The following is a 971376-nucleotide window of genomic DNA, read 5'->3' on the forward strand; positions in this document are numbered from 1 at the left end:
TTTAAATCATACAATAATATTTGAATACATTCTTACATAAATTCAAATACTAAATCTAAAGCCAAGGGTCTTCACCACCCTTCCACCTTCCAGTTTCTCCTCAGAGGTAACTGCTATTCCATTTGGTGTATGTACATACATGCATAAGAGATATATCTAGGGTTATTTTGCACGTGTGTTTTAAAACAAATATTATCCTACTGAAAGAACAATTTGAAGGATAGAGCTTGGGTTTGGGCAATTCTGAGAACCAGCTGGCCCTCTGTTTACTTTGCCTGGTATTCACAGAGTATTTTGTGAACATTCCAGTTTTTAAGTGGGATTCCCACACAGGGATTGGTGCTGTGGGAACCGTATGGAAGACCCCAACCATGACAGCTGCAAACCCTCACAGCCATATCCACCAGGCCTGCCTGCACCATGGCCTGCCCTGGGTCAAAAGCTTGCTCCCTGCAGTTGTGCAATTACAGGACAGCTGGAATTCACAGAGAATTAAATGTTCCTTGTCCGGATTAGGGAATGGATAACGTGCCTGCCATGTGTTACAGGACAACTGAAGATCCAAACGTGACCATGGGATCCTTTTCTCAGGGAAAGAAAACATTCATTCCTTTGGGTTTGATCTTTTACATTATAATAAAAGTTCACATGCAACAAAAAACCTACATAATGAAATCAACAGTCAAATTAAAAATTACTACCAAACTAACAGAATAAGGACTTCTAATATATTTAGGCATATCCATAGCTTAAATCTCATTAGGGCTGTTTCTAAAGCGAGGTCCGGGGGTGTGGGAAATAAGGAATCCACTGTTAGGTATATGTGTGGATAGATTTATTTATTCTCTCATTAATTCATCGAATATACGTTTAGTACCTACTATGAGTCAAATCATATGCTAAGACACTGGTTGATTACTCTTCCTTTTGCCCTAAATTAAAGCTCATAGCCCACCTGGGGAGACATACATAATGAGTATCCATAATGGTCTTCACATACAACCAGTGATTTGACAATTATTCCATGCATTGAACTATTACAAAGTTTTGAGGAAAAAGCCTCAGGTTAAAAGTCTTCTGTAGAAACATGCCCTATACACGGACCTGGTGCTTATAATAAAAGATCACTTCCTATTACTGACTGAAAATTCTGAAAGAAGTGATGGGGTGGGGAGCCGGCGGCTAAACCGTGATTGTGCTCTTGGGGAATGCCTCTGGGATTTGTCGAAGTTCTAGACTGGGACCCAACGTTCATGAGCAGCAAGGCAGAGTTCATGACTAAGGATGCAATTTACTCAGATTCTCCCCTGACCTCAATCCCATAAACAGTTGCCGGGGTAAGGGCACAAACCAAAGGCTTTAAACAAGGTATAAGCATTCCCTAAAACAGATTTGGGAGAGGCACTTTCAACAGGACCTTGTTGCAAGATCACAAAAAGACTTCAAACAAGATTTACACGTTATCCAACCGTATTATACATTCTTTCAGCAAACTGCAAATGCCTGAGTAACCTCTGCCACATTCTGCTGAAGAATGTTTATAAATAAACTAATATTCTCTATTCCTTTAAGGGAAAGTGATGCAGGAGCTGGAGGCCTGGTGGGAGCTGTTCTCAGAAATCCCTCAGGATGTCTACCCAAGTCTGGAAAGTGTTGTGAGGGATGTTACAGGGGAGGACTACGGAGGAGGTCTTTGGTTATGCCAAGAGGAAAAAAAAATCTTGCCAAGCAAAGACAGTATACAAATTTCTGTTCACCAAAGACTGTAGCCCAAAGGGGTCCCCCAAAGCTTTACGTGGTGGAGAGAAAACGGTCCGCACCTGCTTCCTCCAGGAGGGCGCGAACTGAAGGCAGAGGCAGGTCCCAAGGATTCAGGCGCCCCTTCTGCCACTCGCACTATCTCTCCCTCGGTTCCCGATCTAATGGGTGACCTAGAGCTGACCCAGAGGCAACTCGGACCTCTTCCCCGCGCCCGCCGCCACCTCCAAGGCGGTCGCCGATTCCCAACTGGCAAGATGTCCTTAAAGCGCCGGGAGTCTCTCACCTTGGTCTCCATCTCGTCCTGTCGTCATGGTGACCGCCGGAGCCACGCAGCCCCGCCCCTTCCTCATAACGTGGCCCCGCCTCCTCCGAACCCGGAAGCGAGAGGCTCGCGCCCACTGCGCGGACCGTTCGGGAAGGGGGAGCGCGGCGGCCCAGGCTCGCCCCGCCGCGCGCCCCGCCCCTCGGAGGCCGGCCCTCCAGCTCGCCCCCACAGCCCGCTGCGCCTGCGGGTACTGAGCGCTCCGGCTGCCGGCGGTGACCCGGGCCCAGCCGCGTCCACGGCCCGCGTCCCTACTGGACGGAAGAGCCGCCTTGGGGAGGAGGGAAAGGGACGTGGGGGAGGCCACGGCAGGTGAGGGGTGGGCGAGGCCCTGGGAAGCGGGGTGTGGGTGTGTGATGTGTATAGGATTGCAAGTGGGTGTGTATGTAGTGTGCGCGGCTGCCTCCGTCGTTGTGACTTTGTTAGTGTGGCCCCTAGTGGGCTGGTCCATGTGACTATGCACGTGATCGCACGTCCCTCTGTGTATGTGTGTGTGTGTGTGTGTGTGTGTGTGTGTGTCTGTCTGAGGTCGAGTTCGAGTTCGCGGGATGGTCGGTGTACCTGTGACCCTGCCCTTTTAAGGCTTTCACGGTGGGACTGGGAGAGGGTGGGGTCTGTGTTTGGATCATCTGGGGTGGGAGTGGAGGGGGGCTCTTGACCAGAGCGTACTGCTGTAATCCGGCCCTGGGGATACACTGCTGCATCCCAGGAATATGTTTTTCAACTTTTAAGAGCTCCAGCAGAAAGAAGCTAGTTATTTTGGAGATTGCACCTCAGCCTGAAAGTGACAAATGTCTTTGTCATTGCCAGGTGTGAGCCTTGTGGATGAGGGATGAGGAAAGTAGCAGGACTAGAGTGTTTTGCTTTTCCTCTTCTGGCTTTCCTGGGGAGTTATAAATTCTGCATTTATGCTGCTGCTTTGTCTTCTCGTACAATGTTCCAGCTCTTGTTAGCAGAAAGACTCAAGAGACTAAGGAGAAACTTAATAGCTGTGTGCAAATTTCCAAGAGCTTTTATCCCAAGACAGCACAAGATAAGGTGTCACAGAAGAAATGTCAAGTAGGCAGCTTTGCCTCCCATGAGGTTTAGACAATAGTGGAATAAGTTCCAGAAGAAAAGAGGGATACATCTTCCCCTGAAGAGATCTGAAAAAAGGATAGCTATCTACTGGTGTGGTGAGTTATGGAGACTTGCAGTAAAAAAAACCAGTTGCATCACCTAGAGACTCTCAGGTTCTAATATTTACTTATTTCTGGTATTAATAATCACAGATTGTCCGTATGTGGATCAAATACAGATTGAGATAAAGGATCCAAAAACCTCTGACTAGTTAAGCTGGTTATGTGACTTACACATTTTTAAAGATGATTTTGTTGATTGTCAGGTTCTGTCGAAACCCTGAGGGATAAGTGCATGTAATTCTTGGTGCACACTCACAATTGGCAATTTTATTGTCCAGCACCTCAAGGGCCAGAGAGGACTGGGTGTCGAAAGCACTCCCCGAGAGAGGGCGTTTCTTTAGGCAAGATTAAGGCTGATCTCTGCAGCCGTTTTCCCACCAGCAAGAACAGGTGCTTTTGTTTTTGTGAAGAATTGAATTGTGAGAGATCAAGTCAGTGTTGAGCTCATGATCCTCATTTTTTTCTTATTTAATACTGACCAGTTTTGGTCACAATCTCAGTTAACCTTTTTTTTGCCACCATACAGAATGTTCCTCTTGTGACTTGGAAAAGTATACCCCTTTAGTGAATGAAAGAGCTAGGAGAACAAACTTCCTTTTCATACAACTCACAGCTGCTTTTCCCTTTGCAGCAGTAAGCTTTTTTTTTTCTTTTTTAAACTTAGACGTCAGTTGGTCATATGCAACATTTGGTGTCTTTCTTACCTTCCATGTGCTGCCAAGCTAGCACAAGTGTTAAAATCACTTGCCCTACAAAAATTCAGTCACAGTTGGGTGGAATCTCTCCATCCAGTGAGATTAGTTGTAATATGTTACAATACTGAGTTGGTTGCGAGTGATACCCAGGACTGTGGTAAGGAGCCTCTTTCTACTTACTGCTGCGGGAAGAGGTGGATGACCGTGAATGCTCGTGCCTGTGTATGATCTGCGTGTGATCTGTGCGATAGTTTGGTTTGTACCTTGTAGCCGATTCCCAAAATGAATAATTTATCCCAAGTTTGGCAAATTGAGACGCTAACTGTCTGGCTTTAAGGCGCATAGGTGTTTTATAAACCTACCGAGTAGGTTCAAATGGCTTAGTTTTTTTTAACATGTTAATATTTGTTAAGAGAAAATAGATATGCAAAGAATGATTTTCTTTATTCCAATATGAATTATACCTACATCTGTGCACACTGATTTCAGCATAAGACTGGCTAATGGTATTCTTGGTGCTCTTTAGAGCAACTTATGATTTTAACAGACTTCTCTAAAATTACCATCCTAGCCTTGAGAGAACAGACCATTATTACAATGTCAGGGTTGTAAATCAAGTTTACTAATGGATGTCTACATTTACCATCTCCTTGAGGTTTTGTGTAGTAATCCCCGCAAGGTTAGAGGTAACTGTTAAGACTGTTGAGTTCCCTGTACTCCTAAGACAGCAGAGTGGGGGGCCAAAAGGGGACGAGTTTCATTGGGTTTAGAGCCCCAGCTCCTGGCCAGTCCAGAGAAGCCCCCTGCCCCCTTAAAATGACAGTTCAGAGTCAGCCCAGGAGTTAAGTCTTATGGTCTTGAACACATCCTAGCCCTGTTAGGAAATCCAGGCTTACCCCTGGGGGTAGAGGACAGGATGAACAGTAAGTATTTGAATCCTTCCTAAACCAGTGGGTGGAAGTTCCTCATTTGGCAATGAGAATCTGCAACAGGGAACTATAATTTCAGGTTCCTATTATGACATAACACAGATGCCTGAGCAAAGAGGGGCAGCCTTTCAATTGAAGATGCCCAGCCAGTCCAAAGCTCTTAGAGGCCTGGGTCAGAAGGGACTCTGGGATTGCCTGATCCAGTCTTCCTAGGACATAGTCATCCCATTTCGTCAATGGATAATACCTGCTGTGTGCCAAGCACTGTTCTAGGTTTTGGAGATACAGTGGTGAAACAGTCATAGATGAGAAAATAAGCCCAGAGAGGGTCAGTGACTTTTCCAAGGTCACAGAGCTATGAAAGCTAGAAATCACTAATCTCACAACAAAAGACCACATATTTTTTCTAAAGGCACATATTTTGTTGCCAGATATAGTGCCTTCAAGCCTATTCTGGTATTTTATCATAGATCTTTTAGAGGAGGTTTTATCACTTTTAACCACACCAAGGTGACGCAGCAAATTTTCCTGTATTTTGCATTAAGACCTGCATGTGAAGTTCTGAAGTTATGTTCCACTAGAGCTAGATTTGGGGGCATTTTGTGAAGTGATCAGGAGACCCGCTCATGTTACCCGCCTTTCCCGAGTGTGGACTGTTCCCTGTGATTCTCCATCTTTGTTAAAGTGGATCCTAAGATATTGCCAACACATAGGTATTCCTAAGATACTGTCGACAGAGTTTGCAACCATTTAACTAGGACGGGCAGTCTGATGTCAGAAAAGACTCCCCTGCCTCTGGGTCTAGCTCTGTAATAGCCATAGGATCTCTGGTAAGTCATTTAAATTTCCTGGACTGGATTCTTCATCTGGTGGAACTAAGGGAGTTAGAGTCATTATCTCTCAGGGCCCCTTCCTGCTCTATGACTATAGGATTTCACCAAATTGTTTTCTGTGGCTTAAGTATCTCCTGAGAAGTAAAATAGTCCATTGCCTTGGTTTTACCATTTAACGTATTGTTGGTATAGCTAGACCAGACTCTGCATTTAGTTCTGATGTAAACATGAATTCTTGACATGAAACATCACATGCTTTTATTTCAGGCTTAACCTCCATTTCAGCTAATCATGGGAGAGATTAAAGTCTCTCCTGATTATAACTGGTTTAGAAGTACAGTTCCCCTTAAAAAGGTATGTATGGTTTTACTACACCTCTTATTTGCAAAATCTTGTATTGTTTTTGTTTATGACTGAGATGTTATGCCTTAGTATTTGAGATTAAAGGTTATTGCCAAGTGTCATGACTGTGGGTTGCAGAGCATAAAGTTCACCTCTTTGTCAAGTGCAATCAACTTTTGAGACTCACTCAAGAGTAAAAGTGGGTATAACTATACTCATTATTTTATAATTGCTTTTATGTATTTAAGCAAGCAGGAATATGTGTACTCTGGGTAGTGGAAAGCTTGCAGTAACAGCCACTTATAGTAAGTACAATCAGATTCTGTTACAAAGCCTTTTCCTGTTCCTCAGATTTAAGATTTACATTGGGTCACACAGATCCTCTGTTTACAGTCGTAGTCATCTTCAGGAAACCTTATGTGCCTGGGATGTCCAAAAACCCTAAGCAGTTATGTTGAAGTTTGCTGACTCTGAGTCCCTAATTAACCCCAAATGTTTGGGGATCACACTAGACAAAGGCTAGTTAAGCCACAGAGCAAAATCTTTGCTGATCCCTTTGCAGAAGTATGAGAGTACAATGATCTGAAAATCTTCTATGTCTCTGTTATAATCCTTTTGTCAGGGTAGACATCTGTAGAAGTACCATGCAGGTTTGAATTAATGACAGAACTGTTCTCCATATAGAATTTGGCATACAGTTCTCCTCCAAGTGTAGACAGAATATCTGCTGTATAACCGACAGTGTTGGAGGAAGTCCCCAGATACCTTATTGAAGTCTTCCGACAGTTTAAGGAAGTGGGTAGTGATGCCCATTTCACAGATGAGAAAACCGAGGTTCAGAGAGGTTAACATGTTAAAGGTCACATAGCCTGGTAGAGTCTGGATTATAATCAAATTAATCTGGCTTCAAAGCCAGATGCACTTGACTGCTTATGAAAAGGAGCCTCCCTTCCTTCTTGTTCCCTGGGAAACACTGCCCACGCTAAAATATAATTGGTTCCTGGGATTCCTCTACTTTGTCCCGTCCCCTCAAGTAACCCATGTGAGCTCCTCTGGATGGACTCACTTTCTCAGCAAGCTGATCACCAGACCCAAAACAACCCAAACTTATCGAAATATACTTAGAAGTAGTTATAGCAAGTAGTTTCATTGATGTAATTTTCTCCAGCTGTCAGGTCAGTCTGGTCCACGAGTCGTGATTAAGTTTGCTTGAAATTTCGTGGTGCTAGATTTTAAATTATCAAAGAGATACTGTGTCTTCTAAAATTATCAAATAAAATTCTGACAAATTTGCCATTCAGGGAACTCTGGGAACATTGAAGTGATAAACTTACTCCAAATGGATTGAAATAATTTCCTAGAAAATTTTAGAGATCTGAATATCTTATCTCATGTGAATGTTATTACTACAAGGTTGGGATTTATTGTGGGCACTATCAAAGACCATTAAGAGATTTTTACCACAATCATAGCAAAAAGAAACAAAAAAACAAAACCTCAAAAAACAATGAAAAGCAAAATTGTAAGTGGCAAAATACAAAGGGCAAAATCACGAATATGAAATATTGTCATCGTCTGAGATCTGGGGAAGTCCAAAAGGGAATTGTTAGGGTCCTCTGGACTTTACCTTGCCCCGTTTGTCCGCTCTCACTGATGCCTGTGATCCCAGTCAGCGTTGCCATCCGCAGTGACACCATGGGCCCACAGCGCTGCCAGTTAGGAGCTCTCAGAAAATAGAACCTGGAGGCCTTGAATTTTTTAATGTAAAAGTAGGATAGATATTGATTTGTATTGGCAAAAGTTCAGGCAGTTAATGCACTTTTCCAAATCCCACCAAAAAGTCAGCCAAAGAAAACAGAAACAGTCATGCAGTGAATAATACTAATATCTGACACTCTCTCAACATAAAATACCTGCCAAACTCAGCGCCGAGCGCTTGGCTCGTCTCAGCTCATTTAATGCTCGTCCTTTTTCCCTGTTGGGTTAAGAACCACTAATTCAAGAAGGTTTCTGAGGCCCTTCCTGCTCCCTACCCTCTTTTCCCAAGAAAGCCAGTTTTTTCCTGTGTCCGCTCCGTGCACCTGACTGGTTTGAAACATTCTTCCAGGACAGGGACACCTACAGCTGCGGCGTCCGTCCTCTCTAGCAAGAGTCTCCCCCTCAGAGGTGTGGTCTGGATCAGGTTCCAGAAGCATCTCCTGAGTGGTACTGTCTGCCCCTAGTTTGTCCTGTGCGCCTGGAGTCTTTTCTCCCCTCTGGACAGCACTGGAGGCTGACTCTGCAGATTGCCTCCTACACACACACAAAGCCAGAAGTTTGGGGGAAGAAATAAATGCCACGCACGGGGTTTACTGTTTAATGGTAAACAGAACAGGCTTCATGTAATCACGGATGGGAAAGAAAATTTAAAAACTGATTTAAAAAAAAAGCAGCTCTTTGGAAGAGTCTGAAGCCATTCTGTGTAATATGTCAGCACTGAAGAGGGAAAAAGAGACCAAAGCAGTTTATTAAACATGCTAGTCTGGTGTGATCCCCAGGGTACCTTGTAAGAACCAAGGCAGTGGCATTAAAATTGTCAGAGAAATTATAGTGTAAAGTAACGATATAAAACCAAATCCGTAAGGTTTTCCGTTTTTTTTCTTACACCTTTCCCTCCAGATTATCGTGGATGATGATGATAGTAAAATATGGTCGCTGTATGACGCAGGCCCCAGAAATATCAGGTGTCCTCTGATATTTCTTCCCCCTGTCAGTGGAACTGCAGATGTATTTTTCCGGCAGATTTTGGCTTTGACTGGATGGGGTTACCGGGTTATAGCTGTAAGTATTATTGGCTCAGTATTGCGGTTCGAGTCCACATATCGTGGGGTTTTTTGTAGGTGTGTGCTTCTGTTTCTGATTATAGTAATGGGCATGGGGGGGTTGCTTTTTTTTTTTTTTTAAATTGAAGGAAGATACTGTTTTCCCTTTTTTAAACGTGAAATGAAACCTTTTGAAGGAAGGCGGTACAGCACAGGGACATACAGAGAAGCAGAGGGGACAGACCTCTGTGGAGAGCTCGTGCCCAGCTTTTATGTTCATTCTCTAAAGTCTGAACGGTAGGAAGCATCGGCTTGTTTATAGGTGAGGAAATGGAGGTCCAGGCCATTTGGGTGATCATGGCAGGTCATGGCCACTAGGCAGTGGACGGAGAACCGGCTTGAGTTTTCTGACTCCATTTCCCCTCCTAGTTCATTGCACCGCTGCATCCGGGGGAGCTGCACGTGCACTATTACCCAGCAGAGGGGTCTGCTAAGTTCAGGTGACTGAACGCTTCCTTTAATTAAGTCTTCAACAGTTGAGATGAGATTTATTAATTAGACTGCGCATACCCTCAGCATTTGCTTAAGAAGTTTTTTGTTTCTAATTGTTATTTAATTACCGAGTTTGGACCAAATCTAGTTTCCCGTTGATGATTCTCGAATCTCCTCTGCGAGAACAGTGTAGGTGAGGAAGGCAGTGTTGTCTGTGACTAGTTTTGTGGCATGCCTCGACTGTGTAACAGTGGAGCCTGGTCTCCTAACTTCCCAGGAAGGAGAGACTCTTGGGCTTTGAGCTGGCAGTTGTTTCTGGGAGCTGGAATAGTAGCACCTAAACAGGTCTCCCTGTGGGAGTATTGCTGTTACTATTTTATTTACTCTCCGAAAGAGAGAAAACTCGGACCAGATCTCTTCTCTTGGAAGGTAACTGTTCTTTTACTGTCTGAAGGAGCAGTCTCTTCTCTTGGAAGGTAACTGAAAATTCTCTTGGGTTTACCACCAACTAGGGTCACACAAAACAAATCCCAGCTCTTTCTCCGGACAGCCCTTCTGGAGGAAACGAGTTATGATCAGCACCGCCTGCTGCCTTCCCCCAAGGTCTTTTCTTCTCTGGCAAAATTCTCCGCATTCTTTAATCATTCCTCATATGGTGTGTTTTGAGTCTCTGCAACATAATCCTCCCTTGTTCTGGGTTTTCATAAATTCCTCTTGGTGAACAGCATTTCAGGAGGGCAAGATGGCCACAACCCAGTCCTCTGCGGCCGAGACACCGTAGTACCTTTCCTGGCGGCCGCTGTCAAGCAGCCGGGGGCGGGGAGACTGAGTGGCCACGGCGCCTCCCACCTTAGAGCACTGTCTGAAGTTGGCTGTGTGTTTATTGCTCTAGACTGACAGGTCATGATCGCTTTGCCTTCTGGATAGATATTTCTTCTTGCCCTCAAGCTTCTTGATGTGGGATTTCCTTATTTCATTAGCTAGATAATGAATAAAGAAAAGGCCAGGCGCGCCTGGCTGGCTCAGTCGGTGGAGCGTGTGACTCTTGATCTCGGGGTTGTGGGTTGAGCCCCACGTTGGGTGTAGAGATTACTTAAAAATAAAATCTTTAAAAAAAATAAAATAGAAAAGGCCAGTGGTGTCTTCAAAGTTACTTTGTCTTTATGCGTCTAACTCCAGGGGATTTTAAAACTAATTAGGTACTTGTTAGTATCTCACAGTTAAAAGGCACGGGTCGTTTTCTCATTTAAGTTATTATTGAGATAACTGTAGATTCACATGTTGTCAGAAATAGTACAGAGATATCCCTTTTATACTTTGCCCAGTTTGTCCCAGTGGTAACATTCGATAAAACTACAGTAGGATATCATAGCCAGGGGATTAATACAATACACTGATCTTATTCAGATTTCCAGTTTTTCTTGTACTCAGTCGTGTTATGTGTATGTGTGTATCTGTGTGTTAAGTTGTGTACAACTTCATCACCTGTCTAGGGCATAGATATCTTTAAATTAAAGGCTTCATAAAAATATCTTCTTGGGGCGCTTGGGCGGCTCAGTCGGTTAAGCATCTGCCTTTGGCTCAGGTCATGGATTCCAGGGTCCAGGGATCGAGCCCCACGTCAGGCTCCTTGCTCGGCGGGGAGCCTGCTTCTCCCTCTGCCTGCTGCTTCCCCCTGCTTGTGCCCTCTGTCAAATAAATAAATTTTTAAAAATCTTAAATAAGAAAAATAAAAAATAAAATAAAAAAATATATCATCTTCTTTCTTTTCTGTCATCTGACTGAAATTCTCAAATTTTCTGCCAGGGAGAGGCTGTTCTCCATCCTGTCAGAGTAGTGGAATCTTATCCACAAATGAAATTTTTAAAAGTAACATAATTACATCAAATCTAAAATTATCCTATTATATACATGGCAGTATCTATTCCAGTGAGTTGTTAACGACAAAAATCAATCTAAGTGCTTAAAACAACTAGCCTGTCAGGCAGCTTTTCCTTATTAAAAAGAGGAGAATTCTTAGGGACAAGCTGGAATCCCCTCAGAAGGAGTTTGTGACTTGTGGTTCTTTTTCTCCTCAGCAGCAGCAATCATAGGCTACGTAGGGTCAAGCACCATGCTTTCTTGGTCACAAATAAAAGTACAAGAAATCAGATAGAATGACTAAGCCAGTTAAAAATGAGGAACAATTTTATTGAATACTCCCTTCAAGCCATGCTGCCAAAAAGATAGGGAATTCTCCCTAGACAGAATTTTCTTTTGCGTTCTCCTGAGCTATAATTTAGAATTAAGTTGGGTTTAAGGGCAAACAGTATTTCTTTACTTGAAAGGATTCTGCCCTATTCCTCCATGAACCTCAGAGTTTCTTAGCTATTTGGAGAAGAAATAGATGTGAATTGGAATTGTTATTCACATAATATCACTGGTGTGCTATTCTTTTTTTAAATTGGTCTGTTAGGTAAAATGTGAATTTTAAAGTTTAGAAGAAGGTGAGAGCTTATTTTCACATCGTTTGAATAAGGAGCAGAGCTTGAGAAATAAGAAATGCTATTATGGGAGTCCTAAATTTTTCATATATATTGTTATTCATTAATAATTGTTATTATTTCAGTTGCAGTATCCAGTTTATTGGGACCATCTTGAATTCTGTGATGGATTCAGAAAACTTTTAGACCATTTACAACTGGATAAAGTGAGTCCCCTAAAAGTAATTATTTACATGTGATTTTAATGCAACATTTACATTGTAAAGGCCGGTGCTTTCTTTTGTTTTTTTAAATGATAGTTCTTTTGAGATATAATTCACACACCATACAATTTACCCTTTTAAAGTGTGTGAGTGTGGTTTTTAATATAGTCACAGACAGGTGCAACCATGTCCACAGTCAATTTTAGGACATTGTTTTTTTTCACCCCAAAAAGAAACTCCGTACTCATTAACAGTCCCTCCTCACCCTTCCTCCCACTGGCCCTGGCAGCTTAATCTACTTTCTGCCTGTGTAAATGTCCTCCTTCTGGGTAGTTGATATAAATGGAATCATGCCATATTCGTCTTTTCCGACTTCTTCAACTTAGCATAACGTTTGCATGGGTCATCCAAGTAGCAGCTTGTGTCAGTACTTCACGTTCCTCCCTGTGGCCAGATAACACCCCGTCGCATAGCTGTACCACATTTTATTTATCCATTTGTCAGCTGATGCACGTTTGGGTTGTTGCCATTGTTTGGCTGTTAGAAATACCACTGCTCCGAACATCCGTGTACAAGTTTGTGTGTGGACGTATGTTTTCGGTTCTCTTGAGTATGTACCTAAGAGTAGAATTACCAAATCATAGTTTCCTTAAACATAAATTACTAAGTGGTTTCATTTTCTGGTGCGATCTGTGGATATGTTTTTTAACTCGTATTTGTATACACAGATTGTTTTCCTGACATGACGTATAAATTGTATTTAAATACAGTATTTCCTAAGTGTCGAACTGCTGTGGACAGTTCGCCTAATGACTAGTGGTGGCGTTATAGTCTGTGGTTGGTGATAACTAAAGCAACTGGGTTTTTTGGTCTTTATGTTCAGGATTGATTACTGTTTTAGTATCCTTCTTGTGTGTGTTTGCAATTAGGTTCATCTTTTTGGGGCTTCCTTGGGCGGCTTTTTGGCCCAGAAATTTGCTGAATATACACACAAATCTCCCAGAGTCCATTCCCTCATCCTGTGTAATTCCTTCAGTGACACCTCTATCTTCAACCAGACCTGGACTGCAAACAGGTGAGAACGTATAAACGTTTGGCCAAAATTCTTAGGATTTTTGTTCAGTGGAATTTTTAAAATGTTGACTTTTGGGGTTTTTTGTTGCACTACGGAGCGGGGGGGAAGAGGTTATACCTAGCTCTGTCACTGAAACTACCCCTGCTTTTAAACTTGCAACCAGAGGCGCCTGGGTGGTGCAGTCCGTTGAGCTTCCAGCTCTTGGTCTTGGCTCCGGTCGTGATCTCAGGGTTGTGAGCTGGAGCCCCGCGTCGGGCTCTGCGCTCAGCGAGGAGTCTGCTTGAGATTCCTTCTCCCTCCCGCTCTGCCCCTCCCACTCGTTCTCTCTCTCTCAAATAAATAAATCTTTAAAAAATTTTTTTAAATAAAATTAGAAACAATCAACTTTGCAGAAGAAAAGAATGGAATGAACTCCGAGTCCAGCTATTTCTGTTACTCTGAATTAGTTTAGCTTTGTTAAATGTACATTCGTGTGCTCTTAGAGTTTCTCTGCAGTGCCTGTGTAACTAATACAGAGTTCTGCTTGTTCCACGTAGTGTTTCGTGTAAACAGTGCTATAGACTGACTGACACAGTGTCTTCAGGCATTTGGCTTCCCCCAGTTTTTCATCATGTTCTACTGGAAATCTTTGTACAAATTACTTTTTTTCCTTCCCTTTCTGGGTTATTTCCTTGAGATGTGTTTCCAAAAATAGAGGGAATAGAACATTTAGTCTGTCAGCAGACGTTTTGCACATCATGACACGTTAAGAGTAGTCAGCTTCCAGAAGATGGAAATGGAACGCTTGTGGGGCGACCAGTGGGGTGCTTGTTTCCTTTGAATCCTTTCATTGAAGATACCATTCTAAGAAGTTTGAGCAGTATCTAATAGTACCTCAAAGCAGATTTAATGTTTCTTTCATTGCTAGCAAGGCTAGGCTCTACCCTAAAAAAGGGGGGGGGGCCCAGTGAGTAAACGTATCTGTATGATTAGGTTGATTTCCGCAGAATGCTATAGGTAAACATTGGTTTCTTGATTTTCACATCTCTTTAAAATTGTAGGGGCAGCTGGCTGGCTCGTTTGGTAGACTGTGTGACTCTTGATCTCTCGGTCATGAGTCTGAGCCCCACGTTGGGTATATAGCTTACTTAAAAAAAAATTGTTCTCTGTTCTTTTTAAAAGCTTTTCCTGATGTTATCTCAGTAGTTTGCTCAGCATTTGTGCAACAGTTTCTTACATACGTTAGCTGCAAACAGTTCATGTCCAGACAAGGCACTAAAGCTCATTGATTATTTTTGATGATTTTAATGTTTTTTTAACTGTCCGAAGCCAAGACTGCCCCTGCTGTTTGTGCTCCTGCGCGTGAGCTGCGTTTTCTCGGGTATCAGAGCGTCTGTGCGCCACACATCGAGGCGCTCACAGAGGGGGGCTAGGCAGCATCGCCTTGAGACCATAAGGAAGCTGTGGGGGCGGGGTGGAGGAGGTTACGAAAGATGGCCGGCTGTCCTTGTGAGGGAAGCTCAACTTCCAACAAGCCATTCCGTGGAGAACACGCATCAGAAGGCAGTCTGCTCCTTTCATAAGTCATTTTCAGCATAGGTGTAGGGAAAATAGTGTTTATCCTGTATAATGGCTCTCAACATTTGTAGTTAATGGAATAAATACCAACCAAAACTCATGTATAGAAATTCATAGCTTGAATTGCCTTGAATTAGCTCAGTTGAATCTACTAGTAGCAAACTTTGGGAGGTACAATAACTCTTTCATTTTGCTATTTTGAAATATCAATCAAAAGGTGATATAGGGGCGCCTGGGTGGCTCAGTCGTTAAGCGTCTGCCTTCGGCTCAGGGCGTGATCCCAGGGTCCTGGGATCGAGCCCCGCATCAGGCTCCATGCTCCACTGGGAGCCTGCTTCTTCCTCTCCTTGTGTTCCCTCTCTCGCTGGCTGTCTCTCTGTCAAATAAATAAATAAAATCTTTAAAAAAAAGCAAAAGGTGATATAAACCTGAAAGCTGAGATATTAAGTTTTCAGTTTTGAGTTTAAGATTTATTTACTTATATTAGCACGATGGAGGAGGGGCAGAGGGAGAATCTCCAGCAGACTCCCTGCTGAGCAGGGAGCCCAAGGCGGGGCTGGATCCCACAACCCTAAGATCGTGACCTGAGCCGAAATCATGAGTTAACCACTTAACTGACTGAGCCACACAGATGCCCCAGGTTTTCAGTTTTCTGAAGGAAACAGTTTAGCCATTGGAAATAAGGCCAATTAGTTAAAAAAAAAAAAAAAATCCTCAGAATTGTCAAAATGTCTACCTTGGTAAAGGTATTTGAAATACTGCTTATAGGGGCGCCTGGGTGGCTCAGTTGTTAAGCGTCTGCCTTCGGCTGAGGGCGTGATCCCGGGGTTCTGGGATCGAGCCCCACATCAAGCCCCGCATCGGGCTCCCTGCTCCACTGGGAGCCTGCTTCTTCCTCTCCCACTCCCTCTGCTTGTGTTCCCTGTCTCGCTGGCTGTCTCTCTCTCTCTGTCAAATAAATAAATAAAATCTTTAAAAAAAAAAAAGAAATACTGCTTATAATTATTCTACATCCTCAAAATTTTAGTCATATTAAACTATAACTCTTTGGGAGCTTGGGAAAATATTTATAAAAACAAGATGCTTCAAAACCAGCTCTTTGAAAGAAGAGACTAGGTCTTTTTTTTTCTTTGGATCCTAAGTACCTAGCTAATACAAAGCTTCAGTATCTAATGAATATTCTCTATTTTTGCGTCGTCTTGCAGATTTAAATTATCAGGTCTTTGTTTTACAGCTTTTGGCTGATGCCATCATTTATGCTCAAAAAAATCGTTCTTGGAAACTTTTCATCTGGCCCAGTGGACCCTATGATGGCTGATGCTATTGATTTCATGGTGGACAGGGTAAGGATCATGGCATTAGAATGGGGACACCTTGTGCTAAGAATTTTCATGTCTCCTCGGTTCCTGACGATGCACCGGTCTCATTGAGTATGTATTAGAGATGTCTGTTAAGCAGTCTTCCATGTTCCTGACGATGTGCCGGTCTCATTGAGTATGTATTAGAGACGTCTGTTAAGCAGTCCTCCATGTTCCTGACGACGTACCGGTCTCATTGAGTATGTATTAGAGACGTCTGTTAAGCAGTCCTCCATGTTCCTGACGACGTACCGGTCTCATTGAGTATGTATTAGAGACGTCTGTTAAGCAGTCCTCCATGTTCCTGACGACGTACCGGTCTCATTGAGTATGTATTAGAGACGTCTGTTAAGCAGTCCTCCATGTTCCTGACGACGTACCGGTCTCATTGAGTATGTATTAGAGACGTCTGTTAAGCAGTCCTCCATGTTCCTGACGACGTACCGGTCTCATTGAGTATGTATTAGAGACGTCTGTTAAGCAGTCCTCCATGTTCCTGACGACGTACCGGTCTCATTGAGTATGTATTAGAGACGTCTGTTAAGCAGTCCTCCATGTTCCTGACGACGTACCGGTCTCATTGAGTATGTATTAGAGACGTCTGTTAAGCAGTCCTCCATGTTCCTGACGACGTACCGGTCTCATTGAGTATGTATTAGAGACGTCTGTTAAGCAGTCCTCCATGTTCCTGACGACGTACCGGTCTCATTGAGTATGTATTAGAGACGTCTGTTAAGCAGTCCTCCATGTTCCTGACGACGTACCGGTCTCATTGAGTATGTATTAGAGACGTCTGTTAAGCAGTCCTCCATGTTCCTGACGACGTACCGGTCTCATTGAGTATGTATTAGAGACGTCTGTTAAGCAGTCCTCCATGTTCCTGACGACGTACCGGTCTCATTGAGTATGTATTAGAGACGTCTGTTAAGCAGTCCTCCATGTTCCTGACGACGTACCGGTCTCATTGAGTATGTATTAGAGACGTCTGTTAAGCAGTCCTCCATGTTCCTGACGACGTACCGGTCTCATTGAGTATGTATTAGAGACGTCTGTTAAGCAGTCCTCCATGTTCCTGACGACGTACCGGTCTCATTGAGTATGTATTAGAGACGTCTGTTAAGCAGTCCTCCATGTTCCTGACGACGTACCGGTCTCATTGAGTATGTATTAGAGACGTCTGTTAAGCAGTCCTCCATGTTCCTGACGACGTACCGGTCTCATTGAGTATGTATTAGAGACGTCTGTTAAGCAGTCCTCCATGTTCCTGACGACGTACCGGTCTCATTGAGTATGTATTAGAGACGTCTGTTAAGCAGTCCTCCATGTTCCTGACGACGTACCGGTCTCATTGAGTATGTATTAGAGACGTCTGTTAAGCAGTCCTCCATGTTCCTGACGACGTACCGGTCTCATTGAGTATGTATTAGAGACGTCTGTTAAGCAGTCCTCCATGTTCCTGACGACGTACCGGTCTCATTGAGTATGTATTAGAGACGTCTGTTAAGCAGTCCTCCATGTTCCTGACGACGTACCGGTCTCATTGAGTATGTATTAGAGACGTCTGTTAAGCAGTCCTCCATGTTCCTGACGACGTACCGGTCTCATTGAGTATGTATTAGAGACGTCTGTTAAGCAGTCCTCCATGTTCCTGACGACGTACCGGTCTCATTGAGTATGTATTAGAGACGTCTGTTAAGCAGTCCTCCATGTTCCTGACGACGTACCGGTCTCATTGAGTATGTATTAGAGACGTCTGTTAAGCAGTCCTCCATGTTCCTGACGACGTACCGGTCTCATTGAGTATGTATTAGAGACGTCTGTTAAGCAGTCCTCCATGTTCCTGACGACGTACCGGTCTCATTGAGTATGTATTAGAGACGTCTGTTAAGCAGTCCTCCATGTTCCTGACGACGTACCGGTCTCATTGAGTATGTATTAGAGACGTCTGTTAAGCAGTCCTCCATGTTCCTGACGACGCACCGGTCTCATTGAGTATGTATTAGAGACGTCTGTTAAGCAGTCCTCCATGTTCCTGACGATGTACCGGTCTCATTGAGTATGTATTAGAGACGTCTGTTAAGCAGTCCTCCATATTTACTTTAATACACGCAACAGATGTCACTGCTGGTAAGTAATTCATCACAATCACTTGCGGGGAGCTTTTAAAAATAGAGATCCCAGGGGCACTGGCTGGTTCAGCTGGTATGACGTGCGACTCTTGATCTTGGGGTCATGAGTTTGAGCCCCACGTTGGGCACGGAGCCTGTTGAAAACAAAAAAGAAATACAGATTCCAAGGCCTCGCCAGCCCATTGAACTGGAATCACTGGGCACTGGGCCTGGGTATTTGTATTTTTACTCTAGTCCCCCTCCTTCTCCTCCCCGAGGAGAGTCTGAAGTAGCAGGTCTGCAGACTTGCATTTAGGGGCTGTGGGGCTAGATGGTTTTTTCTGAGGTCTCTTCAGAGTGTTCACCTGGCGCTCGGGGGCTTTGGGAAGTGGCTTGCTGCCCACAGGCACTTGGTTGAAGAGGCAGTTCAGGTGGAAGGCTCCTGAACGCCCCAGCGTAGAACAGCGCCACCAGCTGGGAGGCCCCGTGCATGGTCTCTCGGATAGACTGTTTCCTCTCCAGTGACCTGGCTCACCACATATATTGCCGCCTTTATAAGCGCAGATATTATCTGTGGATTTAATGTAAATGTGAGGAACAAAATTAAATCAAGAACTTTGCGTGTGTTTCTTCCTGCAGCTGGAAAGCTTGGGTCAGAGTGAACTGGCTTCAAGGCTTACCCTGAATTGTCAAAATTCTTACGTGGAACCTCATAAGATTCGGGACATCCCTGTCACCATTATGGATGTAAGCTTCCTTTTAAGTAAAATAGATGCTTTACCTTTTTAAATGTATATTTCAAGAGCTTCCTCATAATTATTTTATAATTTTTCAGTGCGCCTCTTCAAATGCTGCCTTGTTTTTTGTTTTTTGTTTTTTTAACAACCCCTCTGCCCCCCACCAGCTTTTTCAAGTCTAAAACAATCAGTTTATTGCTTATCCCATATTTTCCCTGGTAGGAATAACACCACTAAAATCAGAATAAACGTAAACAAACATGGTAGTCCTTACCCATTTTGATGTGTTTTTGCTATTGTCTTCACCAAATGTTCCACTTCAGCTATTACGCATCTGTGCAGCAAAGCACAGTTGCCTCACGGGGGCAAAGAATCAAGAATTCCATGAAGTCTAATTAGCACAAAAGCTTGCTGCTTATATTTTTGAGTTGTGGTAAAATATACATAACAAAATTTACCATTTGAACCATATTTAAGTGTACGGTCTAGTGGCATTAAGTACATTTACAGTGTTGTGAAACTGTCACCACCATCCATTTCCAGAACTTTGCATCATCCCAAAGTGAAACTCTGTACCCACTAAACACTAGCTCTCCAGTCCCTCCTCCTCCCAGACCCTGGTAACAACATTACACCTTCTGTCTCTGTGTACTTGACTATTCTACGTACCTCGCGTAAGTGGAATCACGTAGTGTTTGTACTTCTGTGTCTTCACAGTTGTTCATGTTGTAGTATGTGTTAGAGGCTGAATCATATTCTGGTGTAGGATATACCGCATTTTATTTATCCAGTCATCTGTTGATGGGCATTTGGGTTATGCCCCCTTTGACTATTACGAATCATGCTGCTCCGAGTATTGGTGTACAAATACCGAGTGCCTGCTTTCGCTTCTGGGTCTATACCTAGAAGTGAAATTGCTGAGCCATGTGGTGAGTCTGTGTTTAACTTCTTGAGGAACCGTGATACCATCTTCCACAGTGGCTGTACCATTTTACATTCCACCAGCAATTCCCAAGGGTTCTAGTTGTTCCGTATCCTCCCCAACGCTTGTTATTTCCTGTTTTTTGATAATGGCCATTCTAATGGATGCAAAGTGGTATTTCCTTGTGGTTTGGGCTTATTTTTTAAATCTTATAACTGTTTTGCCTCATAAATGGATGTATTGCTAAAATCGACATATTTTTAAGAATTGATTTTTGTCAGGAAATTATCCATTACAAGCATGTAAATAATAACTTCTCATTCTCCACTGTAATCTCTGCATTCCGACATTTACCATGACAAGAGCGTTTCAGTACTCTTGGTGAAATATTTGGTCCTCACGGTGCATTTGCGCTCCTTGGCCATCTTTCAAAGCTGAGCTCACCACTTGGGTACATGGTCACTGAAAACTTGTGTATACGTTTTAGCACACTGGAGATGCTTTTCGTGTGTGTGTGCGCTTCATTTAAAAAATTACTTTCTGAAAACTTGTTTGCGTGTGTGTGAACGTTAAGTTGATGTGGGCATTAAAAGATGCCTAAAAATCATATATTTCAAACTGCTAACAGTGGCTCCCCCAGGAAGGGATCTGGACTTTTTCTTATACTCTTAAAACTTTGGGGGGGGGGGTTCACTGAGCATATACTACTTATGTAGCTGTTTTTAAGTAATAATAACATTTAAAAGTTCTCTTGGGGTTTCAGTGATCTTTTTGAAATTAATTGGCATTCACCATTAATTTAGTTAGCTATGTTTGAGGAGAAAAAATTCATGATAGAATTTTCCCCCCGGTGAATGCAAGAGACATTTGACAATAAAATCTGTAGCTTATGTCGGAGTTACAAGTCACCAGGGATGAGCAGGAGAAGGCCCGGGCTGGCCAGGGTTCAGCGGTGTCTCTTCACAAGAAAGAAATGCTTTGGGAGGCACTTTCCACAATGTGCAAAGAACATATTAAAATACCGGTAGGCTTCAGCTTTATGGTGTGTTTTTTTTAAGGTATTTGACCAGAGTGCACTTTCAACCGAAGCTAAAGAAGAAATGTACAAACTGTATCCTAATGCCCGGAGGGCTCACCTTAAAACGGGAGGCAATTTCCCCTACCTGTGCAGAAGCGCCGAGGTGAATCTCTACGTACAGGTGAGTCCCGGCTTGGAGGCCAGAGCACCTTGAACCCAAAGTGTACGGTTTTTGAAACATAAAGCTGCTTTTGTTGTTGTTGTTGTGTTTGATGGTGGAATAAGAGAACTACAGAGTTCTCTGTAGGCATGAGGCATTCGCTTGAAAAAGGTAGTTGACGTTAATAATTTATAGCAGAATTCAAGCGGGTATATTAGAGACAGTCGGGTGACTCTCTGCCTCTCATCTCTTCTAAGAACAGCAGGCCCGCATCCACACATACGAAGTAGCCGTGTCCCATGGTGCGACCTTGCCTCCTGGAGACAGTGAATTCAGTCAGAGCAGGACACCTTCATGAAGACACTTGCTGATCCATTTTTAATGCGTTAAAAAAACACACGCTGGGGCGGGCGCCTGGCTGGCTTAGAAGAGCGTGCGACTCCCGACCTCAGCGTTGTGAGTTTGAGCCCCACATGGGGGGTAGAGATTAGTTAAATAAATGAAACTTAAAAAAAACAAAACCACACACACATAAAAACTAACAAAAACTGCCACTTCATCCTCTACCCAAATGGATATTAAAATAGCAATGAGAAATTATTGCTTTGGCAGTTTGGCAAGAAGTATCAAGAACTTTAGAAACCAGTCGCGTCCTTTGGCCCCATCATCCACTTGTGGCAGTGGATCCTAAGGAGAGGACCCTAAATTCGTAAAAGCTTGATGCCAGGAGACCCCCGCCATGGTCTTACTGAGAGCAGCAGAGGACGGGAAGGACCGGCGTCGCAGCAGCAAAGCGGGAGGGTGAACACCTACTCACAGAGCAGCGCGCCACCAGTTAAGATGTTGAGGAAGGGTCTGTAGGAACTTGGAGACACCGTCACACAGGACATAGGGAGCAAAGATCCCAGATTGCGGTTTTCCAGAATTTTGCACTTTGACTTTCCTGTGTTTTCCAATTTTTTCTCTCATTAGTGTGTGTTACTCCGTCATTTTAGAAGTGTAAACCGTTGCTGTGCTGTCATGGCGCTTAAAGTAACGATCCTGTGTTTCTGCAGATCCACTTGCTGCAGTTCCACGGAACCAAATACGCGGCCATTGACCCGTCGATGGTCAGCGCTGAGGAGCTGGAGGTGCAGAAGGGCGGCCTCAGCATCAGTCAGGAGGAGCAATAGCTGTGGCGTCGCCTGTTGATGACGAGAGGTCCAGAGAGTTCTTGTACAATCAGCGGCGTTCAGTCGTCGGGTTCACCGGCCATCACTGTGTTTGGAAGTAGGACTGATTGTCATCTTTGTGACAGGCGGCAGCTCTTCTAAGCCAGTGTAACCGTTCCCTGTTCGGTTTTTTTTTTAGCTTTCGAATTTGAGGAAGTACTTTTGAAGACTCCCATTTTAAGAATTGTGAAAATTTTGCTACCAAAAGTCTTCTCACACCACTGTGTTCTTAAGTGAATGCTGATTTCTGAGGTTTGGGATTTTGTGTTGGTTGTTTTTTTTTTTTCCTTTTCTTTCCTTTCTTTTTGTTATTTGCTGTAAATGCCGCACATCCGGCTTGTGTATCAGAAGGACGCTGGTTATTTTATGCTTTCGTGGTTAGAACCGTTACCAAGTGCCAAGGCTGTCCGTCACCCCACCGTTTGCCCTCCTGCAAAATCAACGACTTCTGATTTCCGGTTAAGCAGATCATTTTCCGTTCTGTTGTCTTTCTAGCCATTACAGTCATTTGGAATAAAAATTCAATTTCCGTGAGTGGCTTTGGTGATTACTGTAGCTGCCCAGCTGGGCTCATGGACGCAGGACCCCGTGAGAAGCCGGTGCTGTGACACTAGGTGAGTTACTTCATGTCACTAAAGTGCAGCTTGCTCTTTGTAAAGTAACAGTAGCTCGTACTGAGCTGTCAGTACGTGCCAGGTACTTTTCACACCTTCTTGTCTCCCCCTCAGTGGAAACGTCTCTTAAATCTTTTAAACTGTAAATTCCTCCTTATTTTTTTCTTGGCGTTAATTTGTTGAAGAAATAGGCTCATTTGCTCTGTGGACTTCCCCACAGTCTGGATTTGGCCGATTACAGCCTCACGGTGTCCTTTAACTCGTTTCTATGCCCCTGGTATTTCCCATAAACTGCTAGTTACATCCACAGGGTCAGGCAGGCTCACATGCAGTCCTTTGGGCGAGAACACTTCATAGGCGGAGCTGTGGGCTTCCCACTGTCACCTCGGGAGGCACGGAACATCTGGCTGTCCCTGGGTCATGGTGAAGGTGGCTGGGTGGGGTCGGGCTTGGCCAGATGCCATCACTGGGGAATCCCACGATGGTTTGGCTGCCACTGCTGATCGCTGCACAGATGTACTGTGGTGTTAGAGGACGCAGAGCAGTGACGAGAACTCTAATTTTTATCACTCCACTTATTAACTAGAGTTGTCTGATTTTTTTTTTTTTTGAATCTTCCCCTCATCAACTATTTGGTTTCTCTGAGGTACAGTTTAGACCAGAAAATCAGCATGAGTGCTCCTTTCCCTTTAAGTTCTCAGAACATCGAGTTAGCCATACTATTTCCGATTTCATCCCCACCACAACTCTGATTACGCTGGTTTTACAGGTGAGCTCGTGGAGACTGGGAGCAGCCAAGGCGGGGAGGGCAGAGCTGGGATGCCACCTTGGGTCCAACTATCCCTAAAAGCAGTGATCTTCCACATGGGCCAGCGGCTGCTCTGACTACCTTGTGACTCGAGAACAGTCGGGGGTTATAGAAACACCTGGTAAGCCAGGAAGGCGGGGCTTCATGTTTTAACTGTTAGCATCTGAGGCTACTTCCCAACCAATAGGGAGCCCCTGTGGACGGGGCCGGGCTGCACAGGGTCAGCAGCCCCTTCCTCATCTGGTCCAGCAATGGACCGTGGGACTGCACTCCGCTTTCGTTTCAAATTCTGCCTGATAGCTTTAACTACTCCCTGGCTCTCCACCCTGATGACTGCCATTTCCAGCCCCAGATGATTTGGAGCTGGCCTTGAATACCTAACAGGCCTATCAGGGCGGCCTTCTACGGGCACACCCACGTCCCCACTGCCCAAACCTGCCCCTTCTCTCCTAAACCATCATCTCTGTCCCCAGTATCACTGCTCCAGATTCCCCAGCTAGAAACTCAGCCATCTTGGGCTCCACCCCCATCCCCACGTCTCAGGCCGGAGCAGATACTGAGATGAAACTTCAAGAGCAAGGTGGTTATTTAGGCTCAAGGGACAGAGGTTGTGGAAGGAAGCAGATTGGGCACGGGAGAAGCTGAGCTGTGATGCAGGCCTGACAAGCACCAGTGGACCGTGTAGGGCTCTGGAGCTAGGCGTGCCCATTGGAATAGTCTCATCGGAGGCTGAAGCAACGGGGCCCTCCTGCCCCACCAGCTCATCTCTCCTCTTTCCATGCTTCCTGGGTTCCACCATTCCCCAAACAGATACATGTCCACACCACTGTGCCATCGCACAGACCGTGCTTTTTGCTTGGAATGTGCTTTCCCTACTTCTGTCTTCTGAGCTTCTCGGACCTTCCCCCCCTTCCTCTTTCCCTTCCGCAAGGAAGAACAAAATCCCATAGTTCTCCGTACACACCCATCGTAGCACCAACCACATGATAGTACCTTACTGGTGTCCCAGCTCCTCCGCCCCCCAACATCACAGGCTTCCAGAGGGCAGGAACTGCGGCTACTCGGCTCTGCACCCCGGCTCCCAGCAGACTGCCTGGCACAGAAGACAGTAAATATTGACTGGTGGTGGCGGTGAGTGGTGTGGTTACACAACCAATCCACGACAGCTTGTCTGACTTGAAATTTTGCCCTACGTCTCAACAAAAGAAACAAATACTGAATGTGAAAGATGAGTTTCAACGTTTCAATTTTATTTAAGAACTTGTTTTGTCTCAAAAAAAAAAGCAAAATTCACTTCGCAGAATTCATCCAAATAAATGGTCTAAGTCCCGTGTGGTACAAAATACATTTCCTAAATGGAATAAATGGAAGAGAAGCTTCTTCCCCTCAACAAAGCACATGCAGGGGCGCCTGGGTAGCTCAGTTGAGCGTCCGACTCTTGGTCTCAGCCCAGGTCTTGATCTCAGGGTCATGAGTTCAAGCCCCACAGTGAGCCTGGAGCCTACTTAAGAAAACAAAAAACAAAATAAAACCCCCAAACCACAGCATATGCAGAGGCAGGGCATGGAGGTCTGCGTGCTGCACTGGGGGGGTCTGAATCTGGCTGTGAACGCTGAGGCCTCAGGCCTTCAGGTTACTGCCTGTAAAACAGGTTGGTTTCAAAGCCTCCTTTTCTTTCTTTTCATAAGTTCTGGGTGGTTTCTAAACGTTATTAATAGGAACAGTTAAACAAAACAGCCCCGAGCAGACAGCACAGAGCTCCCACGCGCCCCTCTGCACGGCACAGCTCCCACTACATTTATCTGCACTGGTCTTAGTAGCCTGTCTGCAGGCTTATCTGGAGGATAAATTCCTCCGGGTGGGATTGCTGGGTCAGAGGGCAAAGGCATTTGTAACTTGGGCAGATAGAACAGCAGCAGCCTTTCAGAGGACTGTACCACTGTGAGCTCCCCCCGGCCCTGTGTGGCGGCTGAAGCCCCTTTCAGCGCTGTCTGTCTCCCTCCCAGGACACAGGCCCAGCGGGTAACTCCGTGGCGAGTATTTCTAAGATGTGGGCTCGCAAACTGGCCACAGCAAGCTGTGCCACATGCAGGAGAGCTCCGATTAGAGCTTGGAGGCAGAACTTCCAGGCTATTATCTTGCGCAGATATTCTCCACATCCGTGAAACCATGGCTTCCAGAGTCGCATCGTCCCGGAGCCACGCTCTCACCACTGCAGCTGAGCCTGGGCTGGCCTGGCGCCTGAAAGCTAAGCTCCAACATGCCGAGCCACCCAACATGCTTGCCACTTGCCACAGATGCCTATTTAAATTTCTAACAATTAAAAAACTACAAATTCGGTTCCTCGGTCCCACAAGCCACACTTCAAGTACCCAGCAGCCACGGGTGGCTAGGGGTAAACATACTGGATAGCACAGATCTGGAACATTCCCAACACCACAGAAAGTTCGGTCAGATAGTGATGCTCTGGAGAGGTGACCCTCTGTGTGGGGCTAGTAAAACTAAGAATGACAGTTAAATGTAAGGGGTGACCCTGGACTGGATCCTGGTCCAGAAAAAGACACGAAAGTGTCAACTGATGAAATCGGAATACGGTCTGAAGAGGAGTTAAGAGTACGGTATCAGTGTTGACTTCCTGGTTTTGAAAATCATGCTGTGATTATGTAAGATGTTCATATCTGGGGAAGCTGTATTGTCAAGTGTATTCAGAAATTCTTTGTACTGGTTCTGCAATGTTTTTTGTTAAGTCGGAAAGGATTTCAAAATAAGAATTTAAAATTTAAAAATCCTAAAACGAGAGAAAAAAAAGAGTATGTGCCTCCTGGAACTGTGTCACAGCATACAAATAAGTTTGGGGACAGAAACAGAGCTTGCCATAAGCGCAGCGTTCATCAAAAGCCAGTGAACGAGTGAAGGGCCGTCCGTTGCATAAGTGGCGGTTGGAGAGACAGGAATGCGGGGTTTGGCACCTGACCTCATCAGCTGCAGAGCTGCTTTATCCATCCTGGGCCTCAGTGTCTTCTCTGAAAAGATGCCCGTTGGATCTCAGGGGATGCTGTGACGCTCCGAGAGCTGTAAAGGACCCTACCTGTGGGAAGGCATTACCTGCGAAACCCGAACCGGCCCCCGGACCAGCGCGCGTGAAAGAGATGACAAGCCGTGCCTGCTGCTCCCGCGTGGCTGCCAGTTTCAGTACAAGCAGCTGGAGGTCTGTTAACGGTGATTTTTTTTAAAGCCCTTAAGTGGTGGTCCTCTTCTGTTCAGTGGCTGCCATTCTGAGGCCCCACGCCCTTGGAGGTCTGGCCCCTCTGGTTACATGGCCGTGCACCTGCTGGGGGCCCTCGGGTCAGCATTTGCTTTCTTCCTGATGCTTTCTGCAAGAGAGAAGAATGCTATTGCTTCCTGTTGCCTAAGCTCTGCCTCACGGGGCTGGTTTTATGTTTTAATTGCCTGCCGGTGTTTGTGCTAAAAGACGATAGATATTTAAGAACATTTTGGAAAAAGAAAAAAGTCATCCCTAATTCCTCCTCCCCGAAATGACTGTTTTCCCACCTTGCCTGCGGCAGCTGGGAATTCCCCACCACGCAGGGGCTCTCCTTTCTCCTCTCGAGGACATGCGGGCCATGTTTTCACCGTTGGGTCTTCGTGACTACTGCTGACCGCCTCATACCCCGTCCGGAGGTTGCCCCATAATGCACCACGCCAGTGACATTACGGTATTTAAGGCTCTTTCATCAGGAGCTCATTTTGTTTTTAATGAGGGATTAGTACTGAACCTTTTGTCTCACTTGCCTGATGGTTCCACAGGGTGCTCAGAATCTCAAACCAGGCTTTTGGAATGGATAGACTCAAAAGGTTGTGATAGCCTCAGAAATTTTATTTATTTGACCAGGCTGAACTGGTTCAACTCCTATTAAGCCAGTTCTGGCCCATAGGTCTTACTGTTTGTGGAAAAGAAGTCTGCAGGCTGTTCCAGCCTCATTCCAAAAAGAAAAAAAGCAAAGTACAGAGGGCCAGAGAGGAAGAGATGATAGCATCGGTGGCTTCACGGCCGTGAGGGTGGCAAGCATCATCCGAGCCAGCACCCTCACGGCACAGATGGGAAACGGCGGCCAGGAGGCACTGGTTTGCCCAGGGCTCTGCCTGAATTCCAGTACACAAGGCTCGGACCAGGAATCTGGAAGGTTCAGAGCGGGTACCACAGCACTGTGGTCTGAGCAAATCTTCGGGGGCTCTGTCACATTCCAGGGGGGCCCGGTGCTGCCCTGAGCAGGGGACACTTACCAGCCAGGTCCCTCCTGTCAATGGCCACGAGGCCCTCGAACAGCGCTTTGCTGGGGTTCTCACCGGCTGTGGCCACGCCATGCAGCCAAATGAGCAGCATCCGGTGGCCGTGCTCCTGGTAGCTCTTGGTGCCTGAGGACCATGAGGGGAGAAAGAGAAGGAGCCAACCGAGCCCACCGAGGCACAGCCGCTTTAAGCAGGTGTCTGTGCTGCCCTGGATCACCCCTGCACCTGTCCAGGTGGGAGAGCGCCAAGGGCCCCACCAGGCTCTTCCCCAAGCTCCAGTGGAGCTCAGCCCAGAGATGGGGAGAGGAGGAGAGGGACGGGCTCGGATGGGCTGGGGGCAGGTTTTGTGTTGGGGACTCTAGAACTTCCCCAGCCCCAGGCTTTCTCCTGAGCATCCACCATGCATCCTGCTGGTGTCGCTCACGGCACTCGTGATCCCACGCCGCACAGGACGGTTCCCTCCATCTGGGGCTGCTCAGTAATCTGTGCCTTGCCCACTAGAGGTCCTGTTTTACCGACGAGAATCCCGGCTTCGTGCACGACAGGGGTGGCCATGTTCTTTCCCCTGCGCCAGTGGTTCTCAGATGTAAGTGCTCACTGGAAACCCTGGGGTAGCCTTCCAAAAAAACACTGACGCCTGGGTCCCATTCCCCTCCCCAGAGATTCCGACCCACTCGGGTCTGGGTGCAGCCTGGGCCCTGAGCGGTGTTAAGGGTTCCCGGGTGATTCCAACATACAGCCGTGTTTGAAAACAACTGCCCACATTCCAGAGTGGGAGCAGCGGGTGAGCGGTTACTACAGCCTGTGGCGAGGTCGGTCTGCTCTCCCAGCCACTGGGGCCAGGTCAGGCCCTGTACTGCGTCCTCGGACTTTCTGGCCCAGAGCGGGCCCTTCCTCACGGTGCTGCCCTTGGCACAGCGGTGTCATTGGGCCCACTTATGCACTAGCCCTTGCCCCCAGCCCCATAATTTACCCGTGCTCCTTTTCCCTCTCTGAAAGTTCTTACCTGACAGAGGTTCCGTTTGGACTCCCTGCTCTATTCCACTAATTGGTGTGCATATTTTTCTGTCCGCTATCTCTCTATGCTAATGATTTGCGCTTACATAAAAGGTTGTCTGGTTGCGTTAGATCTTCCTCGCTTTCCCCTAGAATATTCATTTAAACATTCCCTCTTTGGGGCGCCTGGGTGGCTCAGTCGGTTAAGCGTCTGCCTTCAGCTCAGGTTATGGTCGGGGTCCTGGGATCTGGTCCTGCATCAGGCTCCCTGCTCAGCGGGGAGTCTGCTTCTCCCTTCCCCTCTGCGCCCCAACCCCAGCTCATGCTCTCTCTCTTGTGCTCTCTCACACGTGCTCTCTTTCTCAAGTAAATAAAATCTTTAAATAAACGTTCCCTCTTTATTCTTTCAAGTGAACTCTAGAATCTTTTAGTCAAGTTTCAAAAACCTATTTTGATTTGATTAAAACTGAATCAGGGGCACCTGGGTGGCTCAACCAGTTAAGCATCCAACTCTTGGTTTCGGCTCAGGTCGTGATCTCAGCGTCATGATCTTGGGGCCATGATCTTGGGATTGAGGGATCAAGCCCCATGTTGGGGCCACTGGTTCTGTCTCTACATAAATTTTTTTGAAAAAATCAAAATTTTAAACTAGTTTGGGAAAATTGATGTCTACCTGAGACTTTCTAACCAGGAATACAGAATGTCATTCCACCTACCCAAGTCTTTTTTTATAGTTGAACTAATTTTTATTGTTTTACTCATATGCCATTCATATTTGTTAGAAATTACTGCAAAAGGAATAGCTTTTCAAAACTACTTCTATATATTTTCCCCACTTATTGATGGTACATAGGAATATCAGGGTGTCTGTATATTTTATCATATTTAGCCATTTCACTGAATTATTTTGAGTTTTTCAGTTGATTCTTCTGGACTCCTGTGTATAAGATCATAGTATCTGAAGTTAATAAATCTCTCTCTTCCAATATTTACAGTCCTTATTTCTGTTTCTGTTTTCTGCCTTAGTACCAGGGGCAACATTTTTTTTAAAATTTTGTTTGAGAGGAAAGAGAGCAAGAGCAAGAGAGCATGGGGGGAGGGGCAGAGGGAGAGGGAAAAGCATATTCCCAGCTGAGCAGGGAGCCAACTCCGGGCTCAATCCCAGATCCCAGGACCCCGGGACCATGACCTGAGCTGAAGGCAGACGCTTAATCGACTGAGCCACCCAAGCGCCCCGAGCCAACATTTCAAGCAGATATTAAATAATGGTGGCAATAGCTGGTCCTCTTCTTTTTATAGGGAGTGCCTTTAGTTTGGTGTGTGAATGATGGGTATCAGCTTGGGCTAATTCACGAAGAATGTGAAGTTCACAGGTCAATGGGGAGGGAGAGGCAGAGGGCACGGCTTGAGCAAAGGCCTGGGAGGATGGAGAGGCACGTGGGATGTTGGCAATGGCATGTGGCTTGCTGTAGTCAGGCTGTGGGTTGCAAAGGCTTTCCCTCCAGAAACACAGAAAACCTAATACACAGTGTCCCCACCCCTCCGCCCACTGGTCGCTCTGGTGTGGGGAGAGGCAGGGGGGTACCTGTCCACTGCTGCTCAATGGCGTGGACGTGGGCCTCGGTGAAATCCCAGCAATATGCGAGCTTCTTCCACTCGTGAGGCCGCAGGTCCCTGGAAGCCAGTCGCCACAGCACAGAGTAGAACTGCTGCCTTTCCTGCTGACGGTCCTGCTTAAAGGTCACGTTCTTTCCAGAAGGATCCCTGGGGTCCCTGCGCAAGAGGTGATCCTGGGGAGCAGATTCCAAAAGTGCAGCTGCACCTGAGGGAAATCCCTGCCAGGCTTTCCCTTGGGAGTCCGGACGGGACTCTGGCAGGCGTCCCAGGCCTGGGGCTTCGTGTCTGCTACTCTGGTTTCTCACTCTGTGTCTTGCTTTGACTTCTGGAACCCCAGCAGCTCACACTGTTCCTCCATCCAGAATTCCTTCTCTCACCTGCCTGTCCCTCAACCCCAATGCCACAGTCAAACCCCAATGCCACTTCTTCCAGGAAGCCTTCCCAGTTCCTCTCTTTCCTCTGTGTTCTTAACGGCACAAGTACCCTCGGAAGGGCTCCGCACTCTGGCTGACACCAGTCAAGCCAAGGATCAGGCACTAACTAGATTTGCTGAATCCCAACAAGTAGTGAAGGCGGGGTTACAGAATTCTTTCTCTGTAAAGCAGGGGAGAAAATGAGAAGTTACAAAAGAATTAGGTGAGAGTATAAGTTAAACCCACAAAAGCCTAAGCAAACCCCTCTAAAGGATGTGGATACAGAGTTCTGGTTGTTAAAAAAAAGCTCCGGTGAGCTCCGGTTGTTAAAAAAGCGTGGGTGAGTTCCAGCGTCTGCGGCTACAAATCTTACATCCTGGTCAACAGCGTCTGGCCAATCACCTGGGACGTGATGACCAGGAGACCGGCTCCCACCTGGGGAGGGTCCTCAGAGCAGTGTTCTCAGCTGCATCTGTACACTGGGATCACCTGGGAGCTTTAAGAACCCCAGGGCTTGGCGCGCCTGGCTGGCTCGGTCGGCAGAGCACGAGACTCTTGACCTTGGGGGTGTGAGTTTGAGCCCCACGCTGGGTGTAGCGATTAATTTAAAAAATACGATCTTTAAAAAAACAAAACTACCGGTGCTTGGTCCCCACACCGGAGATTCTGAATTAATTGGCCTGGGGGTGGGAGGGAGGTTTGTGATTCTAACTGCCCCGCGGCCTTAGCGTTGAGAACTTTTCAAGTCTGAGGTGTTAGAATTAAGCACAGAGATGAATCAATTCATCAAACCCTTGGTATTAATATTTTAGGGGTACATTTAGGAGTAATCTGTCGTAGGCAAAGGGGCTGTAATGTTTCTGAGAACCCAGCATGTCTGTGAGAGTATCTTATGATTCCTATTGAAATTTGTTATTAAATTGATTTTGAAAAAGTGATTTTTTTGAGTGGCAGAAGAGAAGCTTACTAATTTTGCAAACAATATTGGAATGTTTAAGATTTGAGATTTACTTTATGGGTTTAATTTACTGGATTTACTAGGATAATTTAAGAATTTAGGGGCACCTGGGTGGCTCAGTTGGTTAAGTGTCTGACTCTTGACTTGGGCTCAGGTCATGATCTCAGGGTTGTGGGATTGAGCCCCGTGACCTGCTTGGGATTCTCTCTCTTCTTCTCCCTCTGCCCCCACCTTCCTCTCTAAAAAATTTGAGAAGCATTTGAAGTGCTTTAAAAAAAATCTATTAAATTTAATCATTCAGTTTAAAATGTTTAAGATAGTTTAAGTTTAAACACGGGTCCAAACATTAATCAGAAACCTTCCTTGAAGGTGGAAATTCCTAAGATTCCTAAAATAAAGGAGTTGTATAAGTGGAATAAGATTTATAAAATGAATTTAAAAGTTTAAAGAAAACTAGGTGGGTTTTTTTAAATTTTATTTGAGAGAGAGAGAGCATGAACAGGGGCAGAGGGAGAGGGAGAAGCAGACGCCCCCGCTGAGCAGGGAGTGCATGCACAGCTCCATCCCAGGACCCTGAGATCATGAGCTGAGCCGAAGGCAGACACTGAACCGACTGAGCCATCCACACGCTCCAAGGAAAACTAGGTTTAAAAATTTGTAATAAATTCTTAATTTTTAAAATAGATGCAAAAATTATTTTCTATGTATAAAAACAACCACAAAGACATAAAAAAAAACCTCCCACCTGAGCCCCATTTGCTGACGACTGCAACAGCACGGCCTTAAACCTGCTACTCTTCTTCCGCAATTCCTCAGCAAACATCTCTAATCAATCCCAGCACACTTTCCTTCTGGGCTCGGAAAGTTGCCTGAATACAACACCCCAAGCAGCAATTGCAATCACCTGGAGATGGCAGTGAGCTGAAACCAAGTTGCCATCTCTCTGTTCATGCACGCAGGCGTGCGCCCATGCACCCGTCACCCAGGAGCTCTAACAGCACCCAGCACTAACTCCACACGGGCGTGGACCCCGGTCTGCCTTGTTTCAGTGTGGTTTGGGTGCTCACTCATCTCCAGATGCTCACAGACAACCCTGGTGGTAGGTAGACAACCTCTTTGGAAACTGGGGGGCGGGGGGGGATGAATTGGTCAGGGCTGGGGTTCAAAGCCTGCCCCACCTCGAGCCAAGGCCGCTCCCTCTGCAACACGGACAGACCTTGTGCAGGGTGTCAGTACCTTCTCCCACGCGCGGAGGCGGTCAGCCTTTATGATCATGTCCACCAGGCTGATGTGGTTGCTGCGAGCGGCCACCGCCAGGGCAGTCTTCCCTTGCTGCAAGGAAGAAATAAGACGAAGGGAAGCCAGCGTTGCTACAGGAGGGGTGTGGGGTGGCCTCTAGCATCGGCTGCAAACGTTCCTGCCCCAAGAAAACGGTTTCCAGTAGTCTACCCTGCAGAGCAGAAAGGTTTTCTGGGCATGACGAGACGCGTGGAAGGCGCAGGTGGAATGAGGCACTAATTCCAGCAACCGCCTCTTGTTTAGAAAGTCTTAGAGCCTATGAAACTCAGCCTGCATAACTCAACATCACCTGTGAAATATGGGGCACCTGGCCCGCTTCTCAGATGAAATCAGATCCCAGGGCAGGGGACTGGGTTCATGAGGTCACGTCTGCCCGCCCCACCCAGGCCCTTTGCTCCAGGCCTCCCGCACCGGGCGGGCCTCCGTCCCGGGGCAGCAGCAGCGAGTTGGGAAGCTCCTCCTCACACCTGGCCAGCGGCCCTGAGGCCCAGCTCAAGGCAGGGAGCCCCTCCCTCAGGGCCTATTCCTGCCCCGACTCTTCCCCACACCTTCCCAAGGACTGGGCCACCCGTGCAAGCCCCTTCCCTTCCGGAGCCTGTGACCTCCTTGTCCTTATACCAAGTCCTCAGCTCATCTGGAACCTCCCGCCACCTGAGGGAGTAGCCAGCCCAGAGGCACAAGAGCCAGGAAGCTTCCCCGCCCCTGTCCCACACGTAGGGAGCTGTGGACCGGTGATGTGCCAGCCCTCTGCTCCTTCTCCCCCTCCCCACCTGGCGACTCAGGAGCTCTAAGTCTGAGGCACCATGACACAGAAGACAACCCCCTCACAGTTCTAGACCGGCAGAAGGGCAGGCCAAGTCCTGAAGGACCTCAGAGGAGGAAGGGGAAGGCGATGGAGGAGCAGGAAGGCTTCCTGGTGGAGGCTGCATGTGAGCTAGCATATGAAGGATGGGAAGCCTCGAACAGTCTGAGAGCAGGAGGCATTAGTAGCGTCTCTGGCAAAGAGCGAGCCATGAAAGCGTGAAAGGAGGCTGAGTGGGAGCACACGTACCTTGTCTCTCAGGCTTAAGTTAATCCCCGCGACGAGGACCATCTCCGCTATGTCCTGCCTGGCGTGCTCAGCAGCAAGGTGCAGGGGCGTCTGCTGCCTCTGGGAAGAAGCCAAGGGGATAGGGGAGTAGAAAAGCATGTACAAGTGGCCCAAGGCTCAAAGCCAGGACAGGTGCAAGGCAGGTACACTCCTAACTGGGCCTTAACAAGTTTCTCTAAGAAGTTACGGGAGAGAGTAAGCTGGGTTTAGTCATAAACCCAATACCAGAGAAAACTTCGCAAAAACAAAAAAGCAGAAAGAACAAAGGAAAAAATACCACTTGCTAGCTCAGGAAGACAACCTCTGCAACGATCCCAATATATTTCTTCTAGTCTTTAGAATGCTTTCGGTTTGTTGGTTTTACATGACATCATCCCATATATATATTTTGCATCCATGTTTCTACCCAACACGCCCAATATTTTTTTTTGAACATACCATGTTTGTGTGTTTAACCTACATAAATGGCATTGTGCTATGGACTTTTTTTTTAATTAATGATTTTTTATTATATTATGTTAGTCACCATACAGTACATCCCCGGTTTCCGATGTAAGGCTCGATGATTCATTAGTTGTGTATAACACCCAGTGCACCATGCAATACGTGCCCTCCTTACTACCCATCACCAGCCTATCCCATTCCCCCACACCCTCCCCTCTGAGGCCCTCAGTTTGTTTCTCATAGTCCATAGTCTCTCATGTTTCATTCCCCCTTCTGATTACCCCCCCTTCTTTATCCCTTTCTTCCTCTACCGATCTTCCTAGTTCTTATGTTCCATAGATGAGAGAAATCATATGATAATTGTCTTTCTCTGCTTGACTTATTTCACTTAGCATTATCTCCTCCAGTGCCGTCCGTGTTGCAGCAAATGTTGAGAACTCGTTCTTTCTGATAGCTGAGTAATATTCCATTGTATATATGGACCACAACTTCTTAATCCAGTCATCTGTTGAAGGGCATCTCGGCTCCTTCCACGATTTAGCTATTGTGGACATTGCTGCTATGAACATTGGGGTGCATATGGCCCTTCTCTTCACTACGTCTGTATCTTTGGGGTAAACACCCACTAGTGCAATGGGTGGGTCATAGGGTAGCTCAATTTTTAACTTTTTAAGGGACCTCCACACTGTTTTCCAGAGTGGCTGTACCAACTTGCATTCCCACCAACAATGTAGGAGGGATCCCCTTTCTCCACATCCTCTCCAGCAATTGTTGTTTCTTGCCTTGTCCATTTTTGCCATTCTAACTGGCGTGAGGTGGTATCTCAGTGTGGTTTTGATTTGAATTTCCCTGATGGCTAATGATTTTGAACAACACGCCCAATATTATAAACGCTGACAGACACCATTTTTAACAGCTCCATAGTAGTCTACGTCTAGCCCATAACCTACCTGATCACTTCTCTGTTATTCAGTATTCGGGCCATTTCCAAATTGAAGATTGATAAGCAGTAAATGTCTTTGTGCGTGAGCGTTTAACGTATTTCTTGAGGCTCAATTCACTGAAGCCCAGACACTGATCGTTTTGAAGGCGTTGCTGTATCGTGCCGAGTTGCTTTCCACCGCTCGTGGTTGTAGGTGCGGCACTGAGGACTACTTGGTCAGGGGGAGGACTGCGGGGATGGGGCATTAAAAGGACTCCTGACTGAGCACAACTTCAGGTCTCAGAGGCCTCTTGTGACACAAGACTGCCCGACTCACCCCGTCCCGGGAATTTTCCCAAAGGAAAAAAAAAATCAACGAAAGGACATGGTGGAATGTAGGAAGACGTTTCCTGCAATTTTATCCGGACCATGGCAACAACTTGGAAACCACCAAGATATTCAAAATATAGGAATGGTGGATAAAATGACGTTACCTTCAACAAACATTCACACAACTTTTTTACAAGTTAAAAAAGGAATTTCTCAACTCTGAGCCGTGCTAGGAGATCGCAGCCAAGCCCTGCCAGCCTGGGAGGGTGCCCAAAGGCTCCCTGGGGCCCAGATGGTTTCTGCAACCACTCACATTGTTGGTGGCATCCAGGTCACTGCCAGGGTCGATGAGGAGCTGGACCAAGGCGGGGAAGTTGTGTTTCACAGCCAGGTGCAGAGGGGAGGCGCCCTGCTGGGGGAGGAGACATATGGATGACTCACTGGGTCCCTCCCAGGACTGCCCAGCACAGGTTGGTCGGCTGGTGCTGGGGGAGGGACATAGGGAGGGATATATAGATATGCTGCTTCTAGGTTCGGCCCTTCTTGCTCCAGAGGACATGGTGGCTCGAGGAAGGCTGAAACCCTGGCGTTTCTGCATCCTCAAGGTGGGTGGGCGCCTGAAAGACCCAAGTTTGAGACCTTGCTATCCCAGGAACTCACTACGTGACTGTGGGCAAGTCATTTCCTTTCTCTGCTACTCTTCATCTAACAAGTGGTGTTTCCTAAGGTCCCCTCTAGCGACACTTAAAAATTCTCTAATATCTCATTGAATCCACACACGAACCTAGGAAACGTGTATAGGGATGGTGTTATTAGTATTTTCATCTTACAAACAGGAACACTGGGTTCAGAAGACGTAAGTGACTTGCCCCAGAACTAACAGGAATCTTGTGTTATTGGGACTTTCTCCCCTGAGCACCTAGGTAGGTGCCCGATTACTGTTCATGCATGAAAAGAATGAATGAGGGTCAGCCAGGACCTGAACAGTGACCTCACAAGACCAACACATACCCAAGGCCTTGTGCAAGCCTGGAAGACACCTTTGTCAATGGTCCCCTGTGCCCGCCCCCCTCCTGGCCACATAACAAAGTGGAGATAATGCCACATCATCTTCTCACTTGGTGATATAGTGACACACACATAGGGAATAGTACAAAGCCAATAAAATCGAAAAACACTCTCATATTGAGTATAAAGATTACAGAACACACACAATGACAAAAATGTCTACGACCAACGTCTATTGTAGTTTAGGCCAGAAAGTTTAAAAAATAAATAAATAAAAAGGTTTATTGATATTGGAAAAGAAGATTTAAACTTCTTGTAGATTTATTTGTAGACAATGTGATTATATATCTAGACAGGTTAAAAAAATTAGTACCCCCCCAAAAAAACCCAGTAAAATTAATTCAAAGTCATATAGAAGATAAAACCCACATCAATAGCATTCCTGTTTTGAATGCCTACAAGAAATGACATATTTTTAAAAAGATATCCTCTTCATGACAGCCAAAAATATAAAGTATGAAGAGTAGAATTGTTAATGGACATATCGAAGGCAAACTAAAAGCCATATAACATCACTGAGGGATGGAAAAGAAGACAAAGAAATGGCGAGAGTTCATGCTCCCAGTGAAACAGTATTATAAAGATGACCATTTTCTCTTATATTATTTACAAGTTTAATGTAATCCCAAACCCAAACTTCAATAAATGCCAAAAAGGATTCTAAAACACAACTAGAAAAAAAATTTTTTAAACCCAGGTAAAACTACCCTAAGAATTTCAACAGTGTCCTGGGATCATTGTCGGACGACGGTGAAGCCAGGATCCGGCCAGGGAAAGGTGTGCTGTGCCAGTGAACGGGCGGAGACGGAAACCGGCTCAAAAGCACGACTCAGGTGAGCCAGGAAACTTGTCAGAGCTCTGAGGACCGGCTTTCCAGGAAGCAGCAGGCTATGGAGGTAAAATAAGCGAATGCGTTGGATCTAGCCTCGGTCGTCCTGGAAACTCGTCTGGGGGCATGTGGTCAGAAAGGGGAGCGGAAAGAGAGCAAGTGTGGCTTTAGTTGTTTTACATTTTATTTATAAAAACCAAAAGAACCAAAAAGTACACAAGGTATCCAGTGAAAAGCCTTCTTCCACCATCACCCATCTGCTCATACCCCCACTTCTAAATCCCACTGGGGATCTTTTTTCTTTTTTTCTTAAGATTTTATTTGTTTATTTATCAGAGAGAGAATGAGCAGGGGGAGCCACAGGCAGAGGGAGAAGCAGGCCCCCTGCTAAGCAGGGGGGGCAGATGTGGGACTCCATCCCAGGACCCTGAGATCAGGACCTGAGCCAAAGGCAGACACTTAACCGACGGAGCCACCGAGGCGTCCCCCCACTGGTAATCTTGATCATTGCTATTATGTGTATCCTTCCAGAGATGTTTGACTTTTTTTTTAAAGAAGAACCTTAAAGTTTTGTTTTGAGATAATTATAGACTCACATGCAGTTAAAAAATAATGCAGAGAGCTCTGGTGTATCCTTTACCCACTTCCCTCCAGTGGTAACAACTTACAAAACCCTGGTACAGGGGCTCCTGGGTGCCTCAGTCGGTGAAGAGGCCAGCTCTTGGTTTCAGTTCAGGTCATGATTTCAGGGGCCTGGGATCGAGCCCCAAGTTGGGCTCCATGCTCAGGGTGGAGTCTGTTTCTCTCTCTCCCTTTCCCTCTGTCCCTCTCCCTCGCTCACTTGCCCTCTCTCTCTAATAAAATAAATAAGTAAATCTTAAACCAAAAAAACCCTGGTACAATATCCCAAGCAGGATAATGACTCTGATAACATCCACGATCTTATTCCGAGCCGCCCAGCTTCATGTGTCATCATTTGTACACGTGTGTGTTTAGTTCCATGCCATTTTATCACATGTGTGTGCTCGTGTATCAAGATACAGGACGGTTCCCTCAGGAGGGTCCCTTGTGCTGTTCTTTCGTAACTCCCTCCTCTGCCCCATGTCCCCATCCCTAACCCCCAGCAAACACTAATCTGTTTTCCGTCTCTATTGTGTCATTTTGAGAATGTTATATAAGCAGAACCATACAATATATAACTTTACAGACTGGCTTTTTTCACTCAACCTAACTCCCTTGAGATTCACCCAAGTGGTTGCACACACCAGTGGCGGCTTCTCATTGCTGAGTTGTGGGATTTGGACGTACCACAGTTTCTCTGACCGTTCACGTTTCGAAGGACATCTGGGTTGTTTCCGAGTTTGGCCTGTTATGAATAAAGGTGCTATGAAGGGGCACCTGGGTGGCTCAGTCGTTAAGCATCTGCCTTCAGCTCAGGGTGTGATCCCAGCGTTCTGGGATCGAGCCCCACACTGGGCTCCCTGCTCCGCTGGGAGTCTGCTTCTTCCTCTCCCACTCCCCCTGCTTGTGTTCCCTCTCTCGCTGGCTGTCTCTCTCTCTCTCTGTCAAATAAATAAATAAATAAAATCTTTAAAAAAAAAAAGGTGCTATGAAAATTCACGTACAGGTTTTTGTGTGAACGGATGTTTCCACTTTTCTGGGGAGAAAGGCCAAGCGTGCAATTGCTGGGTCACAGGGTAATTACATGCTTAGTTTTATGAATAACTCCGAAGCTGTTTTCCAGAGCGGTTGTACCATTTTACATTCTCACCAGCAACGTAAGAGTGATCCAGTTTCTCCACATCCTTGCCAACATTTGGTGTCGTCACTATTTTTTATTTTCATCATTCTGATAGGTGTGTAGTGATATCTCTTCGTGGTTTTCACTTGCGCTGCCCTAAGGGCTCGTGATGCTGAGCGTCTTTTCATACGCTTCTCTGCCGTCTGTATATTCTCTTCAGTGAAATGTCCATGCAGGTGGTTTGTCCATTTTCTAATTTTTTTTTTTACTGTAGAGCTTTGAGGTGGTTTTTTATCTATTCTGCAGTGAATTTTTTTGAATTCATAGGGCGCATTTCTTCACGAAAAAATTTTTAGAAAAAGTTGTACAGACATGCTTTGTGAGACAAACCAGTGAGATGCAGCCTGCCCAGAGCAGACGGGAGCAGACACCAGCCCACACCAGAGCCCACATAACGGTGCTTTTATTCAGTACAAACAAACAGCAACAGTGATAACAGCATGAGACCATAAATGCACGGGAACTTTCTGGGAGTCCCGGCTAGGCTCTGACCAATCCATCATTGTTTTCTTGCCTCCAGGTAAACAACTGAACGCTTCTACTAATGCCAAAATTTCAAAGCTCTTAATCCAGCTAGAAATGACTACAACTGAGGACCTTTTCTCTAGCTCGCTGCTTCCTCAGTTCCGAGCTGTCTAGCAGGTTAGTTTCAACATCCCAGAAAGTCTCCTCCGGCTGGCTGCTCCCCGTTCTGGGGACAAGGACAACTTTAACCTGTTCTGCGCTCAGGCTGCTGGGCCTCCTGACTGCTCGTGCCCCCCTGTGCACCTTGGTCCTGAGCGTTCTGAGACTCAGTCAGCTGCAGGTAAAAGGGGCCTACCAGCCGCTGAGAGGCGTGTAGTTAACAAGATAAGCCATCATATCATCTAAAGACTCCTTCATTTTCTGCAGCTGCCCCTTGCGGGAAGTGAGGAGGCCGTCAGACACTTCCTTGAAGGAGGCAGCATGGTGGAACCCTGAGTCGATGGCACCCAAGGGACTGGCCTGATCTTGGAGGTTCTGTGGTAACCCTGGGATACTGGACGGCAGGGTGTGGCACGTGGTCTGGAGTTGCTGAGTCAGGTTGTGGGCAATCGCAAGAGGACGGGACTCAAAGTGCCAGCACAGTGGGATTCTTCTGTACCATCATGGCCAACGCTTCTCTTCCACTCCACCTGGGAGAGAGAGAACTTATCCTGAGCACATTGACTTTTCCAGTTGGCACTATGCACATTCTTCCTGGCAAATTCGATCAGATTAACAGTGGGATGGAGCTGAGAAATGGTCTCTTGGCTTTTTTGCTTGGCTTCTTTCACCCCGCTGAGAGCTTGCTGGTAGACACGTGAGCGGAGCTTGGTAGACAGGGATCCCAGTCTAATGTAATAACTTGGCTTCTGAACCGTATCAAACCCTTCTACTTTTTTTGCTTCTTTTTCTAGTTCTTTCTCCGTGAGTGGGAGGTACTGACCCACCAGCAGCTCTGATTTGGTGAGCGCATTTTCTCCTCCGCTGATCACCAGCTGCATCATCTGACCTCCCAAGACTGTGTTAGTGCTGCCATTGACCACAGTCTTGGTCTTCTCCACACTGCCAGTCACCGCTCCTTTGGTCTTGTCCATTACTCCAGTGATGGCGCCGGCCATGGAATCCTTGGCCCCGGTCACAGTAGTTGTCACAGCATCTTTTGCCCTGGTCATATCACCTCTGCCATTGGTAACAACCTGGTTTGTTGGCTGGTTCGTTGGCTGATTCAGAAAAGGCAGTTTCTCCCCAATCCTCAATCCTCCTCAATCCTGTCTAGCCCCTTACAAGCATAGGTATTGGCAACCGCAACGTGTGGCTCTAGCTTCTGGGTGATGGGCAGAGCACTGGTCACAGCCACAGAAGAGATGGCGTGCACACTGTTCTCTGCCATCTTGCACACAGACTTCAAGAGTAGATTTAGTTTGTAAGAAACCGTGCAACTGTCTTCCGCAGTGGCTGTACCATTTTGCATTCCCAGCGTAATGAACACGAGTTCCTGCTGCTCCACAGCCTCATCAGTATTCGGTGCTGTCAGTGTTTCGGCTTTCGGCCATTCTAGTACTTGTGTACAGCACGGGGTTCTTACGGAGCACTTCTTTACTTTCTGCAACTGCAAGACACTCCGGATTCCTCCTATATATTTCCCACCCCAGTCCTAGAAGCAGTCATTTCTCCAAGAGCCCTGGTACCTTTTGGTGGAGAAAGTGCATCTTATTTTTTTCACGTAACTACAGTATTGAGATCTATTCATAGAAGTGTATTTGTTTAAAAACTTCCCCAATTTGGAACTCTCTTGCATTGTTGGTGGGAAGGCAAACTGGTGCAGCCACTGTGGAAAACTGTATGGAGGTTCCTTAAAAAGTTAAAACTAGAACTACCCTACAACCCAGCAATCGCGCTACTCGGTATTTACCCAAAGTATACAAAACACTAATTCAAAGGGATACATGCACCCTGATGTTTATAGCAGCATTTTCTACAATAGCCAAATTATGGAAGCAGCCCGTGTCCATCAATTGATGAATGGATAAAGATGTGATGATGTGCTATATATATATAGATAGATAGATAGATAGATGAATGAAATCTCGTCTCTGCAATGACGTGGATGGAGCTAGAGAACATTAAGCGAAATAAGCCCATCAGAGAAAGACAAATACCATATGATTCCTAGAAGTAGATTTGCTTGGTCAGAGGGCCCATGCATTTGCACTTTGTTATACACATTGTGAAAATTGCTCTGTTGTATGGATTGTACCAGTTTATACTGGCTCTGGTAACATATGATGATGCCTACTTCCCCACAGCTTTGCCAACACGTTTGACAAAACTTTGGGATTTGTACAAATCTGATGAGTGAAGAATCATATGTCCAGGTCGCATCAATTCACATTTCTTTTAAGAGTCATCTGTATTTCTTTTCTATCAAATGTCTGTTCGTACCCTTTGGCCATCTTTCTCTTGGGTTATTTTTTACGTTGTAATAATTTGCACAAACTCTTATATATGAGAAAGACTCAGTCCTTTATCTTTGGATCTAGTTTGTCATTTACCTTTTGACTTGGCTTATAGTCTCTTTTGCCAGGCAAAATGTTTTTATTTTTTATATAATCGAGTTTATCAGTCTTTTATGGTATGTGGATTTAGGACAATTCTCCCACCCCACTTTTCTCTTTCAGAGTGTTCTTAGCTATTTTGAACTTCAATTGTTTAAGGGGGAAAAAAAAAGATAAATAGGGACACCTGGCTGGCTCAGACAGTAGAGCATGCGAATCTTGATCTTAGAGTCGTGAGTTCGAGCCCCACATTGGGTGTAGAGCTCACTTTAAAAAAGATAAATAGATAAAAAAAAAACCTGTTTTTATTACACGTATGAGCCACATCTTGCAGCAATCTGAAAGGACAAAGGAGGGCAGGGCATCCCTAAAAGAGAGACAGGAACGTGCCCCATGCTGTAGGCATTGGCTCAGAGTATTGGCTCCACTGCTTCACATCAGTGGGAGGGGGCATCCATACCAGAGGCAGCCAAAGACACCCAGCCAGCAGAGCACTGGTACCTCCTCGACCAGCAGAGAGGGATAGCTGAAGTTGGTGAGGGTTTAGCTGGTATTCATTCATTCAGTGAGTATGTATTCAGTGTCCACTGTGTGCAAAGTACTGTTCTAGGCCCTGAGGATCCAGCAGTGGACTGTTAGAACAGACAGAGCCTCCATCATCAGCAACAGCATCAGCAAAGAGTTTGCATTCTATTGGGGAAAACTGACAATAAACACAAGAAACAACTTAACCTACCAGTTGTGCCAAATGCTAAGAAGAAAGCAAATCCCATCAGGGGTAGGAAGTTATCAGAGATGAGGGAACAGATGGGAGTGTCTCCTCGTTGAGAAGAGTGAACAGAGGACGCCCCTGATGAAGAGATATTAGGGATGGGGGCTGTGTGATTGAATCAGCCCGCAACTGGGGCAGGAAAAGCACGAAGCCCCTACAGGAACAGTCCATTAAATTTAATTTAAGTAAACACTTATATAAGATATGTCACAAAAGGGAGTCTTATTCAATAAGAGATGTTGAGATAACTAGTTAGTAATTTTGGAGGGAAAAATACACATTGATCCCTATTTGATACCACAGATATTTAAAATCTGATTTTTAAAAGTTGGCTTTTAAAAAATCAATTTATGGAGCGGTGCTTGTCTGGCTCAGGCAGAAGAGCGTGCAACTCTTGATCTTGGGGTTGTGAGTTCAAGCCCCATATGGGGTGTAGAGATGACTTAAAAATAAAGAAAGAAATGATAGATAAGTAAATAAGATAAATCTTTAAAAATCAGCTTATGAAAAAATTAGAAGAGAACAAATTATTTTGAAGCTATGAGCAAGGAGATTCATTTTCCAGGCATAGAAGCAATATAAGAAAAAGCAAAGGAAAAAAATCATCAGATTTGGCTTGTTAGGACCTTCACTCTTTAGGTCTGTGTCTTTTGACACAGTTACTACCAGCAGATTCCTTTTCATTATTTAGAAAGTGTAAATATAACAAGTAAACATAGTATAAATAAATCAACAGGGGCAAACCTAGCCCAGATGAAATGGAAAACAGCTTACAGCAAGAAATCTGTGCTGTCAACATTGGAGGCAGAAGGCTGATCCATATTACATACAGAGTCCATGCAAACTAATTTAAAAATCAAATTAGATCCCTATATGTAAATGGGCAAATTCACTACAAATGGAAAAATGTTCACTTTCAACAATAATTAAAAGGGTGTAAATGGAGACAATGAGGGATGTTTGAGTATTTATTTTTTAAAGTTTATTTTATTGCATAATCCCTACACCCAGCGTGGGGCTCAAACTCACGACCCTGAGATCGAGTTCCAGGCTCTTCCGACTGAGCCAGCCAGGTGCCCCCGGGGCCTTTATTAATTGGGAGACAATGTAAAACCTAATAAGCACTTCGGGTGAGAGGACCAGGAAACTCGCAGCCCGGACGCTGCTAGCGGTTCTACAGACGGGCACGAGACTTTTAGGAAGTGGTTCGGCTTACACAGCAAGAGCTAGAAAGAGGCTCACAGTATTTGACCTCAAATTCGCTATTTCTGAGAATCTTTCCAAAAAAAAGAAAAGCAGTCGTACGCATGCAGCCGTGCTACCTGTATTGGCAGGTCAACCTGACGCTCCAGCACAGCTGAGGAGGCTAATAAGTCATGGTGCCTCTGTTTATCAGACCACATGTCGCCGTCGGTAGCTGTGCGGCACCACGGAAATGCTCCCGTTATCTGGACGCAAAATTATATATGTAGAATAGTTCTATACCGAAGTAAGCAACTTTTTAAAAAAATACTGAGAGTAAAGAAAGAATATCTGTGCCAGGATAGGAGAAATACGGATGATCCTGTTTTCCAAACTTCCTTTTATGTTTTATTCCTTTAAAAATGTTTTAAGTTCAACTTTGTTGGTGGGTTTAAATTATTATTTGACTATACACAGAGATATATCATGTTGCTATAGAAGATCAAATATTAAAATCATTTTAATATCTCCAATTAGTTTATACTCCTACAGTGATTAATCTAAATCTTACACTGATTTTTTAATTTAATTTTATTTTTCGTCACGATAAGCGTACTCTTTAATCCCCATCACCTATTTCACCCAGCCCTCTACCCAGCTCCCCGCCGGTAACCATCAGTTGGTTCTCTAGAGCTAAGAGTCTGCTTCTGGCTTACCTCTCTCTCTCTTTTTTTTTCTTTGCTCATTTGTTTTGGCTCATAAATTCCACATATGACTGAGATCATATGGTATTTGTCTTTCTCTGACTGATTTCATTAGCATTATACATTCTAGCTCCATCCATGTTGTTGCAAATGGCAAGATATGGCTGAATAATATTCCATTAAATATATACACCACATCTTCTTTATCCATTTATCTGTCAGTGGACGCTTGGGCTGCTTTCACAGTTTGGCTATTATAAATAATGCTTCAATAAACATTAGTGTTTTTGTATTTTTCAGGTAAATACCCAGTAGTGCAATTACCAGATCATAGGGTACTTCTATTTTTAATTTTTTGAGGGCCCTCCATGCTGTTTCCAGAGTGGCTGCACCAGTTTGCATTCCCACCAACAGTGCACAGGGGTTCCTTTTTCTCCACATCCTCACCAACACTTGTTCCTTATGGTTTTGACGTTAGCCATTCTGACAGAATCATTTAATTATAAAAGTCATAGAAAATGTTAATACCTAATACTGATGAAAGGTCACTCATAAATTACTGGGGGCTATGGGATCTGACCTTTCTGGAAAGGATTTAACAACTTACAGGAAGAACCACAGAAATGTTTTTACCACCTGACCCAGAAATCCTGTTTGGAGAAGTCATATATAATGCAAAAGAAATACAAAGTTACAAGCCCTAATGATGTTCATAAGTCATTATTTATCCTGGCAAAGTCAGAAACAACTTCAATACTCAATAGTTGAGGAACTGTTAAGTGTGATGTACTCAACCGAACCACATCTGGCATCAAAAATGGTTGTTAGAAAAGCTAGCAACAGTTGATCCCTTTGCTGGATAGTCTCCACTGGACTCAAATCAAAATTCTGATGTCTAGGGGCGCCTGGGTGGCTCAGTCGGTTAAGCGTCTGCCTTCGGCTCAGGTCATGATCCCAGCGTCCTAGGATCGAGCCCCACATCAAGCTCCCTGCTCAGTGGGGAGCCTGCTTCTCCCTCTCCTGCCCCCCAGCTTGTGCTCTCTCTCTGTCAGATGAATGAATAAAACCTAAAAAAAAAAAAACAAAACCAAAAACAACAACAAAAAATTCTGATGTCTTGATGGTTAAAAACAAAAAAGCATCCCCCTTTCCAGAATGCTGCCTTAGCCCGGATTCTTTCTAGCTGGAGGTGCTGCTACACATATGAAGACAACTGGAAGGCCATAAAGAAAAGTCATTGCTTTACTAGGGTGCTGGGATTAGGGATGCCTTTTTTCTCTATATTCCGATGAACTGTGCTATATTGTTCTTACGATAATTTTAAAATACAGTGCTTATTTAAGAAACGACCTCTTAAACAAACAAACAAAAACAAATGACCTCTTTCCATGCTAAACAACAGAGAGCTCCTCATTTACATAACGGGAATAAAAACAGCACCTACAGATAAAGAAACAAAGGCCCAGGGAGGTCAAAGCAACTTGCCCAAGGTCACTCAGTTTGTGAACAGGAGTGCCAGGCCTCAAAGCCAGGTTGTCCAACAAAGTCCGTGTCTTAACCACAAGGATATACTGTCACCTGTGAATGTACCACACCATGTAACAAGAAACTGAGCAACCAAGAGGCTGGATCTGTAATACAAAAGACGTCACTAAGTCCCAATGGATACATGAGTGGAGAACACGAGCCAATAATTCCTTTGGGAGGAAATGCGGCTTGTTTGCTAAGCCTGTTCTAGCTAGAAGCTTATGTGACCCTCCCTCACGCTAGCTTCCAGGTCCCCCAGCCCTGGCCCTCATTCCAACCCCAGGGGCCCAAAGCACCCGTCTCTCCCTGCTGTGCTTCATCAGAGAGGTCGTGGAGACTGCAGTGGGGACCCCCTTCAACCCAGGCCCCCACACTTACATGATCAGCCACGTTGGTGTAGCCTCCTGCATGGATGAGGGGCCGGGCCACGTCCTCAGAACCACCGAGGACTGCGTAGTGGAGGCAGCTCTGTTTTTTCTAGAGGGAAACGGGCATGATTGGGATCCGTTATTCCATTACGCCCAGGACTATTACCCCCTCGAACCCTGAGGCTGGAGAAATCGATGCCTTGGCCAGGCCTGGTGTCTAGTAAAAGGAGTTCACTGTGGTCCTGGCTTTTCCTTGTCTCCTGTCGCAAACTCCAGAACATACATCAAAGCCTGCACAATTCCTAGGCTAGTAAAGACACGCAAAGTATACTCTGAGGTTTTCAAGGAGGGGAGGGGAGCAAATAAGACTTGCCAGCACAGAGCAAACCCCACCTGGCACACACTGCCCCGCCGCAGCTGGTCGCAGCACGTCTGGGCACGAGCCGGGCAGCGCCAGGGCAAGGCTGCATTCTGATGGGCCTTCTAAGTGCCCACCTTCCCTCTGAGCCCACCCCCGGCCAAACAACAATCTCACATGAGATACCCCCCCACTCTACCAGGCAGACCCCTCTAGGTGACCAGCTGTCCCAGACTGCCCAGACTGCTCCCCAGGACTTTCAGTTTTAACACCAGCACAGTATGGGGCAAACTGGGATGAATGAGCTGGTCACCCTCCCAAAGCCCTGTCTGAACTGCGTGCACAGGGTGAGTGGGAACCAGTCGGCCTCCCAACGGGAAATGTCATCACTTTGGGTTAGCCCCCAGTTCAGAGACCCTGCGAGGGCTGGGGGCGTCCAGATAGAATGTGCCCTCTGCCAGAAAGCTCAAGCCAAGACGAGAGCACAAGGCCCAGTGCAGTGGACAGCTCCAGCCCTGCCAAGGACCACCAGCTGGACACGACCTCCCCAGTCCCTAAACTCCTGTGCTGTTACTGCTGGGGAGGTGGCCTTGACATTTCACTTCTTGTGCCCTCTCCCAGTTCTGAGCACTGTGCTGGCGCAGGAAAAGGGCTGCTGCCCAAAGAGCAACCCCGGGCAGATGGAAGGACATAGTTGGGGGCCCTGAGGCAGCTACTTTCACCCTCTGGGCCTTGGTGTCATCCCGACACCCTGGGGCAGCAAGGTGTACCTGCTAGGGAAGTTCTGCAAATGCAGTGTTTTGTGACTTCTCAAGTATTATTCACATTTAAAGGGGGTTAACATTGATATTATTATTGAATTTACATTTGCCATTTTGCTACTTATTTTCTATATGTCTCCTGTCTTTTTTGTTCTTCTGTTTCTCCTTGATTGCCTTCTTTTGTGTTAAATAGTTTTAGCATACTATTTTAATTTCTGGGCTTTTCAACTATTTTTGCTATTATATTTTATTATTATCGCTTTATTGTTGAAATTAGGAACAGAGAATTCCAGACCCTGAAGCCATTCAATCAGCCAAGAAAGATTATTTGTCGTTGACCTAAAAGTAAAAAGCAAAACAAAACAAAAAACGCCAACTCGCTACCTAAGTCCACAACGCCCCTTTCCAGGACACAGAATTTCCAACGGCTGACCTAAGGAGTCAGTAGTGAGAGAGAGGAGGCCTGTCCCAGGCTCCAGCACAGGCAAGGTAAACCTTCCAGGCCAGGAGCTCTGCAGCCCGGGGATTAGGCTTTTCAGACTCAGCTTTGCTTTTTGCCAGCTTGTGACCCGCAAAAGTCACTGCATCTCTCTACGCTTCCGTTTCTTCATCGGTAAAAGAGGGGAAATTTTTCTGAAGTAATTGTTATGAAGGGGACTCGTGAGCTACCGAGTACCCCGCGATAAGAAGACACCAACAGGTGTTCCCAGTCGCTCCCAGGCACTGGGAGGGGTATTTACTCCTCACAGCAATGTTAAAACGTGACTACACAGCATCCCCGCTTTATACTTGGGAAGTGAGGCTCAGAGGATTTAAGCGACTTGCCGTCGGTCACAGAGCCCAGCAGTGGGGAAGGCAAGACCAGACCCCGGGTCTGCGGCCTCAGGGCCCCTATTCACACGCGTTCAGGAATCCCTGAACCGTTGACACGGCTAGGGTAAGGGTCAGTAGCCGGGCAGACATCCGTCCCCAGCGAGGGCTGACTACCTGGGTGAGGGCATTCACACAGCTCCCCGCCTCAAGGAGCAGCTGCACACAGTCGGGGTGCACGCCTTCAGCCGCCGCGTGCAGGGCAGTCAGACCTTCCTGAGGATGGCAGGGAGGCTGAGGCCAGGCCCTGAGATGCGAGGGACCCCTTGCGCTATGCTCCAGAGCTCTAGGCGCTCTCCACGGCCGTGCTGCTGAGGACAATAACCCGGGTCGTTATTTGTGGTTCCTGGAACCCCATAGCCGATTTTCTCACGTTGAGGAGCCGATTCGCTCCCGCCTCCACATCCCTGCTCATGTTCTCCCCCTCCAAGCTGCCTCACCCCCTGCTCTCTGTCTATTCCTTCTTACTCCAGAAAGCCTCTACCAGCGGAAAATCCGGCTGCACCTCGGGCCGTCCGTTCCTTGAAAGCAGGGAGCGAGCGAGCATCACGCATCTCGGCATCCTCTGGGCCGTGACTCACCACGTTCCGCTCCTCCAGGTCCCGCCTGATGTCCACGAGCCGCTGCAGCACAGCCAGGTGTCCCCGGGTGGCAGCCAGGTGAAGGGCTGTGTTCCCCTCCTGCAGGCAGAAGGGCTCCCGAGGGACCGGTAGAATCATAGACCCTTGAAAGCCCTGGGGACCTGCTGGAAACGCCCCTCATTGTACAGACATGGAAGCTAAGGTCCAGAGAGGGGAAGTGACACATCTAGGGTCACAGAGCGAGTCGATGAAAAACAGCCCCCGAACGCTGGGCCAGGGTCTCCCTGACCCTGAGGAGTGTGCCCCAAACTACAACCAGTCCTGGTCTTTCCTTACACTTGAAGGCAGACACAATACTCGGGGGAAAAAATCCCTACTTTCCATGTCCCCGTCTAAAGCCAGTCCCGCCTTGAGCCATCCTGGATCCACCCCCTCCCCCTGCTCAAGGCCACAGCTCCAAGGACTCTCCTCAGCACTCAGGTTGTGCCCAGGCAGCCAGTTCAAGATGGTAGCTTCTCATTGAATAGCGTGGCCATGCTGACCACACTACCTAAAACTGCAACTCCAGGGGTGCCTGGGTGCCTCAGTCGGTTAAGCGTCTGCCTTTGGCTCGGGTCATGATCTCGGGGTCCTGGGATCAAGCCCTGCTCAGCGGGGAGTCTGCTTCTCCCTCTCCCTCTGCCCCCTGCTTGTGCTCTCACTCACACGCATGCTCGCTCTCTCTCTCAATTAATAAAATCTTTTAAAAAAATAGAATAGAATAAAATAAAATAACATATAATAAAATGAAACTCCCACCCCCTGTTCTCCTGATCCACTGATCTTGCTGGACTTTTCTTTCCCTTTTCCCCCAGAGCACTGATAACCCAACACAGTATAATTTGCTTGTATACTATGCTTATTGTTTATAGTCTGACTCTTCCTGCGAGAACATAAACACCTCAGCGCAGGGATTTCTGTACTTTGTTCTCCAATGTTCCCCCAAGTGCCTAGAACAGGGCCTGGGGCACAAGGCAGACATTCAATAAAATATTTGTTCAATGATAAGTACTGTGACAGAGAGATTGTCACGTGTCTCCTAGACCTTGAGAGCCGCAGGGCTGGTAGTTGTCTCACACTTGAGAAGTCTAAAGGTGACACGACACAGCCAAGAGAGGTGGTTCCACGGGGTGTGGCAAAGGGCACACTGTTCTTTGTATCAGAAGTGGGTCTTGCCGGGGCGCCTGGGTGGCACAGCGGTTAAGTGTCTGCCTTCGGCTCAGGGCGTGATCCTGGCGTTCCGGGATCGAGCCCCACATCAGGCTCCTCCGCTGGGAGCCTGCTTCTTCCTCTCCCACTCCTCCTGCTTGTGTTCCCTCTCTCGCTGGCTGTCTCTATCTCTGTCGAATAAATAAATAAAATCTTTAAAAAAAAAAGATTTTATTTATTTATTTGACAGAGACAGAGAGAGAGGGAACACAAGCAAGGGGAGTGTGAGAGGGAGAAGCAGGCTTCCTGCCTAGCAGGGAGCCTGATGCGGGGCTCCATCCCAGGACCCTGGGATCATGACCTGAGCCGATGGCAGACGCTTAACGGCTGAGCCACCCAGGTGCCCCTAAGCATCTTGACTCTTCACTTCAAGCTCAGGTCAAGATCTCAGGGTCATGAGATGGAGCCCCGCGTCATGTTCCATGCTCGGCGGGGAGTCTGCTTCTCCCTCTCCCTCTGCCCCCCCCCAAGAATAAATAAATCTTTTTTAAAAAGGGAGGGAATCTTTCTGCATAGGACAAGTGGATGGTGAAGGGGCCCCAGCAAAGAGGAGGAGAGCGGGAAGGGACCAGCCAGAGAAGTACATCCCGCAGGAAGAACCACACGTGGAGAACCAGAGCAGGGGCCCCTGAGGGAACCCACAAAGGCATCAGAAGGGACAAGCCAGCCTCAGCCATTCATCATGCCCAGCAGGGCTCTGGGACAGGTCTAGCTACACCAGTCATGGGGCTCTAGCTCAAGGTCTGTTCCTCTGCCCTGGCCTGTTTCTGCACCTTCCTGAGCCAGGAATCAAGACATGCACATTAGACCAGAACTCTTAGGGCCCAGTGAGGGGGGGAACATACACCAGTGCCAAAGTGGTACCTAAAGCAGCTACAGACGCACCTCCCCTCATGGTAACTCCACACACACCTGCAACAGCTATATCCTATGCGGTCGAGGATGAAACATTTAAATTTCTTCTCTGATCATTACCATGTTGTATTAAAAGTTAAGTTGAAAAAAATTCCCTCAATGACCACAAAATATCCCCTCAACAGCTTTGTTCGCTTCCCCCCCACTCTCGGTACTTGTGCGCACAGCTGCCTAGCTCCTGCCGGCTTGGCCAGGGTGTGAAGTCTGTGTTCAAGGAGACACAAAGGAAGTGGTGAACCATGCGGGGCCAATACGTGCCCCCAGGTAGCAGGGCTGTGGAGACAGGGGCAGGGTTTTGTTTTCCTTCTGGGTTATAAATATCCACATCTTGCTCTTTTTTCTTTTTTTTTAAGATTTTATTTGACACAGAGAGGAGAGAGAGAGCGAGCGCAAAAGCGGGGGGAGCAGCAGAAAGAGGGAGAGGGAGAAGCAGGCTGTGGGGTCCTAGCAGGAGTCAGACCTTTAACGGCACAAAGCCTTGAAAGGCATATAACTATGCCTCCTGCCCAAATGAAATTCAAAATGAAAACACATTTCACCTGAAAATACAAAACTTAACAGGGCATGCAATATTTTTTAAAGATTTTATTTATTTATCTGGGGAAGAGAGAACGAGCGAGTAAGAGAGAGCACAAGCAGGGTGAAGGGCAGAGGGAGAAGTAGACTCCCCGCTGAACAGGGAGCCCGACATGGGACTCGATCCCAGGACTCTGGGATCATGACCTGAGCTGAAGGCAGACATTTAACCGACTGGGCCACACAGGTGCCCCAATTTTTTAAAAAAGATTTTTTATTTATTCATTTGGGAGAGGAAGCGAGAGCATAAGCAGGCAGGAGGTGGAGGGAGGTGGCGAAGCAGACTCCCCACTGAGCAGGGAGCCTGAGACGGAGCTAGATCTCTGCACCTCAGGATCACCACCCAGCTGAAGGCAGACGCTTAACCGACGGAGCCACCCAGGCGCCAACAGGGGCATGCAATTTTAAAAGCTTCTGTCTAGAATTTCTGATGGCAGATTCTGGGTAAGCTCATCAAAGCGGGGCTTTGCTTGTTTCCCAGTTTTGGTGCTCCTGCCCTCCTGGCACCCTGAATACAATCATGTTTTTACCTCCGAGGTAGAGGCATCCTGGTGGGGGCTGTCCTCCAGCCTACCTAGTCCAGAGCATGACCGGCTCAGCCCGTTTCCGGAATGAAGGAAAGCAGCCCGATCTGATCCTCAGGGCCAAAAGGATGAGTGTGGACAGCTGGATTCGGTGCAAACACCAAGGGCTTCGTGCCCAGGAAGGAGCTTGAAGAGAGGGAGCAGCCCAGGGCTGGACATCGGGTTGCTGGTTCCAAACCCAGTTCAACCTTTGTCTTGCTGTGTGACCTTGGCTAAAGCATCCCCCTCTCTGGACCTATAATCTACAAAATGAGAAGGTTGAACTGGTCCTCAATGAAGGACACTTCCAGTTCCAAGGCCCTGTGGTGCATTTGCCTGTCACTAGCTTATAAACAGAACTCCTCTATCCTGGCCAAGCACATTAATCAGAAGATTAATAATGGAGTTTGTCCCTTTATTGGAAGCATTGTTTAGAATTTGCTGAAACATACTTGCCTAATGATCCACAGTGATAGGAGTCCTTTTCAGGGTGGTCCCCTCAGGCCCAGCCCTCCCCTCCCCTCAGATTGGTGGTGAAATCCTGCTTGGAGCTGTCCACCCTGAACCAACTGCTCCCTCCTCCGGGCTCTCATCCTATTTTTGTCATGACCATAGTAGATGACTAAATGATGAAGAAAGTTAATAACCAGCAGGTGCATGGCTACCACACCCCTAGCTCTTCCCCTCCCCCCCAACAACAGACAGCCCCAAGGGCATCACAATCCTGCTCAAACCCACACCAGGCAGCACCACCAGCCAACAGATTGGCCATCCCGGCTCCCCACATCTGATCACAGCTTTCTACTGCGGTGGCAGCCCGGCTTTCTTGAGTGAAAAACTGTGTCTTGGATATCTTTGGGCTCCTCACGCACAGCGCGGGACGGGCCCATAGCGTGTGCTCGCCAAATGCCTGATGAACATCAGACCCTCTCTGGTCCTTGAGCCGCCTGCCCCTCCAGAGTGCTGGAGTCAGAAGCGGGCACAGGTCAGCTGCTAGCGCCCACCCTGGTCAGGAGCCCAGAGCTTGGACCTCCCCTGGGACCCCGTTACAGTACCTTGTCTTTCACACTGTGGTCACAGCCAGAGCCCACGAGGAAGTCCAGAGCTTCCAGCTGCCCGTGCTCAGCAGCCCGGTGGAAGGCCGTCCTTCCCAGCTGACCAGAGAGGGGAAGAGAGTGACCCTTCTGTACCATGTGGGAGGCACGCCCCCGCTGCCCATCTAGTCAATCTCTCAGGGCTTGCAGGGGCCTCTCCTGCCCCGGCAACTCTCTCCACCTCTCGCTCGACACACCTTACCTGGAAAGCCCAGACCCAAATTTCCCACAAGATCCACTGGGTGGGGTCCCTCCCCCACTGAAATCCTTCCGTGGCTCCCTGCTGCCTACTGAGTAAAGGACAGATTTCTGAGGCGTGAGGTCAGTGGAGATTTCCATGAGGAGCTCCCAACAAGCCCCTGGCTCTCACTCCCAGAATTCCAGTCCATCTGAACTCACATGCAAAGGGCCCTTTTCCACCTCTAAAGCTCTAACAATGCTCTCCTCTCTACTTACAAAACCTCCCTGCTTTCCAATCTTACCAACAAAATCCAGTTCACACACTAAATGTCACCTCCTCCGGGAAGCAGAAAGCAGTGGCTCCCGTCTCCAACCTATCTAGTTAGTCCTCATCAGAGCCTCTCTGAGGGAACTGACCGTTTTCCTCCTGTGTCCCGCTCATTTGTGCCCTAACTTCCCTTCCAGACCAGCAGTTCCCTGAGGTGGAGTCTAGTCTGCACTACCCATACCTCAAAGGATGTACTCAAGAAATGGGCAGGAGTGGCCCCAGGAGCCCCAAACTCAATGGGAAGGACAAGCAGCCTCAAGGCCATTCTCACCTTGTCAGCACGGTCCAAGAGCACATCTCCCAGGTCCTCCATTACGAACGCCAGCACCGGCACGTGACCTTTTTGGACTGCACAGTGCAGTAAGGTCAGGCCATCCTGGAAAAAGGTGGTAGACCACAGTGGTCCCTGCAGTCTACGAAGAGGGGCTCTTCTCACATCCTGGTTGTCTCCCAAAGGGTGAGTGTTTGCAACCCAGAACACAGCTTTCCCATGGAAACAGCACAGTATATAAATGGGGATGGACCCCTGGGTCACCCACAGGTGCCCACTCAGCCTCACAGGGCCTGGTGGGAGTCAGGATGCCAGAGTCCAAATCCCAGCTCCAGCATCGATCAGCAATGCAGTGTGGTCTTGACCAAGTTATCTGTACCTCGATGAGCCTCCATTTTCTCCTAGGTCAAATCAGGATAACCTCTGACTGCCTCAGTGGGTGGCTGAGGGGGTTGGACAGCGTCACCTAGAGGAAGTCTTTTTATACGCTGAAAAATAACTCGGGGTGTGAGGTGCGGTTGTGTAGCACTAACAGTCCCCAGAATACCCCCCACACGACAGTATTACAAGGTTACAACATCTGCTTGCTCTGATTCAGCCCCAAATGAGAAACGAGGACACTAAGTGCCCAGGATCTCTCTCTAGGAGATCACCTCCTAACATTCCGGGGAGGGCTGAGAGCTGATGGGGTCTGCAGGAGGTGCAAAAAAAAGGAGAAAATAGACCCCACAGTGGAGTCACTTGTGCTAAGGCCCACCCACGTCACCAGACCGAGACTTAATACCTAACCTAACTGCAGCTTCAGCCTCTCCCAGATAAGTAATCTTCACCAGTCAGGCTGGTATTTCCTGGTCCACACTAGGGAGGGAATCCACCTGACAGACCCCCTACCGGTCTCCAAAGGAAGGTGATCTTACCTAAAACAATCCACTCTTTGCTAGAGTAACTTCGTTGCCCCACTTCCTTTTGCCTATAGAAGTCTCATTTTGTACAGCTCCCCAGAGCTCCTTTCTATTTGCTAGATGGGATGCCGCCCAATTCATGAATCATTGAATAAAGCCAATTAGATTCTTAAATTTACTCACTTGAATTTTGTTCTTTAACAGAGGGGGGTGGCTAGGGTGGGAAGAGGCCTAGGCAGGGAGAAGGTCTCTTGGCCCCAGAAGCAATATTTAAGTGAGGCACGTTTGCAAATCCTACGGTTATAGCCCAGAGCTTCTACCAAGGCCTTGCAATATAGCTCCCGTGTTTGGAGCACTGTTTTTCAAATAGGTTGCAACCACCAATGGGTCATAAAAATCAATATATTGAATGATGTTGTACATCTTGACAGCAGTTCGGATTACACAGGAGTAAAATTTATGAAATCTCAGTGAATATAAACTTACGATTTGTGTATTTCATTTTAGGTAAAGAAATTGAATTCTAGTTAATGCTATGCATGCTGAAGTATTTAGAGGGAAGTATAGCGATGTCTGTAATTTATCTTGAAATGCTTCCAAAATTTATAAGGAACTTTAAAAGCTCATCAATGATATATTAAACAACCCAATTAAAAAATCATTTGGACAACAAAGAAGATATATGGACGGCAAATAAGCATGTAAAAAGATACCTAACATCATTAGTCATTATTGAAATGCAAATTAAAACCACAAAGAGTTTCTAACAGTAGAGTATGGAAAGGGGAAAAATGCTAACATTCCAGTGGAGAAACCTGGCCAACACCACTTTAACCATGTGATCCAGTGTGAAATTATGGTTTATAATAAGAAATCAAGTGTGAAATTATGGTTTATAATAAGAAATATGTATTTGGTCTCCGTCCTGTTTCCGGCACAAAGCTCCTAAACCCTTGGAATTTTCTAAGTGCATGGAGTGATTAAGGTGTCTATTGTTATGTTAATTTGGTGACGGGGGAAGCCCAAGGTAACCTGAAGATGGGGGCTGGTTGCCTGGGAAACCAACTTGATTGGAGGGTTAGAACTTTCAGTCCCACCCCCTGACCTCCACGGAGGGGAGAGAGGCTGGAGGTTGAGTCAATCACCAATGATCAAGGATTTAATCTATCCTGTCTACGAAATGAAGCCTCCATAAAAATACCAAAGGAACAGGGTTGGGAGAACTTGCAGGTGGGTGAACAAGAATGCATCCACGTGCCGGGTCCCACACTCCACAAGGACAGGAGTTCCTTTGTTTGGGACCTCACCTTATGTGTCTCTTCATCTGGCTATTGATTTGTGTCCTTTAATATCCTTTGGAATAAATTTGTGATCCAGTGAGTAAACTGGTTTCCTGAGTTCTGTGAGCCCCTCTAGCAAATGAACCAAACCTAAGGAGGAGGTCATGGGAACCTCTGATTTATAGCCAGTCTGTCAGCAGCCCAGGTAATAGCCTGGACATGGGGTTGGCTTCTGAAATGGGGGTGCTCTTGTGAGCCCGTAACCAGTGGAATCTGATGCTATCTTCAGGCAGATAGTGTTGGAATTGAGTTAAATTTGTGGGATACCCAGTCAGTGTCCATGGAGAATTGAACTAACTGCTTGTGGTACGGAAAAAACACACACATTGGAATTGGTGTCAGAATTGGATCAAGGTGACATCACCAGTGATAGGCCATATTGGGTATTGATAAAGTTAACTCTTATATCCAGACCTACAAAATAGAGGCTGCCCCAGTGACCTGGCCCAGGTCACAAATCTAAACTAATTCGGGGGTGCCTGGGTAGCTCAGTCAGTTAAGCATCTTCCTTCCGCTCAGGCCATGATCTCAGGCTCCTGGGCTCTAGTCCTGCTTCCAGCCCCTTGCTCAGCAGGGGGTCTGCTTCTCCCTCTCCCTCTGCCCCTCCCCCCTGCTCGTGTTCTCTCTTTCTCTCAAATACATATATATAAAAACACACATATATAAATAAACCTACCTCGGCCTGCACTTACAGGAAACCTAACATTCACCAATGACAACCTAGCATACACTCAGCTGTACTAACTCCTCTTACCCTAGAAAGCAGGACCCGCTGGCCTTACAAGGAAATCCCCCTAGCAGCCAGTCCTGCCGTTTCTGTGTTGCTGCTCTTGGGGCTCTACAAAATCCGCTCTTGCCCAAAATCCCTCCGGACGAGTGTTCAACTGCTTTGAAGGGCTGTAGTCCGTCGATCCGGGAAAGGTTTTCTTTCAAATAAAGGACATCAAACTCACTGCAACACTGTTTGCATTTTGGGGGCACCTGGCTGGCTCCTTGGCAGAACGCGTGACTCTTGATCTTGGGGCCATGAGTTCGAGCCCCACGTTGGGCACAGAGTTTACTTACTTACTTAATTAAATTGTTTTCGCTTTGTCATTGCACGGTGTCCTGTGCCCCCTGATAGGAGGCAGGGAAGGGCACCTAACCTCTGGTTTTCTTTCCCAAATTCCATAACCCCAATCTAACCATGAAAAAACATCAGACATACCCAAATTCAAGGACATTCTACAAAATACCTGAGCAGGACTCTTCAAATGTGTCAAGGTCATGAAAAACAAGGAAAGACTGAGAAACTGTCACAAGATTGGAGGAGACTAAGGAGACAAGATGACTAAATACTTCATAGGATATTAACGGGAAAATTGCTGAAATTTTCATACAGCCTACAGTTTAGTAAAACTCTAGATATCACCAGTGCCTGGCTAAGTAGAGCCAGGTAAACAGCAGGGAAAAGGAAAGCTCCAGGGCCAAATGGACTGAGGCCCAGCCATGGCCAGGCTCAAGGCTCCACTGCAAGTGGGCTGAATACCTCTAGGGAGGACCCTGAACAAGGGATAGAAAGGTAGTGGCAGGGACTGCTTGCAAAGATGGCCACAACTATTCCTCCCACCCCTGGAAACACCCAAAGCAACAGGATTGTGCTACTCTCCTCATCTAGGGAGGGGAATATTCTCCAACCCCTGAAGCCAGGCTGGCAAGGTAATGGGCTTCGAGCAATATAATACGGCACAAGTGGTATCATGTGACTTCCCAGCCGAGGCCTCAAGAGACCATGCCACTTCCACTCTTGCATTCTTTCATCCTTGGAAAAAATATGCTCAATTTTTAAGTAGAAGTTAAAGAAAACAGAAATGTCCTTTTATTCCCCCACCTTGAATTCTAAGGACAGAGATTGAGAACTCTGGCTGACAGCATCTGGTCCAGAAATGTTTGCATTTTCATAAGGGCCACTGACCCCCAAAAAGGTAAGACACCAGTGCAGAGATCCCTGGCACTCTGACTCGCTGGGGCCTCCTCCCTCATACCACAGAGCAGCCCAGTGAGCTGCGAGGGAGTGCCAGGCTCCCTAAGTGCCAGGCACGGAGCCAGATGCTTTATACACAGCACGGAGCTGCTCCCTCAGCTCAGAGGCGAGTACTAGCATCCCCATTTTCCAAGGTGAAAACTGAGGCTCAGGACGCTTAAGTAATTTGCCCAGGGTCCCAGGGTTTGGTAACCAGAACTTTGCTCCTTCCACCCCACCCCACCCCACCGCACCGCACCGCACCGCACCACACCGGAGGCAGGGCCAAGCAGGAGGTGGGAGAGGCCCAGTCTCTCTCTCATTACATCTTCTAACCACCGTCTGAGGATGTTACTTTGATGCCTCTCGTGTGAATAAGGAGGCTGCCCAGAGGGCTAGCCACTGTCCCAACATGACAGAGCGATAAAGGGTCAGGGGCCCTAGAAGAAAGAGGCTTTTAATGCTGACAGGAGAGGCACCCCAGCACTTCTTCCAGCCTCAGTGGAAACAGCAAGCATTCCAACTTCACAGGGCTGGGCTCAGCTGGGGCTTCTGGAGGGTTCTCAGAAGGCAGGGCAAGCTGGGATGGCAGAGCCACGTGGGAAGTAGGAGGGGGCAGAGATGGGGGTACATGGCAGAGGTGGGGGCAGACCAGTGCAGCAGGGGCAGGGGAACAGAGGGGGCAGGGACTCAGGGAGCAAAGGGGCTGCCAGCTGAGACCTTACCTTATTCTCACAGTGGATCTTGGCCCCAGAGCTGACCAGGATCTGGAGAATCCGTAAGTGGCCGAACCAGGCAGACAGGAGAAGCGCGTTCATTCCAAACTGGGGGAGAGGACACGGGGAGGAGGTGAGATGAATGTGAGCAGGCATGGCTGTGACACCTGGGCCCATGTCTGCACCAAAAATCATACACCCATAAGGGACCAGAAGTGCCACCCAGGCCAGGGAGCACAAAGCTTAAGGAATGTAAAAACCATGGCATTTAAAAAAAATTTTATTTTTTTAATTTTTTTAAAAGATTTTATTTATTTATTTGAGAGAGAGGGGAAGCAGACTCCCGTCTGAGCAGGGAGCTGGACACAGGGCTTGATTCCAGGACCCTGAGTTCATGACCTAAGCCAAAGGCAGACACTTAACCGACTGAGTCACCCAAGTGCCCACCCCTCCATGGCATTTTTTAAAAATAGAGGCTGAGACACCATTGTAAACTTTTGTTTTTGCTAAATAAAATTTTAAAATAGGGGCACCTGGGTAACTCAGCCGGCTGAGTGTCCAAGTCTTGATTTCTGCTCAGGTCATGATCTCATGGGTCTTGAGATTGGCCCCACATCAGGCTCTGTGCTGGGCCTGGAGCCTGCTTGGGCTTCTCTTCTTCTCCTTCTGCCCCCCCCTACTTGTGCTGTCTTTAGGTAAATAAATAAATAAATAAATAAGTAAATAAATAACAGCTACGATCTATCCTCCCCATCATTTAATAAAGAAGGAATGTTTTAATACAAAAAACTGCAGAGAAACTATTCTCAGAGTATGCTCTTTCCAAATACAGCCTCATGAAAAACACACTACATTGTTCTTATTTTCTGATTTGCTATGGCTGGTGAAGACCTCACCCTGGACTGGTGTCTGGGAACCACCTGTTTGACTCTCCTACAGGACGGGCTCCAGGCAGATGGCGTACGCCTGCAGACACTTCACCCCTCACAAAACATGCGCTGCACTGACAACCACGGCTCACTGCTGGACAGTCCCTCCTTCCGCTGCACCGAGATCTGCATCCCTGCGCCTTCCACCCCACCAGCCCTTTGCAGCAACTGAGAATACATCTGGGCCCTTTTCTAGTGGTGGCCCGGCACCCGCTTGTAGGGTGCTCTTCCTCAACATCTGTGAAGTGCTCCAAGATCACAAGAGACTTCACTGACCTCTGCCCCCATGGGGTCCGGCACTGGGTAGAATCTCAATGACCATGGGCTGGCTGAGGGAGAGAAGGAATACACACAGGGCAGAGACCTTGGGGAGAAGCCCACAGGAGCCTGGGAATGAAAAAGGTCAAGGCTCAGGGCTGGGGGAAGAGAGTCATAGGAGCCAGAGCCTTATGCCAGTGGGAACCCCAGGGATATTTCTGCATCCTAGTACCAAAAACTGTCCGGCACAGAGCCCTATGGCATATCCTTCGAGACCTTCCCCCCAACAGCAGGATCCCCCTCTCTTGTTAACTAAAGTAGGCCTGCCCATCAGCTCTCTTATTTTTCAAAATATATTTATTACTATTTGCAAAGGAAAGAGAAGATTTATAAAAGCACTGTGTCTTACTATCCTCCCTCATATCTTCTTTTCTCACTGATTCCCTCAAGGAAGAAATAAAGCACGGTGGCGACAGTGGGGGGTCTTTGTGGCAAAGGCCCATTGTATGAGGTTCCGGTAGGAGGTTCCTGTATTTTATCGGGAAACTCAGGCTGAGGATCCCAGTCTCCTTCCAGAGTCGCCTCTAAATGAGGCCTAAGCAATTGCAGAGAGACGGAGAGGGAGTGGGGAAGTAGGTGTTGCTGCCCAACCCCCACCCCCAGCTTGTAGTCAAGCTCCCCCTCATGCTGGGGCCTGGGAGCAGAGAGAAGCCAGGGCAAAGACAGTATTTCCGTGAAAGGTATATCTCTGCAGCGAAGTTTGCAACTCCTTAAATTTTTTTAAATTTAGACTCTTAAATGTATCCCTGTCAAATGTCGTTGTCAGACCCAGTCCTTTCCCCAAACCTATAGAGATGATTTTGTAGACCCTGTTATTCTCCAGTGCTCTCTCTCTCAGCAATAGGTTGCCTGCCAATTGGTTAAGTAAGGCTGCTAGTATTTTTTTTTTAAGATTTATTTATTTATTTGAGAGAGAGAGCATGCAGATGGAAAGGGCAGAGGGAGAAAGAGGCTTAAGCAGACTCGGTGCTGAGCACAGCCCGCCACAGGGCCCGACTTGGGGCAATCTCACCACCCTGAGATCAGACGTGAGTGGAAACCAAGAGTTGGTTGCTTAACCTACTGTGTCACCCAGGAGCCCCAGACTGTTGGTCTTCATTCAGGTCTCTGGTTAAAGCCTTAGCCAGGGCAGAGGCTCGTGGCATATCATGAGAGACCTACCTCCTGATGATTTTATTAAGAAGTCCTTTAGCAATCCATCCAATTATCTGTTCTACAGCCCATATCTCTCCCTGTTCACATGGTATCACGAGGGACTGAAAAAGCTCTCTGAGAACTAACAAACTCTCGAAAATGGAGAGACCTTTATGGCTGTACAAGGGAGAACTGGGACAGGAAGACAGACAGACAGGCACACAGGCACAGAGGCACAGAGGCACCTGTATGAGGGGTCCCATACCGCATCCTCATCGTCCACAGCAACCTCGTGCTCCAGGAGCAGCCGCACAGCGGGCTCGTGCCCGGCGCCCACAGCCCAGTGCAGGGCCACCCTGCCCACCTGCTGGGAGGGAGAGAAGGGCTCGAGGCACCAGCTGCCTGCCTGGCCCGCTCCCTCACCCCCTCCCTGTCTCTCCAGCTGCAGGACAGCTGGTCTGCAGGGTAGAAGGGCCTTTGCTGGCTCTGGCGACAAGCAGGCGGGACTCCAGCCCCACTCAGGCCCCCTCCTCCTCCTCCACATGGCAGCAGCTGAAAGGAATGTAGTCAAACACCATGACTAGATCCCTCTGTCCCCCACCTACACCTTCAGAGCTTCCCACTGCTCTTGGGGCAAACTCCTAACCTTGGGCCCTGCCCACCGCGACTCCGAAATGCCAGACTACTCCCCCTCGCCCTGTCTTTGTTCCTGCTGGACAGCCACCTGGCAGGGGATTACTGTCCTAGTCCTTGAGGGCCCCTGACTGCCTGGGTTCTGTCCCCTCCTTCCTTCAGAATGGGCTGAAGGGGACCGATCCCCGACGCCATTGTCAGACCGCCCCGGAAGTCCACCACGGTCTTTGGCCTCAGCACGTCTGAGCAGGACTGGGGGAATCCTGCCTCCTCTGACCCACGAACTGTAGTTTTTAGCTTATGAGGGGACAACAGAAGCAAACACTAATTTTCTGTGTGGTCTTTCTTCCTCAGAGTTTCTGTCCCTATGTCCCCTCCTGCCTGTCTTTGCCTGGCAAAAATGCCACTTCCTCGAGAAGCCTTCCCTGACTGCTGCGGGGAGGGTGGGCCCCCTCCGACCGCCACATGCTCTCAGCTTATCACAGTGGGAATGAACTGTTTGTGAGACACTCTGCTTAATGTGTCTTCTCCCCAACCAGACTATCAGCTCCAACGGCACAGGGACCACATCTGCTATGGGCTCTGCTCTGTCCCCAGCACCTAGCACCGTGACTGCCGGCACAAAGTATTTCCCTTTAGAAATACCGACTGACTGACTGAATGAATAAATGACTGAATCTGGCATTAGTATCCTATCATCCTACAAGACCATGCTTCCTTGCAAGTGTTTGTCCAGTGGAGACGGATGTTCTGGTTATGAATAAAATGCTGTGTGACCTAACGTGACTTGCTATCCCCATCTGTGCCTGTCTTGATCCATAAATAGGAACGATACTTCCTGCCTCCTTTACCTCTCCAGGGGTGAGTGAGGACCACCAGGAAACAGGTGGCAGAGTGCTCTGAAAACCAAACTGCACCAGACACACCTGAGAATTCCTGTTACTATTACTGAGCCCCAGACAGGCTCAGAAGACCCAGGTCACACACCTGTCATGTCACCCCAGGCAGGGCAGCCTCTGCAACAGTCAGGAATCCTACACACAACCCTTTCAGCCTCCACTGACCTCCCATCCAGGCTGGCATCTCCTCTAAGACAAGCCTGGCAGCCAGAAGCCCCCAGGCAGAGAGAAGCTACACTGCTTGGCACCCAGGCCTATCACCAGTGTTCCCCCATCAGAAGGAATGGCTTTTCTCTCTGTCTCCTCCTCCAGCAGGGCTATGGGCCACGCCATCTGTGGCCTGCCCTGAGGCCTGATCCATTTACCAGGTCTGCCTCCCTGCCTGGTCTTTGAGCCCCCAGGGACCTGCCTAGGCCCACAGCAGTTTTACACACTCAGTGGGCACTCAGAAACCGGAACGAAATTGCTTCCTCATGCATGCTCAGCCTCTTTTGGTCTGGACTCTCATGGTCTCGAACCCCTGGACTTCTGAGCACAGGCACCATTCCGTCTTTGTCCCTCCAGGCTTCTGCCCCTCTCTGTCCGTCTGTCAGCCTCTGACTCCTGGCCTTCAACCCCCTGCCCTCCTGACTCTAACCTTTGCTCCTTGGGTGTGCCTTTCAGATGGGTGACAGGGATTAAGAGGATGAGCTCTCAAATTGCCCAAGCCTAGCTGGGAAGCCCAACCCTGACCTCGGACAAGGCCGCAGAGACCTTGAGACAATGTGGACAATCTGAGCCTCCCCCAGGTTCACATGCAAGTGCTCCTGCCTTGGGGTCCAGGAACTGTTCCACGTGGAGGTGACACCGTGGCAGGCACCATCCCTATCCAAGCCTCCCGATTTGGAAGAGCCCCTTTACGAACGTGGTTTCTGGCCCTGAGGTTGACTCTCCTCTCGATCAGTTCCTTCATCCTCCCGATGTTGTTCCGCCGGGCGGCCTCATGGAGCTGCCTCTCCAGAGGAAGCACTACGGGCAGAAAAGGGGATGTGGGATGAGGGGAAGGGCCCTCACACTGTATGAGGAGAGGCGAACAGCTCCTCCCTGCCCTGAATATTTCCCAGGCAAGGGCTCTTCCAGCTCCTACTGGGGGTGGGGATGCCTCTCCTCCCTTTGGATGTTGGGGACTTCCCCAGACAAGCTGCTTTTCTTCACTAACTCACCACAAGTCCACACGACCGGGACTTAGCAAAGCACTAAAGATGGGACAGCGTGGGCAAGACCGTCCACGGGAGCCAGGTGTGTGCCGTCACGGCCCTCAGAGGTCCCCCATCACCCAGTTGTCATGACCCCAAGAGCAGCTCGTGAGGAAGGGGTGGAACTCCTTCCTACTGGAGCTGTTAACTACCGTTTCCAGGGCTTTGCCCAGTGAGGAAGGCAGCCAGGGTTTACTGACCATCTACCTCATCAGGCTCGGGCAAGGCCAGAGGCACGTTCACCTAGCTTCTCCGTCCTTGTCCCTCCATCTCTTCTCCCTTCATCCCCAATCCTAACCAGCTGTCACCTCCCAGCTGTGAGGCCCACCCTGATTTGCCTTCTCTCAGGGCTCCTCGTGCCTCAACACTGCATCATTAACTCAGACTAGAGAAAGCTCTGAGGCCTGCCATGGGCAGCGGTGGGCTCAGAGGGTGGTGGCCAAGCCAGGAGAACCCAGTCCCGGTGATATGCTCCAGGGTTCACCTCACCAGACCCCCACGCTGCTGTCATCCTGACTGTTCTTGGCTTATGAGGCTGTCTGGTGTCCTTGGCTGAACCGCAAGCTCCTTGGGGGCCCTGGCCACATCTGACCTCACAGAAGGCCCAAAGCTGGACCTAGGGAGGGATCCATAAAACTCTGCTTCCATGAATGACACATAAATCCTCAGACTAATAGACACCTGTGCCTCCCCCAGAAAGGTCTGGACACACTAGCTCAAGCACAGATATTTGCTGGCCCTTTGCATGGTCATTACAGGGCAGATAATCTGTGGTCTGATTGTTGCCAAACCCATATCCTGCGTATCTGGTCCAACGTGAACGTCCAGATCCAGCCCCTTTGTAGAACAGGGATAGGTGGCCAGTGTTTGGGTGGGGAAGGCTAGGATGAGCTCAGGTGACAGACATGCCTGCCATCCGTTTGCTTTCCAGATATGGGAGAGGGTCTTGGGCCTTCCAGGGCCTTATAGATACAACCTAAGGACCTCAGAGCTGCTGCCCCAGGGCAATCACATGGCCCTAGGTTCAACTCTGGTGAGTTACTTCCAGGCCTCCGGGCCACGTGACTTAATTACCCTGTGCCTCAGTTCCCTCATCTGCAAAATGGGGAACATGAGCTGCCCTGTAGGGTTATAGTAATGATTAGACATAAGATATGAAAAGCCCCTAGCACGGTATCTAGCAAATAGTGCCAGCATCATCGTCACTATTATTCCTGTAAGGCAAAGGGTCAGAGAATAAATTCCGGCGCCCTTCCAGGTGGGTCCTCCTTCACTCGGGGCCCTCTAAGCCCATGAAATCCCAACCAAGGAAGGCACCCTCCCTATCCACCTCCCTGCATTGTTTTTCTCCATTGCACCCCTCACCACGGACATATGCTATACTCACATATTTATTAGATTCACTGTCTGCTTCCCCCATTAGAAGCCCATGACAGCAGAGATTTTTGTCTGATTTGTTAACTGCTGTATCCCCAAATTCAGGCCCTAGCACACATCTGTTGTGTGCCACACATCCTCTTTCGGGCCACATCAAATACACGCTGCACCCTGGCCTTGGAGACCTTCCCGTGCTGCCTCCTCTGCCCAGAATTCCCTCCACACACCCGTCAGTGCTCCACTGCGGCACATTCTTTCGGGGCCAGCTCAAATGATCCTCTGACCCAGGCAGAACCCTGCACCCTTTGAAACAGCACCTTGATGGAGCCCCTCACCGCCCCTGCCCCATCCCAGTGAGGACACTAGCACAATCCTTCTCTCCCCTCTCCCAGGGAGTGCAGCCAAAGCCTCTCAGGCCGGCTGATGCCCACACGGGTGCTGCTGCCCGGCCTAGAGGCCCGGGCACTGAGCACACTCGGTGAGGACTGCTCCGCCGCGCGCGCGTCCCACCTGCGGCACACCACAGCTCCTCTCCTCTGGGTTTCAGTTTCCCCGTCAGGTATAGCCTTCATTCCCCGCCCAACCCAACACTGTGGGGGAGTGGAGGCCTTCAGCATTTCTACCACTTAAACGCTGTGTGACCATGGGTAACTTATTTAACCATCCTGGGCCTCAGCTTTCTTCTGCAAAATTATAGATCTTACCCGCAGGGCGTCTGTGAAGATCAAATAACATTCCTGTCCTGGCTTGGCCTGGCACACAAATTAAGTACTCAATACAGGATCCCATAACCATCTTATTCGCATAAACATCTGGCTAATGTCTCCACGGCGGCAGCTCCCTGCTCCCCGGACCTGTGTTGCCGCGAGTCCCGGACGCTTTAATGTCCCCCCAGCCTGGTGCGCGTCCCTCTGGACGCCACAAAGAAGCCCACGACCGAGGTGGCCGCGCAGACAGCGCCAATCGCAGGCTTGGTCGCCCCCACGGCAGTGCGGGAATCCTCTGGTCTCTGCCCGCGCCCTTCCCCCAGCCCCGCGGCGCGGCCGACTCACGGCCGTCGGTCTCCCAGGCCCGGGACTCCTCCATGCCGCCGCTCCGCAGCCCGGGCGCGCGCTTCTGCCCCGCCGCCCGCCGCGCGTCCGCCTGGGCGCAGCGCCGCAAGCCGAGGGGAGGGGGCGCTGAGCTGGGGCCGGGCGCGGGGGCTACCGGGAGCGCCGGGGTGCGCGCCGCAGCCGCTGCTCCACACCACTCGGTCCCGCCTGGGCTCTTGAGCACGATGTGTGTGCAGCTGCTGCAGCCTCCCCTACCCCCCCCCCCGCCCCCGCAATTCCGGACCAGGCTGCACGTGCCTCCTCGGGCTTCCTCGACTTGCCCATGACTCCACGCCTTTCACACCTGAGTCCGGCGGGTAGGGTCGGGGCCACTCCGGGCTCTGCAGGTCCCCGTGGGCGTGTCTCCCCCAGGAGCTGTCCCAGCCTCCTCGGCCCAGAACATTCGGGTAAGGTCTCCTGCGGGCCCCACCCCCGGGACTCCGGAGGCTGCTCAGAGGGCTTGGAGTCAGACTCCAACGGCTTGGGCAGGCATCTAAGGAACAGACACCCCAGCGAGCCTGTAAGCATATGAAGAGATGGTCAGATTTATTTATGATCAGAAAAATACAAGTTAAAATGACAATGAGATATCACACCAATTAGACTGGCAAAATTAGAAAGCTAGATAATGCCAAATCTTGGCGGTGAATGAGATGTCACAGGCAGGTGGAGAGCTGGTGGGAGTAGCTTGGGGCAGCCATTCTGGAAAATCGTCTGGTAGTAAAGAGGGAAACTAAACACAGTGAACTTTGACCTAGAATGCAGCTCTTTCCCTTCCAGTCTCAGAAAAGGACGTGTAGGGGCGCCTGGGTGGCACAGCGGTTAAGCGTCTGCCTTCGGCTCAGGGCGTGATCCCGGTGTTATGGGATCGAGCCCCACGTCGGGCTCCTCTGCTATGAGCCTGCTTCTTCCTCTCCCACTCCCCCTGCTTGTGTTCCCTCTCTCGCTGGCTGTCTCTATCTCTGTCAAATAAAAAAAAAAAAAAAAGAAAAAAGAAAAGGACGTGTAAAGGATGTTCCTTGCTGCCCTGTTGTTTCGTGGTTGCTGGGAGTTGGAGGTGACTTTATCTGCACTGGGGGAGTGGATGGGTAAAATGTGGGACTATGTAACTAGAGAAGCAAGGAACCACGATGCGGCTTGGGGACTGGGCCAGAGGCCCTGAAAGAATTCAGGCAAGGCAGAACAAAAGAGAGAGAAGTTTATTGGATATACCGCAAGGACAACAAAGGGGAGACTGCCACAAGGTGGTGGCAAGGGGCGATAGTTAAAGGGCAGAGTCAGGGAGTATGGGGACAAATGGAATTTTCCCTTTTTTGGTAACTGTGCCTGATTGTATGTAGCTCATTGGTGCTGGGACTATTTGGAGGTGGGTCACTTAATGAGCCTGTTTGCATTCAGCTTTGTGGGCCCTTTTGCCTTGCTCAAGTTTCCATTGCACAAGACCGTTACCTAAAAGCTGCCTATACAACCAGGTGTATTCACAACAATAGGGATTCAAACACCCAGGGCTGAGCTGAAAAAGTAGATCAAGCCAGTGATACCTATAACACAATACCAACAAATGCATGCACACGAGACAACAGAGATTGCAAAGACACAAACAAAAAGATACACATTAAACATATCAGAATGGGTTACTCTTCAGACCCCTGGGGGCTGTCCGTGTCTTCTCTTCTTTGCCTTTTTGGCTCTAAGGCATTTACAGCCCCTTTAGATTGAGGGATAGTGGAGTCCCAGGCATCTCTACCCCAAGACAAGGAGCCATTACTAGTTCTCTGGGATCAGAGAAGGAAGAATATTTTTCAGTCATTAGTGTAGTTCAAGAAGGCTTCCTGGAGGAGGAAGTATTTGGGATGGCCTTTGAAAAATAACATAATGATAATAGCTAACACTTAATGAACCTCAAGCTAAGCATCTCGTGTGGATTATCTCATTTTGCCCCCCAAACCACCCTACATGAAATGGGCATGACCATTTTATGGAAGACGAACTGAAGCATGAAAGGGTAAATAACTCTCCCGACCTCACATGGGTAAGTGGTGGAGCCAGGGTTCTAACCCAGGTGGTCTGATTCAAGAGCCAGAGCATGAGCATCTGGCAGGTGGAGGGGACTCTGATGGAGTCAAAGCCACAGACAGCAGGCAGTGTCTCTCTCTAAGCCCTGGCCTCCCGGGTGGATGCAGAGATGCCAGGGAGCAGTTGGCTGGCATAACTGCCCACCTGCCATCTGCGATATCCATAGCCCTGGACCAGCAGAATGAAGTGGCTGCTTGCTGCTTTTTGCCTCTCAACTTGGGTGCTCGTACCTTGGGATACACAGTGGAGAATGAAGGCCTCGGGAAACCACAGTCAGGACTTCAATTTTACATGATGACTGGGAGGGGACAGAAAAGTTGCATTTTATTAAAACAACCATGGTTCAGTGAACAAGGGAGTAAGATGCAAAGTCCAGTGGGCAACTTTGGACAAGGCCCCAGAGCTTTGGGTGTTCACACTGCTCTCTCTTTGGATATATTTAGAGGGAGATATTTGGGAGAACCAAACCCTGGCTCTGCCTTTTTCCTGTCCCTGATGGTATGCAGAGCCCATTTTCACCCTGCTTCTCCAGCCCTCAGCCTCACCCCTCCCCACCCCCTTACTCACTCACTCACTCACTCTGATGATCCCCAGGTCATTCTCAAAGAAGACAGGACCCAGTTCCACGCACACATCCTGCTTCCATCCCTTTAGCATTAGGGACTATGGAGTCAGGGGACCGAAGAGGTAAGTCAGAGACCATCACAGTTGACAGGGATGGAGAGAGAGCTGGAGAGCACAGCGCTGGGGCTTGGGGTAGGGCATGTGGGGTGGCTCCAGGACTGTATGAGTGTATGTGACAGAAGGACGTGTTTGACCTCAACACCTACTAGAAACAGGAAATACCAAAGTGATGGAAACTTGGTTTGACTGTGGAAAAATTATGTCAATTATACTCATTTATGAGCTCTACATGTCATTTTAGCCTATTAATTTTGTAGCTTAGTAATGATGCACATCATTTCAAATGTCTTTTTTTTTTTTTTTTCCAATCTTCATGTAGCTGGAGCCCAAAGGCTCAAAAGCACCTGGCTCCAGGGGTCCCAAGCAGACGGGGCTAGGCCCCTGGCTGCTCACAAAATCCAGAGGCAGAGAAATGAGCAGTGGTGAAACCAGAAAGGAATTTATTTCAGTGAGGCCAACACCCAGAAGACCACAGACTAGCATCTCAAAGACCATCTCCAAAGTGCTGAGAATACTTGCAGGTTTATGTAAGTAAAATGTGGGGCAAAGTTTGGTGGGTACGTGCAGGTGGGCAGTAAAGGTCAGATCGATCATTGTCTTGGGGTCAGTCACTGAGGCTTGCAGGCATCAGGGCCGTCCTTATTGCATGTGGGGGTGGTAGTTCGGCTCCCATCGCAGGATGCTTTGCCCGCAGGGTCTTTTGCCTGCGTTAAGAGATAAGAAGAACCTAATCAACAAATCAATCAGTCAAGAACAGGTTGAGTCAAATCGAGGTAGCTGAAGCCCTCTTTCCCTAGGGGAGGAGAAAATAATAAAATTAAACTTGCTAAATTTCTTTTGAGTAGAATGGAACTTCCCCTGGCCTGCCTCAGGGCCTTTGCACTTGCCATTTCCTTTTCTACAATTAGCTCTTTGTCATTTTCTGCCTGGCTTTAGTGTCCATTTCCCAATGTTAGTTTTGCCATCCCTACCCTCACTGTCCCTCTCACAGCAGCCTTTGCCTCCAGAGCACAGTCACAGTCTGTAATTCTGGGACACACAAATAGCACTGGGCCTACCCATTCCTATTTGGAGCTCATTGCTCTGTCAATTCCTACTCAAACGGAACACTAGACTAGTATATTATATTATTCGCTCTACGATTATGTATATTTGAAATTTTCTATAGTAATTTTTTTTACAAAATTCCTATCTCTTAGATAAGGCAACCGTGGTAAAATATTAATATGTAGTACTATTCTTTATAGGTTTGAAATTTTTCTAAGTAAAAATTAAGAGAAAAAAAAATCGGGGCGCGGGGTGACTCGGTCGGTTAAGCGTCTGCCTTCAGCTCAGGTCATGATCCCAGGATCCTGAGATCAAGTCCCGCATCGGGCTCCCTGCTCCACGGGGAGTCTGCTTCTCCCTCTACCCTTTCCCCACTGCTCGTTATCTCTCTTTCTCTCTCTCTCATTCTCTAATAGATAAATAAAATCTTTAAAAAGAAAGAGAGAGAGAGAGAAGTCATCTCTTTGTCTTGATCCTTTTCCCTCAGCAAGCTGCCTCACAGCTCAGACCTTGGGCGCCCAGGTCCATTCTGAGTAGCTCTTTGGGACTGAGAGAAGTGTTATGGTCCCAGACCACCAAATCGAACCGTCCCAAACCCAGCAAGGTCAGAGCTAGGAGTAAAACCCAAGAATGTCTGGACTCCTTGCGAGTGTTGTTTGGGGCCCTTGGAACTTCAAATCTACATGTTCAGGGCTTCCGTCAACTAAGGGAGTCATGTGCCTTGTGTGTCATTTTTACAGGAAGGAGGGTGGCACAGGGAAGTTACTAGCGAAAGAAAAGAAAGGATTGTTCCAGGCGAGGAGAGGGCGCATGTGACCGATTGCCTCATTGGTGCTGACCAGAAAATCCCTGACTGACTTAACTGAGACTATGTTTCTGGAGGAGGTAGAAACTGCATTTAGGTTAGGTATTCAGCTCCTGTTTGGTGACTTGGCCTAGCATAAGGGACACCATCTTGGGCCTGTGCTTCTCTTTTTTAACAATCTGAACTTTCCTAAATTCCCTGTCACCTTAAAAATAAAGACTTGTATTATTTTTCAAGGTGTTGGACCCAAGGTCTGAGCCGCGAGGCCTCTCGCTGAGGCAAAAGGATCAAGACAAAGAGCTGATTTTTTTTTTCTCTTAATGTTTTACTTAAAAAAATTTCAAACCTACAGAAAAGTTGAAAGAATAATACCATATATTAACATTTTGCCATATTTGCCTTATCTAAGAGATAGGAATTTTGTAAAAAAAATTTCTTTAGAAAATTTCAAATACACATAAATGTTGAGCAAATAATATAATGAACCCCATATACCTATCATCCAGGTTCAGCTGTTAACAATCCTAGCGAACTTCCTTCTCTCCCCCTGCATTATTTTGGAGTGAATTCATATTTGCCCATATTCAGTGTGTTTTATCCACTGAATTTATTTTCCTTATTGATGCTCAGATTATGTCCTCTTTGGCCAAACTGGAGCTTAAACCCTTTTGCCTCGACCACAGTAGTCTTTAACAGCTTCCCTGCTTCTGATGTGACAAGATACTCCAGGCTGATCCAGCAAATTCCCAGTACCAGACCTAGAATCAGCCATTTCTCCAGGGAGTCTTGGGTCATTTTAGCAGGAAAGATATTGAGAGATCAGTCTAGGCTCTAGGGATGATCATTGCTCCTGGGTTGGTCTTATTTCTAGGACCTTCCAGTGGATAGAGCTAGGAAATGCTTCATTTGTTTGTTTCCTGATGAAATGCATCATGAGTTCATACTCATGACTGAATGAATATAAGCTCAAATTTAAGACAACAGGGCTTTACCTAACATTATCAAAGTTATATCTGTATTTTCTTTCTCCCATGTTGGAAGTCCCACTTCTCAGTAACTCCAACATAATTCCTCATTCACTTTAACCATAATATACTCACGACAGTCTCAGAATAACAATTCCAACATAAAAACCAAGAACATGATTCCTGAACACTAAGTATTTTTAAAAGTTTGTTTGTTGGGGCACCTGGCTGGCTCAACCCGTAGAGTGTGTGACTTTTGATCTCAGGGTTGTGAGTTTGAGCCCCATGTTGAGTGAAGAGTTTGCATAAAAAGGAGGGGGGGCTGGGTGGCTCAGTAGGTCCAACTCTTGATCCCACCTCAGGTCTTAATCTTAGGGTCTTGAGTTCAAGCCTAGTGTTGGGCTCTGTGCTAGGCATGAAGCCTACTTTAAAAAAAAAAAAAGTTTTTCTTGTCATTTGGCTGTATCCCACTAAGGGCACATAATCACATTAGTGTTTCGAAGTCACTTGGAATAGTTCCTCCCTGTGTGGTTATGCCACCAACTCAACATGCACAGGCTTGGGGGAAAAAATCATAGGTTTGTTTCATTTTTGCTTTGTTAAATGTTAATTTTGTTTAATAATTATGTAAAATATTTGTAGTTTCAAGGTCAAGTCTCAGAACGTTGTCACGGTCAGTTGTCATAGTCCAGCTGCTTCCAGCTGGTTCTTGCTCTCCTTCATTCGTATCTAGCTTTTCTTCCCATCCGATGACCCTACTGACCAACAGCAGCCCCAGGCTCCCACAGATGCTCAGAGGCAAATCCGGGGGAGTCCTCTATGTAGAGGAAACACCCTCATAGACCTCCCTGCAGTTTCCGCTGTGGTTCCATTTGGGCAGCTGGACATACTTGGTTTCTCAGATTGACTGGCTAGTGACTCCTCTGATCCCCCAATTCCCCTTGCAGTCACTGTCTCCACCAGCTCCTTCCACAATCGTGCAAAGCAAATTACTATAATAAAGCCCCTATCCTGTCATCGGAGAGTGATTCTCTCCAACTGAATCCTGACGCAATCACCTTTATTGTTGTGGTTGCTCACCCTTATATTGTTTAATTCAATCATGTCTATGTAACATGACATAGTATGTATTTTCCCTTTCCTACAATAGCATATTATACGCAACTGTCTCACCTTGCCTTTTTTTGATAACAGCTTTATTGAGATATAAGACACCATATAATTCATGCATACAAGTGTACGATTCAATGGGTTTTAGTATGGTTCAGAGTTGTATTATCATCACCATTAAATTTTATTTTATTTTATTTTATTTTATTTTATTTTATTTTATTTTATTTTTTAAGAATTTATTTATTTATTTGACAGAGACAGCCAGCGAGAGAGGGAACACAAGCAGGGGGAGTGGGAAAGGAGGAAGCAGGCTCATAGCGGAGGAGCCTGATGTGGGGCTCGATCCCATAACGCCAGGATCACGCCCTGAGCCGAAGGCAGAAGCTTAACCACTGTGCCACCCAGGCACCCCCACCATTAAATTTTAGAACATTTTCATCACCCAAAAAAAGAAACCGCATACCTTTTAGCTCCCACTACCCCACCTGTGCTACCACCACAGCCCCCAGCAACCACTAGTCCACATTCTTTCTCTAGAGATTCGCCTACTGTGGACACTCACATTGCTTTACCCACAGAAGAACCCACCTGGGTGATCTCTCTGCAACGGTATGTCATGATCTTGTTCCCTTTGAGGCCTCGGAGTTCTCCATTGTGTGGCTTAGCCAACCAGTTCCTTCTGATGGACACGTGCCCTATTTTCAATCTTTGGCTATTACAATAGAGTTACAATGACTAGCCTCGTGCATGTATCATTTGGTGTGTGTTTTTTTTAACCAGTGCATCTATGGGATCTATTCTTAGAAGCGGGGTTGCTGTGCTAAAGGGTAAATGCACATGTGATTTGCTAGCGATTGCCAAATCCCCTGCACAGAATCTGTACTATTTTGCACTCCATCAGCAACGTATGAGAGGGCCTATTTCCTCACAGCTTTCCCAACAGAACATGCTGTAAAACTCGGATTTTTGCCAATCTGATAGGTGAAAAATGGTAACTCGGTGTAATCTTTTTTTTAAAAAGATTTTCTTTATTTATTTGAGAGAGAGAGGGAGCATGAGCATGAGTGGGGTGGGGGGCAGAGGAGAGGGAGAAGCAGAATCCCCACTAAACAGGGAGGCCCCCCACTTGTGGGGCTCTGTGTAATTTTAATTTGCATTTCTGTCATTACCAGCAAAGTTGGTTATCTTGTCTATGTTTAAAAACCGTTTTCATTTTTTTCTGAGAACAATCTGTTCTTATTTCTAGCTCATTTTCTTTATGATTTTTGGCCTTTTTAAAAGATTTTATTTATTTATTTGAGAGAGAGTGAGCAAGGGAGAGAGAGCACACAAGCGGGGTGGGGGGTTGGTGAGCAGGCAGAGGCAAAGGAAGACAGAGAAGCAGACTCCCCACTGAGCAAGGAGCCCGATGTGGGACTTGATCCCAGGACCCTGGGATCATGACCTGAGCTGAAGGCAGATGCTTAACTGACTGAGCCACCCAGGCGTCCCAGTTGGCCTTTTTCTTAAAAGAATTTTAAAACAACTTTTATTTCTTGTCTTATTCATGAAGTAACGTTTGTTCATTACCAAAGAAAATTTAAAATACAGACAATGAAAAATAAACCCGTGATTTAAATACCCAAAGATGACACTGGGAATCACTCAGTATATATTCTGTTAGTCCCTTTCTCTCTCTTTTCTTTTTCTTTCTTTCTTTCTTTCTTTCTTTCTTTCTTTCTTTCTTTCTTTCTTTCTTTCTTTCTTTCTCTTTCTTTCTTTCTTTCTTTCTTTCTTTCTTTCTTTCTTTCTTTCTTTCTCCTTTCCTTTCTTTCTCCTTCTTTCTTTCTCTCTCTTTCGAGTATAGTTGAGCATAGCTGACACACAATGTTACATTAGTTTCAGATGAACAGCATCATGATTGGACAAGTTTAGACAGTTTATAAAATTATGCTATGCTTACCACAAGTGTAGCTATCATAGCTATCCCCGTTTTTTTTTTTTTTTTTTTTTTAAGATTTTACTTATTTATTTGAGAGAGAGTGAGAGTGAGAGAGCACAAGCAGGGGGAATGGCAGAGGGGGAGGGAGAAGAGGGCGCCCTAACCCAATGTGGAGTTCCAACCCAGAACCCCAGGATCATGACCTGAGCAGAAGGCAGACCCTTAACCCACTGAACCACCCAGGCACCCCCCATTCTTTTTTTTTTTTTTTTAAGATTTTAAGTATTTATTTGAGAGAGAGAGAGAAAGCACATGAGCACAAGCAGTGGGGAGGGACAGAGGAAGAGGGAGAAGTGGGCTCCCTGCTCAGCAGGACCCCTGGAGATCATGACCTGTACCCAAGGCACATGCTTAACTGACTGAGCTACCCAGGTGCCCCAGCTAGCCCCATTCTAACAAAAGGAAAAAAGATACACATACACACACAAACACAATGGCAAAATATTTACTGGTCATGTGCCAGCACTTGGAAGCCAGAGGCTGCACAAGTCTCTCTGCTTAGAGCATCAGCCTTTTAGGTGAGAGAGGCCTGGAATGCCTGGAGAAGGGATGGGAGGGGAATGGCAGAAGGTTCTGACCAAGTAGGGTCAGGAGTGGCCAGTGGGCAGCCTCTGGAGAGGTGCCAGTACCACGTGGGTTGAGTGTTGCTTACCCAGAGGGGAAGGGTAGGGGGAAGCAGCCCCAGCACAGGGCTAGGGCTGAGCCCCAGCCCTGTTCTGCAGTGCCCAGCCATGTGACCCTGGAGATGTCTCTCCCCATCTCTTCACAAGGAAGTAGGCCTGGATGGTCTTTAAGTTCCCTGCCCACGCAAGCATTATACTAAGACAGGATGAATAATTCATTAGAGGAAGAAAGGATTGATTAACGGCCCAAAGGAAGACTGGGCTGTTTTATTTTTCAGCCTCTGGGCACCCCCCTAAACCTACAACCTTGGACCCCACCCATGCTTCCCAACACTTGTGTACTCACATCTTCCTGAGTCTAGTCCCAGTTCTGCCACTGTCTAGCTGTGTGACTCTGGGCAAATCACTAAATCTCAATTTCTTCGTCTATGGATGATACTTTTTTAGAGTGTCATTTCAAAATACCTAAAGCAGTCACCAGCACACAGCGAGTGATGGTCATTATTACCAGCCACCTTTCCCGCTGAATCATCTTGACAACCCTGTGAGGCAAGAACTAGTAAATCTAAGGTCCACTTTACAGAGGAGGCAAGTGAAGTGCAGAGAGGTTAATGACTCGCCCAGGGACACCCTGCAAACTGGAGGGTTGAGAGTGGAATCCCGGCATGCCTCTCTCCCAAGGCGAACTCGGTGGTCCACGTGGCGCTGCAGTCCCCAGGTGAGGCCGATATGTCTCTTCGGTCTGCGTCCCCTGGAGCACCCCCACTCTAGGTTGCGCTCGCTCGGAGGGAAGAAAAGCGTTTGGGGAGAAAACCTCAGAAAACAGCGCAGGCAGGCAGGCACTGGGGGCAGAGGAGCCAGAGGAGAGAGAGGGATGCAGCGGCGGCTCTCGCCGCTTCTCCACCTTGCGCAGCTTCTCCGTTCGGCCCCCTGCAGTTCCTGCGGTGGACACGCGGGGGAGCCAGAGCCGTCCACGAGCTGCCGGCGCTAAATACCATGATTCCCTCAGGTGTGTGCGCACGGAGCCCGCCCCCACCGCGGGCACGAGCGCGACGGAAGCGAGAGGAGCGTGAGGAGCGAGCTGCCGGGGATTGCCGGCGGTAGTCCGACCCGAGGTTGGCTGAGCCGCAGCTGGTTGTCCACTCCGGCTTCCTGCTGCTCTGTTTTCTGAGGTTTTCCTCAGAATCGCGGCGCAGGTCGTTGACCGCCAGGCAAGGACTTGGCCCCTGGGGGGCGGCGTGGAAGGCGGCAGAGTTGCAGGGATGTCAGGACCGGCGGTGAACTGCCCGTTTAATCCCCACTCCCCTGACTTCCCTGCTTCCCTAAGGACCTCCCGGAGAGCCCGAGGCCTTCGTCAGCCTGAGCGCCCAAGATACAGTAACGCTATTCACACAGAAAGTGTGGCCGTTGACGATGGGTTCCCTTCAGGGTACTGTGCGCTTGCAACACTGCGGCCCGGACGGAGCCAGCGCTTCACCCAGAAGAACTGCTCAAGGCCTCATTTCCCAGGGGGGTTTGCCTCGAGGAGGAGGGCGGGATGACCGCGAGTTGTGGGCCGGGAGTGAGGCAGCGCGGTGTGGACTGGGCCGCAGAGCGGGTCCCGGTGCCGCCTAGACCCGTGGGGTCTGCGTCCCAGCCTCTGTAGGAAGGCCACCCAGCCACGGGCAGTGTCCAGAAGCAGTGCCCACGGCCCAGGGCTCTGCATGCCCAGGCGGCATGACTGGGGGGCGTGGGCAGGAGGGACTGGGGCTGGGGGGAGGATAGGGGAAGCACAGCGGAGAAGGAGGAAGAGGGAAGTGAAGAGCTCAGAGGTTGGAGCTGGGCAAGACTTTCGTTCTCCAGGCCTCAGTTTCCTCGTCTGGAAGGTGGAGATAATAATACCACCAAATGCTAAGGGCTACCGTGAGCATTCAATGAGTCAGTGTTCTAGAAAATGCTCTGGAATCAATGCAAAGGCTAGGCAGGAAACCTCCTCTATGGAGGCCTCCCTGATTGTCTCAGACCTCAATGCTGCTCTCTCCTGGGGGTTCCCAGAGCCTATGGTCCAGCCTTCTGTGCCAGCCCTGTAGTCTCGATGGGGTGACTGTTTATTTTGCAGCTGCTACCCCCTCCCCAGGGTACCATTTTGCACCCCCCATCCCTGCCAGAATGAATTTTTCAAGGCAGACATGGTGGCTGATTCATCGCTGTATTAATTCAAAAACAAGGCCAGACAATACTTTGCAAAATGATACTTAAGTTCATCTCAAAAAATAATAATAAGTACAAAGAGACAGTTGTGAAAACAACTGCAGTGGGGATGGGGGATGGGACCAGATATTGAAACGATTTAACCAGAGTGATCAGAATTTTTTTCAGTGTATATATACTTTACCCTCAACTCATTTTGAAGAACCTACACCACAGAAATAAGAGCAGTGCCAGGGCAAAGATAAATAAATGCACAAGGACGTTTGCTGCAGTGTTGTTTGTAACTGTAGAAAAGAACTGGAAACAAGAGTCCACCCGTAGGGGCTGGCGATCAGTTTACAATACATGTAAGTCAAACTCAGATGGACTGTCTCCAGCGTTGTGCTATCCGTCACAAACATTGCTGCAATGAACTTCTTTGGTCACGTGTTTTAGTGCATTGTGCAAACGTTTTGGTAGGTTAGATTCATAGAAGTCAAGTTGCTGGGTCAAAGCGTAAATTTAAACTTGGATAGCTGTTCTAGATACCTATTGCTGTATGACAAACCACCCCAAACACAGTGCTTAAAACCATCATTTTATCTTATTCACAATTTTGCAGGTGAGGAATTCAGGAAGGGCTCAGCTGGATGGTTTATCTTTGCTTCTCTGCCAAGCTGGCTTCATCACTCACGTGACAAGGCCTCAGCACTTCTTGACCTCTCTCTGCAAGTGATGTCATATCCTCCAAGGCTCCCCCGCATGGTTTGGGCTTCTCACAGCGGGTCATTGCCAGTTCAGGTAAGAGGCAGAACGTTGAACCTGCTGGGCAAGTTAAGGGATATGCTTGGAACTAAGACAGTATCACTTTTGCTAGATTTTATTGGCCAGAGAACTTAAAGACCAGCCCAAATTCAAAGTGAGGGATCACCGACCTCCTCTCTCTATGGGAAGTGTGTTGAAGAATTTGTGACTACCTTAACTCCACCGCAGTAGCTATTTCCAAATTGCTCTCCAAAATGCTGGTCAATTTACATCCCCACAGTGTTTGGGGCTGTCTCCCCACACCCTCACCAACACTGTATGTTGTAAAACATTTCATTGGTGCCAATCTGGCAGTTGAAAATGGCGTTTCATTGTTATTTTGTTATATGTTTCTTTCATTATGAGTGAAGGTGAGCATCTTTTCATGTATTTATTGTTCATCTGGAATTTTTCTTTCCTTGGGAATTGCCCATTTTTAAATTTGGTTACCTCTTTTTGATATTGACTTCCAAAATGTCTATATAAAGAAAATTAGCTCTTTGTCTGACATTCTGTTACAAATAGTTTTCCCAGTGTGTGGCCTTTTGACTTTGTTTTTTGATCATTTTCTCCATTTGGGTATTTATTTATCTATTTATCTATCTATCTATTTATTTATTTTTTTTACATGTTCAAATAATCAGTCTTTTACTTTAACACTTCTGGGTTTTGTGTGGTGTGTTCCTTCCTTTTTCAGAATTTTCCTGCTAGTTTCAAATGTTTATTTTTCCAGAGGAAGATTAATATCATTAATACCAATCTTGTCGGTATTTGGATTGTTTTAGTTGATAAACTCCTTAGAGAAAATGCGCAACTTTACAATTAGAGGGCAGGGCTGGTCATCACCTTGTTTTGAGTCTTCTCTTCTGTAGGACATTGAGGCTTATTGAGGGGTGGCAGTGCCATCTCAGGGAGGCCCCAGTACCCCAGGCACCCGTGGGGGAGGGAGCCCAAGAGCCCAGCAAGGGCCACCCTGGGGTCAGGTAGGCCCTGCACAGGGCTGTCCCCGGGAACCCAAGGCTTGGCCAAGGGAGGCCTAGAACACAACCCAAAGCTACAACTCTGGACCTCCATGCAGGGTGAGTTCAGGCCTCTCTAAAGGAAACATTCCTTGGAGGCTCAGGAGAGGGGCCAGATGTTCCCTCAAAGAGCGGATTCATGAGGTAGGAGATTTCACAGAGCAGTGCCTTGTTCAAGAAACCAAGTAGTAGGCCTTTGCCAAGGACAATCCTGTTGGTCTCAACATCATAGCCTTGGGGAGAGGCAGGGATCTGCTCTGGGAACCACAGGTATGGGTCGCGGCTCTGAGCACAGGCCTTCAGGCTTGCCTTCCCAACCCTGCTGGGCTCCACTGACTTCTCTCCAATCCCGAAGCCTCAGACAGCAGCATCCAGCCCCTCCCTACCCAGGCAGGGGCCCAGAGGCTTGCCCAGAGGCACCCAGGGAGACTGAGTGGGCACTCATGTATTCTGGGATCATGTGTTGAGTGCCTGCTATGTGCCAGTCTGTGTCCTTAGGATGCAGTAGACCAAAATTCCTGCCCTTCTGGAGCTGATAGACATAAAATAGAAATAACTGTGGTGAAAATGTAAAATGTCAGCAGATAAGTGCCACAGAAGACAAGAGGGCGAGGTAAAAGGGCCTGGAGGCTGGGGGTGGGAGCAGCAGAGAAGGCAGTCAGTGTTTCTGGGAACATCCATTTGCCCTCCAGCCTGGCTAACCAGTGGGGACCCCGTGCAGGGAAGCCAGGAAGGAGAACAAGGTGCTCATTCCCCTGGCTCCTTCCCTGAAGGGTCACAGCTCCTGTCAGGGGGCCCTCTCCCACAATACTCTCCTTCCTGTTTTCAGCAGCCACTTTGTCCCCCTCCCCAAGCCTGGGACTAGTAAAGGTGCCCCGTGCCCCAGCACCTGGGCATTGCACTCTCCCTTGGGGTGTCCTTACATCCCATTCACACCTTTGTGAATCGTCCTCAAATAATCCTAATTGGAGTACTGTATTCTGCTGGAACACTGAGAAATACAGTGGCATTTGAGCAGCCTGGAAGACAGGAAGGTGGTTTGCCATGTAGATACCTAAAGGAAGAGTGTTCTGGGCAGAGGGGATTACCAGTGCAAAGGCCTGGAGAGGGGAAGATAAGTCTGAACTTTTTTTTTTTTTTTTAGATTTATTTATTTATTAGAGAGAGAATGAGCAGGGGGAAGGGCAGAGGGAGAATCTTCAAGCAGACTCCCTGCTCAGCAGGGAGTCCAACATGGGCCTTGATCTCGTGACCCTGAGATTGTGACCTGAGCCGAAATCAAAAGTCAGATGCTCAGCCACCTGGGCCACCCAGGTGCCCTGGTATGTCTGAACATTTTGAAGAAAAGCAAGAAGCCAGAGTGGCTGGAGCAGAGGGAAGGGCAGAGGAGTAGCGTATGGTATCAAAGGGGTGTGTATTGGGAGGCAGGGCCACTGGAGGCCCCGACTGAGGAGACACTGTTCTTTAACCCTATTGCTTTGGCTGCTGTGTGGAGAGCCAGCTATGGGGGGGGGGGGTCAGGGGTGGTAACAGGGAGGCCAACGAGGGAGCTATTGCAGCATCCCAGGTGGCTGAGATGGCAGTGGGGAAGAAATGAGCCCATGGGATTTGCTAACGGGTTAGATGTGGAATGAGAGAACAAGGAGGCAAGGATGCTTCAAGGTTTCTGGCCTGTTGGATTTAGCAGGGCTGCTAGGTTTCTTGTGGCTTCCCTGCATCCATCCAGCCCAGCCTTTACATGCTATCCCTCTGGGGGCTGCAGACCCATCTCTTCTCAGGTGTGCCAGCTGGTCTCCCAGCCTTGCAGGAGGGGTCCTTAAGCAAGTCTCAGCCCCCTCTACTTGGGACCATCTCTCTGCTGTTCTTTGGTCCGAGGTTAGGAGTGGATTCTGCTCCTGGGGCACTGGGAACAGAGGCAAAGCCAGATCCCAAGAGGCAGCCCCAGTGAGTTGACCATTGCCCTGCGAGTGACCTGTTTTCTGGGGTACTCCCAGATCCACACTCTTCAGCCTGGGCCCTGTGGGTCAGCCAGACCCGAATATGACCTCCTTCTTCTTCCATCACTCTCTCAGCTGGCTTCCTCTCAGGCTCCAGGCCTCTGTGGGGCCATCTGAGGCCTCAAGTGAAGAGCCTGCCCATGGGTGGCCCAACCCTTCCTCAGGGACTTTGTCAGCCTTGGCCCCTGCTGCTGGACATGGTCTTTCAGAATTCCGGTTTGGAGGGCCTCCTCCCACAGCATCCTGTGGGGTCACTTGGCAAGGCTCTCACTGCCCCAGCCACTGGATACCAGCTGAGTGCCTTCTGGACCAGCCAGGCCTGACCTCCATTGATAACAGCACCACCATATAGACTTCGCCTGAGCCAGCTCCATGCTGAGCTGTCCTCGGGCCTATCCACCCAAGTCCACTGGGGTCCATCTAGCGTACACGGCTGGTTACAAGAGTGGGTTCTGGGGTATACACTCTCCCACTCATCTGCATCTGATCTTGGGCAGTCACCTCACTCTCCAAAGCTCCATTGCCTCAGCTTACCTCCTGGTATCCCTCCCACTTTGGAGATCCTCATCAGTACTTTCTGAACAAGTCACTGAACGCAATACGCTTAACACGGTGCCTGACCCACAGTACTTACTCAGTAAAAGTCAGCTATTTAAATCATCCCCATCTCCAGATGAAGAAACTGAGGCTCAGAGAGGAATGGAACTTGTCCAGGGCCACAAGGCTGGGAAATGGTTGAGTCCGTTTCCCCTGTGTCCTGGCCCATCCACCTACCCCCACCCCTGCATTTGTCCCCTTCTTCCCTTCCACTGTGAGACCAGCATAGGGTAGGGGTCAGCCCATGAGGAAACAAATGGAGAAGCCAGGAGCTTATACTCTGAGAATCCATAGGGGAGGGGAGTCACCTGTCTTCATGGGAGATACAAAGATGAATTAAACAGTCTCAGCTCACAAGGGGCTGCCCAGGCTGGAGCTGGGAGCCACAGTGCTCTGGGAGCAGCATCCTTCCCTACATAGAAGATTCAGGAAACCTTCAGGGAGGGATAACACGTGAGTTTCAGGGACACAACTGGCTTGTTGAATCATACAGGTCACAAGAAATGGTGACCACACAATCTGAATTTTTAAAGACAGTCCAAGTTTTAACCATTCTGTCCCATTGTTGGATAAAGCATCAAGCGCCCCAAAGGCTCCAACATGGTGGCACCAAAATGACCTCTCACAACCAGGTCACAAAAATCCATGTTACTTCACATGTCCTAAGCTTAATTTGGGGAAATAGGGCCAGGTACACAATTGCCACCTGCCCCAGCTTCGTGGGTATGTGTATGTTACGAAGACACTAACACCAGCCAAAGCTAAGGGTCACCCACTCTCAGGTCATGAAGTGACTCGCTGGCTTGAGTAAGTACCCACTCCCTGCTCTGGCTATGATCCTAACCCCAGTGCTGGGCTCTGTAATGTCTGGAGGGGCTGTGTGAGTCCTCCGAGAAAACAAAACAGACTCTTGCCTTGTACACTTCTTGTCAGGGTGAGGGGCAAGGCCTGGTATAGGCAACGTAAGGTTTTGGCTAGAGTGTCTCTGACCAGGGCTGCTGCCCAGAGGGCTTTGCTCCCTCAGCACAGCTTTGCAACCTTAGCGTTTTGCTGCAGACCTGCCTTTCATGTTGACTCCTGCCAGGACTTTTGGTTTCAGTTTCTGAGAGCCAAGAAACAAGTCCTGCTCTTTCCCTCTGCTGCCCTTCACACTCGCCCTCCTCCTCCTCTGTCTCTGCCCTTCCTTCCCTTTCCCTCCCTGATGAGAAATGGCCCCCTGGTCCCCAGCTCTGTGAGAAAGGATAAGGAAAAGAGGGGAGGGGATAGAGAAGTGAAGAAAATTACCAGAGAACTCACTCTATTTTCAGAGCTGCTCACAGTTGTGCAAACTGTGCATGTACAACTCTAGGGGGTGCAGTCACCATGATGCCACCAAAGTTTGCATAATTAATGCACTTTTCAGGAAGATCACAGTAAAGTGTCCTGGGAAGAGGCATTTTTTTTTCTGAATCATCTGAAGTGCTTCAAGTGGGATGAAAGGGCTGAATGCATTTTGACTCGTATTCCTCCAGAAGCCCCAAGCTATTGCCCATCCCACAAGCCACCCCCCACCCTCGTCTTTGCACGCTAACCTACTTGTCCCTCACTGCTCAACTTCTCAGCTGGGCTAGAGCTCCAGTGAGAGACTGGTTCAAAATAAGTGGACCGGGGCACCTGGGTGGCACAGCGGTTAAGCGTCTGCCTTCAGCTCAGGGCGTGATCCCGGCGTTATGGGATCGAGCCCCACATCAGGCTCTTCTGCTATGAGCCTGCTTCTTCCTCTCCCACTCCCCCTGCTTGTGTTCCCTCTCTCGCTGGCTGTCTCTACCTCTATCGAATAAATAAATAAAAATCTTTAAAAAAAAAAAATAAGTGGACCAATCACCTCTAGAGCAATTCATGGGACCCCAAACAAATCTCTTCCTTTCTAGGCCTCAGTTTCCCCATCTGTAATATGTGTAGTGGACAAAATGATCACTAAGGGGCCCTCCAGATTTAACATCTTGAGTTTGTGCCTGGGAAGCAGATAAGTTACAGTTGAATTCAGCCTCAGGGTCCCCTTTACCCTGAAGGAAGGAAGTAATTGTTCCCCTGACTGCAAGCAGGGCACTGAAGGATTCTTTGTGGAATGATGGTCGGAGCCCCATGAAGTCACCCAGAGAGGCTGTGTTCCTGAACCTCTCTAAACCTCAGTTTCCTCCCCCAGTGAAATGGGGGTGATAATACTTACCTTGCAAGGGGCCGTGAGGAGTAAATGGAATATTGTGTAGCTGCGCTGGCATAGAGAAGGTGCTCAGAGTGTAGAGAAGAGGGCCCTGCAGGACTCAAGGAGCCGGGCGCTAGAGCCCTGACTGTGGCTGGGCCTGTGGAGGACAGCAGGACCACTAGGCCCCGCCACTGCCTGAGCTCATGCTCCAGGGCAGGAAACCTACCTGGTTTCCTTTGGGCCCCGATAGGCCACCCCCTATCCTTCCTCCGCTGTGGGCTACCCACCCCTCCCTTTGCATGACCGCACTTCCGGCTGTATGCTTAAGGACCGCACAGCTCTGCAGGAACCCCAAAAAGCCCAAACCCCTTAGCCTGGCCTGCAGGCCCCATCCTCTGCCCTACCACTCCTGCTGCTCACCAGCAACCTTGAGTTACCTGACACCCCCAAACAAGCCATGCATTGTCACATCTCAAGCCTTTGCCCATGCTCTGTCCCTTCCGTGTCACATGTGTGCCTTCTCCCCTCTCTGTGCCTCACAAGAGAGCTAAATCCCACTCATTGTTTACAGGCCAGCTCAAATGTCACCTTCTCTGGGAAGCCTTTCCCTGTCCTTCCAGTAAAGAAAATAATCACCCTTCCTGTTGGCTCCATCAGCTCAGGACTCCTTCGGGACTTCTGTGGGGCTGAGTCAGTTGCGTCCCTATGGAGCCTCAGTGCCCTCATCTATGAAATGGAGGCAAATCACTTATTCCCAACAGGGACGATGTTGGAGGACTTGGATAAAAGGGGACACATGAAGCCCCCAAGCATAGTGTGGGAATGCAGTCCATGCCCAGTAAACCCTAGCTGACCCTTCAATTCCAGCCAGCCAACCCTGCAGGGAGGAGGAAGGGTGGGTCAGGCATCCTTTCCATCCATTTATTCCAGCTCTTTTCAATGGGTCCTCAGGTTCCTGTCCAGGGATGCTGCCAGCCCACTGCTCATTGGAGACCAATAATGATTGATAGGTTTCAAACCCAATGGTTGACCTAGCCCTTCCTGGAGCAGGTGGCACGCCCCACTCCCTCTTTGGAGCCACTATCTGAGGAAGCAGAGGCCAGGAGTAATGGGGTGGGAGGGAGGCAGATAGGTCTGATTTCCATGGGTAGTCTTAGGTCGCCCTGTGCAGCCTGACCACCCCACTGATGACTCAAGTCTAGTCCCCACCCTTCCCCTTCAGGAAGAGGCCCTGTCATAATCGCAGTTGTGCTACCTAAAAATAGTTTCAGTTCACAGATACTGCATGAACACCAGGCCTTTTCACTCAGGGAAGAGGAAGGCCGGTTCCCCAGTGCATTCCCCCTCAGCCCCTCTTCAAAAACAGATCCTCTGGGGTGGAGTCCTAACACTTCATGGATGGTTTCAGCAGCTGCTTCCCCCCCCACCCCCCACCCCGGCTTTGGTGCTGAAGGCTTTTTGCTGCTTTGCAATCAGCTTCTCACATGCTCTCATTTGTCCTTTGCATCAGAGGTATGGGGCAGAGCAGCAGAGGTTATTGTACCCATTTTGCAGTTCCAGAAACCCAGAGCAAGGGAGGAGAGGTGACCTGCCCAAGATCACACAGTGAGCTGGTTGTGGAGCCGAGGTGTGGCCACCTGACTCCTCCTACAGTGTTCTTTCTGCTCCGGCATATGTCTCCTCCTTGGAAAATGCTGTGACCACAGGTCACAACCAAGGCAAAAAGAGAAAGGGGAGGAGAGAAAGGTTGGACAGAGTATAGATTCTCGCAACAAACATTTGTCAAGCTTGTACTATGTGCCAGGCACCACACTGGGCACTAGTGATACAGCAAGGAGCAAAAAGTCTATTTCCTGCCCCCATGGAGCTCTACAGTTTAATGGAATGAGAATTAACATTTATCGGGCATGTTCTTTATACCAGATGCTTTACAAAGCCCTTTTACATGGAATATATAATTTAATTCTCACTAGCATCCCCATAAGGTAGAGTATTGGACATTTGTCATTTGTGTTGGCCACCCAGCATCTGGAAGCCCTTCCTATGTGTGGGGTATTCTTTAGTCGTGAGGAAGAGCCCAGCTTCCTGCTACTGAGACTAAGTATGCCAGTTGCTCCCTTTCCCAGCCTCCCATCCAGCTTGAGGCTGGGCGTGTAACCAACCTTGGCCAATTAGCACAACCACTCCAGACTCTGTGTTGCGGCAGTAAATGTACAGATCCATCATGGCAGTCAGTTAAGGACAAGAGCTATTCATGGGTGCAGAGTCCCTCATTCACCGCTGGTGGAGCCAGTGTCTGTACCCAGCGGTAGCAGGTGGTGCTGTCCCTCCAGCTGTGCGGAGAGACTGAACATGGGAGCTAGTGGGGAAAGGAGAAAATCCTGCCTGCCTGCAGGTGGAAGTTCCTGCTGCTTCCCCCCAGAGCAAGTGGGTGGGGTGGGTAGAACCTAGAAATGGCAGGGAGTCTGGAGTGGGGGTGAGCCTTGCTATGAGGCCTTCCAGCCTGAGTCCAGTGGCCTGGGCTGGGGTAGAAGTGGGCACTGGGTGGTCTCAGAAGCCTCCACCTTGTGGCTGCATAATCATCTCTGCCTGAATCCCTGGAGAGCTCCTATCTGTTCTCAGGCTGTCTCTTTTCTCCCACCCACCCTCCTCACCATCCCACTGATCTAGGCCTGGTTCTAGACCCTTGACCTCTGCCTGGACATCTGTAACAGCTCCTCCTTGGTCTCCCTGCCTCAGCTTTGTGTCCCTGCGTCCACTTACTACCATCCTTCATCCTGGAGTCAGGGTGAGCCTCTGGAACACAGGACTCATGGAGTCACACCTTTCCTTAAGCACCTGCCAGGATATCCTCACCCACAAATGCCATGCCTGGCACTCTAGGCTCTTAACCCCCCCTGACTATGCACATCAATCCTCAAGACCCGTCCCAGAGCTCTGGCCCCACACCTCTCTGTTCAGTCATCCCTTCTCCATTGCCATTGTGCCCTGCCCTGCCCATTCTACTTTCTTGGACTGTTTTTTGCTTGTGCTGTTCCCTCTACTGGGAATGCCCTTCCCCATCCCCTCAACTCTTCTAATAAAATCTCATTCATTCTTAAAGCAGCTTCAAATGCCAGTTCATCCGTGAAGCTTCCCTCAACCCCACCTTGACTCCTAGTACTAGTATTGATTCCTTTATTGCGTCAAGGAGAAGTTCTGTGGTATTTTATAGGTACACAAGTTGCTACTGCCTTGGTCAGGTACTTTGATGTGAATGAAGAAAGCCGTGCCTGTGGGACCAAGAACCTGGGCTGGTCAGACAGACCCAGGTTCAAATCTAGGCTTTGCCATTTACATGCTGGGCCATTGTGAGCAAGTCAGTTCACCTCTCCAGTGCCCCATTTCTTCAGCTTCATTGGGCCCCCATGACAAATTAGTGGTTTCCACATCATTCTGCCCTATGAATTATGAGCAGCCCCTCCAGGCCCAGGATGGTCTGGGGCATGGGGGCCTTTGCTACCCATGGAAGCCCTCTCTGGTCTCTATGTCTCAGCTCCCCCACTTTCTTTTTTTTTTTTTTTTTAAGATTTTATTTATTTATTTGACAGACAGCCAGCGAGAGAGGGAACACAAGCAGGGGGAGTGGGAGAGGGAGAAGCAGGCTCTCAGCAGAGGAGCCTGATGTGGGGCTCAATCCCAGAATGCCGGGATCACGCCCTGAGCCAAAGGCAGACGCTCAACGACTGCCACCCAGGCGCCCCTCAGCTCCCCCACTTTCAAATCCACTTTCTGCTATGGAAGCATGAAACAGGTCAGAGGGGGACAAAGTGGGAGCCTATAATTGGGCATCTAGTGGCACCCAGGGAGAAGTGCATTGGTGTTGCCCCATCTGTGTGCTTTGATGCTGACAAGTACAAGCATGTGGGTCTGTATACACAGAGCTGTGTACAGATTTGGGTGTGAGTGTGTGTATGTGGGGACACATGTGCTTGTTGGTGTGTATGTGTATAGCTGCTGTGGTTGTCAGTTCAGAGCAAAAAAGCCCACACTTCCTGTTAAGAATCAATTAGAGCATTTATATAGAAGCCTCACATCTCCCCGGAAGTGTCATCAGAGTTAGGGGAAGAGAGACGGGAAGCAGGGCAGGAGGATGGGAGCAGAGGGCAGGACTCCTAGGTTCTTGTTTCATTCTGCTGCCAAGTCATTGCATGACCCTAAACAAGTCACCTCTCTGGGCCTCAGTTTCCCTTTCTGTAAAAGGGTGGGGGATTAGACTAGGTGGTCACTGAACCATCCTACTCCCTCATTTTTGGAGACCCAGATTAGCATCCAGAGTATACTTTTCAGAGGGAGACCCCACTCACAATCCAGATATCCCACCGAGCATATCCCTCACTCTGTTGATCTAACCCTTCCCAGGCCATCCTTGGAAACACCTAGACTCTTCCTTGTGGTTCTATCAGGGAGGGGACAGGAAGGAAGTTTCCAGTGGGAAGGGCTTAGTGGCAGCCAGTCTCTCACCCTCATCAGTAACTTCCTCTCCGCCCCCATTCCTACCCTACCCTGCTCCCTCCCAGTTCCCACATCCTCAACCAGAAGAGAAACAAATTAGTTCTTCAATAGGAAAAGGCAGGAGTCCCTGCCCTTTCTACCCACCCCATCTACACTGGGTGAGAATACATGGGGAAGAGTCTGGTTTCACAGTCAAAGCTGGCCCCCTTGTTTTACAGATAAGAAAACCCATACACGGAGAGGGTTAGTGACTTGCTCAAGGCATACAAGTGTGATGGTGGCAGTGCCAGGATTGACCCCAACTTCCCACAGGCCTTTCCATACCATCAGGCTGCCCCTCCATGAAGAAGGCTCCCTAACTAATTCTCATTTCCACTGAGGGTAGAGCACAAGAACAAGAGCTTACACTGCAGCATAGGGACTTGGAGTGGATACCAGGAAGCACTTCTCTACCTAGAACGGGTAGACCTGGACGGGTGCCAGAGTGACACCTCCTCCCAGACATGCCTTTAGAGTAGGCTACCCTGGAATGCAGTAGCGCCTCGTGGTTAGGGAGATGGCTGGAGACACCTGGTTTCCTGTGTAAGGTATCTTGGCGGGGAAAGGGGGCAAGATTGCAGAAGGAGGAAGAAAGTTACTTTGGCCAGGCCCCATGTCCAGTGCTCACACCTATGCCCGTGACAGCTGTAGGAGAGAGGATCTTCATTTTATAATCAGGAAACTGAAGCTCAGAGAAGTTTAAGTGACTTTCCCAAGGTCATACAGTTAGAAAGTACAGTTGATCCTTGAACAACGCAGGGGTTAGGGGTGCGGACCACCCTGGCACAGTTGAAAATCTAAGTGTAACTTTCGATTCCCCTAAAAAAATTTTTTTTAAAGATTTTATTTATTTATTTGACAGGGACAGCCAGCAGTGAGGGAACACAAACAGGGGGAGTGGGAGAGGAAGAAGCAGGCTCATAGCGGAGGAGCCTGATGTGGGGCTCCATCCCAGAACGCCAGGATCACGCCCTGAGCCAAAGGCAGACGCTTAAGGACTGCGCCACCCAGGCGCCCCTCCCCTAAAATTTAACTACTGATTGTGTACTGTTGACCTGTAGGAGAATCCCTACTGATACCATAAACAGTTGATTAACATGTATTTTTGTATGTTATATGTTTTATATACTGTATTCTTACAATAAAGTAAGCTAAAGAAAATTTTTTTAAGAAAATCATAGGGAAGAGAAAATGCATTTACAGTACTGTACTGTGTAAAAAAAAACCAACAACTGCATATAAGTGGACCCACACAGTTCAAACCTATGTTGTTCAAGGGTTCATAGGACCTATGTGGTATGGCCCCAAATCTTTGCTCTTTCCACTAAATGATTTCCCAAAACATGGACCACAAGATAAATTTAAAAATATGGTCCATTAGATGCATTTAGGTGATACGTATGTGAACTGTTTTTGTTTCTTTTAATAATATATTAATCCAAATATAAATCAGGAAAAATAAATCAGCTCGTCAAACTCAAGATTTCAGAGATATTATTGCTTGGAAATAGGCTGAAAATTTTGTTTACTTTTGATGCCCTCCCTGGTCCCCCCACCCCGCCCCCATCAGCTTCTGGTAACCACCAATCTCTTCTCTGTTTCTATGAGCTTGGGTTTTTTTTGTTTTTGTTTTTGTTTTTTAGATTTCACGTGTAAGACAGGTCATACAGTTTCGTCTTTCTCTGTCTGACTTACCTGACTTAGCATAATGCCCTTGAGGTCTGTCCATGTTGTTGCAAATGGCAAGATTTCATTCCTTTTTTTCCCCCCAGCTTGGCAAGCAATGGTTTATTAAGGAGACTTACAGAGAAGTGTGTCTTAGGTGGCAGCAAGATGAGTAGATCTTTGCTGATTTCATTCCTTTTCGTGGCTGAATAATATTCTATTGGATACAGACACTACAATTTCTTTGTCCATTCATCCATCAGTGGACTCTTAGGTTGTTTTCACCTTGGCTATTGTAAATAATGCTGCAATGAACATGGGAATGCAGATATGTTTTCAAATTAGTGCTTTCATTTTCTTTAGATAAATACCCAGAAGTGGAACTGCTGGGTCACATGGTAATTCTGTTTTCAATTTTTTGAGGAACTGCCCTACTGTTTTCCATAAGTGGCTGCACCAATTTACATTCCCACCAATAGTACACAAAGGTCCCCTTTTCTCCACATCCTCATCAACACTTATTTCTTGTCTTTTTGACACTAGCCATTCTGACAAGTGTAAGGTGGTATTTCCTTGTGGTTCTGATTTGCATTTCCCTGATGATTAGTGATGTTGAGCATCTTCCCCATGTACCCGTCAGCCATCTGAATGTCTTCTTTGGAAAAACATATATTCAGATTTTCTGCCCATTTTTCCATCAGATTGTTTGGGTTTTTTTGCCACTTTGTATGAGTTCTTCATGTATTTTATATTTTTATTTTTTATTTATTTGAGAGAGAGAGATAGCGTGAGAGAGCATGAGTGGGGTTCGGGGAGAGGGAGAAGCAGGCTCCCCACTGAACAGGGAGCCTGACTTAGGGCTCGATCCCAGGACCCTGGGATCATGACCCGAGCCAAAGGCAGACACTTAACCAACTGAACCACCCAGGCATCCCCCCATTTTTTTCTTTATATATTTTAGACATTAGATAAATGATTGGGGGGCAAATATTTTCTCCTATTTGGTACGTTGCCTTCTTAGTTTGTTGATGGTTTCCTTTGCTGTGCAGAAGCTTTTTAGTTTGATATAGTCCCACTTGTTTATTTTTCCTTTTGTTACTTTTGCTGTCAGATTCAAAAAACCACACCAAGACCTATGTCAAGGGGTTTGCGGCCTATATATTCTTATAAGAATTTTATGGTTCCAGGTCTTACATTCAAGTGTCTAATCTATTTTGAGTTAATTTTTGCATATACGTTAAGCTAGTGGTCCAGTTTCATTCTTTTGTATTCTGTTGTCCAGCTTTCCTGACACCATTTATTGAAGAGACCGCCCTTTCCCGTATATTCTTGCCTCCTTTGCCGTATATGTATAGGTTTGTTTCTGGGCTCTCTATTCTGTTCCATTGATCTATGTGTCTGTTTTTATGCCAATACCACACTGCTTTAATTATTATAGCTTTGTAATAGAGTTTAAAACCAGGGAGTGTGATGCCTGCAGCTTTGTTCTTCTTTCTCTACACTAAATTTTGAAAGGAATTAAAGATGTAAAGAAAAATATTAAATGGAAAATAGGTAGCAAAAATCTGGAAAATGTTACGTGAATGGCTGGAGCTTTAGAAACAGTGCTTGAAAGCACCTGGTCAGAGGCAGTGAATATGCATCTTTACCTGGCCACCCCTGAGTGTGGTGTCCCTGTCCAGTCCTTGGGGCCACGCAGCCCTGGGCTCAGGTGTGTGTGTGGAGGGGCCAGTTCATCCTGGGTAGCGCCAGTCCCAGGAAGATGTGAGGTGGGGAGGGGGTGGTTCGAGCTTCTGGGGAAGGAGGCAGGCTGGAAGAAGTACGAGATGCGGCCACCAGGCACCTGGAGTCAGCTCTGAGGAGAGGCCGAAGTTCTCCACGTGGCCTGCCCTGTGTGGGTGCCCCTTCCTCCCTCAGTTTTAGGTCCTCATTTCGGGTCCTGGTTCCTACTCCCCTCTGTCTGTATCAGTTTCAGCCTTGCTCATTGTCTGAGGAGCCATCCAGGCAAGAAGGAAACTCTGGGCCTCTCTCAAGAGGCAGCTTCATCTCTGGGCTCTCCCTCCTGGGCCTGGCCAAGCGAGCCAGTTCCGTAACAGCTGAACATCAGGCCTGGCAGCTGGCCGGCCTCCTGGACCCAGGGGACTGAGGGAGGATGTGAACCCAGAGAGGGCCTGCCTGGCTGACCCCACAGTCTGGGGTCAGTCCCACAGGGTCAGGTCATGAAGGAGGTCGAGTGTGCTCACTCCAAGGCTGACACAGGAGAACCCCCGGGGCAGCAGGACAGCATATTCCCGGTCAGGAGGAAGCCCTGTTGGGGGGGCTAGGGAAGAGCTCCATTTTCCTTCAGCCCCTTGCCATTCTCACTCTTGGGTCTGCCCAGCCTTTATCACTTATGGCCTATTCACTCACTTAGTACTGGAATACTGAATGATGCTCATCAGCAAACATTTCTAGGGTGTTACCCCTGCAAAGCTCTTAGCCGGATGTTCTTCACAGGGGATTTTACTGAATCTTCACAACAACGAGGGTAGATCCTGTTATTATCTCCAGATGATAAACTGAGTCCCCAAGAAGGGAACTGTCTTGCCTAAGGCCAGACATAGGGCAAGGAAGAGCCAGGATTCAATGTGATTTTGAACCTACGCTGTTTCCCCCATCCACGTGAAGGGGGAGCTCACCACTGGAAAAGAAGTCTGTCCTTCAATTTAGACTTGATCTCCAAGTTAAATCCAAAGCCCACCCACTGGGAAAAGCCACCCTTGAAACTTTATCACTGTCCTCTACCTTAGTGTGAGTTGATGACCATTGTGACCTTAGCACCATAAATGTTTTCTCACTCACCATCTCATTTAGTCCATGCCAACAAGGGCAGATATGATGGCCATTTTACAGCTGAGGAAACTGAGACCTAGGGAAGGGTGACAATGGGTCCTACAGTACCCTGGACCACACTACGACCCTCCCCTCTGTTGGGTCTGCCATTCCATCCACACCATGAGCCCCTTTCTCTCAGGACCTGTCTCCCAGAGCACGTTTTGATAGGAGGAAGAGGAGCCAGCAGGAGGAACCAGGGCCTGGAGAGGGAGGGAGGGTGATGAAGGGGTTAAGTGGGTTGTAAGGAGAGAACAGAGACTATCTGGGCATTTGGGCCATCCTGATTGCAAACCTCATGCCCTTGCTAGACTTCCCGAGCTGCCTGAAGGAATGTAAGGGCCACCCTTTGTGAAAGCCAGACCACCGTCCTGCGTCCTCTCCCTTACAGCTCTCCCACCGGCAGCCTATTCTGTAGCCAAAAGACCTCCAGTTCCTTAACCATTCCTCTCAGGACATTGTCTAATTATGGTGAGTGTACGTGGAGAGGAAGAAGAACGTGCAGAAGACTCAGGGCTGTTTCAGTTAAGTTAAACAGTATAAGCACCTGTTGGGGGGGGGGGAGATGTTTCTGCTAATGGACTATTACAAGTGTTCAACTGGAGAGCCATGGATTGCTCACTGTCCAGTGATGGTGGGGAGTTGAATTTCACTTGATTAAGTAAAATAACCAAATCAGCATTCAACTTTCCAGTGTAACTGGAAAATAGTCTTAAAAAAAATCAGGATCCACTTTTTTTCTAAATATTTTATTTATTTACTTATTTGAGAGAGAGTGAGAGAGCACAAGCAGGGGGGAGCTGCAGGCAGAGGGAGAAGCAGGCTCCCCGCTGAGCAAGGAGCCCGATGCGGGACTCGATCCCTGGATCCTGGGATCATGACCTGAGCCAAAGGCAGATGCTTAACCAACGGAGCTACCCAGGTGCCCCCAGGATCCACTTTTTAAATGGAGGTGTCTCCCAAATATTTCAGGGCAGGCCTAGGTCAGGGGCTCTTAACCTTTGTGTGTGGCATAGCCCGCTTTGTCATCTGGTGAAGCCTATAGACCCCATCTCAGAATAATGTTAAATGTGCACAATAAAATAACATAGGCTTATAAAGGAAACCAACTAAATTAAAACGTGTTTATCAAAAATAAAAAATTTTGGGGGCGCCTGGGTAGCGCAGTCATTAAGCATCTGCCTTCGGCTCAGGGCGTGATCCCGGCGTTCCGGGATCGAGTCCCACATCGGGCTCCTCCGCTGGGAGCCTGCTTCTTCCTCTCCCACTCCCCTGCTGTGTTCCCTCTCTTGCTGGCTGTCTCTCTGTCACATAAATAAATAAAATCTTAAAAAATAAAAAAATAAAAAATAAAAAAATTTTTTGATACAGTAATAGTGTTTCCTAACTGAGGCATGAAATATCAAGATCTAGCAATAGGTGTAACAACCTCTATAATTTTGAAATAGTGATGAGCGTAAACCATATTTTGAAATATCTGAAAAAGCTGTAATGGTGATTTGAAAATATCTGTAATTCTATCAGCGACACCATCACAGGTCCTGCCTACATGGCTGTGGTTTGTTGCCACATCACTGAAGAGAAAAATTCAGGTAGAGGTCAGTGACAATAAAGATGTCTTTCTTCCTCTTCCTAATATTCAGACTCCTTGAATTCCAGTCTTAGGTCTTTGGGGATTCCCACAGACCCCAGATTAAGAACCCCTGATCTAATTCTATCTTGAATTTTATTTTATCTTATTTTCTATCTTGTATTTTATAGCATATATATGTAATTGTATCTAACGTAGTTTTTAAAACCTGATTAAATTTACAAATAAAGTGCCTGGCAGGTAGTAGGTCTCAGTAAAGGAGTGTCTCCTGGGGCTCCTGCTGCGGTTACTCCGCTCAACATTCTTCTGGGGAAAGTGGAGCCTCTGTTTGCTCACCCAGAAGGTGAGGTCCCAGGGCTACATAGAGGCACTGTGCCCTAGAGGCCTGCAGATGGCTCAGCCCTGAGCCAGGTCTTCCTCCACCCGAATGACTTTTGTGCCCCTGCTCACGCTGATGCCACTCATCAGGAGAGGAACCAAGTTAGGTCTGGGGTTATTTTGACCGGACTTCAACCCTGGGGAAGCTTTCGCCTCCCAGGCACTCTGAGGCCCCTCAAGGCCTTCTGTACCCAGGGCCCATGCCTGCATCATGGGAATCCCCCGGAAGCCCTTAGGCGCCTGCTTCCCCTCTTGACTCATTCGCGTGCAGGAGAAGCATAGTCACGAGCCAGCATGACTAGGTCAGCGCTGACGGGCTCACAAGACACTTGGCTGGGAATCAGGCCACAGACATTGGTGGTGAGCTGGGAGGCCTGCCGAGCCCGGGGAGCAAACAGAAGCCTAGAGGAGAGGTCCACTGCAACCCCTCGGGCCTGAGGAAGCAGCGCAGCCAGAACTCAGGCTCTGACTCCCCAGAGCTCATCCCCCCACTCCCCCTGTACAGCCTCCTACCCACTGCCGGGCCGCCCTTCCTCCTGCCCAAATTGTCAATGCCCTGGGGGACTTGCGCCCACCCCTGTGGCCCAGGTCTGCCACCGGCTTTCCTCTGCTCCAGGACATTTCCCCCATGTCCTTTCCTTTCTGCTTTCTAATCAAAACCCACCTGTTCAAACGACAACAAATTTAAAAAACAGTTGTTTTGTGTCCCTTTAGCCTCTGCTCTCCGGGACAGCTCCCAGTTATGTGAGGTACATGGGATTTAGAATTAAAGATCTGTATTCAAGCATTGGTGCTCCCCTGCCTCTCTGAGCCTCATTCAGTGTCTGCATCTACTGCACGGACAAGTTTAAATTGTTGTCTGTGTTTAAACTGATAGCTGTTAGGAGAATCAAAAACATTTTCAGATGTGAAATCACTTAATAAACTATAAAGCACTTTCATAGTTATAATATAGGACTCATGGCTGATGAGTTCCATTAGCAGGGTCTTTCTGGAGAAACGACACAAAGGAATGGCTTTAGTGGTAGTGTTTGGTGGGGAGATTCATCTAGCCGGAGGGCCCTGCCACACGTTCCTACCCTGCCCTAAAATCATATCTCAGCACAGGCCCTTGTAGGCAGAGTGTGGTCTGGCATACGGGTAGGAGTTTGAAAACTCCCACGGAATGACCACTACCCCCAACCCGAGACAGGAAATGGACTGAGTAGTTGTTGGGGTTGATACAGACTTGCTTCTGCTTTAGATGTGATTTACCCAGTTCGTCTCAACCATTGTTGAGGGGAGAGGTGATGGAAGGATGAAACATCTGTTTCTGAGGAGGAAAGCCAGGGAAGTGCAGAGCCTATGTGGCTCACAGGAAGGCGTTTTCAAACCGTTTGTTGGCTTGGGGGCCTGGAGTGTGACCTGCTAGGGAATCTTGCAGGGGTTTAGCCCCAGAAGGCCTGGATCCCAGACCCTACTAAGCCACACCCAAACTATGTGCCTGTGGTCATCTCTGGGCCTACATTTCCTATCTGTGCAAGGCCTGTGATAATCCCCAAGTCAGCAGAATTATTTGAGCGTTCATTGGTTCACAAAACAGTCAGGTTGCAGGGAAAGGTGCCCACCCGCTCAGCCTCCCAGTGTTCACAGCCTCAATGCAGCCCCCCAGTTCAGCACTTGTTTGGGCCTCCTATGTGTCTATCTCCCCATCGGGCTGATTACTGTGAGAGAGAGAGCAGCACTTTTTCCTCTTATACTCACATTCACTGTGCACACAGGCCACGTGGAGACAGGGAGGCAGTGCACCTGTGATTACCATTCTAGAACTCACATTGCGGCAGGGCCAGACGCCCAGAAAGACCCCTTGCTCCCTGTGAGGCCAGGATCGCATGTCTACATTGGTGGTGTTTTCAGAGATTTCATTTAGTGTTCCCCTGTGGGGTCACAGAAAACCTCAGGCCCAGCCAGCAGTTGCCCCAGTGTCTGGGACCACTTCATCAGTGCCCTTTCTTCTTTGGGGCCAGTCTGATTCAAACCCCAGCTCACTTAATAACCATTCTGTGCCTGAGTTTCCTCTTCTGTAAAATGGGAATAATAACTCAATCTACTGCTGGGTAATGTATATTCAGCTTGATAAGAAATGTCAAATTTGTTTTCTAAGGGGGTCGTGCCAAATTATAACCCTAATAACTGCCAAAGAGATCTTATGGTCCATATCCCCTTCTGCCTCCGTATTGTCAAACTTGGAAGCTTTTGCCAGCCAAATGGATGTAAAATGGTATTCCTTATGGTGCTTCTTTGCATTTCTCTGAATGCTAATGGGGTTGGTTATGCCTTCATAAGTTTATTAGCCATATATATTTTCCCTTCAATCAAATGCCTGTTCATCATATCTTCTGTTCATTTTTCTCTTGAGATCATGACCTGAGCCAAAATCAAGAGCCAGAGGCCTAACTGACTGAGCCACCCAGGAACCCCTTCCTATGTATTCTTAATACTAATCCTTTGGTTATATAAAATAATTTCTCTTCTCCCAGTTTCTCTTTTCACTTTATTCAAGGTGTCTTTTGATGAGAAGCTCTTCATTGTAACAAAGTGAAATATCAGAAAGATACATATTTTTCTAAAGGTTTTCATGTTCGGCTTTGAAGTTCTTGATCCCTCCAATCTAGAGTATGTGGTATGAGGTAGGAGTTTTTCTTTTCCATATGGATAACTGAATCTTCTAGGTCGAACAGTCCTAGGGCCAGTCTTTTTCTTTTTCTTTTCCTGGAGCCAATCTTAACTGATTTTGAGGGGGCAGGGAGGGAGGGCCCTGCTGATGTCTGACTGACACAGAATTCCCTCTAAGCCTGACCAAGGACTTCCCGAGGGAGTCACATCCAAGGAGGCTAGAGACAAAAAAAAGCCAGACTACATCTTTGCCCAAGTAGCCCCTGCCTGCTTCTGAACTCAGCATGAATTATTTTATTAATAGGGGTAACATACACATACAGCAAATAGTAATATGAATGATAACAATTCAAACAGTACTGAAAAGTATCGAATGAAAAGTCAGATTCTCCCACCTCCAGAACCACTGCCCAGAGAGGTGCCAGGTGGTAGTAAGTGACTTTTACTTTTTGTGAACTCTCCCTGGCTGCAGATAGTATGTTTAATGCCTCTGTGTCTTGATGTATCCACCCTAGAATAACTTTATTCATTGTCTGCCGGAAAAAAAAAAGTTCATTTCCTTACATCTACCCCATCTCTCCTCCCTTCTCACCCCATTCTCAGTATTTTTGACTTTTTAAAACTCATTGCTAAAGGTGGTGCCAGCTCTTGCAGCTGCTGCCGCAGCTCTCTCTCAGGAAGCCCAGCCCTGTGAGGTTGCCGCCCCCCACCAGGAGGATGTCGGAAAGGACATCCCATCACCCCATTTCCTGATTGCAGCCATCAACACTGAACTGGACAGAAGGAAAACAGCCTTTTGGTGGCTGGGACTCTTGTCAAAAAGGGTACACATGGAAAGACGGGGCCCATTTCCTGAGCGGCGGGAGAGCCCTGGGAGAGCGGGAGAAGAATGTTGCTCATGGAGTCCACCTGGTTGACGCCCTGCCACAGGCTCCTATGTGCCTTGGGCAAGTCTCTTCCCTGGTCCCTCCATCTGTAAAATGCCGATTCCTGAGGTCGCTCCCACTGCAGACTCTGAATGCTAAGAATTAGAGTGGCAGCTCAGGGAAGGCCTTTCAGATGAGAAGCGCGGCTCTCCTAAGAGACGGTGTGCTGATACAATGATGAGAGGAGCAGCTGCTGTTTCCTCAGTGCCCCCCGTGGGCCAGGCACTATCCAGATGAATCCTCACAACTCTCAGCTGGGCATTATTCTCCTCATTGAACGGATGAGGAAACCGAGGAGCTGAGAGGTCAGACAACTTGTCAGAGGTCACAGGGTAGAAGGTCTTTGCCACCAATCAAATCCATCACAAGTCCTGTTGAAGAACTCAGATATTTGAAAATGCTGAAAACTTCCAGAGTGCCTCTGGGCCTCCAGAAACAGGCTGGAAGGTGGGAGCTTAGCCCTTCCTGAGCTCATGGAGAACCTGCCTCCCAGACCCACTTCGGGGACTGACCCTAGTCCAGGTTCAGTGGGCCATTCTCAGACCAATTCCTTTCAGGGAGCCTTTTGTAGCCAGACAAGAGTGGGGGCTGTTTGGCCTGGGGAGACCTTTGCTCACCTGCAGTAAGAACCCCAAACAGTTCAGAATGGCTTGGGGGCTATTCTTTCCCCTAGCCCTCCCCAGAGACAGAGCTGTTCACACACACACCCCTACCCCAATCCACCCCAAAGTCTCTGGGGACCCACAGGCCTCAGCCTCAGCATGGCCTGGCATTGGCCCCAGTTGGGGCAGGTCTGCTTCCCTTCAGACCCAAGGCCACAGGCTGGGAAGGAAATGAAGGTGGGAGGGGCCCAGAAACGCTGACTTGGTTGGAAGGCTGCCTGGAAGGGAAGAAGCACAGAAAGGCCCAGCCCAGCACTATGGGCAAAGCCAGAAAAGCCACCCTGACATCTCTGCGGACTCAGGGCCAGGGGCCTCTCCTTGACCACCCAGCCCTGGCTTGTGGCCAAGAGCCTGGGGGAAATGTCCTAATTGTGTAAATAAGGGACTGAACTAGAGCCTGGCCGTGGTGGCCCAGACTATGGAGCTTTTTTCCCCCACTAGGAGTCAAGTCCGTGGCTGGTGGGCAAAGAAATGCCCATGTGTTAAAGAAGCTGCTTCCCTCAGAGTCCAGCCTGGGACTCTGCACTTCTGAGCCCAATATAAAGAAATGAATGAAACAAAGAGGCACAAGCAAAACAAGACTTCTTTGCTTTTCTGTGAGGGCAGGAGCCCCTCCAACCTGGAACAAATATAACAAACCCCCAGAGCCTAGGTCTGAGCTGCTGAACTCCTCTGATACTGTGGCCTGCCAGGGACAGGTGTCTTGCATGGCCACAAGTGAATTGTCCCTCACTCTTCATGCTGTCCTGGTTACAGCAATGAGACTAGAAATTGTGTATGCAGGTCAGGGTTTCTCAAGCTCAGCACCACTGACATCTTGGGCCAAATGTTGTGGAGGTTGTCCTAGGCATTATGGGATGTTTAGCAACATCCCTGGCCTCCACCCTCCCAGTTGTGACAAAAATACCTCCAGATGTTGCCGAATGTCCCCTGGAGGGCAACATGGCCCCCCATTGAGAAATGCTGCCCTAGAGATCCGTTCTTTCCTTTTTCTTTGGTAATAAGACTTCTGATTTCCAGTTGGCACACGGTCACCAGGAAGAAAGACCAAGAAACTGAAAGATCATCCTTGCAGCTAGGGGTGGCCATTTGACCAAAATCTGGCCAATGAGAGGCTGGCAGAAGTGCAACTTCCAGGAAGTGTCTTTGGTTTTTTTTGGGGGTTTTTTTGTTTGTTTTTTTTAAAGATTTTATTTATTTATTTGACAGAGATAGAGACAGCCAGCGAGAGAGGGAACACAAGCAGGAGGAGTGGGAGAGGAAGAAGCAGGTTCATAGCGGAGGAGCCTGATGTGGGGCTAGATCCCAGAACACCGGGATCACTCCCTGAGCCGAAGGCAGACGCTTAACCGCTGTGCCACCCAGGCGCCCCTCCAGGAAGTGTCTTTGAAAGGAAGGTGGGTGTCCTTATGACCCTGTCTCCCTTCCCAGCAGTTAGAGTACAAGTGCTGTGACAGGAGCTGAGTTGCTTACAGGTCTTGAAGTGGGGGGCAAGTGATAAGATGGGAGAATAGGGAGGCGGAGGTCCTAAGTGACCTTGGAGCTGCTGTAATAGGGATGGACTCTGCAGCTGCACTTGACTCACCTGAGAGAAAATTACTGTCACTGTTATCTTGGCCCAAGTACCCCAGGGCCCAGATTTTGGTCTCTGATGAACTCTCCTGACACCACGGCCTCTTGTCAGTCACACTCAAATCTAATCCTACAACATCTAAGATACAACTCTACCATACTTGCGGCTTCAATCACCCACTGTCTAGATGCCCATGATCTTCCAACTTGTTCCAGCTCAGTTCTAGTAGTTCACTGGACCCCTCACATAGTTGCCATCCTCTCTGCAACCTGTCTCTTCCCCCAGTGCTCCCCATCTCAGGAAAGGGTGCCTCCATAGCCCAAGTACCCTATAAAGCGTCAATTTCCCTCCCTCCCACTCCAGCCCTCCCACATCCATGAGACCTCAAACCCTCCATTCTACCTCCTAGAAAGATTCTACTCCTCTACCTCCCGTGTCACTGTCCCAGCTCAAGCCCTCACCCCTCCATACCTTGTCTATTGCCACCTCCTAATTGGTTTCCCTGCTTCCAGTCTCCATCCCCACAGACTGTGTCTGTCCTTTTTAAAACCCACCCATGATTCCCCTTGGTCTCTAGGACAAAGTCCAAGCTTTCTGGCTGAACATCACAATCTTCTGCCTTCTGTCCCCTCATCTCCCAGGCCTTCACCCCTCCCTCAGCACTTCCTCCTACAGGATACTATACAAAGAATTTGCTTTAGCTCCAGTAGCCTGCTGTTCCCTCTGTCTCAAATGCTTTCCCCAATTCCTCTGTTTGATATTACTCTTCCTTCAAGGTGCAGACAAAAGTCACCTACTCCATGAGGCCTTGTCTGATTCCCTCAGCAAGAGAAGCCTCTTGAGCTCTGTTCTTTGCTGCTGCAGAACGTGCCCATCTAACAGAGCTTACCCCACTGTGCTCACCGAGGAGGGGTGTCAGTCTGTCCGTCTGCTTCCCCTGACTGGCAGTGAGAAGCAACCTTGGAATCCACAGCACCTAATATAAAGTACGTGCCCAACACACAATACTGTTACCTATTTACTAAGCCCCTACTATGTGCCAGGCCCTGAGCTTGATGCTTTATATAAATTGTCTCATTTTATCCTCAAAATCACCCTGCTGGGAGAGATGAGACTGAGATTCAGAGAGGCCAAGCAGCTGCTTCAGGTCACACGAATCGTGCAGTGTCGGAGACTGATTCGCCAGCTGCCGTACTTGGTTCTCCATTGGCCTAGGCCTTCACCCCACTGCCAACCCCAGACGTGGTCTCCAGGGAAGCACCAATCCCCACAGCTAACCAGACCTGGGTGTAGAACAAGTCCTTTGTCCTTTTATTCAGCTAACATGTTGGGGTTTCTTTAAAAAGAAACTTTTAATAGGAAACCAAGGGAAACACCTCCTCCCAATTTAAATATGTGATATACACACATATACATATATATGTACACACACACACACACATTTTAACACAACCCATGGGCAGGTTCAGGTCCTCCCACTGGGCTGTTACTTCCTCCTCTCTAAAACCAGTGGGAGGGACTAGATGGTCTCAAGATTTTGTCAGTCCTGATATCCTGTGACTTCATGGTTAGCTTCTCAGGTGGATAGTTGGCTGGTGACTTTTGTTGGGGAGGACAGTACCCTAAAGACACAGCTATTGGAGGAGGGGAATAGGGTTATGCTGTCCTGCAAGCAGACCAGCCCTCTCCCCTTTATGACTTGATCTGACGGGGCCAACGGGAAAGAGAGACTTGCCCAGGAGCCTCCTCCAGCCTCCTTTCCCAGGCTCTAAGATGGCCCTGACCAGTCTGAAGACTATATGCTTCCTGTTGGGCCTTCAAGGGTCCTGTCCCCTCCCTTGGCTTCCCTGAGCCACTGGCTGTGGCCTCCTAGGCCCTGGCTCCTCCCTCTCCCCACTCCCTCCCCCCCAGCCAGTGGGACCCTCTGGAAAGCCCCTCACAACGCAACACAGGAAGGGGAGAGGGGAGGCTGTGGGTGAGTTCCTGCGGAGGCCCCAGCTCAGCTGTAGCTGTTGGAGCCTGTCATTTCCCTTCCTCCGCCCACCCAGCTGGGAGGCAGAAAAGTTTCATCACAGCTGAGTTGTTGTCCTTATAAGGGAAGGGCCTCCTGAGCCTCTCCCTGGCCATGGCTGGCTGGTGGAGAGCCTGGCCAGCCTGGGGTATCCTGCAGGTGCCAGCAAAGGTGGGGATGCCCCAAGCCCCAAGTCAGCCAGAGGTTCCCTAGGCTCAGCATCCATCTGAAGTCAGCGTCTCCAGAGAAAAGCAGAAAGGCCATGGTGGCCGCAGGCCAGGACCCCAGGGGATCAAATCCCAGGTCCTGGCACTAACATGTGGTCTCCTGGGCAAGTTGCTTTAAACTTCATGTTACTAACCTGTAAGTGAAGTGAACATAAATTCGTCTTCCTCATGAGGCCACTGTGGTAACGATGGGAGGTCAATGTAGGCCTGCCAAATAGGATGTGCCCTGTGAGGCCAGGCCACTGGGGTTTATTAAACATTGTCTATGAGGCAGGCCATGGGCTAAGTGTTCTGTGGCAAACCTGTGAAGAAGGGAGAATTAGCCCATTTTATAGACAGGAAAAACTGAGGCAGTTTGCCTAACGTCACTCATTCATGGCTAGGGCTTGAATCTCGTGTCTGCCTCCAAATCTGAAGCCATGGTTTTTTCTAGTTGTACCCTGCTACTTCCTCCAGGACTTTTGTTCCTTTAATAAAATTATGACAATAGGGAGGAATGTTCACCATCATCTCTCTACCACCTTCCCTCATGCTTCCCCCCAGACTCTCTTCATAACAACACAGAAATCTCTGCTTGAGTGAGCGGTGTGTGGCCTTTTCTGATAGCCAAGTCTTCTATTTCTGACATGTCTTGTGTCAGGGACACAAGAGTAAAGGTTGGAAGGCAGGAAGACAGGATTTGGAGGTGGGACAAAATACAATGGCTCCAGAAAGACAGATTCCAGGGCCCTGGCTCAGGTGGGGGCAGAGGGAGGGGCAATCCAGATGCTGCCCATCCCCCCAACAATCCCTCCCCCTCTGTCCTGGGTCTTGTCAGAATGTGGCCGCCTTGTGGTTTGTAAAACCCAGAATTGTAACTACCCACAGCACTTCAGGCCACTGAGATACTGCGGCCAGTAGTCAAAAAAAAAAAGGCCGCCTCTTCTCCACACAGGCCCCCAGCCCCCAAGACCAGAGGGAAGGTTGTCATCATATCCTTCCTCAGCCCTGTGGCTGGCCACTAAGACCTTCCCCGCAGCCGCCCTCTCCAAGGTGGCCTTCCAGAGGGAACCTCATTTTGGGGCCAGGGTTGTGGGACACCCCTATCAATAAAGGGGTTTCTCTCCCTTACCTTGGTTCCTTCTCAGAGATAAGGGACCTGTGAAGGTGAAATGATTCACCTAAGGTCCCCCAGCTCTGCAGGCCACTAACTCAGTGTGGCTGTGACACAGAGGCCAGTGGCAGGGGAATTCAGGCAGGACTCAAGGGTCATTGCCAGTCAATAGACCCTGGATCAGGTGCTTCCTGTTATGTTGGCCACCGGGCCTGTCCAGCAGCCCTCACAGGAGGAAGGGAGTCAGCCATTGGGGAGCACAGCAGTGCTTTTTCACATCAGGAGTAGGGGCATTGTACATCTCCTTTTCATAGGTGAGTAGATTGAGGTCTTCGAGGCTAAGACTCACCAAAGTCTCTGAGTGGGACTTGAACTTTGGCAGTTTGAACTGAATCTCTGTACACTGGCCCAGGAGCTCCCAAAGAACACTCAGTGAAGCCCTGGGATCCTGCTAAGATGTATTAGGGGTGTGGTGGGCAGGGCCCAGACTTACCCCTAACCAGGACAGGCTCTGAGGTTAAAGTAACAGCTGGAATCATTTTGAACCATCATAGGAAACACCTGTTCAGGCACGAATCATCAATGAATACTAAGTTGACAGGGAAATTTTGATGAGGGGCAACATATTTATGCAGTCTTAAAATATCTCACAGATTGTTTATTAGTTGCAGGGGGAAAAATCATAACTATACAATAGAAAAATCAGACGCCTTGACCAGGAGATCAAAATTGACATCAGCAATGAGGGATAAATGAAGGTCGTATGTCTCGGATGTGACGCTCTGAGAAGGACCTGCTCTTACCTATGTAGTTTTCTGGCTGAGAATCCATAACTTCAATCTAATTATGAGGAAATTTCACAGTGACAAACCCCAAGTGAGGAATATTCTATTAAAAAGCGGTGGCGGGGGAGGGGGGCGCTCAGTCGGTCGAGTGCCCGACTCGTTGTTTTTGGCTCGGGTCATGATCTTGGGGTAGTGGGATCGAGCCCTATATTGGGCTCTGTGCTCAGTGGGGAGTCTGCTTGAGATTCTCTCTCCATCTTTCTCTAAAATAAATAAATAAATCTTTTAAAAAAGGGGGTGGGAAGGAAGGGCTGTATTCTTCAAATGTATCCACATCACGACAGATAAAGGCTGTGGAAACATTTCAGATTAAAGGAGACTAGAGAGACATGTATGTAATATTTCAGCCTACACTGAAGGAAAAATATAAATGAGATTATTGGGTCAAATGACAAAACTGGAATAAGAGCAATAATAAGTATACCGGTGGTAAATTTTCTGAAGTTGTTAACTGTATCATGGTTACATAAAAGAATATACTTACTCTTAGGAAATGCTCACTGAAGTACTTAGGGATAAGGGACCATGAAAATGAATTCCTCAATGATTAGGGAAAAAAATTATATATGTTAAAGACAGAAAGCACTCAAGAGATAAACCAATGGGTCCATCTGATAAAAAAAACACATGGCTGTTCCTTGTACTGTTCTTGTTCTTGCAACTTTCTGTTTGAAATCATTTCCAAATAGTCTCTAAAAATGGAAAAGCGTTGTTATGACACTTAGCTCCCAGCCTATAGAAACAATGTAGGCAGGGGTGGGTAGGGGGTAAAATTGGAGGAGGGCCTGGCTGAGTTTAGCAAAGATGGGGCCCAGCCTATGGGAGGGGAGCCCTAGAAAGAAGCTTGAAGGACCGGTGATGCCACTGACCAACCACAGCCTACCCTCTGCTTCCTTGAGGCCAGCCAGCCCTGGAGCTCGTCCCCACACCAACAAACAGGCTTGCAGCAGAGAAGTTCCATAAAAAGGGATTTATTGCCAAACTTCAAGAAAGGCGCTTCGTAACAGAAGACATGGAATGCCACCCTCCTCGAGGAGTCAGGCAAAACAGCCCCTGCATATTCCCCATCCTTCTACCCCTCCCGTTGAAGCTAGCTTTCCCCTTGGGGCCCGGGCCACCACAACATGGGGAACCCATAGGAACCAATGGGTCACTGAGTTGGCCCCAGAGCTACTTGCTCAATCTGGTCACTTATCAGAGGAGGAAACTGAGGCTCTAGTCCCTGGAAAGAGGTGACTCGGCTAAAGCCCCAGCCAGCCCAGGCTGCTGGTGGGGGAAAGCTGTTCCCTAAGAGAAGACTGCAGGGGGCCATGTGATGTGGGCACCCGATGACATACTGAAGGCAGATGGACAGGCAGACTGTGGCATGGAAACCTAGTTTTGTCCACGGAGTGTAGTCTGAGGAGGCCAGTGGGGGCTCATGAGTCGGGAGATTGCTGTTCACCTCCACCCTGCCCAGGACAGGCTGCAGAGTAGACATCTGCCTCTCTTGATCCCTAGCCACTACCCTCAAGAACAAAGTAGAAGTACAGTAAAGAAGGCATTGACCTGCATTGGCAGGTCTCAGTGGGCACGACTGGTGATGGGGCAGTGGACAGAAAGGCTAGGGCATGCAGCTGTGACCCTCCTTTCTCCTTGTTCAGTAAATAAAAGTGCACATGCAGAAACCCCCTGAGCAGACCTGTCAGAAGCTGCTCCCACTCCCACAGGCCCCAGGGAGAGTGGCTGTGGCTCTCAGGGGGCTCTGCACCTAGACGGAGACTGGATGTGTTCCCAGAGCCAGGGACAACTGTGGGGGGATTGGGGGAGGGGAGTGGGACGGAGAGGGAGAGGCCCAGGCTGCAGGCATGGACCAGGAAAGAAAATGCCCCTTCCACTAGGAAGTTCAGAAGGAGCAGCCCATCTGGGGCCTGAGCCAGAGGGTTGGGGGGAACAGGGAAAAGGGAAGTTATTTCAGGCCCCAACATACCCCCATCAGCATTCAAACAAATGATTGGGATATTGGACTTGTGTGGGTTGAGGAGGAACCAGAGACCCAGATATAAATCCCATCTGGGGAGGCTCAGAAGTTGAGGTGGCTTCTCTTCTGAAGGTTGATTTATGATGAAGTATACACAGGGTTTTCTGATGTTGACATCAGAGCCATTCTCGGGCTCACCTCTATAGGAAATGTGCAAGGCTGGACACAGGCTGGTCCAGGGGTATAGACTAGACTAGGAGACCCTTCAAGCTTCTCCTCTACCCTGGAGTCCTCCTAAAATGGAGTCCTGCTCAACAGAGGGGAAGGCCTGCAGAATAGGAAACAGGCCCAACGAGGAACCACACATCTGATGGCTTTCTCACACAGCTGCCTCCCACCTGCCTGCACAGGCCCTAGCTGGATTCCAGGTCTCACTCTGCTGAAGGAAGAACCTAGAACTTGGACCCAGGGCCTTGGCAGCTACTTGCAGTAGTGGGTGGGGACGGTTGGTTATGGCTCGGAGCTGCCTCTGCCATAAGGCTCTGTGCCCGGAAACATCTGGACGTGGGAGCTGTGGGGGGGGGGGCTCAGCTGTGCTCTATTCAGAAGTCAGGAATGTAAACTACTGGGGGTGGGAAGCAGAGATGATGTCACCCCCAGAAACCCCAAGTGCCGTGCTAAAGCCCTGGGGCAGTTCAGAACAACCATGCAAGCAACCAAGTGTGTGCTTCCAGCCCAAGCCCAGAGCCCAGAACCCAGAGGCTAGGCCAGATAGCCAGATAGTGGCCCTGGGTGGCCCCTGGCCCCACTAGCCAGGGCAGGGCGGGAAGGATACCAGGAATCTCTGCAGGTCCTGGCCATACCCCCAACATGCCTAATGGCCCTTCTGCAGCCTCAGCAGAAGCATGTTTCTTGGCAGGGTTGGGCTATGATGGACTGGGCGGGCTAGGAGGGACTGTGCCCTGGCCCGGCAGGCCCTAGGGTGCACTTCTCCTGTAGAGGGTCACCAGCTCCTTCCGCTTCTCCTGTAGCCCATGTGCTTCCTGGCTCAGCTCTTCCAGATCTCTGATTTCCTGTAGGACCTGGGTGGCCTGCCTCAGCTGCTCCACAGCCTGGCTGAGCAATGTCTCAGCACTTACGGGGGCAGGCTCACTGTCCAGCACTTTGTTCAACAGTTTCTCTGTCTGTTCTGAGGCCACCTTCACCTCCAGCTGGGCCCGATACAGCCGTTCTCCAGGCTGCCGTGGACGCCGGGGCCCTTCCCCAAGCAGGTCCCCCAGGGAGGAGCAGCGGGGATGGAAATGAGATGGCAGGTCCCAGCGGGGCAGTGCTGTGGGTGTTGTTGCATCCTCTGGGGGAGTTTCTGGGACGCCTGAGGCCTGGGGTGGCTTGATGGGCTCGGGACTGTCATCCGTGCCATTCACTGAGATCTCCGCTGGGTCTGGGGCAGAGGTCTCAGAGGCCTCAGGACTCTGGACTGGCCCAGAAGGCCCCATCCCACTCATGGAGGCTCTCAGTTTCTCTGATAAGATCTTGGGTGGGGGTGTAGGGGGCTTCCCACCCTCCTTGGGCACAGCCTCAGGAGTCTCGGAGCAGGACACCTGGAGTTCTGTACTCTCAAAGTCAGGGGGATCCTTGGGGTTGGCATTCTCCCAGCTCACTTTCAGTTTGTCAGGCAGGACCCTGTTGGGGGGCTGCTCAGAGCCACTGTCCTCCTGCACTGGTGTCTCTGAGTCCTCTTGGCTCCCAGGGTGGGACTCAGAGCTTGCTGAGATAGGGGATGGGGCTCCCTCCCCAGCAGGGGTCTCCACGCTATCACCAAGGCTGGTCGTCTCAGGCGCTGGGGAAGGCTTGGCAGGAGGCATAGGGGGCTTCAGTATCTCCCGGGGCTGGGCTGCACTGACATCATTGCTGGGGGCAAACACCGGTGGCCCGCTATCTGGAACTTCGAGGTCCAGGCGCGAAAGCCCATCAGAAGCTGCGTTGGCTACCTGGTAGGGGACAGTATATGGGCGTCATCTTGGATGAATGGCATTTGGGTCTGATGTGCCCACCCATAAGGGTATTCAAGCCTTCCCATCCAGGCTGCCCAGGCCCCCAGCCCCTCATTTTCTGCCCTGGCTTCCAAGGCCACGTGATTAGAAGCTGAAGTGATTCTCTGATGAATCCTCTCCTCTCCCTCACTCCCATAGAACTCCCTGTTTTGGAATCACAAGCCAGGAAGTCAGAGCCTAGTCCTCTTGGTGCCCCAGCCTGTGAAAGAGACTGCTTTTTAGTGGCAACTGTACTGGCCTGGGCAGCAGGGGACGTGGTTCCAGCCCTGCTTCTGCCCCCTTTCTGGCTGTTTGGTCTTGGGAGGATCCCATCTGTGCAACCACCCACTCAGGGGCGCAGTGGGACCAGGACTCACACATGGTCTCCCAAGTTGTCTGGAACCCACTAGCTTCTGCTTCCCCTCCCTGGAGACTGCTGTCTGATCGCCAGCCAGCCTCACACCCGGCCCTCCAGCCCAGTTCTCTGCAGCCTTTGACTGCCCAGCTGCTCAGTAGCTAGTGCCTACTCTCCTCATGCCGACAGATGTGGCCCCAGACCACAGCTGACCGCCAGAGGAGGACAGCTGCGCCAAGTAGGCAGCTGCCCCCCCCACATGGCCCTAGGAACCCACAGGGACACCCAGCAGCCCCATGGTGATGGAGACCCTCCCAGGGAGCCTCAGAGGCCCTGGAGCAGGGCTGGAGGCCTCTCCCAAGGTCCCTCATGGTGGGGGACTTGGCTGGGACCCTCACCCCCTTTTACCATGCACAGATGATCTGGCCAACACATACGCTCACTCAGTCACTGGGATATGAGTCCCTCCCTGAATTCTTCTCAGAGGGTCTCTCCCTCCCAGGCCAGCCCTCCCCTAACACCTAGCCCTCCCCCTCAGGCACTCCCTTTCTCTCTGGTTACATCAGTCTTTCCTTCTGCAGGCTTTATTCCCTCAGCTGACAGGCATGAACAGGCTGTCTCATTTTAAAAACAAACTCTCCATGACCTTGGCCCCTTCCCTTCTCCCCTTCCCTACCATGGTCCCCTTCCCTCTGGCACCCCCAGCTCTGTACCCTTTTACAAACCTAAGCCAACTCCTTTTCGAGAAAATTTATGCAGTAAACGTCACCACCTGCCCCTTTCCCCAGTCCTGCCTTTGTGACTTGTGGCTGCCAACCTGGCTGATAACCCCCATGTCCTGTGCCCTTCTCTCTCCGGATGTGCCATTCACCTCTCTGGCTTCCTCTTCCTTGGCTCTCTACTGCCCGGACCCCACTCCCCAAATGTAGTATTTGCTGAGGTTCTTTCCTGGCCTCCAAAATTTTTCCCAACATCCACCCCCATCAGCAACACTGGTCTGAAAAAGGGCTCTTCCCTTACCCCTCACCCTGCCCATAACTTCTCCCAAATTCCCTGTTCCCAGGGCTTCCATTCAGCCTGTCGGCAGGCTTGGGTCTACCTCTGGACCACCCTCCCCTCCGTCTGGTCTGCTTCCGCTAGCACTGTATTCAGTGGCAAGCCCAGATGGCTCTTGCTTCCCAGTGTCTCTCCCATTGTCCCCTCCCTTTTCATTCCCTCCTGGAGTCTGGAGGGCCCATCTTCTTCCTCTTCTTGGCTCCTTGCCTTTCCCTCCGTCAACCCAACCCACCATACCACGGGCCTCAACTGACCTCTGGAACACACCCTCCCATGCATTCTTTCCCCAGCTCCAGCATTCAAGGCCTCCACAATTTCCTCCCCTCAACACACCTTCCTAGACTCATCTTCCCATAAAAGGGACTCGGTACACCCCAAACTCTCCTGTCTCAGCTCAGGTCATTACCTTGGCCAGGGGGTTCCCTCACATCAAGTCTGCCAACTGAAACCCTTCCCATCCTTCAAGGGCCGGCTCCAGTGCCAATGGGCCCTCCATGGTCTCTCCTGCCTGGTCTCTCCGAGCCCTCCTCTGTACAGAAGTTAGACACAACTCTGCCTGGAGCAGTCTGCAGATAGGTCTTTTCTCCAGGTGGAAGCTGAGCTCTGAGAGGCAGGGACTAGCCTCAGGGTCTCTGTTTACCTAGGGTACCGACTCTGGATAAGGCCAGCGTGCAGACTCAAGAAGCAAAGCAGGCATATCTACCCCCCAAGCACATGTAACACACGAGCTTCCACACACAGACACCGTGCATACCACTCAGGAAGCCCCAACTCCAAGAGTCCTCAGGAAAAAGGTGGCCCCAAGCTTGGCTGCCACCCTAAGGACCTGGGATCCCAGGCTCAACTGTCCTACCTAAGCTGGGGGCAAAGTCTTACCTCCTTCAGGTGGACTCTTGTAGGTGGACGGCGCCGCTGGCCCCCACGTACCCGGTCCCGTGTCACATGCTCCAGGGCACAGCTCTTGTCCACTTTCACCTGGGAAGAAGGAACAAGGTCATTGCCCCCCAGGGAGAGGAAGAAATGCCCAGGCATTAACCCAACTCAGAGGCAGGGCCCCACCACTGGCCCTCTCTTTGAGGCATCTCCCTGTGTCTGGAGTTCTGCTTTTCTTCCTGTCCCTACATTGCCTTTGTCATCTCTCAGCACTCTGAGGCTCTCCCTCTCTGCCTCAGTCCTTCTGCCTGGATATGGGCTACCAGCCCTCACCCTTCAGTCTGTTGCAAATATATACAAGCAGCCCTGAGACTGCTGTTATGCTTAGCTGGGGGAGTGGGGAGAAGGCAGCCCAGGATCCCCTGGTGCTTGGCTTCCAGAAAATGCCCCCAGTCACTCTCCCAGTTCCCTTGGAAAAGAAAAAAGCCCAGGAAAGAGCAGGGCCTCTGCCCCTTTGGGCCAGGGTGTCTAGAGGACAGCATATCCTGTCTGATGGTAAGGAAAGATGGTCAGGAGTAGCTGGGAAGCAAAAGTAAATAAGATTGGCATGGGAAATCCAAACTCTGAATCCCGGCGCAGCCTGTCTTTGATGGGGAATGTGACTAAGACTCTTTAACCCTTAGTCCAGGCTCAAGGTCAGACCCACCCTGGGTGGGGGTGGGGCGAGGTTCCACAGTGTCTGTTCCTGACTGCTCCACCAAGACTGTGGGTTGACAGCCAGCCCACGTTCCTGTGGCCTCCAACACCCATGATATGCCCCATCACCCCTCACCCACGAAAGGGGGTATTTTTGCCAGCTAGTAAAGGGGTAAGCATAATGCAATCTCATAAAACATGACATAGGAGTCATGGCTGTGAGTCAGGAGACCTGGGTGTTAAGAGGGACTTGCTTGGGAAGATTCCTTCCCTCAGGTCTTAGTCTTCTGCAATCCAAGGGGTCAGTTTAGGTGACCCCCAGGACCATTTTAACCCAAATAGCTATGAATCCATGATGCCAAAGACAAATCCTCCCTAGGAGATCTGGGCCCATGGGATACTCTGCCTACTGAAAGCCTGATCACAGCCTCTGTTGCCACAGGTCATACTACAGTACAGGGGGCTGGCTGGTCATTGCCGACAGATGGGGAGGCCCAAGGCCAGAGCCAGCCTGGCCTGGACTTGACTGAAATCTCTCAGCTCAGTCCTCCAGATCTCTCCGGCCTAGGCCACCAGCTGTTTTCAGCCGAGGCTGGGTTTAAAAGGCTGCATGGCTGTCACGAGTTAAATTCTACTTTATCACTCACTTTTTAATTTAAAACAAATTAATTTACTGACACCTCAGTTTCTTCATCCTTAAAATGGGTACACTACCATCTATTCTGAGGAGTGTTGTGAGTATTAAGTGAGGTAACAAGAGATGTCCCAGTGTTTGTAGCAGTGACATAATCAAGGGGTTGTTTGAGGCAGGGTGGGGGATCCTCCCTGAGATCACACATGGTGGGAAAGGGGACACAGAGCCATCCACAGGACTGCATCGCACCTCATCAAAAGCTTTGTTCTTGCCTCGGTTGATCCCTTCATTGAGGGCTTTGATCCAGGATTCCTTCTCCTCCCCACTGGTTGCTTGAAATTTGATGTCACTGACCTGCAGGGCACATGGATAGGGTAGATGGCAGATGTTTAACAGAATTCATATTTGGGGTCTTAAGAAAGCTTCCCATCCCAGATCCCAAAATCTGCCCTGGCACAGCTGGCCAGGAGCAAACTGAAACGACCCCCACAAAATGTCTGACATGGGGCTTCAGCGGGAGGGGAGAGGACAGATCCAAAAGAGAAGGGGCTGGCTCTCAGCATGATGCTGCCAGAGATCTGGATTGGAATCCACCTTGCCCTGTGAAAAGAGCCAAGATCTGGTCATACTCCATGTGACTTCCCCAGATCAGGCTGCCTGTTTCCTCCATAAAGTAGGAGTCCCAGTGTATGTCCACACCAGGTTGAGTACAGTGACAGAGGTGACAGGTGGGAAGGGTGTCCATTGGTGAAGACCCCCTGGAACCAGGGCCACATGCAGCTCCCCAGGGGTGAAAGTGAAAAAGTCTCAGGGTCTTCTTTCTGGCCTTGAATCACAGACTAAGAGAAACTGCCCTGGACGTCAATTCCAACCCCCTCATTGTACAGATAAGGAAACAGGCTTACAGATGGGATGGGAGCTGGCCAAGGTGACCTAAAGTAATTCCAAGACTCCTGACACTACACCCTACCCCACCCCACCCCAGGGGTCCCTTCTCATCTCAGGCAGCAGCTCCCAGCTCATACATTAGAATCAGAGAGGCACCTGACTGACTCAGTCCATGGAGCATGAGACTCTTGATCTCAGGGTTGTGAGGTGTTGTTGTTGTTTTTAAGATTTTATTTATTTGTCAGAGAGAGAGCAAGTGAGCACACACAAGCAGAGGGAGTGACAGGCAGAGGGAGGCAGGCTCTCTGCTGAGCAAGGAGCCCAATGGGGGACTCGGTCCCAGGACCCTGGGATCATGACCTGAGCTGAAGGGAGACGTTCAACTGACTGAGCCACCCAGGCATCCCTCAGGGTTGTGAGTTTGAGCCCCACATTGGGTGTAGAAATTACTTAAAAATAAATATTTAAATCTTGAACAAAAAAAACAAAAAAAAGAAAGAATCAGAGGGCAGCTCAGAGAGCCCCCTCCCTGTCAGGCTCCAAGGTCAGACAGGAAATGGTAAAGCAGCAAGGCCACACAAACTGAGGGGCCACTTTGCACAGTGGACATCATAGCAGTAGGGCCGCTGAATCGGACAGAACACCTCTCACAGTTGGCTGACCTTGAGCCTTAGTTCCCTCATCTGTAAAAAGTCAAGACTGCCACAACCTGCCTCATGGAGCTGTGAAGATCAAATAAGTATCTAAAGTGTTGAATCTCAGGCGCCTGGGTGGCTCAGTCAGTTAAGCGACCGCCTTCGGCTCAGGCCATGATCCTGGAGTCCCGGGATCAAGTCCCACATCCGGCTCCATGCTCCTCGGGGAGTCTGCTTCTCCCTCTGACCCTCCCCCCTCTCATGTTCTCACTCTGTCATTCTCTCTCTCTCAAACGGATAAATAAAATCTTAAAAAAAAAAAGTTTAAAGTGTTAAATCTGGAGCTGGGCACAGAGTGAGTGCTCAGTAACAGGAATTACCACCATTGCCTTCCTTCTGACAAAACAGTCCCAGTTTCCTCATCTGGATAAAGGGATCATGCCTACCCAAAAGCAATGCTGAGGGAATTAAACACGACTAAAGCCAGGGCCCCGCACACAGTAGGTATTCAGTAAATACTTAATGAATGAGCCAATAAATAAATGAATTAGCCCACAGTTCCTTCCCTTGCCCCATTTTTGGGCCACTGCCCACTCTGACCTCAAGATGCCCTAGTTCTTGGTCGGGCGGGTCGCCAGCCTGCCCATCCCCCACCCTGGTGTTAGATAGCGCCTTCCCTCCTGCCACCCTCTATGTTATGTAACACCACAGTCTGCCTGGCCCCCGCAGCATCGTTGTTATATAACTTCCTCCTGGCTGCCGCCTCCTTCTCATACGGGGCCTTGGGTCCCACCCACCTCCCCATGCCAGGCACAGCCAAATGCTCATTTGCATGACCAGGGTAAATTCGATCCTGGCAGCAGATCTGCAGTTAAGTCAGAAACCCCAGGGCACCTTGGCAACTGCCGCTTAACCCAGACATCAGGGCTGTAGGGGGCTCAGGGAAGGACAGCGGCTACATCTCAGGCTCTGCAAGGGCCCACCCAACCCTGTGACAGGGGCTGCCAGAAAGCAGCCCAGGGCCAGCCCCTTGGAGCCCAGCTGCTGCTCCTTCCCGCAGGCCCCGAGATGGTGGGGCCCCTGCTTAGTGCAGGATTTAGCATGCCGGAGAGCTGCAGAGGCATATACTTGAACTCAGCCATAGATGGAGCAAGAGGAGGGCAGAGAAAGAGCACTGCCTGAGGAGTCAAACTAAGAGTTCTGGTCCCACCAACCCACAACGCACAGGCCTCTTCACTACTCAGGGCCTCGGCGGGACAAGATCAGCACCACTGTGCCCGACCCAAGCTGCAGTTCTTCCCCACTAGCCAGCCCCCCTGAGGCAGGCTCGGGGATTGGAAGGGGGTCAGCCTCTGTTCTGTTCTCTTCTGCTCTGTGAGGGAGAAGGCCTCAGGAAGACCTATATACCAGCCAAAGGAATCCCCTAGGAGAGGGAATACACGGTTAAATGGAACCGAGTCCCACTATAAGGAACCTTGTTATCTTGGCTGAAGGAGCCAGGCATCCCACCCACAAGGGGGACCAGAATGGGGACAAATGGAATACCAAGAAGTTGTTCCTCTTGCCCCACCCCTGGCCCTGTGTCCCAAAGAGCCACAGGCCGCCCAGGTCCCTCTCAAGTCCTTCCAAGAAGCCCCAGGGGCACAGCCGCTGCAAGAAGTTTCACAGCTAACAGGACTGGCCACAGAATAGGCCCACATGACCTGGGAAAGGCGGGGGGGGGGGGGGGCGGACAAAATGGCAGGGAGGAAAAAAGTGGGAGGGGGAGAGAGGCAGCAGGAAAGAGCAATGGGCCAAGCTGGCTGAGACCAGCAGGGCAGCAAGGCCCAGCTAGGCCACCCTGCTTCCTGGCAGTGGCTGCCTGTAACCTCATGGCAAGGGCGTGGAGATGGGAGGCAGGGGGAGAGGGATATGCAAGACACTGGAGTCTTTGTTTATTTGATTAGAGGGGGGAAAAAAAGGCGGCCTCAGGACCAGACAGCCAGGGTCATGTGACCTCCTGGCCGGCCCGCGGCCTCACTAAGGATGGGGAACACCCAGGGCGATAGGAAAGGAGGGTGAGAGGACGCGGGGGACATGGTGCTCTGGGCAGTCCACCATCTGACTTCTGGAGAGCCCCGCTCTCTGTATGAGTTCCTGAGGTGGTGAGAGTCAGGGGGAGTGAAACCGGATGTGCTGTCCTCCCACCATCCTGCAGCCCCCAGTACTTGCTCCATAGCCCCATCTCCCCGACTTATCATCCTGTTCCCAGAGTCACCCAGAGCCTGAACTCTTGGCAGGACTGGGTGGTGGAAGGGATGGTGTTGGCCAAAGCAGCTAAGAACGCAGCTGCACAAACAGGCCTCTCTGAAGGTGATGCCCGCCCTGAGCTGGGCCTGACCCGCCTAAGCCCACCATCAGCTGATTGTTAGAGCTGGGGAAAGGAGGCAGCCCACAGAACAGCACTGGCAGAGGACAGAGAAGCATGGCCCTATCCCCCCACATCCACATAAGCTCATTCAGAGACACACACAGACCCAGACAGACCCATGTCAAGTGAACACTCACCTGCATATAAAGAGGTACACACACACACGCCAGACCTTCACATATGACGTGCTCTGCATGTCACTCATTCACACACCAACGACAACGCCTGCTCAGAGAGGAAAGTAGGTCTCCAGAACAGGGAGGGGGCTAATGGGACTAAAAGACCAAAGTATGGCTCTCCTCTTCCTAAGAGCCCTAAGCAGCACATGTTGAGTGAAACCTGGGTCCATGAACCGTCACAGCACCAGAAACCTGGACTCTTCCCCCAATTCCCAGAGCTCCCCAGTTGCCTCCATGTCCCACCCACTGTGGAGCTGAACAAAGGGTTAGTGAGTAACATATCACAGCCTACTCCAGGGCCCAGAGCCCTGGGGATCAAAGGACTTAGGCTCCTGGCCCTTAAAGCTGGGGGAGAACAGAATGGCCTCTAGCAGGCCCAGACCAGATGCTCCCCAACCCCCAACCTCTGTGACTCAGCCTCGCTCTGCGAGGCTCCGCATGACGTGCAGGGGTTGGGGTGAGGCGTGGCCCAGCTGCAGATGGGCGCGAGCTGGAGAGGTGCTATACGCGCCAGCCTCAAATCTGAACTCCCTCCTGACATCTGTGAAACTATACCATGCTTCAACACCCACCCAGACTCCCTGCCAGAGAAATGTGGTGCAAACAGCAAACATCATCTGCACACACAGCGTGTCCCAGGGGAAGAACCTCCCAGGCAAGAGACCTTCTCCAGCTTCAGCCAAGAAAGGGAAAGTGCAAAGGGGGAAAGGTGGGGGGCTGCAGGTCTCTGAGCACTGAGTCCAGGATGGAGGCAGGAGGGGTGGCCCACCCACGAAGGCTGAGATGAAGCGGAGGTCACAGCCTCCCCTCCGCCCCAGACAACATCAGGGTACTGCAGGCCTGGCAAGCTGAAGGCCTCATTCCCCAGTTTTCCTGTCTCAGCCCTGCGCTTCATGTGTCCAGGGTGTGGGGCAGGCCAAGGGCCCCACCTCTAACTACAGCCTGGGAAGGAGGCCCCGGAGCCTGAAAGGGGAGAGGGAACCAGACCTCTCAGCAGAGCCCTAAATGAATCTCCTTATCAACCAGGGGCTCTAGAGACTCCAGGCCAAAATGAGTAAAAGGTCCACCTGTGGCAGCCCCTGGGTCTGGGCCTCAGCCACACTCCAGAGATCCTCCAGAGGCTATATCCAAGGGCCCGGCCTGCCTTAAGAGAGCCTTCCAGGGGTGATCTTCCCAAACCACCCTGGCCTGGAGGAAGGTCAGGCAGCAGTGGGCATAGCCCTACCTTGTTCCCCGGGGATCGCTGCAGGATAAAGCGGTGTTTCCGCTTGAGGAGGGCACGAAGGTCCTGGCACTTCTCATAGCTGCCCAGCTCCACTGTCTCCACACACTTCTGCTCATCCTGGGGAGGGAGACAGAGGGAACATGAATTGGTAAGAGCCAGATGCAGCCAGACCCTCAAACACCCAGGTCCCACCTCAGACCCTGATCTCAGTGAGTGAGGGCATCACTCGGTCAGAAGGCAAACTTGGGCTGCCAATCAATCACCAAGATGTGGTATTCCGACCCCAGCAAGTAGACAGTGTTCAGTCCGCGCTGACTGGAAGATGCCCTCAAGGCTCGGCATCCACATAAGAAATGGGTCACCCAGCCTGGAGGTGGGTAGCAGGGCTGACTCAAATGCCTAAGGCCAAAGGAGGAAACAGCGGAAGCTGGAGAGACTTAGGAGAGGGTACCTGGGGGTCCAGCAGGCCCAGAGGCTGCGCAGAGATCTGTGGAACAAGTAGCCTAGAAGAGGGAGGAGGATGTCAGAAAACGAGAAAAAAAAAAAAAAAAGGTTTTCCAGGCAGAGCTGCAGAGGGAAGCGTGAACTAGGCACATCTGGGCTGCATCCCCTGCCTTACCACAATGGTCCTGAACTGACTTCCCCACTTGGCATCTTCCTCCACTGACCCCTGGCTAGGTGGAGAGGCCACTTTCTATGGCCTACCCAATGGAGAGGGCAAGAGTTCCTTCAACAGCAATCCCTTCACTAACCTGCCACCCTGAGGCCTCGTCACTAAGAAGACCAGTGGCCAGCCTCTTCTAGGCCACCCCTGGACACTGGCTGGGCTGCCTTCCTGCCAACCAGCCCTGGCACTGGAGTATTTTCTCCATGTGGGCTCCGCCTATCAGGTGCCTTTCCAGCAAGCTACCTGGGACAAGCTCCCCACTCAGGGATGGTCAGTTCCTTCCTCTACCAGGGGAAACCAGCTGGAACAACTTCTCAGTGTGCTGTGTTTCTCACCCTTGAGCACCCAGGGAAGAAGCGGCAAGCCCTGGGGGTGGGGATTGGAAGGGAGAGCTGCCCTAGAGGCTGGCCAACAAGTTAAGGACATGCTTGCTCTTGGACCTCACTCAGAGAGCCAGCAAGAGCACCCAGCAGGACTGCCTAGGTGCTCTGAAGTCTTTGGTGGAATGTATCTGAGAGACAGTGACTCAGTTGTTTACAGAGGAAATGCCCTGATTTCCCTCCATGATAATCTGCATATGTGAAGAGCCCCTGACACTTTTGCTTCTTTGAATCTCCTGAGCCTCTCAATCACCCTGAAAGCCTAGAGCCCCAGTTTTTGCCTCACTGTATACAGGAAAGAATGAGGCCTGGAGGTGAACTGATTTGCCCAAGGGACACAGACACAAATGTAAGGGGCAGGGCCAAACACAAAGCTACTTCCTACCTCCCAGGCCAGAGCTCTTTCTAGCACACCACACTCCTTCCAGCCACAGTCAGAGGCTTGGTGATCAATGCCTTAGCAACAGGTTGCTCTGTCTCAGTGGTCCTCCAAGTGTAGTACCTGGGCCAGCAGCAGCAGCAGCGCCTGAGAACTTGTTAGAACTGCAAATTCTCAGGTCCCATCCCCACTAAATCATAACCTATGCATAGGAGAAGGGGCCTAACAGTCTGATGATTAACAAGCACTTCAGGTGATTATGATGTATGCAAAAGTTTGAGAACCTCTGCTCTACACCAGAGATTTTCAACCATGATAGCACCTGGGAGCTTAAAAAACCCCAGTTTAAAATGCCCAGGCAACGTCTCAGACCAATTTCATCAGGACCTCTGGAGGATGGAGTCTAGGTATCCATATTTTTCAAAGGAGATGACTGTATAGCCAAGGGCAATAACCACTGACCTGCTCTCTGTTTGGGCCCTCAGGGGAAGGGGAACACATAGATGGCCAGGGTGGCCAGATCTTTCCCATCCAGGGTCAGTTAAGTGTCTTTTCCCATTTTTGCTTCCAAGCATCTTTTTCCAACCCCTAGTCTCCAATCATTCCCAAGTTCCTCCACTCCACACAAGGGCTAGTAAGATCCACCTGCTCCAGGAAGCTCCCTGCCATACCCCCAAGCCTGAGCCTTGGTGCTCTCTCTCTCCTCTGAGGTCCCCCACCCACAGAGCACCTGCCAGGCATAGGCACCGTGTGAGGTGCTAGGGCCACCCTCCCATGGGGAAGAACAGTCCTAACTCCCTGCTGGGCATCTCTCTCTACCCTGTGCTGCATATGTGTCTGGTTCCCCCTACAGTGCCTTACAAAAGGCAGCCCTCAAGAGGCACACACATAGGACTAGTCTGCTGGACTGAATGCCTGACCCAGTATGAGACTCCAGGAGGTCCCCTCCTACCTGCATCTAGAGAAAGGAAGCTGCCTGGGGAAGGATGCCTGGTCCCAGAAAGAGCAGCTCACCTGCCCCATGTGCACAGGCCTCCCTCAACTGCACAACTACTGGCCCAAACACACCCTCCTCTGTCTGGGAACAAAAAGTCAGTCCATCTCCACCACCCAGCTCTCCCCAGGGTTGCCTGACCTGGGTCTCCTCCCCACCCAAAACGCTGAATCATCTGGCCCTTCTGCAGCTCAGAAAAAACGGATAAACCAGCAGGCACTGGGCGGGGGCAGCATTTTTGGAATGTCAGCTTCACTGACAGCAAAGAAACAGCCAAGAGCCATTTGCACTCGCCTAGTTCCTGACATCAGAAAGAGGAATTGAACTCATAAGCATTTCTCAATTCCTGCTCCTGGGCCAACCTTCCCTACCCCCAAGTGCGAAGTTCTTGAAACTGCACTGAGGTTTTTAATAGTGACTTATTAAAAGCCTGATTTAGATGTTTCGTGTTTATGGGATGTGAAATCCTTCCTGCTTCCTAGTTGTGGCCAGATGTGGAGAGAGTGCCCAGGACAAGTCTGGCAGTGCCTGACAGGCTGACAACTTGGGTGCTTGTCACTCAACTCCTATGGCAGCTGGGACTGCAGGAAGCTGTGACAACTGCCTTTAATTATAAAAATATCCCCCTGCTGCTGCTATAGCACATCCCAATTTGGTGACAGCAGCAGGATAGAACATCTGGGGGGCTGTCTGCACATTTCATTCCCTTGCCCTCCTCCAGCTGCTTCTCTGACACCCCAACTCCATGAGCCTGGGGACTCGGGCAGGAAAGGCAAGGTGCTTTGCAAAGGCAGTGCCTCCAAACAGTTAGATCTGGTTGCCCAACCTTTCTTGGCCTGAGACAGTTATGAATTTGCCAAGATAACCTGAGGGATGCTGAGAAAGGATGGTGGGGAACAGGCAGGATCCCTCTTCTTTGCCTCCAGGCCAGTTCTGCCCCACGTATTCCATCTGTCAAGGGCACACAGTGACAGCCCATTTTCCATGGACGGGCCTTCTGATGGCCTCAATCCCAGAACACAAACAGCACCTACAAGTAAAGCCACCTTTCCTCCTCAGATCTTCACCCAGAGCTTTATTGACTCTTACTTAATACACAATTTTAATATCCTTGGTTGTCCAAGTTCCAAGCCTGCTAAATGGGAGGGGGCACAAGCCTCAAGCGGGCAGCTGTGAGGACTAGGAGAGGCACACAGACAGAAGTGGCAACTGGCGCTTGACGTTGAAGCAAAAAGAAAAGCTGAAAAGTATAGTCTGGCAGGATGGAATAGTCTGGTAATAGGTGACTTGGAGCCACCATGGACAGACTCACTTTTAGTCCAACACCTTCTGTTGAAGAAGGTAGAGAATATTCAACGTATTTCAGAGGATTTCCACCAAAAATAAGCTTTTAGAGTTTACTTGCCAGAATCTATGGGTGGAAAGAGCACTGGATTTGGTCTGGGTCCCAATTCCTTCATTCACTGAGATGCTGACCAGTCACTGGCCCCCTAGGGCCTCAGTATATTCTTCTGGAACATGATGGCACTCTCATGAGACTACTATGCGCCTCATACAAGAGATATGGAAGAGCCCCAAACAAGCATGAGCACAGTTTTATTTCTATTATCACTGCTGAATGGAACAAGCTTTAGCTTTCTGGAACATTCACTTATGTGGCATCTAGCCCAATGACAAGGAGTTACAGTATAGATGTACCCTGAGGAGACACACACGTCCCTGTGTACATACACTTCAAAAAGCCCCTCATCCAGGAGCCCTGAACTTGCACCTGGAGGTATTGTCCCCACACCACTGAGACCCAGAGAAGATCAGACACTCGCCCACGGAGTCAGGTCTTGAACCAAATCCAGTTATACAGCACGTCAAAAGTGGAGCAGGTATTCCAGCGCCAGTTCTGGGAGCCTCCTGCTGGCCTGGGCTGCCATCCCTCTGGCCGCTCCCCTGGCACCCCCAACCGCAGGGCCAGGCCGCTCTTTACCTCATTCTCGTAGACCAGCAGCTGGGCCTGGCAGAGGAGCAGATACCGGTCTTTCCAAAGCCCCAGGAGGCCACCACTGCTCTTCTTGATCCAGCCGGCCTTGTCTGCCCTCCGCGCTCCCCGAGGCTTCTCGCCCCCTTCCTTCACACCCTGTAAGAGAGCACCAGAACATGCCGTGAGGGCTGCTGCCATGGGGCCACACTGTCCAATGGCCACACAAGGGGTGTGTCCCCCTGCTGGATACCTCCTCATATCATCCCACATGAGCTTCCCCACAACCCCCCAGGCAGATATCCTTAATCCAATGTCAGAAAGAACAGGAATAGGGACACCTGGGTGGCTCAGTCAGTTAACCGTCTGCCTTCGGCTCAGGTCATATCCCGGGGTCCTGGGATCGAGCTCCGACTCAGTCTCCCTCTCCCTCTGCCCTTCCCCATACTTGTGTGCTCTCTCCCTCTGTCAAATAAATAAAATCTTAAAAAAAAAAAAAAAAAAGAACAGGAATAACAGGAGCGACAATAATGACAGCAACAGGCACCTCAATACTGAGCCACCAGATTATGTTTTACATACATCATCCCACACTTAACCCATGTAACTACTCTCTGAGGTGGTAGCATCATTATCCACGGGGTACAGGCAAACTAAAGCTCAGAGAGGAGATGACTTGCCAGAGTCACACAGCAGGAGGGACAAACCCAGAATTCAAACCAGGTCTCTGACCCCATGTTCTTCCAGCTCCACCACTCTGCCTCTCACGGATTCATTCAACCGGTCAACAAACGCTACACCGAGCACCTACAACATCACGGGTGCTGGAGTAAGCAGAGAAGAACAAGAGTAATGCATCTCTGTCCTCACAGAGCTGGCAATGCAGGGAAGGAGGAGCCGAGCAAACGCCAGACACAAATACATTAACAAGCATGAAACAATATGAAGGGAACAGTGAAGGGGGTGTGAAGAAGGAGTGAGAGAGGACAGTGGGGGACCTGGCTGAGGTCTGGGTGGCCCAGGAAGGCGTCCCAAAGGAGAAGATATTCAGGCAAGAGCAGAAGGATGGGAGGAAGCAGGCAGGTGGTGGTCATCTGCCTCTCCATGCCCTTCAAAAGAACCCATTCTGCAGCCCCTGCTTCCTGCCCCAAAGCAGGAGGCCCTTTGCTCTTAGCACCACCACAGGCCAGGACTTGGAGGTGGCCATCCATCTGGTAAGGGCTCCAAGGATTCTGCCTTCAACCACAGGCTGGTACAGGAGGTAAACTTGAGTCTTCTTCTCGGACATGGGCAGCCACCCTGGAGCTTCTAGACCAGCCGCGAACATCTCGTGGCCCTCGATTATCTGCTGAGGTGGCTGGGTGTCAGGTACATGCCTATCAGACAGGGTCGTATTTACCTCTGGTCCCCAGCACCTAGCACTGTTCCTTTACACATAATGGTGCTCAAGAAATATCTGTGAAAGGAAAATAAAAATACACCAGTTTGCTAACCGCTTTTCTTCAGTGACTGGTGCCCACAGCAGTGAGTGTGAAGGGGAGGGTAGAAGGGGGGAGGTCAAGAGCCTGTCAAATCTAGAGGATGCTAAAAGGAAATTAGCACTGACTAATTTTGACTACTTTATAATTTACATAAAGTTCAAAAAAGGGGCCCCAGTTAAAAGGAGCACGCCTCTCCCCAGGGATACCCTGTGGCCACCGCTGCCTTTGGAAGGACAAGCCTGGGCAGAAGTGTGGTGAGCTGTCAGAGGCTGGGCAGGGCACTGCCTCCTTGCTCTCTATCACGGCAGGGGAGCCCCAGCCTGGTCCTCACTGTGGCCCCACCCCTCTGAACTGCACACTCTGGCTGAGAGTCAGCTTTGAAGCCCAGAGTCACACAGACCAGAGGCAAGCCACGTAACCTCTCTAAGCCTTAGTTTCTTCATCTGTGAAATGGAGATATACCAGAAGTTGCAAGGATTTTAACTCCATGAGGGCAAGGATTTTTGCTTTGTTTACTGCAATATCTCCAGTACCTAGACAGCATATGGCATACAGTGGGTGCTAATAAATGTTTGTTGAATAAAGATATGGCATATAAAGCAGTGCCTAGAACATCTAACTTAGGAAATGGTAGCTATCATTGTCATTGTTGTTGTCCCCTCTGGCTCTCAGGGACCCTTTCCCTGGGCGTGGTTCAGAATTTAGGAGAAGGCCTTTCTGGGCTTAGCTGCTGGGCTTCAGTATCCCAGGAGCTCCAGGAGTGTGGGGTGCCCCTCACCACCTCTCCCTAACTGGTAGAAGGCAGGAAGAATGGGGAAGTGAGATGGTGCCAAAGGGTCTTCCTGGATGGAGGAATGAGGAAGTGGGAGACTTGCCTACAGGCCAGATATGAGCCACCCTGACCAGGGAGAGAAGGGACTTCAGCACCCTTTCACATCTGATCATGCACTACCCCCAACACCAGAGATCCTGTGTTCAGCCCCCATTAGCCACATAACCAGCAGGGGCCTCATCCCCTTCAGTGAGCCCTGCAGGCTGGCCCGGGCCCAGGGCACGAAGGGAAGAAGTGAAAGATGGGAAACCCCACCCCACACTTCACACCCCTCCATCAGCAACTACAGCGCTGTTGGCCACCTCCTAGGCCTGCAGACTCTCAGTCTCTCAAACAAAGCGGTAGGGGCCGTAGAATGTGAAGCTGCTGCCTGGTCTCCCACTGCTGAGCTCCAAGCTTGCCTCTTGCTTTTCAGGGGCCCACCCAGCACCCCATGGGATCTCACACCCCTTTCTAAACTCTCCCCTTTGTGACTTCCCGTGCCTGCCTCACCCACTGTCTGACATGTGAAAACTTCCTGTCAGTTGGAAGTTCCCAAGGGGCAAGACTGGCAGCTTGTGCCTTAACCACTGTCCTCTCAGGGTGTAGTAGATAGAGCAGTGCCCAGTGAACACCATGACTGAGTTAGCTAAAGAAGCAAGTCCAGGCTCTTCAGGGATGGGTGGGAACAGGATGGGATTGAAGCAAGAAGTCACTTTGGCGATGGGTGGAGTGACAACTGAGGGGCTGGAGGTGGCATGAACCAAAGCCCAGGGAGGGGTCTTCTTGTCAGGGATCAGCCTCAGCGACAGCCTCCAAAAAGGGAGGCCTGGCTGGAGGTCAGAGTCCCACTTGCTGGCCACCCACCACCCTGCCCCCCTCCTTGCCCCTCAGACACTCCCACCAGGGGGCCTGACTATGTCCCAGTAAATTTTAATAAGCGGCCCCTCCCCTTGGCAGGGCTCACAGGGGAGGTTTTGTCTTGCTCAGCCCAGTTTCTCAGCCTCCTCTTCTCATTGACCAGCTGACCACTGTTCTTCCGGTTTCAGCCTCTCTCTTCCCACCCATCCTCATTCAGACCCTCCCCTGCCCATTGTGAGCATCTCCTGAAGCACCCCTGAGCATCAGCCTGGCTCCCCTTTGCCTGAGGTGGGGGGATCTCTGGGTCATTCCTTTAAGAAAAAGATGCCAGGTCACCCTAACCCTGTGCACAGAAGGGAACAGGTGGAAAGCCACAACACAGGCCATAACAGAGAGACAGAGACGAGTAGGAGAAACCTTGCTGGCACCTCACATCACAGGGAGCTTATGCCCTTGCCCTTTGCTTAAAACCCAATGATGTGCTGACCAGACTATGCTAAGAACCTACTGTGTCAGAGGCTGGGATGGGGTCCCAGGGAGGAAGCACAGGCTCTGCCCGGAGGGAACCGCTGATCTGATGAGGGCAACATAGACCCTGCACAGGCAAAGTCCTCAGTCTGGAGGTAGGGAGGGCATCCCCTGCTTTCAAGGGCCCCAGCCTTTTGGGAGAATACAGGACCTACCTGGAGGGTAACCTCAGCCCTAGCTTTCTGGTGGGTTAAGGGCTTGGATTAGTTTGGGAAGCCCTTGGAGAAGCTAAGGTTTTAGTAGGAGTGTGAGAAAGGAAAGAGACACATACCTTGATCCAGAGGAGAAGGAAGGACACAAAGGGTATCAAAGACCCTACACTCAACCCCTTCATTACCGAATGAGAAAGTATAGCCCAGAAGGGGCAAGAGATTAGCTCAAGGTCACAGAACCAGGGCTGGGACAGGACACTGGGCAAATGGGCAGCCTGGAGGCCACTAGAGGCTGAGCCAGAGAAAGGCACAACTATGAGAGGGAAGAGGTAGGGGGCAGCAGGACCCCAGGGCAGAGCCAGGAAAGAAAGCCTAGGTTTGGGGTTTTTAACCTTACTCCAGTGGCAGCAACAATATCGCACAATATTTGCAGTTTTCAAAGCTTTTACATGTATAGCAATCATATTTGTGGATTGCCCACCCCCTCATTTTATGGATGGGGAAACTTAGGCCCTGATAACTCAAGTGGACAAATGCCCAGTGCCCAGACTTGCACTTCTTCACTAAGCCTCAGATTGACAAGGACTACCAAGCTGTTGCACAGGAAGCCACTGAAGCCAAGGGGGCTTGGCACCAGGGTAGCTGGGGCACGGGGAGAAAGCTCAAAGCTAGGGGGAGGGCTAAAAACAGCCACATGAGGTGATGAGGCCAGCCTGAGGTCATGGGGCACAGCAGGTGCCTATGATCTAAGAGGTGTTTTAGAGAAACAAAGATGGGCACTGAGACCTACAGAAAAAAGAATTGATTAGAAGAAATGGGAGGAAAAGAATTACGGATGCCTAAGGGGAGGTAGGAGATAGGGAGCCCCTGACTGTGGGTGGAGGAGGTGGGCAAGACCTTAGATGGCTTAAGTATGTGGGGAGCTTTTGGCATCTGGGAGTCAGTAAGTGGCAATGCTAGAAACTCAGAACCAGAGGGAGTGCAAGGCTGGGCTGGGCTGGCCACAAGACAAACCATCGGCCCAGGAGGCCCCAGGAGAACTTCCCTTAATTGGGGGCCAGAGCAGATCAGGAGATGGAGTAATCCTGTCCCACATCCTCTGGGAGAAGGGGAGGGGCCATAACCAGACAGTCCAACCCTCACAGCAGGGGCCTGGAGTGGGGGAGGGCAGCCCCACCCCTGTCAGCAAGAAACCACAGCAAATCATAGTGGCCTGACTTTGTCCCCTACTTCCACCCACTCTGAGAGAAGGGGACACAATCACATAAGACCTGGGGAGGAGGCCAAGCCCTATATTTTATAGAAGAGGAAATGCAGGCTGAGAGGGGAAGTGACTTATCTACCATCCCACAGAAATGCAGGGCCAGGCCTGGAGGAAACCCTAACAGACAGTGGCCCCGGGAAGTAGGGAGCTGGACACTGATGTGCACACAAACAGCCGGGAACACCAAGGGCTCCCCAGCTCGCCAGGGTTGCCCCAAGAGTGAAGGAATCATCTTTCCTCTCCACCCATCCTGGCAGACACCTCCCCTTTCCTTGGGCTCGGAGGGGCAAAAGCTGAGACCCCCTCAGGGGACAAGAAGCAAAGTCCTTGAGACCCTAGAGCCCCAGCTCTAATTTATTCATTCCACAGGTACACATTAAGTGCTCACTGTGTGCTTCCATGAGGGGGGGTACTGGGAGAACTGAGTTTACAAGTCAAGGGAGGGGTCACTGAGTGCCTGACCCTAGTCCAGACCAAGAGGGTCCTGAGGGGGAAGAGGGAAGCTCAAGGGACACTGCTGATCCAGTCTCCCGGCTCCGCCAGGCAGTTGGCTCTCCCAAGGAGGTGGGGAAGGTAGGGACCAGGATCAGCCCCTATGTGGGCCTGACTCCGAGGAAAGGGAGAGGAGAGGGTAGGGGAAAGAGGATCACAGGGACTTATAGAGAGGGGAGAAAAACGCAACTTCTCCAGTTTTCAACACCAGACACGGTCACGGCCTCAAGATTCCTTGAGACAGGGACTCTGAAACCCACAGACACCTCCCCCACACACACTCGGTCTACCTCCTCAGGGTCAGACCTGGCAAGCACGGGGTGTCAACGGTAACCGGGTTCGAGCCCAGTAATCCAAGCCACTTTCAGCGAGTCGTTAACTGACCAGAGCCTCAGTCTCTCCGTCAAACGAATGGGAACAATAACCACCGCGATGCCCACAGTTGGTGAGAGAAGACAAGGAGATAACGAAGGAGGATGGGTCTGCGAAGTGCGGGACGCGGAACCCTAGCCCCTGCTCCAACTGCCTAGGCTCTGCCTGGGAGGATGGGGGTGGGGTAGGGGTTGGGTGTTCGGGAGTCCCGCGGGAGAGGGGTTGGTTGGAACAAGGGCCTGAGCCTGCGACCCCAACAAAAGTGAGGGGCTCGAAGATCCCAGCCCCAGCCCACCGCCTGGCCCGGCCCTCACCTCCTCCTCCATCGCGAGTCCGCTGAAGTCCCGCCGCTCCGCCGCTCACTCCCCGCGCCGCGCGGGCTCCGCCACCTCCATGCACACCCGCTCGGGCGGCGGCTCTCTGCGTTCTGTCCCGAGGGCCGCCGGGGGCCCAAGAAACTTCGGGGGGGCGGGGTTGGGGGCGGGGAGAGGCTTCCGGGGGCCAAGGGGCGGGGCCTGGGGAAGGGAATAGCGGGGCTGGGAGGCCCGGGGCCGGAGCGGGAAACGGGGGGGCGGGGCCGGGGCTGGGGGCGGGGCCTGGGCGGGGCCGGGCGTGGGTCTGGGGACTGGACGGAGGAGCCGGAACGGAGGAAGGGGGAGGGACAGGGCGGAGAGCGGCTTCCCCGACCCGCCGAGGGAGAGGGACTGGGAGGGGACAGAGGGTGTGGGGGACAGGGCGGAGGGAGGGGGAGGGGGCTTCCGGCCAGAGGCGGACGGGAGGGGACGCGGGCGGGGCCGGAGGGCGGGACCGGGGTGGGGCAGGACGAGCAAGCGCCCCAGGCTCTGGCGGCTTGCTCCTTTGAGGTTTCCTGACTCGAGAGGGCAGGGGTCGCGGGTCTGGCCCACGCGGTCCTGGGCTGCCCAGAGATGGGGGCACCAAGAGGCTCCTCCTCTTTCCTCCCCGACGCTGGGGCAGTGGCGAAGATCTGGTCCTCTTCTCCCAGGAACCTCCTCGCAGGGCCGGGCCCGGACGTCGCGTCCGGTCCGGGTGATCGGGTAACGGGAAGACTTGGGGCTGGGAATCTGGACCTCGGGGTCTCTTGGGGGGGGGGGTCTACCGCTGATTCTCAGGGGTCCCCAAATGCAGTGTTCTCCTGCCCTCGTTGGACGTTGCACAGAGCTGTTCTCCCTGGTTCCTATATCCGAGGGTCACCCTCCACCTCCCACCCCCATCCAGCGGTGATCTTGCAGCCTGGACAGCCTTGCTGGGAGTGGAGTGTTAACACCGTGCGCCCTCATTTTACATTTGGAGAAACAGAGGGCCAGAGAAAGAAAGTGACTGGCTACATCCCAGCCGCCAGCACCGTCCCTGCCCCTTCGCTCTTAGCTCTCCTAACCAGCCCTGCCCAAGCTTGCTTCAGCAGGAAGAATTAAGTATATGTGGGATCAGTGGTGACCTCCTTTGGCTCTGGCTGCTATAGCAGCAGCTGCACCAGTTGACCAAGTTCCCTTTCACTGCCTTCTGCTGGCCCTCAGGCCCCTAAGCCACTTACAGCCCTGCATGGAAAAGGGTAGCCTGAGGCCCAAGGGGGAGGAAGATGGGGGCATACTTTTTCTTTATGCCTCGGCCTGGGTTCCTTCATCTAAAAGGATCTGAGAAAGTCAATATATGTGGCAACCTCTTGCAGCTACCCCATGGTTTTATTCCCTCAATATGGTTTATATTGGTTTACTCCCTCTCCAGAGCTGGGCACCCCAGGACTCAGGACTCAGAAGATCCTGTATCTGGAAACTCAGATTCCACCTGCAGGAGACCAGAGACCCTGGGGAATTCATGTTGTTGCACAAAAGCAGCTCATGGTTGGGGTAAGATCAGTTTTCATATCCAGCAAGCTCTCTGTCACTTTTGGGAGTGAGCCACTGACAGGCACTTTGGCATCAGTTTCCCCAGCCCAGCCCATGCCGGCCCTCTAGTTGTTGCCTCCACACCACATGCATTCATTCAACACAAATATTTTATTTGCCTTAATTGTTTGTCAGTCCTTACACTAATGGCTGGAAGATAATGGCCCGGTCCTCGATCAGGAGAGAAAGGCATGTAAACAGATGAGAAAAACCATATGTTAAATGTGAGGGTAAATGTATGTAGGAAGAGCACCAAAACCAGGACAAAGGGGCAAGATGGGCATTCTAGGCAGAGGGGAGAGTAGAGGCATGGCAAAGAGGCATGAAACCGTGTGTGTGTGTGTGTGTGTGTGTGTGCGCGTGCCAGAGTGCGTGCCAGCCAGACTGGAGAAGCAGACAGCTCAGTGTAGCAAGGGCCTTGGCTGTGTTGAGAGGACTGTATTTTAACCTCAGGACAAGGGGAAGTCATTGAAAGTTTCTGGCTGTGGACGTGCTGGAGTCTGTTTTGCATGTACACCATTTTATCAACAAAATTTATTGAGGGCTTTTGAAGTGGGGTGCTTTCCAATACTTCATCCTGGCATTTGTTCACTCAAAATAATTTAGGGAGCCTCTGTCATCTGCTCACTGTACTAAACTCCTCACATGTACCTCATTTAATCTTCACAAAAGTGGATAATGACCCACGAGATAGGTACAATTGTTATCTTCATTGAACAGATCTTGAATCCAAGGCTTAGACCTGTTTCAGGTCCCTTGACTGGTGAGTGGTGGTGCAAGGATTCAAGCCTTGCCCGACTCCAGACTCTGTGCTCTCTACTAAATGTTTTGGCAGCATTGTATGACCAGGCCACACAGGATCTGGGCCCTGCCTTGGAGGGCTGCAGAGCCAGTAGGACGGCAGACAAGTCCTCAGAAAGGCTCTGATGAAAGAGTACACAGTGTGTGATGAGAGCTGCTTCCCAGACAAAGGGCTGGAGTGACTTCAGTGTAGCCTCCCTGCCCAGTGGGGTGTCTGCTTCTCCGTCTCCCCCTGCTTGTGCCCTCTCTCTCACTTGCTCACTCTCTCTTAAATAAAGTCTTAAAAAGAGAGAGAGTAAGGTAGGGGAGGTTAGGGGAAAGTGGTTAAAGGTACAAACTTCCAGTTATAGGGTAAATAAGTCCTAGGATATAACGTACAACATGATGCCTGTAGTTAGTACTGTTGTTACGGTATATAGAGAAGATACTAAGAGAGTAGATCCTAAGAGTTCTCACCATAAGGAGAAATATGTTTTCTTATGTTTTTATTGGGTCTGTATGAGATGGTGGATGTTAACTAAACCTACTGTGGTAATCATTTCACAATATATTTAAATATATGGATATTTCAGCTGAGACCTGAAAGATGAGACAGAGACAGCCCCAAAAAGAGTGAGGTGGAAGGTATTTCCTTTTCTTTTTTTCTTTCAAACAAATACTTTCATTATTATTTTTAAAAAGATTTTATTTATTTATTTGACAGAGAGAGAGAGCACAGGCAGGGGGAACAGCAGGCAGAGGGAGAGGAAGCAGGCTTCCTGTGGAGCTGGGAGCCCGACTCGGGGCTCCATCCCAGGACCCTGGGATCGTGACCTGAGCTGAAGGCAGACACTCAACTGACTGAGCCACCCAGGCACCCCTATTTTTTTAAGTAAACTCTACCCCCAACTTCAGGCTTGAACTCACCACTCCGAGATCAAGAGTTGCATTCTTTCCAGACTGGGCCAACCAGACACCCTGGAGGAAGGTATTTCATGCAGAGGAAAAAAACTAGCGCAAAGACCTGGGCATAGGGATGGGCTTTGGGTATACAAGGAGCACCAAGAAGGCCAGTGTGACAGAGACACAGTGAGTAAGGGAAGAAAGTGGTAGACTTGAGTTCACAGTGGAAGAAGGGGAGGGAGTTGGTCTCAGGCTGTGGTAAGGACTATGGATTTTATTCTAAGAGGAGTTGCCTAGAGAGGCATCGAGGGCTTGAAAGTAGCAAAATGTGTTTATATGTTTGAAAAGATCCCATCTGCTGCTATTTGGAGAAAGGATTGAATTGTAGGGGGTTGGAGTGGAAGCCAGGAAGCCAGTGACATTAGGAGACTTACTACTGTAATCCAGGGAGAGAAGACAGGCTGCTAGCTCTACGGTGTGGGGTGGGGATGGAGGGAATGATCCAAAATACCTCTTGGAGGCAGAAACAGGTTTTGATGGTGGATTAGATGTGGTAAGTAAAGAAGGAATCAAGAATATGATGTGGGTTTTTTGGGGCACCTGGGTGGCTCAGTCAGTTAAACGTCTGCCTTGGGCTTGGGTCGTGATCTCAGGGTCCTGGGATCAAGCCCCACATTAGGCTCTCTCTTCGGTGGGGAGCCTGCTTCTCCGTCTCCTGCTCCCCCTGCATGTACTCTCTCTCTCTGTGTCAAATAGATAAATCTTCAAAAAATATATATATATGATGTGGGTTTTTAACTTGAGCTAAATGGTGGGGCATATACTGAGATGAAGACAGGAGAAAAACAGGTTTATATGGTGTTGGAGAAGGAGATTAAACCTGTTCTGGAGAAAGTGAGTTTCACATGTCTGCTAGAAATCTGTGTGGTGAGTGATATCAGGAGGACAAACAGAGACAGAGTTGGGAGTTCAGGGGAGAAAGGCAGGCTAGAGATATAATATTGGGAATCAGCATGCAGCTGATAATCAAGCCATGGGATTGGAAAAGATAGAAAAAGAAAAAAGAAGTCCTCACACATTGACAGGTCTCCGTGGAGAAAAGGGGCTAGCAAAGGATACCTATATGGAACAGACAATAAGTTTGAAGAAACAAGGGAAGTGTGCTGTGGAAAGAGAAGAGAGGATTTCAAGGAGGGAGGGTCACCTGTACCAGAGGTTTAATAAAATGAGTGTCAGCTACCTGGTGATGAAGCAATGCCAGGTGAAGTAGTGCTCTGGAAGCTGGAAGACCCTTTCAGCATCTCTGCAAGACTCCCTGTAAGTTTAGGGCTGTAAAGACTTTTTTTTTTCTTAAAGACTATTTTTTAGAGAAAGAGCGCGCGCGCGCAAGACAGCAGGAGCAGGGGAAGGAGCAGAGGGAGGAGCAGAGAGAGAGGGAAAAACAGACTCCCCACTGAGCTAGAAGCCTGACCCCGGGCTCCATCCTGAGACTCCAGGATCATGACCTGAGCAGAAGGTAGACGCTTAACCGACTAAGCCACTCCGGCACCCCTGTAAAGGCTCTTTTAAATGTCAAATGAAGTTACGGTCCAAAACGCATTTTGTAAACCGCTCAGTCCTGTGCTATTAATGTCACTGTTGGTTTTTATTAATGAAGCGATTAAAATTGAGACCACTGGTGAAAGAGAGCGCATGAGTTATGGAAAGAGTTCTCGAGGAGGAAACTTCATAATGACGAAAACTCGTTCCTCCTGAGAGCTTGCGTTAAAAGCAGGCTTGGGGTTAGGTGAGAGATCCGGGAGCAGGGCTGAGCTTCTTTGCTAATTGACCCTGCCCCGGCAGCACTGAGCAGAACTCTGAGGATGCCAAAGACTGCCCAAAGCCGGGAAGGAGGAAGTCCGGCCCCAGAGTGAAAGCCCTCTGGCTCCGCCTCCCTCCTCCCCGGACCAATCAGGATCCAACTGACGGTACCGCGGCGCAGGGACCGGGGAAGAGGGCGGAGCCTGGGGACCGTTAATCAACTGCTAAGCCCGATCCAGTTATTCATTCCATTCCTTTCCCTACAAGGACTCATTGTTGCTACTCCTACAAACCACCACTTTGGAAAAATCTCTGGCAGTTTCATATAAACCTAAATGTACACCTATTCAATGACCCGGCAGTATTTTTTAAGATTTATTTATTTTAGAGAGAGAGTGCAGGGGTGAGGGGCAGAGGGAGAGGAAGAGAGAAACTTAAGCAGACTCGTGCTGAGCATGGAGCCAGACTTGGGGCTCCATCCCACTACCCTGAGATCACGACCTGGGCGGGAGCCAAGAGTCAGAGACTTAATGGACTGTGCTACCCCTGATGACCCAGTAATTTCTCACTGAGGTATTTATTTCTTAAAAAGTAAAGAATAAATCCATAGAAAGCCCAGATATCCATCCACAGGAAAATGGATAAACTAGTAAACTAGTATATTCATACAATGGAATACTACTAGTAATAAAAAGGAACCAACTACTGATAAAGCAACATACATGAATTTGATTTGGGGAAATCATGCTCAGTGAAGGAAACCTGTACACACAAGAATCCATATTGTATGATTCCGTTTATAAGAAATTTTAAAACAAACTAAATCTGTGGTGAAAACAAAATCAAAAGCAGAGCTGCCTAAGGATTGAGGATGGGGAATGACTAGGTAGGAAGTGACATTAGGGAACTTTCTAGGTGATGATAATGTTCTTAGAACTTTGTGCAATGAAGGAAATGTCCTAAATCTGTGTTGTCCAATACAGTAGCTTCTAGCCACATGTGGCTATTGAGCGTTTGAAGTGTGGCCTGGGTGGCTCAGTCATTAAGCTCAGTCATTAAGCATCTGTCTTCAGCTCAAGTTGTGCTCCCAGAGTCCTGGGATAGAGCCCTGCATCAGACTCTCTGCTCGCTGAGCCTGCTTCTCCCTCTCCCTCTGCCTGCTCCCTGTGCTTGTGTTCTCTCTCTGTCGAATAAATAAAAATAAAATCTTTAAAAAAATGAATTTTAAATTTCATTTAATTTTAATTAATTTGAATTTAAAATTAACCACATGTGACTAGTGGCTACCATATTGGACAGCACAGTTTATATCCTGATAAGGGCTTGGGCTGCAATGATATCTGCATTTGTCAAAACTCTTCTCATGATAAGCCTAAGAGTTGTACATTTCACCATATGTAAAGTTTACATTAAAAAGATAAGCAGGGGCGCCTGGGTGGCATAGCGGTTAAGCGTCTGTCTTCGGCTCAGGGCGTGATCCCGGCGTTATGGGATCGAGCCCCACATCAGGCTCCTCCGCTATGAGCCTACTTCTTCCTCTCCCACTCCCCCTCCTTGTGTTCCCTCTCTCACTGGCTGTCTCTATCTCTGTCGAATAAATAAATAAAATCTTTAAAAATAAATAAATTAAAATAAAATAAAATAAAAAGATAAGCAAAAAAGAAAAGATAAGCATAGGGGCGCCTGGGTGGCTTAGTCAGTTAGCATCGACTTTGGCTTGGGTCATGATCTCAGGGTCCTGAGATGGAAGCCCACATAGGGCTCCTCACTCACCAGGGAGTCTGCTTGTCCCTCTCCCTCTGCCGCTACCCCCACTTGTGCCCTCTCTCTCTCAAATAAATAAGTAAAATATTTTTAAGATAGATAGACAAACAGACAGAGAGATAAGCATAGGGGTACTTGCCTGGCTCAGACGGTAGAGCATGCAACTCTTGATCTCAGGGTTGCGAGTTCAGACCCCACATTGGGCATGGGGCCTACTTAAGGAAGAAAAAAAGCATAAACTAGTTAATGCTATGCATGTTGAAGTGTTCAGACGTGAAATGTTCTGTTGTCCGCAACTTTAAAATGCATAACATGGATTCATAAATGTTGAGATGGACAGCTAACTAGACATGTGATAAATACGACAAAATATTAATTGTAGAATCTTGGTGGTGGGTATATGGGTGTTCACTGTAAAATTCTTTCAACCTTTCTGTATATGTTGGAATATTTTCAAAATAAAATGTTGGGGTTACCAAGGGCTGAGAGGAGAAAGGAGTGGAGAGTTATTGTCTAATGGGTACAAACGTTCTGTTTAGGATGACGAAAATTTTCTGGAAATAATGGTGGTGGTTATGCAGCATTTGAAAGTACTTCATGGCAATGAGTTGTGCACTTAAAAACAGCTAAAATGGTAAATTTTATGTATATTGTACTTTATTTTTCAAGTTTGAAAGTCAAAAGAAAAGAAAATGTTGGGGAAAAAATCCATGTGGAAGTGTCTCTGCCTTCTCTACAGGCAGTCTGGGGCACTGCACAGAGGGAAAGGGGAAGGGAGTAGGTTGTTTGTGAGTGTGCCGGGCCAGTTATAAGCAAAGGGTAATGGGAGAAGACAACAGAGGCTTTGGAAACAGACCTGGGTTCATAATCCCGGCTCTTTCACTTTCCGACTGTACTTGTTTCTTAGCGCTGTTGCTGCTCTAACAGATTACCACAAATTTAGTGGCTTAAAACGACACAAATTTATTATCTTGAGTTCTGGAGGTCCGCAACGTGTCTCACTGGGCCAAAATCAAGAGCTGTGTTCCTTCTATAGACTCCAACGGGCAGGAACCCACTTCCTTGCCTTTTCCGACTTCCAGAAACCTCCTGTGTTCTATGGCTTGATTCATGGCCCTTTCCTTGATCATCAAAGCCAGCAGTAACATCTACACATTTTCCTCTGTTTCTCACACTCATCTGTGCTTCTTGACCACATCTCCTTCTCTGGCTCTCCTGCCTCCCTTTCCTTTATAAGAGCCCTTGCGATTCCATTGCGCCCATCCAAACAATCCAGGATAATCTTTCCCCCTCGAGATCCTTAATTTATCACATCTGCAAAATCACTTTTGCCATGCAAGGTAACATATTCATAAATTCTGGGGATTAGGATAGGGACACCTTAGGGGGACCATTATTCTGCCTGCCACAGTCATGTTGAAAATTTCCCTATGCCCCTGGGTACGCATATGTCAAGACAGCACCTAAGAGGAACAATATTCCTCCTGATTTTTTTCCTAACAGTTTTATTGAGATATAATTCACATATCATACAATTTACCCATTTAAAGCAAACAATTCAGTGGTTTTTAGTATAGTCACAGAGCTATACAATCATCACATGTTCGTCTCTCACCATTTTTATATATGAGGAAACAAAGGCTTGAGACATTAACGAAACTAGCTCAGAGGAACCTCTAACTGGCAGGGCTGGGGCACTGCACCAGCTGTCAGGAGCTGAGTGAGATTCCAGTCCAGGCCGGGATTCCCTTCAGGAAGCTAGACTAGCCACCTAGGAGCAGTGTGGTGCAGTAAACAGCAGATGCTCACACCAGGTTAGACTTGGGTTCAAGGCTTTGTTTTGCTTATCTGCAAGCTATGTGACTTTTGGTAAAATCTGTTGAAGCCTTGGTTTCCTCATTTGAAAAATGAGGGCAGTCCAATAAATGAGGAGGCTGACTCACCTGTAAGATCCCTTCCAGCTATGTAATTCCAAGCTTCAGTGAGGGGGGAGAAAAGATAATTAAAAATAAATTCTCTGAGCATCCAGTGCAACAAAAGGGATACAAATTCCCTGAAGACAGAGGCTCACATGCTTTCTTTGTACTCCCTGAGCACCTGGCACAGGTCTTGGAATGCCTCAGCCCTGTGGGAGACAATTGCCTAAAATGACCCTTACAGAGGCAGAGAAGGGTGGAAAGAGTAGCGGGGGTGGGGGTTGAGGTGATGGTTAGGCAACCGAAGCTGCAGGCCTTGGGGTAGTCGGCCCAGGAGTGGGCAACCGCCAAGTAAAGGTAAACACGAGTGGGAGGGATCAGAGGCAGTTCTTTCCAAAGGCCAAGTTCAGCCGCTGTGTGAGGGCTAGAGCCGGGAAAAAGTGCGTTGGAGGCAGCGTTCTAAAAGCAAATCTTCAAGCCGCACTGGGTGACACAACACCACGCGTGGCTCAGCTGCTGCCCTCCGCCCCTTCCCACCTCTCCCACTGGTGCATGAGTTTTGGTAATGCTCGCCCACCACAATAAGCCTCCTTTCACCGCGGTGCGATTGGTACAGCCCAAGCTCTGGGAGTTTGAACCCAACGCAAGACACGCCCGTTGTCACGCCCCTGCCTCTGATTGGCTGGAGAATTTAAAGATCCGGCCCGTAATAGGGTGATTTTCTACTTCTAGTATTTGAAAGTTCAGACTGTCCGAGGTTCCTTAGCCGGCCGGTTTTGTTCAGCGTGTTCGTCCGAGTGCCGGTGCAAGTGAGTGTCCACGCGATCGCAGAGGTGGGAGACAGAGAGTCTGGTTTTTCAGTGGGTCTTTGCGTGAGGGTGCAGACGAGTGGGTCAGACGAAGGAAACATGGATTCCCGAGCCCCTGGGTCCCCCGTGATTTCTCTAGCCAAATATTCACCACCCAGTGCCCACCTTGGAGATGGGAAGAGTCAGGGCTTGGGAATCACACTAACCCTGACTCCTACGAGTCGTTGTAACCTGTCCCAGTCTGTTTCCACTTCCGTACACGGGGAATAGTGAGATTGGCCTGGCTGCCTACAAACCACTGAAAGTATCTGGAAGACAGAAGGTCCCTGCTCATCTTTCCACCTGAGCTTCCGCTGCTTCCTTGGGAGAGGACTCAGGATTCCCTTGCCCTCCCTGGGCTTCTTGGAAGAAGGCTTCTTTTTTGTTCAGGAGCCTGCTTCCGCAGCTCTGGTCCGACAGCCGAGGCTCCCCATTCCTGGGTGCATTTGACGCTGCGCATCACCGCTCTGGAAATTACTGTGTAGGGGAGTCTACGTGAATTTCGGTTGACCCCAGGTCCCTTTTACAGTCTCCGCGACCTCTTTGTGTTACCGGTGACAACCTCCGTGACCCTATGTGGCCTTGATCGGGCCCCCTATTAGGTCCACTGAGTCCTCGTGACCCCTGAGCTCCCGGCTTTTTGCAGATCTGCGGAGGCGGTGGCGATGCTGTCGGGCACCCAGGCAGCGCCAGCGGAATTCGAGGACGCGGAGCTGCGGTGCCGCGTGGCTGTGGAAGAGTTGAGCCCGGGCGGGCAGCCGCGAAAGCGCCAGGCCTTACGCACCGCGGAGCTGAGCCTGGGACGGAACGAGCGCCGCGAGTTGCTGCTGCGGCTGCAGGCGCCTGGGCCCGCGGGGCGGCCGCGCTGCTTCCCTCTGCGGGCGGCGCGCCTCTTCACGCGCTTCGCGGCGGCCGGGCGCAGCACGCTGCGGCTCCCCACCCACGGCGTTCCCGGGGCGGGCGCTGTGCAGCTGCTGCTCTCCGACTGCCCCCCGGACCGCCTGCGACGCTTCCTGCGCACGCTGCGCCTCAAGCTGGCCGCAGCCCCGGGGCCCGGGCCGGCCTCCGCCCGCGCGCAGCTGCTTGGCCCGCGGCCCCGCGACTTCGTCACCATCAGCCCCGTGCAGCCCGAGGAGCTGCGGCGCGCGGTGGCCACCCGGGTCCCGCACGCCACGCCCGTGAAGCGACCCACGGAACCCCGGGCTCAAGCCGAGCCCAGCCCTGTGAGGACAGGAAGGGGGGACGCCTCAGGGAGTGGGTGTGCCCCTAAGGTGGAAGAGACCCAGGAGGCCCCAGTTTAGGGGGGAAGCTGGAGGCAATATGGGAGGGGGTTGCTGGTTATCTCAGAGGAGATGCCCATCGGACATCTGAGTATGACAGGGATGTGGGAATTGTGCGTGTGTTCCTGAGTGCAGTCCCGGAGTAAGCTAGACTAGGAAAAGAGGGCCTACGTCACGGTAAAAGAGAAAGTAGAGAAGGAGGCCTAGAAAGGTGACTTCAGAAGAAAAGGTAGGAGGCTGCTGGGCCTGGAGAAGGAGAGGAGCTTTTGGAGAGAAGTGGTCAGCAGTGTCAGGTGCCGCCAACAGGTCTGATCAGTTCGGGTGGACAAAGTCTGGAAGGTCTTGCAGTGCTTGTGAACTGGGGCAGATGGGTCACAGACCACAGGGATTTGAGACTAAGCTGGGGAGAAGAAGGAGCAAGAAAGGGCCCTGGCCAGGCAGGGTTTTGCGCTGAGGCAGGCAGGTTTGTGACAGGAAGAGAAGTGAGAAGGAAGGACCTTATGAGAGAACCAAGAGATTTAGGGAGACCAGGGGAGGGAACCAAGGGAGGATCTAGACCCACATAGGGCAGTCACCAGGGCACCAGGGATCAGTGGAGACCCAGCCATGATCCCTTCCTCGAGGAGAGACCTGGCCCCAAGTAGTTACTGGTAAGATCTCCAGGGGAACCAAGCTTCGCATGGGCTTCAAGGAGTGAAACCAGCAGAGACACAAAGGGCTACCAGCATGGCACCCAGGCTAAGAAGGGAGGGGCAATGCCTAATAGTAGTAGGAAGCCCTGAGACGGTCCTGTCCCCCCACAGGAAGCCCCAGGGTGGCCCTTGCCTGTGAAGAAGCTGAGCCTGCCCCCCACCAAACCACAGCTTTCTGAGGAACAGGCTGCTGTGCTGAGGGTTGTCCTGAAAGGCCAGAGCATCTTCTTCACTGGGAGTGCAGGTACTGGGGGGCAGTGTGTGGGGGGGCAGTGATGGGGTAAGATGGAGGAGCTGGTGACCTTGACTTTACCCTCTGCCCAGGGACAGGGAAGTCTTATCTGCTGAAGCGTATCCTGGGCTCACTGCCTCCCACAGGTACTGTGGCTACGGCCAGCACTGGGGTGGCAGCCTGCCATATCGGGGGTACCACCATCCATGCCTTTGCAGGTAAGCGGGGACCTCAGGGGCTTGAGCTGGAAGCCAGCCAGGCCTGTGAGAAGGGAGAGGGTGTCAAGGTTGGGACAGGGCTAGGGTGTCAGGCCGAATAGTATCACTTGCAGGCATCGGCTCAGGCCAGGCTCCCCTGGCCCAGTGTGTGGCCCTGGCCCAGCGTCCAGCTGTGAGGCAGGGCTGGCTGAACTGCCAGCGGCTAGTCATCGATGAGATCTCCATGGTGGAGGCAGACCTGTTTGACAAGCTGGAAGCGGTGGCCAGGTCAGTAAATGCAATAAGCGCTGGGTTCTGGTGGTTTTCTGTATGGAACCTTCCCGCCCCAGCTCCTAAAGTACCCGGTACTCCTCTCCAGAGCTGTCCGGCAGCAGGACAAGCCATTTGGAGGGATCCAGCTCATCATCTGTGGGGACTTCCTGCAGCTGCCACCTGTAACCAAGGGCTCCCAGCCCCCGAAGTTCTGCTTTCAGGTATCACTCACCCTCTGGCCCTGCCCCCCCCCCCCAGAGTGTCTGCTCTTCTCCTTGAAACCCCTGCCTTCCCCCCACCAGGCCAAGAGCTGGAGAAGGTGTGTCCCAGTCACCCTGGAGCTGACCAAGGTGCGGAGGCAGGCAGACCAGACCTTCATCTCTCTGCTGCAGTCTGTCAGGCTGGGAAGGTGGGCACTGGTGAACAGAGAAGGGACCATGGGATGAGGATTCAAGCATGGGTCATGGAGGAGCACAGGGGCCCAGAGAAGGAGGAAAAGTGCTTCATGGCCCCATAGAAGATGGTCACTCTCTGAGCACTGGGACCCTGCCTCCTCCAAGGTTGGGTCCCCATCACCCAGTATAGAGTAGGTGTCAGGGAATATGGGCACATAGATACACAAGAAGAAATCAGAGATGTTAACACTCCTATTTCATAGATGCAGAAACAGAGGGTTCAGAAGGGTGAAGTGACTTGCCCCAGTGACTAAGTTGGGATTTGAACCTGGCCTGGCTCTAAAACCCAAGTTCCTTCCACCCTTAGAGCCTGTGGGGTCACTTGGTGAGGGAGAGAGTTTGCAGGCACGATCCCACCCCAGCTAGGACAAAAAGCTGAAATGCCAGGACTACTCTAATGTGCCAGCATGCAGGAGGCCAGGAAGGCGGAAGACCAGGTAGTCCTTGAAAACCAGATTGGGACAGGATGGGGGGAGGAGGTGGTGGTAGTGAGGGACTTTCTATGCTTAGGGACCCCTGTCACAGACATATGAGGCAGCTAGGAAGGTACACAGCACACACCCGCGTATGTGGGGACAAGAGGAAGATTGAGTGGCAGAGCAAAGAGAGACGGAGGTCTTAAGTTATTCCCCCTTCTCCCATGTGATTTGCTTTTGCACCCAGGCTTTTCCACGTGGATGAAGGCTTGAGATAGAAACATAGTCTAGGGGCACCTGGCTGGCTCAGTCAGAGAAGCAAGTGGGTCTTGATCTTGGGGTTAGGAGTTTGAACCCCACATTGGGTGTAGAGATTACTTAAATAGATAAATAAATATCATCAAACATTATATCAAATACTAATGATGTACTATACATTGGCTAATTGAATTTAAATAAAAATAAACAAATAAATAACCAAACTTAAAAAAGAAAGGAAGAAATAAAGAAAAGAAACACAGGCTGGATTTTTGCCCCCAAGGCAGCAAGCAAGAGGCTAGAAGATTGTAGCCTGGAGGCCAGTCTGATTATAGTCTACCAGTATGACAGGGTATCAACATCAGTGCCTTGTCCAGGTCCTCTGAACCTCTGGCCTGTGCTCACTTGTCATATCCAACTTCCTCAGGAGCACTGTGGTGGGAGAGTGGCGAGCTCCTACCTGGGGCCATTCACAGGAAAGGGTGCCTGCCCATGATCATTCCCCATGTCTGGGGTCCAGGGGGGGAAAGGCAAGTTGGCCAGCCTGGGGGCCAGCACATTTTGGCCTGGTGCCCCTTTTTAATCCCCAAGTCTGACCCATGGCCTACTGCTTGGGCCATATCAGCCACGTGCCCCGCCTTTCCTGGTGTTCAGGTGGGCTCTGCCCTGATAGCCCAGCCCCTACAGGTGCTCAGATGAAGTGACCCGCCAGCTCCAGGCCACAGCCTCCCACAAGGTGGGGCGAGATGGGATTGTGGCCACAAGGCTCTGCACTCACCAGGATGATGTGGCCCTCACCAATGAGAGGCGACTGCGGGAACTGCCAGGTGAACAGGGACCCAGGGCTGGGCAAGACCAGCTGGGAGGGCCCATCAGGCAGGTATCGGTCCCCCACCCCCACCCAACAGCATGGGCCCTTGGGGCCATTTGGATATTTAGGCCCCCAACCTCTCTAGCCATAAAGGCCCTTACATTTGCAGATGTAACTGTGACTTTGAGAGGCGTGACCTTGAACAGGTCAAGGTCACTGAGCCAATAAATACTGGAAGTAACACTTGAACCCAGGCCCTTGATTCCAAAGCCCCAGCCTGATCTGTCCCCACTACCACCTTCTACACCCTGGTCTAATACATGGTTTTAGAAACTGAGCCACAAGTCAGTGACTTGTAATCCGTTTGCCCAACTCTTTTTTCCTAGGTGAGGTACACAGCTTTAAGGCCATGGACAGTGACCCTGAGCAAGCCCGGACCCTGGATGCCCAGTGTCCCGTTAGCCAGATCCTTCAACTAAAGCTGGGGGCCCAGGTGAGTGGGAAGCAGAGCCAAGACCTGGGGGGCCTGGGCTTCCCGGTCTTTCCCCTCGGCCCAGGCAGCTCCATAGCCAGAGGGCCCAGCCGCGACCTCAGTGTACTCCCTCCCTCCTGCTCCCACCCGCCTTCCTATCTTCAGCCTCCCACTGCCCTCTTCTTGCTAGGCCTGGGGCACCAGCAACAATGCTTTGGACAAGCCCCTTTCCCTTGCTGAAGCTCAGTTTCTGCATCTTTATGGTGTGAGAGAGCCCTGCTTCTTCCCATGATGTTGGGCTGGGCCAAATGGGAGACTCTCCTCAGGTTCTGAAGGGCGCTTAGGGGCTGGGAGAGGGGTGACAGGACCTGGGGCTCTCCCTCACGATGTCGGCCTATACACATACGCCATAACAGACACAGTCATTTTTAGAGCCTTGTGATGTCCATTACCTTATTGTTCCTTACCCCCTCCTGAGGCAAACAGCAAATGTCATTCCCCTTTGACACTAGGGGCACCTGAGACCGGGGAAAATAAAGCAGCTTGCCACAGGGGTCATAGTCAGCCGGTGACAGAGTTAAGGATTAGGACTCAGTGCCTCTCCGGGAGCGCCCCCAGCCGCCTGGAGTTCCCGCAGTGACTGCCGGGGCTGAGGCCAGGTGTGGGATGGGCGGCTCTCCGTGCCTCAAGTTCGCTTTCCCTTGCAGGTGATGTTAGTAAAGAACTTAGCAGTGTCCCGGGGCCTGGTGAATGGCGCCCGGGGGGTGGTCGTCGGGTTCGAGACCGAGGGGAGAGGTGAGCGATGGGAGACCAGTCCTACTGCTTGGGTTTGCAGCGACCCTGGGGTACATGCGAGGAGAAGCTAGGATGAAGGGGTAAGGCCTGCTCTCACCCCACGCCTCCCTCAGGGCTGCCCCGGGTGCGCTTCCTGTGCGGAGTCACCGAGGTCATCCATGCTGACCGCTGGACAGTGCAGGCTACTGGGGGCCAGCTCCTCAGCCGGCGGCAGCTGCCCCTCCAGCTGGCCTGGGCAATATCCATCCACAAGAGCCAGGTGAGCAGCCAGCGCGGGGGCAGGGACGGGGCAGGGCAGACGGGGGACAGGACAGGCCTGGAGCATGTTGAAGGGGGTTTTGGAAGGCTTTATGGAGGTTGAGCTTGCCCTGGACAGAAAGCTCCAGACCAGTGGAAGCATTAGCCTTTCTCTTGTGCATTTCCCATCCTGCTTCCTCTCCCTTTCCCAGACACATACTCTTCCCTCTGTCATCTCCTTTCCTGCCATTTCCTGAGCCACTACCAGATGTTAAATTTAATCCTGACAACTGTATGAGGTACCGATGTCATAATCAGTCCTGTTTTACAGAAGGGGAAACCAAAGCTCAGAGTGGTTAAGTAAGTTGTCCAAAGGTCACCCAGAGAGCGAGAGGAAGAGCCAGGATTTATTTCCATGCCTGTCTGACCCAGGCCTGAGCCCTTTCCTTTGCCCCCATCCCTCTACTGTAATTCTCGATCTGTGTCTCTTGGACTGTGTCTACTCAGACAGCCCATGGTTGTCAATCTGTCTCTGCCTTGAGAATCCGTGGACTGGCTAAAGAGAACCAGGGGCAGTTGCTGGACCAGTGTAGGGAGAGTCAAGCTCTTGTGGACAAGGGATTTCAGCTGAGGTGCTCTAGCTCCTTCCTCCATTTCCCCCAGGGCATGTCCCTGGACTGCGTGGAGATCTCTCTGGGCCGTGTGTTTGCCAGTGGCCAGGCCTACGTGGCCCTTTCCCGGGCCCGCAGCCTGCAGGGCCTGCGTGTGCTGGACTTTGATCCCACGGTGGTTCGCTGTGACCCCCGCGTGCTGAGCTTCTATGCCGCCCTGGGGAGGGGCAGGGGCCTCAGCCTGGTAAGAGGGAGTCTCCTGATGGTGGGTCATGTGGCGTGGGAAGCCTGGGAACTAGGACGTAGGGACAGCCAAGGGACTGTGGGGTAGGGGTGACAGAGCCTCCTCTGGCTCTGCTGGGAGCAGGGGCAAGAGGAAGGAGATGCTGGCCCCTAGGCTGTGGCCCTGGGGGACAGTATGAGTCCATGACTGGGTTTCTCTGTCTCTGATTCAGAAGTCTCCAAACGATGATGAGGCAGCCTCAGACCAGGAGAATGAGGACCCAAACCTTTGAGCCTCAAAGAGAAGACAAATGATGGTCTCCCCTTCTTCCTCCTCCCTGGTGGGCCAGGGCCCCTGGAGATATCTCGGGGAGGATAGCCAGTGTCTCTTTCTGCCTTCGTTAGGGCTCTCAGCCTCCTGGCAGGGTGCAAGGGAGAGCACTTCCTACCCATTTGCCAGCTGTGCGTCAGTTTCTCCCCGTGCCCTGGGTGAGCTGCTTCCAGGGACAGGAGTAACCCTTGCCGGGCCAGTTGGGAAAGGGCCTATGGTGGCAGCTGGTGTTCTAGAATGAAGCTGTCTGTGAGGGCTGGCCCAGGGCCCCACGGTTGTGAATGCTGCTCTCTTTGGGCTACAGAGGAGAGAGGCAGTGAAGACAGGTACTCCAGGAGCAGGAGCAGGCTACAGGAGCCCTGGACTGGGAGACTCAGGCCAAGTACAGGCCCCAAAAAGAGAAGGGAACCTGGGGTTACTGTGACAGCTAGGCCCAGGCTAGCAGAGGCCAGGACAAACCCCCTCCTGAGCCTAACCTGAGAACACACAATGCAAACCAAGTCCCTGTATCTTAAGCTCCTTTCTGGGAGGAGAAATAGTATTTAGGCGTGTTGAGATGGATGTTCTCAGATTACGTTTATTTAGGCCAAATAAACTTGTGAGTTGTGTAAGGACCGTGAGTTGAGTCTTCTGCTCTCTTTAAGAAGGCCTCCCTGCCTGGGGCACGGGCTATACCTGTGGCCAGGGCCCTCTCCCCATGGCTGCACACAGAGGTGTTTGCTTACATCACAACACCCTTATGTGAGCTTTTGTTAGGATCACTGGTTATTTGGAAAGCTGAGTTACCAGAGACTGGTGACTCACAGTGAAATGACGAGGTGAATCACTGTTGCGCAGGGGGCAGACAAGGACACAGGAGAGAATTCACATGGCAGGAAATGGGCCTGTCAGAACATCTGAATGCTGGGGTCTCGGTCGCAACTTTCTCACTTTGCACCTTGCTGGGTGGGGCTCCAGCTTGAACGTTGTGTTGGGGAAGGGATCACCAACAAACTAGCTTCAGATGGGGCGCCTGGGTGGCTTAGTTGGTTCAATGTCTGCCTTTGGCTCAGGTCATGATCCCAGGGTCTGGGAGTGAGCCCTGCATCAGGCTCCCGGCTCAGCGGGGAGTCTGCTTCTCCCTCTCCCACTCCCCCTGCTTGTGTTTCCTCTCTCTCTGTGTCAAATAAATAAATAAAATCTTAAAACAAATAAACAAAACTAGCTTCAGTTGATCAAAGAGTCTGATGGAAACTGTTTAGGGGTGCTTGCAGTTTGGCTAAAACTAGGTTCCCTGGTTATGAGTAAAATGTATTTTAAATGTAAAAGCAACGATGGTAAGAGGTGGGAAAACTTGCTAGTTGCAGGAAGACATGACATGACATGACATGACATGACATGACATGACATCTGGGCATCTGAGGGCATTTATCCTGGTCTTCCAAAGGCCAGCAGAGGCCCTGGCACCCAGAGCAGGTGCTCAAGGAGTGGGGACCGTGGATAGGGCAGCTCGGTGCTGTGGTGTTTCCGAGGGGCTACAGGGCCTCAGATGTTCCCTGTGGGCTTCCTGGAGGAGGCTGGGCTACAACCTGTGGAGAGTTTGACTGATGGTCAAGGGACAGACCTGGCTTTGCACCTCATCTTGCCACTCCCCAGCTGTGTGACTTTTGGCATGTTACACAACCTCTCTGGGGGTTTCCTCATCTCTAAAGTGCAGGTGGTAACTGTGACTTTCATGTGGGGTTGTCGGGAGAAAGGCCAGCCACGGGGCAGGAGCTGTCATTAACATTCACAATCACGAATGATGATCACCATGATGTCTGCAGAGCGCAGTGTTGTCTGGTTCCTTCACTCCTTTGGCAGACAAGGTGTGGAGGCTCGGAGGGGGCCAGCCTTGCCCCTGGACGACACCTGCCTGTCTCACTCTTGTCACCACTCTTCCTGATCTTGAGGAGTTGATTGTTTTTCTGTAGCTAGAACCCCTTTCTCTGCCCCAAATAGAAGACAGTCCCTAGGAGAAGCCAAGCCCATCAGGGTGACCCCCCACCCCCACCCAACAAGTGGGCAACCATGGAGGCCCTTAAATGCGGTGCCGTTTGGAAGTCAGTGTTTCCCATCTGCCCGGATGCCCTATCCCTCCTCGCGGGTCCAGCCGTGAGCAGGTGTCCCCAGGACCCTGCCCGACGAGGGGCTTACAGTCTAGTTGCACCTTGCTTTTTTCCCTCCTTCCAGTTATCACAGTTTGGCGACCGTCCAGTTCAGCACAGATAGCATGGTCTTGGGCTTCCTAGCAGCCCTGCACCCTCTGGGGTTCTTGGATGGAAACAGAAGAACCTGACTCAAGATAAAAGCAGGAGAGGAAGGTAATGGAAGGCTAGCTCGAGGAGCTGATATGAAGCCCAGAAACCCAGGCTTGGCTACACATGAGAACCAGGGAGGCTAGAACTAATGGCAGGAGTGCAGTTGGGCAGAGCTGGCTGAGAGGAGCTCTGTGGCCACCCCCAGACACAGGCACGGCCATCAGGGAGGGAGTCCTGTACTCTTCTGCCTCCTTGCTTTACTCAGTCCATACCTAAAGGCAGGTGTAAGGATGTGGCTGGTTGAGCTTGGTCTCCTGTGCGGGTCCTGCAGCTCCCTAGCAGGAGGCTGTATATGCCATCAAGGTGCAAGAGGGACCAGGGCTTTTGCCAAGAGAGGAACCTCCCATCGTCCCCCAGAGCCAGGCTGTTGAAGATGTTTGAAGGTCCTGGTGATACAGTTCTTTCTTCTGCATCCTCTCCCCATCCCCTCCTCTCTGACCCCGCCCTCTACACACACTGCTGAACCCCGCCCCACCACCCCCAGCTTCTTCCCCTCACCCAGGGACTGATTTCAGCTTTCCCGGGTCTCATGTGGACTTGCCTGTCTTCCTCATGGGACTCCCTGTATACCAGAAAGTCCTGACCTTAGCAATCCCTTCTTGTCGTGAAGATGCTCTCCAGAAGGCCCCAGAGAAAGGCACACGTGTCCCCTGTGAGGAGGAGCTGCCCTCAGGCCAGATCATGTGAGGGGCACGTGCAAGGAACCTCACAGTTCTTAATGTTCTTGACGTCTTATTTAACTTCATACCTGGATCCCTGAGGGTGTAGGGAAACCCCATCTCAGTCAGATTTGAGGGCTCCCCACCCACACCCCTAGGGTCGCACAGGCAGGGAATAGGGCTTGCAAGAGCAGGCTTCTCATGTACATGGCCTCATGGTGGCTGGTGGCTGCAGACACCCACAGTGACAGGCATCCATAGGCCTTAACTCTGCCCAGGCCCTAGGGAAAGGTAAGGGCTGGGGAAAGGTCATCGCCTCTCCAGGGGCCTCCCTCTCTGCCCTCGGGAGCCCTGCCACCTCTTTGTGGTGCTCCCAGGGGGCCTTGTGATCACTCGCCCCTCCCTAGTCTCGGGGACCCTCCTCTCTCTACGTCTCCTTCCCCCACCATAGTCACTTCAAGGAATTGGAAGCAAAAGCCAGAGGAGTGTCTTCTCAGGTAGCCTCTGGATTTGAGGCAAAGAAGCACAAAGGCCTCGTGACCCTGCTTAGAATAATGGGGGCAGGGGTGGATGGATAAGTATGGGCAGAACAATAGAGAAAATACCTCCAGTAATCACTGTCATTCTGGGATAAAAGAGACTTCCTGCCCATCCTGTGTGTTCATTCGTCGGTTTATTCCACAAATATTTATCGAGAGCCTCTAATATCCCAGGTGGTGGGCTAGATACTGGAGACCCCCCAGTAAACCAGAGTGACATGGCCCTGGGATACTTCCAGTGGGTAAAGAGAGGCAGATTATAAATAACAAGCTAAATGATGAAATAATAAGAGCGTGCCCATGGATGAGGAGAGCTCACTTAGAAAGTGGGGGGAGAAAGGGACTGTGAAGTAGGTGCCTTCTCCCTGCACACCTCCCTGACTTGGGCTGTAGGTTTCTCGCCTGAAATGCCCAGATTAACCCCGCAGGACTCACCTCAAACATCACCTCTGTTCCTGGGATCTAGCCCTGCCCCTTTCTAGAAGAATGGTTCCAGTCTCTGAGCACACGCATTGTGTGGTCCTTGCCTGTGGGTCTGCCTCCTGCACCAGAAAGTTCTTCAGAACAGGACTGAGGCCCCTGCACGTGGCCTGGGGCAGGCCGACAGCATGGAATGAATAACACAATGAAAGAAGGCAGGGAGCTTGCAGTTAGGAGACCACAGGGCTTTGCACCTGCCTGAGCATGCTGCCCTGGGAAAGGGGGGTGCCTGTGCCACTGCTCAGGAGACCCCTGGCCTTCTGTCTCCTCTCTGGTTGCCTAGTATTGGGGATTTCCCATTCTTCTCCCCTCCACTCTCCAGAGGAAGGCTGGAGAGCAGTTAGCAGGTGGACAAGTTGGAGAAAGGCATTTAGGAAAAGGGAACTGCGTAGTACAGAGGCACAGAGGGACGAAAGACGGAGCTTGAGGTTTGCTTTATTAGACTTGAAAGCAAGACAAAACGGCAGCTGGGGGAGTCAGGCATAAACCTGAGGGTGCTCAACACAGGGAGGGGGCGGGCGGAACCCCTCTGGGGGCGAGAGGGGCTCCTGTGAGTCCCACTTCCTGCTAGCGGCCACTTGTCTCCTGTGCCCGAGTGCTCTGCCCTCAGGCCAGCCGTGACCTGCCTCGGATGGTAATTAGCAATTTACAGTTCGGTCTGTCTCCTAGAATGAGCTGGAGCCCTTGGGACCAAGAGACCTGGCTTAGGTGTCTTTGTGCCCCCACAGCATAGCGCAGGATGACTTCAGAAAGGAGATACTTCATAAAGTGTTTGATAAATGAAAGAACGAGTCCCCGAGAGGCAGGGATGTTTACTCTGATTTCGCAGAGAAGGTAGCTGAGCCAGGCAGTGGCAGAGCTGGAACCAGGAACCCCCTCCCCACCCCACTGTCCTCCTGGAGCTGTCCAGAGCAAGTAAATGGTGGGGCTGAGTTGGCAGACCGATGGAGTGCTCACCAGCACCCTACCCTCAGGGCGGTGCCCGGGGGACTGTTAGCTAGGCATGAGTCATCTTTCCTGAGGTCCTGGCATATTGTGCCTGCCTCTTGGTCATGCTCAGAGCCCCCCAGTCCCAGCGTCACTAGGCCCTCCCGCTCGCAAGCACTGCACACCGAAGACCACTAGGTGGCACTAAGTGGTCAGCTAGTCCCTTCCCGGAGACCTGGCAGGTCCTTTGTCTCCTCGCTGTGCCTGGGCGGGGCTCGTATGCACCTCAGGACCTGGGTTGCCCAGTAGGTGTAAGGAGGGGGGATCCCTTTTCTGAGAAACTTGCACCGGGTATGTGTGGAGGACCTCATGGTTTGTGTTCATGAGCCGTCTTGTTAGTTTTTCATAGTAACTCTGAGAGGACAGTGGGAATTATCCCCACCTTACTGGAGACCCAGCGAATTTCTTGAGAAGTTAGATGACTTAGCCAAAGCCACCCTGCCAGCTGGGTCTAGAACCCAAGTCCCTGCTACAGGGTCCTGGGGTTTTTGCAAAGTCAGCAGAGAGGGCCCTGAGGCTCCAAGTGGCTCTGCCACTTGCCACGTGACCTTGAAGAAGTTGCCGAAATTCTCAGCACTAGTTTCATCATCAGTGAAGTGGGTCTAAGAGCGGTCAATGGAGTTAGGACAAGAGCTGGGGTGGAGGCAGGCAGGGGTGGGCTCTCACGGCTAGTTCCTATTGTCTTCATTACACTTACTTTAAGTGGCCACCCTGTACCACGCCCCCCCCCAGAGTGACCCAGAGAATAACAAAGAGAATTAACAGGATCCAGAGTAAATGAAAAGTCCTCTTTCAGTCTTCCCTTCTAGAGGACCCAGGCTGTGCCCACCTACTCCGAGGAATGGAAGAATGAAGGCCCCCCACCTTCCCCCAACAAACATGAGGTCCCGGCCCTAGTCGGTGAGTACATTTGTCAGAACTGGTCCTCTTCTTCCCTCTGTCCCTCTTTTTTTTTTTTTTCTTTTTTTAAGTAGGCTCCATGCCCAACATGAGGCTTGAAGTCACAACCCTAAGATCGAAAGTCCCATGCTCTACCAACTGAGCCAGCCAGGGACCCCCTCCATTCCTCCTCTTAACAGAGCTTTGACAACTCTTTGAGTGGGATCTTGAGACTGAGATTACCGAGGAGACAGGCTCACAGAAGGTGGGCAGCTCACAGTCACTCAGCTGTAAGTGTAGAGCTAGGATGGGCATAAGGCCTCACCCTGGTATTTAGAGCCTTTGAAAAAGAGCAAGCAGGGTGCCACCTCTCAGCCCCTAGCTTTGTCCCAGAAACCCCACACTCAACACTCCATTTCTTTTTCTTTCTTTCTTTCTTTTTTTTTTTAGAGAGAGAGCACACAAGCAGGGGGAGTGGTAGGCAGAGGGAAAGGGAGAAGCAGGCTCCCTGCTGAGGGGGGAGCCCGATGTAGGGCTCCATGAGGGCCTCGATCCCAGAACACGTTCTGGGATCATGACCTAAGCTGAAGGCAGACGCTTAACCAACTGAGCCACCCAGATGCCCCAAGACTCCATTTCTTTTATATATATATATATATATATATATATATATATATATATATATGAAGAGAGAGAGAGAGAGCATGCACGCAGTGCAGGGGGAGCAGCAGAGGGAGAAGCAGACTCGCCACTGAGCAGGGAGCCTGATTTGGGGCTCGATCCCAGGACCTGGAGATCATGACCTGAGTCGAAGGCAGACTAGGCAGACGCTTAACTACTTAACCACTTAATGGACTGAGCAACCCAGGGACCATTTCCTTAAGATTCCAAGAGCATCACCTGCTGAGACAGAAATGACTGGGAGGGGCCAAGATGGACGGGAAAGGGCTTAGAAGGAGACCCTGAATGGGGAAGGGAACCCTGGGCACCAGACAAGCCCTACAGCGAGGGGGCTGACTGCTAGCCCACCTCCCACTCCTCAGACTCTTACTCCCTTGACTCCTGCTCATTCCTTGCCGGGAATGGCCCCTCATTTCCTCCGCTGGCGGTGTTGGATTCAGTAAGCGGAGCCCTAGCTCACCTGGAAGGTGTGGAGTGAGGAGGGCGTCCAGTTACATGCTGGGGCTGGGAGGGCAGGCAGGGGCAACCTGGGGGCAGGAGCCGAAGGCCTGGGAACTGATGGTGGGAGCAGGTGTTGGGGGAGGCCCCAAGACACCCCCACCCTTTGGGAGCCCCCCTATCCCCGCCATAGGGGGCCCCATCTTCTGGACTCAGTGCCTTCCTGAACTCTTCCCAGGAAAGCCCACGGCATCCGGCACCTGGTAGCTAGTGCGCCTCAGTTCCCTGGGCTGGGTCTCAGTTTCCTTATCCTCAGAATGGGGGTAGGGTGGGCAGAAGCCTTGTTTGACCGATGCCCCGCAGCCTGAAATTGTGCTTCGTAAACTAGAAGGGCCCTGCACACCCCTGAGGAGGTCCTTCTCCTCTTTCTTTTTTTTTTCTCTCCACCCAGGGTGGCCTCCTCCCCCGCCCCTCACCCTGGGCCCTGGCACAGCACTCCATGCCTATTTAAGGCAAATCTCCTGATCTCCTTTTAAATAACATTCGCTTCTTGTTGTGGAGAAGACAAGCAAGGCTTGAGCTTAGGGAAAGGGGAGGGGAGCCCCAGACAGCCCATCAGAGAGTGGGGGGAAGGGGATATGGGGGTGAAGCAGGTTTGGGAAGGTCCTTGCCCCACCCCCCATTCCCAGCCTCCCTTTTTGTCCCCTTACTGAACAGGACTTCAGTTGGCTCAAACCCCTTTAGAGGGGCTGGGGGACTCCCAGAATGCTTCACGCAGCCCCTTACAGGCAGTGGGGGTGGGGAGATGGGAATAATGCCAGTCCCGGGGCCTGGGATGGGTGTATGCTTGGGTGAAGACGGAGCACAACCCGGATGACCCGTAAGGGACTGGGAGGGTCTGGGGTAGGATGGACATCTGATCTCCACAGCTTGCCCACTGTGAAGGATGAAACACAAATGGTTTTTAGTTCTAGAATCTGAGGCTCAGAGAGTCCAAGAGACCTTCCTGGGGCCACACAGCTACTGAGTGAAAGGGTCTGAAATAAAAGCCTGGCCCGGCTCAAATTTAATGCTTTCTCTCCCTTCACACCTGGGGCTGTATGTGACACCTGACAGTGACTCTTATCAGGAGCAAAGCATCATGGAAAGCCCCCTGCACACACCCCCTCTGCCTGCATAGCTCCCAGGTGGGGGGCCCTGATTCCTTCCCTCCTGCCTCCTTCATCTTTCCTCCAGGCCCACCACTCCTCTCCTTCCCCCTCTCCTGAGTTGCTGGCCCAGGCCCTCTGGCCTAGCCCAAAACAGCTCACCTTGACTTGGTTCATACACTGAGAAAATTATATGCGGAAGGTGGCATGGCCCACACCCCTCCAGAGGAGCCAGGCCAGGCACCCTTCCCACTGCAAGACCCCTACAGGGCCCTTTCCACAGCTCAGTTCTTCCCCCTAAGATCTGAGGCCGCCCTCTCCTGCTTCCTTCTCTTCCCTCTTCCTAGTCTATCCCCCAGGTAGCCCCCTCCCTGACCTCCCAGCTCAGGCAGGGCTAAGGTCCCTGTGGTCCTCACATGACTGAGATGCCCTCTCCAGGGTTCAAAAGCAGAGGGTCAGGGATCCTTTACAGATCATGTTGCCTCCTTGGGACCAGACACTCACTCCTTAGGCATGTGACCCCCCAGCAGAACCAGCCCCAACCCTTGTCAGTGTCAGGCTGGACTGGGGGCTGGGGGATCAGAACGAAGAAGAAGCCCTAGCCTTTCTCTGGGTACTTAGAGCAGAAAGGGGTCTTAGTAGTCAGCCGGTCCAATGGTCTCGATTCACAGATGAGCCAACGGTGGCCCAGGGAATGAGAGGCTCTGGGGTCCCACAGTGAGACAGAAGCTGAGTTGGATCATACTGGGAACTCTGATAACCCCAGGTAAGGGCTTGATCCCTGGGGGAGGGGAGTCTATTATAGGAGGAAACGTGGCTCTGTATTTAATGGGGGTGTCCTTGAGCTTCTCGAGTGTTTTGTTGTTGTTGTTTTGGTTATTTATTATTATTATTTTTTTAGCATGGCTCTACTATTTTAAAAACTTTTTAAAAGTAATCTCCATGCCCAACGTGGGGCTCAAACTTATGACCCCAAGATCAAGAGTTGCATGCTCTAGTGACTGAGCCAGCCAGGCACCCCAGTGTGGCTCTGTTATTAACTTCTTGTGTGCCCCCAGATAAGCCCCTCTCCCTCCTTGGGCCCCAGTTTCCTTGTGTAAAACAGGAGGGTTGGGTAGATGATCTCTGACAGCCCTTCCCACTCAGACCTCCAGCACCTCACATCAGCCCAGCCCCATCCCCCAGGCCTCTATTTCCCAGCTCTTGCCCGGGTCCAAACCACCCTCGTAGCCCACTGAGATCGATCCAACAGTCTCTGCATTGTCTCCAGCCTCCACTCTTTTCCCCTCCACCTCACACATTGCTCAGGTAACGTCCGGAGGCTTTAGGAACCTCCTGTGGTCCCCCATGGCCTCCCTTAGGGTGCCCCACCTCATCACCTGGCATTCAGCGCATCCTGCCTGCAGTCTCGGACCCTGTGCTGTTTCCTTATATGCCAAGTGGCACTAATAACCCCTGGTGGTAGGGCTGTGGTGTGCACACATTGGGACACATGTGGAGAGTCTGCGGAAGGCGGGATGGCCTGACCAACTTCTATGGTCCTTGGCTTCTCTGTGCTGGAAAGGCTGCCCATCCCACCGCCACTCTCCTTCATTCAAATTGGCAAGGTCTTTGAAGCTGGTTCCAGTCCCACCCCGTCTTAGAGAGGCCATCCCCCAGTGGCCCCATCAGAGGTGACCTTGCCCATGTGGAGCTCCTACAGGGCTGAACTCTACTGGTCTGCCTCCATCTGCAGCTCCCACCATGCCGGGGGGAAGGTGTAACTGGGGGCTCCTATATAGCCAGCTGGCAGGACACTTGCTGAGACAATGGCTGGCTCTGTGGGCTCCTGCCCACACCCCAGTCCTTCCCCCAGGACTGTGTTTTTAACAGGGGGATTATCTTTGACCCTCAGAGACATCCTTACTGCCAACTCCAAAAAGACTCCTAGCTAGGCTTCACAGCAGGCTTTTAGCTGGAGGTTTTAGACGCTGTCTTGCCCTCTTCTGGTGACTGACCAAGTGGATTCTCAGAAACCTTCCCAAAGGCCCGGGAAGGAGTAGCTGGCAAGAAAAAATAAGTTATTAGAAGAGACATCTAAGGAAAGAGAAGTCAGAACCTAGATGCTTAGAGACTTCCCATTCTGGGGTCTAAACACTCTCAGCCACTTACTAATTGTAGGGCCTTGGGGAGATTATCTAATGTCTCTGAGTCTCCGCTTCCTTATCAGTAAAATGGGGACAATAATAATATCTCATCCTATGACAAAAGAATTAAGTGATGCATGCAGAGTGCTTAGCTCACGGAGCGGAACCTCATAAACACTCAGAAAATGGTAACTGTAGTCCTTGTCGAAGACAGATGGGGGGCGTCTGGGCGGCCCAGTGGGTTAAGCATCTGCCTTCGGCTCAGGTCATGATCCCAGGGTCCCAGGATGGGGTCCCTGCTCAGTGGGTAGTCTGCTTCTCCCTCTGCTCCTCCCCTCATCTCATGCACTTGCACACGCACTCTCTCTCTCAAATTAAAAAAAAAAAATCTTAAAATAAAAAGCATATGGGGGCGCCTGGGTGGCTCAGTCAGTTGAGTGTCCGACTCCTCAGGGTCCTGAGATTGAGCCCCACGTTGGTCTCCCTGCTCAATGCAGAGTCTGCTTGTCCCTCTCCCTCCCACCGCTTGCTCTCACTCTCTCTCAAATAAATAAAATCTTAACAAAAAGCAAACAAACAACCCGTATGGATCAAGGCCCCAGCTGAGGCAGGAAGCTGTTGGGAAGCAGGGAGGCCCCGAGGCACAGGCTGCTGGGCCAGAGGTGGGCAGGTGGTTAGTAGCTAGAACCAAAACACAAGTCCCAAGCCTGGTGCTAAGCAGTCTGCATTAACGTTATTTCATTTAAACCTCACACTCGCCCTTTGTCAAAAGTAGGGGTCCAGGGGCGCCTGGGTGGCACAGCGGTTGGGCGTCTGCCTTCGGCTCAGGGTGTGATCCCGGCGTTGTGGGATCGAGCCCCACATCAGGCTCCTCCGCTAGGAGCCTGCTTCTTCCTCTCCCACTCCCCCTGCTTGTGTTCCCTCTCTCACTGGCTATCTCTATCTCTGTCGAATAAATAAATTTAAAAAAATCTTAAAAAAAAAAAAAAAAAAGTAGGGGTCCGGAACGGAAGTTTCCTAAGGCCTTGCCAGTTCAGTGAGCACTTGACTTCGGTTTACAGAGGCTTTCAGTGTACAAAGTACTTTTGACTTTAAAGAGCCAACTCTGTGAGTGTTCTGATGGTTGTCAGTGGTCACACAACCAGATCTGGGACTCGAACCGGGGAGGATGGCTCCACCTTTCCCCAGAACCTGGTGGCACACGGCTCTGAAGGGGTGGGTGAGACCCGAAACCCCACCAAGGGCCTAGGTAGGAGCATGGCCCTTGAAGGCAGCGACGTCATGGAAGCTCGGCTCTGGCTCCTGCCCAGCGTCCGGTCCTGTCGGGCTGTGCCGGGCCCGGAGGCCTGGGTCTGGAACTCATCAGCCCCACCTGTCAGCCCTCCCCTGGCCGGCACCCGGGGGCCTTCAGTTATCACTAAGGAGAGTGTGGCCTCAGTCCAGGGGCCCTGCATCCCTTCCAGGGAGCTATGCTACCATCAGCCAAGCACCCCCAGTTTGATCGAGCTCTGTTATATGACGGTACCATGAAATATACAAAGACCTCAGTCATTCAGTAAATATTTATTGAACACCTATAGTGTGCCTGGCCCTGAGCTGGCTCCAGGGAATCTGACAGAAATTCCTGCTTACACTCTAGTGAAAGAAATTGTAAAGGAAAGCAGAAGTGTGATGGGAAATACAAAAGAGAGCGATTCACTTTACACAGAGTAGTCAGAGAAGGCCTTTGAGCTGAGAGAGGGAAGGACAGCTAGAAAGAGCAGCCCAGACAGAGGAAAGGGCCTACACAAAGGCCCTGAGATAGGAAAATCTGAGTGTCCAGAGAGCCACAGACCACTGCGGGGGGGGACAGCAAGCTCCCCCAGTAAGTGCCCACTGGACAAATGAACAAACCATCACGAGGATTTCTGCTTCCAGCCAAGATGGAGTAACCAGGACTGGATTTACGTCCCCATCTAAGATGACTAAAATACCCGCAAAGTATACGAAACAATGGTTCTCAAGACACCGGACGCCAGACAATGAAAAGTAGTGATTCCTGAGAGTCAGGAAACAAATGAGGAGAGCCCTGCGAGTGCCCCACCCCACTGCCTGAAGAACATTTCTGACCAGACACAGGGAGAGGAGGCAGGTGGGGTCTGGCATTCCCCTACACTGACAAGATGAAGTCAGGGGTCTGGGGACCCATGCAGAGAACCAAAAAGGAATGAGTTGCACACAGAGAGAACTCTGGAACTCTACAGAGGGTACCTCTTTCAGTCATTCAGCTTGGCGCCGGCATGTGAAGAAACAACTAGAAAGCACGGTTAGAATCAACCAATACGATTAGAGAGAATAATGCTTGGAGCTCACGCGAGGCTGGGAATAATGCTGGCTCCTGCAAACCAGAGTGGAAACCTCACAATAAATGGCGTATTGAGTGCAGCACTCACCAGAGTTTTTGACTCAGAAGTGGGTGAAAACAAAACACTGCTCTGGCCCCATCTAACAAGAGCAAGATCTGAAAAAGAACCAAACTGTCTCCAAGTGCTTTTGCGCTCCAGAACAAAACTGGAGAGTATTGATAAGAATACAGTAATGTCCAGCATCTAACAAAATTAAATTTGCAGTACCTGGCAACTGATAAAAATTAGCATGTATACAAAGAAAGAGGAAAGTATGACCCATAATGAAAAGAAAAAAACCGAAAAGAAAAAAACCGATCAGTTGAAACCTACCCAGAAATTACACAGATAATAGAATTAGGAGACACAGACATTAAAACAGTTATTATAACTATGTTCCATATGTGCAAGAAAATAAAGGAAAGACTGACCATGTTAAGTAGAGAAATAGAAGACATTTTTAATAGACCCAAATTGAAATTCTAAAGCTAAAAACTACAATGTCTGAGATAAAAAATACCCTAGATGGATTAATGGAACATTAGATGTGGCAGAAGACTAGTGAACTTGAATACATAGTAACAGAAACTATCCCAAATAAAATACAGAGAAAAAAGGCTTCAAATAATAATAACATGGCATTGAGGAGCCATGTGACCTAATATATTTGTGTAACTAGAGTCTCCCAAAGAGGAAAGAGGACAAGAAAAAGAAATACTTGAAAGAAAAGGAAAAAAAATAACTGAAAAACTTCTAAATTTGATGAAGATTTGATAAATCCATAGATCTCAGATACTTAATGAACCCCAAGCACAATACACACAAAGAAACTATACCAAGCTCTCTGCTCCTCCCAGCTCAACAGACAGCTGCATCTTCTTGCGCAGTGCCAGCTGGGTCCCTGGGACACAATGGTAAAGACTGGGGTTAATGGATTTGGTCATATTAGATACCTGGTCACCAGGGCTACTTTTTTTTTTTAAGATTTTATTTTTAAATAATCCCTACACTCAATGTGGGGTTCAAATTTACAACCCTGAGATTAAGAGTTGCATGCTCTACCAACTGAGCCAGCTAGGTGCCCCAAGGGGGGTACTGTTGCCATCCATGACCCCTTCATTGATCTCAACTACATGGTCTACATGTTCCAGTAAGATTCCACACGTGGCAAGTTCAACGGCACAGTCAAAGCTAAGAATGGGCAGCTTGTCATCAATGGAAAGCCCATTTCCATCTTCCAGGAGTGAGATCCCACCAATATCAAATGGGGTGATGCTGGTGCTGAGTATGTAGAGTCCACTAGTGTCTTTACTACCTTGGAGAAGGCTAGGGCTCACCTGAAGGTAGAGTCAAAGGGTCACTATCTATGCCCCTTCTGTTGATGCCCCCATGTTTGTGATGGGCATGAACCACGGGAAGTATGACAACTCCGTTAAGACCCTCAAATGCTTCCTGTACCACCAACTGCTTGGCCCCCGCTGGCCAGTGTCATCCATGACAACCTTAGCATCATGGAGGGACTCATGACCACAATCCATGCCATCACTGCCACCCAGAAGATGGCCTCTCTGGTAAGCTGGGGCATGATGGCCATGGGCTGCCCAGAACGTCATCCCTGCTCGTACTGGCACTGCCAAAGCTGAGGGCAAGGCAGTTCCTGAGCTATATGGGAAGCTCACCAACACGGTCTTCCACGTCTTCACTCTCAATGTGTCAGCAGGATCTGACCTGCTGCCTGGAGAAAGCTGCCATATTTGATGACATCAAGAAGGTGGTGAAATAGGCATCAGAGGGCCCCCTCAAGGGCATCCTGGGCTGCACGGAGGACCAGGTTTGTCCTGCAACTTTAACAGGGATACCCACTCTTCCACCTTTAACGCTGGGGCTTGTGTGGCCCTCAGTGATCACTTTGTCAAGCTCATTTCCTGGTATGACAGTGAATTTGACCACAGCAATAGGGTGGTATACCTTATGGTCCACATGGCCTCCAAGGAGTAAGAGTCTCCTAAACCAAGAGCCCCAGCAAGAACACCAGAGAGAGGCCCTCAGCTGCTTGAGACTGTTTACCCCAACTCAATCTCCCAACACACTGAGATTTTACAGTTTCTATCCCAGAATCCCTGGAGAGTGGGAGGAGCTTAGGAAGCCTTTCTTGTCATGTACCACCAATAAAGCACATTGCACCCAGCCCCTTCCCCTCCAAAAAACCTATTCCAAGGTATATCATAAGTTAATTTAAAAATGTGATAAAGAGAAAGATTTAGAAGTAGCCAGAGTGGGGCACCTGAGTGGTTCAATTGTTAAGCATCTGACTCTTGATCTCAACTCAGGTCTTGATCTCAGGATTGTGAGTTCAAGCCCCGTGTTGGGCTCCATGCTGGGTGTGGAGCTTACTTAAAAATAAAAATAAAAATAAAAATAAAAATAAAAATAAAAATAAATAAAAACAGCCAGAGTAAAAAGACATATTACATACAAACAAAAATAATGCTAACAGATTTTTTTTTGTCAGAAATCATGCAACTAAGAAGACAGTGGAGCCACATCTTTAAAATACAGAAAGAGGGGTGCCTGGCTGGATCAGTCGTGAGTTCAAGCCCCATTTTGGGTGTAGAGATTACTTAAATAAATGAATAAATAAAAATTTTTTAAAAACAAAAATGAAATACAGAAAGAAAAAAAATACAACATCAACCTAATATGTTTACTTAGGTAAAAAAAAAAATCTTTCGAATATTAAAGTGAGACCACATGGGATGAAATTAGAAATTAATGACAAAAGGAAATTTGGAAAACTCACAGACATGTGGAAATTAAGCAACAACTCTGAAATAAGCCATGGCCCAAAAAAGAAATCACAAGGGAATTAGAAAATACTTTGGAATAAATTAAAATCCTGTACCAAAGCTTATGGGATGCAGCTAAAGCAGTGCTTAGATGGAAATATATGGCTGTCAATGCATATGTTATTAAAGAAAGATCTGAAATCAATATCATAACCTTCCACCTTAAGACACTATAATAAGAAGAGCAAACTAAATCTAAAGTGAGCAGAGGTAAGGAGATAATAAAAATTTGAGTGTGAATTAATGAAATAGAGAGTAGAAAAATAGAAGAGGGGTGCCTGGGTGGCTCAGTCAGTTAAGCGTCTGCCTTCGGCTCAGGTCATGATCTCAGGGTCCTGGGATCAAGGTCCATGTTGGGCTCCCTGCTCAGTGGGGAGCCTGCTTCTCCCTCTCCCTCTACGTGCCATTCCCCCTACTTGTGCTCTCTCTCTCTCTCTCTGTCAAATAAATAAATAAAATCTTTAAAAAAAATACTTAAAAAAAAGAAAAATAGAAGAAACCAATAAACCAAAAGCTGTTTTTTTTTTTTAAAGTCAACAAAATTGACAAACCTTTAATTAGAATGACCAAGGAAAAAGAGAAGACTCAAATCACTAGACTCAGAAAGGAAAGAAGGAACATTACTGCCAACCTTACAAAATAGACAGCATTATTTGTAAAAGCACAAGGAACACTATGAACAACTGTATGCCAATACATTTAATAACCTAGATGAAATGGACAAGTTCCTAGAAAGAAATAAACCACTCAAATAGAAGAAATAGGCAATCCGTATAGACCTAGAACAAGTAAAGGGATCGAAGTTTTGGGGGGGGGGTTGTTTTTTTTTTTAAGATTTTAAGTAATCTCTGTACCCAATGTGGGGCTCAAACTTACAACCCCAAGATCAAGAGTTGCACACTCTACCAACTGAGCCATCCAGGCACCCTGAGATTGAAGTATTAATTTAAGAAATTACCCACAGCCTCAGATAGTTTCAATGATGACTTCTAGAAAACATTTAAGGAATAATTAATACTGGGGCACCTGGTTGGCTCAGTCAGTCAAACGTCTGCCTTCAACTCAGGTCATGATCTCAGGGTCCTGGGATGGAGCCCTACAACTATGCACTCAGTGGGGAGCCTGCTTCTCCCTCTCCCTCTCCCTGCTGCTCCCCCTGCTTGTGCTCTTTCTCCCTCTGTCAAATAAATAAATACAATCTTAAAAAAAAAAAAAAAGAAGAAGAATTAATACCATGGGGTGCCTGGGTGGCCCAGTCAGTCAAGCGTCTGCCTTTGGCTCAGGTCATGATCCCAGGGTCCTAGGATAGAGTCCCAGGTCTGGCTCCCCACTCAGCAGGCAGCCTGCTTCTCCCCCCCCCCCCCCGCTTGTACGAGCTCTCTCTCACTCTCTCACTGTCTCTCTCTCAAATAAATAAATAAAATCTTAAAAACAAAACAAAACATTGTATTAGAGGTTCTAGTCAGGGCAATTAGGCAAGAAATAGAAATTTTAAAAATCAAGATTGGAGGGGCGCCTGGGTAGCGCAGTCGTTAAGCGTCTGCCTTCGGCTCAGGGCATGATCCCGGAGTTCCGGGATCGAGTCCCACATCAGGCTCCTCCGCTATGAGCCTGCTTCTTCCTCTCCCACTCCCCCTGCCTGTGTTCCCTCTCTCGCTGGCTGTCTCTCTGTCACATAAATAAATAAAAAAAATCTTTTAAAAAAAAATCAAGATTGGAAAAGAAGAAGTACAACTATATTTGTAGATGACACGATCTTGTGTATAGAAAGTCCTAAGGAATCCATGCTAAAATACTATTAGAATTAATAAACAAGTTCAGCAAGGTTGCAAGAGAAAAGATCAGTATATAAAAATCAATTGTGTGTGTTTTTTTTTAAAGAAAGCAGTCTTTATTTTTTTTTAAAAGATTTTATTTATTTGAGAGTGAGAGCAAGCGCACGAAAGAGAGCATGAGCAGGGGGGAGGGGAGAGGGGCAGAGGGTGAGGGAGAAGCAGTCTCACCACTGAGCAGAGAGCCTGATGCGGGGCTTGATCCCAGGACCCGGAGATCATGACCTGAGCCAAAGGCAGACACTTAACCAACTGAGCCACCCAGGTGCCCCCAAGTCGATTGTATTTCTGTATGTAAATCTAGAATATGAAAATAAAATTAAGAAAACAATTCTATTTGTAATAGCATCAAAAAGAACAAAATACTTAGGAATAGTATATATGCTGCCACAGCAAGCACCAAAATACTTCAGAATAGATTTAATAAAAGAAGTGAAAAGCTTATACTCAGAAAACATTGTTGAAAGAAATTAAAGAAGATCATGGGGCGCCTGGGTGGCACAGCGGTTAAGCGTCTGCCTTCAGCTCAGGGCGTGATCCTGGCGTTACAGGATCGAGTCCCACATCAGGCTCTTCTGCTGGGAGCCTGCTTCTTCCTCTCCCACTGCCCCTGCTTGTGTTCCCTCTCTCGCTGGCTGTCTCTCTCTGTCAAATAAATAAATAAAAAATCTTAGAAATTAAAGAAGATCAAAATAAATGGAAAAACATCCCATGTTCATAAATCAGGAGACTTAGTATTGTTAGGATAGCAATCCTCCCCATTTGATCTACAGATTCAACACAATCCCTGTCAGAATTTCAGCTGCAGCGTTGTAGAAATTGACAAGCTGATGCTAAAATTCATATTTGAATTGCAAGGGGCCCAGAATAGCCAAAACAAGCTTGAAAACAAAGAATAAAGTTGGGGGATCTGTACTTCCTCACTTTAAAACTTACTACCAAGCAGCCAACAATAATTTAAGACAGTGTGGTATTGGCATGACGATAGACATATAGGTCAGTGGAATAGAACTGAGAGTCCAGAAACAAAGCCATGTGTCTATGGTCAATTGATTTTCAACAAGGGTGCAAAGACCATTCAATTGTGAAGAATAGTCTTTGCAGCAAATAGTGCTGGGACAACTGGATATTCATGTGTGAAGAAGAAGAAGAAGAAGAAGAAGAAGAAGAAGAAGAAGAAGAAGAAGAAGAAGAAGAAGAAGAAGAAGAAGGAACCCTTACTTCATATCACATACAAAAAGTAACTCAAAACAGATCAAATACCTAAATGTAAGAGCTAAAACGATAAAACCCTTAGAAGAAAATGTAGGAGTAAATCCCAAATTAGGCAATGGATTCCTGAATATGATGCCAGAAGCACAAGTAGCAAAAGAAAAATGAGATAAAATGGACTTTATCAAAATGTAAAACTTCTCTGCTTCAAAGGGCACTCTTGAAGGGAAAAGGGCCACAGAATGGGAGAAAATGTTTGCAGATTATATATCTGATAAGGGACTTGATATATATATATATATATATATGGAACTCTTACAATGCAATAATAAAAAGACAAAGCAATTACAAGTTGAGCAAAGGATCTGAACAGACATTTCTCCAGAGAAGATACACAAATGGCCAATAAGCACATGAAAAGATAGATGCTTGACATCATTCATAAAAGCTTTATGCCAGTAAATTTGATAACTTCGATGAAATGGACAAATTCTTTAATAAAAGGCACAAAGCATGAAAGCTAACTCAACTACAAATAAATAATCAAAATAATCCTGTATCTGTTTTAAAAAGTCAGTTCATTGTAAAAAGGGATAATCTTTGCAACAAATGATGCTGGGACAATTGGATATTCATACCCACATGAAAAGAAAGAAATTTGACTGATAACCTCCTATATATGCTAAAATTTACTCAAAATAGATGACAGACCTAAGAGTAAAACTTAAAACTACAGGTAACTATTCGAATTTCTAAAATTAAAATGAAACTAAGGGTTTGGTGAGGGTCTGAAGCACCTAGAACTTTCATACACAGCTGGTGGGAATATGAAACAGTATAACCACCTTGGAAAACGGGCTGGCATATGACCAAGCCATCCCGCTCCTAGGTCTATTTATCCAAAAGAAATAAAAGCATCTGTCTGTATAACGACTTAGACATGAATGTTCGTAGCAGCCTGGTTTGTAATAGCCCAAACCTAGAAACAACCCCAATGTCCATCAACAGGTAAATAGTAAACAAAATTGTTACATGTTCATGTAATTGGTTACTACTCGGCCCCAGAACTGGATCTATTAAGATGTACAACATGGTCCAGCCTCTCAAAACAATGAAGCTGACCGAAAGCAGACAAAAAAGAGTGCATACCGTATGGCTCCATTTATAGATTCGAGCTAGTCGATAGTAACTCAAGTGGCAGCCTGGGCTGAGAGTCAGTGGGGAGCTGGCGGGTGAAGGAGAGGCAGGGGGAAACTCTTGTGCGGGATGGATATGTCCATTATCTTGAATGTGATGATGGCTTCACAAATGTATGTCTTTACATTTACATGTAAATGTAAATGTACATTTACATACACTTTACATACGTGCCGTTTATTGTATGTCAACGACACCTCAATTAATGTTTGACACAATTATATTTGTGATGTGGTGTCTCTGCTGCTAACTTGCTATGTGACCCCCCAGGCAAGGTGGGAAGTCTTTCTTAGTTTCCTTTTCTGTAAAGGACAGGAAGTCATAGAACCTACCAGTAAGTGCTAGTGTAAGCCAAAACGGGAATTTATTGGAAGGAAGCCTCAGAAAGTGCTGGAGCCCCGCAGAGTCCCGGGAAGACCTCTTACTGTCCCTTGTCTTTGCTTCTCTGATCACAGGTTTCCTGTTTCCCCATCTACGTGGTGGAAAAGGAAAGCTACCAGCTTCTGATTTTTTATATGTTACAGGTTTGATTACTCAAGAGATGTTGAATTGACTCTGTCAATCTCAGGTCCAAACGTAAATTCTCAGGGAAAGACCCTATTGGCCCACTTGGGTCAAGGACTCCACCATGCCTCAAGGTATGTGGTCAGGGGGGCAGAGCCACACAGGATGAACCTGACTGGTCTTACTTCCTGCAGAGGGAGAACAGGACAAGTGCTAGGGAAGTACTTGGTGGACAGACCACAAGAGGTGTGCCCAGAGAAACTACTAAGATACTAGCTGGAACTCAGGAGACCTGGCTTATTCTGTACTCAGAATTGTGCCTCTGGATGAGGCATCTCTATTTGTAATGTTCAGGTGAGCAGCAGTGGGAAATCAGTGGAGGAAGAATCTCTTCCAGCTGGGCAGTCTAGGAAGGCTTCATGGAAGAGGTGCCAATGATATCAGCTCTGTGAGAAAATGTATGCCCAGCATTTGTGTGGCCTTTAAAGTTTAATATGTGCTTTCATGGCCTCTCTTTACAATGGAGACCTACCTTCTCAACCTCTCCCCTGGCATTAGCATTATTATACATCCCATCACACAGATGGGGAAATGGCCAATGAGAGACATTGCTGACTTGCCCAAGTTCACACAGCATGAAAGAGCAAGATGTGACCTCTGGTGTTTTGATTCCAGAGCCCTGGCTTGCTCCCTCTCCAAGGGTGACTTCAAATGGAGTGTGGAGAGAGGGGCTTGGTCGGTGAGTGCTTATCAGGGACTGAAAAGGGGAAAAGCTCAGGTAGCATCTTGGAGCTCCTCTGCAGAAGATGCCAGGCCCCCTGGCCCTGGCGCCGGAGACCAGAGACCTCCTTTGAGCTGTGCTGCAGACTCAGACCAGTTTCCACCCCACTCTCCTGACCCCTCATCCTGCAGCTCCAACAGCCTGGGGGATCTTAGACTCAAAAGGTGAACTCATTAGAGTCCTGCAGAATGCCAGAGAAATCTCAGGGCCCACCCCGACCTCCTGGGATAATCAACACTAACAATCAAAAGCCGCGGCCATATACCCACGCGGTACTGATTTCATTTTCCTGTACTTTGTGGGGTGGGTACTGCCACTATCCATTTCACAGTGGTAGGAAACTGAGGCTTAAAGGACAGTGCATTTAGTGTCCCAGGTCACACAGCTGGTAAGTGGTGGATCCAAGTGGGTCTGATGACAAAGGAACTAAAATCATCCGCTGAATCGTTTCTTCTCCTGCTTGCCTGTTTCGGCCGGGGGCACCAGGCCTGAAACCCTGCCGTTCCGCCCGGTTTCAGGGTCTCGGCAGCCCAGGATGGGTGGCACATGGGCCATCTGTACTGACATGGTGGGACGCAACGTGGACATACCTGCTTTGTCTGCCAACCATGGATTTAATGTTGCTACTTTTTTTAAAAAAAGATTTTATTTTAAAATCTTTAAGTAATCTGTGGAGCTTGAACTCACAACCCCAAGATCAAGAGTCGTGTGCTCTACCAACTGAGCCAGCCAGGCACCGCTATTGCTACTACTTTTAATCCCAACTTCGTAAGAGTTAAATTTAATTGCCAGGTTGTATGTCCTGGAGTTTAAGAGCAAGGAGTCAGGGACGCCTGGGTGGCTCGGTCATTAAGCGTCTGCCTTCAGCTCAGGTCATGATCCCAGGGTCTTAGGATCGAGCCCCGCATCAGACTCCCTGCTCAACAGTGGGTCTGCTTCTCACTCTCCCTCTGCCCCTCCCTGCTTGTGTTCTCTCTCTCTCAAATCAATCAATCAATCAATCAATCAATCAGTCTTTAAAAAAGAAAAATGGAGTCAGAAGTTTCCAGTCCTGCCCTGGCTTCCCTACTTCCCTGCTGTGTGATCTCGGGGCAGCTTCTAAACCTCTCTGAGCCACAGCTGCCTCATCCGGAACAGGGATAACAACTCCAGCCTCGCGTTCAAATGTTGAGGGGAGATGGGCTCCACTGGAAATGGACAAGGCTCGGGTTGCTTTAAGCAGCACAACACCTACTCCATCCATCCCTCTAACTGAAGCTAGTTCAAAACATTTTAAAAACACACTTAACTTTGTCAGATGGTTAACTCTTGTTAAGTAATCTCTACACCCAACTTCGGGCTCCAGCTCACGATCCCGAGGTCAAGAGTCGAACGCTCCACGAGCTAAGCCAGCCAGGCACCCTGATGGTTGAATCTTTTTGATGCGTGCTTAGGTTTATTTATTTTGCCTGAAATGTTCTTCCAGTAAGTCCACATGTGAGCCTCAATGAGCCCCCAGACCTAAAGCAGTCGAACAGCTAAACCGATGTCTCACTGCCCCGTGGGCCTTTCACATGCTGACGTGCACCGTGGGCCTCCCAGAAGGGTTAAGGGTGGAAGGGAGCAACGGAACCCCCGAACTTGCTTTCTGCCCCACCTACCAACACCTCCTCTCTCAGAAGGCAGCTACTGCCTACCCTTCACACTGCGGAGGTTTTTCCTTACCTGTCCCCAGCTCCAGCCTCCTATTTCCAGCTGGAGGGACAAATGTGCTATCAAATTTGGCTTTCTTCTCTGTCCTGCCCCTGGTGCCCTCCACCCAGGCCTCCTGCTGCCCTCCTACAAAGCTCTGTGAGTGCTTGTCTTTCTCTCTACCCCTAAGGCCCTACAGTTGTCACCTGATGACCCTTGGTCTAGCTCCCATCAGGGCTCTAACCATTCGTGGACCCAATTCTTCTTCTTGCCTTCCTCCTGAGAGTTCTTCTCTGTTCACCTGACACTCCAGCCAAACCAGGCCCTCCACACTCTGAGTTCTCCCACATCCATGTCCTTTCCTCTGCCTGGAATGCCCCCAACGACCCATCTTCAGGGTTTGGCTCTAATGTCGTGGCCTCCCACGGGCCTTCCCACCCAGTCTGGCTGAAGGCCACGAGTGGTTTCTCATTCTGTTTGGGCATAGTTCTTTGTTCTTGAGGTTGTTTCATCACTGGTGAGGTCCACTGGAGTCTTTGGTATACAGTAGGTGCCCATAAACACCTGTAGCTGGAAGGAATGAGTCTAACCCAAGTCCTCGATTTTACAGTGGAGGCAGAGTTGAAGAGATGCTTGACCTACAACTGTTGCCAGGAGACAGGACTAAGGGGGGCTCCCGCCAGGCTCCTCACCAGGCCAGGATTTTTCTGCCATTCACTTTGGGAAGGAAGCCCTCCAGGGGCCATGTTTCCCTGGGAAGACAACCGTCTAGAGCTCACCTATAGACTCTTCTTAGCTAGGTACTCCCCCACTGTCCCGGACACACCATCCACTCTGGAAGTCTGGGTGCCACTCTGTCTCTCAGAGCCTTCCCACTGCCATTCCACAGTTCCCACCACTACCACCTGGATACTGTCTGAGGCAGAAAGGGCCTTCGGGATTATCCATCCAGGGGGCCCACAAAAGCCTCAGAGGGTCCTTGACCCCCGAGCTGTGTGCACAACTGCGTGTGTGTGTAGATTTCTGGAGTGCACATCAGAGACACCACCTGAATCTCAGTGGTGTCCAAGACCCACATGAGATGCAGAACAACTTATCTGTTGAGCTCCTCATTATACAGGTGTTAAGATACATAAGGGTCTTACAACTGTCCCTCATTTTAATTGCTAACGTATAGATTGGCCCACAGCCTGGTTTTGCAAATAAAGTTTTACTGGAACACAGTGACACCTTTGTTTTTATATTGTCCATGGCTGCTTTCTCACTACAGCTATGAAGGGTAGATTTGCAACACGGATGTTAGCTGTGTAGCCCACAAAGCCCAGGAAGAATTGGCTGCCAGTACGATGATTACACAGGTAAACAACAGTCGGCCCTGAGCCACACAGCTAGTAACCTGGGGCTTGAATCTATGTCTGTTCAAGGATTCTAGAACACACCTCTGTGCTTCTCCACTCACCTCTAACACACAGTGCTCATTCATTCAGTCAGCAAGGGTTCAAGGAACCCCTTCTGTGTCCTCCAGGCTGAGCTACTGGGGGCAAAGTCTGGGGCGGGGGGAGTCGAAGCCAACCTTATGGCTGTGGAGAATTACTTCACTCGGCCTCCAGGGCCCTTAAGTGACTAGCCCTGTACACCTTCTTTTTGTCTGTTGAATACACAAATATTCTTCCTACCTCAGGACCTTTGCATGTGCTGGCTTAGCTGGCACTTTCCTGCCATTCAGGTTCTAGCTCACGTATCACCACCCAATTAAAATTTCTGGGGTCAAGGCAGTCTTTATTCTTACATGGCGCTTACCACCAGGTGAAATATTTTGTTTACTAGTTTTTTGTTGGTCTCCCTGAACCTAATGTAAAGTTTGTCTCATTCATTGCTAAAGCCTAGTGCCTAGAACAGTACCTCACACAGTGGGCACTCATGGTACTCGATAACTGTTTATTAATGAAATGACTCCTGGACAGGGTGTCATGCAATGTGGCCTCTCTTCCTGGCTCTGTCAATAAACTCACTGAGCCACATTTCCCTTCTCTGGGCCTCAGTTGCCTCCTATGTAAGATGGAATGTGAGGTTTGGGTGAGAAGCCCCTAATCTTTTGGTTTGAACCTTTTATGACTTGAAAGCATTTGCCAGGGACCTGCCATTAGTAGGTTTGGTGGCAACAGGCTATATTTGACTGTGAGCTTAAGTCCCAGACCAGGCCCTGGGGACAGATGAGAAAATCTCTACGGGAGGGATGAGGGAAGGACAGGGTGGGGAGGGGGGTTGGAGGCAGTGGGGAGACCCAGAATCAGTCAGGCAGGGAAGGCCCTGAGACCTGCAGACCAGGGGCCAAGGAGGAAGTGCACAGAAAGGGGAGGCAGCTGAAGAAGAGGGGGGATAGGGGTTGTGGGGAGAGCTGCTTTCGCTTTCTAGCCTATGAGCTCTAGAGTTGTTTGAAATTTGTATAACAAGCATGCATTATTTTTGCAACTGGAAAAATTAAACTGTGCATGCCCTTTGACCCAGCAACTCCATTTCTAGGAAGTCCCCACAGATAGAGGCATGTGTGAAATGACCCATGTACAAAGCTATTCACGGCAGCCTTGTTTGAAATGGCAAAATACTGGAAACAATCTAAACGTCCATCAAAAGGGGACAGCCAGGCTAGATAAACCAGGGCACATCTAGAAAGGGGAACAGTAGAGACATGTTAAAGGTAAGAGCCTAGCAGGTCTGTGAGTGCTGATGTAGAATGATCTCCAAAATCTGTTAAGTAAAAGAAACAAGGTACAGAACGACATATACAAGATGCTGCCATTTATATTAAAAACTATACACACAAATGTTTATAAATGCTCAGAATATCTCTGCTCGTGTACCAGTTGCTAGGGGATAGGACTGGGGGGAGAGACTCGATGTTCAATATTCTTTTTATAAAGTTGAGATAAAATTCACATAACACAAAATGGACCATTTTAAAGTGTACAATTTCTGTGGCGCCTGGGTGGCACAGCGGTTAAGCATCTGCCTTTGGCTCAGGTCATGATCTCAGGATCCTGGGATCAAGTCCCACATCACGCTCCTTGCTCAGCTGGGAATCTGCTTCTCCCTCTCGCTCTGCACCTCTGCCCCCCACTTGTGCTTGCTCTCTCTCAAATAAATACATAAAATCTTAAAGAAAGGGGCACCTGGTGGGGCGCCTGGGTGGCACAGTGGTTGAGCGTCTGCCTTCGGCTCAGGGCGTGATCCCAGCGTTCTGGGATCGAGCCCCACATCAGGCTCTTCTGCTATGAGCCTGCTTCTTCCTCTCCCACTCCCCCTGCTTGTGTTCCCTCTCTCTCTGGCTGTCTCTATTTCCGTCGAATAAATAAATAAAATCTTTAAAAAAAAAAAAGGGGGGCACCTGGGCGGCTCAGCCAGTTAGGCAGCTGCCTTCAGCTCAGGTCATAATCTCAGGGTCCTGGGTTCGAGCCCTGCATCAGGCTCCCTGATTCTCCCTCTCCCTCTGCCTGCAGCTTCCCCTGCTTGTGCTCTGTCTCTCTCTGACGAATAAATAAATAAAATCTTAAAATGAAGTGTATAATTTCCGTACAGTTGAACCATCACCTTGATGTCATTCCGTATTTTCATCACCCTAAAAAGAACCTGCCATTTGCACTAGCAGTCCCTCCCCACCCCGAGCCCCTAGCCCCCGGCAACCACTAATCTGCTGTCTCTATGGATTCGCCCGTTCTGGATAGTTCATACAACTGGAGTCTTACAATATGTGACCTTCTGTGCCTCGCTTCTTTCACTTGGCATGTTTCGAGGTTCATCCATGCTGATCCCCGTCATGGATTTTATATTCCATTGTATGGACATACCACATTTCGTTTATCTGTTCATCAGTTGATGGACATTTGGCTCATCTCCACCTTTTGAATATTGGCAATAGTATTGCTATGAACACTCATGCACAGGTTTTGGTTTGAATACCTGTTTTCAATTCTTTTGGGTACACATCTAGGAATGTAATTGTTGGGTCATATGGTAATTCTATGTTTAACTTTTTTAAGAACTGAAAACTTTTTTTTTTAAGATTTTATTTATTTATTCGACAGAGATAGAGACAGCGAGCAAGAGAGGGAACACAAGCAGGGGGAGTGGGAGAGGAAGAAGCAGGCTCCTAGCGGAGGAGCCTGATGTGGGGCTCGATCCCAGAACGCCGGGATCACGCCCTGAGCCAAAGGCAGATGCTTAACGACTGAGCCACCCAGGCGCCCCTGAAAACTGTTTTCAATGTTCTTTTGTACCTTGCGAATTTTATGCCATGAGCATCATGAGCAAATATCTCAGCACTTCCCCGGCAAAAAATAGGGGAAAAAATGAAGGTGTACATTCATGGGGGGAAAAAAAGCATACTGTCAATGCAAGGGATTATCGTTGGGTAAGAAATGAGCAAATAGGGGCGCCTGGGTGGCACAGCGGTTAAGCATCTGCCTTCGGCTCAGGGCGTGATCCCGGCGTTGTGGGATCGAGCCCCACATCAGGCTCTTCCACTATGAGCCTGCTTCTTCCTCTCCCACTCCCCCTGCTGTGTTCCCTCTCTCGCTGGCTGTCTCTATCTCTGTCGAATAAATAAATAAAATCTTTAAAAAAAAAAAGGTCAGGAGCTTAATTGACTGAGCCACCCTGGTGCCCTGACTACCTTCTTAAAAAAAAAAAAAGAAAAAAGAAAGAAATGAGCAAATATTTATCTAGATGATTTCTAAAGAAAACTGCATTTTGGACTTAGACTTCAATTCAAATTCCACTTCTTTGTTCCATTCTAGTTCCAGGTGTGGGAAACAGGGTACAGGGAGAACTCGGATCAAATCCCAGGCCTGTCGGTTTCAGCTGTGCATCATTATGTAAGTTACTTAACCTCTCTGCGCCTCAAATATAAAATAAGGAAAAATCATCTACCTGGCCAGCTGTGAGAGTTGAGTAAGCTGAGGAAAGTGTCGGCACACAGCTGGCTGCCTAGGCGGGTGGCCTTACACTAGCAGATGCTTAACAGACTGAGCCACCCAGGCTCCCCTGGAGGAACAACTTTTGAATTGAAAGGACATGGTGGCAAGCATGGTGGCAAGCACTGTTATGTAATTCTACACAAAGTATCCCCATTTCACAGGTGAGGAAACTGAGTCTCAGAGTCCTTTGTCACTTTGCCCAAAGTGATAAAAATAAATAAAGAGTGCTGCACATTTGAGCCTAGGCCCGCCTCAGTCTAGAACTTGGAAGCTCAGCCTCCGTGCTAAGGGGTCAACGGCCAAGTACTTGACAGATGGTAATGATCACTAATCATTGTCTGATAACAACATCGGTGTAAGTAGAGCTGAAGGTACAGCAATGCAATGAGTAGTCTGGGGTCAGGGGTGTGAGTTATTTCTCCCCAAGTTCAGGCAGAGGCTGGATCAGCTTTTGGTATGATTTAAGTGTTTGATACAGTTGACTGGATTCGGGTCCTGGGTTCTAGTTTTGAGGGTATGAGGAGAGTCCCAAGATCTGTCCCCAGAGATTTAGCTGTAGTTGTTTTAGATGGGCCTAGGAGTCGGTCCTTTCCCAAAGGCGATTCTGGCCTGCAGCCAAGTGTGAGGTTCACTGGCTTGGACGACCTCTAGGGTCCCTTCTGACCCAGAGTCTACGATCTGCGATGCCTTAACACCCTTCCTCTGGGTGAGGCATCGTCCTCTCCCCCTGCCTTCTTATATCCCTACGGCCCTACAGAGAACGAGTGCAGCTGCTCTCTTCCCCTATGAACAGCGGCTTTGGGGAAGGCAAAAAAGACTGCAGAGATGGAAGGCCCAGGAGCCTCCCTGCGTCCTGCAGTGGTGAGGGTGATGCAGCTCTTCCTTCCTCGCCTCGCTCTACTCCACTCCCTGCAGAGCCCCAGCACTGTCACTTGCCCCACTGGACCCTGGTCAGGTACAACCATTCTTACTTTCAGCTCCTTGGTCTTTCTCAGACACTGCCCAGTGGGGTCAGCTTTCTGGGCATGCAGGCAATCCTGCAGAGTTCATCTGTCTCGAGGGTCCATCCTCTCCTAGCCTCTGGGAGGCCAGCAACAGGCAGGGAGGCAAGCCAGAGAGGCATTCTCAGTGACCTTTGGTTCCCTGGGAAGGACTCAAAACAGTAAAAGTTTAGCAAGTACCATTTAATCGTTGCCAGAACTCTTTTTTTTTTTTTTGAAGCAGACTTTCTGGGGAATACAATTTGAGGAGTCTATAAGAAAAGATCTGCCACCTGGTTTTGAGATTAAAAGTGGTAAGTATGGAATGAACTCAGTACCATGCTGTACGACCTCAAGTGAGTTGATTTCAGCTGCTGAACCTCAGTTTCCCCATCTGCAAAGGCCACTGGTCAGTGGTCGGATAGAAACTGCCAGTGGGGCAGGGGTTCTGGCTGCGGAGAGGGACGGTGTAGCTGGGAGCCCAGAGCACAGCTAGGAATCTTTGGCTTGCCAAGACACCCCTTTTGGGTTCCTGATCATTGTTTTTTTTTTATTATTATTATTTATATTTTTTAAGCTTTTATTTATTTATTTGACAGAGAGCACAAGCAGCAGAGGAAGAGGGAGAAGCAGGCTTCCCGCCAGGCTCCATCCCAGGATCCTGGGATCAAGACCTGAGCTGAAGGCAGACACAACCCCCTGAGCCACCGAGGCCCCCTGAGCATTGTTTTTCTAATCTTCTGCTTCCCTTGCAGGTTCCTGGCATCCCACTCTCTCTCCCATCTTAGGAGAGGAAATGCAGTCATTGACATGTTAGTATAAAAATACTTCTCTCAGGGAGTTTTTTCATGGTACCCAAGCCTTTCATTCATTCCATGTTCATTACTGAACCCCTTCTACAAGGACCCAGGCTGGGTAACAAGGATTCGAAGATTAAAAAAAAAAAGACATCATCCCTGTCCTCAGGGTCCTCCCCCAATTTTAGGGGGTAGAATAACTTTTTTTTTTTTTCTGGAAGTGGGGGAGATACTGCCTCCTTGGTTTGAAGTGAAGTTCTTAGTTTTTGGGGTTTTTTTTTTAAAGATTTTATTTATTCGACAGAGATAGAGACAGCCAGCGAGAGAGAACACAAGCAGGGGGAGTGGGAGAGAAAGAAGTAGGCTCCCAGCGGAGGGAGCCTGATGAGGGGCTTGAACTCAGAACGCTGGGATCACGCCCTGAGCCGAAGGCAGACGCTTAATGACTGCGCCACCCAGGCGCCCCTGAAGTTCTTAGTTTTATTCCATTGCTGATTTTATAATCACTCCTCCTGTTGCCCTATAGCTTTGAGGCCATTAGAGAACTTCCAGAGCCAGGATCTCACTTAGCACGCCCAAAAGCTTGGATAATACTCATGAAAGCCTGGAAGGCATCTCTAGTTTTACTATAAGAAAACAAAGCGTTGGGGCGCCTGAGTGGCTCAGTCCGTTAAGAGTCTGCCTTCGGCTCAGGTCATGATCCCAGGACCCTGGATTGGGCCCCACATTGGGCTCCCTGCTCAGTGGGAGCCTGCTTCTCCCTCACCTGCTGCTCCCCCTGCTTGTGCTCTTTTGCTCTTTCTCTCAAATAAAGACATAAAATCTTTATTTTTTTTGAAGATGTTATTTATTTATTTGTCAGGGAGAGAGAGAGGGAGAGGGAGAGAGCACAAGCATGGGGAGCGGCAGGAAGAGGGAGAGGGAGAAGCAAGCTTCCTGCTGAGCAGAGAGGCCGATGTGGGGCTCCAACCCAGGACCCTGAGATCATGACCTGAGCTGAAGGTAGATGTTTAACCGACTGAGCCACCCAGGTGACCCAAGACATTAAAAAAAAAAAAAAAAGCCTTAGAAAGTAAACTACATGCTCATGGTTACACAGGTTGCTATGGTCACCTGGACTCAAACCTAGATCCTCTGACATTGGTGTTTTGGAAATACTTTGTCTTAGATTTGACTCTGCGATTTAGGTTACTGTGTGGCTCAGAGTAAGCGAGGCACGAAGACAAAGCCAGAGCTCAGGAACTTTGGGCTGAAATGGCCCGGTCTCTGATCTTGACCTGCACCACGCTGACCTAGAACTTCAAGGCAGCAGCAGGACCGGGGACAATAAGCACAACGCCCAAGAGCTTCCCATGAGGTCACTTGTCCTACATAACACATCCCTTAAGTTGTGCGTTAGTAACCCCATTGTATTGATGAACCGATCGATAGTCAGCTAATAACTTGTCCAAGGTCACCGAATCTGAATCTCATCACAGGGCTGCTTTAAGCTTTTCCCGCCACCCATGCCGTCCACCAGTAGCTAGGTGAGTTTCCCTTAATACTTCTGAGCCCGAGTTTTCTAATCTATAACTAGGGATAGCAGGAACAATGCAAGGATTGGATGAGAAGACATATTCATTGCCCAGGGTGGGAAGAAGTAGGCACTTTATACATGCCAGGGTCCTGCCTCCTTCCCTTCCTGAGACCTCTTGCACCCAAGTGGAGCTTGAACCTATAAATCCCAAGAAAATACACCTCATACACATCCTAGCCTTGGGCCTCAAGGTCACCCTGTCTACCTGCCTTCTTATTACCCAGGCTTTCTGGATGGTAGGGGAGGTGGAGTTAGAATGGGAGGCCTGCCTGGAAGAAGCCTGGCCCACCCTTAGGACGCCAGGTTCCAGGCAGTGTTTCCCAAGAGTGAGCACATCTGACGCTTTTCCTTACCCTAGGAACGAACCATCACATAATAATGTACGTACAATAAATTAGAGAGAAAGGGACAGGCACCAGATAACCCAGAGGCCCCAGGAGTGGCCCAGTACCATTTCAATAAAGGTTTATGGATACCTACGACTACTCATCGAGCTATCTGCTAGAGGCAAGGGGGCTGCCGAGATCGACGGCGAGGCTCTGTTCACTTAGCAGGGTTTGTGTACACTGCTCAGAGTCAGAAGTTTTCCCATTTGGCCGGTAAGACTGCAAGACAAGGGGTTCCCAGGCTCAAGAGGACGCAAAGGAGGCACGCCAAGAACATTCCGAAAGATGGGGAAGCTGGGAAAGGGGGTGGCTCCAGGCAAAGGGAACAGAAATGCGAGAAGTTCAGAGGCAATGTGGAGCCCAGCACTGGGAGAGGTGAGGGCACTGAAAAGGCTCCTACGCGCTGGGCTACTAGGTCACAGTTGTGTAACACAAAGATGCAAGTTCCCAAACTCCAGGCAGTCAGTCTGCCAGAGCTGTATACCCCAGACTCTTCTCTCTCGGGCCCCATCTGCGCCAACCCCTAGTCTGCACTGAGGGTACTCACGCCAGGCTGGGTCAGAGCTTTGCATTTCTATGATCTCCAAGCCCCTTGGGGTCAGGGATTCTCCCATTCCCAGGACTAGCGAGGATATACACAGGAATAAGTTGTTACCCCTGAAGTGCTTAAGACCTGGTCACACATACATGAAGCTTTCCGGAGGCATTAAGAATCCGTATATAAGGGGTTTCTTATGGAGGCAAAAAAGAAAACACCTGGAAATCATGCAAATGTCTAACAACAAGAGATAAACAGATCCTGGCACATCTAACAGGGGTTAAGTAATCATTCAAAATTATGACTAAAGAGGGGTGCCTGGCTGGCTCAGTTGGTGTGTGGAGCCTACTTTAAAAAGAAAATATGACTAAAGAACTTAAAAAGAAATGTTTGTGGTAAATTTAAGAGAAAAAGGAGTATTTAAATTGTTCAGCAATTTTGTTTTTTAAAATACACAGACAATGGGGCGCCTGGGTGGCACAGCGGTTAAGCGTCTGCCTTCGGCTCAGGGCGTGATCCCAGCGTTATGGGATCGAGCCCCACATCAGGCTCCTCCGCTATGAGCCTGCTTCTTCCTCTCCCACTCCCCCTGCTTGTGTTCCCTCTCTCGCTGGCTGTCTCTATCTCTGTCAAATAAATAAATAAAATCTTTAAAAAAATAAAATAAAATAAAATAAAATACACAGACAAAAAGACTAGAGGGAAATATTAATAATCTTGCTCTCCAGATTTCAAATTGTTTTCTAAACTATTATGTAGCTTCAAACTATTCAACAATAAGATGTATTGCTCTTATCATCAGAAAAGTAATGAAGATTATTTTAAAAATCATCATGTCACAGAAAAATAGTGACGAGGATCAATAGTAGACCCTGTTCTGTTTTAAGTAATCTCTATACCCAACATGGGGCTCAAACTCAGGACCCTGAGATCCAGAGTCACACGTCCCATCAACTGAGCCAGGCACCCCCATTTGTCACCTCTTTGGGCCTCAGCTTCCTCATCTATAAAATCAAGACGTGAGGTCAAGATGAGAATCCCTTCCTCTTTGAAAAATTCAAACTCACTTCTATAGGATACCTGAATTTAGAAAACTGGCCCATTTCCTCTGCCTGGAAAAGTGGGGCTGAAAAAGGATTTTGAGGGGAGGATTTGGATCGAGGAAGAATATTGCTGGGCCAAAGTTGGAGGCATACCTGATAAGAACATCTATTCTAGGGAAGAGGGTTTAGGAGTGGGAATACAGCCAGAGTGAACTGAGGCCTCTGAAGGATGGTCAGGATATCTGTAGGTTCACCAGGCTGGCTCCATCTGGAGGTGCCAGAAACTGGAAGAACCTAGAAAACTCTGGGTTAAGTGAAGCACCTATCACTTCTAGGAGTACCTGATTCCTGTAGGAGGCAGTTCTCCTCATAACTGGGCCTGAGCCAAGTGTTGGCAGTGTGGGGGGGTGGGAAACCAGTGTGCTCCTCCTGGTCTTGACATCAGCACACAGTGGGTCCCCAGCCCACAATAGGTGTTCAGCAATTTACTGAAATAGGTCACTGGGAAAGATACCACCTATCTCTAGGCCTCTATTTACTTATCTGTGAAATGGCAGGTTAGGAAGGGGATCGTAATTTGTTGGGGAGACTAAGTCACAGGGACACTGTATACTTCCACACTCGACACTCCCATAAGGTAGTGCCAGCCCTATTTAGAGGTTGGCCTACTGAGGCTCAGAAGGGTTGAGTCACTTATCCAAGCTCGCACAGTCCCAACTGGTTCATGACTGCAAACTCAGCGTTTCCCACTCCACCGACACTGCGCCTTGCTTCCAATCTCAAAACCCAGGTGCCACGACCTGGTTTGGCGGGAAAAGTCAGAATCACACCCAGAAACCCCTGATCCGGGCCGGGGTCACACAGGATTTCCCTAACCTCTCGGCAGTGTCATCCCAAAACCACACAGAGCCTCTGGCCGGGATCCCCCAGGGTCGCGGCGGGAATTCCCAGGCTGGGGTAGGGGTGGCTACGGGGAGGGCCTAGTCCTCGACGGCCTCCGCCCGGCTCGGTTCCGGGCGGCTACATCTCAAGCGCGACCCGAGCGCCCCACGGGTTTTACAAGGTGGCAGCGGGGGCTGGGCTCTCAAGTCAGAGGCAAACGGGCCTGCGGACCACGCGCTCGAGACCCGCCGAGGGGGTCACCGCCGCCCCGCCCAAGACTCGAGGCCGCTCTCCCCTCCCCCGCCCTCAGGCTCTGAATAGCAGGAGGGGAAAAGGTGTGTGGAGGGGGGCGGTATTTAAGCCGAGGGAGGAGAGGATCCCCCAAGGCGGGAGAATGGGTTGGGGTGGAAGAAGGCGAATGGGATCTTGGTCATTCGAAGTACCCCCTCCCGGGACAAATAACCATTTGGGTCCCAGACTCGTCTCCCCGCCCAGAGTCCTATTCAGTGACTAGGAGCGGGAAGGGAGCTTGAGATCTAAGTCCCACCCTCCGGGCTGGAAGCCTAAAGCCAGAGAGGGGAAGTGATTTCCTCAAGGTCACGCAGCAAAACAGCGGCCAGTCAGGGCCAAAGCCCAGGTGTCGGGCCCCGACGGCCATCATCCTCAGAACCCGACCCCCAGCAGTCCTGCGCTCGGGGAAAGCAGGACTGTGGACCGGGACTGGCAGGCTGGATTTGGGGGTGAAATGCGTGCGCCGGACACTCTGTAACCCCAAATCAGGGTCCGAGGGAAGCTCCTTCGTGAAGCCGACGACCCAGGAGCCCGGTTTCGGGCGCAGCTCGCGTGGGCCGGCGGGCCACGGATGTCTAGGGACGAGGGAGCGCGGGAGCTGGGCACGCAGCTCCACCTCCCGCGGGCTGGGACAGCACGGAGCGCGCGGACCCTTTAAGAAAGTTCACGGGGCGAGTTCATCAAAGTTTAAAAACTTGTCGTGCAGTAGGGAAAGGGGAAAGAAAGAGAGGGAGAGATGACGAGGGAGAGTGGGGAAAAGCCCTGCCGGAGGCTGGCGCGCAGCGGCCCGGGTCGGGGCGAGCCCGCAGTGGGCGGCGGGGATTGGCTGCGCGTTCCCCCGGAGACCGCGAGGAGGGCGGGGGAGGGGGCTGGCCGGGCCCCAGCTGAGGCCGGTTCCGGCCCCCGCCCCCCGCCACCGCCCGGCGCCCGCCCCCTCCCCCGGCGCCCGCCCCCCGCCGCCGCCGCCGCCGCCGCGGGCGCACTCGCCGGTCGCAGTGAAAAGGCGGAGGCGGCGGCCGCTCGGGCTCGGCTCCGGTTCCGAGTTCCTCCCCCGCCGCACCCCCTCCCCACCTCCCGCACCCGCCAAACTTGATGTGACCCCAGCCCGACGCGGCGGCTGCCCCTCTCACCGCCCCGCGCGCCCCCCACCGCCACCCCGCCCCGCACTCCCGGAGCGCACCGCTCACCGCGCCCCTTCCCACCTCCTCGCCGGGGCCGGGCGCCGCGCTCGCCCTCCGCGTTCCCTTCCCCTCGCCACCCCCACCCCACCCCCCGCACCATGAGCAACCTGAAGCCGGACGGCGAGCACAGCACCAGCACCAGCACGGGCACCGGCACGGGCTCGGGCTCCGGCGGCACTCTGGAGGAGGAGGTGGGTCTGCGGCCCCGGGACTTGTCGGGGTGAAGTGCACGCGGAGGTGGGCGGGGGAGAGGGCGCGCTGGGCCTCCCGCGCCGCGCGGGGCCGGTCTGGCAGTCGCTCCGGGCGCCTTCCCGCCGCTGCCCTTCGGTCGGGGAGGAGCAGCCCGTGTCCGGCGGGCGGGGGCGCGCGGCCTGGACTGCCCCGCCGGGCGGGCATTGTCTCCCCGCCCTCCCGGACTCGGGGCGGGCCGCGCGCCGGCCGCCGTCCGTGCGTCCCGTGGTGGGCGAGCCGCGCGGCGTCTGCCCCACGCCTGCTGCCCGCGCGTCCCTCGTTCTCCAGTCTCGCCCGGCCCGCTGCCTTCTTCCGAGGCGCTTCTCCGGTATGGCCCGGACTCCCGCCTCTGCTGGAAGGAACTAAGCGGGATTAGCACCGCGGGCGGGCGGCACCCTCACTCCCTTGCACTTTCCACCCTGACCCTCCCCGTGACCTTGGAGGCCGGGGCCAGCCGCCCGGCACCTTGGTTCACTACAACTGAGCAGTAGTCACGGGGGTTGGACGGGCTTTCCTTGCAGCCCCAGAACCTGGGCTTTGGCACAGAGGTCAGCGGCCAGTAAACTAGAGTTGAGAAAGAGATGCCTGAAGATACTCCTTTCCCGGTTCTCCTCCCTCTGGTTTTGCCCCGCCAGGCAATCCAGGACCCCAGAGCTGGTCTGGGTGGGATTTTGCAAGGAGAGGCGACATTATCTTGACCGCTAGACATGTGCGAAAGAGGAGGGCGGGTGAGGCGGCTTCGTGGAATCAGCAGCAGCTGGGTGGTTACGGGGATGGCGAAATCCGGGAGGGTGTGTGTGGGGGGTGAGGTGGCGGATATAAGCCTTAGGGCTATGGGCGGCGAATGGAGACCAGGAGCTGGGCCGAGACAAAAACTGGTGTGGAAGGGGACAGGCTTTGCAGCTCTCTCCAAGGGCCTCTGGCCTGCTGTGTCACTCCAGGGCTAAGAGACCCTTCCTGCTGCGCCCTGGCAAGCCCTTGCCCAGGAAACCAAGGGCCAGTTATCCACCCTGAGCTCCCTTCCCCTTGGTCTGGGGGAGAAACCGCAGAGCCCGTGGTGGGGGCTGGTGTTGCTACCTCCCTCCAATGCAGTGGCCGTGGTGCCGGCTGGCCGTGCTATAGGTTTGGTGCAGAATGGCGGCGGTGGCCCACTGCTGGGCTGGGCTCCTCACTGTGGGAGGGATGGTGGGAGGGTCACACCACCAGCTCCCACTCTTAGTAATTCAGAGGCCTGCTGCTAGTCGGAGTCCACCAATGGCATGGCATCTTGAGAATCTAGGTCTAGATCTCACTTTTTTGGGGGGGAGGGGAAATATAGAACTCTTGGCACTGACGGATGGCAAGGGAAGGCCTGACGTTTGTCCGCCAGTGTTGTGTGGGCTCCAGTGCAGTGGGTGGGGGGTGGCTCCTGAAGAACTTGTCCTCCTTGGACCTTGACATGCCGACAGGCCCATGGCACTGATGGGAACCTTAACTCCGTCCTAACTCTACCTGGTTGTTGAGAATCTCCCCTGAGAGTTGGGGGAGGGTGACAAGGTTGCTGGTGTGTGTGGGATCTCTGCTTGGCTTCCTGGGAAGCTGGGCAAAGACCCAGAAGGCCACTATGCTAGATGGTTGACTTCTGCAGGGAGTTCGCCCAAGAGGCTGGGCTGACCCTCAGACCTACCCCTTTGAAGTGGGAAGGGTGAACCTTGTGGCCAAGCTAAATTCTTAGAGAAAGCATTTGAAGTATTGGTCACTTCTTTCTAAGTGCTTTTTCTGCAAGAGAAGGCAGAATCCTCAAGAAGTGAATCCCTGTGACTCCTTGAGGGTAGGGGTGGATTACAGCACCGTAGTGGTTCAGGGAGTCAGTGCACCTGGTGCTGATGGAGGGGCACAGGCTTGTGTTCAGAGGAAGTCTAAAATTAAAGTTCTGGAAATCTCCTGGATCCCGGTGTCTGCTCTCATCAGGTAAGTGCAAGGATGAGCCCCCTCCCCTCATTAGACTTCTGGGCCAAGAGCTCTTCTGCTGAGGTTCCTTCTTGAATTGGTGGTTTGAGCTGGAACTGAATTCCCTCCCTTTAGCTTAGATGCCCCCATGGCAGTCATTTCTGCATCCCCCAGGAGCCACCAACAGGGGAATCTGTGTTAGCAGGGGTAGTTTACTCTCATGGCTGAACCAGGCTGGCTCTCAGAGATTAGGGAAAGCAAGCCTAGAAAACCAAGGAATCCTACTTGCCCACCAGAAGACCTCAATTCCTAAAGGTGTTAGGGTGCTGGAGAAAGGGGTATGTTGTCATGGTTCCAGAAGAGGGTATCCGTGGGGCTGCTCCTTTGCATAGCCTTGACTTGCCCTGCTTGGCCACCCTATGCCTGGGGGCTTCATCCCTGTCACAGACTTTAGGTTCCTTTACTGGACCAGGGAGCAGGATTACAGGTGAAAGATGACAGCCTAGAAGGTGAGAAGGAGGAGGGTGGGATGTTAAATGCAACGGTAGGTAGAATAAGGGGGTAGCAGCAGGTGATGCAGTGGTGCCCCTGAGAAGGTAGAGATCAGCCCTCCCTGAGACGTGGCTGGGCAGGAGGCGGTCGTCAGGCCTGTGCCGGTCAGAAAACGTTCCAAGAAGAGGGAATAGCAGATGTCAGAGGGAGCGGTGGATTGTGGAACCACTTGACTACCAGGAGTTTGCTAGGCTGCAGCAGTCCTGGGGGCCACGTTATGAAGAGTCTGCGACCATGCAAAATTGAGGGGAAATTGGCATTTTTCTGCCATTTGGAAAGGAGATGTGGTAGAAGCTATGATACCGTTTGAAAGCTAAGGAGGACAGCGATGATTAAGGAGAAGGTCCGCAGGGCAAGAGCTAAGTGTCCCTTTCAGTTTAGAGGCTATGACTTCACCCAGGTGGGTCATGGCTGGTGCCGGGAGCTCTGGAAGGTAAGCTGTGGAACCCCAGACCCAGGTATGCCTTACTGATTCTTCAGGCCTGGCTAGAGAGTTACAGTGTTTCTGGGGAGGGGTACAGGTGGTTTGAAAACATATTCTATTTTGAAAAAGGAGACTTTATAATACAAGGTAAAACTAAGTTACAGTAATTATTCACTGGGGGCGGGTGGCAGAGCTGAAGAGGGTAGTATTTGGAATCTTGGGTGGATGGAGTTCAAGTTCCTAAGAGTTAAAGAAGTGTTTTTGCCAGTCTAATGGGAAACTATAGAAAGGCAGGCATTAATGGCAGCCAGAGAAGCTACAGCTTGACCTGAGGGTCTTGACCCCTTGCTGCCCTCCCACCGCCATCTTTGCTTGTCCATTGCATCTAATGTATCTGGGCCAGCGTGGCTGCTTGCAGGCCTGGCACCCTGGGCCCATCATGTGTCCTCTAATGGTCTCTGAGGAACCAGCCAAGTCCCTGGCAGGACGGGCCAGGGGTAGCACTCTAGATGAAGGCCCTTTTCTCTGCCATCAGAAACATCTGACTGGATCTGGGACATCTTGCTCTATAAGCCGTGTGTGTGTGAGGGAAAGGAGGCCCTTCTGGGCACTTACCTGCAGAGAGGACCCAGGGAGGTAGACCCAGGCCGATTCTGTAGGCTGGGCCCCTTTCCTTCCTCGGGGTTGTTGTGGATGTGACTTCTCTGCTCAAATAACGAATAGAGAGGCTGTCCTAATAATAGTAAGCCCATGCCCAGTATTCATGCCAGGCGTTATTCGAAGTACCTTACCATTCTACCTCCTTGAACTTTCACGACAGCACTGTGAACTGCTTGCGCTATTGTCATCGCCACGTTGAATGAGGAATCTGAGACAAGAGAGGTTAAATAACCTTCACGTAGGGGCGCCTGGGTGGCTCAGTCGGTGGGGCATCCAGCTCAGGTCATGACCTCAGGGTCGTGAGATCGAGCCCCATGGCAGCCTCCGTGCTTCGCATTCTTTCCTTCTCCCTCTGCCCACCCCCCACGTGTGTGTGTGTGCACACGTGCGTTCTCTCAAATGAATAAACAAATAAAATCTTCTAAATCTTTCATGTAGCTAGTAAGTAGAGAAGTGGGGATTTGAACCCAGAGTCTGCCTTTAACCACACACGGTACCTGCTGTTCTGTTTTACATTAGGGTTTTTGATGAGGGTTGGGGGCCTTGGGGAGAAAAGGTCCTGCAGCTGAAGTTTTCGAGGCCTGAGCTTTGGGCGATGCTGTTCCAGGCTAGTCTCCGCTGGGCTGGGGTATCCGAAGACTGGTGATGGGAGCCGGCGGCCCTCGGAGGAGGAGCGTCTCATCACAGATACAGGGGTGAGACCAGACCGAGTCAGTCTCTACAGGCAGTACCCCCCTTGTTGCCTGTCCTGGGCTTACTGCTTTCGTCCCCACCGGCCCGCCCTGGTACCCTGCCGCTTTGGGCATCTTAACTAAAGAAATGGTACCCGCTCTAAAGTGACCGCCTGTCATTTTGTGTGTTGGGGTGGGGGTCATTCTGTCGGGTCTCCTCATCTCCTCCTTCCCTGCACGTGGGCAGCCTGGCTAGCTGATCCCGGTAAGAACCAGCTTCTAAATCCCATCCAGCATTTGGACATTCTGATTGCTTCTCATCGCCTCTCCAGAGAGGGGCTGGTGAGTACTCGAAGTGGAGTCAAGACAAAAAGCGTGGGGTGCCTTGCTTTTTGCTCTCATGCTGTCTATCCCATTGCGCCTCCAGACGGTCCTGAGAGCAAGAGGAGTCCATCCTACCTGCCCTGAGGGCTGGGCTCCTGGTCGGTGGCCTCCAACCCCTGGCTACCCAGGGCTGAACTAGAGTGCTGGTTTCTGGCACCACCCCGGGGCCCCCAGACTCTGCGGAGCCACTGGTTTTGGATAGCGATGACATCTGGTAACTTGTTTGTTTCTCTGCCATCGCCTGACCATGGCTGCCTCAGAGGGGTTCTCACACCCCTGGCAAAGCCATGAGGCAGTGGAGCAGGGCCCATCACTATACTTCAGAAACCGTGTAGCTGTGAGGCGGGAGCTATAGATACCCCACAAAGCTCTGTATGCGGGAACCCCATCTACTCCCTGCCCAGGGATGGCATGGCCTCCTCCTTTCTGCTGCTTCCCCAGTTCTGTCCTTGGGTGGAAACGATATCGTTACCTCTGAGATGTGCCAAGGCTGACAGAAGAGCCAGCCCTTCTTGGAGAGTCTGCTGGTGGATCCCATCTGTGTTGAGGGCCTCCAGAGTCTAACAGGGGCTGTGTGTACTGGGAGGGTCTGTCTCGGCCTCTCTGCCGTGGCCTTTAGTCATTTATGGCCCACTGAGCAGAGGCTCTTGGCTGTCACAAGTCATCAAGGCTGCCTGTATGGTTCTGAACAGGCCTGGGACTCCCGGGGAGAAAGGGCAGGGCCTGACCTGGACGAGGCCATGGGACGAGTGTCGAGTACCTCGCTCTCTTCTGTGGTTAGCCACCCTCTCCCTCCCCAAGTGGGTCTTGGGTTTTTACTGGTGGAGGGGGTGTCAGGAGAGGTTACTGGAATAGGACGTGGACCCTTTTTTGAGAACATGTGTTGAAATGAAGACTTGGAAGAACTTCTGCCCAGACTGGCCCTCCTTCTTGATGTGTGGTTGTGGCCATATCCAGGCACAGCTTGGGGTGTTTGTGGTCGGGGACCTCCAAGCCAGAATGCAGACCCTTGAAGCAGCTTCCATTCCCAAACAGAGATCCCTTCCCGACAGGAGCGTTATGTTAGGAAACGTGTCTTACGGGGCTTCATCTGCTTCCTTCAGGTAGTGGGTAGGCGTGGCACGTGCAGTGCTCTGTGTTCACAGTAGAATGACACTGGGTGGTTTCAGGGTTGGAAGTGTTGGTTTCGGACCTGGGAGAGGAATATAAGGTTCCCCTAGGCTCACACTTCCATGCGTGGGTTGGTGCATGGCAGTGGTGACTGCTGCGACCCTTGCCAGGCACAGGACTGAGCAATAAATCTGTGTTGGCTGACCACACGGCACCAGGAGGGACAGGGGAGGTGGATGGCACCGGAGGGAAGGAAGCCTTGCCTGGAAGGCCTCCGTGCTGGGGGCCCTGTGAGCCTGCCCCTTGAGTCGCCTCTGACAGCCTTGGCCCCTGGCAGTGTCTGGAACCAAATGGAAAACAGTCCCCCAGCCACAGCACTGAGTCTGCACCATGCGGCTCATGCAGCTCCGTTGCTTCCCTATAAATGAGGTGTAGGCTGTGCTCACAACAGGCTTTTTGACCAGGTCTGTCCCCGAGATGTTGTGCCTTCTGTTCCTGGGGCTAGAAGTAGCTTGGAGCATGGGGTCGGAAGCCCCAGGTCTATTCATACCTACCCCGGTCCCACCCTTTAGAGAACTTACCACCCCAGCTTGGTTCCCCTGACCCCTCGACGTACACAGTCTGGACTCGAGGACACATTGCAGGCTGTAGGGGAAGTGCCTCAACTTCCCAGACAGCTTGGATTTTACTGCCAGCTCTGCCCCCAGCTGGCCCAACACCTGATCCCTGAGCTGGTTCTTCATCTGTAAAATGGGCCAGTACCGTTCTGCCTGTTACATCAAGGGACTGTCCGCCTCCCATGCCAGATGGTAAGTATGACAGACCTGGAAACCACAGAGTACTGCCCAGAGTGGGGCCTGAGAGCCAAACGCTGTGATTCGGGGCAGTAATTAGCAGGGCAGGCAGAAGGCTGTAGAACACATCCGAAGCCTGGTACTTCACACCAGGCCGGACTCACGGCATCGACGGCGTCCTAGGTGCGGGGAAGTTGGGCAGTGTCCTAGCCCGGGAGCTGAGCGGCCCAGAGCTCCTCAGAGGGAGCATGGGAAGCTCTGCATTTCTGGGAGCCTGTGTCTCACTTCCCATCCACTGTCTGGCTGTATCTGCTTGCTCTTTTTCCCCGTGTCCTCGTTCAGCCCTTATAAGTCCTGCGTCTGCAGGCCATGTCACCACATTCCATCCACCTCTCGTCAAGTGGCCCTACTCAGAGGGACTTCTTTCCCCTGGGAGGGGTAAGAGCGACCTGCTGGTGCCAGGCCTAGGCCTGGGACCCAGGGGGACCCCATCCCCCACCCCGCCCTCTACATCCATACACAAAAAACCCTGGCCACTGCAATCTCTGGGTGGGAGTGACAGTGACGTGTGGGGGACTGCCCTGAGGTTTCTTTTTGGCAACTCCACCATTGCCCCAGGAGAGACCCCTCCCAGACCCCCAGGGCCTGGCTGCTGACTTCCTGCTCTGTCTCCTTCTCAATTCTCTAGCCCCTTTTTACCACTTTCTTTGCCTTTATGCGGGCAGAAGGGGGTGCTTAAGCTCTGAGCTGATAGAGGACAGTGCCCAAGCCCTATCCTGAGACTCCGTCACCTTCTCCTGCTTCCTTGGTATCTTAACAAGGTGGAGCGTGAAGGGCCCTGTGGCTAGTGCATCCTTCCTCTTTATAGTTGAAGCCCCAGAGGAAGGCTGCAAAGCCACCTGCCTGGCTGGTGGCCGGCTGGGATTTCTACCCAGGCTCCCTGACGGTTGGTTTGAGGCTCTTTTTCTTTCGTTTCCATGTCAGATCAGCAGGTGCTTGGTGAGCCCGAATCTTCATTCTCAGTGGGATTTCGTCCCCTCGGAGCAGCCAGAGCGGAGCTGGGTGTGATGATGGCTGCCGCAAGCTTAGAAAGGACCTTTGGGGGCGCCTGGGTGGCTCAGTCCGTTAAGTGATGACCCTTGATTCCAGCTCAGGTCATGGTCTCAGGGTCCTGAGATCGAGCCCCTCAGCAGGCTCTGCACCCACTGCAGAGTCTGCTTGTCCCTCTCCGTCCCCCTGCTTGCTCTCGCTGTCTCTTTCTCTCTCTTTCAAATAAATAAATAAATACATAAATATCTTTAAAAGAAAAAGGACCTTTAGTATCTTTTTTTTGTTTTAAAGATTTTATTTATATTTGAGAGAGAGAGCATGCGCAGAGGGAGAGGGAGAAGCGGCTCCCCACTGAGCAGGAAGCCCGAGGCAGGACTTGATCCCGGGACCCTGAGATCATGACCTGCAACGAAGGCAGATGCTTAACCAACTGAGCCACCCAGGCGTCCCAGGACCTTTAGTATCTTTGTATCAGGAAAGCCATATATGGATGCCATGCAGGCTGTGGTTCATAAACTCCCAGGGTCTGGCTGGTGGGGGGGCGGTGGATGGGGTGGCCTGGGCTTCCATTTGGACTTGGGGCTTCTGGGGCCACGTGTGCCCAGCTGCCCTGTCTGAGGCATGTGTGTGGCCCTGTTCCGGCCCCAGCCTGTAAGTCAGCAGGGCACAAGGCTGTTCCCACTTAGCTGCTGGGACTCGGCAGTCTGTCTGTCAGTCTTCTTTTGACTTTCCTGGAAAGAATTCTGTTACGGACTAACCATGGGATCATCCAGTAGGACACTCCCCCACCCCACCCCGCCCCAAATCAACCTTCTGTGAGGGGCTGTTTCTGCCCTCTTAGCTCAGAGGCTAAAGGCCACTTGTTTTCAGGTTGCCCAAGGCTGACCTGACCGGGGTCTGAGTAAGGGTGTGTGAGATCGAGGTCTGCGAAGGAGCATTGACTCACGAGCACCTGGGGACACGGGGGCTGCTTCTTGACATGCTGGTCACCACGAGCAACTCACTGGACCCCAGGCCTTGGTTTCCTCATCTAAAAATAAGGTTTCTTCCAGCTCAAAGAGCCTGCATTTCAGTTGCTTCTGAGGGCTGGGAGTCCGGGAAGGATGTGGGAGGGGCTTATGAGAGGCTTGTTTTTCCCTTTTTGGACTTCCCTCCCCCCCCACTCCGTTCCCTGCGTCGTGTTTTCCATCCGGATGACACCGGAGCTCACGCTGAGCTGCGAGTAGGCGGGGCTCAGAGCGAGCCCATCACTTGAGTAGTTTGATGGAATGGACAGTCGAAATAGTTTTTCCTTTCCAGACTGAATTCCAGCTTCAGAGATGCCACAGGATTGCTGCAAAGAATCCATTTTCAAATGTCATTTTTATCTCTTTGGTAGGATGTATCTATTGCCCAGAGTCAAGTTTCCCTGGGTGTGTCCTTCCCTCGTCCAGCCCAGTGAGGCAGGATTTGCCTGGAAGGCAGGAGTCTGTCTCCTAGGGCAGAGTGTTGCTGGTGGACCCGAGGGGTTTATTTGGAGGTGGGGTGGTGAAGAGGTCAGGGGTGGCCCTGATGTTTTCCTCCCTCAGCATCCTTTGTGGAGAAAGGTCTGTCCTCTGGGCGGTTGGTCCCTGAAGTCCAGACAGGGTGCTGTCTTGGAAATTACAAGGCTGGAGTTCAGAAGAAGGCTGTGGCTGTCCTTCAGAGTTAAAGGGTAGAGGGCCCATGAGTATTCCACTGTTTTTGAGAGCGGTATTTACCCGTTCTGTCTCATGATAAAAGCTGGGACCTGTGGAGCCTGTCCTCTCAGCCGCAGTACCCTGCTGTGGCCCTTAACTGCGAAGCTGAACATTGAATGCTTGGAGTGAAGGGACTCTTGTGTCAGAAACGTTGGGGCGAGTTGGAGCTACAGGGCCCTTCGCGTCAGGCCTGTCCCTCTCATTGCAGAGGAGGGCACACACATGGCGAGCGCAGAGTGGCCAGGCCCCAGCCTGAGTGTGGGGTCCTCTTTATTGGAGGAGGGTCCCCACTGACTCCTGCCCCAGTCCTGTGCCACGTGGAAGCGTTGCTCGGCTGTTTTCCTCTGTAGAGAACACCCATCCCCTCCTTGTCCCCCGACAGCCCCCTTCCCTTAACTCCCACATGGCCTCCGTGCGGGCTGGGTCCTCTGTGTGCCCTGGGGAGGAGGGAGACCTCTGAGCAGCCACTGTCTAGAGAGCTGGCCTGGGTCAGGGGCACTGAATGACGGGTCTGCCTGGAGGGGGGGAGTGTCCAGGACCAAGAGAGATGTCCGCCTAGACTGAGACAAACGACGAGTCCTGCCGAGAGGGCTCTCCTACAGAGGTCTGGCCTTGTTCTGAGGCTAATGCCTTGTGCGCCACTGTCCCCTCGCTCCTGAAGCCTTTCGTTTGATTTCCTTTATTCTGAACATCTGTAAACAAATGTCCGTTTGTCTGAAGGAAGAACATCAGACACACAGATATGAATGAGGTGGTCAGAGTCGCTGCTTCCTACTTCTCTTTAGAAGGTCCTCTTCCTCCGTGCCGGAGAGGGCTACAGAGGGCCGCAGAGGGAGAGAGACCTCCAGTGTGAGGCCTGAAGGAGATAGCCAGGGACTCCAGGGAGCCTGTCACGTGGGGGTTAGAAAGTGGAATGAGAGGCTCCTTTTAGGGGATATTCCCTCCACAGGGGCCTCAAGAGTAATGCTGGGGGTGAGGGAGGCCCCTGAGAGATTGCCTTTCTCTGCCCCTCCCCTGGAGCACTGGGAGCGGAGGAGGTGAGGGCTCTTTCCCCCAGCACTGTAGGGTCCGTAGCGCGGAGCTAGACGACCTCAGGAAGTCTGACCTCCGGTGATAGCCTGTGGCCCAGACCTAGATGAGACTGGACTTCCTTGACCCTTGGCTCCCAGCAACTCGGGGGAAGGACAGGCCGCAGGACTTGCCTAAGGAAAGAGCAGCCTCAGGAGTCCCCAAAGCCGGATGGGGGACACAGTTGTGCCAAAGGCCATTCAGTTCCTCTAGGCAGGCGTGGGGCTGGCTGGGACCACCAGCAAGGCCAGGTCTGCTCCTCAGTATCAAGAAGGCCGCATAGCCATGTCTGCAGTGTCCCGTATGGGCACACCTCTTCGGCCAAGTTCCATGTCAACATGGTACTTCTAGCAGGTTCCGCCAGAAGAGCTGTTCCTCAACATGGTTCTTCTTTCACGGACTTCTAAAGATTCTCCATACTTTCTCCACTTCTCCCTTAATATTCTCCCTACCCTGTTCCAAACTTACTTTCCAACTGGACTGAGGGCGTGGGTGTGGTCCAGCACCATCCACCAGTACTTGCCATAAAGATGACCATCTTAGAAGGACCGTTGTTGCCTTCACGTTTTAGGATGCGTTGTCTGGATACTTCTGGAGAAACGGTGAGTGTAGGGAAGGAGAAGGGCCCAGGCAACAAGGTTGGTGCCTTCTAGCAGCCGGGATTGTGTGAACCACCCCTTCTGTTTTCTTCAAATACTTTAAGATGTTTTTGTGTTGAATTCCTGTTCTGAACGCATAGAGTAGGCAGGACATGGGTTCTTTGGTTAGTCTTTCTAGCTTGGCGTCAGCTCGTACTTAGTGCCTGAATCCTTGTCTGTACCCAACCTCTTTCTTGAATGTTGCACCCCATTACCATGAGGCTGGTGTCGGTGGTGGCACGGAAGGAGGGGTGTCCAGGGCCAGCCTGGGACACAGGACTAGTAGGTGAGGCCTTGGAGAAGGCACTGTGTATGTTTCTGTCGCTGCAGTCCCCTAAAGGATCTGACTGTGCCGTCAGCTTGCTCTGTCACCTTCTTATTCTGAGCCTCGGTTCCCTCATCTGCAGAGTGAAGGTGTTGAACTAGCTGGCCTCTGTGGTGCCTTCCACCTTGGCTGTCCCCTCCCTAGGGAAGAGGGACACTAAAGAACCCGGTGACTACCTAAGGTTGACGCACCTGCATTCCCAGCTCCAGACTGACTTGGACCCAATCCAGACTCGCAAGGCAGCTTTATAAAGAAATGGCTCATGGCAGCTGGTAGGGGAGGTTCTGTGCCGGTCAGTGCCGTGATTACAGGAACCCTCAGGGAACCAGCATGTCATGGAGCCTCTCCTACGTGCTGGGCAGAGAGGAAAGTGAGCTCTTCATCCTGGAGGTAGATGGTATCTGCCTCGTACAGACGAAGGACCTGAGATCTGGAGAGGTGAACCCGCTTCCCCCGAGCCAAGCGTGAAGCTGGGATGCAAATTCCAGTGTGACCGACGAGCGCCTGCTCTCTCCCCCACGTATGGTGTCACTGGGCCCTACTGGGCCAGTTCTGTCCCTGGCTGGAAGTTTCTCGTTTGGACGGACTGAGCTGCACAGAGACGGGGGTGGGGAGGGGGTGGTTCAGATGCGGAGGCCTGACTCCAGGCTCGGTCGGGGACAGGGAAGCTGTGAGACTTGGCTCCTGTCTCTGGGGTTTTGTAGAGTCCGGCTGAAGGGGGTAAGTTTAGACTGTGGGAACAACAGAAGGCAGGGCGGCCTGGCCCCGTAAGACTTCAGAGGAAGAAAAGGGGAGTGAGCAAACAGAGGGACCCAAAAGATGAGTGCCCGTCAGTTGGGAACCAGGAAGGGGTGCACTGAGGGGCGGCCCAAGCAGCTGCCTCGAGACAGGCCCATGGGGGCACTTGTTGGGGCCGGAGTAGTCGGGGTGGGGGCAGGACCGGATAGAGTTGGAAGCGGAGCAGGGGTGGGGGGGCCTCTGCAGCCTCTTGTCCTTTCCACGTGCAGCTGAGCAGCCGGCTAGGCTTACACTTCCTTCCACCTCTGGTTTGCTGGTTCCTTCCTGCTCTTCCCGCATCATCACTCCAGTGTCCTAAACAAGTACCTGGGGAAGGGACTGCCGACCGAACGGACACGTGGCAGCTCTTTACCTATCCGTGGGGCTAATGAGGCCACCTCAGTGCCACTCCTTCTGTCCCCACAGCAAGATGGATTGCTGGTGGCACAGACGGCTAAGTCAGCGTGCCCGGGTCTTACCCAGCGCGGCTCCCTTGTGAGCTAAGCTGCATGAGCCCTTTCTGGACCTCAGTTTCTCTATCTGCACAAGGCATCATCTGTCGGGGAGACTAGGATCGAGTGAGGACAAGAGAAGTATTCAGGCTGGGATTCCTGTGACCTGGCAGATGGGGACCCACCACCTGATCCATAACTGTCTGACCTCAGCTTGCTTCCTGCGAGCTGGCCAGAGACAGGATGGCCGCCAGATCATAGCATTTTGGACACTTCAGAACCTAAAAGATGGAAACAGAGGAAAAGGGTCTTCTGGCCCAGAGGGAAGGCTGGAAACAGGGATCCGAGCTGGGAATGAGGGAAAGCTCCCCCATACTCACCCTCAACCCCACCCCCAGCCCAAGCAGGAAATTTTGTGCTGAGAACTTGCTATTTAAGGGGGCCTCTGGGGAGGTCTGGCCAGAAAGGAGCCATTTGAGGAAGGGTTTAAAATTAGCCTGGGTGAAACGGGTGGCCCCTGGGGAGAATTGAGGCAGAGGTTTCCGTGGGGCGGCTCCGGCTCTGTGTCTTTGACCAAAACCACATCCCGGGGAGGAGGGAGGAGGACTGATCCAGGTCCGTCCAGCACGGCCCTGGCTGGGCTTGCACTCTTTCAGTCCATCTTTGGGGGGTGGGCTGGGTGCCCAAGTCCTGGCACCCAAAAGCAGCCTGGACGAGTGGCCAGGAGACCTGGGTTTTGAGTCCCAGGTCCGCTGCCTTTTAAGAACAAGCCGTGTGACCTGAGCACATCACCTCTGTTTGAGGGTTTACATGTAAATTAAAGGCCCTTTCATCAAAGGCAGAAAGGGTGTAGAGCACCCTTGTCCTCTGGAGTCTGGGAGCTGGGTTTACTCTATCTGGGCTTGGGCTGTCCAGTTCTTCCCAGGTTCCTCTGGAAGCAGGGCCGTGCCCGGGAACTACAGAACTGCATACACAGGGACGTGAAACGTGCAGAACCTTCACCCGGGGCCTGGAAGCAGAGGCGTGTGTGGGGAGGGAGAGGCAGGACCAGAGTGGGAAGATGCATCCGGAATGGTGAGGGCTTCTGCCTGGCCTGCTTCTTGTGCGAGAAACCTATGGGGAGAAGAAGCTCGTCCTCACCCACTCTTTATCAGCCACGGGCTGGGGGTCATTCTTGGTGTGGGCGGGGCTGGTGACACTGGTTACCAGCCGCTCTCTGGGCTGGTTTCCTTGGCCATTCCTTGCACTGCTGTTGAGATGTGTGTATTCGTGGGGTGTGTCTGCCTGTCTGTCTGCCTGCATTGGGTGTAACTTTGCCTGGCTGCTCAGGTTCCTGATTCAGGTCGTGGGAAGGGCTGTTGCCTGTGTTCAGGAGGCCAGCACTGGAGCGTGGAGGGTTCTTTGGTGCCTCTGGAGAAGGGGATGTGGCCACTGTAGGGCATCTAAATGCTATCAGGAATGGCCACATGGGGGTGGGGACAGCGGAGGCCCGTGAGCTTTCTCTTACAGCGGCAGGGATGACTTGAGAAGACCTATGCTTGGCTTGGTGATATGAGATGCAACTTGAAATCAGGAGTCAAGTGTATCGGGAAGCTCTGTGCATTTGGGTTTTTCATGCCTCAGCCACAGTTTTAATATGTCGTTTTAGCAGACTTACAAACGCTGGAAAATCCTCCCTCCCCATTCTAATTATTGGCCGACCTGGCCTTGCTGCTCGAGCGTCTGGTACCGGCAACATGTAACCGGCAGTGGTGACTTAGAGCGTCTGCCAAGCCTCTCAGGGGAACCCCCCCCACCCGCAGTTTAGGGGGTCAGGTTTGGTCGGAGTCAGAGGATGGACACCTGGGGTCTAGGTCTGGCTTTACCACCAACTTGTAACCATGTCGAGGGCCAGGCTCATAACCGAAAGCATGTCTGCCTCGCTTGAGGCTGATAAGATCCTACTCGTTCTTCAAAACCCAGCAGAACTGTTCCATATGACTCCTTGGCCAGGTCCCTTATTCAGTAAGCACTTAGTACGGCACCATGCTAAGAACGGGGCCTAGAGGCAAGAATACAACGTAGGCCCTGCCATTGAAGAGCCTCTGTCTAGTGTAGGAAGCACTAGAAGAGGGATGTGAACATGCCAGGCCCTCTGTTGAAATCACTCCAGGGTGTGGCGTGGCCTAAGACTTGGGATCCGTTTACATCCCTGCGTCTTCTCTAGACCGGGCAGAGCCTCTCAACCAGGGCTCCATTGGTACCTTCTAAAAACTGTATACATTTTGACTTGTCTAATTTTGGGGGTGAGACACTGGAGCTTTCTTGAAGTCTCAGGGATCCTTGATCTGTGTGCTTATCATGCAGGGCTCTGTCCTCTGGCCGCTGTTCAGTCCGTGTACAGAGACACTCAGCAGGTGCTTGTTGAATCACCTGTGGGATGAACGCAGAGAGAGCAAAGTGTACAGAAAGGACTTTGAAAAGTGAAATGCTATGAAACTCCCAAGTGTTCATTTGCCTCGGCCTCCAAAGGAAGCCCAGGACATACGGAATCCCTCCTTCACCTCTGGGAGGATTCCTGTTCCTTCCTGAAGGAAGAGCCGTTATCCCTGTCTATTGTGGTCTCTGTCCCCCAGGTCCGGACACTCTTCGTCAGTGGCCTCCCTGTGGACATTAAACCCAGAGAACTCTACCTGCTCTTCCGGCCGTTCAAGGTGAGTCTAGACCCAGCCACCTGGGGGCAGAGCCTTGGCCGGAGGAGAAGTATCAGGAATGACTCCAACCTGGATAGGGCAGCAGGAAGCCAGAGGACAGTGTTTCAGAAACTGTGATCGCGGGGTGCCAGGGTGGCTCAGCCGTTAAGCAGCTACCTTCGGCTCAGGTCATGATCCCAGGGTCCTGGGATCGAGCCCCACATCGGGCTCCCTGCTCAGTGGGAAGCCTGCTTCTCCCTCTCCCACTCCCCCTGCTTGTGTTCCCTCTCTCGCTGTGTCTCTCTGTCAAATAAATAAATAAAATCTTAAAAAAAAAAAGAAACTGATCGCAGCCCTGGCTCCCTGTCCTGGTGCTTCTCGTCCATGTGTTGCTCTCTTACGATTGCCTAGCCCTTTCTGAGCCTCTCTTTCCTCATCTGTAAAGTGGAAACGAGAGAGAAGCCCAGTAGACTTGGCCATATAAGGAATCTTTGCGATTCAGTGTAGACTTTTCAGTTTAAGTTTTGAGAAAACTTGACAAGGTAGGGTCTGTCCTTCCAGATTACAAGTGAGCGGAGCAAGCGGGAATTTACGCATGAAATGATGAATGCTGCCGCGTGATGCCCGCCCCGCGTGCTAGACCATGTGATAGGGAGCACAAGGGCAGAGGGCGCACATCAGTAGTGGAGGTCAGGGTGGTGGACATTGTGGGGGGGGGAGTGTGAGAACGGTGCAGCCGGGAGCTGAAGAAGGGGGGCTGGGATAGCACAACAAGGCTTCTGACCTTGCCCGTCATGACCACCTCTCTCTGCAGGGCTATGAAGGGTCCCTGATCAAGCTCACATCGAGACAGGTAATTTCTCTCCAGAGTTTGTTTTGTTTTCCTCCCAGCCCAGACCGACTGCTGAACTTGGACCTGTGCCTGCTGCCTTTTTCCTCATCTTAAGGCATCTGGCAGCTGGGACCTGCTCCCTCTCATCCTGTTTCTGTTCGGGGCTGGTGTAAGAGCGGCCTCCGCAGCTCCCCTGTCCTTACCAGTCGTCTCCCGGGCCTCCCCCTCTGGCTTTGAGAAGCCACAGCCTGGCCCCAAGGCTGAAGAGCACAGACATGGTGGCTGTGCTCTGGTTCCTGATGGCCTGGTGGGGGCCATTTGGGTTCTGGAGTGAACTTGCCAGAATGAAGTTGGAGAAGTTTTCAACCTATTGCCCCTTGACTGAACCTGGAGCTTTCTCATGTCCTTGATTCATTGGTGTCCCCTTTCTTGCTGGAGAAAACACTGGAACTTGCTCTTAATTACCTGTATGCATTTTAAAAAAAGATTTACCAAAAGCGTGATGTCTATGTAACATGGTGGAATAAAGCTTTGTGGGCACCCTGTCCCACAAGTGGAACCTGGATGGGAGACTCGCTGCCTGAGAAACTTCTGTTCCAGCTAAAATAGGGAGGATGTAGACAAGAAGTTGTTTTTTTGTTTTGTTTTGTTTTGTTTTTGAGGGGAGATGGAGTGTTGGGAGAGATGCAAGGGTGTTCTCTCTTTTTCCTACTAGCCTGTTGGTTTTGTGATCTTTGACAGCCGAGCAGGAGCAGAAGCAGCCAAGAATGCGTTGAACGTGAGTAGACAAACAGGGCTTTCTCTGACCCACAGACCTCTAGGCAACGAGGATTCCTGTTCTACCTCCTGCAAACCTTCCCCCACTCCCTGCCCCCCAAAAAAGGGCCTATGGGATTTCGCAGCCATTCCGGGGCCAAGTCCCTGGCTGCACTGTGTCAAATGCCACTACTCACAAGGTCCAAGCAATGTGTCCTCTGTCTTGTCCCCTGCATGGGTTCTTTTAGGCAAGAGCATTTCCTTTTTATTTATTTATTTATTTATTTATTTATTTATTTATTTATTTGAGAGAGAGCACAAGCAGTGGGGGAGAACCAGGGGGATACGGAGATAGGCAGATTCCCTGCAGAGCAGGGAGCCCAACTCAAGGCTTGGTCCCAGGACCCTGAGATCGCAACCTGAGCCGAAATCAAGAGTCAGACGTTCAACCAACTCATCACCCAGGGACCCCCTAGGCGAGCTCTTTTCTGGGGCCCTTCTGTACCCATTGCAGTGGACAGTCTGGTCCTACAAAGTCTTTTCCTTCCATTCCTTCCTTTCTCTTGTAGGGTATTCGCTTCGATCCTGAGAACCCACAGACCCTGAGGCTAGAGTTTGCCAAAGCCAACACCAAGATGGCCAAGAACAAGCTAATGGCTACACCCAATCCCACCAACGCTCACCCCGCCCTAGGAGCACACTTCATCGCACGGGACCCCTGTGAGTGGTGCTCAGAGCTGTCGTTTGTTGTCCTTTTACTTGGCCCAAGCTGGGGGCCCGAGTGAAGTTGCATACAGAGGGAAGACATCAAATTGTCACTGAGGGAGTTGGTCCTTCCCAGGAGACTTCTTCTGTCCACAGCCACTTGTCTCTAGGGTTCCTTCTTCCCCCGTAGCCTTTGCTGGACTGCAGACAGACTGAGCTCCTGAGCTGTCTGTATCACCTGACTCCGTTGACACCGTCTCTGGGTTCTCACGGTTGAGATGGGCAGAGGCCCATCTGAGGGATTCTTGAAGCAGATAGGATGCGCACCGTGCCAGGTCGAGTTAACAGGGCTTGTTTCCCTGGTCTTAGGGTCCTCGAGGGAAGTCTGGCCTCAGCGGGGAGCTTAGATAGGTCCCCTTCTCTGTTTGGAATGGGGTAGTGGAGGGAGAGACCCATGCTCTGACAGCGGGCTGTTGTCTCCCGTTGCAGATGACCTTATGGGGGCTGCTCTGATCCCTGCATCCCCAGAGGCCTGGGCCCCCTATCCTCTGTACACCACAGAGCTAACCCCAGCCATCTCACCTGCGGCACTCACGTACCCAGCTGCCACTGCCGCCGCCGCCGCTGCCCTCCATGCGCAGGTAAGCCCCTCCGGGGAGAGGTGCGTAGGGGACGAAGGAGGCTCTGAGCTGGGCCACGCATGCCTCCGAAGACAGCGGGACTGCTGTCTTCCATGACCTTGTCTTTAGGGTTTGGGATCAGACGGGAGGGAGAGGATTAGCCAAGAGGCCACATCAAGGACCCGCGGCAGACCGCGAGTGCTGAGAGAGACCCAGCGTGGTCCCACCACCCCCTGAACACCTGTGGGCAGGCACCGCACCGCATTCTGCCCATGGCGACAGAGCCCCGATCCCAGTCCCAACCTGCGTGTGGCCTCTGGAGCCAGGCCGCCTGCCTCTGCCTCTCTGGTCTTTATAAACTTCAGAAAGCTTTTGAAGGTTCTGTGTCTTGACTTTTTTACTGTATGGAAGAATGAGAACGATATTCTCTGCCTCAGGGTTGTTGTGAGAATGACACGTTAGCAGCACGTGAAGTGTTAGCACGGCAGCTGGAACGTCCTGAGGGCTCCGTGAGTGTGTGTGCTGGTTTTCACGAAGCCTGGACGCTCTGCGTGGTGCACCTGGACTGGGGCAGGAAGGAGGGAACAGTCCTTTCTTGCGGAGAGTTGGGGAGGGTGGTGCTGGGCCAGGAGGGCCCCAGGCACTGTGGGGCTTTGTGCTTGCCAAGTGCCATGGCAGATGCCCGAGAGGCCAGCGAACCGTGGTCCGTTCTGGTCTGTTGCCAGGAGGACACACTGCTGGGCGTATGGACCAGTTGCCACCAGCAGCACAGGGAGGCTGAGGAGCGACGGCAAGCCCACTCTGGCGTGTGATCAGTAGACTGAGCAAGAGCTGAGCCTTGGGAAGAGCAGCCGGGCCAGGAGTTCGGCTGTTGACAGAGGTGGCCGGGCCAGGACAGTAGGGCAGGAGGAGGAACTGGACATGAGAAGCCAGGAAGGGAGCGTTCACAGGAACCAGAAGCTGAGGTGGGAGAGGCTGGGGGCTCTGCCCAAGGGAGGACTGAGTGCACGTCTGTCTCCGGTCGTCTGAAGGGCTTAGTGACATCTGGGTCCTCCCGGTCCCGAGGTGGAAGGTGCAGACTCCCCGGCTGCTACCCTCGCGGGCTGTTTCCTTCAGTGGGGGAATTCTCCTCGGCCACGGCCACTTTAGATGATACTGAGGGCAGAAGCGTGGTTAAACTTGGCGCTGTTCCCGGCTGTGCACCACGAACAGCTGGAAAATCGATCAGGGGATAGGAGATAGGAAGGTGGTCAGGATCCTTCCCTAGAGGGAAACGTTTGGGTATTTACCACACACCAGGGTCTGTGGTGAGCCCGGAAGACAGTCCTTGTCCTCTGTGAGCTGGCAGCATGTGGAAGGCTGGCAGGAGTCCTCCCGGCCAAGCAGGGACTTTCACGGCAGCAGCCCTGCGAGGCCTTGCTGGCCTCCTTGCCTCCGGTCCCAGCTTGGCCACCGTTGGGTTACCTGATCTTCTGCAGGTGACTTCACCCCTGGGCCTCCGTGTGTCCTCGTCTGTAAAACGAGAGGGCAAGACCAGATCAGGTGCAGAAGGTCTACCCCATCTGCTCTGAGATGCTCGGCCATGACGATGGTGAGGCAGAGGTTGGGAGCCAGAGACGTGTGTCAGGGGGATAAGGAGAGGCGCCTCTGCCCTTTTTTGGGGTGGCCCCCCAGCCGGCTGGGAGTGTCACGCTACAACCTGTCCTTCAACTCCATACTGCAGGGCTGTGTGCCCTCTGGTTGTTGTCTTCCTTTCCAGCCTCCTCTCACCCTGCCCATTGCCCAGGGGCTCCAACTCCAGTCCGGCTGCCTCAGTCCAAATCCTGGCTCTTTGAACACTTGTGTGACCTTGGGCAAGTTACTTAACCTCTCTGTGTCGCCATTTCTTTGGAATGGTGATAATCATACCTACTTTATCAGTGTTTGTTTTGGGCCTGTCACTACAGAGGGAGAGCTCGAGAGGTGTCAGTTATCAGTTACACTTACTGCCCCCTCGTTTCTCTCTGAGGCTGGAGGTTGGGTCTCAGTTCCTGTGTCTGGCCTCCCTGGGAAGGGGATGAAGGCCACCACAAAGGATAATGGCATTTTTCAGGAGGCAGGCTAATGACAAGGGATTGGATCTGTAGTAACTAGTTCTGTCCCTGCCACTGACTGCTCTGGACACCCGTCCCCACAGCAGTAAGCCACCCTGTCTGGACCAGATGCACTCGTAAGCACGAGAGCATTTACCAAGTACTAGTATTTGTGTTTTTACCTTCCAAGAGCTCCCTCCTTGTCCCCTGACAGCGCTGCCCAGAAGTGGAGGCTGAAAGTCCTCAATAAAGAAAGTGGGCGCTGTTGATCCCAAAGGCGGTATTCTGAGCGCGGAACAACAGCATTGACTTTCTGTGCTTGTGGGCAAGGAGGTGACTTGGAGAGAAAGTAGTAGCAAAAGGGGGTGCAAAGCAGTCCTTCCTTTCTCTATCCCAGCACGCGCACCCCGACTGCATGCCCCCCGCCACCAGCCCAGCCTCTGCTGAGGCATCCGTGTGGGGCCACAGGGCCCAGACCTGCAGGAAGGGGCTTGGAGATGGCTCAGTCCCACTCTGGGCATGAGGCCATCTTGTTCGACCTTCTGGTTCTCTTCATAGAAGCTTCCCCTTTAAGAGGGTGAGGCATGCAAGAGGTATGGGTGGCGGGGGCACTCTGGGGTCCGGAACATGCCTAAAAGCAGGGGTTCTCTGTGTCCCTTGCATCCCAGGGTCCTCCCAGACTGGACTTCATTTTCCACTTTCACCTGAGGACGTGGGGGTCTTTGACCGTGGCTCGTTTCCCCTCTTCCACTGGCTCACCGCTTACTGGTGATCTTAATGTTACATGAACGCCCTTGCCTCTATTTTCTGATCTGTATAATGGACATGATAAGGTTCTCTCTTCCCTTTGCTTATTATCCTGTTCCCCTGAAAATGGCTACTTTGATCCTCAGGCTTGGTAGGGTGCGCGTGTATAAGATCCATAAATGTGGATCTTTTATTATAAAAGTTATACATTTGATCTTTTCAAAGCTTACGTATTAGCCCGTTTCCCGTCGGTAAATGTAGAGCTACGTTCTGGCTGTGTGGCAAACCCACCGTTGTGTAAGTGCGTCCAGCTCCCTGTCGGTGGTGCGTTAGGTTGTAGTGCAGTTGTCTGTGTGGATAGGCCGCGCTGCAGTGGACGCCCTTGTCCGCCCTGCGTGCCTGTCCTGCTGGTTTTCCTTATCACACATTCCTAGAACCATGACAAGGTCAAAGTGTAGGCATGCCAACCAGAGCGTTCCTTTAACTGACTTTCTGATGAGTGAGGCGCCCCTATTTCTTGGCTGTTCCTGTTTCTTCTCATGTGGAGTGATTGCTCTGTCCACCTCCTGGTTGTATGTTCTCAGTCCGTCCCAAGATCTGAGAGACGACAGAGCTCATGTGCCCCCATGCCCCTTGGTTTTGATGCTGCCCCTCTTGGAGCCGGGCATTCTAGATGCCCACGGGCCTGTCCGTGTGCGGTGGCTTCTCAGGACCCGCAGAACCCCTGTGAACACCTGGAGGCCTCTTGTTCTGAGCTGGGGCAGGAGGGGACGGGCCTTCTGTAGAGCCCGCGCCAGCCTCTCCCGGCTGAGGAAGTGCACGGGCAGCCCCTCCAGTATGTTCTGTCCGCTCGGAGGGCACATCCGTCCCAAGCTCAGAAACGGGGGCTTTCTTCTACTTCCTCCCCAGGGAGGTGGTGGCTCATCTCAGGCTGGGGGGAGAGCTGCTGCTTTGGAGGCTGAGTTGCAGCACCTAGTGGGGAGAGTGGGGGCCCCCACGAAGCAGGCTTGCCAGTGGAGCCCCTTAAGCAACCGCGGAAAGCCTCGGCTTCCCCCGTTACGAGAGTCCGAGGCCTCCGAGTCTTTCCCATGCTAACCGATGCTCGCGCCTTGTCCAGCCCTGCGAGGCACCCAGCTGGCCGGACTTCTTGCTGCAGGGCTGCAGCAGTCGGAGGCCGGGTGAGGGGCGGTGGTCGCAGCGGGGGGCGGGGGGGATGCAGGGTGTGGTTGCTGGCTGGATCGGGCTACAGGCTTGGCTGGTAGCCACCATGCTGGTTTCCTCAGTGTCCCTCTCTTGTGGGATGAGCTCTGTGTCCAGCCACCCTTCCAGGAGAGTTCATCCCACAGCTCAGCCAGGGGGAGGGGAGGCGTCCCCCTCGGCTGTCAGCCGGGAGGGGAGGGAACTGCTTCCAGATGTGGTGGAGGCAGGAAAGAAGATAGTGGCCTCTGGCGAGAAGAGGCGCTTGACCTTTTTCTGTGAGGTATGGCGCTTAAGGTGGTTCTAGCGGTCCGGGGTCTGCTGTGTCCTGTTGAGAGTGGTGCCACGTCCTCGGAGCCCAGGGAAGACTTTTGTATTGGTCAGGTGGCCTAGGACCTGCTCCTGCTGTCTGCCAAGTGTCCTGCGTTTTAGGGTCACAGCCTTTGACTTGCCGCTGAGCCTGTGGTGACCAGAGTCCTGGGGTGTACAAAACACCTATAATTTGAAGGAGACACGGGAGTTCTCAGGAAGCTTCCAGCAGCCCCTGGATGACCTGGCATTACTTGTTATCTTCTTGCTTAGAGGGGGGATTCCAGGCAGCCAAGTGGGAAACTGAGTCCACTGTTGTAGCGTCGAGAGCGTGGTCTGTGTGGCCAGCTGCTACTTTTTTCTACGCCGGCTCCTGTGTGCTGTCCCTTCCTTTTCTGAGGGGACCCCGGGCCCCCCTCTCTGGGCACTCCGCCCCTTGCCCCCGACTTGTCTTGTGATGCCATGTTTGCCCACCACTCCGAGGCAGCCAGGGGTCAGGCCAGGGCGGGCATGCTGTCTGAAACTGGGGCAGGTGGCCTCCCTGCAATCTTGGCGTGGCACCCCGTGCAGCTCACCGCCCAGGCGACGGGCCTGTGGAGAGGCTGTACCTAGAAGGGGAGGGGGCAGATCACTTCCTGACCGTCTCTGGGCATCCTGCTCTGGGGTCACTGCTCCGTAGGGCCTGGGCGATGAAGTGGCTGCCAGGGCCTCACTGGAGGGCTCAGCTGGCAGGTTACAAATCTCTAGACTTGGGAGGCTGATAATGGAGGGAACAGAGGGATGGAAAGGGATGGAAGTATCCGCTGGGTTGCAGCCCTGGCTTCCTTGGAGAATCCTACAAGGACAGGACCAACGTCTGGGAGTCATACCCCTTGGAGGCCAGGGCAGCTTTGGTTTCTCAGACGTCTGTAAGCTGTATCTCACCTAATCCTCACCGACGCCCACAAGGATCCTCTCTCTCATCTCTGTCCTGGGTCTGGATGAGGGCGCTGAGACAGAAGGAAGCCGAGCGAAACTATTAGGTTCATTCTCCCAGCGTCAGGCATCCTGCGTGCTCCCAGTTCAGGGGGAGGGCGGGTCGCTGGCGCCAGTGCCCCCGCTGCCGAGACTCCACCTGGGTCACCCCGGCGCGGTCACATCGGGCTTAGCGGAGCGTAAAACCCCTTCATAGTGGTTCTCTCGCTTGAACCTCAACCCTGTGGAGGAGGCCGGTCAGGTGGCGCTCTCCCGTTTTCAGGATGAAGAAACCGATGCCTAGAGGTGAGTAGCTGGCCCGGCGTCTGCCAGTCAGTGACAGAAGCAGGACTGCAGCAGGGACGCGGATGGCTCCCCAGGCACGAGAAGGGACTGCACAGCTAGCTGCTGACGTTGGCTTCTCTTGCAGGTGCGCTGGTACCCTTCCTCTGACACCACCCAGCAAGGATGGAAATATCGTCAGTTCTGTTAGTTCTTCAGTAAGTGCTGGCCCAGAGGCCCAGGAGGAAGAGTGTCCGAGAGCCTGGCTTCCCGCGGGGCCACGGTTCCTCCCTGTGCCCGAGCCTGGCAGCTCCCTGGAGCTAGGCGCCCACCTGAGCTGGTGCGCGAGGCACTCTGGCTGGTTTCTCCCCTTCTCTTCCCACCGTCACCCCCTGCCGTCCGTCTTGCAGCCTGTCATGAGGGCCAGGCCCGGGTTCTGCTCCAGTCCCACCCCTCTGCTCACGGCCACCTCTCTCCCCTCCCTCCAGGTCTTGCCACCGCAGCTTGAAGCCCCTGCCCCGCTGGGGAGGAAGCCGCTCTGAGCTTCCACTGCCCCCAGGCGGCCTGTGGAGAGCTGCTGCTTCCTTCCAAAGACTGTGAATTTTAAGCCTGACTCAGTGGACTGCTTCCTGTTTCCTTTCTTCCCTTCCTCAGCCCTGTCCTTCCCCAAAGCCTCTTGCCAAGGCCTCCCGGGAGGATTCGGGGGCCTTCTTGCGGGGATACCCAGCCCCGGCCCGGAGGTCTCGCTGGGACTGAGCAAGGCCTGACCTCCGGTCCAGACTTGCTGCTTCCATAGCTCCACCTCAGAGAAACGAGGCATTTAATTTTGCATGTTTTCTGGCATGAATTAAGACACTTAAACTGTGTATATGTGAGTGTACGGTTTGTTCTCACATTGTGTCACCATAGCAACAGGTCCTGGCCACCAGTGGTTCATCATTCCCCGTCCCTCTCTCCACACCCTCCCCTCCAGCCCCCTGCTTCAGCGAGGACCGAGCCCCGCAGCTCGCTCCACCCCGCGCCCAGGGCCCCCCACCACCCCCACACGCTTCCAGGCCCAACAGCAGCGACCACCTGACAGAGGTAGTGTTTTCTTTTTCATTTCAAATCCGGGTCCTCCGCTTCCTCCTCCTAGAGGGGCCAACAACTGCTAAGCAAATCCTCTCTCTGCCTGGTTTGCTTGCCTCTCCACAGTGCACCCACCCCTGCCTGTGCTCCTCATTCTTCCCGAACTTCAGAACCAACCAAAAAGTGAGAGTATTTTTGTACCCTGTGTAACAAAATATTTATGCATCATAAAGGATTGTTCGTGTGCGTGTGCAATTAATTATTAAAGAGATCTTGTTCGCCTTGTCAGATAAGTTTAATGTTTAGTTTGAGGCATGAAGAAGAAGAGGGTTTCCATTCTCCAGCAATGAGCCTTTGTGTCAGGCGTTAGTTTCAGAAAAATGAAGGAAAAAAAATTGTGCAATTTTTTTTTGTTGTTTCGTGAGCACATCAGGGCTTTGCCTTTGGCCACAGCTGTGGCTGTCTTGACGTTTTCAGACTTGGGAGACGAGGTGGCTGTTGTAATTGCTGATCCTGTGAGAATGTGAAGTTGGATAATATATGAAATGCAAAATAAAAAGTCATCCAAAGTAACTGCTCTCTGACCTTTGCTTCCATGGGACACAGATGGCCGCCGGGAGGGCACAACTAAAGGGTTGACGTTGCGAGCTGGGGGAAGGAGGTGAAGTGGGCCCGGGCCCTAGGGCTCAAGTAGCCTCTCCTTCCTTCCCTTGTTGTCTAACTTCAGTCCTGGAGGAAAGGGGACTTGCCGAGGACCCCACGGTGGGGGCATATTTGCTAGCCATTCATTCAACTCTGTCCTCATCCCAGTTCTGAGGATATGGATGGAGATTTCCCGCACCCAGAGGAAACACCCAAGTGGGACCTTTGTTTTCTCTGGGTGCTGTGCTCCAGGTGGCTGACCCTTCCTGGCCTTGGCCTTTTCAGGCCCTCTAGCAGAAAAGGACGGTGGTGTGAGAGGATGGGCTCCTCCAGGAAGTTGTCTTTGGTGTATGTCTTCTGAGGCTGTGCTGGAGGGATGGAGAACCCAGGAGTCTGGCCCAGAAAGGGCGATGCTTCTGCACCCGTGTAGGCTCCCCGTGAGCTCCCTGTGGAGGCTGATTCCTGAGGGGAGATTTTGCTGGAAGCCGGAGTACGCGGGTATGAAGGTCAGGGAAGCCGTGTGGAGCCCAGACCCTGGACTGGCCTGAACCCAGTCAGGACACCTGCAGCTGGCCCAGTTGTTTTTGTGCTTTGGGGCCTCAGTTTCTTCACCTGTGAAGTGGTGGTTTGCAATCCTTTCCAGCTCCTGGAGGGTTGGAGCACTGTCCTCCTGGCTTTGCTATTTGTCTTTTCCGTCTACACCCCACCCCCCACCTCATACCCTTCACAGCTTGGCTCGAAGCTGTGCCTAGAAAGGGAGGGCAGAAGAGGCCCCAGAGGCCCCCAGCTGCAGGGTTTTATTCCAGCCTTGCTCTGAGCAAAACGGGAGCAGCTGTGGCTGGCCCTGGTCTCCCTGTCTCCTCCTTGCCTCACCTTTTCTGAATCCCAGCCCTGCACTGGGGGATTTGGGTCTGAGGTGTTCTGATGAGTGTGTCAGCTGTTAAAGGTTATGGGGTGACACGCGCACCCCGAGCTGGTGTCTGCACGCGAAGGGAGAACACGCCCTAGGTGTTATGAGGGAGGAGGAGCCTGGCAGGGTGGCAGGGGGACGGTTACGGGGACCCCAGAGGGAGGTCTGGGTGGGAGGAGGGGAATTGGTGGCTGTGTTCACACCAGCACAGCAGCCTGAGGAGGGGGCTGATGCTTTCCTGTCTGTACCCCTCACCTCCCTGTGGTATCTGGACCAGCCAGGCATTGCTCCCCAGCCTGAAGCCTCTCGTACTACTGGTGGGGAGCTGCTCCAAGCCCCACCCGCCCACCCCCAGGGCCAAGCTGCTGCCTGACCGACTTCAGCTGTGTCAGGAACCACTGGGTCTTCCTGAGGTGGTGAATTATTTAGCTGGGGCGCTGGGCTTTTCCGAGAGGGGCTAGGAAAGCTGCTCCATAATTTAAAGGCCCCCGCTCCTCTGGCTTCCCTGGAGGGCCTCCTTCACGCCTTATTGAGCAGGGCCCAGGCCTGGGTCTGAGAGGAGGAGCCAGGAAGAAGAGGGGGCCCTGAGGCCATCCCAGAGGGGCTCTCCAGCTGGACCAGGGCCTCTCCTCAGGGTGAGAGGCCTTCGCAGAAAGATCTGTCTGGACTGAACTGCAAAGCTGTGAACGCAAATAGTTAAAAGGCTTCCTGGCAAGGACAGTAAGACAGGTCAGAAGGAGCCAGGTCCTGTCACCCATGCTGGGCTTCTTCCAAAAAGCACCTTACTCCTTCCCAGAGGGGTTTAATCCTGATCTGAATACAGGTGAAAGGCTTCGCTCCTTTCTGAAAGGATTTTAGGCATCTGGGAACAACCTTCTTTGGCTTGGTGTTGCGGGGGGTGTCCCTCCCAGCAGCACCAAGATCATCTCTGTGGCAAAGGAGGCCGTCTTCACAAGTGCACGCTTCCCCCCCCCCCACGCTCCCTTTCACACACGAGTGAGGCCGGAGTAAATGGAGTGAGGCCTGAGTAAATGGACGCTTGTCAAGGCACTGGGGAGCCCAGGCTACCCCCTCTGCCTGGCCACAGCTGGCTCTGGATTTCCTGGGGCAAAGATGGTACTCGGCCGTTCTTGGGCACTGCTGTCTGAACAAGGACGTGGCTTAGTTCGGAGCCTTTGCAGGAGGTTAGGTTCCCTCGCCCACCTTTGGAACTTGCAGGCTGTGTGGACTGACATTGAGCTTCCTTGAGAATCAGCACAGGGTAAAGGTTTAGGCTCCATGGGGTCCCAGAAGTCTCAGGAAGGAAGGGGACTCACCGGTCCCTTGCCCTTTCCTCCCTGCCTTGCCTGTCATGCATGTGCCCTGCCCAGCTCCATTTTCTGAGGTCTGGAATAGAGCTTTTTTGATCTTGAGGTGCTCTCTGTCAGAATGCAAATATCCCTGAGTAATAGGGCAAAGCCCCTCAGAGTAGGGTTAGAGAAAGGGGACCCTGAAAGGGAAAAGTAAACATGGAAGAAGAAAGACTCCTACAAAGTGTCGGGAGGAAGAAGCAAACACTTCTCCACCCAGCTATAGCCTGCCCCGCCTACCTCTCCCTCCATGCAAAGCCTTCCCCCAATCATGGGCCACCTCCAGGAGAGCGGGCCCTGTTGGCTGATGTTTTCCCTCAGCAACGGAGGAGGGGATGTAGGAGCTAAGGGCCCGCCTGTGTGAGAGGGGGAGAGACTGGACAGATCACTGTCCTGTCAGTATTCCAGAGCTGACAGGAAGGGGGCCTGAGCTCCTGAGGTGTTTCCCCTGGGTCTCCTTGACCATCACCCAGCCCACCTACACTCTCTGCTCAGTGCGGACAACATTCACAGGCTCCCTCCTTCTCTGGCTTCTGAATGGGTTGAGTGAGTGGGAGCCCCTGCTGGCATTGGGAGGGAGGTCAGTGAGTGAGGTCAGGTGCCCCTTGGCCATGGTCTTCATGACCTTAGAGCAAACCGCTTGGCCTGGTTTTCTGAGGGGCCCTTGACCATCAGAATCAGAATGTTAGCATGGAGAGTATTTAGTCCAGTCTCCGATTTTACAGATGAGGAAACTGAAACGCAGAGAGATGAAGTGGTTTGCTCTAAGGTTATAAAAACAACGGCTAAGGCATGCTTCACTCGTATCTCCTGACTCCCAGCCTAGCTCCTTCCACCACCCCACGTGGCCATTCTAGAAACACACACACACACACCCTTTAGCCCAGAGAGGCAGCAGCCCCGGGATGGCCGTGGGTTTGGAAGTCTATCCCGGCAGTTCCAGAAGCCAGGACTAGATCTCGGGTTTCCTGTCATGCCACACTCTGCTTCCTGCCCAGGTGTCTTGGTCTCGGTATAGCCTGATCTCTTTCTAGGATACTGGGTGCTGCTCCTGGATTAAGGGACAGAGAGACCTATCTACCGTCAGCCCAGCCCCGTGCTGTCTCTCTTTTGACTTAAGGGGTAAGATTGTTGGGCCTATAGGATCCATCTGGCTTTCTGCCTGTGCAAGAACCAAGATAGTGTATTTCCATTTATGCCTGTGGTAGAGAAAATGCAACATAATTTAGTAAGACGAGTCTCAGATAAGGAATGGCTGTATCATTCCATGAAAGCCTGTCTTCTCCCCTCTGAATGTGTATATATTCTTTATGCTTCTGGGCCCTTCTCTCAGTATTAGAAGGGCTAATGATAACAGGAATGTGCATAAAGCATAGTAGGCACTCTAGGCTCTCGGTGACCCTCGGCTCTGGTTGTCTTTACAAGAACGCTGGCTCATCTTTCTCTCATCCTTAACAAGTAATGGAATTGAAGTGACTCTAATTTGGTTATTTCCCCAGGGGATCAAGGGTCCTCAAAAGGTTTTTAACTCCTCCTGCCTGGAGGAATGTGAAGGAAGGAGAGGGCGGAGGCCCAGGAATCCCAGAGGCCATCTGCAGGCCTCCAGAGCTAGTGAAGGATCTGAGAGTTCCGACCACGGTAGTGGTCGTACTTAACAGTGGTGGAGTCACCTACGCCTTTACGGTTTACAGAACACGTTCGCAGACACCATGGGATATAAGCAAGAAAGGCATTATTACCTACTTTTTACGGCTATGGAAATTGAAGTTAGAAGGGTCCCACAGAGGGGCACCCGGATGGCTCAGTCGGTTAAGCGTCTGACTCTTGATTTCCGCTCAGGTCATGATCTCAGGGTCCTGGGATCAAGCCCCACATCGGGGCTCCATGCCTAGTGGGGAGTCTGCTTCTCTCCCTCTCCCTCTGCCCCTCCCCCTGCCTTCTCTCTTTCTCTCTCTCTCAAATGAATACATAAACCTAAAAAGAAAAAAAGAGGGGCAGTCCCACGGAAAGCAAAAGGCTCAAGACCCAATTTTCTGGCATCCCTGTCCAGAGTTAAGTGCTTCTCTGTAATTGTGGGCCACAGGGTCCCACAAAGGCCAGGGCTCTTGGGAATCTCTGGAAGAGCATCATGGAAGCTAGAAAAGCCCCACTTGGGCACCAAGAAGAGCCAGTGGTTACCCACACCTTTCTAGTTACCTGGTTAAGAAAGAGGCTAGCCAAAGGAGCAAGAAACAATGGCTCCAACCATTACAGTTGTACGAAGGAAAAACCCCTGCATAAGGGTGGTCAGAGCCCAGACATCTCTGAAGGCAGACTTGATTCCTAACTTGGCCAGAGCAGGGTTACATGCACGTGTAGCAGCTCCCTGTACCTGACTGGATGGTCTGGTTGGCGTTTGTAAGCGACTGCATCTTTGCGATGCCGCCTGAATGAGTAGTTTTTATCACTCAAGATGAATGACTTGAGTTTGTGGCTTTCCATAACTTAAAATCACGGGGCTAGGAGAGCAGGCGGGGGCTACGTCCACAGCCCGTGGTCACCAAGCGCTCTTGTCTGATTTCTGCAGTTGCTCTGGAATGCGGTCTGGGGAATAACCATCTCCATTGCATGGACAGGAAGTTCAGGTCTGGAGAGGTGCCAAAGTTGTCTTTGGCTCCCGTCAATGAGGGGAGGGACCCCACCCTCTTACCCATTCATTCTCTCTCCGCGCTCATCTTTGCCACAAACTCTCGTTGGATGTTCATTCCCTCCGTAGCCTGTGTTTGGTGCTCAGGTCACAGTTCCCGTTCTGGGGGTGCAACTGTAGATCTGGACTGTGGATCCACTTACGTCCATAGTAACCAGGAGGGGAAGATTTCGAAGTTGGCGGTTCCAGGGCGTCTGGGTGGCTCCGTTTATTAAACACCTAACTCTTGAATTTGGCTCAGGTCATGATCTCAGGGTTGTGAGATCAAGCCCGTATCAGGCTCCATGCAGGGCTGGAGCCTGCTTAAGTCCCTCTCTCCCTCTGCCCCCCCTGCGCCCCCAATGAAGAAAGTAGTCAAAGCTTCCCAGTGGGTCAGTTTCCCTTTTCCCCCTGGACGCCGCCCTCCTGTTCTCCTCCGCCTCCCCTCCCCTGAGTCCAGACCCTGCTGTGGAGCCCTGTTTCGTGGTTCTGTGCTCGGCTTCTCAGAACAGCCACGTGGATGGTTTAAGATGTGGGCGTGGAGGGAGAGGCCCCCATTTCCCACCCCAACGTAACTCCTCAGCTTCCAGAGCAGGACACCGTAGACTTCAGCCCCTGGTAAAGGCGGCCTCTCCTAATAGAGGCTTCTCGGCTGTGCCAGCTTCTCTCTCCAGGCCCAGGTTCTCATCCCTGGAACTGACGGACTGTGCCTCCTGGAAGGCGGCTTGGGTTTCAGGAAAGAGATGGAGAGAGAAGCACCATGAAGGGGATTTTCCCCAAAGATCAATTCCCCCAAATTTCTTTGCATATACTCTTCATGGATGTATATTTTTTTAAGGTTTTTGTTTATTTTTAAAGAAGATTTTATTTATTTGACAGAGAGAGCGAGAGAGCACAGGTGGGAGTGGGGGGGAGCAGAGGGAGAGGGAGAAGCAGGCTCCCCACTAACCAGGACCCTGGGATCATGACCTGAGCTGAAGGTAGACACTTTACCAAATGAGCCACCCAGGCGTCCCATTGTTTTTTTAAGTAATTTCTACACCCAACATAGGGCTTGAACTCATGACCCCGAGATGAGGAGTCACGTGCTCTTCTGATTAATCCAGCCAGGCGCCCCTATGGACGTATATATTTAAATCTCTCCTGTCCACAGCCACAGATGAATCATGCCCAAATACTACTTTCACAGTTTCAAAGGACTGTCTTTCATGGTTCTCTAGAGCCTATGAGCTGATTGTCAAACTCAGGCATTCAGGACCCACCTCAATCTGGCTTCTGGCCCTTTCTTTTCTGTGCATTCAAGTCAAGACATTTGCTGACCACTGTGCAGGCTCTGAGATACTCAAAGAGAGAGGTTTTTCCCTCTGAAATTGAGGTAACTTGGGGATTCAGTGCGACCTCACCCCAGGTCTCATTTCCTGATGTCTCTCTAGGTGTGTCCTGGGACGCCAGTGAGTCTCTTTCTCGATCTTTGGCTCTTTCCCTGTCCTCCCTCCTCCACATCTTCCGTTGTCCCATGTTCACTCCTGTTTACATCTCAGACGTCTTGTCTTGGCCCAGTGGCTCCCGAGGCCACGTTTCTGCTCACACAAGACAGCACTAGGCAGGTGGCCTCTGATGAGGCCTCCCTCTTCCCAGGAGCCAGGTGGGTGGAGTGAGGCTCTGGCGCCCTCTTGTGGTCAAAAATGCTCCCAAGCCTCACACAGATGTTTTTCCCTTTTGACCTCCCAGGAGGAACTCCGCCTGGGGCTACTTCCGGGTCCATTTGTTCTGGGTGCCACTGTTTGGCTAATGCCCTCAGGGGCAGAGTCGGCGGGCAATCACAAATATTTAGGGAGCATTATTAACATTGGAGCTCCTGGATGGTTCAGTCCGCAGAGCTTGGGACTCTTGATCTTGGGGTCGTGAGTTCAAGCCCCATGTTGGGAATAGAGTTTACTTTAAAAAAAAAAAATTGAATAAAAAAATACATTTATTTAGGGAGCACCTACTGTATTTGTACATAGTTTGTATTGTAGATAGCCAGTTGCTGTGCTGGCATTGGGGATATGAAAGTAAATATTAGATCCTGAGAAACTTGATCCAGCCCCGTGCTTGCGTTCACAGGTGGAGAAGCCTTGGCCCTAAGAGGCAAAGAGATGTGCCCAAATTCACTCAGTTATGCAAAATTGACATAAAACTCAGGTGTCCTGGCTCACTGTTTGACAAAAGATCAAGTCAGTTACCTGTATGCCCTTCTGGCTCACGGATTAAACCCCTAAGATGTCCCTAGGAATGTGCCAGGAATGGCACGGATCTTTATAACCACCACTGACATTTTCAAAGCGTATGTGTTTAATTTCTCATGTCTGGGAATGGCAGGGATAGAGCTCCTTGGAGGCTCAAATGTGGACGGCTCCTTTTCAGGGCGCTATTCCCAAATGTCACTCCATCAGTTAGCCCTGCCAGGTGTTGATATCATCTGTGTAAACCTGACTGGTCTCCACCCACACTGGAAGTTTCTTTAGGGCACGGGTCATGCCATCATCACTCACCAGCGTAGTCTAGGGCACCTGGTGGTGCCCAATACATGTCTGCTCAGTGGCTACGTCACTTTTGAGACAATATTGCAGGCAAGTCTCTTCTCTCTGGACATGTGTCCTCAAGAGAATGCCACCTCAACAGACCCCTCCCGCCCTATGAAAGCAGTTGGAGTTCTCTGAAGGTGCAATGGGCTGCCTTATTAGGCAATGATGTTCTTATCTCCCAGGGTCTTCAAGCATAAGCTGGACGATGCTTAGTGGGGATATTCTGAGGCAAGTCAAGCCCTGGATGACTGGTTGGCCCCATCCTGCTGTCTTTTGATCCTGCTCTCCATGAAATGTCCACCTTAGTCAGGAGCTGCAGACTCCCAGCCTACAGGGTGGGGGAGTGGCACTGAGGGGGGCAGCCTGCCGGCAGGAGGGCTCAGGCCTGCTGAAAGGGACCGTGCTTCTCAGCCCCAGAAGCTGCTTCTTTGCAGGATGGTGGCCTCGTATGGCTTGATGTTTTGATTTTTCAAGAGAAATCGGATATTCAGATTTTAATATGCAAATTCCTGATCTCTGATGTTGGCCACTAACCCAAAAATCTAAAAACTGTTGCATGGACTAAACCATGCCCAGGTGTTGTTGGTTTGCAACTCAAAGATTTCTTTGGGCAGTGAGTCCAGGGACAAAAACTCCCCGCAAGTGCTCAGTTGCACTCAACCCATGTGTTACGTCCCCCTCCTCTCCCTTCTATGTTTCTTTCTTTTTCTACAGAAGCAATTTTGGCCGTCTTCTCCTCACCCACGTCAATCCCAGATCTGCCCCGTTGAGAATTCGGCTTCCTTTTGACAGGAATCTGTATCGGCAATGCCTCGAGAGGCCACCAGGGGGCAGGGTCGGGGAGCAGAGAACGTTTGGTTTTGACTGGCGGAAGCGTGAGGTTTGTATTCACCCTTCGCCAGTGGTGCCGATTTCAACCCTGAATCCAGGTTTCAACCCTGAATCTGGAGTTCAGGAACGTGTCTGGGGTCGGTCCCTGAGGGTACAGTGTGGCTCGCCATTCCCTGCATCACCTCTGGAGTGCGACTTTCTACCTGGACTCCCTTGCCCCGCCCCACCGCCCGCCTCGCAGGTCCCGAAACCACCCAGCGTTCACTGATGTCAGGGCATGCGCCTAAACCCACTCCCCACAGACCTTTCGAGAGCCTTCAATGGCTCATCATTACCCACAGCTTTGCAGAAGTGCAGTGTCAAGACGCTGGTCGCTGTTAAGTGGAAAGGAGTGGGATGGGAGGAGCTGTGCAGTCATCTCAATTGTAATCCTCAGGGCAAGAAGGTTATTCCGACTACAGACATCAAGTAGGACTCCTAAATTCTAACTGTCCTTGCTAGATAGTGTGGGGCATATAAATACTTAAAATATGGTTTCCATCTTCAAAGAAACTTCAGTCCTTCAACAAGGACTAGTCTGTGCTTCCTAACGCCTCGTCTCACCTCCCTTCATTTCCACAATTTCTGGCCTCCGGCTTTACAAAAGAGAAGCGTGTTAACCATCAGTGCTGCTCACACATGTTCCCTGTTCTCCTTCTTTGCTTTTAGAAGTCAGGTGTTGGGGCTCCTGCATGGCGCAGTGGGTTGGGCCTCTGACTCTTGATTTCGGCTCAGATGATCTCAGGATTGTGGGATAGAGCAGGGGTTCTGTTTTGAGTTCTCGCTCCCTCTCCCTCTGCCCCTCTCACTCATGCACTCGCTCGCTCTCTCTCAAAAGAAATACATATATCTTCTAAAAAAAAAAAAGGTGAGATGTGGCCATGTGGCTTGCTTTGGCCAGTATGAGCAAAAATGTGTCTTCTGGGTGGAAGCATTTAAGAGCCAGTGTATGATTCTGCTTCTTACCTTCTCTCTGCCGTGGCGACTGATGACATTTCAGATGGTGGAGTCTGGATCCCCAAGTGACGACGGCATGAATCAGAACCCCCAGCTGACCTGCGATGGACACGTATCGTGAGTTGGGGGGGAAGAATCTTTGTTGGTTTAAAGCAATTGAGATTTTAAGGTTGCTTATTACTACAGCCTAACTTAACCTGTACCGTTATACAAAGGAGTTATCTTTTCCCCATCCTAACTCTTATTTTGGTGTATTGCCTTCGGTGTGTAAAAATCTCTGGGGCTCCAAAGAAACAATTTAAAGTACTGATTTCAATATTGAGAAAGTGAATGACTCAAGGTGTCTGGGTAATGAATCGTTTTGCAAATCAAAAATTTCCAATATTTTGCTTTCAACCATTGAAGGAGGTGAAACAAATTCAGTTGTTTACTGGTTGGATGACTCGGTGGTATTGAGTGACTCTGCCTGAACTTCTTCCATTCCCATGTACTTATTTATGTGAATGAGATTTCTCAGCATTATAATCTATAAAAACAGGATGTAGGGATAAAATTGATGTTGATCTCGGTCTCATTTCAGCATGTATACAACTATCTCAGTATGGGTTGTATTTCTTACAAATTTTGCTCCTTGGAGTGCCTGGCTGGCTCAGTTGGTAAAGCTCTTGATTTCTTGATCTTGGTTGTGAGTTCAAGCTTCACGCTGGGTGTAGAGCTTACTTTAAAAATATTTTTACTGGGACACCTCAGTGGCTCAGTTGGTTCAGCCGTCTGCCTTTGGCTCAGTTCATGATCCCAGGGTCCTGGGATCAAACCCCGAATCCGGCTCCCTGCTCAGCATGGAGCCTGCGTCTCTCTCTCCCTGCGCCCCTCCCCCTCCACTTGTGCTCTGACTCTCGCTTTCTTTCTCTCAAATAAATCTTCAAAATATATATTTTTTTACTCCTTATGTTTAATAATGCTCTATCAAGATTTGCAATATATTTATGTTGTTTTGACAAACAGTGAACAAATATTAATCGTAATAATAAGTCAATCCAGAAGAAAAATTTAAACTCTGGAGTCTTTTGGCCACAAAACGTAAGAATACAATTTTAATTTATATATATATATATATTTATATGTGTATATACATTTATGACAGAGAAGTATTGTTTGATGATCAATAAGAGATTTTCAACCATAAACTATATATTACATTAGGATAGCATTATGTGGGAGAAGTAGAAAATTCTTCAAGGAGAATTCATTCACATTCACATTCCAAGAGCAAAACAGTGATGTAAATTTTCCTCTATTAAAGAGCTTGCTTATGTATTTTGCAAATGGTTGATGATATTAGATCCCTGTGATTCCAGTTTTATTTTAAAATGTGAGTGTGTCCATTACACCAGAATTCCTATCCTTTGCAACTGCAGTTGACCCTTAAACACCATGGGTTTGAATTGTGAGGGTCCACTTATATGTGGATTTTTTTAAAGATTTTATTTTATTTTTAAAAAAATATTTATTTGAGAGAGAGTACAAGCAAGGGGAGGGGCAGAAGGAGAGGGAGAAGCAGACCCTGCTGAGCGTGGAGCCCGTGGGGCTCAATCCCGGGACCCTGAGATCATGACCTGAGCTGAAGGCAGATGCTTAACTAATTGAGCCACCCAGATGCTCCAAGATTTTTAAGTAATCTCTACACCCGACATGGGGCTCAAATTCACAACCCCGAGATCAAGAGTTGCCTGCTGTACTGACTGAGCAAGCCAGACGCTCCTGGATTTTTTTTTTTTTTTTTACAGTACTGTACTGTATTTGTAAATGTGTTTTTTTTTCTTACGGTTTTCTAGTAACATTTTCTTTAGCTTACTTTATTGTAAGAATACAGTATGTAATACATATAATATATGAAATATGTGTTAATGGACTATGTTATTGGTAAGGTGCCCAATCAACAGTAGGCTATTCGTAGTTGAGTTTTGGGGGAGTCAGAAGTTATACATGGGGTTTTGACCGTGCAGGAGTTGGCACCCCTAACACCCGCATTGTTCAATGGTCGACTGTATTTAAACCTAGTTGGAAAAAAAAATTTTTTAATTTCAAGAGAATACATGGTTTTTAAAAATCTGCTTTATTGAAGGGTACATAAATTAAAATTTTGTTTAGGGTGTTCATGGGCTAAATTTTTGAAAGACTGCTGCCTTGGGGGATGGTCTGGATTTGGCTTGGTAGCGGAGGCGAGAAAGGCATTCTGGGTAGGAAGAAGAGAAAAGGTATGGGCACAGAAACTGGGGGATGGGGAACTGTGAGTAGAGCCCTTCATGGAGATAAGCATGAAAGGTAAGTTGGGGCGAGACTAACAGTTACCAGGCTAAGGCCTCTCTGCTCTGAATTTTAATTCTGCAAGTTACGCATGATTATATTCTCCTTGTAAAATATTCAAGCTTTAGGGATAGGCTTGGGACCATCGCCTCCATTTCTGGTCCCCTCCCCACCTCCCCAGAGGTGACCTTGGTTTTCCGTTTGGTGTTAGCTCCTTCCCGAGTGCTTCCGTGCATTCACACGCACAGGTTGCTTCCTGAGAGAACACCTAGGTAAGGAGTTGCAGGTTTTTCACAAGGTCATTAGCAGCGAGGGGTTGGGGGATGGGCTGCGATTGCTCTAATACATGACTTTTTTTATGGCTTACGACTGGAATCTGCTCACTGAGAAAAGGAGAATTGTGATTTGGGGGTGAGGGAAAGAGAGGAGGTTAATTTTGGCACAAAGCCTGTGACAGTGTTGTCAGAGGCTGGCATTAAGCATCACTCACTGGAAAGCGGAGGGGATTATGCAGAAAAGGTGGTGGGAGGACACTAAATCCCATCTTTATTTGCTCACAGATATGCCTGGCTGGGTAGAAATATTCTCTCTAGAAACAGGTGGCCCTCATGGTTTCTTTTATGGCTCCACTTTTGATAGAGACAAGGGCCCAGAAAATGATGTCATGATCGTGCAAGTGTGTTGAGCTTCAGTGTTGAGGACAATGGGGGTGGTGGGGACTGTGGCAAAATGGACGACAGCCCAAGCCCTTTCCACAGGAACAGTCATTACTCAGCCTACTCAGTGCTGTCTGGGGGAAACATGGCATCAGTGTCAACCATATCTTCTTCAAGAGTCTATAGAAAGAAATTGGGATTTTTTTTGTGTGAAATCTTTCAGTATTGGTTCAAAAATTTCTTAAGTGCTGTGCTGGTCAAAAGAGGCAGGATGCATTTGACCTGTGGGCTGCTAGTTTGTGATCTTTGTTTTAAGGCTTCTTGCCTAAAGGCAGAGCACTGGACCATCAAGTAATCTCTTGGCATGCCACCTGGCTCCAAGATCTGTGGTTATGAAGAACTGTAGGCTTCTTAGGGAGATGCTGTGGGAATGGTTGACTTCACTGCCCATGTCTGGTTCCCACCTGCTGTCCACCATCCAGCTCGTAGTAGAGCTCTGCCAGGAAGTTGGGAGCTCTGCAGAAGATTCTAGAAGCATCCTCATAAACCCAGGGAAGTCAGCCAATGTAGATTCACTAGAAGTTAAGAGGAGTTGGTTCTGAGGCCTCCAGTGTCCTCCTCTCAGGAGTTGGGGCAGGGTTCTTATGCCTCTCCCAGGGCAGAGCCCATGGGAATATAGACTGGTGACTATTTCTCAAAGGGCTTTACCCTGTGACTAAATCCAAGCAAGGCAGTCAGACACAAATGAAAAAGCACGCGCCTGCGCATAAACACACACACACACACACACACACACACACACTCTCACTCTGTCCCCAGCACTTCCAAGACCTTTTCCCACGCAGTCCCAAGGCTGCCGGAAGGGCAGCTGGTCGTGGGAACGGACTTGAGGTCCCCTCCCCCAATGCAAGCTCCACCCTGCTCCATTTACTCCCAGCCATGCGATCCTGGTTCCCTCCACCCGCTTACTACGTCCAGGGAAGGAAATAGCTGAACAATGCAGCAGATCAGAGACTGGGCCCTGAGCCAAGGGCCCTGGGTTCCAACCTCTGGCTGCTCTACCCCCCCCCTGCACTCCCCTCCCTCTCCCTTGATGTCCGCTGAAGGTTGCCTTCCTCAGACCTTCCCTCTTACCTTCTCACCATCCCTAGGAAACTTCAGATGGCTAACAGGACCTTTCGGCCCTTTCCTGGGTGTGCCCTTTCCCCTCTATGTGGTAGCCAGTGATGTCCCTCCTTCCACGAGAGTATGATTCCTAGTATGAGGGGCAGAAGATAGGCTGTGAGGGAGATTTTGACCAGTGGGGCTGGGTGGGAAGGAAGGGTCATTTTTCTTTAAGTTTTTCTCCAGAGGTGAAAGCAAGTCCTGGCAATGGAGAGAGTGTTGGAACAAGAGCCCCCCACTCAGAGTCCTCATTCTGTCTTTGGGACAGAACCATCTCAATCGGGCAGGAGGGGATGCATGTGCTCACAGGCCTGGGGGGCCATTCCGAGAGGAACAGAAAGGAATCACTAGTCATTTCCAGTTTCTTGGGGCTGGGAAGTTGGTGGGAACCACTACTTTTGTTTTTCCTGTTGGTCTACAATAATATTCTGCTTGGGTCCGGAACCCCACGCCCCAGGCAGTACTTGCTCCTTGCTCATTCTCCGTTCTAGTGCTTTCTACTGCCTTGCCTTCCGCCAGGCATTTCCTGCCCTGGGAGCCAAGGGGCAGGGTTCCTCACGAATTTTTGCCACCTCTCAAAGCCCAGACAGTCTCCCCTCTCTTCCCCAGATCCGGATTCAGGGAGTAGGGAGTGGGTTGGAAACTGGAGTCTGTGAGGGCAACTCACTGGGTAGGTGACAGCGTGCCTATCCTCAGACCCTTTCTCCTGCCACACCCCGGGTGGTGCCAGGACATGGGTGAGAGGACTCTTCAATCCCAGTCTTTTTCCCCTTCAGTGATTTCTGTGTCTGTGTAGCTTGACCTTGGCAAAGGGGCCGCTTGGAAGCCTAGAGTCTTGAGAGCTGGAAAGAGTGTTCTTTCCAAACTCAGATTGTAGCTGAGAAACTCAGGCACAAAGAGCTCGGGTGTCTTGCTCAAGATCAACAACCAGGAAAAGGGGGAGAACCGGGACTCTCAGGTTTTCTGACTCGTAGGCCTGAAACCTTCTATAGTTTCCAAAGGCAGTGTTGGCATAACCCTGGGGGGAACAGAAGACAAAATGTCAGTCACTTGGAGTCCTAATCTTCTTGCTTGAGCCTTTTAAAACCTTTATGTTTGTCTTCTTTTTTAGTACCTCTGGCTCTATTTTCACCTTGAAAAGTGGTATTTGAATTGTCTTTTGTTCTTAGCAAAGAAGCTGATGCTAATTCTTCTAAACTCCTGCACTCAGAGGCCAAGCAACCCACTTTTGCACTAATTACGCCAGCTGCGTTTACTTCCAGTTGTTTCGTATATGTTAGGTCATGTCTCTCCAACTCTGCCATGAGTTTTCCTGCTTCACAAAGTATTCACTGAATTTTACCACAATAAAAAAATAATCACCGAGTGCCCACTGTAGCCCGGGCTCTTTGCTTCTCACCCTTCAAGAGCTTCCAGTCTGAAGGACGCAAGACATTGTGAGGAAACAAGGGACTGAGGATGGCAGATGTGACGGTTGCAGTGAAGGGAATGCCCGGGGCTCCCCGAGGAGGTGGCATTTCAGGTGAGAGCTCCAGGATGGGGAGCCAGCCTAATGAAGAGCTGGCGAAAGCGTGGTCTGGGCCAAGAGCAGAGTAAGTGCCCTGAGCTTGTCTTGTTTGAGACCCTGAAAAGAAGCCAGAGTTGCTCCAGGAAGGAGAAGGGCGTGGGAAGCAGCTGGAGGGGATTGAAGGCTCAGGTCCTCAGAGTCTTGTATGCAGGAGTGGTGAGGAATTTAGATTTTACTACAAGTGAGTTAGGAAGCCACTGGAGGGTTTAAAGTACAGAAACAACATGATCTATATTCTGATTTTTACCTATCTATCTTTCTTTCTTTTTGGGATGAATAGCTAGTATATTTTTCTCTGAGCAGGAATAAGCTCATTTCTGGCACATGGTACGTTGTGTTTGGGCTCAACATGATTGTTTTTATTATGTTCAGTTAGCCAACATGTAGTAAGTACATCATTAGTTTTCAATGTAGCATTCAACGACTCATCAGTTGCGTATATCACCCAGGGCTCATCACAACACGTGCCCTCGTAATACCCATCACCAGGTTACACCATCCCCCCCATCCCCGCCATCCCCGTCCCCTCTGAAACCCTTGGTTTGTCTCCGGGCGTCCAGAGTCTCTCGTGGTTTGTCTCCCTCTCTGATTTCTTCCCATTCAGTTTTCCCTCCCTTCCCCTGTGGACCTTTGCACTATTCCTTATGTTCCACATGAGTGAAACCATACGATAATTGTCTTGACTTATTTCACTTAGCATAATCCCCTCCAGTTCCATCCACGTCGATGCAAATGTTGGGTAATCATCCTTTCTGATGGCTGAATAATATTCTATTGTATATATGAACCACATCTTCTTTATCCATTCATCCGTCGACGGACACCTGGGCTCTTTCCATAGTTTAGCTATTGTGGGCATTGCAGGTGCCCCTTCGAATTGCTACATTTGTATCTTTGGTGTAAATACCTACTAGTGCAATTGCTGGGTGGTAAGGTAGCTCTATTTTTAACATCTCGAGGAACCTCCATGCTGTTTTCCAGAGTGGCTGCACCAGCCTGCATTCCCACCAACGGTGTAAAAGGGTTGTGATTTCCGTGTGTTTGGTTTTCTGGGTTTACGGCGTTGTAACCGACATACAGCACTGTGCTAGTTGAAGGTGTTCAGCGTATGACGTGGGTGCCGTACATTGTGAAGTGGTTGTCGAGGTAAATTGAGTTCACATCTGTCATCTCCTAGAGATATTTAAAAAAACACAAAAAACAATACAAATATCTATATCTATAGATCTAGATACATATAGATGTATTTTTTTTCTCCTTGTGATGAGAACTCTTGGGATCCGCTCTCCTTCCTGTACAGCTTCCCGTACAGCCCGCAGCGGTGTTGAGTAGAGCCATCGCGTCATACGCCACACCCCTAGCACGTATTTATCTTATAATTGAAAGTTGGTGCTTTTTTTTTTTTTTAAAGATTTTATTTATTTATTTGACAGAGACAGTGAGAGAGGGAACACAAGCAGGGGAGTGGGAGAGGAAGAAGCAGGCTTCCAGCAGAGGAGCCCGATGTGGGGCTCGATCCCAGAACGCCGGGATCACGCCCTGAGCCCAAGGCAGACGCTTAACGACTGTGCCACCCAGGCGCCCCCTGAAAGTTGGTGCTTTTTGACCACCCTCATCCAGTTCTCCCTCTGCCCGCCTACCTATATTTTAAAAAAATACTTGAAATATGAATCATCCTGGCTGTATTGAGGGGAATGGATTAGACTAGGGTGAGAAAGGAGACAGGAGGTCGTTTGGAGGCTGCAGTGATCGGAGCAAGTGACGGTGGTGGGTTGGATCAGGGCAGAAGAGATGGAGAAGAAATATGCCCCTTTTGAGACAGAAGTGGCAGGACTTGTTATGATGGGTTGGATAACAAGAGGGGAGGGGCGAAGGAAAGAGGAATTGTAATGACACGTAGGTAGCTCCCTGAGCATCCTCGATGGTGGGGGGGCCATTTGTGAAGATGGGTAACACGGACAACCCTGGGGGAGGACCAGGTTTAAGGGGGCAGGTGGAATCAAGGGTTTGGGCATGGGAGGTTAGAGCCATTTAATAGAGACGTCAGATCGTCATGCTTGTCATATATCCTGTCATAAGGTCTCTAGATTACCATCCCCAAAGGGCTACATGTTACATTTGGTGGACAACTCTTTTAAATTTATTTTAATCTACAGATTTTCCCTCCCCACTTCTCCATCACCCCCTTTTTGGTGAAGAAATAAGTTTTGTTTTAAAGATTTTATTTATTTATTTGAGAGAGGGAGAGCATAGAGGGAGAGTGAAAGGGAGAAGCATACTCCCTGCTGAGCCAGGAAGCCTGATGTGGGGCTGGATCCCAGGACCCTGGGATCACAATCTGAGCTTCAGGCAGATATTTAACCAACTGATCCACCCAGGCACCCCAGAGAGATTTTTGTTCTTTAGAAATGTCCTACATTCAGGCCGCCTGGGTCTGTCAAGCCTCCAACTCGTGATTTTGGCTCAGGTTGTGATCTCACGGGGTGATGGAGTTGAGCCCTGTGTGGGGCTCTGAGCTCAGTGGGGATTCTGCTTGAGATTCTCTCCCTCTCCTTCTCCTCCTCCCACTATTCATGCACTCTTTCATGCCCTCTCTCTCTCTGTAAAATAAATAAATACTTTTTTTTTTAATTTGCTACATTCAGGATTTTGCTGATTGCATTCCTATGGTAACATTTAACTGGTTCCTCTGTCTCCTTTCATTTTCTGTAAACTGTAGATGGATATGAAGGCTTGTTCTGATTCAGGTTCAAGTTTTTGTCAAGAATACTTCATAGGTAGCGCTGTATCCTTCCATCAGGAAGCCCCTAACCTTCAAGTGTCTTTCCTTTGTAACATTACAGATACTGGTGATCTTGATTTCAGTGAGGGTTTACAAAATGATGATGTGCTGTTATTACTTCTTCTGTTACCTAATTGGTTACTTTGAGGTGTGTTTTAATGAAAATCGGATTGAATGCTTGTTTCTTACTCTTAGCAGTTTTCAGAGTAATTATCTCACATCAGCAATTTTGTTAACCCAAAGTGCAGTTCATATAAGAAAGACAAGTTAAATGCTTGACTTGATTCTCTTCCTTTATTTACCACTTTTCAGAAAAATGAGTTGGTTCCTTTGAATTCTCCAAAGGTGATCAATGAAGGTTTTTTCCTTTTATTTCTTTTCTCTCTTTTTATTTTTTATTTTATTATTTGCAAGAGAGAGAGAGAGAGCGCGAGCGCGCATACGCGACTGCAAGCACGAGCAGGGGGGAGTGGCAGAGGGAGAGGGCGAGGGAGAAGCAGACTCCCCCTGAGCAGGGAGCCCTATGCAGGGCCCTATCCCAGGACCCTGAGATCACAACCTGAGCCAAAGGCAAATGCTTAACCAACCGAGCCACCCAGGTGCCCCTCTTTTTATTTATTTTTATTTTTTTAATTTTTGTTTTTTTCCCCCTTCCTTTCTTTTCATGCATCAGTAAGCACTCATGAATTTTATCATTATAAATTAGTTTTTATTAGATTCTTTCTGGAGAGCAGATTTTTATTCAGAGAGAATTGGGACTGAATTTACATTTCTGGCACATCTTCTAGATGCTGGGCTAGGTGCTTTCACATACATTATTTAATCCCCATGGTAGTCTTGGAGGGCGGGTGCTGTGGCCCCCCTGTTTTTCACAGAGGAGAGACAGGCCTTTAGTAGCCATATGACTGTTCTAAAGTCCTGCAGCCGGGCAGAGGCCAGGCTCAGATTTGTCTGAGCCACGTGGCACCATGTAGCTTTTTAAAATGAGATCCTACAGGGGCACCTGGGTGGCTCAGTCGTTAAGCGTCTGCCTTTGGCTCAGGGCGTGATCCCGGCGTTCTGGGATCGAGCCCCACATCAGGCTCCTCCGCTGGGAGCCTGCTTCTTCCTCTCCCCTCCCCCTGCCTGTGTTTCCTCTCTTGCTGTCTGTCTCTCTCTCTGTCAAATAAGTAAATAAAATCTTAAAAATAAATAAATAAAATAAAATGAGATCCTACAGACACTGGTTCCCTAAATAGGGTCCACTGATCACTCCTCTAGCCTCCTTCATACCTCTTGTCATATATTCTCCTCATACTTAAGTGTTTTTGTTCCCTTGAGTTTGTCACTGTCGTATTTGCAAAAGCAGTGCCTAGGGACTAGAATATTCTTCTACCCCGTAACCTAATGCATAGCTTTTGTTTTTTGGTTTTTTTTTTTTTTCAATTTCTTTTTTTAAAGTAAACTCTGTATCCAGCATGGGGCTTGAACCCACAACCCCAAAATCAAGAGTTGCCTGCTCTACTAACTGAGCCAGTGAGGCACCCCACTCATAGCTTTTTTGTTGTTATTGTTAAATACATTTTTATTATATTTACATATATAATTTTACCTCAGTGCCAACTTACCACATTATATATATATTTTCTCGAATTGAACATTTTATTGAGGTAATTATAGAATCACAGGCAGTTGTAAGAAATAATACAGAGAGATCCCTGATACACGTTGTCCAGTTTCTTTCCTTCTTTCTTTCCTTTTTTCTCTTTCTCTTTTCTTTCTTTTTTCTTTTCTTCCTTTCCTTCCTTCTTTCCTTCCTTTTTTCTTTCTCTCCCTTCCTTCCTTCTCTTCCTTCCTTCTTTTCTTTCCTTTTTTCTCTTTCTCTTTCTTTTCTTCTCCCCCTTCCCCTCCTTTCCCCTGCCCTTCATTTGTCAGCACAGGCAGAGGGAGAAGCAGGCCCCTGCTGAGTAGAGAGCTTGAGGCGGGACTTGATCCCAGGACCCTGAGATCATGAACCTAGCTGAAGGCAGATGCTTCCCGACTGAGCCACCCAGGTGCCCCGATGCTGAGCAGTTCTGTCACCACCAGCATCCCTCAGTGTTGCCCCTTTATAACCGTGCCCACCCTCCCACCTCCCCCCACCCCATCCCAAACCGCTGCCAGTCACTCATTTGTCCTCTATTTCTAAAATATTGTCATTTCCAAATGTTATATAAGTGGAATCATATAGCATAGAACCTTTTTGCAGTCAGCATAGTTCCCGAGAGATTCATCCAGGTTGTTACACATATCAGTCAACAGCTCAGCCTTTCTTAGGGCTGATGAGTAGCCCGTGGTGTGGATGTGGCACATTGTGTTTAATCACTCCCCTGCTGAAGGACATCTGGGCTGATTCCAATTCTTGGTAATAATGAATAAAGCTGCAATGAGCATACGTGCACAGGTTTTTATGTGAAGATGTTTTCATTTCTCTGGAACAAGTACCCAGGAGTGCAATTCCTGGGTCATCGGGTAGTTGTGCAGGCAGCTTTTTTTTTTTTTTAAGGTATTATTTATTTATTTTAGAGGGAGAGAGAGAGCAGGAACGGGTGAGGGGCAGAGGGAGAAGTAGAGAATCCCAAGCAGGCTCTGCACTGAGCATGGAGCCCGACGTGGGGCTTGATCTCACGACCCTGAGATCATGACCTGAGCTGAAATCAAGAGTCAGAAGCTCAACTGACTGAGCCACCCAGGTGCCCTTACCCAGTTTGTTTTCTAAGAAATTGCCAAATTGTTTTCCAGAATGGCTGTGATGTTAGTTTTCAAGGATTGGAGCGTGTGCTCGTGTGCTGATGGGAAAGATTAGATTGGAGGAGCCAGGTTCTTGAGAAGTGGAGAGAGGGCGGGCCCCATGGCTCCTGTGGTGGGCTTGTGAGGCAGGGGACATTGCTCAGAGTACAAGGCAGGGAGAGACACCGGAGGATGCCAAGGCAGATAGGTTTGCAGGTTATGTTAGGAATAAGAGGAAGCTCCCCTTTGCTTCTGTTTCCTCAGCAACAAAAGAGGCTAGGGCATTGCTATGCATCCAGTCATCATGTTGTACACCCAACCGAATAGAATGTTATATGCCAATTAGATCTCAATACAGCTGGAAAAAAACCCACTTAACCTATGTCGTCAGTGAAGATGAGAGGGGAAGACGTTTTACAGAGAGAGAATCAGTATACAAGTTGTCTCGGAGAGTGGAAAAGCAAACTTATTGGAGAAGAGTTGTAGGCATTCCCAGGCATTGTTGAAAATCTGTTTGAGGTTAGGATCGTGAGCATAAAATGAAGGTAATCTGCCTGGAGGTGTGGTTTTGCTCTAGCAGAAGCCCTGGGAAGGCAGATGGTGGATTCAGCCAGATAGGGGTTTTGCCGGGCCAGCATGACTGGAGGAAAGAGGGCAAGAGAGTGGTTGTAGTAATGGAGGATGGAAATGAAGGTAATAAAGAAGGAACATGAAAAATGGGTCTAATGAGAATTGAGACATTAGTGAGGATAGGGGATCAGAACTCATGATAAAGGTCAAAGAACTGTTGAGGGAGACTTAATTAAGGAAAAGGTTGTGGCTGGAGAGTCTCCACCTTGGAATGACTTCTAGTGGGGTCAAAGTTGAGGGTGTGACCACAGGAGTAAGCAGCTGCTGTGGACTGTGAAAAGTGTCACTGGAGATGAGGTGGTCAGGGAAGTGATGGAGAGGCCATCACATGGATGTGGAGCTCACCAAATATAACAAAATATAGGGTGGACCGACAGTCAGCGAGCCAAGAGCTAAGTGATGGGCTGTGAGCGACCAGGTTGATTGATAACATTAAACAAGATGGTATGTCCAGATGGTGAAGCTTCAAAGGAACAGGGCTTTCGTAGGAGGAGTGGGGGAAGCACTGGTTTAGAAATGGCGTTCGAGGGGCGCCTGGGTGGCTCAGTCGTTAAGCGTCTTCCTTCGGCTCGGGGCGTGATCCCGGCGTTCTGGGATCGAGCCCCACGTCAGGCTCTTCCGCTGGGAGCCTGCTTCTTCCTCTCCCACTCCCCCTGCTTGTGTTCCCTCTCTCGCTGGCTGTCTCTCTCTGTTAAATAAATAAATAAAATCTTAAAAAAAAAAAAAGAAATGGCGTTCGGGGCAGGAGAGGAATATATTTACCCACTTCCTGACTCTGAGATACAGGAGAATAAGAGGAAAATAGCATTCACTTAAGAGGGCTGCTAAAGACTAAGGGGATAGCAAAGTTTCAGGTAAGGCAAGGAGGTGAAGGCAGCATACTGAGAAAAGGCTGAGGACATGGAGGAATTTGCAGATCACAGGTTGCAGAGAAGGACGTGGCTGAGGGCAGGGAGCTAGGAGCATCTGGTCAGTGGGAGGACAAGGATGGAGGTGATACCAAGTGAGCAGGAACTCAAACCTGATGGCTGAGGTAAATAGGGATAGGGGAATGACAGGATACAGTGCTGTTCAGAACTTTCTGTGTTGATGGAACATCTGCACTGTAACCACCAGCCACATGTGATTATTAAGCACATGAAATGTGGTGAATGGGATTGAGAGGCTAAATTTTTAGCCTTATCATTTTAATTAACTCAAGTTTAAATAGCCACATGTGGCTAGTGGCTATCATATTAGACAGCTCAAGTTAGAGAAGGTGGCTTCCCGTTTTTGTGGTATTTTCACTTGCTGGCCAGGTGGCCATCAGGATGGTCACTCCTACAAACAGCAAGACCAAAGCACAGGATCAGGCAACTTGGGGTCCAAATTCTTTTTTTTTTTTCTTTAAGATTTTATTTATTTATTTGTCAGAAAGAGCATGAGCGAGAGAGCACAAGCAGGGGGTGGGAGGCAGAGGGAGAAGCAGGCTCTCCTCACTGAGCAAGGAGCCTGATGCGGGACTTGATCCCAGGGTCCTGGGATCATGACCTGAGCTGAAGGCAGATGCTTCACCGACTGAGCCACCCAGGCATCCCCGGGGTCCAAATTCTAACTCTACCCTAACTAATTTTGAATTAGAGCAAATAAATTAACTAGCTTGGTATGCATAGGCCTTCAGTAAATATTGGCAAAATCTCCCTGAGGTTTCCTTTCCTCTGTGAGATGGGAGGGGGGAGCTATTGTAAAAATTAGTGCGTCAACGTGATGTTCAATAAATAGCCCCTGTTATTGACATGGTGAGTTCTTAGTATTTGCTGATTGGTCAGAAACTGTCCTTCAGGCCAAAAGGTTGCTTGTCCAGGGATGGGCTGGCAGAAACGAACCATCCCAGTTCCCTTTGAGTTCCAGGTCTCTTGGATTACAAGATGGGGTAGGTCACGGCTGGGTTTCATTGTTCAGTTCTGCTTTGTACTGGGGTAAGAACATTCCTGACCTGAACTTGGAAGTGCAGGTAGGGATAGCCAAGGAGACAAGGTTGAAGATCTAAAGTGAGCCATGATATGGGAGCCTCTAGTCATAATCTGGGCAGTTCCCCCCACCCCTTTTTTAAGAGTTTATTTGAGAGAGAGAGCGCTAGAGCGTGAGTGCGTGCTGTTGGGGGGGGGGCAGGGGACAGTGCAGAGGGAGAGAGAGAAGCAGACTTTCCGCTGAGCAGGACTCCAGGATCATGACGTGAGCTGAAGGCAGATGCTTAACGGGCTGAACCACCCAGGCACCCTATAATTTGGGCAGTTCTGGTATCATTTACTAGTTTGATTTTTCCTGAAAATCCTTTGTTTCATAGCTCCAACCTTTCTTCTATCCCTGTCTCCCCATCACCTAAAAACCAAAAGCATCTTGTTTGTGAAGTAGAGTAATGGTGTCCTGAGAGTCTGATGGGAGACACTCGTGATTTGGGGCCATAATGAACTAGGAGTCATGGTAACCTCTGATTTGGAGTGATTGTCATCACCCTTTCTGTGAAGCCATCCATAATTCCCTAGTTATTATCTCTGTGGTCTCAGGTTGAACATTTACTTCCCTCAGCCTCTCAGTGTCTCTCTGACTAGATTGTGACATCTGAGGCAAGAATTTTGCCTAATCGAGTTTTCATCATTGAGTATTGAGCACATGTCTGGAGCACATAGTAAGTAGCTGCTCAATAATTATTTGTTTAAGTGAATGAATGGGATTTGAGGTGACAGCAGCCCAGTGTGAGCTAAGATGATGTGACCGCTCTTGTTTGCGGTCTGGCTTGACTATGAACAGATTGTGTTGAGGTGCCCATGTCTGTGGCTTGCAATGACTGTGATCTGAGAGGTCTGTGCACAGTGATTGTGACCTGTTGTCACTAACCTGTGAGAAGGACCAGCAGGGATAGTGAATGGAGGTGACTGTGAACCTTGCATGACTGATCTCAAGCGGCTGTGAACAAGTTAGCCACGGTGCCTTCCCCCACTGCTGTCAGGTGGCTGTGATTCTGACCCACAGAGATTTGGCTTCAGATGACCACCAGCTAGTGTCAGACCTTGACCATTGACCTGAGATGTCTGTCAGGTGCAGAGACTGTTGATCTCGGGGGGCAGCTGAGGTTACTGATCTGCGTTAAGAGCTGAGGTGACTGAGATCTGTGCACCCGGGCTCAGTCTGGGAATGGCGCTAATATGTATGTATGTACTACTCTTGGATTTGATTTTGTTTTGTATAATAAAATATCCTCCCAGGGCCTACAGATGACACACCTCTGCTTGGCCCCACGCAAACGAGGGGTAGGGACGATGACTAGGTTGGGTCAATGCTCAGAACACTCTACTTAAAATACAACCAAACTTCATGCCGCACAGCTAAGGCCACCGCCGGGACCACAGCTACCCGCGAAGGCCGCTTCTCATCCAGACCCCAGCAGCCCCTCCCCCCCAGCCCCTGGTGCGCCTGCGCGGAGGCGGGGCCGGGCTTTGCCCTTTGTTGTGGGCCCCAGTTTCCCAGGACACCGTGCGGTGCTGGGGTGGGGCTATGCAGATGAGGCACCGGGGGCGGGGCGGTTGCGTCGGCGGCGGCCGGGGAGGGTCAGTTGGAGGCAGGCGCTCGCTGAGGCAGGAGGAGGGCTCTGGGCCCGCGGCCTGACAGGGACTTAGCCCGCAGAGATCGGCCCCGCGCGCGCGCGACCCCACACCCACCCTCTCATCCACCTACCCACTCCCTGCGCCGCCTCCTCCCACCCTGAGCAGAGCCGCCGAGGATGATAAACACCCAGGACAGGTAACGGCCCGGCCCAGGCTCCCTGCCCCCATCCTCCCTGCCCCCATCCTCCCCTCATCTGCTCCAGAGGGCCTTCCCCAACCCCCGGCCGGTTCCAGCCCCCACAGCGGGACTTATCGGCCCCCGCTGGGTCCTTTCCCCACTTCAGCCACCCTAGTCCGAGTCCCCAGCCCCGCAGCAGGGCCTCCTTCCGCCCTTTAGCCCCCTCCCTCCAGTCCGGCCCATCCCCCTCATCCGGGCCTCCTGCTCCCGCAAAGCCCCCCTCAAACCAGGACCCAGTCTTCCAGTCAAGTCCCCATTTCCTTTAAGTCCTGTCAGAGGGTGCCCCTTTCCCCAAACTGGGCTTTTCCCTCATCCAGATTCCCCAGATTATTTCCCATTTTCCCCAGATCTTTCTGCCTCCCCCCTTTAAGTCACTTAACCCTTCCCTTTGAATCTCTTCCCAGGAAACTGCATCCTCCAACCAAACCCCTCTCTTATCACTGCCGCCCCTCCCCCAGTCAGGCTCCAACCTTCAGCTCTCAACTGGACTCATTACCCTTCCCCTCCCCCGTTTTCTCAGGCCTAATAGTTTTTATAGTGATTCCCAGCCGTCACTTTGGTCCCTTACTCCTGCTTCATCTTTTCCCATCTTTCCTCCCTCGACACCCCTTTCCCATTTAGGCCTCGTTTTCCCTGTCTCCCAACCTTCTTCCTTTTATTTCTCAAACACTTCGGACTTGACTCCTATTTGCCATCCTATTCCCCCCCAACACTCTTCTGAACACTGCTACCCTCTTAAACACTTTCTCTCAGCTGGAACTCCTCTTTACTCTTATTTTTCCCTTCTTAATTGAATCCCATCGTTAGATCATTAGATCTCAGAACTCAGCCCACCCTGCTTCTGTTGAAGGCCTCTTCTCTTTCCCTGTACTTCCCTCTCTTTCCCAGTGCCTAAAAATCAGGCCCCATACTCTGGATACTGGGCCTTTGCAAGTTTCCTTCCTCAAAACCTGACCCCAGTCTTCCCATTAATTGGAGAGAAAGGCTGCACATCTTTCTGAAACAGCACCAGTGGTTTTATAAACTTGCCTCCTGCATACTTCCCCTTGCCCAAACTAGGCAGAATTGATCACTCAGCTTTCCTCTTTCTACCTCTCTTCTTTTTCCCAAGGCAGCCCTTGTCATCCATCTCTTCTTCAAATATACCTGGTGTTTCTGCCCCAAACTCTGTGAAACTGTTCCATAATCCTGATTCCTCACAATTTTTAACACTAGTTGCTTTTTCTACATCAGAATAGTTTCCATTTACAACTTGGGTCGAATTTTCTTCCTCATTTTTCCCACTAGACTTGTTGCTGTCCCTTCCAAAATAAGCCTGAAGCTCCTTTAGTTCTCCACACCAGACCCTTTGTCCCCAGATTTGGCCTTATGGCCTCTGCTCCACACTCGGGCCTCATTGTTTTGCAAGCAGATCTGTTCCCTGCAGATCCTCCTTAAATTGTGCTGTGGTCTGTCCAGAGCTAGACTGTAGTTCCTTTTACAAACATATCCTTCCTTATTGCTTTTTTTTCCCCCCATGGGGCTCTACCTGCCATTCAAGGTTCCTCTTCTCCCTAAGATGGTCTCTAACTTGCCATTTCCCAGTCCTTCAGCAGCACCATCCTTAAATATTCCAGCTGGGTTTTTAGCTTTTCTTGTATCTCAGTGTTTCTCAGCCTTGGCTGCACATTTGAAAAATCAATCACCTGGACCCCACCTTGAAAGATCTGGTGTAATTGGCCTAGGGTGGGGCCTGGTTATTAGTATATATTTTTGAAGCTCTCTGGGTAATTCTTTGTAATGTGCAGTCAGGGCTAAGAACCATTTGCCTTCTTTCCCCTCCCCCCCCAACCCCCCCAAGACCTTTCCCGTCATATTTCTTTAGTGTCAGCTCTTTCTTTACTGAAAAGGGCCTTGTTTCCTTCAGGGATTTCTTAGTCTTTCTTCCTCAGGTGCTGTCCAGAAATACCCAAGATAGCCACAACTGCCTCTTAAATTCTCCTACCTTGAGTTACTCCGTTCTCAGCCATTAGCCATTTTCATTCTCAGACTCTTATCAAGCCCCCACACCTCTGTTTCCTCCCTATATGTAGAAAGAAAATTAACTCCTTGTTTTCTCATTTGTTATGGTTGTATTTGACCCATTACCCCCACCTCTCAAGGCTTCTTTACCTACAATCCCATTCTGTTTTCCTTTTCTGAGACTGGCAATATCCATGTCCCTTTGCAGTCCCTGCTTTTATTACATCTTCTCTACCTGGCCCCTCTGGAGCTGAGGAGGTGGAGGCGGATAAATAGTTGGATGGTGCTGGATGCCAAAGGTGTTGCTTGTGGTAAAGCTGTGTGTGATGAGGATAAGATAGCAGGTATGAGAGAGGGCAGGATGAAGTGCAGGGGTGGAGGGAAGCAAAGGAACCTATGGGAAAATCCACAAAAAGGGTATATGAGATGGATTTTCTTTTCTATTCTATGTTTTTGTCTCCACAGTGGGGTTTGGAAGGTGGTGTGGTCTCAGCAGGCATTCTCTGGAGCTCTGTGGACTGAGCTTGTTTGGCGCCAAGTCTTTTGCAGGCTGAGCCTTGAGAATTGGGCACTTGGAACCAACACATAAGGGTCTTCATTGACTATGAGGTTGTGAGACCTGAGTTCCAGTTCTGACTTAGTGCGCTTCATTGTAAAAAGAGGGGGTTGGGTTTGCTTAATTTAAGATTCGTTCCAGCTTCCTAAGTGGCAAAACAGGCTTGCTCATCTCGAGGGCCCTTGCTTAGTGTGTTGGTAATTTGAGGGGCTTGGCCGTATGAAGGGCAGGTGGAGGGAGGAGCCAGCTGGCCTGCCTGGGCCTGGGCAGGAGCAAGGCCTTGGATCAGGCTCCTCCACTTTGGCCTGGGGGTAGGGTGGGGTAGGGTGGGGTAGGGTGGGGTGGTGTGTGCAGGGTGTCTGGTTTCTTTGAGTTACGGCTATCCTGTTTCCATAACATGTTTTCCAGCCTCCTCTGGCCTGCCTTTAACTTTCTAAAAGGATCCTGGTAGAGCCCTAACTAGGGATTCCGATAAGAGCCGGATGTTCTTCCCAGTCTGTGTGCTTGGTGTTGTGTATCCACAGACGGGAGGGGGAGCTGGCTAGGAGTTTTGCTTTCATTGGGTGGGGGATGGGCTCTCTAGCTTCCCTGGCTCTAGTGAAATACTCTAGAGGTGGAGGCTTGGTTTCCTGGAAGAAATAGTTGCAGAGGAGCCGGTAGTATGTTTTGAAAACAAAGCTCCTCTCCACTTTGTTCTGATTAGTACCTCCAGATTGTCAAAATTCCTAATTGGGGGGAGGCCAGGGAAGAAGACGACACAGGAACAAGCACGTTTATTATGGTTTTTGAACATGAGGCTGAAGTCCAAGGAAATCAGACTTCATGGCTTTTCTGTCCCTGGATTTGTGGGGACAGGAAGACAGTCTCTGTCTAGCGCTGGCTTAGTACCTTGTGACAGTACATTATGTGGGGAAGACCTTGCCCTGGGTTTAGATCCATATAATAATCTTTGATGGGCTTTGAGAAGCATTCGGTTCTACAGGTGTTTCCTCTTGGGTGTGGACAGAGCACATGAGTACATCAGAGCTACCCTGAGTATCTTCACAGAACGGTTCCCTGGTAATGGAATTTCTTTCTTTCCCCCCAAAGATACGATTTTGGTTATTCCTTATTTATTGGCACTGTGGCTTGTCGAGTGTGGGATAGTAGGGAGAGCAAGTTTTCCTGCCATGTACCTTCAAGGTCATCCCACAGAGAGAGATAGAGACTCCTAGTATAGTTGGGAATCCCCGCAAATTGGAGGTATGCTTCAGAAAGCAGTGTGGACTAATAATAGTAATTCCTCACTCTGCCAAGAAATCCAAATTTAGCCTTAGAGCTGCTCAGAAGTATAAAAAGGGGGACTGAGGAGTGGGGTAGAGGATGTTATATATGTGCATTTCTGGAAAAAAAAAAGTAATTCATCCCTTTTTGAAACAGTATGCGGTGCTGATTCAAGTTGGTGCTGTGACTCGGAAGGCTGTGAAGCCTAATTGAGAGCTATAAACCAGAAATAGCCAAGTCGGTGAGCAAGACTTTTGTTGCTTGAAGTGAATAAAACAGGTAGTTTTCTGTTAGTACCAGAATACAGTGATTTGTATAAGATAAGCCTTAAGAAAATTTCCCAGGCTTTTGATACTGTATTAACAATGAAGTAATTCTGTCCTGGGAAGAGAGGCTGGAACTGGGTGATGAGTTTACTCTACAAACTAGATCAGGGTACTTAAAATGTAAAATTAAGGTCTAATTTTAAAGCATGAGTGCCTTGCTCTCCATCCACCTCTGTAGTGTATGCAGTTCTGCCTGCCTTTGGCAGAAGAGGTACCAGTATCAGTTGTGCGATAAGATAAACAGACCTCAGAGGTGGGTATTCTAGCTGCCACCACAAGTGTGTTTCTTGTGGAGAATCAACCAAAACCCAGTTTTGCTTTCAGTCTGTGATTCAGAGTGGTGACGTCATTTTCTTTATAATTGTGCTTAGCAAGTAGACTCCCTTTGGCACACAGAACAGCCCTAGCGAAATGACTTATGCCTGGCATCTGACCAGGGTCCCTTTCTCATATGGGAAGGGAATTAGCAGCTGGAAATCAGCCTCTACGGTCCCACTAGACTGGAGGTGGCCATCACCTCCTACCTTTCTTCCTATTTCTTCTTAGCTAAATGTGATGGCAGCCCTGGATTGGTCCCTCTTTGCGTAGGGATTAGTCATCAGAGACCTTTCTAGTCTCAGTAAAAGCAGCCTGTGTGAGGGAAGTCTGGGCCTAGAGAGTGTTCTATGAGGTAGAGCCTGAGACAGGAATGGATCAGAAGAGGCTGAAAGAGGGGGATAAATGTAGAATGCTTGGGAATGTGGTTTTTATGTCTTTTCACTTGATAGCACAAGGTAAGTAAGCAAGGCCATCTGACCCTCCCCTGACAGGTAACGGAAACCAGAGAGAAAGGATGCAAGGTCAGGCCACTGATTCAAGTGAAATGTGATCAAAAGTATATCAAGGAGAATATGAATTCACATCTTTGTTAGATGTAGCCGAATGGAAGTCAGCCACAGAATTATATTAAATCTCTATGTAGCAGGCCATCCCCTGCTTTGAGCACACTAAATATAAAAATCAAAACTGACATTAAGTCAACTGAAAGTGATTCTTTTTTTCTTCTAAAGATTTTTATTTATTTTTTATTTATTTGAGAGACAGAGAGTGAGCAAGAGAGAGCACAAGCTGGAGGAGGGGGAGAGGGAGAGAGCGGAGAGTCCAATGCAGGGGTTGATCCCAGGACCCTGGGATCATGACCCGAGCTGAAGGTAGTAGTTGCCTAACCAGCTGAGCCACCCAGGCGCCCCTGAAAGTGATTCTTTAACAGGAGATCCTTTACTCTATCAAGAGATTTAAAGGTACTTCCTTTAAATAGTAGCACCCTAGAGATTTAAAAATGGATTTGAATTATAAAAATGTGATTTACCAGCAACATTCCCCAGGAATACATCTGCTGCATACACTGCCTGTCTGTAGCCAGTGTATGAAATTATAACTTACTAAGGACATTTCAGGCAACAGTTTCACATAATGCTTTAAATTAGAGGCAGCAGGATGTGATATGTCGGTAGCACTCATGGATCCTGAGGAGTGTTTCCAGGGGCATGTCTGGTAACAACTGAGAAAGTAAAAGGCACTGACAGGCTCTAATCTCCCATCTCTCTTCTGAACTGACTTGGATATTTGACACCCTCATTTCTAGCATGGTATGTTTTTTTTCTTCTCCAAAAGCAAGACCAGCCCAGCTGGATGTTTGGGTTCAGTCTGATAGATTTGATGATTCTTAATGAGCCTGATCTTTTCAGGCTCTAGACTGAGCTTCTTAAATCATCTTTTTGGTGGTAAAGATTAAACCATGCCTGCCCCCCAGTGGAGTGAGCAGGATGTGAGGAAGGAATGGAAAAAGCTAGGCATTGGAGCCAGTAGAAACACAACTGAACTGAATATGAAACATAATCTGGTTTGGATCTTGTGACAGAAGAACCTGTGTTTAGAAGCTACTTTCACTGTGCAGAAGTTCCTGCAAGAGTCCCTGTTCTCTGCTGAGATTGGTGGCATATTTTGTCACAATACCATTTGGAAGACTGAAGTCAATAAAAGAAGGCTTTTTTTTTTTTTAATTTATTTTTAAGTAATCTCTGCACCCAGTGTGCGGCTCGAACTCATGACCCTGAGATCGAGAGTCACATGCTCTACCAACTGAGCCCACCAGATACTGCTGTTTTTTTTTTAATTTAAAAAATAACGACATACTGTGTTGTATTAGTTTTGGGCATACACCATAGTGATTCAGTATTTATATACATTACAAAATGGTACCACGTGTCACCATACAAAGTTGTTACAATATTATTGACTATATTCCCTGTGTTCTACATTACATGTCTTACTTATTTTGTAAATGGAGGATTGTACCTCTTACTCCTCTTCACCTATTTCATCCTCTGGCAACCATCAGTTTGTTCTCTATCTGTAAGTCTGTTTCTGTTTTGTTTGTTTTGTTCCTTTAGATTCCACACCTAAGTGAAATCATAAAGTACTGGTCTTTCTCTGACTTATTTCACTTAGCGTTAATGCCCTCTAGGTTTATCCATGTTTTCACAAATGGCAAGATTTCATTCTTTTTTATGGCCAAGTAGTATACCTTTGTGTATATATACCACAATCCTTATCCGTTCATATATGGATGGACAGTTAAGTTGCTTCTGTGTCTTGGCTGTCATAAATAATGCTGTGATGAACATAAGGGTGTGTATATCTTCTTGAATTAGTGTTTTCATTTTTTTCAGATAAATACCTACAAGTGGAATTGCTGGATTGTGTGGTACTTCTATTTTTAATTTTTTGAGGAACCTCCATACTGTTTCCCACAGTGGCTGCACCAGTTTGCATTCCCAACAACAGTGCACGAGGGTTCCTTTTTCTCCACATCCTCACCAACACTTATTTCTTTCCTTTTTTTTTTTTAAGAGAAGGGGAGGAGGGTGAGAGAGGCAGAGGGAGAGAGTCTTGGGGCCCAGCCTCACGACCCTGAGATCATGACGTGAGCCGAAACCAAAAAAGTTGGCCGCTCAACCGACTGAGTCACCACCAACCTTGTTATTTCTTGTCATTTTGATACTAGCCATTGTGACAGGTATGAGGTGATGTATCACTGTGGTTTTGATTTGCCTTTCCCTCATGATTAGTGACGTTGAGCATCTTTTCACATGCCTGTTGGCTATTTATATGTCTTCTTTGACATATGTTATATGACAAATGTCTTTTGAGATCCTCTGCCCCCCCCCCCTTTTTTAAAGATTTATTTTAGGGGCGCCTGGGTGGCTCAGTCGTTAAGCGTCTGCCTTCTGCTCGGGGCGTGATCCCAGCGTTCTGGGATCGAGCCCCACATCAGGCTCCTCCGCTGGGAGCCTGCTTCTTCCTCTCCCACTCCCCCTGCTTGTGTTTCCTCTCTCGCTGGCTGTCTCTATCTCTGTCAAATAAATAAAATCTTAAAAAAGATTTATTTTAGAGAGAGAGCATGAGTGGGGGTAGGAGCAGACGGAAAGGTAGAGAAATCCTCAAGCAGACTCCCCACCTAGCACAGAGCCCGATGCAGGCGGGTCTCTATCCCAGGACCCTGAGATCATGACCTGAGCTGAAATCAAAGAGTCAGATGCTCAAACAACTGAGCCACCCAGGGCCCCTCCTCTGTCTGTTTTTTAATCAGATTGTTTTTTGATATTGAGTTGTATGAGCTGTTGGGTTGTTTTTCTTTTAGATTTTATTTTTTTAAATCAATCTCTACACCCACCATGGGGCTCAGACTCAATGACCCTGAGATTAAGAGTTGCATGCTTCGCCGACTCAGCCAGCCAGGCACCCTTGTATGAGTTCTTTACATATTTTGGATGTTAATCCCTTATTGGATATATCATTTGCAAATATCTTCTTCCATTCATTTGGTTGCCTTTTTGTTCAGTTTCCTTTGCAAGCTTTTTAGTTCTGTGTAGTCCCATTTGTTTGTTTTCCTTGCCTAAGGAGAAAGACCCAAAAAAGATAGTGCTAAGACTGATGAAGTGCTTACTGCTATGTTTTCTAGGTGTTTTGTGGTTTCCGGTTTTACATATAAGTCTCTAATCCATCTTGAATTTAGTTTTGTGTATGGCATGAGAAAGTGGTCCAGTTTTGTTCTTTTCATATAGCTGTCCAGTTTTCCCAACACCATTTTTTGAAGAGACTGTCATTTCCTCCATTGTATATTCTTGCCTCCTTTGTTGTAGATTAATTGAACATACATGTATGGGTTTATTTCTGGGCTATCTATTATATTTCATTGATCTATGTGTCTCTTTTTGTGCCAGTACCATACTGTTTTGCTTACTATAATTTTGTAGAATACTTTAAAATCTGAGAGTGTGATATATGATATGGATATGATATATGATGGATGATGAAGATAATTTCTTGGTTGTGATCTCCAGTCTACTAAGTTTATCCTAAACCCTAGCTGTTTCTCTTAGGGAACTGGAAGTGGATCCCAGGGTGGGGACCGAAAACGCCCTTCCACCCTAACTCACACACTTGCTCTCGTGTAGACTTTGTTGGGGAGGAGGAGGAGTTTCCAGGACGCTTGCGTGTAAGAGTAGGGAAGTAAATTTGTTACCATGCAGTACACTTCTTGCATTTACTTCAAGAGGAGTGAGCACATAGATTAGTGCTGGACACAGGGCAGGCCCTAGGAATTATTTCTAGGAAGACGTAGGGGATTCTGGATCAAAAAAAAGGAAAATCCACCTTACTCTGATCTTTCCAATAGGTTCGCCCATTGCTTTTGCTCTTTGCAAGTAAAAATTAGCTCAGAATGAAGATAGTGGTTGGAATGCCCATCAGGTTGAATGTAGCTCTCTCATCCAAAGAGCAGGGAGGAATAATTTCCTTGGAAGTAGGAGTCTGAGGTTAGCACCGGAATTCTAGAACTGTAGGGGGACCTGGTTGTTTTGTGAACCCATGTAATTCTGGTATACAAGGCTATATCTCATCTGTCTACCCCAGAGAAGTCTGCCGAGTTCTTGGGTAGCTCCACTGACCAACACATTGCAAGCCAGCTTTCTTCAGTGGCCCAGCCTTCCTGATGTTTCTGCAAGAACCTCAAGAGAGGCCCAAGGTGGTCGCTAGGGAATGGGAACAGAACGATTTCATGTGCGTGGTGGGGGGGGGCTGTATATACCTTTGCTTAGGGAAGCCCCCCTTAATTTTTTCTGGCCTTGACACTATTATTCTGTCCCTTAAACACATTGGAACAGGAGGATGATAATAGTTTATTGTCCCTAGTAGAAAATAAGTCCCTCCTTGAAAACAACATAGTCCTCAGTTATGCCCCTTCTGCTGGTTTGTGTTGATGAGGCTAAGAGTGGGGGAGATGAGGATGGTCTGAGGCTTTCCAGAGGAGGCGGGAGGAGGTGGTGCATGTGTTTTTTACCCCCGGGTACTGATGCTGCGCGCCTGGCCCACCGACACTGCCCTGGGAACTCCCATCTCCCAGTGAAATTTTTCTTTCTTTAAGGATTTATTTATTTATTAGAGTATGTGTGCATGAGTCAGGGGAGGGGCAGAGGAAGAGATTCTCGGACAGACTCCCCACTGAGTGTCAAACCCGACACAGGGCTTGATCTCAGGACCCTGAGATCATGACCTAAGCTGAAATCCAGGAGTCGGATGCTTAACTGACTGAGCCACCCAGGCACCATGCAGTGAAATTTCTAAGTGTAATTTCAGGCCCCTGGTTGAAATCCTTGAGAGAAAGAGGAGTTGAGCTAGAGCAGGGATGGGTTTGGACTTCCTGTCTCTGCTAGAATGCTCACACAAGTCTCTTAGTACCGAGGATCTTAGTTGGATGCCCCTTTGGTTATTGTACCATTGCCATGTTAGGTGTGAGTTCAGTTTTATCACTCTGAGCCCAAGTGAAGAACTCAAATCTGGCATGCCAGGCCACATGAAGCCGGAAGTGTGAAGAATGGTGCCTTGCATCGTATTACAACTGGCTTTCGGGGAAGGAAAAAAAAAAGCCGTGATTTATGTCATTTGCTTATTTCTGTGGTGTAAATATTTCCCCTGTGGCCCATTTAAGCTACCAACGTGACATCATTAAACACATAGTTGGGAAGATATGGGCACAGTTGTGCGAGCGGGCTCTAGCACACCCCTGCAGTGTCCTCCCATATGTTCTCCACTGCATTCCAGCTGCCTGGAGGCTGGGGTGTTGGGGTCATGGGGTCATGGGACAGGCCTACTGCCAGCGCGTGGTGTACACGCACAGACCGTCTGCTGCTTTCTCTGCTCCTTTGTGAAGTGAGCTACAGCTCAGCCTAAGGAGGCACTCAGTCAGATTGAAAGAAAGCAGTGGACAGATCTGGAGCCCTGTTGGGTCCATCTGAAAATCATGGCATCAGTAAGGGCACACACCTGGTGGTGACCGCTCCTTTAGGAGCCTTTCACCCTCTGTAATCCATCGATTATTGGCTTCCTTACTCAGTTTCCAGCAAATATTCCTTCTCCCTGATACACATGTGCCTGTGTGTCCATTCTGATCATATCAGTATTACCTCAACTCCCATGCCCAGGTCAGATTCTAGCAAAGAAGGGCAAGGAATCCCAACATTTGGTGGCATACCAGGGACAAACTCAGACCATAATACTCTGTACTATAGTGCACTTCTCTGAGAGCCAAATCCCTGGATTTAATTCAGTTCTTGACCCTGGAGACATTTGGGTTATGATTTCTTGTCCAGGTCTTTTGTTTAGATTGGGGAGGAAGCCATTACTGGAAAAGTGGCCCGGGGAGTTCCTCAGGGACATGGTATTCAGCCCTTGTGATCTCTTGAGGCCCAGATGCCTCTCTAGCCAGAAGTGACTGTGTAGGTTTTGAGATTGCCACATAGGTTGTTGAAGTACTTAGAATAAGGAAGGGACTCGCGGACAGGGTGCCAAGGCCTTGAAGGCAGACCAGGATCTGGTTCCTCTCAGGGTTTGCCAGTGTCCCAGAGATTTGTTTGATGTCGAGCAGGTAATCCTCTGGTCAGATATGTCCAGCTGGACTCCCGCTGCTTTCTGGTTGGTACGTTTGAAGAGCACAGAAGTAGGTCTGGAAGCTGAAGTGAAAGGATGGGGGCGGGCAGTGGTGTAGTTTAGAGCACTTTTTTAGGGAGAGCCAGGGCAGGGGTTGGAGTGGGATGTCGTGTTAAATTTTTAAGTCTTGGTGTTTACTGTCTCACCTTCTCTGTCTTTTGCAGTAGTATTTTGCCTTTGAGTAACTGTCCCCAGCTCCAGTGCTGCAGGCACATTGTTCCGGGGCCTCTGTGGTGCTCCTGATGCCCCTCACCCACTGTCGAAGATCCCCGGTGGGCGAGGGGGCGGCAGGGATCCTTCTCTCTCAGCTCTAATATATAAGGTAAGGACGACTCGGGTGGAAGGCGTGTAGCAGAGCTGTCTGACAGTCCACTCAGCTGCTGCTTGAGGCAGTAATTGCCTTCTTTAGTCTTCTCTTGGGTCAGGCCAGTTAGGGGAGTCAGGAAGGACTGTCACCTGAGGCAGCTGCTCTGTGGCTTTGGGGAGTACTAGGAGGAGATCTGCATTAAGAAAACACTGCCATCTTCTTGGTGGTCAGCACTTCAGTGCCGGTTCAGGGTCCTGAGTGGGAAGGAGAATGAATGAATGGGAAGGGTGCAAGAACTCTTTTTGGTGTGACTCCTCAGTTTCTCTTGAGAAATATCAAGTAGTGAGTAGGAGGAGCAGTTTTCCGTGACTCTTAGGCATTCTGATTTCCATCCCTTACTGGCCTGATTGCGGACAGGCTGGGTAGTGTGGTGGGGGTGAGGGGCAGGAGAAGGGGCTTTGCATCTCCATCATCTGTCATTCTGGCAACATAGGGTACATCCCAGGAGCTTTAGAGAATGCTGGCCATCTGCCCTAAGAATGATCCGGGCTGGGGCAGCCAGTCTTTTGCTGCCCTTTAATCTCCTGTGATTGAGGCCCAGAAGTTGGCTAGCTTCTCCCCAAGATTAGCATTGAGGGGGTGGCAGGGTGGCTGAGTTCTGGTCTCTTGAGGTTGTACCTGGGGGAGACAACGTGGACCTGCAGTGTACCTGGAAGCAGGCTTTGGTTGCGCTGGGCCTCAGCCAGGCCCTCACACATATACATTATCCTCATTTGTTTCTAATGTTTCTCTTTCAGAGAGAGAAGGGAAAGAACTTTGTGTTGGGGGGACACACATGAGTTTAGAGTCAGGGCGAACTGGTTTAATGTCAGCTCTGCCATTTACTAGCTATGGAGCCTCGGGTCAGTTGCTTAATTGTTCTGGGCCCCTAGTGTCTCAGATTTAAAATGGGGGTATTAATAACTACCTCAGATGCTTCTGGTGGTGACTAAAAAATGGGAAAGCACTTTGCACAGTACTTGGCATCTAGTGGACACTTGGTAAATATTTCCCTTCCCATCATGCTGACTTGTAGCTATCATCAGCTTCTCTTTGTGCCTGATGAGTGATGGATGGCTCCATTTAGCCAGCATGCAGCTCTACATTTTCAGTGTGTCCTTCATCCCATACTATGCTGAGGTTGGCTCAAGAGGACTCCCAGGACCACCTAGGTTAGGGAGCCTGTGATGTGGCCAGAGCTGTAGTGACCTGGTCCTCTGACCTGATCTCCTCCCAGGACGAGAAGCTCACTGTGACCCAGGACCTCCCTGTGAACGATGGAAAACCTCACATTGTCCACTTCCAGTATGAGGTCACCGAGGTGAAAGTCTCTTCCTGGGATGCAGTCCTGTCCAGCCAGAGCCTGTTTGTAGAAATCCCAGATGGATTATTAGCTGATGGGAGCAAAGAAGGGTAAGGAGCAGGTGCTGGGGAAGGGGAAGGAGGGCCCGTTCCAGAGAAGGGCATATGGTTGTTGCGGCCAACAGATGAACAGAGAGTCTGCCTTCTTCCCTAGCTCTAGGTTTCCAAGCAGATACCAGTTTGTAACAGGTTATTTTTAGCCAGTAAAACAGGCCTGCTGTAGGTTAAAATTAAAAGAGATCATTATCACATTAACCAAATCCCTGTCATTTAATCGCCCCATGGTTCACTCTTCTCCACAGTCATTAAATCCCCCTTGAGCTGCCATACAATGATACAGTTCAAAAGGGCAGGAAGCTCTGAGCTACAGTGGGATTTCATTGGATCGGGCAAGGCCCTCCAAGGCAGCCCCATGTGTAAGAGACAGTCTTAAAGATGGAGTTCTCTTGAGTTGCCCCTTTCTCTTGAGGAAATCCTTTTAGGCAGTGTCAGGGCCCAAAGTCTGTGTCAGTGGCCGTGGTCATCAAATTTTGCAACTTTGGAAGACCCCTGAAAAACCAGGTTCTCTTCCTAGGCCCCATACTCTCCTGTGAACTGCATTAGTGAAGTTGGTTAGTGTTGATTTCAGAAGAACCCTTACTCCAGGACGAGATAATTCAGTAACATTTTTCTTTGGGATTGTGGCTTTTTTCTGAACTCAGGGTTCTTGAAATAGGAAGCTTCTCCCTGGAGGTTACCTATTTATATTGCTGGCTGTAAGCCTCGGAGAAAGTTTTCTTGAGGGTGGGTGGCTGGGTGGGAAGTCTAGAGAGGTGGTAGTGGGCCTGAGTTGTTTTCTTTGCTTCTGGCAGATTGTTAGCACTGCTAGAGTTTGCTGAAGAGAAGATGAAAGTGAACTACGTCTTCATCTGCTTCAGGAAGGGCCGGGAAGACAGAGGTGAGGAATCAAAGTAGCCTGAGACCTACTGCCCGGAGAGTGGGGAAGTAGTGCGGGGGGAAGAGGGGCTCCCTAGCCACGGAAGGAGGGCTCTTGAGTTTGCCATATAAACCCTGGGAAATCATAGGGGTGGGAGTGCCTGAAGAGTTTTTAGTAAAGGCCTAGTGCTTATTTATTCCATCTTTGTTTTTTTTTCCCCTTGATTTGAACCTACTCTCATGTTTCTTATCAGAATCCTTTTTACACTCTTCTGCAGCTCCACTCCTGAAGACCTTCAGCTTCTTGGGCTTTGAGATTGTGCGTCCAGGCCATCCCTGTGTCCCCTCTCGGCCAGATGTGATGTTCATGGTTTACCCCCTGGACCAGAACTTGTCCGATGAGGACTAACGGTCATAGAGGATGCTTTGCCCAAGAGCCACAGTGGGGGAAGAGGGGAAGTTAGGCAGCCCTGGGACAGAGGAGGGGGCTCCTTGCTGTCTAGGGAAGGACGCTGAGGGGCTCAGGGTGAGGGTTGCCTATTGTGTTCTCGGAGTTGACTCGTTGAAATTGTTTTCCATAAAGAACAGTATAAACATATTATTCACATGTAATCACCAATAGTAAATGAAATGTTTATGAACTGACATTAGAAGCTTTTTAAACTGCGCTGTGTGATGTGCTCTATCTAGCCTAGGGGAGGACATTGCCTAGAGGGGGAGGGACTTTCTGGGTCCAGGGGCAAGGCCTGGAGGGCTGGTGGGCAGCACTGTCAGGCTCAGGTTCCCCTGCTGTTGGGCTTTCTTTTTGGTTTTTAAGACTTGTGTATTTTCTTTCCTTGCTTTTAACCCAGGGACTCCTGAGTATAGGCTTTTTGGCCCCTGGGCTGTGTCCTTGTTTTTCGACACTCCACCTGGGCTCCTCTGTGTGCATTTGTGTCTGGCCTGGAGAAACCAGGTCTGACCCCCTCCTTCTTTACAGCTTAGTGTTATTCTGGCATTTGGTTAAGCTGGCTTAATCTGTTTAATGTTATCAGTGCATTTTAAATAGGGGCATTGAAGTTCACTCCCGCCACCAGGGCTTTCTTTGGGGTGCCTGGGCCTTAAAACACTAACCAAACTCCCAATTCTCAAATCACAGCCAGGAGTCCTTGCTCCTGGCTGCAGGCCCAGGCCCCAAGGTGTCTCTTTCCTAGGGTCACAGAGAGCTGAGAGGAAGAGGAATGAATAGCAACTCAGGGCCTGGGGGTCATGTGGGAATCTGTTCTTAGGGACTGGATGCCTCTGCCTGGCTGAGTATAGTGCTGACTGCCCCCCCCAAAAGGTTCTGAGTAGTGCCTGAGCCCCTGCCCCACAGGGCTTAGGGGTGGGACTGAGCGTGTAGAAGTGGCCTGCTCTTTTTTGTTTTCAATGAACAGCTTGTTCTAAGCGGGGAGGAAGGGGGAGAGATCTAGATTGGGTGAGAGGAGGGTGGGGGTGTCAGGGAGGCAAGTGTGTTGTGTTACTGTGTCAATAAACTGATTTAAAGTTGTGGTTGGTCTGTTTTTCATTCCTGTACCAGGGCCGGCTTTCTACCACTACTCTTTTGAGTCTAGAGCCTAACGCATAGCAGGGTGTGATACGTGCGTCTCAGGACAAAAGCTGTGGTGCATCAGGACAGATAAACCGGCTGAAGCCTTTGGGGCCGCATTACACTGCAAAACACGGTTGCTAGGAGTCTGGGACAAACTGCCAGTACCCCCTAGAGAGGTATGTACACATCAGCTTCATCCAAGATAGAGGCTCTACCCAGGATCCAAGTTCAGTGTTTCCTTCTGTATAGAAGGCTGGGTCCAGAAGCTGAGTTCTGACTTTTGCATGGAGGTGCCTGACATTCTCATTCCCGGAGGTGTTTGAAGGAAGCAGCACACACCTTACCCGGGACAGTGTGGCTGCCATTCCCCTTGCACTGCCAGCCTGATTGATAAGCTTTCAGTGGCGCTGTAGGAAAGCTTGTTTTTTTTTCTTTTTAAACTAGGCTTGAACTCAACATGGTGCTTGAACTCAAAACTCTGAGATCAGTTGTATGTTCTGCCTGGGCCAGTCAGGTGCCCCTTAAGTAAGTTCTCCTTTTTAATTTTTTAAGCGCTTACAATAGCATTTTTTCCCTTTTGCTTCTGTTTTCCCAAGTGCTAGGCAGGTTCTTCTTCCTACAGCTTTGGAACGATCTGTTGAGCTGTGGTTGTCCTTAGTTTTTCTGTCTTTGGCCCATTTCCACAGTATTCTGTGTGGAGCTTATTTGTGTTTTCACACCGGGCCATGTTATTAAAAGTGTAACACCTCCACCTTCCACATTATTCGAAGGTCTGGGCCTAGACATTCAGCGGGAACAGGAAGGACTCGAAGACCCCTAGAGGCAGCATAAAGGCAGGGACTGGAAAACGGCCACTACCGTGAGACAAGCTACAGTAGAGGTCCACGTGAATGTGGACAATAGCCAAGTTAATGTAGGCAGTTTAGGGTCAGGGTAAACGCAAGCCCAGGGAATCTACAAGACTGGGATAAATAACCAAGACAAAATGCATCCTTTACTAGCCCTTCAAACAAGCAGAGGGGACAGGAAACACGGCTGATGTTCTGCTGCCATCTGCTGGTGGATCCCCTTTAATACAGCTAGAAGTAGAAGGGCAGAATTGGAAACCTAGGTGCTCAGTTAAGAAAGATTTCCCTTTCAAAAAGAAAAATTTTGCCAGAGAAGACTGCTGGCAGGAAAGAAATCTGGCACCCCAAAGCTGCACTCCAATTAAAAAAGTAACTTAGAAGATGTAATATTTTGAGAGGTGATGGATAGGGAGGTTATGTGAAAGGCAAACTAAGTCTAAATTTAAGAACAGGGACATTAAAAACTTTATTCAATAAATACAACAAATAATTTAAAAATATACTTCAATTCCAAAGCCAATTAAGAAAAGGAAGTAGAGAAAGGGGAAAAAAGGGGGAGCAGGAGATCAGAGGAAAAAAGAGAAAGTTCAAGAGACAGAACAATGGTTTGGTTGGGCTCTGTGTCAGAATGTACCACCCTTTAAAGTTCTGATCAAATGCTCGACTCCTAAACCCTTAGCCCTTGTTCCGATGGGGTAGCCACAGGAGTCTACCAGCCAGGAATGATTCTCTGGAATCTGGATCAGAGCACTCTGGAGGCTGGAATCTAGGGGGAGTATTAGGGGACGGTCTCACTCATTCCTAAAAACCATCCATTCTAACTAACTCCCAGGCAGGTTTAAATAGTGCAAACTCTTAAGCAGAGAGCTCCCAGCTGCATAGTTTCACAAGTAAGTGTCCAAAGCTAGGGCCTCCGGGAGACAGGTCCCGGGTCCCAGGGTACCAAGGGGCCCAAAGCCACTTTGGTGAATGGGATCTAAGGGGGAAGACAGGAGAGGCCAGGGCACAGGATCAAGCCCCTGGCTAAGCCAGTGGCCAAGCTGGAAAACATTGCTGGGCAAGAAAGGGCTGCAGGGCAGGTAGTCTGGACACTGGATTGAACAGTTTGCCATCAGCCAGGGAAGGTGGAGCTGAGGATGCATATGGAGCAGGACCAGGAAGACAGGAAGGCTGAGGGAAAACAGAAAAGTGGGGAGGAAGGAGGAGGCAGCTCAGCAGCAAACTCCAGGAGAAATAACCAGCAGCCCTCACAGATTTGTGATTGTCTCTTAAAAAGATTTATTTTCTCTTCTTGCCTGAATGTACAAAGGCAAAAAGAGTACAGTTTGTATATATATATATTTATATATATATATATATAAAAAACAAGGAACTTGGTAATGTACACTTTACAGAAGGGAAGAATCAGGAAGACTGAAATTAAATCCAACAGAGCAACGCCAATGGAACAAAAGCTATGAACAGCAACACTGCCCCTCCAGCCCGGGCCTCCAGCTCGCCCCAACCTGCTCCCAATGGGGGGGGCTGAGCACCAAGGCAAGCGGGTGGGCTGGGGCAAGAGGGGCTGGGGGCGGGGCCTGGGAGGGGCTTGATCCCAGGAGGGGCCCATGGCAGAGGATCATCAGAAAGCTTCCTGGGATGCCCTAGTAGTAAAACAAATGACAAAGGCCCAGAATCATGGGGCCAACTAGCTGCCCAGTTGAATCACAGGGGCAGGAGAGGAGACACTGGGATGGTGACAGGGTACATAGTATAATAAGCGACATGGGTGACCTCAAAGCCTGTGTACAGTAACTCTAGCCCTTCTACAGTCTCACCCTCCCAACCCCCAAGCCACATCCTCTCACCCTCGCCTTGGAGCCTGGAGAGAAGATTCAAGAATCACCCTTTCATTTCATGGGGTGCCCTCTTAACCCTTCTGCATGTGGTCTTTTGACCTGGAGACGTGTGGAGGGGATGAGGTAAGAGAAGGGAGCTTCATACATGTATACATACATGTACAGGCAGGGAAGGGGGATGAAGGAGACCAGCACACCTTAAATGAGGAAAGCAGATGTGAGCCCTAAAGAGTAGCTCTCCAAGCTGAGGCTGTCCTAGCTGGGGGTGAGGCTCCTGCCCTCTAGCTTCTCGTGTGGAGTGAGGTCTTGGAAGAGGCCTGGGCAGGGGTGGCTCACAGTAAGCCTTGGTCTGGGGGTCGTGGCCTTACCAGCACACTTTGCCAGCCTTTCCTCAGGGGGTGGGATCCTTGCTGAGGGTCTCATTTCTCTGAGCAGGTCACAGGTGCCACAGGTACCCCTACCTGGGGGCTGCCTCCCTATACGGAGCGGCTGGAGGTGGACAGCAGGTCCTTCCCTCGGCACTGGTCAAGGATCTGTTTTCCTCCACTGCTGCTGCTGCTGCTTCCTGTTATTTCAGGGAGGGAAGGCTGGACCTGGTGGGGAGTGGGGACCGGGGAAAAGGCAGTGCTATTCTGCCGCTGTTGCTTTCACCTGCTCTTCTGGGCAGCTCAGCTCCTACTTTTCTACAGAGCCTTGGATATGAGGATCAGAGAGCCAAATGTTTTCTAAGGAAAAGAAAAAGCTGTCCCCTTCCGCAGAACCCAAGACTGCCCTGCTAATACAGAAGTTCCTCTTCTCTGTGTTACAGAACAAAGTGGAAAGGGCAGGAATGTGGGGCCAGGCCTGCCCAACGGGAAAGAAAATTACTGCAACGGTTTCTTTACAATATGTACAGAGCACGCTGTAAGACAGCGCCACAGATACAAAACACGCAACAATATTTAAAAACAAACAGGAACAGAGATGGGCCCTTGGCTCCACCCCACAGGAGCCCGGCAGGGCATCATCAGGCTGAAATTCAGAGTCATCCTCTTGGTGGGGGTGACTCAGGTCGGGTGAAGGCGTCCAAACCAACTACTTCCATGGATAAAAGGGAAGTCACTGCCCAGAGCACTGCTCTCCGGGTTAGGAGGAGGCAGAGGGAATGAAGAGGGCAAGGGAGGCTGCTTGGGGGCCTGCTAAGTGGTCTAAAACAGTGGGTTTTGGGAGAGGGCTCAGAACCCAATTTGAATAAAAACAATGACATGAAAACCCGAAGAAAGGTCTATAGGTCAGAGGAGCTCCTCTTCGGCAAATGACCTCAAGCCATTCAGAGTAGGGTGCCGGGGTTCTCGGAAAGCAGCCTCTGCTGGGCATTGTGCTTATTGTCCTCCACCCCATGCCCCAAACTGAGAGCCAAGTCCTTGCTCTTAAACGGTCACTTTGGCACTCTGGTCACAAATACCCCTCTCTAGCCTAGGCTGGTGTGTGTCAGTCTTTCTCAATCCAGAAGGTCAAGGAAAGACAGCCAAGAACAAAGGGATGATACCTCAAAAGCAAAAGAAGAGCTGAAGCTCCCCATACCTTGGGGAAGAAGTGACTCCGATAAAGCTACCCAATCATCGTCACTTTCCCAGGGCCAAGAGCATAGAGCTGGACTGGTAGACTGCACTTCTACGGAGAGCGGAGCAATGTCTGCTGCCGCACAGTGCAGCTCCACGGAGCACTCTGCATGTGCTACCCCAGGGTCTAAGGAACACCAAACTTCCCAGGGCCAGTGGCCCCTAAAACAAGAACGTGTGTTACAAAGAAAAACAGCTTATATTGGCACACACGGGGTTATAGACTGAGCTACATAAAATCATGTACTTGTATACAGAGCAACTGGGCTGTATAGATTTGTGGCCCTAAATGAGGAGGATACTCAGATGGCTGAATGGACAGGACATCTCTAAGAACTGCTGGGTGCTCCCAGGGCCTGCCCCCTGGGCCTTGCCCTAAGGTGACCTGGCAGACTCCAAAGTTCCCCATGCTGGGGGGAATACTATTTTACTTGCCTGAGTCGTAAGAGCCAAGCACTGGAAAAGAAAAGGAGCAATCAGCATGGGCATCCCCCTGGGAAAGGCACCAAGGGGTCAGGAGGAAAGAGAGACAAGGGCAAGGAGTTGGGGGCTAAGAAGCAGCAGGACTTAGTGGGGGTGCAGGTTCTATTTCACAGACTCCATTCATGCTCCAGCTCCAGCTCACTCCCAGTATCCCTGGGGAGCCCTGTGCTGGTGTTGGGACCCCGGCCCTCTGCCTGATGGGCAGCCCAAGGCCACGGTGGGGCAAATGCCTTGGTCTTCCTTTCCAGGCTAGGCTCTGAGCATTTATATGTGCTCACGTGAGAGGGGAGAAGTCTTCATGTTTGAAGACCTTGTTTTCACAAGTACAGAGAAAACAGCCCCCAATTTCTTTCCTGAGATTCTAATTCCTCCACATGCTGCCAGTTCCCAGGGCCCAAACTGCTGGGGAGATGCAGGAATCTGGTGATTGTGGTAATGACGGTGAGAGGGGTATGGCTGCTGTGCTGTCTTCAGACCTTACCCAGTGCTTGGGAGTCCCTCCCTGGGGATGAGGGTGAGGGGTGCTGGCACTGCTCCGGCAGCTGACCAGGGCCTTGGGGAACAGTGCAGTGACTTCTCTGGGCTGAGGCCATGCTCCCCTGGCTGCTCCCCGTGCCTTCATCTCCACATGGGCCACAACAGTCACGACTGTGGCCAAGAGAATAAATATTTTTGCTAAGTACCAGCTCTCCAGCTCCTGAGGAAGAGGGGGGGTCGGGGAGTCCGGGGATCTGGTGGAGGTGAGATAGCCAAGGGTCTGCCTTCAGTCATGGTAGGAACGGCAAACAGATGATCAACACCATTTAACTGATGTCTAAATGGCACCTCCAGCACCTCCTTGGGTGAGCCAGTCCGGGCCCGTGAAGCTGACTTTATCCGGGCACTTGGTGTTCTGCAAGGGAAACATGGACAGATAACCAGGCACTCAGCCTGCTGGTGTAACAACCACCAGGTGGCGCTCCGACAAAACTGCAGGGGAGGCCAGTCCTGGCCCCATGGGGACACTGGTGTTGGGCAGCTCTTGTCCGAGGTACTTGGCTTAACCGGAGACTGGGAGACTCGCACAAGAGGTTTGGCGAGGGTTCCACCATTTCCAGACCACTGACCCCACACAGCTTTCCCTCACTTAGTCCCCACAGGGGTTCTGTGATCCAGGTATCAACTATCCCTGCTCTATGTGTTGTCCCAAATTAAAAAGTGACTTACCATTCTCACCTCCGCGGGGGTGGGTAGAGTGAGGGAGTTGAGCCTTGCTGGCTGGCAACAATGGCTGTAGAAGAAAGCCCTGAGTGAGGAGGAGGACATGTTTAGTGTAACACTCCCAGAACCCTTTGATTAAATACTCTCTATCAGCTTGGGAGGAGTTTCTCCATAAATTCCTAGCTCTGCTGCGTTTTGGGGTGCTGACAGAAAAAAAAAATCTGATTCTTGGCCAGATATAGTGGCTGCAGACAGTATAGATAGCAAGGCTCTATTTTTCAGCTGCCTGTTTCTCTTTGGCTATGGAAACACCTGGTCCTTACTCTTTTGACTATCAAAGCCAATTTTCTACAGGAGTTTGAGAGTCCCTAAGCTCCAGGGGAGGAAATAAATGTCACATGCTTTAATGCCTGTCTGCAGGGGGCTAAATCCTAAGATCCTGGACAGATTAGAAGCTCAACAAGAAAAAAAAGGATTCTTGCTGGGGGTCCCATTGCTGTGCAATGCTACTATGCTACTGGGATGAGTCAAAAAGAGGTAGGGGAAGGAGGCTTACCTGCTGCGTAGGGTAAGTTGTACTGTGCTGGGAGCAACGAGTACCCCAAGTGGTGGTGGTGGTGGTGTGTGGACATCAGGCGCTGAGAAGGGGAGGTGCGGGGCCGGTCTACACTCCTTTCACCCCCGCCTGCTCCCCCAACGCTGCTACAGCTGCCACCACCCCCAACCACCCCACAACCTCCCCGATCTCTCTCCTGAGACGTTTTATCAGTTATCTAGAAAAAAAGCAGACACAAAAGCACTACTGTGAGACTGAGACACACACAGACACACATACACAGACTCACACGACAGCAAGATGCTCCGAGCCCACATTATGACTCCTTACAAACGCGGGGCACCCAAGAATTGTGGAGGTGCCCGGTGAAGCCAATGCCAAGTCGGCCAGGCTGCACTGTAGTTAAGACCCGAACTTGCCCGCCCGCCTTCCTCCAGACCCTGGATCTGGGTTTTGGTAGCAGCCAGTGCCACTTACCGTGGGCGACTTGCTCTTGTAGTGACTGGCATGCTGCTGCAAGATGTCCAGAGCTTTGGACTCTGAGCTGGATTTGCAACTGACACTGGGGCTGGCTCGCGCCTTGTCGGCATCTTCACCCCCCGAGACCTTGCTGCCGTATGGGGAGAAAGAGTAGCTGGAAGGTAGGTAGGAACCTGGGGAAGGAAAAATAAAGCAAAGAGATGAGAGAAGCAGGAGAAACTGTTTCAGTGAGCCTGGTTAGGCGGGCATCAGCTTTCCGAGGCACAGGCGGAGAGAGTTCCCACCATGGTGTCCTCAGGCTGAAACGATTAGTTTGCCCTTTCTTTACTGAGCTCTAGAGGCAAAACTAGCTAAGAGAGATTAGGAATACAGCCCTCAACTTCTGAGGAATCCACTTCCCTAGAGCCCCAGCCTCAGAGATTCACCTTGGAGAGGCATTGCGGTAAAGTGGAAAGATCGGAGGATTTGAGTCACGTGACCTTGGGTTCACCTCTCCCTCTCAAGACTTAACAGCTGGGTAGCCTTGAGCAAATTAACAACCCTTCTGAGCTTCAGTTTCTTTCCCATCAAAAGGAAGATGCCAATACTATTCCACAGGGAAGATTAAATAAGAGAATGTACATAAATCACCAAATACAGTGTGTGGCCCACAGCAGGCTCTCGTCAAGGCGAACTGTTACTTCTATGTGGATGGACGGGTGGCGGGCAGAAAGGAGCGCCACACGGGGAGGCAACTTCCTATTTCTGTTTGAAAAGCTTACTTGTGCTATTTAGAGTTTACCTTACGACGTTCGAGCAGGATATCAAGACTAGGCTGCTCTCCGATAGAGAGGTGGGAGCTCTGAGGAGTGAAGGAGTGCTCTTCTGCCCCAGAAGCAGCCCACGTGGCTCTTCGGACCACAGAAAGCGGCGAGTGCCGTTGAGCGGGAGCACGGTCTTATAACAAGTTAAAAACACTTACGTCCCTACTTTGTGGCCCTCCCCGAGAATTCACGGATGGCAGGGTCAGGAGCTTATCCTTCCCAGGCTGAACGTATTCTACTGGACTTTCCCCCATTCGGATTTCAAGCAGTTCTTCCCCTCTCCCGCTGTCTTCCAACCTTCCAGCTGAACATGATCTTGTAAATGAATACATGCATTGTCCTGGTCTGAATTATTTGTTCCATGTGTCTCTCCTGGTACAATTAAGTTGTAAGCCCCTTGAGAGGGAACTAGTCTTCTCGGTTTCTTTTGTATTCCCCAAAGTGCCTAACCCATGGCAAAATGTAGGGTTTGTGTTTGAAAAAACCCCAGCAGAGGGAAGATGGTGGTAGAGAGGGAGTTTTGCCTTCGGTTATCCAAGAAAACGGACTACAGAGGCAAGACTCTAGATGGAGCAAGGGAGGGAGAGGCGGTCCCACAGAGTGTAGTCAGGGGTCATTCAAGGAGCTCGGGGCTAGACTGACCGCTCACAGAATGTCACGTTCAAAACAGGACAGTCACCTGTCCGGGCCTCATTAAGCCTTAGGGCTGCGCAAAAAAACTCTGGCCCTGCAATCTGTGCTTCATTTCCCTTCCTGGTTAATGGAGCCCCAGGTGGGGGCCGTACCTGGGTAGTTCTGCATCATCACAGCAGGCATGCCCCGGTAGCTGGGGTGGTTGGGGTCATAGGATTGGCTGTAGGAGTAGCCGTGCATGTAAGGGATGTAGGACTGGTGCTGGGTGAGGGGGGAAGACACAGGCACATGGACACTTGGTCGAGGCTCCTTGCTCCCGAGGCGGGAGTCCTCAGATGTGGACAGCTTGCAGTCACTACTTGTGCTTTCCTTCCCATCCTCCTTGGAGACAGAGTCCTTACTCCGACTCCTTTCTTCCTTCAATTTACGGTCCCGCTCTTCTTTCCACCGCTCATCCTCTGACTTAATGTCCGAGTACTTGGCAGGATAGACATACGTCCACATCCGGGGCTCTGCTTCCTAAAAATCACAGAAGGAGCACTGAGTTTTGTACAGATAGGAGAGAGATTTCAAGCCCAAAAATGCTGGAAAGAACCCAAATGTCCCTCAATAGACTGATGATACATATTTTCATATATTCATAAAGTAGAATACTAAAAATTAGTGAAAATAATTACATTGCATAGGACAAGAAAAAAAAAAGGCATGACATACTGGTTCCATTTATTATTTTTTTAGAAGATTTTATCTTTAAGTAATCTCTACACCCAACGTGGGGCTCAAACTTACAACCCTGAGATCAAGAGTTGCACGCTCCACTGACCGAGCCAGCCACGGTCCGCACTATAAAATGTCTTAGAAAGTAACTCAGTCTGAGTAACTCCCTCTGGGAAATGGGAGAGATCACCATGAACTCACTCCACAGGAACCAAACAGTGGAAGAAACACTGGACTAGGGATTGAGATAACCTGGGTTCCAGTCCTGGCTCTGCTAGTGAAGTTGCTAGTTACCCTAAACAAATCAAGCTGACTTACCTGGGCCTCTCCTGTCAAATGGGAAAAACACCTTTTACTGATGTAAATGTGCTTCTTAAAAACACAAACACGATTTATAAAGATAAAGAATCCTTAAAATTAGAGACCTCTCCTGCCAATCTGTATTCTGCTGACCCCCTACCTAAGAAGAGCCCTGATTTGTGAGAAAGCGAGAAAGGCTATCAAATAGTATTTCTATTTCCTCCCAGAACAGTTACCTGTCGGTACCAGAGTATTGGATCCACCTCTGCCTGACGGCCACACTCAGCACCTGTCTTAGCCTCAGAGGCCTCCTTGCCTAGGTGGCTGGCCTCACCCAGCTTCACTTTAAGTCCTTCCGGGGCCTGGCTGGGGAGTTTGGAGGAGTCGTCTAACTTGGGAATAATGACTGACTTAGCAGGGTCAGCCCCTGGCTCCTTGGCCTTCCCGGGTCCCGACTTGACCAGGTCCGTCAGGCTGGGGGCCTTGGTGAGAGTTGGTGGAATCGACGGCTTTTGCTTCCATTCTTCCTTGAGTGCTGCCTCCCGCTCCTTCAGGCCCAACTCCGCCTTCTTGTCCAGTCCCCGCTGCTGCTCCAGGCTCTGCCGTTTCTGCTGTTCCTCGTACTGCTGCCGGTAAGCCGTGTTCGTGCTCAGGAGGTGGGTGTGGTAGGTCTGGTCACTGTAGCCGTACGGGGGCACGTAGGCATACTGGTTGTAGTACAGGGACTGCATGTACATGTTGGGACGCTGCTGGATGACGGAAGGCTGCTGACTGGAACCGCTCAGCTCTGGTTTCTTTTCCTCACAGACATCGTTCTTCACTTTCCCCTCTATGCTCTCAGGCTCCTCATCCTTTTTTGTCTTCAGAGCCTGGCTCTCCACTCCTGCCTGGCTGTTGGGGTTCAGAGCCCCTGGGCTGGACTGTGCATAACTCGGAGAGTAGTAACTCTCAAAGCCTTGGTAATATGGTGAGTCTTTGCTCTGCGGCTGAGGGGGGAAAAGCGTTTTCTTAGCCCCTTCCTTAACCAACTGTTCGGGGTCCTTTGATTTGACGCCGTCCACTTTGCCCTCCCCATCCTCCCCAGCATCTGATATGTCAGAGTATGCAGGGCTGTTGGTTTTGACTGAGTTGGCTTCAGCTCCATTCTGGGTCACCACATGTAAGGGAGTCAGGGGCTGGGTAGGGGTAGTGCTATCCATGCGGCTACTGCCGCCAATTGAGGGGCTGGGGGCATTGTCCGTGAAGCTGTAGATCTTGTCAGCTTCCGCCTTGATGCTAGCCAGTCGGCTTTGGTGGGGGTCTGATGAGCCATTCAGGAGCCCCTCCATCTTCATCCCATCTCCTGATGATTCCCTGAATGGGCTTTTGCCTTCTTCTGCTCGACACACCTTCCCAGGGGTCAGAGGGCTTTCAAGTTCCTTTGAAGACTCCTTCTTTTTTTTGTCTTTCTTTTTCTTGTCCTTGGCTGGAGTCAAGGCAGGGTTGACTGTGAAAGGTTCTCCCATCACAGTGGGCTTGGGCTGAATAGGCTTGAGCTGGGGGCTGTTGGGCATGGCTTGGACCACTGTGGTGGTCAAGCCTGAGGAGGATCCTGGGCTTGCTGCTGTGAAGGTGGCAGTCTGGAAGGTGTAGATTTGCTGCGGGGGGATGGCAGGGGCAATAGGCCGCGCTGACTTTAAGCTTTTGGAAGGAATCTTTTCAGGCTTCAAGCTAGAGGGCTTTTTACATTTTTCTTTTTCCATACACTTCCTTTCCAAAGAATCAAAGGCATCATTGCTTGTTTCATCCATTACTGAGGGTCCATCATCAGAGCCATCATTCGATAAGGCCCCGAGGTCTGTGTCTCCTTCCCCACTCAGCTTTTTCTTACAGAGGCCTTTTGTGCTGAATTTGCTTGAAGGAGAAGGGCTGTGGGGCTCTACGAGCCGAACTTTGGGGGTAGCTGAGCGGGCAGGGGACAAGGAACCTTTTTGGGAGACAGGTGCCCCATTGCAGCTCCCGAGGTCTGCGTGGAGGGTGGGCTCCTCTCCGTACTCACTGTCTCCATCTGCTTCTGGCTTGCTGTCATCATCTGTGTGGGCATGGGCTTGGTGGTACTTAAGTCCATTGATGTGCTTATACTTTTTGTTGCAGTTTGGGTGGGGGCAGTCAATCAGGACTGGGGAGGGACAATTTCTGTCTAGAACAGTGGGTTCCACCTTGGTCCCAGGGAGGGGACCGGTGGCTGAGCCCATAGAATTCGTACGGACACGCTTGCTCCCTTTGGAGTCCTCTGAGCTAGAATTTAGCTCCATGTCTGAAAGCGGTTTGTTTTTCCGCTTATTAGCTGAGGATGGGCTGGCCTTGACATCCTCAGAGGTGCTACTGGCAGGTGGGCGATGCTCTGAAGAGTTCTGGCTGCCCCGACGGCCTTTGCTATTGGCTCCTGCCCGGGTTTTGCTGCTGCTGCTGGTCCCTTTGCTGTCAGAGGCCGTGGCTGTCTCACTGACAGGTGTGTTGCTGTTGGGACGCATACGTTTGCCTCTACCCCGGCCATTGCGCATTTCCAAGTCACTGGTGGGGGAGTCGCAGAACCTTGGCAAAGGGCAAACACAACAGGATGTTATTAAGAAGAGAAAACAACTTCAAACCAGTTCAGCTGCCTCCAGAAGAGCTGTCCAGATGGTAACTATCAGTTTCAATGAACATGATTTGTTAAAGGAACTTCTGAAAGCGTGGGAACTGCATTAAGGGGTGAGCTCCTAGGATGCTATCTGCATGCTAGCCGTACATCATTCCCCAACATCTGGGTTCCCCAAACCCTGGCAAACTGGGTACAAACAAGCTGTAAAGTGCCATTCACTGAAATGTCAACTGGAAAAGGTCCTTGTGAAACCCACATTGTCTAGTGTTCATAAAACTGAAAATGTTCTTGAGTTTCAACTCCTCGGAGATGGCTACCATCAAAAAGCATCATCAATGATTGTTTGTTTACCCACAGGAGACTCGATGGACTTGATCTGAGGTGACTACTGGTAGAAGCCAGAATTCAGTAACTCCAGACAAAGGCCTAAATAGGATCTCGTTCCATCCCTATCCAACCCATCAACACGTAATTCACTTATTCCTCTTGAATGCCAGAGCAGTAGAGTGCCTTCCCTTATCCCAACACCATCATATTCTTTAAAAGCTGGGTATCTTAAAAGGTCTCCAACTCTAACAGGATGAAGGCATAAGGGATCACTTATTAGGGTGGCTCAGACTAACGTACACGGAAAGCTGTAAAATGCTTACCTGGGGGGTGCCCAATCATGCCGTGTGCAGTCAAGAAGTGTACCCACGTATGTCTTGTTCCTCCATGTCACATTCACCACCAACATCCCTGGAAGACAAGAAGAGTCAGATATAGACACGAGAAACCTTGCTGGCCACTGAGACGAGTTATTTTTCATTTGAAGAGGATTCTGGCTCCTGTAGGAGGGTTTAGGGGGTGCTCTGGGTCCCCATGAGACACATAGGATTGGGCCTAATATCACTATGGGAACTGCCTATTCAGCTCAATAGATTTTTAAGATTTAGTGCCATACTGACATCAGATTTCTCTTTTAAAGGATAAAACATCACAGTTAAAAAGCACTATTTACTATATTTTCAAACTTTCTATTGATGGGATCATGCTGGGGTGTAACTTACCTTTCTCATTAACATTACAAATTTGAGATGTGTCTATGTTGACATGAAAAGCTTAATCAACTTATTTTTTTTTTAAAGATTTTATTTATTTATTTGACAGAGAGAGAGAGATCACCAGTGAGAGAGGGAACACAAGCAGGGGGAGTGGGAGATGAAGAAGGCGGCTCCCAGCCAAGGAGCCTGATGTGGGGCTCGATCCCAGAACGCCGGGATCACGCCCTGAGCTGAAGGCAGATGCTTAATGACTGCACCACCCAGGCGCCCCTAATCAACTTATTTTAACTGTGCTCACCTATGTGTGATTTGACCACAATTTACAAATTCTCCTACCGATGGATAATTAGGATATTTTGGACATTTCACTCATAAACGATATCACAGTGAACATTCCTGTCTTGTTCATATTACTTAAAAATGCTTTTGGATGGATAATATAGTCATACTCCAAAATTTAAAAGCTAGCAAACAAATCCCAACATAAATGAAGTGTTCCCTCCCGTCACTGTTCTTTAGCCTTCTAGTTCTCTAGTCAGAGACGCCCATGGGTCCACATAATCCTCCAGAGAGATTTTATTCATTTATAATCAAATATACCTTCTTCCTCAAATGGTAGCAAAATATACTATACTATTCTGTACTTTTTTCATCCAAGCATATATTTTGGATCATTCTATATCAGTACACACAGAACATTTCATTTCAATGGCTGCATTTGAATGATTTCAAATTGTACCATAATTTATTTAATCAGTCCCCTGGTAATGGACATTTAGGTTGCTTCACTATTCTGCTATTCCAAATAATGCTAAATGAATAACCTTGTACAAATATTTTATCTTACTTGTACGAGTATGCCTGTAAGATAAATTCCTATAAGTAAAATTGTTAATCATAGAGCACTTGTATTTGGATTTTTGATGAATACTGCCAAACTGCCATCAAAGAAGATACACTAATTTATACACCCATCAGTAGTGCATGAGAACACCAGCTGTCCTTTTCCTTTGGCAATACAGTGTTCTCAAACTTGTTGATCTCTGCCAACCTGATAGGAGAAAAAGAATGTTTACGTAGTTTTAATTTAATGTTTTTTATCATGAGTTTGTACATCACATCATTTTAAGACATCATTATGAGATGTATTTCCTAAGTGAACTGTCTGTTCAAATCCTTTGCTCATTTTTCTACTGAATTATGTAGTCTATTTATTATTTGTATCTCATAATATAACTAGAGTAAGCCTTCTGTCTGTTGTACAAATCAGGTATTTCCCCCTGGTTTGTCATTTGCTGATGGTGGTTAATGCTCTGTAGACATTCTTTACCTTAAGAAAAAAAAAGATTTTATTTATTTATTTGAGAGAGACAGACATAGTGACAGAGAGCACAAGCAGGGAGGAGGGAGAAGCAGGCTCCCCACTGAACACAAAGCCCAACGTGGGGCTTGACCCCAGGATCATGACCTTTGAGCTGAAGGAAGACGCTTAACCAACTGAGCCACCCAGGCACCCCTATTTATTTACCTTTTTAAAGAAGGTTTATTTAAGTAATCTCTATACCCAATGTGGGGCTCAAACTCATGACTCTGAGATCAAGAGTTGCACGCCGTACTGACTGAGCCAGCCAGGTGCCCTGAAATGATTTCCTTTTATGTTGTTAAAATATTTATTAATCTTTTACGGCTTCAGAGTTTTCCGTCCTATTTCAAAAGGCTTTCCTTATTCCATCACTTCATTAATAGTTTTTTCTTATGGCTTCTTTTAGTACTTTTACAGTTTGATTTTTTATCTTTAAATCTTTGATCCATCTGGAATTCAATCTGGTATAAAACTTTTTTTTTTTTTAAAGTAATCTCCTCATCCAACATGGGGCTCGAACTCATGACCCGGAGATCAAGAGTCAGATGCTCTACCGACTGAGTCAGCCAGGCACCCCTAAAACAACTTTTTAAATTTTGTTTTTGTGGCTTATTTATCCTCTAAAGTATTTTTGGTTAGTTCACATTTTAGTGAAGTCAAATACATTGAGCTTTTCCTTTATGGCTTATGCTTTTTTTTTTTTTTTAAAGATTTTATTTATTTACTTAGGAGAATGAGACTGAGAGAGAGCACAAGCAGGGCAGAGGGAGAGGGACAAGCAAACTCCCTGCTGAGCAGGGAGCCGGATGGGGGACTTGATCCTAGGGTCCTGGGATCACGACCTGGGCTGAAGGTAGATGCAGAAACGGACTGAGCCACCCAGGCGCCCCTATGCTTTTTTATGTCTTATCACAAAGTCATAAACATTATACTGTGAGATACTTTAAAGTTATTAACAAGCTATAAATCATTTTTACATTTTTAATGGTAGAAAAAATGAAAAGGAGAACATTATGTTATGTGAAACTATATGGGATGTGATATGAATAGTTTTATTAGAATCATAGCCCACTTACTCACTTATGCATTGTCTGTGCCTGATTTCATGCCACAAGGCAGAGTTGAGTGTGCAATAGAGAGGCTGTATGGCCTGCAAAGCCTAAAATATTTATACCTGGCCCTTTATGAACAAGTTTGCTAGCCCATTTTAGATCTTTTTTCCTTTCAGATATAAGCATTTAAAGGTATGAATTTCCCTCATAGCCTATGTCAGCTGCATTCCACAAGCTCTGATACATTTTCATGATCATTCAGGTCAGAACATTTTCTAGTTTCCCTGGTGATTTCCTTTTTGATCCTGGGTTATTTAGAAAAGTGTTGTCAAATCTTCAACTATATGGGGATTTTCCCAATATCTTTTTGTTATTCATTTCTAATATAATTTGTGGCACAGAACATACTCTATATGATGTCAAACCTTTCAAATTTGGAGAATTTATAGTCTGAAATATGATCTATCTTGAAGAACATTCCATGTGCACCTGAAAAGAATATTTTAAAATGTGTACTCTGCAGTTTTAGGGTGTTCTATAAATGACTGATGTTACTCAAATCTACTATACGGCCACTAGTTTTCTGCCACCTTATCAATTACTTGCCCCCTGTTTTTGCTTACTGGAATTTCTATTTCTCTAGAAGCTGGATGTTCTAGATTAATCCTCTTTTTTATCTCTTACTCCTGTTTTCCATTCCTTTGTCTATATTCTAAGGGATTTCTTTCATCTTCTAAGTTAAATTCTGAAATTTCCATTTACTGTTGTATTTTTTAATTAAAAAATGGTATCCTGTTCTTGTTCCATATCTTATCCCTCTAAAGATATTTATTTATTTATTTATTTATTTATTTATTTATTTATTTTTAAAGATTTTATTTATTTATGTGACAGAGAGACAGCCAGTGAGAGAGGGAACACAACAGGGGAGAGGGAGAGGAAGAAGCAGCCTCACATCAGAAGAGCCTGATGTGGGACTCGATCCCGAAACGCCAGGATCACGCCCTGAGCCGAAGGCAGACGCTTAACAACTGCGCTACCCAGGTGCCCCCTCTCTAAAGATATTTAATTATAGCTGACTCTTGAACAACACAGGTTTGAAGTGCATCAGTCCCCTTATGCATGGATTTATTTATTTTTTTTAAGATTTATTCATTTGAGAGAGAGAGCGCGCATGCTCTCTCAAGCGTGGGAATGAGCAGAGAGAATCTCAAGCAGACTGACTGCTGAGCATGGAGCCCAACACAGGGCTTGATCTCACAACCCTGAGATCATGACCTGAACTGAAACCAAGGGGTGGACAAAACCAAGAGTCCTACGTTTAACTGACTAACCGACCGAGCCACCCAGGTGCCCGCAGATTTTTTTTTTGTTTAAATAAATGCAGTACAGGGGCGCCTGGGTGGCTCAGTTGTTAAGCGTCTGCCTTCGGCTCAGGGCATGATCCCAGAGTCCTGGGATCGAGCCCCGCATCAGGCTCCCTGCTCCGCTGGGAGCCTGCTTCTTCCTCTCCTGCTCCCCCTGCTGATGTGCCCTCTCTCGCTGGCTGTCTCTCTCTGTCAAATAAATAAATAAATAAAATCTTTAAAAAAACAAAACAAAGCAGTACAGTACTGTAAATGTGTTTTCTCTTATGATTTTTTTTAAAGATTTTATTTATTTATTCAACAGAGATAGAGACAGCCAGCGAGAGAGGGAACACAAGCAGGGGGAGTGGGAGAGGAAGAAGCAGGCTCATAGCGGAGGAGCCTGATGTGGGGCTCGATCCCATAACGCTGGGATCACGCCCCAAGCCGAAGGCAGATGCTTAACTGCTGTGCCACCCAGGCGTCCCAGATTTTTTTTTTTTTTAAATAAATTCCAAGGGGCCTGGGTGGCTCATTCAGTTAAGCATCGGACTCTTGGTTTCAGCTCAGGTCATGATCTTGGGTCATGGGATGGGGCCCTGTGTTGGTCTCCATGCTTGGCATGCACGCTGCTTGCCCCTCTCCCTCCCCCTGCTGGCTCCCGCGTGTGAGTTCTTCCTCAAATAAATAAACAAACAAACAAACAAACAAACAAATAAATAAATAAAAATAAATTCCAGTATAATTAACATATTGTGTTATATTAGTTTCAGGTGTGTAATATAGGGACTCAACAATTCTATTCATTACTCACTGCTCATCATGATAAGCGTACTCCTTATTTCTTGGCTCTCCTTCCTCCCAACCTCAGATAAAAAACAGACAACTAAAAAAACTTTGTTTTTTCAGGTCTCTTAAATCAGTACTCCTACGTCTGCTTTCTAATTTCCAAAGTTCTATTGATTATACTTGTTTGTAGTAGTATTGTCTGGTTTTTTTTTTAAGATTTATTTAGAGAGAGAGAGAGCCAGAGCACGTGAGCAGAGTGCACACAAGTGGGAGGGGGGTCAGAGGGAGAGGGAGAATCTCCAGCAGACTCCCCCTGCGGGCTTGATCCCACAACCCTGAGATCACGACCTGAGCTGAAGTCGGACACTTAACTGACTGGGCCACCCAGGCGCCCTAGTCTTACCTGTTTTTTAAAGCAACCCGTGAGTTTATACCTTAAAAACAAAATCCCTTTACTGACATTTGAATGAATTATAAAGGCAGAAACTGGGAGGTAAATATGTACTTTAAATCTACCATGTTTAACTGAAATAATGCATTTACTTTTATTTATCTGGTATATTTCAAATGTATAAATTACCTAGACAGGTTTCTAATTAGAATCTAATTCAAGAAAATTATCACCTATTATATATTCATTTACTGTCTCTCTGCCATTCTTTCAATCTCTTTTATCCCCTAGGACTCACAGATGATATGCATTAGAGCCTCTCAAGCCATTATCTCTATTTAAGTTGATCTCTCATGTATTTTTTCTTTGTGTTTGATTCTCCCAATTTATAATTTGTTCCTAGAATTTATCTAAGGTATTGAGTTAAAAAAAATTTCAATGATTATAATATAAATTTCAAGGATAATTATTTCCAAAATTTTAAACTGGTTAATTTTTCATATCTACATGACATTATTTAATTTCTGGCTCTTTGGTTCATAGTTTTATTTTTTTTGTTGAAGATTTTATTTATTTATTTGACAAAGAGAGAGAGAGAGAAAGAGAGAGAGAGAGCACAAGCAGGGGGAGCGGCAGGCAGAGGAAGAAGCAGGCTGCCCGCTGAGCAGGGAGCCCAATGTGGGGCTTGATCCCAGGACCTTGGGATCATGACCTGAGCTTAAGGCAGATGATTAACTGACTGAGCCACCTAGGCACCCTTCACAGTTTCATTTTAATAGACATTATTATTCTGTTTCTCTTTAAAAATTCTAACTGGACTTACTATAGTTTTTTTTTTTTTTTAGATTTTATTTATTTATTTATTTATTTATTTATTTATTTATTTATTTATTTGACAGAGAGAGAGAGAGAGCCAGCGAGAGAGGGAACACAGGCAGGGGGAATCGGAGAGGAAGAAGCAGGCTTCCAGCGGAGAAGCCTGATGTGGGGCTCGATCCCAGAACTCCGGGATCACGCCCTGAGCTGAAGGCAGACACTTAACGACTGCGCCACCCAGGCGCCCCTGGACTTACTATAGTCTCTTTTTAAAAAAGATTTATTTGAGAGAGAGCACAAGCACAGGGAGCAGCAGGCAGAGGGAGAAGCAGGCTCCTGCTGAGCAGGGAGCCTGATGCAGGACTTGATCCCAGGACTCTGGGATCATGACCTAAGCCAAAGGCAGATGCTTAACTGACTGAGCCACCCAGGTGCCCCAGACTTATTACAGTCTTTATTTAACTGTACCATACGATAATTTCATTAGGTGTTCATTCAATTCCTGGTGGTTAAATTTTTAAAATTACTTTTTACATTTTGAGATAATTATAGATTCACATGCAGTTGTAAGAAATAACAGAAACCCCACTGTACCCCTACTCAGTTTCCCCTAATGGCAACATTTGCAAAACTATAGTATTATATCCCAACTAGAAGTCTAATGTTGACACATGAAGATACAAAATACGTCCATCAACACCAGGATACCTCCTTTTGCCCTTTTACAGCTGCACTCACTTTCCTCTCGCATTCATCCCTCCTTAATTCCTGGCAACTACTAATCTGTTATCCATTTCTATAATTTTGTCATTTTAACAATGTTATATAAATGGAATCACACAGCATATAACCCTTTGGGACTGTCTCCTCTCCTCCCCCACACCTCCCTTTACTAGCATATAATTACCTGGAGATTCATCCAAGTTGCTGCCTGTATCAACAGTTCAATCTTTTTTCTTGGTGGGTGGTATTTCCTAGTATGGATGTACCAGTTTGTTTTACCATTTACCTGCTGAATCTGAAGGACATCTGGGTTGTTCCCAGTTTTTGGCTATTATGAATAAAGCTGCTATAAACATTTGTGTACAGGCTTTTAGTGAACCTGAGTTTTCATCTCTCTGAGATAAATACCCAGGAGTGCAATTACTGGATCATATTATAGTTGCATATTAAGTTTTTTGAGAAACTGCCAAACTGTTTTCCAGAGTAGCTTTACTTTTTTACATTCCCACCAGCAATGCATGAGAGATCCAGTTTCATTGAATCTTTGCCAGTATTTGGCATTAACTTTTAATTTTAGCCATTCTAAGTTGTGTAGTAATGTCTCATATTGTAGTTTTAATTTGCATTTCTGTAATGGCTAATGACGCTGAACATCTTTTTATGTGCTTATTTGCCATCTGCATATACTCTTTGGTGAAATATCTGTTCATGTCTTTAGCCCATTTTCTGATTGGTTTGTTTTCTATTGTTAAGTTTCAAGAGTTCTTTATATATTCTGGATACTAGTCCTTTGTTGGGCATTTTCTTCTATTCTCTAGCTTGACTTTTCACATCTTAACAAGGTCTTTCACAGACCAAACATTTTTAATTTTGATGAAATACAATTTATCCATTTCCCCTTTTATGACTGTGCTCTTGGTGCCAAGTCTAAGAACTCTTTGCCTAACCCTACTCTTTGCCTACTGAAGATTTTCTATTAGGTTTATGTTTTCTGTTTAAGTCCTTGATCCATTCCAGAGTTAGTTTTTTGTATGAGATTCTTTCCCCTTTGCTTTGGCCCACGATGTCTGCTTGTTCCAACACCAGTTGTTGAAAAGGCCATCTTTCATCCCAAGAACTGCTTCTGCACCTTTGCCAAAATCAGCTCTGTGTATTTGTGTGCCCTTTCTGGGTTCTCTGTTTTGCTCCACTGGTCTGTGTCTATCCGTCTGCCTATATCACAGCCTTGATTACTGTGGCTATAAAGTAAGTCTTGAAATCAGGTAGTCTGATTCCTCCCACTTTATTCTTCTTTTTCAAAACTGTTTCAGCTATTTTCGTTCCTTTGGCCTTCCCATGTAAATTTTAGAATAATCTTGTCTACGTCTACAAAATATCTTGCTAGAATTTTGACAGGAATTGACATTAAACCTGACTATCGATTTGGGAAAATTGGACATCGTTACTATGTACTCATCATTCATTTAGATCTTCTTTGGTTTCTTTTATCAGCATTGTATAGTTTCAGCATATAAATCTTGTAGGTATTTCGTTAGATTTACATCTAAGGATTTCACTTAAAAAAAAAAAAGCTTTTATTTATTTTAGAGCTAGGGAACGCACAAACGGGAAGGAGCAGAGGGAGAGGGACAAGCATACTCCACGCGGAGTGCAGAGCCTGACGTGGCACTTGATCCCAGGATCCTGAGATCATGACCTGAGCAAAAATCAAGAGTTGGACGCTTAACCAACTGAGCCACCCAGGTGCCCCACAGATTTCAGTTTTTTGTTTTTGTTTTTTAAGATTTTATTTATTTATTTGACAGAGAGAGAGAGAGAGCCAGCGAGAGAGGGAACACAAGCAGGAGGAGTGGGAGAGGAAGAAGCAGGCTTCCAGTGGAGGAGCCTGATGCGGGGCTCCATCCCAGAACGCCGGGTCACACCCTGAGCTGAAGGAAGACACTTAACGACTGAGCCACCCAGGCGCCCCAGATTTCAGTTTTTTGAGCTATTGTGAAGGGTATTGTATTTTTAATTTCAGTGTCCATATGTTCATAGATAGCATATAGACCTAGAACTGATTTTTATATATTTATCCTATATTCTACAGCCTAGCTGAACTCACTCATTAGTTCTAAGTTTTTTATATACTCACTGAGATTTTCTATTTTGACAATCAGGGGAACGTGCAAATAAGCACACCTGTATTTCTTCCTTTCTGATCTGCATGTCTTTTATTTCCTTTTCTTGCCTTGTTGCGCTAGCTAGAACTTCCAGCACTATGTTGAATAAGGGTAGTGAGAATAGACATCCTTGCCTTGATGCTGTTCTTACTGGGGTAAACATTCAGTCTTTCATTATGAAGTATAATGTTTGGCTCCATGTTGGGGATACGATGCAAAAAGAAAACCCAGAGAATTTCCCATCGTGTTGTTTCACAGGATTTGAGGTCCCTAGATGGTCTGCCTTGTTTTCCCCACCATCATCATCTTTTTTTTTTTTTTAAGATTTTTATTTGTCAGAGAGAGAGAGAGTGCACGTGTGAGCATAAGCAGGGAGAAGGGCAAAGGGAAAGGGAGAAGCAGGCTCCCCAATGAGCAAAGAGCCCGATATGGAAACGTGGGATCATGACCTGAGAGTTGAAGTCAGAGCTTAACTGACTGAACCACCCAGGCGCTCCCTCAACAGGTCTTTTAATGGCCTGTGCCATTAGAAGAAATTTAGGATATCACAGTTCTAATCATTGTACCAGAAGGCAGCTTGACATACTTCTTCACCACTCTTTAGGCTTCCCTTCTCCCCCATTCAATTAACTTTCGGAAGTCTCCTTTCATGAGGCTGGTTAGGGGGTGGCATCTCCCCTGGCTTCAAGTTCTATCTCTTTATGGGGCATTTTAGTATCTAGTTACTGCTCAAAATCTCATCTCTCAGGCACCATTCTCTATCTCCTGGAGGCCAGCAGGCCCACCGTTTCAGCTTCACCCAGTGACTTGCTCTCCTATATTTGGTCCATGAAGGTGGTTATTTTGTTTTGAGCCCAAATATGTTGATTTCCACTTTATATGTTTTATTTCTTGGTATGTGTCTGGAAAACAGGGGATGTGTCAAAAGTTTGAACACAGTAAATTATCTTGATTGGAAGTCCCAAAGTACATTTTCTATGTAATTTATCTATAGCATAAGTCTGGGGACTCTAGAATTAGCCTTTTCTTTGTCTTTGGTCATACACTAATAAAATACTATTTCACCCAGCACTCCCAGGGTATATCTATAGTAATTCACCTATATTCATTTTCTTCTTTGATGTGGAATGCTGTCTAAAGATCAAGGGACTTGGAATTAGAAAACATTAGTCCAAATCCTCACTCTGTTACAGTGTAACCTTCCTTGGTCAAGTCACTTAACCTCATGACCCTCAGATTTTTAATCAATACTCCAGGATTAAAATGGAAATAAATGATAAGATTGTCAAATTAGATAACTAGCCCACAGTAGGCTTTCAATAAGTGAAAGAGAATGCTTTAGACAAAACCACAGAACATCAGTACTGAACCCTCAACTCTTGAGCACGGCTTTGAGTAAGATCTTATTTTGTCCCTGTTTTCTTTCAAATCCAATTTTAGGATGCTTGATCATAAAACCAGATCAGCCAAGGGAGTTGGTAGAAGAAGAAAAAAAAAATGGGTTATCCTACCAGAAAGTCTCACTACTGAAATTAGGGCAGAAAAGAGCTTTGGTTTAGCTAATTCAAACATTTATTGCACATCTATTATGTGCTAGGTGTTTTCATACTAATCATCTTATCAAATATTCACAGCCTTGTTCACTTTTTTGAACAAGGCAGGCCATATAGAAAAAGCACAATCCTTCCAACAATCCTGGTCAGTGATTGTTATAGCTACCTTTTGCAAACAAGGAAATGAGAGCCAAGAAAGGTTAAGTGATTTTTCAAAGATCTCATTATTTATTAGTGGTCAAGGTATCTATCTGTACAGTTATCCATAATGGATTCTGATTCTTTTTACATAATTTCCTTAAAATGTCCCTTTATTTTCATCTTAGATAAAAGACATACAGGATTGCGGGGAGGAAAAGACAGAGAGGAAAAGGACAGAATTCCTACCCCTTTCCAGGGCCCTGACATCTTAAAGGGAAATGGCAAACCCCTTAAGAAAGCAATTAGGCTAAATTCTCTATGACCATTAGCAAAGTGAATTCAAATGGATGTCTCCTCCCAGTGATGGGCCCCTCTGATTACTGCATTACCAATTTGAATAGGAAAAGAGTCCATTTATTTCTAGACAATGTAAGACAGACTTAGAGATAGGCACCTCATTAATAAGGGCAGACGAGCACAGCTGTATATAGAAAGCAGCCATACAATTTGAAGATGAATGTTAATCCTGCTCTTGAAACAGCTGGGCAGGAACACATGTTTATAAATCTGTCTTCTTCCTTTGGTATAATCTGCAAACCTTAGCAATAATGAATGAGCTGAAAAGAAGACAGGTCAGACAGAGTGCTGGAAATGGGAGAGAGGAAGCGGAAAAATTCTAATATGGAAAAACAAAATGGAGGCTTGTTTAAATGTCAAAGCAAACACATTTTTCTGAAGTGTAACTGTCTTCCTACAAGGTTCCGAGTTGAGACAGCTGGAAGAATAAGAGGACAGGAAGGAAAAAGCAGAAAATAACACTTAACAGACTTAGTTTCTCTATTAGGGCAGCATGTAGCTGAAGAGAAAAAGAAAAATTGGTTTCCATTTTAGAAAGTTTTTTTTTTTTTTTTAAACCAGATCTGCACTTCATTGAGGTTTTGGTGTGTTTTTTGTTTTTTTTTAAAGGTAATCTCTACACCCAACATGGGGCTTAAACTAACGACCCCGAGATCAAGAGTCACATGCTCTACCGACTGAGCCAGCCAGGCACCTCTGAAAACTTCCTATTTTAAATCAGTGTTCACAAAATAAGGAAAGGCTTGGCATATTTAAAGATAGTAATGCTAAAAATAGTAGTAATAAATAGTGCTTTTGTTTGTTTCTCTAGGTGGTTAGTTTCCAAGGGTCTTACAGACGATCTCATTAAATATTATTGAATTTTAAAGTGCTGCATATTCTCTCTTCTTACAGGTGATGGATACTGGAGCAAAGTAATGGGGAAATGACTTAGGTATGAGGCAGCAGTCAGGTTTTGCCAGCTCTCAGGAGGAATGGTGTTGAGAAAAAACCCAATCCCAGAGCAGCACTGCTTTGTTTCAGGGGATAATTCAAAGCCTCAAAACAGTTGCACAGCCAAGACTGATCCAAGCACAACAGTGGGAAGAGTAAATTCTACCTCTGCGGCCCTCATTTTTACCACTTCTGCCAGCACCCTGTTTCTCTCAGGGATCTAGGACCTTCATGCTCAGATGACTCTCTCTGGGTTTTTTGGGTTTTTTTTCCCCACACATTTTAAAAACGATTTTATTTATTTGAGAGTGAGAGCGTGCAGGGGGAGGAGCAGAGGGGAAAGTCAGAGGGAGAGAATCTCAAGCAGATTCCCTACTGAGTGCAGAGCCCAACGCAGCTGATCGGAGGACTCCGAGATCATGTCCTGAGCCTGAGCCGAAGGCAGATGCTCAACTGACAGCCACCCAGGTGCCCCTGACATTACCTTTCAAAAAGCACACACTCTTTGACCCAACAAATCCTCTTATAGGTATTTACCCATAAATATTCTCAGTGTAAAATATGAATGAGGTATTTGCTGCAGCAGTGTTTAATAGCAAAAAATGGGAACCAAACTAAATGTCCTTCAATGAGGGAACAATTAAATCCATTTTTGTACATCCACACAATGGAATACTATGTAGCTGTTAAAAAGACCAAAGCAACTACAGATAAATTGCTATGAAACAAATTCTAAGATACACAGGTGAGTGAAAAAGAAGCAAGGTATAGAACAGTAACCGTAATACGTTACCATCTGTGTAAAAAAAAAAAAGTTTATAAATAGGTATTTATAAGTGCGTAGAAGGTCTCTGGAAGGATAAATAAACTAGCAATAGCAGTCCTGCGCAGGGAGGGAAACTGGGTGGCTGGGACTCAGGCAAGGGAAACTTGTTTTTCACTGCATACTCATTTTACCTTTGAATTTTGCACCATATGCATGTCTTATGTATTTTAAAAAAATAAAGTTATGAATTTTAGTAGGAGACCTTCAAAGATGTTCTAAAAATTCTCCTTTTAGGGGCACGTGGGTGGTTCAGTCGGTTCAGTGTCCAACTCTTGATTTTGGCGCAGGTCATGATCTCAGGGTTGTGAGATCCAGCCCCGCTCAATTCTCTCTCTCCCTCTGCACCAACCCCTTCTCTAAAAAACAAAAACCAACCAACCAGCCAAGCAAAAAACTCTTTGTAGGCAAAAGTGCAGGCAAAACTGGACTTGAAAAGGGCATACAAGTGGCAGGACAGACACTATTTCTGAAAAAACCTGTCTCGTTTCCTCTATATGGGTAACTTCTCTTCACTCAATTCAGAGTATCAGAGTGAATGTGGCAGTTTTAAAATATGTCCACAAATTCTTTGATATTTCTCCCTTCAAAAAGGTGAGGCCTAATTCTCCTCACCTTGAATGTGGGTTACCTAGCAACTTGCTTCTAATAAACAGAATGTGGTGGAAGTAGGTGATAAAAGGGATTGTGGTCTCCTCCTGGCTTTTTCTCTTGGATTACTTCTCTTGGGGAAGACAGCCGCTGTGATGTGAGGACACTCCAGCAGGCCACCCTATGGAGAGGTCCATGAGACTAGAAACTGAGGCCTCCTGCTAACAGCCATGTGAGTGAGCCAACTTGAAAGAGGATCCTCCAGGGTTAGATAGGCTTTCAGACGATGACAGCCCCGGGTACCATCTTGACTGCAACCTCACGAGAGACCCTGAGACAGAACCAGTCACCTAAGCCACCCCTGAACTCTTGAACCATGGAAACTATAGGAGATAATATTTATTTATGCTTTGGGGGTAATTTGTTACTTTATAATAGACAACCTGGAGCAGTGTCTTACCCTGAGTAGACAAAGAATTCATTTAATTTATTACTTCCTGGAGCAAATATTTACTGAGCCTCTATTATTTGCCAGGCATTATGCTAAGTATTGAAGTTACAAAAAACAGCTACAAAGATACTGAGGTCTATTCCTGGGCTGGGAGCAAATATTTATTAAAAGCCTACTCTGTGGGATTCACTGGACAAGGTACTGAAGAACAAAGGTTAGTAAGGCCAGCTGCCTGTCCTCAGCATAGGGACTGATAAAGGGAAAGGGAAGGGAGAAGAGCTCACAAGTTACTGAATGCTCCAACAGGCTTGAATTTTCAAATGGAAACATTAGCATTTGCCTATGCGCTTTTAAAAAATTTCGTTTTATTCGAGAGAGATATAGCAAGAGAGAGCATGAGGAGGGGAGAGAGGGAGAGGTAAGCAGGCTCCCGGCTGAGCAGGGAGCCCGACATGGGGCTTGATGCTAGGACCCCAGGATCATGACCTGAGCCAAAGGCAGACACTTAACCAACTGAGCCACCCAGGTGCCCGGCCTATATGCTATTTAAATCTTATTTCAATCCCAATTTTCAACCCTGATTGATGTTGACAACTATTCCCTGGATAAAAGGCAGGTTAGCATGCATGTCTCTCTTTCTTTTTCTCATTATTGGTTCATTCAACAAATGAACACCTACCTACTCTGGGCCAGTCACTGTTCTGAAGTGATGGGACACAGGAATGCACAAAACTGACAGTCCTTGCTCTTATATGCAACTTATATTCAAATGATGCGAGACAGACAATAAATAAATGAACAAGTAAATATATGTTAGATGGTGGTAAGCCCCCTGCAGAAAAATAAAACAGAAGCAGACGAAAAGAGAATGTGAGGGGCGGGGATGCTGCTCTTTTATAAAGGAGGTCACAAGAAAAGCCTTATTGAGAAGGTGACATTCAAGCTGAGATACTTGGCAGAGGCGAGAGCGTGAGCTGTGTGGAGATTAGAATGAAGAACATTTTAGGCAGAGGAAAATACAGGCCCTGTAATGGGAATGTGCCTGGCATGTTCTGAGGAACTGCAAAGTGGATATGCGGCTACAGGGGAGTCAGAGAAAGAGACGAAGTCAGGGACATGAAGGTAGGCCAGATCATGTAGGTCAGGGGTTGAGGGACACAAACAGGCAGCAGACTGGATTTGGCACCAGGGCCATAGCTTCCTGACCCCTAGCTCCATGCAAGACAAATAATGGAAGCCAGAGGGAGATAGTATATATGCCAAGACTTCGGCCTCAGCACGTATTCTCCCACCAAAACAAAGCTATACGTGAGAGCTGAGATATTTTACTGATATTAGGCACTCAGAAGTTGTTACACAGATAAAATGAAAAAGCAGTTTGGGACCCAAAGTAACAATTATTCAACTGTTTCTATAGAAAAATAGATTGAGTCCCCAAAAAATGTTTTGAAGATTAACTCTGGAATATAAGCCATTTATAAGCTGAGGACTCTCCATATACAGAGGATACTTTAATCTTTTTCTTGATGACCCAGGGAATTATACACTAGATATAATTATCTATGGTGTAGTAAAGAGATGTCCCTTTAAAGATTTGGTGCCTGCTGCCTCGGTGGGTGGAGCATGGTCTCAGGGTTGTGAGTTTGAGCCCCATGTTGGGGGTAGAGTTTCCTTAAAAAAACAAAACAAAACAAATCCATTTTAAAAAAAAAAGGTTACTGGAGTATTAAGAGTTAATGACCCTCTATTAATCATGACCAAATTGCTCTGTTGAGTTTTTGTGTTTGGCTTTTTGGTCTCCTCTCTGGTTGGTTGTCAGCAGTCACTTTTTCTTGTCATTAACATTTCTACCTTTCACAGTAGGAGTCATTCCCTTATCACCAACTTTCGTATCTCATCCAACTTCCTTCTTGGGATCTACTCTCAAGGAAATCAGGGAGTCGACACTGAGCTCAATCACCAGCCGTACAGGTCCTCTTATCTGACTTCATGCGCACATACATTCTACATCCATTAATGTCATGATTCTCTTAAGAGTCTGTTATATTTGAATTCAAAGTTCATGGGGAGGAGCACCTGGCTGGCTCAGTCGGTAAAGCATTCGACTCAGGGTTGTGAGTTTGAGCCCTAAGTTGGATGTAGAGATTGCTAAAAATAAAAAAATCTTTTTTTTTTAAGATTTTATTTATTTATGTGTCAGAGACAGAGAGAGAGAGACCGAGCACACAAGTAGGGGGAGCGATAGGCAAAGGCAGAGGGAGAAGCAAGCTCCCCACTGAGTAAGGAGCCTGACGCGGAACTTGATCCCAGGATGGGATTGTGACCTGAGCCTAAGGCAGACGCTTAACCTACTGAGCCACCCAGGTGTCCCTAGAAACTATATTTTTATAAACGTATGTTCACATATAATAGGTTTTTTGCTATTGTTTTTAAATGGGTTAAAAAATATATAGTTTAACAGTTTAATTTTAATTCCTATTATGGTAAATATCAAGAGCTATAATATCAATAGATACAAACAAAAGCTTTTAGAAGTCCTTAATATTTATCTATTTATTTATTTAGTAGTCTCTACTCCCAATGTGGGGTTCAAACTTACAACCTGGGATCAAGAGTCACATGCTCTTCCAACTGAGCCAGCCAGACACCCCCCCTAATAATTAAGAGTGAAAGGAGTCTTGAGTACAAAAAGTATTAGAACTGATGCCTTTTTCTTTTTTTTTTTGACACACACACACACATGACTCGATCTCACCACCCTGAGATCATGACCTGAGCCAAAATCAAGAGTGAGATGCTTAACTGGCTGAGCCACCCAGGCGTCACAACCTTTTTCTTTTTCTTAACTGAACTCTCTGCCTAACAGGGGCTTCAGATCATAGCCCTGAGAGCAAGAGCTGCATGCTCTACAGACTGAGCCAGCCAGGTGCCCCTACTTCTGCCTTTTTATAGAGATGTTAACAAAGCTGCTGCTACCTTCATGATCGGAGACAGAAACTTGGGGACCAGCCAGTTCTACCACTGCTCTCAGTTTTGCCTTCTGGAGATCTGCTTGCCCAGTTGGAATTTTCCTAAGTTATGAGAATTCTGGACCTGAAGAGAGGCAATTGATGAAGTGTAAAGGAAGCAGGGAACTTTGGCATAACGAGGAGGGATCACGGGCTGAAAAGGGAGGAAGCAGAGCTGGCTTTCTGTGGCATCTGGATAATAGCCAGTCACCATGGCCTGTCATTCTGCCTTGGAACTCCCTGAATTCAATGTCTTCCTCTCCATTCCCACCACAACCGCCAGAGTCCAACTCCTTACTAACTCAACTGTAGACTATTCCAACAGCCTCTGACTTGTGTCCCTAACTCCAGGCTTTTATTCTTCCCGTCAATCCAGCTGGTAAACCATTATCAGATTAATCTACTTCATACACTGCTTACATGCAATTAGCCAGCAAGTATATATTACTTATTATTCTCCATCATTGTGACAAGTGCTACTGGAAATTCAAAATTTTCACTGAATTGAAAGTTTTACTCTCTTGGGAGGGGGGAAGAAAAATGAATATACATTAAATCATTAATAAAAAAATGACATATGCTGCACACTGTGGTAGAGCCATGGAATGTATGTAGATCAGAGAAGGAAGAATAGGTAGGATTTTGTAAATCTTAAGAGGATCTGGGACGAGCATGGCACATAAGGAAGAGTGAAATCATGTGATGATGAGCTGCGGCTGTGTTAGAGAGTAGGAAAAAGACCTTAAAGAAGTCAGTCTAATACTTGATGCTAAATAAATACTTGTTAATTGTTTGGTTAGTGCACTAATCCATTAAGTTATAGATAGAAAATAAGATAAAAACTTTTCATTGGTGTGTGCTGGGTTGCTTAATTTACCCTCCCCCAATAACTGTTACTTATCTACTGTTTTCTAAATATGGTAAGAACAAAGGTTATGGTTTTCAGCCTCTTTTTGTTAATCACTTGACTCATGTTACACAATTCCCATGCCCCTTCTTCCCAATAGCCATTCTTTATGTTTAATGTACACATTTTTGTTTATATACATTCATATAAAATGTATGTTACTGTTTTGATCTCATGTATTTTAATTTACATATATAGGATTATGTTACAGACTTCATTCTGCTTTTTTTTCAGCTGGGCACTATGTTGTTAAGAATCATCTATATTGGGGGCACCTGGGTGGCTCAGTCGTTCAGCATTTGCCTTCAGGCTCAGGTAATGATCCCAGGGTTCTGGAATCGAGCCCCGCATCGGGCTCCCTGCTCGGCGGGAAGCCTGCTTCTCCCTTTCCCACTTCCCCCGCTTGTGTTCCCCTTCTCGCTGTCTCTCTCTGTCAAACAAATAAATAAAATCTTAAAAAAAAAAAAAAAAAGATCAGAGGGGAGGGGGGTGGGGAATTGGGATAGGCCGGTGATGGGTATTAAGGAGGGCACGTATTACTGGGTGTTATACACAACTCATGAATCATCGAGCCTTACATCGGAAACCGGGAATGTACTGTATGGTGACTAACATAATATAATAAAAAATCATTTAAAAAAAAAAAAAGGAGGGCATGTGTTGCATGGAGCACTGGGTATTATACGCAAACAATGAATCATGGAACACTACATCAAAAACTAAGGATATATTACTGTATGATGACTAACATAATTAAAAAATTAAAAAAAAAAGAACCATCTATATTGGGGCACCTGGTTGGCTCACTTGGTTGAGCGTTGGCCTTTGGCTCAGGTTCTGATCTCAGGGTCCTGGGATCAAGTCCCGCATTGGGCTCCCTACTCAGCAGGGAGTCTGCTTTTCCCTCCCCTCTGCCCCTCCCTCTGCTAGTGCTCTCTAACAAATAAATAAGATCTTTAAACAAAAGAATAATCTATATCTAACCCATGAGGTTATTTATAATGTCTATACCTATCATTTAATAATCAATATATAAAGAGTTCCTATTAGTTAGGGGCTATGGTAGAAGCCATGGTCCCTACCCTATCCTCATGTATCTTACAATCCAGTTGGAACAGATAAACACACAAAAAAATAACATGCTATCAGGTAGTGATGGATAAAGACATGGATAAAGTTCGGTTGAGTAGCTGAGTGAACTATACCTTGCCATAACATGATATATTTAGTAAAAGAGGAAAGACAGGAAGGATGTGGCATCTAGATTTAAATGAACTGATATGAAGTTGTAAAATAAAGTTTTAAACATTTCTAGACTTTCCTCTAGATGGTGCTAGAGCAACCATATTATCTTTTATAACTGAAGTTTCCTTCAACATTATATAAAGGGTAAGAGGTAATTTATGCTCATTAGCAACTTAATAGCTCCTCTACCAATTTTATTGCCCTGTCTTTCCCAGTCTTGGGCAGTGAGAAATCCTGGACATTGCTAAGAAATTAAAACCACAGACAACTCAAACCCCAGTGGTTTCTCATCCAATCTACAAAGAGCTATAAATTCAAAGCAATGTGCTATTTGTGTGTGTTGGGAAGCAGAGGAATGGGATTGAATAATTTTCAGTCTCTATTTCCAGGAAGTTTATAACCTACAATGAAGTAAAATGGGCAAAACTCTTAATGTAAAGCAGAAGACATCATTACCAGCAATGCTTACCACTACTAATCCAACAGGTAACAGGGATGCATAGAATAGGTAATGAATATTCTAACCTGCTTAAGGAAATAAGGGTGTGTTTGGGGACTAGCAGTAAGTTTTTAAAGATTACCTTAAAATAAAATTGTTGGATATCCATATAACAGCCACTCTAGATTCTGTTATATATTATTAGGTATCTGGACCAAATGGAATTCCTGTTTAGGAACAGCCATGCTGTTCATTCTGTACAGACTTTCAGTATCTTAGGTAATATGACATAACAATAGAGACATGTGAACGGAACTTTAAGATTTCATGTTATGAGGTGTTTGGTGTTTTTTTTTTTTTTTTAAGATTTATTTATTTATTTGAGAGAGAGAGTGTGTGTGTGCACGCAAGAGCAGGCAGAGGGGAAGAGGGAGAGGGAGAGAATCTCAAGTGACTCAGTACTGAGTGAGGAGCCGGACTGGGGCTTGATCCTATGACCCTGAGATCATGACCTGAGCTGAAATAAAGAGTTGAGCACTCAACCAATTGAGCCACCCAGGCACCCCATTTTGGTTTGTTTTTAAAAAATACTCTGGGGGCGCCTGGGTGGCTCAGTTGTTAAGCGTCTGCTGCCTTCGGCTCAGGTCATGATCCCAGGGTCCTGGGATCGAGCCCTGCATCGGGCTCCCTGATCAGCGGGAAGCCTGCTTCTCCCTCTCCCACTCCCCCTGCTTGTGTTCCCTTTCTCGCTGTCTCTGTCAAATAAATAAATAAATAAAATCTTTAATAAAAATAAAAATTAAAATAAATAAATAAAAAATAAATAAAAATAATCTGAATAACTGCCCTTCCAGTACATAGAGATGGTGATGACAGCAATGGTTAATGGGAGCAAGATATGAGAGAGTTAACACATGTGAATATAAACAAAACAGCTTCTACGTCTTCCTCAAGAGGAGAGCATCTCTAGAAAACAACAGTGTTGGTATCTGGAAAACACCTGTGAGCAACTTCTACCTGTGGCTCCTCCATCAGCTACTACTGCCAGGACAGCTTACAAGCCTTTAGGTCATCTCATACCCTTGCTATGTCAAGAATGCTTTCTCCCTGTATAGTCCTCTTGACAGCTCTGTCAGTCTTTGCCCTCCAATGCTAGTGATGAATGGGCTGGGAATGCCCCCACCGAACAGAGGCTGAGCAATAGCTCACTGCTCCTAATTAATAATAGCATAATATTAGGCATCAATTTCAGTTACCTGATTTCCTAGTAAAAACTAGCCTAGTAAAAACTAGGCTAATAAAGAGTTGGTGTGGACTGCTCAACTGCTTTATGCAGAGTCGCCCTTTTGGGAAAAGCTGAAAACTGAGCTCTATAATTTAGCCAAAAGTGATCTCTTTCAGTTCTCAATTATATGGCATCTGCCGAATGTATTATTAATAGGGCTCTTCACACACGCTATTTGGTGGGATAGTTATTTGCCTATATTTACTTGAAAATACTTCAGTTGTAAGATTTCCTGAAAATGAACTCCCATATACAAAGCAAATGTGAAAAAACAATGCTACAAATCTCAAAAAACAAAGCTGTTATTTGGCATTACGTGGCAAAAATGTGACAGGGTATACATTTCTTTTCATTCCAGCCCATTGGAAAGTAAACAGGACTAGCCTTAGGCAAAGTTGTTCAAGATGTTCTTTGACTTAGTAAAGGTTTACATTTTAATGTAACCAAATCGGTTGAACTTTTTTTTTGTGATTTCTTCCATTACTTTTATGGTTAGCCTTTTCATCTAGAAATCTGGAATTTGGGGCGCCTGGGTGGCACAGCGGTTAAGCGCCTGCCTTCGGCTCAGGGCGTGATCCCGGCGTTATGGGATCGAGCCCCACATCAGGCTCTTCCACTATGAGCCTGCTTCTTCCTCTCCCACTCCTCCTGCTTGTGTTCCCTCTCTTGCTGGCTGTCTCTATCTCTGTCGAATAAATAAATAAAATCTTTAAAAAAAAAAAAAAGAAATCTGGAATTTATGTATTATTTTAATTAAGTGGCTTTATAAAAATGAAACAAATGTGTACCTCTTTAATAAGTCTTAAATTTATATATGTATATGTACATATGTTTATATATACAAACATACATGCATATGTATAAACTTATCTTTTCTATTATGGAAATTATTATTTTTTAACTTTTTAAAAGTAAAGTATAATTGACAAAATTGTAAGCTATTTAAAGTGTACAATGTGATGATTTCAGATATGTATATATTTGTATAAACTTAGATTAACAAACGTGGGTCTCAAAATCAACTTTTTTCCTTCACAGAGAGTCTCCCCAATACTTATTACTAAAAGATCCTTCCCATTTCCACTGGTTTGCTTATAAATAAGGGTCTGTTTCTAGACACCCAAATTGGTTCTACTGGGCCATTACCAAACAATATTTTTAGTTTTTATTAGTTTTAAGTAAATGGCAAAAGACTTCCCTCTTACCAACCCCAATACATATATTGGACTAAATGAGTATTCTACCATGTTAGCTATTTTCAATATCAGGTGAAGATGTAAATCCTGTAAGGTTTTTCCTCAAAGTTCTACAGTCTCCTTTGTCAATGTTCTGTGTAATGGTCTCTCTCCTTTTACAGATGCCCAACTCCTCAGCCTCCTCCTTGCAGGAGGTTGAGATGCTAAAGACAAGGTACTGGAGTTTGCAGAGGATCTCTTTCCCTTTAACACATGGTTGTCCTACTCTAATACAGGTATCTTTTGCTTACAGATTTTTTTTTCCTGTGGATTTTCTATACCTCCTCTAAACTTAATCTAGCTTCAATCTTCTAAGCCCCAAGACTTCCAGATACAAATTTTATGCTGTCTATTGTGACTGAACTTACGTGATTTAAAAAAAAATTTTAATTTTTAAAAAATTTTATGTATTTATGTGACAGAGAGAGAGAGAGAAAGAGAGCACAAGCAGGGGGAATGGCAGGCAGAGGAAGAAGTAGGCTCCCCATGGGCCAGGGAGCCAGGTGTGGGGCTTGATCCCAGGATCCTGGGATCATGACCTGAGCTGCAGGCAGATGCTTAACCAACTAAGCCACCCGGGCGCCCCTGAACTTATTTGATTTAGAAATTAATGATTTACTTTTTTTTTTTAAGATTTTATTTATTTATTTGACAGAGAGAGAGAGACAGCCAGCGAGAGAGGGAACACAAGCAGGGGGAGTGGGAGAGGAAGAAGCAGGCTCCTAGTGGAGGAGCCTGACGTGGGGCTCGATCCCGTAATGCCGGGATCACGCCCTGAGCCGAAGGCAGACGCTTAACCGCTGTGCCACTCAGGCGCCCCTAATGATTTACTTTTTGTAATTTCTTATCTGGTATCTCAAAATGTATCCCTGTGCTTATTATATTATTTCTATTTCTAAATAAATGTTCTGATTTAAAATATGATATTAATAACTATACTTCGAAATTTTAACAGCTGTCTCAAAGTAGGTAAGCAGGGGAGGAAGACTTACTTTCTATTGTCTACCCTTTTTGTATCTTTTGAATGTTGTGCCGTTTCATGTATGCATGTAAACAATAAAAAGTGGCACTGGTCTTCTCCAACTGCCCCGTGCCCCCATAATATTGCTGTATTAGAAGAGATAATATCTATATTTTTCTCTTTTCCCTACATAAATATTTAGCAGGTATTCAGTAACTAATGAACAGAATGAATAATCCCAATACTGGCTTAACCCATCACACAGGGTCTAGATAGGAACCAAACTTCATCTCTGGCTGATGAGCTAGCTGACAGAAGAATAGGAATTCCTCAACTACTTACTCTTCCTTCTTTGAAGGAAGATTCTCAAAGAATCTTTGAAAGAATCAGTTGGTTTCTGATTCTCAACCCTGTGTGGTTCACCAAATTTCTAGCAGCATGGGTATGGCTGTGTGTGTGTGTGTGTGTGTGTGTGCTGGGGGTTCAGGGAAGTTCAGCAATAATGAGTTTATGTTATTAAAATGTAGTGTAAACATCTAGAATTTTTAAAGAAACCACAAATAAACTAAGCTGAATCCTGTATTTCTGATGCTTTGTTTAAAGTTACAACAATTCTACCTTTTCAAAACTCATCTAAGGGTTAACACTGACTGTAAAAACTAAACCCACTATACATATTTTACTTCACTGGGCTCACATTTAAAAGCAAATGTCTGAATTTGTCTGACAGTCAATTTGAACTGGAGTCAATTCAAATTCTTGCCTTTTATTTATGTCTTGCTGCCAGACAAAATTTGTTGCAGAATTTGCAATAAGCATCCATCTTCCTTTTCCACTTATAAGATGAACCATCAGGAACATCCTAGACCTTAACTGTTACCATACCCTGAGTCTGCCCACTCAGTTGAGACTTAGGCTCTAATATAATCCCACTAAAGTTGTGGAGGAAGTCTCCAAGTCCTAATGATATAAAAAGATGCTCAGTCCCAGACATAACAGGTTAAATCTTTTGTTGCTTTTTCTGACATTTTTTGTTGGGGGGGAGGTGGTGGGATGGGAATGTATTTATCCTTGATGGTTTTCAAGATAATAGTTACCACTTACTGGGATGAAAAGTACAGCATAGAGAATACAGTCAATAATATTATAATAATGTATGATGACAGATGGTAACTGCACTTATCATGGTGAGCATAACATAATGTACAGAATTGTCAAATCATTATATTGTACACCTGAAATATAACACTGCATGTCAACTATACTTCAATAGAAAAAAGCATTGCTTTTAATTAAAAAGTTCCATTTATTGTGTTGAAGAGTCTTCTATATATATTTTTTAAAGATTTTTTAATTTATTTTTTATTTTTTAAAGATTTTATTTATTTATTTGACAGAGAGAGAGACAGCCAGCGAGAGAGGAAACACAAGCAGGGGGAGCAGGAAAGGAAGAAGCAGGCTTCCAGCGGAAGAGCCTGATGCAGGGCTCATCCCAGAACGCCAGGATCACGCCCTGGGCCGAAGGCAGACGCTTAACGACTGAGCCACCCAGGCGCCCCTATTTTTTTAAAATATTTTTATTTATTTATTTGACAGAGAGAGAGCAAGTCACAAGCAAGGGGGGAGGCAGAGGGAGAAGCCTGGGGTCAAGACCCAAGTCGAAGGCAGACACTTGACCAACTGAGCCACCGAGGTGCCCCCCCTTTTTTAATTGAAAAATTTTTCTAGGGGCGCCTGGGTGGCACAGTGGTTAAGCGTCTGCCTTCGGCTCAGGGCGTGATCCCGGCGTTGTGGGATCGAGCCCCACATCAGGCTCCTCCGCTGGGAGCCTGCTTCTTCCTCTCCCACTCCCCCTGCTTGTGTTCCCTCTCTCGCTGGCTGTCTCTATGTCTGTCGAATAAATAAATAAAATCTTTAAAAAAAAAAAATTTTTTTTTCTAGAGTTTTCCATGGGTTAAAAATGGCGGGTTCTTTGTGTCCTCAGACCTCTCCTCGTCTTGTTGGCACTCACTCCCCAGGTAATCCCGCCCAGTCTGATGACATTAAGCACCATCTGTTCTCTGACAATTCTCCATTTTCCATCTCCAACCTAGACCTCTCCCAGCAATTCCAGACTCACTCATACCCAACTGCCTGCTTGACACACCCACCTGGTTGGCTGACAGATATTTCAAACTCAGCATGTCCAAAACCAGACAGACTTTTTTTTAAAAGATTTTTATTTATTTATTTATGACACACACACACGCGCGCGCGCACACACACACACACACACACATATACACACAGTGGGGGGAAGGGGCAAAGGGGAAAGCAGTCTCCCCACTGAGCAGGGAGCGCAATGCAGGACTTGATCCCAGGACCCTGAGATCATGACCTCAGCCAAAGGCAGATGCTTAACAGACTGAGCCACCCAGGTGCCCCAAATCTTCCATATATTATCTCATATGTAATCCTCTCAACAATCTCCAAAGTATTATCATTCCCACTTTACAGATGAAGAAATACAAGGTTAGAGCAATCTGTTCCTATGTTACACAGCTAAATAAGATACAAAGATAGGATCTGAATCTAAATTAGTCTGCCTCTAAAGCCTGTATTTTTAACTACGTTGTCTCACAAGATGAGGATACACCTTCTTGGTTCTCAGCAGCCCACACTTCCAGGTGTAAAACACTAAATGGTCTGTGTACTGCACTTGAGAATAAAATTGTGGACTAGAGTGGAAGACATCAAGGCTTGTAGGTTTATTTTTGGCTGAGAAGCAGGTTATTGATTTTATGTTTGACCTCTCTCTACCAGAAAAGAAATAGAATCAGCAATAAAGCTGCATACTGGTGGCAAAGGGGAAGACATACAGAGCAGAAGAGGCAAGAAGCAAAAAGAAAATGTCAAAGTAAAAAGCAGCAAGAGGAAAGAAACTGGAAAAAGAGCTAGGGGACAGAAACTCAACAGTGCAAAGCTGCAAGGTTATTATGAGACACATAATGTGTTTCCCTTTGTGAGTATTTTATTGATGATATGAAAAACAAAGTTCAGTTCTTAAAGAGCTGGAAAATTTCAGAAGTGTCTTTAAGTCACGAAAAAAGGGGGAATGTAACTTGATTAAATCAACCGGGGTACATCCTTAATATAGAATGTGGGGTTTTTAACAATGTTACAGGAGACAATTTAATGTTATAGGAGAATGTTCATTATATGTTCATCCATAAACAAAGAAGATTACAAATATACAGAGAAAGGTCCCAATTTGTTAAAACTAAAACAAAAAAAATGTATGTATAATATAATAAAATCATAACAGTAGCTATCTCTTCTTTGTGATTTATGATTTTTTTCTGTTTCCCAGATTGTCAATAAAAAGTTACCAATTTTTTTGAGAAGTATAATTACTATCTATTTTCAAAAGTTCTTCATCACCTCAAACAGAAACTCTGTAACCATTAAGCAATAACTCCCTGTTCTCTCTGCCTCCTAGCTCCTAGTAACTCTATTCTACTTTTTGTCTCTATAAATTTGCCTATTCTAGATACCTCATCTAAGTGGAATCATACAGTATTTGTTCTTTTGTGTCTGGCTTATTTCACTTAGCATAATGTCTTCATGGTTTATCCACATTGTAGCATGTGTCAAAATTTCATTCCTTTTCATTGCTGAATGATATTCCATTGAAAGTATATACTACATTTTGTTTATTCATCTGTTAATAAACATTGGGTTGTTTCCATCTTTTGGCTACTGTAAATAATTGTGCTACAAATATTACATTCATGCACAAGTTTTATTTGAACACCTGTTTTCAATTATTTGGGGGTATCTATCTAGGAATGGCATTGCTAGATCATATGTTAATTCTATGCTGAACTTTTTGAGGAATGACCACACTGTTTTCCGCAATGGCTATGGCATTTTATGCTCCCATCTATAATCCACAAGGGTTCCAATTTCTTCACATCCTCTCCAACACGTTATTGTCCTTTTCTTTTCCTTTTTGTGATAATAGCCATCCTAGTAGGTGTAAAGTATCTTACTGTGGTTTTAATTTGCATTTTCCTTGTGATTAATAATGCTGAGCATCTTTTCATGCACTTATTGGTCATTTGTATATCTTCTTTGGCAAAATGTCTATTCAAGTCCTCTGCTCTTTTTTTTTTTTAAACTCTTATTTATTTGAGAGAGTGAGTGAGAGAGAGAGAGCAAGAGCAAGGGGACGGGCAGAAGGAGAGAGAGAAGCAAGCTCCCTGCTAAGCAGGGAAGCAGACTCGGGGCTTGATCCCAGGACTCTAGGATCATGACCTGAGCCGCAGGCAGACACTTAACCGACTGAGACACCCAGGCGCCCCTCCTCTGCTGTTCTGAATTGGGTTGTTTGGTATTTTTGTTGTTGGGTTGTAGGAGTTCTTTATATATATTCTGGACATTAATCCCTTATCAGATATATGATTTGCAAATATTTTCTCTCATTCTGTTAGTTGTCTTTTTTACTTTCTTGATAGTATCTTTTGATGAATAAAAGTTTTTAATTTCAATGGAATCAAATTTAACTATTTATTTTATTGCCCATACTTTTGGTGTCATATCCAAGAAACCAGGCATTTTTAACTCAGTAAAAAACGTACTTTAAAAAAATCAGGTGAAAAAATAGTTGCTAGTAGTGGGGTAGAAAATGCAGAAGGAAATTATAGCTTACTGCCTCTCATCATGAATTCAAAACACAGTACAAAAAAGCTCAAAATGAAGACTTTTAAGCATCCACATTCCTCCTCTTACTAGAATGTGACCTAGTAGAGGATCTCTTAGTCTAAAGATACATATAAAAGCTTCTCTACTTCAAACTTTCAACTTAATAACTTTCATAACAAAAACAAATTCACCCACTGGATCAAGAACTCATCAACTTTGGGGGCACCTGCGTGGCTCAGTCGCTAAGCGTCTGCCTTCGGCCCAGGGCGTGATCCCAGGGTCCTGGGATCGAGCCCCACATAGGGCTCCCTGCTCTGCTGGGAGCCTGCTTCTTACTCTCCCACTTCCCCTACTTGTGGTCCCTCTCTCACTGGCTGTCTCTCGCTCTCTTAAATAAATAAAAATCTTTAAAAAAAAGAAAACAAAACTCATCAACTTTGCCCACCATTTACAGATGACATATCAGATCATTTGCACAGTTAAAAAACAAGTGGACTTAGCAAGAGCCTTTTGGTACCAAACCATTTCGTATGTTCCATGCAATTTACAACTGACCCCTAAGACTCACATCTCAAGTCAGAAGCCATGGTAAAGGGATTTATTCCTGGGTGTGTAAACATCAGCTCTATCATCTGTTATTTTTAAAAGACCCTTTTCTTTTTTTTAAATATTTTATTTATTTGATAGAGAAAGAGAGGGAGAGGAAAAGCACGAGCAGGGGGAGAGGGAAAAGCAGGCTCCACGTAGAGCAGGGAGCCAGACACAGAGCTCAATCCCAGGACCGCAGGATCATGACCTGAGCCAAAGGCAGACACTTAAAAGACTGAGCCACCCAGGTGACCCTAAAAGACCCTTTTTTCTTTTTTTCCCCTTCTTTTCTACTACCTAAGATTTTTTCCCTAAATCGGTTGTATTCTGAAAATTATTCTTTTTTTATGGGTTTACCAGTAGTAATATCAGGAACTTTGATAAAGAGTGCCATATTTTAGGTGAAACTCTACTCCGAAATTTGTCTACTGCCATGAAAATTATTAGAATGCTTCACTAGGCCATAAATTCTTGGGTCCTACCAAAACTCAAGCAGGCAGAGCCTCAAATCAGCTTAACAGCAATACCCCCAGGTTTTTTTGTTTTTTTTTCCAATCTCACTTATCCTGGCAATCCATTCATTTGCAAGTCGGGGATCTGACTGTAGGGAAGGATCAAATCATGTATGAGTCTTCCAAAACCAGAACCCAAAGGCAGAAGTGTGTTATTATTCCCTTAGAGATGATACTTCTAAAGAGAATCTATATTTCCCAGGAGCCCTTTATTAATACTCTAAGTATAAATCTCTGAGATTATCCCATAAAGCAACTTGGAATAAAGTCTTTAGCCGAAATGTTTGAAGTTTATGGAACAGCGGTTCCCCAACTTAGTGCACATGGGATGCACCCCCAGATGATTAAAAATACTGACATCTGGTTCCCACCTGCAGACACTGTGATTTAACTTAACTGGACAAGACCTGGGTATCAGGTCTTTAAATCCCTGCCCCTACATTCTAATGTGAGCAAAATTTGGGAACAACCGTGTCTTCAATTTCTTCTGCCTTCAGTTCTGGGATTGACAGGAAACAAAAATCCTAAGTTCTTATTTCTGGGATTTTTTGGGGCTGAATGAACCAAGAAAGCACAAGGTAACACCCACCATCCTGGAACCATTTTCACATGACCATGGTATTTTCTCTCCACAGAATTTTAGGCAAAAGTATAATAGAGTGCCAGCTGAAACCATTGTCAAGCAAGTACCAATTTGGGGAGTTGGTTAGGTGATCTGTTACTGCTAAAACTATAAGCAGGTGAAGAACTGGTATAGGGTGGAGATAAAAGGCCAAAGTGGGACATCTATCAAATGTAAGCCACTCCACCCACAGACCGTGGGGGAGGCTGGGGAGGAACAGTAAAGATCTAATACAATTCTTCCTCCCATCTGTAAGTTCCCACACCATGGAAACTTCGCATAAGTGCAACAAAGCCTGACTCACCACACCCTGAAATCTCACATCCTCCCTTTCTTCTTGCTGAGGTAACCACACACTGTACCCACAGTGCGAGGCAGCTCAGCAGAGGTCATCACGCCCTCAGCTGTCCCGCTGGAGTCACTCTCTGAAAGCTACTGGAAATAAGAATGGTATCATCTCAATGGGACAGCTCTGAAGAAATACTTGCCTGAGGCTGAGATGGAATCACACTTGTCCACGGTTTTGCTGCTTTATGGCCTAACAGGAAGAACCCGGATAAGAACATGGCTAGGGGCTAGTCTACACAACGCACTTTTCCTTTCAGCCTTCTTCAGCTAGAGGCTGATAGAAACGGTTAACTGCTGAAGCCTCTTTTTTTTTCTGGTAACCTCCACTTGGCATTTTCAAGGTTTGTTAACAGAGCAGAACCAAACCACATTGTAGTTCTCAGTGCCAAAAAGAGGGGAGATAGTAATGTAGAGAGTGGAGTGGTTGAGATCAGAGGGTGGACAATCTTCGGCCCAGTGACTCTGGGAAGCAGTGTCTCATTATTATAAACAGTTCTGGATTTCCTTCCTCTCTCTAACCTGTGACAGTAATTATTTTGAAATTTTCAATGGCTTTTGTTTTGGGTTGAATTGTGTCCCCCACCCCCCAGTTGGTTGAATTGAAGTCCTAACCCCTAATAGCTCAGAATGTGATCTGATTTGGAAACAGGGTCTTTACAAAGGCAATCAAGTTAAAATGAGGTCATTTAAGTGGGCTCTAATCCAATATGACTGGTGTCCTAATAAAAGGGAAATTTGGACACACTGACAGACACACAGAGGGAAGAAGAGATGTGAAGGCACACAGGGAGAAGATAGCCATGTGACTGGAGTGATGACATCTGTAAGCCAAGGGATGCCAAGGATTGCTGGCAAACACCAGAAGCTAGAGGCAAGGAAACATTCTTCCCTAAAACATCAGAGAGAGCACAGCCCTGCTAACACCTTGATTTCTGACTTCTAGCCTCCAGAACTGTGAGACAATAAATTTGTTTTAAACTACCCAGTTTTTGGCACTTTGCTATAGTAGCCTTAGGAAATACAGCCTCCAAAGCAGACCTGGTATTGATTAAATCAGTCAGATTTTACTTCGATTAGCCTTGGTGAATTACTGCTGCTAGCCAAGATTATAGTCTAGGTCAGTGGCTCTCAAATAGGGTGGGTGGAACACAGTCGTGATGGTAGCAAATCATAATTCCTTGGGAAGCTGTTTCATAATAAATACCTAAGCTCTATACTGAGCCCGCTGATTCAGAACATAAGGAGTAAGGGATAGTCAACCTATCTTTTAAACAAGCTCCCTAAGTGATATCATTGACTTGCTCTGATCTCATGCACCACTACGCCACCCTCAACTGAGTAACACAAGCTTAAATGAAAGAATAAAACTTTGGGTTTCCCCCAAATTTATCTGTAGATCTAATGTAATCCCAATCAAAATCTCAGCAGTTTTTCATAAAAACTCACAAACTGATCCTAATATTTATATGAAAATGCAAAAGGCCAAGAATACCCAAGGCAATCTTGAAGAAGTCCAAGAGAGCTGAAGAACTTATAGCACTAGATACCAAGTCTCTTAAAGCTATAGTTATTAAGACAGCGTAGTACTGGGATGCCTGGGTGGCTCAGTTGGTAAAGCGTCTACCTTTAGCTCAGGTCATGATCCCAGGGTCCTGGGATCAAGTCCTGAGTCGGGCTCCTTGCTCAGAGGGGAGCCTGCTTCTCCCTGGTGCTCTCTCTCTGACAAATGAATAAGTAAAATATTAAAAAAAAAAAAAAAAGACAGTGTAGTACTAACACAAGACTAGACAAATGGAAGAGTGGAACAGAAGACAGGGTCCAGAAATAAATGCATACCTATGTCACCTGACGTGACAAATGACACTGCAGTGCAGAAGGGTGGGGGTGAGAAGGATGGCCTTTTCAGTAAGGTGCTGGGTCAGTTAGGTAACCATATGAAAAAAGTAGAATCTTGACTCCCAACTCATACCCTAAACAAAAATCAATCTTAGAATAGACTGTAGATCTACATATGAAAATTAAAAAAAATAAAGTTCTCAGAAAAAATACATAGGAGAATATCTTCATTACCTTGGTAAAGGCAAAATTTCCATAAACAGGGCACAAAGCACTTACTATAAAGGAAAAAAAGATAAACTAGACTTTATAAAAATGAAGAACTTCCATTCACGAAGTTACCATTAAGAGAAAAGGCAAGATACAAAATAGGAGAAGACATTAACAATACATACATATCTGATGAAGGACTCCTAATCAGAATATACAAAAAAATTCCTGCAAATCTGTAAAAAACACATACAACCCAATCCAAAGTTAAAAGGATTCAACATGCACTTCATAAAACATTTCCAAATGGCCAATAAGCACATGAAAAGATATCTTGCTCAATTTCATGATCTTCATGGAAATGCAAATTAGTATCACACATACACCAAACACGATGGCTAAAATGAAAAAGACAAGTCAGTCAGGTGTTGATAAGGATGCAAAGCAACCAGGATTCTAATCGGAAGAACGAGTATAAGTTGCTTCAGACACTTGAAAACTGGCAATATCTACTGGAGCTGACCACAGGTGCACCTAAGGACTCAGGAATTCCACTCCTAAGTATATACAGAATAGGACTGTGTACATATATTCCTCAAAAGACACATGCAACAATTTTTTCAGCAGCAGTTTGCACTATAGCCCCAAACTGCAAACAATCCAAATGCTCATCAACAACTGAAAGTGTTACATTTACATAATGAAATACTATAAAATAATGAGAATAAACAAAGTACCACTACATGTAATAACATGGATAAATTTCACTGGCATAATATTGAACAGCTAGACATAAAAAAGTACACACTGTAATGACTTTATTTATATAATGTTCAAAATGGAGAACACTGTGATGTTGGCAATCAGAACTGATTTTTTTTGAAGGGGTTAACTATTGGAAGGGAAGAATGAAGGGGCTTCTGGGGTTGTGGTAATAATGCATTTCTTCACCTAGGTACTAATACCACGAAGTGAGCTCACTTTGAAAATTTGATGACCTGCATGCTTATGATTTGTGCCCATACTCATAGTTCTATTATTGTTCAGTAAGACCTATTAACATAAAAACAAAAACACCTGGGTTTGTGACTCCTGTGGATCAGTACCAGGATCAGCTGAGATGCAGGTTAGTTCTATACTTTGGGAGGTCTGCCCAAACTCCAGGGTAGTGGACCAGTCTACTATCTAATGCAACTGAGCTTGGGGGTGGGGGGGGAGGGTTTCCACTTTCTTCATCCATTCTTACTCCATACTGATACTTGATTCTGGGAGATTTTTTAATAGAATAATTCTAAGGAGCAGGCTAAAAGCTGAAAAGCAGAGGGGAGCTTGGTAAATGGGAATATGCACAGTATTTCAATGTACTGAATGATACAAGAAAATTTTCAAAAGATGGGCATAATCAGAATGAAGGAGAAGGCAGGTTGTTCACCGACATAGTTCAGGGTTAAAAAGTTTCATTTGATTTTGAGTTCAATGGGGGTAGAAAAGTATTTGATAGCAGTCTTTTAGGCTTTTAAAAGACATACTAAACAGAAAATAGAGTACAGCTTGTGGGAGGGGGAACTACTCAATTTTTCACCATAGCCTTTTTGTCACAGAGCTTGTTGCTATGGAGAAGGCCATGAAGGCAGCAACTAGGGGAAATAAAGGATCTGGCAGGAGTAAGCACAGTGACAGTGGATTAAACAAAAATTCCTTGAGCAATTAGCAAGTAGCAGGGCCTATAAATGACACACTTTCCATTTTTTTCCTAACCCCTACCCTTCTAAAAGTACAGGGGCTTGGTTTGCCACTATAATTTAACTCAAATACAGAGAAGGCTGAATGGGCCTAACAAAGCCTAAGCCTGGCAGACAAAACACAGGCCATTTAGCAATGCTGCCTCATGCCAGGGGGAATGAGCTACCTACCCACCCCTATCCTGGGGAAATGATCTCCAGCTGCCTAAATTATAAAGTTGATGCCCTATGATTTCTTTGTTCGGTAAAGCCTGAGGGAGATAGGATAATGAAGTATCAGAAGAGGTGCAGAACGGCCTCTCGTTTCATAAAGCAGTGACGGACGGAGTGAGAGGAGAGAAAGAGGGAGTTCTTACTGGTATCATTAAGAGGCAGCAGCAGCGACCTGGGAGCAAAGCTCTGCCTGAACTGGTCTGAAAACTACTGCTGTGGGAGAAAAGGCTGGTTGCCAAGTTTGTTAATAGCTTCTGCCCATCATTGTTACAGCAGCTTTATCAACCAGGGCAGGGCCAGGACCTGTTTTTAGCAGTGTAAGCACCAAGACCAGAGGGTTCAACAACATCTTCCAGCAGATCTCACCACAACCAATGATTAACAAAGACAGTTCTCTTGTCTGTCCCACACAAATGATCACAGAACTGTAAATATCACAGCTGGAAGGACCACAGAGATATGTAGTCCAACCTCCTCATTTTACAAATGAGGACACTATGGCCCAGACCAGTTAAACGACCTCATCTCTTTTACCTCTTGGAATCATATGCCAAAGCTAAATTAACGGGCTAGTGATCGATCAGTCCCAGTTTCTACCAGACTGTATTTATTGCCTAGGTATCACTTATTGGGTTTCATACATAAGTATCAGGAACTAAATGATTTGTTAAAGGATGACATTAATAACAAAATAGGTCTGTCTCTGAACCCATCTTAGAGTAACAACTGAAATATAGAAGAATCTCATCTGAAGCAACCTTGCTTACCTGCCAAGTCCACAGTCTGGCCAACTGTACCACCCACTGTGCTTTGCTGGGGTGAAGGAGGTGGTGGGTGTCAGTGCACAAAGGACATCTCTCTCCCTTGAAGATTAGTTTATTTTGCAGTTTGTGAAATGAAACTCAAAAAAGTCTGTAACTGAAATTTTTTTCTTAGGGCTTCAGGATTTAAGTATATGACAGTGGGCAGATAACATAATCCACAATGGTATATAGACGCATAACTGCCCTAAAGCATTCCCTGGGAGTAAACTGCTAGGTGGGAAAAATGCGTTGGCTGATGTTTTGGGTGGGGGAGGGGTGGGAGAAAGTAAGTATTGATTTCCCTAATGTTTCCTTTGTGTGGCTGCTGTTGCCATGTGGTGGTCTGTTGCTATGAAGATTTGTGGTGCCAGACAATGGCTGCTAGACTCTTTATGACTGTGGTATTGGCAGAGCTGTTTCTCCGGGGGTCAGGCTAGTAAGCAACTGGCTAAGCAGTGGAGAAAGCTTGGTCACTGTGCACCATCTCCTTCTCCAGGTAAGTCCTGCGTGAGGCAAGACTGAAAGTGAAGGGTTGTTAACTATAGCCAAGGAAATAGAAAAACCAGAAGCTGAGAACCAGTGTAACTTTCCAGTATAAATATCTAAAATTAGATACTTCACGGTTCACACACATACTTTCCTACATCAGAATCACACAGAATATACCAAGGGTAACTACCAAGGTTATCATTTCCATGAAAGAAGATTAACGGACAGCCCCTCCTTTTTAGGGAGAAGGATAAAGACTCGCAGCTGGGATCTGCAATCAGATGAGGATGAAGAACTGCTGAGGCAGGTTCTCAGTGGAGCTACCACAGGCAAACGAACTTCCTGCTAAGCAAAACCACTGCCTATTACTCTGATAATGAGAAAGCTGCAACCCATAGACCAAAGCAAAAGGCTCAACCACAGAGTTTGAAGCAGGGCCAAATGTTCTCCCAGGTAACGGGGGCCAGAGTCATAGAAGTCACCTTGGGTCTGTGCAAATGTCAGCTACTTACCCACCCTCTTCATCCTTCCACACATTTACTCTTCTTTCTATCTCACAGTATATTTTTACACTTTTAGAGTATATATAATGTAAAGCTCGTCTAGCCCCTATGCTGTCCAATACAGTAAACCACTAGTGACATGTGACCATTTAAACGTAATAATCCTCGGTATCATGTGCCACATTTTAGGGTACTCATATCACAGGTGACTAGACTACCATTTTGGACAGCATATTTCCACCAAAAAAGTTTTACTAAACAGTGCAGATCTAGTCCAAGCCCCCATAAATTAGAAATCTAAAGCCAGGATAAGTTAAGAGACTTACCCCAGATGACACAAACTAGCTAATGGTATAATCTGCTCTGGGATCCAACTCTCTTGACACTAGTTCAGATATCTGTTCTGCTATGCCTTTAAGACACTATTAGTTCTTGAAACAGTTATTTTCAAACAGTTCCTGACACTCTTAGTTGTTGAAAAAATGTGGAGATAGGGATGCACAGCCTTTCTATGTCTGCTTGTGCATATATATGACAAACCTTTAATGGACACAAAAATTGAAACTCCCTCCTCCCCACCAAATCTTTAAGCTGGAATTCAGCTTCGGAAGATGGACCAAACTTATCATATAGCTTTTCATGACAAACAAGGGAGTTGTACTCACGTTAGCTTCAAAAACATGGTCTTATAGCCCTGTAACTTCTGTCTTTCTGATTTTTTTTTTTTTTTTGGTCTTTCTGATATTCTGGTAAAAGACCAATTTCACAGATGTTAATAAGAGCAATTGGAGTGGGAAGGTGAACCCAGATAAATGATATCGAAGCTTTTTTTAGCAGAAGAATCCCCTTCAAAAATAGCTTTACAAAGGAGCTTAACATATAAACCACCCCAAAGTAGAACTATTCTGGGTTGCATCTGGTTGGGTAGCAGAGGTAGAGCCCAGGGCCTGCCCACTCAGCACCCCATACTCCTCTTATGACTGCTTCTGAGGTTCCTCCATCCTTTCAAGTTCCTCAGAATATAACGTCAAACCATTTCCTTTGAAAATACCTAAGGTTCTATCTCTGACTTTTATAATTTCAAAAGATTGGTGGTAGAAGACATAAGAAAGAAGGGAAGGGAGAAAGAGAAAGGAGGGAAGGGAGGAAGGCAGGAAGGAAGAAAGAATGAGGGAGGGAAGGATTACAAAATCCCTCATTATTTTTAGCCAATATATACCAAATGAACCCAAGAGAGGTTACCAAAAAATTACATTTTTACGTACATACCTGAAATGCATAGGCACAAGGCACAGGCAATTTCATTAATCAAATATTTACTGGTTATTTTACTTTTTGCATAAAGACTGAACTAGTTCTTGGGGGAAATAAAATGATATGTAAAATGCAATTCCTGGCTTCAGCTATCTTACAGTCTAATAAAGGAGAAAAGACACATAGGAATCCTAGGTAGAAACTAATAAGGACTGGCTTATATTTATGTTACTGTAGTCCTAAAAGGGCAGGAGAGAGATGGTGGAGCAGAAAAATGTTACAAGTAATGGCAGAAGACGCCCAAAATTTGACAAAAGACAAAATTACAGATTCAAGAAGCTAAGTAAATAAGGCCCCAAACAGGATAAACACAAAGAAATCCACATCAGACACATCATACATCATAAACTGCAGAAAATGACAGAAAAACTTTGAAAGCAAATAGAGGAAAGTGACACATTACTTATAGGGGAACAACGACTTAAGTGACTATGTATTTCTCAGAAACGATAGAGGTTGTAAGTGGAAACAGAGCATTTTTAAAGTATAAGAAGAAGAGAAATGTAAACCTAGATGTCTGTATCCAGAAAACATCTTTTAGAATTAAGGTGAAATAAAGACATTCTCAGAGAATTAATAGCCAGTGAACCTGCTTCAAAAGAATTACAAAGAGATTCTTCAGACAGAAGGAAAATAATAGGCGATTGGAACATCAGGAATGAAGAAAGAACAACAGAAATGTTAAGTATATGGGTAAATATAATAAATTATTTTCTTGAGTCTTTAAAATATATATCACATGACTGAAAGGAAAAAATTTTTAAAGATTGTCCGATGGGGTTTTCAATGTATTAGATGTAATACATAAGACCAGGAGTTTACAAACTTTTTAAATAAAAGACCAGATTGTAAATATTTTTGACTTTGCAGGCCATATGATCTCTTTTATAGATACTCTGCCACTCTAGCACAAAGTGGCTGAAAATACATGAAATGAGTGTGCCTAGGTTCCAATTAAACTTTATGTATGGACAATAAAATTTGGATTTCATATAATCTTCACATCTCATAATATTCTTGTTTTGATTTTACCAGTTCTTGGCAATGAGCATAAGACAATAACAACATAAAGAAGGGAGGGTAAAGGATCTTAAATAGTGGTAAGATTTCTACATTCTACTTGAGGTGGCAAAAAAATTCAAATTTTAAGTAGACTATGGAAAGTTGAATACATATATTATAATCCCCAGAGTAACCACTAAAAAACTATACAAAAAGATGAAGAATAGGTGGCTCAGTGGGTTAAATGTCCGACTCTTGATCTCAGCTCAGGTCTTGATCTCAGAATCCTGACTTCAAGGCCAATGTTGGCTTCCACACTGGGTGTGGAGCCTACTTAAAAAAAAAAAAAGATGAAGAAGTAAGAGTCAGAAATAACTCTAGGGAGGTTTAAGCCTAGAAAAAAGGTAGGATGGTAATACAGGTAATGAAAGTAGGTGTAATAAAAAGAAATAGTGAAGAGAGAAAGAGAAGCAAAATTTCAGAATAAAGATTATTCTTTTTTATACATTCTGAATTTAAGAAATCAGCTTCTGGTGATGTATAAAATGGGATTAGGCAAAAGGTCAAGTCTAGAGATAAAGATCTGGGGACTGTTCATACAAGGGAGACAGATGAAAAGCCATGAATATAAAAGACAGCACTTACTAAAAGAAGGCTGCTGAAGCAATGACTTCTGGGAGTTATGACGTATGAAGGTTATGCAAAGAAGAGCAGCAGAGCAGGCTGCTTCCCCTTCCTCCTTAATATGACTGTATTTTGTGTGGGTAAATAATGTATCCAGTTAAAACATGACGTTTCCTTGTCTCCCTTGCAGAAGGGGTAGCCAATGAGATGTAGGCAGAAGTCTTATATCTGGCTTCTGGGAAAGCTTGTTAAAGGTAAACAGATTAGGTGGCAAGCTCAAGCTACTTTATGCTTCTCCTTCATTTTCAAGACTGGAAAGTAAATGTGATGTCTAGAGCTACATTAGCAATTTTGCAATGAAGAGGTAACTTTAAGGAGCCTGGAACACTGATTACATTAGAAGTCATCATACCAGCCTTGGACTGCCTACCTTCAGAATGTTTTTATATTAAATTATTAATACTTCATCTTCTGTTCGTAGCAGCCAATTCCCATTTAACTCAATGTTTTCTCAACTTTCACCACTATGGCATAACAGTATGTGAAAAAAATATATTGTGGATAAGGCTATTTGTCTGGGGGAAAGGAGTGGGACACCAGTTGCCACAGTCCCTCCCTAAAGGCCAAAAGAACAGAACTGACAAATATTTCAGCATCCTAAAACCCTTCTGGAACTTCTGACTAAATAAAAACAAGGAGGAAGAGTGATTGACACAAAACAGAGAATAACCAGTCAAAAAGAGAAATGAGATTTTTGAGAGATATGATAATGACAAGAGAGGTGAGTTTCAAGAGTAGAGAAATAGTAGAGCTTCTAAAAGTCTAGGGCAGACTGAGAAAAGACCTTTGGAAAACAGATGATCATTGGTATGAGATCATTTCAGTCAAATGGTGGCAGAAGAAATCTGACGGCAAGACGGTACATGACACTGAGTAGGTAAAAAAAGATTGTAAACAGCAATAGCAAGTAGTGAAGAAAAGAAAAGAAGTCAATAGTTCAAAAGGGTAGCCAGGATGAGGAAAATACTCACTCTAAGTAACTGTTGCAGAGGGAGTTTAAACAGAAGGGGAAAGAATGAAGATGACGAAGAGCAGATAAAATTCATGGTATAAAGTCTTAAAGAATCTTCAGAATAAGGAGAGAAAAGGGAAATAATACGACATAAAAATACATTTTAAGAAAGAGGAGGGAAGCTGGGAGGGTTTATAGGCAGGTGTCTTTGATCCTATTTGCTTAAGAGCATGAAGAGAGAATGAATTGGGCTAATGAATCTTGAAAATGAGGTTAAGTAGTGGGAAATGTGAACGTAATAAGGGTGATGAAGGGATTGCTAAGCAGTACGGCGAGCTCAGCTTACGTCAGTCAGCATATACTTGCATCAAAAGCAACTGGGTTTTGTGAATTCTTCCACTTGTCAGAGTAGGATCAGAAGTTGAAAAGTGTGGGTGGAGATCTTCTGAATGGGAGACTGGCAAGGTGAGTAGTTTCATTTTTCTGAGAAAACAACTCTATATAACAAGTGTATAATGAAATTTCATCATTGATATTAATATTTTTTAGTTTTGCTATATGAACCTCTTCATTTTCAAGGTGCAATAGTCAACTAGTATACGGCTGTCCTGTTTTTCACTCCAGTGCTCTTTCCACTATACCACAGATTCTTCCAGAAAGCGCACTTGATAAAGTAGTGCTACACTTAGTGTGACTACTTAAAAAAGGAAAACCTATAGCATCTCCCGGAATTCTTAAAGACAGCCTTGCCTTTCTTAAAAACACCATAGAGGCCAGGAAGCAATTTTGCCTCAGCAAAAGAATATGGTCTGCCTTAAGGATTCTTATATATTGTTTCCAAGATCCTGGGTTAAAGTAAGCCCCGAGAACTAGGAATGGATTTGGGATCTGTTATTTCGATTTTTGTTTGTTTGTTTGTTTGTTTGTTTTAAAGTAGGTTCCATGCCCAGCATAGAGGCCAATGTGGGGTGTGAACTCACGACCCTGAGACCAAGACCTGAGCTGAGATGAGACCAAGAGTTGGACACTTAACCAACTGACCCACCCAGGTGCCCCTGTTATTTTTATTTGAACTGAGGTGGGACAAAATGAAATCAGGTGGAATCAGACCTCTGCATAAGTGCTAAGTCTCAAAAAAAAACCAAAGAAAACATTTCAAGTTACACTTGGGTCTTAAAAGTCCTAAGGTGGAGCCTAGTCAAGGAGGATCTTTGCAGTGCTGGCTGAATTATGAGCAGCCTAAAAAGAGATGGAATCTGCAGGAATTTAAAAATGTCTCCAAGGCAAGGTCTGCACTGAGATAGGGAAGAAAGAAGCACACTGCAGGATAGGCAGGCAAAGAAACCAGGAAGAATTGAGGCCCTGACCCCTACACCTGTTCTCAGCAAGGTGGCTCAGTTCTACAAGGACCTCATGATCTTCCATTTCCCTCAGAGGCCAAGCATTCACAGCTTCTCTCTAAGCTCTAAGGATTTTTCCATTTGAAGATAGTAGTTTGCCGGGCAAAGAGACAGACAGAAGTACAAAGAGTCGGGTGGCAGACAAAAAGCCTAGAAGGCTGAAGGATTTTTTTTTTCTAAAGTATCTGTATATAGTTCTTATTATTAACTTGAGGACTGACTCAGTATGCTAGATCTTAGAGATCTGCAGAGAATGATCTTTGCAGGAAATCTCTGTCACCTGAAGATGAAAAGGAATGTAAACCAACTCTGATCCCAATTCAGACCTTTGCCAACTGACGGTTCAGGTGAAGGCCCTCTGGGAGGGCGAGAAAGCAGAGTACAGTGTATAATTGCAGAACAGTTCTCTTTCCCTTGTGATGAATGAAAAAGAAAGAGGAGAGGTATTAAGCCCTGAAACACAATATAGTAAGTGGGAAAAATATGGTATTAAAAGGAGGAGACCTAAAAATCTTACAGATATAAATAGAGTGATCTCACTACCTGGTGACAATATTTATTATGAGTTTCAAACGAGAAGGTCTAGAATTTTGTAAAGTATTTGATATGGTTTCTAAGTTCAAACAATACTACAATATCCATTAGGTATATGTTAACATAGATCTAGAAATGACAAGGACTAGATATAAGCATTCATTCACTCAAACATTTTTGAGGGCCTACTATAGATGCCAAATGTTACCCATTAGATATATTCAATGTTGAGCAAAAGAGAGTCTCTGAGCTCAAAGAATTCTAAGACAGTGGAAGAGATAGATGGTATTAGAAAAATAGAATTATATAACATTATGAACTGTGATAACTATTGTGAAATAAAATGCAGGGTACATTCCGGGGCGCCTGGGTGGCACAGCAGTTAAGCGTCTGCCTTCGGCTCAGGGCGTGATCCTGGCGTTCTGGGATCGAGCCCCACATCAGGCTCCTCTGCTGGGAGCCTGCTTCTTCCTCTCCCACTCCCCCTGCTTGTGTTCTCACTCTCGCTGGCTGTCTCTCTGTCAAATAAATAAATAAAATCTTAAAAAAAAAAATGCAGGGTACATTCTAAATGTGCAACAGGGGAACTTGGTAATAAGCTGCCAGGTACAACCAGAGAGCTTTTCAGAGGAAATAATTAAAAAAATTTTTTTGTGTGTGCTAACATCCCCTTGACAGGAAGGGAGAACAGGGATGCTTAGATTAAAAAAGTATCCATTGTTCTCAGGAGAGTGAGAGGGTTAGCCTCACTTTCCTGCAAAGTTTTCATCAGGTTCACATATATGAAAAGCATCCTGCCCTTGGAGAAAAGTCACCATCATAAAGATGGATAGAAAAATAGGCAGGAAACTGATGTCTTCTATCTTCAATATATTGAGGTAATAGGCCCCAAAGGTTGCTTGGTGTCACAGAACTGTGGTCTGGACATGTTTGTCATTCCAACAGACTCTGTGGCTGTTTAGATGTTTGGCCATAGGCAGATGACATTTTTAAAATTAGAGATAGGGGCGCCTGGGTGGCACAGCGGTTAAGCGTCTGCCTTCAGCTCAGGGTGTGATCCCGGCGTTCTGGGATTGAGCCCCACATCAGGCTTCTCTGCTAGGAGCCTGCTTCTTCCTCTCCCACTCCCCCTGCTTGTGTTCCCTCTCTCGCTGGCTGTCTCTCTCTGTCAAATAAATAAATAAAATCTTTAAAAATAATAATAATAAAATAAAATAAAATAAAATAAAATAAAATAAAATAAAATAAAATAGAATAAAATTAGAGATAGTCACTTGTGATTTCCAGATTGTATACTGAATACATTACACACCCAGAATCAACCTCTAGGGTCAACTTCTTTCTCCATTGTCTCTGCATTGATTTCTAACACAATAGGATTTTTTAAAAATTATTTATTTATTTATTTTTTTGCATTATGGTCTCAGGCACACAATAAAGCCTCATCAGCAATGTTATTCTGAAAGCTGAAGCTTTACTATATTGCTGTTTAACAATGAGAAAGCTAAAAACACAGAATTCTTAACATGTATCACCTCAATGCCTACTGCATGGTAGACTTTAAATAAATACTGAATCACAACAAAACATTCAGAAGAATAGACTATGATTTGAATGACCACAATGAAACGCCTGAATTTCCATGGGCAAACTGACAAAATAGCTTATGATAATTAGAGATAATGAGCTGTGTTCCTCTGGGCCTCTAAACTCCAGAGTGGGGATGCTTTGAAAGTCTGGTTACTGATGCAGAGACCTGATGGGACCCTGAGGCCCAGCCTCTCTAAACCACACATACTTTAACAAGAACTTGGATTCTTCATAAAAAGAATGTATACGCTGCAATCGAATTGCCACAGATGGTACCAAGGGATCAGAAAGACCTGGTTAAGTCCCTTTACACCCCTATTTTTTCAGGTTTATGAACTTCCAAAATAGAAGAGATTCTGTTCTCAGGGGCAAATGCAACGTACAAGAAGCCTGGATGGTAGCCTCGGGCAGAAGCACCCTACAGTGAGCCAACTGCTTAGTGGATGCCTGAGAACAAGACCATGTAAACATTTCCCCTGTTGCCTAGGCCTATAAAATCTGTACTAAGTGACAGATGCATGAAGTGGCGTGGGTGGTTGGGCAATGAGGCAACCAGTGGGAAGGAGCTGGCTGCACCTCCAGGTGTTAAAAATGCAAGAGTTGCATATTCAATGAGCCAACACTAAGTCAATTTAAGAGTGACTGTTTTCCATTTCCTTGACTCCCACAGCTGTCCTTTCATTACTTTTTTCTCTTCAAGTCTGACCCAAAAGTTCATTTACATTCAAATTCTCCCATATAAAATGATAAAGAGGAATATGGAGAGTATAGACACAGTTTGAATTACCTGGCTAGCACTTACCAAACAACTGCTTAAATACCAGGGCCAACATTGTTGAATGATATGAAGGGGAGATAATTAATTTTAAAAAGTGGCAATCTTGAGAAGCTGGACGATTTTACTAAGAAGTTTGCTGCGATCCTCTGGATAGGTATCACAAGCAGACTATGGTCACTTGAGACTCCTAATAAATACTTGGTGTTATTTACAACGATAAGCCCATGTTGGCAGAAGCAGGTTAAGAAGGGATGGGACAGTCACGCATAGCACTTACCGTCTTCTGTTTCCTGCCACACAATGCCCTCGAGGTTGACGCTTGTCCCAGGTTCACAGGGGCCCAGGCACTCAGGCTCTGTAGCTAGAGCCACATCACATGTGTTGACCCCAACTGATCGGGTACGAACCATGATCTGCTCACAGGGGGATGAGATGTCATTACTGACCACTGGTACCAAAAGGTGCAGTGGCAGCACCGCTGGTGTAGAGACAGGGGACTCCATCTGTGAGGGAAGAAAAGGAATAGCTGAGTTGCAGAGAGAACATTTAGAGGAAATACCTTCTCTATATTTAATCTAGTCCTACATTCTTTCCTGCCAGTGTGGAAGGCTCTAAAATATAAGACTTTGGTCCTTCCTTTCAAGTTCCAGCTCGTGATACCACTACAAATCTAGTGGTTTATATGAGTGCACCCTGTGGTAGGAGAAGCTCTATTTCTTATTAATGATCTTCCTCATAAACTGTGCTTAGCTAAAAGTGTATTTAAAAATCCTGTCTCGAAGAAAGAGAAATTAAGGAGTCGATCCCATTTACAATTGCACCCAAAACCATAAGATACCTAGGAATAAATCTAACCAAGAGACAAAGGATCTGTACTCAGAAAACTATGAAAGAAATTGAAACTCATGAAAGAAATTGAGAAGACACAAAGAAATGGAAAAATGTTCCATGCTCATGGATTGGAAGAACAAATATTGCAAAAATGTCTATGCTACTTAGAGCAATCTACACATTCAATGCAATCCCTATCAAAATACTATCAACTTTATTTTCACAGAAATGGAACAAATAATCCTAAAATTTGTATGGAACCAGAAAAGACCCCGAATAGCCAGAGGAATGTTGAAAAAGAAAACCAAAACTGGTGGCATCACAATTCCAGACTTCAAGCTCTATTACAAAGCTGTAATCATCAAGAGAGTATGGTACTGGCACAAAAACAGACACATAGATCAATGGAACAGAACAGAGAACTCAGAAATGGACTCTCAACTCTATGGTCAACTAATCTTCGACAAAGCAGGAAAGAATATCCAATGGAAAAAAGGCAGTCTCTTCAACAAATGGTGTTGGAAAAATTGGACAGCCACATGCAGAAGAATGAAACTGGACCGTTTCCTTACACCATACACAAAAACAGACTCAAAATGGATGAAAGACCTGAATGTGAGACAGGAATCCATCAAAATCCTTGAGGAGAATACAGGCAGCAACCTCTTTGACCTCGGTCGCAGCAACTCCTTCCTGGATACATTGCCAAAGGCAAGGGAAAGCAAGGGCAAAAATGAACTATTGGGACTTCATAAAGATAAAAAGCTTTTGCACAGCAAAGGAAACAGTCAACAAAACCAAAAGAAAACTGACAGAATGGGAGAAGATATTTGCAAATGACATATCAGATAAAGGGCTAGTATCCAAAATCTATAAAGAACTTATCAAACTCAACACCCAAGGAACAAATAATCCAGTCAAGAAATGGGCAAAAGACAGGAACAGACATTTCTGCAAAGAAGACATAAAAATGGCCAACAGACACATGAAAAAGTGCTCAACATCACTCAGCATCAGGGAAGTACAAATCAAAACCACAATGAGATACCACCTCACACCAGTCAGAATGGCTAAAATTAACAAGTCAGGAAACAACAGATGTTGGCGAGAATACGGAGAAAGCGGAACCCTCCTACACTGTTGGTGGGAATGCAAGCTGGTGCAGCCACTCTGGAAAACAGCATGGAGGTTCCTTAAAAAGTTGAAAATAGAGCTACCCAATTGCACTACTGGGTATTTAACCCAAGGATACAAAAGTAGTGATCTGAAGGGACCCCTGCACCCCAATGTTTATAGCAGCAATGTCCACAATAGCCAAACTATGGAAAGAGCCGAGATGTCCATCGACAGAAGAATGGATAAAGAAGATGTGATGTACACACACACACACACACAGATGTACACACACACACACACACACACACACACACACACACACACACACACACAGAGGAATATTATGCAGCCATCAAAATGAAATCTTACCATTTGCAATGACATGGGTACTAGACATAATATTAGAGGGTATTATGCTAAGTGAAATAAGTTAATCAGAGAAAGACAATTATCATATGATCTCACTGATATGTGGAATTTGAGAAACAAGGAAGAGGATCATAGGGGAAGGGAGGAAAAAATGAAACAAGAAGAAACCAGAGAGGGAGACAAACACATAAGAGACTTTTAATCTGGAGTAGAGGGCGTTGGGAGGGATGGGGTGGCTGGGTGATGGACATTCGGGAGGGTATGTGTTGTGGTGAGTTCTGTGCATCGTGTAAGACTGATGAATCACAGACCTGTACCCCTGGAACAAATAATACATTATATGTTAATAATAAAAAGAAAAGTTAAAAAAAATCCTGTCTCATTTAAAAATCTCTAGTGATAGAGAACCAGGTCCAGATTTCAACAGTATTAAAGCAAACAGACTGATGAAAAAGAAAAGGCTTCTAAGGCATGTTCTACTGCCACCGCTGTGTTTCCCACTAATCTATCGTTTGACAAATAATACATGTATAAAATCCAAGAATATGGATAGCTATAAAGAAGGGGAGAAAATATCCAGATCCTAGAAATGTCACTTCAAGAAGACTAGAGCTTTATTCATCTTTAGCTAAAAGGACATCTACTTAAAAGTTACGGGAGGGCTAGGAGCAACCTGATAGGGGTTTCTAACCCTTAGAGATTACAACAGCTACCGGTTAATGAGAATGGCATTTTGGAGCATGAATCCAACATCAAATTAACTTTAAGAAACAGCAGGTGCTGTTACTATCTAGAAGCCAATTCATGGCAGTCTGCAGATGAAGTTGATTACACACACAGAGACAGAAATAGGTGAACACAAGAACCAGCAATCTACCTCTAAAACTAGAATCTCTCACAAGAATGCAATTACCTAGAAACCAAAAATTCAAAATACCCAGAATTAAAAATTGTAATAAAGAGGGTAGTAATACCTTAACTCTTTAAATCCTAGCATTTATCAGACTGATGAAAGTACTGAGTCTGTAGTGCCCAGATCCTAACTGAACAGTGTCCTGCATATGCAAAAGCACTCAATTTACACACTGACTAGTCTTCCCTGAAGATTAAGTATGATACCAATCAACAGACCCAGAAAATGAGAGTCAAGGACAGTGACTTTCTTCCCCTTGTGAAAGACTTTTTTCTTTTTTTTTATAAGATTTTATTTATTTATTCAACAGAGATAGAGACAGCCAGCGAGAGAGGGAACACAAGCAGGGGGAGTGGGAGAGGAAGAAGCAGGCTCACAGCAGGAGAGCCTGATGTGGGGCTCCATCCCAGATCGCCGGGATCACGCCCTGAGCTGAAGGCAGACGCTTAACCGCTGTGCCACCCAGGCGCCCCCGTGAAAGACTTTTTAAAAAGATTTATTTATTTTGAGAGTGAGCAAGCACAAGTGAGTGGGGGAGGGGCAGAGGGAAAAATTCTCAAGTAGACTCCCCCCCACCAAGCCCAGAGCCCTACCCCGAGATCATGACCTAAGCTGAAATCAAGAGTCAAACACTCAACTGACTGAGATACCCAGGTGCCCCACAAAGGATTTTTTTAGTCCAGTTTGAATGTATTCCTTCAATGGACCTATATCCAGAGAGCCACTATTGCATCCATAATCCAAGCTGCTGGACAGTTCTCCAACAGAACTCTGGTTTTACTGAATGACCACCGCTCAACCTATAATCCACCTCCCTTCTCTTAACACATACATTCCCCTCCTCTGCCACACACACTCCTGGTCTCAGTACTACTCTAGAAGCTGAGATCTGGGTATTGCCTCTACTCTCCTCAGTTAGCTCTCCCTTCTTGGCTTAGAAGTCACTGCTATTTGTGAATCATCACTGTCAGAGTCCACTGAATGCTAGAACATGGATTCTGATGAATTCTGGTCCCTGAGAGGCTGCCAAAACATTATCCTTACCTGCTTGTTGTCACGCACCCACCTCCCCCCGCCCCCCCAACCCTGTACTTCTCTAACTTCACCTCTTTCATAAAATGAAAGTCAAAGCCTGTATAATGAATTTTCTGCATCAGGGTCAATGCCAAAGGCATCTTTGCTTTCTTTTTGCACTTCTGAAAATCAGGCATTGATCATTTAATTTGGCAACCTTCTTGGGATGTGGTAATCCCTGAAACACCTGTAAAATTTCTATGCACAAATTTGAAAGTAAAAACACAGAAAAAGTAAGCTCAACTCTCTACTACCCCTGTGTATGGCCGGAATCTGGGTCTAACCATCAAGCCCTTTCAGGAATGCTTCAAGAAGGTAGCTCATAACTCTTTAGAAAGAAAATTTCCTGGAGATTTTACCCTCAAGAATTACTAAAAAGAATATTAGAGACAGAGTACACAGATCATCTTTACCCTAGGCCTCATGTCTGTTTTTCTTTTTTTTTTCTCCTGGGGAAGAACTGAGACAAAAACAATTTCACAGTCAGTATGTGCGTTTCCTTTGCTTGTAGTTTGTTGTCTTTTCTGTATCATCCTTCTCCTAGCAAGAGAAATTCCCGCAAGGTCCTCTTTCTTGGACACAGATTAGCCTGAATCTTTAGGTCACTCCTCTGAACTTTCTGACTGTCTTGCTTAAGCATGTCCTGTTGTTAATCTGTTCCATCACTGAGGCAGCAATCCTAAACACAGAAGGAGGTAAGTCCCCAGGGAGTGTCTCTCTCTCTCTCTCTCTCTCTCTCTCTCTCTCTCTCTCTCACACACACACACACACACACACACACACTCTTTCTCTCTCTTTTTTTCTCTCTCTCTCAGCCATCAAGGGCAGCTGTATTCTAGAAGTGGTTTCATTTCCTGCTAGGTTATTCAGTGCCTCTGGGAGGCCAAGAAGAAGGGAAGAAAGAAGGGAAGTGTTACCACTAACACTGTAAATAAAGCCAAGCCCCCAGTTCTGTACTGACAGACCCAGAAAACATCTAAGATGTAAGTAGGAGACACCCTTGTTGCATTCAGTTTGCCAGATTAAACCCTGCTACAGAATACATATAGAGAAGGGACTTAGCAGAAATGATTAGTTAGAAAAACAGAATATACAAAGAGCCGATTAACATGTATATGCACCAAACTACTCTTACTATTCAGAGGTACTAAGTACAATTCAGATCTCTGTTTGTGTGAAGATGAATTTATTTAGTCAGTTAATTAAAAGAGATTTTGGTGGGTAGGAAGAAGTAAAGAAATACACCTATGGTTTGGAACTATTCAGTTTCCTACTTTGCAACAGAAATCAGAGGAGAAATCACAGAGTAGCACAATAATGTTTAATTACAGCTCTAGCTCTGCTAATTACCGTTTGGTCACATCTATAATCTACATTAAGCCATAGCGCATAATAAGCAGCTCTGTGATATTCATCTAATAACCTAGGTGGCTTTATGGGATTTCATATTCTACTATTCACTGGAACAAACACAGCTTCATTTACCACTCTCCAGGAGAGGATAAAAATCAGAAAAGGACTTACTTTGCCACCTTTCCCATATACCTAGGATGCAAGAGCAGGAATTGTCAGGAGACTGGAGCCAGCAGGGAAAATTGAGTAACAGGCATATAAAAAGTTAAGGTCATTAAATACCTTAACAGCTACAACAACAATAAAAGCCGGGCCAATTCTCTGCCTCTGAAATGCTAAAGTGTTGGTTGGGGAGGGGGGGCGGCTCCTGGGACTCAGTGAATGGAGAGATAAACAACAAAACAAAAGAAAAACCTGAAAAGAGAGAATTTAAAGATGGAAATATCTTAAGTTTCCCAACAGTCATGCCCTTTATCTTTTAATGATACTTCTTTTCAATTCACCTTTAGATATCACTCTTAATAACACCTATTAGAGATCTAAGTGCTGATAGGCAGGTGATGCAGAAATGAGACCTGGAAAGAATAAAGAAAGGCCAGAGCCATTAATCTCCCCTCAAAAAGTAATTATACACTGACTTCAGCTGCCTCCCACACATGAGAGGAACTGATGGAAGAAAAATTTCAAGGCTGCAACATAATTTCGGGGATAGAAAGTACAGCGAAGAAATATTTGGGACAGATCTTTCCCCCTGCCCTTCACAAATATGAGTCTGATACCTTCACCTTCACAGTCAAAGGCAGAGAGAAAGATGGTTCCACTGATACCCGCGGTAACTCTAAGAAACTCCCTTTATCCAAGACTGAAAGATAATTGAAGATAATGGTTAGATAAATGTTCAGATTTATTCAGAATGATTGAATAAGATTATATAGAAAGTAGAATGTCATCAAATATACTGAATACTATATTAATAATATGTTCTCTTTCTTTGATAATTCCAAAGGTCCTTCAAGATTTTATAGTGACTCAGCATCAGCAATACTAACAATAATCTAGATTCCTGATTCATGGATAAACATATAAGTACTCCCCTAAAAAACTCGGTTTACAACATTTTTATTGTGGTTTTGTTTTGTTTTTGGGAGAGCACGCAAATGTGGGGGAGAGGGAGAGAATCCTGAACAGGTTCCACACCCAGCATGGAGCCCAACATGGGGCTCAATCTCAAGACCCTGAGATCATGACTGAGTGGAAATCAAGAATCCAATGCTTAACCAACTGAGCTACTCAGGTGCCCCTATGGTGGGTTATTAAAAAGAACTGGCATTTATTTAAAATTCCACTTATCAGTTTTATTTTTTTTAGACAGAGAGCATGGTGGGGAGGGGCAGAGGGAAAGAATCCCAAGCAGACTGCATGGTGAGCAGGGAGCCTGACAGGGCAATGGGGGCGGAGGGGCGCTTGATCCCATGACTGCAAGATCATGACCTGAGACGAAATCAAGAGTCAGATGCTCAACTGCTGAGCCACCCAGGCAACCCCTATTTATCAATTTATTATGTTATTTGTCTCTCAAATTAAAATACAGAGGAAAAAAAACCTCAGCTATTTGAATTGCCTCCTGTTGACTGACACTTTGAGATAAAATAAATTTACTGTATTTTTTTAATAATTAAAGATTATCTTTGCTTATCCTGGAAGATCAGTAACTGCTTATTTGCAAGAGCCTAGAAGGTAGAAATCACAAAGTAACTGAGGATGGAAAGAGAAATCTGAATTCCTCCTTTCCACAAAGCTCTTAACAGAATATAACAGAACATTCCAAGTAAATCACAAAACAACACAACATTTAAGTATTAGTGAAGGAGGAAATCATCCCCTTTTCAAACACTCTTTGACCCAGACTGTTGGAAGGAAGAAGGAAAAAGAAAGCATAGACTGCGGGTCTGCTGAGCTTCCAGATTTCACTTAAGCTTGCTTTGAAAAAGAATTTGATTGTAACTCTGGTTAATTTCCAAGACATCTTGTAGCAGAAGGCAAGGAGGAAAAAGTGAAGAAAAGTGAAGAAAGACAAGGTAGCTGGCACCACAACCAGTCATCAAATAGTTCTTTGAAGCTACATATTCTGCTATTCACAGACGACTTACTTTAGCACTCAATTTTAACCAATCAGCCTGGCTGAGGTCAGCAGTGAAGGCTGCTCCAGTTTGTACTAGAAAATGCAAGTGCAAGTGAACATATAATCTGAAGACTGCAAGACTAGCCATAGGGAGGTCTCCTGCAATGATCCCTATTGAATCTCAGGCTCAAATCCAAAAGGCCACTTCTGGTAAAGAAGACATAGCAGATCAAATGACCCTAAAATTCAAGCCTAACTTCCCAGTGTGTGGAAATGGATATATTATTCTGGAAATTTAACAAAGGAAGAAAATCTCATAAATGAAATCAATGCATAACACAAATCACATGGCAGTGTCCATTACAGTGGCAAAAGTTTTTTGTTGAGAGAAGCATCTATTCTGCTCTTCTAAGTCTTCTCACAGCATAATCTTATGCCTGCCTGCTTGAAATTCACCACATTTTTCCTTCAGCAAAGCTATTAACTTTGCAGCTGATGAGTGATGATAGGGACCTAAGTACTACCTCTATTTTTTTTTCTTCCACAGAAGGTTGATGATCCCTCCCATTCCTGTATTGTTCCAAGGGAAGCACTAGAATTAGCTTTTCAAGAATAAAGAATGAGAAAAATTCATTCTTTGGCTGCAACTACTTCCTCTCCTAAACACAATTCTTCCTTCCTTTCTCATTTCCTAAAAAGTCAGGGCTGGAGCTTGTCATCTATACTCCATTCTCTAACCCCATAGGATATAAAAACAAACAAGAAAATAAACAAAAAATAAGGGGCGCCTGGGTGGTTCAGATAGTTGAGTGTCTGCCTTCAGCTCAGGTCATGATGTCTGGGTCTTGGAATCAAGCCCCACGTCAGGGTCCCCGCTCAGCGGAGAGATTGCTTCTCCCTCTCCTGCTGCCTCTCCCCACTACTCGTGCTCTGTCTCAAATGAATACATAAAATCTTAAACAAAACAAAACTAAACAAACAAAAATAACCCACAGACAAAATAAGGTGAATACAACAGAAAGCTTAAGTCTTTTTTCTGAATCATTCAGAATCACAGATGTCAGTAGAAAAGTCTTAATTTAACCTATAGCATGGATGGACCAAATTGTACTAAAGAACCTAATCATCATTCATATTGATGGTCCTATGAGAAAACATGAGAATTCTAAATTAAGACATCACAAACCACATCTTGTTCTGTAGTAGCTTGGGAAGGAGAAATGGGAATGATTCTCCCTGCTTCAAGTCAGCTGTTTTTAAATATTTGGTCTTGGGAAACCTTTATAGTCTTAAAAAGAGAACCTTACAGAGCTTTTATTTATGTAGGCTTTATCAACTAGCATTTACTGTATTAGAAATTAGAAGTGAAAGATTCTAATATGTACTAATTAACTTGTTTAAAACAGCTAATGATTGAGGGTTGCCTGGGTGGCTCAGTGGGGAGTTGGCTTGAGATTCGTTTTCCCTCCGTCTCTGCTCCTCCCCCTGCTTGTGCACGCTCTCAAATAAATAAATAAATAAATAAAATCTAAAAAAAAAAAAAGGAATCACCAATGATTTTGAAATGACAAAATTAGAGACACACAGATGTGTTCTGGTGGGAGGTAGAGGGTTTGACTATGGTTAGAAAGGGCAACACAAGGGATCCTTATAGCAATGGAGATGTACTGTATTTTGACTGTGTGGTAAATAACCCAAGCCTACACATGTGATCAAATCGCACAGAATTAAACACACACACATACACACACACAGAGAGAAACATACACAAGTGAGCACAAGTAAAATGGGAGAAATCTTAACAAGATAGGTGGATGGCATTGATGTCAATATTCCCTTTGCAATACTGTACTGTATCTCTGCAAGGTGTTACCATTAGGGGAAACTAGGTAAAGGGTACATGAGATCTCTCTGAATTATTTATTACAACTGTTAATTATCTCAAAATAAAAAGATTAACAAAAAACTGAAGACCCCAACGAGCTCTGATGTGGAATATATGTACTGATATTCACTATACTAGCACTTAAAAAGAAAAAATTGGATATGCATTAACTTGCTTAAAATGAAACTTAAAAACTTATTATGTACAAATATATGTAATATTTTAAATAAAAATAGCTATGATTTTCCAAAAGAAAGGGAAAAAAGAGCAGTGGCATTGATTTACATTTTGTAAATCTCTTCAATGGCTGGTTTAATAGAAGACTGCTAGATTCTTTTTTTTTTTTTTTTAAGATTTTATTTATTTATTTGACAGAGAGAGACAGCCAGTGAGAGAGGGAACACAAGCAGGGGGAGTGGGAGAGGAAGAAGCAGGCTCCTAGCGGAGGAGCCTGATATGGGGCTCGATCCCAGAACGCTGGGATTACGCCCTGAGCTGAAGGCAGACGCTTAATGACTGTGCCACCCAGGCGCCCCAAGACTGCTAGATTCTTATGTCTGTTTCTGCATTCAATCTGTTGGTGAAATGTGTTGAACTATATAAAGAAAACTGGCCTCACACAGATTTTATATAGTATTCTTTTCAGATAATTGTGGCTATTCTCTGATATGACACCAAAACTGAACAAATGATAGTTCTTAAAGGTTAGTGGCAACGTGGAATCTGAAAGTATATCGATGAATTTTTTGTACTCTGTTACATTATAATCCATTGGTCTGTCTAGTACTTTGAATGCTTCTTCTACCCATGCATGATTTTTAACATATATTAGTCATTTGGAAAATACTGGTTCACTGAGTTGTACAGCTCTTTGAAATACTGACACATTCCATTAATACACAAAAGTCATATTTGCGGATATTGCCTCTGAGCTCATCAGAAAATCCTTTATGTATTGGCAGGCTGTCAAACTAATGGGGGGGGATACAAATTTTCTAAAATTACAATGTTTGCTTGAAAGGTCATATTTTATCATTAATAACAAATAGTGTCGATTGTTTTCCTTGGAGTAACAGGCTCATTTCATTTACTTTTAAGAAAATGTCTGCCAAATACCCAACTCTGAATACCTATACTTTTAGTGGTACTTTCAAGTAAAAATGACATTCCATATAAAAAAACTGGCTAGGTCAACTTGCAACTTAATTGCAAAAGTGCCTTACCTAGAGAAAAATACCATACTTTGGCATGCAGCAGAAGTCCTTTATGTGTACGTACCATTTTGTCACATAGAATATAAAATGACATGTACTCAAAAGGTGAGATTTTATATATATATAAAGATATTTTAAAGATAAACTGCCTTTTTAAAGACAGCTTTTTTCAACATTTTGACCTCCTTCACTCATTTCTCCTACCCCTACTCCCTGCTTCTGGCAACTGCTAATTTCTGTTTTGAGCTTCTTTTAAAAAAGATTCCACATATAAGAGAGATCATGTGGTGTTTGTCTTTCTTTGTCTGACTTATTTCACTTAGCACAATGCCCTTGAGGTCCATTCACGTGGTCACAGATGGCAGGATTTCCCCCACTTTTTTTTAAAGGCTGATTTTTTGTTTTTTATTTAAGTATAGTCGACATAGGAAAATGATAAGATTTAATTTTTTTGTGTGGCCAAATAATATTCCACTGTATATATACACCATGTCTTCTTTATCCATTCCCCCACTGATGGACTCTTAGGTTGTTTCCTTATCTTGGCCACTGTAAGTAATGCTGCAATAAACATGGGGGTACTTATAACTTTCATGATTTTATTTTCTTCAGATAAATACCTAGATTAAAATTGCTGGATCACATTGTAGTTCTATTTTTACTTTTTTGAGGAACTTCCGTATGTTTTTCATAGTAGCTGCACCAATCTACTTTCCCACCAACAGTGAACTTTTTTCCACTTCCTAACCAGTATTTGTTACTCCTTGTCATTTTGGTAATAGCCATTCTCACAGGTGTGAAGTGATAACTTCATTTTAGGTTTTGATTTGTACTTCCCTGATGATTAATGATGCTGAACATCTTTATACACACACACACACACACACACACACACCCGTTGCCCATCTGTATGTCTTCTTTGAAAAAATGTCTATTTAGATCTTCTGCCCAGTTTTTAAGAGGATCCATCCTTCCTTCCTTCCTTCCTTCCTTCCTTCCTTCCTTCCTTCCTTCCTTCCTTCCTTCCTTCCTTCCTTCCTTCCTTCCTTTTGCTGTTGAGTTGTATGAATTCTTCTTACATTTTGGATATTAGCCTCTTATCAGATATATATGCTTTGCAAATATTTTCTCCTATTCAAAGGTTGTCTTTCATTTTGTTGTTAGTTTCCTTTGCTGTCTAGTTTTTTATTTTAATGTCGTTCTACTTGTTTATTTTTCCTTATGTTGCTTTTGCTTTTGGTGTCAGATTTTTAAAAAATCATTGCCAAGACTTATGTCAAAGAGCTTACTGCCTATGTTGTCATCTAGGAGTTTTAAGGTTTCAGGTTTTACATTCAAGTCTTAAATCCATTTGGGGTTAATTTTTGTGAATGTTGTAAGATGGTGTTCAAGTTTCATTCTTTTACAAATGGCTATCCAATCTTCCCAACACCATTTACTGAAGAGACTGTTCTTTCCCCATTGTATGTGCTTGGCTCCTTTGTCATAAATTAATTGACTGTACATGCTTGGGTTTATATCTGGGCTCTCTATTCTGTTCCCTGTTCCAATGATCTATTGTTTCTACGCCAATACCATTCTGTTTTAATTACTGTAGCTTTTTAATGGCGCTTAAAATCAGGGAGCATGATGCCCCCAGCTTTGTTCTTCTTTTTCAAGATTGCTTTGGCTGTTGGGGTCTCTTGTGGTTCCACACAAATTTTAGGATCGTTTGTTCTAGTTCCATGAGAAATGCCATTGGAATTTTGATAGTGATTACACTGAATTTGTAGACTGCTTTAGGTAGTATGAACATTTTAATGATACTGAGTCTGCCAAGCCATGAACATGGAATATTTTTCCATTTATTTGTCTTGTCTTTAATTTTTTCATTAATGTCTTGTAGTTTTTAATATATAGGTCTCTCACCCCCTTGGTTAAATTTAGTCCTAGCAGGGCACCTGGGTGGCTCAGTCGTTAAGCGTCTGCCTTCGGCTCAGGGCATGATCCCTGAGTCCTGGGATCGAGCCCCACATCAGGCTCCTCTGCTGGGAGCCTGCTTCTTCCTCTCCCACTTCCCCTGCCTGTGTTCCCTCTCTCACTGGGTGTCTCTCTCTCTATCAAAGAAATAAATAAAATCTTAAAAAAAAAAATTAGTCCTAGCTATTTTATGCTTTCTGATGCAACTGGAAATGGGATTGTTTTCTTAAATTTCTCTTTCTGATATTTTGTCATTAGTGTATAGAAATGCAACAGGCTTTTGTATTGATTTTGTATCCTGCAAATTTACTGAATTCATTTATTAGTTCCAACAATTTTTTAATGGAGTCTTCAGGGTTTTCTATATATATTATGTCATTTGCAAATAATGACAGGTTTTTTTTTTTTTTTTTTACTTCTTCCTTTCCAATCTGGATGTCTTTTATTTCTTTTTCTTAAATAATTGCTCTGGCGAGGACTTCCAATGCTATGTTGAATAAAAGAGGCAAGAGTGGGCATCCCTGTCTTGTTCCTGATCTTGGGAAAAAGCTTTAAGCTTTTCACCATTGAGTATGATGTTAGCTAAGGACTTGGTATATATGGCCTTTATTATGTTGAAGTACGTTCCCTCTCTACCCACTTCACTGAGCATTTTTATCATAATCGGATATTGAATTTTGTCATATGCTTTTCCTGCATCTATTGAGATGATCATATAATCTTTACCCTTCTTTTTGTTTTGTTTTGTTTTTTAAAGATTTTATTTATTTATTTGACAGAGAGAGAGACAGCCAGCAAGAGAGGGAACACAAGCAGGGGGAGTGGGAGAGGAAGAAGCAGGCTCCCAGCAGAGGAGCCTGATGTGGGGCTCGATCCCATAACGCTGGGATCACGCCCTGAGCCGAAAACAGACGCTCAACGACTGAGCCACCCAGGCGCCCCTACCCTTCTTTTTGTTAATGTGTTGTATAACATTGACTGATTTGTGGATGTTGAAATATCTTTGCATCCCTGGAATAAATCCCACTTGATCATGGTGTATGATACTTTTGAATTGTTGAATTCAGTTTGCTAAAATTTTGTTGAGGATTTTTGTACTCGTGTTTATCAGGGATAATGGCACATAATTTTCTTTTCTTATGGTGTCCTTGTATGCTTTGGCATCAAGGTAATGCTGGCCTCATAAAATGAGTTTGAAAGAGTTCCCTCCTCTTCTAAAAACAGTAAAGGTAGTGGATTAATCATATATAAAGCTAGTATAAAGGCTAAAAGACAAAAGTAGGAAACATAACTGTGATTACAATAATTAGTTAAGGGATACCCAAGATAAAAAGATGTAAATGTGACATCAACAACAAAACCTGGGTAGGGGGAGAGTAAAAATATTAAGCTCTGGAATGGGATCAACTTAAAATACACTGTTATGGGGTGCCTGGGTGGCTCAGTCGATTGAGCATCTGCCTTCGGCTTGGTAAATGATCCCAGGGTGCTGGGATCAAGCCCTGCCTCAGGCTCCCTGATTAGCAGGGAGTCTGCTTCTCCCTCTCCTGCTCCCCCTGTTTGTGCTCTCTCTCTGCCAAATAAGTAAATAAAATCTTTTAAAAAAATAGATGTTATAGATATAGGTTGTTATGTATGTAGGCCTCATGGTAACTGCAAAACAAAACCTACAGTAAACACACAAAAGAGAAAGAGAAAGCAATATAAGTATACCACTAAAGAAATTTATCAAACCACAAAGAAAGAGAGTAAGAGAAAAGAAAGGAACAGAGACGAACTACAGTAACAGCCACAAAACAAATAACAAATGGCAATAAGTACCTATCAATAATTACTTTAGTCTAAATTATTTTTATTTACTTTTTTAAAATTGAAGAACAGCTGACACACAATGGTATTAAGTATCAATAATTACTATAAATGTAAGTAGACTAAATTTTCCAATCAAAAGACATACAGAAGCATTCAGGATGAAAAAATAAGACTCATCTATATGCTACCTACAAAAGACTCACTTTAAATGTAAGAACACACACAGACTGTAAGTGAAGGGTTGGAAAAGATATTCTATGCAAACAGAAACCAAATGAAAGCTGGAGTGGTTATAACTCATACCAGACAAAACAGTTTTTCTTTATTCTTAAATAAACTCTATACCCAACATGGGACTTGAACTTAAAATCCCGAGATCAAGAGTCACAGCACCCCCAGACAAAACAGTCTTTAAAACAAAGAGACAAAGATGGGCATTACATGACAACCAGGTCAATCCAGCAAGAGGATATAATATTTGTAAATATTTATGCCAACAGAGGAGCACCTAACTATATAAAGCAAATATTAACAGACCTAGAGGGAGAAATAGCACGACAGGAACAGTAGAGGAGTTTACTACCCCACTTACATCAGTGGATAGATCATTCCAACAGAAAATCAATAAGGAAATATCAACCTTAAGTAACACTTTAGACCAGATGGAGTTAACAGATATATACAGAACATTCCATCCAAAAGCAACAGAATACACATTTTTTCAAGTGCATATGGAACATTTTCCAGGAGAGATCATATGTTGGACCACAAAACAAGTCTTTTTTTTTTTTAAAAGATTTTATTTATTTATTTGACAGAGATAGAGACAGCCAGCGAGAGAGGGAACACAAGCAGGGGGAGTGGAGGAGGAAGAAGCAGGCTCACAGCGGAGGAGCCCGATGTGGGGCTCGATCCCACAATGCCGGGGTCACGCCCCGAGCCAAAGGCAGACACTCAACTGCTGTGCCACCCAGGCGCCCTCACAAAACAAGTCTTAATAAATTTAAGAGGACTAAAATTGTATCAAGCATCCTTCCAACCACAATGGTATGAAACCAGAAACCAACTATAATAAGAAAACTGGAAAATTCACAAATGTGTGGAGATTAAACAACATGAACCACCAATGGGTTAAAGAAAGAAAAAATGAAAAGAGAAATAAAAAATACCTTGAGACAAATGAAAATGTAAATATACCAAAATTTGTAGGATTCCACAAAAGCATTAAGAGGGAAGTTTGTAGTAATAAAAATATCTACCATAAGAAATAAAAGTCTAGGGGCGCCTGGGTGGCACAGCGGTTAAGCGTCTGCCTTAGGCTCAGGGCGTGATCCTCGCGTTCTGGGATCAAGCCCCGCATCAGGCTCCTCTGCTATGAGCCTGCTTCTTCCTCTCCCACTCCCCCTGCTTGTGTTCCCTCTCTCGCTGGCTGGCTCTCTCTCTGTCGAATAAATAAATAAAATCTTAAAAAAAAAAAAAATAAAAGTCTTAAATAAACCACTTACCTAGGAACTAAAAACTAGAAGGAATTAGAAAAAGAGCAAATGAAGTACAAAGTTAGTAGAGGAAGTAGATTAGAGGAGAAATAAAGACTAAAAAGACCCATGAAATGAAGAGGTAGTTCTTTGAAAAGATATACAAAATTGACAAGATTTTAGCTATTCACAAGAGAGAGACACACAGAGACAGAGAGACAGAAAGGGAGAGAATTCAAATAAAATCAGAAATTAAAGAGGACATATTACAACTGACATCACAGAAATAACAAAAGGTCATAAGAGACTTCTAAGGCTAATTATACGCCAACAAACTGAACAATCTAGAAGAAATGGATAAATTCTTAGAAACACATAACTTATCAAGACTGAGTCATGACAGAGTAAAAAGTGTGCACAGACCAATTACTAGTAAGGGAACTGAACCAATAATCAAAAACCTCCTAATGACCAAAAGTCCAGGACCATATACCTCCAATGGTGAATTCTACCAAACATTCAAAACTTAATACCAAACCTCAAACTCTTCCAAAATTTTTACTTTTACTCTGAGGGACAGCAGTTAAGAATGTGATGGCTAGTTGTACAATTTGGTGCCATTTATCTGATTTGTGCCAAGATACTAGCCATTTTACCCACCACTGCTTTTGCAGTTAGCAGTGCACGTCAGAGTTTGTCAACAGAGTGAAAAGGGCAAATAATGTCTTTTACTATCATTATGAAAATAATTCTGACCTAGAGAACCTCTGAAAAGCTCTCAGAGATATCTACAGGTCAGAGGATCATATTTTGAGAACAAATCAGGTTTCATGTTCTGGGACTGAAGAAGTGATCAGCTTTTCCAGAACCATATGCCCATCTGATTCCTGAAGAAAACTGGGATTCTGGTAGCCAGGAAGTTGAGGGGGATTGTGTTTAGTGGGCAAACAAGAGTGTCTGCCACAATGGGGCAGTTTGGAAGTAACGATGAAGGAAAAAGAGACGTGAAGGCAGGGAACATTATTAGCAAGAGGGGAGTAGGAAAGAATGCTCCTAGGATCCACAGACTAAGCATTTTGTAAGTAACGGATGTTTACAAGTTAGGTAATAATAAATTTCAGTGGTTGGGCAATGAGTATTTTAAACATTCAGGAGAATGAAGAGCTCAGCTAATGGTTTAGAAAATGGACAAATAAATAATGGTCATTAGAGAGAAAACTGACCTTACCATTATGGGAGGAGGGAAAATCGGTCTCTCTAGTGACTATTTGTTTTCAAATTACCAAGGATAAGACTTCTTTGAAAATACAGCTTAGTAGTTCAGAAGTTAAACACACCATTATCTAAAAGAAATTTTAAAATGGGTCTTCAATTAACCAGGAGCCATCATTTCCTATACAAGTCTTCCTTGTCTATGCTATTTAAACTAAAGGTATTAGAGATATAAAACTTCAAAGTGGTATGAAGGGTATTGTGCCGTATGGATTAACTCCTGATTATGGACACCTTAGCACTGTTGAACCAAGTGGGAAATGGCCATCTGCTTAGAAAGGCTTCATAGCCTAAGTGTCTCCCAGGTAATTTTATGTCCTAGAAGGTCACAGAATAGTGGGTGATTTTGTATAACAATGGGTAATTTCAATGAGACGTCATTCATTCTAAAGAAAGCACCTCAAACAAAGCTGATTTGGGTTCCTAGAGAGCATGTTTATACTATAGCATCTCATTTTCTATCACGTATATGTTCCTAAAAGAATATGCACAGAAAAATCATAGCATCATATTGTGGAAGAATCTTAAAGATCATCTAACTAACCACTCAAGGGTGAAATATTTTCCATAATGGGTAGTCATAAAAACCTTGTTCGAACTCCATCCCCACCCATGTGGGAGGAGAAAATAACCCTTACTCTACTGGGGTGGTTTAAAAGATTAAATTCTTTAATAGGGCAATTGCCTAGCAAAACGTATATAGTATTTTGGCAATCTCATTATTAGTTATTATTATAATATAATTATGTATATATTTATATTATATATAATTATAATAATAATATATATGATTATAATAATAATAAGTCATTATTATTCTAATAGTCAAGTCACCCTTGGAAGCTCATACTGAATTTCATAATTATTAAAACTCCCTAGATCTTTTCTACTCAAACTTTGAAAGACTTCTCTTTCATTCCTGACCCCTAGTTTCCTTTCCCAGAAGCAACTAATGTAATGCATATGCATTTGCTTGCTTATATGTAACTCCCTTTATTTTTTTAGACAAATGACAGTGTACTATATATACTGTTTTATACCTTGTAACAAAAATGTAGATAATGATTTTAAACGTTTTTAAACTTTAAATGCTCATCTTCCTAAAAGACATACTGGTTGAAATCTCAGCTCCATTTTTTTTTTAAAGATTTATTTGAGAGAGAGAGAGAGAGAGAGAGAGCAAGCCAGAGAAAGCATGAGTTGGGGAGACGGCAGAGGAAGAGGGAGAAGCAGACTCCCCACTAAGCAGGGAGCCCGACGTGGGGCTGGATCCCAGGACCCTGGGATCATGACCTGAGCTGAAGGCAGATGCTTAACTGACTGAGCCACCCAGGCTCCCCTCTCAGCTCTATTATTTAATAGCCGGGTAACCACAGACACAATATGCAATCTATTTTATTCTGTAAAATAAAAACATTAAGAGTACCTGTATTTCATACAGCCATTGTAGCAATTAATTAAATGTGAAGTGCTTACTAAACAGTGCCCAAGACACAGTAAAAGTTCAATAAATATTAGCCACCGCTGCTGATAGTAATAACAGTATCTTGTTAATTTAATTGTCTCTTAGTCTCTAATGACATTGTCAATTTCTACTCAGACATGCAATGCTTAAGCTCTCCATATGTAGTGGTTTGTCATGGTACAGTTTTGACTTTTTGTCATGCTTTCCCTTCCTCCTTCTGGAAGAGGAATTTCTCTTTTCTGTGAGAAATGCACTCCCCTAACCTCATTCCACTATAGCAGTGGGCTGAACTCTACACAAAATACATGAAGTAAGTTCTCCACAAACCATAGAAATTCTTTCTTCCTCTGGTACCTTAAGCTGGAAGGACTAAATTAAAACTGGAGCTGCCAATATCCATTTCTACTAATACATAACAAAGGCTTGACTAAGAATAAAGCCAATTCAGGGGAAAGGAGAATAGGGAAATGAGGAAAGACAGAATCCTTTTTTTTTTTATTATTTTTTAAGACTGTATTTATTTATTTGAGAGAGAGAAAGAGAGAAAGGAAGAGGGAGAACACAGAGGGAGAGTGAGAGAGAGAAGCTGACTCCTGGCTGGGCAGAGAGCTGGATGCGGGGCTCAATCCCAGGACCCTGAGATCATGATCCGAGCTGAAGGCAGATGCCCAACCAACTGAGCTACCCAGGAGCCCCTAGAATCCTGATGACATTATTTGAGTCCTTGCTGGAAACTAATCAACTCCATTTGTGGGAACATATAAATTCCTTGTTTGCTTAAACTAGCTTGAGCAAGGTTTCCACCACAATTGAAAAAGTCCTAACAACTATATACCCACAAACTTATATATCTAATTTATATTTAGTCATGGAACTTATAATAAAAATGTTGAACAAAACTAGACCAAAGGCAGAGTGTTGTGGTACACCACCTCCATCCTAGCTGACAAACACCTAGTAATCAATACTCTTTAAATATAGCTCTTCAGCCAGCTATAAAGTCACCCAACTGTATCACCATCCAGTCCACATTTCATCAACATGTCATCAAATATCATAAAAGTCTTCTTCAAATTCCCTGAAGAAATCAAGGTACTCCAATCTATCTACCTACCCAACAACTGTATTGGGAACAGAGAGAGAGAGAGAAAGTTTACAGTACCTTGTTTAAGGACTTAATTTGGTTTCTAAAAAGCAAAAGTTTTCTGGATTCCTTTCTTCATTCAGAAATATTAAATAATTACCATGGTGTCAGGACAGTACTATGTCGAGTGATAAATCTTGGGGGAGGGACAGCGGGAGAGGGAGAAGCAGACGATGGGCTCGATTCCAGGACCCTGAGATCATGACCTGAGCCGAAGTCAGACACTTAACCGACAGAGCCACCCAGGTGTCCCTCAAAGCACTCTGTATGCATTCCTCAAAACCATCCACTGTGGTAATTAATATAGTAATATAGTATCTCCTTTTAAAAAAGTAAATGAAAATTTATTTTTACTCAAGTATAATTAACAAAGTGTTAGATTAGTTTCAGATGGACAATATGATTCAACAATTTCACACATTCTCGGTGCTCATCAAGATAAATATACTCTTTTTTTTTTTAAGATTTTATTTATTTGACAGAGAGAGACACAGCGAGAGAGGGAACACAAGCAGGGGAGTGGAAGAGGGAGAAGCAGGCTTCCTGCTGAGCAGGGAGCCCGATGCGGGGCTTGATCCCAGGACCCTGAGATCATGACCTGAACCGAAGGCAGACGCTTAATGACTGAGCCACCCAGGCGCCCCATTATACTCTTAATCCTCTTCACCTATTTCACTCCCACTCACCTCTCCTCTGGCAACCATCAGTTTGTTCACTATATTTAAAAGTCTGTTTTTTTGTCTCTTTTTTTCTTTGTTCGTTTCATAAATCCCACATATGAGTGAAATTACATAGCATTTGTCTTTCTCTGACTTATTTCACTTAGCATAACATCCTCTAGGTCTATCTCCATTGTTGTAAATGGCAAGATTCCATTCTTTTTTATAGCTGAGTAATATTCCATTGTATATAAATGTGTGTGTGTGTGTGTGTCTGTATATACACATATACCACATCTTTATTGATTCATTTATTGATGGACACTTGGGGTGCTTCTCTATCTTGGCTATTGTAAATAATGCTGCACTAAACACAGGGGTGCATCTCTTTGACTTAGCATTTTCATTTTCCTTCAGTAAATACCCAGTAGTGGGATTATTCAATCATACAGTAATTCTATTTTTAATTTTTCAAGGAACCTCCATACAGTTTATGACAGTGGCTTCTCCACTTTGCATTCTCACCAAAAGTGCATGGGGTTCCTTTTTTACCACATCCTCGTTAAGTAGCCTTATTATTGGTATCCTTGCCTAACATTTGTTGTTTCTTGTGTTTTGAATTTTAGCTATTCTGACAGGTGTAAAGTGATATTTCATTGTGGTTTTAATAGTACCTTCTCTTAAAGATGAATGTACTAAGGCTAAACAGGTTAGGTAACTTGGCCAATGTCATACAGCTACTAAGTGATAAAACTGGGATTCAAACTCGGGCAGTTTGGTTCTAGAACTCATGCAGTAATAAAGAAGTGAGAATCAAACCTGGATGATGTCACAAGAAGTCAAGGGAAAAGGGAGTTTCAAGAAGAGAATGGGCTAGCGTTAAACAATCTTAGTAAGAAGTTGAAATTGCAGCAAAGGGTAAAGCACAGAAGCTAAGAAGCTAAACTGACTGCACTGGGTAAAGAAGAGCATGAAGTGGTGAAGGGAAGATAATTAGAATTTATTACGAGTCTACTGTGTGCCAGGATTTCTATATATGTTAGCTCATTAAATGTCCTAATTTCCCTAAGAAGTAGATGATAGCTTTGTTTGACAGAAAACAAACAGAGCCCTGGGAAGGTTAACTGATTTTTTCATAATTACTCAATTATTAAGTGGCAGGGCCAGGAGTTGAATCAAGGTATGTCTGACTCTGAAACTTATACTCTTCCCCTTTAAATGATGCTACTCCAAAGCAGCTTAGGCATGACCAGGAAGAAGAGTACAAATGACTCACAAACTATTTAACACTTTGTTCTAGGATTTTGCTAAAGATTAATGTATAAGTTTAATGATCTATAATTTTGAAAATCTGGATATTTGCCTGTCCAATGTTCTCCTTCTGGTTCTCTCCCATTTGCCAGGATTCCCTAAACAAGAGGATCACTGACTCCACATGCAAATTTTTTCAGTATTTTCCAATATGATTAATTTGGATTTGGACACTTCCACTCCGTCAAAACTTAAGATGCTCTGTCACAGAGGAAAAAGGGTACTTGCTCCTTCGTAGTCCTCTGGTAAAGCAAACGTACCTTTTGTAAAAAGAACAAAGATTGTTAAAGAGTTTTAATCTATTTTTGGATTTGGGTTTGCACATTAGCTCTGGTAAATCCTTAGTTTCATATTTTGATTTTTGCTTAAAGTTGCATAATATGTTTCTGATTTTTCAGTATAAATACCCTCTGAAGTGAGACTGAAACATCTGTCATAACGCATTCATGCCTTGCTAAACTATATTTCATTTTTTAACAACTACTCCTTAGCTCAGCTCTTCTAAAAAAGACCAACAAAACCCCAAACACTAAATAACAACACTACATGAAATTTAGAATTTTGTAGAACATGCTTAACGTATGAGGCTCATGAAATCCTATAGAAATTGAGAGGGGCAATTCATCTTTCAAGGGATAGAAAGATTCTTAAATACCATAACTTAGTAAGACATCAGAGTACTCTGATATTGGAAAGAACTCTGTCCTTAAAAACGTCTTTAACCAAGGTAGTGCATTAGTCAAAGCCAACAATGTTAGAGTAACTATATTCTAGTTAAAGGTTTTTATTGCCTTTACTACTAAACATGGTCCTTTTTCTAATACAAATCCATTCAACCAAGTAATAAAATGGAGAATCACACAACTCTATAAGGCTCAGAAAAATAGATGTATCCTGCATTTGTAGAGTTAATACAAAGTTTATGTCCTTTCTTGCAAAACTTCATTTTAGATGGGAGGACAGACTGGTAAAAATATAATCACAATAAAGATGAACAAAGGGCTGCAAGTACCCTGCCCAGGTAGTGACTGCCAGAGGGAACAGAGAAGACTTCATACTGGAGTGGACCTAGGGCATAAGTAAGAGTTTCCCAAGAAAAGAAGAATGCACACTCCACACAGAAGGAACAACCACTCAAAGGTGCATAAACAAGAACAAATATATTAAAAGAACTACAAGTTGCTAGATTTGGTTGGAATAAAGAGTGCAGGGAGAGTAAAATTTGGATTTAACTTTCCAGATATTAAGAAACTACTAAGGAATTAAAACAAGGAAATAATGTTATCAGAGCTGTATATTTAAAGGTAAAATTAAGGGGCACCTGGGTGGCTCAGTCGTTAGGCGTCTGCCTTCGGCTCAGGTCATGATCCCAAGGTCCTGGGATCGAGCCCCATATCGGGCTCCCTGCTCAGCGGGAAGCCTGCTTCTCCCTCTCCTGCTCCCCCTGCTGGTGTTCCCTCTCTCGCTGTGTCTCTCTTTCTGTCCAATAAATAAATAAAATCTTTTAAAAAAAAATTAAAGGTAAAATTAATGGAAGGCAGTAGACTAAAAGAGATCGAAAAGGAGGGCTCCTAGCTAGATGCCTGCTGCAATAAACCCGGTAAGTCGGAAGGAGGGGAATGACAGGAAGGATTCAAGAGACATCCAGGATGTATGAGCAACCTGACTTCATGAGACATCAGACATGTAGGTAATCTTAAAGGAGTCAGGCATGATTAGAATCTCAGGTTCAGATAGTTGAGAGATTATTCCACAAATATTTACTGAGCACCTAATACATGCCAGGCACTATTCTAAGTGCTCAGGATATGCTATAAACCAAACAGACGAAAATCGCAGTCTCTGGAGCTTAAATTCAAGTGGATGGTATCTTTTTTTTTTTTTTTTTAAGATTTTATTTATTTATTACAGAGATAGAGACAGCCAGCGAGAGAGGGAACACAAGCAGGGGGAGTGGGAGAGGAAGAAGCAGGCTCACAGCAGAGGAGCCTGATGTGGGGCTCGATCCCACAACGCCGGGATCACGCCCTGAGCCGAAGGCAGATGCCTAACCACTGTGCCACCCAGGCGCCCCAAGTGGATGGTATCTTATATCTGAAAAAGAAAGAAAAAAGAGGAGAGACAAACAGGTTTTAGTTTTGATTTGGAGAGAGGCTGAAGAAAGATGAATGAGATTAGTCTTTTTGGTTTTCTTTTAAATTTTCCTCAGTTGCCAGTACTCTAAGAAAAGAAGTCTTCAATGCACAATCTGAGGGACAACAGAATATATAAATACAAATGAAAACAATATAACTTTCCACCTATCTGACTAGCACAGATAAAAAAAGTTGAACAAATACTCAAATTGGCAAGAGTAGGGAAAAAACCACGCATTCTGTTGTAGTTGGTAGGAATATAAATTGGCAGAAACTCGGTGGAGGGCACTTTGGCACTATGTACAAAATGTAAATTGCACATGCTCTTTGGTCCAAAATTCTGTTTCTCTAATTTATATAAAGAAGATAACAGGACAGGCACACAAAGATGTATGACAGGGCGCCTGGGTGGCTCAGTTGGTTAAGTGTCTGCCTTTGGCTCGGGTCATGATCTCAGGGTCCCAGGACTGAACCCCACATTGGGCTCCCTGCTCAGTTGGGAGTCTGCTTCTCCCTCTGCCTTCCTCCTCCCCCACTCAGGCTCGTTCTCTCTTTCAAATACATAAGTAAAATCTTAAAAAAGAAAATATGTATGACATACAGTTTGTTTCAGTGTTGTTTTTAATAGCTAAACAGAAAAGGCCCAGAAACAATGCAAGTGTCCACCATAGCACAGATCTCTATCAAGGACAAATATCCATAGCATATTTTTGAGTGAACACAAGGTTACAACACAGCATGTACTAGATTAGCCCATAAATGTTAAATTGATGTCTACATTAAGTATATATAATTCTTTAACAATAGGTAGATGAGAAATTAGAAATGGAAGTTGAGATCTGGAAAGATGTTCTTGCAGTCATCTCTGAGTAGTAAGAATCTAAATGATTTTTAGTTTCTCTTTTATATTTTTCAGTATTTGATTTTTCATTATATTTAGAATTTAGAGTTTTTAAAAAAGCTATTTTATTTTAAAGGAAAAGGGAGAGGTGTTTACATATGTGAAGGTTTAGGTTTATTATTATTATTTTTTAAAGATTTTATTTATTTGTTTAGAGAGAGAGAGTATGCAAGCCAGAGGAGGGGCTAGTGGGGGAGGGGGGAGTGGGTGGAGAAAGAATCTCCAGCAGAGAGGGGCTTGATCCCACAACCCCAAGATCATGACCCGAGCCAAAACCAAGACTGGGATGCTCAACTGACTGAGCCACCCAAGAGCCCCAGGTTTAGATTTATTATAAGAAAAGGGGCTGGGGTTGATGAGGAAATGGGCTGGTAGGTGAAAAGAGCAGCAATAGTGGGGCACATAAGTAGAAGGGGAAGGCAGAAAGGTAAGGATATTAGGTCAGTACATCCACTGTAGAGGTCACTGGGCAACAGGACTGGTCCCAAACAGCTGGGTGGCTCCTAAGAGCTGGGGAAACAGGCAGTTCTATGCAAACATCTCTATGACCTTCGTAGGCAGATATTCATAACCTAGAAACTACCTGTTTTCACTTGATTCTAGATGTTGAGAACTGAGCGGCATCTTTCATGCGTGTGCAAATATGCAAAATCTTTGTTGGGAAATAAACAACAATCCCAAACCTCTCTCCGTGGCAACCAGAATCCTACCTGGAACAAGGCCAGAAAAAGCCATGTCTCCAGCACTTCTGAGAAAACTGTGGTTGCTGTTTATCAAATTAAAATGCAAAGCAGCTCACTCCAGTGTCACTGGGAACTGTCAGAAAGGGATTATGGTTCCCACCCCAAGGATGCAGGTCAGCTAAACAATACCCATCTTCTTGTGCTGGGAAGGAGGGAGAAGGAGAAAGATTAGGCCTGTTTCCAAATAGCAGTCCCGCCTGCTTGTTACCGTGGTAACCTCCTTTCCCTGAGCTGCTCTCATTTGTCTCTCTCTGCCTGACCTTCATGTTGCTCTGACAGTAACTGAGGAGGAAAAGGTGCCCGTCTGCCAGCTCAGCACTCAAGTTGAGGGCACTGAGCAAGAAAAAGAGGCACTCAAAGTCCATCTCATTCTAGACTCTAAATGGTGACCTTAGAGCGATTAGAGTCCTCAAAGAGATTACTGGTAGCCCCTGTCATTCCATCCTTCCTCCCCTGCTCTCAGGGCCACCTCACTTCTCTGATATACCCTTTTAGTGTGAGGATTCTGAGTCACAGTCAAGTGGGTAGGTGAGAAGTCACAGAGAAAAGAAAAAACAAGGCATGACAGGCTGAAGAATAGAGGTAATAAAACATTAACTCAAAAATGCCTGAGACAATTATCAGCATAATAGTTAAGTATAGCTTTTAGTTTCCTCTCTCTTCAGGATTCATGCCATATGTTCAGTCAGTGGAGGTGTGAGAGCAATTAAGGTACTTAAGACACAGCTAGGGGAAGGGCCCAAATACTCAGTGTTTTTTACTTTTTTTCTTCAAGCCACAGATACAAAAAATTCAATCATTTAACAAATAATTATTCAGTACCCTCTATGTGTAGGTCCTTTGCTAGACACTGGGTATGGAGTGGTAAAAGAGACTGGTAAATAAATAGGAATTGGAAACCTACTACGGACTAGACAGGGCAAGTGATAAGAGAACAATGTGAGCTGTCTACAGTAGTCAGGGATGTAATCTCTGAAGAGGTTGGATTTAAGCTAAGACCTGAAAGATGAGCAGATATCGAGAACCTGGGGATAAGTAATAAAAGCAGAGGAAACGGCATATGCAAACCCCTAAGGCAGGAAAAAACTTACCATATATTTGAAGCCCATATTTCATTTTATATTACCAGACACATCCACAGAAAAATGCCTGAGTCTGCTGATTCTAGAAGCTTAGGAGGCCCAAGGAATTGGCAACATTAGAATAGCTAGCCAGATATTATCCACTAAGTTCACAGATGACTGAGTTATGATGATATCAATCATGAAATGATATGGTCTATGGACAGAACTCTTATCCAATAGTTTAGAAAAATAAGGACTACACAACTGGAGTCAGTTCTCTACCAACAGCAGTCACTGTCTCTCCAAAAGACATGTTGTATAAGATTGGGGCTGATTTCCATTAGTTTATCTTAAATGGCATCCCAAACCCACTACAAACCTATCACAGACTTTACCCTAAACCTGGTTAAACTGATTCATGTTGGAGTAATGAGCTTATAAAGGTGGTGGCAGGGACAGGTTTTAGTTGTAGTTTCCACCATTTAGCTGTATAACTTTAGGCAAGTCAGTTCACGTCTCCAAACTCCAACCTTATGAGAAAAGTTGGACTTTCTCAGTTACAGGTGACAGAAAACCACAGCCTGACTGGCTTAAACAAAAAGGGAATTTAGTAGCTCTCATATAATTAAAAAAGTCCAAATTAGGCATTGCCTGACATAGGGGCTCAAATGATGTCATGGAGGCCTAGCTTCTATCCTTCCCTCTCTTGGTGCTGCCTTCTCTGGCCCAGCTTCATTTTCAGAAAGGCTTTCCTTCTGGGTGACAAGATAGCTACAGCAGTTCAAGCTTTACAAGCTCTTAACTCCAAGCCCAGTGGAAAGATGTGTTCTTTTTTTAACCACTCTAACAAAAATCCCGGGGCGCCTGGGTGGCTTAGTCAGTTAAGCATCTGCCTTCGGCTCAGGTCATGATCCCAGAGTCCCGGATCGAGCCCCTCTTCTCCCTCTCCCTCGGGCTGCCGCTCCCCCTGCTTGTGCTCACTTCTCTGTCAAATAAATTTAAAAAAATCTTTAAAAAAAATCCTGAAATTCAGTCCAATTGGACCAGCATCTATAGTTTAAGAGCCAATGTCCCCTAAAATCTTTATAATCTTTTTATTTTGTAAATATTTGAGCATGTTCCAAAGTCTTCGCATTTTCAAGTTTAATTTTTAAAGCCACTGTATACATGCAGTTTGGTCTGCCTCATATCCCTCTTTCCTATAGGAAAATTGTCCCCTCCCCCGGCATCTTACTAGAAACTAGTAAGATGGGCAATCACAGTCTCTCTCCAGTCGCCTGGCTCTAGGGTGGGTTCAGCATCAATTTCTTCTAAAATATTAGAAGCTGTTGATAAAATATTTCATTTTTTTAGAAGGTGAAGCCATGCTTAATAAGTCTGTTCATCATATAAAACCCTTTGCACCTGTCCTGCTCTTAAAAGTATTAAATTTTTGATGTTCTCAAATAAAATACTTGAATGATCATCAAGGAGTTCCACCACAAAAGTAGTATTATGGCCAGGCAACAAACACATCCATTTCTACTACAGGAGTAAACTATGGCTGGATCATCAGAACATTCTGGATTAATCTTGATTATGGGCACTTTCTTGAAGACCAACTGGAATTTTCAGATTGCAAAAGGCCATATTATCAGGATTTCACTGTATCGTGATTGTTTTTGTATCAATTAGCTATTAATTTAAAACAATTTTAAATGTTTGAAGAGAATTCCTCTGAACAAGCAAACCATATTTTGTCGACCAATCCTTTACAGGTGGATATTTAGGCTGTCGGAATTTTTACTTGTTCAAAATAACTGAGAAAAATATCTGAATGGCTAAATCTCTTGCACCTGTGTCACTATTTTTACAGGGCTAACGTCCTACATATGAGAATAGTGGCGTAAAAGGGTATGTATATTTTAAGGCTTTTATACACACTATTCTATCAAACTTTCAGGCAGTCTAAGTTGAAAAAAAAAAAAAGTCTATAGTATTACCTACCTTTCCAAGGCAATTTATTTACCCTTCTCAGGACCTTTTTATGTGTTACTAAGAGTGTTTAAAGTATTCTACTTTGAACTTATTCTGTCTTTATCCCTAAAGGATGATAACATTTTCTGTTTTGTTTTTTTTTTTAATAAAGATTTTATTTATTTGTCAGACAGAGAGAGCACAATGTGGGACTTGATCCCAGGATCCTGAAATCATGACCTGAGCTGAAGGTAGACGCCTCACCCACTGAGTCACTCAGGTGTTCCTAACATTTTCTGTTTTGAATGTCTCCCTAACTATAACCCTGTAAATTGACATTTATAGCCCTTGCTCTTATCTTAAAGATAAATCCACTAATTTCTGGATTCCTTTTCTGGGTTACAAATTACTACTCAAAACCCAGATATATAGAATATATAATATTTATCTCAACCCCCCACTCCCGTATGCATGACTTTATATTTAATCTTGGGTAAGATTCAAATAATTCACATCTAAGAGCTTGAATACTGGGAAGAGTCTGAGTCCCTTGCAGGCCAGGGCAATAAAAGGCTGGATTTCTTAGAGCACAGGTTGGCAGTTGAGATTTCTTATCAGCAAGCAGCTGGCAGACAGTAAAGACTTAAGTTCATAAATTAAATGGGGCCATGCACAGTAAGTGTTTTTTCTTCCTCTCTCCAACTTCTCCTGGCAGCTCTTTGACTTTCTAGTAAACTTGAATAATGTTTTAGCCTTTACCATAACCAGTATGATCAACCATACATTAATTTTTTATCAGCATCTATCAGTCTCAGTTTTCACTGTGAATTCCATTAAGAGCCTTTTAAAAGGAGTTTTCCTGACAAAATCTTTATATAATGAATAAAACTCTTAAATTTCTGGGTCTGTTTCCACTATGTAAAATTTCTTAACTATTTTATTTATAATTTTAACCTTTTTGAAAAGAAAATCTCATATAAAAGAATATCCCTGAAAACATCCATAGATACGGACTGTTTTAGGAAGGAGGAGAAGAGGATTTTGGTTTAAGAATGGATAAGGGAAGAAAGACTTCTTCAGACGAAGGAAAGGGTAAAGATAAGTAGAAGATAATGAAGGGAAATGGACTTTGACGATAGCCAGCCAGCCTGGGTTCAAACAGATCCTCCGCTATTGGCTATTGCAATTTTAGGCAAGTCATTTAACTTCTTTAAGCCACCATCTTCCCATTAGTAAAAGAGAAATCATACTAGTACATATCTCACAGAACTAATGTGAGAATTAAATGAAATATCATATAAAAGCATTTATTAGCATTGTTTCCTGGCACAGAGCCTGGTAAATGTTAAATGCTGCTGCTGCAGTTTCTGTTTTTATTAAGTGTGCCCTAGGGATCCTCCAAATGGCCTTTGTCCACTGACCTTTACCTCAGAACAAAGATTAGAAAGTTTACAAGCCACATAGGAGCTTTTTTCAGGCTTAAAGCAGGCCAAGAGTTGGCTACTAAATCATTAATTTAAAAAGTCAAATGAGGTTGTCCCCTTTTTAGTTTTTCAAGCCCATCCTCATTTCGGGTTGGAACATGTGCATGTAAGGTGAGTGCACCTTCCATAATTCTTGTATTACGCTATAACCCGGCTCCGTAAGAAGAGTTAAAATGGAACTTCCAGTGTTCATCTGAGCAAGCCAGGAACAAACCCAGGACAGAAAGTCCCAAAATGACATTCTGATGTGTAAACCACTTGCTCTATATGAGTAGCTAAAACATTATCCTTCTTGCACTATTAAGCCTGAGAAAGAGGTTGCCATAATCTCCAGTAGTCTGTATATCCTTTCCCTTCTTGCAGCACAAACTGCATAACCCACCCGTCCATAGTTTCCCCAAGCAGATAAAAATGGTGAGCAGGTGACAAGTTGATAATAATCCTATAATTCCCTAAGGAGTTAGAAAGAAAGCACTTAATCTCCACTTCATTGAGGCATTTAGCTAATCACTGGCCTGAGAAGGAACCTTTGGAAAAACAAATGGGTGGGACAGCTTCTAATAAGGGGAAAATGCCTACAGCACAAATACTTTAGCGGTCTTAAAAAAGATCAGGTCTCTCTCCCTCTCCCTCAATCTGGTCCTCTTCTGCCCTCTGTAACAATCAGACCTCAATTCTGCCAAGAAAGCTATCCTAGCTCCTATTACTTAGGTGTCTAGCACCTTCAACATATCCATACATTAGCTGTGGTCACTTAAGCTCTCTTGGCCTCAGCTTCCTTACAAGATTAATAAAATGCTAGATTTTTAGTGAGATATGTACTTAATTCGATTCTTGCCTAAATCCAAACTGGTATGACTATCTCGGGCAGCTATCCTTAACAGCACTGCTATTAATTTGAGCTTCATCAAAGTGAAAACCTCTACATTCAGACAAACATTTGCAGTACAAAAATTAAACATTGCCAACCAGGAACCTCTTCAAAACGATCTAAATAAGATAAAGGCAGCACCTAAAACACAATGGCTCTGGACTGACATTAGGCTTAGGGTCCAAGCATGACAGGTGTTAGAAGAGGGGTTTTTTTGAGCTCCACAGAGATATGTGTATTTCTTTTCTTTCTTTTTTTAAAGATTTTACTTATTTATTTGACAGAGATACAGTGAGAGAAGGAACACAAGCAGGGGGAGTGGGAGAGAGAGAAGCAGGCTTCCCACTGAGCAGGGAGCCCAAAGCGGGGGCTCGATCCCAGGATCCTGGGATCATGACCTGAGCTGAAGGCAGACACTTAATGACTGAGCCACCCAGGCGCCCCGAAATATGTGTATTTCAAATAAAATACATAGTGAAATAGTTCAGATGCATTTATCCCTCAGGCAATGTGGTATCTTCTTTCAATCTAGGAAATATTAAAATGGCCTACATTGGAATGTTCTAGTGTTCCAGAGCCTAGTATTGTTTCCTTTCTTCTCCTTATAGGTTTTGCTCAGGTTGCCAGAAGAGATTCTATGGATTGCTAGCCTCTATGTTGGACTGATCTGATTGAGTAAAAGATCAGAGTTAGAGAGCAGGCATGCGCATGCAAGAACTAGCAAGAAACTAAATAAACCAAATCGCAACTGTCAAGAGGGAGGAAGAGACTAATACAGAAGAGAAATACTACTTTAGCATTTCTAACAAATACATGTGGCAGAAATACATGCTTTTCAACTTCATCTACCTCAGGTCCTCAAATCAACATCCAATTAACTCCAGTCTAAAGAGAAGCTTCTAGTAAAAGTTCACTGTGGGTATCATTCTATGAGTAACTACCAACAGGCCCAAAGCAAATCTTTCTGTTCTCCCTCAAACTAAGGTTTTACTTAACAACAAATCAAGGAATTTCTTTTTGAATCTCCTATAGAAAGAGGAAAAAAAGTAGTCACATTCTAAGAAGTTCTTATTTCGTATACAGTATTTTAAGCCATGTGGCAAAGTACCAAGTTATTTCTTTTTTTAAAGAGAGGAAGAGGGGGGTGGAAAGGGTAAGGGAGAGAGAGAGAATCTTAAGCAGGCTCCACGCTGGGCTTGATCCCACAACCCTGAGATCACAACCTGAGCCAAAATCAAGAGTCAGATGCTTAACCTACTGAGCCACCCAGGTGTGCCAGCAAAGCACCAAGTTATCTCATTAAGAGGTAACGAGGTTTTGCATTCAGAGGGAACATCTATATTCACATATATTTAGAAGGATGTTATCTTAGTACATTGTCTTTGTTTCATAGCACCCAGGAAGTGATCTTTGAATCTTATAAACCTTGGGGTAAGGCCTCAGAATTTTTAAACTCCCAGCCCTATATTCCTTTTTGGGGTTGTTTCTCTTAAAGAATGAGAATAAGAGAAAGCAAAGACAGATTTTGGTATATAATATACTGATAGATGCTCACACTGTCCTTAATCACTTGTTGGCTATAATCAAGACAGTATTATGTACCTACCATACTGGCAAAAATTTTTAAGTTGACAATACCAAGTACTGATTAAGCAAAGCTGGTGAAAGGATAAACTATTGGTTCATAAACTGGCCCTACCTGGTAAAGCAGAGGATGTGCACATACTACTACCTAGCAACTCCACTCCTAGACCCTTGTACATGTACACCAGGAGACATAACAACAAGGTTCACAGCAGCAATATTTATATAGCAAAAACGCTGGAAAGAACCTACATGTCCCTCAATAGACTGATGATACATATTTTCATATATTCATAGAGTGGAATACTAAAAGTAGTGAAAATAAATAAATTTCACTGCACATATCAACATGGGACAATGAAAAAAAAAAGGCATGACATACTGGTTCCATTTATTATTTTTATTAAAGTTTTTTTAAGTAATCTCTACACCCAATGTGGGGCTTGAACTTACAACCCCAAGATCAAGAGATGCATGCTCTATCAACTAAAGCCAGCTAGGCGCCCCCATAATGATTCCATTTAAATCAAGGACAAAATCAGAAAAACCAAGAAAGACTGCTCAGTGATACAAACAAATGGAAAAAATATAAAGATAAGCAGGTGAATGATTAATATAAAATATCAGATAGTGGGAGGTAAAGAGGAAGGAGCAGGTGACTCTGATTAGGAAAGGGTCACCCAGGAGGTTCTAAACCTGAAGTGCTGTTAATACTTCACTTCTTAAGGTGGGTAACGGATACAGGTGTTCTTTTTATTGTTCTTCGTGAAACAGTTTAAAATCAAGAGAAAGAAAGAAATTGTACCCAAAGGCAAAATACTCCTTATTATCTAGTGCCTACACATTACTACAATGAGGAAACATGCCAAGCTTTCCTGCTGACCTCTTTAGGTAGTACAGAGATTCTACCAACATTAGTTTCCTAAAAAATTAAGCTACAGTGTCCACTTCCATAGCATCTCAGAGGTATAATTTTCCTTTGTAGCTTCATCTCACACAAAATGACTTTTTCTAATGTCTCCCTCCCACGATAAACTAGAAATTCCATGAAAGAGGGTAACCCCTCCTTCAACACTCTATCTCAGGGCCTTAGCACAGTGCCTGATCATGGGAAGTACTCAACTATTTTTTGAACAAATGGATAAATGAATGACTTGAAGAATCTAATTAAGTTTGGTAACTTTTACTAGTCTCTCCACAAATGTAGGAAAACACACTACAGTTTTCCAGCAACTTGATGTTTTATCCCTTATTAGTCATTCTGACCACTGTCCAAGAACTTGGTAGTTATTTCAGCATTTATATAACTTTATTTAACAGCATTTAAGTTTACTGAGGCCCTCCTGTAAGTGCTGAAAATATGACATTGCCATGATTGACATAGTCTCATTTATCTACATAATAATCACTCCATATAAAAGGAAGATGGTAAGATAGCCTCCCTCCAACCCCCCACAGACCTCTTAAGACACTGAAATGTGTACAAAGACAAAACTGAGATTTCAACAACTGGTGGGTGGCAAAGATCCACACTTTGGAGAACAATGGGCTGCTATTTCCTTCAGCTGCTCTAAACGATGAACTAATTCCTTTAGTCTTTGCCATTCTTGTGAGTTAAATTAGATCATTCTTTGTTCTGCAGAGTAGCTTCTCATAAAATATTGAATAAACAGCAAAACACTGTCCTTCTGGAACAACTTCTAGAAAACAACAGGCAGAGACAATCACTCATAGGAAAAAAGCTATAAAGGAAAGAAATTATTATATTGAAGATGAACATCTCTGTTCTGGAGATAAAAGAGAGGAGCCATAAGTTGCCACATTAGAGCTGCCTCTCTGCCTCCAATATACGAGAAAGGTTAAAATTAGAGAAAACTAATGAAAAAGCATTAAATGGTGGTTCTAAAAAACTTGAGAACGATTTTATTTCACTAAACTCAAGACTTTTGCTGCCTTTCGTTCTGTTTCAATACAGTCATCATTCTACCAAGCATTCTTTTAAAGGCCATGGTAGAAAATGCTGGTAACACCTATTATCAGCTCAAGTTATTTCTGACATCCTTCTTCCATAAGACAGCCAACCTAAAAGTTAAGAAATCAAAGATGGTGGGGAGTAGTGTGGTTAGGGAGGACATGAAGGGAACAACCCGCACCCCTCAAGATAAACTCTGTTTTCTACCGTCCTAGGTAATCAAGTTCTCCTTGAAAATTTAACAAGGTTGTCAGTAATTTAACTCCACAAGGCATATTTCCATTTGTACATTATCTCAGTTAAAAATATGCATTTCCAGGGGCCCCTGGGTGGCTCAGTTGGTTAAGCATCTGACTCTTGATCTCAGCTCATGTCATCTCAGGGTCATGAGTTCAAGTCCGGCATTGGGCTCAATGCTGGGCGTGGAGCCTACTTAAAAAATGTGTGTGTGTGTGTGTGTGTGTGTGTGTGCACGCGCGCGCGTGCACGCACGCACATATGCATACATGCATGTCAAAATCTCTTAGATTCAGTCTCCTCCTCTGTGAATCACTGTTTATGGGACAAGAATTTAACATTCAGAATGTTGACATAAACTAAGGATACTGAGCACCCAATTAGGTGCTAAGTAGCTACACAAAAAACTAGTTAAGATTTAGAAATAAAACATATTTATTACTATATTCAAAGGGAATACATACACAATTAACCAAGAAACTGGGAAACTGAACCCAGTAAAAAGCACTCACAGTTTGTTACAGAATTGAAAAAACTCTCTATTACATTCATATTATCACCTAAAGACAACAGCAACAAATATACACCCAGGGTTACCACCAGCAAGCATATGGCCTTTGTGAATGAGAGAGAAGTTACCTTCCCGTGCTAACCAGGTTTAAAGCATGGTGAAATCAGACTGGATTTCAACCCTTAATTCAACTTCCCTCAGGAGAAGACCTTCCTGAAGGCGACCCTATATAACTGAGGGTGACTGCCCTACATATACACGTTTCTCTCTTCTGTCTTCCAAAAGCTCAAAGCCTTGAGCACAAGGAGAGCAAGAGAGATAAGAATAGCAGACATGAGATGTCAGAAACATTTTGGAAACTAGAAAGCAGATGGACAAATGTTAACCTAGCAGACCAAAGGAAGCTAAAACCTAAACCTGTAAGAGACCTAAGCCTGTAAGCTGGAAGTGAAAGAACTATGCTAGCAAACATTCAAAACTCAGGAAAAGCTTAGCGGCATCAGGTACTTCTAAAAGAGGGTAAAATTCAAAACAAAGATCAGTTCATAGTCTTTAAAAGATACAATCAGACCTCTAGACTATCTCTACCACCTAGTGCGGCCTCCCATTTCCCTACCCTACCCCTCGGGACTCTCGCTGAAGTCTGAAGGTTTACTCTCTGGATATGTTGGACATCCAGGCTCTGTACTCACCCACACCAAGCACAACTGAGAATAGGAATAAAGTACAACACTGAGAGCACCAGTGAAACACAAAACCCTTTTCCCTTCACTGGGCTCTGAGAGAGCAGGCAAAAGATTAGTTGATTCCTCTGAGGGAAAAATGACTTGCCTAAGACAAAAGGATGCTGGCAGTTGAATGATCCCCACATAAATCATCAATCACCCCTACAGTACAGCCCACCAATTGACAAATCCCACCAATGAAAACAGAGTTTCTAAAAAAGGACTGTAATGTCTCACTTTTATTTTATGATTTTTAAAGATTTATTTTTAATTTTAAATCTTTTAAGATTTTATTTACTTATTTGACAGAGAGAGAGAGCACGAATGCACAAGGAGGAGGAGCGGCAGGTAGAGGAAGAGTGGGAGGCAGGCAGAGGGAGAGGGAGAAGCAGACTCCCCACTGAGAAAGGAGCTCCATGCAGGGCTTGATCCCAGGATAATAACCTGTGGCAGATACTGAACCAACTGAGACACCCAGGCACCCCTAGTTATTTATTTTTTAAATATTTATTTATTTGAGAGAGAGGGGGGAGAGAGAGAGAGAGAAGGGAGGGGGGAGAGGGAGAGGGAGAAACAATTCTTAAGCAGACTCCACGCTCAGCACAGCTCAATCTCATATAACCCTGAGATCACGAACTGAGCCAAAACCAAGAGTCAGATGCTTAACCAACTGTGCCACCCAGGCATCCCTGTAGTGTCTCACTTTTAAATACAAGTAGATAATCAAGATTGACAAGACATTTGATAAAAACCCTTTAATATGAGTCGAAACTAAACAATGCTATGAGCTCATAGCAAATAGACAATGCAGGGAGCAGGGAAAAAAACAACAAAAAAACTATAATATCAAACACAAGTTATTATCCATGGAACAAGAACAAAAGAGTATGAAAAAGCATTTAAGTATAATAAGGAAGTTGTAGTAATTAGGTTTGTAAAACTAAGAATAAAGAGGAAAAGGAAATTTTTTAAAAAAGGAAACAACAAAATGTACAGATATAAATTTCTAGATTGAAAGGGCTGTCTAGAACTTATCTACTAGGACAGATGAAAAGAAACTCACACCAAAGCACATCATAATAAAAGTTCAGAATAACAAGAATAAAAAGATAATACAGTATCTTCAAAAGGTAAAATTATTAGTTCAAAGGAATGAAACTATCATTTTTGTAGGCCAAAAATTGCTAATAGCAATTACTTACAGCTCAACCTACTCTTTCCAATCTTGAATTTAATATCTAAACAAACGTTCTGGACTTGTAAGTTCTCAAAAAATTTACCTCCCATACCCCTTTTCTCAGAAAACTACTAATGGAAGATGTGCTCCAGCACAAGGAAATAAATCGAGAAAGAGGAAGACATGGCATCCGGAAAGGAGAAGATCCAACATAGAAGGAAAATTTCAAGGATAAATCCTAGGACAAAAGCTATGTAGCTGGCCTAGAAAGACACAAGTCCACATTTAGAGAAACAGTGCTCAAGGACTAATGTCTCTAAGGTGAGAAAAAATACCAAATATGTTTATAACATATCAAGGAGAGATTTTTTACTTCTATTGAAGAGTCTGGAGATGAATTACTGATGGAAAGATAAAACTCTAAGCAAACAAACAAAAAACCAAATCCAGGAAACAAAAGACTGTGCAAGAAAGGAAGCATAAGAGAGGTAGAATGCATGTGATGGATTACGGAGGGGCAAGAGAACTATATCTCATCTTTTATCATAATAAGTTATTAGATAATTTAATAAATTAGAAATATTTAAACTTATAGCAGAATAAGCTTATTATCTGAACTCTATGGAAGTAAGTACCAGAAAAAACAACTAAAAGACTTGAAAGTGTTGCCCCTGGGATGGATGGGAGGAAGAGACAGGGCATGGAACAGTTCTATTATAAACCAAGTTGTACTTTTAACTTTCAAAACTATATACAGATACTGCTTTAATAACAGATTTATAGTTCAAAGTGGTATGCCAAATTAAATATAATCTCATAAAATAACCTACACATAAAGCCCTTAGTTACAATAACCTAATCTTTTTTGGAAACCATCTAAATTCATCACTTCAAAAAACTACACATCAAGAGATTCCATATAAAATACCAATCAAATTAATTCAAATGACCTATATAAATATATTTAACAGTGTGGATGTTTAAAACTTGATGGCGTTTTTCCTCAGATGAATTTGGTATGACTAGCTGATGAGTCCATAATAAAAATGCATGTCGCTGAGCTTATTTCTGGAACTATTTATCACTTTCATTCATCCCCAATTCTGTTTTCTTTTTTTTTTGGCAGGGTGGGGGGTGGTGGTGGTGGTGGGAGAACCAAAGACAAACACTAAATACCATTAAAGAACACAAAATTAATACCTTAGTTGCATGTTTTCTTGGGAAATATTTCCATCTTAGAATTGACTATGAAGTTGGTCACCATTAAAACTAGAATTTTACATTCTAAAAACAAATCAGTGTGTTTATAAGCATGCAAGGTCTTTGTTAAGATACTCTTCCTAAAAATCAACCACTGCTTTTGGAAGGGCAACATCATGAAGCTGTAGATTTTCTGTCCAAGAATGAAAAACCGCCCTTCCCACAAGGTGCCTCATAGGTTCTTCTAAACTATACTAGAGCTAATAACTATTTTTAAAATTTTACTTAAGGTTACATTTGCATAACAAATAGTTTGTGGCAAAATATTTTAAAACACAGTAAGGTAAAGTATAAAGCACTAGTAAACTCATTATCAAACAAGTGTAAATATTTTTATATTTATCTTTAAAAGAAAGCTGGGCATACCAAATATACTGGTTAGTTTTTTCACTTTCACATGAACAGTCTCCTCTGCCTTTGAGAATATAGTTTTTTGTGGCTGCGTAATATTCCTTATACAGATAAACTGGAATTTATCTCACTTGCTTCCTATAATTAGAATTTTGGATTGCTTGTATTTTTTTCCATAGTCATTGCAAAATGTTTTAAATTACTTACTTGTGATAAGCTCCTAACAAGTGGAATTGTAGGGTATAAACCTTTTCAATACATATTCTTGGGGCACCTGGGTGGCTCAGCTGGTTAAGCGTCTGCCTTCAGCTTAGGTCATCTCAGGGTTCTGGGATCAAGCCCCACATTGGGGCCCCCCCCATTCAGTGGGGAGTCTGCTTCTCCCTCTCCCTTATCCCTGCTCATGCTCTCTCTCTCAAATAAATAATAAATAAAATCTTTTAAAAGCTACATTTCTTGGGGCACCTGGGTGGCTCAGTCAGGTAAGCATCTGCCTTTGGCTCAGGTTGTGATGCTGGAGTCCGGGGATCAAGCCCCTCGTTGGGCTCCCTGCTCGGCAGGGAGTCTGCTTCTCCCTCTGCCCTTCATCCTGTTTATGCTCTCTGGCTCTTGCTCTCTCAAACAGATAAATAAAATCTTTTTAAAAAATACATATTCTTAAATTGTCTTCTAGTAAAGTTTTATCAAATAACTTTTCTAATAAGAGGACATGAGATGCTTTACATCTTATTTACAATGCTCAGTTTTATTTTTGTCTTTTTTACATGAACTTTGTTAAGGTATAACTGACATACAATGAATCACGCAAACTTAAATTATACAATCTAGGGGAGCCTGGGTGGCTCATTCAGTTAAGCATCTGGTCAAGGCTCAAGTCATGATCCCAGGATTCTGGGATTGAGTCCCACATCAGGCTACCTGATCAATGGGGAGTCATCTTCTCCCTCTCCCTCTGCCCCTCCCCCCACTCATTCTCACTCTCTCTCAAAAGAGATATTTTTTAAAAAGATTTTTATTCCTTTATTTGACAGAGAGAGTGAACAGAAGCAGGGGGAGCAGCAGGCAGAGAGAGAGAGGGAGAAACAGGCTCCTCACTGAACAGGGAGCCCGATGTAGGGCTCAATCCCAGGACCCTGGGATCATGACCTGAGCTGAGGGCAGATGCTTATCTGACTGAACCACCCAGGTGCCCCTCAAAAAAAAAAAAAAAAAAAAAACTTTCAAAAAATTATACAATCTAATAAGTCTGACATGTATAATACTGTGAAATCATCACCATAATCAAGAGATGAATATATCAGTCATACACTGAAGTTTCTTCATGCCTCCTTGTAACCCTCCATCATTCTGGTCTTTCTCAGTCCTTCCAGATCTTCCCTGGCCTTCCCCGTTCCATTCCTAACCAAACATTGATCTGCTTCTCATCACTACAGTTTTCATTTTCTAGAATTTCATATAAACAAAATCATACAATATGTACTCTTTATATAGCTTCTTTTGCTCAGGATTATTATTTTGAGATTCATTCATGTTGTGTCAATATAGCATTCCTTTTTGTTGATGAGAAATAATTTATTTATTGCACAGGTACACCAAAATTTGCTTATCCACTAACCAGTTAATGGACATTTGAGCTGTGTCCAGTTTTGGGCTTTTACAAATAAAATTTCTATGAATGTTTATGAATAAGACTATGTGAACAAAGTAAATACCTTGTAAAGGAATTACTAGGTTACATTAGGTAAGTGCTTAATTTTTTTTCTTTTTTAAAGATTGATTTATTTCTTTAACAGAGTGAGAGCAAGCACGTGCAAGCAGGGAGGGAGAGGGAAAGGGAAAACCCAAGCACATTCCCTGTCGAGTGTGGAGCCCCATGTGGGGCTCGAACCCAGGACCCTGAGATCATGACCTAGCTGAAATCAAGAGTCGGATACTGAGCCACCTAGGTGCCCCCTAAGTGCCAATTTCTTAAAAAATTGTGAAACTGTTTCCCAAAGTGCTTCTATCATTTTATATTCCCATTAATAGTATAAAACAGTTCCAGTTGCTCCTCAAAGACACTGGGTATAGTCAAGTCTTTTTAATTCTAGATGTCCTAATATAGGAATCTAGCAGTGTCTCATTGTAGGTTAAACTTACATTTCCTTGTTGGACAAAGATGTTAGACATCTTTTCATGCACTTATATTTGGTGAAGTTAACTGTTCAAATTTGTTGAACATTTTTTTTAATCAGATTATTAATTTTCTTACTACTGAATATCCACGGTTCTTTATATATTCTGGATATAAGTCCTTTTTCAGATATGTGATTTGCAATTATTTCTCCCAAAATCAGTGTCCTGCCTTGTCATTCTCTTAATGGTGCCTTTCAAAGAGCAAAATTTCCAGACTTGAATCAAGTCCAATTTATCAATTTTTCATTTTATAGACTATACTCCTAAAGTCGTATCTAAGAATCTTTGCCTAACCCAAGGTCATAAGGCTTTCTACTATTAATATTTTCTCCAGAATTTTTACGTTCTTAGATTTTACATTTGTCTAAATTCATTTTGAATTAAATTTTGTGTATGTTGTGAGGATTAGCTACAACTTCACTTTTTGGAACATGGATATCCAATAGTTCCAGTACCCTTTGTTAAAACTATCCTTTCTCTGTTGAATTGCCTTTACACTTCTATAAGAAAATCAACTGACCACTTAGGTATAGGTCAATTTCTGGACTCTCTTCCATTGATCCAAATATTTGGCTATTTCAATGTTCATGTCACACTGTTGTAATCATTATAGATTTAAAATAAGAACTGAAGTCAGATAGTTTAAGAGCATTTCCCTATGAATTTTAAAACCTGCTTGTCACTTTCTATTAAAAAGCATGCTAAGAATTAGGACTCGCTGGTTTATCAATTAATTTGAGGGGGCACCTGGTGGCTCAGTCATTAAGCATCTGCCTTCAGCTCAGGTCATGATCCCAGGGACCTGGGATTGAGCCCCACATCGGGCTCCCTGCTCAGCGGGAAGCCTGCTTCTCCCTCTCCCACTCCCCCTACTTGTGTTCCCTCTCTTGCCGTGTCTCTCTCTCTCAAATAAATAAAATCTTTAAAAAAAAATCAACTTGAGGAGAACTGACACTATAACACTGTTGATTCTTTCCATCCATGAACATGGTAAAGCTCTCCATTTATTTAGGACTTTTTCTGTTTCTTTCAGTAATGTTTTGTAGTTTTTATTATAGAGGTCTACACATCTTTTGTCAGGTTTACTTCTTAACTATGTAATACTTTTGATGCTATTGTAAGTGGTATTTTTTCCCCAAGATTTTATTTATTCATTTGAGAGAGACAGACAGACAGAGCACAAGCAGGGCGAGAGGCAGAAGGAGGAGGAGACTCCCCGCGAGCTGGGAGCTAGACATGGGGCTCAATCCCAGGACCTGGAGATCATGACCTGAGCCGAAGGCAGATGCTCAACAATCTGAGCCACCCAAGCGCCCCTCTAAGTGGTATTTTAAAAATTTCAATGTGATTTAAAAATTTCAATGTGCATATAGAAATACAATTGACTTTTATACATTGAATTTCTGCCCTGTAATATTGCAAAACTCACATTTGTTTTAATAGCTTTTTTTGGTAGTTTCCTTCTCATTTTCTACATAGATGATCGTATCATCTATAAAGACAGTTTTATTTCTTCCTTTCCAATGTGTAGGTCTTTTATTTATTTTTCTGGTCTTATCAGACTACCTTCAATGTAATGATGGATAGAAGTGCAGTGTAATAATGGACAGAAGTAGTGAGAAAAAACATCACTATCTTGGTCTTTATTCTAAGGCAAAAGCATTCACCATTAGCTATGATATTAGCTGTAGGTTTATGGCAGATACTCTGCATCAGGAAGAGATTCCCTTCTATTCCTACCTTCTTGAGCAAGGTGAGGCAAATGAGTCAAAGGAGGCATGAAAAGTACTCACCTCATGTGTAAAAAATTTAAAGTAGTACCAAAAAACTCAGTAATCAAGATAAATGATATCTTTTTTTTTAAGATTTTATTTATTTGACAGAGAGAGACAGCCAGCGAGAGAGGGAACACAAGAAGGGGGAGTGGGATAGGAAGAAGCAGGCTCCCAGCAGAGGAGCCCGATGTGGGGCTCGATCCCAGAATGCCAGGATCACGCCCCGAACTGAAGGCAGACGCTCAACGACTGAGCCACCCAGGTGCCCCAAGATAAATGATATCTTAATGCAGTATTTTTTAAAGCTCAAAATTAATGCAAAACCCCACAATGAACAAAATATCAAAACTTAAATAAAGACTGACTGGACTGTTAGTGATTTTTCCTTTTGCCTCTGGGTCCAGTATGGCTCTGCATGGCACAGTTACTGAAACCATGCAGGAGACTGGGCACTGTAGGCAGAAGGAAGAGCACAACCAAAGGCCATAAGGTTGGAATGTGCCTGGGGCATTCGAGGTATATTAAAGAAGTCAGTATGACAGGAAAAGAGTGAGAGAAGCAGAGGAGAGAATAAAGGAGGTCAGAATGAATACAGGGGCTAGATGATGTCAGTGACTATAAGAACTTGAGTTTTTTTCTGAATGATATGGGAAGCCAAAACACAGTTTTAAAGTAGAAGAGTGAAATAATCTGACATGTTTTAAAAGAATCACTCTGACTGCTATGTTGAGAAAAGATTATAGGGCACTAAAGACAAGGAGACAAGTTAAGAACTATTAAAATAATTCAGAAGAAGTTAAACGGTGGTTTGGACCAGCTGGTAGCAGTGGAGGTAGTGAGAAGAGGTTGGATCCTAAATATATTAAAGATAAAGCCAGTAGGATTTGCTGGTGGACTGTATGTGGGGAAGGAGAGGATAAGGAGCCAAGAATGATCCCTAGGCCCAAGGAATTAGACAAACGGGATTGCTATTTGCTGAAATGAGTAAGACTGAGGGAGGATCAGGTTTTAGAGAAAAATATCAGGAGTCTGATTTTAGACAAATCAATTTGAAATGCTTATCAGGTATCTAAGTCAAAATGTCAAGAAAGCAGATGAATATATGAGACTGATAATAATTTTGAAACTGTCAGCATATAAATGAGAGCAGAGGAGATAACAGAGTGGTGCGACAGAACAAGTAGTCTGAGGACTGAGCCCAGGGGAACTTCAATGTTTAGAGGTTGGCGAGATTAAATAAGATGCAAAGGAGACCGAGGTAAAGCATACAGTAAGGTGAGAAAAAGAATTAGAATGTGGTATTCTGTAAGTCAGGTGAAGAAAGTATATAAAGGAGAGAGTAATCAAATCAAGTCAAGTAAGATAAAGATTGAGAACTGAGGACTATCAAGAAAGTGAAAAGATACTCCATTAGAATATGGGAGAAAATATTTGTGAATCGTGTATCTGTTAAAGGACTTGCATCAAGAATATATTTTAGGGCACCTGGGTGGCTCAGTTGGTTAACCGACTGCCTTGAGCTCAGGTCATGATCCCAAGGTCCTGGGATTAAGTCCTGCATCAGGCTCCGTGCTCTGCGGTGGGGAGCCTGCATCTCCCTCTCCCAGCCGCTCCCCCTGCTAGTGCGTATGCCAAGGAAAGGGAAAGGGAAAGGAAGGGAAAGGAATGGAAAGGGAAAGGAAAGGAAAGAGGGAAGGCAAGGCAAGGCAAGGGAGGGGAGGGGAAGGGAAGGGGAGGGCAGGGCAGGGGAGGGGAGGGGAAGGAAGGGGAGGGGAAGGGGAAGGGAAGGGAAAAGGGAAGGGAGGGGAGAAGAGAGAAGAGAGGAGAAGAGAGAAGAGAAGAGAAAGAATACATTTTAGGGGCGCCTGGGTGGCTCAGTCAGTTAAGCATCTGCCTTTGGCTCAGGTCATGATCCCTGGGTCCTGGGACTGAGCCCCACATCGGGCTCCTGCTCAGTGGGGAGCCTGCTTCTCCCTCTCCCTCTGCTGTTCCCCCTGCTTATGTGCGCTCTCTCTCTCTCTCTCAGATGAATACAATCTTAAAAAAAAAAAGAATACATTTTATACACTCTTACAACTCAACAATAAAAAGACAACCCAATTAAAAATGGGCAAAGGATCTGAATTGATTCTCATTCATTTTTTTCTAAAATCTTCATTTATTTTTCCAAAGAAAATATATAAACGGCCAACAAAGACATGAAAAGATGCTTAGAAGGGTGCCTGGGTAGCTCGGTTGGTTAAATGTCTGCCTTTGGGAGGGAGGAGTTAAGATGGCGGAGGAGTAGGGGACCCCTTTTTCAGCCGGTCCCCTGAGTCGAGCTGGATAGGTACCAGACCAGCCTAAACAACCACAGAATCAGCCTGAGATGCAGGAAGATACAACTGGATCTCTACAAATGAACATCTCCAGCGCTGAGTATTGAGGTATGAAGCGGGGAGCCGTGAAACCGCGCACAGATATGGGAAGATAAACGGAAAGAGGAGGGAGCCACCTGCACGGGGGAGCGGGCGGGCGGACTCATGGACGGAACCCGCGAGACAGCGGACTGAGACCGGTGAGTCGGGAGCATGCGCCACCAGGCATCTCGCGGAACACCGGAATCCCGGTGTGCTCACGGGATCCAGACTGAGACCGGGAGCTCCCGGAGCGCACGCGGGGCAGCTGGCAGCTGGCGGGCCACCTGCACGGAGGAGCGGGCGGACTCCCGGTTGGCACCCGCGAAACAGCAGACTGAGACCCTGAACCAGGTGCGCGCGCCACCAGGCTTCTCACGGAACTCCGGAATCCCGGTGTGCTCACCGGGCATAGACTGAGACCCGGAGATCTGGGAGCGCGCGAGGGCGGCTGGTGGCTGGCGGCGTTAGAAACACAAAGGACAGAGACGCGCCGGCCCTGGAAGTGAGGGCAGGAACGCCAGGTGTGGGGCACACATCCTGGGACGCTGCAGGGTTGAGCAGCACCAACAGTAATGGAGTTAAAATGGCCAGAACATCAGTGCAGAATGGGCCACAATCCCTCTGTTCTATGACAATTCAGCCTCTGCTGCTCTCTCAGAAGAGGCATAACAGACCGCCAGGGAAAGCCGCCAGAGAACAAAAGCCTGGAAATACCGGCTCACAGCGTGCCCATCCCCATCCCCCCTCGCAGGGGACATGGAGACTCTACCCAAACAGGGTTGCCTGAGTATCGGCGCGGCAGGCCCCTCCCCCAGAACACAGAAGGCAGGCTGAAAAATCAAGAAGCCCACAACCCGGGGCACCTGGGTGGCGCAGTCATTGAGCACCTGTCTTCGGCTTAGGGCGTGATCCCGGCGTTCGGGAAAGGAGTCCCTCATTGGGCTCCTCCGCTGGGAGCCTGCTTCTTCCTCTCCCACTCCCCTGCTTCTGTTCCCGTTCTTGCTGACTGTCTGTCTCTCTCTCTCAGATAAATACGAATAAATAAAATCTTTAAAGAAGAAGCCCACATCCCTAAGATCCCTATAAAACAAGGGGCACGGCCTGGGACCCAGTCAATAATTTGGGCTCTGGACGACCCGGCAACCTCTCCTCATCAGAATGACAAGGAGAAGCCCCCTCACCCCAGCAAAGAAAAGACAGTGAGTCTGTGGCCTCTGCAACAGAAATAATGGATATGGATGTAACCAAATTATCAGAAATGGAATTCAGAGTAACAATGGTCAAAATGATGAGTAGAATTGAAAAAAGTATTAACGAAAAGGTTACTGAGAATATAGAATCCCTAAGGACAGAAATGAAAGCGAATCTGACAGAAATTAAAAATTCTATGAGCCAAATGCAGGCAAAGCTAGAGGCTCTGACGGCCAGGGTCACTGAAGCAGCGGAAAGGGTTAGTGAATTGGAGGATGGGTTAATAGAGGAAAAAACGAAAATAGAAGATGGTCTTAAAAAAAATCCAAGCCCACGAATGTAGGTTACGGGAGATGACTGACTCAATGAAACGTTCCAATGTCAGAATCATCGGCATCCCCGAGGGGGTGGAGAAAAACAGAGGTCTAGAAGAGATATTTGAACAAATTGCAGCTGAAAACTTCCCTAATCTAGCGAGGGAAACAAACGTTCGTGTCCAAGAGGCAGAGAGGACCCCTCCCAAGCTCAACCACGACAAACCTACGCCACGTCATGTCATAGTGCAAATCGCAAATTAGATCCAAGGATACAGTATTGAAAGCGGCCAGGGCAAAGAAATTTCTCACGTACCAAGGCAAAGGCATCAGAATTACGTCAGACCTGTCTACACAGACCTGGAATGAGAGAAAGGGTTGGGGGAGCATTTTTAAAGCTCTTTCAGAGAAAAACATGCAGCCAAGGATCCTTTATCCAGCAAGGCTGTCATTCAGAATTGATGGAGAAATAAAGACATTTCAGAATCGCCAGTCATTAACCAATTTCGTAACCACGAAACCAGCCCTACAGGAGATATTAAGGGGAGTTCTATAAAGGTAAAAAGGCCCCAAGAATGATACACAAAAGAAAGTCACAACCAATACAAACAAAGACTTTACTGGCAACATGGCATCATTAAAATCATATCTCTCAGTTCTTAGTGCCAATGTGAATGGTTTGAATGCTCCCATAAACGCCACAGGGTTGCAGATTGGATAAAAAGAAATGACCGATCCATTTGCTGTCTACAAGAGACTCATTTCGAACCCAAAGATGCATTCAGACTGAGAGTAAGGGGATGGAGTACCATCTTTCATGCAAATGGACCTCAAAAGAAAGCTGGGGTAGCAATTCTCATATCAGATAAATTGGATTTTAAACTAGAGACTATAGTTAGAGACGCAGAAGGGCACTATATTATTCTAAAGGAAGTATTCAACAAGTGGATATGACAATTATAAATATATATGCCCCCAACAGGGGAGCAGCAAGATACACAAGCCAACTCTTAACCAGAATAAAGAGACATATAGATAAAAATACATTAATAGTAGGGGACCTCAACACTCCACTATCAGAAATAGAACACCATGGCAAAAACTAAGCAAAGAATCAAAGGCTTTGAATGCCATACTTGACGAGTTGGACCTCATAGATATATATAGAACACTACACCCCAGAACCAAAGAATACTCATTCTATTCTAATGCCCATGGAACATTCTCAAGAATAGACCATGTTCTGGGACACAAAACAGGTCTCAACCGATACCAAAAGACTGAAATTATCCCCTGCATATTCTCAGACCACAACGCTCTGAAATTGGAACTCAACCACAAGGAAAAATTTGGAAGAAACTCAAACACTTGGAGACTAAGAACCATCCTGCTCAGGAATGACTCGATAAACCAGGAAATCAAAAATCAAATTAAATAATTTATGGAGACCAATGAGAATGAAAATACAACAGTCCAAAACCTATGGGATACTGCAAAGGCAGTCCTAAGGGGGAAATACATAGCCATCCAAGCCTCACTCAAAAGAATAGAAAAATCTAAAATGCAGTTTTTATATTCTCACCTCAAGAAGCTGGAACAGCAACAGAGGGACAGGCCTAATCCACGCACGAGGAAGCAGTTGACCAAAATTAGAGCAGAAATCAATCAATCAGAAACCAGAAGTACAGTAGAGCAGATCAATAGGACTAGAAGCTGGTTCTTTGAGAGAATCAATAAAATTGACAGACCACTGGCAAGACTTATCCAAAAGAAAAGAGAAAGGACCCAGATTATTAAAATTATGAATGAAAAAGGAGAGGTCACGACGAACACCATTGAAATTGGAAGGATTATTAGAAATTTTTATCAACAGCTATATGCCAATAAACTAAGCAATCTGGAAGAGATGGAATCCTTCCTGGAAACCTATAAACTACCAAGATTGAAACAGGAAGAAATTGATTTCTTAAACAGGCCAATTAATTATGAAGAAATTGAGTCAGTGATAAACAACCTTCCAAATAACAAAACTCCAGGCCCGGACGGTTTTCCTGGGGAATTCTACCAAACATTCAAAGAAGAAATAATACCTATTCTCCTAAAGCTATTTCAAAAAATAGAAACAGAAGGAAAGCTACCAAACTCATTCTATGAGGCCAATATTACCTTGATCCGTAAACCAGGCAAAGACCCCCTCAAAAAGGAGAATTACAGACCGATCTCCCTAATGAATATGGACGCCAAAATCCTCAACAAGATACTTGCTAATAGAATCCAACAGTACATTAAAAGGATTATCCATCATGATCAAGTGGGATTCATACCTGGGATGCAAGCGTGGTTCAATATTCGCAAATCAATCAGCGTGATACATCATCATATCAACAAGAAAAGACTCAGGAACCATATGATCCTCTCAATCGATGCCGAAAAAGCATTTGACAAAATACAGCATCCTTTCCTGATTAAAACCCTTCAGAGTGTAGGAATAGAGGGTACATTTCTCAATCTCATAAAAGCCATCTATGAAAAGCCTACTGCAAATATTATTCTCAATGGGGAAAAGCTGGAAGCCTTTCCCTTAAGATCAGGAACTCGACAAGGATGCCCACTCTCGCCACTATTATTCAACATAGTACTAGAAGTCCTTGCAACAGCAATCAGACGACAAAAAGGGATCAAAGGTATTCAAATCGGCAAAGAAGAAGTCAAAATGTCTCTCTTCGCAGATGACATGATACTCTATATGGAAAACCCAAAAGAAGCCACTCCCAAACTATCAGAAGTTATAGAGCAATTCAGTAATGTGGCGGGATACAAAATCAATGCTCAGAAATCAGTTGCATTTCTATACACGAATAACGAGACCAAAGAAAGAGAAATTAGGGAATCCATCCCATTTACAATAGCACCAAAAACCATACGTTACCTTGGAATTAACTTAACCAGAGACGTAAAGGACCTATATTCTAGAAGCTATAAATCACTCTTGAAAGACACTGAGGAAGACATAAAAAGATGGAAAGATATTCCATGCTCATGGATCGGAAGAATTAACATAGTTAAAATATCCATGCTACCCAGAGCAATCTACACTTTCAATGCTATCCTGATCAAAATACCGAGGGCATTTTTTCAAAGAACTGGAACAAACAGTCCTTAAATTTGTATGGAAACAGAAAAGGCCCCGAATCTCCAAGGAACTGTTGAAAAGGAAAAACAAAGCTGGGGGCATCACAATGCCGGATTTCGAGCTGTACTACAAAGCTGTGATCACAAAGACAGCATGGTACTGGCACAAAAACAGACACATAGACCAATGGAACAGAATAGAGAGCCCAGAAATGGACCCTCGGCTCTTTGGGCAACTAATATTTGATAAAGCAGGAAAAAACATCCGGTGGGAAAAACACAGTCTCTTCAATAAATGGTGCTGGGAAAATTGGACAGCTACATGCAAATGAATGAAACTTGACCACTATCTCACACCATACACAAAAATAAACTCCAAATGGATGAAAGACCTCGATGTGAGACAGGAATCCATCAAAATTCTAGAGGAGAACATAGGCAGCAACCTCTACGACATCGGCCAAAGCAACCTTTTTCATGACACATCCCCAAAGGCAAGAGAAACAAAAGATAAAATGAATTTATGGGACTTCATCAAGATTAAAAGTTTCTGCACAGCCAAGGAAACAGTCAGAAAAACTAAGAGGCAGCCCACGGAATGGGAGAAGATATTTACAAATGACACTACAGATAAAGGACTGGTATCCAAGATCTACAAAGAACTTCTCAAACTCAATACACGAGAAACAAATAAGCAAATCAAAAAATGGGCAGAAGATATGAATAGACACTTTTCCAATGAAGGCATACAAATGGCTAACAGACACATGAAAAAATGTTCAAAATCATTAGCCATCAAGGAAATTCAAATCAAAACCACACTGAGATACCACCTTACGCCAGTTAGAATGGCAAAAATAGACAAGGCAAGAAACAACAAATGTTGGAGAGGATGTGGAGAAAGGGGATCCCTTCTACATTGTTGGTGGGAATGCAAGTTGGTACAGCCACTCTGGAAAACAGTGTGGAGGTCCCTTAAAAAGTTAAAAATTGAGCTACCCTATGATCCAGCCATTGCACTACTGGGTGTTTACCCCAAAGATACAGACGTAGTAAAGAGAAGGGCCATATGCACCCCAATGTTCATAGCAGCAATGTCCACAATAGCTAAATCGTGGAAGGAGCCGAGATGCCCTTCAACAGATGACTGGATTAAGAAGTTGTGGTCCATATATACAATGGAATATTACTCAGCTATCAGAAAGAACGAGTTCTCAACATTTGCTGCAACATGGACGGCACTGGAGGAGATAATGCTAAGTGAAATAAGTCAAGCAGAGAAAGACAACTATCATATGATTTCTCTCATCTATGGAACATAAGAACTAGGATGATCAGTAGGGGAAGAAAGGGATAAAGAAAGGGGGGGTAATCAGAAGGGGGAATGAAACATGAGAGACTATGGACTATGAGAAACAAACTGAAGGCCTCAGAGGGGAGGGGGGTGGGGGAATGGGATAGACCGGTGATGGGTAGTAAGGAGGGCACGTATTGCATGGTGCCCTGGGTGTTATACGCAACTAATGAATCATCGAGCCTTACATCGGAAACCGGGGATGTACTGTATGGTGACTAACATAATATAATAAAAAATCATTAAAAAAAAAAATGTCTGCCTTTGGCTCAGGTCACGATCCCAGGGTCCTGGGATTGAGCCCTGCATCAGGATCCCGGCTCAGCAGGGTGTCTGCTTCTACCTCTTCCCCCAGCTTAGGCTCTCTCTTGCTACCTCTCTCTCATAAATAAATAAAATCTTTGAAAAAAAAAGATTCTCAGAATAATTAGTCATTAGGAAACTAAAATCACAATGTGGTAACTATTTCATACTCATGAAGATGGCTAAAATAAAAAAGAAGACATTAAAAACTGTTGGTGAGGCTGTAGAGAAGTTGGAACCTTCTTACACTGCATGTGGGATTGTAAACTGGTGCAGCCACTTTGGCAAAAAGTTTCGCAGTTCCTCAAAATGTAAAACAGAGTTACCATATGACTCAGCAATTCCACTTCTAGGTATATACCCAAGAGAACTGAATACATACATCCATACAAAATTTGTACATGAATGTTCATAGTAACGTTAGTCAAAATAGCCAAAAAGTAAAAACAACTCAAATGCATCCATCAATTGGTATATGGATAAATAAAATGTAGCACATATATCCATACGATGGAACATTATTTGGCCATAAAAAGGAACAAAATATAGATGCATGCTATAAAATGGATGACCCTTAAAAACGTTATGCTAAGTTAAAGAGGCCAGGCACAAAGGCCATATACTATATGATTCCATTATATGAAATGTCCAGAATAGGCAAATTCACAAAGATGGAAAGCAGAGTAATGGTTCCCAAAAGCTAAGGGAGCACAGGAATGTAGAGTGACTGCTGACAGGCACAGGGCTTCTTTCTGGGGTACTGACAGTGCTCTAAAATTAGACAGTAGTAATGGATGCATAACTCTGTGAATATACTAAAATCCTCCAAATTATACTTTCAAAAGGTGAATTTTATGGCATGTGAATTATATCTCACGAAAGTTATTACTTAAAAAAAATTGAGAATTGATCACTGAATTTATCAATGGAGAGGTCACTGGTGACTTTGACAAGGGCAGTTTTTGTAGAATGGCAGAGACAAAAGCCAGATTAGAGCTGACTTAGGAGAGAAAGGGAGGAAAGGAATGGATATGGTTGTGTAGATCTGTCATTGAATCTATACTATAATTGGTGTATAGACTGCTCTTTGAGAAGTTGTGCTTAAGGGAGCAGAGAAATAGGGCACTTTCTGGATGATGTCTGATTAAGAGAGGCTGTTTTTAAAAGATTAGAGAAATTTAGTGCATGTTTGCTGCTGATGAGAGTGATCCTATACATGGGGAAAAAAATTAATTCTACAATTGAGTAAAAGGAGAAAGTGAAGTCCTTGAGTAGACAAGAGGAACAGATTTTGTGCATAAGAGGAGAGATTAGTTCTAGATAGGAACACAAGCAGCTCATGGTCAAAGACATAGATAAATGGGTACATGTGAGTAAAAATAAATGGAAAGATGTGTATAGAATGGATGGAAGCCCTTGCTTCTATTTTTTCAGGGAAACAGCAAGTGAAGTGAGAGTAAGGATAGGAGAGGGATGCAGCAAGTTTGAGGAGATGAGAAGGTGTGAAAGCCTGAATAGATAGGAAATGTAGTAGGATTGCTGTGAAGAATTAAAGGCCCTCTTAAGACTAAGGATCATGAACTTAAAGTGAGAACAGGCAGAATAGTTGTGTGGTTTTCTCCAGCCACCTTTAAATGCATACATAACAAGCATGCAGAAAGCCGAAAGTCAGATTTAACCATGGTCAGGGTTCTGTCAATGAGCAATTTAAAAATGTATAGAGGGAATTAATTATATTGTGAGGAGTTAAGGGTAAGGAGGGAAGTAAAGATCTGAAAAAAGTGAGATGCACAGTGCAAAAGGTGGTGAGGTTAAAGAATTGATACAGTTGAGATTCTAGAGGAAGGGAGCTGCAAAAAAAGGGGGGGGAGGATGGTTGGAGAACAGGATTCTTGAAATTGAGATAACAGAAGAAACATAGCTCTAACCGACTAATTTTAAGGCAGGAGTCTGTGAGCTTTTTCCTTAAAGAGAATAAATATTTTAGGCCTTCAGGACCAATGGTCTCTACTGTAACAGCCAACTCTGCTGTTGTAGTCTGAAAGAAGCTGTAGACAATACATGAATGAAGGAGCAAAGCTGTATTTAAATAAACTTTATTTACAAAAATAGACAGTTTGGCCCAGGGACACTGGTACAGGAGCAGTAGCTGAGAGAAGATGGAGGACAAAATCACTACGACAGAGGTGGCCAAAGAACTAAAAAGCAAAGGCGTGGGCATGATTGTTAATAAGGACACTGAATTCATCAAGAATTAAGTCCAGGAACAATGCTGGAAACAGTGGCTGAGAGCCAGGAGTTAAAACCTTTAAAGAATGGGAGGGTGGGGGTGGAAAAATCAGCAAAAATGGCAGAGCAAGGGTCTCTGAAAATTCCATCCTCCATGAAAGCAATAAGAAAACTGGCAAAAATCATCAGAATCAAGTTTTCCAGAATTCTGGAAATTAACCAAAGGCTTGTAACAATCTGAGGAGCATTTATTAAAAAACAAAACAAAACAAAACAAAAACAGCTCATATCATATACTGAGATTCAAATCTGATATTGAATCTCAGTTAAGAACAGTGACCTTGTGGCATCTTAACTTGCCCTATTCCCATCCTCAGGACTGAAAAAAATCAATAGCCTACAACCACAGTGAAAAGCAGCAGCCTGACAACCACTGAAGGGGCGGAGCACGATTGAGACTCCTTCCCAGTCTCATTGCCAAAGAATTCTCACTATATGACCTTTCTTGTGGTTTCCTGAAGGACCCCACTTGTAAGTTTGTCTATATTTGACCAGACTTAGAGTTTGCTCATCATGAAAAGATTTTCCCCTGGTAGTGGGAATATCTGTTGAAAATACCTGCAGGCACGTGTTTAACTGTGGCTGCCTGAGACAGTGGGTAACAGCTGAGGCAAATAACAGACTATCCAAAGAGCTTAAAAAGAAAGCTAGGAAAGGAGATGTCCATAGGGGCTTTGAAAGTTATGATGTGGTCCTGGGAATCTAGAAGTCCACATGCATGCAGAAGGCTGTGTGCATGCCCAGGGCTGAGCACATACTTAGGAAAGGCCCTGAGACACTAAGCTCTCACGTCTGGTTGAGTTTGAGGCTTTGCACAAGCAGAAAGTGAAGGCTAAACCAGAGCGTCAACTGTGTGGCTGAGTGTTGAATTCTATATGCGGCAAAACTAGTCTTCAAAAACCAGGAGAAATTAAGATATTCCTAGATAAACAAATATGGAGAATTCATTGCTAGCAGACCTCCCATACACGATTTGCTAAGAGAAATCCTTCAGGCTGACATGAAAGGACACTGGATCCACAGGAAGAAATAAAGAACACCAGTAAAGTTAACTCCATAGTTGTATTAATTTTCTATTGTTCTACAACATAAAACCGCAAACTTGGAGGCTTAAAACAACACAAATTTACTATCGTTCTGGAGATTGGAGGTCTAACATGGTTCTCACTAGGCTAAAATCACTGTCAGCAAGCGCTGCATTTCTATGTAGAGGCTCTGGGAGAAAATCTGTTTTCTTGTTTTTTCCATTAGAGGGTGCCTACATTCCCTGGCTCAGGGCCTCTTCTTCCATCTGCAAAGCCAGCAGTATTGCATCTTTAAATCTGTCTCTCTTACTTTCCTGCCTCTCTCCTTCCCTTATAAAGATCCTTGTGATTACACTGAGCCTACTGAATAATCCAGGCTAATCTCTCTCATTCCAAATCCTTAATTTAATCACATCTATAAAATCCCTTTTGCTATGAAAGGTAACATATTCACATGGTCTGGGAATTAACAGATTGTTTTTTAGGGGATCATTATTCAGCCTAACACAGTAGGTAAATACAAAAAAACAGTATAAATGTATTTTTTGTTTGTAACTTTTTGTTTCTCTTATCTGATTTAAAAGACACTGCACAAAGCAATAATTATAATTTGCGGTGATGGGCACAAAAGGTTTAAAGATGTCGTTTGTATGACAATAACAGCACAAGAAAGAAGAGGGAACAGAGCTATATAGAAACAAAATTTTTACATACTACTGAAATTAAGTTGGCATTAATCCAAACGAGATTATTATAAATTAAGATATTAACTGTAATCCCTGGGGCAACCACTAAGATAATAGCTCAAAATATTATATTAAAGGAAACAAGGAAATTAAAATGGTACACCAGAACATATCTATTTTAACACAAAAGAAGACTGTCATGGAGGAACAGAGAAAAAATAAGCTAAGACTTATAGAAAATAGCACAATGGCAGACATACATTTTATCAATAATTACAATAAATGTAAATGAATTAAACATCCCAATTAAAGAATGAAAAGTAACCCCAGAGTCTATGACTAAAATAGACAAATGACAAAACTAACAAACCTAGGAGGTTTTAGAGAAGACAGAGAGAGAGACAAGGATCTGCAAGCGATGAGAAAGAAAAAGGAGGACACCAGTCCCACTTTTAGGTTTAGTGGTATGATGAATGTGAAAGAGAGGACTACACTCTAGCGGGATCCTTTGGGGATATTTATAATCTTTTTTGATATAAAGAAATTAACAATTTTTATTTAGTAAAACCTATCAATCTTTTCCTTTGTTTCTTCTCTTTGCATTCAGGCTTAGAAAGTCATTCACATGGTGCCTGGGTGGCTCAGCTGGTTAAGCATCTGCCTTTTGCTCAGGTCAGGATCCCAGGGTCCAGGGATTGAGTCCTCAATCAGTCTCCCGGCTCGGCGGGGTGTTTGCTTGTCCTTTTGCCTTTGCCCCCTCCCTCTTGTTCGTGCTCTCTCTCTCTCTCAAGTAAATAGATAAAATCTTTTTTAAAAAAAGTCATTCACATCCTGACAGCAGATAAAAAAATACTCACCTACAGTTTCTTTTTATATCCAAGTTTCTTAAATTAGGCCCTCAGTTCATTTAAACCTTACTGCAGACTCTGCTGTATAGAACTCTCTTATTTTTTTTTCATAGAATCATAAGGAAAGGAGAGTAAAGGAGACAATGATACATCCTAGAAAGAGCACTAAATTAAAAGGTAGTAGTACTGACATTTAATCCAAACTCCACTACGAAGTCATTGGGTAGCAGCAGTTTGATTTCTAATCTGCCTCCCTCTTCCCCCACTACCACAGTTGAACTCCCTATTATCGCTGGTCTATGGTTACAGGTTATTGCAATTATCTCCCAGTATGGCCAAGTTGACAATGTTCTCTCCTTTTTCCAATCCAATCACCATAAAGGCTAGAATTATAGGCTTTAAAAAAACCTTAAAATGAAGGATTCATATCTATTGTTTATATAAGTCATTCCTACAAATCATTAAGAAGAATAAACAATTCAATAGAAAAATGAGTAAAGGGGACGCCTGGGTGGCTCAGTCAGTTAAGTGTCTGCCTTCCGCTCAGGTCCTGGGATCAAGTTCCACACTGGGCTCCTTGCTCACCAAGGAGTCTGCTTTTCCTTCTGCCTGCCACTCCCTCTGCTTGTGAGCACTCTCTCTCTCTAACAAATAAATAAATAATTTTTAAAAAATGAGTAAAGGGTGTGAACAAGCAATACACAGAAGAAATAGCAAATGACCAATAGATACATTTTAAAAATAACATTCAACCACACTAATAATTAGGAAGGCACAAATTAAAATGACAAAGCATCTCTCCCATCAAATTAGCATAATTATAAAGAATAATAAACACCTAGCTTGGGTAAAGATATGCAGAAAAAGAAACTTGTATATTAAAATCTTGTTTATATTAAGGAGTTTGTTTTGTTTTGTTTTTTAAAGATTTTATTTATTTATTTGACAGACAGAGGCAGCGAGAGAGGGAACACAAGCAGAGGGAGTCGGAGAGGGAGAAGCAGGCTTCCCACTGAGCCGGGAGCCTGAAGCAGGGCTCGATCCCAGGACCCCAGGATCGTGACCTGAGCCGAAGGCAGACGCTTAACGACTGAGTCACCCAGGAGCCCCAATATATTAAGAAGTTTCATACTTAATAATAAGGAAATCCAAACTCCTTAAAATAACTTAAGGACTTTCACAATCTGGACTTGGCTTATCTTTCTCATCTCTGTACTCTACCCACCCTGAGTTTTACCCACATACAAACACAAACAAAAAGCAATGGAACATGTCAGATTTTTCGTCCCCCGGCAATCAGGGTCATGCTGTTCCTACTGTCTGAGATGATCCTTTCCCTTCATCTCATTAATGCAAATGATATATTTCCTTCCCAAATGTAATTCAAATACCCACTTCTATGATGTCCCCAAATGTAGTTGTCCTCTCCTTTGTGTTCTCCAGCAGTTTAAAACTCAAGAACCTTTAACACTCTTCCACTGGAAATTATCTGCTGATAATTGTTTTCCCAATGGACTGAGGATGGAGACCCTTGAGATTCTAGTCTTACTTATTTTGGTTTTTAAAGCACTGAGCACATAGTTGGCACTCCATAAAAACTGAATTAGTAACATTTCATCTAGCACCTAACTGCAAGGCTTTTTTCATTTCTCAAAGTCTTCAAAGACCAGGATTTATTAGTATCTTAAAATTACCTTCTCCAACATACCACTCTCCAAAACACCAAAACCAACTACCTTATTTTGATAACCTAGGTCGTATTACTGAACATCTACAAGGCTAAGAAAGTAAATACTGCTTTTATCAATATGTGCTCTTAGTAGGTTAGAAATAAAAATAATGCTGTCAGAAGTAATTGTGCAAGATAATTGATTCCACGTTGATAGACTGAAATTGGCCAGGGTAAGATTATTTATGCCGTGGAAATTGGTAAACACTACAAATAAACCCTGTCCCCTTCTCCAAGCTGGTTAAACCAGCACACCAATGGACAAATGTATATTTATGCTAATACGACAGCACTGTGACTAGCTGAGGAGTAAATAGTAGTTCAAGTCTTCCTCCTTCTTCAAGGAGCTTCCTAATTAGTCTAAATGCACGTATTTCCCCTAATTTAAAACATCCAAAGTACTTCTATGTCAAAAAGTTTTACTTACACTCATCTAATTCATTTAATAAATATTTACTGAGTACCTTGGCACTGTCCATACGGGGAGTATGGATGATGATCAATTGTTTTACCCACTCATTTTCTTCTTCTTCTAAACCTTAAAGCTTCTTGAAAGAGAAGTAGGTTCTCAATAAGCACTTAATAGGCAATGACTGGCACAGCAGACATTATGGTTGACTCCCAACATCCATTTCATCTGAGATAATCAAAGACAATCACTGAAATCTCATTCCCCTGGTCAGTGACTAGTTCAAAAGAGTGTTTATGACCCAGTTAAAAGTCAAAGAGATATGGAAATAAAAGTCTGCTGGGAGCTTCTGGGAAAGGCTTCCTTGCTCCTCAGAAGCAGATCTCCCTTCTTAATCTCAGTGTGGTATTTGGACAAAATATTTATAAAGCTGCAGCCATTACGTTATCCAAATCAAACCAACCACAACCACGACAAAAAACCCCAAACCTGACCTACCTCTGAAATTGTTATGATTGATGAGAAATTTCCTTATTAAGTCATTTAAAATTTAAAAAGTTTCTATTACTTGTAGCTAAAAGCAAATTAACTGACAAAACAGAAATGTGGACAAAGATCTATGTAGTGAACTGGATTCTCAACACAGTAAAATCTGTTAGAGAGTAACTAATTGTGTGGGTTTTTAAAAAAGAGAGATTTTAAGTAGGCTCCACAGCCAATGTGGGGCTCGAACTCATACCCTGAGATCAAGGGTTGCATGCTCTACCAACTGAGCCAGCCAGGCACCCCAATTTTGTGTATTTACGTATGTATATATGTATTTTATTTTAACTTAATTTAATTTTATTTTTTAGAGGGGGGGGGGAGAGAGAGAGAGGAGGAGGAGGGGGAGAGGGAGAGAGAATCTTAGGCAGGCTCCATGTCCAGCACAAAGCCCAACATGGGGCTCAATCTCATAAGCCTGAGATCATGACCTGGGCCAAAACCAGAAGTTGGAGGCTTAACTAACTGAACCACCCCAATTGTGTTTTAAATTAAGTTTTTTCCTTTAACATTTTCCTCCAAGGCACACACCTATTTTTTTTTAAGAGATCAAAGTTAAACATGCACATAATTTAATAAATCAGAGTTCTACAAAGTTTGTTAAGAAAAACAGTAGCCCAGGGCGCTTGGGTGGCTCAGTCTGTTGAGTATCTGCCTTCAGCTTCTGTCGCGATCCCAGGGTCCTGGGATGAGCCCCACGTCCCTGCTCAGCGGGGAGTCTGCTTCTCCCTCTCCCTTTGACCCTCACCCCACTCATGCTCTATCACTCTCTCTCTCTCTCAAAAAATAAATAAGAAAAAAAGAAAGATAAACAGTAGCCCTCATCTGTTGCTGTCCCATTTCCAGTTCCTAGAGGCAAACCACTTGCACATCTTTCAAGTGATTACTTTAGAATTCATCTCTGTGTTTCTACATGACATGCTCAGGTTGTTACCTCTTAATTTTTCAGTTTGGGGAATTATCTATTGATTTCCCACTTTGAAAGACGATATGGATCTCTCTTCTCCTGTACCCATCATACACATGCATCCTTTCTATCTCCTCAACTATCCTTTATAATAACGCTATAATTTTGATTAGTTCACTGTTCAGTGTACATTGTAATGACTTTGCAAGCCTATTCACATTTGAGCCATATAGTAAACCATGATTCCTTTTCCGCACAACTTTTTGCTTTTCCTGTAAGCGTTATCTTTTTTATTCATTTGCTTAGATTTCCATGTATTTATCATTATTTTAACCCAGAAAATTTTTGTCAATTGTCTACATTTCCACTCCCAAGACATTCAGGCCCACCAACTATTCTACTTCATCTTCCTAAAGAAGTCTCTCTTTTGGAGCCTTCAAACTTTCTCCAATCTGGGCTGGCTGGCCATTTAGTGCTGGCAAATTATTGTTTATCTGAAGTCTCCCATTCACTATCTGGAAGAATCCCCTAGCCTGCCTGCCTTTCTTTTCTTTCTTTTTTTTTAAATTTAAGTATAGTTGACATATTAGTTTCAAGTGTACAATACAATGATTCAACAGTTATGTACATTATGAAATGCTCACCAACAATAAGTATATTACAATATTCATTGTGTTGTATTTTTCATCCCCTTGCTTATTTACTTTATAACTAGAGGTCTGTACCTAAGATTTTAATCCCCTTCACCCATTTTACTCATCCCCCCACCCTTATGGCAACCACCAGGTTGTTCTCTATATTTATGAATCTATTTCTGGCCTTTCTTGTTGATTGGATTTCCTGTTTCCTCCATCATATGTCTTCCTCTTTCCTGGTTTAAACCCTTATTTTGTGGAGAGTATCTTAAACCAGCTTCCTAGAATGGTGCATGGGAAGTACATTTTTTGAGACACTGCAAGTTTATTCTAGCTTTTCATACAAGACTGATAGTTTGGCTGAATTAAAACACACACACAACAACAACAAAACAAAACCAAGGGATGTCTGGGTAGCAACAACAACAACACAAAAACAAGGGATGCCTGGGTAGCTCAGTTGGCTAAGCATCTGCCTTCGGCTCAGTCATGATCTCAGATCAAGCCCCGCATTGGGCTCCCTGCTCAGTGGGGAGCCACTTCTCCCTCTGCCAGCTGCTTCCCCTGCTTGTGCTCTCTCTCTCTGACAAATAAAATCTTAAACACACACACACACAGGAAACCTCTAGGCTTGTTCTTGGATACAATATCTGACAATTATGTGTACTGACTTACTTTATAACTTTTAGAACAAAAATTTGATGATGATTTCTGAATTAACACAGGAACTGAGAAGCACCTGACTATGGAAGTCTGTATCAGAATTAATTTTTAAGATTTTATTTATTTATTTGACAGAGAGAGAGAGAAAGAGAGACAGCGAGGGAGGGAACATAAGCAACAAGCAGGGGGAGTAGGAGAGGAAGAAGCAGGCTCCCAGCTGAGCAGGGAGCCAGTGCGAGGCTTGATCCCAGGACCCTGGGATCATGACCTGAGCTGAAGGCAGACACACCTAACGACTGAGCTACCCAGGTGCCCCTGTATCAGAATTTATAATACATTTAAGCTAGCCTATAGTTAGTGTTAATAAAATTAGCAGCAAGTAGGCACTGAATAAATGGTAGTAACAAAATCATATTTATATCTGTGAGTTCTGATATACATAAAGTAGATAACTTTGACCCAAAACTAAAAGAGCAGATTTGGCTTCTCAAGCTGCCTAATCTTGATTAGTCTCCAATTTTATTAACTTCTCAAACATATCAAGTAATTTTTTTTGTATTTATATTTTCTCTGTTGGGTAAAACCAGCTTGCTTGGTTGGATTGTAGATTAAACTCCAAACACTGGCAAAATGACTGTCATTAAGATTACCTTGCTAAAACCTCAAAATCTTTTTGTAAACACACACAGGTTATACTGCCCAGGATCTCAGTAACTTATATAATTAACAGCACACAAGAACCCTGAATAAGAAAAGGGAATTCATTATCAAGAGAAAACAAAGATGTCAATCTCCCCAAGGACTCAACATAATTACCTCAATGGCAGTTATTCCAATTCTGTCTCCAAAAGATTCACATTGCTAAAAAATTCATAAGAACGAATCAAATCTCCTTTTTTGATTATAGACAATTCTGTTTCTCTCCTCTTCTTTCTTCCCCTCCCCACACCCATCCTCTAAGGAGTCAAGTCAATATTCAAACCACTGGTGTTCAGAGGAAATTCTTTTTCTCCCCTAATGAAAACTGTGTAAGTAGGAGGCATTCTAGCCTTCCCTTGGTTCCCTGATGTCTTACCACTTGTCAATGCTTACAATCAATCCAGCATTCTCAAACACAACAGTCAAGGCTCAGTATTAGGAAAATCTCTCAGACTAAGGGTCAAGAGAAATTTGATTAACTTCATACAACTACATAACAGTACTAAAATATTAATAAGTATTTGAAGGATCAATATAGATTATGTATAATATAGTCTCAACCTCTGTGAGAACTATATTTATGTTTAACAGCAACAAAAATTTTATTTACTAATACTAGAATATAAGATAATGGGAACAATATGTTTGTTTAAAAATAATGGCCCCAATACAGCATCAAGGAGCATGCCTAGGACCTAGATCTTTTTTTCCTAGTATTATTCTCTAATAATAGGAATCAAGTCTCCTTGGAGAAATGAGCTGATTCTAGGACTAAGGCAGAAGTATGTAAGATGAGTCTACCTCATCTTATAGTGCGAGAAAGCGAGGAAGTGTTAAAAAAAATAAATAAAGCGCGCGCGCACACACACACACACACACACACACACACACATCATATGACAAAAGAATGTGGAAACTGACTGAAAGGGGTCCCAGTGGCTGAAGCCAGAACAATTTGAGCAACAAAATAAAGTAGTATTGGATTCTAACCCAAAATATAAAACAAATATCCATGAGTCCATAGTGGTATCTAAATAAATGCTTGAGGGGCGCCTGGGTGGCACAGCGGTTAAGCATCTGCCTTCGGCTCAGGGCGTGATCCCGGCGTTATGGGATCGAGCCCCACATCAGGCTCCTCCGCTATGAGCCTGCTTCTTCCTCTCCCACTCCCCCTGCTTGTGTTCCCTCCCTCTCTTGCTGGCTGTCTCTACCTGTCAAATAAATAAATAAAATCTTAAAATAAATAAATAAATAAATAAATAAATACTTGAGTAAATGAATAAATGGGGAGAAGAGACAAATCTCCCATGTAGAAGAATTCCAAATAATTTATGTGGATACTCTGCCCGCAAGAAAGGAGAGCAAAACTCCCTTCTCTAGGCTGTGGACAACACACAGTGACTTCCCTCCAGAGGGTACAATATGGAAAGGGAAGAAAAAGGGAATAACTTTATAACGAAGAATCTGACAGACACTATTTCAGCCAGGTGATCAAGGTCAACACTGACAGTCACAAATCATGTTTAGAATATGTATGCTGATATGATGTGATGAAAATGGCACTTTACCTCTGTGGGTACCTTCCCAGTAACTCATAACCCCAGTCTTATCATGAGAAAACAATAAGACAAATTCCCATAGTGGGGCATTCTACAAAATACCTGAATAGTACTCCTCAAAACTGTGAAGGTCATCAAAAACAAGGAAAGTCTGAGAAACTACCATGGCCAACAAGGGCCTAAAGAGACTCAACAACTAAACATAATGTGGTATCCTAAATGGGATTCTGGAACAGAAAAGGGAAAAGTAGGTTAATCTAAATAAAATACAGACTTTAGTTAATAATAAGAATTATAATATACCAATATTGGCTCATTAAGTGTAACAAATGTATTACACTAATAATAGAGAAAACTGGGTATGAAGTGTATGGGAATTCTCTATACTATATTCTCAACTTTTCTATAAATCTAAAACTACTCTAAAAAATAAAGTCTATTTAAAAAAGAAACAATACTGATCCCTGCTGCCAGGTCAGAATGTGATCTAACCAAATCAGAGTGGGTGAAGGAATTTAGTAAATTAGAGTTCACAAAGAAATAAACATCGCACATTTCCCCTTTGTTAGGAAACAATTTAGAACCCGTTAACCCAGGTACATAATATCAGATCAGTTGTCTCATCATAAATATAAGACATTTAAATTTCAAGGTAACTACATCTTTGCATATCAGAATCAAACACCCCAACAGATATACAGCTAGCAATAAACATGGGTGATCTGACATGAGATCTGTGGGGAGAGGGTGGCTAAAAGTAAAAAATTCAGATACTATTATTAACAGACTAGCTTTGCTTGAAAGTAAAAGTGGATACAAATCTTTGGAATCTATCACAACCTAAGAGAGAACTAATCACTAACAAATCAAATCAAATTAACAAGTACTGAGTCTTAGCTATGCATTAGGCATTATCCCTAGGCCAGTACTACTGTGTCTCTAGATTGGGAGCATCAGCACATCCTGGGGACCCGTTAAAAATACAAACAGACCTCACTCCAGATTTAGTGAAGCAGAATCTCTGGAGATGAGCCTAAAAATCTGTTTTAACATGCTCTCCACATGATTCCTATGCACACTAAAGTTTGAGTATCACTGTGGCAGACAGTCTGATCCCTCTATAAATATGGCAAATGCATACACTGGTCTGGAAGACAGGTAAGCAGATGAAGAATTCATGTCACACAGCAACGTACCTGCTATATGATTACCAAGCAGGACGGGTAAAGCAAGCAGTCAACCCTCCTCTATCAGAAACTGAGTAGAAACACAACAGTTAGATCCTCTGAGCTTTTTACAGCAATTTCAAAGACAAGCAAAAGGGAAGAGAAGTCAGAGTCGAGCTGAAACGCTAGTCAGGAGGGAGACATACATAATAGAAGGTGTAGTGTATATTCTACCTGGTGACCCAAAACAGACTAAGTGCTGAAGTCCAGTTTGCTTAACATCAGGTTCTTATTTTCCATGGAAACCTGTGGATTTGGTTTTGACTCTTCTGCACTTTGAGACTGCTGTTTCCATCTTATTCTCGCCTATTTAAAAATGAAAAGCACCTTCTATATCACCAACAAAAGCAATTCAGCAGGATTCATTTCTATATACTGTGCTGCCAAATATAAGCCCCATTAATGAACAGCACAAGGGACTGAGGGCTTGGCTTGGTAAAATGATTAGAGTGTCAGGAGAAATCTAGCTCTGCAAGCTGCTGCTTTTAGAAAAACGCATTTAACTACAGCCACAGGTCCCTCCCTCCTCTTGCTTCAAAATCAGATGTTCACCCATCCCTAGCAGCAAGATGAAGACCTTAGAGAGAGGGCCCTGACAGCAAACCACAGAGGCTGCAGACACATCTCGTTTTAATTGCATCATCAACTGCAAAGCAATTAATGAAAGACAGAAAGAAGGAGGGAGCATCAGGGCAAAGAGAAAAGAGACTTGAGCAACCATGTGGAAATATTTCATCCTCACCCCAATGAGAGCAGGTTATTTATGGCAGCTGCACAGAGCATCAAATCCTCGCATCTGAACTCCCAGGCACTTTCCAGGCAGCAATAAAGCTACATAGTCTAGATTTCCTCTTGCTTACGGTTTTATATCTCCCATATTCCTCCTTCTAGCCACCAACAAAGATGAGGGAGGGAGAAAGCCAACAGATCAAGTGGGTGATTTAGCTATTAAGTCCCTTGGGGAGATTCTGCTTTGCACAATACTGGGATATGAGGATCAGTAAATACTAAATATGAACAGCAGTGATTCATCAGAAGCATGCACATTCTAGGCCTAGGGCATGGTGGGGCAGGAACTCCATCAATAAACCTTTGCAGTTTCCTTCTTTTTCAAGTTGTATCCTTATCCTATCATAAAAGAGGAAGGCAATAAGATAAAAACTGCCAACAAAAATCTCTCAGAGAGAAAGTGAATTCTCAAATGTGGCCTGGGGTGCCAAAAAAACAGCAGCATGAAAGAGAAACAAAAGCTCAAATAGTCATTCAATGCCAAGATTCCAGCTGTCATTTCCACAGTGAACAGGGAACTCTAAAAAACATCAGTGAAGGTTGGTGCTCTGGGGGTTAATGGAGTAAGCTGATGAAAAAATTAGATGGTCTTGACTAATTCATCTGGGAAATTCCTAAACAGAATAATGTCCAGGTACCCTCGTTTCCCCCTCACTCACTTTAGTCACGAGGACCACAGGTTCTGGGTTTTCTACAACAACCTGACTGAAAAATTCCACCCTACCGTGTCTGGATTTGAGGTTAGAAGAAACAATGGTCATTTCATATACAGCTTATTCCAAAGCTCCTCACACAGATCTTGATAGAACATTGTAAACCAACATATGCAGGCAAAATGCAATGCTAAATAGACAAGGGTGAGATAAATAGGCAGGAGAGATCTCCCTGAGGCCAAGGTCCAAAACTATTGAAAGTTGGACTTCAACTAACTTGGCCTACTACAGAACTACTTGCACTGCTTATTAAAAATACAGAAGATTATGATTCAATGAAGAGTGTTCCAAGGGACTTCCCAGATGACTGCTGTTAGAGGGGGAAAAGCAAACAAACAAAAAACAAACTCCTTGGAAGTCCCTACCAGATCTGGTTTTTGCCTACCTCTCCTCTCATAACCACTCACCCTTCCTCACTCGAAACTAGCCCATCATTCTACAAATATTTAGTCAATGACTGCTACATGCTAACATAGCTGTATGTACTAGGGATGCATATAGGTCTGTCATGTAATGGCTGTTCAGTTCCGTCCTGTGTAAGGGCTCCTAACTGAGGAAGTAGGAAGAGGCTGCAATCCAGATCATGCTTTGCTAGCTAAGTTGTGTGTCTTGGCATGGGGCTGCAGTCTCTTGGGGAGGAGACTTATTTCTAATTTTCTGAAAGAAGGCCTATGGCCTAAGAGAGGCTCTAGATACAGTGACAAACAAATCAGACAAAAATCCCTGTCTTCATGGAGCTTATTTTCCATTTTGAGGGAAAACAGAGGAACCAAAAGAAATGATATAGTATGTGAGACAGTGATAAGTGTTAAGGAGAAAAAAAACAGAGGGGCACCTGGGTGGCTCAGTTGGTTAAGCATCTGCCTTTGGCTCGGATCATGATCTCGGCGTCCTGGAATCGAGTCCTGTATCAGGCTCCCTGCTCAGCAGGGAGTCTGCTTCTCCCTCTCCCTCTGTCTCTCCCCCCTGTTGGTGCTCTCTGGCTCTCTCACTTGCTTTCAAATAAATAAATAAGATCTTAAAAAAAAAAAAAAAAAGGAAAAAAGAGAAGAGGGAAAAGTGTATAGGTGTGTAATTTTAGAGTATTCAGGAAGAACTCAATGAGAAAGTGACATTTCTATGTTGAGAACCTTACCAAATCCATTCTTCCCTTCAGGCCTTTGCACCTGCCTTACTCTCGACCTAGAGCTCCTTCTGGCACACCACTCCACTCCCCCACCCCCGCCATTTTCGTCTGTTCCCTTTTTATCTTTCAATTTCAGCCTAAATGTCACCTCCTCAAAGGGTGCTTCCCTGGCTACTCTAAGTAAATAGCTACTCAATATATTTAGGCATTCTTAACCAAACGAAGACTCAACTACACAGATTAGAGATTTGAATTCTATTTCCTAAGTCAACCTCTGGCATTTAGCTTCCCCATCTGCAAAATGGATAAAAATAGTACCTACCTTATAGGGTTGCTGTGAAGATTAATTACAACCACCACCACAAAAATATAATAATGAGAATAGTAGCTATTACTTATATAGCTACACCATGTACCAGGCATTATTCTATGCGTTCTGCATTTATTAACCCACTTAACCCATTCAATTAATACATTTAAATTGCTTAGCACTGTATTTAGTGCACAGTAAATAAATATTTGCTGTCATTCTCATTATCACTATCATCAACGGCAGCCTTATGAGTGATTCAACTAAAGTATCTATTATCTATCTAAGCCTCTGCCTGACTTTCTGCTCCACTGACGGATCTATGCTGAAAAGTTCCGTATATTCCCTTCTAGGATTAAATGTATATAATACATATATTCCCTTCTAGGATTAACAGCCTCTGGAAGGAATATATGTATCAACTTCAGCATTCATTTTGTGCAAAGTGATCTCTCATTCCTGGCAATGGCATGGACCTTCAAAAAGAGAAAGACATAAAACGGTCCTTATGGATCATAGGCTACAAGAGTCTCTAGAGGACAAGTAGTAAGGTAATGTGGAATTACAAGTCAAAATCCCTGGATTCACTGATTCACAGAATGTTAGAGGTTATCCAAATTAATCTCTCATTTTATACATGAATAAAATGAAGTTCAGAGAAAGGAAGTGATTTGCAGTCTTGCCTAGTTACTTATTTATAGTTAGTTCATTACAGTCCTGGAACCAGAATCTAAATCTTTCATTTCCCAATCCGGCACTTTTCTTATTACTCCACAGAACCACCAGTTCAAAGTGGCCACTTGGAAAATAACAGAAATGAACTTGTTCGTCCTAGAAGTCTCTCCTCAATCTGTTCTAATAGTGTAAAATTCTAATGGGAATGCAACCAAAAAAGAGATAAATAGAGTCCAAAACAAACTTCCAATTTGGGGAAATTTTAGGCTTTTAACATGAGATCAAAGTTTAGAAGGCAACAGGGTTGAATCCAGAGGATTCACATGGCATCAGGTTCATGGCAAAGGGATAAGGAAATATAAGGCCCTGGGAAGAGTAGAGTTATTGGAGTAAGGAGAAACAAACAAATAAAATATCTTGCTACACATGGATAACAGATGATATTAAGGAATTACTGTGTAGTATAATAGTGGTATTTTGGTTACATAAGCAAATGTCCTCATTTTTTGGAATGCATTTTCAAGTGTTTAGGAGAGAAACATCATAATGTTTCAAGCTCCCAAACTGTTCAGCAAAACAAATAAAAAAATACACAAATATAAACAAAGGAAATACGGCAAAACTGTAACGATTATTGAATCTCGGTGGTGGGTGATCATTTTACTTCTTTTAACTTTTCTGTATATTTAAAATTGTTCATAAAAAAAGGGCAATTGAGAGAAAATACCTTGCCACAATATAGTTAATTATATTTCAAAAGCTGTCTTGGCAATTTTTTTTAGATGGAATGCTAGGCTCTTTAAAGGAGGTACCAGTTCATGCTAGTCCAGTTGAAAATATAAAATAAAAACCTGCTTTTGAAAAAAATTTTTTTTAAAGATTTTATTTATTTATTCGACAGAGATAGAGACAGCCAGCGAGAGAGGGAACACAAGCAGGGGGAGTGGGAGAGGAAGAAGCAGGCTCATAGTGGAGGAGCCTGATGTGGGGCCTGATCCCATAACGCCGGGATCACGCCCTGAGCTGAAGGCAGACGGCCAACTGCTGTGCCACCCAGGCGCCCCTAAAAAATTTTTTTAAATATTTAAAGTTTGTTTATATTTTCTCTCAATTCTACTTAGCAAGATCCTTTTTAATCCTTTATTACTTTTTAACTGTATAATAGGTGAAACTCACACCCTTTATAGAGTTTATGATGTTACACTCTTTCTGGGAATCAGATTTCCCAAAGCTTACAATTAAAGGCCTCCATGCAATCAGCAGCTTCAGGGTGCCTACCATTGAACAGTCCTCACCTCTGAATGACACTAAGAGATACCACTCCATGATCTGGAAGAGGATGGTGACCTCCAGCAAAACTGAGTTACATACTACTAGGCTGTAATACAATCTTTCTCCACTAGCTCTCAAAAGCAGCTCACAATTATTGAACTGTAATTAGGGTCATCCAAGGTAAAACTGGGAAGAAGGTAGTACTGTCTCTATCGCTCCCTCCACTGGCAGTTTAGGACCCTCCAATTCTAAACCTTTCCCCATCTCTTCCACAACTGTTTCCTTTACTCACATTTAATTTTAAACTGTATATCAACTAAATAAATTAATCCTAATTAATTAAAAATGTTTAGCTAACTGGTCTTTTAAGAAATGGTTAGAATTTTTGGCTCTTAGCTGTCTCGTCAAATCACATTATTCTTTTTTTTTTTTTTTTTAAAGATTTTATTTATTTATTTGACAGGGAGAGAGACAGCCAGCTAGAGAGCGAACACAAGCAGCGGAAGTGGGAGAGGAAGAAGCAGGCTTCCAGTGGAAGAGCCTGATGTGGGGCTCGATCGCAGAACGCAGGGATCATGCCCTGAGCCGAAGGCAGATGCTTAACGAGTGAGCCACCCAGGCGCCCCTCAAATCACATTATTCTGATATACATTACATACATACATATTCTGAAGGACCCACCTATAGAGTCTCATTTGAAGTTTCTATTAAAACCAAGTCTGCTGGGGCACCTGGGTGGCTCAGATGGTTAGGAGTCTGCCTTCAGCTCAGGTCATGAGCCCAGGATCCTGGGATCGAGCCCCATGTCTGGCTCCCAGCTCAGCGGGGGTCTGCTTCTCCCTCTCCCTCTGCCGCTCCCCCTGCACATGCTCTTTCTGTACCTCTCTGTCTCAAATGAATAAATAAAATCTTTAAAAAATAAATAAATAAAACCAAGTCTGCTTTTCAGACAGTTCAAGTGCAGACCACAGATGAGTCATGCTTACTTCTTTTTCCATGGCTACCCATGGCTACTCACTTAAATAGAAAAGTCCCTAATTTAATGTATAGGTCAGCATCAAGTGAGTACTTCTTGCCCTCCTTACTTTAACCGAAACTCATGGTGAATTTTAATAAGAAAAAAAAAAAGAGAGAGAGAAACTTAGCTCAATATTAAGGGTGCTTATTTTAGTATCATTCATATCTTGGTTCTCTTAAGAGATGATCAGAATCGCCACAATGATTGCTTCAAATGCCCTAGCCAAACCAGGTTTTGCCGGTTTTCCATTCTGTATTCAGTACTTCTAAAATTAAAGACGTTTAATTCATTTGCTAAAATGTTTATGTAACTTAGTGGCATTCTTAGTAGCTGAAGCAGACATTATGGGTAAATATGAAGCAGTTTCATAAATTATCAATAAAGAATTTACTTTATCCTAGTAAAGGGACAAACACAAAATTAAGGAACTATTAGTGGATAAAAAGATTTGTTTAGTGAGCAGTATGCACAGCAATGGATCAGTGACAATACTGTTATTCACTATAATCTAAACGTACCAAAGGAAGTGGCTGAGTTTCACATGCTCTTTTATACAGCCAGTTTAAAAAACTCAACGGATCAAACAGACGGAAGCCACACAGAAATGGGTATAGTTCTCTTCACTTGCTCTACAACAAAGCATAAAGACCCTGGTTTCCCTTGTGAATATGACAAAATACCATAGAGAATCAATTCTCACTGAGGGATGAATATCATTATGCCTGACAACAAAACAAAACGCTTTTTATTCCAAGTGTTGTAAAAAGCACAAATAGAGTCAAAATAAACCTTCACTGTTTGCTCTCAACCTCTTAATGTTAACCTCTTCCTTACAAACCCCCGAACTTAAACAGGATGAGAGAAGCAGTAATAGAACACTCAGCATGCTTACAGCTCTTCTTATGTGACACAGTGCAATAGTGGATTTCACAACAAGCAGCTTCCCTAACCACAACAGTTCTTCTTCTCTGAGAGAATTATTGTGAATATTACTCATCTGGCTTGTAGATTGTATGGTATACTTAGTCATCATAATCCTTTTTATAAGTATAGGTCATCCCTTTCTTCCAATTAGATAATTAGTAATCACGCTCTCTTTCTAGGCAAATACACATACACACACACCCCACGAAGTTGCTGCTAATGATAAGATTAAATTTTTGCTGGCTTCAACTTCTGACCTTTATTATAAACTCAGGTTATTGTTTTTTTTTTTTTTTTAAAGATTTTTTATTTATTTATTTGACAGAGATAGAGACAGCTAGCGAGAGAGGGAACACAAGCAGGGGGAGTGGGAGAGGAAGAAGCAGGCTCATAGAGGAGGAGCCTGACATGGGGCTCGAACCCGGAATGCCGGGAACACGCCCTGAGCCGAAGGCAGACGCTTTAACCGCTGTGCCACCCAGGCGCCCCCAGGTTATTGTTTAATTATGACAATGATGAAAATAAACAAAGATTGTAAATCCCCTTCCTATTTGTCTAGCACCATTAGTTAAATTTGAGAAATTTAATAGAATTATATAAAGTTAACTCAGCCAGGAACTCTAAGAATGTATGTGGCTGTGATACAGAGGGATTATTAGTAACATATGAGCCCAATGTGGATGTCATATTAGTGCCTCCACCAAATTAAATGATACAGGCAGCCAAGCATTATGGTAAAATGACCAACTTTGAAGTCACACATATCCCTAAGGTGATAAATCAACCTCTATTCATTTCCAGTTGTGTGATCTCAGGGAAGTAAATGTTTCTAAGTCACAGTTTCTTCAAATTTAAAATGAGACTAGTTACCACCTTCTTGTCAAGGTTGTTGTGAGATTACCAAGATAAATTGTTGCCTAGCACAGTCTCCTTTAAAGGCACTCAAAATAAATGACAGCTATTATTACTAATTACAATGACTTTCAGTGAACAGAATTTTTACATTTATTTGGCAGCCAACATTTATCAATATCCTTGGTACTATGCCAAACTAAGAATGAAAAGTGGATCTTGGAGAATGAAAGGACTGAACTGAAATGATCAGGCTTTACACTAGGATCTGAGATTCATTCTCAGGAAGTTTGCAAGGAGTTTGGAAATCTGTAAAACTCAAAAGGATAATTCAGATGTCAGATGGCACATTAATAAACATAATACCAAATTTTTCATAGGCAGCAGGATGTATACCCTCATCTCCCTGAAACTTGAACTCCAGTTCTTAAGGTAGCTTAACAAAATGGTATGCACCAAGCCTGCTCTGAAAAATAACTGAATGACTTTCATCCTCATAATACCGAAACACATCAATGTTTAGTTCCTGGTTCTCAGAGGAGAGAAAACACAATGTTAACACTGATCAGTTGCCTAGGATAGGTTTTCGGCTATAAGGCCTTGGTACCTATTAGTTTGTCATTAGATACCAGTTCAGAAAGAGCCAGGAATGAAAACCATTATGAGAGAATCCATTTTGCATCATAAAAAGGGAGTTAGAATACAGAAAGACTGCTTAGGTCTCTAAGCAATCCAATCTTAATAAGTAGCATTACTATTTTTTTTTTGAAGTTAAGATCTATCCAATTTCGGTTTACTATGTTAAGACATACATACAGTAAGAAGGTTGGGCAATGGGACTTAGCAATCAGTGGACAAGGACCAACACTCACAAAGATTTCTCTAGAAGACAAACACTGTCAAATAAGAAGACAGTTTCAGAAAGTGGCAAGTAGTATTACAAAAATAAAATAAGGTAATGGTTAAACTATGAATAACTGGGGGAAGGTACCATTAGATAAGTAAATCTGGAAGAATGGATGGCTGAATGAGGAGCAAGCCAGGTACGAGGGAGGAGCAACCAGGTTGAGGGACCATAAAGTGACGAGGGTTAGCACTTAAAATACACATTCTATAGATTCCAGTCATTTCTGACCTGTTTCTACTCCTTGCTTCCCTAACCCAATCACTTAAGAAGTCCTGCCAATTCCTCTTTCATAATAGTCATTTATTCCTTTTGCCAAACATCCCACTTTAAAATCTTTTCCATCTCTTGTTCTTTTCCCGACCTTTCCTCAAACACATGTATGTTTGCACAGATATGAGCAGAAAATTTAAGAGATAAGCCTGTCAGAAAGGGGAGGTCCCTGAGCTTTCTATGTCAGAATCTAAATAATGAGCATGAAAAAGTATTTCATTTACAGATATAGAAAATGAACGGTTCCCTAGGTAAAAGAGGAATATAAACAAGGAATAAATAAACTCTAATGAGATGGAATAGCATCTGATGGGTTGTAGAAAGCCAAAGGACCCTTTCTTGAAAAAAACAAAACAAAACACTAGGGAAAGAGGAAGGATGTTGAAAGTATGCGGCTACTCTAGATCCAGGACAGAGGTATGACAACTCATCTGGCGTCAGATACGGCTACAAAAGCTCCTAGTTTCCTCTACTCTGTTTATCAAAACCTTATTCTCCTTAAATGGCCTGGTTCAAAGGCCATGTCCTGAGAGAGGCTTTCTGTGAACTTACCAAGCCAGAATTCATTTATTTCTTTTTAATCTCATATTTGAACTTCCATTTAATTGAATTTATCCTGCCTTATGTTATAGTGTTATTCTAATGGATACTGCTATCACCTTGCTTACATCACAGAAGGGATAGACAGGAGCAAAAAATAGAATACTAAATGAGCTGTCTATGAAGGCACTTAGTAAACTGGGAAAGGTTAAACTAGTTCATTTATTCAGTTAATATTTACTAAACAACTACTATGTGCCAGACATAAAAGTAGACATGGTCTGTGTTCTCAAAGAGTTTATATCCTTGGAGATGGTTGGGAAATGTTGGCAGTTATTAATATAATTATTCATTTATATCCATCTTTCCTACTAGATAGTGGAATTCTCTAAAAGGCCATATCATTTTTTTTTAATTCCCCCTAACAATGACCACTGCACCTAGTACACAGCACGTGAGAAATAAATGTCGGTATTGGAATACTTTACACAAAGGCATTTCTAGTGCCCAGTCACAAGGCCACTTCTAAAGGTCCTGACTTGGCCACCAGTGTTCTCCTTGCTACAGACCCTAAGCCTTCAGCCAATCATCCTTTCCCCTTAACTGCTGCTACTCACCATTTTTATCTTTGAGGTTCTCCCCCACTCCACCCCTGGCTGACTGACCAAGGTCAGTTTTTGGCTCTCTGCTTTTCATCTCCAGGATATGAGTCTCACTAGCGTCACATTTTGATTCCATCTTAAGCCAATCTATCTTGTCTTTCCACACAGACGTTACAATTAAGGCAGAAAAACAAGTACTTTCTTGCTCTAAAATGAAAAATCGACATCTTTGAAGCTCCACTTAAAATAGTTCATAAGGTTAGGGCCCACCCTGGGAATTATCCTCTCTGGGAATTTCTTCATAGCCAAAGCCAAAGGGGTGAATTTAACTGCAAATGCATGAACTCCTCAGACGCTAAAAAGGTCACTTAGTACAACAGCTTGATTTCAGACTGAGGGACAAAAATAGGGTGAAACAGAAAAAACTTAAATTCTAGGGTGAAGGTCCAGATGAAAGACTTGCTGACTAAAAGGGAATGGCTGGTTACGGCGGGGGGGGGGGGGGACACATAATTTCAAAAGAATGAATCTGAGCTATCCCCAAGAGCCAGAGTTTCATTTTTACCAAAAACGTCAGGAAGAACTATCTTTAATACTAAATTATGTTTACAGAATGGGTCTAGATTTTAGGTATAATTATCCTATTTCCTCTTTGAGGTTTTTTTTATCTTTAATGCTTAAAAGTCCTACTGTAGGTCTCATTTATTGTAAATTGCACAAAATCCTTTTTCTAAGCAAATAGGATATAAATAATAACTTAAAAGTTCTCACAAGTGGTGAATAACTTTAAATACATATTAAATCTAGTCAGTAGGAAAAAAATTTTAATAAACCTAGGTAATGTTACAGCCATTAAACACACTGTATGTAACATCTGAGTACTGGTCAACATTATGTCATGAGGCTATAAACACATTAAATACATTAGTATGCCAAAGACTAGCAGTATTCAGTATTAGTGGCTAGGCGGGAAGGATAAAATTTGTATATTAACGGGGCATCTGGCTGAGTCTTGGTTTCAGCTGGGGTCCTGGTTTCACCTGGGCTCCTGGGATCCCTCAGCCGGGAGTCCGCTTGAGGATTCTCTCCCCTTGGCCCTCTGCCCCTCCCCCCACTCACACCCTCTCTCTCTCAAATAAATAAATAAATCTTTAAAAAATATTTGTATATTACATTTTTAGTTAGGTTTGGAAAACTAACATTTATTTAACATTTCTGTTAAAAAATATCTGAGGGTTAAAGTTAATGCATATGAAGCATTTAGAATAATACTTAACATTTAATAAGCGCTACTGTCATTATTGACAGATCAATTGTAATAAAGGGCTCATACAAATTATTAAAACAGAGATCCACAAAGTCCCAAAAATAAAATGAAAACAAAAATCAAAACAGAATTTATAAAAATATAAACAGGTATAAAGCATTTGAAAAACTGTTGAACCCTGTTCTACTTCTAAGAATATACTCAAGAAAGAAAATAAATGCAAACAGATGTATGTATCAACATGGCCACTGTAACATTATTTATATCTAAGAATGTATCCACAACAAAGAAATGTAGATTAAACTGCCTATTCGAAAAATCCAGAAAATTTATTTATAAATAAAAAAATTGAAAACAGCCCTAAAAGTTTAACAGAAGGGAATTAAGGAAATGGATAATTTATGATACATCCTTGACAGTGGAATATTTAGCATTAACCAAAAAATATTTACAGGGAATTTTTAATGAAATAAAAAGATAAGTTAAGAAGCAGTAGGAGGTCAATGGTACATAGCAAAATGCATATAATAAGGGACAGGTACCCAATGTTAAAAGTGGTTATTACTAGGGGCGCCTGGGTGGCTCAGTCGTTAAGCGTCTGCCTTCGGCTCAGGACATGATCCCAGCGTTCTGGGATCGAGCCCCACATCAGGCTCCTCCACTGGGAGCCTGCTTCTTCCTCTCCCGCTTCCCCTGCTTGTGTTCCCTCTCTCGCTGGCTGTCTCTCTCTCTGTCAAATAAATAAATAAAATCTTCAAAATAAATAAATAAATAAAAGTGGTTATTACTAGAGGTGCTCAGTCAGAAGAGTGTAATTCTTGATCTGGGGGTTGTGTGTTCAAACCCACGTTGGGTATGGAGATTACTTAAATAAATAAAATCTTTCTTAAAAAAAAAGTGGTTATTACTAAATGTTGGATTATGAATTTTTGTTCTCTATACTGTCTTACAAGTTTCTATACAAGCACAAGTCAGTTTAACAATAAAAAATTAAACATTTTTAAGGTGGGGGAGTGTCTGGGTGCTCAGTCGGTTAAGTGGCCAACTCTTGATTTCAGCTCAGGTCTCAATCTGAGGGTCTCACGTTGGGCTCCAGGCTGAGCGTGGAGCTGACTTAAAAAAAAAAAAAAATGGGTGGGGGGGGCGCCTGGGTGGCTCAGTTGGTTAAGCATCTGCCTTTGGCTCAGGTCTTGACCTCAGGGTGCTGGGACTGAGCCCTGCTTTGGGCTCTCTGCTCAGCGGGGAATCTGCTTCTCCCCCTCCCTCTGATATGTCTCTCTCAAGCAAATCAATAAAACCTTAAAAAAAAAATTTTTTTTAAGGTGGGAGAAAAAAAGAATCTGAGGGTTCCACTCTGCAGAGAATTAGAAACACAATTATAAATCCTACTAAATAATCCCTATAGTAATTCCTACTACAGTTATTAATTTACAAAGTTGTATGGCACCATGTCATTATTTATTTTTTAAAAAATTTTATTTATTTATTTGAGAGAGAGAGATAATGAGAGAGAGCATGAGCAGGGGGAGTGGCAGATGCTTAACTGACTGAGCCACCCAGGCGTCCCAGTGTCACATATTTAAAATAATAAAAAGTACCAAAGTCAATGGCTGTACGCTGTATGGCTGGCAGTAAGCTCAAGTGATAGTTTTTACTTGCAGCACACCTCCAATAAAAACATCTTTTTAAGGAAGAACAAGCAGGTAGGAAGGATGAGATGATAGTGGACGGAAAACACATACTTTATCCTAAGTTTAGATTTGCACAAAAAGTCAGCAGGAGGGAAAGAGATCTTTTTTTTTTTTTTCTTGTTTTAGCCATGTACTAAGCATACATAAAATTTCTCACAACGCCTTTTATCTCCATAAACACTGCTACACTATGGATTCTGCTATCATTCTGAAATGCCTCATCTTTAGGATATTAAATGACAAAATCTCTCTAATCATAACCCCTATTCCCTTCTCTCTAGGCTTTTGGTCCTGCAGGTTCCCATGATCCCTTACTTGGGAGCTGCTGGAGGACTCCAGTACTTTGATCTCTCAGTCATACTCCAGCTTCACCCTGACCATCACCAATACTTCCCTTGCCACTCAGCCTGATTTCAAGACCAACCATTTAAATTAGATCTCACTACGGTGGATTTCATAGACCACAAACTAGTTCTAAAAAAAATAAATAAATAAAATTAGAAGACTAATATATGGTTGACAACTTTTTATTTAATCAAAAAAGGAGAGTAAAAAAAATCAAATACCATCATCTATCATCATAATTTCATAAAAGGGCATTTAAATTCCAAAAGTAGGAAGGTCACTCTCAAAAGAGAGTGTGGTCCCAGGGAGAAAGGAAAAAAGAATAAAAACAAACAAAAAGAGGGGTGTCTGGGTGGCTCAGTCGGTTAAGCATCTGCCTTCTGCTCAGGTCTTGATCGCAGGGTGCTGGGATCTAGCACCACACACTGGGCTTCCTACTCAGCAGGAAGCCTGCTTTTCCCTCTCCCTCTGCCTGCCACTCCCCCTGCTTGTGCGCTCTCTCTCTGTCAAATAATTAAAATCTTTAAAACAAACAAAAAGAATTAAATGTTTGCAAATGTAAAATATTTTAATTTTCAAATTTCAAAAGTTTCCTTTATAATATTTTTTCTATGCAATTACTTTCTTTACACAAGAAAATCAATTTGCAAAGCTATATTCAGTAGTGCCACCAGAACTGAAGCTTATGAATGTCAATTCAGAATTTTTAAGGTGAACAGAAGGCAGTTAAAGGACATTAGTCTCTGTGCTTCAGCAATACTTGGGACTTTTCCCTGAAGGGCTGGGATCGCAGAGCAAGTCTGGAAAAGGCTCAGAGCCATCTTCCATCACTCATCAGGAAGATGACAAAAAAAAAATCAAATAACAAAATCATCCCTTTGAAAGAGAATTTAAAGATCACTAACAATAGACATGGATATCTTGTTTTAGAAGACATTTTTTAAGAATCTCTCCTTTGAAGATAATTTTCCCACTTTAGTATGATTCTTCCTTTCCCCCTTTAAGAAATTTGCCCCTATTGGGCACCTGGGTGGCTCAGTTGGTTAAGCGTCTGCCTTTGGCTCAGGTCGTGATCCCAGGGGCCTGGGATCAAGCCCCATGTTGGGCTCCCTGCTCATCGGGGAGTCTGTTTCTCCCTCTCCCTCTGTTCCTCCCCATTGCTCGCGCTCTCTCTAACTCAAATAAATAAATAAAATCTAAAAAAAAAAAGAAAAAAAAAGAAAATTTCCCCTATCTACACCAACCTCCTCCAAGGCCACTTATAATAACTAAATGGACTACGTGGGAGTAGGAGGATGGGAGGCATTAAAGACTTAACTTAGAGGAGGACCACTAAACGATCGGAGTTAAACATGTGATAATTTGAAACGAGAGATGGGGAGATCAATGGTTCTCAACTTATTTGACCATAACATACAGTGAAAATTACATTTTATTTCATCATCTCTCACTTGATTATATTTCTCTCCCAGATGGGTCTGCTTCAACCCTTGACAATCTTTAGTTGGTCCTTAATACAGCAGCTAGAGGGATCCTGTTAAAAACTAAATGATGACACTTTCACCTCCAGCCAAAACTGAGTAACAGAGATCAGATTTACCCTTCCACCTGAAACAAAGAAAAAAAAAACAATGAAAAAATATGAAATGCTTTTCAAGACAATGGACATCAAGAAATGCTTGAGATTGGACACCTGCATGGCTCAGTCGGTTAAACGTCTGCCTTCGGCTCAGGTCATGATCCCAGGGTCCTGGGATCGAATCCCACATCGGGCTCCTTGCTCAATGCGGAGCCTGCTTCTCCCACTGCCTGCTGCTCCCCCTGCTTGTTCTCTCTCTTTCTCTGACAAATAAAATAAAAAAAGAAAAAGAAAAAAATGCTTGAGATTCTCTCTTTTCCTCTCTTTCTGCCCCTCCCCACCACACTTTCTCAAATTCTAAAATCAATCAATCTGAAAAAAAAAAAAAAATGAAAATAGGGATTCCCCAAAAGATGCGAAACAAGTGAGGCAAGCTCTACAATTGCCCCAGCTTACTGCCTGAAAGAATTTCTAGGCGATTACATGGGGAGGAGTAAACCAAACAGAACCCAGCGGTCTCTCAGAATTGCAAGTTTACAGAGTGTCAAAAGAGCTAGAGTTTACAGGGCAGAGTACAACAAAGGAAAGCACTGCACAAATTTTAGAGATCTACAAAAGGTCTCCTTCAATTTATCAGCTGAGTACTGGTCAGCACATGTGTGCGAAGGAACAATCTAAGGCTGAGAAGAGAAACAGTCAAAGGTAATGAAGGAAAAATACCTGTAGCTCACACAGGACGGGGAATAGTGCCTGCTCCCACCACCAGAGAGCAAAACCTCACTACACAGCGTATGTAGGCACCCTCTCACCTCAGTACCTTTGTACTTGCTGTTTTTACCCCCCACACCCACCCTTTCCTGGACATTTTCCCTCCAGATATCCTCTTAACTTGCTTCCTTATCTCCTTTAGGCCATTTATCAAATGTCACCTTCTCCCACTCCCTCCCAAGTCACCCACACCTCCTTCTCTGCTTTTTCTCCACAGCATTCATCACCATCTAACACACTATATATTTATTTTGCGCATTGCGCATGGTCTGTCTCTGTCAGCTAGATTATAAATTCCATAAAGGCAGGAATTTTTCCTCTAGATTTTTAAATTAATTACTTAAAATCCCTATGTTATAGTTTTAACATCTGGACAATCTCTAGGTCTGGTTGTATTTACATTGCTTCTTTTGTATATCTCCTAAATTTTTATTGAACTAGATACTACTTCTAAAAGGTAGAAACTGAGGAAAACAGTATTTACGCCTGGAAAAAAGCACACCTGTTTCTGCCAGGCCATCAGGATGGGGATCTGAATCAATCTAGCGCATAGGTGAGCTGGGTTTGATCTTACTGCTGCTTTTGTTAGCTTCAGTGCATCACAGGCCTCAAATTCTTCCAGTGGTAAAATGACAATACCTTGTGTTTTAGTGTGAGGAATGGATTACTAGAGACTTTTTCTGAGAGTTTTGTTTCATCCTCAGTTTTTAGTAGGTATTTATTTATTTATTTATTTATTTATTTATTTATTTATTTATTTATTTATTTAACTAACCACTACTGCCTGGGTGGCGCAGTCGTTAAGCGTCTGTCTTCGGCTCAGGGCGTGATCCCAGCGTTCTGGGATCGAGCCCCACATCAGGCTCCTCTGCTGGGAGCCTGCTTCTTCCTCTCCCACTCCCCCTGCTTGGGTTCCCTCTCTCACTGGCTCTCTCTCTCTGTCAAATAAATAAATAAAATATTAAAAAAAAAAAAAAAGAGTTAGCTGCTTAAGTGACTGTGTCACCCAGGCACCCCACAAGTAGATCTTGTATACCAATGCATAGAGTAGGTGTCTCTTCATGTTCTTGCCCCCGCCCCAAGTGGTACACTAATGCTGCTTGTTACTTGGTAAAAGACTAGGGGTGGGAACAAGATTCTCTTGCTCCAGGTGTGGCCTTAGGCAGGTCCTGTACACCAGAACCTGAGGGGTAGAACTCACTCCAGGGGCACACAACCTCTGTTTCCTACTCAGTGGAAGATCTATATAGCTCAGGTAGGTTTCCTACAACCCTTCTGTCCCTACCCCTTGCACTGACCCCTTTCCCTCCCCATGGGGCAACTGAACTCCTCCTACTCTGCCTTGTATTCTGGTTAATTTACTAATGTATCCCCGTTTGGCACATAGCAGACACTCAATAAATGTGATTAATTTTATGTTGCAATAAATATGCATTCAAACACACAAACAGCTTAAAATAAACTTACTAACTGTATTGAATGGCTTTTTTAAAAAGCTGGTTGCAACCAATTTAATTGATTTTATAACCCACTAATGAGTCAAATCTGCAATTCATGAGGAGGGTGGGGACTTATACAAAGGTAGTACCGTGTCAGTCATGTATAGCCATGTGTGGAGTAGGGCACTCAAGAAAGATACAGGTCCCAGAGATGAACGTACTGAAGAGATGTCTAACTGTGTTTCTGTCTATGGTTACCCTTATGATTGTCTCCTGAAACCTGACAATAACTCCCCCACTGACTTTTGTTAGAGTAGACTTCTTGTCCTTACAACCCAATTATTCCTGATACAAACTTAATCCAATACTATCATTCAATTTTTTGCTTTTATTTTGTTTTTATTCTTTTATTTTTCTCCTGGCTGCAGAGCAATCCTAGTAAATTCACGTAATTGTGGTACCTTGCCCAACAACAAATTCCTGACAACCATCCTTTCGTGGCTCTTCAATGCTATTCAGCAATCAACGTCATTGTTTCTGCACAACTCCCTATCCTGAATCTGTCAAACTTTCCAACCAATTTGAAACTCTCAAAACCACCCCCAGTACTCCCAATCCACCCTTAGCAAATGACTTTGCCACCATAATGAGACTAAGATTTATCTGTCCTGGGATCCCTCAAATTTCTGTTCTTTAATTCAAAAGTCCTTTATAAAAAAATTTTTTTTTCACCTCTTCTCTCTGTCCCCCTCCTACCTTAGAGGAATATTTCAACCTCCCTTTGATGTGGCTAAACTTTCTAAGCTTTATTCTTTTATGTTGTTTATTTTATTTTTTTAATCTTTTTTAAAAAAGATTTTGAGAAAGAGTGCACAAGTGGGGGGAGGGGAAGAAGTAGAGGGATAAGCAAACTCCCTGCCGAGCATGGAGCCGGATGCTAGGCTCAATCCCAGGACCCTGAGATCATGACCTGAGCCAAAATCAGATGCTTAACCGATTAAGCCACCCAGGCGCCCCTTATGTTCTGTTTATTTTAAAGTTATTTTTATTATATTTCGAACAGATAAAAATGAAGATCATAAATACCCCTGTACCCATTGACCAGCTTTGTTGAATCCTAGTATTATGTCATATTATTTCAGACATCTCTTTTTTAAAAATTAAAACATCACAGATTGAGGACTTTCCTCAGTTGAGGCCTCCTATGTACCCTTTCCTCACCCTGTTCCCATTCTGTTCCCAAGGGAAACCATTATAATGAATTCAGGATTTATCACTGTCGAGCACAGAATTTAAGCATTTGCTACATATTTATATATCCATAAACATTATATATTATTGTTTTCCAAGATACTTTTTATCTTAATATTTTTGACTTCTCCAAATTTTCTCCAATGAATATATTAAAGAAAAATATTCTCGGGGCACCTGGGTGGCTCAGTCGTTAAGTGTCTGCCTTCGGCTCAGGGCGTGATCCCGGTGTTGTGGGATCGAGCCCCACATCGGGCTCCTCTGCTGGGAGTCTGCTTCTTCCTCTCCCTGCTTCTTCCCCCTGCCTGTGTTCCCCCTCTCGCTGGCTGTCTCTCTCTCTGTCAAATAAATAAATAAAATCTTAAAAAAGAAAAATTCTCTACTTAAAAACAGCAATCTTTTTCTTTCCCTCCCCCTTCTAACTACTGAGATTTCTAAATAAGTAATCTATACTTGCTACTGCCACTTTCTTACTACCTACTTTTCCTATATCCATTATGCCAATTCTTTAAATTGAGGGTGTGTGGTAAAGACAATAGGTCAGAAATTAAGTCACAGGATAAAATTTGGATCTTTACCTTAACCATATGCAAAAATTAATTCAAAATAGATCAAAGACCTAAACATAAAAGCTAAAACTATTAACACTCTTTGAAGAAAACACAGGGGACACTGGATTTGGCAATGACTTCTTGGCTGACACCAAAAACGCAGGCAACAAAAGATAAATACATAAATTGGACTTAATCAAAATTAAAAACTTTTACACATCAAGAAGTGAAAAGAAACCTATAGAATGCAAAAAAAATACAGATCATAGATCTAATAAGGGATTAATATCAGATTATGCTAAGAGCTCCTATAACTCAACAACAAAAAACCCAATGCAATTCAAAAATGGGCAAAAGATTTGAATAAATATCTCTCCAAAGAAGATACATGAAGGACAATAAGGACATGAAAAGATGCTCAATATCACTAGCCATTAGGGAAATGTAAATCAAAACCACAATTAGGTATACTCAATACTCATCAGGATCTAGGATTGCTATTATAAAACAAAACAAAACAAGACAAGACAAAAACAGACAATAACAAATGTTGGTGAGGATGTGGAGAAATTAAAACCTTTGTGTGTTGGTAGGAATACAAAAGATGATGCGGCTCCTTTGGCAAACAATATGGCAATTCTTCAAAAAAATTAAACACTGAATTACCATATGAGTCAGCAATTCCCAGTTCTGGGTATATACCCCAAAGAATTTAGAGCAGGAACTTAAGCAAATATTTGCACACATAAATTCATAACAGCATTATTTACAGCAGCTAAAAAGTGGAAGCAAACTAAGTGTTCATCAAAAGATGAACAGATAAACAAAATGTGGTATAAACCTATAATGAAATAAAGCAAAAAAAAAAAAAAAGAAAGAGTAAACTCTGGAACCAGGTTACCTGGCTTTGAATCTTGGCTTTGCCACTTCCTACTACGGGACCTTGGGTAAATTACCTAACTGCTCTTTACTTCATTTCCTCAGCTACAGATGGGATGACATTTATAAGTACCTACATCATCAATTTGTTGTGATGATTACATTAGTAAGTATATATAAACTCCCTACGACAGTCCTAGCACACAGTGAGTTCTATTTTTAAGTGTTTGTTATTATTATTAGATTCACCATTTTGAAAACATAATTTAATGTGGAATTCAGGCCTATGGGTAAAATTGCGTTTCTCTTATGCAAAACTGAATAAAACAATTCATATGCTGCTTTCAGGTGAACTCCTGATATAAAGGAGCACCACCACTTACACAAACTGAGGAAAGAGTTCCATAATATCTTATTTTTTCAAAGATTACATTTATAATTTTGGATATTTCATCTTAGCTTGCTTTAGTTGATGTACAGAATGTTCTACGAATTTCTGTTCAGAGATTCTAAGCAGTGCTATTTACTGGGCACACTTACTAATATCTACTGTTTCATCAATCTGTAATGGAAAGCATGGATTTAATAGCCATCTGGTATAGTGTTGTTTCTATGGCATTTGATGTTTTACAATGTCCAAAGTAGAATTATTCAAAAGTGGCACCTTTTCTGTTTCTTCGCTGATCTCGAACTTAATATTGACCATTTCTAAGCAAGATGGTAAAATGAACAATTCTACAACCGTGTAAGGCTATCTTTCCTATTTTGTGTTTGTAGATGTTGAAAAATTCTAATTTTTTTCCTGTGAAAAATGGGATATTTTGTGGTAAGGGATCAGTGTAGTTTGCTTGGAACTGCTTTTTCTGCAAACTCTTTCTTACAAATAAGACAATTAGGTTAGAGAAGAAAATCATTAGGGAATACCTATCTAAACCTGAGATAATCCTCATCAGAGTATTATCATTGACTGAATAATTATTAATTAACTGTTTTTCCTAGGACTTGGTTTGTGAGATGAATCTGATGCCTTTCCAGCTTTAATCAAGTAGTCTATAGGGGTCTTAAAAACAATGTACTTCCGGAGCGCCTGGGTGGCACAACGGTTAAGCGTCTGCCTTCGGCTCAGGGCGTGATCCCGGCGTTCTGGGATCGAGCCCCACATCAGGCTCCTCTGATATGAGCCTGCTTCTTCCTCTCCCACTCCCCCTGCTTGTGTTCCCTCTCTCGCTGGCTGTCTCTATCTCTGTCGAATAAATAAATAAAATCTTAAAAACAAAAAACAAAAAACAATGTACTTCCTATACACCCACCCCATCCTTGTTCTCTACCTAATTTTTCTCCAAAGCCCTGTTCACTATAAATAGCTAGATAGACAGATTTTTATGCCTAATATTTAGTGTGTATTTCTCCCACTAGAATGTAAACAAAACAGGGATTTTTGACTGTTCACTGGTATATCCCCAGTACCAAAACAGTGTCTGGTATTTGGTCAGCACTCACTCTTACTAAGTATTTGTCCAATGAATGAATTATAAGTGGCTTTACAAATGGCCAGAGGTAATGCCATTATCCTCTGCTGTACCTTGGTTTTATGAAGTGCTTTTTTTGGGCTAGAGCCAAATTTTATTGTTCTTCAGAGCTCAGGACATTCTTTCTAAATTTTCAAAACCCAGAAGGCAAAACAGCCTTGTTTACCATCTGCCATGCCAATTCTACATACGATTATTACTGCAACTGTGTTCATCCACTTCATATTCATGGTTCACACTTCAATTATGTCATCCTAACATGCATACAGAGGCCTATAAAGATAAGGCTTTCAAATATCCAGAAAACTACACAAGCCAAAGATCCAGATTATGTGGATTCTATGCTTACTGCCTAAAGTTGAATAAGATATGTGCAATATCAACACCAAACTGTTTATGCAGAAAATCCTAGGAAATCTAAAACAAAACACACAAAAACCCAAAAGATTGCTAGAGAGAACTAAATGACTTCGACATAAGGTCATATACAATATTCAACTGCATTTCTATATGCAACAAAAAAATGCAAAATGAAATTAAAAAAGAAACACAATTTACAACAGCATCAAAAAACATGAAAAATTAGGAGCACCTGGCTGACTCAGTTAGTAGAACATGCACCTCTTGATATCTCAGAGTCATGAATTCAAGCCCCAATTTGGGCGTGAACCTACTTTAATTAATTAGATAGCTTTTTAAAAATGAAAAACACAAAAAAATTAAAATCATAATGAGCCATAACTCATACCTACTAGGATGCTACAATGAAAAACAGAGACAATATCAAGTTTTGGCAAGGATTTGCAGTAACTAGAACTCTCACACATTGCTGGCGGAAGTGTAAAATGGTGCAACCACTTAGGAAAATAGTTTGCAAGTTTCTTACAAAGTTAAATATATACTTATATAAGCCAGATTTCCACTCTTTGGTATATATTCAAGGAAAATGAAACCCAATGTCTATGAAAAGCAATATATATATAGATATTCATAGCTTTATTTCTAAAAGCCCAATACTAAAAATAATGCAAATTTCCTTCAACTGATGAATAAACAAATTGTGGTATATCCATATAACAGTATTCAACAATAAAAAGAAACAACTATCGCATGCAAAAACATGGACAATTTTCAAAGATGTTATACTGAGGAAAAGAAGCTGGAAACAAAAGAATACACACTGTGTGATTCTTTTTATACAAAATCCTAGAACAGGTAAAACTAATCTATAGCACTGAAAATTACATTACTGGTTGGTTGCAATGGGGTGGTAAGAGAAGGCTGAATGCAAAGGGACACAAAGGAACTTTCTGGGGAAATTTAAATATTCTACATCTTTGTTTAGGTGATGGTTAAACAGGTGCATTCACTTGTCAAAAATCATCAATCTGTACATTCAAGACATGTGATTTTTTAGTGTATGGATATTATACTGATTTTTAAAAATCCTGATTATCTGGGTCCTCTTTTCACCAAACAACACTTTTCTCCTCCCTGCTTTTATCAAGCAGATCTGGTTGCAAAATAAAGGGCTGAAAGTACCTCCTACAGACACAGAGGCTTGAAGAAGGAAGTAGGTTTCTACTCTCACTAATCTTGATAAGTAGCCAGTCTTAATCTCTTTTACCTGCTAATCAGAATCGCAGAAACCACAAGTACACAGTTCTCTCATAATAGGGAAATCACAGCTTTCTGCAACTGTTCAGCAACTGGGGACCACAGTGAAGTATGCCACACAACACCTACAACTTGATGGGCCAACAGCAGAGGACAAAGCACTGACTGGCAATCTGCAGACTGAAAACTAGATGCCCTTTAACAACCAATGTACCTGCCCTATATTCCTAGCTCATGGCTTTCATGCTAGGCTGGTAAGAAGGGGTTTGTTTGCTGACAGCTCAGAGGATTTATGAGAAGGGATTAGTCCTGGCAGTGCTGTTGTGAAAACTCTGGGCAAAGTCTGACAGTAACCCATGGCCTTCCTGGAAAGGGGTTTCAGATGAAGCTGTAGAAGAAACAAGGTCTTCATCATGAACAAAAAAGAATGCTGCCTGCTGTTTCAAAACAGTAAGCAAAAGCAGCCTGAAATGAGAACTTCCAACCTTAGCATCAATTGTTTGGTTGACAAGAATTACCTTAATCAACATTCTGCATGAATCTGGAACCCAAAAACCAGTGAATGTATAAAGCACATCAAACTATATTCCAACGGGCCCCAAAGTCCTTTCAAATTCTTTGATTTTGTTGGACTTTGGTTCTAAGTAATTCCATTACTTGGAATAAATGGGTCCAGAGCTCAAGTTGAAAACCTTTCTGTTCCACTGAAATTTTTTTCTTTTTAAGATGAATGAGATTCAGTCAATGAGCATTTATAGAGCAGCTACTTGGAACCAGGTGCTGTGTTAAGTAATATGGTGCCTAAGATAAAGATGACACAACATTTTCCTCCAGAAGATCTTACAGTCTGGGTAGAAAAGGATAAGAATTAGATTATGTAGCATGGTGTGATAAATGCTATGACACAAATACATATGAGGTCTTCAGAAACAAAGCTTTCCAGAGTAAAACTTCTACTGATTCCTGAAGAATAAAAGAGAAAGGTGTTCCAGGCAGAGAAAAAAGTATATATACAAAGGCACAATGATATATGAAACAACAGAAGGTACAAAACCCCATGACATGTCTAGGGAACTGTGAGTACTTTATATGGCTGAAAAAAAGAAAGAGTGGTAGATAAAGCTAGGAAAAAGCAGACTGGGATGGGTTTCTGAAGGACTTCATTTCTTAAAATTAAGGAAATGAAATTTAATCTAGACCGTTGTGGGAAATAATTAAATATTTTATGTAGAAGTCTGAGGTCATGCTGTCATTTTGGAAAGATATCGCAGCAGCAAAGTAGAGAATGGTCTGTAGAGATATTAACCCAGAAGCAGGGAGACAGACTGGGAAGTAACTGCGATGATGCAGGTAGTAAGAGATAAGCTCCAACTTAAAGCACAGAAGTGGAGATGGAGAAGAGGAGAAAGGATATTTTTAAGAGTAATCATTCACAGAGCTTATGACTTCTGAAGAAGTGAGAAAGAGGGTCTAGGACAATTCTGTTTCACCTTCAGCAACTGAGATGGTCCATTAAATATTACCAAGCCATGGAATATCAATAGGCCATCAGGTTTAGGTACAAAGATAAGAACTATTTTAGACGAGCTGATTAAAATATGAGTATTTGGGCCTGTAGTGCACAGAACCTTGAAAGGTGACAATCTTTAAATCTTATTTTAGGGGCACCTGGGTGGCTCAGTCATCAAGCATCTGCCTTCGGCTCAGGGCGTGATCCCCGTGTTCTGGGATCAAGCCCCACATCGGGCTCCTCTTCTGGGAGCCTGCTTCTTCCTCTCCCACTCCCCCTGCTTGTGTTCCCTCTCTTGCTGTCTCTCTGTCAAATAAATAAATAAAATCATAAATAAATAAAATCAAATAAATAAATAAATAAATAAATAAATAAATAAATCTTATTTTAGTATTACACAACTGAAGATCCATTTGATGACAGGAGAAATAACAGAGAAATTTTCAGTCAGAAAGGAAATTCCAAGAAAAAAAAAGTTTAAATCTCATAGTTGAACTGAGAAGTAGTTATCATTTCTGCCTCCCTCCCTCACAATAACCACTTACAAAACAATTCTAATAAATTCAGGCAAATCATATCTTAAATTTTTCCCAAGAGGTCTACAAATATTGTAAGGCAAGTTCAAAGTCTAAGAAAGAAGGGTGCCTGGCTGGCTCCGTTAGTAGAGCATACAACTCTTGATCCTGGGATTGTGAGTTTGAGCTCTACAACGCTGGATGCAGAAATTACTTAAATAATAATAATTATTATAATAAAAGTTTGAAAAAGACTGGTTTTAGACTATTTTCTAAGCTTCCCTACTCTTTCTGCATAGAAAATATATACTGGGGAGCAGGTTCTGGGCTCACCCTTCTCAAAAGGACCCACTTAAACTGAAGAGAAGAAAAGTCTCAGTTCACTAAATAGTAAGACCTAACAGGCAAGGGCAAAGAGGAGAGATTCCACCTGGATAACAATTCCCTTTCCATAAAATCATTTACAGTCCCAGTGCAACCCATTTGCAATGTTCCTCTCTGCCAATTTTTCTCCTTCTAGGGAAATGCAACACTATTCCATTTTTCCATATGTTCTATTTGATAGAAAAGAGGAAGGGGACAACAAATGGATTTTGTTTTCCTGCTAGACTCGAGTTTTTCAGAGGCACCTGGGTGGCTCAGTCAGTTCGGCCTCTGCCTTTGGCTCAGGTCATGATCTCGGGGTTCTGGGATCAAGCCCCACAGGCTCCCTGCTCAGTGGGGTGTCTGCTTCTCCTTCTCCTCTGCCCCTCCCCCCACTCGTGCTCTCTCCCCCTCTTGGTCTCTATCTCAAAATAAATAAAATCTCTTAAAAACATAAAAAATTAAAAACCTATATGTTTTTATAATGATTAATGGCTTATTCTGCATTACTGAACACAAAGTCATCAAAAATTGACACAAAGAAAAGAGGTATTAGTGCCCCAATGCTAGTCTCTTATTTTGACCAGCCTTTTTTCTCTCCAGCTTTCAAATCCTCACAAAGTCCTGCCTACTCCTACTTCTCTAGGAATACATGTTTAAGAAAGAGAAGATAAGGATGGGGGGAAATGGGAGAAAAGAATCTTTTTTCTACTGTATTACAGGGCATAGGAAAGATGCACTGGTTTATGCACCACTAGCATCATAAACCAACTGGTATTAAAAATCCTCACTTTACAGATAAAATTTTAAAAAATTAAACTCTCTGATCCTATCCTGCCTATAGCCAAATTCACCAATTTATTAATAAAATATATTTTAAACCAGTCTATGAGCTAAAGCAAAAGCCTCACATATTTTGATCAAAAGTCACCAAAATTTCCAAAATTTTAAAATGCCAAGATGGTAATATCCTGTGTTATATGCTGACAGCCAAGTCTCTTACCTTAGAGATCTAACAGTAGATACCAACATACTATTTGAACACCTCAACACAGAAGTATTTCTAAAGGGAATCTAACCCATCTGAAAATATTTTGCCCTCCTAATGTAACAAAGGAAGGCAAGTAACCTAACTAGAACACTACTCTACAGTACGCATTCTCAATGAGAATAATACTGTGCCTGAGGGGTTTAAAAAAAAAAAAAAAAGGATACTATCACCGGTTTGTGTTCCAGATATAAGGTATACTTTGGTATAAAATTTCATGGGACGGCAACTAGGGAAAAAACGTCTAAAAAAACTCTTTAGGAAACAATATCGAAGAAAGAGTGAGAAAAATTGTTCAAGACCAAGGGTCGGCAAATCTTTTCTGCAAAGGGTCAAAGAGTAAATATTTGAGGCTCTGAATTCTGTACAGTCACTATTCACCTCTGCAATTGTAGCATGAAAACAGCCACATATCGTATGTAAAGAAACCAGTATGGCTGTGTTTCAATAAACTTTATTCATGGACAACAACATTTGAATTTCATATAATTTTCACATCATAAAATATTGTTCTTCTTTTAATGTTTTCAATCATTTAAAAATGTAAAAATCAACCCAAATGTCCATCAAATGACAAACAGATAAACAGTTTTTTTAAAGTTAAAAAGAGAGAGAATAGCTAAATCTCCCTGACCCTTAAAAAAAACTGTTGATAGCCTTCAGTGATTTTGAAAAAGAACTTCTGCAAAAATAAATGCCTATATATTCTTCCATAGGTCGACCTGTAACACTCCCAGTTATACTCAGTCATGAGACTATAAATAATGAAAGCACACACTTTTCTGGCCCACTTAAATGTATAATCTTAATATTCCCCCTTCCTTTTTTTTTTCTTCCTATTTTTTGACAGTATGAAGCAGAAGTATCTAATTATTATCAAAAGTTCTCAGTGAAAATAAAACAATTACATTTCCCTGATTGACCGGCACCTTTCTGAACATTTTTTCTTTCTACCCAAATTCTAAACTTGCCATAAGTCCCACTTTCTCTATAAACCTGTTTCCAAATATTCTTCCACAGATTTTTCCTTTGTTATATCACTTACAATCTGTGTTATATAAGCTATCACATTTCTTTGTCATATAGACCTAGTATTTCATGAGTTTTGTCTCAATAAGATATACGCTTCTTTAATATGTACTATGGTTTCTACTCTCAAAATTCAACCACTATTTGATTTCATGGTTGACTGACAGAACTCCCTGGAAGTCTGGAGAATTAGACTCAGAAAACAAGCACGCACAGGAAGAAGCTATACAACCAGAACCACCTAAAAAATCATGCTACATTATCAGTCTAGTAAGGATAGTGCTGCCTCCACCACTGAACCACTGATACATCTGGAGACTGGATGGTGCTGTCATCACCACCACTATAAACAATTTTCCACTGTCCCTTGGCATCAGAGACATGAAAATATCAGGGATGATATATGTGGTTAGTGAAGCTTGGGTCAAGGTCTCAAACTCATTGCTAAGAAAGGTAGTAAAGTAAGCATCTGGCATTTTCTGATTTTAGAGTAGACATTAAACTCATAAGGTAAGGAATTCCCCCAAAAGGCAGCAGCTCAGATAATTGGTAGGAAAAAAGAAAAAGACATTGTATGTTCATTACACACACTGAATTATTCCATCTTCCAAAGTATTAAAGGTATGTCTATATAAAATACTACATTCTAAATAAAAGCACAGTATCCCAGAAGAAAACAAAAAATATTTAATCAAAATAACACAAATAGTACAAAAAGAAGTAACAGCAATTATTGTTATATATGGAAGGAGATATGTGACCTTTCTTAGTAACTTAAATCTAAATACTGTCGGGGCACCTGGCTGGCTCAGTTGATAAAGCATGTGACTCCTGATCTCAGGGTTATAAGTTCAAGCCCCACATTGGGTGGAGAGGTTACTTAAAATCTTTTAAAAATCTAAATACTGTCATCTAGTCAAAGCAGCAACAATTACATCTGAATAGAAGCAGAGGGATAAACAATTCTATGCTAAAATGGAGAAGACAGATTTGGTAAAGAAAAAATTCTAGCAGCTCTATCAGTATTTCATCCAATTTCTTTTTTTCATCCATAATTTTAAAAGATTTGCATATCAGACACTGGGGATACATACAGAAGCTTAGAGTCTAGTAACAGAAAACAGACATAAAAACAACCGAATGTAATAAAATGTTACTGGACGCTAAACACTGCCATGAGGGGTTCAAAAGGAAGATGCCAGGGTGGGGGTGAGGTGGAAAGACATAAAGTCAAAAGGCTCTGAAGAGGTGTTCTTGAATGATGAGTAACACAGAAAAAAAGACAGAGGCAGGAAGAACAACAAATAAAATTAAAATACCACCCTAGGGGCACCTGGGTGGCTCAGTCTTTAAGCTTCTGCCTTCCGCTCAGGTCATGATCCCAGCGTTCTGGGATCGAGCCCGGAACCGGGCTCCCTGCTCGGCGGGAAGCCTGCTTCTCCCTCTCCCACTCCCCCTGCTTGTGTTCCCACTCTTGCTGCCTCTCTGTCAAATAAAAAAATAAAATCTTAAAAAAAAAAAAAGGCAAACGCAAAAATATGTGTATGGTAGTTTCAAAGAAAAAAGGTCACAAATTCTTCCCTTCCCTGAACCCACCCACTTTGCAATTCTCTCACCAAGAGACAGAATTCGACTTGATTCTGTGCTGGCCTTGTGACTTGCTTTGGCCAACAGAAAGTGGAGGAAGCAAAACAGTGCCAGTTTTCTGCCTCATCTTCAAGAGGCCTGGCACACATCCTACACTTCACCTTGAGGAAGGAGACCACCATGTGAATAACCCTTATATAGCCTGCGAGAGAATGCAAAACCACATGGAGAAGATATGACTGGGCAGTCCCAACCAAGGTAAGCCAAATCTGGTGCAGATCACCAGAACCATCTAGCAAAATCCAGCCTAAATTGCTAACCCTCAGAATAAATAAAAAGCTAAGTAAACAGTGGTTGTTTTAAGCCATTAAACTGGCATGCTTATATATAGAAACAGCTAATGAGGTAATGGGTTTGGTTAAATTTCTAAATATTCACTATTATGAAATTTCTAAAGTAGAGATGATAAATATTAATTGTCAGATTTCCTCATCAGTATATTTCAGAAAATGTCCATAGCCCTTTTAGTATTAAGAAAAACTGGGCAAGAAGTGCTCTGAAAAGTATAAACGCTCAAATACTCATCAACAGCAGAATAGTTAAATAAATTGTGGTATATTCTCTCACAATGGACTACTTCAGAGCAATGAGAATGAACAAACTGACTACATGCAATTATGTGTATGACTCTCACAGGCTCAACGGTATATGACTCCCCACTTATATAAAAATTAAAAACAAGCAAAAAACTCATGTATGCTGTTATAAGTCAGCATAGTGGTTAGCGGTAGGGATCTTATGACTAGAAGGCAGCACAGAGAAGTTTCCAGAGTCTAGTAATGCTCTGTTTCTTGATCTGGGTTCTGGTTACATGGGTGTGTTCATACTGTCAAAATTGACTGAGCTGTAAGCTTATGACTAGTGCACTTTTTTTATGTATAATAAAACCTTTTTTAAGAGGCGCCTGGCTGGCTCAGTCAGAAAGGCATGCGACTCTTGACCTCAGGGTCGTGAGTTTGAGCCCCACATTGGGTGTACAGATTACTAAAAAATAAAAACTTAAAAAGTACATATTATTTGATATAGTTGATAGTTATTACCTTTATTTACTTATATATATACTGTTTTACCTCCAAAATGTTATTAAAAACTTCTAACATATGACAAAAATAGAATAGTATATATTGCTATACTTTGATTAGCATCTCTTCTGATTTTTTTTTAAAGATTTTATTTATTTGAGATAGTGAGTTAGAGAGCATGGGGTGGGGGCAGAGGGAGAAGCAGACTTCCTGCTGAGCAAGGAGCCTAACTTTCTTAGTCAAAATATACAGCTGATTTGCTTTTTATCCCTAATCCACTCCTTCCTAGAATAAACATAACCACCTATCAAACCTAAACAACTGTCGGGGAAAAAATCAGGAAAACAAAAACAAGCGTGGTTTAAGGGCATTTGTATATATCTCCTATAGTCCTCATTGGAAACAGTCTTTTGCCCTACTTGTTATTTCCTTGAAGCCATTAACTGATACATGCAGGCTAGGGATTGGGTTTGGGGCAGCTCACTTACACATAATCAAAACTAGTTTTTCCTTTAAAGTTGAACAATCTAAAATGCAAAGCATCCAGCCAGAGTATGGAGTCAGATGTTAAGAAAAACTGAGGAAAGAGGACAGTGATTTTTTTCCCAAAGATTTATTTATTTGAGAGAGAGAGAATGGGGGGAGGGGCAGAGAGAGAGAATCTTCAAGCAGACTCCCCACTGACTCCCAAATTTCATTTGTGTTATTACCTTTACATATATTCACTCAATATTCATATATATATATATATATATATATTCACATGTATTCTAAATATCATTATTACTGTTCCAAAGATTATCATTCCTTGAGTTTTTCTTTTTTATTTACTCAAACACTCATCCACTTTTGGGTGAAAAAAATGAGACAGTACTGAGAAGACTGGTTTAAACCACCCACGGAGATGCAAACACCTGATCTAATGATGTAGTCTACAGCATCATGGTTTTATACTGTTGTTGTTGTAGGGAAAAAGAGAGCCAATAATATCACACTCGTGAAGTTTATATAGGCCCCAATATTTCTCTCTCTTTGTGTTTTAGACTGGATGAGAACAGAAAACAATCTCCAACTGTTAAGCCCAGAACTGACACAAGACTCTAGACTTGAGTGAAAGAAAAAATACACCATGTTCTTAGGTGGTAAGCCAGTATCATATAATGACAATTAAGTAGTTTATTACATTATTGTAAAGATCATTTCTCCCTCAAAGCTATAAAGTCAATGTAATTCCAATCGGTAGCTGAAATGGATTTTGGGAAGAATATAAGAAAATATTTTTAAATCTAGTCTAGAAAGAAGGACTATGAGGACAACTTTGCCCTGTTACAATAGCCTAACTCTTAACATGGCACTTACTATATTACATAGCATTTAAAGAGCTTTATATGTATTAATGCATTAAGCCTCAAAATAACTCTAAAATTTAAATAATATTATACTCCTCATTTTGCAGATGATACTGAGGTCCAGAGAATTTAAATAACTCCCATTAAGCCATCTAGCTGATACATGGTACAGCTAGCATTCAACTAGGCAACTAGATAGAGTCAGACTCTTAACTATGCTATGCCTCCTCCTAGATACTACAATGTCTCACAGACCCATAACAGATCATTAAAAAGTATGATATGATGATGCAATAGATGACTGGACAGACAAGATGGCTCAGAAACAGATATAGATATAGATATATAGATATATATATCTATAACAGATATATCTATATATATCTATATCTATATATCTATAACAGATATATCTATATCTATATATATAACAATTTAGATCAGGATAAAGTTGGCATCTCAAATCAATGAAAACCTATGAATAACATTCAATAATTCAGTAAATAATAAGAGGACAACTGACTCTCCAATACGGTTAATATACATACATATATATATTTTAGATTCCGATAACACATCAAAATAAGCATCAAATAGTTTAAAAATCTAAACCTACGGGGCACCTGGGTGGTTCAGCTGGTTAAGTACCCATCTCGATTTCAGCTCAGGTCATGATCTCAGGGTCATGAGATTGAGCCCGGTGTTGGGCTCCTACTGGGTGTGGAGCCTGCTTAATATTCTCTCTCTTTCTCTCCCTCTGCCCCTCCCTCCTGCTCTCTCTAATAAATAAATCTTTTAAAAAGATAAAAAAATAAAAAACTACATTTAAAATCAAATATTTAAAGAAAAAATAGAGGTTAATATTTGCATCATCTTGGGGTGAGGAAGTTCTTTTTAAATCATGAAATTCAGGGGCGCTTGGGTGGTTCAGCCGTTAAGCGTCTGCCTTCGGTTCAGGTCATGATCCCAGCATTCTGGGATAGAGCCCCATATCAGGCTTCCCACTCAGCGGGAAGCCTGCTTCTCCCTCTCCCACTCCCCCTGCTTGTGTTCCCTCTCTCGCCTCTCTCTCTCTCTCTCGAATAAATAAATAAAATCTTAAAAAAAAAATCATGAAATTCAGGAGTCATAAAAAAAGATGACCAACAGATTTCATTAAATATAAAGTTTTATAAGACCAAAACACATAAGTAAACTTAAAAGACAGATGTCTATTCTCCTCATAGGGCAATTACTATCAAAATCCTCTCAAGGTTTTTTATAGATATAGATCAACTAATTCTAAAATTTATATATAAAGGCGTTAGCCTAAGAATAACTAAAACAATCTTAAAAAAGGAAAATAAAGTGAGAGGAATCACAGCACCCTATATTAAGGCTTATTAAATAGCTACAGTAATCAAGGCACTGTGCTACTGGCAGAGGGAAAGACACATAGATCAATGGAAAGAGCAGAGAACCCAGAAATAGACATGTGCAAGTTTGCTCAAATAATTTTTGACAAAGTTGCAAAAGCAGTGGAGGATAAAGAAAATTAGCCCTTTCAAAAAATGGCACTGGAGCAATTGGATATCCATAGGTTCACACACACGAAGTGAACCTCAACCTAAACCTCACACATTCTATAAAAATTAACTCAAAATGGATCACAAACTTAAGTGTAAAACATAAAGTTACAAAAGTTTCAGAAGAAACAGGAGAAAATCTTCAGGATCTAGGACTAGACAAAGAGTCCTTAGGACTTGATACCAAAAATATGATCTATAAAAGGAAAAACTGATAACTGGGCGTTATCAAAACTAAAAATATTTTTAAAAACTAAAAATATTTGCATTGTGAAAGCTCATGTAAAGAGGATAAAAATATAAGCCACAGACTGGAAGAAAATATTTGCAACCATATATCTCACAAAGGACTGGATCTAGAATATATTAAAAACCCTAAAAAAAAAAAAAAAGTAAAAAAAACAATTAGAAAATGCGCAAAAGACATTCAGAGACATTTCACTGAAGTGGATATACAGACGGGGTGCCTAGGTGCCTCACTCTGGTAAGCATCTGCCTTCAGCTCAGGTCATGATCCCAGGGCCCTGAGATGGAGCCCCACTGTTGGGCTCTCTGCTCAGCAGGGAGTCGGCTTCTCCCTCTCCCTCTACTCCTCCCCCCTGCTCCTGTTCTCTCTCTCGAAGAAATAAATAAATAAACATTTTAAAAATTTTTTATTTTTTAAGATTTTTTATTTGACAGAGATACAGCGAGAGAGGGAACACAAGCAGGCGGAGTGGGAGAGGGAGAAGCAGGCTTCCCCAACTGAGCAGGAAGCCTGATGCGGGACTCTATCCCAGAACCCTGAGATCATGACCTTAGGCGAAGGCAGATGCCTAACGACTGAGCCACCCAGGTGCCCAAAAAACATTTTTTTAAAGAGTATATACAGACAAAAAACAAGTACATGAAAAGATCTTAACACTACAATCATTAGGGAAATGCAAATTACACCCACAATGAGATACCACTACACTCCTCTCAGAATGGCGAATTTAAAAAATAGTAGTAACACCAAATACTGGTAAGGATGCAGAGAAAATGGACCTCTCACGTACTGTTGGTAGGAATGTAAAATAGTACGGCCACTCTAGAAAATAATTTGGAAGTTTCTTAAAACACTAAACACACAATTACCATATGACCCAGTAATTGCACTCTTGGGCATTTATCCCAGAGAAATTAAAACTTATGTTTGCACGAAAACTGTACTTGAGTGCTCACAGCCATTTTCTCAATGCCAAAAACTGGAAACAGCCCAAATGTCTTTCATCAGGTGACTGGTTTAACAAACTCTGCAATGTACACACACATATACCACAGAAGCTCAGCAATAAAAAGGAATGAACTACTGAAAAATGCAACAACCTGGATTAATCTCCAGAGAATTATGCTGATTGAAAAAAGCCAATCCCAACAGGTTACACGCTGTATGATTTCATTTACTGCCACATTTCTGATAGGACAATTTAGAAATGGAGAACAGATTAGTGATTGCCTGGGATTCTTCAGGTAGGGGGTGTATACAGAGAGGGAGGTGGCTATGGTATAAAAGGACAATATATCGGGGATCCCTGATCCTGATGCAACTGTTCAGAATCTTGACACTGGCAGTAAAAAGACAAAGCTACACATGTGATAAGACTGTACAGAACCAAACACACACACACGAACAAGTAAAACTGGTCAAATCTGAATAAGATCCGTGGATTGTATAAATTTCAATATCCTGGTTTTGATATTATACTACAGTTTTGCAAAATGTTACTACTGGGGGAAACTGGGTAGTGTTCAAGGGATCTCTGTACTATATCCTGCCACTGCATGTGACTCTACAATTATCTCAATAAAAATGTCAATTTAAAACAAACAAAAGACAAACGACAGATAAGAAAATAGCTGCAATAAATTTGGTAGACAGAACCACACTAAAACCACAATAAAGGATTTTCCAAGACTTAAACCCGCAAGGAAGAAAAGGAGACAAAGGCAACATTTTGGAATCTAGAAAGCAAATGAAAGAATGGCAACTGACTAAGCAGACACAAGAATCTGAATCCTAAATCTGCAGTAGGAAAAGCTTCCAACTATACCAATCAACACCCCCATCCCCACCCCAAGAGTTCAGGAACTGTTAGCAGCAGGTAATTCAGCCTGGCGTGGGGGACTGGTGATTAAGAGTAAGACTGACTGAAAACTGTTTAAGCAAGTTATAAACAATCTGTTTTCTCACTCAGATACTCCCGCCCACCTCCAACTCAGGAGACTAGAGGTTTAGTCTCTGGAGAGGGTCAAATAGAAGATCTCAGGACTAGGGCGCTTGCTCCAGGCATACAGGAGGATACGAGGATCATACCTAAAAAAGGGGGATTAAATGTGGATTTAAACACAGTGAATGGGGGTGCATGGGTGGCTCAGTCTGTTAAGCATCTGCCTTCCTCTCGTATCATGATCCCAGAGTCCTGGGATCCAGTTCTGGAGGTCTGCGTTGTTGGGCTCCTTGCTCAGTGGGGAGCCTGCTTTTCCCTCTCCCTCTGCCTGCCGCTCTTCCTGCTTATGCTCTCTCTCCCTGCCAAATAAGTAAATAAAATCTTTAAAAAGTAAATAAATAAACATAGTGAATTTGGAAGATTGAGGCCCCAGTTCTCTCTTTTTTTTCACTTGGCAAAAAGAAAGCTAGCAGTTAGTCCTTACCTTGAGGAAGACTAGAAGAGGCTTTCCTAAGGAGTCTGGTAAACCCATGAGGAAAGACCTAAAGACACTGACATGTAGGGTTTGCCAATTTAAGAGCCATCTCACTGTGAAGTTCACCATAAATATACCCTGCTAATGGTACTCAGAGCTTCCAATCTTTTAGTGCCCCATCTTTTTTTTTTTAAGATTTTATTTATTTACTTCTTTGAGAGGGAGAGAAAGTGTAAGCAGGGGGAGGAGCAGAGGGAGAAGGACAAGCAGACCCCACGCTGAGCGCAGAGCCTGACGCGGGGCTCAATTTCACCATCCTGAGACTGACCTGAGCCAAGTCAAGAGTCTGACGCTCAACCAACTGAGCCACCCAGGGCCCCTCAGTGCCCCAACTGAAGATGTTTAAACCATGAGCAGACAACCAGGAACTACTAGATACTAAAGAAAGCCTCCAATATAAAAGATAAAGATCAAAATGAGCATTTTGTAAATGAATCAACTGAGGCTCATATCAGCTAAAAATGAAATCAGTATTCACCACAATGGACAAGCCATCCATATGTTTCACAAATATTTAATGGGCCAGGTAGTATTAAAGGCACTTGGAAAACAAGGGTAAACAAACTAAAAGAAACAAAAAACATCTCTTCCCTGGTAGAGCTTACATTCTAGCAGATAGAGTCAGATAATAAATAATAAATGTAATAAGTACACATTTAATAAATTAGTAGATTACTGGTTTGAGAAAAAACAGTGGAACACGGTAAGGGGGGCAGTGTAGAGGCAACTGCAAATTTAAAACAGGGTGACACAGTTGTAAAAACCTGAAGGAAATGAGGGAGTTGACAATACCGCTGTTTATGAAAAGAGAATTCTAGAAGCTGGAATTTTCAATGTAGGAGCCCTAAGGTAAGAGGAGCATGCCCAAGATATTCAAGGAACAGCAGAGTCTGGTATGGCTGAAGAAGAGTGAGAGAGGAGGAAAATAGGAGATAGGCCATAGCGGTATGGCAGGAGAAGCAGAGATCACATATACAGGGCCTTACAGACCACTGGCTTTTTCTCTGAAGGAAATGAAGGGCTGATGGAGGGTTCTGAGGAAAGATGTGATATTGACCGGACAAGTTTTTTTTTTTTTTTTTAAAGATTTTATTTATTTATTCGACAGAGATAGAGACAGCCAGCGAGAGAGGGAACACAAGCAGGGGGAGTGGGAGAGGAAGAAGCAGGCTCATAGCGGAGAAGCCCGATGTGGGGCTCGATCCCAGGACCCCGGGATCACGCCCTGAGCTGAAGGCAGACACTTAACCGCTGTGCCACCCAGGCGCCCCTGACCGGACAAGTTTTAAAAGAATAAGTATGGCTGGTGTGTTATAACTGCGTGAAAGCAGGAAACACCAGTTAGAAGGAGAGATAGGATGGAGTCTCTCAAAATTTTAGAACCGACAGGGGCCTTGGAAATAATTTTTCTGTGTCTTTCATTTTAGAGATAAGGAAACTGAGGCCCAGGAAGCCAAGTGAGTTTTCCAAAGTCCCATGTTCAAGTCTGGAATAAACCACTTTGCATTTGCGTATCCTCTTCAGTGCTTTCAGATTTATCATCTCATTTGTGCTCAACATTCCTCTGGGCAGTTCATAGGGTAGCTGATAGCTGATAATCATTTATCAGGTAGCTGGCCAAAATTAGGGACCAAGTTTAGTATTCTCTCGGTACTCAATATACAGCTATTAACTATCTTTACAGGGACTCTGCAGTCATGCCTCTAATATCTTGAAGTACTAAACAATCCAACTAATTCAGACCTTCAAGTAACAGAAATGACTCACTCTTACATGATCTAATCCCATGGTTCTACAGCACAGCCAAGGTTACCAAACGTTGCCGTGATGTATCAGGTGGCATGATGTCCATTACAAATTAATAAAAAGAGTAAGTAATTTTGAAGCAAATAGGAAATAGTGATTTTATTCCCCATGATACTGTATGCTCAGGTCTCTCCTTTCTTTCTCACCCAGTCTTATTCTGCAACGTCTTTCTCAGATTAGAGACCAGCTGATAAACAACTAATTCCCATAGGATAGTTCTTGATACTAGTATAAAGTATTCTCTCTCCAGGGGAGTGTGTAACTTTAATAGGAAACCCAAAACCTTCAAATCCCCAAGGAACCACAGTCAAGTTAGTAGGGAATATAATATTATTGTGAAGAAGACCTAGCATTTTGTCAAATCACATTAAATAAATTCAAACTCAACAACTGTTTATTGATAAATGTGGTTCTTGCCATTAAAATGCTCAGCCTAGTGAAAAGAAGACAACACAGAAAATACTAGCTTTAGTTGACTGAATGTCTGCTGTACATTAGGCACTGAGCTAATAATTATTTCTTATAAGCAATATGTACCTAGTATTGTACTCAGCTCAGTGTTTAGCAAATAATAAATGTTCAATATATTGTGGTCATGATTACTATAATCATTACCTTCAATTGCATTCAATCTTCACTTCTGCTCTATGAAGTACTTATGAGCTTTACTTCAAGATAAGGAAATGGAGGCCCAGAGAGGCTGAGTAATACACTCAAGGTCATACAGCTATTGAAAGCCAGGATTCAAACTCAAGTCTGTATAATTCTATAATATATGCTATTAATACCTATACAATATTTAAAACTGCCACAACATTAATAGAAAGATGTTTAATTTCACCTGGAAGTTGAAAAGTTTGCTAACAAGAATATGCTATAAAGAGGCAGTGACATTTAAGCTGGGTCCTGAATGACAATTAATTTACCAAGTGGGAAAGAAAGGGGGTGAGAAGAGAGTTTGGTCGAGATAAAAAATAATGACAGTCTGAACACAGGAAATGGCAGCAAGTATAAAGAGGGAAGTAACAAGAGATAGTCTCTCAAAATGGTCTTTGTGGTACACTAGATGTGAGCAGTGAGAAAAAAGAATAGAGATGACACAGAATTTTTAGACTGGGTGAACGGAAGGAAATAGTACTACTCCTGAAATTGAGAAAGCATGGAGAAAAATGGGTTTTAGGGACAAATTATGATTTTTTTTTTTTGATACTGTGAATTTGAAGTATATTTGAGACAACCAAGCAAAGAAATATGTTAGGCAACTCGAAACCATGGTCAAACTTAGAAAAGAGGTCAGGACAGAAGATTTGGAAGTCACTGCTCTAACTATAATGGCTTGAAAAAATGAGAATATAAGTGACTGACATATATGTAATACTTGTGCTACATACATATAAAGCCATTCTGATGATACCATACTGAACTCAGAAAATAAGCAGGTCCTTGACACACGCTTACAAATCAATGAATACCCAACACCTCCATCTTCACAGATAAAAAAATTGAGGTTGTTGAGATAGAGTGTAAAGTTGCACTACAGTGCTATCCAGACAAAGACCTCAGCCTTTTTATTTTCACCCTTGTGTCCTCAAATACATATCTAGTAATCTAGATGTTCAATAAACATCTGATGAACAGAAAGCATGAATGAAGAAGGCACAGAGAATACAACAGAATACCCAGTTTAAGTGGTAGAATGGACTGTAGAATCCAGATACTCTCAATCTCATATGCTTTACATTCCACAGGTTTCTCTAACCCCCCTCCCTGACACAAACAGCCATGTGCACACAGATGCACACACACACACACATCGTTAGCTCAAGGACTTTGTCGTGAAAAAAAAAATACTCTTAAATCTCAAACAAGTATAAATGTTCCCTTCAAAATTCCCTATTAACAGAGAGTACCTCTGAAAAACCCACCGTTAACATCATACTTAACAGTGAAAGACTAAATGTTTTCCCCTGCAATCAGGAATAAGCCAAGAATGTCTGCTCTTGCTTCTACTCAACATGGCACTAGAGGTTATAGCCAGGGCAATTAGGCAAGAAAAAAGAAAAAAAGAAATCCATATTGGAAAGGACGTAAAAGCATCTCTATTTGCAAATGACATGATCTTATAGACAGAAAGTCCTAAAGAATGCACACACAAAAAAATCTGTTAGAATAAGTTTAGAAAGGATGCAAGATACAAGACTGAGAAATACAAATTAACTGTATTTCTACAAAACTATATGAAATTGAGGAAATTCCATTTGCAATATAAATACAGATCCAAATACAATCTAAAAGAACAAAATACTCAGAATAAATTTAACAAAAGAAGTGCAAGGCTTGTATTACTGAAAACTGTAAAATATCACTGAAAGAAGTTAAAGAAGACCTAAATAAATGGAAAGAGATCCCATGATCATGGATTGGAAAACGTAAAACTGTTAAGACTACAATGCTCTCCAAATTGTACCACAGATTCAACACAATCTCTGTCAAAATCATCAGTAGCTTTCTTGCAGAAATTGACAAGTTGATTCTAAAGCTCCTACAGAGGGGTGCCTGAGTGTGTGTGGTGTGTGTGTATGAAAAGGGGGGGAGGACAGGAGACAGACACTGCTCATAGGTCCAAAGGCTTCTTTCTGGAGTAATGAAAATATTCTGGAATTGAGTAATGGTGATAGCTGTATAACTTTGTGAATACACCATAAAAGCACTGAATTGTACGTTTAAAAAAAGGAAATGGGAATATCTTCATTTTTAAAAACTCTTTTAGTAAAAAAAAAAAAAAATCCCCAAATATAACCTGTTTAGCTCACTCATCCCCAAAATTCTCCACTACCTATCAGTCATTAATGAGTTCTGGAAACAGATTACTTTCTGCTTTTTGACAACAAATAAAGGCAGAAACATTAAAGCCATCTGATAAACATGCAAAAGCAGAAATTCTGCTTATAGGTAAGGCCACCACACATTATTTCTCAGTCTTCTATTCATATTTAAGTTTTTCATATGGAAGATTTTCAAAGATTTTCCTAGATTTCCTTAAATTCTTAAGTCAAGCTGTTGGTCAAAGCTTACCATTAGATAGTCAATCCTGATTTGATTTCTTCAAACTAAGTGCTGATGATAGTTCCAAAGGTTAGTCTCAGAGCCGCTAGACTAATTATTTTGATTGGAAGTTCCCTCTCCCCTATTACTTAGAGAATCCATGTTAAATGAAAAGAAAATCTATCATAATAACCCATCAGTATAGAATGCATATGTTCAGAGAATACAAATTATAATGTACCCAGCTAGCATCTCTCCTCATTTCTGTCCTATTATAAGATCATAAGGGTGTATTAATAATGAAGATCTCTTTTGGGAATGGCTACACCTGATATTGCAATACCAAAGTGTACTTTTTTTTTTTTTTAAGATTTTATTTATTTATTTTAGAGAGAGGCAGTGAGAGAGGGAACACAAGCAGGGGGAGTGGGAGAGAGAGAAGCAGGCTTCCCGCTGAGCAGGGAGCCCCATGCGGGGTTCGATCCCAGAACGCTGGGATCATGACCTGAGCCGAAGGCAGACGCTTTCACGGCTGAGCCACCCAGGTGCCCCCAAAGAGTACTTTTAAACATTAGTCTCCTATAGTTCCCTCTCATTTTAAAATTAAGGAGGAGTAATAAATATGTCCAAAATACATTTCCCAATTAGGCCAAGATTTCCATTTTCTTTACCACACACCTCTAAGAGTTAATAATCTAAACATCTAATAAGCAGACGCTCCAGTCTAGACAATATAAATCCAAATAGGAAATTATATAGTAAAAGAAGTAGAATTGTTTCCCTGTAGTTGCCTTAACTGAAATGTTACTCTAGGGGAAAAGAAAAAGTCCCTGTGTCTTGGTTTGTCTCAAGATTCCACAAGACAGCCCTTTTCTACTTACAAAATAAGAAATCTCACAGGACTTTCTTGACCAAGCTCATCAATGAAAGCACATGATCATGTGAATTGACACCACAGATAACCTCTTTCCCAAAAGAAGAAAGCGGGTTAACACTCAGCTTTTAAAAATAATAAAACCTTTCCCCCTACACATTCATTTATTAAAGACAATCACAGATAAAGATAAAAAGTTGGCTTTGAGACAAGTTATAAAAACTTAAATATAGATGACAGAGTTTCATACTCCAGGGTGAGATTTCATCAAATGTAATAAAACCTAGCCAAGCAGGGCCAGACCAGGTCAGTTCCCAAATGGGAAAATTAAATATGCTTAAGGGAACAAAGTTGAGATTCATGAGGTATAGGTCATGTCCAAGCCAGTCCTGAACCAATAACCTAGCCGGATCCACAACATTAAAGAAATTCTTCTGCTAAGAAAATATGATAAAACTAAATATGATTTTTCTATTCTTCCTTTTACCTTTCTGCATTTTCCAAAATTTTTATAATAAAGCATTTATTACTTCTATGACATTTAAAACTTTAAAAAAAATTAATAGTTTTTTCAAAGAGTAGCATTCAACACCTGAACGCTGAAATGTCACTAGCAGAAAATAATCTCAAAGAAATGTAGGACCAAGTGGACAGGTTGCTGTAATTCACAAGGTCAAGACAGTCTCACTTGCCAAGTAGACAGTTTACCCTGAGGGTATCAGAGATAACAACGCTTGTACTTTGCCCCAATCTTCTCTCTGACAAAATAGGCTTTTGTCTATAGTCACCAGATGCCTCAGCAAGTGCCTTAGCCAAATGCCAGAGGCTCAGAGCCTAGATAACACAGCTGAAGTTTGGTACTCCCATACAGGGATTAAGAAACAATCCCCAGCCCACAATTCTATTGAGCAAACTTTGGCGGTTGCCAGAGCCAGTAAAGAATAATGAGGGGATAAGGGTCCAGAGGCATAGTTGTACCTCTTTCCCATACCAATGCTCTCCTTTTGTTTTCAGATATTTCACTCTGTTGCAACTTGAGGTCTTACTGGTCTCCTTGGTTTAGCCACCATGACTGCCCATCCTCCCGAAAAAATCATGCTGGCCATGATAGGATTTTAGTAAAACTTAAACACTTCCAAAAAAACTGAGGGCACCTTGATTAGGCACTTTCATAAAAGTTATAAACCCTGATTCTACCTAGTTAAATCCCTTCTGGCTTTCGTTTTAGCAGACCAGAATATTAATAGGCTGTTCTAGAAGAGTTGTAGAACACTCAATATCCAACTATTTCCTGTACCTTGAAATGTTAATACTAAGACAGAAGGGGGAAAAAAATACAACAAAACAAGAAAAGGAAGGGAAAAAACCCTTCCTCTCAGGGCAATGCCCAGATCCCAGAGACTAGGTCCAAGCTCCCTCCCTGCTCAATTTCCAGCTACCTTACAGCCAAAGCCAAGAACAAACCTTCCACTTACACAGCCTTCCACCCTTTTCTCTCCTCAGCCAACTCTGGAGCCAGGATGAGAGAGACTGCTGGCACATGCCAGTTCTTGTTTATGAGCTGGTTACCACCTCAAAGGCTGCTTGGCCCAAGGCCTGCCCTCTCTTTACAGGATCTTTCAAACTTCAAAATGGGATCTTTGCTTGGACTCCTCTCAAGACAATGAGGTGGGTTACTTAACCTACTGCTTTCAGCTTGGTTCCTATCCAAGGACTTCTCTGGGGACTATACTCTCAGGCAGCAGTCAACAACACCCAATATGGAAGGACATTCTACGCATCCATACAAGACAAAAAATGAAAGATTTTATATTAAAGGTAAAAGCAAACACTTTCAGAAGTAACTTCAGTGACCATCAAGAAAGGGGTCATAGAGTTGAAGTGACCAAAATAAGGTGATCCTCTCTTTTGCTGTCACAGAATAGCAGAGAGGGTAGGAAAGAAGATACTTGTTTTGCTGATAATTCAACTCTGTCCTATGCCCAGAGCTTATTTCTGAAATCTTGTAATAGAAATTTACCTAGGTTGAATTCCACACCCTACTGGCCAGGAGTTGAATAGAGATATTTGGATGCCAATGCTTCAAACTATTTTTTTGCTGCCTTTCCATCCTATCATGGACCCCTTTCTTGCCCGAATTCAACCTCACCTTTTAGGGATTGAGGGGGAAAAAAAAGAAAATCTAGACATACTTAGATATCATAATGGGTTACAGCCTGGTTCTCTACTGCCTTTGGTGAAAAAAAGTATTTTAAAAACTTCCTATGGAAACATAACATTCACAGCAGAACACTGTACGTATCACATGTACAACTCACTGAATGTTCATAAACATACATAGCCATGTAAGTAATATTCACATTGGAATAGTGTTCTAGCAAATAGTTCTCAAATGCAGACTTTGCTCTCTGGGGGACATCTGGCAATGTCTGGAGACATTTTTGGTTGCCTCAACTTAGAGAAGATGTTACTAGCATCAGGTGAGTAAAGGCAAGGATGCTGCTCAACACCCTATAACACACAAGACTGCTCCCACAACAAACTGCCTAGCCCCAAATGCCAATGGCGCTGTTGTTGAAAAACTCAACAGTGTTAAAACAATGTAGAAACTCCATTGTACTTCCTCTCCAGAAAGGACTTTACCACTTGAAATGTAAAATTCCTTTACCCCAGTAGAAAAGCTGCTATTACATGATGCCACAGGGAGGTGAGACAGAACTTCAGTGATCACAGATGAAAAAACTCATCTCCAAGAGCCTCCAAGAAAGAGAAAAGTACACACATGTGTTGCTGGCCAACCATATACCACATATTTAAATATACTTTTAATCTATACAAAACTTAAGGAAAATGAGAATCAAAGGTAATTAGCAAGATTCTACACCTATTAAGTGAAAGTGCTATGACTCAAACACAGGTCTAATTACAAAGTCTATGTTTTGTAATTATGTAAAACTGGAATTAAGGAAGTTGAGACTGAGGAAAAGGCAGTAAAAAGCAGGAAAAATATGGGAAGTGGTTAAAGTAAGAAAAAAAGACCACTCTTTAACTGTTTAAAAGCAGCATGGGAAAGGAACTTTCCCTTAAAGCATGACTCAATCCAGGGGCTCCTGGGTGGCGCAGTCAGTTAAGTGGTGGACTTGGTTTCAGCTCAGGTCACCGTCTGTGGGCTGTGAGATCCAGCACGTCAGGCTCTGAGCTCAGGGCAGTCTGCTTGAGATTCTCTCTACCTCTCCCTCTGCCCCTCTGGCTTGCGCTCGCTCACTCACTCGCTCTAAATAAATAAATAAACCTTTATTTTTTTTTTAAAGAGTTTATTTATTTACTTGAGAGAGAGAGCAAGTGAGAAAGAGAACACCGACTGAGCCACCCAGGCGCCCCAGTAAATAAACCTTAAAAAAAAAAAAAAAAAAAAGCACGACTCGATCCAATAAACCAAATCTAACTACAGAACCAAGCAAGTTCTGTAATACCTTTCAGAGGATTTTTAAATATTTTTGTAGACATGTGCTCCCAGCTGTAGTTTCATATGCTCTCCATTACACAGAAAAGCACTTCTTAACATGCCATCTAAGTTAGCTACCTTGTTGGTATTCCTCAAGGATCTATCCTGAGCCTCCTTCCCTTCATCTCATGCAACAGACACGTTCGCCCTGGGTAAGCTCATCCAGTTCTATTGCATCAATTACTATTTACTGGTTCACAATAACTTCTACATTTTCCAATTCTGTATTTCCAATTCTCTCTCATGACCTCTAGACCTTAAGGGACTTTTCTTCTTAGTTGTTCATTCACTTAACTCTCTCCTCCAAATTAGTTACTATTCATCCTTCAGTTATTTACTCAAACTTCTTCATGGATATTTTCTCTGACCCCCACCCTGTTATACATGTGATTATTTGAGACCATTCTGTCTCTCCTACTAGACTATATGCCCCATTGGACTTATTATACAGTAGCTTGCAAGATGAACTTTGGAAATTTTTTTTTTTAAGATTTTATCTTAAGTATTCTTAGGCACCTGGGTGGCTCAGTCGGTTAAGCATCTGCCTTCAGCACCGGTTGTGATCCCAGAGTCCTGGGATCAAGTCCAACATCTGGCTCCCTGCTCAGCAGGGAGTATGCTTCTCCCTCTCCCTCTGCCTGCTACTCCCCCTGCTGTTATCTCTCTCTCTCTCGTAAAAATAAATAAAATCTTAAAAAAAAAAAAGATTTTAAGTATTCTCTATACCCAACATGGGGCTCGAACTCACAACCCCGAGATCAAGAGTCACACACTTCTCAGACTCAGCCAGCCATGTGCCCCAAACTTTGGGAATGGTTTTGAAAGATACAGAAACAGGGGTGCCTGGGTGACTCAGTCAGTTAAGCGTGTGCCTTCTGCTCAGGTCATGATCTCGGGGTCCTGGGATTGAGTCCCACGTCAGGCTCCCTGCCCCGTAGTGGTCTGCTTCTCCCTCTCCCTCTGTGCTCTCTCTGCCTCTCTTGCCCTCTCTCAAATAAAATCTTAAAAATAATAATAATAATAATGAAGTTCTCTGGTCTTTCAAAAAAAAGAAAGAAAGATACAGAAACATATATGCAGGGGAAATGTAGCAAGAAACCATCCCTAAGATAAGATCAATAAAAGAATATTTAAGAAAAGATAATTTTTTAGGGGTGCCTGGCTGGTTCAGTCAGTAGAGCATGCGACTCTTGATTCACTGTTGTAAATTAAAGCCCCACAATGGATGTAGAGACTACTTAAAAATAAAATCTTAAAGGGGCACGTAGGTGGCTCAGTCAGTTGAGCATCCAACTCTTGATTTCAGCTTAGGTCATGATCTCAGGGTAGTGAGATAGAGCCCCACATCGGGCTCCACACCGGGATGAAGCCTGCTTAAAATTCTTTCTCTTCCGAGGTACCTGGATGGCTCAGTCAGTTAAGCCCCTGACTTTTGATTTAGGCTCAGGTAATGATCTCAGTGTTGTGGGACTGAGCCCTGCATCCAGCTCCACACTCAGTGGGGAGTCTGCTTGAGAGTCTCTCCCTCTGCTCCTCTCCCCACCCCCGTCCCGTGCTTTCATTCTCTCTCTTCAAATAAATATTTTTTTAAAAAAAACAAAAAGATTCTCTCTTTCCCTCTCCCTTTGCCCCCCCAAATATCTTTAAAAAAAAAAAAAAAGGTAAGTTTTATTAAATAAGCACCACACTAAAATCTAAGTTTCCTTTAAAAGTACTATTTGTGTGGGGCGCCTGGGTGGCTCGGTCGTTAAGCATCTGCCTTTGGCTCAGGGCATGATCCCGGGGTTCTGGAATCGAGTCCCGCTTCGGGCTCCTCTGCTGGGAGCCTGCTTCTTACTCTCCCACTCCCCCTGCTTGTGTTCCCTCTCTCGCTGGCTGTCTCTCTCTCTCTCTGTCAAATAAATAAATAAATAAATAAATAAATAAATCTTAAAAAATAAATAAAATAAAAGTACTACTTGTGGGGCGCCTGGGTGGTTCAGTTGGCTAGGTGTCTGCTGTCGGCTCAGGTCATGATCCCAGGGTCCTGGGATCGAGCCCCACATCAGGCTCCCTGCTCAGCAGGGGCCTGCTTCTCCCTCTTCCTCTGCCCGCTGCTCCCCCTGCTTGTGCTCTGTCAAATAAACAAAATCTTAAAAAAAAAAAAAAAAGTACTGTTTGTTTCTTGGGAGCTATTATTTAGACCAAAGACATCATTACTTGCTATCAACTCCTAATCTATCCTAATCTCAAATCCCTAGTCAAAACCCTTTCTAAAGATAAACCAGTCACTTGCCATTGTCTTACCAATAGCAAGTAAATAGGTGGTGGGGAAAGTACTAAGGTTAGTTTGTTGTTGTTAAAAATAAAAACAGGGGCACCTGGGTGGCTCGATTGGTTGAGCCTCTGACTCCTGATTTTGGTTCAGGTCATGATCTCAGGGTTGTGGGACTGAGCCCCAAGTTGGGCTCCACGCTCAGGGTGGAGTCTGCTCGAGATTCTTTCCTACTCTCTCTCCCTCTGCTCTTCTCCCCCACTAGCGCTCTCTTCCTCTCTCTAAAATAAATAAATAAAACCTTTAATTAAAAAAATAAAAATAAAAGTAAAAACAAACCATCAAAGTTTATATTCAAGCACCCATTCCCCACATCACAAAGCCCAACACCACTATATATTCACTGTCACCATCCTCCAAACATACTTCTCAGGCTGTCATCAGTTCATTTGGACAAGCTTTTACCAGAACATTTTTTTTAAAAGATTTTATTTATTTATGTGACAGAGAGACAGCCAGCGAGAGAGGGAACACAGCAGGGGAGAGGGAGAGGAAGAAGCAGGCCCCTAGCGGAGGAGCCCGATGTGGGACTCGATCCCATAATGCCGGGATCACGCCCTGAGCCGAAGGCAGACGCTTAACAACTGCGCTAACCAGGAGCCCCTACCAGAACATTTTTTAAAAATAGAATCATTTTTACTTAGTTCTTCAACATGAAAACTTCTGTTTATCCTGTCCCATAGGGCAGGTGCAATGTTCTGTCCAAGAGCTGCCACTAGTTCATAGCTAAAAGCATAGCATTGGCACCAAGCTTTCAAATAAGGTATACTATTCACAGCAGGGCTATCTCTAAACAGTAGCTAAGCAGTAGCTTAATAGCAATTTCAAAGAATGAGTAAAACCTCATTGTCAATAGTACAGTGGTTTTCTTGATAAAACCAATGCTGTGCCCAGAATGTAACAAATGCCCATGCAGAACATAAAACATGGTTACTTTTTTCTGGTTAATTATTTTCAATAGGGGAGGAGGAAGAAGAAAAGACCTCTCTAAATCTGTAAAACTAACCATAATCCCACCTGGTCAAGACAGGACCAATAACAAATGTAAGAGCCTCAGAAATAACAAAAAAATAATTTAAAAAACAGGATTTTTTTTTTTTTTAAACATGGTTTAGATTCTAGCTCAAAGTCAGAAAAGGATAGAAAGTGAAGAGTAACTCAGAGAAGTTACCAAAGGAACTAAGCCTAAGAGACACCAGGCTTAGGGATATTTATGCTGGTAAGAGGAGAATAGCTCTGTTCTTCCCTTTGCCTATAGGATGACCCTTGTTTAACTCAGGGTAAGACCTGAGGCTACCATATAGAAGACCAAGGGAGCCTAAAAGAGAAAGAATTTGTGGTTATTGTGGGGAACATTAAAGCTGGACTTGAAAAGTAAATGCTACAAAAGAGTATTCATTATATTAAGCTGGGTTCAATCCAAGGCCCTGTAAATTTCCACTACAGAGAGAATCTGCACCCCGAAATTTCCTCTATCATAAAATACCTTTGTATACTAAATAGATAACTAGATATATACATTTAACATAATCAAATAAACTATATGTGGCTGGCAATAAAAAGAAAAGAACCATCTGAATGGGTTGGGCCTCACAGTTATTCCACTCATTGAGTATACCCTCCGGAGGGAGCCAGAGAGGGGAGACTTGAACTGTCTGTTCATTTACCTGGTTTCCAATCCCATGCACCTCTCACAGTGTAAGTATTTAGCTAGGGCTAGGGGAACTCTAGTATCTATAAATACATATTTTTCATCAATACAGTCCTTAAACACAAGCCAGATTTTAAATGAGACCTCAAACTGAAAAAATAATGGTTTGTTTCAGTGCTGGAGAAAAAAATTGTTTGCGTTGAACTTATGAAGCCAGTATGTCAATCTCCAACATGGGGACAGCCAAAGTAATTTTCAAGACTATTTTCTCTCTCTTTTTTTAAAGATTTTATTTATTTACTCATGAGAGACAGAGAGAGAGAGGCAGAGGAGGGAGAAGAAGGCTCCCCATGGAGCAGGGGGCCTGATGAGGGACTTGATCCCAGGACCCTGGGATCATGACCTGAGCCGAAGGCAGATGCCCAACCAACTGAGCCATCCAGGCGCCCTCAAGAATATTTTCTGATCAAGTGCTTCATACCCTGACTTTAGAACCTAATCCTTGAAAGGGAAGGGAAAGGATAGGAAAGATAGCAGACACAAAAATGAAAAAACTTCTCAGCCTCTTTCTGAAATTGTAATAAGCAATCAGCTTGTTTGATCTCAAGTCTCCAAATTTTCAATCTAAGCACATATGTATAAGCAAAATGAAAAATGCCTTATGGCATATTTCATCTAAAACAGACACTCCACCAGATGTTTAGGAATCTGCATACTGACGGATTTAAGATCTAACCTAATATGGTGTATATAAATGTGTAGTCACATCATATGATGACTTATTCCCCAGATTTGCCATTTTTTCTCTTTCTATTCAGTGGTATATATATTTGAAATACTCCAAAGCCTAGAGAGATCCATCTGAAGTACAGATTAATATAAATTCTAAGAGCACAGGTAATACATGTAAAACCATATTTTAAATTTTATTATATGAGAATTTAAGGCTATATAATTATAGTTTTGGCTAAAATATGTCATTCCATGATGTTTTTAACTGAGTTTGCAGCATATTCAAGTATGTGTTCATCTCTGATAACAACTGTAGCATTCTAATTATTCTTTCTTAGGTATGAGACTTAAAATCCCAGCAGGGAAATACTTTGTACTCATACAAAGAGAAATACTTTAATTCTCTTATTGACTTCAAAGAAATAGTACGTGTTTATTTTAAAAAGCAAAGAACTTGGGGGACTTCTACTATTTATGTCAGGTGATGCTCTCTCTTCCTAAAACAGCATGTTCAATTTGAATGTGACCAGAAACATGCTCAGGAATACGGTCTTTATTGGACAGCTACATTATTTTATTCTGTGATGCCATGAATTTCCAGAAAATTATGAACACCAATGGTCTAATAAACACAGAAATACTTTCACAAATAGATTAGAAAATAGACTGCTTTGGGATTAGCAATACATTTATCTAAACCTGTCTTCTACTCCCTTCTATTTATATTTTTAAAAAATATCTCAAGTTGCCTATATGGCAAATATATCTAGTCATAAGAATTTTGCTCAAATTTGGGGCGCCCAGATGACTCAGTCAGTTAAGCATCTGCCTTCAGCACAGGTCATGGTCTCAGAGTCCTGAGACCGAGCCCCACATCCAACTCCCTGCTCAAATTTGGGGCGCCCAGATGACTCAGTCAGTTAAGCATCTGCCTTCAGCACAGGTCATGGTCTCAGAGTCCTGAGACCGAGCCCCACATCCAACTCCCTGCTCAGCAGGGAATCTGCTTCTCCCTCTGCTCTTCCCCCTGCTCACACGCGCTCTCTCTCTCATAAACAAACAAATAAATAAATAAAATCTTCAAAAAAGAATTTTGCTCAAATTTGCCTTAAAAATTCTGGAACGATAATTTAAAATTGAATTAGTAACACTGATATGGATGTCCTCCTTTAAAAACTATAACTATCAGAAATTCAGGAATTAGTTCTCCTAATTAAGGGAATAATAAGAAGTCAGATTCATTATAGCTATATTCTGAAATGACTGACCCTAACACAATGATTGAGAAATGAAAAAGGAGAGTTGGAGGAGAATCTTGAGCATGTTGAGAAACACTTGAGAATCAGATGATATCTAAAGTGCAATGCATAGCTCCATCTGGAAATGGCAAAAAAAAAAACCAAGGACAACTTCCACAACGATAGTGGTTTTTAACAAAGAGGCACATGAAAAGCATCCACTAAAGTTTTAAAAAATATGTACATGCTTACACTCCCCAGCACTAAAGATTTTACTTCAGTAGGGCACTTTTACCTTTGTGGAAGTTCCAAAATAATTCTGATATGCACCTCCAGTTGAGAAGCCTCCACACTAAGAGACTCTTCAACTTGAATGTTAATTTCTCTAAACCTCACATTACTTTGCTTGGTGTGTGATGATCACTAAGGGTTAATTCAGTGAAGAGTTAAATACTTAACTTCTGAAGAAACGTATCTAATAGGAAATATCAACTCTGAGTTGAGTGGGCTGGGTACCAGTTTACAAAAAAACTTTTTATGATGGAAAGAACCCAATAACAAAAATGGAGGCCAACAGAAGACATACAGATGGCCAACAGGTACATGAAAAGATGTTCAAAGTCATTAATCATCAGGGAAATGCAAATCAAAACCACAATAAGGTATGACCTCATGCCTGTTAGAAGAGCTATTATTAAAAAGGTAAGAAATAAGCGTTGGTGAGGTTGTGGAGCATACGAAACCCCTTGTGCACTACTGTGGGAATGTAAACTAGTGCAGACACTATGGAAAATAGTTTCCTCAAAAAACTTAAAATAGAACTCCCATATCTAGCAATTCTACTTGCAGATATTTACCCAAAGAAAACAAAAACATTAATTTGAAAAGATATATGCATACCCATGTTCACTGCAGCATTATTTACAATAGCCAAGACATGGAAACAACCTAAATGTCCATCAGTGGATGAATGGATAAGAAAATCTGGCATGGGGGCGCCTGGGTTGCACAGCGGTTAAGCGTCTGCCTTCGGCTCAGGGTGTGATCCCAGCGTTCTGGGATCGAGCCCCACATCAGGCTCCTCCACTATGAGCCTGCTTCTTCCTCTCCCACTCCCCCTGCTTGTGTTCCCTCTTTCGCTGCCTGTCTCTCTGTCAAATAAATAAATAAAATCTTTAAAAAAAAAAAAAAAAAGAAAATCTGGCATGAGTATATGTATATAAAATGGAATATTTTTCATTCATAAAAAAAAAGAGTGAAATCTTGCCATTTACAACTACACAGAGGGACCTTGAGGGCATTACAGTAAGTGAAATAAGTCAGAAAAAGATAAATACTATATGATCTCACTTATATGTGGAATCTATTTTTTTTTTTTTTTTGAGAGAGAGGATGCATGCATGCATGCGTGGCGTGGGGGACACGGGTGTTGGGAAAAGGGAGAGGGAGAGAGACACTCTTAAGCAGGCTCCACGCCCAGTGCAGAGCCCAATGCAGGGCTTGATCTCATGACCCTGAGATCACGACGTGAGCCGAACCCAGAAGTCGGACACTCAACAGACTGAGCCACCCAGGCACCCCTATATGTGGAATTTATACAACAACAAAAAAAAACATCCAAGCTCATGGATATAGAGAACAGATCGGTGGTTGCCTGAGGTGAGGAGTGAGGAGTGGGTGAAATGGGTGAAAAAGGTCAGAAGGTATAATCTCCAGTTATAAAATGGATAAGCCATGGGAATATAATTAATGTATGGCATGGTGACCATAGCTAATAATACTGTATTACAGATTTGAAAGTAGGTAGGAGATTAAATCTTGAAAGTTCTCATCAGAAGAAAAAGGTTTTTGTAACTTTATGTAGTTATAGATGTTAACTGGACTTATTGTGGTGATCATTTTGCAATATATACAAATACTGAATCATCAAGTTGTACACCTGAAATTAATATGTCAATTATTCCTTAATTTAAAAAAAAGACAAAAAAAAAGTTTAATGGCCAGGTCTGGCTCATCTAAACACAATACAGTATTTGCTAGTAGGGCTGGAATCCAACAGTCTCAAATTAAAAAATATTCAATTAGTGTATTTTTCAGGCACACAGTCAAATTGTACTCTCCCAATGGACAATATTTCAAGTTGAAGACTGACTACCAAAAATCCAAGAACTGTCTTTTTATTTACTGCAGCTAGTAACAAGTTCACGTAAGGAAGTACCTTAATCCTCATTCTTCTTCTCACGGTTCAGACAACCTGTAGCTCTTAATCCTTTAAAAGGCTAAAGTCTGGGGCACCTGGGTGGCTCAGTCGTTAAGCATCTGCCTTCGCCTCAGGGCATGATCCCGGAGTCCTGGAATCGAGCCCCACATCAGGCTCCTCCGCTAGGAGCCTGCTTCTTCCTCTCCCACTCCCCCTGCTTGTGTTCCCTCTCTCGCTGGCTATCTCTATCTCTGTCAAATAAATAAAATCTTTAAAAAAAAAAAAAAAGGCTAAAGTCTGTACTCCTTAAGGATTAGCAAAAGGGAAAAAAACTTTCTGAACTAAAGCAGTCATGTTACATTCATTTCAATCCTTAGAAAAATAGTTCAGAAGGCCTGAAGATATACCAAAAAACCTGACTTTAATGGGAAACAGCTAAGAAAGAGCCATAGTTTTGTTTTGTTTTTTAAGATTTTATTTATTTATTTGAAAAAGAGAGCACCAGTCAGAAGAGAGGCAGAGGGAGAGGAAGAAGCAGACTTCCTGCTGAGCAGGGAACCTGATGTGGGGCTTGATCCCAGGACCTCGAGATCATGGCCTGAGCCAAAGGTAGATGCTTAACCGACTGAGACATTCAGGTGCCCCAAGAGCCATGGTTCTTCAACCAGAGATCAGCCCTGTACCAAAAGGAATCCAACAAACACTTCCAGACTAATCAATCAAACACTATAACTCCAAACCTCAATAGATCCAAATGCTCTGAATCAATCTCTCTCTCCTCAAGCCTTCCTGGAAACCAGGAGTTAAAATATAAGCTATCATAAACTCATTCTTTTCCCAAACCTTTAGAATCTCTATAGATATCCTTTCATCTTAATTTCACAATGACCTTGTATCTCATAACTAACAACATTATAACATCAGCAACGGCTAACATTCACTGCATAGTTACAACATGGTAGTCACCGTGCTGGGTGCTTAATGTTCTTTATCTGATCTAATCCTCACAATAAGGTCAGTTCCACATTACAGATGAGAAAAGAAGCTCAAAAAATTTAAATATTTTAAATATCTCTACTGCTCTCAAAGTCCCAAACCCTTAGGTATTCCTTCCAATTTGATCCTCATTATTAAAAAAGGGAAGGTGCAGGATGTCTGTGGCTCAGTCTGTTAAGCATCTGCCTTTGGCTCAGGTCATGATCCCAAGGTCCTGGGATTGAGTCCCGCACTAGGCTCCTTGCTCACCAGGGAGCCTGCTTCTCCCTCTGCCTGCCACTCCCCCTGCTTCTGCGCTCTGACAAATAAACAAAATGTTTAAAAATAAACAAATAAAATAAAAGGTGAAGGTGCTCTATGACAGCAGATCTTAAACTTTGGTGTGTAACATGGTCAAAGAAAGAGCTACTGTTAGAACACAAATTGTTGGGCCTCAACCCCAGAGTTTATGTTTTGGGGGACTGAGATGGGTCCTGATATTTGAATTTCTTCTTCTTCTTCTTCTTTTTTTTAAAGATTTTATTTATTTATTTGACAGAGAGAGACAGCGAGAGGGGGAACGCAAGCAAGGGCAGTGTGAGAGGAAGAAGCAGGCTTCCCGCCGAGCAGGGAGCCCGATGCGGGGCTCCGTCCCAGGACTCGGGGATCATGACTTGAGCCAAAGGCAGACGCTTTTACTTCTTCAGCCTGAAAGTGTTTCCTTTCGGTGTCCTAGGGCCAGAGACACGCCAAAAGAAAAAGGAGGTAGATTGTTTTGTAATACTAAAAAATCGAGGACAGGTTCTAAAAATATAATAGTATTTTGCCCTATAAACAGAAAACCTCAAAATGCTATAAATTCCTTTTGTCTGTCTCTCTTTTGTCACACTATCCTCCATCTCAAAGAGCTGTTCTTCTTACGCAAGACTGACCCAAACTTTATCCTTTCTCAGGTAGCTTAAACATTGATTACGTCAATGTCATCTAGGATGAATGACTTCAAGCATAGGATTTGTTAAAAATGTCTCCTCAGCCTGCCAGGGAAACTTCTTACTTAGGTGGGTGCTGTCAACCATGACTAAACTGTACCAAGAGAAATATATTTTAAAATATTAATATGGCTTGGCACCTTCCTGATGCTAATCCTTCCAGTTCCATCCCAATGGCACAACTGGGAAATTAACCGAAGAGAAAAAGCAATCTTCCCTCTGCTCTCGACTTTCAGATGCTCCTCCTCTACAGCTCTGCCATGCACAGACTCATTCTATACATATACATGGAGACAGAACATACGCGCACACACACACAAATAACTCTCGGCAGGAACCAAAAATCAAAGCCTAACCCCATGGTTTTGAAGTGAGCAAGTCCAATTTCCTTCTTTGTAGCCCTTGACACATGCTGGCTGGGAGCCGTCTGGATTTTTTTCTGCCTTGTTCCTGCACCAGAAGGCTCTGCACTGCAGGTCAGGGGATGATAAGGAAATGAACAGTGTAATTTCCAAGGCCTCTGAACACGGCCCTGTCAGCAGCTCTGGAGGCGGGTTACTCAAGCATGGCTTGAAGAGTGAAAAACCACAGAGAGGAGGGCTCGGCCAGCCAGCAGTGGCAGGATCTCAGCTGTGTATGTTACTGCCACCTCCAGCCTGAAAGCCCAAGCCCTGCTGCCTCCCTGGATGAGCTCTGCTGGTAAAAGCTCTTATACCCAAATGGCAAAAATACAAGTTCGCACTGGGGGAGGAAGATTAAGAACTGGGACTTAGATTTTCCATGTACTCTTGTGTAGAAACAAAAAGCATTTAGTGCTCTTTCAGCATATATGAGATTGCACAGCCTGGCAAACCCACAATAACATCTATCCAACATACCAAACCCCATATCAGGGATATGGCCAGAAAGGAAACTCAATTTATATGAAATGTGAAATTCAACAGGCTACTTCAAGATCTTTTAAAGCCAATTTTCAGTCTCTCCCCTTCTCCAAACCTCACTATAAATATCAGGAGCTTTAGAACCCATCACCAGCATGAAAATTTCCCAACCCAGGTTTGGATCTTCTTCTGACCACACACAGTGCTCAAAATCTTAGTCAACATGCTTATCTATTTATACTGGGCTTCCTATAAAGGTGGAATGTGGTTATATTTCAGCCCATTATTGCCTAGGGCAGACTGAGACATATTTTACATCATGTTTTTCTCTCTAATATTTATTGAATGCTTCCTAATGAATGCCACACATTGTTCAAAATGTTTTATATGCATTAACTAATTTAATGTCATAACAAGCCTACTAGGAACTATTGTTTTCCTTATTTTGCAGGTGAAAAAAACTGAGGTAGAGCAGTTAACTTCCTCAAGATCACTGGGTTAATAAGTGGCAAAGCTGGGGTACAAATCAGGTAGTCTGGCTCCAGAGTTTATACTCTTAACTGCTAAGTTATACGTAAAAGTTGATGTGAAATTTAAGTTTAGAAAGAAAGCTAGCGTTTTATGTCAGAAGTGGTACCCAATTCTCAGATGAAGAAGAAAATTCACAATGGCTCTCAAATGTTAAAGTACATAGCGATTATCTGGAGAGACTTCTGGAAGAGTTTTGGGCCCCGACTCCTGTAACTTATTTAGAACTGGGTAAGGGTCAAGAATCTGCATTTTGACACTCGGGTGATGTGATACACATGGTTTTACGGGCCACACTTTTAGGGACTCTACTATAGATGGTCAACTGTAAGATCCAAAGAGCACGAAACTTCTCTGTTTTATTCACTAGTATATACCGAGCACCAAGCACAATACCTGGAATCTAAAATGCACTCAATTGTCAACTATACCTCAATTAAATTTTTTAAATAAAAATAAATAAAATGCACTCAGTTAATGTACTGGATAAATGGCATTCAACAGTATATACCATGTCTTTATGAACCGTTAATATCCACAATACATTTAAAGTCTGCCTACTAGTGACATGTCCAAGAATGGAAATTTGAATGCAATATTCCAGAAAACACACACACACACACACAAAACCAAGCTCAAAGTAGCAGTTTAAAAAGTAACTTTCCCTTTTTATATATAATAGGATAATAGGATAGGTTTAACACCAGCTGTAAATAGTTCTTTGCAAACACTGTCATCATACCAAAGAAACCTAAGCTCAAGGATCCTTTGTTTACTAAGCATCTACAATGTTAAAAGCAGTAAGAAAAACAACGAAAACAGTTTCAAGAGTATCTGGGAATTCACATCCAGTGTTTCTAAGGTAGTTTTTAGAGTGGGAAAACAGAGAATCCCTCATAACAGCTGAAGACTTTTTAATAACCCCAGAGTAACAATATGCCATAAGAACCCGGTCACCAAAAAACTGGTTTCTAAGCCTGGCTTTGTTACCGACTACCGCGAGAGCCTAGGCAAGTCACATGACCTCCCTGGTCTTAGTTTCTTCTTCCATAAAATGAGGAGATTGGACAAGATAATTTTTCTGTGGGCCCTCCTTGAATTACAACACACAGATGGAAAACAGAGCTACTAAAGAAAAAATAAATTAAGCTCAGGCTCTGTTGCATCTCTGTCCCACAGAAATATCAACTTTTTAAATTTTTTCCATGTAGGAAAATGCTTGAGGGCATTTGGCTTCAGGAAGCATGGCTGACTGCTACGCCATCAATAGCTGAGAAAAAACAGCTAGTGAAGGAGGAAGGCTTTAAGAGAGAAAGCCTTGGATCAGAAGGAAAAAAAGAGACCCGACCTTGACTGGGCAATGAGGGATTGTAACACGAGAGAACTGAGCTGGGAGGCATAAACTAGGGCAGGAAAACAAAACCAAGGGCAAAGGAAGATGCTCTTAGAACACAGGATATGATAGCAAGCATGATGAGAAAGGGAAAGAGCAAAGAGCACACTTAATGGTTTTTTTTTTTTTTTTTTGTATCCTAAACTAAGGGGGGAAGTGGTAATATACGCAGCAGTCTGAGAGTAGCAGAAGCTGAGACCCAAAACGGGGCGGGGGAGGGGGGAACAACTGTAGACTGTTTCTACCTTGCAAGATCAAAAACTGCAGCTAAAAAGGCCAGAGGAGCTTCTGGCTGCAAACCTCTAGATCCTTTAGCCAATAGAGCCTACTGGTTACTATACATGATTTGAAAAAATGAGTCTCACCTTAAATTCCTGGTTTAAGCCCTGACTCTGACAGGAGTCTGTATTGCAGGACTCAGCACAGATACATCACTGCCTTCTGTGGTTTGTAAATTCTTTTTTTCTTGCCTGTCAGAATGGCAATGCAAGCACTAAACTCTAAGCTTGGAACATTCAGGCAGGCACCCTTTCTCCCCTTCCATCCCTAACTTAACAATCTATCAATCAAACCAAAGGCAAGGCAACAGGCAGGAGCCAAAAAGCTCTGTCTTGTTTATTCCTCACCATTCCCTCCCCCATCTCTTCAGCGGGCAGGAAGTATGAACAGGAGTGTTCAATAACAATTCAGGGCAGCAGCAGTTGCTAAGAGCCATTTCTGGTCTCTTAGAACTCTGGGAAACAGCACAGTGAGCCCTTCCAGAGAAAGGTGTGGTGGAGCCTAAGTAGGATCCCATGAAGGGAAATTCACATCCTTGGCTGATAGGAAATTCCCTCAGCCACGGCCTAAGATACCTACCTAGATGAGAAGGTCCTGAGGTAAATAATTTGAATAATCAAATATCCCTTATTAGCTAGTGGTAGACATGTGACAATTCCAACCTACACCCCAAACTCTATTTGTCTTCTCCCCTATTTCCAAGGTGGTGGTGAGGGGGTAGGCAGACATGGTTTGGGGGAGACATCAGTCAAGACATTTCCCAAATTTTATGAGTTTTCTTTCTTCCTGAGAGCTGCCAGCTCAAAGTATATAATTCCCAGATTATATCAAAACATCTGTTTTGCTCTTTTAGTTCTATTGGTTCATATAGTCCCCACATAGAAGGAACATTCCAAACCAATTGAGGCACAGGCAAGCCCATTATCTCAGAGAGAAAATCTTAAAAGTTTTCAAAGCCTTAATGTATAAGCTATAGTAGTAATCATCACTGAGCCCCTATTATGCCCTAAACCCTGGAGTCCTTGTTTCCCAAAAGTTGATCTGCTCTAAGATTCCTAGCCTTCTTTTCCCTTGTCTTCCCCTCCTCCCATTCCAGAAACATTCTCTCCCTGCACAGTGTTTTCATCTCCTAGCAACTTCCAAACATTTATTTAAATAATTATTTCAATGAACAAAGGCTTTATGGAAAGGAACCCCAGAACCAGACTGTTCAAAAGGGTTGAGGGAACAGGGAAAGGAATTGAGAAACCAGGTTTTGGCTTATAGTAACATCAAGCTGCACAGCAACTTTCTGCTTCTAAAAGTACTTCCCAGCAATTTTATCTTTCTTCCAAAAACTGAAGTGGTCTCTCTCCCTTTTCTCTCTCATTCCATTGCCCCACTGTCAGTCTCCTTGGGAGACAAGGCTTATATACCACAGGTACATTATGAAGGGGCAAACCATCCTGGCACCAAGGTGTTTTCTTAGCTGAATATGCCGTACCTTTCAGCCGAATTATAATCTGAAGGGCAGCCACCCAACTGGTCGCTGGACCTCCAAGAGAAAACAGGTTCCACTTGCTACTCTGTTGGAGACTATCATGGACATTTAGACTTAAATCCAACAGGAAGCTCAGCATCATTAATCCTTTCACCTGCGGATGACTACTGGGCCTACAAGATTGCAACATGAGTCAAGAGTTCTAAACAGAAAGGAAAATGAAGTCCACTCTCAGAAGTGGCCACTTTTCGGAGTGCCTGGGTGGCTCAGTCGGTTGAGCGTCTGCCTTTGGCTCAGGTCATGATTCCAGGATCCTGGGATAGAGCCCCGAATTAGGCTCCCTGCGCCACGGGGAGCCTGCTTCTCCCTCTCCCTCTGCCTGCTGCTCCCCCTACTTGTGCATGCATGTGTGCTCTTTCTCGGTCAAATAAATAAATAAATCTTAAAAAAAAAAAAAGAAAAGAAAAAGTGGCCACTTTTCAGCACAGGAAGAACAATAATTATGAACATGGATATATGGCAAGAGTTTATCGCAGCCAGATGTAGGGAACAGTCTAATGGGCCTGGAACAGAAGCAAGAACTCCTGGTACTCCTAGGCCTCTTTAAAACAGTATTATCCATCTGCACCCCAGAGAAAATGGTAAATCACAGCCAGCACAGGACGAGCCATGCCAATAGCCAGCTGGAACTTGACGCTGCTGAGGTGGACTATAGCATCTGTCACCTAAACATAGGCAGCTTCTCTCTGGCAGCTGCCTCTGGTGAAAGGGAATGAACCATTGTGTTATTAGTGGAAGAAAATTCACAGCCCTGTTACCAGGGAAGCCCAGATGTTGCTAAGAGCTACAGATGTGCCGGAGGCAAAGACCAAAATACCTACAGCAAAGAAAGCACAAGCTACCACTGGAATCCAGGCACGGAGAGGGCACCACCACACAAACATACACATGCAGCCTCTATTTATTAAACTTACATATGGAAATAGGTATTCCCTGTTGCAGCTGATGTAATTACAGAGAAACCAATTCATACTGCATCTGCTGGGATCAGCTGAAAACACAGGGTGAGCAAAACACAGAGCGGAAAAATCAAGAGCCGATGGAGAGCTCATCATCAGGCCGGCCGCTTTGCAGGAAACTGTAAGCTGCTGAAGTTTAAGGCAGCCTGAGCTGACCCTACACTCACACCTACTCTGCTCCAGCCCTGCAAGCTCTATTTCCTGAGACATGAACTAAGATCATCTTCCCAGAGGAGGAGAGCCCCTCCTGGGGCTGCAAGCACCTGTCCTTCCAACTCAAGCAGAAGGTAAGGTATCATTACACTGTGTGGCAGCTATTAAACCACCAGGACACTTTGATTACCAATAGTTGAGGGAGATACTTGGCCACGAACTATACTTTTGGTGGCCAAAGAATCTCTTTTAAGGCCAAACATGCAGAGCCACAACGCTAACTCATAAGGCCTGATTAAGTACCTCTTAGTACAGTCAGTACCTCCTGCTCCCTTATTTACCTGCCCCTTTGCTCATTGGTAGCCACCAATAGAACACGTGGTAGATATCATACCATGAACTTATTTAAACTTTTCTCTTCCAAAAACACAACAGCACCATTTATTCCATTAAGAACAGCACTCAACCAAAAGCCTATCATCAACTTACTAAGTTTATCAATGACTCTGAGGATAAAATACCAGCAAGCTGGGGACCACATAAAGGTTGATGCCAGTCTCCAGCAACAAGTATCTGAGGGTGGGACAAGGACAAGGTGATGGGTTCTCAACTTGACTTAGAGAAAATTCATTCTACCAAGTAGCTGCCCCCAACAATAGATATTCTCAAAATGCCCAGGCCTGCTGTTAATGAATCCGTAGAGAATCCCCTAATTTGGAACAAAACCACATTATCATTACCAGCTGCTCTGACCTTGTAATTGGTCATTACCCACAAACTAATGAGCCTCCCACAGAGTGCACAAAGCATTTGGTGGTTAGTCCAGGGCAGTTCTGACTGGCAGTAGGCAGCCAGATCTGGCCACCTCTTACCTTTTCAGACTTGACTTTCTTTAGCGGGCGACACTCATTCTCCCCTTCCTCTGGCTCCGGTTTAGCTCCCAAAGGATTGAGCGCTGCCCCAGGCTCAATAGCTATACTCCCAAGTGGCTCCACAGTTCCTGTATCCACCCCTGCACTTCCATCATACTGACCACCCCGTCCTCCCAAGGGAACTGGCTGGAGGACCCCAGGATCCTTTTCTGAACAAGTCCCCAATCCTTCGCTTCTCTCCTTCTTGCTCTTAGATGAGCTGTTCTCCTTCTCCTTTTTAGAGCCGGCTACACTGCGGGATGCCTTAGCGGCCTTCTCTGAGCCCTTGGGAGCAATAGCAGCAACCAGGCTTCCTGCATTGGCACCATCTCCTGAGCGTCCCTGCACCTCTTTCTTGCTAGCTGCCCCCTCACTTGGAGTGAACAGGGAAGTCCCTGGAGTGGGTTTGCTAGTGTCTTTGCCACTCTTATTCCTTTTGGATTTTGATTTGCCTTCCTTCCCTTGAGGACCTGGCACTGGGGTCACAAACTTGATGTTGTCTGGTAGTGTGGCCACAGCATTGGGAGCCGGTATCCCCACCTCCTTTGAGCCTGACATTTCCAGTTTCTGCTGGTCCTTTTCCAGATCGGCGTCCAGGTCAATGATGAGATTCCCTACTCCAATGTCCCATTCATCCCCACTGTCGTATGTCTCAACCGGGTTTGCATCCACTCCTTTCCCTCCGGAGGCTCCACTGCTCAAGGACATCTTAGAGTCAACGTCCCACCTCAAGATTCAAGGCTCTTCCTTGCCCCCAGCTTTCCTATTTTCAGCTTCAGCTATGTTCTCAGACCTGCCACATTGGTCAGTACATGCCCAGTGGACAACATCATTGCTGGAAAAAGAAAATTTAAAGAGCTGTTAAAGGAAACAATACAGGCAAGGAGACAGCCTGAAATAAACTCCCACACAAAACAGACTGTTCCTAGGGGGCTATCACATCACAATGGACAAGACAAACAGGTTCAATTGTATTTCTAACCAAGTCACATTGGACCAGGGAAAACTTAATTCCCTTTCCATCTCCCCAGGGGAGAGTACAGTATTTCCAAATTCCCTTTCCATCTCCCCAGGGGAGAGTACAGTATTTCCAAATTCTGTGTAAGTCTTAACTAGGAATCCTCTAGAGTTAGTTTCCCATTCCCAAGAGACTTATTTCTACTACCACTGCCAGCTGGCAATCTTTCCTCAATCAGTACATGCCCTGGCACATAACAGATTCAAGCTCTAGCACAACTTTACTCATACCCCCTTTCTCCTTGCTTCTTCTTGAATTATCAGAGACTCAGAACATGGACTTGCAAAGGCTGTGAGAGCCCTCTATGAACAGGGCCTGTCCCTACTAAAAATAATATGGATTCCTTGTCATTCTACTGTTTTTTTGGGGAAAAAATCTTACTATGGATAAGAGTGAAAGAGAAAAAGCAAGCAGAACTAGGAAAAATATAACATTAGGATAGAGGACAAATATTGCAACTAAAGGAGACAATCCTTAGAGAGGACTCAACCAATCAGCTTAATTTCAGATAAACAAACTTTATTCAACTTCAGGTTTCAAATTATGTCCAAATAGCATAATTCAGTGTAGCCTTTCCCACGTCCCACTAAAATATCTATGAAGACACACACACACACGAAAAAATTTTACCCTGACTGAACACCACTAAAACCCCTAACAGCAGAGTGTGAAATAATTCTTCACATTTTTATATAGATTGGCGGCATGCTATTGATAAATACCAAGGCCTCACCACATGAAACAGGCTGGCTAAAAAAGTGGGGGAGGGAGGGAGACAATTTATAACTCTCCGGTCTCCCGGCTCATGAGACTTCGGGAGTGTACCATCTAGAAAACCTGACAGCCAACAAATACCATCCAGGTATTACTTTATGACAAAGCGAAAGAATTCTGTTCTTGCTCACTCCCCTGTCCACCATCTTTCTATATCCATTTAGAAAAGAATGCTCATAACAGAGCAAAGAGCAAACCAGTAGTGGCACAATTAACCCTACAAAGTGGATTTCCAATTATAAATGCTACAGATAGGACAGAGACAAGACAAATTGTACTTTTTCACCTACTCTCTCAAGACAGTATCAAAGAACGAGGGTGCAGTTACAAGAGAAAACATCACCCCAAGACAGCAGAGCTGTACCAAGTAAAATGCCCGCTAGTAACTGGGACTTAAGAGAGAAAGGTGTGCATATTAATTTGCCATTTAACTGAAGATCTGAGAAGAAAATACATCCTTTACACAAGTAGAGAGCTTAGTACCATTAGGAACAACTACTGCTGGCATTGAGTCTACAGAGATCTTACTTTATAAAAGGAAGAACAAATTGGGGGGGGGGGACATGAAGTAGGAACTATGGAAAAATGCCACCCACAAGGTAAAGGAAACATTACCCCTGAAGTCAGAGAAATGATACCTCTGAAAATATCTAGAATTTTATTTTATTTTTTAAAGATTTATTTTATTTATTTGAGAGAGACAGAGAGCATGAGTGGGGGCGGGGGTAGAGGGAGAAGCAGACTCCCTGCTAAGCAGGGAACCTGACACAGAGCTCAATCCCAGGATCCTGGGATCATGACCTGAGCTGAAGGCAGACACTTAACCGACTGAGCTACCCAGGCGCCCCAAATATCTAGAATTTTAAAGAAACTTTTTATTAAAATGTTTGGAATTCTCAATACCACCGAAGAAGACTTGGCCCCCCGTAAATACTAGTATAGCACATCTTCATTCATTCAAAAAAAAAATTTGTATTTATTACCTACTATGTGCTAGGCTCTAAACCTAGGTGCTGGGAATACAGCAGTAAATAAGGCAGTGGAAATGGTACTGAAAATAATTCCATTATGAGGGCCAGCAACCATTTCTAGAAAAGGGAACGCCAGCTGAATCTGTACTATAGTGCATCATTAAAGCATAGTTCTCTCCAACATCATAATTTATTACCTCTGCAATCTTTGCAACTGTGGCTAGGCATAGAATATCACAAATTCACATTCACCTAAGACTCACCCACTTTTCTCCCAAGCCGCACTATCATCAGTATGTAATTCAACCATTAAAACAACCCTATGTTTGTTTAACCTTGGAAAAACAACTTTTCAAAAGACCTTCCTCTAAAAAACAGAACAAACACAACCTTCCTCAAAAAAGAGGACTGTGATGGAAGAGAGACTCTGGAGGAAAGAATATAAGGTACATAAAAATGATAGTGCTCAGAGAGCTTATGACAGTTCTCACTTTACTATACTGGCTGACCTGTCATATGGAGCAGGATAAATGAAGTATACCAGCAAGGAAGAGATAGCATTAAGAAGAAAACAGGCAGAAATGAAAGGATATGAACTTAGACAAAAGGAAAAGAGGATATGACATTTTTTAAAAAGGAAGAAGCAAGGAAACAAAAAACGCACTACCTATTAAAATTCACACAGAAATCAAAAAAGCACAGAACTGAAATTGTGGGAAATGATTCAATAAACTACAAGAAAACTTGAGATATTTTTCTAAAAACATGATCAAAAAGGACAGCAAAAAGAAAATGAGAGAAACTGAGAGAGATACACCATTTAATAGCACTGAAAAGAAAACTGAGGAGACTAGAACAAGTGGGAGGAAAGCAACCCATTAAGACATAATAAATGAATAATATCTAGAGCTGAAAAAGATCCTGCATGCAGATTAAAAAGGTTTACTACTCTTTCAGCAAAGTCTATTTAAAAAGCCAACTTGCACACATTCTGGCAAAATTCTCCAATTATAAGGACAAAAACTGGGCAAACCTCAGACTGCTCTGCAATATTAAATGTTTAAAAAGAATGAAAAATCTACAGAATTTTGAAGAAAAAAGGTTGTTAGTCAAGTCTTACATAGAGTCAAGTTTTCTGTCATGTATAAAAGTAATAGGGGCACCTGGGTGGCTCAGTCAGTTGGGTGTCCAATTCTTGGTTTTGGCTCAGGTCATGACCTCAGGGTCCTGGAATGGAGCCTATGTCAGGCACTCAGTACAGAGTCTGCTTGTCCCTCTCCATCTGCTCCTTCCCCAGCCCCCTGCTCTCGTGCGTGCTCTTTCTCTCTCTTAAATAAATAGTCTATTAAAAAAAGGTAATAGATTTTCAAAGAACACGTAGAATATATCTGTCTTGTTAAAAACTATCTGAAGCCCTAAAATCAGTTCAGTAGCATAAATGTGAATAAACATTTGTAAACACAAATACCAACTGATTTTGTAATCTGAAAAGTAAACTGGATGCAGATATTAAAAATTATTCCTAAAAGAGATCTGAGGAAAATCAATGCCTATAATAATGTAGAACTCAAAGTTCAGCCTTAACACTAGTAAGGAAAGACACTTCCTCAAATTCCTCTTGTCCCAATTCTGTATGTCCTGGCAAATTGTTTTGTTTTTTTCTAGTAAACAAGATATATTGCCATTATTTTTATTTTTTAATATGATTCTTCTCAAAGGGGAGCTGGAGATGAAAATTTGAACATCTGGTGGTCTGTGCTCATTTCCAGGTTCTACATTTTTTTTTTTTAAAGATTTTATCTATTCATTTGGCAGAGAGAGAGAGACAGCCAGCAAGAGAGGGAACACAAGCAGGGGGAGTGGGAGAGGAAGAAGCAGGCTTATAGCAGAGGAGCCTGATGTGGGGCTCGATCCCATAACGCCAGGATCACGCCCTGAGCCGAAGGCAGACGCTCTCCAGGTTCTACATTTTAAGTGATACTCATTAAATAGAAGGATATCCAGAATGGTACACTGAAAGATCAAAAAGCCATTTTTCATTAAGAGCAAAGGTCTTACAAATTGGTATTCCTTAGTCTGGAAAGGAGAATACTGAAGGGAGACAGGCTGGTGAGCTTCAAATATCTGATGGTTGAAATGTGGAAGAGAGAAACTTATCCTGTGATCCTGAGGGTAGAAACAGGACCAGTGAGAAGAAGTTATAGAAGACAGATGTTTTAACTCAGGAAGAAATTCAATAACCTGAGATTTACAACAATGGCCCACGATGCTTAATGAAGCCATATCTTTATCACTGAAAGTACTGAGTAGAAAAAGCATAATCATCTGTCAAACAAATTACATAAAGAATTCCTCTATGTGTGGTAGGGGGCAGTCTGGACATGCCTAGGGCCTTTTTCAAATCTATAATGCTATTAATGTAGCTACCAAAAAGTGCTTTCATTCCTAGAAAACTACCCAGAATTTCTGGACCAGGATGCAAACAAAGAAAACATATCCTGAGGACTGATCTTTAGTAGTCCCAATGTTCTTTAGAGAGTCACTGTCCTATTTCTGAGGGTATTAAGAGTTTTCATAAGTACTACTTTTAACCAGGTGACTTCTTAGAAATCCAGTTTTCCAAACCCTGCAGGCTTCACAGTAACTTTGGTGGTACATTTCCAAAGATAAACTGTAAAATTGCCAAGGATTCTTTAATCAGCCTGACTGCAGCAGCCAAACCACTTCCCATCTGCTCCCTACAGCATCCCTGGCTTTAGACTGCTAATAATCAATTCTCTGACAGGTCATTGCAGAGATGTTTAACCCCAGGAGGTAGGGCAACTAACATGCTTGCTGGAAATGAAAAGCACTGACCTCTTGCTTCCATGGCAGAGAAAGTGCAGAATCAGAAGAACCAATACTTTAGAGAGACCACAAGAGACTTTCAACTTGTAAGAGCATCTGTATATATTTTCCCCTCTCTTCTCTCCTTCTAATTGTACTACACTTTCTTATTTAGGACCACAATTCACCAGCCTCTGGAATTACTTATCAGTACCATTTATTCTTTGTTCTTGCACCTGATCACCAACAACTCCTCTCTGCATGAATATAGCTAAGGGACCAAGATAGGCCATGACAATCACCCCTATATCCTGTACCTATAACAACAAAAGTTCAAATCTCTGGAACCCAATTCCATCTCTCAGATTTCCAGCCCGCAGACTGGTTTGTAATCACATATTTTGGGTCGTTATTTACTTTTTTAAGGCACATGTCATAGATCACACTACTTTCCTACCTCAGGAATGAACAAGGACTTCAAGATGGCTAAGAATGAGAAAGAGTCTGCATGTGAGGTCTCCTCCCTGCCCAGAGGACATAAGCAGCAACTGACCCTACATCATGATGTTCAAACATAGTAAGGACACTACTTCTCCCTAGAGGACTATAAAGAGAGAGTATCTCTTTAACTGACAATTACCCACAGATAATCTGGTCTAAGTAGCAAATAGTCCAATGCCGTTCTACTGTAAATTTATCTGTCCACGCCTCTTCTTCCGGGTTTTGGATCAATCTTCTTATAGGCTTTGGCCTGAGTGAATGACAGCCGTATATGAGTGTGCATAATCTGCTTGGGACCATACAGGTCATACACATTTAAATGTGAGGGTGATCTGTCTGGCTAGGTATTTCCCTCCAAAAGCTGTATGGTAAAACAAAACAAAACAAAATAAAACAAACAACACACACACACAAAAAAAAACTGCTATACTCAATTTTAAGATAGCATGGTGTAGAAAAAAGAGCACTGAACTTAGAATCAAGATACGATTTCTGGGGCACCTGGCTGGCTCAACTGGAAGAACATGCAACTCTTAATCTTGGGGTTGTGAGTTCGAGCCTCACGTCACATAGAGATTACTCTAAAAAAATAAACTTAAAAAAAGAGTGATTTCTGGGGGTACCTGGTTGGCTTAGTCAGTAGAGCATGCAACTTTTTTTCTTTTTTTTAAGATTTATATATTTATCTGAGTGTGTGTGTGGCGGCAGGTGGGGGGGCGCGGGGGCATGGGGGAGATCTTAAGCAGACTGCACATTGAGCGTGGAGCCTAACTTCGGGCTCAATCTCGTAACCCTGACATCGTGACCTGAGCTGAAACCAAGAGTCAGATGCTTAACTAACTGTGCCACCAAGCACCCTATTATTTTTTTTTTTTAAGATTTATTTACTGGGGAACCTGGGTGGCTCAGCTGGTTGAACACAGGACTCTTGATTTTGGCACAGGTCATGTGATCTCATGGGTTGTGAGACTGAGCCCCCAGTTGGCTCCATGCTAGACAGGGTGTCTGCTTGAGATTCTCTCTCCCTCTGCTGAGTAAGGTGAGAGAAAGGAGAGGGAAAGCAAGCGAGAATCTCAAGCAGACTCCCCACTGAGCACAGAGCCAGATGTGGGGCCTGACCTCACGACCCTGAGATCATGACCTCAGCCCACATCACTAGCTGGAAGCTTAACTGACTGTGCTGCCCAGGTGCCCCCTAAAACATGCTACTCTTGATCTCAGGGTGAGTTCAGGCCCCGTGTTGAGTGTCGAGTTTATTTAAAGAAAAAAAAGAGAAAGAGAGATGTGATTTCTGGACTCAAATTTCCACTGACGCTAGCCAAGCTGCTTCATTAAATATTTTCATTTATAAAATGGAGGGAGAGGAACCTCAGTGGCTCAGTCAGTTAAGTGTCTGCCTTTGGCTTGGGTCATGATCCCAGGGTCCTGGGATCAAGCCCCATGTCAGGCTCCCTGCTCAGTGGAGAGCCTGCTTCTCCCTCTCCCTCTGTCCCTGCCCTGCATGTGTGCTCTCTCTGTCAGATAAATAAAATTAAAATTAAAAATAAAATAAAATAAAATAAAATGGAGGGAGCATCCATCATGGTTCTAAGTGTATTATGAGCATACAGATTTGAAATATATATTTCAAAAATATAAAATGACTCAAATAATCTTATACTGTTCTAGTGTCTGAACTTAAAGAGGATTGTTTCACAATTAGACCTTATACAGAGTATCAAGGTATTTACAAAAATAAAGGAAAAATGTTTGAAAATTTTCTACAAATTAAATTACAGGTAGTACTGATATCAGCCTAAGTTCTATGAAAGAAAAATGGCAATCCATTTTTCTTCCATGAACTCAGCAGTCTGAGTTTTCTCTTTAGGGTACTCCTTATCTTCAGGTGTTGCTCAAAACCCTACACTACAGGGACATACAGACTCTGTCTTCCTTCAAAAATCCCTCAGGGCCAACGTACCCATCTCAAAGCTCACGGTTTCAACATCTGGACTCTCTTTTTATCACCTGTTCCAATCCACTAGGGTGTTGACCCCACTGATAGGACAGGACTTCCAATCCAAACTGTATGAGAATCGTGGGTTTGATGCCTCTGGGAAAGGTCAACAAAACCAATGGGATACAACAAAGCTGCTACAAGAAAACCATATTATACCATCTTTCCTAAATTCCAGAGGCTACCCTGAAATCAGTTTGTGCTTAGCCAGCCTCTGGTGAGGCAAGTACAACATGTAAACTACCTTCAGTGACTCTGAGCTTACCCAGCTGGAAGAACAGGCATCTCCCTCTCCACCTGCCACACTTCATGGGAGCTCACTAATCAACTGAATTTCCACCTAGGGCTCTAACGAGAAACAATCAGCTTTCCTTTGGGTCTCTCCCTTAATTTATTACATTAATTACTGTAACAAAGGAACTGTGTCATCTCCTCAAGTACCATAGCTCTCAGCTTATATCTCCAATGGGGGATCAGATAGAGAAGAGACTAACAGTGCCAATTCGAGAAGACGGATCCAATTCAACAGGGCTCATCTGACCATGTGTCACCTAAGGACAGAAGAGTAAAACGTATAGTATCTCTCAGTCCCTGAGTGTTTTTATGCTGCATCTCATGAATAGTTTTATGGTCCTTACAGGCTGTTATTCTCAGACAAAGATTATGAGGCTTGACCTGTTTCATTTCAAAGAAGCAACTGACACTTCCACCAGGACATAGCTATTCAACAGGGCTCAGGCTCAGCGCCTTCGTGTTTGCTGATACTGCTCTGTGCCAGCATACATCTCGCAATAGGCTAAACAGCATACTGAATATGTAAATAATTCAGTCCTAGCTCTACAGAGATTCATTTGGTGGAACTATCCACAGAGAAAACCCTTACCGAGACCTATATGTAAGTAGGCCAAGAAGCAGAAGGCAAAGATCATCTAAATAATAAAGCTCCACCATCCCCCTTTCCCCTAATAATCGGAGGACTATATAGCCTTTATAATTTAGTTCTAATCCCCAGAAGTAAACTTTCTGTGCTAAAGAGAAAGAGGTGGTCAAATTCTCAGGAAAAAAGTGAATAGTGGAGATGGCTAGGAATCAGACCTAAGAAATCAGCCCTCCACACAGAACTGCTGTGTGAAAGCTTTTCTCCGTGTCAACCTTCTCATCTCTAAAAGGGGGGTGATAATGTGGGACAAGTTTATGGGCATGAGTGAAAGGAAGTAACCCAAGCATTTTTCAGGAAATCCAAGGAATTACCTTCGCTTTCTATAGACCTCACCTCCCTTCCTCAATCAATCGTACACAAGAGCTACTATGCTCTACTAACTCTGAAGAGCAAAGAAAAACTCTATCAAAAGTTACTATCTACACTAGCCATTAAAAAATGGTGGAATCCACATATACACGTGTGAGGCTATCTAAGCCAGGTCTACCCTGCTTCTCCAGCCCTATCTCAGGGCCACACCGTCCTCTGCCTCATGACTTTTTCCTGAAAGGCATTCCCTGTGCACATCCTACCTCCCAATATGTGTGATGACTTGATTAATATTGGTATCATCCACTCGACTGCAAGCACCCTGAGGACAGGGGCTGTCTCCTTTGCTCACCACTATATCCTAATAGTGTTTGGTTTACAGTCAGCCCTCAATAGATATTTTGGTCAATAAATGAGGGAGGGACGGATGCCTGGGAGGCGCAGCTGGTTGGGCATCTGACTCTTGATTCCAGCTTGAGTCATGATCTCAGGGTCACGGGATAGAGCCCCACACTGGGCTCCGTGCTCAGCACAGTGTCTGCTTGAGATTCTCTCTCCTTCTCCTTCTGCCCCTCCCGCTTGTGCTCTAAATCTTTTAAAAATAAATGAATAAATGGGGGCGCATGGGTAGTGCAGTCGTTAAGCGTCTGCCTTCGGCTCAGGGCGTGATCCCGGCGTTCTAGGATCGAGTCCCACATCGGGCTCCTCCACTGGGAGCCTGCTTCTTCCTCTCCCACTCCCCCTGCTTGTGTTCCCTCTCTTGCTGGCTATCTGTCAAATAAATAAATAAAATCTTTTTTAAAAAATGAATAAATGGATGGATGGATGGATGGAAGAATGAAGGAATGAAGTCGTAAACACTGCTTCCTCCTCAATAGGCAGAATCATAATGGTGCCCAGGCTGCCATTTCTCCTCTCTATTCTTACTTCCATTTCATTTGTGTCTAGTTACAAACTGTCTCAATTACCTGACAGTCTTCAAACTTACTAGAACAGAATAGGGATTCCTCTCTCTAGGATAAAGGATGCAGGTTCATCAAGAGTTGAGGGGGAAGGTTACGAAACAAAACAGTCTCCACATTTCTTAAAATACCTATGTGCTCCTGAGTATTCTCTTAACCTTCAAATATTTTCATCCATACACAACGCAGGTGCTTCCCAAAATAGGGCTAGTACACAAATCAGGCGTTCCGGACATAACCGACTCTTGAGAACCCTCATGTATATACTTAAATGTATGATAAATTCTATCAGACTCGAACCACTCAGTTTTCACATTTTAAACATCTATAAATCAAAGATGACATAAGTCAGAGAAGTGGTCATGTCTGTGGGGGTGGTAGTTAATGACTGAGAAGAAGCATGAGGGAATCCTGTGGGGCTGGAAACTGGATGGGCTCGAACTGGATGGTGGTTATATGACTGTACAAATACATAAAAATTGAGTTGTACACTTAATTTTAGTGAACTTAATGTACTTTATTACATGCACATTATACTTAAAAAAACAAAAAAGTAAAGTAGTAAATACCTATGAACAAGAGAGCTGCATTACTGGATCATGTTCCTGGTCCTAAAGCAGCATTTTATGCAGTCATGGTAAAAGGGAATCAAGGCATCAATCTTCAGAGGCTAGGATATTTAGGGAGAATGGTAAGAAGGAAAAGAAAGAAAAAAAAAAGAAAGGAAGAAGCTAACTACTTAAGCATTATCCTATGTTTGACTATATTGGGAGGAGATTTGATTTACAAATCTGTGGAAGAACCTGAAAATATTAGTGATAGGGATGTAACAGCCAAAATAAACAAAGTAATTAATGATATTAAATCACGGAAAAAACAAAAACTGTACAAGAAAACATAATAGCAGTATACTTAATGGCTCAACAGTAAACAATATGTCCTTAACAAAATAATGAGTACTTATTTAACCAAAAATGTGACACAAATATACTAAGAGGATTTGTTAAGAAGAGGACAGTGGAAAGCATATCGTTATTTTGATACAGGAGTAAATCTAAGAAAAAGACTTAAGAAGTGTAAAGCTGTTGCCTATTGGGAGTAAGACTTGGTAGTGGGAAGGTATAAAAAGTGGATTACTGCTTTTCATTAAAAGCCATAATATTACTTGATTTGCAACATAAAGTTCATGGAAAGACAAAAAGAAAAAAGTCTATATATTAATTTGATAAAACACTTTTTTTTTTTAAGATCTTATTTGACAGAGAGAGAGACAGCCAGAGAGAGAGGGAACACAAGCAGGGGGAGTGGGAGAGGAAGAAGCAGGCTCCCAGCGGAGGAGCCTGATGTGGGGCTTGATCCCAGGACTCTAGGATCACGCCCTGAGCCGAAGGCAGACGCTTAACGACTGAGCCACCCAGGTGCCCCAATAAAACACGTTTTAAAATAATTATATAAAAAGGATATACTCCCCCAAACATCCCTGAATTCCCTTAACAGGTTATCATAAGGGGTGCCTGGGTGGCTCATTGGTTAAGTGTCTGCCTTCAGCTCAGGTCATGATCTCAGAGTCCTGGGATCAAGCCCCACACTGGGCTCCCTGCTCAGGGGGGAGCCTGCTTCTCCCTCTCCCTCTGCTGCTCCCCCTTCTTGTGCTCTGACAAATAAATAAAATTGTAAAAAAAAGGGGGGGGGCAATGTGAGAGACCTTTGTGGTGATAAAACTGCTTTGTATCTTGAGTGTGTTGGTAATAAAACTGCAGAGAACTAAATATATAAACTCATAAATGGGTACAAGTAAAACTGAAGAAATCTGAACAAGATGGGTAGACTGTATCAATGTCAGTATCTGGTTGTGATACTGTACTATAGTTTTGCAAGATATGACTATTGGGGGGAACCTGGGTAAAGGGTACAAGGGATACCTCTGTATTATTCTTACAACTGCATGAGACTCTACAATTATCTCAAATTTAAGTTTTAAAAATCATTGAAACAAGAGCGCCTGGTAGCTCAGTTAAGCATCTGACTAGATTTTGGCTCAGGTCATGATCTCACGGTCGTGGGACAGACACCACGTTGGGTTCTGTGCTCAGTGGGGAGTCGTCTTGAGATTCTCTTTCCTCCCTCTTCCTCTGCCTCTCCCAGAGTGGAACCCAACCAGGGTTTGAACTCACAACCCTGAGATCAAGACCTGAGCTGAGATCAAGAGTCGGACACTTAACCAAATGAGTCACCCCAGCTGCCCCAATAATACTCCGTTTTTAAAAGATGAATTTTTTTTGACAGTTCTTCATTAAAGCCTTTACCTCCTTTGGGCATCGGCTCTGGTATGTACTTCTTGGAGAACAGAACACACAAGTTATCACAAACATAAACAAACCTTGGTTTTGTGGAGGGATGTTTATTTTTATCTTTATTTAGTTCTGATTCTCTTCCTAAAGATGCTCACCATTTCCCTGGCAGCACACCAAGCTAATTTTTCTAGGAATAGGCTTACCAAGATTCCTAGTTTCTTTGGGGGCTACAAGGAATAGCTAGAAGTTACTCATGCTAAGAAAGTGGTTTGGACTTTTTACCTCTTTTAAAATGTAACACTTGTCCACATTGAAGCTCACCTATTTTTTATCTCCCCCCACCTCCAACAACCAAGATATTCCTGGAGTTTGTAATCTAAACAATTTGGGAACCTAACAACTGAAAGAGCTTAAGGTCATGGGAAAATCTGAATATGTCACTTCTGTAAAACATTTATTAAAAGGTCAAATAAGATGAGTGTTATCGTAGAAGAACTTATCAGGATGGTTCCTGGAGGTAATATTATGAGGAACCAGCACAGTACAATGCAAAAAAAACCAAAACAAAACAAGGGAAGAGGCAGAAAACCTCAATCCTACTTTACTCTCCCTTAGATGTGTAACAATTTCAGGCAAGTCACTGAACTTATTTGAGCCACAGCTGCTTTACCTGTAAAAAGGTGAGATAATTAATATACCATATACAGCGCAATACTGTCAGCAGAAACTGGGGCAGCCTCTTAACATTAAACTCATTGATATTCCTAAGCAAGATGAAGATTTACTTGAAACAGAACAATAAAAAAAGACTATGAATAGCCTCTTAATAGTTGAAATCAGGTTTGTGTCTACCTTACAAAAGCTCGGTTTTCATAGTTTTTGAGTTTTAGAACTGTAGAAAAGGAACTATGGACCTATGAAATGCTTACTGTCAGAAAGTCAGTTTGCTAATGTACAACAAAACATTTTCTCCCATTCCATGAGCAAAGTTTTTAAATAGCCTTGGCCTGACTTTAACAAAAGTCTTTTCCAACTAAACAATGTCCACTGGTAACAACTCTGTCCACCCACAACTGTTAATGATTTGTCACATGTCACTTGTTACGTAAACTAACCTATCACCTTAGCCCCAGTAAGTTATATGAACAGTACCAAGTCAACTCAATCTTTAATTTGTATTTTATCGATTTTCCAATACAGTTTTTAGTCTCTCCACCTCCAGACCCTTCTTATGGACAGAATCACATCTGAAATCTACGCCAGTCCCTTAGTGTAGTGACCACGCCACCTACAATTTGAAGTAACAGATTTTCACTAAGGGATTCACAGTTTATCCTTGAATTCTTTCTAAAATCTTAGGTAGATGTACTTGATCTAATCAAGTGTATTGATGTGATCAAGAAAAACCTAGGCAGCTGGGAAAAAAATGTATTAGAAATACTAAATAAATGTTAACATTTCTGGGATAATTCCTGGGACTTCATATTTTTCTGTACTTTCTGTGTTTTGAAAAAGATTAATTCATGTTCTAGTCAGAAAAAAGAAAAGTTAAGCATCTATCATCATTTGACCTAGAAACTTTAATCTGCTTAGGAGGAGGGGAAAAACAGAAGTGGAAATTCTCTAATGTTTTCATTCCTGAATAGACCCTTCACACCATGATCAAGTAGTCTTACCAATTTTCTAGCTGCCTTTTCCATTTTCAACAATGCCCCCTTAAAAAAATAAAAACAGGGGCGCCTGGGTGGCACAGCGGTTAAGCGTCTGCCTTCGGCTCGGGGCGTGATCCTGGCGTTCTGGGATCGAGCCCCCCATGAGGCTCCTCCGCTATGAGCCTGCTTCTTCCTCTCCCACTCCCCCTGCTTGTGTTCCCTCTCTCGCTGGCTGTGTCTATCTCTGTCAAATAAATAAATAAAATCTTTGAAAAAAATAAAATAAAAACAAACAGGAAACTCTTACTAACAGCTGTGCAAAAGAGGCTTAACGAATTTCATCGTTTTTTTTCTTTCACCTAATGTCTAGGTGGCACTCACCCATCATCACTTTGTGGGCTTCTTTGGCCTCGAATGTAAATGCCTGTTTTTTAAAGATAGCTTTCTTCTCTCCACAGCCTCTAAGACTATGCCAAATAACCATCTGTTTTGTATAGTCCTTTTGATCCCTAGCTTTCTTTTAACACGGATTTCTAATACAATGATTTTTAAGCCTTTAAACTTGCAGTGGGTTATTTGCTTTCTAAAATCTTTCTTTCTACTTTTCCTAATGTACATACTTGATCATAGCTCCATTTCTTAAAACTGAATCCCCATGTGATAGAGCTTGTTCTTCCTCACCCTGAAGAATGCTGAGCTTAGTCAATATATGCTTACTATCTTTTGTCTGGTCGAGAATTAGATGAGATGATTTAATTAACTGGCCCGGTGAGATGCGTGCACAGAGTCCACCACAGGAGTGGTGCTTGGTACACCATGGCTAGTACAGTAATTCTTGAGGCTTCCCAGTTGGCTGGGAGGAAAAGAGCCAAGATATGATTATTAAATAGTGCTGACCTACAGAAACCTTTATCAAAAGTAAAATGCAGTTTCTTCCTTTGCTTTATAGGTTCTAAAACTGCCAACTGAAGAAGCAGTTTGTTTTACTCAAAACTGTATCTTCACATTTGTTCCCAATGAAGTATTTAACCATGTATAAATAAACTGCATATTATTATTATTAGGCCTAATTTTGCAGCTTCTTTAATCTCCTTGAACAGTTTCAACTCAGTCATATTATTTTGATTAAGAATGTGACATTTTGGGGGGCGCCTGGGTGGCACAGCGGTTAAGCGCCTGCCTTCGGCTCAGGGCGTGATCCTGGCGTTCCGGGATCGAGCCCCACATGAGGCTCCTCCGCTATGAGCCTGCTTCTTCCTCTCCCACTCCCCCTGCTTGTGTTCCCTCTCTCGCTGGCTGTCTCTATCTCTGTCAAATAAATAAATAAAATCTTAAAAAAAAAAAAAGAATGTGACATTTTGGGGCGCCTGAGTGGCTCAGTCGTTAGGCGTCTGCCTTCGGCTCAGGGCGTGATCCCGGCGTTATGGGATCGAGCCCCACATCAGGCTCCTCCGCTGGGAGCCTGCTTATTCCTCTCCCACTCCCCCTGCTTGTGTTCCCTCTCTCGCTGGCTGTCTCTCTCTGTCAAATAAATAAATTAAAAAAAAAAAAAAAGAATGTGACATTTTTATTTAAGCAAGGATCTCAATCCTTATAAAAATGTAATACCTTGCTGTCTCTATCATTCCTATCAAGTGCATAGCCTAGCAGCACCACATTTTAACAATTAGTCTCCTTCCATCAAGTACCTGAGATATGAATTAAATTATCATTATTTTGCCTACCAAGAAAGGAGAAGGAAAAAAAATTATAAAAGGATGACAGAAATGGCACTAATCATGTTTATGTCAGTAACACTTTTAAATAAATCTAATGCTTCAGATCACATATTCAGGTAAAACATATTATATATCTGTTGCTCGAAGAAAATGTCACTTCACCGTTCTGTCACCTACCCCGAAGTGACCTTGTTAAAACTGAATTTCTTTCTTATATAAAGGCTCAAGAGAAAGAATATTGCCAAACACTGCCCTGCACTTCTCTCTCTGTCAGATAGTGTTATGGAACTCATCTGAAATCCACACTGCCAAGATTTCTAGCTCTGCTAGGACTGGAAGGGCCAACTAATACAAACCACAGAAACATTACTACTGAAAAAACAGTTTTCACTAGCAAACTAAGCTATATTAAGGCATTTTTACTAATAAAGCAATACACCTTGGTCAATTAAATGGAGATCCTTCCCAACCACTAAAGTAAAAAAACAACATACGCTTGAATTAACAGCTGCTGGCCTTAAAAGTTCACAATATCAGTAATGTATTATTTACCAGTTAAGCACATGTAGTGAGAACCCATGACTTCAAGTTTGATAAACAGCAAATTCAGAGAAAAGCCATGTGAAATCTGCTTAGAAGCCACCCTAACATTACAATCATCTGCTTAAATAAAACAAACTTTTCTTAGCATGGACCTGAGTTCATTAAGAACCTTTATAGAATTGAAGACTTTTTTTTTAAATTTTGTTCTTAAGCAATCTCCACACCCAAGGTGAGGCTTGAACCCACCACCTGAGATCAATAGTCCCATGCTCCACGGACTGAGCCAGCCAGGTGCCCCTAAGAACCTTTATTATAAAATTATAGATCAGTAAGAGCACACTTTTATGGAATAGCAAGGTCTCCTTATGCACTGCAACTGCACAAGTTGATGTATAAGTAACCAAAAATAGGGTTCAGGTACCATGCACCTCAGCTACCTCAAATAGCATACAGTATAAGCAGCTGAGAGCTTGATGTCCACAAGCTGCATTCTACATAACCCAAGGACAGAAATAAGACATTCCATTTCTTGTATATTAGGTAGGAATTTTAGCTTCTAGCCGATTACCAAAGTGGCAGTCTGGTCTAAGGGATTTGTTTCCTTTTTTTTATTTTGACAGAGAGAGAGACAGCCAGCGAGAGAGGGAACACAAGCGGGGAGAGTGGGAGAGGAAGAAGCAGGCTCATAGCGGAGGAGCCTGATGCGGGTCTCGATCCCATAACGCCGGGATCACGCCCCGAGCCGAAGGCAGACGCTTAACCGCTGTGCCACCCAGGCGCCCCGGGATTTCTGTTTCCTATCAGCTTCATGTAAGCAAAAAAGGAATGAGGTAACAGGAAAAATAATGAAGAAGTAGAAGGGTGAGGAAAGGGCAAGCAAGGAAATTGTAAGAAAATTTATAATACACAAGTCAAAGAAGAGAGCATCCAGACATCATGAAATATCTTCATCCTCAGGCTAATGCATTAGCTATTGAGACTTCCAGAACACAGCTAGCTACGTGTTTAGAGGAAGTCAAAATACCACAAACCTGAAAATTTAATTTTTAAGCTGGGAGCAGAGTGCATACTCCTTGAAAGCTTATTTTTAAAGAGCTACCCCAAAGTTGCTGAGGCCTCACCACAAAGGTCATGATATTGGACTTTTCCCCTTGAGGCAGGAGATAACTCAGAGGCCTACCTCACCCTTTAAGACCCAGTCAGCAGAAGGGTAAATCCCACCCCTCAGGGAACTGGCTACAGGGCCTCCAGTTCTACCCCTGGTGTCTTCCAGACATGACCGACTGCAATTTTCACCATGATTAACTTCCAGGAATGCCAGCCAGAGGAGCAGCCAGGAGAAAAGTACATAAGGAGTAGCTGTTTCTTCCTCTATGTCAGCTGGACTCTTTGGAACAACTGCAGACACTGCCTCTTTCTCTCTGCTAGCAGAACAGCATTCAACAACCTCAGCAAAGTGCCTAACAACCAGTAACACCACCACCACACTTCTCAAATATGCCAACTCTTATTTTTTTAAAAGATTTATTTGAGAGACAGACAGACAGACATAGCAGGGGGAGAGGGGGAGAGGGAGAGAGAGAATCCTAAGCAGGCTCCACACTCAGCCCGAGAGCCCAACATGGGGCTCGATCTCACAACTCTGAGATCAGACCTGAACCAAAACCAAGAGTCGGATGCTTAACCTACTGCCCCAGCCAGGCACCCCTGACTTATTTAAAGCTGCAGCCCTCCCACCTCTCTCACCTATCCCTCCTCCACACTCCTAATCCCCCTTACTATGCTTTATTTTTCTCACATCATTTATCAGCTTCATAATAATGTATAATTATTCATTATGCTTATTACTATATCCTTCTGTTTAAAGATAAGATCCATGCGGTTGGGGGTTTTGGGGGGTTTTTTTGGTCTATTTTGTTCACTGATAGATTTTTTTTTTTCTTTTTTTTTTTAAAGATTTTATTTATTTATTTGACAGAGATAGAGACAGCCAGCGAGAGAGGGAACACAAGCAGGAGGAGTGGGAGAGGAAGAAGCAGGCTCATAGCGGAGGAGCCCGATGTGGGGCTCGATCCCGGAACGCCAGGATCACGCCCTGAGCCGAAGGCAGGTGCCTAACCGCTGTGCCACCCAGGCGCCCCCACTGATAGATTTTAAGCAGCTAGACCAGGACCTCACATACAACAGGAATCCGATATTTACAGAATGAAAGAAGTAAATAACAAAAACGAAAAAGACCTCCCAGCGGTCAACAATTCCCAGAGGGCCCCCTATATTCCTCTAATAGAACCAGTCTGGTTCCCATGTCTGACCTACATTGCCTCCACCTGCCATGTACTCCTCCTCCCCCTCCCCAAAGTCTTCCATCAGCTAGGATATATGGAACCACAGCACCGCTGCAGGCAGCAAAAGCAACAAACGCTTGTCCTTGAGTCTGAAGGATTTCTGAAAGCTTTCATAGTCTGCCTTGTTCCTAGGTTACTCAGTTTGGGATAAAATGTGAATGAAAGTTACCTTAGCATAAAAAGAGGCCTGAAAAAAAAATTACAAGAAGTTTCTGTTTTCAAAAATTAAATTCCAATTCAATTCAGCAAGCATTAATTAAGCATAAAGTTATATTCAAAGCACTGGGCTAGAAGCCATGAGGAACAAAGGAGACAGAGGTGTCTTAGGCAGTTCCGCACGAGGGAGGAAAAAAATAAATTCACAAATAATTACTTAAAGACAATTTGTGAGAAAGTGCTATAACAGCAGAGAGAGAGATACAGAGGAAGAGGAAATCAATTTTGGAGATAGACAGGTAAGGAAGAAAGGGTTGAAAGAAAGGCTTCCAGAAGGAGATGAAATTTTTTTCTAGGTTGCTGGAAGGGTCAGATTTGGAGTTGAATCCTTTGGAGCAGGGAGAGTCATTCCAACAGAAAAGAAAAGAAAAAAAAATAAGGCGTTGAGAATGAAAAATGTAGGGTAAGTTGAAGGAATGGCTGTAAAAAGAAAGAAAGAAATGAAATAGGGCTGAGGAAGGCCAAGGTTGGTCAGATTACAGAAGATGTTGAGTGCTGGCCTACGCAGGCAGTAAGTAGCCATTTAAGGTTTTTCAGCAAGAAGTGAAATGATAAGAATTTTATTTTTAAAAATCTACACTGAGGGGATGCCTGGCTGGCTTAGCTGGCAGAGCATGCAACTCCTGATCCTGGGGTTGTGAGTTCAAGCGCCACGTTGGATATAGAGATTACTGAAAAATAAAATCTTAAGGGGCACCTGGGTGGCTAAGTTTGTTAAGCGTCGACTCATGATTTTGTCTTAAATCATGATCTCGGATTGTGAGATTGAGCCCGGCGTCGAGCTCTGTGCTGGGTGTAGAGCCTTAGGATTCTCTACCTCTCCCTTTGCCCGCTTCCCCCACCCCATTCAAAGCACTAGAATGTGCTTGCTTTCGCTTTCTTAAAAAAATAAAATCTTAGAACAAAACAAAACAAAAAACAACTGGGGCACCTGGCTGGCTCAGTCAGGGGAGCAGGCAACTCTTGCTCTTGGAGTCATGAGTTCGAGCCCCAAGTTGGGTGTAGAGATTACTAAAAAAAAATTATTAAATAAAACTTAAAGGGGCACCTGGGTGGCTTACTCTGTTAAGCAACCAACTCGATCTCAGCTCAAGTCTTGATCTCAGGGTTCTGAGCTCAAGCCCTGTGTACAAAACAAAAAGATGAAACAACTACACTGGGGTTCCTTGTCATATACTCTTCTAGAACCAAATTCTTTGAGAGCACTTTAGTTCATGATCATACATTTATCAGTTGATTGTTGATCTCCCCAACTACATTTACAAGTCCTGAAAGGAGAGGACCACGTCTGGCCTGACACTTAAGTGCTCAATAACAATCAGTTAAGCAAATAAATAAAAATTATAATAATATTGGGGCACGTAGCTTGCTCAGTGGTAGAGCTTGTAACTCTTGATCTTGGGGTTGTGAGTTCAAGCCCCACATTGGGCATAGAGCTTACATTAAAAAATTATAATAACACTGCAGCAGTCTGTGGTAGGGAATACAGAAAGAGGCATTAACCATGAGGTTACTGCAATAATATACAGATGAAGGCCTGAACTAGGTCAGGTAAGAAAGCAACGCTAAATGGCAAGATATTTAGAATATTCTAATTTTAGTGAATGATTAGATAAGGTAGCAAGGAAGAAAAAGAACCAAATATGAATCCAAAGCTTTGTGCCATGGCAACTGGAAGAAGTGTAATGCTTAGGAGAGAAAAGGGTAGGCAGGTTTCAGAAATGATGGACTGGAGGTACACTCAAAAGCAGATGTCAAATAGAAAAAAATTTCCCTCTTCCTTGTACACCTTCCAGATTCACATATTCCAAAAGCTGCACAACTGCAATTTCTCTTCCATTCTAATTCCATTTCTAATACCATTCTTTAAGACTGCTCTAGAAAGATCACTTCCAGAACAAAGATAAATGTTGAGTTTCACACCAAATTTCAGAATTTGTAACTGAATTTATAAGGTACATTCTTGAACATCCACTTCTGCTCACATAAATGAAAGTTTATCCTAACAAAACCCAAGTGTCCACCTAGAAGTGTTGCTAGGAACATTGCTGGTAATATGCCAAAAGCCCACTAGCTGTACTTTGTACATGGAATAGAGCAGACACTGCTGCATTCCCCTACAAATACTGAACTACGGCCTAAGAAACTATAGATACAATATGCAATGCAGTACCAAGCACGCAACGTGGCCTAACTGCCAGGATCTGGATTTCATTCATGGTATGGTTTGATTTCCAAGGGCTGCATGGGCATCTACTCTGGCCACTTTCCAATGCAATACCCTATGTCGCCTGACACCTAAAAAACAGAACGAAACAAAAACCCATCTATGACAACTACTTATGTTTCTCATATAAATCTTTCTAAAATCTTATACTCAAGTAGAGCACTTTCCAAAATAACCTTTAGATCGCCCAAAAATTAGTAATATGCTGAAGACGGCTGGGAACAAAGCAAAGCACTCCCAGGACTTTTTGTGAGTCCAAAACAAACAATTAGTTCCATCCACCAAATTTTTCTACTACAGACGATGGATGTTTTAAATGCAAATTTAAAAACCATGAATGCTTCTTCCAATGTTCAAAGTAGATTAAACGTGATTTTTGCTACATTAAGAAAGAAAGAAAGAAAAGACTAAAAGACCATCATCTTAACACTCAATAAATACCTGCTATTGGAAGTCCCCCATCCAAGAGTTAACTAGGAAATGCTGATAAAAATCCTGATTTGGGGAATTAACATGGTTATGCAATTTTATTCCTTTAAACTGCTTGAAAGCGAAGATTTCTTAATATTATTGTCAATTCCAAGTTCCTACAATCACCTACCACCTTTCTATCCCTCATTCCCTTTACAGGGCATTTCAGGGATCCTCCCTGTTAGTCATATTTCACTAAATGTCATCAATTTGAAATTTTTGGCATTAAAAAATCACATAATTTTATTTTCCAAAGAAAACACAGTAGGCAATCATATTTAATCCCAAGAAGTTAATTCGAAGCAAGTTTTCTACTGATTGGTCAAAAGTACCCAACCCACTTCCAAGATCAGTCCCATTTGACTTGAAGATTTCAGATATGAGATTTAAAAATCTTAGATTGCTGACTTAACAGACAAAATTGCTTCTGGCAAATCTTTCGAGGTAGTTTCCTTCTCACAATCTGAGGTTCTTTTTCTACAGCTTTCGGATTCCCATTCCTATGGTTTGAGCAGACTAGAAAAAAATGTTTGACGAGTTGGTGAACCTGCAGAATAAGGGTATAAAAGCCTCTAAAAGAAGATGGCCTAGTAAAAAATGCAGAGCATAAGCTTTGCAAACGTATCAAAGAGGAGTGAGGGTCAAGCCCCAGGGAACTAAGCCTGTACTCATTAGCCTTCCTGTATACTGACTATATTTGTGACACAGTAATAAAAAACTGCTGTTAACCAATTTGCCTGTTCTTCTATCACGATCTCAGTATCATAAAATTCTACAGCTAAATGGAACCTTAAGAGATGATCTTGTTTAATGTACTCATTTTACAAATAAGGAAAGTGAAAACAGTGGAGTGACTACCACAAGGTCACGTAGCTAGTTAGAAGCAAAATAGTGATGAGAACCAGGGTTTTATGATACCCTACTCTATGCTTTGAAAAGCTGTATTAGCAAAGAAAACATAACACTCTTAAATCAGACAATAACTTAACTGTAACTGTAAGCCACACAAAAATAAAATTCATCCACATAAGGAGAACAAAGGGTTAGAACAGGAAGTACCCCAAATTAAAAAGAAAGCAACAGCATTTCTGCATCCAATCCAGGGGTTTCTTAAGGGCAAAACCTCCCACGTATTTTTGCAATTTCGTAATTTTATTAATTACTACATGCCAGGATGGGTGTCCTGCATGCTCGTGAAATGTACCTCCTTAAGACAAGGCCACAATAGTGGCAAAGGTCTGAAAAATGATAACTTTTGATATAGATAACAGATGGCACTAAAGGAACCCACAAATGTGGTGCCAACAATCAAAAAGGACTGAACTTGAAGGGGGCAGAGATATTGCTGGGAGCAAGTAATCATGAAAACGGTGTAAGAATAAAAATCCAAGAGAGCAAAGTTGGCCATACACTAATGACCAGAGAGCACAATAAAAAGAAGGCAGTTTCAGAGCTTGCCTGGCATCAGACAGCTCCTACCTGCAAAAGAAAGGAGGAAAAAATTCTCACAGAGACAAGAGAAAGATCGGAGGTTTGCTCCTGAGTGATGGACTAGATATGACCTAATAGGTATTTGCCATCTCTTATTTCTGGGACTCTGATCCAAGAACAAACAGCAAGAGGACCATGAAAAATCAGCCCTGTTGGATCTGGAGTTCTGCCTTGACAAGATATAAAGCTCATTCATAGATCTGACTGTGCTCATGAGACTGCAGTTCAACTCCTGCTGCTAGAGCAAGGGGAGGGGGAAGGAAGATAGAAAGGGGTGAGTGGGAAGGAGGTGGAAGATCTGGGTTGTGACTATAATAGCTACAGTAATTAGAGTGTTTCCAAGCTGCTGGAGAAGTCTTCAGAGCACGGAACTAGGATGAGAGATGGGGGAGGGGAAAAAGCATGAGGAAGCAAACTACTGAAAATGCTAAGAAAGTATATGATGGTTTGTGAACAGTTTAAAACGAACAAACAACTGTGATGGCTTCATATGGGTAAAAAAAAAACAACTTTATATTCTCTCCTAGAAGTTAATACTACACGAATAACTGCTAGGCTCCCACTTAAAGATAGGTTATGAACTAGGTTTAAGCAAATTATTGCAAATGTCCCTGTCTTTGCAGCAGTCTACTGGACTCAGCCTTACACGGTTGCCTCCCTTTCCCCTAAATCAATCAGTCAATATATCTAAAGCTCTCTTCATATCCCTCTGCTCCGTATCCCTCTGACAAAAAGGTTAGAGCCTTGGAAAAGGGATTTCTGAACTCTAAACAGTTAATATCACTTATTTCCCTTCAATCAACTGTTAATTAGTACCCAGTGAATTCAATGAGAGAAAGGAGGGGCGGGGGTTCAACAGAAGCCCATAGCCTGTTGTGTTGACCTAACACAGAAAATGACTGGAAGGCCCTAAAAAATCAGAAAATAAACACCCAAGTTATTTGCTCATACATTTTGCTCTACAGCACGGCCTACTACAGTCGCACGAAGATGTGAAAGAAAAATAATATATTCACGGAAGATGATGATGGTAGCCTACAAGAAAAACCTGGGAATTAGCAAAAATCCTAAAAATAGAAAGTCCTCCTCCAAGTGGAAGTGCTATACTTGTTTTTAAGATAAATATGTAGTTGAGATATTTCCTTAACGTGATTTGGCTTGAGGTGATTTGATTCTAACAAGTGATGTTAATCTCAATGCCAGAGAAAAGAGTTATAAAGGTGCTGGGAGAAACTAAAAATGGAACAGGACATCTGAAGAGATGCAAATTACATACGGAGATTTACATTCATAAAATAAAAACACATGCAAATTTCTTGAGGGAGGCATGTCAGGTAGACCTACACAAAAAGTCAATTATATCCTTTGCGTAAAACCTGCTGGGTATTCTCCCAGTGGGCTAAATCTTATACTGAAAGCAAAGAATTTTCTCCTTCCCATTTCCCCCTAATAAACAAGCACTAGAAAACTGAATTAGCACTATTTCCTTCCCATTCATAGGGCATAAAGCCAGAAATCACAGAAATACAACAGGGCCAGCTAGGACCATGTCTAAGGCATGTTACTCAGTATTCTAGAAGAAACACAGAGAAAGAAGAATCTCTTTTCTCTATTCCATTATCATCTCACTAACAAACCTGTATCAGGCATTAAGAAATGTGAAACAAAGAGCAATTTCACACATATGAACTGAACCTAAACCACAGAAGACCCAGTATTTTCTTGTCACTGTGGCATGTGATTCTTTAACCACCTGCTCAATAATCCCTCTTCAGCTGCACAGCTGCTGCCAATTCCACATGCCCAGCTAGGCAGGTGCTTTGGTGAATTACCTGTTCCCTAGTGAAAAGAGTCCTTCACTGACACTTAGTGGGCCCAGAACCTGCCAATCAGCATCACCGATCTTCATTTTGTCTGTCACAGCCAACTTTTATGAGAGCTATCTTGAAGGCATATTTAGCACACTGTGTGATTTTGTATTTTGTGGGGTTTTGTTCTTGTTGCTGTTGTTTTTTAAAGGAAACGGATTTTTAAAATCACAAGTAGAAGTGAAAATTCAGCTGCTGAAAAGAAAACTTGCCACACAACATAAGGCTGCCTTATCTCAGAGTGGCCCCATCTGTCTGGCAGTATTCCCATCCATGACTGGTTTTCCACAAGGAAAATAACAATTGCTCAGCTACCTTTGTAGCAGAAGAAAGTGGCAGTTGGAAAGTGCTATGGTACCAGGGAGGAAGGAGAGGGGAAGAACTTCTGGAGATCACACATCATCCCTGTACTTCTTAAGTCTCCATGGCTAAGCCCAGGCAGTAGTGTTCCGAGTCAGATAAATAAGGAGTGGCACTTCTACTCATCAGAGCAATCGCTAAACCCCTCAACAAATTATCCTGTTCCAGTCGTTTAGTTGGTATATGCTAATTGCAACATAATTACTACCAGGAGCCAAAATTATGCTCCTATATCCTCACACAAAATAAGCACTCATCTGCCCAGCTAACTAAACCTCTCACAAGGAAACATTTTCTACCAAGAAAACCAAAGTGCTCTCTGAAAGATGGTCACAATCAGAAGACTCACAGGACTTTGGGCAAGGGCCCAACTCTGAAACCACTAAATCTAATCAGGGCAAACATAATAGGAGGCTTCTGCCTTCACTGTCAACTGACAGGATTCAGAATGAATGCCCACAACCCAATAGCAAAATGCTTTGGCCTCAGTTTAGCTGAGGCTTCACTCAGAGACCTTGGACAGGTAAGCTGGAAATAGTCTCAAGACAGACAACACTTCCAGTAAGACTTTAAGACAGTTTTGTCATCAAGAACAACATGTTCCCTCCCAACAAAGCCCAATACCTAAGTGGCAAGTCATGATTTTAAGAAACTCATTGAAATAATGGGATGAGGGAGGCAACAGTCAGACTCAGCATCTCAGAAAAAGACCTCTACCAAAACCAAAGGCTAAAGCTCCTATTCAACAATACCCTATAGCTATGGTTGGCTATTGTGTACACAGTGCTTTGTGTGCAATTGCCCTCTCACAATGAGTCTGATTTCTAATCTCTTCTTTACAAAGTTTTCTTTAATATACTAAATGGAAACCTCATTTCTAATCCCAAATAATTTTTTACCCAACTAATAGTACCTAAATACTATCTGGACACTTCTATGAGGTATTTACAAGGATAGGGTTTCTTCTAGCTTGTTCTCATCCTTCTCTCATTAATAACCCCCAAGACCTCAAATGATTTTTATGTTCATCACTTTGACAAATTTCTCCCTAATACAAAGGTAGAGATGGCCTTCCTGCACAATGAGCAAGTCATCTCTTTTCATCAGAATTAAAGATTAAAAGGAAAGTTGTTTTGTTTCCATAGCCCTTGCCCAGATAGGCAAATTCTGTGGCTTTTTTGTTGTGCAATTATTACTGACCAGGAAGTCACCATTAAAAAGGTACTGGGTCCTTGACTCCCTATCTTAACCCTGCAAAGGTTTTTAGTGGTATTCTTAAACAAGCAAAAAATCATTGTTGATTGTCCCATCTCTATAAAAAGAATTAAAAACGATGGCTCAAACAAGAGTGGAAACCTCCCCTTGGAGTCTTCTTCCTTAAAGGTCTAACACAAACCTCGGGATTGAGTCTCCCAGACACGATTCCTCCACAACTTAGTACAGGCTAGCCAAAGAGGCAGGCACAACATGGCTGGCATCCCCTATTCTTCTGAAAAATGTGTGCCAATGAGCTCTGCATTGTTCCTCACTCAAAAAGAAGAGCCTTTCTGTCTGGCCTCCTCCAATGGCAAGCCCCAGTCTGGAAAAGGAAGAAAATGGCACTGAGGAGCCTGGGAGATGGAGCATATCCAAAGCTCTCAGACAAGACTTGAACCTATGACCTTCACTGTGTACACAATAGGCGGGTGAGAGGGACCGGTTTATCTCTGCAGCAGCAGTTCTCAGCCCTGGGGTAGCACTCCCGATAAAATGACACAGACTATTGTGTGTGGCAGCAGAACAGTCATCTCCTCACAACAGCCTAAACCAGCACTCCCTCCCCCAAGACAAAGCAGCAGGGGTGAAATTAACTCAAGGCTGCAGAGCAAAGCCTAGTACAGAAAAGAGAGGCCTGTGGGGGATTGGGGACTCTCCTCAACCCCTGGGGCTCTGGACACATGGCTGAAAACAGACAGGCTTTCTCCCCCATCTTTCCCACTCTCATTTAGGTAGGAAGCTGTTTCTTAGAGAATTTAATCATCTGTGATTTGTTCAGAAATATTCCCCCTGAAGGGCTCTGATCTCTCCACCCTGTGTGAGCCTAATTCCTAGAAGCTGAAATGACTGTTTGCTGCTGCCTGTTTCACAAACACACATTAATTGGTCAGATGTGTCTCCTCCTCCTCAACCCCAGAGGGAGGAAGGAGAATCTGAGCAAAGCAGAGATGATCCAACCGTAATTACACATAAAGGGAAAAGAGGGCAGCATGGGTTTTTCCAAACAGGACAGGGTCACAAATCCTCCCGGGGGTACGAGGAGAGCAGTTAAGGGCCAGGCCCAGGGATCCCTCCATCTTGAAGAAAAGGACAGGAGTAAATGTGACCCGAAGACTAGAAGGAGCACACACCCACAACCTACTTACTGCACACTCCCGGGCACCTTGCTGCCCCCCCCCCCCTCAGGGCCGCGCACACGTCCTGCTCCCAACCCTTCGCTCTGAAGCCCCCTAACTCCCTGACTAGCCCCAGCCGCCCTAGGCCCCCTCGAGATACCCAGACTCGCCACTGAAACTCTCTGGCCTGTCCCCACAACCTGGCCAGACCCTAATCCTCTCTTGGGCACCCCTACCCTGGGGCTGAACCGGCCCCGGCCACGCTTTGAACTTCACCCCGCGCCCCGCGACGCCCCCTCCCCCACCCACGCAACGACCCCTCCTCCCCCCCCAAACACACCTTCCCCTCGCTCCGCCCCGGCCCCCCAACCCCCACTTCCTCCGTCAGGCGCCGCTGCCCCCGGCCCCCTCAGCCCCGGCCCCCCTCAGCGCCACGGCCTCTCTCCTCCCCCAGCCCCGGCTCCACACAAAGCTTCGGACTCACCGCGCGGCCGGTCCCGGGAGCCGCCACCTCCGCCCGCCCGGGGCCCCGGGCCGTAGAGCCGCCGCCGCTACGGGGCCCAGGCCGCCATCCGTTCCCGCAGCCCCTCCCCCCACCCCACCCCGCCTCAGCTCCGGCTCTCCGCCCCCTCCCCGCGCCGCTCCGCCCCGCCCGGCCGGTGCCGCTGTGTCCGGGGCCGCGGGTCCCTCAGCCGCCGCCACCGCCGCCGCCGCCGCGATCCGGGATAACCAGGGCCGCCCCGAAGACCCGGAAACTGGACTACCGGGCCCTCGGATCTGGATTCCGGGCCGCTGTGGAGTCTGGAGCGGGAGTGCGCCGGGGAAACCCGGAACCTGGATGAAAGAGCCAAATCCTGGGTCTCGGAATGCGCGGTCACACGGAGCCCGGATTAGAGTCGTAGCTCTGGGAATGCTGGAAAACCCGGCGAGCCGGTTAAAACAGAGATAAACTCGAAGAAACCTGGATTGGAGAGCTCGAACCTAACGCTCTCCCCTCGTGGAAAGAACTCTCGCTGGACCAGACTTCCTCGCAGAGAGGTCTCTGGGGAAGTATCATACCTTACATACAGAAGACACCAGTTCCGTGGGTGTCCTTCCACTATGGGGAGAGGAAAAGGCTGTAAGGGGTCTGAACGTGAACATCCACAAAGAACAGAAGAGCAAGCACAGCTCATAATGGTTTCATCCATTTTATCCTTTGCTTCAGCAAATTATCAACCCCCTAATTTTTTTATCCTTTGTTCTCCAGTTTTTTTTCCTTCTCTCCAAATACCCACTTCCCATCTCTCTATATCCCTTTTCATCTCACCATTCTGTATTACTAAATCTTGTTGCTTTTTATTATCTAAAAGCCCTATTCTGTCCTTCTCCAACCCACCATTCTGTTTCTAATGACTGTAACTTTTACCTTTGCCTATCTTTCATTCATCTGTGATTGCCCAGCACACTACACAGCAGACATTCAGTCCATGTTTACGTGAACCTTCCCACCCACCTCTCACTTGTGAAACGTAAACTCTTCATGACCTCTTCCCTAAAACTTCCACCTCCTTCCATAGCAAACAGAAATTTCTTAATTCTCAAGGCTCCCCTTTCTTAGTCCCTCTTATGTCCTTCCTGTGTCCTTGATCATTAACTTGTTCTAGTACAGTACAGGGCAGAACTGATTCCAGGTGACAGCACACTTTCAATCTCTGCTAGGCAATGTAACAAGTAAGGATTCAACTACTTAGCAGATGAAGAGTATGGTTTGGTATTTTAGACTTAGATGTGACTTAATTAAGGGCTAACACTTAAGTAGTCATCTTCTACTGAAGAGCATGACCCTACCACTGGGGAGGACAGGACTGCAAAAATAGGGAGAAAAGGAAAATAAACAGTCCTACAGTGAACCTCAATTTTTAGCCAAAGAAAGTTCTCAAGCCTGGAAGAACCACCAAAAAATTTTAAGTGATGTCCTGTATACCAAAAGAATCTTAAGTTTTGACTTCCTGTTCCTTTAGACCAGGGGTTGGCAAATTATGGCTCACATGCTCACTGCCTGTTTTGGGATGTCCCATGAGCTAAGAGTGGTTATTATACTTTTAAATGGCTGAAAAATAATCAAAACAATACTTTGTGGTGTGAGAATATGAAATTCAAATTTCAGTGTCCATAAATAAAGTTTTATGGGCTCATAGCCACACTCACTCATGTATGCATTATCTATGGATTCATTTGCACTGTAACAGCAGAGTTGAATAGGTGTAACAGAGACTTGTATGACCTGGAAAGCCTAAAATATTAGCTATCTGGCCTTGTACAGAAAAAGTGTGTGAACCCCTGCTCTGAATAAGCACTGTCCAATCGAATTTTTTGCAATGATGGAAATGTTCTATATTTGTGCCCCCCAGTTCAGAAGTCACTAGCCACATGTAGCTGTTTGAGCCTTTGAAATTTGGTTAATGTAACTAAAGAACTGAATTCTTAATTTCATTTAACCACAAGTGGTTAGTGGCTACCATATTAGACAGTACAGCTCTAGACTCTTCTCGAATCTTCTGTATTGACATTTTTTGCCCCTTGTGCCAACATCTTACTCCCTTCCTGTGTCACAAGTCTATATGGATTCTCAGTCCCCCCCCCCCCCCAGCCCTATTTATCTGACTCCAAGGGCTAGAATACAACATTTACTGGGTTTTCTTTCTGGGCTCTCCATTGTTACGATTGAAATCTGATCAGTTTACCAAGTTTCACCCCATGAATTAATCTACATTATGTGCATACATATAAATGGACAGACATTTACACAAGTTTCTTTGTGTTGGAGGATGGAACTGTGGCTATGTTCTTTCTTCTCTGCGTGAGAGAAGCAGAAAAGCCCTCCACATGCTGGATCCCTTGTTGCTGCTGGAGCCTGTGATATGGATCACCTCCCTCCAAACACAGTCACAGAAGCTGAGAACAGCAGATGTGTACTTGCTATTTGAATCTAAAGGAAAAAAAGTCCTTCATCACAAGCCTTTCTTTCCTCCCCGAAGGCCTAATAAACTGAAGTTAGTTGATTTCTCTAGTTTAATAGATGCTTGCTTTTTTACTGGCCTTTTCTAGCTGGGCAAGAGAACAACCCCAACACTGTCTCAATCTTGGCTAGGAGTTCTAGCAAAAGCATTAAAAAAAATTTACCAAACTAAATGAAATCCTCATAAATGGGCTTTAGTAGAGACAGCAGTTAAAATGGAAAGAGATTAAGGGTTATAACTCATAAAAACCGTAACTTTGTAATTATTTGTAAAAGTAATCTTTAAAGTCTAAATTTTTCACAGCTACACCCTAGGAAAAATGGGTTCCTGTAAACTTCCAGCTTAAAGAGAAAAGAGGGGACACCTAGTTCTCCTTCCCTAGATTAGCTACAGCAAGAAAAACAAAACAAAACAAAACAAAAACCCTTACTCCATTCCAAACATCTGACTGCAAAGCTGAAGTCTCCTAAATCCTGAGAGAAAGTATCTAGTTTCACATATATCCCACTCTGAGCTTACAAAATTGAGACAGGGACTTGCCTAGAAAAATAAAAACACTGAATCCTTCAGGTATTATACAAATTGAGAGCCACTGGACTCAACCATCCAAAAGGGGGCGCCGATAATATTTAGGCTGCAAAAGAAAACCAGCTCAGAAATGTGAAACTTCCCTCAGGCCAAGCTGTCCCAGAGTTAAAAGGGTCAGTGCAAAGTGTTGTAAAGCACTGAAAGGCAATTCCTGGGTGAGTTTGTACTCAGGATGCTAAGAATTTCCACTAGGCTTTAAATTATGCTATTCATCACTGAGCAACTGAGGGCCATCTACCCCCAAGTCTCTCCCACACTTCCTCCCCGGTGTCCTACAAATAAAAGACAGACCTTACACCACCAGCATGTGAACTAAAGACAGACTTTCACAGTCTAACCATGAAAAGAAGTTTCCAAGTTACTCTGCCATTTACTCATGTGGCTCCAGATGCATATTTTGGATGCTGAGGTGGGTTCTTGTAAACTTGTAATGTTCTTGTAAACTTTCTTATGACAGCACACAAAATGGTTGCATAACCTGATCTTGCAGGTCCTGATGTTTTTCTTTAGGCACGCACACACAATCTATCCAGGTGAAAAAAAATCAATCCAGACTCCTCTGTGCTTGAGCTGTATTCACGTAAAAAGGCAGAAAACTTGTTGTTCTTCCCTAGGCCCTTCACCTCCTGCCTTTCGGTTTTATTTTGCTATTCAGAAAACCAGACAATTCCAGTGCAGAATTCATGGTACTACTGCTTGGTAAACTATTAACCCGGTGTGGCTTCATTAATAGTACAGTACTAGGGTCTTCGGGAGACCAGAATGGGACTTTTTTTTCCCCCCTAAAAAAGTACCATTAGCTGTCCCTTCCACTTTCTCTACAGAAGTTGAACAGGAAAAGAATGAGAATACTGCATGTCTGCATTACCAGAACAAGAATCGGGTGGGTTTTCCCTGGGAATCCAGAGCGATCGGGCCCCACAAAACCAGTGCCTAGAGCTATGCAACAAGCAGGGTTCACAGTTGAGTGAACATCAATGCATATATGTGCAGGCATTTCAATGCAAATACATGCTGAATATGAAGGATTAAAGAAAGGGGAAATTAATCTTTTTCATAACACAGGGCACTTTCTTTTCTCTCCTGTCCGCTCTCTTTTTTAAGTCATGCACACAACTGCTGGAGGGAATCCAACTTCCCTAGTGTGGTGGTGGTGCTTTATAAAAAGCAGAACGTACACATTTAAGACCATGAATTTCCTGAGGATGCCAGCAACTGAGATTTTGACAGCTCTACTGAACAGCCTCAGAAAAAAAGCGCTTCACTAAGTGGGGCCAGACTGATGAGTGAAAATCTCATTTCAAATCAACCTTCTCTTTTTCCAAAGCTCATAGCTTCCTGAGGTGTGGATGGTTTAAATGGCTGGGTTTCAGTATTTGAGGGTAACTGAATACATTTTACTGGGGGACTTTATTTTTTAGTTTGTTTCTAATTGCCCCATGCAAGTGATGCTTTTGCAATATCCACAACAATAAATAGGGCACTTTCATGCCGCTTTAACAGGTGGCTCCATCTCCTCCCAGTCTGATCCTCTTATGTCCTAACATCTCAAATCAAAGAACAAAGTGGCAGCACCTCTTCAGGTTATCCCTTCAAAAAAAAAAAAAAAAAAAAAAAAATCTGCCAAAAAAGGTTATTCAGCTTTTGAAGACTGTTCACTTCAAGAGATGCTGGATGAGAGCAAAAAACTTGTTAAAACCCCTTTCTGTCCCATCACAGGTTTGTATTAAACACAGGATTCCTCAAACATCCTAATATTCCAATGAGGCTATTACTTTGAAAAGAAACTTTAAAATTCAAGTGGTCTCTCAAAAAAATTGTTAACCTATGTTAAGAATTTTCCTAACCTCCAATCCAAGCCTCAGAGAGGAAAGTAATTTCCAACTTGTTGCTTTCTCTTCTGATACTATTCTGAGAGAAATGTCAAAGACCTAGAATTTTTAAAATAGCATTTTATAAATAATGTATTCAAAGATTTTAGCCTACTACATAAAGTAAGAATCCCACTCTTTAAGAAAAATATACAGATTTAGGTAAGAGTTTAAATTCTGAGAGATTCAAGCCTGATGCCAAGCCTTTAGATTTCTAATGCTTCAATTCCAAAGGACCAGTGGATAGCAATTTTAGTACACAAAACTCCACTATGCTGTATAGTTCCTTTTCTCCTGGGTCAGACAGCTTTATTCTGCTTCATTAACCCCTTCTTTGCTCCTTGATGGATCTTGGAATCCAGTTTCCCTGTAAGGGAGAAAAAGAAGCCTCATTATTTATTTTTTATATTTGCAATGCAAATCTTTCATGGCCTCCCAGGTCCTCTGGTTACTGTGTTCCTGTCACATTCAATTATCTTGCTTCAGGACTCAGATACTTTCAAACTTCAGAGTTTCATTCTGTAAGAATGAGGAAGCAGTGGGAACACTGTTTAAGGACACACAAACGTGAGCACACACACACACTTGAGAATTTGCTTAAAGAATCTAAATAGTTAATATTTCTAATTTTGTAGCTACTACAAAAGAAACACCACGGTTTTTCAGGATGTCTGATGCTAAGGTAAGTTTTTAAAGAATACACACATATAATAAAGGAAGGCATTTCACACAGTGGGAAACTCATTCCTCTGACCTGTTAACTGGCTGAGCATAATGCATGAACCTCCCTCGCAGTGAGAAAAGCAGTTCGGTTCACCCCTTTGCTGCCTCAGACTTAATAGGGGGAGTGACCTGCAACAGTGGAGTGGAATCCACATGAATGCTTTATTGACAAAGAGTCCCTATCACCAGCTAAGAAGGGCAAAGGTCATAGGCTATATGACTCTTCGAAGTGTTAAAGTTAGAAAACAAGCAACCTTCCTGTCCCAGGTGACCCTAATGAGAGGTGCTTCGCTGATGTGGTCCCTGACCTCTGACTCCTCAAATCTACCAGGACAGAGTTTGGTTCAGTGGTAGCAGCCTCAAGAACTATCCATCTCATGAAGACAATCTTTTTTTTTTTTTTTTAAGATTTTATTTATTTATTTGACAGAGACAGCCAGCGAGAGAGGGAACACAAGCAGGGGGAGTGGGAGAGGAAGAAGCAGGCTCCCGGCGGAGGAGCCTGATGTGGGGCTCGATCCCAGAACGCCGGGATCACGCCCTGAGCCGAAGGCAGACGCTTAACGACTGAGCCACCCATGCGCCCCTCATGAAGACAATCTTAACAAAGTTCCTGTCTGTCTTGCACATTGCTTTCCCCCACAAAAAGTCTCAGTTAAGTCAATAGTGATGCTGACACTGAACTGAAACAGAAACAGGTCAGTTCAGTCTCAGCACAAAAAAAAAATAATAATTTAATAAAAATAAAGACTAACAAATAAACAAGGAGCTTCCCTTTGAGGACAGCCAGGTGTACTACAGCCCACACCCACAGCTGCCCCCTATATGTTGTCCTGTAAAACCTGGGGCATGTCATTTAGTCTCTCTAGACTTCAATATTCTCATTTGTCTAACTAAAATAAGAATACATGTCTTGACTACTGCAAAAGATTGTGAGAAAAATAACCTCAACCTAACAAGTTCCCCTGTTTTCTTAAATTTTGTTTTCTTTTCCCCTCTCATCTCTCTAGAGGTATACCTGTCTCTGGAATAACATTACTTCTCAGAAACCACCCTTCCTCAGAAACCATCACTAAGCAATGCCCTGAATGCTGTCCACAATAGTCACAATGCTGTTGATTTTAATTTGGGCTTTAGAGCACAGAGTATTCCCAGGGATTCAGGAGTCTTTCATCCCACAGGCTGCCCAGCTGGAAATCAGAACATGTGCCAGCAATCTGGCAAAAAGCCCTATTACAAGGCACGTTTGCCTTTGTATCTCTAACACTACCATAGTGAGCGCCAAATGGTAGGTGCTCAATAAATGTTTTCATCAAATCAATTAAACAAAGAAAGCAGACATTACAAATTTCAAAACCTTTGAATTATAGGGACTAAGTAACCAAAATGAGCAGATATCAGATAAACATAAGAGTATCCATTGTAAAGGTGGTGGTATCCAGAGGTATAAAGAAGTACTGCATCTCATTCAACTTTTTAGGGCAAGCTAGGACAGAATTCAGAATTCCACTTAGGACTCTAGACTTCTAGTTCTCTGTATTGAGTAAGTTAGAAGGCCGAGGTCCTAGCTGTAGTTCTGAGACTACCTAGCTGTATGTGAGGAAGCCACCTAGTCACTCTCACCCTCAGCTGTTTCGATGCTGAGAGGAAATTGGACTATGTAGCACAGAAGGCTCCTTCCAGCTCTGATACTGTGCCCTCAAAGGGAAATGTGATTGGAATAATTTGTTTCTGAGGCAATCTGATAAAGTGAAAAGAGCAGGAAAACCAGATGTGAGCAAAATACAACTTCTACAAACCTATTTACTCAACTGAAAAATGAAAGGAGGAAAAAATTCCTACTAACTTACAAAGTTGAGAGAATTACAACTAACATGAAGTGCTTTCTAAATACCAAGCACTGTGCTAAGTTTTTTTTATATACACTAAGTCATTTAATCCAGTAACTAATTGAAATACTGTATGTTAAAGTGCTTCATAAGCTCAAAGTTCTCTGAAAAAGTAAGGGTAGTCATACTGATGCTGAGGCTTGGGAGCTGTGTTTCTTACGGTCTCAGTTTACAACTCTAGACAAGTCTTTTAACTATGTGTATTTCAGATTCCTCTTATACAAAAAGAGACATTACCTTCTTGACACTCTCAAAGCTTTACTGTATAAGAACATTCCAAGTACAATCTTCAGAAAACTCCAGTCTGATTGTGAAAGCCCTCAAGTGAGTCTAGCTCAGGAAAGATCAACCCATAGGAGCAAAGCACTCAATGGGTAGGCAAACTAATCCCTGCCTTCGGAGATGATGTCATAAAATGGAAAACTAATAGGAGGAAAGTGAGAGAGATAGAGGAAGAAGGAACTTCCAGAGCATGCCCAGGGATGCAGAAATTCTTTCATCCCCCATGGGGCGCCTGGGTGGCACAGCGGTTGGGCGTCTGCCTTCGGCTCAGGGCATGATCCTGGCGATCTGGGATCGAGCCCCACATCAGGCTCTTCTGCTATGAGCCTGCTTCTTCCTCTCCCACTCCCCCTGCTTGTGTTCCCTCTCTCGCTGGCTGTCTCTATCTCTGTCGAATAAATAAATAAAATCTTTAAAAAAAAAAAAAAAGAAATTCTTTCATCCCCTAGATTGCCTAAGAAAACCATACAAGTGCCAGCAATCTGTGAGCTCCTTACAAGTAAGGACTTCTCTGCATCCTTAACATCTACCACAGTGACTGCCAATAGTGGTAATTCTGGGGTCAGCTGCAGGCCATGAAGGCAAAGGACTGGGGCTTCTTGCATGAAGAAGCAGTCATCACAGTTGCCCTCAGACTGCAGAAACTCTGAACTCTAGGTTCTAGTTCAGCCTCGTCTTTCAAGACTTGGCATCTGGCAGTTAACTACAATAACATACAGTACACTCTCTTAAATGCAGAATGGTGATGCTTAGTTTTGGTATTTCCCCAATATTTTTACATTTAGTACCTACAGCTTTTCAGTGTTAACTACATCCTCATTCATGGTACCTAAAAGAAAATCAAATGCATGTGCAGCAGATGGACAATAAGTTAAAAGGGGAAAAAGTATTTGTCATCAATCGATGTAACTCTCATAGGGATTTTCACATGCTTTGCATAACATACAAGGCAGTATTTGCATGAGTTTATAGAGCATGTAGCTCATTTAAAGTAAAAAGATTTCCTTTATCTCCTTGAGCATTTAACCTAGATATTCTACTACACTTTATTGCACTTCCTAATTTGAGCACAGAGCCAAGTGATCATATTGCATACTGGTCTTTTCTGAATTATTTCAATTTCAAGAAACATAATTATCCCCAGGTCAAGCAATCTCAAGTTTATGTGTCCAAAAGCATAAATCAATATATATGCCTTTACTTCCCGTTACGGAATGAATAAGGAATGGGAATAAAAGGTACAGCATAGAAAAACACAGTTAATGATATTGTAATCATATTGTATAGTGATAGAGGGTAGCTACAGTTGTGGTGAGCACAACATAACGTACAGGGATGCTGAATCACCATGTTGTACACCTGAAACTAATGTAACAGTGTGTCAACTATACTCAAAAAATTCAAATATATATGTATATATAACCTTAATTTAAAGCATATAGATATATACATATATATGTATGTGTATATATACACACAGAGTTTGGAACTTGGAATATCTCATAGAACTAATCTATAGAAGATTCCTAAGCCATCCCACAAAAGAAAAACAAGAATAAAAACATTTAAGTCACAGGGCTGTAATTGAAGGAGAGTATATTATTAATACTATGGACCTTAACCACTTAGTGTAATGATGTATCTAGAATAAAATGTGAAGCATTTCAAATTAACAGCCAAGTATGTATTTTCCCCTGTGGCAGTGCGAGTAAAGACTTCTTCCAGCTGTAAGCTACTGAAGGTGGCTCCTTCAGCCTATGGGAAGGAAGTTCTGGCAGAGCGTAAGATTTTTTTTATTTTTCTTTTCTTTTTTTTTTTTTTTTTAAGATTTTATTTATTTATTTGACAGAGACAGCCAGCGAGAGAGGGAACACAAGCAGGGGGAGTGGGAGAGGAAGAAGCAGGCTCCCAGCGGAGGAGCTTGATGTGGGGCTCGATCCCATAACGCCGGGACCACGCCCTAAGCCGAAGGCAGACGCTTAACGACTGCGCCACCCAGGCGCCCCTATTTTTTATTTTTATTTTCAATTGTTTACTGAAATTCAATTTAGTTAACATATAGTGTATTACTAGTTTCAGGGGTAGAATTTAGTGATTCATCAGCTGCATATAACACCCGAGTGTAAGATTCTTAGAGATGGTAAGGAGGAATGAAAGATGAAGGAATAAAGTGTTATAGGGAATAGAAACTTCACACCAAACTAAATCCTCAGGTAGGACAGAATTTTTTTTTTTTCTGGAGAGCCTGGCTGGCTCAGTCTGTAGAGCATGTGACTCTTGATCTCAGGGTCATGAGTTCAGAAAGGCCCCATGTTGGGCATAAAGCCTACTTTAAAAAAAAAAAAAAGAAAGAAAGAAAGAAAAAATATTCCTGAGATACACAGAGTGAACCATTCTTTCCTTTTTTTCTTTAAATTTTGCTATTATTTCTGAGCAGTATTTCACCTCCTCTGGCCTACCATGGAAGAAGCTACAGTCTCACAATTTCTCCCTAGTCTGCTGTCCTCGAAAGAAGCATACAGCCCACTTTGGCTTTTTAAAGCGTTTAAGAGGAGAAACAATGGGGAAAAGACAGGAGGTTACTAAAGCTCTCTCCTAAGAGTAACACTCCCCCACCCCCCACTCATTAAACCTTATCGAGAAAAACAGGCCAATATCTGTACTGAAGGTAGATCTCTGGGTAGAGAAAGTACTGGAGTAAAACATTTCAGAGAAATATCTAAACTCTGTTTACACAGAACATTTTCTCACAGGAGCTTAAGCAGCAGATAGCAACCAAGATAGGGGAGGAAGCTAAGAAAAGGTTATGGGGACTCAAGATCAAGTAGCACTGGATATGGGAGAGAAGACATAAAATCTTGGCCTCCTACCACCAGTGCTGCTAAGGGTGCCTAGAGTAAGATGAGAATGGAACAGAGAAGGATAGAATGCCACATCCAAAAAAGAGAAGAAAAGAGAGATTTAAATCCTAAATAGTGAGGGGGTGCCTGGGTGACTCAGTCGGTTAAGTGTCTGACTCTTGGTTTGGGCCAGGTCATGATCTCGGGGTTGTGAGATAGAGCCCTGGGTCAGTCTCTGTGTTCAGTGAGAACTCTGCTTGATATTCTCTCCATCTCCCCTGCCCCACCCCCAGCTTGTACTCTCTCTCTCTCTAAAATAAAATAAATAAATAAAGTCTTAAAAAAATAAAAATCCTAGGGATGCCTGGGTGGCTCAGTCAGTTAAACGTCTGCCTTTGGCTCGGGTCATGATCTCTGCATCCTGGAATCGAATCCTGCATCAGGCTCCTTGCTCAGCGGGGAGCCTGCTTCTCCCTCCACCTGCTCCTCCTGCTTGTGCTCTCTCTCTCTGACAAATAAATAAAATCTAAATCAATCAATCAATCAATATCTCTCTCTCTCCCCTAAACAGTGGAGGGGTGCCTGGCTGACTTAGTCAGTGGACCAAGCAACTCTTAATCTCGGGGTTGTGAGTTTGAGGCCCACATTGGTGTAGGCATTACTTAAAAAGACAATGTTTTAAAAATAACAAATAAATAAACAAATCCTAAATAGCAGAGAGGAAGAAAAAAATTTCCAGGGCCACTTAGCTACCAGCTGGGATACAGTCTGAAGTAAATAATATATATAAGTCAAAGGCAAAATGTTCAGATTTCCTGATATGTAGGAATCTCAGGAACATATGTCTCATAAATCATGAGTGTCGCCTGAATTTTGTGATGAATATACATTAATCTAAATTCACACTCCAAACATTTTGTGATCGAAAGCAGTATTACTCAAAGTGTCGTTAGCTGAGCAACAGAATCAGTATCATCTGGGAGTGGGCCCAGAAACCTGTGTTTTAACAGCTCTCTAGGTGATTTTTATTTACAGTACAGTTTGAAAAGTACTTCTCCAGGGGCGCCTGGGTGGCTCAGTTGGTTAAGCATCTAACTTCAGCTCAGGTCGCGGTCTTAGGGTCCTGGGATCCAGCCCAGAGTCGTCCGTGAGCAGGGAGCCCGCTTGTCCCTCTGCCCTTCTCCCCACTCATGTGCTCCCTCTTTCTCTCAAATAAATAAATAAAGTCTTAAAAAAAAAAAAAAGAAAAGAAAAGTACTTCTCTATAGAACAGGTTTATCAAATGGCTAGTTGGTCCCCAAGGTACAGGGTGAGGTACAGTTGTGCACAGCTGAAGACAACGCTTGCCCCCAAGTCATCCAGTTCACACAACGGGAAAGCAGTGCCACAGAGGCACAAACAGTAACTGACATGAGCAAATATGGGAGGGCTGTTGAGGTTGTTTTTAAAAATAAGCTAGGCAGACAGGACACCACCATGTGTTTCCTGAGTTTGCTCTGAAACAGAAGAGGCTGTGGTAGGACTACACAGAGGAAGAGAAGTTGGGAGTTGAAGAGCTGGAAGTTGAAAAAGTCAACAAAAAGTGATTAAGAAGTGAATATGCAGGGGCGCCTGGGTGGCACAGCGGTTAAGCGCCTGCCTTCGGCTCAGGGCGTGATCCCGGCGTTATGGGATCGAGCCCCACATCAGGCTCCTCCGCTATGAGCCTGCTTCTTCCTCTCCCACTCCCCCTGCTTGTGTTCCCTCTCTCGCTGGCTATCTCTGTTAGATAAATAAATAAAATCTTTAAAAAAAAAAAAAAGAAGTGAATATGCAGAGGATCTATAGTCACAAAGACATAAAGCAAAAGTTACAGAAAAATCATCAAGAGGCTTCAAAAAGAGAATGAAAAGCAAGAGGGCTAGGGCAGAGCTCTAGGAACCAGTAATCACAGGAAAAGTGGGAAGTGAGCCTCCAAAACACTCAAAAATAGACACAAAACTTAAGTCTTATTCTTGGATTGAATACTGAGGAACAAGGAATAAATGTCATTATTGCCATTGGCATTGGCTCACTACTTCCTTTAACGAGTAGTGCAGCGGAGCAAAGCATACTCTTTTGGCTGACAAATAAGGATTTTAAGTGTAATGGGGTCTGCAGGCACCTGGGTGGCTCAGTCGGTTAAGTGTCTGACTCTTGGTTTCGGCTCAGGTCATGATCTCAGGGTCGTGAAAGAGAGCCCCGAGTCGGGGCCCTGTGCTCATTGGGGAGTCTGCTTGGGATTCTCTCTCTCCCTCTCCCTTTACCCCTCCCCTTGTTTGTGCATCCTCTCTCTCTCTCTCAAATGAATAAATAAATCTTTAAATGTAATGAGGTCTTAAATGGAAGTTTAGAGTAATTCACTAGCATGCCAATAATTGTGGATCAAGGTACACTTTGGAAAGGCTATACTATAGTTAACATTAAAGTTATCAATAAATATATTAATCCTCCAAAGCTTGAGATGCCATAGAACAGAGTAAGAAGAGAATTTTAAAAAGTTAAACAAGTGAGACACAAGACAGAAAGAAAGAAAAGAAAATTAGACCATCAAAGCTTGTGACTTACAGATTTTTGGATTTCCTTTAATAGGAAACTTCACAATCATTTCCTGGGGATTTGTGCAGATGAAAACAAATGGAGAATCAGATTCTTGACTCATGTCTGGATACTGCGAAATATAAAAATTACAAGTTCAGACTAGTTGGGACAGATTTTGAATTTCAGGGAGATCAAAGGATGTCCCAGATTTCACCTCAACATTCTGATGATAGCACTCTCCATTTCAGTCAGGTAAAGAGGATTCTGCTCGACAAGCAAGAACAAACCTTCCCCTGTCCCTAGGCCTTAGCACAGTAGTCCTATGCAGTCTACTGCCTGCCATTTCTGACTTCCTATAACGGGAACAACTTTAAAAAAGGATACCTGATATTGCCCCAGAAGAATCAGCACTGACTCTTCTTTTAACATAAATGACTGAGAGTTGGGAGATTCAGAGGTCTCCTTTGGGAACATTGGGCACCCCCGGGTTAACTTGAGTGAAACACTGGAAGGTCTAAGAAAAATAGAACATTTGTGGAAATTCTGCCAGAAATAGTCAACAGAGCCCTTCTTTCATTAAAAGGAAGGAAGATGATTCATTCTGAAAGGTATGAACATGCAAAAGCTGTTTTGCTGGATGCATTCCAGACTTACTTAGGGTGAAAAGGTAACTAACTGGTAGAGCAATTCTGAAAATTATTTAGAAGCCTCCTTTGGATCTCTCATCACAAATCTGTGTGAATACTTTGGACTTGTATTCCTTCTGCAAAGACAGACACGGAACCTACAGTAAGACTAGGCTGGCCACATAATCACAATTTAAGGCACAATGGAGGGTTGGCAGAAAGTGCTCTCTAGCAATGCCCAACTGATCTGTTGTTTCATTATTTCCTATCTTTTATGTCTTGTATTTAGCATGTTTGACAAATATGACTCATAGGCTGACTATGACTATGGGTCAGACCTCATTACCAAAGGAGCCTTTATCCTAGTAACCACCATCACAGGTACAAACTTATTTTCCACTCTTATTAACCTGCTAAGATATGTCCTCTAAAGACCTAAGGCTTGAAAGTAGAAATGGAAGCTTGGTAAAATAAGAAAATTAAGATTTCTCTATAACTAGTGGAAATATAAATAGTTAAAACTTCTTTACTGACCACTTGACCACTCTGTCCTAGGTGGTTAAGTAATGCTGTGGAGAAAACAGAAGGGATTTTTAGCACCTTTTGGTCCTGCCCACATACCACAGCTTTCTGTGTGGGACAGGTGTGACATGTACTTTGATAAAACATAGCTTAATATCAAGGACCAGACACATTATATTCAGAGGCAGCGTCAAAATGTTCACAGAAAAAAAAAAAAAAAGACTAAAGATGAGAATGAAAATGCTCTTCTTTCCTTATCCCCTGGATCTTTAGAACTCAAAGAAAAGCAGGTTCCAGCTGTTACTGCTGAGGTGCTTTGGCACGAATAAAACCAGAGGCTGCCATCGAGATCTTTCAACCAAATTCTACAGAGGCCACAACAGCCAACAGTCACAATTCACATCTCTTCAGTTTTCCTACTCTCTCCCCTCTGTGTCTTACAATGTTGTGGCAGAGGACAGTACTGCCAGGACCTCACAGCTCTGCTTTTCCAGAACTGCAAGCCATTCCAGTCATTCTCTCCTCTTTTTTCTGCATCAATAAATGAGGTCTTAAATGTACCCTCTCTACTGAATCAATCCCATTGGACATACCTTCTGTAATGTCTGCCATGAAACACAATCTCTCCAGATCCCACATTCTCCTTAAGCAACTGCCCCAATTCTGATTGTCTTTACAACAAAATTCACTAAAAGATTATCTATGCTCCTTGCTTCAAATTCCTATATTTTTTCTTGAATTCACTATAAACAGGCTTTCACTCCCATACTCCACCAAAACAATTCTTGGTGAACTAAAGGTCATCGTTCACTTCCATGTTGCTAAGTCAAACGGTCAATGCTCAGTTCTCATCTTAATTGTCCTATTTGTGGAAGATGACAGAATTCTTCCTTCCCTCCTTCTTGAACACATTACTCACCTGACTTCCAGGATACCATTCTCTTCTTGGCTTTGCTATTTATCGACTGCTCATCACCCATCCTTAAATGTTGGGAGGGCTTCAGGGGTCAGGCCTCAGACCTCTGCTCTCTACATTTACAACCTTAGTGATTTTCTTCAGTCTCAGAGTTAAAAAATAAGGTCCTGAATTTGTAACTATGACAGATGATGGATGTTATCTAAATTTATTGTGGTAATCATTTTGCAACACATATCAAATCATTCTGTTGTACATCTTGAATACAATGTTACATGCCAATTATATCTCAATTAAACTGGGGGAAAAATGAGGTCCTGGAAACGCAAATCTAAACTACAATGAGGTACTAGTTCATGCTTATGGGATGACTATAATAAAACCAAAGCAAACCAAACCAAAAAACATGGAAAATAACAAGTGTTGGTAAGGATGTGAAGAAATTAGAACCCTCATGCATTGTTGGTGTGGATGTAAAATGGTGCAGCTGCTGTGGAAAACAGTGGTTTCTGTAACTTCAGAGAGTTATAAAATTACCATAAGGTCCAGCAATTCCACTCATGGGTATATCCCTGAAAGAAACTGAAAGCAGGGACTCAAATACTTGTTTACCAATGTTCATAGCACCTAATAGTTTCCACAATCCAAATGTTCATCAATAGACAGATGAACAAAATATGGTACAAACACACAGTGGAATATTAAAAATATTCCAGAAATTCTATACATGCTACAACATGGATGAATCTTGAAAAATTACACTTAGTGAAATAAACCATACACGAAAGGACAAATATTACATGATGAGTACCTATATAAGGTACTTAGAATAAGCAAATTCACAGAGACAGAAAATAGAGCTTACTAGGGGCTGGGGGGAGGAGGAAGAAGGAGTTATTATTTAATGGGCATGGAGTTTCTGTTTAAGATGATGAAAAAGTTCTGGAGATGGATAGTGGCGATGGTTGCACAACACTGTAAATGTACTTAATGCCACTGAATTGTACACTTAAAAATGGTTAAAATGGTAAGTTTTATGTCATGTATATTTTATCACAATACAAATAAATTTTAAAAATAGAGATCCTGAATTCATGTCCAAACCTGCTATCTATTCCCCCCCTTAAAATGAAGAATGAATGAATGAATGAATGAATAGCCAGCCTACTAGCTATTCCATCCTTCTGGTTGTTCAGGCCAAAACCCCCACAACCAACCCGCTAAGAAATCCTGTTAACTCCACCTTCAAAGGATATCCAGTAATTCCCCACTTCCTAAGACCTCCACAGCTACTTCCCTGGTCCAAGCCATCATGTTTCCCTGGATTACCACAATAATCTCCTAATTGGTCTCTCTGTTTCTGCCCTTAACCTCTCTCTTTTCTATTTTTAACAGGGCAGCCAGAACTCTTTTAAAAAATGTATTAGATCATGTCACTCCTCTACTTAAAACTCTCCAGTGGCTTTTTTTTTTTTTTTTAAGATTTTATTTATTTATTTATTTGACAGAGATAGAGACAGCAGCGAGAGAGGGAACACAAGCAGGGGGAGTGGGAGAGGAAGAAGCAGGCTCATAGTGGAGGAGCCTGATGTGGGACTCGATCCCAGAACGCCGGGATCACGCCCTGAGCCGAAGGCAGACGCTTAACCGCTGTGCCACCCAGGCGCACCTCCAGTGGCTTTTCATCTCACTCAGAATAAAAGCCTAAGTCCTCAGCATGACCTTCAGGTCCCTTGACAGTCTGGCTCCCCATTTCCTCTCTGTCACCTTTTCCTACTACTTTCACCCCCACTTTCACTGCACTCCAGCCACATTGACTTCCTGGTTGTTCCTGCCCCTGGGTCTTTGTACTTGCCTATTTCCTCTTCCTGGAATGCTCCCACCCTCACCGCCACCCAGATACCCACATGTCTTCTCTCTCTTCAGAACTTTGTTTAAATGTCAACTTTGCAGTAAGTCTTCCCTAATCATTCTATTTAAAATCAGAGCACCAGTCTCCTCACAAACTTGGTACACTTAACCCCTCTCTCCTTTTTTTTCCCTACAGCACTTACCATCATCTAATACAATATAATTTACTTATTTAAATTTTTAAAAGATTTTATTTTTAAGTAATCTCTACACCCAACATAGAGCTCAAACTCACAATCTGGAGATCAAGAGTCGCATACTCAGGGTGCCTGGGTGGCTCAGTTGGTTAAGCATCCGACTCTTGGTTTAGGCTCAGGTCATGATCTCAGGGTCATTAGATGGAGCCCCCCAACCCAGCGCAGAGTCTGGTTGAGATTCTTTCCCCTCCCTCTCCCTCTGCTCCTCCCCCACTTTGTGTGCGCTCCCTCCCTCTCTCTCTCAAATAAATAAATAAAATCTTTAAAAAAAAAAAAAAAAAGTTGCATGCTCTACCAACTGAGCCAGCCAGGCACCTCTAAATTTTTTAATTTGGCCTCCCTTTACTAGGATGAAAGCTCCATGAAGGCAAGGATTTTTGTCTATTTTATTTACTCCTCAGCACGTTGAATCATGCTTGGCACACAGTAGGCAATCGATAAATATTTGTTGAATGAAAGAATAATGAATTTATCAACTTGTGCATTAAGGTTATCTTAATGCTAAATATGCACACGCTGGGACTAGAGACTCTTAGGACTATAACTCTGGGTAAAAGCAGGTGCTACTCTATAATCTGTTATCCCTCAAGCTAAATTAGAACTTTTGTGTCTTGGCAAGTGGGCCAATAAGGCCCTATGTTTAATATTACCTACACTGACATATATTAACAGAGTAAGCAAATGTCAAATAATGGGGAAAATGATAGATAAATGAAATTATAGAACAAGAGGTTCCTAGGACCCATTCATGCCTCACAATAAAGATAAACATTAAAATTGACTTTCCCAACTTATTCTAAATTCAAGTTTTATGTGAATATCCCTTTTTCCAAGCTCTGTTACTAAACTTCAGGAGGCTTACAAGAAACAGAGCTGAAGAACAAAGCAGCCTGCAAAGGATAAAGAAAAGTAAGGCCTATGCATTGGGAAAAGGGACAGAATGCATTAAAGCAAAGTCAGTTTGGCAGAGCCTCAGTACCTCCAGAAAAGCATCATCTCTGCAACTGGGGCCTGAGCACTTGGACCACATTAAACACTAACAAGTCAGTGATTTACAAGAAAGGGAGTTTTGGTCTGAGAGTCAAAAGACTAAATAATAAATAATGTCGCTGATGGAGAGAAAACTAAATTGGGGCACCTGGCTGGCTCAGTAGGTAGAGCATGCAACTCTTGATGTCGTGGTTGTGAGTTCAAGCCCCACGATGGGTAGAGAGCTTACATTAAAAACAACAAAACAACAACAAAAGAAAAGTAAATTAATTAAGAGAAAGGAGGTTCATATTTGTAAACAATGTGAATAAACTTTGAATATCATATCCAGTTTAGAGAGGATGCTAGAGGAAGGGTTACTGAGATAGCACAACAGACAGGTTAGGGAATGTGGATTGTAAGATCAAGCAACTCAAAGCAACTATTCAAATTCAGTAGCAGATGCCTCAGGAAGTTGCTGCTGTTCTTGCCTACGAAAAAACACGACTCCTATCACCTGGTTTCCAGCCTGGGGGGGGGGGTGTTGGGCCTACTCTTCTTTCATGGCTCATAAGTTTCATAGCTGTCTAACATAACAGGTAATTAACTACTAAACAGCCATTTTCTTCTCTTCTCCAGAGGAAAATTGTTCACCAGTCATCTAGAAAACATTTCTTTTGACATTTTCATACGGGAAAAAAAGTTTAGTAGTTTTTTGGCAGTAAGAACTAATTCACAGCCAAGTGGCCATTTTTACCAACTCTGCAAGCCTCCATTTATTTAGTCCTTGTCCTGAAATGATCAGTAACTCCTAAACGACGTCACCCTTCCCAACAAATCCCCAGATGACCTGTAAGTCTTGTATCTGTCTCCAGAGGGCTAACAGCTAAAGCAAATAGTTAAGAAGGAACTCACTGACAAAGAACATATATTTGCTATAGGTTTTCTTGGTTTGAACTTTGGGGAACTAGATAGGACATGAAATCAGGCTCTGAAATCTAGTTAGCTGAAAACCAACTCCAAGAAGATTGAGGTGATAATACTCAGAAAGAGAGAAGGAAATGAGTCTGATAAAAAGGCTACAACCACAACAGATCCAAAGAAGCATATCCTGAAAGCAATTGTGTTCTCTAATAGTTGCTTACATTTTCCTTCAAAGCAATTCAAGGTGTTCACAGGACACACAACTAGTACCTCAGGCCACACTCTACTGGATGATAAAAGTTTTCTCATATCAGGATAAAAGTTTTCTCATATCAGTTAACATATTGGTCGTGAGGCTTTGACAAGATGACTACTGTATATCTAACTGGAGTTGGATAAAGATCACACCAGCTGGCCCAATGTGGGATAGCTGAACTCCCATGTACTAGTACTCAATTCAAATCATGTGTTCAGTATCAAAGACGGGGCGTGGCGGGGGGCGGGTTTACAGCTCAATGCTACAGAGTTCATATTTGCTCCAGGTGAAAAGAGTAAGGGATGAGTAATATGCAGCTTAAGGGTCTTAGAGCCATTTGTGGAAAATGATCTAGCTGAAGCCACATAGCATTGGTTTCCTGGTCCCATCCTACTCACACAGTTAAGCTTCCACTGTGGCTTTCTGTGTCCTTTGGAATCCTATGCTAGAAGCTCCATACACAAGAGAACCTAAGCAAGTATATTTTCTCTAAAATTAACCTCATAGCTTTTCTGCCCTTACTCTTAAAGACCTAAATGGGAATCACCCATACATGAGCTATTTTTGGTCTTAAATTTCATATAGCAGGCTTTCACTCCAACTTAAACTAGTGAGAACTAAAAGAAAATTGCTCTTAATTAAAGATACTACATTGAAGTCTACGTTGGGACTAATAACTCGGAATGCTAAAACTCCTCTTGAGTTAAGGGATCGGACAATTTTAGAATTTACCTCCCAACGGCTGGTTGACTCAACTGAGAAAAACTATTCTGAGGCAGAGCTCAGAGCATCCTTTGACATCAGTTAACCTACCAAGGTAAGATCATTGTTAGGCAATCTGGTGCTACTACCATTAATAATACCCCTTCATAAAATGACATTTGTCTTTCAGAACAAAATTAAAGATTAAAACATTTTCTTTCAGAACAAAATTAAAGATTAAAACATTTTAAACTATCCAAATAAAAAATAATAACACCGTGTGTCATTTTTTTTCTTAAGATTTTATTTTAAGTACTCTCTACACCCAACGTGGGGCTCAAACTCACAACCCTGAAATCAAGAGTTGCATGCTCTACCAACTAAGCCAGTCAGGCACCCCTAGAATTAATTTGTTTTTTTAATCATAAAAAAAAAATTTTGTATGGTGATTACATACTACAGAACATCTTTCTTTTACTGCCACAGTATAGGTTTTCTTTACCACAGGTCATTTAAAATTATTTATCTTAAAAGAAAATTCTCTTCTTTTGTATACTCCATCTGGACTAATGATACTACCATTCACCCACTTGCCAGAGCCAGAAACCTGTTTATCTTAGACTTCTCTCTCCCATTTTACATATCCAATCAAATCACCAAGTCCTATAGACTTTACCTCCTAAACATTTCAATCATCTGTTCTTTTCGGTCCAACTCACCTGCCAGAGCAATAATAGGAATATGAACACAGTAGACCAGAGAAGGAAGCGGATTAGTCCCGTCAGGGAGGAAATGGACTGAGCTCCAGGAAGACCCTACAGAGAGGGTGACTTCCGAGCTGTTTTAAAGGATGAACAGAAACTATCCTGGTGGACAAAAGTATGGAGACATGATACCATATGTTGAGGAAGACAGAAATTCTTTCTTCAGGACGCACCGTTTTTGTAGAAGCTTCCTGAACCCTCCCCACCTGGCCTCCAGCCAAGATGAGATAGGAGTTAGGGCCTCTCTTTTGTGCATTCCTTTTTCATATGGTAATTAGTATGGTTGGGTTTTCTTGCCTCACTCCAGAGAGACAGAATATCTCGTTAAAACTCTAGATCCTCAGTCTTTAGCACAGTGTGTGGCACATGACAGACAGTCAATAAATACTTGCTGAATGTATGTTATATAATATTCCAAACAATTAAATCGTAAATTAGAGAGGTAATTTGCCACCTGGTTCATACAGCATACTAGATGACAAATCGAGAAGCCTTGAACAGACTGCAAGAAGATAGCAAGTCTATAGCAGATTCCTTCTAGACCAAGCAGACCACTTTCTCTCTAAGCCTGAGTTTACTTACAAGTAAAATGAAGGTGTCACATTAAGTGATTGATTCTACCTACATAACACCTCTTACATCTGTCCCTCTCTTGTCTAATTTCACTGGCATTATCCTAGAACAGACTTTTAAAAATATCTTGACCCTGGAATGACAACTGCCATCCCATTAGTCTCCCAACTTCAGGCTCTCCACTGCAATCCATCTTCCACACTGCAGCCAGATCTATTTTCCAAAATCAAGGCCGTGGTCACATTCCAAACACCCCTCCTCCATTCCACAACTGACTACAGAAAAAGTCTTACCTCTAAAGCCTATCTTTCAAAGCTATCTACCATTGGACCACAACATACTTTTCCACTGTTGTTTGCTGCTTCTTCCTCTTCTTCACCCATACTCCTCTCTCAACAAACTGGTTTGCTATTATTCTCTGGACAGGCCCATAACTTCCCACCTCACACTTGTCCCTCTCCTTGGAATATGCTTCTCAATCAACTAAGGAGGAAAACCTGAACAGCAATCCCAATTGAACCATTTACTGACTAACAGTACGCAAGTTACTTTAACTGAGTCTTGAATTCCCTCATCCCTAAAAGAGGGGTAATGATACCTTGCTTGAAGGCCTATGTGAGGATTAGAACATACATGATAGGTCTGGTACATAACAGCTGATCAAAAAGTGATAGATTTTATTATTACTACCCTTCAAAGCTAATTCAAAAGCCATATTCTTCATAAAGGCTTTTGGGATCCCTCCTAACTGGAAGCAACCTTTCCCTCCTTTAAATTCCTCAGAGACGCTCTACTTTTCAAGACAGTTATCTTGCTTTTTATTTTGTATTTGTTTGTTTACATCCATATTTTATCTATTTGGTAGTCTTTCAAACATTCTGAGGGAAGAACCCATGGCTGATTCACCTTTTTGTTTCTTTTAGTGTCTAGAACAATCTGATTTATGGTAGGCACTCAAGTATTTATAATAATACTTAAGAAAATCTTAAGAATTTTATGTTCATTTTCAGGGGTGCCTTGGTGGCTCAGTTAGCTAAGTGTCTGCCTTCAGCTCAGGCGATGATTCCATGTCAGGCTCCCTGCTCAGTGGGGAGTCTGCTTCTCCCTCTCTCTCTCTGCCTCCACTTGTGCTCTCTCGCTCTCTCAAATACATAAAATCTTTAAAAAAAAAAGAATTATATGTTCATTTTCAGATGAAAAGCTAAACATTAAAGAACTTACATAAATGCATAGACAAGTGTTAATATTTCCCTCCTCTGTTCAGGATAAGTACAATAGAAAGTATAATGCTTTCTAGATTACTAAAAAATATACATGGTTGTCCTCAACTCAGCATGTGGGCACTTGACACTCAGGTTATAAAACAACTGCAAAGACAGTCTGTTCTGACCTAGAAATTCTAGTAAATATTCTAGTCTTCATGAAAATTCTGAAAATACATTCCCTGTTTCACTCAAGTGAGCTGTGATTTTAAAGAACTGCCTAGGGTTAGGCTAGTTGTGGCAGACAGACAGTTCCCCTCTTTGTTGGGTCTCTGACACAACCCTCATGATCCCTTAGAATACACATTTTTAGGTTTATAAATATGCAGGTTTTCTCAGTACAACAGAGAGGACATTTTCACATTTTTTTAAGGTTTTATTTATTTATTTGTCAGAGAGAGAGAGAATGAGAGCACAAGCCCGGGGAGCGGCAGACAGAGGGAGAGCAGGCTCCCCACTAATCAGGGAGTCCGGTGTGGGGCTCCATCTAGGACCCTGGGATCACAACCTGAGCCAAAGGCAGATGCTTAACCGACTGAGCCACCCAGGCGTCCCCATTTTCACATATTTTAAAAGAAAATTTGCAGAGGCGCCTGGCTGGCTTAGTAGAGAACACGACTCTTGAACTCACAGTCGTGAGCTCAGGCCCCATGTTGGGCACAGAGCTTACTTTAAAACAAAGAAGGAAGAAATTTGGGGAATTTAGGGACTCTGCATTTTTCAAAGCTAATGCCTGTTTTGAATATTGATTTTTTCCTTCATCCTCTAATTTCTCACCTCTCAGACCTACAGACAACACATTGATGATATCCACACATGATTTTTACAAATCTTCATGAAGATCTGTTTCACTTGGATACCCTTATAGGAGAAAGAACAAGTAATACTCTCTTCCCCACTGAAGACTTCAATTCTATTGCTGATGTCAATTACATAGACACCCAGCAGAACTGCTTCAGTATAGTTCTTTAAAGATAGGGTCTTGGCGATTATAAAAACCATAAGATCAAATGGACTGAAGGGTCAGTAAGCTGGCAGGAGAGGAATGGATTTAGTCAGAAGAAACAGAACAATCAATGACCTTGGAGATTTCAGACAAATCAGATTCTCTATTGAAGGCAGAGATATAAATAGCACAAACACAACACAGACAAGTAGAAACAAAAGCCACCAACTCAACTTTCTGTTTGAAAACTTGTTAGGTCTAGAGAACTGTTCAAACCACAGCTGCTAATGGTTATGGATTTGGCAATCAAAATGTCTTTGTTAAAAAAAAAAGTTTTAACTGCCTTACTATTGAGGTTACAAACCACAGCCTTGATGCATTGTTGCAGTCAACATCCTCCCTGCTGTTTTTGAGAGCTTACATCTGCTGCTGGCAGATAAAATGCTGGCAAACGGCATGGGTTCCTTCCAGGGGAATACAGGAGAAGTTGTAACTAGATGGCTCTCATCTACCTTTCTCTTTTGAGTTGAGCCCACAGCCTTTTCTGTATCATTCCTACCTTGTCTAGGTTGATTCCCTGCCATTACTCAGGAGGGCTGAGGGTCTAGCGGGATTTTTTTCTGGCACAAATTAGCCATGCCAGCCATACTACTCTTAGAAGATAAAAGGAAGAGGACTTCTTAGCTCAGGGCAAAGCATTTTTAGCACATATTTTTAAAAATCAGTTAGAGTATAGTGTACTTGATTTTAAACAACCACTAATAAAACCTTTTCTGTTTTTTTTATTCTTTTAAGATGCTAAATGATCACACTATGCCCAAAATAGTGAGGGCTTAGTATATTTTAACTTATCAAAGAAAGGCCAGGAATATGAGGTCAGGAAGTAAGTTACTGAGTTTCTTTGCGGAAGGAAAAAGTTAGGAACAAGATGGAGAAGTAAAATGTGGTCCAAGTCATCTAAGGAGATTAGCTTCAGTTGAAATAAAAATTCCTAGATCTACACCAGTTTTCACAGAAAATATAATTCAGCTGGGTGACGAGAACTGAGTGTGAATATGCAGAAAGAAGACATAGGTCAAGAAACCGATTCCTGGATGATTCTCCCTCGTGAGATGACCTATGAGAATAAAAGAAAACCAAACATATGTAGACTAGCACTTTCTAAGCTGTATATACCACAAGATACCAGTTCTGCAGTATGTAACTAGGTAGTGTGCATGGGGTGGGGAGAGGGGATTTTATGGTCTAAAAGTTTTTGGAACACTGTATGTTATACCCACTAGATGTATCAGAGTCATTATGCACACTAGCATATTAAGGGCTCTGAAAAGGTCTGCAGTAAACAAATACATTTATTTGATACAAATACATTTTCCAAATGTATGTGTCCATAGAGAATGACCTCCTCTGTTTTTATGCCTCCAGAGAACACTTATGCATAGAATAGTTTGGGAAATGCTAGTCTAGGGCTATTACTCCTAAACTTTCAACTCATTCTTACAGAAATGAGAGTAAGGTTTGTAAAACAGGCTAGGTAATCACATTTCTTACATCATAGAACCCTAGGTCAGAGACAGGCAGATTACCAAGGATGCTTGAGACATTTTCTAAAAGGCAGCCAAATATCAAAGCTACAATTTTTAAAGATCCTTACCCAATAAATAATCCCCAAATAGGTCTAATATAAATTATGAATCCATTCCTGAGATACCCCCAAACAAGAAAAGAAACAGTGGAGGAAAGCCCTAGAAAAGCTGACCAAAGGGAAAATGAATAAGGGATTCCTGTATGATGAAGCCTACTGGCTTCCAGTGTTTGGGGATACTCTAATGTCATACATCAGGGAAATTCAGAGGGAGAGTTGCCAGGACCTCCAGCTGGGAACATATGGGAGGATTCCAACATTTCTATGTGCTGCCCTCAGCATCCTCAGGATAAAGGACAAGAATCTAAGCTTGAAGAGGAGTATCATGCTGACCTGAAAGAGAGGTATCTGCGAGAAACCAAAAAGATTTGTTTTGTTAATTACATTTCTAATTCCCATAAACTTTGCTATACTCCACAGACTAGGATTACAGTTTCCTACCCTTCTCTACACAAACCTGTGGCAGAAAGATTGGCCATCTAGGGGGCGCCTGGGTGGCACAGCGGTTAAGCGTCTGCCTTCGGCTCAGGGCGTGATCCCGGCATTATGGGATCGAGCCCCACATCAGGCTCCTCCGCTATGAGCCTGCTTCTTCCTCTCCCACTCCCCCTGCTTGTGTTCCCTCTCTCGCTGGCTGTCTCTATCTCTGTCAAATAAATAAATAAAATCTTTAAAAAAAAAAAAAAAAGAAAGAAAGATTGGCCGTCTAGTGATTGAAATCAATTGACCCTGTATCAGATGGTGGTTTGCTTGATCGACACTTAAGAGAATAAAGGAAGGCCTTCACCAAACCCCACCACCCACACTGCCAGATGCTCCTGAGTTCCCTTTTAGAATGCAAATATCCTACGAAGAAAACATATTAATGACATATTAAGTTATACTAAGCTATTAATGACTGTGAGAGTCTTTAAAACTATAAAGCCTGGGGTGCCTGGGTGGTTCAGTTGGTTAAGTGTCTGCCTTCAGCTCAGGTCACCGTCTCAGGGTCTTGGAATTGAGCCCTGCATTGGGCTCCCTGCTCAGCTCCCTGCTTCTCCCTTTCCCCCCGCCCCTCCCCTGGCTCCTGCGCACACACTTGCGTGCATGCACATGCACGTTCTCCCTCTCAAATAAATAAAATCTTTTTTAAAAAAAACAATAAAGCCAATACCAATGTATGGAATTTTTATAATTTTTACTTCTAGACTGAAAAAAAAAGGGAGAGGAAGAGAGCAAAGAAGATCCTGGAAAAATGGGTGAAAGACGCAGACGCGCAGGCACAAGAGTGAGGAAAACAAAGGGCCTCCATATGTCTATGGTTTTGCCTAGGTTTGGATTAAGTAATACGGGTAGAACAAAAGGCTAGGGATCAAATTCATGCCAAAATGCATGCAATGTCCTCATATATATAAAGTAATCAGAGAAGGGCTGAGGAGGCGATCCACAAGAAAATGAAAGACAGAAAACTAAAGGGATACTAATGATTGGTTAAAATCTATGAGGAAAAGGTAGAGAGAGTAAGATAGATAGGAACAGTTTTTATAAACAGTAATAACTATTCAAAGGCAAATGAATTTGGAAAACAATTTACTGAGAAAAATGAAACTGCAGAACATTTTCCTAGGCACAGTAGTTGCCTAAAGCAACTGTTGAAGAACTTTTGGATTTCTGCTGGTCTGAACTTAAATATAATAAATAAATATAATATATATAAATGTTATATATAAAGCTCTAAATTTCAGGAGTTCTCCAATTAAGCTAAAGTCCTTCAGCTCCCTCTGCTGTTCAAAAATGAACACCAGTTGCGTCAGTTCAATCTTCAGAGATCAAAATAAAAATACATACCTACATATGTGCATGCACGTGTGTGTGCACTCACACACAAGCTCACACGCACGCTCACACACACACACACTCACATGCACGCTCACACGCATGCTCACACACGCTCACACACACACACGCTCACACACACACACTCTCTCTCTCTCTCTCTCTCACACATACCCTGACTGCACAGTCCAGGCAATCAGAATTCAAACATACTTGCCTATCATGAATTCTCTGGCCTGGACCAAATGTTCCAAAATAATAAATCCTATCATTTCCACCATCTAACTGAAATAATTTAAGGGATAATGGAGTTGTTTCTTTACAAAAAGCAGCAAGGTTTTATGAAAGGATGAGGACTCTGTACTCATTAGCCTGATGGGGGCAACAGCTTGTCATGCAGAAATGTACATGTGTCAGAAACCAAAACATCACTAGTTTTTCTGCTTCAGCCCTGATCTTTTTTCTCTTCAGTATTTCCCTATGAAAAGATTATCCTCGCATGTCTAAATTCAGTTGCTAACACCTTACTATCTCCATGACATTCTATGTTGAAGGATCTACAAGTCAACTATGGTAGCAAAACAGGCACATGTCCAAGAGAATTATTCTTTACTCACCTGATCCTTAAACTCCTTCTGGGACAAGCAGTCAATGAGGTCCACACAGCCCAGAAGACAACCTGATGGATAGTCGTTGGGAAATTCCACATCTGAATCAAGAATAACGGAAGGATCATATAAATTTCCTTTTTTGTGAACCTGAAACTCACGACTCTGTTTCCAATTCTGAACAAATCGCTTTCTCTATTATCTATTTGTAGACACAGAAAAACATGATGTTTTTATTTAGCACAAATGTTTGTATTTTAGCAAAAAATTTAGTGAGTGGCTGGCTTAGTCCACTATCCACATCCTAAGCTATAAAAAAAAAATTACCCATACACCATCAAAGTTCAAGGTCGATACAACTTCAAACAAATCAATTCCACCTATACTCAACTGGATTAGCCTTGAATTTGGTGGTGATGGGTTTTGGAAACAAGCTATAGGTGTGAAGAGAAAAAACAAAAAAATGTAGTAAAAAAATATAAGAGTGACAGAACATAAGGAGTTAGGAAAAAAAAAAAAAGACAATTTCAAAACAAGCCAGTCATATCAGTCAAAACAAAAATGAGCTTTTAAGGAAACATGCACTTTTGATTCCCAAAACTTTGGTGTCCTAAAAACTTTTAAAGGTAATTCTGTAATTATCCTCTCATTCTACCTTCAAAACAACTGTATGAGTTAGATTAAGAGGAAGAAAAACAAGACACCTAAGGGTCAGAAGTGGTTTTTTGGATCCAAACTTGATGTGCTTGGGATGATTCCCAAAATACACTGCTTAAGTCAACCAACTCTGACCTGTCCAAATTCCACAGCAGATGTCTATTTAGGTCACTCCCCCAAAAAAATTCTTACTGTGATTGTTCTTCCCAATCTAAAAATCCCAGAGTCTATAGTAGTCATTTTGCTCTCACAATTTAAGAAAGAAAGAAAGAAAGAAAGAAAGAAAGAAAGAAAGAAAGAAAGAAAGAGAAAGAAAGAAAGAAAGAAAGAAAGAAAGAAAGAAAGAAAGAAAGAAAGAAAAAAGAAAAGAAAAGAAGGGAAGGAAAAATTTCCTCGGATGCAATTAAAACTGGCTCAAGTCAGTTGAGCGTCCGACTCTTGATCTCAGCTCAGGTCTTATCTCAGGGTTGTCATTTCAAGCCCCACGTTGGGCTCCATGCTTGGTGTGGAGCCTACTTAAAAAAAATAAATAAATTAAAACTAGTTGGTCGATTTCTGGTGTTAGGAACTGTTATTTTTATTTTTATTGTTTGGTGAATTAATGCTTTGAACAGCGTCTATAATCTGCCACTAAACAAACATACACAAAGATGAAAGTCCTCTCACACCCCACCCCCAGAAAAAAGAAAGTCGTAGGAAGAAGGAAATGAAAGAAGAGGAACGTCAACAATGACTTCTCTCCATCAAGTAATACTGAAAGGAGAGTATATGGCTGTTACCTTTCCCACGAAGAACACGATATGTAGTCTGGAGTTCTGAGACTTCTTGAGGGGAGGGTCTTTTGGCTGTGGCTGCTATCCAAAGTCGTCCTCTGTGAGGAGTGTACCAGCTTCTGCCCTCCACCCTTAAAACAATTACAAATTTAGTGGGAAGGATATAAACTGTAGTATGCCACAGGATCTCATTTATTTATTTTTTTTAATATTTATTTATTTATTTAAGTGACAGAGAGAGACAGCAAGCGAGAGAGGGAACACAAGCAGGGGGAGTGGGAGAGGAAGAAGCAGGCTCCCAGCGGAGGAGCCTGATGTGGGGCTCAATCCCATAACGCCGGGATCACGCCCTGAGCCGAAGGCAGACGCTCAAGGACTGCGCCACCCAGGCGCCCCCAGAGGATCTCATTTAATACAGCAAATCATCCAGTTGAACCAAGAGACCTATAGAATATATCTCACAAAGAGGGGTATTTGTGTGAAAAACATACAATACCCTTCACTGGAGTGATGGAACCGAGTTTTCTAGCTTTTCCTATTATCAGAACAATACAATTTGGGTGCCTGGGTGGCTCAGACGGTTAAGCATCTGCCTTCTGCCCAGGTCACGATCCCAGAGTCCTGGGATTGATTTCTGCATCGGGCTCCCTGCTCAGTGGGGAATCTGCTTCTCCCCCTGCCTGCCACTCTCCCTGCTTGTGTGCACGTGCTCTCTCTCTCTGACAAATGAATTAATAAAATCTTAAACAAAAAAAACACACAGACAATTCAAGTCTTTCAGGTCCTACTTTTTACCTGATCTCTGTAACTCAGAGTAGCTCTCAGTAGCTCTTTCACTAGCCCTGGGACTTCTACCACCCAAATCCTACATTTTTTTTTTTTAAAGATTTTATTTATTTATTTGAGAGTGAGCAAGAGAGAGAGAGAAAACATGAGCGGGGGGGGGGGGAGGGGCAGAGGGAGAGGAAGAAGCAGACTCCCCGCTGAGCAGGGAGAGCCATATGACACATGGGGGGGGGGTGCTCAACCCTGGGACTCTAGGATCATGACCCGAGCCGAAAGCAGACGCTTAACCAACTGAGCCACCCAGTGCCCCCAAATCTTACATTTGCAAGGCATGTAAGTTGTTCCACAAAAAAGGAAATCCTTGCTCTTCTTTGAGTCAAAGGCTAACCTTTTCTTGGAAGCTTTGTTAATTGTCTCTAACCTAACAGAAAAATCCTCACTAACACACAAATCTCTAAGACTAGTACTTTTATAATTATTACTTAATAGAATTTAAGTAAATGAAAATACTTATCTTCTTCACTCTTTAAATTGTAACCACATTCATTTATATTTTCTAAGTATTCTATAAAGGATTATGTTCTTTGTAGATAATTAAACAACTTGACTAGTTTGAAAGAATCTTTAAGTGGAATAACAATGCATTCAAGAGAATTTAATTACTCTCCAAGGATTACCAAAGGATGTTCCTAGGGGAGGGGGAAATGGGCAATATGAGTGAAGGAGAGAGGGAGGTACGAGATTCCAGTTATGGAATGAATAAATCACGGGAATAAAAAGCAGAGCATAAGGAATACAATGATACTGTAGTAGCAATGTAATGGGACACGTGGTAGTTACACTTGTGGTGAACGAAGCGTAATGTATAAACTTGTCAAATCACTAAGCTGTACATTTGAAACTAATGTAACACTGTGTGTCAACTGTACTCAAACAAAAAATAAAAGAAAAAGAAAAAAAGGATGTTCCTCTTTTAGTTCCAAACAAATGAAATAAGTACGTTGGTAACATACCCCTATTACATTATTCTTATAATGGAAAATAGGGAATTTCTCATATTCTTCATTTTCCAAGATAGATGAATTGAAAGAGTGCCAGGCACATAGCAGATGATCAATAAATGAAGAATGAATCATTAGCTTTCCTCTTTCCACACTAAATAACCTGAAGGGTTACTGAGAAAATGGTCTCACAAATATGGCAGAACCACCCATTTTATTTCTGTGGGATTAGTTATTGTGGTCTCATCTGTTCTTTTCAGTAACAAAATCTGAATAACACAGATCCAAAATAGGATGAGAGAAATGTAAACATTCTGATTCTCTCAGCAGAAGGCAAGCTGTTTAGTTTTCTACTTTGGAAGATGGAGAAGATAACCAAATTGTAGACAACTGAATGAGAAAAACAGGTATCTGAGGGCCCAGCTGCCCTGAAGCAGAAGCAGATTCACGTGCATTTGTTCTAATGGCACTACACATACGAACTATAAAACAATTACAAGCCAAAGCGAGAAGGCCTGACCTTCAAGAGGGGAGAAAAATGGTAATGCACCTTAATGAAGCAGGGAAATCATAGCTAATAATGAAAACACCACAGTAGAAATGACTGATCCTAAGTGCCAATAAAAAATTTCTGTCAGAAGAAAAGTGATTGAAGCTTACATAGTAAGAATGGAAATAACACTTAAAAAACTTGAACTCTAGTTCCATCTCCGCTACAAATTAGCTTTGTAATTCAGAGAAAGCTACTTTACCTTTGCTTACCTAAGTGTCTTCATTTGTGCAAGACTGTAATAATACTGGCCTAATCTATTTCATAGAGCTACTACTTTTAAAACAGTAAAAATCTATTTAAATATAATGTATTATTACTGTTATGAGTTAGGACACTGCCTAGGCATAGTAAATTCTAACAGACAAAACAGAAAGGGGAAAAAAAGATAACTGCACCCCCACATTTGCTGTAGCCTTATTTACAACAGCCAAGACATGGAAACAACCAAATGTCCACTGATGGATGAATGGATAAAGAAAACATAGGGGCGCCTGGGTGGCTCAGTTGTTAAGCGTCTGCCTTCGGCTCAGGTCATAATCCCAGGGTCCTGGGATCGAGCCCCACATCGGGCTCTCTGCTCCACTGGGAGACTGCTTCTTCCTCTCCCACTCCCCCAGCTTGTGTTCCCTCTCTCGCTGGCTGTCTCTCTCTCTGTCAAATAAATAAGTAAAATCTTTAAAAAAGAAAAAAGAAAGAAAAAAGAAAATGTGGTATATATGCGCAGTGGAACATTATTCAGCCATAAAAATAAAGGAAATTCAGCCATTTAATTTAAAACATGGATAGACCTTGAGGGCATTGTGCTAAATCAGACAGAAAAAGATAAATACTGTATGATCTCACTTATATGTAGAATCTGAAAAAAAACAAACTCATAGATACAGAGAATAAACTGGTGGTTGCCAGAGGTAAATGGGTGAAGATAGTCAAAACTTTCAGTTATAAGATAAGTAAGTCCTGGGGAAGTAATGTACAGCTGGTGGCTACAGTTAACAATATGTATTGTATAGGGGTGACTGGGTGGCTCAGTTGGTTAAGCATCCAGAGGTCCTGGGATAGAGCCCCACATGGAGCTCTCTGCTCAGCGGGAGCCTGCTTCTCCCCCTCCCTCCGCCACTCCCCCCTGCTTATGCTCTCTCTCTCAAATAAATAAAATCAACTAATTAAATTTTTAAAAATACTGTATTGTATATTTAAAAGCTGCTAAGAAAGTAGATCTTAAAAGTTCTCATGACAGGAGTACCTGAGTGACTCAGTTGGTTTCGTATCTGCCTTGGGCTCAGGTCATGATCCCAGGCAGCTATTAGGCTCCCTGCTCAGTAAGGTCCTGCTTCTCCCTCTCCCCATCTCCCCACCCCCTTAAATAAATAAAATCTTTTTTAAAAAAAGTTATCATGACAAACAAAAAATTTGTAACTATGTGAGGTAATGGATGTTAACTAACGTTACTGAGGCGATCATTTAAAAACATATACTTTTTTTTTTTTACGATTTTATTTCTTTGACAGAGAGAAAGATAGCAAAAGAGGGAACGTGAGCAGGGGGAGTGTGAGAGAAGCAGGCTTCCCACTGAGCAGGGAGCAGGACCCTGGGATCATGACCTGAGCCGAAGGGAGACACTTGATGGCTGAGCCACCCAGGTGCCCCTAAAAATACATACTTATATATCAAATCATTATACTGTATACCTTAAACTAATATGTTATATGCTAATTCCATTTCAATAAAACTGGAAAAATGAATATGTTGAAATGATAAAGTGAAAGAAGTAAAACAATATATATTACTATCTCACTATAGAACAATTTGCCCAGGAAAAAAAATATAAGTGAACCCTCTAAAATGCTAACAGTAGCTGTTTCTTTTTCTTTCTTTCTTTCTTTTTTTAAAGATTTTATTTATTTATTTGACAGAGAGAGAGAGCACAAGCAGGGGAAGTAGCAGGCAGAGGGAGATGGAAAAGCAGGCTTCCCGCTGAGCAGAGAGCCCAACACGGGGGCATGGGGCTCAATCCCAGGACCCCGGGATCACAACCCGAACCAAAGGCAGATGCGCAACTGACTGAGCCACCCAGGCGCCCCTAACAGTAGCTGTTTCTAAGTGGTGGGATTATACATGATCTTTTTCTGGCTGTTTTACTGTATTTTCCAATTTTCTATTTATATTTACAAAAGCAGAGAAAAAACTATTTTTTAATTTTTTAAAATATTTTATTATTATTTTTAACGATTTTATTTATTTATTTACTTAGAGAGAGAGAGAGACAGCCAGCAAGAGAGAGAACACAAGCAGGGGGAGCAGGAGAGGAAGAAGCAGGCTTCCAGCGGTGGAGCCTGATGTGGGGCTCGATCCCAGAACGCAGGGATCACGCCCTGAGCCGAAGGCAGACGCTTAACAACTGAGCCACCCAGGCGCCCCTTAAAGAATTTATTTTTAAGTAATCTCTATACCTAATGTGGGCTCAAACTTACAATCCCAGGACCAAGAGTCACATGCTCTACCAACTGAGCCAGCCACGCACTCCAAAAAAACTTTTTAAAATTGAATTGAGAAGAAACATGAAACCATACAACAGTAAGTTCTGACCATCATTAATAGGTACAATGACTCAACTTCGTAATACTTCTATTTAACTTTTACTAAATCCTGCACTTTTTTGTAGAAAAGGAATTTGTGGTAAAATAGTTTCTTGATATGGTTCCTCAGATTAGTAGATAGATATATGATAGAAAAACAAAACCAGAGCTGGGCTGATGTATTAAGAAATTAATAAATAGGTATAAAAACTTTGAATTTCAAATAGGATCAAATCATTAATGCTGCTGAGTGCTATAATACAAAGGCAAAGCCAAGTCTTGTCAAGAGACTTTCTTCCAGGGATGCCTGGGTGGCTCAGTCGGTTAAGTATCAGCCTTCCACTTGGGTCACGGTCCGCATCTGGCTCCTTGCTCAGCAGGGAGCCTGCTTCTCCCTCTGCCTGCCACTCCCGCTGATTGTGCTATCTTCGACAAATAAATAAAATCTTGAAAAAAAAAAAAAAGCCTTTCTTCTGGGGCGCCTGGGTGGCACAGTGGTTAAGTGTCTGCCTTCAGCTCAGGGCGTGATCCCAGCGTTATGGGATCGAGCCCCACATCAGGCTCATCTGCTATGAGCCTGCTTCTTCCTCTCCCACTCCCCCTGCTTGTGTTCCCTCTCTCGCTGGCTGTCTCTGTCGAATAAATAAATAAAATCTTTAAAAAAAAAAAAAAAAGACTTTCTTCAAAGATGAAAAACTGGTATTCTATTCTTTGTTATGAGTAGGAGCCTCTATTTTTCTAACCTCGGTTTTTCTTTTAAACTACTCAATAAAAGCACTACTACCAAATCAATAACATGAATAGATTGCTGAAAGTTCTATGTGAAGAGTATTATAAATCATCACTAGATTGGGGAAAATGAATTCTAATCCAAAAGTTTTTTTCTTTTTTTTTTTGAGAGAGAGAAACAGAGAGGTTGGGGGGGGGTAGAGAATCTTAAGCAGGCTCCATGCCCAGCACAGAGCCCAACTCAGGGCTCGATCTCATAACCCTGAGATCATGACCTAAGCCAAAATCAAGAGGTGGATGCTTAAGCGACTGAGCCACCCAGGCACCTCCCCAATTCATAGTTCTAAATCAAGTTTATGTCACTGTAAAATCTTCCACTGCCAAGACTCATTTCCATCCTTACCTTTTGATCCCTCTGACAAGCAGAGAAGCCCAGGGCTGATGCATAGAGAGGCACCAGCCACCATCAAAGCCTTCCTGAAATTCTTGGTCCTGGATTCGCAGCTGGTGCCGATAGGAGTTGAATTCTACTTCTGATCCTGCTGAATGGAAAGCCTTCTTCTGTGAGGCTGCACCTGTCTGGTCTATCCACTACACAAAAAAAGAAACCAAATATACAGTTCTGTCTGACAAGGAAAGAACCTGGGGTAGATATACAAAATGAGATGAATGCTTATAATGAAGAAATCACACTGGGCACAGTTTTCTTAAAGTTTATCTCATCTTTGTCTGAAACATGGCCAAAAAAGTAGTAGGTATAAATTCAGTAGGAGTTGCAAGTATGATAACAAAGTCCCATTTTAAAAGATAAGTAGAATGTTGAAATCTTCATACATAGCTTCCTAATTCTAGCAATAATACAACTAGTAGACCAAGTACGAGGTCTGTAATTATTCCCACTTTATGCTTATTAATGATCCATACTGGATTCCGGACAATTTCCCAACATCATTTCATCTTCAACATTCTGGTCCACATACTTTTCAAGTGCTTAGGGGCAGTGTCACATGCTGGCATCATGATAGAGCCACACAGATACCATCAAGGGCAGCTGTTCTATTGGAGGCATGACATATTTTCTTATCCCAAAATGAACTTGTCCCTTAAAAGACAGGACGGAGAACTACTGAAACAAGGCTCCCATCACACAAAGAGAAGAGAAAATTAGAGGATAGAGGTGATAGAGCAAATTGATTCATCCTGGCAGTAGTTCTGTCACAGAATGACAAAGGTTAATGTTTCTTCCAGAACAAGAAGACTGAAGGCTCCAAAATATATATATATATATATATATATATATATATATATATATATATATATATATATATATATATATAGGGCCTTTATTAAGGTGATAAAGTTTGGGGTTAGTTTTCTTAACTTTTTATTTGGTGATTTATAGGGGAAAAAACTAGAGTGGTAGTTCAGAGACTCTAAACAATCATTTAACATCTAACAGTTTCAGTTTTCTCAACTATAAAATGAGGGGGTTGGACTAAATTAATCTCTAATAATCTTTCTGTAATAAAGTTTTATGATTTTAACCAACTGCATCATATCTTTAAAAAATGAAAATTTATTGAATACTTGACTATGTGAAAAGCACATAAAGTATAGAAAAGATACAGTTCCTTCTTTCAAGGAACTTATAACCCTAGTGGAAGACAAACACATAAATAGCTATCCAAAACCTAAAGCAGAATAAATACTACATAGGGATAGAAGTCCTTAACCGCGAGTACCCAGAAAAAGACTCGTCCTTTACAGGGGAAATAAGTGATTTCATAACCATGTTGGTGTCTGAACAATTCTGAGGCTCACAAACTCTGTTTTATCTCTACTACAGCTCTAGTTTACATTACCTTTTTCTCTATTCCCACAGCCACTTTCCTAAATTAATCTCTTATCTTTCAATAATATTATTATAGACCCTACTAACTGGTCTCTTCATCTACATTTTTAGCCTTTACATAACTCTCTGCTGCCCTGCTAGTGTTACAACACTAACCTGGGCCCTTATTATCTCCCCACTGTACTACTACAATAACCTTCTTAGGAATTTCCTTGTTTCTAGTCTTACTCCTCTCTCCAGTCTGTTCTCTATACATGGAAGTCATGCCAATCTTCTGCTAAAATTCTTTAATGACTTCTCTTTGCCTACTTTGAAATAAAACCAGACTCCTTAGCAGGAGACATAAAGGCTTTCATGGTAAGATGCTGCCTACTATATGGGTTGAGTAGTATCCCCCCCTAAAATTTATGTCTACCCAGAACCTATGAAAGTGACCTTATTTGGAAATAGTCTTTGCAGATGTAATCAAATTAAGAGGAGGTCATGCTAGGCTAGGATGGACCCCAAATCCAATGACTGGTGCCTTTATAAAGGGAAGAACACATAGAGACAAAAACATATAGGGAAGAAGGCCATGTGAAGACAGAGGCAGACATCAGAATGATGCAGCTACAAACCAAGGGATGCCTGGGGCCACCAAGAGCTCGAAGAGGCAAGAATGCATTCTCCTGTAGAACCTTAGGACGGAGTGCGTGGCCCCGCCAACACTTTGATTTTGGCATTATGGAACCGTGAGAGAATAAATTTCTGTTGTTTTAAGCCAACTAATTGTGATACTTCGTTATGGTTGCCCTAGGAAACTAATACACCTACTAGTCCATCTTTTTTTTTTTTTCATCTTAACTTTTAACAATACTTAGTTACTTCTGGTTCTACCAAATCTACAATGCTCCTAAGCTGCCGAGCCTTTGTATATGTTGTACCTTCTACCTGGAATTCCCTCCCTAGATTTGTCTCATCGGAAATTGTTATTCATCCTTTAAGTCTTCTCTCAAACACTATTTCTTTGGTGACTCCTCTAGTGCATTTATGAACTCTTTCCTGAAGTCTTACTCTATGCACAACATGTGTCTATCATTACAATTATCTTTTTTTTAAATTGAAGTATAATTAACATACAGTGTATTTGCATCTATCTTAAGGAATTGAAATTATTTGTATCCAAACACATCTTCCCAGGAAATCTGAATTCCTGAAGATAGGAGCTGGGCCTTTGTACCTTTTAATTTCCTAGGACCTGACAAGGAACCTGGCATGTATACAGAGCTCAATGAGTATCTCCAGTTAGGGTGCCTAAAGCACGGCTCTGATTGCATCTCTTTGCATAAGAACATTCTATGGCTCACATTTACTTAGAAAACAAAAACGCTAAAACTTCTTAAATATTTAAACTCTTTAGTGATTTGTTTCTACTTAACTAAACTTACTCCATTTCTCAGGATAATCCCTTTGATAAGTACTATCTAAGCAGCTAAATTCATTTTTCCATAAATATACAGGCCATACTTTCATTTACCCATGTTTTATTTCTAGAGTTCATTCTGCTTGGAATGTTTTTTCCCTACCATCCCCAAACATCCATTTTCTTGGATATTTACTTTTAACGAATAGAGCTTCCCTACAAAAGCCTCTTTTAATTCTCCTCGACTGGAAGTACTGTTTCCCTCCTCTGGGTTTCCACCATACTTTATTTCTACCTCTATTAGTATTAGAGCTGCTTATGTAATCTTTTCCCCTACTAGCCTATGAGTTTTTTGAGGATAGAAGCAGTATATAGTTTATCACTTACTACTACGCTTGCACATAGTAGACGCTCAACATGCGATGGAAAAATGAATGACAACAATGAACGTAAAACACCATTCCATGGGACTATCCATATTCTATAAAAGGTAGAGAAAGAACATTAACAAAAGGACCATGGGACTACTGTCTAAATATGTTACTTTAAAAAACTGTCTCTTGGGAAATACTCGGAAGATAATACAGGTTAACTTGTTAGAAGTGCTGCAAAAAATTTAAAAAAAACTGGGGCCAGAAAATATGGTTGGTGGGTGTGTTGAAAGAGCTGATTGTTATCTAAAGCCTATGAAATAGGCACACTTGAAAGGAGAAATATCTGGGCCCAAACTCTTCTCATTACCAGTTAGAACAAAGGTCCACTAACCTGGGGAGGGGACTGGTACAGGTTGGGATTCACCAGAACTCCCAAAGGCTCGTCAGAAGATCTATCCAATTTGGTCAGTGGTTGGTTCAAGGTTCCACTGGCAATTGCCTGTATTGTCTCATCTAGTCTGTGATAACAAACCAAAGGACGTAATAATTGGTAATGTTCTATGCTCAGAATATCCTTACTTACCACAACATAAAATCCTTCAACAACGATAAAATGTGAAATTCAGAGGGGTCCATGGCTGATCTTCCCTACTACCCACCACCAACTTCCTTCTCTTCACTCCAAGAACCCTAAGGAATATGAGTTATAGTAAAAGTTCCAGAAAATAGGTAGGGCATACTACAATCATTCGTCTGTTTAACAAGATCTCTAAAAATGCCAAGATTAGAAAACTTGCCTAGAAATAGTCTGACCCACAGAAGAGTATTCGATAGCAGCCTATTTACTCAACACATTCAATTACTCCTCTGCCCACTCAGGAGTCCTCTCTACTCCTCCATGCTGACCTGGATTCTATCCTTGCTTCAAGCCCCAGAAGTTCTAATGAGGCCCTCTACTGGCCCAGCACAAAAGTGCTTACTCCTTTCTCTGAAGTCCTAGAACACCTACTATTTATTTAAACAGTCACTGAATGCATCCCTTGTTATCCTGTGCCTATGGTGTTTGGTATTTATTTTGGCTCTAAACTCACAAAAGAATGTGATGATTATTCATTTGAAAACTGTAGAACTAATCCTACTGGTTAGTAAGACATCACAGGTCCTGCAGGAACTGTATCTTATTCCACTTGATACCTCTACGTTACTTGCTGCTGTACTCCATGTCCCTGGCAGATGCCTGACAGATGTTTGTGGATAATGACAATTGTGAGGCACTACATAATGAAAAGCTTTTACCAGTAGGAAAGGCCAATTAAATACAATTTAATTGAATATAGTTAAAGAGATATTTGTTAGGAACCTCTGATATGCATGGCAACTTAAAAGTGTGAAGGAGGGATGCCTAGGTGGCTCAGTCAGTTAAACATTGGACTCTTGATCTCAGCTCGGGTCTTAATCTCAGAGTGGTGAGTTCAAGCCCCCCACTGAGCCCAGCATGGAGCCTACTTAAGAAGAAAGGTGTGGAGGACATGGTTCTTGCCTTCAAGAAGCTTTGAATCTAAATGGCAGGTTTAAGACAGCTATGAAGATGACAAACAAAACAGAAGGATGTAGCTACTACTATGATACAGTTATTACAATTATTGCTATTATCATCCCACATGTTGTACCAAGTAGGTAGATATTTCAAAGGCAAAGACTGGAGGAGAAATTTCCAAACCAAGGAAAAAGCAGAAACACAGGCATGAAGATAAAAGAAAAGAAAAAGAAAAAAAGAAAAGAAAAACAAGAATTTTTGAGGGAAGAGGTGAGTCTAAATAAAATGGAGGGGAGAGACAGTGGGATCTGAAGGAACAGATTTGAGACATAACAAATGGGAAGTACATCTACAACTCTAGAATCTATAAAAGAAGTAATACAAATAGCTAATCAACACATTTTTAGAATGTTCAGAATTACCAGCATACAACCAAAGCAAAGAAATGTGAATAAAAATTTTGATGAAATAAATACCATTTTTCATGTGTCAGAAGGGCAAATTTTTTTTTAAATGTTGAGAAAGGGATGAAGAAACTAGCATCATGCTATCTGGTAATAGCTGACAAGTCAAAAAGTATGCATAATTTAAGATACAGTTTGAGACACTGTCCAATTTCACTTCTAAAAGGCTGTACCATTTTTAATTGAACATAAAAATAATTTTATTATTATAAAGGCAATTCATAACTGGAAAATAAAAATGGGGAAAAAATTAAAAATTCCTAAACCCATCACCCAAAAATAATCTTATTTTTTTCTTTCTGTCTATGTATCAAGTATGTAATAGGTGAGAACAAATAATTATTTTGTAGTGGTAGAATTTCTTTTATGGAGATAAAAACCTTTGCTTAGGAAAATTCTGTGATGGATTTGCCAGATCTGAAAGAGAAGGCCAAGGATTGGACCTTGTGGAAAGCATTACTATGTTTACCAATATCCAGTTGTGTGTGTGTGTGTGTGTGTGTGTGTGTCTGTGTGTATCTGTGTGAGTGTTTGAGAAAGAAGGTGGGGGGGGTGGAGAAAGAGAAAGAGGGATTGAGGGAGAGAGAGAAAGAAAGAGAGAGAGAATAGCTAAATCATGGAAGGAGCCGAGATGCCCTTCAACAGATGACTGGATTAAGATGTGGTCCACGTATAAAATGGAATATTACTCAGCCATCAAAGAGAATGATTTCTCAACATTTGCTACAACATGGATGGCACTGGAGGAGATAATGCTAAGCGAAATAAGTCAAACAGAGAAAGACAATTATCTTATGGTTTCACTCATTTATGGAACTAAGAAGTAGGAAGATCGGTAGAAGAAAGGGAAGAAGAAAGGGGGGTAAATAGAAGGGGGAATGAACCATGAGAGACTATGGACTTTGGGAAACAAACTGAGGGCTTCAGAGGGGAGGGGGGTGGGGGAATGGGAGAGGCCGGTGATGGGTATTAAGGAGGGCACGTATTGCATGGTGCACTGGGTGTTTTACGCAAGTAATGAATCATGGAACTTTACATCAAAAACTAGGGATGTACTGTATGGTGACTAACATAATATAATAAAAAAATATTATTATAAAAAAAAAAAGAAGAGAGAGACACCCATGCCATTTGCAAAACAGAAAGTGGGGAGTGAGATCCTGTCCTTTCTTTTCAGTGCCATGCTGGAGCCAACAGCATCTCTCTGAACTCTGCATTCAGTGACTTCATGTTGGTAACTTGAAATTGGCTATGATGAAAAATTTTTCATTAAACTTTATTATTTTTTTTTTTAAAGATTTTATTTATTTATTCAACAGAGACAGAGACAGCCAGCGAGAGAGGGAACACAAGCAGGGGGAGTGGGAGAGGAAGAAGCAGGCTCATAGTGGAGGAGCCTGATGTGGGGCTCGATCCCATAACGCCGGGATCACGCCCTGAGCCGAAGGCAGACGCTTAACCGCTGTGCCACCCAGGCGCCCCTAAACTTTATTTTTTAGAGCAGTTTTAAGTTCATACCAAAACTGAACAAAAGGTTCACACATTTCTCATATACTCCTTGCCCCCATACATCTATAGTTTTCCCCCATTATCAACCATTCCTCACTTAAGTGGTACATTTGTTAAAATCAATCAACATACACTGACACATCATTATCACCCAAAATCCATACTTTACATTAGGGTTCACTCCTGACATTTAGGCTGTACCATTTTAATAGTCCTATCCACAGTAAAAGAGCATATCCATTTTCTTACACTCATATATTATGCAATATTTTATATATATGTATTTTTTATTTCAGCCAATTTAATGATACATTATGTTTTAAAATTTGCATTTCCCTTTTAATTAGTTGAGCATTTTTAAAAAATGTCTATCGGCTATTTGTATTTCCTCACCTGTAAATCGTCCTTAACCTTTGCTCATTTTTCTACTGGATTGTTTTGTATGTTTCTCTTAATTTGCAGGAAGTCTTTATTTAGATAGTCCTCTTTTGACTTAAAAACGTTTACAATATTCGCTCAGTTTTGGTATTATTTTTTTACTTTATTAAAAATATCTTGGGGTGCCTGGGTGGCTCAGTCAGTTAAGCAGCTGTCTTCGGCTCAGGTCGTGATCTCAGGGTCCTAGGATCAAACCCCACGTTGGGCTCCCTGCTCAGGGAGTCTGCTTCTTCCTCTCCCTCTGCCCTGAGCTCATGCTTTCTCTCTCTCTCTATCAAATAAGTAAATAAAATATTTTTAAAAATAAAATAAATATCTTTTTTATTTCCAGGGTTTGTATCTTGCTTAGAAAGAGCTTTATTACACCAAGACTATACCTATATTCTCCTATATTTCTTTATTTCTTTCTGATCCTCTTATCTCTTCTACATTCAAACTTATTATCACAGTATGGCTTGAGGTAGAGATCTAATGTAGATTTTTTCCAAGTTGGTGCCCAATCATCCCATCATATATTTAGCCCTTTCCTTACTATTTAGAAGCGCTATCTGTTTCAGGGGTCCCTGGGTGGCTCAGTCGGTTAAGTGTCCAACTCTTGATTTTGGTTCAGGTCATGATCTCAGGGTCATGGGATCAAGCCCTGTGTCAGCCTCAGTGTTCAGCGGGGAGATTGCTTGAAATTCTCTCCCTCTTCCTTTCCCTCTGCCCCTCTCCCTACTCGTGTGCACCTGTGTGCACTCTCTCTCTCAAATAATCTTTTTTTAAAAAAAAAGAGAAATGCTACCAGTTTCAATTACTAATTTACACATGTGTAGACACAAGCACACACAATGCAGGTTTGTTTCTAGATTCCTTTACATTTCATTGACCTCCCATGCCCAAACTGTACCTCATTGTTTTAAAAAGTTTATCAAACTATAGCAATTATCCAGAAGACAAGTTTCCCTCACTGTTAATTTTCAAAATTCTCTTAGCTACTCTTATATATTTCTATTCCAAATGAATATATTATTTTTAAAATCAACAAAAATAGGGGCGGCTGGGTGGCTCAGTCAGTTAAGCATCTACCTTCAGCTCAGATTATGATCCCAGGGTCCTGGGATTGAGCCCCATGTCGGGCTCCCTGCTCCGCAGAGGAGTCTGCTTCTCCCTCTCCTTCCATCCCTCCCCCTGCTCATGCTCTCTCTCTCTCCTCTCAGATAAGTGAATAAAATCTTTTAAAAAAATGATGAAATAAAATCAAAAATAAAATCAACAAAATAACAGATCCGTGACAGGGGGCAAATCCTTTACAGTCAAACTGCCCCCTCCCAAACCCTTTCTGGTGCTGCCCACTTACTTGCTGTGATACTCTGCTAGTGGATTTTCATCTTCCACGATCTTCCTGCCTGCAAAGTCAATGGTGATTTTCTTAGAGAGTCGAGACATATGTCGAAATTCTCTCAGCTCCTCCTCTCGCTTTTGCAGGGTCTCCCGCTCAATTTTAGACAACCACTGGTTAGAATCACTGGCAAAGTAATCTGACTCATCATCAATGACTTGGGTTCTTCGAATGCTAACAAGGTAAAAAACAGAACACATGTCAATTGGGTCACCTGTTGATAAAACAGGGACTTGATATCCTGAAGATTATTACCTCAAATACAGATGCCCAAAAAAGTTCCAAAATAGGTCAAGCTCTGCTTGATTCCCAGCTTCTGCATGTATCTTATGCCCACTGCAGTCTCAGCTCAGCCCCTAAAACTAATCTGACTCTCAGGCAGAAAAAGACACAGCATCATAACCCGTTATCCTTCTACCATTTTTTTTTTTTTTTACTAGTCCAGCCATAACTGGGCTTCCACCAGGTTTTGCTGCATCTGAGTTCATGTCCTGGCAGCTTACTCGATATCCTAGTCCCTCTACTCCTGGGGCCTAGTCTATTCTTGCTGGGCCCAACTTCTGCCCTTTCCCTTAGAAGCCAAGTTCTATCCTGGACTGTTTAAGTCCTGTGGCTTATTCTTAGGAAGTCCTACTACTCTACTACTGTAAGCCAGTTTCCACCCCCTGCCCCCCAAACCTATCTCCAGTCCCTCACTAAAACACTAAAACCCTTGTCAAATTCCAAGATATGATAATCAGGCCTATTTCTAAGACCATACCGACAAAGAAACTGAGAACCAGAAGGAATTTTGATGACCCAACTCTCTCATTCTGTAGATGATGAACCTGGGGCTCAAAGAAGTTAAGTGACTACTCCAAATGCACGAATCCAGTCACAACTGACTTTGTGCATAATGAAAATTAGTGCTATACACAGGCATAGGGAAATACTGAAATTAGATTCACATATTGATTTCAATTTTTCAGAACACAGCTGGAATTATACAAGTTTTAAAGTGGACTGAGAGTGGGAGGTTTCAGAGGGCTCAGGAGAAAACTGATCCTACATCTTAACCTAAATAATGAAACTGGTACCCTGCAACACACGAGAAAAGGGGGTAATATCAGTAGGGAGAGACCCTTTCCTGGTTTCCATTTACCAAGAAATGTGCTCCATTGCCAATTCTATTTCTAATGATAAAATTTTATTGAGTAGGGACAGAAGTGATATTTAAAGGATTAAGAGTAAATATGAGTTACAAACCTTATGATGGGCTTACTTAAGAAATAGCTTTCAAAGTTATATTGGATTTATAGCAAATGGTTTGGAAGGAGGAAGCGTGTCTAACCGAAGGATTATAATGCCAGGAATAGACTCCCAGGTCTGTTACAATAAGTAAAAGTTTCAGGGTTCTCCAAGGACCCTCATAGATTCTCACACAGCCATTTGAAAAACAAGCGTATAAGACCTATTTAAACATTTTTACCACTAACTGGCTCTCAATACACATTTTGTCTAGAAGAAGAAAAATGTGAAAGAAATAAAAAATAGAATTAACAAATCAATAAAACTGTCTCCTAAACAGAAGTCGATGGACTAAATGACGAATGTGTAGGAGCGTAAAAGCCAATTTAGGGACATTTTAATATACTGATCATTAAATCAGAAAACAAATTTCGCGTCAAAGGGAAGGAAGGGTAAATCATGCCTTCCCATGATATGCCACTGCCTGCTCTCTCCCGATTCTCCAGAGCCCAGCACAGCAGTCGGTACAGGGTAGGTATGCTGACCGAGGAATGAATGGTTGCAAGTGGAACATCTGGAGAATTCTGTCAACCCAAATCAACTTTCTGGGGGTATACTAGCATCTGCCGAAAGTCAAAAACATGTTGCAGGGTAAGATCCTCTTGGTGGGAGCCTATCTTATTCAAATATAAATTCAAAAACAAGATGTAGGCCTCATATGTAGCAGAACTCTTTTGCTGTGAATCTGTAATACTTCACCCTAGAAAGGTATCAAGTGCCAGAATAAATGTTTTAATGGCCAGAATTTGTGGACCTGTCTATTGCTTAACATTTGTTATTCTAACCGCATCATACCTAGTTCTATCAAATTCTAACAGTTTGTCTTTATGCTTAATAGCCTTCTCCAGACCAGACTTAATTCGCAATTCTTGATGAGGAAGAAGGTCCTTGGTAGAGATGTCCACTTTTCCAGAATTCTCCGTCCCTGAAATTCAATAAGGAAACCAAATGGTGTCAGCATGTATAATATAACTTAGTTATATCACTGAGCAGCAAAGAACAAAGTATCAGAAGATCTGCCTCTGCTCCAGATGGCTGACTGTCTTCACTTCAATGAAAAAAAATACACAGGCCAAGCTTTACTTATCAAGCATCAAGCATGGCTTGACACAGAATCGGTTCTCAGTATACAATAGGATCTATTTCTTCCCAAATGAAAATTTGGATCACTAAGGGTACCAAACTGTTAAACAATATAAAAATGTGTTATAAATTAAAAGCTTCATTTAATAGGGCTGACTATGACCTTTAAACATACTTTCACATAGCAAAACTAAAAACTAAATAATGGAAGAAAAAAGCGTAGAAACTGCAGGAAAGGGACAGAAATGGATACTGAAAACTTATTAGACGCTAAGCCACTTAATATGTTACATTATCTAGTTCTCCCAATAACTATGTAAGACAGTTTATATTATCTATACAGAAAAAGAAACAAGTTCAGAGACAATAATAAACATACTGAGTCACTCATGTAGAAATTAGAAGGTGGAAACAAAATTTAAACTTAGGTCTAATGAACCCACATTCATTCCTTGGTCCATGTGTCATCTCCTGTGTGACAGCAAACCAAAAATCTATGTATCCCAGAAAAGAGACCCATAAATTATGATAAAACCAAGACCTAAGATGTGTTAGGAAAACGAGGCTATACTGAAGGCTGACCTTTCTCCTTATTCAAACTACAGGCCTGTTCAAAGTCCTATCAAAACTCTCTTTTAAGATTAGAGACTGAGAGAGATTCTTGTATTCTGAATATAAGAAAACCACTTAGAACTATCTTCTTATAATGATGACCTTAAAGAAATCCTAACTGAAAAGATATGGAGACATGTTCAACCTCTTCAGTAAAATTTTTTAAAATATTATTTATTTATTTATATTATTAGAGGGAGAGGGAGAAGCAGGCTCCTGCTGAGCCAGGAGCCCGACATGGGGCTTGATCCCAGGACCCAGAGATCATGACCCGAGCCGAAGGCAGATGCCCAACCATCTGAGCTACCCAGGCGCCCCTTCAATAAAAAGTTTTTAAGTATAGAGATAAAAATATTTGAAATGTCAAAATTCAATAGATTTTAGTCACTATACTGTTACAGATTGATATGTTTTGATAAAGTAATATGGCAAATACATTTTAAGTGTCAAAAATGATCATATTAAAGACAAATACCATATGATTTCACTTATATGTGGAATCTAAAAAACAAAACAAACAAACAAAAGCAGAAACAGACCCATAAATACAGAGAAAAACTGGTGGTTGCCAGAGGGGAGGGGGTGGGGAGATGGGCAAAAAGGGATGAAGGGGAGTGGGAGGTACCGGCTTCCAGTTATGGAATGGGATAAAAGGGATAGCATAGGTAATAGAGTCAATGGCATATTTTTTAATTCTTTTTTTTTTTTTTTAAGATTCTATTTATTTGACACAGAGAGAGAGAGAGCACAAGTGGGGTGAGGGGCAGATGAAGAAGCAGATTCCCCTCTGAGCAGGGAGCCCAATACAGGACTTGATCCTGGAACTCTGGGATCATGACCTAAGCAGAAGGCACACACCAAACCAACTAAGCTACCCAGGCGCCTCTAGTCAATGGTATTTTAATAGCATCATATGGTGACAGATGGTAGTAACTACACTTGCGGTGAGCACCCCAATAACATATGCCATCAATCACTATGTTGTACACCTGAAACTAATATTACATTGTAATATTGTAATTGTATTTGTAACTGACATTGTATGTCAATTTTACTTCAATTTTAAAAATCATATTCTTAAAAAACAAAAATAAATATAAAAGTCTTTTTTTTTTTTTAAGGGGGGCGGAAAGGCAGAGGGAGAGTGAGAGAGAGAATCTTAAGCAGGCTCCATGTCCAGTGCAGAGCCTGTTGCAGGGCTTGATCTCACAAACATGAGATCATGACCTGAGCCAAAATCAAGAATTAAGAATTAGACACCTAACAGACTGAGCCACTCAGGTGCCCCTAAAGAATCATATTCTTTGTGGTGCCTGGCTGGCTCAGTCAGTGAAACATGCAACTCCTGATCTCAGGGTTGTGATTTCAAGCCTCACATAGGGTGTAGAGACTACTTAAAAAAACTGGGATGCCTGGGTGGCTCAGTTAGCTAAGTATCTGCCTTCGGCTCAGGTCATGAGCCCGGGGTCTGGGGATAGAGCCTCACATCAGGCTCCTGGCGGGCTCAGCAGGGAGCCCGCTTATCCCTCTCCCTCTGCCTCTCCCTTTGCTTGTGTGCTCTCTCTGTCTCTCTCTGTCTCTCTCTCTCTCTCAATCAATGGATAAAATCTTAAAAAAAAAAACTAATTATAAAATACAAATTAAAAAAAGGAACACATTAAATTCTATACACACTATGATCACTACTTTACAATACCAATCAATCTTTATTAAAAAAAAAAAATACAACAAAACACCATAGGGGCACCTGGGTGGCTCAGTTAAGTGATCAACTCTTGACTTTAGCTCAGGTCGTAATTTTAGGGTCCTGGGATATTTCCCTACACAGGGCTCCTTGCTTAGTGGGGGATCTGCTTGAGGATTGTCTCTCCCTCTCCCTCTCGCTGTCCCCCCCACTTGTGTGTGTGAGCTCTCTCTAAAATAAATAAATAAATAAATCTTTTAAAAAAACAACAACTATGAACTAAAGTAGAAACAAAAATTTGCACAAGTGAGAAATAATGAATACACTGTTTTTCCTTTTAAAAATATCCTTAACTGGGGCGCCTGGCTGGCTCAGTGAGTTGGGTGTCTGCCTTCAGCTCAGATCATGATCTCAGGGTCCTGGGATCGAGCCCCACATAGGGCTCCCTGCTCAGCAGGAGCCTGTTTCTTCCTCTCCTTCCTACTCATGCTCTCTTCTCACTATCTCTGTTTCTGTCTCAAATAAATAAATAAAATCTTAAAAAAATATGTATCCTTAACTATTTTTTTTTAAGAATTTATTTTCGGGGCACCTGGCTGGCTCAGTTAGTGGACCATGTTACTCTTGATCTCAGGGTTGTCAGTTTGAGCCTCACATTGGGTGTAGGGATTTTAAAAATAAAATCTTGGGCGCCTGGGTAGCTCAGTCGGTTGAACATCTGCCTTCCACTAGGGTCATGATCTCAGGGTCGTGGGATTGAGCTCCGCATGGGGCTCCCTGCTCTGCGGGGAGCTAGCTTCTCCTTCTTCCTCTGACCCCCCCCATCCACGCCTGCTCTTTTTCTCTCAAATAAATAAAATCTATAAAATAAATAAGTAAATAAATAAAAATCTTTAAAAATTTTAAAAATAAAATCTTTTTTTTTTAAGTTTTTATTTAAGTAATCTCTACACCCAACATGAGGCTCAAACTCACAACCTGAGATCAAGAGTCGCATGCTCCACCAAATGAGCCAGCCAGGTGACCTGTCCTTAACTATTTTTATCATGTGTTTTTCAACTATAAAAGACCTTGAAAACAGTTGCCAAAAAAAAAAAAAAAGTAGACTTCTGTATAACTTTCAGTCAGCTTCCCTTAATGGTAATACCTTATCTTATATAACCATAGTATAATTATCCAAAGAAATTAACATTAGTACAATACCATTAACTAAATTATAGTCTTTATTTGGATTCCAACATTTTTGCCATTAACATTATTTTCCTGTTCTGGGATCCAATTCAGAATCCCACATTGCAGTTACTTGTCATGTCTTCTTAGTGTCCTCTTATCTGTGATAATTCCTCAGTCTTTCCCGGTTTTTCATGATCTTGCAAATCTCCTACTCTTAAACTTTTCATCCAACAATTTGAGCATCCATTAGTGGATCCTGCCCGTGGCAATTACTACTACTGTGATATTCTAAATGGTGATTTTCTACAACCCTCATTCCTTTCATGGTAATAATTGGAATTCTGTTATAATAAAGAGCTGTCCCTTCTCTCCCATTTATTAACTTATTCATTTAATTCAGGACATTAATTTTATTCTTTGGGTTATAATCCAATGTTATTAGTAGTAGTTATTTGCTCAATGTTAGGTGGTTTTAATAACTTTAAAAAAATAAATGACTGTAGAATAAATGAGTGAATAAACTGCATCTTGCATACCAGGATACAAGAAAAAAAACAATCACAGATACAACGAATTCTATCCACCACCACGAGGATCCAATCAGAAGATTGTTGCCTACCTGACATTAGCTTTTTCAGCAGTTTCTGGCTCTTGTTTGAGTCACGCTGTAAAATATCCTGTTCTTCATGAGTACATACCTATGAAGTAATAAGAGCAAGACACATGATCCAAGTTACATTAATTCTGTTTGCTTGATATCCTAAAATGTAAACTCAGATTACACATTAAATATGGCAATAAAATGAGACTGTTGGTGTTTTTTTTTAATCCAAACACACACACCAAAAATAGACATATACAAATGAGTTTGCCCTAGTCTCTTTCCACTTCTCCCTTCTTTTATGAACCATAGAAAAAACATCTCACTGGAGGTGTCCCTAAATGATTTGGTACTTAAAAAAAAAAAAGAAAAAAAATCTAACCTACTTTCAAAGGACAAAGATTTGCCGTCATTGAAAGACTTCCAGTTCTGATCATGAAATCCAAGTCTTACAAAAGAATTTATAAGCAAATGTCTTATTAGAAAGAACCAGAAAAAGCAAATTACAGTGCCACCAGTGAAAACTAATCTAACTTTCATACTTTTATACTATATACATTTCATTTCTTTGTCTTCGAGTATTACCTACGTATAAAATAATGAGTATATTAAGCAAAGAAAAAATTGTTTATTATAAAATCACTGCAACTATAAGAAGGGAGGCAAAAAAGGAGTTACTTAAAAACAACTTCATACTGAATTTATAAAGCTGCAAGACTTCAAGGTCAATTTGCTTTATATTACTCTGCATCCTGAACTGAAGGATGCAAGGCATCTAGTGGAAAACACTGAAAGTGCCTAGAAGTTGCCTCAGTGGCACACAAAGTTCCTGCCAGCAGCTACAGGGCATTTCTCTAGAGAAAGCCCCATATGAGATGATATTTACTGCCGTTTTATGAATTTTTGTTTTTGTTTTATGAATATTTTTGATGAAAGACTCTACATTTTTCTGGTCATCCACTACCAGCTTATTTTTTGAGTGTACTGAATAATTAAAGGACCCATCAGAGAAGAAAAAAACAAAGCAATATAAAATGGATGTCTTCACCAACATCAAATGCCGTTGCTTCTGCCACCCCGCTCAACTGGTAGAGTAAGTTTTCTAGACAACTCACTAGGGTGTTCGTAAGACAGTTATTACTGCCACACTCTTGAGGTCATTCTCTCAGATAATGAAGGTGAAAAGGAGGCACCCTGGAAATAGAAGCTATAATAACCTGAGGATTATGTTATAGTACAAGACTTGGGAGTCCTCAACAGCGTATATACTCAACACTTTTCTCACTAATAGGCCTCAGTACTAAGACATAACCTCGGGTTTTTGACTAATCAAATTCCTGCTACTAGAGTTTACTGGACATTGGAGGGAACAGATTTCCTAAGAAAAAGAGAAATTGCTAGGGATGTGAATGTCCCTACGTAGTCAACGAAAGGACAGTAAAATAAAATAAAAAAGAAACAATTTACCAGAGTACCACAGAAAAAGCAGGGGCCAGAGCCTTCCTGTTCACAGACAATCCGCCCACAGATCAGACAGTTATTGATCAGCTTGTGCTTCTGGCCCAGGCAATCACAAGGATGGCGACCAGGGATCAGGACTGCAAGCCTGTCCTGTCCCTCTTTTGTGTATAAACTGACAAACTTTGTCTTCTTCTTTAAGGAGTTGCTGTTCTCTTGTGCCTATGTGTACAGAGATATCAGAAATAACATCAAATAATAATGATAATGCAAACAATCAAGAAGAGAAAAACCTCAGTTCTGTTCAATGACAACTTATACACTACCTAGGGACCATGACAGAAGGGAAGGAATGGGAGAAATATTATTATTCATGAATTTTTCACTCAATATTTAATGAGTATTTTCCCAAATTATGTATTTTAGAGAACCATTTTATTAGTTGCATGGTATTCTATCAAATGAGGGAACCATAATTAATGTAATCTTTCTCTTACTGTTACACAGGTGAGTTCAAATTTTCAAGTTTGCATGCATTTCTTCTTTTATTTTTTTAAGATTTATTTATTTATTTATTTATTTATTTATTTTAGAGAAGCAGAGAGCACCGTTGGAAGGGGCAGGGGGAGAGGATGAGAGAGAGTCCCAACCTGACTCCCCGCTAACCGTGGAGCCTGATGTGGGGCTCAATTTCATGACCCTGGGATCACAACCTGAGCCAAAACCAAGAGTTGGTCACTTAACCAACTGAGTCACCCAGGCACCCCTTTGCATGCATTTCTGATTACTTTCTTAAATTAGATTTTTGAGTCCTATTAGTAAGTCAAAAGGATATGGACATTTCTATGGTTCTTGCTGTATGCTGCCAAACTGTCCCCCAGAAAGCTTAAACCAATTTACATTGCCACCAGTAGTGTACAGGGGGTTCCTGTACAAATAAGACTTCACCATCACTGAGTATTCTATTTTAAAAATCTTTAACAATTTAAAATTATAGGCAATATCTCAGGGATTTAATGTGTATTTATTTGATTACCAGTAGAGTAAGCAACCATCCTGTTTTGCATAGGACTTAGGAAAATCCCAGAATACTGGACCTAGAGTGCTAAAACTGAGAAAGTCCCTGACAATTAGGGTGACGAACTGGTAAAGGTAAATATCTTTTAATGGTTATTGGTTATTTGTGTTTTTCCTTTTGCTGTGATGCTTCTTTGCTTATTTTATTCAGCTTGATAAAAGGCTTAAGTCTCTATTCTTTTCCCTTTAACATTATTTTGCAAATACTTTTCCACATTTTTTTTTTTGCATCGTCATCACACTCAGAGTTTTTTGGTCGCCTCTCTTCCATCTTAGCATAATTAACCATTTCCTTCTACTGGGAAATTTAGTTTCTCAAAATTTCCTTGATTGTAAATATTTCTGCTTACTTCACAGGGCTATTTTGAGAACCTTGAAAAAATATGAAAAAACTCTAAAAACTAAATGATGATGATAGTGGTGGTGGCAGTGGTAGATGGCCCAAAGTAGGAACACTCTTAACAACAGATAGAATTGTGCATTCTTTTAGTAAAAATCCACACACACATCCACAAAATGTTGAAGTTGAAGCCCTGGTGACCTTCATTAAATATTTTCCATTTAGGGGTACCTGGGTGGCTCAGTCAGTTAAGCATCTGCCTTCAGCTCAGGTCATGATCTCTAGGTCCTGGGATCAAGCCCCACATTGGGCTCCTTGCTCAATGGGAAGTCTGCTTGTCCCTCTCCCTCTGCCCCTCTCTGCTGCTTGTGCTCTCTATCAAATAAATAAATAAAATCTTAAAAAATAAATAAATATTTTCCATTTATATATATATCTCTTTCTCATTCTCATTTCTAACCAAGATGTCCTTATAATAACTATTTAATCAGGCTGCCAAAAAAATCTACCATATAGAAAGTGATATATCATCATCATTACTTTCTCTCCATAAAATTCATACATTTGTTGAAAAATTGCCACTCTAGACCAATTTGTACACTTTGCTCTCTGAAATGTATCAGTCACCTCTCCTTTTGCATAGAACTAGAAAAAGACTCATTCTATAAGCACTCACCTTGGCCAAATCAAAAGGTGTTTTGACCTCCCTGGTTGTGTCAGGTTCAGCAAATGCAGGAACTTCCTGTCTATTTCTTCCTTTCCGCCTACTCCTCTTTAGCTGGTCTCCTGATCTCTGCCCATCCAACATTTCTTTAAAGAAAATAACATTATATACATTTATATATGTACATAGATTGATAATAGCAGGATTCACTGGTGAACTAATATCTAATAAAGAGAAGATAATGCTTAATATTTAGAGAGAAGATACGAAGTCAGACAGCTTTTTACATTAGCTTTTCCTCTCAAACCAGAATTATATTTAAGCCATAATTTTCAAGATAGTAGATGATAAAGACTACTGGCTAGGACTATAGTGGTAAATTAAAATCTAATATTTTTAAACTGTATAATAATAATTACTTAGATTATTTAGTTTGGTGTTTACCTTTTGTATTTTTTAACTAAATAGTTCCTTCTAAATGCTATTCATACTAAAACTGGTCAACATTTACTTTCATCCAGGTATACATATAACAAAAGTGTTTTTTTTAAATCCATGGATAAATTTTTCAAACTATGCTGAAACCACATTTGTATCTGCAAATAAGCATTTTTGTGGTATTTTCAAAGTTCAAAAAGTCTGAACTAAAACAACAGTCATTACAGTTTGAGTAGAACTGAATTAAAAATATGTATACATTTGATTCTGCTTAAGTTAGCTGTGAGGAAATAGCAGTGACAGAAAATATCAGGTCCTACAAACCAGCCCATTTACCAATATTTCAACCCTCAATTATATTAACTTACCATCTTTTTTGAAGGACTGTTGCAGAGCATCAGAGCTCAACTCCTGATCATTCTTTTGCCATTTCATTATAAGCTCCTCAATGAATTGACCTTTTTTGTCCTCATTTCCCTGGAGAAGGTCAGTAACATATTCTCGTATCTCTTCAGCACTCTCAATTGACAAAACATACCTCAAGAAGCAAAAATATAAGTTGTTGAAAGAAGACCTGCTTACACTATGTCTTTCAATAATCGCAACAGAAATCAAGGTAGTACAAGCCAGTCATTAATCCATTAAAGTGGATCGTACCAAATTCTATGCTAGATGCTAAGGATATAAGTTTGATTAGGACAAAAATCCTGACCTCAAGTAGTTCATAATCTAACCTTCATACAATCTTGTTAGAAGATTAGAATTAATGTTTTGAAAATAGGCTTGTGGAGCTGTCCTTAACATAGGAATCCTTTCTCTACATATCTGCAGTCATTACATTTTCCTAGGAATACAAATAAATCAATCTTTATACTACAAAACCTAAAATTTCTTTTTTGTTAAAAATATCAGTATATATGACAATCCAACCAGTTATTGATTTAATATTCTCAAAAATTATAAATCAGGGCAGCTGGCTGGCTCAGTCAGTAGAGAATGAGACTCTTGATCTTGGGGTTGAGTTTGAGCTCCATGTTGGGTGTAGAGATTACTTCAAAGAAAAATAAAATCTTTAAAAAAAAATTACAAATAAAGATTAGCATCACATTAGAATAAGAAGATCTATTTTAAAGAAATATTATAAAGCGTTCCTAGAAGTTAAATGGGCTAACAGTTGGTCAGTATAACTTTTCTAAAAATTGACAGGCCTATATATTTGAAGTGCCTTAAAAATAATCCAGTAATTCCATTTATAGACACTACAGGAAATTTTATTCAAAAAGTTAACTGCATCACTATTTGAATTAATGAAAAACTAGAAGCTATTTAAAACATCCATTGATGGGAAAGACGAATGAATTCAAGTTTTCAGACTTTACAAAATGTGATATACCACCACTAAAAGTGAAATTTATGAATAATTATTATTGACCTGAAAAAAATGCTTTCATATAATGGTAAGTGAAATAACAGGATAGAATGTAGAGTATAGGAGAGCAATAACAATTGCTAAAAGAAGGGCGGCTGGGTGGCTCAGTCATTGGGCGTCTGCCTTCGGCTCAGGTCATGATCCCAAGGTCCTGGGATCGGGCTCCCTGCTCACTGGGAAGCCTGCTTCTCCCTCTCCCACCCCTCCTGCTTGTCTTCCCTCTCTCGGTGTGTGTTTCTCTCTGTCAAATGAATAAAATATTTAAAAAAACCCACAAAACAACTGCTAAAAGAAATGTGTATATCCATACACCTCTGTGTAGAAAAAAGGCCAGAAGGTTATATACTAAAATCATTACCACAGAGTGATATGATTAAAGAGAGTTATTTTATTTTTTCCTCTAAGATGAATATGTTTTGAAAATATATTATAATACACATAGGAAAAACACTAAGAGAGAAACAATGATTACCTCTGCATTGTGGTATTATGGTAATTTTGGTTTCCTCCTCTATCTTTCTCTGATTTTTTTAGGTTTCTACAGTGATTATGTTACACCAAGGAAAGAAAGAATTGAAAAAACAACTTGTAAATTAACTTATCTGACCATGAAAGCATTATAAGATCTGAATAAACTGTAATTCAGACACACTGATATTGGATACAAGAAAAATTATTATAATGCTATATTCCTTTAAATTAAAAAAAATTATGTGATTGTACCATCACTAGTAGCATATGTACTAGGTTTTTTTTCCTAACGTGGTGGTACATTTGCAGAGTTATGATCCATAGGTGAATAAACCTGTGCCTTTGGGCCTCATTAAGAGCATCTTTTAATCCATCATAGATTATAAAGACACAACCGTTTTTCAGGACTTTTACAGTTTAATCAACTTGATCCCCAAATTTAACAGCCCCCATCAAAAAATTACTACCAAGTTCTCACAGAAGGAACTGCAAGGAACCTCAGGGGATCATTTAACTGTGGAGTATTCAAACCAAGAGGGAAGTACTTAAAGAGTTCCAGAAACATTTGAATAAATGTTATTTTAACTATTTAACAAAGTATAATAAGGAACAGCATACATCCAAATGTGTTATATGCAAAATCTTACCAAAATAGGGTCTTCCAAAACATGAGCTAAGGCAGATTGTAGAACAAAGTTTAATTTGCTAATTCTGTGTACAAATCTTAATGTTCCATAAATGTATCACTAATTAGGAAGATAGTAGTTCTGTGCTGTTTGTAAAAATTCAGGCCACTCATGCCAAATTTTTCAAGTTAGCACACTACCACAGTACTAATTTTCAATTAAATACCAGGCAAAGCATAGCAAATTTACACAAAAATGCTTTGATCATGGCATCATAGACTGTTGAGCAATAACTAGTAAAAACCTAGTAAGTCAAATGAGTTCAAATAGCATTCTATTATAGGTAGCTTCAGTGCTTTTTTCAGTTTTGAACAATTCTTGTAGAACTTATATTTATGAGTAAAAAAAAAAATGCAAGCAGGTATTTAGCCATACTTAGCGCTGCAACTATGGAACTTAAATTTCTGATCACTGTTCTTTAAAGGGTGTGGGTAAGTTTAATTGAGAAACATCTAAGGCTTCAAAATGAGCTGTTAAACCACAATCTACGAAAATTAGAATTTTCCTCATGTTGGGTAAGCAGACAAGATACAAATGGATATTGAGACTGAGAAGACTGCATCTAACCATACCGCATTGTTGATCCATCAAAAATAGCCTCAACTGGGCACCTGGGTGGCTCAGTCGTTAAGCATCTTTCTTGGGCCCAGGTCATGATCCCAGGGCGGTGGGATCAAGCCCCACATCTGGCTCCCTGCTCCACGGGAAGCCTGCTTCTCCCTCTCCCACTCCCCCTGCTTGTGTTGCCTTTCTCGCTGTGTCTCTCCCTCCCAAATAAATAAAATCTTTAAAAAAAAATAGCTTCAATCTTCGTGCTGTTGTTGTCATCGTTGTTGTTGTTTTAACTGAGTGACTTTTTTTGTTTGGTATATGTGCAAAGTCTCATTATCTCATTTGCCAGCATTCTACTGCTTTAAAAAAATGTTTGAAAACTACTTAATCTGATCTTGCCTTCAAACAAGGATAAAGATAAGCCATACGACTTGGCAAGGTTTTTTTTTTTTAATAGTTTTTTCCAATGTTTAAAACAAAAACCTTTAAAACAGGCTTTCTTAAGTCTCTCCTTGCCAACAAGTCTGTTCTCTCCAAACTCAGAAACGCACTTCCTACAAAAACCCTAGAAAGGGCAATTTAGGTTTCATTATCTATGAACAAGGAATCAAATCAAGGAACACTTTCAGGTTTTGATCTAGTCCAAGTTTTTCCCCACCTGGGACACTGCACTTCCACCTACCCACCCTTTAGTTCTCAGGTTAAAGTCATCCCTTGAAGTAAACCTTCCAAGTTTCTCAAATCTTAGTGGAAGTTTTTACTCCGTGCTCCCACAACATTTTCACATTTCCCCCATTCACCAATCAGAGAGAACCCAGTGGTCTCAGTCGTCTTTGTTGCCCCAGGACCAGTTATGTAGTGCAACAAACGGGATAAACAAATCAATTGAAAGCGAATACTAAATTATGTCACCATCTCCACTTCATAAGAACTATAAAGTATTAAAGATAAGCTCTACTAACTATTCATTTTATAGACACGGAAACTAAGGTATAGAGAGGGAAATTAAAATGCCCGAGGTTCCAAAACTGGTAAATGACAACAGAAACTAGAACATGGGACTCCTCAGTCAGAAGCTATTTACACCTCACCACCGCAGCCTCAATTTAAAGTCCCGGTCCTATGTGACACAACCCAGATCGGGCAAACTAAAATGCTCAGAGCAAGGGATTTCTGGAAAAACAATTTGGCTTGCCCCTTCTCTCCGGAATTTATAAGGAAACTGGCTCCCGGGACAGTTTTAGAGGTCCAATTATCAGAGATCTGGCGTTTTCCTAAGAAAAAAGTCCCCACCGGACGATCGTGTAGCCTGACACACTATTCCAGAAGCTAAATGTAAAGCCGGAGGTCAAAATTCGGCGCCTAGACACCGACAGCAGCCCTTTTACCGTATTTTTTCACTCTCATCAACTTTTTAGTCCTCCCCGCTTCCCCTTTTGCTCAGTCAGCGCACATCCCAGAGCTCCTTCCCGCCTGGGTCCCGAACCGGTCTCACTGCATGATCTCCTCGCTGACATCCAGGCCGAAAGTTTTCCGCAACTGTTGGGTGCACCAGCCCACCAGCTGCTCCCGGGACGCCGCCCCAGCCACCGCCATTTTTCCCAGCCGGAACCAGCTGGGCTCCAACAGCCCCACGTCCTGCGCCGGACCAGTCCCCTTCGCAACACCGACCTCGCTCGCGCGGGTTCCGCCAGCCTGCACGGCCCCTTTCGCGGTGGCACCGCCCCCAGCACAGGTCCCTCCCACCTCCTCTTTCCCGCTTCCTGGCATTGTTTACACCAGTACCAGAGCTCAACTGCGCGTGATTTTTCTGCATCGTTAGATGTACGGCTTGAGAATCGGGAATTCTATGGAGAAGACAGTACCAATACCAGTAACAACTACAGTCGAGGAAAAGATAAAACTCTGAATTTGAGAGGCTAGTTTTTAAATTATTCTGGTTTTATGTAAGACATTTAAAATAGCACTTGCAAGCTAGAGTAACCACTGTGAGGATTTGCTTTGGTGGTAGTGGTTTTATTAATACTCCGTGTGGTCTAATGCTAGATTCTTGCTATTAAAACCTCTTTCTATTAAATATTTTTAACCCAAGTCTTTTCCAGGAGAGCCAAGACAACCCAGGAAGCTGGCGGGGTGCGGGGGGGGGGGGGGAAGAACTCTAATAAAACAGGTGCTGGGATTTGGCTTTCAAGAATTTCCAAACAAATTCTCTGTCGTGATTTTTTTTTTTTACTTATGTAATACTTTTTTTCTGCCAACAATTGTCCTTTTTAAAGTTTTTAATTTAAATTCCAGTTAACATACAGTGTAATATTAGTTTCAGGTATATAATACAGTGATTCAACTCTTCCATGTAACATTTGGTGCTCATCGCAAGTGTATTTAATCCCCATCACCTATTTAACCCATCCCCATCCTGCAGTAATTTTTTATTTTTTATTTTCTTAAAGATTTATTTATGTATGTTTAGAGAGAAAGAGCACAAGGGGAAAAGGCAGAGGGAGAGAGAGAATCTCAAGCACTCACCACTGAGCCAGGAGCTGGATGCTAATGCCCGGCTCAACCTCGAGACCCTGAGATCATGACCTGAGCCCAAAAGAGGAGTCAGACTCTTACCGGCTTAATGGACTGAGCCATCCATCCAGGCGCCCCTTGCAGTTATATTCATTACTTTTATTTTTATTTTTAGATTTTATTTATTTATTTTAGAGAGAGAGAGTGTGTGAGAGAAAGCATGAGCAGAGGGAGCGGCAGAGGGAGAAGCAGGCTCCCCGCTGAGCAGGGAGCCCCAAGTGGGGCTGGGATCCTGACACCAGTCCAAGGCAGCTGCTTAACCAACTGAGCCACCCAAGTGCTCCCTTAGCAGTGATTTTTAAAAAGTGGAAGGTATTTCAACCCAAGAAGACCAGACTTGTATGTGTTTCACTACTCCCTACTCCACTGGGACAACGGACTGGGGAAAATTAGCCGAATTATCCTGGAGAGCTTAATATCCTCTGATATATCTCATCAATAAATTTTTTTGAAGATTTTATTTTATTATTATTATTTTTAAAGATTTTATTTATTTATTTGACAGAGAGAGACAGCCAGCGAGAGAGGGAACACAAGCGGGGGAATGGGAGAGGAAGAAGCAGGCTCCTAGCAGAGAAGCCTGATGTGGGGCTCGATCCCAGAATGCCAGGATCACGCCCTGAGCTGAAGGCAGACACTTAATGACTGCGCCACCCAGGAGCCCCCTGAAGATTTTATTTTTTAAGTTCTCTCTACACCCGCTGTGGGGCTCAGAATCACAACCCTGATACCAAGAGTTGTGTTCCACCGACTAAGCCCACCGGAGCCCCCATCAATAAATTTAATTGGCTGACTTTGTGTTAAATTTATAGGTTCTTCAGTCCCGTTAGGCTATGTAGACTAAGCAATTACATTGATTGGATCCTGCTTCACCTTTTTATGCTAATATTTTCATTGACATAAATAATCAAAATCATGTAAGTGTATTGATTTACATTGGGTGTAGATTGTCTTTGTTATTAATTTGGAAAATATATGATTTTCTAGCTTTAAAAAAACAAATACAATGTGAATGTTAATAGTGGGTACAAATTTTGTTTCTTTATAAAAATCTGCTACATTTCATATTAATATAACATACCCAAATTGTTTACCTGTTTTTTTGTCTGTTCAGTTCCCACAATTTAAATGTGAACTCCTTGAAGACAAGAGACTATGGCAAGATTGTTTTTACAACAGGACTCAGTACATCATATAAATTATGATGCATTATTAGGTCCTCCAGAATAAAGCTATTCTTTAAAAAACTAAAGTATTCTTTTTATATAAAGCATATGTTAATTATTGTAATCTCTAGTTTGTAATGTATATAATGTAATACAATGCCATTTACAGTCATTATCATTTATTAAAATGCACTTCTGCCTGAGCAAAGCAAGCACACCTATTTAACATGGCTTAAAGATTTTCTTTTGTATAAATTTAGGCAGATATTTCATACATATGTACTACAACTTTTCACAATGCCTTAGGCCTTTGAAATTTTCAAGTTCACACCAATTTTCTGTGTTTTATTTAACTAAAGGAGAAGCGCTTCCATAAATTAAGAATTTTTGCTAGACATCACTGCTTGTTTCCTAATTTTTTTACCTTAACATGCATTCTGCCCTATTATTAAAAGACACACATACAAACACAGCTATAGTAAGAGACTGCTCCTGTGTGCGAAGGTATATTTACAATTCTTTCTAGCCATTTACTTGGCATGTGAACTAAGAAAAAAGACCAGCAGATTCTCTATGCTGTTCTAATCTCCGCAGGAATCTGGAATATGAGTTTGAATTAAGTAATTCATGCCTTTGTAGACGCCACTTTAACTGAAAAGGAAATAACGTATATTGAAGAATGATTGTATATTGAGAGGGGCATGATGACAAAGAAGAAAGGAATACCCTGGGGCTTGTTGATTTTTCTCATAGGAATTCTGTAGACTCCAAAAGTTAGACAAAGCTACAGGTAATTTCCAATACATTTCCTGCTAATATAATTAATAGAATTATAATACAAATAATAATATAATATATAATTTCACCTGTTGTCTAGATTCTTTAATCTTTTTTTTCAAGATCCTTTAATTCTAAAACAAAAAGTAGTTGTTGATTTTGTTCAAGTTCTGAGTAGCTGATTTTCCAAAAGTTCAAGCATAATTTATTGGAGAGAATCGATGCCGTGCTTACACTTTCAGGATTGTCTTTCAAGTGAACATTTAACAAAATACATCCCAAGGCAAGCTCATCTGATCATGTTTTATGCATGGTTTTCAGAGAGTGAAAATCACTCCCCAGGGGTATTTTGAGTAATTAGAAGATAGGCATAGGGATAGAAAATATTTGTGAGCTCCTATTCTAGCGTTATTATCACTGTGTGTCAGGGATGTACCCTTGGTACATTTGGCATTTTTAAAAAGATTTTATTTTTACGTAATCTCTGTGCCCAAGGTGGGGTTCAAATATGCAATCCCAAGATCAAGAGTTGCATATTCCACTGACTGAGCCGCCAGGCACCCTGACATTTGGCATATTTTTAAGGAACTCTGAGACCATATAGATCTCAGGAAGACGTTTCATTTATTTGTTCCTTTTTATGTGTGTATGTATATACAATCCACTCAGTTTTTTCTTTAGTTTCACGCCATACTAAAAACGTAGAAAGCCTTGTAAATAAATTACCTTCTTTTTCTAACATTCCATAGAATTGTTTTGTTATGGACCCTGTACAGAGAGTTTGTCCGAGGTTTAAAAAAAAAAGTCCTTTATTCTGATTTGCATTAAAAAATCTGCTTCATTTCAAGTTTCTTTTCCTGGAGTCAATCACTATGGATTTAAACCTCTGGTAACTTTTTTTTTTTTTTTAAGATTTTATTTATTTATTAGACAGAGATAGAGAGCCAGTGAGAGAGGGAACACAAGCAGGGGGAGTGGGAGAGTAAGAAGCAGGCTCATAGTGGAGGAGCCTGACATGGGGCTCCATCGCATAACGCCGGGATCACGCCCTGAGCCGAAGGCAGACGCCCAACCGATGTGCCACCCAGGCGCCCCTAAACCTCTGGTAACTTTTGAAGAAATGTTGTAATTAGCTGTCTTTCCTGGGTTTTCTTTTCTAAGGCGGCCCATTTCCCTATTTCATACTCTTAGCACTCATTCTTGGGGCACCCCGGGAAAGAGCCTTGGCACCGCCCACGTGGGGCGGGTACGAATCACAAGCTTCTGCCAAGTTGATGGACGGGACGGTACTGAGCCCAGCATAGCCGCTGTCATCGCTGGACACCGGCGATTGGTTGTGGGGGGACGGCGCGGAACCAATGGGAGCGGCTTCCCCGGAGAGTCCGTGGAGCGCGCGGGAAAGAGACCAATATAAACTGTGGCGGGAGATTCGTTTTTTGGGTCCTTGTGCAGTTAAAACACCCGCGGTTGGAAAGTCAGTTGATTGCTCTCATCTCCTCGAGTTTGAACATGGTGCGGACTAAAGCGGACAGTGTCCCAGGCACCTACAGAAAAGGTGAGGTAGTTGAGCACGGCAGTGGAGGGCAGGGGGTTCTCCGGGCAGCCCGGCTACGGGCGGGAGAGGCCAGGGGTCTCCACCGCCCTGTGAGCCAGACGGGTCCAGTCGTTCTGGAAGCTGCGGCCTGGCGCCTTTACCAGGAGGGAGGAGAGGCGCGGACAGGGGAGGGTTGACCTGCTGTTCTCGATCGGGGGGCTTTCCTTCCAAGCGCCGGGTCGGGGACTGGTGAGAACGTGGCTCTCAGACTCGGTGTCGGAACCTTACTGCGCTGTTTTGAATGCTCTCCTTTGCCTCTCCGCAGTGGTGGCTTCGCGAGCCCCCAGGAAGGTGCTTGGTTCCTCCACGTCTGCCACTAATTCTACATCGCTTTCGTCAAGGAAAGGTAAAAAGCGCCCCTGCAACTCCTGGAGAAATCTTCTCAAAGGGTTCTCCTGACCGGCAAGCCTCCTGAACCACCGTGGAATTTATTTTCCTGAGATCCTCACCCTCGAATTTCTTCCTTGCCTTCTGATTTAATGAGGGGACCTTGGCCTCTCTGCCGGTTGGGGCGAAGGTGGGGGTCGCAAGGAAAAGAATCTCCAACCTCGGGGTTAGGGACAGACACGGTTTATCTTCAAACCTGTTTTTCTTTTCTAGTTTAGCATTTTTATTTTTAATACCGGCAGATGGCTTTTTCCTGCAAGAGGCTATTTAAGCTCCCCTTCACTAGATTAAGAATTAGGACCATAGTTGACAGTGCTAATCACGTTGTCTTCTTAGTGTAAAAGTTTTTGTTTTCATTTCTGCTTGTATTTTTGGTTTTTTGTTTGTCTTTTAGCATGGTGTCTGTGTGTGTGTGTTTTCCAACTATGCAGCTCCTGATACTGCTTTTGGGACATTAGGAGGGAAAACTTGGCGGATGAAATAGCTTCACACTGCTCCTTCTGTGCAAGGAGAGGTTGAGAAAATACCGTGCCATCTGGTGCCTCATTCCTCTCCTAGGAAGTTGAGCAGTTAGGGAGATTAATTCCACAAGGCCTAATTAAGAACATACAGGGGAGCACTGGGAAGAACTTCATGGGTTCTTAAGTTAACTTAAATTTCCCCCTGTTCTAAATATTTCATTAGAAAATATTTACTCATTTACTCTCCTTAGATAAAAAGAAGCTGTAGGTCAAAAGTTTTGAAAGGTGATGAATTTATTGAGAATATTCTATACCTTGTACCACTAAATTATGATTAGGACCACATCCCATTGTCTGGTCCACTGTTGAGTCACCAGAGCCAACTGAATAGGCCCTTAATGAATGTATGTTGGCCAAATGCACCTCTTAAGGCATTTTACAGATCTCTATTTTTTGTAAGTAAGCTCTATGCCCAATGAGGGGCTTGGATTCAGGACGCTAAGATCAAGAGTCTCATGCTATACACACTGAGCCAGCCAGGTGCCCCTGCAGATCTCTATTGTTGGGTTTTGTGGTTTTTTTTTTTTTTTTTTTTTTTTTTAAGATTTGATTTTTAAGTAATCTCTGCACCCAACATGGGGCTCAAAATCACAACCCTGAGGTCAAGAGCATGCTTTACCAACTGAGCCAGGCAGGTGCCCAAATCTCTATTTTTAATCAACTGCATGAAATTGGTAATAACCTCATTTTAAATGGTGAGGACATTTAAGCTCAGGTTACATAACTTGGTAAAAGTCACACAATTAAATCAGCAGAGCTGGGTATGAATTCTTTATTTTATTTTTAAAATTTATTTGAGAGAGAGCACCATGGGGGGAGGGGCAAAAGGAGTGGGAAAGGGATAAGCAGACTCCCTACCCAGCAAGGATCCTGAGATCACAACCTGAGCCAAAGTCAGACCCTTAACCAACTGAGTCACCCAGGCATTCCAAGCTGGGTTTGAATTCTATGCTGAGCTATAGGTTGCTGCCATATACTTTCTAATTAGTCAAAGCATTACCGTAAGTTTCCTTTTGGAAAATTATGAACCAAAGGATCACTAATTTTTATTTTTTATTTATTAATTTTTTTAAACATTTATTTATTTTTAGAGAGATTGGGTGGGGAGGGGCAGAGGCAGAGAGAAACTCCAAGCAGACTCCACTGCCGAGTGTGACCCAACTGGGCTCGATCTCACAAACCTGAGATCACGACCTGAGCCAAAACTGAGAGTCAGACCTTCAACCAACTGCTCCACCAAGGTGCCCCACACCACTATTTTTTAAAAGCCACTTGTACTTCTAAAAAATATTTTAAAACTTTGGAGAGTGGGCGCCTGGGTGGCTCGTCAATTAAGCATCTGCCTTAGGCTCAGGTCGTGATCCCAGGGTCCTGAAATCGAGTCCCACATCAGGCTCCCTTCTCAGTGGGGGAGTCTGCTTCTCCCTCTGCCTCTCCCCTTGCTCATGCTTGTTCTCCCTTTCTCTCTCTCTCTCTGTCTCTCTCAAAAATGAGTAAATAAAATCTTTAAAAAAATAAAAAATAAAAACTTCAGAAAGTATATATGGAAGCAACTTTATAACAGGTAGACTTTGTGACAAATGTGTTTAAAGCAAAAGATATATATATAGTCGCTCAGTAATTTGCTCATTGTAGTATTCTAACCATTATTTCATAAAGAGGCAGAATTTTTTCCTCTATATTATTGTTTTAAAATAAAAAAATAATCAGAAATTGGGGCACCTGGTTGGCTCCGTTGGTAAAACATGCGACTCTTGATCTCAGGGTCATAAGTTTAAGCCCCATGTTGGGTGTAAAGCTTACTTTAAAAAAAAATCAGGAATTGGATTTACCTTATGAACTGAAAAGGAGCCAAGGGCTTTGAAAAGTGAAACCTATTTTTGTGGAAACTTTCACATTGCTGTATATTTGTTTTGCCTTTCACAGGTACTTTAAATAACCTTGTTAAGTAAAATTTTGGTGGTTTATACAGCATCTCATATTAGGAAAAAAATGTGTCGAAGTTTAGTATGACAATACATATAAGACTATTTGAATAGCTCTGCTTGTGGATAAATTATGAAAAATATTTTCCCGTTGTAAAAATTCTGTTAATTTTTCTTTCCCAGGACAAAGGAGAACTCTAAGAAAATATTATTATACACTGTATTACAATAATATATAGTATAATATTGACTGAATACAGCTTTATCATCTCACATTTTCTAATTATTTTAAGATGGATGTAATACCACTTAAAACCCTGTAGATTTAATGTTAAAGAATTTCTTCCCTTTAAGGAATGGCAATTGTATCCTTAGTTCTTATTTAATTCCATCTGTTTATGTTTTATAGTTGAAAATAAGTATGCAGGAGGGAATCCAGTTTGTGTGCGCCCAACACCCAAGTGGCAAAAAGGAATCGGAGAATTCTTCAGGCTGTCTCCTAAAGATTCTGAAAAAGAGAATCGGATTCCTGAAGAGGCAGGAAGCAGTGGCTTAGGAAAAGCAAAAAGAAAGTAAGTTTTTATATTCTGGAATATGAAGAAAATATTTATATTCTTGAAAATAAAAGACAAGGGGATATTGAGTAACTTTAAAGTTTCTCCTTGAACAGATAAGAAAACACAAACGAGAGGTTTTTTTAAACTTGTGCTAATCTTTTTCTTAGTCACTCCCAAATTTCAAACATCAGTGAAAAGTATTATTTTTACTCATTTCAGTCACTCAAAGAGGATCAGTTCCCAATCAGATGCTAAGTGCTAAGGGCTATGTTATTAACCATGAACTTCTTGTCTTTATTCTTTCATTTTTACTGTTTTCTATACTTTTTTTTTTTTCAAAAAAGCAATTTGGATGGTTTATCCAACATCGATTCTACAAACTCAACCTCTCAAAAAACTACTAGTTCAACTTCTAGAAGAAATAAATAACCAACATAGAAAAGTTGGAAAATACAGAAATCCCCAACACTTAGAAACCACAACACCATGGTATATTTTCTTTACAACTTCTCTAAAAATACATAAAAACAGGGGTGCCTGGGTGGCTCAGTCGTTGGGCATCTCCCTTTGGCTTAGGTCATGATCTCAGGGTCTTGGGATCAAGTCCCTCATCGGGCTCCCTGCTCAGCAGGGAGTCTGCTTCTCCCTCTCCCTCTGCCTGCCCCTCCCCCTGCTTGTGCTCTCTCTTTCTCTGTGTCAAGTAAATAAATAAAATCTTTAAAAAAATACATAAAAATACTTCAAAATAAAACAAGGTGGGAATAAAAATACACACATACAGAGTTCAGTGTACACATATTTTTTAGCATTTGTTTATTTTTATTATTTATTTTTAAAAATTTTTGTTCATTTATTTTTAGGTAGGCTACATGCCCAGCATGGAGCCCAGTGTGGGGCTTGAACTCACAACCCTGAGATCAAGACCTCAGCTGAGATCCGGAGTGGGATGCTTAGCTGACTAAGTCACCCAGGCACTCCCAGTGTACACACTTTTTAAGAAGATAATTACATCAGGGTGCCTGGGTTGCTCGGTTGGTTGAGTCTGCCCTCAGCTCAGGTCATGATCCCAAGGTCCTGAGATCAAGCCCTACATCATGCTCCCTCCTCAGCGGGGAGCCTGCTTCTCTCTCTCCTATGCTGCTCCTCCCGCTTGTGCTGTCTAGCTAGTGCTGTCAAATAAATAAAGAAATAAAATCTTTAAGAAAAAGAAGATAATTAAGTCATGCTTTTTAAGCTTTTAATGTCAGAAATATGCTCATGGTAAACATTAAACAAAAATTCTGCATATAGAAGTACAGTTTTTATGGTATAAAAACATGTATATAAACAAACCAAATATCTATAGTGATTATCTCTGGATAAAAACCTCTCTTCATATTCATTTTGTGCTACCAACTTTCAACAACAAACATACTTCTAAGAATCAGGAAAAAAAATAATGCCACTTGGAAAAAAAAGGCAAAGAAAACTTTCTTTTTATTTTTATTTATTTTTTTAAGATTTTATTTATTTATTTGACAGAGAGAGAGACAGCCAGTGAGAGAGGGAACACAAGCAGGGGGAGTGGGAGAGGAAGAAGCAGGCTCATAGTGGAAGAGCCTGATGTGGGGCTGGATCCCAGAACGCCGGGATCACGCCCTGAGCCGAAGGCAGATGCTTAACCGCTGTGCCACCCAGGTGCCCCGAAACTTTGTTTTTAAAAAATAGACTTATAAGTAATAGGATCCAGGCTCTCTAAACTATTTTGAAGAATTGTGTTTCAAAAACAAATTATGTGACTGGAGGTATGGGGAATGGAGGGCATGGGTGGGCAGATGGTGCCATGCCGCTGTCATTATGATGCCCCCTGGTTTGAGACCCTGCTAGCTACTTCTCCTGCACTAGCCAGGAGCCTATGATCCAACAGCGCAGCAAACAGCAAGTCTGACCCAGGGTACAATGACCAACATGGGCAAGGGGATTGTGGTCAGGCTCAGTCTGTGGCTGCTACTTCTGGCACTGCTTCTATCCACACAGATTTATTCACATATTCCTTTAACCAGCACACCAGGTCCTCTGTTTGAACCCGTAATGTCTACCTGTGCCCCATAGTCAGTGGCCATTCTCCTTGTGGTCTTGCTTGCCCTTCTACATCTCTACTGTTAAACAGATCCAGGCCAAAAAACATCTATTGTTCACTAATGCATATTCTAAAGCCCAATCCATATGGCAACTAGAAGTCCAATGTGACAAGGAAAACACAGGTCTTCATCAGATCTACTAATTCCCCTCTTTATTTTATTACCACAGAAAATGTGAGAGTCCCCAGTTGGACTGAATTACAGAGCATCTGAAGGATTTGACTAGATAACAAATGCCATTATTAAATCTGCTGGAATTTCAAGTACAAGACCGAAGAGAGAGACATTGAAAATTAATGATGTGATTAAATGTAGCTTAAGAAATATGGACACTTAAAACTCTACCTTGATAATAAGAATAATTTCACCTTGATCTAGAGAAAACGGATAAGCTGCAGAATGGAAATTGGGTTTTTACTTTGATTCATTAAATTTAGAAGGCCATAAAATGATTAGGTGATATAAAAAGCTTCCATGATTCTATTTATATGTACATTGGAAGGAACCACCAGGTGTTATTGTAAATCCTCTGTGTATTATTTCAGCAGTCCTATTTTCATGCTGATATACTCCACATAAAATTTTACATTGTTTTCGTTGTTCTCTTGGGAACTCTTTCTTCTGGGGCTTTGGAGTTGGCACTGCATGTGACTTTATGTAGTAATTGACATGTTCCAGGGCAATGATGTTTTACTGGAATCTACTACAAATCTAAGCATGAGTAATTTTTGCATATAAACTTAAAAGTCAAATGACAGGCATTTCCTATCACACATTCCCATCCGATAAGAGTGCCAGACTCACTTATTTAACTTGGATCACTTAACTTGAATCCAAAGATAAGAAGTGCTTTGACTTCAACCAATTGTAAAATAACGCCATTTATTTCTGCACTTGTTAAATAATTTTTACGACTTAAAAACTACTCTGTTTTGAAGGCATATTTGACAAATATTGAAATTAAGATGGAAAGGTATGAAGGAGGCAAAAATAACTTATATTAGGTATTCGGGGAAGTGAAGACAGAAGACTTGCCTACATATGTATATAAAATGTATTTATATATTTTAAAGATTTTATTTATTTATTTGAGAAGGAGAGAGAGAGCAAGTGGCGGAGAAGCAGAGGGAGAGGGACAAGCAGACTCTGTGCTGAGCACAGAGACCAACTTGGGTCTTGATCCCAAGACCCTGAGATCATGACCTGAGCTGAAAAGAAAAGTCGGACGCTTACCTGACTGAGCCACCCAGGTGCCCTGAGAATTGACTATATTAAATTCACAGCTCTTTTGTGTTCTTTCTGTGAATACATTAAAAAAAAATACTTTATGAATCAGAATAACTACATTTGGAACACTTTCTGTATCAGTATTTTTAGAAAGCTAAAAACTGGTCCTAAACCTAGGAGTACTTGATTCTGGAAAGAAAAACTTTTACAACTGCCTTGATGTACAGAAAGTTTCCTAGAAATAGACACTCCATGAAATTTTTGGTTCACATGTTTACACACGGATGTTTATACATGTTACAGTATCCAATATGGTCATAGTAGGCTTAATAAGTCTTAAACCACTCTTTGCCATCTTTAGAAACCTATAGGTGAACAACCAGACCCAACAGATCTCAAGCTATGTGGGACCTCTGGGTATGAATGAACATTCCCTTTGTTTCATATCTAAACACTGTACATCTGTTTGGGATTATACATTGTGTTTGGAATTGATTTCCATTGAACACAAATGAAATAAAAATAAATGGCTGAAAGAGCAATTAAAACAGTATTTGGATATGTAAAATGATGCTTATGCATATAAAATTTTAAGAATTCAATACTGTTCATAAGATCATTTAATAAATATTGAGTGCCTACCATCCATATTACAAGAAATTTAAGTTCTTTTTTTTTTTTTAAGCAATCTTTCCACCCAATGTAGGGCTTGAACTCACAACCCCAAGATCAAGAGTCACATGATCTTCTAACTGAGCCAGCCAGGCACCCCTCTTATGAGATAATTAAAAGGAATGTCAAACTCTAGAGCAGTAACTAAATTTTAGACTTTGTTGCTATGTCACTATTACGATTTCTGGTTTCAACAAAAATCAACAATGAATAGGATACATTTTTAGATCGAGCCTTTTAATAGACTTGCTTTCATGATCCTGTAAGTTTCTTCTAGTTCCCTGTCACTGTCTGGCACCATTCTTCCTTGTTCTTTCTCATTCTAATATGATAGGCTAATAGTCAATATTAGCTCTAGAATATATTACAGCCTTCTTGAATTATTTGTGACTTCCACTAAGGAAACAAAATATTTGGCAATATAGCCAGATACGGCTATACCATTGACCATTATTGATCATCATAACAATAAAATACATATTACAGGCTTTCAATTATATGGAGAAAGATTACATGTATAGTTTCATTAAGAACTTTGATCCATGGTGTAATAAAATTCATGACATAAAAGTAGGTAATAAAGGTTTATATTATTCCTTTAGACTCCGTTCCTACATTTGTCTTTGTTGAGGAGCATTGTAATTACCTCTTTATTGATAGCAAATCAATAGATTTACTTTTGATAGTAGTTAATAAACTATCAGTTTATCAGAAGGTCTTCTGCTATAAACTCTCTAATTTATAATCTGAAGCATTGCTACTCCTACAGCTTTATTTTTCTCACAAAGGCAGGGTAAACTCCCTTCAGTTGCATGGGAGGAAGTCAGAATCAAGAAAGACTACCTAAAACCTTGAATAGAGCTATGATACATAAAGTACAGTAGGTCCTTGCAAAAAGGAAGCTTGGCTCATGGTAGTGTTCATTTGCTAACTTGATTTAACTTCCAGGAAAATACAATGAAGACCTCTTGGTAATTTGATAGTAGGTAAGTCAATGATAATCTCATATCAAGTCAGAATACCTTTGTTTTAAATTCCTTCTTTCACTACCTAGCTCTATGACCATTTAGGCTTATGGGGTCTAATTTGAAAACTGCTTATTTTAGAATAGATTTCACAGATCTTCATCAGCTCTAAAAAAAATTCTGATTTATGGTTAAGTTTTTAATAGACTTTTCTCTATAAAAAGTGTAATGAGTACAAAATGGCTCTGGGGTAATGTAAATTATTTTTCAAAAGCTACAACTATCTTGTACCAATTTAACTAATTTTGAGATTTTTCCAATTAGGTAATATGTTTATATGGTTCGAAAGAATATACAGTCAAATATGGCAACTTGCTATGTTTTCTCTGCTTGGATGGATTGGTTGATTTTTTTCCTTTTTATTATCACAAAGTTCTGGTTTTTTTTTTTTTTTTTTTTTTAAGAATTTACTTATTTATTTGTCAGAGAGAGAGAGAGCACACACAGCGGGAGCAGCAGGCAGAGGGAGAGGGAGAAACAGGCTCCCCGTAGAGCAAGGAGCCCAATGTGGGACTCGATCCTAGGACCCTGGGATCATGACCTGGGCTGAAGTCAGAAGCTTAACCAACTGAGCCTCCCAGGCATCCCTATTATCACAAAGTTCTTGCTGCAGGATTATACTCTTTATCAATCCACTTAATTGAAAGAAGATGCTATGGAAATAGAGATTCCCTTTTTAATAAAAATGGCAACATATCCTAAAGAAAAAACACTGATTTGACAAATTAACAGGTAAAATAGTTAAAGAATTTGTTGCTCTAGTACTTGGAATTTGTAAGTGTTTGTCAACTAATGGAGTTTAATTTTCTCTCATTTCTATTCGCTTGACCAGACACATTGCACTATTAATGTTCCTGGTTTATATAGGTTGATAACTGTTTTTTTTAAAACAGTCGATACTCAGGTGACTATTGAAGTTCTCTGTTCTTTCCACAGAGCATGTCCTTTGCCACCTGATCACTCAGATGACGAAGAAGAATAGAACTTTCTTAATTCATCCTTGACTAATGTCTCCTGTTTATTATTCTAGGATGTAAATTTGCATAAATGTATTTGTTCCAATTAGCTTTGTCGGATAGGCATTTAATTTAAAAAATGAGGCTTATATACAGTTACTCTAAAGCAAGTGATTATGATATCGGAGAATTTGTGAGGTTAATTATGGTTACTTAGCTTAGTGTTCACTATAATGCAGTACTTGGTTTCTTTTACCTGTTATTAAGCTTCTTGTTCTTGCTAAAAATTAATCATTGCATGGTGTTCTAATTACGAATCTGCTGTGTTTGAGATTTGCTTAGATCTTTGTACTGCTGCCATTTTTATTGGCATTTGATTATTGGAATGGTGCCATATTTTTGTTCCTTTTATTTGCTTTAAGAAGCAGAGTTAGGTTTTTGCACATTAAAAAAATTCAGTATTAATTAAACTGAAACTATACCCTTTTTAAGAAAGAGGGCCAAAGATGCAATGTTGAAAAAAATCTGGACGGCTATGCATCTTCTCCTTCAGGGCAATTTGGCCTGAGAGTTTAAACAGTTGATAAAGCTACTAACAACAACAAAACAGATAAAATACTAGCCTAAAATTAGACAGGCATATGTCATAGACTACATTAAAAGAGAGAAATTTTCCAAGAATATGCATTTGATTCAGTATCATAAAATATTACCCTTTGGGCATGTAATTTTAAAGTTGGAAATCAATAAAACATGAAAGGCAACATGCCATAAATCCAGAGATCTGTCTAGAGTCCTTAGAGCTACCACTATATATTTTAAGATAACCAGAGGTATAATTGAAGAGGTGGGTATAATATAACTTAGTAACTGATATCCTTACTTTCTCATCACACTTTTTGCTCCCTGACTTCCTGTTGTCAAAATTAACCATGTTTTAACAACTATGTTTTTCTGAACTTTGTTTTTAATAAATGAATACTTCTTTTCACAACAGACTGTCCATTTGTGTGTTTCCTGAGATTATATCCTACTAGATATGTCTTTTTTTCCCTTACAAATACAAATCAGTGCATTGATCTGATTTTATCAACTTCTAAACTAAGTTCTGATGATTGCAGATTATATTTTTGCTGTCTTTTAGAGATGGATATTGAACAGAATGTTACTAAAGTGAGACCTGAGTTTTTATCCTAACTACTTCCTTAATAATTAGGCTTTGTATTAAGGAGTAACTCAAACCAGCTTTATTAAAGTCAGGTTTTGATGGATCTGAAACCTGATTTGCTATTTTTCACTGATGGAAAGAGAAACTTTACGGTGCTATGTCCAGTGAAGTCTAAGTCTGATATGTAATTGTTTCTAAAAATTTTGACCTAAAGAACCTACAGTCTTTCCAAATATACAACATATGATGATGTCTCACTTTAATTAGGCAGAAATTCCATGTAATCTGTTTCCTTGCCAAAGCTTTTGTAAAATATGGATTAGCAATTTAACCTCTTCTAAACATAGGGGAAGTACAGACTTCGTTTCCCCTGAAAACTGGATCAAAAAGTAAAACTTATACATTAAAAAAATAATTAAACTTAAATTTATAATTTTGTACCTTCACAAAATTAATCTGGTTTTCCTCGTTGAATGGATTATTCAAATTATTAATACTAATACTAAATTCCTGACCATACAATGAATAAAACTATCTACTTTTCTGGAATTTTTGAACATTGTGAGGATCATATATATCTTGTGTTTACCTAGTTTCACAAAGGAAGAGCAATACTATAGTGAAAGTTGTACAGTATGCTCAAGGAGTTATTTATGACAAATGCTTACCATTTTTTTAAAAAGAAAATAAAACCTAAATTAACAGAAACTTTCCATGTCTATATACACTGCTTACAGTTTTCACCATACTTAGAATGTGTCATGGTAATTCACTTTTGGAAAAATTGAAGGTTCAGCTGGATCTTGATCCAACCAACATTGTTATAATGGTTCTTTTTATCTTTGAGGATAGCATATGGAGGTGGGAGAGATCTTCACTGAATCAAAACCTCACTGAACAAGAAGTAATCTTGTCCAACTCAAGCCAATTACAGCTGTTCATTAGGTGAAGTGTTTTATTAATCGGCAACCCTAATTGTGAAAAATGTTAGGAATTAAAATTTTGAATTTCTCTCACTCCCCTCTTCCTCTATTTGGTTTTGTCTTTGAAGTAACTCATGACAAATTATTCCTTCCATATTACAACCTTCATGTATTTCAAGATAGTTGTTAACATCTTTAGGCTTCTCTTCCTAAGGCTAAATATTCTATTATTTATGTCATATGTCTCCTAAGTGAGTTTCTCTAAGTCCCTTGTGTTAGGAGCTGTGGCTTTTGTGTTGTATATTGCTTAGGCGTTTAAGTGGTAACTTTGGCTACATGTGTTCTCTAACTGATCCCCAGTATTCACTAACTGTTAGACTCTAGTTATCTTTTATATTTGGAGATGCCAATGGAACTCTAAGCATATTTGAATATTAATTACTTTAGGAATATTTAAATATTATTGAGTAACAGTGTTGGGTTTTATTATTTTTTAAAAAAATTTACCTATTTTTAAAGTGATCTCTACACCAATGTGGGGCTCCAACTCATGACCCCAAGCTCAAGAGTCATATGCTCTTCTGACTGAGCCAGCCAGGTGCCCTGCGTTTTTAAAAAATAAACATTAGAAACGCTAATTTTTTTTTAAAGATTTTATTTTTATTTATTTGACAGAGAGGGAGAGACAGCCAGCGAGAAAGGGAACACAAGCAGGGGGAGTGTAAGAGGGAGAAGCAGGCTCCCAGCAGAGGAGCCTGATGTGGGGTTCGATCCCAGGACTCCAGGATCACGCCCTGAGCCGAAGGCAGACGCTTAACGACTGCGCCACCCAGGCGCCCCTAGAAACGCTAATTTTTTTAAATTTAAAGGAATACGGATTCCTCTAGAACTGCTCACAAAATCCTAAAAATGTAGTTAGACCTCCGTAGCTAATTTTATTTTTTATTTTTATTTTTTAAAGATTTTATTTATTTGACAGCGAGCGAGCACAAGCAGGGGGAGCAGCAGAGGGAGAGGGAGAAGCAGCCTCCCCACTGAGCAGGGAGCACCACGTGGGACTCGATCACGGCCTGAGTGGAAGGTAGAGGCTCAACCAACTGAGCCACCCAGGTGCCTCCACATAGCTAGTTTTAGATGTGGATTTTGCTGTACAACTTTAGAGGTCTCCAAGCGATGAGTATACTGAAAATGATAGAATTATAGGGCACCTGGGTGGCTCAATCAGTTAGGCATCTCTTGGTTTCAGCTCAGGTCATGATCTCATAGGTTGTGCGATTCAGCTCCCTGTCGCGGAGCAGGGAGCCTGCTTGAAGATTCTCTCTGCTCCTCCCCCCATTCACGTGCACTCTCTCTCATAAATAAGTAAATCTTTTTTTTTTTTTTTTTAAGATTTTTATTTATTTATTTATTGGAGAGAGAGAGAAAGAGGGAGAAACAGACTCATTGCTGAGCAGGTAGCCTGATGAGGCACTTGATCCCAGGACCTTGGAATCATGACCTGAGCAGAAGGCAGATGCTTAACCGACTGAGCCACACAGGCTCCCCTCATAAATAAATCTTTTTTTTTTTTAAATGATAGAATTATATAAGTCATATGACCATTTAGTAGTTAAGCCCCTTATTCATACAACTATACAAAAGTGATTGAATAATTTAAAAAAAATGTAGGAAGAGAAGGTTTAAATGAATGCTTTTATAACTCATATTTCCTCAGGCAATTGGAAAAATGAATGATGCACAGGAACGTGCATTTCTATATTGGCTACTACCACATTTAATCTTAACAATTAATTTTGGGACGCCTGGGTGGCTCAGTCAGTTAAGCATCTGCCTTCCGGCTCAGATCACGATCCTGGGGTCCTGGGATTGAGTCCAGCATCTAGCTCCTTGCTCAGTGGTCAGCCTGCTTCTCCCTCTGCTCTGTCTGCTGCTCCCCCTGCTTGTGCTCTCTCTCTGACAAATAAATAAATAAAATCTTTAAAAAATCTTAACAATTAATTTTACCCAATAAAATATTTATTTCTATAGAACACATTTACCATATCATGTTTTAAGATTTTTAGCGACATCTAAGTCCACCATAGTTTTAGATAAGTCATTGCTCATTGAGCTCATAGTTTTATTTTTCTAATTTAAAACTTTTTGATTCTGTTCACAATTGAAATACCATCCTCTATTTTGTCATGGTAACAGGTTTATCACTTGTGACCTATTGCCAGGTGGGTTTTTTTGTTTGTTTTTTTAAGTAATCTCTACACCCCACTTGGGGCTGGAACTTGCATGCTCTACTGACTGAGCCAGCCAGGCACCCTTTTAAAAGAGCTATTAATTACTGGATATATTCAGATTCCATTTGAATTTTTTGTATGTGCATACTCCCACACATACACATGTCCCTGGCAAGAGTTGAAATGTTTTAGACTTATTGAATTACTACCGACATTTGAATCTCAAGTGATTTCCTACAGGTTTTGCTGAACTGTGTAGGGTGAATCAGTTTAATGCTGTCTCATGTGTACAGGAAACCAACAGTCCTGCTCTTTCTTTTAAGTTACCAAAGCTCATTTCCTCTGCCCCAGATGAGGTGGACAGCAGTCAAATATTGGTGACTAAGAGGCTATCATGACCAATAAAATCAGAGCCAGCAATTGCAAGTACATTCACTGCCATGGAATAGAGAACAAATTCAGCAGCTACTAAAGTTTTACTGCTTTTAAACATATCCAAGATAAGAAAGTCCAGCCAAGATTTTTACTAATTTTTTTCTGATGCCCAACTACATTTCTCTGAATGTTTAACTGCCATAATGTAGGAGTCATGTTTCTAAAGAGAGGATTAATTATATTGGGTTTTACCATAGCCAGTAGTTTTCCCAATACTTTCAAAATCCAGATCACCCTGACAGAGGAATAAATGAGGTCTCAGAACATTTTTCTTATCCACAGTGTAGGTATGAAAGTTTATTGAGTGGAGGATTAAACGCCGTCTTTCCCCAGCTTGATTACCGGCTTCCTTTGGTCTTTTTCACTTTTAAGGATCAAAATCACTCAACTCGATTTACAGCCAATCCTTGTTTTTCCCTTCCATTTAAGCTAGGGTGTTTCTAGATCGTACGCAAACGTGTAATCCTCACGAAAGATAAGATAGGTGAAGACAAAACTTTTCTCACCATCCGGTTTCAGAGGCTGTCACAGAAGAACGAAGCGCATGAAAAAGCTTTCGTAACATTGAAGATTTTTTAAACCCAGTTGAAACATAACTGAAAACCCACAAGAGGGAGATGCTTGCTAAATCGCCAGAAAAAAAACTCCCACGAGGGACCAGAGCCTTAGGAGGAGCCAATGGGTCGGCCTGGGACTCAGGGTGGGAGGGAGCAGGTACGTCTACATAGTGGCTGGGGCTGGAGGGGGGACTACAGTTGAAGGGAGGAGCAAACTGGGCTCCGTGTCTCTGGGAGCGAAGAATGTATCCTTTTACGATCTCGCGGAAGAGGTAAGAGGGTGTTGCCAAAGAGGTAGCCGCTCCGACCTACCTCCTGGTAGTCCCAGAAGAAATGGGGGTGGTTGTCTTTGAAGGCACTTCCGCTTAGCAACCCCACGCGGTTGCTAGGGAGGGGCAGTAGTGGGGATGACCCGGAAGTGGTGGTGTCCATTTCTCGCTGCCTGCTTTAAGTTTGTCCTATCGGGAGCGCCAGGGTGCTCTGCGCCGGGCCGAGGGTGGGGCCAGCACTAGTGGTTCCGGCTCGGCTCTTACATCCCCTCGGCTCCTCGCTTTCCCCCTCCCCTCCCGCACCTCTCCTCCCTCCCGCTCCTGGGAAAGAGAAGCCACCACTGCGGGTGGGTAGAGAAGCACTCGGCGCCTCCGGGAGGGGACCGCGCCCGCCCCATCTGAGCCTCGGAGCTCTGCCGGACCAGGTACTCACTCCGGCTTCGACGGGGTCCGAAAGACTGGAACCTGAGGGTGTGTGTGTGTCTGTAGGGACTGGTGGGGGGCCCTTCTCCGGGTTGGGGAGGGGGCCACGGAGATCCTGGGTGGGGCGCAGGCCGGCGTGTGTGTCTGTGGCGGGTTGCGGGGGTGGAATGGAGCGTTTGGGGGACACTGCTGGCAGAGAGTTTCGGGTGGCCAGCTCGAGGTTGCGGAGGAGGGGCCCCCTCGGATGCAGAAGACTTCGCCCGGAGTGGACCGGGAGTTTGCCACCTGGAGGGTTCGCTCTGAAAGGGGGAGCATCCTCCCGAGCCGAAAGGGGAGCATGGACCTTGTCCGAGTGGTTGGGGCAATCCCTTGCTTCCCCTGCCTACCTTTTTGAGACAGTGCACGGCTTCTAGGGTTGTGGGGGTTGCGAGTCGGCTGGGCACCGCGGGGAGCCGCCCTTGGCTGAGCTAGGGCCGAAGAGTGGGTAAGGAGACCTCCCTCCACCCAACTTCCGTGTGCTTCCCCCACTTCTTCCTTTACTGCTCTCGCCCCAGAGCCCTACCGGAGTGGTACCCTCCAAGTGGGCAAGCGTCACAGCGTAAAAAAGAGGGTGGAACTAGGTTCTTTGCCCTTAAATGATACTTCAGATATTTGGAAAGTGCCAGAATGGCATATTCAACCAGGTCTCCCAGTTCAGTGTTAAATCTGGTATAATTGTCTTAGAAAAGTGCAACACAGAAAAGCACCAAACTACAGGCTAGTTGGGCATAGCCTTGTTTGGTAGATATGCATGTTTATAAAAGATAGACTGCGGGAACCATATAGATATAGAGGTCTAGGCGAGACATGTTGAGGCAAGCCTCCTTTTCCAGTCTCTTTCTTACCTGTCAGTAAGCCCTGTCCTAGTTTAAATAAAGCAGAAAGATCCTCTTCATTTATATTTTAATTAGCGACTGAATTGTAGATACCGTGTGGTGATAGATGTCTCAGAATAGATATGTGAACGTTCAGAGAGACAAGATCCTCAGCTTTTGAGCCTGTCTCTTAATCTTTTAAGGAGATAATTGTGGTCAAGTGGAAGTACTGGCTTTGAGGTAGGTAAATCTGGGATTGAACCCAGACTGTGCCACTGGCTGGCTAGTTGTTGACCTTGGGCAAGTCATGGGACCTACCAGAGATTTAGTTTCTTCGTAAGTAAAACGAGTTAAAATTTTTACCAGTATAGTAAGGGTGTGTGTGTGTGTATGTGTGTGTGTGAGTGACTGTTGTATTTAAATAACAGTCCACTTTAGGGGCGTCTGGGTGGCTCAGTGGGTTAAGCCTCGGACTCTTGATCTCAGCTCAGGTTTTGATCTCAGGATCGTGAGTTAAAGCCCAGAGTTGGTCTCCACGCCCACGTGGAGCCTACTTAAAAAAAAAAAGAAAAATTTAAATAGCAGTGCACTTTAAATGGAAGCTTTCTTTCTTTCTTCCTTTCTTTCTTTCTGTCTTTCTTTGTCTTTCTTTCTTTCTTTCTCTTTTTTTTTAAAGTCAGTCTGCAATCCCTTTCCACAACCTTATTTTTTTTTTCCTCAAAGATATCTATTTGCCAGAGAGAAAGAGCATAAGCAGGGGAACAGCAGGCAGAGAGAGAAGCCGACTCCCGCTGAGCAGGGAGCCCCATGCAGGACTCATCCCAGGACACTGGGATCCTGACCTGAGCCGAAGGCAGAGGCTTAACCCACTGAGCCACCTAGGCGTCCCTAAATGGAAGCACCTTCTAGTTGACAGTCAAGATAGCCCAGGGTGGGAAGGGAACTGGATAATACTGCAAAAACATATGTATACAACAGGACTTTTCAGTGGCTTCTAGAAATTTATTGTAAGTGGCATGAAATTCAGTTATTAGTAGGTTGTTTAAACTCTGCAAAATAGAGAACAATATGCGCATTTATTGAAGTGACCATTGTTTCAAAGGTTTTTCTCGGATTTGTAGTGTGTATACTGTAGATTGATTAAAAAACAATTAAATAGTAATGTATATAAATTTTCTTTTAAGTTTTTAATTCCAGTTAATATACAGTGTTATATTAGTTTCAGGTGTACAATATAGTAATTCATCACTTCCATACATATAATGTATATAAAGCTTAATTAACTTTACATGTCTCTGAAGAGAATTAAAATTGGGGCATAAAATAGAAAGTTGTAATTTTAAGATTAACATCGACATCAGTAGCATGACTCATCTTAGTTAAAGTATTAGCAGTACTTATAGAATTCTTATGTATAATATTCTGTAAAATAAACGAAAATGGAATGAATTTCTGCTTTTAAATTATTCGTTATGAGAATATAGAACTAAATCTAAGAATAGTAAGTCTATAGTCATAGATTTAAAGTGATAATTATATGTAAGCTATTATGTCAGATTATCAACTGATACAGTTTGCTTTTCGATGCAACTTGTAGTTAGTAATTTTTAATTTTTAAATGTACTTTATACTCAAAGAATATAAGTCATATAACTTTCTTTAATAAGATTTTTTTTTCCTGTGGAAAGTGAGTATAAAGTTTGTAATTCAGTATCACTTTTTAGAGAGGTTTATAGGTTTTGCATATTTTGAGAGAAATTTTCAAATATATTTTTTTCTCATATCTCTTTTACACAGAGTCGAACTTTTAAAAAAAATAAAACTATCCAACTGTATTGCATGCTCTTTGAGTTAGAGATACTATGTTAAATTTTATCCACCACTGCAGCTACTTAAAACAGGCACCAAATAAATGTTGGTCAAATCCATAAATGGATATATTTTAAATTATTAAAGTGTACTATTTTTTTAAAGAGTTGAAATTATGTTTTTGCTACACTTGTAGATTTTTTGTAAGATTACTCAACCTTCTAAATGGCTTTTCTGAGTGTATAAAGTCTTTTTTTTTTTTTTTCGTATAAAGTGGTTAGTGTGTATGTAAGCTTTTAGCTGTGTTTCCCTGGATCATCATTTTTAATCATCTTTTGAGCCTTAAAATTGAGACTGTATTATCTTGCTTTTGTAAAGCCATCAGAAGCTCCCATTTCCCCCTATTCTGATAGAACTTTAATTTATTACTAAATTAAATTTACTTTGGGATATGAGATAGGACACTAGCTGTTAGAGGAAAATTACCTACCTAAGTAGTAGGCAGCATTAGAGACTGTTAGGACAGTTTTCTCAGTGATCTTTTCCACTCAAAGTATGTGGCCATTTCAAGGATCTTTGCAGTTGTCAGTTTTGGAATTTGCTTGTCAGGAAATCTAAAAATGACTAAAGTTTCTTTAATATTGCATCTCTTGGATGATCTCAAAAAGTTTTAGGAAAGGTTGGGAAGATTTATATACCATATACTAGATACATATAAGGAACAAAATACAGTTGATTTTACTGGTGCTGACAAATTGGTAGTAAAAGAGTTACCGTGGAAATGTTTTAAAAATGCCAAGCATTTTTAAATGAAATTATGAAATTACTTCAGAATTACCATTTTAAGTTTTGTGGATTACTTATTTGGAGAGCTAAATTATAGTTTGACATTATTGGGATTGTGTTCAAGATGGACTCAGGAAAAAAATCAGATGCCATCTGTTTCAGATTCCTTATTTCCTCACCCCTTCATGTTTTATGGCTTTGAATTCATCAGATTATTTTTCAAAAATAAAAATCCTCAGTAGATTTAGATTATGTAATTTCAGCTGTATCAGTGAACATATAACTAAAAGAACTTGAATTTTTATATTGCATTACACAAAAAGATCACAGACAACGGTTAAAAGTAATTAAGTTATTTCAAACTATCTGAACATTAGGTGGCTTCATGCATCTTTGTTATCATTCACTTAACAAACCATTTTTGTCAACATTTGTTGCTGGAAGTTGCTTAAGAAATGGATTACGGAGATACAGAATAAATATTTTTTTCTCCATGTTACAACTAGAAGAGAAGCTTCTGCTGAGGATTTTTTATTTAGTGATAAGTCCACTTAAGTTTAATCTTTCAGTAGGGAGTTTTGCCTTACCATATGCCAGTTGCTATTATTTTCATCTAAATGGTACCATACAGTTCATAGGGAACATACTTGCCATTTTTCAGTTTGGATCTTAATAAATCCTGAGGATAGGCTTTTGGGTTTACTGAGCTGGAAAAGACCATTACTCGTTCAGGTTACAGTGGTTGGCACCTGGCATGGACCAGAAACACCCAGGCATCGTTGAGAAACTATAAAATAGTACTAGCGTGGTCTCTCAGAAATGGACTGAAGAGAGAGCAATCTGGATAGAAGAGAGCCATGCTTTGTCCACCGCAGAAATGTTCTGGTGTTGTTGGAAGACCAAAGGACTGCGCCTGTACTGCTGTAGTCTTTTTCCTCACCAGAAGCTCCAAGTGGGCACTGTAGTTATGGCAGGGGCTGGGGTGTCAGGGATGGGAATTGTTCTTCAATAATCGCTCACCCATCACAATGGAGGCATAGACACACGGGGGAAAGGGATATTCTCTTGGATTTTGCCTTGGCCGGAGAAACTGAATGAACAGGTAGCCGTTGCCTTTGCCATCAAAGACGACTTGGTGCAACACCTCTGGGTGCTGGGTAAGCCTGTCAGAATGCTACAGTTTCTTCATTAAAATGACATGTAAATTTTCCAAGGAACAATATAGCATTGAACCCACACTGATTTCTGTAGCTTCCATTTTCTAACCTAGAAAAAGGGGTGTTGAGGACTTATGGGCCTCTGAACGAAAGTACCAAACGTTTACGTTTCTCTTGATAAGTTTATAATTACATTTTGTCTGCATTAATGAGTGGTGTGAAAATATTTAACGGTTTTGGGGTGTGTGTGTGTGTGTGTGTCTGTGTCTGTGTTTGTGTGTGTGAAGTGTCCATGGTAATCACTGGATCTAATTTTAGTTCTTCAGGCTAAATCGCTAACCATAGCTGTGGTCAAACAGCTTCTTAGTTGGATTTTTTTTCTCCATTTCCTAGAGGTTACTCTCTCATGTAGCTGCTAGTAAGCAGGGATGTGACCAATGCCAGGAAAAAGGCAAGGGGATTAAAGTTAATTTTTTTTTTAATTTAAATTGATTTAAATTTGATTTTATTTAAAGTTCTTTCACTGTTTTCAAATTTCTGTAGCCTAAAGTAGCAATATCTCCTATCCACAGATACCCAGTTTTTTTTAGTAAGACTTTATTTATTTTTAAAATTAGGTTCATTTTTTTTTAAGATTTTATTTATTTGATAGAGTGAGAGAGAGAGCAAAAACAGAGGGAAAGGAAGAAGCTGGCTTCCTGGTGAGCAGAGAGACCAATGTGGAGCTCGATCCTCGGACCCTGGGATCACAACCTGAACCAAGGCAAACGCTTAACCTATGTGCCACCCAGGCGCCCCAAGACTTTTTTTTTTTTAACCGTTTTAGATTTACAGAATAATTGAGCAGATAGAATTTCATATCTCCATATCAACAAAACTACACCCCCTCCATTTCCCCTATTACTAGCATCTTGTGTTAGTGTGATGAATTAGTTACAATAATTAATGTACCAATATTGATACATTATTATTTACTGTAGTGCATGATTTTCATTAAGGTTTACTCTTTGTGTTGTATGTATTTAAGGTTTCATCATGTCTTTTTGTGGCTTGATAGCTCCTTAGGTAAATGCCTAGGAGCATGATTGTTGGGTCATATGGTAAACATATGTTTAATTTTATGGGGAACTGCCAAACTGTCTTCCAAAGCTGTTATATCATTTTGCATTCCCATCAGCAATGAATGAGTATTCCTGTTGCCCTACATGCTTGCCAGAATTTGGTATGGTCAGTTTTTTTGTACTTTAGCCATTCTAATAGGTGTTTTAATTTGAGTTCCCTAATGACATAAAATATTGAGCACCTTTTCATATGCTAATTGGCCATCTATATATCTTCTTTGGTGAGGTGTCTGTTCACATCTTCTGCCCATTTTATTAAATTGGGTTGTTTTCTTATTGTTGAGTTTTAAGCTTTCTTTGTATAATTTGCATACATATTTTTTATCAGATATGGTTTTTTGCAAATATTTTTTTCCCAATCTGTGGTGTGTCTCTTTATTCTCTTAACTGTCTTTCATAGTGCAAAAGTTATAAATTCTAATGAAATCCACCTTATCAAGTTTTTCTTGCACTGAGTATGCTTTTGGTATTGCATCTAAAAACTCGTTGCCAAACTCAAGGTCATATAGATTTTGTCCTATGTGATCTTCAAGAATTTTTATAGTTTTACATTTTACGTTGAGTTCTAAGATCCTTTTTTTTTTAAAGATCCATTTTGAGCTAATTTTTGTGAAAGGTTTAAGGACTGTGTGTCTATTCATATTTTTGCACAAGGATGTCCAATTGTTTTATAAAAGTGTTTTCTACTCAAAAAATGTTAATGTGGTATTTTTTTAAAAAGACTTTTTTTTTAAGATTTTATTTTTAAGTAATCTCTGTACCCAGCATGGGTCACCAGCGTACAACCCTGAGAACAGGAGTCGCATGCTCTACTGACAGAGGCAGCCAGGTGCCCCCAAAAAGACTTTTTTTTTTTTTAAGGATTTATTGATTTATTTGAGAGAACGAGAGAGAGCGAGCACACAAACATGTGAGCCAGGCTAAGGGCAGAGGGAGAGGGAGAGAGAATCCTCAAGCAGACTCCCTGCTGAGTGCAGAGGCCCACTCAGGGCTCCATCCCATGACCCTGAGATCATGACCTGAGGCAAAACCAGGAGTCTGATGCTTAACCGACTGAGCCACCCAGGTGCCCCCAAAGACTTTATTTTTTAAGGGCAGTTTTAGGTTTGCAACAGAATCGAAAGGAAGAAAACAGATTTCCCATAAACCTTCTGTACTATACATGCATAGCCTCCCCCATCATCTCCACCAGAGTGGACATTTGTTAAAGTTGATGAACAAATTAACACATTTGATGAACTCTGTTGACACATCATAATCACCCGAAGTCCATAGTAGCTTAGGGTTCCTTCTTTGTTTTGTACATTCTGTGGGTTTGTAAAAGTGTATAATATCCATCATTAAAATATACAGAGTATTTTCATTATCCTAGAAATCCTCTGTGCTCTGCCAGTTAAACCTTCCCTCTTGCCCCAAGCCTTGGGCTTTTTTTTTTCTTTTAGAAATGAAAATGAATAAAATAATTCGTGGGGGTGGTTTCGAAAAGAGATTTTCCTAATATTTTAGATGTAATCAGAAGCATTGTTCAGAGTCTGAATTTCCCTTTCAGAAAGATTATATTATGTCATTAGGTGTTAATCGATAGGTGCTTCATTCTTTGAGATACGTAATTGGGCATTAGGAAGTGTGAGCTAAATGTGGTACTGGCCATATGACAGTTATATGTGGTAACAGGGCTTGAGGGAGTTCTAAATCCAGAATTTTTGAACCGTCACTAAAGTTAAAGTCCTTTGCCACTTGCCTTTTATTGTTGGGCAGCGTATTAGTTATGTAGATTTCTTGGCCGCCCTCTCTGGTTTTTGCTTCTTCCTATTACACTTGTTGAAGACTCTCCAGAAGCTTGAGCTGGCAAAGATTGACTAGGAAGAGAAATCATGGGTACTGCTGTTGTTGCCTGATTATTTCCATTTCAGACTCAGAGGGAATAACTCTTCTAAACGTAATTAAAATGCTATCCTGAGACACTATTTCTTATCTAACCTAAGTAGTAATTGTTAGCTAGAATCCACTTTCAGTTGGCTTTATTAACTGTCCTTTCTTGGACTTCTAGGACACCTTCCATTTTCCAGAACATCTTAATCTTACTTGGCATTTTGACCTCCAAATATTCTGATCATCTATGGTATGATGCAAAAACTGTTTTTTAACTCCATGTTTGGTGGGTTTTATTTGCTTTTTCACCTAGTTAATTAACAATAGACACCAGGACAATCTGTGTGAAAGCACTTAGGTTTCCCAGAGATAAATACTCCAAATCAATCATCGTGTAAGCTCACTTTGTCTTTAATGGGATCCATCTGGTTAATGCTTGTGTTTCTTGAGTTTCATAGATTATGGAATCATAAAGCTAAAAGAAAATGCAGAGATGGTCTAGGTAGACCCTTTGATTTTACAGCTGAGATTACTGAAGTGTAGAGAGGCTAAGTGATGCACTCAGGATGGAACAGCTAATGAGTGAGACTGAAACCCACATCTCCTGACTCCCAGTCCAGTCCTGTTTCTCTTATAATACAAGAATTCATTCATTTTAGCTTATGAAGAAATTATGATTTTATAAGAGGTACATTTTCCAGAAAATTAAAGTGGACTATTAAACTGAAGTATAGAATTCAAGTTTTTGTTTGGATTCCTAATTTCTGAAATGTCGAATGAGATAGTGTGTATTTCTTGAAGTGCCAGGTGTCATTGGGTCTTCAGTTAAGAACAAATTTGTCATTTTTCACATTCTAGATAGAAATTGGCCAATTAAAAATTAAGCTATTATAGCCTATATTTAGTAAGCACAGATTCGACTGCATTAAAATGAATCTTAATGTATTTTTTTTTTGCACAATGGAAATAATCTGTTAATATTTAATGTCAGAAAGCAACAGTGGAATTCTGCTTTATGTGGTGGTGTATTTATAAAACTAAAGTGGAGTGTTATGTAAAAATAAAAGTACGGATTAATTTAATATGCATCTGGTGAATTCAGGGCTTGAAGGATGCACATCTGTTGAGAAAACAAATCATGGAACTATTCAGAGCTTCAGCATCTTTAAATATGTGTGCTTTTAATATGTGTTCTTTGATTCTCTGTTTTGAAACAGTCTTTAATGGATTTAGATAAGGCTACTTGCTCTAAGGAAGCAACTGTGAAGCCATTTATGTTGCTATTAATGATTTTATTATTCTCCACAGCATTTTGATACATTAGTATTTTTCTCTTCAATTTAGTTATTGGGGAAGGAGGGAGTTAAATGATCACCGTAACAAAATAAGCTTGTTGCAGGACTGTATTAAAAAAAAAAAAAAAAAAAAGAGGGACCATAGTTTCCTGGTTTGGATAAATTAGAAATACTTTAAAGTTCTGACTTCTAATTTGAATCCACAATCAGTGAAGAAATAACCACAGAGTTCCTACTGTGTATTCATCATACTAGTGCTTTAGGAATATAGAAATTGAAGATAAGATCATTTACCAAGTTGGAGAAACAAGACTTAAAATGATAGGTTGAGAGTAATAGAGTCCAATAAGTAAATGAGTGCAAACTTGATGATATAGTCTGGGAATACTGTAGGAATTTGGAGGGGAGAACATTCAGTTCATAATCCTGATGGGAAGGAGATTGAAGGTAAAGTAGTGGATTTCAGCTCTGGCAGCTCTTTAGAATCACTTGGGGGAAACTTTTCCCAGGATCAGCTGAATCAGAATGTTGGGGGGTGCCTCCATAGTTTGTGAAAAAGCTTTTCAAGGTGATTGTAATGTGCAGGCAGTGCTGGAAACCACAGGCTTAAAAGATAGGTATGATTTGAGTAAGCCAGAAAGTGTTTTCAGGCAGCAAAGCTAAGCAGTGAGGGAGAATTGAGCACAGCCCGCAAAAAGACTAATCCAATCAAAGCTGTGTTGCACCAGTTAGAGAGTAGGGAAAAATAAGCTTAAGGAAGTAGAATGGGGTCATACATATAAGAGTAGTACTTCTCAAAGTGTGGTTCCTCAACCAGCAGCAGTAGCATCACCTGGAAATTTATTATAAATGCATTTTGAGGCCTGCTGTAGGTTTACTGAATTGGAAACTGTAGGGGTGGCGTCCACAATCTGTTTTAACAAACGTTCCAGGTGATTCTGATGTACACTAAAGTTTGAGAAACAGCTGTTAATAGAGGATAATGAATGTCAGAGGAAGTTAGATTTGATGTTGGCAGTAAGTAGAGACCCATACAGGTTTTTTAAGCTGGGGAGTAACAGCATGAATTTGTATGTCTGAAGGTAAATCTGATGGTGGTGTGCAGAGTCCCTTGGACTACTAAAAGATAGGAATGAAGGAAGCCAGTTGAGGCACATCCATAATCTAATGGATATAATCAAGCAACCACGAGGGCCTGTTCTAGGGAATTAGTGAAAACACAGAATAGTAATAACAGTGATGGTAGTCTGTTTATGAAATGGGCAGTATGCTAAATGCTTTGGACACATTATCTCACTTTTTTCTCACAACAAGCCACAAAAATGAGGTGCAGCCATTATTACAATTTTACAGATTGAGCAATGAGGCAAAGAAAGGAAGCTACTTCTGAATTTCACATTGCTGATAAGTGGTAGACACAGGATGTCAAGTTCAAGTATCTCTACCTCTAAAGCCTCTGGAGACCAAGAAATAAAGAAGACTGACTCAGAAAAGTTTTTAATCCTAGGTGACAGATAGCAAGGGAAAGTCACTGTCAGAAGGGAAATAGTGCTTACACTGGGTAACAGGGCAAGTCAGACCACTTGAAACTATTTTGTAAAAGTGATTGTGAGAAATAACCAATGGAAATCTTTGTATTGTGCTTTTTAGGTATAAAATTTGAAGTAACTTGTAATAGCTGAGTTTTCAGGTTTTGTTTGACCTTTTTGCTCATGGTAACTAAATTAGAAGAGCCACCTCATCCAGCTTTTAAAAATATCTTTTAGATTTTAGAGTAAATAAGTCCATGAATAAATTGTGCTTGAGAAGCTTTGTATAATACTACTTTTCTCTCTCTAAAGAAATATTGTGATTTAGAAAAATGTCAGGAGCATCTTTTCTTTTTTAAGATTTTATTTATTATTTATTTGAGAGAGCGAGAGTGCACAGGCAGGGGGAGGGGCAGAGGGAGAAGGAGAAGCCGACTCCCTACTGAGCAGGGAGCCCAATGCAGGGCTTGATCTCAGGACCCTGCGGTTATGACCTGAGCCAAAGGCAGCTGCTTAACCGACTGAGCCACCGAGGCGCCCCTGTTAGGAGCATCTTAATCTTAAAATGGTGTGGGTTTTGTTTTTTTTGTTTGTTTTTTAATTTAAATTCAAGTTGGTTAACATATAGTGTACTATTGATTTCAGGAGTAGAATTTAGTGGTTCATCACTTGTGTGTAACACACAGTGCTCATCCCAACAAGTGCCTTCCTTAATACTCATCACCCATTTAGCCTATCCCCCACCCACCACCCCTCCAGCAACCCTCAGTTTGTTCTCTTATAGAGCCTCTTAGGGTTTCCCTCCCTTTCGGTTTGTATCTTCTTTTTCCTCTGCTTCCCCTGTGTGCATCTGTTTTGTTTCTTAAATTCCACATCTGAGTGAAATCATGATATTTGTCTTTCTCTGACTTTTTTTTTAGATTTATTTTTTATTTGAAAGAGAGACAGATAGTGACAGAGCTAATGAGAGAGATCACAAGCAGGGAGAAGCAGGCTTCCACTGAGCAGGGAGCCCAACGTGGGGCTCGATCTCAGGACCCTGGGATCATGATCTGAACCAAAGGCAGATGCTTAACCGACTGAGCCACCCAAGCACCCCTGTCTTTCTCTGACTTATTTCGTTTAACATAATACACTCTAGTTCCATCCACGTTGCAAATGATAAGATTTCATTCTTTTTGATGGCTGAGTAATATTCCATTCTATATCTATACCTCATCTTCTTTATCCATTCATCTGTTGGTGGACATTTATGCTCTCTCCATAATTTAGCTATTTTTGATAGTGCTGCTATAAACATTGGGGTGCACGTGCCCCTTCGAATCAGCACTTAATCTTAAAAAGGTTTAAGAAACATTTCAGTGTTGGGGCCCTTGGCTGGCTCAGTCAGAAGACTATGCGACTCTTGGGGTGCCTGGGTGGCTCAGTCGTTAAGTGTCTGCTTTCGACTCAGGGCGTGATCCCAGCGATCGAGCCCCACATCAGGCTCCTCTGCTGGGAGCCTGCTTCTTCCTCTCCCACTCCCCCTGCTTGTGTTCCCTCTCTCACTGGCTGTCTCTCTCTCTTTCAAATAAATAAATAAAATCCTTAAAAAAAAAGAAGAAAAGAACATGCGACTCTTGATCTTGGGGTCATGAGTTTGAGGCCCACATTGGGTGTGGAGATTACTAAAAAAAATTTTTTTTAAATATTTCAGTGTTATTTTGTTTTAATTGGGAAGCAATAAGTAGTAAAATGTGTTTGGACAATTGTTTTCATAAGACGTTATTAGTTCTAGCACCCTCTTATTTTACTTATTGAGGTAAAATTCACATGACATAATATTAAGTATTTTGAAGTGTATAATTTGTGGCATTTGGTACATTCATGGTGTTTTGCAGGTATAATCTTTATCTAGTTCCGAAGCATTTTCATCATCCCCAAAGGAAAAACCCGAAGTCTATTAAGCAGTTCTTCCTTGTTCCTCTTTCTCCACAGCCCCTGGAGAACACTAACCTGCTTTCTATCTCTCTGGATTTATCTTTTCTGGATATGTTGTATAAATGGAATTACATAACATGTAATATTTTATATAACATGTGATATTTTGTGTCTGCTTCTTTCACTTAGCATAACGTTTTCTAGGTCCGTTCATGTTGTAGTATGTAGCAGTACTTCCTTTTTTTTTTTTTTTTTTTCTTTAAGGCTGAAAGATATTCTACTGTACGGATATACCACATTTGTCCATTCATCAATTCACAGGTGTTTTTGGTTGTTTCCATCTTTTGGTTATTGTAAATAGTGCTTCTGTGAACCTTCATATACAAGTTTTTGTTTAAATATAGGTTTCCATTTCTTTTGGGTATGTAGCTAGGGATGGAATTGCTGGGTCGTGTGGTAATTTTACATTTTACTTTTTTTTTCTTTTTTAAGTTTATTTCTGTTTTATTTTTGTAATCTCTATACCCACCATGAGGCTTGAACTCATGACCCTGAGATCAGGAGTCATACGCTCTACGGACTGAGCCAGCCAGGCCCCCTATATTTTACTTTTTGAGTAAAATGCACTGTTTTATTATTACTTTTTTAAAAAGATTTTATTTTATTTATTTAGAGAGAGCTTGCATGCACTGGTGCATGAGGGGCAGAGGGAGAGGGAGAGAGAAAATCTGAATCAGACTCTCTGCTGAGCGTGGAGCCGAGGCGGGTCTTGATTCCATGACCCTGAGACCATGACCAAAGCTGAAATCGAGAGTTGGACGCCCAGCTGACTGAGCCACCATTTTAGATTCTCACCAGCAATGTTGAAGCGTTTTAATTTTTTTACATTCTCACCAGCATCTGTTATTTTGTACCTGTTCTGTTTTGTTTTTTAATTACAGCCACCCTAGTGGGGATGAGGGGTACTCCTGTGATTGTGATTTGCATTTCCCTAATGACTAATGATGTTGAGCATCTTTTCTTGTGCTTCGTTGCCCATTTGCATATCTTTTTCTGGTGAAATGTCTATTTAAGTTCTTTGCCCATTTTTCTTTTGATAGAAAGTTTTCACTGTATTTGCTTATAATTGGTCAGATTTCACATTTTAAGTTCATTACATGTAGCTCACCTCAAGCTGCTGTATTTCCAAGTGATTACTGCACAGATTAACATGGTTCCTTTTCTTCCTTTTCTTGCTTTTTTTTTTTTTTAATTTAAATTCAAGTTAGTTAACATATAGTGCTGTATTGGTTTTAGGAGTAGAATTTAGTGATTCATCACTTACGTATAACACCCAGTGCTCATCCCCAAAACTGCCCTCCTTAGTGCCCATCCCCCATTTAGCCCATCCTCCACCCACCTTCCCTCCAGCAACCCTCAGTTTGTTCTCTTAACTGTAGTCTCTTGTGGTTTGCCTCCCTCTCCGTTTTTTTCTCATTTTATTTTTCCTTCCCTTCCCCTGTGTTTATCTGTTCTGTTTCTTAAATTCCACAGAGTGAAATCATATGGTATTTGTCTTTGACTTTTTTCGCTTACCATTATACACTGTAGTTCCCTCCATGTTGTTGCAAATGGCAAGATTTCATTCTTTGTGATGGCTGAGTAATATTCCATTGTGTGTGTGTGTGTGTGTGTGTGTGTGTATACACACACACAGACATACCTTATCTTCTTTATCCATTCATTAGTCGATGGACATTTGGGCATTTGGGCTGTTTCCGTAATTTGACATTGTTGATAGCTGCTATAAACACTGAGGTTCATGTGCCCCTTCAAATCAGCATTTTTATATCCTTTGGATAAATACCTAGTATTGCAACTGCTGGGTTGTAGGGTAGTTTTATCTTTAACTTTTTGAGGAACCTCCATACTGTTGTCCACAGTGACTGCATGAGTTTGCATTTCCACCAACAGTGCAAGAGGGTTCCCCTTTCTCTGCATTCTCACCAACACCTGTTGTTTCCTGTGTTGTTAATTTTAACCATTCTGACAGGTGTGAGGTGGTATGTCACTATGGTTTTGATTTGTATTTCCCTGACGATGAGTGATGTTGAGCATCTTTTCATGTGTCTGTTAGCCATCTGGATGTCTTCTTTGGAAAACTTTACTTGCTTTTTAAAAAAAAAAATTGCGACAGGGCACCTAGCTGGTTCAGTCAGTGGAGCATGTAACTCTTGATCTTGGAGTTGTAAATTCAAACTCCATGTTGGCTGTAGAGATTACTTAAAAATAAAATCTTGGAGCACCTAGGTGGCACAGTCAGTTAAGCGTCTGACTCTTGGTTTAGGCTCAGGTCATGATCTCAGGGCCATGAGATCAAGCCCCACATTGGGCTCCGCACTCAGCCCGGAGTCCACTTGGGTTTCTCTCTCCATCTCCTTATGCCCCTCCTCGCTCACTCATTTGCTCTCTCTCTCTAAAATAAATAAATCTTTTAAAAAAACTTAAAAAAGTAAAAGAATTGTGGCAAATTTACATAAAATTTTCCATTTTAACCATTTTTAAGTGTACAGTTCTGTGGCAGTAGGTACATTCACATTGTTGTGCCACCATCACCACCATCACCAGACTTTTTCATCTTCCCCACTAAATGCTTTTGAACGTGGGTGTACAAATATCTGAATTCCCGCTTTCACTTCTTTGCACATAAGCTCAGAAGTAGAATTGCTGGGTTATACGATGATTCTTTGCTTAACTCTTTTGAGGAATCAACCATATGGTTTTCTACAGCTGCTGTATCATTTTACATCCCCATCAACAGCGGACAAGGATTCCAATTTCTCCACATCCTTGCCAACAGTTATTTTTCCTTTCCTTTTTTTTTTTTTTTTTTTTAAAGTATAGCCTTGCTACTAGCTATGAAGTGGTATTTCGTGGTTTTGGTTTGCATTTCCTTAGTCATTAGTGATGTCGAGCATCATTTTGTGTGCTTATTGGCCATTTGTATGTCTTCTAAGAGTGTGATCCTTTTAGCTCTTATATTTAGGTCTTTGATCTATTTTGAGTTGTACATTGTGGGGTTAAGATCCAGCTCCGTTCTTTTGCATGAGGGTATCCAGTTGTCCCAGTATGATTTGTCTGTTCTTTCCCCAGTGAATGCTCTTGGCATTCTTGTTGAAAATCAGTTCCTTATAGGTGTATGGGCTTATTTCTGGACACTTTTTTATTCTTTGATCTGTATATCGGTCTTAATGCCAGTACCACACTGTTTTGATTATTGTAGCTTTGTGGTAATTTTAAAATCAGAAAGTATAAGCCCACCAATTTTAGTTTTCAAGATTTTCCAAGATTGTATTTTGGCTGTTTGTTGTCCCTTGCAATTGCATATGAATTTTAAAATGTTTTTAGTGGTTGCCTTATGGTTTGCGTTATACGTTTATAACTAATTCCACTTCCAGATAACACTAGATTTCTTCATGGTTTGTGCAGGTATCTTAAAACAGGATTCCCAATTCTTCATTCCTGTCTCTCAGAACGTTTTTGTGACTCACTTATCTAAGCTCTAGTCACCCAATAAATTGTTGCTATTGTTATTGAACCAATACTTATTAGATCTATTAAGAAAAAGAAAAAAAGATTTTATTTTACCTTCATTTATTCCTTCTCAAATGGTCTTCTTTATGTAGAATCCAAGGTTTTGATCTATGTCGTCATCTTTCTGAGGAACTTTTTTTGATATTTCTTGCAAAGCAGGTCTACTGGTGACAAATCCCCTCTATTGTTCGAGAAAACCTTTATTCCTCCTCTGCTGTTGAAGGGTAATTTCACTCAGAGAGAATTCTAGGTTGTTGGTTTTTTGCTTTCACCACTTTAAATATTTCATCCTGCTTTCTCCTTGTGTGTACGGTTGGTGAAAAGAAATAATGTCTCCAGCAATGGGCTTATGATTCTAGGTTTTTGCTTCTTATAAGCTTTGATTCTCCCTATCTTCTTTTCTCTCCAGTTCTCAGGACAGGATAGTGATTTACCCAGTGACCTCAGTTCTCTGGTGAATATAAGAAAAGATTTGTGTTCTTCTTCCCAGTTTTCTTGTTGTAGAGAACAGGAACCACGATTCCATGATCTCCACATGTCAGAGCAGAAACTGTCAATCTGTACATGACTTTTAGGAACAGTTTTTCCATTTCTGTAAGGGAAGGCCATTGGGATTTTGACAGGGATTGCATTGAATCTGTAGGTCACTTTTGTGGTGTTTTTTTTTTTTTTTTAAGATTTTATTTATTTATTTGACAGAGAGAGACAGCCAGCGAGAGAGGGAACACAAGCAGGGGGAGTGGGAGAGGAAGAAGCAGGCTCATAGCGGAGGAGCCTGATGTGGGGCTCGATCCCACAACGCCGGGATTACGCCCTGAGCCGAAGGCGGACGCCCAACCGCTGTGCCACCCAGGCGCCCCTGTAGGTCACTTTTGAGTTGTACTACCATAACAATATTAAGTCTTCTAAACTATGGACAGCAGGATATCTTCCATTTATTTTGGTCTTCTTTCATTTCTTTCAGCATTCTTTCCCCTAGTTTTCAGTGTACAATGCTTACACCTTCTTAGATAAATTTATTCCTAAGTATATCATTTTCTTAATGCTATAATAAATGGAATTGTGTTCTTTATTTCATTTTCAAATTATTCATTGTTGGTGTATAGTAATACAACTGATTTTTGTGCTGAATTTATTACCTCTAATAATTTTTGTGTATATATATTATTATATAGGATCGTGTTCTTTGTGAATAGAGATAATTTTATTCTTCTTGCCAATTTGGATGGCTTTTTCTTTCCTTTAAAAATTTTATTTATTTATTTTTTTGCTTAATTGTTCTGGCTAGAACATCCAGTACATTGTTGAATAGGGGTGGCAAATGAGAGCCTTCTGGTCTTGTTCCTTATCTCAGGGGAAAAGCTTTTAGTCTTTCACCATTCAGTATGCTAACTGTGAAGTTTTCATAAAAATTTTTTATTATGTTGAAGAAGTTCTTTTCCATTCCTAGTTTGAGTGTTTTTATCATGATAGAATTTTGTCAAATGCATTTTTCTTGAAGATTTATTTATTTGAGTGAGCGAGTGTGAGTGCAAGCAGATGGAGGGGCAGAGGGAGAGAGAGAATTTCAAGCAGACTCCCTGCTGAGCAGAGTTCGTTGTGTGACTCGGTCTCACAACTATGAGACCATGACTTGAGCCAAAATCAGAGGTTGGACTCTTAAAGAGACTGAGCCACCCAGGCACCCTGCATTCTTTTTTTTTTTTTTTTTTGCATCAACATTGATGATCATATGGTTTTTCTCCTTCATTCTGTTAATGGGTATATTACATCGATTGATTTTTATAGTTGACCCACCTGGGATAAAGCTGTTTGTCATGTGCAATCCTCTTAATATGTTGTTGGATTACATTTGCTAGTATTTTGTTGAGGATTTTTTTTTTTTAATTTATATATTTGACAGAGATAGACAGCCAGCGAGAGAGGGAACACAAGCAGGGGGAGTGGGAGAGGAAGAAGCAGGCTCCTAGCGGAGGAGCCTGATGTGGGGCTCCATCCCAGAACGCCAGGATCACGCCCTGAGCCGAAGGCAGACGCCTAACGACTGCGCTACGCAGGCGCCCCATTTTGTTGAGGATTTTTACATCTATATTGGTCTCTAATTTTCTTGGGATGTTTTTATCTGGCTTTGGTATCAAGATGTAATCCTGGCTTCACAGAATGAGTTAGGAAGTATTCTGTTCTGGATTTTGGGAGAGTTTGAGAAGGATTGTTAGTTATTTTTTTAATGTTTGGTAGAATTTACCAGTGAAGTCATGTAGTCCTGGGCTTTTCTGGGTTTCCTTTGTTCTTTCTGGTTTCCTTTGCCTGGATTTCCTCAGGGACATTTTCTATTTAATTTCTTATTTCCTGTGAATGAGCCAGACTGCTTTTTCTTTGCATGCCTCATAATTTTTTGTTGAAAACTAGACATTTTGAATATTATTGTGGAGCAGCCCTAGACATCAGATATCCTGGCCTCTCCAGGGATTTTAGTCACTGCTCCTTGTGGGTTGTTACTTTTTGTTTTGTTGTTGTTTGTTTTGTGTCTTTTCTAACCTATTTTTGTGAAGTATGTATTCTTGGTCATGTGTGATCCTTGAAGTCTATGTTTCATTAGCTTAGTAGTCAACTAGCATTTTGACCAAATTTCCTTGAATACCTGTAGCCCAAAAAAGAAAATAATTCTCTCTCAGTTTTGACTAAATGGTTCTGTGTTTGGATATTCCTTCAACACTAAGCCAAGCTTTTTACAACCCTGCCTTATCCTTCACTACCTGTTTGTGTGGAGCCTGTTGGTGAGCTAGGGGTGAAAATTTAGGGTCTTCTTAGGGCTTCTCTGTGCATGTGTCCAGCCTTGGGCATATACGTATTCTTCTGGATTCATTTTTATGTCAGAGAGCTTACAAAGCCCATTTCTCCCTACCTACCTCCTTTTTCAGTTTCTCCCTTCCCTGTTTTCCCTTACCCCAGGCTCCTTGGCCTGGGAGTGCTCCAAGTCAGGCAGAACAAAGGCAAAGTCCTTGTGCCAGTCCTCCAGGAAGAAGCCAGTCAGGTCATAACATTCAATCACAGTTCTTGGAGACTAAGGTTTGTATTGATCCCTTGGGACTCTGAGCCTTCACCAGGAGTGCAGCTGCCCTCCTCGCTGCCCGTGCCGAACGGGGGTGTAGGGGATGATAGGCAGGTGATTTAAAACCCTACAACACTTTTTAAAAAAATATTTTATTTATTATTTGAGAGAGAGATAATGCACATGAGCAGGGCAGAGGGGCAGAGAGAGGGAGAAGCAGACTCCCCACTGAGCAGGGAGCCCAATGCAGGACTCAGTCCCAGGACCCTGGGATCATAACCTGAGCTGAAGGCAGATGTCTAACCGACTGAACCACCCAGGCGCCCCCCACAACACTCTTTTATTGCAATGTAGTAGCTTCTTTACTAAGATTTCACTTGGTTGTTGTGAAGTTTTGATTAAATTTCAAAGTTCTACAAAAGTTGATTCTGACAGTTTTTGCCAGATTATTTGTTGCTTGTTGTTTTTGTGGGGGGATGGGGCCCTGGAGGTCCCTATTTTGCCATTTTTTGATGATGTTCTTCCTCTGCTCTGTTTCGTTTCTAGTTTTCCTGCTGAATCTCTTCAAAGCATCCAACTTAATTTTTATAATAGTTTTTCAAGGACTACATAAAGAGTTTACTATTTAAAGGGTTATGTGTAAAGACTAAAAGTGAACATTGCATACGCGTCACTCAAGTAAAGAAATACAACATTACCAGTACCTAAGAAGACTCTTCTGTGCCCCTTTCTTTTTCTGACCTTCTAGGAAACACTATCCTGAATTTTGTGTTAATTAGATATGCAAATAGGTAGGAAAGTATAATCTATAACTAGAAGAAAAATCAGTCAGTGGAAACAGACCTAGAAATGCTGAGATGATAGAATTAGTACACAAAGGCTTTAAAAACATTTATGAAAAGTTGAAGGATTTAAAGGCAACTTTGAAAATCCTGAGGGGAGGAATGGATATAAGAAAGAACCAAATAAAACTTTTCAAGCTAAAAAATACCTGACTTCTTTTAATTCAGCATTTTCAGTATCACTTACTAAATGAAGAATGTCATAATATTGCTTTTTCAGATAATAAAAGATGAAAATGTTAAGATCTAAAAAATGGGGATGTATCCAAAATGTTTTTTTTTTTTTTATTTTATCATTTTATCATTGTCAGAGAGTGCAAACACAAGCAGGGGGAGGGGCAGGCAGAGGGAGAAGCAGGCTCTTTGCTGAGCAAGGCGCCCGATATGGGACTTGATTCAGGACCCTGGAATCATGACCTGAGCCAAAGTCAGATGCTTAACCGACTGAGCCACCCAGGCATCCCATCAAGATGATTGTTGAATGAAGTAAGGACTAATGTGGTTAAAGTAGAAGCTAAGTGTTTACTGTAGAAATATTTGAGACTGATTAAACACAAATTATATTTCATGAAGTGTATCTACATTTTTACTGTATTTATTTAATATAAATTAAATATTATGACTTCACATCTTTTAATTAATGTATGATAAATAGTAAATAACACTTTATATTTTTATTGTATAAATACTTAAGTATTAATCTTTTATTCTTAAACTGCACATTTTTAATCATTTTGTAGGTAAACCTGTGCTGTATCCTTCTTGTTAGGACAGTACTGACAGCATAAACCTCTTTATGCACTCAGCAATGATTAAGGCTTACATCCTTGGTATTAAAATACCACAGTCCAGTTACTAATCATATTTTAAATCTTTCTAAGTTGCCAAACTTACCAGTACTGATTTCAGGGCCATTGGGATTTGTTTTAATGTGGAGCAGGTTAGGACAATGAATTCTTTTTCTTTGTTAAAAAATTTAGGTTTTAATTCTTTTTTTTCCCTAATATTTTATGACTTATTATTGAATAAGTCTAAATTTATGGATGGGAAGGTTTAGAAGTATTAACTTGGGTCACTAGCTTATATATGATTAGAATTCAGAACTTTTAGCCTTTGGTTCAATTCTTACATTCAGTTCACATCAGTATATGATGTGTTCTTCCATGTTCACAAGAGTGTGTGCCTTTCGTTTTCTTGCATTAATTTTCTTTTGATGCTAAAATATATTAAGGTGTTGAGTTGGTTATTCAGAACCATCAAGTATTTTTTTATTTGGGGGGAGAGCTAAACATTGAGTCCAGTTGATCCTTAATATTAAAATTATATTGATTCTCCACATTGTTATACAATCCTGTGTCCAGACGACCAATTACACGGTCGAGAGGATTTAATTTTGTCTTTGAGTAGAGTGACCAGAGAGTTCAGATCTCTGACTGGAGAATAGTCTCTGGTGTGCCCAATAAGAAGTAAATGTATGCTGTGCACAAAAGTTTTAGTTTTTAAATGATCAAATACCTCTACTGGAAGCAGGTCACTTTGCAACTTAACTTTTGAAGGACTGCAGCATATATAACGTTAGCATACATGTGATTGCTAGTTTTATAATATTCTACATCCAATGTAATTTAATTGCAGTATCATAGTAAAGTACAACAGATAAAATATTGTTAACTTTGACATAATGTGTACTTCTAATTAGTAACTACTTGTTTTTGTGGTGACAGTTTCATTATTCTCTTGGGTTAATGTTTCTCTTTGCAAATGTCATTTTTAATTGAAACCGTATTAGTAAGATTTCTGTTATTTTAAGTTGTTTACAGAGGTAAACATTCATTATAAAAATTTCCAATGTTTTGGAAATTTCTTTTTAACAGTGTAAGTGCTTTGTAAGTGTAATTTTATCTGCATTTAGAAATTTGGCAGTTTGGTGTGTATTCCTTTAAATTCTTTTTCTTTATATGTGCTAGCATGTATATATATTTTCAGTTCTCTTTTTTTTTTTTTTTTAAGATTTTTATTTATTTGAGAGACAGAGTAAGCACAGCAGGGGGAGGGGCAGAGGAGGAGGGAGAAACAGACTCCCTGATGAGCAGGGAGCCTAACATGGGGCGCAGTCACCCTGGAATCATGACCTGAGCCAGAGGCAGATGCTTAACCGACTGAGCCACTCAGGTGCCCCTTCAGTTCTCTTGTTATAAAATACATTGTACTATTTATTATTTTCCTCCTTAAAAATTTTTTTTTCTTAATATTATCTCAGTATTTTGTCACTATTTTGAGAATATGGACAAGGTGTTTGGTTTGATTTCTGTTTTAAAATAATTTATGTGAGGGGTACATAAGTTATGTGGGTGGCTCCGTCAGTTAAGCAACTGACTCTTGTTTTTGTCTCAGGTCATGATCTCAGGGTCGTGGGGTTATTGAGCCCTGCATTGAGCTCTGCCGTCAGCACAGAGTCTGCTTGTCCTTCTCCCTTTACTCCCACCCGCTTGTGCTCTTTCTCTAAAATAAATTTAATCTTAAAAATAAAATAATTTATGTGACTATTTCATATGTGAGCATTGTAAAAAAAAATGTGAACAATGTAGGAAAGTTATAAAGGACAAAATAAAACCACATGTAATACCTTCTAGATAGTAATCATTATTAGCCATCAAATTATCTTTCTAATTTGTTCTGATTATATATATATATATATATATATATATATATATATATATATATATATATGGAGCATGTTTTAAATAAAATTTGAAAAATAAAATTTGGGTTATATAGGTTAATGTTCTTTTTTCACTTAACATTGAAAAAATTATTCCATATCATTAGATAGTTACTTAATGGCTATAGAACACATAAATTATTTACACCTTTATTGTTTTTGAGGTTATTTCAGATATTTGCTGCTATGATTCCTGAAATAAACATTTTTATTATTTCTCTAGGGCACTTATTAGGGTTTAATAGATGAACATTATTATTTATTCCTCACGATTCAGTAAGTGAACATTTTACCAAATGGTCTTCCAGAGAGGTGGTACAGTCCTTTCAGCAAGGCATGAGAGTGGATTTCTCTGGACTTGGATAACATTGGGTAACAAGACTTTTTTTTTTTTAATCTTTACCATTTTTACAGATAAAAAATATTTTTGTATAACATCTTTAATGTGTACTTCATATGTGTAATATAACAGTGCTTTGTAGCCTCTGGATATTGTATATATTTAGAAACTAACTGTAAAGTAAAAATTAAAATAAAATTTATATAAAAATAAATTGATACAATTTGAGCCACATCAATATTGTATTAATTTCTGAAATGTTAGATGGCAATGAAAATTGCAAAGGACCTGTTTTTTCTAGTTTACATTGTCATGTGTTTAAGACTTGGTAGAGTGCTGATGAATCCACCTTGAGTTTTGATGTGATGCAATTGTTACATGAAGGTTGTTGGCTTATAACTACTAAGAATCATCTCCACCCATGGCTGGAAGATGTCTTTGGAAGAAAGTTTGTTAAGAAAATTATTGGTGGAATTGGAATCATAGTTAATGGCTAATCTAGCAAAGAGCAAATTGCTTTAGAGGCATTTATATTTGACATTTTGATTATAGATTCTTCCTATTTATTTGTATTAGGAATGTACCCAGAGAACTCTTGATTAGAAATTATTTTTGGGGTCCCTGGGTGGCTTGGTCCTTTAAGCTTTGGACTCTTGATTTTGGCTCTGGTCATGATCTCAGGGTCATGAGATCAAGCCCTGTGCTCTGTGCTTAGCGCAAAGTCTGCTTGTCCCTCTCCTTCCGCTCCTTCCCCTGTTCATGCTCTCTCTCTCTCTCTAAAGTAAATAAATAAAATCTTTTAAAAAATTATTTTTTATTAGGGCACCTGGCTGACTCAGCTGGTTAAGTGTTCAACTCTTGGTTTTGGTCCACGTGTGATCTCGTGGGTCCTGAGATTGAGCCCCCTATTGAGCTCTGTGCTCAGTGGGGAGTCTGCTTGAAGATTCTCTCCCTCTGCTTCTCCCCCCCCCCATGCATGCTGTCTCTGTCTCAAATAAATAAATAGATCTTTAAAAAAAGAAATTATTTTTTTATTAACTTGGTTGTTTGTATTTGAGCACATAAAATAGTGTTTCTTTTTTCCTTTGCTTTAATGGTTTTAAAATATTACAATTCATAACTTAAAGATGTTAGTTGGACTGATGTTCAAATTAGTCTGCCCTTTCTAAACATAAGGCAATTTCTTATGAATTAAGGAACAATGATGATTTTCAGTACACAAATCATGTCTTTACCCACTGCTCCTAAATCTGGTGTATTTGACTTAATTATGAAATGAAGTAGCCCGTTTATCCAATCACAGTTTTTTTGTTTTAAAAAATTTTAAGTAATCTGTACACCTAATGTGAGGCTCAAACGCATGACCCTGAGATCAAGAGTTGGATCCGCCACCTACTGAGCCAGCCAGGTGCACCTATCCAATCTTATACCCATAGAAACTCTTGTAGTTCTATATTCCTAGGAATGTCATATATGCAGAACTGAGAACTTGAGTGTAGGCTAGGAAGTCTGTATTATAAAAGCCTGAGTCCTAAAACTCATGTGTTTTTCTTCAGAGTATACTTTTGAAGCCTCTAGGAGCATACTGTCTTGACTTCACTAAGTCACCTAATTTTACTAATGAGTTTGGTTATAGCTCATAGCACATTAAAGATGCTGCTAGAACTGAACACACCAACTGGAAGAAGTGACTTTTGATACAAAAAAAGAGGAAAATATATAGTCTTAAAACTTATTAGCCTGGGGCCATTTAGTATAGTAACAGCATTTGACCTTGCACACTTCATTAGTGCTGAATGACATAATTTTTCATAGAAGAATACAGTGATTGATCTCAGTCATCAAAAAGGTTAAATTCACATAATGTCATGTGTTTGGCTGCCTAGGAGTCCGTATGTAAGAATATGCTCTAAAATTATTACCACTTGCCTTTTTACCTCTTCCTTTCCAATATTTATATCTTCTTTTTGAATTGGCTAGGACCATCGGTTAAGTTATTTTTGCAGTGGCTACTATTTAATTGTAAAGTATATATGTCTAAACTTAGTTTTAGGATTTAAAAGGATAAACTTCCCATTTTCTAGCAAATTCATCCGTTGAAGACAATTTCCTAATGATTAGCCTAATGAGGGATTATTATATCTAAAGATAGTTACATCTATGCACGCAGTTTGGCATATATAACTGCATATATTTATATATATTTTAGAAGTATTTGGTTAGACAGAATTGTGGTTGGTAGGGACATGAATAGATAAAAAGGTGGGACAAGATCTGCTAATTACAGAAAAGATGAGAAAGGTTGGGGTAGGTCTGAAAGATAGTTGGGGAAGAGAAAACAATCTGAAGATCAATATGTTAGTAATTTAATCTGGAATATTCATTAAAAGGAAGTTTTTCATTTTTTGTTTTAATGTCATATTTATCTTAGGAATTTTATAAATATCAGATATTGTCCTTTAGTGTTTAAGACTGATGATTTTTATGTAACTGATTAAACTGATGTGTGATTATTAACAGATGGTAAAAAAGGAAAAGGGGCAAGTGAAACTCAGTTATTTTTGGAGTAACAGCATTTTTTCTGTTCTAGAATTATAAAGCATTGTTTTAGACATGGACTTTTATGCAGCCAAATGTACAAAATTATGTGTTTTACTACACTGTCTTGATAATTGAATTTGGCCCAGACTCATGGGAATCCTGTAGGCGTGTGTATCTTTGACTTCTGAGCAAGCTACTAGAGAAGGGTTGGTTTTAATTAAAGCTTCACAAAGTAGTGCTAAAATATGGATTTTTAGGTGTTTTTTGTTTGCTTCTTTGTAGTGAGCCTACTAATTGTTTCTTTTCCCATTTTGCCTTTCTTGGCTTTCTTGTTTTTTGTTCATTGCTTTTACTATTTCAAAGTGAAACCAATATACATGTCTCTAATTTTATTTTTTATTTTTTTTATGTCTCTTACTTTAGTATAATGGTATTGAATACATAGTTAGCAGCACTTTTCTCCTTTGAGGTGATTGGGAGGCATTTCCTCCTCTGCTTCTCTCAAACAGTATCTTTTTAGTATTTTCACTGGCTTTTCAATTGAGGGTTTATTTCCCAGAGACTACTACTACTACTACTGCAGATAGATCCTCCTAGCAGACTTACTGGATTCTTATGAATTCAGTATGGAGTCATGGGAAGGAAAGGAGAAATTTCTGGGTCTCTCTGCAAAAGGAATAAATATAAACTCTCAGACAAGCCAGAACAAATTCACGTTCTTTTCAGGATTTTGTTGTTTGGCATGGAGGCGCAAGAAGAACAGGAGAAACTTCTTGGCCCACTGACTGTGTGGATATGAGGAGAGGTTATGGTTGTTTTGTCTACTAATTTTTCTTAACTACTTACCTCCTCCTCCTGCTTTGAAGGCATTTACAGGATTGGGATGAGGGGAAAAGAGTGCTCTTTGTGGATTGCCCCACATCTCTGATCAACTTTTAAAAAATTATTATTATTTTTTTAACTAAGCTCTATGTCCAACATGGGGATTGCACCCAAGACCCTGAATCAAGAGTCTCATGCTCTACCATGCACCAGGCAGGTGCCCTCATCTCTGATCAGTTTTGTTTTGTTTTTTTCTGTGGTGGTCATTCTTGTTTTATCAATAAAGAAATTGAGGCATTGTCGAAGGTTACTGTTTCCCTAGATTCTCTGTCCATTGTTTACCATTGAACCCTTTTGTGACTCTGTGTGTTTTCCCCACCTTTGAGTTGTGAAGCCATCCTAACTTCCTTCTTTACAGGGAAAGTGCATTGAAATAGTCATGTATCAGTTTGTGATTTTGGCCTGATTCCCTTCACTGGCAGATTGTAATACTAGGGCTGCATTGGCTTTGACCATAAGATGCATTTCTGGCTGATCTGACAGTCACAAAGAGTGAGGTTTCTTTCTATAGCTTTGAAATAAAAAATGCAGCTTTACAGATTTTATGATAACTGTTGCTTAAGTTTGGCTGCCTATAGAACTTTACCAATGTCCTGAAACAATTACATGAGGGAATGGAGGATAGGATAGCATTGAGTTAAATAGCATATTTGCATGAATAATTTTTCAGCCAACTGTAGGAAAGGGAAGCTAATTGGTTTAAAGTGATGGTGGTATTCATTTTATTGCATAAGCAATACAATGAAAATAATTAAAAATGAAAAGGAAGTGAGAACTTTACAATTCTAACACAGAAATCATTTTTATTTTCTATTCTTACACTTGTGTTTGTAAGTGTACTATATTTAATTTTTATTATTTGGTAATATCATAAATACATATGTATAATCTATAAAGCCATGTTTAAAAAAATTTTTTTAAAGTTTTATTTATTTAAGTAATTTCGATGCCCAACGTGGGGCTCAAGCTCACAATCCCAAGATCAAGAATTGCATGTTCTTCCGAATGAGCCAGCCAGGTGCCCCTATAAAGCCATGTTTCTGAAATTAGAGATAGTGGGGAAGTTTTAGGGGTCTTAGAAATGGATGGGAGAGGAGTTTGGGTGGCTCAGTCAGTTAAGCATCTGACTCTTGGATTGGCCTTGGTCCTGATCTCATGGCTTATGAGATTGAGCCCCACCTATGGCTCCAAGCTCAGCAGGAGTCAGCTTGGATATTCTCTCCCTCTATCCTTTTCCCCCATTAGTGTATGCACTCTCTCTTTTTACCTCTCTCTCTCTCAAATAAATTAAAAAAAAAAGATGGGGTGCCTGCCTGGCTCAGTCGGTTAAACATCTGCCTTCCACTAGGGTTGTGATCCTGGGGTCCTGGGATCAAGCGCCACATCAGGCTCCTTGCTCTCAGCAGGGAGCCTGCTGCTCCCTCTCACTCTGCTTGCCCCTCCCCATCTGGCATGCTCTCACTCTGTCAAATAAATAAAATCTTAAAAAGAGAAAGAAAGAAAAAGAAAGAAAGAAAGAAAAGAAAAGAAATGGATGGTAAAGACTGGGAGGTAGGGCTGCGTGGGTGACTCAGTTGGTTTAAGTGGCTGCTTCCTCTCAGTTCATGATCTCAGGGTCCTGGGATTGGCCCTGTGTCAGGCTCCCTGCTCATCGGGGAGTCTGCTTCTCCCTCTGTGTGCCCCCTTCCCCTCTTGTGCACACGCGTGCGCGTTCTCTCTCTTTCTCTCTCTGTCTCATAAATAAATAAAATCTTTCTTTAAGAAAGACTGGAAGGTAATACTTTCCTATAGTTATTTGATTAAGGACACTCCTTAGAAAGGAACTTTGAGGGGGTGAAGGAGGATAAGGATATGAAATATACAAGGAAGGTATTTCAGAATTTCAAAACCAGTGGTGTAATATAATCTTGCATTTATTATGAGTTTAGAATAGATGTTACATTTACTTTATTTCCAGTGATAAGGGAGACTATATTTTTTCCCAAGGATATTATCTTTAAAAGAATATAAAATCTTCCTACTATTAAACACCTAAAAATGATGGATTTATTTTTTTTATTATTTTTTTAAAGATTTTATTTATTTATTTGTCAGAGAGAGGCAGGCAGAAGGAGAAGCAGGCTCCCCACTGAGCAAAGAGCCCAACGTGGGACTTGATCCCAGGATCTTGGGATCATGACCCCAGCCAAAGGCAGACACTTAACCACCTGAGACACCTGGCATCCTGGATTTATTAAAAAAAAAAAACAAAAACAAAAACAAAAAGCTAAACAAAACAAAAAAACCTTGAAAAAGTCATGGTTGAGCTAGCAAAGATTAAAAAACAAAACAAAACAGGAGAGCCCAAATTCAAAGAGGTTTAGAAGCATCTGATGACTGCTGCCCTGAAGGCATCTACTTGTTCCAGATGACGTATATTTTCAGTTTTTAAGAGGTACACATGGGACTCAGGAGACAAAGAATAGAAGCCATGCCTTATAGGAAGTCAGGCCAGAGATCCACCTTCCTAAAATGAGACTCCACAAAAAGCTACATATCCACTGGGAAAGGGAGAAGCAGAAGAAAATCACCCTAGCAAAGAGAGACAGTCAGAAAACTTATCCTTCTTAGCCTTGGCTATAAATAGAGGGAGAAAAAAAATTTTCCCTGAATGTTTATAATTAGAAACATGCCGTCATAGAAGCTTGGGACCCCACTACCCATGTAACTTCATAAAATCTCTAAACTGACTCATTTTGAGTGATTATTGCTTGGTATTATGCCCAGGCAAAGACAGAAATGAATCCACATTCTTTCTGGAGGAGTATCTTCTCAAAGACTTCCAAGAATTACCAAAGATAATATTCCAGGGAGTGCGAGCTCCCTTACACAAAGCACATGAGGAAATAGGTCACCGTAAGGAAAACAAAACACATGAATCAGACCCACAGAGACTTCGAGTATTGTCATTACTAGACAATATAAAAATAAATGTGCTTAATGTATCTGAAGAAACAAATGGGAGAATTGAAATTATGACTCAGGAACAAAGGATTGTCCAAAATAATTAGAATCCAGAAACAAAAATATATATAATAAATAAAATGAAAAATTCAGGGGCAGGTTTAATAGCATACTGGATTGAAAAGAGAATTAATGAAGTAGAAGAGAGATTTGAAGAAATAGGAATGTATTGCAGGGAGATAAAAGAGAGAAAATATCAATAAAACACAGAAGAAGGACTGAAAAGGTCTGATGTACATTTGTGGTAAGCGGAATAACAGCCGCTCAAAGACATTCATGTCCTAACCTCTAGAACCTATAAATATGTTACCTTCAGTGGCAGAAGGGACTTGGCAAAATGTGATTAAATCAAGGATTTTGAGATGGGGAGATTATCCTGGATTATCCAGGGAGCCCATTATAATCACATGGGTCCTTATAAGGGAAAACAGTAGGCAGGAGATCCCCAGAGAGATTTGAAGGTACTATCCTTTGCTTTGAAAATGGAGGAAGGAGCTATGAGCCAAGGAATACAGGTGGTCTCTAGAGGTTGAAAAAGACAACAGATTCTTCCTTAGAGCCTCTCCACCAGGAAGCAGCCCTGTCAACACCTTGACTTTAGCCTAGCGAGACCCAATCTGGACTTCTGACCTCCAAAACTGTTGTTCTAGGCCACTAAGTTTGTGGTAATTTGTTACAGCAGCAATACAAAACATAACATCTAATAAAAATTCTACATGTAGACAGATGAGAGAAGGGTAAGAGACCTATAACTTTAAACTTTAAATTATATGTGCATTTAAAAATTTCCAGAGCAGCCCCTGAAAGAAAAAAAGTTGAACTAGAAGGCAAATGGAATGGGAGAGGGGAACCTCAAATGATGTGGGAAAAAAGGAGAAAAAAAAAAAAAAAAAAGGGTAGGACAAAGATATGATAGAATTAATATGGTAGAAATAAGACCAAATAGACCACTAATCATAATGAATATAAATAGGTCAAATGCTCTACATAAAAGACAAAGATTGTCAGACTGTAGAAGCCAAAACTAACGTGGTTTTTTAAGAGATTAAAATATTGGGATAGAGACAATTGGAAGGTAAAAGGAATGCAGATGTTACACCCAGCAAAGTAGTAACCAAAAGAAATTGGTAATTATATTAATAAAATGAAATTACTTCAGGCAAAGGAGCACTACTACTAAACAGAATCAGTGTTTCAGATGAGAATTTGTTTTTGCTGCTAGGTAGACACAGAAACAGTGGCTTAAGGAAGCAGGTATTTATTTTTCCCCCACGTGAAAGAGTCTAGAAATTCACATTTCTAGGGCTGATCATGGAGGTTTATTTTATCATCAAGGTCTCAGAATATTTCTCTTAGCCTTGGTTAACCTTGTGGTCCAAGATGGCTTCTACCAGCACCAATTCTCACAGATTTCATTTAGAAGGAAGGATGGGGGATGGGTGTGGAGCTCATGGAAGCTATTAGGACATCTCTTAATGTGGTTCCTGGAAGTTCTACTTAGCTCTTCACTGTAAGACTGTTATAAATGTATTTTAGGTGAGCATATTGCTGCCTAGAATAAACTTGGACTTTACTTACTGAGGAAAGGAGAGATTCAGTATTGGTTACAGGTCACCAGCAGTCTCTGCCACATTGTGTAAAGGCTGTGTTTACCAGAAGTTACTGGGATTGTGACTTTATTTGTACCATATAACACAGGTTCAACATAGATAAACCAAAAATGACAGTTACAAAGATAAATATACAAGTTTACCATCATAATAGTTTTTAATAGTTTTTAACACCAAACCAAAAAATTTAGTAGGGAGGTAGAAAACTTGAACAACACAATGAACAAGCTTGAACTGGGTAAATATAGAACATTGTATTCAAATTTTAAAGGGGCGCCTGGGTGGCGCAGTCGTTAAGCATCTGACTTCGGCTCAGGGCGTGATCCCAGCGTTATGGGATCGAGCCCCACATCAGGCTCCTCCGCTATGAGCCTGCTTCTTCCTCTCCCACTCCCCCTGCTTGTGTTCCCTCTCTCGCTGGCTATCTCTGTCAAATAAATAAATAAAACCTTTTAAAAAAAAAAAAAAAAAAAAAAAAAGCTGTGTTTTGTGTTTATATCCAGTGTATATCTTAGTACCTGGTAATAGAAAGCAGTCAATTAATACTTGTTAATAAATAAATGGGCTCTTGCCATTCATATTTTGATTGTGTTGTATAGGAAGAAACAATTATGCAAATTTATCCAATACTGTGTGTAGCACCATGTTAAAATCTGTGTATATTCAGAAATATATTGGTAAAATATACTTTGAGAAGGTCACCTGAATTTGGAAAGGTTCCTTTTGTCTTCCTGCTATTTCATGTCTTGACTGGAACAAAAGGGTATAGGAATAAAGATGGTGAAATGAGAAATGAACTACTTGCAGTGGATTTAATAAGGATAAAGAAAGAACTGGGCCAGTGGTTCTTCCTTGATTCATTGTATCAGTTCATCTGAAAGCGGGATCACTAGGATATATATGTATATATTTTTTAAAGATTTTATTTATTGGGGCCCTGGGTGGCTCAGTTGGTTGGGCGTCTGCCTTCAGCTCAGGTTGTGATCCTGGGGTCCTGGGATCGAGCCCTGCATCGGGCTCCCTGCTCAGTGTGGAGTCTGCTTCTCCCTCTCCCTCTCCTGCTCCCCCGCTTGTGCTTTTTCTTGCTCTCTCTCTTGCTCTCTTTCAAATAAACGAAATCTTAAAAATATATATATATATAATCTTAAAAAATATATATATTTAAGAAATATTTGTTTACATTTTTTTTAAGATATTCTTATTTTTAAGTAATTTCTACACCCAATAGGGGGCTCGAATTCACAACCCTGAGATCAAGAGTTGCACGCTGCATGGACTGAGCTAGCCAGGTACACCCCAAAATATTTGATTTTATAAAGAACAGCAAATGCATGGAATTTTTTTTTTTTAAGATTTTTTATTTATTTATTCGACAGAGATAGAGACAGCCAGCGAGAGAGGGAACACAAGCAGGGGGAGTGGGAGAGGAAGAAGCAGGCTCCCAGCGGAGGAGCCTGATGTGGGGCTCGATCCCATAATGCCGGGATCACGCCCTGAGCCGAAGGCAGACGTCTAACCGCTGTGCCACCCAGGCGCCCCAATGCATGGAATTTTTAACTATTTTTAGAGAAACATTGATAACAAATATTATGTTAGGACAATGATTCTCAATCTTTGCTGCATATTTAAAAAGTATCAGTATCCTACCCATCTTCATCTTATTAAATCAGGATATTAAGGGAGGAAGGGATCCTGGTTTTGTATTGTTTTATGTTTTATTAGTGACTGCTATGCAGCCACAACTGAGAACTATTTCATGGCAATAAGGGGTTCAAAGAAAATACTCAAAATAAAAGTAGGGACCTAGTAAGTGTGTTTGAGATTGGTGCATATTTATTTTGCATAATGCTATTTGATGAATTAGTGAAGATTGTAATTGATCAAAGTATCCTTCTGCATAGTCACATGTTTTGACTCTAAAATGTAAACTAGATTATCCTAGCTATAGCACAGCTCATGGAGAATGGTGTCTGGAGGCTCACCATACTCTTTCATTTAATCCCCTCAGTGATATCTGTCATTTAGCAAAAATTGGTGACTAGAGCCAGCAGTCTCACTGAATGAAACTTTGTCTTCTTCCACCCTGTTCTTTTATTTTCATTTTTTTGTTTTGTTGTTTTGTTTTAAGTAGGCTCCACGCCCAGCATGTGGGGCTTGAACTCACCACCCTGAGATCAAGACCTGAGCTAAAATCAAGAGACAGACACCCAATTGACTGAGCCACCCAGGCATCCCAGTTCATCCTGTTCTTTTCTTTTCTTCTTTTTCTTAAGATTTATTTGAGAGAGTGAAAGAGGGAGAGTGTGTGCATGAGAGTAGGGGGAGGAGCAGAGGGAGAGGGAGAGAGAGAATCTCAGAAGCCCTGCTGAGTGCAAAGCCCAGTGCAGGGCTCCATCTCACAACCCTGAGATCATGAATGACCTAAGCTGGGATCAAGAGGCAGATGCTTAACCACTGAGCCACCCAGGCACCCCTCCTCCTGTTCTTTTAAAACTAAGAAACTATGTCAGAATTTTTCTGACACAAAATGATCATCTGCTATTGATATTTCAGCCTTTTAGCCCCTTTTCCAGCCTTTTAGTCTTTATTCAGCTTTAAGTTTTAGATACTCGTGGGCTTAATCTCAACAGGTATGATTTTAATAGCACTGCAAGTACAAAGTGGAGATAAAAGTTAGTTAGCCTCTAAGCAATTTACAGATTCATACTTATAATTTAATTTCAGATACTAGTTTTCAGAATTGAATTCAACATAATAGGAAATTTCTTAGACATATCCATATATACTCTACAACAGTTTTTAAAAATGAAATGAGGGGTGCCTGGGTGGCACAGCGGTTAAGCGTCTGCCTTCGGCTCAGGGCGTGATCCCGACGTTATGGGATCGAGCCCCACATCAGGCTCCTCTGCTATGAGCCTGCTTCTTCCTCTCCCACTCCCCCTGCTTGTGTTCCCTCTCTCGCTGGCTGTCTCTATCTCTGTCAAATAAATAAATAAAATCTTTAAAAATAAATAAATAAAAATGAAATGAAATGTATGGACAGGAAACAAGTTCAGGATGTATTAACCCCCCCACCCCCCACCAAAAAAAGTAAACTCCAAAACTTTAAATTTCTGTATTACCCCATTTCTTTTCTTTTTTAAAAAAGCTATACATTTTAAACAATGTTATATGGTTAATTGGTCTTAACAAGGGTATTGAGATGGGGCGCCTGGGTGGCTCAGTCACTAAGCGTCTGCCTTCGGCTCAGGGCGTGATCCTGGAGTTCTGGGATCCAGCCCCACATCGAGCTCCCCCGCTGGGAGCCTGCTTCTCCCTCTCCCACTTCCCCTGCTTGTGTTCCCTCTCTCGCTGGCGCTCTCTCTCTCTTAAATAAATAAATAAATAAATAAATAAATAAATAAATAAATAAATAAAATCTAAAAAAACAAGGGTACTGAGAGCAATCAATGGGGAAAGGACTATCTTTTCAACAAATGATGGGGAAACCGTATATCCACATGTAAAAGAATGAAGTTGGATCCTTACTTTACACCGTATACAAAAATTAACTGAAAATGGATTGAAGACCTAAACTTGGCAGCTAAAACTATAAAACTGTTAGAAGAGAACATTCGGTTAAGTCTTCATTGACATTCGATTTGGCAACAGTTTTATAGATAGGATAGCCAATAGCACAAGCAACAAAAGAAAAAAATAGATAAATTGGGCTTATCAGAATTAAGGGCTTTGTGTGTCATAGGTACTATCAAGAAAGTGAGAAAATGAACTACAAAATGGGAAAAAAAACTTACAAGTATTTTGCTAAGGAATAATAATATAGAATGTTACATGACACCTAAAACTCAAGAACAACCAAAAAATAGTTCAAAAATGGGTGTAGAACTTGATAAGACATTTCTCCAAAGAAGTTATACAAATAAACACATGAAAAGATACTCAAAATTGTTAGTCTTTAGGGAAATACAAATCAAAACTACAATGAGATGCTATTCTATACCCATTAGTATGACTGTTATTAAAAAAATCAAAATAACAAGTGTTTGGGGTGAGGATGTGGAGAAGTTGGAAACCTGTACTACTGGTGGGAATGTAGAATAGTACAGCTGCTGTAGAAAATAGTTTCTTAAAACGTTAAATATAGGACTATCATATATGACCAGCAATTCCTCCTAGGTATATATCCAAAACAATTGAAATCAGAATCTCAAACAGATACTTGTACATTAATGTTCATAGCAGTGTTATTCCTTATAACCAAAAGATGGAAGCAAACCAAGTGTCTGTTGACAGATAAATGGATAAACAAAATGTGGTATATACATAAAATGGAATATTAAAATCAGCCTTAAAAAGGAAGACAATTCTGGGGCATCTGGGTGGTGTAGTCAGTTAAGCACCTGGCTCTTGGTTTGAGCACTCAGGTCATGATCTCAGGGTTGTGAGATCGAGCCCCAGGTCTGGCTCCCCACTCAGTGCGAAGTCTGCTTGAGATTCTCTCTCTTTCTCCCTCTGCCCCTCCCCCCAAGTCTTGCACAAGCATGTGAGCATGTGCCCTCTCTCTCAAATGAATCTTAAAAAAGAAAAAGAAAGAAAAAAGAAGAAAATTCTGACACATGCTTCAGCATGGAGGGACCTTGAAAACACTATGCTTAGTGTTTAGTTACTTAGTTACTTAGAAGTAAGTCAGATACACAAGGACAAGTATTGTATAATTCCACTTACATGACGTATCTAGATTAGGCAAATTCACAGAGACAGATGGTAAAATAGAGGTTACGAGTGGCTGAGGGGAGGGAGAAAGAGGAAGTTACTGTTGAATGGGTTCAGAGTTTGTGTTAAGAGTGATGAAAAAGTTTTGGATATGGATAGGGATGATGGCACCACAACACTGTGAATATATTTGATGCCAATGAGTTGTATACTTAGAAAAGGTTAAAATGGTAAGTACTATGTTATATATTTTACCACAGTAAAAACCAACCAAACAAAAATGTTAGTGTATGATTGGAAAAAAATTATCAGAAGTCTTCTTTGGTGGTGAGGTTTCACTTTTCACTTTTTGTATCATAATTTTCTGTGAGTTCTGATTATTTTTTTCTAATAGCATTGTGTTTCTGTAATTTAAAAAAGCAAATATATAATGAAGATATAGTGTATATGTGAAAATACTGTCCAGAAGGTTCAGGTTGTAAGGATTGTTGATAATCTCACTAATTAAAGCTTTTGAATTATTTGATTAGATGATTTTCCTTAGGACTAGAGTCAGTTAAGTACTTTCAATAATGTGTAAATAAAACTTCTTTAATAAAGGTTATATTTTCATTTGGGTAGATGGTTTCTAGTTTGATGCATCTGTATTATTTTTAACCTATTTTTATCTTGAAAATTTTTTTAATGTATCAAGGCATATGCACGATATGCAATATGTAATGGTCAGCTGTTCAGTAGAATTTTGTATAGAAATATCTTTAAGTCCAAGATTGTGTGGCTTTAACCTCCCTTAAACACTTTTTTCATACCCACAAAATGAAGAGCATAGTTGTGGTCATTCAGTTTCTGCAGCGTTTTTCCTATTTTTTAGCCATTCTTAAAGTCTTCCACTAAACCCGAAGAGAAAATTTTAATCTCTTTTGTCTGTTATCTTCTGCACTATTGAAGATATTTATGGCTGTCTAGTTCAAGATACAGTACTAATGAGGAAAGCATGATGACTTATATCAGAATTGAACCAATCTTTTTGTTCAAGTACTGTCTGCGTCTTACTCTTTTTGTTCTAAGCGCAGACTACAACACATGTCCCAGCCAGCTTCTTCATGCACTTTGACGCTGGCCAGAAGGAGGACTGGAGCAATCTTTTCTTAAAACCTGGATAAAAGCTACTCAGTATAATTTCTTGTGAAAGCTTTTGTAAAGGAAGAACTGAAGATTATTAGCTCTTGCCCTCAAAAGCATAGATGTCAAAGCAGTATTTATGTGAATAAAACTTATTAATAATTTTGCCTATTTTAAACTGTGTATGTGATAAGTTTTAAGTTATAATTATGATGACATGTAAGCATTGTTTTGTTCTGTTGTTTTTTTTTTTCTTAAAGATTATTAGAGAGAGAGAGAGAGAGAGAGCATGAGTGGGAGGGGCAGAGGGAGAGGTACAGAGAATCTCAAGCAGACTCCTCGCTGAGCACAGAGCCCGACGCGGATCTCAAAACCCTGAGTCTGGTGCTTAACTGACTGCACCACCCAGGCACCCCTAAGCATTGTTATTTTTTAATTGAAGTATGATTGACATACACTATCTTACTAGTTTCAGGTATACATCATAGTGATTTTGATATTTTTATACATTATGAAGTGATCCCCACAGTAAAGTCTAGTAACCATCTGTACCATGCGAAGTTATTGCAATATTATTGACTCTATTCTTGTATGTTATAAGCCCTATTCTTGATTTAATTTGGTAGTAATTTAATTTGGTGGTAATTTAATTATTTTAAGTAATTATTCAACAGTCAGAAAAAGGATTTTCAGACTGAAAGCAGCATAGATCACAAATTCAAACCAGCCCTGGAGTTTTACTTTTCACTAGCTGTTTTCCCTTGGGAAATTAATTATCAAACTAATTTTCATTTTGATTTTCTGTGTTATAGGGTTGACCTGCTTTGTGATGGGAGAAGGGACTGAAAAGGAGGGAGTTAACCCAATTATTGATTTATTGTTTTAGCTATTTGAATAGTCACATTATATAAATTACGAAGCCCTTAGTGCTCTTGTAATTTCTTTTAACATTTCTTTTAAAGCTCTTACAACACAGATTTTTAAAAATTCAGGTTATTAAAACAAATACTAGAATGCCTGAATTTAGGCAACAGGATTAAATTCTGTTTAATTGGGGGTGCCTGTGTGGCTCAGTCGTTAAGCGTCTGCCTTCGGCTCAGGGTGTGATCCCGGCGTTCCCGAATCGAGTCCCACATCAGGCTCCTCCGCTGGGAGCCTGCTTCTTCCTCTCCCACTCCCCTGCTGTGTTCCCTCTCTCGCTGGCTGTCTGTCACATAAATAAATAAAATCTTAAAAAAAAAATTCTGTTTAATTGAAGATTACAAAGAACTTTAAAACTTTCTAAAACTTCTTTTATTTTGAACATTTACTATGCATAAAATACTGTGGGGCATAATAAGAAGAAAAGGGTTTTTGCCCATAAAAGGCTTATAGTATTTTGGGAGAACTAGATTTGTATATGATGATTTTTTTTATCATTTAAAAATATACTGCTGATATCCCCGATATTATAGGGAATAGAGTGGGCTCTTCCTCTGATGGTGGAACCTGTGAATATTGTAAATCTTTTACTCTCTGTAAGAATTCTGAGCATATTCAGTGACATGTAAATATTGAGTGCATGTTGAATTTATACTAATTACAGTAGACTTCCTAGCCTTAAAACAAATAAGAAAGAGTGTAGAGGATGGGTTATGGGTTTTGTGTATATTGTGGTTGTGTTGTTTTATAATTTTTTGGCAATTAGAATAAGTAAAATGGAGGGCTAGGATTTAGTTAATTGAGGGTACCTGTTAAGTAAATTTCAGTTAATTAGAAACAATCACTCAGTTAAACGTTTATTTACTCTGCTGTTTTCTGTGTGCAATGCTTGACACTGTAGGCAGCTAAGACAGCAGTGCCTGGTTCTGTAGAGTTCCGCAGTTTAGTGAGCAGACAGGTAAAGATAGCCACAGTCTATTGTGTAGTGATAAATAGATGTATGATTAAGGCTAATATTACTCATTTGTGCATCATAAATTTATTGAGCAACTATTTTGTTTTAAGCCTAGTGTTGGCACTGGAAGTACAGTGAAAACAAAGATTTGCTCCTACATTGAAGACGCTTACAGGCAGGTTTTAAGTAGGCTTTATTTGTTCTTATCCTTAAGTTTTTAAACGAAGTAACTAAAAAAAGACAGGAAACAGCAGGAGTAAGTTGACTCTCTACTGGAGGAACTCAAATCAGAATGTTTGTGTGACAACCTAGTATTTCCTTGATCAACAGAAAAATTTGAAATTCTAATTTTTCCTACCAATATTGGAGGCCCTCTACTACTAAGCTTGTGATAGGGTGTTTTTAAAAAAGTAGGAATTAGGTGAAAAGTTATTTTAAAGCTTAAAAATTCAAATCCTCAATCACAAAGTAATATTAATGGAGGAAACACAATAGTTCTTCGGAAGTTAGATAGGGATGAGGCAATCAGTGGTGGGAACTCAATCCGATAATTATTTGGGATGTCATCAAGGCTGCTTGTTGGTGTTCTGTAACCTGTTATGCTGACTGTTCCTGTATTACCACACTGCAGTTATCAAAGCCTTATTTAAAAAAAATTTTTTATAAGGAAATTAGGATTCAGGATCTTTGTGACTCTGTATGCCAATGGGAGGTGTTAGTGGCTTTTCAATACTGGCTTTGTCATGACAGTTTTATTATTTATTTTCCTTCAGTAGAGAAGAAAAACCATCTGCTTAATGATAGTTACTGTGTTTTTGGTTTTTTAGCATAACTTAGCTTGAAAAACTTTTATAGTAGGGTAGAAAAGAAAACCCTTTCACCAAACTACTGAAAGATACTTTTTTCTATTAGTCTGTGTTGATTTACCCTTCTCACACAGGATGTGTTCTGAAATAGAAGTTAGAAGAAGTGCTTGAAACAAATGCTCATTTTCTTTGTCGATTGTCTTAACAAAGCAATTATTGTAAAATAAGCCAGTAATCTGAATCTTTGTATTAACTCTTCTGGAAATATCATTAGGGAAACTGATGATGAAAATAATAGTGTGATCTTACCCTAAATTAGAGAAAACCAGGTAATTGTAGGACTGAACTTTTTGGTAAAGACCATTGTAATGCTGTCATCTGTTAAAGTAGATAAAAGGTTTCACAGTTCATGCTTTGTTGGTATCATTGCCTTAGTTTTAAATTAAAACTGCCTCTTTCTAGCTCCTTGAATGTGATGGTCTTAGAAATGGTACTCCTGTGTTTTACTCCTGAGATGTACATGCTAGGATTTGTTTATTCCTTTCTTCCCAGGTAGTTCAGCTCATGTTTAAAGCTGAGTGTATAATCTCTGAAAATAAAGATGAATTCCCCAGTCCTGTAATAGTTATTACACTAAAATTTAAAAGGTTGGTAAATTAGTATAAATTGTGTTTATCAGAAGAACTGGTTTTGCTGTAAGTCAATATTCATTGGTTGATAATTTTTACATAACTTTATTTTTTAAAAAAGATTTTATTTATTTGGGGGGGAAGAGGGGCAGCAGGAGAGCATCCCGAAGCAGACTCCCTGCTGAACCAGAGCCCTGGCGGGGGTGGGGGGGTGGGGGAGTGGTCCTGGATCTCATGACCCATGAGATCATGACCTGAGTCGGAACCAAGAGCCAGTGGCTCAACTGACTGAGCCACCCAGGCGCCCCAATTTTTACATAACCTTAAAAAGTATACATAAAAGTAAAATGTTCCTATGACATTAAAAATATTTTTGTAAACTGTATCTAAAACACAGTAAAACTGGGGCACCTGGGTGGCGCAGTCAGTTGAGTGTCTTACCCTTGGCTTTTGGCTGAGGTCTGATCTCAGGGTTTTGGGATTGAGCCCCCTGTCAGTCTCCATGCTCAGTGCAGAGTCTGCCTGGGACTCTCTCTCCCTCTACCCCTCTCCCCCGAAATAAATAAATCATTAAAAAGAAACAGTAAAGCTAACTGAAAACTGATGTATGGATGTTTTTATTCATTTTTAATGAGGTGAGGTGAGGTGTGATGTGATAGGATGGCATAACATGATGTGGGAACGGTTTTGGAATTATGCACATCTGCATTTGAGTTCTCTTTCTGCCATTTTTTAGCTGTGGTAATATTTGGCAAATTACTTAATGTCCTTAAACTTTATTTCTCTCATGGGTAAGATAACCCATGTGAAGTGTCTCATATGGTACCTAGTTTGCAGTAGGCACTCAAACAATGTTCTTAATACTGGAAAAATTCAGAACTGTGAATTAAACCCTAATGTTTATGGTAGTTAAAGGTAGTTGAAATTATGGGGCTTAAAAACCTTTATTTAAAGTATTCATGGGGGTGCCTGGATGGCTCAGTTGGTTAAGGTTCTGACTCTTGATTTCGGCCCAGGTGATGATCTTAAGGTCCTGGGATCCAGACTCAGGTCAGGCTCTGTGCTCAGCGGGGAGTCTGCTTTGGGATTTCTCTCTCTCCCCCTCTCCCTTTGCTTGTCCCTCACTCACGTGTATGTGCGCACGTTCTCTCTTTCTCAAATCTTAAAGTAGTCGTGAATCTAATTCTTCCTAATTTTATTTATTTTTAAAGATTTTATTAATTTGAGAGAGAGAGTGCAAGCACTAGAGGGGCGGTAGAGAGAGAGAGAGAACGGCACAACCTGAGCAGAAGGCAGACGCTCACCCCTTAACTGACTGAGCCCCTCCTAGGTGCCCCTAATTCTTCCTAATTTTAATTAATATTTCATAGAAATGGTTAGATAGTCTTTTATGATTCTAGTACTATGGTTTTTCTTGCTCTGAGGTAATCCATTATAATCTGAGAATTATTTAGTACTAACAGCTGTCAAGATTGTGAATTATCTTAGTCTTAGCTCCTCACTTTGACCTCTCTAGTTAATGGAATTCAGTTACCTTTACTGAAAATAAAGAAAGATGAAGTTTAAAGCTGATCATATATATTTGTAGAATTCAAATAGAAGCTTGCTGTGCTACATTTGAGTTGTATAATGTAACTATAGCCATATCCCAGTGAAGGTAAAGTATCATTGATGACCGCTTGAATTCATGTTGTTCCATTCTTCTTAAAATAAATACTTTTATTTTATTATAGCTTAGCTGTAGAGAATGATTATAGGAAAAAGTGTCCATGGTTCCAGATATCACAAAAATTGAAAGGACCAAAAGAGTTCTGTATTAAATTTTGTATTAATCAAATTCTTATGGTTAAGATACTTTTATGTGTTCAAAATGTACCCTACCTAACACATTATAGAGCATTGGACTGTATAATAATAAATTGTACCTTACATGTTAGGTCAGTAACATCTTCTTGAGAAAACTTGAATGTAATTATACATGAAGATGTACTCATATTTCCTAAAAGAATACATTTTCTTGTGATAATCTCTGTATTTGTTGTGCCAGTCAGTGATGAATCTTCTATTTTTTTTTTTTTAAGATTTTATTTCTCTATTCGGCAGAGTGAGAGAACACAAGCAGGGGTAGCAGCAGAGGGAGAGGGAGAAGCAGGCTCCCTGCTGAGCAGGGAGCCCGACATGGGGCTTGATCCCAGGACCCTACGACCATGACCTGAGCTGAAGGCAGACGCTTAACCGACTGAGCCACCCAGGCACCCCCAGTCAGTAATGAATCTTAACCACTGAAGAAGTTGGATGGGGTTCATTTTAATATCAGGCTACAAGAGTATGCTGTCTTAGGGCAACCATATACCTCTCTTCCTATAGGTTTTGGTAATCAGTATAGTATTTATAAAGGATTCTTGAGTCAGGCTGCTAGGTATGCTGGCTCCATTGCTTCCTAGTTTTATGAATCTTAGGTACCTTATTCAGTTTCCTCATCTGTGAAATGAGGATGACAGTAAAAATATTACTGTTTCATAGGATTGTAGGATTTAATGAATTAATATATTTAAATCACTTAAAAAGTGTCTGGCACACAAAGGCCCAAAGGTTTTAGATATTATAGTTGTCCCTGTTCTACAGTGTGACAGATGTGAATTATCCCTAGGTTTTTCATTATGTCCTATAAACTGTATGCAGAGATTAATAAAATCCAAGAAAGAGTGGCTTTGTATTAAGAATATAGAAAGGGGCGCCTGGGTGGCTCAGTCAGTTAAGCATCTGTCTTCAGCTCAGGTCATGATCCTGGGGTCCTGGGATTGAGCCCCACATTGGGGTTCCTTGCTCAGTGAGGAGTCTGCTTCTCCCTCTGCCCCCCCCCACCTCATTCTCTCTCTCTCTCTCCAGCTCTCTCTCTCAAATAAAATCTTTAAAAAGAAGAGAATATAGAAACAAACTGTTCCTTTTGCATTATATGTAAGCTATAAAATGAGAGCATAAGCAGATAGTCACCCTTTGAAGGAAAGAGGGGGATAAATATAACCTTAAACATTCGAATCAGATGGGTGAAGTTGATTATATGTTCAGCCAGTGATTAACAAATAGTTATTTGAAACTGGACAAAAGTTAGGTAAAATTAGAGTAGTATTTGTATTTGTAATGCTGTCAGATTGTCAATAGCAGCTCTTTAAGTTACCCATAAATACAGTGTAAAATGAAGACTCTTTCATGATAAAAGCAAGCAGAAGATAATAGTGTAATGCCTTTCATATTACTAGGATTCAATTGCAGCCCTATCTTAAACTTTATAGTAACTGAGTTTTAAACTTTGGTTTCCAAGTACCAAGTAAGAGTATAGTATGTACCTAGATGAAAAAGGCTTAGCTTGGCACCTTTGGAACAAAGAATCAGATTCCTTTGTACCTAGATCATGCATAAAACTGAGAAAGAGAACGCTGCATATGGGAACATTCCTGTTACAATCCTTTATGTTCGAGGAGAGAAGAAAAATACGTTCTAGAATAAGGGTTTCAGAAGGTGGAAGATAGTTACTATTTAGGGTAATTGAGTTGAGAGAATGGAATACAAATACAATGAAATGTTACATAAGATCTAATTAGAGCCTAGCATGCACTCTTGTGAGATTTGTTATTGCCTTGTGTGGCTTATCAATAAGTTAATGGGCAATACAGGAAGAGATTCAGGCTTTATGTATATAACCCTTAAAACTCCAGTCGCCTCCTTCCCCCCCATTGGCTGCATTGCTTGCTCCAGGAAAGTTTAATGATATGATCATTTCCTAATAAGAAAGCTTTACCAATATTAGTGTTGTAAGTCTTTGACTGGATGCTTTTAAATGAAATTTGCAGTGTCTGTGGCCATAACCTATTTCAGTATCAAAAGTAGGTACATTCATCATTAGCCCGTGGACTTGTAATTTTATATATCGTAGCCTTTTTCCTTTATAAACCTGTCTGTTTATCATATAAATGTTATAAGTCATATACCATTATCTAATGTGGAATAACCTTTTGTTTTAAAAACTGTTTATTTTCTTAGAATAATACCTTAAATTGTTCTCATTTGGATTTGAAATCAAGAAATGGGAATATTCCCTTGAATAAGAAACAAATGAATTGGGGGCGCCTGGGTAGCGCAGTCGTTAAGCGTCTGCCTTCAGCTCAGGACGTGATCCTGGAGTCCTGGGATCGAGCCCCACATCAGGCTCCTCCGCTGGGAGCCTGCTTCTTCCTCTCCCACTCCCCCTGCTTGTGTTCCCCTCTCTCACTGGCTCTCTCTCTCTCTCTCTCTCTGTCAAATAAATAAAATCTTAAAAAAAAAAAAGAAACAAATGAATTAAATTTATCTAGTTAATAGCACTAGCCATGATACTCTGAACTATTTGGTAGAAACTGTTATCATTATTTCAGACTTCCACTTTTCATGAGATTTGTTTTTATTGCTGGAGTGAATAGGTACTTTTTAGTTTAAACAGGGTACTTTTTCTTGTTCTGTGAGTTCCCATCCTTTTTTTTTTTTTTTTTTTTTTAAGTTTTATTCGTGAGAGAGGGACAGGGAGGAGCAGAGGAGAGAACCTTTAAGCAGACTCCCCACTGAGTGAGGAGTCTGACGCGGGGTCTGATCCCGGTACCCATGAGATCACGACCTGAGCTGAAACCAAGAGTCGGATGCCCAATAAACTGAGCCACCCAGGTGCACCTCCCATCCTTGTTTTTGGCAACAAAGATTATTTATGCTAAAGACTTTGAAAGCTGTATTTCACTTGAACAACTTTAGACCACAGGTTGCAAATGGGTGTCTTGGACATTATTTAAAATTTTTGAAAGTTAATTGCTAATATATAAAAATAGGGAGATTTTTAAGATTTTATTTATATATTTGAAAGAGAGAGAGCAGGTGTGGCAGGGAGGGGCAGATGGAGGGGGACAAGCAGACTCCCCGCTGAGCACGGAGCCTGGGGAGGGGTGCACAGGACTGGATGGGGGGGGGGGCTTCACATGGGGCTTGATCCCAGGACACTGAGATCATGATCTGAACTGAAGTCAGATGCTTAACTGACTGAGCTACCCAGGCACCTCTAAAATTGGGGAGATTTTATTGAAATTTCAGTACTAATAACAACTCCTGAAAAATCAGTGCTGGCAGCATTGGGTCTGTATTCTTACATGGTAGAAGTCAACAGGGGCCGGGAAGTACCACCATATACCTTTAAAGCAGTCATGACTCATTACTTTTGATATCTGGTCCTTCTCAGCATTGCAACCTTTGCATCAGTGAGTTTGTTTCTTGATGCATGGCTGTTTAATGGAATTACCTGGAGAATCATAAAAAGCCCTGGTTGTGCTCAGGCCATCATTCAGTTTTGTTCTGTTTTAAGCCTTTTTAGACAAGCAGTATTATCCTTTTATGATTTTAATTTATTCAAGGGAAGAGTGTTACATTTTATGTGTATAACATAAGTAAAAGAAGGTAAGCATGAGAAGTTAAGCTAAGTTTGAAAAAAAACTTCCAGTAATTTAAAATCCAAAGAAGTATAGCTTTCTTAAAGTAATCACCTGAAGAGGCCAATTTTTTCTAAAAGTGCTACTCAAAACATATTTGGGAAAAAAAGGTGGTATATTTCTTTTGAATATTATTGGATGTCAGATTTTTATTCTTAGAGAGTAGATACATTTTAGTAATACTTGAAAAGTATATATAATTTGACAGGAAAATCAAATGTGATAAGTTTTATGAAGTAACAAGTCAGGCAGCTCAAAGTCTAATGGATGAGAATCTGGATTAAACCAGATTTTATCCAGCTTCACAGTAAATTTGAACATTTGTTCAAAGTAAATAGTTCTCCAGGAAAGAAGATATTGTAACTATAGGTTTATACCCATTAGCCTTCAACCTTAACCCTCCCTACTAAAAGAATAGAGTATAATGAATTAACAACAATAATAAAACAATAAGAAAACAAAAGTAATGAAGAAAATTTTATCAGAGTGATGAAAACAGAGATAACCCCTAATTTATGCCGTAGGTTTCAAGGAATGCCTTCCAGGAACAATATAGTTTGGACCAGATTTAAAAAAATTCAGTTGTAACTGTCTTTCTAGGGGGACCATGCACTGTTGTCAGAACCATATAAAGTTTGAAAAGCCATACTAATATGTCCTAGGAAAGAGAAAGTTAGGTACATGTGTTTTGAGGCCACAACAGCAAAGTGATAAACTATATATAATTTATTTATATTATTTGTAAAAATATTTATATAAATACATATTTTCCCTCCTCTCTGATTAAACCTTTTAATATCACAGTTGGCTTCTACATGAAGAAGTCCTTACCAAAAATTTTTTAAAGATTTTATTTATTTATTAGAGAGAGAGAGCAAGAGAGCAGGAGCAAGGGAGGGGTAGAGGGAGAAACAGGCTCCCCACTGATCAGGGAGCCCAGTGTAGGGCTCAGTCCCAGGACCCTGGGATTATGACCTGAGCTGAAGGCAGACACTTAATTGACTGAGCCATCTAGGCATCCCAAGAATTCCACTTTGAATAGATTTAAGTGCTTTTCTTTTCACAGTCCTTACCAAATTTATATGAACAAGATCTAAAGATGAGGCCAGGGGCGCCTGGGTGGCACAGAGGTTAAGCGTCTGCCTTCGGCTCAGGGCGTGATCCCAGCGTTATGGGATCGAGCCCCACATCAGGCTCCTCCGCTATGAGCCTGCTTCTTCATTTCCCACTCCCCCTGCTTGTGTTCCCTCTCTCGCTGGCTGTCTCTATCTCTGTTGAATAAATAAATAAAATCTTTAAAAAAAAAAAAATAAAGATGAGGCCAAAGGCAGGAGAAACAGTCTCCTAAGATCCTTTTCTCAGTTGTAGGACAGTTCCTTTAGGCCTGGGTCCCTGCCCGTCCCTGTCAGGTTGGGGAAATCAATGAGCCAACTAAGGAAACTAGTATTTACCAGGTGAACAAACTCAAGAAAAGCCAGTTGTACTAATTGTGGGCTAAATTTGATATCTCCCAAGTTCAAAAATTATTCTTTAATTATTATTATTTTTAAAGATTTTATTTTTCAAGCACCCAACATGGGGCTTGAACTCACAACCCCAAATCAAGAGTTGCACGCTCCACCGACTGAGCCAGCCAGGTGCCCCCACCCTAAAATTATTTTAAAAACAGAAATGTGCTTTAGATGAGTTGTATGGTATGTAAATTATATCTCAATAAAGCTGTTTTTAAAAAAAGCAAATGAGATCCCATGGAGAAATTCTGCCCATAAATACAGTGTTCAAGTGATGAAGAACATCAGTGTGGGAAACAGAAGGAATTTTAAGTTATTCAAGGGAGGGAGAATTAGGCTGGCTTCCTAGTAAAAAAAAAAAAAATTGTGGACACATTTAAAAATCACCACACATTTTTGTTTTTTTATTGTTTCAGGAGGACAGTTGTGAAGCCAGTGCACTTTTGATTCAATGGGGCTGAGTGGGTGAGTAAGTGAGTGCAGGGCTCTTTGGTACTTGTGGCAGATGGTAGAGAGCTCAGGTTTTGACTGTGTGACCTAGTTAGTGCTCTAAAGCTCTCTGAGCTTCAGGTTCCTCATCTATGGCAAGGAATAATTGGCTTTTACCAGGGCAGGTAAGTCCAGATTCATTTCACTGAATGGGTCACAAAGCACCCAGAATTAATCATTTTAAAATATAAATATCACTTGGCATCAGGGAAAAACAAATCAAAACCACCATTGGTCAGAATGGCTAAAATTAACAACTCAGGAAACAACAGATGTTGGTGAGGATGTGGAGAAAGGGAACCGTCTTACACTGTAGGTGGGAATGCAGACTGGTGCAGCCACTCTGTAAAACAGTATGGAGGTTCCTCAAAAAGTTAAAAATAGAACTACCTTACCACCCAGCAATTGCACTACTAGCTATTTATCCAAAGTATGCAAACATAGTGATTTGAAGCGGCACATGCACCCCAGTGTTCATAAGCAGCAATGTCTACAATCGCCAAAATATGGAAAGCCCAGATGTCCATCAACAGATGAATGGATAAAGATGTGACACACACACACACACACACACACACACACACACACACACACTGAAATATTACTCAGCCATCAAAAATAATGAAATCTTGCCATTTGCAATGATGTGGATGGAACTAGAGGGTATTACGCTAAGCAAAATAGGTCAGTCAGAGAAAGACAAATACCATATGATTTCACTCATGTGTGAAATTTAAGAACCAAAACAGATGAATATAGGGGAAGGGAAGGAGAAAGAAAATCAGATGAAAACAGAGAGGGAGGCAAACCATAAGAGACTTTTAACTATAGGAAACCGAAGGTTGCTGGAGTGGGGCATAGGGTAATTAGGTGATGGACAGTAAGGAGGGCACTTGATGTCTTGAGCGCTGGGTATTGTATGCAACTGATGAATCACTAAATTCCACCCCTGAAACTGATAATATAGTATATGTTAACTAAATTGAATTTAAATATAAAATAAAAATAAATATAAATGTATTTTGTAAACCCTAAATCCCTTTACCTGTCACTCCACTGCTTTAAATGCTTTAATGGTTTCTTTTTGCTGTCTCAGTGATCTGTAAAAATCCTGCATGATGGACTCCTGCTATGTTTTCACCTTGAGAACCATAATCCTCAGGCTGTTGATCTTCTTCCACCAAGTCTTTTTTTACAGGCTGTTCCTCCATCTGGAAGCTCTGTTCCTAGCTCTTGATAAGGTGGTCTTTTTCTCATCCTCGAGACACTGTTGTAAGTGTGGCTTCTGATAAAGGCCTTAATCCCCCTCTATCTAAATCTCTCCCTTTTGACTTACTCATAATGTTTATTCAGCCGGTCTTTGATTCCTTTGTATTTCTTTTATTCCTGTGATTGATTTTGATGCCACCTCTAGACTATAAGCTCTGTGAGCACAGGAACTACGTATATGTTGACCTCACCCTTATGTTCCTGGTGACTATCCTAGTTTTAGGCACTCGCTTAATGTTTGTTGGTTGAATTAAGAAACTCCATTTTGTTTTTGTTTTAAGATTTTATTTATTTGACGGAGAGAGAGAGCACAAGCAGGGGGAGTGGCGGGAGGCAGAGGGAGAAGCAGACTCCCTGCTGAGCAAGGAGCCCCATGCAGGACTATATCCCAGGACCTGGGATCATGACCTGAGCTGAGGGCCGATGCTGAACCGACTGAGCCACCCAGGTGTCCCAAGAATTCCACTTTGAATAGACACAAGTGCTTTTACTTTTCCTTTCCAACACCTGGAGATTATGCAGACTCCTTCAGTAATTGCTATTAATTCCTTAAAGTTCTTTTATGTCGAAATAATATTTAGAAACGTGTGTAAACAAACACGTGTGTATATCTTCTTTTTTTTAAGACTTCATTTTTTAGAGCAGTTTTAGGTCCACAGTAAAATTAAAAAGTGCAGAGATTTACCCCTCATATATCCCCCCCCAACCATGTGTAGCTCCTCCATTATCAACATCCCCCACCAAATGATACGTTTGTTATAGTTGATGAACCTACACTGACAAATCATGGTCACCCAAAGCCTGTAGTTTACATTAGGGTTCACTCCAGGTGTTGTACGTTCTGTGGGTTCAGACAAATGTATGACATACATCCACCCTTTTGGTATCATACAGAATAGTTTCACTGTCTCAACACAAGTACCCTACTGAAAGAGTACATACAAGGGACACGTAACACAAAATTGAAGAGTCAGGAAAAGTTTCCAGGGAAAGGGACATTTAAGGTAAAGGCTAAAGAGGAGCATAAGTTAACTTAAGGGGTCCAGGCTGAGGGCCTTTAGGAAGAAATGCAGTTAAGTGTGGTGTTCGTTAACATTTAACTGCGAAGGGAGGATTGAAGTGAAATGAAGCTGGAGAGGTAAGCAAGTGGCAGATCAGGAAGGACTTTAAGCCACTTAAGAGATTTTACCTTTTCTCTAAGACTATTGAGAAGCTATTGAGAGTTTGAGTTGGAAGGTAACAGATCAGATCTGCATTTTAGAAAGTTCCCTCAGGCTACAGTGGTGCACAAATTGCTGTGGACCGGCAAGAGTTGAGAGGGGAAATCTGGAGCAAGGAGATCAGTATGAGATTGTGTTCCATCCCCTGGGAGGGTAGTTTCTTTGCCACAGTGGTACTAATCAACATGGAGAAAACTTTTAGATTTGAGTGTTAAGAGCTAAAATTGACAGTTCTTTTGTCTCTTGTTTAGGTCATGAAGTAGATGGTTAGTACTATTGTGCTTTGAGATAAGATCCCGAGAGAAGAAAGTAGGTTTGAAATTTTCTTGGGGAGGCGAGGGTGGTGGCAGAAATGGGAGCCAAGAGATGAGTTCCGTTGGGAGTGTTCAGTTTGAAGTATCTGCATTTTTTATGTTTAGGTAGAAAAATTAAGTATACCTCTGACTATATAGATCTCAACCTCAGGAGAAAGGCTGGAAATGTAATTTACATTTAGGATGTATCAGCATGTAAATGAATATATGATATGGATGATATGGATGCTTAGAACAATGTAGCAGTGCCTGGGAACAGTGTCTTTTACATAATGAATGCTTAATACATTTATGTTGAATGAATGCATGACTAGAAACCAGGAAGTGGTGTTGAGTGAGGAGAGAGGCTTGAGACAGTATTTAGAGAAAATGAAACCATTTAAGGAGAGGCCGAATAAGAAGCAGTTAGGAGCACCTGGCTGGGTCACTGGATTGAGCATCTGACTCTTGATCTCAGCCTCAAGTCTTGATCTCAGGGTAGTGAGGTCAAGCCTTGTGTGTGGCTCCATGCTAGGCATGGAGCCTACTGAAAAAAAAAAAAAAAGGAGCAGTCAGAGAAACAGAAAGTAAGTCAGAAGTGAGTGACAGCATGAACTCAAAGGGGAAAGAATTTTTTAAAATAAGAGCAAAAGGCCACCAGTGCCAGGAGATCAAAAAGGTAAGGACTGAACAGTGTTCCTCAGATTTAACCTCAAGGGTGTGGTTTTTCTGGGGAAAAGAAAGGTAACAATGGTTTGGGGGGATGGGATTAAAAACCCTGTCGTGCAGTGTTCAGTAATAAGGAAATAATAGAGTGAGTGAGGACAACTCTTCAGTTTGGTTGTGAAGGACCAGAGATAATGACTAAGGGATGGGCGTTGTGTCTTGTATTTTTCATAGGAATATTTTGAACATGTTTAGTGCTCATTGTAGGGGATCAGGAGAGAGGAAGAGGATAAAGGTTAGGTGAGAGAGATGATACAGTAAAGCTTATAAGTTACTTGCCTTGGGTGAGAGGACCACTTATTCTGTATGAGACAGGAAGAGGGTAATATAAAGATATGTAGCTTTGCAGACATGTTTTGCTGGTTTGTGTTAAAAAATTGAGGGAATTTTTATGTTACGATTTTTTTTAAGTAACTAAAATAATACATGCTTATTTAAAATTACAATTGACCTTTGAATAATGTGGGGGTTAGGGGTGCCAGCCCTCCAGTGCAGTTAAGAATCTGCCTATAACTTTTGACTTCCCAAAAACTTAACTACTGATACTCTTGTTGACCAGGAGCCTCACTAATAACATAAATAGTCAACACAAATTTTGTGTGTTGTATGTGTTATATACTGTATTCTTAAAGTAAGCTAGAGAAAAGAAAATATTAAAATCATAAGGAAGAGAAAATACATTTATAGTATTGTACTATATTTATAAAAAACAATCCTTTATAAGTGGACCTGTGCTGTTCAAGGGTTGACTGTATTATTAAGTAAAGCCCATAGTTTACATTAGAATCCAGTCCTTGTGTTATATATTTTATAGGTTTTGACAAGCACATAATGACATGTATCTACTATTACAGTATCCTATAGAATCATTGCTCCAAAAATCCCCTCTACCTTTTCATCCCTTTCTCCCTTTGTCTCCCCAAATTGGTAGAAACCACTGATCTTTTTACTGTCGCCATAATTTTTCCTTTTCCAGAATGTCATATAGTTGGAATCATAGTGTATAGTATTTTCAGATTGGCTTCCTTCACTTAGCGATATTCTTTGAAGGTTCCTCTATTTCTTTTCATGGCTTGATACTTCATTTATTTTTATTGCTGAATAATATTCCTTTGCGTGACTATATCATAGTTTATCCATTCACCTATTGAAAAATATCTTGGTTGCTTCCACTTTTTGGCGATTTCAGTTAAAACATTTACTATGTTTAGCTGCTATAAACATTATGTGAAGGTTTTTGTATGGGCTTAAGTTGTCAGTTCTTTTGAATAAGTACCAAGGATTGCTGGATCATATGGTAAGAATATGTTTAGCTTTGTAAGAAACTGCCAAAATGTCTTCCAGTGTGGCTGTACCATTTTGCATTCCAACCAGCAATGAATGAGAGTTCTATTTTTTTTTTTTTTTTAGATTTTATTTACTTATTTGTCAGAGAGAGAGAGAGAGAGCGAGCAAGAGAGGGCACAGGCAGGAAGAGGGGCAGGCAGAGGGAGAAGCAGGCTCCCCTCTGAGCAAGGAGCCTGATGTGGGACTCGATCCCAGGACCCTGGGATCATGACCTGAGCTGAAGGCAGACGCCTAACTGACTGAGCCACCCAGGCGCCCCTGAACGGGAGTTCTTGTTGGTGCACATCCTCACCAGCATTTGGTGTTGTCAGTGTTTTTGTGCTTCCCATTCTAATAGTGGAGTGGTACCTTATTTGAATTTGCAGTTCCCTGATGGCATATGATGTTGAGCGTCTTTTCATATGCTTATTTGTGATCTGTATATCTTTGTGAGGTATCTGTTCAGATCCTTTGCCCATTTTCTTTTTCTTTAGTAAGGTCTACACCCAATGTGGGGCTTGAACTCAGGACCCTGAAATCAAGAGTTGCATGCTGTACCGACTGAGCCAGCCAGGTGCCCTCATTTGCCCATTTTTAACTTGGGTTTCTTTTCTTGTTTAGTTTCAACTTGTTGGGGTGTTTTTTTTTTTTTTTTTTAATATATTTTGGATAACAGTCCTTTTTCAGGTGTTTGTCTTGTGAATATTTCTTCCAGTCTGTAGCTTATATTTTCATTCTTTCAAGAATGACTTTTGAAGAGCAGAAGTTTTTAATTTTAATTAAGTCCAGCTTAACAATTTTTTCTTTCATGGATTGCACTTTTGGTGGTGGATCTGAGAAATCATTGCCAAACCCAAAGTCACTTAGATTTTCTGTATAATACCTTCTAGTAGTTTTATAGTTTTTTGTTTTCCGATTAGATCTATCATTCATTCTGAGATAATTTCTGTGATAGTGTGAGGTCTGTGTCTAGATTCACTTTTTCGTGTGTAGTATCCATTTTTTCTAGCCCCGTTTTTGGAAGAGATAATCCTCCACTGTATTGCCTTTGCTCCTATGGCAAAGATCAGTTTGATTATATTTGTGTGAGCCTATTTCTGGGTTTTCTGTTCTGTTCCATTGATCTATTTGTCTCTTCTTTTACCTGTACCACACTGTCTTGAATACTGTAGCTTTATAGCAAGTCTTAAACTTGAGTAGTGTTCGTCATCTGACTTTGTTCTTCTCTTTGAAGTAGAGTTGACTATTTTGGGTCTTTTGCCTTTTCTTTCTTGCTTGCTTTCTTTTTTCTTTTTTTCTAAGATTTTATTTCTTTATTTTTGCGAGAGAGAGATATGGGGGGAAGGGGCAAAGGGAGAAGCAGTCTCCCCACTGAGCAAGGAGCCCCATGCAGGACTCGATCCCAGGACCCTGGGATCATGACCTGAGCTGAAGGCAGGTGCTTAAACGACTGAGCCGCCCAGGCACCCCATCTTTTGCCTTTTCATATAAACTTTAGAATCATTTTGTCAATATTCACAAGTATTTTTTCTTAATGGTAGTTTTAAAAGTATGTTTTTTTAAATAGTAGTAACATTTTTTTTTTAAATGGGAGGATGTGGAAAAAATGCGAGATGCTAAAGGACTGAAAATGTCAGATGGGCTTAGCGTTCATTCCAGTCCAAGATGGTGCTGATGACATAGGAGGCTCCTGAACTCATCTCCTCCCATGGACATATCAAATCTACAGCTACACACAGAAGAATTCCCTCTGAAAGGAATCCAGAAGCTAGTTGAACAACTGATACACATTGAGTGAATGAGGGGGAAAAACCCACATTGAAATGGATAGGAAGGACTGAGACAGTTTCTTTCCATAAATCCCACCCCTGGCACAGCAATATACAATTTAGGAGAGAACTCACAACTCCCAGCTTCTCCCTGAGGAGTGAAGAGTTTTCACCCAATATCTAGTGCCTCAACATTTAAGACTTCCATCTGATGGATGGGCCCCCCAAACACCTAGCTCTGAAAGCCAGTGGAGCTTGTGTCCACAGGGCCTGAAGGCTACAGCAGACAAACAGTTCCTAAGAGTCCTCTGAGGAATCTGCCATGGCTGCCCCCCTGCGCCGCCCCCCCCCCCCCAGCCTAATGCAGAGGCAGAAGACAGAAATGCCCATTTCCTGGTCTTTACCTGAAAGAGCACTATTTGTATACTGAAAAGTTGCTGCCTGAGGATTAGGCTTCTGATTTAGCACACATCTAGGGACAGACCACACTCTTCCACAGAGGCCTGGGAGGCTGGCAGGTGCCATGTCCACATTCTCCCTCTGGCCCACTGCATGTCACCAGTGTCTCCTTAGAATGAGTCTGTACAATCATCTGGTGCCCTGGCTTTTGTGGCCGCTGCTTGGGGATGCACCCTTTGATTGCCTGGCTCTGGTGGCAGGGCTTGTGTTTGTGAGTCCCACAAGACTATAACAGACAGTTTTTAACTGATTGTAGCCCTGAGGGCTCAGTGCAGTGGGAGCAGATTAAAAAGCGCAGCTCTCAGTCTCCCTGAAAGAGATCTACTTGCAAACTTTAAAAGCTGTTGCCTGAAGGTCCAGCTACTAGTTAGCCTTCATTGAAATGCTGACTAAGGTCCTCCCCTTTAGGTCACTGACAGGTGTTGGCACAACCTTAACTACTGGGAACCACTAAGAACAAAGAAGGTGGCTTGGACAATCACAAAGTTTTGAAAAACAGCTAAGAGCTAGGGCCTGGCTGAGCAATAAAGCTCGTCTCCTACAGGAGATTACTCCGTTAGGACTGGGAGAGGTGGATGTTTTATCCAGTATACAGAAACCAACAGAGTCAAGGAAAAAGAAGAAACAGAGGAATATTTTCTGAACAAAAGAACAAGATAAAACTCGAGAAGCAGAGATAAGTGATTTACTTGATAAAGTGTTAAAAATAATGGTCATAAAGTTGGTTACTGAGGTCAGAAATCCTTTAGAATTGAAGGAGTGATAAAGAATTTTCCAGACAAGCAAAAAGTGAAGGAGTTCATCACCACTAGACTATATACTCTCAGGGATCATTTCTATAGTTTGTTGCTAGACCAGCCGTAAAAGTAATGTTAAAGGGACTTTTTCAAGCTGAAACTAAAGGATCGTGATTACTAACAGGAAAACACATGAATGTATAAATCTCACTGGTTAAGGTAAATATATAGTTAAATCCAGCATTCTCTAATGTTGTAATGGTGGTGGGTTTAAATCACTTCTAAATCTAGTATGAAGGTTAAAAGAGAAAAGTAGTAAAAATAACAAGCTACAATAATTTCTTAATGGATCCACAAGGTAAAGAGATGTCAATTGTGGCATCAAAAACATAAAATGACGGGGTGTGTAAAAATATACAGCTTTAGTATGCGTTGTAAGTTCTCATCAGTTTAAAACAGACTGTTGTGAATATGTTTTATATAAGCCTCATTGCAACTACAAAGCTGAAACCTGTAAGATACACGAAAGAGAAAGTGAAAGGAATCTAAGCACACACTAAAGAAAATCATTAAGTCATAAAGAAAGAGACAAAGGGAACGAAAGGAACAAAGGAAATATAAAATAGCCAGAAAATTAGTTAACCAAATGGTAATAGTAAGTCCATATATATCAATAATGACTTTATAAATGGACTAAATTTCTCCAATCAAAAGACATAAAGTGGCTTAATGGATGAAAAGATAAGACCCAACTATATGCTGCCTTCAGGAGACACATCTGCTTTAAGGACACACACAGAAAGTGAAGAGATGTTAAAAGGTATTCCATACAAATAGAAACCAAAAGAAAGCAGTGGATACTTACATCAGACATAAGACAAATACTCTAATAAGAACAAGGTCATTATAATAGTAATGTTGTCAGTCCAACAAGATGATATAACTTTTGTAAAAATTTATGCACCCAACATAGGAGCTCTTAAATATATATAGAGTCAACTTTAATAGAACTGAAGGGAGAAATCGACGGCAACACAATAATGGTAGGGGACTTCAGTACCCCACTTTCAGTAGTGGATGTATTACCAGACAGATATTTGGTAAGTAAACATTGGCCTTAAAGTATATGCTAGACCAGATGGACTTAACAGACATTTACACAGTGTTCCACTCGACAGCAGCAGAATACGCATTCCTCTTAACCACACACAGAATATTCTCCCAGATAAATCATATGTTAGGTCACAAAACAAGTCTTAATAAACTTAAGACTGAAAGCATATCAAGCATCTTTTCTCTTTTCTTTTTCTTTTTTCCTTTTTTTTTTTTTTTTTTTTTTTAGATTTTATGTATTTATTTGACAGAGAGAGAGCATGAGCCAGGGGGAGAGGCAGAGGGAGAGGGAGAAGCAGACTCCTCACTGAGCAGGGAGCCCGATGTGGGGCTGGATCCGGGAACCCTGTGGTCATGACCTGAGCTGAAGACAGACGCTTAACCAGCTGAGCCACCCAGGCACCCCTCAAGCATCTTTTCTGACCACTATGGCATGAAACTAAAAATCAATTACAAGAAAAAAAGGAAAATTCAGAAACACGTTACTGAACAACCAATGCGTCAAAGAAGAAATCCGCAGAGGGGCACCTGGGTGGCTCAGTCGTTAAGCGTCTGCCTTCGGCTCAGGGCGTGATCCCGAAGTCCTGGGATCGAGCCCTACATCATATTCCTCTACTGGGAGCCTGCTTCTTCCTCTCCCACTCCTCCTGCTTGTGTTCCCTCTCTCGCTGGCTGTCTCTGTCAAATAAGTAAATAAAATCTTAAAAAAAATAATAAAAAAAAAGAAATCCACATATAGTGGAAGTTCTAGCCAGAGCAATTAGTTGAGGAAAAGAGATCAAGGGGCACCTGGGTGGTTCAGTCGGTTAAGTGTCTGACTCTTGATCTCAGCTCAGAGCTTGATCTAAGGGTTATGAATTCAAGCCCGTCACTGGGCTCCATGCTGGGCATGGAGCCTACTTAAAGAAAAAGAAATTGAAAGACATCTAAACTGGAAACAAGGAAGTAAAATTATCACTGTTTGCAGATGATGTGATATTATATATAGAAAACCCTAAAGTCTCTACCAAAAGCTATTAGAACTAATGGACAAATTCAGTAAAGTTGTAGGATACAGAATGGATATACAAAAATCTGCATTTCTATGCACTAATGAACTGTCAGAAAATGAGAATTTTAAAAATCCCATTTATAATTGTATCAAAAAGAATAAAATACCTAGTAATGAATTTAGTCAGAGAGGTGAAACTTAAAACTGTGAGACATTGATGAAAGAAATTGAAGAAGACACAAGTAAATGGAAAGATAGTCCGTTCTCATGAATTGGAAGCATTCATATTGTTAAAATGTGCATACTACCCAAAGTGATCTACAGATTCAATGCAATCTGTATCAAAATTCCAATGGCATTTTTCACAGAAATAGAAAAAACAATCCTAAAATTTGTGTGGAACTGCAAAATACCCCAAATAGTCTAAGCAGTCTTTTTTTTTTTTTTTTAAGATTTTATTTATTTTTGTGAGAGAGAGAGAGCATGTGCAAGTGGGGGAGGGGCAGAGGGAGAAGCAGACTCTTCGTTGAGCAGGGAGTGCAATGTGGGGCTCCATCCCGGAACTCTAGGATCATGACCTTAGCTGAAGGCAGACTCTTAACCCACTGAACCACCCAGGTGCCCTAGTCTAAGCAATCTTGACAAAGAACAAAACTGGAAACATCACACTTCTGGATTTCAAACTGTAATACAACGTTATAGTAATCACAGCAGTATGGTATTGGGATAAAACACACATAGATCAATGGAACAGAATAGAGATCCCTGAAATAAACTCATGAATATATGGTCAATTAATTTACAACAAAGGAGCCAAGAATATACAATAGAGAAAGGATAGTCTCTTCAATAAATGGTGATGGGAACACTGGACCCCTGTCTTACATCACAAAAATGAACTCAAAATTGATTATAGACTTGAATGTAAGACCTGAAACCATAAAACTCCTAGAAGAAAACGTAGAGTATAACAACTCGATATTAGTCTTGGCAATGATTTTTTTTTAGTTTGACAGCAAAAGCAAAGACAACAAAAGCAAAAATGAAGTGGAATTACATCAAACTAAAAAGCTTCTTTTTAAAGATTAATTTTTAGCGAGAGAGAGCGTGCACAGGGGAGGAAGGGGCAGAGGGAGGGAGAGAGAGAGAGAGAGAGAGAGAATCCATGTAGACTCCATGCAGAGCCCAATGCAGGGCTCCATCTCACGATACTGAGACCATGACCTGTGCCAAAACCAGGAGTCTGACACTTCAACTGACTGAGCCCCTCAGGCACCCCAAACTAAAAAACTTCTGCATAGCAAAGGGAGTCATCAATAAAAGTGAAAAGGCAGCCTACTGAATGGGAGAATATATTTGCAAATCCTATATCTGATAAGTGGTTAATATCTAAAATATATAAAAAATTCAAACAAGTCAATAGGAAAAAAAATCTAATTAAAAATGGGCAGAGGAGGGGCGCCTGGGTAGCACAGTCGTTAAGCGTCTGCCTTCGGCTCAGGGCGTGATCCTGGCGTTTTGGGATCGAGCCCCATATCAGGCTTCTCCGCTGGAAGCCTACTTCTTCCTCTCCCACTCCCCCTGCTTGTGTTCCCTCTCTGGCTGGCTGTCTCTCTGTCAAATAAATAAATAAAAATCTTTAAATAAAAAATAAAAATAAAAAATACTTAAATAAAATAAAAATGGGCAGAGGAACTGAAAAGACATTTTTCTAAAGACATACAGGTGGCCAACATGGATATGGAAAGATGCTCAGTGTTATTAATCATCAGGGAAATGCAAATCAAAACCACAATGAAGTAACACTTCACATCCGTTAAAATGACTATTATCAAAATGATAAAAAATACCAAATGCTGGTGAGGATGTGGAGAAAAGGGAACCCTTGTGCACTGTTGGTGGAAATGTAAATTGGTACAGACACTGTGGAAAACAGTAGGGATGTTCCTCAAGAAATCAAAAGATATCTGTATCCCCATGTTCGTAGCAGCATTATATGCGATAGCCAAGACTTGGAAACAGCCTAAATGCCTATCAACAGATAAATGAATAAACAAGATGTGGTTAGGTGTGTAACACACACACACACACACACACACATAGATATTGTTCAGCTATAAAAATAAATGAAATCCTGCCATTTGTGACAACGTGGGCCTTGAGGGCATTATGCTAAGTTAAATAAGACAGAGAAAGACAAAATACTGTATGATCTCACATATATGGAATCTAAAAAATCTGAACTCAGAACAACATATTGGTGTTCCCTGAAGCAGGAGGCAGGGGTAATAGTGGGTATAGGCGGGTTGTGAAGGTGGTTACAAGGTACAGTAGTTCCCCACCTTATCTGCAATAGATAAGTTCCAAGACCCCCAGTGGATGCCTGAAATCATGGATAGTACTGTTTCCAATATATACTATGTTTTTTCCTATATTACATACCTGTGATAACGTTTAATTTATCAGGCACAGTAAGAGATTAACAACAATAACCGGCAAGTAGAACAGTTATAACAATATATTGTAATAGATGATCTTACTATACTATATTTCCCTTTTTATTTTTTTAAAGATTTTATTTATTTATTTGAGAGAGAGAGCACACACAAGAGAGCAGGAGCAGGGGGAGCTGCAGAGAGAGGGAGAAGCAGTCCCCCCGCTGAGCAGGGAGCCTGATGTAGGGCTCCATCTGGGACTGGGGATCATGACCCCAGTGGAACCCCCCCAGGCACCCCTCCCCTTCTTATTCTTGTGATTATGTGAGATGATAAAGTGCTTACATGATGAGATGAAATGAATGACACAGGCATTGTGATGTAGCCTTAGGCTTCTATTGACTTTCTAATTATGGGCTCCTGGATGGAAGTTTACCATAGGTAACCAAAACTGGTTAAGGGAGACACAGGGAGACTCCTGTACAAACTTGCAGTTATAAGATAAATAAGTTCCGGGGATGTAATGTACTGAATGGTGACTATAGTTAATGTTATATTTTATATTTGAAATTGCTCAGAGTGTGGTCTTAAATAAAACTGAATGGTAGTCATTAGATGAGAATAGACTGAGCCGTGAAGGGTAGGGTGGTAAGATTGGGAAACAGTTGGAAGACATTAATAATTGGAATTTGTGGAAAAGAGAAACAGTAATAGTATCAGGACCTATAAACACTGTTTTTCCCTTTAATAATAGCATTCCCATAATGTATTGTGGCTAAAATAAATCAACTTTGGTCATTTGTTAGATTAATTAAAGTGATGTTCTTACTGTGTCCTTTTTTTCTTTTAAGCTAAAATGAATTATAAGACTTATTTGTCCTTAATTTGTCCTTTAATCTTTTTTATTCTTTTTTTTTTTTTTTTAAAGATTTTATTTATTTATTTGACAGAGAGAGACAGCCAGCGAGAGAGGGAACACAAGCAGGGGGAGTGGGAGAGGAAGAAGCAGGCTTCCCAGCGGAGCAGGGAGCCTGATGCGGGGATCGATCCCAGGACTCTGGGATCATGCCCTGGGCCGAAGGCAGACGCTTAACGACTGAGCCACCCAGGTGCCCCTTATTATGTCATTTTTGATAGTCTTTTAGCACACACACATACAAGCACATGCACACATGCAGATACCATTTTTACTGAATATTTACTCAGTACCTCCTTTCAGTGTGATATTGCTCTTGAAATTTGTCTTGTGTTCTATTTTTTTTAAGATTTTATTTTTTTTAAAAAAGGTTTTATTTATTCATTTGAGAGGGAGAGAGAGAGGCAGATCACAAGCAGGGGGAGAGGCTGAGGCAGAGGGAGAAGCAGACACCCCACTGAGCAGGGAGCCGATGCGGGACTCGATCCCAGGACCGTGGGATCATGACCTGAGCTGAAGGCAGACACTTAACCAACTGAACCACCCAGGTGCCCCATAAGATTTTACTTATTTGTTTGAGAGGGAGAGCATGAGCATGAAGGAGGGAGGCAGAGGGGGAGGGAGAAGCAAACTCCCCAATGAGCAGGGAGCCCGACTGAGCAGGGAGCTTGACTCGGGGCTCAGTCCCAGGACCCTGAGATCATGACCTGAGCTGAGAGCAGACGCTTAATGGACTGAGCCACCCAGGCGCCCCAACTTATTCTGTGTTCTAAACATCAGGTCAGGCTTTATCTCATTCTTTGAGGAGCTTACAGTGGGAATTTCAGGGGTTGTTGTGTATATTGTTGGCAACTTAACACAAGGGGAATTTTGCTGTGGGCTCTGGGAAGAATTTTCATCCTTACCAAGAAACAGATACATGACGAGAAAGTCTTTTGCTATTGCCCTTTCATTTCTGTTTTGGATACTATTATGGGGAATGATATCTGAAGCTGAAGCTGTGACCAAGAGGCTATAAGCCTTCACACCAAAGCCAGTATGTGGTAGGTGAAGGAACAGCAGAGAGTGTGGTCACTTCAGAGACTCTTTAAAGTTCAACATAACATTTACCATATGATCTAGTAGTCCTACATCTCTAAGCAATTTTATCATAAGTTATATCAGAAGAGAGAGATTTAGAAGGCTGACTATCTCGTCTTGACTATCAACAAAGCCCGTGTGTGTTTCGACTTTAAAATTTGAATATTTACATGCCTCGTTTTGATGGTGCCAGTATATGAGAATCTGAAATAACAAACTGTAATTCAATGATTTGTTTTCTCTTCACAGATTCACAGCTGTAATTCTTTAAACATTTTCTTTGGTGGTTTTATAATATGACTTAATTTTTTTTCAGACTTCATATAGCTTCTCAAAATAATCTTACATAGTAAAGCAGTAAAATCACTTTTGTCATTTCATTCATGATAGAGGACGTGCCTGTCTCTTCCACAAAGCATTCGTTGTTGCCTTACAAGAGAGTGACTTTGAGCCAGATGACCCCTTGGTTTTGGCCTATTTCTTTTGTATGTTGACCCAGGGTGATAGTTACTAGAAACATAAGTTTCTCCCATTTCAATGTGATAGAATGCTCTAAGGTGTCTTCTAGATATCTTCTAGGAAAACTTTTCGCTGACTACTGTTGAAGGTACCCATATTCTTCAACTCTGTCATAAACCAGCAGATTTGGCATCAGTTCCCTACCTACAATTTGATGAGTTAGATATTTTAATTTTACTATTAGCAATAATTCTTTAACCTGCTGGAGAGTTCTTATAATTTCCCAATCAAGAAAGCCATGTGTATAAGTCTGTTTTTATTCAGTAAGTGTGGCTTTATTAATGGAGTGATGCCTTCTGGGAAGCATTAAACCAGTTCCTGAATGAATTATAACTTTTGATTACAAAGAATGTGGAATGTTACACTTGAAAAAATATCTTTTCTCTTACTTCAGGCATGCTTAAATTCATAGAAATGATTAGAATTAAGCTTTTTTTTTTAAGATTTTATTTATTTATTAGAGAGAGAGAGCACAAGCAGGGGGAGAAGCAGGCTCTCTGCTGAGCAATGAGCCCAATATGGGGCTCAACACCAGGACCCTGGAATCATGACCTCAGCCGAAAGCAGACACTTAACCAACTGAGCCTCTAGAATTAAGCTTCTTAAAGAACTTGCTGGTATGATTCTAAAAATTTATCATAGCATTTACATGTTTAATAAGTTACAAGTAATTGCCAAATGGTTTATTTACCAGAAAAAGAAACATCTTATTGCATTTATATAATTTCCTCTCCCTCCCTCCTTTTTTATTAGCGTATAGTTGACATACAATATTGTATTTGTTTCAGGTGTACAACATAGTGATTCAGCAGTTACATGCATTATGAAATGCTCACCATGATAAGTGTGGTTACCATCTGTCACCATATAACGTTACTACAATATTATTGACTACATTCCTTATGCTGTACTTTTCATCCTTGTGACCTACTTATTTTATAACTGGAAGTTTGTACCTCTTAATCTCCTTCACCTATTTCGCTCATTTCCTGAATCCCCCTCCCCTCTGGCAACCACCAGTTTGTTCTCTGTATTTATGAATCTTCTTTTTTGTTCGTTTCTTCATTTGTTTTGTTTTTTAGATTCCACACATAAGTGAAATACTACGGTATTTGTCTTTGTCTGACTTATTTCACTTAGTATAATAGCTTCTAGGTCCGTACATGTTGTCACAAACTGGCAAGATTCCATTCTTTTTAATGGCTAATATTTCGTTACCACGCACACCCACCCATCTTCTTTATCCATTCACCTATCGATGGAAGCCTAGGTTGCTTCCACATCTTAGCTATTGTAAATAATGCTACAGTAGACATAGGGGTGTATATATCTTTTGGAATTAGTGTTTTTGTTTTCTTCAAGTAAATACCCAGGAGTGGAATTACTGGGCCATATGGTATTTCTATTTTTAATTTTTTGAGGAATCTCCATACTGTTTTCCAGAGTTGCTCTACCCATTTACATTCCCACCAACAGTATGCAAGGAGTTCTTTTTCTCTACATTCTTGCCAACACTTGTTATTTCTTATCATTTTTTTAAGATTTTATTTTATTCTTTTAAAGATTTTATTTATTTGACATAGGGAGAGAAAGCAGGGGGGAGGGGCAGAGGGAGAGGAAGAAGCCAACTCCCTGACGAGCAGGGAGCCTGGCACGGGCTTGATCCCAGGACCCCAGGATCATGACCTGAGCCGAAGGCAGACATTTAACCAACTGAGCCACCCAGGTGCCCCAAGATTTGATTTGATTTGATTTGATTTATTTTTTTTTAAAGATTTTATTTATTTATTCGACAGAGATAGAGGCAGCCAGCGAGAGAGGGAACACAAGCAGGGGGAGTGGGAGAGGAAGAAGCAGGCTCATAGCGGAGGAGCCTGATGTGGGGCTGGATCCCATAACGCCGGGATCACGCCCTGAGCCGAAGGCAGACGCTTAACCACTGTGCCACCCAGGCACCCCCAAGATTTTATTTTTAAATAATCTCTACACTGATCGTGGGGCTCAAACTCACAACCTTGAGATCAAGAGTCGCATGCTGTACTGACTGAGCCAGCCAAGTATCCCGTTGCTTGTCTTTTTGATACTAGGTATTCTGACTGGTGTGAGGTGATATCTCATTGTGGTTTTGATTTGTATTTTCCTGATTAGTGATATTGAGCCTCTTTTCATATATCTGCTTGTCTTTCTACGGAAAAATGTCTATTCAAGTTTTCTGCCCATTTTTTAATCAGGTTATTTGGTTTTTTTGGCATTGATTTGTGTGAGTTCTTCATATTTTTTGGGTACTAACCCTTATTGGATATATCATTTGTAAATATCTTCTCTCATTCAGTAGATTGCCTTTTTGTTTTATTGATGGTTTCCTTTGCTGTACAAAAGCTTTTTAGTTTAGTCCCAACAGTTTATTTTTGGTTTTGTTTTCTTTGCCTAAGGAGACAGATGCAGAAAAACAGTGCTGAAGGCTGATATCCAAAAGTTCACTGCCTCTGTGTGTGTGTTTTGTTTGTTTGTTTGTTTGTTTTTAGGAGGTCTCTGGTTTCAAGTCTTTAGATCTTTAGTCTATTTTGAGTTTATTTTTGTGTATGGTGCAAAAAAGTGTAATTCCCCTACCCTTTTTTTACTGTAAAGAAGAAAAAGAGGACAAATCATATAGTTTGTCTTTTACTGCTATCTTTGCAAGTCAAAGTATAACTTAATGTTTACCTTGGATGTTCTATTTGACTTGGTTCTTTTTTTTTTTTTTTTTTTAAGATTTTACTTATTTATTCATGAGAGATAGAGGGAGAAAGGCAGAGGGAGAAGCAGACTCCCCGAGGAGCAGGGAGCCTGATGGGAGACTCAATCCCAGGACCCCAGGATCATGACCTGAGGTGAAGGCAGATGCTTAACCGGCTGAGCCACCCAGGCACCCCCCATTTGACCTGGTTCTTGAGCTAACTTTCTCATGTTATCTTCTACTAAATGAAAATAAATCATTTAATATCTTTGTGAAATAGAAATCCTAACTATCCTGTCTTAACACTAATGAAGTGAAATAATACTAGCTTTTTTTCTAGATGAATTCTAAGAGTTTTTAGGGTTAATCAGGATTCTCTTGTACTAATTTGTGTAAATACTTGGTTATGTCATTGGAAATCTGTTTTCTGTTAAGCAAGACCGTCATAATTGTTACTCAGTATTTATTAGGTACCAATTATATGCAAGAAACTAAAGGAGATATGACAAGATCCTTAGCTTCAAAGGCTTATAATAAAATTGAATATTAGAGTACATATCGATATAATCTAGTGCATTAAGTGGCAAATGTATACACAGTATACACAGTGGTGCTCCAAGTGTTAATGTTGAATTGGTTATAAAAGTTTCACAAAGGACACAGGATGTGAGTCAGCCCTTTAAGACAGAAGAGGCCATTCTAGGTATAAGGGCTAAGAATGGATGCTCCTTGTGTTTATGTGGTAACTTTTAATATAAGAATTTAAATAGGGAGTTTAATATTGAAGGGACTCAAATGACGAACTAAAGAGTTTGCAGTTAGGAAGTAGAAAATAGTTTTGAGCAGTGGGTGGTGATAAAGAAATAGGATTTTGAAAAATTTAATTGTTCAGTTAGTTTGATTTCTTAAACGAGAGGTGCATATAAAAGTAGTATTAAATATTATTCATCTTTCATAATTACAGATTAGACCATGCTCATGTTGCATGCATAGATTAGAAAATTGGTATCTTAAATGTAAGTTTTTTCCATGTTTGTGGGAGGTAAAATGATTCTTCTGGGCTACAAGCAGGTGTTAAAAACATCCTTTTCCCAGCTGAACACGTTTTTTTGACTTTCTGCAGGGTTCTAACCTGGCAAGTACTGTATGTTTTTCTAATACATACATGCAAGTATACATGGATAATGAGGGCTGTACGTGATTACTCCACCTAATGTTTCATGAGTGTAAGCGCAATGGAGAAAGTTAATGACAAGCATTATAAAAATAACCTCCATCTGTTAGAGTGAACACATGAAAAATATGAAGAGCCGTAGATAAGGTAGTACAGTTTCCCAAATCTTATAAATGAAACTATTGCGCTAGTGATAATTTTTGAAAATTTGGGAGTTAGTTGAATGCTCAGAATTGTCTTAGTAGGCTAAGATCCATCTTTTTCCTGTCTTCAAAGAAATTATAAGATAAGGGAAGAAAGTATAGCCTGACAATTTCTCATAGACACGTACTTACACCAGTTAAGACAGAACTATCTAAGACATTGTAAGTTTTTTCCCCCTTCTCTTAATAATACTGTTTGAAGGACTTTTAGTAAACAACAAAGATAATTGGAGGATATTAGATAGAATTGCAAAGCTTTAGTCTAGGGCTGCTTAGTACCACTAGGGTTTTGGGAAGTCCCTTATAGAAGTAGCCTGTGTCATCAGTAACTAGTTTTGGGTTGTGTTGTTGCTGTCAGTGCTTGATAAATGGTGGGGATGGAGGAGGGGGGATGGTAAGTAACTTCATTTATGATAGGTTCTGTACCAAGTTGAAGGAAGAGTTGTCCTCAGTTTATTTAACTGGACTTAACCACACTGTATCTTTCTGTTGTCCAGTGATGAAAAAGGGAGCAAATAGCTTTCTTGTGGGTCATATGTACAGTACTAGAAGATAGCATTAATTTATGTATGTATATATGTAAGTAGCCTCCACACCCAGTGTGGAGGCCAACACAGGACTTGAACTCATGACCCTGAGATCAAGAGTTGGATGCTTAACTGACCGAGCCACCTAGGCGCCCCAAAGACAGCATTTTATATTATTAAAGGCTTGCGTGTTCCCTTCGCTGCCATGGTCTGCAGCCTACTGAGCTTATGTTACCAGATGAATAACTAGTCCAGATGGTTAAACTGTTGGAGAATATAAAACCAAAACCCATTTCAGGAAGCTATCCATTTTGTTCATTTTTGGATAGGATCCATTCTAATTAGTGGTAACTTTCTGAATTTGTTTTAAAATTTAATTTTTAACTGTTATGTTTTCTTGATTTTTACCTAGGTTACAAAATACCTTCCTATGCTTGAGATCCAGAGACTACATGTCCTACAAGAACAAATCAATGATTTTTCATCTCCTGGAGATACATTAGAAACATAAATATGGTGCCAAAAGATCTCCTTGCTTTTCTCTGACTACGGTTTATTTGGACGTACTTTTGTATTGAAGAGAGGTATACGGACTGAGGCTACTCGTGCAGAGACTCTGTCGTGTAGGATCATGGACCATCCTAGTAGGGAGAAGGATGAAAGACAACGGACAACTAAACCCATGGCACAAAGGAGTACACACTGTCCCCGACCGTCTGGCACCTCAACATCCTCTGGGGTTCTTATGGTGGGACCCAACTTCAGGGTTGGCAAGAAGATAGGGTGTGGGAACTTCGGAGAGCTCAGATTAGGTAAGGACTTGGTTATATCAGTGGCTTCCAACAACAGCAACAGCTATAATTAGCTTTGGTGTGTTTTAAGACAAGCAGTTATAATTTCATGAGAAATTACCTTAAGGAGGACTTGTTATCATAAGAACTAAAGAATTTGTGAAGGGGACTATAGTTATTATAAGTTATAATTGTATCCAAGGTTCATCTCTGTTTGTGTATGATAGGCTTTTAAATTTACCACCAATTTTGAGATTTTATGATGTAGGGAGAGCTGCATACAGATATCAATAAAATGAAAATTCTGATTTAGTTGGTCTGAGAGGTAGAGCCCTAAATTCTTTTTAACAAACTGCAGGTGACCTACATGTTGTTGGTCCTTGAAGCACACTCTGAGAAAGGAGTAAAGCCTTGCTTTAATTCAGACTCTACCCCTGATAAGGGGTAAATCCTTATTGAGTAATACCGACTTAGTCTGTAAAGACATACATCCTGTTCAGAGAGGCTTTCCAACTGATACTATGTTTGCATTTCTTCCTGGAAATACCAACATCAGGATTGAGCTAAAACTCCAGGGAGAAATTATGTGATTTTATTTCCCAACCAAGGAAATGGGTTTTTAAATTTAAAGTGTGAATTTATGAGTACAATGATGAAAAATAACAAAACCAACCAGTACGAAGATGTGAAATTGGGAAAAAGATACAGTAGGTATTTATACATTTTTTAATGGCCCTCCTTGGATGAAGTGGGAAGATAAAAAAGATCTTCTATGAACTTGGACATCAGCTTGGAGAATGTGAAGAGGTTCCCTTTTAGGCTAAAGTGTTTGTTTTTTCTCCATAGCTGTTATGGGCATAGGTTATTTTGAAGACCCATTGTAAGAGACTCTGGCCCTTGGCGGAACAGGAGTGTGGGAGGGTAAGATGATTCTTGTTTGTCACCTCTGCTACTTCTGATCTGCAAAAGAAGAAAGAAAAAAATGTTATCTCTGGTCCCCCATAGAAAGAATCAGGGAAGCATCACTACCCTAGTGAGAGATCACTGGGTGCACAGTTGAATTTAAGGATGCTGAGTATGAATTTATTTTTACTGGTAGAAGGCCAGCAGCCTGGAATTTTAAGACCTGACTAGTGTAATGGAAGGCTCTTTATATTTAGCGATGTTCGAGTTAGCAAATCTAGCAGATGCTACTGAGAATAGGAGTAAGATGTGTAATTTCACACTGCTTGAGTTCCCAGCAACTACTGAATTGTTTTAGCAGCTAGTTTTGTGAATATTCATTTATGTAATGGATTGACTTTGCTCTAACATCACAGTAGTAACTTGAATTAAATAGATTATGACATAAACATCCACAGAAATACTACTGAGAGTAAGTTTGCATATAAATTCTTGTTTTCTCAGAACATCATAAAATTGTTTGATTTCTCTAAAGGTAAAGAACAACTTCAGTCAGTGAAAACTGGAAATCTGTCTTATTTAATTACTTAAGTCTAGATTAGTATTAGATGATCTGTAAGTTTACGTGGGAATAGAAAAACTTACTGAGTTAAAAGTATAAATTTGTAGCCCATATGTATTTCAGAGTAGTAGTGTGTTGTGTTTTATTTCTTTAAAAGAACTTAGGATAATTTTGGTAGTTCTCATTTTGGCTTGCCTTTTAGTCAGTAGAAAGACTTGTCTTTCTTTTGAAGTGGATTTAGTCTTGTGTGCTTATCAGATTTTCATTAGCCTTGGGACGATATTGTCATGACATTGTATCTAGGACTACTTTTTATCAACGGAAACCAGAAAAGGTACTTCCAGAATCATTTGACATCTTCCTAACAACAGGGTATGCTATATACTCCATTCTACTGCTCTGTGGCTGTGACAATAGTAGGTAGGAGATTGTGCAGACAACAGAAGGTATAAACTAGAAATTCCAAACTCAAGGCAAGTGCAGATGGGCCTTCACCAAGGCTACAACCTACAAGGCCATGCTTTCTTCTCCACATTCATTTCTTTCTCTAGCCATGCTGTCTCTCTGCCCTTTAAATAGCCAGATGTATTTCTGCGTCAGAGCTTTTGGACTTAAAGTTCCTTCTACTGCAGAATTCTTCCCCCAAATTTTACTTAGGTGGTTGCTTCTCATCCTTCAGGCTTTACCTTTTGTTACCTTCTCAGAGAAACTTAGTGATTTCTCCCCCACCTCCATTTAAAATGGCACATTTCTCCCTAGCTATATTCTTTTTTTTTTTTTTAAGATTTTATTTATTTGACAGAGAGAGACAGCCAGTGAGAGAGGGAACACAAGCAGGGGGAGTGGGAGAGGAAGAAGCAGGCTCCCAGTGGAGAAGCCTGATGTGGGGCTCGATCCCAGAACACTGGGATCACGCCCTGAGCCGAAGACAGACGCTTAACAACTGCGCCACCCCGGCACCCCCTCCCTAGCTACATTCTATGCTATGAAACACTTTATTTTAGTCACCACATTGATCACTACCTGAAATGATTTATTTGTGTTTGTTTACCTGTTAATTGTCTCTCCTTACCTGAATATAACCTCCTTTAGTGATGAGGATTCTGTGTTATTTACTGTTGTTAATCAGTGGGATGGATGGATGGATGGATGGATGGATGGATGGATGGATGGATGGATAGCTAGCTAAATGAATAGGAAGAGAGAGAGAATAGCTAGCTAAATGAATAGGAAGAGAGAGAGAAAAACATAGCCTCCTTCAGGCTCCTGGTATGTGGGGGTGGTGATGGGTAGTGGCCTTAGTACCACTGGATTTAGGTAGACCTCTGGATTCTAGATAGATAAGCAAAGAAAATAATGCAATGTCCGTACATTTTGGTTCTCTGCAAACCTATTTCTACCCCATCATCCATTTAACAAACTTTTCTTTTTTTTTTTAAAGGTTTTATTTATTATGTATTTGAGAGAGAGTGAGAGAGCATGAGCAGGGGGGAGAGGGGGAAGCAGGCTCCCCGCTGAGCAGGGAGCCCAATATGGGGCTCCATCCCAGGACCTGTCCTGAGCCGAAGGTGGATGCTTGACTGACTGAGCCACCCAGGTGCCCCTTAACAAACATTTCTTGAATAATTACTGTCTTACTAGACTTTGGGAAAGATAGAATAACAAAATGTAGTTTCTGTCCTTAAGAATCTATCTTACAGTAGAAAGAAAAAAAATTATAATAAGTGATAAGTATTAGATTATATTAAAAACTGCTTTGGCAGAAGTTAATGAAGGTTTCGGAAAGGAAGTATTATTTGAGAGTAGGACAAGACTTCCACTGATGGGCATAAGGAAGAAGGGCTCTCCAAAGTGGTAGGAGCACGAAACATTATCAGAATAGCAACTAGTTATACATGACCGCGATAATGGATGTGAAATAAAAAAAGTAATAGATGACTCTATTAGGCATATTGGGGCCAGATTGTGAAGTGCTTGGAGGGTACTAAAGCATTTGGACTTTATCCTGTGGGCAGTGGAGTAGAATCATCAAGGGTTTTATAACAGAAGAGTGACATGATCTGGTTTGTATTCTAGATAGAAAGATAATTCAGGTGGTTATAAGATTAGATCAGATAAGGAAGAGATTGACATCTTGTGGATTTTGCTCTAATTGTAGAGCTTGTCACAATGTATTATCCTCCCCTATCTCTCTGCCTCAAGATTAGCTTGCTGGTAGTACTTCGCTTCATCAATCTTTATCTTCTCAGCTCCTTTCACTGTGTATGGCATATAATGTGTATTTAAGAAATGTTAATGGGTACTTAAGAAATGTTTGTTTGGCTTTATAGTCTTAGTCAGAAATGGCCAGACCTGCCTTAGCACTTAGCTCTGAAAATGGCAGTGAGATGAAGAGGAAGGGATGAATTAGGGAGAAATTTCAGAAGTAGATTGAAGGGAGGATTTAACCACCAGATATTTGAGGGGAAGCTTTCAAAGATGACTGAGTTTGGAGAGAACAAGTGAATGATTATTTAGTGGAAATAGGAAATACAGGACTAGAGTAGGTGGTAGGAAAGGCAGGTAGATAGAATTTGTTAATATGTTAACTTTGAGGAGTGCACAGCACATATGCAAAAAAGTGAATCTGAGACTTAGAAAAGTTTAGGCTTGAGGTAGGGATTAGGAGATCATCACCATGTGGGTATTAATGGACACAGCCACGGATGGTGAGATGATACTTTATGGAGTTTGTATGAGTGGGAGAAGGTGCATTTAAGGGATGCTGAAAGAGGAAGGGCTTGAAGAGTAGAGAAGAGCTTGAAAAGTCAGAAGAGTGCTTTTTAAATTTACTTTAGAAGTTTCTCCAGGGGTGTTTGGCTGGCTCGGTTGGTGGAGCATGCAACTCTTGATCTCAGGGTTGTGAGTTCAAGCCCCACGTTGGGTGTAGAGATTACTTAAAAATAAAATCTTAAAAAAAAAAAGATTTCTCCAGAGATAACCACTAATTTTATATAATTAATTTAATTTTCTAGAATGTATATCAGGACATATTTTAGAAATGTAATCAAATTGTACAATGAACGTGTTTTTATCACTTAATATAGCATGGATTTCTTTTTTCAATTTAAATATAGATCATTCTTGGGGCATCTGGATGGTTCAGTTGGTTAAGCATCTCCCTTTGGCTCAGCTCATGATCCCAGGGTCCTGGGATTGAGCCCCACATCCAGCTCCCTGCTCAGCGGAGAGCCTGCTTCTCCCTCTCCCTCTGCTGCTCCCCCTGCTTGTGTTCTCTCTGTGTCTGTCTCTCTCTCTGTCAAATAAATAACTAAAAATCTTAAAAAAAATATATATATATATATATATATATATGTCATTCTTTTTTGAGAGAGAGAGTGCTAATGACACGCGAGATGGCAGGGGAGCAGAGAGAGAGAGAGAGAGAGAATCTTAAGCAAGCTGCATGCCCAGCGCGAAGCCCTATATTGGCTCCATCTCACGACCCTCATGACCTGAGCCGGAACCAAGAGCCAGATGCTTAACCAACTGAGCCATCCAGGCGCCCCTAGATCATTCATTTTTAATGTCTGTAGTTATTCTGTAGTTTAGCCAATTTATATATACATATAAATTGTTTCTGTTTTTTCATATTATAAATGATACTGTACTTAGCATCCTAATAGATGCCTGTAGTACATCCTTGTAGTACAAACTTGGTTGATTATTTTCTTAGGATAAATCTGGGAAATGTACACTCTGAGTCAAAGAGTATACATATTTGTGATTTTGTTACATATTGGAAATTTGCCCCCTAGAAAGATGGTTTCTCTTTACTTTCTGCCTGTGTGTGCATGTGTGTGCGTGGGTGGTTCTTTCCCTACCCCTTCAAAAACCTTAAACGTTATTTAGAATCTTTTGATCTTTGCTAGTCTGAAAGGGTAAAATGGTGTCTTATTAAATGTGTATAGGTTCATGGGTAAAGTTAAGTGTCTTTATACATTGATTTATATTTCTTCTTTTAAGAGTTGCTTCTTTATGGCCTTTGCCTGTTTCTCAATGGAAAGATTATTTCTGTGGAGTCTTACCTGCACGTATTGCCTCGATAGATAAGGGAATTTTGAAGATTTGAGAAAGAAATTTTGATGAAGGATGATTGTGAATAAAAGGTTGAAGGATACAATGGAGTGGAAATAGATGTGCAAGTTGTTTTTTATTAATTGAGAAACATGGGGGCTATTTTGAGGACTTTTTTTTTTTTTAATTTTGAGTATTCTGCTGAATCAGGCCTGGAAAGAATCATGTAAACATTAAGATGTGAATGATTTTATTCCTCCAGAATTAAGAAAATGTTGTCTTTATTTAATGTAGTCTACAAATAATGGCTTGTTTTTCTTCTTAGGTGCAAGAGTTAAAGTAGATGAGATTTCTTTCCCATTCCTAATAGGTATGTACCTATGTTAACGGAAGACCCTTTAGACTAGACAGTCTTGCATACAATTTTAATAATCTTCATATTATCCTCGTGAAATAGGACATTGTTAGAGAATCTTTTTACTTGCAAATAAGAAAATGGAGGCACAAAGAATTCACTTTTTTGTTCTTTTTCATCTTTGGTATCTGATGAAATACGCAAAAGTACGTTAGCACAGAAGGATGTTTTTGACAAAGGGAAATTGGCCAAGGGTAGCAACTTGTGCTTTGACACCCTCCTCCCTGGCTTCTAAAATAAGATACATATTCTGTGACTAGAGTAGGGTGTACATGACAACATCTCTGCATATTGTTCTTTCCTTACCTGAATTACTTATCTATCACTAATGAACTTAAATTGGAATTTGTAACTTCAGCTTTTACCAGCCAGTTCTGTGTTTGGCAGTTGTGATCATTAATAGTTTACAGATGCATATTTTCTAAAGCCCTTGGTTTCATATTGTGTCCCACAAGGTCTTAGAGCGCTTATTTCCCACTGTGAGATAATGGGAAAGGAAGAATGAGGAGACAGGACTCTCACCTATATACTGAGTTTTCAGTAAGATTTTGTTTAAAAGATACCAGTCTGCTGAGTTAAAATTTCTTAAGATTGTACTTATTTATTTGAGAGAGAGCGTGCTTGCGAGCGGAGGGTGGGGGGCAGAGGGAGAGGGAGACGGAGTCTTAAGCACAGAGTCCCACACGGGCTCTATCCCACAATGCCCACATCATGACCTGAGCCGAAACCAAGAGTTAGACACTTAACCAACTGTGCTGACCTAGGTGCCCCTCTGCTGTGTTAAAAAATTTTGAAAATCATTCATCTGAAAGAATATAGGCTTAAGATAAAATTTAAAAGTGTCTACAATGAAGGCATTGTAAAATGAAATGTTACTTTTTTATTCATAGTTTCTTAGTAAATCTTACCATTTGGAACATGAAGAACTAAGTCCGTATCAGCCAAAAACTATGCCAGCCAGTGAAACAGAAACAGATGTATTGTGCTTTGATAGCATTGTTAAGGTTTTCCTATACATTTGCAAACTTCTAGGGTCTTCAGATGGAACAAACTAAAACAAGTTTATAAGTCTTCTCATTACTCTCTCTCCCAAATGGTTAAAAGTAAGAGGCCTGGAGTCATATTGCCTTTCTGAGTTCTTTTTCCCCCCTCTTTAAGATGGGAGTAATGATACCTACTTTACAGATTTGTTGTGCAGATAAAATTCAGATAATGTATATCATCACCTAATACAGTGGTTGATACATAGTGACCCTTTATATACATAATACAAATATTGTTTAAACTTTTGTTTTAATTTTTCCCAACCTTGAATGAAGATGATTTTCAAATTTTTACTAAAAAGTGAAAAGAATAAGATGGTGATTATCCATAATATACTATTACCTAGATTTATCAGTTGTTAATATTTTGTCCCATATGCTTTATATCTTTGAAGATGTGTGTGTACATTTGTGTATGGTGTGAGTGTGTGAGTGTGTGTCTGTGCTTGTACCAGTCAAAGTAAGCTGTAGATCTGACAAAATATTTCCCCCCCTCAGAAAGGGAGGTTTATGGTCCCACTTCACAGGTGTGCAACAGATTACATCCTTTGTTTTGCTTCCGCAGTATGTTTTGGAGGGATTTAATTTAGAATTAAGATTCCCGAAATAAGTCATTTTAATTTTCTTGAGGAAGTATAAAATTCTTGTTCTTAGTAGTATCATAGTTTAAATTTCTTTTGGAATTACACCCTTTTGGTTCTAACCCAACCAGAGGTTGTTGAGGTTAAACAGCTTTAACAGATCTTGAGGAAGATTTTTTTTTTTGTCAGCATAGTCCATCAAAAAATGGTAGGAGTCAAGCACTTCAGCCACAGTTGCTGACACACAGACTGCATCACGTTAATACGGCAGTTTTAGAAGTGTCACAGATAGGATTCTTGAGGGATTATGCATCTTGGCAAGTTTATCAGGAGAATTTCTATGGTGAAGTTTCCAGGATTGCCAAAACCAATCTGGAATTGTGTGAGCAGGACTATGAAGCGAAGACGATTTTGGATTTGATTATGAGGAGAGTTCAGAATCAATATATACGTGATGCCATCATGCATCCTAAGGAGAAAATCGTCTGAACTTAGACTTGTCCAAAGTTTTTATCTAAAGGAAGTGGGGCCTACTGCCAGTCATAGTGGACTCTCAGTTAATCTAGCAGATCATGCTAAATTAATCCAGTTTTTTCCTGAGTTGGGGTTACTAAATTAAATTCATTTTTTAAGTAATCTCTACACCCAATGTGGGGCTCAAACTCTACAACCCTGAGATCAAGAGTCACACATTCTACCAACTGAGTCAGCCAGGCGCCCCTTTTATAATCTAATTTTAATGAAAACGATCAGATGGTATAGGTTGTAAAATCCTGATCTCCACAGGAAAGCATTTCAACTCTTTTAACAACATCTTCTAGATACTTGCTTCCTTCTAAGTGTTATTAAAGATTGTTTTTTATTTTTCTGGTATACACGATCCCAATCACTCCCCACATTCTCCCGATAATACTTAAGTTATACTTTTTGCTTAAATTATTTTTCTACATTTACAGTGTTATGGTTATGAAAATATTGTTCGCAGCTGAGCTATGAGAGCACTGTTATTATATCTTCTTTCTCGTACATCCCTATCCCCCTTCCCTCAGATTAAGAATTACTGATACTTGATTTTTAAAGAATTTTCTCAGTTATCCACATATCTTTCATTAATTCTTCTCAAGTTTCCAACGGAATTGTAAACTTTCTATCAATATTATTAGGCAATCTTAGCATTAAGATTCCTCCTCTGTGGTATATGATAGCTTTCTCAGGTCTTGTCTGTTCACTACTTCTGAAGGTTGACATCTCTAGTCCGCTGTTTTCTCACCTACTTTCTCTTCCTTTCCTTTCCTTTCCTTTCCTTTCCTTTCCTTTCCTTTCCTTTCCTTTCCTTTCCTTTCCTTTCCTTTCCCCTTCTTTTCTTTTCTTTTTTTGATCATTTCAGTGGGGTTTTGGAGAAGAATGGAGCTAAATGCGTCTTTTTTAGCTACCGTTGTAAGCCAGGTATCTCTGTGTTATACATTTTTACTCAGCAAGGCATTTATTTGACAGACTTTTGAGATATTCTAGTGACATATAAAAATGTGAGCTACCTGCTGAGATAGTTAAGTAGATTTGTAGTTGTTTTAACCACCATCAACCCAGAGCATTTGTTGGTGGATGTTGTCATCACTAATGCTGTATAAAGTCCAGACCAACAAAAGTAAGAGTTACTGAAGTTTTAGTCCTGTGAGGAACCTTGGCATTGCCTGGTCCAACCTTCATCATTTTAAAGGTGGCAGAGATTAGAGACTAAATGCTTTGGACAAGGTAAAATAAACTAGTTTGCCACAGAGTTGAAACCAGAGCTCAGAACTAGGACATCCCAAACAGATTATTTCCATTCTATACCATGTAATCTCACCACCTGTCACTTAAGTGTATGGTTAAAATACCATGTGAGAGAAAAAAGTTAAAAGTGTATGGAATAAATATCTCATCCCAAAGACGAGAGTCATGGCATCGAGTACCATTAACTATTACTAGGAAAAGAAATATAAAGTATAAAATGACAGCCAAAAATCTTTTCTTTAAGTACCATTATTTAGTTTCTTTAGTGGACCATTGCCAACTTTAATCTTCAGGGATTTTCTGGGAGGTGAGGAGGGAAAGCATCGGCTAATTAATTATTTATTATTTTTATTTATTTTTAATTTTGCAAAGCATATATTTTAGAATTTAGAGTAAAATCAAACTGGAGGAGGATATTATAAACATTGTACCTTATTCTGCCCTGAGCTTTTTTATTTGAATAAGGTACAGTGGGGGAAGTGAGGCTAGAGATGTCAGCAGTCCGTTCTTGACTAGGTGTGGGCCATGATGCAGATTTTGCACTTTATTCTGTAGGTAGCAAAAAAACCTGGAAAGTCATCACATGTCATCTTTTCCTCTTGCCAGAGAGCATAAATTAATAATTGGAACTTCTTTCTTTTTTTTTTTTAAGATTTTATTTATTTATTCTACAGAGATACAGACAGCCAGCGAGAGAGGGAACACAAGCAGGGGGAGTGGGAGAGGAAGAAGCAGGCTCCCAGCAGAGCAGGGAGCCCGATGTGGGGCTCAATCCCAGAATGCTGGGATCACGCCCTAAGCCAAAGGCAGACGCTTAACGACTGAGCCACCCAGGCTCCCCAGTAATTGGAACTTCTGATCTCATTCCCCCTTCCCACAAAAAAGTATAATTTTTCTTAAAAAATTGAAAGGTATTTAATTCTTTGTATTTTTTCCCCCAAGATTTTATTTATTTATTTATTTATTTGGGAGAGAGAGAATGAGCAAAAGAGAGAGAGCACAAGTGAGGGGAGGGTGGGGGACAAGCACATTTTGTGCTGAGCACGGAACCCAATGTGGGTCTTGATCCATGACACTGAGATCATGACCTGAGCTGAAATTGAAAGTTGGACGCTTAACCAAATGAGCCATCCAGGCACCCCAGAACAGTCTTTTTTTATCCAGTGGTACTGGTATGTAAAGAATAACAGTGGGAGTTTCTCAAGTTTGGATGATTTTGCTTCAACAGTAAATGCGTTGTGATTTCAAGTAATTCTGTATTCCTATGAGTAAAGGGCTCTTCTAGGTAGTTTAGGCTAATGCTTATGCCATGAAACTAAAAGTTAACATGTCTTTTTGAGGTTGTAATGCTTCTTTTTCTATTTATCTTTATTTTATAAACTACTTCAGAGATTCATCAATCTAAATGATAATTTTAAAAAATCTAATAACTAGATGGTTTGGATTTGAACATCCAGAAATTCCAGTTCATGAAAGTAGCTTTGCATTGTTTTTGTTTGTTTTGGTAGACAGAATTGTAACATCACAGAAAATTAAAGTGAAGTCTGTGTTCTGTCATGTGTATATGTATGTACATATATGTATATACTCACATACATATATATGCACTTTGGTTAAACAAAGTTGAATATGCTTTGGGATTCTGCTTGTTTATTTACTAAATTGCTAAGGTGATTTTCATGATTACAAGTTTAATAGCTATATTCTTTTTCATCAAGTGGATTACCATTACTGTTACCATATAATTGGGCTTCTGGTTAATTGTAGATTTTATTATTATTATAAGTAAATAACACAAACATTTTCATAAAGATAGATTATCGGAAATGTAACATCATCCTCTATAGCTTACTGGATAAAATTAGTTTTGTTTTATATATATTAGGCAGGAAATTTATATAGCAATGATACAAGTGCAATTTTCTACAGATACTCTAAAATATCTAAATTTTCAGAATATTCGAGTATTTTTTTCACAAAAATTTATGTAGAGCATATTAAATTAGAATTATAAATTATATTTCCTGAAATTTTTAGCCATGTTATAGTAAAGCTACATATGATATCATTTTTCTTAACAAGTTCTAGCACTCTGGAACAAAGCTGAAGACTAGCAAACAAACCAAAACAACAGTAAAAATTTTAAAATGTCTTAGCAGCCAAAATAGATATCTTAGGATCTATGTACCCATAAGTTTCTGTATTTTAGAACTGCAGTCTTTTCTTTAAAGCTTCTGTCTTCATATTTTATATGCATTTTTAACAAGTTTATTTTCTTAGTCTCCCATAGAGTAGAAACCCAGGAGAAGGGTATTACATATATCAAAAAGTAATCACTAGCCAACTGATAGCAAGGGAGGGGACAGAGTACACAGAACAGAGCAGTCTAGGCAGAATAGTCTTATATACTTCATTAACCTTTAAGGATGTCACTAAAGTGATGTAATATAACTATTATTCATCTTGACCAGATTCATAAAAAAAAAAAATCAGATATTCTGTCTTTAAAAAAAATTTTTTAGGGGCGCCTGGGTGGCTCAGTTGGTTAAGCAACTGACACTTGATTGCGCCTCAGGTCATAGTCTCATGGGTTGTGAGATCAAGGCCCATTTTGGGCTCCGTGTTCATTGGGGAGTCTGCTTGAGATTCTGTCTCTCCTTCTCCCTCTGCCCCCTCCTCACTTGTGTGCTCTCTCTCTCTCTCTCTCTCTCTAAGATAGATAAATCAAAAAATTATTTTAATTGAGATATAATTGGCACATAACATTAGTTTCAGATGTACAACATAATGATTTGATATTTTTGTATATACTGCAGAATGATCATCATAGTAAGTCCAGTTAACATCTGTCGTCATTTATAGTTACAAATTTTTTTCTCTGATGAGAACTTGTACTTTCTGAACAACTTATAAATATGTAATACAGTATTATTTATTGTAGTCACCATGCTGTACATCACATCCCCATTACTTACTTATTTTATAATTGGAAATTTGTAAAAATATGGAGCACTTCACAGATTTGTATGTCATCCTTGCACAGGGATCATGCTAATCTTGTATCATTCCAATTCTGGTATATGTGCCGTCAAAATGAGCACCAGATACTCCTTATGAAGCCTGAAACTTCAGAAACATTTTCATTGTAAGTGATATTACTATTTAACTTTTATTGAAGGAGTATCACTAATCTGGAAAATTCATTTATATAAAAGAGTTCCCTAGTTCGAGTTTAAGAGATACTAATACTTTTTTAAAAAATATATTTTATTCGTTTATTAGAGAGAGAGAGTGTGTGATCATGGGGAAGGTCAGCGGGAGAGAGAGACAGAATCTCAAGCAGACTCTGCGCTGAGTGTGGAGCCTGATGTGGGGCTGGATCTCACAACCCTGAGATCATGACCAGAGCTGAAATCAAGAGTCAGATGCTTAACCGACTGAGCCTCCCAGTCTCAGTATTAGGTGCTCCCTAATACTCCTCTAATTAAAAGAAATAATATGCTTCTAGGAATCATGAGAGAAGAAGTCCAAATTATTATTAAACAAGGGTATCTATGTTTAATCTGAAAATGAAGTTAAGAAAACAGTTTTATTTACAACACTATCAAAAGAGAATAAATTTAACAAAATGAGTATAGAATTTATACTCTGAAAACTATAAAATGTTGAAAGAAGTTAAAGAAGACCTAAATACATGGAAAGACATTCATATTCAGGGATCAAACTTAATATTGTTAAGATGGTAGTACTCTCTGGGGCGCCTGGGTGGCTCAGTTGTTAAGCATCTGCCTTCAGCTCAGGGCGGGATCCCGGCATCCTGGGATCGAGCCCCACATCGGGCTCCTCCCCTGGGAGCCTGCTTCTTCCTCTCCCACTCCCCCTGCTTGTGTTCCCTCTCTCACTGGCTGTCTCTCTCTCTGTCAAATAAATAAATAAAAATCTTAAAAAAAAAAAAAAAAAAGATGGTAGTACTCCCCAAATTGATCTCCAGTTCAACACGATCCCTGTCAAAATTCTAGCTGGCTTCTTTGTAGAAATTAATAGGCTGATCCTGAAGTTCATATGGAGTTGCAAGGTATGCAGAAGAGCCAAAACGGTATTGAAAAACAAGAACCAAGTTGAATGGCTCACACTTTTTGATTTCAAAACTTACTACAAAGCAACAGTGATCTATTGCCAGTGGTACTTGCATTAGAATAGATGTAATAGATCAATGGAACAGAATTGAGAATCAGATATGAATCTGTGGTCCATTGCTTTTCGACCAGCGTGCCAAGACCATTCAATGGGGAAAGTGTAATTTTTTCAACAAATAGTGTGAGGACAACTGGATAGTTGAAACTGTACCGCATACCATATAGAGATATTAACTCAAAATGGATCAAAGAACTAAATGTAAGAACCCAAACTATAAAATCCTTAGAAGATAAAGTGAAATCTTCAAGCCCTCAGATTTGACAGTGAATTCTTAGATAAGACAACAAAAGCACAAACAACAAAAGAACAAATATTAATAACAGACTGTTTTTACCTGATGATCAAGTTCAAATCATTGACAATCCATGGTTTTAGTTTTTCTAGAGTCAGTTGGTTTACCTTGAACTCTATTCATAGTTGTCTTTTTTTCACCCAATTCTTATGCTTTTCAAAGGACCACCTGGACTTTTCTTCCTGAATGGCCGAAATGTCTGAGTGGTGCTATAACCTTCTCCTTGTTTCTAGGTCTCCATTTGGTCTTTTAATTTTCCACATTTGTATTGCAGAGGTCTTCAAATAGCAAGTAATCTACCTGTTGTGAAGATTGCTTCAAACCTATTAGAAATTCGTAATGAAATATTTATTAATAAAATATAATACCTGGGATTTACTTCCAAATAATTTACTTAACTGAAATTGGCTGAGGTTACATGGGGTAATCATTATATAACTTTAAAATTTTACATAATAAATGAAAGTACTTCAGTACTTCTCTGCTGCAGAATATCATGCTTTCTGGAATGATTCATTCCAGTTTTTTTGTTTTTGTTTTTGTTTTACCACTGTGTTGTAGACAGTTTTATACATTTGCTTACTAAAGCCTAGGCCTCTGTAAGTATTCACAGGCTAACCTTCTTGAAATGGGGTATATGGGTCTTTCTTTGACCCTCTTTATAAAAGATACTCCCCCAACCTCTTTTACCTTACTCTACTGAGCCTCATTCCAGACTTTGAGCTGCTAGAAACCCCTGTTTTTTCTTACTAACAGAGTGATCATAAAATTGTGCTTAGTAGTTTAGGAAAGTCAATGAAGCTAGACCTATCACTGACTCAAATTGAGATCATTGAAACTACTTTTCAGAAGGCTTTTATTTGAATTTTTTTCATGTATATATGTATTTATTTAAATTCCAGAGAGTTAACATGGAGTGTGATATTACTTATAGGGGTATAATACAGTGATTAATGCTTCCATACAACACCTGGTGCTCACCACAGCAAGTGCACTCCTTAATCCCCCTCACCTATTTCACCCATCCCCCACCCACCTCCCCTGGTAACCATCCGTTCTCTATAGTTAAGAGTCTATTTCTTCATTCCCCCCGTACTTTCTCTTTGCTTGTTTGTTTCTTAAATTCCACATATGAGTGAAATCATATGATATTTGTCTTTCTCTGACTGATTTCACTTAGTATAATAATACTCTCTACCTCCTCCCTTTCATTGCAAATGGCAAGTGTTCATTTTTATGGCTGAGTAATATTCCATTATATATGTATGTATATACCACATCTTTTTTTTTTTTTTAAGATTTTATTTGAGTGCAAGAACACAAGCAGGAGGAGCAGCAGAGGGAGAGAGAGAAGCAGGCTGTCCACTGAGCAGAGACCCCTGATGTAGGGCTCAATCCCAGGACCCTGGGACCATGACCCAAGCCGAAGGAAGACACTTAACTGACTGAGCCACCCAGGCGCCCCTATACCACATCTTTATCCATTCATCAATGGACACTTGGGCTGTTTACATAATTTGACTATTGTAGATAATGCTGTATAAACCTCAGGGTACATGCATCTCTTTGAATTAGTATTTTTGTATTCTTTGGGTAAGTAGCTAGTGGTGTGAATGCTGGATCATAGGGTAGTTTTTTTTTTTTTTTAAAGATTTTATTTATTTATTTGACAGAGATAGAGACAGCCAGTGAGAGAGGGAACACAAGCAGGGGGAGTGGGAGAGGAAGAAGCAGGCTCATAGCAGAGGAGCCTGATGTGGGGCTCGATCCCATAACGCCGGGATCACGCCCTGAGCCGAAGGCAGACGCTTAACCGCTGTGCCACCCAGGCGCCCCCATAGGGTAGTTTTATTTTTAACTTTTTGAGGAAAGTCCAGGGAAAACTTGTTTTCCAGGGTGGCTGCACCAGTTTACATTCCCACCAACAGTGCAAGAGGGTTCTCCTCTTCCACATCCTCGGCAACACCTGTTGTTTCCTGTGTTGTTGATTTTAGCTGTTCTGACAGTTGTGAGGTGGTATCTCATTGTAGTTTTGATTTGTGTTTCCCTGATAGGAGTCATGTGGAGCATCTTTTCATGTGTCTGTTGGCCATCTGGATGTCTTCTTTGGAGAAATGTCTGTTCATTTCTTCTGCCCATTTTTTAATTGGATTATTCATTTTTTTGGATGTTGAGATTGATAAGTTCTTTATAGATTTTGGATACTACCCTTTATCAGATATGTCATTTGCAAATATCTTCTCTCATTCTGTAGGCTGCCTTTTAGTTTTGTTGTTTCCTTCACTGTGCAGAAGCAAATCTTTGATGAAGCCCTAATAGTTTATTTTTGCTTCTGTTTCCCTTAACCCCTAGAGAGGTATCTAGAAAGAAGTTGCTATGGCTGAGGTCAAAGAGGTCACTGCCTGTGTTCTCCTCTAGGATTTTCATGGTGCCAGGCCTCACATTTAGGTCTTTAATCCATTTTGAATTGATTTTTGTATATTGTGTAAGAAAGTGGTCCAGTTTCATTCTTTTGCGTGTTGCCATCTGAATTTCCCAACACAATTCGTTGAAGAGATTGTGTTTTTCCCATTGGATATTCTTTCCAGCCTTGTTAAAGATTAACTGACCATATAATTGTGGTTTCATTTCTGGGTTCTCTATTTTGTTTCTTCGATCTGTGTGTCTATTTTTGTGCTAGTACCAGACTGTTTTGATTATATAGTTTGTAATATAATTTGAAGTCTTGGAATAAAATGATGCCTCCGGCTTAGCTTTTCTTTTTCAAGGTTGCTTTGGTTATTCGGGGTCTTTTGTGGTTCCATATAAATTTTAGGATTGTTTGTTCTAGCTCTGTGAAAAATTGTATTGGTATTTTGATAGGGATTGCATTAAAGGTATAGGTGCTTTGAGTAGTAGAGACATTTTGACAGTATTTGTTCTTCCAGTCCATGAGCGTGGAATGTTTTTCCATTTCTTTGTGTTATCTTCAGTTTCTTTCATCCTTGTCTAACAGTTTTTAGAGTACAGATCTTTCATCTCTCTCTTTGGTTAGATTTATTCCTAAATATCTTGTTGTTTTGGTTGAATTCATGACCCCGAGATTAAGACTTGCACGCTCTACCACTTGAGTGAGCCAGGTGTCCCTGGAAGTTTTTTTGATGGCTTTTATTTTTTTGACTTATGACCCACACTAAAAGATAAATTATATTTTGTATATAAATACATACACAATTTAATATGTATGTATATCTGCAGTAAACATTTCATGAAGTAATACCCTTGCTAAGTGTGGTGTACTGTATTTTTAAATTTTACACTGTTTTTCTTTAAAGAACGTGTTGGTCAGGACCCCCTGTATTTATTTATTTCACACTCTACTAATGGATCATTTTCTGCTGTTGAGAAAACATTTTAATACTGTCTGAAATAGACATCTTTATTTTGTTTTGTTTTTAAAGATTTTATTTATTTATTTATTTGAGAGAGAGATAGCGAGAGAGAACACGAGTGGAGTGGAGGGGCAGAAGGCAAGGAAGAAGCAGGCTTCCCGCTGAGCAGGGAGCCTGATGTGGGACTCCATCCCAGGACCCTGAGATGATGACCTGAGCTGAAGGCAGATGCTTAATGACTGAGCCACCCAGGCACCCTAAAATAGACATCTTTAAAATAAAATAAATAAAATAAACATGTTTTTGCATGTTAATAGTAAACATGCTCTGTACTGTCACAAGTGTTAAAGATGTAATCAGTTTTTTTTTATAATATACTACTGATATTTATAAGTAAGTCCTTCAAAAAATTTAGCACAAGGAGAAATTTTATTCTTGCCGTTAACTGCTAACCATTTGGGAAATATTTCTGCACATTATACTAATATACTAGTAGAATTAAGGTAGTAAAAATGGAAAAGACTTGTGGCTTTTTTCTTGAAAGTTGTAGCACCATTCTGATATCTTCTTACTGCCTGCTTGAAAAGATGTTCTCTGGGTGGTGGAGGCATTAGGCCAGTCTGTCCTCTTTGCCCTAAATAGACATGGTAACCAATCTGAGTTACATAAAAGTGGTTTCTTGTTTTAACACAAAATACCTCAAGTTCATTTGGCTGGATTTTTTATTTTTTTTTATTTTTATTTTTTAGAAGTTCTAGGTAGTAATTTATAAATGTACTACTTTCACTTTAGGGGAAGAAAATGTGACAGCTGGAGATCTAACTAAACTGGGAACCTGAGGCTGTATGTTCCTTTATCAGTGTGACTCTGAGAACTGAGACCTGCTGGTTCTTTGAAATAATGCTGTGTCTGATGAAGCTTATGGTAAATGTTGTCTCTGTAGGTGACTTACTGCAGTAGGAAGTCTTCATGCAGTGGGTTTTATGGGCAGCATCACATCCAGGACTGCTGCTTCCAAAGGGCTGAGTTTAGATGTAAAGCTCCAGAAACTACTATGTAATGCAGTTTCATTTCCATTAACAATAAAAGAACTCATAGCCAGGAAGTGAGCGTGGGAAGCATTGTGGATTTTGTGCAACAGATACTAAAAGCTTTGAGTGCTTGGGATTGTGCCATCTTATCGATGGTATTTTGCCATCCGTTAAACTGCCTGCCTTTCTCACAGTTATTGATACGTTTTAAATATATATACTTAATAAATACATTTCAGCTGAAGCAGTCATTCGTTTTAAATGGACAGGATTTTAACCCTCTATTTTTGTAATTCTCCCAGAGCAAAATTTTTGAGTAAGCATATCACCAAGGAGAGGACAGTGGCTGATTGTCTAGCCTTCCACATGGCTGCATTTTGTGTTGGCCTGTTCAGTCTTAATGATGCCCTCTAGCAGAAGAATTCATTTGAGTGATGCATAGCTCAAGAGAATTATCCAGTCACCTCTGTTGTCTCTCAGGAATAAGGATAATTGCTTTGTAAGAGGGTGACATGTGTTCAGTTCTTTTGGTGCCCCCAGAGAAAGTAAGCAAACACAAGCCAGCATTTTGTGATGTATCAGCCATCACATTTCGTGTTAACATAGGCTGTCTCATTCTTTATGTTTCTGTGACTGTATATATATATTTTTTATATAGGTATGAAAGTGGAAGCTGAGAGGCGTTTCGTAATTGTCTGTTACTTTTAGGTTTAGTGGGAACTGGGAAGGAGGCAGCATCATGGTAGAGTGGAAGAGTGCTTCCTCTCTTGGTTCTCTTTCTGTTCTCCACTAATGGAGACATCATTTTTGACCCTTCTCTTTTCCTCATCCCTCACATTTATGTATAATCCAAAGGTTATTAGGTTGGTTTTTTTTTTTGAAATGCCTTGATTTTAAATCGTATTTTTTTAAGTCGTTTTCTGCCAGGAAATATTGGCTCATAGCCTGCAATAATAAAAGAGGTAGATAAAAATTAAGTTTATCTAGCACCTTGCAGTTTACAAAGTACTTTCACATATTCCAACTCATGTAATACTCATAATCACACTGGGTGTGGTAGATGTTATTTTTTAAATGTTCTGCTATCAAAGCTTCCCCCTCATCTTCTTTCTAGGTATTCTCCTCTCTTTTATTTTATACTTTGGGGCCAGATTAATAATTAGAATTTCACCATTATGCTTTTTCTCTTAGCACAAGACCTTTGTTGGTTTCACAGCAGGCTGAACAAGGAAGTCAAAACTCCAGTATTTGCATTTAGGATTATCCATATCTGGTTGTAAACTAGGCTTCTTTTTTTATTATCCTGGAACTTTCTCAGAAGAACCTCTGTATGTTAATTAGGTTCACAGCAGTTAGCATCTGTTACCTATTACATATCAGATATGATGTTTGTTGCTAGGGATAAGAAGATGAGTTGAACATTCTGTTTGACCTTTTAAGTCATAAAACCACAAAGAACCACAAAAAAAAAGGGGGGGGGAAGAGGAAAACAGGCGAGAAATGTTAACAAAATTTTGGAAGCTGGAAAGCGGATAGTTAAGTGACTTAGCAATCCAGAGAAAGCTGATGATTGAAAGTTTAGGCCAGTTTGTAATATAAAATACACCAGTTAAGCTCAAGAATTGGAGACACTAGGAACTCAGAAAGTAAGGATGCAGAAGGAGTAAAAACAAAACTTAGTGGCAAGTCTTTATATGAAGCAGTTGGATGGCTAAATCACCTCTCTTCCTGGCACCACCTGGCTCACAAGAGATGGAAGGTTCACACTGTAGAAAGTGAAATACGTTGTGAAAACTGGGCCGCCCAGCTGAACATAGGGAAGATGAGAAAAAGCTTCCCCACTGATGGGTGGTACCGCCCTGGACTCTGGAAGAAGCACATCCATAAGTGCCTGGGATTTCCTTAAACTCTTGTGGGGGTTTTTTTTTCCTTCAAATGAAATCTGTGCAATTTCTATAATAACTTTTGTTCAACTATAAAAAAGGTTTTCAAATCTTCAAAGAAAAGTAAGGATCTAGGAAAAATGTGTCTTACTTGTGTAGCTTACGCCCTGACACATTTCCACGTACTCGTGGCTGTGCATACCTTGGAGTAAGAAACTGGCATTCAGGGTTATTCACCTGTCCCTCTTGGATCTTTGCTCCATTCGTATTAGTCTACCCACAGTATACCAGATTCTGCACATTTTCTATCATGTTTCCACCTCGCTGTTCAAATTAGTATTTTATTATATACTATGAAATACCCTTTATTGTCTCCTCTGTTTGCCCTTCAAGGCTCACCTCAAATGCCGCTTGTGGCCAAATGCTTTACCTTCCTTCATCCAAACTCCTGTATTGACTTATTCCTATTTCTCTCTTAACTCATCACATTATGTGATTAATGTAATAATCGAGCCACCTGTGTGAGGAGCTAGAATACAGTGTCTGCAGGGTGAGAACTGAGTGTTAGATGTCTGTATCTGCATAGGCTGGGTATTAAATAGTCAAACGCTTTCCCCTACCTTTGGTCTCTTATTTTTCTTTCCTTCTTTTTAAAAAAGATTTATTTATTTATTTTAGAGAGAGAAAGAGGGGAGGGGCAAAAGGAGCACGCGAGAGAGTCTTAAGCAGACTCTGCCCTGAGCATTGGAGCCTGATGCAGGGCTCGATCTCACGACCCTGAGATCACCACCTGAGCTGAAACCAAGAGTTAGAGGCTTAACCAGCTGCACTGCCCAGGCACCCCTGGTCTCTTACTTTCTAGTTCATCGTTTATGCTTCCTTACAAATGGTTATTCAGAATCACAGATCTGATCATGTCACTGCCCTACTTATTAAAACCTTTTTGCTTTAAACTTTAAGATGGCATTGAGGATTTTTCTTATGTGGCCCAAGCCTTCCTTTTCTAGTCTCTCTTGCTCCCCTAACCACTCTTTGCCTATTCCTGCTCCATCCTGATCCTCATGATGCAATTTACAGTCCATCTACTCCCAGACCACCTACCATTGTTAGACTATACCTCTACTTTGTCGCTTTTTTGTATTTTCATACAGTTTCCTCGCTTGTGATGCCTTTTCCCCTTCTTCATCTATTAAAATCCAGCTCAGTTTTTAAGACTCTAGCTTGGGGGGGAGAGTAGATGGGGGGAAGGAAAGAAAGAAAAGAATTTCTTCCCTGAGAACTCCTGAATTGCCTTCTCTCTTTTCTTGCTCACAGATCAGAATCTAGGTTTATTACTCTTTCACACTTACACCACCACCTTACTTCACTTAAATGTTGTATCTGTTGGATTGATGATCTGTTGTGTTAAGCGTGTCCTTCAAAGGTTAAGTTAATTCTTTGACAGTAAAGGCATGTTATACTTTAAATGAGTAAGGGGTGAATATTGGTGCCTCTAACGCCTGTAGAAATTCTTACTGTTAAAAAACTGGCTGAGCAGGGGGTGGGGGGAGGGTGTCCATTTCAGAAAGACTCCTGAACATGTTTACACTTTAAAACTTGACCATTTTCCTCTAAGTGATGCTAAGTTCTTAGGGTTAGCCATGTGCCAAAATTGGTTTGGGGTCACAAGAATAGTGCTTATACTGTGCCAGAAGGGCTGTCCTGAAAAATCTTTATGCAGTATTGTATCTGGTGTGGGATAAGTCTGTGGCCAAATTGAAGTTTCTTTTTTTTGTTTTTTTGTTTTTTTTTTAAAGATTTTATTTATTTATTCGACAGAGATAGAGACAGCCAGTGAGAGAGGGAACACAAGCAGGGGGAGTGGGAGAGGAAGAAGCAGGCTCATAGCGGACGAGCCTGATGTGGGGCTCGACCCCATAACGCTGGGATCACGCCCTGAGCTGAAGGCAGACGCTTAACCACTGTGCCACCCAGGCGCCCCTTGTTTTTTTTTTTTTTTTTTTTAAGATTATTTATTTGTTTGAGAGAGAGAGAGAGCTCAAGCATGAGCAGCAGGGGGAGGAGCAGAGGGAGAAAGGGAAACAGACTCCCCACTGAGCAGAGTGGTCAACACAGGCTCAATCCCAGGACCCTGGGATCATGACCCGAGCTGAAGGCAGAGGCTTAACCAACTGAGCCACCCAGCACCCTGTTTTTGGAGAAAGTAAAATTTAATTTTGTACATGCAGGGAATCCACACAGATATGAGATGCCCTGCCAAGTTGGCGTTTTAACCTGCCTGTATTGGCTGTTTCTACTTCAACTGTCCTCTCCCAGTTACTAGTATCCTTTTCACAATCTCATCAAATATATTTTTAACAATGTTTTTCTCTTAGAAGCTTAATGCAGTTAATATATAGAGAAAAAATATATGTTTTCTACTTTTGCTTCTTTAAAAAAGAAGTTGTTCATCTTATAATGGTTTCTTAGGTATTTTTCTGGCAATCTGTGAGTCCTCTTCATTATGTTATTTGTAGACAAAAATTATTCCTAAATTAGTGTACTCTTTGACACATAAAGGTGCTTGGCAACCTGATAGCAGTATTAAAAATATAACGGTATGGTTTGCAAAGGGCCATCTGTTGTCTAGGTCCTGGTTAAAATAGGAACTTACATTGCAAGCAGCTTTTTGTTCATTATAATAACGAACTATTATATAAAAATCAGAAAATACTAAAAAAGTCATTTTAATACCTTAATGTACATCCTTCTATATCCTTTTCCATGCATATTCAACTATGTACATATATGTTTGTGTATGTATAAATATAACATTTACTTCTATGTATTATTTAAAAAGCAGTTATACTGTATGTGTCAGTAACTTTTCATCAGTCAAAGTTCTGGGTGTCTTTGAGATGTGCAGAACATGATCTTAAGTACCATAGAACATTGAGAGAACTGTTAGATAAAATTCCTACCCTCAAGATATTTATAGTCTAGCTAATTAAGATAGGACAAATATATAAGAAGAAATGTGAAGTCCAATGCCATAACTAAACACTCAGGAGGAATTAAAATTAGCCTTCAGGAGTCACTAGAGGGGCACCTGGGTGGCTCAGTCGTTAAGCGTCTACCTTTGGCTCAGGGCGTGATCCCAGGGTCCTGGGATCGAGCCCTGCATCGGGCTCCCTGCTCCGCTGGGAGCCTGCTTCTTCCTCTCCCACTCCCCCTGCTTGTGTTCCCTCTCTCACTGGCTGTCTCTCTCTCCATCAAATAAATAAATAAAATCTTAAAAAAAAAAAAATCAGTAGAGATGAGCGGGTAAGTACCGATAGCAAAGTACCCGGCATGGAGTGTGGGCTTACCAAGTGGTTAATTGCTGCTTTCATCCTCATCCTCACTCCAGGCACTTACTTTAGATGTCTAAGAGAATATTGATTCCATTTATACAGGTAGAGGAGTTGAGAGGAAAAATCGTTAATATGGCAGCAAGAACTTTGAGACGTCTAAGTGTTGTCCAGGTGGAGAGCTGTTTTCTGCTCATAAAGAGCTAGAGTTCTGGTGAAGAATTCACAGCAGCTTTGAGAATTATCTACTTAGATGAGTCTTCCAAAAGGAGGACAGAGCAGTAATTGTTTTTATTTCACACAGTCCTTTTTGCCAAGTTGACACTAAATACCATGACAAATAATATTTAATCCCCATTTGTTAGTGAGTTTAAAGAAGTGAGGGTTTGTGTTTATTGTGCCAAGAGTTAAAATTTGTGTCTTTGACATTCTGGCACTTCTTGGTTTGCTTCATGGTTTAGTAGTTGGGGAAATAATAAATAACAAACTGTGTGTGAGAGAGAAAAGAGATTTGTTTTCTTTTTTTTAAAGTTTTCATGTCTGACTTAAATTTCCAAATTCTCAAGTGGTTTCTATTCTTGTCTTACTGGGTCTCATTATCTCTGTTTAGCTTTTCACTTATAAATCATGTTTCATATATGTGAATAGCTTTGGGAATGTGACCTTTCTCATGACCCTGTAAGCTAAGATTTTGCTTTGCATTTCCCAAAATAAATGTCACTAAAACATATACATTCTGCTTTTCCCTTAGGTAAAAACCTCTACACCAATGAATATGTAGCTATCAAACTGGTGAGTAGAACTTATATTTTTGGTAATTATGTTTTGGTGTTCTCACCCCTCACATATCTTTTTACAGGAAATAGTTGTAAGCATTTGCAAAAATACTAATTTTTCTTCCTTTGCATATGATCCCACACAGTCACTTTCCTTCAACCATATGTAGTGTTACAGTGATGAATCACTGTACAATGTATAATGCTATATAGTTAGATGATGCTAACTATAGTTTCAGCAACAGTGAATCAAAAAATAGTTTAAAAAATAGCTGGAAGAAAACAATTGCTGGAAAACTTGTAATTTCTGTGAAGCTTGTACCTTTCACGTACAATTTTAAAAGATAAAACCACTGGAAATTTTATCATTTTCTTTTGCTTCACTATGACTAATCCATTTTTTAAATGTAAGGTGTTTATTAATATACTTAGAAGTAGAGAACCAAATCCGATCATCAAATCATTGCCTTAAAAAGCTGTCAAATGTGAAAAACACATCTTGTGGTCAAATTTGAAACAAAAAGTTTACTGGGTTTTGTCAATACTAATCTTATGAATAACTAACATGATCATTAAAGATAGCATCCTGTTAAAAAATATATGTTATTTTTGAGGAAGAGTAATTTTAGAAGAAAATTCTTTATCTTATATTTAAGGTCAATACAAAATCATTTCTAGTGATATGAAATATATCATATGACTAGTTTCTATGATACTGTGTAAATGTTTGTCTTCCTAATAAGTTTCCCGGGATTTGCAGGCAGTTTGGGGCTTTATTAGTTGGAAGACAGAGGAGTTAATGATTGAAGGAAGTATCTTGTGATAATCATGATAATGCTGTTCTTTTCTAACGAATTGCGCTTACCACATCCACACCTGCTCTGTGTGTGGATTGAGTTTGTCAGTTTGTAGAAAAGTCAGAGTTGTCTTGTGAAGACAACTATCAGACAGTTATCGGATTGGTTTCTCTACAAAGGTGTGGACAGGAAGCAGGGCTTAGAGCAGGTAGCTGCTAGGGAACCAAGTGTTTTCTTTTGTTTGTTGACTTGGAACTCTTGTGGGAGAAATGGGAGCAGGAAGACAGGTAACGCATGTAATAATGCAGGCCAAATATTTTCTCAGATTGAATATCAAAGGATTAACCGTATTTTTTATTTATAGGAATTTGGTTCTGCGAAAGTGTTCCCTAGTTCATCTGCTTTTTTACTTTTTCTGTTTTATTGCTTCGGTAAGTTGGACTAGTAATAGGAAGAAGTAGCTTCTGAAACACTTTAAAATACTGTCTCATTACTGTATCTTTGTTACTGTCCCTTTATTTATCAAGACTTCTCTTGGGGCAGTCTTTTCTATCTGAATTTCTTCTTCCAAGTTCATACCATTTAACCTCGTTAGATAAGCTTATATTGTTCACATGATGGATCATTGCATTTCACTTATAGTTTATTAAACTTTATTCTACTTTGTATGGCCAAGAGTGAAAGCTAAAAATAGACTTCATGTCATCTAGTATGGTGTGTCTTAGGAGCTCATTTCTCTTTCAAATAAATCTTAAATAAAGGCTTTTTATAGGATAACAATCTTGTCTGTGGGCCTCCTCTCTTGCTGTTGGGCTGTGTTCTCCATGGGAGATATGAGGGCAATAATTGAGCTCTTTTCTCTGTAACAGCAAAATTTGCCTTAAGCATTATAGTCCTACAAGGTAGCCGTCTGCTGTTGGTTTAGGATTTCAGGCAGACATGTGTGTTCCAGAATAACCATGATTCTGGCAAATAGCCAGCCCTCTGTGGAAATGTAATCAGCATCTGGCACAGAAATATAAGGAAGCCCTGCTGGTACTGTTTTCCTTTTACTTTGTTTGGATCTTCATTGTGGGCTTTTGTTTCTTAGATTTCTAGGAACCTTTTTAAAAAATCATGCACAACATAAAATCGTATAATGAGCCCTTCCTTTACCCCATCATCGAGATTTCTCAGGTTCTTTTTAACAGAAGTTTTTTTTTTTGTTTTTTTTTTTAAGATTTTATTTATTTATTCGACAGAGAGAGACAGCCAGCGAGAGAGGGAACACAAGCAGGGTGAGTGGGAGAGGAAGAAGCAGGCTCCCAGCGGAGGAGCCTGATGTGGGGCTCGACCCCATAACGCCGGGATCACGCCCTGAGCTGAAGGCAGACGCTTAACCGCTGTGCCACCCAGGCGCCCCTTAACAGAAGTTTTCTAACAATTGTTAAAAAAAAAAAACAACTCTCTGCATGCTGCTTATCTTACTGCCTTCCGCAAGACATAGACTCAGTGTTCATAATGTACTTTATTTATAGTGCTTCCAGAAGAGCACCTTGAAGCTCTAATTGTCTGAGCAGGCTTCAACTATGTGCTAAAGGAGTTGGCCTAAAGGGTATAAGTCCTTTCATCTGTGATAGAAAGCTCCTCATGTCTGACTACATGTGACATCTACGCCCACTTTCAGCCTTGTAACTCTGAAGAGTTTTTGCTTTTTTTTTAATCGGCTAGCTTAGTTACCCAACATCAGATTGAGTATTTCCTATCAAGGTGTCCACTGTGAAGTTTTAGAGTATTATGTCTGAAGAAGGATCTGTGGCTTTTTCATTCATTGCTCTTTGTGGTTTGTCAGAATCCACTTTCTTCAGAAGAAAACCTCCAGAAAGATCAATCTCTGGCTCCATATTAATTTGTTGTCCTGTTTCTGTTTGGATCCTTGTGAATTACTAGGGATTTTTCTGAAGGACAGATTCCATAATTGGCTTCTTTAATGGTGCTATAGTGGAAAGATCTAAAGCCAAAGGGAGGCTCTCAAGGGTGACCCTTCTCTATTTGAAGACATAAACGAATAAAGAAGTGACTTTACAGTGTAATTAGTCTTATGTACTTTTTCTTTTGACTATAGAATCTTGAGAAGCTTGAAGTTCAACTCTGATGATTGCTGATTTTATAATCAAAGAAGGATATGAATTCTTTTGTGGAGCTCATTAGGGGTATGAACGGTTTCAGCCTGCCTGAATTGATTTAGATAAAACCTTCCTAGAAGCAAAGGGGTAGACTAGATAACTTCAAGGAAACTTCTGAATTCTGTGATGTATGGATTCTATATCTTAAGAAAAATGTAGAAAACAACTGGGTTCAGGTAGAGCCTTCAAAGATGATCAAAGAACTGAAAAATAGGACCAGTGAGGAAAGGTTAAAGGGATTGAAATTATTTTGCCTGAATAAACGGAGTCTAAGAAATGATTGAATAGTTTTGTTATGTGAAGATAGTTGTTATAGTATTCACTGGTTATTGAGGAGCTATTTTATTTTGTTGGGGAGAGGAGAGAAATAGGCTTCAGTTTCAGTCGTGGAGATTTAAACTACATATAAAGACCTTTGAAATCATGAAATGTGTTTAACATCAGCATGAATTATCAAGGGAAACTGGGGGGGTCTCCTTCTTTTGAGCCTATCTTTAAAAAAGGACAAGTAACCATTCACTGGAGAAAGGACAGTTTTTTCCACAAATGTTGTTAGGAAAACCAGATATCCATGTGCATTGAAGTTGAACCCTTACTTTACATCATACATAAAAAATTAACTCAAAATGGATCAAAAACCTAAATGTAAGAGCCAAAACTATAAATCTCTTAGAAGAAAACTTAGGGGAAAACCTTCATGACATCGGATTTTTTAGATATGACGCAAAAAGCACGAACAAGAAAAGAAATTAATTGGACTTTATAAAAATTAAAAACTTTTTTGTATCAAAGGACTCTGAATACAATGAAATGACAACCCGTGGAATGGGAGAGAAAATTTAAAAATCATCTATCTGATAAAGAATTGTATCTAGAATTTTCCATCATAACCCATTTTTAAGTGTGCAGCTCTGTGGCATTAAGTACGTTCACATTGTTGTGCAGCCATTGCCACCATCCTTCTCCAGAATTTTTTCGTCTTTCTCAACTGAAATTCTTCCCATCACACACTGACTCTCCATCCCCTCCCTCATAGCCCTTGGCAACCACCATTTAACTTTCTGTCTCTGTAAATTTGACTAGTCTAGGTACCTCATTTTAGTGAATCATGCAGTATTCTGTGTCTGGCTTAGTTTGCTTAGTATAAGGTCTTCAAGTTTCGTCCATGTTGTAGTATGTGTCCGAATGTTTTTCGTTTTCACGGCTGAATAATATTCTGTGTGTGTGTGTGTGTGTGTGTGTGTGTGTAGCAAAAGGCAGTCACATTTTGTTTGTTTGTTGATAGATACTTGGTTGCTTCTACCTTTTGATAATTATAAATAATGCTGCTATGAACGTGGGCATACAAATATCAGTTTGAGTCCCTGCTTTCAGTTTTTTCAGGTACATACGCAGAAGTGGAGTTGCTGAATCATGTGGTAATTCTGTGTTTGATTTTTTAAGAAACTTCCATACTGTTTTCCATAATAGCTGTACCATTTCACATCCCCACCAGCAATACACAGGGGCTGCAATTTCTCCACATCCGCATGAACACTTATTTTCTATGGTTTTGATAATAGCTGTTCTAATGGGTACATAGATCTACTTGCCAGGGTAATGTTTGATTTTCTTGTTAGCTAGTTGCCCAGTATACTGTCAGTTCAGAATAATTAACCAGCCAGTTCTTAAAGTTCAATGTAGAGCAAATGCGGTAGTTTGGCTGTTTTAGCTCCAGGGTCTTTAGAAAACACTGTTTTTGCAAACTGGAACATCATATTGATTAAAAATACATATTTTATTTTATTTTTTAAGATACATATTTTAACTGCATTTATAATCTTCAGTTTTCTTAAGTGTAAAAATAAATATGCATATAATGTTCCTCCAGCATTATTCGTAATAATGAAAACTGAAAACAGTCAAAATGCTTGAAAATTATGGTATATGTGTACACACACACACACACACACACACACACACACACAGGGAAATAGTACAGTCATTAAAATTTGTATAAAGCTTTATGGGGCACCTGGCTGGCTCAGTCAGTAGAGCATATGACTTTTGATCTCAGGGTTGTGAGTTCAGGCCCTATGTTGAGCATGGAGTCTACTTAAAAAAAAAATTACATAAAACTATTTACTGCCATGGAAAGATGTCATCATTATGTTGTTGACTTTAAAGACACCATTACAGAAGAACAAATATAGTATGATCTTGTTTATTTTAAATATACTTTCAAGTCTGTATTATATCTAAATATATGTATAAATAAATATTAGGAAGGACATTCACCAAAATGTTAATAGTGGTTTTCTTTAAAATGATAGGATTTCAGATTATTTTTAGTCTTTTCCTAATTTTTGTGTATTTGAAATTTTTTTCTGAGCATATATCATTTTTCTAAGAATAATACTGTTTATCACCCAAAATTCATCATAAAACTGGCAGGGAATACATGCCAGTCTTTAATTAAAAGGTTTGGCATCTGGTTTCCTAGGAGAATACATTTCAGGAGAATACTTCCTGGCAAGGGAGCTATCCTTGAATGATGGCTTATACAGACTATTTGTACTTAAATATCCATGGAAGGGATTCTATATACTTCAGCCTCATCTTCCCCTAGCTGTGCTTTCCAAGAGAAATTGTGGTAAGAAAATGCTATCATATATGGATATCATCTCTAAAATATTAAGTGGTCTTAGCCCTGGTTTACTTTGAAAACCTAGGAATGGAAAAATTTTATTTGTCTAAATCTGATCACAATTTCTCTTCTTGGGTTTCAGGAACCAATAAAATCACGTGCTCCACAGCTTCATTTAGAGTACAGGTTTTATAAACAGCTCGGCAGTGCAGGTAAGTCAAGTCTGTTTTCTCCATGTGGTTAGTTAGCATATAGCTTAGCTGAAAGCCCACAAGTATGCACATTTTCTTGTCTAGGTGACCTTTTTTTTGCCAGACCATGTATCTCTCCTGCTTGCTGGGTAGGTAAATAAACATAGTCAACTAAAGCTACTCGTTCTCTGGCTCCTGGAGGGACAGTTGACTGGGGATCTGTGATGTGCCGTGAGCATGCCCACAAATCAGCCTTTGAATGCTTTCACCCATCTGAAATACACATTGTATGGAGTATTGCTTTTTGGTAGTTTCCTTCTCTTTTCATTTCTTTACACCAAAAGAAAAGAGGAGGGGTTGGTAATTTGCAAGCAATATTTTATCATATTGAGACTATATATCCATTTTAAAGACATACTAAAATATACCTTCCAAAATACCATAACACTGTCATTTTATCCATTGTTCTCTTAATTTGAAAGACCTGACTTAGGTTATCATAGTAACCTGTGACCTTTGGGGATTTTTTAATTAAATTTATAATTTTTTAAAACATGCCTATTTTCTACCTAAAAGCTCTAATTTCTGAAATATTTTACTGGCTTCCAGAAAAATACCTTGACTGCAAATGTTACCAACCCTAAGGAGGTTATATCTATAGGATACCTCTTGCAAAAGACATAATTGTTCACTAGTTTCATTGTTTGGCATTAGTTGACATTCCTCTGCTTTATGCTTTCTTCAGTGTGACAGTTTTATGTGAATGACTGAAACATGTTTTTATTTCAAGCACCACTATTGGAAGTACTGTTGAAGGAATTTGAGTTTCACTTCTTAGAATATATAGAATTCTGTGAGAGCCACACGGTGTTATTCAAGTGGCCTTATATCCCGACTGTGGCAGTAATCAGCGATAGCCATAACCTAGCAAGGCCAAGAAAGGCATCTGTCTTTCACTGAACCTCAGCGGGTTCTTGCTCACAGTAGCCTTTCAGAATGTGTTTGTTCAGTGATTATATTCTTAAATATGGAATGTTCCAGGCATAGGATTTAAGATAGGCAACTGAGTTCACAGGACATTTGTGTAACTTGAGTCTTGTCTTCCCATAACTAAACTTTTAAAGTTGGCTGGTATGTTGTTCCTGTTTTTATAAATTCAGGGTGACAATTATCACAGCTCATTTATGATAACTATGTTTATACATGTTTCACAGATCTAAGGCTCAGGTAAAAACATGCTAGATCCAGCACAGCTTAGAAGTTTGAGGGGGCCTGAGGAAGGTGACCAGGCAAGTCTGCAGGATTTCCTCTGTAAGCCCTTCCCAGTAGACCCACCAAATCAGGCCAATCTTCCCTTTTCAATATGTAGCCAAAAATGTCATGCACCTGTTATGTAGGAATAGCATCTTTGCTACTGGGTTCGTGCTCTTCCCAAATACAGGAGAATATTGCAGATTCTTGAAGTTTTTTTTTTTAATTTTAATGTTTTTTTATTATATTACGTTAGTCACCATACAGTACATCCCAGTTTCCGATGTAAAGTTCGATGATTCATTAGTTGCGTATAACACCCAGTGCACAATGCAATACGTGCCCTCCTTACTACCCATCACCAGTCTATCCCATAGATTCTTGAAGTTTTGACATTGTGCATACACTGAAAAGGATTAAATAGGGAAAGGATTGGAGGAAAGGGACTTTTAAAAAATTGCATTTCACTTAAGGCAGCAAGGAAAAACGGCAACCTCTGAGATGAGTGGGAGTGGCAAGAGCTCTGTTTGAGTGGTCAGGCCATTTGTTGGCCATCATTGGTCTCCCTCCCAGTACTTCTGGCAATCATTTCAAGGTCACAAAGCCTTCCAGGTCTTACATGAAGTTCAGTGGTGATTCCTGACTCCTTTTCTGCCTTTTGAGATAGTTCACTGCTCTTAAAAGTAGCTATGGTGGGTGTAATCTTTTTTTTTTTAAAGATTTTATTTATTTATTTGACAGAGACAGACAGCGAGAGAGGGAACACAAGCAGGGGGAGTGTGAGAGGGAGAAGCAGGCTTCCCGCCGAGCAGAGAGCCCGATGGGGGGCTCGATCCCAGGACCCTGGGATCATGACCCGAGCCGAAGGCAGACAGTTAACGGCTGAGCCACCCAGGCGCCCCTGGGTGTCATCTTTTTAATATTCTTGCCTGCAGCTAACAAGGTAGACACAAGCTTTTCTAAGATAGGAAGTGCTTCAGAAATCTGTTACAATTTCTACTCAGTGTAAGAATGGCTTCTAGTGGGGAGCCTGCGTGGCTCAGTCGTTAAGCATCTGCCTTTGGCTCAGGTCATGATCCCACGGTCCTGGGATCAAGCCCTGCGTTGGGCTCCCTGCTCAGTGGGGAACCTCTTTCTCCCTCTGCCTCCTGCTCCCCCGCCTTATGCTCTCTCTGTCAAATAAATAAATGAAATCTAAAAAAAAAAAAAAAAAAAAGAATTGCTCCTAGGGTTTTCTTAACAAATGGTCATCCATCTTTGCTTGACCACTGCTAACCATAGAGTTTACCCTTCTTCTAGGTAGTTCAGTGTTGGAAAGCCCAGGGCATTGGAAATTCTTCATATGGGGCCAAAATTTCCTTTATTTCCATGGAGCACAGTTAAGCTCTGTGTTAGCAGCTCAGAGGCATCACAACAGCTATATGTTCCCCCCATCACCACCCACCCCAAGCCTTCTTTCAAGCCAAAGTCTTCAGTTCCTTCTGTCTTTCTGTATATATGTTTTATAGATATTTCACTATCACCACTGTCCAGCATGAATACATGCTCTCTCACTTTCTCTCTTTCCTTCCCTCCCTCCGTCTCTCTCCTAGTTCTGTTATGTTCCTCTTAAATGAGCCTCATAAAACAGCACCACTAACTCTGGATATGGAGATACTGGCATTACTATCTTCCTTGGTCTGAACACAATATTGCTATTAATTTAGATTAGCTATCTTAACAACCATTTCACTAGTTGACTTTAATGCTTTTATGGAGTTTTACTCAGCTGAAACCTTTACATCTTTTTGATGTAAGTTGCCATCAACCCAGACTTTCTGCATTTTGTGGTTATATAATTGATTTTGAGCACCTAAACCTCTTAAATGCCATATTGGTATTTTTTTCAATCCTGATTCTGTTCCTGGTGATCATGTATTGAATGTTCTATAACTGTAATTGCATATTCCACCCCCCGGCCCTGCAATGAGACCATAAGCTCTGGAGAACACGGCTTGTATCTTCTGCTTCCTTGTGTCTCAAGTTTATCTCAAGGCCCAACATAGTTCATTCACATGATAGGCAGTTAGGAAGTATTTTGGTGAAAGAAAAAAGTTAGGAAGATTTGATAATCATGCCTTTTTAGATTTTTGTCAAGTTATTAATAAAAATATTTCCTGGGGATGGCCAAAAAAGGAAATTTATTTTCAAAGTAAATCATTTGACAAGAAAGTAGACAAGTTTTCACCATGTCTTATTATAAATGTGGGCATGAACACCCCGTCCTTACAAGCATGAGCATTTTCTCTCCGTTTTTCTAGAGTGAGTTCCAGCTGCAAATGTGACTCATCAGTAGTTAATATTTAAACAGCCAGAGCTTATATGCCACTCTCTTCAGAACCAAGGTGATGTGGCGTTGTAAATAAACAACCTTTCATGCCAAAGGCACACAGTGACCATTATTTATCACAGGCCAGTGATTTGCAAAATATTTGGGTATTATGACAAGGAATACTTAAAAAAAAAAAAGCCCATTGTGACTTAGATTTGTTCAAGGAATTAATCAGTGCTTGTAAAATGGATGAGGGGTGCCTGGGTGCTGCAGTTGGTTAAGTGTCCCACTTCTGGTTTCAGCTCAGGCTGTGAACTTGGAGTCGTGGTATCAAGCCCTGCATTTGGCTCTGCGCTCAGTACAGAGTCTGCTTGGGTTTCTCTCTCCTTCTCCTTCTGGTCCTCCCTATCACCCAACCAGTGCTCATGTGCTCTCTCTCTCTCTCTCTCTCAAATACATAAATAAATCTTCTAAAAAAAATGGATGAAGTTTTTTGGGAGGAATGAGTGCTTGTTAATTTAAAGAATGCTATTCTGACCGGAGTGTGAGACTTTAAATTCGCAAAATAGGAACTTTTGTGTGGCTTGAGAGTATGACCATTTCTTAAGTACTCAGGTCTTAATCATTACCTTGGGTTTTTGACCCCTATATTGCCCTGACCATATGATCGGGAAATTCTTATCAGTTCTGTATCCATGGGAAGATAGAATGGTAGCACTGGATGATTGTGAACATGGTTTAAGTTGGAACTTTTCCTGATTGTCCATTCTGTTCCTTGTTTAATATCTAACACCTTCCCTTCCATTCCATTCTGTTCTTTTGTGGACAGTCACACTTCACGCTTTGTTTGCTGATTGTAGCTTTGCCATCAAGAAATTTCAAGACCTGGTTATTTACTATGACAGGTGATATCTCCAGAGTAATCAGAGAAGAAAGTAAAGGGGGAGGAGTCCCTGGGTGTCTCAGCATGTTTAGTGTCTGCCTTCAGCTCAGGTCATGATCCCAGGGTCCTGGAATTGAGCCCCACATCAGGCTCACAGCTCAGCAGGGAGCCTGCTTCTCCCTCTCCCTCTGCTGCTCACCCAGCTTGTATTCTCTCGCTCTGTCAAATAAATAAAATAAAATAAAATAAAATAAAATAAAATAAAATAAAGGGGGCGTTGAGGGCCCTGAAACTGAGAATGATGATCCTGATCTTTGTAATGGCTCTCAATTTTTCTTTTTTTATTCACCATAGAAACTAAATTATAAAATATTAAAGGATATTTTGAAGTGGTGATCCATGCCCTCAGCACCCTAACTGAGGTACATTTCATTTGAGTATCTCTTCTTTTCATATGCAGACATATTTCATAGTTAATCTTAGTTCCATGTAACTACGTCTTCACTTAGCATTATAACATTTGTCATGATGCTGCAGTCTTCGTGTTTCTGATCACTGTATAACAGCCCATCAGCCTCATAGGCCATAATGTTAGGCACCCGTTTTAATGTGTTGTCAGACATTTAGATTTTTTTTTTTAAGATTTTATTTATTTGACAGAGAGAGACACAGCGAGAGAGGGACAAGCAGGGGGAGTGGGAGAGGCTGAAGCAGGCTTCCCACTGAGCAGGGAGCCCGATGCGGGGCTCAATCCCAGGACCCTGGGATCATGACCTTAGCTGCAGGCAGACGCTTAATGACTGAGCCACCCAGGTGCCCCTAGATTGTTTTTATTTGAGGAAATCATTTCCCCTATTGATTTCTGAAATCCCAGTATTATAACTCAAAACTTGTATTTGTTCTCTCATTTACCCCCATATGATGGTGATTTTCAAGTGTTTAAAGAGCTAGTAAGCGGTAGGTAGGGTTTATTCCAAATGATTTAAAACAAAAATTATTGAAAGAAACTATAGGAACATTAAATTCTGGCTTTGTATAACAATTAGAACAGCATGAAAATAATTTAAATGTCATCACTATAGATCTGGATAAATAAATGATGACATATTTATACTGTGGAATTAGCTATTAAAAAGAAGGTAGAGCCCTACGTATTGATATGGAAAGATGCCCCAATATGTTTTTTAAGTGAAAAGGTTTGCAAAGTAGTATATTGTCATATTTGTATAGTATAAGAAATACATATATAATACAGGTATGTCCATATGAGCATAGAAAATATCTGATTGGATATACAAAAAATTTAATAATGATTACCTTTGAAGAGTGTGATTAGAAATAGGAAGTGGTGGCACTCTTAAGTTTTTACATTAATCCTTTAGTATTTTTGCATTTTTTTTGCCCCGATCATGTTTATTATTATTGTTGTTGTTATTATTATTATAACAGTTTTTTAAAAGACTACGGCAGTGGATTTATGGTCTCCCTCCTTCCTCTTATATCACCAAGCAACCTGTTTATGTCCCCATTTGTCCTGAGCCATGTGTTAACAGTTTCAGGCATAAGTTCAACAAATGATAATAAAGTGCCACAATATCGTGTTTCCTTTCTTTCCAAACACCTTCTTATAGGAAGAATAATAAATTGTGAACTGGAATGAGTTGTCTTATGTGGTAGGATTTCCTGTCTTTTAGGGGAAGGGCAGTTTTCAGGCAGCAGTTGAATGGTTATGCTTTCAGGGTGTTGTGAGGGAGATTTATGCATTGGGTAGAAAGTTAGAGTACATGACTTTTTAAAGAACTATTTGAACTCTAAGATTGAATACAAAATTTTTAAAAACCACATGTTACTGTACAAGAAACATCCTGGTGCAGGTATTTTATACTTGGTATCTTCCTTGGTTTCAGAAGATATAAAATTATTTTTTTAAGTTAATTGCATTATAAATTAACCCTGGCAAAGTGGACTTCCAATGACCAAATGAATCAAAATGGGAACATTGTCTGGTGTTTTCACATAATTGGATGGCTGGGGGTGGGGTAGATTTTTCTTTGCGTATTGTGGTTGAACTCATTGCATCTGAGATTACTGGAGAATTTCTAAAGTTATTACAAAGAAAAACAATATTATTTTTTAAATGTGAAACTGCAACTATATGTAAGGACCATGAAAAAGTAGTCTTCTTTTCCTCACTGTTGGAAAATACTTTCTTCAGTTTTTTTTATTTCTTTTTTTTTTTCATTCCTTCTTAAATCCCTGTGTTCTTGATTTTTCAAAGCACAAAGGGCTTTGGCATTAAGCACAATTATGCTTTTCTTTTCATATGTAGTTTCTATAGATTGTTCTGAATATATAAGAGTAGGAGTCAGGGTTTAAAGAGCTACTCTGGATTCCCTGGAACTTGCTTGCCCTCCTAGTTGCTTTAGTATTTGTTTGGCACAATGGGCCAGCATCAAAGAGAGAGCAGCAGTATTTAATCGTCTTAATTAAAGGCTGTAAGCTTTGCAGTCAGCAGGTGAAAGTAACCATCTTTCTTATTTTCTTTTCATTTTTTTGTTAGTCAGCAGTGTTGTGTTGTGTTATAGTCACTATGGGTAAGTCCCAAACTCATTTTCCTGTTAGGGGATTGTTTTTAGGTTTCCCTGCACTCTCAGGATCCTTTTACTTAGGAGAATATATACATCATCAATTTTAAAATTTTCCAGCCCACTAATCCTTTATCCAGTACACCTCCCACTTTTGCTGGTATCCTAACGCAAAGGAATGGGACTTGGTGGATGACAGGTTTGAGGCAAAGATGGGCAAAACCAGAGGCCTAAACAGGAGGCCTACACATAAGAGAGGGGACAGTATGAGCCTGAAGGTTCATAGCTACATATGGACTGGCTGCATGGTAAAGGCCTAGAATATGTTTGGTAAATAAATAAAAGATGAATAAACAAGAACCAAGCATGGCAGCTGAAGTGACAAGAGAGAAAGGGAGAAGGAATGCATGAGCAAGGGCAGGAACAGATGAAAGAGGATGGGGGAGGGAGGAATAGGCAAATGGCAAGAAAATAGGACTCTAGATAGAGAAATGAGAATGCAAGTAGATAAAATATAGTGAAGGCCTCTCACTTAGCCAGAAGGAGGTATAAGGTTACCTTCTCTTAACTGTTCTCAGAGTTAACAGTTTCTTGGGAACAGTGATTTTGAATAATAACTTTGGCCTTTTTAGTAAACGTATTAGAGTAGGTAATGGTAAATTCTCACCGTTTCACTTGGCATTTGGAAAGGCCTCACTGTAGTATAGACGTACACTACAATGATCTTTTGCTTCTGGAGCCTTCTTAATTTTATTGAGAGATCCTAAAGGTAGTGGAAGAACTCTTCTTGCTCTGCTTAAACACTTAATTCCACTTCTACCAGCAACTTGCCTGGGAAACTTTCTCAGGGACTCTGGGAATAAATGTCATGTCATAGTTGATCTAAGCCTGAGCTGCCATGGCCCGATTTTCAGCAGCTATTCTAATCTGCTAATGACCATTCTGTTTTGGATGTCTTGTAAAGAAGATGTTAATCCTCAAATTTAAAAAGACAACAAGATACTGAAATTTCACAATGTAACAAAGCCCCGGCAAAATCTTATTGGGCAGAGAAAGTAAGTAAACTTAAGTATCCAGTAGGTTATTTCACTTTTCCCATTTTTGAGCATAGGGGAGTTTATTACAGTAGGCAAACCTGAGCTAGGAATGTTTTTATACAGGTATTTTTTTCTTGTGTGTGTACGTACACATTTCCCCAGCAGATGCCTTGGGCCTTCCACCCATTATCCCTTACCTAATTATAATAGAGTGGTAGAAAATAGTCCTAGAAGTGTTTAATTAAAGCAAAGGCCCAGAACTTCCCCACAGTGAAAAAGTGGGATTTCTTGTTCGCATGGTACCCTCAAACTTTATGCCTTAGAAGGCTGCCTTTGTTACCTCCAAAACCTTTTTATAGCCTTGGGCAACTAAGTTTTGAAATATTTCTTTCCAAAGTAAATAAATCATTTATGTTGAATACATATGCCGTGTATACAACTGAGAAGCTCAGAGCTACCCTGTGCAGTCCACTTCATCCACTGAAACCTTTATTTTTTTTTTAAAGATTTATTTATTCATTCGATAGAGATAGAGACAGCCAGCAAGAGAGGGAACACAAGCAGGGGGAGTGGGAGAGGAAGAAGCAGGCTCATAGCGGAGGAGCCTGATGTGGGGCTCGATCCCAAAACGCCAGGATCACGCCCTGAGCCGAAGGCAGACGCCTAACCGCTGTGCCACCCAGGCGCCCCTCACTGAAACCTTTATGCTCTGAATAAAGACAGTGTTCATAGAGCTGATCAGACTTTGCAGTTTTGAAATTTGTAGGAGGGAATGGCTTCATATGTCATCAAACAAGATAGGAGGTGCTGGTTGGTACCAGAAAAAGAGCTTTGAATCTAGGCAACTGTTAAATTAACAGGAATGTGGTACTCCTGCAAAAGAGGAATAAAGCATAGATCTGAAGAAAATCATCAGAAAGTGTGAGATTAACAAAACCTTCCTGTAATGTTGTGAACTTCCTTAGGAGTGTATTATAAACAAGCTGGGCAAACACAGGAAAATTAAAAATAAGAACAGCTGAGGAGAGATTGCGAAGATGGGAATTTTACTTAAAATAGAAGTGAACCATGTAACGAGTAGCTGTGAACAAGAAGCATACCTCCACGGAGCACTTAAGGAATTTAGAAGAAACTTTTTGGTTTTTGGTCTCCAGTTGGGTAGAAAATTTTCATAAGAGATGAAAGGACGAAATAGTGAACTTGGTAAAAGAAAGTGAAATCTGGACCTTTCTTGCCACGTATATTTTTCAGAAGTCTCTCTTCAGAGGTAATGTAGAGGGAAAGACACATACTACTAAATTTGGAGAAAACTGATCTTAATGAGTATAAATGGGCAGCTTTGAAGTTACATTTGAGGACCGTAGAGTTTTAGACATATGCCGTCTCTGTAGGTAATGTGAATAAGTGGAAACAGCTAGGAAGTGCAGGGAGGAGTAAAGTTTAATCCAGTTTTTCCTGCCATTTTTTTGTTTTGTTTTTTTGTGTCTTTTTTTTTTAAGATTTATTTACTTATTTGAGAGAGAGAGAACGTGCTTGCATGGCGGGAGTGCGGGGGCGGAGGGTAGAGAAGGGCAGAGGGAAAGGGAGAGAGAAATTCAAGCAGACTCCTTGCCGAGCTTGGAGCCTGATGGTGGGCTCCATCCCACGACCCATGAGATCATGATCTGAGCCCAAACCAAGAGTCAGACGCCCGACTGACTGTGCTCCCTTCCCACTGTTTTTTTTGACTCCACGTTAACCATGTGCCCCTGCTGTGCCTCAGTTTCCTTGTGCATACAACAGGAAAACCTTTTTCTTACAGTTTGCAGACCTGCTAGGGTTGAATGAGGTAATGTCTATAAAGGCCTTGAATTCTTAAGGGAAATGTGCCGTATAAATACAAGGCAGTTACTGTTTTACTTTGAAACTGAAGATCTAACTTTCCTGTAGAAATGGAAATATCCTATTAACATTTCTCATAGCTTTAAAAATCTCAGAATGTAGAGATAACAGTTTCATCTTTGAAGAATTTTTGATGGATTCTCAAGCAGTAGCAACTTCATATTTTCTAGTCTTTCTGATTCAGTAGAGCAGAATTCCAGCTACGGTGGAGCCATCACATCTGTGATCTTGAGGGTACTGTTTCTTTCAGAGGAGTGAATATGGTCCTATTGAAATACAGTTACACTCACTTAAGCCTCCTTGGTGAGAACAAACACTTCTACTTGCAGAGCTCTGTAGCCTTTCATGCCAGTTTGGAGGGGGCACTTGGCCACAGCGGTCTTGTAATATCTAGGAAAAGAACCCCAGGAAAAAAAAAAATCACATTACCATACCTGTTTTTGTTCTGTAAAACCAAGTTGAAACTATTATGCAAGAACCAGGCCAACTGGTTCAGTTAATGTTTGGTCCTTATCATAACTGGATGCATTTATGAATTTGCAAAAGAAGTGGTATTATTAGTGCTGAACTAGTGAAACATCACAAGGCAGGTTTATTATAGCATCTGTAGGACTGTTCGTGAATACCAGTGCCCTTAGAAAAGGAAGGATACATATAATTGGGCTCCCTCCTGCCTCCAGTTTGGAAAATGAGATTTCTTATGAAGCCAGATAGTGTAAAGGAACAGATGGTAAGTACTTGAGGCTTCGTGGGCCGTCAGTCTCTCTTGTAACTTTTCATCTCTTTTCCCGTAGCACAGAAGCAGCCATAAACGATGAGTAAATGAATGTGCTGTATTCCAATAAAGCTGTATTCATGGACACCGTAATTAAATCTTTTTTAAAGATTTTATTTATTTATTTATTTATTTATTTATTTATTTATTTGAGAGAGAGAGAGAGAGAACACAAGCAGGGGTAGGGGGTGTGAGGGAGAAGCAGACTCTCTGCTGAGCAAGGAGGCCAGTGCGGGGCTCGATCCCAGGACCTGATCACAACCTGAGCCAAAGGCAGATGCTTAACCAACTGAGCCACCCAGGTGCCCCTGAAATTAGAATTTTATGTCGTTTTTGTGTATGACAAAATATCAGTCTTTAAATTGTTTCAAACATTTAAAAATGTAGAAACCATACTTAGTTCTCTCATCATACAAAAGTATCCAGGCCAGATTAAAGCCTCTAAAGGAGAGGCTCAACAAATGTTTGTTAAATTGATGAAATCTCAGTGTATAAGCTCTTTGAACGGTATTTGACTGGCAGTGCAATCACCAGCTTAAGTTGAAACTTCTTTCCTTCACGTGTGCTTCTTCTCCAAACTCAGCCTCTTCTTTATTTGCTTGTGCCAGTAATTATTAACTGTGTTAAGGAAGCAGAATAGAGATACGAATGAGTAATTGAAGATATTAGAATGAAGTCTCCCACATTATTTCTGCAAATATTTAGTATACAGTTAGACGTCTGTATTCATTGCTACCTACGAACAGAGTATCCAAGAACTCCATGGTTAAAGTTTTGGAATTGAAGCCCATGGAAGGTAGGAATTATGTGTAGCTCTCATCAGTATAGTGGCTATAGCATTGCAACTCTGCAGACATAAACGGCTTATCAGCAGCTAGAGAATTATTTGGACACAATCACATTGAACCAATGGTCATATCTTGTCAACTTTTTGCTTGGCTCCACTCTCAGCAGGTGCAGTTCAGAAAAGACAGCCTTAGATCTCTTAACTCTGCTACCTAAAAACTAAAGTAACTTTAGAGGATGAATTTGCAATTATCTATGCACAGCTTACCCAAAGGAAAAGAAAGTTTTTCACTTAAAAAATTAGTTTGGAAGTTCTAGGGAAAACTAATATCACTGAAGGTTTATAAAAATATTTAAAAGAGGGGCACCTGGGTGGCTCAGTCGATTAAGCATCTGACTCTTGGTTTTGGCTCAGGTCATGATTTCACGGTTGTGAGATCAAGTCCCATGTCAGGCTCCGTGCTCAACATAGAGTCAGCTTGAGATCTTTCCCCTCCTTCTTCTCCCTCTCCCTCTGTTCCTTCCTGCATGTGCATGTGTGCGCTCTCTCTATCACAAATAAATAAACAAATAAATATCTTAAAAAAATTTTTTTAAATAGAAAAACATATAAAAGAAAGATTAAAGTTTTGGTCACTGCCATGCTGAGTCTCTCTGTTCGCAGTTACTATTACTATATATATTTCCTTAGTCTTTTTTTTTTTTTTTAAAGACTTTATTTATTTATTTGACACAGAGAGACAGCCAGCGAGAGAGGGAACACAAGCAGGGGGAGTGGGAGAGGAAGAAGCAGGCTCCTAGCAGAGGAGCCTGATGTGGGACTCGATCCCAGAACGCCGGGATCACGCCCTGAGCCGAAGGCAGACGCTTAGCGACTGCGCCACCCAGGCGCCCCTCCTTAGTCTTTTTTATGTATATATTTTTCATTAAAATTTCTCTGATTTGAAGATAAGTATCAAGTGGGAAGGAATAAATTTCAGACAGTGCTGAGTTTCTTTTAGCCTTATTTTTTAAATTTTAATTCTAGCATAGTTAACAGTGTTCTGTTAGTTTTAGGTGTACAATATGGTGACTCAACAATTCTATGCATTACTTAGTGCTCATCATCTTAATCCCCATTAACTCTTTCACCCATCCCCCCACCCACCTTCCCTCTGGTAACCTGTTTGTTCTCTAGAGTTAAGAGTCTGTTTCTTGGTTTGTCTTTGTTTTTGCTTTGTTCTTTTGTTTCTTAAATTCCACATATGAGTGAAATCATGTGGTATTTGTCTTTCTCTGTCTGACTTATTTCACTTACTAGCTTTATGATTTAATATAGATTTAAGAGATGAGATATTAAACAGGTGAAATAAATTAAATGTCCAGTTGAATATTATGATTGAAAAATAATTCTGGGGCGCCTGGTAGGGTCAGTCAGTGGAGCATGAGACTCTCCATCTCAGGGTTGTGAGTTTGAGCCCCATGTTGGGTGTAGAGATTACTTAAAAATAAATAAATAAAAATTTTAGAAAAATAATTGTAATACTGAAAATACTGAAAACAGTTCTAGGGAGAAAATAAATCATATTAGAGAATAAGTTGGCAGGGGCTCATCTGTGTGCTAGTTTGCTTATTTCCTGGATGGAGACACTGTCACTTTAGGGACTTAGTACCTAATTTGAGGTGTAGACTTGTTCAAAATCCTAAATTACCTCTTAGAACACCTTATTTCAGTTCACTTGGCTGCTAGGATAGTCTAATAATCAGTCAAATAACTAGATGACCACCAGCTGTCACAGATCACATCTAACTACCAGTTTCTAGGTATCTTTTTGAAAATGCTAGGATTTTAGGACCACCTGGGTGGTTCTGTTGGTTAAATGTCTGCGTTTGACTCAGGTAACGATCCCAGAGTCCTGGGTTGGAGCCCTGCATGGGGGTGGGGGGGGGGTCCTTGCTCAGCGGGGAGCCTTCTTCTCCCTCTCACTCTGCCTGCCTCTCCCCCTGCTTGTGTGTGAGCGCTCTCTCTCTCTGTCAAATAAATAAATAAAATCTCAAATAGATAAATAAAATGCTAGAATTTCAAGGGTGACACTTTTTCTAAGGAAACCAACTGTTAAAAACAGGAGTCACATGTGAGGTTAGGAGCTAAAGTTAGCACACAGGTGAAAATCACACACCATCAAAGTTAGCCTTGAAAAATCCCTTACATTGCCTGTAGAGTGTATAGTCCAACTGGACTCGTGTATATGATCATGGTCAGTAAGTACGTATTGCAGAGTTTGGATATATTGTATATACAGTGCTTCATCTGCAAAATATTTAATGGCAGTTTTAAATTTAAACTTCGGCTAAATATGTATCATTAAATTTGAGTAATAAATTTGGTTCTTATGCCATTCCACATTCCACTCTTTCTTCATTTTAGTAATTTTTATGAAAAGCTTGACCTAGCAACTATGCTAGCTGTTTTCTTCTGTTTTCTACCTGTAAGTTCCCTAAGGGCAGAGTCTGTGTCTTTTTATTTTTTCACTCCCTAACCCATCTAGTATAGTGTTTTGCACATAGTGAGTGTTTAGGAAATGATGGTTAGAGAGGAGGAAGATGAGCAGTTGTGTGTGTGTGTGTTGGTCAACACCATTTTGATTACCATTAACAGAGTCTATTCCAGTTGGCTTAGATCCAAAAGGAAGATTTACTGGAAGATCACAGGGATGCATCTTGGAACCAAGGAAGGAAATATTATACGGGTCTCACTAGGGATTGGTACAAAGTACTTGAAAACCTCTAGAAACCAAGACAACTACTCTTTGTCTCTGGCTTTCTGTCTAGCTCTTCTGGACTCTGACACTTTATTTGACTCTCCTGCTTAGGGCCATAAAATCTCTTGCCTCAGTGTCTGCTAGCCCTCTTCTTTTTCTCCACATTACCAGCTTTCTCTGCTCCTCCTTACATTTGGTAGAAAAAGGCCTTTCACAGAGCCCCTGTTGGTTTAAGTCCCAGCAGAGATTGACTGCAGCCCTGTGTCCTAATTGCAAGTTCCTGGGTAAGGGACCGGCTGACTCTGCTTGGAACAGCTTTCCAGTCCTGGCCCAGGAATCTGTTGGTTCATGTAGTCTCCACCATTCCACAGAGAGAAGGTTCTCTAAGAATGTGGCTTAAGAACTGGGAAAAAACAGTTGATAGTGTGGTAAGAGAAGGGTGAGTTTACGGACCATAGTTTTCTTTCTCTTCATTTAACACTTGCTAAAGAAGCAAAGCATTTTGCCTTAAGACATTTCAACATCTTGAGATTCTCTAAGTAGGGAGTCTGAAGACAGCAACTGTGTGTTGTCCTGGCATAGGGCAATTCGTATTCCCAGGAATAGAACTGCCTCTTTCACAATTAATTGTGCCCGTGTTTATTGTACTTATCATACTCTTACTGGAAAAGTGTAATCCTAGGAGGCAGACCTGCTTTGGGCCTTTGTTAACAGAGGCAGAGCTTTTTAAACTTTGAGGCGGTCTGGAATGATGAATTGAAATTTAAAGCCACATCTGCCCAACTTAAGTACCTGTTCCTTTCAGCACGAGTGGCTCCTTTCAGCATGAGTGTTTTACTTATTTGAAATAAGTTAACATTAGGGCAATAGCAGAACCTCATATTAAAAACAAATGGAAAAGTCCTGTCCATTGGGTAAAGAGGTGCAGGGGGGTGGTGTGTGAAAATATCTGAGCCTCTGAATATACTTTGCAGAAGGAGCAACCCCAGTGTCACTGTTGTGCCTCTGAGGGAGCAGAACCTAAATATAAAAGTGTCCTTGAGCTGGTGACTCAGCAGCAGGAGCCTGAGACTGGTGTATGAAAAGCATCTCCGGCTCACAGTGTATGGAATGAACTTTAGACAAGGAAACGTGGTTGAGTCATCATCTTTTCCTTTTAAAGTGTGTATGTGCATGGGTGGATGTTTCCAAATCTACCTTCGTTGTCTAGAAAACATTTTAAAAGGACATTTAAATACTTTCATTGATGTTACGGCATAAATCCAATCTGTGGCTCATGCTTCATTTTATGAAGAAAGAATAGAAAAGGTTATTTTCGTGTACTGGGCTGGGAAGGGTGTAATTCACATACTTAGTACTAATAATCGCTGGTCTTTAATGGAGCTAATTTACTGCTGATAGTTCTGTGAATTTCTATTCATTCTTCCAAGGATCATGACCTAAACTTTGATTAACTAGCCTCACTAGTTAGCCAGACAAAGGGAATTGATATTTCTGAGGCCCAGTGTTTGGTACACTTCTGGACTAGGATACATTGTATTGTTGTGTGTCCTTTGTGTGTATTTTTCAGTTTAGAGCATTAGGACATTTCTTATATTATGGCTAACAGTGTGCTCTGTGGTATAGTGAAAAATAAGCAGAAAAGTTTGTATGTAATGCTGTAAGAGACTTGCTTATCTGTTAGAGTCAAACCCCATGTGGCCTTTCTTTGCCCCTTAAAACTCTCAAATAGCTCTAAAGCATATTGAGTAATTACCTTTAATTACACACATAAAATTTGTCCCTCTCCCTCCTGGGGCAGGGGACTTCTATTTTAAACATTTTCCTGGTGAAGACTTGTTGTGCAAATAATTTCTTTAATTGCAAACAGTGTTGAGTGTTTATTAGAGAAATTGGCCTGCATGCCACCTCACAGTAACACAGAGTACCGACACCTTCCGTGCATTGTTTTGCAAAGTGCAGAACTGCTAGAGATACTTGCTTAGTCTGAACAGAATCTGTTAACTTGGATTTTGTCTTCTTTTAAGGAACTTCATGAAAAATAGAAGGCAGGGTTCCAAAAATAGACCCAAGTAACTTATATGTAAGTGAATTGACCTGGCGAATTGTGATTAGTTGCAGAAAACCACAGGTCAAGGTTGGGGGGGGGAGTCGATCACCAAAGCCTGTCAGTGGGAGCTTGCTTATAAACTGACCCAGAACCTGAAGTTTCTGATGCCGTTTTCTCCTTTCATTCTAGCTCATACTTTATATGTCTTTCGTTGTTCACACCTCTCTTATTATGTACCTGCATGTTTCTCTTCCTTTGGTGTCCTCATGGCCATTCTTCAGTCATTAAGAATGACTTAGTGATTGCCCGTAGAGAATGCTTTTTTAAGGAGGGCAGAGACAGGAGAAGTTTCAGCCCAAACTAAGGGTTAGAGTAAGCTCAGTGACCAAAATAAGACTGGCTACAGCCCTCAGACTCTCTCCCCTCCTAACTCAGTTTGTCAAGGTTAATCATTAAGAAGGAAGATAATATTTCGCAGCATCCTCAAAGCTGTGGAGTACTATGGAATCAAAGAGATGAGTCACTGAAGTGAATTATTCCTTTGAGTTATGAGAAGGTAGAAGAGCACGTATCTACTGTTTTGTATTAAAACCGAACAAATTCCTTTCCAATGTCTGTCAGTGTCGTTGGTGAGAGAGAATATTTTAAGTTCCAATAACAGACCACATGAAGATAGATAAGTCCTTGTACCTCCTTTCAAAATAGTAATCCAATTGCTAATTAAGCTCATTAGTATTTGTAGAATAATACTTACCTATAAACATGCTTAAGACAAAAACCATCAAAAACCCCCAATTTTTAACATTTGTGACCAATTATATTGTCATCTTCTTTCAACAACTCGTAAGCAAGTAATTTATATTCCTCCCACTTAAAAGAAGAATTTGTCAGCTCTGTACACCTCTGTACTCTTGTGCTTTCAACAGTCTGACACAATTTTAATTTTTCCCTACATTTTCCTTGTTTTTTTTTTTTTTTAAGATTCATTTATTTATTTTAGGGAGAGAGACAGAGACAGTCGGGTTGGGGTGGGGGTGGGGGTGGGGAGGAAGGGGCAGAGGGAGTCCCAAGTAGACTCCCCAGTGAGCGCAGAGCCAGAGGCAGGGCCTGATCCCACACCCCAAGATCACAACCCCAGCCGAAACGAAGAGTCAGACACCCAACAGACTGCCCCACCCAGGTGCCCCACACTTTCCTCTTTCTTTGTACTTCGTATGGCTTTAATTCATCATTCCTTAGCAGCCTGTGGTGGTCTTGTGCTAGTAATGACTTTAGTCAGAATGCAAGGAGATGAAAGCTGAGCATCATCTGTGTCCACAGCACTATGCTGAGTAGTCGAGGGCCCCAGGGCTATGAATCACATGGTCTCTGCCCTTCAGGAGACTAGAGGAAAAGAAAATTTAATGTTTACTGAGCTTCTGGTATGTTTATTATGAGGTACTGTGCTACTCTCAAGGAGCTCACTAATACATGTGAATATAATGCAGACAGAAACAGTGGAATGTTAGTTTTTTGAAGGTACATATAAAATAGTAGGGAAATTCTGAAGGGAGAAATGGTTACTCATTACGGGAGACAGGGAAGGCTTTATAGAGAGAGTGGTAGCTAGGGGCTGAACTTTCAAAAAAAAAAAAGGTATGATTTACTTGAACATGTTCAAATAGAAGAGTAAGGAATGCCTTCCAAGTGCAAAATAAGCTAAGGCCCAGAGGCAGCTCTGTGTCTGGTCGTGCGTTTATTAAAGAGGCATTCATTGAGCATCCCACTTGGGTCAAGTACTGTTTGAAGCTAAGCCCTGGGGATACAGTGGTGAACAAGAGTCGGCACTGCCCTTGACTATTTCCTAAAGCGAGACAAGCCAATGAGCAGAAACAGCAGTTCTGGAGAGTTGAGAGGAAGGGGCGAATTGTGGGCTGGAGAAGTGGAGAAGGCCCCTTGGTCAGGGTCATTGCAGATTGCTGCATATAGCACCTCCTTTCCGCACCATTTTTGTACATAAGCCAGCGTCATGTATGTATGTTTCAGAACTCCTTACAGAGCTGAGCCACTGGCCACACGTGCTATGGGGCATCTTAATTAGCGCCTATAGCTGATTAAATATGCTAGAAGTATAAAATACACACTGAATTTCAAAGATTTAGTCCCCCCCCAAAGGTTGTGAAGCACTTTAGTAATTTTTAAATTGATTATATGTTGAAGTGTTGATATTTTGGATATGAATTAAATAAAATATATTACTAAACTTCATTCCACCTCTGCCTTTAATTTTAAAATATGGCTTCTAGAAAATTTAAAATTAAATTCGTGGTTCTCATTCTTGGCTCGCATTATATTTCTGTTCGTGCTGCTATAATGCAATGGTGTGTTCCTAGTATATACTTAAAATACTTCCCATCAAACTGTTTTTAAAAATATACTAAGGCAGTATTGGTATATAATACTCAGATCAAATCCTTATTTTTCCTCTTCTTTATTTATTCCTGTGATTTTTTTTTAATGTTTTTTTTTTTAAGATTTTATTTATTTATTTGAGAGACAGAGCGTGACACAGAGAAAGCACAAGATGGGGGAGGGTCAGAGGGAGAAATAGACTCCCCACTGAGTGGGGAGCCTGAGGCAGGACTCAATCCTGGGACTCTGGGATCATGATCTGAGTCGGAGGCAGACACTTAACTGACTGAGCCACCCAGGTGTGCTTTTTTTTTTTTTTTTAAGATTTTTATTCCTGTGATCTTTTTATTTACTCTGATATTTCTCCCTTTTCAACTTTGTTAATGACCGCTGCCATAATTTTTAGAGACATCTGTTAAACCAATTGGTGGTTCAGAATTAAACTCCAGGAGAGAGAAAAATAGTCAAGTTTTTCTAATTTCAGAGAGCTTTGGCCTCTGTGCTTTTAGCTACCTGGATGCTTGTTGCTCGCTCAGCCTGCAGGATTCTCTGCACTCCAGCCTGATCAGCTCTTCATCATCCTTCGAGACTCAGCCTGTGGCTCCTGCACTGTGAAGCTTTTCCCATCGCCTTCTTTACTGTTCCCATAGCACTCTGTTCTCACTCGTGATGTTTGATGAATGGACAGACTGACCACCAGACTCTTTGAACTTAATTGAATTTGAAACTGGAAGCAGGAACATTGTAGCACTTATTCCTCAGATTTGCTGAAAATCAGTAAGATAAATGAGTTCACTTTGCTTCCTTGTAAGTCTTCATGCCTCCTCAGTGACCAGAATTATAAAAAGCCATCTTGAATGTTCCATCAGGTCACATCTGTTCTGACTGGAGAGATACTTGGGTGAAGGCTCAAATGAGAAAAGAATGGCAGGCTGTGGCATCTGTCCCATGAACTCGTCGTTCTGTGGCAAGCCACTTCACCTCTGCGTTTCTGTTCAGAAAATACGGGGGACACTTGGTCATTTACTCTCCCAGGGCTATTTTGATGCTTAAGGAAGGGTGTTACAGTATTACCAGAGTTCAGTAATAGGGGCACTCTGCTTCTGTGCTATGATTAGACTGTGTGCCTTAGTGGGTTTTGTTTTGTTTTTTTTAATCAGAGAACTTCTGGGAACAATTTGTTAAATGGGCCCAAAGTTAATGAAAACAAATGCTTATCTGCTTTTTATACTTTCTGTGTTATTCTAAGTGTTTGCCAAGTTGCCTTCTGAATTCCTAAATGATGTGTTTAATTTATTAATAGGCTTCATTTGAAGATTGACTCCTTGGTAGTTATATTAGGAAAATAGCACTTTTGCTCTCTTGGTGTAATCTTACCTGTGCTTTTATAAGGGAAATATTACTCTTTCTTTAATACCTGAGTTCATAATGTATCAACATCATCAGTATCTTGTGATTGTCCATTAGATTCATATACAGGCCATGTTTTACTGAATCTTTACAAAATCAGTTAATCTCCTATCAAGGCAATGTGTCCCAGTAGAACTTACTGCCACTCTAGATGACTGTGAACTTAGAGCGCGGATGGGTACATGTGATATAATGAGAGAGCTTGAGACATGGAGGCAGAAGTTGGGGGTTTAGGTCTTGGCTCTGCCGCTCATTACATGACCTGAGCAAGTCACTTTAGATCAGTTACCTTACCTATAAAATGAGAATAGTAGTACCTATGTACTTGTTAGGATTAAATGGGAGAACCTGTATAAAAACACTTCATAAACTATTAAGCAGTTTAGGGCTAGTAGACTTTTATAATAAAGGTATGCCGTGAGGGAAATTTTCGCATGCTACCATTAGAATAATGGGGTAGGAAAGAGTCTCCTGACTTTGAAATATCAATAGTAACTTGGATAAAAAGGTAGAGACACCTTCAGACACACTGTGGCTAAATATAAGAGAGGATGTAACCTGGAACTGGAGCTTTGGGGATAATAGATTAAGGCAGGTTCTGAAAGCAGTTTTAAATACTCCATGGGCCTAGATACTTAAGTAATACGACTTGTATTTAAAGCAGGCCCAGGGCTAGAGACACACCAGGGACCCACGAGGATTTAGACCTCTTGGCAATTTGGCTGATACATCGTGAAATGTTAAATACACATGCCTCTTGACTCAGCATTTTCTCTTAAAGGAATTTACCCTCAAGATACATTTGCATTCCTGCCCAAAAATGTTGGCACAAGGATTTTTGCCATATTACATGCATATTTGTCTAGACTCTTTCATTTTCAGATGATAGAGCTCAAGCTCACTTGGGGACGGGGACAGCAAGGAGAAGGGAAGAATTTCTTGGCTCGCAGAGCTGATAAGGCCAGCAATATTCTCACCTCAGGCAGGCCAGATCCAGGACCAACACTGTCCTTGGTCCTCAGGTTATGCAACATATTTGTCTGTCTCTGTCTCTCTCAGCTCTGCTTTCTCTGTGTTTCATTCTCAGATAGGTAGTCTACCTATTTTCATGTGGTCGTCTCTGGAAGCTCCAGGTTAAGCTCCTTCCAGTTCAGCAGTGGGGGATGGGAGTGGGGAGGAATTGTTCCTCCTTCTCTGTAGTTCCACAAAAGTCCTAGAGTTGGCTCTCATTTTGCAGACATGAGTCAAGCACCATCCTTGACCCAGTTCCCCAGGGCAGGGGGATATTTACCTGGCTTGAGTCATGTCCTTGAGGTGGCAGTGGGAAATGAGTTGACCCCACTTTAACCACATGAAGTAGCATTGAGGAAATGGTCCTTCCCCATTGGAAGAGTGAAGTGTTATCAGAGGAAGGAAGAAAAGGATGCAGGCCAGGCAAAAGCAGTATCTGTTCACTGTATCTATTTCTAACAACAGATAGTGTAGATAACAACCTCAGTGTCCATCAGTACTAAGAAAAACTTAAATATGATACATCATAGGGTGGGATACTATGTATCTGTTAAAATGAATGCGATATATCCATGAGATGACAAGAAAAAATGTCTACTATATAATATTAAATGAAAAAGTTGCAGAAAAGTATTCTTAATTATGTGAATGTGTCTCACCTGTTATGGATGTGAATACTTTTTCTTATATATTTCTGTGCTGCTTTTGGTTTGCTGTTATATTTGATTGTTTGAATATATATATATATATCACTTTTATACTTTAAAAAGTAATGCCCCAAGTGGCCCCTATTCTGGACCATGGACTGGAATTGACAAAGCTCTAGAACTAGAGAGAGATGGATATATGATAGGAAAGCTGAAAGAATAGTATTCATGGAGCTGATATAAAAATAATGGAAACCCAAGGAATGAATAGGACAGATTAAGCTATTTGTGTAATATGGCATGGGATTGATATCCTAGAAGAGTGACAGAGAATTGCTAGAAAAAGTAAATGTTAACCAAAAGGCAGGTGGTTTGGAAGAGGTAGGATAGGGAGTATAGAAAATAATTTGGCAGCCACATGAATCTGGAGAGTGGTGAATCTGGAGTTGAGAGATCTGGTTGTGTTACTTGGGCACTCTTACCTAGGAAAGGTCACACAACATCTCTCAGGTCTCCATCTCATATGTAGTGGAGTTTATTAGTATTTTCCTGTTTTCTTCACAGGATAACTGTGAGGGTCAAGTGAAATGGAAAAGGGCTACTTATGTAAAGAAAAGACTGTGTAATTTCAAGTTGGCCTGGACCAAAGTAAAGAACTTGTCTATAAATGAATGGAGTGGGAGAAGAAAGGGGTAGGAAGATGTCATCAGACTGTCTTTGCAAATTAGACAACTCAGATGACTCATTTTGTTGGTCATTTACTCTTTCTGGATGGGCAGATGCTTTTTTGAGAGAGGGGAAGACATGAACAATTGTTTATGTGTAGCTTTTGGTACTGTTAACTAAAATGAATAGTTCTACGTAGTTCACTCACATGTGGGAACAGCAAGGTAAAACTGCAGATACCATGTACAACCATCACGGGAGAATATACATAACAGAGAGCCGGTGTAGAAATACTACAACTCTGGGGGGCGCCTGGGTGGCACAGCGGTTAAGCGTCTGTCTTCGGCTCAGGGCGTGATCCCAGCGTTGTGGGATCGAGCCCCACATCAGGCTCCTCCGCTATGAGCCTGCTTCTTCCTCTCCCACTCCCCCTGCTTGTGTTCCCTCTCTCGCTGGCTGTCTGTATCTCTGTCGAATAAATGAATAAAATCTTTAAAAAAAAAAAAAAAAAAAGAAATACTACAACTCTGAATTACTCGGAATCTTCATAGTGGTGGCTTGCCCAACAAAGCATTTTTTTTATTTTTTTATTTTTTTATTTATTTATTTTTAAAGATTTTATTTATTTATTCGACAGAGATAGAGACAGCCAGCGAGAGAGGGAACACAAGCAGGAGGAGTGGGAGAGGAAGAAGCAGGTTCATAGCGGAGGAGCCTGATGTGGGGCTCGATCCCATAACGCCGGGATCACGCCCTGAGCCAAAGGCAGACGCTTAACGGCTGTGCCACCCAGGCACCCCAAAACATTTTTTTTTAAATGTCATTCCTATGAAAAACAAACAAGAACTACTCAGAAGTGTCAAATCTGTTAGCATGTCCTGCACGTTTAAAATCTGATGAAGTTGTTTTGCTCTGTATATGTGCATTTTATCATTTTGAGGTAGGTATGATGCATTCCAAATAGAAAACTCAAGTGGCATTTCATTGAATTGTTTTTATTTATTACTTACTATTTATCATGCCCTTATCTACCATATGCTTGGAACACTGCTAAACAGTGACATACAAGCATGATTAACACATGGTAATCACTGTATTCAGACAGTCTTCTTTTAGTAGGGAGGACAGACAAATGGACAAAAAGTATGAGGGAAGTGGGACAGGATTATCTAGAAGGAGTTCACTGTTTTTTGAGTGACCTCATTTTTTTCTTTCATTCCTTTTAAGAGCTTGCTAGAACTTTCTTGACTTTGTGGTCGTTATTGCTCAGGTGTGTGTTAAGAAGAGTTGGCTGTCTCTTTTTAGCTTTTGAAACTCGGTAGATATTCTGCATCTATAACTTAATCACAGGAACTATAAATGCAATACTAAAGAAAGTGGAAATTTTTCAGAGACTGGGTTTTTATCCCATAAGTTCTTACCAGTTCTGAGCTGAGTTAGTCTTTCTGGAAAAACGAAAGATCCCCCACCCCCACCCAACCCCAGTACATAACACATTTTTTTTTAAAAGATTTTATTTATTTATTTGTCAGAGAGAGAAAGAGAGGTCATACACAAGCAGGGGGAGAGGCAGGCAGAGGGAGAAGCAGGCTCCCCTCTGAGCAAGGGGCCCAATATGGGACTCGATCCCAGCATCCTGGGATCGTGACCTGAGCTGAAGGCAGACGCCCAACCAACTGAGCCACCCAGGCGTCCCTACACAACACATTTTTAAACAGTTTTTATCTTAGATGCTATCTGTTACAGAAGAAATCTCTTCTCCTACCTTAGGCTTTCTTTCCTGGCTCCTTTGGATAAATAAGACTTTGAACGTGCTTTAAGGCTCAAGGCCTTGGTAATTGTGTGTGTGTGTGTGTGTGTGTGTGTGTGTGTAATACAGAAACTGTAAAAGCTCAATTTTTGTGGCTCAGAAATGTGAGATTATTCGTCTGCTCTTGCCTTTCCTCACCTTCTCCTCCCCCACCATACAGATTTGAGCTCATGTTAGCAGCATATGTCTAGTGATATTCAAATTCCCAAACAGCCTGTGAACAAGATGATTGTAAAACATTTTTCATTACAGGACAAAGTAATCCTGATTCCTTAATTCTGGGTCTAGCTGGGTTTTGTTTTTTTTTTTTTCTTTTAAAGCCAGCATTGTGAGTAGATTTCATATGTGAACTGGTTCATACTGTAAAGAGGCATTTTTCAGAGTCAGAGAAATGAGAAAAGGGAAACACATGTATTGTTTCATATTTTTGTGATGCATTGTTTTTGTAGTTATTTTCTGAGTTTTAAAGGCTATGCTTTTATTCCCCCCCCCCTTTACTTCTTCCTATGTAATATAATCTCGTTTATTTCCCAGTTCTTTCTGCTTTCTTGTTAGGTGGACTTATTTAATCTTACCGTTAATCCTGATGATAATTTCCCGTGTAAACAGTAATTCCCTGATCTCTCACAAACACTAAAGCACACTCAGTAGCTGTGCCAGATGGCACTATCATGGGACAGTTAAGTTTTGGAGAAAAACTGTCCTGTTTTCTGTAAAAATTGAAAAATCAAACTGTATAAACAAAATAAAAGAAGGGAATCGCCAAGGTCATTGTGTCCTTAAAGGTTTTCTCTGGCCCTGACTTTAGATGACAGTCTAAACGTATACTTATTTTTTATGGAAATATTAGTATATGTGTCATTTTTTACATCCAGTTATTAATGTAGGTATGGGACTTATTTGAACTTGCTTCACAGCTAGATAATTTAGTTTTTCAAAAAGAATGAAAGGCTAATTATTAGGCAATAATGTGATCAAATTGCCAAAAGCTTCGAGGTGGTTCTATTTCAGTTCTCACCCTGATGTGCTTTTAAAAATATCTCTACTTAGAGTAGTTACTGTTCATAATGCTTTATGGAATCTTTTTAGCTAACAGCTTGGATGATAAAGGAGCCATTATCCTTGATTTGGTGTGTTTAACCCAAGTTAAATTTATGACAGACTGAAAATTAGCTGTCGTGTGGTATATACACCTCACTTCCTGTTCTCTGCAACTTGATATATGTGTGAGCCGCATGTCCAGCAGGATTTGTAAGAATATGTTATTGATGGATGGGAAAGCTGTTTCAAAGTACGCTGCAAAAATGTACAAGATAACATGTGCAGGGTACATATAACCTTGCAGTTTGGGTTTATAAGAGATTTAACCTGTGGCTAAACAGCATATGATGAAATCTATTAGCAATTTTTCAGGAGAGGAAAATTCAGGATGTACTTTAATTTCCAGGCTTTTATGCAGTTGACCAGTTTAGGAGGGAGATCTTATTAGTGCTTTATTTCCAGAGCAGATGAGAAATTATGAAACTACCTTAGTTTCTGAAATACCATGGATCAGAGAATTCAGTGCGTATCTGCCTTGCCCACCTGTCCCACTTGGTTCCCATTACCTCATACTTACTTCTAGAAAGTACCTCATTTACCACATGTATAGCTTGTGTTGCATTTAATGCTCTGACCTCATCCCCTCTCTTATTAAAGGATTTCACAGCATAATGTTGATTGATTAAAAATTTCTTAAGCTGTGAATTCAAGATGGCGCTGCAGAAGAAAAGTGAAATAGAATATACAAGATTTCTCATTTAAATGCAGCCCAAGATAAGTCATGACCATGTGCTCATCTCTGACCAAAGAGATAGACTTTCTTAGTGGACTTATATCTATGTCTTTCACCACCAGCATTGGCCACTTTATGGGCAGTCATGTGAAAAACTAGGCACAGAATGGAACTCGCGTGGGTATCTTTCTGTACAGACAGTTCTAATAAATTATGGCTGCATCTCCCAAAGAGACTTTTATATTTGGCACATTTTCTGTAATACCTAAGAAACTAAACAGACAAGTCTTTCATGCTTTTTTTTTTTTTTTTAAGATTTTATTTATTTGACACAGAGACAGAGAGAGGATGTGCAAGCACAAGCAGGGGGAGGGGGAGAAGCAGACTCTCTGCTGAGCAGGCAGCCTGATGGTGGGGCTCATCCCAGGAGCCTGGGATCATGACTGGAGCTGAAAACAGATGCTTAACCAACTGAGCCACCCAGGCATCCCTGGAGATGTTTCTAATAGACACATTTCCAGTTGACTACAACTACCAGCTTACATTCTGATTTGATCCACACATACTCTGTATAAAATGGAGACATGCCTCATTCATATGGGTTCTATGGCTTTACAAAGAGGAACCTAGAAGGAAATCCTAGCTATTGTCATAATTTTGGTTTTAAAAGGAAACCAGTCTAAACGCCTCCCTCCTCTTTATAGATGAAAAAGCAGAGAGACATGAAGGGATTTTCAGGGTTGGTAGCAGAACTGAATGCTAGATCAAAGACTGACTTGAGCCCTTTCGACGGTGGCGTCTTGGACCTAGTCCATCTTTGAGAAAAGCGTCAAGCTACTCAGTAATCTAGAAGTTGTCCTGAGCATCTGAAGCTTGCCAGAGTATTGTGAGGTCTCGGGGTATTTAATACAAGGAGCAATAATGCAGCCAGCAGGAACACCTCACATCTTTGAAGGTACTAGAGTGGAGTTATGAGTGATAGAACTCATATGTAGAAATTATAGACATCATCCAGAATGCTTTTGTGACTTCTTTGTAAACGTGGAAATGTCTGACAAGAGATGCCTAGATTTGTTACTGAAGATTGTCAAGAACAAGATGATTATCTGTCTCATTTAAACTGATCCTCAAGTATTGGCAGCAAGTCTAGGAAATGATGTCAGTATTATATTTCTAAGCAGGCCTGACTTTTAGCTTGTACTTCAGAAGGAGGATATTGTGCCCAGATTTGCAATTTAACCAACTAAAAGAATAATATGTTTATTAATTAGGATTAGATTTGGCTGTGAAAAAAGGTCCAAATAACAGTTCAGTCAAGGTAGAGATTGATTTTTCTGGATTAAAAAGTCCAGAAGGAAGGGAAGTCGAACATTGGTTACTTCACAGCCATCAGGGGCTCATGTTTTCTTCTTTTTTGTTCCGTTCATTCTTGGCACTGATATCGTCAAGGTGTCTAGTGGTTCTAGATGGCTTCTGGAGCTTGAGCCATCATCAAAGGGGCCTACTTCCAACTTGAGTCAGCTCTCGTGAAAGAGCTTTTCTAGAACCACCTCATGCAACAATTTCTGCTTCTGTCTCACTGATCATTCCAGTTATCAAGGGAGGCTGGAAAGTTGTAACTGGGTGGATTGCTATTCGCAGTAGTTAGAAGTTTTGTTATTAAGTAAGAAGGAGAGAATGGACATTGGGTAGGCAACTAACAGATCTGCCACGAGCTGTTTCGAAGAATATAATATTTATATCAGAATCAAATTTTAGTGACATCAAAAACTATTATATAGGATATAAATTTGAAAAATCCCCAAACTACCGTCTACCATATGTCTAATTAATAAAAGCAGTGCCTCTCTGTGGTGGGGTTATGCTTTGGGTTTTTCAGCAGGACTTACTGGGAACAGCTGTTAGGTTTTGTGTATTTTAAATAACCTGAAAAATGAGTTCAGAACAACAGGGGTAAAAAAGACACTTCAAATTAAATCTTGTTTCCTTTTAGAGATAGGGAGAATCAAAACAACCACAAGGACAATTGACTGGATATTTATGGAGCTGGCAGGAGCAGAGTTTACTACATTCGGTGATACGAGCTAGGGATGAACATATCAAAACATTCAAGTTGCTTCGTACCTAGATGGAACAAGAGAGCCTGCGGCAGCACATGGAAGAGGCGTGAAATACATGTCATAGCAACAAAGCGCACCAACTCCAGATAGACAAGATTTATCCCGGGGCCAAGGATAGGCATACTGGGCTAGAGGTTTAAGTAGTAGATATTGTCTAAGTCCGTTTGGGCTGCTGGTCACCACAGACTGGGCAGCTTATGAAGTCAGAAATGTCTTTCTCACAGTTCCAGAGACCGGAAGTCCAAGATCAGGGTGCCATCATGGTCAGGTTCTGGCAGAGACCCTCTTCTGACTTTTTGCTGTGTCCTCACACAGTGGAAGGGGCCAGGGAGTACTCTAGGGTCTCTTTTATAAGGGCACTAATCTTAGTCAGAGGTTTCTGCCCTCATGATCTAATCACTTCCCAAAGGCCCCCACCTCTTAAAACCATCACACTGGGCATTAGGTTTTCAACATATGAATTGGAGGATTGGGGGTGGGGGAATCATAAGCGTTCAGATTATAGCAGAGGGAATCAGTCACCTCTGCTTGTATCCTGCCTGTACATATAAAGAGAATGGGGAGATGGAGAGAATTTTGTTGTCTAAAAAACGTAGGAGAAGCAACTGCAGACCATGGTATATGTAAACATGTGAGATGGAGATGCTTCTGCTCTATGAGACCAGATTTTTATTTTATTATTTTATTTTTTTATTTTTTATTTTTTTTTTTTAAAGATTTTATTTATTTATCTGACAGAGATAGAGACAGCCAGCGAGAGGGAGAACACAAGCAGGGGGAGTGGGAGAGGAAGAAGCAGGCTCATAGCGGAGGAGCCTGATGTGGGGCTCGATCCCGTAACGCCAGGATCACGCCCTGAGCCAAAGGCAGACGCTTAACCGCTGTGCCACCCAGGCGCCCCTGAGACCAGATTTTTAAAACGTTCTGTAGTCTCGTTTGTATCCACCATTCACTTGGTGCCATTTAACACTTATTTACTGAATGCCTCATATTTGTAGTACACTTTAAAGAGGAAATTCATTCACAAGTTGCCACTTAGGTGAGAAAGTCTAGATTTTGGCATCTAACAGCTATGAATTTCAAATCTGGGGAAAGCCCAGCTTTTTTTTTTTCCCCTCTCCTTTTCCTTTCAGAATTACTTACCAGTAACCAAACCCTGTGTGTTGACTTTGCTCCAGCTGATAGAAAACAGGAAAGTACAGAGACTCCCTGTGAGAAGAGGGTCAGGCTTGCACCCTCTGTGACCTCAGCCCTTCAGTCCGAGTTCTCCTTGGGGCAACAGCTGCAAACAGCCCACGTGGCGTTGGCAGTAAGCATAGGGAGCATAGATGAAACCGGCTAATGCACCAGGGCCAGGTGGGCTGGCTTTGAGCGCTGAGCTGTCTTTTGAACCTTTTATGACAGTGCACTTTTGGGCCTCCTTGGGGGAGAATAGTTTATGCTCTGATCCAGTAATGGATCAGGGACCATTCTCTGTCTTATACAGCAGTGGAAATACCTTTGTCACTCTGGTATAAAATAGCTGCTTATTTGAGGCCATTGTGCAGTGGCTCGCCTTTCCTGCCCATTATTAGTTCCCTTTGAAGCTGCTGTGCTCAGTTGAGGTTCTCCAGGAGGGACTATGAAAGAAAATGGAAATCTCATAAACTGTGCTGTGTGTATATACTCAGTGCTGATGGAGCTATCTCATATTTTGGGTTTTGTGTCCCCCACTCTGTACCCCTCTGCCCCTCTGCTTGCAGGTGAAGGTCTTCCACAGGTGTATTACTTTGGACCATGTGGGAAATACAATGCCATGGTGCTGGAGCTCCTTGGCCCTAGCTTGGAGGATTTGTTTGACCTCTGTGACCGAACTTTCACTTTGAAGACGGTGTTAATGATAGCCATCCAGTTGGTAAGTTGTCATTGTTATTCAGCAGAAAGATAGGTGGGTTCCCCAGCTACATCCTTGTGACACTTTTAGTGCTTTCCCAGCTGTAGTGACACCTAGTGAATGCACACTCAGCCGCTTGATGGCATTCTAGGAAGCAGGCCGGGCAAAAAGGGTTAACCTAGAGAAGTCGCACTGCACCTGCTGTGCGCTCTATTTTAAGAATTTGCACCTTGGAGCAACACCCTGCCCTTAACTGAAGTGGAAGCATATAATTTAGATTGAGGAGAAAAAGGATGATTAGGTGAAATTGTACAAATGCAAGTAATTTCCTTGATGTTTTATTTATAGGTTTTAAACACATGGTTGTGAGGTTCTGTCCTCTCCCCTCACCCTTGCGTCCAAGAAAGGATTGGCGATATAACCCACTGCCCTAACAATCAGATTCTAAAGCTGTGTGGCCAAGAACCTGCCTTAATTCTCTGGCCTCCAGTTCTCAGAGACTGGCAGAGCTGAAGAGACAGCTCTCTCAACTCCAACCAAATTACATACCAGTGCCAGCTCAAGAGCAGTTAAGGCATTCCTTTGAGGAGTTTGTCAGCCCCTCAGAGAAAGGATGCAGATGTATCTTTATTGGTCTGAAATGGTGATGGTCTCACCCACTTTACTGTAAAAGCTTGGGAATGTTAAAAAAAAATGACAATTGACCTTGACCTTGACTTTTGAGTCCAAAATTCAAATGCCTGAGCTTCCCTTTCTATGCTAAGTAGAAAGGTATCATAGATGGAAGTAAAACTTAATGAAATTTGAAATAATTTTTTTAAAGATTTATTTATTTTAGAGAGAGCGAGTGCGCATGCACATGATGGGGAGGGGCAGAGGGAGAAAGAGAATCCTCCAGCACACTCCCCGCTGAGTGCAGAGCTCAACGTGGGGCTCAGTCCCAGGACCCTGAGATCATGACCCAAGCGGAAATCAAGAGTTGGCTGCTTAACCAACTGAGCCACCCAGGTGCCCCTGAAGTAATTTTATGAGTATTTTTTTGGGCTATATTTACTTTGACATAAAAACTGTGCTTCTCCCTCTGCTGCTAATTAGGTCTGTGAAATCAGTCCAGTACTAACTTCTCTGGACCTCACTTCCCATATTTTTGCAACAGAACGAACTAGGTTGGGGAGTCCTGTCTGACTGAGGATAGGAAGGTGTGGGCTGGAGGTGAATGTGGCAGTGGCACCTGTCTTCAGAGGCCAGTGATCTGTTGTGATGATCCTGGCTGGGGATACTTCGTGCCTCTCCAATGTGTGCTTTCTGAAGTAGCCTAAAAACACCTAATTCCATTCATCATTTCTAAATTGTAGCATTATGAGGTAAAACTGTATATTCTCATTTCAGCTGAACAATGCTGTCCCACTTTCATTTATCTTAATATTTGTTATGTATATATTTGTATCAGAATATTTTCTGGTTTGTAAAAGTAAGAAGAAATGAATTTTATTTTCATTTCAAAAGTAGTTAAAACCTTGGACTGATAAAAGAAAATGTTTTGATGGTTTTTTCCCCCAGTAAACATCTTTAGAATATTTTCATTGATTTTTTTTTCTCTTTTAGCTTTCTCGAATGGAATATGTGCACTCAAAGAATCTCATTTACCGAGATGTGAAGCCAGAGAACTTCCTGATTGGCCGACAAGGCAATAAGAAAGAGCATGTTATACACATTATAGACTTTGGACTGGCCAAGGAATACATTGACCCTGAAACCAAAAAACACATACCTTACAGGGAGCACAAAAGTTTAACTGGAACTGCAAGATATATGTCTATCAACACGCATCTTGGCAAAGGTGTGTTTATTTTCTGCTCCGTGAAAGGGGCAGGTCCTTAAAATAACTTTTTATTCCAATAATACTTTTGTCCCCATTGTGCATTACAACTTGTGATTCTTATTGCTTCACAAGGCAAGTGATTTTTATACTTGAAAAACTAAGGTGGTAAGTTAGTGACTTTCCTAAGTATCCTGTTGACAACTTAAACATTTTTAATTCTTTATGCTGTTTTCAAATGCTTGGTTTCTCAGTAGTGTAGGCACATGAATTTTTGTATTAAGATGATATCATTTTAGTAAGTCCAATGATGAATTTGGTGTTTACATATGAATGATTCCATATATGACAGTTCTGAAAGGACATCATGCTGGTTGGTATCTGTATTGGGGAAGAGTGTGTCACCAAAACATGGACTCAGCTTCTGTTCGCTGTGCATAATTCCACGAATAATGCTTTGAGGAAGAGCCTGTGTCTTACTCAATGAAAATATATGAGTCTTGCATTTTATTCAGGATAGACAATTTGCACAAATATTGCTAAAAGCTCTAATCAAGGCAGAAGACCTTACTTGTAAGAGGAACTAATCCACGGGAGAATATTTAGAGAGAAGCCTAAAGAATAATGGGAAGGCCAAATAAATAGGCCCTGGGCCCCTCACTAGCTTCTCCAGAAAAGCTTCCCTTTTTATCTATTGTATATATTGGGCTCCCATGGAAGATTCTGTTTGAAGAAAAGGTTCCACAGTGATTGAAAAAAATGTTTGAAAATCACCACTCTTGAGAGTAGACCTGTAAACAGGATATTATCAGGTTCCATACTCCTAGACATAGCTAATTATAGCAGGTGTTGAAATATTAATGAATTTTTGTACACTAATAAGTGTTTTAAAGACTAAATGGCTACACAGTTCCCTCATTGAGTAAACTGCATAGGTATTCACAGGAGGATTCTAGTATTAGTGATGATTAAAAATCAGATTACAAAGTGATATGATTTGAAATCATGAATGCTGTCAGGACTTTTTTAGTAACCGTATGGAAATCCTCACTTTAACTAAATGTAATATTTTGAAATTAGACCAGGAGGTCCTCTGCCACTTATTATCTGTATCATTTTGGAGAAGTTACTTAATCTTCCTGAAACTTATCTGTAAAATGAGAGTAATATTTCACAAGGATGTGTTTGTGGCTTAAATGAGTAATGTATGTAACACAGGTCTCTTGCATAGTGTTCAATACTCCCTCTTCCTTCCTTTTTACTAAGAGACAGACTGTGTTGTAAATAGTAAAGTCATGATTATTTGTTTTAACTGCCAGACTCTAGAAGTTGTTCTAATGCCTGCTTCCCAGGCACAGCAATTTGTGTTCTGATTTTATTATTCTTGTCAAGAAAGGCAAGAAGAGACAAGGGATGGATATCTGTGTTATATTTGTATACGGTACAAGGTAATGGTTAGGAAGAAGGGATGCAAATCCTGGCTCCTGCACTTAAAGCTATGTGTTTTGGGTCCGGTAACCTTCTTCCCTTGGCCTCAGTTATCTCATCTATGAAATGGGTATGATAATGGTGCCTTATACTGTAGGATTCTGAGATAAAGTATATAAAGTGTTTAGCATAGTGCCTCATGGTAGCAAAGACTCTAAATGGTAGTTCATTTATGTATTTGACAAAGTATGTTTTAAGCACGTATGGTCTTCAGACTGGGTTCTTTCATCTCTTGGTGTAGCCATTCCTGCTGGAACTTTGAGTTTATCTCCAAACTTGAATTTCCTGAGTTCAAGAGTTTTCCAGGTCACATTGAACCTGTCACTGTATTTTGTCCTGTCCCTATTACAGAGAATACATATAGATGGTTGTCACATGCCCTTTAAACTCTGGTCAGGGTCTCAAAGCAGAGAGGTTTCCATAGGAACTCGAATCATAACTGGTTTTTAAATGTGTAGCATTCTACATGTTGTAATGAAGGAAAAGAGAAGGGTGTCTTCAAATGACTTGGAGAAAATTGCCTATTAATTTTGTGAGGGAGGACAAGGGTTGAAGCCTCCTAAAACTGACATTACCACATCAGATTAGCCAACTTCCCACTGATTAAGGTAGCCCATTTTGATTTTGTATTCTTTAATGTTTGAAGTTAGGGTGAGAACACTGGGTCACCTAGCCCCTTTCCTCCAGCAAAATATATTTGACCTAAAATCAGGGATGTGACACATGTAAAACCAAGCATCTTTCTGAATGGTCGAGAGCAGGCCTTTATGGTGTGGAAGAATTCTGTGTCCTGCTGGCCCCACTCATATTAAAACCTTTCTTCTTTGAAAAGGAAAATATCCTTCATAAAAAAAAAAAATTAGGGCATGTGGAAACGCTGAATTCAGTGAATATGGAGTTTCCAAAGAAGTATGGAAATAAACCATGACTCTGGTTTTCACTTCTTTTTGGTTTTTTTGGAAAGGCTTAAATTACCATAGATTAATTACTAATGGCTCAAATTATAATAGATTAATGACTTTAGAATTTTAGAACTAGAAAATGACTTCTCAGATTATCTAATTCAGCCACTTTATTTTCAGTTGAGGGGACTGCAGCCCAAAGTAGGTGACTTGGCCATGCTTAATTTCACATGGATCAAATTAATGGAAAGAATGGGCCAGGAGCTAGATAACCTGACTCAGGAGCCATTGTTCTTCCTATTATTCCATATTCCACAGCTATTTTTCATGGTGCTCAGCATTTGGAAAACCACTTTATTAGTTATTCCAGTGGGTTTACATGTGTTTTTGTTTGTTTGATTTAATTTGATTAAAAAAAAAACACAACCTTTTATAATGGGCTTGGCTGTGGAGAGAAGTTGGGCTTTTTTCTGAAGTTTTGATCAATACTGAAAATGTGGAGAGTTTCGCCCTCTAGTGCTCAACTAACAAAAGTGCGACCAATTGTCTAGTGAATTTTTATTACCAAGGGGCCTCTTGTTAGAGGAAGAGGATATAAAAATGGAAAGTCAGTGAGTAGGTGTGATACAGTGTGAGAAGCTGCAGGGTACGGTTCCTCTATCTGCCCTGCTTTGTGGGAGGCCTCAACTCACCCTGATTGTACTTTGTTTTTTATTGTGTGTCTTTAGGTTCTGTTAACAAACTCTTTTCGTCTAACGGCTTTTTGTTTTCAATTTAAATAAAATTTGTTGTAAACCTCAGGCAAGCATGCAGACAAAAGCTTCTGTTGGTCTTGCTGTTGTGTTTCATTCTTTTAAAGATTATTCAGTTGATGTGCAACCACTCAATTTTATGTTATTTCTCTCTCTTGTCAGGGTGCCTCCCTTTCCCATTAGCGACCACCTTGCCAAAAACCGTTTTCAAACTGCAATTTAGAAAGTTGCCTTTTCTTTCCTCATCTGCCCTGCAGAGTTCTATTCACTCTTTTTCATGCTCATTTCCCATAATTGGACGCAGCCCTTAAACATGTACTTTCGTATTTTGAGCTGAGTAGCTTTCCCTGCCTCCCTCTTAGATTTTCCTTTCTGCACAAAGAAAGCACGATTGAGTTTAGAGTAGCCCCTTAGTCTTGTCTCTCTAATTTCTCTCGATAAAGCCCTAAACTTTATTCTGAGAAATAAACACACCAGATGTCTGAGATGAGCCATAATTGGCAAATAAGAAATAGAGTCTGACAACCCAAGAACGCATAAGGATGTTTTCTGAGATGAAATGACAGTTTTTTGTTAAGTATTCTAAGGTTCTTTACCATCTTAGTCTTTCCAGTTAAAAGGAAAGAAAAACCTAGCAACTTGTTTACATGATAAGCTCCCAGAATGCAGGGATCCTGTTTTATGTGCCCATAAAGGGCACTTTAAGTAATACATTTTAAATTTTTCTTAAGGTGGCTATGGAACATGGTACAAAGGGATTGGAGCTGAGAGATTATACATCAGTGTTTGTTTATGTTGAACCAAATTTTAAGTATTAATTTTTATGATGAATTAAAAGCACTTGATATGTATGCTAAGCATTCTGTAGCTTGTGTCTAGCCAGAATGGACTGTTTAAAAGTTTCAGCTGTTTAATCTGCTTCTCACTTTCCACGATGGTCACCCAAAGGGTAATCGTAGCCCATATACTGGAAATAACGTGTCATTCAAATTATCTTACTTTCAGGAAGGTGACAGCAATGACTGAGGGGTGGTTACTCATCATTTAGTGATTTGGATTTGGTTTCAGTTTAGGATTTGCTCTTTTCCCTTGCTATTTATTTGCCAGTGACAGCAAAGGAAGTACAAAAGGAAGTTTTTTGGTTTTGATCTAAAATACTATGCCTGCGTTAGATATACAAAGAATGAGTAAGCAGAGCCTTTCCAGAGACAGAAGGGTTTCTGAAGGGATTACTTGGTTTTGAACCCCTTTCTGCTTTAACAACTGCCAACATGATGTGTGATCTGTCTCCCCTTTTAGAGCAAAGCCGCCGGGATGATTTGGAAGCCCTAGGCCATATGTTCATGTACCTCCTTCGAGGCAGCCTGCCCTGGCAAGGACTCAAGGTATCCTTGAAAGTGCTCAGCGGAGGGCTTTGCTTCAATACTCAGTTGTTAATGGAGGGGTTGCTGACTCGATGTCTGTAAGAAGATGGGCTGGCGACAGGGATGAGACCCAGGGACTAGCTACATTAGTCTATATCAGAAATGCTCCCCTGGACTTTGGGAGCTGTTTTGCCTACATTCGTCATCTTCCCCTTCTGAATCCTTCTTCCTTGTTTTGGGGTTTTCCATAATCTCTTCCCTTGTTCCCTCCCAGCTTTGGCAATGCTGCTTTTCTCTGTGTCACTTTCCTCCTCCACTACCATTATGTAGCAGGAAGAGTGTTCCCAGTGTGCTGGGGAATTTCTGGAACAAATTGATGACAGCAGCTGCTACACATTTTACCAGCAAGGCCAGCAGGGCTGGGTGTGCCCCTAAGGAGAACTGGAAAATATTTGTTCATCCTCCGTAGGCTAAGGACCCACCTGAACTAAAACAAAAATCCAGGTTTAATGTTGCTGTTTATGTGTTTTATTCAGTCAATGCCTATGCAGATCATAGCCGTTCCTTATGAAGCATGTAGTTTAAATAGCCTTCCTTAGGTAGGTATCGGCACAGTACATTTGTGTTCAAGTTAACTATTGATAATAATTATAACCACTGTAATTACTTCATGCCTTTGGCTGGTTAGAGTAGGAAATGGTGAACTTCTAACCCATTTTAAGTCCCATTAGATAGTTAAATGTGAAACATATTTTTGAGTTGTATTATTTCAACATGTTAGTATGGAAAGAAACTTAATACATAGATTACTTCTACACCCCCTAGCCCCCTCCCTGTCTCCCTCCAGAAGGGAAGAAGGATTCATTTGCTATGCTTTCTAGGCTGTTGTCCTGAAAAGTAAAGCTTCTGCCCTTCCCTTTGGGAAAATTTTATTTCTTTGCCCTTAAATTCCTCTCCTAACACCTCCTCGTCTTCTCCTAGTCATGTGTATCTTCTCACTGATATTGATAGATGTCAGATAGAGTTTCACATTCTGTTTGCTCATCACATATCCAAGCAATGCATTTTCGTATCATCGTTTGAAACTTTCTCATGGTCCACAAATCATTTTGGTGGCATAGATCTAAAATTTCTCCAACTTACTTTAGAACACTGTCGCTTAAAGCTGGGTGCAGCAGGCTAGGGAGAGCCTTATGAGAATCCCTTGAAACCACGTTGTTGGTCCAAGCTCCAGGAGCCTTCTGCCTATAATCCTGAGCAAGCCAGACTTGGCTGCTTTGAGGCACTGACTTATATCAAGCCTGTCTATTAGCCATGCCTCTGTCATAGGTAACACTTTTCCCTCTGGAAGCACATTGTGGAAAGGCATTTTTTTCCTACTACTTGTTCTTTTTTTCTATTCAGCTTCACAGTAAATATTCTGTGGAGCCATCTATCTGTCAGACCCCCACTTGGGTTAGCAGTATTTTTTATCTTATCGTAGAACTGATCTAAGAAGATAAAGGCTGAATCACTTTTGAACCCCCGTGGCCATGGGAGATTAGTAAGCTTCTACAATTTTGAAAATACTGCTATATGATATTTTTACTTTCTTCTCCTAGCCACTCGTCTCATTACATTTGATGGTGTTTTTCTGAGACTACTAAATATACTTACAAGGAAAACCTTCCAGAACAGAGCCGATGTTAAATACATCATCTCTAGTACATTTCTTATTTATTAGAAGACTGAGTCTAGCAAATCTTGCCAGTTTGAGTGAAACAACCATTGCCTCCCCAAACATACTGGACCTCCCATACTTGGCACCTCTTTCCAAGTAACTTTGTCTCTCTACTCTACAGGCTGATACATTAAAAGAGAGATATCAAAAAATTGGTGACACCAAAAGGAATACTCCCATTGAAGCTCTCTGTGAAAACTTTCCAGGTAGGATGCTAAAAGGACCCTCTAGCCACTGTGACCGAAGCTTCCAAGTAGGTGGAGACGATGACTTGGTATCTCTAGATAAGGGTGCTCTCCAGAAAATTCACATTTCCTTTTATTGTCCTCTAGACCAGGACAGGTTTTATCACTTTCATTTGGGTTACAAAGAAAACACCAGATATTCTTGGCTTGGCCCAGAGCTTCTCTCCATGGGAAGCGTTCAGCTCATGAGCATGGCCTTTCACCTCTTTTCTACAGAAGAGATGGCAACCTACCTGCGATATGTCAGGCGATTAGACTTCTTTGAAAAACCTGACTATGAGTATTTACGGACCCTCTTCACAGACCTCTTTGAAAGGAAAGGCTACACCTTTGACTACGCCTACGACTGGGTCGGGAGGCCTATTGTGAGTATCCTGTTTTACCTCCTCACCTCAGACCAGCACTGCCTCACCACTCGGCTTGCCAGACTTTCTGCTTAAGTCTGCGGGGAGAACATTCCTTTGACGTAGACTTTACATTTGCCAACCTTTTCAGGGTGATGCCCTAGGTTGCAATTACTAGAGTTGGGAAGGAAGAGCAATTCCTTTAAATGTTTTTAAGATTATGACCCATATGTCCTAAGATAGCAGAACTTAAGCCAGTTCTTAAGAAGAACTTTCATTTGAATGATCCAGAAGCTGGTGCTTCATAAGCTGTGAAGGTGCTTGACTTCTGGAGGAGTGGAACCCAGAGCCTTAGGAAACTTGAATTGGCTCTTCTGGCCAGGGGTCCACAGTGCCCAAGAACACGCTAACACATCACTGTAGGATGTTTTTCTTATTTTCCAAAGTAAGCTACTCTCCAATGAGCTGTTGAGGACCAGGAGGCCTCCCTTTTGCAGATAAACAAACTGAGAAGGCAAGAACACTAGAAACTGCCTTTGGTGGCTGAGAATAATCATCACTACTGTTATTAGAATTAGAATGATGCTCTCCTTTGCGGAGACATTGAGTTGGACCTGTTTTCCACTTGATTTTTTTGTCCTATCTTTCCAGCCTACTCCAGTAGGGTCAGTTCACGTAGATTCTGGTGCATCTGCAATAACTCGAGAAAGCCACACACACAGGGACCGGCCATCACAGCAACAGCCTTTGCGAAATCAGGTACGTGCTGGGCCTTCCTTGTTTCAGACATTCTGCCTCTTCATGGCTAATACTAAAACCGAAATTCTTCAGCTTCTCTGCTTCAGTGTATATACTGAAATTAAAGACAAAGGACTTGCCATTTCTCAGTGGTGTGTGCAGCACTCCAGCATTCCTCGGGGCCGTGTCACGGTGCTGAGATGGGGCCAGGCGATTTACGTGAAGTATCTGGTCTAGAGAATTTGGGCTTGTCCAGGTCTGTTGACTGAAAGGGGAGTCCACCACAGGCCTGAAAGACCTGCTGAACGTACAGGATGAACAGGGTAGCCCATTTTGGGTCTCATCTGCAGTCCAGTATGGTGCCCTTGCCAATGCTGAGGGGTTTTTTGCTGGTTAAGAAGAGTGGGTAATTTGGAGTTCCAGCTGACTGAGGCATAAACTGGCACCTCTCTTCCCCCTCTGCCCCCAGGTTAATCCTAGAGCTGGCCAAGATCTGAGATGGATCTTTTAGTGAAGACTTAGCTTTGCTTTCGGCCACTCCAGAGAAGGCCATGTCATCCGTCCTTCAGTGTTCATAGTCTGAGAAACTAGTGGTCTGTATGAGAGGGTTCTCTCAGCCTAAAGGCTGAAGAGGCAAACACACAAGAATCAACAAGTTTGACAACATTTAAAGAAAGGGGTCACTGGGAAGTAAATATGACTTTCATCTTTATATCATACACAATTGACCCTTGAACAACACAGGTTTGAAATGTGTGGGTCTACTTATATGCAAATTTTTTAAAAAAATATAGTGCATGGGGCGCCTGGGTGGCGCAGTCGTTAAGCGTCTGCCTTTGGCTCAGGGCGTGATCCTGGCGTTCTGGGATCGAGCCCCACATCAGGCTCCTCCGCTGGAAGCCTGCTTCTTCCTCTCCCACTCCCCCTGCTTGTGTTCTCTCTCTCGCTAGCTATCTCTCTCTCCGTCAAATAAATAAATAAAATCTTTTTAAAAAATAAATAAATAAAGTGCAGTACTGTAAATGTATTTTCTCCTACGATTTTCCTAGTAACATTTTCTTTCCTCTAGCTTTATTGTAAGTATAGTATATAGTACATGTAATATACAAAATACGTGTTTATCGACTGTTTATGTTATTGGTAAGGATTCTGGTCAACAGTAGGCTTTTGGTAGTTAACTTCTGAGGGGAGTCAAAAGTTATATGGACATTTTCAACCTCACAGTGGCCGATACTCCTAACCCCAGTGTTGTTCAACGTTCAGCTATACATTGCTAAGAGAAAACTGAGGACCCCAGTAGATAAATAAGCAAAGGTTAATTAACAGATATGCACACACGCGCGCACACACACACACACACACACACAGTCATCACCTATCAAATTACCTTGTTCTCCTCACCCCTGATCTCGCTTTTTAATATTCACAGATATGTTTAAAATAAAATACAAAAACAGTTATCATCTCAGATGTACATATGAAACCACGTAGGTTAAAAACAGCAGATAGAAGTACATACACATATATGTACAGTGAAATATACATACAAATAATGGATAGACTCACCATAAGTACATACTTTTAGCAAAATATATGGCTTGGTAAGAAAAAAAAGAGTATAAAGGAAGGATATCTATGTATTAGTAGCTAAAATACAGAGTAGATAGGCAAAAAGACGGGGGTTAGCAAACTGTGTACACTAATTGGGTCCATAGTTAAATGCTTTAGTCAAAGTAGTTGGCTGAGAATTGTAATTTGAATGGCTTCTCATTTGACAACAGAATACCGTTGACTTCTGCAGTTGTTCTTCTTGGACCTCCCTTGTTAAAAGTGTAGCTGAGTGCACAGTTAAACTGACACTCTCCTACATTGACCTGGACTTTGCAAATTGTTTCAAATTTTCTAGAAGGTAATTGGATGAAGTTACTGTTCTGTCTGATAGAAAAATCTTACTTCTTGGAATTAATCATAATAGAACAACCCAAGATATAGTTTAAGTTATGAGCATAAAATTGTTGCAGTGTAATTTGAAACAAAGTTTGGGAAATGATCCACCTATTTAACTAGAAGGGAATGGTTATGGATCTAGTTCAAATCTTTTATCAAATAAACGATTATAGTAAAGTGAGTTGCAGTGCATTTATTCAGTGGAATGTTACATAGCCACTTAAAATAATATTTAGGAAAACTTGTAGCAACCTGAAAAGGTTTATGGTTTGTAGAGTGAAGAAATCAGAGTACAAAAGTAGAAATACATCACGATTTCCCCTGAGGGGAAGAGAAAATGAAAAAATCAGTGAGAGGAGATAATGCCAACATATTAACAGAAGTAGTGTTGAAACTGATAATATTGTGGTTAATATTTTTCCAAACTATTCTATAATGAGATTATATTACCTTATAATGAAAAATGCATTTAGATAGAAAAAGTATAGAAAGAAAAAAAAAATCTAAGTAGTCAGCGAAGTCAGCATAATCAACATATCTGCCCACTCGTGTTTTCAGAGTATTTCAAACTAAAATAGGTATTTCCTTAATTCCCCTTGTCTTTTCTACTTGAATTCTTTTTTTTTTTTTTTAAGATTTTATTTATTTATTCGACAGAGATAGAGACAGCCAGCGAGAGAGGGAACACAAGCAGGGGGAGTGGGAGAGGAAGAAGCAGGCTCATAGCGGAGGAGCCTGATGTGGGGCTCGATCCCAGAACGCCGGGATCACGCCCTGAGCCGAAGGCAGACGCTTAACCGCTGTGCCACCCAGGCGCCCCTCTACTTGAATTCTTAATCAACACTGCTGTTTTGAATGGATTTTAAAAGTATGGGAAAAAGACATATTGAAAACCTAGATTGCCAAGGTGAAAAATACATTCATACCTAGTATCAGAGTAAAAGTACAGTGATTTTCAGTGTACTTTTAAGTGAAGGGTCATTAAACCAGTGTGTGTAATTAGGAAATCTCATCTGCAAAGCAATAATGAACTTCTTTTTGAAGAACTGAATCTTGAAATTCTCTCTGATTCCCCCCCCCCTCACTGTTTAGGGTTTTTAGTATCCCATGGCTGCTAAGGGATTGAAAGTCCCCACATTTTTCCCCCCACATTAATGCAAGTATTATACCTCCCTCCCAGCAGGATTCTGAGTCCTTGCTGGGTAGAATTCTTTCTGCGCTGTGCCCTGTGGGCAAATGGATTTCTGGTGTCTCTTCTACCTTTACACTGTGTCTTCTGTGGTCTCATTGCTTTTGTTCCATCTTTAGGGTTGTGTTCTTATGTTTTGGGGGTTTTGTTTTTTATTTTTTAAGCAAAATTGCAGTCACATAGGTCCCTTACATAACTCTAGGAATTGAAAGCGGTATAAGTTCTTTTTTAGACTGATTCTTTTCAATTTTGAAATCAGCAAAAGAAGAAAGTCAAGTCTCTCTTTGAGAGATATTGACAAGTATTAATCTCACTTTAGGGGTAGCTAACTTCTTCTCTACAACTTTGACTAAATAAGTCTAGCTGAGGACCTGCTCTGTGCAAGTGTGCCCTAGGGCTACCAAGATAGTAGGGAATCCTTGTCCTCAAAGAACTGACAAGCGGATATGCCAGTAGCCAGATAACTATAATCCAAGGCAGAACAGAGAAGCATCCCAAGTTTCAAATGACCATCATCAGAGATTGGAAGAAGGAGACATTTCATCTAGTCTTGAGTGTGACAGAGTTTCATGAAAGAAGCTGCATTTGAAGTACTCTTGGAAGAGTAACGTGGGAGTGAAAGAGGCGTTCCAAGCAAAAAGGAAATGTGAGCAACAAGTTACCTGGTTCATTTTGCTAACACATACGATGCGGATGAAGGAGACAAGGCTAGGAAAATATCTTGGAGCCATCTGATGACATTCCTGGAATGCTGGGCTGGAGAGTTGGTATTTAATTTCAGTGGGGAATAGTAGGTTTTTAACAGAGGGCTGATAAGATCAAAACTTTGCTTTAGAAATCTTTTGGCATGGAAATCTGTTAAATAGCCTGGCAGCCAGCATGGAGACAATAAAAACACAGTGCATCCCCTTCAGAGGTAAAGGGGGCCTAGATGGGCCGTAGTCGTGAAAATGACGTAGAACTGAGAAATGGTATTAAGGGTATGATCTACCAGACTTGGCGGCCCACATGCACATCAAGGTTGAAGGAGAAGGATGAGTCAGAGCTGTTGCTGAGATTTTGAAGCCCCAATAATTTGGAGGCAGGCGGTACAATTACTAGAAATGGGAAAGTTGGGGGAGAAACTTACTTAAGTGAGTTTGAATTAAAGCACCTTGAGTTTCAGATACTTGGAGTGTATTCTAGCTGAAGATGGCTAGCAGGCAGAGGAAGGCTCTCACAAACAAACAAAACAATAGTGACATATTTAGAAGTCAGAGCATGGGGATGACGCTGATAATAGTGCCTTCAGAGCCTCCTTTTTCTGGGTAAATCTGCTCTTCAGTTGTGGTGGAGGAGCGAACCTAGGGATTAACAGGCTCTGTTTAGTCCCATACTTAGAGTAGTTAGAGGAGGAAGAGGAGCTCAGAACTTGGTTTTAGCTTAGCCCAAGCCTTTGGCCATAGGACATTTAACCTTTGCGGGGGGGGGGGGGGGGGTGGGAGTGTTGCTCAGCTTTCTCAGATGTAAGCCTGTAAGTAAGGGTAGAGATTTTTATTGTTCTGTTCACTGTTATCTCCCTAACACCCAAAACAATGTCTGGAATAGTAGACATTTGGTAATTAATTGTTTGAATGAATGAATCTGTCAAATGAGGAGCGTAGATGAAGTCAGATGTTCATTTAAAATACAGATTTTTAACCTTCCGTGAAAAAATAATTGTAAGCTTTCTTTTCCTGCTTGTTTTCTATTTCCACAAAAAGCCATTTTGCCTCCTTTAGCAGCCAGAGTAGGGCTGGATTGTCTACTGAAGGGAAAGGGTGTTCAAAAAACCACAGCAGGTCTTGCTGCAGAGTGAGCTCAGGCAATTGGATTAGTTCTCTTCTGTTACAATGAGAATTTTCAGGGAAAATTTGCTTTGCTATTCTGAATGGTAGGTATGTCGAATTGAGTACTGTTGGGTTCCTCGATGCAGTAATAGATCCCAAATATGGTTCCCAAAGAACTGTATTTAAATTCACCTATATCGGATCTGTGTTTTACAACTATGTTAATATCAGATGCTTAAAAGCAATTTTTTTTAACATGAGTATCACCTAGCTAGAGAACTATAATTAAATCATGAGTTTGGATAGAATAAATACTGATAAAGCTAGGTCTCTTCAGAAAGTTGCCAATGGGTTTGTCTTTTCTGTCATTTCCCCCTTGGTGTTTGTCCTTTCCCAGATCCAAAAAATGGTAAATCTTGCTGTAGCTGTGGTTCCTCTCTAAAGAATTCTGCATTACCATCCATCAGGAAGGGGGTGAAAAATAGTTCTGCCTCTTTCTACCTAGCAAAGCTTCCCTTTGCATTTTCTGATCAAGCGTGATCAGGAAGTAAGTCTTGCCATTATCCAGAGATCTAATATTGGAATGCAGTATATTGCACTGTTGAAGGTTTTATTAACCAGTGCGTTTGCTCAACATGCTAAATATAGAATATTGCATTGACCAGGATGTGCACACACTAGTATGCTTCCTGTTCTTTCTAAATCTAAGCCTGTGACATTCCTTATTCAGGTAAATGCTATACACATGCTACCATGGTTCACCAGTTTTGGTAGTTATATAGATTTTCTGTTGTGATATGAAGAAGGGGTACTTGACCTAGAAGGTTAGGTAGAAACATATCTGTTTTGAGGTTGGAAAGAGTCACACTGGCTATCTAGAACTATTAAACTCTACTAGACGTGGCATCCTACTATGATAATATTGAATAGTACTTACTCATTTTTATATGTACAGTATATGTTTAAGGGAAAGAACTTACTTTTTGTCATTTTCTACGAGGTGAACTGTTTACTTACAAATTCTCAAGTTTTACTAGGCAGGAAAATATGAATCCAATGTCAAAAAAGTTGATCCCTTATTCTTCTAGAAGAACCATACTTAAGCTAATTCAATATCTTATAAACACACAAGAAATGAACAATAAAACTTAAAAGGGTCAAATCATGTTGAGCTCAGAAGATGTGCCCCCAGTAAAAGAGTAGTTCGGGGACACCTTGCTGGCTTAGTTGGTAGAGCGTACAACTCTTGATCTTAGGGGTGTGAGTTCGAGCCCCATGTTGGATTTAAAGATTACTTAAAAATAAAATCTGCAAAAAAAAAAAAAAAAAGAATGTTTTAGATGTGTTCGTTTGTATCTAGACTCCAAGAGATTAGATTTAAGGAATGTATAGCCTTAGAAAATTATGTGTGGGTTAGCACTGCCATGCTTACGGAAAGAAGCTTATTATAAGCACTGCTTTTCCAAAGGGGAGATTAAGCCAGATTGCTAAGTAGCCAAGATGGTCAGAGATGTTCCTAAAATGAATATCTTTGTATATTCTTTTGAAAGTCCAGTAGCTTTAGAACAAACAAAAGCTGATTAATTCTCCATTCCCTTCCTTTGACAGAGTACGACTGTGTTTTCAGCAAGGCTCACAGTTTGCTAGTTGAAGGGCAGATGAGCGTGCTCAGAGAGAATTTGTCTCCCTCTGACCTCTGTGTAATTTCCCACCTTGCTGCCTGCTTTCTAGCAGGAACTCGGGTGTCGAGATTGCATACTCTCCCTGTCACTCTCCAGCATAGAACTCTCTGCAGAATGGGGCTGTCCCTCCTCACTTCTGGGACCTTTACCCCAAGGCAGACATTGAAACAAGGGAGTATAAGACTGAAATACAATCCTTTTCTTACCTTCTCCCATTCTGTCACCTACTTGCTGCCACTCACCTCTGCTGGAATTCTCTATTCTGTGTTTTCTTTGTGCAGTCTTCAGCATTTAGTATTTTCAGCAGACATCCTTGTTCTGAGACACTTCCTTTGTAGGAAGGAGAGTCTGGAGAAATGCTACCTAGATATGTCATCCTTCTTGGGGGTGGGGTGGGGGGATGTCCTATACTCTTTCGAATAAGAATAGAGCAGGGTCTGAGTAGAGCGTTTCAGACGTCTAGAATGGTTCCTGTAATTTTTCTCAGAGCTTCACAGAATTGATACTACTAGCTCTATGGGCCTGCGTAGTATTGAACTTGGGAATAATCCTTTCTAGGTGGTTTTCAATGATTCTCAAACATCCCTGATATTTGATATGAAGGCTGTAGAATACAGGAAGGTTTTGTTTGCACACATGACAGGTTGCATGGAATAATCCCTGTCTGGCATAGGAAATTGGTGCTATTTCATGAGCTTAACAGAAGGAAGTTTTTAATTTTGTTAAAGTATACACTTCAGCAACCTTGCCAGCTTTCAAAAATTTCATATCTAAGGTCTAATATACTCTAAAAAAAAAATTCTTGAGATGCTTCCCGCCTCATTCTTTCTTCCTCCATCTTACCCCTGCTACCTTAAAAATTTTTTTTTTAAATCTTGGAATTGTGGTAAGACAGAATGTAACCTAGTATATTCATTACTAACTTTTTGATACTATTTGGTCTCTATTCTTGTTAATTATAGTTGAAGACTGTAATTATATAATGAGGCCTAGACGACCGACATGGGAGGCCAAAATGTTCTGTATAGGTGGCACCTTGTAAAATTCTTCGGGAGGCATGAAATGAAATGGAGAAAGTTCTTTGTAAATGTAATCAGTTAAGTTTTTGAAGTAACTATATAACTTTATATAAAGAATAGGATTCAGTGATTTATTTGCTACAACAGGAGAAAAATGTTTGCCTGCCTTTTGCTTGAGAACAGGAGCTTTATCTCCAATAAGAATTGGAAATAATGTCCGAGCCATAGATGGGGGTGGTACCTCAGGTGTTTCCAGACTGTATTTTCTTGCCCTCTTGTTAGTGTCCTTCTCCCCACTGTCTGTCCATTAATCCTGGCCAGGTGACTGCTGGGAGATGTTCATTTCCTCTGCCCTAATAACCACAGGTGGTAGTTTTGATTTTTTACACCAGGCTCCTCTAAATTTCCTCTTACATAACTTTTGTTAGCTTCCTCTTTGATTTATGCTGTGCTGGGTCGCTGCTTTCTCATTTCCACATTCACCTACTAGATAGTAAACCAGGCATTTCCACACAGGTATGCAGTCACAGCAGAAGAGTTTAAAGCGTTTCCCCAAGGAATTCCCACTGCTTGAGATCCCTGCTCCTGCCTTTGGGGATTTTCACACTCCATGTGGACCTTTGCCTTTCAAGTGATGCAGAGAGATTGACCTTGCTGAGTGACTCTTCTGTCCATGGAAACTCCTGATTGCCTGTTAGATAGACACGTGTGCATGAGAGGTCTTTGAGAGTGAAGAGTTTACATGCCGATCTCCTCTACTGGTTTGCTTGTATGACCGTATGCCGTGCTGGTTATGCCTGGTCATAACCCTGTGTATACAGCATTGCCTAGAATACCTTTCAGGTACACTAGCAGCATACCGTCGTTGTCGACATTCCTCGGTTTCATCTAGTTTCTGGGCACTCAGTTGCTTTCTAAAGTTGGCAAATGACCCTTTCTACCATATCAACTGCTATATACCAGTCCTAGCCCTTAAATTCTAGAAGAGAAGAGCCATTGAGTTTAGTATTACGATGAAGAATAATTCCCAGTGATAAACCACCAACCGCAGGTTCATACCCGTCGCTTGGTGCTGTTGCTTCCAGGGGCGGTAGAAGGCGTTGGAGGGCAGTAGTACGGTGTGGCTCGCCGCTGCGGAAGCGTATGTGAAGCAGTCTGGAATTGTTAACATTGTTCTTCCCTTTTCAAAAGATAAACAACACACTGCTTTGATATTGGAGGTGGAGTGTGACTTTTAGGCCTTTGGAAAATGTCTTGCTATTTTTGAAATCTACACAACAATGTTAATTCCTCCAACTAATTATGTATTTAACTAGAATGAATATAAATAAGTACACAGTCCTGTGAATCAGACAGTGGCATCAAACCACACTTCTGATACGTGTTTCAGTAAAAATGGAAATAATAGTTGATCAGCTGTCCAGATTTTGTTAAACTTAAAAGCATATGAGTGTTTTATGTACATTTCTTTCCATTTTCAGCTTTGTCTGCCTTAAAAACAAGTGCAAAACAGAGAGCATTCATGCAAGAAGTAATCACACTGAACATATATCCTAGAACTCAAAACAACCCCAAATGGCTTATAAATGTCTGGATGTTGTTTAAACATGTAAATTTTTTGAAAACTAACAGTTCTTCATAGTCATTTAGGAACTTAAATATCCTACTTAAATATTACAAAAAGTAAAGTCCTAGAAGAACTGAAAAAGCTATCACTAATGGATAATAGTTATGGGTATTTCTTATAATACTAGATTTCTCCTCAGGGCAGGGCACCTGGCTGGCTCAGTCAGGGGAGCAGGCAACTCTGGATCTTGCGGTTGTGAGTTAGAGCCCCATGTTGGGTATAGAGATTACGTAGAAAAATTAACAATAACCAGATTTATTATCAAATCTCTAGTAGTAAAAAGATATGAGATTAAGTTCTCTGAGGATATGGATACTGTCAATAAGTTTATAAAAGTTAAGATTATGTTAGAAACCACAGCCTTATTTTGGAAAATCAAACATCTGAATTTCTGTTGGCAGAAATAGTCAGAGGGGCGGGTTTTTTGGGTAGCTTTGATTCTCGAATGTGACTAGCAGTATGGAACCAAACCCCTCTTTTGTTAGAGAATATACCAAGTAAGTTCATACGGCTGCCTCCTTACAGAGTATGTGCCCATTCCCTGAGGAATATCAGGAAACATGGCCAGGACCCTTTACACTGCTGTTACCCATGTGGCTTCAGATTCCATTAATAAAGATGAGTAAGTTGTAGCTGATACATGAGGCTCGGGTTTTATTTTGTTTTGTTTTGTTTTTAATGGAAAAAGCCTTTTTGGTGACTTACAGACGAGCTTTAAACAGCTCTTGTCTATGAGAGGGAGAGTGGATATGAGCCTCAGACAACTACTTCTTTCCTTTTCCTTTTCTTTTTGATAAAATACAACATTGACCGCTGTGAACATCTCTAAGATTTATTGCGTCCCTGCTGGTTTTCATGCAGGGCAGCAGTATCACCTCCCAGCCCCTGCTGTTGTTTGTATCAGCAGCAATTAAAATTTGATTTACTAAGCCCTCATTGCTGCCTCTCCAACTCCTCATTTTTCATTTTGTAGAGCCTTAGGACTGTTACAGCTGAGCGCCATGATGTTAACACCTCCTCAGCCATCTGGTACAGGGGAAGAGGCACCTAAACAGAGTCTTCAGAACAAAAAATCACAAATGAGCAAGATCAGAATAGTATGAGATCTAAAAAACAGGTAAAGAAGGAATGAAGAGAGCCTGAATGACAGCAGAACTGAAAGCAGAACCCAAAAAGGTTTTGGATTGGAAGCCCTCCTTTTGCTGGGGAAAGATCTGCCTTTTGCTTTCTGGAAGAAAGCAATTCATAGTAGTCATATCTAAAACTATTTCTAATTCCAGACTAGAGGCCATTAGCTAGAGGAATCAGGAAAACATTGTAGCTTACCCCCCCCCATCTTTTCATATTGATCTGTGAACCTGTTTTGAAGATATACTTTTTCATTCTTTTAGATGAGAAAGCATATTCCAGCCACCACCACTGCTTATTTTATCTTAGTTGAAAGTCTTGTAGAGGTTTATGTTGAGAGTGGTGGGTTCCCTATTTAAGGAAAAGCCATATTATCTTGATTCCTAATGCTAGGAATTTTCTGTATTGACCACTGTCTATTTAGGTAGATCTTTAATCAGTGAAATGATTTGTAAGTATGATTGTTCCTTTGTCCAACGATATTAACATTCTGAATTCGGTCTGCTTAGTGGCTACTGAATTGTACTAATGTGGAAGCTAAAATTGATTCCAGCTTTTGGTGGTGCCCCCCGCCCCCTTTGGTGATTATTGTTTCTCTGTGTCTGGGTGAGGATGGTGTGCTGTAGACTCATGTATTGGCTCATCAGGCTGAAATGAATGTAGCCAAGCTAACTTTTTCTCAGTGCTTTGCAGCGGTTGTTAGTTTAAACTCCAAAATGAAAACAAAACCCTCAGGGACACTAATGTACTTGATTTTGTTGTTGCTTGCTGTTGCTTCACCTTTCCTTCCATATCTTGCTCTCATGCTTCCTAATGCCTGAGCAGACTGCATCGTCAGAGCGCCGAGGAGAGTGGGAAATCCAGCCCAGCCGGCAGACCAATACCTCGTACCTGACGTCTCACTTGGCTGCAGACCGCCATGGGGGATCAGTGCAGGTACTTACTGCCTTTACTGCCCTTTCCTGGCCTTCTCAGCTTGGCTGGTAGAATGTTGACTTGCTTCTGAAACTTTGGGTCCTTCAGAAAGGAAACTTACTGCAAGGTTGAGCTGCTTCTGTAGTTAACTGAAGATCTGTGTGCTGATTTTCTGCCTAAGTGGACTTATAAGAATCACTTGTTGAGATGATTGTTGGTGGTTGTCATTGACTAAGAAATATCTATATGATTTCTGATACTGATTTCTGGTTAAACTGATCCTATAACCTTGATCTACTCATGATAAACCGTAAAAATAACATCAAGATAGAAGTATGTTAGTGTCAAGTATGTGAATTTTAAAGACTTGAAATGTGTAAAATAAGTATTTTTCGGATAAGGGACTGCATATTTAGCTCATTCCATGGTGGTATGTGCCTTAGCAGATAAGGCGAGAATGTTAATTGGTCCAAGTCAACCATTTCTGAGTGGGTCCCCAAGAAGTTGGGCTGTTTCTTTTTTCCTTCTGGAGTAAGTGTGGTCTTAGAGAATTATTTCTGATTTCATTTGGACTGTTTTGAAGCTCTGTTGTCTCTAGTACTTAAGAACATCTGTGTCTCTACTTTTCTTTCATATCTCTGTTTTAATAATCTTAATCCAAATATGTCTCTCAGACTGTTAAGTGATACCACCAGTTGGGGCACACAAGTAAACCCAGAGCCACCAAATCATATAAAGGGATAGACAAACCTTTTGCATGTAGAAATGCATCGTGATAGGCTTGATTGTCTAGAATATGTTTTTTACATAGAGCGATTCACTAAAGATTGTGTTATTCACAGGAAGTCGGGAGACAGCTGTGGTTCTGTTAGAAAAAAAAATTAAAAAACCTCACAGGAACATCTAGGTAAAAGTGATGGATTGAACGCACAGATCTGTTCTCACCTCCTCTGAAACAGCACTACAAGAATGATAAAGAGATTTTTTTTGAAAGGCGTGAATCCATAGAAGGATGGAGAAAACAGAAGAGGCAACAGCAACAGAATATTGGATGCTAGAAAGCACGTGGGCAATTATTCAATGACTTAGGAGTCCCAAGAAAACGGAATCCTGAGCCAATAGAACCTATTTTCACTGGGTGATCTCCCAAAGACTCAGAAGTTGGCCCTCTATCAGGGGAAGTAGGTGGGAGGGCTATGTGCTAAAATAAAGAAGAGTGGTTAAAAGTCTGTTTTCTAAGAAGCCAGAGGTCCCTAGATGCTCTCCCCCTTCCCAGCAAAGACCAAAGATGTATTCTTTGGTAAGGGCAAAATAGAGGGTCTATAAATTGGGGGATATGAGTCACTTTTGGGGGTGGGGAGCTGTATTGAAGAAAAGGGACAGTAAATGAATGTGTGATCCATACTTAAAAGTCCCACCCCTGTACTCCTTGCAGTCTCCCACTTTTATTTATTTTTTCGTTTTTACTTTTTTATATAGAGAGAATGGGGGTGGGTGGGGGAGGGGAGAAGGGAGAGAAAGAATCTCAAGCAGACTCCCTGCTGAGCATGGAGCCCCCAATACTGGGCTCGATCTCACAACCCTGAGATCATGACCTGAACTGAAATCAAGAGTCAGATGCTTAACTGACTGAGCCACCCAGGCGCTCCAAGAGAGAGACTCTTTTTTTTTTTTTTTTTTTTTTCAAGAGAGAGACTCTTTAGCAGGCTCCATGCCCAGTGCAGAGCCCAACACAGGGCTTGATCTTATGACCCTGGGATCATAACCTCAGCCATGCACCCCAGAATGCTATTTTTAAAAGGAACATTCTAAGAGCAAACCAAGAAAAAAAAGAGAGAGAGTTCTTGGAAATTAAAAACATAAGAAAAATTAAAATTCAAGGGTTTTGAAGATAAAGTCATAAGGAAGTCTCTCAGAAAGTAGCGCAAAGAGAGAGGTTAAAATGGTAGAAAACATTGTTCAAAAAATAAAACATAGAACTACCATGCAACCCAGTAATTCCACTTCTGGATGTGTTGTGGAAAAAGCAACTTGTAGAATAATATATGAAATTTGGCCCCATTTTTATTTTCACACATATACGCAAATATACATATATAAGAGGGATAACATACATATCATGTTAGTGTATGCAGAAGAAAAAAAAGAAACGATATGGAGTAGGGGAGGGCAAACACAACCAGTGGGCCACATCCCACCTTCTGCCTATTTTTATAAATAAAGTTTTATTAGAACATAAGTACACTCATTTGTTTACATATTGTGTACATCTGCTTTCATGCTGCAGTGGCAGAGTTGAGTAGTTTCCACACAGACTGTATAGTCCACAAAGCCTAAAACATTTACTACTTGCCTTTTATGTAAATACTTTGAATAACCTTGTTCTCAAGGAAGATATACTGGATTTCCCACTAGTCGTGTACATATGATGATGTCACTGGAAACTTGGACTTTTTATGTAGTCTCTTTTAATATTCTAATTTTTTACAATAAACATGCTTTTTAATTAGGGGAAAATGCAAAGATTAAATAATTTTAAAAGGAAAATACCTCATAATCAGGCATATCTGGACAGTTTACTAAATTTGTGTTCCTAGAACACAGGTGCTCATTTGGACAGTGCTTCCTGTTGTCCATTGTGAGGGGTTGTCTTTAAAATTGGAGTCAATTAGAGTCTCTGGCAGCACTTTTGGAAAATACAGCCTCCCTCTACTCCCTGTAAACTTAGTTCTGCTTCCTTGACACCTGCATACGGGACAGGCAAGTGTACCATTTCCCTGATACTACGTTACGCTCCGGTGCTCCTCAGTACATCTGCCTCTTTCATTGTAGCCCCGGTGTGTGTCTACTCATAAAGGCTATGCTTTTTGCAAACGAGATCGGCCGTACTTTTCTAACACAACAGATGCCCACATATTTTCAAGTTGTCTCACTTCCCAAAGGTAATGTGGTCAAACCATGCTTAGCCTACCTGAATGACCTGCAGACACCACAACCCTGGTAGGGAGTGCAGAGCACCAAGATGAACAGAGTTTGCTCTGGTAAGGCACACGCACACTCCCATTCTAACCTGTTTAATAGCAGATACCCCCCCGCCCCCGCCCCCATGCTTCCCATCCTGCCACTGTTTCCACGGATCTTCCACATGTGGAAGATCTAAATTCAAGAAGGCAGTGTATTTTTCTCTTTCAAAAAGATGGCTCCAAAGTTGTTTAAATTAAAATATGTAGGAAATGTCTAGAAAGCTCTAGGACCAAGCAAAGGCATGAGACTTAAGATTGACATTTAACTAATATTTACTGTGCTCAGATCTTTATAATTCTTAATTACAGTTCTTGTTGCGGTCAGTAGTATTCCCATTTTATAGGTAGGGAAGCTGAAGTGCAAAATTACCACGTATGTTAGTTGTGAGAAGGAGGATTGAAATGTTGGTTATCAGCTAATATATTTCTTCGTTTGGTACATAACTCATTTTTCTTCATGGTCATGTTTTGAAAAATGGGGTTTAGGAACTCAAATTTTTTACTTAAAATATTAAATTACTTATTAAAAGAGATGTTACCAATATTAAGGACTAAAGTTCAAAATAGTACTTCACCTTAATCTCTTTCAGGTTAGTCCTTAAAGATATTTATTACTTTGGTCTTACGTGATAATAGCCAGAGGAATGTCGGATTAATTGTAGTAGTGATTAAAGCAAAGTAACTTTCAGCATTCCAGGTGCACAAATAAGCTTATTTGTTAATGAAATTATACTGAAAATTCAGTAGAAAGGTATAAAAATGATAATGCTTAAAATACTAATAATTCATTACATTCACAAGGGTGTTTTGGGGGGTTTTTTGTGGGGGGGGATTGTTTTTTGTTTTTTACAATTTCCCTCAACATCCGTGTATTTAACTGCCGTAGTATTTATGCAGTAGATAGGACCCAGGCTGTCGGCCTGGTCTTACAGAATTAGAAACCAGGGCTCCCAAAGGAAGTTGATATGGAGAGAGGCCTGGAGTCCGGCTCTCTGGTCACCGACAGGAGCGTTTATCCTACTGCACGTCTAGGCAGCAGTCACACCCCAGCCTCCAAAGTGGTTGCTCAAAAGACCTAGATTAGTAGGGTATTTTAGGTATAGTTAGGTTAAAAGTTAGACACCTAGTGATTACATTCCCATTTGTGCCTGATTCATTTGAGACCAGGTACTCATTGATATGGACAAGATGCCCAGTCTGTAAAATGGAGATAGCCTCTTCTTTATGGGCCAATTGGCAGTTCATAGCAAAGAGAAATTAGAGAGCCGACAACATGCGAAACACTGTGGACAGGAGCCATGACCCAAAGTCATCAAGTAGTTGGCAGTGGTGATGCTTGCTGACTCCTGCTTTGTTTGTACCAGTAGAGGTCAAGCCATTTTCTTTAACACTTGTCCAGCTCCTGAATTGTTCATTAAGAAACTAAAAGTGATTTCTTCTCTGGCCCTTGTGCTGACAGAATGAATTCACCAGCATGATCGCCCGCCTGCAGCCAGAATGTGCCCCAGGAAATAAATGTGGGCCAAGGAAGTTAACAGCAGCGTTAGCATGAAGAGCTGTGCTTCTCTAATCTGTAAACCATCACTCATCAATTTTGTTTTTGCTGTTTATTGCCCTAACTTCTTATTTTGAAATTTTCAAATTTATGAAGAAGTTAGTTGTGGTGGTGGTGGTGATGGTGAAATGAACCCGTGCGTATCCTTAACGTAGATGAATGATTATTAAGATTTTGCCACATGTCTTTCATTCTGTGGCGGTGGTGTGGGAGGCGAGGGGAGAGTGTGTGCTAAAGTATTTGAAAGTAAATTGTAAACATCATTGCATTTTATCTCACAATACTTTAGTTGACGTGTCCTAAGAACGAAGACATCCTGCATGTAATCAATACCATTGTCATATCTAAGAAATTGAATAATAATTCCATAATGTCTAATCTACAGTCCTTATCACATTTCCAGTTGTCCCCCAAATTAATTCTTTAGGGTCCAGGACCTAATTGAGGTTTGCATTTGCATTTAGTTTTTATGCCCCTTTAGTCTCTTTCTTTCTTTCTTTTTTTTTTTTAAAGATTTTATTTATTTATTTTGACAGAGAGACAGCCAGTGAGAGAGGGAACACAAGCAGGGGGAGTGGGAGAGGAAGATGTAGGCTCCCAGCGGAGGAGCCTGATGTGGGGCTCGATCCCAGAACGCCGGGATCACGCCCTGAGCCGAAGGCAGACGCTTAACGACTGCGCCACCCAGGCGCCCCCCCTTTAGTCTCTTTCAGTCTCTTAGTCGTTTAATCTCTTTTAGCCTGTAACACTCACCCCTGTGCTAAAAGGGGAAGAAAAAGTTTTTCAGAGAAGTCTTTTTTGAAGAGGCCAGGCTTGCTGTCCTATAGAAAGTCCCACATTTTGGGTTTGTCTGTTTTTTTTGTTGTTTTGTTTTTTCCATCATACTTAGATTCAGGTAAAACCTTTTTTTTTTTTTTGGCAAGGATATTACATAATGTTATATAATATTTATTATGTCAGGAGATAAATAAGGTTGAGTGGTTCCATTAATGAAAGGTGCTAAATTTGATCACTCCCAGATCCCTTGGGTGAGTCCACATTTAATGTTGTAGGTGTCTTTGAGTAACCATACAGCATTGTTTCCATTTTTTTAAAGCGTGTATTATCAATAAGAACAATAAATGTTTCTGGTTTAGAAATAATGGTAAGTAGAGACTGCTACTAAGTGGTGTTTACCTAGTGAGCCCTTTATTCTTTGAATAAATACCCCAAAGAGCCCTTACTCTAAATATTGCCTCCTGTCCACCTTTTTATGACTATGTTGACATTTTTTCAAATAAGCTGCTGATGAGGACCCCAGATCTAGAGGGCGATAAGAATAAACGTTTATGGAGGGAGAATAACAGTAGTAGGAACACTCACTGAGCCATTACAATTTACCATGGCACTGGGCTTATCTGCACGGTAACCCTGTTAGGTAAGCAGCATTGCTTCCCCATTTTACTTAGGAAGCTCAGGCATAGAAAGATTGAGGATCTTGCCCAAGGACCCACAGCAAGTAAGTGGTGGAGCGAGGGTTCAAACCCAGGGCTGACTAACCCTGGAGCCCATATCTTAGTTATTGTGTGTGCTCTGCTCCCATGTTGTATGCCAGGTATCGTACCAGTCACGACCTCATCCATCTGCTTGTGTAATTCTCACATCACCCATCACTCTGTAAGAAACGGTCTCGAATAGATGAAGTTACTTACCCAAGGGCATATGATAGCCGAACCATTTATCCTATTTTGTGGTTCTCTCCCATGTTTCAGCCAAGGTCTTTAACAGCAGAGTGGTTTGTCCAGCGGGGTCCCTTTTCCCACTTCCCAGCACCCACATAAGCAGCAGTCATGTGCTGGAAATGAAACCAGGTGACAGAAGCAGCTGCACAAGCAAGAGAAGCCTGATCGGGTCCACATTAACCAGATGACAGGAGTGAGAGCCTTCAGTTACAATTCGGGGACCATCAGTGAGAAATGGGATGACAATGAACCTGAAATAAAGGTTGTTGAAATAAGACTGGTCTTCCAAGGGAAAGCGCTTCCTTACCGTCTGCCCTCTCAGCAGAGAGGGTGCAGCAGTCTTGTGTTTGAGTAACTTCAGACCAACGGTCAAAGCCATGAAGAAATTTCTGAAGGAAAGTGTGATTGCTTATAGTTTCTGATGCCCACTATTGATTTCCTTTTTAGAATTTTTTGTCAACATCATCACTGGGTCTATTTATAATTCTAGCATAAGAAACTGAGAGAAGGAGAATTAAAGAGAGTAACATGACCTCTTTCACAGGCTTTTTGTGAAGATTAAATTTACACACACACACACACACTCTGTGCGGACACAGAGTAGGCATCCAGTATGGAAGTTACTATTATATGATTACATATTGCATTTTGTGTTCTCACATGATATGGTCCTGGGAACCTTACCTAAATGAGGACATCTGGCCCCTCAGCTCAGGAAGATAAGCATTCCAGACACGGCCTGGTTAGTACCTAAGTCAGAGACTAGATCTCCCCTAGGAACCCTCTGTGGTACTGGCAGGAAGCTCCTATTGCCATGGTGTCTGTCACACTCCGTCTTTCTGTTTCAGGTGGTTAGCTCAACCAATGGAGAGCTGAATGTCGATGACCCCACGGGAGCCCACTCCAATGCACCAATCACAGCTCACGCCGAGGTGGAGGTAGTCGAGGAAGCTAAGTACGTTCATCTTTCAAGGGGGCTCTTGAGTCCTGGCTTGAAAAATCTTCTCTGTCTTTTCCTTTCTATGTGCTGCTCATCTCAGACTGGATTTCTCATGCTTGTGTCCAGCTTTCTTCCTTTGACCATTTTAGTTTTTGCATGGTACCTTACGGCTGCTTCTGCCCTTCTTTAGCTGTGATTCCTGGGAAGACCATCACATTTCTCTAGTCCACATGGGGCAAAAGACCTAGTGAACTGAAAGAATCATGGTATAAGAGCTAAAACAGATAGTAGTCCTGAGCCCGTTGGGTCCCTGGAGCTTCTTGCTCCCTGTGGGGTACAGAGAAAAATCCGTTTATCTTAAATCGTGGGCCATACTGAAAAGCATTTGATTTCTGGTTCTTGGCTAAGAACTCTGCATGTATCGTCCTGGAGCAAGGGTTTTAGGGCCATTGTGTCTCACTTAAATGATTCTAGAATCAGAGAGAGTCCAATAAGTCAGGGAAGCTAGTTTCTACACCTGTGAGGAAAAGAGTCTTGGGGGGAGAGGAAATCACACTACTAGGGAGGGGTGAGTCCACTCCCTTTTCTGCTTCTCTTGCCTGTGAATGTGTTACCCTGCCCACACCACCGGCCCCTTGGTGCTCTCTGCATGGCGTGTGGTTAAACTCTGAGCATACGGGGTAGGAGGGGGAGTAACTGCCAGTGCTGCTGCAAAAGCAGCATTTCTATCGCTTCTTTCCCTTTTTGCCCCATCCCAAATTCCAATCCAGACTTAAACTCCAAGAAGACATGAGGTAGGGAGAGAGAAGTCCTTTACAAATCTGTAACTGCCGCCGAGCCTGATATGGTTGACCTTCCTTATAAACTCTTTGAGAACATTCAGGCCATCCCAGTGTCTTGTTCTCAGAAGCATATGACATCCAAATAGTGATACTGGGTCCCAGATGCTCTCTTGAGCCCCCAGATGGCCTCAGTACCCGCCAGAACGTGCTTACACCTCTGGGTGTCAGGTGGTGGGAGGCCAGTCAAGACCCGCAGTCTTTCTTTCAGCTACACTTTGTGTGCTTGTCCCCTGCCCACTCCTCTGCTCTCCTGCCCACCCGTATGATGAGCTCACTTTGCTTCCAAGGGGTCCTCTCCTTGGAAAGCCAGGATTTGGGGATTTCTACCCAGTAGATAAAAAGCAGCTCAAGGATGACTTGGACTCTGTCTTGTCAAGTCCCTGCTGACTGTAGGCAGCTTCAGATGCTCCTCTCCTGGTGTCTATAAGGCGTTGGTAGGTAAGGAAGGCAGGGGGAGTTTTTAATGCCAGGAAGAGACCATTTTTAGTAAGGAGACATGCTCTCTATTCTCAGAGACTTTGGAGATTTTAATGGTACTCCTAGTTTTTCAGCTTCCATGACAAAACTTCATTCTCCCAAACAAACAGTATGGGTTCTTGACCTTGGCCACACTTTGGAATCACCTGGGGTATATTAAAAAATGCATACATCTGAATCCTGGCCCCAGAGATTCTGATTTTATCGGGGATTATGGCCTGAGCATCAGGAAATTTTAAAGTTCAGATGATTCTGTGTGGCCAAGGATGGGAATCACGGCACCAAGCATATTCTGATGGAAACACTGGGCTTGAGAGATGGCTATTACCCATTCCCATCCCACCTCACTCCCAATTCATGTTGTGGCTATTACTTGGAAGGCTAGGCATTTAGTTCTGGATTTAATAGTGTATTTTGACTACCAAGATTGAATGGGCTTTCATCTTACAGTATGTCCTATACAGGTTTATCTTTTGAACCCATTCCCTCATTTCGTTTTGGTAAATGTGTACACTGATTGTGTATGTGAGTGTGGTATTTGTGTCCTATGTGTAAAATAAGGGGCTGTTCACACAAAGAGATTGCAATGTGGTGAATTCTGTGCTGGTATAATCTAAACGCTAGGATGTGAAAAGGACCACTGTGCCTCTTTGCCGCTGGTCCCAGGTTTGGGCCTTCTGAAATGTGTGGAGACCAGAGGGGAACAGTTGTGTTTGACCAAATGTCATCCAAAAGCTCAAAGCTTAGGGCATTTTGTGTGCCGATTCCCCTCGTGATTTCATGAGCTACCGACCCATCTTGCCCAGGACCTGTCAGCCTAGCCATGTGTGTTTCTTCTTCCGTCTCTGTGTTTTGGAGGGAGCGAGGGGGCAGCCATGAACCCACCTGCTCAGTCATTTTCATGGGAAGAAGTCGCAGCTAGAGAAGCACGAGACGTCCCAAACAACCCCTCATTGCACGCAGCTGTGATGCCATTTGTCCATGCAGCCTGCTTGTGAGAAAAAGAGGGCTGTTGCCTATGTTAAGATTCAACCAGGGACTGGGGAGGTACATGAAACCTTCACTTCCAAGCTTTTGAGTTTGGGTTCCTCACCGAGCTTGTTTTGTGTAAAGGAGGGAACAGGGCCTTGGTTTTTTGTTCTATATACGAAATGAACATCAAACTGCCCTTTTCTTCTGGCTGCAGGACACATGTCCTTGTTTAAATATGATTAGAAGGGTGGTGAGGCAAGGCAGCTTTTTGGTTGATTTTTGTTATGGTAAAAATAGGAGTTTTTGGTTTTCCACCAACTTTAGCTTTAACTTAGCAGATGCGGATCTCGTTTTTCCTGGGAATTAGCAAGAATGGGATGTAGGCCCTAGTTTTACTTTAGTCCGCAGCAGTGACCCTTCTTGCTCCGCCTTATCTCCTACTAAAATAAAGTGCTGGTGAAGCCTTCCCCCGCCCCCCCAGAGGAAGAGCTAACTGCCAGCTGCTTTGGTCAGGCATGTCGGAATTACAGAAAGGCTAGGGACTTCTCTTCCCTCAGAATAGTTGGGAGGTCAGCTTAACATTGTGCTGTAAGACTGTGTGGGAACCAAAATGGCTCACGTGGTGCTTGATCGAATTCTTATAGGCAGGATCGTTTCCTCTTTCTCCCGCTACCTTCCTGGAAATTGCCCAGGAAAACCCACTCTGGGGCTCCCACCAACTCTTTCTGTTTTACCTTACCCCTCACTGAGATATCCAGCTCCCTCCTCGATGCTTCTGTCAGGCGCCTGCCCCCTCCACCTTAGCGTGGGGGCCCAGTGGCCTGGGCGCACTCAGCCTCCCTCGACAGAGGAAGAAACGAAACACAGACACATACTGCATGTTTGCATGGCGCACAGGGAGTCGCTTCCATCTCACCTCTGTGGACTAATATCTCTCTCTTTCTCTCTTCCTTTCTGTGTTTTTCTCTTTACACACTCTGTAGCTGCCTGAAAATGCTCAACCTGTGGTGAGTCCCTCTCTCCAGTCCACATGCTAGGGGAGCGGACCAGACTAGGCTGGGATTGGCAAAGCCAAACAAAATGCCTTAGGAACACTGAATGGCTTCCCTACGCCGCCTTGTGCCATAACCACCCAGACTGGGGAACTAGATCCACAAGGTGGGGATGGGGCAGGCCTACACCCAGGAATTAATCTGTTCCTTCTTTCCTTTCAAACCCATTTCATCGCTGTCTCCTCCTGTCAGAACAATATCCCACAGTATCCAAAATTCCTTTCTATTTTTAGCTGAGTGAATTGTCTCCCAAGTTGATAGACCAGAGAATATCAGGCAGAGAGGGACAGGAGCAGGAGGACAAGGTTACTATATCAGTTTTTTAGATTATCCTTCACAAAACCAAGGGCAGTTGTTGCCAGATAATCTCACATTCTGTGGCTCGGTCTCTCACCTGGAAATTGGCTGCTTTGGAAAAAATGCATGACTTTTCTTTTTGATTCAGCTGGTTCTTTCATCTGTAGAATGAGTCTGTCAAAAAAAGCTCCTTCATGGGGGGAGAAATGGACATTTTGTTGTTGTTGTTTGGGTTTTTTTGTTTGTTTTTCGTTTATTGTCTTTCTTTTTTTTTCCCCTGTCAGAGTACATTCAGTGGGCCAAGGGCTGACTCAGCTAATGAGATATTGGACATATTGGCTTTCCACTCCTGGAAAGGTTCCCTGAATGCATTCTTAGGAATAATAGGAGCTATGTGGAAGGGGAAGCCCTAAAGAATCCACGTTCAGTGAGGCACATTCTTGCTATAAGAAAGAGCCCCCTTGCCAGCTTTCTTCTTAGACGCTGCCTGTGACCTTCCAGGTGCTGCTGGGCTAGTTGGCCTTTGCAGTCTGGGGTGGGAGCGCCCCCATGTCGTCTGCGTGCATGGGGTCATGTTCTACTGGGAGGTAGCGGCCTGCTGGACTATAGGATCACCTTGTTTCTATTTGTCTTCAGGGACTGTGCTGGGCACCAGTTTCTGAACCCCAGCCGTCTAAGCCAAGTTGCCTACGGGGTTTCCCCAGGGACAGGGATATGTGGAAGATAACAATTGGGTTTTATGGAAACAGAATTTATAGTCTACAGTACTGAGGAGTACATTTGGCCTATTTATCTAGCAAACATGTCTGTGTAAATCTGACATTGTCATAGTCTATTTTTTCCTGTGAGGTGTCAGTCGCATAATCCTGACTGCAGAAACGGGGCCTCCCATGTACTCATCCAACTCTGCTTGGAACTCTTGGGGGTCCCCCAAAAGTTTAGGTGCCATCTAGCTGTTCTAGAGATAAGACATATATACTGGAAAGGACAAGTAGTTCTCCAGGACACTTGTTATTATCCCCCAAGAGGTCACTATGGACAGGAATGGTCAAGAAAGATTTCACGGATACGGTGGGGCTTGAGCCTGGTATGAGAGCAAGGGAAGAATGTAAAAGTACACTCAGGAAGAGAAGCCTGGCAAAGAGATAGCAGAAGGGGAGAGGGCCAGGACGTAGCAAGAGAGCAGTGTGGGCAAGGTGATGGCTCACAGGTCTGGGGGAAGAGCACGTGGTGGCTTGTGAGTAGGGAGACTAGATTGATGCTGACTCCAACATCCAATCAAAGAATCGACTGGAAGAAAACCTACGACACAAGAAGGGCTCATCACTCACCATCCTTCTCTTCGGAGAGTAAGACATCTGTATGGAGTTAGTCATTGGGCGTGGCTGGGGTCCGACCCGGTTTAATAGGCCCTGTTGCAGGTAGTCAGCACAGAAGCTAGAGGATGGAAGAGCACATGGTGGGACCTGTTTCCTCATGGCTGGAATTATGAAAAGCTTCTGCCACTGCTGAAGTGTTAACTACAGTAATTAGCACAAATTCACCCGGGCCTCAAAAACCACACCTTACATTCCCCTCCAGTCAGGTCAATTCAGCATGACCCCTCAGGTTATGATGTGCTTGTAAGCAGACGTTAAGTCTTCGGACTTGCCTTGAAGGAGGTAAAATGAAATAGTAGAATTTGAAATAGACCAAAGTAGTATTTCAGACTTCATTGTGATTGCTCTTATTAAAAACACAAGATCCTCATTTTAGCACCCCCCCAAAAATAAGAAGAAGAAATAGAAATGGACTTAAATGTTAGTGATGTCTCTGAAAATCATGGCTAACAGGGAACAGGTAACTCTGTTGAAATACTGGTGCTCCCATGAGATTTAATTTGCCTTGTTTAATATTAATTACAGGACTTTCAACTTGGAAATGTCCATTTTCTAAAGCATATATAATAGAAAAAGACCATTTTTTTCTTGAAGTCTTCTCCAAGGAGAAGACAGTCTTAAACAATCAAAAGCATTGGTCATTTTTATGTAAAAGAATTTATTCAGTCTCCAAATACACATGCCACTTTGTTCAGCGACGATATTCACACCATTAATACTATTTCATGGGGCACCTGGCTGCTCAATCAGAAGAGCATGTGGTTCTTGATCTTGGGGTCATGAGTTTGAGCCCCATGTTGGGGTAGAGATTATGGAAATAAACTTAAAAAAATAGTATTTCACAAATGTCACTGATAGCCTCAGAAAATCTTTTTTAAGACCCCCTTAAGAAGGTCCTGTTTCCAGAGTTTTCATGCAAAATTTTCATGTTTGATTCACCCAGATATGGTTAAAGGTTATCATTACCTGTATAAATGTCTGTCTCTGCATTCTAAGAGACCTCCAAATTTTTAATAACCTGTCCATTGGGTGTCAAAATACCAAGGGGTCAGACTGAAAAAGGAGAGAATTTTAGCTACAGTGGAGAATTTGGGGGCATGGGAAGTAAGCAACAGTTCTTTATTTTCATATGAATGGCCCTGGCATTAAAGCCAGAGGGATTTAAGCAAGAGAACCAGAGAGTTTTCATCAAAAGATTTTCCTTTCAAGGGTCAAGTTTGCAGCTTGACTCCCCTCCACCATCTGGCATCTTTGACTCATCCACACCTTCTGGCTCTCACATCCTCATTTCCCACGTGTCAGCTTCCTGGGAAGGACATTTCTCTTGCACCAGTCATGCCACCGCCCTCATCACCCCCTTTTGGACTTAGTCACTGCCTCAGCGAGAGCTGTTCCCCATTCCAGAGACAGGAGTTAAGGAGGGGATGCTCGGGCTCAGGGCTGTGCTGGAGCCGTGGCTGTTGCCCAGGGTGGGTGGTGGGTGAGGGGAGCAGGCCTGGCCACCCTACGCAAGGGCCAGTCCTCTAACCCTGTCTGGCACAGCAGCAGCAGTCTCCGTAACTAAGTCGGGGATCCTGCAGCCATACGCTTGCCGACGTCAGCTCCTGGGCTGTGTGGCGCTGGTCCCCCTGCGACCCGAGAGCGGGCTGTGCTGATTTCAGTTGGGATCTGGGCTCACAGTTCTTATAAGATTCGGGGCTCCTTCTGCCTGCTCGGGGTAGCTGGGTAGGGGTGGGAATGGCGAAATGGGATGGAGAGAATCCTTAATCCTTCAGAGGCAGCATCACGAGCTCCTGCTAGAGTTCCAGTCATATTTTGTGGGGGATTTGTTCGCCTCTGTTTAGCTCCATACCCGCTGGCTGCTGAAGCCGCATTAAATCACGTTGCTCTCTGTCTCAAGGGGCAGACAATGCAGGCTAGTCTAGGCAGCCCTAAGGACCCCCAGCCTGGGTTCTAGATAAAGATGAGCCCTGTGGGCTGTGTGGGAGACTAGGACACAAGCTGCTTCCTCCTCCTTCCAAAGATGCCTGTCCGGCCCTGCCTGGCCTGCAGCCGTTTGGTGATGAGGTTTGGTAGCTGCGGATTGGAATGAAGCAACTACCTTTCCTGGCGGACACTGCCCACCGCTTCCAGGGTGTGCGCCATAGATGGAGGGTGGCCCTGTGGGTGGGTGCCAGGGGGAGAATCCACCCCCCCCACCCCCGCAGTAAGCAGAAGCAGGCAGAAGCCCACGGAAGCTGCAGGCCTCCTGCACTGACTTGCGATGTTCCTTGTGCTCCAGGTGCTGCTGTTTCTTTAAGAGGAAAAGGAAGAAGACTGCCCAGCGTCACAAGTGACCAGTGCCTCCCAGGAGTCCTCAGGCCCTGGGGACTCTAACTCGATTGCACCTGCAGCTCCTGCCATTTTTCGTTGGAAGGGACTCCTCTGTGGGGGAGGGTGGAGATCCAAACCAAAAAGAAAACAGATGCCCCCAGAAGGAGCCAGTGCGGGCAGCCAGGGCCCAGTGGGTCAGTGGCCACCCCCGCCTGCCTGAAGCTCTGAGCAGGTCCCAGAGCTGCTCCTCCTCTGCCTGCCCTTGGGGCTGCCTGGTTGACTCTCCTTCCTATTGTTTACAGTGAAGGTGTCATTCACAAAAACTCAAGGACTACTATTCTCTTCCCTCGCAGTAGTTTTCTCCTGGTTCTTGCCCCACCCTCAACCCTCTCCCGCAGAAAAGCTAGTGAGTTAAAGGCTTTGTCTGCGGAAGGAACTCCGGAGGGTGGGGGTGTGGCCAAGAAGGCAGGGGGAAGATGGCAGGCCTGGGCGGGAGAAGAATCTTCTCCAGCTACCAGGTGTGCCTGGCAGCATGGCTCCCTCCTGCTCTGTGCCTGTGCGGCCTCCATCCCCAGCCGGCCACAGGGTGCAGGCTCCCCCTCCCTCCCTCCGCCCTGTGAAGTTACACTGTCGGACACAAGCTGTGAGAAATCTGCAGTCTACTGTCCCCGCGTGTTGGCATTCTTCGTTCTCTTGACAAGCGAACTCTGTTCTCCAGACGGTAATAGGACAATGCAAATTGTTCTGAGCAAAGGAAAAAAAAACTGACTTTATTGCACTTTTAGGTTTTTTTTGTTTGTTTTTTTAACAAAAAACATGGCAGATGCATATTGTGTCTGATTATATCGGGAGTTTTACTTTTTTCTGTTTTGAGGGGGATGGGGCCAGCCAAGCCATTCAGAGAGAACATGGGTCCAGAGGACATTCTCAGTGGAAAAAGTTGGGTCTACAGCACCCAGAAGAGAAGAAGCCAAACTCTGTGTCATTCTGAGTAAACACTCAGGTTGGCAAGGAAACATACTTGAATTTTCATTCATCTTCTCAGCTGCCGAAGAATGTCCCTACCAGAGCCTCTTGACCTCATCAGCCTACAGTTTGGACAGCCTTGCTCTCCAGCACATGGGATGAGCCAGCCAAGCCAGACTGACCAGGAGAAGGAGATGCTTGACAAAAAAATTGGAAATAATCGGTTTCCTCCACTGCCAGGGACTTCCAACTAGATAGCCATGTGACTTCCTTAGTGACTTGGGGGACAGAATTAGTGATGGAAGAGCCATCGCCATATTGCCACTCGTGGACAAGAAGAGGAGGAAAGTGAGCCTGCCTTCCAACTGCCAGAAGAATCTCAGGATTTGGCATCATAGGGCCAGGAAATAAATCCGTATGTACTGTCTGCCCTAGTAGCTGAGTGATAGCATTTGGGCTGGCCTGCCTTACACAAACCAAGCACCTGCGGGTCTTCTCGCAGTAGGTCCACGGCAGCAGGCTCAGGACTGAGCACGTGGGGCTGTCGTGAACAGGAGGATAAGATTGATTGGTGCTGGAAAATTCCAGGGGAAAGGATACTGAGATGAAAGGTCTGAAATTATCTTCTCAATTGGATATAGACTCCTTCCAAGTAAGATGGCCATGTATCGAGAACATGTGTTCCTCAGTCCGCAGTCTGCCTTCCCATGTGGGGTAGTCCCCTAACCTACTACCATGAAGGGTCTTGGTTCTTCGTTCACTGCCTGGACAGTCATTAATGTATGGAGTTAATCTTATTGTGCTCACGTTTCATGTGAGCTCAGTAGCTTATGCAAACAGTGACCTCGTTCCAGATCAGATAGAGGAGAAAGAATCACTTACGTCAGGGAACAAGGCCTCGTGTCCAGAAGTAGAGCTAACCACGGAGGACCCCTGGCCGGTGACGGAGTCTGGTGGTTTGGGGAACACAGACATCATTTGCCTCTGGCTTGAGGTGGAGGGCCGTCTTTTGGACTGGAGGATGTGGGGATACTTTCTGGTAGTTGTCATGTCCTGACCAGTCCCTTGATGTGTCTCACGTGGAGCAGAAATAGCAGCCGTCGCACGGATCAGAGTTCCTGGGCTTCAGCTGTTCCACTGGGCCTTGGCTAGGAAGTGTCATTTTCCTGGCTTCAGACCTGCTTAACTCATGTAAAGATTGTAATCTTTCATTTCTTTAAAAGAAATCTTCCTGTATACAAAACAAGAGTGGCTGGGAGATACAGTGTCACATCCCTTTTCCACAAGGATTTTGAATATTGCTTCCTTGATATTACCTAGTGGTTAAGGCACCATCATGGAAACCTACTTCTCAATTGGTCTTTGGGCAACTCGAACTTCCTGTATAGAAACTTTAACTTCCTTATCCCTTGTATAGAAAAAGCCTTGCCTCTTAAAGGAGGACAAGGGGAAATGGTGACAAAGCCTCTAGCTTGCTGGCACTCCATACCCACTAAGTGCCTCCCCACCTCTGCTTCCACAAAAAAGCAAAGGCAGCAACCAGCTTGGATCAGGGCAGGCCCCCCTGCAGCTGGGTTTGTGACTTTTTTTTGGTCTTAAATGTTTTTAAAGGCTAGCTCTTGAGGGGTTTAAACCTAAGCAGTTATGGGGGGTCCTGCCTAATGCACTGTTCTTTCTCTGCCCCCCCCATCTCTTACTTGGTATTTGATTTTCATAACAAAGGGTCATGGTGATTCTTCCAAGGCCAGTAGCACTCCAAGGTGGTCCCAGACCCCTGAGAGATTCTGTTGCAATCTTCCTGAAAATTAAGAAGTAAATAAAAAGAGTACCTAAGGAAGAATTTGGCCATCAGCACATCTCCACCAGCACATCAGGGCTCCCTCCTCACCCCGCTTGCTCTGGCTGCTTAGCGCAGGGCCTCAGCCAGGCCCCTGAGGCTGGGCACGCCCTCCAGCCACCAGCTACCCCAGTCCACTCACTGCAGTTTCTTGAGCTTTCTCCATTTCACAACGTGGTGCCTAGGGATCTTTTTCTTTGGGATTGATGCAATTGCTCCTGAGTTAGCAGTAAGTACTAATAGCATCTGTTCATTAAAAAGCCCTTAATATATGCCACCAGGAGTTCTCCGAGCCCCGCAGCCCTTCTGGCATTGCAGACTGAGCAGAGTGAGGCAGGCAGGCCAGGGATCCACGGAGGCATGAACAGTCCTTCTCTTACGACCAGAGGAGCTGCGTCTGTGCGGTCAGGCGTTGTGAGGGTTGGTCACTTGCTGCCCACACCGTTGTGAGGGTTGGTCACTTGCTGCCCACACCCTGCCGCTGCCCAGGGCGCTTGCTCTGGACTCCTCTGCAGGGGCGGGCAGTGTGCCAGCAACCACTGTGCTCTCGTGACCGCCTTCATGAATGTTCTGCTGCATTGGGTCTGTCTAGAAGGAAACAGGGTCTGAGAAGGTACGGGTCAAGCGACTAGGCTGACCTCCAGTCAAAGCTCCATTTCACTCTGGACCGCAGGGGCAACAGGAGACAGCAGGGTCCTGGGGTTTTCAGTAGTGGTGTTGATTTGCCGGTTTATGTCCGTGAGCTCCGGGAACAAAGAAACAGCCCCTGCCCTTAGCCAGAAGAGGGCCCATCGCCTCTGCATCGCAGCGTAGTCCACTGGAAGTGTACGCTGATGGCGCATACTCAGTGCTGATTCTCAGTGTGAGTAGCCATCTTTAATGTCAGAAATACGCAGTGATGGTAGTGTATGTCGGAGTGGTTACTAAAGATCATAGCCTTAACTTTTTTGTATGCAAAAGATAGAATTTATTCCCCCGCTCAGTGAGCAAGCATGGCCTGCGCTTCTCAAAAACAAGGACTGCCATGGCAGCCCGGAAAGCATCTCAAAGGAACTTACTCTTCTGATGCATCTCTCCCGATTCCACATGCCTCCTGTGTGTCCCGGTCACCTCTTCCATTTTCGTAATTAAACCAGTTTTCCATCCTCCGTGAGTTGCCCTGACGATGTCGTCTCCAGTGTCCGCCACATTAGGGCTGGAGTCCCTCGGATTGGGAGCTTGCCGTGCCATCCAGCCAACATTGCCTTTGCCAGTCCACTGCCACCATCCCCACCATTGCCCCAAGATGGGCAGATGAATTCCAGCAACCCTTAGGGAGCCAGTGTAACGAGGCACCCCATCTGGATTGGCCATATGAGCAACAGGCACTCATCTCTGGGGTTCTCGCTTTTGCTGACTCCAGGCCTCCGGGAAAGCCCTGTCTAGAGATTGATGGCCGGTGACTCCCAGCCTTCCCTATGATGGGTTGGCAGGAATCAAAAAGGAGATTCCTACGGTTTTGTTGTCTTGTTTGGGGGGGCGAGGGGAGGGGTAGAGGAGGGGTAGCTTTGTTTCTGAGTAAGAAAAAGGAAATCACAGCCCTTATGAGGGTTTGCAGAGTTTTGAGCAGTTTTAGCCACAAATAAGGAATCTTGGAAGTCTTCGATCAGTTAAGCAGTCTTAAAAACATGTTTCTCATAACTCCTTTTGCAGGTGACTGCAAAAGAATAGGTTTCTCCATTGTATTCAAAATAGTAAGTAGGTTCCCTGGATATAGACAGTAGTAGTTGACAGATTTCCTCAAAAAGCAACCAGGAAGTCCACTCCAGTGTTTGTAGATCAGCTAACAAAGGAAAAAGTGAACGTGTACTCCATATATTTTTAGTTTCATTACCAAACTTGATGTTATAAAGAAACCTCAGTTCGGTGGACAGAATTTCTTTTGTTACTTTCCTCCTCTTTCTCCTCATATTCAATCATATTTCCAGTGCCATCACCACCTTCAAAGTCTCAGAGCAGAGGGTTATCCATGGTAATAAGTGGGGGTGCTGTGCACTCCTCCCAGTAACACACACAAGAGGACAGCTGTCCTGACTGCCTCTTCCCTGCAAACCCCCTCTTTCAGGGCAGGTGAGACATTTTCAGTGTTCCTCTTCATGAGCTCCAGACCAAATCCCAGGCCAGCCCTCGCACCGAAAGCTTTTTTTAGAGGCTTGTCGATCTGTTAGGAATGTCTCAGGAGAGATGAGCCATTTCTTTTGGGGGGAAATATATTTACAGATGGGTGTGTGTGATTGCACGTGTGTGCCTGTGTGTGTGTGTGTGTGTGTGTGCGCGTGTGCTCGTGCGCGTTCTCATCTGTGCATTTCACTTCCATAAACACTCACAGCCCAGGCTGCTGGGACCACGTGTTTCCGAATATTCTCAGAAGTAAGCAAGTAAGAAGTGAGCTTCTCAAATGAGTGTCACAGCAAGCTGGCTCTGGGAATGAGCCCCATTTATCAAGCGGAAGAGTAAACGTAAAAGATAAGAGATGAAACCAAAAATATGCCCCCCCCGATGGAAAGTAATGTTGATTCATCAATTCCCATTGGATATATTACATGCTCTAATTTATTATATTATTATTTTGTCTGTTTCTTTTATCTTTGCCCATTGTACTTTTAAAAAGATGTTGGGATGTTGATTGCAATTTTTTTAAAGACTAGATGATGTATAAATCAGCTGTGGAAATCAGTTAATTGCTGTGTGGTTGTGTCTGATTATTGTTAAATGCCCTTTTTTTTTCGTTTTGTTTTATTTTAGATATGTGATGTTTCATAAACCCTGGCACTGGTCGCAAAGCTCAGCTGTGAAAATGAAACTTGTAGTATTTTTAAACATGAATGTCAATTTCAAGTGTATTTGAAATGGTTCCTCCAGGAGAGAGATTTGTGCACCATTAGGAAAAACTCCTCTGCAGAGGAAGTAGCCTTCTTTGGAAAAAATGGAAAATGGGTCTTGATATGTTATCTCAGAGTAGCCCATTTCCTAGGGCACCATGGAAAACACAAATGTGATCTTTAAGTATACCTCTTCCCCAATTTGGGGAGGAAAGGACTCAGTTTGCACCCTTTTTGTATGTAAAATAAAATGTCTTACCTTTCTTGACTAATTTTCTTTGGTTAGTTGGTTTGTCTGGTTTTAATTTCCCCTGGTTCATTTGTAACTAAGAATTAGGCTTGGATTAACTTTGATATGACTCAGGGCTCCAACGAATGAAAATAATGCCTGATATTTGGCATTCTTGCTTCATTCCTTTGGGTTGAACATTGCTCTGTCAGTCACTTTCAGGATTCCTGGCAGAACTTGGACATTCATGACTCACATACTGGTTCCTGTATCCCTGTGGTTCTTAGGTGGTAGAATGTCAGGAAGTTAAGATCTCTGTGGAACAGCTTTGGAATAGCTTTATAATTCTGCTCCACCCGACGAACGTCTATACAGATAGAGAATAAAACTATGATGTGCGATTATAAAATCACGAGTGTATATATATGGATCTATACATGTCTGTATCTCTCTCTCCATACACGTAGCCACAAAACAACTGTCGGCATGATTAGCTGGTTCCACTTTTTTGTTACCACTCAATTACTAGTTAATGATTTTGTTTTTTTCACTGGTAGGTAAGTAAACAGAAGACATGTTTTAAGATCATCATGAGAGGAGAAACTTCACATTTAGAACATTTTATCCATTAAGCTTTTCTTTCTTTCAAAAGTGGTGGGGGAGGTACAGAGGAGGCTGCTGTTATGCCGTTTTAGCATTAGCTTCTTGTGTGGAGAAGGCTACTTTGAAAACAGAGCTTGGTGAACATTTTTCTTAATGGCTATGGACAGTGAGACCAGTCAGTGGGGAAAGAGGCCTCACCAAAAAAATGGTGGTGGGGGGGCTGGGGGATTGGAACATCAACTTTGTCAGTGCAACAGTTTTACCTAGGACGACCTTTACCAGATTGAGGTGGTCTGGATTGAGGTGTGAGGATTAGAAACAGCAAATGTCATTTGTGTTTATCTGAGAGACCTGTGGAAGCTTTGCAGCCTGGCTGCATTGGCGGGCAAGGACAAGTTAATGCCAGTGGCCATGCATAACCTCAAACTTAGGTCTGTACCTCATAAACAGACCAAATTGCAGGCATCAACTAATTGAAACAGAGCCATTCCTACCTCCAGTTTGGGCTGTGAAGACCACGAATTTCTATATTAATCTTTGAAAATTGGTTTTAAAAACATTTAATGTCATAGGTCTAAATTTTAGAAAGATGTAATTTTCATTTTTCTGGGTAAGACTCCCAGCGATGAAGTATGTATGTTGTAGACTGGAACAAGTGTGAGAGCATCTGATGACTATCCCTGACCTTCCTGAAGGTTTCCAGAAAAGGCCGTTTCAGGTATATATAATTTGCCACGTCAGTGTTAATATGATGCTATTGCAACCAATATTTGTTGGACACTTAACCCTGCAGCAGTGTTCGGGGAGATGTACACAAAGTAAGTGCAACTCCTGCAACACCGTCCATTGCTCACAAAAAAGTGGTTACTTGGCGGTGCCTGGTTGGCTCAGTAGGTTGAGTGTCGGACTCTCTGATCTCAGCTCAGGTTTTGATCTGGTCGTCAGTCCCAGCCTGTATTGGGTTCTATGCTGGGTGTGGAGCTTACTTTAAAAATAGATAGATGATAGATGATAGGTAGGTAGATAGATAGATAGATAGATAGATAGATAGATAGATAGATAGATAGATGATAAATAGTTGGGAAAAATAAGTAAAGGAAGTTAAGAACCAGAGTATACAATAATAAAGTGTGCATTGACTCATACATACAGCAGTAAGCACAGTAAGACCAGAGAAAAACAGGTAGTTAAGTGACAGGGACTAAGTCAAAAAGGCAAGGTTTTGAAGCAAGTTTTGCAAGACAAGTAGAAGGTGCAGTATAAGGTAAGCAGAACCATGCCCCGAGTTTTGGGAAGCCACTATGCTTAAACCCAAGCTAGTGCATAGTACCCCTATGCACGATTTCCTAACGTAAACCAACCCTCCAAGGGACTTCCCCTCCCCAAAGGCGGGCCACGGGAGGGGCCGCTCTGCATGCTGGGGTTTGTAGTCTCCTCAGAGACCCAATCCGCGTGCTCTTCGGGGCGGTGCCGCCTTCCGTGATCCTTTTCCTGTTGGCGGGCGCTGGCGAGCTGGGGAGCCAATGAGGCCACAGTAACGTGGCAGCCACCCACGAGCCCGCGTCCGGGTCGGCCCTGTCGGCGGGCCGGGCCACGCCCCCCGCGGGGCCCTACTACCCTGCGCCGACCCAGAGGGGGGAAATAGGGACCACCTCCGCCAGGAGGCGGGCAGGAGCCCCGGTTCCCCCCCGCCGCTCTCGGTGGTGGCGCCGGTGCCCACGCCGACGCGTCCCCACCCTCTTCCGGCCCTCGGCTGCCGGGGCCGCGCTCTCTTCCCCGGTGGATGCTGCGCCTCTTGGAGCGGAACATGAAGGTGCTGTTCGCCGCCGCCCTCATCGCGGCCTCCGTCTTCTTCCTGCTGTTGCCAGGTCCCTCCACGGCCGACGAGAAGAAGAAGGGGCCCAAAGTCACCGTCAAGGTCCGTCCTCCCCTCTCCCGACCGGCCTGGTGAGGCCCACCCCTCGTCGCCCGCGTTCCGGCCTCGGCGCCGCAGGTCGCCGGTGTCCGAGGCATTTAGGTTCACGGAGCTCGGGCCTGGGCGTCCTCGGCTTTGGCTCAGCCCCTCCCTAGGCTCCCGGCTGTGGCCTCGTGGCGTCCAGGCGGTCCTGCTCGCTCAGACCAGAGCGTGCCCGGCTCCTCCCCGACGCCCCAGCCCCGGCCTGGAGCCCGGAGCGGGCGCCCGGCATGTCCAGCTGGGGCTGGCACTGTCAGCCTCAGCGCAGTCTTTGCGAATACCGTCCGGCGCTGGGGAAACGGTGAAAGATCACGTCCGGCAAACTGAACCCTTTCTTTACTTGGGCCAGATGTTACCCACTTGCAATTACGAAGCACAGCAATCTAGTTGAAACTTGCACGATGAGCTTAGATTCCCCTCCTTATGGTTTTTTGATGTTCATTTCTAGAATCTGTGCTCGTTATTTATGTAGACTAAAGGTCGTTTGTTACCCTGTAGTCTAAAGGGAATGCAAACAAACATTTTCTGGGAAAAGGGTCTGGCGCTTTCATGAGATTCTCATAGGGTTTTTGTCACCACCGAAATCAGGCTCAGAATCACTGCTCTCAAAATATGGCTCTTTTCTCTACCACCTTTGTTACGGTAACTTCTTGGGCCCTCCCTTCCCTGGCAAGACCCCTTCAAAAAGGCTACGTTTGAAATGGTCTTCTTCCTCAGGTGTACTTTGACCTGCGAATTGGAGATGAAGATATAGGCCGGGTGGTCATCGGTCTCTTTGGAAAGACTGTTCCAAAAACAGTGGATAATTTTGTGGCCTTAGCCACGGGAGAGGTAAGTGGCTGGAGCAGGGGTAGTTGAACTCAAGGGAAGTTTGCAAGTAGAGCTGGCCGCGAACTGAGGTGCAGAGCGTGGCCCATCTATCGGAGTAGCCCTCACCGAGTACCCGGTGACCGCTGTCCTGCAGCTCTGGGAACCTGGTATTATAGTATCTTCTGGAGGTTTTAAACTAAATCCAGAAATATGAATTTTTTTTTTAGTTTTTTATTTTTTGGAGAAAATGTTTCATTTTTAAGACATTGCAGTAATCAAGGAAAACATATCCATGGAAACTAGTGTGTGGCCTGTGCACCAGAACTTTCTCTTAAGGGTAACGGGCCCAGAGCTTCCCGGGTTTTAAAGAAACAGGTGTGCCCTGTTTAAGAAAGTCTGTATTCCTCTTAACTCTAGAGAACAAACTGGTGGTTACCAGGGGGGGCGCCGTGGGGGAGGGGTGAAACAGGTGACGGCATTAAGAGTACACTTAGGAGGAGCACTGAGTGATGTATAGGATTGTTAATCACTATATCATACACCGGAAACTAATAGCACACTGTTAACTATACTGGAATAAGAAAAAATCTGTATTCCAACTTTGCAGTGACTCAGCAGGTAACTGCTGTTTTTTGGTCCGTTTTCTTGCATCTGTTCTTAGGATTAGAAAAAAGTGAGTGGGGAAGGTGGAGATGTTGTGTGAAGTAGAACTGTGTAAAGGCAGGGGAGTGTGCGGTCTCAGCCTCCCCTGGCCCGTGTGCTCCAGTCTGGCCTCCTGGTAACTCCTCACCCAGTAGCCTGTCGGATGATGAATCTCATCAGCAGGGGCGTCTCTTCTGGGAGCAGGAGCTGTGAGCTGGGTTCCTGCAGGGCCTACTTAATAGCTGCCCGGTGCCTCATGCCATCTCTCACCTTCTCCTTCTCTTTTCTAGAAAGGATTTGGCTACAAAGACAGCAAATTCCATCGCGTGATCAAGGACTTCATGATCCAGGGTGGAGACTTTACCCGGGGAGACGGCACTGGAGGTAACCTCAGGTCCTCTGGGCAGCAGGGTCTGTTGGTGCAGCCTCCAAGCTGGGAGGGCTAGGCCGTGCTGGGCAGACGAGGCCTCCTGGAGGCAGGGGGGTCCCCGCATGGGGACCGGCTGCAGCCTTCTTGTACAGGGACACCAGGACAAAGGAGAGAAGAATGGTGGGGGGTCGTGCGGCTCTTACCGCACCAGCAGGCCTGCCGGTCAGGGCCCTCAGCCTTGGTGACTTTTCTCGAGGCACCCCCTGGGGCTAGGGGAAGCAAAGTGAAACACGAGGGTGACTCCAGGTCAAGCTGTGTCAGGTTGTTTACCGTCTAGGTGGGAGGAACCAGGGGAACATGACGTGGAAGCTGTAGAACAGTAGGGAACGTAAGTGATGGCCGTCGGCAGCCGTCTGAGAGACAGCAGACAGAATACAAAGCACTCCATGCACGGGGTCAGACACAGCTGGGTGAGGTCTGCCATCTTTGTGCTTTGTGACCTCAGGCAAGTGAGTCTTCTGAGCTTCAGTTTTCTCTTGTGCGAAGTAAGAGTGGGAAGAGTGGGGGTGCCGCCTGGTGGGTGCCCGGCGTATGGTAAGTCGGCCACTGTCGAGGTGCGAGCAGAGTCGCCGCTTCAGGCCAAGCTGACCAGGAAGTGGCCTCGTGAATGTGAGGGAAGATGTGGGCAGGGTCCTGGCCGGGGAGAACTTGGGCAAAGAGGCAGGACTAAGGTGAACCCACCTCTGTTCCGTGGCAGGAGCTTGGCTGAAGGTGGGGTCCGGAGATGGAAGGAGAGCACACACCGCACTGGGGGCCCAGAGTGCCGGGCTGTGGCCAGACCTGGGAACCTGGGTTTGTCCTACGTGGAGGGAGGGTCCACGGAGGCCTTGAATGGGAGGAAGACCCAGGCACAAATGAGTGTGAGGCTAATAATGTGGCAGTTTTTCTGTGTGTAGAAGGCTTGTGACGGTTCTCTGGTGTACACCGTTCCCACTCCGAGCATGGACGTTATGCAGTGGGGGCGGCAGGAGTGGAGAGGAAGGATGAATAGATAATGCAGGTGGGAGCCACATGGACAGCGTGCAAAGGAAAAGTTGTCAGAGGACTAACTGAAGTCTGGAGGGAAAGATGATGTAGTTACCCATTTGAGTTGGGGACTCCTTGTTTGTTGGGAAGGTGATCGGAGCCAAGGATAGAGTTGTGGGGTTTTTTGGACAGTAGCAGTAACGGAAATCCTGCCGTCACTGGAGACGTACAAAGAGGGCTCTCAGCAAGGGGAGACTCTTGGCCAGCACTCTAGCCCGGAGTCGCTGCAAAGGGTCAGGTTGGTCCCTGGCCTGGTTATGAGATGCCCTCCCCCCAAGCATCTAGTGATGGTCGGGTTCAGCTCCCCACCCCACCCCCATCGCTGCATAGTCAGAAATGCCTCCCTGATGAGCAGAGGTCCAGGACAGCTTCCAAAGCTGGGTCTCTTCTGTGGAACCACGGGATGCAAATGGGTATAGGTTTTGTGAGGAAGTGAGTTTGAAAGGCGTTGGGTAAAACACAATGAAGCTTCTCTGTTACTGGGTGTCTCCAGGGCCTGCAGTGCGACCCTCCCGAGAGGAGACAGGTGAGGATCTCTGAAATGGTGTCTGGGTCTGCCCAGCGCCCTTTTTCCTGTACCCTGGCCTCAGACCCCTTGTGGATAGACACACCACACACGTCACCAACAAGCTTTTATTTTGTGTTCATTGATAAGAGGCTCTTGATTATCCGGAACCCAAGTGGCAGCCCCTCCCCATTCATCTCAGTTATCTTCTGTGCTGTTAGGAAGAAAAGCTGGTCCGCCACAGCTGTCCTCCTCTTCTGGAGAGCTCTTTACCTCCCCTGCCCCCTACATAGCACCTGTCTCTACTAAAGTACCTCAGAGTTCCTGTGGCAGACCTCCCAGGCCATAGCCAAGCGTAGCTGTTGATCTATGCCGTATTTAAAAGCCACTCTTTAAAAGCCATATTCTCAGAGTAATCCATCGATCCGGTGAGCTGTTTACTAAATCAGCCTGGCATCATGCCCCACTTGGTCTGTCAGTATGGTTTGGCTCCAAGACCAGAGGGTAGGAAGGGGACCACTTTTATGTCCGTATAATCCACTAGACTTGGCCTGACACCGAAGATAGGTTGAGTCCCTGGAATCCTCACCCCAGAGATCTGCTTGGTTTGGGCCAACTCGGCTCCCTGACCTACTCTTTCTTCCCAGGAAAGAGCATCTATGGTGAACGCTTCCCCGATGAGAACTTCAAGCTGAAACACTACGGGCCTGGCTGGGTGAGCATGGCCAACGCGGGCAAAGACACCAACGGCTCCCAGTTCTTTATCACGACGGTTAAGACAGCCTGGCTAGATGGCAAGCATGTGGTGTTCGGCAAAGTTCTGGAAGGCATGGTGAGTGGGGGGGGCTGGGGCGCCACATAGTTTAGCCCTCTCCCAGCAGGGAACCCAGATTCTCACAGTGTTATGTGTACAAACCTGGGGGGAGTCAAGAGCTACCCTACGTGTCTCTGCCCCCAAGTTCTCACGTCTTCAGCCTACACAAGGGCAGGAGCCTCCGTTTCACTCACTCCGTGATATGCCAACACAGCCGAACACGATGTCCCTGAGAAGCCACTTGGTACCCACCCCCCCGTCCTTCTCGCCCTTAGCTCAGCTGGTCACACGGCAGAGGATCGAAACTGCTCCATCCTCTCGTCAAAGCTGGGCTCTCCCTGCCTAGGATTCCCTTAGCATTTGGGTGCCTCGAGGTTTGCATGCTGTTCATCCCACGGGGAGCTCAGCCTTCCCCGGCCATATTCTGGGGTCTTTCTCCCTTGAGGGGTGGACCTCCTGACTCACTGTGCTCTTCTGCCTTCCTTCCCAGGAGGTAGTACGGAAGGTGGAGAGCACCAAGACCGACAGTCGGGACAAGCCCCTGAAGGATGTGACGATCGCAGACTGTGGCAAGATCGAGGTGGAGAAGCCCTTTGCCATCGCCAAGGAGTAGGGCCCCAGGGACCTCTGCCCTTTGAAGCACCGTCTGTGCGGCCCTGTTGCCTTCCCACGGGTGAAGACCGCCCGCCACAGGGCTCCGTGCTGCATTGGTCCTCGTGCTGGCATCTGACGGAGCGGACCCCTCCCTTTACATTCCGCAGGCCTACCTACCGGCCTGGTTTTGTAACAAAGTCCTACCAATGCTGACCAATTAAAAAAAAAATGGTGGGTTTTTTTTTTTATAACCAGCGTGTGGGCTGGGTTCTTGGGCCTGAAGCACCTTCTCAAGTCCCTGTCGCAGCACGTCTGGGATTCCTGTGGCAAGGGGTGCCTGTCCCCTTCAGGGACTCTGGTCTGAACCCTCTTTCCCCAGGGTAACTGCACAACTAGCAAGCAGGAGCTTTTGCTCCTGCTTCTGATCTTTGCTACGAGGGTGCCTAAACCTTTGCTTGTCCCCTGCCCCCTTCTGGTGTAGATGAAGAAGTACACCTCTGCCTCTCCATAGCCTACCTCTAAATGGACTTCTCCCTTTATTCCTTATCCCTGTTGTCCCTGCCCTAGCACCTGGGGTGGGTAAATCCTGGGCCTGGGCGGGGGGGGGGGGGGGGGGGGGGACCCAGCCTCCTCGGAGAAGGGGGCACATACACTGAGGCACATGCCTGTCCTGGCAGGTGGCCCGTAGGCCTGTGGGCTGGTCAGGGCATCGGTGGCAAGGGAGTAGGGTCACAAGATGCCTCTGGCTGAGCTTCCGTTGGCCTGTTGCTGGTGCCATAGAGGCCCTGGAGCACACCACTCACCACCACGTTGGGCAGAGGCTCTGTGGGACCGAAAGAAAACAGGAGGAAGGGGTAGGGGACTGCAGGAGAAGAAAAGATGTGGGGTGGGCCTAGCCTCGGGCCTGTAGTTCTTTGAGCTCCTGAGCCCATAGGCTCAGCCCCCTCCTCAGGAATAGAGGTCCCTGCCAAGGCCATAGGTAACAGCTGGCCCCCACAAGTGAGGCCTTGGCATGCCCCGCTCACATTCTATTCACATTAGCTTGGTAAAGCCAGGCTGGTGAAGAATGGAGACCAGGAGAGCCAAGTTTATTTCACTACATCTGCTTTCTGAAAGAGAATACAGAGCAGGCTATAGGAACAGCAGGACTGGTGTGGCCTCAAAGGAAGACAGTAGGCATGAGATGCTGCCTGGAGGTCCTGAGCTGGGAAATGGCACATTCACCCCCGACTCCCACCCTGGTACCTTGGCCCTATAGATGGATTATAGGTCAGAGGCCCCCCTCACCTGGGGATGGACTGCAAATGTAGGGATCCACGCGGAAGCTGATAACAGGCCGGTGGTGCAGCTGGGAGCTAGGAGGGAAGAGTCCTGAACAGTGAGGGAGAGGCAGGGTAGAAACCAGGGATTAAGATCACTAAGCACCCAAAAAGGCAAAGTGACTGGGACGTGGGCTCAAGAGGCACCAACAGAAACCTGGATGGCTGGGGTGGGAGGAGGGAGAGATAGGCCAGACGGCCACAGGCCGCCCCCGACGCACGGCCACTAGGGGGCAACAGGAGCCGGCGGCAGGGGCTTTGACTTGCCTGCTGTCATTCGGCAGGAACTCCCCCAGGGCGCTGAAAAGAGGAGACGCGCTGTGAGCTGCGGTGGGGGTGGGGGTGGGGGTAGGGGTGGGGGGAGGCAGGCGCGTGAGGAAGGGGTGGAGACACGCAAGCCCAGCACTTCACCTCCCAGGGGACCACTGCTTCTATTTGTAACAAGCTCAGTTCCGGAGGTGGCTGGGGTAACCAAGACTGTCCAGAAAATAGCCCCTCTACCCAGGCCAAGAAAGCTAATGAGGGAGGTCACGTCTCAGAGAAGCAGCAGGCCCGTGCCTGGCCGATGTAAGAAGGGAAAGGGCTTGGCCTCTAAAACCTTTCCTCACCTGCTTGCTGCAGAGAGACCCTGTCGCCCCAGCACCCGGGCCCCTCTCTCTTGCCCCGCCATGGCCCCCAGAGGAGCTCACCCCCAGCTGCTGGCCTTAGGGTCTGTGGGGAAGTGCCGAAGATTCAGGAATTCCAGTAACTCCTTGGGCACATCCTGGTTCAGGTACAGGACACCCTGGAGAGATCAGAGGGCACCTGTAATCAGACCCAGCTGTGTAACAGAGAGCCAGGTGCAAAATGGAGAGATGGGGGCCTTCCAAAATGCCTTAAGAATTTCAAGAGAGAGCATTAAACCAAACTTGGGGCCCTTCTGAGCACTGGGCCCTGGGTGACTACATGGGTTGTAAGCCCAGGAAGCCAACCCGGCCTGTGGAACCTGGCATCACTGTGTGGGGAAGAGGGGGAAGGATCCCCACCCAAATCCTCAGCATTGAGGGTACCGCAGGCCCTCACCCTGCAGGAAAGAGAGAACTAGCTTTCATTGAACTGAAACCACCTGCCTCCGTGTTACCTCATCCCATTCTATCAATACACAGAGGCCTGTTGGGACCCATTACTGCTCAGAAAATTGAGGGTTGGTGTAAAGAACTAGGGATGTACTGTATGGTGACTAACATACTAAAAAAATATTTAAAAAAATAAACAGTTAAAAATAAAAAAAATAAAAGTGAGGTAGTAAACAGCATGCTGGAGAGGTGGGTCCCCTTCACCGCCCCCCCCCCCCCCCCCCCGGTCTGGGCCACACGTCTGGTCCTGCAGCCTGGGCGGCAACAGAGTGACCCCGTGCACACCTGGATATAGGCCTCCAAGCCCTGCCGCCGCTGCTCCAATCCTCTGGTCCTCCAGTTAGGCAGGCGTTTTGAGGGGAAGTCGGGCACTTTGTACAGTTTCTTGATCTGCCAGGAGGCACCGCGGTGCCGTCACAGCATCTGATTGAGCCCTCAAGCTCACTGCCCCCAAGAGTCTCTCCCAGTCCTCCCGCCCCCCACCTCCAGACTTCAGACTCTACGCTGGGGCAGACCTTAGTGAGTGATGGTTGGGAAGGGGGCGAGAGAGACCCCAGCCTGCCCACCCCCAACGCCCGAGGGCGGGCCGGCCACGAGATGGCATCGACAGTACAGGCTGGGCCCTGCCCCTGTGCGTCCACCCCAAAGCCCGCAGGGAGGTCTGTGCCCAGGACCGGAGCCCTCCAGGGTCTGGGGCGATAATGGGGGTGGCAGAGGATGGGGCCGCAGTTCGTCCGCCCGTCTCCCAGGAGCTGGGCAGGAGCCGGGCCAGGGTCGGTCGGTCGGCGGCGCAGCCTCACCCGCTTGTGCAGCGCGTGGAACTCGCTGTAGCGCCTCTGCACGGTGTGCCTGCGCCGGCGGCACAGCACTTCCACTCGGAACACCTGGCGGGCGCGGGCGGGCGGCCAGGTGCGCGTGAGGCCCCGCAGGAGGGCTCAGCAGGACCCGCGCCCGCGACGCGCCCACCCTCCCGCGCTCAAAGGCACAAAGCGGCCTGGGAGCCCCGCCAATCTCCGGGGACACTCCCACGCTCCCCACACACTTGGGGAGATGGGGAGGACGGACCCGCCTCTCAGCTCCGTGCAGTCCCTCGTGAACCCGGACCGTGGTCCCCGGAGCTGGCAAATCCAAGGAGCCCGAGAGCCTCGGCAGGCGGTCTCCGGCCGGCCTGACCCGCCGGGCTCCGATGCTCCAGCCTGGGCGCGGGATCCCCACTGCGCTCGGCGCGGGGAAATCCGGCGGGTCCCGTGCCCCTTCCCAGCCAGTGTCTCCGCTCACCATGTGGCCTTTCTCTGGGCTCTGCCTGGGATCCTCGGGCCCCACCGACGGGATGTGAACTTCCAGCATCCGCACCCCGGCTCCAGCCCCTCCGAGCGCCGCGCTCCGAGCTAGACCTCTCCCAGCTCAGACCACAGACCCCAGCGGGCCCGGGCCCGCAGGCCCCGCCCCAACTTGGCCCCGCCCCGGGCGTTCCCCCGCGCCGCCGGGTCCTGCGAGGGGCAGATTAGGCGGCGAGCGGGGAGCCGGGGGCGGAGTACCGCCCCCCGCACCCCTCCCCCAGCCTAGCGGGCCGCACGTGGAGACCCTTCTGCGGACAGTCATCCGTTCGTCAGCATTTACTGAGTACCCTCTGACTGTCAGAAATGCAGATGAGCCCAAATCTCACCTGCTCTTTATGGAGCGCCTAGTAAGGACTAGGGTCTGTGGGCGCTGGATAGGGACGGAGGCAGGGCCCAGACCTCGGCGCCTACCTTGGGGCCAACCAACGGTGTCTGCCTTCCTCACACCCATCTCTGGGACCAGACTGCCCCATCCCCTTCCTTCCATCTTTCACCGGGACCCTGGGAGCGCAGCCACACCTGGAGAGGGCTTGGACAATCTGGCTCTGATGTCCGCCTCTCCCAGCATCCACAAGCCCCTTCATTCATTTGCTTTTTTCATCCATGCATTTATCTTTCAGCCCCAACCTGCTTCAGGTCCAGTTTGCCGGGAAGAAGCAGTTTAGGGACCTGGGCTCTGCGTTGGCTTTCCTGAACTGTGTAGACCTGTTCTCATCAGCAAAATTGGGATAATAGGCCTCCCTCAGGAGAGTGTATAAAAATTGAGATGATCCTTGTTAAGCCCTCAGCAGAGCAGGTGTTGAGAAGATGGGTTTGTCCTGGAGGCAGAGGTGGGTGGTTCCCTATATAGGGCAATAGACGGGGAAGGGGGACTGTGGGAGATGGCCCTAGGCTGCTCTTGCCTACCCCTTCAGGCAGGGCCTTCCTGGGTATGGGGCAGGATTTAATCCAGAACTCTCTCATCCCTTGGGCTAAAAAGGGCCTCTCTTCTCCCACTGAGCCCCCTACACTTCAGCCATAAGGGAGCTGTCTGTCCCATTCAGGACTCCTCTGACTTCTCCCAACAAAGGTCTGGGCAGTCGGTGGAGGGAGGGGAGGCTGGAGGCCTTGTGGTGGGAAGGAGGAAGCAGAACACCTGTCTTAGGGGGAGGGGCTGGGGACTGGGGACCACTGACTCACTTCCTCCCCACTAGACCAGAGGTGCTTTGGAGCTGGAGCAGAAACTCTCCCCACCCCCATCCCCAGCTCTGCTCCCAGAGAGAAGCTGAGAGGATGACCCCAAAGGGGGCAAGCAGGTCTCACCAATACTATGTCCCACACTTTCTTCCCCCAAAATCCATCTCACAAGAGCCCCAGAATCAGGAAGCTGAAACTTCCCGTAAGGGAAACGACCCATTATGAACAGAAGTGCTGGGGTTTCATTTCTTCCCTTGCACTTTAGAGCCCCATCACTCAGAGACCCTGACCAGGACCCTTAGACTTCTAAACTTCTTGGTCACCTGTCCTAATGACTGCCCTCTGTCTCTGTTCCTACCACCCAGAAAATTGCTACATCTCCTAATGGATCTCCCTGTTTTTCCTTGCCTCCCTCTCTCACACAAGGTCCATTCTCTAACTAGGAGCACATACCACCATCAAGGCATTGCTTCAAGCCATCAGGTTTCCCGTTATACTGAGAACAAAACCCATCCTCCCTACCAGTCTACAGAGCTCTAAGTGACCCAGCCCTGCCTCCATCTCTCACCTCATTTCCTCTCCTTCCCTTTCACATACCAGGCTCCAGCCACAGTGACCTTCAAACCCAACAAGCTCTTTCCGGCCTCAGGGCCTTTGCGCTTGCTGTTTTCTCTCCCTGGAACACTTTTCCCTGACTCCTTACCTGGTGGGCTTAACCTAAAACTTACAATTCTTAGCCTAAAACCTCCTCAGAGAGACCTTCCTTCCCGACCACTTACCCTGTGTTATCACCCTGTCTCCCATTACATAGTTAATGTCTGTTTACTGTGTGCCTCCCTGGTTTTCCTGACTTTGCTGCAGACTCTCAGTGCCATCAGGCCAGGGACCTAGTCCTGTCAGGGCTTGCTGCCATGGTGCCAAGAATGCGGGAGACACTCAAAAAATATTTGTTAGTTGAGAGCCTCTGTGCCTGAATGGCGGAGAGGATGTTGGGGAAATGCTGGGCAGCAGAGGGAAGGCCTGGGAGAGAGGCAGGAGGGAGGAGTTAGAGGAAGGCCCGTGGGGGGAGGTGAGGGGGTAAGCTTCAGAACTGGACACCGCTCTCCCTTTCTCTCTGCAGACTGTTGTTCACCTTATTTACCTGCTTAACTTTCAGGTGTTCCTGAGAAGCCTCAAATCAATGGATTTCCATCACCAGTTACACAGGGAGATTAGACGCACCTGACCGGTCAAGCACCTGGTGGTAAACGCGCAGCTCCTATTTCCAGGGTTGCACGGTGACAAGAGGGAAGCTCCAGATGAACAAAGACAAGATTCTTGGCCTGGAGACATTTTAGGATGTCTCTGGGGAGATAAGTTCTGGAGAATATTTTCCTGTCAAGAGAAATACACGACATACTGCAGCGTCTAAAGCACGTACTGCAGTCAAAGGAAAAGCTTGTTTTCTGTGTACGTCAGCACCGGCCCGCTCAGTATATGAACACGGAGTTCCACACACTCTGGGACGGGCGTGCAGACCTCCAAAGTGACTGCTTTACCGTATGAGCTTTTGTCTTTTCTCCATCACTCCCTAACACATGAATTTCATTTCCAGCTTTCTGCCTGAAAGGGGCTTAAAAGCACTGGTTTCTTGGCCAGAGTGTTTCCAGACCAGACTATAGAGCAGTGGTTCTCAGGCCCCCCCACAGGCATCATCCTCATCACCTACAAGGCCTGCTGAATCGCAAATGGGGCTCCGAGCCCAGTTTTCGGAGCGCGTGGGCGGTGTTCACAACTCCCCGGCCCTGCGACGGCTCCTGGTTGGGTAGACACCAGTCTCTTGACTCCCACACTGGCCCCCGGGGATGAGGGTCACAGCCAAGCAGAGGGCAGCGAGGGCTGGGGCACAAGTGTCCCCGCCCCGGCCCGTTCTGGGGACGGCGCAGGTGGGCCGGACCGCGGCTCCCGCCCTGGCTGGGCTCTGGCTCTCCGGGGCCCTCCGCCGCCGGCACACAAAGCCCCTTTCACTGGCCGGGCTTCTGCGGAGCCGCCGCCGCTGCTCAGGAGGTGGCTAACCCCTTTAAGCAAACAAACAGCTCCTGGGCTGGTGGGCGCCGCCGGGCACAGAGGCTGGATTCTTCCCGCCGGGCGTCGGGCCCGGCAGCTGCCGCAGGGGGCGGACTAGCCCGAGGGGGCCCAGCCCCGCAAGCCCCGCCGCCTGATCGCTTCACCCCCGAGGCTCTGGTCACCTGGACAGGCTCAGACAGCTCCCTGTTCTCAGGGTCCTTATCTGCACAGTGGAGCGTTGTGTGCGGATTGAAAGACAGGAGGCTTCCAAAATGTTTAGCAGGGGCTGGGCACACAGTAAATAAATGTTAGCTCCTATTATTTACTGAATTATATGAATTTGCCGTTTCTGTAGGTCACAACAGCAGGATATGGGCAATTACATATGGTTCATCCTAATATTGGTGATTCAACCTTGAAACAACACACATAAGCTGTACTCTTCCTCTTTCAGTATCCTGAGATTGCAAGGGTAGGTTAAAAAATGAACCATTTTAACTACTAACTCAGTGATCAGAATTTTCCTGATTTTGGGGCGCCTGGGTGGCTCAGTAGGTTAAGTATCTGCCTTCCACTCAGGTCAAGCTCTCAGGGTCTTGAGATCGAGTCCCACATGGGGCTCCCTGCTCAGGGGGGAGCCTGCTTCTCCCTCTCCCTCTGCTGCTCCCCCTGCTTGTGCTCTCTCTGTCAAATAAATACTAAATAAAATCTTTAAAAGAAAGAATTTTCCTGATTTTGTCAATATTGTGCAACCAAAAAAAAAATTGGGAGCAGAATTTGATGTAAATCAGCAACCACCGTTCACCCTAATAGCCTCCGAGTTCTTACTAATTGCCTTTCTAATGGGTACATTTTTTTAAAGATTTTATTTATTTGACAGAGAGCACAAGCAGGGGGAATGGCAGGCATAGGGAGAGGGAGAAGCAGGCTTCCCGCTGAGCAAGGAGCCCGATGCAGGACTCGATCCCTGACCCGAAGGCAGATTCTCAACCAAGTGAGCCACCCAGGCGTCCCCTAATGGGTACATCTTAAATAAAACACCATTCCTTTATGTTTTGAATACTGGACTTTGGTGCAGATGTCTAAAAAAATAGTAGTGCTGCTAAAACGTCTTAAATTATTGAGGAATCTAAACTCATTTTACAGATGAGGAAATGGAGGTTGCAGAAGGGGAAACGTGCCCGGGAGATGGTTGTGTTAGGAGAGCACCTTTGATGAGCGTGTCCTGCCACAGCCCCAAAAGCAAAGTTTGACTCAGGGTAGGGACTTCTCAGGGGGCACACAGGCTCTAGCCCTGGGGCTCCAGCCAGCAGTGTCACTACTAGGAATCCCTTCCCCCCTGCCCGGGTGACAAGGACAGCTCAATTGCTTCAGACATGACCCAAGTTGGAGTAGAGGGGGCTGCCAGAGGCCTCCAAGGCAGCCCAGCTTCCCAGGGAGTTTTTTCTGATGCTACAACGACTCCCAACACCCCTTACTTAGAATGATTATGTCAGGGACCCACCAATCGGCCCTTCTGGTGTGCCCAGCGCTAAGGTTCCGGGAACGAAGATGGGCTCAGGAACCCTCAAGTCACAGGGGTTTATTGTGAAGAGTCGTGGGTCCAAGCACTGAGGCCAAGAGGAAAGCCAGGCCAAAGGCTGGGAGGGACGGCAGCCCCAGGCCCTGAGGTCTGGGATTGAGGTGCTCTCACTTCCCACTGTAGCTCTGGGTGCTGTGGTTTCTCAGCAAGTGAAGATTTTAGTCTCTGCCACTAATGGTCCCCGGGTACTCACCCAAGCTGCTTCCCTGTGTTCCAGCTTCTGCTCCTGCTTCCCAACGGGGCCACACACTGTGCATGTCTGGGGAGAGAGTACCTCATAGAGGTCAGGTGGGTAACACGTCCTTAACGGGTCTACTGTGTGGCTTTATTCGGGTCTTTGAGAACAACTTAGTCGATTATTATCTAGGTTCCTCTTGTCCATCCCTGTCTAGAACATGTGGGACCTGGTGTGGCAGACAAGCTGAGTCAAGCAGATTGGGTTCAGGTCTTCTCGCAGAGCTGGGGGGGGGGGGAGTGTGCGTGAGCCTGAGCGAGCTGCTTCAGGTCTCAAAGCCTCAGTTTGTCCATGCAGATAGTGATGCCCACCTGGAGGTTCCTGATGCTAGATGAGAGATGTTTCCAAGCCGAAGGCACAGAGTAGGGCTTTAACACATGACAGCTGTTATCGTTAGTCTCGGGGCTGAGAAGGTACTACCCTGCCCCCACGCAGGTTCCCGCCTCCCAGGTGCCTTATCATTATTTCTGGTGAGGCTGCCAGGAGACCTGCTGGTTGTGCCCCTGTGGTCACCACTGCTGCCACTCAAAGTGAAAGAGGAAGCTGAGAGCTCTGAAGCTAGGAGGGGGCAGTCATTTGGAAACAATGGTTACATCCCTAGAGGGAAAGGTCCTAACTCAGATTGGACTGTGGTTTTCTGTGGTTTTCCTGGACCCAAAGTACATCCGACGGAGGCTAAGCAGCTGGCTCCCTCGGAGCAGCCTTGGGGATGAGGGGTGTCTTCTGCTCCCGAGGTCTGGTCATCACAGCCAAAGGGGCATTTCCACGACAGACAAGGACAAAGGGGAGGAGTCCTATCTGGGGCAAGCGTGGGGCAGCTGGTGATCACCTCCCAGCCTGCAGGTACCCCCTTAAGCACCATCCCTGTCAACGGCAGGAAGGCCTACCAAACCAAATCAGGCCTGATTTCTGGATCTCTTCAAAGCCCCCAAGATCTGGGCCCACAGGCTCATAAAACAATAATCGCCAGAGCTGAATGGCAGCCATTGCCCCCTTAGGCTGCCTTTGCCGGTGAAGACGGGTAGGAACAACACAGTCCATGATCTTAAGGCGTTCAGAGCCCCAGAGGCTAATGAGATCATCTCAGAGATAACAATGCACACAAGAGTGAGAAAGACCAGAGGTTTAAGAGGATGACAAAGAGCTACGAAGATGGTAGGGCTCCCATTCCAGTCTGGGGGTAGAATGGAAAGTGCATCAAGGAAAGCTTCCTGGAAAATGTACTTATAAAGTAGGCCTCAAAGGATGCACTGGGTTGTGTTTCCATAATGAAAACACTTTAATTTTTATGATATAAAAATAATACATAGAAATTCCAAGCAACATAAAATGGCATAAAAATTTTAAATAAGGCAAAATTCCATCCCTCTAGGGAACCACAGATAAGAGTTCAATCGACATTCTTCCTATATATGTATGTAATTTTGTATGAATGTAGACCATACTAGACCTGTAATTCTATGACCGACTTTCTCATTTCAACATATTCTCCAGGTCCGCATAGCCATGCTCATCCCCCATGACTCGACACTGTCCAAATGTGTTATGCACCACAGTCCATTTAACCCCGTCCCGCTGTGCCTCTGAATCGATTCCAATTCCCACAACTGTAAACAAAGCTGGGATGGGCACCTTCACATGGTCATCTTCAGGACTTGGATCTAGATGTGTCTGTGAGCTCTGACGCACTCGCCAGTGCCCCCCATCTCTACCTATGTACACTCCCGCTCAGACAGGTGTCGTTCTGAGACCGAAGAGAGGGAGGGAGCGGAGACAGGTGCGTTAATAAAGGTACAAAGCCCGCCATTACTAAAGGCTCCTTAGGCTGCACAGAAGTGAGAAAGGAAAGCACGTTGGGAGGCCGTGTCTGTGAGGTGCTGGCATTGTGGTGAAGCACTAGGACATAAGCAGGCAAGGTGAGCCGCAGCCTCTCACAGAAGGCTGTGAATGCCAGGTGGTAGAACCCGCAGCGGGAGATCATTCAGCATTTATCTATTCGGCACCTATTTTGAGCCCAAATCTTTGCTGGGGACCATGGAGTTACAGAGACGTACCACTTCAGAGAGCTGTTTGGCAGAGAACACCATCATCGACTACCCACCTGGTGCTCTAGGACACTGGCAGATGACGTACACGCCATCCCCACAGCCAGAAGACAGCGATGAGTGGCTCTTACCATTTCTAACGCTTGGCTCAGGCCCGAATCTCCCCAAGCGCAGAGCACAAAATCTTAGCCAGCGTCTCCAAAGATACAGCGTTCGGTTTAAGCGCATGCGAATTGCAGCAAAGGTCTGCTCTTCTTTGCTGCGGGAGGGATCATCATCCCCTTCCCTCCTGTCTCCCCAGGCTGCTAGCCGTGGGGAGATCCCACCACCTTGGGCCTGATGCCCCTCACGATCCATGGTTTCCACTCCCATGTGGGCCCCAAGTATGCTCAGCAATGGACACTCATTCCACCACCATGCTCTCTCCTCAACCAGTTCCCAGTCCCACCCTTAGCAGATTTCATTATCTCCCTGTTTTTAAACTTTGAGCTGCAAAGGCATTCTTTATTCTCTTTAGGGTTCCCAGCTACAGATGCATTCAGGATGCAAGTCTTTTTATTTTAATTTTTAAAAAAATTTAAGTAGGCTCCATGCCCAATGTGGGGCTTGAACTCACAACCCCAAGATTAAGAGTTGCATGCTCCACTGACTGAGCCAGCCAGATGCCCCAGAATGCAAGTCTTCTGGAAAGAGTTCAAAGTTACAAATATCTATGTGTGACACTTTCTATCATTCCTACTTCTCATTTATTCTGTCACTGACTATTCATATTGAATGTTGGGGTCCCTCCAGCTCAGAGTCCTCATCCTCAAGACTCTGGAGCCCAGAGATTCTTAGGGGAAATAACGCAAGGAAAAACGGGGGGAGTGTAGACTTATCTCCACACCACTTGACTCAAAATAGGAAAACAAAATATCCCTATTTGAGAAGGCTATAGACATCAAGCAGGAGACCTCTACTCTCTGCCCCACTGTATCTTTCTTCCCCACCTCCTCGCCTCCTTGCCTGGCAGTGAGGCTCCCTGCTCTGTGCATTTGCTCCCAGACATGGCTCTGACGGTGATTCCCTTTCTCTCCTCCGAATTTTATTAACATGCTACGTCTGACCCACGTTTAAATAAAGGCTCCTTTCACTCTGTTTCTCTCCAACCTCTCAGCACGGGCCTCCCTTCCCATTCAGCGGAGCCTCTCACACTACAGGACATGGTCAGCACCTACTGTCCTCACCGCTGTGCTCCCATCTGTTCCAGACCTACTTGGTCTCCCGTGTTACCTGTGTCATGAAGGGCTTCACTGTCTACCCCAAAATCGCAGCCAGAAACCTGCAGGTCAGGCTAGCTACCACCCTCCCTCAGGCCTCTCATCACGTCAGTGACCAGATGAGAGTGGTTCCGTGTCCACCTCCCGAGCCTGTCCCCGGAGCTCCAAGACCACTCCTCCTGTGCTCCTCAGCGATCTGGCTGGCTGGGATGAGCCTGGCTGCTCTCCTTGCTTCCAGTCTCACACCTTCTGATGTGACCATGTTATTTCCTGCTTAAGTCCCTTCAGTAGCTGCCCACACTTCAGGATAACGTTCCAAGTACCTCACAAGTTGCATCAAGTGGCGTGATCTGCTTCCTGCTCATCCCTCCCTGCAGACTGCCCACTGACTCCACTCTGGCCACACTGAGCCACTTGCATTTCCCTAGATGTGCCTACCCCCCACTGTCAGGAGGCAGGGAGGCAGAATGGCCCCAGCAGAAGGGGCGAACACGTCTTCATTCACCTTTAAGACACAATTCAAGCACCCTCTTCTCTACAGATTTCTTCTTCCTGAGGCCCCAGGTAGAATGAGTCCTTTTGTACGACTGTGCAGGCCTGTGGGCTCAGTACTCTTAATCTGCTGTTGGCCTTTGCAATGGCCACGTCTGCAAGCTCTGCACGGAAATGCACGGGCCTTGTCAGCCTCAGATGCCGGAGGGTGAGGAGCAAGTTCTGAAACCAGAGAGTCTGTCCCAAGGAAATAAAAATAAACTTGCATCAAGACCATCATTGGATGGAACATAACAAAGCAAGGAGAAAGTTTTAAAATTAAGTTTCTTTGGAGAAGAGACTTACAGATATGGAAAAGGGAGACTAGGATAAACCCAATGGGCTCGACTGGAAGTATCCGTGTGAGTTCATGACTTCTAAAATCTAATTTTTTATGCGCTCTCTTTCTCTCACTGTTGCTATAGATTTTATCCTTCCTTATTTTCTTGCTCTGGCCACCAAAGGCCTAGAAGCAATGACACTGCAGGAGCAACGAGCACTGTCAGCAGCCGGATCTTGGCTTCTAACTATACTCCTCCGACAAAAAAATATCAAGACTCCATGGAGAAATGGCCGATTCCAGGGCTGGGGCAAGGAAGACACAAGAGAAGCCTGAAACATTTTATTATGCCAGAAAGTAACAAAAGTGTTCAAAAACGAAGGGGACACAGGACCCTCCCAGAAATCTGGGATGATTTGAGGATCAAAGTAAATCAAAACAGTGGCTTGAGCTCTGAGTAAAATAGGCATCCGTCCGTCCGTCCTGATAAACACGTCGATTATTAAGTAGGGAGAAAGGATGCTTTTCTTTAGTAGAGTGACAACCAGTAAATGCAGGTTATGGAGCTGGAAAAGCACAATGGACAAGGAACAAAATATTTACGTGATCTCAAAGTATCTCCTTAGAAATTCCTTGTTAATCACAAAAGGGAAAATAGCAACCGAGTGATCAGCGTTAACTTCAGCTTAACGGTACCAAATGACACCCTACACCAACTTAAAATTCGCCGAGGATGCATCCCTTCTGTGAAGTCCCTGCCCGACTGCAAAACCCTAATCTAGCCATATGGAACCACGAGGCCAATTCAAATTGAGGAATATTCTACAAACACCTGGACTGTATTCTTCAGAAATGCCAAGGCAATGAAAAGCAATGAACCAAAGGCTGTGAAGTTCTCCTGGATCGAGAGAGAGACACGTGTAATCATATTACAACTAAATGTTAACACATGATCTTGCTCCAGAAATAAGGGAATTGCTATAAAGGACATTACTGGGACAACTGACAAAATTTAAATATGGACCATGGGTTATAGAACAGTATTATTTCAGTGTCCAACTTCCTGATTTGGATAACTGTACTTAACGGTTTAAAGTTATGAGAGAGCGTCCTTGTTCTTAAGGAAATACATACTAAAGATTTTGGGGTAAAGGAGCACAAGGTCTGCAACTTACTCTCAAATGCTTCAGAAAATACAATATATATATATCGATAGATAGATAGATATAGATATAGATATAGATAATATAAGTCATAAAGCAAATAAGGTAAGATGTAAAGACTTGGTAAATTTGGGTAAAGGATATATGGGATTTCTTTGTGATATCCTGTAACTTTTCTGTAAGACTGAACTTCTACTAAAATTTAAAATTTACCAAACAACCAAGAATCCAACAACAAGGGATGAGTCAGAATTATGGTACAAATCACTCTGTGGAAGCCTTAAAATTACATAGCTTTAGAAATAAAATTTGTGAAGATATATAACAATACAGAAGAAATGCTTATAAAACATACAGTTTTATGAATGATTAAAGCAGGATCCAAAATATTTTGTGCATATTATTACAATTAGGCAAAAGCAAACACGTAAGAAAGACTGGAAGGATAAAATCAAGGGTGGTAATGAGGATACTGGGGGGTAGGAAGAGACTGAGTGACTTTTTCCCAAAAAAATCAACCTGTTGAAAAAGATACTTGCCAGCACTGCACCCCCCACCCCCTCCCCACATCCCTGCCCCCATCAGGCTGGTGTACTGGAAATCAGTGTTGTTGACTGCATTCTCTTGCCTCAGGCTGCCCCTCCCCAAACCTTAACCACCCACCAAAGAGAACTAACAGAGCAGGTCTGGAGCACCCTCAGAAAGGGGCATCTCTGGGGCTGGAGCTGAGGGGCCCGGGAGTGGTCGGGTTCCACGGCAGGCAGTCTGCCAACCCTGCCCCACAGAGCAGCCTCACAATCCACTCTGAGCAGCCAATTTAAGCAGCTGTGGACACAGCTAAGGGGAAGCCCAGCAACAGCGCATTGAGACTCAAGCCTCCCTGGCCAGGCCAGGCCAGGCACCCCTTTGAATGCCCTTGGCCTCTGTGCACAGCACTCGGGGCCTCTTGCTGGCATGCTACCTCCTGGGCACAGACAGTAAAGCTTCTTGGAACCTCAAAAAGTTTAGGAACTCTTGCATGACCTTATCTGGAGGCAGAGTGGCTGGCTCTGTTGTCAGTGGAGGTTAAGTGTTAAGTCCTTATCACCCCTTTACACTTTTAACATCAATCAGTCCATTAAGGATGTGGCAAAAAGAAGTTCAGAACACAAGACTGCTATCAAGGCCAAGACTCAGAGAGCCCTGGGCAGCTAAGGGAAACAGTAAGAATAAAAGACAGTCTGCCTCCTTTGCAGGAGAATTCATTTTGCCTCTCTTACTGTAAGAGATGTCTTTATAACTCCTTCCCTAAAAAAGTAGGAATAAGAATTAAACAGATTAAGAGACCCTCAGAGCAGGGAGCTGAGGTAGATAGAAAAAAAAGGAATCCTAGTTCCATAGGGACATGGCACCAAAAGCTTGTAAACTCCTGTGGAGAGAAACTTACTCTACATGGGCAACTCCTTGGTTCGGAGTATTCCGGACCTGCTTCCCAACTGCTCCCCGGCCTAAAGCAAAAAGCACCACCATTCTGAGTCGTGTGACCTGATTTTAAAATATTTTATTACATAATCTTTTCATGGCACCATCAGGAGTAACAGAAAACGTTATTCCCAGTTCCTAACCACATCCTGAAAAATATACATTTGTATTTATATATTTATATCAATACTCCACCCCTATCCCCTAACTCCACCACCTAGTGTAGGTCTTTTGCTTAAAGCAAGAAACTATTCTCTCAGGTAAGAAAATATATATGGAAGCTAAATGAAATAACGGTTAGAACGGGGACAGGTTGGTCGTGGGGGCCGGGAGGAGGGGTAAAGTCCAGGCTAGGCAGGATGCGTCACTGGGGTCCAGCAGAGGTGGGGGACAGTATAAAAAGGCAGCGTCAGGCAGGTGGGTGCTGATGTCCTTGGTCCATTAGGAGATGGCCTTTGCCTCAGGAAGGAAGGCTTCCCAGTACTTTGCCAGCTGCAAAGAAGTGGGCACAGTAAGGAAGTGCCCCACCTAGTGGCAGAGCCTGAGTCTGGGAGGGGAGCAAGCACAGTGCCACGGCACCCCCCCAGACCCCTTAGCCACCTAAAGGGAGGCCGGAGCTGAGGCCAAGCTGAGGAAATGGCTAGGCTGAGTAGACCTTGGGGCGGATTGCCCAGCAAGCCACACTGCCCTTACCTGTCTCTAAGACTGAGAGGAAGCATCAAGTGCAAGGGAAATGGCTAAAGAGAGTCCTGGTTGTGCCCTGGACGAAGTACCCCTGCGGGGGCCACAGCTTTGCCCAGCTCAGTTAGCTCCTCACAATGGGGCCCACTGTTCACCACACAGACTCAGGCCTCAGCCTTAAGAGGGTTAGGTGGTACCACGAGGTTATAGGGAGAGTTGGGGTCTGTCCTTAAAAACTAAATTCTTGTAGGATTTGGGCAATCCTGCTTAACAAAAGACCCTATGAGATGTTCCATGTTAGAGCAACAGGGCCGGCCCATCCCATCCTGTTACCAAAGCCCTGGCGCAGGCGCACAGGACAGTCCTGCATAACTTACATACCTGCTGCTGTGAATACAGCAGTGTCTCAAGGTACTTGATCACGTGGTTTTTGAAGTCCTTGGATTTCTCTTTCTATAGGAGACAGGATTCTAGAGTGATCACCCAGACAGTTGCTCCCACCCCTCTTGATGGGTGATGTTTATTGCTGACCAAGGCCAAACACAGCCCCAGAAACTACAGCCAGCAGCTGGAATAGCTATAACTTCCAGCCAAGCAGCTTCTGCCGAGGCCTTGCAAAGCTCTCTTCACGGTGGGCGGGCGTTGGAGGACGAAGGAAGAGAGGAGAAAGGAAAGGGGACCAGCGGATATAGGACAGCTGCAACCTTTGTTTTGTGTCTGCTCTGGTCCAGCAACACAGAACAGCTATTCTGCCTCAGAACACAAATGCACGTGTACACACACACACACACACACACACCTGTTCACAACAACTACCAAGTCACCAGCACTTCCATCTGTCTCCCTACTCAGCAGACGGTGAGCAAAACCAACACTACCACTAAACCAGGCATGGCACACTTGGGGGTAGGATGTTCTATCTCACCTCAAACCGTATCACTTCTTTTCGGACCACGGTTGAAATCCTTTCAAAGTCCCTTTCATACTGAGTCACCCGAGACTCCCACTGGGAAGAAAGGGGAAAGAAAGGATCACTTAATATTATGGTACCATTACTGAATCTTTACCTCTGGACAGCCATTCTACACATGAGACCTGAATTGGTCATTATGTCTGTTTGTCCCTCTGGGTAAGAGGAGAAACCATATGGGATTCAGTGTGTAAGGCCATCTGGCTGGAAAAGAGGTACTGTGTGCCCCAGGCCAGGCCTGATCTCTAAGAAAGTTCTGGCACTCCATAGCCTCTGGTTTAGGAACCCACCAGCAGAGCTGGGAGTTCCAGAGAACTGAATTTAGTTCTCACCAGAGGGGCCTATCTGAATCACCATGGAGTTTTTTGAAGACCCACCCAGGACCTCTCCTGCAGAGATTCTGATGTGACAAGTCTGGGTGGAATGGGAAAAGAGGAAAAGTGTCAGGCCTCAAGGCAAGCCTGGACTCCTCCGAGGCTTCCCCAGCAGCCACTGTCCTTTAGACTCAAACAGCTCTCTGGCCTGCTGTGGGGTTTCGAGCACCTGGGTGGGATCGGACCTGGGCTCATTCAGGAGCCAGTCGAATACCCCGACAGGTCTGCCTTGGCGGGGGCTCACCTCAAAGATCTCGTCCTTGGCCTGCTGCAGTTTGTCAGGCTTGTTGGCCCAAAGCAGCCGAGCCTCCGCCTCCCGCTTCTTCTGCAGCGTAGCCTGAGCGTCCTGCCAGCGCTGCCACGTCTTCATGCGCTGGTCGAAGGCAGCCTGTGGCGGTGGGGGAAGAGCACAACCAGCTCTTCAGGAGCTCCACTGGCTCTGCCTAGGGCGGGATGGGGGCAGGGGGGCTCTCTCCCAGCAGCTGTGCTAGAGAAGGACCGAGCAAGGGCAGGTTCTGCAGCCACATGTTAGTGCCCAGCTGGAAGCTTCACATCAAAATGCACAAGCTTGGCTAAGACTCCTCTCCCAGCCTCCAGGAGGCCAGTGCCATGCTACTTCATGCTGCTCCCAAGGCTGGATGGCTCGGAGCACAGCAGGTGGCCTGAGGCCAATGCCCAGTACTGTGGCTTCTGAGCTGCCTCCGTCAGAGTAGTCCACGGGTCTACACACTTTTCCTGAGCTCCTGCCATGTGCCAAGAACTAAGACGACAGTGAGGAAAGAAACGTGGTTCTGCTTTTAATGGAGCTTATAACCTAACAGAAAAGGCTGACATTATATTAATAATTACCAATAAATAATTACACATATGCAGAGTACAGAGAAAACATGCAGGGAACCTATAACAACATAACAGAGCTGGAGACCTAGCTGAGCCTGGAAGATACACCAGGGAAGGCCAGTCTAAGGAAGCAACCGTTAACACCAAACAGTATACAGAGTTAGCTTAACACATCTTCAAATAAATACCTGGAGCTACCACGGGACACACGGCTTCCATCTTATCTATACATTCAGCTGTGGAAGGCTATCAAGGCTCACAAGAAGCTCCCCAAGGCCCACCTGCTGGTTTGCCCTGATTCCAGCCCCTTGATCACATTTCCAGAGAGCTGTTGGCCTAACCACACCATCCACCACCCCCACTGGCTTCAAGAGGTGGCCTGGATGAGAGATCTGTACCCGGGGTCAGCCTTCCAGCCCTGTTCCATTTGCTCTCCCTCGCTGCAGAAGTTCCCTGGATGTTTTCTAGGTCTCCTTAGTGCAGGCCTTTGCCAAAGTTTGAACTTTAGGGAGCAAAATACCACCACATTCACCTTTCCCAGCATTGACTGTCAGTTGTGCTCACTTGAAATTTCCTAGCAGCTCAATGTCAAAGGACAGGTAAAGGGTAACTTTGTATCCACGGTAAGCCTCAAGCCTAACCCCTTGGATTAAGAGCGGTGCAGCTCCAGGTTCAGGGAAAAGCAGAAAAGAAGTATTTGCTCATCTCCTCAATCCCACCGCCAGCTCATGATTATGACAGGTGACAGGTGTTGAGAGAAGCCCAGCTCGCAGTTCTGCACGCAGGCATGCTGCCCCAGCCCCTGCACGGAGCTCTAGGCTGGGCCTCTCTCATCGCTGTCCACAGGGGCTCACCCAGCCTGGGGGGAGGGGTCACATCCAAGAGCTATGCTCTCCTGAGACTCCAAACAAAGCCCCGCTCTGAAAACTTCTCCAGAGAGGGCCCTTCCCTGAGGTGATGATCCAGTCTTCGTAGTCTGACCAGTTCTACGAATTCCAAAGCAGGTTATTTTTCCAGCTTCTTATCAGTCTGGAGTTAGCAGCAAACCAAACAGCTGAGGGAGAGGACAATGAGCAACCTCACAGGCTATATTGAGCAACTCTACCATGGAGGAAATGAGAGCCCTGGGAGCAGATCCGTTCTTGACAACACAGGAGCTCCCTGGTGGGGGAGATGCTGGAGATGGGGAGTGAGGGTGGCTCTGTTCCAACTCAGAGGCTCATCCTGGTCCCAAGCTGGTTCAGGGGCTGACTCAGGCCTTATAAAGGCAGACGCCAGGATGCCTCTTGGCTCTTTCCTCTATCACAGGGAGGCCATGCGAGAGCTAATACCACTCCCAGTGAAGCTTCCTTGGCCGCTCTAAAAGGTCATGGGAAACCAGAGAGAAGAGATGAGGTGCTTGACCTGAGAGGCAGGCTGCAGTGTTGTTACCAGTGTGGTCAGCACAGCACACAAAGGGCTCTGGTGACAAGCTCTCTCAGCCCCCTGGCCACACTCCTCCATGCAAGGCCAAGCCGGTTCCGTGTAGTTACCTGACTGCCCACATTAGAGGGACAAGTGGAAGCCAGCAAGAGCTCTTACCAGGGCAAAGCCATTGCTTACTGTTAAGGAGGCAAAGACCAAAGGACTGAGGAAGTCACTGCTCCAGGGGGCCAAGACAGCAGGTCTGTAATAAGCCTTGTTTGAAGAAAGGAGCACTGTCCAGCTTCAACAATAAGCAGGGGCCTACTTGAAATTTCAAGAGTAGTCTTTTCTCCAAATGCCTTTTAAAAACTGGCTGTAGGCCTCAAAATGACTTCGTGATAACTAGCTAACAGTTAAACGGATTTTTTGGTTCACAAAATAACTTCTTTCTCGAGAGTAAAAAAAAAGATACACTATTTTTAGCTATAATGGATGGAAGTTTCTTGGGAAGGGGAAAAGCAAAAGAAAGACGGATTAAATGAAGGGGAGGGAGGAAAGAGGGAACAGAAGCTTACGCGGACTATGGCCAGGAGACGAATGTAGTCACTCAGGAGCTCAGCAAGGAGGAAGAAGTCATTGTTGGCTTGTTCCTGGTGGAGCTGCTCAATTTTTTCTTCCACCTCAGCCAGCTGGGAGAGTGCCCGTGACAATGCTGTGTTGTCCTCAGAGCTCCCAAGCATGGCTAGACTCTTTGCAAACTGGGCTGTGTTCAGCGCTAGCTCTGGAAGAAGACAGCAGAGACCTCTGATCTCACAAGGAAAAGGGACAAGTCAGCTGGCACTGCATGGCATGCCTTAGCAGAGCTGCCCTCTGCATATCGAACCATGGGGGGCTCTGCAACCCAGCCACTTACATTGTTAGTAGTCTGTCTGCATGAAAGAGAGTGAATGTATGTGCACACTACATAGTCTTTCATGTTCTAGAGCAGGACAAACGCTTTCTGTGAAGGGCCAGATGACTGAAGCTTTGTGGACCACATATGGTCTTACTTTCTCTCTTTTTTCACTCTTTGCTTTAAAAATGTAAAAACTATTCTTAGCTCATAGCAATAGGCCGAGGGCCAGATGTGGCCCATGGGCCAGGCCTATTTTGCCAACCCTTACATTGCCTTCATTCTAACGGTTTTCTGCCTGTTCCGATTTCTGATTATACCATGTTTAACGCAGAGAAGGAAAGCATTCAAACTTGGCAAATTTTAGTAGCTCTTAGGCAAAGGTTAGGAGACATACGTGGTTTCTGTTAATTTACATATTGCCCATTTGATCATGCAGCTAAAGTGTGTGACATCACTTTGGATATAAGCCACTAATTCACATCATACCAACTTGAGTCCATGTTCCAGGTGAGGCTGGAGGTGGGACGGCTTCCCTGCACCCTTCCCAGATAGAAAGTACAATGTTCACAGTGGCTGAGGTAGGACGTGCAGGGAATACCTTTTTGATGAGAATATCAAGGACTAGATGGGCTGAGAATTTCAATTTGAATGGCCGACAGGCTTGGGAACAGGATGCCCTCCCACCTCCAGCTCACTGGAGACATCAATTCCCCCCAGCTCCAAGTGCATTTCCAAGGTTGTTACCTTTCCTATGGTTGACTAGCGTTTCTACGACAGCATGCAGTTTCCGTAAGCGCTGCTCTTCACACTCCACCTCCTGGAGCTTCTCCTCAAACCACTGAAACACACAAGCCCAGATCTTTAACGGAGGGGACTCATACAGGCATCCAGCACAGCATTTTCTTAGCAGTTTTTTAAAAAACGGACTGAATTATCTTAAAAGTCTCTGAGAAATTCAGGATTCCTTAGGGCTTCTGACCCATAAGACTGAGGGAGCAGGGGAGCTGAGATGCACAGGGCTACTCACAATGTCTGACTCATTCATCTTGATGGTCATTTTACTGACGGCATCTGTGGCTTTGTTGAACATCTTGAGGAGACCAGCGCTACTCAATGTCTGGGTACCCACGGCGCGTGGCAGCTACAAGACCAAGAAGGCGGGATGGCATGTTATCTGCTGCCCCTATTTTAGGTTCAGAAGAATTAGTATCCATCAGATGGTATGCCCAAAACTTGCCAAACAAATTATATGAACTGTAGATTGTTGTTTTCAAAGGCAGTTAGACACATCTATAACCAGCACGTACAGAAAGAAAAAAATTAAAGGACTATGTTGAACAGAATTAGCAAAATTTTCAGCTTCTGATATAGTGTGCAGAAACAAATGAGAGTACGATTGCGGCCAGATGGTCTCGCGTTGAGACTGTCTGCCATCCTAAGCATGAACTGCTTAGATATCAAACATGCTTTTGCTGAAAGACCCTTTGGATTAGCATACCCTGCACGCAGCTGGACATAGGCCTTGAGAAACTCTGAAGCTGTGCTGCGATTCCATCTGGATTTTCCTCAGTGAACAAAGGTCTAAGGACAGGAGCATTATTTATTCAGATTGAGGTCACTTTTAGGGATGATCTTGCTAAGCCAAGCACGCCCAACATTTAGAAACAATTTGGTTGGTTCAGTCTTACCACTCTCCTAAGGTATGGAAGGGATGCTAAAGGATCTACAGTAAATCTAGTACACCAGGCTGAAGAACGAAGATTCTAGTGGTCAGGACTGTTAGGGCAGTAATTTTCAACTTGGGGCCATTTTGCCCCCTAGGGGATATCTGGCCATGGCTGGAGATAATTCTGGTTGTTCAAACTGGGGAGGGGTGCTACCGGTGTCTAGTGGATAGAGGCCAGGGCACAGGGCAGCTCTCTGGAACAAAGAATGATCCAGCCCAAAGTGTCAAAAGTGCTGATGCAGACAAACCCTGTTTTAGGGGTATGAAGTGGGGATGAGGGGCTAAAAAAGAAAAATAGATACAGGAATCCCAGAGGAATGAAAAGATTTCTGCATTAAGTAAAGAAATTGTAATTAAAAATTTTCATTTTGGGGGGAAAAAACCCCATATACTTAGTACCGTTTTCTTCATGAGAGTAATGCATACTGTATGCAAATAAAAATTTAAAAGTAAAAACGAATTGAAAAAACAAATACAAAATGATAGTCCTACCCTGTCACTTACCTCCTGCTAGTTTTTTTTTTTTTTTTTTGGTGAACAACATTGTTTTATTCCAGTGTTTCTTTTGATCCTTAATGACTAACATGTTCCCATAGCTCTATATACATGCTGTTCAAGTTTCACTTTCCATAAATTCTTTTTTTTAGGTAAGCTCTACACCCAACGTGGGGCTGGAACTCACGATCCTGAGATCAAGAGTCACGTGCTCTACCAACTAAGCCAGCCAGGCACCCCATGTAATTCTTTAAATGCATATTTCCAATAAACATATATAAACACTTTTGTATACTTTCTGCTCATGATAAGAATAAAGTATTTGTTGTATTGCTATATTTCACTTACTTCTTCAATTGTTAGCAATTGGGCCATCTCCAATTTTTCACAATCATGAATAGCCTATGCACAGCCTGTAAAAAAAGACTATCTACTTGAATCAACACTTTTGCTACATGGCAGTTCTGTGGTCTGTGGTAACTGGTTTTGAACCAACGCCCCTCAGCTCTTGGCACAAAATAAGCATTCAATTTGAGCCAAGCAAGTAACTTATGAAATACATGAAAAGGACTTGTCAAACAGATAGTTGTGTTGTTCCATTAAGATAAAACCAGGCTGCAGTCTGACCTCTAAAACCAGCTGCTTTTGACTACAGGCAGAATTTCTTTTATTTCAAAGGCTGAAAAATACCTGTCATTCTTGAGGGCTTACAAATTAGGATACAGTCTCGTACTAAGCTAAATGTAAAGGGCTCAAATGTTTGTTGAATGTACTAGTTTCATTTCACTAGAGGCAGACAGAAATTATGAAATTCAGTTTGAATAATACTAACCTCTTCTTTTTCCAAGAACTCCCTGACATCAGGGTCCTGTAACATGGTAGGATGATTCACAATCCTCTGAAGGTACCTACAAGGTATAAGCAGTTATCTGGCTAGTCAACCTGGCCTCAGAAGGTTTTGGGTGTCATACAGTGTAGGCAAGGGTACAACATCTTTCATTACTTAAAGATGTCCTCAGATAAGGCCCTTAAGTGTGACTGCTCTTAAGTACATTCAAATGCATGGTCTTTACTTTTCTAAAAAGGGAAGAAAAATAACTGCTCAGAAAGAGGCCTCGGAGCTATTTATATTTGACTGTCAAGGGAATATCCTTGTCTGGTCACTCAGGATGAGGAAAGAAAAGAAGATGGTCTATTCCTAAGGTGGGAAGGTCAGAGACTTAGGAAAGGTTAAAGAGCTTACAGAGGTGTGAATCTTTAATTCACTCAAATCTCACCTCTACTACTTTCAGTGAATGTTTCATGAGTCAGTCTCAGTTTCAGCTTCTCACCTGTTCTTATGTCATCAGGAAAATGGCTGCGTGGCACTTACCTTTCTAGAGCGGCCCTCCGTTTTTCAAGAAATTCTGCAGAAGAAGAATCTTCCTTCCCAACTTTTACTTTTGTCATTCCTGGAATGGAATTTGAAAAGTAAAAATAATTTTAAATAAATCATCAAGAATTAAAAAAATAAAAAACATGTAAAAAAAAAAAAAACCCCACAAGAGGAAAGGCAAGGAGAACAGCATTACAAAAAACAACAAAAGGCCACTTCAACACTTCCGTGTCATAAGGAGGCACGAACAAAAGGTTCTTTACATGAGAGTCATATTTTAACTAGTCTCAAAGTGCTGAAGGTTCTAAACCCTGGGACTTGCAGAACATTGTATGTTTTTTAAAAGGGGGCCATAGGACTCTGATTATAGACTAACAAACATCAATTGATGGCCAATGAGAAGGTTCCTCAGAGCCCCCCCCCCCCAACCTAGTACATTTCAGTCTGGAGGAAATAGAATTCATTTAAGACTCCTGATACCAATACAAACATGAACACAACACACACACAAACCCCAATACAAACATGAACACAACATACCCTCCCCCCCACACAGAGCTGTGAAAGCTCAAAGCAGAGCCTCCTACTGCACCTGAGGAAAGACTACACTGTGAAAACATGCTATTACTCTAGACCTCGTGTAAATTATAGGAAAACACTGGAAATATCTCTTCCCTAACCATAAGATTCCACACTGTTAATAGTAGTCTCATATACTAATTAGAAAGTATATTGCAGAAAGAATGCAAAGGAAAAAAATCCAAGCAGAATAAAGACCACACAGCTTACCTATCAGGCTTTTCTCGGGTGGAGGAGGGACAATAAAGCCATTCTGAGAATGTTTCTCTGAAAGCTTCTCATAAAGACCCAGAAAGTCACTAAATCGTCTTTTCACTGCAAACTGTTTACTCCTGAACATTGGTAAGCTCGTCTTGAGGACAGAAAAAAACACAAGGCAGTTTCATTTCAAACAGAAGATGAGTAAGTATCTTTAAAGTCATCTGGCTGATGTGAAAGGAATCTACTTCCCAGATCCCTGTCCTTTAACCACCTGGCAAATAACTTTCTCCAAGATTGAGATTCTTAAATTTTTTGAACTTCAGTCCCCTCTGGTTGTCTGGGAGTCTACAGAGCCCTTCTCAGAATAATGATTTTAAACGAGTAACATAAAATATATAGGATTATAAAGGCAATGAATTAAATTCAAATCCAGTTGCACTTCCAGGTTAAGAACCCTTGCTCTAAAAGGAAACAGATGTTGAAGTCTAGTTTAAAGTGGAAATCTATGGTCACCTATAACCCATTTATCTTGCACTGCTTTATTAAGGGTATTCACTGCCCGAATTAAAGCAGCAAAACTAAAGACAGACTAAAGGCGGAGAATCAGGTGAAATGTCCACACTGTTGACACTTTAACCTCTAAAGTGTCACGGAATCTAGAACTCACAGGTGGCAGGCCAACAAGTAGTAGTGAGACAATATAAAGGAGACTTGTGGTAAAAAAGACTACGCCTACATCATAATGACAGATCATTTAATACTCACCAGGAAGGCAAAATTTAAGGAGGTTGTCCTTGCCAACTGTTGGCAAAGAAGTATATCAAGGAGAACTTTTACACACGCCAATGGGGGTATAAATTGGTATAAAGACTTTTAAAAAGTTTGTATTCCAAACCAAAAACAAAAGTTTGTATTCCCTTTCCTCAACATTTGCTCTATCTATGAGCCAGGGGAACTACTCCTGGTTATACACCTTAGAGAAACTCTTCTACGTGTCTACTAGGAGATGTGCAAGAAAGGTCATGGTTCACAATTACAAAAACTGGAAACATGCCAAATATTCACGACAGGAAACGGGGAAGTCTGTTATGCTCTCATCACACAATGCACTAACTAGAACCACACACAGCATGGACGGTCTGAGAAACAATGCTAGGAAAGAAAGCACTATTTTCAGCACGATGTCATTTTTACGAAACTTAAGAACAAACCAAAACAGTATACTGTTTAGAGATACATATGTGAAGACTCTTTATAAAGGAAATGAGAGACTCAGGAGACTGGTTGCCCTTAAGGTGTGAGGCGAGGGATAGGACAGGGAGAAACACGCAGGTGGACTCAAGGGTACTCATCTTAAGACTGGTGGTAGGCTCGGGGCTTCACTTTTTATGCTTCATAACCTGCATACAACATTGTGTAAGGTTTGTATGCATTAATGTTACATGAAAAAGGAAGACCAGACCCGAGGGGTAAAAGCGTAGGGAAAGTATTAAAAGAAGCTCCACACAGGAAACCTCATAAGAACTGATGATTTTTAAACAGGTGATATAGTTTGGGGCAATCCACCAAACTAGTTCTAAGCCACAAAGTCCTAAGAGGGATGGGAATATATCAGATATACCACATGTCTTAATACAACTTACAAAGTTTCACACTGAAGTGTTAGCTCTCTGGAAGAAAAGTGGAAAGGCTCAGATGAGATTACCAAAGGGATGCAGGCTTGCTCCATCTTGAGTAAACTTGAAGGAGGATGTTGCAAAGAAACTAAAGAAATACCCAGAAATAATCTGAATGATGACCTTCTTGGTATAAACACCCAAGTCTATTAAGCTGGTCACCAGGAGGTTCACTTGGACTCACCTGCGTTGTGACTTTGTAGGCTACATAGGCATTCATACCATCCCCTGTGGGAGAACAAGAAAGCACAAGAGGATTACTCTGTAAACCAAAGCAGTGCTGATCGTGCTCACATTTAACCAGGAATCATAAGCCACAGGAGCCCTGTATAAGAAGGGATACTTGTTTCATCTCCAAGCTTTATATATCCTACAATCTCCTACTTTGCCTTAGGGTCTCTGTGTCACATATCATGTCCCCACAGATGCTGGCAGGGCCCCGGGTTGAGACAGATAAGAGAGTCAGCCCCCTGTTCCAAGGCCAGGCTCCATTTATACCCTCCACAAAGCAGCACTGGATACTGACAATCCATCGGTTGTTACCATGCCAGTATTTGGGCTGGTTATACACATCTGTCTAAAACCAAACAATTCCCTTGCTGTATAAAGCAGGAGGAAGAGAAGGAAGCAACTGATGTAAAAGGAAACAAGCAGTTCTACCCTAAGCTAGCTCTGGGCTCGGTTTGCTCTTTCAGAAACACTGTCACAGACCCCTCCACTGGTGCCGGGGGACACTGACCTCTCTCATCTAGCATGTTCACCCAGAGCAAAGGGCCTGGCAGGAAGACGCTCTGGCTGCCTGATGTCACACAAATCTCTTTCCTGGAGGAATTACTTTTCTGAAAAAGCCTTTGACTGTTAAATAATTTGGGATTCAAGCAATTGTTTTTCTCTGTGGTAGTGTCCTGACCTAGACCACTTAGGGACATAAAGGCGCCATTGACTCCCTGAGCAGTGAAAAGACACACTGGACTCAGACAAAGCTCCAGTGCTAGAATCTGGTGTTCTGGGTTGGTTCTGTTCCCTTCTTCCCAACCCCTCGATTCTTTCCCCACACTAAACAGGAAAACCTAGGTCAACAATTACTAGCTGCTTAAGCTTCTGAACTGGTCCTGGGAGAGGGCCCAGGGAAGAAGGAACAGTACCAGATCAGAAGGGTCCAACACTGCAACTTGGTTTCAATGATATGGCTAGGAATGCCTGCTTTTATAAAGTACACAGACAAGTTGGGAAATTATACAGGAAGAGGGCTTGTCTTCTCTAATCTACCTCTCTAATCCTACCAAAAGGGTGTGCTAAACCTTAGAAATTACACATATCAATTACCTCTGTTAGTTCTCTTCTAAACCACTTACGCTACATTGCCTAACACTACTGACAATGTTTATCACTGTAAAACGAAAAAAAAATCTAAATTTACTTAATAGAGGAAGTATTCAAAAATTCATTCACAGGTCATAGTCAAATTTCCAAAAGGTCTATCCCATAATTTAGTGCCTACAATTAAGGAAAGCCTAAGTGCAAACATACATAAAACCTAAGAACAAAGCACAATCTTCAATTTGCCAGCATATCAGCTGCTTTTACTAAGGCAAGAGTAGAAAAAACATACCTGCACGTATACAGAGTTCACAAAATATGGAAATGGGCTACTAATACAGCAGTTTTAAATTTGTTAATTTCTTAAATAATTTCAGAAAGTTGAAGATGGCATACACAAATTACCAAGGCTCTAAAAAGCACATCCTAGTAGGAATGGGATTCTAATTAAATCCTAATTAAATTTTTTTTTTAATTTTTTTTAAGATTTTATTTATTCAACAGAGAGAGACAGCCAGCGAGAGAGGGAACACAAGCAGGGGCAGTGGGAGAGGAAGAAGCAGGCTCATAGCAGAAGAGCCTGATGTGGGGCTCGATCCCAGAATGCTGGGATCACGCCCTGAGCCGAAGGCAGACGCTTAACCGCTGTGCCACCCAGGCGCCCCTAAATCCTAATTAATTTTTTAAAAAGATTTCTTTACTTATTTCAGCGAGAGAGAGAGAGCAAGTGCACACGCATGAGTGGGAGGGGCAGAGGGAGAGTGAACCTGAAGCAGACTCCGTGTCAGTGCGATGCCAGGCTCGATCTCACGACCCTGAGATCACACCTGAGCTGAAACCAAGAGGTGCCCACTTAACCAACTGCACCACCCAGGCGCCCCAATTAATTAATGTTTTTAAGGTTTTATTTTTAAGTAATCTCGACACCCAATGTGGGGCTCTAATGACCCCAAGATCAAGAGCTGCATGCTCGGGGCGCCTGGGTGGTACAGTCGTTAAGCGTCTGCCTTCGGCTCAGGGCGTGATCGCGGTGTTCTGGGATCGAGCCCCACATCAGGCTCCTCTGCTGGAGGCCTGCTTCTTCCTCTCCCCCTCCCCCTGCTTGTGTTCCCTCTCTCCCTGGCTGTCTCTTTCTCTGTCAAATAAAAAAAAAAAAAAAAAAAAAAAAAAAAAGCTGCATGCTCTACTGAGTCAGCCAGGTGCCCTGGATTCTTATTTAGATTGTGTACAGGAATGAGAAGCACGTGTTGAACAGCCCACACAAAGAGAAGGTGGTGTTATAAAGATCAGGTCTTTTTTTTTTTTTTTTTTTTAAGTAATCTCTATACCGAACATGGGGCTCAAACTCATGACCCTGAGATCAAGAGTTGCATTCTCCACTGACTAAAGCAACCAGGTGCCCCAAGATCAGGTCTTGAATATGAATATTCTTTAAGTAGCTGGTTTCTTGGCATCAGAATCTAGACTATGGTGCCAGGGAATGAAAGCTAATCATCTAAGTGATTTGTATTTCAATAAATCTGATCCATGGGATATTTAAATCACTGTTATGGGTTGAATTCTGTCCCCCTAAAAAGATATACTGAAAGTCCTAATGCCCCAGTATCTCAGAATGTGACCTTATTTGGAAACAGGGTCTTTATAGAAGTAAAGTAAAAATGAAGTCAGAGGGGGAGGGCCCTAACTCAATGTGACTGGCGTCCTTATAAAGAGAAATGTGGACACAGAGAAAGACACACATAGAGGGAAGACAATGTGAAGGCACTCAGGGAGAATGCCCTGTGACAATGAAGGCAGAGATTGGAATGATACATCGATAGGCCACGGAATGCCTGAGGCTCCCAGAAGCTAGGGGAGAGGCATGGAACGATGTTCCCGAGTGCCTTGCTGACACCGTGATTTCAGAATTCTGAGCAAATATATTCCTGTTGTTTTAACCCACCCTGTTTGTAGTACTTTATTACAGAAGCCCTAGGAAACTAATATACTCCCTCCTTCACCTGGTTTATTAAGCATTATGACTTTAATTTTTTTAAACATCATGATTTTTAGATATTAAAACAATCAGTATTATTTACTCACAATTTTTCTTATTCTACCAGGATTTACAGCAGGTAATAACTAGCTTAAAAATCAACGTGCTTACAGAATATTTAAAATATTAGAGAGGCAAAAAATAATCCCGCACATGTAATCCAAAGTCTAGTGGTCCAGGCTCTACCATGGGCCATACTGTGACCTGACAGGAAAGCTGCGTTTCACCTACTGGTCCTCAGTCTCCTCTACTATTGGATGAGAAAACTGTAAGATGCTCATAAACATCCCACCAGTGCAACCATCTAGGAAAAGTCAAGTCAACAGTTCAGTGACAAACCATTCTGGCATAAAGTCTAATCACACTTTATAAATTCCTCTTCCTAGTTCAGAACAGAAAAGGGGTTGGAAATTACATTTTCCTCTTAACCATATAAACACCACCCCTGTTTAGGAGGAAAAGCTCTGTAAAGTCTCTTCTTTCAAGGACTATATATAGAACAAGGAAAGTCAAGGCCGGCTGGTCTCTGCTCATTAATAGCTTTTACAAGCTTGGAACATGGGAAAGCTATCCGGAAAATCCAAGTTCTGGCCAAAGTTAAGCATTGTGCTTTCTGAAAATCTAACTTCCGCCAAATATGACCAAAATTTATCCTGGGTCCTTTAGTCTTTACCTATCAAAGAGAGATGAAGACTTACATAATTTTTTAGGCTATCAAGTGATAAATGATACATAACAAGAATTCCAAATTTATTGGGGGAAATTTGTTCGGGAATTCCGAACAAATTCAGAACACTCAAATTTTAGAACATGTGTTTTAGGATGCTTAAATGGAATTTATGATTTGAAAAAAGGAGTAAAATGATCTCGTCAAGTCTATGGGAGAAAGCAATGTTTGGGTTTTTAAAAAAGGATTCTGGGGAGCCTGGCTGGCTCAGTCAGTGGAACATGTAACTCTTGATCTCAGAGTTGTAGGTTCAAATCCCAAGTTGGGTGTAGAGATTACTTAAAAATAAAATCTTTGGGGCCCTTGGGTGGCTCAGTTGGTTAAGAGACGGACTCTTGGGGCGCCTGGGTGGCACAGCGCTTAAGTATCTGCCTTCGGCTCAGGGCGTGATCCCAGCGTTCTGGGATCGAGCCCCACATCAGGCTCCTCTGCTATGAGCCTGCTTCTTCCTCTCCCACTCCCCCTGCTTGTGTTCCCTCTCTCTCTGGTTGTCTCTATCTCTGTCAGATAAATAAATAAAATCTTAAAAAAAAAAAAAAAAAAAGAGACGGACTCTTGACTTTGGCTCAGGTCATGCTCTCAGGGTGATGAGATTGAGCCCCGTGTCGGGCTCTGCACTGGGCGTGGAGTCTGCTTAAGATACTCTTTCTCCCTCTCCCCCTCCGCCCTGCTCGTGTTTGCTCTCTCTAAAAATAAATAAAAATTAAAAAAAAAAAACTTTTAAGGATTCTAATAGTATTTAATATCTCTGATTTTTTTCCCCCAAAAGCAAAGAAAAGCCTAATAAAGTACCAGGTAACTGCTATTTCTGGCCTTAGAAGCATAGCAAGGGGTATAATAGGGTATAACAGGAAAGATAATGATGAAGCACTTCCTGTTGACTAATTCAGTTCTAGAGATAACTGTTTAGAAATTAGCTAGTTATGCTTTTCTTGGCCACATCTTAACATCAGAAGGAGTCCCAAGTACACTCACCTATCTTTTCAGGATCAGTTATACCGACTGTCAAATCAAATTGGTCTTCCTGTTCTTCTTCCTCTAGCTGTTAAAGAGAAGACAGACCATGAGAGTTAATACACAAAAAAGGCTATTAATTTTACCCTGCATCTACTTTGTATCAATGTAACAACATCAAGCTATATCCTTCTATACATCAGTGTTCAGCTCTGTCCCTTCCCCACAATTTTAAGCCTGCTCAAATGTCTTTGTTACAACTATTTGCTTAAAACGTTATTTTGATCATAATGCATAATTACTAGATTTTGCAAGACTTGCCTCTGTTGGTCTAAGGAGGGAATGAAGAAAGACTATACTCTTGAATGCGGGAGCTTCAGACACTAAGTATCATTGGTGTTCATTGAAAGCCTCTGTGCTATCCTTTGGGTGACAGATATTCTGCCCAAGAAAGAGGTACTGGATTCTGGCTGTCCATTAACCATAAAGGTCTTCTTAAGAGTCGTAAATATTTTCTCAAGGTTCATACTCAACTGAACTTTAGACTGGCAGCACAGTCCTAAAAATCCAAAAGAAACAAGACCAAAGGCACAAATTCTCACCTCTTCATAGCTTGGCTGGGACTTAGAAGAATTTGTAGCTTCCTGTGGCGGAGGAGAAATGAGCGTTTTGGCCGGCACCTTCTTCTGATTATTTTGTGTGCTGTCCAGGGAGAGCTCCACTGTAGCATCTAAAAAAAAGTTGATATTCTATAATAAAGATCAATAATAGGTCTTTCATGGCTAAATTTCAATTCTATAGGCTTAAGAGACAAAAACAATAGCAACCACTCTCAATACTTAACATGTTTTCAAACTGAGAGCAAGAGTGTAGAAATCTGATCCAAGTGAACAGACCAAGAGAAAGTAAGAAAGTAAGAAATTTTTACATGGATAAAAAGGGAAGGTGGTAAGGGAAGTTTTTTCTTTTTTTTTTTTTAAGATTTTATTTATTATTTGATGGAGAAAGAGCACACAAGCAGGGGGAGCAGCAGAGGAAAAAGCAGTTCCCCGCTGAGCAGGGAGCCCGAAACAGGGCTTGATCCCAGGACCCTGGGATCATGACCTGAGCTGAAGGCAGACGCTTAACCAACTGAGCCACCCAGGTGCCCTGGGAAGTGTTCTTCTAGCACAGGCTTGATGCAACAATCTCTCCCATTTCCAAATACAACTACTTGGCTATCCTCTCCTACCTAAAATTTAGCAAAAACCAGGTATTAAGCAAAAAGACTACAAAGTCAGTGTACCAATTTATCTTACTCTTGGGAATATTCCTTTAAAATCTTATATAAACTATTTATTTCTATTATAGTTGTTTGGAAAAGAAGAATAAGTTTGGCTAGAGGCAGGAATATTGATAGCAAAAAAATGACATCAAAGGAAGTCAGGAAAACTGGTAAGCTAGAAAAAATAGACCCAATATACAAACACAGTAACACTTGGGAAAAGGCACTATTAGCCACACCTGAGGATGGCGAAGTTGTTTTAGCACAGTTTAATAACTGTTTACAATTATAGCTTTAGATCATCTTGCAAAGGTTGTGTTGTTGTTGTTGTTGTTTTAAAGATTTTATTTTTTGACACAGAGAAAAAAAGAGAGAGAGAAAGCACAAGCAGGGGGAGGAGCAGAGGAAGAGGGAGAAGCAGGCTCCCCACTGAGCACGGAGCCTGATGCAGGACTTGAGCCCAAGACCCTGGGATCATGACCTGAGCCAAAGGCAGATGCATAATCAACTGACCCTCCCCAAGTGCCCCAAAGATTATGTTTGATACGTGCTGTCCAAAGGGGATAAAAAGATGTTGTAATATCTGAAAATCTTTCTAATAAAAATAGTTTTAAGAAAATGGTGCTTAAGAGCCACCTCTGTCTATCTGGGAAAATCTCAGTTGAGCAGAAAACTCAATCCATAAGTGCCCTAGAGAGGGGTTTTTAAAAGAGCATTAGGCACCATTTTCAGACAATTTTTTTTTTTTGACTAATAAAAAGAATGCACTTTCAACTTGGAGCAATGTTAGAAGCTCAAAACTTAAACAGCAAAGACTTTTTTTTTCTTCTTTAATAAACAAAAATATAAATATCTATTTGGGTTTGGCCTGATCAGTAGGTATTCAATTTTAGTCCTAGGGAATTCAAAGAAAGCTATTTTTTTCTTATTTTTTTAAAAGATTTTATTTATCTGTTTGAGAGAGAGACAGAGAGAGCATGAGCAGGGGGTGGGGCAAAGGAAGAGGGAGAGGGACAAGCAGACTCCCTGCTGAGGGGGGAGCCTGACATGGCGCTCAATCCCAGGACCCCAAGATCACGACCTGAACCAAAGTCAGATGCTTAACCAACTGAGCCACCCAGGTGCTCCTTTTTTCTTTTCTAGACTTTCATTTGGAACTAAAATGAAACCAGAGATGTGGGTCTATAAGGCATGACTAAGTCCTAGATCAATGTTCTAATCATTAAATGTGAATCATGTCTACAAACGTGGTTGCCACACTGTTGGAACCTGGTCCCTATCAGAAAAAGAAGAGGGGCGCCTGGGTGGTTCAGTCATTAAGCATCTGCCTTCGGCTCAGGGCGTGATCCCAGGGTCCTGGGATCGAGCCCCGCATTGAGCTCCCTGCTCTGCTGGGAGCCTGCTTCTTCCTCTCCCACACCCCCTGCTTGTGCTCCCTCTCTCGCTGGCTGTCTCTCTGTCAAATAAATAAATAAAATCCTTTAAAAAAAAAAAAAAAGAGGTGGTAAGATAATCTGACCGTGGTGTGGGAGTACAAAATTAAAAAAAAAAAAGTACACATAATAAACATCTCAGGATGGTAGGATTCTTTGGAGCAAACAGTCAGCTGAATTATGCTGAAGATATTCAGATTATGCAGGCCCTAAGTAAATAATTAAGTTAATAAATGGGTTTGGAAATGAAACAGGAGATACTTCTCATTTAAAACCTTTGACTTACTAAGTGCTTCCAAAAGCCTTTTGAAGAACTGTGCATTTTCTACTGACATTCATGTGACAAAGATGCCAAAACTTAAATTAAAAAGTGGCTTTTTTTCTTGTACTCTTGATAAGAGTAATAGAAAAAGCCTTTGGGCTCCATCACTGAACTAATCATGTGGAAAATAAAACCCAAACATTTAAATTTCCACAACTGATATCTAAAACATCTGAGAGGGGTGCCTGGATGGCTCAGTCGTTAAGTGTCTGCCTTTGGCTCAGGTCACGATCCCAGCGTTCTAGGACTGAGCCCTACATTGGGCTCCCTGCTCAGTGGGAAGCCTGCTTCTCTCTCTCCCACTCCCCTGCTTGTGTTCCCTCTTTCGCTGCCTCTCTGTTGAATAAATAAAATCTTAAAAAAAATAAAAAATAAAAAAATAAAACATCTGAGAAGCTACTCAAGTCCTAAATTAAATGTCTCATCATAGGCATTCCTTTCTAAGATTTATTTATTTAGTATTTGGAGAGACAGAAAGAGTGCACATGTGTGGGCAAGCAGCGGGAGGGACAAAGGGAAAGGGAGAGAATTTAAAAAAAAAAAAATTTTATTTGGGGCGCCTGGGTGGCGCAGTCATTGGGCGTCTGCCTTCGGCTCAGGGCGTGATCCTGGCGTTACGGCATCGAGCCCCACTCAGGCTCCTCCGCTATGAGCCTGCTTCTTCCTCTCCCACTCCCTCTGCTTGTGTTCCCTCTCTCGCTGGCTGTCTCTACCTCTGTCAAATAAATAAATATATAAATCTTTAAAAAAAAAAAAAAAGGATTTTATTTATTTATTTATTTGCGAAGGAGAGGGAGGGAGGGAGGGAGACAGTGCATGCACAAGCAGGGGGCTGGGGAGGAGCAGAGTGAGAGGAAGAAGCAGACTCCCCACTGAGCAGGGAGCCCATGCAAGGCTTGATCCCGGGACTCCAGGATTATGACTGGAACCAAAGGCAGAGGCTTAACCCACTGAGCCACCCAAGCACCCCTTTATTTATTTATTTAAGTAGCACCAGACCCACCGCTCCCCGGCCACCAGCATGGAACTCAGGACCCTGAGATCAAGACCTGAGCTGAGATCAAGAGTCAGACGCTTAACCAACTGAGCCATCCAGATACCCCCAGTTTCTTCTTTTAGAATACATTTCTCAAAACGGTACCATTTTCTTTTTAATCCTCGGACTTAAAACCTTTGATTCTGTCTTAAATCCCCATTTTTGGATGTCTATTATATCCAATCACCAACACTGAATTTTATTGATTTTTCTTTTCCTTCTTTTTTTTTTTTTTAAAGATTTTATTTATTTGACACAGAGAGGGAGCGAGCACATGAGCGCACAAGCAAGGTGACCGGCAGGCAGGGGGAGAGGGAGAAGCAGGCTCCCTGCTGACCAGGGAGCCCAGCGCAGGGCTTGATCCCAGGATCCTGTAATTATGACCTGAGCTGAAGGCAGACACTTAATGGACTGAGCCACCCAGGTGCCCTGTTGATTTTTCTTTTGAAAAGTTTTCACTTTTCCCTTCCCATTTACATCATCTTATTTTTGGTCTTTGCCATTTCATTCTTGAACAAATTTGTGATCGCCTTCTGAAGAACCCAGTTTTTCTCCACTGCTATCCATTTTATATAATTCCACTAGATCAGTCTTCTTAAAACATTACCCATATCACTTTCTTTATTCAAAACTGCCAATGGTTCTTAGTCGACAGTAGGATGAAAATTCAAAATGTAATTATTACTGATGTCTAAAATCCTCCTAAACTACATCTCAAGTCTTATCTTCTATGGTTTCTCTAAGAACTCCCTGCTCTGGCCCACCAAGCTTACTGACTGGCCCTCAAATGTACCTTGTATTCCCTGCCCAACCATTTGTACCCTTTCTCCTTTTCTCCTACATAAATCCTTCTTCTTCCGGGAAGTCTTCCAAGGGCACTTTAGACCAGTTTCTCAATATGGGCACCACGGACATTTTGAGCTGGAGAATTCTTTTTTGTGAGGGGCTGTCTTGTGCACTGCAGGGTGTTTAGCAGCGTTTATAGCCTCTATCCACCAGATACCAATAGCACTCCCAGGCGTGACAACCAAAAAATGTCTTTCACCATTGCCAAGTGTCTTCTGGGGTGCAAAATCACCCCCTGTTGAGAACAAGGAGGCCGTCTCCACAAAAAATTACTGGGCCCAAAATGTTAATAGTGCCAAGGTTAAGAAATCCCACTCCTATAGTCTTTTTCAAACTGCAGGACATGGCTCATTGGTGAACTGTGAAATCAATTCGACTGGTTGCAAATAGCATCAAAAAAATGGAGAAAAATAGGACATTTGAGATCGTATTGAAAGTAGTACAGGCAAGTCACTTAATAAAATTTTCGTTTCAGTTTTATATAAGTATGCATGTATTCTGGATTATGAACACAAAATGCAATTCTTACTATAAGTTTTGGTCATAAGTCTAAAGACACTACTATAGTCTGATCTCAAACAAATATCTGAGACTTAGTATTTCTAGCATTCTTCTTGCCACATTTACATTGTTTAGCAGCCTAACTCTATCTGTGTGTTTAGGTCTTAGTCCCTAATCCTGTCAGAATCTTGATGGCAGGGGCTACATTCCACATGGTTTGTAATCTTCCATAGAATTATGTTCTCAATATACATCCTGCTTGTTTAATTCAGTGACTTAGAAGACTCCTAGTATAGGTTTTAAGTCCATACTTGCCTGCAAAGAGGTCCTGGGGCTCTTGGTCTTGTTCCTCATGGATCCCATTTTCTTTGGAGCCAGTGTTGATGGGAAGGGAAGCAATTCTCTTTGGAGACTGGGGCTTACTCTGAAAATGAAGAGATACTCTGAATAAAACAGTACTGTTAAAAACAACCATAGAAAGTGACTTTTAATGCATCTCAGTTGTACCCACAGGTGTTTAGCGGAAGACAGGCTCATGATTCAGCCAGTTCAATAAGCAGCAAATCATCATTAGTGATGTTAAGTGCTGCCCAAGTAATCACAGAGCTAAAAGAAACTCCTACATTTCAGAGTTAATTTCTAACACCATAACCTTGCTGAAATGCCCTACCCCAAAGCACGTGATACTGACATGGGTATGTGTACTCACAGATAATTTTCAAAAGAACCTGTCCAAATGCATTTCTCCTTCTCACTTGATGACCTTTATTCTTTCAAATGCTGATGGGGCACATTGTAGTGACTAGGACACCGCACTGCAGTGCAGAATTCAAGCTCTGATCCTGGCTTACTGTGTTGTCTTGGCTAAACTGTTCACAGAAATGCAGTTGTGTTGATATGACCGGCCCCAACAGGCACAGGAAGTTATGACACTTTACATCTAGTGCTGTACATAAATATAAGTCATCTTTTTATCCCTGACACAGACACAGTTTTCAACCACACCCATGCCAGGCTAGCAGGATAAAACCCAGTCATGCTTAGCCTAGTGGGCACATGGTGAAAATAGTCAGTTGATGGCCTTTATCAAAAGCTCTGTGATCACCCGCAAACAAGGATCGGGTGGGGCCCCAGCCCGGTACCAGAGTGAACAAAGCTGGATTGTGTAGAACGTGAACAAAATGCTGGGAATCTGGCTTCAAAAGCCATGGGATGGTATTGCAGGGTTTTGAAGTCAAACCCCAGGGCCAAATCAGTTAAAAAACCTGACTTAAGGAATCTTTTATGAAACATTTCCTTAACAAATCTGAGGGAGTTTGTTCCTCAGAAACAGCCTTTTCTGACTCAACAGAACAAAGTAAAATAACAGATCTGTTGGGTATTCTGAATTTGCCATGCAAAGAACTCCATCCTAATACTGGGGCCACCCTCATGGAAAGAAACTGCTACCAATACATAGGATTTATATTAACAAACGATGCTCCTACTTAAACTATTCTATGCTAATAAAGCTTAATGAATAATCAAATATTTTAATACTTAAATATATACGCTTAAATGTTATACCAACTCAGAGACAGTGATCCTGTTTTCTAGGTGCTTCCATAACTTCAACAACAACAAAACTGCTACAGAGATAAAGACAACAAATAATAGGGCAAAACCAAAACCCACAGCTCCCTTTTGCCTCATATATTGCCAACTACCTTACATACATACATTTCTTTTCTATACATACTCTTGTGCTCTTGGACAGTATGGGGATCTCACAAAAAGCCATCTGATTTAATTCAATTCTCACTGATACCAGTCATCTCCAAATGGAGATCTAGGAGAGATTAAAACCCAAGACACGTTAATTTTATATATATCTCAAACGTAATACACTAGTGGCTCACCAGGGAGAGGCACAGGTTATAATTTAGCCATTTAAAAAAAAAACGCCTAGAAGAACCCATTCTCGTGATATGGAGATGAATAAAGCCAGCTTTCCATTTGTTTCATCATCTAAACTTGGAAGTTTAAAGACTAAGGTAACAGCAGCCTGCCTTTCCTTATAATAATCAGAAGAGACAGACCCAGATGGGTGGGACACTCCAAAGACTACTAGAACATGGCTACCTGTCTTTCTTCTTCTATCAGAGCCCCTTCAAGCCCAAACCATAAGTTGCTTGACTAGAAGGGCACCTGGGTGGTTCAGTTGGTTAAGCGTCTGCCTTAGGTTCAAATCATGATCCCAGGGTCCTGGGATGGAGCCCCACATCAGGCTCCTTGCTCAGTGGGGAGTCTGCTTCTCCCTCTCCCTCTGTGTGAGCTCTTGCTCTCTTAAATAAATAAATAAATAAATAAATAAATAAATAAATAAATAAATAAATAAATCTTAAACAAAAACGAAAGTTGCTTGACTAGAACTGTGATGAAAACAAAGACGTGTGCTTCCCTAGTATGCTAGGTAACAATTATCTGCTCCTCAGATATATTCTGGGATTTCATCCCCCAGATCAAAGTATCATGGCTGAGTTCACAGAAAGGGGAAGACAGGCTGATTACGTTCTTTACTCTTCCTCTGTTCTTTCCTCTGTAGTTCTTTTTCAAAATTAATCTTCTATGTGTATAAAGCTTTGTATTCTGTTCCCTACCACCCCCACCATCCGAGTCTTTCCGAGTCTTTTTTTCAGTGATTTAACTCTCAACTGTATGGGTACACCACAACACAGTCATCTCCCTAAGGATGGACATTTATAGTTTCCAGGTTTTTATCATCACAAATAATCCTATGATGTTCATCCCTATATAAGTCCACATCTGAATATTTCCTTGGGATAGATTCTTAAGTAGAATTACTGGACATAAAATTTTCAAAGCCTCTGCTGACTTCCAGAAAGACCACCAATTTACACTCCCCCACCCCCAATGTGTAAGAATGCTGCACCCACAGCAACATTAGGCATTCTCTTTCTTTTTTCTTCAAGATTTTTAAGTAATCTCTATACCCAATATGGGGCTTGAATTTACAACCCTGTGATGAAGAGTCATGTGCTTTACTGACTGAGCCAGCCAGGTACCCTGAATTCTTTCTTTTAAAAAAATCTTTGCCAGGTTGACTGGTGGAAAGTCTTGTTTCCACATGTTTACTGGCCATTCAAACCCCTGATGACTTGTCTTAATGTCCTTTGCCCATTTTTCTATGCTAAGCACTTAGATGTACTCTTTCCTTACATAAGTATACTTAAGTTTATCTAAGTTTCCTACATAACCCTTTCTTGGGCATACTGTATAGTACCCCTCCCCAATTTTATCTCTTTTCACATCTGTTTTATTTTAGGACTTACCAAATTTATTTTCAGATGAATAATTTGGATTGGCATTGGACAAGCTAAGCCTATTTCTTTAGGATGGGAAGTACGCAGCACATAATTGGTCTTCGAGGCATAATATTCTCAAGTTTTACTTAAAATCAGATTCAGTAAAAGCTGAGAACTTTTTTTTTTGAAGACTTTTATTTGACAGCAAGAGAGATCACAGAGGGAGAGGGAGAGGGAGAGGGAGAGGGAGAGGGAGAGGGAGAGGGAGAGGGAGAAGCAGACTCGCCGCTGAGTAGGGAGCCTGATGTGGGGCTCAATCCTAGGATCCCGAGGCCATAACCTGAGCCGAAGGCAGACACCCAACCAACTGAGCCACCCAGGCACCCCTGAGAACTATTTTTACATATAAGAAATGGACTAAGTATCCTATATTCATGAAGAACTGTTAATAGAAAACAAGTCTTCCATGAGACTAGAGTCTATAATAAGAGCTTATCATCAAAATAAATACCTAGCTGGGCTTTATAACACATTTCGTATGTTTTGCCCAACATTAAAAGTCTAATCTTTAATCAGTATTTTTAATTTATATTAAAAAGCTGATTTGGGGGCACCTGGGTGGCTCAGTTGGTTAAGCATCTGACTGGACTTCACTTCAGGTCTTGATCTCAGGGTTGTGAGTTTAAGCCCCATGTTGGGCTCCATGCTAGGTGTGGTGCCTACTTAAAAAAAGTAAGTAAAAAATAAATTAAAAGCTAATTTTATTTTTTAACTTATTGTAAGATTTTTATTTTTTATTTATCAGAGAGACAGAGCGTGTGAGGACAAGCAGGGAGAGTGGCAGGCAGGGAGAAGAAGGCTCCCCGCTGAGCAAGAAGCCTATGCGGGACTTGATCCCAGGACCCAGGGATCATGACCTGAGGCAAAGGCAAATGCTTAAGCAACTAAGCCACCCAGATGTCCCAAAAAAGCTAATTTTAAATCAACAGTTAAATTTCAGGAAGGACTCATTCTGGGGGAAGGGAAGAGGCACACTGCTTATACTGAGTTGCAAAAACAATACTAAAAATAACCTTTGCTTGTAATTCATATTTAAAAAATCTCTGAATCGCCAGTACATAACTATCCATTTAAAGGGAGCTAAATTTCTAGGCAACAGATGAAACTATTTTCTATGATGAAAACAGTATGTCTGTGATATATTAGTAAAGCAAAACAACAGCCCTGCCTACTTCCCCATCCAGTCACCTCCTGCCCCATTTTCTGAAATAAAGGAGGCATACTTTCGTTAGTGACAGAACCCTAGGCTAGGCTATCCAACCCCTGCTGACTCCTTTTGGCTGTTAATTCTAACAGTGGTTCCACTGATAAGCCTATTTAAAAGTTCAAGTATTTCTGTTTATAATTACAAGGCACACAGACAGCCTAATCTAACTCTCAGAGAGGCACTAGAAAGAGCTACTGCAAGAAAACACTTGTGTTAAGAGCAAACAGGTATTCCTCACCAATTACCAGCCTCAAACCATGAGGCTACGCCATTAACACAATGCTCTTAGCTCAGGGAAGGACAGACCTGGGTTTGCTATCCCTCATAGCTGACATACCCACTTAGTCCTTTAAAGTACGACTGTGATTCTGCGTTACTTCCCTTTAGGTTATCGAGTTGTGATTCTTCCTTATGTTGCTCAACTGCTCTTTGCTCTATGCAGAATCCTTGCATTATTCAAGGGACTTCAAAAGGGTAGTACTGTTAAAATTCTCAACTGCATTTAGAGGGTGAATCCAAATTAAAAGCTAAGGTAAAACTGTGCTTCTGGAGAACCAGAGTACTCACCTTCTGGTGAAAAAAAAATAATATAATTCAGTAAGGCAAGACAGAGCTACAGCACTGTGTGATCATACTAATGTAACAAGGCAAGGACAATTAGGAAAAAATCATGCCCAGAAGTTATACCTAGGTAACAGAGCAGTCACAAAGGCTTTAAAAATCACCATGGAAGACCTTGGCATGAAATACTGTTCTATCTGCCACGTTTACTTCTATGGAAAAATAAGCTAAGTGGGATGGTGTATTCGTTTTCTATCGCCGCTGCAACACAAAATTATCACAAATTTAACAGCTTAAACAATGCAAATTTATTATCTTACAGTTCTGTATAAGTTAATATAGGTCTCACTGGGCTAAAATCAAGGTGTCACCATGGCTGTTTCTTTATGGAGGTTCAACGGGAGAATCTGTTGCTTTGATCTTCCAGCTTCTAAAAGCGATCCACATTTCTTGGCTCATGGCCTACGTCTTCCATGTTCAAAACCAACAATGTTACATCTCTGTGCCTTTCTTCTGTGGGTACTCATTTCCAGTCACTCTCTGACACTCTTCCATTTTTAAAGGATCCTTGTGATTACACTGGGCTCACTCAGATAACCCTTAAGGTCAACTGATTAGCAATCTTAATTCCATCTTCAACCTTAATCCTCCTTTGCTTTGTAACCTAATATATTCACAGCTTCTGGGATTAGGAGGTAGACATCTTAGGGAGGGGGCAATCATTTTATTTACCACAGGCAGTGACTCCTCTCCCATGCCATGGCCACGTTTCAAAAATGGCACAGATTCACTAAAAGCTTGTGCACTTGGGAGAATGGAATTTAGTGTCCATTAAATTTGGGAATAGGGTGCATCTTACTCTATGAACTGGGTAAATATTTGATTAACCCAAAGGACTTCAAATTTTTACCCTCCTTCACAGCTGAAGGAGTTCAAGTAGGGGTTCTTATCCTGGGGTCCATGAGCCATGGAATTCAGGAGGTGTCCAGGGACTTAGGTGGGAATAAAACCACAATCTCATCCGCACTAACGCTGACAGCCAGCATGTTCTTCAGTTACAAAGACAGGCAACAACCCACTACAGTAATAGCGGTATTTGACATGATAATAGAAATTAGATGTTTTTATTTGACATCACAATTGTTACAGTTCTCAAAATATCACTTACGGTCATCTCTACTTTTTAAAAATTATGGTAGTTGTAACTATCCCTAGATCTTACTATGTAAGGCATTAAAAAGCACATGTTACAAACATAATTTTTTCAATGTTTTGCTAACTACATTTCTGTGTAACTGGTTTCCCTGTAATCTTATGTATTTTATACATGTAAAGACATTCTGAGGATGTATCCATATACTTCACTGGACTGCTAATAGGTCCCCGACACAAAAAAGGTAAAGAACCTCTAAGCTAGTCCCTCGAAGACTAATGAAAATAGAAAAGGGGAAGCTGGAAGGGTTGGGAAAATGAGAGACCTCAAAGTGAAAGTGCATACCATGGTCTACCAAAATTTAGCTGCAATCTACTGAATTCTATAGTGTAATTTCCCTACTAAACTTTTTGGGTTTCAAACTAATATAACTTAGAAGGGCCCAGAAAACTGCAGAAGGATCAGAGTTCTAATAAGTCCATTAACTTCCATTTTGAAAAAGCAAACCCAGTTCCAATCTGCTCTGAAAGCAGAATGAAGCCCCAGCTGTCCACCTGACTAAGCAAGAGAATAAGCCAGAAAAAGTTGAGCAACAGGCTTTTCCTGGAGATGAGATACTTATGGCTACTTGCTCTAGTAACTATCAACTACTCATGATTTATTTATGTCAACAGTTACTCAAGAGTGCTGAGAAGCTTTGAGGACCAAGACAGAAATTAGAGTGTTCTTTTTCCTCTCTCCCCTCCCAACCAAACAAATCACAAATGGCGAAGTCTGAATTAGCAAAGAGCAGCAATTCCTTACAGAAAGCTGACTGCAACCTTTATTTCTTCTCCCATAAGCCCCAAACTCTAATTTTAAATAAATTTTAAGTTGAGTTCTTATTAATTTTTAAGTCTTTTCTCATCCCTTTGCCTCCAAAAGTGCTTTGTAACTACTTTTGTTAGCTCTTCCTGCATAACCCTGAAAGCTAGGTTAACTCCTAGTACAATTCTATGATCAAGAAATTAATGATTCTATGTACTTCAAGAAAATCCAAACTTATTAGAAGTGAAACTGGTTTAGAATTTGAGCTGAGCATTAAAATGAATCTTTGGATATAACACCAGTTGCCGACTTTTTCAAGAAGATATATATCAGGGGCACCTGGGTGGCTCAGTCGTTAAGCGTCTGCCTTTGGCTCAGGGCGTGATCCCAGCGTTCTGGGATCGAGTCCCGCATCAGGCTCCTCCGCTATGAGCCTGCTTCTTCCTCTCCCACTCCCCCTGCTTGTGTTCCCTCTCTCGCTGGCTGTCTCTCTCTCTGTCAAATAAATAAATAAAATCTTTAAAAAAAAAAAAAAAAAAAAAAAGAAGATATATATCAGATGTGTGAAAAATGATGCATTTCAAAAACTATCTTTTTTAAGATTTTACTTATTAGAGAGAGAGAGAGAGACAGCAAGCGTGCCTGTGTGCAAGACTGGGGAGGGGAGGAAGGAGCAGAGGGAGAAGTTGGAAGGACAAGACGACTCCCCACTGAGCAAGAAGCCCCACTCAATGCAGGGCTTGATCCCAGGACCCTGAGATCATGACCTGAGCCACAGGCAGACACTTAACTGACCGAGCCACCCAGGTGCCCAACTACTAATCTTTTAAGACCAGATCTGACCACCTAATGTGATGTTAGCTCCAAAAACAAGTGTTTGAGACAATACGCCTACAGAAAATACTACACAACAGAGGAACACTTATCCATGATTATTTGCTACAGCGACACTATTAGGTAAAGAAACTAAGCAATAAACTGTTGTTTAAATATATCGTTACCCAGATTAACTTTTGTAAGTCTGTTTAAGAATAGAGAGTGGGGGGGCGCCTGGGTGGCTCAGCTGGTTAAGCATCTGCTTCAGCTCAGGTCATGATCTCAGGATCCTGGGACTGGACCTGCATCAGGCTCCCTGCTCAGTGGGGAGTCTGCTTCTCCCTCTGCCCCTCCCCCCACCACTTGTGTGTTCTCTCTCTCTCTCTCAAATGAATAATTAAAAAAAAAAAAAAGAAGAATAGACAAGGAATATTACCAAAAAACTTACTGAGGACATGTTATATCCTTGCGAACAGCCACCATGCATTTTGCAGAACAGAATTAAAATATTAGCCAGATAAACTATCAATCTCTTTAGGGCTTTTAATAAAATTACCAAATTCTGTCCAGATCTAAAGAAGTTATCCTATAAGCACACAAAAGGAAATAAACTGGTCCTGGGATTGTAAAACAGTGCAAATGAAAAGTAGTAAAGAGATTCCTCAAAAAACTAAAAATAGAACCATGATACTATCCAGCAATCCTACTTCTGGGTATGTATCTAAAAGAACTGAAAGAAGGGTCTTGAAAAGATATTTACACACCTCTGTTCATGGCAGCACTATTCACAAGAACCAAGAGGTAGAAACAACCCAAATGTCTGTTGAGGTTGAGGAATGAATAGGTAAACAAAATGTGGCATATACATACAATGGAATATTACGCAGCTTTAAAAAGGAAGGAGATTCTGATGAATACTAGAACATGGATGAACTCTGAGGACATTATGCTAAGTGAAATACGCCAGATACAAAAGGACAAATAGTGCATGATCCCACTTACAAGAGGTCATCTAAATTAGTCAAATTCACAGAAACAGAAAGTAGAATGGTGGTTACCAGGGGCTTGGGGGAGGGGCAAGGGGGAGCTGTTATTTAATGGGTACTGAGTTTCAGTATTGCAAGATGAAAAAGTTCTGGAGATCTGTTGCATAAAAATGTGAGTATACTTAACAATACTGAACAGTAAAATTAAAAAGGCTTACGATGGTAAATTTTGTTGTATTTTTATGCCACATTAAGAAAACCTGATTTATTCTCCCTCAGGATACATGTTACATTGATCACAGATGTAGGCTGGATTCTAAAAATAACATGTCCTTTCCTGTCTAAATGTTAATACATAACTTACATTTATATAATTCCCTGTAGTCTATAAAACACTGTCAATCAGAAGCCACTTGCTCTGCATGACTTCTGAATATCAATAAGTTATATTATTCTTTTGTCTTAAACACCAGTGAGAATATGTAAATAAGTCTTTATTAATCAAAGACTAATTATTCAATATATGACTTTTCTTTCTTTTTTTTTAAGAGTTTTTATTTATTTGACAGAGAGAGAGACAGCCAGTGAGAGAAGGAACACAAGCAGGGGGAGTGGGAGAGGAAGAAGCAGGCTTCCAGCAGAGGAGCCTGATGTGGGGCTCAATCCCAGAACGCTGGGATCACGCCCTGAGCCAAAGGCAGACGCTTAACGACTGAGCCACCCAGGCGCCCCTCAAATATGACTTTTCAAGTCTCCTGCTATTTCTTCTTTATTCTTTTTTTTTTTTTTTTTTTTTTAATTTAAGTGGTCTCCACATTGAGCATGGAGCCCAATGCGGGGCTTGAACTCACAACCCTGAGATTAAGAGCTGGACACTTAACCAACTGAGGCACCCCCCCCATTTTATTTTTTCTAGCCATTTCTGTAATTACTAGGGTTTCAATTCAAGATTAAGAGTAGTGGGAAAAAATTCTAATTGATCTGATAGATCATTTGAAGAAGTAGTTACCAGATTTGGCCAAAATCTGAAGTGAGGCTATCATTTATCTATATTTTCCTCCTTCCTCTTAGCATGAGAAAGGCTCTGCAGTTCTCATTTAGAGGGCATATCTATTTGTGGTCCTGGCATACTCCTAAAAAGAGATGGACATGTAAGAATTCCTGGGAGGGCAAATAAAGAACCCGCTTCAATTCTATCATTCAGTGTTAGAAGATATGTATCTAGATTCAGGTCCAATCAAAGTTTCAGATAACACATCTAGAATTTCAGATCTTTTTATAGATAGGCCCACGAAGTAGGAAGCAGAAAGAAATAAGGTCTTAAGTATTCTTGAGAATCATCTTAAGATATTTCCCAGCTGGTTTTCAATCTTAAGGCAATGCTTTCAGACTTTTTTAATAATCCTTTTAATATTCAGATTTGTTTTAATAATCCTTTTAACTCTAGTCTATCCCTTTCATGTAACTGGTTTGTAGATTCTGAAATGCATATCATGGGCTGCTCTTTTGATTATAAATCATACTTTTATTACTGTATTAACAAAGTCTCTGGGGCCCTAAAAGAGGGCAGATGGGATGATGAACAACAGCAGCTGTTACATTAATGTCCAGGAAATTACACACATACCATAAATTATTTTAAATTTTACATGCCTCAGCTTCCCAATTTTTTAATACCCTTCCCTCTGCCTCCAACACCCAACAAAACACAATATGAAGGCAAACTTAACAAGATGTCACTGAAGTCATTAAGTGCCTACTTTGATGACTTTCAGTTAATCAAATCAATCTTATTACTAGTTCGATTTTGATAAACTATATTAACCATTTTTAGGATTAATATATGTAACTTTTCTAGCCATTATTAAATTCTGTGGGTTGATTATTAGAGTAATTGCAGTTTACAATGCTCAACTGTTTCACAAGTGTTTCACAGATATTCGAATTTAATCTGCATAATAATGGGGGGCGTAAATGCTATTAGTCACATTTTACAGGTGAGGAAACCACACAGAATAATTAAATACCTTGCCCAAGTAACAGAACCTGGATGGGTTTAAATCAGCCTTCAAAGCCCTTGTTCTTATTTTATTCTTCAGTGTTATTCCTTAAGACACAGAAGCACTGCAATCCCCAATCTTCTCACACTGGCTCGCAACTAAAACATTTATTGGAATATAATTTGTATTTAATGACTTTTAAACAAGAAATTCACAGTTTAAGTAATGAGAAATCTTGGAGTCTTGGCTTCCTAAAGATTAACATCGGAACAGGGAGCTCAAAAAATGGCTTACAGGTGGCATTTTCGTTTCCCCAGCAACTCAATTTTCCTGGATCAAAACTTAACTAAAAATAATTATGCTTTCTGTGGTAGAACAAGTTCATTCTGACTCCTTCCTCCTCTCTTTGGTTGGAAATTAGGCAAAGTACTCTCACACAGTCTTATAAGAGAGAAGTACTGATGCCTCTATAAAGTAATATGAGATCAACCAAGTCACAGCCTCTTCAACTTCTTTTAGAAAACTCTAGAAAACAACTCCTCACCTTTCAGGGCCCTTTTTGGAAAATAAATCATCATTTGCCTACGTGACCACTTTCAAAGTCAGAGTGTCTATTTTCAGATATTTGGTCTGAATATCTACCATCCCAGTAGTTATTAACTTTAGCTCTTCTCCATGACTTATGGGAGAATTACCAAAGGAAAAGACCAAAAATTTGTTTTAAGAGATACAGAAAGACTAAATTAGCAGCAAGAGTTGCTTCTTAGAATAACAGAAACTTCATTAGACAGTTTAAGCAGTTATATTAGCATCAACAAGTACTTTTTGAGCTGGGATTATAAATTCAGTTCCCTAACACAGTACAGGGAAAATTCTAAAGATGTCACCAAAGATATTTCCTACTTAACCTCTTTCTGACATAAATGAAACAAGCCTTAACCTTTTTCAGACACATGCTGCATAAAGAATTTAAAGCTGTTTTATTTAGTCACGTATATACTGTATAGCTACTACAAAGAGAGGTATTATCCAAGATAGAATAGTACATAAATTCAGACCTAGCACAGAAGAAGTTTTCAACCTGGAACGAACTGTACCAAGTGGTATGTCAGTATTCTTATAAAACAACCCACAACATCTGAAATGATTCCAGAACTGATTACTGATTTTCACATTCCACATATAAAGATCAGTTTTTCCCCCGAACACCTCTTATTAGAAACCTGGATATTACTAAGGGAAACACCGTTTCCTCCTCATATTTAGAGATTTAATCCCACAGATGTACGTAGGCATTTTAATACATCTCTTTAAAAGGGACAAAGCTTGTCTTCTATGTAGTGATTTATCTGGCAGGGCCTTTTTTTCAACCGACTTCTGGCAAGACTTTACCTTAGAGATCAGAGGAGTCAACTTAACCCTTACAAACTAGATCCACAAAGGGCCTTTGGTAATTAGATAACTTTTGAGTTAATGAAAGGATTTGTGGGCGGGTCACTGTCCTGAGCCACTCCAGATAACACTATTCAATCCTAGGAGCAGTAAGTAAGGTTAGGGAAAGAAAAGTGCATCCCATCTCCTTATCTTGACCTATTAAATCAGGCCGCCAGGAAACCACCACAAAACAACCCCGTGGGTCCTTGGGGTCACCACACCGCAGGGCCAAATGCCGGCCTGGGAGTCTCCTCGATGTCAGGGACCTCGGTGGAGAAACCACCACACCCCTCGCTCCTCACCGGCCGCCCCAGGGCAGGCCCCTAACATCTTGGCACTCATTAAGGTCTCCCAAGCCACGACTACCGTCACCAACACAGGGTCTCGCCGGGCCCATTCTGCCCAGCTTCCTCGACCCTCGCTTAGCCTCTCTTCCCTTTTGGGGCGCCCGCCCGCCCGCCGGCCGCCCCGAACGGTGCGAACTCACGGCAGCCGCGGCGCCGGTGAAAATATCCTCCCCCTCGGTGTCGCTGTCCCCAGCCTCGGGTTCTGACCCCCCGGCCGCCCCCTCGGACTCCGGCTCCAGGCCGGGGAAAGGCGGAGGGAGTCTCTCCGAAGCGCTACAGCCACCACCACCCGACGCCATCTTCCTCCACCCGCGGCGGAAGCCGCAACAACAACTTTATAGAGAGAGAGCGCCGCGAGCAAAACGTTCCAGAGGAACGAGGAGTGGGATGGTCGTGACCAACCCCGCGGGACGCACAGGGCGGGGGTTCGGGGGCGGGGCCTGGCCGCTGGGGGCGGGGCAGGGAGGCCCAACGCTCCTACCCAGCAAATCTGAGTCCCGCATCGCGACGCCGTGCTCTTAACCAAGGAGGACAGTGGGACAGAAAAGGAGGAGCTAGCTAGGTAGGGGCTGCTCAGATTTCTAGGGCCCTTTGTGTTCTGGATAGCTTTAGCCAACAGCCTTCTCAAGATGTTCGAATAAAGGAGTTTGAAAACTCCTCTACATGCCACCTATCTATGCCAAGCACAGCGCTCTCATTGAGATTCAGTAAATATTTTTGATTGAGGTCTCTCAACTGGCGGCAGTAAAGTTTCACCATTTATTCTTTGGAGAACATTTAGTTAATTCATTCAAGTAATAAATATTGAACATCTACTGTGTGCCTGGCACTCTACTATGCGTTTGAAATACAGAAATAAGCTCCTGACCAACTAACTAGGCACTCGAGGGAGACAGGCATGCAAATGAACAAATTCAACGTGTTCAGTGCTGTAATGTGCTCTGGGAGTACAGTGAAAGAGGATATCAGTTATGCTTAAAGATGTAGGGAGGCCTCACAGGAGGTGAGACCTCAGGGTCCTAAATTTGGTTACAAGGAAGTTAGGATTATCCTCTTCATTGCTGTGGAGGGAGTGGAACAGATGGCAGGGAAATTCATAAACTGAACACAATTTTCCTGGGACCTAGACTATTCACTTGTCTGGTGAGCTTAAAGTCTAAATCAGCCAGACAATATACAAAAGTTTAAAGATAAACGGGATATGTTAACATAGGGTAATTCTGCAAAATGATCCTGATTTTCTTGGTACCAAGTCTGACAAAAGGCTTGTTTCTAATTGCAAATTCCTCAACATCAGGGATTGGTTCCCTGACAGGTCTATGAGCTGTTTGAGGGTAGGGGCCGCCTCCTATCTTTGTATTCTCGGTGTTCATACACGAAATCTGGCAAAGTAAGTGGCCAATAAATGTTTGAAACTTGGAGGGATGGATGGATAAAACTAACATCATCAATCTTGTTCCTGGCATTCATCATAACCACGAACACCAGAGGACTTAAGGCATTCTTTTTGGGATGACGATTTCCACTATGTCACTACTGGATATCCTGGGCACGAGGAAAGCTCTTTTGTTCTAAGTTGTTTCTGAAGGCGATTGACAGAAATACGCAGCTCACAGTGGGTAACTGTGCTGGCCTGAGTCCCTCTGAGGCGAGAAAATCGAAAAGCCCTCCCCGCCCCCGCGACGCCTATCCAACCCCAGGGGACTCACAAGACCTTCCGTTTCAACGGCAACGGAAACTCACTTCCGGCGTGACTAGGAAGTAAGAAAACTGGCTGGAAGCAGCTCTGTCAGAGAAATAACAGTAGACTCTCCTTTCACACGCTCCTCCAGCAAAAGAGATCGAGATCTCCCTTCCCCTACCTCTTCAGGATTCATTTTCAGCTTATCGAGGGCGCTGAATAAGGTTAACAGTGGCGGGTAACAGCCCGTTACCTACCTCCTCTTACAGACATAGCCTACAAATCCCAGAATACATGTGTATGTCCCATACGTCCTAGCGCGCAATGCGTCTCACGCGCTGGGAGGATTTTTTTTCTCTTGTCCCGCCGAAACCGAGCAAAGCATGCTGGGGCTTGTAGTCTTCGCGCGTCCCTTCCCTAGGTCCTCCGCGCTACTCCGTCGGGTCCCGCCTATTTTCTGCTTTCCTGGACCTTTAGGCTTGTCTTGGCCCATTTGAAGACCAGGAAGTTGATAAATCGCGAGGCCCGCTGCTGAGAGACGGTGGCTCGGGTGGGACAGTCGCCAGGGATGGCGGAGCGTGAGGATGGAGCGGGTGTCCGGGCTGCTCTCCTGGACGCTGAGCAGAGTCCTGTGGCTCTCCGGTCTCTTTGAGCGGGGAGCTGCCCGGCAGCCCCGGATCATGGAAGAGAAAGCGCTAGAGGTTTATGGTAATTAATTTTACCCAGGGCAGCGTTTGGCGTTGTACGTGGAGATGGGGGTAACGGGGATCTCACCTGCGGGCTGGGGGTGGAGACCCCGGTTTTTGCTGGGTCTCGTCCGAAGCTCGGGAAGCCTTTTCTCAGGGGTTCTGAGTCACGCAGGAATGTGGATCTTTATAGGACCGGGCTCTTCCTAAACCTGGGGCAAGCCCAGCCTGCAGGTCTTAAACGTTTCATTTCCCTCGTGTGCCCCACGCCCTAGTGGCCTTCTCAAGACTTCTGGGCAGAGCAGGCGTTTAGGGTGCTTGGTTAGGAAGCAAAGCTGGACTGATTGCGCTACTTGTCTCCTTCCTTGCGTTCCCTAGCCCCTGTTCACGCATTCCTTGTCCTGCCACCACTCCTGCCAGCACTGCTGGGTGACTAACGAGTTGGGGACTGGCATAAGGTCACAGCCGTTCCAGAGGTCCCCTAGAGACGAGGACAAAACGGGCGTTCCCCGTACCCGGGCCTCGAATTTATAGTTTCTTATCACAGTCAAGCCAGCAGTGCAAAAAACGAATACATACACACACAGTTACGTATATTTTTTTAAACCCCTGGGACCAGCTTCACTGTACAGATGAGAAAACAAAGGTTTAGTATGGTTAAACAGCTGCTCGAAGGTCACACTGCCAGTAAAGAAACGGCAACAACCAAGGCCCATGTCTTCTGATTCCAAACTCCATGCACTTTACACCATTTCACGATTGCCTTATGACTCCGTTTTTGGACTTAAGTGGTATTGTTTTTGAAAACTAAAAGACTGGCTCTAACTAATGTTCAGCTATTCCTGCTGACTGAGGGTGAACGATCTAACCATAAGAATACAAATAAAATGTGGGCAAGGATTATGGGCCAGGAGAAGGAGGCCAGGGTTGGAAAAGATCTCTGGAGCCAATCTAATTTGCCCCTCTCTTACTAGAGGCAGGACTTAACCCCAGCTAGATGATTATGAGTGGAATGATCTCCATAAAACGGACACGTTCCTGTCCTATCAGACTTCTGTCTATAGCATCTCAGGACAGAAGCGCACTTGGGGATACAGCTTTGGAAGAGAGTTGTTTCTTGTCCTAAAGCTTATATCGAGGGAGACCTATATATGCAAAAATATACTATATTTTATGCAGTAGAAAGCCACCGACCACAATAAGAGACAAATTCAGAGGAAGGAGAGATAGTAATCTCTGAGTGGGGGATTTGGCAAGACTTTAAGGAGGAGTGACTTGAGTTAGGCCTTGAAGTATAAGTAGGCTCTGGATATATGGAGGGTAGAAGGCGTACTAAGCAGAGAAAAGGGAGCAAAAGTATGGAGGTGACAAAGTAACATGTTAGAGAATGGCAGATACATGGGGCTTCAGGATAGAGTTTGTGGTTAAAGGTTGGAAGTGTGATCAAAAATTGTTTTAGACACCGGTTCAGAACTGGATACTGAAGGTTTAAATGTATAAAGAGTATCAGTTCAGGGGCGCCTGGGTGGCTCAGTCAGTTAAGCGTCTGCCTTTGGCTCAGGTCATGATCCCAGGGTCTTTTCTTTCCTGCCTCCATTTTCAAATCCTGTGGCTAATCAAGTGATAAAGTCCAGGGGTGGTTGGGAAGAAGGTGGGAGTTTGATTTGTTTTTCCCAGTAGCATTTCTGATTACAGGGGTGCTATCAATAATAGAACAAAACCTCAGGCTTGAGAACATCAAGCCCATCCTATGTGAATTCCCTCTGCTCACCTTTCTACCTCACCATTTATCTGTCGTTCTCCTTTTCCAACTTTTTCTACAACCTCAGAGTAAGAAGGAAATCTTGTCCTCTCCAAGGCCAACCCAGGCTCCCACATCCTTGGTCTCATTCTCTTCTGCTTATTTTGCCAGTCCCCTATCCTTCCGCCCCCTCCTATATTTTCAGTCTCGTTTCCCCTATTTGATCTTTTCCTCTGGGCTGTAAAACATATTCAAGTTTTCCTTACCTTTGTCATTGTTCTAGCTTTGTGTAAACCCACTATCGGTTCTTTGCCCTCCCATTCCCTGCCAAAGCCCTAGGACTACATTTTCAGTTCCTTTTCACTTCCCCTTTTGCAAGCTGGCTTCTGCCTTCATCTCTCTACCGAAACTGCTTTCTTACAGGTGATCTTCTGGGTGACAAATCCAAAGACCTGTTTTAGCTCTCATCATTTTGAATTTTTTTGCTGCATTTAATGTTAACCTCCCCCTGCTTCCATCTCTGCTTCTTGCTTTTCTTTCTCCTTCTGACCCCTAAATTAGGTGCTTCCCACAGATCTATTCTTGGATCTCCCCCTTTACATTAGTGGTTCTCAAACTGAGCTGCCCGTAAGAACAACCTGAGGAATTTTTTTTAAAGTCTTAATGCCCAGCCCATACTACAAATCAGTTAAATCAGCATCTTTGGGGGTAAGGCTTAGACATCAGTTTTTGTTTTGTTTTTAAAGCAGTCCTGATGATTCCATTGTTCACCCAAGGTTGAAAACTGTTATTCTGCTCATTCTTTGTGAATCCCATGGATTCAACAACCACTCTAGCTTTGTGCTCTCTCTTGAGTTAATTTTTTAATTTTAATTCCAGTATAGTTAACATACAGCATTATATTAGCTTCAGGTGTACAGTATAATGACTCACAATTCTGTATGTTACTCAGTGCTCCTCATGGTAAGTGTACTCTTAAAACCCTTCATCTTATTTCACCTGTTCCTCTGTCCTCCTCCCCTCTGATAACCATCAGTTTGTTCTCTATAATTAAAAGTCTGTTTTTTGGTTTGTCTCTTTTTTCCCTTTGTTCATTTGTTTTGTTTCTTAAATTCCACATATGAGTGAAATCATATGGTATTTGTCTTTGACTGACTTATTTCTCTTAGCATTATACTCTCTAGCTCCATTCATGTCCTTGCAAATGGCAAGACCTCATTCTTTTTTTATGGCTGAATAATATTCCATCACATGTATGTCAGCTATATTCATAAATTCATCAATCGATGGATACTTGGGCTGCTTCCATATCTTGGCGATTGTAAGTAACGCTGCTACAAACATAGTCATGCGTGTATCCCTTTGAATTAGTGTTTTTGTATTTTGGGGATAAATACCCAGTAGTACAATTACTGGATTGTAGGCTAGTTCTCTCTTTAACTTTTTGAGGAAACTCCATACTGTTTTCCACAGTGGCTGCACCAGTCTGCATTCCCACCAACAGTGCACGAGGGTTCCTTTTTCTCTGCATCCTGGCCAACTAATGTTGTTTCTTGTGTTTTTGATTTTAGTCATTCTGACAGGTGTGAGGTGATCTGTCATTGTAGTTTTGATTTGCATTTCCCTCATGATGAGCGATGTTGAGCATCTTTTCATGTGTCTCTTTAGCCTTGGTGCTCTCTCAAACCTTATGTCACAGTTCAGTGTTTGCTGGAATGTCCCATTGGGTTTTCCCCTTAAGCACCTTGAAATTGTTATGTATAAAATTGAACCCAGTTGCCCCAGCCCCTACCCAACTTTCTTCCTGTGTTCTCCAGTTTTTTTTCATTCTATCAGTGTTCTCCCAGACACACTTAAGATCTGAGTCATCCTCCTTTTCCCCTTTCCTTGTCTTCTACATCCAAACAATCGTCAAATTCTGTTGATTCTGACGCTGAGATTGCTTCTCCATCTGTCCCCTCCTCTCCATTACTGTTGTCATGTGACTATTTTGGGCCCAGCATTTCAGCTAGTATCCCTGGCTCTGCTCTTAGTTCTGAGTCTACCAGCCAGTGGATGAGTTCCCAGCTGACAGTGGAATCGTCCCGGTTCCTCCCTTGTTCAGAACCTCTTGAGGATTCCCTATTGCCTGTGACTGACTGTAAAAGATCCTTGATGGTCTGGCCCAAGCTCTTATAGCCTCACTTATGCTGGGTTCCAGGCAGACAAAACATTTTTTTTAATTAAAAAAATTTTTTTTAAAGTAATCTCTACATCCAACGTGGGGATCAAACTCATGACTCCAAGATCAAGAGTCGCTTGCACTGCTGACTGAGCCAGCCAGGTGCCCCTAAACTTCTTTTCCTTTCTTTTCCTTCACCTTCAGTGTCAAATATTGAATTGTCACCTGTTTTTAAAGGCTTGGTTCAGATTCGACTTTCGTAAATCCTGATACCACAGTCTCCCAAGCTACAAGTTATTTCTTCGCCTTGAGCTTCTACGACACTCTCCTCATTCTTATATTCTCTCTGCAATGTTGGAGCCAAGAAACTGGTTATGATCTAATAAGAATCCAAGAAAACAGTTTTCTCAAAAGGAAACTGGTCGTGGGAATTTCTGTGAGAAATCTGGGCAGTTACTGTAATATTCGGTTTAAAAAAAAGAAGTCTGTGTTTGGATTAGGGTTTGCAAAGTCATCCTTATTTAGAATATTCATGTTTTAACATAATACCTTGTCTCTGATGATTCTTTAGATTTGATTCGAACTATCCGGGACCCAGAGAAGCCCAATACTTTAGAAGAACTGGAAGTGGTAACGGAAAGTAGTGTGGAGGTTCAGGAGATAAACGAAGAAGACTATTTGGTTATTATCAGGTTCACGCCAACAGTACCTCACTGCTCTTTGGCAACCCTTATTGGTAAGGTTTTATATATAAATATATTTTTATTTCTATATTATTTTACTGATACTGACCCAAAATAACAATTAGCATCATGTCTCACACTTTATAGTTCAGAGAGTGTTTTCAGATGTGTATCTTCTGTAGCCCTCACAGCCTATGAGAGAATTTTCCAGTTGAGGAACCCGAGACTCAGGAGTTTAAGTGACTTGCTCAGAATCATGTACCCGGAATTGATGACGCTGAGGCTCAAACCCAGGTCCCCTGACTCCAAACGTGAGATCTTTAGTTACACCATGCTGCTTCTCTTCTCTATACATGCTGCAACTAAGAGAGTGGGTGTGGGCTAGTCACCTCTGTTCTGGAGATTGGAGTGGGTGCTGTCAGACTGGCACTGCTGCCATCACCTTCTTCTCCTTTCGCTGCTCTGTTGGCTTTAGTGCAGTATGGGCATAAGTCCTAGTGGGAGAGTTCGGTTGTTGTTTTTTTTTTTTTTTTTAAGTATTTTTGAGGTTGTTTTCTATTTGAGAGGCTGCATTCCCAGTATTTTGGAGTACTTAGCAGTAAGATATACAAGAGATGTCTTTGAGTATATACTTTGTTATAAAGAAGATAAGGGGGGGCGCCAGGGTGGCTCAGGCGGTTAAGCATTGACTCTTAATTTCTGCTCAGGTTGTGATCTCAGGGTTGTGGGATTGAGCCCTGCTTGAGCTCCGTGCTGGGTGTGGAGCCTGCTAAAGATTCTCTCTCTCTCCCTCCCCCCCGTCCCCATATCTAAATAAATAAATAAATAAAAATAAAGAAGATAAAGGAAGTTTATTTCAAACTAAATGTTCATCAATAGGGGATTGCTGAAATAATCATTGGTGGTGTATATTAACAATGGAATGCTATACAGCTATGAAAAATAATGAAAACACTCTCCATGTACTGGTATGGAAAGATCTTTATGACATACTGTTAAGGAATAAAAGCAAATGTAATATTGCTACATTTGTGTAAAAAAGGGCAAAACCAGAAATTTGTATTTGGTTGTATATGCACAAAGAATACCTAAGAAATGACTAGCTGTGATGGGAGTGGACAGTAGTGGTGGTAGGAACTGGGCAGGTTGGGGACAGGGTGGGAAGAAGACTTTATACCTTTTTATATTTTTAAGTTTTTGAACTATGGGAATATATTATCTATTTAAAAATAGATAAAATTATAAAAACAATTGAAAAGGTAAATATTTTATTATTGCTTCTGTTTTTGTGATTTCTATTTTTCTTTTCTCACTTGTTGATCTAGGATCCCTGTTAGTGATTTCCAGCATTTGGGCCACATCTTGAGGAACTGAAGGGTCCATGAATCTGTAGATAATATTGTGGTTATTTATTTATTTATTTTTAAGATTTATTTATTTGAGAGAGAGAGAACACGAGCCAGGGAAGGGACAGGGGGAGAGAGAATCCTCAAGCAGATTCCCTGCTGTGTGTGGAGCCTGCCACGGGGCTTGATCCCAGGACTCTAAGATCATGACCTCAGCTGAAATCAAGAGTCAGCCACTTAACCGACTGAGCCACCCGGGCACCCTGGTAATATTGTGGTTAGTAATATTCCATACTAGAAAAAGCAGTTTTGAATGCATACTTATATTTTTGTCATTGGACAGTTTCTGAATCAACAGGTACCAGAAATGCTGCTACTGTCTTGATGTGAAGGGGAGTATCTTAAAATATTTTGATATATAAGAGTTTGTAAATAGAGGGTCTATTACTCTAAGAGCCTTTAGCAAATGAATTTTTCAAAAAGTAACATTTATTTTATGTTTTTTTACATTACAAAAGTAATATGTTTCTTGGCCATAATTTGGAAACTCCACAAAAGCATAAAGAAGAGAATAAAAATCAGCTGTCATAAAAGAATGTGTGCCCTAGGCTTAAATTCCTGCTCTGTCGGGTTTGCCACTTTGTGGCCTTAGACAAGTTACTTAACCTTTCTGGGCCTCAGTTTCCTTATTTGTAAAGTAGAGATAATAAGAGTATCAACAGAGTTATAAAGGCTAGGTAATAGAATGCATGAAATAGATAAACAATATTTTTTATTCTCCATTAAATAATAGTTTTTAATTATAGAGTCATAGGGGTTTGTGTTAATCACATCACTATATCATAATTTTTATAACCACTTAGACCACTTCTGGACTTTAACAATTAAAAATAATACTATGATAAACAGCCTTATACATAAATATTTTCATGTATCTCTAGTTATTGCCTCAGGATAAATTCCTTTAATTGGAATTATTGGGTCATATGGTATAAGCATTTTTAAGCCTCTTGGTAAATATCTGTAAATTGTTATTAAAAAGTTTCTACTCTTTGACCCAGTAATTAAGGAAATAATTCCATTGAAGAAAACAGTAACATGTACGAAACGTTTATAGAAATTTATAATAATAAAACCTGCAAGAAACTATAGTATCTATTAATAAGGAAATGGCACCAATATAATGGAACTTCTTATTTCTATTAAAAATGATAAATATAGTCAAGGAATCAAAGTATCTGAGAAATGTATGAAAAAACTGGAATGCTAAGTTGTATTTGCATTATGATTGTAATTATTGAAAAACTGCGTTTGTGTGGACAAAGATTGAGAAAGCCCATGAAACAGAAGGAACTCTAAAGGCACCCAGATCCGATTATGGTAGCTACTTCAGATCTGTCCTCTCCTTGAACAAAGTGTTGTCAGGTTTTTAGGGCCCTTTTAATACGAGTTTCAGTAAAGACCCTTGGCTTTTTAGAAGTTAGTATACTAGTGTAGTAACCGTGTTCAATCAACATGACCGGAAAACTCAATAAAGGGAGCCCTCTTCCTGGCATCTGGGAGGCATTTCCTATGAGCAGGTAGTGTGAAGCAGGGGAAGGCACCTGAGTATGCGTTCCAGGCCGACTGCTTAGGTCGTCACCTACTCAGAGTTATCCTGGTAAGTAATTGCAAAGACAGGGAAGACTCCAAGGGAATGAGTGGATAAGGCAGAGAAACCAGCCGATAGCCACTTGTGTTGACTTAGTCCGGACAAGAATAGCTGAAGGCAGGTGTGGTCCAATATGAGGGGCATATGTTTGGAGTCAGAAGGTCTATATTTAGCTCCCAGCTCTCTCTTGTTAGCCATGTGATGTCAGATAAATCACTTATCATGGTTCCTGGTTGTAAAATGAAAATGATATAATAGTAATAGCTAATGTTTATTAGGCACTTTTTAGGTACCAAGTCCTATTTTAGGCACATTGCATAACAATTTATTTACTACTCATAACAACCCCATATATAGTGGTACTACTATAATACTTATTTTACAGATAAGGAAACTGAAGCTCAAGAGAGGTTAAGTAACTTGCCTGGGGCCCCATAGCTTGTATATAGTGGAGCTACTTCTGAACCCAGAGCGTCTATCTCAGTAAGGCTGTACTGCCTCTCTTGAGGATATTGATCCTCAAGGAAGTGCTTTGTGAGCTGTGAAACAGTTGTTACTGACTACGTGGGTAAAACACCTTCCAACAGTGGGTAGAACACATGAGGAGGCTCAGACGATACACAGGTAACAAATTAAAGAGACAGTGTGGGGGGCAGAGGGAAGAGAACCCTCCAGAAGCGCTTTAAGGTAGATCTTCTAAAGGGAGACCCTCTTAAAGAAACTATATATTGTCTTTAGAGTTCTCTAATATTTATTATTAGACTAGACTAGACTCTAAGTACTCTGAAACACTTTCTGTGCATAACAAGAACAGTTTGGCTTATCTTCTGTGTCTAGGGGTGTAGATTTAGTTAAAAATTCCTTCCTTGTTTTGAGGTGGGGGAGAAGTGGAACATGTGCACACTGAGGGTCTGTTCCAAGCCCAGTTTTAATTACTCTTACAAGTGTCAACTGGGGGAAAAAAAAATATATATATATATATATATTGAACTGTGACTTGGCATTGGGGTGATAAACCGAATTTCAGAGGAGTTTGTTTTAGGGAAACAACTCTATTTGTACATTGTAGGCATAGAGGATTCCAAATTTGAGAAGTTTCTTGTGGTCCTTTTTAAGTGGCTCTTATTTGGTTTTAAATTTTTGCATGATCTGGCCTGTTGTGAGTGTTCAATGAAGTTTGATGAGTGAATTGACCTTTGCTAGTTAAGGTAAATTGATGTAGTAGAAAAGACCTAGGGTTTGCAGTTGTCTTGGGTTTTAGTCCCAACTGCCACTTTACTAGTTCAGTGACCTTGGGCAAGTTTCATTGTGACCTTAGTTTCATAGTTTGTAGAATGGGTTTGTAAGTACGTGGCTCACTGGATTATCATGAGGAATATGTAAGACTGTAGATATTAAAGTTGCTAGCATGGTGCCTGGCTCAAAGGAGACCTACACTGGATTGAGCCAAAGCTGTTTCCAACTACCATATTGTATGGAAACACCTACACATGGCTGTATGCTTTTTCAAGAATTAATAAGAGGAGATAATTGGGGCCTTTTCTTTTTTTTCCTCAACAGGGCTGTGCTTAAGAGTAAAACTTCAGCGGTGTTTACCATTTAAACATAAGGTAAGGAAAGTTTTGTTGTTTCACAACAGCTTTATTGAGATTTAATTCACATTTCACACAATTCACCTGTTTAAAGTGTACAGTTTAGGGGCGCCTGGGTGGCACAGCGGTTAAAGCGTCTGCCTTCGGCTCAGGGCGTGATCCCGGCATTATGGGATCGAGCCCCACATCAGGCTCCTCTGCTATGAGCCTGCTTCTTCCTCTCCCACTCCCCCTGCTTGTGTTCCCTCTCTCGCTGGCTGTCTCTATCTCTGTCGAATAAATAAATAAAATCTTTAAAAAAAAAAAAAATAAAGTGTACAGTTTAATGGTTTTTTGTATATTCGCTGAGTTGTGCAACCATCACTATCAGTTTTTTTTTTTTTAAGATTTTATTTATTTGAGAGAGAGAGTGCAAGTGATCACTAGTAGGGGGTGGGGCAGAGGGAGAGGGAAAAGGAGACTCTTCGATGAGGAATTCCGACTTGGGGCTCGATCTCAGGACCCTGAGATCATGACCTGAGCCGAAGGCAGTCGCTTAACTGACTGAGCCACCCAGGCATCCCAGTTTTAAAACATTTTCATCACCTCAGTAAGAAACCCCATACCCATTTCCCCAAACCTTCCCCCATCCCCAGGCAACCACTGATCTCCTTTTGGTCTCTATAGATTTGCTTATTCTGAATGTTTAAATGGAATCATACAGTTTGTGGTCTTTTAGACTGGTCTCTTTCTCTTAAATAATTATTTTCAGAATTCCATGTTGTAGCATATGTCAGTATTTCCTTCCTTTTCACTGCCTTATATGATTCCATTTTATGGATGTACCATAATTTATTTATCCATTGATTACTGGATGGACATTTGGGTTGTTTCTACTTCTCGTTTATTATGAATAATGCTGCTATGCACATTCGTGTCCAAGTTTTTGTTTGGGCATATGTTTTCATCTTCTCTCCACCTAGGAGGGGAATTGTTGGATCTTTTGCTAACTATATTTAACTTTTTGAGGCACTGCTAGACTGTTTTCTGTAGCTCCTTCACCATTTTACATTCTCACCAACGGTGTATGAGGGTTCTAATTTCTCCACATCCTCACTTACACTTCTGTATAAATATTATCTGTCTTTTTCATTATAGCCATCCTAGTGGGTTTGAAGTGATAACTTGTGGTTTTGATTTCCATTTCTCTAGAGGCTAATACTGTTGAGCATATTTTCATATGCAAAAAAAGGGCCACAAGTAACCTCTCAAATTTAGAGTCTTCTGTGCCTGCAAGGTACCAAGCCCACTGTGTGGTTTCCCTGAGGTATAGTTCATGTAGAAATAGCAGGGTAAATACTTGACTTTTCCCCTTTATTTACCATTTTTCAGAGTTGAGTCATGCATAATTTTAAAAAAGATTTTTTTATTATATTATGTTAGTTACCATACAGTACATCTCTGGTTTTTGATGTAAAGTTCGATGATGCATTAGTTGCGTATAACACCCAGTGCACCATGCAATACGTGCCCTCCTTACTACCCATCACCAGCCTATCCCATTCCCCCACCCCCTCCCCTCCGAAGCCCTCAGTTTGTTTCTCAGAGTCCATAGTCTCTCATGCTTCACTCCCCCCTCTGATTACCCCCCTTTCTTTATCCCTTTCTTCTCCTACCAATCTTCCTAGTTCTTATGTTCCATAGATGAGAGAAACCATATGATAACTGTCTTTCTCTGCTTGACTTATTTCACTTAGCATTATCTCCTCCAGTGCCGTCCATGTTGCAGCAAATGTTGAGAAATCGTTCTTTCTGATAGCTGAGTAATATTCCATTGTATATATGGACATCTTCTTAATCCAGTCATCTGTTGAAGGGCATCTCGGCTCCTTCCACGATTTAGCTATTGTGGACATTGCTGCTATGAACAATTGGGTGCATATGGCCCTTCTCTTCACTACGTCTGTATCTTTGGGGTGAATACCCAGTAGTGCAATGGCTGGATCATAGGGTAGCTCAATTTTTAACTTTTTACCTTTTTAAGGGACCTCCACACTGTTTTCCAGAGTGGCTGTACCAACTTGCATTCCCACCAACAATGTAGGAGGGACCCCCTTTCTCCACATCCTCTCCAACAATTGTTTCTTGCCTTGTCAATTTTTGCCATTCTAACTGGCGTAAGGTGGTATCTTAGTGAGTCATGCATAATTTTAAACCAAAGTAAATGAATATAGAGTGATTTGAATGAATATAGATTGAAATGAATATAGATTGCTTTGTTGTCTGGAGTAAGAGTTAGTATTATGCCACTAGCCCCTAGAGGAATTCATATGGTGGGTTTTTTGGTGGGGAGGAGGGACAGAGGGAGAGAAAGAATCTTAAGCAGGCTCCACCTAGCATGGAGCCCGGCGCTGAGCTCAGTCCCACAACCCTGAGATCATGACCTGAGCTGAAATCATCGGTGCTTAACCGACTGAGCCACCCAGACCCCCCAAGGTGTTTTGTTTTTTTAAAAAAGACTGTTGTAGATGATCTCTAGGTTGTCTTTTGGCCATAATAAGGTCTGATTTTTTTCACTCTTGAAAGACATTTATCTTAGTAGTAAAATACCTATATAAGAATTAGTATATACACTCTAGTGTTCTCTGGAGGGTAGACACGTCTTTATCATATAGCATGCTTTATTTGTCACGGGATTTTGTGGGTTTGTCTCACAGGGTCTAGTTCTTGGAGGTTTGGTAATCTGAGGAATGCAGCAGGGCCAGGAGGTTTAGCTAACCAATATTATACTTGAGAGTAAATTTAGCAAGATAATAGTGAATGAGAAAAGGAGGATAGTGAAAACTATATTGTGACCCCATTTTTGTAAAATAAGCAAAGAAAAGAAACTTCCGACTTTGGGGTGTGTGTGTGTGTGTGTATAAAATCTGTATTCCATTATGTACGTATGGAGAAAAATGTGGAAGAAACTACACTAGATTATTAGTATGGCTTTCTTGGGGCTTGGAGCAGAGAGGAAGTTTAGATACTCTAGGTACTGATTTGGGAGGAAGAGATAGAGTGTAGGGTAGAGAGATCCATGAGTAAAATATGAATGAGATCTCATTTATGTGAAATTTTATTTGTGTGTATTCATTTAAAAAAGTAATTAATGGGAATACCCCCCTGCAGGCCTTCCGCAGGTGACCAAAATTAAAAATCCTGCTAATTTCAGGACACCTGGGTGGCTCAGTCTGCCTTCAGCTCAGGTTGTGATCCCAGGGTCCTGGGATCAAGTCCCACATTGGGCTCTCTGCTCTGCAGGGAGCCTGCTTCTCCCTCGCCTCTCTCCCTGTCACTGATGTTAACATGATTTGGGCTTTCATTCCTAGAGTCTTGAGTCTACTGGGCGTTCCACTTCACTTTTTATCTTAGTGTTCTAAATGTTTTGGTTTTAATATTTTTTCTTCCTAGTTGGAAATCTACATTTCTGAAGGAACCCACTCAACAGAGGAAGACAGTAAGTCAATCTTGACCCATTAAAAAACAGCTTCAGGTAGTAAGTACTTCATCTTGGATACTGCTATTCTGCTATCCAAGTATCTACAGGTCATTTGCAAAAAAGTGAAGAATTAGTTATTAGCTCTTCTTTGAGGGGGGGGGAACATAGGCTTTTCAAGAAAGTAATTTTTCCGTAGGACTCTAGGTGAACTAAAGGCAGGCCCTGTGAATATTGGCTGGTTTATGCTAGTAGCTACACATCTCTAAAGAGTATCCAGCTCTAGGGACCTGACTTAGAAACTCTAAAGAGAGCTCGATTTTTTTCTTTGGTGCAGGATGGAGAGCTGTGTACTTGAAATTGAAATTGAAGGTCTAGAAAAGAATATGGACATTTCTCTTTTTAACTCTTACCTTGAGAGAGCTTTTAGCAAATTATACACGGAAGATATAGGCCAATACCTTTATTATATGAAGATCTATGCAAACTCATTAAAAAATAAAACACCCAGTAGATTAACAGAGACATGGACAGAAAATTCACAGAAGAACTAATAGATAAACGTGGGGAAATGTCCTCTATTTATCAAGGAATTGCAAATTATAACAATAATAAGGAACCATTTTTCACCTGCTGTTCTGTGTGTATATGTTTATTTGTTTTTATTAATAGTACCAGATATTTTTTGCAAACCGATAGCTCATGTATTGTTGCTGATGATACAACTGGTAAAAAATGTTGGGAAGTAATTCGGTGAAAAGAATCAGACCATAAAGTACTCATACCCCTTGACCTAATAATGCCACTTTTAAGGATTTTTCCAAAAAGAAGGCTGTTTATGTAAAGGTGCTCCATGTAGCATAGTGTTCATAATTAATTTAGAAGGCTTATAATTTTTTCTGTATTAAATAACCCTGTAGTTTAAAAAGTAGGCTTAAGGGGAAAAATAGTTTTCAAAATTGTATTTACTCTTTATTCTATCTGGAAATAATGTATATGGACAAAGACTAGAAAGAAAGAAATGAAAATAGTTGTGGTAGAGTAGCAGGAATTTAGGGGGTATTTTTCTCTGTAGGTCTCCCTTCTAGAACTTATGAAAAGTGAGCCAATACCAGCTATAAGTTATCAAGGAGTTAAATTCTGTTTTAATGGGCTAATAAAATTTTTGTCTGTCACTATCTGTTGACACAATTCCTCTGCTAACTTTTGTCTGTGTTTTGCAGTCAACAAGCAGATAAATGACAAAGAGCGAGTGGCAGCTGCAATGGAAAACCCCAACTTACGGGAAATTGTGGAACAGTGTGTCCTTGAACCTGACTAATAGCTGTTTTAAGAGCCACTTAACTTCGTTTGATATATTTGTTTAAATTCTTTGTAAAATGTAAAAGACTCATGTTTAATACATAGGTGATTTGTACCTCAAAGCATTTTTTTAACGGATGATTTGCAAGCAAGATTTAATTATAAGTAGTACCTAGTTTGTTCAGTGTATAACATTCTCAGGATTTGTAACACTTAAATGATCAGACAGAAAAATCTTTTCTAGTTATTATGTGTCAGATGAGTTGCTATTTTTCTGATGCCTCTTCTGATACAACTACTTTTCATGTCAAATATTTACTGTGCCCGAATGTATTCAATTTAAATCATTACTCTGTAGAATAAATAAAACAGAGATGATTCTTGTAATGATGTACCTTAGAATGTTTTCGTTGAATTATAAATCTTAGTGTAAATGTCAGCTCTAAAAGATATTTACAAAACTTTATCTTCTGGTTATTATGTAGAATCAGAATCTGAGAACCAGAAAGAACCCTCAAAATCAGGCGTAGGCCCTGCCTTCCTTCAAGGAGTGTCCTGGACCCATTTGTAGATGAGGATCAAATATGGAAAGGGCCAGATAACATACGTAATTTTGAAGATCAAGAAGTGCCCAAAGACGTTTTTATTAAACCAGTCTAAATGTATGGTTTCTTTTTTACTTGAAATCTGTTCAGTTTGTTTGAGGGGATAATGATCATTTGAAGTGTGACAGGGTGTGGAAGGTGACCTCCCAGGTGTTCCCCAATGATCCTCAATTCCTGGTCTTCATGCCCCTATATAGTTTCCTTCCATATAGAAACCGAGCTGGTAGGTGTGGCTAATCATGAATCAGAGGTGACAGTGTGTGACTTCTGAGGCTAGATCCTAACAGGTTTCATTCATTTTGATTCTTGAATTGCGCACTCCGTGGGAATCCGACTGCTGTGTCATGAGAACACATGAGCAACCCTGTGGAGAATTCCACAAGGAGAGGCACTGAGGCTTTGCACCAACAACCAGCACCAATTTGCAAACCATGTGAGTGAACCATGTTAGACGTGATCCTCCAGCCTCAGTCATGCTGGTATCTTGACTGGAACTTCACGAGACCCTGAGCCAGAACTGTCTAGCTAAGCCGCCCAAATTCCTGACCCAGAGAAGCTGTGAGCAATAATAAATGTTTATTGTTTATACCACTAAGTTTTGGGGTAATTTGTTATACAGCAATAAGTAATATAATAGGTTATTAGAATGGAACTCTTCTGCCTCAGATTCAATTGAGGATACAAAGGGGAAAATAGGAGAACTTGTTCCATGGTCTTGAACCCCTTTATCCACTTTGAGAATATATGTTTTGAAAGAACAGAGGCTCTTATAAGAAGATTATTGAAGGTTTTTTTAGATAAAGCTGTTGCTGTGTTGAGTTCCAACCTCCATTTTGGTGGAAGGGTAGGGAAGGGACACCTTCTACCACTGTCTGCTGAGGGGAATTCCAAGGGGACAACTCAGAGAGTTTGGGAATGTGTTCCATGCATTCAGGAGATCCCAGTAAACTGGTGCTTGACTCAGACCTGAGAAAGAAGGTGGAAGTGGACTGAAGGCTGGGCCAAAGGCAGGCTGATTCCTGCCTAGGAATTCTAGAGGACAAGAGAGGCAAGGCCAACGACATTGATGACAGAGCCCTCAGGGCAAGGTATGCATGACTGTTTCTCATAAGACTGCTGTGGGTTCGTATTTGACATTGTCCAATAGGCCATCAGCAGAGCCAAGGAGACCTCCACAGGAAGGGTCTGAACATGTCCTGCCTGGTGCCCAGGGACTGAGGAGAGAGGACAGCAAGTGAACAGCAAGGGGGAGATGCATCTGCCAGGGTCAAGGGGCACAGCAGGAACCTCTGGTAAGCTCATGGAAATACCAACCCGAGAGAGAGCCAGCCCTAATCACCAGGCAGGCCCGAGAGCACAAAGCCAAGCAGCTAAGTAAGAACTGTCCTGTCTCGAGTGTTCCTCCCTCATCAGCTTCCAAAGCAGTGGTAGAATAACTAGCAAGCAGGGGGCCTGGAGAGGAGGAAAGGACTGCATCCCATTGCTCTGCTATAGGTTTCAAGCCTGAAGCAGGACCCAAATTAGCCAAAGAGTTAATGCCAAGTTTGTAGTTTTGACTATGAGATGTGACTAGATTCTTTAATACAATGAGATTTTATGATTAAAACTGATGGGAAGACTTCATCTGACAGAAACCATCTGTCTGCCCAAATTTTCAGTGTTGGGCTGAGGAAGATCATACCTTCTCAACAAAGTGTCAAAGGATAGTGGGGGACAAAAATAGAAGGAATTCTTATATAACATACTGGTTCTAGAAGTCCCATGGAAACCGCCTTGGCTTCTGCTAAGTCTGCACTGTCTCAGCCCAGCTTTCGCCCCACTTTCTCCCTCTCCCTTGAGATTACGAAAAATGCTGCTGCTCGGAAAATCAGACCTTGTGGCATCAGAGCACTAGCTTTGTGGAAATGTCACTATTGATTCCTGATCTTTTGCTACAAAAGTTCTCACTGGCTCTTCTCTTTTTTTCCAGGTCATTAGAAATCTGTCACCCAGCATATATGAGTAGATCCACAAGTAATGAAGTGTTGCTGATTTTTAGTCATCACCGTAATCACTTCCTTCTGAATCACAGAGCCACCCGAGTTGGTCCTTAGCACCAAGCCGAGTTGCTTGCTTCATGGCAGTCTGCAGTCGAGGGCCAGGGCCAGAGCTAAGTGTACCTAGTGTGTACCCTGTTTCATGTTCTCCCAGCCAGCACACACACGCACATACACGTGTGCTTTTTGGCCAGCTATCTGCTTCTAAAAGATAGAGCAGGTATCATCAGAGGGGCTCTGAGACTAATAGCCCAAGGTCAGATTCACATCAATCCTCAAGTTCTGACCATTTCTCATCACTAGGGCCTTGATGGTCTGGGAAACCCAGGAACCTATAGCTAGGGTTTAAGGAGGACGGCTGTCTTTATATTCCCTTCTGAAGAGGCCCTGATACTTGAAATGCGCATTGCCAGTTTCAGGTGGCTGGAATCTAGTGCAGTTGAGGTCCCTAGTGTACGCTCTCACCAACTCAGGCGCTAACTCACTGGCGCTCTCAACAGATATTTAGTGAGCACTCTGAGTACCTGGCACTGTCAGATACTGAGGGTACAAAGACAGATTGGCTACTGCGTCCCCTTGGAGCTCGTACTTAACCAACCTCTGCCTTCAGCTCCTCTGGCTGCAGGCAATGAATGATGCTGGCTGTCTCTTCTAGTGAGCTTGGCTTGGCCAGGGAGACACAGAGGCTAGCCAGCTAGAAGTAAAGACAAAACCATTCCTTAGGGACTGTCGAGTGAGGAGACCACTGACGCACAGCCAGAAAGGGGTCGTTGCCGCAGGCACTCCCATCCTGCTGGTCCTGCTGCTCTTGGAAGTTCGATGTGACTGCTGTGGCTGCCGCTGCCAGAATGATCTCTCCTCTCCCTGCTGTTTCATGTGACTCACTCCAGCTCAGAGCCCTCGATGGGGTCTCTAATCCCAAGGGCTGTGTCCATGCCCTGAGTGCCAGGGAGGCAGGAGAAAGGAGAGGCTGGCCTTCTGTATGGGACGCCAGCTCTCTCTCAGCAAGACTCACGTGCTGGAAACTCCCCAGATTCGTTTGGAGGGTTCCAATGACTAATGCCCACGACATTAATAACATACTTAGATGAATTTGTACTTAATCACAACAGCATCTACACACAAGGGACAAGTAGAGGCACATATATTTACAAGACGTATTATTTAGTCCCATCTCTGGCTGGGTCAGCAAACGTTTTTTTGGAAAAGGTCCAGATAGTACATTTTTTAGGCTTTGTGTCTCTGTTACAGCTCTTCAGCTCCGCTCTTCTCCCACAAAGGCGGCCATGGCAAGATGCAAATGAGTGTGGTTGTGTTCCAGTAAGACTTTCTTTATGGACACAAATTTGAATGTCATTTAATTTTATGTGTCATGAAATATTATTCTTTTGATTTTTTCCAACCATTTAAAAATATAAAAACCATTCTCAAAAGCTAAAACCCAAACCAAAAAAAAAAACCAAAAACCAAACCCATTCTTGGCTTGAGGGTTGTAAGAAAAGCAAGTAGTAGGAAGAATTTGGCCTGTGGGTCATTTGCCGGCCCCTGATCTGTAGGAATGATTCATAACCTTTTTGGAAGGTCTCCGGCCTCTTTGAGAATCTGATAAGAGTAGGGAATGGACCCTGATTCTTTTCCTTTTCTGAAAGGAAAAAAGGCACTCACATGACACTTTGCATGTGACTTCAGGGCTTCATGGATTTGCTAAGGAGTCAGTGGAAGCCAGATTTATAACTCTAGTCTGCAAATAATGCTGCCTGAGCATTTGGGCTTCCCGTTCTTTCAATGACTCTGCAGAGCCCTGGACTTCACAGCTTTGGTTGGGAGCCTCTACCTTCTTAGATCACAACGAATAATCGAGATGCTTTCTCAGCTCTACCGTGAAGCATCGGCTTTGTTACCCAAACTGTAGATGTCTCCAGCAGGATTCAATTAACTGTAATTGGGGGAGGACTGTTTGTTAGGAAGGAGAAGGATTGCTATAAAAGCCACATTGCATTGATAGCCCAGTTGGTGCCCCTTGTGTGTTAATTGGTGACAGAAAACAAGCCAGTGAACTAAGGGTTGAAACGCATCACTGATGCATCATTACTGGAAGCACTATTTTTTTTCTTTTTAAAGCTACTGGTGGGTCCTGAGTATTTGTTATGTTATTCCTTATATATTTTTTGTATATATGAAATATTTTACAAATAATTTTTTTTAAACCTACTGGATTTAGCCTGGGACACAGGTTGTCCCTGACTCAGGTTAGACTGCCTATCTGGCAGAGGTGGACTCAGTCCCTGCGCGAGCTTGTTTGGGAGAGATGGGCTGTGGGAAGGGGTAGGAGTTGCTGCACGGGCTGTGAGGTTCTCTTCGAATACTATTATTATCACACAGACCTTTGCCCCTCGCAAAGGCAGTGGTTCAGAGCACAGACCTGGTGCCAACATGCCACCTTGCTCTAATCCTGGTCTTAGCCACTTGGGTAGCTGTGTGACCTTGGGCAAGTTACCTAACCTCTCTGTACCTTAGTTCCCTCATCTGTAAAGTGAGGTACTTGATAGGGCTGTTAAGAGGATTAAGAGGGAGTGTTGAACACAATGCCTGGAACATAGTAAATGCTTAATTTTAGTGTTTGTTAAGTAAAAGTAGAGGAGAGGGCCCCTTGGTGCTAAGTTACTTGATGGAGGGACAGTTTTCCTCGCCGGCTGGGTGCAATCACCTGGGGAGCACTAGGTGGCAGCAAAGCATGACTCCTTAGTGCCAGCTTTCAGGTTCCCAGCCGGTCAGCCAGGTGCAAGACAGAGCGCTCCCTGTTGAGCGTGCCACGCCACACTGGGCGCTTTGCCTTTGTTCTGACTGGGGTGATTATCACGGAAGACTTTCTTGGATGTGGAATTACTTTGCAGAGTTCATGAATAATTTTGAAGATTTTGATATATATTGCTGGATTGTCCTCTGAAGAAATTGTACTGATCAACATCCTACCAAGAATGGGGGTTTGTGTCTCTGCCCCACACTAATACTGGGTATTGTTACTTTGTTTATTTTGGGGGGGGTATTGTTATTTAAAAAAAAAACTTTGTCCTAGGTGGAAGATTTTAAAATGCTACTTTTTTTCCATTCACATTATTTGCTAAGATTAAACATTGGAAAATATTTCTATTGGGGTTTCTTTAAATCCCTTTATATCCTTTGCCCATTTTTCTATTGACATGTTCACTTTTTATTTATTTTTACTTTTAAAGCTTTTATTTATTTGAGAGAGAGAGAGCAGGAGCAGGGAGAGGGGCAGAAGGAGAAGCAGGCTGCCCGCTGGGCAGGGAGCCCAGCATGGAGCTTGATTCCAGGACCCTGAGATCATGACCTGAGCCGAAGGCAGACACTTAACCAACTGAGCCACGCAGGTGCCCCTGAGATGTTCACTTAAAAACAACCCAATTACACAGTACGGGTTTTAGCATTTTCTGTTATACATACTGCAAATATGTGTCCCAGTTTTTTGGTTGCATAGGCATGTTTAATTAATGTCTACTAACTGACGTAAACTAAATTAACATGTTAATAAATAACACGAATGATTTAGTTTTTGAATGAGTAATACCTTCAGGTGGTTTTTGGTTTTGTTTTTTTGAAGATTTTATTTATTTATTTGACAGAGAGAGAGACAACCAGCAAGAGAGGGAACACAAGCAGGGGGAGTGGAAGAGGAAGAAGCAGGCTCCCTGCCAGTAGAGCAGGGAGCCTGTTGCGGGGCTTGATCCCAGCACCCCGGGATCACACCCTGAGCCCAAGGCAGACGCTTAACAACTGAGCCACCCAGGCGCCCCCTTCAGGTGGTTTAAACATCAAAAAGCATACTCTAAAGTATATGGTGAAAAGATTCCTTCCCAACCCTGTTCACCCGGTTTTCACCCTTCCCCAACAGGTTTCATGATTAATAATTTCTTATCGCTCCAGAGAGTTTTTATGCCTGCAACAGCCAATACAAATATATATACCCTTTTTGGCACAATTTTTAGCATACATCATGCCAGACCACACTGTTCTATGCCTTGCTTTATTTTTTTTCTACTTAACAGTGTATCTTTGAGATATTCCCATAACAATCTACAAAGAACTTCCTCATTATTTTTCACAGTGCCACAGTGTTCCATTATATGTATCATATTTTATTAACAAGACTGTCAATAGACATTTAGATTATTTCTGTTATCTTGCTATTCCAGACCAGGCTATAAAGAGCAACCGTATATATACCACATATCACACATTTACAAGTGGATCTCTAGGGTAAATTTTTGAAAATGGGATTGTTGGATAAAGGATCTGTGCATTTACATTATATAGATACTGACAAACTGCCCTCGGTAGCGATTGTGCCATTTTGCACTCCTACCATCAATGGATGAAAGTGCCCATTGCACTGCAGCCAAATAGGACATTATCAAACTTCTAGATTTTTGTTAAAGTAATAGGTGAAAAATTTTATCTCAGTGGAATTTTACTTAGTATTTTCCTCAGCATGAGTGAGGTGAAGCATTATTTTTACGTGAGGTAGAGACATTTGTATTTTCTTTAATGTGAACCATTCATATCATTTGTCCTTTTTTTTCTGGTTCGTCTTTTTCTTGATGATTTTTTTTTTAAGATTTTATTTATTTATTTTGACAGAGAGACAGCCAGCGAGAGAGGGAACACAGCAGGGGAGTGGGAGAGGAAGAAGCAGGCTCACAGTGGAGGAGCCCGATGAAACGGGATCATGCCCTGAGCCAAAGGCAGATGCTTAACAACTGCGCCACCCAGGCGCCCCTTTCTTGATGATTTGTAGGAGATCTTTACATATTAGAGAGTAGTGATATGTGTTGCGAGTTTTTTTTCCCCAGTTTGTCACTTGTTTTTGATTTTTCTCATTTTTTATTGCCATGAATATTTCTTTCTTAGTGTTTTCTTTTTCGTGTGTTTATTGTTTTATTTTTTATGTGATTGAGTTTATCAATCTTTAATTTTATGCATCCTGGATTTTTTGGTCATAATTAGAAAGATTGTCTCCTCTCCAAGGTAATAAAACATTTTTCCTATGTTCATTTTTAATCCTTTAATGATTTTATTTTTTTCATATTTCAATCTTTGAGCCATTTGGAATTTATATTGGTATACATGAGGAATGGAGCCAACTCTCTTTTTATTCTCATGACTATTGTCCTGACACCCTCTGTTGAAGGGCCCATCTTATCCATGGCCATTATTTTCAAATTTTACTTTATGAACCATGTGGTCATATTACCTTTTTTTTTTTTTTGAAGATTTTATCTTTATTTGAGAGATAGAGAGACCGAGAGAGCGTGATGGGGGCGGGCAGAGACAGAAGGAGAAGCAGGCTCCCCACTGAGCAGGGAGCCTGATGCAAGGCGATCCCAGGACCCTGGGATCATGACCTGAGCTGAAGGCAGATGCTTAACCTATTGAGCCACCAGGCACCCGGGTCACATTTTTTTATAATGAGAAATGTAAAACTTAATGTCTAACAATATGTAAAGTGTTAACTAATACTGCATTCATTTAATGGATTCAGTGTTTTCAAAGACTCATTAATTCCATGGGAAAATTCTCAAGATAAGAGAGAAAAGCAAAATATAAAATAATTTAGGCCAAATGATCCCAATTAAAAACAAGAGTGCATTTACATATAAAAATGGCTTGAAGCAAATATATTAAAAATTTAAGAGTAGTTATATCTGCTTTAAAAAATTCAGTTACAATGAATATGCTTTCTTTTAATAATATAGCCCCTAATAAATGTTATTAAACATGCACACACACACATCTTATGGCATATGTCTCCTTCATAAAGTCATTTTTAAAAAGTATATTTTTAAGGTGGGAGATAAATAAAGTAAAATGTTATTTTCCCTCTTGGGGAAGTTTCCTTTGCTTCTATCCAAACTCCTAGGGCCTAGTACCATATCACACTGCTCATATTCTTGGTTATCTTGAGCTTGTTTTTTATTTTCTATCTTCTTAGGTGCCCCTAAGTCTCCCACAGCTCCTGGTATAGTGTTTTCTTGGTGATTTACTTCAGGGCTCACCTTGGTCATAATGAAGGGATTCAACTTCTCGCAGGGTTTCAGCCTTTGGCATTTCACATAAGGAATGTCCACTGGATGATGGGTCAGACTTGACCTTTAATCCTGGCTCTGCCCAGACAAGTATGAACTTGGGTAAAAGTCACTTCCCTTGCTTTCGGTTTCCTTCTTCCTTCTATAAAATGAAGGTGGTAGATACTAAGGTTCCTTCCAGTTTAAATTTCTACCCATTAGAAGCCACAGTGGATTCTGGCTCTCTGGGGCTTCCAAGGATTCATTAATATCCTTAACAACCACAGGAGTGGTTAATAAGTGGTTAATATTGAGCCTGGTCCGCAGTTGTGAACCTGTAGATTTATGCAGAATTGAGAATGATTTATAACCCAGTAGCCAAGATTATTAGTTGTTGTTGATTTCAAGGAATGTGTGCTTCGGTGCTGGTGCTGGTGGTGGATGATGTTAACGCTGTCTTGATTCAGCTAATTAAGCTAAATTGGGTCACATCAGCTGAGTTTCCTTGTCACTGGATTCCTGAGGCTGTCGTATCAGTGTCCCGTGGTAACGTCAAGGTGAAGTTTGTTCAGATGAGTCAGAATATACCACGATGGGCGCCTGGGTGGCGCAGTCGTTAAGTGTCTGCCTTCAGCTCAGGGCATGATCCTGGAGTCCTGGGATCGAGCCCCACATCGGGCTCCTTTGCTGGGAGCCTGCTTCTTCCTCTCCCTCTCCCCCTACTTGTGTTCCCTCTCTCACTGGCTGTCTCTATCTCCATCAAATAAATAAAAAATCTTTAAAAAAAAAAAAAGAATATACAACAAATACATATGCCAAGCTCAAGGTTGCCTTGCAGGGTAAAACTTACCAAGTTGCCAAGTATTGCCGGACCTTCATTTCCCCAAGTGAAATACATGGCTGCCATTGGGGACCGTGGGGGCTGACTGTACATTAATCTAATCCTACTACTTGATTTTATAGGTAAGAAAATGGTGGGCAGGTGTTGAGTGACTTATCCACATTCATACAGCACGGAAAACTCAGAGACAAGACTACGGAGTTAGGATATATGGAAAGAGGTCTGGATTCCTACTGAGCATTTGCCAATGATCAGCGTGATTTGGGCAAGTAATTTCTCTGCGCAGATTAAAGTGAATTAAAAGAATAAAGTGCAAAATTTTCTAGATTAATTATTTTGTAGACTAAAATAGGGGCTAAGGAGATTGACAAAGAACCCCCTGGTTAAAAAAAATAGGAGATAATAGGACATAAACACCAAGATATGAGTCGACTCACTCTGTCATGTTCATCAATTTCTGAAAGATATTTACATCCTAATAGGTCTTCACATTAGTGATATTTAATATTCTTGGCAGTATGTTTTCCTCTTGGCAAGGTTTAGTAAAACAAGGCAAGCCCTTTAATAAGTGCTGTTGTTGAACAGAAATGAGGCTGAGGAAGCGAGACTGAGCTCTAAGCAGCTCCGTGCACATGAATACATCTACAAGCTTAATGAGCATTAACAGGCACTAAACGTGGTATTTATTAATTCTTTTCTGGAATGAAGGGGCTTCCACGGATACAAGCTTACATCCTCAGAGCAACCTCCGTTGTACATGTTTTCTTTTATTAATTAATTACTAGTTTTCTTTAATCACAAGAGTAATACAGAAGCAGAGCAAAACCAGAAAACGTTCAAAAAGTATAAAATGTTAACTAGAAGTGTCCTTTCCTGCCCACTCCCCAAAGACAACCAGCTTCAACAATTTGTATTTTTCGTTTTTCTGCTAATTACCATAATAAATGTTATGATTCACTTTCTCCAACTTTTGGTTTTGAAAAACCTCGAACTTACAGAGAAGTTGCAAGGAGAATTCAACTAGATTTGTCAGCTGTTAATAGCCTGCCATGGTTGGCTTTCTCTAACTCTATGTATATACATTCTCTTTTTTGCTGAACCATTTGAGGAACAGCTGTAGACAGAATGCCATTTCTCCTCCCAATACTTCAACATGCATGCCCCAAGAATAAGGACATTCTCCTCCGTAACCACAATATAATTCTCCACTCAGAAACTGTAGCACTGATTGATTACATAACGAAGTGTCCATATTCAAATTTTCATAATTGTTCAATAATGTCCCTTTTAACTATTTCTTAACCCAGGATCCCCTCACTGGTCACACACTGCACAGAGTTGTCATCTCTTCGGTCTCCTTTAATATAGAGAAGTTATGTTTTCTTTTGTGAAAATGATACTTTTTTAAAATAATTTTTTTAGAGGTTTTATTTATTTATTTGAGAGAGAGAGCGTATGAGCAGGGGGGAGAGGGAGCGGGAGAAGCAGACTCCCCACTGAGCAGGAAGCCCTACGTGGGGCTCAATCCCAGGATCCCAGGATCACGACCTGAGCTGAAGGCAGATGTTTAACTGACTGAGCCACTCAGGCGCCCTGTGACAATAATATATTTAGGGTACAGGTTGGTTGTTCTGCAGAATGTCTCTCAATCTGGATTCGTCTGATTGTTTCCTTTTGACCAGATACAGCATCCACATTTTTGGCAGGAATACTACGTAGGTGATGTTCTTTCCCAGCACAACACATCATGTCAGTTTGTCCCATTATTACAATTTGGACATTTTATTAAGGTGGTATCTGCCAGATTCCCTTTTCTCTCTGCCATTGATGAGTAGTCTGTGTATTATTTTATTAAAATACTTTTATTTAGAGTAAATGAGGCTGGAATGGAGCAGAGTCTTGGATAAATGAAGGTGAAAGGAAGAAAATATTTCAGGGACAGTAACCACATGGTTGGAGAGATACGGCACAAATGACAGACCATCTTGAGAGGGGGACACATCAGTTTTGGGAGGGAGGGTGACATTCATACCAGTGCTTTCTCAAGTATTTTGTCTGGTCCTCACATCAACCCTGAGGGAAAGGTGTAATATTCCTGTTTTACAGATGAGGCGACTGAAGCTCAGAGAAGGAAAAGTGACTTCCCCCAAAAGTGGCTGAGCAGGAGTATAATAGGCCTACCTGACACCTCAGCCTAGACACGTAGGTAGGTGAAATCTGTAGCCCTAAAGGTGGGTGCAGTTTGGGGGCCCTCTCTGAGAACTCCATGCTCACGACACCAACCTCTGCCCCAAACTGAAGGTGACGGCCGATGCCTGGGTCGTGATCCGACAGTGTGACTCCCGTGCTGGCTCAGGTGGGAGTCGGGGCAGTCACTGGCAGGTTGTTTCATACCCTTAGCCCTCTGTGCACACAGCTGCCCCCACCTGATGTGCTCCCCTCCCCGTCACCTCCTGCTCACCTGGTCCTCTTCTTTCAAGTTCAAATCAAGCCTCTCCTTCCCCTCCAGCCCCTCATGATGCCTGCTGGAGTAGACCTGACACTTCTGGGCATTAACTGTATACTTGCCCCTAATGGCACCCAGACCCAGGAGGTGTCCTTGAATGTTTGCAGAGTGAATGGGAGTGCATACATGCCCAGGAAATCCCCATCCTCCAGGCTTCCAGGAAAAGGCAAGGTCTTCCTTGCCCAGCCCCTTTCTTGGTGGGATCAAGGCCCTGCTGAGTCCAGTAAGGCTAGAGGTTGAAGCAGGCACCTCTGGCTGCAGGACCCAGTGAGGGAGGAAACGGGAAGGGCTTCCAGGCCTGCTCCACACCCCCTGGCCCTGCCTGGCTGGGTGTGGGAGAGCAGAGGGCACAGGGCAGGGTAGGCAGGGCTGGGAAGGGCTGAGAAGTCAGGCCACCAGGCCACCTTTGGGAGGAGGAGCCTTCCTGCCTGCCTTCCACCCAGGAGGCGAGCCAGCCAGAGAGGAACCACCTGTCGCCTCTCCCGGCCTGCTCTGATAGCCTAAGAAAAGAGTCAGCACTGGACCCATCGTCAAGAAGCCTGCATTCCGACTTCATTTGACACTTGCTAAGAACCTGCTCTGGGCCAGGCTGGGGGTGGGTGGGGTGCAAAGATGGCTAAGATCCATTTCCTCCCCTAGGGATGCTCACACCAAACATTTAAGGAAAAATTAAAAGAGCTAATACTCATTGAGCACTTTGCCATGTGCCAGACACTGATCTCAGTCCTTTGCATGGATCCATAATGAATTGAATATTCACAACAACCTAGGAGACAAGTGCTATTCTTGACAAGTGCTCCACTTGACCACTGGGGATAGTGAGGCACAGAGAGATCAAGAAGCTTGCCCTAGATCACACAGTGAGTAAACTGCCTGCAGGCATCTGGCGTCATTTGTCCTCACACTATGCACCCTCTAGGCCGACCCCAGGGCCAGCTGCCCCAGCCAACATATGCAGCATCTTTTTTTTTTTTTTTTAAGATTTTATTTATTTATTCGACAGAGATAGAGACAGCCAGCGAGAGAGGGAACACAAGCAGGGGGAGTGGGGGAGGAAGAAGCAGGCTCATAGCGGAGGAGCCTGATGTGGGGCTCGATCCCAGAACGCTGGAATCACGCCCTGAGCTGAAGGCAGACGCTTAACCGCTGTGCCACCCAGGCGCCCCAACATATGCAGCATCTTAATCCCTGCCCTGTCTCCTCGTCCGCAGGTTCTTAGACTCTGTACTCTTGCCAGGCACCAAAGCGTGCTTTAGGATATCACTGCTTTCATTCCCCTTCACAGCCTGCCCCGCTTACCTCTTTCCCTGTGGGCTTGTTCCCTGTGGAAGCTTCAAGCTCCTGTGACTCACCCATCTCGCGGTCCCTTGGAGTGTCTTGCACAAAGCAGGTGCTCAGATGTTTTTGCAGTTTGGTGGGTTGATGGAGGGTGCTTTCATTTCCCCATATCTCTGTGGCATGAGCAAAGTGGTTCTCAACCTGTACACTGAAATCACTTGGGAGTTTTAACCACTACTGATGCCCAGACGTTACTCCCTGAGGTTACGTTGTCATTGGTGAGGGGTGCAGTCTGGGCATGGGGATTATTAAGCACTCTCAGGCAATTCTGATGTGTAGCCAGGGCTGAGAACCCCTGTATTAACACCATTTTAGAATACTTGGAAGTTTCTATCGAGGGCAGACAGTGTGTGGAAGGGGCAGGGGAGCAGAAAGAACCTGGACTTTGGAGATGGGCAGGCCAGATTCACAGCAGAGCTCAGCCACTTACAAGTTGGGGGAGCTTGGGCAGGTCGGCTTTCCAAACCTCAGCTACCTCATCTGTAAAAAGGGATCATTGCATTCACCTTGAAGTAAAGTTCCTGGGGCTGAGAAGGCACATGCTGGAAGAAATGCTATATATGGCAGCTATTGAAATGAGTTATACGTCTCTCCATCCAACATATGATTACTAAGTTCCAGGGACTTTGGTATCCTTGGGAAACAATAGAAAACAAGACAGTTTTGGTCTTGCGCCATTTACATCCTAGCAATCCAATTTAACAAACTTTATTGGGTTTGGGCCATCAGCCACTGACTGGGTACACAGATGAATGAGACATTGTCCTTGCCCTAAAGGCAAAGAGAAGTGGACACTGATGTTAACTAAAACAGGGGAAGGAGGATGTCAATTAGGTACAAACCAAGAGTGGTGGGGCCCAGGGGAGAAAGCCATCTGGAGGGAAGATCATATCCATGGAAGATATGATACCTGAGAGGGCCCTTGAAGGATGGATATGATTTTGTAGGATGGGACTCGGGGTGGGTGGAGTGGCTTACACAAAAACGTGGAGGCAGGAACAGCCAATAATCCAACCGGCAAAAGAGCTGGCTGTGCAGACACAAGAGGGAAGAGGATGTATGTGTAGGCCTGGGAAGTGCAGGTTGGAGCCTTAATTTCCAGAGTGAGGCATTTGTTCTATTTTGCCAGCCGTGGGAAGCATGTAGCAGCTGGAGCAGAATTACTTGATTCTTAGTTCTTAATACCCGGTCCTTCCTCTGGATTCATTCTGGAATAGATGCACTTGTTACCACTAACCTCGGGGCCTTTCCTTCTCTGCCCACTGCCACCTTGGTCCCATGTGCAGTGCTCAGTGTCTTGTGGCTGCTCTCAGGTGAGGGTCTGATAGCCTCACTCAACCTTAAGCAAAAAATGCATTTCCAGATGGTACCTCCCTAGGCAATTGCATTTGGCAAGTACAGTGGAAGGAATACCAAACAGAATCTGGCAGAGGCTGGGTTCTAATCCTAGCTCTGACTCTCACCAGCTGTGTGACCTGAGCAAGTCACTTTTTCTTTTCAGAGCCTCTGTCTCCTCATCTGAAAAATGACAGCCTGGCTGGGATGATTGACAATGACCCTTCCCGCCGTGATGTTCTTTGACTAATTTGCCAAGTATCAAACCTAAGAATGTCTGTTTTGCTTCACGCAAGGGGATGCTGTTGTTGCAAATTAGGTATTAAGCATGAGGCTCACAGGGGAAGGGATGGAGAGGCGACATATAGGTGTTCTGTTAGTGTCGGCTGAGTCCAGCATGGATTCATCATAGCCCAGGCTATGACGTGAATGAAGAAGCCTCCAGCATATTCCACCTCCCCAGCCATGCAAATCATTCCCAACCACTCAGTTCTTCCCAGTTGAAGTCCTGGACATTGTGGAGCAGACATAAGCCATCCTGTGTACTGTCTGAATTCCTGACCCTCAGAATTTGTGAGCCTGACAAGATCGCTGTTTCAAGCCACCAAGGCTGAGGGGGCTTGTTGCATAGCAATAGATAACTGGAAATGGGTGTGTGTGTGTGTTTTGAGGGTAGACTGAGGATAAAGGGTCTCCCTGCACTGGTGAAACCTCAGTGGGTGTCTTCCTCTGTCACTGACTTTGGAAGCCACCTCTGGTCTTGGGTATTACTCTAAGTAGCATGGTGCTCTTGGAATAGGAGGCTCAGAGCCTGCACTGTCCTGGGATGTAATAAAGTTTACAAACAAGGAAGCTCTTTGATATTTCTCCTGCCTGTCCAGGCACTGGTCAGCTGGGGGGCAGGGCTCATCTGTACTTGTCAGTACCCCAGTCTGTGTGGGGGAGGTTACTCACACTGGTGGACATCTTCTAAGTACATCTTACACTTTTTAAAAAGGTATTTTATTTATTTATTTACTTATTTTCTTAAATATTTTATTTATTTGTCAGAGAAAGAGAGAGAGAGCACAAGCAAGGGGAGCAGCAGGTAGAGGGAGAAGCATGCTCCCCAGTAAGAAAGGAGTCCAGTGTGGGGCTTGATCCCAGGACTCCGGGATCATGACCTGAGCTGAAGGCAGACACTTCACCAACTGAGCCACCCAGGCGCCCCTTACACATACTTCCATTTCAGTCCCATAATAGCTCCATTAGAAACTATAAGAAGGGGTGTTTGCCCCACTTTACTGATAAAGGAAAAGCTCAGGTGCCATGCCTGAGACTACACATGGGTAATGGCAGAGCAGGGCTTTGAATCAAAGAGCAGAACTCAGAATCTAACAGCTTTTCCTCTAGGACCTCTTGAGGAGCCCCGTGGGTGACTTAGGGACGGGAAACTCTGGGAAGGGGCCTCCACTTCCTTTCCCTAAACTGTCTCTTGTCTTCAAGTAAGTTCTGTCTTGGCTGTGATTCTGTTTCCGCTTCCTTCTTCCCATCACCCTCTCCACTCTCGTTCTCGTTTTTTTTCCTCCTGGGATTTTTGGCATAAGGAAGAGAGGAGGAATCCACTGCCAAGTCCTTTATTAAGGAAGGCTCGATGGTGATGTGGGGCTTCACTCACCAACCACGCAGAGGCTGGGGGGAGGGAGCATAAAGGGCAGATGAGGTTAGGCCGCTCCCAAGCTGGGGGTTGGTGGTGACGAGGGGAGTGTCCTTCTCCACCTCAGCCCCCACCCAGCTGTGAAACTTGGGTGGTGAGATTCCCAGAAGAAGCCGTCTGGGAGCATCCTGGCTGGGAGGGAGGAAACGGCCTATTCCCTCCTGCGACTTCCTCTCTCACGGTGTATGTGTTGGGGGGGGGGGCGAGGGACGGGGAGACAAGGAAATACCATTTTCTGAGCGACTGTGCCAGGCTATATCAGATCATCATCAATTTCCAGATCGGGCTTGGAGAGGTCAGTTGACTTGCCCAAGGCCACACAGCGCGTGAGCGGCAGAACCGCTAAGGACGCCCCGGAGGGTGTCGCCCCCGGCTCTCGCCGAGACTCCTGGAGGTGTGTCGGGACCTAGCAGGAGGCTCTCTGCCCTCACCTCGCGGCTGTCCAGGGGGGGCTCCCAGCAGGGGGCGCCCCAACCCCCGTCCCGGGACGCGGGGCGCGCCTCCAGCCGGCGCCTGGGACGGGGCCGGCCGCTCCGCCCCCTCGGCTCCTCCGCGGCTCCGCGGGCGGGCAGCTGGCCGGGAGCAGAGCAGAGCCGCGCGCCGCGCACCCCGACGCGCCCGCCGTGCCCGCCGTGCCCGCCCAGCGCAGCCTCCGCCGTGAGTAGCGCCCGTGTGCGGGCTCGACGGGCGGGACAGGGCGCGGGGGCTGGGGCTGGCGGGGGCACTTTGCTCCGGGGCGCTCTCTCGGCACCCCAGAGCCCGCCGCCCCGGTCCCTGACGCCGCCCCCCCCCCCGGGGTTTGGGCGGCCTTGCCCTCGGGCGCTGTGGCAGGCCCTGGACCTGTCCGCTGCGCCCCGCGGCGCGCTCCGAAGCCTGGCACTTTGACCCGAGGGACGGGGTGGGGGCGACTCGGCGAGGCTTGGCACGGGGGGAGGAGACTTTCATCAACTTAAGGCCCCATGATGGGGAGAGAGCACTACAGGTTTCTGGGAGGCCAGGTGCCGTCTTCTCAGCATCAGCCACCTCGCACATCTCCTCACCCCATTTGCACAAGGACGTGATTCCAGAAGGCTCCTCCACGCACAGTCAGCTTGCTTGTGGCAGAATGAAGCTGTGGTCCCCGTCGTCAGGGGCCAGGGCTAGGGTGGGAATGGGGGTAGCCAGCAGATCTGCAGCAGGCTGGGGTAGAAGGGCATAGGAGGCCGTTGTCGGTAGCTGACCCCGACTCTGGGCCAGGCATTGTGGATGTCTCATGGCGTGTGTGGGTCTGGCTAGTGCTCACCGTAACTTTGCGACGTGGAAGTTAGTATTCTCACTTGAGGAAGGAGAAAATGAGTCCCAGAAAGGTGAGCATTGAGGCCATGCAGGTAGTGATAGGTTAGGGGTGCAGCCTGGGAGAGAGAGAGTCCTAGCTGGTTGGCTCAGAAGCAGGTGGGAAGTTCGTCCCTTGGGCAGGTGGAGAGAACACAGCCCCTGAGACCTAGTACTCTCGAATCCAGTGGAGGGCAGCGGGGGGCTGCTGCTGTGGTTTCTGGCTCTGTGTTTCCCAGCTGCCTCCATGTAAGGCATTTCTGGGAGAGTCTTGGTGTCTAAGGGGAGCTGGTACCTTGGCCTCTTCACAAATACCTTCAGAGTCCTGTTCTTCTCCTAAGGTGAGTCTTTAACACGTAAAGTGGCCCCACCGATAATTCAGCTGCTTTGGGAGAGGCTTGGGCAGGGGGCACAGGAGGTGTGTGGAGGGGGATGGGTGTGTGCTGGTCTGGAGCAAGTGTCCAGCTGGCAGGAATGAGACCTGAACTGATCCTGACCACCCCCCTGAGGTTTCCCTCCTTATGAGATGTGAGCGTGAACAAGCAGACTGTCTAGCAGAGCTGGACCTTCACTAGAAAAATGGGATTTTCTCATGTCAACTTAGGCAAATGGCTGAGCCATTCCTCATCAGAGATTGGGGTTGGTCAAAGGCTTGACTGCATGGAGCGGCTCTGTAACGCTGGAGCCCCTTCCCTTCCTGGGCAGTCTCCTCAGAGCCTGAGTGTGATGATTCCTAATGTGGGGGGAGGTTTAAGAGGACAGTCATGCCTGCCCCCTTGCAGTGGTCCCATTTCACTGACTGGAGCTAGGTGCGGTGGGGTGAGGCTCTCTGAATGTCCAACAGAGTGAGCTGGGGTCAGTGAGTGAGAGGATTTGGTAGGGTTGAGAGTTCCCTGTGGGGTGATCCTCTAGTCCTGGAGGCGTCTTCCCCAGTTGTCCCTCTGGAGGCCACTGGCTTCCCCAACCCTGGTGCTACGTTGGAGGGTTGAGGGTGCTGTCATCAGAGCCCAGACACAAGAACAGCTGTTGTGGGCTTGCTGTGTGACTTTAAGTAAGTCCCAGCCCCTGTCTGGACCTCAGTTTCCTTCTTTTGTCAAGCAGGTGGGTTAGACCAGAGAGCAGTGGTTTTCAAACTCCTCCCACCCCCAGTGAATTCTTACACAGAACCCCAACTTATAGTATAGATAAAGGGGAAATGCTCTGGCTCCCCTTCCTCATGCTGGTGGCTCTTGAAGCAGAGTCTGAAAATCCCCCGGATGATCTCTGAGGTTCCTTTTTGTGAGGTTCTGGGAAATCGGTGTTAAACGTCAGAAGTGTTGCGTGCTATGAGGATGGAAGACAGGAGTGCGAGTCCTAGTGATTCCATTAAGAGAAAAGTAGGCTTCGTCCTCGGGAGGTCTGGAGCAGACATGTGCCTCTGATCAAAACTTGTAGCTGTGTCCCTCCCCTCTGCCATGTGGTTTCATCTGTTCAGGACCAGAAAGGTACCTGCCCTGGGGCCTTCTCTGGGTCCTAGCTGGTGACTATAATTCCACCTCAGAACTTCTCCCCTTTAGTTTTATGTCTCTCCATTGATAAAATTGATAAAATGCAAATTCCTCTTGGGGAAAGATTGTAGGAAAAGGCTTTAAGTTGTTACTGGTTGGTTTTAATCTGATGAGGCCGCTGAGCAGCGGCCTTGAGAAGGGAGGCTGGGCCACCACATTTAAATCAACAAACATTTAGGCAGTGCCTGTTGTATACCAGCTGTGACAAGGGGACGAGGTGAGAATGTGACAACCACTGCCCTCATGGGGCTGCAAGACAGGAGGCAGGAGGGAAGGAATTCCCATTTGTTGGAACCGTCCAGATACTACGTAGGTCATTTTATGTATGTTTATCTCATTTGTCATAATATATATCTTAGTCTCATTTTTTATTATGTAAAATTTTGATTGCATACAGAATATCCATGTAACCACTACCCAGAGCAAGAAACAGCATTGTCAGCACCCAGAAACTCCCCTTGTGTCCCAGACATAACACCCCACCCAGGGGTACCCACTATTCTTTTAGCACCATAGATGAGTTTTGCCTAAGTGGAATCACACACTACGTGGTCTTTTGTGTCTGGCTTCTTTCATTCAACATTATGCTTGTGAGTTTTATCCATGTGGTTGCACGGAGCAGTTCATTCTTATTGTTGTATAATGATTCCATTGTATGGGCCTAACTCGATTTACTTACCTATTCTTCTATTGATGGCCCTTTGGTTGTTTCCTATTTGTAGTTATTACTAATAGGGCTGCTGTGAACGTTCTAACGTGGGCCACTTGGGAAAACATCTACATGCGTTTCTCTTGGGTATGTCCATAAAAACTGCCCAACGGATTTCCAGAGTGGTTGTCCCAGAGTATGATTCTCTTGGCAGTGTGTGAGGGTTCTGACTGCTCCACACTGTCACCAACAGGGACCAACAGGCTTTGTCTAGACTCATTTTCCGTGTAAGTCATTTGAAGCTCAGAAAAGTTGTCCTGTGCTCGGTGTGTGCAGAGGGGCTAGAGCTGACATTCCAGCTCAGTCCTGTGTGACTGCAGAGTCTGCTTTCTCTTTCTGGGTTAGACATAGACAGTTAGGAGCCAAAATATGAAAGCTCAAACCCTAAAAATGTATGAAGAGACCTCTCTGGGAATTTAAAGGGGGAGAGGGATCTTAATCTATTTTGGTGAGAAATAGAGTCATGGAGCCTCACAGAGTTGGTAGCATTTGAGCCAGGTCTTAGGGGAAGGGAGCGGTTTTGCTAGGAGGGCTCTCCCGGTGGGCCTTCCATGGAAAGGGCCCAGCTTGAGCTGAGGCATGGCAGGAGTGAAAGTTTTGGGGAAACGGGAAAGGTTTACTTTGGCTATAATATAGGATATGTGGGGGGGTGGGGGCTAAGGCTGGCAAGTTTAGTGGGGGCCAAACTGGTGGTCCTAGTTTTTCCTTAGGGAGCTCCCTTGCCCCCCAGACCCTGGCTACCTCTGGAGCCCAAGGCAGGGGCTCATCATTTTGCTGGGGGGCTGGGGCTGCTTCGAATCCAGCTCAGCTCCTGATAGCAAATGGAGGGTCTTAGCTGTTCTAAGGACTAGTCTCAGGGTATCTGTCAACAGAATTTTTTGGAGTTTTCTGCTTCCCTCTAGGTGTGTGAAATGAGTAACTCCACCCCTCAGGACCTACCTGACCCCAAAGAAGATGGTCGACAGCAGTCCTCTGCCACCCTCTGGGCTAGTCTCAGGAAATTTGCCAGAATGGGGATGGGGGGGTGGGTGAGGGGGGTCTAGCTTCAGATTTTGGTCAAGCCAAACTTTCCAGGAGGATCCCAAAACCTTTTCCCTAGAAGGGAATTGAAATGCTTGTCTCCGTTGCTGTGGGAAGCAGAAACACAAATAGTGGCCTGGGATGTTCCAGATATTAACAGTAATAACCACCTTTCTTATTTGCCTGGGAGTTTATGCCCTTATCACAAATGGATCCCCACACGGCTGTGTGAAGCACGCGATAGAGATGTTTTCAGTCCTGTTTACACATGAGGGGACAGAGGCCCAGAGGGTGCCAGGCTGTGTGGGTTAGACAGCCACTACACACCAGGCTAGTCTAGAACTGGGGCTCCTGGAGCCTGCTCTTTTTCATATTCCATGCTTGCTGGGCTCAGGCCAAGCACAAGGTGAAGACTGAACAGGGTGGAGGGTGCTTGATGGACCATGGACATCCCAGACAGGAGTTCAGCAAGTGACCGTGAGAGTCAGGCCCGGGAGCCAGGCCAGCCCTGCCTGGGGGACTTCAGGGATGCGTGCCCCATGGAAGGGAGGGAAGCAGGAGGCATCCTGGTACTAGAGCTGTGGTTTGCAGGGAGCAGCACTGGAGGAAAGAGTGTGAAATGTATACCTTCTCTGAGAGCTGGAACAGTTTCAGCCCCTTGGCATTGGTGAGACGCACCCTTGTGTCATGGTGCCTCCACCCAGCCTGCTGAAAACAGTCTTTTGGGACTCATGGGGCCCTGGGTGTGGTTGGTATCTGATTGGCAGGCAGAAGAAAAGTTGCCAATGCTAGCCAAAATGAGCTCTGAGAGGCCTTTGCTAATGACTCTTGAGAGACACATCCACAGGCAGCTGATTTTTACCTTTGTCATTGGCACACTGTGCCCTGGGTCCTGCCCTTGGGGTGCTGTCCAGGGTGGCATGTGGCTGCCCCAGGAATAGTTGTTTCTGTGGAAATAACGACTTGCAAGCAGAAGGGACTCGAATTCTTGCGCCCTGTGTTTTCGGTATCTCCCTTGGGGCAGGGAGATCCCAGGGTAGGATGCAGGGTAGGTGCGGTGGTAAACACTCCCTTTGGCTCAGGGTTGTCCTCTGGCTCTCACTGGGGTGCTCTGGGCAGGCAGTTAGGTCCATTTTGTAGATGAGGAACCTGAGGCTTCTCTGACAAGAGATGAGGTCACGGAGCTAGTTGTGGGCAAAATTGGAAACAGAACCTCCAGCTCCTGACTCCTGGGGCCTGCTATCATTTGTCACGCCACTCCTGTCCCTCTTTCCCTTGGGGTGATGAGTGAGAGAGTTTACAAATCAGTCCAGACTTGCAGTTGGGTGGTACAGCCCCTCAGGGAGCTGAGGTCATGACCATCCCTTAACTTTCTACTGCATCCTGTAGTTTACAAAATAATTTCATGATCTGCAGTGGTTTGTACAGGATTAACCCCTTTAGCAGATGGGGAAGCTAAGTCTGGCAGTTTAAATGACTTACCCAGGCAGTTGGGACTCGAACCCACAACTTCTGAGTCAAAGATGAGCTCTCTCTCTCTCCCACCTCACTTTTTCTGCCCCTTTTTCTCAGCAGCCGACCTGAATTTCAGGAGAACAAACCGCTGAAGTTGGCCATGGGGCCGTTTCTCTGAACGTGTTCAGAGCAGATCTGAAGAAGTGAGGAGGGCTCCTTTTCTGTCTCCCTAACAGGTTTGAATTGACATAAATCAAATAAGAACCATACATCGTCAGTCGCTGGTGAGAACAGGCTTGGGCAGGGTAGTTCTTGAGGAGCTAGGGCTGTTGATTGTTGTTAAATTATGAGCTCCCGTGCAGCTCATTACTTTTAGGCCCAGACTCAGGCTTGCGCCAATGTTCCTGGCTGTCCTGACCTCAGGGTTCCTCTGGTTTCAGGGCTGTATGCTCCAGGCCTCAATGAGGAGCCCAGACATGGAGACGTTCAAGCAGCAGAAGGTGGAGGACTTCTACGACATCGGAGAGGAGCTGGGCAGGTAAGAGGCTGGGAGAGGTGGAGGGGGCGCCTCTCCTGGGGCACTTTTCGCTTGATCGTGTAGGCACGGGCTTGTCACGGGACTCCTGGGAAAACAATCCTGAGGAATTCATCTTCAATGTGCGGCTCTGCGAATAGTTGTCTCTGTGGAAATAACGACTTGCCAGCAGAAGGGACTAGAATGCTTGCGCCCTGTGTTTTCAGTATCGCTGGGCTGGCAGTAATGGCGAGTCTAAAGGATTCTCATGTCATCTGTTACTTTGCTCACAAAGCCCCTCCCCAGACTCTGGACTGAGACCTGGCCTGTTGGTTTTCTTCTCCGAGTCCCACTTGGGATTCTCCATGGCTCTCGGGATTTTGTTTCATAAGCTCAGCGCCTGAATGGGAGGTGAAGTAATCCTCCTGAAAATGGATTCGTGTTGAGTAACAGGCCTCACGAGCCTCGTCGCGAAGGTTCCTAGGATCTGAGTTACTGGGTGCATTTTCGGCTGGGCTAAATCCAGAACGCAGCTGGGGATAAATTCTGAGATCTGAAAGTAGTTACTGTGTGGAAAGAAAGGAAGATTTTCCAAAGCTCCCTTCTTGCGTTCCATTTCTCGAATCTGATCATATTTATTTAGCTGGTTTTTCAGTGATTACAGAACACCGGCACCAGGGTTTGATTCTCACTGCAGTGCCTGAGATGGGAATTCCTTTCACTCTCATTTTTCATGTGAGGAAACTGGTCCCAAGAGTTTAAGCAAGTTGCCCAAAGTTGCTCAGCCAGCGAGTGACGTGGCCAAGGTCTGGCCTGTCCGATTTGTACCTGCACCCTGTCATGCCTTTTCCAATAAGTACAGCCCTTGCATACTCACGTGAGCTTGGCTGTACACCCAGCCTCACCCCTTTACGCCCCCAGCAGAGTGAAAACTTGGGGGTTTAAGGCCTTCACTGTATCCATGATGCAAAACAGAACACCCTTCCCCTTTATAGAGCTCTTGGGTTCAGACCTAATTCTCTTACTTTTATTTATTTATTTTATTTTTAATTTTATTATTTTTAAAGATTTATTTATTTGAGAGAGAGAGAAAGAATGCGAGCAGGGGGAGGGGCCGAGGGAGAGGAAGAGAGAGAATCCTCAGGCAGACTCCCCCCCGAGTGTGGAGACTGATATGAGGCTTGATCCCAGGACCCTGAGATCATGACCTGAGCTGAAATCCAGAGTTGGATGCTCCGCCGACGGGGCCAGCCAGGTGCCCCATCACTTACTTTTATTTTTAAAGACAAAATAGAGAGAGCTTCAAAGCCAGAGGAGCCTTACTTCAAGGAGAGGGTGCATTACTTCAAGTCCAGGGAGTGCTTGTCCTGGCTGACTGGCTGGCTGGGTGGGGGAGCCAAGGACTGCAGAGACCCAGGAGGGGCACGAGTCCTCAGCCTTCTGTCTGAGCTGATGGCCACTGGCAATCCAGGGTCTGGAGAAGGTATGGGAAGAGGAGAGAGGGCCAGAGGCTGGAAGGTGGTCAGCGGGAGGCTGCCTCTGAATGGGAAGCCAGGTGCTTCTCCTGATGTGGTGATACCAGAGGTAAAGTGGCAAGCTCAGTAGCGGACCCTGGAAGGCCCCGCCAATGGCATTTGATTTGGTAGCCTTGGCCACATTCTATGTGGAGGGGTCTGTGCTAAGTGCTCTGGGCACAAAGTTGAACAAGACACGGACAGTTTCTGCCCTCCTGGAGCTCCAGCCTGGCAATGAGGGCTGCCGTGCACATGCCAAGGGCAGAGTTGGAAGGGACCTTGTTGGGCTCGGGGGCTCTAAAGAAGGAAGTCGAGGCTGTTTCGTGGGGAATTCACCTATTATTCCTTCTTAGTCCTGTCTCTCCCCACCTTTGTGTATCTGGGCTATTAGAGCTGGAAGAGGCCTCTTGTTCTCTGGTCCTTCACCTGCAGCAGGGTGGGAGGGCCTGTACCTCACAGACCGGGATCTTTGGATCACCACCCCCCCACAGCTCTAAAGCGCTAACTGGACATAGCATGCGTAAGAGGCTGCAGAGCCCTGAGGCCTTTGGAATGGTTTGACATCCTAGGATTTGTGGTCTAGAGGCCAGATGAGCTAGAAGGCCTTTAGAGATCGTTTCTTCCAGGCTCTTCATCTGAAAACTCAGGAGACCGAGCTCAGGGAGTGTGGGCGTCTTGCTGGGGGCCATGCATAGGCTGGAGCTAGAGTCGTCTACAGATGAGCACTCTGATTCAGAAGGGACAGTCCTATTTTCCTCCCCTCCCCTCCTTTTCTTCCCTTAACGTGCAATGAGGAGCCACTGGGTGCCAGCCCCTGTCCAGGGCTGTGGTAAACAAGCCGACACATTCCCGTCCTTTTGCAGCTTATGATCCACTGGTGGAGAAAGGCACTAAACCCATGAACAGGGGACCCGAAAGGACAACTCTTTATAACCTGTGTTAAAGGCTGTGCAAGGAGAGAACAGGAGGCACTGAGAGAGCGTGGGGCACATGGTTGAGACCAGGTGGTCAGGGAGTGCTGCTCGGAGGAAGTGACTGTTCATTTAAGAGCTGAGAGGTAAATGTGCTGGTGAAGGCAAGACCACAGACACAGGCCTAGAGGTGGGGTAGAGCTTGCAGAAGTGGGAGCTGTGGGTAAGCCGTGCTAGATGACGTTGGAGACATGGGTGGGGGCTGGAACCAGCCAGTGAGCTCCCTGTCAACACAGAGCGGTGGCCAGATTTGGCCTTAGGCGTCAACACAGATTGAAATTTGTGTCCCCTTCCTAGCTGTGCAACCTTAGGACAACTTACTCAACCTCTCTGGGCCTCTGTTCTCTTACCCGTAAGGTAGGAATAATCACAGTACCTAGTCCATGGTTGCTGGGATTAAGTGAGATGCTGAGTCTATGGTGCCCGTCACAGAGCCAGGCATGGGGTAAGTGTTCAATGAACGAGAGCTTCTGGCCTTTGAAGGAAGTCTGGGGCACCAAGGCCCTGCCTCCCACCTCTGGAGCCCCCTAGGAGGGTCTCCGCCAGGCTCAAATGAGTCCACACTGTATAAGTCCAGTTGTGTAAAGTTCAAAACAGGCAAAATCAATCAGGGGTGCTAAAAGCCAGAACAGCGGTTATTCTTCAAGAACTAGTCACTGGAAGGGGGCATGCGGGAGGTTCTGGGCGGGGGGGATGTGTGGTTCTGTTTCTTGATCTGGGTGCTTGTTTCACCGATGCGTTCTTTTCGGCGCAATATATCGAGCCCTACATGTTTAGGTCCATCTTCCTGCAGGCGTGTTTTACCTGAACTAAAACCACGCATTAGCAAACAAGGAATCCCTCACCCTCCTCCTGGTCCTGGTCTGGTCCCCGAAGCACGTGTTTTTGATTCCTTCGGAGGCCTTGGGCGTCTTATCCTACAAGTAGGAGGACATCTGTGAAAAAAGCTGCAGAATCCGCCTTTGGGTCAGGACGGTGAGCGCTGGCTGGAGGGTCCTGGGCTGTGACCCCGCTTGACCCTGTTGTGCATCTTGCCTGACTTCTGGCTCCCAGCGCTGAGTGCGGACATTTGGCTGTGCTCCCATTTTGGCACCAGCCTGCTGGGGATGCTGGAGATCGTGTGCTGTTTCTGGGAATGCTTAGAGAAATGCTGGCCTGCAGATTCGGGCTTCTCCCAGCCTTGGTAGCCGGGGTTAGGTGGAGTGGGGGAATATGAGAGTAGGACTTTTAAAGAAAAACCCACCCAACTCCTCCTTTTTAGTCAAGGCCAGGACCAGAGAGGGGAAGTGACTTGTCTGAGGTCCCTCGGGGGTGGAGACATGTGGTCTGACTCTTAACCTGGGGCTCTGGCTACCATACCCTAAGAACTCACAAAGCACAAACTCAGTTTTGCTCTCATTTGAATGTTTCTGGTGAACGGGGAGAATATATGGCAGGGTGGTCTTGTCTGTTTGACCTTGAGAGTAGGGTAGCTGTGTCAGAATCAGGAGGGTGAGCATTTGGGAAGGAGCGATGTTCCTCAGAGGGAGGGCGCTGGTGGATAGGCCCTCTCTCTGGGGATGTATGCCCAAGAAGACAAGGTAATTTAACGTATATGATGTCTGTGCTCTAATGATCGGTACTTTCTTCTTTCCTGTACTTATATTACTTTCCTTTACTTAGATTGTTCCATTAACATGAAATCTTAAAATGTTATACTGAACTGGATCTCAACAAGAGGTTAGTCCCAATCTCCATTTTATACAAGGAAAGTGAGGCTGAGGGAGGGGAGGTGATTTTGTCCAAGGTCACAGAGTACGCAGTGCGGAAGGTGGAGCTCAAAGAAGCTTTTCAACTACACTGTGCTGGTTTAAACAAAGAGACAAATATTTATATGTTCATTCGGCTTTTATCCACAGCCCCAGCTCTATCGAGGAGCCTACCTCACCATGACTCCACACATGCTCTCGCCCCCTCCCGTCTTCCCTGGTGAAGACACCAGCCACAAGCCCTGTTACTTACGGGAGGCTCGTGTGTGCAAGGCACCCTGCTAGGCACATAACCTGCAGAATCCCCTTTCCTACGGACAGGAGCCTCGGGCCAGGGAAGGAGCCACTGTTCTCGAGCCTCGCCCTTCCTAAACAGAGCTGAGGAATTCCCTGCAACATCCATATTGATGGGGCTGCCTGCCAGACCCAAGTCACTGGATGGGGTTCTCTGTGGTTAAGATCACACACTCAGCTTAGGGGGCGCCTGGGTAGCGCAGTCGTTAAGCGTCTGTCTTCGGCTCAGGGCGTGATCCCGGAGTTCCGGGATCAAGTCCCACATCAGGCTCCTCCGCTGGGAGCCTGCTTCTTCCTCTCCCACTCCCCTGCTTGTGTTCCCTCTCTCGCTGGCTGTCTCTGTCACATAAATAAATAAAATCTTTAAAAAAAAAAAAAGATCACACACTGAGCTTAGACAGGTCAACCTCTTTGGGAGAGAAACTAGACCTCCAGGAGTACGTAGAGCTCAGATTTACCCAGGCTGGGTTCTATAGCCCATTCTAGCCACAAAGCACTATAGAAAACTACAATAGCACGTGTTTGGATTGACCTGTCTCAGTCCTTGGGGAAAGGGTTTCCGAGGTAAACTCTGAAGCAAAGGTGCTTTTATTATTTCTTTTTAAATTAAAAACTTTTTTTTTAAATTATAGAAGTAATGCGTGGCAAATGCCATAAAGCTCTGAAGAGTTCAAGTAAAAAGTCAACTCCCTCCACCCTCCCTCCTTGTCTCATGCCCACAGCTAGACTTTGCTGACAATTTTCTTCTATCACCTTCCAGAACTTTTCTAAGTAAAGCAAGTGTGTACGGGGACCCAGATGGGATCACGTGACCATAACAATCTACCACTTGCTTTTTTCACTTAATGAAATGCATTGAATATCTTTTTACGGCACTATATGGAGATCCATGAGACTTATTTTGGATGAAAGTTTTTTTTTAATATAAAAAACTTAAGAAGGCAAGTTAAGCCAATGAGAGATTAGTAGCCTTAACTCAGCAACTATTTTTTTTAATTCTTATTTTTAAATTTATTTTTATTTAAATTCAAGTTAGTTAACATATAGTGTAGTATTGGTTTCAGGAGTAGAATTTAGTGATTCATCACTTACATATAACCCCCAGTGCTCATCCCAACAAAATATTCTTACTTTTTTTTTTTTTTTAGTGTTTTTTTATTACGTTATGTTAGTCACCATATAGTACATCCCCGGTTTCTGATGTAAGGCTCGATGATTCATTAGTTGTGTATAACACCCAGTGCACCATGCAATACGTGCCCTCCTTACTACCCATCACCGGTCTATCCCATTCCCCCACCCCCCTCCTCTCTGAGGCCCTCAGTTTGTTTCTCATAGTCCATAGTCTCTCATGTTTCATTCCCCCTTCTGATTACCCCCCCTTTCTTTATCCCTTTCTTCCCCTACCGATCTTCCTAGTTCTTACGTTCCATAGATGAGAGAAATCATATGATAGTTGTCTTTCTCTGCTTGACTTATTTCACTTAGCATTATCTCCTCCAGTGCTGTCCATGTTGCAGCAAATGAGAAATCATTCTTTGTGATGGCCGAGTAATATTCCATTGTATATATGGACCACAGCTTCTTAATCCAGTCATCTGTTGAAGGGCATCTCAGTTCCTTCCACGATTTAGCTATTGTGGACAGAGCTGCTATGAACATTGGGGTGCATATGGCCCTTCTCTTCACTACGTCTGTATCTTTGGGGTAAATACCCAGTAGTGCAATGGCTGGGTCATATCGGCAACTATTTTTATTTCTGAGTTCTACCTTCTCATTTTTCCAGGGCTGTTTCTCACGCCCACACATCCCCTCCTCTTTCATGTCTGCTTGAGGCACATATGTTCAGAGTTAACATTCCCCCCAGTGCTGTGCTACTGGGGCAGGCTGGGGAGGCCACGGGGAGCAAGGCAGCGCTCGTGGCCCTGGGACTGCCTCCATGAGACCTATCTCACATTTGTTTGTACCAAGCTGTCAGCTCTTTGAAGGCAGTTTCTCTTATTTTGTTTTTTGTTTGTTTAAGTGTGTATTCAAATTCCAGTTAGTTAACTCTGTAATATTAGTTTCAGGTGTACAATATAGTGATTCAACACCTCCATCCAACACCCGGGGCTTATCACGACAAACGCCCTCCTTAATCCCCCACCTGTCCAACCCCTCCCTTCACCCCCTCCCTTAGGTTCTTATTTCGAGTATCACTATAGCACTGAGTCAGAGGCCAGAGGGCCCAACAACTTCTGTGACTTCTCCTTGCTCTTTCCTTCAAGGTCTAGGTCAAAGGTTGTCTCCCTGGCAAAGCCTAACCCACCCTATCCTACTCTACCCCCTTCTGTGTATTTAATTACCCCTTATTCTGGACCCACATCCCTATTAAGTGCTCAGGTCATCAGACTTCATGTTACCTGAAAGGGTTCACCTGGTCATCTCCCCACTGAAGCTTCCTCCAGGCTGGGCTCCCCTCTATCGTGTCCAGAGCCGGCCTTTTACACTGAGAAGGGCTCCGCACCTGCAGTGAGCTGCAGCACTGTTTGGAACCTGCCCTGAGTTAAATCTGAGGCAGAAAACCTCAGCCAGGCCCCCAATACCCATAGGCCTTGAACTCCATGAATGTCAGATTTTGCCAGCACCAACTGGAAAACAAAATTCAGTAATTACCTCCATTTCCCGGACACACGTTATTATATTTAATCCTTGTCATGTCCTGTGAAGTAGGTATTACTCCCATTTTACAGATGGAAAAACTCAGTCTCCAAAATGTGAGGTACTTGGCTCAAGAAATTCGGATCTGCCTTACCAAGGAGAAGCCAACCGGGAAATTCCACTTTGTGTGACACAGCAAATCTCAGAAAAAGTCAGAAATAAAAGCCAGAGACTTTTCTGGACAGAGCCCTGTCTCCTGCCCTGGGGTGGGATTTTTGTGCCTTTCTGATCACATACACACTTGTATTTCCTGTTGCTGGGAAGGTGAACGTGGCTGACATGTATTAAGAATTTTCTGTACTCGTGTCAGTGTCTGTGCCGGGTACTTCCCATCCTTCCAGAACAATATGATCTGGGTCACATTCCCACTTCACAGATGAAGAAACTGAGGCTCAGAGAAGTTTTACAGCAGACTCTTTCCCTCATGCCAAAAGGCTTCTTTGCCACGAACACCAAACTCGTCTTCTTCAGGCCCAGGAAGCTTTCAGCTCAGTGTTAGTGGCAAGGTAGCCATTTGGGCCATAGCTGTGCCCGGAGCAAGCCAGCAGTTTCTGAGAGATGAGTGGGGTGTGTGGATGTGTACGTTCATGTCTATACGCTAGGTTGTTATCACAGTCCAATGACACTTCCTGGACACCCACTGGTGATGGGCACCATGATGGATGCAGGACACTTGGGGCTCAGGCCTTGCCCCAGAAGAGCTTAGGCCCAGTTGTGGCACAGGGGTACTCTCCTCAGATGAAATGAGATGGAAGGCCACGAGCTAATGGGGGGACCCCCAAAACATGTGCCGGTTGTTCAGAAGAGGAAATCATCACCCTGCGTAGGATAGCTCCTTACAGTCTAATCCAGGAGATGGCGGGTAACCACCCAAGGTTAGGGCTCTGAGGATGAGCAGGCCTGGGCTTGAGCAAGAGGACGCATGGTGGGGGTTGAAGGGTGGGGCTGCCGGGAGGACAGGCGACCGCAGAGGGCCCTGGATGACAGAGGCCATGGAAGAAGGAGGGAGGCGCTTTCATCACTCATTGTTAGGAGAACAAAGCACAAAGCCACTCAAACAAAGTGGCTGCATTGCCCATGCTTCCGTCAGAAGCTGGCACACGGGGCAAATCGCTTGCCCTGAGGGGTAGGTCTCATTGAGGTCAGTTTGCATGAGGAAAACTGTAAGAGCTGGGGGGGAGGTACTTGTGTGGGGTGTCACTGAAACTATTATATACCTGTATCGACAGTATACACTCTCTTTTCTACTTCATCGCCGGTATGGATATTTTTGTTGTGTTGTTTTTGACTCGACATTGTTTTATTTACACTGTTCCATGTATCCTGAGTCCATATAATGTAAACGTTTTTTTGTTTCAAAATAACTTCAAATTTAATAAAAAAGTTTTCAGAATAACAGAACTCCCATATATCCTTTATTCAGATGCACCAATTTTTAACATTTTGTCACCTCCTCCCTCCTTCCCTCCCCCTCTCTCCTCCTCCTCCCTCTGCTCCTCTCCCTTCTTTCTCCTTCCTTTTTGTCTATCTGACCGTCTCTTATGCTTCTGAACCATTTGAAAGTAGGTTGCAGACATTCTGCCTCTTTATCCCTTACTACTCGATTATGCATCTCCTAAGGGCTTGACTATTCTCGTCCATATCTACAGAACAGTTTTCTTTCTTTCTTTTTTTTAAAAGATTTTTATTTATTTATTTGACAGAGATAGAGACAGCCAACGAGAGAGGGAACACAAGCAGGGGGAGTGGGAGAGGAAGAAGCAGGCTCCCAGCGGAGGAGCCTGATGTGGGGCTCGATCCCAGAACGCCGGGATCACGCCCTGAGCCGAAGGCAGACGCTTAAAGACTGAGCCACCCAGGCGCCCCTACAGAACAGTTTTCAACTTCAGGACACTTAACTCTGATGTAATATTTTCATCTCCGCTATCTCCCTCATTCCAATTTTGTCAGTTATTCCACTAGCGTTCTTTATGGCTGTTTTCTCCCTGCAGAACAAGGTGCAGTGCAGACTATAGACTGCATTTCGTCGTCATATCTCTCTAGTTTACTTTCATCTGGAACAGTGCCTCAGCTTTTCTTGGATATTTTCGAAGAACGCTAGCCTTAAAAAAAAATACAGACACAGTACAGTCCATATACATTTGTTAACTTCATAGCATTCTGCCACACAGACATTGCCAGTGTACTTAAGGTCCCCCTGTTGTTTCTCACTACTAAAAATAAATGTTCCTGTGGACATATTTGTTTAATTTCCTCTCTGCATTATTTCTGCTGGGCGTGTTCCCAGAGGTGGACTACCAGGTCGAAGGTTAGGACTGATCTGTGTAATGGTTGAAACTAGATACTGAATCAGTTTACCAGGTCACCAGGAGGGGCTTATTTCCGTGTGGCTTTGTCAATACACGTTCATTGTTTTTGTTTGTTTTTGGTACTTGAAGAGTTTTGTAAAGAGACATTCGTGTTTTCACGGTGGGGAGATTTAAAGTCGCTGAGGTCTTCTGTGCTTCTCCCTTAGTCCCCAGCTTTATTTCTGTCTGCGACTCTGCCTTCCTTCGCCGTGTTTACGTTTCATTACATTTTCAGTCATTGGATAATTTGAAGTTTTGAGAGCAGCACAAGGCAGGTAAGGCAAATATAATCATTCCCATTTTATAAGTGAATGCAAAGGAGGCTTGGGAAATGTACCTGACCCAGCCCAGCGGGGAACTGAGGCAGAGAGCTCGTCCCTGTGGCCTGATGGTGTGGCCTCCCTTCCCTCAGAGGCAGAAGGGACACAAGGTCTTTAGGAGACCACAGAAGTCCAGCAGAAGGTTCCACGTCTTTGTCCGTACTTTTAGAAGCTGGCTGGAAGGGGTCTCTGAGAAAACTTTCCGAGAGCTCTGGGAGAGGAGTTGCCTGGGGAGGGGGCTAGTTTTGAGGGCAGAGGAGAGGAGAGTGTGTTTCCCCTGTACTTCTTGCTGAGGAAACCCACGTGTGGGGTAAGAGCTGAGGCTAGTGGTGGGAGTTTGGGCCTGAGGTACCCATCACCTTAGCTGCAGTAAAGCAGCCCAGGTCTGACAGGGCAGGTGGGAGGTTGTGGGAGACCCCAAAACTTCCAGGTCTTCCCACAGAGGTAGCTGTGGCCTTCAGTGTCTCTCTGGGACATTGACCCAGTCTCTCAAGCAGCCTTCACCAGGCTTTATAGCCCAGAAAATTTAATCTGCAAGGGCTCCAACACTGTCTAGTCTAGGAGACAGAAAACTATAGCCCTCATCAGGTCCACCACCTGTTTCAGTGGCCCCGGAGACATGAACGGGTTTTCCAGATAAACAGTCCCAACAGATTTGATGAGAGGGAACGCTGACTTTGGACCCCAGGTGGGCAAAATGTTATCCCTCCCCCCACCAAAATGTTCCATTCTTCTCCTTGGAAGATCTGTATTACAAAAAACAATCAAAACAAAATAAAATAAAGGTCCTTATTATATTTTGAATTTCATCAACTAAAAATCTGTGGAGATTTTGTTTACTTCCTTATTACATACATACCTTGATTTTGCTTCTTGGTCTGCAAAGCAGAAACCATTTACTACCTGGCTCTTTGTGGAAAAACGTGACTACTCCTGATTTACTTCAGGAGAATTTACTATTTAAGCAACAGAACTTGTAAAAAGTGGATTATTATGGGGTGGGGGACAGGATATAAACCGATCAAAGTGAAGGGGCTCTTATGGAAAAGGAGGAAGAAGGGGTGAGCGGAGGTCCACTTGCCCCCCTTCCCTGCCCTCCCTCTCAGAGCCTGTGAGGAACCTCCGACAGGGCATTTTCAGAGCCAGCATCTAACTAGGTTAATCCTGTCCTCTTCAGACAGTGCTGGGTGGGAAGAAGAGAAGATCCTTCAGGTAGGAGGGATTGAGTGTCTTCTCTACATCTGGTCCTGCACTAGCCACAGGGGTTCATTACCTGGTTTAATCCTCTTGCAGCCTATGTGGTGATAGGTCTTTCTCCCGTTTTGCAGATGAGGAAGCTGGAGTTTAGTGAGCTTGGCTGACTTGCCGTGGTAAGTGTCAGAGCTAGGATTTAAGCCCATGACTCTGACTCCTGGTCCAACGCTCCCTTTGAGGTACCAAGTTGCCCAGAATTTTCTTTCTGCCTGAGACTGTCAGGTCCCCTCCAGAGAACAAGGAGGGAGGCTGATACAGTTGTCTCGTGCTCTTGGTGGGCGACTGGAGATCTGCTAAGAGCCTCGTTGTCCTGCATCGGGTGTCTCTCGAGGGCTAGCACTGCCCCCCTACTCATCCCCTGCCTTTGGTGGTCAGCATCTAACCCTGAGGCCTCAGGACCCTAATCTTGAATCCTGAGCTGCTGGTCCCTGGCATCCTGGCCACAGGGCCTGGAGGGTGATGAAATATCCTTCCCTCCTCGGGGTGGGGTTCACTTGGCACCCTGGGGCAGGACCCACAAGCTAAAGGGGGGAGGTTAGCTACAGTGAGGTTCTGGGGGGCAAAGCATTCCTACCAGTCTTTTGGAGGAGACCCCCATTTCTCTCCTGTCTGTCCCCCTTTCCCAGCTGAGAAGACAGGGCAGAGGGGGGAAGGGCAGCTGAGGGACGTCGTCAGGAGGACAGGCTCAGGGCAGGAGACTGATGAGCCCTAGCCTGGCAGGGACTATTCCGGGTGCCAGAGCCACCAGGCCCAGGTTTGATTTTGACTCTGCTACTGTGAGCTTTTAGACCTCAGGCAGCTTCACTCTCGTAGGCTCTATTTCTTCATCCTAAGATGGTCCCTGTCTCATAGGATTGTTGAAATGCCACATGTGGAATCTGAGTCCCTTCATGTTTTCCAGCCTTCTGGGGTTCCATTCTTTAATGTCCAGATAAGAATAATGAGCATTCCATTCCAGGGTAACAGGAAGTCCTCTTCCTAATCCAGCCTTTCTGGCTCTCCCTAGGGAGTACTCACATCCTCCTCCATGTCTCAGGGCCTTGGGCTTGGGGGCCCCTTCCTCCTTTGACACAAGCCTGGGCCCCCTCTGTGACCTTGTCTCACACATGGACTCGGGCCCATTTCTGAGTGCCTTCCCTCACCACCAAGACTGGTTGCAGGGTACGCTGAGTTCGTCATAAGGCTTGGGGGTAATGAGAGGAATTTCTGCACAGAGATGACTTAAAGCGTGGTAGCAGACCCCTCTGCTCCTTGACTCCTGACCTCTGCCATGATGCTGGGGCCTTCCAGGACCCCACCCCCAGGCCCCCCATCCTTCATACTTCCTACTCAAGGGAGACCCTTTTTCTTTCAGCTATAGCTTGTTTAACTCCTTGTGGCAACCTGTCCCTGAGTGGACCCTGGCTTTTTTTTAATCCTGAATCAAAGGCCTTAAAGTTTTTCCCAAACAAGAGCCACCTCTGACCCGTACGCACCTTGCCCCGTGATGGAGTCTTCTGTGTCCCTTAGTAAATGGTAACAGCTCTGAGCAGCTTTCAAAATACCACTTTCCCCATTCCTGCCATAGATGTAAGGGCGTAGCCTGGCATTTGGGAAGGGCCAGCAAATGGTCACAGATATGGACATCGTTTCGCTAAAAGCCTGGCAGTCTGTTGTTTTGAAGGGCTCATGGGGAGGAGCTGGGTTGGGCAGCTTCTCTGTTACCTCAGTTGATCATGAGACTCCTGATGGAGCAAGTCTCTGTATTATTCTCTCCTGGCTATATTAATCCTACCTCTTTGTGTTTGCTCACACTAGACCTTACTGAGATGCCACCCTCTCCCCCTCCACCGCCCTCCCCTCCCAACCCCTGCTTGTGAGTGGTGTCTACCGTACTCAGCATTCCTTTCTTGCTAGAACTACTCTCTTCCCTCTCCCCTATCCCATGCCCCTTACCACCCCTGCCCAGTAGAGTGGAGCTGGGCTGGTCCTCGTGCAGGGGTAGCCCCTGATTGACCCCAAAGTGACCCATTCATTGGCTAGCTGGTATCCTACGAGATGGCTGGGCTAAAACCGCTCTGCCCACTAGGAGCAGTGATCCTTAGCTAAAAGCCAATTAAATGTCCTCTCTCTGAGACTTGACTCAGAGCGTGAGGAGGGAAGGGAGTGGCCACTGAAGAGGCACTGATTCCACGAGCTAATTCCTTTATGGCCTCTAGGTTCACTTCCCATTCCAGCCTGGATCCTTCCAGCGACTACCTTTCCCTCAAAGAGCTTGAGTAGCAGGCTTTCCCTGTGTCATCTGCTCTCACCCGTGCATGGAGCCTTGCTCCAGTGGCTTCCTCCCGGAAGCCCACCCAGATTAATGCAGGCATGTTGAGTGCAGGCTGGTGGGGAGTGTCTACATTCCCACAACACATGTGGCCACCCTTGTCATTATTTGCCCGAGAGTCTGCTTTCACTGAGTTTTGTGCTGCCTCTTGACGAAAAGCTGCCCCAAAGCAGCTCACAGTCCAGTGAGTTTTCTGATCACAGGGTTTGGAGGCCCTTCTGTTGTATTTCCTAGTGCTTCACACAGTGATGGGCACGTGGTAGGTGCACCATAAGCGTTCAGATGAGTTCTGGTCTCCGTTGGCTCCTCTCTGTAGTCTCTATGCTGGCTTTGCACCGTGACCTTAGTCACGTTTCTCCTCTTCTCTGGTCCGCGGTCCCCTTTCTTCCAGTTTAGAACATGGCTTACCTCCATGGCCTGGCACAGCTGGCGAAGGTTGTGGGAGGCAGGAGCTAAGTGGGGCACTGAAGGGTGGTTAGAATTCGGATAGGCTGAGTAGGGAAGGTGGGCATTCCAGATATAGATAGATATAGAGCCTCCAAAAGGGACAGGAACATGCAAGGTATGTTTGCAGGGGGTGGGTTCCCTGGAAACCAGCTGACCAATTCTGGCCAGAGAGCCATGGGCAAACCCAGGGTAGCAAACACAGGATGGGACAAAAATCTAAACTAGCCGTTAAAGATTTAATTGTGTTAGTCTCAGGGGTGGGCGGGGCAGGGAAGGAGGGGAAGGTAGGACTATGGGTGATTCAACAGTTTTTTTTATTTATACTTTTCTGTATCTTCTAAAAAAACATTTAATATGTATTTCTTATGCTACAGGGAACATATTGCTTTTTAAGTATTTCATGCTCAGAGGTTTGGACTTTTTGCTGGTTTTAAGCTGGAAGAAAGTTTCATGGGACCGGATGGAGAAAGGGGCGTGGGGGTCAGGCTAAGTTCACTCTTTAGGGATCTTGTCTGTTAGGTGAAGTGACACGTACTTGTATGTATTCTAGCTCAAGTCCTAATTCCAGCTACTGCTGGCCTTAGGAAGCTCTTCCTGAATAAGAGCTTCCCAAAATAAGTCTGGAAAACCTTTGCCTAGGAACATGCCCATTAACTGAGAGTAGAACTTCAACTCTTAATGGCAGCAGGTGCCCATTTAGTGATGACAGTGTTGGGCCTTTTCTGTTGTCTCTGTGAGATTGCCCCGTAGCTGGTGTTAACTGGCGCTTGGGTGGTTACTCTCGTAAAGCTGCACTCTGTGCCCGCAAGTAGATGGCTCTGATTTATCTGTCTTACCTTCCCGTTGCCACTGTAGTGCCCTCTTTGCAGGGAAAGTGATTCAGGACTATGTCGAAACCATGTCTTCCCTGTAGTCTGTCAGACACAGAGTCAGGAATAAGTGGCTGGCTGATTAAACTGAAGGATATAGTGTGCCTGGGTGGCTCAGTCAGTTAAATGTCTGCCTTTGGCTCAGGTCATAATCCCAGGGTCCTGAGATCGAGTCCCAGTTCCTTGCTCAGCGGGGAGTCTGCTTCTCCCTCGGCCTCTGCCCCTTCCCCCTTCTTGTGTGTGCTCTCTCTCTCTGTCTCAAATGAACAAAGAAAATCTTTAAAACAAACAAACAAAAAATAAACTGAAGGATGTGACTGACTTAGCTCCATTGTTTTGCTTACTCTACTTGTTGAAACTTACCTCTCAATACTTCCCAAATTTTCTCTACCCTAGCTGCTATTCCCCCGTCAAGCATTTTATTTTTGCATATTTTGTAAGTTTTAATTCCAGTTAGTTACCATACAGTGTGATATTAGCTCCAGGTGTACAATATAGTGATTCAGCACTTCATGCATCACCCAGTGCCCATTACAGCAAATGCACTCCTTCATCCCCATCCCCTAGTTCACCCACCCTCCACCCCCTCCCCTCTGGTAACCATCAGCGTGTTCTCTATAATTGAGGGCCTGTTTCTTGATTTGTTTGTCTCTCTCTCTTTTCCCCTTTGCTCGTTTGTTTTGTTGTTTAAATTCCACATGAGTGAAATCCTGTGGTTTTTGTCATTCTCTGACTGACTTATACTTCACTTAGCATTATACTCTCTAGCTCCATCCACGTCATTGCAAATGACAAGATTTCATTCTTTTTTATGGCTGAGTAATATTCCACTGTATATGGGTACTGCATCTTCTTATTTACTCATCCGTCGATGGACACTTGGGCTGCTTCTGTATCTTGTAGATAACGCTGCTATAAACATCGGGGTGCATGTATCCCTTTGAATTAGCGTTTTTGTATTTTTGGGGTGAACACCTGATAGTGCGATTGCTGGATCCTAGGGTATTTCTATTTTTAACTTTTTGAGGAACCTCCATACTGTTTTCAAGAGTGACTGCCCCAGTTTGCATTCCCACCAACAGTGCATGAGTGTTCCTTTTTCTCCACATCCTTGGCAACACGTGTTGTTTCTTGTGTCTAATCCTTTTTTTTCTAATTTTTAAAAATTTTAAAAAGATTTTTAAAAATTTATTTATTTTAGGGAGAGAAAGAGAAAGAAGGGGGAGGTGCAGAGTGAGAATCTCAAGCAGACTCCCCACTGAGCGTGGAGCCCTATTCGGGGCTCGATCCCATGACCCTGAGATCACAACCTGAGCCAAAACCAAGAGTCAGATGCTCTTAACCGACTGAGCCAGCCAGGCGTCCCCATGTCCAAGCCTTTTAATGAGATGTTCTTTTTTTCCTTTGGAGCACCTTCTCTCTCATCTCCCTTCCTCTCTTCCCTTAGTTCTCCTCAGTCCTCAAGTCCAGTGAAAATACCTCCTATTCCTCCACAGCCTTCCATGGTACTTCTGACAGCCTCATCCGTCTCGCCAACTTCGAGGAGCCATAGCCCTTAGAGTCTGTGCCTCGTACATAATTGCTCTGAAGGAGAAGGTTTTCTGGAGGTTCATTCTGTATCCCAGGCCAGACTGTGAACCCCTTGAGGACAGGGGCCAAGGTGTATCTTTCTTTGTGTTCCCACCGCCTCTAGCATGGGGGGGGGGCACAGGAGACACTCAACAAACACAGGGGCTGGTGCAACCATGACCCGAGCTGAGCCCCAAGGGCTTGAGTTTGTGTCGACAAACCGAGGAGAAGGTAGAAATGCAGCATGATTTTCCTCACAGCCCTGCTCACACGACCTTCTCTGTTTTCTTGCCTAGAGGGGGCGGAGCAGGGGAGCAAGCCAAGTGTGCAGAGCGGTTTGACATCCCCGCAGCTGTACAGAATGCTCGCTTGTTCTCCCTCTCGTGGGCCGAAGTTGCCCCACTGCTCAGCTTCTTCCTGCCTTGGGGTTAGCCTCGTGGCCTCTGTCCTGCTCCTGCTTCTCCGGGAACCCAAGCAGAGTATCTAATTCCAGGGAGAGAAGGTGCCAGCGCTTCCCCTTGTGCAGGTACCAGTCTCAGCTGAGGAGATGAGGAGGAGTCCTATCACCGTAGAAGTTCCAGATCAGGGTTGTGGCTTTCTCAGGGGTGAGGGTAAGAGAAGTAGGAAGCCTCATTTGTGGCATTGGAGCCAGTAGCCCCCAGACTTGGAGTAGAGAACTTGATTCAAGTCCCACTTTGGCCATGAAGGTGTTGTGCCTTGGGCAAGGCGCTTTTCCTCTCTGGGCCATGGAGCATGTTGGTGGCGCGACAGGAGCCTGAACGCAGGTCTCTCTACTCCAGGTCCTTTGCTCTGTCTACTACTGCGCAGGAACACTTACTCCCTTCTGTACCTGAGGCGCTCTCAGGAATGGGGCTTTATTCCAGAGGTGTGTTGTCGGGGCTCTAACCCCAAACCATAATTCTCCCACATTTCCTTCCTGTAGGTATTTCCCTGTAAGCCTCCGACTCCCTTGGGGCTACCGGATAGTCTGTCTCCTTTGACAGCTGTAGGCAGATCCTTCCCAGAGGAAGCAGGGACAGGGGAACTGCTTGGGTAAAGCAAGAAGTGGCTTCACTCAGCTAGGTTCAATAACGTTTTATCATACGGATGGATGAATGAAAGCATGAACGAAAGAATTCCAGCAGGAGACAGGAGAACTGATGATGCCATGAGGTTACCTTCCTCATCACTGTAAGAGACCAGGCCGTTCTTGGAAAGACCCCTCCCCCTGTGAAACGGACCATCTGAGAGCAGCACCCACCCACCTGGCAATGAGAGGCCTGATAAAATGGGGTCTGTGCCCACCTGCCATCTCTGCTGTTTCTCCGTGTTGAGGCATTTCATGAGAGGACAGTAAGAGACAGTGCTGGTGTGGAGTGGAGGGGTCCCAGGTCATGTGCTTAGGAAGTTCTTTCCCCCACACAGCCTCAATCCCCATCTCCAGTATATATATATATATATTTAAATATTTATTTATTTGAGAGAAAGAGAGCACGTGCAAGGGGAGGGGCAGAGGGAGAGGGAGAGAGAATCCCAAGCAGACTCCATGCTGAGCATGGAGCCTGACGTGGGGCTCAATCCCATGACTCTGAGATCAAGACCTGAGCCAAAACCAGAAGCTGGACGCTCAACCCACCCTGCCACCCAGGCGCCCCTCCCCCATCTCTAATATTTATGTGTCTCCTGGCACTAGCCTCCTGGGCTGTGATAACGTGAAGTGTCCTTGCCGGGCTGGAGGCCATGTGCTCAGTTCAGGCAGGAGTCACTTACCTGGCGCTATGGCCCATGGCCCAGGAAGGCATCCGGTGCCACTGGGATTGCTGCTGCTGAGATTAGACAGGAACGTTTGGCACTGAGGCCATGCCCAGGGCCTGTTTTAGCAATACGGCTAGTAAATATTGACCCTGCGACACGAAAATGGAAAGCAGAGACTACTGCGTTAACTCCCTCAGAGGGTCAGAGTTCACCAAGTCCTGATAAGATGAGATGTAGTTTTGCAATGTGGAGGTGTGTCACTAACAAATAAGCTGTTTAGGGGTGGGGAGAAGGGAAAACAGGACAAGGAAGCCTTCACGGACAATCTCCTGCTGATTTCCTGTGGACACTGGCTGGCGTGTGTATTCATCTGTTCACTTTTAAATGAGTGCGTGCTTACATCCTTGAGGCTCATAAAGAAGAGAATGCAAGGAAATACACCAAAACACCCCCTGCGACAGTTCCCTAGAGATGGCCAAATTGTCACTTGTTTGGATTTTTCATATACCTTTCCTATTTTCCACAGTGTCTCTAATGATCACATATTACTTTTATAATTACAAAAGGGCAATGTGTTAGAAATAAAATATTTTTCTGTGAAGAGTCTGAGGGAAATTTCTGAATCTCCCAAGTACCTCAGACCTTTGTGTTTTTGCCTGCTGAACGTTGTGTAGGAACACGGTCATCAAGAGAAAAGTCCGTATGGGAGAAGCTACTCTTCTTCTTCTTTTCTTTTTCTTTTTTTTTTAAGATTTTATTTATTTATTTGACAGAGAGAGAGACAGCGAGGGAGGGAACACAAGAAAGGGGGAGTGCAGGCAGAGGGAGAAGCAGGCTTCCCGCTGAGCGGAGAGCACGATGCAGGTCTCGATCCCAGAACCCTGGGATCATGACCTGAGCCGAAGGCAGACGCTTAACGACTGAGCCAGCCAGGCAACCCAAGAAACTACTCTTCTGAATAAACCCTGATCTAAGCTTGTTTCCTTATTGATTTGTGCCTATGCAAGCAGAATGTGGTGGGGAGAATTCTGGGCATTTGAGATTTCAGGATTTTTTTCTAAGTAAACACACACTTACCTGCTTTGAGTGCTTCCTGTTTGCCAGCTCCCTACCCCACAGTCGTGAGGCCTGGCTTGGCCCAGACCCGGCAGGTCTGAGCACAGGACCCTGTGCTCAATGGTTACATGGGAGCTGACGGTGGCAGGAGCCAGGTCTGGAGGGCCTAGGCCTTCAAGTTTGGAGCATGAGGGTGGCAGTGCCATTATTATACCTATGGCTAATTCAGCACCGTAGACCAGGAGCCTTCTTATGTATGATTACTAATCCTTACAGAACTGTGTGATAGGCATTAGCTTCCTTTTAGCGATGAGGGAACCAGGGCCAGGACAGTCACCTTCCCAGAGCTCCAGAGCTGGTCAGTAGCGGGCCTGGATGCAAACTTACATCTGCCTGCCTGTCTCACGTGTGCTCTTCCCACCCTCAGGCTGGCGGGATTTAGGGCTTTGCACTAGAGAACAGAAACTTCTAAAGGGAACATGAGCTAACAGACAAGGTGCGTGCAGCCTTCACCCAGGACTGAGGGTCTTTGGAGGAAGAGGCAGCCCCAAGTGTAAACATGGGCGAGTAGCTACAGGGAGGTTCCTAGTGCGTCAGCCCTGATCCCAGGACTGGGTGTGTCTGCCCTCCTCGGCCCTGGGGTGACAAAGGGGCTGGTAGACCCTCTTTGAGGTTACTTCTGGCCAGTCCAGAGGGCCTTTTATCTGTAAGACTGCTTCTGAAATGGGGGCCGGCGGTATTCGTTGGGGAGAAAGGAGTTGGAGCTCGAGGTTGTGGCTTCAAGGCCTGTGGGTGAGGAGAAATTGGTCTCTGGGTCTTCTTTCGGCCCAGTGAATGAAAACAACCACTGAAGGAGTCTTATGGTTGTTTAGCTTTTAAGCTGGGTTAGTGGAGCTAATTTCTGAGTCCGAGGCAGCGATTGCCTCTTTTGGGCTCATAGAATCAGTCCTCACAGCCCTTGGGACCGGCCAGGAGCCCCACTGCCTCGCCCACGTCCCCTGGAAATCTCTCTGCCTGCGAACTGTAACTGGAGAACGCTCTGTCTGCCCCCCTCACCCAGGAAGGCCTGCTTTCCGAGAATGTGTGTCTTGGAGTTGGACTTCATCAGTTAAAGTTGGTTTCCACTTATTTTATTTTCTTAGGAGAAAAGATGTGTGTTTTAGAGGGAGAGGCTGAATTGTGGTATGTGGTGTTTTTTTTTAAAAAAAAAACAACACACAAAAAAACACTTTTTTTTTTTTGTCCCAAGCAGCCGAGTTATTTGAAGCCTAGCAGCACCTATTATAGAAATGGCTTATCTTGTGGTTCTCCAGAGTTGTGGCTAGAATATTTTTGGTTTCCTGGCAAAGCCATATAGGACTTTGAGATTTGATGGAGGTGGTTTCAAAGTTGCCCAAATTGAAAGGAGCCGTTGAAAGCAGAAACCGTGCTTTCCTCCCCCGGCCCAGGAGCCTGTGTTCCTCTGAGGCTCGCCCAACGTTGGGTGCCTGCTTCTGACAAGGTAATGATACTCATGATAATCACCTGTGTGTGTGTAGCGCTTTCAGTTCACAGAGCCTGTTCGCATATGCGATCGCATTCTGTCCTCATGGCTCCGTTTCTAGATCGGCAGGGGCCATGAACCCTCTTTTACAGAAAACTGAGCCTCGGAGAGGTTAAGTGACCTGGTGACACAGCTAGGAAGAGACAGGGTCGTAAGTGGAGTCAAGGTTTTCTGACTCCAGACCAGGAAGGGTGGGGAGGTTTGCACCCAGTTGAAGATGTGGACCTGCCATTGCCCCAAAATGCGGGTTCACTGTGACTGTCCTCGGCCCAGCAGGGCCAGCCTCTGTAGGCTTCGAGGTGCCGTTGGGGCTTTGCCTCTATGGCCTTCTCTGGCTGCTGTCTCTATGTGGTCTTTCCATTCGCCCCATGAGGCGGCAAAGTGGGTGGATGCTGTTAGCCCCATTTTGTAGTTGAGAAACACGACGTTTTAAGAGGTTGGGTGACTCACTCAATGTCATTTTTTTTTGGTTATTCACAAAATAAGTATGTGTTGGGTGTCTCTTGGAGGTACATAGGGGACTGGAGTCACAGCCAGTGACTGGGGAAGGAGGAACTAAGAAGAGGGAACAGAGTAGGTGCTCACCACCTCTCTGCTGAGTGAGAGCCCTTGAGGACAGCTCCCAGGTTGTGGCTGTCTTTGCATTCACCACAGCAGTGAGAGCACAGTGGGCTCAGGCCAATGTTCCAGAAAAACTTCATTATTCATGTAAATAATGATGATAATTGTTACCATTTATTGCGCTCCCGTTATCTAGCAGACTGTAGGCTGGGCATTTTATGTGTGCTATTTCTCATTGTCATAGTAGCCCTGTGAAGTAGCGAGTCCTTACCCCATTTCACAGATGAGAAAACTGAGGTTCAGAGAGGTCAGTCACTCATATCTCAAGTCACCTTGGGATTAAAACCCAGGTCTGTTTGGGACACCTGGCTGGCCTCTCAGAACAGCAGACAACTCTTGATCTTGGGGTTGTGAGTTTGAGCCTCACATTGGGTGTAGAGATTACAAATAATAATAATAATAATAATAATAATAATAATAATAATAATAAATAATAATAAGCAGCTTTAAAAAACCTCCCAAAACCCAGGTCTATTCGACTCCAAAGCCAGAACACTTTCCACTGAACTACACTGCCTGTCTATGATAATGGACTTCGAGAAACTCACTGGAAAAGGATGGTGCTGGTTACTTTTGGGGGGCTCATGGATAAAGAGGATCCAGTGTGGAGGGCCAGAGCTGGCTGGCTGGGACCACGGCTCTGGACGGAGAACCCAAGAGGCAGAGAGCCCCACTGGGGTAGCTGTGCCTGATGGGACAGCTGGGCGGGCTCCTGTTCATGGCCCCTGTGTCCAGCTGGCCTGAAGTCTTCAGGAGCCAGAGGTGGCCTTGTCTTGTGACCCCTGTTACACAAACACGAGTGACATCATCTCCCAGAACTCCTGAGACTCCCCAGCCCTTCCCAAACCACCCCTTGCCCTGTTGTATTAGTTTTCTGGGGTTACCATAACAAATTACCACAAACTAGGTGGTTTAAAACATATTCTCTCACAGTTGCAGAGACCAAAGTCCAAAATCAAGGTTCTGGCAAGGTTGGTTCCTTCTGAAGCCTCGGAGGGAGAATGGCTTCTACGCCCCTCACTTAGCTTCTGGCAGCTGTCAGTAGCCCTTGGCGTTCCTTGGCTTGTGGCCACGTCACTCTGCCTCTGTCTTCACATGGCCTCTCCCCTGTGTGTCTCCGTGTGTCTGCCTCTTCTGTCTGGTGTCCCTCTGCCTCATTCTTATCAGGACACCTGTCACTGGATTTAGGGCCCAGCCTGGTAATCCCGGGTGATCTCATCTCAAGATCCTTCAATTAGTTACATCTTCAAAGATCTTTTTTTCCAAATAAGGTCACATTCATGTTTTGGAGGTTAGGACATGGACTATCTTTTTAAGGACCGTTATTAAACCTACTATCCCTGCTACCCCTTTTTCCTCTTGGAGTTGTCTGAGACCTTTGGGGTTGGTGCTTTCACTGTAGGCTGGGCCTTGTGCCTGTGCACCTGCCTTTCCTCCCCAGGCAGCCCCTGGGGCCTTATGGTCGAGTAGGTCTTGGCCCCCCGTAGACTGGCAATGGGAGGCTTTTTTATAAAATGCTCACAGAGCCCTGGCGTTAGCTGCTTTTGAACTTCAGAGCATAACTGCCACCTGGAAGGTGCTGTCCTTGTTGCGTATGGCGTAGGCAGGAAAGGGGTACCCTTAGCATGACAGGGTGCCAGGGGGCAGCGAGGCCAATTGTTCCCTGCCCGAGGGCAGCTGGCCCAGGCCCTTGACCATGCAGTACCCTCTCCTGCCTCCTCATCCCGACTGACCACCCTGCAAAGGTCTGCTCTCCTCTCTGGCCAGATCTCCTTGTACTTTCTGGCTGCCTCATCTTAACATTCCTCCTTATTCCACGCCTCTCGCTAGTCTGGTCACTTCTCTCTCCTCCCTCCATGGTGGCAAGTCTTGTTTTTACTTCATGGCATGAACTTTTCCAAGGGATCAGGTCTATTTTTTCAATCAGAGGTGAGCTCCCCTGTGGTACTTTGAGTGCGGTCTTTGATAAAGACCTGTTGGTGGCCCATCGGCTGCTCACCTGGCATGGGAAGGTGTGGACTCTGGGTTTCATCTAGGCCCTGAGGTCTCTCTCCTTCAGAGACCTGAGGGCTGTAGGGGGAAATGAAAGCCCAGGAAGTGGGGGACTTGTTTCTAAATTATCGGGTGGCTGTGAACAAGTCACTCACTTCCTCCGTCCTCTCTTCTTCCTCTGGAAAAAACAGAGTGTTGGGCTGTTAAAGACTCTGGAAGATCCCTTTCTGGTTGAACGTTGTGTGATGTCCCAACAGCCCTCAGGTCTCTGAGGGATCATGTCTGATAATAGCAGGGCCTGGACCAAGGGGATAGGTCTCCCTGTGCCTGAGGTCGCTCAGAGAATACCCGTTTCTCTACCTCCACCCCCCAGCACCACTGCCTCCGCCGGTAGTACCGCTGAGAAACCAAACTCCGGGAGGGGCCATGCATGCTCTTCTCTGTAAGGAGTCTTTGAGCGAACCCCGCTTTCCTAGGATCAGGTTCTCTGGGACCAGGGAAGACAATCCTAGAGCCCAGTTAAAGGAAAACAAGGCGACCGAACCCCTGCTTTATGTCACTGCAACATCATGAGGACACAGCTGCTGAGCCGTGCAGCCCAGAACCCTACCTGGAAGGTGTTTCTTTCTGGCAAAGCTGCCAGGCACACCCAAGGGGGGTCGGGATTTACTTGGTGAAATGACTAATTAGTCCTGAAGCAGGAGATTCCTATCTGCTCACAACGGCATCATGATTTATTCATGTGAGGCTGGAACACTTGTGAGGGACCGGGCTCTTGTTTCCTGTAGCTTCCATGTGATGTACGGCCAACTGTATTTTTCCGGAAGGGATAATTTCTCAAATCTAGCCTGCTTTCCCAGTTTCTGCCAGGAAGCCTGCAACTGGGCCACTTCATAGCACCCTCTTTCCTGGGTCTGCAGTCGTTTTAGAAGGAATGCTTTCTTATCTGGGCCTCCGCTCCTTCTCTGGCAAGGTAGGGGTTGGGCTAGGTAATAACTCGGGGCCTTCCACCCCTTAGGTTCTTTACTTTTAAGTTCTTGCCCCTTCCCGAAGCGAACCCTCTGTTTTCCTAAGGTATTTGCTTCCATAGGGCTGCTGAAGGTAACCAGAGACATCCCAGCTCTTTGGAAGCCTTGCGCCTGGCTTCATTTTTCTGCCAATTACTCAATCTCAAAGGCATCTTGTGTAGTTTAAGCTGCTAGTTTCTGGTCTTTTAAGATTTCACAGATTCACTTAAGGTCTTCCAACTCGCAGCTTCTAGCCTAAAATCTCAGTAACGAAGAACAAAGTCTCAGCCCACTGGGAGCGTTAAATCAAACTTACTATGTCTCCGTATTCCCTTGGAGTGAGGGAGCTGGGCCTGTCTCACTTTACATGACGTTTGCCGTGTTACTATGACTGCCCCCTGCACTCTGGCTGTGGAAGGAGAGGTTCCTTAATGATTTGGTTGCCACCTTGTGGATCGGCTAGCGGTGGGGACGGCAGGGGCCTCAGGCCTTCAGGGACTAGACTGCTCGAGGCCGTGTGGTGGCTTTGCTTCTGTGTGTCGTTCTGTTTTGTCTGTTTGATGTCATGATCACACCAGAGACACAATTTATATCCCCTCTTCCCCAATTACATTACAATGTAAACGTTTTTTCCTGTCATTGGCCACGTGACATTCCAGATATAATTTCTAACATGATCATGTTTGATTTTATAGTTGAAAAAGAAAACTAGGGGCGCCTGGGTGGCACAGCAGTTAAGCGTCTGCCTTCGGCTCAGGGCGTGATCCCGGCGTTCTGGGATCGAGCCCCACATCAGGCTCCTCCACTATGAGCCTGCTTCTTCCTCTCCCACTCCCCCTGCTTGTGTTCCCTCTCTCGCTGGCTGTCTCTATCTCTGTCAAATAAAATAAAAATAAAATCTTTTAAAAAAAAGAAAAGAAAAAGAAAACTAGTCCATAAAAAAAATATCAAATAATGCATGGAAATTTCCTGCCCCCCTCCTCCTAACCTCTCTAGCTCCTCCTCAGAAGTGACTACTGTTAAGTTTCTGTGTGTCCTTCCAGAAATTATCTATGCATATATAAGCATACATCTGCCCGTTGTGCAGTTTCTAGAATGTAGATGGGATGAGACTGTACATATAGATGGGATCAGAAGGTTGTTCTGCAATTTGATTTTTTCATTTTGTGCATTTTCCTAGATCTGTGTGTATGCACGTGTGTGCGTGTGACAGAGAGAAAGAGAAGTTTCTTTTCACAGCTACTTGTACCACCTGACATGGACGGACTGTAATGACTTTAGCGCCCTCGTTGGTAGACATTTGGGTCGTTACCGCAATGAGCACCCCTGTTACATCTGCATATCTGTGCATCTCGTTTACTCACCTTCTAACTACCAAGTACGGTTTCAGGCACTGAGGTTCTGCAGTCAACAGGACAAGCTCTTGTGCCACACTCGTACCGGTATAATTGTCAGATAAACTCAAAGTGGGCTTGTTGGCAGATTGATTTGTTCCATTTATTGAGCGCATGTAAGCCACATAGAATATTGGCATACCTCCTTTTACCGCGCTTTGCTTTATTACGCTTTGTTTTTACCAATTGAAGGTCTGTAGCAACCCTGCCTCAAGCAAGTCTGTTGGCACCATTTTTCCAACACCATTTGCTCATCTCATGTCCTGCATCCCATGTTGGTCATTCTTGCAATATTTCAAACTTTCTCATTATTATTATATTTGTTATGCTGATCTCTGGTCAGTGATTACTACTCACTGAAAGATCGAGTGAAGGTTGGCATATTTTAGCAATAAAGCGTTTTTCATTAAGGTATATACGTTGTTTTTTTTTTTTTAACATAATGCTGTTGCACAGTGAAGAGACTACAGTATGGTGTCAACATAACTTTTACGTGCACTGGGAAATTGAAAGATTCATTTGATTTGCTTTATTGCAGTGTTCTTAGAATTGAACCCGGAATATCTCTGAGGTATGCCTGTATTTTGTCGGATGTTTGATAAATCAGAGGCTGCCTGAAACTTCCTCCCCGCTCCTTGCCCCTGGCCACACTATCATAATCCTCTCCGCAGCCTCCCGGTGGGTGAAGGGCCATTTAGTGAGGCTTCGGAGGTCGTGCAGCATTCGTGTGTGCTGAGCGGTGACTATAATGTGTTTGCTAGCGCTTTTAAGGCTCCTTAGGGTACAGCTTTGCAGTGTGTCCTCACAACTCTACTGTAGGAGAGTCAGACTGACTGGTGTGCACTTTACAGAAGGAACGGGGGCACAGTGGGGTAAGCCTGAGCTCAGGCTGGTGATGGGACTCCTAGCTCCCCACAAGGCTGATTGGGGGCAAGGCTGGGATGAGGACCCAGGAAGAGGCGCTCTGCTTCCTGGGACTTCTTAATGGGGGTACTCAGAGTTTCTGCTCTTTAAATTAAAGCATCTTTGGAGCACCTGGCTGGCTCAGTCAGTGGAACATGAGACTCTTGATCTCGGGGTTGTGAGTTCGAGCCGCATGTGGGGTGTAGAGATTACTTAAAAATAAAACCTTTAAAAAAAATCCATAAAGCATTTTAAAGCTAGAAGATTAAGTTAGTTTTTTCTTTTCACTTGCAACATGGAGATAGGGTTTTAAAGGACTTGCATCTCATGAATTCACTTAGAGCTGTGCTGTGTGGTGCAGGGGCCGCCAGCCACATGTGACTATTTCAATTCAAATGTAAAGTAATTACAATTAAGTAAAATTACAAATAAGGTCGTCAGGCATGGTGGCCACATTTCAGGTGCTCAGTAGGCCCATGTGGCTAGCAGCTAGCACGTCGGACAGTGCACTTACAGAACATTCCATCATCTGCAGCTTAGAGTGTCCAGAAGGCTGTAGCATCATTTTTCTCCTAAACGCTTGGATGTTTGTGGGAGGAGTTTTTGAGATTGTCTTCACTTTCCTGCTGAGTAGGTAGGGAAAGGAGGCTCACAGATGGGAAGGGACTAGCTGCCCACCGTCACCTAGCTGGACGTGCAAAGCTATAGTGAGAGCCAGCCCTCCTCCTGTGTTTCCTCCACTCCAACTGCTGCCTTTTCCCTGAGGACCCCTTCACTTATGGCTTCCTCGGTTCCCTTGCCCTGACCACTTGCTGAGCCAGAGGGCCCAGATCAGGCGCCCTCTGCCAAGTAGCCCTGGGTCTGTGTTCTTGCTCTGTTCCCAAGACCGGGAGACCACAGAGCGAGTCAGCCATCTCTGCAAGGCGCTGCTGTGTCCTTCAGATTTTCCCCCCAAACTGCAGGCCTCTTCTTGAACCCTCTTCTAATGGGGTCAGGACAAGCATCTACAGTTTATAAACAAGATTACAGGAAGCCAGCCGCTGCTATGCACACAGACCCACCCCACCCAGCACCGAGACAGGTGCTGAAGAATGAGAGCACGCACAGCTTGTCCTCATGGATGGGGTACAACTGGAGATTCAAATGTGGGGGCAGGTGTTCCCATTAGAGACCAAAGCCTTCTGTAGGGGCTTAGAACGATTAAAGTGCAAACTGCAAATCAAGATGATTGAGAAGGCAGCCAGTTCAGCCTTGGTCTCCAGTTGTCCTCTGGGGTTAGGGAGTGATGAGAAACCACGGGTTAAAACTGAGAAACAAATGGGGAACATGGTCACCCTGAAAGGGTCATGGATGCATATACACTATGCCTCATAGATTTTATCTTCTACTGGATCTCTCACTCCTGGAAACTACGATTTAGTTGGGAAAATTGGCAGAGAGTTTCGTGCAGTTGATAACTTGTTACTGCTGGTACCAGTAGTAAGTAGTAGTGGTACTGCTGTTACTACTACTGCTGGTAGTAGTACTAGCTAGTAGTAATAGTTGCCAACTGCTCAGTACACTCTGCCAATTTTCCCAACTACAGTTGTCGATTTTAGTAGCGGTAGAGAGAATAGTAAACAGGAAGACGCGAGCTAAAAATTACATCCATAGTCAGTCTTCAGAGACAGAAGGAATTGTTCTTTCTGACACTTCAGGATATTCCCCTAAAGTGTTTGCACTAGCGATCCTCAAACGTTGGTGGACGTCGGAATCCCCTGGAGGGCTTGTTAAACCACAGAGGCTGGGCCCGAACCCCTGAGTTCCTGATTCGGGAGGTCTGGGGTAGGGCCTGAGAATTTGCATTTCTAACAAGTTTCAGGTGATGAGGAAGCTACTGATCTGGGTGCCATCTGGGGCTAGAGAGGACTCTTGCTTGTTTCGGTGGCATAGATTTAAGTTTCTAAATCCCTCTTGTAAAAAGCCTCCTACCCATGCCCCAGTAGCGCGGCGGCCTAGAGCAAGCCTCTGTGCCATCCGGAAAAAACACTACTGTCGTTACTAACCGTGGCTGTGTTTCAGATTTTGAGATGTAACCACCAGTAAGTGTTGAGCTCCTAGAATGTGTCTGTCTCACAGTGGGTGTGGTGGGTCACACTGATGAAGTGTAACCTTGCCCTGCCCTTAAGAAGATTAATCTAGTTTGAGGGTGGGAGAAAGGCAAACACGGAAAGAAAAGGTACCAAAAGATTATTAAGTGTACTCAGCTTTGGAGCTGACACATTCAGAGGCGAGGATCCCTGGGGGTGGGCATGGTCCGGGAAGGCCTCAGGAGGGGCTGGAACTTGAATTTCAGCACAGGTGGGAGTTGAGGAGGTAGAAGATAGGACAGGCAAACAGGGCTAGTCGAAGCCTGGAGGTGGGAATGAGTATGTTGGGCTGCGCCTGCTGGGAAGCCAGAGCATAATTGGGCCAGTAGCGTGGGACCAGGTGATGAAAGGGCCCTGGGGCCAGGCCAAGGCGCTCAGGCTTGATGGGAAGGGGGAAACAGCTCTTGAGCAGAGGAGAATGGGATGATATCAGCATTTCAGGAAGATAGACTGGGGATGTGTGGGTGGAGGACTGTGGGCAGGAACGCTGATCAGGAGGCGGTGCTAAGTGTATTTGTGTGTGAAAGTCTAGCTCAGAAGGGTGGCAGGGATGAAGAGAGTCTAGCCAATTCCATTCAGAAAACATGTACCGTAGACCTACTGTGTGTCCGGCGCTCTATGAGGTGCCTGCGGGTAGAAGGATGAGTGATTGCTGGTTCTGCCTGAGGACCTTGCAGTCTCGTGAGGAAGAAGAATATATAAAGAGAGAATTCCAGTAAGATGTGCTGAATGCCATGAGGAGGTGTGCTCCGGAGATGAAGACTGGGGAGCGTCCCGGTTCAGGACCCAAGGAACACTTTGAAGGAAAGATCAGTGGAGACTGAATAAATTGTGGCTGCCTCTCCTGTGCTCCTTTTGATCTGATGTTTGTGGACTAAAAAAGGGGTCCCGCCCTCTCCTCCCCATTGCCTGTAAGGCCCTTGGTGACCCTGTGGCTCAGTGGCCCGTGCTGACCCCCCAGGGAGTTCACCCCTGATTGGATAATTACAGTGCTGGTGTCCATTCAAGTGTTTATTTTCTCTTCTCTCTCTCTCTCTCTTTTTTTCTTTTTTTCCTTTTTGCTGTTAAAACAACACAGGACATTTTTAAAAGAAAGTTTTCACTCAACTATTCATCATCCCAGCACATTTTTGCATCTGTGTTCCCTACTATGTTTTGGCCACACAAGGGTATTTAAAACAAAACGAAAAGGGTAATCAAACAGACATACCGTTTGCGCAGGTTTACTTAACATTATTTCATAGCACATGAAGCTCCCATTTATCCCGTCAACGTCCGTGTGCGCTCTTCTCCTGCATCCGGAACAACTCACGGCCGCCGCAGTTCCTCGGGGAGGAGGTTTTGTTTGCTTCCAGCTCTTCCTTGTGTGTGGAGCTGTGTTTTTTCTTTCGAACTCTCTCCGTAGGCGGCATTCCCAGAGAACACTGTACTTGGACTCAGATCACCTGATTTTTGGTTCCAGATCTATGGCTAGTTCGCTATGGGACCTCAACTCCTTGAGCCTCAACTTCCTGATCTCTAAAATGGGGAGAATAGCGACTGTACAGGGTGTTGAGGTCTGACCCAGGACGGGTGTATGTGGAAGTGTTTCATAAATACTTACTTCTTTAGGAATAGTTGACATCCCCCAGTAGAGGGATATGAGTATTTTTATGGTTCCTCTTTTTTTAAAATCTCTCCAAGTGATATAATTCACCTACCATACAGTTACACTTCCACAGTTTAATGGCTTTTGGTATATTCAGAGTTGCACATCTCACCACAGTCGATTTTAGAACATTTTATCACCCCGAAATAGAAACCCTGTTCCCATTAACAGTCATTCCCCATGTCTCCCAGTCCCTCTAGGCCTAGACAACCATGAATCTAATTTTGTCTCAATGGATTTGCCTATTCTGGTTATTTTATATAAGTGGAATCATACAATATGTGGTGTTTTGTGACTGGCTTCTTTTACTTCTCATAATGTTTTTTAAGACTCATCTGTGTTCAGAATGCGTCAAAAACTTCATTCTTTTTAATTGCCCAGAACTATCCCATTATATGGATAGAGCACATTTTCTTTACCCATGCATCCGTGGATGGTCATTTAGGTTGTATCGCTCTTGATATCCAGTGCTAGATGGCGTTTCTCAAACACTGCTGCGTGTCCCAAGCTGTTAGATCTGCTAGAAAGTAGAACTCTCGATCTTACTCTTGGACACTTTTCCAACATAACAGCAAACCACAGAAATTAGGTAACTGTTATTAGACCCATCAGAGAACTGTCCCAAGGAGTTAGGAGGAATCCCAGGGAAAAGTAAACACATGTCTTCTAGGAGGATACCTCTGCCTTCCTTCCTAGCACTAACTTTATCCAAGGCTGGGAGATCAGAGGAGGGGCTTCAGGAGGCAGAGAAGGCTGCCTGGAGGAGGGGGGCTTCCAACTGGCTCTTCAGGGATCGAAAGCTCCGGCTGGAGCTAGGAGGATGTGGACATCTTGGACAGGTGTGAGCAGGAGACAGGTTGCCCATGATAGGAGAGCAGAGGGAAAATTGAGGAGCACTGGGTTGGCCAGATTGTGAACTGAGGGGATCTTTTGCCTTCCCATCATTTGGGTGGTATGTGAGAAAGGGTCATGTGATGATGAGCCTGATGAAGTGAGGATGGGTCCACCCCCGTCTTTCAGTTTTCCCCCTTCCCTGCAGCTGGTGGAGGTTTTTCTGAGCAAGATCTGAGCCTCCCTGCATTCTCAGTGGCTACCTGGAGCCAGGCTACTAGTTCGCACCAGGCTACCTGGGGGCGGGAAGGAAGAATAGTCTCCACTTCCTTCTTGGCTACCTGCGAGATTGATGTAATCTGGACTTGGCCTTGTCCTCTCCCAGCTGCCAGGCCTTCCCCGTGCAGGCGCCAGGTCTGAGCTGTCTGAAACATGAGGCGTGGTGGAGAGGAGAGAGAACTGGGCTGCCGGTCAGGAGACCTGTCTGGTCCTGAATCTGTCACTGCCTGGGAGAAGAGGGAACTTGGGCAAGGCCATTCCCTCTGCTGGGCCTCAGTGGACCCATCTGTAAAGTGAGAGGTGATGGTGAGAAGTTCCCTTTATTTCCATAGTTCCATGAGGTTTGCCAAGTTTTATTGTGTACTGGGGATCTCAGACAACTTTCCTTGGTTGGCTCTGTCCTGCTTTGGGGGGTTTGTGGCTTCCCTTGAGGGTCCTGACATAGGGACTGCACATCCTTAGCTGGGATGTGTCAGGGGCTGACATATATTGTACAACCAGGATGTAGTACGAGGAGGAAGTTGTTTTGGGGTCTTCTGCTCCCTGATCAGTCACCCTGGAAGCCTGTGGCCTCTGATGCTAAGTGCTGATTCTCTGACTCTGGTCTGTTTTCGGTAAACTGGGAAAAGCTCTATGTGTCCGATTCAGCTTGGTACAGACCTTGGTGGCAGGTGCTTCTATGGTAGCAGAGAGTTCAGGGCTGTTGGCGGGGGTGGGGAAGGGAAGCCGGGTGGACCACTAGGGCGGGCCGGGACCACTCGGTGGAGGTTGGTGCTGAAGCCCTCTTGTTGGGATGCCAGGAGATGACACAGGCTGGGCAGGCTGGTTTTGCCCACGTTGCAGAGATTTACATGGGTTGGGTCTGGTTCCACTCCTGGATCCAGTCCTTGTGTTTGCTTCCCTCCTTTGCGGGCAAGATAGTTTCTTGTTTTTTTCCTCCCATCCCACCTCCACCTTGGCCATCTGTCTCCCAGTGTTTGCTGTTGGCCTCAAGCATGAGGGACTCTGGGCAGATCGGTACAAGCCCATTCCCATTGTGGGAGGGCACGTGGCTGTCTTCCCGCCTCCCGGGCTGCTTTGGGCATCCCTTTCTTCATCTTCTCCAGCACCTGCACAGCTTTCCCTAGCTGCATGTGGTATTTCTGGACTGGCAGCTGGGATTTAGGTCAAGGGAGGATAATGTTTCTGCTCTTGTTTCCAATATCTGTGGTGACTGTGTTTACTAAACCCCTGATCAAAACACATGGCATCACACACACAGCCTGAGAGTAGGACACAGTGCTTACAATTGCTGCTTTTGGGAAAATCTAGCAGGATAATTTGCTATGAGCTGACTGGAACCTGTCTTGCTGAGAGCCTCTTAGCTCCTCCAGTACCACAGATAGGAAGATCCCTCAGGGGTGGGTATTGGACTTACTCCGAAGACATGTCCTTGTCTTGGTGTAGGCAAGATCTGACGCACAGGCCTTAGGCCAGAGCAGGGCAGCAAGCAGTCCAGCCAAGCTCTTTGGGCTCAGTTTCCCTGCCTGGGGAGTGGAGTTCTCTGCTACTCACCTTCCTTATGCACTCAAGGGCTGGGAGGATTAGGTAAGAGGGTGTTTTGAAAGCTCTTGAAACCCTCATCCACAAGGAGTTATGAGAGTAGAAGGAATTAATGTTTCAAAGGAAAGAAAGAGAAGTCGTCACTATTTTGGCCCTGAAGCCAAGAATGTGAGGTCAAAGAACAACTTGTGGCTGCTGAAAGGGAGGGTGTGGCTTCCAGAGTTCTGTCTTGGGTTGTGTCTTGGCTGATGCAGGCGGCAGTTCTGCTCATGCCCAGTGCATTTGTGAGAGCCCGTGAAAAAGAGCCTGTGCCAAACCTTGGGGCCTACCATGTGATTGTTTTGATCAAAGCTGAGGGGAAGACCCCACCAAACCAGTCCGTAGAGACCCCCACTTCCACCCCATGCCAATGGGGTAGTAACAGCTTTGAAAGTCTGTAATCCACTAAGGAGCTCCAAACCCTCAGAACACTCTACTGGTCTAAAAGAAGCTGTCCCACCCAAGCAAAGGTATCAGCATGAGGCAAGTCATGGGATGAGGATGATGATTTTTTTTTTTAAGAGAGAGGAGGGGGGCAGGGGGAGAGAGAATCTTTAAAGATTTTATTTATTTGTTGGTTAGAGAGAGAGAGAGACAGAGAGCACAAGCAGGGGGAGTGGCAGGCAGAAGGAGAAGCAGGCTCCCCGCTGAGCAAGGAGCCTGACATAGGCCTGGAGCCCAGGACCCTGGGATCATGACCTGAGCTGAAGGCAGATGCTTAACCGACTGAGCCACCCAGGTGCCCCAATGTTGATAATTAAAAAAAAAAAAAAAAGAAAAAAAATGGGTCCCCTCACTGACGTTGAACGAATGGTTCTGGTATTGATCATCAAAAGCTGCTAATGTTACAAAGAGAGAGACAGCCATGTATGTATGTACATCCTGGTGGGAGCACCTATGGAGTTTTGCCAGAAACTCAAACCTCAATCTGATCAAGCATCCAGACCCAACTTCTAATCTGTAGGAAATACAGGGGACAGAGGAACATGTTCAACAACACTAAGGGTCAGCAAAATCCAGAACTGGAAGACTCTGCAAGGCAAAAGACCTAGTATTTTCAGCAAATGAATTTTAAGAAAAAGAGAGACATGGAAAGAGAGAGAGAGAGAATGTGTGTGTGTGTGTGTGTGTGTGTGTGTGTGTGTGTGTGTGTGTGTGTGAAAAGTAAGGAAAGGAGAGGAGTGGAGGGGAGAAGGAAACCTACAGATTAAAAGAGACTTAAGAGACATTCTCAATCAGTTGCAAAGTATAGACCTTATTTGGATTTTGATTTGATGAAACAAATTTTAAAAAACCTTTATGACACCATAGGGGAAATATTGACACCAACAGTATATTGATGATATTAAAGAATTATTGTTATCTTTAAAAGTGTGATAGGTACCATAGCTATAGTTTTTATTTTTTTAAATTTTTTTAAATTTATTTTTTAAGATTTTTATTTTTTTATTTGACAGAGAGAGAGACAGCCAGCGAGAGAGGGAACACAAGCAGGGGGAGTGGGAGAGGAAGAAGCAGGCTCCCAGCAGAGCAGGGAGTCCGATGTAGGGCTTGATGTGGGGCTCAATGTGGGGCTCGATCCCAGAACCCTGGGATCATGCCCCGAGCCAAAGGCAGACACTTAACAACTGAGCCACCCAGGCGCCCCTGTAGCTATAGTTTTTAAAAAAGAGCTCTTATCTTTGAGGCACACATACTGAAATATTTACAGATGACATAATATTATATCTGGGATTTGCTTCAAGATAATCCAGCAGAGTGGTGAGTAGGTAGGCCTGAAATGAGATGGCTCTGAATTGATAGTTGTGGAAATTAGAAAAATTTGTTTTTAATGAGATTGGGCAAAAACTTTCATGGGACTGCTTGACCCCTCAAGTTGATTCAGAAAGCTTATTCAGAAGAAGTGCCGCTAAGTCTTGGCGTCACAGGTGTTATTGAAATATTTGCAAACCAAATGAACTCCAGTACAATAGAACCTGAAATAGAATAGGACGATTTTCTAGGTTGGGGCAATGTAGTAGTAATAATAAGAGTGATTAATATCTATAGAGGGTCTATCGTGCACTAGATGCTTTCTGTGTCCTTTGTTTTCATTCATTGGATCATCACAGCTCTGTAAGGTCAGTAGTATTATTTTGGAATTTTTCAGATGTACAGATTAATGTGAGACTTACAGCAAGGTTATAAAGATAAGCACAGAGAGTTCCTGGAAACCCCTCACCCAATTCCACCTAATTCTAACGACATCTTACATACTCCTGTATAGTTTTCAAAACTAAGAAACCAGCATTAGTACATTATTATTAACTACACTCCAGAATTCTTGTGGCTTTCACCAGTCTTTCCATTAAGGTCCTTTTTCCCTTCCAGGGTCTCCTCTAGGATACCACCTTGCATTTAGTTGTCATGTCTCCTTAGACACAGAATCACTTACGGAGTTTTGCTGGAAATTCAAGCCTGAATCTGATCAAACCTCTAGACCCAACTACTAATTTACAGGAAATACAGGGGACAAAGGACCTGTGGTCTGTGGCTATTTCTTTCTTTGTTTTTCATGATCTTGAGAAGTTTGAGGAGTACTGGTCAGGTATTTGTAGAATGTCCCTCAGTTTCGGTCTGTCTGATGTTTTCCTCATGAGATTCTAGACTAGGGGAAGAATACCACAAAGGTGAAGTACTCTTCTTACCACCTGCTAGTAGGGGGTAACTGGCATCAGCATGACTTATCACTGGTGATGTTAATCTTTTTTTTTTTTTTTAAAGATTTTTTATTTATTTATTTGACAGAGATAGAGACAGCCAGCGAGAGAGGGAACACAAGCAGGGGGAGTGGGAGAGGAAGAAGCAGGCTCATAGCGGAGGAGCCTGACGTGGGGCTTGAACCCGGAACGCCGGGATCACGCCCTGAGCCGAAGGCAGACGCTTTAACCGCTGTGCCACCCAGGCGCCCCTGGTGATGTTAATCTTGATGATTCGGTAAGGTGGTGTCAAGCAGGTTTCTCCACTGGAAGGTTACTGTTTTTTCCCTTTCTATACTCTGTTCATGAGTCACTGAGTCAGGCCCACACTCTAGGGGGCTGGGGAATTCGGCTCTGCGTAGAGGGGAGTATCTCTTTATATTATTTGGGCTTCTTCTGTAAGGAAGATGGAATAACCTCATTTGAAAGATGAGGAAACTGGCACAGTGGCAAACTAACTCACCCAAGAGATGAAGTCTCCATGGGCCGCCACAAGCTGTGTCCGCTTAACTTTGTGAATCCCCCACTCCAAACTCGGCCAATTCCCTGTGTAGCCTGGTTGTCGGACTTGGCCGTAACGATCACTTTGGCTCCCAGTTCACCCTGACGTTTGTCACCAGCTCCCAGGATGAATCGTGGAATCCCACTAGGTAGAGATAGACGGGAATGTAGAGTCCATCTGATACAGCGATTCTCAAGCTGTGCTCCTTAGAGCCACGGCCTCCCCCGCTGGGGGCCACCACAGGGGAAAGGGAAAGGCGGATTGAACATGTGGCTCCTCCACCCCTAGGATTTCTGTTTCCATTGGTTTTACATGTTGGGCTTTACTAGGTAAGAAGTTTGAAGACTATGGACCTACGCCAGTCATCTCATTTAAAATGAGGCAACTAGTGGCTCCTGGGTGGCTCAATAGGTTAAGCGTCCGACCCTTGATTTCCGCTCAGGTCATGACCTTAGGGTCGTGGGATCAAGCCCCACATTGGGCTCAATGTGCAGTGGGGAGTCTGCTCTAGGTTCTCTCTCTCTCTCTCCCTCTCCCCCCTTCCCCTCCCCCTGTGCTCTCTCACTTTCTCTCTCAAATCAGTTAATCAATCTTAAAAAAAATGAGGCAACTAAGGCCAGAGAGAATGACTGATTTACTCTCCATCACGTAGCAGATTAAACCTGGGTTGTTGAACTCCCTCAGAGATCAGTAAAGAAACAGGAATCCTGGTGATGCTGGAAGCTTTGGGTGCCCTGTAAGGACCTTATCTTACAGTCCACAACGCGTGTTTAGGTCTCTGCCAGCAATGGCACTGGCTATGGTGGGGCGTGGTCTCTAAGCCTTCCCACGAATGCAGGTTAACTTCACACCCTTCGGCAGTATTGGTCTTCTGAATTTTAACACTCAGTCACTGAAGAGGGACGGAATCTGGATATGTGGCCTGGAGGACGCAGAGAAGAGCCAGCAGGGTTTGTCTGTACCCCCAAAGCAGGCAGGCCCCGTCCTCGTTGCCAAGCCAGTTCCTCCCTACGTCACCTCCCTGCATCCATCCCGCCCTCCACAGCCTCCCAGCCTAGGTCCCATTCCTACGGATTCCTGCTTCGGATGAGTTAATAAGGGATTTGGCCATAACCCTACCCCATCACCTCACCACCTCCAGCAACACACACACACACACACACACACACACACACACACACACGCACTCCCTCTGCTGCCAGGTTCATTAGCGAGATGATTCTCTGTAAAAAACCTCCAGGACTGTAAGAAATTCCACTTTAAAGAAACGCGGGGTGGGGCAGAGGCCCCGGAGCTCTTACCAAGAGCTGCCCAGTGCGTCTGTGCCTGAGACCCACGGAGCTGGGCCATGTGTTTGTGTGGCCGTTTGCAGTTGACAAAGTGTGTTCGCTTCTGTTGTCATGCGTGGGCCTCACAGCAGCCTCCCGTAGGCAGAAGAGGAAGCAGAGGCTGAGAGAGTTCATGGCTTATCAGGTATGACAGCTCTCTTGAGGGACTGATACCACATCTCAGGCCCCCTGACTCCTGGGATCACGGATCTCGGGTGCAGACAAGTGGCTGTGGGGTCTCAGGAGGGGTGCCCTGCCTGTGCAGGCCTGTCCTAAAAGTTTACAGTCACCTGTGACTGAGGTAGAAAGGAGCATTCGGGTTCAGAGCTCCACGGGTGACTTCTGTTTCTGTGGAACAAATAATAAGTAGAAAGTTTGGGTTGATTGCTCACTCATGGCTGAGTTCCCAGCGCACTCTGGTGACGTTCAAGGGTGGATCAAACTCGATCCTGCTTGGTTTTCAAAGTGATCAAGATCCTGACCTCCCGTCTCATCATCTCTCCCCAGGCTGCTGACTCCATTTTTTACCAGTTTCCCACCAACCCTAGATGAGGCCATCAGGGTCAGGAGTGAGGCTCTGGAGCCAGTTCTTTGGGGTTTAAATTCCAGCTTTGCCCCTTCCTAGCTCTGTGACTGGAAAATTCTTTCCCTTCTCTGAGCTCCAGGAGTCGCCTCATCTGTAAATGGGACAACCGTGATACCTCTCTTATCGGATCGCTAAGAGGGCCGAGTGATTTAATACATTCTAGAATGGTGCCTAGAATATAGCAAGAAATAAATGGTAGCTGTTATTTTTTTCCAGAGCTAGCTATTTATTTATTTGTTTATTTTTATTATGTTATGTTAGTCACCATACAGTACTTCATTAGTTTTTAATGTAGTGTTCCTGGTTCATTGTTTGCGTATAACACTCAGTGCTCATTGCAATATGTGCCCTCCTTCATACCCATCACTGGGCTAACCCATCCACCACCCCCTTTCCCCTCTGAAACCCTCAGATTGTTTCCCAAAGTCCATAGTCTCTCAGGGTTCATCTTCCCCTCTGATTCCGCACCCCCTTTCAGTTTATGCTAAGTGACATAAGTCAAGCAAAGAAAGGCAATTATCATCTGGATTCACTCACATGTGGAACGTAAGGAATAGCATGGAGGACATTAGGTAGCTGTTATTTTTTAAAAAGAGTGAAAAGTCTTTGTAAATAGAACAAGATATAACTACAGAATAATGAGTGATTGGTTGTTGTTGTTGTTTTTAAATAAACCGGAGAATCTTCCAAGGATGCTGTCAATTCTGAAAATAGTCCAGAAACTCCTTCCTCGAAATTGCCTCCTGTGCCAGACTGCAAACCATATGAGACAATCGGACACATTATGGTCTCATTTTATGAAACTTCGGTTAGCTATAGTCCTCTGCCAGATGGAATTGTGTGCATGCGTATATGCATCACCTTTTAAATAGGCGGATTAAAAAAATAAGATGATATCAGGAATCTACTTTATATTTTAGGGGTAAGGGCCCAGTTTCTCACACCTATAGCTCAGTTTACAGCCCTCTCCAATGACATATGAAAAGATATGTTCTGACAAATTTGCCACAGCTATCTATCCATCCATCCATCCATTCATTCAAAAATAGTTACTGACAGTTACATGCAAATTACTGCGATAGATGCCATGGAAGATATGATAATAGGAGAACTTGAAGACCTTTCAAGATCTGTTAATCTTCAAAAACATATATATTTTTAAAGATTTTATTTATTTGACAGAGACAGAGACAGCCAGCGAGAGAGGGAACACAAGCAGGGGGAGTGGGAGAGGAAGAAGCAGGCTCCCAGTGGAGCAGGGAGCCCGATGCGGGGCTCAATCCCAGGACCCTGGGATCATGACCTGAGCCAAAGGCAGACGCTTAACGACTGAGCTACCGAGGCGCCCCTTCAAAAACGTATTTGCTCAAAGCACATATATAGGATCTTATTCATGTTCCCAATGAGAATGCCCAAATAAAAAAGGAATTTCTGATGAACTCTGTTACTAAAACATTTTTTAAAAATCAGGTCATCCTTTCCTCCAAACACTATGTACGGTTAATCCGTGTTGAGCTGTGACTTTTCCGCCAGATGTGGCTCCTAAGCGCCACGTTGGAGGCTGTTGGTGCCATTTTCTCCAAGACCGCGGCGCTTGGCTCCTCCTCTGTAGCCGGAATCAGTAATACCTGTCCCCAGGGTCTTCGTAGGGATTTGGTGAATATGAAATAAGGGAACTCACATAAAACCACCTTGTAAATCATAATGCTACTCTTTAAAGGTCATTTATTATTATTATTCAAGAAAGAAGTCGTTCAACAGATATTTATTAATTTGTGTTTGCTCATTATTCTGCCTTTACGGAAGTATGAAAACGGTCTCATAGGTCCAGATTTCCAGCAAGAAGGTCCAGAACCGAAGAGAATGTGGAGTCCATTTTTAGGTACCCAGGACTCCATTAAGTAGTGGACTGCGGCCCTGCTGAGGTTTCTCTAAAGTCGTGCTTCTCAGCCTTTCATGCACGTGGCGCACGTGGGAGTCGTGTTGACACGCGGGTTCTGATTCAGCAGTGCTGACATGGGGCCTGAAATTCTGCTTTTCTGATCGCCCCCAGGTGAAGTCAGTGCTGCTGGTTCGAAGATCTCACTTGGAGGAGCAGCGTTCTCGGGGGCACAGTGTTCAGTGGCGAGGAAAGGAGAGGAAGAGCAGCCCAGGGCCCGGGGAGGGAGATTTCCAGGAAGGTTGTGTTGGGAGCTGTGATGGCAACTCTCTCCCTCCTTCCTTCCCATCCCCATCTGCAAGAGGTTGTTATCTTCCTGGGCTGTGTCTTTGCTCTGCATTTTGGAGGAAGAAAAGGTGCCTTGTGAGTGCTTGGGGGAAGGAGGAGGAAGGAAGGAGATTGCACCATCGAGGAGGGTAACTGTCTTATCTAGGTGACAAGCTGCATTTCCTCATGTCTGGACAGTGATCTAGAGAGAGCAGAACGAGCCTGTTCCTGCCTTCCACATCCGGTGGGCAACATGGCAGAATCTGGTGCAGACCAGAACTTTATCTTTGCCAGTCCTGGGGATGGTTGAAGAATGTTGACTTAAACTGTTTCGAAGAAGGGAAGGACTGAGGAGTAAGCCATCGGGGTGCTCCCACCCCTTCTTTTTGCATCCCTCTGACACATTCTGTCACCCTGTAGTCCCAGCTTGCCAACTCTGGGTGCCCTCATGCTGACCTCTAACACCCCAAAGACCTGCACTGCAGGGCCCATCTTGTTCTGCTTTCTCCTAGATACCCCAGTTCTCCCCACGCCCAGTTTGTCCCTTCTTCTCTTTTGCATCAAAATTTCCTTTTTCTTCCCCAGCATGGCTGAATTCTGCCAGTTGGTAGGAAAATTATCTAATTCAACTAGTTTAGGCCTGCATGACTGCTAAGCTAACTAGCTATTAGTTATTTCTGTTTTTCTGAGCTGTGACCCAGGTGGATTCCCCCCTTCTTCTGTCTCATCAGAGCCGGAGCCACAGGAAGGCCTGGTGCTTTGTAGAGGTCTCTTTTGCTACAGATGGTGACCCTTGAGCAGTCTGGGGACAAAATGCAGGTATCCCTGGTTGCAGGGGGGGTCTGTGCAGGGAGCGAGGGTCCCTCTGCCTCCGTAGCAGGCACCGAGGAAAAGCAGGAGGCTGTGTTGTAAAGGCAAGTTTGCTGTAGTGGTGTGTGTGGTTTCACGCTGAGACGTATGGGGCTTTCCTCTGTGTGTGTGTGCGTGTGATTCCACTCTAAGGCCTTCTGTGCAATTTCATTTTTATTTAGCCATGGTCATGGGTATTACTTTGCTGAAAATTTAAGAAAGAAATAACGAAAAGAAAAAGAGCTCTGCTACCAGAAAAGGCTTGGAAATCCTTGCCATCCTAGAAAGACACCAAACAGGTGCTGAGAGACACGGGCTCTCAGGCTGCTCTGCTGTGAATTGCTATGTGACCTTGGGCAAGCTCTGAATGTTTCCTCGACTGTCAGAGGGGTCCTTCCTCTCCCCTGTGTTTTGACCCTGCAGTTCCATGACAAGCAGCTGTTGGCAGCCGTGGAAGCAGGACTGTCCCTCCTCCTCCCCTACTGTGCCCTGGACAGGCTTGGGTCTGACACGGAGCCTGTGGATTGGCCTGACCCCCAGTCTCGGCGTGGTCAGATAATTCCATGGCCGGAGGGGAAGGGGAACTTTGACCAAATCATTTTGCATCTTACTTGCTGCTGGGATCATGAGAAAGTTCATTGCAGAACAGAGAGGGACTGGGCGGCTTGCCAGGAGAGTATACATACGGTGCTTCTGAGCTGAGGTTTGTCTGTGTCAAAGAGGCGCTTACTGTGTACCCTGTGTGAGCTTAGGCGTCCTGGAGGTAAAGCGGGGTGCCACAAAACAGCTCTTCCCTCAGACAGCATGGGAGGGAAGACACACAGAATGTTTAGTTTAGAAGAGGTTTGCGAGCGTGCCTTCTTCCAATACTTGGTGGTTCTTATAGGAATAAGGAACTGCATCTTGCTCCCCCTGCATCTCTGTGTCCCCGGTGCCTACACTCCAGACTCATTTCTACAACTCACACGCACTGAGCATTGATATGCCCAAAGCGCAGCAGTGAGCAAGACACTGCTGTCCCAGCCTCTTAGGAGTTTACAGCTCTGAAGGATGGGAGGAAGGCATGGCAGGTGGGATTCAGGCGAGCAGACAATCAGAATAGCCCAGGGCAGGAAGAACTGTGGTGAGTGCTGAGTCATGTACATTGAGGGCACCTGTTGCCACGGTCATGACCATCTCAGCCCTCCTGCCTGCGCTTCCTGGCAATTCCCCAGGGTCTGCTTGGTGGGGGAGTAGCCCACCCAACAGAGACCCGGGGACCCAGGTAGAGCACTCTGGTGATCTGGGGACCCTTTTCTGTGTGTAAATGAACCTCGCCAGCCAGACCCAGTGTCTGTCAGGGGACCCTGCAGAGTCCCTGACTTGTAGGAAATCGTATAGTGGCAGGAGACCTGACGGAGACAGTCTGTCCCCTGGCTGTTCTGGGCTCTGATGTGTCGAGACATGGCCTGGCTTCTCAGTCTGCTCTGAAGGGAAAGCTGGAACCTGCCAGCTCTCAAGATAAGCCAAGAATGTGCCTGTCTGGCCAGTCTGGGGCCCGTGTGGGGGCCAGTGACTGCTCTGTTGGCCTGTTTCTCTAAGGGTAGAAGTGACTTTCTGAGATATTGAGGGGCAGGAAAGGGCACGTGCAACTATGGGTGAAAACATCTGCTCTGAATCAGGATATCCATTGTCTGATTTATTCATCCTTCACATTCAGAAACCATTCACCAAACAAGAAGGTCATGCCGGGCTCTGTGCTAAGCGACCTTGTATTTCTCTAATTGAAATCTCTCAACAGTCCTGCAAGTTAAGCGTATTATTTCCATTTTACAGGTGAGGAAACTGAAGCCCAGAGAGCTAAAGTTAAAGTCGTATCTGTGAGTGTTTACCATACGGCACATGCTGTTCTGAGCCCTTAGATCTGTCAGTATGTTTAATCCTCACCACGGCCGAGGAGGGGCTGTCATCCGCAGCTTACTGATGAAGAGACAGAGGCACAGAAAACTTAAGAAACCACCCAAGTTTCCAGAGCCAGCTAGTAATGGAACTGGACTGGCGTCATCCTGGGGTCCTTCCCAGATCTGAGCCCCTGCACGCTCAGAGCCCTGCTGGTTAACCTCTGCCCCTCTGTGACTCCATCATGGGTCACATGTGGAAGGACAAAGCCACACTGAGGCAGCTAGTGAGGGACGCCTGGTGGGTGGGTTTCTAGAGGGAAGAGGCTATGGGCCGGGGTCTGTTCTAGATTGCAATTTGGGTAGACAGAGGTAAAAATAAATCACACTGGATGTGACACATACCCTTCCTGCATTCCGACAGTTAGGCTCAGAGGCAATGTGCCAGGCAGTACCAAATCCTGTAACGACTTAGAGCAGCAGAGTTAGAGGAATTGAGAAGGAGTGGCAGCCTCGAGGGCGCCTGGTAGCTGCTAATTGGGGGTGGTGATGACAGAGGAGGTGGCAAAGCTGCAACTCTGAGCTGCTTGCCCAGCAGAGTTTCTGGCTTCTGCTTGGGAGACAGGGAGGGCTGGGAGGAGAGTTTGGAGCGAAATCTACTTCCGAGAGGACTTGGACCTGTTCCCTCCACCCCCACCCCACCTCCAGGCTTGTGGGAGACTGGGTGTGGATCTAAAGTCAGATCCCTTTGAGGGTGGGGATGAGGGGATGGGCCACCTGTGAGCTGGGGACAGGAGGGGCGGGGGGTGTCACCATTTTATTCCTGTGGGAAATGCCTTCTGCTCTGAGATCACTCATCTTGGCTATTGGGATTGACTGTAAGTGTTTGGTTGGTTCTGTCTTGGACTTTTCACAGTTTGGGGGCTCCTTTAGCCATCTGGGAAATGGTCCAAGTTCTGTGTTTGCAGCCGTGCTCCTCAGCTCACTGTCTTTCTCTGTGCTACAGTGATGGCAATGCAGAACCACTTAAGGTTAGTTCTTCCTGTTCGTGTGTGTTAAGGATTGGAGACAACGTGAAATGAGAGGCACACAGACAGAGTTGGAAAATAAAGGTAGAAGATCCAAAAGCCACATGCTCTCCAAAGATTATGATTTATCAAATCTGTGATAAGGCCTGGGAATCTGCATTTTAAAGATTTTATTTATTTGTTTATTTATTTATTTGTTTGTTTTTAGAGAGAGAGAGAGCAGGGGGAGGGGCAGAGGCAGAGGGAGAGAGACAGAATCCCAAGCAGGCTCCATGCTGAGCCCAGAGCCCGACAGGGCACTTGATCTCACGACCCGTGAGGTCATGACCTGAGCCGAAACCAAGAGTTAGATGCTCAATCGACTAAGCCACCCAGGAGCCCCATTTGTAAAAGAATATTTTATTTATTCATTCATTCATTTATTTATTTATTTACTTACTTACTTACTTAGAGACAACACACTAGTGGGCATCTGTATTTTAAACAAGCTCCCCAGATGATTCTGAAACACCCCCAAGTTTGAGAACCTCGGGTGTGAAGGAAGGAGGAAGGAAATACACCCAAGATGTAGGCCATCACAGTTGTTGTCACTGACCACCAAGATAACAAAAAGGAAATAAGATAATGTCATTTTCATTTTCTGAAATAGGAAGGGTATCAGTTTTTCAGGGTAGACAGACATCTTCATGGTGCTGATTTCTGAAAGAAAGCCGTTATGTGTATCCCATGACAAAGGACGCTAAATGATATCATGGATAATTCGGGGACAGGAGAGATGCTTTGCATCCCTCCAGGGGTCTGTTGTGCTGGTCACCCCTGCAGCTGTGGTCCCTGCAGGGAGCACCAGGCCCACTCTGCATTAGGACTTGCTCGCCTTGAGATGCCATCTCTTCCTGCAGTCAGCCGGGGTGGGGGGGGCATTGCCAGGAGGACAAGTGAGGTGATGTTGAGGTAAGGAGCGGGTGTGGGGGATGAGAGATGGCAGTGGTTCTCCTGGGCCCGTGCAGTCAGTTTGAAGGTATAACCTGGATTGAGTGCCTAGGTGACCGACCAAGTGGCAAGTTTCACCCGAATGCACAGGGCACTTCTCTAAAGCACAGCATCTGGGTGATTGAGGTGACAGGAGGAAGGAGAGGTAAAGGGGAAAAACTGGTTAACACCACCGATGCTGAGAAGACCTGAAGCTCCTTTGTAGACAGTACAGTCAGCTGGGGAAAATATTTGCAACATATGTGACAAATGGTTAATGCCACAAATATATAAAAAGCTTTTAAGAAAAAGGCAAACACCCCAGTAGAAAATTAGCAAAGCATATATGAGTATACAGTTCAGATCACCCATATACATAGGAAAAGATGTTCATACTCACTAATAATCAATTACAAGTTAATTACTTTCTTTTTACAAGTTAATTAACTTCAAGTTAAAATAACAATGAGATCTCATCTTTCAAGTATCTAAATGGAAAAAGGAATGAGCCAGTATTCGGCGAGATGCATATAGGGTGGGGAGTGCAGGGGCTGACAATATTTATGGCTGTTAGGAGTCTTACGAGCACAGTCTTTCTGGAGGATAATTTGTCAGCATGAAAAACCTTAGAAGTGTACATAACCTTTGGCTAAGGATTCTCTTTCCTGGAATTTATCTCAAGGAAAGAGTCTCGGGGAGGTAGACAGAGATTTATACGTAAGGGTGCTTAGAACAGTGTTATTAATTACATTAACACTTGGAAGTAATATGAATGTCCAAAATTAAGAATTTGCTTTAAAACCGTGGCTTATCTGTACCATGGATATTATGTAGCCATTTAAAATGAGGTAGTAAAAGAGTTTTTAATTAAGATAATGTCATTTTCATTTTCTCATAGGAAGGGTATCAGTTTTTCAGGGTAGACAGACATCTTCATGGTGCTGATTTCTGAAAGAAAGCTGTTATGTGTATCCCGTAGGAAAATGTGAAGTGGATATGTCGTTAAGTGGAGCATGTAAAAAAGCAGGTTCCAAAATAGTACTTATGGTGTCGTCCCAGTCAAATTAAAAAAAAATTAAGAAACAAATAGAAAAGACTCTATGATGCGCTGAAAAAAATTCAAAACAGCAGACACCAAATGAGAACAACGGTTATCTCAGGAAGACATGATTACGGACAGTTTTTAGCGTCCTCTTTGTGCTTTTCTGTGTTTTCTTTTCTTTTTTTTTTTAAAGATTTTATTTATTTATTTGACAGAGATAGACAGCCAGCGAGAGAGGGAACACAAGCAGGGGGAGTGGGAGAGGAAGAAGCAGGCTCCTAGCGGAGGAGCCTGATGTGGGGCTCGATCCCATAACGCTGGGATCACGCCCTGAGCCGAAGGCAGACGCTTAACCGCTGTGCCACCCAGGTGCCCCTCTTTCTTTTTTCTTAGACAACAAACATGCTGCTTTTGTAATAAAAAAGAAAATACCAGGAACATGTTCTTTTTTAAGTGACTCTGCCAGTAAGTGTTCCTGCTCCGTTGGGGGCTGGCTGTGGGGCATGCAGTTCACCGCACTTCCTGCAGCCTCACTTTAGATCTTCCTTTCTCCAATCTCTGCATCCTCGCCAACATCTGTTGTTTCCTGAGTTGTTAAGTTTAGCCATTGTGTGAGGTGGTATCTCATTGTGGTTTTGGTTTGTGTTTCCCTGATGCCAAGTGATGTTGAGCTTTTTTTCATGTGTCTGTTAGCCATTTGGATGCAGAGAAAGGGGAACCCCCTTACGCTGCTGGTGGGAATGCAGGCTGGTGCAGCCATTCTGGAACACAGTATGGAGGTTCCTCAAAAAGTTCAAAATAGAACTACCCTATGACCCAGTAATTGCACTACTAGGTGTTTATCCGCAGGATACAAACATAGTGATTCGAAGGGGCACACGAACCCCAATGTTTATAGCAGCAATGCCCACAATAGCCAAAGTATGGAAAGAGCCCAGATGTCCGTTGACAGATGAATGGATAAAGAAGATGTGGTTCATATATACCATGGAATATTACTCAGCCATCAAAAATCATGATATCTTGCCATTTGCAGTGACATGAATGGAACTAGAGGGTATTATGCTAAGCGAAATAAGCCAGTCGGAGAAAGATTAATACCATATGATTTCACTCCTGTGTGGAATTTAAGAACCAAAACAGATGAACATAGGGGAAGGGAAGGAAAAATAAAATTAAATAAAAACAGAGAGGGAGGCAAACCATAAGAGACTCTTAACTATAGGAAACTGGGAATTGCTAGAGGGGAGGTGGGTGGAGGATGGGCTAACTGGGTGATGGGCATTAAAGAGGGCACTTGATGTAATTAACACTGGGTGTTATATGCAACTGATGAATCACTAATTTCTACCCCTGAAACTAGTAATACAGTATATATTAGCTAAATAGAATTTAAATAGAAAATTAAAAAAAAAAGAAACAAATTTCCTTTCTGTAAGCACTGGCTGCGTCCCTGCTGTGTGCTCAGTGCTGAGTGGGGTCTGTGAGAGTTCTTACTCTCCTGGTTCTTAGGGGCTGGTTAGTGGTGAAGGGCTAAGGTGAATGCCCCGGTCATTTGCTATAGAATTGCCTTTGGCCTTTGGTGTGTTCAGCATTTTGCTGGATGTAAAGATGACCTAGGGGCATCTTGCTGAGAATGCCTGAGATCTGCTTTCCTTGCCTAAAGCCTTAATACCCCTCTTTCTTCGGAAATTTAGTTGGTTAACATGGAACTGATAAGTCTCAGTAGCCTCAACCCATGGCTGGGCCCTGTGCAGTGGGAAACGCAGAAGTCACCCTCCATGCCGCAAGCTGATAGATCCATGTGACATACGGGCCTGCATCAGAGAATCCTAAGAGGGCGAGCTGGGATGAGGTGGGGACCTAAATGAGACATCTGGTCCAACTCTTCATTTTTCAGATGAGAAAACTGAGGCCCCAAGAGAGAAGAGAACTTGGTAGCTGGTGACAGAGCCAGGACTCCTAACCTTGTTCTCTGCCCACATTCATAGCTCTGAGTGCTTGGGAGATGTGATCTGAGACATTGTCAAGTAATGGCAAGGAAGCAAACTTTGGGATAAAAAATTCACCCAAATTCTGAGAAACAGAGGATGACAAGGAACTAAGTGTATCAATGAAGAAGTTGCAACAAGAATTCCTAGGACATTAAGATCCAGGGGTTCAGGGGCGCCTGGGTGGCTCAGTTGGTTAAGCATCTGTCTTCAGCTCAGGTCATGATCCCGGGGTCCTGGGATCGAGCCCCACATCAGGCTCCCTGCTCAGCAGAGTCTGATTCTCCCTCTCCCTCTGCTCCTCCTCCCTGCTCATTCTCTCTGTCTCTCAAATAAATAAATCACATCTAAAAAAGAAAAAGATCCAGGGGAACAGAAAAGAACCAACAAGAGATAACTGGCCATGATTTGTTCACACACCCACATTCACATACACAGACACACATAGTCAGTTTTCTGTAGGGCCAACTTATTTGGTGTGAATTTTAGGAAAGTGGAACGACCTTTTTATCTCTAAGGAATTTCTCCACTTGCCCACTGTGGACCTAAACTTGCCACCTTGAAGCCCCTTTTGGTCAAGGATGTAGTTAAAATGTGAATGTGTTGCTTTGGAAAGAGGTCAGGTGAACCCTTTGGAATCTTTTTCACTTTATGTGAGTTGTGGGAAGGATCCCAGAGCGATGTGGGCCACGGGGAGGTGAACGTTCACAGGAGACAGGCTGGGCACAGAACTCTGCGCTAGAAGGGTGGGGTCCAGCAAGTCAGGTGGGAGGGATCGTGACAGATAAACTGCTCATTTCACCATTTCCCGAGGATGGCCCTGTACCCCCACCAGAACAGCAGAACCTCAACCATCTTGGATTTTTCTGTCTTCCTTTGCAGTCGTATTCTTTCTCTGCACCGTGAGCTCATGCTCAAGGTCTCATCTGTTATGGTCCAGCCTCCTGGGTTTGCCAGTCTCTGAAGGCCAACATTTCTAGGATCGAGCTAGCCGACCTGTTCTGTTGAAGTTCTTTCACTAATCAAATGTACATCTGATTGTCAGGAACCAGGTGGTGAGCAGGGGGCCCAGCCCAAGTGTACATCGTTGTCAGCTGACCACTTGCTCTCCCCTTTCCTCCACTCCCACAAAGAGGAGAGGAAAGGGCAAGTGTTGCTTTTCTGATGTATTTCCTTGACAAAGTGGCCACTCGCCAGCAAGGAAGTGAGGTAGAGAGGTGGTGACTTGGGGCCTCCACAGAATAGAGCATTCGTGTCTCGCTCTCTGCTTCTCCAGCTTTGGTGAGCGGTTTCCCCTTTGCCTGTCTGAATCCCGCTTTTTCTGCCAGGCCTGGTTTAAATCCCACCAGTGCCATAAGGCTTCTGCTGACCCCCATCAGCTGGTACTTGTCCTCTGCAGTTTCTGTTTGCCCACTCACTGGACCCTGATGCAGATCTCTTACACACCCATGCATGTTTCTTTTTCCGTTAGTGTGTGTCTCATTCCCTCCGTCGACTGTAAGCTCTTCAGGTTGGGGGCTGTGTCATGCTTAGAGCACTTAGGACATTGATCAATAAATGAGGAAGGGAGGAATGAATGAGAGAATGGATGGATAGGCGAATGGGCAGTCGGGTGGTTGGTGGGGGGGTGAGATGGCGGGGAGATAGGCAGGTGAGTGGGTGGAAGGCTCCAAGCCCAACAGTGTATTATGTAATCTATGTCATGTCGGCGTCTAGAACCTAGACTCTACACTAAGGGCTATGCCAGAGGACACGGAGCGGTATTTTCAGTCCATACAGCCAAGACCAGCTTACATCAGGCCTCACTTATTTCAGGTCTTGGACTTGGGGACTCAGGCTCATTTGACAACAGCATCAAAATGTGTTTATACTGACAACAGATTCCAAAAAGTAATCATACCTCAGCCTGACTTGGCTCTGCTCAACAACTCCTTCCTTTCCGTGCTTTAGGAGTTTTTTTAAAAGGCCAGAGGAAGGAAGTTAGTCTGCAGGGAATCAAGTGAACTAACCTGGGAGTGCAGCTGCATAGGCCAGCTTGAGCGGACACCTGTGAGTCTGTGCACAGGGGCCATTGGTAGGTCAGGGCTCAGCTCCCTGACTTGTGGTCCCTGACTCTTATCCTCTATCTATTCCTTACTGTTGACCCTGAGCGTGGCTTGGTTGGGGTGACGTCTTGAAAGACTAGATCATAATTTTGAGAAGCATCGGTGTTTTCGGCATCTCTCTCTCTCTCTTTTTCCCACTTACAGCTTGGAACTGTTTGGGGATCAGCAAAGGGCATGTTGCCACGTTGTACAGTGTACTTCTCAAATTGTGTTTCCTGGAGCCCTCAGGGGTTCTATGAAGCCTGTTAGGCTCTGAGTCGGTGGGTTCCCAGTGCCCCTCCCCCTAAAAGAAGCACTGCTTTTTATCTTTTTTACATGTTGGGCTTCTGTGCAAGATGTATTGGAGAGAGGGTTCCTCACCTCAAACAAATTTAAGCACCGATGTCAGAAGACCACGAAGGCATTGGCAACATGGTCAGAGAGGAGAAACGGGTCCATCGGCCAGCAGGCTTGGCTCACTAGCTGGGAGGAAAGGCCGTTTGAATGGCTCTGGGCACTCTTGTGTTTGCAGGTCTGGTGCTGATGTTTCTGTCTGCTCCCGAGTCCCTGCTCGCCTCAGGCTGGCTTGGATGCTGCCCCTGTGTGCCTTGCCCCCCTTGCTTGCCCACCTAGCTCCTGACGAGCTGCCCACCTGGCTTTCGGTAAATTTTTGCTCCTTTCCCCTATCTCTGTGGCCTGGAATTCTGACCTGCTTCCTGCTCTGATTTCTGGTAACTTTGTATTTCTTCGCCCTATTTTGGCTTCCTGGCTATCTGGCTTTTTTACCCTGTCCTTGAGTAACTGTGTCCCAAGGGTCCTCTGTCTTCCTGGATGCTGGCATCACATGGGAACCCTGCTTTTCCTCTGCCATGGTCCTCCCCAGCACTGTCTATTTTTAAGCTGGGGTCTGAGGATGCAGCTCCCTGGGGCTGAATCGGGTTCAAGAATATGCTGGGATTGCAAAATGGGGGCCAGGACCCGGATGTGGCAATCTAGTAGATAATTGACTTCCATGGAGAAGTTAGACTTCACATAGTGCTTTCTTTCATACACGGCCTCATTTCATTCTCATTACAATCTGGTGAGACTGGGACTTTCTTATGTCTATATTACACGCAAGGAATTTACTGATTTACTGATTTACTGAAGGTAGAACTGGAAGTAGAACCTAGGTCTTTGGACTCTAAATCCTGGGCTAGGGCAGAGGAGCTAAGAACGGGTTGAGTGCTAAGGCAGTGAGGAGAAGGATCTTGTTCATGGGAATTAGGAGTGGCCTGCCTAGGGGTTGGCTGTATTGGTAATGGGAGGGAGATGAGAGGCAGGGGCAGCCACAGAGGCCCCACAGTCAAAGGTGGCCGGGCAGAGGGGTGAGGAGGGGGCTCCACGACACCATCGCCAGACAGGCTGTTGCCATGGGATCGGGGTGTGAGTCCTCTGGGATCAGGCTGATCTGGTTCCTACACACTACAGATTTGAACTGCTCCTGGCCCGTGCCTTTTTTTTTTTTTAGAGTTTATTTATTTATTTATTTATTTATTTAGAGAGAGCATACGCATGTGCTGGGGGAGGGGCAGAGGGAGAGAGAGAATCTCAAGCAGACTCCGCAAGCCGAGTCTGTGCTGAGCGCAGTGTCTAACGTGGGGCTTAATCTCATGACCCTGAGATCATGACCTGAGCCAAAATCAAGAGTCAGACGCTTAACCGACTGAGCCACCCAGAGGCCCCGTGACCTGTGCCTTAGCTGAAGTGCCCATTCCTCCCACCTGCCGGGCTGCACTTGGGGTGGCCTTAACTGGAAGCATCTAAGCATTATCCCTGCCCCATGGCCCTGAAACCTTGCAGGGTAATTCCAGAGGAATCATGGCTCATTGTTCTCCAGTGTGGGAAGAGGAACTACAGTGACTGCTTGGGGGAAACAGGAGGAGGAACCTGGTCTCCACATCCCTGTGCCTTGGAACACTTCCCATTTGCTACCACTCCACGCACATGGCATCTCCATCCCTGGGTTTGCATTCTATGCAGCCCTGCCTCCTCTCTACCTTAATAAGCTGGTGACTTTGGGTCAGGTTACTAAACTCATGGACGCTTTAAAGTTGACTGAGAAAGGCAATGAGTTAGGTCCGCTCTATTCCTAGACCTTGCAAAACACCTTTAGCAGCGCACCCCTGGTAGTTGCCAGAGCAAGTCTGGTTGGTGGCTGCTTACCATGGAAGGTAGGGGTGGGTGGGCTGAGGATTTGTCTCCTGGATGCAGGCCCTGATGGGTGCATTTTCTTTTGAAAATGAACACCAACGATAAAATCAAATAAAAACAAACCTGCTTTTTATGTTCATTGTCCATGTGCAATTCTAAATAATATCAGTGATAAAATAGTCCTCTCTTCCGGCGGGGGCCCCTCTCCCCACTGCTTGGTACCCTACTGAAGCTCGAATCAGTGAACGTGCGTTCACGTCCTAGCCCCGCTCTCAGGGCTCAGTCACTTCCCTAAGCCTCTGTTTTCTTTTCTGTGAAATGGAACTACGAAGGATACCTGCAAATATTAAAGAGAGAATAAATATAAAATGAGCTTATAAAGAGAAAAGCTGGATATAAATGTAGGGTCCACGTTGCTCTACACAATCTAAACAGGGTGAGATCTGAGTCACGTTCAGGCTATTCTCTGGCAGTGAAGAATTTGCGGGTGATCAGGCCACGCTCTTCCATGACGTTCAGGAGCTGGTGTTGGAGAGATAACACTGTTTCTGGCACTGAGAAACTGTTCTAGGTTTATGCCCTTTCATCTGATTCCTGGGCAGACAATAGGACAGCCTCGTGGGGCGCCACCCTGGGCCCTGCTGAGTTCCTGAACGAGGCCCATCTGTCTCACTCTTTATGCAGGCTGCTCCATCTTCCTGGGGTGCTGAGTGAGTGAGGAGCTGAGGCCTCTGCCTGGGAAGAGGGGTGTGTTCCTGACTTAATTGCAGGAGAGTGTGCTGGCAGAAATACGGAGGGCAGTTGGTGTCTGGTGGATTGCCTGTCCCTCACTAAACCATGCTGCGTGACTTCTGCAAGCCAGCCCCAGGGTTCAGAGTTACACACACACACACACACACACACACACACACACACACACCCCACCCCATGCCTCCTGCCCTTCTACAGTGCTAGATGGTAAAGTCCTTTCTCAGGCATCATTTATGTAATTTCTCCTGTGACATGGCCAGGCCAGGGTTTCTCACCCCCGCTTGACAAGGGAGGAAATTGAAACCCAGGGAGTTGAACAGGCTGCCCCGGGTCAGGGTAGGGCTCTGACTGGAACCCACATGGAGAATGAAGGGAAAGCCTTTACTTTCATTCAGTTTGTCATGGGCTCTTTGGAGCTTTCTGACAGAAGCTTTCTGAGGTGAGATCTCAGGTGGCAGGTGGAGAAACACAAACCAAGAAGGCAGTGCCTTGCCTTGCCCAGCCCGTGAGGCTCTGATGGCAGGAGCAGGACCAGGAATTGGTCAGCCTGACTGCCTGCCCTTTGCTGCATTAGACCATGGGTTGGGTATTGACTGTTTGCAATGGTGGGGGGAGCACGGGGCAGGAGGATTGCAATATGCACGCTTTGCCTGTGTGTCAATGAATCAGCATTCCCATAATTTCTGATTTAGTACTGGCAGTGACTTTCTGGGTGGCACCCTGGGTGGCTCTGTCCTAACCGAGAGAGGCCCTCACTGCCTACCCCTTGTCCCCATAGCCTAGCTGGGCAACTTCTGCCCTGCATGGCCTGAACCCCTGGCCTTGGAGCATCCTAATGGACAGACGAGGGCCCATCCACGGGTCAACAGGGCATAAGAGAGAGTAGCCTCAGCTCTGGTGTTTTGTTTACCCGAGCTCTGATTTTTGCATTTGCTGTGGATACGGTGACCAGGGCATGCCCGGATGTGAACTTCCACTCCTGGCGCCCGCAGAGCCTCGGATAATCTGCTGTGTTGATTTGGAGCAGTTCAACGCCAGACCCGTCCTGGGAGAGACAACAGTCCTCCCCCTCCTTCCTGTCCTCCCCGTCCTCCTTGCCTCGAACGTCCGATCAAAGAACTAAGGGAGAGGGTAATAGGTGAATACTGAAAAGGACGAGGAATAAAGTGAGTCACAGCAGTACGGTTCTTCTGTAGAATGCAGAGAACCAGAAGACTGTTGTAAGTCGGTTTCTCAGCCCCCGCTGCTCGCCAGTCACCTGGGAGATTTTTAAATATCTCTGTTCCCAGACGGCAGCCCGCCCAGACCCAGGAGGTGGGAATCTCTGCGCATGAGACCCAGGCAGCCAGTTTTGAAATCCCCTGGGTGATTCCGGCGTACAGCCAGTTGAGAACCACTGCTCGAAGGGTTAAAAGAGTTGGTTAACTGCTTAGGACAAAGGTATCCCTGTATCTCACTGCGCACTGGAATCATCAGGAGCACTTTTGCAATGACACCGATTCCCTGGCCACATATTGCACACCATTTAAATCCGTGACTTCCGTAGTGTCTCTAGCTTGGCCTTCATAGGAGCAATAAACTAGCAACGGTTACAGTAGCTGTCATTCATCAGAGCTGACCGTGGGCCAGCTTGCAGATATTTCCAGTCATCATGATTCCCTAGTAGGGAGTCATGATTCCCATTTTACAGATGAGGAAACCGATGCTCAGAGCAGGTAGCCACTTGCCCCAGGTGACAGCGTTAAGTTTCCTGAGTCCAGGCCCATTTGCCCTGGAAGGCTGCTTTTGCTGCCCAAAGCCTCATGGCCTAGGGGCTGGCCCCCATGGAGCATTGTGTCCCCTTTTCCCAGTAACAGCCCAACAAGAAGGGCAAACTCATCAGTGGCCTAGGCTCTCCTTGGGCTCCCCTTGGACTCCCCAGAGCAGGTTGAGCGGAGGACCCCTCCCCCAGGAAGAGAGGGGAGATGAGTGGTGTTGCTTGGTATTTGGTTCCGTTATTCACCCACTCTCAAAATACCTGCCTCTGGTGGGAGGAAATGGCCTGCATATTAGGACTGATCCCCAGTCACCTCTCATTGCCGCAGCTGCTCTCACAAGGAGAAAACTCAACCAGGAAATGCAAACACTTTTTTGCTTTTTTGAGACTTTGAGGAATTTTTAAGTCATGTGATATAGAAAAATGCCTCTGTTTCCCTAGCTCAAGGTGACTCGAAATATTTCTCTCTGCTTTACAAAAACTCTGTGCCTCCACGTCTGTGTTCTGTAAGCTTAAACAAAATGCTTACAATCCTTAAGCTCTGGTTTGTCGGCTAGAAAGAGTGAGCCCTGTCTGCCCTTAGGGCTGCTGATGCCAGGCCCCTGAGATGTCAGAGAAAAGAAAAGCATGGCCGTCCTGACATTGAGACTCACAGCTGCCTGGGACTGGAAGCTTTGTCAGGTGTTTGCTGGCTCCCACTAAGGGACCCAATGTCCCTGAGACCCAAAGTAGCTCCAAGGGACAAGCTGTGTTAGAGATCTTGCTGAATGTGTTCACTCTGGCTTTGAGACGCCTGGCTTCACTCCACCTGCGTCAGCCCCTGGTGTGTAGACAGCTAGGAGCCAAATATTCAGAGTGTAAATAGCTGAAACTTTAGAGTTAGTAGACAAAGTAATATAAATTTGGTTCCACAAAGCCATCGCTGTCCAGCCTAGACCCAGCCCCCAGGACCTTCTTCCCCAGAGCTCCCTCTGTACCTGTTGTCTGTGCCTTTGGTCCCTGCCCCCCATTCCCCGGCACAGGGCTTGGCACAGAGCAGACACTCAGGCAGCACTGAGTGAATGGAGGATGAGGGGATGGAGAGATACGGGAATATGTGTCTGGTGACATCTCTAAGGTGGTTGCCATAGGATGCTATTTAAGTGTTGGCATATCTTTTCCTTGCTTGCTCTACTTGACTTTTTTTTTTTTTCCACTTAGGTTTATTTTGAAGGCTGTCTCACTGAGGATTATTCTAGGAATGGAGTGGTTCAGATGTGATGCTATTTTCTGAGATTGAGGCAAATATCCGGAGAATTTCGTTGTGTGTAACTCTTACCCCAGAGCCACTAAGAGAGTATATCCTGTGTGTGGAGTGTGGTGCTCCCTTATTCAGCCATTAAGCTGAACCTGAAAACTTTCTGAGTTCTGTCTTAAGCAGTGGGTATTGTGGGTGAGAAAACATGGGGCACTTGTGGAAAATGTTGGAAGAGGAGTGGGAGAACCCCAGAAGCGGGGAACCACTGGGCAGTCTCTGGGGACTTAGAGCTGCCCATGCACCCTGCCCACCTGAACTGATGGTGAACAGAAGGGCTGCTGCCCTTCCCCATGGAGTGGGCTGTCCTTAGAGCACTCAGAGAAGCTGGCTCAGGGCCACCTGCCATTGGCATGGACACCATTTCATGGTTGCTATATTGGTCCCTAGAAATGGAAGCATTTCTAGGCTCAAACCTGAAGGGCACTAAGCACAGTCTTGACTTCTGTAACTACTTAGTGGCTTTGTGGACAGTGGGCTGGGCACCTGGCTTGGCCATTAACCTGTGATGACCTCACACTTGTCAGTTGACCTCTCCTGTGCGCCAGTTTTCTAACACTTTACAACTCTGTGGTCCCATCAGCCTTCTCACCATGACGAACTCCCACCTGTGGTTCTTAACAGTGTTAGGCTCCCTCCCCCCACGCCTCCTCCACCAGCATCCCACCACCCAGCCAGCATGTCCTCTGGCCTTGTCTTTAAGTGCATCCCCCTCCTCTTTGCTCTGTTCCCTTACTGAGGACTTGCTTTGATCAGGTCATTGAGATTTTATTTTTGGGGAGGAGGTTGGGAGCAAAGGTATAAACATAAGAATATAGAGAATATAGAGAAATCACAATTATAAATGGATAACTTTGTACTTGTATCCAGATAAGGCAGACCCAAATGAACAACTGTTACCATTAGTATTTTGACCATGCTGATCCGATCTTCATGTTTTTCCTTTTTAATCTTTACATAGTGTAAAGCTTCTGGACGCTGTGATTTTATCTAGTGGATACTGGACTCGGGTTCTAACTGAGACTTAGGAACGATGAGGCTGTATCATCCTGATAAATCAATAACCTTTCAGGGCCTCAGTGGTCACATCTGTACACTGGGAATGACAATACTAACATTCATTCCTAGTAAAGGCAAAGGATTCATATGAACAAAAGGGAAGCCCAGGACCTGCCTCATCTCAGCCAGGGTTAACAGGCTGGTGAGGATGCTGGCTGGTGGCATGACTTGCCCTACCCTCGCAGAATGGCTCTGATTAGTGTGGCCTGGGGGCTGACAACTGGGTTGCTTCCTGGAACGGACACAGTAACACCCCGATTGTGCCGGTCTGTGTCCCCACAGCGGCCAGTTTGCCATTGTGAAGAAGTGCCGAGAGAAAAGCACGGGGCTGGAGTACGCGGCCAAATTCATCAAAAAGCGGCAGAGCCGGGCCAGCCGGCGGGGCGTGTGCCGGGAGGAGATCGAGCGCGAGGTGAGCATCCTGCGGCAGGTGCTGCACCCCAACGTCATCACGCTGCACGACGTCTTCGAGAACCGCACCGACGTGGTGCTCATCCTTGAGCTGTGAGTGCGTGCACGGGACCCAGCGCGGGCAGCGAGGGCAGGTAGGGTGGTGGAAGCTCCGGCCACAGACCCCCCGAGGGCAGCAGCAGACCTAAGCTCAGCCCAGAGGCCATGAAGTCTGAGGCGAGTGGTTTCCCTTGGTTACTCCCCCACCCCCGACCTGGGTCAAAGGTAGGTGGGTTTGCTGACCAGCAGGGACAGAGGGCGGGGGTCTAGGTCTGGCTTTCATTGGACCCCGGGGATAAAAGGGAAGCAATGGCTGGTGCTGGGGTCACTTCCTGGCTGGAGAACACGTGGGAGCGGGGTGTAAGAAGGCGGTAGCAGGGAAGGAGAGGCTGTCTTCTCTACGACGAGGGGAGAAGCAAAGCCCTTCTCCAGCCCTTTCCTGGAAAAAAGAAATAAATCCCCACCTCTGTGTCTTTGATGCCCTTATTATCATAATAATAGCTATTACTGAGAGCGCTTCTGTAAGCCAAAGGTTTGTCACAGGCTTCATGTTTGCCACTTGCTCAGTCCTCACAAAGACTCTCGAGGGAAGTGCTCTACTAACACCAACGGGTTACTTTGTATTCACTGTACTGAGCACTTCTATTACCTTACTTGATTTTCCTAACAATCTTATCACACAGAGGCTCCTATTATCTGCGTTTTACAGACAGGTCCCTTATCGACCCTAAAGCCAGGAAGAGGCGGGGCTAGGACTTGAGTCCACACTGCTTGTGTGGACAGCTATGAGCATGAGGTGGGATGGTTTTATGCTGGCCTAGTCACAGTCTGGTGATACTAAGACTCCAGGGGTGGGCCCCCTGGTGTCCCTCTTGGAGGCGTGCCCATGGAATGGGGAGATGGGGCTCTGGCAGACAAGGGAGTTTGAGTTGCACTGTGGCAAGAGTCACAATGGCTGTGTCCAGTCAAGCAGCAAGACTGGTGTTGGGAACGTTCTGAGCCTTAGAGGCATGTATGCACCTGCTGGATAACAGAGGGGTGGAGGCATTTGTTTTGGTGCTCTCTGACCTTGTGACCTTGGGCAAGTCCCTCCCTCCTTTGAGCTTCAGCTCTCATCTGTAAATGTGGCAGCCGTCCTTAGCCTGCCCACAGGTTGGGTGGACCACCTGGCATTTGAAATAATTCTAATTTGAAAGCTAAGCCCTGTATTACCAGGATATAGGTTTTTGTAGCAGATGGGCATTTGCATACTCTTGCATTTGATGCTTAAATTAACCATCTCTTGCTGTTTAAATGCACAGACTCGCCTGTGCTATTCCTTTCTCTCTCCAGCGTCCTCCATGTGTCTCCCATGGACTTCTCAGCCGGTTGCACTAGTTGGCGTAGACACTGTCTGACTCAGCAAGGCTGGGGGCGTCCCGCAGGTGTGGTCAGCCATGTGGACAGCCTGAGGTGTGCCGGGGCTCAGGGTCAGCAGTTGGCACACTGGTTCCCAGCAGAGTGACAAGCCCACCTCCACTGGGAAGATGAGGCCACTGCTTTAAAAAGCTTCCCAGCAACTGAAACGAAATTACATTCATAATCCTACCACCCAAACATAGCTATTTATGTTTTTCTGTGGTTCCTTTCAGTCTTTATCTATTTGTATACAATCATTATACTTGTACAATTTCTTGCTCTACTTTTCCCCCTCAGTTAGCATAATTTCACAAAAAGGTTTTTTCTTTTAACTGAGGGTATCATGTTTCATTGAATTACATACTCGTATATCCCTATTGTTGGACATTTGGTTTTTATTTCCCAGTTTTTAACCATTACAGATTTTATGGCCATAAAACAACTTACTTCCCATAATCTCCCACTTTTCTTTTGAATTGATCCTTTTGAATCAAACCCCAGGAAGAGGATGACCAACCTGATATTTGCGGAGCTCTTGATGTCCTCCCTTCCACGGGACGGCGTTAGTTAACCAGTATGACCTACAATCCAGGAACATTCCCATTTGCCTGCAGCCTTGCCAGCCCTGGGTCATTTGTTTTAAAGAAGGATTCATTATTTATTGACGTTTATAGTTATAAAATGATTCTTTGTTGTCATTTTTATTTTTATATTAAAGAATTTTATTCTTTAATTGCTGGGGAAATCGCCTGCTTCTTCCTGTTTGTAGAACCCTAGGAGTTAGGGTCTGGGACGCTCTTGAGATGTCCCTGTTTCTCCCAGCAACGCTCGTGGTCAGCCACAGTTATGTGCCCTCTTCTAGTGAGCTGTCACTGTCCACACTACCAGTTGTCACACAGGTGCTCCCAGTGTGACTTGCACGAGCTACCATGCTTGCTCAGATCTGTATGTTCATAGTTTCTCTGACTCCTCCTTTCCTCTCAACCTGTCTCGCTGCTCTCAGGGTGCCTGTCTGTGGAGTGCTCCGGATGGCTAAGGCCGTGCCGAAACCATATGTGCCTGGAGTGTGAGAGGGAGGACCTCCTGAGAGAGAAGGGCTTTTCGTGCGCTTTTGTGTTTGGACTTGGTGACCCCTGTTGGGCTCATCAGCAACCTTCGGCTGCCCCGTCCTCTTGGTGCCCTAATAGGTCCCTGGGTTTGCCCAGTGCTGAAACATGGGTATTAGTGCCTGCCTGTTCAGTTGCAATGGCAGGTTTCTACCCCAGTCCCACTGCCCCTCCCAGCATCTGTGGTCTGGTGCCGGGCATGCTCTGCTTTCTGCTAAAGTGACCAATACTCAGAGGACATGCCCAGCCCTGGTTTGAGTCCTTTTTAGCTGTTGTTACCCCATCCATGACCTCCTTAGCAGCAGCTGCCTCTGGTTCAGGGCTGTTGAAGGCAAGGATGGGAAGGATTCAGTTTTTCCATATAAGTTGACTTCTGTATAGCATAAAGAATATTTTCAAAATTGCAGTAGATTAACTCATGTCATATGTGGAGGTTGCTCTGGAAAATGTAAGTCAGACCTGGGGGGGTTGGACAGGCCTTCCATCCAGGCCCCTGATGGCTCTGGGGCCTCCCGGACACCCAGGGAACGGAAAGCAAGAGCCGGGTGGTTGCATCGGAGAGAAGGGCCTGGCAGAGCGCCCCAGGGTGTCAGCAGTGCCTCCCAGTGCACCGAGTTGAGTGCGGCTTCTTGGGCCTGAGCAGCTCCGGCAGCACCCTTCCCAAATCGCTGCTACGCAGGTCGTTTCAGCACATGTTCACGAAAGAGTCAGAAAAGCATTTCTAGCAGGCAGAGCAACCAGCAAGAAGGAAGGTCAGTTTAGTAGGAAGGGGACTGATCCTGGGGGTGCTGAGAGGAGAGCAGAAGAGGCTCAGACTGTTAGGTTTTGCTTTTCATCTTGAAGCTAAAGAGGTTTGGGATGTGAGAGGAGAGACATTTGGGAGAAGACAGGGAGCTCCAAGGAAGAGGTTTTGGGGCTGAGAAACCCTTGGGAAAAGCTGTGTTAGGGGGAAAATGAACAAAAACTCGAGGAGAGCTGCCTGAGCATTGATGTGAGTGTCCCCAGCCTGGGTGTCCGTCCGGACTTGGACATTCACCCCAGTGGGCTCATCAGCCTCCCACCTTTCCAGGACTCTGGGGGAGATTCTGAGGACCCCTGTGGTTATTCCCTTCTTTATCCAAAGGAGACCATGTCTTACCCGGTCTCCTGCCCAGATCACACCTTCAGTGGTGTGGCTGATTACTGTCTCCCAAAGTCCGCCCAGCCTGGGCCTTCACATCAGTGGCTCTGGGTGACAGGACACATCCCGATTATCGTGAGATTCTTTTACACTTAGGCAGCATTCTATTTAAGGTAGGAAGGGTAGGATGTGCCTGAGGCCACAGCCTCACAGGACGCAGCAGGGGCTGGAAGGACAGAAAACAAGGGCCAGGTGACTGTCCTGTGTTTCAGAGGGGGCACTGTGGATTTGAACATTTGTATAGGGCTCTGGACAGGTCTCTTGCCGATGCCAAGGCATCACTTCTATATAATAGAGAACATTCTATATCATGTTGATAGTTTTAATGCTTTTTCCCCTTTGTTCTTTTATCCGCCCACCTTCTATTGAATGCCTTTGTTACACAAGGTGCTGTGGAAGCAAAGATAACCTAACTGGGGAGAGAGACAGACAGGTAACAATAGCGTGGTATGATGAGGGATTGAATGCGGCTGAGCAGGGATGTCAGAAGACCGCCCACTACTTGGGGTGGCTTTGAGCTTTCCTCATTGCACCAACTCAGGCTCTATAATGTGGAGACAGTGCGTTGAGAAAGACACATGGTGGACTGGGGCTGGGAAGATCTGGCTCTAAAACCTGGTTCTGTGACTTACTGTGTGACCTTGGGCAAGTCACTTGGTCTCTTGGGGCCTCAGTTTCTCATTTGAAAAATCAGGACAGAAGTTCCATCTATCCCTCTGGGGGGATGTGAGTCTCAAGGGAGAGAATGCTTGGGGAAGCATATTGCACAGGTGGCAAACTTAGAGTAAACTCAGAATCAAATGCCTTTCCACCATTGCCACGCCTGATGACAATATGTTGCATGGTATTTACCTCCAGGACTTTGGTCTCATAGCACTTGTCCAACTCTACAGCAAGATTCCCCCCTCCCAGGGGCAATAGGCTGGGTTTTTTCCTCATTCCTGTATTTTTTTTTTTTTAAACTTAAAAAAAAAAAAAAGATTTACTTACTTAGAAAGCGAGGGCATGAGCAGGGAGAGAGGCAGAGGGAGAGGGAAAGCAGACTCCCTGCTGAGCGCAGAGCCCAAAGCAGGGCTCGATCCTACCACCCTGAGATCATGACCTGAGCCGAAATCAAGAGTTGGATGCTTAACCGACTGAGCCATCCAGGCACCCATCCTCATTCCTGTTTTGCAAGAAGAAAAGCTAGGCCCTGGGACTCTAATGCTGTACCTCCAGGGGAAGGTTGGGTCTATGTCAGGGAAGGATTGGGACCACCGTCCTGGCCCTTTGACCTGGGCCTGCAGTGCAGACTCAGGGTTACTCCTTCGGCAGCTAAGAGGGGACTCCAGTTTCCAGCACCTGCCCAGGTGGGGGTGGGGCAGAGGATGGCCTCACCCTTGAGACACATGGAAAAACAGTGCACCAGCTTCATCCCCAACACTGAGGCAGCCACTGTGGGCTGCACCCAGCTGAGTGAGTAGAGGGGCAGTGTGGCTGTAGCAGACGGCACATTCTCGGGCTCTCTTCACCCCTTTACCACCACCCGCACTTTCTCTAAATATTTGCTCAGCATCTATTCTGCGGTAGACACTAGACATAAAGCTGAGGACCTGATTCATGGCTCCTGCCCTTGAGAAGCTCACACTCCAGCAGGAACAGAGGTTTCTGACATTCATCTGTCTGCCAAAGGGAGATATTTTTAACCCCATTTGACAGATGAGAGAGACTGAGGTGGAGAGTGAGGTGCTAGTCAGTGACAGAACCAGCATGCCAGCAGGCGGGCCCCTCACCTCCAAGGCCGGCCGGTGCACGGGGACTTCCTGCCTCATCTGTGCCCTGCGCACGTCACCGTCTCTGCCTTTGCTGGTGCTGTTTCCCTTGCTCCCTCCGTCCAGGCCCTCCCCCAGCCTCACTGCCTCCCCAGCGCCTCCTCCCACCACGTAAGCCCACACTAACCACGTGTGACGAACAACGACATCATGGCGGAAGCCCCTGCAGGCGGAGCGCTGGCGCGCACGTCAGCGGGCTGAGCACCTTCCTTATTGTACCAACGCATTTGCTCTTCAGAACGAGGTGAGCGCACAGACATTCTCATGACCCCCATCCCTGACAGGCATTGCTGAGAGAGTTAGGGCAGCTCGTCTCCAGTCACACGTTAGTCCGAGAAGACGGTTGGACGGCAGCCGGGGCCTGGACATGGCCTTGACCGCACGCTCCCCTGCTGGAGAACTTGCATGGCCACTTCCCCTCCTGTGGGCCTCAGTTTCCTCATCTGTTATGGAGGAACTACCAGGTGATGATGGTTATAATGTGGGTGGGCGGCTGAGGGAGATCGTGGAGTCCCCCTACCCTCCACCCCCCGTGGAAGTTCACTGTGAACTTCATATTAGGGTAGATTTCAAACATATACAAAAGTAGAAAGAATGACGTAAGGAACCCTCATATGCCCATCACCCAGCTTCAGGTGATCAACATTTTTCCAGACTTGTTTTATATAAAACTCCTATTCCCCTACCTGCCCCCACTCCAACTGTTTGTTTGCTGGAATATTTTAGAGCAAATCTCAGACATCATGTCACTTTACATATAAATACCCTAGTGCGCATCCCTCACTGATGACGGTTTTTAAAAATGTGACCATCATGTATCTATGACACCTGACAGAATTATCCAGCCGGGCCTTGGGACCACCGAGGCTGTCTACACTCCAGTCCATAGTGGTAGTTTTCTTTTCTTTTTTTTAAAAAATATTTTATTTATTTATTCGACAGAGAGAGAGACAGCCAGCGAGAGAGGGAACACAAGCAGGGGGAGTGGGAGAGGAAGAAGCAGGCTCCCAGCGGAGGAGCCTGATGTGGGACTCGATCCCAGAACGCCGGGATCATGCCCTGAGCCGAAGACAGACGCTTAAGGATTGAGCCACCCAGGCGCCCCCCATAGTGGTAGTTTTCTGATGGACCCAGAGATATCTTTTTGCGGTTGTTTTATTTGAATTAGCATCCACATGAGGTCCACATACTGCATCTGGTTCTTTTGTCTCTTCTGTCTCATTTCTCCTATAGCAGTTCTCCTTCCCCTTCTTTCTCGATGCTATTGATTTGTTGGAAAAACTAGGTCGTTTGTCCCATTGATCATCTCACACCTTGGTTTTGGCTTATTCCTTCCTCATGCTGTTAGTTAACTTGTTCCTCTAGGTCTTGCGTTTCCTGTAACCTAATAGTTAGATCTAAGGAGATACCCTCCGTATTGGTGCTGTTCAATAGAAATATAATATGAACCATATATATGATTTGAGATTTTCTACTAGCCACATTGAATAAGAAGTAAAAAGAAACAGGTGAACTAATTTTCATCAGAGTTTATTTAATCCAGTATATACAAAATATTATCATTTTAACATGTAATCGATATAAAAATCATTAATGGGATATTTTACATTCTTTTTTCCATATTCTATCTTCAAAACCCAGTGTGTATCTTACACTGAGAGCACATTAAGTTCCTTCCCAATGTAACAGTGTGAAATACAAACTTATCAAAACAATAAAGTTGTGTTTGCAGGAAAATATTTTATACCACTTCAGTTTTTGAATTAAAGTGACTTCAAATGAAGTAAGATTTAAAATTCAGTTCCTGGGTTGCATTAGCCATATTTCGGATGCTCAGTAGCCATGTGTGACTAGTGGCTGCTATACTGGACAATGTTCATAGACCGCATCTCCATCACTGCAGAAGGTTCTGTTGGATAGCCGAGCGAGAGGCTTAAGCAGCTGTTGGTGTGAGATAACGTCACAGGTGTCACTGTGTACTTCCTGTGTTACCCTGTCATGTCCCATGGTTCTGTTTTCCATGATGCTAAGATTGGTTAGTGGGTCTGTGGGTGCTCCTGGACATTTTTAAAGAAAGGAGAAAAAGGAAATTTCGGTGCTCTTTGTTTAGGATGAACTAGGTAGCAGGGAATGAGCGATTCCCCAAACTGGGACACAGGCCATTCTGGCCATTTAAGAATCATCTAAGAACACTCAGTATGATATAGTGGTTGAAAGTCATTCTGCCTGGGTTTGAATCCTGACTGCCATTTACTAGCTCCATGACCTTGGGCAAGTCACTTACCCTCACTGAGCCTCTGTTTCTTCAGCTGTGAAATAGGAAAATCCAAGTATTTAGGTCATAAGGTATTGTCATGGTTAAATGAAATAATGTCCCTAAAGTACACATTATGCACAGAGTAAGTATCCAATGAATGCGAATTACTAGTATTATGTTATTGTTGTAAGAATACAGGTTCCAAGGTTTGGGTGCTGGAAGATCTAATTTGTTAAGGTCTGTGGTAGGACCTGGATTGTGCATTTTAAACACGTTCTCCAGGTGATCCTGAGTTCTTGGACCCCCTGGCCTTCCCAGTATCTTTCCCTGGGATGACCCTTGGCTCTGTCCTAGCCCCAGAGAAGCATGTCCTGGCTGGATACCCCAGCATCCATCAGAGGACAAACGAGCCCAGTAAGGTTACCAGATTTAGCAAATGAAAATCCCCTATGTTATCTGGCAACCCCAAATCCCTAATTCAGATGAAACAGTTAACTAGTATTTATAGGGGAGGTTGCTTTTACTCTACGGGCCTCCATTCCTGCCAGATGTACCATAAGGTGCAAGAGTGGGGAGTGTGAGGACAAAAGTAGCATTTTCAGGTTTTTATTTTTATTTTTTTATTTTTATTTATTTTTTTTAAGATTTTTTTTAAATTTATTATTTATTCGACAGAGAGAGAGACAGCCAGCGAGAGAGGGAACACAAGCAGGGGGAGTGGGAGAGGAAGAAGCAGGCTCCTAGCGGAGGAGCCTGATGTGGGGCTCGATCCCAGAACGCCAGGATCATGCCCTGAGCCGAAGGCAGACGCTTAACCGCTGTGCCACCCAGGCGCCCCAGCATTTTCAGGTTTTTAGATGGGTCTAGAATCCATGCCTAGATTCTCTTCAGCTTTGAAGAGGCCATGAAAGAAAGGGCTTTAGGAGCCATCGTACTCAACCTGCTCATTTTGCAGGTAAGGAAACTAAGGGCTGCCTGGAGGGGGAAAGTGAGTTGTCCAAGGTCAGTGGCAGGGCTGGACTAGAATCTAGGTCTCCAGTTTCTGGCCCAGCATATTTTCCTCTTTGTCATCTCACAGCACTTGTTTCTGTCCCCTGCCCCCTCAGTCATGGGGTGGGGAGAGGTAACACCCAGGGTAACCCGAGACCCTTCTGGTGACTCCCGAAGAGTGGTTCCTACCCTTGTGATCCAAAGGGAAGAATGCAGCCAATAGAAGCGAAGTCGGGTCCTGGTGCTGGCAGGACAGAGCCCCAGAGATGGGTGAGGGGATCCTGCCGTATGTGCAGGTCGTGGGGGTCAAGTTCAGGAGCTGCACCCATGGCCTGGCCTCCTAACACACAGGGCTGACTGGGCCTGGCCCCCACCCCACACTGGTGTCTTGCAGAGTGTCGGGAGGAGAGCTCTTCGACTTCCTGGCCCAGAAGGAGTCGCTGAGTGAGGAGGAGGCCACCAGCTTCATCAAGCAGATCCTGGACGGTGTGAACTACCTTCATGCCAAGAAAATTGCTCACTTTGATCTCAAGGTCAGTGAGGGGATGAGGGAGAAGAATCATTTTAGGAAGAACGGGCCGAGTCCCTTCTGACATCACTGCTAGGAAGGGCTCAGTGCCCCTTTGGTCCTCCTCCCTTGTCTCGCCATGGAAAACTGAGCTCCTAGGAAAGAAACGATGCCACAGAAGGTGTCCCTCTCCTCAGTGTCATTTTGCAGAGCAGGCTTTCTTCACACAGGGGCTGATGGCAAGAAGCTGCTTCTTCAGACCACAGGTACCTTATCTCTGTCACACAGTAGGTGGGCTGTCATTTTTAAATAGTAGGCCACTGACAGGAAACATGAAACCAAACACATTTCACCAGACTGGACTCGTCAGTAACCAAGAACTAACTCATGAGGAGGCAGAAGTGGAAGTGTTCGGGTGAGGACTGCGAGGTCGGCTGGCTCTCTGGGCCCCACACAGCCTCCAGCACCCCTCACCCAGAGGTCATCAGTCTTAGAGCTCAGGGACCGCTGGCTGCCCTCCCCGTTCCCATCCCCTACTGTGGCCACAAAACTGCTTCCAAGGGGCACTGATCATTTGTGGTAACTGGTATCCAGGGTTGAGAAAGTTCACTGTGACCACATAGGACCTCAGAAAGCAGGAGTGTGGTCGAAGTAGAAGGACCAGTTCCCATACTAACGGAGCTCAGCGTAGTGGACTGATGAGCCTTTACAGACACCCGAAGCGTAAAGATCCTCTAACCCGTGATCAGAGGGACCTAGTTACCAGGGTGTAGACCGACTCAGTTTTCTATCCAGAAATTCCTGTTGTGTTTCAAGCAATGTGCCATGTACCTAGGTATTGCTACAGATACAAAGATCAACTGAGGCCCTGTCTGGGCTCAGTTCCTCTTTTCTAGGAAACCTAGTACAGGAGGCAGAAAAGAAAGATCAACAACCCTAAGTGCTGCGATAAAAGGAAGTATAAGGGAGCTGGGGAGCTCAAAGGAGAGGGCATCTAAGTCAGACTGCGGTATCCCAGAGGGCTTCCTGGAAGAGGTGATATTTGAGTTGAGTTTAGAAGGACTGTCAGGGATTATCAAAGGGGAAGGGTCTTCGAAGGAAGAAAGGCTAGCAGGGTACACGGTCTGGAAATGGCATAATGCTTTCAGGGAAGTACAGGCAAAGAGTGGATGCTCTGAATGGCTGAGAACAAGCCAGGAGGAGAGCAGAAGGCAGACACAAGGGCGTGAGAGCCAAACCAAAGAGGTTGAACTTTACCCTGAGGGATACGGGGCGGGCCGGGGGGCAGGTGATCAGGGAGGTGAGGCGATCCGTTGTGTGTTTCGGAAGGATCTCTCTCTGCCTGGAAGGTTGGGTAAAATGGGGACAGCTGGAGGCTGGGGGCCCAGCTGGGAGGCTAGTGCCATAATCTGGATGAGTGTGTGGCCTGAGTAGGCCTTTGGACCTTGGAGTGGTAATGTACCAAGCAGGAAATGGTCTGCCTGGATTGCACTTGTGTCTCCCTCCTGACAGTACTAGGGACAGTTAACTTGTTGTTTTCTGTGTCTTTACTGGTTCCAGGAGCCTGGCCTCAAAGTGGGCTCCTTTGTCTTTTCTCTACCAGGTCTGGTAAAGGTAGGAGGAGTTGTAATCCCATAGGTGCCATGACGGGGTGGGGGGGGTGGGCAGCAGTTTCATGCTGTTTAATTTGCTTATGTGGCCGCTGTGGGGTGGGGAGTGCTGGCTTGGAGGCAGCCAGGTTGGGTTTGGTCTTCATTCTGCTATATACCAGGATACAGCCGAACCTCAGTCTTTTCAGCTTCAACACAGCTAATAATCCCTACCTGGTGCAGTTGTTGTAAGGGCTAAAGAGAAGCAGCATTTCGTGCCGACTCCCAGGTAGCGCTCTGTGATAGTACCTGCTATTGTTGTTTCCCCTCCCAGGAAAGAGGAAAAGAAAACACAGCTCTTGTTACAGGATTTTGGGCCCATTAGACTAGGAAAACAGTTCTGCTGGTGCCGTTCTCAAGTGCCCAGCAGAGAGCTGAGATTGGTTGCTGCTGGGGCACGTCTGGCTCCTGGGCTCAGTCTGGCTGCTTTCCACGACCTGGAGACAGTCTGGGTTTGCCCCGGATGTGTGTAGGGTGAGGATGCTGCTAACCCGCATGTTGGCCTCCTGTCCTTAGAGTTGTGCAGACTCTGAGCCTTCTGACCCCTGCACCTCCATCCATGGTCCCTTGGCCCAGGCCCAGCTGAGCAACCTCAGGAAGTGATGAGTAGCTGCATTACCTCATGATGGGGCAGACGCTTCCTGGAGCCAGAACGTGGGTATGCATGGCCCTGGCTGGAACTTTCCATCAGCTGGAGGGGACGATGTAGAAAGTCCAGCTGCTAGCTTCTGGGTTCCATGTTGTTTCCCATCATATAAAAATCATTTTACACGAATATATTTTTCTTCCTGATTTTCATTCTCTATGAGGTACCTCTGCTTTCCTCAACTCTTGTATTCTGTTACTCCTCAGCGAGTGAGTCAGGCTAGCCTTGCGGTCCCACGAACAGCCATTCTCTTGTCTCCAGGCCCCTACTCGTGACCTGTTCTCCGTGCTCATCTTCCAGCTTGAAGGAGCAGGTGATGGAGGAGGGGCAGCTCTCTCCTGCCTTTGGAATACAAACAGCTTCTCCTGGGACCGCTAGCTGATAAGCTTCTCCTATGTTCTGTCACTATGCTGGAGAGGTGAGGCCCTGTCCCGGCTTATGACACGCTCCCAGCCTTGTGGCAGAGAGCAATAAATGGACAAATTAAGGTATGCTAAGCAGTCTTGGGAAAACAGATCATGGCAGGCTGCTGCCCAGAAATCTGTAATGGGTCCTTGTCATCTGTAGGATAAACGAACCCATGGTCGGCATGGCACTGGGGCCTTCCGTACACTGCCTCAGCCCTGGTTCTGCCCTCATCCAGCTTTCCCACTCCAAAACACTAGGCCCGGGCAACAAGACGACAGATCTGTGTTCTGGCCTCTCTCCTCTGTTCGTGCTGTTCCCATCCAGGAAGCTGCTGCTCTTCCTTTTCTCTGTCCACGGACTTCCTTCCTGCTCATCCTTCTAGGCCCGGCAGAAACACCATTTCCTCTGAAAGCCTTTCCATCCCTGCTACCTCCCAAAGCATAGCCAAGAATGAACCTGCCTTTCGGCTTCTGTTGCCCTTCGTACAGCCTTCTGTGGAGAGTATCTGTCGCTCTCCGTCCCTTTCTAGCACTGTGCCTGGCATGTGACGAGTTACTCGGTGTTGAATGAATGAGTAAATGAAGTAATGAATGCCTTAGTAAGACCAGATGCGTGCATGGATGCAAAGGCCCTTTCACATCACCTGGAAAATGCAGAAGAGGTTACAGCAGGTTTCAGTCCAATGATGTGCACATTTATTGAGGGACTATCATATGCCCAGGTGTAGAGTATCAGACATCAATGGGATATGGCACCTGCCTTCCGAGGGCCCACTGTCCACTAGGAGATGGCCATGGTGGGACTCGGTGGGGAGGCCACCTGAAATGAAAGCTAACCACGACTCTCGCCAACAAAAGCTTACTCCCAGGGGGTAAGCGTTCTGCCTCAGCAGAGGGAATAGCATGCTGGTGTGCATTGTAAAACGCCCCAGAAAGGCCCACTGATGTGGGTGAGTGTGGGTGGTGAAGGTAGGTTGCCCTGTATTTACGTGGATGGAAGGAACCCTGGGCTGACTGCCCCCCAGTACCCCGTAGCGCCCTGTGTGCCTTCAGACATGGCTTCTGCGGGGTGGATTACCAGGAAGTGGGCTTCAGAGCCGCCCAGGAACTTCAGCCTGGTATGCCATCCCAACGCAAATGAAGGCCTTGTAGAGGGCAGTTTTGTGCGGTTTTGTGTTTATTTTGCATTTGGGAGTTTCCCTTCTGAGTATGGGTGTGTCTCCCCTACACCCCAACCCAACTGGAGAATTCAAAAATGGAAGGTTGTCCTCAGGTCTGACTGGTATTTTCAGCAAAAAGAACACGCCGTGAGGATTGAATGAGTCATATGCAAGCCAGGAACCCAGAACTCTCATGGGGCTTTTTGGTTTATATAAAGAGTATTAAGAAGTGAATTTCTGAACAAAGTGCCCCCCAAATCCAAATTCCTCTATGCCCTGATTGTCCTTTGAGCTTTTTTTATGTTCGTGACATGATGGGGTCTGCTCGTCAAGGTTTCATAGGAATGATACTAATAATACTTTGAGTGTTTATGGCACTTTCTGGAGTATAGCACACCTACACATTTGTTCTCTCATTTGGTCCTCATGGCCACCCGTGGAGTTACAAGGTATTGTCCTTTTCTTACACATGAGGCAATTGCGATTCAGAGAGGTGAAGTAACTTGTCTAAGATCACACAGCTATTAAATGACAGAGCTGAAGCTTAAACTTAGCCAATGAGGAAACACTAAGCCAAGCTGGGTGCCACCAGCTTTTCTTTCCCCAGATTCTGACGGTGTACATTTCTTACTTGCTCGGGCCATGCCTCTGACACATCATTAATCCAAAGGTCTGTACTGTGCCAGGCAGTTCTCCTTCACACGGTTAATTTCTCATCTGGTTACACTGTTCTTTCTTTCTCATAAGCTATTCCTCATATATTAAAAAAATGTCATTTTATTAGCTGCTATAAAGTGTGCACGCATTTGAAAGTAGAACTTACAAGAATGAGGCTGTTCCTGTACTAAAACCTGGCGGCATGAAGCAAAGGTAGGCATGGCAGAGATTTAACTGTTGGGATAGAGTAGGGTGAGACTGTGACGTTTCAGGGCAGACCAGAGAGTCTGTGTGGGCAGTCACAGCCAGGGGAGGCTTTTTCCCCTCAAAATTTTTTATTATGAAAACATTTCAGAACCTTTAAAGAAATTGACAGGATACGATGGGCACCAGTACACCTTCGCCCTAGATTCAACACGCAGGCACATTTGCTTTACCTCTTTCTCTCTTTAAAAAAGAAAAATATATATTTATATAAAAGTATATTTTTATAATTGTATATCTACACACAGACACATACACATATGTATATATATATTTTGGAATTAAAAACATTTTAAATAAAAATTAAAATAAAAAAATATGTGATTTTTTAAATGGTATAATTTGAAAGAAAATTCTAGCCATCTTGACACTCCACTCTCAGCACTTCTTTAGGCTTCTCCCAAGATTAAGTCAGTCTCCCACTGACCTATCACCATTATCACACTTAAGAAAACTAACAATAATTGGTGGAAGACCTTTAATGAATGAATACACGATTCTATTTCTGATTTTAAGAAAATTCCGGCAGGGCAGAGAGGAGAGCTGGAAGAGAGTAGGCCAGTGAGAGGTAATGATAAGAACATGGGTAAGAGATGACCCAAAGGTACCCTTAGCATTTTTTAAGTGAAGCATGGTCTTTTATGCTATCATAAAAAGTAGTAACTCGTAGAAAACACAGAAAATTGCAAAGAAGTTTCCCATAAACTTTCCACTTCCGAACAACCATTGTTAACATTTGGTGTATTTTCTCCAGCTTTTTATGAGCAGGTGTGTGTGTGTGTTTGTGTGTTAGGGTGCTTGTAACTATATTACTTTTACAATTTTCTCTTACGCTTTTTTCTACTGTACATCTTAACCCAAGCAGCCCACATGTGCTCTAAAGTATTTTACTTCGTTGTAGAGATAATGCTAAGTGAAATAAGTCAAGCAGAGAAAGACAACTATCATATGATTTCTCTCATCTATGGAACATAAGAACTAGAATGATCAGTAGGGGAAGAAAGGGATAAAGAAAGGGGGGGTAATCAGAAGGGGGAATGAAACATGAGAGACTATGGACTATGAGAAACAAACTGAGGGCTACAGAGGGGAGGGGGGTGGGGGAATGGGATAGACCAGTGATGGGTAGTAAGGAGGGCACATACTGCATGGTGCACTGGGTGTTATACACAACTAATGAATCATCGAGCCTTACATCGAAAACCGGGGATGTACTGTATGGTGACTAACATAATATAATAAAAAATCATTATTAATAAAAAAAAAAAAAGAAACTTTTATACACGTCTTTTCTGATTTCCTTACCTTCTCAGTGTATTCTGAGGGGCAGACCCTGTTTCCTGTTCCTAAATGCAAAGCTTAGCTTGTGCCCCAGCCTCAGAGTGTACTCTTTGGGCCCCTTCATTTCAACCCAGTACATCAGACTGAGCTTGGAGCCCTAGCGGTACATGCTGGCTGTGTGACGAACTACAGCAAGGCTCCCCTAGGGCCACCCCAGGACGAATGAACTGAGGATGCTGAATCCTAAACAGTGGAGGGAAAGAACAAAATGTGGCAAAAATTAAGCTATGGAGAGCCATAATTAAAAGAGTTGCGGGCCACCTGGCTGGCTCAGTCCGTGGCACGTGTAGTTCTTGATCTCAGGGTTGGGAGTTGGAGCACCACGTTGGGTGTAGAGATGACTTAAAAACAAAATCTTTAAGAAAATAAAAATACAAGAGTTGAAATATAGATACTTTGAAACAGGAAGCATTAAGCCAAGCAGGTAGCTCTTACAAGATACAGCAGGAGGCTGCACAGTGAAGTAGAAAGAGGACAGGATTGGGGATTGAGCCTGCATTTGCATCTCACCTGTGCTGTGTGGCACTGGGGAGGTCACCTCTTTGACATTTCCTGGCCTTGAAAGTGGAGGTAATATTGCCTCTCCTTCCTGGCCCACGGGAGTGGAGTGGGGGACCAGGGAGAGATCAGTAATAACGAGAGGGCCCTGTGAATTCTGAAACGCCCTACACAAACTTGTTGTGAATTTTAGCTAGTCTTGTTAGGCCACATTTCTCCCCATTCCTCTCTTTCCTCCAGAGGGATTCGGAAAGGGAGATGGGCATGGGAACATCGAAAGGGGGGAATGAATAAGCTTGTACTTCCCTTGCCGGCCAGCCAGGCAGGTTCCAAGAGTGGCAGGACACTGTGGAAGGCTGATAGGGGTTGGCCTAGATATCGTGATCCCCATTTCACAGACGAGGAAACTAAAAAATGCAGTGCCCTCCTCCTCTTTTGTCCGTTATTGCCTTTGCCATCACTGTTAGCAGCTCAGAGGCCTTTTGGGGCTCCTGGCTGCCCGTGCCCTACGCCATGGTCCCCTGCCTAGGCCTGGCCTCCGGTGAGGTATCATGTGTTCACACAGTACCTTCTAGGTTCTATTCACAGCTCCACCATCAGCCCTCCCACTGCTGCTCATCTCAATAAAAGTGAAAGAATCTGATTCTGAAAGTAGTGAAGGTGGTAAAAAGAACAGATATCCTAGCACCTGAGAAGACCTGTGCTTAAATGAAACCTGGCTCCACAACTTAGCTGTGTGGCCTTGAACAAGTTACTTAACTTCTCTGTTCCTTAGTTCCTCAACTGGAAAACACAGACAGTAACCTCCTTGCCTAAGGTTCTGTGCAGTACTATTCTGGTCACAGCCAGATCTCCAGTAAGCAAGCGTAGGTACACACACACACACACACACACACACACACACACACACTTATCATGAATTTTATGATACAAAGGTTTGTAACACAATTTATAAATAATAAAATATATGCTACTTTTTTTTTTTTGGTAAATTCCAGAGAGCCGATTTTCTCATACAACATTTTCTTTAGTTTTTGCCAAACCCTTGTATCAATAGCCAACCTATGGATGCAGTTGACTCCCGAGGGTAGTTCTGACCAGAATGTTGGTTGATATTTTCGTCTACATTAACAAGTAAGGCGAAAATGAAACAATGAAGATATGCGTTAGGACTTTGCTGGTTTGTCAATGACAAGAACGACTTCTTTGCTGAGTTGGGTAATAGTTTCTGAACATTGAAAAAATATGTCCTCTATTTCTGTGCTATTCACAAAGCAACGGCTGCATACACGGCACCCTTTTAAGTGTAATCTGCATTATTAAGTGACCTTCTCCAGCACTTCTTAAGTCTAGAATCAAGAAGATAATAAATCAGGTCCTATCGGTAGTATCTGCCAGTTTCCAGTTTCCATGGTGTCAGTACCCCCACCGTGGCCAATTTCAAGGTACCCTTGTGCCATTGACAGGAGTTTGGAAGAGGGCTGCAGTAGCACACCCTTATTTAGGATTTCCCCAATTCAGAGAGAAGGGGCAGAAGTCGCCTCAAGAACACAGAGAATACTAAAACACAATTTAAAAAATTAGGAAGCAATGAACTTTAAGTATTATTTTTAATATAACTTAGTATCAGTTTATAGAATTTCATTTTAATATTAAAATAATATAGTTATGTAGCTGTCTTTAACAACCAGCTCACAAAATTCCTGGGCTCTCATGAGCCAGTAGGCACCAGCTCCAGCACCTCCCTGGCTCTCAGAGACTTTACACACAAAATAAAAGCATTTTGTAGGGAGAATAGTGTTTTATGCAGGCTGACTGTTGTCAGCAGTATAGTAACAACAATGGCAGCCAGCAGTTACTGAGCACCTCGAAATCATGCAGTCTCTTGTCTGAGTGCTGTGCGTGAGTTTACTCATTTAATCCACGCAACCACCCTGTGAGGGAGGCTCTGCAGTCATGCCCATTTTATAAAAAGAAGAGGCTACCATAGGGCTCCTAGGGCATTGTTGTGTCTCCTCAGAACCCCTAACCGTATTAATATTCCATCTTGCAGACGAGGGGCCAAGGCTCAGAGAGGTGAGTGACTTGCCAAGGGCCACACAGCTAGTGCAGGGCAGAGCGGGATTCTGACCTGTGACTGTCAGATGTCTGGACCCTCTTCAGCACTGGTTTCCCACACATGGCGCCGTCTGCTTCTGAGTTCCTTGGAGAGCTTGCTTTACAAAACCAATACTGGGGGCCCCTGGGTGCCTCAGTTGGTTAAACGTCTGCTTTCGGCTCAGGTCATGGTCTCAGGGTCCTGGGATCGAGTCCTGCATTAAGCTCCCTGCTCAGAGGAGAGTCTGCATCTCCCTCTCTCTCTACCCCTCACCCCTGCTCATGCTCTCTCTCTCTCTAGCTCTCACTCTCTCTCAAATAAATAAATAAAATATTTTAAGGAAAAAACAACCAATACTGGAGCCTCCCTCCTGGTGAGTTGATTTCATCGGTTTGGTATCGTTAACACAGTCCCCAGGGGATGCCGGTGGGCAACTCGCTCAGAAGGGGACCTCCAAAGCACAGCTTGGGGGCTTAGAATGTCTTGACGCAGGCCCGGGTTCCTCACTGGTAGGAGGGGGCACCAGCCATCTACGGCTTGGTGGCTGTGAGGATCTAATAAGGTGAGGTGTGGGGAAAGCCCACCACAAATGCTAGTTTGGCACAGACCACAGAGCCAGCATTGCTGATTGGCCTAAGGCTGGAAGCCAGTGGTCCTGGAATGCCCTTACAAGTGAATTTTTGTTTCTCTCCATGCCACAGGAGCCTAGAGACAGAGTAGGTAGGTGGAGTAGGTTTTCCCTTCTGCTTTCCCAGGCAGGGCAGTGGGAGCTCAGAGCCACGTAGCAGCCTTCCCGGAGTACGAGGCCAGGAGTGAGTGGCCAAATCCAAACGCAACCGAGTTGGGGCCCTTCCCGAAGCCACAGCTGTGGGTTTTCTGGGAAAAACATGGAGCTGGGACAGGAAGCTGCTGAGGCACCAGAGCCAAGATGGACGTGCCCACTTTGCCAGCAGGCAGGGGTGACCCCAGCAGGCTCCCTTGCATCAACTAGAGGAAGGAAGGGGAGAGAGGGGAGGAGAAAGCACACAGGATCTGGAGTCAGCCAGGGCTTGAACCTTCGCTGCATTACTTATTACTGAGGCACCTTATTACTGAGGACTTAACATCTCTGAGCCTCAGTTTCTTCATCTATGAAATGGGGGTGATGACACTACCTGCCTTGGAGAGTGAGAAGCAAATGAGTATGAATGCTTTGTAAACGAAATGCTATAGGCTGTGCTATACTGAAACCCCAGGCTGGATGCTTTTAGGAACACAGAGCATGTGCAGTAGGCCTGCTCTCGGCAAGTGTGCAATCTGGGTGGGAAAGGAGGACGAACACACAGGGCTCTCGGCAGTGGGGGGTGCTGCGGGGTGAGGTTGCTGCATGTGTGTGGAGTGGGAGAAGGAAGGAGAGCTGGGCTGGGTATTTAGATGACACTTCCTGGGGGAGATCGAATTTTGGCTGGGTCTGGAAGGATGGGTAGGAGTTCAATAGGCAGATGACAGAGACCCTCATTCTGGGAAGGGGAGACATGATCAAGGAAATAATCACAGAGGTGATGCTACCAGCTACGGGTCACTTCATATGCCCTGTTTGATCCCCTTGGCAGCCCTCATTATGTAGATGTGATCATCATTACTAATTTATAGGTGAGAATCCTGCAGCTGGCTGGCTAAGTGAGTGACTTGCCCAGTGTCAGACTGGTAAATGGCCAACCTGGGATTGCAACCCAGGTTCTAAGGCTCTTAGCCATCATCGGTCTTGATCCCTAAAAGCAGAAGGTGCAAGAGATGCGTATGTGACTTGCTGGTTGTTCATTTGTGCAGGAAACAATTCCTGAGCGCCCAGGAATTGCAATGCCAGCCACTGTTGGGTGCGGGGGTGGAAATGAGAGACAGGGCTCCTGTCCCATCTGTGATGGGGCTTCAGGATAGTGGGGAGAGGACACACAAGGAATTATAGTGCAGTTGACTCGCCGTGAGAGGTGTGTCACGGTAACATGCAGGCGTTGGGGGGAAACAGCTAGCTGCATGTGTTGGAGGGGAGGGGGTCGCAGAACATGTTCCAGCATGAATGTGTCGGAGTGGGGGGTGAGCGGGGAAGAAGCAGCTTCTGAGGAAGGCCGTTCCAGCAGAGTGAACTGTAGGTCAGGGTAAGGGTGACGAGGAGGTCTGTCGGTTGGGACGTGGCGGAGGGATGAGTGTCCAGAGGTAGGAGGGACTTGAATGCCAGACAGAGGGGGACCTTGTGCATGGGCCACACTGGAGGCTTGTGGGAAGGGACTGCCTGTGGTCTCATCTATAGTGTGCTGGTGGGGAGAGAGGGTTTGCTGCGGCACCGTGGAAACCTGCCCATAGAGGCCTGGCAGCAGGCAGGCTGGCTTGTTCAGGTTGCCCAGCACTTCCTGAATAATCTGGGGCCATGCTCGAGGTTTGCAATGGAGGTTCGTATGCAGCTTCCTTGTCCCCAGGGCACAGACTGGCTGGGCCCTGCTCTGCTGAGCTAAGCAGCCTCGCCCAGTGACAGGCACTCGGAGAGGACACTGGGTGGGGGTCAGCAGACTTGGGCTCTGCTCCTTGCCCAGTGACCTTGGCAGTTTCTTGACCTCTTTGAGCAGCTCTGCAACATGAAAGGACTAAATGATCTCTGAGGTCCCTTGCAGCCTCAACATTGTGAACATTGTAGGGGTGACATGGGGGTGAGGATGAGTGGGACAGGAGGCAGGTCAGGGAAAGGACATGTTCTGCAGCTGTGCACAGGTGATTCAGCAGGGATTCAGGAAGGCTCCCAGGGATGACTGTTGTCATTGCTACATTCTAGAGAGGAACGAATGGACATAGCTGCCATTACTTGAAATCTTGCTGGACGCTGATCCTTCCGTGGACCATCTCTCTGGATCTTTAGAACCACCCTATGCCATGGAGGTGTTGTCCCATTTTACAGATGGGACACCAAGGCTGCAAGGGGTCCATTGTCTTTCACCAGATTTCACTGTGAGTGACAGAGCTGGGATTTGAACCTAGACCTTGCCTGACTCTAAGCTCAAGCCTTTGCCCCTTACTCTATAGCTGCCCGAGGCTGCCTTCATCCTGCAGGGGCTCTTGGACCTGCTGTGCTGGACTGGTGGGGATCACCCACTCACATGGGTCCTGCCTGGAGAACCAGCCTCGGTTTAGTACCATAGCAGGCACCTGTGACCAAATCCACTGGGACCTGGCGAGGCACGTAGGCCTCTCCCACAGCTGCCTGCCCCGTGGGCTCAGCCAGGTGGATTTGTTTTGACAGGTGAGGGCAGTGGTGGCACGCCTGGGAATGTGATCCCTCCTTGGAGCCATGCTTTGGAGGTGACGGCAAGTATGTGGGTGGTATGGGGTTGGAGTAAATAAAGCTGCAGAAGGACGGATGGATAGGATCATACTACCCCAGAAACAGCCTGGCCTGGGCCCAGCGGTCTGTGGTCACAGTGGCCTGTTCTTCCTCCCTGACCTGGAGCCAGGAGACCTGAGCCTTTCGTATGTCCTGCCTTGGGGCCCAGAGGAGTGGGGATTTGCCCCACCAGCTTGGGAGGCTATGACACCTTGCAATTGCAGAGGCTCGAGCTCGAAGGGGCTCTGGATCTCATCCAATGTCTATTTTAGAATTGGGGGTGCTTCGCCCCAGAGAGAGGAAATGGTGTGCTTGAGGTCACATGGCCTTGTACGGTGAGGTGAAACTGGAATTTCCCAGTACGCAGGCCTGGCATCTGTTCTAGTGGCCGACCCTGTTTGGGAAGGGGAAAGCAAAGATGCTGAGAAAAAACCCTTGGGGATCCTCCCTCAGTCATCCTCCCTTCTGGCCCAGGCCTACAGCAACCCTCTGGGGAGGTGGTGGAGGACCTCCACAGGGCAGAAAGAGAAGGACCACTCCCAGTTCTTTCAGTGCATGTCACCATATTTCAAAGGGACATGCAGGAGGCAAGACACCATAGGGGATACCAGGAAACTTAGCATTGATCTGAATATTCCCAGGGAGGCCACCATCCAGGAGAGCAGCCGTGTCACAATAGGAGACACATCCCGCAACTGAGGACCACTTGCTCATAAGCGTTGTGAGCGCCAAGGGGGTTAGAGCCCAAGGTCAGGGGCTGCTTCATTGAAAAGTAAGGCAGTAGAAGGAAACAGGGATGAGGCATAGTCTCTGACAGTGTGAAGAAGAGTAGGGAAGGCATTCTAGGCAAGGGGAAGAGCTGGAGCAAAGGATGGAACCGAGCCCTTGTTCTGGCTTTGGTGATACCCACCTTGAGGAGGGGATAGGGGGCAGGTGCAAGGAGGTCACGGGTGATGCAGCTGGGAAGGTAGCATGGAACAGTCAGTGCAGAGCCTCAATGCTGCAAATTTCAGGCAGGGCATTTGAGCTTTCTCTCAAAGATAGTTAACCAAACTGGGTGATGCGATGGCCAGCAGGGGCTGGCCTGCCCAGGAAACCCACCCTGACTCTGCGTATGAGGTGTTGGACCTTGGGCCAGTGCTTTAGCTCTCTGAGCCTCTGTTTCCGCATCTGTGAAATGGGGGTGCTAATAATGCCTACCCCTGGAGCGGTTGTGAGGATGATGGGGAGCAGCAGTGGGCTGCTTGCCTTGGTAAATGTTCAGAAGATGTCAGCCCCTGCCTTGCCTCCTGGGTAGCATCAGGCTGGGTTCGTGGAGGCTGGGACAGCAAGAGGGAAGCCCTTCTGAAAGTAAGAGGAGCTGCAGATAGAGGGGCTGTTTTCCTGTTTACTCCCAGGGAGGGGAGGTCTGAGCCCGAAGGTACATTTGGTCCAAATGGGTGAGTGTGTGCGTGATGAGGGCAAGGCAAGGATGCGGGGACTGCCTACCCAGCAGAACATTCCTGCCACCCCGGGGTGCCAGCCTGCCCTAGATGGCCAGGCCCGAGCAGCATCCCACTTCTCCCTGGGATAGATTCCCAGGACCCTTGAGCCCCAGGGAAGGAAGCTCATTTACTCTAGTTGTTAGGAGCAGAAGCTTTGGAGTCCAACAGCTAGAGGTTAAGAGCCCTGTGTCCACAAGCCAGTATTGGAGTTCTTGGTTTCTCTTTCTGAAACAGAGGAATGATGACCTCCACTGCATGAGGTGGTCAGGAGGGTTCAGCGAGCTATAAAGTACGGCACGTGCGTGGTTAGCACAGTGCAGCCAAGTGCAGCTGTCTTCGCTCAGGGGACATTTCCTGAGCACCTGTAGCCTCGGCAGCCAGGAGAGGAACAAAACTGTCAACAAGCTTGTAGCCGGTGTGGGCAGGCAGATAAGGAAGCCGTCACCTTGAGACAGGGGAAGAGACACTGGATCGGGGAAGCGCAGGGTGTTGCGGGAGCCAAGGGGGATGTGCGTGCTCGCCTAGGCCTTCTGGAGGAGATACTATTTTTACTGAACTGGGAAAAGGAAATTAACCAGGTTTGAGACAGGGACTGTGCAGGGAGAATGTTCCAAGCGGAGGAGAAGTCACCTGCTGTGTGTTAGGTTCTTGGGGTGGACAAGAGCTTGTGGGGCCAGGCAGTACTCGGTAGGAAAACGAGGCCTGGCCCTGAGGTTTTCACAAGCCAGGGGAGAGGCTGTTTCTCCTGGACTGCGGGACGCAGAGGTGAGGGGACGTAAGGCAAGGATGCTTTTCACCTCTCAGAGCAGGACTGCCTGGGAGAACTCAGCCTCCCGTTGTTCTTGTGTCTTCTCTCATGTTCCCCACCCAGTTCCTACTGCCCCGGAGTCCTGGGGGGTCACCACACCAGGTCCGGTGTGACTGCGTGTGTCCATTGCGGCTTCCATCCCCGTGCAGCACGTGCTGTGGCCCGAGCACGCTGCTCATCAGGAAGCCTCGGGCCCTGACTCTGGGCCCCAGAGACAAGCCTCAGGGCCATTCCCTGGACAGGAGGGGATGTTCCAGATAATGTGACTAAAGAATGTAGTAGAATGGAAGGAGGAGAAGCTCCCCCCCACCTGGAGTGATGGTGGGCAGTGGGGAGGACAGAGCTTGGGGTCCATGGGTGGGCAGTGGGAAGGACAGAGCTTGGGGTCCATGGGCAGCCATTGGAGGGCTGGATTGAGGGTGCTGGAGTGGGGCCATCTATCTGGGTCCTATTTCCTGGCCTCCCCTGTCCCTACTCTCCTTTCTGCAGGGCCTAAGACCCTGCTTTGCCTTGGGAAAGGACTTTGACACATTTTCAAAATAAAGTTGAGAGAAATCTCCAGAGAGGAAAAAGAATAAACAAGCTTAAAAAAGAATGCAAAAGGGAATGTATTATTTATTTATTTTCAAAGTCGGGGGAGGCCTCAGCCTGCTCCCTTGAGTGAAAGTTCCCAGCCACTGTGACATGAGGTCGCAGAGACTTCCGGGAGCCCGGAAGTTTGGGATGCGGCACCTGGAGTGTCTTCAGGCCAGATTTAGAATCAGTTCAGCTCACAGTTAGGGCCACCCTCAGCCTGCCAGCCTCTGTGCTCTGCGCTCTAGGGGTGAACATGCAAAGACCCGAATCCTCCCTCCCGCTGAGGGCCCGGTAGTCTAGGAGCTAGGACAGTGACAGCGTGGACTGTTGGGCAAGGGAGAGTGTGACAGATGTCATGACAAAAAGGTTCAGGTGAGCACCAAAGGGACTGGGGAGAAGGATTCATTTCTGGTGTGTGCGTGGGGGGGTACTCAGTGAGGAAAGCTTTCAAGGACTAGGTGAGTTGAGTTAGACGTTGGAGCCCAGCTAGGATTTTAATGGGCAGATCAAGCAGAAGGCTTTCTAGGTAGAGCAAGTCATGTGAGGAAAGGTACAAGGTGGGAAATTCTTCAGGACTTTGAGAAATAGGGACATTTGATTTTCGTAAACATTATTTATTTATCTTTGTTTATTTAAAACTGCTTTATTGAGATAATAAGCCACAAGTTACAATTTACAAAGTTGTGCAACTGACAACACGGTCAATTTTAGTAGATCTTTGACACTCCCAAAAACAGCCCCGTACCCATTAGCAGTCACTCCCCATTCCCCCAGTGCCAGGCAACTACTAATGTCCCTTCTGGTTCTGTGGATTTACCTGTTCAAGATATTTTGTATAAATGGAATCCTATAACACATGGTCTTTTGTGACTGATTCTATCGCTTGGCATAATGTTTTCTTTTTCTTTTTTTAAAGATTTTATTTATTTATTAGAGAGAGAAAGAGCACTAGCAGGGGGGAGGGGGAGAGGGAGAGGGAGAAGCAGACTCCCCGCTGAGCAGGGAGCCCAAATGGGGGCTCGATCCCACGACTCTGGGATCATGACCCGAGCTAAAGGTAGACACTTAACCAACTGAGCCACCCACGCACCCCGGCGTAGTGTTTTCAAGGTTCACCCATGCTGAAGTATCAATATCTCAGTCCTTTTTATTTTTTCTTTGCCTTCGTTCCTCCTTATGGCTGAATAGTAATCCGCCACATGGATATGGCATATTCACCAGTTGATGGACACTTGTTTTCACTTTGAGACTATTATGACTCTGCGGCTGTGACATTTGATGTTTTGGTGTGGATGTATGTTTTCAGGACAATCCACTTAGAATGGAGACTAGGACCCTCATGGTGGAGAATGGGAGGGGACAGGGTGAAGCAGAGTGACCTGCTCACCTACTGTGGACTCTGAGCAGTTGGGTGGGAGTGAGAAGGGTAGGCTCCTGTTCTGGCCTCAGTGAGAGCCTGTAGCGTGTGAGGCCAGGGCAGGGCCATCCCCCTGCCGACACACACCCACAAGGTTGCATCAGATCTGACAGCTGTTTGCGATGCTGGAGATAGCCTGGGCAGCTGGTATTTTCCCTGGAAGTCAGGTGCATTTTTCTTCCCATGTCCTGCTGAGGGCCAAAATTAGTTAAACACATAGAGAAGTGTGAGCTACACGGGTAGTCCAGAGGAGGGAAGTTTGTCAACAGGAAGCTGGCCAGCCAAGGGAAAGAGGTGGTCAGGGAGACCAAGGTTAATAAGCCAAGTGCAAACCAAGGGTAGGCTGCTAGGCTCCCACCCCTCCCATCCTCACACAGTGGCAATGGTTTTGTTTACAGGAAATGCTGTAAGTTTCTCACTGGCCCCATTTAACAGATCAGGAAACAGAGGCACTGCATTAAAAGGGATCTGCCATTCAGAGACAGAAAGGGGACTAAAGCTTAGGTCTCTGGTTCTGCTGTGAGCAGCAGGTTTGGTAAAACCTGGGCCTTGCCCTCAGCTCTGTGCCTATTTTTGAGTTCACAGGACAAGACAGGACACAAAAACAAGAAAGAGTTTTAGTCTCCTAAAAAAGAATACCAAACCCCACCCTAACCCCAAAGTGAAAACACAAAACAGGGCTTTAATTAACGTCTTTTCTTCCTTTTCATTTCTTTTCTTTTCTTTTCTTTTCTTTTCTTTTCTTTTCTTCTCTTCTCTTCTCTTCTCTTCTCTTTTCTCTTTCTCTTTCTTTCTCTTTCTTTCATTCTTCTTTCTTTCTTCTTTCTCTCTCTCCCCCTTCCTTCCTTCCTTCTTTCCTTTCTTTCTCTCTCTCTTTCTTTCTTTCTTTCTTTCTTTCTTTCTTTCTTCCTTCCTTCCTTCCTTCCTTCCTTCCTTCCTTCCTTCCTTCCTTCTTTCCTTCCTTCCTTCCTTCCTTCCTTCCTTCCTTCCTTCCTTCTTTATTTTTTTTGTTCTCCAGCCAGAAAACATTATGCTATTAGACAAGAATATTCCCATTCCACACATCAAGCTGATTGACTTTGGCCTGGCTCATGAAATAGAAGATGGAGTTGAATTTAAGAACATTTTTGGGACGCCAGAATTTGTTGGTGAGTTTTAGGCCTGTTTCTCTCCCATCTGAGCATCTGGGATCAAAAGGTAGAAAAATTCTGAGAACAAACACTGTGTCTAGGGCTGTGGTCTCTGGGCTGAGAGATGGTACCTTAGAGACCCCCACCCTCCCAGAAATATAATGGGTGGGGAAGAAAAGTTCCTGCCGATCTTCTGGGTAAGGGTCCAGGTGCTGGCTTTGAGCACCCAGTGGGGGAGGAGGAGGCCAGGTGGGGCTACAGGCCTTTGCCAGGTCAAACCCTCTGGGAGCTGGCCCCGCCCCCTGCTCTTAGTTGAATTTATTCTGAAGATTTAAAATTACCTCGTCCTCTGGTATTCCCATAAACTCAAGTTTCTCCGGAGCAGCTTTTGATTTCCTGAAAAGGAAAAGGGAAATTATCTGCCAAATACCAGATCCACCCACTCACCTCTCCTGTGTGCCTGGTCTTTATTCGTGCACAGGGGGCCCTCCTGGAGCAGGGCCCTGGCAGCTCTGTCTTCCCTCTGCTTCTCTCAGCCTTGGTTCAGGTCCCAGAAACCCCCTCATGGGACTGGGGCTGCAGGTTGGGGGTCCTAGAGAGACAGCCTTACACAGGGGAGAGGAATGAGAATTGAAGACCACAGTCTCTCTCTGCTTTGGGAGTTGGAGTGGTCTTGGAGTTGGAGGGAGGCCATGGTCTCCCCAAAACCTGGGGGTGGAAACTTCTGACCACAGTGTAATCAAAAAGGAAAATAGAATGTGTCAGATCATCCATTCTGATGGGTTTTCAGGTCATACATACTAGCTCCATGGCCGTTATAGAACGGTGCTGTCAAGGCCCCACGGACCCCAGGGTAGGCGAACCTTGCTGTGTGTCAGGCACTATGCCAGTGCCCTACAGACATTATCTCAGGGAATCTTCAGACAACCTCATAAAGCAGATTTAATTATTTTCCCTATCAAATGCTTTGTTCAAGGCAAAACAACCAGTAGGTGGTAGAGCTAAGATGCAAACGTAGAGACAGCCAACATCAAAGCCTGTGCTCTTTTGGTTACACTGGGTTGTCTCTCTAAAAAGACCTTGCCCCAGGGGGCTGACAATTTCATCGTGGAAACAAGACATCAAACCACCAAGTAAGAGTGCGAGAAGGATCTTTTTAGGTCATCTGGTCTAGTTTAACAAATGTGGAATTGGAAGCTAGGGGATTTTAGTTAAGGTCAGCCAATGATTATTCTTCATCTACTGTGTGGCAGGTATTAGGTGAGGTACTGGGGACGCAGTGATGGCAAGGAGCCACACTCAGAATGACACATCCGAGGTTACACAATGAGCTGGTGGCAGAATCAACTTGAACCCGGGGCACAAGACATCTATTCTTGAACTTTGTCCAAGATAGCAGTTGCTGTCCACTATTCGTATATGTGGTAAAATGCATATATTTACCTAGTTCAGTTCAAACCAAGTGTTAATCAGCAGTAAATGGTTTAACTAAGAATTCAGGGCAATAGTGGAAGAAGTGTCACAAGACGGGATGTGATTAATTATGAAGTGAATGATAAAGAGATCTCTGAAAGACTATTCTAACAAGATGTCCACTCTGGCAAAATCAATGGGATCAGTCATGCTCTTGAGTCACTAAGAGACAAAGGGCTGGTGTTGTGGGTGGGAGAAGTGTCTGAAGAGGGATGGGGACAGAGCCAGGGTAGAGGAGGAGCACATCCCAGGTTCAGTTGTTATAGCAGGGGGCAGGGCCAGAATTAGCGCATTTACTGGGGACAGTTCACTGTGGATGGAGCAGGGAGTTCCCATCAGACTGGCCATGTGAATGGGATATTGATGAGTAGGCCAGATTGTGGAGGGTTTTTTCCAGTGGTATGCTGTTTAATGTCTAATAACTGGGTCTCAAAACAAAATGAAGTATAACCCTAATTTATAGCATTTGCCAATTTTAAGCTACCAACTTGTCACTGAATTCAGGGTTGGGAAGAGATGCACAGTGTTGACTCTGGCGAGCCAGTATGACCCAGATCCAGCCCAGAACTGGTTTTGTTTGCACCTTACAGATCTATAAGGTGACTTCTTTAGGTCCCTGCCCAAATTATGATGACTTTCTTTACCCAGGACTCCTGAAAAACAGGGTTATAATCACTTGTCCTACTCCCGCCATTCCTTTGAAATTTGAACCTGAGACACAGTGTTGAAAATTTACTACTGCCAGCTTCTAGGAGTGTGACAGACCCAGTCTTCCAAAAGCCCTCCTGCTACAAAACTGGATTCTTGAGAAAAAGATTCTTTTTTTTTTTTAAAGATTTTATTTATTTATTTGACAGAGATAGAGACAGCCAGCGAGAGAGGGAACACAGCAGGGGGAGTGGGAGAGGAAGAAGCAGGCTCATAGCGGAGGAGCCTGATGTGGGGCTCGATCCCACAATGCCGGGATCACGCCCTGAGCTGAAGGCAGACGCCCAACCGCTGTGCCACCCAGGCGCCCCGAGAAAAAGATTCTTTTTAATGAAATTCTGGACTCATAGGAAATAAGTGAAATCTTTAAGGGTAGTAACTCCTCCAGCATCACCGGCCCCACCTCCAAACCCAGTGAAATGAGCTTAGAGCTGGGGCTATGAGCAGCAAAAGAATTCAGTAGGAGGACCTCTCCCAAAGGCAAGTGTGTGTATCAGCATTTCAGTGAGAGACCAGCAAGACTTAGACATCCGAGGATATAAGATATTGAAATTATCAGATGTTGACTGTAAAACAAATGGAATGTATATAGAAATAAAAGGTAGTATCACAAGAATGAGCAAGTAACAAGAGGCTGCCAAAAATGAGCAGGCAAATTCTATAAAGAACCAGATAGAACTTTGAGAGATTCAAAATTCTACTCCTAGAAATTTAAAATTCAATGAATGAGTTAAACAGCAGATTTTACACAGCTGAAGAGAAAATTGAAGAATTGAAAGGCAGAGCTGAAAAAAATTAGCTAGAATACCATAGAAGGACAAAGACACGGAAATATGAAATAGAGGACAAATGTAAGAAGGTAAAAATGGAAAGCCTAACATAGGTCCGTGTGCAATCCCAGAGGAGGGAATGGAGACAACAGAGGAGCAACGTTTGGAGAAAATGGCTGAGAATTTTCGGAACTGTTGTAAAAACATGCATCCCCAGATACAGAAAGGACAGTGTATATCAAACAGAAAAGAGTAAAAGTAAATCCATTGTAGTTATACTATAGCTAACATTACAGTTCAACTATAGGGTACCAAAGACAAAGAGATCTTAAAAACAGCCAGAGAGAAAAGACAGATCACCAATCAATCAATCAATCAATAAATGCAAATTTTAAAAAATCAGACTGACAGCATACTTCTCAAAACAACAATGGAAGCCAATATCCAATAGAATATTATCTTCCAAGAGCTGAGGAAAAATAAAAAAACAATAATTAGGAAGCATCTCTCTGCTTGCTAGATGGGATGCTGACTGATTCATGAATTGCTTAATAAAGTCAATGACATCCTCAAAAAAAAAAAAAGGACCCATAACTGCATACCCAGGAATGTTATATTTCAAGACTGAGTGTAAACAATTCAGACAAAACACAGCAAAAAACAAAAAATCAAAAATGAACAACAGAAAAGACAAACTATGAAACAATTACCCACCAGCAGGTGCTTATTAATAGAAGTTCCAAAGATGTGCTGGTGAACTACATGACCTTTGAGGGGAAGTCTCAATGCAAGAAGTAATAGGAGGAAAGAAATCAGTAAACATTAGGCAAATATAGACATTTTCTGTTTAAAATGATGATGATGATGATGATGTTTTAATTGTGGGGTTAAAAAAAGAACTAAAAATTGAAGAAATGTTAGATAGGACAGAGTGCTTGAAATGAGTGTTCTAAAATTCTTGTATTGTGAGAGGAAGGTCAAAACACTGCTTTATGTTAGAATTTGTTAGATAGCCCTCGTAAAGTCTCAAGGGTGGCCATTACAAACATAGAAGGAGGAGCGAAAACAGTAAGAAGAGTAATAAAACAAAAAAAAAACTCAGGAAAAAAAAAAGAAAATGAAAAGCACAGAAGAAATTGGACCAACAAAAGCACACAGAGGACAGAAATGAGTGTATATGGATACCAAGCAGATAAACCTGGAAAATGAGTTGTGTTCCTCAAACTCTCTGTGGTGAAAGACTAAAAAAAAAAAGTCTTAATCTGTCTTGGACTGCTTCTTCGGTAAGATACGAGAAAAATAAATCCCTAGAAAAAGTATCACAATTTGAATGTCATGGCAATGTCAAGTTGCTCTACGAGTTTCTAAATACTTACTCCCAGTTTTTGTACCTCTTGTATCTGGACCAGTGACGATTTGTCTTCAGACTGCACCTTGAATCACCGTCCAAGAGAAAGTCTTTCGTGTTTGTGAGGAGACGTGTGCAAAAAAGTTCATAGCAATGCTGTTCCAATAAGGAAAGAAGTGGAAACCACCCAAACGATCGCTGAGGGGACCCTGAGGGGAAGATGCTATGTATTCGCGCAGTAGACTGCTACATAGCAGTGAAAACAAAAGACCATGGATGGACCCTGAATGAACGCTAGAAGCATAATATTAAGGTGGGGGGGGGCAAGTGACTACATCATATCCAGTATGACATCATTTTTAAGATGCTAAAAAATAAGCAAAGACAGAAAAGTGGTTCCCCGTGTCTTGAGGCAGGGAGAGGTGGGAAGGTGGGCCCCCCACTGATGCAGTGGCTTTGGTATTGTTCTAGGTGGAGAAACGTAGCCTTTCCCGCTCTCTCCCTTTTCCCATTATGATCAAACAGGCTCAGCCCTTCTCTCTTCTCTAGCTACTCACCTCTCTTACTCCTCCATTTCATGGCCAAGCTTTTTTAGGGTGTCGTCTACACTCTTATCTCAACTTCCGCCATCCGGGCACTCTCTGGACACTACTCACTCTCCAAGTGCTTGCCTGCGTGATCTTTGGGCGGCACTTGGCCGTCGTCTGTCCTGGGTAGAATCTCCTTTCCTAGACTCTGCACCCACTCCTGGTCACCACACCATCCACACAGCTCCCGTTTCAAGGACTCCAGATTTGATGGCTCTGACTCACTGTCCCGTTCCCAGGACATCTTTGCCCGGATGCCCCTCGGGCACCTCGGGCTCATCATCTCATTGGCCCCAGCATGTCTTCGTGCTCCTCAGCAGGGAAGGGCCCCTCTTTCGGACCAGACTCGGGAATGTGGATTCCCTCTCTGCCTCCTTTTCTTCATGATCACCTTCCAGTGTTGACCGACTGGTGTCCACCAGAGAGTTCTAAAGCAGGCCCCATTTCCCCTTCCTGCATCTTCCTCACACCACCCTGCTCTTCCTTTTCCAGGTGTTTCTCCGTACTTTTCCTCACTATCAAGGCCTCTTTGTAAAAGATTTCCACCTGAATAACAGGCAACTTCATTTCTCAGAATTCTTAGACCCAGAATTATCTCCATCTGTTGCTCTGATTTTTCCTTCGTGAGGATTCAGGAGGGAGACTTTTGTCACCAAACCCCCTAAAATTCTCTAGAGCCATATCTTCTCATTTTCATTCTCCTGCTGATTCTTCAATATGGCTTCTTTCAGCTCCAGAAATTGTGAACTACGAGCCCCTGGGACTGGAGGCTGACATGTGGTAAGTTGTAGAGACCACCCAGGAGACCTAGGGGTCCTTTCAAGGGCAGCAGGCTCCGGCTGACATCCGCCTTTACCATGATACTGTAGTGGTGGATTCTGCACAGACGGGTCTCATTTCACTCGAACGGTGCCTTATAGTTGGCTGAGTACCTTGATTGCATGGTTTTCTAAAGTCCTCCCAGCAGTTTTGTGAGGTAGTTATCATTACCCTCATTTTATGAGGAGAAAGAGGCTCGGCGATGATAAGGGACTTGCCCCAACACAGCCTGCACGTGCAGGAGTCTGATCTTGAACTCAGGTCCTCGGGCCGAATGTCCAGAGCTCCATGACTCCAGATACACCCCTAGTGGCTGCTGAAGAGTGGGATGGAGAGGGCCATGGACTTGCGATGGCGTCTTTAGGCCGCCGTGGACGGGCAAGTGACCATTTCCCCTGAGGACCGTGCGGGAGAGTCCCTTGCTGGGCTCAGACCAGAGCCAGGTGGCTCTGACTGACCTGTCCTTTGCTTTGCAGGAGCATCGGCGTCATCACCTACATCCTGTGAGTATCCCTGATGCCCGGGCGCCGACCTACCTTGGATCGAGGGGACCCGGGAGGAGTGAGAGAGGGGCAGGCAGACAAGCAGGCGGAATTGACTGATTTTCCTCATTGACTCATTTCCCACGAGCCAGATGTGTTCGAGCCACACGGCGCACCTGACGGTCTGTACTCTTAGCTCCGTGTCAGACGCTTGGCCCCAGGGTGGCGGCTGAGCCGCATCAGCATCCCTACCGTGGCCAGGCACCCCCCGCTCAGCCTCACCCAGGCTGCATGTCCCGTGACGACGTCAGCTGTCACTCAGAAGCCTTGGTCCAGCCCTCCAGCTGCCATGCCTCCCCCCTTTCCCCTTCCTTCCCCAGCTCGCACAGGCTCTCTTGTTTCTCCCCAGAGTCCCTCTCCCAGCCCCGATGCATTAAGTGGCTTAAGCAGACATTTCCTGCATAGCTCCATATGCAGGGGATCTGTCACTTTCGATCTCTGTGGCCTTGGGCAGATACTTAACCTCTGGGCCTGTTTTCCTCATCAGGAAAGTAAGAATTGCAAGCTTCCTGCCCACGGGTGTGCCGTGTGGGTTAAGTAAGCCGGTGCGTGCAAACTTCCCGGCGAGGCTCGGCACGCAGCATGTGGCTGACTGGTAGCTGTTCCTTCCAGCTGTGCTCCCCGACCGCTTTCCCCTCCTGGCACACCTGGCACGTGCTATCTTTAGGGCACACTGGGTAAGAGTCAGCCTGCAGCCAGAGGCATCGTGGGGACTCCAGCGCCCCACAGCCCCGTATGCCAGTGCTCTGACTTTTCCAGCAGCCCACAGACTGGGAGCTCTGTATGATGGGGTGGAGCCCGCCTCCCAAGCTGCAGAGAAGGGTCTCGATCCTGGCTGCACGTTAGACCTTTTATTACCTACCATGGCCCATGCCCACTGCAGATCTGTTACCTCAGAATTGCTAGGGATGGAGTCTGGGCATCAGTATTTTTTAATCAGGTGTTTTTTAAAAAGATTTATTTATTTGTTTTTAGAGAGAGTGAGAGCACGAGCTGGGGGAGGGACAGAGGGAGAGAGGAGAGAGAATCCTCAAGCAGACTCCCTGCTGAGCGCAGAGCCCCATGCAAGGCTTGATCCCAGGACCCTGAGATCATGACCTGAGCCGAAATCAAGAGTTGGACACTTAACGGAGTGAGCCACCCAGGTGCCTGGGCATCAGTATTTTTTAAAAGCCTCAGAGGGATTGGATGCACAGTAGGAGAATTTGATGCATTGCTCAATGGTTCCAGATTCTGCGTTGGCTCTTGAAACCTTGATTTTTTTTGGAACTCTGATTTCCATACTGAAATATTGAGGAATTTCAGTGTGTACAAGGCACATAGCCTTCTTACAGCTCATTTGAGTCCCACACAGTTTCTTGAGTGTCTGCTCTGTGGTGGGTGCTGGGCCAGGCGCTCAGGATGCTGACAGGAAAGAGGTCTGCCCTGCTCGCCTGGAGCTCCCTGTGTGTGTGTGGCGGGGGGGGGAGATAACACACAGCTAAGTCGCACTCAGTGGGACCAAAGTCATGCTGGATGTATGAACACGCCTCTGTGAGACACAGCTGGGAGAGGCCCTGGTTCGGGCCGTGGAAGATTTAACGAGAGAGAGATTGAGATTCATCTGAACTGGGCTGAATCAGAATGAGATTAATTCTCCAGGTGGAAAGGGAGGGAAGGGCTGTCTGCTGAGGAAAGAAACAGTGTACCTGTCAAGTGTGGTGAAATGTACTGAGGAGGTGGTAGGGGTTAACTTCTGAGGTCCTGCTCAGGAGTTTAGATGTGATCCTGTAGAAAATGGGAGTCATAGAAGGTTCTTTGTGTTCAAAGACAGAAATAATAGCCAATTCCAGAGGGCTTAGTATGGGCAAGATTGCATGGAGCATTGTCAATGTATTTATTCTTTACAACAATCCTGTGAGGCGGAGGCTTTTATTTTCTTCATTTTGTAGAGAAGGAAACTGCAGCTCAGAGAGGTTGAGTAACTTACCTAGGTTCACACAGCTATTGAGTAGCAGAGCTGGGATTCAAATCCAGGACTGAAATATCAAAATTTTCCCAGTGCACCTTGCTGCCACTATGCTCAGAATGTGACAGCGGGGATGGGGATGACCTTCAAGAGATATTTAGTAAATAAAACCAACAAGAGTTTGGGGCCGGTTAGATGCGATAAGGGAATGGCTGGAAGAGTCACAGGTGGCCCCTGGGTTCTAGCTTGAGTGCATCAGTCAAGTGACATCATTAATCAAGGCAGGAATCTCATGGAGGGAGGTTAGGGCACAGTGACAATGGCACATCTAGGGAGAGGTATCCCATAAGCTGAAATAGGAGTCAGGAAACAGTAGATTTGGGAGTCACTATTTGAATGACACATTCTTGATAAACCCTGCAGGGGAACCTCACACCCCTTCCAGGCCCTAATGGCCCATCTATTTCCATACGTCTCAGGCTTGGCTCAAGCTGCTCCCTTAGTCTAGAAGACCTTTCATCTCCTCTGACTGCTGACAACCTCTTCATTCTTCAAGATGCAACTGATACACGTGTCAGGTCTCCCATGAAGCCTGCACTGGGTCTCCCTCTGTCCTGTGCTCGCCCAGTCCTTCGTCTGGTCTTCCATTATATTCTGCTTTATTCTGTTTGGGATTATCAAGAGTCATGTCCCTGTGTTTCCTCCCCTCCTCTTTCAAGTTCCTTGCAGACACAGTTTCTCTCTGCCACGTACCTAGTAGGGGCTCCATAAAGTAGGCTGAACTGGACTGTTAGTTGAAAAGGCTGCAGACTGGCTGCCCAGAGGGGGCAGGCGGCGTTGCTGGGAGCCTCCCCTCCCCATGCAATAGTTCGAGTCAGGGTTCCCTGATGCCATCACCCAACTCCATCTCCTTACCTACAGTCACATGTTCCCTCTCTCACAGCCTAAGTGGAGCATCCCCTTTCCTGGGAGACACGAAGCAGGAAACGCTAGCAAATATCACAGCAGTGAGTTATGACTTTGACGAGGAATTCTTCAGCCAGACCAGTGAGCTGGCCAAGGACTTCATTCGGAAGCTTCTGGTTAAAGAGACCCGGTAAGATGACAGAGAAAGGCATGGGCTTCTGAGGTACTGACCTTCTCCTGCCCCTTCTCCCAAAGGCATGTCAGTCTGTTCCGACTTCGCCATAGGCTGCCATCTGCCCCATTGTGGTCTAATCTGGGCAGGTGCTGAGAAGTGTGGATTAGCTGAGACTTGGCATTCATCTTGTTTGCTCAAGTCTTTCTGCTTTCTTTCCTGCCAAAATACAAATAACTCTGTGTGTGTGTTTGTGTGTGTGTATGTGTGTGTGTGCGTGTGTGCGTGTGCGCGTGTGTGTGCATGTGTGTGCGTGTGTGCGTGTGTGCGTGCGCATGTGTTTGGAAGTCAGCCTGCATTTCTCTAGGGTGCATCATTTTTTCTGGTCTGTCCCAAAGGCACCTAGAACTAGGATTTGAAAAGGAAAGTGGCAGAGTTTCTAAACCAATTCAGGTGGGAGTTGGGGGGAGGCGGATTCAGAGGGGTCAGTAAGTGGGAGAATAGGAGACACGCTAATCCTACCCCTTCTTGGGGCCCTGGGTGAGCCCTGTGGCTATAGAGTCAGAGCAGGAGATAGGCAGGGAATTGTAAGATGCTGGGTGCCCAGCGCATGGACTAGATGGGACAGGAATGAGATCTACAGATTCTAGAAGACCACGTCCTCTTGGTCCCACAGACTTCAGAGGGAGCGAGAATGGGGTCTTCTGAAGGGCAGGGGCCTGGTTTCCCCTTTTAAGGGCAGTGCTAGGTCAGGTGCCTACTAGGGCAGTGAAGGGCAGAGACGGGATCTGGGAAGCAAACAGAAAAACACAGACCAAAGCTTAATGGTGGAGAGCTGAAGCCCACCATGATTCTCCTGGGGTGTGGCGTCAGACCCTTCAGGTTTGGGACCAAAGATGAGGTCTCATGCAATGTCACTCTACTGAGGGGTCTGCCTGGACCACTTTCTCTGGAATGCAGGGCGTTCAGTCAGTTTTCCCATCTGTCTCTGCATCCCCCATTTTTCTGGTTTGATGGCAGTGGTCAAAGAATGCCACAGTGCAGGTGTGACAAGACTAAGGATGGAGACAGTTGCCCTCAGCTTCTGTCCTCATGGATCATCACTGTGTTCTGATCCTTGTTGCAGGAAACGGCTCACAATCCAAGAGGCTCTCAGACACCCCTGGATCACGGTAAGGGCATGGTGTAGAGTGCCAGTGAGCAGGCATGTCCGCGATCTGTCGCCAGGGCTGGGTGGGGCGGCCAGAGGCAGAGGGCCCACGGGTCCTAGAAACACCCACCCTCGGGCACAGGGGAAAGCCAGGCAGGGGTGCCAAGTGGTCTGGGTTTGTTCAAATAGGTTTAAGTTTATATTTCACAGGTTCAGGTGACTTATGACATGAAACCCTCACAAACCTCCATTGAAACTCTTTTTCTTTGGGGCCATTTTACAAAGTGTACTTTATTAGAGGACGTGTCACTGTCACTCTCAAAGCAGAAATCAGGACTCCCAAGTTGGAGAGAGAAAGCAATGACAATTAAAAACCTCAACTCTGTAAGCGAGTCTCCTTCCTTCTGACCTTGGGCACTCTGACTCTGACCAGTCAGCCAGCTTCCTCAGGTGCCTCGAGACCTCGGGGATTGGGGCTCGGAGATGGAAGCCTGGTGCAGAGGAGAGGCAGCCACTCCAGAGGCGATGCTCTTCCCTCTGGGGAGGTGGGGGCATGAAGGGGACGCCCCGCCTAACCTGCTTTGTCATTGGGCTTCCAGCCGCTGGTGTGGGGAAAGCCTTGCTGTCTAGTCGCAGTACAGTAAAGTGCTAGTTAAAAGCACTTTGCCCAGGGATGTCTGACTGGCTCAGATGTAGAGCATGTGACTCTTGACCTTGGGGTCGGGAGTTCAAGACTTCAAGCCCCACATAGGGCATAGAGATTACTTATTAAAAAAAAAAAAACAAACCACTTGGCGGGGTGGGAATCAGGAGACTGGGATTCTGGCCCGACTCCTGCTGACTGATGAGATGTGCAATGCCCGGGCATCACCAGATTTCCCGTTCACCTGGATTGCAAGCAGAGGGCTGGCTAGGACGATCTGAGCGTGCAGACGCGAAAGGGTAGGGCCTGTGGAGGGTGGAGAGCAGGGAGGGCTGGAATGCTTCGGAGAACGTCAGGTTCAGCTGCTCGTTAAAGGATGTGGAAGGCCAGGGACCCTCTAGGTGTGGAGTGGGCCCAGAGCCCAGAGTGAGAGAGTCTCTCGGGCTTGGTGTGTTGAGTTGCTGAGGCCCGGGTTGCTAACCGGCCCTGAAGGAGAGAGGTCCTGCAGCCTCCATCTGACAGCCATGGCCTTGTCTGCTCCTGCCTTTGAGTGGATGCCTGCAGAGTCCTGGCTATAGCCTGCTTGTCTGTGTGAGCCCCCTAAATGCTATGCGTGTGGAGACCTTCTCTAATGGCAATGGACCCCCCCTGCCCTGAAGCGAGCATGCAGGCAGTACCCCCGTACTGTGTAATCTTTTTCGTTGTCCCTGGGGGTGCTCATCCCACCACGGTTCTCCCCATGGCCTGATGCATGCGGTGAGTGCCTGCGAGGCTGCTCGTGCGCCTTCTGCCTGCCCCTTGAACTGCCTGCCCCTTGAACTGCCGTTTGGATCAGGTGTCGACGTAATTCTGGCTGTTCTATCTAAACACCCACCAGTCCAAAGGAGAAGTCAGAGCCCCAGAACAGCAGAAGACAGAGCCCGCCCAGCTGAAGACCAAGCGCCTGAGAGAGTACACCCTCAAATGCCACTCGAGCATGCCCCCCAATAACAGCTACGTCAACTTCGAGCGTTTTGCCCAGGTAGTAGAGGACGTGGCTCGGGTCGACCAGGGATGCCGTGCCCTGGCAGGGACCCACGACACCATCCAGGACGATGTGGAGGCCCTGGTCTCCATATACCACGAGAAGGAAACTTGGTACCGAGAGGAGAGCGAGAGCACCCGGCACGACCTATCCCAGCTCAAGTACGAGTTCCGCAAAGTGAAGTCCTTGAAGAAGCTCCTGCGAGAAGGCCTCCGGGCCACAGGGGCCGGCCTGGGGGACGTGGCCAGGAAACTGGACCATCTGCAGACACAGTTTGAGGCTTTAAGGCAGGAGCTCGCAGCAGACCTACAGTGGCTCCAGGAACTGGTGGGCAGCTTTCAGCTGGAGGATAGGAACACAGATGGCCTGGGCTCCGTATTCCACAGGGACGCCAGGGAGTCCCTTGTGGAGCTGCTCGAGAGATCAGCCAGCAGGGATGTCTTGGCCGGCCTGAAGCTCTGAGTACCAGGTCCTAGTCAGAAACGCATCCCGGATGATCTGCAGAAGCATGCTTCCGAGTGCCCTGCCAGGGCCTCAGCCGGAATTATCCTGCGGGGGGTGTGTCTGTAGCAGAGCCTTCCACCCCCTTCACAGAATCCAGAATCAGGAAGGTGCTCGCTCGTTATTCATTCCGCACCTCCTCTCACCAGCCTGGTTTTCTGGGAGGCTGGCTGGCAGAGCCGCTGGGCTGTTAGAACAATTGCGAGTGAGCACCCCTCCGCACACCCTTCTCCGGAGGGGGGATGGCTGGCCCTGGGGAGATGCTCGATAATTGATTTGTGATAATGGATTTGTTCACATCTCATTTCCCATCTCTGTGCCTTAGGGACTGACTGCAGATCTTGGGTAAATCTTTGCGTTAACTGGGGATAACAATAAGTGAGTGGGGTGCTTTCCTGCTACAGAAGGAGGGATTTAAAATGCGCGGAGAAAATATTACCTTTTATTTGCACTGACTTTTCACTTACCGAGCACTTAGGTCTTTGATCTTTAAAAGAACTCTGTGAGCAGGAAGGTGGGTGGTATTATTCTTGCTGTTACTATTATTTCCACGTAACTGTTGAGGAAATTGATAGAGAGAGGAAAAATGACTTACTCAAAGTCTTTCATAGCTGGTCGATATGGATGGAATAGAAACCGAGGAGGCCCGACCCTCAGATGAGGTCTCTGGGAAGAAACAGACTTTGCTATAAATATCCACATTCACGTTAGAGCTTAGCTCCAGAGGTAAGGTTAGCAACTCCATCTGTTTCATGTATTCCACCAGGTGCAGGTAGAATGCCCCATACCCTTAGATGATTGTCCCAAGAAGTGGGTCCTGGAGGGTGCAGTTCGTGGATCCTATCCAGCCGTGTCCCTGTCTGAAGATCAGCGTGCAGACCTGGAGGCAAGGGGCAGCATCTCTCCCTTCTCCCCCTTTCCCCTTTCTGACTAAAGGCCCCAACCTTGTGTTAGGAATGAAGACCAAAAGGAACTCAACAAGAAGGTCCTTTATCTTATGTACCTAGGGCATCGGGGCCCTGAAAAGGGCTGAGAAACTCTGTGAGAGTTTAAGATTGAGAAGCACAGGTTCGGTGGTCTCCTTTTGACCCCAAGCTTTGAGCACACCTCCTTGAGGACTCTGTGAGGTCGTCTCCTTGGAGGGGCTAGTCGGCCAGCTCATATGGACAGACCGTGGTGGAGTATGGGCCCGGCACTGGGCTAGAAGCTTGGGTGAGGGACCAGATGGTATCATTTCAAAGTGACTTCACTGACTCACTTAACACCCTTGTCAGATAGGCAGGGTGTTATTCCCAACTTGGAGATGCAGAAACAGAGAGGTTGTGATTTGCCCGAGGCCACAGTCGTGGTAAAAGTGGAGACCTTCTGATGATACGTGTGTTGCTCTTTCTGCTTCCCCTAACTGCCCCAGACTCCAGGAGTTCACTCTCTGCTTATAGGGCAGAGATACCCCGACTTACCCATCCATCTATGGACAAATAAGGTTTGAGCCCCTGCCAACTGCCAGGCACTCGGGTTGGCCCTGGGGATATAATGTCAAGTGAAAAGGCTCTCTCCTGCCTTCATGGAGTTCAGAGTGAGGTCCAACATTAGTCAAGAACACTCCACAAGTGCCGAAGTGCAGGTGGGACACACGCTACGGAAGAGAAGTGTGTAGCGGGCAGTGGGGTCTGATCTAGTCGGGGAAGGCCTCCCTGAGGTGGTGACGCTGGAGGCGAGGTCTGCTAAGCAAACCAGGGAGAAAGAAGTGTTCCCAACAGAGCCGTCATGCCAGGGCTTGGTGGTGGAGGAGGCATGGAAGCTGGAAGGGAGAGGATAAGGAGGGCATATTGTGTGGATGTGGCTGGAGAGGAGGCATGACCAGTGGTGCTTTGCCTTATTGAAGGGCTCTACCTTCATCCCAAGAGTCATGGGGAGCCATGATGGATGGCAGGCTAGTCAACAGCCTGGTGCTGGGTGGGGGAGGGGATGGCCAGTGAACAGCACAGATGGTGAGTAGATTGGGACAAGACATGAGATTTGGACCCCACGCAACCATGTCTTCAGAGTCCTACCTCCTTTTCCATTATCATGCTAGATCATTTCAAATATCATATATAATATTTGTAACAAATTCTTTCCATCAAATGCGTGAAACCATATTTTCATCAAATATACGATGCAATGTTATTTTACATACCAAAAATAAGGAAGAAAAAAGTCAAGTGCAATAGGAGACCGCCTCCCCTTCCGCACAAAGCTGGGACACGCTCCCTGAGAGGGCAAACAAGAAATAAAGCTATGGTGCAAAAAGGGAAAGCAAAGAAACATGTGTGGTTCATCCTTAATGCTAGATGGAGGGTGAAAAATCCTCCCCTGAGAAGAGGAGCCCCAGGTGGGTGGTACTCACGCAGGTGTGCTTTCTGTATTTGCACAATCAGTGTGATCCGAACGAACCTCAAGCGGAGAATCTACTGTCACACAGTCTGGGGTTGGGTGGCCCCAAATGTCTGGCAGAAGCATGTGGTCATCTGGAACACCTGCTTTCACTTCAGACCGACAGTAATGGTGTGATGCCGTTGGTTAGAAGTCCTGATTTCAGGGATCTAAAAACGTGCATTTGGAATCAGTGGAAGACAGCAACGCCCTGTTTCCTGTGCCTTGCCTGGGAGACTGGGTGCAAGTGACCTGTCTACAGTCCAAGAACTTACTTGCCCCGTCGTGAGATGTGGGGTAGTCATTTGCTGTAAGACACTGCAACTATTGAAGGTCCCTGTGGCCATGTCAATAGACCTTGACCTCATACAACCAGGTTTCCTAAGGGAAGGAAGCCCCCAGTTGAGCAACTCAGGTTAGACTTTCTTGTGAAGGACAAAATAAAATGCACTAAAAGCGTAACACGTTAAGGATGATTTGAATTAAGGAGACTGAGAACAGGGAGGAAGAAGCAGTTAGTTCAGAACTGTGGCATCGGCCACTCACTGTTTGTGCTGGGAGGTACTGAGAGGTGAACCACCAGATACCCTCGTTTTATAGCATTTGATATATTTGACTCCTGGCCAGAGTCACCCAGCTGGTCATCCCCAGAGCTGGGGCCAGAACCATAAGTGGTTTTTCTCACAGTTGTGGAATCATCCTCTCTGTGTTCATGTCTGGTCATTGGTAACTATTTATTATTTAGATGTTTTATAAGCAGACCCTTTTTTGTACCTAAGAGCTTCTGAACACAAATCAAAATGAACTGGGAAATGCCCCCCAAGTCTTTCAGGGAAATTAGAGGAGACTGTGACCTTCCTCTGTCCCTTGGCCAGTCCAGTTCCTATCACCCTTTGGCCTCAGAACTTGATGCCAAGGGGAGAGCCCAAGGAGGCCTGGGGAATGCCCAGCCGGATTCCCTGCCACATGCCCATAGCTGGCGTTCTAACAGTGGAGTCAAGGGCAGGGCGGGGCTGACAGTGGCCGGATGGGGTGTCAGAAGGGGAATGTTTTTTTGGTACCTAAAGGGAGGAAGGCCTGGGGGGCACTGCTAGGCCATATCACCCATAAAGGAGGGGTTGTCATTCTTCAGGTATTGAGAGGTTGGCTTCTGCGCTCTGTGCAAATGCCACCCTGGGCTTTTAGGGAAGGGAGGCCGAGTGTGTGACATCTCCCTGATTGCGGACTCCCAAGGAAGCTGGAGAGTCAGCACCGGGGGAAGACAGTAGCCTGTCCCCACTCTGAGGCACATGCACGTGGCTCATGATAGCTCAGCTTTGCGTTAGGAAAGGTGGAGATAGCATGGTAACCAGTGATCCTGCAGCGGTGGGAGGCTGGCAGTGAAGGGACGGGGCAGAGTGACAATGACAGGAGAAGCCCGGCTCCCCAGCAAGCCCTCTCCCCTCACCGCCCACCCTCCCCTACAGGTGATTATGAAGACAGTGGCCCCCCACCTCGCTCTGACACGCACCGCAATGGGCCCGTGTGGGAGGTGGCTGTGTGCCCAGCCACCAACCCCACCGTCAGCCTCTGGAAATGTCTGTGGCGCTGAATGGCCTTTTCTTCTTTGTCTGTGAAACTCTTGGCCTGTGGAGAAGATTCTTTGCTCTGTAGAGGAGACCCAGCAGTGGGCATATTTGGGGAGCAGAAGGGACCAGTTCATTTGGACAAACACTGATTGTGCTCTGGCTCGGGAGGGAGGTGACAGATAAGGACAAGACAACCCCTGAATAAAAGGCTCAGTGTCTGGGACAGATGGGAACCACCCCCCCCCAAACTGGGAGATGGGAAAGGCCATGCTGGGTGATAAAATAGAGGTACCCAATATTCTAGAAAACGGGAGAGATGAATTTGGACTGAGAAAGGGTCAGAGGGGCGGAGGGGGCAGAAACGTTCTCAGGGAGGGTTCCCCCCTCCAACATCCCCTTCCCAAGCTGTAGCCTGAGGAGAAGGTGCCACGTAGAATTTGGAGAGGTGGGCTCGAGCCCAGGTTAGTGTGAGGAGCCTGGACCTGTTAAACGGAAATAGAAGAGGAGATTTACAGAGATTTAACAGAGGGGGTGTTTTTGTTTTGAACTTTTTGTTATGGGAAATTTTCACAAGTATCCGTAATGGTATATGATTTCCATCTGCCTCTTACCAGCTGCAACAGTGAGCAAGTCAAGGTCCGTGATCTCCCATGCACCTGCACCACTGCTGTTTCTGGAATATTTTAAAGCAAACTTTAGACTTATTTCACTCACAAATTCTTCAGCGTGAATTTCTAAGCACTTTCTTTTTAATCCTGCTACTGTACCATTATCACATCTGACAAAACCAAGAATCATTCCTTAATATCATGTGGATACATATTCCAGACTCCCATGTCCCCACTTTTCTCCAGGATGCCCTGTTGTGGGTGGTTTGTTCAAATCAGGATCTAAACACAGTCCACGTGTGGCATTTAGTTGTGACGTCTCTCAGGTCTCCTGTCTTCCGTAACAGTACAGGAGGGAGAGCTTTGGAAGCTTTTCCTGGGCAGAAAATTGATCAGAAAACTGAAGGTCCTGGAAAGAGGATCAAAAGTGCTGAGACTTAACTCAGAAAAGTGAGCCCAGGTCAGGCAAGGAAAGGGGGCATTCCCTCTCCTTTCCACTGGCTTCTTCTGTGTAAGGACAACCTTCAGAGACACAGTCTCTCCACGGCTCTCCCCACCTGTGTATAAGCAAGCACTCAGGCCCTCATAAGCCTCATGTGCTCCTTTCCTGGGAAGACTGGGAGGCCAGGCCAGCAGGGCCCAGGCTCTAGCCAGCAGAAGGGAGAGTTGGAGACGCCATGCACAGAGTGACTGGATTAAGGGAGATTGGTGGGGCTGGAGACACACAGACCTAGGCTGGAGAGGGAAGTGGGTGCTCAGGTGTCCCTGACTTTCTAAGGAGGATGGGGCCGGAGAAATGGCACAGATGGTGGTTTGAAAAGTTGCAATCTGTTTGCAGTTTCTAGAGGAGGCCTGGTATTGAGAGAAAATCTGGAGTGCCTCTTCTGCAGAGAGTTCCTATTTTGTGCCCAGGGGGAGAGCTGCTGTTCCATCTCTCCGCTCTGTGGGCGTCGGTGCTGACCCAGCACACCCTGCTGGACTCTTCCAAGGCCATTTGCATCTCCATAAACAAAACCTAACTTCGGCCACAGCATTCTGTCTTCTTGCCTCCTTTCCCGACATTTTTCCGAGACACTGAACATGCTCCTAGGAGCCTGGTCAGAATTGCCCGTACTCTGGCCAAAGGACCTCAGGCTGGAAGGTGGGTACTGTCTGTTCTCAGAGAGGGGATGAGGAGAAGGCAGAACACAGTCCCATCCCCCTGACACCCCAAATTTAATCAAAAGGTTTGGTGCCACATTCCTCCTGGAAACAGATTTCACTGCAGAATTTCCGTCTCTGACTTTCAAGGATTAGATGGTAGTGTCAGCATGTGGTGAGCCTTTTAGCAACCAAGGAGACCCATTGATTAGGAAAGGCCAGCCTGGCAGATTTATGCCTGGGTGGCCCCCTTCTCAGAGTTCATGCTGTTTTGTGTAGCACATAGACAGGGCCCTAGAAGCAATTGCATCACCTCCCATTACCGGTCCCAGGGAATTGCCCCCCCCCCCTCATATTTTAGTTGGGTCCCTCTGCTCCACGGCCGGTACTGCTGAACCATTTGGAAGGTAGGATTCTTATTAGCAGGATTCCCCTAACTGCATGTTGAATTTCCAGCCATGGGGTTTGGGCATCTCTCTTCTGGCAAGAGTGCCAATCAGTAAGTGGATAAAAAGAGGTCCCTTCCCTCCCAGAGTCTGCTGATCCCACCTCATCAAAATCTCCAAGCAAAAAGTACAAGTGTCCCCTGCAGGGCTTAGGCTCAAAAGTGAATGCAGACATTAGTGAAGTTGGAGGTAGACATGTTCTGTGGGTTGGGGAGGCAGGAAATCTGAAAAGGAGATACTGTTGCTGGGAGGTGCAGGAGAGGAAGAGTAACAAAAAACAAGTACAGAATAACATGTTATGAAGAAGTACGGTGCAGACACAATGCGCTGTATGGGGCAGTTGGGGTGCTATTTTATATAGAGTAGAGTAGTTAAGGAAGGCTTCCTGAGGAAGTGACATTTGAGCGAAGACTGAACAAAGTGACAAAGTGAATATATGAAGGAGCAAGGGCAAAGACCCTGAGATTTTGGGTTCCTGGGCCAGCAAGCAGACTGTAGGAGCCACAGCAACAGAAAGGAGAGAGGGAGGAGAAAATCAGGTTGGAGAAGGACCCAGATGGTACAGGCCTTGGGGGGTCTTGGTGAGCTTGTTGGGTTCCATCAAGAGTGCTGGGAAGCTGCTGGAAAGCTTTCATACCAGGAAAAGTCAGTCTCTGCCCCCTTTTGTGTCTCCCCTTGGGTGAGACCTAGACCCAGGGCTGGGCTTGCAGGTGCGACAGAGGAGGTGAGAGGCGGTTAAGGACAGAGCTGGGAGAGGTTAGCAGGATGGTCCCCTCAGTGACCTCATCCTCTTCTCATCTCTTCCCTGTCTTCCTCCTTCCCCTCCCTTCGCTCCCCCCCCACTCTTTGGCCCAAAGAATGTTTTAGTTTGGGAGAGTGAACAGCCCCTGGCTTTCTCATCCCTCCTCCAATGTCAAGGGTGTGTGCACTTTCCTCCCTGCTCCCTGACCCCCACAGAGCTCTGGGGACTCCCAGACAGAGCCCTGGGGAGCCATGGTGTCATGGCTGCTAATCCAGGTGCCCAGGCCTGTCACTGGCAGGAGTGAGCAGGTCCCGGGTCCAAGGATTTCATTCCAATGTGTCTCTTCAGTAACTCAGGGAAACTAACACTACAACTGTTAAGCACCCACTGGTGTATGCTCTGGGTGGGGAGGAGGTGGGACAGAGGACATTGACAAACCATGAAGAAAATTCTTTGTGGGCCCTCAGGTTGTTTTTCACTAGTGAGTCGGCCCCACTGCAGAGCTGGCTGAAGTTGGTGATATTGGAGGTTGGAAATACTGAGGAGCTCCCCTGTGCTTCAGTCATGGTGGGGAGGGAGACATTGTTTTTCGGAAACCGTCTTGGAGGAGGTCACGTTTCAACTGGGCTTTGAAACACACCGGGGAGGCAGGGTGGGGGGACCTTCCCAGAGTGCAGGGGTTGGGTGGACATGGAAAGTGCGCCTCCTGTCGGAAGATTTTAGGTCCCCAGCAGTGTGGGCAGCCCTATGCGGCGGCTTCCCTGGTGCCGAGCGCCATGATGAAAAATCAACAAGAACGGGGGAGTGCTCCAAGCGTGGATGGGAGACAAGACCAGCGCTCGGGAATCCACGAGCCGCGTCACTCAGCATTCACTGAGGAGCCAAACGACACATTGCTGTGAGGAGGCTGTCAGAGCGAGAGAAGAATCCCGCTGGAAGCCACCATATGGATCATCCCTGACAGCTCATTTTCTTGAGGTCACAGAGTTCTCTGAGAATGGATGAATTCTATCAGCTCTCCTCGGAAGAAATGTGTATCTGTACACACCCATTCAATTAAATTTTTTATTGAGATTTAATTCACAGACCATAAAATTCCGCATTTAAAAGAATACAGTTCAGTCTTTAGTATCTTCACAAGGTTGTGCAACAGTCACCACCATCTAACTCCAGGACATCTCGTCAACCCGAAAGAAACCTCATACCCTCTCAGAGTCATCTCCCAGCGGCCCCTCTCTCCAGCCCTGGCCACTACCAATCTAATTTCTGTCTCTATCAATTTGCCCATTCTGGGCATTTTGTGTAAATAGAATCATACAATATGTGGCCTTTTGTGTCTGGCTTCTTTCACTCAACATAATGTTTCCCAGGTTCATCCACATTGTAGCAACTGTCAGTACAGTGGACCCTTGACAACCCAGGTTTGAACGGCGGGGGTCCACTTATACATGGATTAGTTTTTATAAGTACAGTATAGCACTGTAACTTTATTTTCTCATCCTTACAATTTTGTCAACACTTTATTTTCTCTAGCTTGCTTTATTGTAAGAATACAGTACATAAAACACATACAAAATATGTGTTGGTCGACTGTTTATGTTTAAGGCTTCTGGTCAACAGTAGGGTATGGGTTAAGTTTTTGGGGAGTCAAAAGTGATATTTGGATTTTTGACTGTGTAGGAGTTCAGTGCCAACTATATTATGAATAATATTTCTGAATTATAGTCCATTGTATGGAATTTTGTTTATTCACTCGTCAGGTGATGCGCATTTCAGTTGTGTCTACTTTTTGGCTATTTATGAATAATGCTGCTCTGAACATTCATGTACAAGTTTACACACTAAAATTTGCAAACCACTTCAGGAGCTTCATAGAACCTCTAAAACCTATCTCTTGATCTAGGAAAACTTTGTTTTACAGAAAGGGAGGAATTCAAGAGGGAATGGGCTCATCAAATTGATTACATTAAATATGTCCAGTTTTTTATATGTCAACTATACCTTAATAAAGCTATTATCCCCATAATACAGATGAGAAAACTGAGGCTTAGTGAAGCCAGGCCAGCCTTGTTGGAGAAGTCAGGATTTAAGCTGAGCTTTGACCACCAGGCTGTGAAAGGCAACTACACATCCCATTTCCACTCCACCTTCACCGAAGCCCCTATTTCCTTCAATTTACTTTTGAACAGCTCCTAATGTTCTATTTGCCACCTGTTCTGCTAAGCCCAGTACCAGCCCAGCGCACAGTGGGCATCCTACACTGCTGGCCAATGACCCTTCCCCAAAGTGAGCGGTGATTGAAGGCCCTGCCTCCCATTCTTCCCCTCTGGGGGAACAAGTCTCCAGCCCAGCCAGAGTGTGTGTCTGGCTGTAGTAATAATAGCCAGGGGCACCAGGGGTATCTCCCGAGCAGCGGAGACCTCTGTACCCGTTGGTCTCAGTGCGATGTCCCTCTGCATGCCCTGCCCTTTGAGGAGGTGTCAGAGTCAGGCTAAGTGGGGACAGCATGTGGGTGGGGGTCTAAAAGGGGCGTGGCTGCCGACCCAAGCCCAGTGTCAACCACCAAGCTCTGCTTTGTCTCCCAGCCGGTGGACAACCAGCAAGCCCTGGTCCGCAGGGAGTCTGTGGTCAACCTGGAGAATTTCAAGAAGCAGTATGTCCGCAGGCGATGGAAGGTGTGTCGGGGTTTAGGGGTGGGGAGCAGGGGCCCCGGCGGCTCTCGGTGCACGGTCTCACCTGGCAGTCCCTCTTCTCTCTCCCTCAGCTCTCCTTCAGCATTGTCTCCTTGTGTAACCACCTCACCCGCTCCCTGAAGAAGAAGGTGCACCTGAGGCCAGAGGAGGACCTGGTAGGTGAATGCAGTGTTCTCCTCTTGGGCAGGACTCTGGGGTGGCCCGGAGCTCGGGGGTGGAAGGGAGCGGGCGGGCTCTATTTCCCACCGGCTCTGCGCGTCCTGTCCTCCGCACTGCGTGGTTGGCAGAGGCTTCATGTTCAGGGGGACGGCTGGGGTGGTGCCGGGAGGGGGGCCCTCCAATGGGGCAGCGTGGGCTTCTGGACTCGAATCCTTTCCTGGTGGGCCTTCAGAGGGACCGCTGCTGCCATTTCACTGCCCCAGTCTTTCCCCGAGGACTCGTAGCCTGCGGGGGACCTTGGGGGCCCTGAATAACAGGACCACCACAGTCGATCCAAAACGTATTCCTGACAATCCAGAGATCTGTTGTAGAACGGGAGCTTAATATTTGTTTTTCAGTTTTTCCATTTCTGTTTGGCTTTAGATTGCCATCTTTAACAACAACAACAACGCTACTTAGATGATATTTGACCAGCTTGTTACTGTGTATGTACATTTAACATGAGGAACTTACACTGGTCAGGAGTGTGGTCTCTGGAACCACACTTTCAGAATGCATATCGGCTACTTATTAGCTGTGTGACCTTGAGGAAATTACTTAACCTCTCTGTGCCAAAAAATGCTATCCTGTGTAAAATGGGGTTAACAAGAGTTCCTACCTTGTAGAGTAGTCATGAGGATTAAAGGATGACATAGTCTTTGACCCCGGCATTAGAAGTGCTCCGTGTGTATTACCAGTTGCTACTGTGTAAAAGCTCCCCGTAGACTTTAAAGTGCTGTGCCAGGGGCTTCCGAATGCAGTTAGTATTTCGGCTGGTGGAGGTGCCCGGGACAGATGCTCCCCGCTACTCAGCGAATGTGGGGAGGCCCCAGAAGTGTCTGGGATGGCACAGGAAGGGCAGCTGCCTGAGACGCTTGGGGCCGTCAGCCCCCCGCAGCCTCAGACATGTGGCGCTCGGGCTGCATCCCAGGACCTGGCACAGCTCCCCTCTCCGCGCCACATCCTAGGCTCCGCTTTCTTCAGCCGAAGCTCTTGTTGATTCTTGCTCTTGATTTGAGGATTTATGGCACCAAAGGACCTAAGCAACTGTGTGGCTTTGGCAAAGCCCTGTCCCTCCTCCCACTGCTCTCCTCATCTGCTATTCGAGGGGCCTGGACTTTCCCTCTGAAAATCCCTGTTAATGACAGGCAGACGTCCCCCCAGCTTACTTTTTCATTGTTTGGCTCTGACTCATGCTGAAAAGCTGCTATTCAGCAGAGCTTGAGTTATCTTTATTGTTATAGCCAGGCTTGGTCCAGGGTGTCTTTGGCTTAAGTTAATCTTGGCCTTGGATTTCCAACTGGCTTAGGCCAGGGTAAGGAGAGAGAGAAGGCTCTGGGAAGGCACATGGCGTGTGAGTTGCTCTGATATGATGGGGGCCACGGGGAGACAGGACCAGAGAATAATTGGAAAGAATATAAATTTCTTTCTTAAATTTTGTCCTCGTGCAAGCATTTTAAAATAGTCCCCTTTTTACTTGAAGACTCAGCACCATCAGCTCAATGGCTTATTTTACAAGTGGAAAAGGAAGGCTTGGGTCCCAGACATTTATTATACAACTTTCCCAAAGGGAATTTCCTTTAAATAATAATAATAATAATAATAATAATAATAATAATAATAATAAATCCTTTTGTTCAGGAAGCCTTAAAATTGAACATCCAACAACAGATTTTTTATGATGCACTGAAATCTTTCTGAATTAGTACTTTATTTATTTATTTATTTATTTATTTATTTATTATTTATTCGACAGAGAGAGAGACAGCCAGTGAGAGAGGGAACACAAGCAGGGGGAGTGGGAGAGGAAGAAGCAGGCTCACAGCAGAGGACCCTGATGTGGGGCTCGATCCCACAACGCCGGGATCACGCCCTGAGCCGAAGGCAGACGCTTAACCACTGTGCCACCCAGGCGCCCCTGAATTAGTACCTCTTTTAATAAATTTCAATACTTTGATTAGACTGGGGTCGCCTGGGTGGCTCAGGTCCCACGTTGGGCTCCTTGCTTAGCGGGGAGCCCGCTTCTCCTTCTACCTGCCACTCCCCCTGCTTGTGCTCTCTGTCTCTGACACATGAATAAATAAATCTTAAAAAAAAAAAAATAAGACTGACATGGCCTGAATAAAAAGGCACTGTGACCTCCAGGATGGCAGCCTTGACTCTGGGTTAGCCATGGAATGCGCTTTACTCTTTTCCTCTTTCATAAAGTTGGAGCACAAAAGCCAAAGGTGCAGCCCAAGCCAGTCAGAGCAGAGGGGGTGTGGAGCAGTGGCCATCAGAGGCGGGGGAGGTCCCCGTGGCTCACCTGCCTCCCATTCTCTCCAGGCTGAGTTCAGGAGACCCGTCAACCCACAGAACACTTATCCAAGTGGTCTTGGCTACGTGGCAGCTCCAAAGAACACCAGATGTCATCATCATTACTGTTATGATTTGGCTTCTCCTGGTGCCTGCTTTCTCCTAGATGCTCTGCCTGCTCTCCTTCCTCCTGGGAAGGAGCCCTTGAGGCAGTTGGTCTGGCCCCATTTCAGGTCCCTTCCCACCCCCACCCAGTCCACCCCTGACTCTGGACAGACCAACAGCCTTCGCCTCAATACCCACCTCCCTGGCTTGCAGGCCCCTGGCCCGGGCGTGTCAGCCAGGCTGCCCAGCACAACCCCATCCCTGGCCTCTCATGACCGTCTTGCCCTGGGCCTCTTTTTCTCCCCAGAGGAATTGCGAGAGTGACGCAGAGGAGGACATTGTCAAGAGGAAGGCTCTCCACCCCCGTAGGAGGAGCAGTACCTCCTAGCTGGGCCGGCTCTCTCTGCGCAGACTCCGGGTCCCCACTTGTCACCAGCACCCAGACAGCCTGCATCTCCGACACGTCGCGAGACAGATGGGCCTTCAGGATCAGAAGAATTTACAGAGGAGCGTGGAGCCCCTGGGAGCTGTGGCCGTCTCCTATGGAGGAGGCCCCGACATCCCCTAAGCTCTTACTCTCCATAAAACGGGCTTTCACCTGTCTGCCAGCCTCAGAACGTGGGGTGAGGTGTGGACCTGAGAAAATCATGTAAATGAACATCGTCATCACGAGGGAAGGTCGCCTCAGGCAGGTTTCCTCACGGGATGAGGCAGTTCAGAACTAGCTTGGTCAAAAATCACACCAGAAGGACAGAGGCCTCCCCCGTGGGAACAAGATAAGTGAGAAAAGTGAACCTGAGGGTGTGAGGGACCAATCCTGTGACCTCCCAGAACCCACATGGGGTCGGCGTGTTGGGCTCACCAACATAATAGACCTTCTAAAGCAGCTCACTGTATCGTAATCTTTTTTCACTTTTATTAAACTTCTGATTTACCTGTTGCTTGGCTTCTTCTAGGGCTATCCCCATCTGGTTTTCTTTAGCTCAGATGCCTGACTCTGGGGGAGCAGCCAGGCTGGGGTGCTGAGTGGACGGTGCCTCAGAAGGTCACAGTGAACCATCCCCTCTGGACTATAGGACGCCTACCTTCTACATCCTTCCCTAAAGGTTTTCTGCCCCCCCCCATCAGCGCAGACACCGACTGTAATCCCTGTGCCCCCCCCACCACTACTACCATCGCTCCTGCTGGTACGGGCTCAGTTGTGAATCCTAGCCCCTGGTACCACAGAGTATGACTATATTTGAAGACAGGGTCTTTAAAGAGGTAATTAAGTTAAAATGAGGTCACTGGAGAGGGCGCGATCCAACGTGCTGGTGTCCTTATGAGAAGAGGAGATAGCACATCAAAGAAAGACCGTGTGAAGACACAGAGAGAAGACAGCCATCTACAAGGTAAGGAGAGAGGCCCCAGAAGAGACCAACCCTGTCAATATCTCGGTCTCAGACGAATGGCCTCAAGAGCTGTGAGAAAATAAATTCATGTTGTTTAAGCCACCTGTCTGTGCTACTTTGCTAGGGTCACCCTGGAAAACGAATACACTTGCCAACCATGGCCAAGATGAGGCAGGGGACTTTTTTTTTTTAAGATTTAATTTATTTATTTGAGAGAAGAGAGAGAGCACAAGTGGGGGGTGGGAAACAGGGGAGAGGGAGAAGCAGACTCCCCATTGATCAGGAAGCCCAACATGGGGCTCGATCCCAGGACCCCAAGATCATGACCTGAGCCAAAGGCAGATGCTTAACTGACTGAGCCACCCAGGCACCCGGGGCAGGGGACTTTTCAAAGACGTGGATGGAGAAGGGCAAAGAAGGACCCACAGGGAGAAAGGAGAGGAAAAAGAGATGGGTTACGTGGACCCTGGAGGAAATATGGTAAGGGAACCTTAATGACATAAAAATCTGGGCCCTCCTTTCCAGGCCAAAAGAATGGTGACGCTGACCAGAAGCCCAAGAGAAGTTCCTTAGAAGCCAGAGGTCAAGGTGAGGCACTGAGACTGAGAAAGTATGTGGGAAGAGGTGGGAAGACGGGAAGTTTTGGAAGGTGAGGGGAAAAGTGAGCCAGGAGGAAGAGAGGGGGAAAGGGAAAAGGGCTGAAAAGAAAAGGCCCCGGGGAGAAAGGGAGGCGCGGTTTCTCTCTGTCAGCAGCAGGTTTGAAGCACATCCTGCCGGGGAGCGGGCCACACGGCCTTCAGTGAGTGCACGGATCCAGAGCAAAATGGCAGCCGGGGAACAGAAAGGCAGCCCCGTCTCAGAGACTACTAGGCAGAAAGGGAGCGGAGCTGTCAGTGTGTTGAGGAAGCTCTGCAGCTGACCTGTGGTTCCTGGGTGTCCCCCGTTCTCAGGCGGAACCAGCTCTGTGCCTCACTACAGCTGCTGGGGGACAGCTGAGGCTGGGAACCAGGTGCAGGGCCCGGGGGCCTGTGAGGGGCTCTCGGCTGTGGCGGGGCACATCTGTCAGCAGGGAATGTTCTGGAACAGGGGCTCAGTGGGAGCTCCTAGGAAGTAAAGTGTGGTAGAGGATAGGGGACTGCCTCCGTGCTGGGAAGCAGAGCAGTAACCAGCAGTGACAAACCTAGCCATGAGTTTCCAGCCATGAGCATAGAGTTAGCCTTTTGGAGTTTGGCCCAGCAGCTACCTTTGACTGAAGAGGAAACTGAAGCCTGGAGAGAGGAAGTGACTAGTTCTGTGTCACACAGCAGACTTGTGAAAATGTCTGATGCAAGCCCAGACTTCCTGACTCCTAGCGCAGTGCTCCTTTCTTCAGTTCAGTGAACTGTGTAGACCTTTAATGAAATGGATGGACCTTTCACTTTGCCTGATTTTAAACATGTTCCCATCAGTCCTTTGCTGCGCCCTGCCTTGTACTTCATTCCTGGAAATGGAATAACGTTGTCACATGTGCTTCTGTCCATCTTCTCACAGTAAAGGACACTGCTGCATGGGCCGCAAGTCAGTCAGGGAACTAGCATGTGCCTGGCAGTGTTCTAGATGCTGGGGTTCGGAGAGTGAACAGGACAGACATGGTGCCTGCCCCGAAGGGGCCTGCAATCCAGGACTCCCGCCTGCCCACAGACTGTTCCTCCTAGGCTTCTTCTCAGCCAGGCTTGTATCAATCAAGCCCTGCTGACCGGGTCCCCTCAGCCCAGCTCTCTGGTGTTTGATGGCACCTACTAGATTTCCCAGATCCCTTGGGAAGCACAGGGCCAGGCAGTGAACAGAGGGAGGCCTTTGAGGGCCAGCATCCCGGAAGAAGCCAGGTGCCCATGCCACTCCCACACAGAGGCTCAGTCCCTGCAGCGTGTCTGCTGGCAGATGGCTGGTGCCCTCCAGGTGTGAAGATGAGAGGAGCAGCTGGCAAGGGGAACCAGGTATGTAGGGTTGGCTCTGAAGAAGGCTGTGTTGGCCAGCTGACACTTCAAGGCTGAGAGACTACAGTGTACTCTGAGGGGAATGGAATATTCCAGTGATGAAAGCTGTGCTCGGTTAAAAGGCAAGTCTTCAAAGAGATCTGAGGGAGCCCTGCCCCAGAGTGTTTGCCTGTGTGTTTGCAGGATGCCGCATTAATATTTCACAAAGGCACACATAAATATTTTAGTGCACTGTGTTTTCATGTCAATCTCACCAGCCTTCCTGACTCCAGATCTTAGATTGCATTTGCCTTTTCTACTCACGTATTTATTCCGTGAAAACCTTATTTTGGAAGCAGATGAAGACCATATCCTAAGAGGTGAACCACGACATCTCTGTGAAAGAAAAGTCAAGCCCAATGCTCTACGGACAGTCAAAGTAGGTAGATGTGAAAAGAGTTAAACTGAGGACTGAGAAACCACAAGGAATTTTATCTGGTGAAAATGTAGAACTTTTCTTTCTACCTGGTTCCCAGCTCGATGTCATCCCGACATCGTTCTGTTCGCCGTAGCTGGACCCCGAAGAATCATGTCTTCTTCAGTGGTCGGCTGAGAGGATCCCATTTTAAGCAAACATCGATGGGCTTAGGGATCCGAGCAATTGAAGAGCAGTCAATAATGGGTCATTTACATTTCAAAAAGCAGAAACACAGTTGGTGACCTCACATTCACAGTTTCTCTCTTCCTTTTTTCCCTTTCTCCCACTGGTTCTTCTTCTCTCCCCCTCCATCCATTCGCAAGTCATAATATATAGCTGAAGTACATATTTAAGTAATGTCTTCACTTACTGAATAAAATTCATGTTCCCAGTTCTTACAGTTGATTGTATTATCTAGGGGGAAGTCATTTTGTTAGGATTTTCCCCCTGTGGATCAGTGATCTCCACCCCTGAGCTAGAAGAAAAGAGAAAAAGAAAACAACAGAAGCTCACAGTAAGTTTTAAAAACCTGTTCAGCAAGAGGAATGCTTGTCTACAGGCTTTTACCATACCCTCTGCATAACCTTATAAGGAGAACAAGAGCCCCATTTATAGGGATGAGGAAGCTGAGACTCAACAGAGTTAAGAAATTTCCATGCAATCACACGGCTTGAGCCCTTGAGATCTAGATGCAGCCCAGTTCTGCCTACCTCCCCGCCCCCCCCCAAGTCCACATTCTTCTCTCCCGTTCCTGGAGACACAGTGTGGAGTGAAAAAAAGCATCCCAGAGAAGCCCATGCAGCATGATATTATTTTTATAAAGCTCCAAAACTATTCCATACATCATTTAGGAATAAATGCAAATATGATAAAACTGTGTGTTAAAAGCAAGGCAACGACATCACTCAAAATTCAAGGCGAAGCTTACCTCCGGGCGGCTGAGCTGGGGAGGGGCACAAAGGTGGGCGCTAGGCTGCTGGCGGTGCTCTAGCCAACGCTGCATTCACAGTGGGCTCACGGGGGTTCATTATTGGGCTTTCTTACTTACATATTAGTTATTGACTCTTTTGCATCTATCAAATATTACATCAAAATAATAAAAAAGAGGAAGCGAGGTGAAAAAAAAATGGATCCCAATGGTCATCAGGTCATCAGATGCTGGAGTGGACAGGACATGGAGCTGCGTGGTGACTACCTCTGAGTGGGCCTTGCGCCTCACAGCTCAATGACAGGCTTTTCTCTGTTTTCTGTTGGCACCTTGATCAGAGCTCATCCTGCCACCCTGGGAGAGTCCCTGGGCTGGATTAATATTCCCATCTTATTTTAGTTTAGTTTTTGAGAGAGAGAGAGCAAGAGAGCACAAGGGAGGCAGGGAGGGGCAGAGGGAGAGGGGGAGAGAGAGAATCTTAAGCAGACTTTACGCCCAGCGCAGAATCTGAAATGGGGGCTCGATCTCACAACCTTGAGACCATGACTTAAGCCGAAATAAAAAGTCAGACGCTTACCTGACTGAGCCACCCAGGCACCCCATTAATATTACCATTTTAAAGAAAAGGGGAAGAAAATACCCTCCGCCCTTCCCAGCTCCACCTTACCCATCACCTCCCCTTGGAGTTTGCCTAAGGGCCCTGGTCTGAGGACATCTTCCGAGCCCAAGTAGACTGAGCTTGCCAACTCTTGCTCTGGGGGTCTTCATGTCTCTTTGAGTTTAAACCCAGAAGCTGGACAGGTTTTGATAAGCCGTCTGGGCCACTCCCCTGTTCCTGGGAAGGACTGCACTTGGGTTTCTTCACCTCATTTTGCACTGAGAGAAGGTGATCCTATGCCTTTCCTCAATTCCCTTTTCTGGTTCTTATCAGTCTAATTATATCTCACCACGCAGAGCCCAAAAGCCTGGGCTAAGTCCTGCCGGTTTTCAGCTGTTGCATCTTGATCTTGTCTTTCAACTTTTGCAGACCTTGATTTTTTTTTAAGTTCATTTATTTAAGTCATCTCTACACACAACATGGGGCTCAAACTCATGACCCCAATATCAAGAACCACATGCTGTACTGACTGAGCCAGCCAGGTGCCCCTGGACCTCAAAGTTTTTCGCCTGTGAAACGGTGATAGTAGGTATCATTGTTACTTGCCATGAGTGCCTCGTTGAGACCAATTCTGCAAAGGAGATTGTCAACTTCGAAGAACTTGGCAAACCTAAGGGATTTTTTATTTACATAACGTAGCTGCACTCTGGGACCATAGGCAACTTTGAGAAGTGCTGAAAGAGAATGACCATGGCCAATAGTGGCATTCAATGCTGGTGGTCTAGGCTCCCCGGACAGGGCTCCTGGGCCCTGGATGCACTTCTTGCTCAGCAGTTCTGCTCCGACACGCCTGTGTGAGGCCTGATTCTGCACACTCAGCAAAGATCTATTAAACACAGGAGAGAGCATGAGGGGCTTTCCCCCCGCACTGGTGCCAGAGGCTCTCCGCTGGCCACCTAGTTCTCCCCTCTCTAGAGAGGGCCTGCTGGGAGGCCAGAAGCAGAAACAGTCGGGCACTGAGCGTTTACTGCTTCTTTGTGTTTTCATTCAGGACCTGTGGTATGATTACTAGAGATCTAAGGAGGGAAGGCAAGGTGGAAGGATTGACGGGAGGAATGAAGGGAGGAAAGAAAGAGAGAAGCATGGGAGGTGCTGAAGTGGCCGCTAGGCTCTCCTTCAGGGACAGCCTGCAGGCAGAAGCATGGTTAGGGGCCAGCCCCCAGCTGCCAGCACCTTCAGGATCCACCAGACTGTTCACACTGAAGCTATTCTCTCCCCTGCCTGATGACTGAGCTGATGATTGAACATGGCAGGGCTGGGGCTGGAAGAGAGGGGAATGGTAGGTTCTAGAGCCAGGCCACTGCTGTCCTGTGTGGGACCCACTCATCCTTGTCGTGGGGCTCTTCAGCCCCCTGGCAAAGACTCTCTCGGAGCTGCACTGCAATCTGAGCCCCTTCCTAGCCAACCCTCCTTCCTTCCCTCTCTCCTGTCTTTGGGATAGACCTCCTAGTGGGGGTCCATGCCCACTCCTGCTCCCTTGCCCTTTATCTTTCCTAGGTGACCCCTCACCCAGATCTCCTGCACTTGATTCCATCCTGGCATCTGCTTCCCCTCAGGGGACCTGCACTGACACGGGGAGAGAGAGAGCGCGGAGGGAAGTTTGAACTTCTTCCGTCTCCGCTGATGTCCTTTGGCAGGCATAGACTGGCAGAGCCATCTAGCTCATCCGATGGCTGGGTGCAAAGCAGCCAGTGCTCAGCTCATGTCTTTTAAAAAAGAAAGTGATGGTGGTTTGTGTCTTTGGCTAAAAAGCAGTTCTTTTTTTTTTTTTTTTTAAGTAATCTCTCCACCTAACGTGGGACTTGAACTCACAACCCCAAGATCAAGAGTTGCACGCTCCACCGACTGAGTCAGCCAGGTGCCCCCAAAGCATTTCTTTAAGTAAAAACCAAGCCTCTGTTTCTCCCCTTTCTCTTGTCTCTCATCCTGAATCCCAGAACCCTGAACACGGCCCAAGATGTGCCTCGTGGTCAGGCCATGCCTGTTGCTCTAGGCTTTGAGCCCTTTGCTTGCTGTGCTCCAGCCAGCAGGCCCGGAGCACCCTGTGTTCCTCACAGGGGCTCCTTCTTGATTGTTTCGGGACCAGGCCATGTCTCCTCCGTCCAGTGCCCCCTTCCCCACCCCAAGCCCTGCCTACTTTCTACCTTTTGGGAGTTAACTTCTAATTCTTTGGGTCTCAGCTTAAATGACACTTCCTGTGACCCTCCCCCACTTCCAGAAGAGCTTAGGTCCCCCTTTCATAACCTCTCATTACACCTTCATGACACTCATTAATTTTGGTTAAATACTGTATTGGTTCTCTAGGGCTGCCATAATAAAGTACCGCAGACTAGTGGCCTTAAACAACTCAGCTCTATTTTCTCACGGCTCTAGAGGCTAGAAGTCTAAGATCAAGGTGTTGGCAGGGTGGTTTCTTCTGAGGCCTCTCTCATTGGCCTTCCCCCTGCATGTCTGTGTCCTAATTTCTTAACGCCAGTCATATTGGATTCGGAATCCCCATATGACCTCGTTTTACCTTAATCACTCTTTAAAGGGGTAATGTACCTCCAGATACAGGCACAGCCGAACGTATTGGACATTAGGACTTCAACCTATGAATTTCAGGGGGAAGGGAGGGAGACACAATTCAGCACATAACAAATACTCACTGCAAGAATTACTTGAGGGGTGCGTGGGTGGCTCAGTCGGTTAAGCATCTGCCTTCAGCTCAGGTCATGATCTCAGAGTCCTGGGATCAAGTCCCGCATCAGGCTCCTTGTTCTGCAGGGAGCCTGCTTCTCCCTCTGCCTCCCACTCCCCCTGCCTGTGCTTGCTTTCTCTCTCTCTGACAAATAAATAAATAAAATCTTTAAAAAAAAGAATTACTTGAGGTTTTGATGTCTGTCTCGTCTGGGAGGCCATATGCTTCATGGGAGCAGGGCTGGGTCTCTCCATTTGCTGTTCTCCGTACAGTGCCTGTGGGTGCTCAGTAAGTGTTTAGCGAAGGAATTAATGAAGGGGTTGTCTTTCCTTGGTTGATCCAAAATGGGAAGTGTAGCAGCAGAACCTTGGCCAGGTGCCCAAACAGAGCCCTGAGAACCGGACAATGGGCAGCCACCCTGTCCTGGCATGGCCAGCCCTCGTGGATGTACCCAGTTCAGTGCACAATGGTGCTGAAGGCCTCCCGTGCATCAGACTTTTGTCTGGCCTTGAAGGATGGATAAGCTTCTGAGAAGAGAAGGGGAAAGAAGGTATGGGTTGGTGTTCTGACTTCTTGTCCTTATGCCTTTTCGTGATTGGACTTTGGAAAGTTACCAAATAAACGAAAGAGCAAAACTTCTTTTCCAGGTGCTGAATTAGTCGTGTGATGAGTTACCCCTCCTCCGGTCATCGTGACCCTGTTTCTAGGTCAGAGACCCAGAGGGCCCTGCCAAAGAGCCGGTAGCCACCTGTTAGGGTTGGAAGGAGTGTTCAAGGTTAAGCATGGAGCACAGATCTGACTCTGACCCAGTCCTTTGGAAGAGTATGTGTGTTTCTGGATGTTCCCAGGTATCTGTGTGCATGTGTGTCTTCATGTGGGCATGTTTGAATGTGTGTGTGTACACACATCGCTGGATGTATCGGAGTTTTCCGTGTGTGTCTGTCTTTGTTTCTGTGTGTGTGCACCTGCCGCTGTGTCTAGGGGTGTCTGGGTGTGTGCACCCCTCTCCGTGTGGGTGTATCTGGATGTCCGGGTATTGTCGGAAAGGACTCCTGGGGAAAGTGCCTCTGGGCCCAGGCTTATGCAGCATCTGTTCTCACGCCGTCAGACGTCTGAGGCTGGTCTATTTGACATTCTAGGGGACAGGGTTGGGGACAGCCACGTCTGCTGAGTCATAAGGATGTGGGCTGTATGTGTTCACAGTTGGACATATCTCCTTTCACACACACGGGGAGGGGAGATTTCAGATGCGCTGGCTGACCCCGCATTCTTTCAGAAGGTCGTGACCTCAGCCAGCCCCAGGAAGGAGTGGAAACGAGAATGTTTATGAGACCTGGAGGTTGGCAGAAGGCGAGCTGAGACCCGGGTGTTCTCCAACTGGGTCCCCCGGGTCATGGCTTTCTCATGCCATTCCAACAACCAAGCTGCCGGCTTTGAAACTGACTGATGGGCATTTCCTGGTGGGGGAGGAAGCCGGGGCAGATTGTCTTGAATGGTGCAAACAGCAGACCTCACCCAGCTCTTACGACCAGTACTGCTCCTGGATGGGCCCCGCCAAGCCATGAGTCTAGACTCCAGAAAATCCTTCTCTTCCCTCTTCAACCTACCAACCAACCAACAAATAAGCAAAAAGCACTGCAGTGGTTTACTGAGGCAAAATGCAACCAAGTGAGTCTTTCAAGCTTGTCTGATTCAAACAGTAAAATTTCCCCACGGATGGCAGGGGCAGGAAGCCTCAGTCCCAGGCTCCTTGACTGGAATGGGTTGCATAGGATCTTTCCCAAGAGCAGATAGGAAAGGGCAAGAGGACATTTGCCCACGGATGTGTACTTGGTAAGGCGTCATGGGTGGGGAAAGGGTTTGAGCAGGCATCGAACGTAAGTACACACCTACTGAGCGCTCACGTGTGCCTGGTGTGGTGCTAGGCACTATTGCCAAGGAGCCCCAGCGGGAGCAAAGCCACAGATACTCAGCGCCCACAGATAAGCTACTTCCCCTAGCCCGAGACGCTGGAGGCACAGGTGTGGATGAGGTGAGGGAAGTGGGTACAGGTGCATCAAGGAAGGCTTAATCCTTCTGAGGAGGCCATAACCTGAGGAGGGACCTAGGCTGGCCTGGGGCAGCAGGCCCTCACCACTGGTCATGTCTTACAACCAGACAGTGAAGGCCATGGACAAAGACTCATGCTTGCCTACCATCACTCTCCTCTGGTAAGGTCCAGCCAGCCCGTGGAGCCCTGGGGGGCGGGGGGGTTCTCAAATGCCGGGCAGTGGGTTTGGCAGGCTTCCCTGGGGGGAGAAGGGGCCTGAGAAGGTGGTTGGAGTGATCAGTACCTGCCTAGCCAACTTTGTAGATGCTTATCCAGCCTCACTGAGGGGCCCAGAGGCAGCAGGGCGCTCACGCTCCCCTGGCAGGACCTCAAGAGCTGCTTTGTTACAAGTTCTTCCTCAGGTTGGGACCAGCTCGGTCTTCCTGAAGATCCATTCGTCATTCCTGGTTCTGCCCTCTGGGCTCACATGCATTTAACATCTATATGTAGACAAAGCTGAGAAAAGTCCGTGTCCTCAAGGAGTCCGCAGACCAGTGACAAGGACAGCTGTTACACAGGGCAGGATGAAATCTGCTAAGCTGTGAGCGGAGGGAGGTCTTTTGTCCTGACTGATGGGAGCCCTGGGGGCATCTGGAGGAAGGGGCATTACAGACAGGCTTTTTTTTTTTTTTTAAGACTGATTGATTTATGAGAGAGAGAGAGAGAGAGAGCGAGCGCAGGCGCACGAGTGGGGGAGGGGCAGAGGGAGCGGGCAAGGACTCCCGTGCAGCACAGATTCCCGCGCGGGGCTCCATCTCCTGACCTGAGCCGAAACAAGAGCTGAACGCTCAACAGACTGAGTCACCCAGGCGCCCCACAGACAGGCTTCTTTAAGGGGATTTGTGTTGGTGGAGGGGCCGTGGGGCCACCAGACACGGAGCCAGGAGGGCAGACCGGCCGGCGAGCCCATACAGTAGCCTGGCAGGGTGGGGGCCTGGCGTGGAGGGGAGCCGCGCGGCCGCGGAGACTGCATCCCAGAGGCCTTGAACCCAGGCCTGGGCTTTTATTCCGTCAGCCGTGGGGCGGTCCCGAGGTTTTGAGAGAGTCATCGGAGCTGTGATTCACCTCAGGCGTTCTCAAAGCGTGGTCCCTGACCAGCATCGGCCTCACCCGGGGCCTGTCAGGAATGCGGGTCCTCAGGCCTCCAGACCTGCTGAATCACGACCTCTGGGGGTGGAACCTCACGGTCTGCTTTAACGAGCCCTCCAGGTGATTCTGAGGCAGTCTCGAGAAAAATATAATAATGAAGGGCTGAGGCAGGGCTGAGGCAGGGCTGAGGCAGGGCTGAGGCAGGGCTGAGGCAGGGCTGGGCGGGTGGGGTCTGGAGGAGGCAGAGCCGTCGGGGCTCCTGGACTCCGCTCTACTGGAGGGCGGCAGGCCTGGCCTGGGGAGGGGGCAGGAGGCATTGGACAGCTTCGGGTTCCAGGGCCAGCTCCTCACCTTCTAGCTGCATGAACCTGGGCAAGGGACTTGCCTTTCCTGGGCCTCAGTTTCTGCATCTTCAGAAAGGAGTCCCAGCTTGCCCAGGACCGAGGGGTTTCGTGGGACACAGGACTTTCAGGGCTAAACCCACGAGCATCCAGAGCAAGCCAGGACAGTGAGTTTCCTACCAGCTGTGCGGTGCCCAGAGACACTTCTCACGATGTTTATGGAGGGGATGGGTATGGAGTGGGGCTGCCAAGGTGCCCCAGCCTGTTCTCTAATGGCCAGTCCCTCTTGCCACCCGTTTCTGATGCCCAGGGGGCCTGGCCGGAGCCCCTCCCACGTGCCTCTGCCCTGGTCTGGCTCTGGAAACCAGCAGAACGGGAGATGGGGCCCAGGCCCGAGGCAAGGACGAAAGGTTGGCTCCCCATGGCCCCGTCACTGGCCCAGTGCCTGGGTCACATGAAATACAATATGGCTGATGCCTCCCAGACCCTGCTGATGCTGCCGAAGGCTGAAAATACCCAGTGCCCTGGCCTGGGCGCCCGGCTGGCTCTTCTGGGCCAGGAGTGGGGGAAGCAGCTGTGGTGTCTGCTTACCCTACTGCTCTGGTCTCTGCTGGGTTCTTGCCACTTCAGCCAGGCCTGGGGGGGGCGGGGTGGTGGTATTACAGGGCCCTGTGGCCTCCCGCTTTTCCTACGTGGGGAGTTTTTTGAACAGAAACCTGAGGTGTAAACACCAGATAGAAAATGTACCCGCAGAAGCTTTCTCAGTGAAGTGGAGCAGCTTTTTCTGAAGACCCCACGGACCCTCTCTGTGTGTTTTGCTGGGGACGGGGGATGGATTAGGGTGATTTGTTGAGGCCTGAGACACGGAGCCATGGAGTCTGCTTCCTCCAAAACTAATGGGGGGAACTGAGGTCACTGCCAAGAGAAAGGCTGCAGATGTCAGGAGGGACCTAATGTCTCCTTCGTTCTCTTCCCCTTTCCTGCTGCGCGGTACTGTTTCCCTTGTTCTGCTGCTGGGATGCCCTCACTCCTTCAGGGTTGCCTCCAGTGCAAACTCTGGGGTTCAAACGAGGCTCCCCACTCCCAGCATGTACCCACACCTGCCAAGGAGTCAGGCAGGACTCGCAAACCTGCAAGCCCTGTGCTTATCTACCCCTCTTCCTTGGAAAGACCCTTCCTAGCCAGGCGGGAGATGCCAGCCCCAGGTGTGCAAACACTGGATTTGAATCTCAGTCCTGGCGCCTTCTTGGCCAGGTGACTTTTGGCAAGGAATCGAGCCTCGGGTTTTCCCTATTGTAAATGAGGACGACAACATGTTCCTTGAGGGGCTGCTGTGAGGATGAGAGGAAATGAACTAACGCATGTAAGCACTGTCGTAAGCGCTGCTCTCAGAACCGCGTTCCCGCTGCTACAACAATGCTGCTTACTGACGTTTACAGTAAAAGGACAAGAATAAATACATAAATGAGGAAACTGGAGCAGAAGGGAGAGGAGGAGAGAGACTCCTTGTGGTATCTCTGCCCCTGGCAACTGCTCTGGTGACTGCAAAGCATGGGGTCGGCAGGTGCCTTCATGTGAATAAGGGGCCACACCTCTTATTCTTATTCTTACAGGGCCAGCCTTCCCCACCCCGTGGCTGAGCGTGTGGCCCCCAGCGCCTGCGTGCAAGGCACGGTTAGTTAGCAAGTCTCACAGCCCAGCCAGGAGGCACATTTTGCTTTCCACACATCCACGCCCCTCACCCCCAACCGGACCCCCACGACACCACCATGACCACCGCCACATGCAAAGCAGGCCCTCCTCCTACCTATCTGTGCCGGGGTTGTTGTGTGCCTGCCACGAGCCGGGTGATTTGCCCATTTTATCTTTAGTCTTTACAACAAGGAAAAGCTATTGTCTCTGTTTTACAGGTGAGGAATACCAAGGCTCAGAGAGGAGAATGAGCTTTTTAAGACCGCATAGCCAGCAAACGCACGAACAGTAGAGTCCAGGTTCAAATCCAGTTCTGTCTGGCTGCAAAGCCCCGGTGCTTTCCACCACACAATGGGGGAAGAAGGGGCGGGTCAGGGTCATCCACCTGGGACTGGGGCAAACCCCTCCCCTGTGAATGAGGTTAGGATTCTTTTCTCATAGTGTCTGACTTCTGGAAGGTCCTCTGCCGCCGTGGGTACAGAGAACAGCCAGGGCAGAAATTGTGACATGGGTGACCTTGGAATTTCCCACTTTTGTCTGATGAGGCTCTTCTTCTGGCCAGGTTGGGGTCTTCCCACTGCCAGACCGCTTGGAACCCAGTAGTCACCCCTCCCAGGCTGCTTTGCCCTGTTCTCAGAATATTCCTGCCCACAGCCTCCAACAACAGGTTTTCAGTCGAGTGTCTCAACTTCCTTGGGTTCTGCCATCTTTGAGAAGACCTGGGAGGGAAGCTTAAATGCTAATCTGAATTAAGGGGTAAGAGGCTAGTGGGCTTTTTTAGTTGGATGCTATCAGGAGCTTCTAGAAACAGTGTCTTAACCCAAAAGATCAAGTGACCAACTTAGTACTTTCATCAGTGCCTCTCTGGGTGCCCTCACCCGCCTGCACATTCACTGTGATTTTTGCTCTATTTGGCTCTCTCCTCACACTGGGTGCTCCCTGAGGGTGGGGACTGGGCCTTGCTCCCTGGCCAGCGGAAGTGCTTGATGGAGCTCTCAGGCCTCCTGGAGGAATGACTGGAACTGGATCAGACCCGCCTGTGGGATCTGCAGTTCCTGAGTTCCTTCCCCTCATCAGCCAGGCCAGAATTTCTTTCTTGGTAGTTAAAGACGCAAGAAGGTGGAAGGAGGGATGGAGAGTGTTTAGCAAAACCAGAAGCATACAGATTTCTTTTTCCTCAGTCTTTCCAATGCTGAATCCTCCCGGCAATGTGGCCACAGTAGGCTCCCAGGAGCCAGGCTACCCTCTTTTGGGCAGGGGAGTAAATGTATGAAGAAGTACCGGAAGGGAAGAGAATTCACATTTATCGAATTCCTGCTACACACAGGCATTTTTCTAGGTTTGTGCTCAGATTTTATCGGAGGTATACCTGTACCCATTTGGCAGATGAGAAAACAGAGGACCTAGAAGGTTAAGCCAAATGAGATAACAAGGCTAGTGGATGGTGGCGTCAGGGTTTGAACTTAGGCCTAACTTTAAAATCCATGTGCTTTGTGCTCCAGCAGGCTGCCTCTGGTGGCTCTTTGGGACACAGGAGTTCTAGAACTCTGGGAAGCTGTGCCTCATTCCAATCAAGACCCAGACACACGGCCCCAGGGGTTGTGCACCCACTGGAGCCACCCACCCAGCCTTGGGCACAAGGCCATGTTACCCTCCCTCTTCTGCACCCGCCGAGCAGCCTTACGGATTTTTCAGAGGGAGACTTGGAATCTTGTCTCGCTATGGCCACCAGGAGGCGCAGCATAAATCATGGGGCCTTAACTCCTGGATCCAAACGGTCTGCAGGGTCTTAGGGATCTTCGGTGCCAGGCCAGGACCCCTCTAAGAGGAAGCTGGTTAACCAAAAACTACAGGTCCGACCCCTGAGAGTCTGGTTTGATATTCTGAATTGGGTGCCAAAAACCTGCCACTATTTTTGCATTGCAGTTTTTAAGTTTTCGAATTGGTGAAGTATCATTCCCAGGGTTCAAAAATGTTAAAGTACAAAAAGATATACGGAGAAAAATCTCCATTCGCTCCCCAGCAGGTATTCACTATTATTAGTTACTTGTGAATGGTCCTGGAGGTTATACATATGTATACAGTATCATATATGATCGTCTGTATATAAGAGCACATATATAATAATACATAAGGATATTCTTTCCCCCTTTTTTATACAAATGGTTGCATATTATTTTCTTTTATTCAATTTCAAAATATACCCCTAATCCCAAGTTTTGTAAGAAGGAAAGGATATATTAGAGTCCTCCATTAAATAAGACTAAGTTGCCATTTAAAGCAATAATGTGACTGATCTGAGACATATTTTATGTGATCACATACAAATATAAAATGTATTCATCCAACAAAAGAAGCAAGAAGAATAGATTTTAATTAAAGTAACAGAATAATGGATTCTTTTGCGGCCTGGCAAAACATACAAGTAAAAATGTTAACTAGCAGTAGCTCTTCTTTTGGTAGGAATAGGAGTGTCTCAGCCATGATTTCTATTATAAAAACTCACTCGATATTTTATTGACTAACTCAAATTGTGGTTTTAGGACTGGTCTGGGTCACTAAGTTTGGGAGCCTTACTTTTTTGTCTCTCGTTAAGCGATACTTGATTCCCACTTACACAGCCTGTCCAAAAACTTTAGTCACTATGCTTCTTCCACTCAACTTTCAAGTGATCCCCACTCATTTGACTTAACGGAAATATAATATATGGACATATGATAACATGACGTTTCTGATGGTTGTGTCTGGTTCTTTCCAGATGCCGCTCGGCTTTGGGAAGGCTTGGTTCTCATAATGGCCACTTTGGGAGCTGGGTCCTTAACCTCTTGCTGTGGGATAATGCCAAACACCCAGCTGTACATTTTCCAAGTACCTGCAGGATGGGATGGCACTCGCCCTGTCCCCAACCACCGCGACCTGTGGGATCTGCGGCCATGACGTGGAGGTCTCTTTCTCTCTTGAGGTGAGAGTGTGCGTATTAACGTAATACACTGTTGCGCACCTTGCTTTTTTCACGTAACAATATAGATTTTTTTTCATATCAGTTCATTTAAAAAATCTTCCTTATTCTTTGTTAGAGTTACACGGGAGCCCACAGAATGAATGAAACCTATTTTTACCGGTTCCCTCATGATGGCTATTTAGGTGGTTTCCTTTGCTGTTACAAATAAGGCTGTCGTGAACAACCTTGTTCGTATGTCATTTCATACATGTGTAATATCTGAGGGTAAATTCCCAGAAGTAGAATTGCTAGATCAAATGGTATGTGCATTTTTAATTTTACTAATATAGCAAAATTGCCCTTGATAAAGGTTATACCAATTTATACTTCTCCCAGGAAAGTGTGGGAGCGCTTGTCTCCCATCAATGCCACCAGTTGTGATATGTTATCAATATCAGATTTTTGCTTATCTGATAATGTGAAAAATGCAATCTCAGCATTTATTTTATTATGAGAGAATTTGTGGGCTGTTTTCATATTTTAAAGATCTATTTATATTCTCTTTTCTGTGCTTTGTCTGCGAACCTGTATTTATAAAATGCTTCTCACTTATAACATGAGGCAGGAGACAAAAACCACAAAGATGAATATATTTAATTACATTCAAATCATAAACATCTATATAATAAGCAATAACTCTACAAAAATCTTAAAAACCTAACAGGAAAAAAATATTTGCAACATGAATTCCCAGTATAACTGGCAGAAGAACTTTGAAAAGAAGGCATAAGGCCAGAATCAGACTGTCTACCATCCCTCACCATCTTTATAGCTTGCAAGGAAAGTGCTCATACCACATGACTCCTCAAAAAAGCCCGCTGAAGTGGGTGCTATCATTTCATAGATGAAGACTGTAAGTTCAGAGAGGTTAAGTGACCTGCCCAAGGTCACACAGCTGGGGGGAGGAAATGAGGTGTTGCATGTCTATCGCACACAACTCCTTTAACCATGTGCAGACCTGGGCTCCTGCTCTGGCTTGGCCACGACTCCTAGGCAACCCTGGGGAGGTCTCTCCTCCCTCTGCCTATCTTCTTATCTATAAAATGGTTCGATTTTGAAGATCCTTCCTAGCTAGACTGGGGGGGAGAGGGTAGGAGTAAAGTGTGGGGTGGGATGTGTGAGGCTGCACTGTGGAGGTGTGTCCATGATGGGAAGGTGGTGAGTATAAGTGTGTTGATGGTGTGTGGACTGTAAGGGCGTTTCTGCAGGCAGACACCCCCTTCCCTGGAGTTCATGGGCTCTTAGAAGAAGGCACTTACATCCAGAGCTGCCTCTGACTCCATTCCTGTCAGCAAGCCAGGCCCCTGAGCTGTGGGGGGCATTGAGCCACCACCCACTTTTATCTCCAGGGCCCGCTTGCTGTGCCTCCTCCCATTTTCTAGCAAGTTCTTCCTCAGGCTCTTCCTTCCTGAGTTTGAAGGAAAGGGAATTCAATAAGCTCACCCCTTTGAGAGGTGCAGTCTAAGAGGCCCTCAAAGGAGAGAACAATGCTCAACCCTAAAGAAAGACAGCCGTTGGCAACAGCTGCAGCTGAGGCTGATATTCTCATAGACACTCAAGTAGGGGCTCACATCCCACAGATCCAGGAGGCCTGCCATGTTGGGAGTCACCTTTCTACCCCATCAGCCCTGGGCAGTCTGGACAATTGACCTTAGTACAGACTGGAGGACAGTGACCTATGATGGGAGCCGTGAGATCCAACCACACAGCCTGCTGGGCAGATGACCCTAGGGCCAGGCTGGGGCAGGGGTGGGACTGGGGAAAGTGTCAACCCTCCCCCCCCACTCTCCCCACACGGCAGGCACTGTAACAGGGGCCTAGTTTGCCCCACACGGGTATATAACTTGACTAAATGGCCAACAAACATTCTCTTTGAGAAAGAGAGAGGAAGGAAGGGAGGAAGGAAGGAGGAAAAACACTGGATAAGCAAACTTTGGAAGTTAAAATCTAAAACAAAACATGATAAAATAAAGATGATATCCATAAATACAACATTCCAGAGTTTTAAGCAGGCTTAGAAGGTCTCTGTTGTTGGCATTAGTTGTGGGTTCTGTACGTGTATGTGTGTGCCTGGGGGTCCCTGGAGGGTCTGCATCTCCTGGCGCATCATGTGGACAGGGGTGGGTCAGAGGCAGGCCTGTGGAACGTTTCCCAGGCCCTATGGCTTTCTGGGTGACAAGAGCTGATCCCGGAACAGGACCTGGCCCTGTGTCTGCCTGTAGATCTTATCCTCCCCACTCCCATGCTCACACCAACCTCAAAGCAGAATGCCCCAGGCTTGGCTCCAGTCTCACAGAAGAGCAGCTGGGGGCAGCTTTCCCAGGCTTCCGCCCAGGGCCTGGCCCTCAGAGGAGGTGCTGACAGAAGGTCAATGAGGCCTGGCCCAAGGGGGAGGAAATCTTCCAAACGAAGGAAGTGGAGCAGGGGTCAAAAAGAGAGAGGGAAACGGGAACACATCCTTTGGGAAACCAAGCAGCCAGGGTGGGGTGAGCTCGCCTTCCCACTGAATAAAGACTTGTTTTTCTCAGCATGAGGTTGGGGCCCAGAAAATTCACCAGCAATCTTGGACCCCTGCCTTCTCAGTCCACTTGAATCCTGTGAGGGTACTAAGGAAAATAAGGCTCTGCTTTTGCCTTCTGGAGGCCCTGGGGACAGACTGTGTCAAACGGAGGTTTAGAAAAGTGCTAGAGAGGCAGGGAGATGGGACAGGCTCCTTAAAAATGAGGGTAACATAGTGTAAGATTGAGTTTACGTCAAGTACAGAACAGTCAGCCCTCATCTGTGGGGTCAGGTCAGGACTCGCCCTTGGAGAGGTGCTGTTGGGGCCTGGCAGGGACACGAGGGGACTTTGGGGGCTTGGCTGGGACTGGCTACACGGGGGCGTTCTCAGAATTAACTGAGCCATACTAACGGATTTCAGAACGAGCCTCCCCAAACTGTGTCGCTTTGGCCGGTGGATTATTTCGAGCTGAAGACAATCAGGGCCCAAAAGGCTCAGGAAGAGCTTTTTGCCTTCCCCTTGTCTGCCTGTGAGACTGTCGATGGGGGGGCCTGGTCCAGGAAGAGTGCACCCACCACAGATGGAAGCAGAGCCTGGGTGAGGTGTGCTAAGCCAGAGCTCAGCAGGACCTGTTCGGTCAAATTCCGGTCTGAGTCCCATCGACTCCGCGGAGCATGACAAACGTTTGCTCACCTTTTGATACGTGTGGGTCTAGCTCGTTGATTTTAATTGCTGCATGGTATCCCATGATCTGAACCGACCCACAATTCAGCCTTTTTCCTGTGGATGGACCTGTTTTATTTTTACAAATGTTGCCACACTGGATGTTTGGATTCATGTCTCCCGGGGCCCGTCTGTGAAAGTTTCTCTGGCGTATACACTCAGAAGTGGAATCCAGAGGCCCGAGGGTAGGAACATCTTCAACTTATGAGATTGCTACACTGCTCTCCCAGCCCGTCCTCTCAATTTAAGCTCACATCACACAGTGGTGAATATGTTATGAACTCCCTACTGAAAATCAGTGCAATCAGGAACTGTAAATCACTTTCCTCTGGTCTGCCAGTTGGGAACTGGGCAATTTTATTTGACCCTGAAATACTTTACTCCTGTAGCATTTCATGGGACCAAGCTGTGAGCAAGACACAGGGGACCTTGCCACTGCTGCCCGTCCCTATCACACCATGAACAAGATAGCAGCTTGGTGGCCCTTCGTGCACATTTTCTTAACTCAACAAACATTTATTGAGTACCTGCTGTGAGCAAGCACTAGGAAAACTCAATGCCAAACAAGACTCTTGTTTGGCCCTCTAGGGGATTCCAGGCCAATGGGTGAGAGAGACCCAAGTATGCAAACCATTATCCAAACCACAGGAACTCCTCCATGAGGTACAAACAAGGCTCTATGGGGCCTCCCAGCAGAAGCCTGTCTTTAAGTGATTTTTGTGTTGATTCTATCACAAAAGTCTTTTTAAAAACAGAGAAAATTGGCCAACCTAACCCCCCAGAGACTTAGCTTTATTTTCTGTTAATGCTTGGGTGACTTGTTCAGAATGGGGAATGTGGTCAGGAGGTGGCAGAGGAAATGTGAGGAAGGGGAGGGCACAGCAGGAGAGATGTGGGGCCTGACACTCTTCAGATAACAGCCCCTACCTTCCTGGAGTGGAAATTACAATAAATGGGGGAGTGGAGACACCGATGTTGAAGTCCCGGTTCATCAGGTCAATCTAGTCCTGTCACCTCTGTGGGCCTCAGTGTCTCCATCTTTAGAATGATGACCTCAAGGTTTTTTCTGGGTTTCTCACTTGGACAGTCTGGCCTGCGCCTGGCATACTGGATTTATTTGTTCAAAGTCAGATTATTCTGTGTTGTTTTCTTTAATAACACATGAAGGGCAGCAAAGCCAAACCCCTGTCCCTCTCAGACATCTCCTATCCTCCCCACCTTCCTGTCCCCGCCAGCTCTGGCACAGCCCTGAGCAGTGGGGAGTTACACCCTGGAGCCGTCTCCCACAATCCTGGTCCTGAAACTGGAGGTCTGTCGCGTCCGAGGACCCACAGAAAATGCTGGGCAAGTGCCGAGTGAGCCTGGCAAGCAAGCCGTGCTCGGCAGTGGTTATTATAATTGCTCTGCCGACCCTCCCGGCCCCAGTAGGAAATTCCCCGCATGCCAGGCTGCCTTGTGGAGGCCTAGGGGCTGTGACCGCTCCTGCCCTTTCCTCACTTCCAGGGACCACCCCCCCCCCCAACACACACACAAAAGGGTCTATAGTAACCTCAGAGGGGAGTCATGTGTCCAAGAGGGATACTTGGGGCAAAAAAGTTCCAGATCCCCGGCTGCCCCCGGGGTGGTATGCGAGGCCTGTCCCCTCAGCCCCCCTCTGCCCTGCCCTCTGCTCACCCCGCTTGGTGAAGATGATTCTGCTGATGTCAATGTTCACGTCAGATCCAGGTGTTCAGAGCGTGTCCATCCACAGGCCACTCTGCAGCAAGTACGGTCAAGGCCAGTCCCAGATAACCCACTTGGAGCCCTGCTCTAGGCTCCAGCTTCAGGATCAGCTGGGTCACTCAGAACTCGGCCTGAGGCTCAGCGCACTGGGGCTACTCTCTGGCTTTGTCCTGGAACAGCTATGAGGTGGGCAGCCTTCCCGCGCCCGAGGCCCTGCGAAGGAGGCTAGCAGGTAGGCAAACACCATGACTAAACACGTCTTCACTCAGGTGTCGCTGTGCATGGTCTCGACAACCTGGGACCTCTTACAAGCCCCCACTCGTGGGATGAAGACACTGAGACTCAGAGAGAGAGGTTATTAGCCCCTGTTCACTCAGCTAGCAAGCGGAAGAACCTGGGCTTGAACGTGCCTTCTGTCTGAGTCCCCAGATTGGGACCTACTCACCTAAGACCTTAGAGCTTACGCTCTGTCTTCAACTTCTGGGAAAATGCACCGGACTCATTCACACTAGAATGAAAATGGCTGAAATAGGTTAATAGTTTCCTCTTTCCCAGGGGGCTCCAAGATACGGGCCCAAGTGTGACCTCTCTCTGTCTCACATAACGCCAGCTGGTCATGGCCCGGGATGGCCCTGGGCCGCAGAAAGTTGATTTAATGGAACAATTTCTTTTGGGAATTTCCCCTAAAGCTAAGGCATTTCCCTCTAGGTGTCACTGGAAAGTTCCCAAGAAGCTTCCTCCCTTCCCTCTCCGCCTGGCTGGCCCCAGGCCAGATGAGAGGTCAAGACAAGGCGTTGGCAGCTCTGGGACTTTGCTGCCCTTCCCATTCCCTGCTGGTCTGTAACCTCTGCATGGGTTCCTGCTCCTTCAGGGTAGGGGAGGGCAGAGGATTGGGGTGCGGGTGGGGGCTAGGGAGACTCCTCGCCCGTTCCATTGTGAGGGGCCAGACTTCAGGGTATCCGATGCCCAGGGCCAGGCCTGGCGTCAGTTGAGTGGTGTGAAAATGGAAGCCAGGCGTCCGTCCTACAAAAGCGCTGTGGAGCTCCCAGGGGCCGCTGCGGTGTCCCTCTTGAGGGTTCTGGGCTTGGGGAGAGAGGGGGAGTTAGGGTATGGATTCCCACAGACTGGATTTGAATCCTGCCTCCGGCACTTCCCACTGAGTGCTTTGAGGGAAGGGACTTCATCATTCTGGGCCTCAACTTCCTCATCGTGAAATGGAGACCCTGCCTTAATAGTGGGCTGCCCTGAGGGCTGAAGAGGCAATGAATTGAGAGTCTAGCGACTCAGGTGGCAACGTGAATGTGAATGACAGGCGGCTCTGCCCCGGGGTGCCATGGGGACAGGCAGCCTGCGAGCGGGGCTCCACCAGCAGGGTCTGCCCCGCGTCACCTGCCAGCCGGTCACATGCTGGGTGTTCAGTAACCTAGGAACTTCCTTCCCCCTCCTGGGAAGTCACCTTCCCCCGGGCCCTCCCTCCCCTGCCTGGGCCTGGATGTCCCCTGTCCTTTTCTTCCCCCAGCCCCAAACGCAGGGAGCCTCTCAGGGTCTGAGGTTAGCATCCCAAAGGAGCCTGGATTCCTAATGCAGAAATCTCCCTTCCTTCTGTTTTTTGCCTTGGGGGGCAATCATGAAGGGCCTCGGATGGCTGGCTGATGGAGAATTCACGTCAGACTGGGGAATGCGTTCTAGATGTTCAATTTTGAACAAAGTTTATACTTAGCATGTGACTCCGGGTCTAGGGGCTGCAATATTAACAGTGGTGTTACGTGCACACGGTTACCACGTGCACACAGAACTTCATTTCCTTCTCATACACGAAGGTGTTCTTCAGGGACATGCATTATATTTATACCGAGGATAGAGTCATGGCGGACAGTGCATCTTCCCTGGTGTAACCGTATCGGCGATGCTTTCTCAGTACTTTAGAAAGTGCTGAAGTCTCTACGGGCAGGTGAATCAAGGTGGAGACTGAATCGCTCGAATGTCTTGGCAACCAACCTCTCCTTACTCATTTTGGTCCTGTGAATTCTGAAGCACCTTTGAAGACCCCCCCGAGACTCCAGTTCCGTTTCTCGCCCCTCGACTCAACACCCATTTGCTGAGCACCATGTATCCGGCTCTGTGCCAGGGGCTGGGGTTCTGCTAAAGATGGGGTGGTCTTTATCCCCACGTGGCTGGGCAAACAAACGAAGCAGATACATGTCTGTCAGTGGCTGGCATTTAGGGATGAAAGAATTATATGCAGGAGGGAAAGAGGTAGAAGGTGGCCTCCCAGCTGGGCCGTGGGTCAACACACCTGCCACGTGAGCCCCCCACTGTCCTCTCCAGCTTTGCTGAGGCTTGGGAGCCCCAGGTGTGCCGTGGAGCTCTCTGAGGAGGACCCGTCTTCCCTGCTCACTCAGAGCGGAGCTGCGGAGATCTGGGTTCCCGGGGCAGGTGTTCTGGGGAACAGCCACTAGGCCCGGCTCCTGTTGGCATTTCCTGGGGCGTGGAGGTGGCCGCTGGCTCCAGAGGGCCCACCGCTGCCTGCGCAGAGCTGCCTGCTAGCCCACGTGAAGAGTGAATCCGCTGTCTTCAGGCCTCAGAGAGAGGTGGCCTTGGCGACCTGACTCCTTAGGGAGGACGTTGTGCCTGTCAGGTCCCCAGGAGACTCAACCTGCAGCTATCCTCACTGACAGGGGTGAGAGCACCTGCTGCTCCCTGCTACCAACAAGATGAGAGAAGCAGGGCCAGGGGGTGGGGTTCCAAGACCTGGGCTCTCATCCTGGCTCTGCCACTAATTCTCTGGGCACATTTGGGGATACTTGTTACCTAGGAGGTGCCAGACACGATGTGAGATACTTTACATTTTTAGAATCGTGTTTTCTCTCTCTTACAGGTGAGGACAGCACATCTTGGAGAGGCTCTGTAAATTGCACAAAGTCACACAACTGGAATTTCGATCCAGCGCTCTCTGGCTCCAAAGCCGGGGCTGGCCTTCCGCTGCAGGGCAGGTCTCTGCCTTTTCCATCTCTTCCACATCCTATAAAGAGGTTTGGACTTACTTAATGAAAGGAGGAGGCAGGAAGGAAGCCCTTCAGCTAAACAAGCCACCCAAGGGCTTACTGTCATTGCCATCAGAGCCACTGGGCCTGGGAGGGAAGGGAGAGGGTCCCCCACCATCGCTTGGGCTTGCACCAAAGTTTCTGGTTTCTCAGGGGTGGGGGCCAGAGTGGTCCCATCTGGTGTCTGAGACACTCCCTCCCACCCACCTACGTTGGCCCCAGTCTACCCAGTGGGCTGTTTTTATTCTTCCTTTTCTTTCCTTCTTTCTCTTTGACCAGCTAGGGTCAGAAAATCAACTTTAGGGGCGCCTGGGTGGCGCAGTCGTTAACATCTGCCTTCGGCTCAGGGCATAATCCCAGCATTCTGGGTTCAAGCCCCACATTGGGCTCCTCGGCTGGTAGCCTGTTTCTTCCTCTCCCACTCCCCCTGCTTGTGTTCCCTCTCTCGCTGGCTGTCTCTCTCTCTGTCAAATAAATAAAATCTAAAAAAAAAAAAATCAACTTCAGATGGAAAATACAAATAAGGGTGAAAACCCTGATCACAGGAGAAGCTGTGACAGGAGCCTACTTTCCATAAACTTTCGAGGACTCTGTAGGCTCTACCTCTCTCTACCTGCAGCTCCCCAAATCCAGGCTCTTTCTTTCCCTGCCACCCTCAGGAGAGTGAAGGCCAGCACGCCCCATCTCCTCTGCCCCTCAGGGTTCTGGAAGTGAACTTCCAACAGTGGTTCCACAGCCCTGTCCCAGTCCTCACGGTACCACCCTCCCAGCCGCCCTGCTTTGTTGTGGTAGAAGAAAGCAGTCCGTGGGCACATGGTTCTATGACCATTTGACAGATGAGAAAACTGAGGCCATACAACTAGGAGGCAGGTCTGGCATCTCTGAGTCCTGGCCCTTGGCTTAGGTGAGTGACTGTGGCTCTGATCTGGTCATTCCGTGTTCCTTTTTCCATTCTTTTTAAGATTTTATTTACTTATTTGACAGAGAGAGAGAGAGAGCACAAGCAGGGGGAGTGGCAGACAGAGGCAGAGGGAGAAGCAGGCTCCCTGCTGAGCAGAGAACCCCCTGTGGGTCTCGATCCCAGAACCCTGGGACATTGACTTGAGCAGATGCTGAACTGACTGAGCCACCCAGGCACCCCTCCATGGAGCTTTCTCACTGAAGCTGTCAGTAGTCTGGAATGCAAGCTGGCTCCCTGGGTTTCCCAGGTTTGTGCCAACCCCTCCTAGGCTGGCTCTCCTGCAGGAACTGGAGCTACCGTCTGCTCCGTTCCTGCTGACTAGAACTCCCTAGAGCTTTGTTTCTCCCCCACACGAAATCGGAAACCTATTGGCCGGCCACAGGCTCCATCAACAAAATACTCCCTGACCACTTGCCCTTGTCTCCTTCCACCCCAGGGAGGAAACAGCAATCCCCCCCCGCCGACACATGCGATGGGAGGCTAGCAGCAGGGTTCTGTCGCGGCCCTTGGGATCGTGTGACTCGGGGGAACCAAACACTCATGTTCTCCTTCCAGATAAGACAAGGTTTCATTTTATTCTTGTTGCAGAAGGAGCTGACCTTGCCAGGTGCCAAGAATGTTAATGAGGCCCCAAGAGGAAACCTGCCTGGTGGACAGGGCACTGAACTGAAAGTCACATGGGGCTCTGAGGACTCCCAGAGGTGTGACCTTGGGCAAATCAGGTTGCCTTTCTGAGCCTGCCTTGCAGGGGTTGGCCAGACAATGAAGCAACACTGCAGTGTTTATGGCTTTGGAAAGATGCTCGTCATATGCTGGTATGAAAAGAAACAGGTTACAAAAAATTGTGTATGGTAGGTCCCCATGAATGTGGAATATACAAATAGCTGACAGCCGTTTGCCATAATGTTAATAGTGTTTATTCTGGATGATGGAATCATCGATGTCTTATATTTCTCCTTTTTTACTTACCTATATTTTCTCATTTTTTTCCTACAGTGAGCATGTATTGTATATTTATCAGCTATTTCCACCATAGTGCTGCAGAACAAACCAGCCCCCGACCAGTGGCTTACATCACAAGGATTTATTCTCGTGCTCATGGTCTATAATTTGACTGATGGGGGTTGGTCTTGGCAGTGCTACTCTGTGGGGTCAGCTCGGCCCAGCTCCTTACTGCAGGCTTGGGTTCAGGTCTATCCCATGTGTCTTCATTCTGGAACTCTGGTTGAAGGGACAGCAGCAATCTAGGACTTGCTTCTCTTTCCAGGTCACCAGAGCCCAAGACACAAGCCAAAGTATATAAGTATATAGAAAGCCCCTGTTTAACATCATTTCAATGATGTATCATTGGCTAAAGCAAGACACATGTTGGCCAAGCCCAGCGTCAATGGAGCAGGGAAGTATATGCCACTGCAGTAGGAACGGGAGGGAAGCGAATATATTCTGAATAATACTCCGAATGTATTAGCGATCACTCGCATAACAAAACGAGCATGATGCATTTCATGAGAGGCACTCCTGCTGTCCACTAGAGAGAACCCTACAAGGCTCCCTAAGAATAAGATAGAGAGCCATCATGTAGTCTTGTTAGAAGACAGAACAAATGTTCAAGGGATAGGCTGAACCCCTCTTCCTTTAAGACAACCAGACACTACCATTCATGGCACCTGCAGTCCCACAAAAGAAAGTGGAAAACACAGGCTTATGGGCAATTATAGCCAAAGGCCAGACATTTGCTAGTTCCCATCCAGATCTGTCTGAATCCACTTCCTGGTGATTTCCTCTCTTTTGGTTTCTCTCACTTCATTCAGCCGTTCACTCAAGATGTATTTATGGACCACCTACTGTGTGCTGGCACTCTTCTAGCTGTGGATGGGGTTATGTTGATGAACAAGGTAAGTGTCAAAGAACAGGAAAATCTCTCTAGGATATACATTCTAGTGGGGAGATGAAGTGGGGGTGGGGGTGGTGGGAAATGGTAATGATGTTGGTAATGCCAAGTAGTGTGGATCCTAAGAATTAAATAAAGTAGGGCAGTGCACCCGAGATCAATAGGGCGGGGGATGGCTACTTTGGGTGATGAAATCAGGGAAGACCCCTGGGCACGTGTTGTTGAAAGTTATTGGAGGTGCCTCTTGAGACCTGATATTTCTATCTGGGTTCTCCAGACTTGACTCTGAGTCCGACTAGAGAACTTGGCTTGGATTTTTCCCGCCAGCTCATTCCCTACTTAGGCCTGTTTTGGGGAGCTCTCCTGTCCTCCCTGTCTTTCAGAACCCAACCCAACATCCCATTGACTGGCTGGTGCCCCAATCAGTTTAGCTAGTTTTCACCATAGAAGAGACCCAGGGGAGCCTTGCTGACTCTTGATCTCAGGGTCAGTGGGTTCAAGCCCCAAACTGGGCATAGAGCTTACTTAAAAAAAAAAAAAAAAAACAACGATGCCTAGGTGGCTCAGTCAGTTAAGCGTCTGCTCCCAGGGTCCTGGGATCGAGCCCCGCATCAGGCTCCCTGCTCGGTGGGGAGTCTGCTTCTCCTTCTCCCTCTGCCACTCCCCCCCGTTCTTCTCTCTCGCTCTGTCTCTCAAATAAATAAATAAAATATTTAAAAAAAAAGGAAAAACCCAAAAAAATCTATTAGGTCAAGCCAACCATTTATCGAACTCCTATTATGTACCAAACTAGCAGGCATTTATTGAGCACCGTCTGTAAACGAAACCAATAGGTGTTTATTAAGCATCTATTGGATACCAAATCTAGTTACTTATGGAGTGCTTACTGTGTATGCAGGCCAGTAAGTATTTACAGATGGTCCCCAACTTATGAGGGTTCAACTTACGATTTTTCAACTTTATGATGGTACAAAAGTGTAATACATAGTCAGTAGAAACTATACTTCAAGTTTTAATTTTTGATCTTTTCCTGGGCTAGCTGTGTGCGTGCACTTCTCTATCACAATGCTGGATTGTGGCCACGAGCTGCAGCTCCCAAGCAGCCATGTGATCATGAGGGTAAACCACTGATACATTTACAACCATTCTGTTTTTTACTTTCAGCACAGTATTCAATAAGTTATATGACATATTCAACACTTTATTTTAAAATTGGCTGTGTGCTAGATGATTTTGCCTGACCGTGGGCTACTGGGAGTGTTCTGAGCACATCAAGGGTAGGCTAGGTTGGGGAAGCTATCATGTTCAGTGAGTTAGGTGTATTCAATGCATTTTTGACTTATAATATTTTCAACTTACAAAAATGGGTTTATTGGGATGTAACGCTATCATAGGTCAAGGAAGATCTATACTTACTGTGTGCCTAGAATTGAGGAGAACATAAAAGTTCTGGCTGTTTCTCAGAACTTGCAGCTGAGTTGTGGGACCAAATGTTACATGGCTGGGTCTTAAGAGGCAGAGCTTAGTACAAGAAGTGCTATGCTGTACAGAACAGCCTCTAAGCCCTTCGAGAATCTAGAGATGAGCCTAGAGATCGGTGTGGAAAGGGGTGGCCACAGGAGGCTTCATGGAGGAGGTGAAACCTGACCTGGGCTGTAAAGGATAGATAGGACTTAGAGAGAGGAGGAGAGTAGGCTCGGAGGGAGCATAGCTGCCCTGGGATGTATGTGTTGTGGAACCCTAGGTTATAATTCTGGGCATTAATTATTTGGGCCCGGTGTCCTCTCCTTTCTGGTTTTCCAGCATTCTTGAGACAGCCAACTCCTCCATGACCCCTGTTTGTCCGAGGCCACAGCTGATTCTTTGGCAGTCTATAAGAATTTGCCTGGGTGATCAAGGGCTGATGTCATTTGGCTAATGGGAGAATGGGCAGCCCTGGGAAAAGGTGTTTATGATACTTTTGGTAGGTAAAGGCATAGAACCCATAAAGGTTGGCTTGAACATATCCAAGTACAGTGTATTTCTAGTGCAGGTATCTTCCTACCACAGATGTCTTTAAAAACAATCATGTGGGGACATCTGGGTGGCTCAGTTGGTTAAGCACCTGCCTTCAGCTCAGTTTGTGATCTTGGAGATCCTGGGTCGAGCCCTGCGGCAGGCTCCCTGCTTAGCAGGGAGTCTGCTTCTCCTTCTCCCTCTGTTCCTCCCCCTGCTCATATGCTCTCTTTCTCTCTCTCTCTCACTCACTCTCTCTTTCAAATAATAAATAAAATCTTAAAAAAAAAATAAAAACAATCGTGTTCATCTCCTCTGCCTGGAGCCTTGAGACAGCAACCAGGCTGTTTAGAATTTATTAGATTTGAGCGATGGGCTCAGTGGTCCCGTCCTATATTTCTGGAAGCAGGAAGAATGGCATATTATTATTTTATTACTCTAATGGCTAATAATATAGTCTGCTTTCCAGAAATCAGTCATGGGAATGCCTCTCCGAGTCTGTTTCCTCAACTGTAAGATGCAGGCTAGAGGATTAAATAAAACAGCGTATTTACAGCATTGGGAGTGGAGTCAAGTGCCCAGTGCATGTTCAGGAAACGGAGATTTCCCTTCATTCCCTTGTTATACCCCACCTAGTGGCAAGTTCAACACAGTAACATGTGCTGTCTGCTCAGCCCCTCATCGACCATCCTTCCTCCCTCACCACCCCCTCTCCCTGCTCTCCACTGGAGAAGGCCAGGTCCTTGAGCCTCTATCGCTATGGGGCTGCAGCCCGTGACTAGGGTCTGAGGCGGGGAAGAGGGAGACCCAAGCAGGATCGATGTCATTCTTACTGAGGGGACTTACAGCATAACGAGTCATGTGCACTCTGGAACACCCTCAGGGAAGATTCTCAGGCAAGCCCTGCTACCAAGTACTTTGGGCTGGGGTACAGACCATCTGCCCCCAGACTACTGGATATCTTCCCTCAGAGGGAGCCTTTGGGGACAGGTGTGTAAGGCAGTCCCCAGCCTCCACTTGCCCACAAGTTGACCTTACCCTCATGATCCCACCTGTTCTGCTGTCTCTGTCTTTGTCTGTGTCCCTCTCCACTTCTCTCTTCCCACCAGATAAATCCAGGCCTTTGTGCCTGCTGGTCCCTCTACCTACAGTGTCCTTCCCCTCCCCTCACCCTTCTAGTCAACACCTTCTTCACCAGTCCAGCTCATACGTCTCCTCTTCTGGGCAGCCTTCCCTGACCCACCCCTCTTGCTGTATCCAGTCACCTACCCATGTCTCTGTGCCTTGGTTTCTATATCTGGAAAATGGGGCTGCTGATGTTAGTATTACTGTAGCTAATCATGGTGTAGTGGTACCAGTTAAATGAGACAACAGTAAAAAGCACCTTGTAAAGGGCTGTATAAGTGAACACCACTGTGAATGACATGTGTCCAAAAGGCACTGGTCTATGAGTGTGTAATACTGTATCATGGGGGATGAGAGCCCACAGTGTAGCAACATGGAAGGAGTACTGGACTCAGAGGTAGAAAACCTGCTTCTGTCTGCTGCCGGGCTAAGTGTCCCTGAGCCAACCCTTGTCCTCTCTGGGCCCCAGTTTCCTCCTCTGCATTGGATATGACCTCCATGGGCCCTCCTTGGCTCAGAGGCTCTGGGACCTGGGCTGTGTGGGTGTCGCCTGAGCTCCAAGCCCCTTCCCAGCTCCCAGGCTGGACAGCTCCTGTGGTATTTCAGGAGGCAGCAGAGGCCCCCGACTCTCAGCATCTGGACAGCACCTCAGCCTGGGAGGATGGAGAACCCAACTGACATCAGGCCTGGGCTTCCAGATGGTGTTTGGGAGAGTGGGGAGTTCCCTCCTAGAGCAAAAGGGTAGGGACCAGCAGCAATAAGGCACTCCAAGGCCTCAGAAAGCAGGCGGGAGGGGTCTAGGCCAACTCCAGCCCCTTAGTGGAGGAACGAAGAGACTGTATATAGCCTTTGGGATTCGGCTACAATCTTTAGAGCCAAGATCACCAAAATTATTTAGACCCTGATGTCCTGATTGGACCTAATCCAGATATAAGACATTGGGTTCTCACTTGATGCTATGGAGAAGAAAAATTTTCCACTGTGATTGTTCAGAATCTTATTAGGCATCAAGGGCATTATCCCACACACAGCAACTCTGTCATATCTGAGACTATGGGAATTTTTTTGAAGTCCTCTGGTGTGTCTTTGATGCTGGATCTAGTAATTGGCTGTTAGGTTCAAAGGCTTGGCATCTCTACTGTGAGTCATAACCATTCGTTGAAATACCTCGTTTATTGCTTAATGCCATTTATAGCCCCAAAAGATAAAATGCATTGCATGAAAATTTTTAAAACTGCACTTCTTTAAATAGACTCTGTATCGTATACTTTTTTCTAGGTCTTTCATCCATTTGTTTACCCATCAAGTGTTGATCTAGTGTCTCCTGTGTACTGGCACTTCTCTCACTTTCACACCCTCACACCCATCATGTTATTTAATTATCGTGACCACCCCAGGAGCCAGGGGGTGTTACTCTCTTTTCACAAATGAGGAAAATGTAACTCAGAGAGGTTAAGTGACTTGCCCAAGGCCACATAGTAAATAACTGAACCAGGATTTCAACTTAGGACTTGAACTTCTAATTGTATCCTATTTGCCTCCTTTCACCTTCTCAGCTCCTCGCCCCGTAGTCCTTATGCCCTGCTCCCCACTGTTTTGAAGCAGAGAACTCTTGAGGAGAGTTATATTTGGGTAGATGGAACACAAAAGGGTATTGTCTAGTGTCGATTTTATTTCCATGTATTTACTAATTCTTTCAACACGTATCAGTGAGAACTGGCTAAACAGGAATACTTGGTCTTACTAGAGACCTAAAAGTCATGGTCAACTATTACATGCCAGGATCCATGGGGGTACCATAGCACCTTACTATTACCCTGGATAAGGAGGGGAAATTAAAAAAGGGCACAAATAACTGGGATTCGGCGTGGCTGGTCCTGTAGAAGAGGGTCTAAGGAAATGAGGAGGAGAAAATTCTACCAGTTAGAAATCAAGTCTGAATTTGAGGCAGGAAAAGAGGGAAAAAGTCATCCATTCAAAAATCCCTCTATTCCCACTAATCTCATGATGTTAGATTAAGACGTTTTACATAGTGGCGAGATAGGGTATGAAGCTACATCCTTGGGAAGGATGTGTTGTGAGGTGGGGAAATAGTGACACAGCATTGGCACCACCAGATCCTGGGCATTCTCTCAGGCAGATAGCTTCATCTCTTCTGGCCTTGTTTCTTTATCTGGAAAAGGGAGATCTTTCCCATCTCTTGGGATATTACCAGTAGATTCAATGACACGTGCAAAGCCCTTGGTGCAGTTCCTGGGGTGTGGCAGCTGCTTGAAAATCGTTATTTCAATTACATGAGTTCTATTGAAGTAGTTGGTCCAGAATAGAGGGGATCCAAAATTGGGGCCAAAAGAGGGCTCCTGGGACATAAGGGTTAACACGGCATAGGCACAAATCTTTGCAAAAAATACACTCTTTTTCCCAATGTGCTGATGAGACCCCCTACATCCCATCACAGAGTTGGTCTAAATGGAAGTGAAGTGAGCTTTAATTTGAGAACTGTAGTGGACAGTTCACGTGCCAATGGCAAATGCTAATGATGATTGCAAACTATCAACTAGCCTATATAAATGAAAGGTCTTCTTCAGTCTCTGGAGGAAAAGAAATATTTATTTGAGACCACTGGTTGGGTGCTTTAGGCTGAAGAAGGCCAGTACAATATGGGAGACAACATGGTGGAGAGAAGCTTGGACTTATACCAAGAGGACCAAATCCCAGCGCCACCCTCCAACAAGCTTTGACATTGTGGGCAAGTCACCAAGTGTCCTGCCTTGTTGATGGGAGTAGTTATCTTAGTACCTGCCTTATCTCTGTCATAGAATTATTGTCAGAACAAAGAGGTGGCTTTCTCAAAAAATTAAACATAGAATTACCAATGTATCCAGCAATTCCACTTCTAGGTATATACCCAAAAGAATTGAAAGCAGGGACTCAAACAGTTATTTGTACACCCATGTTTACAGCATTATTATTCACAATAGCCCAAAGGTAGAAACAACCCAAATGCCCATCAGCAGATGAATGAATAAAAAAAAAAAAGGTGTCTACAGACAATGGAATATTATTTAGCCTAAACAAGAAGTGAGGTTCTAATACATGCTATGACATTGACGAACCTTGAAAACATGCTAAATGAAATAAGCTAGACACAAGGGGGCAAGTATTGTATGATTCCACTTATATGAGGTGCCTACAATAGTCAAATTCATAGAGAAAAAAATTAGAATAATGGTTACCAGGAATGGGGTGGGGGAGGGGAATGGGGGTTATTGTTTAATGGGTACAGAGTTTCAATATGGGATGATAAAAACGTTTTGAAGGTGGGTGACGGTGATGGTTGCACAACAGTATGGATGAACTTAATGCCACTGAACTATACACTCAAAAATGCTTAGGATGATACATTTTCCATTATGTATATTTTGCCGCAATTTAAAAGATGATAATTTTTTTAAAGAAATGGTGTCATGCAGAAGAAAGTGTTTTGCAATCTGTAGAGCAGTATGAACCAATGTGCTGTGGTAAAGGGGTAGGATGTAGTGTTTACGTTTCTGTTAGAGCAACCATCAACACTGGGCCCCCGCCTAGAACTTCCTACAGCTGTTTTCTCATCTGTACAATATCAGGAAGATGGAGATATGAAAAAGAAATAGCACCCACTAAGAGAATTGAAAATGGGGTTTCCTCTGGGAAGTAAAAAACAGGAGTGGGGGGACTGATGTTTTTCCTAACACACTTTGAAGAACAACTGGACTCTTTATTTTTTATTATTTTTTAAAATTTTATTTATTTGTTCGAGAGAGAGAGAGAACAAGAGAGAAAGTGCGTGGGGAGAGGGAGCGGGAGAAGCAGACTCCCTGCTGAGTAGGGAGCCCAAAGCAGGGTCTCTATCCCAGGACCCTGGGATCATGACCTGGGCCGAAGGCAGACGCTTAACCGGCTGAGCCACCCAGACTCCCCCAGTTGGACTTTTTAAACTGTGCAGATCTAGGGGCGCCTGACTGGCTCCGTTGGTGGAGTGTGCAACTCTGGATCTCGGGGTTATGAGTTCGAGGCTCATGTTGGGTGTCGAGATTACTTAAAAAATAAAATCTTTAAAAAACTAATGTAATAAAACAAACTGTGCAGATACAGTTCCACAAAAACAGACATAACTTTGGCCTTATTGGAGACCGAATTAGAGAAAAGGAAAAAGATCAAATGTTTCTAATGCATTACTTTTTCTATGCTCTTTTACTACCATGTTCTATGCCGCTGACTGTCATTCCGTGATAAAATGAACCAGGCCAACGAATCCTGGCTGTGATTGTCGGAAGGAGGTGGCAGACGAACACAGGGCACCCTATGTTCTTCCTGTCTGCTTGCTAAGGCACGCCACGAGGGGAGCGCCCTGCCCCAGGACCCTCTGTGCATGCCCACTGGTAAGTGAGTCAACTGGCTTTCCTGTTTTTTACTCAGGCTCTCAGGAATCTGGAGCCAACGCCTGGATTCTCCAGAGCTTGGTCTCCTCATGTGAGCTTTGTAGAAGTTCGACAGCCTCTAAAACCAGGACCCAACTCGGGATCCGAGAGACCTGTCAAGGTGCTCTTTGAAGCTCCTCTTTCTTGGAGGTCTTAGCCCCTTTTATTACTAAACTTACAGTAAAAATCCAATGATAAACTCTGTGCATAAAGGGTAGTATATACCAATAAATAAAAATTAACTTTGGTGGTAGGTTGGCACAATTTCTAAATAGCGCTTCACAGGCACTCACTCAATCTGCCCACGTTTTTTTAAAAAAAGATTTTTTTAACATCTTTATGGAGATGTAATTCACATACCATACAATACGCCCATTTAAAGTGCACACTTAAATGTTTTTTGGTATATTACATTAATCTTTTTAAATTGTAGTAAAATAGATATACAATTTATCATTTTAACCGTTTTTAAGCATTCACGACATTCAGAGGCATTCATCACATTCAGTGTCGGGTCATTGAATATCTGCAAAGACACCTATAGATGGGAAACGGAGTCTGTGTAAGGCTAACAAATTTATCCACAGTTACTCAGCGAGGAAGTGGCCAGGTAGAGTTGCAGACCTAGCTCTGATGCTGCCACCCTTGAAAGCTGAGCCTTCCCAGCGTGCTGTGTCGCCTTCCAGTGAGGCAGAGAGGTTCCTGGGAGGTGAGCGGGCAGAATGGCTGGAAGGTGAGCTTGCTGGTGCCCGCAGGAGCCGGGCGGGGGAAACTACAGAGTACGTTCTGGCCCCTTGTGGCTCCTCGCCCGCCCTTCCCACTCGACTTCGAGCCGGTTACTTGTGCTCTCCTTAGTGCCTGTCACTGCTTCTCCTTTGAGGACAGGCATAAGCCAGCCTCCTGGCCAAACCTTGTGAAAGAAGGGCCCACCACTGTCTCTGCTTCCTCGTTCCTTGTTATTTGTCAGTGTAACAAGATGCAGTCCCATGGCTCCTCTGACGTGACCCCCACCGCCATCGACGTCCCTGAGAGGCCTCCGTGACCAAATGCAATGGCTGCCTCTCTTGGCGGCTGTGCTGGTTTTCCCGTGGCTCCCACGGCACCCTATTCTCACGATCCTCCCCGTTCTGACCATTCCTCTACCTCCTTCATGCTGCCCTGCCCCTAGAGGCCGGGGTTCCTCAGAATTTGGTCCCAAGCGCTCTGTCCACTGTTCCTGTTGCCCTGGACGGCCTTGTGTGTGACCACTGCCAAACCTACACTTCCGGCCAGGTCACACCTCCCATCTGAGCCCTGACTTCAACTCTTACGTGGCCAGCCTTGCTGGTCATCCCACAGGGGCCTCACATGAACCGTGCATGACATGGTTCCATGTTTAACATGGAGCTCAGCATCCTCTCCAGCTCCTCTCCCCTTGTCCCCAACTCAGTAACAAACCCTGTCATCCGCCCAGGCACCAGGGGCAGAAACCTGGAGTCATTCCCTCAAATGTGAACTCTACCAGGACAGAGACCTTGTTCCCTTACTTTTTTTTTTTTTTTTTAACCCTATATTTAAGCACCTGGAACTGTTTCTGGCTATAAGAAGTGCCTAATAAGTATTTGCTGAAGAAAGGCATGCCCTTCCCTTACATATGCGAACCATGTCCACGACCTGTCTATTCTGCCTCCTAACATATCCTCCCATATACCTCTGCTCCTCCAGCAGCTCTCCTGCTACCCTAGTCTAATCTCTCCTCATCACTGGCCTGGACAAGTACAACGTCTTCACTGTTACTTGTGCTCTCTACTTCTGATCTCCCCATTTCAAGACCATTCCCCAGGTCACTAACCAGTGGATTCTTACAAAGACCCAAATGTAAACAAAACAAAACAAAACCAATTGTGATCTTGCCCTTACCTGCCTAAAATCCTTCAGAGTCCCTGGCCTAATCAGGATAAATTTCCTGGCACTAAGGGGGTCAGGAAAGGTTTTGAATAAGCGTTTCTCCGCTCTCTGTAGCAGACCGAGGGCCGGAGCCCTTGGCCCACCCAGCTCAAAACTTTCTTCCTGGGAGGTGGTATTGCAGAGCTCTCTAACATCAGAGGCCTCTGGCAGCTTTCTGCAAACATGCTGGCCTGCGTTAGGGTCATCTGGGGCTCCTGTTCCACATCCTCTCCCCTGTTTCTCCCACCCACTCTGGAGTCCATTCAGGAAGCATGACTTGGAAGTTGTGCCCAGCAATTCTGCAGAGCTGGGGGAAAGAAGAGAGAGGGACAGAGGCAGAGCTGCCAGGGTGACTCATCCTTCTCCTAGGATCCCTCTTTCCTGCCATCCCGAGTCTGTATCCTGATCTGCCCGTGGCCACCCCTGAGGATCTCCTAGTGGGGACCCTAGACTGCCAGCAAGGGGCAGAGGCCTTTGTCAAGGTAACCAGCAGGGAGAAAGACCCAGCTTCCTCCCTTTACTGAAGAAAAAGACTCCTGGCTTCAGCTGCCCTAACAGACTTGGGCTTTGGTAACTTAGAGCCTGAAGGCTGAGCCTGGAGTAATGAAGATTGGGGGAAATCAGGCCACGGAGTGGGGGGTTCCTAGGCGTAGAGTGCAGAGAGATTCTGGCTGTAAGGAACTTTTCCTGGAATGCTCAGGCTGCAGGAACCCTTGAGAAATTTTTAGAACCCAGGCTCTGAGGACATCCTAGCGAAGGGACTGAACTGAGGCTGTGGGACCTTTTTGGGAAATGCACTCCATTCAGACTGCAAAGGCTCTCCGGGGACTCATGGCTTCACGCAGGGGGCTTCTTGGGAGATGTGCTGACTCCGACTGTCAGGATGTCCAGGGGAAGCTGCCGGGCTCAGGGCCAACAGGGCGTTCTTGGGGACTACATTGAAAAATAATGGGAGCTTCTTGGAGGGATCAATGAACTGAGTTTATGAACGCTTCTTGGGAAGCTCACCGAACTCCTGCTGCCAGCCTAGAACTTGGCTTATAGATTCCAAGTCCATGTGGCTTTCCTTTGCCACATAAACCCAGAGTCAACCAACGTAAAGATAGGTAGGACACAGACCTCAGTCACCCACGGGGTCGTTCAGTCTCTCTCTCTCTCTCTCTCCCTCCCCCCCCCCCCACACACACACATACGCACACACAAACACACCCCACCTTCTCAGGCCTCTCTCCTGCTTCTTCTACATTTTCCTGACCTCTAAACAGGGGTGCTCAGCCCTCAGTCCTCAGACCTCTCCTCGTCTTGTTGGCACTCACTCCCCAGATAATCCCACCCAGTCTGATGACATTAAGCACCATCTGTTCTCTGACAACTCTCCATTTTCCATCTCCAACCTAGACCTCTCCCAGCAATTCCAGACTCGCTCATACCCAACTGCCTGCTTGACACACCCACCTGGTTGGCTGACAGGAATCTCAAACTCAGCATGCCCAAAACCAGACTTACTTTTTTTTTTTTTTAAGATTTATTTATTTATGTGTGTGTGAGAAAGAGGGAATGAGCAGCGGGGAGGAACAGAGGGAGAGGGAAAAGCAGGGAGCCCGATGTGGGGCTCAATTCCAGGACCCCAAGATCATGATCTGAGCCAAGGCAGACACTTAACCAACCGAGCCACCCAGGTGCCCCTGGACAGACAGACTTACTTCTCACCTTCCCTCCCATGCTCTTTCCTCCCACAGTCTTCCCCATCTTAATAAATGACAACTGCATTCTCTCAGTTTCCTGCGCGTAAAAGCCAAGTTGTCTTTGATCCCTTCTTTTGTATTCTATACCAGCAAATCCCGTTGACACTACCTGTAAAATACATTTGGAATCCAACCTCATGTGGCCGTCTCCACCACGTCCACCCTGCTTCAAGCCATCATCAGCTCTCCCTGGGTCACCACTCTAGCCTCCCGGGTTTCTATATAGGTCTCCTTACGTCCGTCCTTGCCCTCCTCTCATCTATTTGCAATGCTGCAGTCTTTCAAAAACTAAGCCAGAGCGCGTCCCTCAGCTGTTCACAACCCGCCAGTGGTCCCCATCTCAGAGTAGAAGCCAGCGTTCTTACTTTGACCTCCATGCTTCACGGGATTCTTCTTCCCCACTCCTCTCTCTCTTCCTTCATCCCTATGACCCCTTCTCTTGTTCACTCCACTTGAGTCCTCCTAGGCACTCCCCACCCCTTTGGTCAGCTTTGTATTTTCTCTGTAGCTCTCATCACCATCTGATATACTATAGATTTATTTGTTTATTTGTTCATTGTCTCCCTTCACTAGAATATAGACTCCACAAAGGCAAAGATTTTGTCCTGTTCAGTGCTGTCCCCTGGTCCTTCAACAGTGCCTGGAAAATAACGGGTGCTCAATAAATATTTGTTAAATGAATGAATAAATGAAGAATGAATGCCGGGAACCAAGTAAATATTTGTTGGAATGAATGAAACTAGATCCCACCCTTGCCCTTTTGGGTCTCACAGACTTACAGCTTCCTTTTCAGAGATTTTAGGAAACAAAAAGGAATTTTCTAAAGCAGTTACCAAGGCTGTGATGTGAAAATCAATACTTAGACTAAAGGGAGGGGGTTTAGGACTTGTAGAACAGTACAGGATGCGTGAAACATACACCTAACAGGGTAACAAAACAGTTATTGGTAGTGTCTCGTCTGGAAACAAAAACCACTTTGAGTATTTATTTTAAAACAGAGATGTTCATAAAGAGAACCAGCTACAAAAGTGACGGATGAACCAGAAAGCTCAGGGGAACATAGTGCAACTCAGAGGTTAGCAGCCGCGAGAAGCCACTTCGACCCCTAGGGCGGAAGGTCCCTGGGAGGAGGTTGCTGGGGCACAGGAGCCAGGGACACCAACAGAACTGGAACCACAGAACAAAAGCAGAGCTGCGGTCGGAGGTGGGAGGTGCGTGCTGGGGAGAAAGAGCCCGCCCGGCCTTTCCCCTGTACCTCCCTCCAGGGCCTCCCATGGGCCAAAACTGATCCAGGAGCCTGGGAAACGCAGCCTGCAGGGGTCGCCTTCCTGTAACACAGACCAGAGCAGGGAGAGAGGAGGAAGGGCATGGAGGGCAAATGGCAGAGGCCCCAGGAGAGGCCCAGAGGCGCTTCAAGAGGTAGAAAAGGAGAGAGAGACATGGGGGAGAGGCAGGGGCAGCAGCAGAGCCCGTGAGTGTGAGCAGGAAGGAAGCATCAGGCCTGACGTAGACTTTCAGTTTGGATTCAAGTGGTAGGAGGTGCGGTCCCGCACCACAGTATATCATCTTTATCACTTGCTTCTGGTCTCTCGTGTCTGGCAGCTGCCTTAAAGAGAGGAATCCGGGGCTCCTGGCTGGGCTTCCGAACCTGCTTCTGCCTTTCCCTTTAAGGGTGAACCAGCTCTGCTGTTGACACCAGTCCAGAGCACTGCCTTTGAGAGCCCTTTACTACGTGGCAGGCACCGGACTGGTACTGTCCATGGGCACACGGGACGCTGATGGCCCCCAGAGTATCCACTGTTACTATGGCAGGGGAGGATGGCAGAACATAGCCAGATGTAACTCGTGCCTTCGATAGAGCAGAAGCACCTTTCACATTCTTCCCTGCTCTTGAAGGCCTCACCTCCAGAAGGAGGAGACAGTTTGTTCGGCCTCAGTAGAGCCAGGACCAGCAGGCCGTTTCTGAGGAGGAAGGCTTCAGTTAAGGAAGGAGTTTTAACAAGTGGAGCAGCCAGCAATGGAACTGGCTGTCTTATGAAGGAGTGAGGTTCCTGTTCTAGGAGGCATTCTAGTAAGTGTCTGTCTAAAACACGGAGGGAAAGCCTGCTTTGGTCAACTGGATGTAATGCATTCTCCGTTGCCTCTAACTCTGCCCAGCTTTGAATTTCCTGCACGCCCATCCCTCTCCTTTCATTCTGACCCTGTTTCTGACACATCCTTCTTCAGACCAAGGCCAAGTTCAAATTCCATGAACCCTAGCAAGGGGCGTATCTGAGGGGAGGGGCAGGTGTGTGCCACTCAGTCAGTGGGCCTTTCTCTTCCTGCTTGGCTTTGGGTTGTGGAAACTGGCCCTCAGTGGGTGTGGTAGAGAGAATAATGGTGCCTTAAAGATGTTCACATCCTAATCCCTGAGCCTGTGAAGAGGTCACCTCATGTGGCAAAAGGGACCTTGCAGATGTGATTAAATTTAGGATCTTGAAATGGGAAAACATGCCTGGATCACTTAGGTGGGCCCAAAGTAATCAAGGGTCAGAGAAAAAGATGTGACGACAAAGGCAGAGCTTGGAGTGATGTGCTTTGAAGATGGAAGAAGGGGCCGTGAGCCAAAGAACACAGATACCTCTGGAAGCCGGAAAGGCAAGGACATGGATTCCCCCCAGAGCCTCCAGGAACAATCCTTGCAGCACAGCTGACATGCTTGATTTCAGCTCCGTCCTGCCCCAGATAGGTGCTAGGTGTCTGTTTCTGGGGGTGCAGCCTCCTGGCTCCGAGACCTTGACTCAGAATCACCGGCCAAGGCCTTCCGTCTGTGTTTCTCTCTGGCCCAGTACCCTCCGTCCAGGCCTGGAGCTAGGGGAACACCAGAGCCATGCAGAAACATGAAAGAGCCCAGAATCCACTGCCTGGTCCTCTCCTCTGGAAGACAAACCAGGATCCTGAACCCAAGTACGCATTCATTTCTTCATGGTATTTTCCGGTTGCGAAAACAGGTCAGAGAGCAAAAGAATGTGCAGGCAAGGTACAAACGCCTCCTCGTTATCTCTGTAATTCTTTCCCGACGCCCAGTTCCGGGGCCCTCCCTGCTTCTTTTCTTGGAATGTACAGAAAGGCACCGGGTGGCTGTTCCCTAAGACACCGGGTTTGATGAGCGGCCCACGAAGACAGTGCGTTGTAGCTATTTTTAGCACGCCCCACCACCTCATGTGGTGGTTGAGAATCTCCCTCTGCAGTGAGATAAAACCTAGCCTCACACTCTGGCATTGCCACTTCTTAGTTGCATGGCCTTGGACAGGTTCCATAACTTGTCCAAGCCTCAATTTCCTTACCTTAGAGACCACTGTAATTGTAGATACCTTCTAGAACTCTTGTAAGGAGAAAAGAGCTGATCCACATGTGGTGCTCAGCACACTGCCGAACTGGACTTCGGCAATTACTGAGGAGGTACTGGTGACTGTTGCTCTTAGTACCGTTGTCATGTTATTGTCATTTTCAGAAAAAGCCTTCAGTCCGGACCAGAGGCAGCCACAAGTCTAGGTACCAACTTGGATTAACTTCTCCTTGTTGTCACAGCAGCCTGAGACCACATGCTTGGCAAGGACGGGAGGTCAGGCAGCCTGAGGCTGTCCCTGGTGGGTTCAGCTAGGCACAGCTGTAAGAGACAAGGAAGAGATGTTGACAGTTCCAGATACGCTCCACAGCTGTTGTAGTGGGGCTTGGTGCCATCTCTCCCATGAAACCACAAAACACACACACACACAATCATTGTCTCTTCTATGAAACCATAAAAAAAAAGTTGCTGGGAAACTGGTTTCTAACTTCATGTGTCTTTGGACAAAAGAATCGAATTAGTGAACAGGCTAGTTCAGTCATGACTGATGAAAACACACCTGAGAAATCATGATGGCTCAGATTTATCTCAAACATGATGACTGGGAGCAAATTTTCCCAGAGTACAAACAGGACATAGAGAATCAGTCAAATGACATTGATTTGAACTCATGGCTCTGGAGGGACAACAGTGAGACAAGTAAACTCCATCACCAGTGCCAGGGGAATCACTATAACCTTCGAGAAGGTCATTTGGCTGTTGGTGTCAAAGGGTTTTTTTTTTTTTTTTCCTTGCACTCGGTAAATCTATCTCTGAGAATCTATTCTAAACAAATAATCCACGAACTTAGAAAGGGCTGTATGTGTGTGCTTGTTCGTTGCCTTTCTGCGTATAAGAGTCAAAAGACGGAAACATCCTAAATATCAACCTAAGGGTCTAATGGTAGAGGTTTGGTTAAATAATCCACAGCATATTTATTCGGTGGAATATCATACGGTCCTTGCTAACGAGTATCGCAAAGACCATGGAGCCGCACAGCAAAAGGCTTCTGGTCTATATCGAATGAAAGAGTCAGACACGAAATGGTATAAGCATAACTGTGTGAAAGACTAAATAGGAAAATAGATTGGGAATAGGTACAGAAATATTATTGGTGATGATGTTAGGTTGATGGAGGAATTGTGGGTGACTTTTTGGTACTTGCTCCAAGGTTTAAATTTTACAGTTATATAACTTGTCATGGTAGGCAGAATGATCACCCCTCAGAGGCTCCCCCAGAGACTCCAGAAGGAACACAGTCCTGCCAACACCTGGCTTTTAGCCCAGTGAAACCTCTTTTGGACTTCTGACCCCTAGAATTCTGAGATAAGAAGTGTGTGGTTTTAGGCCACTACATTTGTGGTGATAGGAAATGAATATAATATATATATATATATATATATATATATATATATATATATATATATATATATATATATAAATAAAATTTAACCATAATAAAATTGAAATGCAACAAAAATTAACTTCCTAACCTGCCAGTTAATTACAACAATGTGTCATCAAATACAGTGGAATCATTATATATTTTCTTCACACTGATGACATTCTTTTGAATGAGGCAGAGGGTTCATTTGTAGCATTGGCTTTGGGGCATGAAGACTGGAGTTTGCATCTCAGCCCCTCAGCTGTGTGACCTTGAGTCGTAAGTTCCTAGAAGACTTCTCTGATCTTTTAACCTATGTACGTGTAGACCCTGAGATATAATCATTTTCAACTGCAATGGGCCCTGAGAGGATAGACTGCTTTTTTTTTCTTAAATCATTTTTTGAAATTATAAAAATAATATAATATTACAAACAATTGAAAATATAGAGGAAAACTCCCATAATTCCTTTACCTCAACACAATAGTTCTTCTGTGCATTTTCTTCTGATCTTTTTTCATATGCACATTGCGTTAGTCAAGACTCAGTTTCAGGGGCGCCTGGGTGGCACAGCGGTTAAGCGCCTGCCTTCGGCTCAGGGCGTGATCCCGGCGTTCCGGGATCGAGCCCCACATCAGGCTCCTCTGCTATGAGCCTGTTTCTTCCTCTCCCACTCCCCCTGCTTGTGTTCCCTCTCTCTCTGGCTGTCTCTATCTCTGTCAAATAAATAAATAAAATCTTTAAAAAAAAAAAAAGACTCAGTTTCAAGTAACCAAAACCCAACTCAGAGTAGCTTGAGTTAAAAAAGGAAATTTGTTGGTTCAGTAGCTGGGAAGTGCACTGGCTTTTGGAATAGCGAGATTCATGGGCTCAGATGATGTGAAGGTCCTGTGTCTCTCCAGGCGCTGGCTCTGCTTTCTTCTGCGTGGCTTCAGTATCCAGCGGGCTCTCTTTTTCTGGGGGGTGAAGAATGGTTAACAGCATGAGGAGGCTTCTGTGGTCCTTACAGCTCTTCATTCCAGAGGAAAATAAAGTAACCCCATACCAAATATGATGCCGAGATTCTGATCAGCCTGCCATTAGTCGTATGCACTTGGACGCTTGGACAAACTGGTGTGGGTAGGGGAAAGGGGTGTTGTGATTGTCTGGGTCTGCCTCACATGCCCACTCCTGCAGGCGGGGATTAGAAGGAACAGGGTAATTTCCATATAACCAGGGGGAAGTGCAGTTCCTTTAATAGACAGGACGTGTTGGGGCATGCAAAACCAGGCGCTGTCCTCTATTCATATTTTATAATGAGTAATTTGCATTTCATTCCAAAGTCTTTTTTTTTAAAGATTTTATTTTTAAGTAACCTCTACACCCAATGTGGGGCTCAAACTCCCAACCCTGAGATCAAGAGTCATGTGCTCTACCAACCGAGCCAGCCAGGTGCCCCTATTCCAAAGTCTTTATCATTTTAATACATTTTGGTTTGCTACATACCATATTTTGCCTAGCCCTTGTTAAATAGTGTTGGCTACTTGGATGGTTATAAAAGTTCTTTCATTATAACTAATGCTGTGATGAACATTTTTGTGCAAATGTGTAACTCTGAAGTTTAGATTATTTCTGAAAGACAGAGTCCCAGAAGAGGGTTTGCTGGATTAAAGTCGTATGGAATCTGGTTTCCAGGAGGATTACACAAGTGTACAGGAAATGGTGTGGCTGCTTTAACTGAGAGGTGGAGCGGGGCTCCTTCCCAGGCCTTGCAAACCGAGGTGGGTTGAAAGGTTACCACAGACTGCTGTGCCCTGAGGCCATGACCAAAGCAACAAACAGGAAGTACACTTATCCTGCTTAAAACCAAGAAAAAAATGCAAACTCACTTGTAGTTAGGGAAATGCACTTTATTTATTTATTTATTTTTTAAGATTTTATTTACTTGACAGAGACAGACAGGGAGAGAGGGAACACAAGCAAGGGGACTGTGAGAGGGAGAAGCAGGCTTCCTGCCGAGCAGGGAGCCCGATGAGGGGCTCGATTCCAGGACTCTGGGATCACGCCCTGAGCAGAAGGCCATCGCTTAACGGCTGAGCCACCCAGGTGCCCCAGGGAAATGGACTTTAGAGCCATCTTTCATCCGTCAGATGGGTAAAACCTGGAAACACTGGTAACCTACAGTGCTTGTAAGACTGGGGGAGGAGGCACCCTCATCATCAGCTGATAGAGATGGCCGTTAGGACAGCCTTTTGGGAAGTGAGCTGGCCACATGGATTAATACTGATCCGAGAACTGCTCCATTGCATCACATAATTACCGTTTCTTTTTTTGAGAACATTTAAGATCTACTCTCTTAGCAGCTTTCAAGAATATAGTACAGTATTATTAGGGATGCCTGGGTGGCTCAGTCAATTAAGCCTCAGACTCTTGATTTTGGCTCAGGTCACGATCTCATGGGTCCTGAGATGGAGCCTCGCGTCCGGCTCTGGCTGAGCAGGGAGTCTGCTTGAGATTCTCCCTGACTCTCCCTCTGCCTCTCCCCCTAATTGTTCTCTCCCTTCCTCTCTCTCTCTCAAAATAAATAAATAAATCTTAAAAAAAAAAAAGAATATAGTACAGTATAATTAACTGCAGTCACCATGCTGTCCATTAGATTTCCGGAATTTACTCATCTTCTAACTGGAAGTTTGTACTCTTTGACCAACATCTCTCCATATCCCCCACCCCCACCCCCTTGGCAACCACTTTCACTTTCTGTTTCTAAGAGGCTTTTTTAGATTTCACATATAAGTGATATCATACCATATTTGTCTTCCTTCCTTCCTTTTTCTTTTTTTAAGTAAGCTGTACCCCCAAAGTGGGCCTTGAACTCACCATCCCAAGATCAGGAGTCATATGCTCTACTGACTGAGCCAGCCAGGCGTCCCCCAGTATTTGTCTTTCTATGACCAATTTATTTCACTTAACACAATGCCCTCAAGGTTCATCTATATCGGTGCAAGTGGCAGCATCTCCTTCTTTCTCGTGAGTGAATAATATTATAATATTTAAGAATATCAAATCAACACATTGTATACCTCGAGCTTACACAACATTATATGTCAGTTTTATTTCAAGAAAGCTACAAAAAATTGATCTGAGAGTCTCATGTTTGTGAATCTATTCAACAAAAGCAAGGCTCGGGGTCTGTTTCCTGGTGGTGTCGGTTTCCCTTTCTTCCCAGGTCATAGCCCCCCACATGAGCTAGATCTATCATGTGTCTCCGGCCTTCGGGGTGCCATAACCATCTTTGTCTTCAACAGCTAAGCATTTGATGTGGACTGTGGCAGAGGCAGCTAACTATCTCCAGTGGCTATTTTCCCTCTTGCTTTTAGTGATAGACCCCACAGAGCCTATGACCACCCAGTGAGAGACCACATAACCCCACCTCCCTTACAGCGAGGTGTGGCCATATGAATAAGTTTTGGCCAAGATGAGACGCATGGAAGGGAAGTCTGCAAACACCAAAGGTGGAACAATTGGATTTGTTTGTCTGGACACTTGCCTCTGAGAGATACCAGTGAATATTGGCTGGTCTCTTGAACTGAGAAGAAAAGAGAATTGGGAGCCACAAGATGGCTGCTTTCTGCCATGAGAGCAGGGAAACAAGGGGAGGTGGTTGGCAAAGAAAGAATGGAGCAAATGCAAACCAAGAGGCAGGATGGGGATACTGTGAGGTCTGAGGGGATTCAGAGCAGCTGTCCCAGTCCTGGCTCTCATTCTTCATGAGTGAAGCCACACCACTCCTGTGCTTGGGCCCTTCTAATGGATCCCCCATTTTCCTTCAGCTAATTTGAATAATTTTTCCATTATTCGCTATAAAGGTGGACTTCGTAAAGATTGAGCCCTCCAGAATAACCCTTTCTTTTTTTTTTTTTTTAAGATTTTATTTATTTATTTGGCAGAGAGAGAGACAGCCAGTGAGAGAGGGAACACAAGCAGGGGGAGTAGGAGAGGAAGAAGCAGGCTCCCAGCAGAGGAGCCTGATGTGGGGCTCGATCCCAGAACGCCGGGATCATGCCCTGAGCCGAAGGCAGATGCTTAACGACTGAGCCACCCAGGCGCCCCCAGAATAACCCTTTCTTCGGCATATGATAGCCAATAAGGTGAGGCAGGAAAATTTACTGAGATGATGTATTTTGCTTTTGCAGTTGTGGAAGAATTAGAAAGAATAACAGCCGTTTGTTTATTTGTTCTTGCTCTGGTCTGAGAAGGTAGACAGCCTTCAGGTTTCCTGCCTCAGAGGAACTTTGAGCTACAGGGCTATGAGAAGTTACCTAAGGCAGCCTGCTATCCTGGGTTTGGTTTCCAAAAGATTGAGTTCCCCGGGAAGATTATTGAGGAGGAAGGGAGAGAGGTTCTCGGTGGGGTAGGTAGAAGCAGAGACAGTGAAGGGGGGTCCTTGACATAGGAGTGGGATACAAGTCTGTAGGCTCTGTGACTTTTGGGAACTTGTAACTAACCTGGCTAGTCTCAGATTCCAGAACGCCAGAGGGGACCAGAAGCCTGGTTCTTCCAGAGAGTTTGGATCCTGGTTTTCTGTGCCTGACTGTCATTTCCTGACCATAAAGCTTTATTTATAAAAACAGGAGAAGTTTGGACAGACTTAGCCCATATAACAAGGGTTTGCTAACCCTTGAATCAGAATATCTTCACTTAACAACCCTCAGTGCATTAATAGATGCAGGTCTTATGCACCAGTGGATTTTAACATCATAAAAAGTGAGACAACCAGGCATCGTGTGCCTCCTATGGTCCGGCCAAACACTCCTTATAGATTTGCCAAGGGACCCAACTTGAGTCTGATTCAGTCTCTGGATGCAGCTACATATTTGCAGGAATAGGGCACAGAGAAACATGTTGAAATGCACCAAGAGTGTGCAATCAGCAAAATCTGGACTGTGGGAGGCTGTGCAAGTCAAAAGGATTTTTCAACGGATTGGGTAAAGCAAAAGGCTAGAGGGAGGAGATACAAGTGGAAAGAGATTTAGGGTCATATTGTTTTTGAAGAATGGGCGGGACTAAACTCCAGTTTAGGGATGTATGTATTATTGGGTGAGGATTATAAAAATCAAGGTCTGGAGAGGGTTGCAATTGGGAAGGGCCCCCATGGATGGCAAGATTTTATTTCTGGATCTGGTGGTGGTGACAAGAATGTTCACCTTAAATTGAACTACACTTTTGTTTTGTGTTTTGTTTGTTTGTTGTATTTATGTTTTATTTCGTAGTTAAAAAAAAAGAGTTTGAAGGACAACGTAAGCCTGGAGCTGCCGGGTGCCACGACTCCTGTATGCAGAGCTGCTTTGGGAAAGAAAGACCCAGAGGAAACGGGTCCTAGAGACAGAATGTGAGGCATTAGGTTGTTAAAAAACGATTCAACTGAATAAATTTGAAGATCTAATTGGCTTTATTAAGATATTTATGAATTGGGTAACATCCCATCTAGTAAGTAGAGAGATGGTTCATGGGGTTGTATGAAACGGAAGGTGGGACAAGAAGTTACTAGCAAAAGAAAAGACTGTTTCAGGTCCAAACATCTGGGGGAGAGTGGGGTGGCAGGGTTTTTTGTTTTTTGTTTTCTTATCTTGCAGGTCACCTTACTAGTGCTGATCTGGAAATTTCTGACTGACCTTTAAAAGATCACATTCCTGGGACTGTAATTAAATCTTGGTTTGCTGTCATGGTGGAGGCAAATGACTCCACTTGGACTCTTTTTTTTTTTTAACAAAGTCCTTGATAATCTTGTTTGATTACCTGATATATCCATGGAATTTTCATTTATATGAACCAATTTTATGTACACTGCTTTGGTTTGTAATGAAGTGTTCATCCATATATCTGTAGGTCTTCAAAAAGCTGGTAAATGTTTCTCAAGAAACTGCTGGTTTTGTTGGGTTTTTGGTGATTGCTTCAACTATCTGCGGTAACACACATTCACTGCCACACACAGGCAAATCTGTCCTTCCTTCTCCCGGTGGTCTTGAAAGCTTTATTCCATATTTTATAATGGTGGAATGCATTGTCATTCACTAAAGCATGGTTCATTCTGACCTTGACTGAAAGTTGGCAGAGCTCACTGAAGGAGGGGATGGGAGGGAATGTTCTATCAAAAGGGAATAAAAATCCCACTACCTGAACAGTTGGCACATTTGTTGCGGTAATCTGAGGCCTAAGGGAAGTAGAGGGCCGTCCTGTGTTTCAGAGATCATTCATTCATCCATTCATCATATATTTGTTGATGTTCAGGCGTTGAACATGACAGCCCTAGGCTCAGCTCTCAGGAAACTCATAGCTGGGGTTGGCAGGGTGGGGTGAAGAGCTATGTGGTGCAACTTGGGGAATTCTTGGAGGCTTCTTTATCTCTGGTTTGATTCATCCCCCATTCCAGCTTCTGAAATTTCCACCATATGACTTATCCTTAATATTGTTGCAATACTCCCAGAAAGTCCCATTTAGAATGCAAAAATGTATTTAAAATGTGTCAACTAGGGGCACCTGGGTGGCTCAGTCGGTTGAGCATCTGCCTTCAGCTCAGGTCATGATCCCAGGGGCCTGCTCAGTGGGGAGCCTGCATTTCCCCCTCTCTCTCTCCCTCTGTCCTCCCCCAGGCGTGGTTCCTGCTCTCTCTCTCCCTGTCAAATAAATAAATAAAATCTTTAAAAAATAATAATAATAATAAAACCTGTTAACTAGAGAGATGAGCCCACTTTAGGACACAATATCATTATGGTGAAGAGTAGGAGAGGACGGATACTTTAAAAAAAAAATTTTTTTTTTTTTTAAATAAGCTCTACACCCAGTGTGGGGCTTGAACTCACTATCCCAAGATCAAGAGTCAGATGTTATATGGACTGAGCCAGCCAGGCGCCCCAGGACAGATGCATTTTGATAAGAATACAGTGTTTGGAAAGAGTCTGCAGCCCCTGGCAGCCAGGAGGTGTTGTCTAAGGTAAGGGAAGGGGATGACCGCGGGAGAAATGGTAGGTAAAAGAGGAGCTGAGAAATTCCTACTATTTCATCAGTTTTCTCAGGTTCTGGTAGTACCCATGCCTTGAATATCTCTCCCTGGTAAGGAAGTGGGTCTTAATTTTGTATTCTAGTCTTTGAAGTCAGAGAGATCTGTGTTTGAATCCCAGCCTCGCTACTTACTAGAAAGTACCAAATTACTTCTAAACTCAGCCTCAGTTTCCTTATCTGTATAACACAGAGAAAATATTCACAGATGGTGGGGAGGGAGTAAAAGATACTAATATATATAAAAAGCTCAGTCCAGAGCCCAAGCACATTGGTTTTTCTCAGTGAATGTTAGTTCCTGTCCTTGGTTGAATAATCCCAGTCGTTTGACAGCATATAGGTCAAAAAGACAAGAAATGTCAAATGGTTCTTTAGATCACCTTTACAGATGGACTTTGGGGGGGGGGAGTTGGGGAGGTGGAGAAAGGGATAGAGAAAGAAAGACTGACCTAGCCCAATCTCCTTCAGTTGACATTCCACAATCACATTTCTCAATATCTACTTTATTTATTTTGTAGTATTTCTCTTCCTGGACTATTTTAGCCCCTAAGTCAGACCCCAACTAACACCCTCTGTATCAGAGACAAGGGGTCATAGAATTCTTCCCTTCCATTGTCTTTGTTTTCTCAAAGTGTCAGCTTCAGGTGCCCGAGACAATCAGGAACTAGGGGGAGTTTCCTTTTCTGGGCAACAAATAATTAAAAATAATGATATATTGAATGCTGGCTATGAACCAGGCAAATGGGCTCTGCACCTTACATGGTTTCTTTAATGTTTATGACAACCAGGTGAGTGGGGATTATTCTCTCAGATTTATAGAGCCCTATAGGGTTGTGTTGAAGTTTAAATGAAATAATGTTTGAAAAGTGCTTAGAACATCTAGATACAACAGAAGTTAGCTGTCATGATTACTATTACTTTTCAGTGAGGAAATTGAGGCTCTCATTAGTTAAGATACCCGCCTAAAGTCAACAAGCTGGAAGGCCAAAGAAGGATCCCAGGTCTCACTGTCCTTAAAGTCAATGTGAGAGATCAACTATGTTTCACAACATCTTTTTTTTTTTTTTTAAGATTTTATTTATTTATTTGATACAGAGAGAGACAGCCAGCGAGAGAGGGAACACAAGCAGGGGGAGTGGTAGAGGAAGAAGCAGGCTCATAGCGGAGGAGCCTGATGTGGGGCTCGATCCCATAACGCCGGGATCACGCCCTGAGCTGAAGGCAGACGCTTAACCGCTGTGCCGCCCAGGCGCCCCTGTTTCACAACATCTTGACTGAAATGACAAAACATTAATCAATTTGAACAATAACAAAATTTTCAACCCCATTTTAACCTCAAAGTCCAGCAAATGTTCATCATAGTTTTGAGCCAACACATCCCCACCTCTCCCCCACAGCCTTCTGGTTAAAAAGTTCCGTTTACAGATGCCAAATTCACTTCTTACCAGCTCCCAGAGCACAGTCTTACAATTCTACCTTCCCAGACCCATCTCCCACTTTTTCTCAGATGGTTAGTGAGTATTATGGTATATATCTACCATGTGCCCTGCCCTTTCTCTTGGCCCCTGGGATTGTTGTGGGGATGAGTACTGAGCCAAGCCTGGCCAATCAGCATTTTTCCCCCTGGGATTTCTCAAACTTGAATTAAGAGTGTTAGTCCCTTTCTAGTGGTAGATATAGTCAGATGCAAAACTTAGGAGTGCCATATTTCCAGATATATGAAGAAAACCAGTCTTGGGACACATGGCTGACTTAGTTGGAAGAGCATGTGATTCTTGACCTCAGGGTTGTGAGTTCAAGTCCCACATTGGGTGTAGAGGTTATTAAAATAAATAAATAAAATAAACTTTAAAAAAACGCTAGTCTTGTTAGAGACTGAAGCCAATGCAGCAAGGGAAGCAAGGAAAGAGCAAGAGAATTCTGGTGAGGCTGAAGTTCCTGGTTCCAAAATTTCCTAAAGCCTCTGTTCATCTCTCTCCCCACCTCCCACTTTTTAGTTTCACTGTTCAGTCTTTTTTTGGATTTCTTTACCTAATTCTCCTTCACTTTTGCCCAAGCATGTTCAGGTTGCGTTTCTGTCCCTTGCAACCAAGAAATCTGGATAACATATCATGTAGCCACAACGAGACTGGACTGCCTGCTGATCCTGAGCACATTTTGCTTGTGCTGTTCTTTGTGCCTAGAATGTTCCTTGTGCCCACATGTCCAAAACTAACCACTCAGTCTTCAAGGCCTCATTTTTCGTGCACTATCTCTGATCCATCCTCCAGGAACTAACCTATCCGTTCTCTAAGCTCCCTGATCCTTTAAAAGGGGAGAAAAGCTACCTTATTGTACTCAGAACTTTCTAACTTGGTATAATTACTTGTATATACACCCTCTCTACTATTTTCTTTCCAGAACAAAGATTTGCCTTGTTCATCTTGTTCCCACTGCGCTACCACAATGTCTGGCATGGAGAGCACTACATAAATGTTAGTTCCCTTCTTCCCCTTCTTCTCCTTGTAGGCGCACTTTCTTCCTATTAGCTTCACTTGCTTTCCCCAGCACCAACATTCCATTTCCTGCTGCCGAGTGAGAAAATGTTCATCTGTGTTTGCCCCAGGCAGTTGTGTTTTGATAAAAGAACACCAACAAACTGTTGTAAAAAGAACTTAATTTACCTAAAAATGGTTATCCCATCGTAAGCTTAATGAACTGGTGAGGGAAGTTGTTAGTGCTGCTTAGATGGTGCTTTGTTCTGATATAGGTGTACGTGATGTTTCATTGAGAATATGGATTTCAAGTGGGAACCCTATAAGGCTTGCATTCGGCAAGAAGGGACTCCATTTCCAAAAGAACCACCTGCCAATCTTGTGGTCCTATTTTTAGTATCCTAGCTTCCCTTCAAACCTCTTTGGCAGGTCAATTATTCGTTAGCGCTAGGGAGAAAAGGGTAATGAGTGTGTTCTCATATGTAGATACATTTAAAAATTCTAGGCAACTTTTGTGACTTGGAGGCTGGTGTTTTGAGAATACATTATTATCAGAATACGTAACTTTTTATATTTAGCTGTCAGCTTCCCTCTCAGATTCCGCCACCTGAATGAAGTTCTCTCTACCCCGGAATCTGTATTCTCTTTGCTGAGTTCTGGGAATATTTTTTGCACTCTTTTAGTTTGCATCATACTGCTTTTTACTGACGGCTGGTTTTTTGTTTGTTCGTTTGTTTGGTGCAGGTCTTTGTCTTCCAGAATAAATTTAATTGGTTTTTGGGTTTGGCCAATTTTAAACCTTACCTGTACCCAGAGAAAATTATAATGGTTACACTCTGTTTAAAGGATGATGCATTCCAGAGGACCTATTAAAATACCTATCATGCATCTATAAATATCAAGTTACAATAAACATCTTGCCCTTCCTTTGTATCCTGCTTCTTTGGAGGAACAATAGGGTAAACAAGTTTCAGAAGCTGGGCACCCAACTTCACAATTTTGCTCATTCAACCAGTGAAAAATAGAATAGAATAGGAATAGAATCCACGTGGTTGGTTATTTAGCTGTCTTTTTTATGGATATTTATCTCCATCTCTCATTTTCAAAACCCTAGAGGGCATGGACCTATTTTGTACAGCCTATAGTTCTAGAATGATGTCTTATACACAGTAGGCACTGATAAATGTGAGAAATAATTGAATGATATATACACTCTTTTAGAGTTTCTTTGCAGGGTATCATGATTGAGAATAAAGTACTAATAATCATCTCAAAGTCTTTCTGTAAAGAAGTAGGTAGTAACAAACATATTATTACCATGGTTTGGAAATGCCTCTTGGCCTCTGATCTGTAATATTACCCAGATCAGAAAGACTGGCTGAAAGGAACAACTGGGGACCAAGTATGTGAAGTAGAATGCATTCTCTTTTTCTGGTATTTAAACACAAGCTGTAAGAACAAAATGTTTCCAATTAAGATACCACTGATTTTTCCCTCCATTAATTCCATTTTTCTTCCAAGCTAATGGGTGTATATAATGACTCCACATCAAAGACTCTTTTCTAATGGTTTAAGAGATGTGATTTTTATTAGAACAAAGAATTCACAAGCCGCAACAGAGCAGCTTGTCGAAGTTATTTTAGAGTTGATTTACAAATCATTCTTCATGAACTGTGTGGTTCCTCATTGTATGTGCTGTCTTTCCGAAACTTCTCCAAGAATGTTTCAGCTCTTTCCCCTTCCTCTTGCTCAATCCTTCCCCCCCTACTCTTGTCACTTACACTCTCCTCACATGGTATTATAATGACCTGTTTTCTTCCTATCACCTCCTATTAGATCAGAAGCTCCTTGAGGGCAGGTATTAAAGCTCCTTCAACTTAGCATATTTGGTGTCTTGCAAAAGGACCTGATCTGTTAAAAGAAGGAATAATAATAATGCCTCACATTTATATGGCACTTTAGACTTACAAAGCACTTTCCTATGTTGCTTGACTCCCATGATACTCTGAGGCAGGCAGGAAACCCATTATCATCCCTATTTACAGATCTGAGAAGAGGTTCAGAAAGGCTGTGTAACCTAAGGGCAAATAGGCTGCAATTTCAGGAGACACCAGGACTCATGACTGTGGATTCCTGCTCTAGAGTCCTTTTCTGAGGACATTGGAGGCGTTTGTTTTCTGAGCCATGTGGCAAAGGCAAAACAAACTTACTCTTTGAATCCTTTTAACTTTCTTCCTCCACACTTACTCCTCTCTTGAGTCTTTTCACGTCTGACTTAGCCCTACTGAGACAGGGAAACTGAAGGATTCTATAAAAAATCTGCTTTTTGCTCCTTTTCCTGCTTCTACTCCCATATATATATGTATATATACATATATATTCACACATTTTTTTCTATTTAATACATATTTTTTTTATTTTTAAGTAGGCTCCACACCTGACCTGGTGCTTGAACGCACGACCCCAAGATCAAGAGTCACATGCTCCACCAATTGAGCCAGCTGGGTGCCCCTCCAGCTTCTAGCTAGGACCTGCACACCCACTTTACACACGCTTCATGATGCAAACAGTGTATGTCCTCCTTGTAAGGGACAAGGAGTTAATGATTTCTTTAGAATAGATTATATCTAAGGAAGGGCCAGGTGAGAATAACCAGAGGAAGCTATCATCTGGGTATTCCAGACCACTGGTGCTAGACATCTCAACACCAAGACTCCCTGGCTCCAAGGAATAACACCTGGGCCCTCACCTTTGTTCTAATGGGTTCTTGGATACCCAAGAGGACATGTACACCAGACCACAATCCTCTATAAAAACTGCAGATCCTGAACAGAGATCTGGAGAGACTCTCTCTCCTTCCCTTTCTAGTCTCCCAGACACTCTATCTGTACCTGCCCTCTATACCTTTAACAGACTCTACTTTCACCTCCTGCTGACTCTCATTTGATTTTTATCCTGCACACAGGCAGAGACTCTCTTGGCTGGTCCCGTGGGACCCCCTGTGGGTCCTTGGTCCATCACTACTTTTTATTAGGAGTCACATATTTCCTATATGCAGTTGAAAGATAAATACATACTCTTCTGTTGATTCTCCAGTTCCTCTCTGCCTGGGACCTCCTGGCTGAGGTGTGGGATTGTGGAATATGTGGTATGAGATGGGGATGATGTGTGTGTGGGGGGGCGAAAGATGTAGCTGATTGGCACGGCCACAGTGCACTGTTCAGAGGACTTTCAGGGCAAGGACGAGCAATGCTGAGGCCTTGGGCTTGAGTTGCTTCTATCCCTGCCCCCCAGCTCCAACATATTTCTCTAGGGAAAATCTGAATAAAATGATCTAGTACAGTTGGAAGAATGATATTGATAATAAGACTCCAGCAGATATTGATTTAAAGATTATGGAGAGTGTTGGGGCACCTGGGTGGCTCAGTTGGTCAAGCCTCCCATGCTAGGTTCCAGCTCAGGTTGTGATCTCAGGTCGTGATCTCAGGGTTGTGAGACTGAGCGCCTTGTCCAGCTCCATGCTTAGCATGGAGTCTGCTTGACATTCTCTACCCCACCCTCTATCCCTCCCCGGGCTTGCAGTGCGTGTGCTCTCTTTTTTTTTTCTCTCTCTTTCTAAGATACATACATACATACATAAAATATTTAAAAAATATTAAAGAGTGTTTAGAAAATGGGTGGAATGGTCAAGGTGAGGGTGGAAAGTCAGGGTTTATTTGCTGACATTAACTGTATTTGATAATTGTGTGCAATTGAACTCAATCATCCACTTGTTCAAGTCTCCTTTGCACACGGCTCTGAGAGTGGAAGCTAAGGAAAGAGAAAGGAGGAACTCTCTTAAATGGCTTTTAAGATAAGCAGAGTCTTATTCTTGAAAAAGAATGGGTAAAATCAGTAGTTTTATAAATCCAAGATAAATGGACTGTCATGGGATGCTCGAGTGGCACTGATGCCCGCATCATCAGCAAGGTAAAATGAGAATGACAAGGGAACTTGCTGGTCTTGTCTCAGCTTCACATGCAATACCCAGATCATAAAGCACTAGCACCAATGACATAACTCCACATAGACCCACTCCCTCGCATCTAGTTACCAGAAATAGGTAACACATTTCGTATGTAGAAACTTAAAAGTTAGACACATAGTGACGCCTGCCACTTAATGAGTAATTAGTATGTGCCAGGAGCTTTATATGTATTTTATTCCTCACAGGAACCCTGTGATGGTAAGAACTAACATTATTGACAGGTAAGGACAAAGGTTTAGGGAGGTCAAGCAACTTGCCCAAGGTCATACACCAGGTAAATGGAACTCCGGAATTCTCACCTATGTCTGATAGTGGGCTTAGGCTAAACTGCGTCATATATACCCAATTTAACCACTGGCAAGCACTCCCTCTTCTGCCTGTATCGTAATTTTTTACATGAGTGACACATACATGCTTACATATTGTGTACTCCTCTCATGTCCCCAATTAGATTGTAAGGTTGTGGAGGGCAGAGACTGGCTCCAGATCCTCGCTCACTTTCACAGTAACTCAGTAGAATATATTTAACGATGGACATCAGGAAGATGGCTAGAAATGTGAGAGTCTAGAACTAAGAAAAGATACAGAAGGGAGAAGACGGGAATATTCTTTCAATAATTTAATGAGCACCTGGACCGGGGTTAGGTGCTGGGTGTACAGTGATGACCAAGCCTGTTAGCGTTCCCGCCCTTCACGGGACTTCTTTGCTAAGGTCCGGGTCAGGATCAAGGATGTAAGTCACCTAAAGGACAATTTACCTGGGTGTCCTCAGAGGGTGGCAGGCCCCAGCATGTGCAGGGTTCTAGCAGCCCTGCAGCGCAAAGACATGAGTAAGACAGAACCGTGTCAAGTGAAACGCTTTTATATGATTGCGCTTCACCGGCCAGAGGTCTAGGGCCGGGTGTGAACGGAGATAAAGAGCGCAGAGCACCCGGCGCGCGTCCGAGATAAAGGGGTGTGGCCGCCCCGCCTCTGCTGCCCGCTTTTCCACGCGTCGCTCCGTTTCGCAGCAT

General features: G+C 44.4%; 15 protein-coding genes, 1 long non-coding RNA gene, 1 other non-coding gene and 1 pseudogene across 66 annotated transcripts; 10 read left to right on the forward strand and 8 right to left on the reverse strand.

Moving 5' to 3' along the window:
* The first annotated feature begins 2135 nt into the window (after positions 1-2135).
* SPG21 (SPG21 abhydrolase domain containing, maspardin) lies at positions 2136-22722 on the forward strand. 2 transcript variants are annotated; one of them, XM_045810655.2, is made up of 9 exons: positions 2136-2395; positions 5989-6075; positions 8722-8883; positions 11965-12045; positions 12972-13117; positions 15909-16017; positions 18780-18887; positions 20858-20998; positions 22033-22722. In XM_045810655.2, the coding sequence occupies exons 2-9, from the start codon at positions 6013-6015 to the stop codon at positions 22147-22149; spliced, it is 927 nt and encodes a 308-aa protein (XP_045666611.1). In that variant the 5' UTR covers positions 2136-2395; positions 5989-6012; the 3' UTR covers positions 22150-22722. The 2 variants fall into 2 exon arrangements, with proteins under 2 accessions (XP_045666611.1, XP_045666612.1); XM_045810656.2 differs by lacking the exon at positions 2136-2395 and adding an exon at positions 3027-3258.
* A 2117-nt stretch (positions 22723-24839) lies between these two features.
* ANKDD1A (ankyrin repeat and death domain containing 1A) lies at positions 24840-69827 on the reverse strand. Its single transcript, XM_087856567.1, has 17 exons — positions 69821-69827; positions 67905-68093; positions 67562-67711; positions 64802-65094; positions 62631-62729; positions 59994-60092; positions 55025-55129; positions 54207-54305; positions 49850-49948; positions 49386-49484; positions 47290-47388; positions 36283-36381; positions 34235-34333; positions 33121-33216; positions 30482-30686; positions 27895-28026; positions 24840-26984 (listed from the first exon to the last, which is right to left on the reverse strand). The coding sequence occupies exons 1-17, from the start codon at positions 69825-69827 to the stop codon at positions 26923-26925; spliced, it is 2031 nt and encodes a 676-aa protein (XP_087712693.1). The 3' UTR covers positions 24840-26922.
* LOC123800792 (perilipin-2 pseudogene) lies at positions 37282-47253 on the reverse strand (annotated as a pseudogene).
* Positions 69828-106487: 36660 nt separating the features above from the next.
* PLEKHO2 (pleckstrin homology domain containing O2) lies at positions 106488-130439 on the reverse strand. Its single transcript, XM_045810702.2, has 6 exons — positions 130307-130439; positions 124041-124190; positions 119640-119756; positions 114552-114656; positions 112976-113074; positions 106488-110646 (listed from the first exon to the last, which is right to left on the reverse strand). The coding sequence occupies exons 1-6, from the start codon at positions 130316-130318 to the stop codon at positions 109633-109635; spliced, it is 1497 nt and encodes a 498-aa protein (XP_045666658.1). The 5' UTR covers positions 130319-130439; the 3' UTR covers positions 106488-109632.
* Positions 130440-130787: 348 nt separating this feature from the next.
* Positions 130788-147804, forward strand: PIF1 (PIF1 5'-to-3' DNA helicase). 4 transcript variants are annotated; one of them, XM_045810651.2, is made up of 14 exons: positions 130788-131047; positions 131736-131857; positions 140554-141130; positions 141991-142123; positions 142204-142329; positions 142443-142596; positions 142688-142802; positions 142884-142990; positions 144398-144537; positions 144908-145014; positions 145701-145788; positions 145902-146047; positions 146689-146880; positions 147092-147804. In XM_045810651.2, the coding sequence occupies exons 1-14, from the start codon at positions 130919-130921 to the stop codon at positions 147149-147151; spliced, it is 2196 nt and encodes a 731-aa protein (XP_045666607.2). In that variant the 5' UTR covers positions 130788-130918; the 3' UTR covers positions 147152-147804. The 4 variants fall into 4 exon arrangements, with proteins under 4 accessions (XP_045666607.2, XP_087712984.1, XP_087712985.1 ...); XM_087856858.1 differs by having other exon boundaries at positions 146689-147804; XM_087856859.1 differs by lacking the exon at positions 130788-131047 and adding an exon at positions 139792-139868 and having other exon boundaries at positions 131101-131857; positions 146689-147804.
* A 26793-nt stretch (positions 147805-174597) lies between these two features.
* On the forward strand, positions 174598-176700 carry LOC123800803 (uncharacterized). The gene is made up of 3 exons (XR_006782019.2): positions 174598-174763; positions 176090-176159; positions 176445-176700. It is a non-coding gene; the product is annotated as an uncharacterized LOC123800803 (long non-coding RNA).
* A 5614-nt stretch (positions 176701-182314) lies between these two features.
* On the forward strand, positions 182315-208109 carry RBPMS2 (RNA binding protein, mRNA processing factor 2). Of its 6 annotated transcripts, none has more exons than XR_015722159.1 (8): positions 182324-182730; positions 197938-198015; positions 198809-198847; positions 199542-199604; positions 200152-200302; positions 200777-200928; positions 206470-206616; positions 206957-208109. XR_015722159.1 is itself a non-coding variant. In XM_045810820.2 (8 exons), exons 1-7 carry the CDS (start codon positions 182638-182640, stop codon positions 206677-206679), a joined length of 639 nt encoding a protein of 212 aa, XP_045666776.1. In that variant the 5' UTR covers positions 182325-182637; the 3' UTR covers positions 206680-206686; positions 206957-208109. The 6 variants fall into 6 exon arrangements, 5 of the variants coding, with proteins under 5 accessions (XP_045666780.1, XP_045666773.1, XP_045666777.1 ...); XM_045810820.2 differs by lacking the exon at positions 206470-206616 and adding an exon at positions 206617-206686 and having other exon boundaries at positions 182325-182730; XM_045810817.2 differs by lacking the exons at positions 206470-206616; positions 206957-208109 and adding an exon at positions 201037-201284 and having other exon boundaries at positions 182321-182730.
* Positions 208110-217509: 9400 nt separating this feature from the next.
* On the reverse strand, positions 217510-460001 carry ZNF609 (zinc finger protein 609). 6 transcript variants are annotated; one of them, XM_045810812.2, is made up of 10 exons: positions 459843-460001; positions 431466-432339; positions 305317-305542; positions 261273-261360; positions 258236-260573; positions 257135-257501; positions 255544-255719; positions 255067-255283; positions 254517-254595; positions 217510-217595 (listed from the first exon to the last, which is right to left on the reverse strand). In XM_045810812.2, exons 2-9 carry the CDS (start codon positions 432210-432212, stop codon positions 254522-254524), a joined length of 4233 nt encoding a protein of 1410 aa, XP_045666768.1. In that variant the 5' UTR covers positions 432213-432339; positions 459843-460001; the 3' UTR covers positions 217510-217595; positions 254517-254521. The 6 variants fall into 6 exon arrangements, with proteins under 6 accessions (XP_045666768.1, XP_045666771.1, XP_045666769.1 ...); XM_045810815.2 differs by lacking the exon at positions 217510-217595 and adding an exon at positions 223745-224363 and having other exon boundaries at positions 254517-254580; XM_045810813.2 differs by lacking the exon at positions 217510-217595 and adding an exon at positions 223745-224363.
* On the forward strand, positions 217558-248500 carry OAZ2 (ornithine decarboxylase antizyme 2). Its single transcript, XM_087856863.1, is given in 6 exon segments — positions 217558-217613; positions 244512-244587; positions 244589-244669; positions 245931-246106; positions 246907-246992; positions 247249-248500. Coding segments are annotated over 6 exon segments (591 nt in total). The 5' UTR covers positions 217558-217572; the 3' UTR covers positions 247380-248500.
* A 5101-nt stretch (positions 460002-465102) lies between the features above and the next one.
* TRIP4 (thyroid hormone receptor interactor 4) lies at positions 465103-518985 on the reverse strand. 6 transcript variants are annotated; one of them, XM_045810666.2, is made up of 13 exons: positions 518831-518985; positions 514566-514735; positions 513772-513905; positions 511688-511900; positions 510239-510317; positions 505863-505992; positions 503739-503954; positions 498843-498969; positions 495227-495414; positions 489185-489309; positions 487758-487849; positions 473140-473242; positions 465103-465186 (listed from the first exon to the last, which is right to left on the reverse strand). In XM_045810666.2, the coding sequence occupies exons 1-13, from the start codon at positions 518929-518931 to the stop codon at positions 465119-465121; spliced, it is 1746 nt and encodes a 581-aa protein (XP_045666622.1). In that variant the 5' UTR covers positions 518932-518985; the 3' UTR covers positions 465103-465118. The 6 variants fall into 6 exon arrangements, with proteins under 6 accessions (XP_045666622.1, XP_045666626.1, XP_045666625.1 ...); XM_045810670.2 differs by having other exon boundaries at positions 518822-518952; XM_045810669.2 differs by having other exon boundaries at positions 518724-518846.
* Positions 518986-523253: 4268 nt separating this feature from the next.
* On the forward strand, positions 523254-533830 carry PCLAF (PCNA clamp associated factor). Of its 2 annotated transcripts, none has more exons than XM_045810764.2 (4): positions 523254-523407; positions 523712-523792; positions 526689-526851; positions 529126-529549. In XM_045810764.2, the coding sequence occupies exons 1-4, from the start codon at positions 523362-523364 to the stop codon at positions 529151-529153; spliced, it is 318 nt and encodes a 105-aa protein (XP_045666720.1). In that variant the 5' UTR covers positions 523254-523361; the 3' UTR covers positions 529154-529549. The 2 variants fall into 2 exon arrangements, with proteins under 2 accessions (XP_045666720.1, XP_045666719.1); XM_045810763.2 differs by lacking the exon at positions 529126-529549 and adding an exon at positions 532817-533830 and having other exon boundaries at positions 523255-523407.
* Positions 533831-538642: 4812 nt separating this feature from the next.
* On the forward strand, positions 538643-707505 carry CSNK1G1 (casein kinase 1 gamma 1). 14 transcript variants are annotated; one of them, XM_087856866.1, is made up of 14 exons: positions 538643-538841; positions 606283-606682; positions 612508-612552; positions 630849-630889; positions 636604-636673; positions 666524-666675; positions 668260-668494; positions 672915-673000; positions 674821-674905; positions 675164-675309; positions 675940-676047; positions 687252-687362; positions 694489-694595; positions 701881-707505. In XM_087856866.1, the coding sequence occupies exons 2-14, from the start codon at positions 606502-606504 to the stop codon at positions 701933-701935; spliced, it is 1422 nt and encodes a 473-aa protein (XP_087712992.1). In that variant the 5' UTR covers positions 538643-538841; positions 606283-606501; the 3' UTR covers positions 701936-707505. The 14 variants fall into 14 exon arrangements, 13 of the variants coding, with proteins under 13 accessions (XP_087712992.1, XP_087712993.1, XP_087712990.1 ...); XM_087856867.1 differs by lacking the exon at positions 701881-707505 and adding an exon at positions 697855-701869 and having other exon boundaries at positions 675161-675309; XM_087856864.1 differs by having other exon boundaries at positions 538644-538887; positions 675161-675309.
* Positions 618993-619095, reverse strand: LOC123800890 (U6 spliceosomal RNA). The gene has a single exon (XR_006782041.1). It is a non-coding gene; the product is annotated as a U6 spliceosomal RNA (small nuclear RNA).
* A 2636-nt stretch (positions 707506-710141) lies between the features above and the next one.
* On the forward strand, positions 710142-715434 carry PPIB (peptidylprolyl isomerase B). Its single transcript, XM_045810781.2, has 5 exons — positions 710142-710326; positions 711080-711193; positions 712105-712198; positions 714423-714607; positions 715080-715434. Exons 1-5 carry the CDS (start codon positions 710192-710194, stop codon positions 715200-715202), a joined length of 651 nt encoding a protein of 216 aa, XP_045666737.1. The 5' UTR covers positions 710142-710191; the 3' UTR covers positions 715203-715434.
* On the reverse strand, positions 713890-719133 carry SNX22 (sorting nexin 22). 3 transcript variants are annotated; one of them, XM_045810785.2, is made up of 7 exons: positions 718896-719133; positions 718418-718501; positions 717903-718007; positions 717192-717286; positions 716770-716802; positions 716471-716538; positions 713890-716006 (listed from the first exon to the last, which is right to left on the reverse strand). In XM_045810785.2, exons 1-7 carry the CDS (start codon positions 718962-718964, stop codon positions 715885-715887), a joined length of 576 nt encoding a protein of 191 aa, XP_045666741.2. In that variant the 5' UTR covers positions 718965-719133; the 3' UTR covers positions 713890-715884. The 3 variants fall into 3 exon arrangements, with proteins under 3 accessions (XP_045666741.2, XP_045666742.2, XP_087712999.1); XM_045810786.2 differs by lacking the exon at positions 718418-718501; XM_087856873.1 differs by lacking the exon at positions 716770-716802.
* A 466-nt stretch (positions 719134-719599) lies between these two features.
* Positions 719600-765419, reverse strand: SNX1 (sorting nexin 1). Of its 3 annotated transcripts, XM_087856870.1 has the most exons (16): positions 765206-765419; positions 752705-752813; positions 747590-747717; positions 747009-747075; positions 742136-742179; positions 740285-740426; positions 739493-739571; positions 738953-739028; positions 736927-737040; positions 736644-736737; positions 735580-735785; positions 733005-733148; positions 732342-732422; positions 723955-724020; positions 721355-721507; positions 719600-719799 (listed from the first exon to the last, which is right to left on the reverse strand). In XM_087856870.1, the coding sequence occupies exons 1-16, from the start codon at positions 765362-765364 to the stop codon at positions 719734-719736; spliced, it is 1728 nt and encodes a 575-aa protein (XP_087712996.1). In that variant the 5' UTR covers positions 765365-765419; the 3' UTR covers positions 719600-719733. The 3 variants fall into 3 exon arrangements, with proteins under 3 accessions (XP_087712996.1, XP_045666736.1, XP_087712998.1); XM_045810780.2 differs by lacking the exons at positions 719600-719799; positions 721355-721507; positions 723955-724020 and adding exons at positions 730798-731227; positions 731798-731869 and having other exon boundaries at positions 765206-765415; XM_087856872.1 differs by lacking the exons at positions 719600-719799; positions 721355-721507; positions 723955-724020; positions 732342-732422; positions 733005-733148 and adding an exon at positions 733155-734959 and having other exon boundaries at positions 765206-765418.
* A 1743-nt stretch (positions 765420-767162) lies between these two features.
* On the forward strand, positions 767163-785477 carry CIAO2A (cytosolic iron-sulfur assembly component 2A). Of its 4 annotated transcripts, none has more exons than XR_015722162.1 (8): positions 767163-767454; positions 771906-772070; positions 772200-772328; positions 776575-776624; positions 780039-780084; positions 781287-782403; positions 782905-783058; positions 783940-785477. XR_015722162.1 is itself a non-coding variant. In XM_045810782.2 (6 exons), exons 1-6 carry the CDS (start codon positions 767331-767333, stop codon positions 781382-781384), a joined length of 612 nt encoding a protein of 203 aa, XP_045666738.1. In that variant the 5' UTR covers positions 767163-767330; the 3' UTR covers positions 781385-782565. The 4 variants fall into 4 exon arrangements, 2 of the variants coding, with proteins under 2 accessions (XP_045666738.1, XP_045666739.1); XR_015722161.1 differs by lacking the exon at positions 782905-783058 and adding an exon at positions 783118-783262; XM_045810782.2 differs by lacking the exons at positions 782905-783058; positions 783940-785477 and having other exon boundaries at positions 781287-782565.
* Positions 785478-797909: 12432 nt separating this feature from the next.
* On the forward strand, positions 797910-914622 carry DAPK2 (death associated protein kinase 2). Of its 10 annotated transcripts, XM_045810642.2 has the most exons (12): positions 798332-798462; positions 804288-804385; positions 861980-862201; positions 871284-871422; positions 888770-888899; positions 894499-894547; positions 895063-895089; positions 898020-898172; positions 899281-899326; positions 910977-911066; positions 911156-911239; positions 913990-914622. In XM_045810642.2, the coding sequence occupies exons 2-12, from the start codon at positions 804294-804296 to the stop codon at positions 914068-914070; spliced, it is 1113 nt and encodes a 370-aa protein (XP_045666598.1). In that variant the 5' UTR covers positions 798332-798462; positions 804288-804293; the 3' UTR covers positions 914071-914622. The 10 variants fall into 10 exon arrangements, with proteins under 10 accessions (XP_045666596.2, XP_045666590.2, XP_045666598.1 ...); XM_045810635.2 differs by lacking the exons at positions 910977-911066; positions 911156-911239; positions 913990-914622 and adding exons at positions 803965-804083; positions 900825-910929 and having other exon boundaries at positions 798362-798462; XM_087856877.1 differs by lacking the exons at positions 910977-911066; positions 911156-911239; positions 913990-914622 and adding exons at positions 860545-860624; positions 900825-910932 and having other exon boundaries at positions 798438-798462; positions 861980-862109.
* The last annotated feature ends 56754 nt before the right edge of the window (positions 914623-971376 follow it).

Source organism: Ursus americanus, chromosome 28, assembly GCF_024610735.1.
Source record: "Ursus americanus isolate L20-20 chromosome 28, mUrsAme1.1.p, whole genome shotgun sequence".
NCBI lineage: Eukaryota > Metazoa > Chordata > Mammalia > Carnivora > Ursidae > Ursus > Ursus americanus.

Bases quoted from the DNA above. Each gene is read 5' to 3' on its own strand.
- SNX22 (XM_045810785.2), bottom strand. From the start codon at position 718,964: ATGCTGGAAGTTCACATCCCGTCGGTGGGGCCCGAGGATCCCAGGCAG. The intron at 718,008-718,417 runs GTGAGGCTGCGC...GCCTCCTGGCAG, and splicing joins TCCACGCGCTGCACAAGCGG to ATCAAGAAACTGTACAAAGT. The intron at 716,803-717,191 runs GTGAGCTCCTCT...TCCTCTTTTCAG, and splicing joins CCTAAGGCCAGCAGCTGGGG to CGCCCTGGGGGAGTTCCTGC.
- DAPK2 (XM_087856875.1), top strand. From the start codon at position 855,002: ATGTATTGGAGAGAGGGTTCCTCACCTCAAACAAATTTAAGCACCGAT. The intron at 855,178-861,979 runs GTCTGGTGCTGA...GTGTCCCCACAG, and splicing joins GGGCACTCTTGTGTTTGCAG to CGGCCAGTTTGCCATTGTGA. The intron at 898,173-899,280 runs GTAAGATGACAG...TCCTTGTTGCAG, and splicing joins CTTCTGGTTAAAGAGACCCG to GAAACGGCTCACAATCCAAG.
- PLEKHO2 (XM_045810702.2), bottom strand. The intron at 113,075-114,551 runs GTGCGATGCAGT...CCTTCTTCCCAG, and splicing joins AGAACAAAGCTTTTGATGAG to GTGAAAGTGGACAAGAGCTG. The intron at 110,647-112,975 runs GTAAGACTTTGC...GTCCCCTACCAG, and splicing joins CAAGAGTCCACCTGAAGGAG to GTAGCCAACGCAGCTTCTGA.
- PPIB (XM_045810781.2), top strand. From the start codon at position 710,192: ATGCTGCGCCTCTTGGAGCGGAACATGAAGGTGCTGTTCGCCGCCGCC. The intron at 712,199-714,422 runs GTAACCTCAGGT...CTTTCTTCCCAG, and splicing joins CCGGGGAGACGGCACTGGAG to GAAAGAGCATCTATGGTGAA. The intron at 714,608-715,079 runs GTGAGTGGGGGG...CTTCCTTCCCAG, and splicing joins GCAAAGTTCTGGAAGGCATG to GAGGTAGTACGGAAGGTGGA.
- RBPMS2 (XM_045810817.2), top strand. From the start codon at position 182,638: ATGAGCAACCTGAAGCCGGACGGCGAGCACAGCACCAGCACCAGCACG. The intron at 199,605-200,151 runs GTGAGTAGACAA...TTTCTCTTGTAG, and splicing joins CAGCCAAGAATGCGTTGAAC to GGTATTCGCTTCGATCCTGA. The intron at 200,303-200,776 runs GTGAGTGGTGCT...CTCCCGTTGCAG, and splicing joins CTTCATCGCACGGGACCCCT to ATGACCTTATGGGGGCTGCT.
- SPG21 (XM_045810655.2), top strand. From the start codon at position 6,013: ATGGGAGAGATTAAAGTCTCTCCTGATTATAACTGGTTTAGAAGTACA. The intron at 6,076-8,721 runs GTATGTATGGTT...CTTTCCCTCCAG, and splicing joins GTACAGTTCCCCTTAAAAAG to ATTATCGTGGATGATGATGA. The intron at 20,999-22,032 runs GTGAGTCCCGGC...GTGTTTCTGCAG, and splicing joins AGGTGAATCTCTACGTACAG to ATCCACTTGCTGCAGTTCCA.
- PIF1 (XM_087856858.1), top strand. From the start codon at position 130,919: ATGGGGGCACCAAGAGGCTCCTCCTCTTTCCTCCCCGACGCTGGGGCA. The intron at 131,048-131,735 runs GTAACGGGAAGA...CTCCCTCTCCAG, and splicing joins CGTCCGGTCCGGGTGATCGG to AGCTGGGCACCCCAGGACTC. The intron at 142,597-142,687 runs GTCAGTAAATGC...ACTCCTCTCCAG, and splicing joins AAGCTGGAAGCGGTGGCCAG to AGCTGTCCGGCAGCAGGACA.
- ANKDD1A (XM_087856567.1), bottom strand. The intron at 67,712-67,904 runs GTGTGAAAGGCG...CGCTCCCGGTAG, and splicing joins ACCCTACCCGCCGGACTCAG to CCCCCGCGCCCGGCCCCAGC. The intron at 62,730-64,801 runs GTTCGTAAAGGG...CCCTCCCAGCAG, and splicing joins ACCTCAGGGCCAGAAACCAC to GTGGGCAGGGTGGCCCTGCA.
- ZNF609 (XM_045810812.2), bottom strand. From the start codon at position 432,212: ATGTCCTTGAGCAGTGGAGCCTCCGGAGGGAAAGGAGTGGATGCAAAC. The intron at 260,574-261,272 runs GTAAGCATTTTA...CCCTTTGCCAAG, and splicing joins CATGATTGGGCACCCCCCAG to GTTCTGCGACTCCCCCACCA. The intron at 257,502-258,235 runs GTAACTGTTCTG...TGTGATTTTTAG, and splicing joins CAATACTCTGGTACCGACAG to GAAGCAGAGCCCCGGATGTG.
- CSNK1G1 (XM_087856864.1), top strand. From the start codon at position 606,502: ATGGACCATCCTAGTAGGGAGAAGGATGAAAGACAACGGACAACTAAA. The intron at 630,890-636,603 runs GTGAGTAGAACT...CTTGGGTTTCAG, and splicing joins AATATGTAGCTATCAAACTG to GAACCAATAAAATCACGTGC. The intron at 687,363-694,488 runs GTACTTACTGCC...TTTCTGTTTCAG, and splicing joins GCCATGGGGGATCAGTGCAG to GTGGTTAGCTCAACCAATGG.
- TRIP4 (XM_045810666.2), bottom strand. From the start codon at position 518,931: ATGGCGGTGGCTGGGGCGGCGTCCCGGGAGCAGCTGGTGGGCTGGTGC. The intron at 487,850-489,184 runs GTAACAGCCATA...TTCTTGATTCAG, and splicing joins TCGTGTTCTTCGTGGGAAAG to ATGTGGAATTTCCCAACGAC. The intron at 473,243-487,757 runs GTGAGTAAAGAA...TATATTTCGCAG, and splicing joins AGAAGGAGTTTAAGGATCAG to TATCCAGACATGAGTCAAGA.
- CIAO2A (XM_045810782.2), top strand. From the start codon at position 767,331: ATGGAGCGGGTGTCCGGGCTGCTCTCCTGGACGCTGAGCAGAGTCCTG. The intron at 772,071-772,199 runs GTAAGGTTTTAT...TATCTTCTGTAG, and splicing joins CTCTTTGGCAACCCTTATTG to CCCTCACAGCCTATGAGAGA. The intron at 780,085-781,286 runs GTAAGTCAATCT...TGTGTTTTGCAG, and splicing joins CCACTCAACAGAGGAAGACA to TCAACAAGCAGATAAATGAC.
- SNX1 (XM_087856870.1), bottom strand. From the start codon at position 765,364: ATGGCGTCGGGTGGTGGTGGCTGTAGCGCTTCGGAGAGACTCCCTCCG. The intron at 740,427-742,135 runs GTGAGTCCAAGT...TCTGTCCTCAAG, and splicing joins CCTACAAAGTCACAACGCAG to ACGAGCTTACCAATGTTCAG. The intron at 739,572-740,284 runs GTAAGCTGTGTG...ATTCCATTCCAG, and splicing joins ACCCGAGAAAAGCCTGATAG to GAATGACAAAAGTAAAAGTT.
- PCLAF (XM_045810763.2), top strand. From the start codon at position 523,362: ATGGTGCGGACTAAAGCGGACAGTGTCCCAGGCACCTACAGAAAAG. The intron at 523,408-523,711 runs GTGAGGTAGTTG...GCCTCTCCGCAG, and splicing joins CCCAGGCACCTACAGAAAAG to TGGTGGCTTCGCGAGCCCCC. The intron at 523,793-526,688 runs GTAAAAAGCGCC...TATGTTTTATAG, and splicing joins ATCGCTTTCGTCAAGGAAAG to TTGAAAATAAGTATGCAGGA.